This window comes from Trachypithecus francoisi, unplaced genomic scaffold, assembly GCF_009764315.1.
Source record: "Trachypithecus francoisi isolate TF-2019V2 unplaced genomic scaffold, Tfra_2.0 Contig00586, whole genome shotgun sequence".
Taxonomy (NCBI): domain Eukaryota; kingdom Metazoa; phylum Chordata; class Mammalia; order Primates; family Cercopithecidae; genus Trachypithecus; species Trachypithecus francoisi.
In genome coordinates, this window is record NW_022680749.1 from 4,935,657 (window position 1) to 6,089,089 (window position 1,153,433).

Sequence of the window (1,153,433 nt, forward strand, 5' to 3'; positions counted from 1 at the left end):
GTGAATACCAAGAGAAAACTAGCAAAGTCTGCTACAAATTCCTACATCACAGGAAGGATGTGATGTTTAAATTAACTAGGCATATGAGAACATCTGGCACTGGCCTTTCATGATGGGTACTTATGAATCTTGGCTCTGTAACCAACCACCTGACAGGTTCTTCCTGCCCACTGCACAGATAAAACCAATTCACTAAGACCATGACATTGCAATAAAGAAAGAGTTTAACAGACATGTGGCCATCCATACCACATGGGAGACAGAGTTATTACTCAACTCAATCTCCCTGAAAATTCAGAGACTAGAGTTTCTCAAGGATAGTGTGGCTGGCTAGGGAGTCTGCTTCTGAGTGGGGCCATGGGACCAATGACTCAGAGGGAGTCAGTGGGCTTAGGTGAAGCCTCAGGTAGTCAGAAATGCAAAAACCTGAAAAGACACCTCAAAAGGCCAATCTGAGGTTCTACTATAGTGATATTACTTGCAAGAGTAATTGGGGGAGTCACAAATCTTGTGACCTACAGAATAATGGCTGGTTATCCTTTAGGTGGACACCTTAGAAGAATTCAGGCTCTTCATCCTCCTAACCTGGTAGTGTTTCATGAGCTTTCCAAGGCAGTTAGTTTGAGGGAAGGACTGCTATTTAAACTATAAACTAAATGTCTCTCAAAGTTAGCTTGGCCAAGCCCAGGAACAATTAAGGGCAGCTTGGAGCTTAAAGGCAAGATGGGGTTTGGTTACATTAGATCCCTTTCACTGTCAAAATTTTCTTAATGTTGTAATTTTTGCAAAGGCAATTTCAGCTCTTTTATCCTGCCTTTACCAACTAAAAGGAAACTGCCAACTTACCTTAGAGTTTCTCGAAGCATTATCACCCATTGAAAGTATAACTGTGTAGGGAGGATCCCATTGGCCCCACTTGCTGGTATTCACACAATCGTATAATCTCCTTCCTTCGTGTACATAGTGGACCTAGTAACTCCATTCTAATGAACAGAATATGGCAAAAGTGATTGGATATCACTTCCAAGGTTATGTTATGAACGATTATGATTTCTATCTTGCTGGCTCTTTTTGCCTGTTTACTGTGATGAAGCTGGCTGCCATATTGTAAGCTAGGCTGTGTAAAGAGTCACATGGCAAGGAACTGAAGGTAGCCTGCAGCCAGCAGCCCGTGGGGAACTGAGTCCCGCCATCAACCACATGATTGCACTTGGAAGTGGGTCACTCCTCAGCTGAGCTTTGAGAGGACTGCAGTCCCCCTGGCTAATACATTGAGTGAACTTTATGATAAACTTCAAAGCAGAGGACCAAGCCAGCTGCACCTGGCTCCTGCCCCACAGAAACAGCGATATAATAAATGTTATTTTAATGTGTTAAGCTTCAGGATAATTTTTTGTGAAGGAACTGATAACCAATACAACAGTGAAAAGCTACAAAATTACAGTGAATGTAAATGTGTTTATCATCTGAGAGTCACAGCCATCAATGAATAACATAACAGTGAGAAGTTCTAAAGGTACGGGGAATTCAAATGTGTTTATACCTAAGAGTCACTGAAGCTGTTGTGCAAAATCAGAGAAACCAACTCAGGTTTTGAGTTTATGGATAATTGTTGGTGATGTCAGTATCCAGGTGCATATGCCCAATGTTGGAGAGGATAAGAAGCTAAAGAAATGCTATATATCTGATACAAAGTAGGTGCTCAAAAATGCTGGTTGAGTGGAAAGAAAAAAGGGAGGAAGTGATAGATGAAAGAGAGTATGGGATAGAGTGGAGGAAAATGAGAGGAAGGGAGGAAGACAGAAAGGGAGGAAAGAGAAGCGAAAGAAAAATGGAGGGGAGAGGAGAAGAGATAGGAGAATCTGGATGTCTGAGAACCAGGAATGATATTAAGTAATGGCAAGTGGGTGGTATCTTTTGCTCCCATATTTCAAGTAATTCAGAGTAAAATTTCCTTTTGATGAGCAATGTCATGATAAGAACAACTTTAGATCCAAAAATTTTCACTAAGAAAAAAAAAAATCCTCTAAGTCTGAACATTCACAAGGACACTTGATATAGTTGCCATGAAAAGAGTGAACTCTGAAGCAAGAATCCAGAATTCTGGCCCAAGTTCTGCCACTGTTTTATAAATACCTGACTCAGACTCTCAGACTCTATAGTAGAGACTATCAGTTGAAACATGTGGCTAACAGTGGTGGGCAGACTGTATTAGTCTGTTTTCACACTGCTGACAAAGACACACCTGAGACTGGGGAGAAAAAGAGGTTTAATTGGACTTACAGTTCCACATGGCTGGGGAGGCTTTAGAATCACGGTGGGAGGTGAAAGGCACTTCTTACATGGCAGCAGCAAGAGAAAATGAGGAAGAAGCAAAAGCAGAAATCCCTGATAAACCATCAGATCTCATGAGACTTCTTAACTATCACAAGAATAGCATGGAAAAGACCAGTCCCCATTTTTCAAATACCTCTCCCTGGGTCCCTCCCACAACAGGTGGGAATTCTGGGAGATACAATTCAAGTTAAGATTTGGGTGGGGACACAGTCAAACCATATCATTCTACCCCTGGCCCCTCCAAATCCCATGGCCTCGCATTTCAAAACCAACCATGCTTTCCCAACAGTACCCCAAAGTCTTAACTCTTTTAAGCATTAACCCAAAAGTCCACAGTCCAAAGTCTCATCTGAGACAAGGTAAGTCCCTTCCACATATGAGCTTACAAAATCGAAAGCAAGCTAGTTATTTCCTAGATACAATGGGAGTACAGGTATTTGTTAAATACAGCTGTTCCAAATGGGAGAAACTGACCGAAACAAACGGATTACAGGGCCCATGCAAGTCCAAAATCCAGTGGGGTAGTCATATTTAAAAACTCCAAAACAATCTCCTGTGACTCTAGGTCCCACATCCAGGTCATGCTGATTCAAAAGGTTGGTTCCCATGGTCTTGAACAGTTCCACCCCTGTGGTTTTGCAGGGTACAGCCTCTCTCCCAGCTGCTTCCACAGACTAGCATTAAGTGTCTGAGGCTTTTTCAGGCACACAGTGCAAGCTGTCAGTGGATCTACCATTCTGGGATCTGGAGAACAGTTGCTCTCTTCTCACAGCTCCACTAGGCAGTGCCCCAGTAGGGACTCTGTGTGGGGGCTCCGACCCCACATTTCCCTTCCACACTGCCCTAGCAGAGGTTCTCCATGAGGGCCCCACCCCTGCAGCAAACTTTTGCCTGAGCATCCAGGCATTTCTGCACATCTGAAATCTAGGCAGAGGTTCCCAAACCTCAATTCTTGACGTCTGTACATCTGCAGGCACAACACCACATGGAAGCTGCTAAGGTTTGAGGCTTGCACCCTCTGAAGCCACAGCCTGAGCTGTATGTTGGCCACTCTCACCCATGGTTAGAGCAGCTGGGACACAGGGAATGAGAATAGCATGGGAAAGACCAACTCCCGTGATTCAATAACCTGCCCTGTGTCCCTCCCACAACACATGGGAATTCTGGGAGATACAATTTAAGTTGAGATTTGGGCAGGGACACAGTCAAACCATATCACAGACCAATACTCTTTCAGTAGCACACAGTTAACATACTACTACCACAAGACCTACTTCCTTGCCACTTGCCGAATTTTCTACCCCCTCTGTATGCTCCTAACAATAATAAATATGATAAAACTCCCCAGGGAAAGCAAATATCTGGCACATGGGCAGACACTCTCCTCTCCCACCCTTGGCAGACATTGAGGAATGACTCATTGATCTCTTGGTCTAAGTCACAGCCTCAGAATCCTTTTCAGCATAAGGGTCCAGGTAGTCATTACCCATCAATCAGCATACCAATGAATGATACCACTGTAAATTTCCGCTTTCCTCATCATTACATATTCAAAAAACTGAAGTTATATTAACAAAACCACTTCATAAACAACTTATTTTAAAAAGCGAAAGCTTTCTACAACCAGTACTTGAAATGTTGATCTATGGAATTAACTACAGATTTCTTAGCTTACATGGCTATGTAAATATTTTCTATATTAACTTTCTTCTATTCTCACTGTATTCTTCCCCTTTCTCAGCAGGTCCAGCTGTTTATCATTGCTTCAGTAAAGGTATCTGGCTAAACATCAAACAGAGATTTTCTGCAAGGCTTTCTGGCTGTGGTTTTTAAACAGCTTTAGGGACTAGAAGAATTTGTAGGGTTTTCGAAGGAACTGAAAGGGTGGCAGGAAGTGACAAAAGCAGAGACAAACTATCATGGAGAAGCAAACGGAGAAATGTGTATCCTCATGCACAAAACACCATGGGGATGGGAAGAGAGAGAAGGAAGAGACCTCAAGAACCAAGAACATATGGAATTTAGTTCCCGCTTCCAAGTAGCACTATCCAGAAGTAACAAAATCTCAAAGAATGGCTGCAGAGCAAGTTCAAGCAGCCTTGACTATATATCCATGACTCAAACATGGCAAGGGCTTCTCTAAGGGAATGAAAGGCACTGTAGGGACAGAGACATTGGCCTTCTCATAAATCATCTCTATGACTCAATGATTAAGATCAAACTCTCCAATTCTTTGGCTACATTCTGGCACTATACAGGATACTAAGGATTGCAGCAGAGTCTCAGGAATGGGAAGATGAGTCTTGGCAGGTTTTTATTTTTACCTGTCCAGTAAGATGTGAGCTCAGTGAAAAATCAAGTTGAGTTGCAGAAAAATAAAGCAATGTTTTCTTTCATGTTGTGTTTATGGGCTGAGACTTGCTACTTTAACACTCAAGGTCCACCTCAACATGGCTCCCACTGGGCTTTTTAATCTCATGCTATCTTGCAGAGTGGCATGAGCACTGGCTTGGGAGTATGCACTATTTGATCTTGGAAAATCACTAAAACTCCCTGATTTTCTTTCTTCATCAGTAAAAGAAAAATCATAATGTTTTCCTCACAGGGTTACTGAGGATCCATTGAGATTATGTACATTAAAATACCTATCACAGTGCCTGACATGGTAAGCATCATATAAATAACAGTCATCATTATCACAAAAATCTGCAAAGGTAGCCTAGTAGGGTTTTCACAGAAATTTCCAGGTTCTTTTCTCTGTGGAAGAAGTAAAAATTAAAATTCCAGATTGGAAAGAAAGAAGTAACACTGTCTTTATTTAAACACAACATAATAGTCTGAGTAGAAAATTCAGTGGGCTCTACAATAAAGCTACTTGTATCTTATTTCTTCTTTAACAAATAAGAATAAATTTGCTCTTAAAGAAGAAATAAAATATAAGTAGCTTTATTGTCAAATTATTTGTTTATTTGTCCTATTATTTATTATTATTTGTTTGTTTATTTGTTCTAGTTTTTCTTAATAAAGAACCAATAAGTGAGTTTAGCAAGGTTTCAGAGTGTAAGATTAATATACAAAAATCAATTGTATTTATATATACTAGCAACAAGCTACCCAAAGTTGAAATTTAAGAAGCAATACAACTTGCAATACCATCAGAAAATATGAAATAGGGATAAATATTTTAAAAAGACGTAAAAGACTTGTGTAATGAAAACTAAACATTGCTGAGAGTAATTAAAGAAAACCCAAATAAATGGAGAAATACACCATGTTCATGGGTCAGAAGACCCAATGTTACCAAAATGTGAATTCTCCCCAATCATAGTTTCAGTGCAACCCCAGTCAAAATTCCAGCAGATTTATTTAGAAGTTGACAAGATGATTATAAATTTTATATAAAAATGCATATAGGACATACTAATAGAACTTTGAAAAGTAGAACAAGTTTGAAGTCTTGTATTACCTGATTTCCAGACTTATTTTATAGCTAAGGTAACTAAGACATTGTGATATTGGTGTCAGGATATTAAAGCAGATCCATGGAACAAAATAGAGTCCAAAGATATATATATGGCCAATTGATTTTTGACAGACGTGTAAAGTTAATTCAGTGGAGAAAACATAGTTGTTTTGACAAAGGGTGATGAAAGCAATTGAATATCTATTGGTAAAACAATAAAGCTTGACTCATATCTCACACCATGCAGAAAAACTAACTCAAAATGCATTCTAGAAAAACATTTAAAACTTAAAACAATAAAACATCTAGAAGAAAACACAGGAAAAACGTTGTTACCCTGCGATAGGCAAATATTTCTTAGATATAACACCAAAAGCATGATCTATAAAAAACCAAATTGATAACTTGAAATTTATCAAAATTTAAAACTTCTGGTCTTTAAAAGAAGATGAAAGAAGCCATAGACTAGGAGAAAATCTTTGCAAAGAATATAGCTTATAAAGGCTGTATATCTAGGAAATATAAAGAGCTCTCAACATTCAACACTAAGAACAAAAGCCTCATTTTTAAAAATGGGCAGAGACTTGAATGGACATTTCACCAAAGAAGATATATGGAGGACAAATAATTACCTAAAAAGATGTTCAACATCATTAGTCATTAGAGAAATGCAAATTAAAATCACAATTACATATCCTTAAACATGTATTAGACTGGCTAAAATTAAATAGACTTGCCATAAGAAATGTTGGCAAGGTTGTAGAAGAACTGGAAGTCTTATACACTGCTCTTGGGAATGTAAAAGGATACAATGAATTTTGAAAACAATTTGGCAGTGCCTTAGAAAATTAAATGTACACTCACTGTATGATCCAGTCATTCCACTCCTATATATTTACCCAAGATAAATGAAAGTATATTTCCATATAAAAATGTATGTATGGATGTTCCTATCTGCTTTCTCTGTAATAACCAAAATCTATCCATACAATGGAATACTACTCATCAAGGAAAAAGAAGTAAACAATTGATATGCTATATCATGGGTGAAATGAAAAATAATTACATTGGGTGAAAGAAGCCAAACATGAAATAGCACATATTATATTATTTCATTTTAAACAATTCTGGAAAATGGAAACTACCCTATAGTGACAGAAGGCAAGTCTGAGTTTCCCTGAGTTTGGAGCTGAAAAGGGTAGGGAGATTATAAAGAAACACCAGGAAGCATCTGTGGGTGACTGATATGTTCACTATCTTGAATGTGTTGACATTTTCACAGGTGCATACATATGTCAAAGTTTATCAAATTGTGTAATTTAAATGTGTACTATGTATTAAATATCAATTGCTCTTCAATAATGCTGCTTTTTAAAATAGTTTAACATATTCTTATCATACAATCCAGCCATTCCATTCCTAGGTATTGATCCAAGAGAAACAAAAGCATGTATTCATACAAAGACCTGTGCATGAATGTTCATAGTGGCATTATTTGTAATAGCCAATAACTGGAATAAAACCCAAACATTCACCAACGGGTGAATGAATGAGTAAACAAATTGTGGCACATTCATTCAATGGAATGCTACTCAGCAACTAAAAAGTAAACATGCTGCCACATGGATGAATGTTAAAATAAGTATGTTGTATACAACAGAAGCCAAACAAAGGAGAGTACATACTGCATGATTCCATTTATATTATATTCTTGAATATGCAAGTGCATGTAGAGTGAGACAAAGCAGATTGTGGTTGTTTGGGGAGAGGGGCAAGAGGGAAGGATTACAAAGCAGCACTAGGAAACTTTCCAGGATGGTAGATTTCTTCATCATCTTGACTGTGATGATGGTTTTGTGAGAATAGACATGTCAAAACTTATCAAATGTTATAATTTTATTTGTGTAATTCATTTGTGCAATTTATTGCATGTCAATAACACCTCAATAGAATAATTAAAAACAAAATGAGCATAAAATAGCAAAAACAGTAAATACTTTCTGGGTACAAGGAAGTACTGGCTCAGCTAAATTGCTGTCTACCCTTCAGCAAGTCCTCTATCACCTCCAGACCCCCATTTCTGATTTTGTCATGTGAAAATCAGCTTGATGCTCTTTCATATTTGTTCCACTTCTAACAGTCTATGCTACTATTTTTAATCATTGACATCGGGGTCCTTCAAAAGACTTTAAAGAGCCTGCCTGTAAGCTTCCTTAGGAACCTTCAAAATTAATTAACTAAGGAGAGAGACATGGCTCGCCCTCCACATTTCTGGGTTCTCAGGAAAAGAACCACATCCTTCCCAACTTGTGCAGGATCTCAGAACAAGTGCCCTTCCTGGGAACAAGTGCCCCAGGTAGTAAAATGTTTTATAAGGAGATCTGTCTCACTCTTATCTTCGTAGCGCCTATAGGTCTGCAATTCTGCCACCATAATCCCCAAAATAACCTACAATTTTAGTGAGAACACAACCAGGGAGAGCTTAATTTGAAAGATGATGATCCTTACTGCCTTTCCAAAGGCAGTGGGTATAGTTGAAGGCGATATTAGCCTATATCTTCCATCCAACAGTTATGAAAATTTAAACTTCTATGTTTAAGAGTGTGTACCCGCCATGCATGTGTATAGTTACCTTATAACTTATTAGTACGCAGAGTGAGCTCTCTTTGCTTGCTTTTTCTAACAAGAGCTGGGATAAATCATAACCCTTGACTTGTCTTACTGATTTCCTGTTGGAAGTTGTGGACTTTATTGTTAGCCTAATGTTTCTCTGCTAAGTGCCTTGGGACTCATATTCCAACCACAGTTCCATCCTTGAATCAAAATCATGAGATAAAATATTCATGAGATAAAACACTCAATCAAGTGTCAGGGTGAAGGCTAGAATATTTTGTGCCTTGTCATTAGACAGAGCTTAGGAGAGAGGCAGAACCAGATAATGATTTGTCCCATCTGCTTTTGCATAGTAGAAATTTCCTAAAGGTGCATAATTTTGTTGTGGTGCTAAAGTGCCTGGCTTAATGCCAGGGACTAACTGGGGAGTGCAGTGACCTGAGTTCTAGGTCCAGATTTACAACCAATTTAACCTGTGTTTTGGTCAAACCGTGTAAGGTGCCTGGGTGGTCAGGCTCCTCCTTTGTAAAAGGACGTAAAGGGCTCCTACACTCCTTCCCTTAAGGAACTAGTTAGTTGACCCAAATGAGTGAAGCACACCTGTAAGACTCCAGGGAGTAGGACACAGTTGTCTCAACTCTGATCATTCTGAAGAGTGCACCCTTTGCCTTGATGCATCCAAGTCCAATGAATACTGAGAAAAATAAAATATGTGCAAAATAAAACTTGCCTACAACCCAGAGTTTTTAAACTCTGGCCTCAAAGATTGCCAAAGTCTATTCTAATCCTAAAAACCTAAGATTGTCCAAGCCCAAGTGCACTGGACAGTGTGTGTACAGTAGCTTAGATCAAGTATGACATCCAGTGGCCTATTTGGCTAATGACACTTGGAGACTTTGAAATACTCTGGGGAATTCTGATCTCTTCAGCACTTAATCTTGCAGAAAAAAATTCAGTTGAAGAAAAGGAACTGGAACTAACAAGTATTCTCCACTGGATTGCAAGTACTGCAAGAGGAATTTTTGCCGTTTATTTCCACCCACACCTTACAGTAACTATGCAACCAATGTTATTAACTACCAAAATGGACAAGAAAACAGAAAGAGACATAGAGATGAACTCACTTGCCTAACTATCTTACCAACCCTGCAAATAAGAATTTCTGAATACCATCTGACTCCTGAAAACATGCTGCACCCATCATTCCAAGACTTCAGAGGACATGTTTCCAAGTTTCTATTTTACAAATGTGGAAATTAACCTGAGGAAAGATAAGTGATACCCAAAACATAGCTACTTAAGGACAGAGATGAGGCTGGAACCCAAGGCTTGCAGATCTACCAATTAATTATGAGATCCGATATATCATAGAAATGTCTTTACCTCCAAACAAGGCCTTTAAAACACAGACTATGCTCACAAAGACCTTTTGCCTTACTTCAGAAAAAGAGGTAGAGCTACAATTAAGCCCCTACGCTGACAATTGGGAGACTAGAAATGAACCTATTATAAAGAGTTGGCAGGAGAAAAAGGACAAAAGAAGAATTAATAATTTTTAAAAATATCTCTTGAATGTGTATAGTGCTATTAGCATTGGGGCAAAAAGTCTGATGCACTTTTAAGTTCCAAAGGTTTCACTCTATACAACCTGGCATAATAACGAATATCCATAATGATGACACTGGGCCATTAAGAGAGATTGAATTATTCTTACAGCCCTATATTTAATCAAGTACAGAAATATGTAATCTAATTTGGAAATCTTTAAGATTCAAAATAATGAGAGTTAACATTTTGTGTGCAGCTAAATATCTTATCTTGAAGACAGGCTTTCATTTGCCACATTCTTAAACCCCTAAGTGTGGTCTATAGAAGTAGTCAGAAGTCATCTCCCATCTGGCCCAAAATTCTTCTCCCATTACTCTTTGGTTTATGCCACAAATATAAGTGCACTATTCCCAGATAAGGACTATATTCAATATCCACAGCCAGCCTGTTTTGCCATGACAAAACCTGGTCCCTTTCAGTTCAGTCTCAGAACAGAGTCAATTCAAGAAGCAGTTTATCAGGAATTCAAATTTTTACTTACATTTCCCAAATGACTGAAAGGAATTCAAATAGAAAGTCCAGAGTAGCCTTATAAAGGTGTCATCTCGCCTTTGTCCACTTCCCTCACATACTGCGTCTTCTCTGGGATTTTCAGTGAATGTTTTTTCTGCTCCCCTACCAACAAGACTTATCTTCCACCTGAAATTTCTCCCCAATATCCACCTCCTTTTTGGTCTCCTTTATCTTCTTAGCCATTCCCATTTGTCAAAAGTTAACTCCTACTTTAGAGTTTAATTCAAATACAATAAAATCTCCTTTTCATGGAATTCTACAATCCTGTCACTGAAAATGAATTCCTTCTCCTATTACATTACAATGACTTCTTTAGTTCACATCCAAGAGTAATAGTTAGACTTAAAGAAAAGATTAGAACAGGCTCTAGAGTCATCAATCCTATTTTACTTGTTTAGTTACCATTTATTATGCCCCTTCTGTATGCCAAGCATGTTGCCTGCATTTTGCATGTGTTAACTCTTTAAGTCTCACTGCTTGCCTATGAGATAATTACTATAAATCTCATGCTTTAAGATATGATAACTATAGCTTAAAGAAATTAAGTACCTTGCCAATAATCACATAGCCAATAAGTGGCATAACCAAGTTTCAAAACCAGAAATGCTGACTCCAGAGCTGAGGTTATTAACTACTGGGATGGCCATGGAGGAGTGCCACTCAGACGTCCTTTAAGGGAACCTGCCATGGTGAGCATAGTTGGATCTGCCACATTATTCATACTGTTACAGTATGTAGCTAGTCAGACACGAGTAGGGCAGGAGAAGGCTCCTACTACCCCCAAACACACCAAAAATGTTAGACAACTATCAGGTGATGATCAGGCAGTTGTTAGCTCTCACTCTAAAATAATAATTGATCACAGCTGGTGTCAGGGAACGGCAGCCTCCCAATAGATAGAAACACCAAATCTGGTAATCAGCAGCTTCCCAACAAGATCTCAGGAGCTGAGTGAGTGCGCTCAAGCATGTGCATTAAGAGGCAAATGGTAGAGTTTAACTGATATATGATCTTCTAGGATCCTTCTACTGAAAAGGAAAGAACGTCTCAAGCGAGCATTCATCCAATGCCAATAAACACACCACGCATGCGTACTTCCCAAGTGCTAGCAGGCCACTGCACATGTGGACAGCCCAACCCAAGAGAAGAATCACTGGATGAGGGACGCAAGACCCCAGAACAATGCTGATGTACAAAACCTAAAGTCAAAAGGTCAAACCACACACTTGATCTCTGAAGTTGCCCGCTTGGCTCTCTTCTTGCTTCCTTTCATTCCTGGTCTCAAACTTGCCTCCGTCTCTCCTTCTGCCTTATCCTCTCATTCAAATTCTTTCTTCTGAGGAGGTGAAAATTGAGGTTGCTGCTGACCCATATGGATTTGCCAGTAACAATAACAAGGTCATACTTTCCCTGGGTTACCCCCCAAAAATGACTAAGCACAGTAGAAGGACAAGAGCTGGGCCATTATTGTCATTCTCGCCCAACACAAGATCCCTTTATCAAGCATTCTTTGCTGAGGAACTCCTCACTAGCCTGACCAATGCTTTCTCAAGACTGCACTGTAGTCTGAGAATCTTCCTTTTCAATCATGCCTTCCTCCATCTCTCCTTTCACAAATACCATATCTGTACTGCAGTCTGAAGGTTCACCAAACTGTTTCTGCTCCTTTCCCTTTTACCCTAAACAGGTATTTTTCCATTAAATCTCTGGCATGCCGAAGCTCATCTCCGCTTCTGCTCCTTGAAAGACACAGGTGGTACCATGACTGGTCCAGGAAAACAGGTAATAAAATGGGGTTCCAGGACTGGCTCACTCACCACCCATTTGGCAAGAAGGACTCCATCCCAAATAGAATATCAAGTACAGATAGTCCTTGGCACAGGTGACAGGCCAACTGCTGAAGGTTTCATTGATGTTGACCTGGGAAAATGCCCTAGTCACAGTTCAATGATTCAGTGGGAACAGCTCAATGATTCAGGCATTTGAAAGATATTTGGGATTTACTCCTACAAAGACAGCAGAGCTGGTAAATAGTTATCAAGTTATATTAATGCTTCACAGAGACATCATGTGAAAGTGAGGATGACTGGCAACCAGCTACAAGCTAAGTGAGGAAACCATGGAGCCTCTTTTTTAATTTATCTCTTATAATAAAAAAAAGACATGGCTGAGGGGTAGATTCAGAACTTGATAGTTAGAAATGCAGAACTCCAGAGACATTTTAATACACAGCCAAAGTAGGTCTGTTATACTAAGGCCAGGACTCTGGTTAGGAAAACATGGGACCTGGAATATAGGATGGTGATATCTGAGTGGATGGCCACAAGGATTTTGGCTCTGGAGACTATCCAGACCTTATAGAGGTAGCCCACTGCGCCACAGTAAGAACCAGCACTTCACTTATGTGGAAGACACTGCAGAAGCTTTAACTCCACAAGGCAACGGGTAACTTCCAAAAGAGATGCTCCCATATCCTCTTCTTACTCCCCACACCACACCAATGGGTACGATTAAACCCAACAAAACCCAGCTCAGGACACACTGGGCTTTATAAGAGGGAAAGGATTATATATACTTCAAAGGAATGGCAATAATTACCTAGTAGGTGCACACAGGAGCTGGGATTGGATTGGATTGGGCTTTGGCTTGATCAAGAGGCCAGAGCATAACACTGGATAAGGAAGAATTCATGGACTTGAAGGCACTTTCTTGAGATGTAGGATTTAATGCTCTGGGAAGGGTCCCTGGATAAGGGGCAAACTCACTACTGAGTGGCATACTAGTTTCCCATTGTTGATGTAACACATTATCACAACCTTAATGGCCTAACACAACACAAATTAAGTAACTTACAGTTGTGGAGATCAGAAGTCTGAAACAGGTCTTACTGGGCCAAAATGAAGGTGTTGGCAAGCTGCATACCTTCTGGAGACTCTAAGGAAGGATCTATTTCCTCATCTTCTGTGGTGTCTAGAGCCTGCTTATGTTCTTTGGCTCATGGCCCCTTCATCCATCTTCAAAATCAAGTGTAGCATTTTCAAATTTCTCTTCCTCTCTAACCATCCTTCTTCTGTTTTTCACTTACAGGGACCCTTGTGGTTATAATGGGATACTGGGATATGTGGATATCATGGGATACTGGGATACAGGATAATCTCCCTATCCCAAGATCCTAGATTTATCTGTACCGGCAAAGTTCATTTTGCCATGTAAAATAGTATGTTCACAAGTTCTGGAGATTAGGATATAGACACCTTTAGGGGGAGGGGGCATTATTCTGCCTACCTCAGGTAACTCTTTGGAACCTTGAAAAAGTAAAAGCCCACACTGATTGAAGCAGAAATACTTAGGTTTTCCTGGAATATGGGAAACACCTGGAGACTTTGGAGATTATTGGATATAGGATTTGAGTTGATATTAACGCCTAGAAATATCATCAAATCATCATCATTATCACCTGTTAAAGTGGGGCTTCTCAGGTATCAGGTAATAAATGGAGACTGGCTAAAGTCTGGCTTACTGGGGCCCCACCAGGTCCACAAACCCACTTAATGCTCACTGCTATTCACCTGAGCCAGTGTTGTTGAACAACAGTCTCCCCGAGTAAAGAAAATAAAAGCCCAATGCCTGGTGGTCCTCTTTGTTTCTAGAGAGAGAACATCCCACGCCTAGATATACTGTTCTGGCCAATCTACAGGATGTGATACAAGCTGGCCTGCCACTGGGGCCATATGAGCCTGCAGACCCCGTGGTATGGGAGGGATTGGGGATAGGATGAGGTGCACTGTGGAGTGTATGGCAAGCCCGAAGGAGACATTTACACCGCAGGTCTGTACCTATCTAGCCAGGCCACATCATCCGCAGTGAAGAAACAGCTCCCAGCTCATTACAGGGCCCTGCTACCGATGAAATGCCTGACACCTGCTTCTCAAACGGTCTGAACCCACAGCCCGTCTGTTAAACTGAATCACTTGTTTCAGCCTCCCTCCTGCTGGAGCTGAGAGATAGTCCAGAGGAGGCCAGGCTAGAAGTCGAGCTGAGGAACACCACACACTAAAGCATGCAGAAGCCCCTTCACGCCAACAGTGTACCTCACCTCAACCCTCTACCAGAGTGAGCTCCTTCCCCATCAAGTACAGGGTGTGGTGTTTAAATGATTTCCTCCAAAACCAAGAGGGGTTTTCTGGAGGAGCCTCACTCCAGGAGTATATTTTTCCTTCTGCCAAGCTCCTCAACTCCTAAAGCAAGTAGATCTATGGCACATTTGCCCTGGAATCTCAAGAGCTTTGCCCCTTGCTCTCAGGTCCCTGGCGCAGTCGTTTACTATTCTCTCATTCTATGCCATTTTACCAAAATCCTTCCTCCAATTTCACCACCCTCTCAAGGCCACAGCAGCTTACAGGCAGATTCTGAATATGGAGGATTGCACAACCATCTTGAAAGTGAACATCAGCCCCAGTTCACTTCTAGCCATGGAGTTTTATAACTTCCCCTGGAAGGAGAAGAAGAGTAAGAAAAGATCTTCTAACTTGGGAACCCTAAAGGGAAGTGAAGGGCCAGAAAGCCTACACTAGCACCTAAATTCAAACCAAACACACAGTTGGGATGAAAAGATACAATTATTTTCATGATGTTCCATAATAAGATTTCTAATCCGAAGTCTAAGCTTTCTTCCTGTCTCCTCAAACCTTTTCATCCTCCTTTTGTAAGTCCACAATTTGAAGAACTGAAGCCAGGGGGCAGGACAAAATGAATTCTACAACATGGAGCAGACACTCAAGTTTCCTCTACACACTTCATAAATCTTATCACCTGCTTTCCTACATAATTGTCTTTGTGGGGTTTTATAGACCCATAAGAGCTTGGAATGAGAGAATGAAATATCCAGGATCTCATTTGGTACTCAGTTCAGCCCGAAGACATAAGACACACTATTTCCTGTTGATATGTGGAGAAACTGAGCCACAGAGGCACAGAGAGTGAGGGACACAGCCAGGATTCAAAGAGCCTACCTTGTCCTGTCCCCTATCCTGAAGGGAAACTCTCAACCAACTTTCAGATAAAAAGGACCCAAAATAGTCATCTTAAAAAAAGTAGCTCTGGACTAGTGACCTTCTAGAGTTACCCGTTCTTTAATATTTGTTTCTTATTGGTAAGATACAAAATCTGTGATCTCTTCAAGAGAGAGGCTTTGAAAATTGAATCCCAGATAATTGAGTTATAAATTCTGCTTTCATAGCTAAGAAACCCAGAGCTTAGTAGAGACCTAGAGGTGACATATCTTATCCAAATTAAGAATTCCTTGGAGACATTCTTTCTCTCCAAGTATCCCTCAAAAAAACAGGGCCAACTTTAGGAGTAGTAGATGGCTGTGTTTTTGAGGAGTGACACCCAAAGACTACTCATCACAAACAGGATACAATTTCCAACATTCAAAGGAACAAATCACTTGCTTCTCCAAGAAGAACCTTTAAAGTGTCTCTATCCCAGGGAAATGTAACTGAAAAGGGGGTCTCTTGTGACTCTCCTTGTCAAGCTGATTATCTTGACCTCAACCACGTGAAAACCAAAACGACCTATTGAAAGGCCATGTAATTCAGTGGGAATAGAATAAGCTTAGAAATCAGGCAGGCCTGGGTTTTAATTCTAGCACTGCCATTTTCTACTATATGCTTTGTACAGGTTGCTTCAACTCTCTCAACTCCTACTCCCTCCTTTGTAAACCAGGGATAACATCACAAAGCTGTAAGGAGGTGTAGTCAGTTAACATGGCTGAAGCACCTAGCACCTGGCACCTGGCAGGTGAAGCATCTGGCACCTGCGAGACCGGTATTGCGAACATATTAAAATAAACAGGCCATGTTCAACTAAACGTAAAAAACATTGAATTAGACAAACTTAAACATGTTTATTGCCTTCAGAGTTTCTGGAAACGTGTGTTGTCCTAATGTGCATGGTAAATCTTCAAGAGAGGGACTATTATAGCAATTCCCAAACATATTGGATCATAGAACTTTTTTCACGGCACTAACATAAACAATGCTGAAAAAAAACAATTTGGAGCAAATCCTAATAGACCCTTAACAGACATAACTTTCCTCCTTTCTTCTCCCACCCAGACTTCTTTTTTTTTTTTTTTTTTTTTTGAGACGGAGTCTCGCTCTGTCACCCAGGCTGGAGTGCTGTGGCCGGATCTCAGCTCACTGCAAGCTCCGCCTCCCGGGTTTACGCCATTCTCCTGCCTCAGCCTCCCGAGTAGCTGGGACTACAGGCGCCCGCCGCCTCGCCCGGCTAGTTTTTTGTAGTTTTTTTTTTTTTTAGTAGAGACGGGGTTTCACCGTGTTAGCCAGGATGGTCTCGATCTCCTGACCTCGTGATCCGCCCGTCTCGGCCTCCCAAAGTTCTTTACCTCCTAAAACTAACATACAAATAAGACACTTTGGTCTTTGTGACTTCAGTGACATCAGAAGTGTACTTTTGGGTTTTGATATTTTCATCTTAAACTTTATCGTTTAAAATAGTAGTTTTATGAAAGAAAACAGCCAGGCACTGTGGCTTAAGCCTGTCATCCCAGCTACTTTGGAGGTTGAAGCAGGAGGATGACTTGAGCCCAGGAATTTGAGGCTACAGCGAGTTATGATGACACCACCGCACTCCAACCTGGGCGACAGAGTAAGACTACAAGATCTATCTCAAAAAAAACAACCACCGCCCCCCGCCCAAACTCCCTGCCAAAAAAAAAAAAAAAAGGAAAACAAATGTGTTAACATGTATTGACAAGATACTTATGAATGAGTGCTATTTATACTGAATTTTTAAAGATAGCTTTGAGAACCTCTCCAAAGAGCTCAATCAATGCACTATAAGGTAAGTTTAGGCAAATTATGAGAGTAAAATATATGCCCTTAAATAAAGAGCAAAACATTTTCTTTCATTGTCATCTGGCCTACATTTACAGTCTTTGCATTATTTTCTGTTCAATTCAGTAGATGGCGCTGCAGATTGAACATAGAGAAAACCCATAGCGTTCATGTGGATTCATCCTTGAATGAATACTCTTGTTTTGTTTTTGTTTACCCTCTCTAGTTTCGATGTTGTTCATCTGCTAAGAGGGTAACTTGTGTATTTTGTGGGAGCGGGATGGGGCAAAGTAGTGTAAGTAATGATTTTCTGCGCCTACTGGACGCAGGAAAAAACATATATATAAAGATGGTCACTATATAATGAAAAAAGGATCAATTCAACAAGAAGATATTATAATCCTAAGTTTATATGCACCAAACACTGGAGCTCCCAGATTCACAAAACAATTACTACTAGACCTAAGAAATGAGATAGACAGCAAAACAATAAGAGTGATAGACTTCAATACACCACTGATAGCACCAGACAGATCTTCGAGACATAAGGTCAACAGAGAAACAACACACTTAAATGACATGCTAGAACAAGTGGACTTAACAGACATTTACAAAACATTCTACCTAAGATCTGCAAATTACACATTTTTCTCATTAGCACATGGAACATTCTTCAAGATAGACCATACAATAGCTCACAAAACAAGTCTGAATAAGTTTTTTTAATGAAATCATATCAAATATCTGTTCAGACCACAGTGGAATAAAATTAGAAATCAATTCCAAAAGAAACCCTCAAGACTACAAATACATGGAAATTAAGTAGTGTGCTACTGAATGATATCTGGGTTAACAATGAAATAAAGATAGAAATTAAACATTCTTTGAATTGAAAGATAATAATGACACAAGCTATCAAAACCTCTGGGATATAACAAAAGTGTGCTAAAAGGAAAGCTGATAGCACTAAATGCCTTCATCAAGAAGTTTGAAAGAGCACAAATTGACAACCTAATGTCACACCTCAAGGAGCTGGAAAAACAAGAACAAACTAAACCTAAAGCTAGAAGAAGAAAAGAAATAACAAAGATCAGAGCAGAACTAAATGAAATTCAAACAAACAAACAAAAAGATCAGTAAAACAAAAAGCTAGTTCTTTGAAAAAATAAACAAAATTAATAGACCATTGGCTAGATTAACCCAGAAAAGAAGAGAGAAGATCCAGATAAAGTCAATTAGAAATGAAACCAGAGACATTACAACCGACACCACAGAAATACAAAAGATCATTGAAGACTATTATTGTGACTGCCCAGTGGGTTCACCTTGCCTGCTGCCAAGACAGAGCAGATTTATCAAGACAGGGGAGTTGCAGTGGAGGAAAAGTAATTCATGCAGAACCAGCTGTGCAGGAGACTGGAGTTTTATTATGACTCAAATCAGTCTTCCCAAGTATTCAGGGATCAGAGTTTTTAAAGATAATTTGGTGAGTAGGGGCTTGAGAAATGGGGAGTGCTGATTGGTCCGGTTGGAGATGAAATCATAAGGGGTCAAAGTGAATTTGTCTTGCTCTCTTCTGTTCCTGGATGCGATGGCAGAACTGGTTGAGTATTCTTGCCAAAAGAAAAAAAAATGACCTGAATCTAATCAAACTGTTAGATCTAACTAATATTTAAAGGAAACAGCAAGGATAGAAGAAGAAGTTAAAACACACCATGAATAAACGATTGGTCAGAAGAAGCAATGGGAAAATCTACTGGATAAACAACACGATTTCCTTAACAAACAAAGGCACGAGAGAAGAGACCATGAGAAATGTTACATGTTAAGAGTGACATAAGAGACAAACCAAATGTTATGCATGGAACTTGTCTGCATTCTGGTTAAACAAATCCAGTGTAAAAAGATTTTTTAGATAATCATGGAAATTTGACCATGGACTGGGTATTGGATGATGTTAGGGGGTTATTGTTACTTTGTCAGATATGAGAATGACCCTGTAGTTAAGATTTTTTTAAGTCTTTATCTGTTAGAAAAATATACTAAGGTATTTACAGGGTAAATACTCTCCAGCTCAACCTCCCTCTCCATTCCAGAGAATGGTGAGGAGACAGATGAAACAACATTAGCAAAATGTTGATACCTTCTGAAGCCGGACAATGGGGTAGCTGGAGTATCATCAGACTGCTCCCTCTAGTTGCTTGTATGTTTAAAAGTTTCCATAACAAAAGGATTTTTTAAGGTCTCAGAATAGTCAATGACAGTCTAAGGTTGGAATCAGAGTGGAATTCTCACAATGCTCCTCCCACGGTGGAGGCACAGGAAGAATAATATGTATGGAAGAGAATCCTCAGGTTTCCCTTGTCAGGCTTCATATTCCCCAGCAAGGAGGAAACATAGTATTTCTACAGGACCCCGCTACACTTTCTGCTAAAAGATGGACACTGTTTAAAGAAAATTAAAAGCCCCCCAAAGATTGGAAGATCTCTCTTCAATAGAGTCTGTAAAGCATTCTCTATTTATAAACACATTTCCTGAAATAGAACATATTCACATATTTAAATGTAAAGTGAATCACTCACAGAAAACACTGTTATTACTTTCTGCAATGCAATCTGAATACAACTGTCTCTTGCCTTAATTTAAAACTAGGCCTACCACAATTTTTAAAGTACATCACAATTCCTTTCTTGTTTTGCCTCCAGGTAAACAGAAAGAAGGACTATACACTGACATTTCCCCTATTTGCTGCAGAGCTTATAATACTTGCATAATAAATTGGAGAGGAAAAAGACCAACTCAGTTCAACTGCAACTGAGAAGAAACATGCATAATGATACTTATTCTGATTCTGTCAACTTGTAAATGTATATAATAGATATTCACACTTACCCACAACCCATAAAAGATCAGTTTCCAAAATTGCTGAATATTTATTCTCTGTAAAATTTTAGTTAGAGCTGCATCCCAGCTGATTCATTTGGCATTTAATGGTATGTAAATTAGTTTCAGAATTTGCTACAGTCTTTGACAATGATAGATGACATTCATAGGCAACCAATGATAGACAAGATCACTTGACATAAAATGACCATGTTATCCAGGAAAGTAAAGAAGAGACATAATTACTGGTCCTCTAAACTGGAAGGCACTCAAGAATCTCTTTTAGCAGGTGACTAAAGGGGAAGACATTAATCTCTTGACCAGTATATTTATTTCCAAAGCCTGCCATAGCAAAGTAACACAGATTGGGGGTGCCCTAAACAACAGAAATGTATTATCTCATGATTCTAGAGGTTAGAAGTTTGAGATCAAAGTGTCAACAGTGCTGGTTCCCTCTGAGGGCTGTAAAAAAGAATCTGTTACATGTCAGCCTCCTAGCTTCTGGTAATTGCTGGCAATCTTTGGCAATCATTTGCTTGTAGAGACATCACTTTGATCTCTGCCTTCCTGTTCACATTTCATTCTTCCTGTATGTGTCTCTCCATGCAGCATTCTTTTTTATAAAAACACCAGTCATATTGGATTACAGGCCCACTTTACTCCAGTATGATGTCATCTTAACTAATCACATCTGCAATGATTTTATTTCCAAACATTCTGAGATACTGAGGGTTAGAACTTCAACATATCATTTTGGGGATACACATTTCAACCCATAACAACTCAGAGAGTCAAAAAAACAAAGAGGCCACCATACCATTTTCCATAGGTCAACTAGTAAAGACCTGCTTTCTGATTGTACACAAATATGTTGACATTTGTCCTAACCACAATAGAAAAAGTATATAAGTGGTAGCCTTCATGGGGCTATAAGAGGTATATTATTTAGAATCCAGGTTCCAGATACTTTAACAATGAGATGATACAGTGAAAAATGAGATAGAAGTTTATTTTCCTTTCAGTTAATCATCTGAGAATAAGCACTTTAGGGATGATTTAACAAAACTGAACTATTAGGGATGCTGGGATCTTTTATATTATTGCCATCTTCAACACGAAGTTTCCATCTCTGGGCTTTTGCCATCTTGTTTGCTACATACCTTTTAAGAAGGAAATTAGGGCAAGGGAGGTGTATTTGTCCATTCTTGCATTGCTATAAAGAAATACCTGGGCAGGGCGTGGTGGCTCATGCCTGTAATCCCAGCACTTTGAGAGGCTGAGGCAGGTGGGTCACCTGATGTAAGGAGTTCGAGGCCAGACTGACCAATGTGGTAAAACCCCATATCTACAAAAAAAAAAACCCACAAAAATTAGCCAGGCATGGTGGCATGTCGCTGTAGTCCCAGCTACTTGAGAGGCTGAGATAGAAGAATTGCTTGAACCCAGGAGGCAGAGGTTGCAGTGAGCCAAGATCATGCCTTTGCACTCCAGCCTGGGCAACAAGAGCGAAATTCCATCTCAAAAATAAATAAATAAATAAATAAATACCTGAGACTGGGTAACTTAAAAAGAAAAGAAGTCTAATTGGCTCTCGCTTCTGCAGGTTGTACAGCAATCATCGTGCTGCATCTGCTTGCTTGACTTCTGGGGAGGCCTCCAGAAACTTACAACCATGGCTGAAGGCAAAGGAGAGCAAGTTATCTCATGTGATGGGAGCAGGAGCAAGAGAGAACATGACTGGGGAGGTGCTGGACACTTTTAAACAACCAGATCTTTCTAGAATTCATCATGAGAACAGTGCTTAGAGAATGGTGCTAAACCATTCATGAGAAACTGCCCCCATAATTCAATCATCCCCCATCAGGCCCCACCTCCAACACTGGGGATTATAATTCATCATGAGATTTGATGGGGACACAGATCCAAACCATATCAGGAGTGTATGCCTATCACTTTTGCGAGTACAACAGGAAAGTAGAACATATCACTTCTCTCATCTCATTGAACAGATCTTAGCTATATGGCTACAACCAGTTTCTAGAGGCAACCCTAGGCTATACCAAGGCTAGGAAATACAGTCCTAATCCATAACCAATTAAAACCATCACTATGGAAGAATGGGAGAGCAGATTGTGGTGTGGAGTCTAATGGTCTCTTCCACAGCCAGTCAACCTAATAAAACTCCCCACCTCCTTAAAATTCCCTTCCATTCTTGTGAAATTGCTGTCAAGTTTCAAAGGCTTAATTCAGTCCTTATCCCTTTAAGCTTCTCTACAACATTTGATATAATTGACCTGCTTGGAGTTCTTTCTTCCTGATATGGTTTGGCTCTGTGTCCCCAGCCAAATCTCATCCTGTAGCCCCCATAAATCCCACCTGTTGTGGGAGGGACCCAGTGAAAGATAATTGAATCATGGAGTCCAGTCTTTCCCGTGCTGTTCTCATGTTAGTAAGTCTTACAAGAGCTGATGGTTTTAAAAATGGGAATTTCCCCGCACAAGCTCTCTCTCTTTGCCTGCTGCCATCCACGTAAGATGTGACTTGCTCCTCCTGCCTTCTGCCATGATTAAGAGGCTTCCCCAGCCATGTGGAACTGTAAGTCCATTAAACCTCTTTCTTTTGTAAATTGCCCAGTCTTACGTATGTCTTTATCAGCAGCGTGAAAACAGACTAATACACTATCCCTTCTCCTAACTCTTCTAATTGTTTCTTCTTATTAATATTACTTTCTGGCCCTGCTTCTGTTCATCTTCCTTAAAGTAGGTGGTTCCAAAAGGCCTGTCATCTAAATCTCTTTTCTCTTTCTTATACACCCTCCCTTTTGCAAAATCATCAACTTCCTTGATTTCAACCATCAGTTTGAAGTTGATGCTTCCCATATATCTAATCTTTTGCCCCACTTTCTCTCCAGTGTCTCTACTCCACATTTCCCACTGTGTGCTGGACTTTTGCATATCTTGTCAATGTCTCAGACATCCAAAACTAGATTTACCATCATCTATCTGAAATCTGCTTCGTTTTACCCTGGCTCTTGTTTATAGCATTACTATGACCCAAATGTTTTAGGGTTTGGGCGGTTGTAACTGTCTTCTCCCTACCTTATCCAGTCAATGAGTACATTGTGTCCATTGTAACTTTAGAGTTTTATACACCCACACCTTTCTGACTTGTTCCTAAAGCCATTGTTCTTGTTCTTGTTCTGACTTCATTACCTCTTAGTCTAGATCATTCTACTAACTTCTCTCCTCATTCTAATTCTTCCTACACTAATATCAGGGATGCCAAAGCACAACTTTGAAAAAGATCAGGGAAAGGACAGTCATTGTGGCTAACCATGATTCCAGTCTCAATGGTAGAATTTTTTAGTTCCTACTATTTTCCAGATACTTACATGCAATATCTCATATAATACTCAGTAACATCTAACTAAACTAACAGCTAAGTAAATTAAGTGCATATATACACCAGGCACTGTGTCAACAACTGTATCTTATTTTAATCTCACAACCTAAAAAGGTAAGTACTATTATTGGTCTCTTTTTGTATATTAAGCAACAGAGAGGAAGAAACCAAGGCTTTACAAAACTAAGTAATTTACTCATGGTCTGATATTTTTAAATGGTAAAACTAGGATTTGAACCAGTTAGTTCCAAAATATCCTCTCATAAACATTAACTTAACCTCATAGCAATTATAGAAGGTCATTATTAATATTATTATTTCATAAAGCAAGGAAGTTAAATAATCTTAAATTGACCAGACTTCACAGCCCAAGTTCTTTCTTTTCTTTATACAACTTCCCATTTATGTCCCTCAGTTATAAATGACCTTCCAGTCTCTGTGAGATTTCTTGCATTCGTGGATTATTGAGATTGAGAGAAACTGAGAAGAGACAGGCAACAAGTCAGCATAACACAGTCCACAGTGTGGGAAAGTCTTCCAGAGGGTGTATTCTCCTCATGATAGTGGAATCAACTTTGTAAAATCACAGACACTAGTTTCTTGAAATTCCACTTAAGGGTGTCTTTCTCCACGTCATCATCACTGTCCCTTGGCCATTTAGGGAATGTGGTTGGACTTTGTCCTAAGCTTGCAAATGCTGGATTATTAAGTTCTTTTGTCCATTTAGCTTACTTTGGTTCGGAAAAAAAAGGGTAAATCTTTTATACTGAATATGAAAAAATACAATGAGACAGAAAATATGGGCAAGTCAATGTTTCCAGATATCTGATTTCAGACAGGGATAGTCGATCTTCTATTCTCTTCTAGCTAGTATTGACCCCATACGTCCAGGCTTCTACTTTTTCATTATGGTTGAAAAACATCCAGAAATAGGGCCAACAGAAGCTGGGTCCCTGATAACTTGGCAGTATGCAGGTCAAGATGCTATGAATTTTATGTGGGTGGTTCAAATTTTTAGTATTCACAAATATTTATGAACTTGTAAGGCTGGAACTCTGAACCCTATCTAAAGGGAGAGAATGGTCTTCATTGGCTATACGTGCCATTTTAGCAGGTACAACAAACAAACAAACAAAAAACAAAAGAAATCATAGATTTGGAAACATGAAATTGACACAAGCAAAAGAAGTCTGAATAAATTCAATTCCATGGTTTGTCTATGGACAGGGTTATAGCCCTAAAGACAGAAGGATGACACTAACTGGCACTGGAAACTGGGAGCCAAGGTAAGTTTTTTTGGTTATAGAAAGTGTATTTTATTATTAGAGCAAATGGCAAATACATTCAAGGACTTTGATGTTACAGGGGAACAGTCTCAAGGGGGAAAATGCTAATACAAGTATAAAACCAAATTGCTATTTATGAAAGTAAAGTTTAGTGCTGCCTCACTGTCAACTCTTCCCTTATACTCTAACTACAACCTTGATAAAGTACTCAATATTCCCTCTACATGGAATAGTCTATTTGCCCAGTACACAAACACAAACACACACAAATACACACATACACGCACACACCATTGCCTTTCTTCTAGCTAATTTCTACATATCTTTGAAGTCTTAGTTTATATGTTATTTCTTCCAGGAAACTTACTGAAACATCCCCAAGACCATATTAGGTGCTCTCTCTAATTCCCTGAACAATAACAATATGGGTCACCCTGTGCAGTAATTACTTGTTTATCTGTTTGCTTTGTTCATTAAACTGTAAGTTTCTTTTGGCAGGGAATAGCTTTGCCTTCATTATTGTTTCATTCTTAGGATTTAGTATAATTTCTGCCACAAAGTATATAGGTGCTTGATATAAAGCTGTTAAAGGAATGTAAACATTTTGCAATACAGAAAGCAATTTTTTCATCATGATTCCAATGTGTGTCCTTTTCCAAAATATGTTTTCTAGAGTAAAACTAGTTATAATTATTTCAAAGAGCAGTTAAGTTGGATATACAGATATTATTCCTTGCCCATTGTGGTAAACTTTAGGGCTGCTTGCAAACATCCTGGTTCCGTCACCTGCTCAGTGAAAAATGCACAGTAATGTGGGAGCTTCACAAACTATTGCATGATTCTCCCTGTCCCTTCCCCCAGTCATGGAAGCACCTGTTCCTGTTCCCTCACAATGGAAGAATGTTTAGAATGGAAATCTCTGTCAGGCTGTGAACCCAAATGAGAAGGGTGTGGAACAGATCCTCCAGCTAACCTCAATGGACAGGTCATGAAATCAAGAAATAAATCTCTAATGTTGTAGCATAACTAATCTGTCTTGACTGACGTACTTTTATGACAGCTACTTCAACTGTCTCTTTTTTCTTACTATCAGAACTTGCCTCACTCTCTAGAAGCACAAAATACTAAATATTCTTTTCTCCAGCCTCCCTTGCAGGTAAGAGTAACTGTGTGGCACCGTTCTGAACAAGGAAATAGAAGGAAAATTCAACTTGTGTTCCTACTACTTTCCACCTTCCAAAAGGATATTATAAAGAGAACTCTTTTCCCATTTTCCTGCTTCATTCAATTGTATGTAGACACGAGGTAGCGATCTTTTAGCCAAGAAGATAAGCCTAAGAATTAAGTAAGTATGTTAAGAAGAGCCACTGAGTGGCTGCACGAAACCTGTATTTATCACTTCAAGACTTACTGCTATGTGAGTTTATAAATGTCTTCAGTATTTGGATGGATGTTGATCAGGAATATTTTCTGAGTTACAACTGAATGCATTCTAACTAATTGTGTAAGGAATGTGCAAATTTCCCTCTCCGATACCCTATCACTCTAAAATTTTGGAAGCCAATATAGACCAGCAAGTCAGGTTGGATACCCAGGAAGCAAGAGCATCATTTGGAAGAACTAAACACATGAGAAGTTTATCTAGTGATGAAACCTTTTGGCTAAAGATAGAATCCATGCACTAATAGTAGAAAAAGACAGTAAGCTTGCTTACGTTGGAGGAGAAGCATAAGAGGGCACATTAGAAAAGGACATTCATAAGTGAATTCATTCTTGGTCTTTTTGTTCAGAATTAGCTCATGAAACCATTTCATAGTTAGCCACCTACCTAGGAAATTTTTTTGCCCAACTAGTAAAAACGAGAAAGAAAATAAAAGAAATGCCAACCATACATGTGTTTTTCCAGCAGTACATCTTCAGAAATTGGAAAGGAACTGATAAAGAAGTGGTTCCCTTGTGCTTCAGTGGTTAGTTATTAGTCATTTGTATCACTTTCCAACCTAATTTACGTGTAATCTAACATCTTTTTTTACCTCTTTTTTTTAAAAAGTGTTCATTTGTCTACGTTACCTTTCATTAGACATACTTTTGTGAGTGTAATTCTTAATTTATTATTAAATAATCCATTGAATGTTGACAATTTTACTCAGTACTCACCAAAAAAATCTAGACCTGGAAAAGAGATTATTCAGCGCTTTTCGAAGAAGTCACAGAATCCTTAAAACCAGAGTAGGCAGGGTACAGCAAATAAAATGCAGACACTTTAACATGAAAAACAAAATCTCCACAATTGTTCTCTTACCTACCTAATCTGTCATATTCCACTTTTTCCACCAATTTCAGGAGTTTACGCCACATGGTTTGGCTCCAATGAGCCAGTCCCTGCAGCACCCACAGACACGAATTGGATCTGTGTTTTTATATCAACAGATAAGTTCAGTAACTTCATGATATTCTTTTATGCATAGATACAGAACTGATATTGATAATCCAGGAATTTGGTTTTATTTTTACACATGAACTGCAAACATAGAACTGCATGGCCTAGAAGAAATGACAGCTGGTAAGAAAATAGGTTTCTGTGGGTTATCTGGGACCAAGAGTGCTGGATGCAGAAGGGTCAGTAGATGATACAGTAACCACCTTGGTACAGTTGCCAGTGAGCTATCAGGAATCACAAGTAGATTGAGGAAAGCTTCAATAGAAGGCATAGAGGTAGTGGAAAATGATTCATGAACCCTTCTGAGTAATAACAAATACTTTAAAAAACCATATCATGAGTTCTAATATAATTTTCTTGTCTGGGATCAGCTACTTTCAGGATCACTTGTTCTTTTAGGCTTCTGAACTTTTACACTAAAGACTGTGGTGTCATTAGAAAAATGATCACAAGACTTGGAAGACTTGGAATCCCTGATTACCTAATCCTCCAGCAGTTAATGTCCATGGAAACAGCCTCTAGGATACTGATTCATCAAAAAGTGTTCCAGGTTCATTCTATTTCAATAAATTATGTTGAGATTAAGTTATACATAATGGATGTTAATATTACCATCATTAATATCGTTATTATTTTCAGACCTCAAAGTTTATTTTTGAAATACAGATTGATTTTTTTCCCCTAAAATGCTAAAGCTTTTACATACATACAAAAGTATGGCCTGGGTTTGGAAATTTGCTTTGCAGTCTGGGAACTCCTAGTTAATTTAAAGAATTTTAAATGCAATTAGTACTTTCAGGCAATCGATGTCAGATTGTCATATCTTACTCTTTGGGGCATGAGGCTAGGTATTTTACAAGGCCCAAAAATAACTTTCAAAATAGTATTTAGCAAACTGTCTGGAGCCTCTTTACCCTAAAATTAGAGTATCCAACACAGATGATACACAAGATATAACTTGAAGATTACTGATTTTTTAAATGCCTCCCCGGAATTTACATATTAAATTGATTATTTTCTCCTTTATAATAGTTACCTTTTGACACTTATACATTCACCCCAAGTACAATGTCACTAATTATCAAGGCCCAGGTACCATTATAATTCTGGGCATATAAATCATGAATATTCTATGATTGAATGGGTCCGTGAGTGAGTGAGCAAATGGTAAAAAGAACAGATAAATTAATTTAGAACCTTTGCTCTGAGGAGTGCTTTCCCAGCCAGTAATACTTTTAATATCTACACTAATGGCAAAGCTTTCTGGTTTGGGGTGAATTTGATTAATGAAAAGAGTCAAAAAAAAATTTGGAATAAGTCTTGGGAGTAAGAGACACAATCCAGTGGGATAAGGACACTTAGAAAAACACAAAGCATGATCAAAATATTGCAAGTCTGACTTTCTCATAATTGGGTTCTGAAGGCAATTCCAGAAATGATTTGAGCATCCACAACAACTCTGAACTAGGCATGTTAACTCCAGAATGACTGCTTAGAAAGGCTATGTTATTTTGAATGAAGAAAAACTGACATGCTGATTTTCTGTTTCTCTAATTAGGCTCATACATTTATGGTCAAGGTTTATATCATATTTTGTAAATGTGATTATAAGAAAAGACCATTTTTCTTATCTGTAAGATGAAGAATAAGACTAGATGATTTCTATAAACTCTCCCAGTACTAACATTCAATAATTACATATATAAATAGATAGGTTAAACATTGTTCACATGTATTCAGCCATTCTCACTAATATTTCAGAGGTTTTATATTGAAGGGACTCTCCGTTAAACAACCCCAAGGCTTCAAGGGAATTCATGCTTTAGGCTGTAGACCACAAGGTGTATGGCTACTGGAACAAGATATATGGGACAAACCTCTCTCTCTCTCTCTCTCTCTCTCACACACACACACACACACACACACACACCTCTGCCCCATTAGCAGTAAACTATCTGTCCCCAAATAAGGACGATTATAGAAGTCAACATAGTAGTTCACTAGTTCACATTCATTTGAAATCACTTATATAATGCGTACAGAGTAACGCTGTTCTTTACATGATCTGCCAACTTTTCACTAAGTAGTTACAACTTCAAACGTAGGGGAAGTGCCTTCAAATGAAAGTATGACAGCAGGCTTCAGAATGTCCTGCTTCCGATTGTGTCCAAAATATCTTATTCTGTAGATTCCAGGCTGGGCAGTGTCTGGAATATGCCATTCCATTGTTGCATTACTCAGACCCAGGAGTCCCTTGTGCCAATAAAAACTGTTGATAGAAAACAAACAAGCAAGCAAAACTCAATTTTACTCTTAAAAATGTGTAATTAGAAAAATACTGATTATTCATTTAATGAATATTCAGGGAGTATTGCTCACCTACAATGAGCAAGACACTATGTAGACATTGAAGATACAGCAATGAACATAATAGACAAAAACGTCTATTTTCTAGAAGAGAAACTTTAAAGAACAGCAATTTGTAGAAATAGCTTTACTTGTTCCACCTTTCTACCTACCTAAATTATAGTCATCCCAGGAAACCTTACCTGATAGCCACAAGATGTCTCTCCTGTTGTAGAATTGCAAAGCACTCTTTTAGCCTTTATCTGACACTTATTTTCACATCTAGATTCATTTGTTTTATATATATAGATATATATATCTATATATATAATGAATACATGTCAGACTCTCTTCTAGAAGTACTGAGGGTACAGTAAGGAGCAAGATAGATATGGTCCCAAGTTTTATGAAGCTTATGTTCTACTGGGTTGAGGATGGAAATAAATACAATAAACAAAGCAATAAATATAAAAATCTTAAGATTGATAGATGTAATGTAGAAAACAAGATGGAAGTTTTTTTAGGGAGATGTCATTTAAACTGAGTCTGCAAAAATCTGGAGGGAAAAACATTCTAACAAGAAGGAACAGAAAACACAAAGTGTCCAAAGCAGGAACAAACTTGATGTGGCCGCAAAGCAGAAAGCAGGTTGTTTGGTACAGGGAATAGTAAACCACGGAAGAGTGCTTGAGATGAGAGAAACAGATGGAACCAGATCATGTTGGCCCCTGCAGATCACAGCAGAGAGTTCAGACACTCTTCTAGACTCAGTGAGATACAATGGGCTGATTGACATCCTCAGTTATGTTGAAAGTTAATCTCTTGGGCACAGAGAGTGTGCTCGACATTCTATGTTTCTCAGTGATGGGTTCAGTACTCTCAACAAATATTTGATTATTCTGCTGCTAATGAATAAGGCAGGGATCTAAACATATCCTCAGTATTGACTGCTATTAGCTAAAATCTTTTAGCATTTAAATATAAATCATTGTTTTTATTACCTGTATAACCTTTTAAATGATAAGTATACGTTACTTGTTTAAAATTTTACCTATACTCTACAGCTCTAAATACCAAAGAAAACTTACGCCCATATTTGTATATGGTTATCAAATGGGCCACGGTCAAATTCCTATTTTCAATTAACCATCTGAACCATACTAACATATTTACTTTTAACAAACTAATATCACTTAGTTTGAGGCAATCTGAATTAGACCCAAATAGCCAAAAACTATACCTACTTCCATGCCACTGTCCTGGAATGCGAAATTTATAGACTTGGGAACAGAAATATTGTCTTATTTCAGACACATTGTCAAATCTTTAAAATATCTATTCAGCTCAGGAATTTGGTAGCTAAAAGCAAAGAGATATGTCTCTCTGAGGAAATTGCATGAGTATATCATCTCCTCACTCAAGTCATTAAGAGTTAAACACCCAAGTCTATAGTGTTTTAGTAACTCAAATGAAGAATCATTGATCACATACAAACATGCAACACATATCAGGTATAGACTCATTTTCCCTATAGAAATATCAAGCTCTACAGAGACATCTCAACACTTTTACTCCACACTCCTTTCAATCAATTTGCAATAAAGCTAGTTAGATTTTAGAAATAATGCCTGTGACTATGGGGGAAAAAACAGAACAGATGTCTGTAAGAATGGAAGCCATAACCTCATTAGCACCTAATCTTACAGAAGCACACACCACACTGTTTTGTAGAAAAGTGAATCAAAATGAAATCTAATAAATCAACTAAATATGTCCAGAAAGCTCCTTGAGAATTTGATATCATTAATACCTTGTATTGAGCCAGTCTTTTCATTTGTCTTCCCAGCATTACAAGCCAACTGTTTTCAAAGCTTGAAATACAAAAATATTCAATAGATGTGCTCACCGAGTCTCCCAGCAGGCATCATTACACACTGTCTGCCACGATGTTGAAGTAGCCTCATATTTCTCCACAGTGAGGAAGGTCTGATGGGTCTGAAATGCAATTAGGAATCCGTTTGTAAATACTACCCTTGTTGACCATATGTTAGCCTACCAGTACCTTGTGTGAAAATGTGTTAGAATTTCATCCATATTCTTAGGCTTTCCTCTTAACATGCTATGCAATATACTCAGAATGTTAATTTATGCAGTCTATTAAAAAAACATGACTTTTTTAGAAATTTGAAAGAAGCATAATTTTAGAGTTAATAGCAAATTTTGGAAATTAGGGCAGAAAAGAGGCTGGAAATAAAACTTACTTGAGATTTTAAAAAGGTATAAGTCGAGCCTTTTCGTGACATGCTTATTGATCTATATAGCCCAAGACTTTCTCTATTCACCTCAAGATTTAGAAGGAAAAATGGTAAAGTTTAATCTATTTTCCATTTCTAGGTGAATGAATTATTAGTTAATGTACCTCCCTGCGTGAAAGAACTGAAAAGAATACATAAATCTTCCCTATCCTGGGGTGCTAAAGGAGGTCTCTAGATTTTTTATAATAGATTCCTAGAAACCACATCATAAAAAGATTTTATTTCCCCATTGGAAGATTATCATAATAGAAGAATGTGTTTCAGACGAAGAATTCAGCTTCAAACAAAGCGCAGATTTGAATAATATGACAAGTTAATAAAGATAAAGGCTATAAATTTCTAGTATCCCTTTAAATCCCTGAGATTGTGACCCTAAAAGGCACATGTCTAATTCACCTATATTTATCACAGTCCTTTACATCTGTCATTTACTGGTGCTCAAATAACCCCTTGTTAAATGGATCACCTATTTACATGTGGGCCATGAAATTGTTTAAAATTCTTCTTTAAGTATTCAACTGATGAATTACATCCAATAAGGAAGTTTTCATAACCATAGGAACTTGTAAAGAGAGTTATTTCTCTCTATTTAGGGCAAATGACATTGGGAAGGCCTTAGATGGAGAAGATACAGTAGGCTTTTTGAATATGTCTAGAGTATAGACTGAAGACCAAGTTTAGGCCTCTGAATATCAGAGATAAAACATATGACAATCTTTTCCCAACTACTCTACCATAATCTCTTCCAGATGCATAATTAGTTAATGTAAGTTACTTTCTGTCTCCAGGTCTCAGTTTATTCATCTGGAAAACAGAGGTAATAAAACTTAACTCATTGGGTAGTTGTAAGGATGGAATTAATCATGTGATAATGCATATAAAGCACTTTAATAGAAATACTTGCAAATAGTACCTGCAAAATAAGCATTCCATAAATAGTGATGACAATTACTAATAAAGGAGGGTACTGGAAATTGTTTTATACCAAGTCCCAGAGCATTCTTTAAAATTAATTCTATTACCACTACAGTACTTTAAATGATTTGTTCTCCTGCTTCTCCATGGCAATAATGATGATAGAATTTCTCTACCCTAGGCATATCAGATGACAGCTAAACCTGCAGTTTTGATATAACACTTTGATATCTTCAGAAAATAATGTTATAAACATGTAACTACTATGGCACAGATTGACTTCCTAAAGAAATTACTTCAAACAGGTGCATATTGACTACCTAAGAAGTAGAAGACTATCCCCCAATGTCATATTTTTTTGAGAATGACATTTGAGAATGTCATATTGCCACAACTGTTATCTTGGCAATAATGACATTTTAATGAACAGGAATGGGAAGGTTCTTTTGGAAGGAAGGTATTTTTGGATTATAAGTGACTATGCACTCTGGGAAGAGCAGCTAATTGATAGAAGGAATGCATCCTCAGCCATAGTAAAAACCATGACCTTGAAATCACAGTCATATGCCCACTGTTTTTCCACTATAAATTCCTTTATTATTTGAGGTTTTACAACTAGAATGTGTCCAGTTATTGCTTGTGTAGTTATAAGTACATGTTAAGGAAGCTATAGAAGTGTAATTTTATTAATAGATATACTATATATGTATATAGTTTATCATACATATGATAAAAACAAAAAAGTCTGAAATGCTTCATTAAAAAACTCTTAACAGCTATTATCTCCGGAAAGCACGTTTGTGGGTAGAAGAGAACATATATATTCTATTTTCTGCACTCCTACATTGTTTTAACATTGGACATGTATTTTGAATGTCATTTTTTAAGTTGAATAATTAAATGCCCTATTAACACCAGTAGTAAATAATAGGGAAATGGCCAGTGCAAGATAAAGTAAAGCACATGTGCCAGGACTCTAAGCCATGAGAGTATCCGCCCAGGGATCCGTGACAATTCCACAACAGTATAGGTAGGACCAGAGATGGTAGTGTAGAGAGAAGACAGGCAAAAAGAGAAGAAGGAGCTAAAGACACACATCCTTCAGTTGGCCCTTTGATTATTTCACAACATTTGGTAGAGTGCTATATATTTGAATACAGTCATACATTGGATACATCCTGAGAAGTGCATCGTTAGGCAAATTCATCATTGTATGAGCATCACAGACTTAGGCTTACACAAACTTAGATGGTGTAGCCTCCTACACACCTAGGCTATATGGTATAGCCTCTGGCTCCTAGGCCACAAATATGTACAGCCCATTACTGTATTGAATGTAGGCAATTGTAACACGATGATAAGTATTTGTGTATCTAAACATACCTAAATGTAGAAAAGGTGCAGTAAAAGTATAGTATTATAATCTCATGGGACCACTGTCACAAATGCAGTTCATCTTTGACTAAAACATCATTATATATGGTACATAACTATACATATATGTGATTGTATTCAACTTAACATCTTCTTGACAGACAATGCAGTCATACATACATTATGCTATACTTGGTCCTAAATAGAGCCAATTATATATTTCCTGTGTGCTTTTACCCAGACTCAATCCACATTAGCTGTACCCACTGAATATTTTCCCATACCTACAAAATAAGATGGAAAACAAGTTGGAACATTTTGTCTTTATGATATTAACCTCTAGAGGGATATTTAAATGAATGAATGGCTGAAAGGTGGATTTACATTTGTAAAAGAAAATCATTGATGCCTACCTGGTTTTGTGCCGAATTCTTCGGGTTAGCACCTACAAATATAACTTCAACAACTTCTCCCTGAAAATAAAAATTCATTTAATGATTTCTAATAAAAAGCTTTTTGCTATACTCATATTTTGGCACTATTTATTATAAATTTTATGATTTAGGGTGCCTTTATAGATTTTATTCTATTTAACCAAGTAAGTTATTTTCTAAGAATATTAACCCTTGCAACAACAGACATAGGAATGTTTGGCCAATGAATTTGCTTTTGGTAGACTCAGATACAAGTGAAGATCTAGAGCTGTAGTTCATATTAGTGACAGCACATTAAAATGGCTTCTTCAGGTCTTGATAATTCCTCACAACTCCCTCCCAACACAAATACAGGGAATATTTGAATCAAATTAGAACAGTGAAAACTTTCCACAGATGACTCATATTTATGCTTACATTTATAGTTAAGATTATATTTTTACAAGAGATGGAGTGGCAGGATGTGTATTTATCCTCCCACCTGAAACAATTAACTAAAACACTGGAAAAAATATATATTAAACAATGAATTTTCAAGTGACAATGAAAGACAGTGATATTTGAGTGCCAGCAAACAAACAAGATGAACCCTGTAATTCACCAGCTCAATGTCATCAGAGTTTATGGGCCATGGCAGAAGGAGGAGAATTCAGGCCAAGTCTGGCAGTCTAAGTTGAGGATATGGAGCTGGGAGTCCACAAATGGCAAATAGTCTTGAGTTTATAGCACAGAGCATCATAGAGAGAAGAGCTGCACAGAGACAGAAACCTGGAGATTTGCAGAAAGTTCCCCTCAAGTTTGCATGCATACAAGGGAACTATTGGAAGTCAGGAAAAGAATGGGCTAACAGAATTGCAGAGAACAGTCCCCAGGCTCATAGAGAGTTGTGACGAGATTCCGTTCCCACCAGGCCAGACTGGAAAACCTCATAATTCAAAAGAATTTTACCTCAGTGCGTGAGGGGATGGGGGGTGCTGGGGGAAGTAGGGAAGGGATTTGCTCAAGATGAAAAGCTGCTCTGGTCTTGCCAAAAAAGTTTAGTAATAGGTAATACAATAGGTAAAAGCACTAAAACTAAATGCTAGCTCTTTGAGAACACAAATTACCAAAATTAGAAAGAAAGAGGGGACATCATTGTCAACTCTTCAGAGATTAAAAGGATTAGAGGGGATTATGATGAGCAATAACAACTTTTATATTACACCAACAAAGTAAACAACTTATATGAAATGAGAAAATTCCCCTAGAATGATATCAATTCCTGTAAAGATAAATTCCTATAAAGACACAAAATCGATGCAAGGAAAAAACAGGAAATATGAATGGGCATATAACAAGTAAAGAAATTGAATTGGTAATAAAAATTTTGCCATAAAGGAAATCCAGGTCCATATGGCCTTGCTGGTCAATCCAATCAAATATTTAAAGAGTAAATAATGCCAATCTTTTGGATACTTTTTCAGAAAGTACAAGAGGAAACATTTCCCAACTCATTCTTTGAAACCCCTATTGCCCCAATACCAAAGGCAAACACATAAAAAGAAAACTAAAAATATCCCTCATAGACATAAGTAGAAAACTCCTTACAATATGTTAGCAAATCAAATTCAGCAACATCTAAAAAGGGTTACACACCATGACTAAATGGTATGGCATTTATTTAACATCTGAAAACCAATGAATGCAAATACCATATTAAAATAATAAAAGACAAAAACACATTGTCACCTCAGTAGAAACAAAATTGCAAAAATCCAATACTTATTTCTGACAAAAACTCTCAATAAGCTAGGCATAAAAGGTAACTTTCTCAACATGATAAAGAGAATCTACAAAAATCCTAAAGAAAACATCACACTAAATGGTGAAAAACTGAATACTTTTCTACTAAGATTGTAAACAAGACAAGAGTGTCCAGTCTCACAACTTCTATTTGACATTGGTTTGGATCTTCAGCAAAAAGAACAAAACTGAAGGTACCACACAACCTGACTTCAAAATATACTACAAAGCTATAGTAATCAACACAGCATGGTACTGGCCTAAAGTAATCAACACATCATTGGTACACATAGACCAATGGAGCCCAGAAATAAGCCCGCACATCTATGGTAAATTGATTTTTGACAAAGGTGCCAAGAATGCACAGTGGGGAAGTGACAGTCTCTTCCATAAATGGTGCTGGGAAAACTGGATAGCCACATGCAGAAGAATGAAATATAAAAATTGACTCAAAATTGATTAAATATTTAAATATAAGACCTGAAACTATAAAACAACTGAAAGAAAACCTAGAGGAAAAGCTCCATGATGTTGGTGTAGGCAATGTTGTTGTTTTTTTTTTCAAATGTGACCCCTAATGCAAAAGCAACAAAAGCAACAAAAACAAAAGCCGACACATGATATCACATCAAACTAAACAGTTTCTGCACAACCAAAAAAAAAAAAAAAAATTAACAAAGTGAGAAGACAACCTAAGGAACGGGAGAAAACATTTCCAAACTGTGCATCCAATAAAGAGTTAATATCTAAAAGATACAAGACACTCAAACAGCTCAATAGCAAGAAAACAAATAACCCAATTTGAAAATAAGAAAAGGGCCTGAATAAACATTTCTCCAAAGAAGACATACAAATGATCAACAGATATTTTTTAAAATGTTTGATATCAGTGATCATCAAAGAAATGCAAATTAAACTACAACGAGATATCACCTCACACCTGTTAGAACGCATAATATTAAAAAAGACAAAAGATAAGTGTTGATAAGAATGTAGGAAAAGGTAACTCTGGGGTGCAGCAAGATGGCCAAATAGGAGCAGCTCCAGTCTCCAACTCCCAACGCAAGCGACACAGAAGACCGGTGATTTCTGCATTTTCAACTGAGGTACTGGGGTCATCTCACTAGGGAGTGCTGGACAATTAGTGCTGGTCAGCTGCTGCAGCCCGACCAGCAAGAGCTGAAGCAGGGTGAGGCATCGCCTCACCTGGGAAGTGCAAGGGGGAAGGGAATCCCTTTTCCTAGCCAAGGGAACTGAGACACATAACACCTGGAAAATCGGGTAACTCCCACCCCAATACTGCGCTTTAAGCAAACGGGCACACCAGGAGAATATATCCCACACCTGGCCAGGAGAGTCCCACGCCCATGGAGCCTCCCTCATTGCTAACACAGCAGTCTGCGATCTAACTGCAAGGCAGCAGCAAGGCTGGGGGAGGGGTGCCCACCATTGCTGAGGCTTAAGTAGGTAAACAAAGCCGCTGGGAAGCTCGAACTGGGTGGAGCTCACAGCAGCTCAAGGAAACCTGCCTGTCTCTGTAGACTCCACCTCTGGGGACAGGGCACAGCTAAACAACAACAACAACAAAAGCAGCAGAAGCCTTTGCAGACGCAAACGACTCTGTCTGACAGCTTTGAAGAGAGCAGTGGATCTCCCAACACGGAGGTTGAGATCTGAGAAGGGACAGACTGCTGGCTCAAGTGGGTCCCTGACCCCTGAGTAGCCTAACTGGGAGACATCTCCCACTAGGGGCAGTCTGACACCCCACACCTCACAGGGTGGAGTACACCCCTGCGAGGAAGCTTCCAAAGTAAGAATCAGACAGGTACACTCACTGTTCAGCAATATTCTATCTTCTGCAACCTCTGCTGCTGATACCCAGGCAAACAGGGTCTGGAGTGGACCTCAAGCAATCTCCAACAGACCTACAGCTGAGGTTCCTGACTGTTAGAAGGAAAACTATCAAACAGGAAGGACACCTATACCAAAACCCCATCAGTACGTCACCATCATCAAAGACCAGAGGCAGATAAAACCACGAAGATGGGGAAAAAGCAGGGCAGAAAAGCTGGAAATTCAAAAAATAAGAGCGCATCTCCCCCTGCAAAGGAGCGCAGCCCATCGCCACCAACGGATCAAAGCAGTCAGAGAATGACTTTGACGAGATGAGAGAAGAAGGCTTCACTCCATCAAACTTCTCAGAGCTAAAGGAGGAATTACATACCCAGCGCAAAGAAACTAAAAATCTTGAAAAAAGAGTGGAAGAATCGACAGCTAGACTAATTAATGCAGAGAAGATCATAAACGAAATGACAGAGATGAAAACCATGACACAAGAAATACGTGACAAATGCACAAGCTTCAGTAACCGACTCGATCAACTGGAAGAAAGAGTATCAGCGATTGAGGATCACATGAATGAAATGAAGCGAGAAGAGAAACCAAAAGAAAAAAGAAGAAAAAGAAATGAACAAAGCCTGCAAGAAGTATGGGATTATGTAAAAAGACCAAATCTACGTCTGATTGGGGTGCCTGAAAGTGAGGGGGAAAATGGAACCAAGTTGGAAAACACTCTTCAGGATATCATCCAGGAGAACTTCCCCAACCTAGTAGGGCAGGCCAACATTCAAATTCAGGAAATACAGAGAACGCCACAAAGATACTCTTCGAGAAGAGCAACTCCAAGACACATAATTGCCAGATTCACCAAAGTTGAAATGAAGGAAAAAATCTTAAGGGCAGCCAGAGAGAAAGGTCGGGTTACCCACAAAGGGAAGCCCATCAGAATAACAGCAGATCTCTCGGCAGAAACTCTACAAGCCAGAAGAGAGTGGGGGCCAATATTCAACATTCTTAAAGAAAAGAATTTTAAACCCAGAATTTCATATGCAGCCAAACTAAGTTTCATAAGTGAAGCAGAAATAAAATCCTTTACACATAAGCCAATGCTTAGAGATTTTGTCACCACCAGGCCTGCCTTACAAGAGACCCTGAAGGAAGCCCTAAACATGGAAAGGAACAACTGGTACCAGCCATTGCAAAAATATGCCAAAATGTAAAGACCATCGAGGCTAGGAAGAAACTGCATCAAGTAACGAGGAAAATAACCAGTTAATATCATAATGGCAAGATCAAGTTCACACATAACAATATTAACCATAAATGTAAATGGACTAAATGCTCCAATTAAAAGACACAGACTGGCAAACTGGATAAAGAGTCAAGACCCATCAGTCTGCTGTATTCAGGAGACCCACCTCACATGCAGAGACATACATAGGCTCAAAATAAAGGGATGGAGGAAGATCTACCAAGCAAATGGGCAAAGTCTCAGGATACAAAATTAATGTGCAAAAATCACAAGCATTCTTATACACCAGTAACAGACAAGCAGAGAGCCAAATCATGAATGAACTTCCATTCACAATTGCTTCAAAGAGAATAAAATACCTAGGAATCCAACTTACAAGGGATGTCAAGGACCTCTTCAAGGAGAACTACAAACCACTGCTCAGTGAAATAAAAGAGGACACAAACAAATGGAAGAACATACCATGCTCATGGATAGGAAGAATCAATATCATGAAAATGGCCATACTGCCCAAGGTTTTTATAGATTCAATGCCATCCCCATCAAGCTACCAATGAGTTTCTTCACAGAATTGGAAAAAACGGCTTTAAAGTTCATATGGAACCAAAAAGAGCCCGCATTGCCAAGACAATCCTAAGTCAAAAGGACAAAGCCGGAGGCGTCACGCTACCTGACTTCAAACTATACTACAAGGCTACAGTAACCAAAACAGCATGGTACTGGTACCACAACAGAGATATAGACCAATGGAACAGAACAGAGTCCTCAGAAATATACCACACATCTACAGCCATCTGATCTTTGACAAACCTGAGAGAAACAAGAAATGGGGAAAGGATTCCCTATTTAATAAATGGTGCTGGAAAATTGGCTAGCCATAAGTAGAAAGCTGAAACTGGATCCTTTCCTTACTCCTTATAGGAAGATTAATTCAAAATGGATTAGAGACTTAAATGTTAGACTTAATACCATAAAAATCCTAGAAGAAAACCTAGGTAGTACCATTCAGGACATAGGCATGGGCAAGGAGGGCAAGGACTTCATGTCTAAAACACCAAAAGCAATGGCAACAAAAGCCAAAATTGACAAATGGGATCTCATTAAACTAAAGGGCTTCTGCACAGCAAAAGAAACTACCATCAGAGTGAACAGGCAACCTACAGAATGGGAGAAAATGTTTGCAATCTACTCGTCTGACAAAGAGCTAATATCCAGAATTTACAAAGAACTCAAACAAATATACAAGAAAAAAACAAACAACCCCATCAAAAAGTGGGCAAAGGATATGAACAGACATTTCTCAAAAGAAGACATTCATACAGCCAACAGACACATGAAAAAATGCTCATCATCACTTGCCATCAGAGAAATGCAAATCAAAACCACAATGAGATACCATCTCACACCAGTTAGAATGGCAATCATTACAAAGTCAGGAAACAACAGGTGTTGGAGAGGATGTGGAGAAATAGGAACACTTTTACACTGTTGGTGGGATTGTAAACTAGTTCAACCATTATGGAAAACAGTATGGCGATTCCTCAAGGATCTAGAACTAGATGTACCATATGACCCAGCCATCCTACTACCGGGTATATACCCAAAGGATTATAAATCATGCTGCTATAAAGACACATGCACACGTATGTTTATTGTGGCACTATTCACAATAGCAAAGATTTGGAATCAACCCAAATGTCCATCTGTGACAGACTGGATTCAGAAAATGTGGCACATATACACCATGGAATACTATGCAGCCATCAAAAAGGATGAGTTTGCGTCCTTTGTAGGGACATGGATGCAGCTGGAAACCATTATTCTTAGCAAACTATCACAAGAACAGAAAACCAAACACCGCATGTTCTCACTCATAGGTGGGAACTGAACAATGAGATCACTTGGACTTGGGAAGGGGAACATCACACACCGGGGCCTATCATGGGGAGGGGGGAGGGGGGAGGGATTGCATTGGGAGTTATACCTGATATAAATGATGAATTGATGGGTGCTGACGAGTTGATGGGTGCAGCACACCAACATGGCACAAGTATACATATGTAACAAACCTGCACGTTATGCACATGTACCCTAGAACTTAAAGTATAATAAAAAAAAAAAAAAGAAAAAGGTAACTCTTACACACTGTTCATGAGAATGTGAATTAGTACAGCCATTATGAAAAGCAGCAAGAGGTTTCTCAAAAAATTAAAAATAGAACTACTGTAAAATATTATGCACAATACCATTTCTGGGTCTATATCCAAAGGAAATGAAATCAGTTTGTTGAAAACAGTTGCATTCCCATGTTTATTGCAGCACTGTTCACAATAGCCAAGATATGAAACAACCTAAGTGTCCATCAATGGATGAATGGATAAAGCAAATGTAGTACATATACACAAAGGGATACTATTCAGCCATAAATAAGAATGAGATCCTTACATTTGACACAACATGGATAAACCTGGAGAACAGTAGACTCAGTGAAATAAGCCAGGTACAGAAACATAAATACCACATGATCTCACTTATAGGTAGAACCTTAAAGAGTTAAACTCATAGAAGTAGAGAGTAGAATGTTGGCAGAAGGTTGGTTACCAAGGGCTAGGAGGTTAGGGGGTTGGGGAGGTATTGATCAAGGAATATAAAATTTCATTTAGACAAGGCGAATAAGCTCAAGAGGTCTACTGTACAACTTGATGACTTCAGTTAAAACAATGTATTGTTTTTTAAAAATTGTTAAGAGAGTCTCAAATTTTCTCACAACAAAAAATAATAAGTATGTGACAATTCATATGTTAATTAGCTCAACTGAGCCATTCCCCATGTATACATATTTCAGAACACCATCTTGTACACAATAAATATGTATAATTTTATTTATCAATTAGAAAATTAAATAAAATTTTTTAAAAAGCAAAATATTCTATTGAAGGTTCTAGCCAGTCCAATAAGGAAAAATAATTAGATGCATTCAGAAAAGAAATATAGAAAAGAATAAATACATTTATTTTTATTCGCAGATGACATGATACTATATGTAGAAATTCCTAAGGAATCCAGACTCCCATCTTACTCATCCCCCACCCCCAAAAAACAATTGAAACTAATAACTGATTCAGCAATCTTTCAGGGCATAAGATTGATATAAAATAGTAATGATGCAAATTCTGCTTCATTTCAGTATGTTTTTCCTATCCTTGATTTAAGAGACAACTCTCAGTGCCAGTGAATAGTTCCATGATCATTCATTTAGGAAAAGGAATAATTTGGATTTTAGAATTTCAATTTGACACAATTACCCACAAAAAAAAATATTTTCCCATTCTCATTACTTTTGCGGAGATAAGAACAATTGTCAAAATTATCATTGCTAACAGCTAGTCTACAGCATGATTAGAGGCAAATGGTGACACTAAGTGTCATCCTTCCCCTCATCCCCAAAAACAAGCCTCTAAAGGATTCCAAGGTCTGCACGTGAGTCTTACCACTCTGTATTCAGGTTTTGCTGGCTGCAGGACATCCCCGAAAGTTCTGCCTGTTGGTGCTCTATCCGCAATATTAAGAATTAATGGAACTATTAATTGTTGGAAAAATGGAGGTTCTGGGCCTCTGCTCAGGTTGGCTACTGTGTCCTGGAACAGAGAGCATTTGTTAAGGAGTGCATGCGTAGAGTCAAAGACCCTTTTCCTAGGCTTCCAGTCCCAGAAATGCCTGCATTAATGGAAGAGTGCACACACACATACTCATACACACTCTAAGAGCTAACAACCTTGACAAAATAGGAAGGTAGCCTTGCTAAGCATGAGCCTAGAAATTAACAATTTAAACTCTTGTCACTGGGAGAAAGCTTTGGTCATAGGCAACTCTTTTATTCTCCTAGAACACATAGTGACAGTGACCAGAGTACAAGGTTGGAAGCATACTTTCGAATTGTGTGACTTTGTACAGGGGCCTACCATGCAAAAAGGTAATTATAACATGACACCATAATTACTATTTTAATTTTTAAAAAGTCTTGAGTCACTCTCATCTGGAGTCAGTACCAAGTTTTTTCCTAGATTCTTGTCTGTTCTAATAAAAGAATATAATAAACATATTTTTAATTTAAAATTTAAGATCATCCCATATCCTGACTGGTTTAATCTATGTTGCCCACAATGTTTACCATTTTTAATAGTGTCATAAAAATACAAATCTCAGTTTTCAAATATCCCTTGATATATATTAGGTTGGTACAAAAGTAATTGGCATTTTGCCATTACTTTCAATGAATATTTAATGTTCTTTATTCCTCACATTATAGATTTAATCTCTACAACTGCATATGAGATAGGTTATGTATTACCATTCCCATTTTGCAAATGAGAAAATAGGCTTGGACATATTAAGCAGTTTTTTTCAAGATCACATAGCTAGTTTTAAGGTGCTTGACCAGAAATTTGACTGTAAAACAAATTTCCACCAAATTAATTGCATTTTTCTCCATTGTCACTACAAAATTTGAAGAATCTATTTTCATGGGAAGAACTATAGATCTATGAGCATAGTGACAGTTAAACAGTAGTTACCTCTAGGGATGGGTTATAGGTTTATACTTTTCTGTATAATATGAATGTCCTACAAATAGATTTGGCTTTTATAATAGAAACAAACAAATAAATAAATAAATAGACAGTTATTCAAAAAAAATTAACCTAAAACTGAGAGCAAAATTGTAATAAAATGAAAATAAATATCAATTAATTAAAATATGTGCAAAGAAATTATATAAAATACTGAAATTTCAAACACATCATCAGTAACTAATAATACAGCCATATGAAATGTTCAACATTCGACTGACGCAACCTACAGAGACAACCATTTCATTTATTTCCATTTAATATATCCAAGCTCTTTCATTAAAAGGGCTTTATTTTCTTTGCTATGCCACAATTGTTTCACATTTTTTATTGAGGCTTACATATTATGATATAAGGGGCTGCTTACTATTTTGAGCTCTTTATCCTGTTTGTTGACTAACCTTCTGACATCACAGTTACAGCTTCATAAACAACTGCATCCAAAGGGAAGATTTCCACAAGTGAAGTTCCTTTAAATCAAGTAAACTTGTTCAGTGGTATATATTTTAGGTAGATGCAATGTGTTCATTCCAAGGCACCACCGTTTTTACATCAAATCTAAGCTTCCATTGATTTAACAACTCATATTATCTTTTGAACCACCAAGAAAGTAAAAGCATGCTACTAATTATAATAATAATAAGATTCCTCTGATTGGAAAATGCTTCCCAATTTCTGAGATATTATAATGTGGAAAATGGGCATCTTAGAATGCTGACCTACTCAGCTCTTGGAGTGAGTGGGGAGAATCTGGCAAGGATTAGAGAACACAGGTTCAACTCCCAGGTGTAGTAAGCTTCCTCACTTATCTTCAAGTCTATGTGCTCCTCTGAAAACTGGGGAGAAATGATATCTCCTTAACTTCACATGATGGTTGTAAAAATAATGAGATAATATATATGAAAGAAGCTGCCACCACGAAAGGATGTTAACTAGATCCAAAATTTGGAAAGAAATTTTATTTTTCTGAGATACCACAAAGCTATAAGTTTTGTAAAATAGAAAGGTTGTCAAAGAAACTGAACACTCAAAGCTAAGGTTCTCTTTTGCTTCTCTCTGCATTTTCTCACCAGACACAGACACATACAGACACACACACACACACACACACACACAAACAAACAATATTTGATTACCGTAGCAATAGCCTTAGCAAGGTTTCTGAAAAGCTGAATGTAAGCAGATAACGTGTGAGGTCCATAAATTGTCGATGCTGCCTCATATCGCTGAGCCTGCAGGAAAGGCAGGGAGAGTTGTACATGGTTCTGCATATTTAAATCCATTTACAGAGGTGTAGCATTTTAGGTAAATGTGATGCTTGACATCTGACATTATTCAAAACTGGCATAATATTCAAGATTATGTATGACGAAAGAGGATGGGCATTTCCATTTACTGGCCAAGGTAAGTGATTCCCATCAACTACCTATTAAAAGCAGTGGGTTCTCTCTGCTTATGCCATTTAGACTGTCACTCTATTTACTATGAAAGAGGGTGCTAGCTCCTAAGCTTTAGTCTATTGTAAGTACTTGTAATACAAATGCTTTCCCCCAGTGCATATATCAGAAGAAAAACAAAATAAAAAGAGTCCTTATAACTTCTGGATAAATAGTTAGAAGGTACTAACTGGAGAAGGACATTTAATCCATCACAGCCATGAAATGGAGCCAAATGCATCTTTCACCTGGCCTCCAGGTCTTTGGCTCTTTTACAGGAACTTCAGAGTCATCAAATCTAAAACCAATCTCACCACTCCAGACATGTCAGCTTCCTCCACAACATTCTCATCTCAGCGAATGTCATCTTTCCAGTCTCCCATGTGAGGATCAGCCTGCAGTTTCCTTAGACTCCTCTCTCCCTCATCCTGTATCCTATCAGTCTCCAAATCTGGTAATTCCATCTCCTTCAAATCTCCTGAGTTCTTTCGTTGTCCTATCTTACTTTCTCCTAAGGTATAAGTAGATTTTACCTTAGTTCAAACCCTCATCTCTCACCCAGATCTTTTTTTTATTATTATTTTATATTAGGTTCAGGAGTATATGTGTAGGTTTGTTACATAGGTAAATCACATGTCATGAGGGTTTGTTATACAGATTATTTCATCAGCCAGGTAATAAGCACAGTACCTGATAAGTAGGTTTTTGATCCTCTCCCTCCTCCCAGCCTTCACGTGCCCATGTCTTCCCCAGATCTTAACTACACTATGGCTTCGTAACCAGTCCTCTGCTTATACATAAGCCCTTCCAATTCCTTTTCCACACTGCCATCCTATTGACCTTTCTAAATCACAAAATTTTATCAAAGCATTCTCTTGCTTAGAATCCTACTGCAGTTCCCCTAAAGCCTTCCTTACTGAATGAAAGCTCTGTAGCATAGCATGTAAGACTCTCCATTAGCTAACCTGTGTCTCCCACTCTGGCCCCCATCTCCTTACCATCACCTTCCCATACTTACTCCATGCTACTCAACTAATTATGCTCCATCGATGAGCCTGCCCTCTGGACCTTTGCATATATAGTTTCTTCTATATGGGATACATTCTTACCTTTTATTTGCCTAACTCTCACTTGTTCTCAAGAACTCATACAGATGTTACATCTTCCTGAACAGTCCCAGTCCTCAAATACCCAGTCTGGGCTGGTGCTCTTTCTTTTTATTTTTATAACACCTTGTGAATGCCTTTCATGAAAATGTAATCATCTGTTTGTACTAGACCCCTGACTTTGTACTAGACCCCTGACTTCTAGTGATCTTGAGGGAAGGGACAGATTCTTTTCATCATTATGCCCCAGAAAGTGGCTAGCACAGTATCTGTAACAATACATATCTGTTGAATGAATGAAGTAATTAATAGTAATCCTTGCAGGATTATATTCCTGTGATATGGACAGGAAACAGGAAAATACTGCCTAGAAAAGAGTGGTTCCCTGGCAAAGGTTCCACCCTTAAGCCTGGAAATCTGTGGCCCTAAACAAGAACAAGCATTTTCGGTTTTGCACCCAAACGTTTCTGTTTTGCGTTTTCATTCACTATGCCCCCCTATCCTGTACCCACATAAACCCCAAACCCCCAGCTCCACAAGCAGACAAGGAGATGAACAGAAAAGCAGAATGGCAGAACAGCACAGCAGAGAAAAGAGAAGGAGCATCTGAACTCTGAGAGGAGTTTGGCTGGGGATGGTTGGAGAGGAGATCGCCTGCTGGACAGTCAAACTCCAGGGGAAGATCATCGTCCCACTCCATCCCCTTTCCAGCTCCCCATTCATCCCACTGAGAGCTACCTCTACTGCTCAATAAAACCCTGAATTCATCCTTCATGTCCATTTGCAACCTGATTCTTCCTGGACACTGTACAAGGACCTGGGTACCAACAGGGCACTGAGCTGTTTAACACTCAGGCCATCTGCAGACAGCAAAGTTAAAAAAAAAAGTGCACTGCATGTAACACATGCCCACTTGGGCTTCCAGAGTAGCAGGCACCCAGACCTAGATACTGCTGCAGGGCCCTCATGGAATTTGCTCCTGTGGGCACCCAAAAGCACTTGCCCTTGCTCCTGCACCTGCCTGTCTGCATGCTCTCCTTCCCATAAAGGGTTTCAGCATGGACAGCAGCCGAACAGATGAGCCACACCCCTGTTGCACATACTGCAAGGGGGTTCAGGGAACTCTCCCATCTCACCTGGACCAGGAGACAAGCTAGTAGGGGTTCCTAACCTTGTTTGTGACATAGACTCCTTTGGCAGCATGTTGAGACCTAAGGACCTCCCTCAGAATAATGTTTCTAAAGGTGTAAAATAAAATACATGGAACTGACAAAGGAAACCAGTTAGGTTGAAATATGTTTACCAAACTATAATAAACAAATGTTGTGTATAGTAACGTATGTGCTTCTTTATTATGCTATTGAATAACAAGTTATATCTGTGGATCTAATAACTACTGTGATTATAAAACAGCAATAAGAGTAAAAGATATTTCTAGATCTGCAATCACTATATGTGATATGAAAGTATCTGTGGTTCCTATTGGTGACAGAGGTACTGCTAAAATAATTTATTTGTGTTGCCTATATTTATAATTGACAGAAATGCTTAGTAACAGAGGTAGTGAAGAAAGGATGTAGTTATTCCTATCCAAGTTTAGCATCATTAAGATCACTTTTTCAATGGGAATTCCTAGAAGGCAGGGACCTTCAGGAAAGCCAACAGAGGGTAGCAGGGCAGAGTCCACTCTTAGTATGACTGAGTATTTACCAAGGCGCAGACTGTATGCCTCTGTATGCACTGCTGTTATATACCAGCAGATATATTATTAACAGAAATTATTAATCATGAGACTCTGGACTGTTTTCATGTTTTACTTAAAAAGTACTTGGGCTGCTTTCTGGACTATTTATAAACAATGAAATATTACCAGCTACCAGCCTCCCTCAAACTCTCTGGGACTCTGTTTCTTAATATATATCATCAACATAATAATACCCGACTTCCAGATATACTGTAAGGATTACTTTAAATAATATTTGCAAAGTCTTAACTAGTGCACTCAATAAACAGCTACTAGTAGGAGTTTTCTCAGGTGTTACAGAGGCTTAAGGCATCAAATGCATTATGAGTAGTGTTAGAAATGTTTTATGCCACAGCTCAGGCTTATTACCAGTGCCCCTGACAAAATAATTAGTTTCAGGGAAAATGTAAGTCAATAGAACTAGAATTCTGACCTGGAGTTAAAAGGATATATTTGAAACTCTTAAATACGACCTTTGGTTTATCATTCTCTTATCTGCTATACCTAAAACATAATCATCTCTCAGAAACATGACTGGGACAGTTTACAAAGCAAGTCTGCATTTGACATGACCGGGGTATGATTCATTTAAATTATGAAAACCTTTAGCTTTACCTGGTATTCTTCATAAGTGGTAATGTAATGTGTATAGACATTGCATAGACCTGAAATAACAACAGTCATGTTCTGCATCCCATGAGATGCAAATTCCTAGGAGAGAAAAGTAAAACCCAAGAAAATTACTCTTCATCTTTAAGTATAATATCATTCTGTTATCCTTAACACACAAGCATTGATTACATTATTAGTTTAAGATATTTTTCTTAATAAAATTTTTCTGACTGCACTAAGCTGGACAAGTCAATGGATCTATAAATACCTTGATGATCACAGTTGCAGATGTAGAAACTTCTTACTACTAAAACAGGGATTTAAAAAATTAACTTATTAAAAAATCTAATGGGTGGCTATTAGCTAACCAGAATAGTAATTTCCAGAGCTAAGTAACAAGACATTTTTGACATGTCAATTTAGAACCATTTACAATACTACCTGAATATAAAGAAAATTAAGAATACAGCACAGATAAAATACAGAATTCCCAAAATGTAATGCATTTTATTTAGACTGTTCACAGGAACTTAAGATATTGAGGTACTCAGAGGTTACTTAGTATTTAATATATAAAACCATTATCAATTTTTAAATTATTAATACATAAATACCAATAAAATATTTTTAACCTAATGATAAATCCCTTATGTTTTCTAAGTCTGGTTCTTATACTACCAATATTTCATATTCACCTTAGCCATTAATTTCAAGAAATGTGGAACTCTAGTCATCTTAAAAAAGATTAATTTAAAAGACATAGGATCACAGGGATAGGATATAATTTCCTCTTCGCCAAATATGAACATGTAGATATGTTATTTTATTTTTAACTTACTGCTTGAACTGCCTCTCGAAGTCTTCGTCCAGACATGGTCCTGAGTCAAGAAAACAATTATGTGTACATTTTCCTACTCAGACTGTGTGCAGAGTATGCAGAAATACTTGCAGTGAAAGCCAAAAAATTACCCTGGCTCACCACGCAATAGTAAAATATGTAGGAACCCAATGACCTTGAAAAGCTAAACTTGAGCTTTTTTCCTGCCTGTCCTAGCTTCAAAATAAATCCTAAACTGAAAATGGTCAATTTAACTAAAAGATGGAAACAGAATCAGTGGTTATCGCTGGCAAAAGATCATCATTATTTTCCATTCTTGAGTCAACAAAATGATTAGTTGCATTCTATGTTTGTAAAAGCTGAAGCAGGTAGAAAAATACATTACTGCCCCTTCCTACAAAGAATTTACTGTATCATTCATTCATTTAATTCTTCAGTAAAACACTGAGCACCTACTACACACCAGGCCTACTTCTAGATACTAAGGATTCAACGTATGGAGCTTACCTTCTAGGGAGAGGAGAGAGTTAATAAGCAAATAAAAACAGATGACAAGAAAAGCTATAGAGAATAACACCGGGGGCGGAGCAAGATGGCCGAATAGGAACAGCTCCAGTCTTCAACTCCCAGCGCGAGCGACACAGAAGACCGGTGATTTCTGCATTTTCAACTGAGGTACTGGGGTCATCTCTCTAGGGAGTGCCAGACAATCGGTGCTGGTCAGCTGCTGCAGCCTGACCAGCGTGAGCTGAAGCAGGGCGAGGCATCGCCTCACCTGGAAGCGCAAGGGGGAAGGAAATCCCTTTTCCTAGCCAGGGGAACTGAGACACACAACACCTGGAAAATCGGGTAACTCCCACACCAATACTGCGCTTTAAGGAAACAGGCACACCAGGAGAATATATCCCACACCTGGCCGGGAGGGTCCCACGCCCACGGAGCCTCCCTCACTGCTAACACAGCCGTCTACGGCGATCTATCCGCAAGGCAGCAGCGAGGCTGGGGGAGGGGCGCCCGCCATTGCTGAGGCTTAAGTAGGTAAACAAAGCCGCTGAGAAGCTCGAACTGGGTGGAGCTCACAGCAGCTCAAGGAAGCCTGCCTGTCTCTGTAGACTCTACCTCTGCGGACAGCGCACAGCTGCAGTCCATTAGGGGAAAGAGCGGGGCCGGCGCAGACGCGAACGACTCTGTCTGACAGCTTTGGGGAGAGCCGTGGATCTCCTAACGCGGAGGTTGAGATCTGAGAACGGACAGACTGCCTGCTCAGGTGGGTCCCTGACCCCTGAGTAGCCTAGCTGGGAGACATCCCCCACTAGGGGCAGTCTGACACCCCACACCTCACAGGGTGGCGTCACCCCTGAGAGGAAACTTCCAAAGGAAGAATCAGACAGGTACACTCGCTGTTCAGCAATATTCTATCTTCGGCAACCTCTGCTGCTGACACCCAGGCAAACAGGGTCTGGAGTGGACCTCAAGCAATCTCCAACAGACCAACAGACAGTCCTTCTGACTGTCAGAAGGAAAACTATCAAACAGGAAGGACACCTATACAAAAACCCCATCAGTACGTCACCATCATCAAAGACCAGAGACAGATAAAACCACAAAGATGGGGAAGAAGCAGGGCAGAAAAGCTGGAAATTCAAAAAATAAGAGCGCATCTCCTCCTGCAAAGGAGCGCAGCCCATCGCCAGCAACGGATCAAAGCTGGTCAGAGAATGACTTTGACGAGATGAGAGAAGAAGGCTTCAGTCCATCAAACCTCTCAGAGCTAAAGGAGGAATTACGTACCCAGCGCAAAGAAACTAAAAATCTTGAAAAAAAAGTGGAAGAATTGACAGCTAGACTAATTAATGCAGAGAAGATCATAAACGAAATGACAGAGATGAAAACCATGACACGAGAAATACGTGACAAATGCACAAGCTTCAGTAACCGACTCGATCAACTGGAAGAAAGAGTATCAGCGATTGAGGATCAAATGAATGAAATGAAGTGAGAAGAGAAAACCAAAAGAAAAAAGAAGAAAAAGAAATGAACAAAGCCTGCAAGAAGTATGGGATTATGTAAAAAGACCAAATCTACGTCTGATAGGGGTGCCTGAAAGTGAGGAGGAAAATGGAACCAAGTTGGAAAACACTCTTCAGGATATCATCCAGGAGAACTTCCCCAACCTAGTAGGGCAGGCCAACATTCAAATTCAGGAAATACAGAGAACGCCACAAAGATACTCCTCCAGAAGAGCAACTCCAAGACACATAATTGCCAGATTCACCAAAGTTGAAATGAAGGAAAAAATCTTAAGGGCAGCCAGAGAGAAAGGTCGGGTTACCCACAAAGGGAAGCCCATCAGACTAACAGCAGACCTCTCGTCAGAAACTCTACAAGCCAGAAGAGAGTGGGGGCCAATATTCAACGTTCTTAAAGAAAAGAATTTTCAACCCAGAATTTCATATCCAGCCAAACTAAGCTTCATCAGTGAAGGAGAAATAAAATCCTTTACAGATAAGCAAATGCTTAGAGATTTTGTCACCACCAGGCCTGCCTTACAAGAGACCCTGAAGGAAGCCCTAAACATGGAAAGGAACAACCGGTACCAGCCATTGCAAAAACATGCCAAAATGTAAAGAACATCGAGGCTAGGAAGAAATGCATCAACTAACGAGCAAAATAACCAGTTAATATCATAATGACAGGATCAAGTTCACACATAACAATATTAACCTTAAATGTCAATGGACTAAATGCTCCAATTAAAAGACACAGACTGGCAAACTGGATAAAGAGTCAAGACCCATCAGTCTGCTGTATTCAGGAGACCCATCTCACATGCAGAGACATACATAGGCTCAAAATAAAGGGATGGAGGAAGATCTACCAAGCAAATGGAGAACAAAAAAAAGCAGGGGTTGCAATCCTAGTCTCTGATAAAACAGACTTTAAACCATCAAAGATCAAAAGAGACAAAGAAGGCCATTACATAATGGTAAAGGGATCAATTCAACAGGAAGAGCTAACTCTCCTAAATATCTATGCACCCAATACAGGAGCACCCAGATTCATAAAGCAAGTCCTTAGAGACCTACAAAGAGACTTAGACTCCCATACAATAATAATGGGAGACTTCAACACTCCACTGTCAATATTAGACAGATCAACGAGACAGAAAGTTAACAAGGATATCCAGGAATTGAACTCATCTCTACACCAAGCGGACCTAATAGACATCTATAGAACTCTCCACCCCAAATCAACAGAATATACATTCTTCTCAGCACCACATCGCACTTATTCCAAAATTGACCACATAATTGGAAGTAAAGCACTCCTCAGCAAATGTACAAGAACAGAAATTATAACAAACTGTCTCTCAGACCACAGTGCAATCAAACTAGAACTCAGGACTAAGAAACTCAATCCAAACCGCTCAACTACATGGAAACTGAACAACCTGCTCCTGAATGACTACTGGGTACATAACGAAATGAAAGCAGAAATAAAGATGTTCTTTGAAACCAATGAGAACAAAGATACAACATACCAGAATCTCTGGGACACATTTAAAGCAGTGTGTAGAGGGAAATTTATAGCACTAAATGCCCACAAGAGAAAGCAGGAGAGATCTAAAATGGACACTCTAACATCACAATTAAAAGAACTAGAGAGGCAAGAGCAAACACATTCAAAAGCTAGCAGAAGGCAAGAAATAACTAAGATCAGAGCAGAACTGAAGGAGATAGAGACACAAAAAACCCTCCAAAAATCAATGAATCCAGGAGTTGGTTTTTTGAAAAGATCAACAAAATTGACAGACCGCTAGCAAGACTAATAAAGAAGAAAAGAGAGAGGAATCAAATAGTCGCAATAAAAAATGATAAAGGGGATATCACCACCGACCCCACAGAAATACAAACAACCATCAGAGAATACTATAATGCCTCTACGCAAATCAACTAGAAAATCTAGAAGAAATGGATAATTTCCTGGACACTTACACTCTCCCAAGACTGAACCAGGAAGAAGTTGAATCCCTGAATAGACCAATAGCAGGCTCTGAAATTGAGGCAACAATTAATAGCCTACCCACCAAAAAAAGTCCAGGACCAGATGGATTCACAGCTGAATTCTACCAGAGGTACAAGGAGGAGCTGGTACCATTCCTTCTGAAACTATTTCAATCAATAGAAAAAGAGGGAATCCTCCCTAACTCTTTTTATGAGGCCAACATCATCCTGATACCAAAGCCTGGCAGAGACACAACAAAAAAAGAGAATTTTAGACCAATATCCCTGATGAACATCGATGCAAAAATTCTCAATAAAATACTGGCAAACCGGATGCAGCAGCACATCAAAAAGCTTATCCACCATGATCAAGTGGGCTTCATCCCTGGGATGCAAGGCTGGTTCAACATTCGCAAATCAATAAACGTAATCCAGCATATAAACAGAACCAAAGACAAGAACCACATGATTATCTCAATAGATGCAGAAAAGGCTTTTGACAAAATTCAACAGCCCTTTATGCTAAAAACGCTCAATAAATTCGGTATTGATGGAACGTACCTCAAAATAATAAGAGCTATTTATGACAAACCCACAGCTAATATCATACTGAATGGGCAAAAACTGGAAAAATTCCCTTTGAAAACTGGCACAAGACAGGGATGCCCTCTCTCACCACTCCTATTCAACATCGTGTTGGAAGTTCTGGCTAGGGCAATCAGGCAAGAGAAAGAAATCAAGGGTATCCAGTTAGGAAAAGAAGAAGTCAAATTGTCCCTGTTTGCAGATGACATGATTGTATATTTAGAAAACCCCATCGTCTCAGCCCAAAATCTCCTTAAGCTGATAAGCAACTTCAGCAAAGTCTCAGGATACAAAATTAATGTGCAAAAATCACAAGCATTCTTATACACCAGTAACAGACAAGCAGAGAGCCAAATCAGGAATGAACTTCCATTCACAATTGCTTCAAAGAGAATAAAATACCTAGGAATCCAGCTTACAAGGGATGTAAAGGACCTCTTCAAGGAGAACTACAAACCACTGCTCAGTGAAATCAAAGAGGACACAAACAAATGGAAGAACATACCATGCTCATGGATAGGAAGAATCAATATCGTGAAAATGGCCATACTGCCCAAGGTTATTTATAGATTCAATGCCATCCCCATCAAGCTACCAATGAGTTTCTTCACAGAATTGGAAAAAACGGCTTTAAAGTTCATATGGAACCAAAAAAGCGCCCGCATTGCCAAGACAATCCTAAGTCAAAAAGACAAAGCTGGAGGCGTCACGCTACCTGACTTCAAACTATACTACAAGGCTACAGTAACCAAAACAGCATGGTACTGGTACCACAACAGAGATATAGACCAATGGAACAGAACAGAGTCCTCAGAAATAATACCACACATCTACAGCCATCTGATCTTTGACAAACCTGAGAGAAACAAGAAATGGGGAAAGGATTCCCTATTTAATAAATGGTGCTGGGAAAATTGGCTAGCCATAAGTAGAAAGCTGAAACTGGATCCTTTCCTTACCCCTTATACGAAAATTAATTCAAGATGGATCAGAGACTTAAATGTTAGACCTAATACCATAAAAACCCTAGAAGAAAATCTAGGTAGTACCATTCAGGACATAGGCATGGGCAAGGACTTCATGTCTAAAACACCAAAAGCAACGGCAGCAAAAGCAAAAATTGACACATGGGATCTCATTAAACTAAAGAGCTTTTGCACAGCAAAAGAAACTACCATCAGAGTGAACAGGCAACCTACAGAATGGGAGAAAATTTTTGCAACCTACTCATCTGACAAAGGGCTAATATCCAGAATCTACAAAGAACTCAAACAAATATACAAGAAAAAAACAAACAACCCCATCAAAAAGTGGGCAAAGGATATGAACAGACATTTCTCAAAAGAAGACATCCATACAGCCAACAGACACATGAAAAAATGCTCATCATCACTCGCCATCAGAGAAATGCAAATCAAAACCACAATGAGATACCATCTCACACCAGTTAGAATGGCAATCATTAAGAAGTCAGGAAACAACAGGTGTTGGAGAGGATGTGGAGAAATAGGAACACTTTTACACTGTTGGTGGGATTGTAAACTAGTTCAACCATTATGGAAAACAGTATGGCGATTCCTCAAGGATCTAGAACTAGATGTACCATATGACCCAGCCATCCCACTACTGGGTATATACCCAAAGGATTATAAATTACTCTACTACAAAGACACATGCACACGTATGTTTATTGCGGCACTATTCACAATAGCAAAGACTTGGAATCAACCCAAATGTCCATCTGTGACAGACTGGATTAAGAAAATGTGGCACATATACACCATGGAATACTATGCAGCCATAAAAAAGGATGAGTTTGCGTCCTTTGTAGGGACATGGATGCAGCTGGAATCCATCATTCTTAGCAAACTATCACAAGAAGAAAACCAAACACCGCATGTTCTCACTCATAGGTGGGAACTGAACAATGAGATCACTTGGACTCGGGAAGGGGAACATCACACACTGGGGCCTATCATGGGGAGGGGGGAGGAGGGAGGGATTGCATTGGGGAGTTATACATGATATAAACGTCATGCACATGTACCCTAGAACTTAAAGTATAATAAAAAAAAAAAAAAAAAAAAAAATAAAAAAAATAAAAAATAAAAATAAAAATAAAAAATAAAAATAAAAAAAAATAAAAAAAAAAGAGAATAACAAAGCAGGATAAAGAGGAAAGGGAGTGGTGGTGGTCACTGTGGTGCTGGTGGTGCTGGTGGTATTACTGGTGCTGCTGGGTGCTGATGTGGTGGTGGTGGTGGTGGTGGTGGTAGGTAAAGATTATACAGTGCAGGCAGCACTGGCATCCCGGTTAGATATTTGAGCAAAGAATTAAAGGGATAAAAGATTTAGTCATGAAGATAACTGGAAGAAAAGTCTTCCAGACTAGAAGAAACCATAAGTTCAAAGGCCCTGAGACAAAAGTATCTTTGATGAGTCTGGGAAGTGTAATAAGGCCAGTGTGGCTGAATCAGAGGTGAGTAAAGAGGAGAAAGTTAAGAAGTCAGACAGGAGGGTTTGCTGAAGAACAGATTATATAGGAGATTGCAAGTTTGAGGATTTACCTGGAATGAAATGAGAAGCTACTGGAGGGTTTTGAGCAAAGACATGACATTATTTAATTTATACTTTAAAGGGCTTAATCTAGCTGCTGTGTTGAGAAAAAACTGCAGAGGAGTAAAGACAGAATGAAGCAGAACAGATAGCAGGTTATTGCAATAATCTGTGTAAGATTGTGGTAACTTAGATCAGGAGGGGAAGTGACAGAAGGTGTTGGGTAGAGTGTACGAAATTTGCTGAAGAATTCAAAGAGGAAAAAATAGAAAAAGAGAAATCAAGGATGACTCCAAGAGATAGGACCTGCTGAAAAGATACAAAATTGCCAGTTACTGAGATAGGAAGACTACATATCAAGCAAGTTTAAAACATTCTTCCATGCTTTTAATACCTAATCTGATTATTTCAAGTACCTGTATTTTAACATGACTGCAAATCTTTCTACTGACATAATAACTCATGGCATCATTTTAATTTGGGATAAGTTTTTTAAAAATTTTCATGTCTGCTTCAGGTTAGCTATCAATAATAAGCATAGAGATAGTTATTCTTCAGAAGCCCCAGCAAAAGAGGGTAGGAATATTTGTCACTGTCACCAAACAGTACAGGAGAATACCAAGGGGTCAGTACAGAATGATCTTTTCATTATAAGAAGCAATTCCAACAGAACCATACAACAGACCAATTTTTAACTAAGTAATAAAAAGAAGAACTTACGTAAACTCCCCAGGGATAGCAGTTATGGCCAAGGACCCAAGGGTAATAATCTGAACATCAACAATAGCTGGATGCCAGGGATGAGGTTTTGATAGCTGAGAACCCAAAACAAGAAAATTATGTTAGGGATAACACTCTTTCTATGGTTAACAGACACATAGTGGTCCCAGAAGTTCCTCTAGTTTCTAATTTATGATATAGTATTAAATATTCCATATGGGCATTTATTTCCTAATCATAACATGAGAATTTCAAATGCCAAAGTCCCATTAACCTGCACTAATCAATGAAGTTTTTGGTGGATCTGTCATCGTGAAATCACAATGTATAACAGATAACCAAACGTTTTCCTAGAGTACTGTTTGTGACTATTCTTATACACAATAAATAAGGACTTCCATTTGGAATGGTTTAACTTAATTTCTCTTTTTATTATAATCGCCCTTTAAGTTTACAGTTGCCAAGTCTTGTCTTATTTTCCAAGATTTTTCCCAAGAGAATTTACCGTTTCCATATTCAGAATAATATAGCCTGTCCCTCTATTCCTTCCTTTCCTCTCTTTCTTCTTTCAAGAATTTTAATAGGATATTAGGAAGAAAATACTTTTAAAATGCTTCTAACTCAACAATCCAAGTTTTTATGAATACTGAAATGACCTTTTGACATTTAGAATGCAAAATATATGTTTCAAAGGAGCGTAAAAGAAAATTGCTGTAGTTGATAATGTTGCCTGAACTGTGAGAAAATTTAGACATGAACATGTTTCATTTTAGATGACCTGAAATGTTTTCTTCTGCAGAAAATTCGTTGCTGATTCCCTTCTTGGAACCAACATAAATAAATTCTGATAAATGTTCATCTTATTCTGCCTTTCCCACTGTCCTAATTATTGTATTTATTAATCATAAGTGCAATAGGTAAATCAGTATACATCATAATCATAACCTTCATTCCTTAGAGTCACAGAACCCATTTTTTAATATTAAAAACTTGATATGGGAATATCTAAGTTAAGATCTCCCATCTCAGTAGATATCTATCATTCATTATCTGACAGTTCACAAATTTTAAAATAACAATATGCCAATTTCACTATGATAATGAAAATGCATTACTTCTCCAGTGTGAAGAAGGATGGGCTTTGGTTTATGACATTCTTTAATTTCTTCAGATGGCTTTCCCAGGATCTGGTCCCGAATGGTGTCCCAAAATGGATCCCCTTCTGTTTTCCCTATTAGAAATGTTATGATTAGCATACTTCCTTGAATCAACCCTCTGAAAAAAGTCATTATTTTGACAAACACTGTACAATAATCTTTTAAGGAGTTTCAGAGATTTTATTAAGGTTGTTGTTCAATGATTCCAAACAGTTTGAATAATAGAATAGGAAAAATGTCTTGTGCAGCCTAAGACATGAGCCATTGTTTAATTAGATCTTCAGTGTGGTCGGCAGAATGACAGAGTACATTTTGTCAATATCCTTAAAGTTTTGTTTCTATTACTCCTGCTCATCCATGTTGCAAATAAAAACAGTTTGACATAATTAACTGCAGATTCGTTGACTAAATCACTTTTTTCCTGTTTTGAAAACTAAAAATGACACCTCCAACTCTCAATACCCAGTTGCCTGACTTATGGTCCCCGAAATAATTTCTCCTGAATACCCATTTAATTATCTACACACACATACACACACACAAAAAAAGAAAAAAAAAAAACCAAAAGCAGTAAAAAATGAAAACAAACTTCAAATGCATAATCTGAGGAAAAAGGTTGTGTAACCATAAAACCTATGAATTAAGAATCTATATACTTTATCTGAAAAATGTAATAATCATAAATGTCTGTGTAGCATAAACTGAAAACTCACAGAATGAAGGAAGAAATACACATTTCAGTAACAATACTGAAATTTTCAATACCCCACTCTCAATCATGGGTAGAACAACTAGGCAGAAGATCAACAGCAAATTTGAACTAAACCTACCAATCTGTAGAATACTCCACCCAACAACAACAGAATATACATTCTTTTCACATGCACATGGAACATTATCTGGGATATATCATGTGTTGGCCAAAAGATAAACCTCAATACATTTTCAAAAGTAGAAATAATACAAAATATGTTTTCCAAACACAGTGAAATGAAATCAAAAATCAATAATAGGAAAAAAAGGGGGAGCTCACAAATATGTGGAAATTAAGCAATATGATCTGAAATAGTTAATAATCAAGGAAGAAATCAAAGGAAAATCTGGAATGAAAATGAAAACACAACACATCGAAACTTATGGTAGCGACAGCAGTGCTCAGTGAGACATTTATAGTTGTAAATGCCCATATTAAGAAAGAAGAAAGATCTCAAACCAATAACCTAACTTCCACCCGAAGACATTGGAAAAGGAAAGCAAACTAAACCAAATGAAAGAAAAAGAGGAAATAATCAATATTCAAAAGAAAATCAATTAAACACTGAGTAGAAAGACAACAGAAAAATCAACGAAACCAAAAACTGGTTTTTTGAAAAGGTCAACAAAACTGGCAAAACTTTAGCTAGATTGACTAAGAAAAACAGAGAGAATACTTAAATTATTAAAATCAGAAATTAGGCCGGGCGCGGTGGCTCAAGCCTGTAATCCCAGCACTTTGGGAGGCCGAGACGGGCGGATCACCAGGTCAGGAGATCGAGACCATCCTGGCTAAGAGTGACACCCCGTCTCTACTAAAAAAAATACAAAAAAAACGAGCCGGGCGAGGTGGCGGGCGCCTGTAGTCCCAGCTACTCGGGAGGCTGAGGCAGGAGAATGGCGTAAACCTGGGAGGCGGAGCTTGCAGTGAGCTGAGATCCGGCCACTGCACTCCAGCCTGGGCGACAGAGCGAGACTCCGTCTCAAAAAAAAAAAAAAAAAAAAAATCAGAAATTAGGGACATTACTACTGACTTTAAAGAAATAAACAGAATTCTAAAGGAATACCGTAAGCAGTTGTATGCTAACAAATTAGATAACTCAGATAAAATGAAAAAATTTCTAGAATGATAAACTACCAAAACTGACTCAAGAAGAAATAGGCAATCTAAAAAAAAAAAAACTATAAAAAGTAAAGAGATTGATTTCATAACATATTTTTAACTACCTACAACAAATAACAGAACTCAGATTGCTTTACTGCTGAATTCCACCAACCAAAGAATTAGTACTAGCTTTTCCAAAACTTTTTCAAAACTTTTCCAAAATAATAGAAAAGGGAACACTTCCTGATTCATTCTATGAGGCCAATATTATCCTGATATAAACCCAGACAAAGATATCACAAGAAAGGAAAACTACAAAACATTGTCTCTGATAAATGTGACACAAAAACCTACAACAAAATACTAGCAAACTGAGTACAGCAACATAGAGAAAGAATTGTTATAGAACATGACTAACTAGGATTTATTGCAGGAATATAAAGTTGGTTAAACAGTCAAAAACTGATTAATGCAGTACAACATATTAAGATAACTTTTTAATTACATACAGAGAGAAGCATTTGCCAAAAATCTAATACCATTTTATGATAATAACACTCAACAAAGTAGGAATAGAAGTAAATTTCCTCAACCTGATAAAGGATTAAAAACCCAGAGCTAACATTATACTTAATGATGAATGACTGAATGCTTTTTCTATACTATCAGGAACAACACAGAATGTATACTCTTTCAACATTTATTCAACATTGTTCTTAAGGTTCTAGCCAGGCAATTAGGCAAGAAAAAGAAATAAAAGGCATTCAGATTGGAAAAGAAAAATTAAAACTATTAATATTTCTATTTCAAGATCACATGATCTTGTATAGAGAAAATCCTAAATCATCCATTAAAATATTAGAATTAATAAATGAGTTCAGCAAGGTTGTAGGATACAAGGTCAACACAGCTATCAGTTGTATTTCTATACATTTTCTATGAACAATCCAAAACTGAAATCAAGAAAAAATTTCCATTTACAATAGCATAGAAAAGAGTGAAATACTAAGAAATAAACTTAACAAAAAGTACAAAATGTATACTCTTAAAACTACAAAACCTTGTTGAAAAAAGTTAAAGACTATCTAAATGAATGCTAAAACATCGATGTATATGGATCAGATTACATAATATTGTTAAGATGGCAATACTTCCCCAAATTATTCTATAAATTCAATGACATTCCCATCAGAATCCCAGCTGACTTCTTTGTAAAAATTTATAAGCTGATTCTAAAACTCCTGTGGAACTGCAAGAAACTCAGAAGTCAAAACAATCTTGGAAGACGAGAACAAGGTAGAAAGACATACTTTCTGATCTCAAGCGAAACAGTAACCAAGAGACAGTTTTACTGGCACAAGGCTAGGCATACAGATCAATGGAATAGAATTGATAATCCAGAGATAAAGCCACGGGTCAACTAATTTTTAACAAGTGTGCCAAGATTATAGAATGGGTAAATAATAATCTTTCCAATAAGTGGTGCTGGGATATCTGAATAGCCATATGCAAAAGAATAAAGGCAGGCCATTACCTCCATGATACACAAAGTTCAACTAAAAATGGATCCAAGACTTAAATGTAGAGCTAAAACCATAAAAGTCTTATAAGAAAATAGGGGTAAATCTTCATGACGTTGAATTTGGAAAAAGATTCCTATATATGACACCAAACCATGAGTAACAAAAGAAAATTTAGACTTCATAAAAATTAAGAATGTTTATGCTTCAAAGGATACAATTAATAAAGTGAAAAAACCTACAGAATGGAAGAAAAAAAAATTTATTTTGAGACAGAGTCTCACTCTGTCACCAGGCTGGAGTGCAGTGGCGTGATCTTGGTTCACTGCAACCTCCACCTCCCAGATTCAAGCGATTCTCCTGTCTCAGCCTCCCGAGTAGCTGGGACTACAGACATGTGCCACCACGTCTGGCTGATTTTGTGTTTTTAGTAGAGACAGGGTTTCACCATGTTGACCGGGATAGTCTCAATCTCCTGACCTTGTGATCTGTCTGCCTCGGCCTCCCAAAGTGTTGGGATTACAGGCGTGAGACACCACACCTGGCCCAAAAATATTTTTATATCACACATCTGATAAGGGAATGAATACAGAATACACAAAGAAAACTTATAACTCAATAATAAAAAGAAAAATAACCTGAATTTTAAAATGAGAAAACTACATAAATGACATTTCTCGAAGGGAGATATACATGTGGTTAATACGCACATGAAAAGGTGTTTGACATCATTAATCATTAGGCAAATACAAATCAAAACCACAATGAGATATCCCTCCACACCCACTAGGGTGGCTAGATTCAATAAGTCAGATAATAACAAGTATTGGCAAAGACATTAACAAGTCAGAAACCTATACACTGCCTGTGGAAATATAAAATGGTGCAGCCATTTCAGAAATAATCTGGCAGTTTCTCAGATGATTAAATATAGAGTTATATAATCTAGCAATTTCACTCCTAGATATATACCCAAGAGGAAAGATGAAAACAAACACCTACATAAAAATCACATAAATATTTATAGAATATTTATAGCTTCATAATAACCAAAACATGGGATAACCCAAATGTTCATCAACTGAGGAAGGTTGAAACAAATCTGGTATGTTGATACAATGGAATATTATTCAACCATAAAAAAGAATGAGGCTGGGAGAAGTGGCTCACACCTGTAATCCCAGCAGTCTAGGAGGCTGAGGTGGATGGATCACTTGAGGTCAGGAGTTCCAGACCAGGCTAGCCAAATGGTGAAACCCCATCTCTACTTAAAATACAAAAATTAGCCAAGCGTGGTGGCAGGTGTCTGTAGTCTCAGCTACTTGGGAGGCTGAGGCAGGAGAATTGTTTGAACCTGAGAGGTGGAGGTTGCAGTGAGCTGAGATGGTGCCACTGTACTCCAGCCTGGGTGACAAGAGCAAAATTCTGTCTCAAAAAAAAAAAAAAAAAGGACTGATGCATGCTGCAATATCAATGAACCTTTGAAACGTGATGCTAAGTGAAAGAAGCCAACGAAAAAATGCCACATATTATATGATTCCATTTGTATTAAATGTCCAGAATAGGAAAATATAGAGACAGAAATATTAGTGGTTGCTTAGATCTGGGGGGGTACATGGTCATGTGTAAGCCTGGAAAACCAGCAGACCCTGAGTTTAAAAATTAATAAATGTATTGGCTACAGTGAAACCTGATCAGAGAACGGAACCCAGAAGCTTCAGAAGCTGAAACCATAGATTTCACTGGACTTCACCTTACCCTGTGTAAAATTGAGGCCTCCAACTCCATCAATAGTGCCAGCCGCAAAACTGTAGCCCAGTGCTGGTTTACATGTTTTTGCCTAAAGGAAAAGTTTTAAAAAACAAAAAAGGAACAGATAAAGAAACAAAAGTTAAGCTGAAAGTAAATAATGAGACCAAACCAAAACTTCACCCTTGGGGCATAATCAGTGTTTCTCAGCAGCACTTACTGTATGTGTGGAATTGAGCCAGACCGTCACATTTGTCATATCCACCCACTGGTGTGCTGAAGCCAGTGGTCCCGTTACCTCCTGGGAGGCAGAGGCATACAGTTCCTAGAAAACACACAGGCTTACTATTCCAAGCAAAAAGGCTAAAGTGAGTATCTCCAACTGTACTCAGGAAGTACCAATTTGATGTACTTTGGAAATGCATCTCTCAGCAGAGCTTTTGTTTTACTGGTTGCTTAGAATTGGCCACCAACCACGTGGGTCTCTCTGCCAAACCCAGGAGTTTCCCAGAAGCTTGAAGTCTCCAAGGCTGTTAACCTGTGTCGACTTCCACGAAAATGAAATTATAGTGATACAGGCTGTGGCACAAAAGGCCCCAATCTCACTTGAAAGATCACCAAGAAAATTTAAGATTAGGAATAACTGGACCAAACTATTTTCTTTGCTAGAGTGAGAGTGTATTTTGGGGTGTTCTTATAGGGTCTCCCTTTCACAATACTTGAGTCCTGAAGCAGGTTGGGGCCAAGGGAGGCTTGGAGGATTTCAAGCCCTACTTTGTCTGCAACAGCTCACCCACCCACAATCCACTCTTTGGTGCTTTTGCTTTTATGTTTTAATATGGTCAACTGATGCTTTTTCAATCTTATGGGAAACATGAGTCAAAACATGTTTAAAAAACTCTTTGTATTAATTCATATTATATAACATAGGCAAATCCTGTTTCATCAAATGTTCTCTTGCCTGACACTTAGCTCATTTCTACTCTGTCCCCACCCCAGTTTCAACAGCCACATGAGAGCTCTCATAAGTCATCAGCAAGACCAGCTGCAGCCTGCGGCTCCTAATTAAGTTGTGCCTTGCTGAGAAGAGAATGCAGAATGTGGGTCAAATCTCTATGACTCTCAGGCTCAGAATGGGAGCAAAATTTCTGACACTAAGGTGTGTCACAGGTGAATTTAGAATAGAATAGAATCTGTGAATTTAGAATAATCCACTGATAATACCACAGTAATTAAAAAGAAACTGCAGCAATTAGGCTGGCTGTTGCTACCAATTTTGTGTCAGATTGTTCTTTAAAGGTGCTTTTGTCCTTCTTTAGTTGCTCTTAAAAGATTTTAGAACCCTTGGAATAAACTATTTAAACACACACACACACACACACACACACACACACAGAGCAAAGGTATGAATAAGCTATGAAAAGAAAGAGATTTAATCATATCAAGGACATCTCAGCTCGAGATTCTTTTTTTTTTTTTGTCTTTTTGCCTAGAAATCTGTCTCCATAGGAGCTGAAACAAAATATGGGGACAAAATGGGAAATAAAATTTAGGAGAGGGAGGAAGTCAGAGTAATTCATAGTAATCTCAATGGAGACCAGATTCTCTCTTCATCAAAAAGTTGTGCAAAAAGAAAAGAATAGATGGCCGAGACGGGCGGATCACGAGGTCAGGAGATCGAGACCATCCTGGCTAACACGGTGAAACCCCGTCTCTACTAAAAAAAAAAAAATACAAAAAATTAGCCGGGCGAGATGGTGGGCGCCTGTAATCCCAGCTACTGGGGAGGCTGAGGCGAGAGAATGGCGTAAACCCGGGAGGCGGAGCTTGCAGTGAGCTGAGATCCGGCCACTGCACTCCAGCCTGGGCGACAGAGCGAGACTCCGTCTCAACAAAAAAAAAAAAAAAGAAAAGAATAGATGGATGATCTTTGCATATTGAAGAACACCGGGAACTAATTTAAATCCAAGTTTCAAGAACTGGAGTTCTATGGCTCAGCTTTCTCTTGTCACCAGAGGAAAAGTTAAGTGATAGTTGGGTGACTTTTGGAAAGCAAAGGCCTTAGAGACTTCCGAGAATTTGAATCAATCTGGTCATATCTAATGCCACAAGAAATTGAAAACCTTATAGTCTATCTTCCTAGTGTCTGAAGCAAGCACTCTGGCTTTCTAGACATTCTAAACTAGAATGTTTTCCTGAGTACTTGGTTTTAAATGTACTTCCTGGAGGGCGGAGCAAGATGGCCGAATAGGAACAGCTCCAGTCTCCAACTCCCAGCGCGAGCGACACAGAAGACCGGTGATTTCTGCATTTTCAACTGAGGTACTGGGGTCATCTCTCTAGGGAGTGCCGGACAATCGGTGCGGGTCAGCTGCTGCAGCCTGACCAGCGTGAGCTGAAGCAGGGCGAGGCATCGCCTCACCTGGAAGCGCAAGGGGGAAGGAAATCCCTTTTCCTAGCCAGGGGAACTGAGACACACAACACCTGGAAAATCGGGTAACTCCCACCCCAATACTGCGCTTTAAGGAAACAGGCACACCAGGAGAATATATCCCACACCTGGCCGGGAGGGTCCCACGCCCACGGAGCCTCCCTCACAGCTAACACAGCCGTCTGCGGCGATCTATCCGCAAGGCAGCAGCGAGGCTGGGGGAGGGGCGCCCGCCATTGCTGAGGCTTAAGTAGGTAAACAAAGCCGCTGGGAAGTTCGAACTGGGTGGAGCTCACAGCAGCCCAAGGAAGCCTGCCTGTCTCTGTAGACTCTACCGCTGCGGACAGCGCACAGCTGCAGTCCATTAGGGGAAAGAGCGGGGCCGCTGCAGACCCGAACGACCCTGTCTGACAGCTTTGGGGAGAGACGTGGATCTCCTAACGCGGAGGTTGAGATCTGAGAACGGACAGACTGCCTGCTCAGGTGGGTCCCTGACCCCCGAGTAGCCTAGCTGGGAGACATCCCCCACTAGGGGCAGTCTGATACCCCACACCTCACAGGGTGGCGTCACCCCTGAGAGGAAACTTCCAAAGAAAGAATCAGACAGGTACACTCGCTGTTCAGCAATATTCTATCTTCGGCAACCTCTGCTGCTGATACCCAGGCAAACAGGGTCTGGAGTGGACCTCAAGCAATCTCTAACAGACCAACAGACAGTCCTTCTGACTGTCAGACGGAAAACTATCAAACAGGAAGGACACCTATACCAAAACCCCATCAGTACGTCACCATCATCAAAGTCCAGAGACAGATAAAACCACAAAGATGGGGAAGAAGCAGGGCAGAAAAGCTGGAAATTCAAAAAATAAGAGCGCATCTCCCCCTGCAAAGGAGCGCAGCCCATCGCCAGCAACGGATCAAAGCTGGTCAGAGAATGACTTTGACGAGATGAGAGAAGAAGGCTTCAGTCCATCAAACCTCTCAGAGCTAAAGGAGGAATTACGTACCCAGCGCAAAGAAACTAAAAATCTTGAAAAAAAAGTGGAAGAATTGACAGCTAGACTAATTAATGCAGAGAAGATCATAAACGAAATGACAGAGATGAAAACCATGACACGAGAAATACGTGACAAATGCACAAGCTTCGGTAACCGACTCGATCAACTGGAGGAAAGAGTATCAGCGATTGAGGATCAAATGAATGAAATGAAGCGAGAAGAGAAAACCAAAAGAAAAAAGAAGAAAAAGAAATGAACAAAGCCTGCAAGAAGTATGGGATTATGTAAAAAGACCAAATCTACGTCTGATTGGGGTGCCTGAAAGTGAGGGGGAAAATGGAACCAAGTTGGAAAACACTCTTCAGGATATCATCCAGGAGAACTTCCCCAACCTAGTAGGGCAGGCCAACATTCAAATTCAGGAAATACAGAGAACGCCACAAAGATACTCCTCCAGAAGAGCAACTCCAAGACACATAATTGCCAGATTCACCAAAGTTGAAATGAAGGAAAAAATCTTAAGGGCAGCCAGAGAGAAAGGTCGGGTTACCCACAAAGGGAAGCCCATCAGAATAACAGCAGACCTCTCGGCAGAAACTCTACAAGCCAGAAGAGAGTGGGGGCCAATATTCAACGTTCTTAAAGAAAAGAATTTTCAACCCAGAATTTCATATCCAGCCAAACTAAGCTTCATCAGTGAAGGAGAAATAAAATCCTTTACAGATAAGCAAATGCTTAGAGATTTTGTCACCACCAGGCCTGCCTTACAAGAGACCCTGAAGGAAGCCCTAAACATGGAAAGGAACAACCGGTACCAGCCATTGCAAAAACATGCCAAAATGTAAAGACCATCGAGGCTAGGAAGAAACTGCATCAACTAACGAGCAAAATAACCAGTTAATATCATAATGACAGGATCAAGTTCACACATAACAATATTAACCTTAAATGTCAATGGACTAAATGCTCCAATTAAAAGACACAGACTGGCAAACTGGATCAAGAGTCAAGACCCATCAGTCTGCTGTATTCAGGAGACCCATCTCACATGCAGAGACATACATAGGCTCAAAATAAAGGGATGGAGGAAGATCTACCAAGCAAATGGAGAACAAAAAAAGCAGGGGTTGCAATCCTAGTCTCTGATAAAACAGACTTTAAACCATCAAAGATCAAAAGAGACAAAGAAGGCCATTACATCATGGTAAAGGGATCAATTCAACAGGAAGAGCTAACTCTCCTAAATATATATGCACCCAATACAGGAGCACCCAGATTCATAAAGCAAGTCCTTAGAGACCTACAAAGAGACTTAGACTCCCATACAATAATAATGGGAGACTTCAACACTCCACTGTCAACATTAGACAGATCAACGAGACAGAAAGTTAACAAGGATATCCAGGAATTGAACTCATCTCTGCACCAAGCGGACCTAATAGACATCTATAGAACTCTCCACCCCAAATCAACAGAATATACATTCTTCTCAGCACCACATCGCACTTATTCCAAAATTGACCACATAATTGGAAGTAAAGCACTCCTCAGCAAATGTACAAGAACTGAAATTATAACAAACTGTCTCTCAGACCACAGTGCAATCAAACTAGAACTCAGGACTAAGAAACTCAATCCAAACCGCTCAACTACATGGAAACTGAACAACCTGCTCCTGAATGACTACTGGGTACATAACGAAATGAAAGCAGAAATAAAGATGTTCTTTGAAACCAATGAGAACAAAGATACAACATACCAGAATCTCTGGGACACATTTAAAGCAATGTGTAGAGGGAAATTTATAGCACTAAATGCCCACAAGAGAAAGCAGGAGAGATCTAAAATTGACACTCTAACATCACAATTAAAAGAACTAGAGAGGCAAGAGCAAACACATTCAAAAGCTAGCAGAAGGCAAGAAATAACTAAGATCAGAGCAGAACTGAAGGAGATAGAGACACAAAAAACCCTCCAAAAAATCAATGAATCCAGGAGTTGGTTTTTTGAAAAGATCAACAAAATTGACAGACCGCTAGCTAGACTAATAAAGAAGAAAAGAGAGAAGAATCAAATAGACGCAATAAAAAATGATAAAGGGGATATCACCACCGACCCCACAGAAATACAAACAACCATCAGAGAATACTATAAATGCCTCTACGCAAATCAACTAGAAAATCTAGAAGAAATGGATAATTCCTGGACACTTACACTCTCCCAAGACTAAACCAGGAAGAAGTTGAATCCCTGAATAGACCAATAGCAGGCTCTGAAATTGAGGCAACAATTAATAGCCTACCCACCAAAAAAAGTCCAGGACCAGATGGATTCACAGCTGAATTCTACCAGAGGTACAAGGAGGAGCTGGTACCATTCCTTCTGAAACTATTTCAATCAATAGAAAAAGAGGGAATCCTCCCTAACTCTTTTTATGAGGCCAACATCATCCTGATACCAAAGCCTGGCAGAGACACAACAAAAAAAGAGAATTTTAGACCAATATCCCTGATGAACATCGATGCAAAAATCCTCAATAAAATACTGGCAAACCGGATTCAGCAGCACATCAAAAAGCTTATCCACCATGATCAAGTGGGCTTCATCCCTGGGATGCAAGGCTGGTTCAACATTCGCAAATCAATAAACGTAATCCAGCATATAAACAGAACCAAAGACAAGAACCACATAATTATCTCAATAGATGCAGAAAAGGCTTTTGACAAAATTCAACAGCCCTTTATGCTAAAAACGCTCAATAAATTTGGTATTGATGGAACGTACCTCAAAATAATAAGAGCTATTTATGACAAACCCACAGCTAATATCATACTGAATGGGCAAAAACTGGAAAAATTCCTTTGAAAACTGGCACAAGACAGGGATGCCCTCTCTCACCACTCCTATTCAACATAGTGTTGGAAGTTCTGGCTAGGGCAATCAGGCAAGAGAAAGAAATCAAGGGTATCCAGTTAGGAAAAGAAGAAGTCAAATTGTCCCTGTTTGCAGATGACATAATTGTATATTTAGAAAACCCCATCGTCTCAGCCCAAAATCTCCTTAAGCTGATAAGCAACTTCAGCAAAGTCTCAGGATACAAAATTAATGTGCAAAAATCACAAGCATTCTTATACACCAGTAACAGACAAGCAGAGAGCCAAATCAGGAATGAACTTCCATTCACAGTTGCTTCAAAGAGAATCAAATACCTAGGAATCCAGCTTACAAGGGATGTAAAGGACCTCTTCAAGGAGAACTACAAACCACTGCTCAGTGAAATCAAAGAGGACACAAACAAATGGAAGAACATACCATGCTCATGGACAGGAAGAATCAATATCGTGAAAATGGCCATACTGCCCAAGGTGATTTACAGATTCAATGCCATCCCCATCAAGCTACCAATGACTTTCTTCACAGAATTGGAAAAAACGGCTTTAAAGTTCATATGGAACCAAAAAAGAGCCCGCATTGCCAAGACAATCCTAAGTCAAAAGGACAAAGCTGGAGGCGTCACGCTACCTGACTTCAAACTATACTACAAGGCTACAGTAACCAAAACAGCATGGTACTGGTACCACAACAGAGATATAGACCAATGGAACAGAACAGAGTCCTCAGAAATAATACCACACATCTACAGCCATCTGATCTTTGACAAACCTGAGAGAAACAAGAAATGGGGAAAGGATTCCCTATTTAATAAATGGTGCTGGGAAAATTGGCTAGCCATAAGTAGAAAGCTGAAACTGGATCCTTTCCTTACCCCTTATACGAAAATTAATTCAAGATGGATTAGAGACTTAAATGTTAGACCTAATACCATAAAAACCCTAGAAGAAAATCTAGGTAGTACCATTCAGGACATAGGCATGGGCAAGGACTTCATGTCTAAAACACCAAAAGCAACGGCAGCAAAAGCAAAAATTGACACATGGGATCTAATTAAACTAAAGAGCTTTTGCACAGCTAAAGAAACTACCATCAGAGTGAACAGGCAACCTACAGAATGGGAAAAAATTTTTGCAACCTACTCATCTGACAAAGGGCTAATATCCAGAATCTACAAAGAACTCAAACAAATATACAAGAAAAAAACAAACAACCCCATCAAAAAGTGGGGAAAGGATATGAACAGACATTTCTCAAAAGAAGACATCCATACAGCCAACAGACACATGAAAAAATGCTCATCATCACTCGCCATCAGAGAAATGCAAATCAAAACCACAATGAGATACCATCTCACACCAGTTAGAATGGCAATCATTAAGAAGTCAGGAAACAACAGGTGTTGGAGAGGATGTGGAGAAATAGGAACACTTTTACACTGTTGGTGGGATTGTAAACTAGTTCAACCATTATGGAAAACAGTATGGCGATTCCTCAAGGATCTAGAACTAGATGTACCATATGACCCAGCCATCCCACTACTGGGTATATACCCAAAGGATTATAAATTACTCTACTACAAAGACACATGCACACGTATGTTTATTGCGGCACTATTCACAATAGCAAAGACTTGGAATCAACCCAAATGTCCATCTGTGACAGACTGGATTAAGAAAATGTGGCACATATACACCATGGAATACTATGCAGCCATCAAAAAGGATGAGTTTGCGTCCTTTGTAGGGACATGGATGCAGCTGGAAACCATCATTCTTAGCAAACTATCACAAGAAGAGAAAACCAAACACCGCATGTTCTCACTCATAGGTGGGAACTGAACAATGAGATCACTTGGACTCGGGAAGGGGAACATCACACACTGGGGCCTATCATGGGGAGGGGGGAGGAGGGAGGGATTGCATTGGGGAGTTATACATGATATAAACGTCATGCACATGTACCCTAGAACTTAAAGTATAATAAAAAAATAAAAATTAAAAAAAATAAAAATAAAAATAAAAAAAAATAAATGTACTTCCTATAAGAAGTCAGACCTGAGCAGGCAGACAGAGGTTCCCGTGTGGATTGCAAAGGCCACCTCCCAAGCTGACCTCTTCCAGACTCCCCAGCACAACCTGAGCATTTGCTGTTTTCTTTACAATATTCAACTTCCTAATGAACCATGTCAATGGATTTTAAAGGACAATTTTAAATGAAGATGAAAGGAGCGAGGCCCATGGCTTACCTTTGCTCTCTGATACATGGCCCGTCCTATAATTTGTGTGCTGTCGAACATATCCCGTCCAGGTCCCATAGCAATGCACATGTTAGACTGGAACAAAATAAGATAGGATGCATTCTTGGCCAAGTAAGCAATTATGTTAAGGAATGAAGAATTATAACTGAATCTAAGCAAACAGATTTTTAAAACCACATTCTAGCAGTTCTTTTTGGGTAGTCTCTCAAAGTACAGACTATAAAGACAAAATCATACCTGGAATTAGAACAGTGAATGTCTTTAGAAATTATCTATTCTGAAGCCTTTCTTTTAAAAACAAGGAAATTGAGGCTCAGGTTAAAAGATGTGTTGATGATTATCCAGGTATCTAATATCTGAGCTAGGACATGAAGCCAGGTCTTTCTATTGACTGCACATCTTTCTACTTGCTTGTTCTTGCCTCTGATTCTTACTCATGATCACCTTAAACTGAAACTCAGTTAAAATTATATTGGAACAGCTAGCTGGACTTCTGGGGGAAAAAATCAATAAACAAATCTGGCCCTATTTCCTACTTCTTATGTCAGAAAAAAATTGAGATTGATCAAGCACTTAAATATTATAAGTAGAATCAAAAATTACTAAAAGAAAATATGGATAAACATATTTTGTAGTATGAGGGTATGGGCAGACCCTCCTGAAAGTTATCTAGAACAAGCTTAGTTAAATCGGACAGCTTAAACATCTTAAATTTCCATAGGGGGCAAAAGGCATAAATAAGACAGAAAGACAACTGATAAACTTTAGGAAAAGTTTGTACTATTTTGGCAAAACTAAGACTTTAGTATATTAGGAGCTTTAAAAAGTCGATAAGAAAAAAATATCCTTATTAATACTGGTATTAACCCAATTGGGTAGAGTTGACTGGGATGGAATAAATATTCCAGAAATAGTATACAAAAAAAGCATTATCACAGGAGAAATGTTCTACAAACACAAAGAATAAGAACCCAAAAAGTAGCATCTACTACTCATGTCAAAGTTGAAGACAAAGCCAAATGAACGTTGTGGGAGTTAAATAAATGGTGGTATAGCCTTACTTATTGTCTTTAAAACATATCACACAGATCTGGATATACTCATTGTAAACTCTTGAAAGATTTCTAAGACAAATTAAGTGGAAAACTGAAGTTCTGGATACAAAACTCAAAATCCATAAATAAGTCATAAAATGTTGTTTATAAATGCATAGATAAATACATAGGAGGAGGTATAAGAATAGTAACTTCTGGGAAGAGCAAAGTATAGAGGAAAGGGAGGTGAAGAGGGACTTTCACTTTTTACTATTCTCTGCACTTCCACATTATTTGAATTTTTTACAGCAATTTTTTTTTTTGCTTGTAATTTTTTAAAAAGGAAAAGGAATTTTGGTCTTATATGAAAAATCCTGTAAACTGTATAATCCATGAGAAATGTCTCAGGCAGACAGTTTTTAGTACAAACTTGTGACTTTTGAAATGCCAAAGCAAAATGTTTCAGATTGTCCAAGTTTGGGGAAGGGTAAAGTTAATTTCTGACAGTTACTGAATTGTCTCATCATTCAAAAAACGTAACAGTCACTCAAATGGAAAAGTATAACTTCACTCAATTAAAATTTAGTGGGTTTGGACAGGTGCTTTTGAGAAGAGCAGATGCTAGGAAGAACTAGGCCAGTGTATGCTAGAAGACAAGGTATTTAAATATTCAAATATAAAATGTATTTGAGATGCAAAAACAAAGATTTCATGTGCCATAATTACCTACCCCACCAATGGGACAAGTGCTATTGGCGTTATCACAGGACTCTCCCGTGTTGATGCAATGTGGGCCGAGAATGTTGGGGGACACATCTCCTAGGTTTGATGAAGCAAAGGCTGCTACAAATGGCCCCTGACGAAAGAAATACCAAGTTGCCTTTTATTCTTTCTTATTTCCTGTAATGACTGCCATTAGAAATGCAAACATTAAATCCACTCTGGTAAGCTATTCAAAATCATTTGCAGACAATAAAAAGAGGATATAAAATATTCTGTAGGTTGCCAGTTCACTCTGATGATAGTTTCTTTTGCTGTGCAGAAGCTCTTTAGTTTAATTAGATCCCATTTGTCAATTTTGGCTTTTGTTGCCATTGCTTTTGGTGTTTTAGTCATGAAGTCTTTACCCATCCCTATGTCCTAAATGGTATTTGCCTAGGTTTTCTTCTAGGGTTTTTATGGTTTTAGGTCTTACATTTAAGTCTTTAATCCATCTTGAGTTAATTTTTGTATAAGGTGTAAGGAAGGGGTCCAGTTTCGGTGTTCTGCATATGGCTAGCCAGTTTTCCCAACACCATTTATTAAATAGGGGATCCTTTCCCTATTGCTTGTTTTTGTCAGGTTTGTTGAAGACCAGATGGCTGTACATGTGTGGTGTTATTTCTGAGGCCTCTGTTTCATTCCAATGGTCTATATATCTGTTTTGGTACCAGTACCATGCTGTTTTGGTTACTGTACCCTTGTAGTATAGTTTGAAGTGAGGTCAACCATTGTGGAAAACAGTGTGGTGATTCCTCAAGGATCTAGAACCAGAAACACCATTTGACCCAGCAATCCCATTACTGGGTATATACCCAAAGGATTATAAATCATTCTACTATAAATACACATGCATACATATGTTTATTGCAGCACTATTCACAATAGCAAAGACCAGGAACCAACCCAAATGCCCATCAATGATTGACTGGATACAGAAAATGTGGCACATGTACACCATGGAATACTATGCAGCCATAAAAAGGGATGAGTTCACGTCCTTTGCAGGGACATGGATGAAGCTGGAAACCATCATTCTCAGCAAACACACACAAGAACAGAAAACTAAACACCACATGTTCTCATAAGTGGGAGTTGAACAATGAGAACACATGGACACAGGGAGGGGAACATCACACACTGGGGCCTGTCGGGGGGTGGGAGGCTAGGGGAGGGATAGCATTAGGAGAAATACCTAATGTAGATGATGGGTTGATAGGTGCAGCAAACCACCATAGCATGGGTATACCTGTGTAACAAACCTGCACGTTCTGTACATGTATCCCAGAATTTAGAGTATAATTAAAAAAAAAAAAAATCCAGAAAAAAATATTCTGAGAAAACCTTTTATTCCTGTAAAGGCTCGCATTACAATCAGTATACATATTATTACTGAAAATATTCGAATTATCAACAAAGCTGTTTCAAGTGGGAGAGTTTCAAATTATGCCTCAAACAGAAATATTTTAACCAGAAACACTGTGTGCAATAACAAACTACAAAATGCTGACCAGTCAATCTAGTCTATTGTGTTTTATCTGGAGCTCAGAGATCCATTTGCCCTTTAAAAATAAATATGCTATTGGCTTAAACAGGAAAAAGCAAATACAGACTTTCCTGTTGCACAATGAAACTAAACACAGCATCCACCATCTGGACTTGCCCTCGGTGTATCTTTTCTCTCTCTCTTCAACCTAATTAGAGCCATGCAAGGTCTCTGCCTCAACCCAACCACTCTACTATTCTACCTTAAATGCCTCGAATTTTCTTAGGGAAAGAGGTAACTAAGTATTAGAGATATAAATCTTCTTTGATACTAAAAAGATAATTTATTTCATAGTGCCTAGCACTCAGGCAGTGATCATAAATAGAAAAATCTCTTCTCTTCTCTAAAATTCAGGCTAAAGTGAGAAAATAGAGTGAGTTTTGCCAACAAAGGAGCTTGCTTTGGTTTGGATGTGGTTTACTCCTGCCAAAACTCATGCTGAAATTTGATCTCCAATGTGGCATTGTTGAGAGCTGTAGCCTAGTAGGAAGAGACTGATCCCTCATGAATAGAATAACGCCCTCCCACAGGGTGAGTGGCTTCTCACTCTCTAGGGAATGGATTGCAGTAGTTCCTGAAGGAGCAGGTTGCTAAAAAACAGCCGGACTTCCTCAGTATTTCCTCTCTTGCTTCCTCTTTCACTTGTGAACTCTTTGCAAATCCTAGTTCCTCTTTCTTTCTTTTTCTTTTTTTTTTTTTTTTTTTTTGAGACAGAGTCTCACACTGTCCCTCAGGCTGGAGTACAATGGCACGCTCTTGGCTCACTGCAACCTCTGCCTCCCAGGTTCAAGCAATTCTCCTGTCTCAGCCTCCCAAGTAGCTGGGACTATAGGCACACACCACTATGCCCGGCTAATGTTTTGTATTTTTAGCAGTGATGGTGTTTCACCATGTTGGCCAGGCTGGTCTCAAACTCCTGATCTCATGAATCACCTGCCTCGGACTCCCAAAGTGCTGGGATTACAGGTGTGAGCCACTGCGTTCGGCCTCCTCTTCTGTTTTCTATCATTATTTATGTACAATATTCTGAGAAAATTTTTATTTTATTGGTAATAGCATGAGGCCCTCACCAGATGCAGTTGTTCAGTCTTGAACTTTTCAACCAGCAGAATCATGAGCCAAAAAAACCTCTTTTCTTTATAAATTATCCAGTCTCAGTTATTCTGCTAACACAAAACAAAGACAGAGCTAAATGATCAGGCTGAATGTTAATGGAAGCTAATATCTTTATAAGGGAATATTAATTGTAGGTAAGGGCCTGGGACTCTTATCCCATTATATAGTCTTCCGAATTTGGGCCTGGCGCAGTGGCTCCTGCCTGTAATCATAACACTTTGGGAGGTCGAGGCGGGCAGATCATTTGAGGTTAGGAGTTCAAGACCAGCCTGACCAATATGGCAAAACCCTGTCTCTACTAAAAATACAAAAATTAGCTAGGCATAGGGGTTTGCACCTGTAATTTCAGCTACTCAGGAGACTGAGGCACAAGAGTTGGTTGAACCTGGAAGGCAGAGGTTGCAGTGAGCTGAGATCATGCCACTGCACTCCAACCTGGGTGACAGAGTGAAACTCTGTCTCAAAAAAATAAAAATAAAAATAAAATGGCGCTTAATCCCTGTATAGCTCTAAAAACAAAAGTAAGTAAATATCAACAGTTTGTCATATTTTCAGTTTAATCAAAAACTACTGTTATTACAAAAATCTTGAACTTTGCCCTTCCTTATTCAACTAATCACTTTATGAAGCAATTAATACAAGGACTATGTAACAAAAAAGGCAAATGGATTAGTACTCATTTTTTATTTTTCTTTCCACGTTAGGGAGGATGGTAAATGCTCTCTATCCAAGCATATCAATATGTGAGATTGATGATGACACTTTATTCTGGAGATTTGAATCACCTATTCTGAACGCAGTATGAATGATGACACTCAGTGAATCAAGATGAAACTTTCAATGATATAAATTCTCACCTGCCCAGGTAGATATCCTTTGTTCTTCTCTTGCTCAAGCAGGTAAGATGCATAGCCCACATTGTCACTGTTTACAAGATGGTTACTGTTGTTCATGCTGACCGGGTGGATGGCAAACCAGCTGTAAAGGAGCAAGAAGCTCTAAGTTAATCAGGAGAACCAGAGAACTGAGGCCAAGAACTATGACTGGAAGCTTAAGCTTTCTCCAGCAGGAAAAAATATTTTTAAATGATAGATATTCTACATCTAGATTCCTTCATTGTTCATGGGCTTAAAAATACAATGCAAAAAATGTACTCAAGAAGTCTGATCATTTTCTTAAATTAAAAATACAGAACTCCATTTTCATGACTATTTCATCGTTGGCATCGTCATTAGACTGGTCAGTTACCAGATGGCATACCTAAAGAACTGTATATACATGGACTTTGTCCTTCAAGATAGGCACACAGATAGTAATTATTCAAATCTATCTAATCCAACATTTACTAAGGGTTACCTGTATGCCAAGCACTGAATAAACTGTGGTTTACTTTCAGAATCTCACCAAAGACATAGATGTGAACAAATGGCTTTAACACAGTGTAACAAATGTTGCAAAGAAACAGGCATAAAGTGTTTAGGGACCACAGATGACTAACAATTAATTCCTGAGGGCATTTCAGGGAGAGGAAACAGCAGGGTAAATGCACAGAGGCATGAAAGAGGATGTTATGCATAATTCAGTATATCCTTATGCCTAGTAATATCTTGTTTAAGCGTAAAGCTATACAGTTTACAAACTAATTTCACATCTGTTACCTTATTTGAACTTCACAACAACTCTGAGAGACAGGCTGTTTTACCTCTACTCTGCATAGGTGACCCACAGAAGCAAAATAATGGTCCACTGCTCATAGAGGCCCAGGACTCAAGTCTGGGTCTTGTGACATCGTGTCCAGTGGTCTTTGTAGGCTCAAACCCTCACACAGGTGAAAAGGATATTTACAGAGTGGAAGGCAGTAAAGCAGATTAACTGGAACTCTCAAGAAAAGAGAGATGCCAGTTCATAAAGTGTCAAGTTAACTTAGAATTTTTTTTAAAAAATGTTGATTCAAGTCTTCATTGAAAAATCTTTAAATGTTTTCGCTTACATTCCTACCTAAGCTATGTAATGCACAAAACTAAGCATCTACTTAATGGCTAGAAAGGGTTTAGGACTTTAAGATCATCATTCAAGCATCAGTTCTCATTGCCTATCAGAAGCAGACGTAGGGCTGAGGTGGCCTGCTCAAAGCCCACTGGCGCTGCTAGGCAGGCAACACAAATGAGTCATACTAGTTGGTACAATAGGGACTGGTGTGGACTGTAGAAAACTTGCAGTGTCTAAAGTTCACAGCCTTTACTCAGCTCCAGCCAAGTATTGCCTTATGGGAGTATAAACCAGTGCTGCCAGCTCTTCTCATTTATTCAAAAGGAGCCACAAATCCATGTTTTCATATTTATTTATCAACTTTAAAATTCTTCAGGAAGTAAATGGCATGGAAACAAAGGACGAGAACTGCTATACTTTAAGAGACTTAAGACATGTAGCCAACAAATGTAGTTTGTGGTCTGATTCAAACAAAATAACTATTTGAAACAACAAAAAAAGACTTTTTGGTATAATCAGGGAAGACCGAACGCAGATTGGGTGTCAGATCATATTAAGAAATTAATTTTAATTTTATTGGTTGTAATAAATGATTGAGGTTACATATTTTTTAAAGTCTTTATCTGATGGAGATACACACTGAAATATTTCCGAGTGAAATATATCTAAAGACTCATGCACACATACGTTCGTTGCAGCACAATTCACAATAGCAAGACATGAAATCAACCTAAATGCCCATCTATGATAGGCCAGATAAAGGAAATACGGTATGTATACATCGTGGAATACTTGGCAGCCATCAAAAGAACAAGATTATGTCCTTTGCAGGAACATAGATGGAGCTGGAGGCCATTATCCTTAGCAAACAAACACAGGAACAGAAAACCAAATACCACATGTTCTCACTTACAGGTGGGAACTGAATGATGAGAACACATGGACCAACAGACACTGGGGCCTATTGGAGAGTGAGGGGTGGAAGAGGGGAGAAGATCAGGAAAAATAACTAATGGGTACTAGGCTTAATAACTGGGTGATGAAATAATCTGTACAACGAAGCCCCATGACACACATTTACCTATGTAACCAGCCTGTAAATGTACCCCTGAACTTAAAATAAAATGCAAATTTTTAAAAAAGAAGCGTATGATGTCCTGGTATTTGCTTTCAAATACTCTAGCCAAAAGAAAAAAAAGGAGGGGGGATTAGGGGAGGGGAAGGATAAAACAGAATGACAGAGTCCTGCTAATTATTGAAGCTGGGCAATAAGTTACATGGAGATTCATTACATTAATTACTGTAATTATTATGCATTCAAAAATTTCTATATAGTTTCTTTTTTCATGTTGGCATCCATTTTGAATTTTTCAAAACACAGTGTCAAGCCAAATCACCAATGAGTGAGCTGAATTCAGTTCCTGAGATGGCTACTCGCCCCTGTGCTAAGGAATAAACATTTATTAGTCTGAAGATATTCTAGAGTTATCCCCTCGCAGTTACTTGCAAGGTGTTTACACTTAGGAATATTCTTCTATTAGGTTTGTGCGTGTGGTTTGTCTCTTTCTCTTAGAACTCAAGTATTAGGAAATCCTAATCAACTAGTGTTTTCCAGTTACATGGATTTTGCTTTATTGGAGTTTCTTTAGTTTGGAAGAAAATGCGGTGGTGGCATTTTGGCTTCCCAATCAAAACATTTCCATCTGATACCATCATGCTGAGGTCAGCCAGCTTCAGCCAACACTGAATATTTCCATTACAATCAAAGGAAAACTATAGAACAATTCTGCTGACATTGACTATTATTTAGCTTTTATTAGACAAAGGACTTTATGTACAAGATCTCATTTTATTCTCACAGGGAACCCTTTGAGTCAAGTACTATCATTATCTTCATTCTACAACTAAGAAAACTAAGTCCCAGAGTGGTAACACTGGAACTGGTAACAGTGTGACGACCTGACATAGGTCATACAGTGGTAAGTCAAGAAGCAGGGCAATGAATTCAGGTTATACATGTGTGTGTGTGTGTATGTATGTGTAGATAGATAGATAGATAGATAGATAGATAGAGATATATGCTCTTATCCACTGTGGAATCCTGGTTCTGTCCCTTCTCTTCATTCACTTGCTCATTCACTACACATTTAGTTAACTTTGACTCTCTGCCAGCCACCAGGAACATAAAGATGAATGAGGCACCATCCTGGCCTTGAGAAATGCTTAACAAAAGAGGTGACACTTGAGGTGGATTTTAAAAGATGAGGAAGATCTAGCCAAAGGCATCACTAGAGAAGAAGTACTCCTAGCAGAGGAAATAACATCTGCAAGGGCATGGAGATGTGAAGGAGGGCCCTGTGTTCAGAGAATGGGTAGTTAGGGTGGCCAGAGCAGAATGGATATGGACAAGGAAAGATGGCAGTTGTATCATTCATTCAATCAACATGAATTTATTGGGAACCATGTTGATAGGCATTGTGTGAAGGATCGTAAAGAGGAGTCAGATGCATTTCCTACCATCAAGGATCTTACACAATTGGCCACAATGGTATCTGTGGAGAAAGTATGTGCTGAGAATTTCAATCTACTAGTTAGATATAGCCTTGATTTCTTCTTCCTCTTTTGAAAAAGTGTCTCACTCTGTTGCCCAGGCTGGGGTGCAGTGATGCAATTGTGGCTCACTTCAGCCTTGACCTTCCAGACTCAAGTGGTCCTCCCACCTCAACCTCCCAAGTAGCCAGCACTACAGATGTTCACCACCATGCCTAGGTAATTCTTTTTATTTTTTGTAGAGATGGGGATCTCACTATGTTGCCCAGGCTGATCTCCAACTCCAGAGCTCAAGCGATCCTCCTGCCTCATCTTCCTAAAGTGCTGGTTTTACAGGGATGAGCCACCACACCTGGCTTAATTTCTTCTTTATTCCATTTATTTTAAGCCTTAGAAAATAAATTGGGCCGAGCACGGTGGCTCAAGCCTGTAATCCCAGCACTTTGGGGGGCCGAGAGGGGCGGATCACGAGGTCAGGAGATCGAGACCATCCTGGCTAACACGGTGAAACCCCGTTCTCTACTAAAAAAATACAAAAAAAAAAAAAAAAACTAGCCGGGCAAGGTGGCGGGTGCCTGTAGTCCCAGCTACTCGGGAGGCTGAGGCAGGAGAACGGCGTAAACCCGGGAGGTGGAGCTTGCAGTGAGCTGAGATCGCGCCACTGCACTCCAGGCTGGGTGACAGAGCGAGACTCCATCTCAAAAAAAAAAAGAAAAAAGAAAAGAAAATAAATTAAACTTTTTCTCTAGAAAATTAAAATAAGTGTTTAGAAAAAAGCTATTTAAATTGAAGGAAAGGAAGATGTCATATTTTTCCTCCTTTGTCCTTTGAAATGTGCACTATTAAAATAGCAAACTTGTCACAGGAACCAAAGTACTACAGTTATGGGTGAATATTTATAAAGATATGCAGAAAGGTGATCGTTTTAATTTTAAAACATAGTACTTATATTTTATTTTATCTGGCCAAAAAATATTCTTCAAAGCAAAGTTCAAAAGAAAGGAAGAAAGCTTTAGTTTCAGAAGTTAAGAATTCAGACATAAAAAGATGAATACATCTCTGATAGTAAGCATTTTTAAATAATGCTTATGTCACAGCTAAATGTAAAATAGGAAGCAAGGTGCTACTTGAATCAGCATGATGTAATTAAAACTACTGCAGAAAGTCAAGAGATTGGGGACCTTATCCTAGTTTGTAGCAAAGTTAGTCAAAATTTCCAGACTAAAATTTAAAAATTACTGAGACTGAAAAATAATAGATTTCAACTATACTTCATGAATCAGTAAACAACATATTAATATAAAACACTACAATTTTTTTTCCTTCTGTGTAAAGGAGGTATTTGGAGAAAAGGATCTCTAGTGACTCTTTTAATTCAGACATTGTGTGTGCCCTACTCTGAAACAAAGAGAAAAGCAGGTTCCATATACTCAGACCCGGGCTTGCCTGTCCAGTGTGCAAGTTGTGTCCTGTACAAAGAACACTGGCAAAGGGGGTAAGTAAGGGGTTAAAGCCAGCCTCTGTGCAGCTCACTGAGCCAGGCACTTCAGCCAGCCCAGAAAAGAGGATGCATTTGTGTAACTTAGACAAAGGTTCTATGTGCTAGCACGGCCCTCCCTGACCTAAACGTCCACAAATAGGGAAATAGAATACTGTGGACCCATTCAAAGGTACTGTTCAGAAGATTCATAGCAACATGGGAGCTCTTCAGTAAATAAAATATAGGAGGCTGTAATGGGCTGAATAGTATCACTCAAAAATGCATGCTCATCTGGAACCTCAGAATGTGACTTACTTGCAAATATGGGTTTTATAGATGTAATCAAGGTAAAGATTAAGTGATATTATGCTGACTGCATGTAGGCTCTGAATCCAATGACTAGCATCCTCCCAACAAGAGGAAAGGAACAGAGAGACACCCAGAGACATAGAGAAGAAGGTGATATGAGGATGGAAGCACAGATTGGAGGCATGTGTCTACAAGCCAATGAAGCCAAGGATTGATGGGAACCACTAGAAGCTAAAAGAGATGCATGGAACAGATTCCCCCCTCAGAGTCTCCAGAAGGAACCAACCCTGCTAATGCCTTGAATTTGGATTTCTGGCCTCCTGACCTGTGAGAGAATAAATTTCTGTTGTTTTAAGTCACCTAGTCTTTGATAATGTGTGTCTTCCCTAGGAAACTAATACAGAGGCTAATATTATATTACAGTAGCTGAAAATACCAGCTCTGGGGTCAGACATGAGTTACTTAATTTATTTGAACCTCAGTGTTCATACCTGTAACATAATGATGATAGTAGTATCTGCATTTGACAATTAAAATAACTAATACATGTGAGGTGCTTAGCACAAAGACTGGCTGATACCAAGAATGGAATAAATGTTCACTACGAGAATGTGGGCGATGCTATACTGATACTACTGCTGCTGCAGCTGCAGATGATGATAATGATGATAAGGGAAAGAGACACAAAGCTCTGAGCATAAATATATATATATATATATATATATATATATACACACACACACATATATCTATGATTCGTAAGATTAATACAATGTTAAATATATGCGGGCGGTGTTCAACATTCACAACACATGTATATTCAACCCACGTGGTATGGGCATGAAATGATTCAGTGAGGAGAGCCTGCCCTCTTGTGACAGGGACGTGAGTGCTCACAAAATGCCCATGTGCTCTTCTATTTCCCAGTCTCATTTGCAAGGAGGGGCGTGTGAATAGCTCTGACTATTAACATGTGTGCAGAAGGACTACCCAATTTTCATTAGACTTTCCATGAGTGGAAATAAGACTTCAATGTGTTCAGCCACTGGAATTTCACATTCTATCTTGTGTGGCACCTGCCATCAATTACCTTCACACCCTCGTTTTCATTCACTCACAATCATCCTCACCCCAACCCACCGCAAACTGGAGAAGAAGAGGAAATGGTGTTTCATCGTCTTACACTGGAAGGATTATTGGGCCCAGACTTTTACCCAAAGGGCAAGCTAAATTTTAAACCAGCAGAAGGAAAGAATACACACTGGACTGCTCAGATTTTAAAAAGACAATGAGCTCTGGCCAGAAGAGCCCTCCTCAAGTTACAGGCACACCTGGGACAAGTATCTGGCAGAATATTTCTACCATCTCCACCCCAGAGAAGAGATGTACATTCTCAAGGAATCCTTTTGTTATCTTCAAACATCCTGAATGAAAAAGTCCTTCTAAATACCAATATTGGAGAAATATCTCATTAGGGTAAATTCTATTAAGTTACAGCAGTCAAAATCTCTGCACCACGCCTTTAATCCCAGCACTTTGGGAGGCCAAGGCAGGAGTTCGAAACCAGCCTGGTCAACATGCAAAACCCCATCTCTACTAAAAATACAAAAATTAGCCGGGAGTGACACCGCACACCTGTAATCCCAGCTACTCGGGTGGCTGAGGCAGGAGAATCACTTGAACCCCCGGGAGGCGGAGGTTGCAGTGAGCCAAGATCATGCCACTGCACTCCAGCCTGGGTGACAGGGCGAGACTCTGTCAAAAAATAAAAATAAAACAATTTTAAAATCCTTGCACATTACATGGTAAGTGATCAACAAGAAACAGGAAATGGCCAATAGAGTATTGTTTTTTTAATTGAGCCAAACCGTGAATTGAAGAAATTCAAAGGAAAACAACAGTGATTTGACTTTTTTAAGCCTGTTACTTAGCAACAATTGTAAAGCATGATAATACTAAGATTGGCAAGAGTATGACAAACAACATTCTGCTCATGTTTGAGTAACAGGAGAGTAAACCAACAAAGGAGTGTTTGGCAATTTATAGGAAAAACTTTAAAATATAAACATTTTCTTTGGCTCAGGAATCCCATTCTAGGAATTTAGCTTAAGGAAATCATTGGCAAATATGTATCCGTTCAAGAATGCTTATCACAGGCCAGGCATGGTGGCTCATGCCTGTAATCTCAACACTTTGGGAGGCCGAGGCGGGCAGATCACCTGAGGCCAGGAGTTTGAGACTAGCCTGGCCAACATGGTGAAACCCCGTCTCTACTAAAAAAACTACAAAACTTAGCCAGGCGTGGTGGTGCACGCCTGCAATCCCAGCTGCTCAGGAGGCAGAGGCAAGAGAATCGCTTGAACGCAGGAGGTGGAGGTTGCAGTGAGCCAAGATTGCACCACTGCACTCCAGCCTGGGCAACAGAGCAAGACTCTGTCTCAAAAAAAAAAAAAAAAAATGCTTATCATGATGTATTTTATAACAGAAAACACTGAAAACAACCTAAATAACAAATGATTGCTGATTAGTTGAGTACAGTATGATACATAGAATGGAATACTACATAGTAATTTTTAAATGGTGATTTTAAAAATACTAACTGGCATTGAAAGATATTCATAAGGTATTGCTAAATTTAAAAAAAAAGAGTTAACAAACTGTAAATATAATAAAATCCCACTTTTTTAGAAAAAAGTATAAATGTGCTTAGAAAAAGTCTGAAGCTATCTCTGAGTGTCTGGATCCCCAGATGATTTTTTGACTTTTAATTTTTTTTCTTACTGTGGAAATTTTAGAAAATATATAAAAGAAAAGAAGATTGTAAAAAATTACTTGATATAGCACCAAGAATGAACCCTAAGGTAAACTATGGGTGATAATGATGTGTCAATGTAGGTTCCTCAGTTGTAAGGAATGTACCACTCTGGTGGTGGATATTGATAGTCGTGGAGGCTGTGCGCGTATTGGAAGAAGATGCATATGGGAACTCTCTGTACTTCCTGCTCAATTTTGCTGTAAACCTGAAACTGCTTTTAAAAATATAGTTTATTAATTAAAATAATAATCAAGTCTATTAAAAAACAAAAACTATCCCCAGCACTGGCACAGTATCATTTCTGCATTGTTCTATTGTTCAAAGCAGTCACAGGACCAGCCAAAGTTCAAGAACTAGGAAAATAATCTCTACCTTTTAATGGAGAGTGGCAAGGTCACTTTGGATAAAACGTGGAATAAGAGCAATTATTGTGGTGTTGCAGCCATTTTTATAAACTACAATCTGCCATTTAAATATATATTTTAAAAATAACTATTAATCCAAAAAATGTAAGAGGTGAGAGAGGAGGAAAAAGAAGCACTGAAAAGGTGAGACAAATAGCACAAAGTGAGGAGATACAGAAAAGTTCAGATATCATCATCACAATTCCTAAAAATACATTAAATTTGCTTAAAAAACAAAGATTGTCAGAGTACAAAAGAAATAACTAAAGCTATATGATATTCATAAGAGACCCTTAAAATGTGAGAACAAAGAAAAGTTCAAAGAAAATTGCAGAAAAATATACATGGCAAATTCTGCATTAGCGACATTAACAGACTATGTAGACTTTAAGACAAAAAAATTATTAGATAAGAAGAGGATCACTACAAAAACAAACAGATACTTGATGGTCTCAGTACATGGAAATAACACTGTTAATATTTTTATAGTATTTTAAAGCTTCTAGCGCACAGTGAGTGAAATCAAGTGAGCATCCACATTTACAGAAAGACCTTTTAGTTATGTGTATTTCCTATTATATGTTTTACATAGAAAAATGAACAGAAGCAAATGCACCTGAATATTAACCATGATTGATTTGAGGTAGTATAATTTAATTTAATTTTTCCTTCCTTTCTACTTTCTTTATTTTTCAAGTTTTCTATGATAAGCACACACTATTTTTATACTGAAAAAAAAACTTAGAAAAAAATAATAATCTCCCAGATTTTTTTTTCAGGTTAAGTAAGAACTTTCCAGAAATCTAACAATCAAGTTGTCCAATATCTCCAGCCAACTGTTTTTTTATGACTTTGGTTTCTAAACTTGGGACAATTTAAACTACACAAGGGTGATCAATCTCTGTTATCAGTCAACAGTCATCATCTTTGTCATCAAAAAGTCCTTACTAGGCACCTTCACCTACCGGGCAGGGGAGGGGGGTGAACCTGACCCGGGATGAAAGATCACTGCACAACCATGACCAAGCCCCACTGAAGAAGAATACAGGCAAGCAGAAAGTAAAGTTAGAGCAGGAAGACAGCACCAAATTTCACAACATGGAGCAGAACAAGAAAAAGAGGTTCAGTGAAAGATGTAGAAACAGAAAGCAGGGGCCAAGCACAATGGCTCAGGCCTGTGATCCCAACACTCTGAAATGTTAAGGTAGGAGGATCCCTTGAGGCCAGGACTTCAAGACCCGTCTAGGCAACATAGCAAGACCCTGTATCTATTTATTTTTTAAATAAAAGCAATAAATAAAATAAACAGAGAGGAAGGCTTTCTAAACCAGCATTCATGCTAATGATAGAGAAGGCATTTAGGAAGACAAAGACAAGATGAGATGAAAAAAAGAGAACAAGAATGGTTTGACAGAGGGCAGTCACTAAGGTTTCAGCATTTGCAATTTGAGTGGGGTTAAGTGGACAGAGGGGAAAATATAGAGCTGGAATAGAGAAAGCCACAGAGAATAAATAGTCAGACATTACAATTCAAGAAAAATAATTCAATTATTCTGTGTCAATTAAAAACAAAATATTTTATATAAAAAAGTTTTTAAATAAAGAAGTCATAGTCATAGATGAGAGAGAAGATTTTTACATATACTGCAACTGAGTTCTGTAAGTCAATACCATTGGAATAAATTAGTGTAATAGCACAATAGGATTTTTCTAACTTTTTACACAAATGATTCAAATAGCTTATACAAATCACTGCCCTTGTCATCTTAAAAATATGCTTTTAAAGGGCCCCCTTACAAGACCACTGACTATAAGAATAAAAGGTTTGCAATATATAAATAGAAGGCAATGGAGAAGAGAGGAGGAAGAGGAGAAGGAGAAGGGAGATGAGGAGAGGGGGGAGGAAGAAGAAAAGAAGAGGAAGGAGAAGAAGAAGGAAGGAGAAGAGGAGTCCATGTGATGCTGCAAATTCAAGGAAGAAAACTTGGCAGAAGAAAAGAGGAAGGCAAAGGGAAGAAAAGCAAGACAAAGCCTTTTCAGTTGCAGTATCCTTGAAGAAATAAGTTGGCCTCCTCACCTGTCTCAGAGCTGCCTTTGTAAGTGTAGCTGTGTAAGTAGTACCTCTTCCACTGACCACAACTGCCACTCAGATTATCTGCACTTGTGACTTTCTTTTTGATGTAGACATCTGAAACCTGTTTTGCTTTCTCCCTTCATGTTTTCTTCATACACATAGTGTCTTATTGCATCCGAGACTCTCAAGTTTCTGTTTATTCTCCTCCATTGGATGACAGACTCTTTGGGGTACCTTACAGAGTCTCCCAAAGTGAATTTTGTAAAGTTACACAGCTTATATTTTAATTCACAATTCAGAACATCCCAAACATGTTCTCCATGTCTGGAGAAAAAACATTGAATGCTTTCGTGTAAGGGGAAAAAGGCACAAGATAGCAATTTTTTTCTGACATAGAATTTTCTACCATAGATTTTTCTGACATAGAGCAACTAGAGCAAATGGTGGCCTAACAATTGTAAAGGGCTTAATGGTTCATGGAACAGTTCCAGGAACATAATTTTATTTCATTCCTCAAGTCTACACTCTTCCCAACCCTTCGACAGCCCCAACTCCCAACGCTAGCTTGAAACACTTTAATGAGTTTTCATTCGTCTTGGTATAAAACAACAAATTCTTTGTCATGCCATCTAATCTCTATCTCTTACTTTCTTGCATCACCCTGCCCCATTGACCCCTGCACTCCAGCCACACACACCTTTTACCAGTTCTTCAAATGCTTCCCCATTTGTGTTAAATGTTCTTTTCCAATCCCCTCATTTTTCCAGTTAATTCCTACTCCAGTTTCCAGCTCCCATTGTTGTCACTTCCTCAGGGAAACCTTTCCCAACCTCTCAGACAAGGTCAAATTCCTTTAAGATAGTTCAACACATCTGCCTTTCTTAGCACTGAGCCCAATTATAATTTTACATGTATTGTATGCCTATCTGTATGACTGCTGTCTCCTTCAGTAGACTGAAGTCCTATAAGGGCAGCAACTCCATGTGTATTTGTTCATCAGTGTATTCCATAATAATTTCTGTGTGGAGAGAAGATATGATAGCCACATTTGAAAATATGGCAACTGAGTCTCAGAGAGTTTAAGGGATTCATTCCAGTAGTACAAATATGGGTACTGGATTCCAAGGTACTGGATTCCTGATTTCAAGGCCAGGGAATACATCATTCCAAGGAGGTACTACATGGCTCATAGTAGGTCCCCAGTACAGACTTGCTGAATGAAAAACTGAAAACAAAAATGAAAGTAAGAAGTAATGAATTATGAACTTGAATATGGTTTTCATTGTGAAGAAGATAATCTTGGCTGTGATGCTGGGCAGGTCACATCACCTTTCTAGGCCCTTGCTCCTCTGCTGAAGGTTGAACTAGGTCATTTCCATGTTCTGTGATTCTGAGTTGCTGTGCTTCCAAACTCCTCTCACCTTGGGATTCTGTCTAACAGCAGGCACCTACATGTGGTGGGTGAGTTACTTAGCAGCCCAGATTTGACTTTATATTTTGGATCATTTTTAACGTGTTCAAAGAGCAATTACACTATGAAACAAGAGGCAATTGCAGGAGCAATTACATCAAAGATAACATACGGCAGCTACAGAAACAATGGAAAGTTATTGCAGGGTGTTAAGCACAACAGATGGAAAAGCTTTGCTATAACCTTGACAGTTGACCGAAGGACTTCCAGATACGTGCTATAATTGTATGTAAGGAAGCAAAGAACATCTGGCCAAAAGAATAGTATTTTTGAATTTTCTGTTCCAGTTATTAAATGATTCAAAAACTGACCAGGTGCAGTAGCTCACACCTGTAATCCAAGCATTTTGGAAGGCCGAGGTGGAAGATGACTTGAGGCCAGGAGTTTGAGATCGGTCTGGGCAACAAGCAAGACCCCATTTCTACAAAAAATAAAAAAAAAATTAGCTAGGTGTGGTGGTGAGTGCCTGTAGTCCCAGTTACTAAGCAGGCTGAGGCAGGAGGATCACTTGAGCCTAGGAATTTGAGGCTGCAGTGAGCTATGATCACGCCATTGCTCTCCAGCCTAGGCAACAGAGCAAGAGCTTATCTCAGGGGGAAAAAAAAAAAAAAAGGTTCAAAAACTACTAAAAGGGAATTGTAAATGGTCTTGGTCCTTCAGCCAAGAGTTAAATAGAAACTGTAAGGGCGACTCTATCTCCTTGTCCCAACAAATTTTGGATAGTCAGTGTAACTATCAGAGATGTATGCTCTTATCCTGCCCTTCTTGTAACTGAATGCCCCACTAAAGTGCTCTAGAATCCAGACCTGTCTTACCTTTCCAGTCCACCTCTTACCCACACCCTGACCTCACCCACACTCTGGCCTCACGACTCTCTGTTTTTCATGACCCCGTGAGAAATCCCATGACTCCTTGAAGGTCCAGTTCAAATGTCATTTTCTCTTGGAAGCCTTCCACAGTGCTCTCAGGAAAAACTCAGGGCTACCTCCTCCAAACTCCCACAGAATTATTTACGCCCATGTGATAGTGCTGTTGGTCATCTAATTCATGTTATGGTTACTTGTCTATCTATTTATCTCTGTCTCCTGCCCTAATCACCCCACCGGCTTGTGAGACCCTTATAGATAGAAACGATGCCTTATTCATCATAACATACCCCACTCACACAGTTACACGCCTGACATTTAGAAAGTGTGCTGAGTTAAATAAATGCTAAGGAGCAACTAATCAAGAGATAAATTCATTGTAATAGAAGAATAGGTCCTATTATGTCAGCCCATATAGCAAATTTTATTAGGGAGCTTTTAGTGACTTCACTTTTAACACAAAAGAGGAACTCAAATGCTAAGAATTGCAAGCATTCTAATAATGGAATTATTTAGAAGAGGTAGAATGTTTTCTATTCCTTTTTAGCTAAAATGATTAAACTTTTTTCTGTGTTAGGCACAGAACTAGAGTTGTGTATGCATTATCTCATTTAATCCTCAGACAACCCTATGGGGTATTAATATTCCTATTTTCAAATAGGATACTTAAGGTCTAAGTGGATTAAGTTACTTTCTTCAGGCCACAGAGTTAGTAAGTGGCAGAGGGCTGGGATTTGAAGTCAAGTTAACCTTACCTTAAGACCTGAACTTTTTATTACCATGTTGTTCTCCACCTACTTTTAGGGCCAACTCTAGTGTGTGAACTGTGAATCATAGTTTTTAATGTTTTTCTTCACCACTTTTTTGTCACTTTTACTGCGAGTTTTATTCATATAGCATCTTTCACTTAAATATTTTATAATTCCATTTGGCAGACCCTTTATCATCTTTCTAATCATTATTATCAACATTTTAAATACTCACTTTATCCCACAGTATGCTCAAAAATACTTAGGGATGAGAAACAGGAAGACAGTCACAGAACTTGTCTAAAGTCACATTGCTAATAAGGACAAGAGCCCAGAGCGAACCCAAACCATTTGACTCTAGCACCCAGCTCTATCTGATACTTCCCTAGGGCATGTCTGCATCATTTGCAAGTCCATAGGTCAAAGAGTCTGGAACTGTGCTACCCACCCAGTCAATTCCTGAGTCAGGCCAGTTGCAGTAACCAAAATCACATATGAATGCAAATGCCTTATTTTCAAGAAAACAAAATTCATGTGCTTTCCTAAATGCTGTCACTCCCAGACAACGGTGCTAAAAGCTGGCCCCAGCTGTAATTTTCCTTCACTTGCTTCCTTTAGGTGTTCTCAGTTCTATTTTATCCCCACTTGGCATTGTCCTACATTGGACTTAATCCTTTTAGGGAAACATAGGTAAATAATCTCAAAAACATAATCACTTTCCTGGTTGGTCAGATTGTTTTTTTCATTTTATTAAATGAAACAGAACTGTTTACCATCATGGAAGCTCCACATGTGAGATCTTGATAACGTAATAAGCATTAATGCTTGAGTTTTTATGTCATATGTGAGATGCTGTGCCAAGCTCTTCACCAAGATCCCTCATTTATCATCCCTGTATTAAATCTGTTTTGCAAGTGCAGAACTAAGCCCTGAGAGGCTGAGAACCCCGTACAAGGCCCATGGCTGGACCCCAGTTGTGTCTGACTCCAGAGCCTGGACTCTTAACCACACAACTTATTCTCAGTGTGTGCTGGTACTATTCTGGTCTCTTTTCCCCTCTCTTTAATTAAGAAAAGCTACCCTGACAGAATTATTTTTAAAAAGGAAATAGAGTACCTGATAAGGCCCAAGTCATCTCCATTCAAATCTACCATTTTCAAGACTACCATTTCCTTGTCTGTATTTGAAGAATACCTAGTCAGTAAAACAGAAAAGCACAGTCAGTTCTGTGTTAGAGCCTGACCCTCATGTAAGATGAACAGTAGCAGCTGACACAAAAACAAAAATGCCTCTCAGTAAGTGAGACGTCTTGACAAACAGTGGTTCTGTGAACTGCATCCAGTACCTCATTTCTCAGCTAAGGAAAGGGTATGTAATTGTGATCAAAGTTTGGGGGACTAGGGTCAAGTAACTGGAGCTGAAATACACATACTTTTATATAATATACAATATTATATAACATATATGTATTTCTTACAAAAGAGATTTGTCTTTGAAATTTCCACTCATATCAATTTTTAATGAAATCTCTTTAAAAGAGCAGGGAATTTGCAAAATCAAAAGCATTCAAGACCTGCAACTTAAGTGTTCTTTTATGTCCTCTCAAGGGAAATCAGATTACATTTTCTAAAAATCATTTCCTTTGAAAGCTATTGAAAAATATGCAGAAAAATGTAAAATATCAAGTGGTCAAGTTAAAACTGTGAGATTATTTTACAGTGTTACAGTAACCAAGCACTTCTCTTCTGTCACAAACCTGGTTCACCACTTTAAAAAAGACAAAAAGGCAAAATAATGCTCTCCCTTAGTTTTTCCATTCAAATATGTGGGTTTTTTTCTTACTCTTCTGTCCACATTCTTTATCCTTTTATTTTCTCTGTCTAGCCACACTCTTGTGGACTAAGATTATTTATTCTGGATAACACATAATAAAAGAGCTATTCATTAATTTAATAAATATGCATTGTGCACATTTTTATCTCCATTTACTCATGAAGAAGCTGAGTGACAATAAATTAAGATAAGTAAATCACTAAAGGTCACAAAACTAGAAAGCAATAAAACTAAGCTGAGGCCACAGTTGTTCCTGATTTCAAAGCTCAGAGTACTTCAAACATCCACACTGGCTCCCATAATCAACAAAGTGGAAAGATTCCTGAATAAACTGGTGTTTGTTTCTACATCACTTTTTGTTTCTACTTGTCTTAGATTATAAAGATGCTTCTAAGACACTGTAGCTGTAATACTCTCTTAGGACCTCACCATATTCATCAAGTAACAGCCCTGTACTTAGATTTTGTTGCTGTTCCCTAAAGGGAATGAAACGATATCATTTTGAAGATTTCTCCTCACCTTGCTCTCTCTGACTGCGGATTTTGAAGGTAAGAATAGGGACTTCTGTTGATCTGCACACCATCCACATTTCCTTTATTGATGAAGATTTTACCTGGTTTCATATTTGTGTGTGCTATATCAATGCTCTGAAGGTTAAAAAAGAGGGCGCTGTTATAAGCTTAGAAATCCTGGTGGGGATAATGACTTGACTGTGAACTACGGTGAGAGATACATTTTTCATCATAGCTTAATACACATCAACATATGCATCCCAAAACAAAAGTTCACAAAGCAAACTATACCCTGACTGTGTGTTATACATTATATCTTACAATCTATTTTTTAGCATTGTTTTGTAATGTATTTTGCAATCCATAAAATTGATTTCATAAGCCTTTAATACATTGCAAGCCTCGGTTTGCAAAACATCATTGTAAAGCAATTTCTGCCTATGCTAGTTGGATCCCTGAATTTTGGGGGTGACACTGTAAGAAAAAAATAGAGAATAAGCCTAGAATACAATAAAATGAAGCAAAACATTAGCAAGGATCCTATGCAACAAAATAATAAGCTGGAAGACAGAAAAGAGAGGAGTATAAGCTCAAACCAGAAACAGGAGAGGAGTTTAAGGGTATTTGTCAGGAGCACCACGGAGGTCTGTATCTGTAGTAGAGAACTTAAAAAACTGGGATGTGTATTTATAAGTTGGATTCTCTTTATACTTTGGGAACTATTTTAAAATCTTAGAATTATTTGTAATTACTTTTAGCTCCTTCATGGGTTTCTCTTTGTGTGACTTTGTGCAAAGAACAGACTATGTAGTGCCCTCTACAAAGAACCCCAAACCAAAATGTTTTGTCTATTTAAATAACTACATCGGGCTTACTCCCATAGAAGCCTTCTTTTCCAATCATCCATGCCTCAGCCCTAACAGCCCATAGCTCAGAATCAGAAGCTAAGAGAGAGTCAGGGAGGAGAAAGAATGGTACATGCTAATACTATGCTCAGGGTCAAATCCCATACGGATTCTTCATATCACATCCAATCACTCCTAAAATACTTATAAGCAATAGTAAAGAACAGCTGCCTCTGGGGCTCTTTGCCTACCTTCAAGATACCTGTGACCATGTGCTGAAAAGTTCGATTGCTAAATCCTTCACTGGCAACTACAAACACAGTATACTGGAAATATCCTGCAGGACCTGAATGAGTGTGAGTGCCACTCAGGATGACATTGTCTCTTCTGTACAGGGAGCCATATTTACTCTGCAGTCTGTTCAGGACCTTCAAGAAAAAAAGTAATTGAACTAAGAAGAGGGATAACGTAAGAGCTCAACATAGGAAAAGACTTTGATGAGTTCAATCACTGATCTATACTAATTACATCTGTATTAATCCATTCTCATGCTGCTAATAAAGACATACCTAAGACTAGGTAATTTGTGAAGAAAAGAGGTTTAATTGACTCACAGTTCAGCATGACTGGGGAGGCCTCAGAAAACTTATAATCGTAGCAGAAGGGGAAGCAAACACGTCCTTCTTCACATGATGGCAGGAAGGAGAAGTGCAGAGTGACAGAGGGGAAAGCCCCTTATAAAATCATCTGTTCTTGTGAGAACTCACTGTCATGAGAACAGCAGCATGGAGGTACCCACCCCCATGATTCAATTACCTCCCATGGGGTCCCTCCCACGACACATGGGGATTATGGGAACTAAAACTCAAGATGTGATTTGGGTGGGGATACAGCCAAACTATATTAACATCCCTTTCTTTTTTTTTTTTTTTTTTTTTGAGACGGAGTCTCCCTCTGTCACCCAGGCTGGAGTGCAGTGGCCGGATCTCAGCTCACTGCAAGCTCCGCCTCCTGGGTTCACGCCATTCTCCTGCCTCAGCCTCCCGAGTAGCTGGGACTAGAGACGTCCGCCACCTCGCCTGGCTAGTTTTTTGTATTTTTTAGTGGAGACGGAGTTTCACCGTGTTAGCCAGGATGGTCTCAATCTCCCGACCTCGTGATCCGCCCGTCTCGGCCTCCCAAAGTGCTGGGATTACAGGCGTGAGCCACCGCGCCCAGCCAACATCCCTTTCAAATGGCCCCTCACTCTATGTTTGAGGATATTATCATAGTAATAATAATGAAATAATAATAACAATACTTAACATTTTATGGATTCTTGCTATGAGCAAACACAATGCTAGGTATGTTATATATAATATGTATTTTAAAATCTTTATTATAATTTCAAGAGCTACACAGGTATTGCTAAGCCCATTTTTAGCTGAGAACATTGAATTATACAAAAGTTAAATAATTTGCCTGTTGATCTAATAAGTAGCAGAGCCAGACTCCAGACCCACGTCTAACTAGAGAACCAGTACTCTTATTCATTCATCATTCAACAGCTGCTCTAAGCAAAAGAATATATGAGGTTCCTGTCTTGAAGATATTTTTATTCTAATGAAAGACAAAGACAGTAAGCAAGCAAATAAATAGTAAATATTATATCATAGAGTGATAAATGCTATGAAGAAAAATATTATTGCATAAGGAAAAAGAAACTAGTGGGTGTTAGTGAGGAAAGATCTTCTAAAGAGGGGCACTCTTTTAGCAGAGGCTTAGATGAAGAAAGCAAGCTGGCTGTGCAATATCTGGTGGAAAAACAACTCAGGCATAGTGAGCAGAAACTGCAAAGGTTTTTAAGCTACTCTACTACCTCATTTCCCAGATGAAGAATTCAGTACACCTTGAAACTAACTCTTAGACTTGTTGGTCTAGGGGAAGCCATCCCCTATGATGCAAGGACACCCTAATAATCCTGTGAAGAGACCTAAGAGGATAGGAAGCATCCTGTCAGCACTAACTTGCTAGTCATCTGAGTGAGCAACCTTAGAAGTAATTTCTTCAGCCTTGGTCAAGCCATCAAACAACTGCAGCCCTAGCCAGCATCTGAATGCCACATCATGACACAGAAGTGATGATATATGACTTGTTCTAAAACAAGTCAGAATCGTCTAACCAAGTCACTCTGGGAATCCTGACACACAGAAACCTTGAACAACATGTATTATTGCTGTTTTAAGCCACTAAGTTTTTAGGCGATTTGTTGTACAGCAATAAACAACTAATACAAAGAAACCCAGTAAATGTTTAGTGAATAAGTCAATCAATGAACATCCAAATGCAAGACTAATGTCTTCATGTGGTGCACATACATCAAGAAAACACCAGAGAGAATACTGATGATGTTGCTGAGTACCTGTTGCTGATTATGCTTTAATAAGCTGCAATCTAAAGTTTGGTATCATTGCGACTTTTTGTGAAAGATAATTTAAAAATGATCCAGCAGTTTGTAACACAAAGGATAAACGCTTGAAGGGATGGATACCACATTTTCCACGATGTGATTGCTAGGCATTGAATGCCTGTATCAAAGCATCTCATGTACCCCATAAATATATGTACCACATACACACAAACATTAATTAAAGAAAAAGAAAGATCCAGCAGAAGTGTCAAACCCAAAGCAATTGTTAGCAATGTTTACCTTGAGGATGGCATAGACCCTCTGATGAGCTGTCTCTCTGGAACATGCAATAAAATTAAAAGCCCTCATTTGTATTCGCCAATTTCTGAGGTATAAAAACTCCTCATCATGATCAATTTCAAGCTACCCAAAGCTTAACAGCCAGCTCACAATGTTCCTGAATATTTACAAATTGGCTCTTATGAACTTGTGCAAGCCAGTTCCAGCTCACTGCTGGTAAGTGGGGAGTAGCAGCTTCTGTGCTATGTACTTAATATACATGAAGATAACCATTCAACCTCTTCTATTGCAGGTGAAGATCTACGCCATTCTCATTCCAGTCATAACCATCTTGCCTCATTAACCTCTCCATGTCCCAAAGACTGATTGTTTGGTTACCATGTCCACATAAGCAATCCTATGATGCAAGACAAATACAGAATGGAAGTATAATCTAACTAGATTAACATCCTTTTATATTCCTTCTGTTTGATCCTAACTCCAGCCCCAATCCCTCATCACTCTCATATATTATTCCATACTGTAACCACCACACTCATGAAGAAGAAATGTCTGTAAAGAGAAGAGAAAATGATCAATGAAGGGACACCATGAAAGCTGAACTAAAGTCAGAAGCTGATGTTTTAACAATTTACAGGGCCGGGCGCGGTGGCTCAAGCCTGTAATCCCAGCACTTTGGGAGGCCGAGACGGGCGGATCACGAGGTCAGGAGATAGAGACCATCCTGGCTAACACGGTGAAACCCCGTCTCTACTAAAAATACAAGGAAATTAGCTGGGCGTGGTGGCGGGCGCCTGTAGTCCCAGCTACTCAGGAGGCTGAGGCAAGAGAATGGCGTGAACCTGGGAGACGGAGCTTGCAGTGAGCCGAGATCGCGCCACTGCACTCCAGCCTGGGGCACAGAGCAAGACTCCGTCTCAAAAAAAAAAAAAAAAAAAGAAAGAAAAAACAATTTACAGCTAAGACAGGAAGGTAGTAGAGAAAAAGAGCCACAAGTCAACTTTAAAGCTCCTTAACCCCATCCTATTTATTCCTAAAGAACTGTGACATTAGGGCTTTAGAATTAAATGCGTTTCTTCATGTCTACTCAAGAATCAAGCCCTTAAAAAGACAGAAATTGTGAATCTTGAATTTTAAAACAAAAAAGACTACAAACAGTACACATGAATTTTATTTTAAACTACAATCTCTAATATGAAGTCAGACATATGGGACTTCTAGGGGGGAAAAAAAGAAAAATGTAAAACCTAGTTATATATATAACAATGCCAGGAAGATAGCCATTGAAAATAACATGTTTCCCAGTTCATGAAAGGAAGGCATTTTAATACAGGACAAAGCAGCTACATTTATGTCTACAGCTCACTTCTGTCTTCAGTTTCTATTCCATTTCCTATCGCTGACACTCTTGGGAGCATGACATAGAAAAACCTAGAAAGTCCTTCTGTTTTCCTGTCCTGCCTCACTGCACAGAGATCTTCCATAATCTTCATTCTGTGCTGGAAATTTCATCTATCTTAAAGCTGAGACTGAGAACTTGCATAGAAGTAGGTGTTATAAATAATCTTAATAGCACTTATTTAGCCACATTTATTTCTCACACCTTCCCTTGGATTAATTTGGGAAAACTAAGTGGGTTCATTTAATGGCCTTCCCACTGGGTCTCAGATTGCACGAGGATGTAAAAATAGGAAGAGACAGATAAATGGTGCCCACTATTGACTTGATAGCATCTACAAACACATTAAACTCCTCCCCACTCTACCTGCCAAAGTCTACCTTTTGGTTCTTTCCTTTCTGCTAATGATCATACTATTTCCCAATTAGAACCATCTCATTTTTCAGAAAAGCAGTATAGTATAGTAGAAATGAGCATGAATTCTGACACCAAGATGCTTAAGTTTGAATCCTAGCTCTGATAGTTCCTAGCTGTGCAACCTTGGATAAGTTACTCAATCCTCTGCAAACTTGGTTTCTCAATCTGTCAAATGACATAATAATAATAGCTCCCTCATAGAGTTGTTTGGAGGAGTAAATACATTAATCCACACAAGGCACTGACAAGAGTTTCAGACTCAGCATGAATATTATGTTAAGTATTGGCTTTTACGTCTATTCATGTCCAAATCTCACTCACATTTAATTTTTTTCTTTCTTTCTTTCCTTCTTTCTTTCTTTCTTTTGTGTGTGTGTGTGTGTGTGTGTGTGTTGTGTGTGTGTGTGTGTGTGTGTGTGTGTGTGTGTGTGTTTTGAGTCAGAGTCTCATTCTGTCACCTAGACTGGAGTAGTGCAATGGAGTGACCTTGACCTTGGCTCAATGCAACCTCCACCTCCCAAATTCAAGCAATTCTCCTGCCTCAACCTCCCAAGTGGCTGGGACTACGGGCACCTGCCAGCATGCCTGGATGATTTTTGTATTTTTATTAGAGATGGGGTTTCACCATGTTTGCCAGGCTGGTCTCAAACTCCTGACTTCAAGTGATCCACCCACCTCAGCTTCCCAAAGTGCTGGGATTATAGATGGGAGCCACCGCATCCGGCCGACTCACATTTAATTTCCTATCCCACCACCATGTAGTCTCACTGACATCACATTGGTTTAAGATCTTTGTGCCAGCCTCACATGATAAAGGGGGAAATTGTTAGGCAAAGTTATAAAAAATAAAAACCCTTCCAGCAACTCCAGTTTCCCTTTCTTGTTCCTTCAGCCTTTTAACATCTTATAAAACTCCCCTGGGTGAAATACCTCTGTTTGAAATACCTAGTATGATGATTACTGTTTTCTTAACTGGACCCTCACCAACAGCACCTCAGTATCACTTTAAAGAGTCTGCTAATTTTTGCCCTCACTTCTAGTTCCATTCTATTCCAATCCATATCAAACATCTCTACCTGCTTAATCATCCTAAAACAAAATGGTGTTTACATCACTCTGCCACTCAGAAGATTTCTCAGAGTCCATATCACCCACAGAATTAAAAACAAGCCGGCATCTCAGGCCCTCTGCAATTATGACAAACATATCTTCCAGATACATCTCCAACTACATGCCTCCGTATGTCCTAATAGATCTCCTCTGTTCCCTCATAAGAGTCTATATCCCTCCTTCATGCCTCTCTGTGTTCATTCTGTTTTTTCCATCAGATTTCTCTCCCTTCCCATCCTAACCATTTAAAATTCTGCTCACTCAAGTGTCATTTCTACCATGAACATGTTTTCCTAATTTGCATTTATTGAATCCCCATTGGTGATCTTAAAAGACCATATGTCCACAAAGTCTCAGATACTTTGCCCTTCAAGAAGTAAAGCTTACTTTTTCACCACTGAGTGTGAGCTGGACTTAGTGACTTGCTTAATGAATAGAACAAGGTGAAAGTAATGGTGTATAGCTTCTAAACCTGGGTCATACAGTACACTGTAGCTTCCTCCTTGCTCGTTCTCTTGGGTCACTCACTCTGAGGGAATCTAGCTACTGTGTCGTAAGGATAGGAAGAGTGAGGAACTGAGGCCTTTGGCCAACAGCCACATGAACAAACCATCTTGGAAGTGGACCTTCAAGCCTGGGTCAAACCTTCAGATGACTCCTCCTTTGCCATCACCTTGATTACCATAGAACCTAAACCAGAGCCACCCAGCCAAGATAGGATTCCTAACCCATAGATCATGTGAGATAATAACTGTTTGTTGTTTTAAGCCATTATAGTTTAGGGTAATTTCCTACCCAGTAATAGACAATTGCTATCCTACCGTACCTTCCTTCGGTTAATTATAGCTATCTGTATACTTCTGTACATCTCTATATTTCACAGTCCTTCCTTCTATCCACCAACTAGAAAATGATCTCATAAAGGAGATGAATTATGACTTACTTAGTTATATGTCCCCTGAAGTGACACTAGCAAAGTACCTTACAAAAAGCAAGTGGTCAATGCATTTTTTCCCTCTAAGAGTATAGAATAATGTCACTTTTAAGAATGTACCTACTATAAAGACACATGTACACACATGTTTATTCCAGCAGTATTCACAATAGCAAAGACTTGGAACCAACCCAAATGTCCATCCATGATAGACTGGATAAAGAAAATGTGGCACATATAAACCATGGAATACTATGCAGCCATAAAAAAGGGTGAGTTCATGTCCTTCACAGGGACACGGACGAAGCTGGAAACCATGATTCTCAGCAAACTAACACAAGAACAGAAAACCAAACACCACATGTTCTCACTCTTAAGTGGGAGGTGAACAATGAGAACACATGGACTCAGGGAGGAGAACATCACACACTGGGGCCTATCGGTGGATGGAGGGCTAGGGGAAGGATAGCGTTAGGAGAAATATCTAATGTAGATGATGGGTTGATGGGTCCAGCAAACCACCATGGCACGTGTATACCTGTGTAACAAAACTCCACGTTCTGCACATATATCCCAGAACTTAAAGTATAATTTAAAATGACAAAAAAATAAAAAAGAATGTGGACTCAGGGATTAACCATACCTGTGTTCAGAATCCAGTTCTACCATTTGCTAACTGTGTGAAATTTGGAAAGTTACCTATCTTCTCCAAGACTCAGTTTTCTTACCCAGAAAATGGAAATAACAACAAAGCCACCTCACTGTTTTGTGGTAAGTGCAGGAGTGGAGAAGACACTTCATCCCCTGTCCTCATGTCTCCTTAGATGGGGGAGGCTTCAACTCTCCTCCCCAAAAGGGAACAATGTTAAAGTGATGCTTTTAGGCCATCTCATCATCCCTCTCACGGGCCCCTTCACATGGCATGAGAAGAAAAGTGTTTAATAGGTGAGGCTAGCAGAACCTGACATTGCATAATGGACCTTTATGGTCATTGTTCTGGTCAAAGATCCAGCCGTTCCTCTTTCTCACATTCATGATTATGTGAGCAGACATTAACAGAACACATTCTCTCTTAGTGACCTGATCCCATGCAGAAAATATAACTGGGTCAGGGATTAGAAATTGCCTTAGAAAGATAGAATCGGAAGTTCTATCAGTCGCTTGCTTGCTAGCTCGCTTTCTCACTCTCTCTCTCTCTCTCTCCCTCTCTCCTCCTCCTCCTCCTTTTGTATGGCTTTGACCATTTCAAATCCATACAAAAACAATCAGAATACTATAATGAATCCCTATGTGCCTATTACCCAGTTTCTATAACTACTAATTCATGGTCAACCTCATTTCAATGTTGTATTTTAATTCACATCTGATTCCTCACATGTATTCTCAATTGTCTGAGAACCTGAGGAAGGGCTTAGTGATTAATTGGTACTCTCCCAACTTCTAACAAGGAGGATTAAATAAGGGAATATATATATATATACACATATATAAATGTAACCTGGCACATTATAAACTTTCAATAAAAATATTAGCATTAATAATGACAACGAGTCGGCCGGGCGCGGTGGCTCAAGCCTGTAATCCCAGCACTTTGGGAGGCCGAGACGGGCGGATCACGAGGTCAGGAGATCAAGACCACCCTGGCTAACACGGTGAAACCCCGTCTCTACTAAAAAAAATACAGAAAACTAGCCGGGCGGGTGGCGGGCGCCTGTAGTCCCAGCTACTCGGGAGGCTGAGCAGGAGAATGGCGTAAACCCGGAGGCGGAGCTTGCAGTGAGCTGAGATCCGGCCACTGCCTCCAGCCTGGGCGACAGAGCGAAACTCCGTCTCACAAAAAAAAAAAAAAAAAAAAAAAAAAAAAAAAAAAAAAAAAAAATAATGACACGAGTCATCAGCAATTTGAAAGCAACTTTTGACCAAGATAACTTAGACTGAATAGTGAGGATCATTCTCCTTGTAAGATTATCTGCTATATTGTCAAGAGTCATTAACATTGAAGGTAGTAGAATTTCAATGAATGAGAAACCAAGAGGAATTAGTTCCTGTCACATGCATCAACTGTTCCTTAAACCATATCATTTCTTCACTCCTTTCTCCTCTCAAATCACTTACCTCCAGCCTGAGCCTTTGGGATACCATGCCTATGTCGATGCTGACAAACACTGTTCGATTGGACCCATCAGGTTCTGCCATGATGAAAGCACGACTGTACAGCCTGGTGAGGATGCCCTGTGCATTCTGGCCAGATTTGCTGTAGCCCATCTAAAGAGGAAGAGACAATCAGAACTGCTCTGTCTCACTCCCCTACTACTAGAAACCAGGCACAAACATACAATACAGATGACTGCAGAAAGACAAAGAAAAAACATCCATATGACATGGTGGCTCTGAGTGACAGAATACATGTTTTCAAAAATTAAAAAGAAAAAGGAAGAAAGAAAGCTGAAAAATATCATAAAAGAGGCTTGAATCTTTCATATAGAAAAATGCAAAGGCAAAGAATCGATCAGGTTGGCAGAAGCTGTTCCCTGGCTTATGGGCAGGAGGGAGTTGGTGAGACTTTGGAAATGCTATTACTAACACTAACACGTGAGATCTTTCCAGTTTGGACAATGGTTTGGGCAATGGCTCTTTTTCTCCTGCCTGTCTAAGATGTACAGGAAAAAATATTTCCTCTACCTCCACCCCACATTGCCCAGGAACGTTTTAAAGATTGAAGGTTCTCTCATGTTGGTTGTTTAGTGTACAATTTTGTTTTCTGAAGAAAATGGTATCTTCATAATTAAGTATTCTTCACAGAGGGTACCTCGCCCTGGCTTTTACCATAGTATCGTTCCTGTCGTGGGTGCAACTGGCTGGTAAATTCATTTACCGCCCATGACATGGGGTGGTAAAGAAATTTACCAGACAGTCATAGGTAAAGAAAGGCAGATTTATTAGGGAAAGTAAGAAAATATGTTGTAAGGGTACAACAGGCACCACAGCAGAGAAGGGGCTGTCTGCAAATATCAGGGAAAACCCTACCCCCAATATTCAACGTGGGTTATTTTCTATTTCCCTAAGCGTCGGCTGGTCTGAGAAATAAAGGGAAAGAGTACAAAAGAGAGAAATTTTAAAGCTGCGTGTCCAGGGGAGACATCACATGTTGGCAGGTTCCATGATGCTCCCTGAGCCATAAAACCAGCAAGGTTTTATTAGCGATTTTCAAAAGGGGGAGGGAGTGTACAAATAGGGTGTGGGTCACAGAGATCACAAGCTTCACAAGGTAATAAAATATCACAAAGCAAATGGAGGCAGGGTGAGATCACAGGACCACAGGATGGGGTGAAATTAAAATTGCTAATGAAGTTTTGGGCACGCATTATCATTGATAACATCTTATCAGGAGACAGGGTTTGAGAGCAGACAACCTGTCTGAGCAAAATTTATTAAGCGGGAATTTCCTCATCCTAATAAGCCTGGGAGTGCTACAGGAGACTGGGGCTTATTTCATCCTTTCAGCTTCGACTGTAAAAGACAGCTGCCCGCAAGGGGGCCATTTAGAGGCCTACCCTCAGGGATGCATTCTCTTTCTCAGGGATGTTCCTTGCTGAGAAAAAGAATTCAGCAACATTTCTCCTATTTGCTTTTGAAAGAAGAGAAATATGGATCTGTTCCACCTGGCTCACCGGCAGTCAGAGTTTAAGATTATATCCCTTGTTCCCTGAACATTGCTGTCATCCTGTTCTTTTTTCAAGGTGCCCAGATTTCATATTGTTCAAACACATATGCTCTACAAAAAATTTGTGCAGTTAACGCAATCATCACAGGGTCCTGAGGTGACATACATCCTCCTCAGCTTACGAAGATGATGGGATTAAGAGATGAAAGTAAAGACAGGCATAGGAAATCACAAGGGTATTGATTGGGGAAGTGATAAGTGTCCATGAAATCTTCACAATTTATGTTCAGAGACTGCAGTAAAGACAGGTGTAAGGAATTATAAAGGTATTAATTTGGGGAACTAATAAATGTCCATGAAATCTTCACAATTTATGTTCTTCTGCCATGGCTTCAGTCAGTCCCTCCATCCCTGACTTCCTGCAATACGCAAAGAAGCAGGGGCTGGAGGGAAGTTACATAGGGTCATGCTGGAGCGGGACATATGCAGAACGAGGTTGGGCTGCTGGGGCTACATGCAGAGTGAAGTATTTGGGAACAGGATGTTGTGGCAGCAGGTTATCTATGATTAGCCATTTCTCAGAACAGTTGTTCTCCCCAATGCTGGGGCCCCTGACTTATTAGGACTCTACAACTCTCTAAGCCAAATCAGATCACATACACCTATCCCAAGTCACTTCTCTCACCGTGTCATAAAATTTACCCATAAAACTACACCTAGGTCTTCAGAATGCCCCCTCTACTGTTTGCTTTACCCCTCCTGGGAGTGTTTATTTAGGGTTCACATTCCAGGATTACTTTTTCAGAACATACAGTCGAGAATCATACCTGGAATGTAAAGATTACTTAGAGGGAGGGAGTGAATCCCATTAGACAACTTCATGCTCTGGTTTCCTAGAGAAGCACTGACATAAATGGGTATTTCCATCACATAGACAAGACTAGCAGTCAATAGGCCACACCTGACACATAGAAGTTTTATTTGCTTTCACATATTGGTGCAACCTAGGTTTCCAGTTTTAGCTAGAGTTGCCTTTATTTTTTAAGTAAGATATTTGAAACTTCAACTCTTTAATCTGGGGATTTTGGGGCTTCTTCTAAAATACTGCAAAATAGGGCAGCCCTGAGCCCCCATTCTTACATGGCAACAATCAGCTAAATCCATATACTTTCTTTGTGCTTTTTTTCCCTTCAAAGTCCCCACCATTTCCTACTGCATCCTACTCCCAAACTGAGGATTCACTAGACATTTACTATGTTACACTGGCCTGGTGATGTCATTTACGGTACCTGCTCACCCCCTGTCATATTTGAGTTTGCCATCTCTGCCACTTCTGCTCATAAAAAAAAAAAAAGAAAAAAGGCCAATGGACTTTACAGGGGAGTTATGATTGAACAAAAGTTTTCCTCTTCCTTCTAGTATGAAATTCATAGTGCTAGACAGCAGCAAGGTCAATTAAAAAGCTAGAAGAAAATAATGATGATGTTGTAATAATCAGAAATGAATGCAGGTTGTAAAATAATAAAATTGGTTGTTTCACAGTCTCCTTAAGGAGTCCATTGTCTACTTACCAAATTGATATCTGCTACTTGTCCTGTGCAGTCAGCTCGTCCAACACCAATATGATAGCCACTGAAGTTCTGAAATAGAGGTGGCTCTGGGGTTGAAGTCACTGGAGAAGTTTGAGTGGCTGTGGAGCTCTGGGTGGCTGTGGAGCGCTGGGTGGCTGTGGAGATCTGGGTGGCTGTGGAGCCCTGGGTGGCTGTGGAGCCCTGGGTGGCTGGAGGGTTTGGGGTGGTTGAAAAAAAATGGCCTCCTGAATCCAAAACAGAATAAGAGATTTGAGAAACAACATTTCAGCCCTCTTATTTGTCAACATCAATTAGAATACAACATATAGGCTCAGGTTCATGAGGAAAACTCTTTATATATTTTCTTATACATAAAAATATATAGAGAGAAACATCTCAGGAATCTGTTTAAAAATCATAATCCTAAATGGGATCTTTTTCTTGGATGAGAGATGTTTCAGACTAATGATCAAGGCCTCTGTCAAATGTCCTTCAACTCCTCATCACGAGCCATTCCTTGTCAAACTCACTGCCTTCACTCAACACCCTGCTCTTCTTTTCCAGCTAAACTAAACAGGTGCCAGGTTTACTGAATCCAACATCTGGGGATTGGTTTCTTCCATTCTTTCTATCCAGACTCCTCACTCCTTTCCTCTCCACCTACCAAACTCCACCACCTGCTTCAGAGTTAGTCCATTTCCATCACACCTAGATCTGACTCAACTCCTCACCTGCAGGATGCCACCCTGCTGACTCTACCTTGGCTCTGATCTTCTTTGACCTTCTAAAGACTCATTTTTAATGCAACCTAGATCACTGTATACATGTTGATATAATTTCATGTTAATTATTCTAATATTTATATATTCATATCTACGTGTGTGTTTATACACATATATTCTATATTAATGTATGCATATATATTTATTATACACACACATACAAATATCAAGGGAAGCAGAATGACATACAGGATTTTTGTGACAAGACAGTTGACAGAAACAAACTGCCTGGTTTGAAACCTGAATCTACCACCTACTAAGTGATCAAATTCCTTAACCTATTTCACCCCAATTCTTGTCTATAAAATGGAGATTATAATAATATCCTGCTTTCTGGGGTTGTTTTGAATAATATCTCTGTTCACTAATATTATAAACTTGGAACAATGGCTAATATGTAGCTTTGATTTTCTTTACCTATTTAAACATTTTATATATTCATTATTTTGTTTATTTCCATTCCCCAGACAAGAGTCAGGAGTTGCCAAGGCATCAAATATCAGTGTCACAAGGCATTCATGGTCAGAAAGTACTTAGGCAAGAGCTTTATAGCTGATTCCTTCAGAAATCCTAGAAATTCAGAGCTCAAAAAACTTAGAGATCACCTAACATAATCTCCTCAGTTTTACAGATGAGAAAACTGAAAATCAGAAAATTGACTTAACCAATAGTTAATGGAGACCATGTGATGATTCCGGTATGCAATCCAGATCCTCAAACTCAGAATCTGATGCTCTTTCGACCAAATTCTAGATGGAGTTAGAATCCATGTCTTCTCATTCCCAAGTCGAGATTTTCTTCAAGACATCAAGTATTGCAAGGAGTGGAGCAGGCATCTTCGCTATTGCTTCATTGCTACCAGCATAGGAATGTCATGCCAACTAAAGCCAAAGCTAACACATAGCTAAGGGTATGTTATTTGCAATCTCAAGGTCTCCATTTCCCCAAGTGTAAAATGAAACTAATGTAAACAGTAGGGCTAGCATCAACCCTTATAGGATTTTTGTGATAATTTGATGAGAAAATATTCTGGAATCCTCACTATAGTGCTCAACACAGAAACCATTTAATAAACAGTAACTACAGCTATAAGAATAGTTACTATAATTATTAATAACCTCCCTGAGTCTCAGCCTCCTGATTTCCTAATTTTAAGAGCTAAAATTGAATAATTCCTTTTCTTATTTTTTTTTTTAATGGAGTCTTGCTCTGTTACCCAGACTGGAGTGCAGTAGTGTGACCTTGGCTCACTGCAACCTCCGATCCCTGGGTTCAAGTGATTCTCCTGCCTTGCCTCAGCCTCCCGAGTAGCTGGGATTACAGGTGTGCACCACCATGCCCAGCTTTTTTTTTTTTTTTTTTTTTTTTTTTTTTTTTTTTTTTTTTTTAGCAGAGACAGGGTTTTGCCACATTGGCCAGGCTGGTCTCGAACTCTTGACCTCAGGTGATTCGCCCACCTTGGCCCTCCAAAGTGCTGGCATTATAGGCGTGAACCACCAGGCTCAGCCAAAACTGAATAATTCTTAATGATCCTTTCACTTCTATCAGTCTATGACCCTGCTGTGCCTCATGCTGGATCAGAGGATCTCTTATCCTCTGTGTTTGCCAGGAATTCAAAGCCCTGGGACATGGTAGAGAATATGCAGGAAAAGAGGCTACAAAAGGGAAAAGTGAGGTAGAAAATACCATCTTCTCCATTTGGCCTAAGGCCAGCCCTATCTTTATTTTGGTCAGAGCTTCAATCTTCACCTATCTTCTCTACTCATTTAACAGTTATGTAACCTAATACTGACTGAAACAGAGGCTCCACCAAGACCCACTGCCAATCTTGTGTGTAAGTGTAGCCTACATTGTTCTCAAAAACTTAGTTTCCAACATTGAAAAAAAATCATGAGATAGAAAAATTCTAATTTCCAGCTTCTCTGCAAAACTTAGGAGATCTGAGATCATGTGTTCTCTCTACAACAAACAGCTGCCACCTGGGAGTGGCTGTAGGCCTTCTTCACCAGAATTGTACCTGCCTCCTCCTTGGTCCACCTCCTTACTCCACCTCATTTGCAAAACTTGATTAGCCCTTGTAAGGATTTATGTTTGAGACCCCATTCTCTAAGGCACTTCACAGACTAGTTGACGTTCATTCAGTGAGTTTTTCATTCTCCTTTTGCCCCCAGGAGAAGATGATGTCTACAAGGAGGCAAAGAGAAAGATTAGAGGCTCAGGGCAAAAGCTGCCATTACTAGACCTTGACAAATCTTGAGCTGTGCTTATATCAATGGAAAAACGAATGGCAAACAAGTACATGTCAGAATGCCTGTCACCTGGCTATTGGGGACAAAGGTAAACTTGATAAAAACTGCTATCAATACAGAAAGGGCAATTAATGCAAAGGGAAACGGCTATTCCAGGCTGCTTAAGTACACGTAGAACTATCCGCAGACACTGTTTTTCTCTTTGGTGTCCACGGTAATCAAGAAGTTTCCTACAGGCCTAAAAATTGCATCTAAGAGAGCCCATGACACTTGCCTTTGTGGTTTTCAATTGTCCCACTGGTGGTAAACAAAAGGCTGAGAAGGGCCACTGTGATGGCAGTCATCATTACAAGGAGGAAAATCAGGAATGTCTCCAAGTTAGAGAAGGTGCGTTTGGCCATTTCTTCTCAGGTACAGCAGAGATGGAAGAAGAAATATTGAAGAGGAAGAAATCACAAATTAAAATGCAAAAGCTTTAAGCCAACCGAAGTTAAGATATCTTAACTCTTTCATATTAATAGACTATACCAAGGATGACAAGTACAGAGCACTTACCACTCATTCCATAGACCAAGCCCATGGCAGACAAGACCAATCAATTACAGCATTCTTTTTGAAAAGCTCGAATGTGGTTTCCAAATCTTTCTCAACACAACACTCCTCCTGGCAGCAGCCATTCATGATTTAGCTTGGCCACTGAGCTAAAATCTACTTGCATTCTTTAGCCATATCACACTGCTTTCATTTACGGTGATGATGCTGTTTATGGATCTGTATGTGGGTCTGGGCTCAGAGTGCCTTTGTTGACAAGGATGACTGATGCACACATACTTCTTGTATTTGGGAGAAGGCTGGCTGGGGTTAGGAAAGTATTCTGTGGTCATGGACTTAGTAGAATTATCTTGTTCACCTGGAGATGAAACTCGTAACTTTGGCCTTTACACTTTATGTTTTAACTTTCAATTACTATCTGGTGAGAAATGGGCATGGAAAAGGGAATTAGCATCTCTGGTCTGAAGGCAGGCATTACAAAACACATCCCTCTTCAGTGATCAGAAGGATCCCAAACATTTTGCAAACCTTGCATCAAAGAACGATAATTTAAAATGCTCCTATGTTCTACAAAAGTATCAAATGTCATTACAGATTCCTTAAGATGTTTTAAGGGAGGGAGAATTAATCATTACTCAGAGGAACTATACAAGTTAAAACCCCATAAAATATAATAATAAGAAGAAGAATGTGGTGGTTAAAAATTTAGTTCTGAAATCTGACTCCAGCAGTCAAATTTCATTTCTGCCACTTACTGGGTGACTTTGGGAAATCCTCCCCCAATACTGAACGTCAGCTTACCCATCTGTAAATAGAAATATGATCATGATCATCTTATCTCAAAGTTCTTGTAAAACCTATCTCTTAAATTTCTTATAAAAATAAGATGAGATGAAGCAACAACACTTCTTTTGTTCAATAAATGCTCAAACTGGTAGCATTTATTAATAGATTCCAAAGTAGCAAAGAGTCTGTGCTCTTCCCTGTCCTTTAAGGAAATTTACAGGAGGCTAGTGTTAAAGGATGATTGAAATCACAGGTGGGACCTTCAGAGCCCATTTTCTTAACCTGTGCTTTAGGAAGCCTGAGAGGTTAAATGGTATTGGAATCTCAGGATTTGCCCCCAAAATAGGGGATTTGTGGCTAAGATGCTGCTACCCCCAAGAGTTAAAAAATGGTAACAATGTAGATATATTTAGTAGAGTCCATTTCTTATTCAATTTGACTTAGGTAAGAAGATAAAAAAAAAAAAAAACAGCATTTAGAGTTTATAAAGAGTTTACATTTACAATCCTGAAATTTCAAATTATCTCTTAAAATAATTCATAAAATATAGCAACACTGAGCCAGCAATCACATGTGCCAAGAGTTTCCTAAAACTCAGTGCTGCTGTTCTCTTTAGATGAGGGATATATTATTCAACCTGCCAGTCTCTACCCAGCAGGCCTTATTTATCTAAGTTACTGCCTGGTCTGTGCAAGCATTTGATTTTGCAATTCCTGGGCTAGAGGTGACAGAACAGTCTAACAGCAGATACTTTAGAGGGTAGGCTGAACTGGGAGTGGGCAAAGAGACTGGAACATCTTCCCAAATCTTCTGATTATTTGGAAGCTTTCCTCATCCACTTATCACCACCATAATCCCGTTACCCACCAGCAGCAGGGACAACTTCAAATGTAGAGCAAAACAAATCAGATCTGTGACTTATGACCAACTTCTATTGTCGGTTCCCAGGAGTCGGGAAACACATCTAAGATATGCCTCTGAACTCTAAGTATCTACTGAGAATTACTACTCATTAGCAGCTCTTCTGCCAGAAAACTTCAAACCCAGTATCTCTAGTTCTTGCTCAGAGCTTTGGTTCTCTAAGCCTTCCTACTAGCCAAGATGACTGACAGTTGGATCTCCCAACTCCAGAGCATGGACAGGCAGATTGTGCATGTAAATGTGGTCATGTAGCAGAAGGCTGTGTATCAAACAGAGAGGGTACAAAATAATACTTCTTTTTTGTTTCTAGTTTTGCATTGGTGAGCTGATGACATTTTATACCACTCAACAATGGCACTTGATTTAACATTAGCATTTCCACATATTACGTGGACTTGAATGATCTACCTCACATGTTTCACCATTCTGTTTAGCTGCCACAATTGTTGCCAACACAGTAACATTCTTTTTGAACCACTTTAGCTGACTTTACCACCACCTTTAAGGAAATTAAAACTTGGGTTAGCACTATTTATTTCTCATTGGTGACTAAAATCTGAATTTGAATGTTAAAGCGGATGCCTTCCCCGCCTTTAGAATGCAAACACACCTTGGTAGAGCTAAGCCAATAATTATATCTTAAAGGATTATAGATTTTATAATGGTTCACACTTTATCTGTAATAATCCTGAAAACTCAAGAATGAGGCTCTAATGGCACAATAGCAAGCAATTTGCCACATCTTCACAGAACAGGGTCCCTGTTGATCAAGGAGAGACTAAAAGGTAACAATTTGGCAAAAGAGGGTTCCAAAGCTATGAGATAAATGGAAGCTTTAGGGTCTCTTCAAGATCTCCGAGACAATAGGGTAATTCAATAGCCCTCCTTCCCTCCTTCTCCAAGAAAACACAGCCATCCTTACCTGATTCTAGTACTCAAAAGAACTTTCACATCCCAGGGAAGCAAATGGCTATCCAGAATCGTGTCCCCTTTCCCCTTGCACGTTGCTGGGTTTATATTTCCCAGCACTTTCTGAAACCTACTGAGAAAAAATTTTCAGTTAAGTTCAGGAGTGTTAGAGCTCTCATTAGCATACCGTTGTGGGCTTAGTACAAGTATGAGATTAAAGAGTATTGATAACAAAAAGCTTATGCACGAACTCTCTCTTAGGGCAGCCTGTTATCAGAGGTAGAAGTTGCAGAAGGCCTGCTGGACTGAAGGTCGTTTCACTTTTTCTGTAACTTTTCCAGCATGACAAATTCTGCGCAGAGCCTATAACCTGAATCACACACACACACAAAATGCATCTACTTCATTTACCACTGGTCGTTCTACAGCAAACAGAGTAGTAATATATGCTGGACATCAGTGTGGGCTGTGGATAGCAATAGGCAATATTTTCACCAATTTCAGAACAGGAAACTAATCTTAATTTTTATGAGTGCTCATAAAAATAATTCTAAATTTTAGATTTGCTAAATGTGAGTAGTAAATAATACAGCAAGACTGCTATGCAACTATTAAAAATCATACTGAAAATAATGACATGCAAAAATTGCTGAATATTAAGTAATTTTAAGTTTACAAAACAATATGATCCCATTTGTAAAGTAAACATTACTTATGTTTGCTTTATATATATTATATACTTTATATATGTTTTATATTAAAGACTGTAAGTACAGGAAAACGGTAAGAAGTAATTATCTGGTGATTATGGGTGGTTTTGTTTTCATTGTTTTGTCTCTTGGTATTTCCTATCATACGCATGTATCACTTTCCAAATGGGGAAATAAAATGTTTTTCTTCCTCTTGGAGAATATAGACTACAGCACGAAGTTAAACAATGGACCACGGAGACAAAGAAAGCAATAAAGAAACCAACCAATCCATTCCCTTTTTTTCCCTAGTAAAATCTAAGCTGTCTAGGACACATTTTAAAGAAGGCCACAAAGGCCGCTTAATTCCTTGCAGAGTTTGATCAGAGATGGGCCTGCAAAATTCCAACTGAAGTATTAAAGACACAAGTTCCTTCAGATAGGGCATTTAGTAATGCATCTTAAATTTCTCTCTGCTACTACAGAGGGGGAAAGATTAAATTATGATATTAAACAAGGTTTTTTTAGTGCATTTATGTAGAATTATTGGTTACAAGCAAACACCAAATCTAGTTAATGTAGGACAAGAGGGGAAAAAGAGGAAAAGTAAATTCACTGGAAGACAGCAAGAAAAGCTGCAGGCCCAGGCTCAGGATGGCCAGGAATCAGAGCATCTCTGCAGATCTAGGTAGCAGGAGCTATCAAACAATCTCTTCAAGGCATTACCATTGAGATGGATGGACTCCAACTATTTTAGGTCTTGTGTTGCGCCACTCAGGAGCCAGTTTCTGAAAGACAGCTATATAATACCTTTATCCTTTCATTTGAGGGGATACTTAACTGAGAATCTTAAAAAAATTCACAAAGAGAGAAGAGTAGTTCTCCAAAATAAAATCAAGGTGCTATTTAACTTATGAGCCAGTAAAAACAACAAATACCCACTAGTGACTTCCCATGGGATTTCCTTCTCCCACCTTTCTCCCTTGCAGTAGGGAGGCCTCTTGACTGCCCCTGTGGTCTCCTCCAGACTTCCCCAGCCATCTTCCTCATCATAAAAAGGAGCCATGCTATGGCCCATTCAGACTCCTGCTCGGTGACTCACAATCTAGACAAATGAGATTATTTTAACCAGGGTTTTGGTAGACAACAATGGCATAACATGTCACCTTTCCTAGACTACATTTGAGGGTCCATACCTGAACAATAATGGGGTGAGAACTGAGAAGATTCCAAGCGCTCTGGAGGGCCAGTGGAGAAAAGACGTTGGACCCCGGGGACTCATAATGTCCATCAAAACAACTGACTCCTACAGACAGGAACAAGACTCAAGACTCCCCTGGGGTGAGATGAAGATAGGGTCACTGTAAATATTTAACTTGTGCACCCATTTTATTTCTGTCTGGAATGATCTTCTCATGAATCCAATTAGCTAGGATAAGCTAACTGTTCTTCTCTATACTATACCCCCCCAAAATTCACTCATGTACACATACTGTACCCATTTTGCAGAGGAGGAAACAGACATCAATTTTCAGAACACATAAGGGTGGTTAAAAGTGAGCATGATTCAGCAATGGTATTGAAGGATATAAGCCCAAGTCTCCAGACTCCTAGATAAGAGCTTTTGCCTCTCACCAAATTCTAATTGTCTCCATTACCTTGACCTGAACCTTGGCATGGCGACTCTGGTGATATAAAAGTCTGTGTGTTCACTCCTTACTAGCAATTGATGAAGCAAAGCTATGTCCTCTGTCTCTTAACACCCCATCACAGAAGGAAAAACTAATGAGCACAAAGTAAAGGCAGCTGATGAATACTTGTATTCAAGCTGGAAAAATATTTCTCCCAAAACCCTAACTCCTAAATCATTAAGCAATAATCACTAGCATCACAATTTTTCTTAATATTTTACTTATGGAGTCTTAGAAGGCATGGTGCTAATTTCATATACTTCGTGTTAAGGGTCATATTCTTTCATTCTTTAACTCTTAGAGTAATTAAAGATTAAATTACTTCTGGCTGGGTGCGGTGGCTCACACCTGTAATCCCAGCACTTTGGGAGACTGAGGCGGGCGGATCACGAGGTCAGGAGATCAAGACCATCCTGGCTAACACAGTGAAACCCCGATTCTACTAAAAATACAAAAAATTAGCTGGGCATAGTGGTAAGCACCTGTAATACCAGCTACTTGGGAGGCTGAGGCAGGAGAATCACCTGAACCCAGGAGGTGGAGGTCACAGTGAGCCAAGATCACACCACTGCACTACAGCCTGGGATACAGAGCGATATTCTGTTCAAAAAAAAAAACTTCTAGAAAAAATATATTATTATATATAGCATCCAGACTGTCATCTTTAAGTAACATTTCTTGCTGAAAGGAACTGGAAATCCTTGGAGAAACAGCTGGTTCTGGGTCTGGCGCGGGAATTATAGAACTAAGCTGGGAATATTTTATTATACTAGAAATCAAAACAGTCATCAAAATTATGAAGACAGTATCTAAAGAACTAGAGAGCTTCCCACTAACTAAATATTAGTTAACTTGAGCATCAATTTAAAAAATAACTGCAATGGGTTGAAGCAAATCAAATATGCTTAAATCCATGATGTCATAATGATACTTTTTAAAAGATGCTAAGGAACCAATTTGTTATTCTGAAAATTGGTTTTAAAAAAGGACAGGAGTAGGAATCAAGAAGTCAAGGATGTACTCTGCTTTTCCTGCATACATGTACAGCAGGAAAGCCAAATAGTTGGTGAGGGACAGTTTCTCATGATCCAAATATTCCAACTAATAAATGAGGAAGGAATGACAAACTGGAATCTAAATATTTTGCAATCCCTTATGAAATGATGGATCTAGGCAAAGATCATCAATAGCTGATTAAGTCACCAATAGAGAAAAAGAGAGAAAACAAGATACTGCAGCCTCTATACCACATACACAACTGCATACTGCAACCTCTGAACCACATACACAACATTCTCAATGTTACCAAAAAGCGAAACCTAAATCGGATCAGCCTCTAGATCTAAGTGCCTGTTCACAGGAAATACAAAAGACAACTGAATATGTATGTTAAGGATGACATGGGGGTACAGGAAGCGAAATTTAGACTGTGAGATAGTAAAACCAATGATCCAGTTTGTTTAAAAAATGTGTTAGAACTGAAAAGAAAGGAAGAAGTAGGAAGGGGAGGTGGTGAGGGGGAGACAAGAACAAGAGCAAGAATGGGTTGTGGATGGGAGAGAAGGGCAGAGGCAAAGGACAGGGAGAATGGCCAGGGAAAGGGAGGGGAGAAGAGAACAGCTGGGGCAGAGGAAAGGAAAGGAGAGAAGAGGCTGCAGATTAAAAGACACTTAAGAGACAGGTCAATCCACTGTATGTTCTAGGCTCAGAACCAACATTATTTGGAAGCTGATTCAAACAAAAACAAAAAAATTATGAAACGGGACATTTTAACACTGACTAGATACATAACAATGTTCAGGGATTGTTTAAAATATAATAATGGTACTGTGATTATACTTTTTAAAGAAATTTTTGTGTTTTAGAGACACGTTCTGAAACACAGATTTTAAAAAAAAGAAATGATGTATTGATAAAAAGTGCAAAAGTCAAATGGACGGATGGATGGACGGATGGATGGATGGTTGGACAGCTAGCAGAACAGATGGGAGGACAGATGGATGGACATAAGCTTTGTTCTTGAAAATACCAGTTGACGGGAGATAGGTAGGTAAGGAGCACTATGGCAGATACTGCAGAACGCTCCACTCAACACCCATTCCAAATTCTAGTGTACACAGAAGCTGGACCCCCATTTGCCTAGAGTTCCAGATCGACTTTAGGTTCTGCCTTTCAGACACATTGGCATGAGACTTTGATTCAGAACTGAGCCAGTTGGACAGTGAAACAGGCATGGACCATCCATTTTCATGGTTTGGATCATGGCAGCACGGCCCTGAGCTGGTAGTTTGGTGGCTGTTTCCAGAGGCCGCAGCCTGCTTCCTTACTGCGTGAACATAGTCAAGGTAGCCCACCACTAAGAAGCTCAATTCTGCAATTTAAGCTGGGGAGTTGTTCCTGAGGGCTCAGCTTCAACGCTCTGTCTTCAGCCTTCACAATAATACTGCAAGTAATCTCAATCCTTTAATAAATCCTTTTCTTTTTAAGTTCCCTGGAGTGGATTCTGTTATCTCCAACTAAGAACATGGCCAAGCTAAATCTCACAGAAGTGAGTGCTGGACCTCTCTGTAAGGAATGCATGCATTCTAATCAACTGGACCCTGTGTATGCCACATTGCCTCTGAGAACATTTTTAAAGTTAAAAGTAGTGAGCAGTCTGCATAATGCATTTTTATTGGGTCCAAAAAGAATTTTTTTTTCGGTACACAGGGATGCTATGGTGGTACTTTAACACCTCATGGGTTTTTCACAAGACTGAAAAATCTCTTTGAACCCCGAAGCAGGCTCATCATAAGTTAACTGTAGATTCACCTTTTCAATGGTCTCAGTTCTACTTTGAATTCAACCTGCAAGCAAGAGAGGAGGAGCATCTTTTGTTCTGAGCTGAAATGAATGTTCTTATTTAACCCCTTATGCATCCATCATATATTAAGCCTGAGACTGCAACTAAAGATGGCCCAGTGTGGTGCAGAGCCCAGGCTGATTCCGTGAGGGACTTCTCAGCTCTGACCAAAGTGGCAGGGCTTGGAAGAAAATAGAGCATGACAAGGGAGCACACCATTACCCTCCTTTCTCCAGGAAATTTACAAAGCCCATGATCCCAGGAGAGTACAAGTAGATGCTGACAATCTTCTGCTTTTCTCAGAGAGCAGGGCAGGTAAAACTACTCCAGGATTACAGAGTTTCTCCCCTCAAATTTACCCCAGTTCTGCCTTCAAAACAAAGGAAAAAGATAAAGGGAAACATTGTAGATATGAAAAGAACTGGGATTTAAATCTAAAGTTTAAGATGTATATGTTTGTTTGTTTTCAGTGACCTTAATTTCCCTGAGCTTCATTCATTTCCATATATATATATATATATATATATATATATATATATATATAAAATCAGGGAGTCTAACAAGAACCTACCTTGTTAAAAGATTACATAGCTACTATGTTTTTTAAACTTCTCTGTTTGCTCTATAACAGGAGGCAAATTAGTTATTTCTTTAATTATGGACTAATTAATTCTGGATGCCCCAAGAGTGGCAGGTTCTGTGCATTTTAAACTCTATAGCACAGTTACGTTTTCCTGGTATATTCCTCACACTTGGTTCTAAAGATCTACCCATTCAACTTTGATAAATTCAAACTTAAGGGAAAAAAGTATCTTTTGCTATTTTTGACACACCCAGAGAGTTTAAAATCTAGATAAAATTAGAATTGCAAAACGTCCCTATTTCTCCACTGTTAGATAAACACTGGGGGGCTGGATAACCTTTTTCAGAGTCTTTGGAAATTATTCTCTGATGATTTATCTTTTTCTAAAACCACAGATACGAATTTATTTCATTTGGCAGAGACAAATTTGACCTGTGTGCTATATAAGATTACAAAGTCAGATTGGGAGAAAGCAGGATGCAGTCGCATTTATCATTATTTCAGGGACAGGGTGGCAATATCTTCTGATGTAATGCCCTCTACATAAATCTCAAATGGTTCACATCTCCCACCTGTGCTGTGCACCTGTGGGGAAAAAAAATACCACACTGTCCTTTGATAGACTTGAAAAAGAAAGGACTAAGAGAAGCAGAAAGCAAATGATAATATCAAAGTCCAGCCTGACTCAGTCGATATTCCCTCAGGCCAACGTGAGGAAGGAGGGAGGAGAGTCTGAGAGGAGCTTGGTGTGGAGGCATATGGTCTTTCTTATATTGGACAGAATCAAACCTGAGGAGGAAGCCTACCAGGTAAGAATTACTTTCTTTTGTGGAGCAAACTCACTGGCAACTATTCAGAGAATCCCCCCATTAGATCAGTCAAGAATTAAAAGGAGAGGGGAACCCGACCTTCCCTATGCCAGGAAGTGAATGTACGGCATTTCTCACATTCTCTCTTGCTGCAATTGGCTAACTCCTTCCCAAGGACAATCCACTCTAGACCCAGGAAGAAAAAGAAAAAGTTATTGCTCATGTATATCTACCTGGAGGGATAATGCCTGCAGCAGGACTTAACATCTTGGATTTATCACTGATGTGGGGTGGTTATAAGGGCCAGGAGACATCTGAAATACCAGGCTCAATGGTGCAGTCAATGAAATAAGAGTAGGTAATGTAGGAAGTATATCATGTTCCCTCAACTTTATGGAGGCCAAGACATCTGAACTGGAGACTGAGGCAGGGGTTGGATCCTAAGAGGCTGAGGTTAGGGCAGGAAGCTCCCACCTGGGCTACGTGGGTTCCCTAAGAGTCAAAGGGGCCAGCCCAGGAAGTTCTGTGAGAGAAAGGCAGAGCTCAATGACAAGGGAGAAATCACGAAGAATCTTGAGCTTGCAAGAGCCAAAGGCAGGATCCAACTCAGATTCCAGAGCCAAGATGAGGCCAGGCCAGGATGGAATCTAAGCTAAAGCAGATGAGGCACAAGTTCAAAGGGGTTGGCGGTCTTGGCCCCAGGCCACCTACAGGTAGCATTTATGACTCCATTTTATTATGAATCCGTAGATTAGAGAGACCTGTGTGGGTTGGGCTGGCTTATCCAGCCAGAACAAGAAAGATGATCATTAAAACGACAATTTATTGAGCTCTTACTATGTAGATACTTATCAAGTGAGGGCAAGAAGGACAGTCATCTTTTTAAATAATAAAAAATAAAATGCAATTAACTTACTGAACTTATTATGCTCCAGACACTGTTCTGAGGCCATTACAAGAATTACCTCATTTAGTACTCATAGTAACCCTGTGAGGGTGGTACTATTTCTATCCTCATTTAACATTTGAATTAAAAAATAAAAAACTAAGTCATAGAGAAGTCAATCAAAGAGCTGATAGTTGGAGGTCGTATAGCCAGTAAGAGGTCAAGCTGGATTCAAAACAGATCATCTGCCCTCAAAGCTCTCTAGCTTAACCATCAGCTACACTACGCAACATAAGCATCTGCCTTCTACTGGTATCAATCTATTCATGTATTTATTTATTTATTTATTTGAGATGGAGTTTTGCTCTTGTCATCCAGACTGGAGTGCAGTGGTGCAATCTCAGCTCACTGCAACCTCCACCTCTCGGGTTCAAGCAATTCTCCTGCCTCAGCCTCCCTAGCAGCTGGGATTACAGGCACGCACCACCACACTTGGCTAATTTTTATATTTTTAGTAGAGACGGGGTTTTGTCATGTTGACCAGGCTGGTCTCAAACTCCTGACCTCAGGTGATCCACCCACCTGGACCTCCCAAAGTGTTGGGATTACAGGCGTGAGCCACCACACCGGCCTATATTCATGTCTTTAGAGTAACAAAAAGATAATGCATGTCAATTAGTGAAAGCCATAAAGCTGTTGTAAGAAGAAATCAAACCTTTAGTCTCAGAGATTGTGAGAAGAGGTAAGGATTCTGAAGTCATCTAGGCCAATCCCCTTGTCATAGAGATAGTTACTCACCCAAGGTCACTGTGGTGGAGTCTTGCAGTGCTCATTCATATCTGGTTCTCCATTTCTTTATGGACATATGGGAAGATTATACTTTCCAGTCTCCTGGTACTGGCGAATGGGCTGTGAGTGGCAGTGACATGCATCACTTCTGGAATGAAGTATTTAGTACTGTGGCATTTGAGAGGGGGTGGGAGTTCTGCATGCTCTTCCTTCCTCTGCCATGGTGACCCTGAGTGTCACGTGTCCCAGATGACAGGTTACAAGTTCCTTGAGATACCACTTGGAAGCAACTGACCTCCAAGAGTTGCCAGACCAAGAATGGGCTTTGCATAAACAAGAAATAAATGTTTACATATTAAGCAACTAAGATTCAGGGAATTTGTTTGTTACCACAGCAAGCCTCCTGCCCATCCTGACTAATATGCTCATAATGTCGGCTCATGGAGATGACTTCTTAGCTAAATTATAAATCTTACTTTTAAATTATTTCAGTCCAATAAACATGTCAATCAAATGATTTTATTTCTACTTTTCAAAACATATTAAAATCCCTCTAATTCAGAGATAAAATTTCATACAACCTCAAATACAAAACATGGCTAAAAATATAAAGTAAATATGAGAGGCTTGTAGGTTACAGAAATTCATGACATAAAGTCCACATATTTTACTCTACAGGGGAGGCTTCATTCATATAGAGGTAACCTTAATTTACATACAATTCTAACCAGCTGTCCTTTTTCTTTCGATCATAGAAACTTAACACAGGTTTCTAGAAGCAGACACACAGGTAGTAAAAGTGATAGCTTAAAGAGACTCAAGTGAAAATTACTCTGTCCAGGACAATAATCAGTGGTCATAGTGACAATCTGAGTCTTTTAACAACCTCTAAAACAGCAGAATCTGAAACACATTTAAAAAGAGAATTTTCCAAGATTTTTTTTTTTATTTTGAAGTTTAAAAGAAAGAACTCCAAGTTCTAAAGCTACCAGTAATATGAAGAGGGAGACAAAGAGACAACTAGATTAATCCATCTCAAAATGTAACAATGTTTTGTTAGCATGGGATTTAGGGAACTCTTTTATTTTCTGCATTTTACTTAACCATATTCATATTTTTCTGCAATGATAATGTATTACTTTTGTGATATAAAGGTAATTTTTTTAAAGGGTTGAATTCAGGTGTACAAAAAGTTCACGTAGAGTGAATACTTTAATTCCCCAGATAGATTAAAAAAGGAAGTGTCAACTCTACGAGGCTATTTTTATGCATCATCAAATAAAGAACAACCACTGCTAAAAATAGAGTTTCTGCTTCTTTTCTTAGATATATGAGGAGGACTGTGCTGACCTCAGATTCTATCTCAGATGAGCTCAGAAGTCAGTGGTTTGGGTGCATGGGACTTTTAGAAGTAAAGAATCATCAACCAATTCATTCAGGACTAATGGAACAGAACAAGTTCTACTGCTTATTCATGTCACTAATCAGAGAACCGGCTGAGCTACCTTTTCGTACCCAGATGAGCTGAACCTTGGATGCACCATAAGAGATAAAGATTCTTCTGAATAGGATAATTACAGTGGTGTTTACAGAAGGGATTTGATAAAACCAGGTTGCATGGAGCTGTGACCAAGTTGTTGCCTCATAAATGAGTCCAAAGTTGAAGATAATCTTGAAGACTAGTATTTTTTCCATTCCAGTGTGTTGGTTCTATGACTGATATATTCAAAATATGTAAATACTGGTTCAACCTGGGCACTGATCAATCAGAGAAGAGGCAAGAGTAAACATGTGGTAGACCTGTGTGGATGTATTCCTGCTGAACTTCAGCCTTGGTGAGATTCTCTTTAAAACATGGAGTTATGCATTGGCTGAGGGGTTTCTTCCTTCGAAGTCCCAATTATTGAGTTATAAGCCTTATAAATAGAATGAGTAGTTATTTTTTAAAACCTTCAATTTCATTATCTCACACTGCTGAAAAACTACTTCAATCCATCATGAGGGGGACATGCCACCCATAGCACTTATATGTTGCATCTTAAGAGTACCACTAGAGGGAAAACCATCAGAAAACTGGCATGATGGCTAGGCGAGGTGGCTTGCACCTGTAATCCCAGTGCTTTGGGAGGCTGAGGCAAAAGAAGCGCTTGAGCCCGGGAGTTCAAGTTCAAGACCAGCCTGGGCCACATAGCAAGACACTGTCTTTATGAAAAATACAAAAATTATCTGGGCATGGTGGCATGTGCTTATAGTTACAGCTACTTGGGAGGCTGAGAAGTTTGAGATCTCAGTGAGCTATGATCGTGGCACTGCATTCCAGCCCTGACAACAGAGTGAGACCCCATCTCTAAGTTAAAAAAATAAAATTAAAACAAAATGAAAAGGAAAGCTGGCATGACATCTTTCAGGCCTGCCAGCATGGCTGGGTGTGAATGCTTCCAACCAAAGCACAATTGCTACCCTAATAAAACTGAATTACATGAAAAAGGAAGAAAACAGTTTAGGCAGGTTATAAGCTGAATTATCCTTGAAAGCCCTTTGGAGGGAGAGAAAACAAACCTAATTTGTAGAAGAGGAAAGTGAGACCATAAGGAATGCTTAAAATTGTGCCCAGGAGGGAGGCTGCCTACATCACACTCATATTTAAGGCAGAAGTAAATAAGTGGGCATATTTATCAAGTGCTCTCCTAAGTGCTGAGTGCTTTACAGCAGGTAAGTACGTGAAGGAAACTTGCAGATGTCTGCAAGAGAACAGCATAGATGTGATGACCAATAACCATGGATGTGGATGAGACAATAGGAAAACCTGCAGGACTGTCACAGTCAGAAAGTATGTGCCCCATCTAAAGGGAACAGCCACTACTCATTGGTGCCATGAGAAAATGCAGGCCCAATGTTGACGGATCCTCCCATTGCTTTTAATGAGAAGTCAGTAATGCAGGTGTTTATCTCAAATTTCTTGATTTTCAAATGGAGGCGAACAATTAAAACAGAAACCCAAACCTGTTTATCACTCTTCAGGTCAACACTATGCTGGAAAAACTGAAGATAGGCTGTCCACAGTTGCAACCTCTGATTTAATCCATTCTTTCCTTCATTCACAAATACTTTCTGAGAATCTCTGGAGTACCACACACTGTGCTAGAACTAAAGCATACAATTCATAAGATGAAGTTCCTGCCCTAAAAATTTTACAATCAAACGTCAAAATAGAGATGATGTCCAAGTAATTACAATATTGAACTATGCATACCTCTGGGGTATGTAAGAGGAAACCCTAACCCAGACTTGAAGAGGATCAGAAATAGCTTTGACAGGTGGAGATCAGAAAGGTAGCTGTTAACTTAGTGCAACCCTGGCTGCATAACAAACCACCCCAAAACATAATAGTTTAAAATAACAATGTGTTTAGCTCATAATCTTGTGCATTAGCAATTTGGGCTGGGCCCAGCTAGATAGTTCTGACTTGAGACTTTCTGATCCATCAACCAACAGAGAGCTGCTGGGTTGGCTGGGGGTTGTGTGGGGACTGAGGTTTGGGATGGCCTCAGCTTGGACCACTTGTCTCTCCTCCACATCATCTCTCATTCTCCAGCAGGCTAGCCCAGGTTTGTTCACATGGCAGCTGGACAAGCTTCCAAGAGAATTGGTGAAAACATGCAAGCCTTTTGATGCTGAGGCTCAGAACTGGCACAATGAACTTCCTCTGCATTCCGTTACCAAAACAAGCAAGTCCCAGAACCAGCCCAGATTCAAGGGGAGGGGAAATGGTCTCCACCTAGCGATGGGAAGTCACCCTGAAAGATGTGGTCACAGGATTGGGTGAAGGACAGTGGTTATTTTGGTAACATACTTCACCTGATAAGAAGGCATGACATGTGCAAGGCCTGAAGATAATTGAGACAGAACATGGAGTTTGGGACATTCCAAGTTGTTTAGGATGGCCAGAGCAGAGAAGGCAAAGGGGCTTGAGGGAAGGTATGACAAGTGTGGTCAGAAGTCAGATCATACAGGACCTACCATGTATGCAACCCAGTGAAATAGAGAATCTAGGGTTTTTTTTGTTTTGTTTTGTTTTTAATGGCTTTTTTGTAAAAAAAAAAAAAAAAAAAAAACAAACAAAAAAAACACAGATGATTTTGCCTTGTCAATACAAGACAATAATTGCAAAATAAATACAATGCAAGCTTAAACATAGCATCCTAAATAAAATGCTCTGGGGACTCATAAAGAAGATATACCTTATCTAGTTGGAAAAATTACAGACGTTGTCTTTAAAATGTAGAATTCAAACTGAACTTTGAAGGACAAAAAGGATTTTGCCAGGCAGGGTTATAGAGGTGAACCAAAAGATGAGCATCCACTGAAGTGCAAGAGGGAAAACCTTGCTTGCTATATGGAATAGCAAGCATTGTGGCTTGGCTAAGCTGAGGGCAGCAGTTCTCAATCTTATTCTGCATTAACCTCCTGAAAGATGATATTCATACGTAAGTCTCCCACATTCATACCCTGATTATGCCAGAGTTAAGACAGGCTATGGAGTTATGCACAATTGCCACCCCTCGGACTATAATGCCACCCTCTCTCGCCCCATGGTGTACTGTGCGGCTGAGTCTGAGATGTACTAATGAAGGACTTTGTAGAGGAGCCATGAAGATTGCACCTGAAATAAGTTACAGGCAGAGCCTGAAGGTGCTTAAATGACAGGATAAGGGATTTAATCTTAGTGAAGGCAGTTAAGAGTCCCTGAATATTTTTAAGCAGGACAGTACAAATAGAGCTGCATTTTGCCAATATTCGTCTGGGAGAAGTGGGTAAGTAGAGCAGGGCGAGGCTAAGAGAGGATGCTTCTTCCCTATCCCTGCCCATGGCAGGCACGATGCATCGATTGAGGGACTTATTTCTGAGAAGCCCAAACAGATCCTCCAAATTCTTCCCAGTGTAGTGTTCTAATGGTGGAGGAAGGGGTGGAACTGAAAAGCCAACTGAAACCTAATGGCCACTCTTGGACAGAAGAAAGTCAGCTGTTTAAGAGGTGAGATGTCATTTAGGTGGGAAGCAGAGCCAGGATGGCATTTGGAAGTGGAAGTGGAAATGAAAAGGAAGAATACTTTGAGAAGTGTTGGCAAAGTGTGTCAGTATGACTTGGCACTTGTTTCATGTTGGGGGGGTGAAGGCGGGGGCAACTAAATATCACTCCAATTTTTTGAGCTTATGAGAGAATATGGAGCCATTACCTACAAAAAGAAATGAGAAAACAAACTGATTAGGAAGGGAAGAAGAATATACATGGAGTTTGAGTCTTTAGTATAAACTTCAGGCCTAAGATTATTAGAATGAAGGCTGAGGCTAAAGTTTGTAAGAATAAACACGAATCTCATGAACACAGGATTTTCCCCAAGATACTCAGCACTGAATGAATGCATGGGGGAGAGGAGCCAATTTCTTATTTCCCCTAAAAATACTACATTATCACTCAAGAGTCAGGGCAGAACCAAAAACAACTGGAAAGGTGAAAAAGTAAAAGCAAAAGAGTTTTGGGGTTTTTTTCTGCATAAGACAAGAGTAGGAAAAATGGCTCCTGCATTGCACGCTTGACCATGGATGCACAAGTGGAAACCATGGCATCCTACCTCATCTTTCAACCTATGCCCTGTGTCTGAAGTTTTGACATAATAGGACATGTGAAAGACTTGATCAAATTATGAAATGTATTGTTCTGCTACCTCCTGATAGAGATAGTTTGTCATGCAACAAAAGTGGGTGCCCATGTTCAGAGGAGGGGAGCTGAATTTTAAGTTATTCCCCTGTCAAGGAGGCAATAAAGAATTGTGGTTTTTGAGTATGGATTCTGGATTAAGATTTCTTGAGCTAAATCCCAGCACTACCCTAATTTGAGAAAGGCACTTAATTTCTCTTCGCATCCATTCTTTCATCTGTAAAATGGGCCTAATAATAGTATCCATCTCTTAAGGTCATTGTGAGAAGTAAACAAGAAATACATGTTAAATTCACCCAATTATTAAACATAATTGTTTCATAATTACCTTTTTAGTATAGATGCTCTTATCAAGTGCTAATGAATAATTCTTATACATTAATATAGTCCATGGAGAGTTCTCACATTTTCTAAAATGAAAATCCCTTTGGTTTAGGTTTAGCATGACTGGATGAGAATCTTTAACGACCTGTACATGAATGAATGCCTCCTATAAAGAAGACTTTTAGAGGCTTCCCCAATCTCTGAGAAGGCGTAAAGTGATCCTAGCCATAGAGTTCATCTGCTATGGGGTGCCAGTCATACCCTGTCTCCATGGATATGAGATTAGGAAGATGGATTTTGAAAAATGACCTTCCACCATTGGGTTTGGAGAATTTCTTGTTTCTACTTCCATTAACTCAGAAAAGTAAAGGAGCTGAAAAAGTATTCAAGTACTCTTCATTTCAGCTTCAAAGATTTCCTTATAAATTTTTCCTTCTTAGGGGAGACCCCATCTCTAAAATAAAAGCAATAATAAACAAAAATAATTTAGCTAAGCATGGTGGTGCACGCCTGTGGTCCCAGCTACTAGGAAGGCTGAAGTGGGAGAATCTCTTTAGCCTGGGAGGTTGAGGCTACAGTGAGCCGTGATTGTGCCACTGCACTCCAGCCTGGGCAACAGAGCAAGACTCTGTCTCAATTAAAAAATGTAAATTAAAAAAAAACTCCCACTCTTATAGTAACATAAAGTTGGAGTTATGTGACTGATTAAGCAGGATGAGAAGTTTGAGCACTTAGGGGGTAACTTACCCAGAACACTCCCCATTTGCAAACTCTTAAAGAGTTGTCTTGCTAACAAAAATTGATCTTGGATCTGTCATGATGTTCTGTAACAATACAAAGCCATTTTTTCCTCCTAATTTCTTAAACCAGAACATCATGTCTTTATGAAAGAATTTCTGGAAAAATATTGGCAGTGGTGTGATGCTAAATGTTAATAACTGACTCTTTAGGAATAAAAAGCTCTAGTGTGTAACATTCACCCATCTCTATGACATGAATACTCCTACCATAATTGCTTTCAAACAATCAAACGACATTGCTGAAAGTGAAGCTGGGAATATTTGTGCACAATTGGTTCTGATGAGCCAATAAGAGCTGTCCCCAACACACCATTGTCCCTGTACAAGCCACCTCTTAGGCCACCAATGAGGCATTTCTCAAGTTAACTTTCAGACGACAATGCTGCCCTAGGAGCTGGGAAAGCAATGGGGGGCAGGAATTGAGACTGGATTCTCCAGGTGGTGTCAAAACCATATCCAGCCAGTGCAAGACTGCTTTGTTTTGTATCATGAATAGGTTTTGAGGCTTTTCCTTATGTCAGCTGCTTTTCCCAGACCAGGCCAGTCTAAAAGAGCAATCAGGAAATGTGAGTAACAATAAAAACAACATTGAAAACAGTTCCAGGAGATTCTCTGAGACCTTCAGGGACCTCATTTCCTGGCAGAGTCCCAAAAAGCTCATGTCACCCTCCTGAGTGGACATTAAAATTCTCCTTCCCAGTCACCAATGTCATTATCTGCACTGCCCTCTGGTGGCTTCCGTGGCTGCCATAATCTGGGGGTGACTGAGCCCAAATGTCTTATTGTGGCTGAAGCTTTTCTCGGTAAGGAGTGAGGAGCAGCCTCACTGAATCATAGGTACAACTGTTATTGGACTCCACTTTTCCGGAGGAATTTGGGACAAATTCCCTCATACCAAATGGGAAGACAGTTGATCAGCACAACTCAGAATCAAATTGGCTTTGAGTCACATAGTCCCTTGCTGCAGGGAGCTCTGGGGTGTCAGAGTTCCCTTCTCACTAAGATGATCCCTTGACACTCAAATCTAGTGATACGGGGTGATTCCTGTTTTGGAGTCTTGATCCTGGAGAGGAGTAATGGGCCATCTCAAGGCTTCTATTTCCATTTTTTCATAGGCACCCATTTCACTCTGATGCTAGCAAAACTCCTAGTGCCTGTCACAGGGGCAGTTCAGATTAGCTTGATTCCTTTCCTCCCTCTCCATGATGTATTTGCACTGGAAATTAGACGTATTCTCCACTTTTCTCACCTACGTTGACTTGACTTTGCCTCTTAGCAGAGAAGCAGGCACTTCTTTCTCTGAGGAGGACATTAAGAGACTGGCAAAGTGTTACTGCAGAGAGGCTCTGGAAAGGTGCCAATCTGGAAGAACTTCAGAGCCTGCTCCTGGCTGCTTTAAGAAATGAAGCAAGATTTCCGGGTATCACCTCACATCGCAGCTCTTTTCCTTTGTCAGCAGTGATAGGAATGGGGCTTGCCTTCCTCACCCTCCCACCAAGAATCTACTTCACAGGACCATGGAGGCAACACAGAGAGGGAGTGTGTAATAGTGCTATGTGAACTACAGAGTGCTTGAAAGATGTTATTTATTGGAAAGATGATCCCGCAGGCAAAGTTAATTGCATAATCCAATTCTTCCTCTTAAGCTTAGTACACTCTCTTATTTTGGTACTCAATATGTAATGAGTGTGTGTGTCTCCATTAGATGATTTAGGGTTAGAGTCCCATCCTATCCCTCTGTGTCCCCAGCACCTGTGCAGAGGTTGGCATCCAGGATCCCAATTCTACAAATGGATCAACTGAACCCCCAAGGAAGTTCAAAGAGCTAAGAAGTTGCAGATATAGGATTTGAATTCACATCTCTTGACTCCAACTGCAGTGATCACACCACCCTGACACGTGATAGATGCTCAAAAAAATGCCTAATTAATATATTTGTGAATAAGCCTTCCTATTCTTTTTTTTTTTTTTTTTTTTTTTTGAGACGGAGTCTCGCGCTGTCACCCATGCTGGAGTGCTGTGGCCGGATCTCAGCTCACTGCAAGCTCCGCCTCCCGGGTTCACGCCATTCTCCTGCCTCAGCCTCCCGAGTAGCTGGGACTACAGGCGCCGCCACCTCGCCCGGCTAGTTTTTTGTAGTTTTTAGTAGAGACGGGGTTTCACCGTGTTAGTCAGGATGGTCTCGATCTCCTGACCTCGTGATCCGCCCGTCTCGGCCTCCCAAAGTGCTAGGATTACAGGCTTGAGCCACTGCGCCCGGCCAAGCCTTCCTATTCTTTAACCCTTGCCTTAGGAAATCTGCTCTGGTATTGTACATTGAAAGAGCAATCAGGAATTGTGGATAATAATAAAAACAACATTGAAAACAGTTCCAGGAGATCCTATCTTCACATCATTAGACAACTACTAAATACATCAAATAAACTAACTAGCTGGTTCACATATGAAGTGGTGTAGAGACTGAACAAGGATACTACAGGACCTTGAAGTTGCAGGGAAAAGTCGCAGGATCCTGGAGGCACAAAGCCAGGAGTAGACTTGATGGTCATCTGAGGGCAGAAGCACTTGCTATAAGACAAGGCTCATCTCACCTCAAGGATAATGCACATCAGTGTCTTTTACCAGGTTTCACTTATGAAACCCCTAGAAGAATTTTTTAACATCAGCTACTCCCTTGCACATTTTTTGGAAATAACATCTAAAACTCTTATAGGCTTAAATAGAAGTTAGTTGCAAGACTTATATTATCTAATTTTCTGTACACTGTACACATATTTTAAATGTAGTTTGGCTAATACTTTGAACAGCAGAATCAACGTATTAAATTTACAGAAAATATCCACCACAGATGCTAATTAGCCAAACCAACTTCATCATCAAATCAGGCAGCGCAATCAGAATTGCTGTTTAAAAAAAAAAAAAGACTGCATTTTTTACTTCCGATAAAGGCGTTCATACATATACCCTGTCCCCATGATAACCTTCTCACTCCTCAACTATAATTCTAAGACAGTCAGAGACAAGGCACAGAGCCTTTTGCTTGAGTTTGAAACCAGGACAAAATGAGACATGATCTGCTTCTTTTTGCTTTGTTCTTACTGAACCCTTCCTCTGAATCAATGTGTACTGAAATCATCCATTTGTGTGACACCAGGAGATCCCTATACAACTTGGGACTGTCCCACAGTGAGATTCCAAGTGTGTGAGGAGTTTGTCTTTATTTTCTGAAGCAGGAAAACTCAGATGAATTCCTGGACAAAAACAAACAAACAAAAGTTTGGAAAAGAGTTCAATTGGAAGTTGAGGACCTGGACACTGATTCCCTCCAATGCTGACTATACCCAGGGGCCCCTGAACGTCTTTAGCCACCTTCACCTCTGCCACTATGCACAATGCTTTCCAGATCCTCCTCTCATGCCCCAGTTCCCCTCTTTCCAGGACTCGGTAGTATCCTCAATCTGGCTTCATTGACCACCACAGAGGCACCTGCCCAAGTTTGTTTTTGGTTGCCAGCCCCCAACTTTCAGAGCCCAGGCTCCAAATTCCTGGTTCTTGCCACCTTTCCTTCCCCTTGGCAATGCTCAGGGAGAGCAATTTTACAGAGGCATTAAACTGATTTGTACAAAAGTATTAATGACTAATAACCTGCCCAAGTTTTAAGGTACTGTTTGCATCTTTCAAAAGAAATTTGTTTACCAAAGGAGCCTCCCATTGGTTGGAAATTCAGGATAATAGAGAAGCTGTGGGTGCTGGGGAAAAAATATTCTAGATGATTCCAAGACAGTTGAAGATCATCTTGAAAACTGTGCTGGGAAGCAGTAATTTGTTAGGTAGGATCTAAGTCTGACAAGCAATATTCCATATTTTCAATCTGCAAGGGATGCTATTTCCTATAACTAGGAAAGAGTCCCCAGTGTCCTATAGTCAGTTGGTGGCTGATACTGCAGTGCTAAGATTGAGATAGAATGAGATCCAGACAAACTTTACTTAAGTCCCTGCATCCTTGGAAATTCTATCAAATCCAAGTCTTTTGGGGTAGTTCTAGTCTACCCTGAGTCTTAGATAATTTTAAATTCATAGAAAAGAGAAAGACATCCAAAGTGATGGGAAAGGCCAGTGATTCAATCTCGGAGACTCATTAAAAGACTGGGAAACTGAAGGTTATTTCAGGGCACACTGCGTACACCTGAGACTGAATTTGTCAGGTTGTAAGAAAGAAAATGACCGTATTCAATATGAAGTTTCTCTCATTCAGGCATATGGTAAATTTGGAGAAGTTTGTTCTCTAAGTCTAAGGATTGATTCTTGCCTTCCAAAATGGGCTAGGGAGATGGATTTATGCCACTTAGTTTCACCAATTCAGTAAATAACTCTTTAAATGAAATCCGTATCTCTGAATGTAAATATGAAGATTCACAGAAAGAACAGCAAAAAGATATCGTTTGAATTAGACTGTAACCATGACATTCAAATGACCTGACCACACAGCACTGGAATCCAGATAGAATTAAAGAAAATCTGCCATTGCAACCAGAAACATAAATGAATACGAGGAAACTACCCTTCCACTCCCCTGCTCCCAGCTACTTATTTTCATGATAAACAGCAGGTTAATAATCATCTGTTCCTTCTCAGTGCCCAAGGGATCTTGTTTGCAAACATCAACCACCATTGCTTTGTTCTCTCAGGAGAAAACAAAACACTACCAATCAAAGCAAAGCTACATACCCAGACTTGCTGCAGCAGCTGCTTGTTCAAAACCGCATGTCATTCCCCTGCAAGCCAGAGTGCCGGGACGCTTTGGTATCCTCTGCCCCTGCTCTTCTGAGCAGTGCTGCAGGTTAACTCTCAGAGGCTGGACGCTCTAACCAGGGAAGCCCAAGGCTCGCCAACTTAACTACTTACGTGCTGACTCATGCACGGGGCAGGACACACCTCCGCTGAGCCTGCTGATGGACAAACCCCTGCACCATCCTTGGAAGGTCACACCTAGAGTTCCTCATTTTGCACTCTGAGCAAACATAACCTAGGAGATGGTCATTCATTTTTTCAGACTGACCTGCTTGTCCTATTCGGTTTGGAAAGTAAATATTAATTCTTTCTCTACCCTACCAACTACATACCACTGACAGGGTACTTTACGGGACAAATTAGCACAGAGATGTAAGTTAAGACCACTTTGGGGCCCAGCGCGGTGGCTCAAGCCTGTAATCCCAGCACTTTGGGAGGCCGAGACGGGCGGATCACAAGGTCAGGCGATCGAGACCATCCTGGCTAACACGGTGAAACCCCGTCTCTACTAAAAGATACAAAAAACTAGCCGGGCGAGGTGGCGGGTGTCTGTAGTCCCAGCTACTCGGAGGCTGAGGCAGGAGAATGGCGTAAACCCGGGAGGCGGAGCTTGCAGTGAGCTGAGATCTGGCCACTGCACTCCAGCCTGGGAGACAGAGCCAGACTCCGTCTCAAAAAAAAAAAAAAAAAAAAAACCACTTGGATGAATGAGTTAAGCTCTGGGAGAGAAGATGCCCCCATTTTTCTAGAGAAATTACAAATATATGGAGGAAACTGATTGCACGTAATCACCTTGGTACTTTGAGGAAGCAAATGAGACAGTGTTTACATTTTCCCTGTTGTCCTTTCCAAGCAAAACCAAAAATCAGCATTCTTCATTATTGTTTTCATTCTAATCTACCTGGTAGTTGGTAGGGTTCCCAGGGCAAAAGTTCATTCTTCTAACTCTTTGGGGTCAGATTAGCAGGTATCAAAGGTAGGGAAAAGACAGCTGAAGCTTTTATTGTTTGATTAGATCTTCGAAGTTTGCTTCATTCTACCTATGCCAACATGCAAGAGGCTCAGAAGCTTAGAATTCCTGAAGAAAAATGGTGCTGTTTTTCCAGTTATTGGTGGATCACTTAGAATAGCACTATAGAGGCAAAAAACTTGCCTCCCAGCCTAGAGCAAATATATATATATAGCTTTCTTTAGGCTATGACAGAGTCCACCGTGGGACTTGCATGGAAGTAGAAGTTGGGTGCAAGGCGGACAGGTGTTGTACAAGTGTTTGGTTAAAAAAGAAAAAAAAAAGGAATTGTTGACAGCAAGCATGAAGTAGACATGCAGCCCTGTGGGCTCTGGAGTGAGGCAGTTACTGCACAGGCTCTTGCTTCTTCCCACTGACTGGAGCTGCAGTGATGCCAGCTGAGCTTCATTAGCTACTAATTGGGCTCCAAGGCTCTGGGGCTCCTTTATCTAAAGGTCAAGAGGCTACAGAAAAGGCAGTGAAAATCCACCTGCGCACAGAACACAGCTTGTAAACTGATGTGTAATAATAGTAATAATAATCACAGTGATAACTATAGCAGCAGCTACAACATTGAACGCTTACTGTATGCCAACAAACTGGCTGCTTTACTTACGTTCTGTAGCAAGGACTGTTACCTCTTCAACAAAATCTGTTTTTCCTTCTCCTTCCCAGCCTGCCCTGCCGTCAGCATAGCCATATCAACTGAGATCTGGACGATGGAAAATGAGCAAAATTGAATGCACTAATTCCATTCTTGGTCTATAAAATCTTCCCCATGTGTGATCTTCCAGGCTCCAGGCACAGACTTGGAGGAAGAGATCCACCATGACCTTGGAGATATGGGAGGAAGAAAATGAAAAGCCTCCATCAAAATGAATAACCACATGGAGGAGAGTTGCTGACCTTTGCAATTACTTTTAACTTATGGGAAGGAAATGAATGCCAATCTAAAAATGTGCTTTTCAAAATTATTTTAGGGCCATGTAAGCAAAACAGTTTGGATACCACTTGTATATAAAGACTAGAATCCTTAACTAGGTGTCTTAGTCCATTTTCCATTGCTATAAAGGAATACCTGAGGCTGGATAATTTACAAAGAAAAGAGGTTCATTTGGTTCAAGGTCCTGCAGGCTTTATAGAAAGCAGGGCACTAGGATCTACTTTTGATGAGGCCTCAGGAAGCTTCCAATCATGGCAGAAGGGGAAACAGAGCTAATGTGTCACATGGTAGGGTAGGGAGCAAGAGATGGAGAGAAAGGGAAAGGATATCATGTCCTTTTAAACAACCATGTAAATAGAACAAAAACTCACTCATTACCGTGGAGGCCACCAAGCTATTCATAAGGAATCCGCCCCTTGACTCAGTCACCTCCCACCAGGCCTCACCTCCAACAATGGGGATAAAATTTCAACATGAGATTTTGAGGGGACAAGCATCCACACTATATCACCAGGTATTCATATTCACCCTAACCCAACCAAACCTTTCGCTTAATATTTGACTCTCACACCTCTCCTAGTCATTGTCTCATCCCAGATGCACAGGTCTCTTTATGGTTCTTGTTTTCTTTTTTGCTCCTCTGCTGTCTCACTCTGACTGTAGTTCAGTGGCACAATCAAAACTCACTGTAACCTCAAAGTCTTGGACTCAAGCCATCCTCCTGCCTCAACCTCCCAATCTTTATGGTTCTTGAACGTATCTGTACTTGCCTATCTCTGCTCTAACTTTTATTCTTCCCCTAAACACTTTCCCAACAACCCTCCTCTTAACTGAATCTTATCTTGATTCTGAGGCAGTCTGAAAAACATGGCTGCAAATCCTTTGACCCTCCATCTATCGAGAGGTGGGGATCTGTGTCCTTTCTACTTCAATCTGAACAGGTTTGTAACTGTCAATAGAGAATGTGAAAATGATGTCATGTGACTCTTGAGGCTGGGTCACACATGGCCTTGCAGCTTCCTCCGTTTCCTGGAAAATTTACTCTTATAAATCTTCACCGCTTAAGAACTCTAGAAATTCAGAAGCTCCCACACTAGAGAGACCACATAGCTTTGGTCACTGTTCTAGCTATGCTCATCCTTCCAGTCAAACTCACCAAGGTATCAGATATGTGAGTGAAGCAGCCATGGACCTTTCCAAACTGGTCCATCCACCAGCTGAATACCTTGGAGTGAACTCATCAATGCTGCATCGAACAAAAGTGTCACTCAGCTGAGCTCTGTTCAGATTCCTACCTACAAAGTCATGAGCTATAATAAAAGGATTGTTGTTTTAAGCCACTGTGTTTGAGGGAGATTTTTTGTATTAAGAGGCAATTAGAATACCCTCCTTTAGGTCCCAAGACAAGGGTTCATGTTTTGCAGGAAGCATTTTCTGACCACGATCTGAGTTTTCCCATCCTTTAAATTCTGGTCTTGAACGGTTTTTTTAAAATATAATGAGTTGTCCTATTTCACCTGGAGTCAAGCTCCTTTTATTTCACTATAACTGTTTGTAGAACCTTATATAATAGGCCTTCGATGAACATTTGTTGAGTGATAAGAATGGTATTCATATAACATGAGGCATATCTGTAACTGTAAGATGGAGAGGCAGAGGCTGCAAGAAGGTAGTGCTCACTAGCTGGTTTTTCTCTTTCTGGGCAACAGAATCTTGACTGTGATGGGCAGGTAGCATTTATCTGATCTGGTATTTATTCATGTTTTTACTAAGTGCCTACTATTTGCCAGGCACTTTTTTTTAGGCCACAGTGATAAGAGTAATGAACAAAACAGTGTCCTTTTCATGGTGCTTCCATTCTAACTGGAGGGGGATAAACCAAAAATAAAACTAAGTTTAATGTTATAAGTGCTAAGAAGAAGAAAGCAAGACAATAGGTAGAAAAGTTGTTTTATGTAGCATAATCAGAGAGGTTCTCCTTAAAAGGTGATATCCCAATAGACACCTGAAGGAATTGGGAAGAGAGTGTTAAGTCGTGGTTCTGCCTGGGGAAAAAGTATTCCAGGAAAAAGGAGTGGCAAGTATAAAGGTCCCCAGAGAAGACTGATGGATTGAAGGAACAGAAAATGGCTAGGGTGACTTGAGCAGAGAGAAAAAAAGAAGGAGCAGTAGGGTACAGGGTCAAAACACGCAAGGTAGAGGTACAGGGATTGAAAGTCTGGAAAGGCTTTAGAGAGCAATGTGAGGACTAGATCTGCTCCCAGTGAGATGGGAAGTCATGAGAGATTTTCAAGCAGGACAGTAGAATAATCTGACTTTAGGAAACGTATTCTGTTATATATCACCTAGATTCTGTGCAGATCACACAGTACAGAGGGTCAAGGTCAGAAGCAATAAGTCTAATTTAGGGGCATTTGCAATATCTAAGCAAGAGACTGAGACTAGAAGGCTAGAAGTGGAGATGATGTGAAGTGTCACACTATGAATACATTTTGAAAGATTTCCTGTTGGTTTTAAACTATAAGAGAGAAATAGGGATCAAGAATTATTCCAAAGCTTTTTGGATTCTAGTACTGACAGAAGGGCATTGACATTTTCTAATATGGAGAAGAGTGTGACAGAAGTAAGTCTGGACAAAGAGAATCAAGACTTGGGTATCTGCAAAATGGGATTTTTAATTCAAGACCTTATAAAAATGACTTACTAAAATTGGTTGACCATAATCTAATATCTGTAAAGACCATAATAGACAAAAGTATTTCCCAAAAGGTGATAGGCTTTTAGGTAGTACAGAGTACATATTTTTTAATTGTTACATATTGGTTTCATTGTGAATTAGAAATATACAATATATAGAGTAAGACTAAAGCAATTTTTAATGAAGTCACTTAAAGAAAAACACTAATTAAATAATAGTACAAGTGGTAAATAGTTATGGGGAAAAATCATGTTAGTTGTACACTAATAGATACATTTTGGGAAATACTGAAATACAATTTAATATCCAATTAATTTAAGTATGTGTAAAGATCAGTTTACAGATACAGCTGCCACTGAATCTTTTCTAATCCACTCCAAATTCTTATTTGTCTTCAGTTGGCTAATTGCTGTCTATGACCCCCCATCACCACCATATTTTTTTTCACATGAGGACTTCTCAGGGGCAGTGTGTCTTATACCAAAAGTCAAAAATAGCATGTGTAGATTATTCTCACTCCATGTTTGCTCCATATGATTGCTCAAAGTTTGCTCTAATTGGAGTTCTTAGTGATTTGATTGATTTATAGACCAGAATTTGCTTTCCTCCAGTAAATGCTGCACAAGGCCAGTTGCTGCCTTAACCACTCTCTCCTTAGACAGCTAAAGGTTACAGGCAGCTCTATCTTCATCCTTTAGCAAGTGGCTCCATTTGGGTCTGCCCCTGTGCTGCCAGTCATTTTCAGTCTTTCAGTCTTTCGATCTTTCAGATGACTGTGTTTGGTAGGAAGAATCACCTCCTGCTTAGAGTGGAAACCAGAAAGAAATTATTCCACGAACCAGAACACGGTCCTTGCTATCTACTGCCCCCACAATACATTTAAGACCTTTGCACTCCATCCCAAAAGACAATCCTATAAAGTGGCTACTATTATTCTACTCATTTTACAAAGAAAATAATATCTGAGGTTCAAATAGCTGAGTGTCCAAAGTCATTTGGCCAGCCTAAGTGACACCACTTAGTCTCTGACCCCTTAGTTTTCCAACAGCTTCAGCGGGGACAGTAAGCACTTTGCAGGGTTACTTTATCATAGTGGTCCCCTCCTTCCCAACTTCCCTCAACCCTGAATCCAGAATAACTTAAGGCAAATTCAGTGATTACTGTTTTAGCTAAGTATTGGACTTTTCCCTTGCTGAATGAAGTGTGCAGACCTGTATTGACAGTGTGGCTGCACGACAGGTTTGGAGGACGGAGAGAAGCCAGGGGAAAGAAAGAATATTTGAGCAAGAATGAGGGAGGTCTAATTTCATTTTTGTAGAAAATTGGGTTAATTTCCTCCTTAAATACTTGGTAGAATTCACTAGCGAACCCGTCCAAGCTTCTAATTTTATTTTCTCATTTCTAATTTTTGTGATGTGTGAGCTATAGTCTCACTTCCTCAAGGCCACCTTGGTGCCAGCAGCATTGTATTTCTTCACCTGGAGGCCAGCTACTCAGGTATATTCAGTCTGTGAAGATTAATCTCTATGTGCTTTTCTGTATATATGTAAAACTTTAGTAAAATTTATAAAAACAATTTTACTCTGTAAAATTAAAAAAGAAAAGGATCTCTGACTCAAACTGGCATAAAAACTAAGGAAAATTGTTAACTCAAGAAACAGAAATTCCAAAGAGAATAGCCCCAGAGTTGGTTATTTCAGCATCCAATGATATCATTAATGATCCAGGTCCTTTCCATGTGTCAGCCATTCTCCAGAGCTACAAAAGTTCTATGTATTACATCTAGACATAACGTTGTTCAGAGGAAGTGGGTTTTCATCAGTAGGTATTATTTTAAAAGCAAGAAAAATTTCTAGAAGCAGGTCTGATAACTGCTTATAAAATTAAATGTACATCTACCCTGTGACCCTTCAATCCATCACCTGGGTATTTATCCATGAAAAGTGAAAATGTATATACGTACACACATATACATGTGTGAGCACACTCATGCACAGACACACACAAAACATATACAAAGATCTAAGCTGCTTTATTCATAATATTCAAAACTTATAAACAGTCCAAATGTCAATCTATTGAAGAGCAGATAAACAAACTGTGGTACATTCATTCAATGGAATACTGCTCCCTAATAAAAGAAGAATGAATTACTGAACTACAACATCGATGAATCTGAAAAATATTCTGCAGCATGAAAAGAAATCCACCCACCCCCCCTCCACACACACATATACACACACAGACACACATATAAAAATACATGGTGGGGAAAAAATCTATGGTAGAAAACTAGTGTAAATACAGTGAATATTTACCTAAGGGAGTGGAGGAGCAGAGGGCTGGCCAGGATCGAGCGAGAAGAGGTATAGGGAACTTTCTCCGTATCTTGAGAAGTGTTTGAGTTACTTAGGCACATGCATTTGTCAAAACAGCAACTATACACTTAAGATTTGTGCATTTCATTATCTATAAATTCTATGTCAAAAGAAAAATAGACTGTGAACAAATTTTGAATTTTAGTTTATGATATGCATGCCAAAGGATTTAGGGAGAAGGGCACATGTATCTTCAGTTTACTTCGAAATGCATCCAAAAAATGCGATTAATTGATAGATGGATAAAGAGATAGATAGTTTGATATGTGGCAAAGTAAGTAGAGTAAAATACTGGGAGAAAAGAGGTGTGGTTAGATGGATTATCATTGTGAAATTCTGCTCCAAAGCGGAACAGAAACCAGCAGGCTTTGCTATTGAATTTGGCTGCCTTTCCTGCTCTGACCTCTTTTTAGCAGTAGGAAGATTGCCATCAATGTCTCATCATTTTTGTCAAACGAGAGAGACTTGGATTTGGGCCCCCTTCGTTTCCAACAAGAAAACAGATTTCCTAAGGCCTGGGTAAATTCATTGTTGATACTGATTTTAATTGGTGATTCAGCCCTGAACATCTTGAGAATTTAAGCCAGTGTTGATAGCCCAGATCTGCAGGAAGCCAAATTGTCCCAGTTCTCCATACTTGCAATGTGTTAAAGTGACATTTCAGATACCTTCCCATCTAATTTGGGGGACTTTTTGTTTGAATTCACATTTAGTGAATGTTAATAGTGTGTGGGGGTTATGTGTGCTGAATACATTGACATTTTTCTCTCCTGGAGGAAGAACCATTTTCTCCCTTTCCTTCTTTCCTCAACTTTTACTGTGTGTTGGGTGCAATTGGTACAGAGATTGTGGGACAAGATCTTCTGGCTATTTCCCTATCTTCAATTCCTCCACCCTCCTGCAGTTGCATGCCTCTGTGCTCAGAAACCAGGAGCCCCAGAGGAAACTTCGTTAGGCAGCCACTTGCCCATAGGGGTTCAGAGTGTCCTCTGTAAGCTGCATGGGAAGGAAGAGCAAGCCCTGTCGAGCAATCCCTCTGGTGTCAGCTCATGAGCACAGGAATGTGCACCCAGATCCGGCACAGAGACATTTCCAAAGGGGACATGTGCCAGCAGCACTAGTTGGACACAATTCCTTTTCAAGCCATTTGCTGTACATGTTCATGCCTACAGCCTATGGAGAACTGGAGCTAGCAAATGCCTACAAATTCATCTGCTGGCCTCTGGTATGAAGCCCATGAGGCTCATGGAAGCAGCTGTAATGTTGCTGCTAATGTTGCCTGCTGTGAAAAAAGAAGTTGCTGACATATCTTCACCTGTTACCCGCTGCTAGGGGACCCTGTCACAGCCAAACGCCAGCCAGAGGTCTGAAGGCTCCCTTGGCCAATAAGGTGTGTAATGAACACACTTCTCATAGGCCTGGCAATGATGCGACTCTGGCCAAACTCAGAGCCAGTGATTTTAGAGAAGCCTTCAAAACAAACATTTTAACAGCCAAAGCATACCTGTTCCAAAAATGATTTTTGTTACTTAATTTTAGTTTTTTTCTCAAAAAAACCTCCTTACATACCGAGGAGCATTTCTACACATCCCCAAAGGGAAACCAGATATGTGCCTTTTCATGGACGCAGGCTCTTCATTAAAAAGAAAATGCATAAGAGGCAGTGTGCTCTGACTGAAACCTCTTCTCATGGTGCTAAATACTACCAGCAGAAAGCAATTCAAACTCCACCATTTCCTTCTTGTGATGACACAGAGCTGGCAAAGGAAGCAGACTTTAGGTGCCAATAAATCATGGTGACCACATGTGTTTCTGTTTCATTGCTACCCTGTATGGGTACTCATCCTCCAAGATCCTGTGTCACGCTATTTCAGAGTCCATCAATACTCCAACAACCATTGTCCATGCACATCAGGCTTGCACAATGCTAGAACAATTATGTTACCAAAGGTTATAAGACGTAATATGTTTGGACAGAAGTTCAAATAAAGGTTGAGTCTGGGCTTGTCCTGGTTTCCCACCGAGTTGGCCTCACTCTCTCTGGGGCCCATCTTTCCATTAGCTGGGACTTCTTTCTTGGCTCCACAGGGGCCTCCTTTTCATTTCTCTCTCTATAAAAACAGTGGTCATTTACTGTGCATTTAATCTGTACTCACAGGCCATCATTGTCCCACATTAAGCTACAAGATAGATCTCTATCTATCTATAAGACAGATAACATTGTCCCTAATTTGTCAAGAAGAAAACTAAGGCTCTGAAAAGAAAATGGTCATTTTCTGTAGGGCACAATACCTATAAGTTAGTCATTTTCTGTAGGGCGTAATGCCTGTAAACAGCAGAGTTGGGATTTGAACACACAGCTGAATTCCCAGTCCATGCCCTCTTGGATACACCATACTTCCTCTATCTCCTTCTGTAGTTTCTTTTTTCCCCTGGGTAATTACTCTCATTCTTCATAACACAGTAGAGTATGTATATTCATTGATCCTTTATTCAGTGCCTAATACACAAGTTAAACAGAAAGAAGGTGCCTAGCTCATTTCCCAAGCAGAAGTATTTTCTTTGAACTTGTTATTGCCCCCCTTATTCACTCCCCAAAGGCTTTCTGGATCTCCCAGACAAGTGGGTACCTGCACAATCCACTGTGGTCTGCAGAGTACATTTCATTCCCAAACAGCACAACGATAAATGGTAACACTGATTTTAAGGGTTTCTAGTTGTGATGGTGTAAACTAGAGCAGCTTCTAGGATCAGGAGGCCTCTAGGAGATTCGATCACTCTATCAATATTCTGAATGATATGTGTCCTTTCAGAAACTACTCTGGGTTTATACAGAAGCCCCTCAGATTGTGATGGGGTCATGTCCCGATAAACTCATAGTAAGTTGAAAATATTGCAAGTTGAAAATGCATTTAATATGCCTAACCTCCTAAACATAGGTTAACCTAACCTACCTTAAATGTGCTCAGAACACTTACCTTAGCCTGCAGTTGGGCAAAATAATCTAACCCAAAACCTATTTTATAATAAAGTGTTGAATAGCTCGTGTAATTGATTGACTACTGTACTGAAAGTAAAAAACGGAATGGTTGTATGGGTACTTGAAGTATGGTTTCTGTTGAATGTGCATCACTTTCACATCATTGTAAAGTTGAAAAGTTGTACGTCAAACTATTGTTAAGTTGGGGACCGTCTGTACTTGGAAGTGATTATACCTGTCCAAGCACTACCGCAACTTGATTCAAGCCCATGAGAAAAGAGTTGGACAAAGCTTTAGGTGTGAAATAAAGATCCATGCAGTATACTGGTTGAAGTTCTTGCTAGAAATAATGCAAACTGGGATTGTCTACAGGAATAACAATCCTGCCTATTTCATACTCACACTGAAAAATGCTTTGGGTAACCCAAGTTATTTCAGAACCTATCTTGGGTCATCCAAGCCAAAAGAAGGCTCATCAAAAAGAATGAAAGAAAAGCAATTGACTAAATAAATAGAGAATATTGCACACCATAACTTGACAAAGAATTATGCACCATAACATAGGCCAAGCATTTTAGACTGTAGGCACCTGACATTTTCTCTTGATGTTCTGAGGTTCCTTCTAAGAAATCATATTTGTTACTAACCAATGTCCCTGATGATTCTTTATCAGGCACTAGTTTGGGATGTATCCACGCTGCTCTCAGACAAGTAGAATAGTCAAGAGAAAGAGAAAGTATTCAGGAGTAGCTCTGCAGTTTGGTCTTTGCTTTAACACTGGGATTTTGTCAAACTATTTTTCTTGCTACAGGCTTATTTCTAATCATCAGGGCCACCTATACCTGGAGTCGAGGACTGCTGGAGATAAATCTCTCACAACCTCATTTTCTCTTTGTCTAAAATTTCCCGATGTACTAGAAGTCTTGATAATCATGAAGTTGCCCAAAAAGGAATTTTCCATCAAACTACTGAGATGGCATTTTGGATAGTCTTTGCCCATCCTAGTCAGAATTACCCCACACATCTGGGTTACTGATTTACCTATCAAGAGAAAATGGAACAAGAAGGAGTTCTAGTAGGAAGGAAACTAAAATATTGAAAAAGTGAACTAAATTATGTAGAAAAATGGATACTGAAGGGAAACTGAGCTTTAGGTTTAGGTCAGGGATCACCTCCATGCCTTCCTTGAGGCCCATGTTTTTAGATTAGGAGATTGCCAGGCCACAGATCTCAGGGTGGAAATTCTTATGTTTATGCTTCTTCCTAAGGTTGAGTTTTAATAGACATTAGACAAACACAGAATGCAACTTCCAGGCTATTAACTTGTCTTTTTGGAGAAGGCTTTTCTGAAGTCTGGAGTAGAAGTAGGAATTCTATGGATGCTTCTCAAGACTCTCCTAGGAAAAGTCAACAACTTTAAGAACATGCTTTGAGCACTGTGCTAGGCACTGCAAAGGAACAATATTGAAGCAGAAAAATCTCATAGTGAAACTAGACACATTGAACCACTAACTCATTAGACTCCTAACTTCTCCCACTTCATCTGGGCTTAATCTGGAAGTTTCTTTCAGATAGTCTCATAAATTCTCAATTAAAAACTTGGGCTAATGAGACATTCTGGGTAATTGAAATTTCTAATTTAAATAGGGCTTATTCAGCAAACCTTTTTCAGACAGAAAAGTCTTTCTAAAATACCTATTTTATGCTTTTGGAAACAGAGCAGAGGGAAGCATTTAATTATTTCCTTGATGACTAGAAGAGACTTCAATGTCTGAATATTAATGCTCTTCATCCAATGCTAAAGACATATACATAAACATATACAAGGTGTCAAAGTTCAAGAGCAAGCCAACGGCATCTCTGAGAGAAACTGCTTTTAAGGAGGAAATAATTTCATCTATCTATTTGTATTTCTCATAGTTTCTTTTCTTAAAATCCAAACAATCTGATTTGGTAGAGTCCTCATTGATTGAGATTTACTTTACCATCCTTTGAAAATAGCCCAGACTATAAGTTTTTATGAAGGCAGGCACCCTTGTCTACTTTGTTTGACACCAGCTCCCAGTGCTAACACAAAAAATATTTGTTGAATGAATAGAGGGAGGTGAGGAGAAGAGGGAATGATTAATGTATAAGTGATTGAATGAAAGATTAGCCTTGAAATTCACAGAGTTCTGTGGTCAGCCTCAATCTTGGGCATTCCTTATTGTCAGCCCATTTTTATTCCTTTATTACCCAAGAATGCAACTGATGATAATTTGTGAAATCCCAAGGGCCTGTGAGGCAAACTAACACAAGGATTAGGAAGCAAAAATCAAAGATTACAACCACTCCACCCTCCAAAAGAAAAACAGCAGAACCATCCATAGCCATCAAAAACCAATGAAGAGGTATATTTACAAGTGCTCTACAAAGTTAGCCACAAGGGGATGCTAAAGGCTACTGGTAAAGTGTCATGCTTGGAGCTAGTCAATACTTAGGGGTCCATCATGTGATGTCAAAGATTTTTTTTAATAAGCCACTAACCAGATTTTAAATTTATCACCTTGAAAGAAAACCCACAAACCACAAAATAATGTTCTACTTCTCACTATCAATCAACCTTCCATGAAAAGCCTGGTGTGATTGGGGTATCACAGAGCCAAGAAGTAGTGCCATGTTCCAGTCCATCATCACAATGGAGACCCTTATCACTCATGCAGGGACAATCCTGCATGAGTGAATATCCGATCCATCAAAATGCTTGACAGTTTCTGAGACATGAATTATACATCAGTATAGAGTTGACCTCAACTTATTTCCACAAAATTTTTTATTAAACAAAGACTAATAGAAAGAAATTGGAGCAAAAGAGAAAAATAGAAAAAAAAAAGATAATACCAAGAGCACAAATACATACACTAAAATTCGGTACAGTTATTAAGAATGGACAATAAATTAGACTCAGCTTCCCAAACGCCAAAGTAAAAAACACAACATAATCAGTATAAAATTTAATGTCCATGAGAATCAGTTGCAGAGAAGAAATTCAATTCTACTTCATATGAAGGCTAAGAAAAATCTCTGCCTATGTGATGTAATATAGTATGTAGTAAACATATGGACCCTCTTCAATGAGATTTTGTTGGTTTGTTTTATTTAAAAGATGGATTATTATTCAATGACTATTAAAAAGAGCCACACTTGATGTTCTGACCTGTTTGGGATGGTTGCTGTGGTGGTGGTGGTGGTACAGAATATCTTGAAGGATGCGACTGGAAGCTATCCTTCATAGTATTCCGTATGGGTTATAAGAGTTACAACTGAGTGTCCGATAAAAATGCAGTACCTCAGCATGATGACTTATATTTTGATTCTGTACCAGAGATATTCCATGCCAATTAAACAGGCAGATCCATTTCTGTCTTTTTGTAATTCAGAAGGAAAGATCAAAACTGACACCCAGAAATTGAAATGCCCACAAAACACTCTGATGTACTCTGAAGTAAAAATAAAAATAACATTGCTATAGGCATCCCCAAATATCTGGCTGTTTGCAGAGCTAAGAACCCCACCACAAAGGAAGCTACCTCAGAGGATGGAACTTGCCCTTTTTGACATATGTTACTACACTTCAGCCTATATTCATGGCACCCATCATTGTTATAAGGTATATTGGGGTTCCATTTTCAACTTGCTCCCTTGAGAGGTATTGTTTTTTCCCTGATAAAGTTATTTCAAGAACATGCATTTTCATAGAGCAGTATAGCTGAAACTGCCTTGCGTAAATTAATAGTTGTCCATTAGACACTTGGACTTGCATACAGCTGCATCCTGGGTCCTCTCCAGGAGAGTCACAATGCACATTAGCACATTAATGGCTCTGACAAGTCTTACAGCTAAGAAACCTAGAGAATAGCCTCAAAGTTACCAATATAATGAGAATGAAGCCCCTCCATTTTCTACTTCAATGCTAATTTTTTTCTTGTTCTTCTGGACATCTTTTGTGTTGAGAGTTGGAAGTCATTAAAGCAAACTGATAACGCCTTATAGTTCAACTTTGTTAGGACATACATTTGTGTACCTGGTCATTAAGGATACTCTGCCAATAACTGCTTATTTTTTCCCAAATTTATTTGACCATGCAAACTGTGTCACCAAGGTCTTCTGGTTTCAGCTTCAACATTTAAAGAGCTTGAGAATTACCACTACCATCCTTACAATAGGAAGAAGCTGAACAAACTGCAAAATAAGTTTTTTTGGAACCATCACAGAAATGAGGTCATAGGTACAACCACTGTTCCAAAATCTGGAGAGACAGTTGCATTCAGAGTCAAGGCCAAGATCTGCTTACATGGAGTGGAAGCCACCAGAACCATCTAAGAACATCTACATGGTAACTGACAAATTGCTGGAGGCCGCTCCTTGTTCTCTAGCCCTTTCTAGCCTTCCCATCTGACTTAGGGAGAAAACACAGTCAGCAGGGGTTAAGGCTTCAAGGAAGCAGACAAAGAATGCTGTAGTTATGGAATTTATGTAGAGTAGAGGATAAGAGGAGTGGGTTTACTACCATACTCACAAAGGTCAAGCCTAGAGAAACAGACCCACTAAAAGACAGATTCATGGCATGGCTTTAAGATGGTTGACCAGAGGCAGCTGGTATTTGCCTCCCCAACAAAGAAGAACCAAAATAGTGAGTAAGTAATCATACTTTGGATAGGTCACCTATGAGAGAACACTGGAATTCAACAGAGAAGTGACAGGAAACATATAAGGCAAGGGAGGAGAAGGAAGTGTGGCAGCATGCTCAGCTGGGGGCCTGAAGAATCTCCCAACTGTGGTGAAAGAGAAACTGAGTGACTCCCAGCAGTTCACATTCCCACCGCAGACTCCTGCAATTCTTGCCACAGGATAGCCCTTCAATCCACAAGGCCCCGAGACTAATCTAGGGAGCTACCTGGAGATTTCTTGATGGAATTGCTCCAGAAAGGAAGCTCACACCAGGTCCCATGCCCACTCCCAGTACTAAGCAGCTATATCAAAGCACTATTTTGAGAGCCCAGTCTCCACCAGAATGCCCTGGGGCCCAACATCCCCTGCATCTTCACATCCCTGGAGCCCCATTGACATCCCACATACACAGCAGGGAGCTGCTGCTGTCTGGCACTTCCAGGGCCAAAGTATGAACCATAGGCAGCGACCCTACCACTCCCAGTAGCAGGGCCACCATGCATTTAAAACTGCCCTGAGGAAAGCCTACTCTGTTTATACGGCTGCCAACTGTGGCCAAAGAGTGTGCTCCTTAGCTGCCTGTTTATGCTTCTTCTACTGCCACTGAAAGCAACCCTCCCCTCTCCAGGAGCAGAGCCACAGCACAACTGTTGGCACTCCAACCTAAGCATTCCTCCAAGAGCCTGGTGATTGATTGCCCTGCCCCTGCCTACCGTACCCAGTTACTACACACACCACTGGGGGCCTGAGAACAGGGACACTTAGCCTGGATCTACCCAACCCCATGCCCAAGCACAACATCTAGGGGCCTGGGATTCCCCTGCCCCATCAGCCATTGTTGGCATCTAAGCATTCCTTCCAGGCTCTTGAGGATAGGTCCACTCAATCTGCTGCTAATACCACAGATGGTATGCATCACTAAATGCCACCTAAAGCCATGGAGACGGGCCTACCCAGCCCACTGCAGCCACCAGCACCACCAGTGCAGGCTGCTTGGAAGTCAGAGGATTGTCTCACCACTGCTACTGCCATTGCCCATTCCACGCCTGCTGCCCAGGCACCTGGCCCACTTCTGCAACTGCTGGCACCTGAGATGGCCACCTGTGGAGGTCCAAGAATCAGCCCACCTGGACCCATTAACACCAGGGTCAACATACGCTGCCCTGCAAGGATAGGCATGCTTGGCGTGCTGCTGCCACCACTGGGGCCTAAGTGCAGGTTCAACTGCTGTCCCTGTCTCCAGCAAAACTTTACTACAGCTTTCACTAACAGTATTCTAAACCACTGAGTAAATCAGACATTACTGGTGGTGTTTATAGCCAAATAAATTATACAGAGATTATACCACTGCACATACCCAGAATCAAAGCCAAAGTGCCCTACTCAACCAATACTATAGATATACCTTCAGGAAAAAGTCATTCCCAACTAAAAGGCAAATGCAAACAATTTTAAGAAGTGACTGTTACACCAGACGCACAGATACCAATGTGAGGATAGAAGAAGCATAAAAAGGCAATGAAATATGACAGCTCCAGAGGAACACAATAATTCTGCAGCAACAGATTCCAACAAAAAAAGTATAAAATCCCAGATTAAAAAATTCAAAATGATACTAAAGAAGCTCAGTGAGATACAAAATAACTCAAAAAGCAAAACAAAGAAATCAGAAAAACAATTCAGGATTCAGGATATGAAAGAGAAATGTATCAAAGAGATAGATATCATAAAAAATAACCAAACAGAAATTCTGGAACTGAGGAATTCAATGAATGAAATACAAAATTTGAAAGCTCCAACAATAGGCTAAATCAAGCAGAAGAAAACATTTCAGACATAAAGACAGGTCTTCTGAAATAACCCAGTCAGGCAAAAATAAAGAGAAATCACTTCAGAACATAAAGACAGGTCTTTTGAAATAACCCAGTCAGGCAAAAATAAAGAGAAAAATTTAAAAAGAATGAACAAAGCCTATGTGACATACGGGACACCATAAAGCAACCAAGGATTCAAATTTTCGTGTCCCAGAAGGTGAAGAACAAATAAAAGGGTTAGATAATGTCCTTAATGAAATAATAGCTGAAAACTTTCCAACTCTAGCAAGAGATTTAGACAGCCATATACAGGAAACTCCGAGATCCCTATATAGATATTATCATTCAAAAAGGTCTTCTCCATGGCACATTATAATAAAACTGTCAAAAGTCAAAGAGAGAATTCTAAAAACAGCAAGAGGAAAAGCATTTAGCCACTTATAAGGGAATCCCCATCAAATTAACAGCAGATTTCTCAGCAGAAACCTTCTAGTCCAGGAGAGATTGAAAATAATCCATGTGCTGAAAGAAAAAAATTGCCAGCAAAGGAAACTATACCTAGCACAGCTATTCTTCATAAATGAAGTCTTCCCCAGACACACATAGTGGAGGGAATTCACTAGGGTGATCCTACAAGAAATGCTTAAGTGAGTCCTACATGTGAAAACAAAAAGACAATACCCACCATCATGAAAACACACAGAAGTATAAGACTCACTGGTAGAGCAAACACATAAATGAGGAAGAGAAAGAGCTCAAATATTACCACTGCAGAAAACCACCAAGCCACAATGATAAGGAATAAGAAAGAAACAAACAAAAGACGAAACTACCAAAATTAATGAATAAAATGACAAGAATAAGCCCTCACACATCAATAACAACCTCAAATGAAAATGATTAAACTTTGCAGTTAAAAGATATAGACTGGCTGAATGATTTGAAAAACAAGACACAACTATATGCGGCCTACAACAAACTCACTTTGATGTAAAGACACATATAGACTAAAAGTAAAGGAATGGAAGAAGATATTCCATGCAAATAGAAACCAAAAGGCCAATCCCTTTATCATTATGTAATGACCTTCTTTGTAACTATTTACCATATTTTACAATTTAGCAAGAGGATATAACAATTCTAAACATATGCACCCAGGACCAGAGTACTCAGATATATGAAGCAAACATTATTAGATCTAAAGGAATAGAATCTAATGCAATAATATTTGGGGATGTGACTCTCAGCATTAGACAGATCATTTAGACAGAAAATTAGCAAGGAAACTTTGGATTTAAACCACATTCAAACAAATGAACCTAAGATATTTACAGAACACTTCATTTAACAGGTACGGAATACATATTCTTCTCATCAGCATATGGAACACTCCCCAGAACAGGCCATATGTAGGACAAAAAACAAGTCTCAACAAATTTTAAAACACTGAAATCATATCAAGAGTCTTTTCAGATCACAATGAAATAAGACTAGAAATTAATAACAAAAGAAACTTTGGAAATTGTACAAATACATAGAAAATAAACAACATGCTCTTAAATGACCTTTGGGTCAAGGAAGGAATTAAGGAGCAAATTTTTAAAAATTCTTGGAACAAATGAGAATTGAGACGCAACATATCAAAGCTTATGATATACAGCAAAAAAAGTGCTAACCGGGAAACGTATAGCAATAAACACCTACCGCAAGAAAAGTAGAAAGATTTAAAATAAACAGTCTAATGATGCACCTCAGGGAACTACTAAAGCAAGAAGAAACCAAACCCAAAATTAGTAGTATGAAATAAATTATGAAGATCAGAGCAGATCTAAGAAGAATAGAATTCATCCCCCTAAAAAAAACGCAAAAATTCAGTAAAACAAAAAGTTGGTTTTTTGAAAAGGTAAACAAAATCAAACCATTTGCTAAACTAACCAAGAGAAAAAGATCAAAATAAACAAAATTAGAAATGGAAAAAGAGACATTACAACTGACACCACAGAAATACAAAAGATCATCAGAGATTATTATGAACCACTCCATACTAACACACTAGAAAACCTAGAAGAAATGGATACATTTCTGAGCACATACATCCTATTGTGACTGAATCATTAAAAAATGAAAAACCTGAACAGACCAAAAAAGAAGTAATGAGACTGAATCAGTAATAAAAGGTCTGCCAACAAAGAAAGGCCCAGAACTGAACAGTTTCATTGTGGAATTCTACCAAATTTACCAAGGAAAATTAACAACAATCCTCAAATTATTCTGAAAAATTAAAGAGGAGGGAATTCTCCCCAACTCATTCTATGAGGACAGCATTACCCTGATACTAAAACCAGACAAAGATGCAACAAAAAAAGAAAAACTAGAGGCCAGTATCCCTGATGATTGTTGATGCAAAAATCCTCAACAAAATATCAGCAAACTGAATCCAATTGTATATCAAAAAGATAATACACCATGATCAAGTGGGATTTATTTCACAGATGCAAAGATGGTCCAACATATGCAAATCAATAAACAGGATACATCACAGTGACAAAAGGAAAAACAAAAACCATATGATCATGTCAATAGATGCAGAAACAGTGTTTGATACAATTCAACATCCTTAATCATACAAATTCTAAACACCGAGCATAGAATGAACATACCTCAACATAATAAAGGCCATATATGACAAATCCACAGCTAACATCATACTGAATGGGGAAAAGCCTTTCCTCTAAGAACCGGAACAAAACAAGGATGCCCATTTTCTTCACTCTTATTCAACATGGTATTGGGAGTCTCAGCAATCAGGCAAAAGAAATAAAAGGCATTCAAATTGGAAAAGAGGAAGTCAATTTGTCCCTCTTTTCTGATGATATGATCTCATATCTAGAATAACCTAAAGACAACAAACTCTTAAATCTGACAATTTCAGTACTTACAGGATACAAAATCAACATACAAAAGTCAATAACTAGTTCATACCAATAATGAACTAGTTGAGAAAGAAATCAAGAAGGCAATTCCATTTACAATAGCTAAAAAAGTAAATGAAATACCTAGGAATAAATTTATCTAAGGAGGTAAAATATCTTTACAAGAAAAACTACAAATCTCTGATGTAAGAAATTGAGCAGAATACAAAAATATGAAAAGACATCCCATGCTTATGGATCAGAAGAATTAATACCATTAAAATGATATTAACTCAAAGCAATTTGCAGATTCAATGTAATCCCTATCAAAATACCAATGTCATTTTTCACAGTAATAGAAAGAACAATCCTAAAATTCATATGAAACCAAAATAGAGCCTGAATAGCCAAAGCAATTCTGAGCAAAAAGAACAAAACTGAAGGCATTATATTATCTGATTTCAGTATACATTACAAGGATATAGTAACCAAAACAACATGATATGGATATAATAACAGACATATAGACCAATGTAATGAAATAGAGAATCTAGAAATAAATCCCCATATTTAGAGACAGCTAATTTTCTACAAATGTGTGAAAAACATACAGTGGGGAAGGGACACCTTCTTCAGTAAATGGTGCTGGGAAAATCGGATATCCACATGTAGAAGAATGGAACTGGACCTATATCTTTAACTGTATAAAAAAAAAAACTCAAGATGGATTAAAGACTTAAACATAAAATTTTATAGCTAAGACCTCAAAAGCTCAGATAACAAAAACAAAAACAGACAAATGGGACTATATCAAACTAAAAGGCTCTGCATAGCAAAGGAAACAATCAACAGAGTGAAGACTCCACCTGCTAAATGGGAGAAAAATATTTGCGAACTATTCATCCAACAAGAGACTAACATTCAGAAAATACAGGGAACGCAGACAACTGAACAGTAAAAAAAAAAAAAAAAAAAAAAAATCATTGAGATCACTTGGACACAGGAAGGGGAACATCACACACGGGGCCTATTGTGGGGAGGGGGCAGGGAGGAGGGATAGCATTAGGAGATATACCTGGTGTAAATGACGAGTTAATGTGTACAGCACACCAACATGGCACATGTATACATATGTAACAAACCTGCACATTGTGCACATGTACCCTAGAACTTAAAGTATATAAAATAAAAAAAGGGGGGTGGGCAAAGGACAGGAATTGAGATTTCTCAAAGGAGAAGACATACAATGGCCAACAGGTATATGAAAAAATGCTCAACATCGCTAATCATCTTACCACAGTTAGAATGACTATTACTGAAAAAGACCAAAAAAAAAAAAAAAAAAAAAAAAAAAAAAAAAAAAAAACGATATGATCCACCAATCCCACTACTGGGTATTTATCCAAAGGAAAAGAAATCAGTATATGAAAAAGATACCTGCACTTATGTGTTTATTGGAGCACTATTCACAATAGCAACAACATAGACTCAGCCTCAGTATTCATAAATGGACAAATGTTTAAAGAAGATGTGGTATATATACACACTGGAATACTATTTGGCCACAGAAAGGAATGAAATGATGTCATTTGCTGCAATGGATGGAACTGGAGATCATTATGTTAAATAAGTCAGACACCAAAATACAAATATCGCATGTTCTCACTCATTAGTGGGAGCTAAAGGAGTTGCTCTTTTGAAGATAGAGAGAAAAATGGGTACCAGAGGCAAGGAAGGGTAAGTGGGGTGAAGACCGTTTGGTTAATGGGTACAAAGATACAGTTAGATAGAAGGAATAAATTCTAATGTTTATAGGGTGATTATGGTTAACAATAATATATATTTCAAAACAGCTAGAAAAGAGGACTTGAAATGTTCCCAAGACACAGAAATAATAAACACTTGAAGGGAGAGATATCCTGAATACCCTGACTTGATCATTCCTCATTCTACGCATGCAGCAATACATTACATGTAGCCCAAATTATGTATCAACAAAAAAAGTCTTGAAAAACTGAGATTCAATCAGGTGGTTAAACTCTCCCCCTATCCAACATCTAACCACCACACCAATAGAGCTCCAACAAGAAAAAGAGTGGATTACAGTTAAAACAGATACAAGACACAGACACAGACCCTCTCTGAGGAGGACTATTTAGCAAAGCCCAAGTCAAAAGGGAAGGCCAAAAATATAGCAGAAGAATCTGGAGCTAAGAACCAAAAGAAACTGCTAGAAATAGTCAATATTGTAACAGAAATGAAGAATGCCTTTGATAGGCTCATCATTAGAACAAGCATGGCCAAGGAGAGTAGTATCAGTGAGCTTGAAGATGTGTCAATAGAAACTTATCAGACTGAAAAAAGTGGGAGGCAAACATCCAAGAACTGTGGGACAATTTCAAAATGTGTAACTTATCATGATGGGAGTATCAGAAACAAACGAAAGGGAAAACAGAGAAGAAAGAAGTAATAATGGCTGACAGCTTTTCAAAATTAATGACAGACACCAAACCACAGACCCAGGAAGCTCAGAGAACACCAAAAATAAATACCCCTCCCCCCAAAAAATCTACACCTATGCATTTCATCTTAAATCTGTAGAAAGGCAAAGATAAAGAGAAATTTTTGAAAGAAGCCAGAGAAAAAAACATATTACCTATAGAAGAAAAGAACAAAATTATGGCAGACTTCTTGTGAGAAACTAGTTAAGCCAGAAGAAAGTGGAATGAAATATTTAAAGTGTTGAAAGAAAAAAGCCGGCCAACTGCCCTGAAAGAAATGGGAAGTTCTTCAGGCAAAATGAAAATTATGTCGGTTAGAAGATTGAACTACATAAGAAGAGCATCAGATAATAAATAAGTGAAGATGAACAAAATCTTTAATTGTTCTTAATTGATCTGTAAGGTAATTGCTTGTTCAAAGTAATAAATATCATAATGTATTGAAAGATTATACCATACGGATGAGTGAAATGAATGACAGCCATGTTCTAAGGGCAGAAATGAGAAAATTTGGGAATATGTTGTTATAAAATGTCTACACTACACTTGAAGGCAGGCTTGTATTTGGAAAAAAGTTTATATTGTAAACTCTAGCGCAACCATTAAAAAATTCGTAAAGAGAATAACTGGCATGCTAAGAGATAAAATAGAATCATAAATTGTTCAAAACTAAAGGAAGACAGAAAAAGGAAGGAATGAAGAGAGGATAAATGCAACAAACAGAAAAGAGTTACAAACATGGTAGATATTCATTCAGTTATATCAACTATCACCTTAAATGTGAAAGGTCATTTAATTTCCTTCTGACTTGCACTGTAAACTAGGAGGTGGATAAGTATTTTAAGGTGCTAATAAGCAGAATACTAAGTCAACAGCTTTGACTTGTTCAAATTGTTTCTTGATCCCAGAGAGAGAAAAAAAACAAAGGATGTCAATATCTAGTGATCCAAACGCATATTGTTTTCTAATAAATTCAGAAATCTAGTTGACTTTTTGTATATTGGTGGTCAAATTAAGGTTGGCATGCATTTCCATTGTATGAGGTATTATGAGATTTATCAAATGGATCAAAATTTGGCATGTGCTTGGGATACAAATAAAACATAACAGCAATTAGGAAATCAGTCAAATTTTCCTCTCACACCTTATGGTGTAAATTTCTTGCTCCTCAGTCCACAGTAAGAGTATGCTTTACCACCATAGGCATAGGTTTCTCTCACTGCAGACTCTTACTGAAGAGTTTATGAAAGCTCACAGTACTGGTCGGGGAGGGTGGAAACTTGGGTTCCAATAGGATTTTTACCAGTTACCAGTTGCATGCCCTTGGGCAGGTTATTTAATATATCTGAGTCACTTTGGTCTATCTGTAAAATGGGAACAATAATTACACTTTGTGGTTGTGTGAGGGTTAACTAATATATATAAAATGTCTCACTTGTTAAGTGAGCCAAAAAAAGAAAAGACATTGAGAAAGCACGTGTCCTTATACAGGCAATCCTTACCAAGTGTACTGCAATTCTCTAGAATACAATGAGCAGAAGATATGTCAATTCATGAACCAGTGTAGTCAGCCATGAAGAACAATCAGCAGTGGATTTCATGATACATATGTGGCATGTAAACTCATAACAATAAATTTTTATATAATTATTTCTAGTTTTTTAGGGAGAAAAGATCCTATTTTTAGTAAGTGCCAATATATCATTTCCACTTACTCAATTTACTTTCCCTTCCATATGGCAGCAGTCAATAGTCAAAGTTAGTGAAAGGCTGTAACAGTTAAATAAAGACCTATCCAAGGGTTTGGCTCTATTTGCCTAAAGAGGCCAGCACATTTCCCCTGTCTGATACACAAGTTTAAAGACCCACACAGGAAAAGTTTTACTGGTTTTAATTTCCCTTTTTTTTTCCCCGGAGATGGAGTTTCACTCTTTTGCTGGGACTGGAGTGCAGTGGCATGGTCATGGCTCACTGCAGCCTCTGTCTCCCGGGCTCAAGCGATCCTCCCACCTGTCTCCTAAGAGGCTGGGACCACAGGTGTGCATCACCATGCTGGGTGGGTTAATTTTTGTATTTTTTGTAGAAACAGGGTTTCATATTGATCAGGCTGGTCTTAATCTCCTGGGTTCAAGTGATTAGCCCACCTTGGCTTCCCAAAGTGCCGGAATTACAGGCGTGAGGCACCACACCTGGCCTCTGGTTTTATATTTCTAGCCTCCTTGACACATCCTTTATCAAAGAGACATCTCTACTGTTGACATTTTCCTTTAGTCACCACATCAGAAATAATAATAACCTTTTTTTCTTTGTGAATAGTTCTTTTCCATTACCACTGGTTATCATAGTACTATTACTCTATTTCTCACTTTGCATTTACTTTTCCTTTCCATCTACACTGGAGAAGCTATATTACTGCCAGGTATAGGAAGAAAAAAAACAACTTGGTTGAGAATTAGAGAATGCAAAATGTTAGTAAACATTGTTCTAAAGTTTGAATTTAAATTATATGTGACTCTTTTTATATATTAAAAAGCTCCATAGAATTTACTGAAGATTAGAATATATTTTAAGGAATCCCAAGAAAAAAAAAATCTAGATAATTATTAAAAGTCCCATGTCAAGCAGAAACACTCCATGAAGAAATTCTGAAACTGATTTTCTATCTTGCTTTAATGACTTCATTTATGACTTCTATGGAGAATGTGAACATAGTAGAAATAACAGCCATTTATTTTAAGTATCAGTTTTTATTAAAAAGTGCATTTTGATTAATTTATGATCTAGGTAAGCTGTAAGATACCAGTATACTCTCTGGAATAATAACTTTACAAAGATTTAAAACAAACAAAATTTTAAAAGCCTTTTTATTTCCTTCACCATTATTGTTTTACAATACAAATATCACCTTGTGAATACACAAAAAAATCCTACGGAAGATAATTCTGCTGCACGTAAAATACAGAATGGATATATATACTTCTTCATTCTTAAAAAACTATTTTGTTCTCCACATTGGCAAGTATAGAATAGAATACTTCCCCAAACATACGTATGTTAGGAGTAAAACTTAAGAGTTACATGCAGTTTCTGCACAAATATCTTTTAAAGAAATAGATCTCTTTTTTGTTGTTCACCAACAAAATTGTCATGAGAGTATGGATAACTATTTCATAGCTTTCAAGTTTTAGGTAAGTGATCATTTTCAAAACTCTCTTTAAGAAAAGATATTCATGGCTGTTTTCATTGAGTAGTTAAAATCGAACTACCAAATAGACGATAAAATAATTTAAGTGGTACATGTCATTGCTACCTGATCACAATATGTGAACAGGCTCTGACTCTAATTAACAACCTCATTATTTAAGTCATTGCAATTTTAAAACCATAAGCAGTCTTCTGATTCAATTTAGCTATAAATGCAAAATTTAGTAGTGTATACATATATTTATATTTTCATGGAATACTTTATTTTAAATAAAAACATTTAAGATTGCCTACTGACCATACAATCAAGACAAGAAAGGCACTAGAAACATAGACAAATTTCTCTCCCAAGTTGCATTTTTAAATTTTAACTCTCTTCTCTCTGACACGTTAAAAATCTTTAAATTTGGTTTTCATAACATCTTTTTGAAAAATAAAGTTAGGAAATACTTAGAAAATCACTTTATAACAGAATCTTTTTTTTTGCACTTTTTGAAACACTGTCTTTGCTGATTTTACAAAACCCAAAGTTACCAAACCTTTCTGTGTCTATCATTTTTATTTGAATATCGGTGCAACAGGTAGAAAGATTTCAGAATCAAACCCCATTCAGGTACTTAGAAACCTTCATAGAGACATATGCTAGAAAATGGCTTACAGCCCAATCTTTGGGGCAAGAGATATGAAAAGTATGTTTTCCCAAGAAAATAATACGCTTTATTTCCAGATGTGACTGGAAAGACCAGAACTTATGATATAAAAGCTTACATTTATGCTGTTGCATCATATACAAAGGAACATGGTGGTTGCGGGTTATGTAAATCCCAAACTTATGAACAGGAAATGTGTACAGTGCATGATAGGTTAAATTTTTCTTTATTGTTGTCCAACGCAGGTCCTTTGGAGAGAAAAAAAGATCACAGTGCTGACCAGGTAACTCAATAGGTTAAGTCAAGGTAACCGTTGAAAGATAATAGGAATAGGGAGGTGTTTATTTTATGGCATCTTCTCTCATGGAGTTCTTAGCACTTCGGACAATTTGTCTTTTCCCAACTTTGTACAGCTGTTATGTGTCATTCACCAGCCGGCTGTATTTAACTTGCCTACTGAGGTGGACTACTGGCCAGGGGAAAGGCCAATGGTAAGATCGAGGTACAATTCCTTGGACATTCTTTTCAAAGTACTGAAATGGCCTGTACCACCACACCCTGGCCAGGAGGTTCATCTGGGAAGCTTCCTTTAGCACCTAGGATAACAAAGAAACATAAACACATTTCTTACAATCTTTCACTTTAAGTTCAAATACTTGCCATGCTAAAATTCCCAAAGGATCCCATACCTACCCTGCGTGTCCACCCACATATCCCAGCTTCTCTCTGTCATCACCATTCTACACTCCACACTCATCCACAAGCTGAGCCACATCTCAGTAGAAAAATAACGCCAATTCTGGGAGGGCAAGGAGAACTTACGGCTCACTGATCTCTTGCGTATAAATAAATACCTCAGTTAGCTTTTTTGGTATTCCTCTTCTATGCTAAAATATTAACACTTAATTAAACATTAAGTATTAAGCTTGTGATGTGCCCAGGGTAGCGAGAAGAGGGTAGGAAAGTGAATCAAGCAAGGAGGGACACAAGCTTAGAAAATAGTTTTCATTTTTAATGGACAATGAAAGTGTGCTACTTATTCTAGAAGGAATTCCTTACACCATTATATTAATCAACTTTTTATTCTCAATTCTGAAGAGAATCAGTGTCACAAAACACAATACAATCTTAGTTGATTACCTCTTAAGAAAGAGAAAGTTAAGACATCCATGGGTTCTTTGCACCCTGCCCAAGCCAGCAACACCAAGCCAGAAGCAATAGAAGCTGAAATCAAAAGGGGAGAAACTCACTTGCTGATTGGCCATAGTGTGATACCACCAGAAGAGTCTCGTGGTGATGTAATATGCCACCACCACGTCCACAGTGTAGTGGTCATGCGCTAAGAGAATACAGAAGATTCCAACTACGCTGAGAAGCCAGCAAATCCAGTGATACCACCAGAGTCGTCTAGGGGAATCTGAAAGGGAGAGAGATTTGCAACAGTCCCATTATTCAAATGACATTAAGGGCACTCAACTATGCCTCTACTAATGCTTCTGAATCCAGTTACCTTGAGTCTTCCCTTCTGAAAACAGATCTAGTGAATCTAAGGGCTTTCATTTATCTGTAACCGAGGTTAGAACAGAAACTGCTTTTTATGATGTGATTATACTAGTGATAGTAATTCATATTTGGTTCTTGATTCATACAATCATAAATAGTGTTTAAAAGATGAGTCTAATCAGATAAGGACAGGTTAATGCACCATGCTTCATTTTTAAAAACTGTCCATTGACATTTAAATTTACCTCTAGTTAATTTGGGGTTGATGCTCTATATAAAAATCAATACCTTTGGTCCATAGAGCCTAATACAAGGACTAAGCAGTCATAATTGATTTAACTGTACTGCTTTCCAAGTTTTGCAACCATACACTAATCTGAAAGTCTTTGAGATTTTCATTTCTCAAATACAAGCAGAAAAGCATCCAGATGCCTGGGAATTCTAGTTCAAATGCCTCCTCAAAGGCTGAATTGTGTCAGATAAATACTTGTCTGTACCTCCATTTGGGAAATTACCTGAGAAAAACATCAAAATTTCTATTAGTGCAGGCCTTTCTACCTTGGATTCTCAATTGTGGGATTCAGAGGCTCTGCAATGTTAGGCAAAATGTTGTTTGAATATGATCTACACTCTCCACACCAGCATGAGCAGTTCAGGCTTTTATTGGATTCTCAAGGGGTCCAAGAACCAGCCATTCATTCAACCAATATTCACTGAGCCTCTTACATGCCAGGGACAGGCAATGCTCTAGGTATCTGGATCAATGAATACAAAAGGCAAGAAGCCTGCCTTTGTGGGAAGATCCCTTCCTAGTGGGGAAGAGAGATAAGAGACAACACTTACAATAAATAATTTACACATTATGTTAGGTGTTAAAGGCTGTGGAAAAATAATAAAGTTGAGCTGGATAAGAGGGATCAGAAGTATAGGGAGTGAAGGGCAGTTGGTAATTTTAAATGGAGCAGTCAGGGTAGCAATATTCTAGTTATATTAGTATTTGATACCTTGACAATGCAAAAACAAGAAACAGCTACCATTCAATCTCTGTGTGACTCTACAAGTATCCATATATGCCATCTAATTTTAATTTTCATAAACTTTTTCCCACCCCATGAAGCAGATGTGAATATTTCATTCTAAACATGAGGAAACTAAGACTTAGGTTAAAGTTTCTTCCCAGGGTCATAGAGCTAGTAAGTGATAGTACCGAGGCCTCTGCCTCTCAGTGTGACACGCTGCCTTATTGTCAAGATGGATAAGGCTTGACCCCATTAAAGAATTTCACGTATCAGGCAGCAGGAGCCAGGAATCCCTTCCCCAGGGCTGCTGACATCTGGCCTATGTGATTCCCACTGTCCACATCCAGTTACATCCCAGTCCAAGGGCTAGATTATGCCCTGACAATTCTGAATAGATCTTGCTAGAATTCACTGTATCTGCTCACATACTAAGTATAAGCATTGGAACATCTATTCTCCCTTTTCTACCTCAGTGCCCTGAAGTGCATCTCTCTCCTCTTCCTGCATTTCCTTATCTTAGTTTTTCAAGAACAAAACTAGGTTTCGGCCCAGTCTGCTACCTGTTTTCTCTACCCCATAATCCATCCTGTTATCTGCTGACTCTCTTTATTAATGTCTTGAAGTGTCTGCCACTTCTCTCCATGCCTGATGCCATCAGGCTAGTTTCCTTTGTTACTGCAGCAATCTCCTAACTTTTCTCCCGGTCTCCAGTTTTGCCCCCCATCCAGTCCATCCTGCAAGCTGCTGCAAGAGTGATTTTTCTCTCTTCAAAGACAAATGACACTGCCCCACTGGTTACAACCCCTCAATGGGCACCCGATCTCCATCAGCTGAGAGTTCAGACCCTCTTCTCGTGGCTTAAGCACCCTCTGTGATTTAGTTCCCACTTACCTGTCCGTTCTCATTATTACCCCTACTCTGAATTCCAACCACTTAAACTCCCACAGAGTACCACATGCTCCCAAGACACCTCCAGAAGGCAAAGCATCTCCCTCCTCTGTGCCTGGTTCTACCCATTGCTCTTCATGGAAACCCTCTGCATAACGCTTATCAGACTGTTTCTAACAATGTGATATTGAGGATAATAAAATTTTCTGTAAGTAGGGAAATGAATAAAAATGTGTAGTTCATTTCTAGCACTGTAATATTGACAGCAATTAAAGTGAATGGACCAAAATCTCGTATCTCAAAAACATAATCTGAGGGTAAATAGTGGCAGAAGAATATAAATGGCATCATGCCATTTATGTATATACATTTTAAAAACCACAAAACAATACACAAGTACAAAAAAATGGATGGAAATGATATAGGAAAGGAATGAAAAGGCTTTAATCATATATTAACATTTCATTTCCTTTCTAAAAGGGTTACCTGAATTAAATATGACAAAATGCTAATATATATTAATTCTGAGCCATGTATGCGGTATCTATAATATTATTTTGTGATTTCACGATAAAGTATTTTAAGTACATTTCTTAAGGGAAATGTCCCATTTAGTATCTGCCTCAGCCCTGAGCCCATAGCCTTGTTGAGGACAGGGATGAGTCTGACCCATCACTGTACCCTCAGGCATGTAGCATAGTGCCAAGTGCTGAAAAAACAGTTGTTGCATCAACACATAATCTACCATCACCCAATCAGGCTTGATCCTGGATTTCTGTGTCCCTTTGAGATTTCCATCTGGCTCCTTACAGCAGCTGTATAACTGGCTCATAACACACCCTGCAGGCTGTGCTTGGAACTCCCTCCACCCCAGTACTACAGATGACACTCCAGGACACCTCCTCCTCAGGAAGACCAGTTCTGTCCTTCCACATATTTCCCTGGGTGCCAGTTGCATGGTGATGCGATGAAGCTGCGACCCTCCTGAAGCCTCTAGTCTTGCTTCAGCAGATTTTCTAGAAAACGAGCTTTACCAGAGGACCAGAGTTCATGAGAAATGGCAGGTGAGGAAATTACAATGGAAGTCTTTTAGACTTACACTCTTTGATAAATAAGTAGGTGAGTGTTAGCATGACCGTGTGGCCGCTGTACAGATAGTCCCCACACATGTTGTGAGAGCCAGTGATAGACAAGCCACCTCCAGCAATGAGCTTCATTATTCTCCGCAGTTGGGCTTCCCAGTCTCCAAAAAGCTGGCAGAAAAGAAGAAAAAGAAGATTCATTACAAGCCCACATGAAAATATGCTAAGATTACTATTCATATCCAGAATTAAGCTGATATTAAGACACATAAAATCCCCACCATGAAGTTTGCCCACTCAGCGTTTGCCATTCCAAGAGTAGCCCTTGGGGGGAAAAATGGTCCTATAGATGAATCATGTGGCTTCAGGACTTTTCAAAGTTAGCACTTTTTAAAGCACATGTCAGTAGATGTTTACCCAGTTTTTCAAAACTTACAATGATAGAGAAACACTACTTCTATCTGACTGACTGAATAATTGCTTTAGTATAACTATCATTTAGGGAAAAGAAAATTTAAATCTATAGTCTAGGAAAAATTTAAAGATGTATTATTACCATGGTTGGCCTAGAAGACAACTGTCCTACTAACTTGGCTAAAGGTTGGGGTAGTCAAACATATGAATATTTTTGATATGTGGATGTTCAGGGATCATGTTGAAACAAGGGATGTGCCTTTAATCTTCTCAAATTACTTGGGGAGCATTGGATAATTTTCCAGATTATAAATTAATTTACCTGTCTATGATACAAGTCTGTGCTCAACACCAGAGTAATAAATAGCTTCAACAACACATTCAATGCAACCTTTATTTGCTCTGTCAAGTAAAATGTGTGACTGTCTATATTTTCTACTTGTCAGTACTCTTTTAAATTCTGGTTGTCCAATTTAGTTACCATGATCCCTTTTCAATATTTAACTGATAAGAATCCAGCTTTGGGAAACATGTTTTATTATAATTTCCTTCAAAAAAATTATCAAGACTTCTGATTAAGGATGGAAGGATGATATGTCAGTGAAGTGTGGGAAATTTTTTTAAAAAAGGTAGATTGAGCACACCACACAGGATATAAATTTCCAAATCCAAAGTGATCACTGAATGCCCAACATAATGGAAGAAAACAGACCTACAGATCAAGAGTCAGCATCATAGAATTTCAGAATCTGGGGACTAAGAAGAGACTCCAAAGCCTCCAGAGATTAAAAACAAGCTTTATATGAAGGATCATTAGAGTAAGACTTTTCAAAAGCCATACTGAAAAACAGAAAGCTTTGAGAAAATGCCTTTAGATTCTGCGGGGAAACGATTTCCCACTTAGAATTCTGTACCCAGCCATATTACCACTAAGCATAAACTAAAGGATAAACTAAGGATAAATTAAAGCCTTTTTCATATATACATGATTTTAAAATATTTACCACTTGTTTACTCTTTTCCAGGAATCACAGAGGGTACAGTCTCGATAGTAAGGGAGTAAACATGGAGAAAAGAAGAAACAGGACTCACTAGGATGCCAATAAAGGAGAGATGAAGGACTGTGCAGTAGCTCACAAGTTTGGGCTGGAAAGCAAGCAGTCAGAATGCTCTGGAGAGATGTCATCACGGAGATGAACCCAACAGAATACCCAATGCCTCTGGCTATATCGAGAGGAGTTTCATAACTTGGGGGTAAGTGCAAAGAAAACTACTAAAGCTAAAAACCAAGGCAATTACTAACTCTACAGGAAACAAAATGTTGTGCAGAGAAGGAAAGTAATTCTAGGAAACTACATGTCTTGGCCATGAATAGCATTTACAGAACTGGAATAATGTAAGCACTGCATATTGAGCTAAACAAAGGACAAAGGACTGCACAGCAAAGACAGGATAGGAAGCCTGAACATGTGTAGTGGAGATGGGGTCAGAGAGTAGGGATCATGAAGGAGGAGTCACAGAAGGACACTAAAGCTTTGCCTTCTACAGCAGAAGTCAGTAACAGAGAATGCCTATATTCAAAAATTACAGAGTAGCAATATCTCATGTCATGTGGAGACACAAAAGTAAACACATTTAAAAAATCTAAAAAAAAGAGTGAATGACATAGAGTTAAATAACGCAAAGTTCAGCTAGAAGAGTTGAAGCAGAATAGGAAAAGGTACTGTTGGGGTCAGGACCAGGAGACTATTGTTTTTTCACATCAAGTTGTGTAGAACCATTTTATTTTTTAAACTGCATGCCTGTATAAACATGATACATTTTTTTTAAGTTTCAAATTAAAAGTTTGGTCTAGTTCTGTTATAACAATGGATAAAATGTAGAAGAAAATTATGGCAAAAAAGCTTGGGTATTTCTTCATTTTACAGTATTTCATAATGCCCTTCAAACTCCCTCTGTGTTTTAAAAATTATAAATCATATCCTCGAGACAGCATCACCCATAATTTGTCCTCTCATTTGAGCATGAAAATCTTTGTGGGCAGATGTGTTTGGGCAGAAGGGAGAAATTATCAAGTAAACCTGGCACTGAGGAAAAAAGCAAAAATTTAATGCTGTATTTCTCACAGGTGCCCTTAAAGCCCCTAAGCTTCCTTTTAAAAATATCTTCCTATGTTTATCAAACTTCTGCAAAAGGAAAACCTCTTTAAGTTTAGTGGGAAATAGAAAAAGAGAAAGAAAATGTTAAATTATGTTTAAAAAAAGCAAACAAAATACAAGACAAATTACAAAACAGTTTCAGCAGAAACAAGTTAATATCTGTATTGTTTACACAGCACAGAGAAATCAAGTAAAGTAAGACCAACTTAGGAAACAAAATTTATCAAAGGACAAGGGAGGTGACCAGTTAGAGGCATAAACTCTGTCAAACAAATATAAATAAAAATGAACATAACAGGAGCTCATTTTCACATGTTGAATTAGCAAAGCTTAAAAGGAAAAAGAGTGAGCCAATGGTGAGGCAAGCACAAGCAGAGCGAGGCTTGTTTAAATGGAGGGGATAGGGGGAAGCAGTGGCTGTCTCTGAAGTAGTGCAGGGGAAGAGCAGGCTGCGAAAAAGATACCTGGGGGTAAAATCACAGCTCTTCGAACGATTTGCTGTGTGACCTCATACAGCTGAACCATTCTAAGCCTTGAATGAGGCTCAGATATAAAGAATATATTTATTATCATTGGCAAAATCTGAGAAAATAATCATCAATAGTTTGTCAGCAATTTAAATAGTCATAACTTCTGACCCAGTTACATTGCTTCTAGGAGTCTACTCCAAAGAAATAATATCAAATATGAAGAAAAGTTCTATGTGCAAAAATATCCCACCATCACACTAATTACAAAAGCAACAGGCTGGGAGTGATGGCTCATTTCTGTAATCTCAGCACTGTGGGAGAGTAGCTTGAAGCCAGGAGTTTGGGACCAGTCTGGGCAACACAGCGAGACTGTCTCTACAAAAAATTAAAAAGTAAGCTGGGTGTGATGGCATGTGCCTGTAGTCCCAGCTACTTGGGAGTCTAAGGCGGGAGGATCCTTTGAGCCTAGGAGTTCAAGGATATAGTGAGCTATAATCATACCACTGCACTCCAGCCTGGGCAACAGAGTGAGACCCTGTCTCTAAAAAAAAAAGCAACAAACTGGAAACAACCTAAATGGGAACTGTTAAATAACTATTCAAAACCTGGTCTTTCCGGGGACAGTATTGGCAAGATGGGGTGCCTGCTGTATGTAAATGCATTCTCAGGTCCCAAGGTAGATCAGTGAACCAGAATCTAAGGTAATTTAAATGCACATTAAGATTTGAGAAGCCCTGAACCAGGCTACAGCTGCTTACCACATTATTTAAAAATAAGTTTACAGTGACTGTATAGTAAGTTTAGATTATAAGCATATTCCTCTATTAAGAGAAAAAACAGGAAACACAATGTTTGGTATAACTATAACTGTTTTACAAACACTATGCGCAGAAAAAGTCTAGAATGTAACATATTAAATGTTAACAGGGTTAGCACAGAAATTGGTAGGATTTCTTCCAGTCTGTCCTCGTGTGGCTTCCCTTCCTCTCCTTTGGTCAGAAAGAGAGGGATTCCCTTGGAGCTCTGTCTGTACCCAGAGTGCAATTCTGGGATGCACACTGACTTTGAATCCAGGCAGGAAATGTGAATGGAAAAAAGAAAAGAACAAAACGAAACAGGAAACTCTGGACTGGGTCTTTCATACCTTGCATTTTGGTTTCCTTCCTCCATCTGCCCGCTATCATTTGCTTTTGATTCCTCAAATAGCTGATCCATATATTCTGCCCAGTGTTTTTTGGCTGCATTCAGTGTGAAAGAAAGATGGAGTGTGCTTACTCTATTATAACTGGAATTGCAACCTTGCCTATCAGTAGCTTTGGAATGTCTATTTTTGAAAGCAGAGATAATTTAAGGGAGACATAAAAACTTTCAGTGGATACTACAAAGCTGTGACAAGAAAGTCTCATATCTCTACCACTTTGTGCATTATGGTTTCCCAGGGTCACAGAAAACCAATAACCAGTAAAAACAGGCAATATTCTTCAAATTCTAATGAACTATCAAGAAATTAGGTGAATTGGCCAAATCACTTACACAATACCAAAGCATAGAAAGAAAGAGCAGAAGGAAGAGGGAAAGGTTTCTGAATGAGACACACTGGCAAGTACATTTAGAACCAGTGAGCCTTTGGTTATGAAAGACACACAGGTTTCCCCAGTGTTTTTTCAGTGCTAACACAATGTACTGATGACAGTCTGTTTGCCATTGTTCAGTTTGCAGATGGCCTAGAGCACTGGCTTTTTCTAACTACATTTGCAGAGCAGGGGTACTGACTGCACTTCAGCCCTACTAGGAGGAAGGGGGTATAACCTAGATCTAAAACCCATCTAATAATGCTGCACAAATCAATGGCTTTCATAGCTTTGACGGCTTTGGGATAGCTTTGTTGAAGAGCTGAAAGTGAGTACTAAGGACTAGAAATGCTATTTAAAATAAGCATTGACAATGGCTAATGCTGCAGCTTAGAGCAGCCCAGGAAAGTCAGCAAGGCAGACCCTAACTGCTGTAGACCTCCAGTGTTGGAGCCGAGACTGGAATCCAAGTCCTCTGACTATTTAAATGTGCTGTTTACAAAACTATATGCTGCCTTGTGCAAGCTTGGCCCTCACAAGCTTGAATAAACCAGGAACTCAATACATATAAAGGAACTTTTCCTTCAGCAGCCTAGGTACCTTGCAGAAGTAATATCATACTATTCCAACTACCATGAACAGCCAGACATTTTCTCAAAAGTCCCTTCCCCACCTCCCTCCCTCCCTCCCTCCTATTAAGACAAATTATTTTGTTTTGTTCCCAAAGATCAGTCTTCCTCTAGAACAGAAAATTCATTATCATCCACAAAATGCAAAAAGGCTGCTGTTAAACACTCAGACCAAAGACCATATCCAATACAGGGATCAAGTAACAGGATCAGGAGGAGGATTGGTGGAATCCTCATCAGTCTGCATCTTCAGCAGTCTGCAGCTGAGAAACACACATTACACACTGTGGTCTCCCTCAACATCAACTTCTCAAGTGGCCCAGAACAGCAAAACTACGCCACTTCCCGAATTTCCACCGGCATGTAACAGCCCTCCTACCCATGACACTTAGAACCAGTGAGTGAGCCTCTGGCTATGAAAAAAGGTTTCCGCAAGTATTTTTCAACTCTAACACCACGTGCTGATGAACAGAAAATTCATTTCATCCATGAAATGCCAAAAATGCTGCTCTTAAACCCTCGAAGACCAGATCTGATAAAGGAATCAAGCAGCGGAATTAATGTAAGTTATGGAATGTCCTTTAGCCTGACTTTGTAGTCCCCACCGGGAAGGTAATGTGTGTGAAAGTGTGATGAATGCTTTAGATTTCAAAGCAGCAATGAAGAGGCTCAAAGCTGCCTTTTACAATTTCTCCTGCCTTATTTTACTGTTGGTCAGTAAAAACAGGACTTGTAGGGTAGTTTTACAAAATAAAATATCTTTTGTTTGTACAGAGATTCCAACATTTTAGCAGTGTTTTCCCATCAACTATCTCACTGTATCCTCACAAGCTTGTCAGTTGGTGAGTGCAGATGTTACTATGCCCATTTAAGAGAGTGGCTTACCGACCAGTACCAAGGTCACACAGAGTGACTCAGGTGGGTTCAGAGCCCAAATGTCTTACATCTGAGCTAAACGATCCTGCCTTTAGGTCCCTGGAAAAAGCCTGCTATTGTTGCAAACACCTTTCCAAATGACAAGGACAATGCCCAAGGCTGGACAATTTCTCCAGGTTTACTTTTTGTTGTTCTTGTTGTTGTTCTAATGAAATTTAACCAATTTTACGTATGTCATTTATTAATACACAATTGAATAGCTAAAACAACATTTATTCACTATTCACTACCTATTTTTCGTAAGTACAGTTTTTATTTAAATCAAGCTCCCCTGTCTCTATAAAAGTTCTTTTTTTTTTTTTTGAGACAGAGTCTCGCTCTCTTGCCCAGGCTGGAGTGCAATGGCACAATCTCGGCTCACTGCAACCTCCGCCTCCTGGGTTCAAGCGATTCTCCTGCCTCGGCCTCCCAAGTAGCTGGGATTATAGGTGCATGCTGCCACACCCAGCTAATTTTTTGTATTTTAGTAGAGACGGGGTTTCACCGTGTTGCCCGGGCTGGTCTCGAACTCCTGAGCTCAGGAAATCCACTCACCTTAGCCTCCCAAAGTGCTGGGATTATAGGCGTGAGCCACCTTTCCTGGCCTATAAAAGTTATTTCTATGGAATTCTTTCACAAACAAATTGCAAATTTTCTGCCTTCTCTCTTCTTAAACAAAGCATTCTCAATTGATTTTAACTTTCCTTGTTTTATATTGTGCTATACTGGTCTCCAAGCTCACTTTTATAGGAACAACAAGGAGCACCAACTTCCAACTGCAGTTTGGGGCTACCATGCAGGTGGCTCTAGACAAACCATTTTGCCATCCTAGCCTCAGTTTTCTCACCTGTAAAATGGCAAGAACATTTTCTCATCCTCAGCCTCCGCCCACCAAAGCAAGACAATGTTTATAAAAGTGATTGCTAAAATATAAAGTGTTATACAAATTTTAGGCAGCATTGCTTAATAATCCAAGTTAGGTTCATCTTTTGGGGGGTTCTTAAGGGAGAACTCAATGCCCAACAGCCAGCAAGTGAAATATATAGATGATTTTCCTTAAATACAGATCCCTGCAGGACACTCACTGGTGGCCATCTCTTGATCACTCAAGAGACTTTATGTATTCTCTATACATATGGTAATCACTCCACTCCTGGAAAGATGTGGTTTTTACCCACAAATATTATGCCTACCACAACTGATCTAAAGTACAAGAGATTTCACTCCTCTTAGAATTCATATATACAACTTTTAAAATAGACTTTTCCCTTTACTCAGCTATGAAGAATCTGGCTGCCTGCATTTCTCCATTCTCAAATGTACTCATCAATTCCTATACTAAGCAGACTTATGTTTGGGGTAGGGGGTGTCTCTAAGCAATTATCAGCAATAAAACACTAATCTCCTACCAGCCTCTCCTTCCCCCAGCAAAAAAAAAAAACAAAAAAAAAACACAAAAAACCTTTTAATTTTGTTGTAGTCTCTAAACAGAAGACTTATCAAAGGCTTCATAAAATCTTAAATATAGGTCAGGTATGGATTTCTATTACCCATATTCTTCTTTGTCACATTAAACAAATCCAGCATTTCAGTCAGGCAAGAGTTCCCTTTACAAAATCACATCTCCTTTTGTTAGGAGTGTTGGAGGATCCTTCAGTCTACCGGGTTAGGAAGTGAGATTTGCCAAAAAAAAAAGATTGCCCTTGGCTTTTTAGTTTGAAAAATTATAAATATGAAAAAGTAGCAAGTGAACACCTGTACACTTGTAGACACTTCATTTTGGCTCATTAATTATCAACATTGTATCACATTTTCTTCTTCTTTCTCTCACTTTTTTTCCTGGGTCCTTTGAGAAGAAGTTGAATAAATTAAAACACCTCACATCTAAATACAATAACAAGGATATTTGCTTCTAAAATCACACTCATGAAATTTAACAATTTATAATACTGCCATACTTAAAAAACAGTCCATATTCAAACTACCCGATAGTGTCAACAACATCCTTTAGAGCTTTTTTCCCCCAGTCTAGGTTCCAATCAGAGAATACACATTGAGTTTACTTGTCATGCCCTGATTTCTTCTTAGTCTACTACAATTTATCAGTCTTTTTTTCCTCATGACACTGAAGAGCCCAATCCAGTTTCTTTATAGAATAGTGCTTGATTTGGTTTTACCTGAATGTTGCCTTCTGTTTAAATCCAGCTTAAACATCGTTGCCAGGAATATTCCCGAGATGATGCTGTATCCCTCTCAGTGCATCACATTCAGAAGCACCTGATGTCATTTGTCCTTCTACGGGTTTGAACACTTGACTACGGGAATGTCTACCATATTTCTCCATTAAATACATACCTTTGCCCCTTTATAATTAATAAACAATCTGTTATTTCTTAAAATTATGTAAATATTATGATCGCCAACCTTTTACACAAGGGCCTTAGCATCCAGTGATGATTCTAAATTATAATTCTTTAATTATTACTGTAGTGGTTGCAAAATAGTAATTTTTTATTTCTAAAATTTCTCTTATTAGTTTTATGATTAGTAACTATATATTAGTTATTTAGAGTCACACACGGTCAGCTCTGAGGCTTTTTAGAATTCCCCAGTAAAAGCTTTCTGACCCTGGTTACCTCTTCATACCAGATGGCTTCGGCCATTTGGATCATCTTTTTCACCTTCCCAATGCCTCCCAAACATGTCCTGCTTTGCCCTTCCTCATCTCTAATTCAGAAATCCATGCAGAAGCATCATCCATCTCCCTCACTTGAGTACCAAGAACAGAGACCTGGCTAGTCTTCAGCCTTTGCCATTTAGTACCTATGCGATATTAGGCTGGTCACATAACTCTGAATTAACTGCAATTTTCTACCACTCAATGTTATAAGAATTAAATAAAAACACAACATTTAAATTCATATCTGGCACAAAACAGGTGCATATAATTTGATACTATATAAGTCTACTTCCCTCCGTTCCTCCCAAACACCCTACTACCTCTATCAATGGAGAGAGATGTTTCTAAAGACAGATGTGATCAAATAATATCCCTGCTAAAACTTTTCCTGGCTTCCTATTGCCGATAGATAGAGCCGCAACTCCTTAGTTCGGTGTCAAGGCCCTTTAAAATCTGCCCACAAGATTGACTGCCTGTCTGGAGTCATCTCTGGCCACTTGCTTCATAAGATCCCATTTCCAGATACATCTAACTTCACCTTATTCCCCAATTCTCTTCCATACACGTTTCCTCCACCTGGAAAACCTTTCCTCCCTCCATTTCCATTTGGCAAACTCCGATTCCTCCTTCGAGATTGGGCTCAGAGGCACATCCACAGGGCAGCTCATGCTCCCAGCAGAGGTGCCTCCGGTGTCTGTGCACCCATGGCAACTGGCTCCACAAGTCTACTACAGGGAGTCAGAGGGGGATCTGGGGGTTACACTGTCTCTTTCACAGCTTCTGGATGCCCAGAGGGAGAAGGCGCTTGTCTTATACTTTGTGTGTCCTCAAAATTTACCTGTATGCCCACATAAGGCAGGTTCTCTAGAAACGTTTGCTCAGGAAATAAGCAACCTTCTTGACTATCAAATGAAATCACATCAACAATCTGCCTGTCTCACATTCTGGGAAAGTGGTGTCTTCCTTTTAGTAAGAAAGCCTTTCGAAAGGCTAGCGTTTATAAAATAATGTAAAAATTCATACATCAAATGTTAAATATAAGGAGACATGAATAACAAATGCAGAGATAGCACCATCAGAAGTATGTAAAAAATGCATAGATAAGGAACTAATATACTGAATTGTTAATAGTAGATAGGGTCATGAGTGGTTTTTTAAACCTTCTTCTTTTTGTAGTCTTTCAATATATCTACAAAGAATGTTATAGTTTACTTAAAATGAAAACTTCACTTAATGACAGAAATTATTTAGTACATTGCTATCTTTAATTATTGAAAAAGGAAAAGAATAGTAGCAATGAGAGAAAAGGAAAAGCAAAGAATAGATTTAGGATGTGAAAGGTTACTGGAAAGTATATGCAAGAAGTAGCAAAAAAAAGAAAATTGAGAACAAACGAAAAGGAAATTTTTAATAACAATCAGAAACTGGAAGACAAGCAGAAAATTATGCAAAATCAAGCACTGACAATTTAAGTTGCACACCATCCAACAGGATGGCAGAAAGTTATTTTGGTAATGGAACACAAGCCATATCCTGAAATACTGATAAGGTTAGCAGGAGCTAATCAGAATATCAAACTTTGTCAGTGTGGAAGGCACCTGGAATACTCTGCTACCCAGGAAAGTAAGAGAGAACTGAAGAAGGCTGTAACATCCTAAAGAGCAATGAGTCTGTTGCCTTTTAAGACTGAACTTGTACCAGCACAGGGACCTGTTAGGCTGATGGTTGTGACATTACAGCTCAGCAGCAAGTCAAAGGAGGTGGTTTCATCTTTCGAATCTGTGCATTGCAGAAAAGCTGACAGTGGCAGAGAAGAATATGAAGGCTGTTCTGCTGTTGCATTTGTATTATATTGTTCCACTGAGCGATCAACCTCAGATGCCTCCCAGACATAACCCTGTCCAAAAGTGGGCTGTGTTCACTTACGTCTGAGGCAAAAAGTAAAACAAAACAAAACAAAGCAAAACATGTTTTTCAAGTTCAAGAGAATCATTTCACTGAAAACTCCATATTGGATTAATGCACTAGCCAGCTGAGTGTCCCTGTCTTAATGTAATCTCTCTCTTCTCAAAGCTTTTCAAATCTAAGGTCACCATGGAGACCACAAAACACACCCAAACATGCATCTCATTTTACTGTTTAGTCACTATTAGATTAACTCATCTGATTATTAAAATGAGAGTCGAAAACAGTGTAAGTTATTTCTTCTCTTCTATTAGCATTAGGCTGCCTGTTTATCTGTTTTTGTTTTTGTTTTTGTTTTAATTTTAAGGAGTTTGTTAAAACAGGAAAAACCTTACTGACAGGAAGCTTAGAACACCAAAGAATTCTCAAATATTCTGCCCCTTTTCTAAAAAAACCAGTATCATAAACAGTTGTAACAAGATGAGAAGAGGTTGTTTTCATGATGGAACACATGGTCTTCGGAGCTATGATGAGAGTAACATGCGCTAATCAAGGTATCAAAAACTTTGCCAGCCTCCAGTGTAAGCCACGCACATGTATACCACCATGGGATATACCAGAAATTTGCAATCTAGAAACTGAACACATCCACTTCCTTTTTAACTTCCTTTTCCCAGGGGCTTATTATTATTGCAGAAACATTTATGAGAAGCCCACTTTTCCTCACAAACTGATCATCTCAAAGGATGATTATTTCTCTGAGCGATTACATTTTGTGAAGCGTATACTGCCATCGAGTGAATGAACAGTAAGACCAATTTTTAGAATCACTACTGTATACTTGTTGGAACATTTTTCTTAGAAGCTGCATATTTTGAGTACTGGCATTAAGGGAAGCATTAAGTAAACTAATTATGGGTTTTAATGGCATAGTGAAAGCTTAAGTTCATATGACTGTATTAAACAGGAAGTCATATTCTAAAGCTCAGCTCTCCCCCCTTACAGTTTAGTGATGACTGAGTAACCATCAGAGTATCCACCAAGTGACAGGCCTTAATTGGTGTCTCAAATCATGGAATATCCAATTCTGGAAGCATTGTGCTTTCTGTGTCTTATCTCCGGGCCTTCTCATCCATATCCACAGCTTTAACCACCATCCAAAATATGATGATTCACAAATACTTATTTTCCAGCCCTGATATTTCCCTTAGCTTTAGACTATATTGCTAACTATCCTCAACACCACCACTTAGACATCTCACAGATACTTTAAACTCTGTGTTTAATCCAAGTCATTAACTCTCGTTTCCTCTATACCATGTCATTATACCAGTGGTAAAATCCAGTCCTTGAAATCTTTCCCTATTCTCATTCCCTGCATGAAATCTACTATCAAGTTGTATTGATTTGGTCTCTTAAATATTGCTCAAGTCTGTTTCTTCCTTTCCATCCATCCTTAGGGCCAGTAGCTTAGCTTGAGGCCCTTATTACAGCATTTTACACATTTACTACATAAGTTACAAATTTAAAGTAACAGATTCTAAGGTGTTTTCCACAAAGGTAGGAACTATATTTACCTTACTCATGCCTCATGCTCTAGCACCCAAAGCACAGTAGGTCCTTAATGTATGTTTGTTAGGTTAGTTCTCACTGGATGAATAAGAGTCTAGGGATTGAAGCATGATGACAATACCAAGTCCTCTTCTTACTTCTGTAGAGCACGTTACACTGACACAGCCCCTAGAAACTGTCTCCTTTCACACCTATAACTCCTTAAGACAGATTTCAAAAAGCATCATTAGCTCTGCTTTGCCATTTAGGGAGGGAACTGAGGCTCTGAAAAGTTAAATGACTTGCCGAATGCTAGTAAGTGGTTGTGTAAGACTGTCTTAACCTTGACTTCAGTGTTCCTTTTACTATTAGGTAAATTTGTATTTTTACAGGGGCAATAAGTTCCCTCTCTGTACAATGGTTCAGAGACAGATTGAAGATTCAGTGGCGATGATGTTCAGACATCAAATGGAACTTTGGCCTGAGTAACTTTTAATAAGGTTCCTCTCACTTCTGATTCCCTCAGCCCTAGGTATGATTCTAAAGTAGGCAAAGTTGTCCTCCGAGGCTTCTCTCCAGTGTCACCCTTTTCTCTCTTCAGATACTCGTTCTCAGTGGAGGATTCTAGCCCTTGCCTGACCACTTAATTTCTTAAGCTTGATCTGCCATCCAAGAGGCAGCACCAAGCCTTGGAAGCCTTTCCCAATTCTTGTGCCTAGCTTCAGAAATCTTTCTGTTCCACCTGGCAAGTGTTCTGTTAACAAGCTTAAATTGAATCTAATTAAGTCTGCAGAGCCAACTTTCTATTCAGAGGAAACATAGAGTGACACAAGTCACTTGACACCACAAACAAACGGATAAATCCAGAAAGTGGGATATCCTATAGGACAATTAATCTAATGTCTACAGGCTACTGGCAGAGGGGAAAGGAAGAAAGGACTGCTCTAGAATTATCGACTTAAAAGACAGAACAAGTAAATGTAATATAAAGATTTTGGACCCTAATTTATACAAACCAACTGTAAAAAAAGGAAAAGCATTTTAAGACAATCAAGATATTCCATCAATTTGTAATTGCTGATATCACAGAATTACTATTAATTTTGTTGAACACCAATAGCATTATGATTTTGTACTAAAATGTCCACAGTTTTTAGATGCATACTAAAGTATGTGGAGGTGAAATGACATTACCTGGGAGTTGCTTTAAATACTTCAAAAAGAAAAAAGAGAGGAAACAAATGTCGAAAATCCTGATAATTATTGAATCTGAGTGTTGGGTTTTTGGGAGTTCCTTATACCAGTTGGGATACATGTGAAAATTTTCAGAATAAAAAAGTGTTTTCTAAATCCTTTCTTCCAAGAGTCTTATTCTACAAAATAAGCAATTAGATTTAATGAGTTTTAACTAGTACTTTTTTCTAAGGTGTGCTAATATTTCACCTCCTACTGTTTAAGATTCTAGTTTCCAGAAGATCCTCATAGAATGAATGATGGCCCTAGTTGGGATTTCTGGCAATACAATAAATGAGCAACATGCTTGAGTTTGGCTTTTGTGCACAGTTCCCGCTGCTGCTTCTGTGTTTACAAAGAAAACTCACAAGCTATTCTTAGGCAAAGAATCTTGGTTAGATATGTTGATGACTCAAGCTGACTCTGTAAGAACCCATGGCTCACCAAGTATGGGCTTGCCAGCAACTGGTGGAGCTACAGTAGTCCTCAAGAAGAAACAAGTTTAGAACCACAGTAGGGAGAAAGGCTACATGGTACGGCCCTTCAATACTGGATCCATCTTCTAGAACTAGATGTACCATATGACCCAGCCATCCCACTACTGGGTATATACCCAAAGGATTATAAATTACTCTACTACAAAGACACATGCACACGTATGTTTATTGCGGCACTATTCACAATAGCAAAGACTTGGAATCAACCCAAATGTCCATCTGTGACAGACTGGATTAAGAAAATGTGGCACATATACACCATGGAATACTATGCAGCCATCAAAAAGGATGAGTTTGCGTCCTTTGTAGGGACATGGATGCAGCTGGAAACCATCATTCTTAGCAAACTATCACAAGAAGAGAAACCCAAACACCGCATGTTCTCACTCATAGGTGGGAACTGAACAATGAGATCACTTGGACTCGGGAAGGGGAACATCACACACTGGGGCCTATCATGGGGAGGGGGGAGGAGGGAGGGATTGCACTGGGGAGTTATACATGATATAAACGTTATGCACATGTACCCTAGAACTTAAAGTATAATAAAAAATAAAAAAAGAAAAAGGAAAAAAAAAGAAAAAGAAAAAGGAAAAAAAAAAAAAAAATACTGGATCCATCTTCAACACGTGCTTGGCCAGAACCTACATCCACCTACCCCTTGGTAGCAAAATTTCCCAATGCACAGACATTTTAAGGAGTTGAATTAAACTTAGGTGAATATCCTAAACTATCAGTTTACTGCTGAGAACATGCTGCTTATCAAGCCAGGCTCCCAGCAAGAGTCCACATCCTTGGATTTTCAATGACAACAAGATATTCCCTATAACCCAGGAGCTACAGGTGAGTGCTTGAGAGCTTTTGCAGACAATAAAAACAACGTGAAGCTGGCTTCTTTGGAAGGGCAAAAGAAACCGCAAGAAGGAGAGTGCAGGGAGGCAGGATGGCTGATAGAGAAGAGTGGAATGTTGAGAACATTCCTTTTGTATGACAGCTTTTCTGGAGCTAAGGAAGTAGTGTATAGCCAAAAAAAAAAAAAAAGAAAAAAGTTAAGTAAGAAATGAGTTATCTCTGTAGGCACATATGTAAGTTTAGGAAAGAAAGGAGTCACAGGAGACACACAAATTAAAGAGATCCAAAATTGCATATGATCAAATTAAAAATCCAGAGTGAATTCTTCAGCTCTCTTTCCAAAGGTGCTATTGAAGAGAACATCTCTTCTGGGAGGAACAGAAGTACAAAGCAATGAGACTGAATGTGTTTGGCTATTTCACCCACACAGGTGTAATGCAAAGAAATGATCTCAAATACATCAGAAAATATACATTTTCTCCCACCAAAAATCAAGGAGAGAAATTAGCCGCTTTTAAAAAAATGCATTAAAGAGCTTTAATGTACATAAATATTTTAACAATACAATCTTCTGCTAGTTATTTCATAGAGTTCCAATGATCACCCTAGTTAAAAATTCTTCCAAGGTAAAAGTTAGGAGGTGAAGAGGGTCATGTGAATCTGATGGAAAGGTAGAGATAATAAGAGAGGAATAAAGTTTATTTTTAAAAAGACTTCTTTGTTACTAGAGAAAATCAATAATGCAAATATATTACCCCAGAGAAAAGTGATCTTATTTGGCTTGGTTGAGGACTGCAAGGAGATAGGAATACTTTCTCTTCCTGGCTCTGCTGTAGGGATTAATAGAAGGAAAATGGAAAAAATATCACTTGAAATTGAGCTCTCCCTCTGAGAGACAGGAAGCATATAAAAGCTTCTGGATGCGTGTCAAAGAAATGAGTGATATTTTAAAAATTTGGCAGGAAACCAAGGAACCAAGCAAGCTTAACTGCTTCCAACACATAAACTAGACCACATATTTCCTCAGTTGGGAGGCACTGGCAGGGCTTAGAGATTCTGGGAAGGGTGGGGCTGCCTGGCCATATCATTTAGTAACATTCTCAGATGGAGGAGGGACTCCACTGTATTCTGGAGAAATGTTTTCCTGCAACCTCACTCAAAGAACCCCAGGGCAAGACGAGAAACAAACAGAAAGGGAAATTACAGCAAGGAATAGTTTACCTTCGGAGAACAGTTGAAATGCATACCAGGTACTGGGAGTGTAGTTACATACATTGTAATACACCGATACAGGTACAGCGTGCCAACTATGCAGAAAAATCTTCTGCTAATAATAGACCTAGAAAAAGGGAAAAACAGGGCAGATTCTCAGTCAAGAAATTCTGTAGGTTCATTTACTTTAATTTTTCAATGACTCAATAAAAACAAACCCCAGAAACTACTTGAGAGCTTAAAACCAGAATGTTCTAACTATGGCTAATACCAGATTAAGAAAAAGATTTTGAGAACAACGTTGTGGTGCTTTTTAAAAAATATATTAACTGGCCAAAAGCGTTTAAACCGGTTTATATTGCTATTAATTAGGCTTCATGAGGCCTTCAACCTGAGTTGAGGTTCAACTGTTGGACATACAAGTGGAGCCCACTGTGATTGGTCAGAACCCACTTAGTATGTGTGGTTAAACATTTAGACAGTATCTTTTCTATCATCAAAGGAAGATCTTCAGAAAATCAGAATGATATTAGAATGAGAATTTAAAATTTTATGCCATTTAATGGGTCAAAGATATTAAACAATTTTAGTTGTACATCCCAGAAACTGATTCTCTGAGGCAACATGATACCAAGAAAGAACCTATGGAAAAACAGCGTTCAACCTCATCCCCTTCCCCGACTACCACTGCAGCTTGGGATGCACGATTTACTTCTCTGAATCTCAACTTCCTAAGAAGTAAAATAGGGATAACATTAGAAATAATGTCTGAAAAATTCCTACCATATAGTAGGCACAAATGGTAGGTATCAAATGTATAGATTAAGTGGATGAATACAAATATAAGCAAGAATTAGAAATAGTTTTATTAGTTATTAGGTTCTAACAGAATTATTTGATATATACATGTAGGTATGTATCTATTTATATACATATATGTGTATATTGAGTTAGATAACTTCTCCTAATATAAAATTCCACATAAGTTTGTACAACTTAACCTCATTAAAGTTTGGTGTATTCTTGAACAAGAACATTCTTTCCCTCTCTACCTCTCTCTTGTAGTACCACAGGCCAGAGTCTTGTGGGTAACCCTGTGGGTCTCCTCTTCCTTAACCTTGAGGAGTTCAGATTTTCCTAAACAAGGAAAATTTAGAAACAGTGGGCAGGTGTTCCTCTTAGGATCTTGGCCATTCAATCATTGTAATCATATAGTGTAGCTCTAGTTTTATGCAGGATGGGCACGCCTACTGAGCTGTGGCAGCCAGAGGAAAATTTGTTTCACGTATATTTTGTTTTAACAAGAGAAACAAAGATATGTCACTCGTGTGATTAAAAATTAATTTTTAAAAACCATACAATTATATTAGCATTTTATTCCACATCTGCACAGCCTATGTATATTACTTAGGTTTTATGAGTAGAATTTGGGTGTTGGTCTCTTTACCTAGATTTGAGAAACTGGGTCAGAATTATTTATGATAGAAGCCATCTTTGCTTATTTTCTCTCAGTCAAGCTGCATATGCCTCCTCCAAAGACATGAATTTATTCAGCATAAAGCTGTCTTGGCAATCTATATGCCTCTAATTTCAAGTAAAATAAAAAGCACAATTAAATAATATAAAGAGGGACAATACGAGAGAAGAATACCAGCCTATAAATTTCTCTGCCAAGAATACTAAAAAAGAAATATCAAAGTAAATTTTACATTGTAAGACATAATGGTCATCTTTCTTTAAAAGAAAACGCCCTCCTTAGCCATCCTGCTCAAGTGAACAGAAATAATTCTCAATTTCACTTGAACTGTATAAGAAATACTTAAGTCAGCACACTTTCAAGTCTAGATCTGCTGAACTCTTCAGAGGAAGAAAAAAAAATTATTGCTTTTGCTAAAGATTACTATCTTAAAATCACTTTGCCTGATTATTTTCTGGCACACAAAAGGTACATATACACACACACACATCACCCCAATAACTATTTCCATATTTCAAACTTGAGTTACATGTGAGTACCAATGGAAGTGATTTCAGAATTATCTAAAAATCTAAGAATGAGGTATAAAAAGATGAGAAAAGACAAATACATAAAATTGTTTTAATTAAAATATTGAAGGTTCAGTCACATTTACTGTTTGACTTAAAGTGAAAGAGTCAAATGACTTTGAAAACTGAAATGTGACATTTCCATGTGAAATTGTCAATGTTAACAACAAGGTAGGCCGGGCGCGGTGGCTCAAGCCTGTAATCCCAGCACTTTGGGAGGCCGAGACAGGCGGATCACGAGGTCAGGAGATCGAGACCATCCTGGCTAACACGGTGAAACCCCGTCTCTACTAAAAATACAAAAAACTAGCCGGGCGAGGTGGCGGGCGCCTGTGGTACCAGCTACTCGGGAGGCTGAGGCAGGAGAATGGCGTGAACCCGGGAGGCGGAGCTTGCAGTGAGCTGAGATCCGGCCACTGCACTCCAGACCGGGCGACAGAGCAAGACTCCGTCTCAAAAAAAAAAAAAAAAAAAACAACAACAAGGTGACAAGTGAGAAGTGGTTGTTTTTAAGAATTTTCTGCTCTTCGGCATTTAATCTTTTTGAAATTAAGCTTAGAATGTCTTTGGTGTATATGTTAAACAAGGATTTTCTACAACAAACTTTAACAGAGTATAAAAGTGTTTCAAGAAATTGTATGCACTTCTGGGCGTTCACTTCCCTAATCAAAGAATTTCATACACTTAGAATTCTTATTTACTTAAAGGTTTAAAAGTTCAAGATGTGCTTTACAAAAACTCACAAAAGAAATGTTAATGAAATATTGCTAGAAATTGGGCAGATGCCAACAAGAAGATGCATGGTACAATTTTCAAAATCACAATGGTGTTCCCCTTACATGGGATACACCTCTCCTTCCACATTCAAAGGAAGCCAGTTTCCCATCAGCACACACTTGGCAAGGACTATCATCTCAGAGACTTGTGTTTGGTCACGTTTATCTATTTTTCTCCCAGGTGTTAGAGCACTAGGCTCATTATTACTTTTTCTGAGAAAAAAGGAAAATGTATCTGTCCAATTTTATTATAAGGAAATATGAAAAAAAGTGTTAACATTTTATAGATCATTATTAAGACTTACTAGAATAGCATGTTATGTCAAGTACATGCTAGTATTTTATTAAGCTTTTTTATATTCGTAATTTTTTAAAAAATTGCTCAGAACTTGACTAAATACTACCAGCACTAGTGTTTTTGACATTTGGTACAATGATCTAAAATTCTGAAGAAAGGTCAGGCATGGTGGCTTACGCCTGTAATCCCAGCACTTTGGGAGGCTGAGGCAGGTGGATCACTTGAGCCCAGGAGTTCAAGACCAGCCTGGAAAACGTGGCACAACCATGCCTCTATTTAAAAAAAAAAAAAAATTAGCTGGACATGGTGGCATGTGCCTGTAGTTCCAGCTACTCCAGAGGCTGCAGTGGGAGGATCACTGGAGCCTGGGAGTTAGAGGCTATAGTGAGTTATGACTGTGCCACTGCACTCCAGTCTGGGTGACAGAGTAAGACCTTTCTGTAAATAAATAAATAAATGAAAAGTGGTTAAAAAAAAATTACTATAGTGCAAAGTAAAATTAAAATACTAGAAAAAGTTTGTTTTCCCATGAGTTGTCTCTTTCAACTAATCCACAGTAGGAAGACATATACAACTCTTTCAATGCCTAGACCTGGCCTCCTAGCTCTTTCTGGAAGCTATTAGCTTTTAGAGATAAATAGGACTTGACAACGGTACAGTGGAACTAAGCAACAATTCAAAACTAAGAGGCAATACACAAGGGAGAGCACGTGTAACTAACACAGAATTGGGAGAATCGAATCTCTGGAGCAGTCATGGAAGAGTAATGATTCAGGTCTCTGATTAGTGATTCCAGTTGTAAAACATGAACGGACAGATAATGCATTACTGAGCTGTATCTTTATATAGATGCTAGTTTTACCTTTAACAAAGGCTCACCTGGTGCCCTTGACCACCTCAATTAATTTCCTTAGAAATTAGCTTCCTCATCAGCAAAAGGAAGAAAAAGACGTCACTTTCTTATGAATCAGAAAAATGGGTGACAAAAAAACTGGAAAGGCCATCAAATAGCACTAAGAATGAGCATCAGAATAGTCATATTTTTCTTAATATATAAGGTTGAAAATGAAATAATTTTGTTTAGAGCTACAAAAAACGAAGTTTCTATTGCGGTATTTCCCCAGGCATGGAACAGGAATTGTTTTGCCAAAATTCTCTTATAAAACAAGCTCTGTGTCATCTGCTTCTTAAAACCACCTGGCAATGCATGGATATGATCCTTATTTTACAGATGGGAAAAGTGAGGTTCAGAGTTTAAGCTGAAATATAAACAAAACAAAAAGATTCAGGAAACTGCATCACATTGTGTAACATTGTGTAAGAAATCTCAATTTTGGGTATTTATAGCTGAGCCAACATCCTGTCCCATTTCAGCCACATTTCAAAATCTACTTAATGACTATATTAGTAAAGTACTGAAAAGAATTATTCTAGCACACATAGCTATCTATGTTAAATCAGTCATTCTGAAATGTCGTCCATTTCTCAACACTCTATCTCACGTGAACATCCACAATGACCTTCTTTCTACCTGTTGGCCTTAACATCACTCTTGCCTCCTGCTATGGTCTGAATGCTTGTGTCTCCTTCCCCTCAAATTCCTATGTTGAAACCTAATCACTAGTGATTAGATCACAAGGGCAGGGTCCTCAGGTCTGAATTAGTGCCCTTATAAAATAGACCATAGAGAGGTGGGCTCACCCTTCTGTGTGAGGACACAGGGAGAAAGCGCTATTTATGAACCAGGAAATTGGTCCTCACTAGATGCCAATCAGCCTGCACCTTGAGCTTGGACTTCCAGCACCCAGAACACTATAACTCACCCAGTCTACAATATTTTGTTATTGCAGCCTTAACAGACTAGGGTAGCTTCCTAAAATGCATTGTTTAGAACTGCCAGAATCATCTATTTTGAAACAGTTAAATAGGTATGTCCCTTAAAGCCTTCCAATGGTTATCAAACTCATTTTAATAAAATCCAAATCTTTTCCCAAGACTCTGAGGCCCTATATCTGGCCACCTCCCTCTAGCCTGCCCTCTGGCCATCCTCCCTATCATTCTCCAGGCTCTATCTCAGCCCAGTGCCCTTGGTGCCTTGGTGCTCTTTGAACACAGCTTGCAAAGTCCCTCCTGCCTTGAGTAGGATCTCTGTGCCAGCCATTCTCTCTGCCTGGATTCTGCCTTCTCCTGGGACACTTGCTTGTCACTGACACATTCCATTCAAATGTCATCTCTCAGAAAGGTCCCCTACTCTAAGGAAGCCCCTGTTCCTCTCTATCCCATCCTCCTATTTTAATTTCTTTACAGCCCTCCTGAAAACATTCTGCACCCTACATTCCCATGTTCTGTGGAAGCCAATTCCAAAGAAATTCTAAAATCTGTTTTCCTTAATTCCTCGCTACCAGCACCTGGATTCCCCGGATTGTGACAACTCCCCTCACAGGTTTCTTCAAATACCTTCAACATGACACCTCCTTTTTTTTTGAAGTTTTTTTTTTTTTTTTTTGGTGAGACAGGATCTTGCTCTGTTATCCAGGCTGGAGTGTAGCGGCATGATCATGGCTCACTGCAGCCTCAATCTCCCAGGCTCAAGCAATCCTCCTGCCTCAGCCTCCCGAGTATCTGGGACCACAGGTGCAGGCCACCATGGCCAGCTAATTTTTTTTTAATTTTTCTGTAGAGACAGGGTCATTCCATATTGCCCAGGCTGGCCTTGCATTTCTGGGCTCAAATGATCCTCCTGCCTCTACCTCCTCTGTCTTCTCGTAGATGTGAATCCCACTGCCAGGGGCATAAAGAGCCACTCATTGTTCCCTAAACACAAACTCAATTTCTTGCTTTTGCCTGCCAGTCTCTTTCTGTGGCCTCTCACATGATTATCTCTGCTATAATCCTATGCATCTACCTCATGGCTTCCAGATGTCCCCAACTGGACAGAGCCACTTCATCCTCCCAATTCCTTCAAATTTTGTTTCTACTGTATGGTATTTTTTAATAGTGAGACAGGCATCACCATTACCAACAAAGGTAACGTCTCATCCCTTTGTGAGAAGACGCTCTTAAGAAGACCTGTGCTTTCTTGTCTTTTAGTTTCAGGGAGACTTATGATGGTAACGTAATACGACGGCAGTACCAGCAACACTACACAGCTTTGTGCTCTAGAGTTTTACTTCTTATTCTCTCTGAAGTCCTTTTCTACTTCTTCCTACAAATATTTGTTGCTTAAACCCTTTTATATATCTGCCAGAAATACTCTGCCCTGATGCTCACTGTCCCTTCACTCTGCATCCTTTCTGCATTCATATTTTAATTCAAAACACTTGCTGAGATTGCTCCATTATCCAACCAGAACTGCAAACCCCTAGAGATTGGGGCCTGTGAGTTCTGTATGCTTCTCTCTTCTTTCTAGTCTCATTGTCCTCTAAGGCCTTTCCACCTGTCACAGCCTCAGGTATCTCAATGGCTACAGACTCCATGAAGGAAAACCCAGGGCTTAATTCAGTACTTTAGAACAGAAAATTCTAAGGAAATGTTAGTAAAACAAATGAAAGAACAAGACTAAACATGGTAGAACAAACAAAATAATCAAAATAAATGCTTGCCTGGGAGATTTAGAACTCATTTAATAATTCTTAGGTACCCAGGCCGGGCGCGGTGGCTCAAGCCTGTAATCCCAGCACTTTGGGAGGCCGAGACGGGCGGATCACGAGGTCAGGAGATCGAGACCATCCTGCTTAACACGGTGAAACCCCGTCTCTACTAAAAAATACAAAAAACTAGCCAGGCGAGGTGGTGGGCGCCTGTAGTCCCAGCTACTCCGGAGGCTGAGGCAGGAGAATGGCGTAAACCCGGGAGGCGGAGCTTGCAGTGAGCTGAGATCCGGCCACTGTACTCCAGCCTGGGCGACAGAGCGAGACTACGTCTCAAAAAAAACCAAAAAAAACCAAATAATTCTTAGGTACCCATACAGGGTAGATGGCACAGTTCATGAATCCGGAAAATGAGACATACTTGTGCACCAGTCCAGAAATGTGTCTGTACATACACTATGCGTTTTTGCTTTTTAAAATCCAACTCAAAGAAAATTCACACCTTTGCTATTAATTATTTTAACAACATTCCTGTTTAGCATATGCCATTATTCCATTTTACAGAAGGAGAAATTAACGTATGAAGAATTTAAGTACTAGCCTGGGGCCAGAGAGTAAGTCAATGAGAAAGTCACTACAAAACCTAGGTCTTTCTAGACTTTGAATCAGCTGCTCTTTTCGCTAATGAAATTAAAATGTTACTTCCAGAGTTATATACAGGTTGTAACAGGAAGTAAAGAAAAATATGCTAACCTATAAGACATGAACAAAAACATCAATACTATCTACTTGAGACAATTATGTAGAATTAAAATCAAGTATCCTCCAGAAACTGCTAAATAAAACTGTAAATAAGAGGTGTTATATTTCTGTGTTGGTATTTTAGGCTATCAACAAAAATAATATATGTATATATGTGTACATATATGTGTGTATACATTAGTGTATATATACATAGAATACAAATGTGTATATGCATACATGTGTGTTTGTGTGTGTGTGTATACACACCCAGATCTCTCCTCATTCCTTCCCATCATCAAAACTTATCCACCTTGAATCACATTGTTAGGGGCTTGCTTAGTCACAGCCAGCAGAACTGAACAATTATTGTTTACTCTTGGGCTAAGGGATTATCCTTAAAAGTAACACTTATTTTAACAGGGGGTTTCTGAAAACATAACAGACACATCACCAGCAGTCGCTAACATTTATTGAATTCTAGGCACAGTAACTAGCATGTGCAACACTTAACAAATTTTAGTGTCTATTAAAATTCACATAATGAATATACATGTGCTATTCTATGTATGGGAATGTGTTCTAGTGAAAGAGGCAGACAATACACAGGTAAAGAAATAAGTAAAACATAGAGCATGTTAGATAAGTGCTAAAGAGGAAAACCAAGTAAGAGTCTCATTAGGGGAAGGGAGGTTAGGATTGGGGGTTAAGTTGGTCAGAGAAGGTCTACCTCTGTATGATGGGTCAACCAGGAGGTTGTGGGAGAAAATTCCAGAGGCTTGTGTGTGTCAGTGTTTGTTGATCATCAAGGGAGTACAGGGCATGAGGCCATGAAGTCTGGGAGGACTTCTTAGGTCACCATATGAGGACACTGGCTTTAATGCCCTATGAGGTGGAAGAAGAGAAATGCACTTTGACTTACTCTGTCTGCCAAGTTAAAAGCCCATTAAAAGGAAGCAAGACCAGGTAATAACCTAGGTAAGAGATGAAGGTGGTTAGACCTATGGCAGCAATAGATAGAAGTGGTGAGGAAGGTCAGAGGATCACTTGAGCCCAGTAGTTCCAGGCTACAGTGAGCTGTAAGCTATGATCATGCCACTGCCCTCCACCCTGGGGGATGAAGTGAGATCTCATCTCAAAAACAAAACAAAACCCAACACATTTGGGCTGAGCACTGGGAGGAACAGAAATGCCACTGGTGGGCTTGGGAACCAGGAAGATGCCAAGTACTCTGTCAAGTGCTTTGTGCATATCATCTCATTCAATCCTCAAAACAGCATTACAGAAACGATAATTCTCATTTTGTAGGTAAGGAAACAATGATACTACAATAATCAAGTAGCTTGGCCAAAGTCACGCAGACAGCAGGGATCTAAATCAAGAATGATCTTCCAGCGTAAGACTGAGGATAACCACACGCTTCACCACCACAGCCACGGCACTGACAGGCTGGTGGGACTGACAGGATGTGGTGACTTCTAAATCAGATCATGAGTAATTAGACAGACATCCATGATGGTGTGCTGAGAGGAGGAAAACAGACAATCCCTGGACATGCTATAAAAGAGAAGGCCAAAATGACACCACTTAAAAATACACGTGTACACACATTACTCATTTATGAGCACATGCAGAAAATATCAAAAGTTACATGAACCCAAATATGAGCATTATTTATCTCGGGTGAGATGGTAAGTTGGTTTGTCTTTTTGTTTATCCTTATCCTCTAATCTGCCTACAAGTCAAATAGATGGGATTACTAAATTTAGAGAAAAATCTACAATTTCCCTATAATTCCTATGGCTCAGTCCAGTATTTAGGTCATGGGACCTAAAATTGTAAAAATTAGAAAAGGTAGAAGCAAAGAAGACCAGCAGTTCACTAACATGAGAATGAGAGACGAGGCACAATCTGGGACTGAGTCCATCATCGAGCCTCTAGAGTGTCCTTCCCTACTCCAAAAAAATGCCCTCGGTAAACAAAAAGAAGACAGAGGAGGCACAGCAAGGCCTGCAAGAGGCTAGGAGATCCAGATGATCTGGGAAGAGAAGGGATCAGAGAAGGTCCCCAGGAAAGGAAAGAAAATGGGATCTCAGCCCAGGCTCTGAGTCTAGATAGGTAATAGGTCAGAATCAAGGGAGGAGAGAAAATGTACTAGAAACAGAAAGAAAAAGAATAAGGTTCGGCATGCCTAGTCAGTGGTCTTAAGTGCAGAAATGTGACTGAAGTTGGTAGCAAAGGAAGCTTTATCAGATTAGTAGTGTGGAGGGCCCACACTTAGGAGGTTCCAGAGCTACGACAGAGCTAAGGGCATTTTCTACAGTCCACAGGGAATTGCAAAAATGGACGGCTATCAGAGTTGGCAGATCCATCCTGAAACACATGTACGTCTCCCAGATGGAACCCAACACATAAAATTTATAATTAAAAAACTGAACTCATTTGTTTTTATTCTATCTGTCTCATGCACGTGGCATCTACGACACTAAATCTGTTAAAAAAACAAAACAAAACACAAAAAAATACATCTCCAGAGGACAGGTACCTATAATGCCAGGCAATTTACAGACTGGATGCATATTGAAGAGCCTTCAGCGCCCAAAATATGCCACTGTACGATGCTGGGCAAGTCAATAGCTTCTCCAAGTCTCAATTTTCTTCACTGAGAGAGGAGAATAACACTACTTGTTTTAAGGGTTGATTATATCAAATGATACAATACACATTAATGCTTATTACTCTAAAATCAGTTGGTTTGGAACCTGCCTCTTGAATAGGATAATAATTTTTGACAACATGGATTAAAAGGAACAGAACAAAACAGATTTTGAGTAAGCACATAATTGATGCAGCTACATGTGTGGAAGGAATAGAAAGGAGGGAAAGAGGTAATCCCTGAGCACTTACCTTGCTTTACTGCTGGAGAGAACTATTACAGCTTATCAGGGAATTAAATAATGGGTAAGTATCCAAAAAAGCACCCGTAATATGAGGGAATTTTATCCTCATGAGTTTCATACATGGACGGAGTTTAGACAACACATTTTCAAAACTGAGATGTCACTCTGAGAACAAATATTTCCCAGAATATAACCCCCATTCAACTGTTTTGCTAGCTGCTATATCCCTAGCTCATAGTCTCCAATAATTTTTGGTAAACAACTAAACATAAAAATGTTCTGAAGTTCCATTAAAGACTACCATTACGATCTACAGTATAGGGCTAATACATAATAAAGTGAAATGACCTTATGAAAAGGCTCTTCTGGAACTCAGAAAATAAATTCTATTGAATAGAAACCCCCCACTCTCCCCCACTTCATATCAAATGCTCTCTGTATCAAACGCTTTTAAGAACTTCAATCACAACCATCGAAGACATAAAACAAGAGAAAAATTGTTGATGGTATCTGTGGGTCATAAACTACCTTTGGGAACAGAAGAGGAGTTAAGTATTTTGATTCAATCAACTTAATAAAGAAACTCTGATGGAATTAAAATAGGGTAAAATGAAAGATAAATGTTAGTGGAGAATCTAGTCTATTGAATAAAACACAAACCAAAAACAATCAGATTAGCATCTGACAAAAGCAACTGCCAATCAGTACAAAGATTATGTCCTTGGAAATTAGATTCCATTCACAGAAGAGAGGAAAATGCTATAGATAAAATCTTTTATGTTGGCAGATACCCACTTAACAAATAAGGCCCCACAAAGGTTTAGCAAAGATTAAAATACAAAAAAAAAAAAAAAAGAAAAGAAAAGAAAAGTCTTCCCCAAAGTGACCTCCAAACATTAAATACAGAATGCTAGTAAACTTCTAAAAATCCATCCTAGTTCTCTCAGCATACAATCCCAGAAAAGCCACACTGGAACGTTGTACCTGTTCCTTCCTGCAGGATTAACAAAGCCCCCAGAAACAGTTATAAAACTTGATGTCATGGCAGGTCCCAAGCAGGATCTGTGGTCATCATTTTTCTTCTTTACTTCCTTCCCTTTTGGCATGGGACCAATTTTCAGAGAAAATTGTCACCCACTAAGTGACCATTTCCATTTCACCAGCCTCACTACAAATCAATGCGACTGTTTATGCTAGAATGTTTTACCACTGAGTTCTCTCTACCCCTGACCCCAACCCATAACCCAACTGTCCAATGGTTTCTTTTCTTCCTTCAAATCTTTTCACCACCAACTGACTAATATACTCTGTGACATTTAATTTCTCCTTATGCAACTGTCTAATGCTATTCCTTTTAGGCAAATGTCTGACCCAAAAGAAGCTATGGTAGAAAACACATATCAAGATACACACCTGACTTGACTTTGCTCTGAAATAAAATATATTCAAACAAAGTTGGAGATTTCCCCAAATTAGTAAATGCTGTTTCCCCACTAAATTCCATATACAAATCAGGGATTCACAGAGAGCCCCAAAAACCTCATATGAGAAAGATACTGCAACAGGAGTCAGCCCTGTCATTATAAAAGATGAGATGCTCTAAGTGTCACAGCTTCTAGAAAGAGTTCAGCCCTTCTCATTATCCTTCCACAAAATTTATTCACTAAACAAATGTTAACTGAATCTAAGTCGTGATCATCTTCTACCTGGACTACTGCAATGACTTTTTTTTTTTTTGAGAGTTTCACTCTTGTTGCCCAGGTTGGAGTGCAATGGCGCGAGCTCAGGTCACTGCAACCTCCACCCCCTGGGTTTAAGCGATTCTCCTGCCTCAGCCTCCCGAGTAGCTGGGATTACAGGCAAGTGCCATCACACTGGCTAATTTTGTATTTTTAGTAGAGATGGGGTTTTTCCACGTTGGTGAGGCTGGTCTCAAACTCCCGACCTCAGGTGATCCGCTTGCCTCCACCTCCCAAAGTGCTGGGATTAGAGGTGTGAGCCACCACACCCAGCCTGCAATGGCATCTCAACCAGGCCCCCTGCTTCAACTCTTGCTTCCCTAGTCTCTGTAATGCAGCCACATTCTTTTAAACGCCAGTTTCATTCTTTTAAAACACCAGGTTTTTCATATCCTTCTCCCCTAATGACTTACTGCCACGTTTGAAATAAAATCCCAACTCCTCATCCATCCACGGTCCACAAGGCTAACACCTCACTGACCTCCTGCATCAGGGTTCTCTCTCAGCTAACTCAGCCACATGGGCCCTTGACCATTCCTCAGGTAAGTGCCAGAACTCTGTACTTTCTGTGTCTCCTGCATCAACTACTCTTCCCCAAACACATGCATGGTATTGTCTCATTTAATTCAGATGTCTGCTCAACCATCATCTAATCAGAGGACTCTACTTTCCGATCAATCTAAAATACCAGCCTCTCCCCACTCTCTCCAACACTTGCTAGCCCTTTGTACTGCTTTATTTTTCTCCATCACACTAGCCAATATCATGTATTCATTCACTGCCTCCCTTACACTGGCCAGAATATAAGCTTCACGAAAGCATTGGGATCCTTTGCTCAGTGCAGCATCCCCAGGGCCTCTCAGTGCCTGGAATATGGTATACTGCTCAATAAATACTAGATGAATGAATGAATGAATGAATTTTAGGTGAGCACTTTCTATGTGCTAGGCACTGGGATAGAAAGGTGAACGATGAATAGAATCTAGTTCTTCCCCTTGAGGAACTTACAATTTAGCAATGAAGGAGACATATATACAACTAATAGAATGAAATGTGATATGGGCTTAACGTGTTTGAGGAAACCTGTGGAGTGGGGTAGCTAGAGATAAGGCAGGAGAGATTGGGACCAGATGCTGAGGGCCCTTGAGCTTCAGGCTAAGGAGCTGTTTCTCCATCTGGGCACCCATTATGGAGTTCTAAATAGAAATGGAAAGAAGAGATGGATCTAAAATTAGAACCGAAAGAACTTAGTGACTACCTGGATAAAAGGAACTGAGGAGTTCTAGGTTTCTAGGAAATGCCACTGGTCAAATAGAAGGAAGAAAAAGTTGGAAGAAAAATATAGTAAATCTGGTTTTACGCAAGTTGAGTTTGAGGAACCTATGACCACCACACTAACTCATAATTTCTCTGGTGACTTGGAAACTCTATAGTCCTGCTCCTTGGCTAAGAAAGCCACTTTTTCAGGTGTTCACCATGTCCCAGTAGAGCTGAGCCACACGTATCACACATAGGTGCCACTGTGTTAGCCATGATTTAGTCATGCATGAAAAATCCTTACATCTTCAGCCTTCATCAAATCTGTAAGTTTAATATGTTCTTTATCATGCTTTCTTAAAACAAGGGATACCTGTTTTGCAGTGAAGTCTGACACAAATGCAGAGATTTCCCAGGATTTTTTCCTAGTCAATGGCTTGAAAGTCCAATTCTAAATGGGGAGACAACATTATTTACAATTTTAAAAACCAAAAAAGTTCTCAAGGACAGGCATTATTGTTGCTTTCCATTTTGAGAGGCCATGGAAATCCCATGTGGATTTATGTGTATATATATATATATATATAAACATATACTCATATAGATATGCAGGGCAGACATTAAGAATGAAAGGAGGAAAAAATTTAAGTACAAAAAAAAAATCAAAACCTATGTTTAATAGTAAAGGACAATTGTTTACAACATAAAGATAGAACCAAATGTCACAATGTCATAAATTCAAGATTAAGATTTTCCAGCACCTCAAACATTTGGTTAAAGGGTTTGTTGTTGGGATTTTTTGGCCAAATTCCAGTGATCTCATTTCTTAAGTGATCCTCCATAGTTTCATCCCATGATTCTTTTCTAAAAAGTAGAAGATACTGAAATATGAAGGAAGGACTGATTTTTTAAGGGATCAAAGACTTTTAAAATCAAAGTAGAAATATCCTGTTGGGAATTACTGGCCAAATAGGGTTAATTTGGAGAAGTCATATAAAACAAGCTCCTAAGTGGCACACCTCCTAGTGGAGATTGGGGATGGGGTCAACACTCAGAAGAGTCAAGTACAAAAAGAGGGAGAAGTTAATTCTCTGCTAAGAATATCCCATAAACAGAAGGATCAATTTCTCCAAAATGCCAGATACATAAAACTGCTATATTGCAATAACCAAATAACTAGAAACAAAGGGTTCCTCTGACACTACAAAAGATTTTAATCTTCTCTATGAGAGCCAGGAAAAGGTAGTTTATCCGTCTTCACTGCTTGATATGTCATCTGTATCTATCTTTCTTCCTACCTCCTACCTGTCTGGTGGGCCAAATACACTGAAGTGAGGTCACAAGGAGAGAGACAGGAAACCAGCAATAGACTCCAGTAGAAGGACAGGGTGGATGATGCTTACGATGATCATGACAACTCTGCTTTCATTTCCCACATCCCTATCCCACCAGAGGTGAAAATCAGAAAGGACTTAGTTGGATGCATTCTGGACACAAATGCCCTGAAGCTAATAAAATTCAAATATAACTGGCCCATCCAATTATGTTAGAATCAAATAAAATGTAGTCGTATATGACAACAGAAATCGTGTAGACTGAGACGCCATTATTTTGTGAGAAAAACAAGGCTCCTGAGATGTAAGGATCCACCCAAACTACTCAGCAAGTAGGACATACCTGAGGCCAGATCCCAGGCTGCCTGCGTTCCAGCACTGAGTTAATTTTGTCAAATCAACTGGTTTCTTGCTTTGAGCAATTTAAATATATAAATGACTACAGTATTGGCAATAAGTACCAGGAAAACACAAAATCATAAAGCTTAAAGAGAAACAGATTTGAGGAAAACTCCCTGTTGGGAAAATTGTAATTATTAATGTACTTCAAGAAAATTAGTTTTACGGTTAAGAGGATACTTTATAAGAATAAAATTACTTAAAAGTCACAGTTCTGTGAAAAATTCAGATTTGTAACTGTTAAGACTTACTCAAAGTTATATTCTGGGGCAGTAAATTATTTGCTTGAATATAAAAGTTTTTGTTGAAAAACCAGAAAAGGAGCAAACTTACAAAAACAAAACAACAAACATCAGGAAAACCCAGGAAGCATAATTTGAGCTGACCTTGCTTTGCACAGTACTGGCATTTTGTTCCAATGGGATTTTAGGAAAAAAGTTTAAAAGTCAAAAAGGCAAAAGCAGAACTAAAGTTTGGCAGCAAAAATAATGCACTTAATAAACTCCAAGTATCTTGTATTTCTAAAGCCTATTCCTATTTATTAGCCTCTTAAAACTAAAGGAACAACAACAACAAAAAGGTCTTCCACCAAATTAAATGCAGCCCAGACCATCAATTCTATTTCCGATTCAGCTTGAACTCTAGGATTGTCAATCTGTCTGTAAATAAACACTGATCAGTTAAATGGCTTTCTTTATACCAGTTAAGACCATCCATTCCTGGGAAAGTGTCAGGAACTGCTTTTATTTCAATTTGCAGGTATATAATTTATCAGGTTAAAAAAAAAGAGTCCTTATAAAACATACTAGGAAAAACCTTATCATTTCTGTCAAAGAACATTCAGCATGAACTCTCGGTGTGCATTTTGTTTTCTTGCTGTAAGATGAATTCCTTAATATTTAACCACGTGGTGGATCATGAAACACAGTCCACCGGACAGAAACTCAGCTCTTTAACAAACCAATTTCCAACCCTCATTCATGGAAATCGTAAGGTGTTCCTTTAACTAAGGAGAAAATCAAACATCAATGAAGGGACAATGTAGGCAACCTGAGTAAATAGCCTGTCTGAGGGTGTCCACGCTGAGTTTACAGCTTCGGATGTGAAAGCCATCTTGGATACACCTGAAACTAAGTGGGAGTTGCCTACTTAACACTCTGAGAAATCTGAATGGAACAATCACATGTTGCTTTAAGTAGCAGTAGTAGAAGGTGGGAATCCATTTAGGTCCATCCACAACCCACCTACCCAAAGTCATACCCTGAGGGTATTGTTTTCCCAACAACCCAAGCCACTCTGGAAGAGGTGTTCTGAATTCTGTGTGAAACATCTTTAAATACATATTGCTAAGGCTCCAGATATCTGACTCTGTGTGGGAAAAGCTATGCAGCCAATTTATAGTGCTTAGGCCAACTGTCGATTTATTTAATGGGTTAGTAACACCAACAAAGACTAGGTGGTTGATCTGTTGTTCAATAGCCTGTACTGTCTGAAGATGTCTGAGAGTTTTCTTTCTTATCAAGTGAAAACAGAGCATCATCTCTAACAGTCTGATTCATCATTCTGTATGAATCTTGCATAAAACAGGCAACGAACAGCATTTTCTTTTAAAGCTTCCAGACAGTAAGTTAGTCCAATAGGGTATGTGTTTAAAAAAGAAAAAAAAAAATTAGTATGTTTTGATCCCAGCAAGTTGATAAATTTCATTTATAAATAATAATTAGATGTTTGGAGTGCAAATCCCATAATCATCGAATCTTAGAGCTTTTACTTGACTTACTTGTATTTTAAGAGCAGCCACTGAATTAACCAGAGTCCTACAAGGATCATGCCATTAATTTCACAAATAGAAAAGGCCCACTGCACCCGGTTAAAATGGTCAAAAAATGTGTCCGGTAGTGGAGGCTGCACCTCCTTAGGAGGTACTCGTTCATGGACGACCGAGATCATCACTGTGGTGAGAACAAAACAGGAAAGTGCGTAAAGAAACGCCAGAAAAGTCTTGCCCCACTCCATGGGGTACTGAGAGCGCTCCAGTTCTGGCATGGGGATCTTTATCATCTCTTTCCTATACCCATTTGGCATCCCGTTGGGTTTAATCTTGATGCTGAAGCTGCCATCGGGGGTGGGGATGTCTATGCCAATGTTGAGGTGCCCGTTGGCATGACCATTCTTGTGTGCTTCTAAATGGTGCTCCATTTTCAGGGTTTCTATCATGTCCAGGAGCCGCTGCCCGTTGTCAGAGGAGACTCGGCACAAGGGGGGTTTTTTGAAATCCTCTTGGGTTAGGTTGATCAAGTCCTGGCCTGTGAAATGCTCCAGAGGCTCACAGTATTCTGGCATAGCATTCTCCAGCAGCCAGTCTGCCACCTTCTTGGGTGACCAATAAACCACTTCCTTCATTGTACTGGCAGACAGCAGGCAGTCCCCAGCTCACTCTTGGCAGGTCAGCAGTCACTGTTTCGACAGGGCAGGACACTGTCCTGCCTTGGCTCGTTCATCCTGTGGGGCCTCATGAGCAGAGACTTGTTTGGCAAGATGGTCAGGGCAGTTTTTAAACACCTCATGTAGCCGTCCAGGGTTCCTGAGCGTCCAAGCATTAATTCACCTCATTTCTGAGCAGGATTCTTCCTTCTGTGAAAGCAAGAGAAGATATCAAGATACTGTACTTCCAAATCACCCCTCTCGAAATGCAAAGCCTTATATACATAAGGAAAGTAGAAAACCAGTTATTGGTAAACTTAATAGTTTTCAAACGTATTCATTTCAGGGACCACTGATTTCCTGGTTATTAGTCTTTTGTGACACACATTAAATTGGATCTGAAAATGGATGTTGTCAAAGGAGACATATTTTATATTATTTCCAATGGTCTATTTTCTAAGAAGCAATTTGGCAGTGCTTTGGACACTTTTCAACCTGGTCAAGAGACCAGGTATTCTCTTTGTCCTTACATGCTTCCTGAGATAATTTGAAAGAATAAAATATATTTGCTTACCCTACCTCGTGAAGAATGTTTAAAAATGTACATAACATACAGCAACTCATAGAATTGCTGAGCTTCAAAATCAACTGGTTTAATTCTTTTTCCAAAAAAAAAAAAAAATCAGTGAGTCCCCTTTTCCGTATGTGCTTAGGTCCCAAATGTATAAAAGATCTACAAATGCCACTGCTTGGGTTGAAGCACAGGTGAAGGGCCAAGGTCCTGACGGCTCTGTTGATCTTTCTTAATCTCAGCCCCTCTCGGGTTCTGTGGGACCCCACGGTTTAAAAATAAAGGATCTGGTCCAACTTCTTCATTTACAAATGAAGAATCTGAGTTCTAGAAATGTCAAGAAACCTGCCCATGGCCAAGTGGCAGTCGGCATAGAAGAGTTACAAGTTAAGTTTCTGAGTTCTAGTTCAGTGGATGTACTTATTAAAATATTTTACTATGTGAAAATAACCAAATGCATATCTGTAGGGAAGATTCTAAAGTAGGATTCAAAATTTTATAAATTTGTGCATAAATAGAAACATACATGTATAATGTGTATATATAATACATATAACTATAATTATGGCTAACTATGGTACACAGACTGAGAATCCCTAATGCTAAAATTCAAAATCCAAAACGCTCCAAAATGCTAAACTTTTTGAGAACTGACATGATACTCAAAGAAAATGCTCATTGGAGCATTTCAGATTTTTGGATCGGGATGCTCAACTGAGTACATTCTGGAAATATTCCAAAGTATCCCCAAGATTGAAATCCAAAACACTTCTGGGCCGGGCGCGGTGGCTCAAGCCTGTAATCCCAGCACTTTGGGAGGCCGAGACGGGCGGATCACGAGGTCAGGAGATCGAGACCATCCTGGCTAACATGGTGAAACCCTGTCTCTACTAAAAATACAAAAATAAATAAATAAATAAATAAATTAGCCAGGCATTATGGCGGGCGCCTGTAGTCCCAGCTACTCGGGAGGCTGAGGCAGGTGAATGGCGTGAACCCGGGAGGTGGAGCTTGCAGTGAGCCGAGATTGCGCCACTGCACTCCAGTCTGGGTGACAGAGCGAGACTCAGCCTCAAAAAACAAACAAACAAACAAACAAAAAAAACAAAAAACAAAACACTTCTGGTCCCAAGCATTTTGGATAAGGGATACTCAACTTACACAATATTGTATAAAACAACTGGAAAGAAATATATCACATATTAACTGGAGTTATACTTAATGATGGTTCTGTAGGTATTTTCTACTTTTCTCCACCTATTTTTCTTTAATAAGCATATATTGCCGGGCACGGTGGCTCAGGCCTGTAATCCCAGCACTTTGGGAGGCCGAGACGGGCGGATCACGAGGTCAGGAGATCGAGACCATCCTGGCTAACACGGTGAAACCCCGTCTCTACTAAAAAAATACAAAAAATTAGCCGGGCGAGATGGCGGGCGCCTGTAGTCCCAGCTACTCGGGAGGGTGAGGCGAGAGAATGGCGTAAACCCGGGAGGCGGAGCTTGCAGTGAGCTGAGATCCGGCCACTGCACTCCAGCCTGGGCGACAGAGCGAGACTCCGTCTCAAAAAAAAAAAAAAAAAAAAAAAAAAGCATATATTACTTTTATAACAATCATACAAAATGAAAAACAAGAAAAGTTAAAAATAAAAGACCTTAACAAACTCCTTAACAAAGCATAATAATGGCTAATGAAATGTGGCCTTTGGCAGAAGATGGACCACAGTTTGACTCTCAGCATCTCCCATACATAATCCATTATGTGAGTTTCAGCTTATTCACCTCTAAAATGAATAATCAAGTATTTCCTTCACAGGGTTGTTGTTGATATTTAAGAAATCATATCTGAAAGTTCATGAAACATAACCTAGCTCTAAAACCAGTGATTTTCAAATGGATATGTGGGTACCCATATCCTTTTGTTTTTCTTCCTCAAATTACCTGTCATATCCAGTAGCCACTGTCCACTACATCTCACTATGAAAAAAAACTCTATCTACCAGTGGGCTAATTTTTTTTTTCTCAAATGATGACTGTTGCAAAGATCTGAAGATTTAAGGGCTTGAAATGCTATTTCCCTGAGTATGTTTCTGTGAAATAATAATCTGATAAAATCGTCCAAGCTTTTAAAAAATATATAGCCAAATAAGCCTAGGAATGCATACTGTAATCTCTCCTGGGGACAGCAGTATGCATTAGGATGTTAAAAGCTCCAGGAAATCTTCCAATTAAGAATCTATTTTGAGAAAAGATTTTTCAAGCTGACTTCATCAAGGCTATCCTACTCCTTGCCCCTTTTCCTACAGGACTCATTTCTACTGAATCCCAAAATCTTTTGCTTGTCAGGGGGAGACAGGGTCTTACTCTACTGCCCAGGCTGGAGTGCTGTGGTGCAATCATGGCTCACTGCAACCTCTATCTCCTGGGCTCAAGTGATTCTCCCAACTCAGCCTCGCAGAAGCTGGAACCACAGGTGCATGCCACTGTATCTGGCTAATTTTTAAAATATTTGCAGAGATGTGGTGGGGTGGGGGCTCACTATGATGCTTGGGCTGGCCCATATCCTACTTTAGAAAGAATTCCATCTTATTCTGGGAGTCCCAATCTTACTCTGAGAGTCCACTCTCAGTTATTCAGTCCATTTAACAACCAATCAAGTGGCAATAACAGCTTTTAAAGATATTCCAGACTTTGCAAACAAACTGGGTGTTCCCTTCACAGAACTTTCCCTGTCACACCTTCCTGTGACTAAGTGTCTGTCTAGACTCCCCTAAGAGCCTATGAGTGAATGTGAAGTAGTTACAATGTTAAGTACCCATAGATCTACATGCCCAGGGCTCAGAAGGTGCTCAATCAAAGTCTGCTCAGTATCTTCAAAAATATTATTTAGACCTAGTAACGTGTAGATGGCTTAATGGAAAACAAACCTGCTGAAAATACCACTGACAATGAAAATGGCTGTAAAACAATTTGGATGCACAAGGAGATTACGATGGGTATTCTCCAGAGAAATGTATAAAACCAAAGTACATCTCTGACCACTTAAAAACCACCGTAAAGAACTTCAGTTGCCACCGGTACTGCCCAGAGAGTGTCGAGAAGACACGCACACCAAACGGGAGTTCTGGCAGGTTAGGAAGAAAAGGGGACCTCCCTGGCCTCAGACCCAAGGCCTCCCCTCAAACCCTCTCCAGCAGAGTTAGGAAAACAGCCAAAGGAATCCTCAACATCTTGAAATGGGTATGAAAACTCTAAAGAAATATTCTCAGTGGAGTGTTGAGGCCCAAGGGAGATGAACAAAGTCTTTTCACCTAGGTTCTTCATTTCCCCCTTGCCCAGCTCAGGAAGTCAGCCAAGATAGGAAACTCCCTGAGAACCATAGCGACCAGACAGAAGCCAAAGTGTTATTTCATTTCTCTCTGATGGGATGAAGAGTCACATAATCTCTCAAAAGATAATCAACATTTTAAGAAATATTTATTTATTTATTATTTTACTTTAAGTTCTGGGATACATGTGCTGAACATGCAGGTTTGTTACCTAGGTATACATGTGCCATGGTGGTTTGCTGCACCCATCAACCCATCATCTAGGTTTTAAGCCCCTCATGCATTAGGTATTTGTCCTAATGCTTACCCTCCCCTTCCCCCCTACCCTATGACAGGCCCCAGTGTGTAACGTTCTCCTCCCTGTGTCCAGCTCCCACTTATGAGTGAGAACATGTGGTTGTGGTTTTCTGTTCCTGTGTTACTTTGCTGAGGATGATGGGTTCCAACTTCACAAACAGCCAATATCATACTGAAAGGGCAAATGCTGGAAGCATTCCCTTTGAAAACTGGCACAAGACAAGGATGCCCTCTCTCACCACTTCCATTCAACACAGTATTGGAAGTTCTGGCCAGGGCAATCAGGCAAGAGAAAGAAATAAAGCGCATTCAAATAGGAAGAGAGGAAGTCAAATTGTCTCTGTTTGCAGATGACATGATTGCATATTTAGAAAACCCTGTCATCTCAGCCCAAAAATTCCTTAAGCTGATAAGCAACTTCAGCAGTCTCAGGATACAAAATCGAAGTGCAAAAATTACAAGCATTCCTATACACCGATAATAGACAAGCAGAAAGCCAAATCATGAGTGAACTCTCATTCACAATTGCTACAAAGAAAATAAAATACCTAGGAATTCAACTTACAAGGGATGTGAAGGACCTCTTCAAGGAGAACTACAAACCACTGCTCAAGGAAATAAGAGAGGATACAAACAAATGGGAAAACATCCCATGCTCATGGATAGGAAGAATCAGTATCATGAAAATGGCCATACTGCCCAAAGTAATTGATAGATTCAATGCTATTCCCATCAAGCTACCACTGACTCTCTTCAAAGAACTAGAGAAACCTACTTCAAATTTCATACGGAACTGAAGAAGAGCCCGTAAAGCCAAGACAATCCTAAGCAAAAAGAACAAAGCTGGAGGCATCATGTTACCTGACTTCAAACTATACTACAAGGCTACAGTAACCAAAACAGCATGGTACTGGTACTGAAACAGGTATATAGACAATCAACTTTAAAATAGGAAAAAATCAAATGCTAGGAGCCAATTTCATAATGGTCCATCAAGTATCCATCTGGCATTACAAGCATGGCAAGCACACATCTAACAAAGGAACTCGAATCTTGCAAAGGTGTGCCCATCAGGGCCCCTTTGAGACAGTGAGACAAATTAATGGCTTCTATTAACAAACTGGGACAACAAATTATTCCTTCCTTAAGATAACCCCTGTGCTTCCCCATAACTTGGAATTCTGTATGTATTCATCAAGAAGTTTAGATTCTTCCTTTAGTCTTTAAGGTCTTTCTCTGCAAAGCCTTAGCTGTCTACTCCACTTCATAATCCTTTTCTCCTCCCTGAATTCCTAAACCACGAATACTTGTGGTACACAATACAACTGAATGGTCTTATGTGTGTGCTATGGTAGAAAGAGTATTAGCCAAGTGAGCCAGGGAGCCTGCGTTCGAGAGTCTATCCAGCTACTTCCCTTCTTAACGAAGTCCTTTAGCCTTGCCAAGCCTCAGTTTCCTCTGGGAAATAGGATTAACATCTACTTTACCTACTGATATAGTTTGGCTGTGTCCCCACCCAAATCTCATTTTGAATTGTATTCCCATAATTCCCATTCTCCTCATGTGTTGTGGGAGAGACCCAATAGGAGATAATTTGAATCATGGGGGTAGTTCCCCCATACTGTTCTTGTGATAGTGAATAAGCCTCATGAGATCTGATGGGTCTATCAGGGGTTTCCACTTTTGCTTCCTCCTCATTTTCTCTTGCCACTACCATGTAAGAAGTGCCTGTCACCTCCCGCCATGATTCTGAGGCCTCTCCAGCCATGTGGAGCTATAAGTCCAATTAAACCTCTTTTTCTTCTCAGTCTTGGGTATGTCTTTATCAGCAGCATGAAAACAAACTAATACAGGAAATTGGTACCAGCAGAGTAGGGTGTTGCTGAAAAGATATCTGAAAATGTGGAAGCGACTTTGGAACTGGGTAACAAGCAGAAGCTGGAACAGTTTGGAGGGCTCAGAAGAAGACAGGAAAATGTGGGAAAGTTTGGAACTTCCTAGAGACTTGTTGAATGGCTTTTCCCAAAATGCTGACAGCAATACGAGCAATAAGGTCCAGCCTGAGGTGGTCTCAGATGGAGATGAAGAGCTTGTTGGGAACTGGAGCAAAGGTACTCTTGTTATGTCTTAGCAAAGAGACTGGAGGCATTTTGCCCCTGCCCTAGAGATTTGTGGAACTTTGAACTTGAGAGAGATGTTTTAGGGTATCTGGCAGAAGAAATTTCTAAGCAGTAAAGCATTTAAGATGTAACCTGGGTGCTGTTAAAGGCATTCAGTTTGATAAGGGAAGCAAAGCATAAAAGTTTGGAAAATTTGCAGCTTGACTATGTGATAGAAAAGAAAAATATATTTTCCAGGGAAAAATTCAAGCTGGCTGCAGAAATTTTGGTAAGTAGCAAGGAGCTTAATGTTAATCCCCAAGACCATGGGGAAAATGTCTCCAGGGCATGTCAGAAGTTCTTCACGGCAGCCCCTCCCATCACAGGCCCAGGAGGAAAAGGTTGTTTCACGGGCCGGGTCCAGGGTCCCCGTGCTGTGTGCAGACTAGGGACTTGGTGCCCTGTGTCCCAGGCACTCTAGCCGTGGCTGAAAGGGGCCAACATACAGCTCAGGCTGTGGCTTCAGAGGGTGGAAGCCCCAAGCCTTGGCAGGTTCCCCGTGGTGTTGGGCCTGCAGGTGCACAGAAGAATTGAGGTTTGGGAAATTTCGCCTAGATTTCAGAAGATGTATGGAAATGCGTGGATGCCCAGGCAAAAGTTTGCTGCAGGGGCCTGGCCCTCATGGAGAACCTCTTTTAAGGCAGTGCCGAAGGCAGATGCGGGGTCAGAGCCCACACATAGAGTCCCTACTGGGGTACTGCCTAGTGGAGCTATGAGAAGAGGGCCACCATCCTCCAGACCCCAGAATGGTAGATCCACTGACAGTGTGCACCATGCACCGGGAAAAGCCACACTCAATGCCAGTCCATGAAACTGGCCGGGAGGGAGGCTGTACCCTGCAAAGCCAAAGGGGGGGAGCTGCCCAAGACCATGGGAACACATCTTTTGCATCAGTGTGACCTAGATATGAGATCTGGAGTCAAAGGAGATCATTTTGGAGCTTTAATATTTGACTGCCCCACTGGAGTTTGGACTTACATGGGTCCTGTAACCCCTTTGTTTTGGCCAATTTTGCCCATTTGGAATTGCTGTATTTACCCAGTACCTGTACCCCCACTGCATCTAGGAAGTAACCAGTTTGCTTTTGATTTTCAGATTCATAGGCAGAAGGGACGAGTCTCAGTTCAGACTTTGGACTGTGGACTTTTGGGTTAATGCTGAAATGAGTTAAGACTTTGGGGGATTGCTGGGAAGGCATGATTGGTTTTGAAATGTGAGGACGTGAGATCTGGGGGGTACACGGGCAGAATGATATGGTTTGGCTGTGTGCCCACCCAAATTTCATTTTGAATTGTATTCCCATAATTCCTATATATTGTGAGAGGGACCCAGTGGGAGATAATTTAAATCATGGGGTGGTTTCCTCCATACTGTTGTCATGGTAGTGAATAAGTCTCATGAAATGTGATGGGTTTATCGGGGGTTTCCATTTTTGCTTCCTCCTCATTTTTCTCTTGTCACCGCCACGTAAGAAGTGCCTTTTGCCTCCTGCATTATTCCGAGGCCTCCCTAGCCATGTGGAGCTGTAAGTCCAATTAAATCTCATTTTCTTCCCAGGCTCGAGGTGTCTTTATTAGTAGTGTGAAAACGAACTAATACACCTACCTTCACACAGGCTGCTACTGCTGGGAGGATTCAATCATGTAAAAGGAATAAAAACTACTAATTACTCTAGGAAGTATATCTTGGTCTTCTTGTCACAACCTACACTTCTTTTCTGTTGCCTAACTGGGTCCACAGTAACACTTCATAAATATATACTGAAGCTGCCACTTACAAATGACATAATTTATAAAGCCCAATCATTCTGGCACACGAGTAAAGACAGCCTTCGAAATTTCAAGAGCAAATAAACTTTTATTTTTTCAAGCAAGCTTTAAAACTTGAAATAAAGGTATACATGCTGTTTTCCTGCAACGGATGCTGAAATTGTACAAAAAAGGGAAAAGCTCATTGCTACGGAAGTGAACTGTTGGACAACTATTCAGTACTTCAAAGGTCACTGCTAAAAGGTGGACCCCCAAAACCCCAGAGCACAGCTATACAGGGTGAGGTAAGATTTACTTTTCCCTGAGTTCACACACTGTGGTGTCTTTGAAAAGGGAAAGACAAAATATCATATCTAGACCCAGAAGACTGTACGTTATTAGCCTGGGCTCAGAGAAGAACTGCCACCATCACTCAGAAAAGCCATGCTGAATCCATTACTGGGAGAATGTTAAAAAATAACATACAGCCCAAATTACTAGACATTTTTCAGAACTGGGAATAATATAAGAGTAAAAATATGCATACATTCTTTATCCCAAAATAACACAAAATTTGAGAGACAGAAGCAGCACAGAAATACTTCGTTCATATCTAACTTTTAGAGATAAGTAAACTAAAATGCAGTGAGGTTGTGATTGGTCTAAAATCTCATACATAGCAAAGAGTCGCCTTGGGGCTAGACCAAGACCTAAAGTGCTTTTCAGGGCTCTCCCACTGAAAAAGATTCAACAGTCTCACAGATCTAAGCTTGTATCAAGGGTAGTCTAAAAAGCTTCTTAAAATTATAATGGTGTTCTTTAGGATAAAAGCAGAGAAAAACAGCACATGTTCATTATAGATTCTAAGCTTACCAGGATTTTATATTTAGCCTCAATTTAGTAAAAAAGAAATCTGCTAAATTCAATTTGGCTCCAATTCTTAAAATACATATTTTAGACTTTAATATTATAAAAACCATCAGACAATATGACATGACATGGTAAAAACTATGTATATTATTATCAAAGCCAAGCAGGTCTTTAAACAAAAAAGTAAAAGCAAATTATTCTGGTAATGAAAAAAAAATTACTAACCAAAATTAGTAAATAAATCATTTATAAATTTTTTATCCTTATTCGCAAATAATCTATTATACTATCTTGTTATCTGGAAGTTACTAGAAGCAAGACACAGTTAACAATTTACCATGCAAATTACACATTGAACATAAGTTTTCAAGAATCAGAATACCACAATGCAACTAGACCTGGGGCAATTGCTCAGAAAATCTGAATTCTAACGCTTGCTCTAGTACTAACCTGTGCTCCAACCCCAGTGCCTCAGTTTCCTAGTATGGAATAATTTATTCCATCCACTTACTCCACTAGTTAAGGGAATTTGCATGTACCTGACAGTGCTTTGGAAAACATAATACATAAAATATAAGAAATTATTATACTGAATATAATTTATTCTTTCCTTGACGATTCAATGGACTTTTAAAATGAATGCCATGAAATTAACAATTTAATTTTTATGATTTTTTTAAGGCATGAAGGACTCAGGTTTGAACAAACAAGCTGGCATGTCGGTGAAAAAAGCACTGAGAAACTACAGGATTCTAGATGTTTCTAAATGCTGATAATGATAAAAGAATGATGAAAGTAGTACATGCATAGTTAGTCTCATATACAGAGTGAACCAAACTTTTGGCTTCACGTATCATATCTCTAAAAACAAAAGCAGCTGGGCACGGTGGTTCATGCCTGTAATCAATCGCAACACTTTGGGAGGCCAAGGTGGGAGAATCTCTTGAGGCCAGTTCATGACCAGTCTAGGCAACACAGTGAGACAACATCTCTATTTTTAAAAATGTAACAAAAAATAAATACATTTAATAATAAAAACAAAAGCAAAAGTAACACGGAGTACATACATGACTTTACTCTGATAGCTTATAGTTGACTTAAAGCAAGATCAAAATTTTGCGGGCATGTAGCATTTAGCTCAAACTTTATAACACAAAACTACCTGTGGGGTACCTTGTTAAAGAGCAATATAAATCAAGAATTGATATTATTTTATTATGAAACAGACTAAGTGTCTCTTTGTAAAAGCTTTAAGTTCAGACAGAAGTTTTTACATCTTCTAGAACTTTCCATAAAATAATAACCAGAACAGGTACAATGGCTTATGCCTGTAATCCCAACATTTTGGGAGGCTGAGGCAGGCAGATAACTTAAGGCCAGGAGTTCGAGACCAGCCTGGGCAAAACCCGTGTCTACTAAAAATACAAAACTTAGCTGGGCGTGGTAGCTCATGCCTGTAATTCCAGATACTCAGGAAGCTGAGGCATGAGAATTGCTTGAACCTGGGAGGCAGAGGCTGCAGTGAGCTGAAGTCCTGTCACTGTACTCCAGCCTCCAGCCTAAGCAACAGAGCAAGACTTTGTCTCAAAAAAAGTAAATAATAACCTAACAGATCTTTTAAGGCAATGTAGCCCACTGAAATACTCATGAGATAGGTGTTCAATTATTCTCTAATTCAATGTGGATAGCTTTACTCCAAACAAATCTAATAAGCTATAGATTTGTTATTTAGCATTTGAAGAGTTAAATAGGAAGAATTCAAAAAATGGTATAGATCTGAAGAACAAAAATGGTTAGAGTAACAGCCACATAGTTTCAGCTGAAGGACCTACATACTTATGTCAGTCTACCGTTGAGAAAAATTTAGACTACTTTTGATGCCTTAACCTTTAAATTGTTCCTTATTTTAAATTGCTATTACATGCCGTGCTCACAATTCCATAGTCCAACTCTGGTTAGCAAATAAAATCATCCCCTGTGAGATGGCCCCTTGAACTAAGTGTGTGCTGACCTACTTTGCTAAGATATAAGAAGAAGGGCTTGCTGGAGTGTACGTATTTTGCCTTTTTGGCTGGTAGACTTTAGGCTGTTAGAAGAGCCTTACTTAATGACATCTTTTGGTCTCCTCCACACTGTGTTTATTCAACAACGTCTAATATTTAGATTTCACAACATCTGAAATATATTTCTCTCAGGGGTTGCCCTGTAACTTACGCAATTGATAGTTTCCCCCCTTTTCCCCACCTCTCCCCAGATGACCCATTCCATTGTAGTAGCCCCCAGTGTTGTAAAAGGAAAGAGAGAATTTGGGGAGACAAAACAGCTATGATACAATGACAATAAATCAGCCATGTCCACTGTAAACCATAAATCATGGTTTTATAGTTGTTCACCGAGGATATAAAATGTAACACTGTTTCATACACTTCATGGAGAGTCCTGGCACCAGCAACATCAGCTAATTCTGCCTCCCCTTCCCCAAGCCTCCACTTGAGTCATTTTGTGACAGAATATATGTAAATATTTAGTGATCAGGAAATCCAAACAATCATTTATTATGGCAAAAAAACTAGGAAAAAAAAATCGAAACGCTCTGGAGTGGAAATTGATTAAATACACTGTACAACAGAATACCAAGCCTCTGCCACAGACTGTAGTGTATTTCCATATCTATAGTAATACATATTTATAGCTTTGTCACATAAACAGGTTACAAATAAAATGTATTATTTTTGTAAACACATATTGCAAATATCCACAGGGAACAAAGTCTAGAAGGTATACATTAACTTCTTAACCCTTACCTCTGGGTAATAGAATTGTGAAATAAATTTCTGCTTTACTTTTTTTCAGTATATTCTAATTTCTCTGATAAACATATATTACTTGCATTTAGAAGGGGAAAGGATATTTTCCCCCAAACATACTCTGTTTTTGAACATGTAGCCTGCTTTGTAAATTTAAAAATACATATTTCCTTCATTAGCTTTCTTAAAAAATATAAAATGAGCTTGCAGATTTCTCTAAATAATTGGAATCTTGGCTTTCTGTGTATAATTATGTTCCCAAATTCTTCATATTCCCAAGACATAATGGTCCAGGCGTACAAGCCAAACCACCAAAAAAGATGAAGCTGAAATCTGAAACAAAGTGCATAAAGGAACTCCAGTCTCAGATATTTCCCATCATTCCAGAGGGAAAACAATAAGCTATTAGCTTTACAATTGTTCTATCATCCTAAATTTCCTTCAATATCCATCCATCCAGGCTGCTGCAAAACAGCAAAGCCTATAAAAAACTCTGCCTGTTGTCATTATAATAAAAACTAATCTAATAGCTCTACTGACAACTAATCGTATTGTTTTTCCCACGGGATTTCATTCTTAGTACTAAATTACCAAAAACTCAGGAGATAATCTACTCCCACTCAACTGATTAACTGCCCCTCTGAGTCCGAACCAGCAGGACTGTTTCAATATTTGCCTAGTTAATCTGCAGAACTTGGACACGGATTCACTCTAGCAGTACTCAAGAATGTAGGACCTAATCAATGTTTCCAAATTCCATTAGCTCTCACAGGAGCTGCTGCACACAGTACTGATCTCATCTGCCCTGAGAAGCCTGGAAAAGTCTAAGACAGGCTCTCTATTTCTATCACACAACACTCGGTTCCTTTCACCCTTCTTCCTATCTTTTTCAAAATGAGAGCTAAATTCCTTCTAATTTGCTCCTCATTTAGCTGGAATAAAAATATTGCATGTGCCCTGGAATCCATCATAAAAGTAAGTTAAAACTGTAAAAAGCCAGATGGCTTAGGAAAAGGGTGAGGCCATGCTTTACTATCCTTTGCTTTTTAAGAATCTTTGATGCCATATTCTAAAGCATATCCACAGTGCCCAGATTACTAAAACTACCTCTGTTTACTCATCTATAAAGTAAAAATAATTCTGCATTCTTTTGGGCAGCAAGAAAGATCAGAAATCTGACATGGAATTTAGTAGGGTCATAGCAGCAGGGGATTTTCAAAGCATCTACAGGAGAAAAAGTTCAGGTCCTTCTTTTCCTCCCTTTCCTACAGAAAACCCAACAGTGATCAGTCAAGAGCTGGCGCTGGGGGTGGGGGTGGCAACTGGAGGTTGGGGAGGTGGCAGAGTCAGTGTCTGAACAGAGGAACGAGATCAACCTCCCCCACCATTCCTCGATCCCTCCTCATCCCTGTCTCTCCTCACATCTCCAGGATTAAGCAAGCATAAACTAAAAAGGTTGTCCAAGGAAGTCATTCCATCAGGCTCTCAAGTTCACATACCCGTCAGAACCCAGGCACATTAAATCAACCTGGATCACAGAGAATATGCAATCGTCAGGACTGCGGCAAACAGGATAGGGCAAGCCATACCTAGTGCAGTTAAAGATCAATTTTTTAAGGGGCAAAAATGAAAAACATGGAAGCTGAATCTGGCCCAAGGGATTGCCCCTTCCAACTTCACTTGCTCTCTCATTCATTATATCTAATAATGAATTCCTGGAGATCCTATCTTGAAGGCTCTCTCGAACTATTCCCTTTCCCTATTCCCATTTGCTTCTGCTTTAGTTTCTGCCTCCAGCCTGGCTCAACTGCAACCTTGTGCCACACTGCCATGAGATCTAGTACATAATCTGATCTCTTCACTTGAGGCTTAAGCTCCCCACAGTTCTCAAGATGACGTTCAGATGCCTTGACTTAGCTTCAAGGCCTTCCATGACACAGCCTATTTATTTACCTGTACTTTTCAGCCTCGCTCTACAAGCTCGGGGCCTGTATCATACCCATACTCAAGTGTTCCAGTAGATTCCCACACAAGCTAGTCATTTCATACCTTGAAAGTTGTTCCTTCTGCCTGGAATATTCTTCCTACCTCATACCTTCCTTAGTCCTTTCATTTGCTTTGGAATCTCTAGAGCTTGATGCATAGTACACACTTAATAGATGTTTCCTGAAATACCTAATTAAATGAGAATGCAAAGGAGATGACTTACGGTTCCAGAACATGGACCCAGTGATGCGTATCTCCTTTATACATCAAGCACATAAAAATCTACATAAAATATAACTGCTGACATTTTAACACCATAATCGGTTTCAAAATAAAGAAAAAGAATTTCTCATGTGTCAAAAGAAGAATAATCTCAAATTCAGAGTAGAAAAGATATAAGTTAACACTTACATCCCACAGGGACATCAGACTTGGACTCTACCTGCTAGGGGTTGGGGACTTAAGATCCCAGCCAAGGCAGAGGACTGAAACTTAGACCTTGAATAAAGCAAGAATCTCGCTAAGACCAGAAAAACTGGACCCATGAAACTGGCACACAATGATACAGAGTCCAGATTTACACTATCTGCATAGTGTGAAATTTCCAAGCCAATAAATTAAGGTAAATATAAAAGAAAAACATATAAATAGCTCCTTAAAGATGCTTCAAAAAGCAATGGTTCACAGGACTCCCACGGAAAAAGTAATCTTTGCTGAGGATGAGCAAATAATTGAAAAGTATAAATCACACAAGGAAATGATCCACCATGAGGGAGATTTGGCAGGTGTGACAAACAGGAAGTTTACCAAAGCATGAATTTGATCATATAAAACAGGTTTGAAGAGGCTACTAAATAAAGAATTGAAACCACAATGTAAAAACAAGACACGATTTTTTTTTTCTTAAAGATAGATGTGTTTAAAGAAGGTACAGAGAAACCCTAGGTTATCTCCTCTGGCCTGTGACCCACTGATACTTCAGGAGGAAAGAAGAGAGAGCAATATATTAAAAGCTGATCAAAAAAGGAAGCAAAATCAGCAAAAATGTAAAGTATACAAATACAAAGGGAACTGACAAATTTTGTCAAGCCTCAAGGATCTTAACAACCGAGCACCCACATCCTTTTTTGGGGGGTGAAAAGGGAAGTAGAAAACTGAATCCAGTTAATTAAAAGATGAATCAGATTTCCAAAAAGGCATTTTCACTGAACATATACGTTCTATCTCGTGGTCTCCAAAAAATCCTCTGAAATGGTAGTAAAAGGATTTTTTTTTTAAAAAAAAAAGGGATAAGAAATCAAAAGAGTCAAAGAGAACAGAAGAGGAGAAAACAGGGACACAATTTTGGAAGTTGGGAAGCACATGAATCAGTGGTGACAGATCTAGCAGACCCAAAACAAGGAGCCCCAAGCCAACAAAGGGGAAAAGAAGCACTCTGATTTACATAACACTAAATATTTCCTATAGCCTTAAAAGTATGAGGAATTGGTGGCATCAAGTACCTTGGAAATGGTGTGAAAGTGGAGTTAAAAGGCCACTTAAGAAGTTCCTCTAGATTCTCACTTTGTACGGCTAAGCAACTGCCTCTCCCCCACCCCACAGAATACTGAAGTTTATCCTCCGGAAAACAGAAATGGAGAGTTTCTAGAGTAGGGGACATCAAACACAGTTAGAAGCAGTGTGCCTTTTACCTCTTTAGGCACCTAGAATAACTTGCAGGTGAATGATCAGATGAATTTTTTTCTAGAAACACCCAAGATTTTAAGAAAAAAGACTTAAGGATACTGATATCTTACACTGAAACCAGATAAACAAGCTCACCTCATGCAGAGTTTCCAAATAGTTTTATTTGTGCCTACTTTAAAATATGAATGGACAACTAAAAAAAAAAAAATCACCAGATATCTGAAGAAACTCCCTAATAAATATAAAAGCCAGAGATGAAGATAAAAAACAAGCAAACAAAAAGAACTTGGAAAACAGACTATGAAAAACTACTGCTAACATTTTCAAAGACATAAAGTATCAAAAAAGAACAAGATGGTACCACAAAAAGGAGAGAGAATTTTAAAAAGAGAGCTCCTACAAATTCCTAATCAATATGAACAATTCAATAGGAACAATAGAAAAAGCTGAAAAGAATTTCAGACGTGAAACAAAATGAAAAGATGGAAAATTGAGAGAAGAGGATAATAAAAAAGCAATCTAGAAGTCCAAGATATAAATAGCAGGAGTTCAAGAAAATGCAAGAAAAAACACAGATTTAAAAATATTTTAAATCTAAAAAGAGAAAATTTTTTAAAATTATCAGAACTAAAGGGACATGAGTTGCCAAATTGAAAGTTCATCAAATGTCCGAAAACAGTGGCTGAAAGTACACTTTCTGTTATTATCATTCCACATTAGTTAATTTTTAAAAAATGGTAAGAAGATGAAGAATGCTCCAGTCCCATCCTGCTTTTCACTTTCGTGTTGTGCTTCCCTCCATCTTATCCCAACCAGAAGGGCTAGTCTCCATCCTTGACCTTCCTTATTAGAACTTCTGTCCCTAACCAGAAGAGCTACTGAGGACCTAAAGCACAATGACAATGTTCCTGATATCCAAAAGCAGAATTTTGATTGTACTTTCAATCACAACCTTGTAATGGGCAATAGTGCCTCCTTAATACTATAGAAGTGATGAGAACAATAATACCATAAACTTTACATACATGTTATGTAAAATAATCATTTCTTCCAGCTTTTCTAAAGCAATTCAGATTTCAAATATATTTTTCCCTTGTCTCATATACCATCAAAATGTCCTAGAAGATGCAATATTTAAGTTTCTAAATTACTTCTCTCTCAGCATGTTTCTCTACCCAGTAGTAGTTAGAAATTCTTGATGCGCTGACAATTTTTACTCAGAAGCATGGCGACTTTAAATAACCTGAGGACTTTGGAAAGCTGATTAGGGCACCCAATCACCATGCCTAACAAAGATAATCAAAAGCAACCAGGCCAGGCGTGGTGGCTCACACCTGTAATCCCAGCACTTTCGTAGGCCGAAGTGGGCAGATCACCTGAGGTCAGGAGTTCGAGACCAGCCTGGCCAAAATGGCAAAACCCCATTTCTACTAAAAATACAAAAATTAGCCAGGCATGATGGAGCATGTAGTCCCAGCTACTCGGGATGTTGAGAATCGCTTGAACCCGGGAGGTGGAGTTTGCAGTGAGCTGAGGTCATGCTACTGCACTCCAGCCTTGGCAACAGAGTGAGATTCCATCTGAAGCAAAACAACAACAAAAACAAACAAACAAACAAAAAATACTAATTTAAAGTATGCCTTTGGTTTTTACATTGGAGACTTTCTAGTGTTGGTAACAGATTGATCGGCTGAAAGAAAAGAACACAATCTCTTGATTAATATAACATATTCTAAAAACTAATTACACCGAAGTTTTTTCAAAATTTTATTTTACTTAAAGTCACAAGATACATGTGCGGAGCGCGTAGGTTTGTTACATAAGCATACGTGTGCCATGGTGGTTTACTGTACCTATCAACCCGTCATCTAGATTTTAAGTACCACATGCATTAGTTATTTGTCTTAATGCTGTCTCTCCTCTTGCCCCTGAACCCCCGAAAGGCCCCGGTGTGTGTTGTTCCCCTCCCAGTGGCCATGTGTTCTCCTTGTTCAACTTGCACTTATGAGTGAGAACATGAGATATTTGGTTTTCTGTTCCTGTGTTAGTTTGCTGAGGACGATGACCTCCAGCTTCATCCATGTCCCTGCAAAGGACATGATCTAATTCCTTATTATGACTGCATAGTATTCCATGGTATATATGTACCACATTTTCTTTATCCAGTCTATCATTGATGGGCATTTGGGTTGGTTCCATGTCTTTGCTATTGTAAATAGTGCTGCAATAAACATGTGGCGCATGTGTCTTTATACTAGAATGATTTATACTCCTTTGGGTATATACCCCGTAATATAATGGGTCAAATGATGCAATATGTTGGGTCAAATGGTGTAAGTAATATGTTGGGTCAAACGGTGAAAAGCAACTGCAACAAAAGCCAAAATTGATGAATGGGATCTGATTAACCTAAAGAGCTTCTGCACAGCAAAAGAAACTATCATCAGAGTGAAGAGGCAACCTACAGAATAAGGAACTTAAACAAATTTTTAAGAAGAAAAAAACAATCCCATCAAAAAGTAGGCAAAGCAGTTAGAATGGCGATCATTAAAAAGTCTGAAAACAACAGATGCTGGAGAAGTTATGGAAAAATATAAACGCTTTTACACTGTTGGTAGGAGTGTAAATTAGTTCAACCATTGTGGAACACAGTGTGGTGATTCCTCAAGGATCTAGAACTAGAAATACCATTTGACCCAGCAATCCCATTACTGGGCATACACCCAAAGGATTATAAATCATTCTATGATAAAGACACACGCACATGTATGTTTATTGAGGCACTATTCACAATAGCAAAGACTTGGAACCAACCCAAGTGTCCGTCAATGATAGACTGCATTAAGAAAATGTGGCACATATACACCATGGAAAACTATGCAGCCACAAAAAAGAATGAGTTCACATCCTTTGCAGGGACATGGATGAAGCTGGAAACCATCATTCTCAGCAAAGTAACACAAGATCAGGAAACTAAACACCACATGTTCTCACACATAAGTGATGAGAACACATGGACACAGGGAGGGGAATATCACACGCTGGGGCCTGTCGAGGGGTGGGGGGGTAGGGGAGGGATAACATTAGGAGAAATATCCAATGTAGGTGATGGGTTAATGGGTGCAGCAAACCACCATGGCATGTATATACCTATGTAACAAAACTGCATGTTCTGCACATGTAACCCAGAACTTAAAGTATAATTTTTTAAAAAGTGGGCAAAGGATATGAACAGACACTTCTCAAAAGAAGATATCTATGCAGCCAATAAACATAGAAAAAAAGCTCAACATAACTGATCATTAGAGAAATGCAAATCAAAACCATAATGAGATACCATCTCATGCCAGTCAGAATGAAGTTAAGTTTTGCAGTCCACTGAGGATTATAAATTCTCATTAGCCGGGTAATCAATGGTTTTCCATTTCACTGAGTAAAAGTCTACAAAAGTATGCTTATAAAAATAAATTGGAGTGACTGAGGTAAAAAGCCTAATTTAAGGAACATGACCCTAGGGACTAACATCGAGTTTCAAAATTAGCAACAACTCACAGGCCCAGACAGGAGAAATCAAGTTCAAGTCTACCTCCCAAAATAAATTTCTAATACTTTTTAGATAGCTACGAATTTCAAACTATTTTCAGACTAGAGAACATGCAAAGGGATAAATTCTAAATTCATGGCACTTAAACATACATCCTTTGAGCATTTGTTGCCATGACGGCACTGCTCGCGTGCCCACCATGTTCTTTGCTCCCATACATGGTTCTCCCTGTCTCCTTCTCCTGGTCTCCAGGAGGTAAAAAAAAGAATCAAAGATTTTAAGAAAAGCACATATAGGTCTCTATGTAGATCTCCACACCAGTACCTACCCTCAATGCATTAAGGTTTTCTTTTCCTGACAGCAATTACGTTAATTCTTTGAAAACAAACATCCATCCATCAATTCATTACCTTCTTTCCACTCACCACTGACTGTGACTTCTTGCTTCTAAGATCTGCTGATTTCCCAAACTCCCAGGTCCCACTTTCACTGAGCTTCTCTATTAAATAACTGCTGGTTAATAGGACCAAAGTTCGGCTCTCTAGAGAATAATCCTTATCCATGAAGTAGGTCACCACTGGATCACAGGATCACGTTGTAAAGTGACTACAGCTCTGGTTTTGGACTAAGGTAGAATACCACCAGGGGGCAGCACAAAGTCTGTGAAATTACACACTTAGCCCAGCGCCCTTCTCAAGTTATAAAGCATCTTAGAGATAGCTTCCAGTAGATGTCCTGGGACCAAGTGACACAACCATGTAATGGAATCGCAAGAACTAGAACCCCTGTTTTCTGAGTCATCAACTGATGTGCTCTCCTCTACACCCATGTGATTTTAACGTGCATTTAGTGACTCTACAATTAGTTGTTTCCGTAGTTTTTCATGTAAACATACTGCATATCTAAGCTATCTTGCAGTCATACAAGACCATATACAGGACACTTCAAAGAAGTATAAAAGCCTAAAAATTAAAGAGCATGTTGTTTTCTAGAAGGACCAATTCAAGACCATCACTACAAATATTTATTCTTGTTTTATACTAATTTATTTTTTATTTTTTGAGCCAGAGTCTCGATCTGTCACCCAGGCTGGAGTGCAGTGGCGCGATCTCAGCTTACTGCAACCTCTGCCTCCTGGTTCGATCGATTCTCCTGACTCAGTCTTCCAAGTAGCTGGGATTACTGACACCCACCATCATGCCCAGCTAATTTTTGTATTTTTGTAGAGACAGAGTGCTGGTCTGAAACTCCTGACCTCAGGTGATCTGCCTTGCTTGGCCTGCCAAAGTGTTGGGATTACAGGCGTGAGCCACTGCGCCCAGCCAATGCTAAATTTTAATTAGCTTTCTTCTCTCATTTTCATAACTATAATTCAATGTAACAAAACTAGAGCCTTGTAACTAATCAATGACCACTGAACTGTACAGAAATTATATAAATTATGTAAGTTTTCAAATTAGTTAACCAAAGGCATTATAAAACAATTTTTAAAATAGATAAAAGATTTGAACAAACACGGCCAAGGCTATTTTGCATTAGTTCAAATAAGTACTTTACTCTTAGAAAGCTTTGATTATATATTACTGTGGAATGTTACACTTAAAGAACCAAGGTTCAAAATAAGTTATACATAAAAGTGTTCACAAGTTCACAAGCATTTACGAAGTCTCCAACATTAATGTACATGTAACATTAAGTGTATGAACCATAGCTTTCAATAAATTATTATTAAAAACATGTAGACAAAATACTCCATAAACAAGCCTAAAAGATAAAGGACAACAGGGGACATAATATTTTAAAAATCCATCATACACTGTAAGTACGAAGAGCAGATATTTTCTTAAAAATCTGACAAGAAAAAGACTTTATGCAAAGATTATAGGTCAGGTGCAGTGGCTCACACCTGTCATCTCAACACTTTGGGTGGCCAAAGCAGTATTGTTTGAGTCTAGGAGTTCAAGACCAGCCTGGGCAACACGGCAAGACCCTGTCTCTACAAAAAAATTAAAAATTGGCCTAGTGTGGTGGCACATGCTTATGGTCCCAGTTACTTGGGAGGCTTAGGCAGGAGGATCCCTTGAGCCTGGGAAGTCGAGGCTGCAGTGAGCCATGTTTGTGCCACTGCACTCTATTCTGGGTGACAAAGTGAGATTCTGTCTCAAAAAGTAAAATAAAAATAAAAAATTACAAATAAGTCAATCACATACATATGCAAAAAAAAAAAAAGCAAACAAAAAATCCCACCAACAAATGTGGAAGAAAAAAGTTCAATCTCACTAGTTACCAAAAAATGAAAGAAATACTGAAACAACAGCAAGACGCCATTCTTTAGCTATCAAGATGGCAAAGATGAAAAAGGGTCATACTGAAAAAAACCAGTTTCAACAAAGATCCAAGTTCTACCAATTCTACCTCTTAAGTATATCATACATCCATCTACAGTCACGTGTCACTTCACGACAAGATACCTTCTAAGAAATGCATCATTCGGTGATTTTGTCTTGGTGTGAACATCAGAGTAAATGTATTTGGACAAACCTAGTGGCATAACCTATTACATACCTAGGCTATATGGTATAGCCTGTTGCTCCTAGATTAAACACTTGTATAGCATTCTACCATACTGATTATTGTAAGCAACTGTAACACAATGGTAAATTCTGTGTATCCAAATGTAGAAAAGGTACAGTAAAAATATGGTATAAACAATAAAAATTGGACAGCTATATAGGGCACTTACCATGAATGGAGCTTGCAGGACTGGAAGTTGCTCTGGGTGAGTCAGTGAGTAAGTGGTGAGCGAGTATGAAGGCCTAGGACATTACTGTACACTACTGCAGACTGTCAACACTGCACACTTAGGGTACACTACATTTATTTAAAAGTTTTTCTTTCTTCAATAATAAATTAACTTTATCTTACTGTAACATTTTACCTTTTTAAAATGTTTTGACTCCTTTGTAATAACACTTAGCTTAAAAGACAAACGTATTATACAGCTGTATAAAAACATTTTCTTTATATCCTTATTCTATAAGCTTTTTTCTATTTTTTTAATTTTAATTTTTTACTTTTTAAATTTTTTTAAAAAAAACAAAGACACAAGCCAGGCACGGTGGCTCATGCCTGTAATCCCAGCACTTTGAGAGCCCGAGGTGGGCTGATCATGACGTCAAGAGATCAAGACCAGCCTGGCCAACATGGTGAAACCCTGTCTCTACTAAAAATAAAAAAACTAAGTGGGAAAGGTGGCGCATGCCTGTAGTCCCAGCTACTCGGGAGGCTGAGGCAGGAGAATCACTTGAACCCAGGAGGCAGAGTTCGCAGTGGGCCAAGATCGCACCACTGTACTCCAGTCTGGCAACAGAGCGAGACTCCATCTCAGAAAAAAAAAAAGACACAAACATACACATTAGCCTAGGCCTGCACAGGGTCAGGATCATCAATATCACTGTTTTCCACCTTCCAAATCTTGTCCCACTGGAAGGTCTTCGGGGCAATAACATGCATGGAGCTGTCATCTCCTGTGATAATGATGCCTTCTTCTGGAATTCTTCCTAAAGGACTTGCTTTATAGTTAACTTTTTAAAATACATAAGTAGGAGAAGTAAATTCTAAAATAATGATAAAAGGTATACCATGGTAATTACATAAACCATCAACAGAGCCAATGATTATCATTATCAAGTGTTATGTAAGGTACATAATTATATATGCTATGCTTTTATACAGATGGCAGTGCAGTAGGTTTGTTTACACCAGCATCATCACAAATGTGAGTAATGTGTTGCACTAGGATGTTAGGACAGCTATTACACCAGTAGGCTATATAGATTTTTCATCTGTGCTATAATCATATGGGACCACCGTTGCACAATTTGTCATTGACCAAAATGTCGTTATGCCATGCATGACTCTCCTTTCCAATGCAACCACCATGGTTCAGGTGGCACTACATTTCATCTGAATTACTGCCACAATTTCCTCAATACTACTCCTGTACACACCCCATCCCATCCAAACTCCAACTGCACAAGGCAGCAAGAGAACTTTTAAAACTGTGTAATTCTCATCTTTGAATTCTTGCAGTAACTTCCCACTGTTCTTAAAACCCACACTTCATTATTTCATATGTACAAGACCATTCCTGTCTCTGTATGGTGGAATTCTACAACTGCAAACTACACTTCAATTACTTTGGCCTACTTGTAGTTCCTACCTCACAGCCTTTGAACATGCTATTATCTCCACCTAGAACGCCTCCACCCTGTTTCACATGATGGGCTTCCAGTCAATATTCAGGCCTCCACTCCCATGTCGTCTCTTCAAATAAGCCTTCTCTGAGCATCCTCTTTGACTTAGTACATTCTGTGCTGCTATAACAGAATTGAAGGCTAGGAAGTTCAATCTCAAGGGGCTGGCATCTAGTGAGGGCCTTCTTGCTACGTCATCCCATGGTGAAAGGCAAAAGGGCAAAGAGGGGGTGAGCTCATCCTTTTCTATAAGGGAACCATTCCTGTGATAATGGCATTAATCCATTCATGAAGGAAGACCCCTCATGTTTGAACCACTTCTTAAAGGTTACACCTCAGAACACATTGCATTCAGGATTAAGTTTCCAACACGTGAACTCTGGCAGACACATTCAAATCACTGCATTCTTATCTATATAATCTTACTTGCTGAATATCTTTCTGCCTTACCAGAATCAAAGCTCCCTAAGGGAAGGTCCCTTGGTTGTATTTTTCATTATTGTATTCCCAGGAGCTAGCACAGTGCCCGGCACATAGTAGGCACTCAATATAAATATGTTTCATGAACAACAAAAAATGAATACTAGATAAAGAAGGTAGCCAACTATATTTTACCAAAACATACTTATTACATCTAGATTCTTTGCAGTGTGAGACCTACTATATTAACTTCTTTAACATTTCCCCCAAATGTTACAAAGAACAAACCTATAAACTTTCATCAAAAGAAAATTAATTTTTTAAAATAAGCAATCTCTTAAAAAACACAGCTAAGATTTTTACATGGGAAAGTATATCTCCTTTAATCATACCATTTCTTCTTGAGATATGCTCAAGGAGGAGAAAAAAACAGTGAGTCCTACTGGCCTTGGTAAAAAGTTTCTTAAATATATAAAGGGAATCAGTCAACCTTAAGAGAAGGTCCAGAGAGGTTCCTAAATTTTTTATTCTTTGCTATAAGAAAAGGAAACTTAAATCCAAAGTCAGTGCTATAACATAAAAACAAAAATACTCAAAACATTATTTCATGTTTGTACAACGATAAAATAGTCGACTTTTTTTCTTCAAATTGTATATATAGCCATCTTCCACATAAAATTAAGCCCCCATTCTTTTCAAAGCTACCAAAATCCTCCTCAGCGTTCCATTTAATCAGATTTCTAAAGGTATCATCATAGGAAATACAGCCTAAATATAGGCCCTTATAGATGTTTCCCAACAGCTTTTGAAAGATGATAATTTCCACATCCTTTATAGATGAGTTGTTCATTAATTTGTACTAGCAACTAAGACACTGGTAGGAATAATAAGATAATACAAGCACATCTGAGCAACACAGTATCAGGATGGCATGTCCTTAATTATTGCTTCCCAAACAGGTCCTACACACTAAAATAGAACTGCAGGCATCACTGTCCTAAGTTGTCTTTTTAATGTCCACATCATGTAATGTTCAATTTTTCAAAATTCTGTATGCATTAATACATAAACCATTTGACAAAAAGTCAGTCTCATATATGATGAGAGCATTATGTGATCATAACCTGAGATGGTGGCATGGCTCATTAAAAGCGTTTCAAAATCTTGTCAAATGATCTAAAGATGTAAACTGTAAGATCAAACAATTTAATTTTCAAATGTTGCAGGTTACTTCAGTACAAAAGAAAAATAAGGAACAAGGAAAAATATGGATTTAACTTGTAAAAGAACAAAACGTCAGTCATAAAGATAAAAACCGTAAAAATGACTAAGAGTGGCAATTATGTATTAATACTACACTGGGAGGCAAAGAATCTCTCAGTACAAGAGGTAAAAATCTAGCACCTAGAAATGCCCAAGAATGGCTTTTAAAATTATTTCTGGAAACTACTTTCTTACCATAAAATAACCATAGCAGTCTCATAGGTATCTATTCCACATCTTGACCATGTGCTACTCCTATGGTAGAGGAGTCAAACTACCCATGTAATATTAAGAGTCTCACGACCTAAAGTAAGTTCTGTTTTTATAAAGCTAAGTATACATTACATAGACATCCTGTTCATTTTAAGAATTTGATCAGCATTCAGAGAACAGATTATAAAAGCACTCTGGTAAAGGCACAGCCACATCAATTGCACTAAAGACACAGCTGAAATTTATCTTCTATTTATAAACCTAATGAGCTTTTCTCTTTGGCACAAAGCGGGCCAGCACTAAGCAGCTAATGACTGATTATATTAATACATATTTACAAAAGCCAAATCACTGAATCAAAATAAAATCAAACATTTACTAAGCACCTACTATGCACAAAGCATTGTCCTGGGCATTCAGTGAGCCACAAAGAAACTACATCATGGTTCCTGCCTAAGTAGGTTAAAACGTCCAAAACCAAATTCCTGCTCTTCTCCTCCAAGCCAACTCCTCCTGCATGCCTTCTTCAGCTTAGTAAATTGCAATTCCATTCCGTCATTTGCTCTGGCAAAGATTCGCAGCTGGTGGGTACATATGAGAGTGCACTCTCTCCAATCTGTGCTCCCCCCACCCCTACCCCCACCCCCACCATCTAATCTATTAGAGCAATCCTATCAGCTTTACCTTCCAAATATATCCAGAAACTAACCACCTCTAATACTGTGTGATCTGTTTCTACCCTTGCCTCTTTAAAATCACTTCTATGTTCAAAACCCTTTGTGCCGGACCTCACTCCAAGTAAAAAAACCAAACCTCTTTCTTACTAGGCTCCATAAGGTCCCAAGCGATCTGGTTCCTGCTACCTCCTTGATCTCATCCTCTTCCCTTCTCCTCACTCATCTGGCCTCTCCCCACTTGCCCATTCTCACTTCAACCACTCTGGCCACTGTTTCTCTAATATGCCTTCCATGCTCCACCTGAGTCTTTGCACTTGAGGGCCCTTCTTCTGGAATATTCTTCCCCAGACATCCTCATAGCTCACTCCTTTGCCTCCTTCAAGCCCCTGTTCAAATATCCTTTATATCAACTGAATGTTCCTTGATCACAACCTTTCATACTCTGTATTTTACTTGTTTAATGCCTTCGCAGCCGAGGCAAGTGAAAAGTAAGCTAATCTAGGATTGAGAATGGGGATAACAGAATTTGCAGAACTCAGGACAGAGGAAACAAGAAATTCTAGGGCTGTGGTCAAGACTATTAAAAAACTGTGACCACAGGTTAGGTTAGGGAGCCTGAGCAACCAAGCAGAAAGAAGTAAGGAAGTGGGATTAGGTAATTTCTTGGAACTTGAAAGGAGAACAGATTTGGTGGCTGTCTTGAGGGACTGGTGATGACTATAACATAAGAGGTGGGAAGGCAGACAAGGTAGAGATTCCTGGGCTAGAACAACCTAAGAGACAAAAAGATTTAAGGGTGTGACTGGTGCTTGTCAGTCTAGTCACAGAACACTGAGCACACGGATTTGTAAAATGGGTCATGGTTGAGAACACAGAAGACATCAAACTTGCTGTAGAGAGGAGGAATTTTTAAGAGTCAGACACTACCTTGTGGCAAGCATGGCTCATGATAGCTATCAACTGGAGTGGATTCCAGTGAAGACAGGGGGTGAGAGCACTGTGATTTATTAGTTGGCCAAGGCACAAACCTTGAGAAGGAGGGTTTGGCCACCATGGGAGAAATGATCAGGGGACAAGTTGCTTTGCAGAGTGGGACACATTTCTCTCAAGACAGAATGGAAGAGAGAGGAGTCAGGTGGTATCAGATGGAGAAGGGCTTGTCCTTTTAGCCTCACAGCCTGGCTGAAGTTCCACACAGAAGTGAGAGATGGGAAGTAGTATAGATGGCAGAAGGCAAACACTAGTTTGCCCAGATTAAATCATTTGATCACATGTGGAGGTGTACAGACATCAAAACAGCAAAGCACACAAGATGTATGTAAAGACTTAGAATGATATGAAAATAAAAATAACCCTTTTTTCCCTAACTAGTTTTCATCACATTTTTTTAAGAGATGGGGTCTCACTATGATGTCCAGGCTAGACTCAAACTCCTGGGCTCAAACAATTCTCCTGTCCCAGCCTCCGGAGTAGCTAAGACTACAAGTGAGTACTACTGCAGCCAGCTTTTATTTTTACTTTTTTACTCTTACAAGTCAAAGGTTTGGTCTCATGCTTTTATTCCTCCCAATTAAAAGGTAGATTTACTGGGCGAAATCCAAGAAAATGCAAAACAAATTTGTTTCTAGGAGGTGAAAGCATTTCACATGGCAATTAACAATGTCACAAGCCACATCTTCTGAGGGGGTATGTTTGATGTGGCGTGGTGATAGAGGACATATACTAAAATGCACATAAGACTACAAAGAGAAATACAGTATTTTTGTTTTGAAGTGAATTACCTGTCACCAGTCCCTAAAGATGTGCCTTACTCTTGCTGATTTCACCTTAACAGACATCTTCTTACAATTAGGAACCAGAGAGTCCCTCGACCTCCCAGCTGAGTTAGACAGGGCAACTGATTCTCTAAAGAGATTCCCCCAGATTCTATCAATAGGCATTTTTTAAGATGGGCAGCTCTATAGACACAATTTCCATGAAAAAAGGTTACTCGTATCCAGAGTGAGCACAACGTTAGACTAAGAAAGGCAGTAAGGAATTATCAGTTGAGGAACTTCTTGCAATAGTCTCCCTGGAAATGTTCTGACACATTCTACCTGCTGATTGTCTTAGCCTGTTTTCTGTTGTTAGAAGAGAATATCTGAGACTAGGTAGTTAACAAAGAAAAAAAGTTTATTTTGGTTCACAGTTCCGGAAACTGGGAAGTCCAAGCTCAGGCACCTACATCTGGTTGACTTCAGGTGAGGGCCTCATGCTGCATCAAAACATGTCAGAAGGCATCTCAGGGTGAGATGACTCATGACAGAGAGCCAAACCGGCTTTTATAACAGACCCATTTTCATGATAACTAACCCACTCCCATGATAACCCATTCATCCACTAACCCATTAATCTATTAATTCATGAATGGATTACTCCATTCATAAGGGCAGAGTCCTCATAACCCATTCACTTCTTAGAAGGCCCATCTCTTAATACTGTTACATGGTGAATAATCTTTCAACATGAATTTTGGAGTGGACAAACATTCAAACTATAGCACTGATGGAAGATGTTCTTATGTCTTCTAATCTTTAGATGTATGACTTTTATTACAGCAGTCACTTCTTTTCTGGTACCCTATATTTCTCATCTAATGAGATTTTGGACTCTATGTTGAACTGCAATGGGTTGAGATTCGGGGGACCTCAGAATGATACATTAGTTTCCTGCGGCTGCTGTAACAAATAACCACAAACTGGGTAGCTTTATACAGAAATGTATTATCAGTCTGGAGGCCAGAAGTCTGAAATCAAAGTATTAGCAGGGACATACTCCCTCTGGAGGCCCTGGGGAAGAATTTGTTCCTTGCTTCTCCATCTACTGGCATTCCGTGGCATTCTTCGATTTGTGGCCACATCACTCCTATCTCGGCCTTCACCTTCACATTGCCTTCTCTGCATGTCAAATCTCCCTCTGCCCCTCTCTTATAAGGATACACGTGATTGCATTTAGGGCTTACCTGGATAATGCAGGCTAAGCGCCTCTTCTCAAGAGCCTTAATCACATGTTTTGCTTCAAAATGTTTACTCCTAATAACCAAGATATCCAAATGCGAGCTCTTGAAATATTTTCAGTGATTTTGCTTTTACCTTGGATTTTTTAGGGGCCATAATTCAAGAGCAGGGCATCTTCTTTTAAAACCTTAGATCTGTATTTATACATTTAACTTGCAGCTTTTATACTAGCTTGTTTCCTGGAAAAGTCTTTTACACTTGATTAATGAAGCCATCTCCTTCTTTTTACTGATTCCTCTTCACATTCCTTCTTTAGAGCAGAACAACCCAAACAAAACAACTTTTTAAACTGAGGGCATACCAGAGAGAGACGTGAAGAGAGAAAGAAACAGACTACAGTTCTCTCATGTTTTACTTAAGTTTTAGAACCTATGGCTAAAAATTTAAACTTTGATTACATTCTATAAAGCATCTAACCTGAAAAATGTAGATTCTTAGCAAAAACATGCAGATTATAAACAGAGACTGAGACAAATGAGTCCTAAAGTCTGTCCTTAGGCAAAGTTTCTTCATTCATAGCCAAGTGCAGCAGTAAAATTTAAAATGTTTTCAGAACACTCAAAGGCATGATTCATATACTAATTTGTAACTTCTATTCAAGTACTCCATACTCGCATATATATAGTCAGATATAAAACCTTCGGTGGATTAGGATAGCACTTAGCACAGAATAGGCTCTGAAAAAATATTTGCTGAATGAATAAGTGGATTTTTTAAGTGGGATTAATCACTATTAGTGTCTAGCAAATATAGTATTTTCTCTTAATTGATATCTTAGTTCCTACCTGATGGTTACTATCCATTTTTAAGGAATATCAAAACAGCATCCACAAAAATGACAAAATAATGCACTGAGCTTGGGGTTACTACATTATTCCTAAATGAGTCGGGAGGTTTTTTCTTTCTAAAACCCATATTGTATTGAACATCTACCATTAAAGCACTATGTATTCCTGACAGTGAAGGGAAAAAAGGAGCACATGCTAAGGCAGAATATATGGAATAAAATATCGCGAAGTATGAAATAGTAGACAAGTACAAATAGCACATGCTCAGATTAAATAAGAGCAAAAATTAGTTAAGACCGTCATAACCTTTATGACAGTCATAAGGCAATGTGACATTATTTATCGAAATGTATAATATACTTTAAACCCCAGGAATTCCATCTCTTACTTACAGATGTATTAAAAATGAGTCAAGATGTGTGTTCAAAAGTGCGGCCCTATTTATGTAACACAATTTCCAAAAGCACCTAAATATCCTTCACTGTGGTTTGGGTAAATAAAGTTGATGCCTCTTCACAACAGAATACCATATGGTCATTTCAAAGAATGTGGTATATCTGTACCTACCAACATGTCTGTGATGTAGAAATATATATTATTTTCATTGAAAATGTATTTATCATTCACATATATATGGGCATATACACTTACATATATGTGCACATGTATAAGCATAAAACATCTAGCAACATATACATACAGAGGTTACGGGGGGACAGGGATAGAGAATTGGAGAGGGTCAGGGAATTTTGTTTGTTTATACATGATTTATAAATAATAATTACATATCATTCTATGCTTTCAAAAAACTAAAGGTTACAGAGAGAGTAGGAGGAAAGAAGAAAAACAGAGAGAAGAAAGGTTTCCTAAGAATTCTCAAGTCCAGGAGTTACACATGTATTTTAAAATACATGCAGCAATTGTGACACAGCCACCAAGGCCAGGCAGTCATGGAATTCACCTTCTCCTGCAGTCATATTTTCTAGAGATTTCTACTCCCATCCTTCTTTGGGAACCCATGTTGCTTGGGACCTACCCCAAACTTCCTAGCAATGGCAGTTCTGGCAAGAGCAACATGAAAGTAAAACAGAAGCTATTTTGCCCATCTCAAGGCCTGAAGCTTGAGTAAGTGGCGAAATTACCAGCAGACTGAGCATTATTCAGAAAGACTCACCCGGCCAGGACCTATCTCGGTCACCAGAATAAAACTTCCTTTTTCTATCCAAGATCTGAATCAAAAAAAGGGACAGGGTGAAATACAGACTTTTAAAAATCCTCCCTTGGCAGGGCGCAGTGGCTCATACCTGTAATCCCAGCACTTTGGGAGGCCAAGGTGGGTGGATCACCTGAGGTCAGGTGTTTGAGACTAGCCTGGCTAACACAGTAAAACCCGTCTCTAATAGAAATATAAATATCAGCCAGAAAAGGTGGTATGTGCCTGTAGTCCCAGTTACAGGGGAGGCTGAGGCAGGAGAATCGCCTGAGCCCAGGAGGTGGACATTGCAGTGAACCGAGAGTGCCACTGCACTCCAGACTGGGCAACACAGTAAGACTCTGTGTCAAAAAAAAAAAAAAAATCCTCTCTCCTTTCTAATGTTGCAAGCTGTAAAAATCACATGAGCAGAAGAATACAATCAGAGGGATGGGGCTACTCAAGTCTGGAGTATGTTCCTAGAAACCTAGACTAGAAAGAGACTGGGCTTTCTCAGTTCCCCCAGGTCCTCAAGCTCCTCCTCAGCCCATTAGCAGAATCAGCACAGAAACATCCATGCCACTGCCTACCTAGCTTCAACCTGCTGCCAGGAGAGTGCCAAAGCTATGGAATGAGGTGTGTGGGCTACTGAAAGACCATTCAGAACCTGTTCCCCAAATATTACTTGTACACCGATTTGCCACCTCTTCATACCACCTATACTATTATTTACTTAATACTGTTCTTTAAACTGACCCACACTCTCTTTTCTAAAACTAAGTCTTGCTCTAAGCAACAATATCTGTGAAAACAGGTATTTGATGGCATTTTTCTTTTTGAGACAGAATCTTACTATGTTGACCAGGCTGGGGTGCAGTGGTGCAATCACGGCTCACTGCGGCAATGAGCTCTTGGGGCTCAAACGATCCTCCCATCTCAGCCTCCCGAGTAGCTGGGATCACAAGCATGTGCCACCACACCTGGCTTTTTTCTTTTTTTTTCCAGAGATGGGATCTCACTGCTACCCAGGCTACTCTTGAACTCCTGCACTCAAGTGATCCTCCTGTCTCAGCCTCCCAAATTGCTGAGATTACAAGTGTGAGCCACCGTGCCTAGCCTTGATGGCTATTAAAGGAAAAAAAAAAACAAAAAACTAATGAACATTAAAACAAATACATAACTAAGAATTTAAAAAGTGTTTGCCTGAGTCCCATGGTATATGAAAAAGTGATTGTAAACAGTGTTCTGAAAAAAAAAAAAAGGGAAAGAAAAGAAAAAAAATCCGTAACATTCTGAAAAAATGTTCTGAGGTGCAAGCAAAAGCACTGTAAATAAACTTTGGGAGTACTGCCTACACAAAAGCATGGTTCTGCCACCCATGACTACAGCATCTTTTGTCTTTAGCTAAAAAAGTTGGAATAAATAAATGGAGAAAGAAGATAATGAGAAAAAATCCTTTTGTGAATTTTCTCTATCACTATTATTCAGTTTTCTTTAGATCCAATTGTTTTTGGCCTTAGGGATGTCTTTTTGTTCTGAGTCCAAGTATTTAAAAGACAACTTGAGTTTGAGATGATGAAAATGATGATTCTATAACAATATGAAAAATGATTAAAATGGTAAGTTTCTGTGTATTTTGCCAGATTTTAAAAATTAACAATAATAAAAGCCAACTACACTCAGCAAATGAGCTAAGGAGAATCTAGAGAAGTTGCCCACGGTGGGCTTGGGCAGGTTCTAAGGGTGGCCTGGCACAGTCTATGTAAGCAGGTCAGCCTTTACCCCTTGACCTTCTCTGTTACCATTCAGGGGGTTTAACTGTGGTGTGGAAAGAAAAATAGGGCAGTTCAAGAAAGAATGAAAATGTAACCAGTTGGTTGGCTGAACGTCAGTATCTTTTTGCTGCAAAGTTTGAAAAAGGAGGAAGTGGCACTCTGGGTCTCTTTCTAGCTGTAAAACGCAGGATGGAAGGTGAGTTGTCTTTTTCTTTCCTTTTAATACATTTTTCTGAGACTACTGAGGTTGAAACTATTAGATAAAACTAAATGGTGACATTATATCCGGATACACATATGTATCTCTTTTATATTAGGTAAGTTTTACATGTTAGTAATATTAGGAATTAAGAATTGGGATTATATTTAATTGACAGCTGACCTGTGAGTTTCAGTTGGTATCAGCCAATATAAGGGGGAAAAGAAGAATCCCCATATACAATAGGAAATTAAACAAATCAGTGCCCTTAGAAGCAATTCCATATGATTGTAAAGTATCTTCTTGGAAAATATTCAAGGGTATAGAAAATGCATGATTATGATTTTGTGACATCTATATCACAGATACATATGCATAGAAAATAAGAATTTAGGTCTATATACAAAACTGATGCAAGTTACCCCTGGTGACTTAACAATTCTGCATATTTTCTCATAGGTAAAGATTTCTTATAATGAATAGTTACTATTTTTATAATCAATAAAAAGCTATAAAGACTTTTCAAAGGTGGAGGCCCTTCCAGAAAACACACACACACACACACACACACACACACACACTCATCCTCTATTATAAACAGCAACTGAGAAGAGGAACCCAGCGAGCCGACAGACTAAATTTAGCAGACAGATCTAAGTTACAGCTCCTCTCAAAAACCATCCCTGAAATAGTCCTGGTCTTATGAAATTGAATTTCATAGGTCTGTCACTCTGGGCTTCATTTAATGAGTTTCTAGTTTCATCAAATGGCCACAGGAATTACTTATTATTAAAAATAGCGCCACACTATGCTAGCCGATCCAATGTCTTGGCAAACAGCAACTCGTTTTCTGCATTTTCATGAAATGCCTCACACATACAAATCAAAATAACAAAGGTCAAAGTTTTCAAAGTCTTTAGAAGGAAGTTATTAACTTCAGGAGTCATAAACTCCACAATAGAGTCTTATTAAGAAGAAAAAAAGTTTTTTTTTAAAGGAGGAAATGTATACTGAAGTCTTTTAATAGAAAGGACTTTATAAGATTATCGAATTATCTTGGCAAAAATTTAGGGTTAGTGTATTTTACCTATTTTACAGATGAAGACACGGAGGCTCAGAAAGAAAGTGATTTTAAATTAGATCTTTGTACTACATTTCTAATCATATCACATAGAAGGACTATGTAGAATTTATCATTAAATTGTTTACAGATGAATAGAGCCAAAAGATACGTTTCTTCAAGTTTAAAAAGATTTCTATTGTAATTATATTTTATCAGTATTTAAAAATACTGCAGGAGTTTCTTTTAAACATGTATTCTTCTTTTTGGTTTAAAGTCTCAAAACAGTCTACATATCTTTTCAAACTATCAATCTTTTAATAATATAAAACAAAAAGATGGCTTTCTTCTTTTATCTTTTGAATTAAACAGTATGAGCATTGCTTGTATAATTGTGCCAATCATATTCATACCGGAAAGTTTGGAAAAGGGGGGCAGCAGGAAAAGAGATAAACATGACCTTTATAATCTGGAGACCCAGGATGTAGAAAATTTTTTTAAATTACAACACTTAATAATGACTAGTTTCATTTTCCTTGATTTAAAAAAACAACTTTGATTTGTATACTTTCTCATGTGTTGTTTTAAATTGCCTTAATTCTCTATAAATATTGCTCTATTCACACATACACATATAATCTATATATCCTATATTATTAATAAAACTTATCCATTGCTTTTCTTCAATAGGCACAAAGATGCCATTTTTCAGTATAAAATAAAGACTATGTAATAGAGACAGGCTTTGGCTCAGGGCCAGGGCTATGTTTAATAATATTTAACACAGGGTAGCTATAAAGCATAGCAGTTAATGTCGTGCTATAGACTGAATATAGACCTTTTGGGGACAATTAGATCATGATAGTAGAGCCATCATGAATGGGATCAGTGCCCTTATAAAGGAAACCCTAGATAGCTTCCTTGCCCCTTCAGCCACATGAGAGTACAGTGAGAGGACAGCTGTCCAGGAGAAGGAAGGAATCAGCTGGCACCTTGATCAGGGACTTCCTAGCCTCGAGAAATACATTTCAATTGTTTATACACCACCCAGTCTATGGTGTTTTGTTATAGAAGACTGAATGAACTAAGACACATGGGCTTTGGAATCTCCAAGACTATTAAGATTTTTTCTTCCTTCACTCACTAATGATTACCATTTGTGTGATCTTGAGTAAGTCATCTAACATTTGAGGCTTTTGTTTCCTCATCCTAAAATGAAAATAAATAATATCAACCTCAGATAGATTTTTAAACTTTCTTTAGCTTTCTTTCTCCTTCTTTCTTTTTCTCTTTTTCTCTCTCTCCTTTCCTTCCTTCTTTCTCCTTTCCCTCTTCCTCCCTCCTTGCTCTCTTTCTCTCTTTCCTTCCTTCCCTCTCTCCCTTCGTCCCTGCTTGCCTTCCTTTCCTTTCTTTTTTCTTTTCTCTGAAATGCAGTGTTGCGATCACAGCTCAGCAGTCTCCCACCTCAGCCTCTGGAGTGTTGGGGACTACAGGTGTGTGCCACCATGCCAGGCTATTTTTATTTTTATTTTTGTAGAGAAGAGTTCTCACTTTGTTGCCCAGGCTGGTCTAGAACTTCTGGGCTCAAACAATCCTCTTGCCTCAGCCTCCCAAAGTGCTGTTACTACTATCAGGAGCCACTGTGCACGGCCTACTTTCTCTTTTGAAATAAGTTTAGGTTTAAAGAAAAGCTGCGATAGTACAAAAAACTGAGGCATACCCTTCACCCAGACTCCTTTATATTATCAACTTAGATGAGGATAGTACAATTATCAAAACTAAGGAATTAACATGCTTAGAATTCTGTTAACTAAATGACATATCTTCTGTTAATTTCACGAATTTCCCCTCTAATAGCCTTTTCTCTGTTCCCACAATTATTTCGTTGTGTGTCCCCTTAGTCTCTGCTAATACGTGGCAGTTCCTCAATCTGTCTTCACCATTCACGACCTTGACAGTTCAAGGGTGCTAGTTTTTTTTTTTTTTTTTTTTTTACCAAATATCTCCAATTTGGGTTTCTGTGACGTTTTCTCTTCATTAAATTGAGGTTATGCATTTTTGGCAAGAATGCCCCAGAAGTAATGTTATGTCCCACCCTGATCATATCAAAGAACAGATGCTGTCCATCTGCCCTGCCCCACTACTGGTAACACTAACTTTGATCCATTTTTGAAGTTGATAACCTTGGACAGTTGTTTTTGTACAGGTTCTAGAACACAGGTCTTCAATAAGTGGCAGCTATTATTATGGCAAAGTTCAAACTAAGAACAAGTTTTGAATCAGGTAGATTTGGGTTCTAGTTCTCACTCTCCCACTTCCTGCCATGTGATCATAGGAAAGCTTTCTTAACTTCCCTAGACCTCTTTCCTTCAGTGTGCCATAAAAACAAAGCTACCTGAAAAGTTATAAAGTTTTAATCAAGTTATTATAAAGGTTAAATGAAATAACATATGTAAAAGTACTCAGTACCTATGTTTTATAAGTGCTCCATGAAATCAATCACTGTTCTTTTAAGCGAGTTGTCATGTTTCTGCGCAATAATCACTATGAACTAAGATAAAGGAACCTGAGATCTGATTTTAAAAAAGGTGACTTAGGGGCATGCTGGGAGTAGGAGAGAAAGATGTCAGATGAGCTAGGAAGGCATGGGAGAACCTTGGCCGTGTGACAGCCAATGGCATGTCTCTCTTGTTTCATTTTATGCTTTCCTTGGATAAACAAGGTTTGCAATTAGAGCTTGAGAACACAAAAGGCATTCATGCTTGATTTCTAGCACATTAACCAGATGATGCAAGAGCCAAACCCCTGCTATGTGCTGTGAAGGGCTCTGTCTCACTCTCACTTGTTCTCGCCTGTAAAACTACTATCCTCTGCTTGCTAGACCCTCTTGCTGGGATTTTTAGGCGATGACATAGGGCATCAAAAATTTTTCTTCTGCAGCTGTCTTTGCTGTTATACTTGAGTTTAGATTATCAGATGGCAATTCTGGGATGCCTAACACATGGCAGTTATAATACGTTATGAAAGAATCCCGCCTTTTAAAATAGAAATCTAACACTGAAGAAACAAGAAAATAAATGTGAAACTAACCCTAGAGGGGTCTTAAGAGGCAAGTCAAAATTGTAAAGACTTCTCCATCAGTCTGCATGAAGAATTATAAAGCTAATTACTGTGTTGCAGCCTTCCTGGATTTAATCTCAACTTTGTAAACACATGCCACTATTTATAACGTAGGAGTATAGTAACATTTACTGCATTGCAGGATGGAATGCATTACTTCATATAGCTTAGACAGTAATTTACAAAAGCATTACAGCATCTTTGTGGGTTGAAGTAATTAGAAAATCAGTATGTGGTGCCATAGCTTTTTCTACAGGATACTGTCATTACTAGCTAAGCTCTTCAGCATCCACCCCTTAAAGTCAGGAGTTAAACAGCTTCCTATGTTCTCTCAATGCCTAAGTGGGAACCTGTATGCTGCTAAAATAAAACGCATGTGTAGTTCTCTGAACAAACTAATGTGACAGATGGATGGAGCTTTGTGCTCTGGCTCCTAGGCTGGGAAGGGGACCATAGGCCCAGGTGACTTCTAAGTTGCTATGAGGATTACTGAATTTTCAGAGGCCCAAACTGCCTAGCAGGTTAAGCAGAGAAACGAACAGGGGCCAAGGGTCCCAAGTTCTCTTCTCAGCACACCCCTGCCCCACCTGTGAGATGGAGGGGAGGAACCATCAACTCCCCACTGTCCTGCTCTGCCTAGCAAGGAGGGTGATGATAATAGCTAACACGTACTGAAAGCCTACTATGATCCGAGCTTTTTAAAAGTATAAGCTCACTAAATTCAAAGCAATTCTACAAAAAGGGATAAGAATACCTATTGACAGGTGAGGAACCTAGGTACTCAAGGTTCCTGGTACTCAAGGTCAAGTGGTACCAAGCAACCTGGTACTCAAGGTCAAGAGCTCTAAACAGGGTCACACGTTGAGTGGAGGAGACCCAACAATAGGCTCCAAAGTCTGTGCACTCCCCCACTGTGTAGTGCATCTCCAACAGGGGATACCATCGACGATGCAGATAGAAGATTCTGGAATATGCTTTCAGGTCCTTAAAATGAGGTATCAAACATGGGGACAAATGCTGCCTAAAGGGGGAAATCCATGTAGTTTCACTTTCCTTAATCATTAAGGCAAAGTTATAAAAGCATTCCTTGGGGGTTCTTTCAGAGACTTCCCCTGGTCACTACCTATCCCGGGTCAAAAAGCCCTCCACAAACACATACACTCACTTCCCCCAAAACTTCCACCATGGAGGGAGCTATTAGAAGAATCAAAGATCTGATTTATATGTGTTTATGTGGATTTATTTACTTTCGCTCTCTCTTTCTTCAAAAAGGACTTTCCCTCATTACCAAAAAGGCGATATTCTCCCTGTATTCAAGCAATACAGAAATACAGGAAGTTAAATATATAGACAGACAGATAAACAGACGCCGCAAGCCAAGCCTCCTCCATCTTATCTTTCAGAGATAACTAGTGCTAACAGGTATACATCCTTCAGGACAAATCTAATTGTCAAATTAGCAAACTATCACAAGAAGAGAAAACCCAACACCGCATGTTCTCACTCATAGGTGGGAACTGAACAATGATGAAACTTGGACTCAGGAAGGGGAACATCACACACCGGGGCCTATCATGGGGAGGGGGGAGGGGGGAGGGATTGCATTGGGGAGTTATACATGTTATAAATGATGACTTGATGGGTGCTCACGAGTTGATGGGTGCAGCACACCAACATGGCACAAGTATACATATGTAACAAACCTGCACGTTATGCACATGTACCCTAGAACGTAAAGTATAATAAAAAAAAAAAAAAGAAAAGAAAAAAGCAAGCCTGCAGATTCATAGGTATTGTATATGCTAAAAGAAAATCCTTAGCTAAATTAAATTTAACAGAGGTTAATTGAGCAAAGAACGATTCATGAATCCAGCAATTTCCCAAGCCATAGTAGGCTCAGAGAGACTCCAGCACAGTCACATGGTAGAAGATTTATAGGGAGAAAAAGGAAAGTGATGTACAGAAAATGGAAGTGAGGTACAGAAACAGCTGGAGTGGTTATAGCTTGGTGTTTGCCTTATTTGAACATGGTTTGAACAAGTGGCCCCCTTTGATTGGCCAAAAATTGGTGATTGACAGGAGAGTAGGTTACAGTCTGTTTACACTTTCATTTAGGTACAGTTCACTGTATACAGAGAAACCTTTACACTGAACTTAAAACATTTAAGGAAGCAGCTTTAGACTAAACTTGATTAACATATGCTACCATTTATGTAAGAGAGGGAAGGAAGGAGATACATACATATTTGGTAATAAAAACATACAATATCACTTAAAGGCTTTAAAAGCAATATCCACTATCTCCAGGAAGTAGACCTGGGTGGCAAGGGTGGGAGGTACACTTGACATTATATATCTTTTCATGCCATCTGAATTTTGAACCATGTGAATTTGTTATGCACTCAAAATGTTACCAATTTAATTAAATGTTTAAACAAAGCAAATGTACTCATTCAAAGCCCAAAAGAGGCTGGGTATGGCAGCTCATGCCTATAATCCCAGCACTTTGGGAAGCCGAAGTGGACAGATCACTTGAGGCCAGAAGTTCAAGACCAGCCTGGTCAATATTGCAAAACCCTGTCTCTACTAAAAATACAAAAGAAAAAAAAATTAGCCAGGCATGATGGCGGGCGCCTGTAATCCCAGGTACTCAGGAGGCAGAGGCTTCAGCGAGCTAAGTTCATGCCACTGGTCTCCAGTCTGGGCGACAAAGCGAGACTGTCTCAAAAAGAAACAAAACAAAAAACAAAAACAAAAGTCCAAAACAATGCCTAACATATAGCGGACGCTTGATGCATAGTGTAGAATAAGTGGAAAAAAATGTTTTAACACAATTGGAATTACACTACTTAGATGGCACATATTGTTTTAAATAACCTACTACATAAAACAACAATAAAACAAAACACCTGATTACAAAGATAAAAAGGCATCTATGATCAGTTCTTAGATATGAATGATATAAACTTAGAGCGAAATAAGATTGTGGATGTCATCTAGCAACCGGCAGCAAGTCTAGAGCGCCGATGTACAATATTAGGACTATAGATAATAAAATCATACTGTATATGGGATTCACACTAAATGAGTAAATTTTTAGCTCCTTTTGCCACAAAAACAAAAATTGAGTAACATATGAAATTATGGATATATAGTTTCACTATAGTAATTGTTTTACTATCAATATGTATCCTATAACATCATGTCATATACCTTAAATATACACAATAAAATTTATTTAAAAATATATCAACTGTCTTTCTGAATATTTTCTCCCAAAAATACTATGGGTAGAGGTCAAAAACAGCCACCTGAATGTCTAGGTGCATCATCCCAAGGGGCTCTAACAAAAGGTGCAACTTTTTATGTTTACAGTTTACCTTAAAACTACATGTAAATTTTGTGCTTTGCTCTAATAATATAGTCACAGCTATACTAATACAAAAACCAATCTTTGCCTAAATCTTTAAAAAATATGTGCTGTATTTAGCATGTTACCTCATACTTCTTGGCTTACCACCTTGTATCTGGGGGGAGGTCAAGTACCCAATGTGAAAGTCACAGGTTCTAGTTAAATCCTCAAATTGTACACAAACTGGGACCATCAAATCAAAGTGCTTTACTTGAGGTCACAAGGCATACACTGGCAAGGCTGAGACCAGGCTATGACAGCAACTTCCCAATGAAAGCAAAAGATTCCATTTTGCTATTTTCTCCTCTTCCTGGCCATCCCCACATGCACAGAGCCACTAAAATAAAGGCCTCTGATGTCTCATCAGGCTCTACCAATTTCCATTTATGAAAAGGTTCTTTGGTGGCCCTCTGACCATAACTGGCTAATTCAGCCTAGCTATGCCCACAAAACATAAAATCTCCAACAAGCCCCAAATCTCATTAGACTTTCTATGAAGCTTTTTGTTTGTACAACAAAAAACCATTCCTAAGCAATTTAGGAATCATTTTGACTGTATTATTTATAAACGTTTAATGTACTAATTGCAGATCTGTTTTATTTGTTAAAGCCAGAACTTTGGTTTCACAACATTTAGGTAACCAATGACTTTGACTACTTTATGTATTTGAAAATAGCACTGCCTACTGTTAAAAATATTCCATAATACCCATTACTCCTGATTTTAGCTGGTGTTCCTTTACTTTTTCCAAAGCAACTTCATATTTGAAATTATATTAACCTATTTTATATAAATAATTCACGGAATAATAAATGATGGTTAAAATATCTGCAATGAAATTATGTTCAATTGTTACTCAAACTATTCGGTACTATAAATACATGTAACGTCACTAAATGAAATGCGTAAATCATGTTTTATGAAATACACCTGCAGCAGGCAAGACATTTGAGCAGGAAATCAATTTTAACTGATGTTTCTCTTTGGGAGAAACAAAGTACACAAATGTGTAGATTGCTGGTATAGTAATTTATTTTCTTTTATGCTTTACTGAATAAAGCAGAACTTTGTTTTATTTGTTAAAAACCAGAACTTTGGTTTTGAATAAAGCATAAACCCTGAAGCATCATTCTATTCCATAGAGGAATTTAAGTCAATAGAATGTTCATATCAGCTGGGCGTGGTAGTGTACACCTGTAGTATGTAGTCCTAGCTCTGTGGAAGGCTGGAGCAGGAGGATGGCTTGAACCCAGGAGTTGGAAGCTGCAGTGAGCTGTGATCGTGCCACTGCACTCCTGCCTAGGTAACAGAACAAAACCCCATCTCTTAGGGAAAAAAAAAATTAATATCTAGCAATTAGAATGTTCATGTCTAGATACTTTAAAATTCTTTTTTGGAATTACTCCCTTTGAAAGAAATTGGGTAATTACGTGCTTGAACCAAAATTTCTATGAGTATAAAGGAATCTGAGAACAATTTCTTTACTGTATCAAGTATCTTGAGTCTCCAGGAAAAATTCCAGACACTTTAGGTTCAAATAAATTCCACTCTGTCACAAAAGTCACCAGCATACCCAAATAAAAGTCCCAGGCAATGGTCACAGCCTGGGTCTGGGGTAGCAGTGGAGAGGTAGAAACCGAAGTCATCGGGGAGAGATGGTAATGTCAGGAATCAAACAGCTCCAAGAGGGGCTGTGCACGCTGCCCTGGCCTTGTCCTGGAATAGGATGCCAAGAAGCGTGTAGTTTGCCCAAGCATCTCCAAGACCTGGTTAGAGGTACTGAGAATTTTCCAAACAAAAGACAAAATTTTGAAGAAACAAGTATAAAGAACAAGGCACATTTCAATTTCAAAATCATTCCAAAGCAACTCAAAACACATTTAAAAGAGAAAGGACTCACAGACCTAAAATCAAGTCATTAATCCCCTCTCATCTTCCACTTTTCTCTGACTTAACTGGGAGGAATTTAATACTTTTCCTTACTCGCAGTGCTGTTGTGGGACTTGAACATGATAACTTACATGGAAACCTTTAAAAACTGTAATTTTTTTTAAAAGAAGACACACATGCAGCCAATAAGCATATGGGAAAATGCTCAGCATTATCAATCATTAGAGAAATGCAAATGAAAGCCACAATGATATCATCTCATACTAGTCAGAATGGCTATTATTAAAAAGCCAAAAGTAACAGATGCTGGCAAAGTTGTGGAGAAAAGGGAACACTAACACACCGCTAGTGGGAATGTAAATTAGTTCAACTATTGTGGAAAGCAGTTTGGTGATTTCTCAAAGAACTTAAAACAGAATTACCATTAGACCCAGTAATCCCATTATTGGGTATTTACCCAAAGGAATATAAATTGTTCTGTCATAAAGAGTGTGCACATGTATGTTCATCGTAGCACTATTCACAATGGCAAAGATGTGGAATCAAACTAAATGTCCATCAATGATAGACTGGATAAGGAAAAGGTGGTATATATATGCCATCGAACATCATGCAATCATCAAAAAAAAAGAATGAGATCATGTCCTTTGCAGCAACACAGATGGAGCTGGAGGCCATTATCCTAAGTGAAGTAATGCAGGAGCAGAAAACCAAATAGTGCATGCTCTCACTTATAAGTGGAAGCTAAACACTGAGTACATAAGGACAGAAAGAAGGGAACAACGGACACCAGGGCCTACTTGAGGGCACAGCGTGGGAGGAACATCAGGCTTGAAAACTACCTACCGAGTACTATACTTATTACCTGGCTGACGAAGTGGTCTGTACGCCAAATCCCCGTGACACGCAATTTACCTGTGTAACAAACCTGTACGTGTACTCCTGAACCTAAAGTAAAAGTTAAAAAAAACTGAAATGTTGCACAAATAAATTATTGCTGTACTCAAAAGACGGCAAACTTACAAATGATTAATTTGTAATGCCAACAGTTTTCTGTCTAGGTAATTAGAAAAACAAAACATAATCTAGCCATACCCATTTAGAGAGTCTTAAAGCCATGGTTTCTTCATGAATTTAATAAATAATAAACATCATCATGACTTAGATTCGAGTCCATTTCTTCTAAACATATCATACAAGCGCACAGTCTTTCACCTAACTGTACAAGGTAGGGAGGTAGCAGTGATACCGCTGGGTTCTACTGGTGACTGGGTTCTACTGAGACGTGAACTACATACCAGCAGAGCTGTCTTCCTCAGGATCTGTGAAGACCAGCCCAACAAATGCCATACAAAGGACAACCCCACCAGAAAGTGTACCTTTATAACATCACCAGGGCACAGTCCAAGTGTTATTTCAGAAACAAGAGAAAGAAAGGTCAACAGACAAAAGGTAAATAATTGAAAAACGGACATGAGAACAAAGTATGGGAGTGAAATGGTATGATGTCTGGGATTTGTCTTAAAATACTGCCCAAGATCTGTCGTAAAATACTGCCCCTCTTTCCCCAGAACTAAGTAGGGGAAATGGAGAGAGAGAACAAGAATCCAGAAAGTTGATTGTTAATGCTGGGAGATAAGGATATAGAGTTCATTCTACTATTCATTTTACATTCTGTGTTTTTTAAAACTACCATAATAAATTATCTTTAAGCTGAAATTTCATCTGGTATGAACCCAATTTAGTTAAAAAAAAAAAATACATACATACAGCACCCAGAACATTTTTTTTTTTAATGAACCAAAAGATTTATGTTGGGTGGTGGGATGAAATCAAAGAATAAGTCAACTGATTTCACACAACTGCTGAGCAGAGGAGCCACTATTCACAGCAAGCAACTCTTCCCACCAAGTCTATACATACACCAATATTTACTGGGGCCACCACCTTATTAATAACCTAGCCATGCATACAGCGTTCCTTGAACAAAGTGGGACCTAACCCTGAAAGGGCACCCAAATATTACCCACTTCACACTCTCTATGGGAGGGCTTTTATCCACTAGTCCTTTCCTCAAAGAAAGAAAGAAAAATATGTCCAATTTCTCAGACTAAAGAAACCAGGTCAAGTCAACAGAAGAAGAGAAAAGAAAGGCAAAAAGATCTAACCTGATGCACAAGAATGACTCACATTAGACTGATGATAAAAACCAAAGAAGCACAAATCACTGCCTGTCGCTTAACAGGAAGATATATGCTAAAGCTTTACTCTGCATTTTCTCAACCTCTCCTTATTTCCTTACTAGCTCCAAAGGCATACAAGACAGGCAGGAAATATGTAAGGAACTCCATTATGGCAGATAAGGAGGCATATCAGGTAATGACACACCGCTCCTAGTAACTCCATTTCATAAAGGCACTGATCTGTCACCCACTGATCCCCAGAGCTGATTAAAGCCATTGAGTTCTAAGACCAATTACTAGAAGTATCTACAGAGACTGTGGACCATTTCTGAAACCTGTCCCACAAAAAGACAAAAGATTTTCTTGGCAAAGTATTTCTATATTATTAATAGTATAAACAACCAAGATTCAGGTGATAGCAGCTTTGGCTGAGCAGGACAGCTTAAAAGATTTTGCAGATGAGTTGACAAAGGTCCAAGCCCCAACTAAGGGGATTATTTGATCGTACATGTCCTAGGGACACTGTGCTCAGTTTATCTTCCTAGGGCAAGGTACTCATTACCCAAATGTTCAGACTCCTGACCTTTGCCAAGTAAGTCATATATCCTATCTCTATTAAGGTACCACAAAAGGAGTGTAAAAAACTGCCATACAAGCCAATTCCCTAGGCTGAAGAGAAAAATTACTTAAATCCCATTCTGACATCTTTCTCCTCTGAGTTTTAAGAGAAGTTTTCTTTAAAAAAATAGTCTGTTCCTATCTTACAGATAATGTGACTCTTGTGATGTTTCCTGTTTTCCTTTGGCCACCGGGAATCCCTGAGCCAAACGTTACAGGCCAAATCTAGCAACTGGATTGAACTTAAAAGATTCAGTGCTGATACCTGAAGAGTCTTAGCGTTTGTGTCGTGTTTCCTAAAACGAAGACTCCATCACAAGCCTATGTGAGTTCCTACTTCAGGAAAGACAAGAGTCAGAAGTGGTAGCACAGAGAATGGCATAAATGATTTTCCCTTGACACTATAGATGCATTCTGAACCGTATTTTATGATACCTGACAACGCAGAATTTGTCAAGCCTTATTCAAGAGTCCCAGTTGGAGCACCCAGTTGGAAATCCCATTTGCCATTCAATTACCCGTAACTATCAATAGTGTTGGTTTTTCAATGTGTGGTTTTGAAATAGGTCTGTACAAATTCTGGTGCCAGCCACCAAGAAATGGAAATCAAAATAAATCTAAGGTTATATGAAATAAATACGCAACAGCAAAAACAACTTTTTTAAATAACTGCCTTGGCCTTTTGTTTTAATTAATCTAACTTAATTTCAGGGGCAGAAAAACAAGTCAAGTTTGACAATGACTTTCAGGCTGTTAGACCCTCATACTCTAAGCTGTCTTTTTCCAGGATTTTGCTTTTCATTCAACACCAAACTGTTTAACGACTAATAACTGACCTGAATTATTTCTGCCTATCTAAAAAGTAAAAATATGGAAGTTGATAACTATGATTGAGCTTTTTAAAGTAATGAACCAGATTAACAAATCACTATACCATCACGAACTAATCATCATATACAGAATAACTTCATAATCTGCCCACTCCTTTTTGCTTTTACATAACAGGAAGAGCTTGGCAGATCTCTGGCAACACTTGTGCGAGCTCACATCTTACAAGCTTGTCCCTTTAACAAGAGCAACATTGAGCCCCTGTGGTGAAAAATCAATTTCCTGCCCTCTCTGATCATACTGATTGTGTGTGCGTGTGTGTGTGTGTGTGTGTGTGATTAGACCCCCTCCCAAAGAAAAAAAAACACCTTCATGGTCTGCTGTTATGATTAGTGTACTGAATGTTTACAATTCCAGGTGCAACTCATAGTAAAAATCAAATCACACGAGTTGTTGGGATCCCTGTAATAAACAACTCCTTCAAGCTATTAAGGAGCAGGTGTAGCATTTGACTACAGTTAAAGTGCTCTTAAACAATTCTACTTGACTCTCACACTGGATTAGTTACCCCTCACTCAGACATACTGATGCATGTGGATGATGAAGCAACTGCTCGTTGTCATTCAAGTATTAGCCAACCTAAGTTTGGCAACTCTGCTCCCATGAGTCAATGTGCAATGCTTACCAAGACTCACTGTATTTGTCTCCAAACTTGCTTGTTTCCATTATTACATAATTTAAATAAATATTGAGTAATCAATGAAACTGGAGTCTGGAAAGAAAGTGAGCTGTTGTTTCCACAAAACTAAATTGAATGCTTTAGAAAGATTTGATAAAGGTAAACAGCTTTACCAAAAGATTGCCACAAAATTAGGGGTGGTTGAGACAACTTTAATATTCTTATGAGGAAAATGTGACTTAAAATGTGGAAGGATTCAGTATTGGGCTGCTGTGAAGTTTTGATGTTCTGGCATCACTTTAAAGAAATAAAGACCGGACATCGATGAAGCATTATGGGTGTGGCTTGTGCAGGAAAGACAAGAAATGGCATAAATCAGAGGATCCATATTCAAAAGAAAATTTCTTGACACTACATAAAACATTGACAAATCCTAAACATTTCTATTTCTAAAGTTAATAAAATGTTTACGGTGGGTATGTATACTTCTGAAAAAATTATTTCCACCCTTAACTGATTCATCATTCAACTGTGGATCCCAATTCTACTGAAAAAAGGAACTAAACCAAGGTCTGGACCCTACAGTGCATTTCCTCCCTTTCCATGATGAAAAACTTTAACAAAACCAGAAGGGGGAAAGTTAGCCTTTGGTGAAATCTTGCTCTCCTTTTAGTGGACATCTCCTCAGGAGTCTTTGATTCTCCGAGCCCTCAGGGTGGGGTGCCCAGTCCCACCCCACTAGAGGCCCAAGCTTAAAGACTACCTCTTCTCCGCTCTCTACTTCCCACATGCAGCCCCCATTATCTTAAGTCCAGGTATTCTCAGCTAGGAGTTGAGCAAAGCAAAGCAAAAGTCAACTCACACAGTAAGGTACCTTTCTCTTCCCTAGGATGTTTTGCATTTCAGAAGGTCTATGTTCTCACAACTGTAAATGCCTCCAGCTCAAGAGTACACAAAAGAGAAGTGAAAAAATTCAGGACTGTGGAAGGGGAGATATTTTGGAATTAGAGAGAAGAAGGAACAGGTTAGTCTTAAGACAAATTAGTTACCAATAGAAAGAATTAGACTAACTCCATCTGTTTTTGTTTGTTTGTTTGAGAAGTATTGACCTTTCCAAGCCAGTTTCCATCTCTATAAAAATATGGATACCACCACCTGCCTCACAAGATTAAATGAGATAATAAGCTACAGAGTACCTACTAGAGTCTAGGCACACAATAGGTACTCACCAATCATGGCTGCTTTTAGCAGTCTATCGTCTCACATCCATCTCCACCCCACCCACAAGTGGCATTATTTTTCACATCTTCCCTCCCCCAATTTCTGTACCCAAAGATTCTCTTAAAAGTAGCTAGGTCCCCTCCCCTCAATGCATCCCAACAGCGGCGGCCTCCAGTGTTCCGTTAGAAAGAAAGCTGTGTGGGGCAAAGGCGGTATTACTTGAAGATAAGCGCTTCGCCCTTCTGCACACTCTCAGGAGCTCAAGAATGGGACACTCAAAATGTGAATATCCATTGGTTGACTTGTACTACCAAATTTACTCAAAATTAATGTACAGCAAGATCAAAAGCAAAAACAACAACAACAACAACAACACTTCTTCTCTTAGCATGAATACTTCCAACCCATTCTCTTCAAATGAATCATCATCTAAGATCTCTGATGTAGTTGCTAGATTTAGAGATCAAACCTATACATTCTTTGCAAACGGCAGATAATCGCCCTTGAGGAGACAGTTAGCGGCACTCTTAGAGGACTCACTCAGTGTAGGGCACTCTGCAGGACCAGGTAGGATAGATACGTGGTCTCTGTGGGCGTCTGTTTAAGTTGTCACTCCCCAGTTCAAGGATCTAGAACCTCAAATCATATACATGCACAATAAAGCAAGATGAAGATGTTAAAGAGGACAGAAGAGACCAAGTATGGTTAGCTGGTCTTAGAAAGGAGACAGGCATGACATCAAAGCAGAGGAGAAGGAGTGCAAGATGGATAAAGTCAGTTTGCTTTAGCAACATCCTGGCTACACACACAACTGATCACATCTCACTCACCACAAGAGAAAATGCCTAAGTTTAAAAGTTGTGAAGAACAAAGTGGCTAGGTTTATTTAGATGTCCACATCTCTTTGCCTCTGTGCATATGAATTATCTTTTCTGGATAAACATCAGTCGTTATATACTGCTTTGGTTTTTCCTTTAGAAGACAAACGCCAAGTTGAGGAAGCTGCCTTTCCCATTTGCCAATGATGATAAAATGTAACAGCTGTGTTACCTAAGCAACCATTTAGGTTTCAAAGGTATTGAAGATAAATCTGTTATTTCCTCTAAAGAAAAGCTTTTTCCTCTTCAGGTGTTAATTACTAATTTTAAATAAGTCACTAAAATCAAGTACGTTATGGGACCCACGAAGGGCTGATGGTGACAGAATCTGCCTGAAATAGGTAGAGTGGCACCTAAGAACTCTGCCTCTAAGCCATTTCGCCTCTCTTCAGCATGTGTCTTGGGAATGCCTTCTACTTATAGATACATTTCAAAAGGTTATACACAGAAACTTTTCCATCCCTGACTTTGTATTCTGGTGTGCTAATTGGAATATAGTTAATATCATTCTGTAAATTTTTTCTCTGAGTGATAAAGAGAGGCAGACAAGCTTGGTGGTTATTTTTCCACTCGCTCGGAGCTTCTTAAAAAGTAGAGATCTTTAGAAAACATTAATTATTCACATGAAATGACAAAAAATAAATAAACACACCATATAAAAACAATCAGGCTCTAAACAGATGTATAAATGCAGAGAGTAGACATCTAAAATACTTTCAGGAACTATCAGATGACTTCAAAACATGATCATATCATCAGATTTTGAAATATTAAATAATGAAACGAAATTATCCTAAACTTTAAAAAATATCAGCTTTTAATCCAAACTGGTTTATAAAGGCAATAAAATAATATTTTAAAAATTATTTTAATAGTACAGAGTTATTTAATCCAAAAGAATTGCAGAACTTTTGTAAACAATTTGAAGCTAACAATACCGAGGTCATGAGAACTTTTTAGTGTTACTTCTCATGGGGGGAGGTTCTGGTAAGTTCTTGCTATATTTTGGTGGCGAGTCTTCTGTGAAATCAATGCATATTCAGTTCTCAATCAAACCAAGCCAAGAATCACAATTACTATCAAGCCACCACATGAAGAAATTAACCAAACAAGTTTAACAGTTCTCTTGTAATATGGCAAGTATTACCAAACAGGCCTTATAAACAGAGAAACAGTTTGTCTCTGTGGAATGGAAAAAATATACATATAATTATTACTATTAAAGACAGTATCAAGCCCTAATATAATGAACAGTTCTAGCTAGGAGTTGTATATAGTCCAAATTATTCAAAATAATCAGAAAAGAAATACTACTTATGGATATCAAATTCTTAAAAGTGACAGGTTATATGAAAAGTCCAGGGAGGGAAAATCTTTAGGGACAGAAAGTAGATTAGTAGTTGCCTAGGGCTGGGTGTGGAAGTAGAGATTAAATGTAAAAAGATAAGAGAAGAATCTTATCTTTTAAGAACTGACAGAAATGTTCTAAAACTGGTTTATGGTGCTGGTTGTATAACTCAGTAAATTTACTAAAAATCACTGAATTATATAGCAAATATACAGCAGTAAAGTTGGTTTTTTAAATGACAAGGTGATCATCTGGACTTAGCATTTTAATTGGGACTGGGAGGTAACTAAGGAAGGATGTGCTCAAATTCCAAGTTTTGAGAATATTCATCCCTGTACCTTCTAATAATCTGAATTTTGAAACAGGAGATTATAGTACTTTCGTACAATAAAAGGCATGCAACTGTTGAAAATAATACAGAATATACAACTATTGAAAATAATATAGAAAAAATGTGACAACAATCTAAATGTCCATCAATGAAAGTGGAGCACTGAAATTATAGTACAGCCATCCTACAGAAGTGGTATAGTTCATATTAAGCAGTCAATTTAAGAATGTGTTAAATTATATACAATGACACATATATAAATATTTCCAGGACATACTGAGTGAGAAAGAATGTCAAGCAGAACAAGGCACACAGGAGGATATATGAGAATGTGTATGAATTACCTATATATGTACAATGCAAATAACTGCATGTATATTTGGGAAGATAAATGCCAGATTGTTCATTATGCTTAGCTCTTGGAAGTAGAAAAGAGTCGAGGGAGACAACTTCCCATCAAAGCTCAAGGAAGGAGGCTGGGCATGGTGGCTCACACCTGTAATCCCAGCACTTCGGGAGGCCGAGGCAGGTGAATCACGGGGTCAAGAGATCGAGACCATCCTGGCTAACACAGTGAAACCCTGTCTCTACTAAAAATACAAAAAATTAGCCTGGCATGGTGGCGGGCGCCTGTAGTCCCAGATACTCGGGAGGCTGAGGCAGGAGAACGGCGTGAACCCGAGAGGCGGAGCTTGCAGTGGGCCGGGATCACGCCACTGCCCTCCAGCCTGGGTGACAGAGCGAGACTCTTTCTCAAAAAAAAAAAAAAAAGTTCAAGGAAGGAATCTGGAAGTAGGTGCTAGGAATGGTTGTCACTGGCTAGATGGGTTTTACAAGGTTGTTTATGTTCTTTTTATATATATTCAGTATAACTGTCTATATTTTCTAATGGAGAGGAAGGTTAGTATAGTTGTCAAAAGATTCTGGAGTCAGATGGTCTAGATTTAAAACCTAGCTCTTCTGTTTACTTGCTGTGAGACCTTGAATAAACCACTCTGTGCTGCAGTTTTTTGCCTTTGCAAATTGAGAATAACAATAGCACCTGCACCACAGCTCGTGAAGATCAACAAAATAGAAACACAAGATCTTTAGAACACAGCCTGGCATACATACATATACATATTTTTTTAAGAGACAAGGTTCTCACTCTGTCACCCAGGCTGCAGTGCAGTAGTATAATCACTGCTCACTTCAGCCTCGAACTCTTGGACTCAAGCAATCCTCCCACCTCAGCCACTTGAGTAGCTCAGACTATAGCTATATACCACCTTGCCCAACCAATTAAAAACAATTTTTTTTTTTCACAGACAGGGTCTTGCTGTGTTGCCAAGGTTGCTCACTATCTTATTAGCAAGAAGAAAATATGAAGGCAGCTTTATTTTTGTGAGGAAAAAGGTAAGAAGTACAAAACCACAAGTGCTGACAGTTCCTTTACTACCTGTTCAATATCAGTGTGTGACCAGAATGTATCAGGCAATAATGAAAGTCTGGACAGTTGTCAGATCTTGTCTTATGGCCAATACTGATGTAACCAATCTCCCAACGGACCACATCAAGGCCAGAGGGTTTCTGGGCAGGAAGCTCCCAAGTGCCTCCATTCACCCAGGCAACTGCAATGCCTCAAGATGCTGATAATTAGTGTGTGTGACCAGACCAATGGCAGAGACACAAACGGTTTGACATAAACACTTATGCCTAGTAATTGACCTCAGTGGGGCTTGTGGCCTCATCTTAAGACAGACGACATAAACCAGGGTCAATTATCTGACACTTGAGCCAGCCATAGGAAAAATCATTAATTGTCACATTCTAATAATACATAGCAAATCTCTGCCTTGCTGAAAAACAGCAAGTTCTAAACTAGCCCCAATTTCCACACCTTATACTGTAAGTATTTTATTAGCCTTTGGTAGTCCTGAAAATATTTTCCAGGGGCCACCCTCTTAATCTGAACAATACTAGAAACTCTTTCTTTAAAAATAACATATTTGTTGAGTGATTACTATGTGCCAAATTTATTCTTTCAAAACTCTTTGATGGAGATATTTTAATCTCCACTTGTGCAAATGAAGAAAACTGAGGCTTGGAGAGAGTTACTGGGGTCTCCAGTGAGTGGCAACACTGAGAACCAAACACAGAAGCTTCCATTTCCAAAGCCTCTGCTTTTCCACCCACAGGAGAAATCCCTCTAGTTTGATTCTCAAGTGGTTCACACTCTATTCCAACTACAAAGTACTCCTTCAAAAGGTCTATAGGCCACCAAAACTTTACACCAACCAACCAGAAATACCCCCCACCAAAAGCTCCTGAGATTTTCTTAAGGGATACATGTTTTACATTTGTCACAATCAACATTACACTTCTATTTTTCATTTGCCTTCTTCAGTGCCAACTGGTTTTCAACAAAGCACCAAGGTCTCACCCACAGATCAGTCCTCACTGAGGCTAAGAAAATCCAAGAAACACCTACTTTCAAACACACGTTTTTCAAAGTAGTATTCATTTATGCTCCCGCACAAAATGTCAAAGACAAATTTACAAATGAATTTCTGTCAGCCTTACTTAGTCACCTTGATTTTTTAAGATGAAGCTAAAGATGCAAAAGATGGACCAAAGTGGTATAAAACTGTTGTACCCAAGAAATTATTTGTGAGCTTTTTGTTGACATTTTAAACATCTTCATTTTGTTAAAAAAAAAAAAAAAATCTCCATTTACCTTTCATTTCAATATTCTGCTTAGAAAATTACCGGCCGGGCGCGGTGGCTCAAGCCTGTAATCCCAGCACTTCGGGAGGCCGAGACGGGCGGATCACAAGGTCAGGAGATCGAGACCATCCTGGCTAACACGGTGAAACCCCGTCTCTACTAAAAATACAAAAAAAAAAAAAAAAAAAACTAGCCGGGCGAGGTGGCGGCGCCTGTAGTCCCAGCTACTCGGGAGGCTGAGGCAGGAGAATGGCGGGAACCCGGGAGGCGGAGCTTGCAGTGAGCTGAGATCCGGCCACTGCACTTCAGCCTGGGTGACAGAGCGAGACTCCGTCTCAAAAAAAAAAAAAAAAAAAAAAAAAAAAGAAAATTACCAAACTACAAAAAATTTGTCTGGTCAAAAGCCTAGTTAATGGCATTATCCATCAATTACTGCATCAGTCCGCATTGAAATGGATGCTTAATAAGCATCATGATCACTCAAAACAACGACTATTTTTCTAATGTTCTGGCGTCCAATTATTTTTGCATTGAATGTCACTGAACAGTAACAAAAGTCAAAGCTTAGCATTAACTTTTTCAAAAATTAATCTATCTTCCTATTGTGGGCTTTTATTTCAGTAGATTCAAATTAATGGAGTCAACTGCCTCCATAAAACTATGAAGAATAAACAAAACCATTAGACATCTCAGGTCAAATGGCAAGAAAAAGGGGTCACGATCCTACTGGAAATTAAGATTTATTGATATTTTCAGGGTATAACATTTATATGCCAAGCCAAGAAAATACTGCACAATATTGCCCTTTATACGATATCATTAAAAGACTTTCCATATGTATGAATAAGTATATAAATATGGATTATTTGAATTGTGAGGAAATCTTTAAAAACCTTCTCTGGAGATGTTTAATTAAACAAAGAACTAGCCAACTATTTTTCCGGGATTTAGGTTGAGTCATAGTTTACATAGTATGTAACAAGCCATTTGTATACTCAATTTTTGTTAACCAGAACCATTTTTTCTTTTAATTTCAATAGCTTTAGAGGTACAAGTGGTTTTTGGTTAGATGGATGAATTGTATAGTGAAGTCTGGGATATTGGCGTACCTGTCACCAGAGTAGTGTACACTGTACTCCGTAGGTAGTTTTCTATCCATTACCCTCTTCCCTTCTGAGTCTCCAATGTCCATTATACCACGCTGTATGTCCCTGTGTACCTATAACTTAGCTCCCACTTACATGTGAGAACATGCAGTATTTAGCTTTCCATTCCTGAGTTACTCCACTTAGAATAATGGCCCCCAGTTCCATCCAAGTTGCTGCAAAAGACATTATGTTGTAACCAGAACCATTTTAAATGTTCAACGAAGTTTGTTCTTTGAAGAAATTTAGACAGAAATCCATTTTTGATCTATTATTTTAAAATCCGATACACATAGTTTTAATAACACTACTTACAAAAGAACAGACATGATTATTACTCACTGGCCAGTCTAGACAGAAAATTACGTAAATACAAAGAAAGAAGAGTTACAACTAAATAACACTTGGCACAAGTACACTGTTTGCATGTTCAATGTCCAATGAAGTTTATGAGGTAAATAATATACTATTATCTTAAACCCATCCCAGCTGTCAAGAGCCTGAGGTTATGAAGATAAGAAATGAAAGTATTCTAGACTCTAGGGGTACATTTGTCAGGCATGCATATATCTAACTGACTAACGTGTTCCAAAGTGAATCTTCATTCCAGTTCTCTATTTCTGCTCAACCTCTGCTCTTGCTCTTCTTTGTCTTCATTCATTCATTCAACACATGGTGTTTCAAAAGCCAGATGCTACTCTAGGTGCTCAGGATACAGAAGTGAGCATTACCTACAACTCCTGGCTACCAGGAATGATCTCATCATGTGGCTAAATTCTGATGTTTCCAGACAAGGTTGTTCACAAGCTCACCTGCTCTTAAGAGGCTCAATAAACTGATGAAGGTTTAGGCAAATACAGAGGGGAAGAACACCAACATCTAGTATGTCTTAAGAATAATTTTGCTGTAAGATTGTACAGGGTCTCCACAGGTATGGGACATGGTAGTGTCAGGTGGGATAATCTTTGGTCCCAAACTACAACTACTCAGGCCACAAAAACAGCAGAAGGTACGGCCAGATTTCCTCAACTCCTACCCTTCTTTTATTTCTTTTGTTAAAGAACATGTTTAATATTCCTTACACCAAAATAAAAACGTTTTTAATGGAAATCAAAAGATAGACAATAACATGGGGGAAACAGGTATAATACATATGAAATAGGATGAATTTTCCTAATTTAAAATGAGCTCATACAAGTCAATATGATAAAGACAAGAAGACACAAGGGCAAAAGTAAGGAAAAAGAGGGTGAAAGTGGAAGAAGAAAGCACATGAGTGAGCAGTTTACAGGAAGAAACCCACAATGGACCTATGAAAAGATCCTAAACCTCACCCAGAGGGAAAGTAAATTTTTAACTTATCAGATTGGCAAAAATGTTAAAGCTTGGTGAATGAAAAGTGTTGATGGAAGCGTGGGAAAGATAAAATCTTGTTGTGTGGTTTTTTTTTTTTTTAAAAAAAAGGTCAGGCTCACAGCTGTAAACCCAGTGCTTTGAGAGTCTGATGTGGGAGAACTGCCTGAGGTCAAGAGTACATGACCAGCTTGAGAAACATAGTGAGACCCCCATCTCTATGGAAAATACAAAAAACTAGGTGGGCATCGTGGTGCATGCCTGTGGTCCTAGCTACTTGGGAGGAGGGAGCATCGCTTGAGCCCACGAGTTCGAGGTTGCAATGAGCTATGATTGTGCCACTGCATTGCAGTCTGGGTGAAGAGCGAGACCCTGTCTCAAAAAAACAATCAGTGACCTTTCCAGAGAAGAATCTGGTGATGCTTATCAAAATTTGAATGTATTTTCCCACTGATGTAGCAATCCCACTCACAGGAATTTAACCTACAGGTATGTCAACAAGATGTTTACACAAAAATATTTACAGAAAGGCAGACTACAATATTTCCAAGAGCTAAACACAATCCCCCTACTGGCCACTACTAAAACAGCCAGAAGAAAGGCAAAAATAAAATCAATTATTATACACCCATAAAATAAAATATTGTACCATCATTAAAGAGAATAAAGAAGATCTGTATGTGTTGACAGGAATATATCTCTAAAATAGGTAAAGTACAAAGAAAAAGCTAAGGAATGGTATGTATGTTAATTCCTTTATTAAAAAATGCAAAAAGCCAAAGCAAGATAGATGCAGATATGTGACAAAATATGTATTGTTTTTCCTGGAACAAATCACAAGAAATGTAATAACAGTGAGGGGAGCCTTTTACATCTCTTTCTAAATCATTTGATATCATTTGTATACTAACCATGTACATGCACCATTTTTATTTATTTTCATATCTTAACCATATCCTCTCTCTTACACTCTGTTCCTCAACAAAACCTGATTTAAAAAAATAAAACCAGAAAATTTAAAGCATTTATAATAAACCTCAACATCCGAAGCTCCCAAAATATATTTAACAAATCAAAGGCTTTTCAGGAGAGTTCTGACGAAGAAAAAAATACAACAAAATAAGAGACTAAGTAGAGAAAAAGGGGGCAAGGCACACGGATAGAATGAGTATCAACTTGGGTACAAGGACAAGGCTGAGTATTTCTCCCTTTCTAATGTTTTAAATAAATTGAGAAATTATGCATTGCATGGTGTATCCAGCAAGAAGCCACACAAAAAATCAGCAGTTTAAAGTTGTAGAATGTGGAAAACAACTGAGAGGAAAAATCTCCGAAAAGCTCTTCTGGAAGAACTACCCCAATTCGTGAAAAACAGTAAAGAAACACCCTCGCAAACGAAAGAAAAGTCCTACCATGTACAAATAAAACATTCTCACTAGAATGTATTATGAAACCTTTTGGCAAATATTTATAATGTTTGAGATAAAATCCCAAATTGAATTATTTCATATGCAACTATAATTCTAGGTTATGCTACATATCTTCATAGGCATTAAACAAAAGCCTGGAATGTTATTTAGCTGAAAGTCATTTTAAAAATGTGGCTGCAACTCCTTATTATCCATGTATTTATCCAAGGTTTAAGAGACAAACAGTAAAACTAAAACACTTAATCCTCAAAAGTCCTCTAGTGATGTCACCATGAATAGCAAAGGTAATAAAACCACAAAATGTGAGTATTCTAAGGAAAATGATGAAGTACTACTGGAAGGAAAACCCCACCCAAATATATATATACACATGTGCAATTACCTAGTTGAAAAAAATAATTTTAGACTCTGAGAAGAAGGGTGGTCTCGTTTTTCTCCCTGTGTCAGTTATCAATTTACCGCCTCTTAGCTACAAATTCACCATTTACAGCCTGATTTGCAAAAGGGGATCTGAGCCCTTTCAGTCTTTTCCATTTGCTAGCTGACATGATGTTTGTTAATTTTTGTCTGTAGAAAATGCTAGAGAGGCATTGTAGGAAGGAGTTTTGCTTCCTGGTCTGATCAGGAGTCACATCAGACTCCTGTCAGATGTGTAGCTTCTCCAAAGCCTGTCTCAAACAGTTTTTAGTGGAGTGCCTCCAGTAGATATTTCCCCATGAATAGCTTTCCCTGGCACCATAAAGGATGGATTTTCAGCAACTTCTGGAAGGCAGGTTTTTAGTAAGTTGTGCTGGTGTGGCACTACAGCAACTGCTCTGCCACGCAGTGAGTCAAGGCCGTGTCCTCTCCAAAAAGGTCTGGATCTCAGCTCTGAGAGTGGGTAGGAAGTTGGTCTCTTCCTTGGGTCCTCTATCTTAGCCTTTGGAGTAGTGGATGCTCCCTATATCTGCTATTTCTATAGAGTTCTGTTTACTTCTTATTAGCCAATCTTATCATTGCTCCAATCCTTTGTTATAATTCTTTTTTTTTTTTCCTTAAGAGATAGGGTCTTCCTCTATTACCCAGGCTGGAGTGCAGCGGCATGATCCTAGCTCACTTCAGCCTCGCCCCCGTGGGCTCAAGGGACACTCCCACCTCAGCCTCCCAGGTAGCTAGGGCTACAGGCATGTGTCACCATACCTAGGTAATTTTTTTTTTTTTTTTTTTGTACAGACAGTGTCTTGCTATGTTGTCTAGGTCGGTCCTGAGCTCCTGGCCTCAAGTGATCTTCCTGCCTTGGCCTCCCAAAGCAGTGCTGGGATTATAGGTATGAGCTACCTCACCTGGCCCTAAAAAGTCTTAATATTAAATTTTCCTTGTTTAAACTACTATGCAGTTTCTGCTCCCAGACTGAACTGATGACACACTCCCTTTACTTACTAGCATTTCTGCAGTGGGCCCAATGGCAACGTGCATAAGTAAAAGACCAAGAATTAGCATTTTTCCAGTTCTGTCACTAGCATGGCTTAAACTATTTAACCTCTCTAGATTTGCTAAGTGATGTATCATAGAATGTGCCGATAAAAATCCAGGTGAAGAAGTGGTTAATTCTGTCTGCCTAACCTGAGAAAGGGAGAAGCCACCAGGAGCACTCCTCACCTTATTCTCTGTTGATATCTTTGATATCCTTTCTGGTCTCAGCTCCTATCCACCCCTGATCTCCAGACGGCCTCCTCCAATTGTCCCTTCAACCTGGGGTTGGTAATGACTTCCTGCCACTGCATCACCTGTAAGTAACTTTACTACATTCCCCCTTCCATAAATAAGAGTGGCTTTTTTTTTTTTTCCTGCTAAGCTCTGACTAACCAGTTATATTAGAATGGGTGCATATACACATGCTGAAGATCCACTGTGTCTATTCTTGAAAGCCATCATGCACTGCTAGGATTCAAAGTTTAAACCTGAGGAAATCTAAAATAATGTACCTTTATTTGGCCTAAAAGAGCCAGAGTCAAACCCCTGAAATATTTTGATTTATATAGGACTTGCTTGAAGATGGATCCAGCACCTTAATACCTATTTTGTTTTAAGGCTGAACTTTTGGCTGAATCATTTTTCCTAAATTTGTATCTAAATATCAAAAAATTCATTTTAAAAAATGCTTCCTTTAGACAGTGTATAGCACAGTGCTCTCCAGTAGAGCTTTCTGAGATGATGGAAATGTTCTGGATCTGTTCTACACAATATGGTAGCCACTAGCCACATATGTAACTATTGAGCAGTTGAAATGTGTTAGGTACAACTAAGATTATTAATTTAAATATTGGCATGTAGCTACTGCCTATTGTATTGGACATCAAAGGTCTGGCATATGGTCCTCTGTAATCTGAGGAAGGCTCTAGTAACAGTTTAAAAACATTATAACTGCCAGCTACAGTGCCTCATGCCTGTAATCCCAATACTCTGGGAGGCAAAGACAGAAGGAACGATTGAGCCCAGAGACCAGCCTGGGCAATGTAGTGAGACCTCATCTCTACAAAAAAAAAAAATTTTTTTTTAAATTAGTGAGGTTCCTGGCTAACATGGTGAAAGCCCGTCTCTACTAAAAATAGTAAAAATTAACTGGGTGTGGTGGCACGTACCTGTAGTCCCAGCTACTCGGGAGGCTGAGGCAGGAGAATTGCTTGAACCTGGGAGGCGGAGGTTGCAGTGAGCCGAGATCACAGCACTGCACTCCAGCCTGGGTGACAGAGTGAGACTCCATTTCAAAAAAAAAAAAAAAAATTAGTGGGGCATGGTGGTACATGCGTGTAGTCCCAGCTACTGGGGTGCACTCAAGTATCCCAGCTACTGGATTGCAGGGCGGTTGAGGCAGGAGAATCACTTGAGCTTGGGAGTTCATGGCTGCAGTAAGCCATGATTGTACTCCAGCATGCTGACAGAGCAAGACTCCATCTCAAAACAAAACAAAACAAAATTTAAAAAAAGATTTTAACAACCCCTACTCTGCTTGACCTCCCTCCCACTACTGGCTACAAATATGGACACATAACTTATTCAGATAACTTAGTTAACAAATTCTTAGGGAATAAAATCCATTCATTTTATTCATATAGATTAGGGTCCAGGCCCAGTAAGGGGAGACACTCACTTTGGAAAGAGGTAATGTTAGAATTCTTGCTTTGTTTTTCCTGTTCTTTCTGTTTTATTGATACATAATATTTGCACATATTTATGGAGTACATGTGATAGTTTTTGCATGCATAGACTATAATGATCAACTCAAAGTATTTGAGATATCTATGACCTCTACTATTTATTTCCATGTGCTGGGAACATTTCAAGTCCTCTCACCTAGCTACTTCAAAATATACTATACATTGTTGTTAACTATAGTCACCCTACTCTGCTATCAAACATGAAAACTTACTCTAACTGGATGTTTCTGTTTTTCCTATTCTTCAATCTCTCTGGATACAACCCCATTTATTCCTTGAATTGTTTCAGTCCATTCCATACTCTCTTCCCAAGAGGATTCCTCTACAGTCTTCCCAAGACCATATGGTTTTCATACAACATATCTCTATGTACCCTGGCACTACTGAGGCTGTGACAGACATTCCTTTGAAGTAGACTGGTGATGACTAGTTTCTCCGTTACAAACATTTAATTTCTTATCTCTGACCTTTACTTGGACATAATCAAAATAAATGACACCAGGTTTCTCAATTCTCCTGAGAATTTTGCTCCTAAATGTAAATGCTAAATATTAGCAATAGATAACTTCAGGAAGCTCATTCGATATATTAACAGGAATATAAGAATATTAAGCCTTTCGGCCGGAACCACCATCTTCCAGTAATTCGCCAAAATGACGAACACAAAGGGAAAGAGGAGAGGCACCCGATATATGTTCTCTAGGCCTTTTAGAAAACATGGAGTTGTTCTTTGGCCACGTATATGCGTATCTATAAGAAAGGTGATATCATAGACATCAAGGGAATGGGTACTGTTCAAAAAGGAATGCCCTACAAGTGTTACCATGGCAAAACTGGGAGAGTCTACAATGTTACCCAGCATGCTGTTGGCATTGTTGTAAACAAACAAGGGCAAGATTCTTGCCAAGAGAATTAATGTGCGTATTGAGCACAAGCACTCTAAGAGCCGAGATAGCTTCCTGAAACGTGTGAAGGAAAATGATCAGAAAAAGAAAGAAGCCAAAGAGAAAGGTACGTGGGTTTAACCGAAGTGCCAGCCTGCTCCACCCAGAGAAGCACACTTTGTGAGAACCAATGGGAAGGAGCCTGAGCTGCTGGAACCTATTCCCTAAGAATTCATGGCATAATAGGTGTTTAAAAAAAAAAAAAAAAAAAAAGACCTCTGCGCTGAAAAAAAAAAAAAAGAATATTAAAAGGACAATTATATATGAAAGTACCACAGGCTCTGGAACCCAAATGCCTAAGAAACTATATACAGCCTATTATCCTGAGAAACAAATGAAAGTATATTTCATAAGTCTGCAAGAATTTTAACAATATAAAATCACACTGAAAAATTCTGTGAAATTTTGGCTATGAAATGCTTTGGGTGAAAATTTCTGTAGTTGTTTAGTAATTTGTGCAATTTAAATGAGAATTATAGGACACACTAACCAGCGAAGTAGGAATTAATTTACCTTGTAATTTTAACTATAACAATATACTCTAGTTTCTTTTACTTTTGTTTACATGAGTTACCCACAGAACAGAACATCACATTTCCCACATGAATAGGCACTCAATGACATTCATTTTTCTTCTCAACATTTTCTAAATTGCAATAAAAAAGATAATATTATGATGGTCATGACACTCTTGTGTTGCAAGTCAGATAGGAAAGGGCATTCAAGGTGAAGACAAGCAACCCTGGAGAAGTCAGCTGGTCCTTAAAGTGCAGTGTCATCTGGGGGGACTCACACAGTCCAAGACTATCTTTTAGTCTTGCAAATTTATAGATACAATGATCAGAAAAGCATTCATACTGACCACACTTATGGTGACATTAGCGTTAAAAACTACAGCTGAATACCTTATTGTGAGAATGTAAACCATCAGGTGGGTTGGATGCTGGCATGTCTGATGGCAGATCTCTGAAAAGCATAGTTATGTGAAGTGGCCAAATTACCATGAGAAGGATGCATAGTGGGCATGGAACAAAAATACGTTCTGTGACTTCCTGTGTGGCCTGACACTGTGCACTGTGAGGTTAAGGAGGACTCAACGGTATTCACTGATGAGGGCAAGACCAATCTCTAATTCAGATTTGGAACTTAGGCAGATTTCAAAAGCCCTCAGACAGCCCCACCATAGGGGAAGACCCACATGGAGACCTGGTAATGCCACCCTAGGGGTAAGGCACCTTCTCTGTAGCCAGGCCAAGTTGGCCTCTCAAATTCCGTCTCCCATCCCAGTCTTCAAGTTCTACTTCTCTAAATTCCTCTTCAGACAATTTCCCTCTCAGAATAACATGTTAGTTCCTTTAACCAAGTTATAGTTCTATAACCAAGTTATAATCTCTTTATTTGTTGTATGTTTGCTGTGATACATTCATTATAGGTTAGTTTAATAATTTCTTTTGGACTAAGGTCTTTTCAAATTGAGAAGAGGGAAAGGTATATATAGTATATATACTATTACCTGAGGGCCCTCATGTATGGCATATATACCATACTCGTGGTAGAAGCCAATAATTCCAGTGAAATGAAAGCTTTGGAATTTCAAGAAGGAGGGACCTCTTAAAAAAACAAACAAACCAACAAACAAACCTATAACCACACCCTGTATTTAAAGAATTCATTGAATGTCAAGCTTAAACTCTTTAAAAAATACAAGCTAATAGACCTATGGTGTGGGTAATGAGGCATATTGTTCCACTCCACCTTGACTTAAATCTATTTGCTCCTTTATGTCCAGAACGTGTTTGAGCCTTTTGGTGAGACCCTTACTTCAAAAGGGGGGGAAAATCTATTTTTACATCTGTTAACTCAGCACAAGTCTAGAACTTGGGATTTTGCTACCAATTACTGCAAAATTACAAGTTGATGCCCAGGAGCCTTGTAAACACACAATCAGTTTTCAAACATTTTCAGCAACACTTCCTGCAGTGCGTGGTAATTTCTAGTCTCATCCATATCTAAGAAATCAAAGTGACGGAATGCACCTAAAGTGGAGAAATTGTTTTATGGGGTCTCAAGAATTGTGGTCACTGGTTGCATCTGAAATTTTAAACTGCCTAGTCTTTCTTTTACTTTATTTATTATCAGCTTGACTTTCAGCTTAGTTTGACTATCAAACTCTCAGCTTCTGACCCCATAGAACTATGCAATTTTGTATCACCACTTCAGGATTCTCTGTTAGGATCACCAGGTTTCTTTGCCAATACTGCTTACCCAGCAACTCAGGGGCGGCTTGAGGCTTGCGGCCGACAGAGTCTGGAACACCACCTTCTACTTCTGTACAATCAGGAAAGTTAAGTAAACTTGAAGGTTAGCTTAATGAAGGCCACTAAGCACTAGCAGGGCTTAGTCTATGTTAGTTTTCTCAGAAGTATGTTTTCATCTGTGCATCAGTCACATTTCACATGCCCCTTATGCTGGAACTGCTGTGCTCCCATGGGCAGTCACCACCCAAGAGGGATGAGCTAGCTGTGAATTCTCCCAATGATGTGAGCTGACAGATTTCCTTCTAGACACCCAGAGAGAGGCAAGCTGCTGGGGGCACTCACTCCACTAGAAGGTTCAAGTCACATGTTTATGTGAGGTTTACACAATTCAATGCAATAGAGACACTGAGAAAGAAAATCAAGATCCAACACTTTTCAAAAAAATTGCTAACTTCAATTCTCCAACCTGAAAAAGTGCCTTTTCCTAAGCCATGGAACTTTTCATTGCTGGACCTCTTACTGCTATCTCCCTGGAAAATTAACAGAACTGCAAAACAGTCTGCCATTATAAGGTAGACAGCAGATGGATTGTGAATACTCTGAAATCTTCCCATCCAATCCCTATCACCTAAAAAATCCACACCATTAAGTCAAATACATACAATGCCAGTTGCTCTTACGGATAAGCTCTACACCGCTATAGCTTGCTTGATACACAAGTGGAAGTGACAGAAAAAGTGATCACATGAAAGCTTTATCTTTTCAGGCAAGGCTGACAGGGTATAAGAAATCACTAAGATGACAAAACTGACACATTTGCACATACATTTGCTAGGTGTGCTGCTTACACCTTAAGGCATGGAAAAACATATTTAAGAGACATAATATCAAGAGTAAGATGAAAAAATAGAATTACACTGCTTAAGAACAAACATTACATGTTTTTATAGTGGAACAATTCATAAATGCAGAAGTTATATTATTGGCTAATTCCAGACTGATAAGAAATAGATGACTCTTGTTTTCCATACAACTTATGCCTCCCTCTAATAAGTGCTTCTCACTTTAGTGCATATTCTTCATTCCCTACAAGGCCAAAGTGGTATCTGTAAAGACATTTACTTCTCCTAAGATTTATCACTTTTGGAAAACAAGAACCCTTTTAATATTTTAACTATTAAAAAATCTAATTTCCTTATATATTCTCCTTCCAAATCTTACATTTCAAAAAGCACCAGTCAATTCTATTAACCTGGAAAATGTAAATTAAAAAAACAAAAGTTATTTCTTGCGACTGTGCCTAAGGACTGTGCTACATAATTCACATGTATATCTTGTTTATTTCTCTAAGCCCTATGAAATAGAGATTTGGTTTTCACAGATAAAGAAACTTGCCCCAAATCACACAGCAAGTTAAACTGGCAGGGCTGAGATTCCAGCAAAGGTTTATCTGACTCTCAAACCACTATAATATATTCCTCCAGGAGACAAAGCAAATATTTCACTGTGCTGCTGATAAAATGTACACACTTGCAGATTTCAGCATACATTAACTCTCAAAAGCCTTTTATAAACATACTGTTAAAGCTACTTGGTGATTTCATTAAAGCAAAGATTGGCATTCAAATGTCACAAACAGAAATACATACATTGAACTTGTAAGCCAGGATTTCTCAACCATAACACTACTGACATTTTGGACAAGATAATTCTTTGCTGTGGGGCCTCTGTCCTGTGCATTGTAGGATGTTTAGCAGTATCCATGGCAGTATCCACTAAGTGCCACTAGCACACCTTCCCACCCCCAGCTGTGGCAATCAAAAACATGTCCAAATATACCAAGTTTTCCCTGGGGGGTTAAAATTGCACCCTGCAGAGAACCATTGAGTTAAGCTAATTGCCCATAACAACTGGTTAAAGACCGTACTGATCTGATTTGGACTGGAGATAAGAAAGAGCTCTCCTAAAACCTAGTTTAGTGAAGATTTCTCATACACCATGCTATAGCTCCTTAACAGAAAGCACTTATTAAACTGGACAAAATGTACAGACTTCAAAATGTGACCATCTCTCTTTTACCACATTGGTAATAGTAAATATAAAGTACCATTTCTCAGCTTAAAAGTTTTTAATTTTTAATTTTTTTCTGTGGACCTCATCTGACTGAAAGTCTCTCAGCTTTTACACTAAGGTGAAGACGCCTATTGTTTTTGGACCACTGTTCAAATAACAGTTACTAGACACTCTCCAAACCCTAATTACAGCCAGGCATAGTGGTTCACACCCTGTAATCCCAGCACTTTGAGAGGCTGAGGTAGAAGGATCGCTTGAGTCCGGAAGTTTGAGTTCGAAACCAACCTAGGCAACATAGTGAGATCCTGTCTCTGCAAAATATTAAAAAATTAGCCAGGCATGGTGGCACACCTGTAGTCTCAGCTACTCAGCAGGCTGAGGTGGGAAGACCGCTTGAGGTTGCAGTGAGTCGAGATCATGATGCTGCACTCCAGCCTGGGCAACAGAGCAAGACTCTGTCTCAAAAAACAACAACTAACCTATTTACCACATTCTGGATATGTATTTAAACACAAACCCAGAAATGTGCATAATATTGCCTGAAGTAGTAGTAGTGACAGTAGTAAAAACAGCAGCAACAACAAAAGACTAGCAGCTAATATATACAATTTACTATCCGATTCTGCTTTAAGCACTTTACATGGATTATATAATTTCATCCTTCAACTTCTTCAACAGCCCTCTAAGGTAGGTACTATTACTATTATTCGTATTTTATGAATGAAGAAATAGAGGCATAAAGAGCTCAAATAACTTTCCCAGGGTCTGGTTTTGGAATCTCTATTTGTAACCACTATCTACAAAGAACGATGCAATTATTATCTCCTTGGTTCCAAATACTCTATCTCTTGTACTGGGTGAAGTTTTTCCCACCAGCTGTATCATATGCCTTTGCCAAGGCACACTATTGACACCTTGCTCAAGTCTGACATTATGCCACTGATCATCCCTCTTTAGGGACAAGACATAAACTCATTCACCTATACTGCTATCCAATTCATATTTTTCCGTCTTGAGTAAAGAATACACATACCACATTATTAAATGTTCTGATAAAGCAGACATTGCATATCTATAGCAATGCCCTGACATACTACTTGTCCAGTAACATTATTAAAAAACAAACGAGGTTAATTGGACATAAATAATTCTTAGCAAACATACGCTACACACTGATCATCACTTTTATTTTTGTGACCATTCTTTTAAAAAATGTGATCTACAATTCTGCTAGACACCAACATAAGCCATGAATCTAAAGTTTTCAGAATTTACCATTTCTCCATTTTTGAAAATGGACTCTCTGGCATGCTTCCCCCCTCCATGATTTTTCCAAGATTACTCCCAAGTGGTTTTATCATCACACTGGCATGTTCTTTCAACATGCTCAAGAATTCAGGTCACTCAAAGCAGTTAGGATTTAGAGCGGTTTAAGGAAGTGGGTAGGTGTTCTGTGTCAAATAGATGGTGCGGGTGATGAGGTGGGGCTGTGAGCAATGCCTAGTCCTGGAATAGATGCTGTATTTCATGGTCTTCGATGAAGGTGGCATTGTTCTCTTATATGATGACATGCCAACAGATACTCCGACAGATGGACTCTCTCAGAATTGGATGTTCCGATCAGACACGCTGAGACTTTCTCACCTCCACATAACTAGTTTTAGCGCTCACAGTGTGCCTTTCATGAACTCATCATTCTTAAACAGATTCAATGCTAATCTAGGTGCTAACATAAATTTTAAAATATTTCAGTTAGCATATAAAATACTGCAGGTATGCACTCACACTCAGGGGATTCAACTAGAGAAAGCCTGAGTTGCACATGTGAGGCGCAGGAGGAAAACGCACACCCTGAACTAAAAGGTCTTCAGAAAAAAAGTAGAAGAAAGTTACCGGAGATCAGCAACACGAAGGCGGCCACTTGCATTAACGAGCTCATCAACAGTAGGACTTTCTCAGTTAATATTTGAAAGCCCTAAGCTTCTAGAGTAAATGCGTAATTCCTTGAACTTTGATAATTTGGCGCTGGGACAATGAGGTGGTTTTAAATCACTTAAAAATCTGCTTTGAACCAAGAACCTCCTCTGGATCATTTCAAACAGAAAAATCAACACCATTTTAGGAGCAATTGGAGTCACATAGGAAAAATAACCAACCTTAAATGCTAACTTCCAACATAAACTAAATTAACTAGCTGTGAAATTTGGAGCAGGTAATACAACCTTACTGAGCCTGTTCTTCAACTATAAAACAGGGATAATAATACCTCCAGTTCTTAGGTCTATTGTGAAAACTAAATGAAGTAATGTATACAAAGCATCTCAGTACCTGATAAAAGAGATCCTTAAATATTCAGCCTTTATACAACTATTAGGTGAAACTAATAAAATTCCAAATTTAATAATCTCTTTGGATTTTAGGCAGCTTAGAGATATAACAAAATATTATTCCATTCTCACCACCTGAGGGGGCCTTTTCAACTGCCTCAGTGGACTTGAGAACAGTGGCCTTAGGCCATTTCTCCCAAGATTACAGGCTGTTTCTCAAAGAGGATTCTACGCTGTTACCTTTCACACAGAGGCATTTGATCAGTTCAACTCAGAGCAAAAGAGACTTAACAATTAGCCTATGAGCTTGAAAATAGTGTTACTAGGAGCTCATAGGGCAATTTAAAGTTTCTAACAAATTATTTTAATCATTCCATTTAGAAGTTGTTTCTTTCCAGGGAAGTTTCCTTTATAGACCTTTAAAAAAAAAAAAAAAAAAAAGCCAGCTGCGAAGAATTTTCTTTCTCTCGCTAAAAAAAGCCAGCTGCAAAGAATTTTCTTCCTCTCTCCATGACAGTCTATCTTTTGACTGCATCCCGGTCTGTATCTTCATAAATGCAGGAGTGTAATGATGCTATTCATGACTTGGTCATTCATATTCATAACTTCATAATTCAGTTTACAATTCTTCTCACCATCCTTTATGTTACTGGGACATCTTTAACCTGTCTTTCCTGTACACAATCAGTGCTGCTGATCGTGGTAACTTTCCTGTTGTATTGTGTATATCCTCAGTCATTACGGGATTCCGCTTTCCCTGTCCCCCACCTCCCCAAACTCTTGCAAGAAAATAAGTTATTTGGCACTATACAACTGCACTAATTTCTTGTGTAGAAAAGCAGATTTTTTTTAAGTGGCTCACTGGACTTATTTCTACATAAATTTAAAAGTGGTAACTCAATTGGATAAAAATGTTATGATAAATATTTGTAGCATTCAGGGTAACAGAATTTAGTCCCAGATTTCCTATTTTGGTACAACTACACAAAGCAAACACAAATAGAAAAAAAAGGCAAATGTCATGCATTCTTCTCCATGTATTTATTGACAAATTCCACAAGAGCGATTACCTGGCCACACTAAACAGGAAGCACGGTTATGAAGTAAACATGGAGTAAACACGATCAGTCCAAAACACAGGGGCACGTGCTTTCTTGTAGCACTTAATACCAAGCTCATTCACAAGCCAGTTTCCACCCAACCAAAGGAGTTGGCAAAAGGTCTGTTTGGTACAGGGACTGGAGTTTGAGAAAGTGAGTACTTCCGCAAAACTAACCAAACTAGACACAATCTCATTCTCTCAAAAACCGCCATTAGGAAAACTTGATAACCCCAAGCAGAAACCACCCCCATCCTTGGTTCTCACGCCATAGCAGTTAGCATCACGCAATATAAAGAGCACTTGTTGACTGAGCCTACCCATATCCTGACCCACTGCTTCAGCAACGGCACTGAACCGTCTCAGGTGTAAATAGCTAGTGCCTACTTGGTCATTAAAGCGCCATGCAGGAAAAATAAAGATTTCCCTTACTTCGCCGTAGTAGAAGAACTAGCACTGATTGCGGTATTTTAATCGGTCCCCACCGTCTGTGAGTGTATTTTAATGAACCACAGCATCTCGGGAGCAACACTTACGGTCTCTCCTCCCCCGAGGCAGTGTCTCCTGGAAAGTTCCTGGGGCACCAAGTTTGCGCGCGGCTCCTCCCGCTCAGGGTGCGCGCAGCCGGCCCTGGCGCGGGCGGAAAGGCGCGCGCGGTGAGTGGCGCGCAGACCCCAGGCGCGGCGCTTGCTGGGCGCCCGCGCCTCGATCGCTCCCGGCGGTCCCGCTCCCCTGTCTGCCCGGCCCTGGTGCTGGGACAGCGGCGCTGCGGAGCCAGGCGTCCGGAGTTGGGGGACGGGCAGGCGGATGCGCCGATCCTCTCCCAGGGTCAACTGCGAACTGGAAGCCCAGCCCGACCTCAGAGGCTCCAACAGCGAGGTTGGCGGGTGTGGCCCGCAGCAGAGGGTTTTTGGAATGCAGGGTGTGGCCCTCTACCACGGCAAAAAAGAAATGAGTCAGCCCGTTCAATCCTAACCAATAAGCACGTTCAGTGTCGGTTAAGGCGGAACTTTCCTTTCTTGATTTATACCAAGCTTAGCAGACTTTCACAGCCTATTCTTTACGCCTTTGACAACTTCGACACAACTTCTAGAAAAGGGTAGGTTGCCTTTGAAAACGCTTGAGAAACAAGGATTAATCTGACGAAAGATACTTCAGTGGATGTACATTAGTTTCGATTAGTAAAAGTTCTTGAGTTAGGCAGAGATATTGGGTGCAAAGAGCGTGAGACCTGGGATCAAAGCAGATTTGGATCGGACCTCTGACACTGTATGGCCTTGAGAAAATTGATTATCATCAATGAGGGGGCTAAAATGCCCACCTAACGGTTTACAGATTACGACAGTCCCCCCATATGCAGTTTCACTTTCTGCTGTGTCTGTTACCTGCCCGGCTTCAATTGCAGTCTGAAAATATTAAATGGAAAATTCCAGAAATAAGCAATGCACAAGTTTTAAATTTCATGTCATTCCGAGATTGTTAAAATTGTTATATTTTATCATTAGTTACTGTTAATCTCTTACTGTGCCTAATTTATAAATTAAACTTCACCATAGGTATGTATAGCAAAAACCATAGTGTATATAGGGTTCAGGACCATCGAGGTTTCAGGCATCCACTGGGGGCTTTGGAACATACATACCATCTGGGGATAATGGGGGAACTACTGTATGTGTAACAATACATGCAAAGCATTTACCACCGTGCGGGATGTAGAGTAGGCACTCAAAAAATGCTGTCTTGTCCCTCTGAGCCCTGAATCCGAATCTCCAAAACTGTAAACAAACTGGCTTGTAATTTTCAAAAATTCTTTCCTATGTTAAATATCTAAAGAATTTTAGAGCTGAAATAGTTCTCTGGTATTCCCTGGTCTGAGTCCCTTATTTAAGTGTTGAGAAACTTAAGAAGCTTTAGGTTTAGGATTCTTGAATTTGGTATTCTTACTATACAATAGAAAGTTTATTGGTAGCAAATAAGGCTTAAAATTGGAATGATTTCATTTAGGTCACAGGTAAACCTACTTTTAAAAAAGTACGAGTGATTTTTGGGAATATTCTATCTGGGTCACTGTGCCCTAAACATTATTTTGTAATAAAAATACTTAAAAGAAACTTTATTAAGGAATTGGCAAATTACAGGGGGCTACAGAAGTGCTAATTCCTGAGGGCCCATTAAGAAATGAGTTGATTGCCAGTGCCAAAAGAGAGTTTCTAGATGGGAAGAAAAAAAAATGTTAAGTTACAAATTAAACGTTCTTTGCTTTGGAGATCTCCTGAGCAAAGATCTCTTCGTTTAGAGTCATTCCACAGGCCAAGGTTTCTTGAAAATACTCATCAGCCAAAGATAAGATCTAAAGTGAGATCAACAAAATGCTGTTCTTTTCTCCAAAGCAGCACGGGAGAGTGGAAAGAACACTGCACAAAAAGTCAAGAGCTCCCTTCCTGGTCTCCGCTCTGCCAATAAATGACAGGGTGAACTGCTTCATCTCTCTCTGAGGATCTCTAAGAGTGTTTCCAGTTGGAAACCAAACTATGGTCAAAAGAGCAGAAGCAAGATTGGCCTACAGCCTCACATTTATCCTTAGCAACAGGTACTTAACATATTAAGTTGGGTCTGTCTCCTAGATGATGAAGCTGTCAAATCTCTCTTGACCCTCATATTCCTCATAAAGGTAATCTTACTCTCCTAGACACTTTAAGTTAAATTCTGGAATCATCTGAGCTCCCTCTTTTCTCTCTTGACAGTTCACTACCAATAGGTGTAACATGAAGGCTACTTTCATATCTGGACCATTTTTTCCATTCCTGGTTCAGGCATTCATCCCCTCTGCCTGAGTCACCGAGGCTGAGCGTCTTCTAGCTGCTGTTCCCGCAGGCGGGCCCCTCCCTCTATGCCTCTCAAAACATCATCATCATCATCACATGACAAATGTCAAAGTCGAGCATGCCATCAGGTCATAAACCTTTTCCTCTCAGACAATTAGATAATTTTATAGTAGAGATCAAAAGGAACACAATTTGCTTTATGGGCAGCTTTCCTCAAACATTCATGTAAATTAATGTGTACTTTTAAGAGCACTGATTTTCTGTTTATATAATTGTTACAATGAGCTATACTAGCTGAACTGATAATACGTTGGCTATTATATCAAGGACAGCAGCTCTTTTACATGAGAAGACTACATAAAGCTTAAGTGTATATGAACAACTCAATAAACTTCTTAACACTGTAGTCTAAAAAATACAATTGTGTTTGTGTGGACATAGAGAGATATTTTGAGATCTATGATGGAGGAAGGGAAAGGCAGCACAGACAGGAAAGAGAGATGATCTAGTTTGTTTGTATTGTTTAGGATCCAGCCAAGCTTAACATTCAGAGTAGGTGTTCTCTCCAGGAAGAAGGAAGGCTTCATAAATATGTTCAGCTGCAACCATAAAGCACTTAAAAGATGTTTCCAATAATCCTTATGCTTCAGAAATAAGAACAACACTGTGACCAATGTGGTTAGAACATCCCCACAAGAGAACAGGATAACTGGTTCTAGGATGCCTTTGTTGTCTCAAATTAAAATTCAAAGTACACAGATTCTAAATATATAGTTACCAAAAAAGAGTGACGGTGAACCTATGGGTCCAGTGCCATGACATTTACAGGCACTTGAAGCCTGGCCTCTACCTCTGCACCCCGATCTTAAAAACCCTCTGCCAAATAACCTGCTGGTCCACTCCTTGTTCCTCTAAAGCAGAGGGCACATTACTAGCACCATACCTAGGGACAGTGAGTGCTTACCATTTTATGTTGACTTGTCATCCACTTTAAATATAGGTTTAACTTTCTCACGGTCAGTTTCAAATTCCATTCCCCACCTGAATGGCTCCCACTGGTGGCAGGAGATAAAACTTAGAGACCCAAGTCCTGCCTAGCAGGCTGGGCTCCTCACTTTCCCACCACTTCCTTAAACAGACCGTTCAGACATTTGCCTGCAAATTTAAACTGACCACCTCTCAGTCACAACATGACCTCCTGGAACTAGCACCTGCTTGCTTTAAACCCACCAATTAAAGCTCCCCTTAGGAAACATATTTGGATAACACACTGGACCCCAATAAGATGTCGGCCCATGGGTCTCTTTATCTTTGCCTGTGCTCCCTGGCCTATGTAGTGGAGATGGTGGGGACCTCTGAGTGTGCCATGTACACTCAAGGGTCTAAAAATTCTTAAACTTTCACATTGTGGTTGGGAGCCGTGCTCATCCCTAGTGGAGAGGCTGCCCCAAAGGGACCCATGCAGGGGGCTCCCATGTTGGTGCTCTTTAGTCCAGGCCTCTCAGCTGCTGGGTGGTTACCAGCTAAGGTGACAGAGTTTCATTCAAAGCACTAGGCTCACACCAGGCCCCCTGCCTGACAACCTTCTTGCATTCTTTTTACTACATATCCCATTCCAGACCACTAAAACCCTTCCTTCTCCTAGAACTTTTGTCACTGGCAAAAGCCCTGGGGATCTCTCCTCTCCTCCAAATACCTACAGACCTTATTCTTTATACTTCCATTTCACAACTAACATAGGGTGTTAGCATCCTTCCTTCTTTTTGAGATCCCTGACCTTTCACTCTCAGCAGACAGTGAAAATCCATCTGAGGTAGACATTGTGTTTCTGAGCCTCTGTATCCCCCAGGGCCTAGCAGATTCTGAATAAATAGTCATTGTTGTTGATATAATGATGCTTAAGTTATATAACAGCCACAAAGGAGAAAAGAAAACGTTCCCTTTGACTGCTGACACATCAAGAAGAAACAAATATTATAGCTGTTCAAACCAGTTGGCAAGCAGAACCCAAGCAGCAGATGCGTTTCTGTGCTCTTCATGGCATGTTCCAACAATACAGAATGCTACTGAGACAGCAAATCTGATACTTCCTAAAAGGAAGTGGAATTTACAAAACAGAGTTATCATGTAAAATCCCAGTTCCGCAAACACGAATCCACTGAAGAGAACAGAAGCAACAAATCATTCCAGCTTCCCTTTCAAGTAAGGAACACATAGATACATATTTGAGAATCTTACCAAAGTACCAATTCCTCCTTAAATGTAAACATTGCTCTCAACCACAAACATCTGTTTACCAACAGATGCTCCTAACCCATAATGGTAGCAAAGGACAGTTCTTCAAGACAATTCATAACTCCTAGAACTGTCATAGGTGTACATTTATTATATAGCATTTGCATTATATGACATCATAGGTATATAAAAGTTTTACGACATTTGCATTACAGCAAGCCTCTGTCAAAAGAGCTGTTACCACCTGCACATACATTCATTCACTGGTATCCTTTGGTTAGCATTAACATATTTCTGCTTTGATGACAGATGGGGAAAAAAATACTACCACTGTTCTCAAAAGGCTGTGTCTGTCCTATTATGCAACTAAATAATTTATTAAAATTGCCCACGACAAAGGTACTGACTTTCTAAATAACTACTCCAAGTATAAACAACCAAATGAATTAGTCAGCAGTGTTTAACTTGCAGGTAACAAAAATGGCACTTGAGGCATCACGAGCAAAAGCAAGGTGAGCCACATTGGCTCTAAATATCCCAGCAAATGGAAAGCCACAGGGGCAGCTGGGCACGAGGATCAGCTCAACACGAACTGCACCAGGACAAGATAGCATCTTTGTTTCTGGTGCTTTATCACTGGCTTTATCCTTCATTCTTAAAGTGTGCCTTTTCCCACTTAACTCCTAGCTCTGCCTCCAAGACAGACAATTCCTCCTTTCACAGTTGTAATTTTAAAAACTGCAAGAAAAACTCACTGGTCCAGTTTGGAGCCATGCACTCCTGACTGTCTGGTCTACACTAGGACCACCTGGTTGGATTGGTGAGAGAAGCAGTAAGTTCTCTAGAAGAAAATGGGTTTAATTCTCAGAAGTAGAAGGAAGGTCTTGTTTGCCCCAAACACATCATCACCTATCAAGAAATTCCAAGCCATCGTCAACCAGGTAACAAATTACATTCTAAAAGTTCACTTCTACAGTCAAAAGTCAATGAACTCTTCTTAGACAAGGTGACATGGGAAAAAAAATTAAGTCCATGAACTCTTATGTAACACTTGGAATACCTTTCACTTGAAAGCTGGCTTCTCTGGCCAGTCCTTAAAAACCTATTTAACTCATAATTTAATGAAATTATATGTCAGTGAAATAGAATGCTGAATAACATTTCTAATACTGTACTCAAATTCCACTCATGACATTGTTCCTAAAGGAAAATGTATTTGAAATTCCATTTAGAACAAGAAAAACATGCTCAATTTAATCCATTTATCGAGTACCAACTAATGACAATGGCTTTCATTTTATACACATTATTTTACATTTAATCCATATACAACACTGCAAGGCAGATATTAACAACTACACTGAACTCACAAAGAAACAGGGAGTCCAGAAAGGTATATATGTCCAAGGTCAATCATCCAGACAAGTCAGAGCCAGCTGCACAGCCATGTTTGTCTGATCTGAAAGCTGGGACTATTGTGTCTAATACAAAGAGCAGCTAGCTAGGGGTGGGCTCACAGATGGGAAGATTGAGAGTGAATGTATCAGACTCTGTGTAAATACCTAAAGTGAAGGAACTAGAGAGCAGTCACAGTCACTAGCCAGATTTAACTTTCTGTTTCTTAAAAGCAGGTACTTCTCTATGGCTGAATACAGGAAAATATTTCTCTAGGTAGGCTTTAAGCTACCTGATCCTTGTACTTACATGAAGATCATTTGAAAATCAATGATTTGTAAATAATATCTTCATAGAAAGTGTCTTTTGCCCTGTTAAAAAAGAAGGTACTATCTATATATCTATATTAAAATACCTGTCTAAAGTGTTTTAACCTAGGAAATACCATTCTGGACATTGGCGTTGGCAAGGAGTTTATGACTGAGTCCTCGAAAGCAATTGCAACAAAAGCAAAAGTTGACAAGTGAGAACTAATTAAAGAGCTTCTGCACAGCAAAACAAACTATCAACAGAGTAAAGAGACACCCTACAGAATGGGAGAAAATATTTGCAAACTATGCATCTCACAAAGGTCTAACATTCAGAATCTATAGGGAGCTTAAACATTCAACAAACAAGAAACAACCCCATTAAAAAGTAGGCAAGGAACATGAACAGATACTTCTCAAAAGAAGACATATGAGCACAGCCAAGAGACACACAAAAAAATGATCAGCCATCACTAATCATCAGAGAAATACAAATCAAAACCACAATGAGATACCATTAATCACAATGGCTATTATTAAAAAGTCACACCAGTTAGAATGGCTATTACTAAAAAGTCAGAAAATAATATGTTGGCAAGGTTGCAGAGAAAAGAGTATGCTTATCCACTGCTGGTGGGAATGTAAATTAGTTCAGCCACTGTGGAAAGCAGTTTGGAGATTTCTCAAACAACTAAAAATAGAATTACCATTTGATCCAGCAATCTATTACTGCATATATAATCAAAGGAAAATAAATCATTATACCAAAAAGACGCATGCACTTGTATGTTCAATGCAGCACTATTCACAATATCAAAGACAGGGAATCAACCTAGGTGCCCATCAACGGTAGACTGGATAAAGAAAATGTGGTACATACATGCCATGGAATATTACACAGGCATAAAAAAAGAATGAAATCATGTCCTTTGCAGCAGCATGGATGGAGCTGGAGACCATTATCCTAAGTAAATTAACGCAGAAACAGAAAACCAAATACCACATGTTCTCACTTACAAGTGGGACCTAAGCATTGGGTGCACATGGATATAAAGATGGGAACAACAGACACCGAGGATTACTAGAGAGGGGAGGAAGGAAGGGAGGCTGAAAAACCACCTATTGAGTACTATGCTCACTACCTGGATAACGGGATGAATTGTTCTCCAAACCTCAGCATCACACAATCTACCCATATAACAAACCTGCAAATGTACCCCCTGAATCTGAAATAAAAATGGAAATGTTTTCAAAAGCTGTGAATATTTAAACATGTTCTGTAGATCAGGTTGACAAGAATGAATAAGTCTGACATTTCTCATTACATTAATTTGAGGTGTGCAAGTTAAAACTCTTTTTTCCCTGAAGACACTCTGGCAATGTGTATGAAAATAAAAAGTATGCATCCCTTTAATTATATCTGGAAATATATCCAAAAATATATGTATAATTGGGAGGCCGAGATGGGCGGATCACGAGGTCAGGAGATCGAGACCATCCTGGCTAACACGGTGAAACCCCGTCTCTACTAAAAATACAAAAACTAGCCAGGCGAGGTGGCGGGCGCCTGTAGTCCCAGCTACTTGGGAGGCTGAGGCAGGAGAATGGCGTAAACCCGGGAGGCGGAGCTTGCAGTGAGCTGAGATCTGGCCACTGCACTCCAGTCCGGGCGACAGAGCGAGACTCCACCTCAAAAAAAAAAAAAAAAAAAAAAAAAAGATATTCATTGATATATCATCTGTAATAGAGAAAACAGGAAACAATCTAAACATACATCACCAGGATATTAATTAAAATAGATATGATATAATAATAAAATGGAGTAGTATGTATTAAAAATTACAATATTGATTTAGAGAATGTGCTGTAGCACATTGTTAAGTGGATAAAAATGATTTAATGAAAAACAAAAGTAAAAAAAGATTCACCAAAATGTTAACAGAATCTGGGGCTGATTTTCTACTTTCTTTACATTTTTCTGTGTTGCTTGAATTCTCCAAAATAAAAGTATTTTTTGCTTATAAAAATCTTTTAAGAGAAAATTAAAATTGCAAAAAAACAACTAATACTAATGTGACTCAGTTCTGCCAAAATAAATGCAGTGGACACATTTATCAACATTAATAGTATTTCAGACCTTTAAAAAATCTGGTTATGCAGTATTTAATATATACAAATGAATATAGTTACCTGTTTGGTATGAAATATAGTATTAAAGTCACACCCATGAAGTCACCACCCATCCTATGAAGCAGACCTTACTGAATCATGGCAGCTCTCTGAGTTCCCCTTCCCTTGTCTAACTGAGGCTGACAACCATTTCTTTCTGTACATGTTGGACAACAAGTTTGAAAGCCCCTGGTCCAAGATGTTGCTTTAATAATAAATTAACCCTGTGCCTTTTGAAATCAAAGTAGAATGGTGGTCAGAAGTAATGAGACAGAAAACATCAGAATTCAACCAGGAAGAAAGGGGAACACCTAAGTCATACATGGGTTTAACATAGAAACCACTAGTCAGACAGACCTCTATGAGCTCTTGATTTCACTCCATACTCCAAAGCCAGGACTTGCCACTAGTAACATGAAATTAAGTTGGATTGCCTTGACACATGTCAGGTAGTAAGACACGGCGATCTAAAATTATGAGAGAACAACTCCAAATTATTCTAAATTGAAATAACAGAAAAAAGCACCCCAATTAACAATGAGCTCCATTTCATACATCACGGAAAAGAGAACCACTAACTTGAAGGGAAACAAAAACAATCAAATCAAAGAAAACAATAGAAAGTTACTAATATCTTAACTTTGTTGTAATAGTATGCTAAGCACTTTATAACAGAAAAAATTAATATATCATCTGTGAAATTAAAGAACTTATGGCTGGGCCCAGTGGCTCACGTCTCTAATCCCAGCACTTTGGGAAGCCAAGGTAGGCAGATCACGAGGTCAGGAGATCAAAACCGTCCTGGCTAACACGGTGAAACCCCGTCTCTACCAAAAATACAAAAAATTAGCTGGGCATAGTGGCAGGTGCCTGTAGTCCTAGCTACTCAGGAGGCTGAGGCAGGAGAATCGCGTGAACTCAGGAGGTGGAGCTTGCAGTGAGCCGAGATGGCGCCACTGAGCTCCAGCCTGGGTAACAGAGCGAGACTTTGTCTCAACAACAACAACAACAACAACAACAAACATACAATGTGTGTCAAAGAAAGAACATGTACCCTAAACCAGTGAATGAGTCCATATAAATTGACTGAAAACTACAAATTGAGAACACAGCAGTCTAGCATGTAGTACACTTTCAATGGCACAGTAAATACAAGGTAAGGAAGAGGGGAAAGAGAAGGTAAGCTGAACTAATCAAAAGCAACGACCCTTAACATCTAAGGTCGACATACAACAAAGTGGGGACGCTACATAAACACAGATCACTGAGGATCAAAGCACATCCTTCGTCAGCACCCAACATTGTCTACCTTGTTGGATAGCCACTTGAAGAGACAGCACCCAACATTGTCTACCTTGTTGGATAGCCACTTGAAGAGACAGCACCCAACATTGTCTACCTTGTTGGATAGCCACTTGAAGAGACAGCACCCAACATTGTCTACCTTGTTGGATAGCCACTTGAAGAGACAGCACCCAACATTGTCTACCTTGTTGGATAGCCACTTGAAGAGACAGCACCCTACCATATTCTTCGATTCCTGAAGGCTGGGTCCAGGGCTTGGGTTATTTTAAACCTCCAGAAATCTACTTTGACATGGAATATGTTCTACAAATGCTTGAAGAAAAAAATAAAGGGTCATCCTGATCGACTCTAAATACCTTATTTGAATTGTTAACCTCTGATGAAGGTTGAAATCTTCAATGGAGGAGAAAGACAGCAGTGGAACGGTTGATAGGGAACGCTATCCCTCGAGATAAAAAGGCTAAACTGTGTGTGAATGAGAGAGAGGGAGAGAATGTGTGTGTGTGTGTGTGTGTGTGTGTATTAGGCCTGAAAGAGAGAGGATGGTGCCTAAAGTGAGAAAAAAGAGTAGATCAGTTTAGGCTGACTTATACTGCAGGAACAAAATGTCCTCAAATTTTGGAGGCTAACAATGGAGTAAGGCTTATTTCTAGTTCCTGTCTGGCTCCTTGCAGATAAGCTGTGGTTAGACTCCATGTCCTCTTCAGTCAAAGATCAGGGCAGAAGGAACACCCCTAACTGGGGCATGCTAGTCTCATGGCAAAGAAAAGAGAAAGATGGCAGAACAGGCCATACCTATTAAAGTTTCTGCTCAGAAATGACACAAATTATTGTCACTGACATTTCACCAGCCAAAATAAATCCTAGAGGATTTATTTGGCCAAGCTAGCCATGGGGCATCAGCCTTCTGTAGAGTAGGAAACTATAATCCTCTCACAGGGACGGAAGGTGGTAGAAAGGAGCAGCAAGTGTTCTGACAATAATATAAGCTACCACAAAAAGAATGGAAAACGGCTGGAGCTTTCTTCCCTCCTGTAATGATAGAAGGTGTCCTGCTATAAAAAGCAGTCCCTCCATTTCTGTGGTACTTTATGCTGTTCTCATAATCTTTCAGATACTGTCTTATTATCTTTACAACTATCATAGCAATGTTTCAAGGCCTCAGCAGTGCCTGAACTATAACACCAAATCTGGTGCTCTCTCACCCACCTTAGGGAAGTCAGCCTTTCAGGTACCTGCAAAATGCAGATAATCCCAGACTCTTCCTAAAAAGACTGTCAACAGACTAAGTACAATAATTAACAGAGGCTCCCCAATGTAGGACGAGGTTACATCCTAAAAAACCCATCATCAAAAATGCTTTTACTACACCTAACCTACCTAACACCATAGCTTAGCTGAGCCCACTTTAAACATGCTCAGAACACTTACATTCGCCTAAAGTTGGGTAACATCATCCCAAAAAAAGCCTATTTATTAAAGTATTGAATATTGTGTTTAATTTATTGAATACTGTAGTGAAAGTTAAAATAGAATGGCTGTATGGGTACTTGAAGTATGGTTTCTACTGAATGTGTATCGCTTTTGCACCATCATAAAGTCAAAAAATCATTAAGTTGAACCATTGTAAATTGGGGACTGTTTGTATTTAAAACACACAAGCACAGAGAGGTATAGTCATGTACTGCATAACAATGCTTCAGTCAACAAGGGACACACAAAAGGCAGTGGTCCCGTAAGATTATAATATATTTTTCCTATACTTTTCTATGTTTAGATACAAAAATACTTACCATTTGGTTACAATTGCCTAAAGTATTCAGCAGAGCAACATGGTATACAGGTTTGCAGCAGCCTAGGAGCAATAGCCTATACCGTATAGCCTAGGTTTGCAGTAGGCTATACCATCTAGATCCGTGTAAGTAAACTCTATATGTTGACACAACAAAATTGCCTGAAGACACACTTCTTACAACATAGCCTCATCATTAAGCAACTCAGTAAATATAAGGTATTATTATTATGAAATTATGACATGTGTCCCCAAACTTACTTCTTTTCCAAATTGTTCTTAAATTTTAATTATAAAGAATTTAATATTCATTAAGTGTAGAAAATAAATTACTTTCCTTCACTTTTAAAAACTTCTACTCTTACAGTTTTTTCTATACACACATACACACATACACACACACAAACATACACCCTTTTCTCATGACTTCAATAACTTGTTTATGTTCTGGTTAGTTTCTTAAATCTCTCAAGAATTTTAAAAGATCTATTCTTTCTTGAGCATTTGGAACTATTTTATTTCTTCTCCAAATAAGAAAAATTAAGAACAATTGAAGCTATTCAGGGTCATTCATTTAAAGTATAACATAGATTCCAAAATGATGCCCAACTAAGAATAAATTAAAGGCTTGGTATCAAAGACCCTCTATATTCTTTTTCTAATCCTAATTAGCAGTATTCTCCTCTTTTCATTCTACTAAACTATAGTTCCAGCCTTTTCCCAAAACGTGATCTTCCTGTACCATCTCTGCTCAAACTGTTCCTTTCTGCTCAAACTGTTCCTTCTACCTAGAGTGTCCCCTAAGCACTCCTCCCAACTCTGTTCAAAGGTCTCATCTGGATAACTGAATGAATGCCCCATGATGTTCACAAAAATGTTCATTACAGCACACTTTACAAAAATAAAAAGTTGAAAACAAAAGTGTCCAGTAATACGAAACATTATAGACTACGTACATATGGAATGCTATATATCAACAATTATGTAGATGTATATTTATTGATGTGGCATCATCTTGCTATATTGTCAACTGAAGCAGATTTTAAAACAATAGTAATAACCAGACCCATTTTAGAGGGAAAATAAAGCATGTATCTAATCTAGGAATAGAAAAGTATGGCAGAATACAAAAAAAAAAAGTTAATTGCTGACATTTTCACTGTCACGCAAAATAGTTTTGCAAATGCAAAATAGTTTTTGCATTTCTAAAGTTCTTTCCAATTAGCAATGTTAACTTTTATAATTTCATAAAAGGTACTTTAATGAAAAGGCATTAATCATTAAATGTCTAATCCACATATCATCTGCTCCTGAAATCCTCCCTCAGCTAGCCCACTCCTCTTGCCACCCAGGTAATTTCTCTTTCTCTTCTGTTTTCTGAGTATTTTATATGTCTTTTATAATGCCTACCACATTCAGTTTGAAATTATAGTTTCCTCTTTTCAGGTTTGATTATCAACTCCTAACGTGCAGTAAGTCTCTCTTATTTATACTGAAATTTATCGTCAAAACCAATGAGTCCCAAGTATCTAGTAAACAACTAAGTTTGTTGATATGAACATAATGCAAGGCTATAAAATTTACACATCTAAAGACTATACACCTAGCAGTTCTCTAATAAAGAAATCATCTAGACAAGGGATGTTTGGAAACCACATTAAGGCCTATTCTGGTAAGAGAGATGATAATATAAATCAGAATGTTATATCTATAATAAAATTTCTGTATTAATTATTATTTCCATGTTTGCTTTCAAAGTACCAAAGACACACTTATTTAAGCCAAAGGTCATTATTTCATAATCCAAAGGCAAGTCTCTCAGATTTTAACCATGAGCTTCCTCTTGAAATGAACACAGATTACTTTTGCAGTAATCCAAGTCCATCCCTGACTCAGTGGGAACTATAAATACCTTTTGTTTTAAGAGGAAATTGGGGAAATGAATGTTTTACAATTATGTAAGTCTGATTCAAAGAACTGACACAAGCAAATGTTTTGAAATATCCAAGGCATTTTTGTAAGGTTCAATAAAGAATGTGTTTTGAGAACTAGGTGGGTGAGATTTAAAGTAAAAACAACCACCACAATCTTAGCTGTTACTTAGCAATTTCAGGGTTCCACTGCTTCCTTCTAAAGGGCAAGTTAGAAAACTGAAGAAGTTGCTTCTAGAAGAGACATTGAGATGTCTGATCCAGTTTCCTTTTTTCCCCTCCATTTCACTCCCTAAGATTTTAATCAAGCCAAGATGAACTTTAAACTGCTCAGATTTTGTTTTGTTTTTACTCTCTCCCTAGAGGCAACTGGCTTTCCATTAAAACTTAACTTTTAAATCAAAAGCAAAGCTGCATGGAATGCTTAGTTGGGAGGAACCCTGACTACTTGTCTCTGCAGCGCCACTACCTGAAGGAATTTAAGATTTGAAGGAATATGGGGAAGGGAGAGAAGGAAGTTCAACAGGCAGTGAGCAGAATGACTGATTGCCAATATTAGCACTTGGAGATCAGTTTAACAGCCAGAATAGGCAAGCGATGCCAGGGGTCAGTTATGAAACTCAGTCAACAACTCAAGAAACTGGTCTAAATTCTAAACTGGTTTTGGCATCTATTTTCAATTCCAGAAGCAATATGAGCATGACAGCTTGAGTTATAGCAAGCACTGACTCAAAACCAAACCTTGTTTTTATTCATCAAACGAAACTCTTACCACCAGGGCTGAGGCAGATAATTAAAGAATTGTGGCTTAGAAATGTCTTCACAACAGGAAACCTACAATTAGTGGTGTATTAGAGCCAACTTATACCGGTCCACTAGAACCAATTGTTAAATTCTCAGAATTTTTAGCAAGTTGGTTGTTAAACACAGCATTATTAAAAGTTAAATTATATAAACAAAATTAAAATAAATCATACTAAAAACAAAGGTAATAAATACTCAAAACTCATCACTTCCTAATTATTTTACTGTTAACCGTGCTCTTGAGGTGATTTGTAACTGCTTTATCTGGTTGGTAGAAACTATATAATGCTGTGCTACTGCATAACACTTCCCAGACCCGCTTTCAGTGACTTTCGCTGGTAGTTTAAAATGAGCCAGCACACTATTCACAATAGCAAAGACTTGGAATCAACCAAATGTCCATCTGTGACAGACTGGATTAAGAAAATGTGGCACATATACACCATGGAATACTATGCAGCCATCAAAAAGGATGAGTTTGCGTCCTTTGTAGGGACATGGATGCAGCTGGAAACCATCATTCTTAGCAAACTATCACAAGAAGAGAAAACCAAACACCGCATGTTCTCACTCATAGGTGTGAACTGAACAATGAGATCACTTGGACTCGGGAAGGGGAACATCACACACTGGGGCCTATCAGGGGGAGGGGGGAGGAGGGAGGGATTGCATTGGGGAGTTATACATGATATAAACGTTATGCAATGTACCCTAGAACTTAAAGTATAATAAAAAATAAAAAAAAAAAAAAAAAAAAAAAAAAAAAAAAAAAAAAAAAAAAATAAAATGAGCCAGCAACGGTAGGGGTATTTACACAATGGAAACCTGCAAAGATGACAACCCCTCCTTCTGACATTGCCAGCTTGCTAACATCTACCTGCAGACACTACCTATAATGTTAATCACCACGGCTTGGCAAGACGTAAGGAACTCGAGCTGGCCAATCTTTTGAGTCAGAATAAAGGCCTATAGATTATAAATCATGACACAAATATAAGGAAGTAAAAATGATTTATTGTACCAGTAACTATAGTGTAACTATAATGTGCCAGTCATAGCACAAAGTACTTCCTGCAACCTTTAATTTTATGAGAGATAGTATTAAATCCAATATACAAATGAGTCAACTAAGGTTCTGAGAGGTTGAATAACTACTAAAAAGCACAAGAGCAAGAATGAAGCCTAGGATTGTCTGACTCAAAAACATGATCTTTCCACTAAGCTACCCCTCTTACTAACATTATTATTATCACAGTGAAACCAAAGTCAACCATATGTAACTGTCAGATAATTAGCAAACATTAATAGCCTCTGATGTATATAAAAGTGGCATACATGAAGAGGGATATGGAGAAGATGTAGACAAAGAACTCAATTTTAATCATATTCACCAAATTTGTTCATATCTACTTCAAAATATACCCAGAAAAAAAAAAATAACTGAGAAATGGAGCCCAAGGAAACCACTAGCACCAAAAATATCTGCATATCAGAAGGGCTATTCCAAGTTTAATTTAAATGCTGACCATGTGCAGGGAATTCTCTTAATTTTTCAAATATTTATGCTCTGTCCACCAAATTAACACACTCAACTTAAAATGACACACCCTATCAAGAAAGAAGTATGCAAAATAAGATTTATCAAAGTTAGCATCAATTGTTTGAAGTGTTTGGACACTTACTTTATAAAATAGTTTCGCTTTTGCACTCAAGTTAGTTGACTGTGCTATCCTTTTACCATGGTTCCTTAAAGAAAATTTACCCAGTAGTTAAAAGAATTCCAAAAGGCCAACAAACATTAACTTACGGATTATTTAAAAACATTCTTGTCATCTTGGCTTCCTATAAGCTACCAGCTTCTCCCATTGTTCCAGTACAGTTCCATCACCTGTTATAAGAAGAAAGAATCTAATTAGTTACATGTCTCAGAAAGGCCATTTCTTGATTTCCACTAGTTAGTCTCTTCTTTACACCCAAAAGACATAGAAAAGCCCAGTTATCTCTTCTCTTTTTTACCAAAAACAAAAAGGAAAGAGAAAATAACAACACAGAAAATTACCTTAAGAGAAAAAAAATTTTAAGAGCAGTATTTCCACTGTGAAGGACTGGGGTGGTGAATCCTTAAAATTTTGCCCTCCATTATGTTTTCCAGGAAGAGATACCTAGTCTGTTTCCTAGGCGGCAACAGTATTAGAGTAATCCACTTTTTCTCTCCATCTCTCCTCCCTAACCCCTTCTTACCTCTCCTCAAAAGTGAAGGATTAATTTGCCTGGAAGGACTGAACGAGACACCAACTGATTTCTTGGCCCTGCTCTGAGCCAGGCAACAAAGGCCTCCCTCCAGTCCTCTCTCACACCTGGAGCCAGCTAATCTCCTCAGTAGGCAAGACGGTGCCTGCTTCTGAGAGACTGAGCCAGCTCTCCCTGTTCTAGCTTCTCCCTGGCTGTTAGTGGAGGTCTCGGTCAGGGTTGCTGGGGTCCAATTCATGCTTTAGTTTCAAAGGAGGGAATGGATACTTCTGGGTTCTCCAATCCTGCTTTAACAGCAATTAAGCAACTGGCTCTGTTGATTCCCATGTCAATCCTTGGTCTATTTCTCCAACTGTTTAAAACTTACAGGATGGGAAAGTTACGTAATCAAGCAACTCAAACTACCACCATCTACCAAAAGACACTACACACAGATAAAAAACTCTGGTCCAAAATCCTACCACTTACTAGCCATGTGACCTCATGAAAATCCATTCATCTTTTCCCAGCCTCATTTTCTTCATCTCTAGAAGAAGATAAAATGTCCCTTACAATACTGTGTGATAATGAGGATTAAACAAAATAAAAGTCAAAATCTGTCAAAGTCACATACGTTTTGATCCAACAAAGGCATTATATCAGAACTATGGACACCAAATCCTTAATGATCAGAATTGCTACATTGTCCACATGTCCAATTCAACAAATACTGGAGGATTCATGTAATTCACAGAATAATAAAATATGCCCAGCAAAGGGCCTTCCTTTTTCCAAGAAGTCATTCAGAACAATGTGTTTACTTTTGTTCTCCCATTTCTTAGCATTTTAGAACAAACAGGCTAGGAATAGAAGTGTTTGCTTTCTTTCCCGACTTAGAGAAGGGCCCCAAATAAAAATACCCGACTTTTACCAGGTAGAATGCAACTATTGCTCTTGTTATATGAAGAACATGTGGCTCCAAGAAGACAACATTGATAAAACAGGAACCTAAGTTAACTTTCATCACCTGAAGCCTCAATGTTAATTCTGAGATGAGATTAATACTTGTGACATGGCTCCATGCATGCACTGAGGTACCATGAGAGGCAGTGTCACCTCAGTTACCTGAACAATAGACAGAAATCTCAAGTTACCCAAACCATAAAGGGACAGGGTGGTGGTAAGGAGATTAAGAACGGAGGAGATGAGTGGCCGGGCGTGGTGGCTCACGCCTCTAATCCCAGCACTTTGGGAGGCCAAGGCGGGCGGATCAGGAGGCCAGGAGATCGAGACCATCCTGGCTAACACAGTGAAACCCTGTCTCTACTAAAAATACAAAAATAAATAAATAAATAAATAAGTTAGCCAGGCATGGTGGCAGGCGCCTGTAGTCCCAGCTACTCGGGAGGCTGAGGCAGGAGAGTGGCGTGAACCTGGGAGGCGGAGCTTGCAGTGAGCCGAGATTGCGCCACTACACTCCAGCCTGGGCGACAGAACCAGACTCCATCTCGAAAAAAAGAAGAAAAGAAAAGAAAGGAGGAGATGGCCTATTCAACATAGTGTTGGAAGTTCTGGCTAGGGCAATCAGGCAAGAGAAAGAAATCAAGGGTATCCAGTTAGGAAAAGAAGAAGTCAAATTGTCCCTGTTTGCAGATGACATGATTGTATATTTAGAAAACCCCATTGTCTCAGCCCAAAATCTGCTTAAGCTGATAAGCAACTTCAGCAAAGTCTCAGGATACAAAATTAATGTGCAAAAATCACAAGCATTCTTATACACCAGTAACAGACAAGCAGAGAGCCAAATCAGGAATCAACTTCCATTCACAATTGCTTCAAAGAGAATCAAATACCTAGGAATCCAGCTTACAAGGGATGTAAAGGACCTCTTCAAGGAGAACTACAAACCACTGCTCAGTGAAATCAAAGAGGACACAAACAAATGGAAGAACATACCATGCTCATGGATAGGAAGAATCAATATCGTGAAAATGGCCATACTGCCCAAGGTGATTTATAGATTCAATGCCATCCCCATCAAGCTACCAATGACTTTCTTCACAGAATTGGAAAAAACGGCTTTAAAGTTCATATGGAACCAAAAAAGAGCCCGCATTGCCAAGACAATCCTAAGTCAAAAGGACAAAGCTGGAGGCGTCACGCTACCTGACTTCAAACTATACTACAAGGCTACAGTAACCAAAACAGCATGGTACTGGTACCACAACAGAGATATAGACCAATGGAACAGAACAGAGTCCTCAGAAATAATACCACACATCTACAGCCATCTGATCTTTGACAAACCTGACAAAAACAAGAAATGGGGAAAGGATTCCCTATTTAATAAATGGTGCTGGGAAAATTGGCTAGCCATAAGTAGAAAGCTGAAACTGGATCCTTTCCTTACCCCTTATACGAAAATTAATTCAAGATGGATTAGAGACTTAAATGTTAGACCTAATACCATAAAAACCCTAGAAGAAAATCTAGGTAGTACCATTCAGGACATAGGCATGGGCAAGGACTTCATGTCTAAAACACCAAAAGCAACGGCAGCAAAAGCAAAATTGACACATGGGATCTAATTAAACTAAAGAGCTTTTGCACAGCCAAAGAAACTACCATCAGAGTGAACAGGCAACCTACAGAATGGGAAAAAATTTTTGCAACCTACTCATCTGACAAAGGGCTAATATCCAGAATCTACCAAGAACTCAAACAAATATACAAGAAAAAAGCAAACAACCCCATCAAAAAGTGGGGAAAGGATATGAACAGACATTTCTCAAAGGAAGACATCCATACAGCCAACAGACACATGAAAAAATGCTCATCATCACTGGCCATCAGAGAAATGCAAATCAAAACCACAATGAGATACCATCTCACACCAGTTAGAATGGCAATCATTAAGAAGTCAGGAAACAACAGGTGTTGGAGAGGATGTGGAGAAATAGGAACACTTTTACACTGTTGGTGGGATTGTAAACTAGTTCAACCATTATGGAAAACAGTATGGCGATTCCTCAAGGATCTAGAACTAGATGTACCATATGACCCAGCCATCCCACTACTGGGTATATACCCAAAGGATTGTAAATTACTCTACTACAAAGACACATGCACACGTTTGTTTATTGCGGCACTATTCACAATAGCAAAGACTTGGAATCAACCCAAATGTCCATCTGTGACAGACTGGATTAAGAAAATGTGGCACATATACACCATGGAATACTATGCAGCCATCAAAAAGGATGAGTTTGCGTCCTTTGTAGGGACATGGATGCAGCTGGAAACCATCATTCTTAGCAAACTATCACAAGAAGAGAAAACCAAACACCGCATGTTCTCACTCATGGGTGGGAACTGAACAATGAGATCACTTGGACTCGGGAAGGGGAGCATCACACACTGGGGCCTATCATGGGGAGTGGGGAGGAGGGAGGGATTGCATTGGGGAGTTATACATGATATAAACGTCATGCACATGTACCCTAGAACTTAAAGTATAATAAAAAAAAAAAAAAAAAGAAAAAAGAGAAAAAAAAAAAAAAAAAAGAGAAAAAAAAAAAAAAAGAAAGGAGGAGATGGAACAAACACCAAATAAATAAATATAGAGATCTCCCCTAGCAATAAAGAAAGAACTTGCCAGCATCAATAAAAATAGCAAGGAAGAACTGAAGAGTCAAAGATCTATAAATTATACCCAACACTGAGAGGAACAGATTCATTGGCTTTATATGCCTGGCCAATGACATGAGGCTCTTTAAATGCATGAGAAACACAGTAAGGTTTGATATAGGCTCAAAATAAACAGATTTGAACCCCGGCTGTGCTGTTTAATAGCAGTGTGAACTTTGCCAAGTAATTCACTCCTTCTAAGGCTCAGTTTCCAAGTCTGTAAAATACATACAATAATACATACCTTGCAGAGTAGTTATATAATTTAAAGATGGCATATGTACCATGTCCATCATACAATTAGTTCCCAAAAGATTACTGCAATTATTGTGCTCACTAGTGCAACTATGGTAGCAAGACTCTTAAATTCACGATTACAGTTGCAATTATGGTATGCAGTCCATTAAATTTACAGACTCTTTCCTGATGAGAACATTCTGGAAAGAGGTTCTAACAGTAACTTTTGACAACAACATAAAACTTTTCTAAGTTGATCTGATGCAGTGTTCAATTCAAATCTCCACCTTAGTTGACAGCCTTTATTAACATGGGCACACAGAAAACTCTAGCTACATCTTTGTTAGCTTTCTTCATATCAATACTGAGTTTCTTTTTTTGATGATAAATTTCTGAAAAAAGGGAATGAATCACTTCCATTAGTGCTAATTCTTCTGGTGTATACTCTAATGCTGGGCGCCACATTACAGACTCATAAGCAACAGTATGGATTTGTCAGTTATGTTAAAAACAAACAAACAAACAAAAAACACAAGATTCACCAGGTGAACACATACCAACTTTAAAACAGAAGTGCCAGAACTTAATGTCTAAAAAAAGTACTCCTTGACCCCTTCCAAGTCACCCTTTTTGGGACTCACTCCAATGATGCTGAATGCTCAGAATAAGTACTCTTCTTTTACCTTCAGAACCAGTGTGCAATGTTCACAAGAACACATGTGTCATTACAGTTTAGCTCCCCCTAATTTTAACAAAAACCACTTTATTTGCTATAATAGAAAATATTTTAATAGATGAGTTCAAAAAATCAAATTCATCCTCAAAGATCATAATTTAGCACCACTGTGGTTATTCAAAAGAATTAGAAGCAACCAACTTTATTGAACCACCCATTTGGTGGAAGACACTGTGCTGAGCACTGGGAGTGGGGAAGGGGCTATAAGGTGATTGAGATGAAGTTCATTTAAAAAAATGCAGAACACTACTAGCAGAATCACTGGAATATAAGCAATTAGTTCAGCTGATGCGCTTAAAGAGAACAATCTGGACGTATGAACCCTGGCTGTGCTTGTTACAAGCCCAGCACTTCCTAATCGCGCTTCAAATAGAATGTTAAGATTCCACAACAGTCATGGGAAAATCTGGCTAAAAAGAATACACTCCATTTTTGAATGTTCACTTTACACACTAGGGCAAAGCCGAGCCTGCTACCCCTGGGTGGAAGAAGACCGGCTGGCATCAAATCAAAAGCATTCAAGAGCTAATGTGAAAATAAGGCTGGAGACGTTGGAGGAAAAGTTCCTGTGGCCATGAGACACAGTTGTTTGATTTCTAGCCTCTTTCTCCAAATGAGCTAGTTCACTAAGAAGAATCTGGGCTTCCTCTATGGGAGACAGTATCCTGTGATCATTAAAAATATGTGCTTTGGCCGGGCGCGGTGGCTCAAGCCTGTAATCCCAGCACTTTGGGAGGCCGAGACGGGCGGATCACGAGGTCAGGAGATCGAGACCATCCTGGCGAACACAGTGAAACCCCGTCTCTACTAAAAATACAAAAAACTAGCCGGGCGAGGTGGCGGGCGCCTGTAGTCCCAGCTACTTGGGAGGCTGAGGCAGGAGAATGGCGTAAACCCGGGAGGCGGAGCTTGCAGTGAGCTGAGATCCGGCCACTGCACTCCAGCCTGGGCGACAGAGCAAGACTCCGTCTCAACAAAAAAAAAAAAAAAAAAAAAAAAAAAAATATGTGCTTTGCTGTCACACTGAACTATATTCTGCAACTAAGCTCTGAAGACCTTGAGCATGTTGTCTAATTTCTGTAAGCTTCAGTTTCCTCATCTATAGAATGGGAGCAATATCAGTATAATAACCAGGTGTTGTTATATGGGTTAAAACACATAATGTCTATACACAATTTAATAAAGTTAATGGCAAACAGTAAATGCTTATTAAATGTTGTGTCACTGGAAAATGTACACTATCCTCATCCTTTGGGGGCAATATAAGTACTAGGGTGAAGCCACAAAAAAAGAGGTATCCCAATAAGCTCAACAATGTTCCAGCCCACTTCACTAGGAGACCACAAAAGGGCTTGGGGTGATATCTCATGTAGCAATAAAGGGCAAATTGTCTGCTCTTACATCTGTGCATGTATCCTGGGAGCAAAATGAGAGTGGCAGCAGCATTCAGAGGCTTGCTGGCCAGTGGAAAATTCAGAAATGTTAGCACCAGCCACATAGAAATAAAACTGAATAACTTGCTCAAGATTACTTAGCTAATAAATGGCAGAAGCTGAAATTCAATCCCACGCAGTCTAGCTTTAGTCTTTGTTCTTAACCACTATACTATACTGTGTCTCTGGCAAAGAGGAGGAACAACAACTAAAGACTAAGACACAGGCCAGGAGCAGGCCATAAAAAAGCATGAAACAGCAGCCTACTGATGTCTGAAGAAAAGAGGAAGATAACACAAGAGTTACTGGGGCAAAAGAGTAAAAGCACCAAACTTGCTAATGATTCTAACCTGAAATTTACCAACACAGCCTTAGCAAGACATCCTAAAAGGATGGTATGGTGAAAGTGAAATGGTTTTGTAATTCAGTGCTTGCTTAAAGAGAATAGTAATCAGAAGACACAAAAGCTGATTTTGTGGTCCTTTATAGAAGCCACGCTATGATGTAGAAACAACTGTCTAGAGAAGAATGTGTCACATACCCCAAATGCTCACTGACAAGGAAGGGCCCCAGCAGCATGAGAGTTGCTTCCTAAGGCAGGGTTTCCTGCTACGTTTTCATTGCATTTCTACAGTAGAGAAGAGGAGGAAAAGCCACTCAGGGCTGTTGAATTCTTTGTAGGTCAGAAAGAAGGAAAAAGGCAGAAGGGATGAGAAACACGCTGCTAGTTAAGTAGAATGGACAGAGAGGAGAGTAAGGATAAAGAGAAGCCCTATTCCTGGCCAATCTCAGATGTGTCAGACTCTAAAGTGGCCCCCTTGATCTCTATCTCTTCTTATCTAGGCCTTGCCTAATTCTCTCGCCCTTTCGGGACAGTTTCTGTGACTTGCTTGTAGCCAATAAAATAAGGCAAAAATCACAGGATGTATGTGGGTACATTACATAAGATTGTAACATCTACTCTGCTACAAGTTTCTCTCTTGCTGGTTTTGAAAGCTCAGGCTGCCATTTTGTGGGCTGCCTATTGAGAAAGCCCCATGAGGGCAACCCCCAGTTGACAGCAAGAAACCAAGGCCCTAGTTGGAGAGCCCATGAGAAACTGAATCCTGCCAATCACACGGGCTTGGGAACAAATCCTCCTCCTATCCAGCCTCAGAAAAGACAGCAGCCATAGCTGATGCTCCACTGTGGCCTTATTAAGTACCTAGCTAAGTCATTCAGACTCCCGATCCACAGAAACTGTGAGATAATTTTGTGATTGATTAAGCTGCTAAGTTTGTGCTAGATCGTTATGTAGCTATAGATAACTACTACAAAAGGGAGGTGAAGTTCATGTCCCTGATGTCACCACATGTCCTTCTGAGAGAGGAGAGGGGAGAAAGAGGAAGCCCCAAGAGCCAGGGTGAGCAATTCTGTCTCTATATGAGCACATACCCTCCAATTCAGCTCTCTCCAACTCAGATTTGGTTTCCTCCCTTAATACACAGACAGGTCCTCCCACCCTATTCTTGTCATTTGGAGGATATAATGAAACATACTAGCCAAGGAAATAGCAATCGTATAAATGGTGATCAGGTTCCCTGGCTGGCCTGTAAAAGCTACTCAACATGTGAAACACTGACGATGTGTAGAACAGGGAGAGAACTGTGACCGTTATGAGCTATATTATGACCCTATATGGCATATAATAATTTTAACAAAGGAATATTCTAAATGTGATAGATTGGATTTAAACACTGAATAAAACATGTTCCAAGAGACATGTTGGAGACTTGTTGGATGAGTGGTTTTGAGAAATGAATATTAAAACACCCAATTTTTATCTAAGTTTTTCTAATATGGGCTTCTTAAAAACCAAATGTAAATATTCTTAAATTTTCTGAGCAAGCACCTGTAGCTTCGACAAATCAAGTAACAATCATTCTCGACCACAGAGTATACAGCTAAAACTAACTCAATGAGCCAGAGACCTCTTATCTCAGCAGGCCATCTTTCCAAGCAGAAACTGGTAGGGAAATCCTAGTCACATCATCTGAAAGCTGAGAAATGCTCATTAGTCTTCTAGTCCCAGTCTCTCAGTTGACAGATGATGACACATAGATCCAAAGACTTTAAGTGACCTGTCCAGGGTCACTCAGCAGCACAGTGCAGGCCTTCTGTTTTCCAGGCTTCTTTATAATCAGACCTACCAAACTTTAGCTTCAACATGAGAGATGAAATCAATGGCATCAAATATTCTGTTGGGGGAGAAAATAGGAACTAATATTTCATGACACTACAAAGCTCCTACAGTACTTCTAAAAACTAAGCGTTGTGGCAAGAGGGAAAAATAACACCATATAAACATTCATATGAAATGTTCAATCCAGTTTCATAAGCAATGCACGATATTTTCTGAGTAAACTGAAATGCTCTCAAAATAGGCTGTCTTTTCTTCTGAATAATCTGCCTTTAAAAAAATGAATAGGGAAGAAAATCTTTTAAAGGCTGGCACAGAAGCTTGTGCAAGGATGTCTACTCCACTGCTTTATATATCTCTATTCCTAAATTCATCAATTCATTCAACAGGTATTTTGGGGGCATCTACAATTCCAAAGCATTATGATAAGTGCTGTATATAAGGAACCTATCTGGATATAAGCAAACGATGCTTACTAATATTTTCAGCACAAGTAACCACGTCTAAACAAGCAACCAACGCAGCAACAGAGATTTCCGGTATGTATTTTGGTAGGCTATTACGAATGCAGACCACAACTCTCTTTTCTCCTAGAAACTTCCATATTTAAAATAAATAGCAACTGGTTTTTCTGTACAATGATATCGCCCCCCAAGGTAGCAATGAGAGGTATCAATAAAAGGGATTAAAACACCCCAGGTCACATCCCTCCAGAACTCCTGTTACAAGTTACAGAATTCTCCCAGCAACCCAAATTAAATATATATATATATATATTTAAAGAAAGTGGCCTTTCACTCAACATTCTCCTTTCTAATCCTTTTCTCAGTACCAAGAATAAATATATGTTTAAAACAAATTAAAAGTAAATAAGGGATTATTTTTTCCCACAGAGCCAGCAGTTTTCTCTCCTCAACATGAACTTAAACCTCTCTAGCTATTACTATCAGTGAACATTATTTAACCTCTCCATGTTTTAAATGCATCTGAATGCTTTGACATATTACTAAGTAATACTAATGTCACAAAAGGCAAAAAAAAAAAAAAAAATAGCACAAACTGTTTACCAAATGTTAGGCTCGTTCCTTTAGATGTACATAAAATATTTTCAGAAACAGGCTCTCACTCTGTTGCTCAGGCTGGGGTGCAGTGGCACAATCACTGCTTGCTGCAGCCATGACCTCCTGCCTCCTGGGTTCAAGCAATCCTCCCATCTCAGCCTCCTGAGTAGCTGGGAATAGAGGTGCATACTACCACGGCCAGCTAATTTTTGCTTGTTTGTTCTTGTAGAGGTAGGGTCTCTCTATGTTGCCTATGCTGGTCTCAACCTCCTGGCTTCAAGCAATCCTGCTGCCTGGCCTCTCAAATTGTTGGGATTACAGGCATCAGACACCATGACCGGCCTAGGCTCATTTCTAAATGTTTTACATGTACTAATTCATTGAATCACACCAAGAGCACTCTGAGGCATGTTAACATTACTATCCTAGTTTTACAGATGAGGGAGCTAGAATAGAGTTACTAAAAAAACAGGCACAGTTGTTCGGCAAACGACATTGCATGAAATGCATACAATGCATCCAGTCAACAAAGTGTTAGTGGGAAACCTCCACTCCCTCAGTTTCATGCTTTCATTTGTAGAACTTTCCATTAGCCTAATAGTTCAGCCTTCCCTCCCACCTTCTCCCTGGTGGAGGAGAAGTTAATTACGTAGATAGCCAGTTTGGGAGAAAGGCTACCCTGCTCATAGATGGAGTGTATTCCAGGCTGTTGCCTTCTACATTGTGAGGGGAAAATCAGTCTCACTCAAGTATGAAATACCAGAAGACCCATTTGGTCAACCAACTTTTATTTCCAAATCTCTATATTTCAAATTCCTATTGGTATAGCCATTGGTCCCAAAATTGGAAGAGAAAAAAAGGTGTCATTCAACTGTTCACCCTACCAAACTCTAACACAAATAACTTTAGTACCTAACTAGATGGCAAGATATTTGAGGAAAAGGTAAATATTTCTTTTACAAAAAAGGAAACCAAAACTCAAAGGTATGAAAGTACATAACCAATCCAAGTCCAACAAGGTGTCTGCAGAGGAGATCATGAATGAACCTGCTCCTCTAACTCACTGTCAAGGGACATATTAAAGGACAAGGCTATTTATCTACTTTCTTCACCATGTATAACCAGAAAACACTGTTTCCTTTCCAAATAAATAAAATGCACGCAGATAACCTTTTCTATTGGAGTATCCTAATTTAAAGTAGTAGAAAATTCCTTATCAGTAGTCTCATTATTGTCACAAAGCATGCAAAGTATTTCAATATTGCACATTATCTTCCCAATCTGTCAAAATCTGTATTTTTATCCATTGCATGAATACTTCTACCATAAAAAGCATAGTGACAAAAATACTACCCACAACTCTGTAATAGAGGAATAAAAATGTCACTAATCTCTAAGTTTGTCATTTGATCTTTCCTATCACCCTGTAAATGCAGTGTTTCTAATTTCAAAGATACATTTTAAAAAACATTCATTAACTTCCTTTCATTTTTTATTTTTTAAATTATACTTTAAATTCTGGAATACAAGTGCAGAATGCGCGGGTTTGGTTAAAGATAAAAAACAATACAAAACAAAAAGGCATTCATTCAATAATATTGACTTTTTCTGCTGTAGAGATTTTTTTTTTTTTTTTTTACTTTTAAGTTCAGGGGTACATGGGCAGATTTGTTACATAGGTAAACTTGTGTCATGGGGTTGTTGCACAGATTATTTCATCACCCAAGTATTAAGCCCAGCATCCATTAGGTATTCTTCCTGATGCTCTCCCTCCCCCACTGCCCTGCTCTGACAGGCTCCAGTGTGTGTTCTTTACCTCTATGTGTCCACATGTTCTCATCATTCAGCTCCCACTTGTAAGTGAGAACATACAGTGTTTGGTTTTCTGTTCCCACATTAGTTTGCCAAGAATAATGCCCTCCAGCTCCATCCATGCCCCTGCAAAGGACATGATCTTGTTCTTTTGGATGGCTACATAGTGTTCCATGGTGTATATGTACCACATTTTCTTTATCCAGTCTATCACTGATGGGCATTAGGTGGATTCCATGTCTTTGTTATTGTGAATACTGCTGCAATGAACATACCTGTGCATGTGTCTTTATATAATAGAACAATTTACATTCCTTTGGGTATATACACAGTAATGAGATAGCTGGGTTTGTTTAATTTGTATAAGTTCCTTATAGATTCTGGATATTAGACCTTTGTCAAATACATAGCTTGCAAAAATCTTCTCCTATTATTTATGTTATCTGTTTACTCTGTTGATAGTTTCTTTCACTGTGCAGAAGCTCTTTAGTTTAATTAGATCCCATTTGTCAATTTTTGCTTCTGATGAGATTACTTTTGGCATCTTCTTCATGAAATCTTTGCCTGTGCCTATTTTGATGCAGATAATTTGAGCTTCCTGCTTTACTATTCAAACTGCACTTAATAAGAATGGTTTCCTCAGTGTTCTATGAGCAAAAATTTCAAAACAGAAAACAAACCACATTTATCTCACAAGTTTAGAATATTTACTTTTCCATAAATGTATATAGGAAAAGTCAGTCAATCAGCACTCTCAGCTGGAGAGAACAAATAATAGCTGGACTAGCACTTAGATGTTTTGACCTTTGCAACAACCCTAATGTAGGTAAGGCATCCCTATTTTCCAAAGAAAAGCCTGAAGTTCAGAAAAATACAGTGACATGCCTAAGTTAACCTACTTATTAAGTGATGGGGCTCAATTTAAAACACAGTTCTTCTATTTGAGCCAAAGTTTGTGGTTTTTCTCCGTTAGAACACTAACCAAGAAAATCAAAAATAACAACAACAACAAAAAGTTTCTAAGTAGCCAGAGAAAAAAAGACATCATATGAGAATAAGAAGAATAATGATGGTAGACATCTCATTGGAAACAGGAGTCCAAAAAACAATAATCAACATCTAAAGAGAAGGAAAAAAAAAAAAGACTGAATGCCCACCTAGAATTCTATATACCACAAAAAATCTTTTAAAAAATAAAGACATTTTCACACAAATGAAAATGCGAGATTTGTTGCCAGTAGACCCACACTATAAGAAATGCTGAAGGAAGCTCTTCAAGCCAAAGCAAAATGATACCAGATATAAATTTAAACCCATAGAAAGGAATGAGAAACCTTAGAAATAATACATTTGTATGTTAACATAAAAGACTATTTTTTCTTAATTTATTTAAAACATATATGACTAATACATACTATATTAAAAGTATAATATTGTATTATATAGTTTGTAATATATAGATATAAAATGTATGAAGACAATAGCACAACTGGGGAGAGGCAAATGAAACCATATTATTGTAGGTTTCTTATATTCTACATGAAGCAATACCATATTAATTCAAGGAAAATTTTTTACTAAGGGTGAATATTGTAATCTGCAGAGAAACTACAAAACAGTATTGCAAAGAAAACCTGAGAGAAATTAAAATGTTATACTAAAAATATTCAATAAACAAAAAGAAAGAAGAAAAGGAGATACAGAATTTTTTAAAAATCTAAAGGATAAGACACATAGGAAACAAGTTTTTAAATGGTAGACCTAAAACTAACATGTCAATAATTACAGTAAATGTAAATAGACTAAACATTTTAATTAAAAGGCAGAAATCACCAGAATACATTAAAAAATGATACTGAACTAAATGCTACCTATAATAGATGCATTTTAAATACAAAGTCACAGATAAACATGTAATAAAAGGATATACCAGTAGTAACTCAATACGAAAACCAGACAAACATACTAAAAGAAGACTACAGACTTATACCACTCATAAAACATACATGCAGAAATCCTTAACAAAATACAGCGTTGGCATAAGGACAAATGAATAGAACAATGGATCAAAACAGAAGTCACAAATAGACACACACACATACGACCAACAGATTTTCTGACCAAGATGTTGTGGGTATAAGGATAATTTTTTCAACAAATTGAGCAGAAACAAATAAATATTCATAGGGAAAGAAAAATGAATCCTGACTCCTGCCTCACACTATTAACAAAAATTACTTAGAGCTGACGGTAATTGTGTGCACCTCTAATCACAGCTACTCAAGAGGCCGAGGTAAGAGGATCACTTGAGCCCAGTTCATATCCATCCTGGGCAACACAGAATGACCCCATTTATTTAAAAAAATACTTTGAGAGAGGTCATACAACTAATTATAAAAGCTAAAACTATAAAGTATTTATAGGAAAACGTAGGACAATGGCTTTGCCATGATAAAGTAGACAAAATACTACCAATAAAAGAAAAACTAGCTAGTTGGACTTCATCAATATCAAAACTGCTTTTTGAAAGACACAGTTAAGAAAATGAAAAGGCAACCACCAACTGGAAAAAATTCACCATACGTGTATCTGACAAAAGACATGTATCCAGAATACATAAAGAACTACCATAATTTAATTTTGAAAAGTCACACAACCCAATTGTTAAAATAGTAAAAGATTTGACAAGATAACTTCATAAATGGTCAATAAGTACATGAAAAAATTTTCAACATCATTAGTCACCAAGGAAACAACAGGAATCCACAAGATACCACTTTGCCCGCACTAGAATGCTAATTTTAAAAAGACTGAAAAAAGCAAGAGTTGGCAAAGATTTGGAGTACATTAGAGCATCTCATAAGTTGCTAATGGGCATACTGAATTACAAAGCCCTTTAGAAAAATGTTTGACAATTTTTAAATAAATTTTTTATAAGATTTAATATACACTTACCCAATAATATAATTCTAAGAACACACTCAAAAGACATGAAAACTTGCAAACTTGTGTCCACAAAAAGACGTACAATCATGTTCACAGTGGTTATATTCATAACAGCCCAAAACTGTAGACCGTCCAAATGTCCATCAATAGGTGAATAACTTCATAATATGGAATACTACTCAATAGCATGATACATGCAGTAAGAGCATGAATCTATAAAACACCAGCAAGTGGAACAAAAGACACCAGGTGCATAAGCACACTCGGTATAACTACACATCTGAAGTTCTGAAAGAGGCAAAATCTATTGATAGAATCACACTCACACCCATGTTTGCCTCTGGGATGGCATACCCGACTGAAAGTGGACACGAGAACCTTTGGGGATGACAGAGATGTTGGTTCACTAAACTATTCACTTCAAATTTGTACATTGTACATTGTATAAATTATACCCAAATTTTAAAATACATCACAAAATAATTTATTTGAATGAGTTCCAGAGGAGATATGATCTCTCACAGGTCAAAAGTGTTTTTTTCTTATCTTGGGGAACAACTTCTAAAACTTCAAAAACAAAAGGTGTCTGTGTTTAATTTACATGTCATTTTTGAAATATACACCCAATCAAAGCAAAGGAAAATGAGCTATTGTCTGCTTCCTATCTAAATACTCTTTGAACATTTGTTTGAACCCAGGGGAATTAAAAGCAATCTGTCCTTTAGATTTTATTTAATTTTACTTACCACATTAACAATTTAAAGGTTACTTTTAACAATTCAAGGGGAAAGAGATAAGAAAATAAACTATAAAACAGAAATCCAAATTTTCTAATGTCTTACTCATTCTAAAATATGTACTAAATTCCTACTATATTCCAGGTAAGATGATAATCAGTAGAGAAATGAAAATTAAATTTTACACCCTGCTGTTAAGGACTTCTAAGTCTTGTGGAAGAGACATACATAAGTCATTACCTTAAAGTGTAAGTAAGTGTTTTTGCATATAAATTGGTAAAAATCTCACTTGGGGAAAACATATCATTTCTTTCCTCTTTAAAATTATAACATTTAATATTGATAAATATTATGCAAGAAGTAAATAAAATAAAGTCAGTTATTCCTTCTGAAGGAAACAATAATTTTAAGAAAAAAATTATTTTATTAACTATCTCAATGTAGACATATTTCTTAGCTCAAAAATATAACCCATATTTTTTCTGCTTCTTTTAAAATTATTTTTTAATTGACAAATAAAAATTGTACATGTTTATCATGTATAACATCTTGTTTTGAAATACATATACATTGTGGAATAGCTAAATGGAACTAATTAACATATGCATTACCTCACACGTCATGTTTTATGGTAAGAACACTTCAAATCTACTCATCAATTTTCAAGCACATACTACATGGTTACTTACTAGAGTCATCATGAAGTACAATAGATCTCTTGTCCACAGTCATTTTAAAGAAAATAATCACATGTGCAGCAAAGGAGACTAGGCAACTTGTCCTATACCACTTCCTCACATCCTTCACCCCCAAATCCCACAGCTGGTTCAACTGGGATAGGTTCCAGTGCAAAGTAATCTGAAGGCAAGTCAGGAACTGTAGTGACTCCCTCAAAATGAAGAGATGGGTGGCCGGGCGCATGGCTCAAGCCTGTAATGCCAGCACTTTGGGAGGTCTAGGCAGGCGGATCACGAGGTCAGGAGATTGAGACCATCCTGGCTAACATGGTGAAACCCCATCTCTATTAAAAATATAAGAAATTAGCAGGGAGTGGTGGCGGGTGCCTATAGTCCCACCTACTCGGGAGGCTGAGGCAGGAGAATGGCGTGAACCCGGGAGGCAGAGCTTGCAGTGAGCTGAGATCATGCCACTGCACTCCAGCCTGGGTGACAGAGCGAGACTCCGTCTCAAAAAAATAAATAAAAATAAATAAATAAATACTTAAAAAAATGAAGAGATGGGATGGATCAATTTACAGTCTCAGGAATCCAAACTGTGAAACAAATTCTTTCTCTTCCATTTTCTTCTGAGCCTACTTTTGTCCCCACCACTGTATACTTGAAACTATCCATTTCAAAATCAACAATGACTTCTAACACTGCTGTAGGTAGTGGTCAGTTCTCAGGCATTGTCTTTAGCCAGTAGTCAGTTCTCAGCTGCGATTTAACAAGACCTGTCAGCAGCATGCAGCACAGATGACCTCCTGCTGCTTCTTGAAACACTTTCTGCACTCAGCCTCCAGAACACCACACAGTACTTTGTCCCCTTTCTTTCTCACTCTTTTTTGAGGACTCTTCCTCATTTCTGTAAGTCCCCAAGGTTTCACTGGATTCTCAGACCTCTTCCCTATCATCAATCACTCTCTAGATCAGTGGTTCCCAAATGTTTTAGTCCTATGACCCCTTTATATCTTAAAAAATTATTAAGGAACTCAAAAAGTTCTCATTTATAAAGGTTATGGTCTACAGATAACCACTGTATTGGAAAACTGAGAATATTTAAAAATATTTGTTAATTCATCCAAAAGCAACAATAAACCCATTCACATGTCAACATAAAAAAAAAATTTAACACCACATGTTCTCACTCATAAGTGGGAATTGAACAATGAGAACACTTGGACACAGGAAAGGGATCATCACACACCGGGGCCTGTCGTGGGGTGGGGCGGGGGGAGGGATAGCATTAGGAGATATACCTAATGTAAATGATGAGTTAATGGGTGCAACACACCAACATGGCACATGTACACATATGTAACAAATCTGCACGTTGTACACATGTACCCTAGAACTTTAAAAAAAAAAAATTCCCACATAACACCTATGTACTTTTAAAAATTGTCTCTGTAGCTGGGGTATTAGCCAAAACTTTCAGAACAATGTGTTTAATATTAATGATAAATGTAGGCAACCCTGTCTGCTGATTGTAATGGGAACAAACCTAATATATTACTGTTCAAAAAAAAAAGATTTTTGCCACAGTAGTGGCTCACACCTGTAATGCTAACATTTTAGGAGCCAAGCAGGGAGGATAGCTTGAGCCCATGAGTTTAAGACCATCCTGGGCACCATAGGGAGACCTCATCTCTACCAAAAAAAAAAAAAAAAAAATTAGCTAGGTGTGGTGGTGCACAGCTGTGGTCTGAGCTATTTGGGAAGCTGAAGCAGGAGGATCACTTGGGCGCAAGAGGTAGATGGAGGCTGTAGTGAGCCGTGATGGCTCCACTGCACTTGAGCCTGGGCAACAGAGCAAGACCTTGTCTCAAAAAAAAAAAAAATTAATGAAAAATTTATCTTCTAGGAAAATATAAGAATAGTTTATTTTTTAACATTTTTCTTTAATATCTGGCTTAAGAGAAAAACACGAATTCCCCTATTAACGTCTGCAGTCAATCTATTGTGATACCATATACAGCCTCTGGAAGACTCTATTGTACAAGACTCTCTTGTACACTACAGAATGACTGTGAAAAAGGGAAATAAGAATGAAAAGACATATACACACTAGGAGAAAATATCTGCAAAAGACATACTGATAAAGACCTGTTATCCAAAATATTCAAAGAACTCTTAAAACTTAACAATAAGAAAACAATTAACTTGATTTAAAAATGGGCTGAATCGGCCGGGTGCGGTGGCCCAAGCCTGTAATCCCAGCACTTTGGGAGGCCGAGACGGGCGGATCACGAGGTCAGGAGATCGAGACCATCCTGGCTAATACGGTGAAACCCTGTCTCTACTTAAAAATACAAAAAACTAGCCGGGCGACGAGGCGGGCGCCTGTAGTCCCAGCTACTCGGAGGCTGAGGCAGGAGAATGGCATAAACCCGGGAGGCGGAGCTTGCAGTGAGCTGAGATCCGGCCACTGCACTCCAGCCTGGGTGGCAGAGCAAGACTCCGTCTCAAAAAAAAAAAAAAAAAAAAAAAAAATGGGCTGAAGACCTAATGGAGAAATCACCAAAGAAGACATAAGGATAAAAATAAGCATATGAAAAGGGTTCCACATAATATGTCATCAGGGAAATGCAAATTAAGACAACAATGACATACCACTACATACCTATTGAAATTTTTTTTGGTCTTTAAATCTCACACATAAAATGAGAATAGAGGAATTTATCAAGCAAGCTCATATATGTTTTAAAAAGAGAAAGAAAAGAAAAAGCAGAAAGGGTAGTTCCTAAAATTTATCTCTTAAACTTAAGAGCTCTGGAAAACCAGGTAATAGTTTTGAGGTTCCGTTAGTTGAGCACAGAAAACTAATCAATCTGCCTACCCACTTATTTATTACTTTTGCTTGAGAACAGACACGGTTAAATCTTCAGTGCTCACAATGTATAACACATTCTGCGAGCAGCTGGAAAGCTTCCTACAACGAACAATGATTTCCTTTTAGAGTAACCTGGGGTAGTGGAGAGAGTGCAGGGCTTTGATTATGACAGATCTGAGTCTGAACAAGAGGTCCAGTGCTTATGAACTATGTAGTCTTAGACAAGGCTGAACTCCAGTTTCCTGCAAAATAAAAAAAGTATCAAGGGCTCGGTACTTAACCCAGAACTACTCTTTCCTAGGATGGTCTTGCCCCGATAGAGCAGCCTCACCCCTCTACTTTCTTCATGTCCTTACTTAGATGTTGCCCTCTCAATGAGGCCTTCCTGGCTTCTCTACAAATAGTGTGTGTGTGTGTGTGTACACACACACACATACGTCCCACTTAGACTTACACTCCCCATTCACTTCTCTGCTTTATTTTTTGCCATAGCCTCTGATCCAAGAGGTTATCAGTGATAACGCTGATTACCACTTAGCATACATGTATTTTCCTTATTAATCTAGTTTGTCATCTTTCTCTCACTAGACTATTAGCTGCATAATACATGTGTTGGTTGTTCTTTTTTTCCTACTTACCAATTTTGCTCACTGCCTAAAGTGTCTAAAGGAGGGCCTAGAAAATGAAAGTGTCACTAAAAATCCACAGAATGAAGTAAGATAATGAAGGTCCCTGCAAGATTCCAGGGCTTCATTCAAGATCATGTAAATAAAGACCTTAGGATATAAAAGGCACTTAGTTAATATTATCTTTAGAGAAGAGACTATATGAAACCATCAATAGAATTTTTTTTAATAATGAGAATAACAGTGTCAGAGATGACACAAGACAGTTGCTTAAGTAACAAAAACATGAAAGAAGAAATAATTTCTATAAATCCATGGTAGTGAAATAATATCATTCTGGGTTATTCTATATGATGAGACTAAGAAATTTATACTTTACAGGAAACAAAGTTGAAGAGAGGAGTGAGTGTGAAAGCAGATTAAGGATTACAAGTGGATGTTATTTATGTGTCCTTCGCCCCTGGTTAGCCACCCCTAACTGGGCCCAATAACTGAAACAGATGACAAAGTCAGTTTTATTTTTCTTGATTTATTCACTTTAATAACGGGAAAAGGAATAGAATGTGAGAATGCTGGGACAACAATAATGCCTTCAAATATTTTTCTTGACAACTGCTTTTCTGACTGTATGGGAGTCTATAAGTGAGTATATTAATAATTAACATTTTCCCAGCAAACATTCTAGAAGAAAAAGATTCCATAAATAACCTATTAATTACCTAATTTTTGTTTCAATTATGGTTTCTTTCCCAAAATAGTACAGGAAGAAATAAATATAGGAAGCTAATATAAAAATATCCAACATATTTTAAAATGTGATATAAAAAAATTATCAAGTGATCCAAAATTTAAAAACCCAGTATAAAAAAGAGAAAAAGACTTATCCACACCAAGAAAGCTTTCTTCATTTTAATAATTTCCTAATAAACCTTTTAAAATTAGTAAACTTTCCTTATCAACTTAAATTTATTCAATTTATTAAAAATATCATTGATATAATATTCAGAAATGTACTCATTACATTAAAAATATGAACAACTGTTAAAAGAAAAAGAAAACTCTGGGAGAATTTATACGTTCTAAAATTTGAACAAAAACTAACAAATAGTGGATGATTTGGATTAAGTAATTTTAAAGTCTGAAAATATTTATAACATGAGATGCAAACTATTTTCCTCCTTAGAAACTATTTCCAATATAAAATAAACATTCTAATTATAAAAAAAGATTTTTAATGGCTAAATGTGGAGATGTGTCAAGCTTACACATTTTACAAAATTAAAACTTCCAAACACAACTACTTAACAATCATAATAAATATAGCTTTCTAAGTCCTCCAAATATTAATTTAAAAATTTCTAATCATAATGTAGTCTTATGTTAGCATGCGGCTGATAAGTGATGCTATGAATCCAGTTGGCATGTTTACCGTGTTACGTTGCTGGTTCCTCTCATGGCAGAGATTTAAAACACACTACTAACTTTCAAAAACCTCAAAACACATAACTGTACCAGGCAACTATTATCGCTACTCTGATCATTAAAACTTGAGCATTCTACCAATTTAAATCAAGAGTTATTCCATTTAATATTTCCTTAATACCATAATACATGCTAAAAATTATTCATCAGATTAAGTCACACAAAATACATTGCCGGTTCCAGTAAATTATGCTCTAATGTGGCAATGCAGACGGAGGGCTTGGTCAGAGAGGACTACTTTCATTATATCAGTAACACAAGAAGCAGAACCCCCTCTGCAGAATTAATATAACATGGGATTCTGAAGAAAAAAATTAAAGTTCAAAACAACATGTGATTCATTCAGGTTGTGAGTGGCACACATACATGTTACATATTTCTATCAGATGGCAATGCTTCTCATTAGCTATGCCCCTATTTAGTGCTGAAGAATTACAGAATCAGCTGAATTTTCAAATTCTGCAGATCTGCACACTGTACATTTAAGCCATAACATTAAAAATATCTTCTTGAGACTGGTTTCTTTTTTTGAAATCACTAACATATTCTACTAATTGCAACTATTTTCCCTTACAAATAATATTGCACTCATTCAGAATCAAATGAAATAACATTGAGTGAAAGGACTAAGGTACCACAGAGTCTCTTTCAGAGTATCATTAAATGGACCCATGGCAGATATCATGTAACAAATAATATTTCCTTATTATTTGTTATTTATCAGTTATAGCGCATTACTTAAGAATCAAATCCTACTTAGAAGGGTAAAATATATATAGTATATATAGTAAAATATTAGAAAATTAATCTATAAATATATAGTAAAATGCTAGACAATAAATCAATGGACAAAAATAAATCTCATTTCGATAAAATAATATCTGTAAGACATCAACATCTCAGCCAACTTAGAGAGCATATTACAAGGGGTTATTCTCCACCTCACTCCTAACCTAATCTGACTGTGTAGAGCAGACATTTAAATTAAAAGAGGAGGCTGAGCTGTACTTAACTTTTTAATAATTTTTTGAGTTCTGTTGTAAATGTGTTTCCACCTCATCCATTAGAAGTACATACTAAAAACAAAACAACAAAAGAGGTCTATTTTTGCAGAATGATACACTAGATACTTTAAACTGGTCTCTCTTAATGAAAATAATTGAAAGATAATAAAGTATAAAATCTCTGTAAATGCACCAATGAGGTGACAATAAAGTATGAAATTCAGAGAAGCCAAAACAAAGTAAGAGTGAGAATGCTGGGAGGTAGAAAAGCACTAAGGCCACAACCCTAGTCATACTGAACTTCCATTATAATGATTGCATAGAACAAGAGAAAGAAAAGATAAAACCAGGACCACTCAAGCTGGTGAGTTTAACAGACCCCCGCGTAAAACTGGAACTTCACAAAACTATACCCTCAATATATAGGAAAATTAGAAACAAACTTGCTACAACAAAAGAGGAACTGCTTTTTTAACCATAGCATCTTCACGGGGTGGAAAATCTCCCTTGAGAATTCACAACCAACAACGAGTATTTATGTTGTTTTGTGGTCTAAATTTATGCTATATGCTTCAAAAAACCTCAGGCAGAGAATATAATGCAAAGAGTGTCCAGATTGATAGTAGCTATAGGCACCTGGCAGAAGCAAATACAAACAGTCTCTGGAAAAATCTACCTTCAATCTAGGCCTTGAACAACTCACATAGATAAAACTTCCAAGGAATATGAGTTCATAGTCAATAAATCATTGAAATACAAGGAAATAAGAGACCAGGAGTGAGAGCCAACAGAAACAGGCAAATGAATCAGATTTGGAAACATTTCAAATACTAGAATTATCAGCATAAAATAAGTATATTTAATATATTTCAATAAATAAGAGAAATGTAAAAGGGAGTAAAATTTTATCTGAAAAAACTACCATGTTTACTTGAAAAGAGACCAAAAATGGTATTTAAAAATTAAAAGATAAAAAACTCATGTTAATTCATTCAACATATAGTTATTAAGCACCTATGTACTAAGCATTACACCTTGGTCTAGGCTCTGGGGATAAAACAGTAGGATAAAAATAAAACAAAATAAAATTTAAAAATAGAAAAATCCCCATCATCAAGGACAGCTTAAACAGCAGATTAGAAATAGCTGAAGAAGGCTGGGCACAGTGGCTCACGCCTGTAATCCCAGCACTTTGGGAGGCCGAGACGGGCGGATCACGAGGTCAGGAGATCGAGGCCATCCTGGCTAACACGGTGAAACCCCGTCTCTAACTAAAAAATACAAAAACAAAAACTAGCCAGGCAAGGTGGCGGGCACCTGTAGTCCCAGCTACTTGGGAGGCTGAGGCAGGAGAATGGCGTAAACCCTGGAGGCGGAGCTTGCAGTGAGCTGAGATCAAGCCACTGCACTCCAGCCCGGGCGACAGAGCAAGACTCCGTCTCAAAAAAAAATTAAATTAAATTAAATAAGAAATAGCTGAAGAAAGAACTGGTGAACCAAATGACAAATCCAAAGAGACTGTCCAGAATTGTAACATAAAGATGATGATATCAAAAATATGAAAGAAAGATGTGGAAGATGAGTGAGACAGTCCAACATGTCTTCTTCAATTTCCAGAAAGAAATACTAAAGAAAATGGGGAAGAGGCATTATTCTAAGAAATAATGATAAAATATTCCTAATAGCAATCTTTAGGCCCAAAAAACCCAAAGATTCTCAGGGAGGAAGGGAGAGACAGATGGGGAGGAAAGGAAGGAAGGAAGGAAGGAAGGAAGGAAGGAAGGAAGGAAGGAAGGAAGGAAGGAAGGAAAAATGAGAGGGAGGGAAAAAAGCGAGGGAGGGGAAAAGGGAGGGAGGGAGAAAGGAAGTTAGAAGGGGAGAAAAGGAGGGAAGGAAAAGTTGGGGGAGAAAGAGTTTCCCCACTTAGATATAAGCAAATCACAGACTCCTAAAAACAAAGCAAAATCTTTAAAGCAGCCAGAAAGAAAGAAGAGATGATCTATTCAAACTAGACTCTGAACATCAAACAGGATTTACATAGGCAAAGAAAAAAAAATGAAAAGAAAGAAAGAAGTGAGTTTTCCAGATAGCAGCTTGAGCAAAAGCACAACAGGAAGGGGAACAGAAAGTCTGGATAGAGCCTAAAGTTTGCACTGAGTAAAAGCAGGGATACGGTTGGAAATACACAATGGGACAGATCATGGAGGACCTCACATACCAAGCTAAAGAGTCTGGCCTTTATCACTCTGAAGTGAGTGGAGAGTAAAGTAAAGGCTTTTAAGAAGGGAATAGAACTATAAATGTGGCATCAGAAAAACTAACCAATCAGCTAGACCAAATGCAGAGATACCAAGGGAAAGGCTATTAAAATAGACTGCCCTGTGGTAAGAAGGACCTCACTAGAGTGGTGATAGAGTAGTGAAAAGGCACAAAAAGAAACAGAGAAAAAGGACATTATATATATAAAGGGGAAAAAAGGGGGTAAAAAATCAGTGAGGCTTAGAGATCCATTCAACATGAGTCACAATGAGTCTAAGGTGCTTAAGGTAATCAGTCCAACTTCTCTCTCTTCAACCTTCATGAGCAGTATATTACAGTTTTCCCCTGAATGGACTGAAAACTTCTTTTTATATGCTATAGTCCAGCAATTTATTATTGTTTTAAAATTCTACTTTAACAAACTACTTAAGAAATGAAGTTATCTCAGTTATTAGTACTGAAATGTGACACTTGATAAAGCTTAATTTCTATAGAAAACACAATTTTGATGGAGGAAATCTTACCTTTTCTCTGAATTATTTAATGAGAGTTGGTGAATATAAAAATTTACCAACTTATACGCAGTACAAGAAGTAAATAGCCCACAAGAACATAGGTCATACATTTTAGACCTGATCTAAAATAGTCTTTCCTACCCAAAAACACTCTGTTGCCCTATTTTCTTCCTAGCATCATATTTGAAATGCTGTTTACCTCCCTCTTTATTACTTTTCTCCCTGAAGACCCTGCCCAACCCCTTTTGGACTGTAAGTTCCATGAGAGAAATGATCTTGTTTATTTGCCTTGCTCACTCTTGTGGTCTAGTACCTAGGAAAATGCCAGGCATAAGGTAGAGACATTCACTACATAAATGACTAACAGAATAAATGGCTATACCCAGGGCTGCAGCACTGCACAATTCCAGGGGTGTCATTCATTCACATCTTGTTGAATGTCACCCCAACAGTTGTAGCCATATACACAATTCATATACAAACAGCTCAGGCCCTATTTGACACCAGTGTGTCCTGTTACGTTTGCAAGTTGGTCATAATTTACCCCTTTCCTGATGGAGAAAGCAAGAATTTTCTCTCCAGTTTTCACCTCAAGACTAAGCTCATTCTCTGAATGACTAAATATATATTAACATTAAGATCTTCATACATTGATACTCCTGCACCAACTGTCCAGTAAATAAAGCTAAGATTTTTAACTGTGGTTAAGGATTCGGGGCACCAATTGTAAATTAGCCATTGCAAACTCTTTAGTTAGTTCCTCATTCTCTGCTGGTTAAAAATATCTTTGCAGAAAATTCTCTAGTCAGAACTGAGCTGTGGAACAAAAACACTAAAATTTTTTATTTGGGAGTAGTTGGTTCTGTGATTCACCGCTATAAATCTTCAATTTAAGAGAGCCCACCGGAAATGTTTTAAATGAGTCTAGAAATAGATAATGAAGATTTCACAGACTGTCTGGCTGAATTTCATACACCACATCAATCTGATGGAAAGAGCATCTTCCTACTGGGTAATACACATCAACGAGAATACAGAAACCAGTCTCCTGTGGGCCTTTAACAGGTTATACCTTCCACTACTCACTGCTCTGATCACTAAAAGGTTACTTTCTACCACCAATACTTGTAAGGCTATCACTCTTTCATCTCTCCTAACCCTAATATTTCTGAGGTGTCTCTATGGAAACCACTATCGTAAAAGCAGGCTAATCTATGGGAAGTCCAACCAGAGGACCTATGGTAAATATCAAACCCCAGAAGGACTGTGTCACTGCAGGAGAATTACAAGCATAATGGAAACTTGGAAGTAATGCTGTCTGGACGTCCATTTTCCATCTCTTTTTCATCCACCTGTAGGATCTACAATGCCCCAGTGATTTTCAGTCTTTACTCCCTTAAGCAGCAGTCCTTTCTTTCAGCAAAAATTTATGGAAGTTCAATACATAAAACATAAAAGGCAGAGCTGCTGGTTGATGGGACAATAAGGGGGTCCTCCTTATTGTCAATAAGGACAATTATTGACAATAAGGAGGCTTTGTCCTCCTCCCTCACCCCTTACCTACCCACATGACACTACAGAATCCCAAGGGAAATAAGGAACCATGTCTGAAAAGTAATGGTTTGGTGAGGATGATAGTGACTTAATTAATACAGTCTTTAAGAGAACAATAAGTAATAATAAGTCATAGTCCTAGCTTCATAGGAGCCTTTTCTGAGTAGAGTGCTTCTGTTATATGTTTACCCATTTCAGTTGTAATCAGCTTCTCAGTTTGATAACTTCAATACCTAGGAGCACAGAACTCTTTGGTTTCAGGAAAAGTCACATTAATACTACATTAGGCATGTCTCTCTAACCTCATTCATGACACCTGGGGTTTCTTCAGGTAAGTGTAGCTGCTGACCCAGGGTTTGGCCCACGTGAAATATTTAGGAGAAGAAAAAAGGTTTAGTGAAGTAGTAAAGTCAACTAGGAGAGCCAAATCACCTGCAGATCAGGATTTGAGAAGTTTCATCTAAGTATGAACACACTGAAGTTACTTGTCACAGATGAGCCACCTCAAAGAAAGAAAAATAGATATTCAAAGTTTCCCAGTCAAAAGAGAATTTTCCCATGCTACAGTCATGCACAGCATTTGTACTGGGAAACTTCAAGTCAGGTTCATTGCATGATGTGACAGAGGAAGTGATCGAAACTAGATTTTCTCATCATATCTGAAAGTATCATTAGGATATCATTATGAAAACTAGTGGCAATTATGTTCTTGTTTTTTAGAGAGGTTTTAAACTAAATTGAATGAGGATTAGGTTTACTAATAGAATGGATTCACTGACGCTATTACCCAAAGGGAATACTTATAGCCACTAAAAGTATGTTGGAAAAGAACATTTAAGCACATAGGAAAAATGTTGCAATTATACTAAGTAAAAATGGATATAGAACACTAAGATTTTAAGTTTGCATTTTTAAAAAGACATACATATTCATAGGAATAAAAACTGGAAGCATCTTTACCAAAATATTATCAATGGCTGTATCTGAGTGCTAATCTTTATTTTGTTGTTTAAACTTTTCAATATTTACCAAATTTTCTTTTTTTCCTTTTTGTTCATACTTAAACAAATGTTTTTAATATTTTTCTTCTCTTCTACTTTTATCTTAGGTTCAGGAGATACACGTGCAGGTTTGTTACATGGGTAGGTTGTGTGTTGCCGAGGTTTGGTGTACGAAGGATCCCATCACCAAGGTGGTAAGCATAGTGCCCAACAGTTAGTCTTCCAATCCATGCCTCCCCGACCCTCTCTCTCAAGCATTCCCTACTGTCTATTGTTCCCATCTTTATGTATTCAATGTTTAGCTCCCACGTATAAGTGAGAACATGTGCTTTTTGGTTTTCTGTTCCTGCATTAGTTCACTCAGAATAATGGTCTCCAGGTGCTTCCATGTTACTGCAAAGGACATGATTTCATTCTTTTTTATGGCTGTGAATATTCATCAAATTTTCTATGTAGAATCAGGAAAAGACACTTAAAAGCAGAAAGAAATTTTATTTACTGAAAAGAAATGGTGTACCTAAAATTCTGAGATTCATATACAAATGCCAGAGCTGTCTTTAACTGTGTGATTGTGTGGCAAAATTCCAGTCCCAACTTGCTTTGGAAGAAACAGCTGCTCATGCAACTGCTAAGGTGAGTCGACCCTAATTGCTGCTAGCAGCATGGTAAGCACTGGGTGGGAAATGGCATGTAGCCCAAGCAGACACATCCAGTTCTCAAGAGTGGCTCAGTCCATCATTCACCAGAATTGCCACTGTCCCGACAAAACCTCGTTGACGAACACCACCAACCCCATCTAGAAGCTTTTGCTTCTGTGAGGATGAGGCTTATTTAGCTGTTTAGGACTGCCTTTGTATGAATCCTAAACATAAGAAAATTCTTAGACATGTTTATGATCTAAATGTCACCACTGTGTATAATCAGCAAGGCAATGTAATTGTTAGAAACATTGCTGGTGAAAAACAGATCTAGGTTCAATTCTGGCCCTGCTATTTTCTAATCACATGAGCTTCGGCAAGTTTCATAATCTTATAAACCTCAGTGTATTCATCTTTCAGTGAGGTTGACCACATCTATCTCTCAGGATTTTTAGGATCATTTAAAATATTTTTCAGTATTTACATCTACTAATTTAATGAGAACATTCTAGAAGCCTAAATATATAGAAATTTCAAATTGTTTAGCCCCTTATTGAAAACAATCAGATACCATATATTCTTAAACTTAAAACCTATATCCTTCTATATAAGGCAACTTCCCAGCTGTACACATTGAAAGTGGTCACTGAGCCAAAACTAAGTACTTGAATAGATGTTCCATATTTTAAAGAATTCAGGTTCTAAAACAACTTTGTGAACTACGGGAGAATATTTCTGGCAAAATCTTATCATTCTTCTATGTCATCTTCAATAACTCTGTACTAGTAGGACCATATTAGAAATATAAAAGTCCACTCCTGTCTCCCATGCTAGACTCATAATCAACTCAGAAAACATACAATCAGTAAAGACATCAGAGCCTATGTAAGAAAGAGGGCATATTTTAATAATGTCTCATACCAATAATATATTCTCAGTGATATTATAAAAATAATAAAAGTTGAAAATTTTTAATTTTAATGGTTCAAATTAAGTGTTATAATTATAAACCAAATAAAATGTCATGAAATGGGGGGAAAGTAGCAAAAGCTGAAAAAAGAAGATTAAAATTCCACAAGATTTTTTTTTTTTTTTTTTTAGATGGAGTTTCACTCCTGTTGCCCAGGCTGGAGTGCAGTGGCAAGATCTCAGCTCACTGCAACCTCTGCCTCCCAGGTTCAAGTGATTCTCCTGCCTCAGCCTCCTGAGTAGCTGGGACTACAGGCACCCACCACCATGCCCAGATAATTTTTGTATTTTTAGTAGAGAGGTGGTTTCACCATGTTGGCCAGGCTGGTCTCAAACTCCTGGCCTCGGGTGATCGGCCCGCCTTGGCCTCCCAGAGCGCTGGGATTACAGGTGTGAGCCACCATGCCCAGCTGAATAAGAATATTTTTAAAACTCTGCTTCAAAAAGGGAATACAGCAGGGCATACTATTTCTATCATACACAATTTAAGACAGACTCAGTGCTGAATCCCATTCTTGCCACTTACTCTCTGGGAATAGCAGGCCAGTTGTTTAACCACTTGGAACCTTATTTCCTCATCTGCAAAATGGGACTCGCTTAATGCTTTCATGATGGTGTGACAAAGACACGTAAAATACTCAGCACAAGGTACATTTGTAGTGTTCTTCATTGGTAGATGGAAAAAAAAAAGACTACAAAAATCCTAAAGGATCAAGGTAACATATGACAATAACATAGGCTGTGCCTTACCAAGAGAGCCAGTGCATCCAAAGCCAGACATCCACCAAAGGTCACAGGATATGAAATAATGGATATGAAATAATGGGTGTCCCTGATCTTGATGATACATTGTTGAGGAGATAAAAATTAAAGGCTAAAAACCAAGAAAATGGGGTAAACATTTAACGGGGGTCAAAAAACAAGCAGGTCAAAGTAAATGACTAAGAGGGAACCAGTCAATCTGATACAACCACATCCAATCAGAAACGGCCTTGATGATGTTCAGGGAAAAGTAAAGCCAGTCACAGCTGATTATAAGACACATTTGCTGAGCTTTGACACTGACTGCTCTACTCCCAGGAAAGAAGGCAATGAGGTCTTTAATTAGAAATTTGCTATTACTTTCATGTGATAAGAGTCTAATGTCCTTGAGGCATTGGGAAGGACACTCAAGGGTCTGAATCAGAGTTCATCAAAGAGTGACGAGTGATATCCCACCACACAGCCAAGGTTACAGAAAGACACCAGGTATTTCAGGCCTGAGAGTTCTGCCCTATGAACAGTGAGATTCAAGAGAAGAGCTAATTCCCAGAGAATGACTCCATTTGACTGAGTAGAGCAGAGTGGGCCACATCAGGTTCAATCAGAGTTCTTTGTTAATACATACCTCCAACAGCTGCTGTTTTGCATTTATCGACAAGTTCCTCTAAAAGTATTCTCAGGTATACTTGCTGAGTCAGGGTCTTGTCTTCTATTTCATGTTTCCAAACCATACACTTTTGGGCATCCCAAAGAACTCAGTGGTGTGCCTGGAACAAAGAAGCAGTTTCAACTTAACGACTTCAAAACAGAATCACAAAATTCTAAAGCTGAGAGAGACTGTGTAAATTCAGTGGAGTTTACTATAAATAAAAGGATTCAAGTACTTATAAACTTGGAAACAAATAATTCATAATGAACCTTCCCTACCTCCTCCCATTTTTTCTTTCTTTTCTAGCTTTTAATTGTTGTATTTTTTACAGTAGTATAATATATACATATAACATAAAGCTTACTCCATCTTTTCTAATTAAAAGTTAAGTTTTTAGCCCTATGACTATAAAAGGTGTTTCTCCTTTTATATAATTATCTACTATTTTTAGTTGACAATAAATAATTGATTATCATAAATTAAGTATAACTTTGAAGTTTCAGCTTCAAACTGAAAACAAAGGTAACTACTGAGTTATCGTCTTTACAAGTTGACTTATAAAAATGTTATGATCTCTCTGGGGCCAAAACATTACCCTCATAAGTAACAGCTTTTATAGTTATATATGTGTACATGGTACACATTTCCTAGCAGCATAATCAGGAAGCTAGAGACAATGTCTTGTACTAAAGAACAAAGAGGGCTATTCATTTAGTGCCTCATTCATAGTAATTTGTACTTATGTGTGGAAGAATATGGAATCTAATGGTAGCTAGAAAGGTAGCATATTTTAGTTCGACCGTATTTAATTTAATCAATAACATTTTCTTTTTTTTTTTTTTTTCCTGTGATAATCTATAAGAAGTAGGCTCTCAACCCTTTTCAGGATCATATAAGCCCTACAGTATTGAGTATCTATGAAAACTAAGCCTGTTCCATCCCTCCCCACTTAAATTTCAGGACAATCGTTAACTCCTTAAAGCTATCCCTGGACCCCAGGATAAAAATCACAGGTGCTCTCCAGCTGTCAAGCTGGGGAGCTGATACCTTGAGCCAACTAACAGACTTAATTCTATAAACAATTCTTATAGACAAAAACAATCCACTACTCTCAATAGTCCTAAGGACTTAGTTAGGACCAGGCATCCCTCCGCACCCTCCCATCTTTTAATCATTCTTTATTCTATCTGTAAGAAATGGTGCTACATCTGTAAATAATCAAACATAGGCATACAGAAAGCAGTTATCAATTAAAACAGCAATAAAATAAAACAAACAAACAAAAACTAGGACTCTTTTGCCATTATATTAGCTTAAAAATATTCAATTAAAGTTTCAGGCCAGGCATGGTGGCTCATGCCTATAATTCCAGCACTAACCTAGGCAACAAAACGCTTAGGAAATGATGGAGATTCTGGTTCCTCAGAAGGGGAGCGGGAAGACTGAAAAGATGGGGGTGGTGAAGCGTGTATAAAAAAAAAAGACCCTTACCCCGCACCATAAATTAAAGTTAACACAAGATGGAGTAAACACCTAAAATTAAGACCTGAAACTATAAAATTCCTAGAAAAAAAAAAAAAAAAAAACCATAGAGGAAATGCTTCATGACATTGGAGTTGGCAATGATTTTTGATATGACATCAAAAACACAGGTAAAAAAAGCACACACACACACACACAAAATAAGCAAATGGGACTACATCAAACTTAAAAACTAAAGGAAGCAATCAACCAAGTGAAAAGACAACCCACAGAAAATATTTGTAAACCATATATCTGACAAAGTGTTAATATCCAGAATATATAAAGAATGCCCACAATTCAACAACAAAAAGTTAAATAATAATTAAAAATTGGCAAAGGACTTGAATGGACATTTCTCCAAAGAAGATATACAAATGGTCAATAAGCACATGAAAAGATGCTTAACATTCCTAATCATCAGGAAAATGCAAATCAAAACCACAGTGAGATATCATCTCATACCCATTAGAATGACCACTATCAAAAACAAAAATAGAAAATAGCAAATGTTGACAAAGATGTGGAAAAGTTGACTGGAATATTTGTACATTGTTGGCAGGAATGTCAAATGGTACATTTCTGCCAGTTATGGCAGTTCCTCAAAACATATGATCCAGTAAGCTCACTTCTGGTATGCATCTGAAAGAATTGAAAGCAGGGTCTTGAAGAGATATCTGTACACCCTTGTTTACTTAAGCACTACTCACCATAGTTAAGAGGTGGATGCAACCTACACATCCAATGGCAGATGAATAAAGAAAACATGGTATATACATACAATGGAATATTATTCAACCTTAAAAAGAAGGAAATCCTCTTATATGCTCTAACATGGATGAACCCTGAGGACATTATGCAAAGTAAAACAAGCCAGTCACAAAAAGACAAATATTACATGATTCCACTTATATGAGATATCTAAAGTAGCCAAATTTACAGAAACAGAAGGTGGTTCGTATGGTGGTTCGTAGTTGCCAGAGGCTGGGCAGTCGGGCTAAAGGGGTGTTGCTGTTCAATGGGTATAGAGTTTCAGTTTTGCAACATAAAAAGTTCTAGAGAGCTTTTGCACAACAATGTGTACATAGTTAACACTACTGTACACTTAAAAATGATTATATTTTATGTTATGTGTTTTTTACCACAATAAAAACAAATGAGAGATTATCCTGGATTATCTGAATGGGCCTAATATAATCACCAGGGTCCTTAAAAGTGGAAGTGGTAGACAGAAAAGGAAGTCAGAGTAATGCAATATGAGGCCATTTGACCATTGCTGACTTTAAAGACGGAAAGGTGCCAGGAGCCAAGAAATGCAGCCAGCAGCAATAAGCTAAAAAATAAAAACAAGGAAAGGGACTCTTCCCTAGAGTCTCTGGAAAAGAGTGCAGCCTGTGGACACCTGTTTTGTTCTGCTACAGGGTCTCATTCTGTCGCCCAGGCTGGAGTGCAGTGGCATGATCCCTGCTCAGTGCAACCTCTGCCTCCAGGGTTCAAGCGATTCTCATGCCTCAGCCTCCTGAGTAGCTGAGACTACAGGCATCCACCACCACACCCGACTAATTTTTGTATTTTTTGGTAGAGACAGGATTTCGCCATGTTGGCCAGGCTGGTCTTGAACTCCTGACCTCAAGTGATCTGCCGGCCTTGGCCTCCCAAAGTGCTGGGTTTACAGGCATGAGCCACTGCGCCTGGCCCGTTGATTTTAGCCCAGTGAGGCCTGCTATCAGACTTCTGACGCACAGAACTGTAAGATGATAAATTTGTGTGGAGCAAAGAAGGGGAGAAGGGAGGGAAGAAGGGAGAGAGGGAGGGAGTTAGAACCCCAGATCCTCTGCCTCACCTGGTAGAGCCAAACAAACCATCCCTACTCCTGTAAGAAGGGGCAGTTTACCCTCTCGAGAAAATGATATAGCAAGACTTCAAACCTAGACTCCAGACAAGGCTGAAACAAAAGCACTGGATCTAAGCATTCTCAGGCTTGGATGGTGAGACCTCTGGCTCCCTTCCTCCTCACTCCTCTGTGGTGCCCCAAATCCTTACAGGTAGGCTTATACCCTACAAAAAAGGTAAACAAAAAATTCCTTTTTGGAGAAACTGAAAGGTCCAAGGAAAAAAGTCTGCAGATTTTGATACGTGATAATTACCCACTGAAATGGCTAGTAAGGCCTCTGCTCAAAGACCTTAGAGTGAAGCCAATTAGGTAACAAAATTGCAGTCCATTTTTTATTGTCTTACTCTTAAGTAAGAATAGACAACTAAATCTCCAGCACTCATTTGGGAAGAGCCTTTAACATTAAAATCAGTGATCAAAATAAGAAGATAAAGGGAACACACAGGAAAATGTGCAAAGAACAGGAAAAACCAGCAAAATAGTTCAATTCCTATTCTCAAAAAAATGAGAAAATATTGCATCTATGAAACAAAAACAGGATCCTAATTTTTAAAACAAAATATTCATAGATCCTAAAAAATTAAATTCAAAATTACAAACCTGCTAGCAGAAATTAAACATTCAACTGATACCAAGAAAACCTCTCAGAAAGTAGAAGAAAAACACAGAAAGATGGAAAATAGCTAAGAGTAAGACTTAAGAAAATTAGAGGATCAAACTAATAGGTGCAAATACCCAACTAACAGACTAAGAGAAAAGAGAGAATGGGGGGAAATTATCAAAGAAATAGTGCAAGAAAATTTACAAGTTGACAGACATCGGTTTCTAAGCTGAGAAGACCATGAACATCAAAAACAATGAAAAGTGTCCCAATATTGCAGAATTCTGGAGATAAAGTATGAAACATTTTCCAGAGACAAAAAAACAGTTCACAAACAACCAACTGGGAGCCAGAATGGCTTGAGACATCTCAACTTATATCAGAGCTCAGCCACAAAAAAATATAGTTATAATAAAGTAGACATTAATACTTATCTAAATATAGACTGCATCAAGAAAATAAAGACAGGAAAAGTAGGTATGTAGTAAGGGTAAAGGGTGGTCAATATGTAGGTATGTAGTAAGGGTAAAGGGTGCAGTAACAATGACTGAATCAAGAAAATAAAGAGACAGGAAAAGTAGGTATGTAGTAAGGGTAAAGGGTGGTCAATATGTAGGTATGTAGTAAGGGTAAAGGGTGCAGTAACAATGACTGCATCAAGAAAATAAAAAGACAGGAAAAGTAGGTATGTAGTAAGGGTAAAGAGTGGTCTATGAGAGAGAACTCTTCAGCAGGAAATCAATGTATAAGTCTAAGTTTTAAAAGGAATCAATAAATGGCACTTAGAGCATATGATGTGTTGTTTAGAAATAGGTAGATGAATACTGGAAAATACAACTAAAAGGATTGAAAAGGGCTACCTTTAGGCAAAGGGGCAATAAGAGTATAAAAAATAAAACAAAGAATGGCTATTAGAGTACTATTTGAATTCTTAAACATTATACATGCAATTACCTCTAAATAAATAAAATAAATAAATGAAAGGAAAGAAGGAAGGAAGGAAAGGAGGGAGGGAGGGAGAAAGACTTAAGAAAACAATTCTACAAATTGTTACACACTAGAGATCGTCAATGTTCATCTACACAGAAAGAATGAAAACAGCAACTGTCCTAATATTATACAAATGATTACTTGAGGCTTGGGATAAAATTTCCAAATATAGTGCCATACATAGATTCCAAAAGTGCTGTACTGCAAACACCTAAAATGATAACAGGCTGTGGAAAATAATATTGAATGCTTCAAAAATATGACTCAAATAATGAAGACACTGATGTCAGATATGTATGTAAAGAGTTGGAAGAAAATTATTCTGGGGTAGGAAAAAAGCATTAGTTATAAATACTCCATTTTGTATAAATACATACTTGCTCAAAATATGTACATAACTAAATTAATTAAATGGTAATATGTATTTGACTATTTCATCTATATCCCCAAAGTATTCCTTATATATTCCAATTGCCCACAAAAATTGTTTGTTTAGATCCTTTCATTGGGAGAACACAGAAAACATAAATTAGCATAAAAGGTAAATAATTTAAAAATCCACTTACCTGAGTCATGCTGTTATTTTTCTTCATCAGTCTTCCTTCCAATCTAGAAGAAAGTAATATGTAAATTAAAGTGCATTCTTCATGCAATGAGCTGCTTATAAGAAAAAAAACCTAAAATCCAAGTTAACTATTATTCACTTCTTGTTATGTATCCATAGGAAAAAGAAAAAGCATTATTTCACCAATTCCCAACTAATTTCTGGCTGCCATGGTATTCAGAGTAAGCTTCTATTAGACAATGCCAAGCAGAAGTAAGCATGCAAATCCAATGTCAATAAAAAAATCGCACACCAAATGCAGCTGATGGTATAACAGGAGTTTTAAAACCATGTACCTTTATAAATTATCTACTCTCCATTTAGGTAAATAACTGCTAACTGACTATATAAAAAAGATGAAGCAAGAAAGTGTGTTTTTTAAACCGTAATAGTCACAACCCTGGGGTAAATTTTCATTTTTACCAAAATGCAATCAATAGCAAGTTAAGTGGAACAACCACAGACCACATACATAAGGATATGATCAAACAGCTTATAAATAACCCTAACCCACATCACCCTAAAGGCTTAAAAATGCTTCCGCGTTTTATTTCATGAAAGACTTTTTCAGCTAAAAATGAAATATGACCCTGTGTAAGTAAAATACACAAGTGAATTAGGCTACATGTAGAAAGAGGAAAAAGTAATTTTTTAAAAAATTAGCAAGCCCAGAAATCTTGTGTGGCTTAATAAATTTTCTTAAAGTGAACATCACTCTCCCAAAAAGTCAACACTGCCCTGCCTTCAAATAGCACACATTAGTTTTGCCTGTTGGGCTAGGTATAATTATTTAGGAATCTATCTGGGAGTCTAAGAATCCCTGTATCTGGTCAAAAATAAAATGCTTTAAGGAAAGGGGAGCAAGTAGTTGATGACTACAAAGTGGTATTATTTCAGAAAGATGTTAATGTGTCTGAGGAAAAAGTTTTGGCTGATTGGTTGATTATATGAGGTCAACCTGCAAGTTCTCCAGAGACCAAAGGACAGAGAAGCAGTTTATGATAGAAACAGAAGGGGAAGGGCCTTCCTGTTGTCCAGGAGGAATGGACTTCTGGGAATAAGATGGGAGAAGGCAGGAGCAGAGGGGAGAGAAGGGAGTGGGGAGGGAGGTGGCCTCCTTTCTATAAGTACAGAAATACCTATAAAGATAGTAACCAAGCTCGTCCGTGCTAGAAGCTAGATGAAATTACTAATGTATGATCTCATTTAATCTTCCAATTCCTATGAAGCCTGTTTTGCAATCCCCAGTTGACAGATATTAATACTGAGTCTCAAATCACCAATGGTGTCTGATGTAAACAGTTTGTGGGTAAAATAATGCTATTCCTCTTTACAGCTTGAATGCAGCGCTAGATTCACCATCAACAAAAAGAGAGAGATTCACGAAAATGAAGCCTTATAATTAAATACAGAATATGCTGTTTTGTCCCTACCCACAAATCATTTAAAGGAAAAGAATCCATTTATTCAGTACCCAAGAAGTCTTCTGAATTACCAGAAAGTGGAATCGTTTTGTTACTTGTAAAGTAGGCCCATGTTATCTTTTTGTACATCAAAGAAGTTTCAAAAGAAACTGAATTTCATAAGAGATAATTTTCTGACATGTTAACTGGTTTTATGGCACTGTGTGCTTTCCCACTGTAATGGGAGAAATCAGAGGAACACAGTGTCCCTCAGAGATAGCCACAGATGCAAAGAGGCAAATTACCACCAGATAATTATTGAAGAACCCATGATAGTGTCACCTTCAAATGGCATGCCACACCTGCATGAATATTTAATTTCTATCACAAGTACTTTCAAAAAGCAGGGGCCAAAATAGGAACATAGTTGAAAAAGGGAACTTTCCATTCTGCCATTTGACAGGAAGAAAATAAAATATCTACCTTTTAAGGCAATATGTAATATATCAAAGACATGTACAAAGACATGTAGCTAAAAAGATCTTCCTACATCCTCACTGGTGAACACAAAGTAATGTCTCAATGACAATAAATGATTGTGAGACATCATGAGATGCCTTTATACTTAACCCCACAAGAACCCTATGTGTGTGTGTTGGGTGAGGGGTGGAGGGTGAAGGGTTTAGAATCCCCTACTTAACCAGATGAAGACATTAGGCTCATAACAGAGGTTATGTTGTAACTTGTCCAAAGTTGCAAATTTGTCCAACGTCAAACTTTGAGGAAATGGGAAAGGGTTCCAAACTACATGTCGGATACCTTTAGGCTATTGTGTTGACCATAACAACTGTGCCTTGATGATGAATATACTTGAATCTGTTTTTCAATAAAAAATGATCCATTCACTATTTTCCAGTTTCAAATTGCTTTTGCTATCTTCCTGAGTAAAGGATCTTGACACTCCTTCCTCCTGTGAGGTGGAGTAAGTATTCTGTCAGTGAGTGGCTTGAGAAGGTCTAGAGGGACTCTTTTTAGGATAGCTGCTAAAGCCTCCGAGAGCACCCTGGTGATCTTCCTTTTATAGGATCTAGCATATGGAATGCATAGTAAAAGCTGCAGGCTTGATTTTTCAGGGGACACATGCCATGAAGATACAATGCAAAAAGTTCTTTCTGGGACTCTATGAGTAAGCAAGTTAACAATGCATACCATGCACAGTAAATCATCTAAGGAAAAAATTAACCAATTATACTTAAAAGTCTGTGGCTCTAAACTTTCGACTGAGGACTGAGCAAAGTATGGCATGAGTCTTTGCAGACATTAACCTAATGACATGCAGAATACTGGTGGTGGGGGAAGTGTGGTACAGAATAAGGTACTCTTCTCCTATTCAATAATTCTGATACAGCAATACTCAAATTCCTATGTGTTTACTACTTGTGACTTCCTCTCAAGGAAAACACACTGGAGTAGGAGAAGGTTCAAAGGGTAAAAAGGATTGGGCATAAGAACCAAGGTTGTGGAAAGAAAAGATTAAAGTTCACAAAATTCTGCAAGGCATTGGCAAGCCCTCACTTTGTAAGTTTACATTTGTAGGGTCAACCCTTTCAAAACTTATTACTTCCTCTTAGACTGGGGGTGCGGCAGGGCAGTGGTTCCATTCTGGGGCCAATCTGATTGATCAATAGGCAGTGGCTTCCTAGAAAGCACACCAGAAGACAGTGCCCAAATCAACTGCCATTGTCCGCTATGGACACACGATGTGGAAATTGCAGCAGGCATGCTTCATTTTTGGCAGCCCTGTCCCACACCCTATTATTAGAGTTCAGTTGTCAATTCTCAGGGGAAAGACGGTGTGTAATAATAAATAAATAATATAGAGAGACCAGGAAGAGCACTCCACTAAAACTGCATTTTATTAGAATAGTAAAAACACTGAAAACTTTCTCATTCTTACTCATAAACAGCATGTTTTGCAAATTAGAGCCTGGCTTAAGAGAATACAAAATCCAAAGTAGAAAGTTTGTGTTCTCTTCCTTTATACAAAGTTAGTGTTTTCTTCCTTTAATATCTAACTCTCAATAAACAGAGTTTAACTGACCCTTTTCGCCCTTTCTTCTGCTTGGAGGAGAACCTTTACTATCTCTCAAACAGGATCCTGCTGCTGTCAAAAAGCCCCAGGCATGGTCTCTAGCTTTGGTGACTGAAGGTTGCAAGTCTCTTGCTGCAGTCACCCTTAAAGCTTCTTCCTGCCAGCAGCTGGTATCACTGGTATCAGCTCTCTTCACAAGGGAGGACTTTCCACTACACTTAAGGAAAGACTTGATCTTCCCTTCACTACACTGCTTTCTTACCTTTTCTAGATTAAAAGAGTAATGCAACGGGTAAAGTCCTTCCTCAAACTTTGCCTCAATTTACAGCCAAGCATGATTGTTTCGGGTAAGTTACAGAGCTCCTCTCTTGAAACTGCTGGCTGAGATGTAAAAGAAAAACAAAAAATAAAAAAAACCATCCATTAACTACCCTGGGAGTTCAGCAACTTCCAAACTGGCCTCTCAAACCAGTTTCCCTTTTCCTGTAAAACGCATTTGAATAGAGTTTAGAATAACAGGTTCACCTAGGAGGAAGGAACAGACTTACGGATTGCAATCTACTAAAACTGTAGGAGCTGAATGAGAGATTTAATGAGAGATAAAAATTCCAAAGAAATATACCACACGCCCTTAAGGAAGTAGTTACTAAAAAAGATGATAAAGAGTGAAAGCAACTATGCTCCAGGCAATGGTGAGATAAGTTCATGGACCATAACTGGTCAAAGACTGGAAACTAAACCAGTTTTAAGCACGACCTCAAAGCAAACAACACCTCCGCTCACCTTCCCAGAAAGAGTGACCAAGTGCCTTCGCTTAATGCTGCAGAAAAGAAGAGGTACTTTATCCTTTCATTCGGCAAACATTTATTGAGCAAGAAGGTGAGATTATATAGAGATGAAAGAGCAGCTTCCCTGAAGGAGCTTAGTTTAGCAAGGAGAAAAAAAACACGTAAATCAGTATTTACATTTCTATGTGGTACCAGGGAGTCATAACACTGAGCTAAAGCACAACATCAACCAACACAAACACTTCCCTGGTAGGGGCCAGACACAATTCTGATATTTTTAGGTAACTCATTTGAATCTTTGAAACAAGCCTATGAGACTGGCAAACACTTTTCCTGGTTTACTGGTGCAATTAGTGTGTATGAGATATAAAAAAGGATCTTTCAAACACAGAGTTTACTCAAAATAAATCTTCAAATTATGCCTCCCTCCCCAAATACAAATCTCAATCCCTATTTTAGCTTTTGCAGGTTGCCCAGCAGTATCTGAGGTTCCCAGAACTCTCACTGAGAAATTCACAAATTGAAGAAATAATTTCCTACATCACAGGACTTGTTATCAAGGGCCACGTCAGTAATGCCCTGCCTACAGTAGAGCATTACTAAAAACAAACAAAATGAGAGCAGTTTTGTTTGTTTTTAAATCCTTACCCACAGATGTACCAAAATAATCTTCTACGTTATTTAATCCTAGCTTCGTCAAGGGCAAGAGTCACACCATGTCTGTGTTTAATGAGTTCTCAGTATATAAGACAGACATTGGTTAGCACCCAGTAAAATCATATCATATTTGTGTTACCAATTAAATCAAATTGATCTTCTCAGTTATTGTCAAGACCACCTTTACTTTCTATATTTATTATTTTCTTTTTTAATTTTATTTTTATTTGACAAATACTTGTATACATTTATGGAGAATAATGTGATGTATTTTGACATATATTTACAATGTGGAAAGATTAAATCAGGCTAACACATCTATCACCTCACATACTTATTTTTTGTGGTGAAAACATGTAAAATCTATTCTTCTAGCAATTTTCAAATCTATGATGCATTATTTATTAATATTACAGTCATCATTCCTCACAGTAGATTTCTTGAACTTATTCCTCCAATTTATCTCCCCATCCCTTCTCCCCCTTAACCATCCCAGCCTCTGGTAACCACCATTCTACTCTCTACTTCTATGAGTTTGACTTTTTAAGAATCTACATATATGTGAATCATGTAGTAACATAATGTCCTCCAGGTTCATCCATGTTGATGCAAATGCCCCCACTTTTTAAAGGGTGAATAGTATTCCATAGTGTGTATATGCCACATTTTCTTTATCCATTCATCTGATAATGGACTCCTAGGTTGTTTCCATATCTGAGCTATTATGAATAGTGACACAATAAACATGGGAGTGCACATATCTCTTCTGCATTCAGATCAAATTTCTTTGGCTACATTCTTAGACGTGAGATTATTGAATCATATGGTAATTCTATTTTCGGTTTTCTGACAAATCTCCATACTGGTTTCCATGATGACTGTATTAATTTTCATTCCCACCAAAAGTGCACAGGGGTTCCCTTTTCTCCACACCAGTCATTATTTTCAAGACTAGATTACTACCCACCCTCAAAGGAGTTATTCATTGCCAAGTATTTGCTCCTGCAGTTCCCTGTAATGCCCTTCCTCTATCCTGCTCCCCACACTGTTAATCCATTCCCATCACCTGGCTTAGAAAGAACAATGGAAATAAGATCCAATAAAATCTGGATTAGGAATTAGGTAATTACCACCACATGATATTGGAATATAATACAATTTCCATTAAAACCGTCTTCACACAGCCTTATTCCACTACCAACATGTTTAACTAAAGTAATACTAACATGTTTAGTTTAACTAAATAGAACTGTTAATGCTTAAAAAAAATAGTTCTCTACACTATGTTTAATCTACTGTGGTCCAAGCAGCCTCTGTCTGGAACAGTAATACTCTCTCCTTAACTAGTCAGAAAGTCCCACAAGGATGGGTTATGTCATATCCCAAACAGACAGTACATAATCCAACAATTTAATAAATATTTTTAAAACTAAATGCCTTGCCTTTTGAACTTGGATTCTTTTTAGAATTTATGGAGAATAAATATCTATTGAAAAGTAAAGGAATTCACAGGACAAGGAGACTTCCTTAATTTCCTTTTAAAATACTTTGAAGGAACATTATGGCTTCAAAAGAAAATTCAACATGAATTGTCAAAACCAAGCTATCATAATAAACTTTCCAAGTCTCAAAACCTGTCTTCTGTGTTTCTAAAAGAGGCAAAATTTGGCAAGCAAATAAGAATAAAATGGACCAATAAAAAACTTCGAGTTTACTCCAATATAGAAACAGACTAAATATAAAACCCAATTACAATGCAGATTACAGGAAATGTTTTTAATCAAGAATAAACTAATTTATTCAAACTGGATTTGTAGTAGACGTATTTCAGAGTATCTGTTCACCCACTCCCATTTCTGGGGGACTCTGCCATATTCTCAGGCCCAGTTGTCTCTCAATTGCCATCTTCTATCACCTGACACAACTCCACAAGCACACAGCCATAGCTGATCAAACCCGAAAGAACATCTGACCCAAAGAGAGCCATTCAGAAGCTGGCCAGAAGCCTGTGGCTTGGGTTTGATTACTTGCTAAAATGATGAACTCAGTCAATCAGCTTTGCTGCTGCGGGAACTAAACCCTGAAGGAACTTGCCAGTTAGATGTCATGGTGAAAGGTCAAGAGGAACACTTAAGCTCAGGGCAATCATCATGGGCCAAGTCTGCCACAGAAAGCAAGTACTGGACTGAAGCCAGTTCCCAACCTGAGGTTTCAGGGGATCTACATTTTGAACCCTCTTCTGGAGTGAGAGTGACCTGGTTTTTGCCACCAAAAGACAGAGCTTATGATAGCAACCTAAGTTAAAATCTTATGTAAAGACCTACCATTGACGTATTTAGTAAGAACAAAATCACCTTCTTTTAGATAATTAGAGGAAACAGCTTACATCACTTAGCAATCTGAAGTCAGGTTTGTTTGTTTGTTTGTTTTAAAAAAAATAAAAAGGAGTTTTATTATTTTCAAATTGTCTCCTCTGGACTTCTGGTTCTTCACCTTCAAAGTGAGGTCTGTTTATTAGACCCTCTCTAAGTCCTTTTAATGGTTTATAATCTCAGTACAGGCACCCTGAGACAAAGGAAGCCTTTCTGTGGGCAGTGTTTGGACAGTGGTGGAAAACATTCTCCACTACCTTAGCTGTCACATGATGAATTCTCATTCTATTAAATTCATAATTAGAACTAACAAATTTTTCTACAAAAATTCTTAAGATGAGTCAGTTCATAAGGCTATCTCATTTTAGACATAGGTACACAGAATATTAGAATTTTTCATACTGTTGATTGCTCTATTTTTCATTTAAAATATTTAGTTATACTAAATGCCCTGCCTCTCCCTTAGTTAAAAAAAAAAAAAAAACTAAGAAGCAGAGAGAGTGCTATCCTTTTAGTCATTAGAGGAAATACTTAGATCGGAAATGATGCTACAACCTTAACCATACATTGTCAATACTCCACTTTGGGGAGCAGGGGGCATGGTAACAAAATAAAATATTGGAAATACAAACACTCTTATCATTCAGGCTTTAACATAAATTAAAACAGCATTTATCTCAGAGTCTAAAATTGTGAGTATTCAATGAAGAAAACTGCTCCAGAAGCATTTTTTAAATATCAGAAAAAACTGTCCAAGATTGAGAAATGGGAAAAAGAGATTCCTAGGTATGTTTCCAGACTATCCACGTCAATAAGGCTATGCACTTTTGACTAACTTTCCATTTCACTGTCAGTAATTCCAAGTAATTCTTGTCCATAGCAATGTAAATAAATTTTGTCCAGTAAAGATATGATTGATTTCTACCTGGAAGAAAAGATAACCCCAAACATTACATTTTATTGCTCCATGGATATTAACCAACTGTGTTATATATTGATATATTTATTTCAGCATTCCTGGGGGGTTTTCAGTTCCTCAAATTTGCCTTTAATTCACCTTAGTTAATCCCCTCATTAACTGAACTGAACGAACCTTTGATATATGTTCAGTTTATATCTGCATGCAATATGCTTTTAACTTTTCAAAAATTACTCTTTAGCAGTAACAGTCCATTTTAAAAATCAGTCCATTATAACATCTGGAAAGGTATTTGTTGTTTACAGTTAATGATAAATACATAACTCATCAGGCTATGAATAACCAGTCCATGCTATTTGGAAGTCAGGTTGATATAGTTTGGCTCTGTGTCCCTACCCAAATCTCATGTTGAATTGTCCAATTTTAGACGCGGGGCCTGGTGGTAGGTGACTGGATCATGGGGGTAGCTTCTAATAGTTTAGCACCATCCCCTCAGTGCAATCTCATGACACAGTTCTTACCAGATCTGCTTGTTAAAAAGTGTGTAGCATCTCCCCAACCATTCTCCTGCCAATCATGTAAAGATGTGCCTGCTACCCCTTCACCTTCTGCCATGATTGTAAGTTTCCTGAGGCCTCCCCAGAAGCAGAAGCCTGTACAGCCCGCATAACTTTAAGCCAATTAAACCTCATTTCTATATAAATTACTCAGTCTCAGGTAGTTCTTTATAGCAGTACAAGAACAGACTAATACAGAAAATAGGGGATGGGTGCAGTGGCTCACACCTTGTAATCCCAGCATTTTGGGTACCCGAGGCAGTCGGATCACCTGAGGTCACAAGTTCAAGACCAGCCTGGCCAACATGGTAAAATCTTGTCTTTACTAAATATACAACAACAACAAAAAAATAGCCAGGCATGGTGGCGCATGCCTATAATCCCAGCTACTTGGGAGGCTGAGGCAGGAGAGTCACTTGAACTCAGGTGGCAGAGGTTGCAGTGAGCCAAGATTGTGCCACTGCACTCCAGTCTGGGCAACAGAGCAAGACTCTGTCTCAAAATAAAAAAAGGAGGGAAGGGAAGGGAAGGGAAGGGAAGGGAAGGAAGGGAAGGGAAGGGGAGGGGAGGGGAGGGGAGGGGAGGGGAGGGGAGGGAAAGGGGAAGGGGAAGGTAGAGAAGGGGAAGGGAGGGAAGGAGAAGGGAAGGGAAGGGAAGGGAAGGGAAGGGAAGGGAAGGGAAGGGAAGGGAAAAAACTGTTATAAGAGAAGCAGGGCATTGCTATAAAGATACCCAAAAATGTGGAAGCAACTTTGAAACTGGGTAACAGGCAGAGGTTGGAATAGTTTGCAGCGCTCAGAAGAAGACAGGGAAGACATGGTAGAAAAGAAAAACCATTTTCTGAGGAGAAATTCAAGCCAGCTACAGAAATTCATTTAAGTAAAGAGGAGCTGAATGTTAATGGCCAACACAACAGGGCAAATGCCTCCAAAGCACTTCAGAGACCTTTGTGGCAGTACTTCCCATCACAGGCCAGGAGGTCTAGGAGGAAAAAATAGTTTTGTGGGCCAGGCCTAGGACACCACTGCTCTGTGCAGCCTCAGGTCATGGCTCTTTGCATCCCAGCCACTCCAGCTCTAGCCATGACTAAAAAGGTCCAGATAAGTCTCAGGCCACTGCTCCAGAGGGTGTAAGCCCGAAGCCATCAAGGCTTCCATGTGGTGTTAATCCTGCAGGTGCACAAAAGTCAAAAGTTGAGGCTTGAGGGCTTCCACCTAGATTTCAGAAGTTATATGGAAACATCTGGATGTCCAGACAGAAGTCTGCTGCAGGGAGAACCTCCACTAGGGTAGTGCAGAGGGGAAATGTAGGGTTGGAGCCCCCACACAGAATCCCCACTGGGGTACCGCCTAGTGGAGCTGCAAGAGGAGGGCTGCCTTCCTCCAGACCCCAGAATGGTAGATCCACCAACAGCTTGCATCGAGCACCTAGAAAAGCTGCAAGCACTCTATGCCAGTCTATGAAAGCAGTCACAAGGGCTGAGCCCTGCAGTGCCACAAGAGTAGAGCTGCCCAAAGCTTGGAAGCCCACGCCTTGCATCAGTGTGTCCTGGATGTGAGATACAGAGGCCAAGGAGATTATTCTGGAGCTTTAAGATTTAATGACTGCCCTGCTGGGTTTCAGACTTGCATGGGGCCTATAGGCCAATTTCTTCCTTTTGGAATGGGGGCATATACCCAATGCCTGTACTCCCATTGTATGTTGGAAGTAACTAACTTGTTTCTTATTTTACAGGCTTATAGGTGAAAGGGACTTGCCTTGTTTCAGATGACACTTTGGACCTGGACTTTTGAGTTAATGCTGGAATTAGTTAGGACTTTGGGGGATGGTTGGGAGGGCATGATCGTGTTTTGAAATGTGAGAAGGACATGAGATCCAGAAGGAGCTAAGGGCAGAATGATATGCTTTCGCTATGTGTCCCCACCCAAATCTCATGCTGAATTTTAATTCCCAATATTGGAGGTAGGGCCTGGTGGGAAGTGGTTGGATCACGGGTGTAGTTTCTAATGGTTTAGCACCATCTCCCTAGAGCTGTCTCATGATAGAGTTCTCACAAGATCTGCTTGCTAAAAACATGTGTAGCACCTCCTCCCTCTCTCTCTTTCCATTCCCAGCCATGTGAAGATGTGCCTGATTCCCCCTTTCCTTCTGCCATGATTGTAAGTTTCCTGAGGCCTCCCCAGAAGCAGAAGCCTGAACAGCCTACAAAACTGTGAGCTGATTAAACCTCTTTTCGTTATAAATTAGTCTCCAGTAGTTCTTTACAGCAGTATGAGGGCAGGCTAATACATAGATCATGCAAATCAAACAGAGTGATACAGATGGTAATAAACAAATGGTAATGACATAACAACAATTTCACTTGTAAAGCAAGTTACATTGACAGTCTGTTATGTACATCAGTGGGTAACAACTGATGGACAACTTTGAATTTTAATTGCATAGATGAATGTCACGAATTTGCTTCTTAACAGATATAATATAAGTAAAATTCAAGTAAATGGATGTAGAAGATGGTACATGTGTGAAAAAACATAGCTGAAAACCCAGTCAGGTCCATGCAATGAAGACAGCTGGAACACATAACCAAGTAAAGGGATTCCATCTATTAAGAAATAAAATAGCCAGGTGCGGTGGCTCAAGCCTGTAATCCCAGCACTTTGGGAGGCCGAGACAGGCGGATCACGAGGTCAGGAGATCGAGACCATCCTGGCTAACACGGTGAAACCCCGTCTCTACTAAAAAATACAAAAAACTAGCCGGGCAAGGTGGCGGGCGCCTGTAGTCCCAGCTACTCAGGAGGCTGAGGCAGGAGAATGGCGTGAACCCGGGAGGCGGAGCTTGCAGTGAGCTGAGATCCGGCCACTGCACTCCAGCCCGGATGACAGAGCGAGACTCCGTCTCAAAAAAAAAAAAAAAAAAAAAAAGACCTTATCTTAGTTTTCTGAACTACACAGCTATACCTCTAAATTAGCAAAGTAACGCATGTATTTGTAAGCAAAGATTTCTAAATCCTCGAAACTTTTCAACTCCCCAAAATAGGGGCTTAGGATTCTCTACCCATCCATCCCTTGATAAGACTTCTTTAAAAGAAATATTATAGACATTAAAAAGAAAATAGAGTCAAATGATTTCTCTTTACAGAATCAGTGAGTAGGAGGTTAATTGTATCATTCATTTTTCTAAATGTTATAAGAAAACCTATCAACTAAAAATCAACGGAGAAGTTATTTTATATAAGTAACCTGATGCATAAAAATACATTTACACAAAGGATTTACACAGCAGAAATCATAAAGATTCTTGCAAATAAAAGTCTCCCACTGAGATTTAAAATAGGAATTTATTTTTGTATTTTACAAAAATGTTATTTAAACACAATTGTTCAAAGCTACAACAATCTATTCAATTAGGAAACCATTTCAAACTTCACACATATGTAAAACTGCCCCTGTTGCAACCACATAGTGTACTTAGATTTGGAGAATTAAAGATTTCATGTTACTCCCATACCTGTATAAGAACCACCTTGATCAGTAAGATCAGTTCCCTCTTTCTCCCATTCAGTTTCCAGTCTTTCTTTTCAGGGACCATCCACCCCGCAACCAGTTCCTAGATGCCAGTTACATTCCATTAAAAACCCTTCTTTGGATGCAATTACCTTTGGTTCTTTGCTCCAGAATTTCTCCAGCCTTAAATATGTTAATAAGTATAGTGAATTTCCAGTAATGCACCATCTTTTGCTCTCCAGAACTCCAAGGACTACACCTTAGAAATTAACGTCCTAGTGAAACTGATTCACTTGCTTGGCTCTTGGGTTCTCTCCATTGGGTATATTCTTCATTCAGAAGATAAGTGTCCATCCAGGTCAGTCATATGCAGAGACAAAGAGGACCTTACTAGCAAGTATGATCCAAGGTGCCCAAGAATCATTCATAAACTCACTCACTGCCCTGATGTCCTAGATTTGCATGATTAAAGCAGTAACAACTATGAGCTACCAAGCATTGTGTCCCTTACGAGTCCCAAGTAAAAACAGAAATCTAGCAAAACTCTTGGCTATCAAACAATATATTGGAGACTTAACTGTCTAGTTAACAGAAAAGTGACTTTCTGAGCTAAAGTTTTATATTCTCTTTCAGTAAGTGAAAACCTTTCTGAACTGTATTATACTTTTTTCTTACTTTTCCCATGTTTGCAAAAGTAATAGATTTCATTGACAAATATTTAGAAAATAAAGACACAAACACAGGCAACAAAAATTACAAATAATTTGTAATTTGCCCTTGGTCAAAAGCACTTACATTTTGAAACATTTCTTACTGGTCTCTTTTAGTGCACCACCAAGGGAAAAATCTTTGATTCACTGATGTATACCTTCTTTTTATATATACATCATTATACAGATACATCCTTTAATGTATGTATGGATATTTCTCATAGATAAAACAGCAACACCACAAGTATTTATTGATTTCTACAATTGAAGTACATCTTAGAAGGAATCTATTTCTTTTATAAAACCATATAATAATTTATGGGCCTCTGAGGAGTATCCCATTTAAAGGACTCTAATTAGGAATATTTTTATAAAACTAATTTCATTAATTAGCTTTCTTTTATATCCCTTCAGCCTTTTACATTCTATTAGTTCTTCTTTCTCATTAAACACAGTTATTTATGACATTTTCAACCTAAAACAAAGAAAGAAGGATGAGTGCCTATAGTATACTGGAACGTAACTCATGCAGTGAGTACTACATGAGAGGATACTTCACAGGAGAGTACCTCACCCATACTGGTAGTTCAGCAAAAGCTTTCTGGTTTTGGTCCACATGGTCCACATGACATTGAGCTAGATCTTAAAGAAAACGAGAGTATTAAGCAGTCGATTCACTGAGGTATATCTTAAGCAGCAAGAATATCCTGGCAGTTAGTGCTAAATAAATGCTTCCTTGGTTGCTTAGAAGCAGCTGTGGTCAGCAGCTCCCACCAAGCGGAATGAAAACGGCAAATGAATCCTGCACCTTCAACTGAGGTATCCAGATTCTCTCATTGGGACTGACTAGGCAGTTGGTGTGATGCGCAGAGAGTGAGGAGAAGCAGGGTGGAGCCATGGTCCACCCAGGAGCTGCACACAGCAAGGGGAACTCCCAACCCCAGCCAGGGGAGACATTGAGTGATTGTGCTACCCTGCCCAGAAAACCATGCTTTTTCCATAGATCTGTGCAACCGTGGATCAGGAGATACCCTTGTGAGCCCATATCACCAAGGCCAGGCCTTGAGTCCCAAACACAGAGCTGTGCAGACTTTCAGTGGCCTCTTGGGTTGTGGCCAGTGGCAGCAGGTTGAAGACTATCTAAGATGACCGAGTTCCTGTGCAGGGGCCAGCCACCATCACTGAGGCCCTAGTCATCTGTTTTCCCCTGACAGTGCTAGAGAGACTGGGCAGTTTGGACCGGCAGGAATTCCCCACAGCACAGCACAGTGGCTGTGGCAGATCATGGTCAGACTGCTTCTTTAGGTGAGACCCAGATCCATCCCTTCTTACTGGGCAGAGCATTCCTGGGGGAATTTCAGCAACCCCAGTCAGGGGTTTATGAACAAAACTCTGATCTCCCTGGGAAGGAGCCCCCATGGGGAGGGGTGGCCGCAGTCTCTGCAGTTTAGCAGACTTAGTCTTTCCTGCCTGCTGGTTCTAAAGATTCTAGGCAGTCTGGATAGAGTCTGAGCAGCCTGGACCAAGGAGATTCCTTGCAGCCCAGCACACCCACTTCACCAAGAGGCAGCCAGAGCGCTTCATTAAGAGGCTCCCTCGTCTTGTGCCTCCTGACGGGGTCAGATGCCTCAACAGGGGTCACCACACACCTTACACAGGAGTGTTCCAGCTGGCATCAGGTCAGTGCCCTTCTGAGACAGAACTCCCAGAGGAAAAACCAGGCACTCATCTTTGCTGTTCTGCAGCTTCCACTGGTAACACATCCAGGTGGGGGAGGGACTGAGGCAAATATTCTGGAGTGGACCGCTAGTAAACCACAGGAGGCCTACAGAAGAAGGGCCTGACTGTTAAAAACAAACCAACAGAAAGGAACAACAAAAACAACACCAACAAAAAAGACCCCAAAAAACCCCATCCAAAGGTCAGCAGCCTCAAAGATTGAAGATAGACAAGCTCACGAAGAAGAGAAAGAATCAACACAAAAACTCTGAAAACTGAAAAAGTCAGAGTGTCTCTTCTCCTCCAAATGATCACAACACCTCTCCAGCAAGGGCACAGAACTGAGCTGAGGCTGAGATGGATGAAGTGACAGAAGTAGGTTTCAGAAGGGGAGTAATAACAAACTTCGTTGAGCTAAAAAGAGTATGTTCTAACCCAGGGCAAACAGGCTAAGAACAACGATAAAACATTACAGGAGCTGTTAACCAGAATAATCAGTTTAGAGAGGAACATGTATGACCTGACAGAGCTGAAAAACACAACATGAGAACTTCACAGCACAACCACAAGTATCTATAGCCGAATAGACCATGCAGAAGAAAGAATATCAGAGCTTGAAGACTACCTTGCTGAAATAAGACAGGCAGACAAGATTAGAGAAGAAAGAATAAAAAAGAATGAACAAAACCTTTGAGAACTATGGGATTATGTAAAAAGACCAAACCTCCAACTGATTAGGGTACCGGAAAGAGACGGAAAGAATGGAACCAAGTTGGAAACATACTTCAGGATATCATTCAGGAGAACTTCTCCAACCTAGCAAGACAGGCCAACATTCAAACTCAGGAAACACAGAGAACACCACTAAGATGCTCCAGGAGAAGATCAACCCCAAGACACATAATCTTCAGATTCTCCAAGGTCAAAGTGAAGGAAAAAAATGTTAAGGGCAGCCAGAGAGAAAGGCCAGGTAACCTACAAAGGGAAGTCAATCAGACTAACAGCAGAACTCTCAGTGGAAACCCTGCAAGCCAGAAGAGATTGGGGGCCAATATTCTACATTCTTCAAGAAAAAAATTTCCAACCCAGAATTTCATATACAGCCAAACTAAGCTTCATAAGCAAAGGACAACAAAATCCTTTTCAGACATAAGCAAAGGAAAATAAAATCCTTTTCGAAACACTGAGGGAATATACTGGCAAACTGAATCCAGAAGCACATCAAAAGCTTGCCCACCATGATCAAGCTGGCTTCATCCCTGGGATTCAAGGCTGGTTCAACATATACAAATCAATAAAGATAATTCATCACATAAACAAAACTAAAGACAAAAACCACATGATTATATGAATAGACACAGAAGAAGCCTTCAATAAAATTCAACATCCCTTCATGTTAAAAACTCTCAATAAACTAGGTATTAAAAGAACATACCTCAAAATAATATGAGCTGTCTATGACAAACCCACAGCCAATGTTATACGGATTGGGCAAAAGCTGGAAGCATTCTCCTTGAAAACCAGCACAAGACAAGGATGCCCTCTCTCACCACTCCTATTCAACATAGTATTGGAAGTTCTGGCAGGGAAATCATGCAAGAGAAAGAAATAAAGGGTATTCAAATTTTAAAAAGAGGAAGTCAAATTGTCTTTGTTTGCAGATGACATGATCCTATATCAAGAAAACCCCATTGCCTCAGCCCAAAAGCTTCTTAAGCTGATAAGCAACTTCAGCAAAATCTCAGGATATAAAATCAATGTCTAAAAATCGCTAGTATGCCTATACACCAACAACAGACAAGCAGAGAGCCAAATCATGAACAACTCCTATTCACAATTGCTACAAAGAGAATAAAATACCTAAGAATACAGCTAACAAGGGAAGTGAAGGACCTCTTCAAGGAGAACTACAAACCACTGCTCAAGGAAATCAGAGAGGACACAAACAAATGGGCAAACATTCCATGCTCATGATAGGAAGAACCAATATCATTAAAATGGCCATACTGCCCAAAGTAATTTACAGATTCAATGCCATTCCTATTAAACTACCATTGACATTCTTCACAGGATTAGGAAAAAATTATGTTAAAATTCATACAGAACAAAAAAAGAGCCTATATAGCCAAGACAACCCTAAGCAAAAAGAACAAAGCATGTCCAGGTGCAGTGGCTCACACCCATAATCCCAGCACTTTGGGAGGCCAAAGCAGGTGGATCACTTGAGTCCAGGAGTTCGAGAGCAGCCTGGCCAACATGGTGAAATGCTGTCTCTACTAAAAATACAAAAATTAGCCAGATGGGGTGGTGCACACCTGTAGTCCTAACTACTTCGGAGGCTGAGGCACAAGAATCACTCGAGCCCAGGAGGCGAAGGTTGCAATGAGCCAAGATCCCACCACTGCAACAGAGCAAGTTGCCCGGCCTGGGCAACAGAGCAAGACTCTGTCTCAAAAACAAAAAAACAAAAACAAGCAAAAGAACAAAGCTAGAGGCATCATGTTGCCCAACTTCAAACTCAAAAACAGGCACACAGACCAATGGAACAGAATAGAGTACTCGGAAATAAGAGCACACCTCCACAACCATCTCATTTTTTACAAACCTGACAAAAACAAACAAAGGGGAAAGGATTCCCTATTTAATAAATGATGCTGGGATAACTGAGATAGCCATATATAGAAAATTGAAACTAGATCCTTTCCTTACACTTAATACAAAAATTAACTCAAGATGTATTAAAGACATAAATGTAAAGCCCAAAACTATAAAAACCCTAGAAGAAGGCAACACCATTCAGGACATAGGTTCAAGCAAAGATTTCATAATGAAAATGTCAAAAACAATTGCAACAAAAGCAAAAACTGACAAAGGCATCTAATTAAACTAAAGAGTTCCTGCACAGCAAAAGAAACTATCATCCGAGCAAACAGACAACCTACAGAATGGGAAAAAATTTGTGCAATCTATCCATCTGACAAAAGTCTAATAACCAGAGTCCACAAGGAACTTAAACAAATTTACAAGAAAAAACAAACAACCTCATTAAAAAGTAGGCAAAGGACATGAATAAACACTTCTTAAAAGAAGATATTTATGCAGCCAACAAACATATGAAAAAAAGCTCAACATCACTGATCATTAGAGAGATGCAAATCAAAACCACGAGATACCATCTCAGGCCAGTCAGAATGGCGATTATCAAAAAGTCAAGAAACAACAGATGCTGATCAGGCTACAGAGAGATATAAATGCTTTTACACTGTTGGTGGGAATGTAAATTCATTCAACCATTGTGGAAGACAATGTAGTGATTCCTCAAAGATCTAGAACCAGAAATACCATTTGACCCAAGAATCCCATTACTGGGTATATACCCAAAGGAATCTAAATCATTCTCTTATAAAGACACATGCACGCATATGTTCATTGCAGCATTAGTCACAATAGTAAAGAAATGGAATCAACTTAAATGCCCATCAATGATGACTGGATCAAGAAAATGTGGTACACATATATCATGGAATACTATGCAGTCATAGAAAGGAATGAGATCATGTCCTTTGCAGAGACATGGATGGAGTTGGAGGCCATTATCCTTAGCTAACTAATGCAGAAACAAAACCCAAATAGCACATATTCTCACTTAAAATTGGGAGCTAAATGATGAGAACACGTGGACGCATAGTGGGGAACAACAGACACCAGGGCCTATCAAACGGTAGAGGCTGGAAGGAGGGGGAGAAACATGGATGGAGCTGGAAACCATTATCCTCAGCAAACTAATGCAGGAACAGAAAACCAAACACTGCATGCTCTCAGTGATAAGCGGGAGCTGAACAATGAGAACACATGGACACAGGGAGGGGAACAGCACACACAAAGTCTGTCAGGGGTAGTCGGGGAAGAGAGAAAGAGCAGATGGAAAAATAGCTAATGCATGCTGGGCTTAATACCTAGGTGATGGGTTGCTGGTGCAGCAAAACACCATGGCAAATATTTATCTATGTAACAAACATGCACATCCTGCACATGTACCATGGAACTTAAAATAAACAAACAAACAAACAAATAAATAAATGCTTACTTTCTGTATAATTTTTACATATTCTTTTAAACACTTTGGCATATTTTGTACACATTTTTTATGCCTTATACTTTTCGTATGTTTCTTACCTAATAAAGTCATTCATTTTATAAATTTACAACTATATATACTACCTCATAATCTTTTTCATTTCAGAACACATGAATGTATTCTAGGTCCTTAAACTATTAAATATTCTTCCATATTTATGTCCCTGTCCTCACTTCCATTCTTTGAGAGATGGCTAATTCACTGTTTTGTTGAGAGCTGAAGTGGTTTTTCCTTATAATAGAAGAGTTACTCAGGTTCACTGCCAAATTTTAGAAAACATATTTGGGTTTTACCCAATTGAAGGCCTAATATGCATACTATTTTACAATTATTTTCACTAATAGTGTTCTTTGAAAATGTTCTCATCTCCTTAAACATGTTTTTGAGGATATTTCCTGATTTTTATTTTATTTTTATATTTTATTTTATTATTTATTTATTTTTGAGACTGAGTCTCATTCTATTGCCCAGGCTGGGAAACAGTAGTGTGATCTTGGCTCACCACAACCTCCACCTCCCGGGTTCTAGCGATGCTCCTGCCTCAGCCTCCCAGGTAGCTGGGATTACAGGTGCCTGCCACCACAGCCAACTAATTTTTGTATTTTTAGTAGAGACAGGTTTTCACCTTGTTTGCCAGGTTGGTCTTGAACTCCTGACCTCAAATGATCCATCCGCCTCAGTCACTCAAAGTGGCTGGGATTACAGGTGTGAGCCACCGTGCTCAGCCTATTTCCTGATTTTTAAAACAAGAGCCTCCAGAACCCAATTTCATATAGTCTTCTCGAGACAAGGTCATCATTAGAACACTGATGCACATGTACCCTAGAACTTAAAGTATAATAAAAAATAAAAATAAAAATATCTATGTAAATATCCAAAAAAAGGAACACTGATTACAGTAATATGCCACAGCCATGGGTACAGATGATATGCACATAAATCAGAATAAACACCACCAGCATATACCCTAAATCTGTTTTATTCTTTTGAAGAAATTCTCTAATATCAGGCTTTTTAATCAGTGGTCTCTCTTTCATAAAAGTCAAAGAAACATAACATCAATATAGGTGTCTACAAAATGAGTTAATAATCCAGACTTTTCCCAAGTAACATTCTCATTCCCCATATAAGAATAAAGAAGAAGAAGAAAGAAAAAATTATTTTCCCATTACTATGCTTGGGTAATTTCAAAACAACTTCTATGATTTCTGAATCACTAATGGAAAATCTTTGTCAACAGCTTCAATTAACTTCTTTTTCCCATAGTCAGTAAGAAACGCAAATCCCTCAACGCCTCTCAATTTGTATCAGGATAATTGAGGTTTCTCCAACACCTGCCAATGCTCTCCTATCATTCATCAGGAGACCTTTCTGTATTGGTCATAGTTTCCTCAAGCTCTGCAGCTCACTGATTATGATCCAAATTTCAGGCCCAAGCAATTCCATGAGATTAAAGATGCTTTTTTAAAAGCTATAATCATTTGGTGATCTTCCCTGAATAATGAATAAACTTCTTCATTAAATATGTTCCAAAAAAAATTCATATTCTACAGACATAATATTAAACAAATGAGATTGGAAGTGTCAAACAAAGAGAGAGGATGCGTTTGCCAAAACTAACCTCCAGCACGATTCTACAGAGTGGACACTACAATCATCTAATCATTGAAGTGGGCATAAGGAGTAATCTTTTAAGTTATCTTTCACTGAAAATACACAAAGGGTTTTGAGACCTTCAGCACCGTAAGCAATAGGCAAAATATATAGCCAATTCACCCACAGAACTTACAACTGCATCTTCCACATGACACACTCAACAAATTATCTGAAACATGTGAATGTTCTCAAACGATAACATTTTTCATTCACCATAAATTCTTTCCCTCCATGGGAACCTTCAGGATTAATTCAGGTGATATTATTCAACCTGCTTCTTAACTTACTTAAATTTGGGGGAAGCCTGATTCACCAACACCTGCTAGGGTGAAAGTGACCAGTCTCATGTAAGCATCCAGTTCTGTCAGCAGTATAAAACTGCTTAAGGGAAAGACCATGTTTGAAATAGCTTTTCCAACATAGCCACGAACTTGTTCTGCAGTTCCATGGGGTGCTGTTTCAACTCAACTACATCAACCCTCCAAAAGTTTCCCTTTGAAAGGTCAAAATCACTCATTAAAAAATAAACATGACAGCTGGGCACGGTGGCTCACGCCTGTAATCCCAGCACTTTGGGAGGCTGAGGCAGGTAGACCATGAGGTCAGGAGTCCAAGACCAGTCTAGCCAACATGGTGAAACCTCATCTCTACTAAAAACACAAAAATTAGCTGGGTGTGGTGGCAGGTGCCTGTAATCCCAGCTACTTGGGAGGCTGAGGCAAGAGAATGGCTTAAACCTGGGAGATGGAGGTTGCAGTGAGCCGAGATCGCGCCACTGCACTCTAGTCTGGGTGACAGATTGAGACTCCGTCTCAAAAAATAAAAATAAAAAATAAAAATAAACATGGTTTAGTCAAATACATCTGCCTGAAGCAAACTGGTAATGCGAAGAAATGGCCCTAGCCTCAAGTTCAGAGATATGACGTAAGTCCAGTCAGCTATCAATTTGCTTTGTGACTTTAAGAAGGTCTTTGTCATCTCGGGGTCTTAGAGACAGCGAGTTTTAATCTACGAAACAGAGAGTTGGACGAAATGCTACTCTTATGTGTGGTTCTGTATTAAAATGATTTGCATTTATAATTATTCCTAATATTCTAAATTATGAGCTAGAGTCAAGTTTGATTACTGTTGATTAAAAAATTGCCATGAGAGATGATACAGTATAAGGGTAAAAGACAAGCTTTGAATTTAAGAATGTAAATATGACACCTCGGAGAAGGCATTAGAACTATGTGGGGGCAATTTTAGATGGCCCAGTCATCGGAGTCCCTACTGGCATTTAGTGAGTGGGTCCAAGTAGCTAAATGTCCTGAAATGTGTGGGACAAGCCTACACAGGAGCAACATTGAAGAATGTCGATTTCAGATCATATGGTTTCTCATTAACTCTGTGACCTTTAATGACCTAAGCTGAAGTCATTTAATTCTAAGTCTCAAATTCCTCAAAGGTAAAATGGAAATAGTATTATCAATCTCAAAGAATTCTTGTGTAGGCCAATGTGTGACTTCATGGTGTGAGGTTGGAGCAAATCCTTGCTCTACCACTTACTATCTGTGGGCTCAACTTCTCCAATTTCCTCATCCATAAAACAGACAAAAAAACTTGCAGGAATTTGATAAGTAGTGACTGAACACATGTTAACTATTATTAATATTAGTGAAGATGTAATTATTGGTAAGTGCTCAGTGGTACTCCCGCTCCATGGCCTCTCAAGACCATGTTATGGAACCTAGATATACACATTCCAAATCTCAATAACTACACCCAGCTCAGACTACCCTTGACAAGAACAATTAGTAAAAAGGAGTAGTGCTTATTCATTAGGGATACTAATTGACATTTTAGCAAACTGTCTTTCAAAACAAATCTGTAAACTACTATTTAAAGAAAAAAAAAAGCAGCAGCAGCAGCAGCAGCCAGACACAGTGGCTCACACCTGTAATTCCAGCACTTTGGGAGGCTGAGGCAACAGAATCAATTGAGCCCAGGAGTTCAAGAGCAGTTGGGGAATGCAGGGAGGATCCATCTTTACAAAAAGGAAATTTAAAAAGAATACAGCTGGGAATGGCAGTACGGGCCTATAGTCCTAGCTAATTGGGAGGCTGAGGAAGGAGGATCCTTGAGCCCCACAGATCGAGGCTATAGTGAGCTATGACAGTGTCACTGCACTCTAGCCTGGGTGACAGGGCAAAACCTTTTCTCTTAAAAATAAATCAATAAGAATAAACAAATAAAAATAAAGGCCTTCCACTAATACTCAGCACATTCCTCATATTTAAGTATCAGAAAGTTCCTCATCCAGCAAAGTGAATGGCTCCCATGCTCACCATGGTTGCCTACAGCTTCTGAGTTTTAATAGGGCACTGATGGATCAGAATTAAGATTGTGCTGTCATAAACTAGAAAATCTAGAAGAAATGGATAAATTCCTGGACACATACACCCTCCCAAGATTGAGTCGGGAAGAAACTGAACCCCTGAACAGACCAATAATAAACTCTGAGATTGAAGCAGTAATAAATACCCTACCAACCAAGAAAAAGCCCCAAACCAGACAGATTCACAGCTGAATTCTACCAGAGATACAAAGAAAGGTTGGTACCATTCCTACAAAACTATTCCCAAAAACTGAGGGGGAGGTACTCTTCCCAAACTCATTCTATGAGGCCAGCATCATCCCAATACCAAAACCAAAACCTGGCAGAGATAAAACAAAAAAGAAAACTTCAGGCCAATATCCCTGACAAACACTGATACAAAAATCCTCAACAAAATACTGACAAACCAAATCCAGCAGCACATCAACAAGTTTATCCATCACGATCAAGTATACTTCATCCCTGGGATGCAAGGTTGGTTCAACATACAAAAATCAGTAAATGTGATTCATCACATAAAAAGAACTAAAAACAAAACCAACATGATTATTTCAATAGATGCAGAAAAGGGTTGATAAAATTCAACATCCATTCATGTTAAAAACTGTCAATAAACTAGGTATTGAAGGAACATACCTCAGAATAATAAGAGCCATCTACACAACAAACCCACAGCCAACACCGTACTGAATGGGCAAAAGCTGGAAGCATTCCCCTTGAAAACTGCCACAAGGCAAAGATGCCCTCTCTCACCACTCCTATTCAACATAGTATTGGAAGTTCTGGCCATGGCAATCAGGCAAGAGAAAGAAATAAAGGACATCCAAATAGGAAGACAGGCAGTCAAACTATCCTTTTTTTCAGATGACATCATCCTATATCTAGAAAATCCCATCGTTTCAGCCCGAAAGCTTAAGCTGATAAACAACTTCAGCAAAGTCTCAAAATACAAAATCAGTGTGCAAATATCACTAGCATTCCTACACACCAACAACAGTCAAACCAAGAGCCAAATCAGGAACAAACACTCATTCACAGTAGCCACAAAATGAATAAAATACCTAGGAATACAGCTAACCAGGGAGGTGAAAGATCTCTACAAAGAGAACTATAAATCACTGCTCAAAGAAAGTCAGAGATGAAACAAAGACATGGAAAAACATTCTGTACTCATGGATAGGAATAATCAATATTGTTATAAGGGCCACACTGCCCAAACCAATCTGATTCAATGCTATTCCTATTAAACTACCATTGACATTCTTCACAGAACTAGAGAAAACTCTTGTAAAACTCATATGGAACCAAAAAAGAGCCCCAATGACCAAGGTAATCCTAACCAAAAAGGCAATCCTAACCAAAAAACAAGAACTCCACCACGGGCCAGAAGACCCACTCAAGCACCTATCTCTCTTTCTGCAGGAAAGAGAGCTCTTCTCTTCTCCTTCTTTGGCCTTTTAAACCTCCTCTCTTAACCTCACTTCACCTGTATCTGTGTCCTTGGTTTCTTTGTCATGAGGCAATGAACCTTCGGTATTACCCCAGACAACCACGCTGCTTCAAAACTATACTACAGGGCTACAGTAACCAAAACATCATGGTACTGGTACAAAAACAGACACATTAACAAAAGAAACAGAATAGAGAACCCAGAAATAAGATTGCATATCTGCAACTATCTGATCTTCAACAAAACTGACAAAAACAAGCAATGGGGAAAGGATTCCCTATTCAATAAATGATGCTGGGATAACTGGCTAGCCATATGCAGAAAATTGAAACCGGACCCCTTCCTTACACCATATACAAAAATTAACTCAAGATGGATTAAAGACTTAAATGTAAAACCCAAAACTAGAAAAACCCTGGAAGACAACCAAGGCAATACCATTCAGGACATAAGCACAGGCAAAGATTTCATGATGAAGATGCCAAAAGCAATTGCAACATAAGCAAAAATTGACAAATGTGATCTAATTAAACTAAAGAGCTTCTGCACAGCAAAAGAAACTATCAATAGAGTAAACAGACAACCTACAGTATAGGAGAAAATTTTTGCAAACTATGCATCTGACAAAGGTCTAATATCCAGAGTCTACAAGGAACTTAAACAAATTTACAACAAAAAAACAAACAACCCCATTAAAAAGTGGGCAAGGGACATGAACAGACCCTTTTCAAAAAGAGATACATACAGCCAACAATCAAATGAAAAAAAAAAAAACTCAACATAACTGATCATCAGAGAAGTGCAAATCAAAACCACAATGAGATACCAACTTACACCAGTCAGAATGGCTTTTGTTTTCTACTTTGTTTTTGTGAGACGGAGTCTTGCCCTGTCGCCCAGGCTGGAGTGTGATGGCGCGATCTCGACTCACTATAGCCTCCGCCTCCTGGGTTCAAGCAATTCTCCTTCCTCAGCCTCCCATCTAGCTGGGATTACAGGCTCGTGCCACCACGTCTGGCTAATTTTTGGTATCTTTAGTAGAGATAGGTTTCACCATGTCGGCCAGGCTGGTCTCAAACTCCTGACCTTGTGATCCGCCCACCTCAACCCCCCAAAGTGCTGGGATTACAAGCATGAGTGCCTGTTGCCTGGCTAGAATGGCTATTATTAAAAAGTCAAAAAAATAACAAACGCTGGCGAGGTTCTAGAGAAAAAGAAACACTTATACACTGTTGGTGGGAGTGTAAATTAGTTCAACCACTGTGGAAGAAAGTGTGTTGGCTCCTCAAAGACCTAAACACAGAAATACCATTTGATCCAGCAATTCCAATACTGGGTATACATTCAAAAGAATAAAAATCATTCTATTATAAAGATACATGCATGCATTATGTTCATTACAGGACTATTCACAATAGCAAAGACATGGAATCAACCTAAATGCCCATCAATGGTAGACTGGATAAAGGAAATGTGGTACAGACACACCATGGAATACTGTGCAGTCATAAAAAAAGAACAAGATCATGTCCTTTGAAGGAACACGGATGCAGCTGGAGGCCATTATCCTTAGCAAACTAACACAGGTACAGAAAACCAAACACCACAAGTTCTCACTTGTAAGTGGGAGCTAAATAATGAGAACACATGGACATATAGAAGGGAACAGCACACACTGGAGCCTTTCAGAGGGTAGAGGGTGGGAGGAGGGAGAAGGTCAGCAAAAATAACCAATGGATACTAGGCTTAATATCTGTGGGATGAAATAATCTGTTCAACAAACTCCCATGACACCAGTTTACCTATGTAACAAACCTGCACCTGTACCCCGAACTTAAAAGTTAAGAAAAAAAAAAAAAGATTGTGCTGTATCTGTCAAGGTGTGGAAGAGGCTTATTAATTAATGATTAAACTGTACTTCTCTGAAATAAAATTTGGCTAAAATGCCTTAATTTTAGGAGAAAAATGTTTAAATAGAATGTGATCTATTTGATCAGCACTTTTTCACAAATGCAAGCAGGGTAGAAACCATGTTAATCAAGTTAAATTCTATAAAAAGACTGGTCATTCATACAATAGATGTTCAAAATCTAGCTTTACACAGACCAACAGTTAGGCTCCCAATATTTAAATGTACATATAAACATAGAAGTTTATTCTGCAGATATACTGAAACGTGTAAAATAACGAATATAAGAATATACTTCTCAATATTATTTATAAAAGCTCTAAGGTTTAAGTAGGGGGCTGGCTAAAAACATTTTGGTAATTTCATATATTGAAATTGTGGAACTATATTAAAATAAATTGAACAGATTTCTCTGGTTGATATGAAATTGTCTCCAAGAATTATAAAACAAAAAAAGCAAAGTTTGGAATAGTATGCCTATTATACACAGAACATGTTTGTATCTGCATAGAACATATATGGAAGAATACATAAGAAAATTTGGCCCATCTCTGGGGAAGGCAAGGGAGAACTGAGATGAAAGGGAGGATTTTCACTTTCTGTATCCTTCTACATTGTTTACAGAGCTTTCTAAAGCCATGTGCACATATTTCCTTTTTTAATTAAAAAAATGAACAATTTTTTTAAAATAAAAGAGCAGACACTCCATACCTGTCGGTTTTCCTTCATACTGAATCCAGTGTATTATATGATAAGCATGACGAATGCGAGAGATATTACAGTTCCTTGCTTCTCTGCAAAACCACCAACCACCTTTCCTAAATTTGAGTAGATGAGGCACATGCTTTGCACTGTTGCCTGCAGGAAAAGGGCCTACAAAACATTTGAAAAGTGTGTTTTTGTATTCTGGTATAAATAATTCTTTAATGGCTCTTAACGTCTTTCTGCCTTTATTGTCAAGCCAGCAGTAGTATCAAGCACACTGTCTTGCATAAGCTTCAAAAAAAAAGCACTCTGCTGGTTGATGGCTGTTCTTTATCCTCCAGCCAAATGCCTACGGGACTGCATGAACCTATTCACATCAATAAATATCAATGTACAGCTCCCTTACCAAACAGAATCACACTGTGTACTCTGCCACCACTCCACACTATGCCCATCACCAAACACTACCCAGAAAAGCGACGAAGCACACAGCACTAGTAAATGCCCCATTTGTCCCGTTCCTCAACAAAACGCAAGCCAGCCCACTTAGTAATATCCAGAAGCTGTTAAACATTCCAAGTAAGAAGAGATGGCCAGAGCTGCCTCATGGCTCCTGGATCCCAATTTAAAGACAACCCCTAGGCCTTTCTATATCACATTCCAGGTGATCCCATGACTTTGGGAGAATAAAAACAGCTACTCCCTACCAGTACCTGGGCCTGGCTACCATCTCAAATTAATTATGAGCTGTGTGATCTTAGGCAAACTGCTTAGCCTCTCTAATCCTGAATGTCCTCATCTGCAAAATGTTGCCAGTAATGTCACCCATCTATAGCTCACAGAACTACAGTAAGGATAAAGCTTTTGGCATCCAAGTAGTCCTCCATTCATGTCAACTAATGGCATTACCAACATCTTTACACATGAACCCACAGCAGCCTCCTGTTTGGTCTCCTCAATTCCACTCCAGCTTCCACCCACTGGTAAAAGTGACCTTAAAAGGAGGATATGGTAAAATCACCCTCCACCCTTCTTCCAACACTGAAAAGTAAAGACAGCTCTCCACTGTCATTATAATGAAGTCCATCCAGAAGGCTCGATGCAAACCTCTCCAAGTCTCAACCATCAACTACCAGAATTCTGCCTCCACCCACACGTCTCTTTCCCACAATAGAGTAGCCTTGACAGATGATCCTACTTCTCCTTTGATGACCTTTTCAAACTTACAAAGTTGTCTAATAAGGACCATTATGCACTTCAGTGTGAGCTCCATTCACCACTATACTGCTCATGTAGCTATCAACTAACAAGAAATGTGAGGACTCGTCTTTTCAAGAATTACAATCTATACAACCCATAATAGTGTTAAAGCTGAAAGACATGACAAACAAGCTTCAGTGTTCTATCATATTAAACTTGTCCATATGGAGCTGAACAGAACCAGTGAGACTATGCAAGAGAAGCCAAAAGGTAAAGTGGGTATTAAAACCAGATCCTAGCTAGGCACGGTGGCTCACGCCTGTAATCCCAGCACTTTGGGAGGCCGAAGTGGGTGGATTGCCTGAGGTCAGGAGTTTGAGACCAGCCTGGTCAACATAGTGAAACGCCATCTCGACTAAAAATACAAAAAATTAGCTGGGCATGGTGGTGCATGCCTGTAATCCCAGCTACTCAGGAGGCTGAGGCAGGAGAATCGTTTGAACCTGGGAGGTGGAGGTTGCAGTGAGCCAAGATCACACCATTGCACTCCAGCCCGGGCAACAAGAGTGAAACTCCGTCCAAAAAAAAAAAATTCCAGATCCGTCAGTTGACAGGTCAGACCAGATGATTCATCCAGCTACCATCTAACACTGTGCCTAACTGAAATGCATGACTTTCAGTTACAGGTCTCCCTTTGGACATATCTGTTTAACTATTTGAATGTGAGCCCCAAGTTATTTTTATATTTTGCTTCTCCTCTCAGGCTGAGAAAGCTGCTGCTAAAAACTCTCAGAGTAAAAGTATGCTGATATCACACTCCAGGGAATTCAGTCTCTAAGAAAAGCCCACTCATTTTAAAAGGACAAGATGAAGAGAATGCAGACTTCAAGCAAATTGGGAGTTAGGGAAATATAACTCAATGTCTCAATGACTTGCCCAACACCCCTGCTTTTTTAGTAATGCTGTTTGGGGGAGGGGATCATGGTAATTTAACATGGGAAAGATGTGATTGGATAAAATCTCTCTTATCCTTCAGAGATAAAAAGGAATTCATAACCAATCACTTCAATCCTTATTTTCTTTTTAAAGTATTATTTTTATTGTGGTAAAACATACATAACATAATTTATCACCTTAATCTTTTTTAAGTATATAGTTTTATGGCTTTAAGTACATTCACACTGCAGTGCAACCATCACCACCATCCATTTCCAGAGCGTTTTCAACATCCAAAAGAGAAACGCTGTACTTGTTAAGCAGTAACTCCCCTCCCAGTCCCTAGAAACCACCATTCTACTTTCTGTCTTTATGAATACACTAGGTACCTCATATATGTAGAAGCATATAGTATTTTTCCTTTTGTGACTAGCTGATTTCAGTCAGTATAATGTCCTCAAGGTTCATCCATGTTGTAGCAAGTGTCAGAATTTCCTTCCTTTTTAGGGCTGAGTAATATTCCATTGTATGTACACATCCTATTTTGTTTCAACCTAAATATCCACTGATGGACCCATTCTGTTTGGACGAAGGGAGGCAGGATGGTGCACTTCCGGGTTCTTCATCACCAACTTTTCCCGCACGCGCGAAAATGCAGCCAGCGCCCAGGGAGGGTGCAGACCAACCGGGCATGTGCCAGGTGAGGTCAATCCGAAGAGACTAAGATTTACCTGGTCGCACCTGCAGAACGCCCCTCTACACGCCCGTGCCCCGCCTACTGCCCTCCCACTCCTAGAAAAGCCGCTCCGGACGGACGCCACGCGCGGACTTCCCAGCCCCCCACTCCTGTCGGGACTGTAGGAACTCCGTCCGAGAGCCCCACCGGGTGTCTCTGTGGGCCTCCTTTGCCGGAGGCCGACAGACCTCTCCCTACCCACCTTCTTCCCCTGAAGCTAGGTGACCAAAAATAAATTTGCAGTTTTGCTCCTACCCTTGCCTACTCACTGGTTCTTTTGTGCCCTCTCTGGTGGTCTTAGAAAAACAAATCACATTCATCCATCAGTGGATATTTAGGTTGTTTCCTCTCCTTGGTTATTATGAATAAGGCTGCTATAAACTGGGGTGTACAAATCTTCAATAAGCTGCTTTCAATACTTTCAGGTCTAAACCCAGAAGTGGAATTGCTGGATTATATGGTGGTTCTATTTTTAATTTTTTTCAGGAACTGTCATATTGCTTTCCATAGCAGCTATACCATTTTACATTCCCACCAAGAGTGCACGAGTGTTCCAATTTCTCCACATCCTGGCCAACACTTGTTATTTTCTGGGTTTTTTAATAGTAGCCATCCTACTGGTAATTCTTTAAATATTTTTATTTTAAAACTGGCTAATTGAATTAAACTTTTGTCCATCTATGCAATTGGCTAAGAATGTCAGAAAACCTGATTTTCATGAGTATGCTACTATTCACTTTCTGAGAGGTAATTTTAATAACAGCAGCTGAGATTCAATTTTAAAAATAAAGCTCTGGACACAAAACCATCCTGTATTCAAATACGAAACAGCTACTTCTGAAGTAAAGTACCTTCCCTAAGCCTCGGTTTTCTCATTGGTGAAATGGAGCTATGAATATCCATTTCTTAAAGTTCTTGGGAGAACTCAATTACAAAATTGTACAAAGCACTTAGCATGGTGTCTGGCTCCTAAGAAGCACTAAAAGAAAGACAGATGATGATAAGGAGGAGGAAAGTCTCATTATTGCTGGAATACCACTAAAAGTTAAGTCACAAAAAGGTCTCATTTAGCATTGAAATATACATATCCTTTCCTCAACTACTCCCAGATGACCCTGTTTTACAATTCATATATATACTTACCAAACCTCAAGGCTGTCACTGTAGACAAGATAGTATTTTCTTATATACAAATTATAAACATAAATATTATTTTCCAAAGGCAGGATATTCAGGTAGGACACTAAACTGCGGTAGCACATCACAAAATTACACCTCTTTTCAGTTTGAAAAAGTGGTAACGAGAGCTTGTCATATATTTTAAGTTATATTTAATTTAGTTACAGCAAAAAGGTAGAGTGCACATTGTGAGACAAGATTGGTTTTCCCTCTTCTCTTGATTAGTTAATTTAAAAGTTAATGCCAAATGGCTATATTTTAAACATATGGCTTAGGCTAAATTCACATATTGTATTTTAAAAACAAGTTTGATCAGCCTGGCACAGTGGCTCATGCCTGTAATCCCAACACTTTGGGAGGACAAGGTGGGTGGATCATGAGGTTAGGAGTTCGAGACCAGCCTGACCAACATGGTGAAACCCCCGTCTCTACTAAAAAATACAAAAATTAGCCAGATATGGTGGCATGTGCCTGTAATCCCAGCTAGTCAGGAGGCTGAGGCAGGAGAATCGCTTGAACCCGCGAGGCGGAGGTTGCAGTGAGCCAAGATTGCGCCACTGCACTCCAGCCTGGGTGACAGAGCGAGACTGTCTCAAAACAAACAAACAAGCAAACAAAAAACAAGCTTGATCTGTTGTACATTTCCTCAGTATCTTTAACTTAGAATTTTTATCAGGCTTCTCATTCTTCTCATTCTCATAAATTCAAAGAATCTATAGGAAAGTCTCAGAAATTACTTAACCCAAACCACCATCAAATAGCTGCTGTTCTGTTTATTAAAATTTACTAATAAATTATAGTAAAATACAAAACAGTTGTGAACCTGAAGCAATTGTGAAAGAAGATGTATGCTTACTTCTCATTTAAAGAAATCAAATAAATGAAAATCGGTTTTAAAATGAAGGTTAGCTGGGTGCGGTGGCTCACGCCTGTAATCCCAGCACTTTGGGAGGCCGGGGTGTGCGGATCACGAGGTCAGGAGATCAAGACCATCCTGGCTAACACGGTGAAACCCCGTCTCTACTAAAAAATACAAAAAACTAGCCGGGCGAGGTGGCGGGCACCTGTAGTCCCAGCTACTCGGGAGGCTGAGGCAGGAGAATGGCGTGAACCCGGGAGGCGGAGCTTGCAGTGAGAAGAGATCGCGCCACTGCACTCCAGCCTGGGCAACAAAACGAGACTCCGTCTCAAAAATAAAAAAAATTAAAAATTAAAAATAAAATAAAATAAAGGTTAAATCAAAAGGATACTAATTCACCACCAGAACACTTCCAGACCCTCTATGAGTGTGTGTGCCAGGTATTTTTCTAAGCACTTACATTGACACCTTTAATTCCTATATAAGGATTCTGATTTGGGTTCCATTAATATCACAATGCACTTTAAGTTAACCCTTAAAATTTTGACACATTAACTTTATTCATATACTCCACTGAGAAACAGTCATGTGAAATAGCACTCCAAAACCTTAATTATGTTACTGGTTTCAGGTTTCTACCACCCTGGCTAACATAAGTCCATACTAAGTTTTTTTTCCATCCACCCAGAGACATGGTTCAAAACATCAGGATGCCTTGATAATGGCATTAGTCTAGGTTTATTAGCTCAGGAAATTCCTTCTGTTGCAATCATTGTTCCATTAAAATTCTTTAAAATTACTCTGTAATTTCAGTAACTAAGGTATATGGGCATGTAATCTTAAATATTTCTATGGTAGTTCAAGAGTAATAAGGGATCTCATCTGATTTTCCAAAGAACACATTCACCAATGCTAGGAAGACTCAGGGTCACCTTATGAGTTTCATGCGCATCCATGTGAAGAGATCACCAAACACGCTTTGTGTGAGCAACAAGGCTGTTTATTTCACCTGGGTGCAGGGGGGCTGAGTCCAAAAAGAGTCAGCGAAGGGAGATAGGGGTGGGGCCATTATATAGGATTTGGGTAGGTAAAGGAAAATTACAGTCAAAGGGGGTTGTTCTCTGGTGGGCAGGGGTGGGGGTCACAAGGTGCTCAGTGGGGGAGCTTTTGAGCCAGGATGAGCCAGGAAAAGGAATTTCACAAGGTAATGTCATCAGTTAAGGCAGGAACAAGCCATTTTCACTTCTTTTGTGGTGGAATGTCATCACTTAAGGCAGGAACCGGCCATCTGGATGTCTATGTGCAGGTCACAGGGGATATGATGGCTTAGCTTTGGCTCAGAGGCCTGACAATGAATATCTATCAGTTCTGGGTCTCAGTGATTATGGGGGGCAGACAGAAGGAATGGCCTCCTTCTCTCTCATCCCGTGTCATCTTCTCCTGCAATTTATGCTCTGGCAATAATATCTATACTTCCCCCAAATATGCCCTGCTGTGGCCCCCTCATTCATGTCCCTTAATCCTACTTGAAGTAAGTTATCATTCTTTTCCAGTGCACCAGCATCTCCCTTGAGAAGTCCTTCAATGCAAAGGAGCAGAGAAAGGAAAGGACAAGTCCACAAACTCTATCATCCTAACAAGGAATGAAATGAGTTCATAATTATCTAAAAATTAAAAAGGCAACTATTTACATTGTCTATTTACTACATTGTGTATAAAACTTTATATTATATACAAAAGTACTTTGTTACATTTTTTAATTAGGTAGAACGCTTGGTGAAACATGTTTGATTTTTTCCTCTTCTCTAAGTTCATTAAGGAAATTAATTTGCAAAGATAATTCTATATGATTCACACACAGACTAAAAAAAAATTAGCAGGCAATTCTTGAGCTAAAACAGCTTGTAAATAAACATCATGAATATGGACAAAATGTGAACACCCACAAGGCAAGTAGTGAAGAATTCCACCTACATAAATCTACTGAATCATACTTCAATTCAACAAGTTGTCTCTGAGTCCTGATAGGGCGTTCTGTCCTATGTTTGGTGCCACAGGAGTTTCCAGAAACCTCAAGATCAAGGCCCTACTTTCAAAGAGGTTAGACAACGTGGTAAGATGTTAAAATTCATAGTATCATTGAACCCCTAAGAAAAATTCTTAAATTACTTTTTAGATAAAGAGACATGATTATATAAACAATTAAAATTTTAAGTATGGGTATTCAACCAAACTGCACATCTTGCTTCACTGTCCATCATTGTTGTATGTTTCCTGGGGAAAGGGAGGAGTTAGGGTTTTTTTCATTTGTTTCTTTGAGCAGAGGGCCTTCTTTGTGGACAGGGACTACGTTTTCACAATGCACTGTATTTGCAATTTAGAAATATGTGGGGTTGGCCTTGCCTTTTAGCTGTCAACAGGAACTGAGTGCCCAGGCCCTGGCTTTCTGCCACAAAGTTCCTCCTCCCCCAGAGGCCTCTTACCTGACAAGATAGCAATCTGTAGCTATAACTGATCAAAACTGCTTACCTAGGTAATCACCTCTACTGCCTGCAAAAAGATGACTCTTGAATTTCCACCTCCAGCCTCTCCCCATACAAAGATGATTTACAAATGAGGAAAGAGAAAAAAAAAAAAAAACAAGCACAGCAGGAGAAGTCAGTAAGGAACACTACAGGCCCAGGCTCCTCCCTAAGTGAGCTCCCCAGGGAAGTAAGGGAGAGGAGAGGTGCCATCCCACTGAGAGCCCAGTTCCTTCTACCTGCCCATGGAAGGGAAGAAAACAAACTCACCAGCATGCTGACCTTGCCCTTCTCTCTATCTGGAAAGTTTAGTCTTTTAGGCATGCCCACAGAGCAGCAAATATCTGCTCACATTTCACGTTTTCCTAATGAGTTGTTCTTAAATTCACCAAAATTTTAGTATTCTACTCTTTAATTGTGCAGACACAAAATTCTGTCATAGGAAAATGTTAGGGAAAAAAGAAGAAGGAATATGTTCCTTTTCAGTCCCCAGGTCCCTAAAATCAAATGTATTTATGTGGATGCCCTCAAGACCTCACAGTCTCTTTCTAAAGGAAGTAAAAATGTGCAACTTTATAAATGTACATCAACTTTTCCATTTTAAAAATAGTAAAATAGTTCCCAAAAGTGGAATATCTGTTACTGGTCAGAAAATGAACTTATCATACAAATAAAATTCTCAGCACAGATCCAATCTCTCCCATGATGCAAATAGAAAGAAAGATACAGTTAAGCCCAGCCCGAAATGTAATGAAATAAAATATCATATGAAACCATGATCAATACAAAAAATGGCTGCCAGAGAAAATTCCTTAAATCTCCAAAGAATCATGTTCTCCAACCCTACCTAGCATGGGGAGAACCACCTTAACTGAATGTGAGAATCCTGTATTCCTTAAAGACATGTTAACTCTATTTGTAATGTCTACAGAAAGCTCAGCCCTGGGAGTAAAATTTTAGATGTTCATCGTCCCTTGCTACTGATGGGGAAATGATTACTTAGTACCTGGGCCAGAGAGGGAAAATGAATTTGCAGACTTACGTGAAAACAGCAAAATGCTGGTTTTCTAAAAGAGCTGATTAAGAATACACTGCTCTAAGTGTAGCAGAGTGAGACCTTGCTCCCTAGTTCCTAGCTCGTGGAGGAGAGAAGAGCAATTCTGTGGGTTTGGCCTTACACGACAAAGGAAGGCTAGGGTTCACTGCCCCATGCAGACACATTCCACAGGCACTGTCACTCTGACAGCCTGATATCACTAGGGCCTAAGAGACCGGGCAAGAGAGAGGGCTGTCAACATATGTTGACCACGTCACTGTCTGCACTTAACAGAGCAGATTATCAAGATCGTAGAAGTTTTGCACAGAGAAAAAATGAAGGCCAGGTTGGCTGAGTGACTTACGCTGACTGACACTATGCGACTTTGTGGCTACACATCCTCTCGTGTTTTAGAAGCATGTTCTACCCGCATTGATATGAGAGAAGATTCTGAATAAGATGGCCTATATAAACAGTGCCCATAGCTCCTGTCTGAAAATTGGGACACAGTCTGACAAGTATAAACAGACAGCTGGAATTCATCACTCAGGGTACCTGAAACCAGGACAGGCTCAGAAAACGCAGAGTGTGTCATCATCCTACCTACCTCACTAGGCTCCCAGGCCCCTCCCCTGGAGAGTCGATTCAGTAAGTCTGGGTGGTGCCTGAGAATCTATATTTTTAATAAGTGCCCAGAGGAGATTCTTAAGCTTAGGTAAGTTTAGGAAACACTGGATTGGACTAATTATACTTTATAACACTTAGCTTTCTTAAGATAGTCCCTACCTTTAAATCCCATTTAGCACTGTCATCAGTTATGTTAGCTTATAAATGGTGACAATAATGGATTTTATCTTATCTTAATCCCCCAAATAACATAATTTTGATAATATCCATTTTAAAGAAAGAAGTTAAGTAATTGTGCAAGCTCATACAGGTAGTAAGTGACAGAAGGCAATTCTCCAGGAAGAAGGATGGGAAGATGGGGTAATAGGGAGGGAAAGGGAGTGATTTAAACAGAGATCTAACTCTAACAGCTATACTTGTAACCACTATATACACAGCCTCCTGTACAAACATCAATCCTGTTCATTTTTTTAAAAAAAGTAATGGCAGTTGACTTATTTCTAAAAGTCAAAAAGGTTTAGAAAAACATTTCTGAGTTATTATTCCTTTCTGGCTATACAGAGACCCAAAGATCCAAAAATATCTCTAACAAATTGTTTTTATTGAATGTTGCTAGCAAATTTCTCTTTTGATGAAGTTTTGATCCTAGCCTCCATACCTCTCCCCAGTAGTAAAAAGATACAATCAAAAAGTCAACAGCTTGGCCAGGTGCAGTGGCTCATGCCTCCCCAGCACTTTGGGAGGCGAAGGCAGGAGGCCAGGAATTCGAGACCAGTGTGAGTAACATGGCGAAACCCTATCTCTATTTAAAAATATATATATACAAAAATTAGCTGGGGGTGTTGGTGTGTGCCTGTAGTTCCAGCTACTTGGGAGGCTAAGGTGGGAGGACGGCTTGAGCCTGGGAGGTAGAGGCTGAAGCGTGCTATGATTGCACCACTGCACTTCACCCTGGGTGACAGAGTGAGACCCCGTCTCAAAAATAAATTTAAAAAATTAAAGTCCACAGCTCCTCCCACAGAAACAATTAGAGAAATTACAATAGGTTATAATTTCGCCCAAAAATCTAGTCAATATCAGATAGAGGGCTAGATTTTTATACCAATTTATAATGAACAAAGAAGTCATATTCAAACATTTTTCTAGCTGTTCTGTTCTATCATGCCTAATATTGAATATTTTTTTTAAAAAAAGAAGAAAATCCATCTTTTCTATTCTTTCTGCCTTAAAAAAGAAGACCTGGTACGTCAAGTGAACACTACTCCTACAACCATCTCCTCTCCAGCCTCAGGTTAATTTAAAAAGTCACTCAAGTTTCAGAAGGACACAAAAACCACAACCAAAGGCAAACTCATGATTCTTTCAACAAGTACTTATTGAGGGCTTCTAATATGCCAGGCACTGCTCTAGGTGCTATAGATACAGCAGGGAATAAAACAAAGACTCTGCCCTCAAGGAGTTCACATGCAGCAAGCAGCTCATTGGCAGTGATAGGTGCTGCAGAGCCCAAGGGAGCAGGGATGGGAGGGGGTGATGTACCTGAAGTGGTCAGGAAAAGTCTCCCTAACGGGGCTATCTGAGCAGAGGCCCAAGGAATGGGGAGCAAAGCACACCATATCTGTGAGGGGAGAGCATCCCCTAAAGAGAAAGGAGGGTGCCCGACTGACCCCACTCCCACCCAAACTACAATCCACCAACATTTTCTATCTGCAGACATGGCACCAGCCTTCTCCCAGTTGCTCAGGCCTGAAACTGAGCTGTGATCCTTCCTCTCCCTCCCTATTACTCCATCTTCCCATCCTTCTTCCTGAAGAATTGCCTTCCCCATCTCCCTTGTCCCGGAATACTCTGCTCTTACCCTTCAGACCTCTCACTAGAAGTCATTCCCCCAGAGTGAGTTTTCTGATCTCCCCATTACATACAGATCCTACATTTATTACACTTACTACACTCTGTACTTCTCCCAGCACTAGTCACAACTATAATTAAATCATTATTTCTGTAATTTAGTGTCTGCTCTGCCCCAATAAACTAATCTCCATGAGGGCAAGGACCATATTGATCGTACTCATTTTTGCATCTCCAGTGCCTGAAAAATAGCAGAGTTCAATAAATATTAGAGAAGGAATTAAGCCTTCCTTCTCACGCTTCTGTGTTCTTGCTCAAGGAAAAGTTACAGTTGCATTTTTCCATGGCATTGTCTATGCCACACAGATTTCCTTCCTAACAAAAAAAGTTAAGAGCTATGAAAAATCCAAACGTAGATAATGAAGTCCCTAAGTGAGCCACTCAGACCATGTGTCTGCTCAGTTTCATTTCATGTTACAGAATCCTACACTAAAAGGGAAGGCAGCAAAGCAGAGCTGCCCCCTCGCTCCTAAGATCACACAGGTCAGTCCTCCAGGAGCAAATTAAAGGGATGTGCTGCTTGTCCACAATTATCAGAATTTTTTTAAATTAAAGATAATGGGAGCCACTTACTCTGTGACAGGAAGTACACAGACAGTGCAGCAAGCACATACCTCAAAATTTAAATGTTAATAGTGGTCACCATTAGCTGCACCCTTTCCAGGTGCCAGGTACCCTGCTAGGTGCTTCATGCACATGACCTCACTTAACTGAACCGAGTCTTTGCAGCCACACCATGATCCAAATGAATAAGTGCTTCAACCCAGGCATAGGAAGCAATACTGTCAGGCTCCAAAACTCCTGCAAAGCATGTCTATTACAATCCAGTGTTCTAGTACCAAATGCACCCAGAATGCTGGTAGTGATTGGGAACCATTCAGCTGCTCCAGTCCAAGCTCCCCCAGGCTTATAGACCCAGGCAGAGGAAGCGACTGGCACAAGATCACATAGTCCATTGGTAGCTAGGTGTGGCCAACAGCTCTATCCCTGTCAGGCCATCCTTCAGACAGATCAAACCATTCCTCACAGAGGGTCCCTAAAACCCTGAGAATAAATGTGTCAAGTCAAGCTTTCCTAAGGAACACTGCAACGTTATAAAAATCCTAAAGTACCATTTAGAGTTGAGCAAAAGCAAAACAGAAGGATTTTATCTCTCTTCTTTCTTGCAGCTGCCACTGATCTGAGTTCACACAACAAGCCCCTTTGTCTCTGAGCTCCCATGCAGCTCTTCTGAGCCACAGAAGCCCAGGAACACCAAGGCCCTGGGCCCAGGCCAGCCCGAGCTGAGCGAAACAGGCTAAAATGCAGGCGGCGGCATGGACGTTCCTTTATCAAATACTCTGGAGCGGCAGAAAGCACAATTTTGAACACATGATCACACTCTGTACCTAGAGCAGAGTGAGTGAAATCAGGCCTGAGCCATGGGATTCACCTCTGCACCCTGAACAGCTCCCTGATTTTTATGATCCCTGTGGCAAATCCTATCACTTGCATCCAACTGAATTTACCATAGAATCCAACCACCTCTTTTTCCCTCAAATTAGCCAACTACCAGCCAATAGCCTGGTATAATAATACCACTTACCAGAACCACTGGGCCTGCCAGGCCAGACTAAATCAGCAATTACATGCACTTAGTGATAAGAAGTTCTCATGGAGAAGTCCCCAAATGGCTTCATGCTATATTCAGGGGCCTCAGGCCCCAATACCTTAATACCCTGGAATGGCAATACCCAAGAGAACTTATGTTCCAACCAGGGGCTCCAAGCCAGTGGCTCCTCTGGTTACAGTAAGCCTCAGCTTAGTTGGAGAAAGGATGAGAACCATTTAATCCCCCACAACAGATCCCATGAGGGACAATTCATGGGATCTGCTAAAGATGTACCCACTCCCTACTACTGGCCCCAGCCACTCAGCCAGAGTCTTTGACCACCTCAAGCAATGCATGGGCTCCCCAAAGGTGCTGTGTGACAACAATGCTCTATTTAAAACTACAGTCATTTATTCTGAGTTGTTTTTAAAGTAAAAATCAAATAACAACGTATATAAAAGCACCTCAAACATTTAAAGAGCTAAACAATCCAAGAGTATGAAAAGATTTACCATTTTGGCATGCTAACCACACTTGAGGGCTGAGATCCAGGAGCCATAAGTTTATGGGGTCTCTATGTCCTCGTAGTAGGCCACATGGGCTGTAGTGCAAAAATCAGCACAGTCGGACGTTGACTGAATCCTAGAGCTGCATCCTAGGGCAAGTGACTCGAGCTGCTTCAGCTCACGTTTCTCATCAGTTAACTAGGGTTAACATCTCTCTTGGTATGATAGTGAAATATCAAGTGACAAAAAGGAAGTCATGTCAGACATTAGCCTAAAGCCAGCAATAGATTATTATGTCCTCCTCTCTGATGGGATTTCACTGTGACTCGTCTAGACTGCAGGGAGACCTCTGTAAGTAAAGGATCACCAACAGTGGGGTTTGTTTGACTCACTGTGGCAGGTGGTTGGAAAGAACTTCTTTTGGGCAGACTTTTGGGTAACTGCCAATTCTCTATACCTTTTGGGCCAGACTCTGACCTAAGGAGAGTATAAGAATTTGTCAGTGAAGTTCTTAAGCCTCTGCCAGAAAACCTTGGGCTTTCTCGCTTCCACACTAGACCAAATTCTGCTTACACATTAAGGCTGAATTCAAATGTCATCTCCTATGTAATGGCTTCCTCCTTAGGGATCTCCCCTGTTGCTGAAGTTTAGCTGGCTGCACATGGTTTGGTCCACCCTGATGGATGGTAATTTCCTTAAAAACAGGGTTTGGGGCTCATTTGCCTGTGTAAACTTAGCACCTTATCACAGATGTGGCATGTAGTTAATGATTATTGGTAAGTGTTTGCTCAACTGAGTTGACTACTGAATAGCATTAAATTCAAACCAATTTAGTAAATCCCAGTTTTAAATAAACAAGAAATCTCTTGTTGGGGAAAGACTGTGTAATCTTATACGTATTGTTGAGATATCTGTCCCATAAGGATAGAGGTTATATCCTTCAACCCCACAAATCACAGCCAAGAGTTTGGAATTTAAACCTTCCTTCAAAATCATATCTTGATTTTGATTTATAAAGTATGTTGATTATCAAGAAACCCAGTTTAAGAGCTCTACAGCTTCAATTTTCCAGTTAGAACTCTCCAATTCTTGCTGTAAACATTTGTGAGTTGTATTTTAATTAGACAGTGATTAAATTAGCCATTCCTCCTCCCACCAAATCAAACATGTTGGTTTTTCCAGTAGGACATATGATAAGCCATTCTAGGAAAATATACATATATATATACACACATACACACACACATATATACATGTATATATACATGAAAATAGACATATATATACATGAAAATAGTGCATTTGTTATGGCTGAGATTAAAAAGGATCTGAAAAGTCAACTCTTCTCTAGTGATGAATATTTTAATGGCAAAGGAACCAGGAGAGGTGATGGAGTAGATTTGACTCTATGTTCACATACTAAATGCTATACCCACTAAAGCTAGAATCAGCAGCTTTTGTTGTAACCTCCCAGCAGCATTCTGTTTAACAAAGATCATTAGAGCATCCACTTCTATACTAATAGCTATTTCCATCACCCAATTAGAGGCCAGAGAACTGAAAGGGCTGCACCTTTGTATTAGAATGAGGCATTCTGTGTAACTAATGACTTAACAAATCCTTATCCAAGTAGCTAACAAGATGATCCTTTGATGGTATTTAAGCCAAAGCGCATCATTAATTATTTATTTTTGTTGGTGTTATTTTTATTTTAAAGTCAGACTTAATGAGGTATAATTTGCATGCAGTAATCCAGTCTTTTAAGTGTACAGTTCAATGAGTTTTGACAAACACACACAGTCATGTAATCACCACCACAATCAAGATATAGAACAATTCATTTATCTCAAAAATTTCCCTATGCCCTTTGTAGTCAGTTTTCTCCCCGATCACACACTCCTGGCAGTGATGATCTATTTTCTAACCCTATACTCTTGCCTTTTCCAGAATGTCCTTTAAATTGAATCATAAAGTATGGATTCTTTTGAGTTTGGTTCCTTTCACATAATATAAGGCATCTGAGTTTCAGTCAGATAGTTGTGTTGTTCTTTCTTATTGATGAGCAGTATTTCATTGATAGGCATATCAGTTTGTTTATCCATTCACTAGCTGAAGGACAATTACATTTTTTCCAGTTTTAGCAGTTATGAATAAAGCTGTCAGAAGTATTAGCCTACACATTTCTGTGTGAATAGAGGTTTTCAATTCTCTTGGATAAAAACTTAGGAGTGAAACTACTAGCTTATATGGTATGTGCTTAACTTTGTAAGAAACCACCTATTTTCCAAAGTGGCTATATCTTCTCAGACTCTCACCAGCAATGTAGGAGAGTTCTAGTTGCTCTGTATCTTTGTCAGTACTTGGTATTATCTGTTTTTGTTTTGTTTGTTTGCTTTTTAGTTATTTTAATGGTGTGTAGTGGTATCTCTGTGTTTTTTTTACTTTTGATTTTGAAATAACTCTAGACTCACATAGGAGATACAAACATTGTAGAATGTTCCCCTGTATCCTTCACCCAGCTTCTCCCCATATCTTAAGTAATAACAATACAATTATCAAAAGCACAAACTTGACACTGGGTACAATACTATTACTATTAATAAACTATAGTCCATGTTCAGATTTCACTAGTTTTTACATGTTCCTCATTGTTTGTTTGCATTTTTTATATACAATTCTATAAAACTTTATCTCATACATAGATTTATATAACAATTTCCACAATCGGGATATAAATCTGATTAAATAAATCAAAGCACATTATATATTGAAAAGACCCTTTTGGGATTGATTATAAACATCATCTGCTGGAAGCACTTTGGTCAATGGTGATGTCTTTCTTTTGACCTTTTCCCTTACCACATTAAAAAGCCAATTGTCTATGCTCCAGCTGGTATGTACAAACCACAATTGCCAGAGAAGTTCACTTTCAGAATGGGTGTTTGTCCTGTTCATTCTTTCTTTATTATGTGCCAGACCCAGTAGAGGTAGAGTGGATAAAATAGCAAACAAGAGAACAGTACTTCCTACCTTTAAAAGAATTTAGAGCGTGAGAGATATTCATTCACTCATTCATACACACACACAAACACACACACACACACACTGTGACAAACACTATCTATGAATGAAAAGTAAAAAGTGAGATGAAAGGTTAAAACACAGTCTGGTTAAGACAGGGAGGAAGGTCCTTGTAAGCAAGCCCCATCCTCAGACTCAGTATTCAAGGCCTTCTGTGGAATCAGAGCATCCAAGCGCCAGAGCCACTGAGTATGAAATACAGAAACCAACAAGTTCTTAAAGCAGAATACAAAGAAGATGCTCAGGGCTTAAGAAATTCACTGAAGACTTCTTATCTTCTCCTTAAGTCAGAGTCTAGCCCAAAAGATATGCAGAGTTGGCAATTACCCATGTGATGTTACCTTAGGACACCCATAGGCCTATTTCTGCCTTAAAATGTTCTTTGCAACCACCTGCCACATTGAGCCAAACGCTACTACTAGAGACCTTGTAGTTACAGAGGTCTCCCTCTGTTCTAGATGAGTCACAGAGAAATCTTATCAGAAAGTGGGAACACAGTAATCCATCACTGGCTTTTGGCTCCAGCATGACCCCCTCCTCTTGTCTGAGGGATCCACACTTATAAAATTCTTCAAGGTAAACTGCCCCTCTCCCCTTCTAATCTTTACATATCTTTGTCATTAATCTATAACGCTATTTGTCTCATGTCTCTCTCTCCATTCTATACTAATAATCTCAGAAGTCTGACTCATCTCTGTATCTCCTGGCATCTGTACCCTCAGCTCCCACGCACACAGTAGGTGTCAATAAACATTCAGCGAATGTTTACATTCAAGGTATGATTTCAGATTACAATGTCCACAGTAGGGCTTTGAGGGAGTGGATTGTGAGACAGATGGGTCGTAATAGGAAAGATACCAATCAAAGGCATGGGGAAGGTTATCCAGTTCAAGAAGCATACCACAGCGTAGCTGAATATGGCAACAGGATACCTGGGCACCTGAGAGAGGGCAGAGGCAGGACAGAAGGAGATGGTGTAAGGGAGTAGGAAACAAGACTTATCCATACGTGGCAGCACTCAGAACCAAGCCAGCACCTGTCAGGGCAAAAAAAGCAGACATACTCTGAAGCGGAAAGGAGAGAGAGAAAGGGCTCTCTCTCTCTGTCTCCATGACTTTGTTTGTATGGACATCTGCCAAGAGCAGGGCTATGGGAGACCAGGAGCTCAAAAAGAAGCAAGCATTTGCAACAGCTGCTATGGAAGTCAGCTAGGAAATTAATAAGAAATGAGATCAAGGACTTCAACTCACATACCAGTTCCAAAACCCTCTAGGGTCCCTCTGTGCACAAGGCAACAACCTGGGTTTGCCAGTCCATGAGGGCTGGGTCCTATCCTGCAATGCCTCCTGACTCAGCTATGAGGAAGTTTGCAGGCCGCCCAAGAGTTGATGGGAAAAGAAGACACTGTTCTTGGCTCTGCATTAATTGAGCCTTCCACATGTAGAAATTGTTTAGTGATTAGTAAGTGCAAGAACTCCCAAACCAAAACACCAATTGTTTTACAACCTAAATTTAAAACTATCAGAAAATTATTCCAGCTCATATTTCCAAAACCACTGGCTTTTCAGCAGGACTGCCTCTTATCCAACACTTTGGCCTTTGCCACCTTGCAGTACCCGGGGTGATATGTGGACTATGGAAAGGAGATGGGGGACCCTGCAGCCAGCCACACTTACCCACTACAAGTCTTGAGGGTAGCTAGTCCTGAGAGCTCCCAGATAGAGGTCTGAAATATACTCCAAAATGAAGTAGGGACGTCTTTCCACAAGATTCACTTGTAATTTTTGAAGTATGCCTCATGTAGGTAACAAATGCTACCATTACAACGCTATTTTCCAAAATCACTGAGCTTCTTGGATGCAAGGTGTTAAGTACCAGCAGGTCCCCAGTCACTCAAGTTTCAGTTACACCAATTGCTTACACTTTCTCTGTCCTCACTAAGGTTTCAACCAAGAAGAACCTTGCTTCCTGGTAACACAGCGAACCACAAAGTAAAACAGAAACTGGCAACTGCAAGATGGTTTTCAATGGTCTCTGGGAAAAACAGCAAAGCAGGTAGAACTGCCCCTCTCAGCTCCAGTTTGGAAAGGTCACCAGACACTGGTTCAGCTCTCTGGCCACCCCAAGGACCAGTTGTAGCTCCCAAACAAGTGCCCCTTCCCCCTAGGAGTGCTTGAGGCTTCAAAACTACCTTCAATGCTTTCTCTCCACTCCCACCCCAGGCCAAAACTGCCCTTCCCAACCAGTTCAGCTAGGAAATGGACACTCCCAGGTATGAATGACACGAAGCCTTCTTCTAATACAGAGACTGAAATAACAGCTCCAGACCAGATAGGAGGTTAATATCTCCAAGCCCTCATTCACTCAAAAGCTATTACAATAATGTATCTAAAGATGAGGGTAGCACTAAAAATGCATTAAACGCATATTCATCAATTAATAAAATCAGCATTCAGCTTTATATTAAGCTCAAAATTAAGTAACTTAGGCCCAGACTGTTTCATAGTATTTACATACATTTTTTAAAAATATAACGTACTTTAGCACAAATATTCCTATCCGCTGTTTCACATCAGAAACTAGAACTGGGTTATTCTTCAACAATAGGACACTGCCAGGGAGCAGCAGACTGTTTACAAAATGACCCCGAAGAAACGTCACACTTCATGTATTTTCAAACCCAAGAAGAACAGTTATGAATCAAAGCTGAATCTTAAATCTCATTTCAATTCCAACTTTCCTCCTACCAAAGGAAAGGAGGCATATTGTTAAGTTCAAAAGACCCAAACAAGATATCAAAAAGCTGCCTGTGAGCACCAAACAAAAGACATTTCATATAATTTATCTGCAAATGCTAAAAATGCAGTTCTTTGCAATTATGCCTCTGCCTACATGTCACTGTGTTTTGTCATAGGTATTTCCAAATGATGCAGTCTGAATGAACAGTCCATTTTTCCAAACTCATAAAAGGGTGAGGAGAAGAAAAACTAACATTTTGGTGATTGTCTACCTACCATGTATATCAAACCTTTACATGATAAGTCTTTGAGATTGTTAAATATCCCTTAATATCTATTCTCCCTTTCTTCCTTATAACAAAACCCCCAGTTCTTTTAACTGATACCCAGAAAAAGAACCATAGTTCACAGAATCTTGCAGCTAGGAGTGGCTACGTGGCTATGCTCTAGCTCAGCAGTGCTCAAAGTCTTATGTGGCTCTTATGATTACATAGTGCCCACCTGGACAATTCAGGATGTGCTCCCTATCTCCAGATCCTGAGCTTAATTACATCTGTAGTCTTTTGCCATGTAAGGTAATATATTCACAGCTACTGAGAACTAGGTCATGCACATCTTTGGGGGCCATTAGGCCATTATTCTGCTACCACAATATGCTAGACATCCTAAGCAAAGTTCTTTACGGTCCTCAATAATTTTTAAAAGTATAGAGGGGTCCTAAAACCAAAAGGCTTAAGAACCACTGCTGTAGCAAATAAACAGATTAAGGTAGTTATTAGGTGGGGAAAAGCAAAACTCAGCAAAGCTAAGTGATTAACCAAAGTCCTACAGACTATCAGCAGAACTTCAACTTGAACCCAGGCAGTTTGGCCTGGGTTCTGATGAACCTGGTATGGCTCCCTCTGTCCCATGCACCAGTCTCTGAACTCCCAGACTGTAGCAAGGGCCAAAAAAAAAGTTATTCTGTAGGCATATTTGCAGGCGTCAAACAGAAGATACAACAAGCACTCACATATGAATCTGGTGAGCAGGAGGAAGAACAGGTTGGAGAGGAAGGTGATTAAAATAATCCTAACTTTTCAAAACCTTATTTAGAAACATACTAACTCATTATCTTTTGTGAGAAAGGAGCAAAACGTTACAAATGGCCAAGTGTCCCAGTGCCAAGTCAAAGAGAGATGAGTAACCCTGCTCCCTAAAGAGGAACAGGATTGTGACTAAAACACTGGAGACACGGAACACTGCTCTGGGTTATACGTCACAGCCTGGTCACTTGTCTTGACAATGACTGTCAAGCCCCACTTTTTAGCATCCTAACTGACATAAACCTCTGAAAGACAGCACACTTAGGCTGTGTCTCTGCATCGTTTTGATATGACCAGAATCCAACTTCATGGTGGAAAAGAAACAGCACTCAGGTGAATTCTGTTAAAAATCATGCTAATGATGCAACTCATAACCTTCAGAGGGACACATTTACAGAGAACTGACAAGTTCAAAGGGCCAGTTACTGCTTTGCCAAATCAAGTCCCTAGCCCAGGACAACAGAACTGGAGCAGTGGCAATGAGATGTCTTTCCCTCTGCCTGAGCAGTGTGCCATAGAGCCTGATGGCTTTGCTGGCACAGAAGGCTGGGCAAAGCTTGCTCAGGAAGCACTTGTCATCCCTGACAAGCATCTCCAGTACTACTCCATCACTTCCCCAGCTCCCCAAGTGAACCTTCTCGAGTGCTCAGCTTTCCAACCATTTGGAAAGCAAAAACCAGCAGAAGTGCCTGAACTGACGGCCAAGAAAAACCCAAGGATACAAGGACGTAGATGGAAGTTACTACTCATTAGAATTTGCTATCAAAGGAAGGAAAAGCTACACAATTTTCTGATACTTTTATTTTTCAAATGAAAGTATAGAGCCAATACCAGGCAATTCCTCAAAGAATCTCTCATCACAGAGCTCCGCATTTCCTAGGAATGTTTTCCGTGCCTGTCTTTCCTATGATTTACACTAGTATTACAAAAATCCTACCTGTAACCTACAAAGCAAAGAGACTGCAAATTAGAGACATGCCTAATGTATTACTTCCATCACAAAATCCACACACACACTTGTCGGATCTGAGTAGCCTCTAGAAACATGTGGTTATCTATTGGTAATTATTCTGCTGCAGAAGGAATAATTTTTTTAAAAAACTGTTAAATCAGCAACCTCACTTGACATCCATTTTGAAATATTTTTTTCATGTACCAAAGCCCAAGGCAACTTAGCATTCTACAGATCAAAAATTTCATGCTGCCTTCTATGCCTGTTAAGGGGATGCAGAATGTAAGAACATGGAGCTTACAGAGATGATGCCTCTAATTCACAACAGCAAACATCAATTATCTGCACTCCATGTGAAGAAGAAACGCATCCACCGGCAGAGACCCACAACTGACTCGTTTATATCTAGGACTCTGGATAGAAAGAAAAATGGCATTGTGACAGAAAATAGATTGGGAGGCATAACAAATTGGTGCTGAATAAGTACTCTGTTCTAACGAGTCATTTCAAGAGTGGTAATTCCAGTTTCCAAGGGAGTAAATATTCAACAGATTAACTACAAAAGGAACCCTGGCAAAAGTGTAAGGATATAGTATGTCATATGTTTAGCTAGCTTTCAAAAAGATCACTCTTGCAATATTTTCTTTATACTTAGGTGAAACAAAGGAAAGTAATAAATTGATAAAGAGTACTTAGAGAAAACTGATTTTTAAAAATCATCTGAGCATTCCTAATTCAGGAATTGCGATGGATTAGATATTTGCAAGGCCCTTCTGCTATACTATAGTTATAGCCTGAATAAATTACATTTAAAAATACTTTTTCATGCACTGGTTAGCTCCGGGTAGAGAAACAAATCCCACGAGAATATAGTGGGAACATGTACTGTTCCTGAGCAAAGAACAGTCAGGAGTGAGCAAAAGAGAAAGTTGGAGTTGCCCTGGAGGTAACTATGAATACCAAGCAAGGGGTGGGGCAACTAGACAGCCAAGTTTTGGCATGGTAGGGAAAGCCCAGCTTGAAACCTAAAGGAATAGGTATTCAAAGAGAAGAGAAGTGGTTCTGGGTCTGTAGTATCCTCCTGGCTCCTAGTACAAACAAAATTTCAAGAAGTAATACTTCAAGATTCCAAGAAATAATTATCAAGCAAATATTAGCATACAATCAAAACTCACCCTGTACACTAGGAAAGAAGCCCAAAAACATTTAGACCACCAAGGATTTCAGATGCTGGCATTATCAAATATAGGATATGAAATAACTGCTTAATGATGAGGCCAAAAAAATGAGCAAGCAAAATGAAACCATCAAAAAACACTCAGGCAGATTTAAGGCAGAAATAAAGATTTTAGAAATGTAAAAAACATACTCATTTGAATTAAAAATGCAATGGATAGGCTAAACAGAAGAGCCAACACAGTTAAAGAGAGAAGTATTGAACTAAAAGCTAAATCTTAAATTACAGAATGAAGCAGAGAAAAATGAGAAAGAAAATACTGAACAGAAATTAAGACATAAAGGATAAAAAGAGAAGTTCTAACTTCCATTTAATCAAAACCAGGAGATGATAGAGAGAATGGAGAAAAGACAGCATTCAAAGCATTGGGAGCTGAAAAATATTTAGAGTGGATAAATGAAATAAATTGATAGATACATGAAACACGAAAAATATAAACAGAATTCTTAAAAGAAAGCTGTAAATAGACACGTTGTAATGAAACTGCTGAACACCAAAGACAAATAAACAAACTTAGAGTAAGTCAAATCATCTACTAAAAAAATAGCAAATGAAAGATAAACAGATGTCCTGACAGCAAAAATGAAAGTTATGGACAATGGAACAGTAGGTCCACAACACTGGGAAAAAAATAACTATCAACTAAGAACTGTAAGAGTGAAATAAAGACATTTCAGAAACCAAAATGAGAGACGTTACCACCAAAAGATTCTCAGGAAAAGAAAAAATTCTGAAGAAGCTAAATCTCATCAGAGGAAAGGTAAGGATAAAGAAAGGAAGAGGAATAAGAAATGGTAAGCATATAAAGTTAAAAAAATACCATCTCCATACAATAAAATTGACTAATTTGTATGGTGAAGCAAATAATAAAACTGATAAGCTGAAAAAAACATCTATGTACAGAAGGAGGGAGTCTTCATTAGGTTTTTTTTAACTATGAGTTTTGTATTATTCTAGAAGGGGATTAGAATACCTTAAATACTGACTGACTTTAAAACTTCTATGTGTGCACAATGTACTTTCAGGATAATCATTAGAAGAACAGAAATACAAGTTATAATTTCCAAATCAGCAGAGAAAGAAAAACTGAATAAGAATATAAACCAACAAGAAGTTCAATTCAAAAGAAAAGAAAAAACAAAGATTAGCAAGAAAAACATTTTTTGTTTGTTTATTTGTTTGTTTGTTTTTGAGATAATGTTTCACTCTTGTCACCCAGGCCAGAGTGCAGTGGCGTGATCTTGGCTCACTGCAACCTCTGCCTCCCAGGTTCAAAGCGATTCTCGTGCCTCAGCTTCCCAAGTAGCTGGGATTACAGGGGCGCACCACCATGCCTGGCTAATTTTTATATTTTTAGTAGAGACAGGGGTTCACCACATTGGCCAGGCTGGTCTCGAACTCTTGACCTTAGGTGATCTGCTTGCCTTAGTCTCCCAAAGTGCTGGGATTACAGGCATGAGCCACGGCACCTGGCCGCAATGAAAATATTTGTACTATACAAACAGTTTCAAATTTTTTAGGCTATGTTTCAAAAAACAAAAAAAAAAGGTTGGGCGCAGTGGCTCAAGCCTGTAATCTCAGCACTTTGGGAGGCTGAGGTGCGCAGATCACAAGGTCAGGAGATCAAGACCATCCTGGCTAGCACGGTAAAACCCTGTCTCTACTAAAGATACACAAAATTAGCCGGGTGTGGTGGCGGGTGCCTATAGTACCAGCTACTCAGGAGGCTGAGGCAGGAGAATGGTGTGAACCTGGGAGGCGGAGCTTGCAGTGAGCCGAGATTGTGCCACTGTACTCTAGCCTGGGTGACAGAGTGAGACTCCTTCTCAAAAAAAAAAAAAAAACAAAGGGCAGAAACAAGCTTCATTCACTATATAATAAAAGACTGAAATTTTTGTCTAAATTAAAATTATGCACTCTGTTCTCCAAAGGATATTAAAGATGTACAATCACACTATTAATCAGGAAATAAAGATGACAATGATATACTATTTTACATCCACTAGCCTGGCAACAAAATACCAAATATTGGAGGGAACGGAGACAACAGATAAACTGTGATCAATTCTCCCCACAGAATTTAACTTAACCACTTAACCAGAAAAATTAAGTTTATTACCATTACATGCAACAAGTAAATCTTACAACACAACAGGGCAAAAAAAATGCAAGCTGCAGAATACTACATGCAATATACCATTCTGTTCAAGCTTAAAATTAAACAAAGCTAAGCAATATATCATTTGGAGATTATATATACAGACATAGTAATCAACATATATACAGACACAGAAATAGAACATAGAAACAGACATGGAATCAACCATGACGCTAGAGACACTGTTTCATTCATCTAACTTTTACTTTCTAAGTCAAGTTCTTTATCTCATCTCGGATTGGCACTCTGAACAGCACTGGATTCAACTGTTCAACTCCAGAGAAGAAGGCAGACCTGGTAACAGTGATCTTCTAGGATGAAAGCCTTCATCAAAAGCAATTCCAGACTAAGGGAAAAGGCATGTCCCCAAATGACATATCCTAGTTTATGTGACGTCACATAAACCTGGTTTATGTGACTTCAAATCCAGCAGCATCCTTTTCTGTCATTTCCAGAGACTCGGGCTGACACTGTTTCCTGTGGCCTTTGCCTTACGCATTTCTACCACCCTGGCCCAGACTGCTTGCCTTCTCCAGTGAGGGAGCTGGCCTCTTCAAGTGTGTTTCCTACTTTCCCCAAACCACACAGGCCTTTTGTTGGCTAATTTTGCCCCTGGGCACCACAAAGGCCTGGAAGATCCCTTTATGCCAGAGCCTCACACAAAATCTCAGAACAAAGCAAGAGTGATTACAAGGAACTTCAGAACCATGAGTTCTTTGAGAATGGGTGAAATGCTGATTCTGACTTACCTATATTGTCTTTTATTACACACCCTCTGCTGTGTTCCAACTTTATTGTTCTTGAAATTCAAAAAGTCCACACTCCTTCAGTCACTGAAGCTTTACCTGGAATAACAAGGGCAGAAAAGGAGGAAGGAAGCAACCAGAAGGAACAGAAGGGCCCACTTGGAAAAGAAACTCTCTCATAAATCAAATCAATTAAAAACTTGATATGTGAGAGAAATAAGGGCCACCTGGATGAGGAAAATCTCTACCTCAGTCTAAGCCATTTTAACTAAAACTATTAATAGGGGCAGGGCACAGTGGGTCACATCTGTAATCTCAGCACTTTGGGAGGCTGAGGTGGGAGGATCACTTGAGCCCAGGAGTTTGAGACCAGCCTAGGCAATATAGCAAGACCTTTTCTCTACAAATAATTTTAAAAATAGCCAGATGTGGTGGTGTTTACCTGTGGTCCCAGTCACTCAGGAGGCTCAGGTAAAAGCATCACTTGAGAATGGGAGGTGGAGGCTGCAGTGAGCCATGACTGCACTCTAACCTGGGCAACATAGCAAGACCCCATCTCAAAAAAAAACCTATTAATGTCTTGTTAATAGTAACATGTTTGCAGAAGAAATCATTATTATTTACAAAGAGCTTTCACATGCATTTTCTCATTGGAGCCATAAGATCTTGAGAACAGACAAGCACCATTTTAAAATGAAGCAGCCGAAGTTCCCAAAGGTTAGGGAAATTGCCACCAATCACTCGGCCAGCAAGTATCAAAGAAGAAATCAGTGCCCAGCTCTACCAACCCTTGCTCCAAACTCTCCCATGACACCATACAACATAATAGTTTCAACTTGAATAGCAATATTTATTATTTCCTCCTGCATAGATATGCTTTCTTAGACAACAGATAGAATGGCTTTGCATGCTAAGTGACCGACACTGCGACAGGATTAATGTATTTACCACAGACAACCCAAAGGGTACAAAATCCACACAAAGGTAGTCAAGAAACACCTTATCTTTTCTGCATACTCTACTTTTCTCTTTAAATCATAGTTATACTTGCTGGGATTTTTTGTTTTAATTTTTTTTTCTTTTTTTTTTTCTTTGAGACAGAGTCTCAGGCTGAGTGCAGTGGCACAGTCATGGCTCACTGCAGCCCATGGGCTCAAGCAATCCTCCCAACTCAGCCTCCCAAACAGCTAGGCCTTCAGGTGCATGCCACCATGCCCAGCTGATTTTTTTTAGTAGAGATGGGGTCTTGCTATGTTGCCCAGGCTGGTCTTGAAATCTTGGACTCAAGTGATCTTCCCACCTCAGTCTCCCAAAGTGCTGGGAGGCATGCACTACCATAACTAGCCTTTAAATTTTTGTATTTGGAAATAATTTCAAGCTTACAGAAGAGTTGTAGAATAATACTAGTACAAAAGTATCCAGGTACTCTTTACCCAGATTCACTTATTATCAACATTTAACTCATTTATTTAACCATTCACTCACTCTGTCCATTCATTCATTCGACAATTTTTTCTGAGCCATAAGGAGATAAGTTCAATACAATACAGCACTTTACCTCTAAATACTTCAGAATTTATTTCCTAAGAAAAAGAATATTCTCCCATCCTGGCTAAGATGGTGAAACCCCGTCTCCACTAAAAAATACAAAAAACTAGCCGGGCGAGGTGGCGGGCACCTGTAGTCCCAGCTACTCGGGAGGCTGAGGCAGGAGAATGGCATAAACCAGGGAGGCAGAGCTTGCAGTGAGCTGAGATCCGGCCACTGCACTCCAGCCTGGGCAACAGAGCGAGACTCCGTCTCAAAAAAAAAAAGAAAAGAAAAGAAAAGAAAAAGAATATTCTCAATATTCTCTTACATATACTGCCATATTCAATTAACCCAATAACACCCTTTATAGTATTTCTCTTTCCTCCAATTCAGATCCAGTCCGGGGTTAGATACTGCATTTAGCTGCCATTACTCTTTAGCTTCCTTTCACCTGAACAACACCAGCTTTCCTTTGTCTTTTATGACACTGACACTTTAGAAGAATACAGCCTCTCCCCCTTTTTATATTAATAGAACATTTCTATTTTGACTTTCATGACATTTCCTCAGGTGATTCCTGATGATTCAGTTTGGGTTATGCATTCTCAGAAAACTACAAAAGTGATATTTTCTTATCTGGATATCACATCTAAAGGCACAAGAAGTCCATCTGCCCCAGCTTGGTTATGTTAATTTTGATCACCCAGCCAAGGTGCTGTCCAACTTTTCCACTGAAAAATTACTACTTTTTCCCTTGTAGCTAACAAGTAATCTGTAGGAAGACACTTTAAGACCATGCATATATCTTGTCCCTCATCAAAATTTCCCCCTAGATTTAGCATCCATTAGTGATGTCTGCCTGATAAAAACTTTATACTGTGATGAATGCAACATGCTGACTTTTCCGACTCCAGCAATCCCTCCATATTGCCATTCATTACTCAGTATTCCACATCGTTTACCAATATATCTATTTATGATCACCAGAGATACATGAAGTCCTATTTTTTCAATGACTTATAATTTATCCTTGTACTTATTTTGGTGCTCCAACTGTCTCAGACTTAGCCAGCGGGAAGCCGTTCAAGCTGGCTCCTGTATCCCTGTGACATACTCCCTCTTTTAAAAATATTTTCTTACTTTTATTTCCTTACTTTTTGATATTTAAAAAAAATACTATGGGTTCATCTTGTATCTACCCTGTCTCTGACCTGGATCCTGTCAATTCTCCAAAAACCACTGGTTCCTTTCCATGGAGAATGCTATTAGAGACCAAGATCTGGTATTACCCACTTTTATAGTCATTGTTCATATCTATTGATTATTATTTTGAATATGGGTCACAATCCCCTGCTACTTTGTATGCTTCTTTCCATTATAAGGTAAACAATTGGAGGGTGTTCAGTTTGGCTCTGGTGGCAGCTAAATTACTGGTGGGTCCTCTTGATCCTGCCAGTCTTGGTTGTACACTTGGTTAAGATGAGTCTATTTCACTTATGTCCTTAGTCCAAGCTTACGGCCCTTACTGTAAGGTATGGATGGTCTTTATTCCTAGGATGTGATGTCTCAACAGAACGGCTATGTGATGTCTCAGTAGAATGGCTAAGGCATTCAGCAAGGTCTCTTCACCTTGCTAGGCCAGAAACTCAATCGCTCTCAGTAATACATGACCTTTGGTACCGCCATTCTGTTCTTAGCCTAGTAGCAGCTGCTCTTTGCAGGGCCTCACCCCTCGAGTAGCTCCCTCCTCTCCAGTACCCTGCCATACAAATCCCAGCCTCTTCAGCCGCCTTAAACTCCAATGTCTGCCCTCTCAATGCTACGAGACTACCATGCTCTGCTAGGGTTCACCTCCCTATATCACAGTGGGGAAAGTATTTAAGCAGGAAACCAGGGCAAATGTGAGTCCCCCTCTTGTGATTCTCTTCTCTCAAGGATCACAGTTCTGGATGCCTGCTGTTCACTGCCTGAAAACCACTGCCTCATAGACAGCAGTCCTGTTTTCTGCTTGTTTATCTTAGGAGGCAAGACCAGCACCCATTACTTCTCTCTTTTTCTCTTTATGCCTTTAATAGTAAATGATGACTGAGGAAGACAGGTCTTCTCTACTGGGAAGGGTTAAGACTCAAATATTTTCAATGTATAATAAATTCTCTTAAACATTTCAAAGAAACTCACTTTCTAACAATCTGTTTCTTACAAATGTATGTGCTTCCTTTAAGCACAGCACTGTAGCAAGAAAAATGTTCTCTATCAGGGAGGCAATTCCAAACAAATGACACAGAAATGTCCCTGTTTCTTCCAAAAAGCTGACACTCACTTCAGATAGCCAGCTGGCTATCACTCTAACATGCATTTACATTTATTTCCATAACCCTTCCTCCTACTGGCATAACAAAGCAGTAGAGCCTACTCAAATTAATGAAAGTTAGTTGCTCTTCATTTCTCTTGTTTATGTGCCTGTTCTTAGGGATGGAGAAAAGACTCCTTTTCATATAAATCATTTTCTGGTGTATTTCCATGTCTACTTATAACCACTGTTGAGAAAATAATTAGAAAATAAATAATCAAAAATAAAACTTGCAACCCCAGATACAAAGCTAATCAAAAGAAAACTGACAAATAAGAATAGTATTTTACCAAATACTGTGAGAAAACATGATTTTGCAATCGCAGAAAAATGCAGAACAAGTCTTTCCCTGCACAAGCCAGTAGATTTGTGCCTATGGCACACTGCGTGCACGTGTGCACACACGAGGAATTCCAAACACACAGTTTGCAGACTGAAATGTGGGACACCCTCTTGCTACTTCTTGGGCAGAATTCCTTCATATTAGAAATCCATATTTCAGCTCATCTAATTCATTTTCTCACAAGGAATCAATGCATGACAAGTTGTACCTTTCTTTGGTTCTACTTCAGGTCCCCTGGATCTTCAAAGTGAGCATCTGATGTAAACAAAATGCTTTATTGTCCTTTTGTACTCCTCACTGTCCAGGCATTCCTAATCTTCTTGGGGCTCTTAGAACAGTCTTCTCACAGGTCACAATGTCTCCTATAGACCTTGTTGAATTCTGTTTCCTCAAGTCTGCATTTGTCCAGCACCCTAATGAGGTACAAATTCTTCTGTGCGACCCATTTCCCAGGAATGCAGTCTGAGCCCCCAGGCTTGATAAAACAAGACCTCCATGAAGTACTCCCAGTCCCCCTTACCATTTCATCTCCTAACACTTTATGCTCCATCACTAGTGAAAAACTTGTAGCCATTCTCCCTTCATGAAACACCCTTTTCCCCTTTTCTTCTCTTGACTAACTCTGAAAATTTTTTCATGATCACCATTCAAAGCTGGATTAGTGCCCCAGCCCTGTGCTCACCTTTATAATAAATAAACTTCACTGAGTGCTTTCAATATGCTAAGCATGGATGGACACTTAACATGTATGATCTTATTTAGTGCTACTACCAGGTCTGTCAAGTAGGTGATATTTATTATTATCAGCCTATTTACAGATGAGCAAACATGAAGAAAGACTACACAGCATCCCAATGTCAAGCAGCTGGGGAGTGGTGGAGCCACAGAGTTCATAGGCTTTTCATTACAAACAACATGAAACATAATTAGTTGAAAAATTAACAGCATAATAGGTACTTCCAGGCAAAAGGCCCAGAATGTCAATGGTGACCCTATGACAACACTGAAAGGGTAAAAATAAGATGAGAGTAACTCATCAGAATCCTTCAGAAGAGGGCGCAAAAAGAGACCTATAAACTAACATCAACTATAATGCCCATAATAAAGACCAAAATATTTTACCAAGACACGGTGACCAGCAATTTCTAAGAACCAAGTAATGTACACATGGCTCAAGCAAAATAATATTTAAAAGAAGTGGCAGAAATAGGGAAGAATTTTCTTACTAGGGATTAGAAAAAAAGCATTAAATCAAAGATTAAGAAGAGCTCTCAGAGGAAAGAATGTGGAATATTTGAATAATTAAATCAATTCTGTCCTCAAGAAGTTCTTCTACTGGGTAACAAACAGCATCCTTTATTGGGTTTACATGTTGGCTCCTACACAACTTGAATGAGTGAAGATTAGTGAATAGGAAAAATCCTGTTGCACCCCATCTGGGTCCTGTGTGCCACAGATCCAATATGCCCATTTCTGGCTCCAGATTGTGAAGGTGGGGTGTAAAGGAGGCATGAACAGGAATGCTGATGACGTGCTCCTTCCAAATGCCACCCAGACAGCCACATGAAGAGCAAGGTAGAGAGGATCAGTATTTCAGTACAGGCATCACACAAGCAGGTTACCCTTCTTCACTGGTAGAGACCAAGATGCTAGGTCTCTTGGTTAGACCTTGACTGTGAAGATCTTAATCTCACTTCAAAATAAAAATCAAGCAAGGTCAAAGTTATCAATGCTGGGCTCTACACTTCTCGGGAAAACCGAAAAACAGAAAAGAATCAAAAGTAGAAAAGTAAAGATCACTGAAATCTAATGTGAGGTATGAAATTCCCAGAGAAAGTTTTGTCTAGGGAAAACAAGGGAGATTCTACCACTTACCATAATTTTAAGCACTATTCTGCTATGAGCAATGGATAGTATTTTTCCATTTCCACCACAGACAGAGCAGTGAAAACAACTTTAGCCTATAAGAATTTCAGCTTTAAGACAGTGACTTTCTCCAAAGCAAGAACTTTTAACTAAGGAGTCTATAGTTTGTATTCCCATGACAAAGGTTGCCATGTTAATTATTAAAACATAGAACTCCCAAATTGGTATTCCTATAGAATATGTGATTTTTACCTCAGGAGCTGTAATAATAATCGATAATACAGCCACTTATTGAGTGCTTTGCTACAGGCCAAAAGTCACTCAGGGAGACCTGAGGGAAACCCCAGCTCTGCTAGTGCTGTGGGATTCACATGTATATTAGTCCGTTCTCAAAGTGCTATGAAAACTACCTGAGACCAGGTAATTTACGAAGGAAAGAGGTTTAACTGACTCACAGTTCCACAAGCTTAACAGGAAGCACGACTGGAAGGCCTCAGGAAACTTACAGTCACAGCAGAAGGCGAAGGGGAAGCAAGCACCTTCTTCTAACGGTAGTAAGAGGGGGTGGTCGGTGGGAGAAGTGCCACACTTTTAAACCATCAGATGTCGGAGAACTGACTCACTATCATGAGAACAGCATGGGGGAAATCTGCCCCCATGATCCAATCATCTCCCACCAAATCCCTCCCCTGACACATGGGGATTACAACTCGAGATTTGGGTATGGACACAGAGGTAAACCATATAAACACACAATCTCCCTGTTTCAATGCACAACCTCTTCTCTACGGGATAAGACCAATGCAAATTAAACTTACATTTACAAAATAGGATAATACCTGCTTTATGAGGTTTGAGAAAGGATTCAGTTAAGTTAATTTTATTTACCCTTGGTCTATCATGTAGCAAGCACTTCATAAATGTTAGCTATTATTACTGGCAAATAATTTTAACTTTACTTGGGTCAACTTCTTCCTGCTATTCAATCCCTGATTCTGTTAAAGGCAAGAGAGGGTGTTTAGGTCAATGAGAGTAATACAACTTCAAGACGAAAAAGAACTGGCTGGCTGGGTGCAGTGGCTCACGCCAGTAATCACAGCACCGTGAGAGGCCGGGGTAGGTGGATCATGAGGTCAAGAGATCGAGACCATCCTGGCCAACATGGTGAAACCCCGTCTCTACTAAAAATACAAAAATTAGCCAGGCATGGTGGTGCGTGCCTGTAGTCCCAGCTACTCGGGAGGCTGAGGCAGGAGAATCGCTTGAACCTGGGAGGCGGAGGTTGCAGTGAGCGGAGATGGCGCCACTGTACTCCAGCCTGGTGACAGAGTGAGATTTCGTCTCAAAAAAAGAAAAAGAACTGGCCATGTGTTCAACCATTCAGCCCATCCACAGCCATCCACTCCCTAAGTAGACATTGATGGTGTACCCATCACGCATGGAGCACTGGGGTAGGCCTCTGTGCGGAAAGTCAAAATGAAAATGGCACAGCCCACAGCATTGCTCAAAGGACATCATCACCTTATTGTTAATCACAAACACTTGTGGAATATTCCCCATGTGCCAGACAGTGCTGCAAGCAATGTGTGTGTGTGTACATGTTTGCGCACATACTTTTAAGCATCTATATTTGCTCTTTTCATCCTCAAAATAACCCTTTAAAGTATTACTTACTTCCCCTAATTTACAGATGAGAAACTGAGGCACAGAGAGAAAATATAACTTGCTCTCGGTTGCACAGCCTATAATTGGCAGAGCTGAGATTCAGCTCCTGGCTATCCAGTTTCAGTCTTAGGCTCCTAGCCACTTCATACGCTGCCTCTCCCTAGACATGTCCGCTAAGAACTAGAGTGAGAACAGACTATGATAAGGGTCCAGTAGGAACATAAATAAAGTGTGGTGTTTATGGGTTACTTGTGCTATCTTGACACATAACAGAAAGAAGAAGAGGCCTTTAACTAGAAAATGATGTTTAAGCACACCATAGCAACCCAGACTGAAAGTCATCCAAAAAACACTTGTGTCTGTCACCTTGAAGAGCCATCTTCTCAGTTATTTAACACATGCTACAGGGAAAGAAGAGGGCTAAGAACCTGGGCTTAGAAGTCAGACATGCCTGGATTTGACTGGCAGGTCCTCCAATGACAACTCTGTGGTCTTCAACAAATAAATTACTTGACCTGTCTCTTCAATATCCTCATTGTAAGGATTAAATGAGAAAATTTATGAAAGAGTTTAGTTGTAGGACATGGCTCTAAGTACTAAATAAGTAAAACAATAAAAATACTAAATAAATAAATTGTTGCTATTTTCCTTCAAGACTCATTCCTAAGTAATATTTAAGAGTACCAAGTACACAATATCAGTCTATAAACCAAAAAGTATGCAATCTACAGGATTTGAAATACATTGTGGATTCATTATGATATCAATAAGTATGAACTATTGGAGCCCAAAAAGTATGATACATCTGTGTTTCAAAATGCTAGAGAATAAAAAGTCCTTTAATCTTATGAGATAAGAGCAGTTGTGTATTAAGGGACTACTTTGTCCTCAGTCCTGTAACAGGTACAACACAGATTTTACTCAATCTTCAAAACCACTTGCGGGTTTGTTAAATGATCCTGATTTTACAGATGAGGATTCTGAGTCTCTCAGAGGTTAAATGATTGACTCCAGGTCACACTACCAATACACAGCAGAGATTATTGTTTAAAAACAACAGACTTACCAGTGAAGCAGTCAGAAACATGGCCATTCCGCAAAGCATTTCCTTGGCACCAATCAGCAACATTCCAATATTATCAATGTCTAAATCCCCATTGCACATACTGTGCTTTAAAGAAGCCTAGGCTGGGCGGTAGCTCACACCTGTAACCCCAGCACTTTGGGAAGCCAACGTGAAAGGATCGCTTGAGCCCAGGAGCCCTAGACCAGCCTGGGCAACACGGGGAGACCTCTGTCTCTACAAAAAAATAAAAACTAGCCAGGCTGAGGTGAGAGAATTGCTTGAGCCCAGGAGGCTGAGGCTACAATGATCCATGATTGCAATAGAGCAAGACTGTGTTTCAAAAAAAAAAAAAAAAAGGAGAAGCAGCAGCAGCCTAAATCACTGATTGGGAGGTTGTGATATGCCACTGGTGAAAGTGACATACTACTAGAAAATACTACTAGAAATCTCATTCCATCATCCAGTTTAGTCAGAATGTCCCTTGGAAACATTGTCAACGATGGGTAATTTACAAATTGCCATAGCTATCCAAAAGTGACTATATTTCCACAGCAACACATTGGTTCCTACAGCTGGAACATGAGGAAAACAAAGGAACATCAATGGCATTAGACAGGATATGTGTATGTGTTTCGGGTAGGTGTGGATACAGTAGGAAAAGGTAAAGCCAAAGATCCATTTCTAATTTTGTTGCTAGCAGAACATCCTTACCACCAATGTTCAAATCAATTACTTGTAAACATTTTTGTTTATGGTTTTCTATGTGTCGTCTGTCCTCAAGAAAAAAGAAGGAAGCAAGAAAGTTCACTATGTAAATTCTAAGACTCAACTCTGCCTCTAATACTTCCAGACTATAATTGCCATCCCTGAAAGGGCAGAGTTCATATTTTGGAGACCACTGTATCCTTACCACAATATAATGCTAGGTAAACTTAGGCCTTTAATAAACATGGATGGATGTTCACATTCAGTCATAATACAAAATGCAGAGGAAAAAGGTGTGAGGGGCTGCCTAAGGAGGATTACTTATTATTAAACTGCTCTTTGGAACTTAATAGTCATAGAAACATGGAATTATAGGAGGTTCGATTTTCTGAACTTTTTTTGAATGAGCACATCTTACACTTCGGGGGTGAAAAATGCCTCCCTATTCCCTTTGACTATTAAAAATATTTGCCAACAGTATTAAATACTTACAGGTCTAAAAAATGCCATCTAATCGACTATTTCAGAAATATGAATCATATATGCAAAAATTTATTGTAGCATTGTGCTTGACACAGCAGAAATAAAGAAGAACAAGGCTGGGCCAACTACGGTTGAATGGAGGGACAGACTCTAAACAAATAATTACCATACCGTACCATACAACTGGTGCTTTTGGAAAAGGAAAACCATGTACTGGAGGACCCAGAGGAGGGAATGACTAACGCTGCTTACATTTCAATCCCACACCATAAAAAAAGGAGTTTTCTTTCCTCCAATATTCTTTGCAATTTCCTTGTCCAATCTTCACTATTTCCTTTAAAGTGAAAAAGCAGCACAGTCCCTCTGTATACTAAATACTCCTAAAGAGCAACTGTGTTTCTCAATCATCATCCCATCCCCCGAAAACCTGCACATTGCCTTAAATAAGAAGTTTCCGCAAACTAATGATCAGCCACCCTGTTAACACATAGTTTGATTATTTTACATTAGCTTCATCAGAATTTTTTTGGCCCTAGTGTTTCCTCCAAAATTCCTGGCCTTCTTACAGTCAATTAAACTGTATGCGCTTTCCTATCCAACTATCTTAAAGACACATATTTTTCTAAAATTTTCTAACACCATCATTAGAAGTTCATTTCATTACATAATTAAAAATTAACTTGATAATGTTGTCAGTGTGACTGAACATTAAAATTATTTCTAAATTTCTGATAGGACAGAAAGGGAAAAGGGCAGGCCACATAATTCTAATCAAAGGAAAACATATAAAAGGGCTTTCCTCCTAAAGGAAAGCAGAATCTTCTTTTTTTTAGAGACAGGGTCTCACTGTGCTGCCCAGGCTGGAGTGCAGTTAGCATGATTATAGCTCACTGTAGGCTTGAATTCCTGGGCTCCAAGCGATCCTCCTGCCTCAGCCTCCCAAGTAGCTAAGACTACACATGTGTGCCACCACACCTGGCTAATTTTTTTTTTTTTTTTTTTTTCTGTACTGACAGGTCTTGCTATGTTACCCAAGCTGGTCTCAAACTCCTGGCCTCAAGCAATGCTCCCGCCTCGGCCTCCCGAAGCACTAGGATTATAGGCATGAGCCACTGCGTCCAGCACACAATCCTCTTTTTTAATAATAGTTTATATAATACATGCAAATGCAGTGTGCTTTCTTCCATTTTCACTAAAAATCTATGAGGATAATACTAAAGTGTGCCTCAAGGAAAAGGATATTGGAAAGGGAGGCACTGAAAATGTAGAAATAAACACCTTTTTCTTATTTCAAGTTAAAAAGTACTAGATAAGATGACTGAAAACATACCGAGCGGGGAGGTTTCACAAACAGGATGGTCTCTAACACAGGACCTTCTAGGAAAACCATTTGGATGTGGTCTTTTATACAGGACAATCCCAGAAAAAACAGAAAAGGTTTTCTGAAAATTCAACAACGACTTCACTATTCAGAAAGTCGTCATCTCACTTAGCTAGGGCAGGCACCATTTATACCTCAGCCCCACCACCTGATTGATCTGAAGCTTGTTATCAGTGAAAATCTTGCTATCACCCATGTGTGCTCATGGGTTTCATATTTTAAATGGAACATACATGTGTAGACTACCTGTTAGTACCTTACTCTCTGCTCAACTTTTGCTTTTCTTAATAGTAAAAAGCTATTCTATTTGTTTGGGGAAGTGCCATACTTTACTATTCCCTTATCTTTGTGCATCCTATTCATTTCAAAGTGACTTAGAGCACACTGTTCAATAAACATGATACAAGTGTTTGGTACACAATCACCCACAAGCTACTGCTCTACAGGTCTGTTAGCATGGTTAGTACTGAACCAGAGGTAAGAGCTAGTCACTGCACTATACATGTGACAAAAGTCTTCTTTAATCCCCACAATGTCATTCAAACTAGGCCCTAGCTCTTTATCTGCCCACTCCACCACCTGCCCTACAAAGGGATTGGATCCACTCATCCTACCCAATGGTTTGAACGTCTTCCTCCTCTCTGCTGTGGCCCACCTTCCCTACCTGCCCACTGCTTGAATGCATGCTTGGAAGGTATACTACCTATACCAATACCACCATCTCCACCTACTAAGAATTTGGGATATGCCAGATAGCTTTAATCCAAGCAATAGCATGATAAGGTAGGCACTAATCTCATCTTACAGATAAAGACGCTTAGACAGATAAAGTTCATAGAGAATGGTCAGTAACCAGCATGCAAGTGGTCAAGCCAGGATTGTAACCCAGATTCTGAGACCAAAATCTGGCTTGGGACTGAATTATTTACATTCATATGTACACAGCAGGTCCTTCAATAACACCGTTTCATTCAACTTTGTTTTGTTATAACACTGATGAGAAAAAAAAATGGTTCCTGGTCAGGGTCACTGCCCATGTGGAGTCTACAAGTTCTTCCCATGTCTGCATGGGTTTTCTCAGGTACTCTGGTTTCTTATCCAGTTCCCAGAGATATGTCCGTTAGGTTCCTTGGCATGTCTCCATGATCCCAGTCCGAAGGAGAGAGAGAGAGAAAGAGAGTGTGTGTGTCCTGTGATAGGATGGCATCCTGTCCACAATGGGTTCCCACCTTGTGCCCTGAGCTGCTGGGATAGGCTCTCTCACCCAAAACCCTGAACTAGAATAATTGGATGAATAATCATCTTGTTTGTATCAATTTTTCTTAAGTGTAAGTATAGCTCATATCCACCTCAATGTTTAATATTAGAAGTGTTTTGGTCCTTATTTAGAAGTTTGGTGATGTTTTGTGGTCAGAAATATGCCATAGGAACTTATTTCTTGTTTATATCAATTAGCCCATGAGAAAACTGGTTTCTTAACGTGTCGTTTCTCTTAAGAATCTTAATTTCCAAGAACCTATCGATGACATTAAGTGAGGACTTACTGTTGCTAAACCTTGCATCAAGTCAAATTATTTTTCTTAAAGCTCTAAAATTGCTAAAAGAATTTGGTTTATGAGTTCCCTATGCAATCTTCCCCAAAATTCATGATTTGGAAGGTAGTTTTTAGGTCTTTAGCCCTAGGCAAAGCAGTCCATCTTTTTTTATTGCTACGTGGATCGGGTTTGGATTTCCCAGACTTGCTATGACTGTAGAATAGACTGATAGCTGATTTCTTTGAATGTGTGATTACTTCAGTTCATGTAAGCAATCCACCAAGTGCAGTTACTAGGTGCCAAGTGCTGAGTTAGATGCCAGGAACAGTAACAGTAAGACATGAATTCTGACAGCACCGAGTCTGATGGGGCATACACAACATGCTCAAAAATAAATGAGACAGGTACCACACAAATCCAAAGGATGAGATATTGATCTTCATGAAAAAAATGCTGAGCTAATATAGAGTATAAATAGAATATTTTTAAATACTCTTCTATTTTGAGTGGACCAATGTTTCCACATAACTTCTCTAAAAACAGAAACACTATTACATAAGTATTGCAATCTCACTGAAATCTTTGACAAAGATGGTGAAAAATAAGTAGAGAGAGCTTTCCCCCCAATAAATTCTTTTATTTTAGGTTTACTTTTTTGGTTTTAATTGTGATAGAACTGGCAAAGGTCAGGATTAAGGGGGTTTTTCCCCTTAATTCAAAATACCATTAAGATGAATTTTTCTTCTTAAACTTTAATATAACAGTCCTTCCTTTGTTCTGATTATCAGCACTGTGAATCAAAAGCACTCATTAATATTGGTAAGTTGAGAAGTACAGCTTGAAACTCTGAAAGGTCAGTGAACAAATGTTTGATAATTAGATCAGCTTTAACATAGAAATTTGAAAATAAGAAATAGGAAGCTTCAAACCTTTCTCTAACATTATTTGAATTGTCAATTGTTTACATACGGTGTTTTGCTTTATCTCTTCAGAACCTTTTAAAGGTTGTTATTTGTAAGTGAACACACACATTTTTCTTAATTATGTTCAGGAAATAATAAATAATTATTATTATTATAAAAGAGAACATATATAAATCTATAAGGAAGACACTAAATCTTAAATAGAAAAAAAACAGATAAAAATATATAAAGTTTATATACACACATATGTAAATTACATAAGAAAAACAGAAATGGCTAATGAACACACGGTTAAATGAATCATGTTACATATCATATGATATCCTCTGCACCAGTTAAAAACAAAAAAGGAAGTTGGGTGCAGTGGCACAACCCTATAGTCCCAGCTACTCGGGAGGCTAAGGCAGAAGGATCACTTGAGCCCGGGAGTTCGACTCTAGCCTGGGCTACACAGTAAGACCAGATCTCAAGGAGAAAAAATAAGGAGTTAAATACCATAAATTTATCCCCAAAATGTATAGAACATAAGTTTTTAAAGCCCAATAAAACTGTGCATCTATGTATTTAACTATCTGCACACACACATTTTAAGTATAGCAAAAGGTCTACAAAGATACACTCAACTGATAAAAGTGGGCACCTGTAGGGATGGAAAGGGAAAGAGAGAAAAGACAGTCAAAGAGGGCTTTGTCTGTAGTGTTAAAATCTTTTGAGATGTATTCATCTATCATTTGCATAACTAAAAAGAAGTTAAAATACAGTACTGGGCACATTAAAAATAGTGTAACAAATGGACATTGTGGACATTGGCTCAATGTCACCTATTATTCAAAGAAATGTAAATTGAACCAACGTAATATTTCATATTAAATCGGCACTTTAAAATATTCAATGCTAATGATAGTAAAATGAGATTAATGCTTCCCTACACAGGGAACAATTATCCATCAGGAGCCTTAAAAATGTCCATGCTGTGTTCTCACTCATAGGTGGGAATTGAACAATGAGACCACTTGGACCCAGGAAGGGGAACATCACACACCAGGGCTTGTTGTGGAGTCGGGGGAGGGGGGAGGGATAGCATGAGGAGACATACCTAATGTAAATGACGAGTTAATGGGTGTAGCGCACCAACATGGCACATGTATACATATGTAACAAACCTGCACGTTGTGCACATGTACACTAGAACATCAAGTATAATAATAATAAAAAAAAGATTCCAGTTAAAGTGGGAAAAAAAAATGTCCATGCTGTTTGACACAGTTCCAGTTTGAATCTATCTTAAGGAAATAATTAGAAATGAAGATAAAATTCATATTACTGTTTTCACTACTAAAATGCAAAATTGTCTAATTGTTCAACAACAGGGAAGCGATTTACAAAACTGAGATATCCACACAGTTGAATAGTACACAGTCATTAAAAATTATATTATGCAGAAATGCTTCAGATATTAAATGAGGACAGCAGTATGCAAAAATAGTCTTAAAATATAAAATATGTACACGTAGAAAAAGAATAGGCAAAATACACCAAATAGGTTAACAAAATGATAGCTGTGTTCTCACACCTTTCTTTTTCGGTTTTGTATCCACAGCAACTAGAACAGTTTCCACTCATGGCAGCAGGCATGCAGACATTGCTAAGTAAATAACTTTTCCATTAAAAACAATAGCTATCAGCCAGGTGTGGTGACTCATGCCTGTAATCCCCGCACTTTGGGAGGCTGAGGCGGTTGGGTCACCTGAGGTCAGGAGTTCAAGACCAGCCTGGCCAACATGGTGAAACCATCTCTACTAAAAATGCAAGAATTAGCCAGGTGTGGTGGCGGGTGCCTGTAGTCCCAGCCACTCGGGAGGCTGAGGGAGGAGAATCACTTGAACCTGGGACGCAGAGGTTGCAGTGAGCTGAGATCACATCACTGCACTCCAGAATGGTGACAGAGCGAGAGTCCATCTCAAAATAAATAAATAAATAAATAAATAAATAAATAAATAAATAAATAAATAAAATAACTATCATCTTAAAAAGTATCTAGTCTTTTTCAATGTACTGTGGTTGTTCGTATGAAGCATGCCTATGCACAGAATTTATTCTGAGAAATGCTACTGCAAGTATTTCCTTAGAGCAAGCTTAATTTTTTTCCTTTTTTTTTTTTTTTTTTTTTGGTCGGGGGGTTGGAGTCTTGCTCTGTCACCCAGGCTGGAGTGGAGTGGTGTGATCTCGGCTCACTGCAACCTCCACCCCTGGGTTCAAGCGATTCTCCTGCCTCTGCCTCCCGAGTAGCTGGGATTACAGGCACCCACCACCTCGCCTGGCTAATTTTTGTAGTTTTTTAGTCGAGACAGGGTTTCACCATGTTGGCCAGGTTGGTTTCAAACTCCCGAACTCAGGTGATCCGCCCACCTTAGCCTCCCAAAGTGCTGGGATTACAGGCGTGAGCCACGACGCCCAGCCAGTTAAGTTTTATTAGAAAGAAAGAATGCTGTAGAAGAGTACAGCAGAGTGACTCGGCAAGAGAGGACTGTTCATGGTGGATTTTTCTCTTGGGGTATTTATGGAGCTTAAAGCAGAGCTTAAGGGTAATTTGGACCATATCAGCCACATAGGTCATAATAAATGATTATATTCATAGACATTCTGTGCAAAGGTTGTACAGTGAGTTTTGACATGCATGCATTCTGGAGATATACAGAAACTCTAGTTACTTATACATTTTGGGGAAGGAAGCCTGGAACCATAGGCCAGCTTTAGATAACAGGAAAGTCTAAATACTTCTAAATTCCTCAGATAAGGAGTTTTGCCTCTGGATAGACTGCTTGATGGCCAACAGGTGACCTCTGCTCTCCTCACCCTGTTTGGTGATTTGGTAATTCTGTTGGTTGGACAACGTGGGAGGAGCGCAATCTTTCTCCTGGTTCTGCTTTAGAAAGTTTTCCTGCTAAATAATAGCACCCTGTAGCAACAAACGCAAGGCTCAGCCACTGCAGTAAAACCACAAGATGGAGTTTTTAAAAGCAGATTGTAACAAAAGACCCTGCTTAGAACTTGTGGCACTTGCTTTTCCTCCCTTATACCTACATATTTTAATCCTCATTTTACAGATTTTTAAAACTTGGAACTTCTCTTTAATAAAATGTTGTTTCCATCCCAAAATGGGTATTACTGTTCAGAAATGAGCCCAACAGAGACTCCTGGTTTACAGGAACATGCCCATGGCCTGACAAAGGAGTATACTCTATATCACTAAATTAATTTGCTCTCACTTAAAGAAGACAGATGTCTAGAGGAGACACAGGAGCGTTGTTTCTATTGAACCAAATGTACAAATCACAACATTTGAGGAATTAAATAACAAAAAAGGACTCCACTCCAGAATCAGTGGTTTTGTGTCCAAAATAGTTTCAAGAGTAAAGGGATGACTTCAAAAATTCAGACCATATAGACCACTAGCTAGCATTAAAAAAGAAGAAAAAAGAGAAAAAGCAAATAAACACAATCAGATAAGGGGGATATCACCACTGACCCCACAGAAATACAAACCACCACAGGGGAATACTAAAGACCACCTCTATGCATATAAACTAGAAAATCTAGAAAAATTGGATAAATTCCTAGACACATATACCTTCCCAAAACTTAACTAGGAAGAAATTGAATCCCCGAACAGACCAATAATGAGTTCTGAAATTGAGTCAGCAATAAATAGCCTAGCAACCAAAAAAAGCCCAGGACCATACAGATGCACAGCTGAATTCTACCAGAGATACAAAGAAGAGCTGGTACTATTTCTACTGAAACTATTCCAAAAAACTGAAAAGGAGGGATGCCTCCCTAACTCATGCTATGAGGTCAGCATCATCCTGATACCAAAACCTGGCAGAGATATAACAAAAAAAGAAAACTTTAGGCCAAAATCCTTGATGAACATTGATGCAAAAATCCTCAAGAAAATACTGGCAAACCAAATCCAGCAACACATCCAAAAGCTTATTCATGATGATCAAGTCGGCTTCATTCCTGGGATGCAAGTTTGGTTCAACATATGCAAATCAATAAATGCAATTCATCACATAAACAGAACTAAAGACAAAAACCACATAATTATTTCAACAGATACAGAAAAGGCCCTTGATAAAATTCAGTATCTCTTCATGTTAAAAACTCTCAACAAACTAGGTATTGAAGGAACATACCTCAAAATAATAAAAGCCATCTATGACAAACCCACAGCCAATGTCATACTGAATGGGCAAAAGCTGGAAGCATTCCTCTTGAAAAACGGCACAAGACAAGTGTATTAGTCAATTCTCACACTGCTATAAGGACATACCTGAGACTACCATTGATATTCTTCATAGAACTAGAAAAAACTATTTTAAAATTCACATGGAACCAAAAATAAGCCCAAATAGCCAAGGCAATCCTAAGCAAAAAGAATAAGGCTGGAGGTATCATGCTACCCAACTTCAAACTATACCACAAAAACAGACACATAAACTAATAGAATAGAATACAGAGCTCAGAAATGAGTATACATCTACAGCCATCTCATCTTCCACAAACCTGACAAAAACAAGCGATGGGAAAAGGATTCCCTACTTAATAAATGGAGCTGGAATAACTGGCTAGCCATATGCAGGAAACTGAAACTGGACCCCTTCCTTACACCATATACAAAAGTTAACTCAGGATGGATTAAAGACTTAAATGTAAAACCCAAAACTATAAAATCCCTAGGAGAAAATCTAGGCAATACCACTCAGGACATAGGCCCAGGCAAAGATTTCATGACAAAATGCCAAAAGCCATTGCAACAAAAGCAAAAATTGACAAATCGGATCTAATTAAACCAAAGAACTTCTGCACAGCAAAAGAAACTATCATCAGAGTGAACAGACAACCTACAGAATGGGATAAAGTTTGTGCAATCTATCCAATTGACAAATGTCTAATATCCAGAATCTACAAGGAACTTAAATTTACAAGAAAAAAACAAACAAACAACCCCATTAAAAAGTGGGTAAAGGACATGGACAGACACTTCTCAAAAGAAGACATATATATGGCCAACAAACAGGAAAAAAAAGCTTCATCACTGATCATTAGAGAAATGCAAATCAAAACCACGATGAGATACCAACTCATGCCAGTCAGAATGACTATTACTAAAAAGTCAAAAAACAACAGATCCTGGCAAGGCTGCAGAGAAAAAGGAACACTTATACACTGTTGCTGGGAGGGTAAATTACCCATTGTGGAAGACAGTGTGGTGACTCCTCAAAGACCTAGAGGCAGAAATACCATTTGACCCAGCAATCTCATTACTGGGTATACACCCAAAGGAATATAAATCATTCTATTATAAAGATACATGTACACATACATTCATTGCAGCACTATTCATAATAGCAGAGACATGAAATCAACCCAAATACCCATGAATGATAGACTGGATAGAGAAAATGTGGTACATATACACCACGGAATACTATGAAGCCATTAAAAGAAATGAGATCATGTCCTTTGCAGGGACATGAATGGCGATGGAAGCCATTATCCTCAGCAAACTAACACAGGAAAGAAAACAAAACACCACATGTTCTCACTTATAAGTGGGAGCTGAATGATGAGGACACATGGACACAGGGAGGGGAACAACAGACATTGGGGCCTGCCAGAGAGGGATGCTGGGGGAGGAAGAGCATCAGGAAGCATAGCTAATGGGTGCTGGACTTAATACCTAATTGATAGAATGATCTGTGTTGCCAACCACCATGGCACACATTTACCTGTGTAACAAATCTGCACGTCCTGCACATACATCCCTGAACTTGAAGTTGAAGGAAAAAAAAGTTAAAAAAAATCAGATCATTGCACTAATTTGGTGACTATGCTTTTCTCTTTATAAGACATGTAGATTAAAATGTAGTCACATGTGTTCTCCCAGGTTTATGTAAAAGAAATGAAAAATTTTAAACGCCATCAGTCAATCAAAAACAAATAAGTATTCCCAGGATTATTCATTCCACACAACTGAGGCTCAGCAAGAACTCCTCTCTGCCATCAATTATCTCAGAAACACCACAGCTATTAAAAGTTACATAAACCACCATCTAAAAAAGATAAAAGCAGAAAGTTCAACAGGAAATCATTTTTGAAATTGACTGGAGACACCGTATAAAAATTAAATTAAAAATGCAGACTCCATTAACTTGGATTCTGTGACTTTCCAAACCGGGTGGAGTTTAAGTCCACCTTTCAGTCTTTCCCAAGAAAAAGAGACTGCACACATTAGTAAATATAACAGGCAGAGTAGATATTTTAAGACAATCTACTTTTTAAAATTGTTTACATTTGTTTGTAAGCAAACAGACTGCTTAATCACTTTCTTTTTTTCCCTAAGAAGGAACTTAATCTATGCAAAAATCCTTGGTAGCAAATAATAGGCCACTGCTTCCTGCGTTTTTTCTTTACCCCGCCAGGCACCCATTTCCACATTTCCCAATGAAGCAACTGCAAGTTCTAATCCCTCTACCTAGTTTGTATGAAGCTGCAGACTAGCTATCCTGAAGCACTGCTTTTATCAGCCCTACAATACACCCTTCCTGCCAAAGACAGTTAACATGCATTGGACTGGTTTTCAAGGTCAACACCTCTGGTTCCAACCTTATCTTCTACTGTCCTTCCTCCCAGCCCTCTCCAGCAGCCAGACTCCTATACTATCTATCCCGGAACCTTGACTTACGAAGGCACACTGACCAATCTGCCACCCTGGCATGCCCTAAGAATGTACTACTACACCTGCTTTCCTGACCCCTCCTCTTCAACCTCTTTTGACAACTTTTACCTCTGCCTAAACCCTTGAACTCCTTGGAGAACTGGCTGATTCTAGGGCTGGGGCAGGCAGATATTCAAGATGAACCTGGAGCATCCTAGAATGCCAGAAAATAAGGAAGTACTAAAACATACACACACTGTAAGAACTCCTAAAGGCCAAAGCTGGAAAACTTGATGAATCAAATAAATAATGTAGTATTGCATTATAACCTGAAGCATAAATTAAATGTCCATGAATCCATGCTAAAAAATAAATGATTGATTAAATAAATGGCAGAGAATATGCAAACCTCCTGTGCAGAAGAATTCAAAGTAATTTATGTAGATATTCCATCCACAAGGAGAAGCATAACTTCTCCCACTCCTTTTGTGTGGGCTACATACAGTGACTTCCTTCCAAAGGGCACAGTATGGAAAGGGTGAACAAAAGTAACTTGACAGTGGAGAAACCTGCCAAACACTAGCTCAGCTTGATCAGGTGATCAAGCTCAATATCAACGTGACCAGTTATGTTGGTACTATGTACTCTATAGATATAATATGATGAAAATGGCACTTCATTTCTGTGATCTTCCTCACAAAAACCCATAACTCCAATCTAATCATTAGAAAAACATCAGACAAATCCCAATTAAGGGACATTCTACAAAACACCTTACTGGTACTCCTCAAGACTGTCACGGTCATGAAAAACCAGCAAGGCCTGGGAAACAGTCACAATCAACCGGGCTTGAAAGAGACATGGCAACTAGATGGAATGCGGAATACTGAATGGGATCATGGAAGAGAAAAGGGACACTAGGTAAAAACTAAGAAAATATTTAAAAATTATGACTTGAGTTAATAATAAGATATCAATATTGGATCATTAGGAGGAATGTTTCATAGCGATATAAGATATTAGCAGTAGAGGAAACTGGATCTGGGAATACGAGAACTCTGCACTATCTTTGCAACTTTTCTATAAATCTAAAAGTATTCTAAAATTAAAAGCTTATTTTACAAAACTGTCTTTGGTTCCTGTCCCTCCCATACCCCATACCCAGGCTTATAGTAGATTCTATGTCCAAAATGTCTTTCTGCTGTTCCCTTCCCTCCCATTCCCTCTGCCATCCCACTGTTCATTGTATTCTCCAATCCATCCTCCACACAGCTGCTGGAGTAAGCTTTCTGACACACAAATCTGAAGATATCACCTCCCTGATCAAAACCCTTCAATGGCTTCCCACTACTTATATCAGGTTTGGCAAACTTTTTGTGTAAAAGCTCAGATTTTTTAAGCCCTGCAAGCCTATCCCCCACTCTGCTATTATAGTACCAAAAGAGTCACGTGCAATACGCAAACAAATTGATGTGGCTGTGTTCCAATAAAACTTTGTTTATAAAAACAGGCTGGCCGGGTGCGGTGGCTCAAGCCTATAATCCCAGCACTCTGGGAGGCCGAGACGGGTGGATCATGAGGTCAGGAGATCGAGACCATCCTGGCTAATACGGTGAAACCCCGTCTCTACTAAAAAATACAAAAAACTAGCCGGGCGAGGTGGCGGGTGCCTGTAGTCCCAGCTACTCGGCAGGCTGAGGCAGGAGAATGGCGTAAACCCGGGAGGTGGAGCTTGCAGTGAGCTGAGAACCGGCCACTGCACTCCAGCCTGGGCGGCAGAGCAAGACTCCGTCTCAGAAAAAAAATAAATAAATAAAAAATAAAAACAGGCAGAGGGCTGGATTTGGCCGACAAGTTACAGTGTGCCAATCATTGGTCTAGAGAATGGAGTCCAAACTCGTCAGACAGGCATGCAAGGCATAACCCACATTACCCCTGAATCATTTAATTTTGTGTATTTGTCGTGGTTTTATTCTGTCCAATCAATTCCAAGCATGCTGAAGATATTAAGTAACAAAAAGTCAGTTAAAACACACTCTATGCCTTCAAAAGACTAACAGGTGGCCGGGCGCGGTGGCTCAAGCCTGTAATCCCAGCACTTTGGGAGGCCGAGACGGGTGGATCACGAGGTCAGGAGATCGAGACCATCCTGGTCTACACGGTGAAACCCCGTCTCTACTAAAAAATACAAAAAACTAGCCGGGCGAGGTGGCTGGTGCCTGTAGTCCCAGCTACTCGGGAGGCTGAGGCAGGAGAATGGCGTAAACCCGGGAGGCGGAGCTTGCAGTGAGCGGAGATCGCGCCACTGCACTCCAGCCTGGGCGACAGAGCTAGACTCCGTCTCAAAAAAAAAAAAAAAAAAAAGACTAACAGGTAACGAGTAACTCAACCCATGCTTCCTAAGGCATCTTCTAAGTACTCTTTGATATGTAAGTAGACATACCCTTTAAAAAGAAGTGTTTTGTAATCAACTAAGTCTGAGGAATCCTGGGTTTGACAAAGTTAAGCAGCTTTCATTGCCACAGGAATTCTCAAAGCCTTCATTGTGTATTACGAATCTCCTTAAAGAGGGATATATTACACAATGGCTCTCAAATCTGTTTGATAACAGAATTCTTTCATATTTTTAACATCTGTGTCCTGCAAAACAGTTAGGAAATTGTTGAAATTAAAGCATACTCCTACAAGGCGGACTGAAAGTTCTATTAATATTTGCCACTGTAGTGGCATTTTTAACATTTTTTTTTAACATCTGTATCCTGCAAAACAGTTAGGAAACTGTTGAAATAAAGCATACCCCTACAAGGCGGACTGAAAGTTCTGTTAATATTTGCCACTGTAGTAGGCTAAATAGTGCCCCCACCCCTGCCAAAAGATATCCATGTCCTAATCCCTGGAATCTGTGAATGTTCTTACATGGCCAAAAGGACTTTACAGGTGTGATTAGGCTAGCGATCTTGAGATGAGGGGATTATCCTGGTGGGCCCTAAATGCAATCAAAGGTATCCTTCCTTATAAGAGGGAGGTAGAGAGTGACCTGACACCAAAGAGAAGAGAAGAAGGCAATGTGAACCCTGGAGCAAAGACTGGAGTAGGGCAGCCACAAATCAAGGGAGGCTGGCAAGCACCATAAACTGGTAGAGGCAAAGATCAGATTCTGTCCTAGAACCTGCAGAGGGAGCACAGCCCTGCCAATGCCTTGATGAACTCACCACATTTGTGGTAATTTGTTACAGCAGCCATAGAAATGAAAACAGCCACGGTGCCAATCACAGCCATGCTGCTGTGATCTATGCCCACGCTAAATATTCTCAAACAAAGTCACATTAGTCTTGTCCACAATAAGATCACAAATTAGCCTTAGTTAGCGAGGTTTTATCATCCACTTAAGGGAAAGAGTATAATTTGGTGGTTAACACTCTGGACCTGGATTTAACCACTCGGGTTCAAATCCCAGCTTTAACGTTTACTAGTTAAAGATATGGCCTTGGTCAAGGTGTTTAGCCTCTTTGTCACTCAGCTACTTCATCTGTAAGATGGGATGATATTCATAGAGTTGCTTTGTGGATTTAATGAGACCATGTACAAAAAGTACTTAGTACAGTTCCTGTCTTTATAGGAACTCAACAAAAGAAAATATTATTAGATTATAGTATTACTGATTTTTAAGAAAACAAAATCTACTTTCACCCCCACCTATATCTCATCATATTCTTCTATTTTCAGTTTGACAAACTGTAAATCTTTACCGAAGTTCTAGCTTGGGGCATTTAAAATGACCTCAGCAAAGTAAGGCAAGTGGAAAAGTTCATGCCTGCCTCTCTGAACCACTGCTTTTAGGTATCTGACTCAATAAACTATGACAGCTAATAGCTCCAAGACATGTGCTTCATGTGATGTGCTAAATTCATGTCACTCATTGAAAAGCCGAAAGTTACTTTTCTTGTATGGGTCATCTACATTAGTTAAATCAAAGTGCTAACAAAGGCCCATTTTCTAAATTACAAGCTACTGATGCTCCACTAGATAGTCTTTATCTTAATACTTAGTTATACTCAAAGCAACAGATGAAATTATTCAGATAAGCCCCAGTAAAGGAATGGCACAAGGCACCTGAAAACAGCAAGGGACACAAAGCGTCTTGGTACAATATACAAAAGTCTTCTCCGCATGTCACCCAACTCACTATGCACCTACAATCACCACCTAGCCGTCAGTTACTGCCACATCCCACAGTATCTCCAGCCTACACAGGTGACTTAGGAGCAACCATACATCAAGCCTAATTAAAAATATGTTATCACCATTAGTCAAGAGGTGCTTCAGACTCGGAGCTTTGACTCCTAAAAACTTTAAGAGCCTTCTGTTAAAATTGAAGCATCCCTAGAAAAAGTAGTACTTTATTTTTTATTTTTATTTTTATTTTTATTTTGAGACGGAGTCTTGCTCTGTCACCCAGGCTGGAGTGCGGTGGCCAGATCTCAGCTCACTGCAAGCTCTGCCTCCTGGGTTCACGCCATTCTCCTGCCTCAGCCTCCCAAGTAGCTGGGACTACAGGCGCCCGCCACCTCGCCCGGCTAGTTTTTTGTATTTTTGGTAGAGACGGGGTTTCACCGTGTTAGCCAGGATGGTCTCGATCTCCTGACCTCGTGATCCACCCGTCTCGGCCTCCCAAAGTGCTGGGATTACAGGCTTGAGCCACCGCGCCTGGCCAAAAGTAGTACTTTAATTCTTTATTAGTTATACACTTCAGTACTCACTGTCAGTAAATACACACACAAACCCGTTCTGGTCTGTCAGTCAGGGAAAGACTATCCTGGAACTCACAAAACCTCATTAAGGCCTACCAATTTCAGAAAAGCAACTCTAAGCAAATGAAAAATTTAAATGTGAGTAGTTTTTAAGAAGTACAACCTATATATTTTAACTTTAAAATATGAGTTGTAAATCCAAATGTCAATGGAGCCAGGCAGGGAAGACAGTCCCAGCTGGCAGGTATGAAAAAACAAAGGTGCCCCGCTACGGCAAGTGGGAAGCCGCCTCTCAGCCCAACCCAGCTGCTGCTAGAGGGAGTACGGTATGCGGGAGCAGGCTACAGTCACCCGATGCAGGCACCAAGAAGGTTCAGGGGCTGGCCCCACCACAGCTCATCTGGAATGACTGGCTTTCTGGTTGCTTTTCTTTTAAAATTATAGAAGTCATATGGGTGAATAAATTTAGTTCTAGGAGATATAAATTAAGAAGTAAAAGTCCTTCCCTTCTACTCCCCCAATCGCTAACAGATTAGATCACTATGTATTCTTTTTCTAGATACACAAAATGTTCTACAAGTTGCTTTTTTCACTCAACAATATGTCGTGGACATCCTTCCACATCAGTACATTCAGATCTACTGCATTCTTTTTACCAAAAGCAGTTAGAGCACAGAATTTCAATGCTGGGAGAAGCCTGAGAGGCTCTAGGCCAACTCTTTCCACTTAGCAGACAGGGTCCCAAGAGGTCCTGGACAACAGGGTCCCAAGAGGTCCTGGACACCTCTAACTACACAGGAAAGAAGCCAGAGCCTCCCAAAATGGGGTCACACCAGCAGGTGTCACCAGCATCAAGTGAGAAGCAAGAAGGGGGACAAAATTATCCTGGAACAAAGTAATGAATTGTAATCAGTGAAGAGCCTCACAAACACGAACTCGGTTTTTTTTGTTTTGTTTTGTTTTAATTAGTAAATATCTAAAATCACTCCAAATTCATCCAAGTGACTCAATTAAAATTCACTTAGCAGTCATATTCTACCTAGTTCCAAAATACATCTGGATTGGAGTAACTCAGAATTGCATAAAGTTCACCATTTTCCTGCGTTGAGGCCTTAAAGAAACTGGGCAGGACCTGGCTCACAAATAAGCTGCTTATCTGAGCCAGCCAGAAGATGCCAATTACGGGGCTTCATGGGTAAATCCAGAGCTGCAGCAGTGTAATAAAGAATGCGGTTGAGGCCTCTGCTTCAAAGATCATTTTTATACAAGGAAACATTTATTAAAAGAGGGAAGAACTGTAAACTTCATATTTAAAATATTAATTCTGTTAGTGACTCAAGGTACTGAGAAGCTAACTAAGTATTCAGACCTTCAGAAACTCCAGTTTAGCTCCCAAATATAGAAAAATCTCTCTATCTAAAGATATAATCTCCCTGGAGGCCAAAGCCTTCCTGCATGGCTAGCTTTTAAAACATTTTAGGAAACTTGACCTCAAACTATAATCAGCATTTCAGCAAGGGTTTGAGAAACTGTATTTCATACAAACACCAATTTCAGAAATATGTTGTTCTCTACTAATACACACAATTTGCTTTATAAAAGAAATGCTTAGTCTTTTTCCAGTATTCTTTATCTTAGCTGAATGGAAAGACCATCTAATGGCCAGGCTAAAAACAGGGAGTATTCCAGAATGCTCTCATTTTCCCCTCTCCTCCATTCCCAAAGGAGATCCATCACCACCACACCTGCCCACCCTGTCTCTTGACTGTTTCACTTCTCTAAGCCTTTGGTTTAGATTCTTACCAAATCCCAGGGGGTCCATGGCAACAGCCTCCTAATACATCTCTTGGTCACCAATCTTACCTGTCTCCTAGCTGTTCCATACAAAACTGTAAGAGGAACCTCATTCATTCACTTAACAAATAACTACAGAACCTCTACTATGCAACAGGCACTGTTGCAGGCACTGAAGATAAAGCAGTGTACACAATCACTGTCCTCAGGACCACCCCACAGTGAGTGTCAGACAAGTGCTAAGTTCCATGGAGGAAACAGAAAGCAGGCAGAGGGCCAGAGAGTGCTTGGGGGCTGGGTTATTTTGTCTAGAGTGGTCACCAAAGACATCATTCCAAAGGGGACATGTGAGCATGTCCTAGAGGAAGGGGAGTGGACATGTCAGGGGAAGCACATTCCAGGGAAAGGGGAAACAGGTGTACCACAGGAACATGTGCCAGGTGTATCTGAGGAGAGCAAGGAGGCCAGAGTGAATGGAACACAGTGAGCCAAGGGGACAGTCATCAGAGGTAAGATCAGATAGACTCCATAGGCCCGCACGGTCACAGCAACAACTGAGAAGTTTGTTTGGAGTGAAATGAGTACAGTATTTCTGCGTAGTAACTCCTTTCCAGAATTTAGTGGGAAATATATAGGTTTTGCAGAATCCCTAGAAAAATCAGGTGAGAAACAGCAAAAACAGTATTAGAATTTTCCTGCTTCCTTAGCAATCAACATAGAGTCCACTGACAAATCCAAAGCAAGCACAGGAAATGCTGACCTGCAGAGGTAAATGTTAAGGCCCACATTTCCGAGAACTGGGACAGGAGCATGCAGAAGAGAAGAGCCCCAGTCCAATCACTCAGTCTTCCTTGTAGCTGTTCCCACGTTCTAAGCATGAGTTCGAGGTACTGTCTGCCGCCAAGGGTGAGTCAACATTGCAAATAAAATTAATATTAATAAGCTTCACATAGTAGGCTTTATACAAACACTGATTATATGCAATGCTGTTAATCTTTCTAGAAGATCCAAATGTTAACACTGTCAGATAATGTTCATAGGCATTTTCCAGTGCTTGAATATTCACTAGGGTACAGTTCTTCGTAAACAGTATGTGTAAATACTATTGAACTTAGTATCACTTATTTATTAAAAAAAAATTTTTAGATATTCACAATAATGAATAAAGAGCAAGAAGAATGTTGGAAGTATTTTAAAAAGATAAAATAAATCTATTAGCTTTTGGCTAGGTATGTTTTAATCACAGAAGTATGAAGCATCATTATTAGTCATTTGGAAAAAGAATTATTGAGCAGTATGCTTTTAAAAGAAATTAGTAATAAATTGCTTACATATCAGAATAAGGATCTAGTACTGCTCACCAATATTTAAGCAATATTAGTTGTTTATCTGAGGTGAAAAAGAATAACTGTTTTGCTTTGGCAAACAAAAATACCTCAATTACAAAAATGTTTAACGAAAAGACTTTTAAAACGAAAATGTGCTTTAGCAGAAGAAATGCAAAAAAAAATTGGTAAATGTAGAAATTAGAACCTGATATAAAATCGGAACTAGCAAAAATAAACTCTAACAGCAAAACAAAACAAAACAAAACAAAACAAAACAAAACATGGCAACCAAAAAAAATTTTGTACTGTCAAAAGTGGAAATGGGTGTATATGAGCTTAGGAAACCTTAATCTTGGCAACCAGCACGCCTGTCCTTTGCTGCATAGGAGACTCTACCCACTACTTCTATCTTCCAAGGCTACTATACAAACAAGAGAAACACATGGGGAATTATTTCCCAACTGTAGATGGACTGACAGGGAAATAAAGATAGGAAGATCCGGTAGGTTTGAGTTTACAAAGGTAACTTACATAGACACCATAGGTACCAAACTCTATTCAGCCAATTAACTTATTTATATAATCCTCATAGCTGCCTGAAGAGACAGTTATTACAATTACCTTCTCTCACCTTGAAATTAAGAAACTGAGTCCCAGGGAAGTTAAGCTAATTGTCACACTGCAACTAAGTGGCAAAGCCAGAAGCAAAACCAGATCCTGGCCTCAGCTGCATCCTGGTAACCAACACACTCCTTCCTGCCTCTGTGCTTCTTCAACTGGATCCTGGGACTTCTGAGTATGATTGACAATTATGTGTTAATGGTGCAACGAACTCTCATTAATCTGATTATTGTTCTTATTACTATTTATTTGCAGATTTTTTAAATTATAAGGGTATTTCATTTGAAGGCACCATATGACCTTTCACTCCTATGTGCTGAATCTAATTCCCAGACTGGAAGCTTCCCCATCTCTGCCGTAAAAAGGGAACAGGTTACTCCTGGCTGCTTAAATTTCATGCCTGAAATTTAAATTTATTGCTTAAATTTCATGCCTGAAATATCCCGGATAAGTTGCTTGGAATGAGCCAAACACTACAATGCAAAATGGGATGTGGCATCTTTTCCTGATTAATGGTGGGGCTGGATTCTATCAGTATTCAATGGCATGAAATTCCAAGGCCTGGAAACAAATGTCCACTGTTTTCCAGTGAGTACAGCTGACCCTTGCACAACACGAGTTTGAACTATGTGGTCCACTTATACACAGATTTTCTTCTGCCTCTGCCGCCCCTGAGACAGCAAACCTTCCTTCTTCTACTCCTCAGCCTACTCAACATGAAGACGATGAGGATGGAGAACTTTATGATGATCCACTTCCACCTAATGAACAGTATATATATTTTCTTTTATGATTTTCTTAATAACATTTTCCTTTCTCTAGCTTACTTACTGTAAGAATACAATATGTAATACGGGTAACATACAAAAGACATCTTAATCAACTGTTTATGTTTTCCATAAGGTTTCCAGTCAAAACTAGGCTATAAGTAGTTCTGTTTGGGGGGAGTCAAAAGTTATACGCAGATGTTTGACTGTGCTGGGTGGGGGTGCCTCTAACGCCTATGTTGTTCAACTTTATATAAGTCCAAAAGCTGCTGCAGACTGGCCCAGAGAAATCCATCCAGATAACACCTGGCAAAGGGAATGCTGACCTAAAACAGACTGTGATGCTAAGTGGAACTGGTAAACATGTCACGGGGTGTACAGCACATATGAAAGGCCTGTTACTAAAACCACAAGAGTTACACAAGCCCACCAAAATGTTATTTTACTTGCCATAATCTTTTACTTCACCTACTTTTGTTTCTTTAAGCAACATCAGTATTCAAACCACCAATCATACAACCGCACAGCCCCACCAACCCAGCTGCCAGAGGCGTCCCCTTCACTGTCATTCCAAGTCATTTTTGGTCACTTATCTTCTACATGTTTTCCACATCTGTAATCCTGTCCACAAAAGCAACCACATACAATAGATACTCAGGCTGCTTTGGAAATGAAGAAGAGAAATAACTAAATATAGCTCTCCTGACCAATTGTCTGAATACAGAAGATCTATCAAACATACACTAGAATTAAACCCATTATTGATAAGGAAATTAAACTTTAAAGAAGTAACTTCTCCAGGGTCACGCAGATCTGAGTACAAACTGTTACCCTATCATCAGGGAGGTTTTAGAGGGTTTTCTCAACAGGGCGACCCTGCCCTTAGGGACACAGGAAATATCTTCATCAGAGGGAGGAATAAAGAAGAATCTCACATAGCAAACTCTGGGTAAACACCCATTGCTTGAAGTGGGTGGCTAACAGGCACATGGGACAAAGACACATATATCATTAATGTCCCACCACTCAAGAGTTTTTTTAAAAAAAACCATTCCCTTCTAGGTAAAATTGTAAGTAATTCCAATTCAACTATGTAAACAGGAGGAAACATCTAACACCTCTTCCTTATACACAGGAAAAGAAAGGTTGTTAAAATAGAAGAAAGGAAATAAAGCAAGTATAAATAGCTCAGAGAGAATGTGGTTTTGTAGTAGGAATTTCACTATTTTTCCTTCAATTTGTTGCATACACATGTATTCACACAGATTATATATATATAAACATATATAATGTAATATATATACATATATTACCTCAGGTAATATAGATTATATATTACATTATAATATATATGTATATTATATATTCATATATTACACATATTAGAATATATATGTATGTATATATTATATATTGCATACATATCTTACATAATATATAACATGTATGTAATATATATCTAATGTATGTAATATATAGTATAATAGACATACTATAATATATACATATATTATAATACATACATTACATAATACATGTATTGTACTTATGTGTATAATATATACATAAAACTTACAATACATATAATATACAATACATATTACATATTATATGAGACATGTAATATATATATGATATATACATAATATATGTAATATAGTATATATTGCATATATTAGGAAAAATCTGTAGGAAATATGTAGGAAAAATATGCAGGAAAAATTTATTTTTCCTTCATTACATAATATATACATAAACATAATAGTATATATATAGTTTTGTTTTTTCTTGCTGACTCTAGCCCTACAATTGCCAGGTGTTAACGCCAGACACTGAGCAAAGTGAGGAAAGAACATTGCATCTAATGCCTTTATACAGGTTTCCTAACAGTCAGTTTTTAAAGGCTGCATTACTTGGCAAGGGACAGAAAAGTCCTGCTGTGTGTCTTAATCCCTTTATGTTATATTCACACCTCCTTATTTGAGAGTCATCTCTGAGCACTGAGACTAAGCAGAGCCTCATAAATATTAGTGCTTATATTGGCAGATATAAACTTTGGAACCCACAGTTTAAGAACTAGTTAACTGGTACAACTGACAGAAACATAATCAGACTATGAGTTGAAAAGTCTAGTTTCTAAACCTTGGAGTTGTGATATGACCTCAGGAAAAATCAACATTTCTCTGGGTCTTTTCTCACCTGCTAAATGGCACGTGAGTGTTTAACTGTGTTTTGGGCACCAGTCCCAGCATTTTGCATACATCAACTCATTACAATACCAAAACAGTACAATGAAGTAGGTATCACCACCCTCCTTTGACAACTGAGGAAACTGAGGCACTGAGTAATACAGCTAGTATCAACTGGCAGAGCATGAATGTAACACAGTCGATCTGGGTCCAGAGCTCAATCTTTTAACCATGAGCGCTGCTGGGTTAGAGAATTTCTGGGATTCCTTCCAGCTCAAACCTTCTATGATTCTGAAATTCTAAGAATGAGCTGTGCTTAGTTGGTCACATTGATGCCAATTTCTTGAAGTTGCTCAATGACCTTCACAAGTAACAAATCCTTAATCTTTATAAAACAATGGAAGATTTAAAGCAGCTACCAAAGACACTGATTGCAGACATTCACTTTAATGAAAGGTCAACCTAAAATGAACTAGAAATCCATGTGGTGTTTGCAATGCTTCTTGTTTATCCAATTCTCAATTGATGTAGGAGAACTAAGTTAACTGAACTGAAAGGTGGAAGGAAGCAAGTCAGAGAAATATTTTGCTTTTGGAATAACTGAGACTGGAAATTAACCGCAGCCAGCTTCAAGGCTCACCAGCTGATCTCTACTCACTAATATTTCAAGTGGACCTCTCCCCACAGAGGACCCCAAAAGTACACTCACTACCCCACTCCCAGACAAGGCAAGGAAGGAAGGAAGGAGGGCTCGCAATGACATCTCCAAGCCACCTCCAAGCCACCAGAGAGCATATCTTCATCTGGGCTGAGAACATTTTACAAAACAGGTGAGTTGAAATTTGAGACTCTTCTAAAAGAATATGAAAAAATCCACCCTAGTTCATGTGTGTTTCTTTTTCTCAAATCAGCAAATATGTCTCAGGCCAACACTTTCTTTTCTTTCTTCTTTAAAAGTCCCAGTTTCTCCACAGTCCAACTCAACCTTCACCAGAATGAATGAATGAAACTACCACTCTAGATCAGAGATTCCAGGATTCAATTATGCACAAAAATAGTTACGTGATTAAAATGCAGATTCCTGGCCTCTACATCCATAGATTATGGTTTGGTGTGTCTGGTACAGAGCTCAGGAATTTACGTTTCTGACAAATACTCTCTGAGTGTGCATACACACACACAGGTGCACATTCACACTTGTACACACACCCCACTACCACCATCACCCTCTCCCCACCACGTCTCTGATTGACACAGGTGGTTGGTAGACCATGTTTGAAAAACACTATTGCAGATGCTGTAAGAGGAAAGTTACATCTCTTTTAAATCACAGCCTAAATATTGTCTCCACACTCTTTAGGAACTAGAGGGTTTGCTCCATGTCCCTTTTTCTTGTGCATCTACCTGTGATTCCGGGTGCACTCTCTGCAAAACAGACTGCTTGATCTGGTCACTGTTTTGGTTCTTACTAGGTGAGCTCTGTCTAGCTCTTCCTGTAAAAAGAAAACCTCTGCAGCAAAGTTCCTGACAGTTTCATGCACTCATTCCCAGAATCAAACATGAGCCTAGAGAGCATGAAAGTAGTAATTTCATTCACAAACTAATAAGTAGCTCACCAGATGCTGGCTTCCTGTTAGGCACTCTGCAGCATCTAGTGCCTCTGGCAGTACAAGATGGGCCTCCAGGGCCTCGTGGTCGGCCCCTGCACTGTTTTCAAACCCATCATTCTCTAGCCAGGTGGGAAGGAGGACCTACCATACTCCAAGACTATGCCTAAAGGGCGGGCAGTCTGTACACACAGGGCAAACAGTCTTGTAGCTACTGAAATAACACAGTGCTGATGTATTGCTAATTCAATTACAGGACTGTATTATACCATTGTTAAAATGAACTTCTATAAAACACAATGATACTAAAAACCATGTTAAATCCTCTTACATAAGAAACTCTTCTAATGGAACCCATTCTATGCAATCAGTCCTGTAGTGACTGAGGCTTAAATTACAGGAAACCACAGGCCCAGGGTTTCTGATTACACTTGCGTGTGCTTTGGAACAAAGATACTGACAACCTACCTCCAAGTGCCAGGAGCAGCCTGGATGATGGCTACCAGGGCTCCCAGGCCAGTCCTTAAACCAGATCCTGCAAGCAGGCTCCGCCTAGAGCCTGTGAGAAACCAGGCCTCAGGCCAAACGCCATAACCTCTCCTCTAACCTGACGTTAAAATGCAGAACACAACACCCTTGCACCTGAACACATTCCTGTGGCAGCCACATCAGCACAGACTTTAACCATGACAACCCGAGAGACCAGGTATCAGCGCTCTGGCTTTCCTGAATCCACAGGTAGAAAGGTTTTGGCAGTGTGAGATAGAAAACACAGGCTGCGAGGAAGTGACTAAAGGTCAGGATCGTGCTTACCTTTGAGGGAAAGGAAGGGGGTCATGACTGGGAATGGGCAGTCATAGTGGGCTTCTAGAGGGCTAGCAAATGTCTATTTCCTGACCCGGGTGTTGGGAACTTGTCTTCCCTTTGTGATCATAAATTTACGTTTTATATTCTTTAATTAAACTGCACAACATTGCTTAAAGGCACCTGCAGTATGACATTACTGCTAAACCAATACTCTAGTTTTTCCTCTTGGGATCACACATCTCTAATGACCATGGGGCCAGTCAGACCACAAGCACCTGAGATGATCAGAACTCAGCAATGTTCCCACAGGTGGGCATACACCCCGTAGCAAAGTCATTTGTTTATAGAGCTCTCAAAGTTATGAAACTCAAATGTAGTGGCAGTTAATGTGGCACTTTATGAGCAAGAAAGAACATTCAAAAAATGAGAATTACCCACAGTTAATGGATTACAATAAAATAATGTTCTACTCATTGTAAAAATGTCATAGGGCAGCAGAAAATGAGACAATGGCAGATAATCAGATTATTTACAAGGGCTACATTCACACTGCACGAACTTGCCCTAGTGTCCTCTCTGGTCTTCCTGTCTCTCCATCATCCTTAGCTGACTGCAGATTTTGCCCCTTTCCTGGTACCCACTTTCTCCAGCGCCATATTGTAAGTCATTTGAGGGCTGGGGGAAGAGTTAGAAGAAGTCACTTTCTTCTTTTCCTCAATGGACTTCAAACTTTTTTTTAATCCTCCAAACATTTTCCTTTGTCAGTTTTTTATTAAATAAGCAAGATATTTACATATCATTGTCTACCTTTTTTCTCTCTAGAGTGAGTTTTGAAGGGACACAAATTGTCTTACTTAACTCAGTATCCCTGGGCTTAGTACACAGTGTCTGGTACCTAGCAGACACACAACAGGTCTTCAGAGGATGCACTAAAAAATATATATATATATATTTTTATACAAAATCACATGTGTCATCTACACTGCCACCGAAGAACTTCATGCTGCTGTAAAAAAAGATGACAAGGTAATCTACATCAGGGCAGTACTGACTTCTATTGCATCTGCTTGGAATAGAAAGTAAGCAGCACCCTTTGGGGTGGAGATAGGATAAGCATTTGTCAACACCACCATTTATGTTACACAAAAGATATGTCTGGAAAGAAGTGGTTAAGGGTACGGATTTGGGAGTCAGGCACAATGAGTTAAAAATCTCAACCCTACCAAAAGTGTCCTGGGTAAGCAACATATGCGCTCTGAACCCTTCGTTTCTGCCACAAGCTGCCAATTCCTAGGAATGACATAGCATCTGACTCCTTTGCCTCAAGTTGGCTTCAGATGCCTCCATCTTCTTCCTCTGGGAAGTCAACATAATAGTGTCCAGGGTCTGAGTTGCCTACGTTGGGGGTGAGTACTAGTGGGGGCTGGGGGGAAACCTCATCAGGGATGCTGAGAAGGCCATCACTTCCTCCATCCCTGGCACCCAGTGTGTGCACATGACAATCAGATGCTCCCACCCAGGACCTGGAATCTGGAGCAAGCAACACAAGAAGACAGAGACAGGGGAGAATATGGAGATAACCACACTTCCAGTGTATGGACAGTGCCATCGGGGTGTACTCACGAGGTGACACCAGCACAATGGTAGCTCACTGTTCATATGGTATGGTTTTTGCTGTGGTTCTGGCAACCTAGTAGTCCTTTGATAACTGCTGGATATTCTTTCAATAACTGTTTTTCCTGCTTAAGTTCTCATTTGCAACCAAGAACACATGGATGGGGTGGGAAAGTTATGACAACCTTTGGCTTTCATAATTGCAGGAGGATGACAAAAACAAAACATCAAAAGAAGTCAAGCCAGAGAAGTGGTAACTTAGAAAACAAAACTGAGCAAAGGATTCATACTACAAAAGTAGAATTCAATGAGTCTGCCCCACTCTTTTTTTTTACCTTTAACCTTTGTGTTTGTTAAAGTATGAGGTATGTTTGCTGACAAACCTCCTTTGTTTGTGAAAACAGATGCTTTCTCTATTTGCCTGACACAGCAGAGGACGCTAAAACCAGAAAACATACTGATTTTTACTTTACTCTGTTGACAGCTTCTTCTGTTTTTAAATTTCTTTCGGATTCTTGTATACTGAAAAGGCTATGGGTTATTAAACCCCCTCACATTCAGTTCAGTTTAACAAATCTTTATTAAAGGCCTACTTTATGCAAAGCACTATTGTATGCATTTATAGCTAAACTCATCACAAATGGAGACATTTCAACTCAAATTCAACTGGAAATTCTGTAATTAATGCTGGAAAATTTTTATTTTAAATAGAAAACAACAATCATTTTGTGAACATTCTGAGTTATATACAGTACAGTGGTCCCTCAGTATCCACAAAGGATTGGTTCCAGGACCCATGGCAGACACAAATTCTACAAAGCTTAAGTCTCTGATGTAAATGGTGAGGCATTTGCGTATAACCTATGTGCATCCTCTTGAATATTTTCAGTCCTCTCTAGATTACTTATCAGTCCTAACACAATGTAAATGCTATGTCAATAGTTCTTATACTGTTTTTTTGTGGGTTTTTTTGTTTGTTTGTTGGCTGGTTTCTTTTTGAGCAGAGTCTCACTCTGTCGCCTGGGCTGGAGTGCAGTGGCACGATCTTGGCTCACTGCAACCTCTGCCTCCAGAGTTCAAGCAATTCTCCTGCCTTAGCCTCCCAAGTAGCTGGGATTACAGGCGTCCACCACTTCGTCCAGCTAATTTTTGTATTTTTAATAGAGACGGGGTTTCACCATGTTGGCCAGGCTGGTCAGGCTGGTCTCAAACTCCTGACCTCATGATTCACCTGCCTCGGCCTCCCAAAGTGCTGAGATTACAGGCGTGAGCCACCGTACCTGGGCTATACTGTATTTTTAATTGTGGTATTGTTATCCTTATTGGGGATTTTTACCCTGAATATTTTCAATCCACAGCTGGTTGAATCCTCAGATGTAGAGCCCACAGATATGAAGGGCTGACTGTACATTCTACTGGTATAAAACCAAGAAGTTCCTGGTGACCCATGAGCCAAATGCAACCCACTGACAGGTTTGGTTAACACACACACTGTTGGTCCTTTTTAAGATTTTTAATCAGTGACTTTAAAATCTGGATTTTCATGAAAATTGGAAGGTCATCTCCCCACCCCCACTTGGGTTGCCACCTGGCAACGAGGAACAGGCTCCAAGCAGCAGCTGCTCCTATTATACGGGACAGGCGGCTCTCCAGTGTGTCTGAGCGCCCAGCCTCCACTGTTATCTAACATCTGACCCACTTCGCCAATTTATGTTACCTGCCTGGGCTTGAGAGGTCTTAGAGTTTGGGATTCTTGTTTTAGATACATCATAAAGTGAGCTTAACAAAATCAACATAGACACTCACATGCACACACTTATTTCAAGTGCTTCAAGTTTCTTTTTCCCCAGGGGAAAGGGGGGGAAGATATACCCTCTTGATTGTTTGATTGAACAATCCTTGGATTTCAGACTTTCCAGAAATATTAAATTTCTAAACCACTGTATTTCTTATTTTATCACTGTATTTTTTAAATTTAAATGTTTTTAGAAAATGACAAAATATTGTTTTGCCTCTCCCTTTTATTCACTTGCCACCTTTAGGGGCTTGGGTAGGGGTTTGGGGACATTTGTCTAGTTCACTAGAAAAAAAAGCAGGTGGGATAAGAATTTCACAACTTTCTAAACACTTTTACTTTGACCATCACATACCTAAAACATACCAAACATCCAAATCTTATAAACAAAAAGCATCTAGTACCATAAGAGCAATATTTTTAAACAGGTACATATATATATATTTTTATTTCTTCCAAAATTTTTCTTCCTCCCAGTAAAAGAAGGAAGACAAATTTTCTCACTTTTTATTTTTACATAGCATCAAACAGAGCTTGAAAATAGCCACCGAGAAAAGCTTGGCAAATGCATGAATGCTTGGATGAAGGAAGAACGGAATGAAGAAATGAACACATGAAAGAACAAAACAACTTTATTTTTGAGCCAAAGGGAGCCGTCAGCATCCCTTGCTGTCTACCCTCTAGTTGTCTAAATTCCCTTCCTTCACTATGTCTAAGCCCATCCCATCAGAACTCCCATCATTCCCATCCAGTTTGTCAGTTTTAGGTTCATCTTCCTAAACTGCCTTACTCTTCTCAAAGTAAAGACTGAAGGTGGTGCTGTGGCTTGTGCCTGTAGTCCCAGCTACTCAGGAGGCTGAGGCAGGAGGATCACTTGAGCTCAGGGTTCCAGAAGAGCCTGGGAAACACAGTGAGACTCCATCTCAAAAAAAAGTAAAATTTGTTTTTTTTAAAAGATAGTACACACAAACTTATGTTTACAACCCTGTAAACATTTTTCCCTTACATTAATGAGGGAAAACAACCCACAGTACACCAACGTGTCATTTCTTTGTTGAAAAGAAGCAAGGAATGTAAGTGCTGCGAGGGGCACTTACAGACATAGTAAAGAGTGTGCAGCACTGTTCACAATAGCAAAGACTTGGAACCAACCCAAATGCCCATCAATGACAGGCCAGATAAAGAAAATGTGGCACATATACATCATAGAATACTATGCAGCCATTAAAAAAGGTGAGTTCATGTCCTTTGCAGGGACATGGATGAAGCTGAAACCATCATTCTCAGCAAACTAACACAGGAACAGAAAACCAAACATCACATGTTCTCACTCATAAGTGGGAATTGAACAAATGAGAACACATGGTCCCAGGGAGGGGAACATCACACACTGGGGCCTGTCGGGGGTGGGGGGCTAGGGGAGGGATAGCATTAGGAGAAATACCTAACGTAGATGATGGGTTGATAGGTGCAGCAAACCACTATGGCACGTGTATACCTATGTAACAAACCTGCACATTCTGCACATGAATCCCAGAACTTAAAGTATTTTTTTAAAAAAAGTGATTTAGACATTCACTTTTTTTGAAGGGATGAAAAGAAAGGATAACAGGGAACGAAGGAACCTGACATAGCAGAAAGAAGACTGGTTTTAGAGTTGGTAGAAACTGCTTTCTATTCTTCCTGTATAAACCAGTTTGCTAGGTTCTCTGGGTTAGGTAGGGACTGCAGTTTCTTCCTATCAAAAATCTCTCCCATGGAGATGGTGCTCCACTGGCCTAGCTCAGCACGAGTAGGAGGTAGCAAACAGCTTTATTGGTCATTTGTCTGCTTTGGTTTAGTGTACTGTGGGGTAGATTTCTTATCAGAAAACAGATATGTCATCTCTAGAAAGAAGAAAAAACTTGGTAGCTCAATTTCTCCCAAACAAATAATTTTCAAAAAATTGTAAAGGAAAAAAAAGGTTTTTCTACCAGGGAAGCAATAGCATGTGGTCATTAAAATCACGGACTTTGGAGACAAACAGACCTGAGCTCAGTGCTGATTCGGCTACTCCTGTGCAAGCTGGATGGTAGCTTCCCCTCCCAAAGTCTTCATGTCCCCTCCAAAGAAGCTGGGGTGATCCCTCCCTTAGGAGGCTAGTGTAAGCCTGTAACAAGACCCCAAGGCCGCATCTGGCATCTAGCAGGCCATGGTGACAGTAAATGTGGTTAATCTTCTCCCTTGCTCTTTTTCAAGGCCGCCTGCTGACCTTCTAGGAATTTACGGTTACATTTCTTAAAACTATTTTACATTAACAAAGCACTGCTAAATGTGGACCCTCCAAGGAAAAGATGCCATGAAAACTAATAGAAAGCTTTCCTAGGTTTCCCACCTTCTTATTCCCAGAGCAAAGTGCTGGAAAAATAGAAGGTATTAGCCTCATAGTCTTTACTAATTGAACCAGCCTTCCTTACTTGCAGAAAAAGTCACACGACAAGCATCTCAACGTCTTGGTCTCTCAATACCAAAGGTAGTAAAGGATGAGGGCTCAATTTATGCAAACATCACTGTGCTTAATAGAAACCCTCTTCCAGTAAATCCATTATTAAAATCCTCAGGTCAGTCCTTACAATGTTAATGATTCAGAGGAAATGGGCATTCCTTGTAGACTTCTACTATTACGACATTTTTAAAAATAATCTTGAAAAAATATCAGCATAATCTGGACCTTATGAGTATAGCTAGTGCCACTGCATTACACATGGAATTCTTTTTAAAAATAAGAATAAAGACCCAATGAGTGAAATGAGAGGCAGACCCAATCAAGGTCTGAGCTACTGCTCTGTACTCATGGTGCCCTATTAAGATCCTAATAACATAGTATTGAGGGCCTTTTAATTCTCTGCCTTTTAAAAAAAGAGTAGAGCCAGGCAAAGTGGTTCACACTTAACAACCTCAGCACTTTTGGAGCCCAAGGCAGGAAAATTGCTTGAGCTCAGGACTTTGAGACCAGCCTAGGCAACATACAAGATCCTGTCTCTACAAAAACTTTTTAAAAAACATTAGCCAGGCATGGTGGCATGTGCCCGTAATCCCAGCTACTCGGGAGGCTGAGGTGGGGGGATCACTTGAGCTCAGGCAGTTAAGGCTATAGAGAGCTATGATCACGCTACTGCACTCCAGCCTGGTCATCGGGCAACAGAGAGACCCCATCTTTAAAAAACAAAATAATAAGTTTAAAAATAAAATAAATTAAAATGTATTAAACGGTAAAAGAAACTGATTCTATCCACGGTCCTCTGGGTAAGCTAACTGCCAAGACAGTCTTTGCCTCTGGCAAGAATTTTACCAAGTCCAACTGCAAACACTTGTTATCCCTTGCTGACCAAAGTTCTAATCAAATTACTAGCAAGAAATAGAATAACCAATAGCTGTCTAATAAATTTTTTTATAAACAAATGCTTTCTCCTTTAGTGTCCATGAAGGAAAAGCAAACTTAAATAAGTAAAAAGATTAAGAAAATACATCTACAGGAGGCTACTTTGCTATTGCCCAGGCGGCTCACATTCCCTCCCCTAGAAATGTCATGAACGGACCAATATCAATTTCAATACTTAAGACTTTAAGGGAATGCAGTGGTCATTAAGAAAAGACAAAGGCTGAAGACTCAGAAGGATATGAACTAAGGAAAGCAAATTGGAATCGGGATACAATTTAAGCAAAGCCTGGTACCTTTTCCATTTCCTGCAGTGAGTGTTGCTGTATCTGGGAGGCTGGCACATGGAGAATGGCACCACATAGTATCCAGCACATCACAATACTTGAGTATACTTACAGAATAATATAGTAATACATAATAGTATGATAGTAACATCTGCTGTATCTTTAATGCATACTATGTGTCAGGCATGTACTTAAGCACCAGACCTATCTAATGTGCATATATATACACATATATATAACAGATATAAAAATCTGTATATTTATATGGGTGTAAAACCAATATTTATATATAGAAATCTTGTGAATATGTAAATACACACACAAGTACATGCACACATACAAATAATCTCATTTAATCCTTAAAATCACTCCAAAGCAAATGGCATCCTCATTTTGCAGGTAAGAAAAATAGGAGTTTAGAAGGTTAAGTAACTTTGATATGGTCACAGTCACAGCAACTGCACCCAGATCTGTCCCATGTGTTGGGCTCTTACACATCACCAAAGAAGGTTCTAATGACAACTGAAGACCAACAAAGGCAAATCAGAGAGAATCTACCACCCCGTGTCTTGTAATAGTTCTGACCACAAGGTCAGCCACCTATCTCTTTAACTAGGAAGATAATTCTATCAGGTATTCTCTGGCCCCTGACCATAATGTATTCTGTAAGTCCAGGACCCAGGACAAAGGCCACCTCCTGCGGGGTTGCGTCCCTTCTTCTAGGCAAAATAAAGCAACTTCTGAAACTACCTGGAGTTAGCTTTGTAACCAAGGATACTAGAATACTGTAGTATACAAGGTAACCCAACCACCACAGGTTTTCCAGATAACTGAGGAATCAGAGTCTATGCAGCCCTCCTTTTGTGAGGGGAAGTGTGGTAAAGAGGTAAATCTCCACCTGCTGCTTGTTCTCTAACACTCTCATCCATTTGCGACACCTAAAAAATTCACAATTCCTTGCCTGTGAAATGACAGAATTCACTGTTTCAAATGTGCTCTGCAGTGTTGTCAAAGTCTCTGCAGTTGTTACGGGAGAGGAGGTGGGAGATGGCTTGGGGAAAGAAAGGAGAAAGAGAGGAGAGGGGTGATGGGAGGGACCCTACCACCCCAGCAGTTCCACGATCATCTGTTTTGTACACTGAGTTTTTGCATAAGAATGTATTTGAAGAACAGTTTTCATTTCTAAAACTATGACTCTATGACCTTGCCAAAATAAATAGAAAACACTGTACTGCAAAGATGCCTATGTTGCTTGATTTTTAAAAACCAAATACACATAAATTGTGAAAGGCTATTAGTTAGAAAAAGATACTTTTTGTATTTATATAGTAATGAAATAAATTATAGAACCTGTCTCATCTGCATTATTTAAAACAGAACATAAATCAGGGTTTTTGACACCAAGAGAGAACCCTCCAGAAGACCTAGCACCCCTAGACTAGCTTTCCTCTCAGAACTTCCTGTCCCTATTATCACTGCTGCACCAGGGTAAACATTCTATGTACCCTGAAAGTTCTGGCCCAAATCACATGATCATCTCAATAGCTGCAGAAAAAGCATCTAACGAAATTCAACAGGATGTTTTAAATTTCACCACAAAAACTGTCAAATTAAGTATAACCTACCCCAATAAAATAAGGGTCATACATGAAAAGCCCATAGCTAACATCATACTCAATGGAGAAAAACTGAAAGCTTTTCCTCTAAGATCTGGAACACATAAGAATGCCCCACACTCACTAATTCTATTTAATATGGTACTAGAGGTCTCAGCCAGACCAATAAGGCAAGAAAAATATATAAAAGGTATCCAATGTAAAACTGTTTGCAGATAACATAATCTTATACGTAGAAAACCCTAAAGATCCCACCAAAACACTGTTAGAATAAATGAATTCAATACAAAAGAAGAGTTGTATTTCTGTACACCAATAAAACAATCCAAAAAGGAAACTAAGAGAAAAACTCATTTACAGTAGCATCAAATAGAATAAAATGCTTAGAAATAAACCTAACCTAGGAGGTAACAGACTTGTACACAAAACTATAAAACTTTGCTTATAAATGTAAAGATTTCATGTATTCATGGATAGGAAGAATTAATATTGCTAAAATGTCTATACTACCCAAAGCAATATACAGGTTCAATGTAATCCTGATCAAATTCCCAAAGATAATTTTTTACAGGAATAGAAAAAAAAATTCTAAAATGTGTATGGAACCACAAAAGGCACCAAATAGTCAAAAGAATTTTAAGCAAGAAAAACCAAGAACAAAGCTGGAAATATCACACTTCCTGATCTCAAAATATATTACAAAGTTACAGTAATCAAAACATTGTGGTACTGGCATAAAGATAAACATACAGATCAACAGAACAGAAGAGACAACCCAGAAATAAACCCATGTACATATAGCCAATTGATCTTCAAGAAAGGTGCCAAGAACACACAGTGGGGCAAGGATAGTCTCTTCAATAAAGGTGCTGGGAAAGCTGGATATCCATATCCAAAAGAATGGAATTGAACCATGTCTTATACACAAAAATTTATTCAAAATGGATTAAGGATTTGAACATAAGATCTGAAACTATACAATTCTTAGAAGAAAACATAGTGGGGAAGTTTCTTGATATTAGATTTGGCAGTGATTCCTTGGATATAACACCAAAAGCACAGGTAAGAAAAGCAAAAATAGATATGGTTTTATACAGCAAAGAAAAGAATCAACAAAGTGAAAAGGCAACCTATGGAATGGGGGAAATATTTGCAAACCTTTTATCTGAAAAAAGATTAATATCTATTACATATAAAGAACTCCAGGCCGGGCGCGGTGGCTCAAGCCTGTAATCCCAGCACTTTGGGAGGCTGAGACGGGTGGATCACGAGGTCAGGAGATCGAGACCATCCTGGCTAACACGGTGAAACCTCGTCTCTACTAAAAATACAAAAATTAGCCAGGTGAGGTGGTGGGCGCCTGTAGTCCCAGCTACTCGGGAGGCTGAGGCAGGAGAATGGCATAAACCCGGGAGGCGGAGCTTGCAGTGAGCTGAGATCCGGCCACTGCACTCCAGCCTGGGCGACAGAGCGAGACTCTGCCTCAAAAAAAAAAAAAAAAAACAAAACTCCAAAAACTCAATAGCAATAAAAACAAATAACCCAATTTTAAAATGAGCATTGAACAGACATATCTCCAAAGAAGACATCCAAATAGCCAAGAGGTTTATGAAGAAATGCTCAACATCACTAATCATCAGGGAAATGTAAATCAAAACCACAATGAGATATCACCTCACACCTGTGAGAATGGCTATTATTTAAAAGACAAAAGATAACAAGTGCTAGTAAGGTCAGGGAGAAGTTGGAACCTTTGCACACTACTGGTGAGAATGTAAATTGCAACTGCTACAGAAAGCAAGATAGAGATTTCTCAAAAAGTTAAAAACTAACTGCCATATGACCCAATGATCCCACTTGTGGGTATATATCCAAAAGAAGTGAAATCAGGATCTCAAGGAGATACCTGCATGTTCACGTTTATCACAACATTATTCACAACAGCCAGGATATGGAAACAACACAAATGTCCATCAACAGATGAATGGATAAAGAAAAATGTGGTACTGTAGGAAGATGTTGAATGTTCCCAACACAAAGAAATGACAAATGTTTCAAATGATGAATATGCTAATTACCCTGATCTGATCACAACACATTACATGTATTGAAATCTCACTATGTATCCCATAAGTACATATAATTATTATATGTCAATCAAAAGAATAAACATTTTAAAAAGAAAATGTGGTATATACATATAACAAAGTATTACTCAGCCTTAAAAAAGAAGAAAATTCAACCATGTGAAACAACATGGATAGACGTGAAAGATGTATGTTAAGTGAAATAAGTCAGTCACAGAAGGGCAAATATTACATGATTACCAGGGAACGGGGGTGGATATGGGCAGCTGTTGTTCTACAGATATGAAGTTACATACGAAATGAAATAAGTTCCATACATAGTACAACATAGTGTACAACATAGTGCCTATAGTTAACGATAAGACATTATGTACTTAAAAATTTAAGAAGGTATATCTGGGCCAGGCACAGTGGCTCACGCCTATAATCCCAATGCTTTAGAAGGCTATGGTGGGTGGATCACATGAGGCAAGGAGTTCGAGACCAGCCTAGGCAACCTAGCAAGACCCCATCTCTATAAAATAAAAAAATTAGCCAGGTGTGGTGGTGTATACCTGTAGTTACCTGGGAAGCTGAGGCAGGAGGATCTCTTGACCCCAGGAGTTTCAGACTGCAGTGAGCCATGATCGTGCCACTGCATTCCAACCTGGGTGACAGCGAGATGCTGTCTCAAAAAATAAATAAATTTTAAAAAGAGGGTGTATCTCACATTAAGTGTTCTTACCCCCATCACCGTCCTTCCCCTACGCACAGGACACAGGAAACTTTTGGAGGTGATGGATATGTTTATTATCTCAACTGTGGTGGTGGTAATACAAGTGTATACATATGTCCAAACTCATCAAATTGTATAAATTAATTATGTGAAGGTTTTTGTATACAAATTATACCTCAATAAGGCTAGGGAAAAAAACAAAAGCAAGAAAGCTATGGTGCAAGCATAAACAAAAACCTTTCCAATACCTTCTGAAAGGCTTTTTAAGTTCCACAGAAAATCAAAAGAGAAAAAAAGCAAAGAAGTCTAACTGTTCATGTTAACACATGTTTCTGATCATCCCAGAGCTGTTTTACTCCCAGAACCCTAGCCCCATTGGCATCCTGCCTGAGCTATGTCCACTACAGCACCAACCTCAGCGGTATCTGCCTTGTCTCTTCCTTTCCCTCCAGCATCACTTCCCATGTTAGAGACTGGGACCTGCAGACACTTTGCCAGCAAAAGACAAGCAGGAGATGGGAACCACACCAACCACCTAACACTTTCACTCGGCCCCAGCTTCTGATCCATGAGGTACCCACTGAGAAGAGAGGTAATGAATGTGCTGAGGAAGCTCACCCTGCAGGTGAGACCCAACTTCTTTAAACACAATGGCCAGTTCATCGTCATTATAGACCCAACAGTAAATCTCTTAGATAATGTCACAACTGTGACCTCCACATAGGCATCATATACTGAGGTCTCTTGTGAAAAGCCAGCAACCTCTGAAGCCCCTCATCGGGCACACTCATCTCAGAGTCACCCTTGTCCCCACTTTCCTCTCAGCAGCCACCACAGCTGCCACTGGAGGAGCATGCCCCTTTTGGCAGAATAGCCAAATTCCATAAATGCCACCCTTTCTTCTCATCCCCCTCCAAAAGCACGGGGAGTCCCATAATAGATAGAATATTTCATTCACGCTCTGTCTGAAGAACAATTTTTCCCATAGAAAAGCTGGGTACGTGAATTCTCAACTAGATGAGGGGCCTATTCATGACAATCTCAAATGACTAATGACAAGACTGTTGTCTGTCTCATAATAGCTCACAAATGTTTTGAATCAGAAAATCATCTATGTCATAAGTGCAACCCTTCATTGCCTGAGAGCACTTTTGATGTCACCCACTGCACCACAATGTATATACATAAGCTTCTGCCAACAGAAGTATGTTAAAGAATCCAAATTATAATTGCCACACACAAAGTGCCAATACCACGGTGGCAAAAGAAAAGAATGTTAAACAATGATTGTCCTATGGGCAAATAATCTAAATCCACTTGGAAACTAAGTATTTGGTTCTTTCTTGGCTCTTTTATCGTGTCATCTATAAATACTGCATAGAGCTGGTACTTAAAGCCCCGGGAGTGAACTAGTTCTAGGCAAGATCAGAAACTAGTAGCTTCTACAAAGAATAGTGATAGTTTTCTTTTTCATAAAAAATGGTTTAGTTTCTTTGGCTGGCCCTTAGAATTCAGTGGAGTCTTTTGGAAGACTCAGGTGGCTTCCGTTAAGCTAGGGGTAACTTGCTTGGGCTGGAGCTTTAAAAGTGCACTTGTGGCAGAGGCAGCAACCATGATGATCAACGGGGATGACACAGCTCAGGAAAACCCAAGCTGGGTGATAATCAGTTAATTTGTCATCCTCTGTATGTCTCCCTCTTAGCAATCAAAACCCTTGTCTATGTCTTCTAAGTAATGGACATAGCTCCTACAGTTCATTTCAATACCATATACATTAGGAACAAGAAGACAGATTTTGAGAGCATGCAGAAGACATAAAACAAGTACAGAGAAAGGGAGGAGTAGCTAATTAAACAAACAGAAAAAGGGTCCCTTTCCTAATGTGCAAGAATTCATAATTTATTTATATTTAGTCCTTTTAAGAAACCCAACAAACAACCAGGCATCTCTGCAGTGCTGTCCTTCCTCTTAATTTTAGTGCAACCTCAAAATAATACAAAAAATTACCCCTAGATTGTTTGCGGCTTTAATAACAAGAGAGAAAGGAACTTTCTATATTTAGGAAACCTCTGAATCTGATTTCCTCAAAGGTTCATAGAGTAATAACAGGCCAATGCTTTTAAGTGGAAAGCAATTTCTCTGTTTTGCACACAGCCCTGTACATCCAAGGGGAAGTATCTTGGGCACGCTTCCATAGCAATCAGCATGAAGCAGAGAAGCTTTCCTTTCCTTTCCCAGTGGTGAAGTTACAGCTATTAAAGGGCTGCTACTGCACAGAGCTGCGAAGCTTATGAAGGAGACTTCTGTTATCTAATCAGTGCCAGGGCCAGAAATGACCATCTTGGTTACTACATAATAACTAAGGCACTCATCTGAGGGGCTGTGCTCCAGTAAGCTAGAAGGAAGGATTGGTATTTGACAGAGGATACATCCAACATTCAGAAAAGGCAAGAAGCAACGGAGCTTATCACCTCAAGAAGCAGATCATGAAATAATCCAAGGTCAGTTAGCCTATAGTAAAAGAACCACTCTGCTCTCCTAAAACTGACTAATTTTTGCAGAGACCTGCTATCAGAAAAGCTAACAGTAGCTTTTTACCTATTCTCTGATGGTCTGAGCCTGAATGCTTTGTTGAAGCATTTACAAGGGATCAAAATACAGCCCCGCTCCCTTTGCTGTATTTATGTTCAGTCTCTTTAGCCTGCGGGAATGCCCTTTGTGGGTGGTCAAGGGCAAATGGCATTAAAACCTATTAATTCAGCTTTTCATGTAAGAAGACTTAATGTGTCAGCTGCATTGTAATCTAAGGATTATATGCTTACCCTTGGAAAATTCCTTTCAGGAACATCAATAAGGATTTTTTTTTCTACAATTCTTATTTTTTATCACAAAGCCCAATTATCATTTATAAATTTATTGGTATTTTAACACCTGAAAGAAAAGCTCTTAGCTGAGAAAAAGAAGCAGCTGCTGCACAGTTAACAAGAAAGTCAAGATCTCTGCTGAGGCCATCTAAATATATACCATGTTTTAAAAAATAAAAGAACACCACGCTAATGCTCACCACTGCAGGTATGTGTCTGAGCAAATGCCAGCGCTACACATTCTGACCTGGATTTTTTTTTAAGACTTCTATATTGACTTCCAGTTAAAGACAGTGGACGAATACACATATTCAGCTCCTCTCCCTCCTAAAACCCCAATACCACAAAATCATTTCTTTTTAAATGCATAAATCTACAAGGACAAAGACAATAGGAGCAAAGATTAAAATGTTAAGCTTTTTAAAGCTGGAAATCTGATAGATGATAGCAACTAACTTAGGCCCAAAAAAGCCACATCTTCCGGTCTGTAAAGCCACATTCTTAATCATGAATGGACATTCAAAGATCATAAAGAAAATATCTAACATGAAGGACAGAAACAGAGGAAAAAAGCAACTTGACGGAAATAGAAAACATGCAAAAAAGCTTAAAAAATAATCATTAACCTCCTCAGAGAACTAAAAGAAAATACTTTCATGAAATAGTAGGATTCTATACAATAAAAGCAGGCCGGGCGCGGTGGCTCAAGCCTGTAATCCCAGCACTTTGGGAGGCCGAGACGGGCGGATCACGAGGTCAGGAGATCGAGACCATCCTGGCTAATACGGTGAAACCCCGTCTCTACTAAAAAATACAAAAAACTAGCCGGGCGATGAGGCGGGCGCCTGTAGTCCCAGCTACTCGGGAGGCTGAGACAGGAGAATGGCGTGAACCCGGGAGGCGGAGCTTGCAGTGAGCTGAGATCCGGCCACTGCACTCCAGCCTGGGCGGCAGAGCAAGACTCCGTCTCAAAAAAAAAAAAAAAAAAAACAATAAAAGCAATCAGAGAATTTAAAAACTGTCAGAAATTTAAAAAAAAATTATAACAAACATGAAAAATTGAATAGAAGGATTACAAGGTAAACGTAGGAAATATCCTAAGAATACAGCTGAAAAGCAGATGTGAAAAGCGGAAGAAAAGGTAAGGCTGTCAGAAGACAGTAAGTCAACATCTAATAGAATTCCAAAAAGAAAGAACAGAGAAAACAGAGGGGGGAATTCAACAATGATACATTTCAAGAAAATTTCTAAAAATGAACAATTCAAGTTTCCAAGCAATGAAAATAGACCCCACCAAGGAATATTATGAAATTTCAGAACACTGAAAATAAAGAGAAGAACTAAAAACCTGAGAGAAAAAAAAGGAAGAAAAATGAAGTCACCTACAAAGGACTGGGAGACAGTCTCAGCCTTCTCAAAATCAATACTAGATACTAAAAGATAATGAGCAATGTCTTCACCATTCTGAAGCTCAGTGATTTAAAACCTTTCTATCTCAGTGATTTAAAACAATTCTATCCCCAGCCATGCTATAAATTAAATGTGAAAGTGACAGTCTCAGATATATAACAACTCAAAAGTCTTACCTCCCATATGAAATTTTCTAGGACACTTCCAGAAAATGTGCTCTGTCCAAATACAGGGGTAAACCAAGAAAGAAGAGAATATGGGATGAGGGAAATTGGGAATCCAATACATAGGTAAAATACAAGAAATTCCCAGAAAAGTATTAAAGAGAGGATCCCAAGATGTGGTGCACAGCAGGCCTAGAGAGCAAGTGGCAAGCGGTCTGGACTAGAGCAAAGTGTAAGACTCCAGGTAAGATTTCTCCAAGATGTAATTGATAAGATAGCTGATATGGCTTAAAATATTAAGAGGAAATTCACATAGAAGGCTGTTTGTGGTTAAAGTAGTGGTGAGTGCATAGAAAAACTTTAAAAGACACAATTACTAAATCCAAGGAAAACATAATTTGTGTGTGTGCAGAAAATTTAAAGTAATCGAACTATACTACATTACCCAGCACATCTGTGAATCCTGTTTACACACTGTAAACACCAGATAAGAAATGGGGGAGGAGGAAGAGAAACAAACATAATAGGAACTTAAGTCTTTCGCAAGAGGCCTTGTGGAACTATGGAATCCTTTAAAAAAACAAAGGTGTATGACTGCGATAAAAACAAAACCTACAATTTAAAAAGAGACCACATTTACCAGCTATACCTAACATTTCTTTATTATACCACCTGACAACTTACAAATTACTTTCACAAGTGTCTAATGATTTAACATTTACCACAGCTCTGCAAGTTAGGGTCCCCGCCACCCCCGCCCCGCAAACCCCCCAACCCTCACTTATAGAGACAAGGGAATCACCTCAGGGAAATTAAGTAACTTGATCAAAGTGACAGAACAACAAGGTGGCAGACACAGGACTAGAAAGAGCAGGGCATGCAGAGGAGTGCGGGATTTACAATATGGTTGATATTAATGATGTGAGTGGGCAACTACAGAGAGATGAGCCAAATCGAGTTTTGGAGTTCAATGGCTCTCACACTTGAACATGCCTAAGAATCACTTGGAGTTGCATCTAGACAAAGTATGTGAAGTAGTCAAGTTCATGAAAACAAAAAGCAGAATGGTTCCTACCAGGGGTTACAGGAGGGAGAGAAAGGGAGTTGTTTAACAGGTTTTAATGGGTATGAAGTTTCAGATTTGCAAGGTGAAAAAGTTCTGGAGATCTGTTGCACAACAATATGAACGTGCTTAACGCTAGTGAATCATATACTTAAAAACAGTTAAGATGGCAAATTTTATGTTGTTTGTTTTTACTACAATATTTTTTTAAAAAAAGAATCACCTAGAAGACTTGTTAAAACACTGATCACTACACCCTACCCCAGAGTTTCAATTCAGTAGGTCTGGGTGGGGCCTGAGAATTTCTTCTTCTAACAAGTTACCTGATATTGCCATCCCAGGAACCAAATTTTAAGAGCTATTGCTCTAGTTCAAAAATATTCTCAGTACTGAATGCACAGCAACCTCCACTGAGACCCCAGACCAAGTAAACAAGAATGTAAGGGGCAGGGAGTTATGCAACTGCACATTCAGTGCTTTGAAAATCCCTCAGGGTGATTCTAATGTGCAGCCAGTGGTGGAGACCCTGGACTGGACACTGGCCACACCAGTCAGCAGTACAGTGTCTGTGATGCTAAGAGCAGACCTGTACCACTCAGCCATACCCTGAGACCACAGGTTATACCTCAATTTCCTCATCTATAGAATAATGATCACAGAGTTCTGGAGAATATGAAATAGGATAACCAATGAAAGAACTGAGTGGTGCCTATCACATAATGAATAATAATGTTGTTGCTTTTGTTGCTGACATTACAGGAAATAAGGTTGACCTTGCTTTCTCAGATGTAAAATGGGGTCAGGTTAAGGGCAATGAAGGAACTATTAACATTCAATCCCTGACTACGCAGCAAGGTAAAAGACTCCCAAGGAGCTAAGAACAAAATAAGTGGGATTACATCTAAGAATCTATTATAATTCCCACAAATATTTGGCAAACCTAGGATCATTTCTCTAGAATAAGTAGCTAATCCCTTTATTCTCTGAATAGGTGTTGCTCTTTGGAATATAAACGTCATTGTAAAGCCAGGTGTGGGAATCAATACTCAGATACCACATCCTCCATCTAAAGAAACAACAAAAACAATGAGATGTGTCCAGACAGAGGTAATGCAGGACTCACAGGTGAAGTTCTTGAAGACATCTACATGGTAAACAATGTCTTGTCAAAATAAATTGAAAACAAGACAAAGTGTAGAGGACTACGGACTACGTGCTCGCAAACGAGACATTCCCGATAAGTCCTGCTCTTGCAAACGAAGCAGGGCGTTCCTTCCGTGCAAACAGGGAGGACAAAGGAGCCAGCTGCAAACAGCAGACCCTGGGGGCTTATTTATGTGTAAACATCTTGAAAATCCAGAAAGTCAGGGAAAAATCAGAAAAACAACAATGTGTCTTGTGACTTGGCAACATTCCACAAACGACTGTATAAAATAAAGCAGAGCGCGCGCCATATTTGTCTTGTCTTGTGTTGTCTTGTGTGTTCATTCCTTTGTTTAGGAAACACGCGGACCCCAACACAAAGCCATGATCCATTTATGAAATATCTAAGACTCCCACATCCCAAGCACAGTGGCCGTCCTCAAGGACACAGCTACCGCAGGGCAGAGCCTGTCCTGCAGTGAAGAAGCAGCTCTGGCCCTCCAGCAAGCTTTGTGAATGCTGAATGGCAAGCACCATTTTTCCTCAAAGGCACGGCAGAGAGCACCAAAATTGTGTTTTCTGCTAAGTTTTTCCTTGCTTTCATAACTGCATAGCTTAGGAGCGTATCAGAGATTACTCACAAATACTTTAAGCTTTCAGTGTCCTGAGTCCACAATAAGTAATACTTACTTAACGAAGAAATCACTGTTGTCCTCAGAGAGCAACAAGACCCTCCCTAGATGTCTGGGCCATACCAACATCTGAGTCTCGAGAAAAAAAATCTCCTTCATTAAGTCATTTGAATAATTTCCCCATAGAACATTCTCAACAACTGTAGGAAAATATTCCTAATGAGGAAAATGGCATCTGTTTGTAGACAGAACTTGCTGGCGGTTATGAGAGCAGCACTCTGCAGTGGTCCAAACCTCTCAGAGTCAGTAATTCTGTCCTCACACCATATTGACGGGTTCAAGTCACCTCCCGACCACAAAAAGCTTTGTCTCCTCTGAAACTCAGAATACTGGATCTGATTAAACCATCAGTAAACATTTCCCAAGCAAGTGCCCACCCTGGATATGGCTGATTTTCCGAAGCATGTGCCCAGCAGGATGGAACAATTTCTTCTTAGGAATGTTCCCTTAAATGTTCCTGGGGGCACCCTTCATGCGGGAAGCTAAGGCCAACGTTCAAGTTGAAGAAACAATCTTGTTCAAGTACAAGAAACACTGCCTTTCTTGTACACACAGGCCTGCTTTCTAGTGCTTTTTCCCTCTCTGCTTCCTTCATTTATTACTAACCCAAATGCCCCACAATCATAACACAGAGGCAAGTGTGGGTACAGGGAAGAAGTCAGGTCCAAACCAGTGTTGACTCTTACAGGACATTGTGAGTCTGAACTTCCTCGTCTGTCAAATGAAGAGGACACTTGCTCCCCTGCCAGCAGAACAGCTTTAAAGTTTAACAGTAATAACAAGGGATAGAGAGGCTAGCGTGCATGAGGCACTATTCTAAGTGCCCTGCAAATGCCCATTAATTTGATCCTTCTCAGAACTCTTTTAGGTAAATACCTTTATCCCCATTGCACATCTGAGAAAACTGAGATACAAAGAGGTTAAGTAATTGGTCAAAAGCTCATGCAAGCTAATAACTGAATCTAGTCTAGCCCCAGAATCCATGTTTTTATCACTTCTTTAGGCTGCCTCCCCAATACCTCCAAAGGTCAAACAAGAATACACCTGAAAATGCTTTTCAAACCACTAAAAGATACATTAATAATAATCATAATAATCAGTGTACCTCCCAGCACCCCCAATCCTCCTGGTAACTGCCATGATTCACCTCCGCAGGGAAACATTCCCAGCTATCATCAATTTATGCTCCATCTTCTGCAGAAGATGTGCTGACCTCAGGCCCTGGAGTGAAGCACATGATCTGGCTATCCAATTGGAACAGGCCAATATCCCTGGCCACAGCCACTGGTCCAGCACGAGGCACATGACTCATCATGACCAGGAAGGTTGTTTGTAATTAAGCAAACCTGAAGCTGCTAGAAGTCTCCATTCAGAGCCCAAAAACATGTAGCCAAGATGAATCCTCATGACATCATTTTGATCCTTAGTCTAGCCCCTCCTGAAGGCAGATCCAATCCTTAGATTTGCAATTACTTAAGCCCATAGATTTTTTCACTTGAGACAGTTTGAATTGGGTTTTCTGTCACTTGCAACCAAGGCACTCTGTTCTATCAAGCTATATTTACCTATACCTTCAATACTTTCTCCTCTCTAAAAATAAAACTTGAGGACTATTAAAGTAAATTTTAATTGGTTAGTCTTGACAAAGCAACATTCTGAGGCTGGACTTCCTGACAAGATAACTCCACATTATTTAGAACAGACTTCATTTTTCCCAACGCCACAGAACAAGGGATTTGGCCTATCATAAAATTTGTTTCAGAAAATTTCATTTTTAATAAAAAGAACTAAGCCTACAGTTTCCAGCTTTGTAAGAAAACAACTGTGATATTTATTTTCTCAGCCTTCTCAATTCTTGTTTTTCCTCTAAACAACTATCCATATAGAATTACTAAAAAGAATAGGATTGAATTCTTTAAAACATTTTAAACACCAAAAGTAGAAGACATGAATGGCTATAAATCATTTCGTCCTCCTAAAGAAGACTGGCCGGGAGCAGTGGCTCACACCTGTATTCCCAGCACTTTGGGAGGCCAAGAAGGGAGGATCACGTGGTCAGGAGTTCAAGACCAGCCTGGCCAACATAGTGAAACCCCATCTCTACTAAAAATACAAAAAATTAGCCGGGCATGGTGGCAGGTGCCTTTAATCCCAGCTACTCGGGAGGCCGAAGCAGGAGAATCGCTTGAACCCTGGAGGCAGAGGTTGTAGTGAGTGGAGATCATGCCACTGCACTCCAGCCTGGGCGACAGTGGCAGACTCCGTCTCAAAAAAAAAAAAAAGAAGAAGATCAACTACACCTTAACTTTATTAATTTTGACAACAAAACAAACCAGTTTGGAGTTTTCATCACATTCATTAAGCTATTCATTGTACCAGTTCACATTCCTTCCCTGTGGTTTCTTCAGAAGCCTGATTTCAGAGGAAAGCACTGTGGGTCACCCAGATTACTGCCTCAAAAGGTGACAAACAGCATCCCATTTGATGTCTGATGGATCCCAAATCCATGTATAAGTATGACCAGGGCTTCCTGCATTTCATATCTTTGAATTACCGCACCTAGCTAAATAACTGCAACTACAATATCCAAACAAATTTCCACTTCCTGAAAGACCTCTCAGGCTGGAAGAAGGCAATGATGCAGCCATCGTGGCTGAAGATGGCTCACTGATATTGTTTGACTTGCTTCCTTTACATTGGTCTGAGGACAGTCTAGGGGTGGTGAATGGGCAGTCACTCACAGCCCCAGTGGTCACCCATAATATATATACAAGCACATATGAAAATGCTACACAGGTTTAAAAGCCGTTAAAAACAAGTTTCAAATTCCTTATTGTAAAAAAATACTTCTATATTTTATATGTTCATTACAATGCACCTATATCCTCCTATTAAGAAGAAACAAACTTTTATGACTTTGATAAGCAAATAGATAAGCACACGAGCAGAGATAGATTAATTTGTTTTTTTTTTTTTTTTTTTTTTGAGATGGAGTCTAGCTCTGTCGCCCAGGCTGGAGTGCAGTGGCCAGATCTCAGCTCACTGCAAGCTCCGCCTCCCGGGTTTACGCCATTCTCCTGCCTCAGCCTCCCGAGTAGCTGGGACTACAGGCGCCCGCCACCTCGCCCGGCTAGTTTTTTGTATTTTTTAGTAGAGACGGGGTTTCACGGTGTTAGCCAGGATGGTCTCGATCTCCTGACCTCGTGATCCACCCAGAGATAGATTAATTTGTTATGCTGCACTCCAAACTTTATTATCCAAACTCTATTAACTTGGTTGGCTGTTGTTTCTATTGAGGTTTATTATTAAAGTAGCACAAGACTGGCCGTCTGCTTGGCTTGCTTTAGTAAGCACTTCAAAACCCAAAACCCATCAGCCCTTCTCCAGACATGGCTACCTTCAAACAGTCTGGCATTACCATATGTAAACAATTAGGACATTTAAAACTACAGTAATTGTGCAAACATCACATTACATACTCTTCATTACTGAAGCAAAAAATCAAATTATGTAGAGTGTTTATCAAGTTTATAAAATTAATAAAGATAGCTGACATAGTAGTTTCAAATTGAGGATGTGTAGTTCATTTCCATATTATACTTTTTATTCTAAAAACTGCTATGCTGAGAATAAGCCCCACGTGGTTGGTGCACACGGAAATGCACTACCTGCATAACTAGAAGAGCTGACCGGGGATGCCCCCACACCACGATGTCATATTTTTGATTTATAGAAAGCACAATCATAAAATGGAATTTCAAATTCATAGGAGACTCTTTTACTAACTTGATCTTAACCAAAAGGCCAAGAAGTGATAGAAGAGCCTCTCTTAAACTCCTCAAGACCAAGAACCATATCTGATTATCACTATTTTATGCCTGAAATACAATAGGCACTCTGTAAATATGCGTTGGATGAATACATGAATGAGAACATTAACACTAAATTTAATGGGCTCAGCTTATTACATGACTACAGAGGTTATGATTACTATGTCCTTGCTTTTATGAAGTAAAGCAGGAGTTGGCAAACTTTTTTATAAAGGGCTAGATGGTAACTATTTTAGGCTTTGTAAGCCATATGGTCACTGTTGCAACTAATCAAACCTGGTCTCTTTTGCAACTATTCAACTCTGCAGTTTTAGCAAAATATGCAAACAAATGAGCATGATTTTTTGAATAAAATTTTATTTATAAAAACAGAATTTGCCCATAAAAACACCCAAATCCTCTGAGGAGCACTTTCTTATTATATAATGAAGACTCTACTCTCTAAAGGTTGGAAAGTGGTGAACTTGCTAAATTGAGTTGGACAGAGTTTGTTGGGCTGATATTTGGGCAGAGGATATATATGTGTTCTCCACCATGCCCATCACTCCTTATAAGCAACCCCATTCATTTCAGTCACGTTACCAGCCTGGTCCATGTAAGTCTCTGAATTTACATCCCTGAACTCTACAGTACAGCTGGCTTCCAGGGATGTGGCCCACAGCCACACCTGTGAATTGATAACTATACTACAGGCTCCTCAAGGGCAAGCCCAAAACATTCAACTCTTTGCCCCTCACCTAACACTTAATATCAACACCTAATGAACTTTAAATATTCATCGATTGCCTGTTGTTTGATATGTTCTGCACAGTCTCCTTGGAGGGACTGTAGAGAGAGTAATAATAGCAGAGAAGAGGACGTAGAAAACATGTGCCAGTAGGGAACGACGTGAGAAGGGACATGGTGAGTCACAGGAAGAGCAGCAGGAATCAGCATAGGACTGATGAAACCACACCCAATTCTCCCAAGTGTGTCTCCATCTTCTCGCTGCTGTCTGGATTCCTCCCTCATATCACAGCAGAAGCTGGGCACAACCTGGTACTACCTCCACTATAACCATCATGAGGAGAAAACCTTGTTTAATTCCCATTTCCTCTGGAGGATGCCCCAGATGGGTAAACCCAAACAATTACCCACATCTAGTAAAATAAATAAATAGTTATGTTCTCCCACAATGGAATGCTCTATAGCAATGAAAATGAGTAATATAACTAAACTATATGCAATAATATGCAGGAATCTAATATGCTGTTGAATGAGAGAAGCCAGACACAAAAGAGTACAATCTGCGTGATATATTACGCATACACACACACAAAGAAAAGACATATGCAAAACTAATTTATGCTCCTAAAAGTCAAGAGAGTAGTCATCCATGGAGCAAGGGTACAGTTGACTCTTGAACAACACTGGCTTGAACTGTAAGGGGCCACTTAAAGGCAGATTTTTTTCAATAAACACATTAGAAAATATTTTGGAGATTTGCAACAACTTGAAAAAACTCACAGATAAACCACATAGCCTAGAAATAGAAAAATAAATAAATAAATAAGGAAATGTGAGGTATGCTGTGAATGCATAAAATATATGTCGTTGGTTGGGCACAGTGGCTCAGACCTGTAATTCCAGCAGTTTGAGAGGCCGAGGCGGGTGGATCACCAGGTCAGGAGTTCGAGATCAGCCTGGCCAATATGGCGAAACCCCATCTCTACTAAAAATACAAAAATTAGCCCAGCGTGGTGGCACGCACCTGTAATCCCAGCTACTCGGGAGAAAGAATCGCTTGAACCCGGGAGGTGGAGGTTGCAGTGAGCCAAGATCGTGCCACTGCACTCCAGCCTGGGCAACAGAGCAAGACTCTGTCTCAAAAAATGTGTATGCGTGTGTGTGTGTGTCATTATGTAGTAAGTCAGTAAGGCTTCCAGTCAATAGTAGGCCATTAGTAGTTACATTTTCAGGAAGACAAAATTTTACTTGGATTTTCAACTGTACCCCTAATCCCCAAACTATTTAAGAGTCAACTGAGGTGTCTAAAAGGAAGCATGAGATTGTGTTAGTCATGCTCTATTTCTTAATCTGGGTGCTGGTTACATGGATGTGTTCAATCTGTGGAGTTATATTGAGCTATACACTTATAATATGTCTATTTTCTGTATGTATCTTCTACTTCAGTAGAAAGTTTTTTTAAATCACCATATCTCAGTGGTGTAGGACTAGACAGGGCCCCATATGTCTTCCCTTCATTCATCCTTCAAAGTCCCCTTAGCCTCACGTGGAGTCCCACTCACTCCTCCTCGTCTTTTCAAAGCATAACCATACAGAGGCCAAAGAATAAAAAAGCAAACTCAATCACTGAGCTACCTATGATTCCAGACACAACTCCTTCTGAATCCCAGTATCTTTTGAAGAACTTTTACTGCTATCACTGACCTTTTGTTCTAAATCAGAAATGAGAGTATAAGAAGCCACTGCTGCCCTCAATGGCTCACTTAAATAGACTTCCTTTAAAATATGCTCTAAATAGGCAACCTTATATACACAAATGTCTGTAAAGCAATAGTTAGATACACAGGGACCACCTGAGGAAGATACCATAAATAAATAGTAACTGAGATTGGAAAGGAGAACAGTCGACAGCCATCTTGCAAAAACCACAGATAACTGATGGTGTAATTGGCTATAACGTGTAACAATCTATAACTGTAATCATAGCTGAACATGTCTTTGAGATTTTAAGTAAAGTTTCAATGTAGGTAGTCAAATTATGAGTCTGGAAATCATTTTTAATCTCTGTAATGCTGATTTTAATATATTAACCTATATAACCTCAACTTCACAGTACCACTCATATTCTTTCCACATTCTCCTACAAGTTTAGGTTTAAAACATCAACTAAGACCTTTGATAACATTAGAGCACAGAGACTGGTCTACTGTTTTCATTTTTTTTGTGTGACAGGGTCCCACTCTGTAACCCAGACTGGACTGCAGAGGCACAATCTCGGCTCACCACAACCTCCACCTCCCAGGCTCAAGTGATTCTCCTGCCTCAGCCTCCCGAGTAGCTGGGATTACTGGCACATGCCACTACTGCTTTGTATTTTTGTATTTTTAGTAGAGACAGGGTTTCACTATGTTGGCCAGCCTGGTCTTGAACTCATGACTTCAAATGATACACCCACCTCGGCCTCCCAAAGTGCTGGGATTACAGGCATGAGCCACCAGGCCCAGCCCTGGTCTACTTGTGAATCCTGATCAGGGAGAAGGTGAGGCTGGTGATCAGAGCCACTGACCTAAACTTGAAACATCAGCCACAGCAGGGACGGGTAGATTACATAATCACACACAGAGGAAGAGAGAGAGAAAGAGTGGGACTCACTGTCACCCAGCCTGGAGTACAGTGGCATAATCATAGCTGACTATACCCTCCAACTCCTGGGCTCAAGTGATCCTCCCACCTCAACCTCCCAAGTAGCTAGGACTATGGGCATGTGCCACCATGACTGGCTAAATTTTTAATTTTTTGTAGACAGGTTCTTGCTATTAAAAATGGTTTTGGGTTTTGTTTTTTGAGACAGGGTCTTGTCTGTCACCCAGGCTGGAGTGTGGTGGCTCCATCACAGCTCACTGCAGCCTTGACTTTGTGGGCTCAAGTGATCCTCCCACCTCAGCCTGCTGAATAGCTGGGACCACAGGTGTGCCCCACCATGCCCAGCTAATTTTTTTTGTATTTTTTCTAGAGACAGGTCTCACCTTGTTGCCTAGGCTGATTTTGAACTCCTGGGCTCAAGCGATCCATTCCCCTCAACCTCCCAAAGTGCCCGGATTACAGGCATGAGCCACCACACCTGTCTTAAAAATGTTTTTAATCTGACTTATTTGTATCAACAATGAAGGGAGCATAACTCAGTTACACACTTCAGTACAAAACTATAAATTTAATTAAACGGTTCTGTGTCACATAGTTCTAAGATGTCTTTCAGGGGAGAATATCCTTATTTGTAAGAGCTGCATCCCAAGAATTTAGGAAAAAATGTCATGATGTCTGCAACTTCCACATGTTTCAGCTAAAAAATGTACAAACATATACACATACCAAAAAATGTGACAAAATGCTAATAACTGTTAAAGCTAAGGTGTGGATACGCAGGAACTCATTGTACGTTCTCTTAACTCTCTTCAGTAAGGTTGAAAATGTTTTATGATAAAAAGCTGCATAGAAATATTTACTTACCTTTCAAGTGATGGCTGTCTTCTTTCTCCTGATCAAAAATGAATGACTAAATATGCCCACAAGCCCATTCAGGGATCGTACACGCTGTCTTCATGCTGCAAGAATAAGGAAAACAACATACATGTTATCACCAAGAATTTTTACTGTTAATACTATTTCAGTTGAGAACATGTTCTTAATATATAAGCCTCTAAGTTAAAATACTGCCACAATTTTTTAATAGGGGAAAAAGTGAAAAAAGAAAAAATAATCCCATCACATACTGAATGTGGGGAATGACTGTCAGCCCCACCCACTCTAGGAAATTTTGGGATAAAGGAATTCCTCTGTAAGTTTCTTTTTTTTCCCCTCCAACTTTATTGAAGTATGATTGACAAAAATTATATATAGGTGTACAAGGTGATGGTTTTATATATGTATACATTGTGAAATGATTGCCACAAACTACTTAACGTATCTGTCACCTCATACAATTCCCTTTTCTTTCAGGAGTTTTCTGATAAAAACCAGAAAACTTGCTAGATAAATTCTAAAAGAGTCGTACAGTGTAGTTACCATTTGTGTGTGTGTGATGAGAACACATTAAGGTCTACTGTCATAGCAAATTCAAATATACATTATTATTCCCGATAGTCACCATGCATTAGGTCTTCATCTTATAGCTGAAGGTTTGCCTCAGTTCCTGTCGAATCACAGCAATTTCAGGGCAGTGATGTAGCCCAAACATCCACTCTAACAAAAACTGGAGCTTCAATGACTTGAGCTTTACTTTGACCTTGGATTTCTGAGACCACACTTAGAAGGCATCCATGTACCTGCCTAGAATCACACAGGAATTGCTGAACCTCTTCAAATCCTTTCCAGCAAAGGTATTCAGATCCCATCTACAGTACACTCAACTACAATACACACAAGTTTGTGGCAAAATGGTATCGTGGCCTGAAAGTCATATTCCTATTGCCACCACAATACCTTCTGTTTTGGCATTACCCATCACATTTGATCCTCCCCACAGCCCTGTGAGGTAAGCAGGGTTTATGGATCCCATTTTCCAGAGAAGGCAGCTAAGTGTCAGAGATGATATCTGACAAAGATATGCAACTAGAAAGCACCAGAGATGAAACTACTATTTGTCTTCTGACCCCAAGCCCTGCGCTTGTCTCACTGTACAGGTCACCTCCACCCTCCTGCCCCTGAACATGATGTTTTCTTAAAACCAACCCCACAGCCAAATGGCCAAACAACACATCACACCAGGGAGGCAGCCGGGCGCTGCAGTGTGCTCCCTGAAAGCATATATTCACAATCTTTCTTAATAGTACCATTAATACTATAATCATTATTACCAATTACTATAATTACTATTAGTAATTATACTTCTCTTGTAGACACAATAACCCTTCATGTATTTTTCTCATATATATATATATATGCACTTTATTTTTTTCCCTTCTTCCCCAAAAGAGCACACTGTTCACAAACGGAAGCAAAACAAGCATCGCACTGTATCCCTGCCGATTTTTATCCTCACCATAATGAAAGGCAGCTATCATTTGCTGTTGAGGATTTTCCCTTCATTTTTATAAAATGCAAAATACACTAGAATATAATGCCACAGCCACAGCTCCGCAAATAAAGATGGAAGCAGCATCAAAACTACAGTTGGGGAGAACGTGACATCTCTGCATGATGGCCCTTCTTGGCGCTTCATCTGCTAAACACCAGAATTCTGTACACACAGAGGGTTAGCAGTATCAATGACTAACACGCGAAGTATTGATGTACAAAAGCCTAAAGAAAGCCAGTCCGGAACCCCGTGCACCTGGCTCTCAGGCCTATCTTCTCCACTTTTTAGCTTCATTAAAAATGGAGAGAACCTCCTCCGGCTGCTTCCTCACCTGAGAGCTTCTCCACTTTTTAGCTTCATTAAAAATGGAAAGAACCTCTTCCAGCTGCAACACCTGTTCAGGAGGATGTTGGGATCCACAAAGGGGGGATGGTGCGACTCACTGCCTCACAACCCAGAGCCCTTGGACCCCCAGGAATACTAAGAAATTATGCCAAGAGCTAAACAAAGCTAAAGAAAAATAAACATGACATAGCTTCCAGAAACATCAATGTTACTCAAAGATTTTGGTGAGGGAAGGTTAAGCAAATGAATCAATAATTTAAAAGTTGTTAATATTAAAACAAGTATCAATTATGCATTAGAATGTAATCGTTGCGTGGATTTTTAAACTAAGGCCCCGTCCTTGCTTGCCCAGGTCATTTCTGGCAATGCTCTTAGACGTGGGGGTGAGGAGCAAGGGGTGGACCCTCTCTCCTTTTTCATTAAAGATGGTCTTGGGAAAAAGAGTGGGGCTGGAACAGATTTTAATATCACAGTGGCCCTTCACCTGGAGAATTATCTTCAAAATCAAGAGTCTCAGATTCTTGCCAGATCTAGGTACAGGTAGAATGAAGTCCAGGCACATATAATCCTATCTCCTGCCACAGATCCCAGCGCAAGCATTACTGAAGTTCCTTTCCTCATGGCCCTTCCCACCCACTCCCCTGCCTCAGGCACATTCCTGTCAGGCAAGCTCAGGCCACTCAAATACTCAGCTACATCACTGACATTTCTTTAAACCCATACTAATTGGTAACACGTTCAGTATCTATAAAACTTTTCAGTTAAATGGATGTGTGTACTATTACTAAAGAAAAATGAGCTCACCAATTTAGTCTGCTTCTAAAAAAAGTTTACTGTGAAATATACTATATTTAAAAGTGCGTTAACTGTGGTAGCCAGCCTCTAAGATGGCCGTAGTGATACCAGCCTCCCAGTATTCATGCGCTTGTATAGTCCCATCCCACACGGAACAGGGCTGGCATGTGGGAACCACTACAATATTGCTGAAATGCTGGCGTGAGACTGCAAAAGTCCAAAGACTCCACCTTCCATCTCTGTTTTGGGAGGGAAGCTGGCTGTTCTGATATGCGGACACGCTCAAGAAGCTTTGCAGAGGTACACGTGGGAAGGAACTGAGGCCTCCTGCCAACAACCAACAAGGAACTGAGGCCTCCTGGCAACAGCCATGTGAGTGAGCCATCTTGGAAGAAGATCCTTCAGCCTCAGTCAAGCCTTCAGATAGATATCTGGCAGCAGCTTCAGTTGACATCTTGACTGCAACCTCATGAGAGACTGCAAGTCAGAACCACCCAGCTTAGCTGCTCCCAAATTCCTGGCCTACTGATGGAAACTATGTGGGATGACAAATGTGTATTACTGTTTTAAGGTGCTAAGTCTTGAGGTTTGTTATGCAGTGATAACTAACCTAACAACATATATAGGTATAAAGAATAATAAAATAAATCGCATGTACCTAATACCAGTCGGTGTTTAGATTTTTTTTTTTTCTTTTTTTGGAAGCCGTGTGTGTATCTTTCCTGATTGCATGTCTCCCAATCATCCTTCACCACCACTTCCACCACCAAGATTTACCACTGGCCTGAATTTTGAGTCAATCATTCCTTGGCTCCTCTTTATGGTTTTGCCACATATGTGCTATCAATATGTTGTTGTGATTTGCTGATTCTAAGCCTAATATGAGTGAAGCGATACTGTATGTGCTCTTCTAGACTTGCCTCTTCTCTTAAGATTTTGAGATTCATCCCTGTGACTCATGTGGCTTTAGTTCATTCATTTTGTCACCACGATGTCCTACTGTTGGGGACCCCTCTGGGGATTTTTCAATTTTCTGCTACTTTGAATAATGCTGCCATTTACATTCTACTGCTTGTCCTCTGGTACACACAGACAAGAATTTCTCCAGGGTTATACACCTAAGAGAGGAGAGCTGGGCTACGGATTGCACGTGTTCAACTCCTCTAACGCCAAATTGTTTTCCAAAGTGGTTGTGTACAATGGACTCTTTAGCCTCCTTTCCAGTTTCTCTCCAAATAAGAGGCATGCTTGTTTTGCTAATTACCAGGAAAGCTTTCAACCAACAAAAGGGAAAGCTTTTCCTATTTGCAGCATCACTACTGCAAATAAATGGTACTCCAAAGCAGTGACCTAGACAGCTGGAACGTATTAGTCACAGGACATCAGTACAGACTTCAGAATAATGATGCAAACTCAGCCAACACCCCATACTGCCCGCGGGTGTAAGTCAAATTTGATTTCTAGACATACAGTAAATTCAGAGGCTGTTTTCTTCCTGGTAGATTCACATACTATGGGCCCACCTGACTGTTATCATCTTGAAAGAGAAAAAGAGTAATTCACATGCAACCCAGCCAAATTCAAGATCAAAACAGGAGAATCAAATAATTTCTGTGAAATAATGGAATATGTATGTGTGTTTTTGAAACAGGCAGCTGGTTAGGTTTTTAAATATTTTTACCTATAAAATTGTTATTTACTATACCTGATTTTATTTATTGTAATTCTAAAAAAAAATTATCAATTATTTTCTCTATGAAAAAACTGTGCTTTATAGGTTTAGTTAATCCAGTTTCTTAGATGAAAATAGTAATTTTTACAATTTAATCTGCATTTCTAGGAAAAATGTGACAGCAAATGTTTTTATCGGCATCAAATACAAATAATGAGAAATTCTCTCAATTTGAGTAGGAAGGAAAGAAGAAGTGTTATAAATTTAAAAGAGACTCATATGTCATGGGAAGAAACAATGTCAGTAGATGATCAAAATAAGTTCATTTCAACTCAACTTCCTGACAGTTCTCATCTCTTTAAAATCATTTATCCCTACAAGGTAGAAATTGTTATTTATTCCCATCTTATAGATGGAAGAAACTGAGGTACAGGAAGGAATTCAGTTATGCATAGTCACACAGCTGGTAAGTGGTAGAACAAGGATTTAAACCCAAGCAGTTTACTCCTTGTAAAGCCCATATTCTTAATCACTACTCTGGACAGCTTCTTCAGTCCCCCAAGACAAGTCAGAAGGCCCTGCAATGGTGATGATAATAGCTACCAGTTAATAAGCATCTACAATGCCCTAAGCACTCTATAGCATTGTTATCTTTTCTTTTTTTTTTTTTTTTCTTTTTGAGATGGAGTCCCGCTCTATTGCCCAGGCTGGAGTGCAGTGGCACGATCTCGGCTCACTGCCACCTCCACCTCCCGGGTTCAAGCAATTCTCCTGTCTCAGCCTTGTGAGTTGCTGGGACTACAGGTGCACACCACCATGCCCAGCTAATTTTTTTGTATTTTGAGTAGAGACGGGGTTTCACCATATTAGTCAGGCTGTTCTCAAACACCTGACCTTAGGTAATCCAGCAGCCTCAGCCTCCCAATGTGCTGGGATCACAGGCATGAGCCACTGTGCCCAGCCTACTGTGTTATTTCTAATTCTGTCCACATCTCTACCAGGTATGTATTATTCCCATTTTATAGGTGAAGAATCACAGGCTCTGAGAGTTTCAGTAACTTGGCCAAAATCACATAGTAAATAAAATAAAATGGTGGAGGCACCACTTGAACCTCATGATTTCAAAGTTCATGCAGTTTCCACAGTGCGCCTTTTGGAAAAAATAAAACCACCTAATTTCAGGGCTTGTGGTAGGCAAGTGTAACCTTAAGGTCCTGGAAACAGTCCCTGTGAAGGAAACGGATGCCACATTGGGGGAAGGTGTGCCAGTGTTCCTAGTGACGGTGGGCAGCAGCTTCCATGCCCCCATCACAATGAGACTGAGGCAGAGTGGGTGCTGGTAAGAGCAGAGGACTCAGTCAGAAGATGACTAGGTTACACTGGGCAGGGCAATTGGCCTCTCAGGCACAATGTTTTCCTCTGTAAAATGGGGATATCTTTTATTTCAAAGGGTTGCTGTGAGGATTAGAGAGACTAACACCTGGCACACAGCAGGCACCAGATATATGCTTGGCAATGGCAAGATTAAGAGAAAACAAGCCCCAGAAATCTAGCAGGAAATAGCAGGGAGGTAATTTTAAACATATTCTCGCTTCCATATATAAAGCCCCACATAATTCAAGATGGATGATTTAATAATTTTTAAAAGATCTTACTTGTATCACGATTTTTTTTTTTTTTTGAGACAGAGTTTCGCTCTTGTTGCCCACGCTGAAGTGCAATGGTGCGATCTCGGCTCACCGCAACCTGCGCCTCCCTGGTTCAAGCGATTCTCCTGCCTCAGCCTCCCAAATAGCTGGGATTATAGGCATTCACCACCACACCCAGCTAGTTTTTTGTATTTTTAGTAGACACAGGCTTTCGTCATGTTGGCCAAGCTGGTCTTGAACCTCTGACCTCAGGTGGTCTGCCCACCTTAGCCTCCCAAAGTGCCGGGGTTACAAGCGTGAGCCACTGCGCTCAGCCCAATTTCTTTTTTACTAATATTATAGTTTCCACATTCTGGCCTACTATAAGCACAATAATAACCTTCCTAACTAGATCAACCCTTTATGATATCATTTTTTACATAAACATTGCAGCTGGAATGGACTCAAAGTAAAACATTTGGCACACTTAACCTTTATGTTACTGACTAGAAAAGTAGTCAGGGAGGGAGAGAAACCACCTCAGGTCAGTATGAGGTGTTTGAAGAACACAGAAGCAGCTATTGCTAACATTTACTCAGAATACATCATGAGCCAGATCTCCTGCTCGGCATGTTTCCTGCATTCTTCCTTAAAACCCCTCACTCAACAACCCTGAGAGAACATATCATAATACAGATCCCTATTCAACAGAAAAGGAAAATGACTCATAGAAGTTCACTGACTTGCTTAAAGTCAGTGACTGTTAGTCCCACAGGACTAGCAAATGGATACAACTGGCTCGTTGCACATGTTAGGCACTCAGTATGTTTTGAACATGGGGTCTTTATTTTCTCTACCACAAAAATAAAAACCACTACTAATTTCACAAAGATGTTAAGGATAAAACGAGATTATGCACATAAAGTCCCTGGCTCACTGCTTTGACCTTGGAATATCCTGTGGTAGATGAGCAACCATGTTGATATAAAAAGGTATAATAACCACCTAGAACAAGGTTATGATAATGACAATGAGCATAACGTATCGTAATGGGTACAAGATGTATGAAAGTCAAACACATTAAAAGATGTTCAATATCATTAATCATTAGGGAAATGTAACTCAAAACCATCATGAAATACCACTACACACCTATTAGAATGGCTGAATTGCATAAACTGACAATATCAAATGCCAGCAAAAATACGGGTCAACTAGGATTTACATATTCTGCTGCTGGGAATGCAGTGGGTGAATACGTATGCAAACCACGGCACATCCATACAACAGAATACTAGTCAGTAATAAAAAAGAACAAACCTTTGATACACACAACGTGGATGGATCTCAAATGCATTATGCTAAGTGAAAGCTAGTCTCAAAAAGTCTGTATAATCTACTTATATAATAGTTTTACAAAGAACAAATTAAAAAGGCAGAGAAAAGATCAGCATTGCCAGGAGTTCAGCAGGAAAGAGGATTTAAACTACAAAAAGGCAACACCAGAGAATTTGAAAGGTGATGAAATTGTTCCATGTGCTATTTGTAGTGGTGGTTGCATGAATTAATGTCTGTGTTAAAATTCACAGAACTGGCCAGGCATGGTGGCTCAAACCTGTAATCCCAGCACTTTGGGAGGCCAAGGCGGGTGGATCACCTGAGGTTGGGAGTTCAGGACCAGCCTGACCAACCTGGAGAAACCCTGTGTCTATTAAAAATACAAAATTAGCCAGCCTTGGTGGCAAATGCCTGTATTCCCACCTACTCAGGAGGATGAGGCAGGAGAATCGCTTGAACCCAGGAGGCAGAGGTTGCAGTGAGCCGAGATAGCGCCATTGCACTCCAGCCTGGGCAACAAGAGCAGAACTAACTTCGTCTCAAAAAAAAAAAAAAAATTCACAGAACTTGCTACAGACTGAATGCTTGTGCCCCGCCTCCACCACCCCGCCCCACAAAATTCGTATGTTGAAACCCTAGTCCCCAGTGTGATAGTATTCAGAGAGGACTCTCTTAGGAAGGTCATAAGCGGGCAGCCCTCATGGTGGAATTAGTGCCCTTATCAGAAGAGACAGGACAGAAGAGAGATGACATCTCTCTCTGAATGTGAGGATACAGTAAGAAGGCATCCATCTGTGGAGCCCAAGGAGGGCCTTCACCAGAACTCAATCATGCTAGCTGGCACCCTGATCTCGGACTTCAAGTTTGCAGAACTCTGAGAAATAAATGTCTGTTGTTTAAGCTACCCAGGCTATGGTACTCTTGTTACAGCAGCCCAAACTAACTAGCACAGAACTATACACTTCCAAAAAGTGAATTTTACTGAATTTTAAATTTTTAAAATTTAAAAATTACTAAAAAGTAGCATTTAAAAATCATAGAGAGAACTGATAGGTCTTGGTGAATGGCTGGATATCTGACAGTTGTGGAGAAGGGGTGAAACATGAGGGTCAAATAGTTCTGAAGTTCCTTGCCAAGGGAACAATCCTGGGACAGGAGACCATCAGGAGTCAGGGTATCAGATATAAAAAGAGGCTCTAAGAAGTACTGAGGGTCAAGGACCTTGGTTTCTAGCCTGATTTCACCAAATGAGTGACTCCATAAAATTATGCAAGCCACATCACCTCCCAGAGCCTTAGTTTACCTACCTCTAAAATGAACAATGAAGCATGTGATCTTGAAGGTCTTTTCCTGTGACAAACATTCTAAGGTCAATTTATTTAAAGCTATTGGGTCTAGGAAGACAACAAAACAAATAAGGAGAAATACCCAGACATGAAAAAAAAAAATAGTGTACACCTGCACAAATATCACCAAAGAATAAAATAAAGTGAAACCATCAACATGTCTGAATGGTAAAGTGAGGTCATGAAAGTAGCCAATATCAGAGAAAAGATAGGAGACCCAGAATACCACTCCACTGTATAATGGAAGCCAAGAGAAGAGAGGAAATTCACAGGACTGGGGACAGGAGAGCTGGAATAACTCAAGAATCAAATGTTGAAACAGACAAAAAGAATGAGGACTGATAAAACAACAAAACCACACAGATTTTCACGTGATCAACAGATGACTGCCAAAAAACAGTAACAAAAAAGCTCCCATCCAAAACTTGCATGTTGTCTGCATATCTCGGTTGTGTCCTGACTGCCTTTGCCCTTGCATTTTCAGTCTCACTCTGCCTTCTTCATTTTTGCTGCTAAGAATATAGAATTTAATAAAACATGTAGGAACAGTTTCCCTGCAATAGCCCAGTTCAAATGGTTTTAATTTTCAAAATTTAGAAATTCCTGGAAATTAAGAATATGGCTGTTAAGTGCTGGAGAGACTTTTTTTTTTTTTACTTGTCCTACTTAAGTTTATTCAAAGACTCCAGAATTCTAGAAGAGAAGAAACCATTTCACTAACAGAATGGAATGTATACTTAAGAAGTACTTAATGTTGCGCGGTGGCTCAAGCCTGTAATCCCAGCACTTTGGGAGGCCAAGACGGGCGGATCACGAGATCAGGAGATCAAGACCATCCTAGCTAACACGGTGAAACCCCGTCTCTACTAAAAAAAATACAAAAAACTAGCCGGGCGAGGTGGCGGGCGCCTGTAGTCCCAGCTACTCGGGAGGCTGAGGCAGGAGAATGGCGTAAACCTGGGAGGCGGAGCTTGCAGTGAGCTGAGATCCGGCCACTGCACTCCAGCCTGGGCGACAGAGCTAGACTCCGTCTCAAAAAAAAAAAAAGAAGTACTTAATGTTAACTTAAGAAGTACTAAGAATGCCTGTAATCCCAGCACTGTGGGAGGCCGAGGTGGGCAGATCACAAGGTCAAGAGTTCGAGACCAGCCTGGCCAACATAGTGAAACCCCATCTCTACTAAAAATACAAAAATTAGCTAGGCATAGTGGCACGCGCCTGTAATCTCAGCTACTCAAGAGGCTGAGGCAAGAGAATTGCTTGAACCCGGGAGTCAGAGGTTGCAGTGAGCCAAGATTGCGCCACTGTACCCCACCCTGGGTAACAGACAAGACTCTGTCTCAGAAAAAATAAAAATAAAATAAAGAAAGAAAGAAATACTAAGATTTCATTATAGTCTGTCAGGCAGGGAAATAGCTTGAAGTCAATAATTTTCCCAAACTGACCAACTGAAATGTGACAAATCCTTCATCTCTATCCAGAGTGAGCCTCAGGACACTATTTCATGTGCTTCAAGCTATTTCAGCCAAGTGACCCCAAGGAGACATATAACTCTGAGCACTTAACTAGAACCAAAGGATAGGGGAGATTAACAGTTACAAAGAATGCCCGCAAGCAAAGTTAACACAGAGTAAACTTTTCAAACACTTTTGCCAATTTTCCTTTCTGATGATTACATGTAAAAACATCAATTTCATATAACCTGGTTCTGCTGGTTATGAAAGAGGAAGGAAAAGAGAAGTGGACTTGCTTGGGCTTGAAGTCTGGTTCCACCACTAACAATTCACTAACTTTGAGCAAATGTATTTACTCCTTTTTATCTCCTATTCTGCATCTACAAAATGGGGACAATCACATTCTCCATCTAGCACTCAGGCTATTAGTGACATGCCCAGATGAGATCATGTCTGTGGAAGCACCCAAGGAGAATGCAAATACAAATAGAAGGTGTTATTACTGCTATTCTATATGGGGGAAGGGGAATGAACATATTTGAACACCCAAGCACATCCCAGCTGCCTCTTTCAAGTCAACCATATGCTTCTCTCCCATCAACAGCTGGGCTGTTGAGCAGATGCCGAATTGATGGAGACAGAAAGGTGCTGAGAGAGAATGCTTCTGTTACCCAGCTTCAGTCCTCCTGGCTGGATGAAGATAGAAAAGTCATTTCTTATCCATTTCCATTCCACTAACCTTTTCGAGAGTCTTCTATGTGTCAGACACCATGCTGGATACTAAGAACACGTTAATTTTTGACAAAACAGGCTGTGTTCTCAAGCACATCTACTCTGGAAACCGCTATGCATAAATAACCAAGAACTGAGTCTAGAAAGATGAGGATAAATCAGAAGAGAGAAGCAAGGGTGAGACAGCAGAGCAGCAAGGAACCACAAGGGACAGGAAGGCAGATGAGAGGGCATGACAATAAAAACCCACGTCTTCCATGTCTTCAACTGGGACTCTCAGGTCTTCACTCGTGGGCCAAAGAACCACAGACACGTTTTTAAGCAGGGGCTAACACGATCATCCTTGCAGTTTAGAAAGAGGACTGCGACCACAGCTGGGAAGATGAAATGAAGAAGGGCAGCAAACGGGCAGCTGTAGCAGAAATCCAGGCACCAAGTTATAGGGGCTCGAGAACGAGCGAATACAGAGGTAAAATGAACTTGCTTGGTGACTGGAAGGATGCAGGGGTAAGAGGACTTGTAGATGACTCCTTGGTTCTGTCTTAATGACTAAGAGGATGTTGGACTTTTTCACAAGATGCAGGAAGAAGTACAGATTTGGCAGGCAAGACAATTTCACATTGTACTTGTGTCATCTGGTAAATGACCTCATGTAAAGGAAGTCACTTTGTACATTTGTGACCAACCAAAAAGTCTTAATTTTCTCGTCATTTAGCTGCCTGTTTCAAATTTCCATAGACAAGAGGACCACTTAAGACAGAATGGAATGGCTAGGCAAGAACCCACTTCCAAGCTCTTAACCTCTTGTATCCAAAGTGAGAACATACCTGACATCAGAACTGAAGCTCAGAGAGGTTAAGTAGCTTACCTAGGCCTTACAGCCAATGAAAGAGGAACTAGATTTTAATCCAAGATAGTATGCTTCCACAGCCTCAGCTCTTCTTCTAGTATGCTATTCTACTCCATTAAGTAAGGGCCTAACCCTACTCATCATATGTAGTACAGGTTGGATACCCTCTTTCCAGAATGCTTGGAACCAGAAGTATTTTGGATTTCGGGATTTTTTGTGATATTGGAATATTTGCATATACATAATGAGATATTTTGGGAATGGGACCCAAGTCTACACATTAAATTCATTTATGTCTCCTATCTACCTTCTACACATAGCCTGAAGGTAATTTTATATGCAATATTTTTAATAATACTGTGCATGCAACAAAGTTTTGACTGTGTTTTGACTGCAATCTATCACATGAGGTCAGGTGTGAAATTTTCCACTTGTAGAGTCATGTTAATGCTCAAAAAGTTTTAGATTTTGGAGCATTTCAGATTTGGGATGCTCAACCAATACCTGTTCTCTGGCCACTTTATTCTTCTCCTGATACTCACCTCTGATAACAGAGTTCAGGCAACTCTGAATCACCTCGTTTTAATCTCTCCAAACACTGTTCCCACTGCTGAGCTGTCAATCAATGATCCTGTCAGCCTGGAAAGCCCTGCCCCATCTCTGCTTCTTCAAGTTCATTCCAATGACTACTTCCAATAACCAGCCACTCTGTGGCTCTGCAAATGCAGGGAGAATGTTCTGCTTCCCACGGGAACTACTTCTGAATTCACTGTCCTACCTTATGTCATAGCATTTAAAGTTCCTTCAGGGTAGTCCTTATTTAACTCAGCCCTTACTAACTAACACTTGTGTCACTGGCTGAACCAAGCATGATACTTTTCCCTGCTCAATATCTTTCTTTGTGTTACATCAGGGGAAGAAGGGAGGAGAAGGCTACTGGAGAAGATGCACAGAGTTTATTTGGAGACTGCCGACTAAACACTCATCAGGCACTCTCCTAGGCATGAGAGGGCAGTGACTGAGGTCCCTGAACTTACACTGAAATGTGATGTTTATTTTTTAAATACATAAATACGCACACATGCGTAAAGCAAATACATCAAAATGTTAACATTTGATAAAACTGAAGCTGGATATATATGCATTTATTGTATTATTCTCTGTAGGTTCCAGAACATTTAAAATATTTTAACAATAAAAAAATTTGTAATGAGAAGAAAATAAACATAAAGCCTCTACTCTCTACGGAAACAACTGCTTTGTCAGACTAACTTATTTCCAAAGTGTCTCGATAGAGAAAATTTTACAGTGATCTATTTTGTTTTTAACATCATGCTCCACAGCAGACAAAACAATCAGGAGAAAAGATGAAAATGAACAAGTTTTAGACAATGGGATTCAATTGAGCAACACAATGAGGTTCTCAGCCAGTCTAGGCTGTCCTCATTTCCAACTCCTTATCCTCTGCAATGGTAAATGATAAAATAAAATACCAGAAAAACATAACCACCTTCTAAAACCTTTTTGCCTCTGAAGAGGAAGCCCTGGGGTCTTACAAACATGATCCCTTAACAAACCTGTAGGATGAGCAGTTTACAGATGAGGAAGTTAAGATTCAAACAACTTAAGTAATTTCCTCAACTTAAGTAATTTGCTCAACATCCACTGATTGCATTGCTGGTGACAGTCTGGAGTCCAGGCTGCTCACCACCAGGGCTGAACCATGGGTAACAGAGCTAGTTTCCAAATCTCTCTCTGCTAAGGGTCAAACACCTTGGTTTTGTTTTCATTTAACCATGATGCACACCTCTCACTATCTGATACTCCTTCTCTTACTTCTCATAAACTTCTAGGCTCCCACAAAGGAGTGGATCTTACAGAGCAAGAAGTCTCTAGTAGGAAGTTCAGTAAATTTAAAAAACACACACACAAAATCCAAGAAATCACAGTCTCGAGATACAGTATCAAAAACAGTACCTCCAAATGGTAACTCAAGGCAACAAAAAAATTGAGGGGTAAAAAAAACTAAAACGCACAACACACTGCAGTCATCAAAGAAACACTGCATGATTGTTTTAAATTGAACAGCCTTAACCTCTGAAGGGACTTTAAAGTTGTAGTCAGCAACAAACCTGTCAGAAGAAAAAGAATTGGTAAAATCACTTTCTAATGTTATTTATCTTTAAACACTTGTGACCATGAAGAGTGTACAAAATTTATCTTCCACATGTAGACAGAGGGGCAGGACAAGCTACAGCATATGTGAACAGGTTACGATTTTATTATTTACTAAATTTTCAAAAATGTAGAATAACATTAAACTTGAAATATATGCCATTGTTTATTCTAATAGGAGTTCTAGTAACTATTCTGGAAACAAAATACAGATCAGAAAATGAGAAAAGTCATATTTAATCTAAACATCAACATTTCTGACCCCTAGAGTTTACTCCAAAAATAGGGGTGTGAGTGCAAAAACGGCACTGTACAATTTCCTTTTCTATCACTTCCTGCCACACAGTCTAAGCTCTGACCACACCTCCCAGACAGTAAGGAAACTGCTGAGTCAAAACCACATAATCAGAGCTCTCCAACAGCTGGACCCTCATAAACCTGACGCCCCACCCAAAAGAAAGCAAACTGGTCCCCCATGTGAGCCTGCACGTAACAGGCTGCTCACCACCAGGGCTGAACTGTGGGTGACGTTTACACGTGCAACCCAAGCAGAGGTTCCAGGGACAGTGTCTAAAGAGGAACTATTAGGAAGATAAGAGAACCAGAACTGTAGAGAGCCACCAAAAATGCATAACATATAACAGACTCCAACAGCAAACAGGCAATTATTTGCCTAGATGTCTGATACAGCGCCAGGTTAGCTCACTACACTTGAAATTTTAATGGCACAAAAGAACCGCAATTATCTTTTTTCTCAGAGACACATTTCTTTGATTATATCTTGCATGCTGAAACAAAAAATTTATTCAAATAGTTTCATGGTTATTCTTTGGAATGGAGTATTTGACTGATTGCCAAATGTATAAATTATATGACTAAGTATTAAACATGTGTGTTTGCTTTGTTCCAGAGGTCACCTATTTAAATCAAGGACTTAAAAAGTCCTTGATTTATCAACTCCACAAAAATGAAGAAAGATTATTTATCCCTACAAATCCACACATATACCCATCAGTAAAAAGACCAAGACAGACTCCAAAAAATGACTAAAAAAGATCATACAAGAAATACAAATATACCACAGTACACAATGTTGTCAGTAAACACACAGACAAGCCTCCATCTTCAGATAGATCATGTGCCTTTAGAAATAATGTGAGCAACGTAAACAAACAGATTTGACTGGCATTGTTAAAAACCACCAGTTAATCACATCTGATTTTTATCAGGCCTATAAAGGTACAAAACATTTCACTTCTGTTACTACAAAGCTGGAAGCTAATTTCAATTTCCTACATCTCCACAAAAAAAGCACCTACAGACATATCACACTGCAAGATGCCCAGGCACCACAAAACCCCTGGGTCACTGCATGGAGTCAGGGAGGAGCGTGCTGCTCTATATTCTCCATTGGGCCTCCCCTACCACCCAGATTTGGAAAAAAATACAAATCAAAATCAAGGGAGCTTGCTATGCAAACACAGCCCGTAGCTCAGAATCTCAGCCCCGCTTCCAAACAGAATGTCATCCATAAACAGAAATTCCAGAGCTGCCACAGTGAGACAAGCTCACAGAGAAGCATACCGCTGAAATAAATCATATCTGCATATCCAGTGAGCATTTAACCAGCTCAGACCAAACTAAGGAACCAAACACTACTGCCAGATTTTCCCTCCTAAGGTACTGACAAGTAAGAGCTATCAGAGCAAAAGATATGAAAACACCAGGCTGTTTTCCAACAACCCTGACAGGCCTTGCTCAAGGTTGCTGCCAAGTTTGCTGGTGAGACTGCTCTGAAGTATTGTGAAACCACACTCTTGACCTCAGGCAGTACTGATGCCTTCAACTAAACACTGTTCAAAGTGGTGGGTGTGTTTATAACCGTAAAGGCAGCATTTCCTTGACCACACTGTGATAAGGTACCCTCCAATAAAACTGATCACAAGAAGGCACATATTTTTATTTTCCTTTTTACTTATACAAATTTATGGTGTACACGTGCAATTTTGTTACATGCATAGATTGCATAGTGGGCACGTCAGGGCTTTTAGGGTATCCATCACTCAAATAATATACATCATACTCATTAACCAATTTCTCCTCATCCTCCCCACTTCAACCCCCCACCCTTCTGAGTCTCCATTATCTATTGTTCCACTCTCTACATTCATGACAAGGAACATATTTTAAGAGGCACCTTATTTTCTTTTTTTTAAAAAAGAGTCTCTTGAAAGATGTTTGACTTGAACAAATATTTGTACACCTGTGTTCACAGCAGCATTAGCCACAACAGCAAAAGACAGAAGTAACCCAAGTGTCCACTGACAGATAAATGGATAAACAAAATGTGGTATATCCACACCATGGAATATTAAAAAGGAAGGAAATTCTGACACATGCTACAATATGTGTGAACTCTGAAAATGTTATGCTAAGTAAATCAAGCCAAATACTAAATAGTTCCACTTATATGAGGTACATAGTCAAATTCGCATATATAGAAAGTAGAACAGTGGTTTTCCAGGGGCTAGGGGTAAGAAAGAACGGGAACGATTGTTTCGTGGGCACAGAGTTTCAGCTTGGGATGAGGAAGTCATTCTGGAAATGGATGGTGGAGATGGCTGCACAACAATTTGAAGGTACTTAATGCCACTGAACTGTATACCTAAAAACTGTTAAAATGATACATTTTGTGTATCTATATTTTACTATAATCAAAAAAGATGTTTGTACTTGTTTAAAGTATAGATTTGGAATAGTAGAAATATTTTAAAACTATATAAATACAACATATATTTCTATGTATATTTAAGAATCTAACAAAGTTGTCTTCAGCTTCCACGTTTGGCAAAAATCTGACCTTCAGTCTCAGTCTGGAAAGCTAAAGAGCAGGAAGCATCCTTCAAATGTCACTTCTGGCATCCTTGAACTGCTGTATGATCAATGATTGCATCACCGTGTAAGTAAACATCATCACAACAGCATGACATCAGTGATATGAACAAGGCATATTATTTGAATATTTGCTGTTAGTATCCAAAGACTCATTTTCAAATGTTGGTGAACATTCGAGATATATCCTAGAATCTCCTCCATCCATCAGCAAACTATATGACACTCAAGATTTTGTCACGTACTAACCAAAGCTGTTCAAAGATGGAATGGCTGGTTATTACATAACAAACTCAGCTCTAGCATTGTGCTTTTTTTTTTTTTTTTTTTTTGGACAGGGTCTCACTCCATCACCCAGGCTGAAGTGCAGTGCCATAATCACAGCTCGCTGCAGTCTCAACTTCTTGGGCTTAGGTGATCCTCCCACCTCAGCCTCCTAAGTAGCTGGGACTACAGAGGCACACCACCACACTCAGTTAATTTTTTTCTTTTTTTTTTGTAGAGATAGGGTTCCACTATCTTGTCAAGGCTGGGCTCAAACTCCTGGGCTCAAACGATCCATCCACCTCAGCCTCCCAAAGTGCTAGGATTACGTGTGTGAGCCACTGCACCTGGCCTAGCATTGTACTTTGTGGATAACAGCATTGACATGGCATGTCTAATAACAATATCAAAGAGTATGCATACTAATAGCCAATAGTTGCTCTCAGGGAAAGCAGTCAATTGTTGAAAACTGAGGGTTCCTTGAGAGGGCAAACATTTGTCACATATTACCTCTGCAAAGATTCTTCTATCATTCTTCTCCAGGGAAGACACTGAAATTAGTGTGCAGGCAGTGAAAGCTAAGATGCAGATGGAGATTCCAAAACAGCTCTGTTATCTTGAAAGCCAATTTCACTGCTCCACAGCCACACTTTTAGAGCCAAAGCTTAAGGATGCATTTTTCTCTCAACTAGTTGTGTGAAGCAGCAAGTGAGTACAAAAATATCAGGGAAAATTTTGTAGAAGGACAACAATTTCACTTCTGCTTCTGAGATTATCCAGATATATTCTCCTTCAAACAGTGCACAAAGCTGGGGTGAGGGAAAGTACTAAAATGAAACCACATCATCATTGCCAAGAAAATCTTCAGGTCCAGCAGTCAGAGAGAAGACAAGTCAATTATATGACAAAAGATTAATAAGTTGGAAACAAACTACCACTCATATTGTATTATATGGACAAAGCCAGCAAAAATAATAATACAAAAACAAACTAAACAAATAAATAAAGTCCTTGCTCCTCTCTCCTCCAACTCAGATCCAAGTCAACATCCACCCAGTATCGCAAACGTCCACCGAACTGATCGTATATGCTAAAAAATTAAGTCCCTGTACCACAATGCCAAATTCTGACTATTATAATCTTAATAACAAAATTGTAATAATGTTTATAAAATGTCAAACTTGTACTTTTATCCCAGAAGTTCATTCTAGGACAGCGAAATTTAGCTTTGGCAATACTATTCCTTTCAGCATTCCATCTTTCAGCATTTGGTCAAAACGTTCGTTTGGTACACATCTAATATTTATAGAAAACAAATCAGAGGGATATACACCAAAATGATAACAGCGGTTATCTATGGGTAATAGAGTTATTAATATTATTTTAACTTACACATTTTCTAAATAAAGGAGGAAGAGCAAGAGGAGAAAGAGAAGGAAAAGGGTAAGAGGAGGAAAGGAGGAGGAGAAATAAGAAAAAGAAAAGTTGTCCTTGAAAGAAAACCCACCCTGGCTAAAAGGCTAGTGCAGAGCAGCCTTGAGCATCAGCACAGGCTGTAGACCACGAGATTCCAGGGAACGTCACTCAGTGCCCACTCCTCAAACACTGTGCTGAAGCCACCACACCCTTACACCTCACAGCCTCCCACAGTGCTGGGAGAGAAAGGAGGGTTTCAAGGAAGATAGTATAACCATAGAAATTTCAACAGTATGACATCTTAATTACTTACTTTAAGCTTTTTTAAAAATCAGTAACTTCAAGTCAAAGATGTAGCCTAATAACAAGTACAGAGAAACACACCTGATATGACTATACAGGTGGCAAAATTGCCTGTGAAGGAGACATTCTTCTTGAAGTCTTCCTATGAATACAGTCACCCCTCAGTAACACAGGAGATTGGTTCCAGGACCCCCAGGGACACCAAATTATGTCGATGCTCAAGTCCGTCGTATAAGATAGCATGATTATTTGCATATAACCTACACAAATCCTCCTGTATCCTTTAAGTCATCTCTAGATCAAGTATAATACATAATACAATGTAAATGCTGGGTAAATAGTTGTTATAATTTTTTTGGTTTTGTTTGTTTGTTTGTTTTTTGACACAGAGTCTCACTCTGTTGCCCAGGCTGGAGTACAGTGGCACAACCTCCGCTCACTGAAGCATCAACCTCCTAGGCTCAAGCGATCCTCCCACCTTAGCCTCCCTGTTAGCTGGGACTATAGGTGTATACCACCACATCTAATTTTTGTAGAGACAGGATTTTGCCACATTGCCTAGGCTGGTCTCAAGCTCTTGGACTCAAGTGATCCACCCGCCTCAGCCTCCCAAAGTGCTGGGATTACAGGCATGAGCTACTATGCCTGGGGTATTTTTTTATTGTATTGTTAGTTTTTGTTTTTTTCCTCAAATATTTTCAATCTATGTGATTGAATCTGTGGTTGCATAACCCATGGATTATTTACAGAATTTTTTAATGACAGAGTCAGTATGACCTGACTCTTGCCTTGGTAGACTAAGACCTGTTGAGGACATATCTGCCTAATTCATCACTGTGTCACCAGTACTCCACAGGGTACCTGGCTCATAGTAGGGCCCCAACCAGTACCTTCTCAATAGTTTATTTTTTTAACAAAAGCATTACATACCTTTTTGCACATAACAATGCTTTCCGAACAACTTCATGATTATTCTACCAGGTATTATTTTTAAGAGTTACCTAGTATTCCATTGCGTGGATATACATAATTTGTTTAGCCAATCCCCTATATTTTAATATTATGTTTCCAACTTTTCACTACGATAAAGAGCTCTGGGATGAATAATGACCTTGATTATTTTTTAAAATAAGCCCCTAAAAGGAGAATTGCTGGGTCAAAGAGTGCGTGAGTATCTATGCTCTCACTCTCCAAAGCTACCCTCTAGACCCTTATCTTGAAGGCAGTAGTCATGAGCTTTACTATTTAGGTAAGCTACTATGGACTTCTCAAGCAGAGCAATCTCCTAAAACAGGTGCCTTTGGCATCAGCAGCCAAAGCTCCAGACCTATTTTCAGGACCCATCAGACACAGAAATCTGAGAAGCAGCACCTACTCCAAGGGGCCTCTGTGCTCCTCCCAATGGCTCAACCTTCTCTTTTCGCTCAGTGGAAGACAGAAACAAATTGTAGCATCATACGCACCTCCCCGCCTTTGCTTCCACTAAGTCAAATGGTCTTCCAATGATGCCAGCGGTATCATTTTGTTTCCTGTCCCAGTCATAAGACACAGAAATGTCAAGCCGCACAGAACTACAACCAGGCTGTCAGTGTGTGTCTGCCTCACCCCCTTTTACCTAGTCACTTCTCATCAGTTCCTCTAAAAAGAGAAAGACGGAAACACAAAGGAACTCTCCATGGCATAATTTTCACTTTTTATCCACTTTCATAAAAAACAGGTCTTTTAAACACCTTCCTGGTGAATTTAATGAGAGTTTTAGATGCACTGTCCCCCAAAATACACTTAAATACATGGTGGCTTCAGGAAACCCATCCAGAGACCCCCAGTAAGAACCTGTGGAACACCGATAGGGCCTTTCTGAAATGAATGAGCAAAATGAGGCTTGAGAAACTCCTGAGAGGGTTCTCACGATCCTGCCTGTTTCTAAAATCAAAAGGAGAGGGAAAGCCAGCCATGCTGAGGGCCCTATGGAAACCTGGAACACTGCCCAGCCAACTGCTTGGAACTCTGTAGAGCCTTTCAAAGTAACTCAGGTGTCACTACATGGACCACAGCAGTAAAGCAAATGTTAAATTACCAACCTTGTGAACAGGTGGCAGAGACATTCCGAGGCACAAGGGGAGGTTTTGCCTCCCAACTACCTGACATGCTACATTTGCTTATTTGATTATTGTTTGCTTATTGATTATTGTCGGTCTGACCCTTACCAAGAAAACTCCACACGGGCTGAGACTTTGTTTTGTTCGCACCTATATCCTGGCCTCGTCCAAAGTTGAAGCTGCCAGTCTCCATGATTCTGAAGGCTCAGGCTAGAGATGCAGGCCGTCTACAAAGGCTTCCACAAAAAGCAATGGCATACAGGGGACACTCTGTGTACTTGGGTCTAGGGGTGTGCAGAGTGAACTAATAGCCAGGGGAACAATAGGGACAGGCTCTGGGATAAGATCAGGTAGAAACACAGAGGAAGGGACTACGCAGTCCACATGGTGAAAATCTCGACAACACGTGGTCAGAAAACTGGGTACAGGCCGGGCGCGGTGGCTCAAGCCTGTAATCCCAGCACTTTGGGAGGCCGAGACGGGCGGATCACGAGGTCAGAAGATCGAGACCATCCTGGCTAACACGGTGAAACCCCGTCTCTACTAAAAAATACAAAAAACTAGCCGGGCGAGGTGGCGGGCGCCCGTAGTCCCAGCTACTCGGGAGGCTGAGGCAGGAGAATGGCGTAAACCCGGGAGGCGGAGCTTGCAGTGAGCTGAGATCCGGCCACTGCACTCCAGCCCGGGCGACAGAGCGAGACTCCGTCTCAAAAAAAAAAAAAAAAGAAAACTGGGTACAGATAGTGCCTGTGCAATAGCCCATCTCACTTATGGTCCATCTAGTCAAATGAATGGTCAGCACGCCACCCAGGAGAGGAAAGGGAATCAACACATACTCTCTCTTAGAGAAAATCTCAGGGTCACCCTCTGCTGCCACATCCCAAGGCCACCTCAACAACTACAGAATGCAACCCTGTACTACTGTAGACACATGCCAAGGGTCTTCACACCATGACACTTGTGACATAGTGGTTATTATTTCCATTTCACATGAGGAAGCCACTGTCCCAAAAGGATTTAAACCCAAGCCCACTGTTCTTTGTCACTCCTCAGTTGGCTTTCAAAATCAGAGCCCCTGGGACCTTGCCTTCCCAGTTCCTGTTATCCAGAAGACCCTGGGTATCCTGCCATCTTACAAACGGCTCAGAAAGTGCTTTACTACCTCACCAGTGTGCCTGGACAGCCAGCAGCATCTTTCCTCACTGCCCTCACCTGCTCTGCCTCTGTCTCAGATGACCAGGACAGTCTGGCTTGGGCTGAAGGCCGTGGGTCCTCTATACAGACTGTTTCTTTCACAATCCTCTTCTGGTCCCATGGCCTTTTCTCCAGCATCCCAAACATCTCTGCTCTCCAGTCATCCTCCACCTGCCTGTGCACCTTCATCCCTGCCGCTGCCCCCTGCCTTTCCTCCACCCTTCCCTCTCCCCTCCTGGTTTCTTCAGGAGTAAAACATTCCTCTTCTCTGTTGGTCTCAGACACACTGGCACCCCCATCGCCTTCTCCAACTCCTGCCTAAACTGTCAGCCTGTGTCTGTTACGGGGAAAGAAGCTGTGGGCAAAGCCTGCCTTCCCACTCTATCTCCCTTTCCATCCTGATTTCTCCTGCCTCTGCTGCTTTCACCCACCTCCCTGCCAGTGGGGTGGGTATCACTTCAGCTAACCCTCCCTACCACTTCCTTAGGGGATAGTTTTCTTGAGGTTTGTTCTCTACCACCCTGCCCCAGGGCTTTTTTCTTCAATCCCTCCATCTCCATCTGTGACTGTTGGGAACTCCCTTCCATATTTAAGCATCTTCCACCTGCCAAGCTTAGCTGAGGATCCTCCACCCCTTAACCTGAGATTTTTTATAACATCCCCTGTCTTCATGGATTTACATAGTACACCTGCATGAAACTTTTAAAAGACTGAACATCCACATTTTGCTCCCTTAGTGGAGACCGCCTGCCAGAAGGAATATCCATTACAACCTGGGAAATGCAAACAGCTTATTGCTATTTCTATAAAGTGGTCTGGACACAAAATTAAATAGGACTGGGAAAGGTGGTGCTGAAATCAGCTTCTTTTGTTAATGGATAATAAGCAGCTGGAGAAAAGGAGGAGAGGAGGGGAGAGAAAAGAAGAAACTGGAACCACTGAAAACACAAATGAAGGGGAATTTCATACTTAGCCAAAAATTCAAGGAAAATAAAATAAGACCTTGTTTTTAATAGAGTCTTTCTTTTATTTTTTTTTGAGGCGGAGTCTCGCTCTGTCGCCCAGGCTGGAGTGCAGTGGCCCGATCTCAGCTCACTGCAAGCTCCGCCTCCTGGGTTTACGCCATTCTCCTGCCTCAGCCTCCCGAGTAGCTGGGACTACAGGCGCCCGCCACCTCGCCCGGCTAGTTTTTGTATTTTTTAGTAGAGACGGGGTTTCACCGTGTTAGCCAGGATGGTCTCGATCTCCTGACCTCGTGATCCGCCCGTCTCGGCCTCCCAAAGTGCTGGGATTACAGGCTTGAGCCACTGCGCCCAGCCGAGTCTTTCTTTTAAAAGCTGATTTATCTTAAAGATAGAAAGTCATTAATCATCTTCAGGTTTTACATTCCTAGCAGGTAGCTAACATTTAGCCACTTTGTTGTTTGTTGTTGTTCTGAGACAGAGCCTCGCTCTGCTGCCCAGGCTGGAGTGCAGTGGTTTGATCGCGGCTCACTGCAGCCCCTGCCTTCCGAGTTCAAGCAATTCTCCTGCCTCAGTCTCCTGAGTAGCTAGGATTACAGGCGTGTACCACCATGCCAGGCTAATTTTTGTATTTTTAGTAGAGATGGGGTTTCACCATGTTGGCCAGGCTGGTCTCAAATTCCTGACCTCATAGCCACGTTTTTGAAAAAAAAAAGTAAACAGTCAAGTACTCTTGTAACTCTCCAAGTAGTTTTGAAGTGCAGTCCCAGCCCTGATTCTCTCTTTGGGTACCGACCACTTATAGCACACATCCTCCTAGGCTTGTCTCTGCTGTCAGGATTATGTCACTAAAAATGCAAACTTCATGTGGCTTTCAACCCTAAAACAAAAGAAAATAAAAAACAAAAAATGCCACTTCTGGCTCCATCTACGCTGACTTATGGCATAGATTCCCTTCTTGCACTCTGCTGTCACAGGGAACCTGGGCAGGTGACCTCTGTCTAGTCATCCCACCCCTGACCCAGGGAAGCTAGGTATGCAGCTTTGATACTGTACTCACTACTTGGTGATGACATCATCTGTGGACATGTCTGTCTCCCCATTAATCCCTCAAAGACCCAGACCCCATCGCACTCATCTCTGTATCTCAAGGCTCATCAGGGGAATTGGCCCATAGGGGACTCTCAACACATATTTACTGCCATTGTCAGCCCTCTGTTATAAAAAGATCAGACTGGAGAGTGTCTCCACACCTGAACAGGCCTCTCTAGCCTCTTCAGTCGGTCCCTGGCAATCCCCCGACCCTCTCTACCCTGCCACATTCCCTCACCAAGCAAACAAGCTGTTACAGGCTCACAGGGTCATGGTAGAGTCCTGATAACTAGCACAGAGAAAAATCTAAACCAGTGTTTCTTCCCAAATACAACTTATTTGTACTGTTCACCTCTGAGTTCTTTCTAAATCCTGAGTTCCTACAAAATATTTAAATTCTAAAAGGTTTTTGTCCCAAGGTTTTATATATGTAACATTTTTCAAATAGGAAAAAATATAGCGTGGATTGCAAGACAGGAAACTTCTGCTATAATAATAACTATTCATACTTCTTGAGAGCTTAGTGTGTGTAGGTGCTGTACTAAGCTTGGTACACATTGTAGCTATGTGACCTCCACAGCAGCTGGAGGAGAGCTGCACAAAGCTCTTTTTTTCCTATAAACATGGTTTTCTACTATAATTAAACTAGTCAAATAAGATTATCTTCTGCCTCTCCACTGTCAAGCTATGTATCTCAATACACTTTTAATTTGTCTGTGCCTAAATTCCCCCATGGGGATAAGTGGTGAATAGGAATGTTTTTTCTGTTTTTTGTTTTGTTTTGTTTTGTTTTGCCAATGGGAGGGGGAATGAAAGATAACAAAATAAAAATAGATGAGGCCATCTTCCTAAGACGGGATGCACTGATGGCACTCCAAGCTTCTAATGAGTGTTGACTTATATTTCCAAGTTTTCTCTCCACCTTGGGATCATCTCTCCTGAGCCATGCCAGAAACACTGGTGAGCAGGAAAAGCAAGTTTCTGCTCTGGACTGGCTCAGACACCCCTCTGCTGTCCTAGATAAACAGGACCACATGAGTTCAGTTTTTATTTCATGAGGCGGAAACCACTTCCAATGTCTAAATCTGAAATCATCCCACCTGACTGTCACTAGAAGTAGGAGTAGCTGGCTCCTCGCTGACGTGGGCACTACTGATGGCAGTGGTTTTCAAAGAGTGGTCCCCAGACCAGCAGCATCACAGCATCCGGGAACGCATTAGACATGTCAACTGCCCACTGCCACCTGCCCCAATCTCTTTGCCTCACAAACTCTGGCAGAGATGGGGCCCAGCCCTGGGCGTTGTAAGCAGCCTTCAAGTGATTCTGATACACACTGAAATCTGAGAGCCACTGGCTTCGCCTGATAAATATCTGAGGTCATGGGAATGCCCTGCTGGGCTAACCTGTGTATTACAATGCTTTACGTAAAGGTACTGGTTCTCCATCAACAGTACCTACTTCTGTTATTTCTGCCACCTGGGAAAGGCCCCAAATGCTAAACTCCAGGGCATTCTTTTTCCTACTTTCTTGGGCAAATTACTTCTGCCCCACTCTCTTCGTCTTCAAAAAAGGGATAATGACAATATCCATTTCATTGGGTCAAGGACTTAGAAAGTGTCTGGCATGCAGTGAGCCATCAACACGTGTGAATCCCTGTGATTCCGACATCTCTGCCAAAAGGTCTAATCAGAACTAGGAATACAGCAAAATAAAATCTGCTTCCTGAATGCTTACCACCTGACTTTTTCTCCCCACTCAATTCCAGAGCCCTGAGTGAGGACATCCAGAAATGGCAGAGAATGTACCTGGCTCCACTGTCCTTTCAGCATTTACTTGCTCAGTCTGCAACCTGAGAGCCCTGAATGCCTGCCCACATGTGGAAAAAGCCCATTCTATAAATCTGTACAGCCTCCAACCAGGTCTTTCTGGAAAAAGCCATCCAATTCTGGGGCATAAAGCCTCACACACCTCAAGAGAGGTACAGGAGGAATGTGACGAATATGAACAAAAGTTTTCATAATAACAGCTAACATTTATGTTGTGGTTATCATGCCAGGCACTCAGTACCTTATAAATGTTAACTTAATATAGTCCCCACAACAACCCTGTAAGATGGCTGCTGTTATGACACCTACCAGAGAGCTAGGGAAACTGAGGCACAGAAGGTTTGCATAATCTGCCTAAGGTCCTACAGCTTCTACATGATGAGGCTGAGATCCAAACCCAGGCTCCAGGGTCAGTGCTCTTCACGACTGTACTGTAAGACAGAGCTATTGCTTATCTAGGCATCTTCTAACTGTTTATCACTAATCCCACAGCACCGATTTTGAGATACTTACGTTTGGGCACGATATCCACTGTCATGGGATTCAATACTGGGCCCTCAAGGCCTCCAACAGAAATAATAATTCTACTTGGTTTCTCCAGCCCCTTCTCCCCCCTCCCCAAACTAGTTCCACCCAAGCCAAATCAAAACTTCACAGAGCAGGATTTCTCTCCTCTTGTAACTCCCCTGGCACTGCACCACTTCACCCCTAATTATATACCATCTGTCACATAGAGTTCCCTAATTGTTTCTTGTATATTAGCCTTTTCTTCCCCACTCGACTGTAAAATTCTTTGGAAGTACCCATACTTTTTGTGAAACCCAACAAAACTAGGCAGAAACATAGACTTGCAAATGTAGAGTTAGCATTACACTTTCACTGGCTGGCTAATTTACTTTGCTTTTCTGGCTCTTCTTTATTATCAACCCTTAAAAACAGATAAAAGTATTAAGTTTATGAGATTTATTTTATTTACTTTTTGAAACAGGGTCGTGCTCCATTGTTCAGGCTAGAGTACAGTGGCATGGTCATAGCTCATCACAGCCTCAACCTCCAGGCTCAAACGAGCCTCCCACATCAGCAGCCCCCTCCCCCGCCCCAAGGAGCTGGGACTACAGGTGCACACCACCACAACTGGCTAACTTTATTTATTTATTTATTTAGTAAAGACAGGGACTCACCGTGTTGCCCAGACTGGCCTCAAACTTCTGAGCTCAAGCGATCCTCCCACCTCGGCCTCCCAAAGTGTTGGGACTACACGTGTGAACTACCATACCCAGCCAGTTTATACTATTTAAAACCAGCATTAGGGGAGATATTCCACCAACATAACCTAAGCAACAACTCTGTTTCAGGATCTGTACTCCAAGCATCTCCTACATTATCTTTTAAACCCTTCAGCAGCCTCCATAAGGGGGATGTTATTATCCCAGTTACAGGAAAGAGGAACCTGGGCCTACCGGTGGTGAGTAATTTCACCAGTGTCATTACAGGTTGATGAATGAAGGAAGGTTTTAAAAGATCTGTCCCAAAAACCCCTATTAGCCTCCCTCTAATGTGGGGACTGAGGTGCCAAGATTCAAACTGTCCTCAAAGCAACCTTTATAAAAAATGTTATCATGACAGAGAAAATTTGAAATTCTATTAAAAAGTCATTTTAAAAAGATGAACTGATGACCATGTTCATGGATAGAATTACAGTAAGACAGAAAGTTTTACAATATTAGACAGAAAAATCATATTATATATTCAACGTAATGCCCATCATACTTTCCTAACTTTGCTGAGAACTTAATAAGCATTCCAAAAGCATATGGAAGTATAAAGATCCACAGATAACCAAGTCAAAGTCTAAAGAAAAGTAGGGGCTCACTCTGCCATATAAAACACACTGCAAAGCTATAATAAAAAAATGGGGGCGTGGGCATAGAAACAGACAGATGACTGGTATCCGTATGTTGCACGTAATGGGGAGTTTCAGTTTTGGGTGATAAAAAATGTTCTGGAAATGCATAATGGTGACAACAGTGTAAATGTACTTAATGCCACTGAATTATACACTTAAAATGGTTAAATGATAAATTTTATGTTATGTGTATGTTATCATAATTTTAAAAGATTTTTAAAAATCAATATATTGAATGAAAGGAGCTAGACACAAAATGGTACTATACTGTATGGTCCATTTATATAAAATTCTAGAAAACACAAACTTATCTACAGTGACAGCATATCAGTGGTTGCTTAAGTCTGGGGACAAAGGGATGGATGGATTACAAAGGGGTGCAAGGGCAGTTTTGGGGTGATGGAAATGCTCTGTATCTTCATTGTGATGGTTTCAGTTATGTACATCTGTCAAAAGTAATAAAGCTGTACATTTTGAATGGATTTAGTTTACATACATAAGTTACAACTCTTATTTTTATTTATTTATTTATTTATGAGACAGGGTCTCACTCTGTCACCCAGGATGGAGTACAGTGACGCAGTCTGGGCTCACTGCAAACTCCGCCTCCTGAGCTCAAGCAATCCTCCCACCTCAGCCTCCCCAGTAGGTAGGACTACACCAATTAACCAGGCTGACTTTTGTATTTTTTGTTCAGACAGGGTATTGACCAGGCTGTTCTTGAAATCCTGGGCTCAAGCAATCCACCTGCTTCAGCCTCCCAAAATGCTGGGATTACAGGTGTGAGCCACTGTGCCTGGCACTGGCTTAATTTTTTTTTTTTTTTGGTAGAGACAGGGTCCTTCTATGTTGCCCAGGCTGGTCTTGAACTCCTGGACTCAAACAATCCTCCCACCTCAGCCTCCCAAAGCGCTGGGATTATAGGCGTGCGCCACCATGCCCAGCTTTAATAACTCCTAATAAAGTTGAAAAAGTAAACTAATATGTGTATGTGGGGACCTGAGGCATGATAAAAGTGGCTCCACAAAACTATATGAAGGAAAGAATACACTGTTTAATAGGTGATTTAGGAAAACTGTCTCACAAAATGGAAAGGAAAAAATTAATGTGAGATTCCTATGTTTTCCCATATACAAAGATGAACCTCAAAGAGAATAAAGCCCTCAATGTGAAAGGTAAAACTGGAAAGCTGACAGAATACAGAGTATCTTTGTAATCTTGGGGTAAGGAAGAACATCTTAAGACTCTTAAAGTGCAACCTAAGGCAAAAATTAATGGATTGTGGCTATATCAAAACTAAAAATGTCACAAAGTTACCATTGACAAAGTTGATAAACAGATGACAGGATGGGATTAACATCTAGAATATATCAAAAAAAGTCTGCAAATCAACACATTAGGAAAAGCAAGTATGGCTAGTCAAATAAATTATAATCACTGACGAATATATTAAAAGAGTTCAAATTCACTAAGAAATCATATAAGTTCACAAAAAAAACAACGAGATCCCACTTTATGGCCACCAAACACTGGTAAAACTAGAAAGCTGGTTAATAACAAACTTGAGCAAGAACGTGGGGAATCAGGAACCATTGTGCACTGATGTGGAGCAGAAAGCAGCTGAGCAAGTCTGCAGAGTAATTTAGCAGTGTTTAGTAAAAACAGATTGTTTGTACACCATTACTCAGCCATCCCTCTCCTAAGTATATACCCTTAGAGCAGTGGTTCTCAAACTTTCCCATGTATCAGAATCTCCAGCCTGGGCATGCTGAAGCACAGCTTAGGGTTTCTGATTCAGGAAGTCTAGAATGTTGGGACCCAAGAATCTGCATTTCTAACAGTTCACAGTTGATGCCGATGCTGCCAGGTGTGGACCATACTTTGAGAACCACTACCCTAGGGATATTCTCAACTCGATCATTAAGAAAATGCACACAGACCCAGCTACTCAGGAGGCTGAGGTAGGAGAATCTCTCGAGCCCAGGAGGCAGAGGCTGCAGTGAGCCAAGATCGCGCCACTATACACCTGCCTGGGCGACAGAGCGAGATACTGTCTCAGAAAAAAAAAAAAAAAAAAAAAAAAGGAAAAGAAAAAAAGAAGAAAATGCATACAGGATGTTTGCTAGTGGTAGCAGGAGTAGAGGTGAGTTAAGCATCCATCATTAGGGAAATGGGTAAGTAAAAGTAGGAGACACACAAAAGACCAGCCCTACAAAGCAGCAGTCAAGGCAATGCACTAGATAAACCTATACTCACAGGGATCTCACAAATAAAATGTTAAGGTTCTTTTGACTTTTATGAATGCCTGCAAATTTCCATAATAAAAGCTCTCATGTTGAATAAAAAAAGAATGAAATCTATAGCATAGAACCACTTATGTAAACTAAAAACAAACAAAATAACTCAACATCTTTAACAAGGATACAGACATATGCAAGAACATATCCTGCACTGGAGAGAAGGCTCCTCTGGGGGAGAGGGGCCTGGGGTGGGGTAGGAGGGGAATGAAGGAGAAAAACATAGGACAAGCAAGGGGCTTTTTTGCACAGTGAGGATCCTGTGCCAAGAACTGGAATGTGAGCTCAGCTCTCAGCACCAGGAGTCTAAAAGGTAAATCACCCAAATTCTCTAAATCTCCACTCACCTGCATTTACCTATAATGGTTGCTTTAGTTAAAGTCCCCGTGGCTTTACATCATTATGGGGGCAGATCAGCTTGTCACTGAGAGTGGAGGGGAATCTTTCTCAATACCAGCTTGGGATGATTTCAGGTCCCCTAAATCAAACCTGCTACTGAGCCCTGGATTTTCCTTTTGACATATTAGTTTAAAATGACACTAGTGCTCTTGGCTTTTGGCAGAGTGTGTGTGTCTGTTTCTCCGTGTCTTTCCCTTTGCCGTCTGTGTGAGTCTCTGTGTCTGTGGATCTGTGTGCGACTGCATGTGTGTGTTGTGTTTATCTGTGGAGATAGAGGACTAGGAGAACAGCAAAGCATTCCAGTGGAGCCTGAACCACACTTACTCATCATCACCATTCAATGCAGCTTTACTGAATCCCGGAAGTCACAGTTACAAAACCCAGCTACCTTCCTGGGGCTCCGCCCACCCTTCTCTCCCTTTCTTCACTCTCTCCTCCCCAACATCCAATGCTGCCTCCTAACTCCCACATCCAAGTGGGCTGATCCAAAATAAGGTCCTTTTGTGACTGGGTAGCTTAATGGAGGTAACAACCTTTACAGGGATGCTCTTAGAGAGGAGAAACAGCCATTTATATTCCTGACCAAAAGCCTTTAATAGGAAAGCCAAAAATCTTGAAGACCAGGATGTCATAAAAGTTCTTCCAGAAGAGACTGTTATGGCTATAGCTACCATCCAAAAAAGGCAAAGCCATCTATAACATGTTATACCCTCACAAGGACACAAGGGCCACAGCTCTTTCCAAGAGCCACTGAATAGTTTGCCATATGAAGTGGTGGGAAAGTGTATGTGGCAATCAAAAAATAAAAATCACCACTGATCAAATTTGTGTGAGAAAATGCAACAGATTCTTCTGACAGGATTGCTCTAAAAAGCAAGCTCATGCCAAGGAAGTATATCTTTAGGGGAAGAAGAAATACCTAAACAATTGGAGGAAGGAACAGATAGTGATGGTAAAGGGCAGAATGAACTGGCAGCACACTCATGCCTCCCTCCTAAAGACCAGGGCATTGATCCCTGTGTGCAAACAATCCAGAACTTTTATTCCCAAAATACTCTTTCAGCTTTTCTATAACAGCACTTTTCAGAGTTTTCCTGAAATGTTATGTATAAAATGAAGTTTTGTAAGTTAAAGCACATTTGACATGCAACAGGAGCACTTTTTAGTTAAAAAAAAAAAAAAATTCTGCCAGGTGCAGTGGCGCACACCTGTAATTCCAGCACTTTGAGAGGCCAAGGCGGTAGGATCACTTGAGCCCAGGAGTTTGGGACCAGCCTGGGCAACACAGCAAAACCCTATGTCTACAAAAAGTAGCTGGGCTTGATCGTGCGTGCCTGTAGTCCCAGCTACTTGAGAAGCTGAGGTAAGAGAATCACCTGAGCCTGGAGAGTTCAGAGCTGCGGTGAGCCCAGATTGTACCACTGCACTCCATCCTGGGTGACAGAACAAAACCCTGTCTCAAAAGAAAAACAAACAAAACTGATGGCTATACTTAGGAGTCAAGAATTCATTTGGTTTTCATGACATATGTTAACAAAGCACACCATTTTTCCAGCTGAAATGCAGGATCTGCCACAAGTCTGAAAATTAACAAATTTAACCAGAAAAGTAATAGAATCAAGTTTTCAAGCTAAAATTGAATGTCTATGGTCCACACAGGCAATCATGTCTTATGAAAACATAAACATTCTTTAAATGTCAATGTGCAAAGGCATTGATGCATATATTTTATTCTAACCATATTAATACAGACTTAAAAATAGTTGATGAACATGGTGAATACTGGTAAACTCTTCTGTTATGAAGAATTTTTAAAATTTCAGCTGCAGAGGCATGTATTGAGTACTAAGACATTGTGCAAGATGCTAGAAATCCTCCAATGAGTAAGATACTGGTTTAATAACCGTGTCCCTCTGATGTCAATTTAATACATCTCTGGAGTTAATGTCTTTTATTAAAAAGTTTCCAGATATTTCAAATAGCTCACTATCATCACCAAAGAATTGCAGATATATATCATATTAATTTACTAAAAACATAAATTTCTATTCTGTGAAGCAGAAATTGAAGGAAAGGCCATTTCACTGCTTTACATATCACTATCACTTTCTGCAGAATAACTACTTAAACTGCATGGCGGCAGTGGCCACCCCCCTGCTACCCAGCAGGTCACAGAGATGGAGAGACTCAAAAACATGCTATATATTGCTGTATATTTTAAGAGGCGCAGTAAGGAAACTCGAAAAACCAGGGCCTCCAGAGCTAAACAGGAAGCAAGATAAGGCAAGTGAGCTGCCACAGGCAGAAGGCAGCTCCTGGAGGTTCCCCCAAAGCTGGCGCCTCCGACAGCAGGCACAGGCTGCTGCTTGCTCGCTTGCTTGCTTCTTTGCTTGGCCACGGCATGTCTTCAGAGCTGGAAAGCTGCCACCTGCTGAATCACCAAACATCCCTGGGCTTCCCTTGGAGCACTGACCAGACAGGCACCCATCCCCCGCTGCCTCAGCCCGTGGACATTTCACACCCCGACCAATGAAACGCCCCGCCCTCTCCCCTTCTGCACAGGCCAGAAGAGCCACCAACCCCGTTCCATCTGGGCAGCTCTAGGCAACTCCCATCGCGTTCCTACGTCACCAGTCCCACTCCTCTCCTTCGGCCCACTCAGTACCCCCTGAATGTTCAACCCCCAGTGCCAGGAAGCGTGGGGAGTTCACAGTACAGCACATCAGACATTCGCCACTTCCACATCCAGGAAACCAACCAGAAACATCCCCAAACCTGAAAGCAAAATAACCTGTCCAAACAGCTTTAAAGGTCCAGGAAGGTAAATGTCAAGTGAGCTAAAATAGTCGACAGGCCCCAGAACATAGAAAATAAACTTCCCTTTCAGAAAGCAGCCTTCACTTGGTTTCGCAAGCGTGTACCGCTGAAATCTGCACTGTTTGAAGGTGAAAAGAAACATCTGAGAAGCACCCGCCTGGATTCTCTTCGCTCCCTCCGGCCATGACAACCCTCCTCCCGATTTCTACTTCGCGGCACCAAAGAGGAAAGCAGCATTCACCAGAACCCTCCTGGCTGAATCCGTTAGCTGGACTATGGCACTCTACCCGGCCCACGGGAGGATGCCACAAGCCCGAGTTCGGGTTAAGACGGTGGGAGAGGCAGCCGCTGCTCCCGCTGTTTTGCCCTTGACACGTCGCTGGGAGATAGCGCAGACCCCCTCTCTCACGGAAAAGCCGTGTCCTGGAGAGACTGTCCAGTTCTGGGCTGCGCCGATGCCCCTCCAGGCCTTGCCCCTAAACGTCCCCGCCCAGCGGGGGCAGCCCTGCGGGGTCTCCGAGCCGCCCGCGGGCCTAGGGGGCTGTTATGTGGCCTGGGGAGAAGGGGCCCGCTCCTCGGGGAGGGGGAGTCCCACCTGTTTCGTCGTCAGGGGGCATCGAGGGGCCACTGTGGGGGAATCCCGAAACAGTGGGCGCCTGGCCGGCTGCGATCTGGCCCGAAGGTACCAACTGTCACACCGCCACCTAAGCTGTGGGGGTGGGGCCGTGATTGGAGCCGGCCCCTGGGGGGGTCTCCGGACCCCCGGTGGGCCACTGCCCAAAGGCTCCTCGCCTCCCGATCGCCCCAATCCCACACTAGGCAGCCTTCCAGCCCGCACGCAGTAGCTCTTAAAAGATGCCCACTGACGCCTCCTCCTTCCTCCCCGCCCCAACTTAGCCGGGGAGCCCCGTCGGCGGCCCGCCCCCTCCGAGCCCGGATCCCGGCCGCCGGACCTCCCTGCTGTGCCCACCCCCGGGGAGCAGCAGCTCTGGGGGAGTGCCCGCCAGGTACGCGCGCGGCACCGCGCGGGCTGCGCTCACGCCCCCTCGCCCCAGGGCAGCCTGCCCGCCGCTCCCCGGCATAAGGCCGGACCCGCGAGACAGGTGTCCGACCGGCCCCCGCGATCGCGAGGCCGGCTCTCTGTCCCGTCCCCCACGACTCACTTGCACTGGAGTCGCGGCAGCAGCCGGAATTCCGCTCGCGGAGCCCCCCGCCGCGGAATGAAATCCGGGGCAGGGCAGCGTCGGGGCTCCGCACCCCAATCGCGCTCTCCGACCGGCTCCCTAGGCGCCAGGGGAGAGCAGTCTGCCCTAGCTGGTCCTTCTCACTCCCGACCTGTCCGCCGCCCGCCGCCCGCCGCCGCTGCCCCGCTGGTGCGAACGCTTCCGACTTGCCACCGCGAGCCTCCCGGGCTGCCGAGCATGCCCAGTCCGCGGCCCAAGCCGGCCCCGGCTTCCCGCGCCACGCGACTCCGCTCCTCCGGGTGTTCGCGGCGGCCGGGGGGGCGGGACGGCCGGGCGGGGTCCGCAGGGGGATCCTCCCAGGACCGAGCTGGACCCCCGAACCAAGGGACAGTTGCCGTTTGGACCCCTTGAATTTTACTTTCAAATAATGGGAAACGGAGAAGGCGGGCGCTTTCCCCAGCGTTTTTAGGGGCCCACTAAGTAAGACCAGGCGGGAGCCAGGTTTTACAATCAGGGACGGTAAATCCCTTGGGGCAGGGCCGGAGACGGGAGCTGCTAGAGCTGGTCACAAAAGCAGGGTACGCAAACTCAGCTTGCTGGAAGCCAGGCACGAGTTTGCGAACTACTCCTGGATTCCCTTTCCCACCTAGCCCAAGAGCTGCGACACTTGGAATTAACGCCTAATGGATCATTCATAGGAAACGACCGACCAGACTATCAGGCCCATTTTCAAACCTCTAACCATAGACTCTCATCTTTCTCCCACAACAGAAAATAAAGCCTCGGGCGACGCCTGAGAGTGTAAGGGAGGCGCAAGAGCTCTAACCGCCAGAGGTGAAAACTCCAGCTGCGTCAGAGCCGCCCCGCCCCGCTTGGGCCCCACCTCCCGCCGCCCCTCCGAGCTGCGGCGAAAACCTGGAGTGCGGCGAGGCCGGGGCCGGAGCCCGCGCATGCCCAGTAGCCCCACCTGGTGCGGGTCGCGCGAAGGTTTTCCTCTGCTCACCGAGCGGAGCCTCAGCGGCCAAGTTAGGGTGGACAGCGGGTAGAGCTGGCCTTCCCGCCCCGACGCCCGCCCTGCCTGGCCGGCCCGCGCCGCACCTCGGTGGCCTAGAGGTAGCCCGAGGCCGTCCCTCCCGCGGGGTCGGGGACTTGGCGAGCGGGGGAGGGGGCGCGCGACGGGCCCGGCGTGACACGTGACTGTCCGCGGCGCTCCGGGCAGCCATCTTCCGCCCGGCCATCGGGCCGCGGGCGCTCGGAACCGACCCGGGAGCTGCCGGGACGAGAGCGAATGCCGTCCTCCCCCGCCACGCCCTCCCGTCGGGCTCCGGGTGCCGGGCTCTGGCCTCCGCTCGGCACTTGCCTCCGCCTCGCCTTGGGGTACGGGAGTCCTGCACCGACTCCTGGCTTGCCCAGAGGACCGGTTCTCGCCCGGGCCAGAAGCAAACTGGGGCGAAATTGAGACAGCAAAACTCCGGTGGCGCAGGACCCCAGCTTTTCCCCAGAGGCGGAAGTTGGCGAGGGAGTCTTCTTCCGTTATCCAGCGAGAGCGCTGCTCGGGCTGCCTCCCGCTTCTAACCTAATCCCTGCAGAAGAGTGATGTACCGGCAGGGACGTTGGACAGAGGCCGTGCTCTTCCCTGCGGCGCATACCCCGCGGCCCCTGCTGGTGGGCAGCTGCGATGGTGCTGATGTTCATAGTGAACATTTATTGAGGGCCTGCCTCGAGTCCCTTGGGTTTCCTGGTGTCTCGGGACCTGCCGCGTCACTGTCACCCTAGAATTTGTTAGAAATGCACGTTTTCGGCCCCACATAGACCTACAGAACCAGCAGCTGCGGGTGGGGTCCTGCAATCTGATTAACAAAGCCCTCCAGGTAGTTGTCATGGACGCCTCTATATTTCAGCTAAGCAGTCCATTTTAATAAGCTGGGCAGTGAAAATTTCCATAGTTTTCCCCAAAGCACAGTGAGGAGTTAGGGATTCAAAAAGAAGCAATCTGCCCCAATGCAGGCGTTTTATTGCACCCTCCACTCCTGGCTCCTCTGGCTTTTTAGCCTTTAAGACGCAGTACTGCTCTTCTCAGGAAAATTAGGAAGGGACATTTGTCACATACGTTTGTCAAGTACGGCTTTAAAATAACTGAAATTCAGTTCAACTGCATGTTTTGAGTATCTACTGGGGGAAAGGCTCTGAAGTATAGTAGCCCTACTGGTTATTTTTGTCAGTTTGCACCTAAAAGGTGAAAGGAAGGCTTGCTTTCTTGTGATGTAAATTTTTTCAAACTAAGCGAGTGCCAGAAAACTGCTGGCTGATTTCTCTCCCGTGTTGGTTTCTCTCCCGTGCTATCCAGAACGTGCTGTAAGCTTTGAACTTCCTGAAACTCAAGTAAGCATCTGGTCTTTGATGTACTTTAAAATGCACCCCACCCCCTGCATGCAAGATAACTAAATTTTTCAAAATATTAATACTTCTTGAATGTAAATGGTGTGTCTAGGGTACTGGCATAATTTTTTTTTTTCTAATTTTCCGTTTGTTTGAAATGTTTCATAATAAAATCCTTTTAAATTTTTTTTCATGAGTAATTTTAGGAGGATATATGTAGCACATGGAAAAAAAGCAGGGCATAGAAGTATTTCCACTTTAATTTCAGTTTCATAAAATAATTCAGAGAGGAAAAAGTCATAAATACACCATACATAAAAATAAAAGCATAAATAAATACAGAAAGAAATCTAAAAAGAAATCACCATAGCAGTAAAAGTAAATTCTGAGTGAAGTGACTTTAAGAGAGTTAGAGTTGCCCCTCCTTGAAATTATATTTAGTTATGGTCCGTAAGTCACTATTATTTGTAACCAAAAAAAATTTTTTTTAATAAAAATAATTCTCCCTCTTCAGTCCATCCAATCCTAAAGAATTTTTATCAGTGCCCTTTTTTTTTCTTCAGAGTCTCTCTGTCACCCAGGCTGGAGTACAGTGGCACCATCACAGCTCCCTGCAGGCTAGACTTCTACAGCTCCAGTGATCCTCCACCCTCAGCCTCCTGAGTATCTGAGACCACGGGTGCAAGGCAACATGCCCGGCTAAATTTTGTATTTTGGGCAGAGGGGGTTTCATCATGTTGCCCAAGCTGGTCTTGAACCCCTGAGCTCAAGTAATCCGCTGACGTCGGCTTCCCAAAGTGCTGAGACTATAAGCATGTGCCTGGCCTACCAGTGTATTTCTTAGGAAAATTTTAATAAACATCATATTGTTGGATTGCAAAATTTTTGGATTCTCAAATACACAGAATATCATGAATTAGGTTGCTGTCAAGACAACTAGGAAACAAAAATGAATCACCTCCAAGTCACAATCTGTCGTTAGAAATCATGTTAAAAATAATACTAAGAGCAAATACTGAGGCAAATGCTTCACTTGCCCGAACAGCTATTCTGAAGTAAGTGGTTTGGTTCCAAATGAATGACTTTTCTACCTTTAGAAGGTAAACTACCTGATTTAAAATGTGGTTTTATTCAGTGGACCTTTCAGCAGTAGCCATCGCTCACCATTGAGAAGGCGGGCCTCTCCCACCAACTTAATTTTTGTAGGTCTATCTTTCACCCTCTAGCATACGTCTTACTAAGGCATCTGAAGTACTTGCTACTTCGTACTCATGGGATCCAATGATGATCACATAATGTCATCAATAGAGTGGGCCAGTGTGATGTTTTGTGGAATGTCGGAACAGTCAAGATCACTTCAGACTATTATGGCAGTGAGCAGGAAAACTAATGGAGCCCGTATCAACACTGGGAAGACATACTGTTGGCCCTGTTGGGTAACAGCAAATCACTTCTGATGGACCTTGGAAATTAGTATGGAGGAAAAGGCATTAGCAAGGTAAATAAGTGCATACCAAATGTCAGATCTTCCCCAGCTGCATACCAATGTGTTAATCGGTGCCAATAAAGGTACTACTTCTGGGAGAGCAGCTGAAATTGGAGTCCCCATCTGATTACATTTATGACATTCCATAGTCATTCTTCAAGATTCATCTGTCTTCTGCACAGCCTAAACTGGTGAATTAAATAGGAGATGTTATAGGTATCACTACCAACAACCTGTAGTCAAAGTTCAAATAGTGCTCTGGAAGCAAGGAGGCTTTTGTTTCTATCCATGGAAATTTGTCTCAATGGGATCCAGAGCCACGTAACCTAAGGAACAGGAGCAAGACCTTAGGAGCCCCCGCTTAGCCCTTTAAACTCTTCTGGCCAACCTGGGTTCCAAACCAAGGCTAACCAAAAAAACTAGCCAAAGACAACAGAGGTCATTCCAAGTATTTGCCCCGAGGCTTAGATCTGATAATACTCAACGTTCTGTGCTCATTCCTATGTTCCTGGCTAGGATTCCTGGCTTCAGTAACTGCTTGGCTTCTCCTCTTCATCGACAAAAAATTGGAATTTATTTGAAGATACCAGGGTAGAACAGAGATGCAGCTGAGGCTCAGGATGAGATGGGAACCAGGAACTGGAGTATTGAAAGGAACCCAGAAAGTCTCCCTCTGCCTCCTCTGCATTTCTATTTATTCTCTCCCTGTGCTTTCTGGCTTTTTGCCTTCAGTTCCATGAAATGACCACTTGAGAGCTCCCAAGTTGTTAATCTCTTCCGGAGAGTAGCAAGAACAACCCTACCTATATTCATTAACCCTCTTGTCTAGTTGAATGCTATTCCCCCAGATTCCCACTGGTCACTTAATCTTACTAATATTTCAAGGTCCATCTCCAATTTCACCTTTTTTTTTGTATACAAATGATCATAACAGCTTTATTTATAACAGCCCCAAACTGGAAACAACCCAAGTGTCCATCAGTAGGTCAATGAATCTATTCAATGAAGTAGTACTCAGCAATGAAAAACACAAAAACGAAAACTCTTGACACATGCTACCACGTGAATGAATCTCAAAATAATTATACTGAGTAAAATAAGGCTGACCAAAAAACATACATATTGTATGATTCAATTTGCATAGAATTCTAGGACAGGCAAACTAATATTAGAGCAAAAGGGCACTTGGGGATGATGGGTCTGATTCTCACCTTGATCGTGGTGACAGTTTTACACAGGGTATACATATGCCAACACACTGTACACTTTAGATATGTGCAGTTTATCGGGTGTCAAGTATACCTCGGTAAAGCTAAAATTAAAATATTAATGGGCTCCACATTCTGGAGACACTGGCAGTAGAACTATTATTTTCACCTTGAAATATTTGGCAAAAGTGTTTTGAACTTTATCTTCACAGTTGTAGCAAGGAAACCAAAAGGTATAAACATTCACTGATGGAAAAACAATGTCATAAAGTCATCCCAGTACCTGTGGGGAGTTGGATACCAAAATCCTCAGATGGTCAAGTCCTTGGTTTAAAAAAAGGTACAGTATTTGCATATAACCTACCCATATCCTCCTGTATACTTTAAATCATCACTAGATTACTTATATGACCCAATACAATGTAATTGCTGTGGGAATAGTTGTTATACTGTATTCCGTAGAGAATAATAAGAAAAAAAGTATACATGTTTGGTACAGATGCAATTTTTTCTTAAATATTTTTGATCTGTACTTGGTTGATGTGGAACCCACAAATACAGCAGCAAGCTGACTGTATATACTAAGAAAAATTACAAAGTGAAAATGAGGAATCTCATTTGGTAAATGAAGCCAAATCTAACATATTTCTCAACAATGAATAAAACCACTTGAGAGTCATATTTGGCGTCTGACAGCCGTCTCTTTCCTGCATATTGCTGTGGTTTACAACAGTGGTGCCCTTGGGTTTAGAAACCTGAACTATGGTCTTCAGTTGTTCCCCAAGCTCCTCTATCAGAGGCCCAGACACTCCAAGAGGCAAGTAACTTTCCTTGACTGGTATCAGACTCCTGGATGGCTGTGTTTGTGCATATTCCACCATCAACAATAAGAAGGGCACCACTTTCTTCAAGAAAGGGACCTTGCAAAGAACTGACTGTCTCAGATGGACTATCTTTGAGTTCATCTTGTTCTGAATCTGAGTCTGAGTCTTCGTTTCCAGATGTCACAGTGCTGTCTGAGTCCTCTGAATCACTTGCCTCAGAGCTAGAGCAAAGTTTCTGCTGCCCAGAAACTGACTGGGCTGCTTTTAATGCAGATTCTTCCTCCTGGACAAGAAGTGCTGCTGCTTCTAGTTCTTCCAGTTCTAACCCCAACTGGGCCTTTGTAAGGGAGACTTCCTTTAAGGCTTCTGCAAGAGCTGCCAACGTTTTGGATTTGACTTTCTGAATCCACACACAGTAGTCTGAGATGTAGAGATCATTCAGTATATATGCTGGGTCGTTTTCCTGAAAAATTTTGTGAATATCCAGGAGACACTTTAAAACTGCACTTTTACCTAGTTGCAATATCTTTATAGTCTCTCCGCAGGCGTTCATCGCCAGTTTGAAATGGCGATAGAGTGGGTAACACAACATCCTTCTTCCAAAAGACACCATGATATCATGAACATTAGTCCAAGTCTCCAACCAGCATAGTGTTGGACTCAGTTTCCTGATATTCCATGCAGATTCAACATCCTTCTCTCTTTCAGTGACATGGGTTTCTTAGCAATATTCCAGAAGGATATCAATCAAACTGTAGTACACTTGACGACAAGCTCTCTTGTCTAACAGATAAGATTTATTGACAAATTCTTGTAGCTGATATTTCTCTTCTTCAGAAAAAGACACTAATGCAGCATGATTTTCTTGCTTCTGACTCTTTTCCAAAAAGGCTGTCGTTTTTTAATATGTTAGTCCACCAAGAATTATACTTCAAAATCTGTTCAACTGCTTCATCTTCAAACAAGTCAGCTAGATAATGATCAGGATCAAACTTGGCCAGCTCAGCTGCCAGGTGCTTCTGTTTTCGTTCAGCTGCAGGGGTGAAATCTGGATCCTTAATAATGTCATTCAATTCATCCTGTAACCACTGAAACACCCCTGATCATAAGTTTCTGAACCCATAGTGGCACTGCGGATTCAAAGCACTTTCTGATACCTCTTCATAGGTGTCTGCTCAATTTCCCAATCAAACTCTTCATCGTCAACTACTTCCTCAGGAATCTCAAAGCACCTATTTCTTCCACAGGTGGTTTTGTGAGTGCGGATTTTCCTGGTGCCAGAAGAGCAACACATGTTCAGCCCTTCAAAATGCTGGCCAGGGGTTTCTTTGGGCAGGTGAATGGTAAAAATTCCTTTATCTGCATCATAGGACCCTTGCTGACTTCCATTTTCTGCAATTCTTCCAGGAGGGGTTAATTTGAGAAAGTACCGCTTGGCATAGTAGAACTAGAAGTCAGACCCCTCGAAGTAGACGTTGAACTCAGAGATCCGGGCGTAGGGCATGCAGACTGCGATGGTCAGGAAGTCTGGCTCCTGGCTGAGGAAGTCGAACGCCAGGGTCAGCATCGCCACACTGGACTCAAGGGCCAGCGCGGCTCGCCCTCACTGCCGCGGAGGTCCCGCCATGCAACTCTCTCCACTTTCACCCTTTTAAAATAAAAGATGTCTGGGCCAGGCGCAGTGGCTCATGCCTGTAATCCCAACACTTTGGGAGGCAGAGGCGGGTGGATGCTGACCTGAGGTCAGGAGTTCAAGACCAGCCCCACCAACATGGTGAAACCCCCTACTCTACTAAAAATACAAATATCAGCCGGGCGTGGTGGTGGGCGCCTGTAATCCCAGCTACTCAGAAGGCTGAGGCAGGAGAATCCCTTGAACCCAGGAGGCAGAGGTTGCAATGAGCTGAGATCACGCCACTGCACTCCAGCCTGGGCGACAGAATGAGACTCTGCCTCAAAAAAATTTTTAAAAGTCTGCCTTCCAGGACACAGAAACCTCCTATACACACATTTTGGCACTTGATTATATTATGTCTTTTACAGTTCTCTGCATGTTTCTTGCACATAAGTCTTGATTCTTTGATAACATATTAAATTTCTATCAAGGATATATATTTAGTTTTCATCTTTTAGAGACCTAACATAGGACTTGGCAGCAAGTCGCCCGTAGTAAACAGTTATTGAACCGTAATGTATGATTTTCTTTTCTACTTTTCACTGGTATGTTTTTGTTTAAAAAGGGTAAACCACCAGGAATGGAAATGTCCTTGCTATGTTATCCTTCTTCTCTAATTAGCAACCACCCTTCACAATCTGCCTCATTACATTTAAAAAGGATTTTCAAATTAGACGTTTATGCCCGGGCATTAACTAGGGACCGATGAATCAGTGCCATCAGCAGAACACTGCCCTGGCTGGCAGACATGGTACCATTGTCAAGACTTGTAATTTACTCCTGGCTTTTCAAATAGTCAATGTGTAACTCCAGGCAAGATTTAATTATTTCCTAGTAAAATGGGAATAATATAACCCACCCCCACTTTGCTTCCCATGGGTATCATGAGAATTAATTAGTTCTTTAATAAGAATATATGTCTATAAAATGTTTTATAGTTCATTAGAGGTATACATAAATGAAAATGTAAGATATTGTTCAATGTATTATGAATGTTCATTGTTGCTGTATTTAGTACAAAGTACATGTATTATATCAACAGTGGTAGTACACAAAATAACGAATACGTGTTGGGTCAGCACCTCCTTCCAATTACCATTTGCAAAAAAGTCCTGGATGGCCAGAACTAATTGGAAGGTTGAGACAAAAAATATATCTCCCACACTAAAGAAGGGGAGATTGATATAGTGCACTCACCTAAATTTCGTAGTTCCTGCATGAACTCCTCAAAAGCTTCAAATCTAGGCCAGACTACAGGAAGAACAGCAGCAACTGAAGACTGGTACCTTTTCTGGAACCTCAGCAGCACCTTCCTTGTTTCGTAAGATTTCGAAGAAGCATATCAAAATTCTTCCACCCATTCCTTCACAGTATAATAGGAGAAACCATCTTTCCTCCGTTGACACCTGGAAGAATGAGAGACCAACGCACTCCAGGACACGGCCAAAAAAATTCAACAAAAGATTTGCTAAATCCTCTGCACTATGATCTAGACCAGGATTTCTCAACCTCAGCTCTGTGGACATTTGGGCCAGATAATTCTTTGTTGCCAGAGGCCGTCCTGTACGTCATCAGGCGTTTAGCAGCATTCCTGGCCTCAAACAAATAGATGCCAGTAGCACCTCCCCCACCCACTTGTGACAGCCAAAGATATCTCCAGACATTGCCAAATGTCCCCTGGTATGGGGGAATCATCCTCAGTTGAGAATCACTGGTTTAGACAATGATCAAAGTGGGATAACTAAATCAAAAGACACTGCAATCTTAAGTTGATCAAGCATTCTTCTTTGAAATCACTCAGCACTTTCATATATTGCATTTATATCTTAGGTATTCATATTCTATCAATTCAGCCAATGTTTGTTGAGTTCTCAATGTTCAAGGTACAAGATCGAGTAAGTAATTCTGTGTATCCATAAAACAGAAATGGATATGGTATGTTCCGGTTCTCCACAGCAGGCATTTATGTTATTCCCATCCCAATGTTTATCCCCATTCAGGGTTGTCAAATATTGTACGGGACATACTTATGCTACAAAATTATTATTTATCTGAAACTGAAATTTAACTGGATTTCCTGTGTGCGTGGCGTGCATGTGTATGTTTGTTTTCCTAAATCTGACAACCCAACCCTGATAGCCTCAAGGTTTTTTCCCGTCCACAAACTTTATAACTTGACTTCATTAAAAATAATAAAGAGGAGTTATTGCAAAAGCCTTAAAAAAAATGCTGTTAGAATGAGTAGCACAACTACATTTGAGGATACATTTTCTTTGAAAGATGTTTATTTTCCTACTGAAAATGTTGGTAAACTCCTTAGAACTCATTCAAAGCCTGATAGAATTCATTGCCTGATTTATTTAAAAACACTTCTGGATGCTCACAGACTATTTATCATTTACACAGCAAATGATGTTCTTCTAGTATTCTTGTTGGGTGAGTTAGCACTGTGGAAAGACATGGAGGAGAATCAGACACAAACTTCTTATAACCTCATAAACAGGAAGAAAGGGAGCAGAAGCATAGACTGGGTTTACTTTCGCTCAACTTACCTCCCCAATTATCCAGGTATGGTCCTCAGATGAGGAATATCATGTGACCTGGGAACTTACTAGAAATGCACATCCTTGGGACCCACCCTGGACCTACTGAATCAGAAACTCTAGGAGTGGGTCCTAGCAACCAGTGTTTGCACAGGTCTTCCAGGTGATTCTGCTGCATATTCGAGTTTGAGAACCACTGTTTTAGAGCCCTGGTTCTTGACCCTGGCAACAAGGGAAAACACCTGGGGAGCTTTAAAAGTACTGATGCATGGGGTCCATACAAAGGGAGTCTGACATAATTGCTATGGGGTGCAGCCCAGGCATAAACATTTTTAAAAACTCCCCAGCCCGAATAACGGCTCTACAGAATTTTTTATCAAATGCCAAAGGAAAGAGAAGTTCCTTATATTGCAACTATAGTGCTTTCTACTCTGGCCCTAATCAACCTTGCATAAAGGCAGAATGGACAGACATTACATGTTTTAATTTGAAAACTACCAAAAGACCAGCCATTAAACTAGATATATGGGCTCTTCCTCAAATCCCTAAATCCACTCCTTAGGGCCTACTATAGTCAGTGTCGTATAATAGAAAAGTAGCTTACTGTCCACCAGACCCTGTCCAAATGTTTGATAACCTATTGGGGCCTCATTTTCTCGTGTCTACACTGGGGATGATATTAACTCTTCACAGGATTTGGGGAATTATAAAGAAAGACCATGTAGGTAAAGGCAGGAAGACCAATAATCAATTATCACTTCAGAACCTGAAGGGACTTTGCACCATTGAAGTGAGGCAGAGGAGGGAGAAATTTCGAAGGACAAATTTACAAATTTCAATTTGTTTCTATAATAACTACTTGCATTATTTTCTCTTTGAATTGCTTCACTTTTGTACATTTTTGTCCCCACTCCCACCCATCCCATTATTTTCCTGTTTTCACTCGTAACTTGGTGACCCATCTGTGATTTTGGCCAAGCTGTTTTAATGGCACTGAACATGGTAGTTTTAAAGAGTGTGGTAGTAGTTACACACAGCTCAATAACTCCTGGGGCTACAACAAGGTTAATGCGACAGTTTTTGTTTTTTAAAAAACATGCCTGTCTGACAAGTCAATCATTTTAAGCCCCTTGCTCACCTCTGGATGGTTGTTAAAGACTTCCTTGTGAGCTAAAAGCTCTCACCGTTAAGGGGTTTCCTGGCCTGGCTGTATGCATTAAATGGAACAGTTCTCTACGTGGCTTCTTACTACAGACGCTTTGAGATATATGGACACTGACGTTACCTGCTGCAACAGGAGATGTTGGTCCTCTCCCAGGGTACTGCTGAGACCTAAGGGCTTAAATGCTCACCAAGTGACCTTGGAGGGCTAGTCATGGTGGGCATCTAGCAGCTGGGAAACAGCACTGGAGAACCTCATAGGAAAACCTAGCAGGCAAAAATGAAAGAACCCATAAGGGCCGTTGGCATGAGCCCTAGCTAAAGTCCACTGGGTTAGCTCTCAAAGAAAACTGCAAGACTGAAGCATAAATTCCTTCATCATGAACCAGAAGTCATGGAGTGAGCCAGGGGCAAGAAACAGAAAGATCAAGAGGTAGAACTGCAGGGATAAAGGTGCCAAGAAAAACAGTGAGAGCAACACTCAGGGAACCAGAGACAGGAGCACAGCTGGGGACTGGGAGGAGAAACCACCACAGCTGGAGGGAAAAGTGGCCAGGCCAGAAAAGCCTCATGGAATCCTGGTTAACTGAATGTTTCTATTGACTGAGGCCACTGCTTAAGCCCTGTATTCTTTCTTATTTCAATCCCCATCGTTAGAAAAATAGTCCTAAAATGGATTCATACCCTTTCCTATCCTGCAGGATCTTAAACATCACTATCTTTTCCTGCAGTAGTTAAAAGCATGGGCTTTGGAATCAGAAACTGGGCACAAATCTGTGCCCTGCTACTTATTAGCTGTGTGACATCAGTCAAATGAGTAAACCTCCTGGAGCCTTAGTTTCCTTGCCTATAAAATGTGAATAACAATACCAACTTATTTTCAGGTTGTGAGCATTTCTCCATAATAATCCACATAAAGCACTTACTAGAGCACTTGGCACACTGTGTGAGCATGTAATGTCAGCTGTCATTCCAAGACAACATGTTGGAATAATCTATTTTTCCATACCTATATATCTCATTTTCCTTCTTCTCCCTCAAACCTGTCCCCACTCCAGCAGATGTTTTGGCCTGTGTCCCTAGCCTCCAGTGAGAGCAGAAAGCCTGTTAGATTTCCTGCCTTTGTTTCCCAAAGTTTGAGCCCCAAGAAACTGGGACAAGATATTTTCCTGAGATAAGATATCTCAGGAAGGGGAATGAGTGGAGCTTCTTTCACCCCACACTAGAAGGCCATTCTGTTTGGAAAAAGGAGAGGGAAGGGAAAGAAAAGGGTGCATACCAGCTTTCCAGTATCAACGTCAGGGAGAAAGCAAGGCCAGAGAGCAGGTGTAACTAACTATAAGCAGCCTAATAAAGGTTCCCAAGCCCAAACCATGAATCCAAATGGCAGAGCTGCCAGACACGAAAGGCCTTGCTGCCCTTCCACCCCACAATACTTCACCTGTGGAAGCCTTGACAATTCCAGGGAGTATTTGCAAAACCCTGCCCCCACCCAAAATTTTTTAAATACTGTATATGAGTGAGTAAAATGATGCCAAGACTTTTAAAAGGATAAGCTTACCATCAGATAGGTAGAATAAGTAGTAGTGGCAGTGGTGGTGGTAGTGGTATAGAGATAAAAATTAAGTGGAGTTACTGAAATATATAGTTATATTTCCCACACTCTGGTGTTTGTGGATTTGTGGGCTGAGATTCTTATCACATTCCAGAACTTGCAATGTCTCAAGGTAATTGTTTGAAATATTAATTGTTGTACTCACACTGCAAATGTTGATATAGATGCTGGGGTGGAGGTGGGGCAATAGGCCATAATACGCCCAAAAATACCTTGAAATTTGCTGAATTTCTTTCTTTTTGCATAATCTTATTCACACGTTAACATTATATGGACCACTCTGGCTCCATGAGCAGCACAAGAGAGACTTTCTGCAAATGTGATTATTAGATCAAAAGTTAGGAGCTTTTTTTGCCCCCGGCTTTTCTCCTCTCCTAAAATCTTTTTTTTTTTTTCATTTCTTTGTCAGTGTCTTTAATTTTTTTAGTTGCATTTAAAAGGCTTTCTATTATTTCTGCATGAGTAAGAGTATGTGTCATGTCAGCCTCCTTGTCAGCTTCTGTTTCACTTTCATTAAATTTGTTGATTGAGTGTGAAGAAGGAGGCACTGTCATCATTTCCAGATTTCGTACTTGTGGGTTAGATCTCTCTCGGAGCAATGCTGTGATCCCTACTGCAATTTTGTGATGGAGCCCTGGAGAGACCGGGATGAAACTGGGGAAGGCTCCTTATCCCTTTCATGGGTTCAGGGAGGCAGAAAGAGAGGGGAGGAGGATATTTCTGTTTCACTCTATTCATTCATTCATTTGCTTCACAAATACTGAGCACCTCCTGGGTGACAGATACTGATTTGGGTGCTGGAAATATGCTGGAAAGCATAAACAGCCCTGGTGCCTGCCCTCACAGAGCCTATGGTCTGGTGGTGAGGCAGATTTAATCAGATAAACACATTAATGAATGTATAGTTGCACCAACAGATCCTCATTTAATTGAGCTGGACTAGGACCTAGGCATCAGTATTTTTTAAATAAGTTTCATAGGTAACTCTGCCAAGTCTGGGAATCACTGGGCTAGACCATGCAAGTTCTAATCATATAGGCTCTAATCAAGCATTGTTAAACATTTTGATTTTATCTTTCAAGCTGTGGTGAAAATGTTACTGAAGAGAGGTGATATAGTAAGACATTCAGGGTTTTTTAATTTAAGCTTTTTTATTTTGAAATAATTGTAGACTTATATGCAGTTGTAAGAAATAATGCAGGGGAATCCCATGTATCCTTTACCCAGTTTTCCCCAAAGGTAACATCTTGCAAAACTATGATACAACATCACAACCAGGATATTGTCCTTGGTGCAGTCAAGATAAAGCATTTTCAACACCACATGAATCCCTCCTGTTGTCCCTGGATAGCCCTCCCCACTTTACTCCTGGTGACCACTAATATGTTCTCCATTTCTATAATCTTGTCTTTTCAACAGTTATATAAATGGAATCATATAGTATAGAACCTCATGGGATTGGCTGTTTTCTCTCAGCATAATTTTCTGTACATTCATTCAGGTTGTTTCACTTGTCAATAGTTTGTTCCTTTTTAGGGGGCTGAGTAGCGGTGTGCCATGTATGGGGGTGCCACTGTTTGTTTAACCATTCACATGTTGAAGGACATCTGGCTCAGCTCCGATGTCCAGAGATTTTAAATAGAGCTGCTATAAACATTTGTTTATAGGTTTTTGTGTGAACATGAAGTTTGTTTCTCTGGGATACATGCCCAAGGGTGCAATTGCTGAGTTATATGGTAGCTGCATGTAGAAACCATCATGCATAAAGAAACTGTCAAACTATTTCCAGAGTATCTGCACCATTTTACAGTCTCAACAGTAATGTACCAGTGATCTAGTTTCTCCTCATTCTCATCAGAATTTAATGTTGCCACTGTTTTTTATTTCAGCCATTCAGATAGGTATGTAGTAATAGCTTGTTGTGGTTTTGCTTTGAGTTTCTCTAATGGCCAACGAAGCTGAACATCTTTTCGTGTGCTTAGTTGCCATCTGTATATTATCTTTGATGAAGTGTCTCTTCGGGTCTTTTGCCTATTTTCTAATTGGATTATTAGACTTAATGTTGAGTTTTGAGAGTTTACTTTCTTGTTCCAAATACTAGTCCTTTTTGTCAAATACGGGGTTTGCAATTCTTTTCCCACTCTCCAATTTGTTTTTTATCCTGTTAACAGGGCCTTTCACAGAGCAAAGTTTTTTAATTGTGATGCAGTCTAATTTATCAGCTTTTCCTTTTATGAACCATATTTTTGGTGTCAAGTCTAAGTCGTCTTTGCTGAGTCCTACCTCATGAAGATTTTTTCTTACTAAAAGTTTGATAGTTTTAATGTTTTCTATTTAAGTCTGTGAGTTATTTTGAGTTAATTTTTGCATAAGGTATAAATCTTAGGTTGAGGCTCACTTTTTAACTTTAAGGATTGCTCAGCACCATTTATTGAAAAGTTATCTTCCTCCATTGAATTTCTTTTACACCTGTGTCAAAACAGCAGTTGCATATATATGTGTGTATCAGTTTCTGGGTTTCCTGTTTTGTTCCATGGATCTGTGTGTCTATTCCTCTGCCAATACCATATAGTTTTGACTATAGAAGCTGTATGATAAGTCTTGAAACCCTTGAAACCAAGTAAGACTGGTTCCTTTCACATTAGTCTTCCTTTTCAAAGTTGTTTTAGCTATTCTATCTCCTCTGCCTTTCTATATACATTGTAGACTAGTGTTGTCTAGATCTATTTTTAAAACTTGCTGGAATTTTTTTAAGAGACAGAGTCTTGCACTGTTGTGTTGAGGGAAGTCAGGGACCCCGAACAGAGGGACCAGCTGAAGCCATGGCAGAAGAACATAAATTGTGAAGATTTCATGGACGTTTATTAGTTCCCCAAATTAATACTTTTATAATTTCTTACGCCTGTCTTTACTGTAATCTCTGAACATAAATTATGAAGATTTCATGGACACTTATCACTTCCCCAGTGAATATCCTTATGATTTCCTATGCCTGTCTTTAATCTCTAATCCCGTCATCTTCTTTGTAAGCTGAGGAGGATGAATGTTGCCTCAGGACCCTGTGATTGTATCAACTGCACAAATTGTTTGTAGCGCATGTGTGTTTGAATATGAAATCTGGGCATCTTTTAAAAAGAACAGGATAACAGCGATGTTCAGGGAACAAGAGAGGTAACTTTGAACTGGCTGCCAGTGAGCCGGATGGAACAGAGCTATATTCCTCCCCTTTCATAAGCAAATAGGAGAAATATCGCTGAATTCTTTTTCTCAGCAAGGAACATCCCTGAGAAAGAGAATGTGCCCTGAAGGTAGGCCTATAGACGGCCCCTTTTTAAGGCGCCCCGTCTTTTATGGTCGAAGCCGAAGGGATGAAATAAGCCCCGGTCTCCTAAAGTGCTCCCAGGCTTATTAGGACGAAAATTCCCACCTAATAAATTGTGGTCAGACAGGTTACCAGCTCTCAAACCCTGTTTCCTGATAAGATGTTATCAATGACAATGCTTGCGGAAACTTCATCAGCAATTCTAATTTCACCTCATCTGGTGGTCCTGTGACTCGCCTTGCCTCCATTTGCTTTGTGATATTTTATTACCTTGTGAAGTATATGATCTCTGTGACCCACACCCTATTCGTGCACTCCCTCCCCTTTGGAAAATCGCTAATAAAAACTTGCTAGTTTTACGGCTCGGGGAACATCACGGATCCTGCCGACATGTGATGTCTCCCCTGGACACCCAGCTTTAAATTTCTCTCTCTTGTGTTCTTTCCCTTTATTTCTCAACCCAGCCGAGACACTTGGGAAATACAAAAGAACCCATGTTAAACATCAGGAGCAGGTTCTCCCGATACTGTTGGCCAGGTTGGAGTGCAGGGGTATGATCATAGCTCACTACAGCACCAAACTCCTGGGCTCTAGCAATCTTCCCGCCTCAGCCTCTCCCAAATAGCTAGAACTACATGCAACTGCCACTACAATGGTATTTAAAAGTAAAGTTAAAAAAATTTTTTTGAGATAAGATCTCACGCTGTTGGCTAGGCTGGTCTTGAACACCTAGCCTCAAGCAATCCTCTTGCCTCCCAAAGCACTGGAATTGCAAGCGTGAGCTACCAGGCCCAACCAGTGTAATGTTATGTGTACAGTTTTTTATAGCTATTCTATATTATGTTGAGGAAATTCCCCTCTATTCCCATTTTTCTGATAGTTTTTTTTTTTTTTTTTTGAGACGGAGTCTCGCGCTGTCACCCAGGCTGGAGTGCTGTGGCCGGATCTCAGCTCACTGCAAGCTCCGCCTCCCGGGTTGACGCCATTCTCCTGCCTCAGCCTCCCGAGTAGCTGGGACTACAGGGGCCGCCACCTCGCCCGGCTAGTTTTTTGTAGTTTTTAGTAGAGACGGGGTTTCACCGTGTTAGTCAGGATGGTCTCGATCTCCTGACCTCGTGATCCGCCCGTCTCGGCCTCCCAAAGTGCTAGGATTACAGGCTTGAGCCACCACACCCGGCCCTGATAGTTTTTAAGATCATTCATGGGTGTCGAAGTTTGTCAGAGTCTTCCTGTATCCGTTGATTGTTATGATCGAGGATTTTTTCTTTAGCCTGTTAATACAATGGATGAAATAGCTTCATTTTCAACTACTGAGCCAGCCTGAAATAAACCTCACTTGGTCATGATATATTATTATATATGTTGCTGAATTCTATTTGCTCTTTTACTGGTCTTTTGGGTGGAGACAGTAGGCTTTTGTTGGGGCTTTACTTGTATGTGCACATTGTTATTTCTGGGTTGTCAGCCTCTTTCTCTCCAAGTCTGGGATATATAGGACAAAAACATAATCTAAGGAGCCCACCACCTTGTTACACTTTGAGTCCCTAGATCCCTAGGTGGTCTGGCTTCTTTTTTTCACCTTTGAAAATCTTCTTTTGTTTGTTTTATATATAACATTGAGAGTTTTTGGTTGTTCTTAGTGGCAGAAGTACAGAAAGATACTCCATCTTCCCAAAAATAGTTCAGATTATGTTTTGAAAGGCACTGAAGGCAGGCCAGAGAAGACACGTAAAAGGCTACTGCACTGGTCCAGGTGAGGGGAATTAGTCTTAATAGGAGGCTGTTTCTTCCACCATTTTCTCCCCACATTCCACTGCCCCATTTGCACAGAGGTGGGGTTCTACTACCCCAGTAGAGCAGCAAGAGAGAAGGAGCAGGCAATCTCTTGGAGCATTACACCATGATAAAAGGGCACCAATACCCTCCAGATGCTAGCTGTTTCTGTCGTGCACGTCCCGTGAAGAGACCACCAAACAGGCTTTGTGTGAGCAATAAAGCTTTTTATTTCACCTGGGTGCAGGCGGGCTGAATCCGAAAAGAGAGTCAGCGAAGGGAGATAAGGGTGGGGCCGTTTTATAGGATTTGGGTAGGTAAAGGAAAATTACAGTCAAAGGGGGGTTGTTCTCTGGCGGGCAGGAGTGGGGGTCACAAGGTGCTCAGTGGGGGAGCTTTTTGAGCCAAGATGAGCCAGGAAAAGGAATTTCACAAGATAATATCATCACTTAAGGCAAGGACCGGCCATTTTCACTTCTTTTGTGGTAGAATGTCATCGGTTAAGGCAAGGCAGGGCATTTGCACTTCTTTTGTGACTCTTCAGTTACTTCAGGCCATCTGGGGGTATACCTGCAAGTCACAGGGGATGCCATGGCTTGGCTTGGGCTCAGAGGCCTAACAGTTTCTTTCTAGAACTTTTAGACATTCTCCTTCAGCAGAAGAAATAAGTCACTCCTGAAAGCATCCTAACAATGTGCATTTCTCCAAAGTTTCCTTAACACTTCACATTTAACATGACTTCAGGTATAAGCAACATTAAACAAGTCATATCTTATGTTACAACTTGAGTGAAACTTTAATGATGGCTGAATTTGCTAATTTGCTCCTGTCTAATGTATTTCCTGTTTATAATCCCTTTTGGCTAACAGCACTAATCAACAGAAAACCTGACAGACACAATGACAATAGTAATTCTGGACAGAGATAGTTTTATTATCTACAGATGAATCCATGTTTCTAAAACATTATTTACTATAATGTAAAATATGGGCTGGGCGTGGTGGCTCCACCTGTAATCTCAGCACTTTGGGAGACTGAGGCAGGCAGATCACCTGAGGTCAGGAGTTCAAGACTAGCCTGGCCAACATGGTGAAACCCCATCTCTACTAAAAATATAAAAATTAGCCGAGTGCAGTGGTGCATGATTGTAATCCTAGCTACTTGGGAGGCTGAGGTAGGAGGATCGCTTGAACCTGGGAGGCAGAGGTTACAGTGAGCTGAGATCACATCACTGGACTCCAACCTGGGCAACAGAATGAGGCTTTATCTCAAAAAATAAAATAAAATGTGGTAGATAAAGGTCATAATTTCTATGCACCAAAGCTTTTATAAGAGGCCTGTATTTCAGCAATAAACCTGTCCCTATTCTGTTCAAATTCAAGGGCACTTGAGTCACTTTAGATGATGTCACCTCCAATGCGAAGGAATCACAGTATAGACATTTTTTCTTACTATATTTGCAAAATAAACTTCACAAAATTGTCTCGCAACCTTGTGACCACTTGTTTTCTTTTCTTGAACATAATAATCCTTTTAACACTTTAAGATTGCCATTTTCAAGAAAATAGTTATAATTTACATAATTGAATTTTATTTGTTTTTAAAAAATGGACTGCACTTCAGGATGAACAGTTGACCAAAGAAGGGCCCCTTTGCCATGTCTCTGAAAACATCTCCTATGAATACAGCCATTCCTAATGCTCCAATATCAGTGTCTCTATAATACACTGTGTAAAGGTGCCTCTTGGCACCAGCATAAGAGGAGATGGGAAGTCCTTTCTGAACCCTGACATCAACCAACTTGGAGACGGGCATTTTTCGCCTGTGCATCTCCTTGCTTTGCCATTTGGCATCCAGTCATTCAAAAACATCCATTGACCATCTACTCCTGACATAATTCAAGATGTGATCCTTGTAGTCACGTTAGACCTTGTCTTACTCACTTTTATCCCCCAACATCTAGATCTGTTACACATTGTAGCAAACTCTTGTAAAATATCTAATAAAAGAAGAAAAAATTAAAGAATATTGAATAGCCAGATAATATAATGTAGAATCATGTATGTAGAAGTTTTATGATGTTAGGAAAAATTATTGGCCTTAAAAATTTGCCATTCATTCTTCAAACAGTACATGGTATGCACAATGTTCTTTGTCCCCAAACTTTGGCAATACCAAAAAAGGCCTTTAATCTTAACATAAGTAAGACTTGGCAAAAATCCCTTTGAGCAATCAGTGCTTGTCAAAGTCTCGTTCAACAATCATCTGTATGAGAAGCATCTAGGAAATTATTTAGGAATGAGGCTATTTGGGCTGAAATCCTTAAATAAAGAAATAATTGTTTTAACCAGGGGCAAGTTATGAATAAAATTGAGCCATAAATCAAAAGGATGTTAACTGAAAAAGAAGTCCCAAAGCAGATGGTGAGACAGTGAAGATAATTAGAGAGCCTCTGCCCCAGTTCAAGAGGAGTATTCAGGACCAAAGGCACAAAAGAAGCAGGTGAGGAGTGACTTCACCTGAGAGAAAATAAAAACTTTTTCATTAGGGGAGACACCAAGCAAGAACACCACAGTGTTAACAAGGGGTGGATGTTAATGGTAAAATAACACTTTCCCCTAGATGAACAGCCTGAATTGATCTGCAGTTACAAAATTGCAGCCAGTGTGGTTGCTCATGCCTGTAATCCCAGCACTTGGGAGGTCAAGGCAGGAGGATTGCTTGTGCCCAGGAATTTGAGACCAGTCTGGGCAACACGGCAGAAACCCGTCTCTACAAAAAGTACAAAAATTAGCCAGGCATAGTGGTTTGTGCCTGTAGTTCCAGCTACTCAGAAGGTTGAGGTGGGAGGGCTGATTGAGCCCGGGAGGTCAAGGCTGCAGTAAGCCATGGTCATGCCACTGTACTCCAGCCTGAGTGACAGAGCGAGACCCTGTCTCAAACAAACAAACAAGAGTAAACATCAAGCCAGGCACAGTGGCTCACACTTGTAATCCCAGCACTTTGGGCTGCTGAGTAGAAAGCATTGCAGGGTAGAGGCAGGGAATTGCTTGAGGTCAGGAGTTCGAGAACAGCCTGGGCAACATATGAAGGCCCCCGTCTCTACAAAAAATAAAATTAGCCAGACATGGTGGCATGCACCTGTGGTCCTAGCTACTCAGGAAGTAGAGGTGGGAGGATCTCTTGAGCCCAGAAGTTGAAGGTTACAGTGAGCTATGATCACACCACTGTACTCCAATGTGGGCTACAGACTGAGACCCTGCCTCGAAAAAAAATACATAAATAAAATAAAATGTACACTAAAAGGAAAAAAGAGTAGACACCCTAAGCCCATGGGAAAAAATCTTGTATTAGCAGCTGAGTGACAGACTCCTCACATTTGGGTAGAAACATTGTTAAACTAAAATGTACAGCAGGTCCTTGAATAATGTCATCGTTCAATGTCATTTCAGTATAAGGTTGACAAGAAAAAGGTTAATTTTCAGCAAGCGCCACTATCTGAGTGGAGTTTGCACATTCTCCCCACATCTACATCAGTTTCTTCCAGGTACTCCTGTTTCCTTCCACATCCCGAAGACACGCCCATTAGGTTCATTGTTGTGTCCAAATGGTCCCAGTGTGAGTGGTTTTGTGTGAGCGCACCCTGTGATGGGCTGGTGTCCTGTCCTGGGATAGTTCCTCCTGCCTTGCACCCTGAGTGAGTTCTGGCCACCTAAGACCCTGAACTAGAATAATGGGGTAAATAATCATCTTAGTTGTTTTTATTTATCCTTCTTAAATATATGTATAGCTCACATTTATTTCAATGTTTAATATTAGAAGTGTTTTGGGGCTTAGGAACTTAACAGTTGTTTCTATCAATTAGCCTGTGATCAGTGTGGTTTTGTTGTACGTCATTTCATTCAAAGTTGTAGTTTCCAAGAACCTATTGAGGATGTTAAATGAGGACTTGCTGTATTCATAATGCCAATTTTCTTTCACTTAGGTACAATTTGGTCAAGTGTTAGGATTTACCTCCCAGGCACTGTAAGTTGGATGAAGAAGGCTATTCTAACTAGAACATATATCTGTTACATATGTGATGTAAACAAAAATTGAATTGTTATTAAGCAAAAGTCCATTTTTAAATAAAATGCTCTAATGAGTAATCATGTGTATTTTCTTCAATTATCTACATTGAAAGAGCATCACATTGGCTAGGTCTAAACAACTGTAAAGAAGCAGTTTGCAACCCTGGCTGTATATTAGAGCCATGAGGGAAATATAAAAAGTACTCATGCCAGCTTAAGAAACTCTCATTTCATCATCAAAGGAAGGTCCAGGTTTGGGTATTTTCTAGAGGGATATCACCATTCACTGGCTAAGTGAAACAGAATTGTTAGGTTTAAGAGGAAATTATCAGCGGCTGTGAGGTTGCTGCTAAACTTAGAAACCTGTAAACCTTTAAAGTCCACAACCTTGGCTGCTTCTTTCAATCGATTGGGAGCTTATAAAAATCCCAACGTCCAGCCTGCACCTTAAACCAATTAAAACCTTTGGAGGAAGAATTTAGGCATTAGTCTTAAAATCTTTGTAGCTGAAATTGAGAAACATGGCTAATGGGTGGCTTTACTGTTAGAGATGTCCTACAAGAATTAGAAGAGTAGATGTTCAGATCTTTGGTTCTCATGAAAACTGATCAACCAAAACATTTCTTAAAATTTTTACTGAGCTTCGTTGATTCAGTTGTTAGCTGCCATTCTTCAGCTAAAGTTTGTGAAAAGATCCTAGTTATTTAAGGGTACAGTTCATTTCAGTAACTATAATTTGAGATAGTAACCCATATGTAAGGAGTTTCTGCTGCAAATTCATCAAGATTTGGTTGTGGCTAAGTTGTGAAGCACCATCATCTCAGCATTGACCCAAATTAGACCTTGGTAGGGAATTTTAAGACTACAATTTACTGCATCCTTGTGCAATTAAAGGATAGCACTCTCTATCTTATGAAATAGGCAGTGATGAATGGAAAGAGGTCTTATTTTAAACATATTGCTATATACATGACCTAATTAAATTTGTCAACAATTCATTATTTTTAGGAACAACTAGCTATGTATAGCATTAAAGCTATTACAGAGTCTTCATTTTTTAAAAGAAATATTTCTTTCTAAACGAGTGAAATTTTCTAATAGTACCAAGCAATTTGCCACAGGCATTGTTCTGAGTTGCTTTTGTTCTTTTCAAAGCAGTCAACACATGAAAACCCTGAAAATCATTTTAAACCCAATTTATTCAAATTTACTAGCAGGCCATAAATACAGCTTTTTCTGTGAACAATAATGAAAACAAAAGAGCACCCCATTTAGTGAAGCTATCCAATGACAACTTGGATTTCAAACTTAGAGAAAGGAAAACAGGGCTAGAAATGCACTCCATTTTAATGTTTACCTTTAACATGGATGAGGAAACTGGGAAGTAAATCTAGATGACTCTGTGGCTTCCACATCCTCTGGGAGACTACCCAGATGCTTTAAGTTTCTCTTTCAAACTCCTCTCCTTTCAGGAACTGGTGTCCTCCCCTCTCCAATCTTATCTTTTTTTTTTTTTTTTTTTTTTTTTTGAGGCGGAGTCTCGCTCTGTCTCCCGGACTGGAGTGCAGTGGCCGGATCTCAGCTCACTGCAAGCTCCGCCTCCCGGGTTTACGCCATTCTCCTGCCTCAGCCTCCCGAGTAGCTGGGACTACAGGCGCCCGCCACCTCGCCCAGCTAGTTTTTGTATTTTTAGTAGAGAAGGGGTTTCACCGTGTTAGCCAGGATGGTCTCGATCTCCTGACCTCGTGATCCACCCGTCTCGGCCTCCCAAAGTGGTGGGATTACAGGCTTGAGCCACCGCGCCCGGCCTCCAATCTTATCTTTAAAGAGAAATTGATTAAGTACTGTTTGTTTGTTCCTTAATAGGAAGTTCATTTTTTTGAATAAACCTCCTTCCAAGGATTTACATGTTAAGACTTATCTTTACTATTCTTATAATAATTGTTGTTGTTTAAAATGAACTGTGATATCCTGAAGGAAGTGAAGTTACCTTGGATCAGTGGACTTTTAAGGACAACTCTGTACTCCCAGACAGAGTTGTCCAGAAAAAAAAATACACTTTATATACACTTATATCTTAAAGAGAAATAAAAAAATTATTCTTAAAATGGCTTGAAAGTACCAATTGAGGCAGAAATGAATTTAGAGTATTTTTTAAAGGCCTAAATAAAAAGAGACTGCTCAGACTACCAGCTGGAATGAACGACTCAGAAATAAAAGATCTGGGGGCTTTGAGAGGCAGCCACTGTTACGAATTCACAAGGGTAGTGAGAATTCCGCGGAGATGATGGGACACAAATTAGACATTGATGGGATGGAAATTTTTCATTGTTAATTTTTCATTAACAATTCAAACTATCTGCATATTTGGTTTCACAGAAACTGAAATTCTAGATGATTGACTTACTACACCTATGACAAATCGGATTTTAGGTTTTTGTTGTTTTTGCTTTAAGAAGATGCAGTCTTGGAAAAAATGGAGAAAATAGTTCCTCAGAGACAGAGACTTATCGAAGTGAGGAGATAGAAAGGAAGTTAATTTTGAGTAGTTTCAATCCATTTAGACAAGACAATCTACAATGGTTTGAATATTTGTCCCATCCAAAACTCATGTTGAAATTTAACCAACAATATGGCAGTGTTGAGCAAGGGGCCTTTAAGAGGTGATGGGTTGTGAGGGGTCTGCCATTAATGGATTAATGGCTTACTGGGTTCATGGACTATGGATGATCATGGAAGTGGGACTGGTGGCCTTACAAGAAGAGGAGAGAGACCTGAGCTAGCACACTCAGCCCCCTCGCCATATAATGCCCTTTGCCAACTGGGGACTCTGCAGAGAGTCCTCAGCAGCAAGAAGGCACTCACCAGTTGGTGTCCCTCAACCTTGGACTTCTCAGCCTCCATAACTGTAAGAGATAAATTCTTTTTCTTTATAAATTGCCCAGTTTCAGCTATTCTATTATAAGCCACAGAAAATGAACTAAAACACTATCCTTTTAACCTGAGCTTTAATAAATGTTAACTCTTGTTGCCCTTTTCCTAACTTTGTACATGAGTACCTTCTTTGTTGTACCCCATAACTTCTCTCCAGACTTGGCTTCTTCCAAGACTGCTGACCCCAGGATTTAAAAGCCTATCTTCACCTGTAATCCCCACATTCTGGGAGGCCGAGGCAGTCCAATCACCTGAGGTCAGGAGTTCAAGACCAGCCTGGCCAACATGGTGAAAAACCATCTCTTCTAAAAATGCAAAAAATTAGCCAGGCATCATGGTCACGCTTGTAATCTCAGCTACCTGGAAGGCTGAGGCATGAGACTCACTTGACCCTGGGAGGTAGAGGTTGCAGTGAGCTGAGATTTTTTTTTTTTTTTTTTTTTTTTGAGATGGAGTCTCGCTCTGTCGCCCGGGCTGGAGTGCAGTGGCCGGATCTCAGCTCACTGCAAGCTCCGCCTCCCGGGTTCACGCCATTCTCCTGCCTCAGCCTCCCGAGTAGCTGGGACTACAGGCGCCCGCCACCTCGCCCGGCTAGTTTTTTGTATTTTCAGTAGAGACGGCGTTTCACTGTGTTAGCCAGGATGGTCTCGATCTCCTGACCTCGTGATTCGCCCGTCTCGGCCTCCCAAAGTGCTGGGATTACAGGCTTGAGCCACCGCGCCCGGCCGTGAGCTGAGATTACACCATTGCATTCCGACTTAGGTGACAGAGTGAGACTTTGCCAAAGAAAGAAGGAAGGAAGGAAGGAAGGAGGAAGGAAGGAAGGAAGGAAGGAAGGAAGGAGAAAGAAAGGAAAAGAGAGAGAGAGAAAGAAAGAAAGAAAGAAAGGAAGGAAGGAAGGAGGAAGGAAGGAAGGAATGAAAAAGGAAAGAAAAGAGGGAGGGAGGGAGGGAGGGAGGGAGGGAGGGAGGGAGGGAGGAGGGAGGGAGGGAAGGAAGGAAGGAAGGAAGGAAGGAAGGAAGGAAGGAAGGAAGGAAGGAAGGAAGGAAAATAAAAGTCTATCTTATTCTCTTCTCCTTTCACCAATGGTCACTGCCTCTAATTCAGAGCCTCCTTTTTTACTCTTTGCAGTCTGGCAGCTGCCACTACCATCCTGATAACATTGCTCCCTGGAGGAGACATTGAGGACCCTTTCCCCAGAAACGTGAGCTAAAACCAAACTACTAAAAGACATTTTTTGCCGGGTATTGTGGCTCATTCCTATAATCCCAGCACTTTGGGAAGCTGAGGCAGATGGATTGCTTGAGCCCAGGAGTTTGAAACCAGCCTGAGCAACATAGTAAGACCCTGTCTCTACTAAAAATAAAAATAATTTAAAAAAGGACTTTAGCTGGGTGTGGTAGTGTGCCCCTGGAGTCCCAGCTATTTGGGAGGCTGAGGTAGGAGGATTGCTTGGGCTTGGAGGGTGAGGCTGCAGTGAGCTATGATTGCACCTCTGCACTCCAGCCTGGGCAGCAGAGTGAGACCCCATATCGAAAACAGTAAATAAAAATAAAATAAAATAAAATAAAAGGCATTTTTAGATACATAATGAAGGGAGATGGTTGGGGAGGAGGAGAGGAAGACAAAAGATACAACTCCAGTGGATGGTGGAGGCTTGTACCAAGAGGAGAAACCGGCAAGACACACAGTGGGAACAACCATGAGGGAAGAGATGACTGAGGGACTGTATTAGTACTGCAGCCACGGAAGCAGCAAATATAAAAAAGTTTCCCTTTCTGCCCAGCGAAGCTCAGAGCCTCCTCACTGATTTTCCTACTCCCAGGCCCTCCCAGTGCCTCTGTGGTTCACACTGAGCACTGGTCCTGGGGTCCCAGCAGTCATCATTTTACACAGTTTGATCCTGCTCAGCCCTTCTGGCTTTGTCTCTCTTTTTCTTTCCTTCTTCTGAAAGTCTAGCTAGAGAAAATAACTCTCCATACCCCAGAATACACACCACGTTTTCCCGTCTTTAGCTCTCTGCTCAATGGTGACTTCCCCTCTAATCTCCATCCCCATCATATCATCTCCACCTACCCAAGTCCTACCCATAAAAAGAGAAAAAGAAAAAGAAAACAAAAGAGGCAGAGTCTCATTCCATCTCCCAGGCCAGAGTACAATGGTGCAATCGCAGCTCACTGTGGCCTTGACATCCCAGGCTTGAGCTATCCTCCTACCTCAGCCTCCTGAGTAGATGGGACCACAGGCAGGCACCATGCCTGGCTGATTTTTTTTTTTTTTTTTTTTTTTAGAGAGTGTTTCACTCTGTTGCCCAGGCTGGAATGCAGTGGCTTGATCTTGACTCACTGCCACCTCTGCTTCACAGGTTCAAGTGATTGTTGTGCCTCAGCTTCCTGGGTAGCTGGGACTACAGGTGTTCTCCACCACGCCGGGCTAATTTTTTGTATTTTTACTAGAGATGGGATTTCACCACGTTGGCCAGACTGGTCTTGAACTCCTGCCCTCAAGTGATCCACCCACCTTGGCCTCCCAAAGTGCTGGGATTACAGGCGTGAGCCACCACGCCCAGCCCAATTAAAAAAAAAAAAAATTTTGTAGAGATGGGGTGTTGTTATGTTGCCCAAGCTGGTCTCAAACTCCTGGGCTCAAGCAATCCTCCCACTTCTGCCTTCCAAATTGCTGGGATTGCTGGTGTGTGCGACCATGCCCAGCCCCAGCTCAACTCTGTAATGGGTAAATGAATAACCAAATGATGGCTCCAGTACAATCTTGACCACAGTCACATGGCCTCAATTCTCAGTATGATCTGAAATATGCCCGTAGCGCTGCCCTTTGAACAGATCAGCACCACACATTTTTCACTGATACCCACAGAAATTAGCATAGTTTAGATTATCAGATGTCTAAAGGAACATCCATGCTCATAGTTCCCATACCAAACATTTTTTGCATATATAGCAGTTATCAAAAAGTACCCAAGACTTTTCTCCTGAGCTACAAAGTTACAATGCCCTGCCTTCCCTCCTACCCTGAGCTCTATATTTTCAGTTATTTCTCTCTCATTTATTGATTTTAACACCTGTCTTGCCCTGGTTTATGTGATATTATCCTGTAGGGAATCAAGTAGATGCTTTCAATTAGATTCATTACAAGTTCCTGTAAGAAGCGATTATGAAGGCAAGAGTCCCAAGTGGCTGGTTCCCTCAGTAACACCAGCAGCATTTTTGGGGCGCGTGCCAATATCAGACCAGGTTTTCAGTGCCACGTTACTCCTTTATCACCAAGGGATCCTTGGAAGCTTACAAAACTGAGTACAGCTGAGCATAAAGTAGTGCTTTATTGAATGCCTTCATATGGCAATTACAAAGAAAACAGAAATATGAATGCCTCATCAGAAGGCAGTTTAGGGGGATAGTCAATCAGTGCATGGACCCTGTAGTCAAATGGTACTGGCTTTAAATTCCAGTGCCAGCTATAAGACTTTTGGAAAATTACTTAACTTCTCTGAGTCTGTTTTCTCATCTGTTAAATGGGGGTAATGCTATAGTAATAGGGCTTTGGGGAGAATTAAATTAAGTCAGCACCATACTTGGTACATAGAGTTCAAATAAATGACAGCTATTACCATTACCATGAAAATTAACATTCCATTGAATCACGTGACCTGCCTTCCATTTCCAAAACTATGACCTTTTAGTTGCTAAGTTGTTTGTGAAGTCTATGGGCTATAAGAAAGATGGCAAGAAGGGAAAGAGGGAAAAGAGGAAGAAGTTTTCCTATTTTCCATGGGTCAGGTTTGCATTGCTACTGAACTCTTTATACAAGTTTAGTAGGGATAATATTTTGAAAATATTAATAGCTTTCTTTCCCCTTAGAAAACTGCAAACTCCACCTCCTGGGTTCAAGCAATTCTCCTGCCTCCAGAGTAGTTGGGATTACAGCATGCAGCACCACGCCCAGCTAATTTTTGTATTTTTAGTAGAGACAGGGTTTTGCCATATTGGCCAGGCTGGTCTCAAACTCCTGGCCTCAAGGGATCTGCCCGCTTTGGCCTCTGTAAGTGCTGAGATTACAGGTATGAGCCACCATGCCCAACCATTCTTTCCCCTTCTTTATATCTGGTTCTACTATTCAACTAATATAGCCTAAATACATCCTTATTCGGGTTAGAGGAAAACCTGATACAGATGCAGTTCTTCCTGTTGGCCTGGTGGATTGTGGGGAAAATAACAGAAGGCAAATGGTAGCAAAAGCAAGTGGGCAGACTCTTGTGTCCTGGCTTGCCTCCTCCAGGCCACAGTCTGGAAGAGGGAAGATGATGTGATACACAAACGGAGGGAGAGCCAGATGCAAAAGCAGAGGGGGCTTGTGCCCCAGTCCTAGCTCAGAACTCTGAGAAGAGACTGTGGTATAGAATGTCTTACACCAACCTGGTGCTACCACAGAAGGTGGTACCACAGAAGGAAGGTGGCAGGGAGGCATGGTTCTGCAGAAAGAGGACCTCTGTTTCCACTCCCAAATTTGCCTTTTCTCTTAAAAGGCATAGAAGGGCTCCAGAAGTTCCCAGACTCCCCTGTAGAACCAGACAAGACAGAATTGGCAGCTGCAGGACCTGCTATAATGGAGCCTCTGTGGTTAGGGGTGAGATAACACTAACGCCAAGGCCTGGGCCTAGAGAGAGGACCTGGCTGAACTCGGTGACATCTGCAGTCCTGGTACATGTAAGGTAGGGTGGGTCTAACTGAGCCTAGGAACAACACTGGACTTGGGGAAGATCACTGTAAGGCTCTGGGAACCCAACTGGATCAGCCACTTCAGAGCAGAGGCAGGAGACAGGAGAGGCCCTGCCGTCATATCAAGGCTCATCTTCCCTGCCACAGTGGGATCCACATGCCTAAACACCATCTGGTAGGGAAGTAGGAAATGAATCAAGGGAATATTGGAAAGATAGCTAATCTATGCTGTGTGGAAAAGAATGAACTTTGCACAAAGAGAAGTTAGGCCTTGCTCCTGAGAGTAGTTTAAGCCTTTGTAATGTCCTGCCTGATAAGATGGGGTTACTTGGGGGCCTAAGACCATGCCAGATAATCTATGCTAACACTGTGATTATGGTGGGGCTTTGGGCCTTGCAGTATCAACCCAACCTCTGGAAGGCTGGAAGCTAAGGTGGTCAATGGGTGGCCAACCATATCTACTGGTAGTCAACCATATCTATGTAACCAAGCCCCAATTAAAAACTCTGGACACCAAGGCTCAAGTGAGTTTCCCTGGCTGGCAATACTCTGTGCATATTGCCCAACATCATTTCTGGGAGGAGTTGGCACTGTCTAGAGTTCCACTGTGATATGACAACTAGAAGCTTTGCACTTGCAACTCTCCTGGACCCTACCCCATCATGCCTCTTCCCTTTGCTGATTTTCATTTCTTTCTTTTCACTGTAATAAACCATAACTGCGAGTATAACAGTTTTCAGTGAGTTCCATCAATTATTGAACCTGAGGGTTGTCCTGGGGCACTCCTGATCTCCACAAACCCCAAAGAGACTGGACCAACTGGAGTGAGTAAAGAAAGATTGTATCCATTAGAGTAAATCAAGAAGCCTCATTGTCTTATGGAATTTCAGTGGTGCTTTGTAAATTTGTGACCCTAATACTCAAGCAAGTAAAGACTTCTTACCACTCCAAATAAGGCATGGATGAAGGAATCACAGCTAGCTAGTCTTTTTTTTCTCAAACTAAATAAGGGGGCATGTGTACTGCCTTCAAACATTATAAAGCTATCATGTAAGAAAGGAACTAGAATTAGTGTTTGTCTAGCTTTATATAAAGCCCGACCGGTGAAAGTTATAGAGGGCCAGGCTTCAGTTTACTCTAAGCACAAACTTATTGACAACCAGAGGCCTCTAAAAAACACAAGCAGCTGACTCAAAGATAGCTGAGTTCCTCATCACCAGAGATCTTAGAGGCCAACAACCCCTTGTACTGAGATTGTGTATAGAATGAAAGTTGACTCAAACGTCCTTTAAGTTACATTCCAAGCTGAAGGACTGTGATTGGGAAGTAAGATAATGTGGCCAAATGTGAACAGTTGGTGGTGAGTCTATATATGGATGTTTATTCTTTCAACTTCTCTGTAGGTTTGAAATTTTTTAAAAACTGGAAGCAAACAAAAAAGGAAAAAGAAATATTTTGGAAACTACCTGGTGGCTGGAAATTCTCAGTCATTTCTAAAAATAAACAGAAATTTATTTTCTCACACTTTAGGATTAGAGTCAAGGATAATGGGTATTGCGTCTGATGAAAATATGTGTGATGGTTCCCACATTTTACCACTAACGGCACAGCTAGGTTTTTAGTCCTTTTGTATTTACTGATTTCAATGGATTGAATTGTGTCCTGTTAAAATTTGTATGTTGAAACCCTAATTCCCAATGTGACTGTATTTGGAGATAGGGCCTTTAAGGGGCAATTAAGATTAAAATAAGTCATAAGAGTAAAGCTCTAATTTGATAGGATTGGCAATCTTGTAAGAAGAGTCAGAGAAGGAGGTGGGATGGGGGAGAGAGAGGAAGACAGAAAGAAGAGGGGATAGAGAGAGGGAGATCTCTTCCCACCCTTTGAGAACACAGTGAGAAGCCAGCCATCTGCAAGAAAGAGAAAGAGTCTTCACCTGACACTGCTGCCAGACCTTGCTCTTGGACTTCCCAGCTTCAAGATCTGTGGAAAAAAAAAAAAAAAAAAAGGCTATTGTTTACATTACTCCATCTATAGTATTTTGTTATGGCAGCCCTAGCACACTAAGATGATGACCTTTAATGATTTATTGATTTATTTCCTGCCTGTGTAATATTATTCATATTACTATGGCTCTTATATACAATTAAGTATATACTTAAACCTTAGTATATTTATAGAAAGAGACAAAGCATTAACAGTGGCATTTCTGAAGATGTTTTTCAGATGCGCTATTGTGCAAGCACACAAGACAGCAGGTGATAGTGCTAGCAATTACTGCAGGATTGACTCTAAATCCCATCATCCTAGGAAGAACTGGCAACAGAAAATCATGAAACTTGTCAATAGCATGCCACTGTATGAAATAAGAATGACCCTGGTAGGTGACCATTGATGAAACCAGGATAAGGATTTGCTGTAAACACTAGTGTCTGTACATATATTAATGTTTGAGGAGATAGGGTTGGAATTTTACAAATCACATTCGTTCAGAATTGTAAACATACAAAATGATTTTCCTGCTCTCTACTGGAGCAGCACCATCTGCTGGACCCACTCAAAATGCAAAATCTCCAACCCCAATGGAACTAAGCAAAGTCAGCAGCCTCCTCTACCTGCTCCTTTTCTGGACCCTAACATCCCCCTTCTTGTTTCCTGACACTGGCTGACACTTCCTTCCTGTGCTCATAAATATAGATTACCTATTTATATTTCTTGTTTCCATTATGTTTCCTGCAGCTTTGTTCCCCGTGTATAATGTATGTTAGGAGAATGAATCTGAGGAATCTGTCAGGAGGTTTTTAATAAAAAAGCTCATCTTTAATTTTGCAGAGTAGAACCTTGAAAGGGGAAACTATTTCAAGGGTATAGTCCTCCTTAAACTCAGTTATTTTCCCAAATACAGTCGTGTGTGTGTGTGTGAATGTTGTATCACTTGCCTAGTTTCCTGTCTCTATTTCTAACTCGTTGACCTCTAAGCTCCAAATTTCCCTCCTCCTACCTTTTCCTCTTATTCCCTTCTGGATCCCCAGACTCTGAGGCTAAACCTGTTCTTAGCCAGAAGATGTCTAACAAGCGCCATACTCAGTGCTAATCTATTGCTGATTCAGCCCTCACCTTTACCCTGGTTCTAGCAGATTCTTACTGAACCCACTTCCCATACTCAACCCTCAGTTCCCATAGTGAACTTTGCCTGTTTGCCCTAATGCCTGAATACCTTCCTTGATTATCTGCTCAGATCTTCCATTTTTTGTGGCTTTCATGGGGGAAAGTGTTGGGAGAACAATTTGAATAAAAGAACATGCCAAGATTGCTGGGAGATGGTTGAAAAAAAATCAGTGATGGTGTGTAACACCATAACACAGCATTGAACTCCCTGGGGAGCCAACTCCAAGGTGGAGACCAATGTGTAGGAGGTTTATTAGGGTGTTCCCGTGTGGTCAACACCCATGGAAAGAAAGCAGGATGGAGCAGAGCTAGAAGTCGAACTGCAACATAGCCTCAAAGCCTCAGGTGATCCTTCAGGGAGTTCTAGAAATAAGATGACCTTTCCAAGGTGACTTGACTGGGGACAAGAGAGGTCTCAACCTTCATACCTCTTGTCCATCAGCCACTGGCTGTGGGCCTCCAGCAGGGGCCATGTCCTCAGGCAAAGAGCTATCTGCAACTAAGGCAATGCCCCAACAGAAGTGACCCATAGAGTTATCATCAAGCAGCAAGGAAAGTAAGTCCTCAGGAGACTTGGTCTTTCCTAAAGGAGAATAAGTCCATCCTGAAGAGACATCTGGGTAGTGCATCCCAGTGTCCCCTACCCTTACGTCACCTCACCTCCAGGAGGTACCATTACTTCCTCTGCCTAGCACACAACGTTTTTATTTTTCATCTCACTCTCAATCTGGAAGTCACTCCAAACCCCAATCCCAAACGCTAGAAGGATTAACCCCCCTTGCGACAAGCAGCCCCAGAAGAAGGTGGACAGACAGTGCTGAGTGGCGCAGGGAGTACTTGAGGAGAACACAGTAAAAGGAAAGCAGAGCCTGTTCCATGGTAGTGAAGAACCAGCAGCCAAAATTTCACAGAGCATACGCATGAAAGAAAAGATACCATGGATAGAGTGAACTTGGAATGGATAGCAATGGAGACCTTCCCACAACTGGGAAATGATTGTCCAGGAGTCAATGACCTAGAATATAATCATCAAAAACCATGAATGACAGAAGAGAAAACCAGACCAGAAAATATATGAACAGAAACCATCCTCCTAGCCAATCTAGTCTAAGGGCTTTCCGCAGTTTTCTTAAGGAAAAATAAAAAGAGAGAGAATTTTATAATTTTCCTTGTTCTACAAATGATTTGCTTTGGTAGATTCTTAGTGAGAAGGAAGAGAAAATGTATACCAGAACCCTCTTGCTTATTTGAAATAATTCCTGGTAAAAATTGGACCTAATTCTCTTCCTACATCATTGACATAGATAGGGTAATTACTGATAAATCCTTTGGTCATCTTTGTAAATCTCAGGGTTAAAGACCTCTGCAGTATTATACATGTTCTGGTCTAGATTACTCACTCACCAATTCTCCTCACTATCTAGAGAAGATCCACTTAGCAGGCCTCCCCTTAAAGAAGGGCACCTTAACTGGACTACTCCTCCCATAGTAGACTGCACAGTACACAAGCAGAAAAGGAGAGCTCAGTAACAAAGTCACCATAAAAGATTATTTATTTATTTATTTATTATTATTATACTTTAAGTTCTGGGCTACATGTGCACAACGTGCAGGTTTGTTACATATGTATGCATGTGCCATGTTGGTGTGCTGCACCCATTAATTCGTCATTTACATTAGGTATATCTCCTCATGCTATCCCACTCCCCTCCCCCCACTCCACAACAAGCCCTGGTGTGTGATGTTCCCCTTCCTGTGTCCAAGTCTTCTCATTGTTCAATTCCCACCTATGAGTGAGAACATGCGGTGTTTGGTTTTCTGTTCTTGTGACAGTTTGCTCAGAATGATGGTTTCCAGCTTCATCCATGTCCCTACAAAGGACAAGAACTCATCATAAAGGATAATTTTTAAATGAATAAATAAATCAGAAAATCCAGTATTGGCTAGCACATATGACTATGAGCAAGCTCATCCTACAAAAAAAGGGTGAGAAAACAGTTCAAATGCTGGCCGTTTGGGGCACATATTCTACAAAAAGGAAAAGTTTTGAAATGTATATATATTTTATTTAACTCTTTAAAATATTTGTAGGCTAGGCACAGTGGCTTACACCTATAATTTCAGAACTTTGAGAGGCCAGGGCAGGAGGATCGCTTGAGGTCAGGAGACCAGCCTAGGCAACACGGCAAGACCCCATATCTAGAAATGGTTTTAAAAAATTAGCCAGGTATAGTAGCACACACTTGTGGTCCTGTCTACTTAGGAGGTTGGGGTAGGAGAATTGCTTGAGCCCAGGAGTTTGAGGCTGCAGTGAGCTATGATCATGCCACTGCACTCTAGCCTGGGTGACAGAACAAGACCTTGACTCTTAAAAAAAAAAAATTGTATTATGCATACGTACAACATGCTAGGTACTGGGAAGAGATCAAAAAAACAAAAATGTATTATACACCAGGTACAATGGGCTAGGTGCTGGGGAGAGATCAGGGGATAAAGCAGACCAAAATGTCTGTCCTCATGGAGTTTGTGGTCTAAAGGAGGATAAAAGGCAATAAACAAATTAAAAAGAGGAATACAAAGTATGTGGGTAGGGATGAGTACAACAGAGGAAAATCAAGCAGGAAAGATGGAACACTGGAAGAAGTAAGGCCAGTATCAAACAGGATGGCCAGGGAAGGCCACACTGAGAAGGTGACACCAAAGCAAAGACCTACAGGAGGTGAAGTGGTGAGGCATTCAGGTCACTAAAGGAGGAATGTTCCCAGGAGAGGGGAGAACAGTGCAAAGGCAGGAAGGAGCACCAGCCTGTGCATTGAGAAAAGCATGGGGACCCAAGCAGCTAAAGTGGAACACATGTAAGAAGAATAACCATATTGTGTTTTCTGTGCCTAAATATTCTGTGTAATACTACTTACTGTGTCTTCTGATGCAAAAAAAAAAAAAAAAAAAAGTTTAAAAGGAATTAGATGGCCATCTGCTGGATCAGGCTAAGGGTAGGTCCTGGAAGATACTCCTTCCAAACCTTGTAATCAGAGGTGACTGAACAGTTGGTTTACAAGAGCCCCTTTTCAAAGTAATTGGGGATGGGGTGCTTAGAACTGGGCTGGCACTGTAATTTTTTTGGGAATCTGCTCCCATTTACAAGATGTTCCATCATAAAAATCAAATCATAAAATCAAATCCAAGTATGTTCATTTGGTATATTCATTTTCCACTTCTTACTAGGGGTGGTGGGGGAGGAGAAGCTGGTACAGGAGAAATGTCTTTTATTTCCCCTCTATAACAATGGTATAATTCCAAATCTTATAGACCATCACACAGTTCTGTTGGTTGATTGTTTTCCATGGATTCTACTCTGCCAGGAGACACAATAAATAACTTTTTGAAACTTCATTCTTCAGTCCTGGGAGTTTTTACAAATAAAATGACACATGTGTTGGGACAAATTACATGCTTGAAAATCTGTCACTAACATCAACTTCATTTTAAAAAGTACTAAGCAACTGTTACAGTGGCATTTCTTTTGTTGATGGGGAAAATAATGTGTGAATAGCTATGCTAATTTAGAGGTAATTTTCAAATTTCATGACTACATAAAAAAGCTAAGAGTAGTTCAATAGGTAAGTTTGGGAGGGAGTGTTGGTTTTGTTGATTTATTATATCTTGACAGACTGGTATGATTGAAATGAATTAAATGTTAGACATGCTTAATATTTTATACACTATATATCATCATAATAGCAAAGTGCACAGATCACATTATTGAGTGCCCTTGGATTTTAAAAATAAAGATTGCTATTCAGATGAATACCATTTCGTTATTGCCTGCACTACTCTGTCAAATTAAAAAATAAAATAGCTATCTTTATTTTCATTTTAAAGCATGATAATCATCAAAATGTTGAAGTTGATCACAGGTCTACATTAAAAATAAGTCATTCTTGTAAGTGAGTTATACAATACAGCAAAGACCACCAAAGAGAAAGCCAATACTTTCATGGAGATCCCAGCATCAATGCTTCAACCATTCCCAACTCCTTGTTCCTTGCTAGATGCTCCTCACCACAAACTCCTGCACATTTCAAGAATTTCTGTGCATGTGTGTGTTAAGGGGAGGAGTTTTAAAGTATCTCTGTGCTAATATACAAGATATATTAGCTTGTCAGCAGCAGAAACGTACTTAAACTAGCTTACATGAGAAAATAACATTACAAAGACATAAGAGTGTTTCTACAGCAAGAAATGGAGGTGTAGTTTGGTTTCATGAGGGATTAAAATCTGTAATTCTGAAGTAGACTTAGGCAACTGCACATCAATCTATGTCTTTCTCTCTGGGATTGTGGACTCTATCCTATCTGACTTGCTTTGTTCCTGGCCATCATTCTTGCTCTGGAAAACACTCTTTTTTTTTTTTTTTAATTTCCCTGCTCATTTTTTTTTTTAATTTAACACTTAGGTTCAATCTGCTCATTTTTCCCTACAGAAGAAAACAGCTTACTGTGTTCCAGAAAACAACAGAGCCTGAGCAGCCTGTCTGAATACGGGGCCCGCTTCTCATTCACAGGTATTCTTGTATTTTTTTTAGTAGAGACGGGGTTTCACAGTGTTCGCCAGGATGGTCTTGATCTCCTGACCTCGTGATCCGCCCGTCTCGGCCTCCCAAAGTGCTGGGATTACAGGCTTGAGCCACCGCGCCCGGCCATTCACAGGTATTCTTAACCTGGGGTCCATGTGGGGTTTGTGAATTTTGATAGGATTTTAAAATTACATTTTCATTTCCACTAATCTCTAACTGAAATTCAGCCTTTTCTTCAACTGTGAATGTAGGCAGCAAGCCACAGTGCAACTTGCAGAACCTGTAAATTTGTTGCTGTGATTGATGTTATAACGTGACACTCAGATCTTCTTTCAGAAATGAGGACTTACCCCCAGCTACTATGAAAGCTGTTGGCAGAGTGCCCTCAGCTGTCAGCCCCAGGGAAATGGCCTCAGTTGCAGAGAGCCACCTCAGCTGGGCAGTAAACACCTGGCCCTCTTCCCTGATTCAAGGTACTTCTGAAGGATCACGTAATCTTCAGACCTTCTGTAAGGTTGGCTGAAGCTTCTTCTCAGATTGTATCACAGCTCAACGTCATCCTTCTCTGACCAGTTCCACCTTGCCTTCCCTCATGTTGATGTCAAGAGCATTCCCTAGCAAACTCCCTAAATGCCAATCTCCAGCTTAGAGTCTGCTTTCTGGGGAAACTGAACTGTGACAGTTACTAACACAAAGAATCAATATTTTTATATCACATTATAGTTAGATAGCTTGAATATATATGCTCATACCCACCTCAATATTTCAGCCTTCTGGATCTAGTTCCTCAATACATTAATAACAAAATTTTTACTATATCAAAAATTACTTTTTAAACATTTTAGTAACTGTATTTCAAGATAATTTTCTGTGTTATCCTATAAATTTTATTTTATGCATCTTAAAACATCATTCTGAGAAGGAGTCTATAGGCTTTACCACTACCAAAGGAATCCATGGCAAAAAAAAAAAAAAAGTGGGAGGAGTTAAGAACCCCTGGGAACTCTCTCAGAAGATACTGGTTTTTTGCAGGGCTTTCAGCACCATCCATATTCCAGCGGCTCCTTAATCGATGTCACTCCTTCTCCATTGCTCCAGTGCTACTCAGTTGAACTCAGCAATTGCTCTTAACTGATCTTTTACATCACCACCGTTCCTTGCTCCCATCCATTTTCCATACAGACACCAGAATGGTTTAAATATATATGCAGAGCATGATGGCTCATGCCTGTAACCCCAGCACTTTGGGAGGCCAAGGAGGGAGAGAATCACTTGAGGTCAGGAGTTCGAGACCAGCCTGGTGAAACCCCTATCTCTACTAAAAATACAAAAATTAACCAGGCATGGTGGCATGCACCTGTAATTCCAGCTACTTGGGAGGCTGAGGCATGAGAATTGCTTGAACCCAGGAGGCAGAGGCTGCAGTGAGCTGAGATCACACCACTGCACGCCAGCCTGGGTGATGGAGTGAGACTGTCTCAAAACAAAACTATATATATACACATACACCCACACATACATACACACACACACAGACACACACACACATATATATAACAAATATGCCTGGAGTTAATTCTAAAATAATAGTTAACATGCCCCAGATTTTTACTATGAGCTGAACTCTCCACTATTATTGCATTAATATATTTAACAGGCCAATAAGGTATGTACTGTCATTATCACTATTCCATACATGTGAAAACTAAAGATTATAGTGGCAGAATTGAGATGGTAACCTCAGAGCCAAAGCTCACTCTTTTTTTTTTTTTGAGACGGAGTCTTGCTCCGTCGCCCAGGCTGTGGTGCAGTGGCTGGATCTCGGCTCACTGCAAGCTCCGCCTCCCGGGTTTACGCCATTCTCCTGCCTCAGCCTCCCGAGTAGCTGGGACTACAGGCACCCACCACCTCGCCTGGCTAACTTTTTGTATTTTTTAGTAGAGACGGGGTTTCACCATATTAGCCAGGATGGTCTCGATCTCCTGACCTCATGATCCGCCCGTCTCGGCCTCCCAAAGTGCTGGGATTACAGGCTTGAGCCACCGCGCCCGGCCTCAAAGCTCACTCTTTATCTTTTTGAAAAATAACTTTTTATTATAAAAAATTTCAAACATATCCCCAAACACAAGGAAATGTATAACAAATCTCCATATACTTATCACCCAGTCTTAGCAATTTTCAATATTTTGACGTTTTATCTGTTATCCTTTCCCTTGCCACTCCCACATTTTCTGTCTTTCTTTATATCTGAAATATTTATTAAAGCAAACACCAGACATCACAGAATTTCACCCAATACAATAGTAGAACCAGTAGAGCCCAGTAGAATATTTCAGTAGAATAATGCTTTAAAAATGTTTCTCGAGTCATACCATTCCCTGTTTAAAATACTTTAGCACATTCGTTTTCTACTTAGGATCCTCCACAGGACCTGTAGACTTCTGAGTCACATGGCCCAGGCCTCCCTTTCAAACACCATTTGATGACCCTCTGCCTTGCTCAAGAAAACACCGGGTCTACTGATCTTCTCTCAATACTGGTAGCTCCTTATCACTGAGTCAGAACCTTCTTTTCTTAAGCCCAGGAGGCTTTTCCTTCCACTCATTCTCCTGTGTAAATGTCCTCTCCTCAGAGACATCATCCCATGTTGATTCAGATTCCAAGTTCTCTCTAGTCTAATTCTCCTTCAGCCTAATTCTTTCTTACAGCGTCCTGTTCTTGGCTTTCATTTGACTTCTCACAATCAATAAGTTTGCATATATTTGCATGTTTGTCTGTCTCTGCTACTGGGCTGTAAGAGACCTGCCAGTTTTGCTCACGTATCTATACCTAGTCTCAACATAGCACCTGGCACTCATTAAACTGTAAAGTGTGTGTGTGTATGTATGTATGTATATGTATACATACATGTGTACGTACACATTTTAGTGTATGTATATTCTCATGTATTCTATGAGATTATGGGCAAGTGTATTCTATATTATATATAAAGACAGTAAGAGAATAACTTACAGAGTTAAAAGTAAGTGTAAAAGGAGAAGTTATACTAAATTTTGAAAAGAGGTTTATAACCTATATTATTTAAATATTTAATTCTCTATTGCCCCATGAAAACAGATGTGACTATTCATTAGCACTGACTAATGAAGGATTGATATGTTATTTCAGATCATCTATCAAAAAAAAAATACCCTCTTTCCAGCATATAAAATCTTTCTCTCCCCATTGTCCTCAAGAGCTAGGACTTTATAACCTACTTTTATTTTGGTCCTAAAAATATTTTTTCTCAAAAATGCTTTAGAAGTAATTGAGATCTGGCCAGGCGCGGTGGCTCAAGCCTGTAATCCCAGCACTTTGGGAGGCCGAGATGGGCGGATCACGAGGTCAGGAAATTGAGACTATCCTGGCTAACACAGTGAAACCTCGTCTCTACTAAAAGAATACAAAAAACTAGCCGGGCGAGGTGGCGGGCGCCTGTAGTCCCAGCTACTCGGGAGGCTGAGGCAAAAAAAAAAGTAATTGAGATCATTAGTAAGAAATTTATGCAGCTTTCTTGGAAATGTTATGAGTTAGGTCCTAGCAACCTACCTCTAAGGCTATGAAGCACTGACAGTTTGGTATCTATTTTATCTGCACCAACTGCCTACTTCAGAAACTGCTGTTTTGAAATATTGTTCTGGGCTGAATATCTATTGCAGTATGTATAAAATGGAATTATAGGCCATTGCTACATTTGCTGTAGTTACTGGTGTGATGGATTATAGGTACTCAATCAGGCTGCATGATTTAGTAAAGTAGCTGAAAGAGGAACATTTGTTCTCTTTTTGTTTTACAATAATGTTTTTATTAGAAATATATGTACATTGTTGAAAGTTGGAAAATGCCAAAAATAGAAGGAAAAGAGTGAAAATCATTGATATTTTGGCTTGTTTTCAGATTTTTTCCATTATGAAATTGCTGATATTTCATCCTTTTGACCTATAGAATTGTTAATATCATATAGCTTACTCTAACGTAGCCAAATAATGTCATATATATTATTTTATGTATCAAAAAGCATACTAAACAGATTGTTTTATAGCTTACTTTTCTCATTTTTACATTATAATTTCGGCATTTGTTCATAATATTAAACTTTTTGAAAACATTATTGTGAATGACTATTATATTTCAATATGTGGATGTACCACAATTTACCTAATGATTTACCTACTTTTGAACACAAGTTGTTTCTAATTTGTCACTATTACAAATAATGCTCTGATAAACATCTCTATGCATAATTAATTTGTGTTTATTTCAGATTATTTTTATTTCTAGAAATGAGATTCTTGGTTATAGGTTAAACATATTTTCTTGGTTTTTTTGTTTGAGACAGAGTCTCACTCTGTCACCCAGACTGGACTGCAGTGGCGTGATCTCAGTTCACTGAAACCTCTGCCTTTTGGGTTCAAGCAATTCTCATGTCTCAGCCTCCCACGTAACTGGAATTACAGGCTCACGCCACCTCATCTGTCTAATTTTTGTATTTTTAGTAGAGACACGGTTTCACCATGTTGACCAGGTTGGTCTCAAACTCCTGACCTCAAGAGATCTGCCTGCCTTGGCCTCCCAAAGTGCTGGGATTACAAGTGTGTGCCCAGCTGGTTATACATATTTTCAAGTCTATTGATACCCAGTGCCAGGAACTTGATTTCAAGAAGAAATATATGTTGTATGAAAGCAAGGGCTGTGTTTGCTTTTGCTCACCTGTTTCTGTAGTGGCCAGGCTTTTTGTCACATTAAAAGTACTCAATAAATTGCTCAATGAATAAATGTATGGCACACGCCACTGAAAAGAAAGAATGTCTCCAAAATCAGACAACATGATATGCACGTCTGTTTTGGGTTGCCAGTGTTGTAATTCTACTCACACCAGTGGTAGTTCTTCTGAGGCACTAACAAGTAGTATTTTTCTGGTGGTGATGATCTCACTTTCCAGCTTCTCTCATGTATCAGAGATATTTTATAGAAGTTGAAAATTGGAACTCTCAAATTAGACAAGTTGTAACTTAAACTTAGAGTCCTCCACTAGGTAGCTTCTCTGGGCCTCAGTTTTCCTCCATGAAATGGGAAGATTGACAGCATCTACTTCACTGAGAGGTTGTAAGGATTAAACGAGCTCATTTTCATAGAGATGCATTACGGTGCTGAGCACACAGTAATTGTTCAATAAATGTTTTCTGTTATTTGACATAATTGAGAAACTCTGAAAATACTTTTTTCTCCAAAAGGGAGTATATAAGGAAAGATGATGATTCTATGTAAACATCTCAAAAAAGAGCCGAGAAGTACAAATGAGAAAATACCATTGAGAAAACAGAATTTTAAAAGATTTTGTAACCTTTTAAATTCCTCCTTGGCTTGTTTTTATTATCCCAGGTCTACTTCTTTCTAATAATTGGCAGAAAAATCACGGACCAAAGGGCTCGTCTGGCAGGGGAGCCTGGAAGAGCAGCTGGGGAGATTGGTGTCCTGCCCCACCGCCAGTCTTCCCAGGGACTGAGAGAGAGAACAGGAAACTGGTGAGTGTCTGAAGGTCTACAGTGAGGGGGACAGGAGAGAGAATGCAGGGATGAGGTACAGACTGAGAAAAGACTGAGACTTGAAGAGTTTCCAATTTGGACGAGCTGCTGGCACTGTGTGCCTGGGTCAGTCACAGCGGGATATGGATGCTGACTACTGAGTGAGGATTGAGTAGGTGTGTGGGCAAGGGCAGGTCATGTCCCACTAAAGACTGGCAGAGGCTGGCAGCACTAGGAGAGGACCAGCCTTGGGGGAGAGAGCGCTAGTGTTGAAAACAGGGACCAAATCAAGCCTTTGTTTTCCCAGATGTGCTATATTCAGTCATTTAATCGATAGCTGTTCTTGAGAGTCTACTATGTGCCAGGTGCTGATGCAGGCCCATGGGTAACAGCAGTCAACCAACAAACAGGCAAACATTTCACCGTTTGTGGAGCTGTGTTCTAGTGGGAGGAGACAGACAATATACAATATATAAAATATACCCCAGTGATATGTATTAGAACGTAATAGGTACCTTTTTTTAAAAAAAAAAGAGCTGAATAATGAGGGTGGTGAGAGTGGGTGGTGAAAGGGAAGTTTGCAATATTGATTGGGGTTAATAAGGGTAGGCCTTGTTCAAACAGTGGCATGAAAGCCAAGACATAAAGCAGGTAAAAGAGCAAGCTAGAGTGTGTTCTAGGCAAACGTAAAGGCCTCAAGGTAGAAGTGTGTCTGTTTTTGAGGAAGGCCAGAGTGGCAGGAGCAGGGTGAGTGAGGGAGAGGATGGTAGGAAATGAGGGCAGGGAGATTAATAGAGGACCGGTTAGTAGGGACCCCAGGAGACCACTGCGATGTTGGATATTCCTAGATCAGAGTTTCTCAATTTATGCTCCACAAGTAATGTGGATTCTGCAAAAGAGTTTTCCTTGCCCTGTGCCCAGGCTGCTCAAATAGAATGTAGGCAAAAAGAATATACCTGAATTTCGCTAGCCACTCTCCATGGTCTTCTTCTCCTGTGATGGGTGGAGAGACTTTCAGGGCAACCCTGTTCTAAATAGGAGGTGAAGGTGATATCCAGACAAATCCTTCCTGGGTATTTGCTTTGGGGATCTTGGGATTTTTGGCAGTATTGTAAGGCTCTGGCTCATGAATTCAGCCCTCTTGTTCCCATATCTGCAAGGGCATAACTGGGGTCCCCTCAGTCCTCTGGGTAATGTGACTGTCGCTGCAGACCTCAACGTGGAAAGTTCTCACTAAGGTGGGAAGGTCTCAGTCCTCAAAAGGAAATTGAAGGGGGCCAGGCGCGGTGGCTCAAGCCTGTAATCCCAGCACTTTGGCAGGCCGAGACGGGCGGATCACGAGGTCAGGAGATCGAGACCATCCTGGCTAATACGGTGAAACCCTGTCTCTACTTAAAAATACAAAAAACTAGCCGGGCGACGAGGCGGGCGCCTGTAGTCCCAGCTACTCGGGAGGCTGAGGCAGGAGAATGGCGTAAACCCGGGAGGCGGAGCTTGCAGTGAGCTGAGATCCGGCCACTGCACTCCAGCCTGGGTGGCAGAGCAAGACTCCGTCTCAAAAAAAAAAAAAAGAAAGAAAGAAATTGAAGCTGTGGCAGCCTTTTTACTAGAAGGATCAACTTAATAATTAACACAAATACTTAAAATAATGAAGAGGAGCTCGGTGTAATCAAGAACTACGATTATTCAGGATCTCTGTAGGAGTAAATGTATTATTTCAAAATTCTCCAGTTTTGCACTCCCATGGTTATTGCAGCGCTATTCACAATAGTCAAGATTTGGAAGCAACCTAAGTGTCCCATCAACAGACAAATGGACAAAGAAAAGGTGGTACATACACAATGGAGTACTATTCAGCCATAAAAAAGAGTGAGATCCTATCATTAGCAACAACGTAGATGGAAACAGAGATGATTATGTTAAGTGAACTAAACCAGACACAGAAAGAAAAATGTCACATGTTCTCACTTATTTATGGGAGCTAAAAATTAAAATAGTTGAACTCATGGAGATACAGAGTTAGAAGGATGGTTACCAGAGCCTAGGAAGAGTAGGGGAAGAGTGGGGGGCACGTGGGTGTGATTGATGGGTACAAAAAATAGTTAGGAAGGATGAATAAGATCTAGTATTTGCTAGCACAACAGAGTGACTATAGTCAAAAATAATTTTATTGTACATTTTTAAATAATTAAAAGAGTATGCTTGGGTTGTTTGCAACACAAAAAATAAATGCTTGAGGTGATGGATACTCCTTTTACTCTGATGTGATTATTATGCATTGCATGCCTGTATCAAAATATTACATGTACCCCATAATACATCTACTATGTACCCATAAAAATTAAAAATTAAAAAACAAATCTCCAGCTTTGGAGTCAAACGCTAAAGCCATTTATTTACATTTTAAGATTTGGGGGATGAAAAATACAGCATTATGCTTTTAACAGCTCTTTACAGCTTTACCATTTTTTAACCTCCATCTCAGGCTTTTTGTGTTTAAGTATATGTGTTCTCTTTATGGAAACCCAAAGCTTCCCTTATTTAAATTTCAAGGATGTTAAAACATTTTTTCATTACAATTAATAAAACAGTACATTAAAATGTAGAGTCTACATCATATACTTCTTTTTTTTTTTTCTTTTTTTTTTTTTTGAGACAGTGTCTCGCTCTGTCGCCCAGGCTGGAGTGCAGCGGTGTGATCTCGGTTCACTGCAAGCTCTGCCTCCTGGGTTCACGCCATTCTCCTGTCTCAGCCTCCCGAGTAGCTGGAACTACAGGCACCCGCCACCATGCCTGGCTAATTTTTTGTATTTTTAGTAGAGACGAGGTTTCACCATGTTACCCAGGATGGTCTCGATCTCCTGACCTCATGATCTACCTGCCTCGGCCTCCCAAAGTGCTGGGATTACAGGCATGAGCCACCGCGCCTGGCCCTGTTTTCTTTTTTAAAAAATGTTTTATATTTTTAATTTACCCTTTTAACTCGTTTTCAATTCATGTGAATGTACAAAATGTATAACACTAAGAGTTAAAGAAAATATCAGAAAACTCTGCCAAGAGGTGTCAACTGAGTAATAACAACCTAGTTGGAATTAAGCCATTTTGACAAGCTACACTTTCTGAATGCTTATGTGTCAATTGCCTTAACAGACATTTATTTGTTGGTGTGACAGGCTGCTAACCTTAGATCGTATGCCCAGCCGTGGGTTTCCCCTTCCAGATAAAACTCTGTAATCAGACCAGCTTGCTCAGACACAGTGCCTGCCTACCTAACCCCACCCTGCCAACAGCAGCTGCTGAGGAGTAAGAATGAAGTTACCCAAATGCTTATCCAATAGGCTCACATGTTAAAGACCAAATATTCTCCCCGGAATATGATCTCCTCAGTCCTCTCATCTCCGGAAATGGAGCTACCATCCTTTTAGTTGTTCAAACTAAAAAGCTAGTGCTGTGTTGCCTAGGGTAGTCATGAACTCCTGGCCTCAAGCAATCCTCCTGCCTTGGCCTTCCAAAGTGCTGAGATTACAGGCATGATCCACTACTCACGGCCCCATAGCTTTCTCAGTGATCACCATATTCCCAAACTTGCACTTTCTAATGGCCGTCAGAATGGTTCTTGGAAACCTATATCAGACCATTTGACGCCTCTGTGTGAAATCCACATCTCTCACTGCAGAAAATAAAACCCAAATTCCTTACCTTGGCCTACGAGACTGTTACTTGACCAGACTTTTACATACTTTTCTGACTTCACCTTCAGCCCTAAATGCCATGCTCCGGTCACTCTGGGCCTTCCTTTTGTTTTCTGAACCCATTCAATTTGTTCCAGCCTTGGTATACGGTGTTTCCTTTCCCTGGAACACTCCCTCCACCCGCTTGTCTTCTTAAGGTTGGATATGTTATTCTGATCTCATCTTAAATTACCACTTCCTCAAAGAGGGCCGGTGTGACTCCCCAGTCTAAAGTAGCCCCCACCAATCTGTCTCTATCCTATTTTAACTTTCAAGAGGATACTTTTCCTGTTTATTTTTTTTTCCTAGCTGTCTCCCACCCAGTCCCAGAATGTGAACTTTATGAGAGCAGTAATTTTGACGTGCAGTTTTCCGCTATATCTCCAGCACCTGGAATAGTGCTTGGCGAGTGGAAGGTGTTCCAGAAATACTCAGTGCATGAATAAAGTTTTCTCTTGGTGGGGTTGATTTCCATCTGAGTTGGTTCTATCATGGGTTGGTTATCTTTATCTTCTACTCTAAACCGTCTTCCTCCCTGTCCACTCATCTGATAAACTACATGCCCCATTCATCACTAGGGAACTCGGCACAGGAAGGGAGTGGGTGAACTAGCATAAGTGGAACAGGTGAATTGAAAAGACTCCAAAACTCATGCCCTGCTGCATACAAATTGTTAGCAATATCCTTTTGCTTATTAGAATATTCTGAATTGATATATAGATGTTCTAACGAAAATTCATCTCTTTATAAAGCGCTTTGCTATCTCTGCAATAGAGAGGGAAGAAGCATTGTTCTGTTTCTCACTGAAAAAAGAATATTACAGAAATGATTTTAGAAGCTTTAAAAGTGCTTTTGAAATGCTATTTTAAATACGGAAATGCTGTTTTAAACATGGAGAATTAAAGTCCAGAGCCATATCATCTAGCAATCTAACAAAAGGACACATAACTTTGGGCTTTGAAACTAGACTATGAAAAGAGGCTAGTTTTATATTTTAAGCCATGTCTTCCATGAGTGGGTATTTTTATATTGGTATCTCCCGCACTTTCAATAGTTTATTAGTAATCTAATATTTTTTTCTGATTGTAATAGTAGCGCATACTCATTGTAAAGTATTTGGAAAATACAGACGCAATAGTGCTTTGGCCGGGTTAGAGTTTAAGGGTGTGTGTTAAAGCCCGGTAGAGGAACATGTGGTGTGAGACAACACTGCCCCCTAGAGGTCTTTGTGTGCCGCGGGCTGACCGGGCCACCCACCTCCCGAGAACGTCCCTCCGCTTGGTGAAGGCTCCTGGACAACTCCGGTGATTTCAAAGGGGCAAGGAGTCTTGTGAGAGGGAACTCGGTCCTGACCCGCAGTGGGCTTCCGTCATGATGGGCTGATGATTCGGGCTCCTCAGGGAGGCTGAAGTGGAGGGAGAGTCATCGGCCCCTGAGAAAAGAGGCTCTGGCCAGCAGGGTCAGCAGGACCGCGGTCGTGGAGGCAGTGGCAGGCCCGCCCCAGCCACAACCCCAGCCGGCCTCCCCTCGCTGTGCCTGTGAGCGAGGCAGGAACAGAGCCACCAGGGTGCCGCGGGGAGGCGGTGAGCGCGCTCCTGGTCGTCAAGGAGAAAGAGAACGCCATGCATGGGCCAGCTGAGGAAGCTTCCAGAAGCACAGGCAGCGAGCTGGGAGCAGCACAGCCTGATGACTAACAGAAAGGCAGGAAACGGAACCCTTAGATATCACAGAAGGGCAGCAGCAGAGACACAAGAAGCGATTCTGACTTCATGGCTCCAATTTTACAGGAAGAAACTAGGGAAGGGTCTCTTGGGACAAGAGTAGATATTCACAATTAATAGGGGGAGTGGGGCCTGGAGCCCAAGGACTTGTATACTTCCTGTAAATTTGATATGTTTTTACTCATTGCTTGGTTATGGTGGGAGACAGTTTTCACAGAAAAGTAAAAGAGAGAAAAGCCTTCTATAATCTAATCCTAGCGAAACAACTACATTTTTACCATTTTGATAGATTTTCTTGGAGTCTTCTCCCTATGCATATTTTGTACTGTACAGTTTTATTTCCTACTTTCCCATTTATAACGTAAGTACTTTTTGTTATTAAAAATACCTTTGGCTGGGCGCGGTGGCTCAAGCCTGTAATCCCAGCACTTTGGGAGGCCGAGACGGGCGGATCACGAGGTCAGGAGATCGAGACCATCCTGGCTAACACGGTGAAACCCCGTCTCTACTAAAAAAAATACAAAAACTAGCCGGGCGAGATGGCGGGCGCCTGTAGTCCCAACTACTCGGGAGGCTGAGGCAGGAGAATGGCGTAAACCCGGGAGGCGGAGCTTGCAGTGAGCTGAGATCCGGCCACTGCACTCCAGTCCGGGCAACAGAGCGAGACTCCGCCTCAAAAAAAAAAAAAAAAAAAAAAAAAATACCTTTAACTCTGGAAAACAATTTGACGGTGTCTTATAAAGTGAACACGCCATATGAGCCAGAAATCCCACTTCTACATATTTACCCTAGAGAAGTAAAAACTTATGTTCACACAAAATCCTGTGCATGAATGTTTATAGCAACTCTATGCATCAGCAAACACTGGAAACAACCTGAAGATCTTCCAGTGGGTGAACTGATAAACAGAAATACGTCCATACAATGAAGTACTACTTAGCGATAAAAAAAGGAATGCACTATTGATACACACAAACAGGTGAATCTCAAAGGTACTAGACTGAAAAAAGCGTGTCTCAGAAGATTACATACTGACGATTCAATTTATGTGACATTCCTGAAAAGGCAGAACTATAGGTTTGGAAAGCAGATCAGTGGTTGCCAGGACTTAGGGATGAAGAGAGGGTGTGGCTACAAAGATATATCAAGAGGAAACGTTTTGGTGTGATGGAACTGTTTCTGATTTTTATATTCTTGGTGGACACACAAAATCTATATGAGTGCTAAAATTCATAGAACTGTGTACACGAAAGTCAATTTTATTGCATGCTAATTCAAAAACATTTAAAAATAAAATAAGCTTTAAATGCCTTTAAGACATGATTTAAAATAACTTTAGAAAATTCCAGTGAGAGACTTATCCCATAATTTAGGCACCCCTCCTGATACTAGACTGCTGCACTGTTCCTATCTCTGTATTAATAAAGCTGTATTGGAAACTCTGGGGGCATAAATCTTTGTCCATATTTAAGATGTTAAAAATTAGGATAGAGTTCAGAAGTGGAAAGATGGAGACGATGGGTATAAATGTTTTTTAGAACTCTTGATATCTGCCGCATAATTGCTTTCCCATCATGGTTGTGTCAATTGCCCCTCCCACCAGCAGTGACTGAGATTAAATGGTTTGGGCCTTCTTGAGTATATGAAATTAGAAGACATATTCAGGGTTGGTTGGGGAATTGTCTCCTGGTTGGGGTGGGGTGGTGGAGAAATAGGAGAGAAACGGAGGTGGGTGCACGTGTAAACCAGCAGAGAAATAGGCCTTCACGCCTGAGGGTTATCTGCTTCAGGTTTTTGTGCTTCCCCAATAACTCCAATTTTGCTCCTTACCACTTTCTTTAGGATTGATTTTTATTTTCTTATTTCTTCTTCACCCTCTCTTCTGGCCATAGTGTAGGAGCAAAGTTAGGCTACCAAAGCAGCAACACTATCCTATGTAGTCAACCAAGCAACGTTTTAAAAACACCAACCATATAAAAGGCACTGTGCAAGGCACCCCTGTCCTCGGGGAATTTACAATGTAACAGGGAAAGGTGAGGTTAGTGTGACTTCCCCACCCAACACCACCTTTCTCCCTCCTAAGTTGCTAATGATAATGATGAAAATAATGTCATCATCGGGTATTGTTTAGCCATTGGAAGAAACCACTCGGCATTGAGTTCATCAAGGAATATGTCACAGATGTGAAATCAAACCAGGCCTAGCAAGGATGAGTGCATTTAATTGAATGCGTTTCAGGTAGAGAAATGCCATGTGCAGAAGTGACAGCCTTTGGTAAGGAGTATGGGACTGTGACTATTTCCCCTTGATGACCTTGCATGAAAATGAACAAACAGCATTTGAAAAGCTCCTCTCCTGAGGTGACTAGAAGGTGACTCAACCGTCCATTTCCATGCATCAGCTTGCTGGAGGAAATGGAAAGGCCTATTCCCCAAAGCAGTGTTTGTCTCACAGAAATAGAGATATTATGTGTAATAAATGGGGAAAACTTGTGAAATGAAACATCTGTTCTGCATGCTTAAGCACCAAGGCACTTGCAAAATATGAATTTTTACTCCATATTCCAAATGCTGCGATGATGAGCTGAGAATGAGTTTGGAAGGTTCATCTCTTTCCAATAAAAAGGTTCATCATGCCTCTCTGACTTTTATAATTATTTTGGAACATTTTCAATAGGAAATTGAAAGAGAGAGGAGGGAAAGAATGATGACAGAACTGAAGAAGAATTGATGAAAGAGTCAAAAAGCTAAAGAACTTTCAGAAACGGATTTGATGTGGAGTCAGCAATGCCTTCAGCTAATTTAACCAAATCAACAAAGCCATTAAAATGTATAATGATTTTTATTTTGCTACAAATCTATGTAGAATGAAAGGCACCTTGTGAAATGCAGTATCTTCCATATTTAGAATCTAAGCACCTACATAGATGTTTGGGAAAACAGAACGTGGCTATTCTTTTATTGAATATTTTTAGAACATAATGCTACTCCCCCTGCTCACTCTACTGCAATAAACACTTTATTCTCTCTGGATGCCCTCAATTTCCCCTACCAGGTAGCAGCTGTGTATCACTCTCCAATGTACTGTTGATTTTCAGTCTAGACCAGTCTCCAAGGTTATTATTGACTTTAAAATATACGATACCAATTTGCAGGTTCCACCAGATATCCAGGTGTGAAATTTTTTGAGGCCAATTTAAAGAACAGACTATCTTTTTTTCTTACCATGGTGCTGCATATTATTGTTGCTAATGCTACACCTAAGGAATTTCAAAGCTCGTTTCCAAACATCATCTCATTTGAGCTTAACCAGAACTGGGAGATGGGCTGTGCAATTACTTTTACCCAGCATTCCAAAAGGGGAAAAATAAGCATCTGAGAATGACTTTCCCAAAGTCACACAAAGAACTAAGACAAGACACTACGTCTCGTAACACCTGTTACTCTGTTTTTCTATTGTATTATATACTTTATGGTTGAATATAACCAGACAAGTCTTCTTCCTTGAAAACTCTCAGGAGAAATGTTCTCTAGTCCCAATCCCTTGTCTAATTTCTGCTTAAACCCATATCCTGCCCCATTTCTCCTTCTCAGTAGGCATGTGGGATCCCGCACTGCAGATCCCACATGCCTACCAAGAGAGTAGTGACCTTATAGAGTCCCACACAGCAGTGTAAAGCAGTGAGAGTCACGTCTTGGGTCCATAGTGAACTGATCCAACCATGTGGGTAGTGGTCAGAGGGGAGTTTTTAACCAGCAGTGGACAAAAGTGGGTCACATCAGCAAGGTTGGCACTGCAGCAAAGTGGCCATTGGGATGATAAAGGGTCAGTGATGCTCTTGTCCCAGTGTGGATGTTGGGACAGCATGCATGTTGCTTTCTGTGATGGTATCCTTCATGGCACATGATGGCACAGTCATTTCTCCTAACTCTGGAACACCAGGTTTCCTCCTCGACTCTCTTACGATTCTCAGGTAAGAGAGGAGAGACAAGTGTGAGGGGATAGGAGGAAGCAGAAAGGAAATGAATGGGCAGAGATGACATAAAAGGCATATTCAATGAGGGATTGCCAGGGAGAAAGAAATAGATCCCCCTTTCTTTGACATAATTTTCAAATAATCATTTTTATCAAAGACCATTTCCCCCTTGGGGATCTTGAGGGGCAGGTAAGGCCACCGCCTCAGTGCCTGTGTTTATACTTATGGATACCCGCCTGAGACACTGGATGTGTGTTGGAGGGGGACTGTGGTCCTGCATTAGGTAGGTGGGTGCTAATGAGCTAATGAACTTTAGTTCAAATTGTAAAAGCAAACTGACTGCTGTTCCCCAAAGTTGATAAGGCCTGGGTGATGCTTCTCAGACTTTCATGTGCCTACGAATCACCTGGAGATTCTGATTCAGTGGGTTTTGGGGTGGAGCCTAAGATATTGCATTTCCAACGAGTTCCTAGTGATGCTTTGATGCTAGTCCGTGGACTACATAAGTAGCAAGGAGCCAGGGACATTCAGATTACACTATATATGTGGTTTTGTGCCCTGATTTTTTTTTCCTTTTAACCTTTTAAAACTTTTTGCTTAACATTTTACATGAATGTATTCCCTATGATATTAATTATTCTTTAGACTCATAGTTTTTAATAACTGTGATATTTAGTTAATTGATGTGTAGTGATATATTTGATCACCTATCTTTTGTTTGAAATCTAAAATGCTTCCTGTTTTTACCTGTTGTAAATTATGATGTCATGAGCATCCGTATGTAAAAATCTTTGTTGGCTTCTCTGCACCAAAAGTTGCAACCAGGTCAGAGCATTCCATTAGGGAAAAAGAAAGAGAGAGAAAGAGAGAAAGAGAGACAGAGAGAGAGAAAGAGAGAGGAGAGGAGGGGGAGGAGGAGGAGGAGGAAGAGGAAGAAGAAGAAGAAGAAGAACAAGAAGAAGAAGAAGAGGAGGAGGAGGAGGAGGAAGAGGAGGAGGGGAGGGGGAGGGGGAAGGAGGAGGAGGAGGGGGAGGAGGAGAAGAAGAAGAAGAAGAAAGGAGTGGAGGGAGGAAAAGAAGAAGGAAGAAGAAAAGAGAAGGAAAGAAAAAGGTATATGAAAAGTTGAAAATACTGTTTTAAAACAAATATTGACTGATCCTCTAATATCCACATCCAAGGCACTTGATGACAGGAATTATAGAATATTAAGAAAAATAGAGTTTTTCTTTCACTTCTGCTGTAACATGTACTTGGAAACTATGCCGTAAAGTATAAAGCTCGAAAGTGGCTGGAATGTCTCCATACAATGTATTGTAATTACAGATTGTGCTCCAAGATTTGTTATAACTTTGTGAGGGGAAAAAAGCACAAGCTGTGTTTTGTATATTAAACATTAAAATTATAGGCTATATCCTATGCAATGGAAGGAAAATATGCCACATACATTGAATTTTTTAAAACGACCATACCATAATTTTGCATAAAAACTAATAAACAAATTGTATTAAATGGGAAGTAGTTAATAATTTGGCCTCTCTGGTTTGCTGCTGTGTCGCCAGGTCCTGGCTCTCACTAAGGTGACATCTAGCCTATAGGGCATTGAATAGAAAAAAGGTATTCCTTCTTCAAGCACTTAACTTCCATCCAGCCAAAGCTTATGTGTATTGATTTTGTTGCAAGACACTGTACTGCCATCTGCTAGAAAATGGTGTAGCAATAAAATACAAATGTAAAATGTCTACACTGTGAATAGTACTTCCTAGATGTGGTGCACAGTCTGCACAACCATAGGCACTGGCCTACATCTAAATAGATTTTTCTGGAATGAAAGAATGAATGTATTCTATTGATTCTGGGTATGCTTTGAAGCTGTCATCTGTCGGTACCCTCTGTGGTCACTAGATAGGAAGTTGGAGAATATGCAAAGTGATAAAGAGAAGGGTAATGGGAAAGTCTAAATCAGTGCTTCTCAAATTTTAACGGGCATATGAAACACCTGGGAATCTTGTTAAAATGCAAATTATAATTTGGATGTGGGGCCTGGAATTCTGCATTTCTCACAAGCGCCCAGCTCCCTTATCACGTGATAAGAATGCTCTCGGTCCATAGGCCACATTTTGAGTAGAAAGACTCTAAAACAATGATCAATCTTGACTTCTTGCTAAGTAAATATTTTTTAGTAAAAACTGTCACTCCTAGTTCATTGAAGTTGATTCAGTATTCTTATTAATTTCTGTGTGGGATTTTGGAATGCAAAGAAACTTCCAGGTGATTCTAATGTGCAGCCAAGGTTGAGAACCACTGATCTAGTGAAAAGTCATGCACTCAAAGCACCGGAATGTAGGGACTACCTGTAAAAGGCATTCACAAATGAAAAACATCAAATAACTGTGATTTTAAATTTTAAAAAAAGAATTATCCGTCTGAAGATATTTATCACCACATGAATGAGATACATTACTAAGTATTGCAGGTGTGTCCAACCTTTTGGCTGCCCTGGGCCACGCTGGAAGAAGAATTGTCTTGGGCCACACATAAAATACACAACACTAACAATAGCTGATGACCTAAAAAAAAGGGGGGGGGGACCGTGCATAGTTTTCATTACATCCACTACCACAGATAAGCAAAATAGTCCTTGCATTCAAAAGGTTGGACACAGCTGGAAAGAGTTTAGAGGCCGGGAGAGCTCTATAGGCAGAAATACTTTGGGGATGAAAGTAATGGGAGGACACAGGACAAGACGCTGCCCTTCCCCCCTCCACCCCCACTCCCCGCTGCTGGTGTCTCAGGTGTGGCACGAGCACACGTGACAGAGGCAGTGAGCACCTGGGCTAAGGATAGCTATTCTACTCCTCTGGCATTGTGCTTCTTATGGAGTTGAGAGTTCCTCTGCACTTTCTTGTGTATGCCATTGGCCAGATGATAGTACTTTGCAACTCCAATCAATCAACATGCTTGCAGATGGTTACAATCTTGCCGTTTTCCCAGCCATGATAATCACATGGCTGTATCTTAATGCCAATTTACTGAGTTGTATTGCTAGGGGCTTTCTAATTCCCACAAAAGATTGTTAAAGCCCTCAGCCATTTTCTTACTTAAAATCATTAAAGGTAGCTTTAGGTATGTTGAGGAATGTGTGTGGATGATACAGCATTTCTCCTCTGCCTGGAATAGTTTTCTTCCCTATTCCCGCTGCATTCGCTCATCTACGCTCCATCTCATTTTAACAAAGGATTGGTATTTTAGAAAAACTCAGATTATCTTTGGGGAAGTGAGGGCCACCACTTGTATGGTGATTTTTAAAGATACATTCTCACGTTCTTTGATGCTTCTCCCCCAAAGAGATGGAGCTACATTCCCCTTTTCTTAGTGTGGGCTGGACACAGGTTCTCAGTTCTGGCAGGAGGGATGAAATGTCACTTTTGAGATTAGGTTATTGAAAGACTGTGGCTTCTATCTTGAGGGGTGCATGCTCACTTTTTCACTCTTAAACTCCTCACTCTGGGAAAAGCCAGCCGCCATGCTATGAGGCAGCCGGTGGAGAGGCTCACGTAGTGAGGAACTAAGGACTGCCAGCAGCCATGGCAGTGAGTGCAGAAGCAAATCCTTCCCCAGTTGAGCCTGCAGATGACTATAGCCCTGGCAAACACCTTGACTGCAGTCTTGTAAGAGATTCTGAGGCAGAACCACCCAGCTAAGAAGCTCCTGGACTCCCGACTCACAGAAACTGTGAGATGACACTTGTTTTTTTAAAAAATTGGTAAACTGGCCGGGCGCGGTGGCTCAAGCCTGTAATCCCAGCACTTTGGGAGGCCGAGACGGGCAGATCACGAGGTCAGGAGATCAAGACCATCCTGGCTAACATAGTGAAACTACGTCTCTACTAAAAAATACAAAAAACTATCTGGGCGAGGTGGCAGGCGCCTGTAGTCCCAGCTACTCGGGAGGCTGAGGCAGGAGAATGGCATAAACCCGGGAGGCAGAGCTTGCAGTGAGCTGAGATCCGGCCACTGCACTCCAGCCTGGGCGACAGAGCAAGACTCTGTCTCAAAAAAAAAGAAAAAAAAATTGGTAAGCTTGGCTGGGCACAGTGGCTCACGCCTGTAATCCCAGCACTTTGGGAGGCCGAGGCAGGTGGATCCCAAGGTCAGGAGATCAAGACCATCCTGGCTAACATGGTGAAACCCCATCTCTACTAAAAATACAAAAAAATTAGCCAGGTCTGGTGGCGGGCCCCTGTAGTCCCAGCTACTCGAGAGGCTGAGGCAGGAGAATGGCGTGAACCCGGGAGGCGGAGCTTGCAGTGAGTCGAGATGGCGCCACTGCACTCCAGCCTGGGTGACAGAGCAAGACTCTGTCTCAAGAAAAAATAAAAATAAAATTGGTAAGCTTGAGGATAATTTGTAATGTGGCAATCATCAACTGACACAACTTGCCTGAAACAAAATATTTTTTTCAGCGAAGAACCTGCTACTCTAAGCTTTCTGAAACTGGCTCTGTATTGAAAACTAGAATGGAAAGGAATGTTTAGTGTCAGGGTAAATTCATGGATCAGTGGACCCGACAGAAATGCTGTGTGTGTGTGTGTGTGTGTGTGTGTGTGTGTAAAATACATCTCACTTCTTTGGAAGTGAAAGATGAATTTTTGGAAAAACAAAACCACAAATCAGTTCTTTGTTGTCATTGAAATCATTTGATAATCCTAAGCATGCCTACACACTCCCAAAATAGTAGAAGATGGTAGCTCACAAGACAAGGAAGACTGGCAAAGCTACTGAGGTCTACGGGAGCTGCCCTGTAAGTCAGAAGTGCCCACAAGTTGGAGCCGTTAGGTTTTAAGTGACAGAAACCCAATTCAAGCTAGTAAGCAAAGAGAGAATTTATTGTCTTACACATGTGGGAAGTCCGGGGCTACAACAAGCTTCAGAACACCTATTTACATAGTTCTCCGCCTCCCTCATCATCTGGCCCTGCCTCCCTGCTTCTTTCCTCAACTTCTTCTGTGACAAATCACTTTCTTTGAGCACCAGTAGCCCCGCTTCTCATCCTGAGTTTGCCTGCTCCATGGCAAAAGTGCATTTCTCCTAACAACAATTAATCCAACCCTAGGAACATTCTGATTGACTGGCTTGGGTTGTAAGACTTTGGCAAGGGGAAGGTGGTGAAGATGTAGTTGACAGGTTTGCCTGGACCACATGGAAAGAGAGGGAGTGATTACCCAAGAGACCCAAGAGGAGGGTGAGTTAGAGGGCTGTTAAACAAAAATATAATCACTGAAGCTCCCTACAACCTGAAGGCTTGATGAGAATAAGCCATGACACATGGTTGCTGTCGTATGGTTGCTGTTCTAAATACATGGTTGCTGTTCTTATGGTGCTTCAGGGAGATGCAACTAGAGGCTCAGGTTCTAGGCTGAGTTAAGCCAGGAATGAGGTTTTCTTCTAGAAACTTCTGGAACTAAATTACTAGGAAGTCCCTGGAGAGGTTAGCTGGCCCTCCATGTCTATTCTACTTAAAGCTGTTTGACTTATAAGTATGAGAATTTAATTCTTCTCCACCCAGCAAGAGAGAAGAATGAGGTCTATTTGCCTTTATGGTTCTAAGATAACTCATTTATAGTTTTAAAACACAGGGAAATTAAGGATGTAGGAATGTGTGGAGGTGGTAGACATCTGCTGAATTTTTTCATAAGAGAGTTTGAGTTGAGATTCTGACATATGCAACCAAGAGATCCTAATAAAGCTGGTTCTAAAGAGATCCAGATTTTCATGTTAGAACTATAATGAATGAGATTTATGTGCTTTTTATGAAACTTTATATTAGCAATTAAAATATTTTGCACTGGAGGATCAGTTCAAGGGCAAATCTATGCAAAAATGTTCCAACTGAACCCTATGTATTCAGAATCACAGTGTGTTAGAACTGAAAGAGGCCTGAAAGATCCTATTTAACTGTTTTTTCCTTTTAAGTGAAGAGAAATATCTTTTCATAAGTTTAATGGCTATTTGTATTTCTTCTTTTGTGAATTGCCTTTTAAAATTATTTCTCATTTTTCTATTGGAACATTACTTTGTAAATTATTTGTAAGTATTTTTATATGTATAATATAAACATATTATCTGTCATATACAATATGCATCTTTCCTTTTTTCCATGTTATAGTGCTGCTTTTTATATATACATGAAGTTTTAAGTTTTTTGTAAATTGATTTATCTCTTTGTAGATTATATCTTAGTGTTTATAACTAGCAAGAAGACTTCCCAATACCCAAATACAGTAAATAGCCACATATTTTAAGTTATTTTGCAATTTTTAAAGTTTTATTGAATTTTAAAGATCTGTCTTTAATTTAATTATATATAAGTCTCTAACAAATCTGAAATTTAATTTGCGAAGTAGGCATCTAATTTTATATTTTCCCAAATGGTTAGCCAAACATTGCTGTACCATTTATTAAGTAATCTGTTTTTCCCTATTCAACTGAAATGCCACACTGACTTAATATTTAATTTGTTTATTTGAGGCAGGAGAACTTCTCAAAACATTTATTAACAGAGAACAATGGTTCATGTAATTAGCATTTGACTTAATAGCTCAATTTGAAGAATGGAAAAAATAAAGGGAAATGATAGATTTCAGTACTACGAACAACATTTGTTGGGACTTTTGAAGGTAGATAAATTGGAAGAAAAAGTATTATGTTGCTTTATTTTAAAAGTAGAAGCTAGCAATTTCTAGCTGCATTTGAGGACTTTATTTTCTCTTTGCATTTTCATCCCTGTCATCTACAGATTTCCTAGCAGACTTAACACCTGGCATTGGGGAATCCTTAAACCCAGGGAAGGAACTGCAGGCAGGAAATTTTCTGTGAATGTTAGAGTTGGGAAAAGGGGAGATGCAATAAGGGATGTGCTTCCTTAAGATGATAAACTCTATATCCACAAAGCCCCTGGCTGGAATTCTGGGTTGAATTGTATCCTCCCCAACCCCCACCGAAAAAAAAAAAAGACATGCTCTTTAACATATCTTCCTAACCCCCAGTATTTCAGAATGTGAGCTTATTTGGAAATAGGATCATTGCAGATATAATTAGTTAAATAAAAATGAAGTCATACTGGAATAGGGTAGGCCTCTGGTCCAATATGACTGGTGGTCTTATTGGAAGATGGTCATGTGAAGACAGAAACACACAAGGAGAAGACCATGCAATGATGAAGGCAGAGACTGGAGTTATGCAGCTGAAAACCAAGGAACACCTTCTTATGTACTTAATTTGTGTCAGATTTCACCATGTGTCAAAGATTGCTATGAAACCACCAGAAGCTAAGAAGAGAGGAAGGATTCACCTACAGGTTTCAGAGGGAACACGGCTCTGCTTACACCTTAATTTCAGATGTACAGCCTTCTAGTTTGTGCTACTTTATTATGGCAGCCTTAGGAAACGAATGCAGCCCACATGATATTTAATGGCCTCATAGCTTCTGACACCAAAATGCCCCCAAAACACCTTTGATCCGAATTTTGTCAAATTTTGAACACTTATAGGAGATGATATAACTAGAATATGATGAGATACTTATTAAATAAAGCCCAATGACTCCATGGATTCCAAGTAAAAGTTAAGTAAATCCCTTAAAATCAGAGCTGGAATTGTTCTGCCATTCATTAGCTCTGTGACCTTAAGCAAGTTATTTAATTTCTTGGGACCTCCGTTTCCTCATCTGTAAAACAAAATGTCTACCTCAAAGGGTTTTTTTTTTTTTTGAGGCAGAGTCTCGCTCTGTCGCCCCGGACTGGAGTGCAGTGGCCGGATCTCAGCTCACTGCAAGCTCCGCCTCCCGGGTTTACGCCATTCTCCTGCCTCAGCCTCCCGAGTAGCTGGGACTACAGGCGCCCGCCACCTCGCCTGGCTAGTTTTTGTATTTTTAGTAGAGACGGGGTTTCACTGTGTTAGCCAGGATGGTCTCGATCTCCTGACCTCGTGATCCGCCCGTCTCGGCCTCCCAAAGTGCTGGGATTACAGGCTTGAGCCACCGCGCCCGGCCTCAAAGGGTTATCATAAAAACTGGACAAAGTAATGATGCATGGAAAAGTACTTACAACAGTACTTGACATAGAGTGAGTACATAATTAATGATCATCATCTTCTTCTTCTTTTTCTTCTCCTCCCCCTTGTCCTCCACCAGTGCAACTTAACAAATTCAAAATGATAGTTTATCACATAATTGCAACAATGTGCTAGACACTCATATAAAGACCCATTGTAATGTAGTCATTTTGCAATGGAAGTTTGGCCATGTGACAAGAATGTGCCCCTGATATGTCTCCTTGCAGGTTACTATGAACTGAATTGTGTCCTCCCCTGGCAAACTCATACGTTGAAGCCCTAATCCTCAATGTGATTGTATCTGAAGATAGGGTCGTTGGGAGATAACTAAGGCTGAAGGAGTCATAAGGGTAGCACCCTGATTCTATAGGACTGTAGCCTCATAAAAAGAGGGAGAGAGAGAGAGAGAGCTCTCTCTATGACAAGCACCGAGGAAAGGCCACATGAGTATGCAGTGAGAAGGCAGCTGTCTGCAAGCCACAGAGTGCACTCACTAGAAGCCAACCATGCTGGCACCCTGATCTTCCTCTTCCCTCTTTCAGAGCTGTGAAAAAATTAATTTCTATTGTTTAAGCCATCCAGTCTATGGTGTTTTGTTATGGCAGCCAAACTGACTAATTCACAGATTCAGCACTCAAAGGATTAAATATATATTACCTCTTGGAACAGACAATGTGGATCTCCCTACTTGGCTGTATCCTCCTTCCCTACTAGTCTTCTAAATTTGTAGTGCTATAGGGCTCTCTTCTTTGCTATATCTATGTACTTACCCTGGGTCTTCTATCTCAATCCAGCCCAAGGCTTTAAATATCATGTGAAATGGTTTGAATGTATGTGTGCCCTTCAAAATTCCTATTGAAACTCAATCCCCAATGCAGCACTGTTAAGAGGCAAGGCCATTGGGAGGTGATTAGGTCATGAGGGACCTGCCTGTGTGAATTAATTAGAACCTTATAAAAGGGATGGAGGGAATTAGTTAAGCTCTTTTTGTTCTTCTCCTTTCTCCCATGTAAGGATGCTACAGTGAGAAGATGCCAGGTCCTCTTCAGACACCAAACTTGCTGGTGCCTTGATCTTGGACTTCCCAGCCCTTAGAACTGAGAGAAATAAATGTCTATAATTTATAAATTACCCAGTCTGTAATACTGTGTCATAGCAGCACAAAGTGATTAAGACATCGTATGTATACTGATGTTATACAAATTTAGTCCTCATCTCTTCCTTCAACTGCAGGCCTATGTGTCCAATTTCCATCTTGACTCTTCCACTTGGATGAATAGTAAATAGCCACCTCAAATGTTTTGAAGTTCAAAACAAACCCTTCATTGAACTGTTTGTTCCCTCTTTCCAACCATGCCTTGTCCATGTGGACACCCCCAACCCAAAAGTCATCCTTGATTTCTTTTTCTTTAGCCCCTCTGCCCACATCCAACCTGTCAGTAAGTCTTGTCAGTTCTACTTCCAAATTATATTTTTAATGTTATTCCTATTTCTCAGTTCCATTATCACCACCACAGCTACTTCTTGCCATAGTCTCATTTCTTGCCATAGTCTCCTAAATGGTCTCCTTATCGCTAGTCTTGCTGTCTTACAAATTCCTCTCCACTCAGTAGCCAGAGTTATCTTTTTTAAAATATAATTTTAATTTTACAAAAAAAAATACATGTGCAGAGTTTAAGCAGGCAGAGTTCAACAAATGATATCACCAAAAGAAAACAAACAAACAAGACAAACCAATACTTTCCAGGGAAATAATTTTTAATGCTTCAGCTCAGAGTTATCTTTTTGTTTGTTTGTTTTTGGTTAGGTTTATTGAGGTATAATATGCATAGAGTAAAATTCAGCAATTCACATATTTAGGTATACATTCCAGTGACTTTTGACAAATGTATTTGGTCATGTAACCACTATAATAAAAATATAGAATATTTCCTTTACCCATAAGATATAGATGGATATAGATGTAGATGTAAAAGATACAAAGTCTCCTTCTGTTGCCCTTGAACTCCTGGGATCAAGCAATCCTCCTGCCTCAACCTCCCAACTAGTTGGGATTACAGGTTTGAGCCACCATGCCCATCCCCATAAGTTATATTTCAGTACATAAACTGAATCATGTCAACTCTTTAGGCAAAAAGCCTTCAGTGAGTTTCTTCTAACTTAGAATAAAATCCAAACTCTTTGTCAGGGTGCTTGAAGCCCTACAAAACTCACTTCCATTTACTTCTCTGAACTCCCCTAATAACAAGTCCCCTTACTCAGCAGGGCCCTGCTCAGGAATTTCAATCTGCTTCATGGACGTTCAACTTGCTGCTCCCCTTGTCTGGAACGATCTTCCTCTGATATTCCATCCATCTTACCTTTTCTGATCTCTTTATTCAGAGTAGCTTTCAATTCACCTCAAGTAAGTTATTAATTATTTTATCCTATTTATTTCTTATCACAATTTGGGATAATTTTGTTAATGTATCTTTTTGCTTGTTTATGTCTTAGACCACCAGAATGTAGCAAGATAAAGGCAGGACCTTGGTCCATTTATGCAACACTATATTCCCAGCTCCCATGATATTATCTATTCTGCCACACAGAGGGTTCTTCATATTAGGTTGAACTATTTGAAATTACCCACATATGACCATTTTTGACCTACAAGAATGGCGATTTCATATGGTTCATTTGGTTTATAAATATTTGCTGAATAAATGAATGAACTGAAATTTTGAGTTGCTGCCACCAGGAAGAGAGTAGACAGTTATATTTGGGTGCAGTTAGAAAGGGTTCACTCTCCTGAGTTCACTTGATCACTTTTTATCCTAAATTGCCACCCAAAGTACCATCGTAATTTTCCACTAGGAAAATTATTCATTAAAACAGATAATATGAGTCACTTAAGTGTAAAACTTAAAGATAACACTTCTTTAAGGAAATCTACCAGAAGAAAATATTTTTCTGATTTTTAAAGTTTAATGAAACATAATTTACATATAATGTAAATGGCTAGTAATTTACGTACGATGGCTAATTTTTAATTCTTCATGATTTTTGTTGGCAGGCAACATGTTGGACCTTCCTGAGCTTCTCAGAAGAGAGAGGGTTTTCTTTTGAGGCAAATTCGATAGTACATTTTGATAGTACAGGAGGCGATACTGCATGGTGACATAAAAGCGCCAGCTTTGTTAGCAGGACCACCTGGCAGGGATGCAGGCTGTGCCACTTACCAGCCAGGGGACCTTGAGCCAGCTGCTTGGCCTCATTCACCCTGTTTCCTCAGCTGCAATTGGGATGAACAGACTGCCTGCTTCAGGGTTGCCTAAGGCTCACATTGGTTAATGAGGTAAAACGCTTAGCGCCGTGCCTGGCATGGAGAGAATTCTCATTAGATGATACCTCGGCTGGGCTCTAGGGGCTGCAGAAGAAACTTCATCTCCGTGAGCTCAGCATGTTTCTAGCTTTCCTTTTTGTTTTCTTTTCAACCTTTCACCCAACTCAGCTTCTCAATCCCTAAATGACAAAGGTTTGGGAAGGAAGATCTGGACCAAGACTTGCATTTGTTTCTGATAATTAAATGTTATGTTTTCTTCAATCTAAATAAGTTTGCCTGTACAGCCTTGTTCAATGGTTGTTTTTTTTTTTTTTTCTCTCCCTGATAAATGACTCTCAACTTATTTTCCCTCATTTAATTGCTTATCTACATACAGTGCCTGGAAGGAAATAAATTTAATGGCCCCTAGCAATTGGCCTTCAGGTATCAAATTTAAGTCCCTTTAAGCAGAACAGCAAATTGAGCACAGAATGAACTGGTTTCATGGTAGTGTACTGCAATTAGATGCAAGAATAGGAAAAGCAGGGTGCTTCAAGCGGTGACACAATTAGTATAGCACTGGGGGGCTTCTCTTTCCACTTCTTCAACTCCCCCTGGATTCTACTGGCCAAAGAGTCAATGACATCCCTGAAAAATCTTCCCTCTCTTGTTTCTCTGATGCCACCTCTGTGTTCTCCGCCTCACTGGTCATGCTTCCTTTACCCCCCAAACTTTTAACTCTGAGTGTCCCAAACTTGTCTCATCACCTACCCCTGCTGCCCAGCTCCCCATCCTGTTCCGCTTCTGACACGGGCACTCTCCTTCTGATCTCTTGGGAGAGAAACAATGAAGGGATATTTGGCACTTTTATTTCTATCCAAGGAACCAGACTGTGAACAAGTTTACCATTTAGTCCTTTGGACTGTGTCTTGAATTCATCCCTCTTCTCCATTCTTACCAGCACCATCATCAGGATGGCTAATATTTCCTGAGAATCTTTCATCCAGGCATGATGCCAGGTGCACCAACTTACTTAATCCTCATAGCCACCACCTGAGCAAGCGCCTGTTTTATAAATGGACCAATTTTTGCTGCTATTGTACAAGTTATATTCTTTCTATAACATCCTCCTTGTCCTCCTTCCACATTCTTAAAGAAACTTGCCCTTCCTTTAAAGTACTCAGGGAGCTCTGCATTGCTTCTTGAAGACTTCTCCAGCTTCATCATCTCACAGTGGTCTCTCTTTTCACTAAATGTTCAATATGCTGCACATAAATACCCCAAAGTTAGCACAGAATTGTTCTATGGCTGTCATATATATTAAAAATAATTAAAGGTTCACTTTTTCTCCCATTATGGGAAGGATACATGCTCCTATTAGTAAATTTAGTAGGTAGAAAAAAAATTATCACTATCTAGACTGCTTTCCATTTAGTCTTTATGCATTAGCTTTCTGTCTGCCTATTTTTATCTTGTGTTTGTAGCTTACTATTATGAAATATGCATCTCCATGTTCATTGTCAACATTATTTACAATTACTGAATAATATAACATGGCATGGATTTACACATATTCTCTATATTTGGATTAAAGGAGACAGAGTATGTGAAATTAAATGGGAGAAGTATCTGACACATAACAGGCAATACAAATATTATCACATAGTGTCAATTTATTTGTGAATATTGAAAGCTCTGAAAAAGAAAAAAGTTTTTTTTTAATTCCCCTAATTACTTATTGCAGTATTGTGTTCATGCAAAATGCTCAATCATTTTGGAGAAATAACAATTTTTTTCCTCATCATGAAGTAAGGTATGCTCACTGCAAAAAATAAAGAGGAACATACTAAAGAAAAGAATACTCCCATGTAATCTCAGTCTTCAGAAATAATCTTTTGTAACACACACTGCTGGTGGGAATGTAAATTAATTCAGCCATTGTGAAAAGCAGTGTAGCAATTCCTTGAAAAATTTAAAATAGAATTACCATTCAACCCAGCAATCCCATTTTTGGGTATATACTCAGTGGAATGTAAATCATTCTGCCATAAAAACACATGCACGTGTATGTTCATTGCAGCACTATTCAAAATAGCAAAGACATGGAATCAACCTAAATGCCCATCAATAGTAGACTGAATAAAGAAAATATGATACATATTTACCACAGAATACTAAGCAGTCATAAGAAAAGAAAAAGATCATGTCCTTTGCAGCAATATGTATGGAGCTAGAGGCCATTATCCTAAGCAAACTAATGCAGAAACAGAAAACTAGATACTGCATGTTCTCACTTATAAGTGGGAGCTACACTGTGAGAACACATGAACACAAATAATGGAAAAAGAGTCATCATGGTCTACTTGAGGGTGGAGGCTGGGAGGAGGGAGAGAATCAAAAAACTACCTATAGAGTACTATGCTTATTACCTGTGTGATGAAATAATCACTTTGAACCTTGTCTTCTAATCTAGACTCTTTTCTATGTTCTATATGCACACAGAAATACACATGCAAAGCTGAACACATATGTGAAACAAAATTCAGACACTCAAATTTTCCCCCAATACATGATAAAATCTTGCACAATAGCTTCCTCCACAGCAGAAAATGTCTTTACTACATCTTAGAAATGGGGTAAATGAATAGGGTCAGGCTCTTCAGTGTAATAATCTTGGTAAATATTCTCAATGTGAGAAAATACAAACAAAAGACCTTCTCTCCCACCAAATTTAGACCCAAATGAAAATTTAAGCACAGTCATTTTAAACAAATTTATCCTGGAGCTTAGTGGTTCAAGTTCAAGGTTGAGGAGCAGTCTGGGGAGATCAACCCTTAATATCTTTCAAGTTTTGGAGCAAGTGGTTTCTAGGCTCTGAGTGAAGTGAAACAGAATCTCTAGGGGCATGTTGTAAAGATAATCCTATACTATGTGCAGCATAGAGTTAAAGAGAAGAGGCGAGAGCATGAAGATAAACCAGTACAATCAGTCGTTCACACACCACTAACTACAGTGATACTCCCAGTTGCTTCCTGGGAAGCAGACAATTACTAATAATCACTGATGTCACTTTTTTATTTCATACATCCTTTAACTATTTTCATATCTTGAAAGAGTCAACAAAAAAGCCACATCCATTTTCTAATTTTGAACAATAGAGAAACCTAATATCTTCTCATATTTTTGTCTTGCTTCCGTCTCATGAGTTCCCAAAATAGATATATTATCTGAATGAAGAGTTCATGGGCAAATGTCACACTTTTCTTGGTTCGGCTAATTATATTTCTGCTTTTGCTTAGAATAAGATTAATTTTCCTATTCTGCTAATAAACCATGTGATGGCAAAATGCCTTATGCTGAGAAAAGATGCCTTTGGCATTTTAAAGAATTGGGAAGCTATTTCAGATAAGCTATCATGTGCATGAAGAATAATTTATCCATATGAAATGTTCAATAACCAGAAAAGACCTATTTAAAAAAAAACATTTCACAATTAAGTTTTTTTTTGTTGTTATGGGCAGTGATTTCTTCTAAGAAACAAAGCGTCTGTCTATATGAAGAATAACTAACATAGTGGTTAATAAATATTGATTGGATCCAGCCAAGTGAGCAGCATTTTTGAGTTTACAGTTGTGGTAACTTTGAACTGTATTTAAGTGCTTATAATGAAATCTTGCAGTTGGGAGTAATAGCTTTGTTCCTGAGTCTCATGAATATTTTCCAGCTCCTTTGTCCTAAATTTCTGCCTGACAATCACCCATTTCAAGGAATAAAAGGATATAATAAGTGATAAATCTATGCTGGAACTTTTTTAACCTAAAAAGTTCACATACGGCCGGGCGCGGTGGCTCAAGCCTGTAATCCCAGCACTTTGGGAGGCCAAGACGGGCGGATCACGAGGTCAGGAGATCGAGACCATCCTGGCTAACACGGTGAAACCCCGTCTCTACTAAAAAAAATACAAAAAAACTAGCCAGGCAATGTGGTGGGCGCCCGTACTCCCAGTTACTCGGGAGGCTGAAGCAGGAGAATGGCGTAAACCCGGGAGGCGGAGCTTGCAGTGAGCCGAAATCGCGTCACTGCACTCCAGCCTGGGCGACAGAGCGAGACTCCGTCTCAAAAAAAATAAAAAATAAAAAATAAAAATAAATAAAAATAAAAAGTTCACATACTATTTCTAGTAAACTGAAAACTATTAGAGAAAGATGGAGGTATTAAAACCTATTCATGAGGAAATCAATGGCAACATATTTTAAATGGTTTTGAATTTTATAAGGATTTTCTTTTATAGCACTGTGTCCTTTTTCTTTTCTTCTCCTTGGTTTGATTTCCAACAGCTGAGCTATTTACTTGTTGAGTTATTTCATATCTATTATTCCATTTAGACCTTGAGCCCTGTGAGAGTAGGGACTAACTTTATTCCTAGTGCCTGTCACATGGTTTGCACTAAATAAGTATATTTTTCCAGCCTGCACTACTACTTACAATAAGGAGTTTCTTGTATTTACTTGAAAATGTTTTCAACCGTCTAGGGATGACCTCTCATATTATTATTCTATTATTGACCTTTTTATTCTTATTATTGACCTTTCATCTTATTATTCTGATTTAGTGAGCAGATTTTATGTCTCCTTGTCCATACCATTCAAGGCTATCTAGATTTCAATTGTATCCTCAGATTTTTACTTTCCGCATTGATGAGTCTCAATGTGAACCCTCCAAAGCAGGTTCCTACTGCACTCATCAGTTTCTTTAGTTGAGGGATAGTGGCCACTATGTCCTCAGGATGTTGGAGACACGATGAAATAAAGACTGTGATATTAGCCCCCTAACTGTAATCACTCATGCTGCTCCCACCCATGTCTACCCACTGGAACAGAGAGTGGTGGCATTGGGGTGGTACAGGGCTTGCCGAGGATGTTGGCTTGTAGTTCTATCTCCAAACATCCAGGGCATGTCCTCTTTTTCACCTCTCCTTTAGAATCTGCTTCCCTGAATCATCCCTTTAAGTGCAGGAAGCAAGCTATTTTTAACGTGAAAATGACTGTTCCACAGTTATCTCATGGTGGAAACTCTTAATGGGCTCTTACTTTGGGCATTCGTCTGGCTCTCAGTGCTAGCAACTTCCTTTTCTTCCTATTTTTGTTTTATTGTGTTTTGTTTTAAAAATGGGGTCTCTGTCACCCAGGCTGGAGTGCAGTGGTGTGACCATAGCTCACTGCAGCCTTGAACTCCTGGGCTCAAGCAATCCTCCCACTTCAGCCTCCCAAGTAACCGAGACTACAGGCACCCACCAACATGCTTGGCTATTAGTGCTAATAACTTTCTGAAGCTCCATGCCCTTAACTCCAGTGTTCTTTACTTAATGTTTTGAAATATCTGCTGCCCACAAATCCTAGCACATTTCTGAAGTTACCAATATTTTAAGACCTCCTATACTCCTTTTTCTCCCATCTTCCCTTCTCATTGTTATTAGCCTCATAGTTGCAAGGCCCCAGCCCAGCATCCACCACACACCATATCCCATACATACAAATACAGCATAGATAGTATCGAACATTTCATTTTTCACTTTAGCCTGGTGAAAATTAATATGTATTTAAGTATTTTATAGGCATGACTCTTAGTTTTAGGTTGTCTGTCTGGTCCATCCTTATTTCTACCTTTAAACCCAGAGCTATTTCCACCAGCTTGAGATAAAAGAAGACACTAGATCCTAAGTCTTCCACTTAGTTCCCTATGGGTTTTGTTTGTTTGTTTGTTTGTTTTCGGTAGAGATGAGGTCTCACTCTGTTGCCCAGGCTGGAGTGCAGTGCTGCAATCATAGCTCACTGCAGCCTCAAACTCCTGGGTTCAAGCAATACTCCTGCCTCAGGCTCTGGAGTCACTGGGATTACAGGCGTGAGTGACTGTACCTGGCTTCGATTTCCTGATTAAATTATTCTCTCTGCAGCTACCTTCTTTATTCCAGCCTGAGTCATTTTCCTGTCCTGGGAGACATTTTTCTGTCTTGGACATTTGTCGTATTGAAAGCAAGACACTTCATTTATGTCTGTCCTCAACTTCTGTTTGACACACTTCCCATGTCTTCGAGTCATGGTATCTTTAAAACAATTCATATTGCTTTTTATTACTAAACATTTTTTCCAAAGTACTCCTCTGCAGCCTTCATTCCTGATGTCTTTATCTTTCTCTAGAAGGTCTTATATGCTAGATATACATCTCCTTTAGACACTTATCATTAACCCAATTTAGGGTAACATAATTTTTTTTACATTATAGTTCTTTTATTCTCTTAAGAGTGAGCACTCTTATAGATAACTACAACTGCTCACAGTGGTCCTAGTAAGGACATAAAGTAAATTGAAATGGACATTGTTTGGCAGGTGATTTTTATATCCTTCCTGATGATGCTGGTTCAATTTAACATACTGGTCTAATTTGTTTTTAATCCCAAACCCAATTAATAATACAAAAGTAATACACATTCATTCTAGAGTATTTGGAAAATACAGCTAATCCCAACAACCAGTCAGAGATAATTACTTATCTTTTTCCTTTCAGTAGCTTTTTATATACACATACACTTAAACTTATCTCTTTATCAAATTGTGATCAGTTATACACAGAGAATTGAAATAATCAAATATTTCTATAATTCTTATAAGTGAATATAGTAATAAAAAATGACATTCAATTTGTACTTGTTTATTCTGGTGTGTGTTTTCCTCTTTTAAAATAGTTGCTTAGTTTTCCAGATTGGCCAGCAAAAACTTATTTAATTTGTAAAGTTACTGAAATACTCTCTTTTTAAAAATGAAAAAATATGCTATAATAATTTAATGATTAAACAAAATGAAAAAGTTAATAAAATAGAATAAAATATTTATCTTGAATGTTGGAAATTGAGACGAAGCATATTCACTATTCAGTTGCATGACTATCAAGTGGTATCTGGAAAGTTTTATAGAAACCTAGTATTTTTATAGATCTTGTTGAATAGAAATACTGGTTATTGGGTTTACTTCACTCAAGAAATCCTTTTGCTTAATAGAGGTATATCATTAATACAGTTAAGTGTTGGTTATTGTATTGTGTAAGTGTTGGTTATTGTATTTTCACACTGCTATAAAGAACTACTTGAGAATAGGTAATTTATAAAGAAAAAGGGGTTTAATCGACTCACAGTTCTGCAGGGCTAGGGAAACTTACAATCATGGCCGAAGGTGAAGGAGAAGCAAGACACATCTTACATGGTGGCAGGAGAGAGTAAAAGAGCGAGGGGGGAATTGCCACACTTTAAAACTATCAGATCTTGTGAGAACTTACTCACTCTCATGAGAACAGCAAGAGAGAAATCTGCCACCATGATCCAATCACCTCCCACCATGCCTTTCCTCCAACATGTGGGGATTACAATTTGAGATGAGATTTGCGTGAGGACACAGAGCCAAACCATATCAGTTGTCAAGATTGAATATTGAAATATTGAGTCATATATTGAATACTGAAATATATGTAATTCTCAAATTATGAACACTTAACTGGCAAATGTTCTTATATGTGAATGGCTCATTAAGCTTTAGTTTTCCTGTTCACTGTTGCTGCTCTGGATGACAATCTTGCTATCCATGCAGACAGCACCACCTATTGGCCAGCACCCAGGGCCCACTCTGAGTGATATCCTTAGCACCTTTCCTTTTTCTCGAGGTCCTCATGGCCCTGCAGTGCTTGAATACTTGTTTTTCACTGCTGGGAATCAGTTTGTTTGACTGAAGACTGTCACACATATCCACACATTCTTTAAAATCCCTTTCTTCTTCTTACACTTCTCTTCCAAAGCTTGCCTGGTTACCTTAATTGAATCTCACTCTCTCTCTCTTCTCTCTTCCATCCTTCTGTCCTTCCTTCCTTTCTTCCTTCCTTCCTTTCTCCTTCCTTCCTTCCTTCCTTTCTCCTTCCTTCCTTTTCTTTCTTTCTTTCTTTTCTCTCTCTCTCCTTCCTTCCTTCTTTCCTTTCTTTTTTTGAAACAGGGTCTTTCTCTGTTGCCCAGGCTGAAGTGCAGTGGCATGATCTCGGCTCACTGCAGCCTTTACTTCCTAGGCTCAGGCAATCCTCCCACCCCAGCCTCCCAAGTAGCTGGGACTACAGGCATGAGCCACCATGCCTGGCTAATTTTTGTATTTGTTGTAGAGACAGGGTTTCACCATCTTGTCCAGGCTGGTCTTGAACTCCTGGGCTCAAGTGATCTGCCCACCTCAGCCTCCCAAAATGTTGGATTACAGACATGAGCCACCGTGCTCAGCCTCTTTTTCTTTTTCTTTTTTTTTTATTTAATACCAACCTTCTGCTTTGCTTCTTCCATTCTTCTTTCCTGTTTTCTAAGGGATTACTGAAGTGGTTTCTTTTCCCTCTCTTTTTCTTTTTTCTCCTCATACTGGTTTGGAAGTTATATATTTTCTTTGCATTATTTCAGTAGTTGTCATTAAAATATTTTTAGTTGAATGCTTCATTATGTTCCCATTTCATCTTTGTTTTTATATTTAGATTTTATTTCACCAAAAAATTTTTAAAACCCATAGTTGAAAATATCAAATACTTCCTCATGAGCCTTATATCCCTCCTTCTTTCCTCTGAAACAATCGTTTACATTTCTTTTACTGGTCATGTTGGTATCTACTTCTATGTCTCCAAAAAACATTCATTTCTCAATTTCTTGTATTTCTCAACTTTCCAGTTTTTGGTATTATCTATTGACTTCCCACTCTAGAAAATGACTGCTCCCACCATACATGTGCCTTCTTTCCTCTTCAGGCCCTCACAAGACAGTCATATTATGTTTGTGTTTGATATCAAGCAATATATTTACATTAATATAACTATGCATAAACTGTTCACAGCTGAGCCATGTAGGAAACTATGATTAATTTTTCTTTCTTGAGCAGCTTTTTGCTTGCCTGGAGGTAATTATCTTGTTTTACCATTTGCTTAGTTTTCTATGTACTTATCACTAATTTAATCTCAAATTATTTACCAATTCTCTAACTCTTCTCTTAAGATACTAAGATTCATTGCTTTCATCTTCCTGACAAAATATCTTTCATTCTTCTGATAGCCTACTGGTCTTTATGCCTGATGCATAAGACAAAAAGCTGTCATCTTGGGACTTGCCCTCCCCATCATTCCAGCCGCAGTGTCTTACTCTACTGCATGTATCTTCCAACCCAGGTGTATCTCCTGGGTGTGTTGCCCTGATCTTCCACTTTTTTGGTTTAATTTCTTGTTTTGGTAAAGATGGTAAGTTCTGAGCAGCTTAGTTAGAGAACCGTGATGTCACTGCATTTAGGTTTTCCTCCTGGGCTGATCAGGTAAGATTCTTCCAATCTCCTATCAGAAGAGTCAAAGTTGGCTACTACTATTTTAGATCTGGGTTAAGCAAGATAGTGGGGTAGAGAGAGCTGGGCATTCAATATGCATGCATTTTCTTAAGCTGGCTTTGTTCAGTGCAACGCTCCCAACTTCAACTCTGCTTGGGATCCCTAAGCAGGAAACCTGTTCTCTCTCTCCTGTGAATATGCTTCCTGGGAAAGAAAAGGGAAATAGAAGGGGTACCTTTTCATGATTGGAAAGGATCTAGTGATGTGACTGCTTCTTAAATAAACTTTCAACATGTCATTCTCATTTTAGTCTCTCCTCTTCACCATACTTCCAGAAGAATCTGATGCTGCCAACTGCTGAGACGTGGAGCTCTTTAGTGTAAAACAAGTTGCTTCTTGGCTTTCCTGTTGCTGGTTTAGTACTTTAATTTGGGAGTTCTGCTAAGTCTTTTCTCATTCATTTTTCCAAAACTGTGTTATTGTTATTTCTTTTCCCATGGCCCAGGACTTAAAAAATTTCACTGACAAATTAACTGGATTTGGGGAGGACCAAATTTGATGCATGTGTTTAATTTAATCCCTACATCTGGGAGCTCCATTAAATTTTTTACAAGTATAACTTGACATAATAAAGTCTAAATTTAATTAATAGATTTACCCTTCACCTCAAAAATACAAGGGCTTTAGAAATTTTTTTTTTTTTTTTTGAGACGGAGTCTCGCACTGTGGCCCAGGCTGGAGTGCAGTGGCGCGATCTCGGCTCACTGCAAGCTCCGCCTCTCGGGTTCACGCCATTCTCCTGCCTCAGCCTCCCGAGTAGCTGGGACTACAGGCGCCCGCCACCAGGCCTGGCTCATTTTTTTTATTTTTAGTAGAGATGGAGTTTCATCATGTTAGCCAGGATGGTCTCGATCTCCTGACCTCGTCATCCGCCCGCCTCGGCCTCCCAAAGTTCTGGGATTACAGGCGTGAGCCACTGCGCCCGGCCAGGGTTTAGAAACTTTTAATAATAATTACCCCATATTCCCTATTAATGTTTATTGTTTTAATATTGCCTTTTAAATACATTCCATCTGCAAATTAGCCATTGTTCCCCATTATTGTTGTATATAAGAGTGCTTATTTAGATATAGCCAGATGTTTATAAATTTATACATTTCTTGGTCCACCATTTCTTCTTGCATGTGACTCCTTTTTCTGGGTTCAGTGTTCTTACCATTGAAGTACATCTTTACTGAAGATGCTGTTGGTGCCCTGTCCGGAATCTCTTCACTGGGCTAGTGTACTCATCCCTTAGCTGCTGAGAGTGTCGGCTGCTAATAGTTCACACTCTTTCCCTGAAGAGTCCCTCAAGCCAACAATTTCAGAAAATGCCTGGAAGGTGACAGCCTTCCACCATGGGTAGCTCACAGCCAATGACTGATTGATATTGGTGTACAGAACTGAGGCTCCAGAACTCCCTGTGGGATCAGACTGAGGCTAGACTTCAGCTAAACCCATTATCTTTCCCAGCTTCTTTTCCTGTCCTATTCTGCTTCCTTCCCCGCTGTTCAGATTTCTTCTGAGAGCACTCCCTCAGGCATCACTTGGGCAGGAATATAAGTCTCAGGGTCAGCTGCAAGAGCCCAACCTAAGAGAGCTGATAGCAGTAGTAGTTCTATACACCTGAGTCTAAAGATAGGATTCTGGAGTTTGCTCACTCACCAGTGGTTCTATCAGAATCTCTTCCCGGAAGATAATCTCGGATGTGCTCCTGAAGTGCAATTGCTAACACTTTTACTTGTAGTGAACAAGGACAGCATATAAGTAGAAGCGAATACATTAACTTGTGTGATGTATCTAGTATTTGAGAGTACAGGAGGAAAAGTAACTTGAAAGATTGTTGAATTGGGAGGGTATTGCTAAGCACCATTGATACACTAAGTATAGATGCCAGGATCAAATCTATTAAACACTAATTTAAACCCAAGTGTGAGAGTCAAAGGGCCTCCACGGAAGCCTTTAAAAAGTCCCTCATCACTGGCAGCCAGAAGGCCAACTGAATTGAAACCCAGGTGCAGCCTGTAATTACGAGTGGCAGAACGTCAGAGAAGGTTAATTCTCAGCCTGGGTAAGTCTCCTTCAAGAGAGTCAGGGTCCTGATAGGAAAAAAGTGGGAACATGAGAATTGGAATGGAGAAACTTATTAGACACACTTAAGGACCTTGGCCTCCCAGCTTCTCCGGAATATCTAGGCCTACAGAGGTGGCCCACTCCCTTACTGGAAGATGGAAGACCTTCTCCTTGCTTGGAAACTATATAGAAGCTTCAAGTAAGTTAAGTGTCTTACAAAACAATGTTGGTCCTGCTCAGAATCTACCCCACTTCTCTCCCCGATACCAGCCAGTATGAGGACTAAGTTTCAGTATAATCCACCTGGGTAAGTACAGTGTCTGATAAGGAAGGGGAGGATCATATGGCAAAGGAGCTGCAGGACTGGCTGACTTAGACCAGCAGGAGCCCAGAGAGAATGCCTGGAAGTGGATCCCAAAGATGCTGGATCAAGAGTGGGGAATAGGAAGTCAGGAAAGGGACACTTTGCTGTTATAGTAATACTGTGCAGTGACATAGGATTTGACACCCTGGCAAAGGCCGTGGAATGACTGTTAGAAGCTTGGCTTTCCTACTATTTCTGTGACATTAATCACATTTTAATCACAACTTTCATATCTGTAAAATGGAGGACTGGGACAATATTGATTATTAATTTTTTAAAAACTATTATTTTAGGTTCAGGGGTACATGTGAAGGTTTGTTTCATAGTTAAACTTATGTCATGGGGGTTTGTTGTACAGATTATTTCATCGCCCAGGTATTAAACCCAGTACCCAATAGTTATCTTTTCTTCTCCTTTCCCTTCTCCCACCCTCCACCCTTAAGTAGACCCCAGTGTCTGTTGTTTCCTTCTTTGGGTTTATAAGTTCGCATCATTTAGCTCCTACTTATAAGTCAGAACATGTGGTATTTGGTTTTCCGTTTCTGTGTTAGTTTGCTAAGGATAATAGCCTCTAGTACCATCCGTGTTCCCACAAAATACATGATCTCATTCTTTTTTATGGCTACACAGTATTCCATGGTATAAGTATTTATGCAATTTGTTGTTGATGGGCATTTAGGATGATTCTATGTCTTTGCTATTGTGAATAGAGCTGTTGAATATCAAGCAGCTATGGAATGCCCCCAGAAAGCGCATAGAAGGAGTTTGTTATCTGAAATTCAGGCATTGCATGCACAAATGAATGGTAGGAAAATGACTCTGAAAAGAGAACAAAAGAATGAGAAACCAAGCCAAGATGAACATTTGCATGCTTGTGTTTATGGTAGAATGATTTATATTCCTCAGGGTATATACCCAGTAATGGGATTGCTGGGTCAAAATGGTAGTTCTACTTTTAGCTCTTTGAGGAATCACCATACTGCTTTCCACAGTGGTTGAACTAATTTGCACTCCTACCAACAGCATGTAAGTGTTCTCATTTCTCTGTAACCTCACCAGCATCTATTATTTTTTGGCTTTTTAATAATAGCCATTCTGACTGGTGTGAGATGGTATCTTCATAGTGGTTTTGATTTGCATTTCTCTAACGATCAGCGATATTGAGCTTTTGTTCATGTGCTTGTTTGGCCACATGTATGTCTTTTGAAAAGTGTCTGTTTATGTTCTTTGCCCACTTTCTAAGGGGTCCTTTGCCCACTTTCTATGGAGTTGTTTTTCTCTTGTAAAATTGTTTAAGCTTCTTATAGATGCTGGATATTAGACCTTTGTCAGATGCACAGTTTGAAAATTTTCTCCCATTCTGTAGGTTGTCTGTTTACTCTGATGATAATTTCTTTTGCTACACAGAAGCCTTAAGATTAATTAGATCTTTCTTGTCAATTTTTGCTTTTCTTGCAATTGCTTTTGGTATCTTTGTCATGAAACCTTTGTCTGTTCTGATGTCCAGGATGGTATTGCCCAAGTTGTCTTCCAGAGGTTTTATTGTTTTTGGTTCTACATTTAAGTCTTTAATCCATCTCGGGTTGATTTTTGTAAATGGTATAAAGAAGGGGTCCAGCGTTAATCTTTTGCATATGTTTACTTAGTCATCCCAGCACCAGTTATTGAACAGGAAGTCTTTTCCCCATTGCTTGTTTTTGCCAGCTTTGTTGAAGATCAGATTATTGTAGTTGTGTGGACTTATTTCTGGGCTCTCTATTCTGTTCTATTGGTTTGTATGCTTGGTTTTGTACCAGTACCATGCTGTTTTGTTTACTGTAGCTCTGTAGTATAGTTTGAAGTCAGGTAAAATGATGCCTCCAGCTTCATTATTTTTGCTTAGGATTGCCTTGACTATTTGAGCTCTTTTTGGTTCTATATACATTTTAAAATAGATTTTTCTAGTCTGTGAAAAAGGTTGTTGGCAGTTTAGTAGGAATAGCATTGAATCTGCAAATTCTTTGGGCAGTATGGCAATTTTAATAATATTGATTTTTCCTATCCATGAGCATGGAATGTTTTTCCATTTGTTTGTTTCTTCTCTGATATTTTTGAGCAGTGCTTTGTAATTCTCATTGTAGAGGTCTTTCACCTCCCTAGTTAGCTGTATTCCTAGGTATTTGATTCTTTCTGTGACAATTGTGAATGGGATTGCCTTTCTGATTTAACTCTTGTCTTGGCTGTTGTTGGTGTATAGGAATACTAGTGCTTTTTGTACATTGATTTTGTATCTTGAAACTTTGCTGAAGTTGTTTATCAGCTGAAGGAAATTTTGGGCCAAGACTATGAGGTTTTCTAGATATAGGCCAGGCACAGTGGCTCATGCCTATAATCCCAGCACTTTGGGAGGCTGAGGTGGGTGGATCACCTGAGGTTTGGAGTTCGAGACTAGCCTGACCAACATGGAGAAATCCTGTCTCTACTAAAAAATACAAAATTAGCCAAGCATGGTGGTGCAGACCTCTAGTCCCAGCTACTCTAGTCCCAGGAGGCTGAGGCAGCAGAATCACTTGAACCCGGGAGGCGGAGGTTGTGGTGAGCCGAGATCATGCCACTGCGTTCCAACATGGGCAATAAGAGTGAGATCCTGTCTCAAAAAAAAAAAAAAAAGAGGTTTTCTAGATATAGAATAATGTCATCTGCAAAGAGAGATAGTTTGACTTCCTTTCTTCCTATTTGGATGCCTTTTATTTCTATTTCTTGCCTGACTATTCTGTCTACAACTTCCAATACTATGTTGAGTAGGAGTGGTGAGAGAGGGAATCCTTGTTTTGTGCCAGTTTTCAGGGGGAATGCTTCCAGCTTTTCCCATTCAGTGTGATGTTGACTGTGGGTTTGTCAAAGATGGCTCTTATTATTTTGAGGTGTGTTCCTTCAATATCTAGTTTATTGAGAGTTTTTAACATGAAGAGGTGTTGAATTTTATGTAAAGTGTTTTCTGCATCTATTGAGATAATTAATGTGGTTTCTGTCTTTAGTTCTGTTTATGTGATGAATCATATTTATTGATTTGTGTATGTTGAACCAACCTTGCATCCCAGGGATGAAGTCTATTTGATCATGGTGGATTAACTTTTTGATGTGCTGCTGGATTCAGTTTGCAATTATTTTGTTGAGGATTTTTGCACTGATGTTCATCAAGGATACTGGCCTGATGTTTTCTTTTTTGTTGTGTCTCTGGCAAGTTTTGGTATCAGAATAATGCTGGCTTCATAGAATGAGTAGGGGAGGAGTCCTTCCTCCTCAGTTTTTTGGAATAGTTTTTGTAGAAATGGTACCAGCTCTTCTTTGTACATACGGTAAAATTCAGCTGTGAATCCATCAGGTCGTGAGCTTTATTTTGGTTGGTAGGCTATTTATTACTGATTTAATTTTGGAGATCATTATTGGTCTATTCAGGGGATCTGTTTCTTCCTGGTTCAGTCTTGGGAGGGTGTATGTGTCCAGGAATTTATCCATCTCTTCTAGGTTTTCTAGTTTATGTGCATAGTGGTTTCTGGTAGTTATTTTTATTTCTGTGGGGTCAGTGGTAACATTCCCTTCATCATTTCCAGTTGTGTTTATTTGGATCTTCTTTCTTCTTCATTAGTCTAGCTGGTAGCCTATCTATCTTATTAATTTTTTAAAAGAACCAACTCCTGGATTTGTTGATCTTTTGAATGGTTTCTTGTGTCTCAGATTCCTTCAGTTCAGCTCTGATTTTGGTTATTTCTTTTTTTCTGCTAGCTTTGTGGTTGATTTGTTCTTGCCTCTCTAATTCCTTCATTTGTTATGTTAAGTTGTTAATTTGAGATCTTTCCCACTTTTTGATGTGGGCATTTTGTGCAATGAATTTCCCTTTTAACAATGCCTTAGCTGTGTCCCAGAGATTTTTCCACTGGCTTCCATTTGTTTTCCATTTGCTTGGTAGATTTTCCTCCATTGCTTTATTTTGAGCCTTTTGGTGTCATTATGTGTGAGATGGGTCTCTTAAAGACAGCATACCATTGGGACTTGCTTTTTTATCCATCTTGCCACTCTGTGCCTTTTAAGTGGAGCATTTAGCCCATTTACACTCAAAGTTACTATTGTTATGTATGGATTTGATCCTGTCGTGTTGTTAGCTGATTATGCTGGTTTGTTTGTGTGACTGCTTTACAGTGACACTGGTCTGTGTGTTTAAGTGTGTTTTTGTGTTAGCTGGTAGTGATCTTTTCTTTCTATATTTAGTGCTTCTTTCGAGTTCTCTTGTAAGGCAGGTCTGGTAATAACGAACTCCCTCAACATTTACCTATCTGAAAAGAATCTTATTTCTCCTTCCCTTGAGAAGCTTAGTTTGGCTGCATATAAAATTCTTGGTTGAAGATTGTTTTCTGTAAGAATGTTGAATACAGGCCCCCAATCTCTTTTGGCTTATAGCGTTTCAGCTGAGAGGTCCACTGTTAGTCTGATGGGATTTCCTTTGCAGGTAACCTGCCCTTTCTCTCTGGCTGCCTTTAACATTCTTTAATTTTTACGTTGGAAAATCTGACAATTATGTGTCTTGGGGATGATCTTCTCTTGTAGAATCTTGTAGGAGTTCTCTGTATTTCCTGTATTTGACTGTTGTCCTCTCTAGCAAGGTTGTGGAACTCTTCAGGGACAATATATTGAAATGTTTTCTAAGCTGTTTGCTTTCTCCCTGCTATTTTCAGGGATACCCGTGATTTGTAGATTTGGCTTCTTTACAAAGGATGCCTCTACTTCTTGGAGGTTTTGTTCATTCCTTTTTATTCTTTTCTCTTTATTTTTGTCTGACTGTCTTATTTCAGAAAGCCAGCTTTTGAGTTCTGAGATTCTTTTCTCAGCTTGGTTTATTCTACTGTTAATACTTGTGATTGCATTGTGAAATTCTTATTTCTGTGTTATTCAACTGTGTCAGACCTGTTAGGTTCTTTATTATACTGACTATTTTGTCTTTCAGTTTCTGTATCACTTTATTGTGATTCTTAGTTTCCTTGGATTGGGTTTTGCTGTCCTCCTGAATCTCAATGATCTTCACTCCTATACATATCCTAAATTCTATTTCTGCCATTTCAGCCAGCTGAGCCTGGTTAAGCACTCTTGTTAGAGAACTTGTGTGGTCATATGGAGCACATATGACACTCTGGCCATTTGAATTACTGGAGTTCTTGCATTAGTTCTTTCTCATCTCCATATGTGGGTGTTCCTTTAACTGCCATATAGATTGAGTACAGTCAATAGACTTCTGGATGTTTTCACTAGGTTGAGGCTTTGTGCAGGGTCTTTTTTTGAAGCTGATCTCGTCTCTAGTTTCAGAGGTGAGTATGTTAGTGAGGTATTCTTGATGTTGAAGCTTTGGGGTGTGATCCAGTAGGTGGCACTTAGGCTTATTGGTCAGTTGGTAGACTCTTGCTTAGTTGTGTGGCTCCTCTATATTTTCTCACAGTTGCAGCTGTGTTTGCTCTCAATGCTCTGAAAGTGTGGGTTCCTCTCCCCATTGAGTGCTGGCTGTATGGCTGTAGATTGTGGTTTGATACTTCTAGCTGCCCACTACAGCTCTGGTGCAATGTCAGTGTTTATGTTCCTTCCCCAACTTGGAGGCGACAGAGGAAAGGACCTTAGTAGTGGTTGTGGTCAAGGGTCTTTTGCTTATCTCCTGGGAGCTCCACCACAGAGAGATGTAGGTCAGCAATTCCTCAGTGCAATCAGCCCAGGATGGAGGGTCTGTGCTGTGGGCTCAAGTCAGGGGTTCTCTCTGGTGATGAGTGGGGGCTGGGGGTGTGGGAACCATGGGAGATGGACTGGCCTCCTTTTCTTGGGTTGATTGTAGCTTGTTGGAGGTATAGAAAAGGCACTTAGAGTCTTTTCTTCTTCATTAGTCTAAGGGTAGTAAGGGCAGTTCTACTGCAGAGAGGCAATGGCAGAGAGACTTTCAGGAACAATATGTATTAACTAATTGTTTCAATAAATATTTGTTGACAATTCAACATGTACCAGACATTGTGTTAGGCAAGGGGTCTTCAGTGGGCCACAAATAGATGTGGTCCTTCACCATATCATTGGAGCTTAATGGGAGAGACTGATAGTAAGCAAGTAAACAACAACACAAAAATAAGGTAATTCAGGTTGTGACAACCTCTGTGAAGGAAATATATAGGATGCTGTAATAGTGACTAGAGCAAGGAATGGCCTAACTGAGCTAAGATAATCAGGAAGGGTCTCTGTGAGGAGTGAACATTAAGCTAACAATTAAGAATAAGAAGCCAGCCATGTAAACAGCTTGGGTAGGAGCTTTCCAGGCTGAAGGGAATGGAAATACACAGGCCTAAAGGTAAGAAGGAGATGGGTGTCTTCTGGAAACTGATAACAAGTCAGAGTGGCTCAGATGCGCTGATATGTCCCCTGGTATTTTTAAAAATTTTTGGCCAGGCACAGTGGCTCATGCCTGTAAACCCAGCACTTTGGGAGGCCGAGGTGGGTGGATCATGAGGTCAGGAGGTCGAGACCAGCCTGACTAACATGGTGAAACCCCGTCTCTACTACAAATACAAAAATTAGCCGGGTGTGGTGGCACGTGCCTGTAATCCCAGCTACTCAGGAGGCTGAGGCAGGAGAATCTCTCGAACTTGGGAGGTGGAGGTTGCAGTGAGCTGAGATCACGCCACTGCACTCCAGCCTGGGCGACAGAGCGAGACTCCATCTCAAAAAAAAATAAAAATTAATTTTTGAGGGTATATTGTAGGTGTATATATTTATGGGGTACATGTAATGTTTTGATACAGGTATTCAATATGTAATAATCACATTATGGAGAATGGAGTATCCATCACCTCAAGCATTTATTCTTTGTGTCACAAAGAGTCCCATTATACTCTTTTAGTTATTTTAGAATGTACAATTAAATTATTATTGACTATAGTCACCCTGTTGTGCTGTCAAATACTCAGATTTATTCATTCTTTCCAACTATTTTTTGTACCCATTAACTGTCCTTACCTCCCTACCCACCCCACCCCCATTACCCTACCCAGCCTCTGGTAGCCATCCTTCTACTCTCTATCTTCATGCTTTCAATTGTTTTGATTTTTAGATCCAACAAATAAGTGAGAATATGTAATGTTTGTCTTTCTGTGCCTGGTTTATTTCAGTTAACATAATGACCTACAGTTCCCTCCATGTTATTGCAAATGACAATATCTCATTCTTCTTTATGGCTGAATAGTAATCCATTGCAGATAATTGCCACATTTTCTTTTTCCATTCATCTGTGAATGGACACTTGGGTTGCTTCCAAATTTTGGCTATTGTGAATAGTGCTGCAATAAACATGGGAATGCAAATATATTTTCTATATACTGATTTCCTTTCTTGTACGTATATACCCAGTAGATTGTGGGATCATATGGTAGCTCTATTTTTACTTATTTGAGAAACCTCCAAACTCTTCTCCATACTGGTTGTACTAATTTACATTCTCATCGACAACATATGAGGGTTTCCTTTTCTCCACATCCTCTCCAGCATTTGTTATTGCCCTGGTGTTATTTTGCTTCTTAAGTATTAGAAGTATACTTAGTGTTATATATTCTGTGATTGTAAGTAAAACTGCCTTTGCTAGATAGTATGGATAGAATATTTTAAAGTTATTACTACAAGCTGACACATTGTTTTTTTCTATTATAAACAATAACATTTGTTTCCATTTATTGAGGGCCTGTTTAATGTTAACTATTTTTCAAATTTTCCTTATCTCATTTAATTCTCCCAACAATCCTACAAGAAAGCTAATATTATCCCATTTTATAGATGAGGAAATTGAGGCTTACAGAGGGCAAGTAACTTGCCCAAGGTCACTCAGTACCAGCAAATTGATTTTTTTTCCCTTCTCCCTGCCCCCAAATACCTGCCCCATACCACAAAAAAAAAAAAAAAAAAAAAAAAACTACTTCTGTAGATCTAGTTGTCTATTTCCAAATGCAAGGCTTAAATTTTAAGACTTGGAGTTTTCAATTTAAAGCCTTTGCCATGAAATACAGTATATTACTTTATCATAGAAAACAAACAGAGCCTTTTCTTGATAGACACAGTGCACACCAAATTCTTTCTTTTAGGTTGCATCTAACAATTCTCTCCTTAAGCCAATAGATATTATTTCAACAAATTAGCACAGTTTTGATTTGGATGGCAAGACTCAAAGACAACAAGAACAACAAAATCACAACTTGATTTAAAAGTTAAATTCAATAAACTATAGAAGCAGTGTATTAGTCTGTTCTCACACTGCTAATGAAGACATACCCGAGACTAGGTAATGTATAAAGGAAAGAGGTTTAATTGACTCACGATTCCACATGGCTGGGGAGGCCTCACAATCACGGTGGAAGGCTAAGGGCATGTCTCACGTGGTTGCAGACAAGAGGGCATGTGTAGGGGAACTCCCCTTTATAAAACCATCAGAACTTGTGAGACTTATTCACTATCACGAGAACATCATGGAAAGAACACACCCTCGTAATTCAATTACCTCCACCTGGTCCCACCCTTGATCGCACATGGGGATTATTATAATTCAAGGTGAGACTTGGGTGGGGACACAGAGCCAAACCATATCATTTGAAGGGGGCTAGCCCCTCCACACCTGTGGGTATTTCTCATCAGGTTGGACGAGAGACTGAGAAAAGAAATAAGACACAGAGACAAAGTATAGAGAAAGAACAGTGAGCCCAGGAGACCAGCGCTCATCATACAGAGGACCTGCACCAGCACGGGTCTCTGAGTTCCCTCAGTATTTATTTATTACTATTTTCACTATCTCAGCAAAGAGAATGTGGCAGGAGAACCAGGTGATAGTGGGGAGAAGGTCAGCAGGAAAACATGTGAGCAAAGGAAACTATCACAAATAAGTTCAAGGCAAGGTACTATGCCTGGATGTGCACGTAGGCCAGATTTTTGCTTCTCTTCACCCAAACATCTCAGTGTAGTAAAAAGTAACAGAGCAGCATTGCCGCCAGCATATCTCACCTCCAGCCACAGGGCAGTTTTCTCCTATCTCAGAATAGAACGAATGTATGATCGGGTTTTACGCTAAGACATTCCGTTCCCGGGGCATGCAGGAGATGGAGGCCTTCCTCTTGTCTCCACCGCAAGAGGCCTTCCTCTTTTACTAATCCTCCTCAGCACAGACCCTTTACGGGTGTCAGGCTGGGGGACGGTCAGGTCTTTCCCTTCCCATGAGGCCATATCTCAGGCTGTCCCAGTGGGGGGAACCTTGGACAATACCCAGGCTTTCCACAGTTCACTGTGCCCCTGGTTAATCGAGAATGGAGAATGGTGATGACTTTTACCAGCATACTGCCTGTAAACATATTGTTAACAAGGCACATCCTGCACAGCCCTAGATCCCTTAAACCTTGATTCCATATAGCACATGTTTCTGTGAGCACAAGGTTGGGGCTAAAGTTACAGATTAACAGCATCTCAAGGCAAAACAATTGCTCGGGGTACAGATCAAAATGGAGTTTCTTATGTCTAACAGTCTGTTCTCTCTTTCTTTTCCCTACAATCATTCCACCCCTGGCGCCTCTCAAATCTCATGTCCTCACATTTCAAAAACACAATCATGCCCTTTCAACAGTCCCCAAAAAACTGAACTCATTTCAGCATCAACCCAAAAGTCTAAGTCCAAAGTTTCATCCAAAACAAGGCAAGTCCCTTCCACCTATGAATCTGTAAAATCAAAAGCAAATTAGTTACGTCCTAGATATAATGGGGGTATAGGCATTGCATGAATACACCCATTCCAAATGGGAGAAATTGGCCAAAACAAAGAGGTTACAGGGCCTACACAAGTCCAAAATCCAGCGGGGCAGCCAAATCTTAATGCTGTGAAATGATCTTCTTTGACTCCATGTCCTGATGCAAGAACTGGGCACCCATAGCCTTGGGCAGCTCCATCCCTTTGGCTTTGCGGGGTACAGCCCCTCTCCTGGCTGCTTTCATGCGCTGGCATTGAGTGTCTTTTCTAGGTGTACAGTGCAAGCTGTTAGTGTATCTACCATTCTGGGGTCTGCAGGAGAGTGCCCCTCTTCTCACAGCTCCACTAGGCAGCAACCCAGTGGGGACTCTGTGTGGGGGCTCCAACTCCACATTCCCCTTCCATGCTGCCCTAGCAGAGATTCTCCATGAAGGCACTGCCCCTGAATGTCCTTCCTGGACATTGAGGCATTTCCATACATCCAATGAAATTGAGACGGAGGTTCCCAAACTTTCATTCTTGACTTCTGTGCAACCACAGGCTCAACATCACGTGGAAGCTGCCAAGCTGCACCCTCTGAAGCCACAACCCAAGCTCTACCTTGGCCCCTTTTAGCCATGGCTGGAGCAGCTAGGATGTAGGGCACCAAGTCGTTAGGCTCCTCACAGCAATGGGGCCCTGGACCTGGCCCAGGAAACCATTTGTTCCTCCTATGCCTCCAGTCTTGTGATGGGAGAGGCTTCCAGGAAGGTCTCTGACATGCCCTGGAAACTTTTCCCCATTGTCTTGGGTATTAACATTTGGCTCCTTGTTACATGCACATTTCTGCAGCTGGCTTGAATTTCTCCTCAGAAAATAAGTTTTTCTTTTCTATCACATCATCAAGCTGCAAATTTTCCAAACTTTTATGCCCTGCTTCCCTTTTAAACATAACTTACAATTCCAAAACATATCTTTGTGAATAAAACTGAATGCTTTAGCAGCACCCAAGTCACCTCTTGAATGCTTTGCTGCTTAGAACTTTCTTCCACCAGGTGCCCTAAATCATCTCTCTCAAGTTCAAAGTTCCACAAATCTCTAGGGCGGGGGCAAAATGCCACCAGTCTCCTTGCTAAAGTATAAAGAGTCACCTTTGCTTCAGTTCCCAACAAACTCCTCATCTCCATCTGAGACCACTTCGGTCTGTACTTTATTGTCCATAAATATCACTTTAGCATTTTCGTCAAAGTCATTCAACAAGTCTCTAGCAAGTTCCAAACTTTCCCATACTTTTCTGTCTTTTTCTGAGCCCTCCAAACTGTTCCAACCACTGCCTGTTACCCAGTTCCGAAATCGCTTCCACATTTTCTGGTGTCTTTACAGCAGCACTCCACTACCCGGTACCAATTTACTGTATTAATCTGTTCCCATGTTGCTAATTAAGACATACCCAAGACTGGGTAATGTATAAAGAAAAGAGATTTAATTGATTCACAGTTCCACATGGCTGGGGAGGCCTCACAGTCATGGTGTAAGGCAAAAAGCACACCTTACATGGTAGCAGGCAAGAGGGCATGTGTAGGAGAACTCCCTTTATAAAACCATCAGATCTCATGAGATTTAATCACTTCATGGGAACAGCATGGGAAGAAACCACCTCCCCATGATTCAATTACTTCTCACTGGGTTCCTCTGAGAACACAAGGGAATTATTACAATTCAAAGTGAGAGACTTGGGTGGGGACACAGAACCAAACCATCTCAAGAAGGAACTACACAACAATAAAAACAACAAAAAAGTAACATGTAACCAATAGCACCTTAAATGTTTATGTTTTTGGTGATTATATCAACATCAAAGAAATGCAAATCAAAACCACAATAAGACACCATCTCACACCAATTAGAATGGCTATTACTACAAAGTCAAAAAATAACAGATGTTGGCAAGGCTACAGAGAAAAGGGAATACTTACACACTGTTTGTAGGAATGTAAACTAGTTCAGTCACTGTGGAAACCAATTTGGAGATTTCTCAAAGAATTTAAATTAGAACTACCATTTGACCCATCTATCCCATTACTGGGTATATACCCAAAGGAAAATAAATAATTTTACCCAAAAGACACATGCACTTGTATGCTAATCACAGTCCTATTCACAATAGCAAAGACATGGAATCAACCTAGGTGTCCATCAATGGTGGATTGGATAAAGAAAATGTGACACATATACACCATGGAATACTATGTAGCCATAAAAAGAATGAAATTATGTCCTTTGTGGCAACGTGGATGCAACTGGAGGCCATTATCCTAAGCGAATTAACACAGAAACAGAAAATCAAATACTGCATGTTCTCACTTACAAGTGGGAGCTAAACATTGGGTACACATGGGCATAAAGATGGGAATCATAGATGCTGGCGAATACTAGAGGGAGGAGAGAAGGGGGCAAGGGTTGAAAAACCAACTATTGTGTATTATGCTCACTACCTGGGTGACGGGACTCAGCTTCATGCAACATACCCATGTAATAAACCTGCACATGTACCCACTGATTCTAAAATAAAAGTTGAAACTATACATATTTTTTAAAGAAGTTACCTCAATACTCTTTGTGAAAGGTGACAAGGCAGTGGAAATGGAAAGGTAAGGAGATCAGGAATTCAAAAGACATTTTACAAGTCTAATCCAATCGAAACAGAATGAAGAAGAAGAGAAGAGGATTGGATACACATACCGGTTGCAAAGAGGGTCTGTAGCACATTTCTCTTTTGAAATTTATGTTTACACCACTGTACACCGAGGGAATGTTTCAGAGAAGAACGATAGGGGAATACAATAAATTGACTAATTACTTGAGATTTTCTCTAGCTTTATCTGTGTTTAAAAACAAGATTATAAATATATCCTATTTTAGAGGAAGTCATCAATGACGATTAAATTATCCTATATTCTATCTCTTCTGTATGAGACTATTCCAATATTTCTACTCTGGAGGACTCTAATAGGCTCACCCTGGAACGCCCATCTTCCTCTATACTGACTTACAACTTTGTTCAAATCCCAGGATACACTTAAGTAAATAATGCAATCAACTCTTTACATATGCAGAATGAGCTTGACCTTTAGCAAGATGTAACAACTTAACATTATAAGATGCTCCTACAACTCCTTCATTCATTCTTCCTGAATCAATGTTTTCCATCCTCTGAGTCATTTCTCTTTAATTCTATTTTTGTTATTTTTCTTTGCCTTTAGGTTTCACTCACTTTTATGGTAAACACTTTAGGTAATATTTTTCATGAAGGATGGATTATGAAAATAAATGATACAATGTAAGCCATTGACATGTCATATCATTGGGATAAATGATAGTAGGTAATTTGAGAGTTTCAATTTGATAAAAGGGGCTTAGCCAAATGATAAGGCTTAGCATGAAGGTATTTCAAATTGTTATACATTCAGATTTAATTTTATAAAAGTTAAGATCACGTAAATGCCTCAACCACATAAACTGATAAATTGCCTTCATCTCCAGTCAACCATTTACATTATTTTCCAAGAGATGAGTTTTTTATTTATTTGTTTATTTATTTATTTATTTTTTTATTTATTTTTTTATTATACTTTAAGTTCTAGGGTACATGTGCATGACGTTTATATCATGTATAACTCCCCAATGCAATCCCTCCCTCCTCCCCCCTCCCCATGATAGGCCCCAGTGTGTGATGTTCCCCTTCCCGAGTCCAAGTGATCTCATCGTTCAGTTCCCACCTATGAGTGAGAACATGCGGTGTTTGGTTTTCTCTTCTTGTGATAGTTTGCTAAGAATGATGGTTTCCAGCTGCATCCATGTCCCTACAAAGGACGCAAACTCATCCTTTTTATGGCTGCATAGTATTCCATGGTGTATATGTGCCACATTTTCTTAATCCAGTCTGTCACAGATGGACATTTGGGTTGATTCCAAGTCTTTGCTATTGTGAATAGTGCCGCAATAAACATACGTGTGCATGTGTCTTTGTAGTAGAGTAATTTATAATCCTTTGGGTATATACCCAGTAGTGGGATGGCTGGGTCATATGGTACATCTAGTTCTAGATCCTTGAGGAATCGCCATACTGTTTTCCATAATGGTTGAACTAGTTTACAATCCCACCAACAGTGTAAAAGTGTTCCTTTTTCTCCACATCCTCTCCAACACCTGTTGTTTCCTGACTTCTTAATGATTGCCATTCTAACTGGTGTGAGATGGTATCTCATTGTGGTTTTGATTTGCATTTCTCTGATGGCGAGTGATGATGAGCATTTTTTCATGTGTCTGTTGGCTGTATGGATGTCTTCTTTTGAGAAATGTCTGTTCATATCCTTTGCCCACTTTTTGATGGGGTTGTTTGTTTTTTTCTTGTATATTTGTTTGAGTTCTTTGTAGATTCTGGATATTATTGTAATGCGAGGCAGCTTTATTCTCTGAGTCATCTGTAATACTTCTTATTACTACAGCCAAAGACCTCATCAGCATTTTCATTTTCATTATAAATTCCAAACCATCAATACAAGTTAAAAATTCAACGCCAGTTTCTGAAACAAGGGGGAGAAAAGAAAAATAGGCATATTTTCTTCCATATTTTGGGATCCTGTATAAGAAAAAATCAATTTTTCTGCAAAGACAAGATTGAATTGGGCATTCTGAATACATGTTGTTGAGATAAGCAAAATATTTGGTCCTAGAAGCTGAGAGGACATGTTACTGCATGATTGTTTAGCACTAAAGGTTTATCTTCAAAGAGGTCTTGAAATAAGAATATGTAATTAGGCTGGGTGCAGTGGCTCACATCTGTAGTCCTAGAACTTTTGGAGGCCAAGGCAGGTGGATCACTTGAGCCCAAGAGTTCAAGACCAGACTGGGTAATATGGCAAAACCTTGAATGTTTGTACAAAAAGTACATGGTGTTGTGTGCCTATAGTCCCAGCTACTCAGAAAGCTGAGGTGGAAAAATTACCTGAGCCTAGTGGGGTCAAGGCTGCAGTGAGCTGTGATCACACCACTGCACTCCAGCCTGGAGAGGAGAGGAGAGGAGAGGAGAGGAAAGGAAAGGAGAAGAATATATAATTAGTTTCTACTTGAGTCTTACTTGATTGCATTTTACTGAATTTCACTTACGCAAACATACTAGCTTACAAAAATGTATGCAACATCTTTATGAGGCAGATACTGTGTTAGGAGACACAAGAGACAAACAATGTAGACGATCCCTCTTTCTGTGAAGTTTATGGTCCAGAGGAGAAGAAATACATTACATATATAACCTCTAATTCATTCATTTATTATTTTCTTTTCTTTTCGATTTTTTGAGACAGACTCGCTCTGTTACCCAGGCTGGAGTACAGTGATGCAATCATGGCTCACTGCAGCCTCAACTCCTGGGCTCAAACAGTTGGCCCACTTCAGCCTTCTGAGTAGCTGGAACCACAGTGAGGCACCACCATACATGGCCAATTATTTTATTTTTTGTGGAGATGGGATCTCACTATGTTGTCCAGGCTGGTCTTGAACTCCTGGGTTGAAGCGATCCTCCTGCCTCAGCCTCCCAAAGTGCCGATTACAAGTGTGAACCACTGCACCTGCCCCTTATTCACTTATTTATTGACAAATGTTTACCGAGGTATTATCATACATCAGGCATTTTTCTAGGCATTGGGAATACAGCAGTGTATAAACCTGATAATCCCTGCCTTCATGGAATGTAACTTCTGATTGTGTTAAGTACTGCAGAAGAAAATGCAGGCTGCTACAGGAAACCCTTCAACATAAGCCCCATAGCTGGTCTAACCATTTGCTCAAAAGCCTCCTCAAGAGGGCTGGAAAACTGTGTTTCCTTCAGATGAGATGAGGCTGGACTAGACTGGAGAGCGTGAGAGTGATGGAGGAGCACTTCGTTTGTGCCTGACGATCCCTGTACCATGTACTTGTTTTGTGTGCAATTTGTAACCACCAGACTGATGAAGAGCACCCAGTCACTTAAAGGTGTCTCTGCGACATACCAGGACTGGGCTACATGTGCCTGCATTGCATATATGTATGTATGAATAGACCTGGAGAAACTTCTCTGCTTTCAAAGTACCTGATAAGACCCTCATCATTAAATTATCATCTACAAGTATGCATTTTTGGGAAAGGTTTTTACGACCAGGAAGTCACACACCTTGGTCCATTTTAGAAAATTTTGCCCATGTATCTTGATTGTGCTGACTTTCTTCTGTGTCCTTCAGATAATTAAATTCTTTTATTTTTCCAAGTGGTATCTGCATCTGATCTTTCCATCCATCTAAACTTGCTATGAAAATCTGTCAATTTGGACCAGGCACAAGTGGCTCATACCTGTAATCCCAGCACTTTCAGAGGCCAAGGTAGGAGAATTGCTTGAGCCCAGAATTCAAGATCAGCCTAAGCAACATAGTGAGACCTTGTCTCTACAAAAAACAAAAATAAAAACATTTAGCCAGGCATGGTGGTGCATGCCTGTGGTCCCAGGTACCTGGGAGGCTGAGGTGGGAAGATCGTTTGAGCCCAGGAAGTCAAGTCTGCAGTGAGCTGTGATCATACCACTGCATTCCAGCCTGGGCAACACAACAAGACCCAGTCTTTAAAAAAATGTAAATACATAAAATAAAATCAATCAATTTAGTGGTTGTATGCCATAAGTTAGATTGAACAAATGATACATCATCGAGCTTTCGCATTCTGTTTTAAAGGTGATAACAGAAATTATGAGAGAACTTTAAAACACTTTTTAATTTAGGCATTACATCCTATGGGCATACCAACAGGATCATTAAATAGGGTCAAGGTCTTTCTTTTCACTATAAAATTCTGCTAAGGTCATTCTTTTCACTATAAAGTTTCATCTGAGAGCATGAACAGACTTGCTCTGCATGGAATATATAGCTACCTTGGTGGATGATTTGATGGAAGTTAAAGAAAGCTTTTTAAATAAAAAATGTCCCTACCTGTCTTAGTCCATTTGGGCTGCTGTAACAACATACAATAGACTGGGTGGTTTATAAACCACAGAATTTTATTTCTCACAGTTCTGGGAGCTGGAAAGTCTAAGAGCAAGGTACTGGAAGATTCAATGTTTGAGAATGGCTTTCTTCCTCATAGACAGCTGTCTTCTTACTCTAATGTCACATGGTAGAAGGGATAAGAGGTCTCTCTTGGGCCTCTTATTTTTCACTCAGGATCTGTACTTAACATGCTTAACATGGGGTAGGTGGTTTTCCTGTAATCACCTGAGAGCTTCTCTTGTCCACTGCACAAATAGAGCCAGTTTACTGAGACGGCAGTATAGTAGAGACACCTGAGACACATGTAGAGTATTATAGATTTACTGAGACAGAGTATTGCAGAGAAAGAATTTAATTAATGCAGGGCTAGCCATGTGGAAGATGAGTGTTTATGACTCAAATTAGCCTCCCCCAAAATTTGAAGACCGGGGTTTTTATAGGGATTATTTGGTGGGCAGGGGCTAGGGAATGGGAAGTGCTGATTGGTTGGGTTGGGGATGAAATCATAGGGAGTCAAAGCTGTCTTATTGTGCTGAATCAGTTTCTGGGTGGGGTCACAAAACCAGTTAAGCCAGTTTATCAGTCTTGGTGACACCAGCTTGTCCATCAGAATGAGCATCTGAAAAATACCTCAAACATCAATCTGAGGTTTTACAACAGTGATATTGTCTACAGGAGCAATAGGGGATATTACGAATATTGTGACCTCTGGCTATGTGACTCCTGAGTCATAATTTTTAATCTTGTCAGTTTCTAATTTGTCAGTTTTACAAAGTTGATTTCAGTCCCCAAGCAAGGAGGGAGTTGTGTTGGGAAAGGCTATTGTCATCCTTGCTTTAAGGTCAAACTATTAAGTAAATTCCTCCTGAAGTTAGCTTGGCCTTTGTCTCGTAATAAAGAAGAACAGCTTGGGGATTAGAGGCAAGATGGAGTCAGCTATGTTAGATTTTTCTTACTGTCATAATTTTGCAAAATTGGTTTCAATCCCACTAATGTTTCCCCACCCTGCTTGCCCTGAAGAAGTTCAAGAGTAGAGCATCTCTCCTTATCACACCTCACCTGAGAGCTCTCAGCTTATGAATCATTTTGCTGCTAGTCTTGGGACAAAAAAATACCCCTACATTATCTTTCATTGATGACTCTCATGTTAAAGGAACCCATGTCCGTTTAAGAGAACATAACAATTTGAAAAGGGATATCAATTGAACAACGACAGATGGCTCATGCTGATACAAGAATAGCAGAAGAAACAGAAGAGCACTTTAATTGAAATGTAATGAGAATTCTCCAGCAGAGAGAATTTGAGAGCATAAAACAATCCCTAAAACTTAAAACACAATTTCAGATGTCAAAATTCAATAGAAAATCTGTGGGGAAAAACAGTTATCTGGAAGATTGATTAAGGGAACATTTTACAACACTGTTGTAAATAATATATAATATAAATATATATTTAAATATAAACATAGATATTTATATTTAATATATATGGTTTTTATATGGCTTAAATATTAATATATTATATACTATATAATATATATTTATATTTAAATATAAAGAAATAAAAATAATGCATGAAAAGTTAACAAAAATGAGGGATAGGTTCAGGAGACCTTATGCACTTGGATTTCATGAGGAGAGAAAGAGACAGAAGGAGAGCTTTGATTATAAAAGGTAATAAAACTTTCCTGAACTGAAGAAAGACTTCAAGTTTTGAAACGAAAGTGTACTCTATAAGCCAGGCAGCTACAGCTTGTGAGATTTCTGAATTACAAAGATAAGAAGTATATCTTATAAGCTTCAGCTGTTCAGAATCAATTACTATAGAGTTGCTTCAAAGTCCTTGTTAGTGGATTATGTCCTCTGTTAATACTTTTATCAGGAACTTTGCACAGCAATAGTTAAAGATCTAAAAACTGTCCTCAGAGGCTGCCCAGAAGAACATGGGGAAAAATTAAAATTTGTGTAGCGAATTAATGGAAGGGATTCCACAGATAAGTTATAATTAGCATGGGCAGGTAATTTGTGGCCACGTTTTAAAAGAGAAAAAAATTGCATTAGCATAAGACTTCCAATCTGTAATATCGAATGCTAAGAGATAGTGCAACAATACCTATAGAGCTTTGCGAGAGAAGATCTATGATTCAAAAATCCTAAATGAAATTCACATTATCATTTACACGTAAAGGCAGAAGGAAATTTTTGAATATACACACATTTATAAACATATCCCCATGTACTCTTTTGCAGGAAACTAAAAGAACATAGAACTAGAATCTACACATCAAAATAGAAAAAGATGACCTGAAGATAAAAGAGATGATAGGATTTTTTTTTTGGCAGAGTCTCACTCTGTCACCCAGGCTTGAATGCAATGGTGGGGTCTTGACTCATGGCTCACTGCAACCTTTGCCTCCCGGGTTCAAGCAATTCTCCTGCCTCAGCCTCCCAAGTAGCTGGGATTACAGGTGCCTGCCACCATGCCTGGCTAATTTTTTGTATTTTTAGTAGAGATGGGGTTTCACCATGTTGGCCAGGCTGATCTTGAACTCCTGGCCTCAGGTGATCCACCTGCCTTGGCCTCCCAAAGTGCTGGGATTACAGGTGTGAGCCTCCATGCCCAGCCAATGGTAGGAATCTTATAGAGGATATGTTGAGAACAAAAGCAATCTGAAGCCACACAGCTTAATAAGTTTAGGAACTGTTTGGTTGGGCATGGTGGCTCACACCTGTAATCCTAGCATTTTGGGAGGCCAAGACAGGAAGATTACTTGAGACCAGGAGTTCAAAACCAGCCTTACCAACATAACAAGAATCTGTCTCTATATAAAAAATTAAAAATTAGCTGGGCATGGTGGCATGTGCTTGTAGCCCTAGCTACTTGGTAGGCTGGGGTGGAAGGATCACTTGGGCCCAGGCATTCGAGCTTATGGTTTCAGTGAGTTATGAGCACACCACTGAATTCCAACCTAACGGATGGAGAGAGGCTATGTCTCTAAAAATAAAAATAAAAAAGATTAGGAACTATCTGCACCAAGATGACTTTACTATTCCAAGAAATCCTTGCCTAAGAAGGTAAAGTTGCAAAATATTTTTTTGTTTTGGAAACTTTCCGATCTATGTATCTGAACAAAAAACTACTCATACAGCCTCATCAGGCTAAACAGCCTTCTTTTCAGAACAGTAGATCACTCAACTGGGTTTTTCAAGTGACTGTTTACCTTTCGAGGCTGGCTTTATACGTCTTGCCTCACTGTATCCAGCAATCCAAACTTTACTCAATCCCGGTCAGGACTCCACACCTCATACTGAAAGACATACCTTAGAACCAGACTCCCCAAACCTTACACATATCCCACCCTTGACACCCTTTTCTGAGGCTACTAAGATTATGTGAAGACAGTCATCTTCCTTACTGCAGTGAGCAATAAACTTGGTTTTTGTTCATCAGTAAACCATTTTGGTGGTTTCTGGAGGAGCCAGCAGTTAGCAATGGTTATAAATCTAAATCTAAAAGCAATTTATAAAAGACTGATGAATCTGGCAACACAAAAATAAACTGCATGATAAATACCATAAATAAAGTCAAAAGACAACTGACAACCAGGTTAAAAACATGCTTTCAACGTGTATTACAGGAAAAGGGCTAATATTCCTAGTATGTAAACAATTCTTAGAAATTAAGAGATCAAGCACCAAGCATCCATTAGAAAAATAGGATAAGGACATCAATAGACAATTCACACACACAGAAAGAGACACATAAACGGCTTTAACAGCTGTATAGAAACAGAAAGTAGGTCATACCTTTGTTCTGTGAAAAGGCTGTGCACACAAAGCTATTCCCAAATGCTGAAGAAGCCAAGAAACCAAAGAAGGAAGTGAACAAATCCAGTTCATCAGTAATGCGTGATTTATTGAGGAACTTATGGACAGAAGGGTGATCCTGGATGACCGCAAGACAGGTAGATCTCCACACTGTTATTTCCCAGACCCAGGGTTTATGTACTATATGGAAAGGGTACACACACTCCAGCAAAACGATTAAAGGCAACCCTTCAGAACAGGCGAAAATGCTACACGTGTCCTAACCTATAATTTGTGCGATAACATCAGGGTTGTTTTGTTCTTATACTAGGGACAGTAAATAAAGTAGAAACCAGAAGGTATTCATGGGACTGGGTCTAATCAGAAGTCAACATGGTGGATTAGCATCCAAGATGGGGTAAGTTTTGTCTCCACAACCTTAACAAGGCTGTTGAAAAAGTGTCCTTAAATATACATATAATCACTTTTCAAAGTCAAGAAACAATAGATGCTGGCAAGGCTGTGGAGAAAAAGGAATGCTTTTACACTGTTGGTGGGAGTGTAAATTAGTACAACCATTATGGAAGACAGTGTGGTGATTACTCAAGGATCTAGAACCAGAAACACCATTTGACCCAGCAATCCGTTACTGCGTATATACCGAAAGGAATATAAATCATTCTATTATAAAGATACATGCATGTGTATATTTACTGCAGCACTATTCACGGGAGCAAAGACATGGAATTGAACCAAATGTCCACCAGTGGTAGACTGGATAAAGAAAATGTGGTACATATACACCATGGAATATTATGCAACTGTAAAAAGGAATGAGATCATGTCCTTTGCAGGAACGCGGATGAAGCTGAAAGCCATCATCCTCAGCACACTAACACAGTAACAGAAAACCAAACACCTCATTTTCTCACTCATAAGTGGGAGCTGAACATTGAGAACACATGGACATAGGGAGGGAAATAACACACACCCAGCGCCTGTCAGCGGGGTGGGAAGAGGGAGAGCATCAGGATAAATAGCTAATGCATGCAGGGCTTAATACCTGGGTGATGGGTTAATAGGTGCAGCAAACCACCATGGCACACATTTACCTATGTAATAAACCTGCATGTACTGCATATGTACACCAGAACTTAAAATAAAATTTTTAAAAAAGAAAAATACATATATATACCTATAAAGTTCAAATTCATAACTAGAAAAATGCAGATTAAAAAAATGCTGAGCTATTATTTCTCACCTATCAGATGGGTAAAATTTAAAATAAAATTTTAACTAATAAAATTTAATAATAAATTAAAATATGACAACACATTTTGTTAGCAAGATCTTAGGAAAATAATCAGTCTTTTCATTGCTGCTAAGGAACACAAACTGCTACAACCCTTCTCAAGTGAAATTTGACAATACCTAATATAAATACATAAGGAGCCCTGTAATCTCACTTATAAAATCTACCTTGAAGATACATATCCAACAATATGAAAAGCATATGTACAAGTTTATTCACTGTAAGATTATGTATAATTGCTAAATATAAGAAACAAATTAAATACTCATATATAGAACAGTGGTTTTTAATAAACTCTAATAATCCACCCAAGAGAGTACTATGCAGCTATAAAATAAATGAGGAAGAGCTCTACAGATTCATATGCAAAGATTTCCAAGGTATATTTTTATGTGGAAAGCAAACTACAGAAGAATATCTAGAGTATACTACTCTTCATGTAAAAAAGAAGTATATATAAGAAAATATACATGTATCCACATATATGAGGAAAAACATACTGGAAAGTTAAACTAGAAACAAATGAGATTAGTTACCTACAGAGGTTAAGTAGGATCAGTGTGGAAAAATTGGGGAATGAAAATGGGTAGAAATGATTAGAGAGATGTGACACACTCAGAGTATTCCTATATGCATAGCTCTAATTCCTATAAATATGGTAATGCCTCACCCCCCAAAAAAATAAATAATTAAAATTAATGAGGATGTTGGAGAAGGGAAGACCCAAAATGGAATATAAGCAGTAACAAGCCCAACTGTATTATAAATAAATGACATAATTAAACTAAATGGGATAAAAAAATAAAATAATTATCTAACATAATCTGGAGAACATTATTTTAACCATATACTAGAAGGCTGAAAACAAAAAGAACTGTATGAAAATACTGTACTTTAGTAAATTTGTTTTTCATAGGGTAGGGGTTAGTATTTCTGAAACTACTTTATGTATATACTAGGATTGAGTAATTAAAAAATACACTGTGGATATTGACAGCTAGTTTTCTGTCAGACAAAAGAGTTAAAAATAGGGAAATTGTGAAGTGCACAAACTCCAGATTGAAATCAGAACACGAATATCAGTGTGAACTCATGGGTATACATGCAGTGAGATCCCAGTAGCAATGAGCACAACTAGTTTCCAGATCTTGGTTTCTAAATACCATTCTCAATGAAAGGAACCAGAGCTCCTTGGGGAAATGACTGAGTCCAGACCTAGAGCAGGAGGAATGCAAGATAAGCTTAGACCATTTAATGTGCCAGAAAGTAAAGACATGTTCACAAAATAATGGGGGTGAAGTCTATAAGACACAGCAGCCAACTTAAAGGAGCTACTAATGCCCAAATTTGGACAATTTGAACAACACAATCAATTGTATGAAAAGCAAGTACAGAAGTGTATCTAGAATATATTACTCTTGATGGGATTGTTTTAAGTTAACTTTTTTTAATAAGTAGAAGTATACTCTAGAATAATGATAAAAAGTATAGTAAATACACAAACCAGTAACGTAGTCACTTATTATCAAGTATTATGTACTGTACATAATTGTATGTGCTATATTTTTACATGGCTGACAGTGCGGTAGGTTTGTTTACATCAGCATGACTATAATCCTGTGAGCAATACGCTGTGTTACCAGGTTATGAAAGCTACCATGTCACTACACGATAGGAAATTTTCAGTTCAATTATAATCTTATGGGACCAACCACTATCATATATGTGTCCTGCCATTGACCAAAATGTAATTATGAGGTGCATGACTATATATAAATAGACAGATGTAGGACATTCTGATAGGAAAATGCCTGGATATATGAGAAACAATGCTTTTACCTCTGAAGATCTGAATAAGGGAGGCTAGAGAGATAGAAAGACTTTTACTCTTCATATAATCTTTTTAAAAAATAATAAACTTTTGAAAATACTGTCAATATTATCCTAGGAAAAATAGTTTTATTTCTGTATTCATTAATTAATTTGGACCCAGCATTGATGAAGTTAAGTTTAACTTTTATTTTAGTTTTTCTCTATTGTTGAGTGAACGTTCTTTCTGCCAGTTTCCAATCATGTTCTCTACATTGAGTCATTGCTTGACTCCATTTCCGTATTTGTAGTATCATAACATCCTTGGTAAGACGATAAACTTCCTTATAAGCAAATTTAGAAGCAATTATTTAATTCAAGCTTGCACAATTTTCTCAAGTCCAGCACGAGTTGTTGCCACATCTAACAACAGCAAAGTAAAGGTTGCAATGCTTACTAGTGATGATTTCTTGAAGAAGAAGTCTTACTTAACAACAGAAACCTCTTTCGTCTTGCTGCCCAGGTCGCCAATTTTATATAGGGGAAGTAGTTAAAATCAACTAATTATGATAATTCCAGGGTAAATTAAATTCTTAGAAATTTTTCAGAGAATAATACTTTCTGCCTCAAAAGTAAGGATTTATTATGTATCAAATAAAATTTAAAATGTAGGGAACATTGAAGAAATATGAGATCAGAGAAATCAAAGGTTATTATTAAATTACATTTCTTTTGTCTCTCCTGAGATTTCTCAATTATGCATTACTTTTATTAATTCATTTATTCATGAAATACAATATTTATCTAAAACCTGTTAGACCAGGATGGGGTGAGGAACTGAAGACATAGCTATTAAAAAAAGTATTTATATTTATAAATTATGAAACAGAAAAAATAGAAGGCGAATCTGTAGATAAAAAGAGACAACAGACTACCAGCCAATCTCAATGTGTGAACCTTGTTTATATCCTGATTCAAGAAAAGACATTAAAAAGATGATTTGAATGAGATAATTTCAAATTTGAATTCTGCCTGGATGGTTGATGATATTAAAGAGGTATTATAAGCCGGGCGCGGTGGCTCAAGCCTGTAATCCCAGCACTTTGGGAGGCTGAGATGGGCGGATCACGAGGTCAGGAGATCGAGACCATCCTGGCTAACACGGTGAAACCCCGTCTCTACTAAAAAATACAAAAAAAAACTAGCCGGGCGAGGTGGCAGGCGCCTGTAGTCCCAGCTACTCGGGAGGCTGAGGCAGGAGAATGGTGTAAAGCCGGGAGGCTGAGCTTGCAGTGAGCTGAGATCTGGCCACTGTACTCCAGCCTGGGCGGCAGAGCAAGACTCTGTCTCCAAAAAAAATAAATAAATAAATAAATAAAATAAAGAGGTATTATTCATTCTTAGGTGTAACAATGACATTGTGGTTATGTTATAAAAAGGAGTCATTTCAGAAACAGACTGAAATATTTACAAATAAAATAATATGTTGTCTGGGACTTACTTCAAAATAATGTGTGAGTGTAGGGAATGGGCAGGGTTGCAGTAGGGGCAGGATTGGCCATGGGTTGATGGTTACTGAGGCTGAGTGATGGCATGTGAGGGTTTATTATTTTATTGTTTACTTTCATTTATTTTCAAAAAGTTAAAAAATCAGCCCTCCCTTTGCTGAAAAAAGAAAAGAAAAATTACAGGTTGTGTCCCTGCCTCCTGGAGCTTTCAGTTTTGGAGAGAAAACAGCACTTGCTGAGAAATTAAAAGATGATGTGTGTTGTAAAATGAGAGTGCACGGTGACATTGCAATTGAGCAAGCTATCTTGAGATAGAGAGAGAAGGGAGTCAAAGATTTTGTCGGCAAAGTTTAGTTAAAACTAAAATTAATAGTGCCATTGTACTCCAATCTGTGACAGAGTGAGATATTATCTCTTTAAAAAAAAAAAAAATGGCCAGGCTCACTTTGGGAGGCCAAGGCGGGTGGATCAGTTGAGGCCAGGAATTCAAGATCAGCCTGACCAGCACAGTGAAACTCCATCTCTACTAAGAACAGAAAAAATTAGATGGGCGTGGCAGCGCACACCTGTAATCCCAACTATTTGGAAGACTGAGGCACAAGAATCGCTTGAATCTGGGAGATGATTGTTGCAGTGAGCTGAGATTGTGCCACTGCACTCCAGCCTGGGCGACAGAGTGAGAATCTGTCTCAAAAAAAAAAAAAAAAGTCTAAAAACTAAAATTGAGAGATGTGTGGACTTGTGGGAGAGAGAAAATGGGAGCATATGGCAAGCAGAAAGCAGCATGTTCAAAGGTCTGAAATATATGTACATGTATTTTACATTCTATATAAGTCAAAATTGGATGTAAAGTTTAAAAGTCAGCTGAATATTTTGTTTACATATGTCATAGCGTTTATCTGAAGCTGATAAGGGTACATCCACATTGTTTTTTGCCATGTTATCTCCAATAACATGCAAGTAAATTCAATAAGATTTGTTCTCTGTATCAGGGACATAAAGTTGAATAACGCATGGTCACCTAAGAACTTTATAGTCCAATAGTAGAGACAGATATATTTGTCTATACCTTAGCAAAGTAAAACACGGAAAGATCTGTACTAATGGAATAAGCTGGATACTGTGAGCATATTTAGGAGGAGTGATTAGTTATGCCTTATTAGAACAACAAAAGGCTTAGAGAGGAGCATGCTGGGTTTTAAAAGTTAAGTAGGACTTGGTTAGGTAGAGAAGGGGGAAAGAGAGGGCATTCTAAGTAGAAGGAACAATGTGAGCACAGACTCAGACTCAAAAGTACATATTATATCCAAGGACCTGCAGGTAAATGATGTGGTTAGAACATAGGCTTAAAATAAAATTAAAAACGGCCTGGCGCAGTGACTCACGCCTGTAATCCCAGAACTTTGGGAGGCTGAGGTGGGCGGATCACAAAGTCAGGAGTTTGAGACCAGCCTGGCCAATACGGTGAAACCCTGTCTCTACTAAAAATACAAAAATTGGCCAGGCATGCTGGCCCGTGCCTGTAGTCTCAACTACTAGGGAGGCTGAGGCCGGGGAATGAGTGAACCCGGGGAATGAGTGAACAAACCCAGGAAGTGGAGCTTGCAGTGAGCCAAGATCGCGCCACTGCACTCCAGCCTGGGCGACAGAGCGAGATTTCATCTAAAAAATAAAATAAAATAAATAAATACAATTTAAAACATCTGTTTTGTGCTGTGATAAGATGTCATTTGTATGTTTACATTTTTCTTTTCTTTTCTTCTTTTCTTTCTTTAATTTTTTTTTTTTTTTTTTTTTTTGAGACAGAGTCTTGCTCTGTTGCCCAGGCTGGAGTGCAGGGCCGCGATCTCGGCTCACTGCAAGCTCCGCCTCCCGGGTTCACTCATTCCCAGGGTTCACTCATTTTCCAACCTCAGCCTCCCGAGTAGCTGGGACTACAGGTCCCCGCCACCACGCCCAGCTAATTTTTTTTTTTTTTTTTTTGTCTTTTTTTAGTAGAGACGGAGTTTCACCGTGTTAGCCAGGATGGTCTCCATCTCCTGACCTCCTGATCCGCCCACCGGCCTCCCAAAGTTCTAGGATTACAGGCGTGAGCCACTGAGCCTGGCCATGTTTATATTTTTCAAATGCTTCACAAAGAAATATATGCATCCTGGCTTCCATCACAGGCATTTCAGGAAAGGAATTGTCTAACTAGATGACTACAGATAATACAAAGCAGTGAATAAAAATAGAAGGCAGTTCAGGATATGTTTCAGCTCTTGATTCTCTAAGAAATGGATGACAGGTACAACTGAGTTAACATCAAAGCATCAAACCAAGCTTTTCATAAGTGAATTCAGCCATTTTCATGGTGCCTGGGCTTCCTTGCTGGCTCCTGTCCTGTTCACCTCTGGATTTGGTAGTTCCTTTAGGCTTGGTCCTGATTCTTTTTCTGCTTTTGTTTTTCATGGCTTTGAATATATACTTATGACTCCGTATTTAGCACTAACTCGAACCTCTCTTCTCAACCTCAGATCCAAAAACCTAAATGCTTTCAAGTCATTCTTACTTAAATGCCGCACAAATGTAGAATGTCTAGGGCTGTACTTGCTCTTTTCCATCAATCCTGCCTCACCTCCAGTCTTCCACATCTTTTTTTTTTCCTTTTTTTTTTTGAGATGGAGTCTCGCTCTGTCGCCCAGGCTGGAGTGCAGTGGCCGGATCTCAGCTCACTGCAAGCTCCGCCTCCCGGGTTTACGCCATTCTCCTGCCTCAGCCACCCGAGTAGCTGGGATTACAGGCGCCCGCCACATCGCCCGGCTAGTTTTTTTGTATTTTTTTAGTAGAGACGGGGTTTCACCGTGTTAGCCAGGATGGTCTCGATCTCCTGACCTCGTGATCCACCCGTCTCGGCCTCCCAAAGTGCTGGGATTACAGGCTTGAGCCACTGCGCCCGGCCTCCACATCTTAATGATGCCACCTTCTACTCGGATGTTCAAGCCAGAACCTGAATATTATGCCTGACTCCGTCTCCCTCATGTTACCTATTCAAACTCTCACTAAGACCATTTGGTTCTACCTAAAATGTTATCTTGAATCTCTCCATTTCTGCCTACTTTGCTGCTGCCACCCTAGTATAAACTACCATCCTCTCTTGCAACAACTTTCCAAATGGTCATCTAGCTTCCACTGTTGCCCATGACAAAGCATTCTCTATCTTAGAAGATGAAGATTAGGTAATTCCCCTGATTAGAATCCTTTAGTGACTTCCCTTTACTCTTTGACCAAATGCAAAATCCTTAATAAGGCTAGCAGCTTCCTGAAAGATCTTCCTCTATCTCTCCATCATTTCAAATCATTTGTTGCCTGTGTTATTGTCCTATTGGTTTTCAGGTTCTCAAATGTGTCCAGAACCAGCTCACAACCTTCATGCTTGTTTTTTTGTTCTTTCCAGAAAGTTATTTTCCCCTGTCTCTTGGTTGGTTCTCTCTTTTTAGGCGAAGCTTTTGCTGGGACTTAGAAAGTAAAAATCTGTTCCATCACTCATCAGGTTAAATTAATAAACATTGATAAAACTAGCTGCAAAGTTTACGGGAAACTATTTATCCCAAGGACATGCGATAAAGCTTCATAATAACCCCATTCTTTGAGTGATTACTGTTTTCTTACTTGCTAAGAAACTTTGTTCTTTAAAGTTATATGCTATTACTTTGTCGTTTGAAATTATATTATTGTAACATAAAGCATCATAGTGTCTTGGAGACTCTAAAACACTTTGACACAGAGAATCAGCCTCCATTTCCGTTCCAGCCACAGAGCTTAAGAAAAGGGCTTCTGGGCCGGGCGCGGTGGCTCAAGCCTGTAATCCCAGCACTTTGGGAGGCCGAGACGGGCGGATCACGAGGTCAGGAGATCGAGACCATCCTGGCTAACACGGTGAAACCCCGTCTCTACTAAAAATACAAAAACTAGCCGGGCGAGGTGGCGGGCGCCTGTAGTCCCAGCTACTCGGGAGGCTGAGGCAGGAGAATGGCGTAAACCCGGAGGCGGAGCTTGCAGTGAGCTGAGATCTGGCCACTGCACTCCAGTCCGGGCGACAGAGCGAGACTCCGCCTCAAAAAAAAAAAAAAGAAAAGAAAAAAGAAAAAAGAAAAAAGAAAAGGGCTTCTGGACACAATACTCCATATCTGTCTTAACTTACTAGTTTCCAAGAAAGCGGAACCCTGGATCCTGCCCAGACCTGATGTTAACTCCTGATTTGCTTTGAGTTCATCGAAAGCCACTTAAATGATTTCATTTAAATCTCATCCAAACGCTACTCTTCCCCCAAATCCTATGATTACCTTTTCCTTGTTTGGTGAGTGAGATGCCTCACAGTTCTGCTTGTGATCTCCCTCACTGCAATGAATCTATAAATTTGACTTTGTTGGACTCTAAGTTGTTTCCTTGTGCTTGTAGACTGATTAAGGTAGGACATGTGACTCTCCTTCAAAAAGCCGTCTCTAAAGTTTCCAGGACAAAATAGGTCCTCCTAATTCATTGTATCATCAGCACCTCTTACTTTTCTTTCATAGTATATTATATCCTTCAAGACCCCAAAGCAATTCAATACTTTAGTCAAAATATTTGGTTAAAAATATTAACCAGTTATATCTGCTGTGCTTTGTTGGTAATTGGGTAAAGTTGAAAGCAATCTAAATGTCCAATACTTAAAGTTTGAAGCAAGTTAAATATTCCTTACCTCCCATACTACATCTCATGATGTTTGCATGATGCATAAAAGTTTTGTAAGCCTGTGGTAATTTGAAAGATTAATTTTTGATCAATAATGCAAAGGTTTTTAAGCAAGTTGAAGAACCTTGATAAACAAGCAAAGCAGGCCTGATTAACTGAAACTGAATTAGAAAGAAAAAACCTGAAATGGTTAAAAAAATTTTTTTAACATATTCTTTTTATTGTTTATTTTCTTATGTGTATTTTTATTTATTTATTATGGTATTAAAGCAAGGAGTATCTTATGACAGTAAAGCAAAAATGATATAAAGGACACAATAATTCCACCTAGCTACAAGTAGTAGAACTTAACACCTTTCTTTCCTCAACACATTATCTCCCTCTGAACACAACCATTTTGCATTTTAAACAGCCTTGTCACCCTGTCACTGAAGCTTTAATATGTTTAGTTTCTAAGCTCCAAAGCCTGAGGGAGGAAAGGGAAGGCTGAAGTCTCAAGAAAGAGCAAAGTAGTGAGATGACTGAAATGTAACTTCCTACCTTACAACTTTGTCTTGGGTTAATTCTAAGGCCTAAAAACTACCAAGTATCCACTCAGTAAATAGCTGTTGAATAAATGAATGAACAGATGTCTTAATAAGCAAAATCGGTTTAATATATCTGTTTAGTGTTCAGTTTCTCATAAGGATGTTATTTCCACAAAAATTCAAAATAGAGTTTTCAGCTCCTGACATTGGCTAAGGTGGGTGTACATTTATCTCCTGCCTGGTACCTTTCCTTTCTGACAAGTTTCTAGTCTGCTGTATTACACTATCTAAAACAGCCGCACTGAGCTGACTAGCACCTTATCACTTTAGGCTTTCCTCACCTCCTCTGGCCCGGCACATCTGATATTTTGTTTAATCCTAAGCACTCCAGTTATTGCTCGTGTTAAGAACAGATACATTATCACTGGAATTTGTTTTTTATTTATTATTATTATTATTTTTGAGACAGAGTCTCGCTCTGTCATCCAGGCTGGAGTGCAGTGGCCAGATCTCAGCTCACTGCATGCTCCGCCTCCGGGGTTTACGCCATTCTCCTGCCTCAGCCTCCCGAGTAGCTGGGACTACAGGCGCACGCCACCTCGCCCAGCTAGTTTTTTGTATTTTTTAGTAGAGACGGGGTTTCACCGTGTTAGCCAGGATGGTCTCGATCTCCTGACCTCGTGATCCGCCCGTCTCGGCCTCCCAAAGTGCTGGGATTACAGGCTTGAGCCACCACGCCTGGCTATCACTGGAATTTGATTTGAGGGAAGAAACTCCACTGAAGCCATCCGTCTAAACATTAAGAATCAAGGAAGGCCTTTATTTATTTAATTTTCAAATACCAGCCATCCTTTATCTGCACCCCAAATCATCAAATGTTTTTATCAACTCTCTGTAAAAATTTTGAATATCTTAAAAAATGTTTTATTGTATTCAAAAGTGAAACAGAGATGATAAATACAAGTAGCCAATTTTAAGTACCACTGCTTCTTACTTCAAAGAATTTCCTCTAGATTTGCTATTGTTTACAAAATATATAGCCCTGGCTCATGCCTGTAATCCCAGCACATTGGGAGGCTGAGGTGGGCGGATCACGAGGTCGGGAGATCGAGGTCATCCTGGCTAACATGGTGAAATCCCGTCTCTACAAAAAATACAAAAAATTAGCCGGGCGTGGTGGCATGTGCCTGTAGTCCCAGCTACTCGGGAAGCTGAGACAGGAGAATGGCATGAATCCGGGAGGCGGAGGTTGCAGTGAGCCAAGATCTTGCCACTTCACTCCAGCCTGGGTGACAGAGTGAGACTCCATCTCAAAAAATAAATAAATAAAACATATATATATAAAAACATATATTAAATATTACACTTACAAAAATAACAATTACCAAAAACTTCAACAGATAATATCTATGCCTAATATACAATGTGGCAATGTTCATTATGAAGTTTTAACACGGAGAACTTTTTTCAGAATTTTTAAGAGAATGAATTTTTATTTTTAGAATACCGAAGGCTTATGAACATCTGATGTTCAAATACCCAGCAATGGCTGGTTGTCTTTTGCTTGCCTAAACTCCATCTGAACAATGGCAAAGCTCTACTGAACCAGCCAACATAAGGAATTGCACATCCCAACATTTCTTTCCATCTTTTTTTCTGTTAGACTTTCACTCTTTTGCTGATAATAAGTACCCTTAATCTATTAAAAGAAATACAAAAACCACTTCTGACTTGCCTATTCTCTTTCATTACATGCATATTTACATCACCACTGTATGACAAATTATTTCACTTCATAGACCCTGTTTTCTCATCTGTAAAAGTGGTTAATGGTACTTACCTAAAAGTTGTAAAATTTTTTAAAATAAAGTATGTAAAACTTTCAGTGCAATGCCTTGTATTTGGCAAGTGCATTGTAAATGGGAGTATTATTTACATCAACATCTTTATCAAGGTTACAATACTGCTCTGACTCATTCCTAACTGATTAAGGTCATGCATTACTTAACAAGGATGTAGTCTGAAAAATTCATCATTAGGTGATTTGATCATGGTGCAAACATCATACAAGGTACTTACACAAACATAGATGGTATAGTCTGCAACACATCTAGGCTATATACGGCATTGTCTATTGTTCCTAGGCTGCAAACCTGTACAGCCTGTTATTGTACTGAATACTGTAAGCAATTGTAACATAATGGTCAGTATTTGTGTATCTAAATGTAGAAAATGTACAGTAAAAGTAAACGATAGAAGATACAAAGTGGTACACTTAGGCCAGGCACAGTGGCTCACTCCTGTAATCCCAGCACTTTGGGAGGCAGAGGTGGGAAGATCTCGAGCCCAGGAATTCAAGCCCAGCCTGGCCAACATCGTAAAACCCTGTCTCACCATGTTGCTGGATGTGGCGGTGCGTGCCTGTGGTCCCAGCTAGTCAGGAGGCTGAGGTGCAAGGATCGCTTGAGCCCAGGAGGTGGAGACTACGGTGAGTTTTTTTCTTTTCCTTTTCTTTTTTTTTTTTTTTTTTGAGGTGGAGTCTTGCTCTGTCGCCCAGGCTAGAGTGCAATGATGCAATCCTTGGCTTACTTCTCCACCTCCCAGGTTCAAGCAGTTCTCATGTCTCAGCCTCTCAAGCAGCTTAGGACACAGGAGTGCGCCACCATGCGTGGCTAATTTTTGCATTTTTAATAGAGACAGGGTTTCACCGTGTTGGCCAGGCTGGTCTCGAACTCCTAGCCTCAAGTGATCTGCCTGCCTCAGCTTCCCTAAGTGCTGGGATTACAGGTATGAGCCACCATGCCCAGCCCATAACCTTTCTTCTGTTTACATTTTTTATTTTTATTTTTTCGCTTTCAGACTTTTTGTTTAAAAATGAAGACACAGCCAGGTGCTATGGTACAAGCCTATAATCCTAGCTACTCAGAAGGCTGAGGTGGGAGGATTGTCCAAGGCCAGGAGTTTGAGGCTGCAGTTCATAAGATTGCACCTGTGAACAGCCACTGCACTCCAGCCTGGGCTGACATAGTGAGGCCTAGTCTCAAAAAAAAAAAAAAAAAAAAAAAAGACATAAACACACATTACACATGGGACTAGGCCTAACAGGGTCAGGGGTTTCAATATCACTGTCTTTCACCTCCTTATCTTCTACCATTGGAAGGTCTTCAGGAGCAGTAACATGCATGGAGCTGCCATCTCCTATGGTAACTATGCCTTCTCTGGAATACCTCCTGAAGGACTGTTTTGCAGTTAACTTTTTTTTAAGTATAAAAAAGACATTCCAAAATAATAATACAAGTATAATATAGCAAGTACATAAACCAGTAATGCAGTCGTTTATTATCATTATCAAGTACCATGTACTGTACATATTGTATATATTATACTTTTATAGGACTGGCAGCACAGTAGGTTTGTTTACACCAGCATCATCACAAACATGGGAGTAATGTGTTGTCTCACAATCAGCTCTGACATATCTGGGCAATAAAAATTTTTCAGCTCCACTGTAATCTGAAGGAACTACCATTGTATATGAAGTTTGTCATTGACCAAAAGGTTATGTGGTGCGTAACTGTAATATAAAAATAGTTATTGTGATGAAATTATTTTGAGGGAGGGAGACAATGGGTTCGGAAATAAAATCAGTCATTTTGTTAGTTTTTTATTGCTGCTGTAACAGATTATGACAAACTTAAACATTAAAATAACACAGATGGGCCAGGAGCTGTGGCTCTCACACTTATAAACCCAGCACTTTGGGAGGCTGAGGCAGGAGGATTGCTTGAGCCTAGGAGTTGGAGACCAGGGTAGGCAACATAGTGAGACCCCATCTCTAAATAAAAATAAAAAGCAAAATTAGCCAGGCATGGTGGCACATGTCTGTAGCTCCATGTACTCAGGAGGCTGAGGCAGGAGGATCATTTGAGCCTGGGAGATTGAGGCTGTAGTGAGCCCAGATCATGCCACTGCACTCTAGTCAGGACAACAGAGCAAGATCCTGTCTCTAAAAAAATAAAAAATAAAAAACAACACAGATGTACTATTGTATAGATCTGGAGATCAGAAGTTTCAAATGGGTTGGCAGGGCTTTTTTCCTTCTGGAGGCCCTAGGAGGAGAATCCATTTCCCTGTCTCAGCTTCTAGAGGCTGCCCACATTCCTTGTATCTAGCCCCCACATCACTCTGACCTCTACTTCATCACATCACCTTGTCTCCCTTTGTCTCACATTTCCTTTTTTATAAGGATCCTTGTGATTACATTGGGGAGATCAGATAACCCAGGATAATCTCCCAATCTCAAGATCCTTAACTTAATCACATTTGCAAATTCCCTTTTGCCATATAACGTAACAGTGATAGGTTCTGAGGATTTGCATATGGAAATAATGGAGGCCATTATTTAGTTTAACACAGTCATTTAAAAAAAAAGAAATCCGGGCATTTAACCTTCTAGAAACTGAACTGAAATTTCTCCATAATCAATAGAAAACTTTCTGTTTTCTCATGTTCCACACTAATGAAACCTGCTTTTCTTCAGTGACACCAGTTGATAAAAATAAAACTATTTCTGATTCAATATGTTGCTTTCCCATTTGGTTATCAGTATTTTAACTGAATCACTGACCACAGTTTTATGGCAAATGTGAATTCTGGGTTAAACAAACTAAATTGAGACGCAAATAACAATTTATAACATTGATCCTGTGGGTGAATTATTTTATAGTTCCAACAAATGTACTTATGTTTACCAACTTACAATACAAGGTCTTTTTAAAAGTCATTAATTTATTTTTATTTTTATTTTTTTTGGAGACAGGGCTCATTCTGTCTTGCAGGCTGTTGTGCAGTGGCATGATTATAGCTCACTGTAGCCTTGAACTTCTGGGCTGAAGTGATCCTCCTGCATCAGCCTTCAAAGTAGCTGAGACTACAGGTATGTGTCACCACACCCAGCTAAATTTTATATATTTTTTGTAGAGATAAGGATATGTAGCCCAGGTATTTGACCCTCCAAATCTGATGTTGAAATTGGATACCCAATGTTGGAGGTGGGGCCTAATGGGAGGTATTTGGGTCATGGGGCAGATCCCTCACGAATAGATTAATGTCCTCCCTGGGTTGCAGGTGAGTGAGTTTTTGGTCTCTTAGTTCCTGTGAGAGCTAGGTTTTATGGGATTATTATTATTATTATTATTATTTATTTATTTTAGGCTAGTCTCGAATTCTTGGGCTGAAGAGACCCTCCCACCTCAGTCTCCCAAGGTGTTGAGATTACAAGCATGAACTACCTCATCTGGCCATGAGCTAGCTGTTAAAAGAGCCTAGCACTTTCCCCCTTTCTTGTTTCCTCTCTCACCATGTGATCTCCACATACACTGGCTTGCCTTCCCTTTCTGACATGAGCGGAAGCAGCCTGAGGCCCTCACCAGATGTGGATGCCAGTGCCATGCTTCTTGTACAATCTGCAGAATCATAAGCCAAATACACCTCTTTTCTTTATAAATTTCCCAGCCTTGGGAATTCCTTTATAGCAACACAAACAGACAAAGGCATATGCAATTTGCCATTTTAATCATTTTTAACTCTACAATTTGGTGGTATTAATTATATTTGTGATGTTGTGCAACCATTACCACCATCTATTACCAAAACCCTTTTGTCACCCCAAATAGAAACTGTGCTTATTCAGCAAAATCTCCCACTTCCCTCTCCTTCCAGACTCTGGTAACCTCTGGTAACTTCTAATCTACCTCCTGTCTCTATGAATATGCCTACTGTAAATATTTCACATAATGGTATCATACACTATCCTTTTGTGTCTGGCTTATTTCACTTAGCATAATGTTTTCAAGGTTCATCCATCTTGTAGCATGTATCAGTACTCCATTCTTCTTTTCTATGGCTGAATAATATTCCATTGTATGTATATACTGCATCTTGTTTATCCATTTATCTTTTTGTCTGTGTGTTTGTTTTTTAAAGATGGGGTTTTACCATGTTGGCCAGGCTGTTCTTGAACTCTTGACCTCAGGTGATCCGCCCACCTTGGCAAAGTGCTAGGATTACAGGTGTGAGCCATCGCACCCAGCCTATCCGTTTTTCTTTTGTTAGACATTTTGTTTGTTTCTACCTTTTGTTTATTGTGAATAATGCTGCTATGAATATTAGTGTACAAGTCACTGTTTAAGTTGTTGTTTTCAATTCTTTTGGGTATTGTATTAGGCCATTCTTGCATTGCCATAAAGAAATACCTGAGACTGGGTAAGTTCCAAAGAAAAAAAGGTTTAGTTGGCTCACAGTTCTGTAGGCTGCGTAGGAAGCATAGCAGCATCTGCTTCTGGGCAGGGTTCAGGAAGCTTCCAATAGTGATGGAAGGCAAAGTGGGAGCAGCCATGTCACATGGCAAAAGCCCAAGCAAGAGAGGAAGTGGGGAGGTGCTGCACACTTTTAAACAACCAGATCTTGTGAAAACTCACAATCTTGATGACAGCTGGAGATGGTGTTAAGCCATTCATGAGAAACCACTCCCATGATCCAATCACCTCCCACCAGGCCCCACTCTAACATTGGGGACTACATTTCAACATGAGATTTGCGTGGGGACAAACAGTCAAACTATATCAGGTATATACTTAAAAGTAGAATTACTGGGTGATAATTCTGTTTTACATTTTGAGGAATTGCCAAACTATCTTCCACAGCAGCTGAACCATTTACATTCCCACTAGCTATATACTAGGTTTCCAATTTCTCCACATGTTCAACAACGCTAGTTATTTTTTCTTCTAATTATAGCCATTCTAGTAGGCATAAAGTGGTATCTCATTGTGGTTTTAGCATCTTTTGAGTTGCTTATTGACCATTTACATGTCTTTATTTTAGAGAAGTGTCTAAGTCTTTTGTCCATTAAAAAAATTGAGTTATTTATCTTTTATTTGTTGAGTTGTAGGATTCTTTATGCATTCTGTGTATTAGTTTTTTGTCAGATATATGATTTGCAAACATTTTCTCCAATTTTTTATCTTTTCACTCTCTTTATAGTGTCACTTGATGCACAATTTTGATGAAGTCCAATTTATCAGTTGTTTCATCACTTGTATTTTGATGTTACATATATATATATTTTTTGAGACGGAGTCTCGCTCTGTCACCCAGGCTGGAGTGCAGTGGCCAGATCTTGGCTCGCTGCAAGCTCTGCCTCCCAGGTTTACACCATTCTCCTGCCTCAGCCTCCCGAGTAGCTGGGACTACAGGTGCACGCCACCTCGCCCGGCTAGTTTTTTTGTATTTTTTAATAGAGATGGGGTTTCACCGGGTTAGCCAGGATGGTCTCGATCTCCTGACCTCGTGATCCGCCCGTCTCGGCCTCCCAAAGTGCTGGGATTACAGGCTTGAGCCACTGCGCCCGGCTTGATGTTATATTTAAGAAACCATTGTCAAATCCAAGGTCATGAAGATTTTTCAATATGTTTTCCTCTAGGAGTTTTATAGCATTTAATATTTAAGTGTTTCATAGCTTTAAATTTAGGTCTTTGATCCATTTTGAGTTAATTTTTGTACATTATGTAAAGGTATAGGTCCAACTTCACTCTTTTGCTTGTGGATATCTAGTTTCCCCAACACCATTTGTTGAAGAGATTGTCCTTTTCCCCATTGAGTGGTCCTGGAACCCTTGCTGAAAATTAATTAACCATAGATGTGAGTGTTAGTTCTGGCCTCTCGATTCTATTCCATTGGTCTATATTGGTCTATATTGTCTATCTCTGTGCCAAGTCCATGCTATTTCAATTACTATAGCTATGTAGTAAATTTTAATATCAGAAAGTGTGAGTCCTACAACTTTGTTCCTTTTCAGAATATTTTGGCTATTTTGGAGTATTTTGGGTTCCTTGAAATTCTATATGAATTTTAGAATAGGTTTTTCCATTTCTGCCAAAAGTGCTGTTGGGATTTTAATAGCGTGATTACATTGACTCTACATATCATTTTGAGTAACATTGTCATTTTAACAATATTAAGTCTTCCAACTTATGAACACAGGATCTCTTTCCATTTATTTAAGTCTACTTTAATTTCTTTCCAGAATGCTTTGTAGTTTTCAGTGTACAAGTTTTCTGCCTTCTTGGTTAAATTGATTTCTAAATATTTTATTCTTTTTGGTACTACTGTAAATGAAACTTTCTTAATTTCCTTTTCAGATTTTTTACTGGTACTGTGTAGAAACATGACTGATTTTTGTGTAATTTTGTATTCTGAAGCTTTGCTAAATTTGTTTATTAGCTTTAAGAGGCTATTTTTTGTATTCTTTAGGGCTTTCTACACTCATATCACTTGCAAATAGAGATAGTTTTACTTCTTCCTTTCTAATTTGGATTTATTTTATTTCTTTTTCTTGCCTAATGGGTCTGGCTAGAACTGCCAATACTATGCTGAATAGAAATGGCAAACACAGGCATCCATGGCTTCTGATTTTAGTGGAAAAGCTTGACATTTTTCTCCATTGACAATGATGTTAGCTGTGAGTTTTTTTTTTTTTTTTTTGAGACGGAGTCTCGCTCTGTCACCCAGGCTGGAGTGCAGTGGCCAGATCTCTGCTCACTGTAAGCTCCGCCTCCCGGGTTTTACGCCATTCTCCTGCCTCAGCCTCCCGAGTAGCTGGGACTACAGGCGCCGCCACCTCGCCCGGCTAGTTTTTTTGTATTTTTAGTAGAGACGGGGTTTCACAGTGTTAGCCAGGATGGTCTCGATCTCCTGACCTCGTGATCCGCCCGTCTCGGCCTCCCAAAGTGCTGGGATTACAGGCTTGAGCCACCGCGCCCGGCCAAGTTTTTAATGCATGGTCTTTATCGTGTTGAGACAGTTCCTTTCTATTCCTGGTTTATTGAACATTTCTATCATAAAGGAGTAATGGATTTTGTCAAATGTTCTTCTATATCAATTGAGATGATAATGAATTTTTTGCTTCTTCATTCTATTACTCGGTGTATTACATTGACTAATTTTCATATGTTAAACCACTCTTACATTTCTGGGATAAATCTCAGTTGGTCATGGCATATAATTCTTTTAAGGGCTGCTGAATTTAATTTCCTAGCATTTTGCTGGGGATTTTTGTCTCTATAATGCATTCATAGGGGACAACTGGCTATCGTTTTCTTGTACTGCCTGTCTAGCCTTGGTATCAGGGTAATGTTGGCTTCATAGAATGACTCAGTAAGGATTCTGTTTCTCAATTTTTTGGAGGAGTTCGAGAAGGATTAGTGTTAATTCGTTTTTAAACGTTTGGTAGAATTCACTGGTGAAGTCATCAGTTCCTGGGCTTTTCTTTGTTAGGAGAGTTTTGGTTGCTGATTCAACCAAAACTGAATATCATTACTTTTTATAGATCTATTCAGATTTACTCTTTCTTCTTGAGTCAGTTTTGTTGGTTTGTGTGTTTCTAGGAATTTGTCTATTTCATCTAGGCTATCCAATTTTTTGACATGTAGCTATTATACGTATTCTTTTACAATCCTTTTTATTCCTACAAATCAGTAGTACTGTCTTTCATTTCTGATTTTATTTGTTGAATATTCTTTTTCTTTAGTTAATCTAGTTACAGTTTTGTCAATTTTGTTGATCTTTTCAAAGAAATTTTTTGTTTCATTGATTCTATTGTTTTTCTATTCTCTATTTCATTTAGTTTTGCTCTAATCCTTATTATTTCCTTCTTCTTTATGGCTTCAAACTCAATTGAACATAAAGTATTAATAAATTGACTTTTTTCTCAAATGTCTGAAATATTAAGCATAAATATGTCTAGAGTCATCAAAGAGCAGCCTCTTTGTCAGATTTACTGTTTAATCCATGTAAACAGCTTTCATGTAATTCATGATAGAATATTACTATGTCCTTTGGAAGACACTTAGGAAAGACAAAAGGTCATTGGGCGGAACCACCCTAGATTGAATGTTAAGGCCATCTTATAGTTTGCAGGACTTGTGGTAGGCAGAGAGAATAATATCCTGGACCTCTTGGGTGTATACAGGACAAACTGAAATAAACTCTCATTTTTAGATCATAATGTCATCATGAAACATTATCAATCCGGTCTATTTCTGAAGAAAACAAGCACAATGATACAGTTTGAATGTTTGTCTCCTCCAAATCTCATGTTGAAATTTGATCCCCAGTGTTGGAGATGGGGCCCACTGGGAAGTGTTTTGGTTATGGGTGCAGATCCCTCATGAATGGCTTGGTGCTGTCTTCACGGGATTGAATTCTCACTCCTACTTCTCATGAGATCTTATTGTTAGAAAGAATCTGATACCTTCCTCCCCTCTCTTGCTCTCTTCCTCCCTGACCATATGATACACGGGTTCCCCTTTGCCTTCCACCATGATGGAGGCTTCCTGAGGCCCTCAACAGAAGCAGATGCTGGTGCCATGCTTCTTCTACAGCTTGCAGAATTGTGTGAGCCAAATAAACCTCTCTTCCTTCTATATTACCCAGCCTCAGGTATTCGTTTATAGCAATGAATACAGACTAAGACACATGATGAAGACCCTTTGACATCCTACAAACATTGATTTCTCTCTGTGAGAGAAGAGCATGAATCTAAGTGATGCCATTACTGTAATGTGAATTCCACAACTCTTCTCAGAGATGTGGCCCATATGTTCCTAATAATGGCTTTCTAAGAATCTGTTCTGAAGAGGTACCTTCTCTCTGATTTTCATTTGCATTTCCTGCTTAGCTTACACACTTCACCTTGCCTACCCACCTGTCCTGACCCCAATAACCTCCATGATCAGACATCTCATCTTAACTACCTACTTCCTGCTTTTCCCAGTGCTTCCCATGCTTCATAAACTATGATCATGAGCCAGAGACACAAGGTCATAGCTAAGGAGATGGGATGACAAAATCACCTTCTGTGATTTTCTATTATTCTCAATACATAACTTCAATAAAATCAAGAAAAGCATGAAAGGACATCCTAAGGGGTCAGGTGAGGTTGCAGTGGGGTTAATCGGTCAATAGTTTATGCCAATTAGGATTTCTGCAGAAAACAATGAAACACTGGTTTAAACAGTAAAGATATTTTAATTCCTTATAGACGACCATGGTAGATACACTCCAGGTTTAATTCATCAGCTCAATAGCATCATCAAGGACTTAGGTTCTTTCCACTTTCTGCTCTGTCATCTCACTGTGTTGGCTTTATTTTCAAGCTAGCTCCTCCCTGGTTGCAAGATAATTGCAGCAGGTCTAGCTATCATATTTGGACATGCCAATGAGCAGGGTAGTAATCCCGTCCTGGCATTTCTTCCTCATTTTAAGAACAAAGTGTTTAAAAAATTATACTTAAAATTACTGGCATCTCTGTCAATTGAAAGATGTCAATCTTTTTCATTTTTCCTAATCACTAATAACATCTACTAAAAACAAAATGTCTGTATAAAATAATTTATTTGAATAAAATTAAAGTTGTTGAGTGAGCTCGGCTTTTTAGCAGTGGGAAAGGAGGAGTACATAGATTAGTGGAAGACAAGAAGCTAGGGGGGCTCAAGTCCAGCAAGAGCAGAAGTTTGGAATCAGGACTTCCTGGCCTCTCAGGGTTTTTTTTAACCTCCTTACCTCAAATGATTTGTGCTACATAACTTGTCCCAGCTAAACTTTCTTAATCTCAACTGTTTCATTCAATCAATAACAACTACTGCACCACCTTCAAAATATCAATTTTCAGCATTTCATTTACTGAATATCATTTCCTTTCCTTCCAGGCTATTTTATTGTGTCAAATTCAATATTCCTTTGACTCAACAGGATCTCCAATCCAGTGATCCCATAAAGTGCTGAAGCTTTATTACCCCATTATTTGTTTATTTCTTAGGACAAGAAAAACAAACTTTCCCAGAAACTCCCCAGTAGACTGCTCATGTCTCACTGGCTAGAACTGAGTTGTATGCCCATTCCTAAAACAAAACTGGCAAGAAAGATAGTTATCAAGATTGGTTTAGACCAAATCAGGATTTTCTCCTGAGGAGAGGATAAAGAGAGCTTCCTGGAAGGCAAATACTTACACATTCCAAAGATTCCAAAGACAAAAAGAGAATAAATAGTGGGTCGTTAACTAATAGTAAGTGCTACAGTATTACAGGTAAAGTTTATCCCTAGCAACAAGTGACACCTTCTGAAGCCACTATTCATTTGTCAGGAACAGGGCAAGTATCAGGAAAAAAAACACCGAAATAACTCTATTTCCATTTATTGCATTCTAGCCCTGGTTCTACCAAATATTTGTTGGATGACTTTAGGTAAAGCATCTAGCCTCTCTATCTTGATTGTTACATCCACAATATGAGATAAATATTATTCTGCATACTTCCTGGGAGAGCTGGGAAGATAAAATGAGATCGTTGTACCACATAAAGCAAAGCAACAACACTTCCATATTTTAGCTTCCCACACTGCCTATCCTATTTTCATTTATTCATTTATACTTTTCAACAAACAGTTGTTGGTAGTTTGCTTAATGTAAGATATGGGATGAATATTTTCATGATAGCCCCTGCATCTAAGTTATCATTTAGCAGTACCTGCCTTATCTCCTGTACCGAATCAGATTAGACAGCATAGGAAGTAAGAATGAAAAGGTGAGGTGGGATAATAAGGAATGTTGTTTATGGAACCATAAAGGTTGCTTCAATTTGAGTGTAAACTGTCCTTTTTACTGAAGCAATTGCAACCAAGTGTGTGAGTTCACAGGTGCCTACGTTGTTTTTTGGCTTACATACTGTTTGGGTTTTAATACTGACTGATATATAATACAGACAAAGCAACTTAATCAAAGAACGATGGGTCTATATACAACAAAACTGAACAAAATCTGAAAAAACAGTGATTCATACATGGGCTACGGAGGCAACATGAAATGGACATTAATCGACTAAGTAAAAAACAGATTTCTTGAAGAATTAATAAATAACTTTTGTTTTGGAAGTTCTCTATTGTTTAAAATTAGCCAGATGTGGTGGCCTGCACCTATAGTCCCAGCTACCCAGGAGGCTCAGGTGGAAGGATCACTTGAGCCCAGGCGGAGGTTGCAGTGAGCTGAGATTATGCCGCTGCACTACAGCCAGCCTCCTGTGTGACAGAGCTAGACCCTGTCTCAAAAAGAAGGGGGGGTGGGGGGCAGAAAGTTCTCTATTGTTTGAAACAATAAGGAAACATTAAATGCTCTAAAGTCAGCTAACCAATAGTCCTAAAGATAGAATGGCTCAAAAAGATTTTCCAATTTTGGAAAACTAGCATTTCAAAAAGTTCTTTTCTTTTTTTATGAATCCTAAGATTTCCATATCCTAGAAAACTAACATTTCAGAAAAAAAAAAATAAGATGGTAAAACATAACTGCTATCATCTATGCCTGTTCTGGAAAAATACAGAGAAGAAGAGAGTTTTGTTTTTTTTGTTTTTTTGTTTTTTTTTTACGATATTCAAACAAAGAAATGTTTAATTACTTGATGTTGATACAGTATTTTTTCACTTAAAATGAGATAAATCCTTTGTGTCTTTTGAGATTTCCTTTTAAGCTACATGCCTGTATCATCTATTTAAAGGATAACTTTTTAAAAATAAAAGAACAATTTAACAACTGTACACACAGGGACAAGCCATAAGCTGCACCAACTGGATCCTAGATCCTCTTTCCCCAAGGGCAGCCCATTCTTGGTTCTTGAGAGTTTTTTTTTTTTTTAAACCAGGATTTGGAAAGCCATTATTTATCTTTGTGATAGAATAACAGTATGTTTTGGATGGAGGGTAATTCTGGGGGAAATTATATTTCTGAACAATAATTTTGGTTTGTGAAGGAAAATCACCATAGAACAGGACGAGAAAGTGTATAGCTAGTTTCCCTCTTTGAAATGGGAATAGCAAAACATATAAAGAATATTGAAAATTTAAACTTACCATAATTTTGCATCTGGTTTCTCAAGTAGTTCTGTGGATTTAGAACCAACATTTGCTGGGGGGAAAGAATTACCAACATCAAAGTCCTAGGATGTGTCAGGGCACCAAAAGAGAGAAGTTTTGTCACTGTAAAATAACTCCCTTGGCAGAGCATTATAGAGACTGTAAACAGCAGGTTACTTCAATGGTTATGTGTGGTTTGGTGAAGTTCTCTACGTTAACTGAAGCGCAACTCAAGCAATGCAATGTAGCCCTGATATGCTGGAGAACAGTCTAGCAGTTAGCTACCACTGATGGTGTGGTTCCTTTTAAGCAAAGGTAGCTTGTAGTCTTCAGACTTGTGACCTATGCAGCCTCCATATTCAAGTGAGGTTAAAGGGCCTGCTGTTGGAACGTGGATCACTCCAGCCCTATCTGTACACATGGACCCCTCTTCTGTTGGCTTCCACTGCAACAAAAAGTGAATACACACTAAATTAACATCTGGCAACTGTTAAAAGGAATGATGCAACAGCAGGGCAGAAAGATAAAAAAGCTCAAACTTTCTTGGCATAGGCACAAAGTTCGTTGCTCAATGTAGTTATGAGATAATAAATATCTATGAAAAACTATTTGTCAGTTTATTTAAGAAGTGATAATAAGAAACCCTTTAATTCTGCTTAATAAAAGCAACTGATATTTATTTGGGGGCAGGAACCATATAAAGTCTTTATGTAAACTGTTTCATTTAATCCTCTCAACAGTCTCATGACTGTTATTATCCCCACTTTACAATTAAAAAGCATTGAGGCAAAAGAATTTAATTTGTTTAATATTTCACAGGTAATAAGAGATGAACCTGGAATCTGAAAACCAGAAAGTCTAACTTCTGAGACCATGTTCTTAGTCCAGTATTGTATATGCTTACATAGACAGCCTTCCTATTTCCCTACAGAATTTAGCTGTTTCCTTTCCTTTATTGTTTCATCTCCAGAAAACTATCTTAGTAACCTCTTTAAAAGTAAAGTAGATGGCTGTAACTTAAAATACTATATATGATACCATGTAATGTATTTTTTTTTTTTGAGATGGAGTTTTGCTCTTGTTGCCCAGGCTAGAGTGCAACAGCATGATCTTGGCTTACTGCAACCTCCACCTCCCAAGTTCAAGTGATTCTCCTGCCTTGGCCTCCCAAGTAGCTGGTATTACAGGCATCTGCCACCATGCCCAGTTTCTTTTCTGTATTTTATGTAGAGACGGGGTTTCACCATGTTGGCCAGGTTGGTCTTGAACTCCTGACCTCAGGTGACCCGCCCACCTCAGCTTCCCAAAGTGCTGGGATTACAGGCATGAGCCACTGCGCCTGGCCGACACCATGCAGTCTTAAAAGTGGAATGACTATTTTTGAAGTCCTATGGATAATCTAGCAAAAATAATTGAGCTTATCCTTTAGTATAGTGGATTGATTAGAAATGAAGTTCTACTCAAGACCCATTATTGTAGGAACATCAAGTTCAACTTTTTTTCTTTTCCACTCTGAAAAAATACAACAGATAATGTTTGCTTCTAAATAAAATTGCACAGCCACTAGCAATTCATTCTCAGTTGGATCTCCAGAGCTGACCATACAAACTTCTACTTGTTTCTCCCATTCCTTAGTTGTCAATCCTTTCCCATTACTTTCCCATTTCTCTCAGTTACAAATCCAAACCATTTCCACATTCCAAGACTTAATTCCTATTCCCCCATCTTTCAAACTTGTCTCCTATGTTACTGTGGAAACTGAGGCCATCAGGCTTGAATTCCGTGAACTCCCTCCTGCCAGATCTACAAATTTATCCTCATGTTCACCCACCCTTCTAACATTCTCTCAGAAGATAAGGTCTCATCTCCTTCCGGCCCAAATCAAATTCTCTACCTGTGTTTTTTGTTCCATCCTCTCCCATCTCTGCAAGGACCTTGAACTATTAATTTTCCTTTCTGCCTCTTGTATTGTGTTAGATTTGCCAAATATATTGCTCCTATACTCACAATTTCTTACGAGGGGAGGCGATTTTCCCATGATCTCTGCAAAGGGATAGCCATGTTTTGCACTATGCAAACTTCTCTGTACTACATGATTGGACCAAGTGGTCACCTATGTCAAAGGGCAGCCAATTTACAGACTGCCCAGATAACTCAGACATGGTCTGGTATGAAGTGATGAGCACGGCCAGTGACTTCTAAATTTTTTTAAGGCTGCTTAGTGCTCTAAGAATGAGATATCCGGCCGGGCGCGGTGGCTTAAGCCTGTAATCCCAGCACTTTGGGAGGCCGAGGCGGGCGGATCACGAGGTCAGGAGATCGAGACCATCCTGGCTAACACAGTGAAACCCCGTCTCCACTAAAAAATACAAAAAAATTAGCCGGGCGAGATGGTGGGCGCCTGTAGTCCCAGCTACTCGGGAGGCTGAGGCAGGAGAATGGCGTGAACCCGGGAGGCGGTGCTTGCAGTGAGCTGAGATCCGGCCACTGCACTCCAGCCGGGGCGGTAGAGCGAGACTCTGTCTCAAAAAAAAAAAAAAAGAATGAGATATCCATTTTAAGTGAGATGAGTGGATTTTTATCATTAGAAAAGTTATGAAATAATCTTTGATGCATGTGTTGCCTGTGAAAGTCATTCACTTTATTGTTCAGTGGGAGTAAGTATAATCCATATAATTGCTAGAAAGCTAGGCATCAGTGCTATTATTGGGACCACAGTTTCGTAAGTTAGCTTTTCCTTCAAAGACACTGTTACATTCCTCTTTATAAGCCCATCACTATCTTTACTCTTTTTCTCTTTAAGTGTCTCTTTGCTTTAGAGAGGTGTGCCTCTAAGTTTAGGCATGCCTGTAAATGTTAACCAAGAAGAAAAGGGGCCAACCTATGAATGCTGAAAATTTGGAGAAGTTCTGTGCAGGAAACCATCTTCAGGGCAACAGATGTTCTTTTTGATACACTATTTTGTAGCATGTCAATGCCTGAACATTAGTAATGATGACTAATATAGTGGATTGATTAGAAATGAAGTTCTACTCAAGACCCATTAATGTAGGAACATCAAGTTAAACTTTTTTCTTTTCCACTCTGGAAACATAGTTTTCACTCTGAAATCATAGTTTCCACTCTGAACATAGTAATAACACTGAACATTAGTAATGATAAAAATATTTATAGCAGCCTATTATATGCATTTTAAACACATCATCTCTGATTGTCATGATAATCCCATGATAGAGGTTCTAATATTACCAATTTTCAGATTAAAAACAAACAAACAAACAAACAAAAAACTAAGGCCCAGAGAACATGGGTAACTTCCCAAGATCACTCAATGAATAGGCGGCAGAGGTAATTAGAGTCTGGGTCCAAAGCTTAAGTACTCTTTGTTTTCTTTATACTATATTTGGCTTTTTCCTAGCCAAAAACAAGGAGGTATTGCTTACTTTTACTTTATCATTGTTATTTGGCATAACATCAAAATAATTAGGAGCGGTTTCTAATTAGTTTCTAGTACTTAAGTGTATAAAACAGGATAAAATCAATTGATGAGGATTAGGATAAGGAAAATAAAATAAAACTAGGGGCAAGTTTCATGTATAAAAATGTGTGCTGTGCCATACATTTTGTAAGTAAAAGTCTCTAAAGATTGCTTCATAAGAAGTGAATAATGACTTTGGGAACACTTGGTAACCCCTAGGACTCAAAAGACTGGGTGTGAGAAGTGATCATTAATAAGCATATGTATTAGGCAAAATATAGTGAGATGAACCTGGCACAAATGCTCGCTGAATGCACTTAGAAATATCAGGCAACTCATCCTATAGAGCATACAGGTTAGAATGTCTATTTTAAGAAGGAGCGGATATTTACTAAATACTAATTCGAGCAAAGTTCTACAAAAATATCACTGGCCATGAATATTCAGGTATTGACATGCTACAAAATAGTATATCAGAAAGAACATCTGTTGCCCTAAAGATGGTTTCCTGCACAGAACGTCTCCAAATTTTCAGCATTCATAGGTTGGCCCCTTCTTCGTTAACATTTACAGACACGCCTAAACTTAGAGGCACACCTCTCTAAACCAAGGAGACACTTAAAGAGAAAAGGAGTAAAGATGGTGATGGGCTTATAAACAGGCATGTAACAGTGTCTTTGAAGGAAACGCTAACTTATGAAAACGTGGTCCCAAGTTCCTTAAATCTGGATCACCATATGACTTTTGTAATACTTATTATTTCCCCAGCTGGCATATAAACTGGAGTTCAAGTGGGAAAAAACAAGGTATTGTTCAGATTTACGATTTTTTGGATCAGGCAAAGATTCTGAGCAATAACCTATTAAAAAACCCAGCTGCTGATTTGAGTATGTAAGTATATGGGAGGAACGTATGAGGAACACATGTATCTGGAGTGGTGGTAAATACAGAGCATGTTTGCTTTGCAAAGCAGATTAGCTCATACTTAATAATAGAGTAAATCTGCTGAGCCATGACTCAATGCACCCAAATTCTCTAGATTGCTATGTCTCTACTCGCTAAGCCTTCGGGATCAACAAGCACACAACTTTGAGGGTGCTGTCTCACTGATGTCCGTATGAGCTCTGGTAGTCCAGGTCAAGATTATACCAAAGATTCAGGACTTAAATTCCTGCAGAATGTAAGCCCCTTTCCAAGTTCTCTGCTTTACTGTATCCTGTTTATTTTCAAACTCAAATGGAAAAAAAAACAAAAAAACAAAACAACACTTTGGGTTTCAAGAGGCACCCTGCAGCAAGGCCCAGCGATGTGAATTTTCAACAACCGTCTCAGGCAGATTTCATGCTGACGGTTCAGGCACTATACTTTGAAAAACACAGTATCACAGCTATCCTGTTTTGGCAGCCTGGGAGGCTAAGGTTTAGTCTGGGCTTTATTCACACCCAAAACAACTAAAAAAGCGGAGGAGTCTTTGAGTCAATCCCTGAAGCTCTGGCTAAGAAGAAACTCGCCTACGTTCCGGGGCAGCGACGCCGGCTCCACCTCAGCCACGGCTGTCTCAAGCTTCTCCGGGTTTTCCGCCGGCTCCACCCGAGCCACAAGTCTACAGGGTTCCTCGGAGCTTTCCGCCGGGACGCAGGACCCACCACCAGCTGCCGGTACGCATCCCGACTGCCGTCGGCCGGAAGCGCCCTCCAGACCCGCCCCCTGCCCTCCGGAGCCGGAAGCTTGGCAGCGGCAGCCGGCTCGTCGCTCTCCACGGTCTGCGCCGACAATGCTCCGCGCGCCCCGCTGCCGCCTCAGGACCTCCGTAGCGCCTGCCGCGGCCCTGGCTGCGGCGCTGCTCTCGTCGCTTGCGCGCTGCTCTTTTCTAGAGCCGAGGGACCTGGTGGACTCGTCGCTCAGCCCCTATTTCGGCACCAAGACTCGCTACGAGGATGTCAACCCCGGGCTGCTATCGGGCCCCGAAGCTCCGTGGCGGGACCCTGAGCTGCTGGAGGGAACTTGCACCCCGGTACAGCTGGTCGCCCTCATTCGCCACGGCACCCGCTACCCCACGGCCAAACAGATCCGCAAGCTGAGGCAGCTACACGGGCTGCTGCAGGCCCGCGGGTCCAGGGATGGCGGGGCCGGTAGTACCCGCAGCCGCGACCTGGGTGCAGCGCTGGCCGACTGGCCTTTGTGGTACGCGGACTGGATGGACGGGCAGCTAGTAGAGAAGGGACGGCAGGATATGCGACAGCTGGCGTTGCGTCTGGCGTCGCTCTTCCCGGCCCTTTTCAGCCGTGAGAACTACGGCCGCCTGCGGCTCATCACCAGTTCCAAGCACCGCTGCGTGGATAGCGGCGCCGCCTTCCTGCAGGGGCTGTGGCAACATTACCACCCTGGCTTGCCGCCGCCCGACGTCGCAGGTGACCCCTTGGGCGGCCCGTGTGCTGTCCGGTCCTCCCACCCGCCTTGGATCCCTCCCGCCTTCCCCAGACCCTGGGCTTCTCCGATGCCCACAGCTCTCTTTCCCCTGTTCCCAAGCCGTCATCCCTCGGGCTACGTCCATCCCTGTCGCGGGGTATTACAGACTTGGCTATCTCTTTTTCCCCTTACACGTATGTTCATTTATTCATCAGGTGTAATTTCAGCATCTTCTACACGCTCCCTGGTTTAGTAGAGTTGGGGATCGAACAGGATAGGGGACAGACAGGTCTCCCGCAATTTTTGCGCTCCCATTCCCAAATTGAATTGCCCCTTCGAGCGCCAACCCATCCCTTCCCCCTTCCCTGGCGTCTAGTTTCACAATTGGGCGCACGTTTTAAAAAACAGAATCTAGAATTTTCTTCCTCAGGCTTTGCTTCCGATACTAGTTTTTCCTTCTTCTTCTTCTTCTTTTTTAAACTTATCGTCTTCTTCAGATGACAGTTTTAGACTTACAGCCTGTTTTAGGAACCTGATCTCAAGCTTTTGTGCCCTCCTTTTTTCTTCTGTTTTGTTCATGTTTTTACTCTAGCGTTCCCATCATTGTAGCTGTGGTCCATGGTCACACGCAGTAACTTAACTCATTTATTCCATTAATTATACTCTTTCGAAATTTGAGAAATCATCTAGTAAGGCCCCATTATTTCACAGGTGAAGAACTCGAGCCCAAGAGTATGCCTTCTTAATTGTCTTTTTTAAGGTCTAGAATCCAAGTCTTCTGTTTTCCTAGAATGGTTCTTTTTCTCTTAGAAAATACTGTAATAGTTCCAAATAATAATGATAGCATACACCTCATGCTTATTGTGTGCCAGGTATGCCTCACATTTATTTTACAAAATCCTTACAACCACAATCCAGAGTTGATAGTATTTCCCCCATCTCAAAGATGAGGAAGTTGATACACAAACACATTAAATAATTTGCCCATTTTCGTACAGCTACCTGTGGACCCAGGAAATCTGATTGAGAGCTTGCTCTCTTTACCATTTTGCTATACAGCTTCCATTTGTCCAATAGCATACCCGATAAGGAAAAAACAGGTAACACTTTTGTACCACAGAGATGAACAAGCGTTAATAGTTTCTTGATCACTTTTAAGGCCAGAATTGAAGTGAGGATTATTGTTTAGCTTCAAAGCCCAAGTGAAAAATTAGAAGTAGGCTGGTTTTGTAATTTCTTCTGTAGCTGTTGAACAGTGAAACCATCTGTAAGGAATTTCTCCACTGATTCTCTGTCATGTTATTGTGGATAATTCAGTTAGCTGACTTGTGTCTAATTATTTGTTGAATTGTGTTTTTTTAAAGATATACTTTTTCCATTAACGGGTGAAAATTCCTCATAAATCTGTTAAATTAACAGAATGTTGAAAGCAGAGCATATTTTAATATAACGCAATATCTATAGTGACCTTCTGGAACAAGTGAATTTTTGTTCTCAGATGGCATTGTGAAGACTGGCATTTGTCTCTCAGTACAGAGCCAGGGATGAAAATATTACGGTTCGGAATAAGCCCCCTCCTGACTGTTTTCAGTCTCAGATGGTAAACCCTTTGCCTGGCCACTTTGTTATTCTCTATAGACAATAGTTTTGCCTATTATGTACATCTGGTCTTTTGAGGGAGTCTGCTGAATTAGATTTGTAGTTTTATAGAAACAGAACAATGCCTTTGTTTTTGTTTAAAGACTAGCAATAATTAGATAGTAACAGGGATAAAATACCCAGATCCACTTGGGAAATTACATTTTAGCAGCCACAGAAAAAAGGTGATAAAGTTAGCTTATTTTCCTTGTCAAGATATTTTCTTAAGAATTGCAATCCAATTGACAAAGTGGGCAGAATTATCCATTTCAAGAGACACTTAAACATACATATTGATATTTTTTTGCATACACATCCAAAGCCCAGATAAAACTATATTCAGTTTTCTCATATTTTATGTACAAAAATGATATACTTGGTGTTCTTTTCATGGTAAATTGTTGGATAAGTGATTGAAAAAAATGTGTGTTTTGAATATGACTGAAAATAAGGGCATGCCAGTAGTTGAAGAATGATTATGCATGCTTCTCCAATACATATTTGTTGCCAAATTGGGGGAATAAAGTAATTTATTAAAGTCTAAATAGAAAGTTATCTGGGGCTTCAGTTAGAAGATAAACTAAGTCACAGGCACCAGCACAGTGAAGCACAGGAGACCCGGAACATCAGTGCGTTTTGTGCTGTTGTCAGTTGTTTTTGTCCAAAGCAGAATCTTTTGTAAAGTAACACAGAGTTGGGAAAGTCAATTGAGAAAATAAAATACTCTGTTTAGACTTTGGCTTAGAGTGAAAAAATAGATTCCATATGTTGAATTCTCTCTCACCTTGTAAGTGGAAACTTTGCTGATTTTTAGTTTGCTTTCTCAAGTTTTCCGTGCCTGACAGAAACAGTACTTATAAATGTATAAAGCAGTTTCATTGCGTAGCATCACTACAACACATTTGATCTTCAATCTCTGTTTCTTTAGTCTTTTCTAGCTATTCTCATGCATTACAGACATTATAAATCGGGAATAATTTTACCCTATGACTTTCCTAATCAGTATGTGCTTATTTCAGCTATGAGGATTAGTAAGATGTTAGTGTTCCTTTTTCACACTTAACATTTTCAATAATTTGAAACTGTCGTTTATGTCAGTGATTTACATATATATATATATAAATTTTTCTCTCTTTCAGATATGGAGTGTGGACCTCCAAGGGTTAATGATAAACTAATGAGATTTTTTGATCATTGTGAGAAGTTTTTAACTGAAGTGGAAAAAAATGCTACAGCTCTTTATCACGTGGAAGCCTTCAAAACTGGACCAGAAATGCAGAACATTTTAAAAAAAGTTGCAGCTACTTTGCAAGTGCCAGTAAATGATTTAAATGCAGGTAATATGCCTGTTGTCTTTAAACTTATGGTTTAAATAATTTTGAACTGTGAAAATGAAAAACAAGGAAACAATTTTTTTTAAAGGCCCACAATTGATTTAGGTTAAGAAAATAATATGTTCTAGGTCAAAAAAAGTGTATACCTTGTGCTTACTATGTACCGTGTTTAGATTCATATTCTTCTTTGAGTGTTATTTAAGTTAATGCACAAGATTCTAGCTATATTCTGGAATTTTTTTGAGGGCAGAGTATATAAAGCCTCAACTGTAGGCATTATTTTTAAAACAAATTATCTTTTCTGAATTTCCCCTCAAAGTGATACAAATGAAAAAATCATATAAATTCTTTAGCTTTTGAAGCAGTTCAAATGTACCTGTTAATGTGTAAGAGAGGTAAGTTTTAGAAAGTGGGAAGCAAAGTACTATGATGTTTTTTGAGTCTTTTATATGTAGCCTTGCTGAGAAGATGAGTAGTCATGTCTATTATAAGTTATTGCAATGGATGGGCTGACCATGCAGCTTAGCATCCAAACTGGTGGGACACTTTTGAAAGTGAAAGGGAACACTATTAATAATTTTGCCAGGAAAGCAGGTGGGAAACCAGGGCACATGGTCACCCAGTAATGGGAGATTAAGAAAATAAGATTTTTTTGTTTTCTAGGAATTTATATTCCATAGGGCAGATGTTGACAAAGATACGTGCAAAGATTGTAGATTACATTATACTCTGAATTAATTTCCAAAAGCCTGGAAGTAGATGTTGGGGAAAAAAATAGATTAGAATTTGTCAGTCACAGGGCCTGGATGCTTTATAAGGATCAAAACGAAGATGCCTAGACTAGCATTTGAAATTGAATGTTTTCTCTCTCTCCAAACTGGCAGTACATTGGCATCACCCATGGAGCTTTAAAAATTATTTACTTTATTGGGAAATAATTCAAACATAAAGATAACAAAAACGGCTAATGTAGTGAACATTCCTATGCCCACCACTTGGTTTTACTCAATTTTAACTTTGTGCTTCAGTTACTTGCCTTAAATAAATTGAGGTCCATTGGTCCCTTTCCTGGATCCCATTCTTTCCTTTCTCCCCAATGTTAATTGTTGTCATGAATTGAGCGTTTATATTATCCCATGTTTTATACATAAATGAGATATTGTTTTGCAGATTTTAAAACTTTTAAGAATGATATCAAAGTTTATACCAGTCTGAAATTTGATTTTTATGCAGATTTTTGTTTTTGATGTAATGTTTGTAATTCTAGTCCTACATTTTAAATGTATGTATTCCATTCTATAAGTATACCAGTATCAAGCCATTATTCTGTTAGTAGGCATTTAGGTTGTTGAAAAAGATTTTATTTAAACTATTTTTAGTCTCTGAATGGGCAAGAATTATGTATTTTACTGATGGAGTAACAGCAACTTCTTTTTGGAGGCAATATTAATATAGTGGTTAAAATAATGTATTCTGGAATTGGACTATTTGCATTTGAATCTTGACTTTACTATCCTATTGAATAACTGTGATTTTTGACAAGTTTCTTAATATCTTTATGTCACAGTTTCCTTCTTTGTAAAATGAATGTGGGAATTATTCTTGTCTTGTAGGATTATTGCAAAGATTATATAAGATTAATTCATACAAAGCATTTAGTACCTGGCACAGTAATTGCGCAATAAATACTTTTGCTATTTAAATACCCTTTTGTTTACATAGAGGGGTGATGCTATATGTATTTTCAGTAACTTTACTATTTTTACTTAACAATATATTTGTCTCTAGACAAATACAGAACTGTCTCATTCTTTTAAATCCTGTGTTATTTCGTGGGACATAGGAATGACTCAATTTGTAAGTCAATGCTAGTTAAATTATTTAACCCATCATCGAATTTTACTGCTGTAAGAGGCTGTTGCTAATGCAGTCCAGATTCTTTTTATATAAACCATTTTCCTACTGAAATTTTTCTTAGTTTTTAACGCTTTCAGGTAATGCTACAATGAACACTCTTGTAGTCTGTTTTTTACACTTGAGAGTTTATTTGTTTTTTTTTTTTTTTTTTTTTTTTTTTTTTTTTTTTTGAGGCGGAGTCTCGCTCTGTCGCCCGGACTGGAGTGCAGTGGCCAGATCTCAGCTCACTGCAAGCTCCGCCTCCTGGGTTTCCGCCATTCTCCTGCCTCAGCCTCCCAAGTAGCTGGGACTACAGGCGCCCGCCACCTCGCCCGGCTAGTTTTTGTATTTTTAGTAGAGACGGGGTTTCACCATATTAGCCAGGATGGTCTCGATCTCCTGACCTCGTGATCCGCCCGTCTCGGCCTCCCAAAGTGCTGGGATTACAGGCTTGAGCCACCGCGCCCGGCCGAGAGTTTATTTGTAAGATAAAATAGGTGAGGCTGGGTGCCATGGCATAGCCTATAATCCCAGCACTTTGGGAGGCTAAGGTGGTTGGATCACTTGAGCCCAGGAGTTCGAGACTAGTCTTGGCTACATGGTGAAACCCTTCCTCTATCAAAGATACAAAAATTAGCCAGTCTCATTATCTGATCTCTAAATGAATAAATAGATTTTTAAAAATGTTTTTATAGGGGTGAAATTGCTGGGTGAACACACATGAATATTTTATATCTTGACATGTACTTTGAAATTATTCTCTGAAGGTGTAGTAAAAATTTATGTCCACAGTATATGAGAATGTTCATTTTCCCGTATCTTCCAACAGTAGATATTATTAGTCATTTTAATTTTTGCCAATTTGATTAATGAAAAATAGTATCTAGCTTTAATTTGCAGTTCTTTGATTACTTCTGAAAGTGAACATCTTTTCATGTTTAGTAGCCATTTGCATTTCTTAGAATTGCCCCTTCATAACTTTGTTCATTTTCTATTGGGTTATTTTTGTTTTCTTATGAATCACAAATACCTTTTATGTGTTATAGGTATATTAATTATATCTTTTAATTCTGCCTGACAAAGGATTCGCCCTTTGCTTTTTGTATGTTGTTAATATTTTAATTTTTTCCTTATTTCTTAGGTTTGTTGATGGTGCCTTTGATTGCACAGAAGTTTACATCTTTTAAATAGCCATATCTGTCTCTTCATTATGGCTTCTGAGTGTTGTATTTTGTCCAGGAATCCTCCCACCCCAAGATTATTATATTTTCCTATTGTCTTCCTTTTTTGTTGTTTTATTTTTTTCTCAGGGGAGCGGAGGGAAAGGGTCTATTTCGTTTTTTAAATATTTAAATTTCTTACCCACCTGAAAGATTTTTGAGGTTCTGAAAGACTGACCAAGAAATCAGAAGGGTCATAACAGATAAGTCAGAGCTATAACTTAAATAAGATCATGTATCTAACTTCTTTACTTTGTAAGTGGGGAAATTGACACTTAAGAGAGCTTACCCAGGATAATTAGTGGCAAAGTCAGGTCTCAGCCTGTCTTGATCTGATGCTTTTTCTCCCTGTACTCTGAAGAGTTGTTTGGTGAATTTTTTTTTTTCTAGTTAACTCTCTTCTAGTTAAAGAATATACCGTTTGGACTGACTTCATAATTTCGGAATTAGAGCTTTGAGTGTAAATAAGCCAGATCCTTTCATCAAATGTACCTGGTACTTACAAGCCACTATATTGTATCAGGTATTGAGATTATAAAACCTTTTCTTTACATGAGCAAAGTTTTGAATGGCTTTTCCGTATATTTCCAATGAAATGTATTTTTCTGTATTGTATACTGCTTCAGGGGAATTCTTTAAACTCAGAACTAGCGCAAAATGCATGTAACGTCAGTTGATTTTTGGTCCCATTTGCCTTTAGGAAAACAGGAAACGCAGTAAAGTTAAAGAAAAATCAAAGCAGTGGAGGCAACCACTGCAGTTGAATTTTTTTCTCTCTAGCATTAAATATCACCTACTTCTCACTGAGTAGAAAGCAGCAGTGTTTTATTTACTAACAAAGGCTACTTTTTATAGCCCAAGCATTCATTCCCTTATCCCTTCTCTTCAATACCCGTATGTATCTCAAGAGTAATGTAATCCACAAATTAGCAGTGTAAAAATCCTAGATAACTTATTCTGAAATCCACTTCGGAAATCATTTGAGCAGCTAAGTTTGAAAAACTGATGTTGGTACCAACATTTCTCTCTAGTGTGTGATTTTCCCCTTTGTGCTTCTGTTCCTTGGCTGTCTCTCCTTCCCCCTCACTTAGCTTATACTTCTTCCCTCTCTATCTCTGTAGTCTTCTCTCTCCTTTTATATCTTTTCTCTACTTGCTGCTGCTTCTTAGTTATAAAATGAATTGTATAATTTAAACTGTTCAATAAATGTACTTTGTTATTTGTAATTTTTCAAGTCGGGTACTAAAACCTTTATAACCTTAGCCCCCCCTCCTTGAACCCTCTAAAATTAACAAAATCATGTTAAGTTTTATATAGCAAGTCCTTGGATTACACTTTTTGTTGATATTGCTAGGCAAACATGTTCTTAACAAGGAATTGCCTGAGACAGGAGGATTGTTTGAGCCCAGGAATCCGAGGTTGCAGTGAGCTGTGATCACCACTGCACTCCAGCCTGGACAAGACAGCAAGACTCTGTCAAAAAAAAAAAAGGCAGGGGAGGCAGAAAAAAGTTACCAATTACAGAAAATTTCTTAGTTTTTTTGGACTGAAATTTATACTTCTCATGGTTTCTTCCTGATAGTTCAGTTCTGCCCCCTTAGATTATACAGAGCAAGTCTCTTAATGCTTTGATAGCCAGGAAGAAACTAAATAATTTCTTCCCCAAACCGAAGGTGTCCATTTTATTGAGCTGTACCACATAAAGATATTTAACCTTTGAAAAATTGCAGAAAATAATGACCCACAAAATTTTACCTTTTTTCCCCCCCAGATTTAATTCAAGTAGCCTTTTTCACCTGTTCATTTGACCTGGCAATTAAAGGTGTTAAATCTCCTTGGTGTGATGTTTTTGACATAGATGATGCAAAGGTAAGTATTATTTTTGCAGTTTCTTTGCTTTTAAAAAAAATTTTTTTTTGGCTTGCTTGTTTGCATTTGGTTACTTGAAGCAGCTTTTCAGAAAATGAGCAGTTAGGGAACATAAATTGTTTTGTGACTAACTCCTAATTTTCCTTGAATAAAGAGAGATTAAAGGTTCACATTGGTCCCACCTACTTGTAAATAGTTCAGGTTCAAAAAACTCTGGAAACATTTTTTCCATGGTGATTTGATTTCTAAATCAACCCGTTTACAGACCTACCTTTAACCAACCCATCATCAAATTTTACTGCTTGGAAGGGATTGTAGAGCTGATATAATCCCATATTCTTCTTATAGGAAGCCAAAGCTCAGAGAGAATAAATGGTTTTCCAAAGTCCTAGTGACTATTTTATAACATTTTTCATGGGAAATTGTGTTCGGTGTTTTACAGTGAACATTCGTATGTCCTTTGCCTATATTTACCAGCTGTTAACCTTTTTTGCCACATTTGCTTTATCAGTCTCTCTACTATATTAGTTTCCTGTTGCTGCTCTAACAAGTTACCACAAACTTAGTGGCTTTAAACAATATAAGTTTATTATCTTATGGTTCTGGAGGTCAGAAGTTCAAATTGAATCTTACAGGGCTGAAATCAAGGTATCAATAGAGCTATATTCTTTCAGGGGGCTTTAGGAGAACATCCATATCCTGCTTTTTCTGATCTCCAGAGGCTACTTGCATTTCCTGTCACTCAAACTTCTGATGGGTACATCTCCAACTCTTAACTGTCCTTCCTGCCTGCCTCTTGTAAGCATACTTGTTGATTACACTGGGCCCACCTAGATAGTTCAGGATTTATCTCTCCATCTCGAGATTCATAACTTAATCACATTGGCAGATTCCCTTTTATCAGGTAAGGTAACATATTCGTAGGATCTCAGGGATTAGAATGTGGACATATGGGAGCAGTTTTTTCTGTCCACCATGTATATATAATTTTCTTGTACCCCTCACCATCAGGATGTTTCACCCTTAAATACTTGGGCATGCATCTAGGACAAGAACATTCTTTTGTATAACCACAACACAGTATACCATAGTTATATTTATGTGTATAATGTATACCACAGTATTTTCTAATATACAGTCAACTTTCAAATTTTCACATCCTAAGTCTTTTATAGCTGTTTTTTGTTTGTTTTGTTTTGTAAGATTCAGGATCTGATAAGGGATCATTCATCGCATTTGGTTGCATTTCTTTTAGTCTCATTTAACCTGAAAGAGTCCTCCAGCCTTCCTTTTGCCCTTTGTACATTGGCATTTGGAGGAGTCTAGGCCAGGTTTTTTGCAGAATGCTTTTGGATGTGTCTGATATATTTTACTTAGGATTAGATTCAGATTAAACATTTTTGACAAGAGCCCTACATAAGTGATATATCCTTCTCAGTGCATCATGTCAGAAGGACTGATGTCCATTTGTCACGTCATTGATTATTATTATTATTATTATTATTATCATTATTTTTGAGACACTGTCTCTCTCTGTCGCCCAGGCTGCAGTGCAGTGACACAATCTTGGCTCACTGAAACCTCCGCTCCCCAGATTCAAGTGATTCTTGACCATTTGATCATTTGATTACAATGGTGTCTGCCTGATCTCTTTATTGTAGGGGTACTTTTTTTCTTGTAAATAACTTCTTGACCGGGCATGGTGTCTCATGCCTGTCATCCCAGCACTTTGGGTATTTTCTATTATTTTCTTCTTCAGTGATTTGATAGAAAATAATTTATCCCGGCTTTGGACTTTCACTGTGAAATAGGTTTATATACTGAAGTATTTACAGGTGAAATAAAATGATACCTGGGATTTGCTTCAAAATAATTCAGTGGTAGTGGTAGGAGCAAAGCTGAAATGGGACTGGTTGAATGCTGATTATTGTTGAAACTGGATGAGTACACAGAGGTTCTTTATACTACTGTCTTATATTTTTTATGTGTTTAAAGTTCTTCATTAAGTTTTTTTTTTTTTTTTTTTTGAGGCAGAGTCTCCCTCTGTCACCCAGGCTGGAGTGCAGTGGACCAATCTCAGCTCACTGCAACCTCTGCCTATTGTGTTCAAGCAATTCTCCTGCCTCAGCTTCCCAAGTAGCTGGGATTACAGGCGTGTGCCTTCATGCCCAACTAATGTTTGTATTTTTAGTAGAGACGGGATTTCACCATGTTGGCCAGGCTAGTCTCGAACTCCTGACCTCAAGTAATCCTCCTGCCTCACCCTCTCAAAGTGCTGGAATTACAGGTGTGAGCCATGGCGCTTGGCCAAGAATGGTTTTTACAATTAAAAATGAATAGACATTTATGAAATTCTGAGATAATTAGATATCTTGGACCTTGAGTACCTTCAGCAAGCATTTTTTGAGTTTCTGTTCTGTGACAAGCACTTGCTTGGAACTAAAGACACTAACATTAGATAGATATTGTCCTCAAAGAATGCCGCAAGGAATGAAAGACATGTAACTAAACCATTGCAAGATAATAGAAGGTTTATACAGTAATAGAAACATACGCAGATGCTCCTTGACTTATTGTGGGGTTGCATCCAGATTAGACCCATGGCAGGTTGAATATCTTAAGTTGGAAGTGCATTTCTGATTTACAGTGCATTTATCCAGACAGAGCCTCGTTGTAAGTCAAGGAGCGCACTGAATGTGTATTGCTTTTGAACCATTGTAAAGTTGAAAAATTGTCAGTCAAACCATCATATGTTGGGGACTGCCCGTAAAAGGTGTAGTGATGCACAAAGGAGAAAATTAATTTGTAGGATAGCTTTTTTGCAATTTATGTCTTTAATAAGTATGTCTAGATTTTCTCTCTCTTGGGATTAGTTTTGGTATTTAATGTACCTATGAAAGTCAGTCATTCATGTTATCCATTATTTGCTGAATTAAGCCAATATATCTTTTGATTTTAAAAAGTGTTTTCCTTCTCTGAAATTATTTCCCCATAATTACTTGTGTATTTTTGCTTTCAATTTTTTCTTTATTACGGTAGTTTATTGTTTACTAGTTTATTTTTTCCCCAAGAAACAGTTTAGCTTTATCTGTTTTTGAACTTTATATTATGGAATTACTCTGTGTATGTTTTTTTCTTTTGGTATCTAGCTCTTGTTCAACATTAAGTTTTTAAGATTTATTTGGGAGCTAAATGGTGAGAACGCATGGACAGATAGAGGGGAACAACATACACTGGGGCCTTTCAGAGGGCAGAGGATGGGAGGAGGGAGAGGATCAGGAAAAATAACTAATGGGCACTAGGATGAATACCTGGGTGGTGAAATAATCCATACGACAAACCCCCATGACACAAGTTTAAAAAAAAAAAGCTTCCCGTGTATAGATTGCTACTTAGAAGGCAGGGATTTGAACTGGGAGGAATTTAAAATGATCTTGACCTGTTGTGTTGTGAAAAGGCTCACAAATTTCAGGAAAATGTACCTCTTCTCAAATGGATTGGGAATTATGAGGTCACAGACATTTCTCAGGATTCTGTAAAACATACCTGTAGCAGAGTATTAGAGGAGATTGAAGCAAAGGGGCGTGAGGTAACTTCTTGGGGGTGATTAAGTCATTGTATTAACACAGCGGGGGTGGGTTATACAGGTGTTTACATTTGTCAGAAATCATCAACATGTATATTTAAATCATGTGTATGTAAATTACAATTTAATAAAGTTTTTAAATTGAAAAATATTTATGAGGTTGCATATAGCTACAGTTTTTAATTTTCATTACTATATAGTATTCCATTATATGAATATTTTACAGTTAATTCATTATCTTTTTGGTAGACATTGTTTTTAGTTTGGGACTGTTAACGAACCTTGTTGCTATGAACATTATGTATATGTTTGTTGGGGTACAGGTATACCGGTTTCTGAAGGTATTTGTCTGTGGTAGAATTGTCGATTCTCGTACTTCAGCCTCCTGAGTAGCTGGGACCACAGGCACCCGCCACCACACCTGGCTAATTTTTGTATTTTTAGTATAGAAGGGATTTTGCCACATTGGCCAGGCTGGTCTCTAACTCCTGACCTCAAGGGATCCACTCGCCTCGGCCTCCCAAAGTGCTGGGATTACAGGTGTGAGCCACCGCACTGGGCCTTTTTTTTTTTTTTTTTTTAAATAATATAAAGTTTTAATAGTAAGCACATGAGAGTTTTAAAAATCTCACTTGCCTCCTTTTTATTTCTAATAGTAGATTTTATTTCTTGAATAGATGGAACAGACTTTTATCTAATTCCTTTTAATTCCTTTTTAAATTTCTTAGTGTTTACTTCTCTTTGCTAACTTCTTGATTTAATTGCTTTTGGGTAAGGACAGACTGTCTAAAGCCGTGTTTTTCCTCTGCTCTCACACCACCACCACAATCATCAACACAGAAGACCTCTGTGACCAAATGTGTGGGAGCCTTTCCCCTGCACACCAAGCAGGAGACACCAGCTGGGTGTCCTCCAGTTCAGTTCTGACACTGTCTACCTGGAGGTAGTGTTAGATCCCACAGGTTGAGGGCTCAGTCCCCAAGTGCCCCATTGGTACTCTTCTGCTCAACTGACTTCAAGTTGGCGTTCCCATGACCTCTTCTTTGGGTTCAGTTAATTTGCTGTAGCAGCTCACAGAACTCAAGGAAACATGTTTGCAGATTTATTATAAAGGATGTTACAAAGGATAGAGATGAAGAGACAGTAGGGCGAGTTATGGGGGAAGGAGCGTGGAGCTTCCATGTCCTCCCTGGGCATGTCACCCTCCAGGAAGTTCCACATGTTCAGCTTTCTGTAAGCTCTCCAAACCCAGTCCTCTTGGGCTTTTATGGAAGTATTCCTTCCCCCCAGGATATGAGGCAGGACCCTTTCAGGGCAGGATCTTAAGACCCCCAGAAAGGCAGGAAGATGAGAGCTGCCTCTGCACTGTGGAAAGGGAGGCAGGAGAGAGATTCTGTTTCCTGAGGCCTGCTCCTGAGGCCTCACACACCCAGTATTATACCAAAAGACTTCAACAAGGAATATGGGAGTTACAAACCAGAAAGTGTGGACGAAAGCCAATATATACATATCATAACACCACAGGTCAGCTCCTGGTTTTCAAAGAGGGATACCTTACATCAAAAGAGTATACACAGTCATTAATAATTAGTCCAGTCCATCATCTTGTATGAATGTCTTCCAGGGCGAGGCCACTCAGGTTTGCCAGCTTCCTTTCAATCCTGTCAGGTTACAAAACCAGGAGTGGTTTTGGCAAATATATAGCTTCACCGTTTCATGCATCTGTCATAGTTGAGCTAAGAGACAGTGCCACCTTTTGCTCTGAGCCTTGTTCAAGGCGTTTATGTAATATTTCATTTCCTTTATAACCCATTTATTCATCCTTTTACCCTCAGCTATTCTCCTTGTCTTCATTAATAAATATCTACACTTCTGCCTTTGGAAGGGACACAAGTTGCCATTGTGCTATGCTAGTCTAGATTGCAGGCAACAATGCTAGTGTAGCAAGTAGCTCCTCTCACACCTTTAATGTGTTTTTAATTTTGTTTTTACATATGGCACTGTCCCACCCCTGCTCTTAAAACTTACTATGACTTGAACTTAGTTTCTCTAGGAGCTCTTTTGGGAAGAAAGGTTCGTGACTATTCCAGTCGTCTTGAACCTCTTTTGGGTTACATATTTTAGTCCTCTAGTTGTGGTTTTAGCTACAGGTTTTAGTTCTAGATAGAGGTTTTAGTTCTCCACTTCTACATGAGCAAATGATCAAATGATACGTAAGTGCAAAATTTAACCCTCAGATAAAGGCTACTTAATTACCAGCTCCCGATTCCAGACCTTGCAGCAGAGATTAGTCACTGTAATCAGTGATAGGTAAGTTTCAAACTGTTTTCTATACTTTTATAATCTGTATCATTCTTAGAAATATAAAGGGTATAATGTATGTGTGTGGGTAATAAATGGTATTATAGGCTATGTATTATTTTTAATGGACTCTTATTCAACATTGTGTTTTGGAGCTCTTCCATGTCAGTACATGGAGATCTATAATACAGAACTTTTTGATAACTGCAAAGTATTCTGTAGTATGTGTATATCATAGTTTATTTAACCATCTACCTACTGTGGGAATTTAGTTGTTTCTGGGGATTTTTTGGCATCTATAAGCAGTGCTACTGTAAGTCATTCTTGTACATTCTCCCTGGTATTCCTCTGTGAGTATCACTTTATAAGAAATGGAATTAAATGGGTCATAGAGTATGTGTGTTTTCATGGATTTTGCCAGTTTGCCCTCTAGAATGTCTATACCAATATACATTCCTCCCAACAGTACCCATTTCCCCATATCTTTGGTACACTTTTATTATTTTTTTTTTCACCAAACTGATACATGAACCAAAGTAACTCGTTTTCTATTTGACTTCTACCTTCTCAAAATTCTTAAACATTTCTCATCTACTGTTATCTTCTGTGTTTTAATGAATATTCTTCTTCTTTATTCTTTCTTCTAAATATATCCTTGACATATGACATAAATATTATATTTTGTGCAGTATGGTAATTAAACACTGTAACCATTTCTTAGAGAATCATTATTAAATCAGGGAATCTATTATGTTTTTGAAAATAGATTAGAATTGATTTTTGAATTTTTTTTAGGTATTAGAGTATTTAAATGATCTGAAACAATATTGGAAAAGAGGATATGGGTATACTATTAACAGTCGATCCAGCTGCACCTTGTTTCAGGATATCTTTCAGCATTTGGACAAAGCAGTTGAACAGAAACAAAGGTAAGAACTTTCTAAAAAATTTGAAGTACATTTTGAGTTTACTATTAAACCTCTGGAAAATGTTTTGTAACGAGTAATTTTAAAAAATAGTTTTTGCTTGTGTTTTAAAAAATATTTTTTAATATAATGTGATACAAAAGAATTAGATAACATGTGTAAGTTATAAAACATATGAAACCTTCCACTCTACCCAAGAACTACAATGTTAATAATAACTTGGATTTGTTTACTTATGTGTTCCTCAGCTGTTCTGTTTTCCTGCCTCTTCTTGCCCTTCCCTTTCTCCAGAAACTACTCTTTGGAATTTTGTATTTGTCATTCCTTCGCCTCTTTAAAATAGTTTATATTATTAATGTATTGGTGCCGAAATAATATATTTAGTTTTTCTTGGAATCATACTGCTTATTGTCTTTTGGACCTTGCTTTGTTTCCCCCTCTCAACTTTAAGTTTTTTATATTCAACATATTATTGCATGTAGCTGTAGTTCATTTTCACTATAGTACAATATTCAATAATGTGAATACACCATAATTTATGCCATGTACTCTTGTCAGTGGGCATTTAGATAGTTCCTGTCTTTAGCTATTATAAATAGTGTAATTGTGAACTCTATGTGGCTCCTGCTATGAATGTGCAAAATGTTTTTACTTTGAAAGAGAAAAAACTTTTGTTAATATTTATAATCTTCAATTAAAAATAATTTTTCAAGACTTGAACCTTTGATAGAACCTCAATTCCATTTTATTTGTCAGATTTGCTTCAATGAAGGCTTATACACTTAAAATTGGAGACAAAAATCATGCTGTAAAAATTGAGATAGAAAAAAACTAGAGATGGTGTGTTTCATTGTGTTTCAAGTACTACATTTTATTTACAAAAATAGATTTTGTTTGTGAATATGACTCTAGTTTGTGGAAATTTCTTGAGGTTGTTGGGCGTTCAGGAAGAAAAACCAAATTGAGTATTTAGTTTCTGCTACCAAAAAGTTGTGTGGCGATTTCATTCAAGGCAAGTACCTTTGAAATAGGAGTTAACTTTTTTGCTGTTCAGTTTTATGAATGGTTTATAACCCTTAGACTTTATGAGATAATATATCTTTATTATTTGTTCATTGTTTGTCTTGCTTTTGGATATGAGGTATGATAAACTTAAAACTGTGTCTGGAAGATTTTAAAATAATGTTTGCTATTATATTTTATCTTCAATTTAGCGCTTTAAGAAGTTTATCATTGGTGTTTTAAAAGAAGTATTTCTGTGTACTGAAAACTACAAAACATTTCAGAAAAATGACCCAAATAAAGGAAATATATATAATTTTTATGGATTTGAAAACCCAAATTAGTAACCTGTAGATTCTCTATCAAAAATCTCAGTACTTTTTTTTATAGAAATTGAGAAGCTAATTCTAAAATATATGCAGAAATTTAAAGGACCTAGAAGAGCTAAAACAATTTTGAGAAGGAACATAGGGACTTAAAGCACCAGACTTCAGAACTTATATAAAGCTGTATTAATAGTCAAATATTAATAGATCAATAGGATAAAATAGAATCAAGAAATAAACTCAGATATATATGGTAAATTGATTTTTGACAAAGATGCCAAGCTAATTAATTGGGGAAAAGGGTAGTATTTTCAACAAATGGTACTGAAACAATTGGATATACATCTTGTCAAAAAATGGCGCCTACACCCTTCACACTGTACACAAAAACAGATTATTTAAAGTAATATATAAAACTGTAAAATTTCTTAAAGAAAATACAGGGGCAATGACCTAAATATAAGAACGAAAACTATAAGTCTCTCAGGAAAACTTAGGGGTAAATCTTCATGACCTTATATTAGGCAAGAATTTCTTAGGTGTAACACCAAAAGTGTGATCTGCTAACAGAAGTTCATAAAATGGTCTGGGCGTGGTGCCTCACGCCTGTAATTGGCCTTTGGGAGGCAGATCACCTGAGGCCAGGAGATCGAGACCAGCCTAGCCAATGTGGCGAAACCCCGTCTCTACAAAAAATTCAAAAATTAGCCAGGCATGGTGGTGCACGCCTGTAGCCCCAGCTATTCTGGAGGCTGAGGCAGGAGAATCGCTTGAACCCTGGAGGCAGAGGTTACAGTGAGCCAAGATTGCACCACTGCGCTCCAGCCTGGGTAACAGAGCAAAACTCAAAAAAAAAAAAAAAAAAAAAAAAGAAAGTTGATTAAAATGAACGTCAGAATTTAAAACCTTTTACTTCAAAAGACATTATTCAGAAAATGAGAAGACCAAGCCAAATATTTGAAGAAAGTATTTGCAAAACATACATGATTGAGGATTGAATCCAGAATATGCAGACAATTACAACTTATACCAAAATAACCAGTTTTTAGAAGGGCAGAAGATTTGAACAGGTTTCACTAAAGAAGATGTATGGATGGCAAACAAGCATATGAAGGGTTGTTCACTGTCGTTAGATATTGAAGCCACAGTGAAATACCACTAATGAATCCTCTAAATTAGCTAAAATAAAAAAGAGATTGTCTTCAGTGTTGGTGAGATGTGAAGAAACTAGAAACCTCATACATGGCTGCTAGGAATATAAAATTGTATAGCCACTTGGGAAAAGTTTTGTAGTTTCTTAAAAAGTCAAACATGTCGGGCTGGACTAGGCTGGGCTATGCGGCTTGAGCCTGGCTCTATCCAGAGCGAGACCCTGATGGCTGCGGTGTTTCTGGTAAGGCTTTGTGAATACTCGCCGCTTTTCTACATCGCGGTGGTCTTTACCTGCTTCATCGTGACCACCGGTCTGGTATTGGGATGATTTGGTTGGGATGTTCCAGTAATTCTGAGAAATTCAGAAGTGACCCAGTTCAGCACAAGAGTTTTCAAAAAGCAAATGAGACAAGTCAAGAATCCTTTTGGCTTAGAGATCACTAATCCATCTTCAGCTTCAATTGCAACTGGCATAACCTTGGCAACAGATTGCCTTGAAGATAGTCTCCTTACATGCTACTGGGGGTGCAGTGTTGAAAAATTATATGAAGCTCTGCAGAAGCATGTTTATTGCTTCAGAATAAGCGCTCCCCAAGCATTAGAAGATGCTCTGTATAGTGAATATCTCTATCAGGAACAGTATTTGTATCCTTTTATCTGATACACCCATCAACACTGAAAATTAGACCTCTTATGGATAAAGTGTTGCTAACTTACTGATCATTTTTGGTATATTTTTGTTCTTATGGTGATAGTGGGAATTTGCCTTACATTTTCAAAAAGTATTAAAAACGATAGCAAAGAAGAAATATATTGCCAGTTACCAAGAGATAATAAAATTGAAAACTTTGGCACAGTGCCTACATCTCGCTATCCATTGGTAGCGCTATTGACCTTAGCTGATGAGGATGACCGGGAAATATATGATATTATTTCCATGGTGTCAATGATTCATATTCCTGATAGGACTTACAAACTATCCTGCAGAATATTGTATCAATATTTACTCTTGGCTCAAGGTCAATTTCATGATCTTAAGCAACTTTTCATGTCTGCAAATAATAATTTCACTCCCTCCAACTATTCCTCTTCAGAAGAAAAAAACACAGACAGAAGTTTGTTGGAAAAGGTGGGACTCTCTGAAAGTGAAGTTGAGCCATCGGAGAACAGCAAGGACTGTGTTGTTTGCCAGAATGGGACTGTGAACTGGGTGCTCTTACCATGCAGACACACCTGCCTGTGTGATGGCTGCGTGAAGTATTTTCAGCAGTGCCCAATGTGCAGGCAGTTTGTTCAGGAATCTTTTGCACTTTGCAGTCAAAAAGAGCAAGATAAAGACAAACTGAAGAGTCTTTGAAGACATTGTAACAGTGAAAAGTACACTTTCTACTAAAGATGCAGAAATTGATGAGATTGGAATTCATTATAACGTGGAATCTACAGTATTGGCCATCAATGAAAATTCTGTTTTCACTTCATATTTGTATGGTACATGGATGATAAAAATTAATTATTCCTTTCTGCTTAGTGAATACTGAAATCCATCTGTGTTGATACATAAAAATTCATTCAACTCTTGAAAAGAATCTAAGAGTTTGGCCTTTTATTAGCTAGATTTCCTCTCACGTTAATTAGAAAAATCATTCTGAAAGGCAATCCATTGAAAATTTGAGGAGGTTAAAGCCTTAGGATCACTAAATGTTTTACCTTTGATGTAATCTGGAGAGCAGTTAAGAAAAAACTTAATTCTGCTTAAAGTAATTGTGTGTTCCGTAGTTTATACAAAGGAGTTGGAATGAGCTTCTTTAAATCTTTTCCTGAAATACCAGTTTTTATAAATATCCATCTGTTTGGTTTCTAATGTCCCTTATAGTTACATAAATACAGGTCATAGTTTTTAAATACTCGTTCTTAAATAATAAATACAAGATATATATATAAAAAAAGTCAAACATGTATCTATATGACTAAGCAAATTTATTCCTAAGTATCTACCAAATAGAAATGAATATATGTGTCTATACATAGACTCATGTCAATGGTTACAGCAATGTTATTCATGATAGCTAAAAACATGATAGCTATAAACAGCTCAAGTGCCCATCAACTGATAGATGGATAAACACGTAGTACATACATATGATGGAATACCACTCAGCAATTAAAAAAGAATGAACTACTGATAGTCAACCAAATGGATGACTTCAGAAACATGCCAAATGAGAGAGGCCAGATACATAAGACTATATATTGAATGATTCTGTTTGTTTGAAATTTCTAAAACGCACAAAACTTTGAAGACAAAAGCAAATCGTTGGTGGCCTGGGTCTGGAGGTAGGAGCAGGGATGGGCACAGGGAACCTTTTAAATTAAAAAAAAAAATTTTTTTTGAGGCGGGGTGTTGCTGTGTTGCCAGGCTAGTTTCAAACTTCTGGGCTCAAGCAGTCCTCTCCTGTTGGTCTCCCAAAGTGTTGGGATTACAGGCATGAGCCGCTGCACCCAGCTGAGCACAGAGAACTTTTTAGGTGGTCTAAGTTTTCCCAAACTGGATTGTGGTGATTACACACACAGCTGTATACGTTTGTTAAGATATCCAACTCTCTAATTAAAATTAGTAGTTATGCTTCAGTAAAACTTAATCTGAGTATTTAACAAAAGTATTTTAAAAATGGAATGAAATAATTTTTTGGTAAAAGTGGAAAAAATTTTTTAAAGAAGACTCCATTTTTCTGAGTTAGTAAATTTTTTTTTACAAGGCAACACCAAAATGCTTATGATATAATTACTGAAAATGTTTTAAAATTATTAGCTCACTTCCCTGAGTTGATGTGCAATATATTAGAAAATAATTGAATTTTTTAAATTAAGGATTTTACAGTGTCATAGGGTCATTATTTTTAAAAACAGTTTGAGAAATAATTCATATACAGGCATGTCTCAAAGATACTGCAAGTTCAATTCCAGACCACTGCAAAAAAGTGAATATCACGATGAAGGGGGTCACACATTTTTTTGGTTTCCTGGTACATATAAAAGTTATGTTTATACTATAAAAAACAGTACACACATACCTTAATTTAAAAATACTTTATTACTGGGAAATGCTCATGATCATCTGAGCCTTCAGAGAGTTGTAATCTTTTTGCAGGTAAAGGGTCTTCCCTCAGGTGTTGATGGCTGCTGACTGATGAGAGTAGTGGTTGCTGAAGGCTGGGGTGGCTGTGGCAATTTATTATAAAAGAAAATATCAATGAGGTTTGCTGCATCAGGTGACTTTTTCTTTCATGCATTCCTTAATAGTATTTTACCCAGAGTAGAACATATTTTAGAATTGGAGTCAGTCCTCTCAAAGCCTGTCACTGCTTTGTCAACTTTCTCAATCCTTTGTTGTCATTTCAACAATATTCATAGTATCTACACCACGGGTAGATTTCATCTCAAGAAGCCACTTTGTTCATCCCTAAGAAGCAACTCCTCATGTATTCAAGTTTTATCATAATATTGCAGTAATTCAGTCATGTCTTTGGGCACCATTTGTAATTTTCTTGCTATTTCCACCACATCTGCAGCTACTTCCTATCATCCATGAGGGTTGGAATCAGCCTCTTCCAAACTCCTGTTAATGTTGATGTTTTGACCTCCTCCCATGAATTACAAATATTCTTAATGGCATCTAGAGTGGTGAAACCTTTCTGGGAGGTTTCCAGTTTACATTCCCCAGATCCATTAAAGGAATCACTGTCTATGACAGCTATAGCCTTATGACATTTATTTCTGAAATAAATAATATTTCTCTTTTATATGAAATTTATTAATTTATTTCTTAAATATTTCTCAAATTTATTTCTTAATAATAAATTTCTTAAAATTTATTTCTTAAATGAAATAAAAATTACTACTTGATCCATGGGATGCAGAATAGATTTTGTGTTAGCAGACATGAGAATAACATCAATTTCCTTGTTCATCTCCATCAGAGCTCTTGAATGACCAAGTGTATTGTCAATGAGCAGTAATATTTTGAAAGGAATCTTTGTTTCTGAGGCAGTCTCAATAGTAGGCTTCAAAGAGCTAGTAAACCATGCTATATAAAAACATGTGCTGTCATCCAGGCTTTGTTGTTTCATTTATAGAGCACAGGCAAAATAGAGTTAGTGTAATTCTTATGGGGCCTAGAATTTTTGGAATGACCAGTGAGCATTGGCTTCAACTTAAAGTCAGGAGCTGCATTATCCCCTAACAAGAGAATCATCCTATGCTTTGAAGCGAGACATTGATGTTCTAGATGGTATCTTCTTCCAAAAGAAGGCTGTTTTGTCTACGTTGAAAATCTGCCTAGTATAGTGACCTTCAATTATCTTAGCTAGATCTTCTGGATCACTTGCAGTTTCTACATCAGGACTTGCTGCTTCACCTTGTATTTTTGTGTTATGAAGATAACTTTTTTCCTTAAACCTCATGAGTCAACCTCTACCAGCTTCTAACTTTTCTTTTGCATCTTTGTCACCTCTTAGCTTTTACAGAATTGAGGAGAGTTAGGGCCTTGCTTTGGATTAGGCTTTGGCTAAGGGGAATGTTGCAGCTGTGTGGATCTTCTACCAGACTACTGAAACTTTCTTCCTATCAGCAATAACATTCTTCCACTGTCTTATCCATGTGTTCACTGGAGTAGCACTTTTAATTTCCTCCAAGAACGTTTGCTTTGCATTCACAACTTGGCTAACTGACCCAAGAGACCTAGCTTTTGGCCTATTTCAGCTTCGGACATGCCTTCCTCACTAAGCTTAATCATATCTAGCTTTTTGAGTTAAAGTGAGAGATGTATGAGTCTTGCTTTCATTTGAACACTTAGAGGCCATTGTAGGATTATTAATTGGCCTAATTTCAGTATTGTATCTCCAGGAATAGGGAGGCTAGAGGAGAGGGAGGAGGATGGAGAATGGCTGGTCGGTGGAGCAGTCAGAACATATATAACATTTATCAGTTAAATTTACCATCTTATATGGGTGGGGTTCATGGCACCCCCAAAACAACTACAAAAGTAACATCAAAGATCACTGATCACAGATCACCATAACAGATATAATAATAGTAATAATAATAAAAAAACTTTGAAATATTGTGGTAATTACTAAAATGTGATACATTACTAAAATGTGATACACAAAGTGAGCACATGCTGTTGGAAAAATTACACGGATGGCCTTACTTAACTCAGGATTGCCACAAACCTTCCATTTGTGGCAAAATGCAGAATCTACAAAGCACAGTAAATCAAAGCACAACAAGATGAGGTAATGCCTGGATCATATACAGTTTACCTACTTAAAGTGCACAATTCAGTGTTTTAGTATATTCACAGAGTTGCACAACCATCACTACTGCAACTTTAGAACATTTTCATCACCTCAAAAAGAAATTCTATATGCTGCGCCTTACAAGTCACTCTCCATTCACCCTCACTCCGCCATCCCCTGCAACCACTATATATTTTCTGTCTGTATGGATTAGTGTATTCTGGACATTTCATATAAATGGAATGGTACAATATGTGCTTCTTTGTGACAGGCTTTTTTGATTTAGCATCGTGTTTTTAAGGTTCTTCCATGTTGTACATGTAGCAGTAGCACGTATCATTCTTTTTCATGGCTGAATAATATTCCTTTGTATGACTATACCATGTTTTTGTTCATCTTGCTTTTTTAAAAAAAAATTTGCTTATCTCACCTACAGATAAATTACAGAGGGAAAAATGCAACTAATTGAGCACTCCATTTCTGTTAGCTAGTAGCTGATGGTATTTTAATAAACTGAGAAGATAATGAGGTGAGTTTTCATGCATGGCTTGTGGCAGTAGGTACAGTTCTGTGGTATAGAGGCAATATGGCGTAGTAGGCAGATGCTTGGATTTGGTTTGACTCCTGGTCCAGCTTTATGCATGCTGCGGATTCCTCACTTTGGAAAAGAGGAATGAAGAATGATGCCTAGCCTTAATTTGAGAATTCGAAATGCTCCAAAATCCAAAAGTTTTTGAGTGCAGACATGATGCGGCAAGTCAAAAATTCCACATCTGACCTCATGTGATGGGTTGTAGTTGAAACTTTGTTTCATGCACAAAATTCTTTAAAATATGTATAAAATTACCTTCATGCTATGTGTGAAAGGTGTATATGGAACATAAATGGATTTCATGTTTAGACTTGAGTCCCATCCTCAAGATTATATATATGTAAATATTTCAAAAACTGAGAAAATTTGAAATCCAAAAGATTTATGGTCCTGAACATTTTGGATAAGGAATACTCAACCTGTACTTCACCTGACTCATAGAATTGTGATAATCAAGTGAGATAATATTTATTAAAGCACTTAGTATAATATGATATGCTGACATGGTATTAGTATTATATGTGATAGTTCTCTGGCTCAAACATGTCCTTAGTGTCTTTTTCAGATATTCACACACCCTTCCCCTCCACCACTCCCGACTCCCTTGGCAACTGTTCAAATAATGAAAACAAGTACTTTGTGAGACTTACTCTTTTCAAACTTTATGGCCTCATTTATTAAACTAACTTCCTTTTCATTGCAAGATGGAAAACATTTTTACTTCTTTTGAATGAGTATGCCTTTTCTTGTGGATTGAAAAGAATATTCATTCAACAAAGCAACTACTATGTTTGTATGTCAGGCAGTAATGAGTGAGGCAAAGTCATTGCACTGTGTCTTTTACAGTCTAGAGAAAATAAAAGTGTAAGATTGTGAAACAATGTGAGAAGTTGAAAGAGAGAGTTTGACCCTTTAAGACAGGAAATCGTTTTGACCACTGCCTCTTGTTGTAACTGAAGAAGGAATCAACAAACATTGTTCAGCAGTGAGTGATGATGAAGAAATTGGCAGATGGTTTCCTGGAACTGGGTATCTCTGTACTAAAAGACTGATGAGGGTTTTAAAAGATACTTATTTCACTGAATTGAGATTAAATCTTAAAATAGGAAAGGAGAAGAAAGTATAGTTTGAGACTTCTGTCAGATTTCTCTCCTAAAAACGGATTGACCAATGCTGTGAGCAGTGCTGGTGAAGAAAATCAGTATATGCTCAGCAAGGAGCAAGTAAGTTGTTTTTTGTTTGTTTGTTTTTAATTAATGGACTTTTAAAAGTAATTTTAAGTTCACAGGAAAATTGAGTAGAAAGTACAGAGTTCCCACTTAACTGCTTTTCTCCAATGTGATAGAATAATAAGATTTTAATAGATTATTTATCTTTGTATTTTTCCTGATCTCTTCTATCAGAACATTAGCCTTTTTTTTTTTTTTTTTGTACGTGACTTAAATCCTTTTTTTAAATTTGGAATTAGAGTTTATAAATGAGTATTTTGACATTCATATTTTCTGACAAAAAGACTTCCACATAATTCCCAAGTTCCCAGGCTACTTTTTGCTTTCTCCATCCCACCCCTACCTCCTTGTTGGAATGTTAATGTGTATACAGATTTTATATATATATAAACATTAAATCAGAGACATTCTTCAGTGCCACTGAATTTTTTTTAACATAATTTTAATAGCATGGTTTTACTTCATGGAAAAAATGGAAGATTGCAAATTGTTAAATTTTCAGTTAAATATAACCGGCCCTTGAAATTCAGCTCCTTGATTTTATTAGGAACTTGACTTTTACTTTCTTTTTTGCACCATCACTATAGTAATGGGATGAAGGTTAAAATCAGCAAATTCAAGCAGATATTTCTATTTAAGCAGCTGTGATTAGAAAAGCAGATCTAATTTACTGAAGAAATGAGTTACCTCTAGATTTTATTCTACTGTCTCCTTATATATCTGTTAATTTAATCTTTTTGGATTCGGGGAATTCAACAAGTTACTTCATGTTTTCTCGAAGTAAGATTTATTTTGGATCTATAATTACTTGCCTCATGAGATCTTCCATTTTAAATTAATTACTATAAAAATATTTTTTACTGTTAACTAAATACCTCCACTCTCAGTGTTAAACTTTTTTTCTACCTTTTTGTTGGGTTTCAAATCATTGATATTTTCAGATCTCATAGTCTGTATTTTAAAGCTGTGTAGTCCCATATGTTAACGTAAGATGGCAGCATTGAGATAAATGTGTAGTGACACCAAGTGATTTTAGTTATTTGGTCAATTAGCCCATTGTAACAGGAGAAACTTGCTTCTTTGAAGTTCTTAGAAATGTATGCCAATTCTAGGTCTTTTTGCTAACTTTTTGAAGTCTCAGTTCCATGGAGTTTAGCCAGGGGTATCAGGAATCTTTTCAGTATTAGGAATCTCTTTAGTGTTGAAAGATACTGACTAAATATGTTCTTTCTTTCTTTTTTTTTTTTTTTTTTTTGGAGAGAGTCTTGCTGTATCCCCCAGGCTGGAGTGCAATGACATCATCTCCTCCACCTCCCAGGTTCAAGTGATTCTCATGCCTCAGCCTCCCAAGTAACTGGGATTACAGGCACCTGCCACCATGCCCAGCTAATTTTTGTATTTTTAGTAGAGACAGGGGTTCACCATGTTGGCCAGGCTGGTCTTGAACTCCTAACCTCAGGTGATCTGCCTGCCTTGGCCTCCCACAGTGCTGGGATTACAGGATTATAGGTGTGAGCCACAGTGCCCGGCCACATACTGGCTAAATATTAATAAGTGAAAGTTTATATAACTAGCCTGGCTGTTCTCTGAATTTATATTCAAATGTCCAGCTGCCTTTCGAATAGACACTTTTTGACTATCACTAGATTGTAGGTCTACTAAGTCGTTATTCATTGTATCTGCACAATTATTTTACCTTTGTACATTTTTTTAAACTATTCTTGTTGAACTGTATCCAGTTTTTTAAGGATTACTCTTAAATCTGTTGTCATATCTGTTCTTGCCATAGTTGGAGAGTATACCTACTCTGTGCTGACCCCAACAGTAGAACCGGGAGGCAAATCTTGTTTCAGTTATTATTTTTAAAAAAGAAACCTCAAACACACAAAACCCCACAACTTTTTAATAACTGTTAAATCAATAGAATAGGCTGTTTAGTGAAGTAGTAAGTTTCCTATTTTAGAAGTATGCTAGTTGAATCTGGATGACTGTGTCAGAGATTCTATAGAAGAAATGCTTCTACCACATAAGAGGTTAGGAAATGATTTCATTATTCCATAACTAAAGGCTCAGTTCATTTCAATTCAGCAAGCAGTTTTTGAGCACATACAGTGTGTGGTCATAGTGCTAGGCATTGGGAATACATAAACAGGGTAAGAAGTTATACCCCCTATATCCAAGGGGCTCTCAGTCTAGTAAGGAAGATGCCTTAAGAAAGCAATTTAGTCAAAAGCAAAAGGATGCTTGGGAAAGTAAGTCATCTCTGCAGTTTATGGTAGTTGGAAATGACATCTGTGTGGAGGTAAGATGTAAGGTGAGCCTTAATCATTGACATTGTAGTGGGATGGACTTTGCATTGGTATAGGATTATTAAAATTCAAATCCTTGTTCAGCATTTCCTAACCAAAACTGGTCATCTTTAAAATTCAGGTAATACTCATGTGTCAAGATGTTGAGAAGGTTGAGTGGAGTTCTGTGTTCATGTATGTCTGTGTACCACACAAATACTTATAAAGACACACTTATCTTTTACCACTATGCTTTACACAATTATTAAGTATTTTATTAATTGTTGTTAATACCATCATGACAATCATTCCAGGCAAAATTTGGCTCGGAAAGAGTAAGGAAGACATCAAGGTAGAAGAGTATTGAGCAAAGGCCTATGTGGGAATGAAAATGTAAAATGCCAAAGTTAATTTGATGGTTTGAGTTAGACAGTGTTGGGAAATAAGCTGTTAGATAGGGTGTTATCTATGCCAGAGAAAAACAGTATACTTTACCTGTCATCTAGATGCTGATTTAAAATTTTTCCTGGCTGGGCGTGGTGGCTCAGACCTGTAATCTCAGCACTTCGGGAGGCCAAGGCAGGAGGATCACTTGAACCCAGGAGTTTGAGACCAGCCTGCGTAACAGGGGGAATCCCTACCTCTACAAAAGAAAAAAAAAAAAAAAAATTAGCCAGGCATGGTGGCATGTGCCTGTAGTCCCAGCTACTCAGGAGGCTAAGGTGGGAGGATCACCTGAGCCTGGGAGCTCGAGGCTACAGTGAGTCATGATCGTGCCACTGTACTCCAGCTTGGGCAGCAGAGCAAGACCCTGTCTCTAAATAAATAAATAAATAAATAAAATAAGATTGTTCCTATTTCTGCTTTAGTTATTTGTGTTACTTTTAAATAAGTTCCACGTATTCTGAGGTTTACACTTAAATATCTCTCTCCTTAATTAGAACATAGACAAGTAAAATCTATTGTTATTTTTCAGGAATATTTAGACAAATCTATTGAAATACACAGCTTTTTCCAGGTTATTTTTGAGTACCCACTATGTTCAGGTTATTTGACTGGCAGCAGAGGGTATACAAAGATGAATGCATTGAAATTGTCTCCAAACACAGTTTGGAGAACGAGTATAATAGCACTAAAACAGATAAAAACAAAATTACTGAGAGAGAATTAATTTGCACTCTTTGGGGTTTGGTAAAGGCTTTATGAGGAGTCTTTGAAGTAGGCTACCAAAGACTTTTCTTTCACTAATCTCAGCATATCAGCCCTTAGTAATTGTTTTGATGTGTTTTTAAATAACCAGATTGAGGTATAATTTGTGTAAAGTTTACATATTAAAGTGTACAGTTTGGTCAGTTTTTACATATATATACACCCATGAAACTATCACCATAGTCGGGATAAAATATCCATCACATCCAAGTTTCTTTGTGACCCTTTCTAATTCACTTTCTACCCCCATTTTCAGGTAACCACTGATAGGCTTTCTGTCACTATACATTAAGTTGTATTTTCTAGGATTTTATATAATGAAATCATAGTGAATATTTTTTTTGTTTGGCTTCTTTCACTCAGCATAGTGATTGTAAGATTCACCTGTGCTGTTGATGAATCTAATAGTTCATTCCTTTTCAAGACCGAGTAGTATTCTGTTATACGGATCCACCACCATTTGTTCACCTTTTGATGGACATTTGGTTATTCACAGTTGTAAGGCTATTGCAAATAATGCTTCTGAATATTTGTGATCTTCGTATGTTATGTTTTGATTTCTTGGGAACCTTTCTAATTAGATTGAATGACTGAGTCTTACGTGGGTGTATTTTTCACTTTTTTTTCTTTTTCTCGAGACTCTCACTCTATTGGCCACGCTGGAGTGCAGTGGCACGATCTTGGCTCACTGCAACCTTTGTCTCGTGGGCTCAAGCAGTTCTCCTGGCTCAGCCTCCCAAGAAGCTGGGATTACAGGCATGTGCCACCACGCCCAGCTAATTTTTGTATTTTTAGTAGAGACCGGATTTCATCATGTTGGCCAGACTGGTCTTGAACTCCTGACTTCAGATAATCCTCCCGCCTTGGCCTCCCAAAGTGCTGGGATTACAAGCATGAGCCACCGTGCCTGACTGTAGTTTTCACTTTTTAAGAAACTGCCAAGCTTTTCCCACCAATATATGAGAGTTTCAGTTGTTCCACATCCTGCCAACACTTGATATGGCAGGCCTTTTTAATTTTAGCCATTCTAATGGGTGTGTAGTCGTACTTTGTTGTAGTTTTAGTTTGCATTTTCATAATGATAGTGATACTGAGCATCTTTTCATGTGCTTTTTACATGTATATATCTACTTCGGTGAAGTCTTTAAATATTTTGTCTGCTTTTTAATTGGGTTATCATTACTGTTCTGTCTGTGTGTGTGTGTGTGTGTGCGCGCGTGTGCGCATGTGTGTTGTCTAGGTACAGTCCTTTGTCAGATTTATGCCTAGAAATACATTATCTTAGTCTATGGTTTGCCTTTTAAAAAAATAATAATATATATTAATGGACTGATTTTGCCCCATTATTGAGGCATTTCACCCTGAGTATTTTTATGTACCCTGTGTATTTGGAGGTTTTCCCACTCTGGCTTGTGTGAAAACTATCCTTTTTTGTGTGTTAGCTTTGGGAATTGTTGTTTTCTTTTTTCAAACGGGGTCTGTTACCTAGGCCAGAGGACAATGGTGCGATCATAGCTCACTACAGCCTCAACCTCCCAGGCTCAGGCAGTCCTCCCACCTCAGCCTCCCAAGTAGCTGCGACCACATGCATATACCACCATGCCTGGCTAATCCTTAAAAATGTTTAATACATGGAACTTATTTTTTTTTATTTATTTTTCTCGCTGTGTTGCCCAGGTTGGTCTCCTGGTGGGCTCAAGCAATCCTTCTTCTGCTTCCTGAGTCACTGGGATTATAGATAGGAGTAATCTGTAATTAACTGCTAATTTTTACCTATTCCTTTTCATGTTTTTTCTCCGGGATTTGGATAGTTTTCTCATATGCATGTGCTGTTCAGTGCCAGCTGAAAACTTGAGGGAACCCCTGCTGGTCTGCAGCACTGTCTTCTCAGGTACTCCTCCTGTGAATTCAGCCAGTGTGGCCTCCCTAAATTCTCACTCCCATCTCAGCTGCTCAGGGTGACTTCTGAGCTGTTTGGGCGTCTCCTCCCTGTGCCATAGTCTGGAAACTTGGCAGTAAGCAGGGGCAGTTGTTGGAGTCACCTCCTTTGCCTTCTTTTTCTCATACTATGACTATTGTTGAGTGTCTGAAACTTTGTGTGTTTTGTTCAGCTTTCTGGTAGTTTAAGGTAGGACAGTAAATCTGGTCCCTGTTACTCTGTCTTGACCGGAAGTGGAAACTATTTCAGTGTATTTTTGCTTCAGGAAGAAAAATGTCATACTTGAGTCATTTTCGTTCCTGATTTATGTTAAGCTGTTGGATTGATGCTTCTCCAAATACTCCCTGGAACTGATGTTTCAATTAGATGTGGAAGACTTAACAAAAATTTTTTTTCTGGTAATTTTCTTCCCAAAGCATCTGGCAGTTCATGTTGCTTATTTGTATACTTACATAAATATGGGAATTACATGAGTTGTGTAAAGCTGTATTTGGTATTCCTGGATCGTGTTTAAAAACATACTTTGCATAATATCAATTAAATGTGAAAAGTGAATTAAGAGCTTAGAAGGATCTAGCTGAGTACGTTTGGGGGGAAAACATGCAATTATTAGTTCTTTTAATGGTTGAGCTTTTTGAATGACTTGAAGTAGTTGCTTTGTATCCTTTATCTACTTTGAACACACACATAGTTATCAACCCTCATTAAAAGACAGGATTTTAGACTTAAACTTTGTTTTTGGTTGAAGACATAGTAAAATCTCCTCACCAATTTCTGTAAGTAAAAGGAGGGGTGTAATTTGGAGAACTGCAGTAATCCATTTAATCATTTCACACTATTATTCCTAAAATAAGAAGAGTTGACCGGATCTCAAACCTAAAACATTATGATTCTGTGTATTTCTATCCAGACATTTATATAGATTACTCATTTGCTTTCTTATATTTGTATTAATAGTTTACATTTTCAGGCAAAATATGTATCTTTTCAAGTGGTTTTGTCACTTTTTGAAAAATGCAACATTCCAAGTTTAATGCATTTTTATCAGGGAGAGAACAGAGTTAAAGGTGTAATTCCTGTTCTTTGGGATACTTCTGCCAAGAGTCTCAAAGAAAGAATAGTGAGATGTAAGTTAATTTGAGAACTATGACTAGTTAGATCAGAATGCAGAACATCTGAATTATTCTTAATTTGGTGTTAAATATTCATTCTGCTTAGACATTTTAAATATAGTATTAGTACAAAATTATCAGACTTTTGTGGAATATATATGACTCTAGGGACACAAACCAATATGGGACAGAATTATACACATATTATTCCTCAGGATGTCACATTGTAATATATAGCACAGGGATTCTTGCAGTATAGAGTCTGAAATCCCGAAACTATATTCAAGTTTTCATGGGCCACAAACCTTTCTCTAGTACGAAGTTCCATTTTTTTAGATTCTCAGATGGTTTCATGTCCTTTGTGAAAGTTAAGAATCACAGATGCAGTGAGCACTGAGTGATTGCCTTGGCAGCCCTCCTTTAAAAAACATTTACATCTCCTTTATTTTTTGCTTGTTTGTTTGTTTGTTTGTTTTGGGACAGGGTCTTACTCTGACATCCTGGAGTGCAGTGGCATGATCATGGCTCATTGCACCCTCGACTTCCTGGGCTCAAGTGATCCTCACACCTCAGCCTCCCAAGTAGCCGGGACTACAGACATGCGCCACCACACCTGGCTAATTTTGTGGGGTTTTTTTGTAGACACAAGGTCTCTCCATGTTTCCCAGACTAGTCTCAAACTCCTGGGCTCAAGCAGTTCTTCCATCTGGGCCTCCCAAACTGCTGGGATTACAGGTGTGAGCCACCACTCCCAGCTTATTCTTTTATGTTAAAGTTCTTTCCGTCATGGTATCCTGAACCTCACAACTCTGTTTATTGAATGGTAGTGACAAAGCCACATGATACCATAGATAAAATAAAATATAGCAATCTTTATGCTCTCAGCAGTCTTATGACAAAATATATGCAGGGGTTTTATATAAGAAGAGCATAATTATGAGTGTCAACCAAGAAGGAATTCCTTTAACATTTGTTCTCTTTTTTGCCCTCCTATACCTACATACCTATGTTTCTCTCTCTGTGTGTGTCCCTCTCTCCTCTCTGTCTTTCTCTCTCTCTCTCTCTCATACACACACACACACACACGCACGCGCACACACACACACTTTCTTACTCCCTCATTCAGACATATACACATACTCATACCCATTTATTGTTGCCAGTATTTTGGGCTTATTCATAGACCAGCTTTGGTTTGTTGGAGAAGGTTGGAAGTGAAACCAGAAAAGTTCTCATACCATCTTTGGGACTTTGGTATATTCAAGGAGAAACTGGAGATTTGGTTCCTTCAAATAGTGATTGGGCATATACTAACCGGAGTTAGGCTTAAGAACTCCAGTTAGCTAGGAGATGGCTTAAGAACCAGATTGGACTCTTTTAAGATTAACTCTAAATTGTGACACAGGGCAAAGAGCAGCGTGTTCATAGACTTGGGACCAAATCACTTCTTCACAGAAATTACTGATTTACTTTATACAGTCCTGGCACATACCTTTAATGGCTTCTGGTAAAAATTGGATCATAAATAAATACTTTTATGAATTTGTTTTGGGTGTTTAAAAGTTATGAAAACAAACAAACACTACTGTATGTGTGCACACACACAAACTCCACAGCTGTCTCAGCTTCTACCAGTTGAAGGTATCCAAGTCTCCATATTTGGAGTCCACATATTTGTCATAGAAACATAATATGTTTTTTCATTTAACACTATGCTACTTAACTTTGTCAAATAAAACAGAAATGTGAGTTAGCCTTTTATATGGGCTAACAGGTATAAGCATAAACAACTGTTGAAGAAGGATTGTATATTAGCTCTTTGGAAGCTCTTTTGATCATAGATAATTCCCTGGAGGCAGTTGGTTTTTTATATACCTGAGTTTGATTTTTGCCAGTTGAGTTTCAAACAATGAAGTAGAAATTGGTTTATATATTGCTTAGTCATTCCTGTTATAAGAAGAGCATTCTGAAATTCTTAACTATGAATGGGCCCTTGATTTGAACCATATAGTTTAAAATGTCTGAAAAATTATTGGCTAAGTCCTCTTGAATTTTATACCTCATCATTATGAGTTAGATGTTTTCCTTATTCCTTCTTTGGGAGTTGTTTGGGAAAAAAACCCTGTTTTTCCTCTGATTTCACAACACAACAATAGTCAATACAACGTCTGCATTAGTCCATTCTTGCGTTGCTATGAAGACATACCTGAGGCTGGGGAAGAGACATTGAATTGGCTCACAGTTGTGCAGGTTATAAAAGCATGGCTCCAGCATCTGCTTCTGGTGCGGGCCTCAGAAGGCTTCCAGTCATGGTGGAAGGGAAAGGGTACCACATGGTGACAGCAGAAGCGAAAGCGAGAGAAAGAAGAGGTCCCAGGCTCCTTTATACAACCAGATCTCCTATGAACTAACTGAGCAAGAACTCACTTATCACCAAGGGGATGATGCTAAACCATTTGAGAGCGATCCTCTCCCATGACCCAGTCACTTCCCACCAGGCCCTACCTCCAACATGGGGAATCACATTTCAGCATGAGATTGGGAGGGGACAAACATCCAAACCATATCATTCCAACCGTGGCCCCCTAACTCTCATATCCCCACATTTCAAAATACAATTATACCTTCACAAGAGTTTCACAAGTCTTAACTCATTCCAGCATTAACTCAAAAGTTGCAAGTCTGAAGTCTGCGGAGTCTCATCTGGAGATGAGTTTCTTCCACCTATGAGCCTGTGAGATCAGAAATGAGTTATTTACTCCCGAGATACAATGGTAGTACAGACATTCGGTAGACCTCCCATTCCAAAAGGGAGAAATTGGCCAAAAGAAAGGGGCAGTAGGCTCCATGCAAATCTGAAACCCAGCAGGGCTGTTGTTAAATCTTTTTTTTTCTTTTTCTCTCTTTTTTTAAACAGAGTCTCACTCTGTTGGCCCAGGCTGGAGTGTAGTGACATGATCACAGCTCACTGCAACATTGACCTCTCTGGCACAAGCAATTCTTCCATCTCAGCCTCCCAAGTATCTAGGACCTCAGGAGTGCACCACCATGCCTGGCTAATTTTTCTGTTTTTAGTAGAAATGGGGTTTCGCCATGTTGCCCAGGCTGGTCTTGACCTTCTGAGCTCAAGTGATCTGCCCGCCTCGGCCTCCCAAAGTGCTAGGATTGTAGGTGTGACCCACTGTGCCAAGCCAGTCATTAAATCTTAAAGCTCCAAAACAATTTCCTTTGATTCTCCATCCCACATCCAGGGCAAACTGGTACAAGAGTGGGCTCCCAAGGCCTTGGGCAGCTCTGTGTCTGTGACTTTGCAGGGTGCAGCCCCTATGGCTGCCCTCATGGGTTAGAGTTGAATGCCTGTGGCTTTTCCACACTGAGGTTAGAAGCTTCTGATGGCTCTACCATTCTTGGATATGAAGGACAGCTGTCCCCTTCTCACAGCTCTACTGTGCAGTTCCCTGGTGGGGACTCTGTGGCGGGACTCCATTGTGATGTTTCCCCCTGGCACTGCCCTAGAAGAGTTTCTCTGTGGAGAGACTCTGCCCTTGTGGAAGGCTTCTATGTGGGTACCCAGGCTTTCCCATAAATTCTCTGGAATTTAGACGGGAGCTGCCAAGCCTTCTTCACTCTTATACTGTGCACCTATAGGCTTAATACCACATGGAAGTCACCAAGACTTATGGTGGCTTGTGTTCTCTAAAACTATGACCTGAGCTGTACCTGGGGCCCTTTGAGCCACAGCTGAAGCCAGAGCAACTGGGATGTGGGGAGCAGTATCCTGAGGCTGGCCAGGGCAGCAGTGCTCCGTGCCTGGCCCCTGAAACCATTCAATCCTCCTAGGCTTCTTGGGCCTGTGATGAGAAGGGGTTCCTCAAATATTTTTGAAATGCTTTCAAGGCCTTTTTCCCATTGTCTTGGATATTAGCACCTGGTTCCCTTTTAGTCTGATAATCTCTTTTTTTTTCTTTTGGAAATAGGGTTTTTCTCAGTTACACAGGTTGGAGTACAGTGGCATGATCATAGCTCACTGCATATCCTTGACCCCTCAAACTCAATCCTCCCACCTCTGCCCCCAAGTAGCTGGGACTACAGGCATGCACCATCACACCCAGCTAATTATTTTATTTTTTGTAGAGATGGGGGTCTCACTTTGTTGCCCAGGGTGGTCTTGAACTCCTGGGCCCAAGTGATCCTCCTGCCTTGACCTCCCAAAGTTCTGGTATTACAGGCATGAGCTAACATGCCCTGGCCATGATAACCTCTTTATCAGGTGGTTGCTCCACAACCTGCTTGGATTCTTCTCCTGAAAATACTTTTTCTTTCTCTATCACATGGCTTGACTGAAAATTTTCCAAACTTTTACACTCTGCTTCCCTTTTGTATGTAAGTTCTAACTTTAAGTCATTTATTTGCTCCCATATTTGATCATTGGCTGTTGGACGCAGCCAGGCCACATCTTGAACGCTTTGCTACTAAGAAGTTTTTTCTGCCAGATATCTTAGACCATCACTCTTAAGTTCAAACTTCCACAAATCCCTAGGATATTTCTAGGGCACACAATACAGGGTAACAGGCAGAGGCTGAAAGAGTTTAGAGGGCTCAGAAGAAGATAGGAAGATGAGGAAAGATTGATGAGGGTATCCCTAGGGGACACAATACAGCAAGTTCTTTGCTAGGGTGTGACAGGGGTAACATTTGCTCTAGTTCCCAATAACATCCTCACTTCCGTCTGGAACCTCATCAGCCTGGACTTACTGTTCATATCCTTATCAGCATTTTCACAACCATTTAACCAGTCTCCCAGAAGTTCCAAATTTTTCCTCATCTTCCTGTCTCCTTAGCCCTCCAAACTCTTCCAGCCTTTGCCTGTTACCCAGTTCCAAAGGCCCTTCCACATCTTCAGGTATCTTCATAGCAATGCCCCACACCTTGGTACCAATTTTCTGTGTTAGTCCATTTCTGCGATACTATAAAGAAATTCCTGAGACTGGGTAATTTATAAAGAAAACAAGTGTATTTTGGCTCACGTTTCTGCAGGCTATACAGGAAGCTTGGCTCTAGCATCTGCTTCTGGGGAAGGCCTCAGGAGGCTTACAGTTGTGACGAAAGGCAAAGGGGAAGCAGGTATCACATGGCAAGAAGGGAGCAAGAGAGAGAAGGGGGAGGCCCTAGACTCTTAAACAATCAGATTTCATGTGAACTAACTGAGAAGTCACTCATCACCAAGAGGATGGCACTAAGCCATTCAAGAGGGATCTGTCCCCATGATTCAATACCTCCCACTAGGTCCCACCTTCAACACTGGGGATCACTTTTCAGCATGAGATTCAGAGGAGACAAACATCCAAACTGTATTAACTTCTGTGACCCAGTGTTGGGGGATGGGGGTTCCCCACCAATAAGCAGCAGACACTAACTAGGTATCCTTTAATTTTGACACTATCTGCCTGGACGTAGCATCAGGTCTCACAGGTTGAGGACTCAATCCCCAAGATTGCCTCCTGCCCTTTACAGACACCAGTCATAAGTCTGGGCCTCTGGAACTCCTGACTGACTGGTTCAAGTTGGGGTTTTCACAACCCCCTCTTTGGCTTCACTTAATTTGCAGGAGTGGCTCACAGAGCTCAGGGAAACATGTTTACCGGTTTAGTATAAAAGATATTAACAGAGGATAAAAATGACACATAAAACAAGGTATGAGGGAAGGGATGTGGAGCTTCCATGCCCTCCCAGGGCCGCACCATCCTCCAGGAACCTCCACATTTTCAGCTGTCCGTAAGCTCTCCAAACCCTGTCCTCTTGGGTTCTTATGGAGGCCTCATTACTTAGACATGATTAAACTATTGGCCATTGGTGATCAACTTGACCTTCAGCCCCTCTCCCTCTTCCCTGAGGTTGAGGGGTAGGCCTGAAAATCCTAACCTTGTAATCATGCCTTTGCCTTTTTGCTGACCAGCCCCATCCTGAAGCTGTCAATCAACGTGAGCACACAAAAAGACAGCACTTGGGAAATTTCAAGGATTTTAGGAGTTTCTACCAGGAAACAGGAACAAAGACCAAATGTATATTAATATTTCACAGTATCATTGGAACCTTAAGAAAGAAGCCTCTCTCCTTTCTTACGGCGCCTGGAGGAATAAAGATAATAATAAAGATTGCTTTATTTATGAATAGTAATACTTTACAGAGTAATCTTTATTATCTTTATTCTATAGTTTGCCCTTGAACCATTAAAGATTACTAAGTTGAATTCAGGCTAAGAAAAAATAGCAAAGAAAAACATTTATGTTTGAGATTTTAGTGATTTATATTCTGAGATGTTATGTAATGGAAATACTTTTGAGATAAAGCAAAAAATACTTAACATTCTTTTAGTTGTTGCAACTTATTTAAGAGTGTGCGTAATTCTTACCCTTGAAACCTCAACCCAGACATTTAGTGAATTCTGTTTTTGAAATGGGAAAATCAAGAATAAAGTCAGGTTTTTAAAAATTGTATAAAATGTGTAGTTGCTAAAACGTAATTTTAAGTCTTCCTTAGGGTTTCAGTTTAATGGACCCTAAGTCCTCCTTAGGGTTTCATGTTGATAGCATATTATATGAAATATTATGGCAGCTTTTTCTATTTTATAAGCTGTTTTTCTCTGAGATAAAATTTCTCCAAGTGGGATTTTTAATAGTCAAGCTTCCTTGACTTTTTTAAAAAAAGACATAAACCAAACCAAGTATATTCTTACCTGTATCCGGTAAAGATTTGTGTACATACATTTAGGAGTGATTTATGCATATTTCTTGAAGTGATAATTTGTTTTAGGTGATTATATGTTTTATATATATTTCTGTTATACGTCACCAGTAGTGATATTGTCAAGCAGAAAAATTATGCAGCATCATAAAACTAACTTTATTTGCTTTTTAAAAAATATATTCTTAAGAAACCTTACCTGGACATAATACTAACTTAAAACGTCTTCTTTTAATATGTCTTATAGTCCAGTGTCTTAGAAATGACCAAACTCATTTTAGTTACATCTAGGAAATCAAAGGTAAAGATGGAGAGATTGATTGGCAAGGAAAGGAGGTTCATGAATTGAGAGTAGAATGTGTAGGAAATATGAAATCACATCGAGTCTGGATACAACGTCAGAATCCTTCTCAATGCAGTGTTCCAAATAGCTATAATTACTGATTGGAGATTTGGCCTAGATACTGGTTTTATGACTAAAAATTGTCATTTATTGACATATTCTCTTTCTTCCAAGCAAGAGTAAAAATTTAGATGCATACACCCTTGTCTTTATTCATCTGCTTAGAGGCTTACATCATTAGTGATCATGTCATAGGGCAAAATTGGGATTCAGCCCCAGAGGTCACATGGTTCTTGGCTTCAGGGAGGCAGGAATTCAAAAATTAGCCAAAAGAGTAGAGCCAAAGCAAGTTTATTAAAAAGTAAAGGAATAAAAGGGAGGCTGCCACATAGGCAGAGTAGCCCTGAGGGCTGCTGGTTGGCTATTTTTTATGGTTATTTATTAATCATAGGCTAAACAAGGAGTGGATTATTCATGAGTTTTCTGGGAAAGGGGTAGGGAATTCTCGGGATCAAGGGTCCCTTCCTTTTTAGACCATATAGGGTAACTTCCAGAAGTTGCCATGGCATCTGTAAACTGTCACGGCACAGATGGGAGTGTCTTTTAGCATGCTAATGTATTATAATTAGCACATAATGAGCAGTGAGGATGAGCAGAGGTCACTGTCATTGCCCTTTTGATTCTGGCTGGTTGTGGCTGGCTTTTTTTTTTTTTTTTTTTTATTATACTTTAAGTTCTAGGGTACATGTGCATAACATGCAGGTTTGTTACATATGTATACTTGTGCCATGTTGGTGTGCTGCACCCATCAACTCGTCAGCACCCATCAACTCGTCATTTACATCAGGTATAACTCCCAATGCAATCCCTCCCCCCTCCCCCCTTCCCATGATAGGCCCCGGTGTGTGATGTTCCCCTTCCCGAGTCCAAGTGATCTCATTGTTCAGTTCCCACCTATGAGTGAGAACATGCGGTGTTTGGTTTTCTGTTCTTGTGATAGTTTGCTAAGAATGATGGTTTCCAGCTGCCTCCATGTCCCTACAAAGGACACAAACTCATCTTTTTTATGGCTGCATAGTATTCCGTGGTGTATATGTGCCACATTTTCTTAATCCAGTCTGTCACTGATGGACATTTGGGTTGATTCCAAGTCTTTGCTATTGTGAATAGTGCTGCACTACCATCAAGAGTGAACAGGCAACCTACAGAATGGGAGAAAATTTTTGCAATCTACTCATCTGACAAAGGGTTAATATCCAGAACCTACAAAGAACTCAAACAAATTTAGAAGAAAAAAACAAACAACCCCATCAAAAAGTGGGCAAAGGATATGAACAGACATTTCTCAAAAGAAGACATTCATACAGCCAACAGACACATGAAAAAATGCTCATCATCACTGGCCATCAGAGAAATGCAAATCAAAGCCACAATGAGATACCATCTCACACCAGTTAGAATGGCAATCATTCAAAAGTCAGGAAACAACAGGTGCTAGAGAGGATGTGGAGAAATAGGAACACTCTTACACTGTTGGTGGGATTGTAAACTAGTTCAACCATTATGGAAAACAGTATGGCGATTCCTCAAGGATCTAGAACTAGAAGTACCATATGACCCAGCCATCCCATTACTGGGTATATACCCAAAGGATTATAAATCATGCTGCTATAAAAACACATGCACACGTATGTTTATTGTGGCTGGCTTCTTTACCACAACTGGTTTTATCAGCAGGGTCCTTGTGACCTGTGTCTTGAGAAACACGTTCTGCCAAACTATCTTAATCAGCTTTTTTAGAACTGTGCTTTTCATTGAATATTTTTTTCTTATTGCATGTGCATTTCAGATGAAAAGCCTGAGAAATGTGGTCTTTGCCTTTACATTCTTGGAAAAGAATTGATGCCTTATTTAAGAAACAATCAGCTAGGCGTGGTGGCTTACACCTATGATCCCAGCACTTTGGGAGGCCGAAGTGAGAGCATCACTTGGGGCCAGGAGTTCAAGACCAGCTTGGGCAACAACGTAAGACCCCATTTCTACAAAAATAAACAAATAAATAAATGAGTGGGGCGTGGTAGTGCGCTCCTGTGGTCCTAGTTACATGGGATTCCTATGTGGGAAGAGCACTTGATCCCAGGAGTTCGAGGCTGCAGTGAGCCATGGTCACGCCACTGTATTCCAGCCCGGGTGACAGAGTGAGCTCCTGTATCTTTAAACAAAAACAAGGAAAATAATATCATTTAAAAAAAAATTTTACGGAATTTTTTTTTACATGTGCTTTTGCTAAATTGCATGTTGCTGAAGAGTGTTACTAAGCACTGACAACGGAGTCTTCCTCAGTCAGTATGTTGAAATACTACATTTCTTCCCACAAATAAGAACTGATTTGATTTTAGGCGGGCGCGGTGGCTCAAGCCTGTAATCCCAGCACTTTGGGAGGCCGAGACGGGCGGATCACGAGGTCAGGAGATCGAGACCATCCTGGCTAATACGCTGAAACCCCGTCTCTACTAAAAATACAAAAACTAGCCGGGCGAGGTGGCTGGCGCCTGTAGTCCCAGCTACTCGGGAGGCTGAGGCAGGAGAATGGCGTAAACCAGGAGGCAGAGCTTGCAGTGAGCTGAGATCTGGCCACTGCACTCCAGTCCGGGCGACAGAGCAAGACTCCGTCTCAAAAAAAAAAAAAAAAAAAAAAAAACTGATTTGATTTTAAATGATTTGTTTTTCTTTTTTTTTTTTTCCGAGACAGATTCTCACTCTGTCACCTGGGCTAGAGTGCAGTGACATGATCTCGGCTCACTGCGACCACCGCCTCCCTGGTTCAAGTGATTCTTGTACTTTAGCCACCTGAGTAGCTTGGACTACAGTCGTGTGTCACCACACCCAGCTAATTTTTTTGTGTATTTGATAGAGATGGGGTTTTACTAGGTTGGCCCACCTGTTCTCAAACTTTTGACTTCAAATGATCTGCCCACGGCCTCCCTAGGTGCTGGGATTACTTGATTTTAAATGATTTTAATCAACAATGATTTGAAAGTAAATTTAAGTGACTAAGAAGTTACTAAGTTCCTCAATTATTTACTCCTCATAAACAAGTATTTTCTTATCAAAGGCATTAAGGTTTTTCCAAGTAAAATTTTTGGGTATAAACTGTTTCCATATGATTTAATTTATGGTATACCTGTGGTTTTGCTTTTGCATTTGGATCTTTAGCACTTTTGGATGTCTGATGAATTTTAAAATATGCTATTCAATGAAATGAGTTTGTTACTTGATTCTGTGTTTACCTTTAGAATAAAGTGTTAGGTACTGATGATATTTTAGGAGAACTGACTTGAACTCATCTCCTGGATTCTAAACTCAGCACACCACTGATTTGTGTGCTGGGTCACTTCACTGCTAGAACTGCTGTGGCTCTTGCTGCCACTGTGGCTGTTTGCTATCACTGTGGTAGTGTTTGCCATAGAGCCATCGATCAATCTGATAGCAAATATGCGAGTATTTTTCTGTAGCTCAAATCCAACAGCTTTGCAAGGGAAGTAGCTTATCTTCATTTGGCAGGAATGAAGCATGAGGGAGATTGAGTAATCTGCCCTAAAATTTGCTCATAACTATGCCCTCTAGTTTTCAAGCTGCTTAGTTTTTCCCTCTCTAAAAGGATATGATAGTAGCTGTATCATACGATAAGCAATTACTTTGCTAAGGCTACAATGAGCAGCATTTCTGTTTTAAGACTTAGTAGGAATGTATTCATGACCCAGCTCAAACACCACCTCCCTAGCAAAATGCATTCAATTCTTCCTTAGACAGACGGATTTGTTCTTCTCTAGGTTTCTCTAACAGACACATGCAAATCTGCAAGAGCCAGAAATGTTTCATTCGTGTTTTTGTTCTTTTGTGCCACTATTCTTCTCCCCTCCCCTCCTCTTCCAAGAAGAAACTAGCATGGTGCCTGGCACTTGGCATGAAATGACAGGGCATGTCACATCTAACAAATTAACCAAATGGATCTTTTGAAAAGTCTCTTCTTTATTGCGTTTTGGAAAATTGAGTGCAGCTAATTTGCCCAGGGCCTTTTGTATGAATACGAGCATCATCAGCTAGTGGCTTTTTCTTGAGTAGCAAGCTACGTTAAGTCACAAAGGATAAAAGTAGAAAAATAATGATTATGAATGAAATTGTGCTCTTTTTAAATACTTTTCATTATCAACAAACTTAAAATATTTATAGTTGGTTATTGTAAAAATATATAAATTATAAAAATAAAATTATAAGTTTATTATTCCCTACAGGCACATTTCAATTTCTAAGCAAAATCTTGTTCTTGCTTTTAATGGCTCTAGTTTTTGTAAACTATTATCCTTGTTTTATTATTGTTTTACTAGTGCATTTAACTAGACCTTTAAGATATTGGGGTTTTTTTGGTGTGTTTCAACTTTGTATAATAGATATTGCTCTATGTAAGAAGATAATCAATACTTATGGACTTTATAAAAAGTTAGCACTTTTGCTTCCTATTGAAAATTGTCTGGAATTCCAAAATACAATTTTAAAACAAATTGGATTCATCAAATGGTAGAAGACAGTAATTTGTTTTTGATGGGATGGTTTACTGTGAGAATCTAATATATAAACTTCCTTGATTTCCCATAAAACTTCCGATAAGCATTTTAAAGTATAATTTTCCTCAAATTTCTTCTGAAGAATTCACTGATTTTAACATATCACTGACAGTAAGGCAGTAAAAAAAAAGGGGGGGAGGGGGAAAGTGTTTCCTGCCTTTTGTATAAACCCAAGGAACCTTGAAATTTACAACTTAAATCTGAGTCACAGTCTAGATTTCATTTCTTCTATAGCTTGGATGCAATGAATGAACTTTGAACTCATAATTTGTGCTAGCCCTTTTGGTCTCTTTCCTTCCCCCAATTTATAGTTTTCATGTGTGTGTTTTTGTTTTTCTTGTATCTTTTCTCCTATTTGCTATTTATTTGATTAACTTTTGAATCTAAGTATGTAAGACTGTCCATACCACTGTCTGTCCTGTGCTCTCCAGCGTAGTAGCCACCAGCAACGTGTGGTTATTGGGTGCCTAAAAAGGGGCTGGTCTGAGTGAAGCTGTACATAGTGTAAATTATGCACTGGGTCTCACACACTTGGTAGAAAAAAGAATGTAAAGTTTACAAATGGCGTATAAATTACTTGCTGAAATGACAGTAGTTTGGATATATTGTCATATGTTGTCCCCGGTTTATTAGAGTTCTTGCGTGGGGGAAAGCGGAGAGAGTTACTGACAATACATTCTTCTGGTTAGATAGTGGAGGTGTTGCTGCTGTTGCTGCTATCCTCCCTGACCTGTTTTGTGTCCTAATAGATTCCGTGGTGAGCAATAACTGAACGTTGAATTTAGGATTGCTTCTGGCTTTGAGGTTTTTAGGTTTCTACCTAATGGCTAAAGGATTTAAAATGTGAACCAGTATATTTTTATTACTTGTTTTTCTTTTAACTTGTATCCTTATTAAATTTCATTATTTAGATGATGACAGTGGTATTAGCTTAGACTTGAATATACTGAGATGTATAAAGGGGCCAGGCAAGTAACAAAGGAATGAATTCATCCTACGTTAGACAATGTGGAATGATACATGTGCTGTGCAACAAGTATGTGCCCTGTCTAGAGGTTGGGTAACCTTATTCCTGTTTAGCTGATTATGGTCTTATGGGTATATATGGACTTGTGTTGCCAGATCTTGCAGATTTCTAAGAAGAGCCAAAAATCTGGATTTTTAAGAATCTTAAACCTCTCAATTTTTAAATACTGATAAGTAATGCAAAATTTAAAAATACTTGTGCTGGCCAAACTAAATATAGCTGTGTTCTGAATGTTACTGCTTGGTAACTTCAGACCTAAGAGGCTGCTTCTTGGAAATAAATATAGGTTTTAGGTATTTTAAATGACCTAATTAAAGTATACCAGTTATGAAGAGAGGCTTGGTAAGCTGTTGATGAATGGCTTTTAAGTCTTACACCTTTTAGAGAATATTAATCTCAAAGTAGTGAATAATTGTCTTTTAGCTTATTTTGAAATACTGTTAACAGTTTCAGTGTACTTTTTGAGTATATATTTCTAGCATACTCTTATATATGGAAGTTATTCTGCTCATTTTTTCTTACATGCTTTTCTATAGTTATTTTAATATGAATTGTTTTCCTGAACATTTAGAAAAAGGTTTGTGTCAGACTGCTTGTCTCATCTCACAGAGCCTCCCCCACCCCCCACCCCCCACCCCGTTCTGGTGTGTGTACTGTTCAGAAGTATGATGGGTTGTTTTCTGAGATTTCCTGGCTCTGTTCCTCTCCCCCTACTTTCATGTGGACTTACTTTTTCCTTTATCTCTTCTGTCCCTCTCCTGCTTGGCTGAAATTTCACTCCCAGCAGTTTCTCTAGTGTGAGCCCTGTGTTTGGAGAGTTCACAGGAGCTCCAGGTTTCTCCAGCCCCAGGCGTCACTGCAGGCCTGCCTTGCACTCACCAAGTCTGGAGAGGACTAAATACTTCCCAATTTGAGCTACTATCTCCAATTCACCCACAGCGCTTCCAGTGAATACCTATTGGCTGTTTGGGATTCTCCTGTTCTCAGATTGCTCAGATGCTCTGTGACTTCTCTCTGCTTTCTTCAACAGATACTGATAATATCTAGTGTTTGAGACTGGATGCTACTTGGAGTGGTTCATAGAGAATACTTTTCCACCTAGTTATGTTGTAAATGTTTCCCATGGGTGTTTGGATTTGCTATCTACTTGCTCTGTTTATGTGTATTGAGGGCAGAGGGAATCAGGAAGGTCTAGAACTGCTGCTTCTGTCCTCCCAGAAAATCCAGATGCACTAAATTGATAACCTGATGAGTGGTAGCAAAAAGTCAGACAGTCATGTTTGAATAGGTTTACAAATTATATTTAAGAAAAATAGTATTTTTTCTATAAAAGTAGGGAAAAGGCTAAGCAGCCATTCACTGCTTCTTATAAAAATTCTTTACCAGAAAAAAAAAATCATAGAAAACTTCAAGAAAAAGAATTGATTTAGGTCAGTGTTTAAAGTGGTTTGTATTCCTGGCACTTTATACTCCCACTCCCAACCAGAGACACGTTTCAGCCACAGTAGGTTACATCACTAACTTTTTGTGGGTTTTGTAAACCATTGAAGGATTAAGCTCCATGGAGTAATATTTACTAAGGGCCGGTTTGCTCAGTTTTATGCACAGAAAGGCAATACAGTGTTGAAATACACATCTGTTTCAAGTTCCTGTCTCTATAAGACACTTGTCTCTCTTTAAACAAAGGAAAATATGTATGCACACTGTTTTATATGGATTTACAACAGTACAGTGATCCTGAATTTCGGAACTTCACTTTCAGTATAAAAAGTTTAGTTCGCTGCCACACGGAATTTCAGCCATATGCTTGAGTAATGTATATAAAGATTTAAAAAATAGATGGGATTATTTAAACTAAAAAAAGATGGGAAAGTTACTCCTAAGTGTAAATACTGTGTTCTATGGCAAGAAAATATATACCTTATTTTCCCTTTATTTCTGTTTGAAGGTCTCAGCCAATTTCTTCTCCAGTCATCCTCCAGTTTGGTCATGCCGAGACCCTTCTTCCACTGCTTTCTCTCATGGGCTACTTCAAAGACAAGGAACCCCTTACAGCTTACAATTACAAGGAACAAATGCATCGGAAGTTCCGAAGTGGTCACATTGTACCTTATGCCTCGAACCTGATATTTGTGCTTTACCACTGTGAAAATGCTAAGACTCCTAAAGAACAATTCCGAGTGCAGATGTTATTAAATGAAAAGGTGTTACCCTTGGCTTACTCACAAGAAACTGTTTCATTTTATGAAGATCTGAAGAACCACTACAAGGACATCCTTCAGAGTTGTCAAACCAGTGAAGAATGTGAATTAGCAAAGGCCAACAGTACATCTGATGAACTATGAGTAACTGAAGAACATTTTTAATTCTTTAGGAATCTGTAAGGAGTGATTACATGCTTGTCATAGTTAGACAATTCCTTGATTACAGGAAGCTTTTATATTACTTGAGTATTTCTGTCGTTTCACAGAAAAACATTGGGTTTCTCTTTGGGTCTGGACATGAGATGTAAGAAAAGATTTTTCACTGGAGCGGCTCTCTTAAAGGGAAACAAATCTATTCAGAGAAAGAGCTGGCCCTGCAAATGTTTACAGAAATGAAATTCTTCCTATTTATATAAGAAATCTCACACTGAGATAGAATTATGATTTCATAATGATACTTGAAAAGTGCTGGAGTAACAAAATATCTCAGCTGGACCATTCTTAACTTGATTGAACTGTCTAGGAACTTTACAGATTGTTCTGCAGTTCTCTCTTTTCCTCAGGTGGGACAGCTCTAGTGTTTTCTTAATCAGGAATATTGTGGTAAGTTGGGAGTATCACTTTGGAAGAAAGTAACATCTCTAGATGAGAATTTGAAATAAGAAACAGAGTGCTGTAAAAGGACACCTTCACTGAAGCAAGTCAGAAAGTACAATGAAAATATTTTTGGTATTTGGTATTTATAAAATATTTGAACATTTTTTCAATAATTCCTTTTTACTTCTAGGAAGTCTCACAAGATCATCTTAAATTATTATCTGTTTGGACAATTAGCAACAAGTCAGATGGTTAGAATCAAAGTTTTTCAAATCCATTGCTTAGCTAACTTTTTCGTTCTGTCACTTGGCTTCTATTTTTGTATTTTCCTATTATATGAAATATATCTTTTAGTTGTTTGATTTTTCTTTCTTTCTTTATAAATAGTTCTGAGTTCTGTCAAATGCCATGAAAGTATTTGCTATAATAAAATTCTTGTGACTCTACTACCAGGTCTTTTCTCCTTTCCATGTCAAAATACAATCAATAATTGATGGTAAAAGTTTGGAAACAAATATTTGTTTTTCAAGACTTTTAAAAATCCTGATCATTTGTTGCAAATTAATACCTTCAGTTTATCAATGCTGGTTGAGTACTTTTATATACAAACACTATACTTTTAGTCTGGGCATATAAAGATGAATGAACTTAGGGTTTTTTTTTTTTATTATTCAAGAAGTTTATCTTAAAAGATCTGAAAGCATTTATTGTCTGACACCTTAACTTAATATTTTGTATCCTTTGAATACTTTTCGAAGTATCAAAGACTGTGAAAGTTTCATAGGAATTAAATTTCATTGTTCAGTAGGACATGACTATATAGTCATCTTTGAATCTATAAAGATGTATTTTAAATATTTCATATGAAAATACTGGGTGGAGGTTAAGCGTAGTCCATTTTTGCTAGTGTTACAGAAGTTGTGATACTATTCTGGTGTTATTCTCATTTAAGAAATGTCTAAAATGAGAATCTCTAGATAAAAACTAAAGGTATTATCTAGGATAGGATAGGTGAAGAGTTGAACATTGAAAAAAATAATCTTTGGCTAACGAGTTCATTCGTAATAGGTGACCAAATTACTCAGTTATGCCAAAATTTAATCTTTATTGGTTTGACATTTTGGTTGATTAATTTCTATGGACATTAGCTATTTTTTCTGTGTCATCTACAGCTACATGTGCATTGTACTGTACTTACTATTTTCTGTGGTCATGTCGTCATTTTGAAGTTCCTGCTGTCCAACACACACTTACTTGATACTGCTTTTGTGGATGATCTTGATCTTAATTTTAACACTGAAATCAAAACTCAATGTGTAAGGGGAAAAAGTAGTTCATTTTTTCCAGGCATATTCCACTGTTACGATGTCTTTATTTGAATGCTTTCCTTTTGTAAACTGCAGAACTGCTAATGCATGCCCTTAGAGATGTGAGAGTTACATACAGCCTGACCAGAATATAAACTGTACAGTTTTGGAACACATTTTTCTGAGATGGTATTTCATGTGGTTCATTGATGATAGTGGGAATTTGGACTGTCTTTTGCCAAATGTAAGCTGAAAATATCTGCATTACTTGCATATACAGTTTGCTTATATCTAACTATTACCCTGAACTTAGATCAAAGATCACCCAACTCTCTGTTAACTGTTCTTTTTCTCATATTCATTTGTTTCTTTCCATTCACATGGCAGCCTCTTTTCAGTCTATTTAGCTATGCTTTGTTCTGTGTATGTGTGAGAATAGTAGTTTTTTTTTTTTTTTTTTTTTTTTTTTTTTGAGACGGAGTCTTGCTCTGTCGCCCAGGCTGGAGTGCAGTGGCCCGATCTCAGCTCACTGCAAGCTCCGCCCCCCGGGTTCACGCCATTCTCCTGCCTCAGGCTCCCGAGTAGCTTGGACTACAGGCACTCGCCAGCCACCTCGCCCGGCTAGTTTTCTTGCATTTTTTAGTAGAGACGGGGTTTCACCGTGTTAGCCAGGATGGTCTCGATCTCCTGACCTCGTGATCCGCCCGTCTCGGCCTCCCAAAGTGCTGGGATTATAGGCTTGAGCCACCGCGCCCGGCCAGAGAATAGTATATTTTTGACAGAACTCCACATCAGGAAAAGAGATGTCATATTGTCATATTCTTCCAGTTAAAGATTTGTAGTTTGAGTCCCATACTGGACACCTTGGGAAGAGGTTAATTTTAAAAACTGTATTTTGTCATTACTGAAATTATTTTAAGATAGAAGGATTCTTAATTTTATTATTCTTTAAACTAGCCTCAATTCAACATCTTCCGTGTGCTACATTCTCAGATTTTATTTTATTCTTATTTTTAGAGATAGATTCGAGTGTGGCCTAGCCTGGAGTGCAGTAGTGCCATCATAGCTCACTGCAGCCTCAAACTCAGCTCAAGTGTTCCTCCCACCTCAACCTCCCAAGTGTCTGGGACTACAGGCACACTCTACCATGCCCGGCTGATTTTTAAGTTTATTGTAGAGATGGGGTCTCACTGTGCTACCCAGGCTGATTTTGAACTCCTGGGCTCAAGTAGTCCTCCCCCATCGGTCTCCCAAAGTGCTGGGATTACAAGCATGAGCCACTGCACCCGGCCCATTCCCAGATTTTAAACCATTTAGACCCAAGCAATCCATGTTCACACTTTCGTTTGTTGTACTGGGAGAATAAATATTTGTTCATTAAAATGACAGCCTTCTGAATTGGGTAATACTACTGGTAAAATAAAGTTGAATTCGGATATTTATTTTACATTATTTCTAAGATGGCTAATGTGGAAAATTAAGTTGGAATGAAAGTCTATAGATTTTTCTCTGCATTAACAATTTGGGTGCTTTGGGAAACTTTTTCAACAAGTATTATGGAAAAAAATACAGTTTTGATATAAATTACATAAGTATATACTGGTGAAATATATATCCTTGGATACATACAGATAAGAAAATCTATTTAATTGATAAAAAAGGTTCTTAATTGGAAACGCTAATTTTGCTCCAGCCATAGTTGCTCTTCAAGAGACCATTAGTTTCTTTTTCTTTTTCCTATTTTTTTTTTTTTTTGAGACGGAATCTCGCTGTTGCCCAGGCTGGAGTGCAGTGGTGTGATCTCTGCTCACTGCAAGCTCCGCTGCCTCCTGGGTTCATGCCATTCTCCTGCCTCAGTCTCCCTAGAAGCTAGGACTACAGGCACCTGCCACCACGCCGGCTAATTTTTTTTTTTTTTTTTTTTTTTTTTTTTAGTAGAGACGGGGTTTCACCGTGTTGGCCAGGATGGTCTCGATCTCCTGACCTCGTGATCAGCCCACCTCAGCCTCCCAAAGTGCTGGGATTACAGGTGTGAGCCACCGTGTCCGGCCCTCTTTTTCCTATTTTTTATGTTTTTTTTTTTTTTTAATTACTGTTTTTTGAGATACAGTCTCACTCTATCACACAGGCTGGAGTGCAGTGGCACAATCATGGCTCACTGCAGTCTTGACCTCCTGGTCTCAAGTGATCCTCCCACATCAGCCTCCCAAGTAGCTGGGACTACAGATGTGTCACACCATGCCCTGCTAATTTTTTTTTTTTTTTTTTTTTATCTTTTGTAGAGACAGGGTCTCAATATGTTGCCCAGGCTGGTCTTGAACTCCTAGGCTCAAGCAATCCTCCCACCACAACCTCCCAAAGTGCTGGGATTGCAAGTGTGAGCCACCACGCCTGTCGGATTCTTTCTCTTAGATATTTTTCTGTCTTTTGCCTTCGTGAGATGAGAAGCCTAGTTTTGGGGAGACAGGATAGTGTTTTTTTCTCTTCTGTCTGTGCAGCTTTGCTCCCTGAAGCTTTCTGTCAGTATTTGCATTATGAAAATTAGGTTAAGGGCCTGGTTTTCTAATTAGTCTCTTTTAGATAGTCATACCATGCAAGTGCCATTTATAGTGGGAAAAAACAACTGTCTCAGCTTTTCTTCCTACTTCAGTGCTATGAGACTGAAAAGACTCTTCTCAGCTTCCTACTTCAGTGCTATGAGACTGAAAAGACTCTTCTCAGAGAAATTGAGATCCTTGGGGCAGGACATAAAAAAATAAAATAGAAACAACAGCCTTCTCTGCATTTTCCTTACTAAGAGATAATACACAAAACTCCCAGATTTAGACATAGGTTCCAGAAGCAGGTAGGATTCTATGAATACATCCCTATTACGCTGGTTGCAAGACTTCAGGTTTTTCTAGTTAGGAAAATAAGGGTAGACCAGCCAACACTGTGGAACTTTTCAAATAGACTGCTAATTTTTGCAGTCACCTGCTGGAGGTAGGAAAGTCAGTAATACTCGCTTTTCAAGTCTAGTTGCTATCAGCCTAGCTCTTGAAAAATAGCTGGAAGCATGTCTAGAAGACTTTCCTGCAGCCCTGTGGCCTACATGATGTTTCAAAGGACTGTTTTCTTTAACAGGTCTAAAAACTGATGATGTAAACGAAAAATAAAATTCTAAGCCCCCCAACTGACTGAATGGACCCCTTCTTGGCTAAGGAATTCCAAGAAACCTGAACAACTAGTTCAAGCCATCACAGGAAGAAGGGGTGGGACATACCTTGTTACATCCTCCCTTTGAAGTTCAGGAAAGCTCACCAGCGTTAATGTGAAAATAGAGATCGTAACAATGACAAAACAGACTTTAGCAATAAGATACCAAATTCCAACGTGACTCTGGTACAGGATCACATAACAGCAGGCCCTGAAGTAAATCAAGTATTTTATCCCAAAACAAATTTCTTTGACATATTTTGAAATGGCCCTGCAAAGCTATCTCTTATGGATGAAATCTACATTCTGTAGAGAACCTCCTTCACTTGCTAGGTCTTTTCCAGAGTCTGACACCTTTTAAGTTTCAACAAGAGATATTTACCATCTATTCTGTCTGAAGCCTACTACATGGAGGCTTCATCTACGTAAGAATCTTGGCTTCCACAACCTCCCTTAGCTTTAACATTTCTTTATGCTGACTTCAGCTCTTAAGGCAAAGCTCAACTCTTTCAACCAAGGGAAGTCTTGGAATCCACCTATGACCTGGAAGCCCTCCCACATCAAGATGTCCTACCTTTCTTTGCTGAACCAATGTATACCTTACATGTATCAATTTATGCCTTTGCTTGTAACTTCTGTCTTCCTAAAATGTATAAAACCAAGAACTATAACCTAAACACGTTGGCCGTTGGCCGCATGTTCTCAAGACCTCTTGAGGCTGTGTTATGGGCGGGGTCCTTAACCTTGGCAAAATAAGCCTAAATCGATTGACTTCTGTCTCAGGTACTTTTTGGTTTGAATTACAAACTGTTTTGTAAGCCCCATTATAGACCTGGGTACATGTATTTGTTGGTATTTGTGCAAACACAGGTTAGTAAAGTCCAGTCTTAAGAGAAAATCATCTCATGTTACAGAGCATAATGCATCAAAGTACTTTGTAATCCTCAATACTCAGCAACGTACCTGATGTTAATTAATCTGTAAAATAAATCATGTATTAATAATAGTTGCCATTAAGCACTATAAATGGTACTTTGTTAGTCTATGTAATCCTATTTATAGCACTGTGAGGTTGCTAGTATAAAACCCATTTTGCAGATGAGGAAATTGAGGTCATTTCAACTTTGTGTTGAAGATCCTGTAGTAAACAGAATAATTGATGAATCCAAGAAATTCCAGAAAACGCCAGAAGACCCTTGGTAGCTGCTGCCTCTGGCCTTTTTCTTTTTTTTTTTAATATGGAGGCTAGCTCTGTCAGTCAGGCTGGAGTGCAGTGGGGCAATCTCAGCTCACTGCAACCTCCACCTCCCGGGTTTAAGCGATTCTCCTGCCTCAGCCTCCCGTGTAGCTGGGATTTCAGGCATGTGCCACTACACCTGGCGGATTTTTGTATTTTTAGTAGAGATGGGATTTCACCATGTTGGCCAGGCTGGTCTTGAACTCCTGACCTCCAGTGATCCACGTGCTGCCTCAGTCTCCCAAAGCATGGTATTACAGGCATGAGACACACCACGCCTAGCCTGGGCATATATTTAAACCTCATAAGGGAAGAGCCCAAAGTGCAGAGAACTGGTATCAGCAGGTACATATTATGACAATGTTGAGTTTGACTGATCTTCCATCTTTGACCTGTTTATACAAGGATAAGGTATATGAAAGAAGAAAAGAAGAAGGTACCTATTTTTTTTCCGCATGATAAGTACTATTCAAAGTTGTTACAGCAATATCGGGGGTTGAAGTGGAATTTGGACCTAGTTTATCTGGGGTGTTTTTATTTGCAGATTGTTTCAGTAACAGAATGATTGCAACTAATTCTTGATTATGCACACCACTGCAATAAAAATATTTTGAATACGCTGCTACCCTTTGGCCTTTTCTGTAGCCATTGGCCTCTATAATTATTGGCCTCCATAATTGCTGAGGCTGAGAAGTTGCATGCTTAGCAGGAAATGGAAAGGAAAAGAAAATGTCAGCCTCTTCTATGACCTTTTCTAAGACAAATCAATTGTTTCTATTTCTCCAGGCTCCGCTGACTGTATTATGCACCTGGTCTAGAACACTTTCTGAGTTAACCAGGAGGGTGGGACGAGTTAATTATTCTTCTGCTGTCCCTTAGAAATGTATTTGTAGAATTTTAAAGCAAAGCACATCTCAGACCTTGTTGGAAATTCAAAGTTGTTTGGATTTCAGAATATGGGAACTATAGTTACGTTGTTTATTTTCCCTTGCATGGCTTTTATAACCCTTTTGAGCAATAACTACCTAACAGGCATGGGATTAGGCACTGAAGATAAAATATTCTGTGCCCTCAAATATTTTATGTACATACATAGAGTGTATGTGTTAATTGTTAGTCCTATTTTAGAAACAATGTTCCTTAGGAAGTCCTCCGTCTTAGGAGGATTCCCAAAAGAAGGATGGTTTCTGTTCTTGAATTAGAATTTTATGCCCTATCTACTGTCCACCCTATCTCTATTTAGTGAAGCAGTTGTAATCTACGTATGCCAGCCCTCATAGCCTCACTCCTGTAACTCAACTGTAGAGTCCGTAAAACCAGGCTCATTGCAAACACAGCAATGGCAGCTGACAGGTGTTTACCAGATATCTATGATGCAGAATTTTATGGGGGATGAAGAAGTCAAGAATTTGCTGCAGACTTGTCAGAGGCAAGTTGCATACATTGCCCATGACAATGATCTCTGTCCTACTGCATCTTATAAACTGAGTATACCACTTTGACTGTCATCAACAATTTGTGTGACAGCAAACACCACATGACCACCAGTTGTTTTATATCAGTAAAATATTATTACATACAGACATTGCTAGAAAATATTTCCCAATCTGAGGACTGACTATAAAATTTGATCTCCCAGTGATGACCTTGCCACAGATGTGGCATCACCTGGGGACTTGGGAGCCGATATGTGAGCTTTGCCTATATATCTACTTCTAATTGATTTTTCTGAACCTTGGTTTGGGGGGTGTGGCAGTAGGAAGTTGGTCAGGAGGGCTGTTTCTTGTCCTTTCTAAGATCTGATTCAGTTCCCACCCCATTTGTATCTGGATCTTCCCTTTCCTTTACCCTTTTTGTCCCTGTCCTATTTAATATGGATTTTTATTCCCAGGTGAGTCTCCTCAAAGCAGTGATGTGTCCTGGAAGGGAACTTCAGCTGGTGAAGTTTGAGAACTCATAGGGCCCACCTGCTCAAGTCCCTTCATCACTTAAGGTAAACTTATTGTACAACAGCAGTTTGTCTGCTGTTGTCTGTTGGTCCTCTGCGTTTTCAGTGAGTACCTTTGGATGACTTGGGAGTTCCTCAGTTCTTAGGCCCATTAGCTACCCAAAGCTTCCTTCTACTGCTTCCTACAAAGATGATGTTTATGCGGTGGGGGTCTTATAGCCATCAGTGGCTTATCACACACTCTCAGATTTGGAAATTCTTGGGTGTCAGATTCAAGAGAAGTTCCTCTTCAAAAGTTTAGTTTGTTTAGTTTCTTTGTTTTCTACTTTCAAGGTCCAACTTCCTTATCCTTTGTGCCTCCCTGCTCCTAGTTCCAGTAAACAACTCTCCTGCCAGTCCTTAATCTACAGAACCCACATCTACTCACTCTGTAATTTACCCCTCCCACTGTGACAGCTCTTCCTCCAAAAGCTGTCTTTCAAGTTAGCCAATCGGGTTCAGTTTAGATTGTGCGGTCCAACTTCAGCCAACGGAGACAGGACACAGTAGTAGAGATAAGCTGCATTAGGAATAAAAACCCTTCTCTGCTTTGATCGCTCTTGTGATCAGACAGATGCAGGCAGCAGCACCCTTCTGCAAAAGTAAATTTGCCTTGTTAAAAAATTTTCTAAGTGCTGGTTTCTCACTGCAGCACCAAGCACTTGTTACTAACATTGGGGATAATTTATCACAGAGTTTTGTTTAGATATTGTCTGTGGGTTTTTGTTTTTTTCATTTTATTTAAGACTAGTCAAGTGTACTAGTGAGAAAAGGGAAGAAGTAGAAACAAGGAGTTTGATGTGTGACTGAACGATCAATTCAAACAGCTCCCTTCATACCAGCCTTTTTTTTTCTATTTTCTCTTTTTTATTTTATTATTATTATTATTATTATTTTGAGATGGAGTCCCTCCATGTTGCTCCGAATCATCTCAAACTCCTGGGTTCAAGTGATCTTCCTGCCTCAGCCTCCCCAGTAGCTGTGATTACAGGCATATATCACTGTACCCATTTGCCACTTTAGTTGCTGTTTTTATGTGGGGTGGAGGTGATAGATGAGAAAGATTTTTAAAATCATGTCATTACCATCATATGAGAATTTCCCTAAGTCTTTTAGAGAATTGCATGTTGAATATATTTTAATGTACTTATATGTACTTATTCATCATTCATATATCTTCTTTGGTAAAGTGCCTGTTCAAATATTTTGCCCATTTTAAAAGTGTGTTGTATAAGGAAGGATGGCTGACTAGATGCATTTTGTACTTGCCTTCTCCACTACGAGAAACCAAAATAGTGAGTAAATAAATCATACTTTAAACAGATCATCTGAGAGAACACTGGAAGTCAACAGAAAAGTGACAGGAAACACCTAAGGCAAGGAAGGAGAGGAAAGTAAGGCAGGCTGCTTGGCTGGGATCAGCTGGGAACCAGGAGACATTCTCCAATGTGGGGAAAGGGTAAGTGAGAAACCCCCAGCAGAGCACATTCCCACCACGATATTCTGCTATCTTAGCCACAGGAGGGCTCTTGAGCCCTCCCAGGCCCTGTAACTAACAGAGGGAGCTACCTGGAGACCGTGCAATGGCACAGCTACAAGGATGGAGGTTGCATTGGGTCCCACGTCCCCCCTCCACCAAACCATAAGCAGCTACAGCAAGGCACCATTTTGAAAGCCCAGCCCCCAACAGGCTACACATTGCCCTGGGGCTCAGCAGCTCCAGGGCTAAGGCACAAATGAAGCATGGACTGCTGCCCTCAGGGCTGAAGCACAAGCAGGGTGATTGTGCCCTCCTCTCCCCAGTAGCAGGGCCACAGCATGACTGCTGCCACCTCACCCGAGCATTCAGGGGCCTTGAGATTGCCCCACCACTGTCCACCATGGCAGGCACTGGCACACACCATCAGGTGGCCTGAGGACAAGTCTGCTCAAACTGGCTTGGCCCCCACCTCATGTCAGAGCATGTAATCTAGGGGCTTAGAGATTGCCAAGCCCAGCCCACCACCACTGGCACCTGAGCACTCCTCTAGGGAACCTGAGATTGAGCCTACCCAACCTGCTGCTACCACCACAGCTGGCATCTACCTGCACATGCTGCCTGGGGGGCTGGAGACTAGCCCACCCAGGCTATCACAGCCACCACCAATAGTAGCACATACCTCTTGGGACCCAGATAGTCATCTCAGTACTGCTACTGTCATTGCCTAGAACATGCCAACTGCCCAGAGGCCTGAGAACATACTCACCCTCACAGCTACCATTGCTGCCACTACTGGCATTCAGACAAGCCACCTGGAGGCTCAAGAACTGGCCTGCCTGGACTTGCTGACACTGGTGCCAGCATATGCCACCTTGGGACCCAAGGACAAGCAGGCTCAGCCCACTGGGGTCTGAAGACTGAACCATGAGGGATCTCAGTCCCCAGCAAAACTTCACCACAGTCTCCACTAATAACTGTACCCTAAGCCATCAAGGAAATCATAGATACCACTGATGCTGCTTACAGCCAAAGAAATCATACAGAGACTATCCTACTGCATGCACCTAGAATTAAAGTCAATGTGCACTACCCAACCAAAACCAATAGACACATCTTCAGGAAAAAGTCCTCCCATATGAAAGCAAATTCATAAAATTGAAAGAAATGACTGTTATACAACATGTACAGTTATCAATGTAAGAACACAGGAAACATTGAAAATGCAAGAAAATATGACATCTTCAAAGAAACAATAGTTCTCCGGGAACAGATCCCAATCAAAAACAAATTTACACAATCCTGGAAAAAGAATTCAAAATACTGATTTTAAAGAAACTCAGTGAGATACAAGAGAATACTGAAAAACAAATAAATCAGAAAAATTTCAGGATATGAATGAAAAACTCAACAAAGAGACATACCATAAAAAAGAACCTAATAAATTCTGGAACTGAGGAATTCAGTGAATGAAATACAAAATGCATTCAAAAGATTCAACAATAGCCTAGATTAAGCAGAAGAAAGAACCTCAGAATTTGAAGATACAAGTCTTTTGAAATAACCCAGTCAGACAAAAATAAAGCCAAAAAAAAAAAAAAAAAAGAAAAGAGAGAGAGAGAGAAAAGCCTGTATGACATATGGGACACTATAAAGCAACCAAATATTTAAACTTTTCGAGTCCCAGAAGGAAAAGAGAAAACAAAAATGTTAGAAAACCTATTTAACAAAATAATAGCTAAAAAACTTCTCAAGACTAGCAAGAAATGTAGACATCTAGATACTTGAGACTCTTGAGAACCTCAAGCAAATACAATGCAAAAAGGTCTTCGTGGCACATTGTAGTCAAACTGTCAAAAATCAAAGACATAGAGAATTCTAAACACAAGAGTAAAGCATCTTGTCACCTATAAAGGAACCTCTCATCAGACTAACAGCTGACTTCTCAGCAGAAACCTTATAGGCCAGGAGAGAATGGGATGATATATTCAAAATGCTGAAAGAAAAAGCTGCCAGCAGAAGACATTGTACCCAGCAAAATTATCCTTCATGAATGAAGAACAAAAAGTCTTTCCCAGATAAGGAAAAGCTGAGGGAATTCATCACCACTAGACTGATCCTGCAAGAAATGCTTCAGAGAGTTCTACACCTGGAAGCGAAAGAATGTTATCTACCATTATGAAAACACATGAAAATATACAAACTCCTGGTAGAACAAAGCCAAAAATAAGGGAAAATAAGACTCAATTCTTACTACTAAAGAAAATCACCAAACTGCAATGATAAAGAGAAAGAAAGGAACAAAGGATATACAAAACAACCAGAAATCGTTTAATAATATGAAAAGAATAAACCTTTACATATCAATAATAACCTTGAATGTAAACAGATTAAACTTTACACTTAAAAGATATTGACTGGCTGAATGGATTAAAAACACATAGGCCAACTATATGCTGACTACAAGAAACTCATCTTACCTGTAAGAGACATAGAAAGTAAAGGGATGAAAAAAGATATTCCATGCAAATTGAAATGAAAAGCAAGCAGAAGTAGCTATGCTTACATCAGATAAAGCAGACTTTAAGTCAAAAACTGTAAAAAGAGACAAGGTTACTATATAATGATAAAGGGATAAATTCAGCAAGAGGATATAATAATTCTAAACATATATGCACCCAACACCAGAGGAACCAAGTATATAAAGCAAATATTATTAGATTTAAAGGGAGAGATAGGGGTCAAGCACAGTGGCTCACACCTTTAATCCTAGCACTTTGAGAGGCCAAGGTGGGAGGATTGCTTGAGCCCAGGAGGTAGAGACTACAATGAGCTGTGATTGTGTCTCTGCACGCCAGCCTGGGTGATATAGTTTGGGTGTTTGATCAAATCTCATGTTGAATTATAATCCCCAATACTGGAAGTGGAGCCTGGTGGAAGGTGTTTGGGTCATGGGAGCAGATTCCTCTTGGCTTGGTGCTGTCTTCATGGTCATGAGTTCTCATGAAATCTGGTCATTTTAAATGTGTGGCACCAGTCCCTTCAATCTCTTTCTTGCTCCTGCTTTCATCATGTGATGTGCCTGCTCCTGCTTCACCTTCTGCCATGAATAAAAGTTTCCTGAACTCTCCCCAGAAGCTGATGACAGCACTGTTTCCTATACAGCCTGCAGAACTGTGAGCCAGTGAAACTTCTCTTCTTTATAAATTTTCCAGTCTCAAGTATTTTTTTATAGCAATACAAGAACAGCCTAACACAGAAAATTGGTACCAAGGAGTTGGATATTGCTATAAAGATACCTGAAGATTGAGAAGCAGATTTGGAACTGGGTAACAGACAGAAGTTGGGAGAATTTGGAGGGCTCAGAAGAAGATAGGATGATGAGGGAAGGTTTGGAACTTGTTAGAGACTGGTTAAATGCTTGTGACCAAAATACTGATGGTGATATGGACAGTGAAGTCCAGGATGATGAGGTCTCAGATGGAAATGAGGAACTTATTGGGAACTGGAGCAAAGATCGTGTGTGTTATGTCTTGGCAAAGAACTTGGCTGCATTGTTTATGCCGTAGAGATCTGTGGAAGTTTGATCTTGAGAGTGATGACCTAGAGGATCTGGCAGAAGAAATTTCCAAGCCATGAAATGTTCAAGAAGTAGTGAGACTGCTTCTAACAGCCTACATTCGGATACAGGAACAAAGAAATGACTTAAAGTTGGAAATTGTATTTAAACAGGAAGCAGAGTGTAATAGTTTGAAAATTTTTCACCTAGTCATGTGGTAGAGAAAAATAAAGCTTTTTGGGGAGAGGAATTAAAACATACTGTAGGAGAACCACTTACTAAAGATGTTTACATAACTAAAAGGGAGGCAAATGCTAATGTACAAGGGGAAAATGCCTCAACGTCATTTCAAAGACCTTCTGGCAGCCCCTCCCATTACAGGCCTAGAGGCTTTTGAGGGAAGAATGGTTTCCTATGCCAGGCATGGGGCCCCATTGCCTTGTGCAGCCTTGAGACATTGCTCTCCACATCCCAGCTGCTCCAGCTCCAGCTCCAGTCCTGGCTCAAATGCACCCATGTACAGTTCAAGCTGCCACTTTGGAAAATGCAAGCTGTAATCCTTGGTGGCTTCCATGTGGTGTTAAGCCTGCAGGTGCAAACAATTCAAGAGTTAAGGAGGCTTGGCAGCCTCTGCCTAGATTTCAGAAGGTGTATAGGAAAGCCTGGGTGCCCAGACAGAAGCCTGTTGCAGGGACAGAGCCGTCACAGAGAACCTCTACTAGGACAGTGTGGAAGAGAAATATGGGATTGGAGTCCTCACACAGAGTCCCCAATGGGTCACTGACTAGTGGAGCTGTGGGATGGGGAAACTGTCCTTCAGACCCCAAAATGTGCAATCTACCAGCAGCTTGCACCCTGCACCTGGAAAACCTGCATACATTCAACTCCAACCAATGAGAGCAGCCCTGGGAGTTGAACCCTAAAAATCCACAGAGGTAGAGCTACCAAAGGCCTTGGGAGCCCACTCCTTGCACCAGTGTGCCCTGGATGTGGGAAATGGAGTCAAAGGAGATTATTTTGTAGCTTTAATATTTAATAACTGCCCTGATGGGTTTCAAACTTGCATGGAGCCTGTTGCCCCTTTCTTTTGGCCTATTTCCTCCTTTTGGAACAGGAATGTTTCATTATATCCCCCCATTATACCTTGAATACCCCCATTATATCTTGAAGTAACTAAATTGTTTTTATTTTACAGGCTTATAGGTGGAAAGGATTTGCCTTGTCTCCAATGAGACTATGAACTTTTGAGGTAATGCTGGAATTAGTTAAGACTTTGGGGTGCTGTTGGGAAGTCATGATTATATTTTGCAATGTGAGAAAGACATGAGATTTGGGAGGGGCTAGGGTTAGAATGATGTAGTTTGATGTAATTTGTCACCACCCACATCTCATGTTGAATTGTAGTCCCCAGTGCTGGAGATGAGGTCTGGTGGGAGGTGTATGGATCATGACAGCAGATCCCTCAGGACTTGGTGCTGCCTTTGTGGTACTGAGTTCTCAAAAGATCTGGTCATTTAAAAGTGCGTGACACCTCGCCTCCCCTGCCCCCCCATCTTTCTTGCTTCTGCTATTGTCCTGTGCTGTGCTTGCTGCTACTTTGCCTTCTGCCGTGAGTAAAAGCTCCCTGAGGCTTCCCCAGAAGCTGATGTCAGCACTGTTCCCTCTGTAGCCTATAGAACTGTGAGCTAATTAAATCTCTCTCTCTCTCTTTTTTTTTTTTTTTTTAAATAAATTACCCAGTCTCAGGTATTTCTTCATGGCAATGCGAAAACTGCCTAATAGATTGGGTGACAGGGTGAGACCCTGTCTCAAAAAGAAAAAAAAGGGGACAGATAGACTCCAATACAGTAATAGTTGGGACTTCAAGAATCCAATCTCAGCATTAGACAGATCATCTGAACAGAAAATTAACAAACAAACTTTGGATTTAAACTGAACATTAGACCAAGTAGACCTAATAGATATTTACAGAACATTTTATCCAACAGCTACAGAATACACATTCTTCTCATCAGTACATGAAACATCCTCCAAGATACACCATAAGTTAAAAAAAAAAAAAAAAAAAGCCTCAATAAATTCTTAAAAATTAAAATTTCAGATAAGAACATGTTCTGGCAAAAAAAAAGTTTTAATCAAAATCAAAATTATATCCAGTATCTTCTCAGACCACCATAGAATAAAACTAGAAATCAATAACAAGAGGAACTTTGGAAACTACACAAACACATGACAATTTAACAACATACTCCTGAATGACCATTTGGTCATGGAAAAAACGGATGAAGGAAATAAAAACTTTTCTTGAAACAAATAAAAATCAGGCCGGGCGCAGTGGCTCAAGCCTGTCACTCTTATGTCTTTTAACTGGAGAGTTTAGTCTGTTTACATTCAATGTTGTTATTGATAAGTAAAGACTTACTCTTGCCATTTTGTTATTTGTTTTCTGGTTGTTTTAAGGTCTTTTCTTCCTTCCTCCTTTCCTTTCTGTCTTCCTTCTAGTGAAAGTGATTTTCTCTGGTGATATGATTTAATTTCTTACTTTTTGTGTATCCATTGCATATTTTTTGGTTTGAGGTTACCATGAGGCTTGCAGATACTATCTTATAACCCATTATTTTCAGCTGATAACAACTTAATACTGTTTGCATAAACAAACAAGCTATAAGAAAACTAATAAAAACTCTATGCTATGCCTTAACTTCATCCCCTTGCTTTTTAATTTTCTGTTGTTTCTATTTATATCTTATTGTACTGCCTATATCTTGAAAAATTGTTATTATTATTGATTACTTCATTGTTTAGTTTTCCTACTTAAGAGTAGTTTACACACCACAGTTACAGTGTCATAATATTCTGTGTTTTTCTGTGTACTATTACCAGTGAGTTTTATACCTTCAAGTGATTACTTGTTGCTCATTAATATCCTTTTCTTTCTGATTGAAGTACTCCCTTTAGCATTTCTAGCAGGACAGGTCTGATGTTGATGAACTCCTTCATTGGACTACCCACAATGTTCCCTTAAGTGTCCCTTCTGTGACTGAGCTGGTTCCTGAAGCCAGCAAGTCTCAGGGTCTCACCCAAGAACCTCAACATAGGACCTGGGTATCACTGCTGGTTATTCAGGGCCCAGGGGCTCTTCAATTAGCAGTGATGAATGCCAGGACTGGGTCCTTCCCTTCAAAGCAGCAGGTTCTCTTTTGGCCCAGGTTGTGTCTAGCTCCCATTGACATTTCTAGACATACCACAGGCCCGAAGGAAAGGGGCCTCATATGTCTGACCCATGCCCTATCCTCCTGTGGCTGAGCTGGTATCTATGATGCAAGACAAAGTCCTCTCCACTCTTCTTTCTCTTCGCCTCAAATAGAACGAAGGGGTCTCTTTTGGAGCTGTGAGCCATGCAGCCTGGGGTTAGTGAAAGGACAATGCTAGCACTCCCTTAGCAGCCCCAGCTGGTGTCTCAGTAGGTCATGTGCCCAATGAGATCAACAATTCCTCTCTGACTAGGGCTGGTTTCAATGTACCCTCTGTGGGCAGGCGTCAGTTGAGTTTGGTCCAGTTTTCCTTTCTGCTCTAACAGGACAGCACTGAGTTCAGTAACTCACAATTGTTGTGCTTTCCTTCCCCCAACACATAAGAACTCTCAGTACCATGCAGCCACTGCAGGGGGTTGCTGGAGGGGTTACACTAGTGACTCAAGAATGTTTTTTTCTACCTGTTCAGTGCCTCTTTCAGCAGCAATACAAAGTGAAAACCAGGTACTGTGAGTGCTCACCTAATATTTGGTTCTTCTGAAGGTGCTTTTTTGTGTGTAGTTGTTAAATTGGTCTTCTTAGTGGGGGGCAGGGTGCAATTGGTGGAGTCTTCTATTCTCCCATCTTGCTCTGCCTCCTCCTGGTAATCCATAAAATTAATTTTAATTTCATCCTGAATGAATTCATGATCTCACTGTTTTATTTTTTCTCAGCATGTGATTTATTTTTATTTGGAATGTCTTTGGTATGCTTTCTTAGCATAGAAGTTGTGTTTATTAAGGCCAGGCGCAGTGGTTCAAGCCTGTAATCCCAGCACTTTGGGAGGCCGAGACGGGCGGATCGCAAGGTCAGGAGATCGAGACCATCCTGGCTAACACAGTGAAACCTCGTCTCTACTAAAAATACAAAAAACTAGCCGGGCGAGGTGGCGGGCGCCTGTAGTCCCAGCTACTCCGGAGGCTGAGGCAGGAGAATGGCGTAAACCCGGGAGGCGGAGCTTGCAGTGAGCTGAGATCCGGCCACTGCACTCCAGCCCGGGCGACAGAGCAAGACTCTGTCTCAAAAAAAAAAAAAAAAAAAAAGAAGTTGTGTTTATTTATGTCTTCTTTTTCTCACTTTCTTCTTTCTCCTCTTTTCATTCTTTCTGTCCTCACCCTCTACCTGTCTAGTGGTTTTACAGTTGCCACAACCTAGATGCCTATTCTAAAGCATGTCTTATCAGGACATTTGAGGGTCTCCTGTATCATCAGGCCATTCCTAGTCACTGGCTTTGTCCTCCTAATTGCTGAGGCCGATTGCTTCTTCTTCCCCTGCCTCCTGATGCCTTCTGCTTCCTCTTAAGCCAGAGTTCCTGGGGGTGGTCAGGAATCAGTTCTTTTTCATCCTTTGAGTCACCAGACTATGGTTTCAAGGACTAAGTCATTCATTTCCCATTTAATTCGAGAAATTCTTAGTCTCCATTAAATTTCAGAAGTGATGAGCCCAGCCTCCTCTGCCTGCATCATGGCCAGCAAAGCCAGCCCCTCTTACTGCTTTATGTTACTGTTTGTTTCTGGGGTGTGGAGTGTATGGCCCATTTTTTATGTCCTCTATGTCTTTAAATTTTGATTTTAATATTTTATTATTACTATTTGAGCAGAGAGGGTGTGTCAAATTGTGGACTTACTGAGTCATCTTGATTAGAAATCCAATTTGTGTCTTAAACTTTTGTACCTACTTACAAATTTGGGCCAAGTTATATAATTTCTCTGAGCCTAAATACATCTAAAACAAGGCTATTTGACCAAGTTCATTAAGGTCCATTCCAACTGTAAATTCCATAGGTTTATGTAGCCTACAACCTATGACTATATTCAGGTTTACTCAGATAATTTGTAGTATAGGGGACTTGGAACCTGTGGGGAAAAGAAAGAGAGATCAGACTGTTACTGTGTCTATGTAGGAAGAAGTAGACATAGAGACTCCATTTTGTTCTGTACTAAGAAAGATTCTTCTGCCTTGAGATGCTGTTAATTTGTAACTCTACCCCCAACCCTGTGCTTGCAGAGACATGTGCTGTGTTTATTCAAGGTTTAACGGATTTAGGGCTATGCAGGATGTGCTTTGTTGAACAAGTGCTTGAAGGCAGTATGCTTGTTGAAAGTCAACACCATTCTCTAATCTCAAGTACCCAGGGACACAAACACTGCGTGAAGGCCGCAGGGACCTCTGCCTAGGAAAGCCAGGTATTGTCCAAGGTTTCTCCCCATGTGATAGTCTGAGATATGGCATCGTGGGAAGGGAAAGACCTGACCATCCCGTAGCCCGACATCCATAAAGGGTCTGGGCTGAGAAGGATTAGTAAAAGAGGAAGGCCTGTTTGCAGTTGAGATAGAGGAAGGCATCTGTCTCCTGCTCCTCCCTGGGCAATGGAATGTCTCGGTGTAAAACCTGATTGTATGTTGTATTTACTGAGACAGGAGAAAACCGCTGCCGCTGTAGGGCTGGAGGTGAGACTGGAGGTGAGAAGTGCTAGCGGCAGTGCTGCTCTTTAATGCACTAAAATGTTTGTGGAGATGTTTGTATACATGCACATCAAGGCACAGCACCTTTCCTTAAACTTATTTATGACACAGAGATCTTTGTTCACATGTTTTCCTGCTGACCCTCTCCCCACTATTACCCTATTGTCCTGCCACATCCCTCTCTCCGAGACCGTAAAAATAATGATCAATAAATACTGAGGGAACTCAGAGACACGGTTCTGGCGCAGGTCCTCCCTATGCTGAGTGCTGGTCCCCTGGGCCCACTTTTCTTTCTCCTTACTTTGTCTCTGTGTCTCTTTCTTTTCTCAAGTCTCTCGTTCCACCTGACGAAAAATGCCCAGAAGTGTGGAGGGGCAGGCCACTCCTTCAGGAACTCACGTTTTCTCTTTTCTGACCCAAGGGCTGGCTCTGCCATATGTCGTAACTATCCTCATCGCGAACACGGCAGAGAGTCAAGAAACCCAATGCATGGCATGCCATATCTGCCTATTTTATTCCTCTAACTAGAAAGTTGGGGATTTCGCTAATGTTTCTTGCAGGCAGAGCTAGCTCTTATGATACTTTCTGGAATTCCAAACACAAGATTGGATAAGGTTTTGAAAATAGAACCCCTTGGACAGAAAAATTAATTCTTATGCAAACAGCAAAGGGCAGAAAGCTTTTTAGCACAGATTATCTCTGAAAACGGACAATAAATAATCAATGCAAACAACATGCCTGATGTGGAACTGGAAAAGATGAGCATTAGGGGATGGCTCTTGGATCACAAAAACAATTACAATTACCATGAGCAGTGGCAGAGATCAGAATTACCCCGAGTTACTGGCAGCAAATCTGTATGCATCTGCAGCAACTTCAATTCTTGCCTCTTCAGAAGAAAGAATTGGACTGAGGGACATAAAGCGGAAAAAGAGACCTTGGCAAGTTTCAGAGCAGGAATGGAAGTTTATTTAAAAGGTTTTAGAACAGGAAAAAAAAGGAAAGTTCACCTGGAAGAGATCCAAGAGGGCACGTGAAGGTTAAAGAGAGAGAGGTCAAATGCCCCCTTTAACCATGATCCTAGGACTTTTATAGGATCGCTTCTTTCCAGTGATTCTCCTTTTAGGGTGGGCTGCCTGCCCGCATGTGCAGAGCTCTCCTTACCCTAGGGAAATGGGAACACACAATGTGTTTAGGAAGTTGTACACATGCCCATCTGAGGCCTTCTTCCTTTTTCTGGTGGAGTGTACCCAGAAGATCATACTTTGCCATTTTTGTCTCTTAATGTGCATGCCCAGGAAATTTCTTCTCCCTGGAGTCTGCCTTTAATTAACACTTTAATGTTAACAGGTGTGGACTATCCGGAACTAGCCTCTTCCTAGCGCTGTCTGCCAGTTTATCACATTTAGAGAGTCAATGCAATAATTGCCGAACCATCACCCAACATTTCAGTGGGTGGTGGGGAGAGTCCTCTCCTGACCCGCTCATGCCTAACTACATGTAACATTATCACAGCATCAAAGAAGGACTTGGGGGAAAGAAAACCTGTTGTATGTCATTTACTAATTAAACCAAAGAGATGATTTTTTAAATTATTATTATTATTATACTTTAAGTTCTGGGATACACGTGTGCAGAAGATGCAGCTTTGTCACATAGGTATACATGTGCCGTGGTGGTTTGCTGCACCCATCAACCCATCATCTACATTAGGTATTTCTCCTAATGCTATCCCTCCCCTTGCTCCCCACCCCACGACAGGGTGGTATGTGATGTTCCCCTCCCTGTGCCCATATGTTCTCATTGTTCAACTCCTACTTATAAGTGAGAATATACGGTGTTTGGTTTTCTGTTCCTGTGTTAGTTTGCTGAGAATGATGGTATCCAGCTTCTTTTTTTTTTTTTTTTTTTTTTGAGACGGAGTCTTGCTCTGTCGCCCGGGCTGGAGTGCAGTGGCCGAATCTCAGCTCACTGCAAGCGCCGCCTCCCGGGTTTACGCCATTCTCCTGCCTCAGCCTCCGGAGTAGCTGGGACTACAGGCACCCGCCACCTCGCCCGGCTAGTTTTTTTTTGTATTTTTAGTAGAGACGGGGTTTCACCGTGTTAGCCAGGATGGTCTCGATCTCCTGACCTCGTGATCCGCCCGTCTCGGCCTCCCAAAGTGCTGGGATTACAGGCTTGAGCCACCGCGCCCAGCCAGAGAATGATGGTGTCCAGCTTCATCCATGTCCCTGCAAAGGACATGAACTCATTCTTTTTTATGACTGCATAGTATTCCATGGTGTACGTGTGCTACGTTTTCTTCATCCAGTCTATCATTGATGGGCATTTGGGTTGGTTCCAAGTCTTTGCTATTGTCAATAGTACTGCCATAAATGTAAGTATGCGTGTGTCTTTATAGTAGAATGATATATAATTTCTTTGGGTATATACCCAGTAATGGGATGGCTGGGTCAAATGGTATTTCTAATTATAGATCCTTGAGGAATCTCCACACTATCTTCCACAATGGTTGAACTAATTTGTACTCCCACCAACAGTGTAAAAGCCTTCCTATTTCTTCACATCCCCTCCAGTATCTGTTGTTTCCTTACTTTTGAATGATTACCATTTTAACTGGCCTGAGATGGTATCTCATTGAGGTTTTGATTTGCATTTCTCTAATGGCCAGTGATGATGAGCTTTTTTTCTTGTTTGTTGGCCACACTTTTGAAAGGTGTCTGTTCATATCCTTTGCCCACTTTTTGATGGAGTTGTTTGTTTTTTTTCCTGTAAATGTATTTAAGTTTCTTATGGATTCTGGATATTAGCCCTTTGTCAGATGGATGGATTGCAAAAATTTTCTTCCATTCTGTAGGTTGCCTGTTCACTCTGATGATAGTTTCTTTTGCTGTGCAGAAGCTCTTTAGTTTAATTAGATGCCATTTGTCAATTTAGGCTTTTGTTGCCATTACTTTTGGTATTTTATTCATGAAGTCTTTGCCCATGCCTAGGTCCTGAATGATATTGCCTAGGTTTTCTTGTAGGGTTTTTACGGTTTTAGGTCTTACATTTAACTCTTTAATCCATCTTGAATTAATTTTTGTATAAGGTGTAAAGAAGGGATCCAGTTTCAGTTTTCAGCATATGGCTACCCAGTTTTCCAGACACCATTTATTAAATAGGGAATCCTTTCCCCATTGCTTGTTTTTGTCAGATTTGTCAAAGATCAGATGGTTGTACATGTGTGGTGTTATTTATGAGGCCTCTGTTCTATTTCATTGGTCTATATCTCTGTTTTGGTACCAGTACCATGCTGTTTTGATTACTGTAGCCTTGTAGTATAGTTTGAAGTCAGGTAGTGTGATACCTCCAGCTTTGATCTTTTTGCTTAGGATTGTCTTGGCTATACGGGCTCTTTTTTTGGTTCCATATGAAGTTTAAAGTGTTTTTTTCTAATTCTGTGAAGAAAGTCAATGGTAGCTTGATGGGAATAGCATAGAATCTATAAATTTCTTTGGGCAGTTTGGCCATTTTCACAATACTGATTCTTTGTATCCATGAGCATGGGATGTTCTTCCATTTGTTTGTGTCCTCTTTTATTTCATTGAGCAGTGGTTTGTAGTTCTCCTTGAAGAGGTCCTTCACACCCCTTGTAAGTTGTATTCCTAGGTATTTTCTTCTCTTTGTAGTAATTGTGAATGGGAGTTCACTTATGATTTGGCTCTCTGTCTATTATTGATGTATAGGAATGCTTGCAATTTTTGCACATTGATTTTGTATCCTGAGACTTTGCTGGAGTTGCTTAGCAGCTTACGGAGTTTTTGGGCTGAGATGATGGGGTTTTCTAAATATATAATCATGTCATCTGCAAACAGAGATAATTTGACTTCCTCTCTTCCTATTTGAATACCCTTTATTTATTTATCTTGTCTGATTGCTTTGGCCAGAACTTCCAATACTGTGTTGATTAGGAGTGGTGGGAGAGGGCATCCGTGTCTTGTGCCAGTTTTCAAAGGGAACACTTCCAGCTTTTGCCCATTCAGTATGATACTGGCTGTGGGTCTGTCATAAATAGCTCTTACTATTTTGAGATATGTTCCATCAATACCTGGTTTATTGAATGTTTTTAGTAGGGAGGGGTGTTGAATTTTATTGAAGGCCTCTTCTGCATCTATTGAGATAATCAAAGAGCTGATTCTTGAATTTGTCTCAGCAGCTTCCAGTGGGACATCTTTTGTCCCTAGCACTTGCCCTGTACTGTGGCTTGAAGCACTGAGTTGATTATTATTGCTTCTGTCTAATCCTATGTTAAAATTTTCCAACTTGTGCTGTAAGTCATGCAAATCATTTCCTAAAGCAAACAAATGCAGGCTATCTACCTGAATCTCTTCTGTCTTGTATCAATCACTTTTTCCCCAATTGAGATCAGCTGCTAATTTTCTATTTTGGACCACATGACAGCCCAGTGTCAGAGTATAGAGTTTGTAATTGATAGGGACAGAAGGCAAGGAAATTCTAGGCAGAAGAGAGCAGGTCCCCGGTGAGGGTCCCACCCTCAAGCCTGGAACCGTGGCCCAAAGTGAGAACATGCATTCCTGTTTTCCCATGTGAATGTTGCCTTTTCCACAACCACTTATGGCCCACCCCACCCCCCATCCTATGCCCATAAAAACCCCAGGCTCCACTGACAGAGCAGAGAAGAGGAGAAGCAGCTGGATGTAAGAGACTACAGTTTGATGTTGGAGAGAGGCAGCTTGACTTCAGAGGGATGGCTTGACTATGTTGCTTCGGAGAGGAGTCTGGCTAGGGAATGGCCAGACCCTGGGGGAAGATCACCTTCCTGCTCCATTCCCTTTCCACTGAGAGCCACTTTCATCAGTAATAAAATCCTCCACATTTACCACCCTTGAATTCATTCATGCGACCTGATTTTTCCTGGATGCCAAACAAGAGCATGGGTGCCACAGGTGTGGACACTAAAGGCTATCACACTGACCCTCTGCCCTCACTGGTGGAGAGCAACCACCACATGCAAAAAGACAGAGGGTCCACTGAGCTGTTTAACACATAAGCTGTCCAAAACCAGCAAAGCTAAAAGAGCACTGTAACACATGCTCTCTGGGACTTGGGGGTCATGGGTACCTCCCTCTAGATGCTGCCACAGGGCCTGCGTGGAGTTTTGTTCCTGCTGTTGCCCAAAAGCACTCACCCAGCTCCTGTACCTACTCACCTGCATGCTCCCTCCTATGAGGGGTTCAGTGCAGTGGATTCGAGTGAGTGGAGTTTGCTCCAACTGGCACCTAAATAGCCACCTATCCCCAGCACCCGCACTCCAGTTCCCACCCACGAAGGGGTCAGGGGAAATTTCCTGCTTTATAATGACTTGGAACTGAGGGGCAGGGGCTGAGGATTTTATCCCTTGAGTCATAATCTAGAGTGGCCTTGTGAGAGCAATACTCACTTGGGTCAGAGCCTCCTGACCCTAGCTGTGACAAAACTGAAACCATGGAGAACACATCCTCTCTTGGTGCCCTCTTTTATTTGCTGGCTGTGGATGCTTAAACTTCCCTTTTGCTTCCTCTTCTCCTCTCTTTGATACCCTGCCTGGGGGTGGGTCAGGGTCAAAGACAAAGGCATTAACATGAAGACAGATGGAGTTAAGCTCTGACTGAGTAGAGGGCAGGTTTGAGGTGCAAGGAGTCAAGGACTTGAATCCTCTTTGTGGTTGTAGTGAATTTACTTCAATTGGGGTCACACTTGGGGTTTCAGCATTTACAACCAGTGCCTAGCACATAATAGGGGCTCAATAAAATATAGTCAGGACTGGGCACGGTGGCTCACACTTGTAATCCCAACACTTTGGGAGGCCAAGGTGGGTGGATCACAAGGTCAGGAGTTCAAGACCAGCCTGGCCAATATGGTGAAACCCCTTCTCTACTCAAAATACAAAAATTAGCCAGGTGTGGTGGTGCACACCTGTAGTCCCAGCTACTTGGGAGGCTGAGGCAGAAGAATCGCTTGAACCTGGGAGGCAGAGGTTGCAGTGAACTGAGATTGTGCCACTGCACTCCAGCCTGGAGAACAGAGAGAGACTGTCTCAAAAAAAAATGTATATATATATGTGTGTGTGTATATATATATGTGTGTGTGTGTGTATATGTGTGTGTGTATATATATATAGTTGGTCCTCTGTATCTCTGAGTTCTGCATCTGTGCATTCAACCAGTGAAAATTGAAAATATTTTTTATATATGCATTTAGGACAAGCACAGTAGCTCACGCCTGTAATCTCAACACTTTGAGATGCTGAGGCAGGAGGATAGCTTGAGCTCAGGAGTTTGAGTCCAGCCTGGGCAACATTGCAAGAGCCTGTCTCTACTAAAAATGAAATTTTAAAAATCAGCCAGACATGGTGGTGCATGCCTATAGCCCAGCCACTCAGAAGACTGAGGCAGGAGAATTGCTTGAGCTGGGGAGAATGAGACTGCAGTGAGCTGCAATCATGTCACTGCACTCCATCCTGGGCGATGGGGTGAGACCCTCTCTCAAAAAAAAAAAAAGTGCATTTATACTGAATATGCACAGACTTTGTTTTCTTGTTATTATTACCTAAACAATACAGTATAACAATATTTACATAGCATTTACATTGTATTAGGTATAAGTAATCTAGAGATGATTTAGAGGATATGGAAGGATGTACATAGGTTATATACAAATATGGCAGCATCTTATATCAGAGACTTGAGCATCTGGATTTTGTTAGCCATGGGAGGTCCTGGAAGCAATCCCCCATGGATATAAAGGGACAACATATGTGTTGAATGAATTGAAGGAGGTAAAGTTCTGAGCCTGGTAAGATGGCTGCTCCCAACTCTGTCTTCTGGCTTTTCCTCTCCCTATGGTGGGTGTATCCAGGCCAGGAGTCCCAAGGCTCTCACTCACCTCCTGAGAATGCCTAGACCAGTGGGGCTGTAGGTGAGGCACGCCTGCTCTCTAGAACATGTCACCCCTTTGCTAATGTGCCAGTTATTTCTAGAGTCCCTTTTTTCTTACTGTGAGAGTAGTCAGATCCAGAGAACCAGGATTTGGGCTTTGGGAGGAAGGGGCTGGAAGAACTGCTTTTTTGCTAGGTCCTAGTCCTGCCTTCGGCCACGTGAAAGGAATCTTCCACATGGTCCTGTTCAGCTCACCGTGGTCTGCACGGGAGTTCAGGTCAAAGTCTTATCACATGTATTTTCTTGGCTTTGGCCTTTGTGCTGTTGTTTTTGTTTCTCTCAAGAACCTAAGGAGGGAAGGGGTCCCAGGGAAGGGAAGGAAAAGGAGAGAGGTGTTTGAAATCCTGAGTCCTTGCCATCCCTCCCTCTCTATGTAAATCTCTGCTCCTTTATACTATGACTTACTTATTCATGGAAATCTGTCTGAGGGAAGGCTGTGGTCAGAAACTGGAAGATAGTCCATCCGCATGCCGTCTTACTGTCCCATTCATTTCAGTTGCGCTGACAGGCAAGAAAGAACAGCAGGAGAAGCTAACAGATCATGTGCTTACTCTGTGCTTGGCCCTGGTCTACGTCTTTCACTTACAGTCTCAGATTCTCGCAGTAACCCCCAAGGTCGATACCATTATGATTTCTATTTACAGATGAGGAAATGAGGCTCAGCAAGAAGTACCTTGTCCAAAGTCAGAATCTGCCCAAATTCTAGGAGACAAGTCTAGCAATCTGACTCTGGAGCCAGTGTTCCTACCCATCATGTTTGTCTCTCTCCTCCTCACATGCATACTAAGGAAAAGCCAACAGCTGCTTACTGCGGTTCAACCTGACTGCTACATACAAGGAATTTGCTCCTGAGGGTGGAAGGAAGTTCACACCCACACGACAGGGCTGGGATGCCACCATCAGCTTTCCTTTTGACTTAAAGCTTGTTCACGTTGTCATCAAGTCACACACCAAATCACATCAGTCGTTTCTTCAGCATGAAAGAATAAATTCGATATTTTTCTGGGTGGAGTGTTTATATTTTTGTACTTCTGCCTAGAGAGTTGCCATTTGGGCTTAATTGTTATTTGTTTTCATAGATTTATCCATATCTGAGTTTCCCAGTTTGCCAGTTGTTTCTAAAACGTTTACTGACCAGTGTAAATAGCAACCTTTTGTAGCATTTATATACAATTTTGGAAACAACCTATTGACTCAATAATTATTTTAATCTAGAAAGTTTTAGCAAGAGAGCTGAAGAAAGTGAACGTGGTGGGACAACTCATAGCCAGAGGGATAGTATATTTGTTCTCAGTGAAATCATGGTTTGCTGGCACTAAAAATAAGTTTCCAGCCAGAATAATGAGTGGGTCAGCCAAAGGACAAGAATACCATATTTCTTTTCAGTAATCTAATTGGGTGCCCTTGGAAATCACTAGTGTCTGTCTGTGAAGAAGGAAAAGACAGAGAGAAGCTCTGTATTTGTCAGAATTGTAATGAACTTTTAGATGATTTTTTAAAAAAGTAGAGTATATTCAAGGAAACATTTTAAGGAATAACAACCTTATATGCCAAACACATCTTTAGCAAATAAAATGATTTTATTTTTCACACAAATTTGGCTTCTCAAAAGAACTGGTTTTAACTTTGTTGAACTAGAAAAGGGAGGCTCAGATTTTCTTCACATCTCCCTCCTTGTCTTCCAGACATTTATGAACGTTTTCTGAAACTGATTCGTTCTCAGATGTGCCATTCAAGATAATTGGGCAATAATACAAGCTACAACTATGTCAAAGGTCACAGCAAACTGGGATCATAAAGAAAATAATTGGTAGAGTGTTTACAAGTTAAATAATGACTTCTGGCTGCATCCATTTTGCTGCAAAAGATATAATTTTTTTTCCTTTTTTATGGCAGTGTAGTATTCCATGGTATACACATACAACAGTTTCTTTATACTCCACCATTGAGGGGCACCTAGGTTGGTTCCATGTCTTTGCTATTGTGAATAGTACTGCAATAAACATATAAGTACACATGTCTTTTTGGTAGAATGATTTCTTTTCCTTGGAATACATACCCAGTAATGGGATTGCTGGGTCAAATGATAGTTCTGTTTTAATTTCTTTGAGAAATGTCCAAACTGTTTTTCACAGTGGCTGAAGTAATTTACACTCCCACCAGCAGTGTATAACACATTCCCTTTTCACTACAGCCTTTTCAGCATGTGTTGTTTTTGACTTTTTCATAATAGCCATTCTGATTGGTGTGAGATGGTATCTCATTGTGGTTTGGCTTTGCATAACAAATAACTTTTTACTTTTTAAGTCTAAGTATGTCCCAAATATTGCATAAGACATACTTAATAAGTTGGGTGAACTGTAACTCGATAAATTATTGGTATGATCAGTGATTTTTATGTTGGAGAAGCACTGGCTTGGAAGAAATTGGAGTTTTGAAACAAAAGAATAAACTCTACAAAGTATGTGGATGTGGATGTACATATGTAGTGGCAGGGGGGAATGGTGGGAAAGGCGAAGAAAATTAGTTAATTTTAGAAATCGAGAAGCTTATCCAGTATTGATTAATATATTCTCTTAAAAAGAATTTTCATGAGGTTGGTTAACAAAAACAAAATCAACAAGTTTATAAGAACCAATTGCTTGAAGCCTGTACCAACAGGATCTGAGTTTGGTACTGTCTTAATCCATTTTCTGTTTATATCAGAATACCTGAAATGGAGCAGTTCATAAGAAATGAAATTTATTTCTTACAGTGCTGGAGGCTGGGAACTCCAAGGTCAAGGGGGTACAACCAATGAGAGCCTTCTCTTCTTGCTGGTAGGGATCTTCTGCAGAATCCAGAGGAGGCACAGGACATCACATGGCTGGGGGCTAAGCTTGCTAGCTCAGGTTTCTCTTCCTCTGATTATAAGGCCACTAGTCTCATGCTCATGATAACCCATTAACCCACCAACTCATTAAGCATGAACAGATGAATGGATTCGTGGATTAATGGGTTATTATGGATTAATCCATTCATGAGGGCAGAGCCTCATGACCCAATCACCTCTTTTTTTTTTTTTTCTTCTTTTTTTTTTGAGACAGTGTCTCATTCTGTTGGCTAAAGTGCAGTGGCACGATCACAGCTCACTGCAGCTCTGACTTCCTTGGGCTCAGGTGATCCTCCCACCTCAGCCTCCCAAATAGCTGGAACCACAGGTGTGTACCACCATGCCCAGCTAATTTTTATATTTTTTGTAGAGATGGGGTTTTACCGTGTTGCCCACGCTGGTCTCAAACTCCTGGGCTCAAGTGATCTGCCCGCCTTAGCCTCCCAGAGTGCTGGGATTATAGGCATGAGCCACCTCACCTAGTCCCAATCACCTCTTAAAGGCTTCACCTCTCAATACTGCCCCATTGGGAATGAAATTTCAAGATGAGTTTTGGAAGGGACATTCAAACCATAGCAGGCATGTTACAACTTTTCAGCAGACTGAAATGGTATGGTTCTTGGCCTCCTTTCAAAGTATAAATCTTGCTTTCAGGCCCTTCATATGTCAGACTCTGAATCTATTCTCTTCTCTCCTAATAGCACTGCCAGGTCTAAGATTCCTTTGCTGGTGGGTGGATGGTGCATACTGGACCAGCTGAAAGGTCGCTGAGTCTACCACTCTACAGAACACAGTCTATGCCTGAAACTATGGGGAGGTGTTCAAAAGAAAACATGTCTGACCTTCAAGAGTTTGTAATCCTATTGGAAAAGTCTGGAGAATAGATGATAGATAATTGTCAAATTGAGTCACTTCATGGAATACATGTTCTATGAAGTCTCGGTTGGTTTCACCACTGTATCCCCAGTGCATAGAAGAGTACCTTGCAAACAGTGAGTGCCCCATAAACGTTTGATGAATGAATAAATCAGTGTCGGCTGCATTCACCAAGGCAGGCTTGATAAAGCAGTCTGGACTGAAATGGGACTTAAAGATCTGGCTGAACAGAAAGTATCATCATTATCATTATCATCATTGCAGCTGCTATTTACTGTGAACCAGGTTCTGAGCACAGTACTTTATAATAATTCTATTCATGTTCTAATAGCCCTTAAACATTTAGGTCTATCTGGCCCAAAGCCTATTTTGCTTCTGCAAATCAGCTTTAATATCATCTCAGGGAAACATTCTCTGACCATCCTATCTAAAAGCGTTTCTTCTTGCTATTCTCTATCTCAACCCACTGTGCTTTCATAGTATTTAGGACAACTTAGTGTGAGTTTATTCAGTGTTTTTTTGGCTGTCTCTATAGTCCATGAGGGCAAGGAGTATGTCTGCCTTATTACTACTGTGTCTTCAGCACCCATCTGCCAGCTCATTCCCTGACACTTAGTAGGCATTCTATAAATGTTTATTGAACAAATGCATTTGGTTTTCAGGCCTGTCTGCACAGAATCATCTCAGCTTAAACAAAAAAAATGGAAAACCAAAAAATATAACCATCAAGCTCTTATCCCAGAGATATTCAAAGGTAGATATTTGAAGCCTAGGCATCTTTTTTTTTTTTTTCTTTTAAAATTCTGCAAGTAAATCTAATACATAGCCAAAGACAAGAATTTCAGTGAGTGAATGCCACTGTAAGGAAACTATATGGATACACATTAAAATCTGATGGATACATTTTTTGTCTATGCAATCTTTCAAAGAAAGCTTTATAGAACTTTCTCTAAGAAATACATTGGCCATGACCTTTGCCTCAATGTAAACTTGTTTCGTACCTAATCATACTCATCCTGTTCTCTCTAACTTTAAAAGTAAGAAAATACCAGCATCAGCAGCAAACACTTGAATTAAAATTTGTTGCCTGTGACCTTTAAACATATGAAGAGATGCTCAACCTCATTCAAAATAAGAGACATGGAAACTATAACTATACTGAGATATCACTTCTTATCTGTCAGATGGCAAAAATGCAAAAGGATGACAACATATTTTATTGGCAGTACTACAGGAAAACAGCTTCTCTACTACATTGCTGGTGAGAATGCAAAAATAAACCAAATGGAGGGAAATTTGTTCATTTCTGGCAATATTATATATGTATATATCTTTTGTCCCGGCAATCCTACTTCTAGAAATCTATCCCAAAGGTGCACTGACATAATAGCATACACTCAAGATTTTCATTATAGTATTATTTATAATAACAAAAGAAAAACACAAATGTCTATAAGTAGGGAATTGGTTGAATAAACTATGGTACAAACATATGATGGTCTAGGCAGCACCCCCCTCTTACACAAAAATGAGGAAGCCTTCTATCTACTGGTATGGAGTAATCTCTAGAATATATTTTTAAGTGAAGAAAGCAAGGCGCAGAACAGTATTTAGAACATGCTATTCTTTGTGTCAAAAATGGAGGGAAATCTGAATATATATATAAACATTTGTCTATGTTTTTAAAAATAATAAAAGGATAAGTTAAAAATAAAATATATAAGGGAACAAAAGGAAAAAATTAGACTTTTTAAAAATTATTTTTTATTTAATTAATTATTTTTCTTCAACTTTTAAGTTCCAGGGTTCATGTGCAGAATGTGCAGGTTTATTACACAGGTGAAGGTGTGCATGTCATGGTGGTTTGCTGCACAGATTAACCCAGCACCCAGGTATTAATCCCAGCATCCATCAGCTATTCTTTCCGATGCTCTGCCTCCCCCCCATCATGCCCAGCAGGGCCCATTGTGTATTGCTCCCCTCCATGTGTCCATGTGTTCTCATCATTCAGCTCCCACTTATAAGTCAGGACATGTGGTGTTTGGTTTTCTGTTACTGCATTAGTTTGCTGAGGATAATGGCTTCCAGCTCCATCCATCTCCCTACAAAAGACATGATCTCATTCCTTTTTATGGCTGCATAGTATTCAGTGGTGTATATGTAACACATTTTATTTATCCAGTCTATCACTGATGGGCATTTGTGTTGATTCCATGTCTTTACTATTGTGAATAGTGCTGCAATGAACATATGCATGCATGTATCTTTGTAATACAATGATTTATATTCCTTTGGGTATATACCCAGTAATTTATTTATTTTTTGAAACAGAGTCTCACTCTGTTGCCCAGGCTTGGGTACAGTGGTGCCATCATAACTCACTGTAGCCTCAACCTCCCTGGCTCTGGTGATCCTCCCACACCAGCCTACCCTGGTAGCTGGGACTACAAGTCACACTGCCAACACTGGGTATTTTTTTCTAATCTTTGTAGAGACAGGGTCTCACTATGTTGCACAGGCTGGTCTTGAACTCCTGGGCTCAAGTGATCCACTCAACTTGGCCTCCCAGAGTGCTAGGACTATAAGCATGAGCCACCATGCCTGGCCATCTTTCCTAAATATACTTCATTTTTAAATTTTCATTTGGTGACTAGGTAAATGTTTTATATCATTAAAAAACAAAAATAAGTCAAAAAGAAAAGAAGTAACCACTAAGATGAAAAAACAAATACAAACAAAATAACCTGTATATCAGGTTGATGACATAACTACACTGAAAAGAATTATTTCACATTAAAGCACCAGAGGTTAGGGTATATACTAAGCAAAAAGAAGTGAAACATATTTAATAGTCTTATTTTTTTTCAACCTCCAAACATAGCAAAATCAGTAGTCTTATTATTGATGGTTATACTGTTTTATATTTTGGTACTATTTACATAAAATATGTTAGTATCCATTTTTTTTAAGCTGGAAACTTGAAATCAAAGATATTAAGTAAAACCTTTATAATCTTAAACTTAAATTGGAAATACCAGTATAAACTTGTGTTTTTTTCCTCTCTAAAAAATACATATTTCATAGCTCTGCACACTGAAAAGGTTTAAGAACAATGATAACCCAGTAGCAATTTCCAGATGATGTTCTCTAAATACCATTCCCACTAGAAGGAACAAGGACACCTTGAAGAAATGGCTGATTCCTGGTATGGGGCAGGAGTGTACAAGATGACCCTGGCACATTTTTGAACTGAAAGCAAGAAAATGCTCACAGTCTGTTGGGATCATATCAAAAGGACTGGAACCAATCTGCAGGGACTTCTAACTGGCCATAGATGTGACAAATTAAGCATCAAAATTGATGGAAACTCATTGAACATAGAAAAATCTATGAGTTCAAAATAATACTGAATACTGAATAATACTATTTGTGAGTTCAAAATAATACTGAAAATATACATATTCAAAACAAACTATTCACCATCAGAGGTAGCTAGTGCTCTAACAGCCTACTTTGAAAACTGACCATTAAAAGGAAATAATTAAACATTTACCTTGCTTGGCACCACTATAGTTTTATTTGTGGAGCTGCCACACAAATCTGGAACTGCCCAATTTTAAAAATATTTTACATGCAAGAGAAACACTAGGTGTTCAAGTCTCTTTATTGGGGTTTCTGTTATATACAATGGAACCTAACTAACTGATGCAACATGTAGAAATGGAACTCTCTATTTTCTTCAGAAATGAGGTTGCTTTCTTCACTGCCAATTGAAATGAAGGCTGTTGAGACAGAAATAACTTGATAAAGATTTATTGGAAGCCAAATTTGATGATTGACCTGGGAAGACACACCAACAATGTTGGGTGTGTTCCAAAGGCCATTACAAGTTAGAATGCTTTTATCAGAAACTGTAAAAGGGAGGAAGACTCCTCATTTTGGAGTTGTCCTTTTCACTGGAGGGTACAATGCAGAGACTACAACCGTTGGCTACAGGTGACAGCATCATAGGCTAGAGTGTTTTATGCACAAGGTTACCAGTAAAACTGAATGATTCAGAAACAAATCAATGTCCTAAATTTACAATATCAGTAGGTTATGTATTAATCAGTAAGTCAACACTTGGAGGAACTCATGATAAGATCTGAGTAACAGGCCGGGCGCGGTGGCTCAAGCCTGTAATCCCAGCACTTTGGGAGGCCGAGACGGGCGGATCACGAGGTCAGGAGATCGAGACCATCCTGGCTAACACGGCGAAACCCCGTCTCTACTAAAATATACAAAAAATTAGCCGGGCGAGATCGCGGGCGCCTGTAGTCCCAGCTACTCGGGAGGCTGAGGCGAGAGAATGGCGTAAACCCGGGAGGCGGAGCTTGCAGTGAGCTGAGATCCGGCCACTGCACTCCAGCCTGGGCGACAGAGCGAGACTCCGTCTCAAAAAAAAAAAAAAAAAAAAAAAAAAAAAAAGATCTGAGTAACTTACAATAAGATTATTTAGTGAAAGACAGAATGTAGCCATGAGTCTTAAGACCTTCCTGAGGTAGTTAATTTGGCAGCCTGCCAAATGCCACATATAGGTTATTTTCCCAACTAGCTAGAATCCCTTCACCCTTTGTTCACTGCATAGTTTCTTGCCTTCTTTCAATTCCCCTTATTGAAATAATAATTGTGAATCAGGGTCTCATAATTTCAGCTCAGAAGGCAGATTCCTGGTTCACAAGAATTAACTACAGTTTTCCATGGCAGTCCTCCCATATTGAAAGATATAAACAATATTTTAAGGATGGTGGGGAGGAAAAGAGGAAGATGATGGGAATTTTGTGAAATAGTGACATTTGAGCAAAAATGGATGAAAGGCCACACAGGGGTATCAACTTCCGATTCATCATAATCAACTAATACTTAGTCAAGGATGGTCTGAAGGATTTCCCATACATTTTCTGATTTAATCACCACTGATTTGATCTCAGGTCTCTATTTTTTGCCATGTGTTTTTCCTTCCCTCATCAAACTTTTATTAATTATAAATGAGATGTTGACATTTTACCTTTTTTGTTGTTGTCATTAGAGATGGGGTCTACACTGTTGCCCAGGCTGGTCTTAAACTCCTGGGCTCAAGCAATTCTCCCACCTCAGCCACCCAGAGTGCTGGGATTACCATTCATTTTGCCTTTTTTTTTTTTTTTTTTTTATCACCACCCTTCTCTGGAAGTGCTAATGAAAAGTAAAGTAGCGAGAAGCCACATTGGAGAAGGCTGTTGTGGATCCCCAACAAGGTCTACGGCCCTGAAAGGTTACTTGGCACAGGAGAATTAAGGTAGCAAATGGAATTAAGCTTGCCATTCAACTGACTTTGAGAGGGGTAGATTAGCCTGGATTATCCAGGTGGGCCTGATGTAATCACAAAAGTCCTTAAATGTGGAAGGGGAGGTAGAAGGAAAGGTCAGCGTGATGTGTTGGGATAAAAACTCTACTAGCAGTCGCCGGCTTTGAAGATGGCAGAGGGCCACGTTCCAGGGACGTTCTTGACTTCTGGAAGCAAGAAAGAAGAAAACAGATTCCTCTCTAGAGCTCCCATAAGAGGTACAGCCCTGCCGACACCTTCGTGTTAACCTAGTGAGACCCATTTCAGACTTCTGGCCTCCAAAACTATAAGAGAGTAAATGTAAATTGTTTTAAGCCAGCAAGTTTGTGCTAATTTGTTAGAGTAGTAATAGAAAATTAATGCCTCTGGGTACGGCTACAAATTGAAAGAAAAATACTCTACAAATGATCCAGTAAATTTGATGCCTCACAGGTGTGGAACCCAAAACAATGTAAAGATTTAATGGGACTGACAACAGCATTGGTGGGAAGCCATCCTTTACAGGGCATAAAGGGAAGGGATGAGCAGGTCAGAGAAGTCTAAAAAGTTACTGGGTGCAACTCCTGAGTCCTAAAACCAGGACATGCTTTGACAAGGAGTTACTATAGTAGACCAAACTGACACTCATGTTATTTCTATAATCCTCCTTCCAATCCATGATCCCAGCCCCTAAATGAAAGGTGAAGAATGTTACGTTTTTTTCTTTTGTGGGTCAAATGTTCTTTATATAGAACACTTTAAAAAATGAACTTTAAAAAAAAGGTTCAACAAGATATGTCTAGGTGTTGACAGTTTTCCTATGACTTTTCATTTGCTGGGTATATGATGGGCTCTTGAATTCTGCACACTGTGGTACATCTTCATACCAGGAAAGTTTTCTCTTATTGTTAATTTATTGTTTTTGTTCTGATCTGTGTTTTAGGAATAACTATTGTCTTTTTATTGACTCTCTAGTGTCTGCCCTACATATTTATGTTTTCGCCTTCCAGCTTTGTGAATGCTTCTTGGGAGGTCTTCTCAAGGTAGTCTGTGAATCACTGCTTCAATTTTCTTCCATCAATGTGATGACTTAATTGTGTGATTGTATTTATAGTTTTCTTGCAACAGCTCCGTTATCTTATACAGTTCTTTTGATTTCTGATGCCGTCTTAGCTCCCTTTTCATGTTTGTAGTCTTCTCCATATTTCATCTTTTATTTCAAAAGATCCACATCTTCTTAAACCTTTGAGAGTGTAGACATGTTGTTCTTTAAAATTAATTAGGTTTCCTGTGGAAGTATTTTCCAGACATGTGTTCTTGGGTACCAGATTCTCTATTTGTATTTTGTAATGTTTCATAGGCTTCCCTCACCACTTTTAAATAGTATCTTTGAAAAGGGAGAGCTGTATTCAGCTCTGGTCCATGCCTGTGATCTTGGGGAAATGGTCAGTGTTTGAGCCTTCCATTTGCATCCTAGAGAGGACTACTGGAGATGCAAAGCAGCAAGCCCATCATTCTGATAACTTGTTGCTTTTTGCTTATTCGTCTTTTCACTGGAAGAGATCAATCCCTGGAATTTTGGAGACTGGGCTTCTGAGCTTCAAAACGAACTTCCCCCCACTACCTAGGGGAGACTAATTGCTAGCAATCTGCGGTTCAACCCATTTTTACCTCTCCCTCACTTAGAGCCCCTCGGTTATGTCTCTGGGCTTCTCAATCCGGGCTTTGGTACGTGGACATTCTTCCTGCTATCTAGCAGATGACCTGAGCAGTATTTCTAGTTTCTAATGACATTATAACTTTTTCATCTCTTTTATTTGGGTCCATGAGTATTTTAATCACAAGGGGAGGAAGGGAAATCAATATTGCTTGGCTTCTGCCCTCTCAAAGCTTTGGCTGAGAGTCAACAGTTGCTTTTCTGCTGGGCTTTCAGAAAGTTCCCCTACTTTCTTACTTGCCTCAACTCCAAAATAGTGAACCTTCTGCCCAGTGATCCTGGTTTCTTCCTTTTCCCTTTGAAGTGGCACCCTCATTCCATAGCACGTTCTTCGTAGAAGTTTCATAGTTTGGGCTCCTGCAAAGCTGACTGCGAGATGGAGACTAGGTTTGCTAGGGAGTACTTAGACTCAACACCTGTGGAAGGGAGGACAGGAAACAAGATTAGGCAGAAGTCAACTGAGATACAGTCCCAAGGAAGGCCTCAGGCAACCCCATAAGGAGTTCTGGGGCTGGGATGGCCATTTAAATGTCCCGAGCTGGACCTGGAAGAGGAGCCAGGACTTTATATCCTCAAGTGATCATTCTTTGGATATGGGTTGCCTTGGACGTGGCATGACCTTGAGTGAGGCAGTTTAAACTGGGCTAAGGATTGTCCTCCAGCAGCACTCCCAGCAGCTGAGGGAATAAATCCTTCATTCCTGAAGGGGGATGGGTGATATAGCACAATGTTTACATAAGGCAGTCATTGGCTAAGACAGCCCGATACTTTGGCCTCTGGAGTCTTCAGGAACTGAGTTGAAATAACACGGAGGTTATTTCATGAATAACCCCTCATGAAGGTACAAGGGCAATATTCTAAACTTCTCACAATAGATTAGAGTAAGATAATAACCACGTGGACTTACATTAGAACCAGAACTGTTTAGAGTACTTTAGGCTAAAAATATTTTTGATGACAATTGGTGAAGGAATTATAGTTTATCACTAGATAAATATTCTCCAGCAGGAAGTGGTTAAGGCTAATTAGAAGTCAATTAGAAGTCACCTGTTTTGAGAGAGTAAGAACTAATACAGTCTCCTGGTTTTGCAGGGAGAATTTGTGTTGTCTTAGTAATCTCCCGACCTGTTACGCCTTCAGGGTCTGGAAGTGAAATGATCACAAACTGTAAGTGCCTATGAACTAGATTTGTATTTCATTCAGCTGTGAGTGAATCCTCCATTTATGTACTGTCACTCTGTGATCAGCAAGGCCACACAAAGGGAAACTGTGATTTAGTGCTTGATAATAGTCATTAATAGGACAATTAATGACTAGTGACTGAAACAATTCAAATCAGGGGTTACAAACTCATACACCTGCAGAAGTCAAGGAGCCACGTAGGGAGCAGAACAGCCAGTGTCTGTGGTGAACTACAACATGAACACTCTCATTAAGGTGTGGTCCCTCCCCAGCATCAGCTCCCCACCGTGTTGATGTGGGAACACCTGCCTGATCATTGGTTTTGAGGACATGTCACCAAATCATTAAAAAAAATTTTTTTATTATACTTTAAGTTCTGGGATACATGTGCAGAATGTGCAGGTGTGTTACATCGGTATACATGTGCCATGATGGTTTGCTGCACCCATCAACTCTTCATCTACATTAGGTATTGCTCCTAATGCTATCCCTCCCCCAGACCCCCATGTCTCAAACAGGCCCTAGTGTGCGATGTTCCCCTCCCTGTGCCCATATGTTCTAATTGTTCAACTCCCACTTATGAGTGAGAACATGTGTTTGGTTTTCTGTTCCTATGTTAATTTGCTGAGGATGATGATTTCCAGTTTCATCCATGTCCCTGCAAAGGACATGAACTCATTCTTTTTTATGACTGTATAGTATTCCATAGTGTATATGTGCCACATTTTCTTTATCCAGTCTATCGTTGATGGGTATTTGGGTTGGTTCCATGCCTTTGCTATTGTGAATAGTGCTGCAATAAACATATGTGTGTACGTGTCTTGATAGCATAAATCATTTTTTTAAGAAAAGCTGGGAATCCAGATTTCTATATGAAATTCACAGAGTTTTTTTAGTACAGGAAACCAGTTCAGATTTCAGAAAATGACAATACTATATGAACCAAACAATAAATTTCTTAAGGTAATATCAGGCCTATGGGTTACCAGATTGTGACCTCTGAGTCAAGGTTTCATTGGAAACCTTTTTGGCAAGGTTCATCAGAGTTAAAGTATAAACAGAATGATGCTGAAGTTTATTGCAACAGTGGATTGTTCAAATAAGACAGCCAACCCCAAGAATATCCTCAATATGCATTATAAGGATCATAACTATATATTTCTTTATATTTATCAATTGTCCAGGTCAGCAAAAAACCTTAAGGCTTTAAAGTAAAGGCCGTTATAAAACATTTAGAGACCAAAAATCTAATGCTGTCTGATCCTCAAAGTCAGTAATGATATGGATACTTACGTAATTACATATTACCAGTATCCTCTTTCTATGAGAAATAACACCTCTTTGTTTTAGGGAATTACTCTTCCTCCTCTCCATTCATATAATCCCATTGGGAGCTGCCATGTTTTTACTTTACCTTGATTTCCTGTTCACTATTGGCTGGTCTGGTCCTTGGTGCCTGACCCAAGGCACACAAAACAGAACTCCTTGGGAAAGGGAGGCAGTCCCTCTCTGGTGGTAGGACCCGGCAGCAGCTCTGTGCAAGAAATTAGTCTGCAGTGAAAGAAAAAAAGCTTAGCTCACCTGCAGCTAGTAGAATGGTTATTTCCAAGGCCTTGCTGTACCCCTGCCCTAACTTTGGTGTGGTTGTTTAGGAAAAGATGCTCAATATCTTAGTCATTAATGAAATACGAATCAAAACCACAATGGGATACAATTCACAAACATTCAGGTGGCTATAATTTATTTAAAAAAAAAAAACTGTTGTCTTTGTTTAAAGAGATGAGAGTATGGAGAAATCAGAACCCACATTGCTTGTGAGGTTGTAGGATGGTTGCAGCCACTTTGGAAAACAGTTTGGAAATTCCTGAAAGTTAAGCACAGAGTTACCATGTGACACAGCAACTCCACTCATGGGGGGTGTGTGTGTGTGTGTGTATGTGTGTGTGTGTATGTGTATACCCATGCAAATTGGAAACATAGATATATAAAACTTGTACATGAGTGTTTTACAATAGCATTACTCATAATAGCCCCACAGTGGAAACAACCCCAATGTTTATCTGCTGGTGAATGGACAAATATAATGCAGTAAATTCATACAATGGAGTATTATTCATCCATAAAAGGAATAATACTCATACATGCTCTACAATGTAGAGCAACATTGAAAGCATTATCATCAGCCTTGAAAGTATCTCCTAGTATCTCTTCAATGTTAGCTCTTCACTAGTTTTTCTGTTCTCTGCTTCGGGCGCTCTATTAAGTACATATTGAAGTGTGTGGATGTGTCCTTTTCTCTTTGAACTTTTCATTAGTATTTTCATTCTTTGTCTTTGAGCTATATTCTGGTTGATAAACTGTTTGACCTTCTAATTTACTCATCCATTCTGTGGCAGTAAAGAAACTGCTATTAAGAACTATTAAGAGCTCATTTGTTAATTTTAATAACTGTTTTTTTTCATTTTAACATTTCTAGTTGGTGCTGGTGTCATAATGCATGTTCTGCTTTCAAATTTCCTCCTCTTGTTTCATGCTTTTATTCTCACCTAAATTTATTTCTGTTAGGATTTTTAAAACATCCTTAGTGGGGAGCTTGCCCTCCAGCCCAGTATTCATAGCTACCAAAAAATAAAAGTTTACAAATGGATTAAATCAAAATAAATATCCTAAGAGCTAGATGCTTCTAGGGGAGGGAGAAGCAAGAATACGCTCCTCTTTTTCTTTTATTTTTTTGAGACATGGTCTTGCTGTGTGGCCCAGGCTAGAGTAGTGGTGCGATCTCAGCTCACTGCAACCTCCACCTCCCAGATTCTAGCCATCCTCCTGCCTCAGCCTCCCAAGTAGCTGAGATTAACAGGCGTGTACCACCACACCCGACTAATTATTGTATTTTTGGTAGAGATGGGGTTTCACTATCTTGAGTCTCTAGCTCCTGGTCTCACGTGATCCACCTACCTTGGCCTCCCAAAGTGTTGGGATTACAACCGTGAGCCACCATCCAGCCTGCTCTTTTACTATTTCCATCTTTTCAAAGGATAGCACATGGGGGTGACACAGAGCAGTTTCTAAAATGCATTTTACTCAGAAAATAGTGAGAAATTATATTCCTCTAGAGAAGAACTAGGAAGTTGTTTTCCTTTTTCTCCCTTCAAACTGTGATTTAAAAGCCCAAAGGACACATAAATGAAGAACTGTTTGTTGTGCTCAAAAGTTTGTAGATGAAATATTATAACAAAGCAGACTGACACAAAAACATATAGAACACATTGATCATGACTCTTGGCATCCAGTAGTTTAATCTGAAGCTTAAATCTGTGATGCAAAACCAGTTACCATACATAAGAGAAGACTGTCTTTAACAGCTGAAATCTGAGGTCAGTAATCAGAGAGAATTTTACTTTGAATTTGGAAGAGATTTAATTAGCATTTTCCTTTTAATAGTTCTAGTTTGCTACCCAAGCCTCACTGGGACAGTTTCTCAAGGCTGCACTGAGGAGCCTCAAGTTTTGCTTTATTGTTGCTCAATATAGAATAAAACATAACATGAAACAACTGGTTCTGATTAGGTGGAATGAACAGTTGGTCCTGCTAATGTGGAAACATTCCATTACAGGCCAATTTCAGAGAAAAGCAGATGTACTGTTGCTTTGATAATTTCATCCTTTCTAACTCTATTTCCCATTTCTCCTTATGCCCCCGACATGGTATTTTACTCCATAAAGTTTTTCTTACGATTTGCTTTGTTCTTTCAGAGATGGAACATTTTGGAATAATCATTGATAAATGAGACTTTAATCTGACATTGTTGAAATAGCATGGAGGGGAAACCACAGAACTGTTTAATTCCTAGGACTTTCTTAGCTTTTGGCTGTTTGAGTAACCTATGTCCTGAATTACTTTAAGAGTAATGAGTTTTGCTAGTGATAAATTGGCAATGTTAACTGACAAGCTTAAGTAGTTGTTTTTTGTTTTGTTTTCTTCCTTATGGATATTTTGGAAGAATTGCTCTGTCAAGATTTCCAGAGAAAACAAACTTAAGAAATAGGGAGCCTGCTTCACATGGTAACCAGAGGCACCATCAGAATATGTTTGTTCACTGGAAAGCCTGTATTACGAGTAGATTTTCATTGTGTTTGGGGGAAATTTTTTATGTCAAATGAATATGCAAAAATATTTTCTAAATCCTGTTGAAACCACAATTGAAGTTTCTAGTGATATTTCAAAAATTCATTTTGTTAGAAAATTTCTTGTGCAGTAAAAATGATAGATATATGTTCAATGTATTTATACTTTTCATCTATTTATGTGAACCACTGTACTATCCAAACCACTGGACTTATGCACCAGCTTAGAACACAGCTTTGCAAAGGTTTATTTTAAAGCCTGGGTGAATCAAACATACCCATTAGCCAACTTTCCCCTTCTAGTCTGTGAAGTAAACTGCTTCATTGAAACTTGAATGTTTTGAACAGATCCCCTTATTACACATTTGTTCTAAATGGTTAGTCAGTTTTAGAATTTTCCAAGTGATCATAGACGTGCCTCAAGCTTTCTGAGCACTTTGGATGTCTTTTGATTTGACTCACAAACCTAGGATTACTCTGGTCTTGAATAGAACCACCAGGCTTGCACTAGAAGACTTAAATATTCCATTCAATGTATCAAACATGCCCCAGACACTGTGCTAAGTAAGAGAGAGGGTAGGAACAGTCCTTGCCCAAAGTCCACAATAACCTCTCTCAACACTCTGTTTAAAATAGTCTTCCCCTGGTTTTGGCAACATGACAGACTGGGCTAATTGCAGGCAAAAACAAATATTCTTGTATTACATAAATTTCCCAACTATGTACAAGTAGAGAGGAACTGCATTATTTTAAAAACAAATACATACCCTATGGGTTTCCATGAGAATTTCAATGAGCAATTATATATGAACATAGTGTAAGGCATATAATAAGCACATAATAATAATGATTGAATACTAGTTCAGTGCCTTTTATGCTTTAGAGGCTAGTCATTAGCTATTGCTGTATAATAAAAACTATCTCAAAACTAAGGATTAAAACAACCATTTATGGTGGCTCAAGAGTCTATTAATTAAACAAATGGTTCTAATTGTGGCTGGACTCACTCATATAAGTGCAGTCAACTGTAGTATATTTGTAGGCGGTTCTTCTGATTTTGGGGTGGGCTCTCTCACAGGTTTGGGAGTCAGCAAGATGGCTATTCTAGGATGGCCACGGATAGAATGAATCAGCTCTGCTCCATGTGGTCTCTTGGCCAGCCTGCGGTTATTCACATGGCAGTCTCAGGGTTCCAATAGATAGACCAGAAGCAGACAAAGCCTCTCAAAGCCTAAGCTTGGAAATACACATGGTTGCTGCTACTACATCTTGTCCAGAGCAAAATCATGAGGCCAACCTATATTCAGGACAGTGGGGAAACAGACTCCACCTCTTCATGGAAGGAGCTACAAAGTCACCAAGTGCTTGCATACAGGGAAGTTTGTATGGTTGGGGCCAGCTTTACAATCAATCTACTACTATGCCTTCAATTAATATGAGAGGATATGTGAAAGTAAGAGAGTTGATTTATAAGCAGCTAAATAATGATTTTATTTGAGGTTTCTATTTCCTTTAAATTTTAGGTTTAAAGTTTGTTCTTTTATTCTTCAATGGCATGCAGTAGAAATTGTGGGTAACAGGCAAATATTACATACATGTATAAAACAGGGATATGAGATAGCTCAGAGAACCTAAGAATTAGCTTCTGCAAGGACAGAAACTCTGAACCATCCAGAATCTAGACAGCGAGAACTCATAGTCCACTTAAGGCAGTGCCAGTGAGATTCGAATTTCCTGGAGAGAGAGTCCAGTTGGCCTCTAAGTTAGGTACCCTGATTTCGGCAAGGGAGGACTAGGCGCCTCAACTCTAAAGTCTCACTAAGACTACCTGCAAAGCAGCTAAACAGTTTTTGAAAGTAAAATGAAATGCACTGCTAGATGAAGACAATTCAGGACAGTCAAATACAACAATGTCCTCTACAGAATTTAAACAGCTTAATCTTAGAAAATAAGATCAGTCAATCAGTGGCTCAAGTTCCCCAGTGGTGTGGGCATGGAGGCCCCAACTGCCATTTCCCTCCTTACATGTCTCCCAATAGGTGACAGCTGGAAAGTAACTAGAGGCAAAGGATACGGATTATGCAGAGAAGGAAGGTAAATTAGATGGGGTTTTCCTCTACCAGTCAGTAGCAGAGACCATTTACTTCCTTAATTTAATTCTTTGTTTGCCCTGACCTAGTCAAAGCATGCTTATAGACAGCAGTCTTTGCTTTGCTTCAAAGATCAATGTAATTGTAATGCCAAAGACAGTGGATATGTTTCTTAAGAGTTGTATAAGTTAAAAATGCTTCTGGCTGCTGGTGGCTTTACCCATAGGACAGTTAGTGTTACTAAGCAGGAATTCCCTAAGTAGTGGTCCCAGGGTGAGCCCAGCAGCTAACCAAAGTCCTCAAGGACCTCAGTTTCTCCTTTCTGTCCACTCCACTATCTCAGTGTGGCAGGAGCGTCTCTCCTCATGGCTACAAGATGGCTGCTGCTGCTCCCAGCATTATGTCCTCACAGAACAGCATTTCTAGCAGAAAGGAGAGAAAAAGGAGCAAAAAAAGTGTTTGCTTTTCTTGCCTTTCTATGGCTACTACCCTTCAGTAGACTTTCCATGATATCTTATTAGCCAGAACATGAGCATCTTAACCCAGTCACTGTAGAAGGGAAATGAGACTGCCATATGGGCTTATTCCGATTTTAGTTCATCCTCTCATGCTGGGCACATTGCTACTTGTGTCTATGTCCATGGCACCTTCACTCACGTTTTCTTGGCCTTGTCTCTAATTCCAGCCCCAGCTGGAGTCAGGGTTGGCTTCTTGGGGAATGGGGTCTGTGAAGTTTCACAGGGCCTCTCATTTAGAAGGGCTCTGGGCTTGGTTTAATGCTCTGCTCGTGCTGCTTAGAAATTAATTTTTTTTTTTTTTTTTTTTTTTTTTTTTAACAAAGAGCCCTACCTTTTCATTGTGCACTGGGTCCTGCAAATTATCTAGCCAGTCCTGGTTTGGGAGGACAGTCTCATGTGGGCTTTGTCTCGCTTCTCCCTGGTAACCTCTTGCTTTCTCTCCCGGGCTTCCCAGAAGCTACAGGCACCACTGAGCACTCAATCAGCTGGTAGACATGCACAGTTTGGAAGGGAAACTTTGACCAGTCAACATGGGAACTGATGGAGGAGTGCTCCTGGGGCCCATCCTTTAAGGGCATGCCACATGATTCTTGGAAGGTCCTGGTGGTATCGAGCTCCATTGTCCACAGCCGTGACCTTGATAACACACCCTTCTGTTGGCTTTTCTGCCTTCTCTGACCTGTCTCCCTAGTCCCTCATTCCTCGTCCCTGGATCATCTTCCAAATAAACACCCATGTACTTGCCTTGTCTCAGGCTTTGCCTTCAGGCGAAGCCAGGTTCAAACACCATTCAAATGAAATCAGTGTTTCTTCCAAGAAGAAAGGTGCATGGTTATTTGCCCATTGGATAAGCCACATCAACAGTGTCAGCCATAGTGCTTGTGGGTTCATAAAGAAAGCCATCCAGATCCTGTTTCCCTGATTCCCAAAACAGAAATCTAACATACATACTGTGTACCAGACACAGTGGTTATTTCCAGGTATATTTTCTTATTTCACCTGTACAACAGCCACTTGCAGTAGTTATTATTATCTCCATGTTACTGATGAGAATACCAGGGATCAGAGAAGTTGGTGACTTCCCCAAAGCCAGGAAGTAGAAGACTAGGAATTTAAACAGTTATTTGGGTATTCCTCCCACACCATCACCCTTCTAAAAGGAAATACATTTGACCTATACGCCAACTAGCTGGCCTTTTGGGGAAGTGGGTACAGCTTGGCTTTGGGCTTTGTGGCTTTTCAAAAAATATAAAGCACTTCCTAAGCAGAGAAAACAGACTGGGCATAGTGGCTCATGCTTGTAACACCAGCATTTTGGGAGGCCAAGGCGGGCAGATGGCTTGAGTCCGTGCGTTTGAGACCAGTCTGGGCAACATCATGGAGAAATCCCATCTCTACAAAAAAATAGAAAAATTAGTTAGTTGTGTTGGCCATGTGCCTCTAGTCCCAGCTACTTGGGAGGCTCAGGTAGGAGAATAACTTACAAAGTTGAGGCTGCAGTGAGCCATGATTGTGCCATTACGCTACAGCCTGGGCAATACAGTGAGACCCTATCTCAAAAAAGAACAGCTAGAGATCAGGTAGGTATGCCAGCAAAACTTTCCTCTAGGCTTTTTTGGTCCCTGTATTGCAGTTTTCACAGCAGAGTTTCAGGAGCGGAGGGTTGTGGCTAGCACAGTTCTCATGTGTTTTCTTTAAACCAGTGGCAACCTGGCAACTATATTTTCCAAGCCTGGCTAGACAGATCATTCTATTCTGCTTTGTTGAATTCAAGGGAGTATCCTGCCCCTTCACAGACTCGGGGCTGTGTAGCATACTGCATTTACAGAGTGTTCTGGATAATGAGGTCAGGCAAACATTTGAAGAAACAGATCGCAGACTACAGGGACACTACTGTTTTTTTCCAGGGCAAGCTGGGAAAAGAAATTGGACACTAGTCCAGACGACGTTGTAGTATTAGCAGAATTGGGAAAGGGTGCCAATGCCTAGCTGGCAGTCAGGGACACGACTGAAGAAAGAACTGTAATATTATTCTCAAAAGGTGGTATTTTTAGCACATAGTATATAATAAAGTATAACCCTCTTCTGTGGAGCAACACAGAATGGAAGTGTTCTTGGTACCAAGTTGCCACCACAAAATGAAGAATTAAAGTGAGTTGAAAATCTATAAATTATATATATAACTTTAGAGAATCTTCCAGTAAGTGCCCTCAGATTTATTTTTTTCTTTTTTAGAGAGAAAGTCTTAGGTCTGTCACCCACGCTGGAGTACAAGGATGTGATCATGGCTCACTGCAGCCTCCAACTCCTGGGCTGAAGTGATCCTTCCACCTCAGCCTCCTGAGTAGCTGGGACTATAGGCATATACCACCACACCCAGCTATTCTTTATTTTAATCATGTACACAAATTACCTTCGTGTTTTTTTTTTTTTGAGATAGAGTCTCACTCCTGTTTCCCAGGGTTGGAGTGCAGTGGTGCAATCACGGCTCACTGTAGCCTCAACTTCCTAGGCTCAGGTGATTTTCCCCACCTGAGCCTCCTGAGTAGCTGGGCCTACAGACAAGTGCCACCATGCATGGCTAATTTTTTGTATTTTTTGCAGACACAGGGTTTCACCATGTTTCCCAGGCTGGTCTCAAACTCATGGACCCAAGCAATCTGCTTGCCTTGACCTCCCTAAGTGCTAAGATTACAGGCATGAGCCACCGTGTCTGGACTCCATGCCTGATGTCAGTATTCTTTTTTTTTTTTTTTAGCAGGGGCTCACTCTGTTGCCCAAGCTGGAGGGCAATGGTTTGATTATGCTCACTGCAGCCTTGACCTCCTGGGCTCAAGCAATCCTTTTGCCTCACCCTCCTGAGTAGCTGGGACTATAAGGTGTGCACCACCAAATCCAGCTAATTTCTTATTTTTTGTAGAGGGGAGATCTTGCTATGTTGCCCAGACTGCTCTCGAATTCCTGGGCTCAAGTGATCTTCCTGCCTCAGCCTCCCAAAGTGCTGGGATTACAGGCATGGTGCACCACACCTGGCCTCAGTATTCTTAATATAAGATAAAATCTGGGATATCCCCACCTCTTGCTGATTTTCTTACATTAATTTCCCTGACTGTCATGTAAAGATACCTAACAAGAAATGGTCTGAAACCTTTGTTGGTTGCATCACCCATCAATAAAAACTTTGTACACAAATCTCCAATATATATGTATATATTTACAAGTTATCTCTCTGTACTGGTACGTTAATATTTATGCACAATAAAAAGCCAGAATTAAATTTCAAAGGGTAAGATAAAGATTACACTATCTTAAAATTACATAAAAACTAGTAACAGTGCAAAAGCCCCTGCTTTTGCTAATGAGTAATTTGATTAAATACACTTCTCTCTTTAAAAACAAACAAACCAACCATGATTCATCACTCTGTGATACATTGATTCAAAATTTTGGACCAGTTCATTTTATTACAATACTCTGAAAACATTTTTTAATTGAGGCTTCATTTCAGTGTTTTTAGCATATTCACAAAGTTATGTAAATATCACACTATCTGATTGTATAATATTTTCATTACCCCCAAAAGAAACACATATTCAATAACGGTCACTGCTATTCCTCTCTACCCCTAACCCCTGGTAACTACTAATCTATTTTCTGTATCTGTGGGTTATCCTATGGTGGAGATTTCTCATAAATCATACAATATGTGGCTTTTTGTGCCTGGCTTCTTTCATGTAACAAAGTTTTTGAGATTCATCCCCGTTGTGGCATATATCAGTACTTTCAGTTAATGGACATTTAGGTTGTTTCTACTTTTTGGCTATTGTGAATAATGCTGCTATGAACATTTATGTACAATTTTTATGTGGGCATTTGTTTTGATTTCTCTTGAGTATATACCTAGGAGGGGAATTACTGGGTCATATGCTAACTCTAGGAACTGCCAGACTGTTTTAGAAAGTGGCTGCACCATTTTACAATTCCAACAGCAATAGATGAGGGTTCTAATTTCTCCATATCCTTGCCATGGCTTGTCATTGTCTGTCTGTTTGATTATAGCTGTCTTAGTGGATATGAGTAGTATCTCATTGTGGCTTGATTTATGTTTCCCTAATCACTAATCATGTTAAGCATCTTTTCATGGGCTTATTGAACAGTCATATATCTTCTTGGAAGAAATGTCTATTCAAATTCTTTGTCTATTTTTAAATTGTTATTTGTCTTTAAATTATTGAGTAATATGAGTTCTTTATGTATTCTGGCTTCTAGACCTTGTCAGATATATGATTTATAAACATTTTTCCCATTCTGTGGGTTATTTTCACTTTCTTGACAGTGGCCTTTGAAGCACAAAAGTTTTCATTTTGATGAAGTCCAATTTATCTATTTTTCTTTGGTTGCTTGTGCTACTCGTATCATATCTAAAAAAACAGTGCCTAATTCAAGGTCAGGAAGATTCATATCTATACTTTCTCTTAAGAGTTTTATAGCTTTAGCTCTTACATTTAGATCCCTATCTATTTTGAATTAATTTTTGTATGCTATATGTAGCAGGGGTTCAAATTTATTCTTTGAGTGTGGATAGGCAGTTGTCCTAGCACATTTGTTGAAAATACTATTCTTTCCCCCATTGAATTTTTATATTACCCTTGTCAAAAATCAACTGACAATAAATACACGTTTATTTTTGGACTTTCACTTCAATTCCATGGGTCTATATGTCCTAATATTTGGTTTTTAATATATGTCACAGCTGAAAAGATAACTTACAAAGATTCATAGATCAAATACAAAAGTGAATCATTGCCTATCTTTACTAATCATTTTCTGTCACATCCATCAATTCTGGAAATGTCTGGCTGGAGATCTGGCTGGTGAGTTTCCATCTTCTGTATTGTCTTTGAGTTGTTCTTGCAAACCAATAGTATAAGGTATTGCATTTTTTTCTTTGTAACACATATACAAAACCCACTAAAGCTTTTCCTTTAGAAGATTTTTGAAACAAGTCAGCAAATTCTTTTATGTCAAGTTTTCAAAAGTGCAACTACAGGCCAGGCGCGGTGGCTCAAGCCTGTAATCCCAGCACTTTGGGAGGCCGAGACAGGCGGATCACGAGGTCAGGAGATCGAGACCATCCTGGCTAATACGGTGAAACCCCGTCTCTACTAAAAAATACAAAAAACTAGCCGGGCGAGGTGGCGGGCGCCTGTAGTCCCAGCTACTCGGGAGGCTGAGGCAGGAGAATGGCGTAAACCCGGGAGGCGGAGCTTGCAGTGAGCAGAGATGCGGCCACTGCACTCCAGCCTGGGCGACAGAGCGAAACTCCGTCTAAAAAAAAAAAAAAAAGATAAAGAAAAAAAAAGTGCAACTATGAGAGTTTTTAAAAAGTGTTACACTTTTGTAATTTTAACAATAAAGACTACAGGACAATGAAAACATTTCTAAACACTAATTTAGAAAATAATCTTCTCATAGCCTAAATTTGTTTCAAGAGGACTTAATTTTTTTCTGAAAAGCTTATACTAGGAAGTATTAGAAATGTAAGTCTTCAGTTTTATTGGTTGTGATGGTTAATACTGTCAACTTGATTGGATTGAAGGATGCAAAGTGTTGATTCTAGGTGTGTCTGTGAGGGTGTTGTCAAAGGAGATTAACATCTGAGTCAGTGGGCTGGGAAAGGCAGATCTACCCTTAATCTGGGTGGGCATCATCTAATCAGCTGCCAGGGCAGCTAGAATATAAAGCAGACAGAAAAACATGAAAAGACTAGACTGGCCTACCTTCCCAGCCTACATCTTTCTTTCCTGCTGGATGCTACCTGCCCTTGACCCTTGGACTCCAAAGTCTTCAGTTTTGGAACTTGGACTGGCTCTCCTTGTTCCTCAGCTTGCAGATGTCCTGTTGCAGGACTTTGTGGTCATGTGAGTTAATACTTAATAAACTCCCCTTTATCATTTTGGTGGTTATTCTCGGAATTTAACATATATACTTAAAGTATAAATTTGGTGAATACATTTCTCTTTTTAAAAGTACTTTTCCTGCTGCAGTGGTTCATACCTGTAATCCCAGCACTTTGGGAGGACCAGTTGGGAGGATGGCTTGAGCCCAGGAGTTTGAGAACAGCCTGGGCAACAAGGCAAGACTCATCTCTACAAAATGTTTAAAAATTCACTGGGTGTGGTAGCATGCACCTGTAGTCACAGCTACTCTGGAGGCTGAACTGAGAGGATCACTTGAACCCAGGAATTCAAGGCTACAGTGAGCCATGTTCATGACACTGCACTCCAGCCTGGGGGACACAGCAAGACCCTGACTCAAAACACGAAAAACAACAAAAAAAACCTTAGAGGCCGGCGCGGTGGCTCAAGCCTGTAATCCCAGCACTTTGGAGGCCGAGACGGGCGGATCACGAGGTCAGGAGATCGAGACCATCCTGGCTACACAGTGAAACCCCGTCTCTACTAAAAATACAAAAACTAGCCGGGCGAGGTGGCGGCGCCTGTAGTCCCAGCTACTTGGGAGGCTGAGGCAGGAGAATGGCGTAACCCGGAGGCGGAGCTTGCAGTGAGCTGAGATCTGGCCACTGCACTCCAGTCCGGGCGACAGAGCGAGACTCCGCTTCAAAAAAAAAAAAAACAACAAAAAAAACCTTAGAATGCCTGACTCTCAAAACAGCCACCTCTAGGGTACATACTATTACTGTCCAGCCTTTTATTTCTTTCTTACTCTTTTTACCCCTAAATGAAACATTAATTTATATTTACCATGGGCAATGTTTATATTTATCTACATGTATTACTGCTGCTTGGGATTTATTGGGCCTTCTAAACCTGAATCATTCATTAGTCCTGACGAACTTTCAGTCTTTATCTCTTTGAATATTTCGTGTCACTCACTCTCTCCTTTATTTCATTCTAGAAATCTGATAAAATGTAACTTGGCCCTTCGCTTGCGGCCCTCCCCATCTCACTGTTTCTTTTCTATGTTATCACATTGTCTCTCTTAGCGGCGTTCTGAGTACTTTTTTCAGATCAGTCTTCTAGCTCAGCATTTCTTCGCCAGGAAGAGACTGAATGTACAAAGGCCAATGGCCAGACCACACAAAATAGGATATTGATCCACACGAGAAGCCCCAGCAGCCAAACCACAACCTCTATAGCAATCTGTCCAGAACAAGAAAGGCTTAATCAGCAACAGCCAACTTGCCTTTTTTATTTTTTATTTTTTTGTGTTTTGTTTTTTAAGAAGGTCTTGCAATGTTGCCTGGGCTGGTCATGAACCCCTGGGTTCAAGCAATCTTCTTGCCTCGGACTCCCAAAGTGCTGGGGTTACAGGTTTGAGCTACCATGACCAGACCGAATTTTCCTGTTTTTTTGCTCTGGTCTCCAAATGATCACCAACCAGAGAAGTCCAGATATCCACTCCAAACCCATGACATGAAATGCTCACTTCTAGTTAGCCCACCTCTAACTGCCCCAACACCAAAACCTCCAATCAGAGGACGCCCGCAGCCTTCACTTTTTGTCAGTGGAAAGCATTTCCACTCCCCTGCCTGCCTTAGACTTTGCTTACCAAACTCAAGTGGTGGCGGCTGACTCCTTTGTTCTATAGCAAGCTCCAAGTATATACATGGGCTCTGTTTTCATTTGGGTGGTCTGTTTCAGCACCAGTTAGGGCTATTCTGCTCTTTGATGCTTCTACTCCGTTTTTTAGGTCAACCTCTGTATTTTTCAGTTTTAGAAGTTCCATTTGATTCTTTTTCAAAACTGATCATTTGTATCACTTCTTGTTCTTTTGTCGTCACTCCTATTTATGCTAGGATATTAAATGTTTTCCCCAATGATTCTAATATATGAAGTCCTTATGGGGGTGTTTTTATCATTTGTTCTTTCTGCAGTCTTTCATTATGGTAGCTGATTTTTCTTGAACGTTCTTTGATTACTTTTTTCAAAATTGTGAGCCCAGATTTGTCATGCTTTCTTTGGGAGTTGCCTGAGGCCTCACCTGAGGGCACACTGTCTAGGAAAAATTTGCATTTGCTTCTCCTGGGCACTTGCGGGCATGAAAAGTTACTTCAGATGAAGTTTTCCTTGGGAGTTTTTTAAATCTACATTGTAAAATGTGCATCTACTACCCTTTGGAGGACACCGCATGCAAGTGAGATCTTTTGTCATGGCCTGGTGCAAATTTAAGAATCAAGTGTATTAATAATGATGGGTTCCAACTGAGTATGTAGATAGACATTGACTGTTAGATCCTTCTGAATTCCTAAATAAGAACTTTTAAAAAATACCCTTAATATGAAATAGGTGATTCAGACATAAGAAAAAATGTTTTAACAAACACTATAGTATTTATTGGCCTTCTTTTGCTTACAGAAAGCAAATCTAAGTGACTCCATATTCTTCCCTAATTGTAAAATTACTTTTAAAAAAAGACATGGATTGCAGAAATTATGAGTTGAGCTCCAAGAATTTGGACTGTTTTCTGCCTCTTCCAAAACAATTCTTTAAACTGCATCACAGATTTCCTGTGTTATCTCAGAATCCATAATTCTTATAGAAACGCCAGTGACTAGGTCTATATGGTGGTCTGTATTGACCTTACCTTTTTCGTATTCTTGCCAACATTCTGTATTTCAGAGCTCCAGTTCACTCATGACCCTAGTTCTTATGCTGGATTAGGCTTCCCAGGAATATAAAAATGAGTAAGGCAGGAGCTCACAGTCTAGTGAAGAGTAAATAAACAACCGTGAAGGAAAACAGACTTTAACAGTGTTATAGCCCAGCAACAAAATTGTATGAAGCATAAAAGGAGGAGGAACCATTCATACTGAGGGTCCTGGAAAGGATCGTTTCTCACCCAGCTAGAAAGCTAAGAAGAATTTGACAGGGGCTGGCTCTCCTGACAAAGATGTGGTTTCCCTATGGATCAGGCCTACAAAAGAGTTCTGCCTGTGAGCTGAGAAGTAGTTAGGAATTCAAAAGACTTTTCACCCACTGGGTGAGTGGGACCTGAGCCAGGAAAGCTTTGGCTGGATTCAGTTGGCTCAATGGAAGTTTCCAGAACTGAGAAAATTCCAAGATTTACTCTTAAGCTCTATTCCTATTGTTTCACAGGACATGAGATCACATACCTGCCCATGTTTTGTACACAGATCACCATTCCTTCCTGTAATATAATATCACTCAAGGCAAGGAATCTAACCATGTGTTACCACCGGGACCTCCTGCTGAGGAGAAGAACAAGTCAGCAGAACAGAGGATAAAGGGCATTGTTACTTTCTGCCCCGTCCCTTTCCTCTGCCTACAAGTCTTGGCTGGCAGCAATAGGAGAGACGGTAGAAGCAGATACCTGAGCGTGGCATTTGGCATGAGATTACTGTGCTTTTGAAGAGAGAAGGATAATAACTAAGAAATATCTACATTTGAATTTTAATAGTAGAGAGTCTGAGAAGAAGGGCTTTTTTGGAAGGAGTGGCCAGGCCTGGAACAAGCACATGCCTAGAGCACAATCCCATACTACATGTAAGGAGGAAGCTCAGGCCAGCAGGTAGGTGCAGGAGAAGGCAAATGGACAAAACTTGATCCCCTGAAAAATTGAGGATAGAAAGAATGAGCCCCCTAAGTTCTAAAAGGGCTGATATACCAGCTGATGTCCCTGAAGCAGGAACAGAGGTATGGGTGGGACAACAACAGGAGTGAGTGGGGAACTACATAGGGTGCCTTGCCTGAAAGTGGGGACAAGGCCATGATATGATCATAGGCAATAAGCCAGGAGCCCAGTTACCAAGACAGGCATGAATGGCTGGAGATGGTAGGACTGGCTTAGGGCTCTAGAATATCCTGTAGTCACTAACTTTTTTTCATTCTTGGTTTTTTTTTTTTTTTTTTTTTTTGTTTGGTTGGTTTTTTTTTGAGACAGAGTCTTGCTCTGTTACCCAGGCTAGAGTACAGTGGTTATCACAGTTCACTGCAACCTGGACCTCCTGGGCTCAAGTGATTCTCCCACCTCAGCCTCCTGAGTAACTGGGACTACAGGCACATATTACCATACCCAGCCAATTTTTAAATTTTTTGTAGAGACAAGGTCTTGCTATGTTCAGGCTGGTCTTGATCTTCTGGGTTCAAGCGATCCTCCTGCTTTGGCCTCCCAAAGTGCTGGGATTATAGGCATGAGCCACCATGCCCAGCCTGTAGTCATGATTTTAAGTAAAGCTGAACCCCCCAATAGCAGACTTACTTAGAGGGACAAAGTAGCCCAAGGAGAAGAAGATCCGAGGATAAGAGCAAGGGCTTTGGCATTCGACCTGGCTATGAATTCTGTGCCACTTGCTGGATTGACAATGATGGGAGTGTTGCCTTCTTTCTTTGAGAACATAAGGCCCATGAAACTCAATATGTGGCCCTGACAGTTTTACCTGCAGTAAACTTTGAAACACATTTCTTGGGGTGTTTTAAGCTGGCCTTGCCATCAAGCTGGTGCTCTCATCTGGGCCTTATGTTCTCAAAGAGAGAAGGCAAAACTCCCATCATTGTCACATGTGAGAACATAGTTTTATCATCTGTAAAATGAGGATGATTATAATTACTTCATAAAGCCCTTGTAAGAATTACATGAAAAAATGTTTTGAAGCATTTAGTACATTGCCTGTACATAGCAGCCACTCAGTTGTAATTACTATCATCAATATTACAAGGAAAGACTGACAGAGAATCAAAGTGTGCTGAAAGTGTTCTACCCTCTAAAGGATAACCCCTCTAGGTTGTCTGATTTGGAATGTATGGGAGCAATTTTAACAACTTTGTAATTTGTAGATAATTGATAACAATGTAATATAATTCCTGTCTGTAGATACAGATTCTATCTTGTCTGGTAGAGGTTCAATTGACTTCTCTTTATTTTTTTCTTTCCAACTTTTATTTTCAGTTTGGTGTGGTTATTTTATCACCCAGGTAATAAGCATAGTATCTGATAGATAGTTTTTAAATCTTCTCCTTCCTCTCACCCAACTTCTCTTTCTTACTCCTTCTGGAAAAAGCAGTTTTGCCTCGACTCATGCACTCATTTCAACATTTCTCATCTCATCTTAACATTTCTCATCTATAAGCAAGGACACCTCTGGAAGATGCAAGGCCCAGCAAATAGTTTTGATATAAACTATTTGATGTACACTTTAAATGGATGAATTGTAGGCTATCTGAATTATATTCCAATGAGACTGTTAAAAACACTTGTGGGTTTTTGGTTGTCTTTTTAGTTCCCCAGTACTACTCTGGCAATTCTGGGTCCCTTCTGGCATGATTTCATGAAAGAACCCAGGCAGGAGCGATTCAGGCCACCTGTCTGAAATTGGGGCCCAGGCCACAGGGCCCTAGGAAAGCTTCATAGTTGTTAAGCCCCAGAGCTCCTGGGGCATCTGGTTGACCTCACACATATGGGACAGAGGGCCAGAAAGCCAGAGATAATTCCACAGAGGAGAAAATGGAGATGTGGCCAAGTGGGTCCCAGTCTGAATTATAGACTGAAAGGGACTTAGAAAATTTCAAGGATCAGTTGGATAAATTGAATATGTTAGGAAAAAAAAAGAAAAAGAAAATTTCAAGGAAGGTGCTTCAAAGTGGAGAGGGTAGGGAGGCTGGAGAGGAAAGGCTGGGGCACAGGCCCCTCATGCCCTGCTGTAAGGGCAGGTATCACTGCAAATAAAATGTTTCTTTCAAAAATGCTTGCCGTTAGTGTTAGTTGAACTCTAATGATATCATTCCTCTCCTGTGGAATGTCTGTAAATGCACACTTACTGAACTGGGAAACGGAGTAGAGCAGAAATAGAAAGCGATTTTAAATCTGGGCTATAAAATCTTCATGTACCCTGATCATTTGAGTTGTTAACCTCTAGACAACTTTCAAACTCGCATTTGTATGCTCTAGGGCCTTCCACGTCTGCAAATCCTTTTTCTAGAGTCTTTTCACATGAAACAGATCAAATTTCCCTAGAAGATATGCTTCCTTGCTTGCTTTATTTCCATTTCCAGGAAGTGTTTTACATCTGCATTGCAAAATAGAAGCCACCGCTTCTCACCTACCAGCCCAGCGTGAATGTGATTTTCCTGACAAACAATTTGGATAGCTTCCAACCTCTCAGGCTCTGTTCACCAGACTCTATGGAAATTATTTCCCTTTCCAGACAAGATTGTTTCCTCCAGTACAAAATGGATTTTGTACTCTTTTGCCCTAACTCAAACTGCCTTTCCCCAACGATTCTCTAGAGGTCCAATGCTTCCATTGAGGAAGCTGAGTAAATCATTTCTGACCTGCCACACTCATCTGCTCCCCACATGCACGCTGGGTTGCCAGCCTCCATACCTTTCATAATGTCCTTGCCTGCACCGGAGTTACCCTTGTCAGCATTCCCTTTCCCCCGTGTCACCACCACAGATGAGAGCACCAGCTTGATGGCAAGGTCGGCTTAAAACACTCCAAGAAATGTGTTTCAAAATTCACTGCAGGTAAAACTGTCAGGGCCACATACTGAGTTTCTTGGGCCTTATGTACTTTGCCTTTGTAGGCCCCTGCACCCTGTTTCATGCATCTGTGTGAAGGGACCACCAAACAGGCTTTGTGTAAGCAACATGGCTGTTTATTTCACCTGGGTGCAGGCGGGCTGAGTCCAAGAAAGGAGTCAGCAAAGGGTGGTGGGATTATCGTTGGTTCTTATAAGTTTTGGGATAGGCGGTGAAGTTAAGAGCAATGTTTTGGGGGCGGAGTGGATCTCACAAAGTACATTCAAGAGTGGGGAGAATTATAAAAACCCTCCTTAAGGGTGGGGGAGATTACAAAGAACACTTATCAGTTAGAGTGGGGCAGAAACAAATCACTATGGTGGAATGTCATCAGTTAAGGCTATTTTCACTTCTGTGGATCTTCAGTTGCTTCAGGCCATCTGGATGTATACGTGCAGGGCACTGGGTATATGATGGCTTAGCTTGGGGTCAGAGGCCTGACATTCCTGTCTTCTTATATTAATTTAAAAAATATAACAAAATAGTGGTAAAGTGTTGGGGAGGTGAACAATTTTGGGGGTGGTATGGAGAGATAATGGGCGATGTTTCTCAGGGATGCTTCAAGCGGGATTAGGGGTGGCGTGGGAACCTAGAGTGGAAGGGATGAAACTGAAGAAAGATTTTGGGGCAAGAGGTGATATTGTGGGGTTGTTATAAGGAGCATTTGTCTTACAGAATTATTGGTGATGGCCTGGATGCGGTTTTGTATGAATTGAGAAACTAAACGAAAGACACAAGGTCTGAATAAGAGAAGGAGAAAAACAGGTATTAAAGGACTAAGAATTGGAAGTACCCAGGACATCCAATTACAGAGTGTCAGAGGGATTTCAGTGTAATTATTTGCTTGGTTGGCGAGTTTTTGGACTCTATCCTTGAGTTTTTTTATGTTGTCATATACCAGGCCAGATTGATTTAGGTAAAAACAACATTCTTCACTTAAAAAAATACAGAGTCCACCCCCCCCCCTTTTTTTTTTTTAGCAGTGAGTAAGTCAGGGCCTCGTGGAATTTGGAGGAAAGAGAAATGCAAAGCCAGCAATTGTTTGTTGAAGAAGGATTAGAAACGGCTAGGAGAGAGTGAGGTTGATAGTGTGGAGGAGATAGCTGGGGAGAGGTAGCAGGTGGCATAAGAATGGGAACGAGAACAAGAGTATAAAAGTAAAGAATAAGACTTCATCAGGGTGAAAGTATTGGAGTGTACTTTGTCACTGAAGATCTTCTATCCACTTAAAGAGAGACTTAAGGGTGGCAGTTTGAGGTAAAACCAGGAGCCACTAAATACCAAGAGCCTGAGAAACTGCTTGGGTGATTTGGCTAATAAAGGCTGGTCCATTATTGGACTGTATAGAGGTGGGAAGGCCAAACTGAGGAATTATGTTTGACAAAAGGGATGAAATGACCGCGGTGGCCTTTTCAGACCCTGTGGGAAAGGCCTCTACCCATCCAGTGAAAGTGTCTACCCAGACATGTTTCCTGACTTGAGGCATGTAAGTAAAGTCAATTTGCCAATCCTGGGCGGGGACAAATCCCTGAGCTTGATGTGTAGGGAAAGGAGAGGGCCTAAATAATCCCTGAGGAGTAGTAGAATAGCAGATGGAACACTGAGAAGTTATTTCCTTGAGGATAGATTTCCATGATGGAAAGGAAATGAGAGGTTCTAAGAGGCAGGCTAACGGCTTGTAACCTACACGGAAGAAGTTATGAAATGACGATAGAATAGAATGGAAGGAGATATTTTCTTTGGTCCAAGAACCATTTGCCTTGTGTGGGAAGAGATAGGTGGAAGTTTGAGCAGGGGAGTAGGTGGGAGTGACCAGATGAGAAAGAGAAAAACTGCCATGAGGGACAGAGGTTGGAAGCCTGAGTGATGGGATCTGATGCCTTTTGATGGCCCTTGCAGTGAATGACTCTAGCTTCCTTTGGAAGTAAAGTGGCCTTGCCAAGAGTTTTTATTAATGAGGCATTAATGATGGAGGACCCTTGTGTAGTGAGGAAACCTTTCAGCTCATGGTGGGGCAGGATATGGGGTCAGTATAAATATTGACGTGCAGTCCCTTTACAAGAGTGAGGGCCCAAATTAAGGCAATGAGTTCGGCTTGCTGAGAGGTAGTGGAGTGGGGCAGAGCAGTAGCCTGAATGATAGATGTGGAAGATACTATAGCATAGCCTGCCTTTGCTGGTGTGTGGCGATTAGTCCTGGTAGAACTGCCATCAATAAACCAAGTGTGAAAAGGGTGAGGAACAGGAAAGAAGGAAATATGGGGAAATGGAATGAATGTCAGGTGGATCAGAGAGATACAGTCATTGGAGTCAGGTGTGCTATCAGGAATACTGTGGGAGGCTGGATTGAAGTCTGGGCCAGGAACAATGGTAATTATGGGAGACTCAACAAAGAGTGAGTTTAGCCGAAGGAGCCAGGGAGCAGAAAGTATATGTGTCCAGTGTGAGGAAGAAAATAGATTTTGGAAGTTATGAGAACTGTAGAGAGTGAGTTGAGCATAGTTTGTGATTTTGAGGGCCTCTAAAAGTATTAGGGCAGCAGCAGCCACCACATGCAGACACGAGGGCTAGGCTAAAACAGTAAGGTCAAGTTGTTTGGACAGAAAGGCTGCAGGGCGCAGCCCTGGCTCTTGTGTAAGAACTCCAGCCACACAGCCCTGCACTTTGGCTGTATGTAATGAAAAGGGTTGATGAGTTAGGGAGAACTAGTGTGGGGGCAGCTTCTAGGGCTGTTTTTCAGGAATGGAAAGAGGAATGGGGAAAGGATTTAGAATCTATGGGGTCAGCTAAGTTTGCTTTTGTGAGTTTACATAATGGTTTAATCAGGATGGAAAACTAGGTATCCAAAGGCGGAAGTACCTAACCATGCCTAGGAAGGAAAGGAGTCCATCAGGGTTATATGAGAATTTACCTAGGTCTATTTTAATTTGTTTTAAGTCTGAGAGAGAAAACAGTACATGCACTCTGGCTGGGCCGAATTCTCCTCTTTCCATTGCTTGGAGGGGCCATAATCGGGGAATATTGGCACTCTTAGGTTCATTGTTTACCCCTTTGTCTGTCTTCTTTTGGACTGAATGTGTTGAAGGGGGGTCCTTATTAGTTGGGGAAGGAGTCAGGGGGGCACTGGGGTAGGGAGGTAGACACTGAGGGCTTCCTGTAGGGCATAAATCACACTTTTTACATAATTGTGAGTTGTGTCTTAAAGAAAAGAAGGTTTGTACTTATGGCACTTCACTCCATTTGCCTTCTTTTCTGCAAAAGACGTCTAGTTGTAAGATGGTATTATAATTTATACTTCCCTCAGGAGGCCAGGTTTCTCCCTCTTGAAGAGGATATCGTGGCCAGGCGGTACCGCAGAAGAATATAAGTCATTTCTTTCTCAGTGTCTGAGGGTCGAATTGGTCCTAATTCTCCAGAATACCTCTTAGGGGCATTTTTTGTCTTGAGAGAACGTTTCTCATCTGAAAAAAGAACATAGGGATGCCAGCACCCCTAGTCATTTTCCAATGAACATTAGTCCTAGAGCGTCCTCTATGGTCATGATGCTTATTCCTTTCCAGGGTGCGTAACCACCTATGGACCTCTGCTTATCGGATTAGTTACGCTCACCTATGTAGCAGTCCTGCACCTGTTTTTCCACCTTTCTTGACCACAAAGAAAGGGGTCCTGGCTGCTGGATTCTAGTGGTCCTTTACCAGCGTGCCCAATATTGCCTGTGCGCTCAGGGGTGAGTCCTAGAGCTGGACTGGGCTCCTATTTCGTAACAACCCAGCTGCCCCATCAAGATGCATTCCTATAAACACTTCTTATGTAAATTCATTTCAGAGAGGGTGTAGCCAACCTTTTGAGTCAGGATTGAGATAGTCTTTTGATTCTGTAAGTACTTTAAGGCTTGGCTAAGTGCAAACAGCTGGCATGTTTGAGGAGACCAATTATTAGGCAATTTTTTGACTCTGCTTCCACAAGAGTCTCCGTATCAATTACTGAATACCCACTGGGCTTTTTTCTCAGTCACCTGGGAGGAACCATCTATTGTCCTGTCCTGAAGGGAGTTCCTTCTAGGTCTGGTCAACATTGTATGGTAATTAAGATTTAAATCCTGTTGTTTTGTAGAAGGGGTTCAGGTTTGGGATATTAGCTGGACACGATCAGCAGGGAGAGCACGTGTGTTTTCATGGAGAATTATGTCAAGATAGGTAATAGATGAGGAAGAAATTTGGGCTTGACTGAAGTAATGGGGGCTGTCCATGAAGCCTTGCAGTGGTACAGCCCAGGTAATTTGCTGAGCCTGATGGGTGTCAGGGTCAGTCCAAGTGAGAGCAAAGAAAGGTTGGGATGAAGGGTGCAGGGAAATAGCGAAAAAAGCATCAAAAGATCAAGAACGGAATAGTGAGTTGTGGAGGAAGATATTGAGGACAAAAGAGTGTATGGGTTGGGCATCACAGGGTGGATACACAAAACAATTTGGTTGATAAGGCACAGATCCTGAACTAATCTGTAAGACTTGTACAGTTTTTGGACAGGTAAAATGGGGGAAGTGCAAGGAGAGTTTATAGGCTTTAAAAAGGCCATGCTGTAACAGGCAAGTGATAACAGGCTTTAATCCTTTTAAAGTGTACTATGGGATGGGATATTGGGGTTGAGCGGGGTAAGAGTGATTAGGTTTTAATGGGATGGGAAGGGGTGCATCATTTGTCACCAAGGAGGGAGTAGAGGTATCCTATACTTGTGGATTAAGGTGGGGAGATATAAGGGGAGGATGCGAAGGAGGCTTTGAACTGGGGAAAAGGCGGCAATGAGATATGGCTGTAGCCCAGGAATAGTCAGGGAAGCAGATAATTTGGTTAAAATGTCTCAGCCTAATAAGGGAACTGGCCAAGTGGAGATAACTAAAAAGTGCATAAAAGAATGTTGTCTAAGTTGGCACCAGAGTGGGGGAGTTTTAAGAGGTTTAGAAGCCTGGCCGTCAATACCCACAACAGTTATGGAGGCAAGGGAAACAGGCCCTTGAAAAGAAGGTAATGTGGAGTTGGTAGCCTCCGTATTGATTAAGAAGGGGACGGACTTACCCTCCACTGTAAGAGTTACCAAAAGCGTCTGTGATGGTCCTGTAGGCTTCACAGGCGATCGGGCAGTGTCAGTCTTCAGCCGCTAAGCTGAGAAGATCTGGGAAGGAGTCAGTCAGAGTCTTGGGCCAGTTGGACAGTCCAATTTTCAGTGGGGTCCCGCAGAGATGGGACATGGTTTAGGAGGAATCCTGGGCTGCGGGTTTCCTTGGCCCAGTGGCCAGATTTCCAGCACTTGAAGCAAGGTCCTGGGGGAGGAAGTCCTGAAGGAACACCTGACCGCTGTGGCTTAGGCATTTTGAAGTTTTTGTGTGCTGCAGATGTGGCTGGGGTTTCTCTCACAGCAGAGGCAAGTAATTGCAGCTCTTCTCTATTGTTGTACACCTTGAAGGTGAGGTTAATTAAGTCCTGTTGTGGGGTTTGAGGGCCGGAATGTAATTTTTGGAGCTTTTCCTAATGTCGGGAGCTGACTGGGTGATAAAATGCATATTAAGAATAAGATGGCCGGCCCGGGCGCAGTGGCTCATGCCTGTAATCCCAGCACTTTGGGAGGCTGAAGCGGGCAGATCACGAGGTTAGGAGATCGAGACCATCCTGGCTAACATGGTGAAACCCCGTCTCTACTAAAAATACAAAAAATTAGCTAGGCGTGGAGGTGCGCGCCTGTAGTCCCGGTTACTGGGAGGCTGAGGCAGGAGAATGGCGTGACCCTGGGAGGCGGAGCTTGCAGTGAGCTGAGATCGCACCACTGCACTCCAACCTGGACAACAAAGCGAGACTCCGTCTCAAAAAAAAAAAAAAAAAGAATAAGATGGCCTTCTGGCCCCTCTGGGTCTAAGGCAGTGAAGCATCTAAGGGTTGCTGCTAAGCGTGCTATGAACTGGACTGGGTTTTTGTCTTTACCTTCCTTGGGTAGTTTATTTAAGTTAGTTGTAATTAACAGCTTTGTAAGCTGCCTTTTTAAGCCCTTAAACTAGGTAGGAACCATGTAATCTCACCTAGCTATACCTGGGGAATCTGCCTCATAGTTCCATTGGGGATCTTCTCGGGGAACTGCTCTAACGCCTTCCTGGAGGTCTGACTCATGAAGCCAGCAGTTATCGGGGTGAGATTGGGCTAGAAAAAAACTCCCGTTCATCTGGGGAGAGGGTAGGAGTTAGGATGACATTTAAGACACTCCAGGTTAAATTGTAGGACAGAGTTAAGTATCAGAATTCCTGTATATATTTAGTGGGGTCTGATGAGAAAGAGCCTAAACACTGGCTGATTTGGGAAAGGTCTGATAGAGAAAAAGGCACATGTACCCTGACTATGCCTTCAGCTCTAGCCACCTCTCTAAGAGGAAATTGTTGGGCAAGTGGAGAAGAGCCAGTCTAGTCACAGACTGAAACTGTAAGCCAGACCGGGTGTGAGGAGGGGAGTTGATAGAAGGATTATAGGGTGGGGCAGCAGAACCTGAGGAAGAATTGGGACCTGGCTTGGCCTGGTGAGGAGCAGCCTGGGGAGAAGGGGAGAGGTCAGATGAGTCCTTAGAAAAGAAGGATTCAAAGGACTCAGAGCTCAGGGTGGAGACTGAAGGAACAGACAGGAGAGAAAGAAGAAAAATTTGGGACAAGTCTCACTGGGAGCAGAGACTAGGGAGGGACCAATGTGTAAAAGAATGCCTGGACGTCAGGCACCTCAGAGCTCTGCCTCCTGTCAGATCAGGGGTGGCATTAGATTCTCATAGGAGCACAAACCCTACTATGAACTGCACATGTGAGGGATCTATGTTGTGTGCTCCTTAGAGAATCTGATGCCTGATGATCTGTCACTATCTCCCATCATCTCCAGAAGGGACTGTCTAGTTGCAGGAAAACAAGCTCAGGGCTCCTACTGATTCTACATTATCATGAGTTGTATAATTTTATTATATATTATAATGTAATAGAAATAAAGTGCACAATAAATGTAATGTGCTTTAATCATCCCAAACCATCCCCCACCCTGGTCCATGGAAAAATTGTCCTCCCTGAAACCAGTCCCTGGTGCCTAAAAGGTTGGGGACCACTGTTCTAGGCATTGTGCCTGATGAATAGTCAGATATGAGACTGTATCTTATGTAATACGAAAAAGGTAGTTTGGCCTGGCCACAGTGGCTCACGCCTGTAATCCCAACACTTTGGGAGGCAGAGGCAGGCAGATCACCTGAGGTCAGGAGTTCAAGAGCAGCCTGGCCAACATGGTGAAACTCCATCTCTACTAAAAATACAAAAATTAGTCAGGCCTGGTGGTGCACATCTGTAATCCCAGCTACTTGGGAGGCTGAGGCAGTAGGATCGCTTCAACCAAGGAGGTGGAGGTTGCAGTGAGCCAAGATCATGCCACTGCACTCCATCCTGGGTGACAGAGCAAGACTCCATCTAAAAAAGAAAAAGGTAGTTTGGTATATGATATAGTTTCACTGTGTCCCCACCCAAATCTCATCTTGAATTGTAGCTCCCATAATTTCCACGTGTTATGGGAGGGACCCTGTGGGAGATAATTGAATCATAAGGACGGTTTTCCCCATGCTGTTCTCATGGTAGTGAATAAGTCTCACAAGATCTGATGGTTTTATAAGGGGGAAACCCCTTTCACTTGATCCTTATTCTCTGTCTGCCACCACATAACATGTCCCTTAGCTCTTCCTTTGTCTTCTGCTATGATTGTGAGGCCTCCTCAGCCACATGGAACTGTGAGTCCATTAAACCTCTTTTTCTTTATAAATTACCCATTCTTGGGTATATCTTTATCAGTAGCATGAAAGCAGACTAATACAGTAAATTGGTACCAGTAAGGTGGGGTGCTGCTGTAAAGATAACTGAAAATGTGGAGGTCACTTTGGAACTGGGTAACAGGCAGAGGTTGGAACAGTTTGGAGGGCTCAGAAGAAGACAGGAAAATATGAGAAAGTTTGGAACTTCTAGAAACTTGTTGAATGATTTTAAACAAAATGCTGATAATGACATGGACAATGAAATCTAAGCTGAGGTGGTCTCAGATGGAGATGAGGAACTTGTTGGGAACTGGAGTAAATGTCACTCTTGCTATGTTTTAGCAAAGAGACTGGCAGCATTTTGCCCCTGTCCTAGAGATTTGTGGAATTTTGAACTTGAGGGAGATGATTTAGGGTATCTGGCAGAAGAAATTTCTCAGCAGCAAAGCATTCAAGAGGTGCCTTGGGTGCTGTTTAAAGCATTCAGTTTTAAAAGGGAAACAGAGCATAAAAGTTTAGAAAATCTGTAGCCTGACAATGTGACAGAAAAGAAAAACCCATTTTCTAAGGAGAAATTAAAGCTAGCAGCAAAACTTTGCATAAGTAACAAGGAACCAGATGTTAAGCACCAAGACAATGGGGAAAATGTCTCCAGGGCACGTCAGAGACCTTTGCAGCAGCCCCTCCCATCACAGGTCCAGAGGCCTAGGAGGAAAAATTGTTTCATGGACCAGGCCCAGGACCCCTCTGCTGTGTGCAGCCTCAGGACTTGGTGCCCTGTGTCCCAGCTGCTCCAAGTGTGGCTCAAAAGGGCCAAGGTACAGCTCAGGCCATGGCCTCAGAGGGTGCAAGCCCCAAGCCTTAGCAGCTTCCACAGGGTACTGAGACTGCAGGTGCACAGAAGTCAAGAACTGATGTTTAGGAACCTCTGCCTAGATTTCAGAGGATGTGTAGAAACGCCTAGATGATCAGGCAGGAGTTTGCTGCAGGTACAGGGTCCTCATGCAGAACTTCTGCTAGGGTAATACAGAAGGGAAATGTGGGGTTCAAGCCCCCACACAGAGTCCCCACTGGGGCACTGCCTAGTGAGCTGTGAGAAGAGGGCCACCATCTTCCAGACCCCAGAATGGTAGATCAACATGCACCTGGAAAAGTCACAGACACGCAATGACAGCCTGTGAAAGCAGCCAAGAGGGAGGCTGTACCCTGCAAAGCCACAGGGCAGAGTGTCCAAGACCATGGGAACCCACTTCTTGCATTAGTGGAATCTGGATGTGAGAGAAACATGGAGTTAAAGGAGATCATTTTGGAGCTTTAAGATTTGACTGCCCCGCTGGATTTTGGGCTTGCATGGGGCCTTTAGCCCCTTTGTTTTGGCCCATTTCTCCCATTTGGAATGGCTGTGTTTATCCAGTGCCTATACCTGCATTGTATCTCAGAAGTAATAATTTGCTTTTGATTTTACAGGCTCATAGGTGGAAAGGACTTGCCTTGTCTTGGATGAGACTTTGGACTATGGACTTTTGAGTTAATGCTGAAATGAGATAAGACTTGGAGGATTGTTGGGAAGGCATGATTGGTTTTGAAATGTGAGGACATGAGATTTGGGAGGGGCCAGGGGTAGAATGATATGGTTTGGGTGGGTTCCCACAAAAATCTCATCTTGAATTATAGCTCCCATAATTCCCATATGTTGTGGGAGGGACCCAGTGGGAGATAATTGAATCATGGGGTGATTTTTCCCCCCATGATTGTTCTTGTGGTAGTGAATAAGTCTTGCAAGATCAGATGGTTTTATAAGTGGAAACCCCTTTCACTTGATTCTTATTCTCTCTTTGCCCACCACTATGTAAGACATCCCTTTGCTCTTCCTTTGTCTTCTGCCATGGTTGTGAGGCCTCCCCAGCCACCTCTTTTTCTTTATAAATTACCCAGTCTTGGCTGGGCACAGTGGCTCACACCTGTAATCCCAGCACTTTGGGAGGCCAAGGTGGGTGGATCATGAGGTCAAGAGATCGAGACCATCCTGGCCAACATGGTGAAACCCCATCTCTACTAAAAATACAAAAATTAGCTGGGTGTGGTGGCACATGCCTGTAGTCCCAGCTACTCGGGAGGCTGAGGCATGAGAATCACTTGAACCCGGGAAGCAGAGGTTGCAGTGAGTTGAGATTATGCCACTGCACTCCAGCCTGGACGAAAGTGCAAGACTCTGTCTCAAAAAAAAAAAAAAAAAAACACCCAGTCTCACATATATCTTTATCAGCAGTGTGGAAACAGACTATGCAATATAAATGTTCAGAGTAGCAATCCTGGAGCAAGGCTGTCTGGGTTGAATCCTGACTCTGCTACTCTTTGAGGTCTCTGGGTGACCTCAGGGGAGTTATTTAATGTCTTTGTGACTCAGTTTCCTCATTCATACAATAAGGATAATACTATCACCTGGTTTATAGGGTTGTAGCAATGGTTAAATGGGCTAATATGTGCTAAAACCAGTGACTGACACATAGCACTATATGTTAGCTATTATCATCATTAATTATTGTCAATAGTAGGTACTCGATCAATATATAGAATAAAATGAGCAAAACAATGAAATGCTTCTTATGACAAAATATTATTTTCAGCAATATCAAAGCATTTTAAAATAAGGATTCTGTGCTGGGCACAGTGGCTCACGCCTATAATCCCAGCACTTTGGAAGGCCAAGGCAGGCAGACTGCTTGAGCTCAGGAGTTCCAGACCAGCCTTGGCAACATGGCAAAACCCCATCTCTACCAACAACACAAAAAATTAGCCAGGTATAGTAGCACACACCTGTAATCCCAGCTAGTTGGGAAGCTGAAGCTGGAGGATTCCTTGAGCCTGGGAGACCAAGCCTGCTGTGAGCTGAGATCATATCACTTTAGCCTGGGTGACAAAGTGAGAGCCCATCTCAAAAAAAAAGGAAGGACTTTACATTTGGACACAATTATTTCTATTTTTGAGAAAGAGGAAAAGAAAATAAAACCCTCTGGGAGAAGAGGCAGACTCTTGATAGTATATGAATGCATCGTTTTCTGCACATTTATAGAATCACAGACCCTTTTCAGCTGGAAGTATTTAAGAGACCATGTAGCCCAGCCTTGCAGAAAGTGAAAAGAATTTTTCCCATGACACAGCTCCTTGAACACTTAAAGGAACATAGAGTTGAATCTTTCCTCAAGCGTCTTATTTCACCATCAATCAGGTCAGGTCTTAGAATGTTCTCCCATATATGCTGGCTAAAATATTGTCTCCCTACAGCTTCCATCCACTTATCCTGCTTCTGCCTGTTTGAAGCTACTTAGAACAAGCTCATTCTCTTTCAGATAACAGGCTCCCAAGTATTTTCAGACAAGGCTCAAGTATTCTTTTGTCTTCTGTCTTCCAAGGTAGTATTAATTTTTTCATCCATGTCTTGGGGGCCATGACTTGCAATTGCTTCACCAACCTGATCTTTCTCCACAGGGTGTAGCCTAATGTCACTTACTACATGGCATCCCAATGTGAACATGGTACACCACCTCTGCTCTGGCCAGGCAGGGAGCCCTGAGACTGTCACCTTCTTTGTATTAGTAGAAATATAGATTAAGATTACTTGAGATGTTTAGGTTGTTGCATTATACTTTTGGTTTAATTAAACTATAGTTATCAAGCCAGGTTTGCTGGGCCATTTTTTTGTTTTGTTTTGTTTGTTTCTATAAAGGAATACCTGAGACTACATATTTAAAAAGAAAAGAGGTTTCATTGGCTCACAATCCAGCAGAATGTACAGGAAACGTGCTGCTGACGTCTGCTTTTGGTGAGGCCTCAGGAAGCTTACAATCATGGTAAAGGGGGAGCAGCACTGTTCTCACCATGAGAGGCACCTGCTCCCCCTTTACCATGATTGTAAGCTTCCTGAGGCCTCACCAAAAGCAGACGTCGGCACTATGTTTCCTGTACATTCTGCTGGATTGTGAGCCAATGAAATCTCTTTTCTTTTTAAATATGCGGTCTCAGGTATTCCTTTATAGAAACAAAAAAAAAAAAACAGTGAAGAAGCACTGAATTACATTTCAACATGAGATTTGGAGAGGACAAACATCCAAACCATAGCATCAGGTTTCTCCATGCTTTACTTCTACAATTCATTTTATAAACTTGTATACCCTGTTATAACCACTTCTGATCTTACTCTTTTGGCGCAATATCTGAACCTATTAAGGCTCTTTTAAATCTTGCTTTTCTTTCAGCAATTGCATTAGGTTTCCCATCCAGCCTTTTGCCACCTACAAACTTGATAAGCATATGATTGCATCCAAGCCAGGCAGCACCTACATCTTCCCCAAGGCAGAGTCAGACCACTCATTTAAGGGACTGCCTCTAGGTTGACATATGTTTTTGGATGTAGTTACCCAACCAGTTTTGAAGTCCTAATTACCATCATTTAACTCAAATGTCTTGCTCTTAACTACAATGTGATCAGGATGATAACAGGCCAATTCAAATCAACATTTAGTTTGTCGAGGCCAGTAGTCTGCAAACCTAGATGCCCTTCAGAATCACCTCTTTTCAAATAAAGGCTAATACAGATTTCCATGTCTTGCCTCTGAGACTGAGTCATAAGGTTTTTTTTTTTGAGACGGAGTCTCGCTCTGTCGCCCAGGCTGGAGTGCAGTGGCTGGATCTCAGCTCACTGCAAGCTCCACCTCCCGGGTTCACACCATTCTCCTGCCTCAGCCTCCCGAGTAGCTGGGACTACAGGCGCCCGCCACCTCGCCCGGCTAGTTTTTTGTATTTTAGTAGAGACGGGGTTTCACCATGTTAGCCAGGATGGTCTCGATCTCCTGACCTCGTGATCCGCCCGTCTCGGCCTCCCAAAGTGCTGGGATTACAGGCTTGAGCCATCACGCCCGGCCTTGAGTCATAAGGTTTTAAGTGAGGCCTGAGAGGTAGTAATTTAAAAACACTCCAGGCCAGAAATGGTGGCTCATACCTATAATCCCAGCACTTTAAGAGGCTAAGGTGGGTAGATTGCTTGAGTCTAGGAGTTTAAGACTACCTGGGCAACATGCTGAAACCCTGTCTCTACAAAAGAATACAAAAAATTAGCCAGACAGGGTGGCATGTGCCTGTAGTCCCAGCTATTTGGGAGGCTGAGGTGGGAGGATTGCTTGAGCCTGGAAGATCAAGGCTGCAGTGAGCCGTGATCCTGACACTGCACTCCAGCCTGAGTGACAGAGCGATACCCTGTTTCCAAAAAAAAAGACACCTGAATGGTGATAGCACTAGTACTTAGGAACCAAGTGATCCTTGTAATCAAAGTGTGGCCAAAGTGTAGTTGCAGCACCTGGGGGCTACTTGGGAATGCTAAACCTCCTGCCCTGCCTCAGACCTGAATCAGAATCTATGCTTGAACAACATCCCAGGTGATTCATAGGCACATTAAAGTTTGAGGAGCACTATATGTGTGCAATTCCCACAAGTTAGTCCTCTAATTACTTAAAAAGGAAAAGAAGAGGAAGAAAGGCGAGAAAAAGAGAAGTTCCACCTTCTCAGCTTATCAAAATTGCATACGAATTTAAACTTGAGCAAATTGCTTCACCCCTTTTTGCCCCAATTCCTTGGTCTATCAAGTGGGCATGGTGATCATAGCCAGCTCACAAGGGTGTCCTCAGGATTAAGGGAGTGAATGCTGGTGAAACGCCAAAAGCAGCACCTGCCCACGCCAAGCTCTCAGTGTTATGGGTTGAATTGTGTCCTCTAGAAAGATATGAAGTCCTAACTCTTGGTACCTGTGAATGTGACCTTATTTAGAAAAAGGGTTTTTATACACGCAATCAAGTTAGGATGATGTCATTAGGGTGGGCTGTAAGCCAATAGGACAGGTGCCCTTATTAGAAGAGGCAAATGCCACATGAAGGTGCAGACACACAGGGAGAAGGCCTTGTGAAGATACGGGCAGAGACTGGAGTGGTGCAGCTGCAAGCCAAGGAGCATCAGGGATGACTGGCCACCAGCAGAAGCTAGGAAGAGCAAGGAAGGATTCCTCTACAGATTTTGGAGGGAGCAAGGCCCTGCCAACATCTTGATTTTGGACTTCCAGCTTCCAGAACTGTGAGACAATAAATTTTTGTGGTTTTAAGCTACCTAATTTATGGTACTTTGTTATGGCAGCCCTAGAAAACGAATTGAGTATCTTAGTCATAATGATTATGGTTGCTACTATAATTGCTAGCACTGCAGAGACTGTGGTGACCCTGCCCTCAGGAAGATGACAGCCATGAACTGTGCCTGGAGGGTGGTAGTAAGTGGATTTTACCCATCTGGTGGTCATTTCCGAGGAGGATCACAATAGGGGAGTAGGTAAGGAGACACTAAGCAATCTTGGGTGCCCAGAAAGCCTTCCTAGAAGAGATGTCACCTATGCTGAGGGACTGGTAGGGTGAGGTAGGTAAGAAGGCTGCATATGCTGTTCCAGGCAGAGGGATGGTATTCAAAAACCCCTGAGATGAGAGAGGCAACCAGTAACAGCTCTGAAATTATATCTGCCATTTCCCTGGTCTGCAAGTTGTCTGCAGACAAAGAACAAGTTCCATTAAACATCCAAGTGTCCTCATTTTCTCCCCGGCCCCTGGAACATAAATTCCCTCCTTGTAGTGGGTGCTCTTCACGCTCACTTAAAGACTTGTTGAGAAGACAACTGAAACACGGTCCTTGAGCAATCCCATCATCTGCTTTAGCCTTTCTTTATTCCCCCTATTGCTCCAAATGTGTGCTGACTTGGTCCTTCTGTCCTCTGCAGTATTTCCATTTAATCTGGGTTATGGTCTCCTCAGTACTTTCCTGACAGTTGCTGGGATTTGTCCCTCATTAAGCAACACATCTTGCCTCTTCTAGGCTTCATTTGTGCATGTTCTTTCAAAAACATCCCCTCATCAGAAAGCTACCAATGTAGCTACACATTTATTTTCTTTAGAATGATCTAGAAAATTACTTTTATTCTCACTGAACTGATTCCAGGTTTTAGATTTGGTTATTTTCGTTTTGAGAAATTTCCATCCCTGTTGAACGTATTCTCTTTGGGGACTTCTAGACGTGGGTTAATCTGTCTTCTCTGAGCTTTTCAAAGATGTTTTCCTAAAAGCAATGATGTGTTTGTTCATTTCTTCAGTTAGTATTTATTGAGTGTCTGCTATACAGTAGGCACACAGATAACTGAACAGCATGATTGGCTGTCTGTACCCTTGTAGAATTTACAGTCTAGCAAAGGTCGGGTTTGTATCTCATTGGGCCACGGAACTCTAAGGGGACACAGATTCACTGACAAGATCCTGACAGGAAAGAAACAAAATATTGACCTGGGGTTAGTGAGGAAAGTCCAATGAAGAGACAATCTACAAAGCTATGGGGAGAGTTGAGGGAAACACAAGGGATGGGGAGACAGTCAAGGGCCAGCAACAACAGGACACTGCTAGCACACCTGCTCCTGAAGACCAAGAAAAGAGAGCAGCTGAAAGACAGGGCTACCCACCAGGAAGGACGGCCACCCTCAGGAAATCAAAGCCAGCGCCAGTGTGCAACCTGGCAGGGAAGGAACGAGGACCGTGAGTGCTTGCCATGGTTAATTTTATGTGCCAACTTTGCAAGGCCATGGAACTTAGATTTTGGTCAAACACCGGCCTGGATGTTGCCGTGAAGATATTTTTTAGATGTGATTAACATTTAAATCAGTAGACTTTGAGTGAAACAGAGTACCCTCCATAATGTGGGGGGACTCATCCAATCAGTGGAAGGCCTCAACGGGAAAAAAGACAGGTTCCTCGGACGAGGAAGGAATTGTGTCTCCAGACTGCCTTCCGACTGGTGACTGCAACATCAGCGATTCCTTGTGTCTTTGGCCTGCCCACAGCCTGCCCTGCAAATTTCAGACTTGCCAGTTCCCACGGTTGGTGAGGCAATTCCTTAATATAAATCTCTTTCTCACTTCTCTCTCTCTATAGTATAGTATATGTATATATGTGAAATACACACTCACACCCCATTGGTTCTGTTTCTCTGGAGAAGTCTGATGAATACTGTATCTAGCCTCTCTCTCTTCCTACTCTTTGGTTTCCTGCCAGTGCCTGCCAAATGCAACCAACCAATCCCCCGCAACCAAGCTGCGGGGAAGGGAGCCTACAGATGTTGGCTGTGCAGGTCAGCCTCCCGGGGCGTAGAGCAGAGGGGAGAGGATGGACAGCTGATCTGGAGGATCAACTCAAGATTGTCAAGCACCAACGATTACTCTCCCACCGAGAAGCATTCTCCCTGCCCAACTCCCACCGTGTTACTACTGCCTTAAGACATTTCGCAAGCTCCCTGTCAAGGGTGGAGATGTCCCACACAGCCACATCTTCTGTGACCTCAGTCCTTCTTTTCTCCCAGCCTTCCGTCCTGCCTCTCCCTCACCTCCCACTTTGTGTTTCTGAGGTAATTCCCTGAAGCACTTGAGATTTCCCACACTGGGCAGGTTTTTTCCATGCTACTGTGCCTCTGTACACAGGCTCCATCTGCTGTGCTGCCCTTTGCCCCTGTCCATTTGCAGAGTCTTGTTTATCCTTCCAAATCCGACTCATGGGGCATATACTTTGTGAAGTGTCTTCTGTTTGCCCCGGCCCAGAGTACCCTGAGCTTTTCCCTTTTACCTCTGTATGATTCTATTATTGCATGTATTACACAGAATTCAGTGATTCATACAGAGGTCCATCCTCCCCACTGCACTGTGAGCACCATGAGGACGGAGATAGAGTGTGATCTGTCTCTATCTCAGCATCCAGCCGAAAGCCTAAACCAGGCACCTGCAAAAGAGGTTCTCACAGCCAGTAACAGTGGTCATGTCTGTAATCCCCATGCTTTGGAAGGACAAGGTAAGAGAATCGCTTGAGACCAGGAGTTCAAGACCAGTCTGGGTAACATAGATCCCATGTCTATGAAAAAATTCTTTGTAATTAGCCAGGTTCCCACTTGAGTCCAGGAGTTGGGGCAGCAGTAAACCATGATCATGTCACTGCACTCCATCCTGGGCAACAGAGTAAAGATCCTGTCTCAAAGAAAAAGAAAGAAAAAGAAAAAAGATAAAAGAAAAAAGAAAAGAAAAAAAGAGGTTCTCAGGCTTCTTCTCATTGGGATGCAGATGTGCTGCTCTTCTCAGGAGAGTTTCAAATGGCAACTTTAGCTTTCTGAAACCCCTACATTCTGAATATACCTGTGTTTCTGCACACCATATATTTTGAAATAGCCTAGGAAATATATTGGAGATTTATGTATTGGCAAGTATCTGATGTCAACCTCACTCATACCGGCTACCCACAGTGTGTACAGAAACACCCTGAGCAACATTCTTCAGCTGCTTCGGGCGGAGTGAAGTGCATAAAAAGCAATTCAACGGTTGGACAAGGCTCTCTTGGTTCTTCTTGTCCTGAGGTCTCAGCACCAAGTCAAGCTGTTATAAAGCCCTTTTCAAAATTGTTTTGTCAATTGCACACTAGAGATTCATTTCATGGAGTTCTGTTAAAGAAAGTATCTGACACACAGATTTGTATGTGTATTGGGGGAGTGTGAGGGGAAGATATAAACAGGTTTATTTAGCCCAATTTTTTTTAGTACAACCCTTTTTCTTGTTCCCTTGAAACAAACTACAATGGCCAACTTGAGATCAGTTTTCAGACTCTCTAACCATAACGTGGAATTTCACACTGCCAGTAAATGCTGAAAGGCTGTATTTCAAGCTGAAGTTCATTGCAAACAACACCCCACCCACTAAGAATGAGCCTCTTTTTTAAAAAGTTTAAGCCACTGGAATGAGTCTGACTATTTAGGAAGGTTGGGATCAAAAACACAACGGCCAATATGATAACATAATGAAGGAGAATAATTCAATTAAATGCAATCTTGCTAGATTAGTAAATTTTGTGTCATTTCACCTATGTTTAATTCCTGAAAAATGCAATTCCACAAACACTTATTTGGCAATGTGTTTGTGCGAGGCACAGAGCTGGTTGATCAGAGGAAGCGCGATGAGATCCATCCCTGCTCTAAAGGAGCCTGCTGTGTACAATGCCACCCCCTCTGCAAACTTTCCAAGCTTGTCCCAGCAAATTTCTCCTTCCCTTGGCTTATGTTATAGTGGACCATGAGGTGCCCAAAGCCCCTCTGGACTTTGCAGTTCCAAGAACAAATAGTAATTTCCTTTTTTGCTTAAGTCAGTTTAGTAATTGTCATTCAAAAACAGATGAACGCCTTGAAGAATGGCAGAATTTCAACAGGTAGAGACGGGGGAGAATATCATTGTAGAAAATGGGAACAATACGGATCAAGGTATAGAGTGGATCTCATGCAGGGTCCCCTTGGTGAACAGTGGCCATGTCCGCAGCATTGGGTGCATTGGAACAGGTAAATGGAGAAGAGATAAGGCTCAAAATACAGCTTGTGAGTCATATGCTAATGAGATTTGAATGTCTCCTTAAAGAATTGTAGGGAGAAGGCAGTAGAGAGCGATGTAAGGGTTTGGGCAAGGACATGCTTGGGGTCAGTGGCTCTGGGGTCAGTGACTCTGGGGATGGGCATTGTAATGGATGGATTTAAAGTAAGAGCCACTGGCACAGAGTTCTCTTGGTGTTTATAACTTTCCTTCTTAATACTTTACTGCTTAGATTTTATGATATGTTACAGATTAACATGTACAAGTTGTGTATTCATGCCTTGCTCCCTCTCTCAGAAGATAGGCTTTCTGGCTCAGTGAAATTATTCCCTCTCCTGTCTGCATTAGGAAGGTAGCCCCTACAATGAAAATACATGTTACTTCTTTTTTTTTTTTGAGACGGAGTCTCGCTCTGTCACCCAGGCTGGAGTGCAGTGGCCGGATCTCAGCTCACTGCAAGCTCCGCCTCCCGGGTTCCCGCCATTCTCCTGCCTCAGCCTCCCGAGTAGCTGGGACTACAGGCGCCGCCACCTCGCCCGGCTAGTTTTTTGTATTTTTTAGTAGAGACGGGGTTTCACCATGTTAGCCAGGATGGTCTCGATCTCCTGACCTTGTGATCCGCCCATCTCGGCCTCCCAAAGTGCTGGGATTACAGGCTTGAGCCACCGCGCCCGGCCTACATGTTACTTCTTATATGCAGCTGACTTGAGTTTTTTGCCCCTTCTAGTAAAGGTTAAGTGTGTGCTGTAAAATATTGACCTATGTGGCCTAAAGTTGCAAAGTGATCTTTTGTCTTAAAATGTGAACTCCTTGATCTAGCAATTCCACTGATGAGAATTTGTCCGAGGGAAATAGGATGGCCACAGAGATTTATCTGTAAAAATATTCATCTCTGAATGAGAATTTTAAAACTTGGAAGCAGACTAACTGTCCAAAAGGATGTTGGGTTAATATATAAGTTATATAGCCAATTAAGTACTTTGTAAAATAATATCTAATGATACGGATACATGTTATAATTTAGTGTTAAATTTAAGAAGCAGATTACAAAACAATGGTGTTAAATTTAGGAAGCAGATTACAAAACAACTTGATTCTATTTTATTTATATATTTATTTATTTATTTATTCATTTATTTATATATTTAGAGACAGGGTCTTGCCCTGTTGCTCAAGCTGGAGTGCAGTGGCATGACCACAGCTCACTGCAACATCAACCTCCCAGGCTCAATCAGTTCTCCCATCTCAGCCTCCCAAGTAGTTGGGACTACAGGCATATACCACCGTGCCCAGCATTTTTTTTTTTTTTTTTTTTTTTTTGTAGAGACAGGGTTTTGCTGTGTTGCCTAGGCTGGTCTTAAACTTCTGGGCCCAAGCAGTCTTTCTGCCTTGGCCTCCCAAAGTGCTGAGGTTACAAGTGTGAGTTATCATGCCCAGCCTGATCCTATTTTTTTTTTAAAAAAAGAAAATTAGTAAAGAATTCACGAAGGAAGATTCTAAGGATATTGCCCAAACTCGAGTGGATATTTTTATTTCATTCTTTGGCTTTTTAAATATTTTATAAATTTTCTTCAATGAATACATAGAAATGAATATCAAATAAATGAATATTGAAAAAAAAATTTGGTAATCAGGAAAAGATGCTACTTAATTACTTTAATGCAAGAGGGGTAGAGTGCAGTTCAGAACCATTGTTAGTTACATTCCATCTCTTGGGTGAATCTAGGCTTCAGAGTCTCTATTCGAATAGGGTGATTACTGACGATAAACTCAAAGATCCTCTACAACTCTAATGTCTTACCACATTATTATGCCTGTCTCTGTCCTGTAGCACCAGGTATGAACCTCGTCATAGCAGCCATCACAAGGTAAGTCGTTCTCAGTTATGTGTTTGCCTCTCCAATGGACTGGAGCACCTTGGGGGCAGGAACAGTCTTGTAGCTTTTCTCTTTGATAGGAATATCTGGTTTCGAGTGACAAAAAGGAAATTACGATTCATTCTTGGAGCTACCAAGTCCATAGTTAGATCTATTTCAGATGTAGCTGGATCTAGTGTCCAAATGATTCTATCCAGAGTCTGTCTCTCTCAGCTCTACGTTGGTTTCTGTTGGCCTCTGTCAGGCTGCTGGCAGCCTCAAGCTCAAATTCTTACAACTTCTGTCTCCACTAGGGGAGAGATATTAATCTTCTCAGTAGTTCCACAGAAGTCCCAGGATTGCTTTTCTTTGCGTTCCATGCACGGCACAGTGGCCAGGGGCTTAGCTTATGCCAGATATGCCTCCTGTGGCTGGTGGGAGTTATGCGGGGAGGGATGCAAGGCTGGTCTCTCCTAAAGCATCCACATGCACCAAGAGTAGGAACTGGTGGTTTCCCGAAGGACAATCAAGATGCTGTCACCAGGAAAGGGGGAAACAAATTCTGGGTGAGAAAATAACAGTGAAATCTCCACTTGTGCCCCTAGCCCCTTGTACCACGCTGGGTATCAACTGAGTAGGGCCTCAGTAAAGCTTGTAGAATGAGTGAAGGGTCAGTGCAAACTGTCACTCCCCCCACCCCATAGAGAAACTTAAATCTCACTTGATTCTGATTACCCAGGTGCAGACTGACTTATGATTTCTATGATTATAAATTCTGGCTCCTAGTTTTAAAAATACTTGGCTTAATCTCAGCTACTTATAAAAATTTGAGGCTATTTTTATAAGGTCATTTTTATAAAGCCATTTGCCTCTTCAGCCTTTATACACATTCATTTTCTTAGAGTCAAGTAAGAGTTTCTGTTGGATTAATATACATGAACATGACCTTTGTAATTCTCAGTTCCAATCCAGGCACTGTCATTAACTGATTTATACTTTGTCTTTGAAAGACTGTTGAAATATTTCTCTTTATAGTATGTGGGAAGTAGTCCAACTCAAATACAGGCTATTTTACTTCATAATTGCAAAACTCTCTTGCTAGAGAAGCGAAGCAAAAAGCAGTAGGAATTCTATTATTCAACACTCTGCTTTAATGCAGGATTTTTCCTAGTGATTAAACTTCTATAATATGATTTTTAAAGATTTAATACAAGCATATGTAAAAAAAATTAAATAGTACATAAGAATATATAATGAACAGTAAGTCTTTCTTCTATCCTTGATCCCCTTTCATGGAGACAACTACTGCCAATCATTTTTTATGTATCTTTCCAGAGATATACAATGCAAACATAAGCATATTTAAAATTTGCAAATATAACACATACTTATCGCCATAGCTCCTTTTTCTTTTTACATAAATGGTAAGATCAATGCACCTGTTATACATTTGTTCTACTTAACATTATATCTCAGAGTGTGTTCCATATTAGAACAAACAGCTCTACTTTGTTCTTTTTAATGACTGCATAGAATTCTAATATAAGGACATACTCTAATTTTCCTAACCACTCCTCTACTGATGGACATTTAAGTTGTTGAGTTGAGCACTCCAGCCTGAGCAACAGAGCAAGACTCCATCTCAAAAAAAAAAAAAAAAGACATCACTGAGGAACTTACCAAAGAGTAAACAAAAATAAAGACGTCTGGCATGACCATCGTGATTTCTGCATCAGCTAAGAGGCTGGAGGGAAGGCCTGGGTGGACTTTCAGAACAATTACTGTGGAAAAGTCATTAAAATGGAACCACTGCCAGAGTTGGCAGCCAGCTTCCAACCTCATGACACACTGTTCTTCTCTCTCAGCTTAACCACAAAAGCAGCTTAGATTTGGGGAGTTTTGGCATCCCTCGGATATGCCTTGAAGGTCTTTCTTATGAGGGCTTACTCAGCCCTCTGCTAAATGGTTTATGTACTTCACAGTGGAGTCCATAGCATATACATGTTTAACTTGCAAGAATTCTATCATATGTCCTTCCTTCACAGAAGGAGAAAGAGAATTCATATAATGTGAGAAATGTCCCACTAGTCTACCGGATGAACATGTGCTGGGCAGTGGGCACAAATGTGCTTGAAACCAGCAACGCTTGTTGGCTGAAACCTTTGGAAATACTGTGTATAAGCCAGGTATGGTGGAGTACACCTGTAATCATCTCAGCTACTTGAGAGGCTGAAGTGAAAGGATCATTTGAGCCTAGAAGGTCAAGCCAGCCTGGGCAACATTGTGAGACACTGTTTCAAAAAAGAGAAAGAAAAGAAAAGAGAGAAAGAGAGAAAGAAAGAAGAAGGAAAGAAGGAAGGAAGGAACAGGGCAGGGTGGCTCATGCCTGTAATCCCAGCACTTGAGTTTGACTGTCTCAAAAAAAAAAAAAAAAGAAAGGAAAGAAAATGACTATAGTCATTCACCCAAAAGAGTGAAACCATTGTATCTGATAGTAGGTATAAGAGGAGTCGTAGAGGAATTCACTGAGGATAGTTAACAAAGAGCCAGAGACTCTGGGAAAACTATCTTCAACATTGACCACACCAAACTGTATTTGGAACTGTACTTGGAAGGGTACTTGGTTTTGTATTTGAAGAATTTTCAAGGTTATCGTTCACTATATGTATACGAATTTCACTCACAGAAGCTGACTTCTGAACTTAATCCATGTTAGATGTGATCCTTACCGTATCTCACCTGAACATCCCTGAGGCTCAGAGGTAAAGTGCCGTGCCAGAATTCACAAGCCAATAAATAAACGTCAGGGCCAGAATTCAAACCCACACCATCAGCAGGGCCTAATCACATACCCACTGCTGTTTATTGCATCCTCATGTTAAATTAAGTTTAGACTAAAGCTAAACTTAATTTTTATTTTTAAGTTCAGCCTAAAGTGTTCTTGTGCATAATGAATTGCAATCTAACTGGATATGTAAACAGACTGTAACCTACTCTTGTGCCAGTCCCTGAGTTTTGACCAATCAAAGGCAGCCAAGTGTTCAAACTGTGTTCAAATAGGCAAATGCCAAGTTGTAGCCAATCCAGCTGTTTCTATAACTCACTTCCATTTTCTATATGTCACTTTCCTTTCTCTGTCCATAAATCTTCAACCATATGGCTGCTACTGGAGACCCTCTGAACCTGTTTTGTTTTGGGGGCTGTTCAATTCACAAATCACTCTTTGCTTAATTAAACTTTGTTAAATTTAGATTGTCTAAAGTTAGATGGTGTCAAAAGCAGAATTTGAAGTAGAGATTCCAGTGACTCCCAGGAGCACCAAGGGACCAAGCAGGGACCTGCCAGGCCCCACTGGGTCCATTGCTGTTTCACGGCAACTGGGGATCATAAGTTCTCTCTTGGATTCCAGAGCTCCACAGATTTGTGTTTTGAGCTATCTGAGGTTGAGCACATTTTTTATCTGAACTGGATTTAGAAGTCATGACAAAAGCTGGTCTGGGTCAGGCATTGAACTGGATCCAATAATTAACTGACTTGGATCCAGTTAGAGGACTCGGATGCCTGAGGGGGTCAGGGAGAAACTGGCAGTAGATGGCAAAACTGCAGGGGTGCAAACTTCAGCTTTTGGAAATTTGCAGATATTTTTGTGTTCTACCCCCTTTGTTTCTTTTTCTTGCACACTTTAAGTAGGGAAAAATCACTGACTAAGTTGATTAAGAGAATATGAGAACCAAAGCCAAGATTCAGGGTAAAAATGAGATCATTAATTTCTTCAGAAATTCAGAAATTAAGGAATCTACCTTCCAACTATGCCTACATTTACGTGTATAAATATTAGGTCCCAGAAACAGTAAATGCTATAGAAATGGCAAAATCTTACCAAAGATAATTTAACATTACCGTGGAACATTCCAGGTGGACAGCACTGCACTTTAAGAAATACATTTGATGACGGCCATAAGGAGCTGTTAAAAAACAAAAAAGTGCATCTGAAAATGAAGGCTCCTGAATTAGAGTCATCCAATGATATCTATTAATGTGAAGTTTCTAAAAAGATATCAATGTTTATATTGCTTTCAAAAAATATTCTTTTTTTTTTTTTTTTTTTTGAGAGGGAGTCTCGCTCTGTCGCCCAGGCTGGAGTGCAGTGGCCGGATCTCAGCTCACTGCAAGCTCCGCCTCCCGGGTTCATGCCATTCTCCTGCCTCAGCCTCCCGAGTAGCTGGGACTACAGGCGCCCGCCACCTCGCCCGGCTAGTTTTTTTGTATTTTTTAGTAGAGATAGTCTCGATCTCCTGACCTCGTGATCCGCCCGTCTCGGCCTCCCAAAGTGCTGGGATTACAGGCTTGAGCCACTGCGCCCGGCCCAAAAAATATTCTTTATAAAAGGCAAATAAAAAGCTTAACTGTTTAATTGATAAGAAGAATTAAATCTGCTAAATGTTTGACTTAGTTACTATCCCACCCTGCAGGTGAAAAGAAAGCTATCCTGGGTAAATTGTTTATGAAACATTTTGGTAGACTTGTTAGAGATAAAATAGACTTGCTTCCTTTTCAGATCTATCCATGCTGAGTCCAGGCATAGAGAATGCTTTCTTTGCTTTATTGCTTAACAGGCTCCACTCGGAACTCAGTAATTTTAGCTAAGAAACAGTAACTAAGTTAAAAAACGAACAAAAAAAACCACACCACATCTAGAACTAAAATACACCTTTCTGGCATTTAATTGGCTATTTTGAAAGCTTTTTAAAAAATAAATTTACATCTATAAAGGAAATCTCCATTTGTAAGGGTGTCTGCCTGTGTACATTAGAAACTTACCATTGTTTTAAATTTACATAGCAACTCATACCTTTGTTAAGGTACTTTTCTGGACAGCTTGTTTTAAGTGAACTTTTACTTACACTGTTTTTTCCTTGGCTTGAGAGAATGATGGTACACTATTTAGTTGTCAAATCTTATTTCTGTGCTTTTGAGATATAAACTTTCTGCCTTGTTTCACCTGAGTCGTCCCTTTAGAAATGCAAGGTGAGGGTTGCCTAGCTAACAATGACTTGGGGCAATCAAACGGATAATTGGAAGATTGATAGTGTGAATGGGGAAAATAAAAACTATTTTGAAGCTAACAAATGAGAATCCTTATGAAAGGTATAAAATCTGCTTCTGTCTGTGTGTCTGTATATCTATATGTGTTATGTGTATGTGATAGTATTTGGTAAATAAAGCCAGTTTGAAAATTGTTGATAAAATAGGAATGGATTCAAAATTGCCAGTTGAAAATAATTAGACACTTGCTTGATTTGACAGACTGTGAACTTATATTTTTGGTTTTGAGCCTCTGGAGTTGGGTGTCTGAATAGGTGGCCATGGTGAGGCCTAGGGACATGTTCTCAGTGCCCAGACCAGCAGCTACCAGGCAGAATCAGGCCCAATATGGCCCCTTCTTAACTGCCTCAGCTTTGCCTCCTGGCTATTCTGGGAGGGGTTCCATCTTCCAGACCTCTCCTTCACAGCTCTGTCTTCTGTCCTTAGCTCCTCTACACCTGGTATGTAAACTCAGGACTCAGGCCCTGCCCTTCACAGCCTTCCTGGGTGCCACTTGGCTACCTGGGACCCAGGATGACTGTGGAAAACATTAGAGAGGGTTCCTTTGTCATAGTTTCAAAATGCTTTTCAGTAATTTAGAATCTTTTTGTGTTTGAGATAGGGTCTCACTCTGTCACCCAGGCTGGGGTGCAGTGGCATCATCATAGCTCACTGCAGCCTCAAATTCCTAGGCCCAAGTGAGCCTCAGGTCAGCTGGGACTAAGGTGCAAACTAGCACACCCAGCTAATTTTTAAAATATTTTTGCTATGTTGCCCAGGCTAGTCTCAAACTGTTGAACTCAAGCAATCCTCCTGCCTTGGTCTCCCAAAGTGTTGGGATTATAGGCATGAGCTACCGTGCATGGCCAGTAATTAAAAATATTAAATTTGGCCGGGTGCAGTGGCTCAAGTCTGTAATCCCAGCACTTTGTTTGGGAGGCCGAGACGGGCAGATCATGAGGTCAGGAGATCGGGACCATCCTGGCTAACACGGTGAAACCCCGTCTCTACTAAAAAATACAAAAAACTAGCCGGGCGTGGTGGCGGGCGCCTGTAGTCCCAGCTACTCGGGAGGCTGAGGCAGGAGAATGGTGTAAACCCAGGAGACGTAGCTTGCAATGAGCTGAGATCCGGCCACTGCACTCCAGTCTGGGTGACAGAGCGAGACTCCATCTCAAAAAAAAAAAAAAAAAAAAAAAAAAATTAAATTTGTTATGTTTAATTAAATAATCATAAAATCTCTAAGTCATTTGTAAGCTAAAATACTAAAACAGTAATAAACATAAGTTTAAATTTATATACTTTGACATCTTATTTTTATATGATATAGAAAAGCTAAATATACTTAACTCTGTTAATGAATAATAATTTAAGGACCCATCTTTCTAAAAAACTATAAAATAATTTTCATCTGTAAATACTGATACAAAACAGTTCAAAATTATTTGCTAGGATTTTCACTAGAAATTAGGGTTACTAATAGTTTAAATTACAGTTAATATATGTAATTAAAACTACTGGATGTAAGACAAACAATTCTGTATAAAGTGTATAAACAAGATGTGCTTTTGGTGAGGAAAGCTATGAAGTATGTGTTTGTTAAAAAGAGGTTTTTTGTCTAGTTTGAAGTTACTTAAAGGTTCTTTCAAATAAAAGGAATAAAAAAGATGTAGATAAAACTCATAGAAAGTTGAAAAGAAAAAGAATTGTATAAATGTATAAGAGATTATGAAAACTTTATGGAAATATGGTGTGGTCAAAAGCCAACTGAGATTTGTTTATAAGGTTTTATTAAAATTAACTTTGATATCAATAAATACAGTAATACAAAAGTAAAATTTTGTTTTCTCTTTTGAAAAAAAAATTTCATGTAGTATTAATAAGACACAGTAAAAGTGGCTGGGTGTGGTGGTTCACACCTTTAATCCCAGCACTTTGGCAGACCAAGGCAGGTGGATCACCTGAGGTCAGGAGTTCAAGACCAGCCTGACCAACATGGTGAAACCTCATCTCTACCAAAAATACAAAAATTAGCCGGGCATGGTGGTAATCCCAGCTACTAGGGAGGCTGAGGCAGGAGAATCCCCTGAACCCAGGAGACGTAGGTTGCAGTGAGTCAAGATCATGCCACTATACTCCAACCTGAGTGACAGAGTGAGAATCCATCTCAAAAAAAGAAAGAAAGAAAGAAAAAAAAAGACACAGTAAAATATGTTTGTTCACCTTTTGAGTAAACTGCAAAAAATAAAAGGAGAGAAGGAGAGACAGACTTTTTTTTCTCATGCTGTCTTTCTTAGGTCTTTTGATTGCTTGGAAAATTGTCTTCTGATTATCAAAGAATAAACGTTTTTGCTTCTTAAAAATTTTTCATTATCACATTGGCTATATAAATGAGTATTATTTTACAATGACCGTTATTTTACAATGACCTGTGATTCGATTTTGGCCAAGTGTTTTAAACCTTTGACATATTTGACAGGCTTTCCAAAATCACATTTCAACTTCAAAATTGTCTTTTTTTATTGTTTTTGACCTCTAACTTCGAGGTGACAAAGAGGGCCCCTGAGTCTTTTTTTTTTTTTTTTTTTTTTTGAGACGGAGTCTCGCTCTGCCGCCCAGGCTGGAGTGCAGTGGCCGGATCTCAGCTCACTGCAACCTCCGCCTCCCGGGTTCACGCCATTCTCCTGCCTCAGCCTCCCGAGTAGCTGGGACTACAGGCGCCCGCCACCTCGCCCGGCTAATTTTTTTGTATTTTTTAGTAGAGACGGGGTTTCACCGTGTTAGCCAGGATGGTCTCGATCTCCTGACCTCGTGATCCGCCCGTCTCGGCCTCCCAAAGTGCTGGGATTACAGGCTTGAGCCACCGCGCCCGGCCACCCTGAGTCTTACAAAAGAGAGAGAAACAGCATTGATATGTTAAATTACATGGAAAGCATTGCCAAATAAGAAATACTGTTTAACCTTCTTCAAGTTATATTTTCATAAATATTATTAATATATGTTCCATTGTATGGAATTCCTAAAATTCTGATATGTCTGTATGCTATCAGTCATAATTATGGTTATGTTAAATTATTGCAGGTCACAGAAATAACCAAATTTCCTTCTCAGTTGTGCTCTTTAACTGTCATCATTTAAGTCATTTCCACAGTTAATTGCTTACTTCTGATTCAGTTTCTGGAAACTTCACAAGCAAGCAAAATCCTAGAGCATTGTGTCTTCAAGGAGTTTCATGAAAAGGATGAAAAGAACCCTGACAAGCACTCTTGAATATGGCTTCTGATAACTTTAGGATAATAACATTTGGACTGGGTAAGAATTCCCAGAATTCTAATGAAGAAACCAACTGGTTTATAAAATTGCTAACCTAAGCAGAATAAAAATTAATTGGATACCAAGAAAATACTTTGCCAGATTTTCATGCTAAATCAGTCAGTACTGAAATTGTTTAAATATGCAATTTGAGTGAATTTCATGCTCCAAATCAAATGATAACTCATCTAATAAACAGTGCTATGCTCCTAAATTGAAGAAACAAAATTGATATTTAAGAGGGTATAAGTTCAATGTTAAGCATGGACTTAAGGAGAGCCTGGATGGCAAACTAGACCTTCTTGGTCCTTAAAGCTTCCAATATTAAAAGCTGTGCATTCCATGACTCATAATGGAAGAAATAAAAATACAAATTACACACACACACTGACTATTTTAAACTGCTGAAATAATTTATGACTAATGTTTGCTTTGTCAAACCCAGAATCCTACAAAGATGATAAAAACTTCAGGTACATTTCTGATACTTGATGACCCATTTAAGCATTTATAGAGGGATTTCATGCGATTGTTATATTCAGTGCATGTTTTCTGGTTGTACAGAAGGTTTTCCATGCAAGAAGTTGATGCTATTAGGCCGGGCGCGGTGGCTCAAGCCTGTAATCCCAGCACTTTGGGAGGCCGAGACGGGCGGATCACGAGGTCAGGAGATCGAGACCATCCCGGCTAACACGGTGAAACCCCGTCTCTACTAAAAAAAAATACAAAAACTAGCCGGGCGAGGTGGCCGGCGCCTGTAGTCCCAGCTACTCGGGAGGCTGAGGCAGGAGAATGGCGTAAACTCGGGAGGCGGAGCTTGCAGTGAGCTGAGATCTGGCCACTGTACTCCAGTCCGGGCGACAGAGCGAGACTCTGCCTCAAAAAAAAAAAAAAAAGAAGTTGATGCTATTACAGGAGCTAAAAGGTTATTAGAAATTGTTTTTCTGTCATGGGACATTTCTGGAGAAATCTCTAGTGATAGAGGTACTTGTTTCACTGAACAAGTTGTAATAGTTAAATATGGTATTACAGATACAATAGCAATAAATAAAACTAACTGAATATTGAATTGCCTTGATCAGAGGTATTGCGGATTGACAGATCCATTTAAAGTGGAAAACATAAGTTGACCCCTTAGCGATAATCACTGGAAGGCTTATGCACTTAATAATAGAAGCTCATTATCTTTTATCACTAAACTCTGATATGACTAAATGTGGCAAGACTTTTAATGCATTGTGCCAAAGTGTATTTTCACTAGGTAAAGAAAGTTTTTCATGGTCCACTAAGGACAATCAAACCCTTCACAATCTATAATAGAACCTGGAGACTGGGTCTTCTAAGAAGAACATCAGAGAAAAACTACCTTTGCCACCCGCACTGCAGCAAAACCTGAGGATCTTGAACCTTGAGTTCACAACTCAGAAGCTCCTCTCCAGACTCTTGGATCTATATAGCCTTTGGATACCTAAGGTAAAGCTAACCAGGGAAGTTTCTCCCCAGAAACAGACAGCATCTTTGACGTACACAGCTTTTCCCCAAGAGCATGTTTTAAGGCTTCTCTGCTATCACGAGATTCTCATCTCTAAATTTTTTCCTTGCCTGTCTCTGTGAACAACAGAACTGAAAAAGGGGCCTCTTAAGTGCACTCATGAGGTATACAGTTATTTTTGGAGGATTTCACAGCCAACCTTATAAATAATCTTAGGCCTTGACAGATGGAAGATGAAGGGCCAATGTGAGTGAGAAATTTTAATGGTAACTTTGTTGCTTCATTACCTATCAAAACCAGAACATTGGTCCACTCCTCTTTTTTTTTTTTTTTTTTTTTTTGAGACGGAGTCTTGCTCTGCCACCCAGGCTGGAGTGCAGTGGCCGGATCTCAGCTCACTGCAAGCTCCGCCTCCTGGGTTTACGCCATTCTCCTGCCTCAGCCTCCCGAGTAGCTGGGACTACAGGCGCCCGCCTCGTTGCCCGGCTAGTTTTTGTATTTTTAAGTAGAGACAGGGTTTCACCGTATTAGCCAGGATGGTCTCGATCTCCTGACCTCGTGATCCGCCCGTCTCGGCCTCCCAAAGTGCTGGGATTACAGGCTTGAGCCACCGCGCCCGGCCGGTCCACTCCTCTTAACCTACCCCACAGGTTAAAGAAAACATTGCCAGAGGCCTTCATTCTTTTGGATGGGCATCTTTTAGGTCTATTTTTCCATGGTTTAAAGTAAATGAGGCAGTGATCAGAAATGTATCCCTCGGCTGGGCGAGGTGGCTCATGCCTGTAATGCCAGCACTTTGGGAGGCCGAGGCGGGCAAATCCCTTGAGGTCAGGAGTTTGAGATCAGCCTGGCCAACATGATGAAACCCTGTCTCTACTAAAAATACAAAAAATGACCTGGGCATGGTGGTACTTGCCTGTAGTCCCAGCTACTCAGAAGGCTGAGGCAGGAGAATCGCTTGAACCCGGGAGGCAAAGGATGCAATGGTCTGAGATTGCGCCACTGCACTCCAGCCTGGGTAACAGAGCAAGACTTCATCTCAAACAAAACAAAGCAAAACAAAAAAAGAAATGTATCCCTCATAATAGTCTGTACAGCAGATTTCTACTGCAAAGGCTATAGTTACATAACAGACTTTAAATTCTCTTGTGTATGTTGTGCTAAATAATAGAATTACTCTAGATCATCTACTGGCTAAACAGAAGTATCTGTGCAGTTGCTGACACATCTAGTTGCCCATGGGGAAATACATTGGATATTATAGAGACTTGACTTTAGGGAATTAATGAACAGGCTGCTTGGTTGGAATGAATAGACTTTCTATCTAGCTCATTCTTTGGTCTATTTGATTTTAGTTGGTTTGGTTCATGGGAACCCTGGCTAAGGAGCATACTTCAAACTTTTGGTATTACCCTCCTGACAGTTGTAATAGTAGTCTCCCTGGTATGTTGTATTCCCTCAAAAGTTTTAAATAATTGCAAGCAGCCATCTGTAAAACGTCAAATGGTCTTTCTTCAACTGGAATGATAAAAACTAAAAGAAATATGAACATGGTGTAACGTAACCTGTGAATGATATGCTGAGAGTGGAAACCCAAAATGATAACTGAGAGTGGTGCTAAGGTCGTAAGTTTTGGTTATACTCTCACCTAAATGAGAACCTAACCAAAAAGGGGAGAATTTTTAAATAAAATTATGGGAGGCCATTATTTTGGATTGAGCTCATGGACTAGGCCACAACAGACCAGACCAAACCAAAATGGAGTCACTCATGCTAAATGCAGCATAATCAAATTGAAATTTTAATGAAGCAGATAGGTCCTAAAACAGGCCAAGTTTCATTTTTCTTCTGTAAACAGGAGATTGTAGCACAAGAAGGTCCCCGCTATTGTAACCCTTACAAACATAGGCTGGGCACAGTGGCTCACACCTGTAATCTTAGCACTTTGGGAGGCCAAGGTGGGTGGATTGCTTGAGCTCAGGAGTTCAAGACCAGCCTGGGCAACATGGCAAAACCCCATCTGTATTAAAAAACAAAATAAAGATGCCTTTATTCCCACCTTACAAAATCCACTGTTTTGCTATTTCCCAATGGGGTTTGAGACAGCATAAGTACATGTAGCATGGTAGTAGAGCAACATCAATGCCTACAGTTTTGGTCAATCTCTCAAAATTGGGGAATTGCTAAATTAAGTTTAGTCTAAAGCTGCCTACTTACATATTTTAAGTTTGGCCTAAAGGTATCTTCATAGTGAATAAACTATAACCTAACTGGATGTATTAGTCCATTTTCATACTGCTATGAAGAAATGACTGATGTAATCCTAGCACTTTGGGAGGCCAAAGCGAGTGGATCACGAGGTCAGGAGATCGAGACCATGCTGGCTAACATGGTGAAACCCCATCTCTACTAAAAATACAAAAAAATTAGCCAGGCGTGGTGGTGGGCACCTGTAGTCCCAGCTACTCGGGAGGCTGAGGCAGGAGAATGGCATGAACTCAGGAGGCAGAGCTTGCAGTGAGCCAAGATCATGCCACTGCACTCCAGCCTGGGTGACTGAGTGAGACTCTATCTAAAAAAAAAAAAAAGAAAAAGAAAAAAAATTACTGAGACTGAGTAATTTATAAAGAAAAAGAGGTTTAATGGACTCACAGTCCCACATGGCTGGGGAGGCCTCACAATCATGGCAGAAGGTGAAGGAGGAGCGAAAGCACGTCTTACATGGCGGCAGGCAAGAGAGCATGTGCAGAGGAACTGCCCTTTATAAAACCGTCAGATTTCATGAGACTTATTCACTATCACGAGAACAGCATGAATGCCTCCACGATTCAATTACCTTCCACCAGGTCCCTCCCATAGGTCCCTTCTTGACCTCCACTGTGGAACAGTAGACTGATTTCATCTTGATAGTTCAGGTCAGTCACCCCAGTCAACACTGTAACTCCCTTCTTAGCCTGTTGACTTAGAGGCAGGTGGAGCCAAAGTGGCAAGTTGATAGTCTTAACTTCCAGTTCAGTTGAATCATTGTGTCTTCTGGTGGCAACATTCTTCCCTCTGGAACTCAGACCTCTAGGCCTTAGTTGACAGTAGAATATAACGCGGCAGGAACAGGAAGCAAAAATTTTGCTAGTGAGTCACTAGGGATGATGGTGAGCAGTGCCACTTTCACTTCTACCCCTTGATTCCTAGACCCGTGAATCCTGGCTATGGGAGAAATAGTTTCATACACTGAATGCTGATTCAGAGCACACACAGTCTTCTGCAGAACTTTGCCCCAGGCCTGCAAAGTATTGTCACCTAGTTGGTGTTGTGATTTTGACTTCAAAAGGCCATTCTTCCCATTCTATCAAGCCAGCTGCTTCAGGAAGATGGGGAACGTGGTAAGACCAGTGAATACCATGAGCATGAGCCCACTGCCACACTTCTTCAGCTGTGAAGTGAGTTCCTTTTTCAGAGGCAGTTGTATGTGGAATACAATGATGGTAGATAAGGCATTCTGTGAGTCCATGGATGGTAATCTTGGCAGAAGCATTGCATGCAGGAAAGGCAAATCCATATCCAGAGTAAGTGTTTATTCCAGTAAGAACAAACTGCTGCCCTGTCCGTGGTGTAAGAGGTCCAGTGTAATCAATCTGCCACCAGGTAACTGGCTGATCACCCCAGAGAATGATGCCATATTGAGGGCTCAGTATTGGTCTCTGCTGCCGGCAGATTGGGCAATCAGTGGTGGCTGTAGCCAGGTCAGCCTTGGTAAGTGGAAGTTCATATTGCTGAGCCCATGCATAACCTCCATCCATTGCCACCATGGCCATTTTGTTCATGAGCCCGTTGGGCAATAACAGGGATGGCTGGTGAAAGAGGCTGAGTGTTGTCCACAAAATGGGTCATCCTATCTACTTGATTATTAAAATGCTCCTCTGCTGAGGTCATCCTTTGATGAGCATTCATGTGGGACACAAATATCTTCATGGGTTTTGAACCCTCAGAGAGGTCCACCCACATACCTCTTCCCCAGATTTATTTGTCACCAATTTTCCGATTATGCTCCTTTCAAGGCCCTGACCATCCAGCCTAACCATTGGCTACAGCCCACTAATCAGTATATAATCCCACATCTGGCCATTTCTCCTTCCAAGGAAAGTGCATAACCAGGTGCACTGCTGAAAGTCCTGCCCACTGGGAAGATTTCCCTTCACCTCTGTCCTTCAGGCATGTCCTAGAAAAGGGCTGTAGTGCTACAGCTGTCCACTTTCAGGTGGTGTCTGCATACTGTGCAGTACCACCTGTAAACCAGGCCCTAGTCTTGTCTTCCTCTGTCAGCTGATCATAAGGAAATCCCCATGAAGCCATTGGTGCAGCCTGGGAGAGAGAAGGCAGGGTGGCAGAAGTGGGGACCACAGGTATTTGACCCATTTCCTCATACAACTTTCTTGTGCCTTCAGGACCTGCTCAAGCCCAATCATGTATATACCACTTCCATTGTATGACAAAATGCTGTTGTGCATGCCCAACTTTATGGCTAGATGGGTCAGAAAGCACCCAGTTCATGATAGGAAGTTCAGGTCCTAGAACAGCTTGGTAACTCGTAGTCAAAGGTTCAGCTTCCACCAAGGCCCAGTAACAGGCCAAAAGCTGTCTCTCACAAGGAAAGTAGTTATCTTCAGAAGACGGTAGGGCCTTGCTCCAAAACCCTAGAGGCCTCTACTGTGATTCACCTATAGGGCCCTGACAAAGACTCCAAACAGTATCCCTACCTGCCACTGACACCTCAAGCACCATTGGATCTGCTCAGTCATATGGCCCAAGTGGCAGAGCAGCTTGCACAGCAGCGTAGACCTCTTGCAGAGCCTTCATTTGTTCTGGGCCCCACTCAAAACTAGCAGCCTTTTGGGTCACTCAATAAATAGGCCAGAGTAATACACCCAAATGAGGAATGTGTTGCCTCCAAAATCCAAATATGCCCACTAGGCATTGCACCTCTTTCTTGGTTGTTAGGAGGGGACAAATGCAACAATGCATCCTTCACCTTAGAAGGAATATTTCAACAGTGGACCGCTAGAAATTTCACTGACATAGAAGGTCCATGAATTTTAGTTGGATTTATTTCCCATACCCTGACATGAAAATGTTTCACCAATAAGTCCCAAGTGGTTGCTACTTCTCACTCACTGGGTCCAGTTAGCATAATGTCATCTATGTAATGAACTTGTGTGATATCTTGTGGAAGGGAAAAGTGATCAAAATCTCTGTGAGCAAGATACTGCTGGCCTTGCTGGCTGAAGGCAAATTGCCTCTGGTGGGACTCATGGACAGGAGTAAAGAAAAAGGCACTTGCCAAATCAATAGCTTCATACCAGGTACAAGGAGATGTGTTAATTTGCTCATGCGATGAACCACATCTAGTATAGCAGCTGCAATTGGAGTCACCACTTTGTTAAGCTTATGATAGTCCACTGTCATTCTCCAGATCCATATGTCTTCTGCATAGGCCAAATAAAAGAGTTGAGGTGCGGTGTGGTGGCTCACACCTATAATCCCAGCACTTTGGGAGGTGGAGGCGGGGGGATCACGAGGTCAAGAGTTCAAGACCAGCATGGCCAACGTGGTGAAACCCCATCTCTACTAAAAATACAAAAATTAGCCAGGCATGGTGGCATGTGCTTGTAGTCCCAGCTATTTGGGAGGCTGAGGCAGGAGTATCACTTGAACCTGGGAGGCGGAGGTTGCAGTGAACCGAGATCGTGCCACTGCATTCCAACCTGGGTGACAGAGTGAGACTCCATCTCAAAAACAAAACAAAGAGTTAAACAAGGATGTTGTGGGGATCACCACCCCTGCATCTTCCAACGCCTTGATGGTGGCACCTACCTCTGCAATCCCTCCAGGATTGTGATTTTTTTTTTTGATTTACCATTTTTCTAGGTAGAAGCAGCTCTAGTGGCTTCCATTTGGCCTTTCCCACATAATAGCCCTCAACCCACAGGTCAAGAAACCGATGTGGGGAATCTGCCAGCTGCTAATTATGTTGTCTATTCCAATTATGCATTCTGGCACTGGGAAAATGACCACAGGATGAGTCCAGAGATCACTGGACCCACTAAGTCAGACCTGAGCTAAAACTCCATTAATTACCTGACTTCCATAGGCCCCTACTCTAACTGGAGGGCCATAATGACATTTTGGGTCCCCTGGAATCAATGTTAGCTCAGAGCCAGTGTCCAGTAGTCCCTGACCAGGTCTGGTCATTCCCCTTTCCCTGATGCACAGTTACCCTGGTGAAAGGCTAGAGGTTTCCTCAGGGAAGGATGGGAAGAAGATTAACAGTATAAATTATTGGCAGTGTAGTGGGGTCATTCCTTAGAGAGAGACAGCCTCCCCTTCAGTTAAGGGGTTCTGGATCTATAAACTAGCTCAATTCTGAAAATTGATTGAGGGGCTGGGATTCTCTGTTTTTATAATTCAAATTAATCTTTCATCCACTCGATTTGGAAGTTTTCTGCTTATACTAAATAAGAATGTAGTAGACTTCTGGCCAGGCGCGGTGGCTCACGCCTGTAATCCCAGCACTTTGGGAGGCTGAGGCAGGCAGATCACAAGGTCAAGAGATTGAGACCATCCTGGCCAACATGGTGAACCCCTGTCTCCACTAAAAATACAAAAATTAGCCAGGCGTGGTAGCATGCACCTGTACTCAGGAAGCTGAGACAGGAGAATTGCTTGAACCCGGGAGGCAGAGGTTGCAGTGAGCCGAGATGGCACCATTGCCCTCCAGCCTGATGACAGGATGAGACTCCTCCTCACAAAAAAAAAAAAAAGAAAAGAAAGAAAGAATGTAGTAGACTTCCTATTGATTTCACTTCCAGGAATGCCATGATTAATTAGCTAATGCCAGAGCTTTACATGAGTCAGACTATTCTGATTGCTGCTTTGCCTCTGCTGTCCACTACAGTAACTAGGCCCACCTTGCTCTTGACAGTTGAGTGCCACCACTTGGTCCCTGCCATCTCAGGATCCAGTTGTTCCCATTGCATTTCAATTTTCCAATTGAGTGACCGCGGTTCCCACTGTAAGATCTGGTATACAGAGAAGAGCAATCACAGAGAGCTCCTCAAGAATGGTGGTATTCCCGTCACAAATTTATTTTGCAAGGTATTGGTGAAGGGTATGTTGTTTGGACCCTCCCAGTGGGGATGAGTAGGTCTAAAGTGACAAATCCACTCTAGCCTTCCAGTCTCCCTAAGCTTTGGATCCTTTCCTCTACATTAAACCAAGGGAGATCAGGCATTTCCAGCTTGCACAGTGGAGGACCATCTTTTGATCCGTGTTTCAGCTAAACAAGCAAATAAACTATTAGAAACCTTTTTCTAACTCCCCAAGCTGTAGCATTAAATGCAGAATCTCTGCTTAGTGGGCCCATATTAATAAATCCAGTCTGATCCAACTTTATGTTCCTTCTGCCTGTCAATTAAAAGAGTCAAATTCTAGAAAATATTTGAAGAGATTTATTCTGAGCCAAATATGAGTGGCCATGGCCCATGACACAGGTCTCAGGAGGTCCTGAGAGCATGTATCAAATATGGTTGGAGTGTAGCTTGGTTTTATACATTTTAGGGAGGCATGAGACATAAAATGCATTTAAGAAATACATTGGGTTGGTCCACAAAGGTGGGACAACTCAAAAGTGAGGGAGGGTGGGGGTGTTGGTGCACGGCTTTCAGGCCCTAGGTAAATTTAAACATTTTCTGGTTGACAATTGGTTGAGTTTGTCTAAAAAGACCTGGGGTCAATAGAAAATGTTCAGGTTATGATAAAAAATTGTGAAGACTAAGGTTCTTTTGAAGTCTTATGGTGGTTGCCCTTAGAGACAATAGATGACAAATGCTTCTCCTATTCAGATCTTTGAAAGGTGTTGACTTTTAGTTAATCTCTTTAGGATTGGGAGGGCCTGGAAGAAAAAGATCTAGTTATGTTAATAGAGATTCTTATAGATGCCAATTTCCCCCCACAAAAGACAGCTTTGCAGGGCCATTTCAAGATACAGCAAAAAAACATGTTTTGGGGTAAAATATTTTTATTTTCTTCCTTGTCTCATGATGTTATGCCAGCATCAGGTTGGAAAGTAAGTTACCATATATAGGGTTAAATAAAACTCATCTAATGAGAATTTATGGTTTGTAGGGCATGATTCCCCAGACCCCTTAGATAGGAATTTGGGCAAGATAAAAAAAATGGAGCTTAGTCCTCACACCATTATCCCAAACCTTTAATGTCCATTCCCACATGTGTTCTCCAGATTTCTGCTTCTATAAATTAGAAAACTCAAGTAGTTCTTTCCTCATGGGTCACACTCTGAACTTCATCTCTAGGGACCTACTGGCACTTGAGTCTAGTTACTGGCATAGAAGCAAAGAGTGGGTATTGGGGCTGGGTCCTGAGGAGAATCAGCATTGTCTTGCCTGGCAACTGCCTCAGGGGGGCCATCACTGTTTCCTCAAGCAATGCAGGGTTAATCTCTTCAGACTGTTGTAGAAAGGCTGATAGCAGCCTGGGTTGGGGAGGGGATGTTGCCACCACTATGAGTGTGGAGGCCGTCTTCTCCTCTGGCAAAAAGGCTTATCAGAAATTAGGAGCCCCCAGATTCATCAGAATCCTCCCACATATCCCTATCCCAAGTTATAGGGTCTCATTCCTTCCCTACCAATGCCCTTACTTTAACAGTAGACACCTGGTGAGGCTGAGCATGCACCTTTTGCTGTAGGTCTTGTGTCTGATTCTCAGCAATTCCAGCCCTTTGTCTGGAGAAGATAAGACTCTCATCCAGGCAATCATAGTAGATTTGAGGCTAAGTATGTGCTTCTGGGGCCAGAAGATAGAATCCCTAAGCTCATCCTTTTTTTTCAGCACTTGTCCAGGGAACTTAGGAACAACCAACCAACTTCATTATATTTCTTGGTTCTCTGCAAATGTTCAAAGTTATTATATAGAGAGTCACTAAACCCCTTGACTCTGAGGAGCAGTGAATCAGAAGTATAAAATGCATTTATTTTTCACAACTCTAAACCACACCAAGGACTATCAGTGTCCTCCATACTATTAGAAGTAGAGTCCTTAGCACTTTTAGGTCTAATCAGATTAAAGAGCCAACTCCAGAAACCCCAAAACCAACTAAAGAAATCCATCCTTAAAATGGATGGAAAGGATATGTGTTTGCTAAGCTTTTACCATTTACAGGGTTTTGGTTGAAACTGTAGGAATCTATTGGAAGAACTCAAATTATCCTGGCCAATAGGAAGGTGAGTTTATTTATGATCTGAAAATAATATTTAGTCTATTCTCCATTCTTTTGATGCCAACAAGGAAAGAAACCTGATCAAGAAAATGCCCTGATGTGTGTTTTTTTTTTTTTTATATCAAGCTCCTGCCTTTGGACTCTGATATGTGTATATATATGTATACATATATATACACACACACAAAGGGAGTTTGTTAGGGAAAACTGGCTCACATGATTACAAGGCAAAGTCCCACAATAGGCCATCTGCAAGCTAGGGAAGAGAGAAGCCAGTAGTGGATCAGTTCAACTCCAAAAGCCTCAAAACCAGGCAAGCTGATAGTGCAGCCTTCAGTCTGTGGTAAAAGCCCCAAGACCCCCCAGGAAGCCACTAGTCTAAGTCCCAGTCCAAAGACCAAAGGACCTGGAGTCTGATATCCAAGGGCACGAGGATCAGAAGAAAGCCAGAAGACTCAGCCAGCAAGATTATCCCATCTTCTTCTGCCTGCTTTGTTCTAGCCTTACTGGCAGCTGATTGTATGGTGACCACTCACATTGAGGATGGGTCTTCCTCTTCCAGTCCACCAACTCAACTGTCAAATCTCTACTGATAACACCCTCACAGACACACCCAGAAACAATACTTTACCAGCCATCTAGATATTCTTCAGTCTAATCAAGTTAACACCTAATAACCATTTCACCATCCTTCTACTACAGGCAATGGCAGGGCTGAAAAGGACTTGTGTTTGCTGAGTTTTTAACCATTTACAGAGTTTTGGTTGAAACTGTAGGAATCTATTTAAAGAACTCATTATCCTGGCCAATAGGAGGGAGAGTTTATTTATGATCTGAAAATAATACTTAGTCTATTCTCCATTCTTTTGATACCAATAAGGAAAAAACCTGGTCAAGAAAATGCTCTGATGTGTGTTTTTGGATATCAAGTTTCTGCCTTTGGACTCAACTGATAAGAAATTTCTGATTATTCAACCTGGGCAAGGCTCAAGATATTACTGCAAAAGCATTTTCTCCAATAAAGAGTTTGCTAAGCAAAATGACATTATGAACATGCTTTCATGGACTCATTAACCTACTTTAACAAACAAGTTGTTTATGAAGTTCACCAGGTGAACATGTGTGGACAGAGCTAATGAATACAAATACCTCTTCCTAGCAGGCTCTCAATCTGTAAATATAGTTCAGAAGCTAGGAGTTATTTCCTGTTGTTGGAGGTATTCGAAAAAAAAGTTCGATTTATTTTAAAATCATTAAAATTTTAAAAATGGATGTACTCTCTAAAACCATTTGATCTCCTCCTACACAGAATGACTTTTCTACTAATAACTCCAAGTTAATGAACATTTTATTCTGTCTAATACTTTTTTTTTAATTGCATGCATAGACATGGGAGGGTAGCATGCATAGTGGTTACAAATGTGGACTACAGAGCCAGACTCTCTGGGTTTGAATCCTGCTCTGCCATTCTACTTAGTAGGTACTTACACTGTTTGTGCCTCATATCCTCTTCTATAAAATGGGAATAGCAATATTACCTGCTTCGTAGTTGTTAAGAAGGTTAAATTAGTTAATATATGTAAGGTACTCAGAAGAGTATTAAGTGCTATGTGCATTAGCTTTATTATCTTGACTTAGCCAACTAAGCACTGGGCCTCAAACAACAAATCTGAACAACTCAACCTCACTTTGTTGTACCACCTGGGGAATTTGTATTTGCAAAAGAACCCAAGCATTAGATCATGGATGGGTTAAGCTGGTTATTTCTCAGCAGAATTCTAAGAAAGGTGTCCATGGCCAAGTAGGTTAAGGAATGGAATGGATAATGAAGGCTAAGGTTGAGGTTTGTCTTTTTTTTAGGCAGGAAAAAGTTTACAAAATTCTTTCTGGAAAGAAAGAAAATTTCTTTCCAGATTTATTTGAAAAGAGCACTCTATATCAGTTTAAGATTTTTTCTTGGAATATTTGTATTTTGTATGACTCTACCACACCAGAACTGCAATGGGACAAATGAATTAAAATAAATGCTTCTCCTCTCTCCGGTCCATCCCTCCAAGATGACAAAGAAAAGAAGGAACAACGGTCGTGCCAAAAAGGACCGCGGCCACGTGCAGCCTAATCACTGCATGAACTGTGCCCAATGCGTGTCCAAGGACAAGGCCATTAAGAAATTCATCATTCAAAACATAGTGGAGGCCGGGGCAGTCAGGGACATTTCTGAAGTGAGCGTCTTTGATGCCTATGTGTGTCCCAAGCTATGTGTGAAGCTACGTTACTGTGTGAGTTGTGTAGGTCACAGCAAAGTAGTCAGGAATTGATACTGTGAAGCCCCCAAGGACTGAACACCCACACCCCGATTTAGGCCTGCGAGTACTGCCCCACGTCCCCCCACAAAGCCCACGTAAGGAGCTTAGTCCTTAAAGACTGAAGACGGACTGTTCTCTGCAGAAAAATAAAATGGAAATTGTACTTAAAAAAATAAAATAAAAAATAAATGCTTCCTATTATAATAGCTTTTTAAGGTTTAGATTAATAATTTCACAACTCCTATTACATACAAGTGCATCTTTGGGATGCAAGTACATACATGTTCAGCTTATTAGCATGTTATTTTCAGTTCTACTCAAAAAACATTCTCAACTTGGCTGACTCATTTTAATACGGACAAAATTTTCACATTCCAGCTTGAACAGGGAAGTGGTAACAATTGATTTAGATAGGAGTATCAGAATTTCATTTTGCTAAGGTCTTTTTTGTACTTCTTAATGCAGTAACACTTTAGGATAGAATGAATATTGTTGGTATCACCACTTCTGCAAATGTGCTCACTCTTTCTTTTCTGTTTATTCTAGAAGGTTTACTCATACACTAAATATGGGATGCACCAGTTTTTTATGCTGCAAGTTTGAAATAATACCATTTATTTCAACTACTTAAAAAATATGGGGCTGGGTGCAGTGGCTTATGCCTGTAATCCCAGCACCTTGGGAAGCTGAGATGGGAGGATTGCTTGAGCCTACAAGTTCAAGACCAGCCCGGGCAAAATTGTTAGACCCTGCCTCTACAAAGAAAAAAAAAAAAAGTTAGCTGCATCTATAGTCCTAGCTACTCAGGAGACTGAGATGGGAGGATCCCTTGAGCTCAGGAGATTGGAGCTGCAGTGAACCATGATCATGTTGACACACTCTAGCCTGGGTAACAGAGTGAGAACCTGTCTCAAAAAAAACCAAAACCAAAACAAAAGACTTTGGGTTATAACTCAGAATATGTTAGTTTGGTGAATTTCTTCCAGAAAAAGAAACATTCAATGTTTGATTACCTGCCTTTGAAAAACTGGCTGTCCTTCTGAAAAGACTTCACAAATAAAATTGCAAAGAATGCAGGTGTAGAGAGAACTGAGATAACAGTTTGTCCAAAAGGAAATGAGAGTAATTTGTTGAGCAATTTAATGGATCTGAGGTACACTGATCTGATGAGGTAAATTGCTAATCATTACCATAATGTCCTAAGGGAAACAGAAGGGATCACATCAGGGCCCCCTAACTAAAACCGAAATATGTTATTGTTTCTGGCCACTCATGGATGGCAGACAGAGTGACATTGAGAGCATGCACCTGGGTTGGACTCTCAGCTGAGCCCCTTTATACAAGGGCTGGGCAAACCTGGGAAAGTTAGTAAAACAGTTGTTTGCCTCATCGATACAATGGGGGGCATAATATTCTATTTTATTTGTAATAATGCATATCATGTTAGTTATCTGTTCCAGCATTAGAAACTTAATGGCTTAAACAACACATATTTAAAATCTCGAAGTTTCTGAAGGTCAGCGTTTCAGGCTTAGCTGGGTGATTCTGCCTCAAGGTCTCTCACAAGGGTGCAATCAAGGTGTCAGTTAGGACTCTGGTGATATGGTTTGGTTGTGTCCCCACCCAAATCTCATCTTGAATTGTAGCACCCATAATTCCCATGTGTTGTGGGAGGGACCCAGTGGGAGGAAATCGAATCATGGGAGCGGGTCTTTCCCATATTGTTCTTGTGGTAGTGAATAAGTCTCATGAGATCTGAGGGTTTTATAAAGGGGCATTCCCCTGCTCAAGCTCTCTTTCCTGCTGCCATGTAAGATGTGATTTTGCTCTTCATTTGCCTTCTGCCATAATTGTGAGGCCTCCCCAGCCATGTGGAACTGTGAGTCAATTAAGCCTCTTTCCCTTATAAATTACCCAGTCTCGAGTATGTCTTTATTAGCAGTGTGAGAACAGACTAATACGTCGGTCTCATCTGGAGGTTTGACTGAGGGAAGATCCACTTCTAAGCTCACTCTGTGACTGCTGGTAAGCCTCAGGCTGTCACTGGCTATTGACTGAAGACTTTAGTTTCTTCCCTGGTGGACCTCTTCCTAGGGCGGCTCACAACACAACAGCTGGCTGTCCTCAGAGGAAGCCAGGGAGATAGTGGGAGGGAGTGAGGAAGATGGAAGTCAGTCTTCTCGTAACCTAGTCTTGGAAGTGACATCCAATCACTTTTGCCATATTATAGTCCCTAGAAGCCAGTCATTACCCCAGCCCACTTTCAAGGGGAGAGGATGACACAGCAGGAGATAGGGACAATGAAGGCCATCTCAGAGGCTGCCGACCACATATACAAATACATGCCTTTCCTGACTTCTAGCACCAGTCTCGGGGAGGAGTTTATAACCTCATGCAGGATTAAATAGTTCCTGGCTGAAATCAGCTCTGCCCAAGGATTAAGGACAGCTGAATTTGACACCTATAAAGCATCACTCTTGAATTCTTCCTGAATTCAGTAAAATGAGTCAGTTAATTAACTCATTGCTAGAGTTTCTGCCATATCAGTATATTCCCAGTGGAACAATGAAGATTAACCTGAAAAATGAGTCATGGTTATAGCTATTGCACAAAAAATCAAGGAAATATTCTTTCAGTATTTGAAAGGTATTATTCAGCAATGAAGTTGCTCATGCCATTGATGAACAAGTAAGGGAAGTTCCAGCACAGTAGTGTAGAAGCTGAAAGGAGGCTCACTTTAATTAATGTAATTTTTATGAGGGTAAAACATAGTTTAACAGATCATATATCAGATGAAATGATAATAAATTTATTGCAAAAAGGGTTAGCAGATTAGGATGCAATCTTATTTGTCAACTCATGCTTGAATTATACCCTAGCTTGACTATGCACTAACGAATTTGACAAAAATCAAGGAAAACATTCTATGAGAATCAATTGGCTATGTGGAATTTATAACAGAGTATGAATATTTGATATTTTTTGTAAGTTGTGACTTCCTGATTGAAGGCATAGGCATCAGCTTACTACCATTCATTATCATGTTTGCACTAAGGCAATGATAATTGATAAAAACTCCTGAGTACTGGTAAGGAAAGTTCTGAAGCTTTAGTAGTTCTGAAAGAAATATGGGCAGGAAGTTCTAGATGTAGAGGAAGAAAAACACTTTTCCTAGACCCTCTTGGGTTTAGGGGCTGGGGCCTGTGACTTAAACTGACAAATGACAGATTAATAAAAAGTTATTTTATATGCACATAGGGAGGGAGGTGTCACAGGAAAGAAGTGAAAACCCAAATCAGTCAGGCCTAAGAGCTTATATATCATCTTAACAAAGGGTGATAAATTCTGGAAAAATGATATGACAAAGGAAAAGGGGCTTGGGCTTCTAATGGTGGTACATTGTGGGAGGGTGAATATATGGGGGAAGCTAATTGAAGAAAAGGGTTATGGTAGTAAGGTTTGTTTGTACAGACCTGTCTCAGTGCTGACTTGCCAGCTCCTGTGACACTGGTTGTTCTCTGCCTTCTGGTATGGGAGAGGGGAGGGAAGATACTTTTACAAATGGCAATTTGTTATATTTACCCTACTTTTAGGCAGAGAAGGGGAGGGTAAAGAGTTCCTTCTGAATCTGCTGTTTCTCAATTGCTTTAACCTCAAAATAATCCTTATGCCAAAGTGGCATATTTGGGGGTGGTATATTCTGATCCCCTTCACCAGACTCTCAATCCATCACCAATAAACAGTCCTTAGACAAATTATTGTGCAAACTGTCTCACATATCTTCAAGTGGAATTTTTCACTGTCAAAGGCATACTTTGGAAGCTGACCCAGCCTAGAGTCTAAGGAAGGCCTGAGCCAGGCAGTCTCCAGACATAATGCGGTAGAAATGATAGGACTCTGGATGGGACAGTTTCCCAGGGTGTGTGGAGCCACATTTGGAAGGATCAGATTGGTGTCTCATGGGGCTGATGTGAAAGTCTGCTGACAAAAGGGAGCTTCTGATCTGAGAAGAGCCTGCTGGGTGGTGGCAATGTCCACTTGGATTCTTTTGAGGTGCACACTGGCTGGGTTTTGGATACCAGCACCTCTGCCAATCCAGCATCAAGTGTTCTGTGCTTCAGGCACTCCAACGTTCTTGTGATACAATTTTTCTAGCTCTTTGCTTCTGCCGTGTCTATGCTTCTCTTCTTTACCTAAAGGCTCTGCTTACTTATGGATTCCATTGCCTGATGACATTTGCTCAATGGCTTTTTTTGATTCATCTTTCAGTTTCTGCTGCCAATATGGAGTTCCCGTCTGCCTCATATTTAATGTCTGCCTTCTCCCAATGTGGAGCAGTTACCTGGCTCTCTTTACACAGTCTATTCTGGGATGGTGGAAAGACCTAGTTCTGGGTGTGCAATCATGTTGACCTAAAGCTACCATATTGGTTGGGTGTGGTGGCTCACACTTGTAATCCCAGCATTTTGGGAGGCCAAGGCAGGTGGATTACTTGAGGTTGGGAATTCCAGACCAGCCTGGCCAACATAGTGAAACCCCATCTCTACTAAAAGTACAAAAATTAGCCAGGCATGGTGGCAGGTGCCCGTAATCCCAACTACTCAGGAGGCTGAGGCAGGAGAATCACTTGAACCCAGGAGTTGGAGGTTTCAGTGAGCCAAGATCATGCCACTGCATTCTAGCCTGGGTGACAGAGCGAGACTCCGTCTCAAAAAAAAAAAAAGAAAAGCTAAAAAGCTACCACATCCTCCTTTCTTCCACACCTAGGGTGAGTGTGGACACCTCACAATTGAAGGGAGAAAAAGCACAATTCCCCTTCTATAGAGAGACTCTTTTGCAAGGCAGGTGCTATAATCTTGTGTAATCGCATGCACATAATCACAATCACATACCTCACATTGCCTTTACCATATTCCATTGGTTATAAACAAGTCACAGGTCCCACCCACATTCAAGGGGAGGGGCTTACATAAAGACATGAATATCAGAAGGGGGAACCATGGGGACCACTTTAAAGTCTATCCACCACATCTCCTTTGTCTCCTTCAGTCCGTGACTGTTCCTCAGTTTGTCCTCTTCTTTCATAACCTTGACTTTTTCGAAGAGTACTGATTATTTATCTTGCAGAGTGTTCTCCATCAGGTTAGTCTGACGTTTTCTCATTATTGGGTTAAGGTTATGTATTTTTGACAAGAATACCACAGAAGTGACATGCCCTTCTCATTACATCTTACAAGAAGGTACATGATGTGGATGTTTTGTTATGTTAGCCTAGATCATATGGTTAAGATAAGGTATGCTGGGTTTGTCCACTGTGAAGTTACTTTCCTCCTTTTGTAATAATAAATATCTTGGGATAGAAACTTTGAGACTATACAAATACACTGTTTCTACTTGAATTTTTTCCCACAACTTTAAGATTTCATTGATGGATTGTGTCTGCAACAATTACCAATGGTGATTTATCATTTCTCTCATTCCTTTTACATTTATTCATTGGAATCTCTCCAGAAGAAAGATTTATCCCTCTCTTCCACATATTCATGTATTCAATAATTTATTTATATCATTATGGACTCTCAGATGTCTATTTTATTCTGTGGGTTATAATTAAATATTATCATTACAGATTTTGTGGTTCTAATTGTCCTAGCTTTGGCAACTGGGAGTTCTTTCAGGCTGGTTTCTGTGCCCTTTTGATATGCCTTCATTTTTTTTTTTTTTTTTGAATACTTCATTACTTTCTAGCACAGGAGGCTTCAGCCTTATTTTGTATTCTTCCTGCCTCAGCCCTGGAATCAACTACTTCTCCAAGGAGCCTTGGTTTCTTTTGTCAAAGAATAGTATTTAGAAACCAAGATCTCAGTACTAGGTGTGTTCATTGCTATTGTAATTTTATTGCTTTTAGATTCTCTCAGTGGACAGAGCTAGGAAATACAAACATGTTTACCAGCACATTCATATACACATATCTATATCTACCTATATGTATGTATATTAAAAACCTAGGCATTCATACTTGTATTAGTCCATTTTTACACTACTGATAAAGACATACCCAAGATTGGGTAATTTATACAGGAAAGAGGTTTAATGGACTTACAGTTTCATGTGGCTGTGGAGGCCTCACAATCATGGTGGAAGGCAAGGAGGAACAAGTCACGTCTTACATAGATGGCAGCAAAGAGAGAGCTTATGCAGGGAAACTCCCCCTTATATAATCTTCAGATCTTGTGAGGCTTATTCTCTATCATGAGAACAGCATGGAAAGACCTGCTCCCATGATTCAATTACCTCCCACCAGGTCCCTCCCACAACTTGTGGGAGTTCAAGATGAGATTTGGGTGGGAACACAGCCAAACCATATAAATACTGATACCTCTATTTCCTGTCTAATGCCACCAGGTTATTCTAGCTTTTCCTCCTCCTTTGTAATTTCTTTCACTGACAGAAAGCTGGCTCTTATTACCAGCAATATACCTACGTATTTATTCAAACCTAGTATACATATAAAATAGTTTCAGAATTGCTAACCCATATCCTTGTAAGAAAAAATGTGTGGCTGGGCACAGTGGCTCATGCCTGTATTCCCAGCACTGTGGGAGGCTGAGGTGTGAGGATCACTTGAGTCCAGGAGTTCAGGAACAGCTTGGACAACATAGTTAAGACCTCACCTTTACAAAATATCAAAAAAATTAGCTGAGCATGGTGGTAATGCCTGTTGTCCCAGTTACTTGGGAGGTTGAGGTGGGAGGATAACTTGAGCCCAAGAGGTCAAGGCTGCAGTGAGCTGTGACAGTATTGCTGAACTCCAGCCTGGACAACAGAGCAAAACTCTGTCTCCAAAACAAAACAAAACAAAACAGAAAATAAAGCAAATTTGTGAACTAGAGTGCAGTATTTGTGTACAGTTCTTTTTGTCTTTAGCCTTACAGTAACCAGTTAAAATATTGCTTTCTAAAGTAACTTGTTTTTTTTTTTTTTGGTTTTTACTGCTCTCTTCAGTATGGTCACATGATTCATCTATAATACATTTATGTTCATTTAAAAATTTTATTTATTTTTATTCTAAGCGAATTAACACAGAATGTGGATTTTTTGTTTGAGATGGAGTCTTGCTCCATCGGACAAGCTGGAATGCAGTGGTACGATTTCAGCTCACTGCACCCTCCACCTCCCCAGTTCAAGCAATTCTCCTGCCTCGGCCTCCTGAGTAGCTGGAATGACAGGCACCTGTCACCAAGTCTGACTAATTTTTGTATTTTTAGTAGAGACGCGATTTCACCATGTTGGCCAGGCTGGTCTCAAACTCCTGACCTCAGGTGATCCGCCCACTTTGGCCTCCCAAAGTGCTGGGATTACAGGCATGAGCCACTGTGCCAGGCCTGGTGAAACACTTTTGAGAGAGACAGAAAAGAGGAGAGGCAAGCCACCGAATTAGAATAAAGAGCCGTCAACGCTGAAAGCCCTTCAAAATGCACACAATGTTTTCAGACTTGTTCCAGCTTACCAGCTACTTGAAACTATCGGTTAACTCTCTTTTCCTCAAACCCCAACATTCAAATTAAGGAAAAAAAGGGAAATTTTATTAAGTAAATGTGTAATTTTAAGTAAAGATGAACTAAGTAACCAAATAGAGAAATATCTCCAAATCCATAGCATTTCTCCAAAACAAGAATGATAGAAGGGGAATAAAGTGGGGAATTCCACTTATAATTTAATAGGAATTACTTATATATGTGACCTAAGAAATCTGACTAGATTGAGATACCACGTGGCAGAGAGGAAACTTGATCTTTATATCAATTCATCCCAAAATAATGTATAATTTACTTATTAACAATTTCAATCAGAAGCCTTATACAACATTAGGGGGCAGCTCAGGGGGCTTAAGAAAGAAAATCAGTAATTAGTCGGAAAGGGCAAATGGGCAAAAGAGTTCATTATAAAATTGAGCTGCTTCTCCCATGGGCTCCATGGTGGGTAGTAACAAGGATTTAGCACCCAACAACTGCCAGGTGTAGCTGCTGCCAGCTAATATTATACATTATGCATGAGGAACCACAAACTGAGGCATTTGAACTAGAGTGATTCCATATTGGACAGGGGCAGGGTAAAATAAGACTGAGACCAGGCCGGGCGCGGTGGCTCAAGCTGTAATCCCAGCACTTTGGGAGGCCGAGAGGGCGGATCACGAGGTCAGGAGATCGAGACCATCCTGGCTAATATGGTGAAACCCGTCTCTACTAAAAAAATACAAAAAACTAGCCGGGCGACGAGGCGGGCGCCTGTAGTCCCAGCTACTCGGGAGGCTGAGACAGGAGAATGGCGTGAACGGAGGCGGAGCAGTGAGCTGAGAGCCGGCCACTGCACTCCAGCCTGGGCGGCAGAGCAAGACCCGTCTCAAATCAAAAAAAAAAAAAAAAAAAAAAAAAAAAAAAAAAAAGACTGAGACCTGCTAGGCTGCATTCCCAGTAGGTTAGGCATTCTAAGTCAGCACAAGATACAGGTCATAAAGACCTTGCTGATAAACAGGATGCAGTAAAGCCAGCCAAATCCCACCAAAACCAAGATGGCCATGAAAGTGACCTCTGCTTGTCCTCTGCTCATTATATGCTAATTATAATTCATTAGAATGCTAAAAGACACTCCCATCAGTATCATGACAGTTTACAGATGCCATGGCAACCTTAGGAAGTTACCCTATATGGTTTAAAAGGAGAGGAACCCTCAGTTCCAGGAATTGCCCATCCCTTTCTGGGAAAACTCATGAATAATCCACCCCTTGTTTAGCATATAATCAAGAAGTAACATTAAGTATCCTTCTTAGTGGAGCAGCTCAAGGTTCTGCTCTGTCTATGGAGTAGCCATTTTTTCATTCCTTTACTTTCTTAATAAACTTGATTTCACTTTGCACCATGGACTCGCCCTGAATTCTTTTGAGAGATCCAAGAACCCTCTCTGGATTCTGAGGGCTGGATCAGGATCCCTTTCCAATAACAAAATCAGTAATATTATTGATTATTTAATCAACAATGTTAGAAAAAAATGGTATGGTCCAACAATACTTTTAAAGTATTAACTGATTTTTACACCAAATATTCCCCCATCCTGGACCCTCTACCATTCAAGCAAGACCATTCTGAGTTCCGCATGGAGAGTAGAAAATATAATTAGAGTCTTCTGATTTTTGTTAGACCAAAGCCTTTAGATAAAAGAAAGAACTCAGACTAAACAAAGCATTTCAGAGAAAAATCACTCAGGCCTAATGAAAAGCTCTCCACTGGAATTAGAGCTAAGTGATCTTGCAAGGGAATTCTCAGGGCAGGATTCAAGAGTGTGTGTTTTTACAAGCACTCTTGTAAAAAGGGAATCTTTGCGCTTGCTGGAGCTGGAAAGACGGTGGGCTAGTTGTTCCCCGCCTGGCTGCACGGTAGCCTTACCTGAGGGTTTAATTTTCTGGTGCAGGGGAGAGGAAAAGCCAGGCAGCAGATTTTTTTTTTTTTTCCTAAGCTTCCCAGGTGATTTTAACGACTAGTTAACCCTGAGAACTTTTCTTGGTAAAGTTTATTTGCTTCCCCACAACGCTTTTAGGGGTTTTATTGCAGTCAAACATTATAAACAAATTTTTACAATATTATCCAAGGTGTTTCCCCAACACATACATTTCTTCTCTTTCTACTTTATTTCCTAAATTTATTGTACAAAATTAAAACGTGGGTGAGTTGGAGGACCTACAAGGACAGTGTTTTGCAGATTGTGGTTTCTGAACCAGCAACATCAGCAGCCCTTGGGAACTTTTAGAAATGCAAATTCTGTGTCCCACTCTAGACTTCTGAATGAGACGTGCTGGTGGGGTGGCGGGGCGCAATGTGGATTTTCACAAGCCCTCCGGGGGATCTGGGGCACCCTAATTTTTGAGAACCAATGATTCTCTTAATGAGAAACTTTTAAAACTACTGACGCCTAGCCGGGCGCGGTGGCTCACGCCTGTAATCCCAGCACTTTGGGGGGCTGAGGCGGGCGGATCACCTGAGGTCAGGAGTTCGAGACCAGCCTGGCCAACATGGCGAAATCCTGTCTCTACCAAAAAGTACAAAAATGAGCTGGGTGTGGTGGCAGATGCCTGTAATCCCAGCTGCTCAGGTGGCTGAGGCAGGAGAATAGCTTGAACCTGGAAGGCGGAGGTTGCAGTGAGATCGTGCCATTGCACTCCAGCCTGGGCGACAAGAGTGAGACAATTCTTATTTAAAAAAAAAAAAAAAAGAACCTGTTGAAGTCAGAAAAACTCAGCCAATTAGTTATTAATAACTGAAGTAAATGATTTGTCTAACATTAAACAAGTGTAACTGTTGTTTTTGCTAAGATTTGTTGAATTTTGAAGTGTTTTTCCATAAATACCCAAATTGTTTCTCCTTTATGCAATGTGTGAGTATACTAATAAATATACTTCTTTTTACATGAATGCAAAAACTAGACAATAACTTCAAACTGGATTCCATTCAAGAAATGGCAGAAGAGCATTACTTTTGCCTGGGAGTAAGGATTTTTCCACTGGCCACCTAAGATCTCTGGGCAGCCTTTTGGTGAGAGGGTCAGTGCTGCCAGTGCAATGTTTGCCTGTCACTTTTTCTCTGTGTACTATACCTGGGTATTTACTGATAGCCTGGAGCACTTCAGGAAGGAAGAACCAGAAACAGCAGGGTAGAAAGTAAATACCTCATGCAGCCCAAGGCATCAGCTGAAGCAGCCTTGGCCATCAGTAGGGTGACAGATCAGCCTCCTGTTTAACTTCCTTTTAACCTTGAAAACGCAGATTAAATATCACCAATCATAGGATCTCTTCATAGTCCAGCAGTCATCACCTCTGTTTTTATGTACTTTTAAAATTACTCTAAGGCCGGGCGCGGTGTCTCAAGCCTGTAATCCCAGCACTTTGGGAGGCCGAGACGGGCGGATCACGAGGTCAGGAGATTGAGAGCATCCTGGCTAACACAGTGAAACCCCGTCTCTACTAAAAATACAAAAAACTAGCCGGGCGAGGTGGCGGCGCCTGTAGTCCCAGCTACTCGGGAGGCTGAGGTAGGAGAATGGCGTCAACCCGGGAGGCGGAGCTTGCAGTGAGCTGAAATCTGGCCACTGCACTCCAGCCTGGGTGACAGAGCGAGACTCCATCTCAAAAAAAAAAAAAAAAAAAAAAATTACTCTAAATATCCTTTTATTCCAGCAATTAATCACATTTTCTTAGAAGTATTTGTGTACAGCTGGGCGCGGTGGCTCACACCTGTAATCCTAGCACTTTGGGAGGCTGAGGCAGGTGGATCACGAGGTCAGGAGTTCAAGATCAGCTTTGCTAAGATTGTGAAACCCCGTCTCTACTAAAACTACAAAAATCAGCCAAGTGCGAAGGCAGGCGCTTGTAATACCAGTTACTTGGGAGGCTGAGGCAGGAGAACCGCTTGAACCCAGGCGACACAGGTTTCAGTGATCCGAGATTGCACCACTGCACTCTAGCCTGGGCAACAGAGTGAGACTCCATTTCAAAGAAAAAAAAATCGGAATTATTTGTGTACATCTCCATCTCCCACATCAGACCATGGTCACCTCAGGACAGTGACTTCTCCTTCTTGGACCTGGGAAGTGTCCCTAATTACCACTGAGCAAATGGGAGGCCAGCCACATGGCTAACACACTCTGAAGGGCATGAAGAAGAGAATGTGCAAAAGCATGCTGCCACCTGATTGTATGCGGTAGGTCCTCTGTTACAACTTTCCCTACTCTTCAATTGCATTTCTTAAAATCAGCAATACAGATACTTATAATTTTCTGAACATACCATGTTATTTCATGCATCTCTCTACTTTACAATTTTCAAGTTTACACACACACCCATCTTATAGAGGGAGTGCTGACAAAAACCTGTGTTTTTTTGTTTGTTTTCTCGTGAGACATGGTCTCACTCTGTCACCCACGCTGGAGTGCAATGACACAATCTCAGCTCACTGCAACCTCCACCTCCTGGATTCAAGCGATTCTCGTGCCTCAGCTTCCCGAGTAGCTGGGATTACAGGTGCGCACCACCAAGCCTGGATCTTTTTTTTTTTTTTTTTTTTTGTATTCTTAGTAGAGACGGGATTTCACCATGTTGGCCAGGTTGGTCTCGAACTCCTGACCTCAAATGATCCACCCACCTCAGCCTCCCAAAATGCTGGGATTACAGGCCTGAGCCACCACACCTGGCTCCTACCATTTTTTGAAGTCTCAGTTCATGTATGATCTTTCCCCAAGAAAATCGGACATCAGTCCACACTCTCCTCCCAAAGTTGAACTAGATGTCCCTCCTTTGTGCGCTCACAATCTCCTTTAACTTACCGACCAGTTTAATCCACATTCTGGGTTTCTTTGAGAGAAAATAATGACCAATGCCCACAGTGAACTGAATGTTCTTCAACAGGAGGATGCACTGAAATGCCCACTTCTTCACCTAAGCTGCGTGTTTGCTGGGATCCCTTGTTTGTTCTCAAACCTGTTTCTGCCAGTCATAGTTGTTAGTTTAATTAAGTAATTTAGTTAGATGTCACTTAAGTGAATAGCACATGAGTGAAAAGAGTTGTGTTTTCTGTGAAAACAGATGGATGCATTGGAAAGATAAGTTACTAGAAATCGTACTTTTGAATGAATCATAGGCAAAACTACAGACAAGAATGGGGAGGGGCGTATAGTAATCTTTTTTTTTTTTTTTTTTTTGAGGCGGAGTCTTGCTCTGTCGCCCAGGCTGGAGTGCAGTGGCCAGATCTCAGCTCACTGCAAGCTCCGTCTCCCGGTTCCCGCCATTCTCCTGCCTCAGCCTCCCAAGTAGCTGGGACTACAGGCGCCCGCCACCTCGCCCGGCTAGTTTTTTGTATATTTAGTAGAGACGGGGTTTCACTGTGTTCGCCAGGATGGTCTCGATCTCCTGACCTTGTGATCCGCCCGTCTCGGCCTCCCAAAGCGCTGGGATTACAGGCTTGAGCCACCGCGCCCGGCCCGCGTATAGTAATCTTGAAAGAATCTCCTTTCAGATTTGTTTAAGTGCCCTTAATTTCAAGTTTCACTTTATAAAATCCCAACCTGGAAATTGTTGAAGATGCCTAATGAAAGTAGTTTATGAAGTTCCTATCAGTAGACTCATGTCACAACAGAAGCCTTTGGCCCCATATCAAAAGATTAGTAATGTGTATGTGTTAAGTCAAAATAAAATGTCTAAGGCATGCACATATCATCTTTACCTGTTCCAATTATGTACTGAAGTGATAGGGAAACTGGTGGGGGGCAGGAAGGGAGTCGGGTATCTTTCTCTTTCGATAGATTGTGAGTTTCTTGAAGACAGGGACCACGTCTTGCTCATCTAAGTAGTACCTGTGCCTGGGAAAAGTGTTCAGATCCTCAAGGATTTTTACTAAGTGCTCTTCACCCAATGGAATGCTGCACTTATTTTTGTATAGGGGGTTTCAGGTCTTGTTCAGCATTTATGCATTACAACCACGAGGGGGCAATATAGTCACATTCCTTTGTAATGACCACCCAGTGGTGTTGCCTCCAAGTTAGAGCCCCTAATGTGATGGGCTCCCCTAAAATGCGTTGGAGAAACTGTGGCATAAGCATCTCACCAACACTGGCATTCTTTGTATATCCTTCTGCTGTTTATTTGGAGGAGTTGACTGATTCTATATTTTCTGAAAAATATAAGGATCAGCTAGCAATCACCATTTTATTAAGTTATGCAAGCCCAGACAGTTTCTGGAAGAAATGCAAATGAGATGGTGGCAGAGGGGGTGCTACAGGGGAAACCTTCATGTAAATGTTATCAGTAGTATCAGGGATGATCAATTGGTACAATGTTATCTGTGGTGCTTTTCAGGGCAGTCTTGGAGGGAACACGACTGAAGAAGTTACGGACTGTGTGTCTGCATGAAGCGGAAGACCTCAACCCTTCCTCTGTCCCCTGAATGAGTCTTCTCCCAGTTCCTATATGTCAGAATCATAGGCTCCAAAAATTAAGTTTCTCATTGCTCATATCTTTTCAGAAAGAATGTCTTCTCCTAAGAGCAAGAGGGTAGTGAGATGAAAAAGAAATCAAAATAATTGCCTTTAAAATGAAAGACCCTGAGAAAATAAAAAAAAGAGTGTTTTGCTTTTTAGTAAACTGCCATGCTGAATCACAACTAAACTGGTGATCTGTGACATCAAAGGGTCATAAACAGCCTAGCTTGAGTCCAAAAGAACAGAGGCCTCCATTTTCACAGTAAGAGTATCTATTCTAAAATAATTTTTGAGAATGAATGAAATCTAAAACAAGATAAGCAGTCCCGTTTACAGTTATCAGGGGGTATTGAAATAGTTGGCGTGGAAGCTGAGTGACTCAGTGGACAGGACATTTGGGGTCAGAGCACTTGGGAAGTCAGGCTGACCTGGGTTAAAGCCTCAGCTCTGTTCCTAACTAGTGACTACAGTCAGATGCCCTCCCTTCCCTGAGGACCAGTTTTACATTACTCATATGTAAAATACAGGAATGGGGAAATTGGACAAATGATCTCAAAACCTCTCCCAGGTCTAAACAATCATATATTTCTTTCCCAGGAAATAACCCTTAGGTATTTGTCCTTAACTTCCTTCTGTTTCAAGAAGATAGCTTTTTGTTTTTAGATGCAATATAAAAAAAAAATCATGCAAATTGCTATCTTTCTTTTTTTCTTTTTTTTGAGATGGAGTTTCACTCTTGTTACTCAGGCTGGAGTGCAACGGCACAATCTTGGCTCACTGCAGCCTCTGCCTCCCGGGTTGAAGCGATTCTCCTGCCTCAGCCTCCCAAGTAGCTGGGATTACAGGCGTGTGCCACCACACCTGGCTAATTTTGTATTTTTACTAGAGACAGGGTTTCATCATGTTGGTCAGTCTGGTCTTGAACTCCTGACCTCAGGTGATCTGCCCGCCTCGGCCTCCCAAAGTGCTGGGATTACAGGCATGAGCCACAGTGCCTGGCCGCAAATTGCTATTTTTTTAATTCACACTTACTTTACCTTCTCTTAGGGCAAGATCTGGCAGAGTCTAAGATATGGCAGAAACTAATATAAAAGGATTTTTCCAATGAAATAAGAATAGGATGTTGCAATTTCAACTTCATATACATTTAAAATGTGCTAGTTTGTATGCAGAACAGAAACTCAAACTCAGTATTTGCCCCTAGCTGCTTACATTGGAAGCGAGTGGTGGCAGTTTACTCAAAATGAGTAAGAAAATAAATAAGCTGACAACTCGAGATTGTACAGACATGCAGGCTGCCTTTTAAGTTTCTGACTCCTGATTTATTTTTCTTTCCCACCTTCCCATGGCGAAGGGCAGTCACTGAATACTCAGATCAAGTGTCTGTCTGGAAAGCTGACAGTCTTCCAGAAATACAATTAGGTATGAAAGGAAAGTCCCATCTCTCACCTCCTTAGAATCTTACTCCAACTCTTTCACAGCAGGAACACTAGAGTGGGAATGAGAAGTGTGGCCCTTGTGTGTCACGTTACTTCTTTTGAGGGTATGGTCATATCCATCCGTTTGTGGCATTATACAAGGAGTCAGTTAAGGTACAAGGGGCGTGAGACCCAGTGACTGCCCCCAAAGTGCTTGTCACTAGAGCTTCTCTCTCTCACCTCTACTCGGCCTTGACATTTGGGTTCTTTCAGAGGATTGCCTCACACTGACCTCTGGTAAAATCTTGGAGCCCTAGGACTAGGCCTGCTCAACTTGTGCCTCCTTTCCTCCTCCTCAGGGCCCATTCCAGTGGGACAGAAGTGCTACTTTGGGGGTGGACTGAAACAAGTCGCTGGACTTCCATTGGCCACTGCCACTTGCTTGACGTTGTGAGGAGGGGCCGTGCCTCTGCAGGTCCATACCTGTAAGCCGACGATACTGTTGTGAGCAGGAATGGAGGAAGTGCATGTAACCCCCTCAGCACGATGCGTAGTGAACAGACAAGCTGTGAGCCTTGGGAGTTATCACCATGTGTGATGATGCTGGTGGACAAAGCCTGCACTGCGGAGGCTGACAACCTGGGTTTGAATCCCCTCATTTGCAATATAATCTTGGCAAAGTCTGAAAGCCTCAATTGCCTCGTTTGTAAAATGGGGAGTTAGTAGGACTTCCTGCCTGGGGTCGGGGCAGAATGGAGGGGGCCCATGAGAATTAAGGCAGAGCTCCGCGGAGTGCATTGTAAGGATCCATGAATGTGGGCCTTCGTTTTTAGTGCTGCATATGAGGATCCTGCCAACAAATCTGGCGGCTTCAAGCATCCTTGCCCTTAACCAAATAAGCTCTTAGGTCCTAGACGCAGGACGACTTCCTTGAAGAGGCGCGGGAGGCTGGTGAGGGGAGTGGAGGACGCTCTGGGACCCTCCGGGGGTGGGGCGGGCAGGGTGAACTTGACCCCGAGCCGCGCGCCAGGCGTGCCAACTGCCGCTCCGCTGCAAGGTCTCGCTGGGGACCAGGGCTGGCGGAGCGCGCGCCCGCAAGTAGGGGCCGGGCCGGGCCGGGGACCCCGCCCAGGCGGCGGCGGCCGGGTCCCCGAGGTTGAGTGCTGCTTGCGGAACCCACAGGGCGGAGAGGAGCGTGGCGGGAGGAGGAGTAGGAGAAGGGGGCTGGTCAAGGGAAGTGCGACGTGTCTGCGGAGCCTTTTTATACCTCCTTCCCGGGAGTCCGGCAGCCGCCGCTGCCGCCGCCGCCGCCGCCGCCGCCGTCGCCGTCCCTGCGTCCTTCGGTCTCTGCTCCTGGGACCCGGGCTCCGCCGCAGCCAACCAGCATGTCGGGGATCAAGAAGCAAAAGACGGTAGGCTTCCAGGCGCCGGCGTCCCTCCCCGCCACCGCGCTGCACGCGCCGACCCCCACCCTTCAATCCTCCGGCACTTGGGTCCCACCCTGCCCGGGAGGGGGCGTCTGGAGGAGGACGAGGAGGAGGAGGAAGAGGAGGGCACGGAGGGAAGCAGGAGAAAGAGGCTCTGTGTGGAATTCCCGGGGCAGCCCTCGCCCCGCAGCCTCTCTCCACCCTGCGACTCTGGCAATCTGCGCTCCTTGGGGTCGCCACGCCCGCGAGAGACCTCCCGAGCTTCTCAAGTGGGTCTGGATCTAGATCCAGGACCAGGGACAGGAAATCCCCTTTCTTTCCCAGGAGCTCTTCCAGACCCGCCTTTTCTTCTGTAGGGTCTCGGAGCAGATCGAGCTGACTCCCCTTCTGCCAGGTCTGGTCGCTGGGGTTTTGTCTATGGGAACTTCCTTGGAGTGGACTTTAATGACTGACTTTCATAGAGGAAACTGCAATTATCGAGGCAAACTGGAAGAAATAGCATTTCTACGCTGGCGGGATTTAGTCCTCTAGCTTGATTTCGGCATCGGGTGGCATCTCGAGTTCAGTAATGAGGGGTGAGGGTGCCCCTCGCTTTGGTGGAGTAAGATGAGGGGACTGTGTTGAGGAGGCACAGTTTTACCCAGAATTAATAATATGAGCTGTCCTCTTTTAATGGGAAATATGAGGGCGTGTCAAAGAGAAAAGTTTCTTTCCCAGCAACATGGGCACCTATAAATTTTGCATTCTTAAAAATGGCAGCAGTTCTATTTGTCAATTATACCCCAATAAAGCTGAAAAAATAAAACGGGAGCAGTAATCATAGACTCACAGAGTTGGATGGCGCCTTCCAGACAGCATTGGGGCCACGTCAGATGTGGTCAGCAAGCCTTGATAAAATCTCACTCAGCAGTCTGGCCGCTGAACATTCTATCTTCAGTCACCATCCTGCAAGCCTCAGGTGATTGTACTGGTTACTGAATGGGTTGACCTCTCTCTAGTAAGTAGACTTGCAACGGACACATAGTAGGTGCCCGATAAATGTTTATTCTTATATAATGTGTATTACCGAAATATCTTTGAGGTGTATTTGTGGTGGGCCGGGGAGAGGTTTAAAAAAAAACAAAATATAAAGCCAAGAAGTGGGGAAGGAGTGTGGAGGGGCCATGCAGGGCTGGAAAGGTCACTTGAGCAGCAAGAGAACAGGGTGGGGGCTCTGTGGCTTCCAGGGACCATACTGGACCAGCAAGAGGGTCCAGGGTGTAGGTGACATCAATTTGGGAAGAGACATTCATCAAAATCCAGCTGCCTTTCTCCGGAGTAATTTTTAAGTGGGGGACTCTCATATTATTTAAAATAATAAATGAAAATCACTTGTATTTTATTCCTATTTAATGTAATTAATTTCTGTAAAATCCTAAATAGTGTCTTTTAAATGGCAAGCCTCTGTGCCTCTAGCTTTTTATATCAGTGGGGTTATAATTCCCACTTTCCTGCTTGCATCAAGAATTCCTTCTCAGTTGTGATGGGGGCTTTGTCAAGCATTAGAAAGGGATGACGTGGTCTCTCCTCTTGATGCCTCCAGTTGGCAGGAGCCCAGGAAGAGGAGGGTTTGAGAACAGGGTCATTACAAATCAATTGTGGGGGCTCTGCACAGTCAGAAGCAGTGAGAAATTTGAGGGCCAGAGGGTTCGGTTTTTGTATTTACACATTCTGAACCTTCTGTTTTTTGCTGGGTGGCTGTATGTGTGTATCTGTTTTTTTTTTTTTTTTTTTTTTTTTTTTTTCTTGAGACGGAGTCTCGCTCTGTCGCCCAGGCTGGAGTGCAGTGGCCGGATCTCAGCTCACTGCAAGCTCCGCCTCCCGGGTTTACGCCATTCTCCTGCCTCAGCCTCCCGAGTAGCTGGGACTACAGGCGCCTGCCACGTCGCCTGGCTAGTTTTTTTTTTTTTTTTTGTATTTTTTAGTAGAGACGGGGTTTCACAGTATTAGGTGCGTATCTGTTTTATACAGCATTAAATTAACTCCTGAAACAGCTAACTGAAATGGAACTTTTCTGAATTTTGATTTAGTCTAACGCAGTTATAACCCAGGTACCAACCCAAGTTCCCAAAAGGGCTAGATAGGTACTGTCAGTATTATTTACAGCAAGCCAGCTGTAAATGCATGTGGAATCTCTCAAGCTTTGAATGTTCATTCAAAATGTGTTTTGAAACCTTGCAGGCCAAAGCAAAATCTGTCCACTTGTGTGACCTCTGAACTAATCAATTATTTGATAAGTAAGTATTGCTGACCTCACAAGCTAGCCTGGGAGTGAGACTGAGCTGATCTTTTATGGTCTTATAGGAATCATCACATTGTTTACTGCACTGTCAACAGAGGACAGTTAATTCACACAGCAGCCACTACAGTAACTTCAAATATTTGTTGAGCACCTACTGTGTGCCAGGTAGTATACTGGGTGGGGTAGAGGGGAAAGGAGATACCTTTTTTCCAGGTTTTTTTGGCCACGCTCTCTGGATGAATATTGCCTTTCAGTTCAGACCACTCTAGGAAGAGTAGATAGTTTTGGTTTAAATGAAAGAGTGTAGAATGATTTTTTCATAAGCTTTAGAAAAAATAAATGAAGTGTTCTTTTATAAAGGAAGGTAGCACATTCCTTCTGTGCTATGCATCTTTACCATGGAAATCAAAGAAACAGCTACCAGTCACATTCATCCCTTCATCCCTTCCGCCCCTCACTTACCTCCAACCCTGGCTACCCTCCCACCCCCACTCCCTATACGCACACTTAGACACCCAGGAGAGGGAAAGGGACAGACTGTGTCTAGGAGACTGGAAAAAAGGGAAGGCAAAGGCCTGGGCCTTTCCTCTTACATCATTTCCTGGATTAACATTTTTCAAGGCCCACAGACAGTGCTGTTATGTTCTGGAGACACCCAATCTGAAAACATTGACTGAGATATTAAGTTATTTACGAAGGATCAAATAAGACAATGATTGGAAGAGTGAAAAGATACTGAAAACCACAGCACTCTCCATAGATGTAAGGGATTATCAACCTTTTCCTTATTTATTTTCTTTCTTTCTTTTTTTTTTTGAGACAGAGTCTCACTCTGTCACCCAGGCTGGAGTGCAGTAGCCTGGCATGATCTCAGCTCACTGCAACCTCCGCCTCCCAGGTTCAGGTCATTCTCTTGCCCCAGCCTCCCAAGTAGCTGGGATTATAGGCACTGCCATCATGCCCTGCTGATTACCTTTTCCTTATAATCAGAACTGTGTACAGTATAACATTATTTTTCTAGAAGTAGCTACTTTTTTTTTTTTTTTTTGAGATGGAGTCTTACTCTGTCACCCAGGCTGGAGTGCAGAGGAGCGATTTTGGCTCACTGCAACCTCCGCCTCCCAGGTTCAAGCAATTCTCCTGCCTCAGCCTCCTGGGTAGCTGGCACTACTGGTGTGTACCACCACGTCCAGGTAATTTTTGTATTTTTAGTAGAGACGGGGTTTTGCCACATTTGTCAGGCTAGCATCGAACTCCTGACCTCAGGTGATTCACCCACCTTGACCTTCCAAAGTGCTGGGATTGCAGGCTTGAGCCACTGTACCCAGCGGAAGTAATTACTTTTAAAACTATATAAAGATACTACCTAAGATAAGACACGAATTTCTCGATGAGTAACCACTGGAAGGAGGGAGAAACAAGCATTTCCTAGAGGCCAGACACTCAGACACACTGGATTTCATCTCATCCCCACAGTAGTTCTCATCTCAGGAAACAGCTTTGTCTTCAGGGGAGGAGAAATACCAGGGGCAGGGCGCTATTGAAATTCGGGTCTGTGCAGCATCAAAACTCACCCTCTTGCCCCACCCTCGTACTTCTGTTTCAGGATGTAACTGCTCTGGCCTAAAGTTTTCTCATCTGTAAAATGTGGGTAATAATAAATTAAGGCTTACAATTGTCGTGAAAAGTAAATAACTCCTAAAAATTGTCTTACACAGTGCCAGACCCAGAGTTAGTGCTTCATATGCAGTAGCTATCTCATTTGTATTAAACTATACTGTCATGGTTTGGCATACATAAAAAGAAAAAAAAGCACACATCATACTGTTTTGAAGGCTCAGTAAATGACAGCAGCCAGAGTACTTTTGTTTTGTTTTGAGACAGGCTGGAGTACAGTGGTGCTATAATGGGTCACTGCAGTCTCGACCTCCTGGGCTCAAGTGATCCTCCTGCCTCAGCTTCCCAAGTACCTGGTACTATAGGTGCACACCATCATGCCTGGCTAACTTTTAAAGTTGTTGTTGTTGTTGTTGTTGTTTGGTAGAGATGAGGTCTCAGTATGTTGCTCTGGCCAAGTCTTGAACTCCTGAGCTGAAGAGATCCTCCTGCCTTGGCCTCCCAAAGTATTAGGATTGCAGGCTTGAGCCACTGTGCTTGGCCAGCCAGAATATTTAATAAGGAAAAACAAATGCAGAAATATAGAGGTGACAATTTGAATTCTTATTGTGATAAGCTGGATAGAAGACACTGGTTGATGATTAGTGTAGAGGTACCAGAGTATCAGTGAGTTTTTGCCAACAACTTTGGCCAAGAAAGATAATCCATGAGTAAAGTAAATATTGGACTAACTTCTCTTCACCCTTCCTGTACCTTCAACTATTCCTACATGTACCTTAAAATTAATGTTTCACAATTCATGCCATCACCATTTATGAGATCATCTGTTTGGACTTCGGTGCAGTTAAAAGATAAATGTGGTTAACTCAGTTATATGTCTCTTTGAGATGATTGTCTTTTATCACTTTTCTCTTGATGCATGTGACTCTGTGGTTTGCTGAGGGGATAATTAGGCTTAGCTCTAATATGGAACCTTTAGGGAATTAGAGTCTGGGAAAGGCATCAATGATGTCAATCTCAGTCCTAGGAGATTTCTGTTTATTTCAAAATCTATCACTAAATAGTAAGGAGCACTCATTAGTCTTTGTGTTTGGAAGTCTTAGGAAAATGCAGAAACTAAAGGTAAATAAACATAAATATAACACCAGCTCAACTGGTCTTTTAGCCCCTAGGTGATTTGTTCATATGACGCTTGAAACAGCTTATATGCCCAGCACCTGACATTGATCCTGGCACAGATTAGGTGTTCAATATTCATTGAATAAATGAATGAGTAAATGGCTAGAGAATTCATTAGAGGATGTATTTGCCCTTAGGATCTATATTTTTTCCTAGATTCCTCACTCTCCCCACTTCTCTTTGTGTGTTTGGTAATTTTTGACTGGGTATTTGTCATTACTGCTGAAAAATTACTTGCAGAGATTCTTTCAGGCCTAGGATGAATGACTTTGTTTTCAGAGAGGATTTGCTTTTGTTTCTGCCAGGTGTCTGGCCCCACTCCTAGCCTAGGACTACTTTAACTTGAATTTACCACTTTTTAAAGACTTAGGTGATACGAATTTCGATTGCTATTTTGTACATGAGGGCCAGATTGTGAATACAACTTCCCAGGGACCACCCTCCCCTTTTATACTCACTTTCTATGCCAAGACAATTGTCCTTGCGGTCTCTCTGAGTGGGAGGTAGCTTTATTCTGCTTCACTCTTATTTTTAGAGTATGGTGTTTAGAAGCCCAGCTTAAATTGAGGAAAACCTGTTTTTCTTTTCACCTGAGTGGGTTCTGGGCTTTAATTTCTGATCCACTTCTCTCAGTGAAGCTGTCAAAATCAGTTCATATATGCTCCTCTCAGCAAATATACCCTTATAAGGTAAAAGTGCCTCTCTGCTTACTTACCTCTTTGAGTTGTTGCTTTCTTCCAGATTTTGGCCTCATAGTTTCTTTCTATTTTGTCAGCTATTTGTTTTTTTAATTTTTAATGTTTGTTGTTGTTGTGGTTGTGGTTATTTTGTTTTTGTTTTTGTTTTTTAGATAGAGTCCTGCTCTGTCACCCAGGCTCAAGTGCTGTGGTGTGATCTTGGCTCATTGCAAACTCCACCTCCTGAGTTCAAGCGATTCTCATGCCGCTGCCTCCCTAGTAGCTGTGATTACAGGTGTGCACCACCACACCCAGCTAATTTTTGTATTTTTAGTTGAGACGGGGTTTTACCATGTTGACCAGGCTGGTCTCGAACTCCTGACCTCAAGTGATCCATCTGCCTTGGCCTCCCAAAGTGCTGGGATTACAGGCATGAGCCACCATGCTTGTCCTGTTGTTTTAAATTAGATTATTCTATGTTATTACTAGCATTTGTAGTTATTTTCAGTGGAAGCATCAATCTGAATAACCTACCCATCACTCTGGAAACAGAAACCTCTACCCTTTCTAGATTCTTGTGAATCATTAACATCTCCTATCATACCTTACCAGACCTGTGCCACTCTCATAAAAGGAGTACTTTATGAACATGAACTCCAGTCAAATAGCTAGTCAAAAATCTTTGATTTAATCCCTTTTCCCTAGGATGTGCTACAGCGTGGAGTGGGGAGTGCTCACCTTATCTTGGTGGTCTCTGCCTATGCAGACATCCTTAGAGATGTGCATTGTCATGTCCAATCCTTAGTGTTGGTCTAATTCAAGTGCATTCTTGTCTAAAAGGCCCCTTCAGTTTCAACAACTCTCCTTACTTCTTTCATGCTCTCCTGGGTACCCTGAGGTCGTTTTGTTGCTCTAGCACAACTCTGAGGTCGTGGGGGATGAATTTGGTGGGACTAGTTAAGGTCCTTGACATGTCCCCACTACTCCCAGGAGTGTGGGAACTAGGTTCCTATTTTGCTGTGACCATGCAGGGACTTGGAAAAGCTCCGGGGGCCTGCTGAATCCCACCCCCTTTTCCTCTGAGATCAGAAGCACATCCAATGCCCTCTCCTTTCAGAGTCCCCAGGGCTATTTGGCCTCCCTCTTCCCAAAGCTCAGCACCAGGGGCAGGACACTACTCCCTGTTTCAGACTCAGACGGGTACCCAAGCTTGCTTTGCTTCTATTTCAATAAAGATTAAAGCTTTCCAGAAAGGTTAATTGGTTTATCATAAGCATTGGATTTATTATAAATTTTGTCTTCTTGTTCCTTTTTCCTGTCTTTTTGATCACCACATTTTTGAAAAATTTAGAATAAATTGGCTGGGTGTGGTGGCTCATGCCTGTAATCCTAGCACTTTGAGAGGCTGAGGCGGGCGGATCACTTGAGCGAAGGAGTTTGAGACCAGCCTGGGCAACGTGGCAAAACCTCATCTCTACAAAAATGCAAAAAATTAGCCAAGCGTTGGTGGCGCAAGCCTGGAGTCCCAGCTACCCAGGAGGCTGAGGTGGGATCACCTGAGTACTAGAGGTCAAGGCTGCAGTCAGCCATGATCATACCACTACACTCTAGCCTGGGTGACAGAGTGAGACTCTGTCTCAAAAAAACCTCCACAAAACAAACAAACAAACAATAAATTGGTGCACAAGATGAAAATGTTTTTTCTCTGTGCAAAAGAGTCACTGTATTAAAACTTGAAATATAACTTGCCTCTGATGACACGTGCTGTATAAAATGGGTTCCATCAGTTGACTGATGTGACTTCCTTCAAAATCTTATCAGCATCCCTTTCTGCATTTCAAATTTACCAGTGAAGTTGATTTTGCTATAATTGTTATCGTGCAAGCATGACTGTAATATAAGCATGACAAACTCAATCTGTGTAGCATCAAATATTAACTTTTGGCAATAAAAGCATATAGCCTGTGACAATAAAGATTTTTGAAAACAGTTACATAAATATGCCAAATGCTGCATCATTAATAGTGATCATTTCTCTGCTAGTCAATAGTTGATTTAAATGTCTAGTTAACACCTGCTTTATGTTTTCTTATTGATTTATTATGAAAAGTATTGATTTTTATCCACCAAGCATCTACATCCAGTCTCATACCACAATTACTTTTTATAAAAAATTTTATGTTGGTTGTGTGCTTTTAAAGTCATTTGTAGACTTTATGGATTTAAACCACCTAGAAGAAAATCTGAGATTTTATCCCTATAAATTATTCATCTATGCCCTCCTCTAATCATTATTAATTTATGAATAATTCATGCCTTCCCAATTTCCAGCAAAGTCAGCAACTCAAGCATTAGTGATGATTTTATTTTCATACGTTTGCTAGTGTTAAAAATATGAATTAACTTTTTGGCCCTCTGCTGGGGGTCCCATGGTATTACTTTGTTTCCTTAAGGTCTCTAAAATCCTTTCCTTTTTCAGTTCCTGTGAAATTCTCACTTATATATTTGTTTACCTCACTCACTCAACAATATTTATTGAATGACCAAACCAGGATCTCTATTTGTCATAATTAGTAATAGCTACCAAAGCCTTATATTCTTTAATTATAGTTTTTAGTCTGTTCACTGTCTTTAAGTCTATTCTAAACACAGCATTTGCCTTTTTTAATTGAAGCACTCCATCCACACCTTTATATTTATCAATGTTCTGCCCAGTAAGTCTTGCAGTGGCCTTGAGCTAAAAGCAATAAAATTCCCAATTGACTTTTCTTACGTTTCTTCATTCATTTTTCCACTAAGTTGAACATTATTTACTCTATATTAAGGCTGTCTCTACTTAAAAAGTGAATGTGTGTGTATGTTTAAAAGTAATTCTAGTATTTTACTTCTGGAAGGAAAATTAGGAAAATTAAGAGCTCACCTTTAAGCCCTTTATATGACAGTTGATATACAGCGTTAAGAGCTGTGCCAGGCTCTATGGCCATTCTTTGGGTTGACTGGGTGGGGATACTACTACTGAGCTGGAACTCTAATTACCCAACCACACACTTCTCGCTTCTCTCTTTATCACATGCTTTTTGAAAGTGGCCCTGCCCATTTTCTACAGCTTTATTTCCTCTTTCATTCAACAAGAAATGTTTTCCATGAACAAAACTTCCTCCCAGTTGGTTTATTACATTCTGACTTAGCTTTAGCATTTTATTGTGGCATTCTAGGGACGGAAAATACAGACCAAAAAAGCAGTATTTGAAAGATGTTACTTGACTATTGTGAAATACTTTTGATTGGCTGGACTGAAAATTAAACCCTTTTCCACCTCACTCAGTCTTCCTTAAACCTTCTCAAATGGTTTAATTGCTTTATCAAAAAAAGAGATGCCATTGATTAGATAGCATGCGATGCAGATAAAGTTGTATCCGGTAAAGGCTGGACAAAGTTCAGTTATACACCAAAGCCTCAGTTCAGTTTTACCTCTAAATCCATCCATTTCCATTGCTTCCTAAGTTCACAAAGTACTATGAAGTCGATTATAGTAACCATGTGTGGTCTTCCCAGGAATTAAATTGCTGACTCCCAATAGAGAGTGTTTTCCTAAATTATATGAGTAATTATGGCCCTTGGGCCATTGCGTCACTAGTAAAACAATGTTTTGAGTAGTTACTAAAAAATAACCAAATCATAACTAAAATAGTTTTTCATTTGACCTTTGTGTTTAAGTTAGCCAACAGAATAAGAAGACATCAAATAAAGCCTAGACATAAAAATTCCGATTGTGGAATGTGGGAATTTATCTGAAGTTTCTTTTTTTAGAGCATGTTTTGTTAGAAAATTCCTACTCTGTTGTATTCTGTTCATTGCCATGATTTATTGAGCACTGACCTGTACGTTAACTCACCAACTCTTCACCATCTCACGAAGCAAGTTGTGAATAAACAGTCTGAAGGGAGTTCATTTAACTGAAATGGGTCTTTAGAGAGTTACCCAAAGAAGCTAGAATCTTATTAGCTTCTCTGTAGTTAATAAGATGTTTATTTCATAGAGCCAATGAGACTTCATGCCATGTAGCCAACACAGCTAGATTAGGTAACTAGTAATGTATTACTGTTTCATTTATAATATATTCTGGCAGCTGTCTACTGCTATTATCTCAAGATAATAATAATGAATTCTATTGAGAAACATTCCCCAGCACTTTTATTAAAAAAGAGTAAGTGGCATAAATTAGCAAATACATGTTACCCTCACTATCACACACATTTCTTTCTTTATGGTAACATAAGGTGAATAATTGGAAAATAAATTTTATTTGTTCTCAGACTCAACCTGTAATGGTTTTTATTGCCTAGCCTTATGGCTATGTCAATATCCTGCAAAAATGAACAGAATAATTTGTTTCCACCAAAGCTGCCATACTTGAGCCAAGTTGTAATTATTAATATGATTTGTAGACAATAAAAAAGAAACTAGAGCACCAGTGCATTTTTCACATAAAAGTTTGACCCAGTTCAAAGTCGACGCTAAGGATGTTGTCAACCGATCAATGAGGAGTGCCTAGAAATCATGGGATTGTAAAAGGTATGTTCTTTGCTGTTTGGAAGAAAGATTTGGGAGCGTTGTCTCCTTCTAACACAGAGGTAAGGGGAGTCCAAGTTTTTCAGCAATCCTGGGCTAGTATTTCAGCGATAGGTACTAGGAAGGTTCATACTCCCGTTCCCAGGAGATGATTGTATAAAAAGATGGAGCACACACACACTCATGCTGAGGAGAGCAGCATTGGCTGGGTGTATTTCAGGGGATGAAATTGAAGTCTTTTACTGGAGAGGAGCTACGTTATTTAAATAAAAAGAATCAGCGCGACTGCATAGAAATTGAATCACAGAATTTGTGTCTTCACAGTGGGATACAAAATTCTGTCTAAAGGATGTGTTGTCTCTGCACAGTTAGCCACATTTAGGGAATGGAAAAATCTGGATCATCATAAATACCCGGTTTCTCCCATTTTCTTCTCAGTGTTGGGGCTATGACTCAAAAAGCCTTTTACACATCACACTATGTTATTAATCCTTGTTGACATAATAACATCCCTTGGGATTCAGGAAGGCACCTTGTCTACCCAATAGGGTTCCCCAAATTGCAGAAAGGAACAAGCATTTGTCCAGAGACTATCCATACAGTATCCCATCTCATCCTCACAGTAACCTATGAAGTAGTTCTTGTGCCTATTTTATAGTAGAGAACTCTAAAGCTTGTAGAGGCTAAGTAACTTGCCTCGGGATGCATAACCCTAAATGGCAGAGCTGGCACACAAGTACCATGTTTTCAATCATTCTTTTTTTCTTCAGTTAAAATAATATATAATGGATACTATGACTGTGAGAATGCAAAAGGATCTTTTGATTACTTAAACATGCATTTTAATTTTATCTTTGCAGACTAAAAGGATGATGCAGGCACTTTGAAAGGGATTTCCTTAGGGGCTTTTTGGAATGTTGTGTAATCTTTAGAAGATGCAGATTTTAGCAAATGCTGTTAAAAGGCAATAAATGTTAGTTTGGATGAGGCTCTGCGGCCAGTTTTAGAAACAGTAGTCTTTGGAATTGAACCCAACATTTCACCTTAAGAATACAAGGCTTCAGTGTTCTAGTGGGTGAATGCATACACTCAAGAATAAGTGTTTTTAGAAATAATTGCAGTGACTTACACATAACTCTAGACCCAGCCTTGTTCATTATGTGAGTGCTGCACAGTCGAGCATTCATGAGTTACCAGTTCCCAAAGCCCCACAGGCTATGGGCCTGTTCTCTGGATGTACTAGATTTCATCAACATTTTCATTGCTCAGCACAGAATTTTAATATTTATGGTTCAGGGAGATTGTTTTATGTACACAGCCTAATAACCAGAACCAATTGAGAAAATATATAAAGAAAATACAGAGAGGTAGCAAAGTACAGCCTACAGTGGAACACCAACAGGGCTAGTGTTAGGAGGGGCAACTGAAACCTGGGTTGAACACTATAATTGTGTGGCTTTGAGCATCTTCTAATTGCAGTTACACATTTCAGGAGACTCAATTTTATGCATGTGGTATTGCCATAAGGGTAATTGCTACCTCCCTGTATTATAGTGGAGGTCCTCTGGGCATGCATAATACCTTTCTTTCATCATGCTCATCAAGACTTATTCATACGTTGTTATCAATTATCCTAGTAGCTCTACATGATAGGTAGTTACAAGTATTACAAATCATAGATTAGGCCACTAAAATAAAGAAATGAGGTAACTTCCCTGCAGTCTTCTTGTGGGGCGATGTAATAGTAGAGACCACGAGTTTGCCAAGTTCGGTGGCTGATTCCCGTGTTTTGTCTGGGATATTGGGATGATATTTGGAATGAAGGGTTTCATATTTGGATTGCACCAAGTTAACTGTGTGCTGCGAAACATTATATGGCTTCATTTTCATTGGGAGAACGAGTGATATAAATGATGTAACATATGAATTAAGTGATTTAGCTAATTACACATATTTTTGGATGCTTCTAAAAAAGCTAATATGTGATCCTTGAAGTAAAGAAAGTTGTACATTCGAGGTTTTCTACCCTTTTTGTGTGTGTTTTATTTTAATGAGGACAGTGGGAACTACACCATTTCTTTCCTGCGAGTTCATCCTGGATTACCTTTTTATATCCATTAAACATAGAAATTCTGAAGCCATGTCTGCCTACATGTCATCCTGATTGCCTTTGTGAACAGTTGCAGATCAAATGTAGAAGCAGTTACTATTAAAAAAAAAAAAAGTTGTTATAAACCAAGGGTTGAGGAAAGAGAAAGATACAGTGACAATGAGATATCTTGGGGGAAACTTGGGCCTTTAGACCAGGGGTTAGCAAACCATATCCTGTGAGCCAAACCACAGTCACCTGCCTGTTTTGGTAGGCCTATAAGCTAGGAATGGTTTTCACATTTTTTTAAAAGACTGATGGGGAAAAGTCAAAGGAAAATGATATTTTGTGGTATGAAAAGTATATGAAATTAAAATTTTAGTGTCTGCAAATAAAACTTTTGAAGCACCATGCTTATTCATTTACACACTGTGGCTGCTTTTACAGCAAGGATGGATATTTCTGTGTGGCCTGCAAGGCTGAGAATGTATACTATCTGATCCTTTAAGAAAAATTTGCCACCTCCTGCTATATACAGTAGGAGCCAGTGTTCAGTTGGAAGATGCTTAGGCCCATGGCCTGTCAGCGTGTAACTCTATGTGTCTGAATTCGGAGAGCTGAGTACTAGCTGTACTTCATGAACCCCATGGAACTGTGTTTGGTGTATTATCATTGTTTTGGTAACATATTATTTTTTTAAAGCTCTGTGGAACTCACTATTGTGTCTACCGTAATGATATTATTCAGATGATTTATTAATTACCACATTCCCTTTATAAATATCTCTGGAATTTTCTTTATTTTTGTTTTTGTAGAGACAGGTCTCCCTATGTTGCCCAGGCTGGTCTTGTACTCCTGACCTCAGGCGATCCTCCCACCTTGGCCTCCTAAAGTGCTGGGATTACAGGCGTGAGCCACTGTGCCCAGCCTGGGATTTTCTTTATATTCTCTTTATGAAAATACATAGGGAGACATTTCTGTCTAGTTTTACTATGAGAAGGGTTATATTTTTCTGAGCTCTGTGTGTGTGTATGCCTGTGTGTGTGTGTGTGTGTGTGTGTGTGTGTGTGTGTGTCTAATTCCTTTGGGAATTTTGGGACCATCCAGGTTTTCCCCCTCAAGATGCCTGCCAGAAAGCTCAGAGGTGAATTTTTGGCTTACTTTTTTTTTTTTTTTTTTTTTTGCACCAGCTTTATGCTTGGTACCACTTCATTTTATGCCCCTGGGTTGTTCTCTTTCCTTTTTCTTGTCTACTTCTGATTCATGAGTTTTTGCTATGCTTTGTGAATCTTCTTTTTTTTTTTTTTTTGAGACGGAGTCTCGCTCTGTCGCCGGGGCTGGAGTGCAGTGGCCGGATCTCAGCTCACTGCAAGCTCCGCCTCCGGGTTCACGCCATTCTCCTGCCTCAGCCTCCCGAGTAGCTGGGACTACAGGCGCCCGCCACCTCGCCCGGCTAGTTTTTTGTATTTTTTAGTAGAGACGGGGTTTCACCGTGTTAGCCAGGATGGTCTCGATCTCCTGACCTCGTGATCCGCCCGTCTCGGCCTCCCAAAGTGCTGGGATTACAGGCTTGAGCCACGCGCCCGGCCTGCTTTGTGAATCTTCTAAGTCACTAAATACTTTTAGGAACTCTACAGAACATTAAAATATAAAATTAATAGTAAGACATATTTGAATTTTTGTTCTAGAAGGTCCCAGAGCTCTCCTTTACCATTCTACCTCAGAGAGCCCTTTTCCTTCTGCCTGTTATTGTGGGACTATCCAGGGCACTATGCCTCCATTGCGTAGAGCCAGTCCATGAAGTGCTCATTGAGTGCTTTGTGGTGTAATGTTCTACCCTTCCTGCAAGCTTACAAATCAACCTCTTCGAGACTGATAAAGAGAGAGCAGAGGTTCTTTAGTATCTAGGGTCCAGAGAAGTCAGGAAGGTTGTGAACTTGGATGGGTAAAAAAAATTTTTTTTTAGCTGAAGTCTTGCCCTGTTACCCAGTCTGAAGTTCAGTGGTACAATCTCGGCTCACTGCAACCTCCACCTCCCATGTTCAAGCGATTCTCCTGCCTCAGCCCTCTGAGTAGCTGGGATTACAGGTGTGCGCCACCACACTCGGCTAATTTTTTATATTTTTGGTATAGACGGGGTTTCACCATGTTGGCCAGACTGGTCTTGAACTCCTGGCCTCAAGTGATCCTCTTGACTAGGCCTCCCAAAGTGCTGGGATTACAGGTATCAGCCACGTGCCCAGCAGTAAAATTTTTTTATAGCTTGTAACAGAAATGTAGCGTTTTCTTCAGTTATGAAGACAGGCAACAAACCACAGCAATATTAGCAATACTTGTGACTATGTCACCAGTCAGAAACCACAGATACTTTAATATCAAATTATATTGTTGTAGATATTGCAAAATATCTGTGCTCTTTATTACTAGAAAAATTAAGATATATAAAAAGATCTATAAAAGAGTTATAAAAATACTTCAAAATTAAGATTATAGCTGTCTACCTAGACAGCTAGTTCTTATTATTTAATACATTGATAAAGAAGCATATTTATTACCGTGCTATGATTTTTAAAAAGCGTTTTGTTACTGTAATTCTTTTTATTTTATTGGCAATCCTTTGTGTTTTATGCATTTAAAAACACTTTTCTGAGAGGGGATCCATAGGCGACCATAGGGATTTTTGACTCAAAAAAGGATAAGAAACCTCCATGCATGGGTGTGCCCACAGGCATGTATGCACACACGGACAGAGATACACAATTTTTACATATGACTTCAAGGAGTTATAGACTCCTCTTACAAGACCTACATCTAGGAACTGTAGTTTGAGATCTTATGCCCTATTGGCTAAAATTCAAAATAGTGGGCCCTAAGAGGGGGAGCCTTTATTTTGTTGTCTTTTTAAAACACTGTTCAAATGAATCTTTTTTACTAATGACTTAAAATACCCTCTTAGTTATAGCATTAGCACTGGCTGCTATCATTTAGTATCACCTCTTCTATAAAACAAGGAATGTATATATACTTATGAAATCATTCTCTTGGTTTATACCATATCAACTAGATATTTGTCAGTGAAAAATTGAAAATCTACCTCTTCATCCTCTTTGAACTGTAGTTTGCATTAAAAAGATTTGCATATTTGAATTTTCAAAACTTGATATGTGTGTATTTCGTAAGTTTGGAATTGGATACAAAGTACAAATATTACTGTAAGTTAATGACATAATCCCTTTTGTATTATTCTGTGTCTTGAGTGGTTTTGTTGCTGTAAGTCAAGCATATTTATTATTCATGTATAGGGGAGCCAAGGTTCATTTGAGAATGTAATTTTGTGCCAATAGGTTGTGTTGTAAGTCCCTGGTTAGGATTTACTTACACCTGCATGGGTTTTATGCTTCCCTCTGTTCCATTCATTACGCTACTATTCTGAATGCATCACTTAATTTAGTGAGATCTGGGTGCGAACTTAGAGATGATGTAGTCCAGTTTTTCTCCACCCTGCTAAGCTTCACAAAATAGTGATGCCTGGACCGCACTCCTAGTGAATCTGATTGAATGGATCTGTGTTGGGGAATGGAGGCAGTCTTCAAAAACCAACCGCAAGGTTTCTTAGTTCAGCCAGGCTTCAGAATCTCAGCCTAGCCTAATTCCTTCCCCATGCAACTGAGAGCATTGTAACATGCCTGAGGGCCGCTGGCTAGTTAGTGACAGATGAGTTTTCTCTACTTCAGAAAGCTATTTTCCCCTTCCAGATTTTTTTTTTTTTTTTTTTTTTTAATGTAAAGCCATTTCCCAGCCAATGCAGTCTTCTGTGGTCACTGCATTCCTCATGGAATATTTAAGATTGGAACGTTTAAAATCTTACTATCCTTGTCCTGTTTTACCATTACCTAATGGGAAGACAGCTTTCTGGGAAAACCTGAAGACCATTCTTTCTTAGTGAGTTGTTCTTGACGGCGGTGACTTTATCTTTGGAAATTTGCCCCATTCCCATATCACAATTAAGGAAGTGGCTTAAGAAAGTAGCTTGTAATTCTCTAGAGTGTAAGTCTCCAGATGTCACTGTTGAACTTTATATGTTCCAATGGGAATAAATCTAAAATAATTTCCTTGTCACATTTGATAAACATGAGTATTAGGGACCCATATTGGAAGAACCTTCCAAAAACGGGCCTGCCTTTCCTTTGTGAGTTTTCAGTGTAATTCTAGCATTTCTGGGAGAAATATGTAAGTACCTCAAGGGCAGAAATGCTGCCCATTCATATGTTTCATAATTATCACCTAAAACTTAGAATGGATCACATTAACTCATAAGCTTTGTACCTTTTCCACACAAGCTAATAAATTTCCCGACTTGGTTTATCTGATCATGAATTTTGATCAACTTTATCTCACTAGGTTTAAAAATTAATATGTTGCACTATATAGCGCTTATCTTTACAGAGATGATTCATCTTTAATGCAATAAATAAAAGAAAAGCCAAGCTGGGTATGATGGCACATACCTGTAGACGCAGCTACTTGGGAGGCTGAGTTAGTTGGGAGGATCACTTGAGCCCAGCAATTCAAGGCTGCAGTAAGCCAAGATTGTGCCACTGTACTCCAGCCTGGGTGACAGAGTGAGACTCTGTCTCAAAAAAAAAAAAAAAAAAAAAGGCCAGATGCGATGGCTTATGCTTGTAATCCCAGCACTTTGGGAGGCCAAGGCAGGCAGATCACTTGAGGTCAGGAGTTTGAGACCAACTTGGACAACGTGATGAAACCTCGTCTCTACTAAAAATAAAAAAATTAGCCAGGTCATGGCAGTGCGCTCCTGTAATCCCAGCTACTCCAGAGGTTGAGGCAGGAAAATTGCTTGAACCCGGGAGGCAGAGGCTGCAGTGAGCTGAGATCATGACACTATACTCCAGCCAGGGCAACAGAGCGAGAATCCATCTCAAAAAATAAGATAAAATAAAAAGACAGACATTTAGTGCAGATATATAAGCTTTAAAAGATTGGATGACTCAAGCCAATGGCATTTCTTTTTTTTCTGATTTACAGTTGTGTTTTTTTAAGGATGGCAACTTTGTTTTACCTTCTTCTCCCTTCTATATTATTTTGAAGTGAATTTGATTACAAATATTTTGAAAAATATATGCCCCTATGTATTGAATCTGAAAGCAATTACAATTTGTCCTTTTCCTCTAATTCTCCTATGCAACTATCAGAATGGAAAATAAATTTCAGGATACTTTTGGACCAAAAATGACAGAGATCAAATTGCTTGACATCTAGTAACTGGAGTGGACATGAAAGAGGAGGCAACTCTACAGCAAGCCCTGTCACCAGCCCCGTGCAGGAGAATCATGGAGAATTAAGATAGTCGCCTCCTCTAAGAAGCTTTGTGTGCTTTTCCGGGATCTTCATTTTCCTAGGCAATATGATTTCAAAGTGTTGTCCGGTAAGAACCCTTTATCAAGTTATAACTGGAAAGCTACCCACTATCTCTTTATATGACGACAGCATCCACTATGTAAGATTTATATTATATGCATGCATGTAGAATGTAATTTGAACCACTCTCTAACTATGGTCATAGGTCAGTACCTGCCGGAGAATGGAGATTTTTAAAAATTGTGATCACAGAGTTGAGAATGTAATCTTTTTAAAAAAGATATGCTTAGCCTTGTAAATAAAGATAAGCATTTTAAAAATTTATTTTATAAAGAAGAGGTTTGATGGAGCAAAGATTAAAGCATTGAGAAACCATAGAAATACAAGAAAAAAATCCCTGAATATTGTGTAATCACAGAACAGGGAAGAACTCTTCTAAGTATAACACATATTCAGATACTATAAATTTTTTGAATATTAAAACTTTTTTTTTTACCCAGAAATAAATCCACTTATTTGTAGCCAACTGATTTTCTACAAAGGCACTAAGAATATACACTGGAGAAAGGATACCCTCTTCAGTAAATGGTGCTGAGAAAATTGACTATCCATACACAGAAGATTGAAACTGGACCCCTGTCTCTCACCATATGCAAAGATCAATGGATGATGGATTAAAGATTTGAATATAAGACCCCAAACTTTAAAACTACTGGAAGAAAACACAGGGAAAAGACTTCAAGATATTGGGCTAGGCAAATATTTTATGGTTAAGACCTTGAAAGCACAGACACCTAAAACGAAAATAGACAAATTGAACTATATTAAACTAAAAAGCTTTTGCACAACAAAGGAAACAATCAACAGCATGAAGAGACCACCTGTTGAATGAGAGAAAATATTGCATACTATTTTCCTACAAGGGACTAATATCCAGACTATACCAGAAACCCAGCAGTGTAAAAAAAAACAAAAAAAAAACAAAAAAAAAAACGTTAAAAAGTGGGCAAAGGACATGAATAGACAATTCTCAAAAGAAGACATGCAAATGGCCAATAGATATGTGAAAAAATGCTCCACATCACTAATTGTCAAGAAAATTCAAATCAAAACCATGAGATATTACCTCACCTCATGTAGAAGGGCTATTATGTAAAAAGTAAAAAGAAAAATAATACTGGTGAGGATGTGGAAAAAAGGGAATTCATACACTGTTGGTGGGAATGTAAATTAATAAAGCCACTATGGAAAACAATTGGAGATTTCTCAAAAAACTAAAAACAGAACCATGATACAGTCCATCAATTCCACTGCTGGTATCTATTCAAAGGAAAAGAAATCAGTATATCAAAGAGATACCTACATTTACTTGTTTATTGCAGCACTATTCACAATAGCAAAGACATGGAATAAACCCAGGTGTCCATCACCAGGCAAATGGATAAAGAAAATGTGGTATATGTTTACAATGGAATACTATTCAGCCATAAAAATGAATGAAATCATGTCATTTGCAGCAATGTGAATGCAACTGGAGGTCATTATATTAAGTGATATAACCCAGGCACAGAAGGACAAACATTGCATGTTTTCACTCATATACAGGAGCTAAAAACTTGATATCATCAAGGTAGAGAGTAGAATGATCACACTAGAAGCTGGGAAAATCGGTTAGGGTGGGGAGATGAACAAAGGTAGGTTAACAGGTACAGACACAATTAGATAAAAGTTATAATAAGTTCTATTGTTCTACAGCAGAGCAGAGTGACTATAGTTAACAACAATGTATTGTATATTTCAAAAGAGCTGAAAGTGAAGACTGGAATTGTTCTCAACACACAAAAATGATAAATGCACAAAGGGATGGACTCTTTAAATACCCTGACTTAATCATTACACATTCTATACGTGTAACAAACTATCGCATGTTCCCTATAAGTATGTAAAATAAATAAAGTATCAATAAAAAACCAAACATTTTAAAAATTACATGCCAAAACTTTTTTTTTTTTACTTGAAAACAAAAGTCAAAAGACAAGCAAAAACCTAGGGGATAACTTGTAACTCGTAGGAGACATAGGACTGTTTTCCAAAATATATAGAATTCCTATAAATGAGTATTTTTAAAAATCAGCAGGCCTGACGCAGTGGCCTGTAATCCCAGCACTTTAGGAGGCTGAGACAGGTGGATCGCTTGAGTCCAGGAGTTCAAGACCAACCTGGGCAACATGACAAAACCCCATCTCTACAAGAAATATAAAAATTAGCCAGGTATAGTGGTGCGTGCCTGTAGTCCCAGGTACTTGGAAGGCTGAGATGGGAGTATCACTTGAGACTTGAAGGTCAAGGCTGCAGTGAGCCACCAGGATCGTGCCACTGCACTCCAGCCTGGGCAACAGTGAGAACCTATCTCAAAAAAAAAAAAAAAAAAAAGTCACTATCATCACAGTCTCCACTGTTGTACCTGGTCCACTGTCTGCAAGGACAAGTTATTGATCAGGAGGATTTCCAACCAAGAACGAGAACCCAAATGAATCGGCACAACTCGTCTTCTGCTACTGTAACAAACAAGTTGCCCAGTTGTCACTTTGGGCGCTAAAGAGGGACTTACTCTCAGATTTGGGAACTAGACCCGTTACTATTTTCTTTAGCACTGGAGGGAGCCTTCCTTTATTAGGTCTCACTCTAAGTCGGTTTCACACTGAAGTCAATTTTAAGTCTGTGCTTTGCAAGTATGAATTGAAAATGGTGGTGGGGGGTGCTTTCTTGGCGTTGGCACCTGGATGACAAAGTACCCCAGGAACAAGCTTTCATTCATCAATGGAATACACTAGATTTCTGTCTTACAGTTCAGGGTGGGCCAGAAGGAGCCACGGTGGGTCTGTAGAGGGATGAATCGGCATCCTGTTAGAAAGGTGCTGGGCCCCTCCTCAGTCACTTTGAATGCTCTCTGGTTTCGCAGCAGTCATGATCCACATTTTTAAACTTTTAAAGTATAAAATCAATACAAAAAATATATAAATTTTAAGTGTGCTACTCAGTGAATTTGTGTGATGGTATTTCAGGTAGTATTCTGTTTTCTAATCTGTGTACTGGCACACACTTTCATAACTAGCACACAGATTAGGAAACAGAATATTACCTGAATCCCACAAATGCCTTCCAGTCACTACCTTCTTCTCCTCGGTAACCATCCTGACTAATCTTGTCGGTTTTGAGCTTTTAGAAATGGAATTCTACGTTATACAATCTTCTGTGTTTGGTTTCTTTTGCTCCAAAATGTATTTGTGAGTCATTCATATTGTTTGCGTGCGATTGGAATTTGCTCATTCTCACTGCTGTACAGTGTATTCCACTGCTGGAATAATTAAACATGTGGTTCTCCACTGGGGGTGATTTTGCCTTGAGCAATGTCTGGAGACCGTTTTCTAGTTGTTACAACTCACAGTAAGGGAAGGGGGTGTTGCTGCTATCGTCCTACAATGCACAGGACCACAGGACAGCCCCCCCCAACACAAAGAACTATCAGGCTCAAAATGTCAATAGTGCCAAGGTTGAGAAACCCTGCTGTGTAGCGTTGGATCATGTGAATATTCTCCGTGTATTTCTTAGAGCCTCAACTTGAGCATTTATGAGCATAAAACAGCTCAGCCCTGGCTTTGAACTTCTTGAAACCATGCTTACCATCATCAGAATAAAACGACTACCAAACAGGAGGAGTTTTAAATGTTTACAGTAACTGTTAAGAGTCAAAATATACTGTCATGTATAGTCTTGGTCATAGACAAAAAATGTACATTTGGAACTACTACAAGAATTTGAAGAGGTTTTAAGTAAGAAAGTGAAATTGGCTAAGTCAAAGTTTTCATTAAAGAGTGAAAAGACTTTTCTTAGAAACAGCTTTATTGAGGAATAATTTGTGTACTATATAATTCACCCATTTTAACTGTACAGTTTAAAGATTCCTAGGAAATTTACAGAGTAGTACAACCATGACCACACTCTAATTTTAGAACATTTTCATTACGCTAAAAAGATCCCTGGTGCCCATTAGCAATCATTCCCATTCCTACCCCAAGTCCCAAGAAGCTACCAGTCTACTTTTTGTCTCCAGATAGTTTCCTTTTTTGGATGTTTCTCATAAATGGAATGATAAAATATGTAATCTTTTATGACTGGCTTCTTTCACTTAGCATAATGTTTTAAGATTCATTCATGTTGCCACAGGTATCAGTACTTCATACTTTTTATGGCTGAATACGATTCCATTGTATGGATATACCACATTGTTTATCCATTAACAGGTTGACAGACATTTGGGTTGCTTACAGTTTGGACCTATCATGAAGAATGGACATGAAGAATTTTTGAAGCGTGGCTAGATAAATGACTAGCACAAGTAGGCTTTTGAAGAAGGGACATGATTCTGAGCCAGATAATCTATGTTGTTTAGAGGAATAATGTGAGCGATTGAAAAAATAGAATATGAGGAGAAAAGGACAAGAATGACACAAGAAGTATTAGACTTACAGGGAAAGGAGATCTCTGACAGACCCATACAGATCCTAGTATTTCAAAGGTATTTTATAGCCAAGCCGGCCAGGCTACAGAGCAGCAAAGGTCTACAGAGAAGCAAAGGGTAACACCTCACTCTCCTCCCCAGTCTTGCGGGCACAAACCCAGTTGGCATAGCCTTGAGGCTAACTTTTCCAGTTGAAGCAAGAAGACCCTTGGTTTTTGGCATTTAATAACTGACATTCAAACAAGGCACTTTAAAAAATCTACAATTTGAGAGGATTTCCTGGCACTATAAAACCCCTTCCCTCAATGGGAGTTGTTCTGCCTTCTTGAGTTGGAGTGTTATTAAGTCCGTAAAATGGAAAGTGCATGTAGAATAATCACACAGTTATTTTGTATTAGAGAAAAGTTATGAAGTATGGCATCGATAAAGATGTTAGGAAAAAAAATTCACTAAAAACAATCATGAAATGGGAAAGAAAATTCCCATCCTCAACCCATCCGCATCAAATGAAGGTGCTGCTGACAGTAGATATTAAAAGACATGTTGAACACATAAAGTCCAGGTGGCCACAATGCTTTCCTTTTATCCCTTCCTACATAGATAGGTGGAAGGGACTCGGTACAATAAAAAGAAGGAGCATGTAGAAAAACATGGGCAATTTGAGACATTCCAAGGCAGAGCTGACCAGGAAAGGTTAAGCACCTGGAAGCCTTTATTCTCCACCAGGAAGGGAGGATACAGAGCAAGGGGCTTTTAAGTGGGAGATGCTGCATGTGCTTTCCCCATAAATTTGAGGGCAGTACATAGTATTCCAAGTTGTGTAGCTTCTCACATGCAAGCTAGGCCCAGAACCACTTGCATCCACAACTATTTCTTTTTCTTTTTCTTTTCTTTCCTTTTTGAGACAGAATCTTGGTTTGTCGCCTAAGCACTGAAGTGCAATGATCTCAGCTCACCACAATCTCCCTCTCCCAGGTTCAAGCGATTCTCCTGCTTCAGGCTCCTGAGTAGCTGGGACTACAGGTGTGCACCACCTCACCTGGTGAATTTTTGTATTTTTAGTAGAGATGGAGTTTCAGCATGTTGGCCAGGCTGGTCTTGAACGTCTGACCTAAGGTGATCCACCAACCTCAGGACATCCGCCCACCTCAGCCTCCCAAAGTGTTGGGATTACAGGCTTGAGCCACCGTGCCTGGCCCACAGCCATTTCCTGAACATGAGTTCAACGATGTGGACCTTGTGTATGTGCACGGGAATATGCCTTATATTCATCCTCTATTCTATCACCTGACAAGAACCAAACAGAGCTCAATGGTGTAAATTTGCATTCATGTGCAGGGTTCCTGCAATGATGATCCTGCACAATTGTTGTTGGAAATCATTTGTCTTCTATTGGATTCATGAAGGCTTAAACACATGGTCAGGGGATAACACTCACTAAGTGGCGCGATCTCGGCTCACTGCAAGCTCCGCCTCCTGGGTTCATGCCATTTTCCTGCCTCAGCCTCCTGAGTAGCTGGGACTACAGGCACCCGCCACCATGCCTGGCTAATTTTTTTTTTTTTTTTTTTGTATTTTAGTAGAGACGGGGTTTCACCATATTAGCCAGGATGCTCTCGATCTCCTGACCTTGTGATCCTCCCGTCTCGGCCTCCCAAAGTGCTGGGATTACAGGTGTGAGCCACTGCACCCGGCACTAATAGCTCTTTTATGTTTCTTCCACTTGTTGAGATAAAATCTTTTCTTTTTTTGAGTCAGGGTTTCACTCTGTCACCCAGGCTGGAATACAGTGGTGTGATCATGGCTTGCTGCAGCCTCAACCTCCTAGGTTCAAGTGATCCTCCCACCTCAGCCTCCAGAGTAGTTGGGACCACAGGTGCAAATCACCAACCACACTTGGCTAATTTTTAAAATTTTTGTAGAGATGGGGTCTCACTATGTTGCCCAAACTGATCTTGAACTCCTGGCTTCAAGTGATCCTCCCACCTTGGCCTCCCAAAATGTTGGGATTATGGAAGGGTGCCACCACACCTGGCCTCAGATTAAATATCTTATATCTACTCCATACCACAGAAAAATAGAGAATTGACGTGTAGCCTACATAGCTTTTTTGAATTCTTTTACAATAACTCTGTACCAGTACGTGTTGTCAACAAAATATGGCAAAATAAAAAGTTGAACGATAAATTTAATGCATGACCAATGAAGATTGAAGCCAGCCTGTCAGGTTAATCCTGTTTTGTTTTCATCCTAGTCTTTTCCCTGAGGAGCTAGGTTTTTGGCTGGACTGACTGGATAATTGTTGCAGGAACCTCTTTCCATCTTCATGTGTGAAAGCAGTGATGGGGTATGTGATTAAACCATGTTAGACAATATGATTAGGCCATGCCATTATTCTTTTGTAGTTGCAAAGGTAAGCTATATTTCTCAGACTCTCATCCCCACAACTAATGCTTTGTATAAGTCATCAGGGAACAGCTCACATGTGCCGATGACAGGTTCGGTTCACAGTGTGACTTGTCCAACAGAGGATGTCTGCCGTGTCTTCGAACGCTACGGATTATTTGCTTTGCTCGTTTTTGAGTTTTACATACATGGAATCATACAATGTGTACTCTTTTGTCTTTGTAAGATGCATCCTTAGTGCTGTGTGTAGCTGTCCTTGGTTCATTCTCATTGCCATGTAGTATTCCATTGTGTAAAGACACCACAATTTATTTACCCAGACTACCACTGATGGGCAGTTGGGTGTCTCAATATTTATAGCAACTCTGTGAGGTAGGTGCTATTATTCCATCCATTTTGCTGATGGGGAGATTGAAGCTACGAGTGGCTTTAGAATTGATTACCTCAAGTCACACAAGTCATTTTGTGGTTGAGCCAGACCTTGAGCCAAGGTAGCCCAGGCCTTCTACCCCTCACCCTTTTATGCTTCAATGTCTGACTGAACTATTTACTGAAGCACTTCTTTGATCTGTCTCTGTCTTTCTTTTCTCCCTCTAAAGGAAAAATCCAGGTCACCAGGCTACACAGGGACTCATCTCTACCCCGGGACTAATGCTTGGCTCCCAGATCCAGTTTTCTGAGCTTAGGGTAGGGCTGTCCCCAGTGACCCCATTCATTCACCTGCCATGTCTGAATCCATGGGAAATTCTTTGTTGACTCAAGCTGGGCCCCCCACTTCAAAAGCATATTTAAAAGCCGAATTAACCCCAGAGAGGAGAGCTGAGCTTGTCTCTGTGTTAGTATATTTTTGGCTTTAACTGTTCAGGCTTTACTCTTTTCATGTAGAGTGTGAGGAAACCTGAGGACTACATTTTTGTTTTGTTTTGTGTTTGCTGTATTAGGATTTTTATTTTCTGTATGGAGTCTTCTCTTTAATGTTTGTAGGAAAAGAACTGCCAACTCATATTTTATGTTTTTTAGAAAATTGTCAGGCTGAGTGCAGTGGCTCATGCCTGTAATCCTGGCACTTATGGAGGACAAGGCAGCTTCAGCCTGGGAGTTTGAGACCAGCCTGGGCAACGTAGCAAGACCCCATCCTTACAAAAAAATAAAAAACCTTAGCTGGGCGTGATGACATATGCCCGTAGCCTCAGCTACTCGGGAAACTGGTGGTGGGAGGATCGCTTGAGCCTGGGAGGGCGAGGCTACAGTGAGCCACAATTGTACCACTGCACTCCAGCTTGGGTGACAGAGTGAGACCCTGTCTCAAAAAAATTTTTTTTTCACAATGCATGTTTCTTCCTGTTGTTTCCACAGAAACATTCAGTAGAGGCTACAGATTTACATGAGAAGGAAAGATCAGTTTTCTAGCCTTGTGTCAGGAACCCTTGTGAGGCCAGTTCTTGGCTTCTCCTTGGCTGGAAATAGAAGGGTACAAAGAGGGTCACCTAATCCCAAATTCTGCTGTCAATTGGAGATGAGATATTCTACTTCCGCATCTCGCCTGGACCATCTTAAAGCAGTACAAAGTTTACTGGATCTTCCAATGTATTATTGGCCTTTGGTGTGATGACGGGAGAGTAGGAAGGAGGTCTCCAGCTCCTTCTCTGAGTTCAGATGTTCCCTAGGCCAAGAAGACTAATCATGTACCTTGTTTCCTGCTCTGGAAAATAAGAAGTGATTTTGGCGGCCTTTGACTCTGGATGGAAGGTGGTGTTTTTTTGTTGTTGTTTTTTATTATTTTTTCAGCAACAAATGTAGTTGTGTATGTATGTACAGAGATAGATTAAAACAATTTTTTTTCCTAGAAGCATTTTACAAAAGTTAAGTGTGCAGTCTATACTGTCGAACTTTGTCCTTTTTTTTCTAGACACTCCTTTTCACTGTGGAATCTGTGAGTAGTGCCAGCCAGGAGCAGAGCAGAGTGGCAACTTTCCAAAAAAAAAAAAAAAAAAAAAAGAGGCCCTTTTACCTATTGGTTAATAGAGGGGGAGGGTGCAGCTATTTAGGAACGTCTGAATCCTGTCATTCTGGAGTCTGGAATCACCTTCTCTTCCCCCTCCAAGGTGTTCGTATGGCTCGCCTCACACCCAGTCCACACACCCGCTCCTGGGATTCTGTATCCTATTCAGCCACCTGCTAGCCAGTGGACCACCTCATACCTAATGTCAAGGTTTTGTGTGAATTCTGAATGTTCTTAGGTCTTGGTGGGAAAATTATCTAAACTTTGAAAAATTGCTATGTCTACAATTTCAGAACTGCTTGTCAACACCCGAGACGACACTTACTGTTGTCCCGTGATTTAATTGTTTTTACCAACTAACAATTTGGAACCAAGGCTTTTAAACCATCCCTTCTGATTAACGTCAGAGATGACAGGCATTCCTTTGAAAAGAATTCCTAAAGAGAGAATTTTTATAAATGGAGTATAAAATAGCATGAGGAACAGTGAGAAACATCTTCAGGGTTCACATGGCCTAGGCATGGAATAAATGCGATGTTAGGGTTTATTTTCTGAGAAATAAATGCTTAGTAGGATGCTAGATAAAACACAGGACATCCAGCTAAATTTGAACTTCAGATAAACAAGGAATAATTTTTTTGATGTAAGTATGACTCAAATATTGCATGGGGCATCCTATATTTTTATATGTCAAATCTGGTCATTTTAACTAGGTTTGCAATATATTTTCAGCACAATTGCAACAGTTCGTATTTGCTGAGTACTTTGGGCATGATGGTTAGAGTCAGAGGTGACTTTAGGAGCTGCAGGCCTTGTGTGTGTCTCTTTCACCACTGTCCTCACAGCCCCGAGTACAGTCTTTGGCATATAGTTGATGCTCAATAAATATATTTTGAAAAAATTAATCAAAATGATAAAATAAGTATGGACTATGATGAACTGATGATGCTTATAATGTAGGTGGGAATACAGGCTCATATATTTAAAAAGTTATTGTGACTAATACTATCTTATTTTGGATTTTGTTAATTGCTTAATAGACTAGCCCACTTGGTTGAAGAATTCAAATTCTAAATGTATAAAAGGTTATTTCCATTTCAAAAAGTGATGCAGAAAGACAAATAACATGTTCTCTCACTCATATGTGTATTCTAAAGAAGATGATTGCACAGAAATAGTAGAATAGTGGTTACCAGAGGCTGGTGACAGTAGAAGGGAGGGGAGGATGAATACAGTTACATAGGAGGAATAAGTCCTGGTGTTCCATTGCACAATGGAGTGTCTAGAGTAGCTGGAAGACAGGATGTTGAATGTTCTCAGCACAAAGAAATGATAAATGTTTGAGGTGATGGAATGCTTACCCTGATTTCATCATTACACAAGGTATACATGTATCAAAATATCACCTTGTACTTCATATATATGTGCAATTATGTGTCAAAAATTTAAAAAACTCTTAAAAAGAAAAAAGGGTCAAGAGAGAAGAATACAAAAATGATGATTAAATGGAAATTAAACAATAGTTTTATCTGGATTTGATGTAATTTTTTAAATTAAAAACTGTGCTATTGGACAATGTCACCTATTTTCTTTCATATACACTTTTCTTCTAGTGTTCTAATCAATTAAGTCCTGTATATTTAATACTCATTTCTGTCAGGGTTGAATTTGGTCAAGGAGAAATGGATGTATACTAACTAGTCAGGTATAACTGGAATCTTACTATAAAGTAAAAATTATTGGCCTTCTAAGGAATTTATAATTCATTAAAATACATATACTAACACTAAATAAAAAGCTAATTAGTATGTAATATTCTAGTTAAAAATTCGGCATCTATGACTATATGCAATAGTGTGGAAAACAATTAGGCGTGGAACTTAGAGTTTATTATTTTTCAAAAGATAATGATAAAACACACCTGTGAATTCAATATAATTATAAATTCATCACATCTCAGGATGGTAAAACCTTAAATATACCATGTGTAACTGAGATTGTATATTCTCTTTCTTCTTCATAGGAAAACTCTGAAGAACTATGGAAATTTCTAAGAAACAAAAACCCAAACAGTCCTTCTTATTCAGACTTCTTTGTAAAACCGACCAAAATAACTCTCTGTTTTTCTTAATTGCTTGAAGCGGTACTCATATTCAATTCCACTAGTTGTCTCTAGGCAGTGGTATAATCAGAATCATTGGGGTCCCACCTGAAAGAAAAGATGGATAAATTTGACTACATAAAAAAAAAACTGTATGGAAACCAACACCATAAACAAGTCAGAAACAACATTATTCACAAAGTTAATGAATGAAGAACTGGGATTGGGGCCTGGGCCAGGTGCGGTGACTCACGCCTGTAATCCCAGCAATTTGGGAGGCTGAGGTGGGAGGATCACCTGAGGTTGGGAGTTCGAGACCAGCCTGACCAACATGGAGAAACCCCGACTCTACTAAAAATACAAAATTAGCCAGGCATGGTGGCACGTACCTGTAATCCCAGCTACTCAGGAGGCTGAGGCAGGAGAATTGCTTGAGCCCAGGAGGCAGAGGTTGTGGTGAGCCAAGATCGCACCATTGCACCTCAGCCTGGGCAACAAGAGCAAAACTCCATCTCAAAAAAAAAAGAACTGGGGGCCGGACGCGGTGGTGCAGGCCTGTAATCCCAGCACTTTGGGAGGCCGAGGCAGGTGGATCACCTGAAGTCAGGAGTTTGAGGCCAGCCTAACACGGTGAAACCCTGTCTCTACTACATACCAAAAATTAGCCGGGCGTGGTGGTGCATGCCTATAATTCCAGCTACTTGGGAGGCTGAGGCAGGAAAATCGCTTGAACCCGGGAGGTGGAGGTTTGCAGTGAGCAGTGAGCCAAGATCATGCCATTGCACTCCATCCTGGGAGTGAAACCCTGTCTCAAAAAAAAAAAAAAAAAAAAAAAGAACTGGGCAGATTACCTAATATCTTCAGGGATCCTGTAAATAATAGAATAGAACAAGGGGTAAAGAGTATGAATGAGAGTCCGAAAAAGAAAAAGGAAGAAATACAAACAGTCCTAGACATAATAAAAGGTGTAAGGTGTACAATATAGCTTTGTAATAGAAATTTAAACTAAAATCACATTGAAATACCATTGTTTATTCATCAGATTGGTAGAAATCCAAAAGTCTTGATATACTCTGTGGCAATGCTCTTGGGAACTGAAACTCCCATCTATTGCTGTTGGAGTATAGATTGGTGTAATCTTCTATGATGGACAATTTAGTTATGTCTATCAATATGACAAATGTTCATACTGACTGTCCTAGTAATCCACTTCTAGGAATTAATCCCACAGATATATTTTCACATGCAAGAAATTAAGTATAAGGTTATTAATTATTGCAATGTTTGTAATAGGAAAAGACTGGGAACCATCCAAGTATTCATCAAAAAAGAGCTAGTTAAATATATTATATATTCATACACCAGAACATTATGCAAGGGTAAAATGAATGAGAAAACTCTCTGTACTGATGTGGAAAGATTTGCCAAGACAGATCTGAAAAAGGTGTGTAATAGTGTGAAAAGGAGGATTAAGCAAATAAATGCCTATTTTAAAATTTATGCCATTTGCATAAAAAACTGACAGGGCATGTAAGGAACTAATAGAAATGGCCATCTATTTTTAGAGGTGAGGAGGAGGGAGGCTGGAGAGATGGGGGTGGAGGCAGAAGTAGCAGCATGACTTCTGCATACCTTCTCATGTATATATCTTTTCAGTTTTTGAGCCATGTGGATGTGACTTATGCAATACTTAAATAATTAAAAAGAAGAAGAGCAGGTGCCTAGGTCCAGGAGCCGGAGAGAACAGGGATATCTGGGGGAATTTCAGGGGTCAGTTTGACAGGTGTGCAGAATGTGAAGGTGGAGCAGTAAGAGATGAGATGAAAAGACCATTTTAATTATCATTAAAAACAACTATTTTTCTTTTTCTAACATTTATTGAGAGTTTAACTGATAGCCAGGCCCTGTGCTTTTATGTACATTTCCTCATTTAATCCTCGAAACAGTTCAGTAAGGCAGCGGCTGTTATTACAATCATTTTATAAGTGAAGGAACAGAGAGGTTAAGTAATTTACTCAAGGGCACACAGCAGCTGGCCACTGGTGGAATCAGTATGCACAACCCATCATGACCCTGTGCTCATGCTCTTAACTTTTGTACTATTCTGCTTGTTCAAGGGAACATACATCCAATTGAGAGAGGTGGGGTGAGGGGCAAGAGTTTCTATCTTTCTACACAGTGAATTTTATTAATTCTGTAGAGCTCATCTTACAGTACTAACAAGTATGGCTGCCCCCAAATCTGTGACTCAGCGAAGATCATTTTTAAATATTTCCCATTCTTATGACCTATCCACCACTTGGCACCCATATTCTTCCAAGACTGTCTCAGCATCTGGCTTGCTATCTTTGACCATAACAAATATTTGAATAACAAACCAAGTTTATGAACTATCAAGGGCGTGACCAATTAGTTTAAGAAACATTCATTCAGTACATTTTGAACCCCTGTAGTATTATAGACACACAGATTCAAAGATAAACATGAGCAGAGCAGCCTCTCTGGTGCTCCCATCTGGTGAAGCAGGCTGACATGTCAGCAAAAATCCATATTTAACCTACGTTCTCTTATATTGGTTAGTATTACCTAGATTTGCCTAAGCATTAAAATCACTTGAGACACACTTAAAAAAAAAACAGGCAACAACATAAAAACCCTACAGTTTCTTGGGCCCTACCGCCAACCACTTGAATGAGAATCTCTTGGGGATGGTCCTAGGAGTGTGTATTTTTAACAAGTGCCCATGAGATTCTTAAATTAGGTAAGTTTGGGAAATGAGATGTCAGTAGAAACAGGATACTGTGGCGTCAGAGGAGGAAGTTGCTCAGTCTGTCTGTAGGTGGGAAGATTAGCCAAAGCCTCACAGCAATGTTTAGGCCACACCTTAATGAGTGAGAAAGCACCCAAGGAGAAAGGACTTTCCAAGCAAGGAGAATTTTAAAAATTAGCCAGGTATGGTGGTGCACACCTGTAGTCGCAGCTACTTAGAAGGCTGAGGTGGGAAGATCGCTTGAGTTCAGTGAGCCATGGACATGCCACTGCACTGCAGCCTGTGTGACAGAGTAAGCAAGACCCTGTCTCTAAAAAAAATTAAAATTAAAGGGAATTTTACTCTACTGGCAAAGAAGAGAATGGCTTGATGGAAGAGAGACAGGGAGTCCAGTTCAAAGGCTGTCAGGAAGATTTCTGGGAGCAATTAGCTAACTAACAGTGATGGAATGGCGTTTAGCTAAAATTTACAAGACTTGATAGATTAATTTTTTTAATGAAGGAGACAAGCAATAGGATGGCTACTAGCTTAGAAAATGGAGAGAAATGTGGGTCATTGCTAGTGGTGAGGAATATGGGAAGAGGAGCAAGGGGTGATGATAGGAACATGAATTCCAGCTTGATTCTGCTGAGTTTCAGTGGCTCTGGGGGGATCATACCTACTAGGCATTTGAATATCTGGAGATCGAGATTTGGGAGCCCACAGCATATGGATGGTAGACAAAGCCTTGGAAGCAGGTGCGAATCACTGAGGGGTGTAGGGAGGAAGAGTTGAAGAGTGCTGAAGGCAGAGCTATGGATCCCTGACCCTAAAGAGAGATGGAGGAAGAGAGGAATATAGCAAGGAGGCTATGGAAGAGCAATGAGAAGACAGAAAAGCTCTGAGAGAGAATGTTATCTTGGAAGCTGAAGAAAGAGGGAGTTTTCCAGAAAAGAGTGGTCAGTGGGAAGAAATGGAAGACAGATGCTGTTTTAGAGATTACTGGCTGCTTGTAGTTTCTGCTTCTAATGCCTTGGTTTGCCAAATCCAGTCCAGATTCTACATGAATCTCCAGTTAAATGGTCAACCATATAACTGACAGGTGGTCTGATTTTGTACAGTTTAAATTCCTAAGAGAATCTAACAGGTTCATCCTGTATGTTGGTTTCACTTGGGTGACCCTAGTGCAATAAGCCATTATAGGGAAGGTAGCAGGTGAGGCTGAGTCTGTAGCTGTGGCTGGGCAGATCCCTGAGTGTGCAGGGGAAAGAGGATAAACACTGAAGATCTTGCCAATAATCATCATAACAACTCCCAGTGTTGATTAGGCACTGTTTTAAACACCTTACATGTGGTAATTCATTTCGTCTGTTTGAATATAATGGTGAGCACAGAAGTCATATTACAGCGAATTGAGTCCTCTACTACTAATAATGACAATAAGTCTCTAGAAAGGCATTAATCTGACTCTTCCAAAAATGCCCTTTGCTTTGCTCTCCCTTAAAGAGGCAGAATCCTTCCCTGGGTCCACTCTTGATGATTGGGTGGGAGACTGTGCCTTCTGATCAAGTTTCCTGAGTTCTTTTAATTGAATCATCAGAATATCACACATAAAATGAGGCCTTGAGCCAGGCTGGCATGGCCACACTAAAGTCCTGTGATTCTGTTTACCTGAGAGCATGATGAGTTTGTTGGTCTTTCTTAGCCTTAGGAATCTGCCTTCTGGTGCATAGTGTTTAGACAGAGTAGCAGCTGAATGAATTTTGAATTTAATTGTGCTCGAGCAGAGAGTGAACAACCTTTGCATATGCAGCTTTTTGATGTAGACTTTTCAGAATGGTGATTTCAGGTCATTTCCAACTGAAGGACTCTTTCAAGTCATAATAATACATATTTTAATTAGCTCTCTTTGGATTGTTTATATTTGTGGAGGAAGAAACAGTGGAATAACCTACTTCAGAATGTGTTCAGAGCATGTGGCTCGTTTGACACATAAAAGCAGTGTATTAAATAAGTGTCTGGTTCGGTCGTTTATTTAGATTTAGTTGATAATTTGGATTTCAGCACTGACTGAAATACATTGGTTCATATTAGATTAATCAATTATCATAGCTTTCCAGTTCTGGAGAGCTCACCAGAACTATACTTGCAATAGCACGTAGTTATCTGATGCTGATTTCAAAAGCTATTTTACAAATGCATTTGTGAATGGGAGTTCGTGCTTTTAAACGTTTGGACTGCTTTGGCTTTTTCTGTGGTGGGGCCTATAAGAAGACACGTCACAGCAGGTCTCACTTAAAGAAGTCTTGGCCGGGCGCGGTGGCTCAAGCCTGTAATCCCAGCACTTTGGGAGGCCGAGACGGGCGGATCATGAGGTCAGGAGATCGAGACCATCCTGGCGAACACGGTGAAACCCCGTCTCTACTAAAAATACAAAAACTAGCCGGGCGACGTGGCGGGCGCCTGTAGTCCCAGCTACTCGGGAGGCTGAGGCAGGAGAATGGCGTAAACCTGGGAGGCGGAGCTTGCAGTGAGCTGAGATCTGGCCACTGCACTCCAGCCTGGGCGACAGAGCGAGACTCCGCCTCAAAAAAAAAAAAAAAAAAAAAAAAAGAAGTCTTTAGCACAGAACATAAAAGTGACTGTAACCAAAGTTTGGAACATGGCATTTTATTGAGTACTGACACTTAGAGGAGTTTAAGGATATTCACATCAGTTAACAAACCAACAAAACGTTTATTAAACTTCGGTTACTCATTCAACAAATACATAATGAATACCTACTATAAGTGCAAGTATTCCACATCATCTCTTTTCATCCTTGCAAACATTAGCAAGAACTATAATCCCACAGTTTTATGAGATTTAGAGAGGTCAGGCTTAGCTTGTTCAAGGTTCTAGGGGAGGCAGAATTTGAACCGATTCTAAACTGTCCAACCTTAAAATCTATATTACTTCCTCTTAGCTGAATCTTACCAGGAAATCAAAGCTGTATAAGCTATGGCCTCTTCTGTGTGGGGTTGACAATGACATCTAAAACATCAGACTTAAGCCTGTACATCTAGAAAACATAAGGCACAAGTCTATACCACCCAGGCAAAGTGCCAGAGGATCTCATAGCTACAGGAGTTTAGGGAAGAGGCATCAAGGAAGGCAACCAGTGCCCCTGGGGTTTGTGCTGCTTGGAGAACAGGCGGTATGTGGATAGTTGAAGGCATGGAGAGATGGTTCCAGTGGGAAGAGCTGAATGAGAAAAGGTGCAAAGCCAGAATGACCAAGCTGTGTTCAGGAAATCTTAAACAGACCTGCTGCTGAGAACAAAAGTTCTGTTATCTGAGAGTAGAAAATATGGCTGAAAGGTAAATGAAACCAGTTTAGCAGAGGGCCTTAAGTTCCAAGCTAAGAATTAGGACTTTGTTCTGTGGTTTATAGGAAGCCATTACAAGTTTTGGATATAAAAATAACATGATTTAAGGGTGTTTTAGAAAATTAACCTGATTGTCAGCTGGAAAAAGAGGTGACAGAGCTGGAAATCAGTAAAGGGGCTCTGAGCCAGGCAGGGAAATGTGATGGCTGCTTTACAACCTTGAGGAAATCCAGAAGGAGTAGGGCTCATGGAGGACTGTGTTCAGGAATAGGTCCAAAAAGTTAGGCCAGACCAAGGGGGATATTTAAACACAGCAATGGAGAGCAGGGTAGCTAGAAGGAAAGCATAGTCACAAAGAGAGGCAAAGGCCGGGGCTGGAGAATCAGTTCATAGCATCAGGAGGGTCTAAGGAGTGAAATGCAGCAATGTCTTAGTCCATGCAGGCTGCTATGACAAAGTACCATACCCTGGTGGCTTATAAACAACAGAAAGTTATTTCTTGCCGTTTTGGAGGCTGGGAAGTCCAACAGCAAGGAAGTGACAGATTCAGTGTCTGGTGAGGGCTGCCTTCTTGCTATAAGCTCACGTGGAGGAAAAAGGGCCAGGTGGCTCTGTGGGGCCTCTTCACAAGAGCACTAATTCCATTTATCAGGGCTCCTCCCTCATGATCTAATTACCTGCCAAAGGTCCAACATAATCCTATCACATTAGGCATTATGTTTTCCGAAAGCGAATATAAAGGGCAAAGGGAACAAAAAAATAATTAGACCATAGCAGCCTATACATAAAAAATGTGCAGGTTAGGGGGCAAAAGGCAAGGGGAGGACCCGCAACAAGTTCTGCTACAGAGTGTGACACAAACTGAGGCACCTGGGTCAGGACCAAGGCTGAACATCATTTGGCAGCCAGTTTACCACCTACTGTGGGATAAGCCTGAAGGTTGAAGTAGAAGTCACAGGAACCAAGACATGAAGAGTCTAAGTCAGAATGCTGACAGTGGAAATTGCAAGAAAGTTCTTACGTGATAGAGATCATGAAGAAAGACTCAAAGGATGTGTTGATACATAATTAGATCAATGATACATAATTAGAGAGGAAGGAGAGCAGTAGGTCCTATAAACCCTCATCATCATTTTAAGAGTAAACCATGTTCCAAGGGTGAATGTGGAAACTAGTTATCTGGACTTTGGAAAAGTTTTATCATGAAGAGCCTTTTTCCATAAGGAGATGATTTTTAAAAATATCAGTCTCACAGGTCAGGAGTATTGCTACCCCCAGGATAGCCATGAAATCTAAACTTCCCCTGGCCTCACTGTCTTTCCACCTGCTATCTCCATCCAAATCTGGCTTCACATGATGGCTTTTGAGCCCAGGTGTGAAGATCTGTGAGCATCTGTGGGTATGGAAACCCCTCTCCTGAGGTCCTGGGAAATAGCTCCACACACATATACACTCTCAACTTCAGCTATGAAATTCTCCATCTTAGGTCCTTTCTGGGGCTGGATGCAATTTCAGGATTATTTGGTCCAAAAATATTTGCTCTTTTACCCTGCAATATTCTCTGTCTAATTGCTTCTCTTCCACTGTTCTGTTTCTGAAGCAAAAAACATAGCTCTTTTAAGTATTTGTCGTTCTGTGGAGTTTCAATTCTCCTTCTTTCTCCTCCTTTCTCTTTATTTACTGGGCTCTCTCTATATGGAAAATTAAAGGTTATGTATGTTATAATAGGAGGCTTGAGGACTTAGAGAGGGCTGAAGGAAAATTAATCTCACCTCCACTTTGGAGAGACAAAAGGGACTCAGAAGAGAGCACTTCTATGTCTCATTGACTTTCTCTCAAACCAGAATATCAGTTGTGATATTTTAAAATGTTGTCCATAAATATCAAAGAAAAGCCCATACTTGTTATATGCGCACCCAGCTGTTACCAGTGTCTTGTCCATTAATTTTTCTGGGTTTTTTTTCTGCTTTATTTCATGATATGCTTATGAAAAGATTTCTCATATAACTCCAAGCAACTTTAACCCTTAAATTAAAAGTAAAATAATAAAGTTAGCTATTGTAAGAAATGTGATCAGGAAGGATAAAGAATCCAGCAATGCAGAAACTGAATGATTATGAAATGTTTAGGTTTTCATGATTTTGTTTGTTGCTAAATCTTACTAAAATGCACTTTTTTAAACAGTTAGACTTTTAATTTTTTTGGAAGTTTTGGATTTACAGAAAAGTTGAGAAGATGGTGCAAGGAGTTCCCATGTACCCTAATACCTAGTTTACCCTATTAGTAATTTTCACGTTAGTGCAGTACATCTGTTACAATGAATGAACCAAATATACATTGTCATTAACTGAAGTCCATACTTTCTTTAGATTTCCTTAATTTTCACCTAATATTTTTCTGTGCAAGGATCCTATCCCATGTAACATTTAGTTTTGTCTCCTTAGGTTCCTCTTGGCAGTGACAGTTTCTCAGACTTTCCTTGGTTTTGATGACCTTGACAGTTTTGAGGAGTATAGGTCAGACACTTTGTAGAATGCCCCTCGTGGAATTTGTGTGGTGTTTTCCTGGTGATTAGAATAGGCAAAAAACTAACATGGTTATGGTAAATATGAAGGTCTGGCAGGCTCAGGGCTCCAGTCAACCTAGTATATATCCCGGCCGATTGGCAACTCCTAGGAACTGTCTCTGTCAGGCTTCCACCCTGGCACCTGGGTTCACTCGATCCTGCATTGCACTTACTGTGGGGAGGTGAAGTTCCAACTCAGCCAGATGCAGAACCCTGACCTGGAGAGCACCAAGGAGGGTGCCAAGGAGAGGTGGCTCACCTGTGCTCTGGGAAAGAGGAGCTGTCGTGGAGTTGTGTCCAAGGTTAGTTACGTAGATTGTACCAGCTGGAGACTGGAACCAGAGGAAGAGCTGCTTCAAGCAATTTCACTAAGAGGTGGCAGTCCAAGGAAAATAAGGCAGATTCCAGAGCATATGAGCAGAACCAAGACGGAAAGCACAGAACATATGGTTATGATTCCAAGTGAAAGATGCAGCCAAAGCTCTTCAGTGTCATAAACCTGTTCCTTCCGGCAGGGTATCTGAAAAAGCCAGAGCTGGGTGGTTTATCATCAAGTGGAAACTCCATAGTCTCTTCTCTTCCAGATAATGCCTCGTTTGTAACCACTGCACAGACCTCTGGATTGACATCCAGCGTATGTGGTAGATAGAGGACCGGAAGTATACAAGACCTCTAATAGCGCAGTCCCATGAGGAGAGGGGCTTCTTTACTTTTCTTGGCAAACATCTGAATGATGCTTGCAAACTGTCTGAATTTGCCCTCTAGGGTTTTCCAACAATCTGCATGTTTTTCAGATGTTTTGGGAAAAAATTTAATACTGTAAAAAGTCATGTGGAATTTTTTTTTAAAGATGCCATAAATATGACCTCCATCTGTTTTTTTCTTTGTCGTCGTTGTTGTAATTTTTTCATGCTATTCAAATTCTTATCTCTTTGACATTAGTCTGTGGTTTATTTCCTGCTAGCGGCTTCTAAAAGTCAAATCAACTTAGTTGTGTATATGTTTTCCCCTTAAATTGTTTTCTTATTCACAGCATTAACCTATTCAACATAACCTTCTGTAGCAGGAATTGATGAAAATGATCTTTTGATCTTAAAGAAATTCTATTAAAGCTTTTTTTTGGTCTGATCACAATTTTAATTCATACATTTCAGATTTGGATCATTTTTTTGTTGCCCAGTAACTTCAACAAATGATTTAATTTGCTCTTTCAGGAGTTTCTCAAATCATTTCTCTCACTTTTCACAACTGATATTTTGTCTGTCTACCTGATGTGGTTATTTCCCTTGTAACTCAAGAGTAGTTTAACACAAAGTATAATCCTATAGTGTTGGTGGCTTCCAGGAGACCTTGTTTGCATGATAAGTAAATGTGTATTGTGAAAGTGTATTCCCGGGGTTGGATTTAGCATGATCTGTTGTTGGCCCCCTTTATTCACAATCTCTCTTTACACAAAATACTATGAACTAGATTTTCTTTAATGTTAAATCCCTTTTAAAACATGTTATCTCATGGAGGTGCACACCTGTAGTCGTAGCTACTGGGGAAGCTGAGGCAGGAGGATTGCTTGAGCCCAAGAATTCCAAGTCCAGCTTGGGCAACATAGCAAGACCTTGTTTCTAAAAAATAATCAAAACAGCAATAAAACTATGTTACGAATTTTTAATTTAGTGACACTTATTCAGTTAAAACTTTCCTATCTACCAATAACCGTAGTATTGGAATTGAACCTTAAATGTCCAGTTGGTCGTGACTGCATCAAAGTTGAATAAGACAACCTTCTTGCTGTTCAGCTGTTTAGATAATGTACGTATATTGTTAGAGCACCTTTCTCTGGGAGGTTGCCATTTGTCATATCAATTTCCAAAAGCTGTTATACCTTCATGGGCATTTATTCTCTGAATGACATTTAAATGCTGACACAATCACCACATGATCAAGTGAAATGGACTATAAAGATATCAGTGTAGAGCTCACTGCATCTCATTATATATTTTAAAGGGAATCATTGCCTTAAATATTTGCTCTCAGGATGTCAGGGTTAATATATATATATATATATATATATTTTGGAGTCAAAGTTTTACTCTGTTACCCAAACTGGAGTGCAATGGTGCATTAATGGCTCACTGCAGCCTCCTGGGCTCGAGGGGTCCTTTTACCTCAGTCTCCCCAGTTGCTGGGATTATAGGCATGAGTTGCCACGCCTGGCTAATAATATTTTCTTATTTGTTGGTTTGATTTGGTTATTGTTCTGTTGGTTGCAACTTGTTTTACAGGACTCACTTGTGTCCACACATCTGTGATCCCTTTGAACTTTAAGAATCAAACCATTGTCTGGGAGCAGTGGCTCATACCTGTAATCTCAGCACTTTGGGAGGCCGAGGCAGGCCGATCACGAGGTCAAGAGAGTGAGACCATCCTTGTCAACATGGTGAAACCCCATCTCTACTAAAAATACAAAAATTAACTGGGCATGGTGGCATGCACCTGTAATCCCAGCTACTCGGGAGGCTGAGGCAGGAGAATCACTTGAACCCAGGAGGCAGAGGTTTCAGTGAGCTGAGATCTTGCCACTGAAAAAAAAAAAAAAAACAAAGAATCAAACCATTTTGGCCTCGCCATTTTCTGGTTGAGAAATTCTTTATATTTTACTTTTTTTTTTTATTTTTGGAGACAGAGTCTCGCTCTGTCACCCGGGCTGTAGTGCAGTGGCGGGATCTCAACTCACTGCAAGCTCCGCCTCCCGGGTTTACGCCATTCTCCTGCCTCAGCCTCCCGAGTAGCTGGGATTACAGGCACCAGCCACCTCGCCCGGCTAGCTTTTTGTATTTTTTTAGTAGAGATGGGGTTTCACCGTGTTAGCCAGGATGGTCTCGAACTCCTGACCTCGTGATCCGCCCGTCTCGGCCTCCCAAAGTGCTGGGATTACAGGCTTGAGCCACCACGCCCGGCCTATATTTTAAATATATATTTATTTCCAAATTTAATATTGAAAACTAGAATATAGAGAAGGAAAATAGTTACCTAAAATGACCTAACCCTCAAGATGATTATTATTACTATTAGCATTTTTCCATGATTTTCCAGACTTTTTTCTATATAGCCTTATACATATAAATACATATATTTTAACAATGAGATTAATGTTAACTCACACTGTAAGCGGTTTTCTCACTATTCATCATACAGATGTACCATAATCTAGCTGATTGATGGACGTTTTTATTGTTTCTGATTTCACTGTTTTAGATAATATTGCTATGAACATCCTTGGATAATGATTCATTTTTCTGTATTATAATGTTGAGATTATTTGAGAATCAGAGAAACTGGCAGAGAAAATTATAGTGAGTCATTGTATGTTCGCAACAAAACTTGCATAATTTCATTTCCATGAGAGAATGTGGAATGAACTAAAAGGGAAACTTTTCTTTTAAAGAATGAGCTTTTTGTCTAGATATAGTGGTTCATGCCTGTAATCCCAGCACTTTGGGAGTTTGAGGCAGGAGAATCGCTTGAGTTTAGGAATTCTAGATCAGCCTGGGCAACATGGCTGTTGCTCTACACTACAAAAGAATACAAAAATTGAAGATGGCCGAATAGGAACAGCTCCAGTCTCCAACTCCCAGCGCGAGTAACACAGAAGACCGGTGATTTCTGCATTTTCAACTGAGGTACTGGGGTCATCTCTCTAGGGAGTGCCGGACAATCGGTGCTGGTCAGCTGCTGCAGCCTGACCAGCGTGAGCTGAAGCAGGGCGAGGCATCGCCTCACCTGGAAGCGCAAGGGGGAAGGAAATCCGTTTTCCTAGCCAGGGGAACTGAGACACATAACACCTGGAAAATCGCGTAACTCCCACCCCAATACTGCGCTTTAAGGAAACAGGCACACCAGGAGAATATATCCCACACCTGGCCGGGAGGGTCCCACGCCCACGGAGCCTCCCTCACTGCTAACACAGCCGTCTGCGGCGATCTATCCGCAAGGCAGCAGCGAGGCTGGGGGAGGGGCGCCCGCCATTGCTGAGGCTTAAGTAGGTAAACAAAGCCGCTGGGAAGCTCGAACTGGGTGGAGCTCACAGCAGCTCAAGGAAACCTGCCTGTCTCTGTAGACTCCACCTCTGGGGACAGCCCACAGCTGAGGTCCAATAGGGAAAGCAGCGGGGGCGGTGCAGAGGCGAACGACTCTGTCTGACAGCTTTGGGGAGAGCCCTGGATCTCCCAACGCGGAGGTTGAGATCCGAGAACGGACAGACTGCCTGCTCAGGTGGGTCCCTGACCCCTGAGTAGCCTAGCTGGGAGACATCCCCCACTAGGGGCAGTCTGACACCCCACACCTCACAGGGTGGAGTCATCCCTGAGAGGAAACTTCCAAAGGAAGAATCAGACAGGTACACTCGCTGCTCAGCAATATTCTATCTTTGGCAACCTCTGCTGCTGATACCCAGGCAAACAGGGTCTGGAGTGGACCTCAAGCAATCTCCAACAGACCAACAGACAGTCCTTCTGACTGTCAGACGGAAAACTATCAAACAGGAAGGACACCTATACCAAAACCCCATCAGTACGTCACCATCATCAAAGACCAGAGACAGATAAAACCACAAAGATGGGGAAAAAGCAGGGCAGAAAAGCTGGAAATTCAAAAAATAAGAGCGCATCTCCCCCTGCAAAGGAGCGCAGCCCATCGCCAGCAACGGATCAAAGCTGGTCAGAGAATGACTTTGACGAGATGAGAGAAGAAGGCTTCAGTCCATCAAACTTCTCAGAGCTAAAGGAGGAATTACGTACCCAGCGCAAAGAAACTAAAAATCTTGAAAAAAAGTGGAAGAATTGACAGCTAGACTAATTAATGCAGAGAAGATCATAAACGAAATGACAGAGATGAAAACCATGACACGAGAAATACGTGACAAATGCACAAGCTTCAGTAACCGACTCGATCAACTGGAAGAAAGAGTATCAGCGATTGAGGATCAAATGAATGAAATGAAGCGAGAAGAGAAAACCAAAAGAAAAAGAAGAAAAAGAAATGAACAAAGCCTGCAAGAAGTATGGGATTATGTAAAAAGACCAAATCTACGTCTGATTGGGGTGCCTGAAAGTGAGGGGGAAAATGGAACCAAGTTGGAAAACACTCTTCAGGATATCATCCAGGAGAACTTCCCCAACCTAGTAGGGCAGGCCAACATTCAAATTCAGGAAATACAGAGAACGCCACAAAGATACTCCTCCAGAAGAGCAACTCCAAGACACATAATTGCCAGATTCACCAAAGTTGAAATGAAGGAAAAAATCTTAAGGGCAGCCAGAGAGAAAGGTCGGGTTACCCACAAAGGGAAGCCCATCAGACTAACAGCAGATCTCTCGGCAGAAACTCTACAAGCCAGAAGAGAGTGGGGGCCAATATTCAACGTTCTTAAAGAAAAGAATTTTCAACCCAGAATTTCATATCCAGCCAAACTAAGTTTCATCAGTGAAGGAGAAATAAAATCCTTTACAGATAAGCAAATGCTTAGAGATTTTGTCACCACCAGGCCTGCCTTACAAGAGACCCTGAAGGAAGCCCTAAACATGGAAAGGAACAACCGGTACCAGCCATTGCAAAAACATGCCAAAATGTAAAGACCATCGAGGCTAGGAAGAAACTGCATCAACTAATGAGCAAAATAACCAGTTAATATCATAATGACAGGATCAAGTTCACACATAACAATATTAACCTTAAATGTAAATGGACTAAATGCTCCAATTAAAAGACACAGACTGGCAAACTGGATCAAGAGTCAAGACCCATCAGTCTGCTGTATTCAGGAGACCCATCTCACATGCAGAGACATACATAGGCTCAAAATAAAGGGATGGAGAAAGATCTACCAAGCAAATGGAGAACAAAAAAAGCAGGGGTTGCAATCCTAGTCTCTGATAAAACAGACTTTAAACCATCAAAGATCAAAAGAGACAAAGAAGGCCATTACATAATGGTAAAGGGATCAATTCAACAGGAAGAGCTAACTCTCCTAAATATATATGCACCCAATACAGGAGCACCCAGATTCATAAAGCAAGTCCTTAGAGACCTACAAAGAGACTTAGACTCCCATACAATAATAATGGGAGATTTCAACACTCCACTGTCAACATTAGACAGATCAACGAGACAGAAAGTTAACAAGGATATCCAGGAATTGAACTCATCTCTGCACCAAGCGACCTAATAGACATCTATAGAACTCTCCACCCCAAATCAACAGAATATACATTCTTCTCAGCACCACATCGCACTTATTCCAAAATTGACCACATAATTGGAAGTAAAGCACTCCTCAGCAAATGTACAAGAACAGAAATTATAACAAACTGTCTCTCAGACCACAGTGCAATCAAACTAGAACTCAGGACTAAGAAACTCAATCAAAACCGCTCAACTACATGGAAACTGAATAACCTGCTCCTGAATGACTACTGGGTACATAACGAAATGAAAGCAGAAATAAAGATGTTCTTTGAAACCAATGAGAACAAAGATACAACATACCAGAATCTCTGGGACACATTTAAAGCAGTGTGTAGAGGGAAATTTATAGCACTAAATGCCCACAAGAGAAAGCAGGAAAGATCTAAAATTGACACTTAACATCACAATTAAAAGAACTAGAGAGGCAAGAGCAAACACATTCAAAAGCTAGCAGAAGGCAAGAAATAACTAAGATCAGAGCAGAACTGAAGGAGATAGAGTCACAAAAAACCCTCCAAAAATCAATGAATCCAGGAGTTGGTTTTTTGAAAAGATCAACAAAATTGACAGACCGCTAGCAAGACTAATAAAGAAGAAAAGAGAGAGGAATCAAATAGACGCAATAAAAAATGATAAAGGGGATATCACCACCGACCCCACAGAAATACAAACAACCATCAGAGAATACTATAAATGCCTCTACGCAAATCGACTAGAAAATCTAGAAGAAATGGATAATTTCCTGGACACTTACACTCTCCCAAGACGAACCAGGAAGAAGTTGAATCCCTGAATAGACCAATAACAGGCTCTGAAATTGAGGCAACAATTAATAGCCTACCCACGAAAAAAAGTCCAGGACCAGATGGATTCACAGCTGAATTCTACCAGAGGTACAAGGAGGAGCTGGTACCATTCCTTCTGAAACTATTCCAATCAATAGAAAAAGAGGGAATCCTCCCTAACTCATTTTATGAGGCCAACATCATCCTGATACCAAAGCCTGGCAGAGACACAACAAAAGAGAGAATTTTAGACCAATATCCCTGATGAACATCGATGCAAAAATTCTCAATAAAATACTGGCAAACCGGATTCAGCAGCACATCAAAAAGCTTATCCACCATGATCAAGTGGGCTTCATCCCTGGGATGCAAGGCTGGTTCAACATTCGCAAATCAATAAACGTAATCCAGCATATAAACAGAACCAAAGACAAGAACCACATGATTATCTCAATAGATGCAGAAAAGGCTTTTGACAAAATTCAACAGCCCTTTATGCTAAAAACGCTCAATAAATTCGGTATTGATGGAACGTACCTCAAAATAATAAGAGCTATTTACGACAAACCCACAGCTAATATCATACTGAATGGGCAAAAACTGGAAAAATTCCCTTTGAAAACTGGCACAAGACAGGGATGCCCTCTCTCACCACTCCTATTCAACATAGTGTTGGAAGTTCTGGCTAGGGCAATCAGGCAAGAGAAAGAAATCAAGGGTATCCAGTTAGGAAAAGAAGAAGTCAAATTGTCCCTGTTTGCAGATGACATGATTGTATATTTAGAAAAACCCATCGTCTCAGCCCAAAATCTCCTTAAGCTGATAAGCAACTTCAGCAAAGTCTCAGGATACAAAATTAATGTGCAAAAATCACAAGCATTCTTATACACCAGTAACAGACAAGCAGAGAGCCAAGTCAGGAATGAACTTCCATTCACAATTGCTTCAAAGAGAATAAAATACCTAGGAATCCAGCTTACAAGGGATGTAAAGGACCTCTTCAAGGAGAACTACAAACCACTGCTCAGTGAAATCAAAGAGGACACAAACAAATGGAAGAACATACCATGCTCATGGATAGGAAGAATCAATATCGTGAAAATGGCCATACTGCCCAAGGTGATTTATAGATTCAATGCCATCCCCATCAAGCTACCAATGACTTTCTTCACAGAATTGGAAAAAACTGCTTTAAAGTTCATATGGAACCAAAAAAGAGCCCGCATTGCCAAGACAATCCTAGGTCAAAAGGACAAAGCTGGAGGCGTCACGCTACCTGACTTCAAACTATACTACAAGGCTACAGTAACCAAAACAGCATGGTACTGGTACCACAACAGAGAAATAGACCAGTGGAACAGAACAGAGTCCTCAGAAATAATACCACACATCTACAGCCATCTGATCTTGACAAACCTGACAAAAACAAGAAATGGGGAAAGGATTCCCTATTTAATAAATGGTGCTGGGAAAATTGGCTAGCCACAAGTAGAAAGCTGAAACTGGATCCTTTCCTTACCCCTTATACGAAAATTAATTCAAGATGGATTAGAGACTTAAATGTTAGACCTAATACCATAAAAACCCTAGAAGAAAATCTAGGTAGTACCATTCAGGTCATAGGCATGGGCAAGGACTTCATGTCTAAAACACCAAAAGCAACGGCAGCAAAAGCCAAAATTGACAAATGGGATCTCATTAAACTAAAGAGCTTTTGCACAGCAAAAGAAACTACCATCAGAGTGAACAGGCAACCTACAGAATGGGAGAAAATTTTTGCAACCTACTCATCTGACAAAGGGCTAATATCCAGAATCTACAAAGAACTCAAACAAATATACAAGAAAAAAACAAACAACCCCATCAAAAAGTGGGGAAAGGATATGAACAGACATTTCTCAAAAGAAGACATCCATACAGCCAACAGACACATGAAAAAATGCTCGTCATCACTCGCCATCAGAGAAATGCAAATCAAAACCACAATGAGATACCATCTCACACCAGTTAGAATGGCAATCATTAAGAAGTCAGGAAACAATAGATGTTGGAGAGGATGTGGAGAAATAGGAACACTTTTACACTGTTGGTGGGATTGTAAACTAGTTCAACCATTATGGAAAACAGTATGGCGATTCCTCAAGGATCTAGAACTAGATGTACCATATGACCCAGCCATCCCACTACTGGGTATATACCCAAAGGATTATAAATTACTCTACTACAAAGACACATGCACACGTATGTTTATTGCGGCACTATTCACAATAGCAAAGACTTGGAATCAACCCAAATGTCCATCTGTGACAGACTGGATTAAGAAAATGTGGCACATATACACCATGGAATACTATGCAGCCATCAAAAAGGATGAGTTTGCGTCCTTTGTAGGGACATGGATGCAGCTGGAAACCATCATTCTTAGCAAACTATCACAAGAAGAGAAAACCAAACACCGCATGTTCTCACTCATAGGTGGGAACTGAACAATGAGATCACTTGGACTCGGGAAGGGGAACATCACACACTGGGGCCTATCATGGGGAGGGGGGAGGAGGGAGGGATTGCATTGGGGAGTTATACATGATATAAACGTTATGCACATGTACCCTAGAACTTAAAGTATAATAAAAAAAAAAAAAAGAAAAAAAAAAAAAAAAAAGAATACAAAAATTGTCCAGCCACAGTGGCTTGTGCCGATAGTCCCAGCTACTGAGGAAGCTGTGGTGGGAGGATGGCTTGAGCCGGAGAGGTGGAGGCGGCAGTGAGTCATGATCACACCACTGCACTGCAGCCTGGGTAACAGAGTGAGACCCTGTCTCAAAAAAAAAAAAAAAAAGAAAAGAAAAAAGAATGAATTTTATATTTTTGAAATTTTAAAACACGTTAGAAAACCAGCTATCAGAACCATAGATGTCTACACTAAAAGTAGAAAAGTTAATTATAACTAAATAAGAATTCTAGAAATAGTTTCAAACTATCAAAAGACATCCAAAGTAGAAGGGAAATAAATTGTAATATATTTGAGATCGCTGGATGTAATGATGGAAAATAAATAAAATTGATCCATGTAAGCACATAATAAATTACAATAATTTCATATTTTAAAAATTGGTACAGTTTAATTGTATCAAGATAGCTAGAAATTTGAAGAGTATTTTTGGCCCAGGTATGTATGACTAATGATCAAATGGAAGACACCAACAACAGGAATTTTTCTGTGTATTCGTAAAATATTCTTTAATATGATATAATAGATATAATATGTGATATATAATAAAGTACAAACCGAAAGGAGAGCAAGTGAACAAAAAGTATATATTATGTAATTAATAAAAATTTTATAATACAAAGCATAGGAAAAAGAAGCATCAAAATGTTTTTATTTATGTAATAATTTTCCTCCTCTCCTCTCCTCTCCTCCCCTCCCCTCTCCTCTCTATCCCTTTTCCTTTCCTTTCTCTTTTCCTTTCCTTTTTCCTTTTCTTCCCCTCCCTTCCCCTCCCTTCCCCTCCCTTCCCCTCCCTTCCCCTCCCCACCCCTCCCCACCCCTCCCTTCCCCTCCCTTCCCCTCCCTTCCCCTCCCCTCCTCTCCCCTCCCCTCCCCTCCCCTCCTTTCCTTTCTTTTTTTACAAGGTCTCTCTCCATTGCCAAGGCTGGAATTCACTAGTGTGATAAGGGCTGACTGCAGCCTTGACCTCCTGGGCTCAAGCGATCTCCTCCCACCTCAGTTCCCTGCAGAGCTAGGACTACAGGCACGTGCCACCACACCCAGCTAATTTTTTAATTTTTTTCTAGAGTTAGTCTCTCACTATGTTCCCCAGGCTTGTTCCTATCTCCTGGACTCAAGCGATTCTCTCACCTTGAACTCCCAAAGTGCTGGGATTATAGGCGTGTATCACTGCACCCAGCCCAAAACATATTTTTAAAAAGTGGATGAGATCATTGTCCGGATTGTAGTTAATTAATATCAAAGAGGCAAACACACGAACGTCCTAAGTAACTTATTACACAGAAAAAGACATATTCTTACCAAAATAAGTACAAATCAACCCGGGGGAAAAAACAGTAAAAATACAAACCCAAAGAAGTAGTTGAATATTTAGAAGTAGGTATATCGTGGTAGCCTGGTAACTTGGTTTTGTCACTTGGAAAATGAACTAGCAGTATACGATGAGACCTACAAAATAGTTTATAAATTTTGATACCCAATAATTTCACTTTGGGTTGTATATCCAAAAGAACTAATCTGAAAGGAATAAATATATCATTGTGAAACATTTGAAGCTACTCATGTTATGAAAGTGAAGTGAGAATGATTTTTAAATTGTTTACATTATAGTATAGTATGAAAAGCCTGATTATGTATTATCTCCTTCAATCCTCAGGGAGGAAGCGGTGACAAAGAGCTCACATGACTAGGACTGGAAACTAGGAGTCCTGTCTATGCAGGACTAAGACCCAGACTTAAACCTGGCTACATCCTGTGTCTTCCGGGGGTGGGACTTCAGCCCCCTTCCCAATAGCTCTGAGCAGTATTTTTCAGATCTGGAAATGGGTCACAATGTTCAGTCTCTATAGCTCCCAGGTTTTGAGCGATAACTGAGATAATGCACATGGAAGTGGAGCTCCTTCCATGGGTCTGATAGGGCAGTCATTGGGGTTGCAGCTTTCTGAAAATGGGTCATTAAATAATCTTCAAACTGCACACTAAGGAGCGGGAAGATTTGGAACATGTTTAATCAGCAAGGGAGCAATGAAAGCAGAGCCCAATGGCAATGAAGGCCAAGTTAAAACAGGGCAGAGTGGAGTTGTAATGAGAGAAGTAAAGTGGACTTGTTTGCACCGCCTGGGGAGGTGTAGGGTGCAGAGGGGATTCAAGGGCACATGCTTGTTTTTTTTAATTGAGACATTATGAACATCTCAAAGAAAAAGCTTTGGGCATTGGTAAGCTCCACCAGACACCTGGTTTAGAGCTTTTTCATTCCCCAAGAGTCCGCCTCCCTTCCATGACACTCCTCCCTGTGACACACGCTTGGATTTGGCTCTGGAAATGCCCAGCCCCACCATGAAACCATCTAGTCTTTTCCCCAGATTACTTCTCTTGCAGTCACGCAAAATCAAGGCTGAGGCTCTCTGTCACGACCCTTGGCACATCACCTGAGTTCTAGGAGCCACTTTGTCAGTCCCCTTTCTGTGCCGCCAATGGGAGTGAGGGGTGGGCCTGGCAGAGACACACATGCCACCCTGGGCTTTGTGACAAGCCCTGGACTCTAATGGGTCAAACCCAGGGCAAAGGCCATCCTCCATCTAGGTAACGAAGTGTTCATGACTCTGTGACAGCCAGGACAAGGGCAGTACATTTGCAGTAGAATGACACTGCAAAGTGGTGGACCTTAGTGTAGGGTACGTCCTGGCCAGGCTTTAATAATCAGAGCAGCAGTAATGACAACAACGTTGCGTGCATGCGTGCGTGCGTGTGTGTGTGTAAAACTGGTGCAGTCCTATCCACCGTCTGATTCGGTCATGAGTGCCACATCCTCCCCAGAGTTGGGTTAGAGTGGACCCAGATCCCCAGAACCCTTTTAAACCTGGATGATTTAGAATTCAAACTGCCATCACTTCTCCAGACCAGATTAAATGCCACCTGGACTGATCAGATTCAACATCTTACCATGTGTCTGGTATTTTCTTTGCTACTTTATATAGATAATTATCTTATTTAATCCTTTCAGCAATCCTAGGAAGATATTCTTATCCCCATTTTACAGAGAAAGATATGGAAGTTCAGAGATGTTAATAACTTGCCCCAGATCACAGAGCAAATCAGCTGTGAAGCAGGTTTCAAATCCAGGTTTGCTTGACTCCAAAATCCATACTCATGCTACTCCGATGCATGCTACCAAGAGTTTTTCTGGGCCAGTAATGGGAAGAAGGTAGGGATTTTTACAAAATTTGTCTTACGGATCCAGTATATAAGTATGCCACTAACTTTGGGGGTTCCAGGCCACTTCCTGATAAGCGGCAGAATTAGATGGGATGCTGAGGATGTCTGTGTGTTTTCTATGTACACACAGCAAGACAGACATTTTTTCCTTTAACATGTGTTTTGCTTTCTATAGAGAGAATCTTTTTTCTGACAGTCACTTTCTTTCCAAAGCTTAGAACATCATAGGCTCTTTAGCAGAGACTACAGCTTTCAACAAGAAAAAGAAAAGATTTTGGCCGCTCTGCCCCTTTGCGGTTCAAATATAATTCAAAATATCTGCTTCTATTTGTTTGCCTTTTGCAAAACATCAAGGGTGATTTTGAAATAAATAGAAATAAAACATTTGACTGAACCAAAAGATCCCAGTACCTGGCCATCTGAAAGTATTTATTTATTTGTTTAAACATTGCTGGAGTAATAGAAAATTTAAATACAGTTATCAAAGACCAAAAGTTCAGAGATTAAATACTATGTTAGAGTCATTCCTTCGAATTAATTTTGAACTGTTTTCAAAAACGAAGAACTTGCTGGGGAGACAATTATCAAGATCATAACAAAGTTCCCCTAGAAGATTAATAGAGCTTGGAGTTTATTGTGGATCTTTGCCTGTGTGGAGAAGAAACAGCCAAACTAGAGGAAACAAAACTGTCTCTATAGGCAAATTAAATTTTAGTGGATGTTCATGTGCACAGGTGGGCAGCAGCACCTTAGTCTAGTATGTTGTGATTGGGATCAGAGTCCTTTTCCATAAATGTAGCAGCATTGAGCAATATAATTCCACCATCTAAAATCTGATTGCTTACTTTTTTTTTTTTTTTTGAGACAAGGTCTCGTTCTGTTGTCCAGGATGGAGTGCAGTCACACAATCTTGGCTCACTGCAATCTCTGCTTCCTGGGTTCAAGGGATTTGCCTGCCTCAGCCTCCCAAATAGCTGGAATTACAGGCATGTGCCACCCTGCCCAGCTATTTTTTGTATTTTTAGTAGAGACAAGGTTTCGCCATGTCAGCTAGGCTGATCTCCAACTCCTGACCTCAAGTGATCCACCTACCTCAGCCTCCCAAAGTGCTGGGATTACAGGTGTGAACCACCACACTCAGCCTTGTTTGCTTACTTTTCAGAATAGCTCTGTGTGTGTGTGTGTACATGGTAAAGTCTACAACGAAATACACATGTTTAGTATACATTCAGTGAATTCTAATAAATGTATACATGTGAGTGCCTCAAACCCTTATCAAGACATAAAGCATTGCCATTACCCCAGAAGCAATGGCAGTTCTGAATTAGTGCATTAGTTTTCCGTATTTTGGGACTTCATGCAAATGGAATGATATGTAATATGTCGTTTTTTTGGATAAGGCTTCTTTGACTCAGCGTAATGTTTTCCATTCATTATCATCCATATTGCATGTATTAATAGTCCATTCCTTTTGATTGTTGAATATTGTAACCATTATATTAGTATTCTATACTTTCAGTTAGGTTATTTTCTGTTTTCCTATTGATGGACACTTGGCTGTTTCCAGTTTTGAGTCACATAAAGTTGCTAAGGACATTCTAGTATAAGTCTTTTTGTGGACACGTTTTTATTTCTCTTGAATAGATGTCTGTGAATGGAATTGCTGAGTCATGGGGAAGGGAAATGTAAATGTCAGGATTTTTTTCCCAGGATTATTGTCCCACTTCACACTTCCACCATCAAAATACGAGAGCACATCCTTGCTGCCATTAGATGTTACCGGTGACCTCTCATTTTAGTTTTAATTTGCATTCTTCTGGATGACTAATGACATGAAGCATTTCATGGTTCTTTCCTGGCCATGTGTATATCTTCCTTTGTAAAGTGACTGTTCAAATCTTTTTCCATTTTAAAACATTGGGTTTTCTTTTTTTTTTTCTTTTTTCTTTTTTTTTTTTTTTTGAGATGGCATCTCACTCTGTCACCCAGGCTGGAGTGTAGTGGTGCGATCTCGGCTCACTGCAACCTCCACCTCCTGGGTTCAAGTGATTCTTCTGCCTCAGCCTCCCAAGTAGCTGGGATTACAGGCAAGTGCCACCACGCCCGGCTAATTTTTGTATTTTTAGTAGTGACAGGGTCCTGACCTCATGATCCGCCCACCTCAGCCTCCCAAAGTGCTGAGATTACAGGCGTGAGCCACTGCGCCCGGCCGGGTTGTCCTTTTGTTACTGAGTTACCAGTGTGCTTTACATGTCTTCACATGGTGTGTGTATACACACACACACACACACACACACACACCCTCTCCCTCCCTCAGGGAGTGGAGCCCCAGTTACCTCATCTTTTTGTCTGTCTTTCTCCCCAGAATGATGCCAGGGATTCTTCTTTGTTTAGTACTATATTCCCAATGCTTCAGATTACCACTGGCACAGAGTAGGAGCTCAATAAACATTTACTGAAAGAATCAATAAATAATCAAGTGAACTGACTTTTGGGTCTGATATTCAGACACAATGTTCTTGACCTTAATGGCATTAATTAACAAGGAAATTGAAAAAAGGATATTTAAATGGTATCCTTGAAGTATTACATACGCTTGGCACCAAGGACACAGAATACCTTCAGGGGACTGGACATGGTGGCTTATGCCTGTAATCCCAGTGCTTCAGAAGGCTGAGGTGGGAGTATCACTTGGGCCCAGGAGTTGGAGATCAGCCTGGGCAACATGGTGAGACCCTATCTGTACAAAAAAAAAATCAGGCATGGTGGTGTGCATCTGTAGTCCCAGCTACTTCTCGGGCTGGGGTGGGAGGATAGCTGGATCCTGGGAGTTCAAGGCTGCAGTGAGGCCTGATTGCACCACTGGACTCCAATCGGGGTGACAGAGTAAGTCCCTGTCTCAAACAACAACAAAGCCCAAAACAGAATACCTTCAGGGTATTTGTTCACCCAGGGGAGATACTGCTAGACTATCTCATGGAGTGGCCTAATTTGTCCCCATATATGAGCCCTCTAGTGTAAGCCATCATCTGCCACATTCTGGGACTATGCCCCCACTTCCAAGTCTTGGGTTCCGACCAGATTTGCTTAATGGATGAGCAGAACATCTAGCTTTAGAGGGTTTTAGGTAACTTCACCCAGCTGATCCCACTGTGCCTTTAACCACCTCTCTCTTGGCCCCCTCCAACACTGATAATGCCTGTTCCCTGACTATTGGCCCCTCTGCCTGGCTCTGTCTCACTAGCAGGCCCATCCCCACTCTGTGCTCTGCCTTTCTTAGCACCCCTAAAAGGCCAGGCAGGAAAGGACGGGACAAGTTGATTATGACATCCCTTTCTAGCTCTAAGGAATTCAATAATTCTCATTTTCATCCCTAAAGACATTTACCAGCAGTTGTAAATGGGGCTTTCCTAATTTGACACTGAAAGGCCAGTAGGGCCCCTAAGTCTTGAAGCCATTTTCCTGGTCCCAGTCCAGCAGATTCCATCCTATTCGGTTTGGGGGGTGTCTACAGTGAATAAGTGAATCATCAGCCTTCACGTTTATAGAGAACTTTGCCATTTGCATGTTCATGTCTGTCATCTTATGTAAACTGCCAAACAGTTCTAGTTGTAGCCCTCTTTAGTTTCTATTTTCACAAAGTTTCTATTTCCCAAAGCAAAAAGAGGTGAGTTTTCATTTCTTTTTTTTCTTTTTTTCTTTTTTTTTTTTTTTGAGACAGGGTCTCGCTCTGTTGCCCGGGCTGGGTCTCACTCTGTTGCCCAAGCTGGAGTACAGTGGTGCAGCTCACTGCAGCCTTGGCCTTCTGGGTTCAAGTGATCCTCCCATCTCAGCCTCTCCAGTAACTGGGACTACAGGCACGTGCCACCATGCCTGGCTAATATGTTTTTATTTTTCATAGAGATGAGGTCTCACTATGTTGCCCAGGCTGATCTCAAACTCCTGAGCTTAAGCAATCCTCCCGCCTTGACCTCCCAAAGTGCTGGGATTACAAGCATGAGCCACTGCTCCTGGCAGAGTTTTCTAAAACCTGCAGCTCTTGCTAAAAAAAGTTGGTGCTTTCTTAGTTCTGGTGGGTATGCATGTGTAATATTTAAAAGGCTCACAGATATTTACAGTTCAGAAACCTGGATTCTGTCTGTCATTAGAAATTCAATTACACACCACAGACATATATGAGTAGTTCCTAACCTTTTAATTTAACCATTATTATGGATTTTTCCCCCCTTGGATCACATGTTATTTTCTTTTAAGTCCACCAAAAACTGTATTTATTGGCTCACTTTACCTTTTTTATTCATCAGACTTATACCTCCCAGTCAGAGTTTAGAATCAGGATCAGGTAGTCTTACCTCACTAAGCTGATTTTATTACAGCCAAAATAAAGACATTTGTTATTTGAATTAGCTTCCAAACCTAACAAGTGCATTTCCATTTCTGCTGGGCTTTTTGAAAGATTAAAAAGTTCATGCACTGACCCTTGAGAAAGTGGAAGCAAAGTTTAGTTCTTGTAAAGGAGTAGCCCTGTGTGTTCAGGGACTTCACTCTTGCCTTGCCTGTGATGTCTGAATGGGAGTAACGGGGATATTACTGACTTTAACCCTTTTCACTGTGATCTGGGCCTTTCTCTGGCTCTATAGGGACTGGGGATCAACCACCCCCACCCTAGTGTTTCCTCAGCCACTGGAGTATTTGGGTTCTCAGTTCAAGCTCATAGGACTTGGGGAGAACATGCATTCATTGAAACAAAGACATTCCCCTAAGGTGCAAAAGTTAAAATGTCATGCAACCAGAACTATTACATAAAATCAAAAAGTGTCCAATTTGGATTATACTCTCAAAGGACCATGATGAGTATTCTAAAGTCAGTGTTTGTTTCTAAATTAATAGAATTGATAAATGTTACTCTGTTTGCCAATTATAGAAGAAGAGATACAGTTGGGGAAGACTATTAATGTAATGTGAAATTGCATTATAATTGTATTATTTAGCAGGTTGTGTTGCATGAACCAATGAAATTTGATGCTGTAATTTAAAAATAATTATTTTATGGAAGCAAAACTGCTTATGAATAACATTAAGTGAAATGCAGAATGAATAACTTAGGTATGTGGACTCACAGTTAAGAAATATATATACATGTAGCTCATGGCTCAGGGTAATCTGCAGAAATGAAAAAAATTATATTAGAATGGACAAGGGTGAGTCTCTTTCAAAATATTTTTTGTATAAGTTGTTACACATATCAGTTTTGCAATTAAAAGTTTAAGATGGATTTATATTGGCTCCAGTGAAGAGTATGTGTTTTATTAACTAATACTGTGCTTGATTTTGTCTTATTTTATAGGAGTACCAGCAGAAATCCACCAATGTAGTCTATCAGGCCCACCATGTGAGCAGGAATAAGAGAGGGCAAGTGGTTGGAACAAGGGGTGGGTTCCGAGGATGTACCGTGTGGCTAACAGGTATGTCATGTTCAGATACATATATATATATATATATATATATAGCAAACTGACATGTGACACAATTTTATGGAAATTAGTGTAACGCATTACGTGCTTGTTTTATCATTAGAAGGAGGCTGAGAGATGTAGTAGAAAGCCTGGGTGTTAGTCCTAACCCTACCATCAGTGAGAAATAGAGTCAAGGTCAACTATAGAAATAAGAGTCTGATCAAGTCAACTCTGAAAGTCTCTAGTTGTCACTTTTCTCCTCTTTGGCAGGAAAGGATGGGACAAGATGATTATGACATCTGCTTTCAGTGCTGAGGGATTCAATAATTCTCATGTTCATCCCTAAACATATTTACTGGCAGTTATGAATGAGGCTTTCCTAATTTGACATCAAGCATTTGGCTGTCCATAAGGTTTTGGATGTTTAGAGATATTTGTTATTGTTGCCTAATGTTTTGACATTCTAGGAGACTATTTCACTTACTATATAAACTAACAAACAAACATAAGAATCTGTACAAGAAGGAAAACTAGTAATTTCCATTTGGCTGAGGATTGCCCTTGTTTATAGAAATAACTTGCTGCTGCTGAGGTGACTGAATGACTCTCCCTTTTCTTGTGTTTTTATAGCCACAGAATGTCAAAGCTAAGAATTAGTGACAGAACTGGAATTAGAACCTGACTCCCAGTAGCTGGCCCCAGGCTATTACCTTATACTCTGAGTCCAAGGTAGACAAAATTATGTCTGGACTCAAAAGGAAAATCCAATTTCATTTCATAGACAACAGTTTTCAAATGGAATGAGCCCACCTGCAAAACTATGTTTATTCAGGTTATAAAATGTTTTCTAACCTGAAGCTCACTCTAAACAATCTGGCAGCTAGGGACCTGCCTTGCATGTTTTCTTGCTATCCTAAGTCTTTGCCCTTTTCTGTCCCAACCAGCCTCATTCTTGTCCTCTTCAAGTTTTTTCCTTGTGCCTTTGGTTTCCTGGTTTCATTCATGCCTGGACTGTGCATCAAAGCAACTTTCTGCAGCCTCCAGTGCAAGGACAGACAGAGAGCACGGAACCTGCTGTGCTCAAATATGCACCATCCTTCTGTCATTACTCCTGAAATGTTTACCTCAGCTCCCCCAAAGAGACGTAACTGCAGCAGTAGGTACAGCTGTATTCTAGAAGACCCCCTCCTGTTCTATGTTGCCCTTCATGCAGAGATCACTGGTGAAAACAACTTTCATGTTGGGCTATACACACAAAGTCCATTTTCTCTAATGTGACACCCCTTGAAAAGAAAAAGAGAACTGGTAGAAGAGAAACGTATCTTTCTCCTTCTGTACTCTTAAAATGAATTATCCTTTCATTAGAGGAAGAAAAGAATAGATGGAAAATTTTAAAAATCAAGGCTGGGCTTGGTAGCCCATGTCTGTAATCCCAGCACTTTGAGAGGCCAATTTGGGTGGATCACCTGATGTCAGGAGTTCAAGACCAGCCTGGCCAACATAGCAAAACCCTGTCTCTCTACTAAAAATACAAAAATTAGCCGGGCATGGTGGTGCACGCCTGTAATCCCAGCTGCTTGGGAAGCTGAGGCAGGAGAATCACTTGAACACAGGAGGCGGAGTTTGCAGGAGATCTGCCACTGCACTCCAGCCTGGGTGACAGAATGACACTCCATCTCAAAAAATAAAAATAGAAAATTAAATTAAATTTAAAAATCATTTTTCTAATTTATTTTTTATTCTTATGTTAAAAGGTAGACTGTTGACCAGGCAGATCAGAAGAAACAAAATATTTTAAATCCATAGACTCAGATTTTAGCCCCAACTCCACCTCCATGAGCTATGTGACTTTGGACAAGCCTGTTAGGCTCTCTAAGCCTCAGTTTTCTTATTTGTACAATGAGAATAAAGACAGTACCTGACTTATGGAGGGGTTTATAGAACTAAATCAATAAAAGACAAATGCACTTTGCACAGTGCTTGGCACACAGTTATCAGTAACTGTAATTAGTGTTACCTTAATGTATGAAAGTACGCGTGCCAACAATCTGGTTACATATACTTACTCTAATTTAACTCTTAGTTTCTTGAGAACTGAAGCAAAATGGAAGGACATTTATGTTATTTCTCTCATTTTCTGACATGAGAGAACACAACAGAGATTCAGGAGTGCCATTTCCCCTACCCTATAACCTGACATAAATACCAAGAAGAATTTATCACTTATGTCTTTATTCAAATGAAAAGGAATAACAGAATTACAGACAATTACCTTAAAAAATGATTTAGTGAAGTTAGTGTTGACACGTTCTTCATATAGCCGTTTCTTCTAATGGTCCTCTGTCAAAGCCAAGGGCATGGCTTTAAACTATAACTAAAAGTATGGAGACTATTTATTTACCTTTTGCAGATCACCTTTCGCCCCCAAATCTTCCTTCCTCTCTGTCCTTCATTGCTGCTTTTCCCACCTTTTTCCTCTTTCCTGCTGTAGTCTTCTCTGTATGAACGTCTTGGCTTTTTTCCTCTGTCATGCCCAGGTGCTGTCGGACGGAAGCTTGGCACCGTGAAATATTCTTAGGTTCAGAGATCTTTAGGACAAAGATCCTAAAATCCTAAAGGACTCATTTTGTTTTAGAGTGCTAGCCTTTAGGGTAGTTCAGATTTCAACTGTTAAATAATTTGGGCGGGTTGTGTTTACCTTTCTTCTTATGTTCCCCTCCTATGGAAATTACAAAATGTGTTCCCGATCACTGTGCTTTGAAACCGTGGCGGAAGCCACATGGTAACTCTTTTCTCATATAAAGATTCTAGAGAATCTTTACACCGAAGAGTGTGACATATGGCAGCTCTGAATACATCTGCTCCCTAGCTCAGGCCGGCTTTCTGTCTTTATGTTTTGAGAGTCATTTTGGAAACGTCTCGAAGCCAAAGGACAGCACGCGGGCTCTGTCAGACGGTTGTTCAGTGGCATCCACAAGGGAGGGGGACTTACCATTCTCCAGGGGCTGGCTGTTCCCCTGCATTCTGGCTGATTGCTGACTTTGAAGGATATGAGACCACTGTCACCACATCTTTTGATTTTTTCAAGAGAATACGGTATCTGGATTTGTATGTAGAACTTCCTTTGTGCTTTGGAGACAAGGCCTCGCTCTGTTACACAGGTTGAAGTGTAGTGGTGCCATCACAGCTCACTGCAGCCTTGACTTCCCAGGCTCAAGGGGTCTTCCCACCTCAGCCTCCTGAGTAGCTGGGACCACAGGTGTGCACCACCACACCCGGCTATTTGTTTGTTTTGTTTTTTGAGGATGCAGGGTCTCACTATGTTCCCCAGGCTAGTTTTGAACTCCTGGGCTCAAGTGATCCTCCCACCTTGGCCTCCCAAAATGCTGGGATTACAGGCATGAGCCCATGCCCAGCCTGTATGACAACTTTCTAATCTTTAAAACATTCTGCAGCCCAAACAGAACACATCAAGGACCACATGTAGCCCCCAAATCTCCCTATTTATGAAGCCTGCTTGCTTTGAAAAGCTATAATTCTAACACAGGACAAATAGTTATTTCAAAATTTGACAGAAATGTAAGTATTTGCCTTGTAGTCAACTGCACTGATTTCTTTCTTTCTTTCTTTCTTTCTTTAGATTTAGTTATATTTAAAATTGCTAGATTAGTTCACAATTTGTCATCTTAAACTATCCAGGCCGATGTCAGTCTGCTTTATCTGTTCTGAACAGGTCTCTCTGGCGCTGGAAAAACAACAATAAGTTTTGCCCTGGAGGAGTACCTTGTCTCCCATGCCATCCCCTGTTATTCCCTGGATGGGGACAATGTCCGTCATGGCCTTAACAAAAATCTCGGATTCTCTCCTGGGGACAGAGAGGAAAATATCCGCCGGATTGCTGAGGTGGCTAAGCTGTTTGCTGATGCTGGCCTGGTCTGCATTACCAGCTTTATTTCTCCGTTCGCAAAGGTGAAAAAAAAAAAAAAAAAAAAAAGGCACTGCACACTATTCACACACACAGTGCAAGTGCTCTCCAACTGCTAGGGGAAGGAATCAGGTAGGGTGGGCATAAGAATGTCTCCTTTCAATTTGCCGACTATTTCTTCCCCCCATCACAGGCTCTCTCATTTCCTCTATTTAATATTGGTTACGTAAAGAGAGTTCCTTCCTTTCCAGATGCCAGGGCACCAGTGGACATAAATCCTTCCGTGTTCACAATCGTAAGGAACATTTGGTCAGAGTCGAAGGGAAGAGAAAGTTAAACAAGAGAAACTCTAAAGCTCTGTAATTTTAGTTGTCAGAAAAAGGATCTAGCTAAAGAAAAGAGCAGTTCACAGCCAAAGCTTCGGGTTCTATGTGTTTAATGCTGACATCACTGAGGTGGAGTGTCACTCTTCTTTTAGGTCAGGAAATTTCTGGGAGCCAAACATCAGATGTAGCTTAGAACGCATCCTTTGAATGAAATGCTCCCATATGGCCGGTGCTTTCCTGCTAGGAGGGCCTATTTTCCATCGTTTTCTGTGAAAGTCCTTGAGAGAGCTGTGTTTACCAGAGTGGAATTTCTGGACTTTCTCTCAAGCACTCTGCAAAGCACAAACACCAGTGTTATCTCAAGGCTATTGAAAACCAAAGTACACAGTGTTTTGTGATTTAGAATTTCACCATGAAACCTCTTTTTACATTCGTAAACATATTGCTTTTCAGGATCGTGAGAATGCCCGCAAAATACATGAATCAGCAGGGCTGCCATTCTTTGAAATATTTGTAGACGCACCTCTAAATATTTGTGAAAGCAGAGACGTAAAAGGCCTCTACAAAAAGGCGAGAGCTGGGGAGATTAAAGGTAAGAGAATCGGCTAGCAGCATCTTTACCAGTTACTTAGGCTGTCAGTCCTTATTTTGTCCTCTCTTTTCCAAAATTGCATATAACATGCACAACTTTTTATCACATCATGATATATTCAATATGCCCAGAGGCTTATTAAAATGTAGGGTTTTATTTTTACGAATTGTCATCTCAGCCATATGCAATAAAGTTCAGAGAACTAGAATGGATATTTATATGTGAGTGTGTGTGTGTAGAGGAATGTTTCAGAGTTCTTCCTTACTCTTGTCTTCCTTTTTGATTTTAATCATCTACAGAGGGCTTCAACTTACTCAGCCAGATTTTGTTGACAATTTGGGGCTGTCCATATTGAAAATACAGCTATTTATTTTCTTACTTATGGCTAGAAGTCAAGGATGGCTGTTTGACCTTTTCTGTTAAAATGTGAATTTTCAGTTGAATACATTATTCCAACATGTGTTTTGCCTTATTGATTAAAAAGGTTATTCTGTCAATACAGATGTGATGATTGTCACCCATATGCCTTGCAGGATTTACAGGTATCGATTCTGATTATGAGAAACCTGAAACTCCTGAGCGTGTGCTTAAAACCAATTTGTCCACAGTGAGTGACTGTGTCCAGCAGGTGGTGGAACTCCTGCAAGAGCAGGTAGGTGAACTGGTTGTCTTTTCTTTATATGTTTAATAAAATCATGAAAGACAATCTATGCCTCCTTCCGGAAGCATTCTTTCTACAGTTTTCATTTCAAGTTTTTACCAATTCTGTTTCATTTCAGAACATTGTACCCCATACTATAATCAAAGATATCCACGAACTCTTCGTGCCGGAAAACAAACTTGACCACGTCCGAGCTGAGGCTGAAACTCTCCCTTCATTATCAATTACTAAGGTAAGTGGGTGCAGATTGGTCAAAGAATTAGGCTTCATATCAGTCATTATAATTTATTTATAATTACTTTTAACAATAAGAAAGATATAAATAAGGTGCACTTAATGTCCACAAATAAAACACTCCTTTTTTGCCAAGTTTTTTTAACCTCTTCTCCAAAGAAATCTTTCACCAAGAATTGCCACAAGGCAGCTGACCAATGCCATGTATGGATGTGACTGGGAAAATAACTTCTGTATTTGCATTGGACAATTTTACATAGCTGTCATTGTACCAGTAAGTACATCTGGTAGAAAAATATAGCCAAACCGGGATTTTTGTGGATAAAAGAAAGAAAGAATAAACGATGAATTTTCAACTCAGTTGCATATTTTGGGAATAGATACAGCCTAAAAATGTTCAAATAAGTCATCTCAATATCTCAGTATGAAATCTTTTCACCACTATTTCATAGTAAATTTCCGAACTTAAATCTTTCTGGACCTTAGATCATGGGTTAACCTAACAGTTGGGAACACTTAAAACATAGAAGATTCTGCCCTTATCCTCTTGTTAACTGAATAAGAAAGGACCTTCCTGGGGCCAGATGCCTGGAAAACAGAACTTACGAAAATGTTCAACTACTTTTTGTGTTTTGCAGCTGGATCTCCAGTGGGTCCAGGTTTTGAGCGAAGGCTGGGCCACTCCCCTCAAAGGTTTCATGAGGGAGAAGGAGTACTTGCAAGTTATGCACTTTGACACCCTGCTAGATGGTATGTTTTTGTTGTTGTTTCTTACTCTTTGTTGTTAAAGGAGAAAAAAAATCTTTCCCAGAAGTTTTGCAGGAACAGGAAGTTAGTCTTTGGTTTGCAAATGTTATTGCAAAACTATTTGGATCATTTACAGTGTGCTCCATTCTATTATGTTTAAGCTTCCATTTTTAGGATTTTTTTGTTTGTTCTCAAGATTGTTCCTTTAAAACTAAGGAACTGAAAAATGGTTCTTAAGCCAAGAAAAACACAAGTCTGTTTCACCTCCACTTGCTCTTTGCTGGTGCTGATATTCAGAAGGTAGCACTCAGAAGTACCACCTGCTAGGTCACCTAGTGCCACCTGCTAGGGACATTCCTGGGGCAGCCAAGATGAGGTCAGCACATGTTCCTGACGTCCGTGGCACCCCCCACCCTCCAGGTTGCTCGTGTCAAGCATTATTGCAACAACTGCTTTCTTTGGTGCATGCTGAAGTGTCAGTGCTCATGCCCACGCATGAAATATATTAAAATGGTTTCATCCACTACACTCTAACAAAAGAGCATCTTATAAGGCAGCTTTCTGGCCACAAGCTGAGTGGCTTTTAGAAAAGCTATCTGGTCGAGCTCAGAAGCATGTGTTATTGAGAAGACTTCCAGACCCTTCTATGATCATTTCCTTCCTAGAACTGCCTGAGCTTATCGAATAAACTTATCTATTTCAAGACCTTTGGGGAATGGCTGCTAAGTGGGGAAGGAGTAGGGGTAGAGTCATACTGAATTTGTAATACTGAGCAGGGCTCCAAGCCTTTTAGGAAGAAAAATCAAATAAGATGTTCCTTTTTGGAAAAGATGTTCATGTCCTGTGTTTGTGCCTTTGCCTGGGGAATGGGGCATGAACTCAATCAGAACTCAAAGACTGATCAGCATGGACCCTCTTTCCTTATTCTTTTGCTGTGACAGATAACACTCCAAAACCTGAATCCTTCACTTCTCAGATTAAATAATATTCCCCAAAGACACTTAGTTTACTTCTAGCTTGCTTTAACAACAACAATAATAATCCATATCTCTATACCACGTCTCTGTTTTCAAAGCATTTTCTCGGGCATTATTTCATTTGATCCTCACAAAAACCCTATAAAATAGTTAGCAATTATTATCCCACTTTACAGATGAGGAAACTGGCCTCAGATTAAGGGATTTGCTGAAGTTCATAACATTCATAAGTGAAGGCCCAAGACCAGAGTCGAGAATCTTAGGACTCCTGGCCCAGTGCTCCTTACATACCAGGCTGCTCTCCTGATGTCCTTTCCAATAGAATCTATAAGGCCTGATGGTCTACAAGGAAGGCTGACTTTTATCTTGATGTCTTGATTTTGACACATGGTGAACACTGGCTGCCTGAAGTAAAGGTCATTGAACTTAGCAGCTAGCCATGAGCAAGAGGTTGATTTTGAGCATGTGAACAGAGCTGTGGCCAAAAGACAAGACAAGTGAACTACATTGAAAGAGGGAGCCTCATTACAGACAACAAGGTGCTGCTGACCTTGGATAAGCATTCCTTTCATAAAGAAAAACACCAGGGTGGTGGAAGTAGTTGCAGAGGTCAGTGTTAATGGAAATCAGGGGTCCTTAGCCTGGGTTCTAGGACTTCAGGGTGGGCTAACAAAAAATCCTAGAGGCAAAAATATTTGTGTTTTGATAAGGGAAGGAAGGAACATTTTCCTGGGTTGAGGATTTATGGCTTTTGATAGATTCTGTTTTTTCCTTTAATGTTTTTATTTCTTAGAGACAGAGTCTTGCTCCATCACCCAGGCTGGAGTGCAGTGGCATGAGCATAGCTTACTGAACCCTTGAACTCCTGAATTCAAGCAATCCTCCCACCTCTGCTTCCTAGGTAGCTGGTACTACAGGCATGCACCACCATGCCTGGCCTATTTCTAAATTTGTTTTGTAGAGATAAGGTCTATGTTGCCCAGGGATAAGGTCTCACAATGTTGCCCGGGTTGATCTTGAATTCCTTTCCTCAAGTAATCCTCCTGCCTTGGCCTTGCAAAGTGCTATTATAGACAACAAATTCTTAAAAGAGTCTGTGATCCAAAAAGATGAAGAACAGCTAATGCAGACAATCCATCTGGATTATTTAGGCAAAATCTCTAGCTTTCCTTTTACACTGTCTCAATTTCATTTTATGGGAGTTCTTCAACTTGCAAAACCCATTGATTTTCTTTTTTCTTTTTGAGACAGAGTCTTGCTCTGTCACCCAGACCAAAGTGCAGTGGCATGATCTCGGCTCACTGCAGCTTCTGCCTCCTGAGTTCAAGCCATTCTCCTGAGTAGCTGGGACTACAGGTGCATGCCACCTTGCTTGGCTAATTTTTGTGTTTTTAGTAGATACAGAGTTTCACCATGTTGGCCAGGCTGGTCTTGAACTCCTTGACCTCAGATGATCTGCCTGCCTCAGCCTCCCAAAGTGCTGAGATTACAGGTGTGAGCTGCTGTACCCTGCCAACCCATTGATTTTCTATTTCTTATTTGATGCTCACTATCATGAAGTGGATGAAGCACTTATTATTGCTCCCACTCTCCATGTAATCCAGATATCATGTAATCCAGATGTCTGTCTACCAGCCAGGGGATATGAATGAGGTTACCTTCCCATTAATACTTGAAGCCTACTAGTTCCAAGCCCCTACCTGCTCATGCAGAAAGCCCAGTTCTTTCCAAAGCTTACCCAAGTGTTTTTGGAAGTCCCCAAGGGGTATGTTTCCTGTGTTCCTGAGTCAGGGCCCCAGCCATGTGCCACTTGCTGTGTGGTTCTGTGGATCTGTCTGTACCCAGAAGTGCAGATCCTGCTGGGTCACTCCAGCCACCAAAGTTTTGGTACCAGTAGGGCTGTCGCAGTTTATGGACTGTTCTTCAGGTGGGAAAAATGTTTCCTTCCTCTGTATTAACTTCAATTGAAGACTGTCTAGGAGGTTGCTTTAGTTCCACAGTATTAGATAATTGAGTGGGGCAACTCTTTTTTTTTTTTTTTTTGAGACGGAGTCTCGCTCTGTCGCCCAGGCTGGAGTGCAGTAGCCGGATCTCAGCTCACTGCAAGCTCCGCCTCACGGGTTTACGCCATTCTCCCGCCTCAGCCTCCCGAGTAGCTGGGACTACAGGCGCCTGCCACCTCGCCCAGCTAGTTTTTTGTATTTTTTAGTAGAGACGAGGTTTCACCATGTTCGCCAGGATGGTCTCGATCTCCTGACCTCGTGATCCGCCCATCTCGGCCTCCCAAAGTGCTGGGATTCCAGGCTTGAGCCACCGCGCCCGGCCATAGTGGGGCAACTCTTGTAAGCTGTATAGATCCCTTTATCCTCATGTGGCTCCAGTGTGGCTCTGTCAGGAGAGTTCAAGACCAGATGTTGTGCTATTTCCATATCCTTTCCCCTTCCAGCCTGCAGGGCCTGTTTCTGAAACTTTCTGTAAGACTCTTCTTTTCCCTGTGGGAATTATCTGCTGGTTCTACCATCTACCTCTGCAAACAGAGTCCACTGGACATACTTATGCAACCCCAGTTATGATCAGGATTCAGAGCTCTGCACAGCCCACGGAAGCATCCTAAATGCCTGTGTAAATTGATTAATAAAAATAGATAATCACGGATATGATGTGCTGCCCACCCCTACCATTCGCTGTATGTTAACTTAGTTTGGGCCTAAGTAGAGGCAGAATATCACAGTGGATGAGAGTGTGAGCTGTGAAGTCAAACTGTCTAGGTTTTTATGTCAGTGATTAGCTATGAACCTGGGCCAAATTACTTAAACTCTCTGGGCTTTGTTCCTTCATCTGTATAATGCGGATGTTAATAACTGTACCTACCTCATTGGATGTTGACAGTTTAAAAGAATCCCTTATTCAATAGTCAGTATTTCAAACATGTTAGCTATTATGAACAAACCACTCTGCATACAGTTAAAAGAATTTGTCAGGCATGGTGGTTCATGACTGTAGTCCCAGCTGCTCAGAGCCTAAGGCAGGAGGATCACTTGAGCCCAGGAGCTAGAGTCTCACCTGGACAACATAGGGAAACTTTGTCTCTAAAAATAAATTCATAAATAAAAGGACTTGGAGTCTTGAAGAGACTAAGTGACTTTATCCCTAGTCACATCAGCTAGCCAACAGATATTCACTGAATGCCCCCATGTGCCAGGCTTTGTCTAGTGGCTGGAGATAGAATGGTAATGAAGGCAGGTGAGCTTTCTGAGAAATACAGCACAGTCATTTTCTGAGACCTAGTCCAGTAGGTCCTTCCCGCCCCCCATCAGTGGTTGTGAAACTTTCTTTTTTATTTTATTTTTCTTATTTTATTTTTTGAGACAGAGTCTCGCTCTGTTGCCCAGGCTGGAGTGCAGTGGTGCGGTCTCTGCTTACTGCAACGTCCGCCTCCTGGGTTCAAGCAATTCTTCTGCCTCAGCCTACCAACTAGCTGGGATAGGCACTCACCACCAAGCCCAGGTAATTATTGTATTTTTAGTAGAGATGGGGTTTCACCATATTGGCCAGGCTGGTCTTGAACTCCTGACCTCAAGTGATCTACCCACCTCAGCCTCCCAAAGTGCTAGGATTAGAACCATGAGCCACTGCACGTGGCCAAAATGTTCTTTTTTAAACCAGAGAATTATTTATTTCATTTCAAAAATCAGAGGCAATATATACAACAAAATGGAACTACCCCACTGCCCCAGTAGAAGGGTGTAGGGGCTTGGGCTCCATCTCACCTGGAGAGCAGCCTGAAGGGTATCAGGAGGAAGCCGGTTGAAATGCAGCAACAGAGGCTCCTGACAGTGCCTCGCCTCATGGCATTTAGACTGAGCAGACATTTAAATACTAAAAAGTGATTTATTTATATGTCAGAATGTTGGGCAAGATATCATTCATATAGATATCATTTAATTGTAAACAATTCATGAAGGTTTGAGTCACTGCCACTGAAAATTTGAAATGATCTCTATAGCCACAGACATGTGCCCACTTTTGTCTTCCTTCAACAATTGCAAACTTCTTGATTGCCCTACAATCTGTAAGCAACATTGTTTTTATTCTGACCATGTCTCCTAAAAATATTTTGTTGGTTTTAATTTTCTCAACGGTCTATATTTTTGAGAAATATAAACCTAAAATTAAAAATAAATTTAAAAATAAAATTAAAAAAAAAAAACCAAATAACTTGTTAGAGTTTCTGATAATTGTATAGTATGAGTCACTCCATATATTACTCAAGAATCTATGTTTATATCAGTGTATCATATCACTTTATTTCTCACTGGAAGTATAGTTTCAGGGTTGTCACAGACCCTTTGGTAATAAATGTCACATCTAAATTTAAAAATGGAACCTCAAGCTTGCGTTGACTGATGGCATCCAAGTAGAATCAAGACAGGGGCCTTGTGAGACTCCATCATTTAATGGCTATTCTTCTGCAGCTCTGAGTTTCCAAGGCATGGTGTGAGAGCACTCTGCATATATCACCGGCACTTATTGAGCACCAATTGTGTTCTGACACTGGAGTTTGACATAGATTATTACATTTAATCAGGATAATACCACTGTGAAGATATTTTGTCCACTTGAGAAAATATGTATTAGAAAGGTTAAATAACTTATTTGAAGCCTAGACTTAAATCCAGGTTGTCCTGGATCTAACATTGGTGCTTGTTATACTGGGCATATTTTCATGTCCTCTAACCATGTGAAATTCTAGGATGTTCTAGGGCAGTTTGCTTCTATACTTGCTCCCGAAGCGTAGTTTGGAAACTATTCAACAGTGGTTATAAGATCACATGTTTGCAAGAGAAAACTTCTTGGTGAAGCTGGAGGGGATATTAACATATGTTATAATTATTTTAAAGCAGATATCTCTTCCCAGTGGAAGGAAAAATAAATAAATAAAAAATTAGAAAACCAGATAAACATCTGAACAATGCTTTTAGATTGTATTGGACATTCCATACAAGTTCTGATTTCACCAGCTTTTTGCTGTTATATACTCTCTATTGGTAAAAATAGCATGACGAAACTAGTATATTTATATGTTGTATATGTGAAGTGTCATAACAGGAATTTGCTCTTTGACATTGTTGCTGTAAGATTCTTTTGGTGGAGAGCTGAAAATGTTTCTTAACTGTGTTTGTATTTCCCTAGGCATGGCCCTTCCTGGTATGTACTTTAACTTTTCCAAGTAGCTAAATTATTCTAATTAGATATGTTACGTTAACTGGAGATGGTTAAGAACATAACTAAAAGAAAATCTACATTAACCAGTTGGAATCACTATTAGTTAATGATCCAACCAGCTATAGTGGAATAACACTGTAATTTTCTTTTGATTGGAGTCCAAACAACAGGAAATTTCTTGACCAGATGGAGCTATTGTGTATAATGTAGCATTTGGCTGACAAAAGTAAACTCGTTTCTAAATTGTCATTGCACATTTTGTTCCTGAGTCTTTTACATTTATGATCCTCTTCCAATGACCAAATGAGGACCAATTCCTCATTTAGTTTCAAAAATCTGGACATTTTTTTTCTACGGTGTTTATAAAAGATTTTAAGTTGATGAAGAATAAATCAATGTAAACTGAATGTACCTGGTTGGATTGTGTATGATTTTACTTCATTTGTTTACAATGTATGATTATGCATGTACTTAATTTCAAGCCATTATGATTGCTTGTTATGGAACTGGGAGTCAATATACATTTGCTGTGACTATAAACTTCTGCATTGTACAAAAATGAAAAGGTAAAATTCTGAATATGTCATCTGTCTTTGATATTGCTTTCATCATTGTTGTTTTTCCTTTAAAAAGCCCGGTTAAGCAATAAGGAGTAATTTAGGTTTTGCATAGAAACAGCCCCAAACAACCATGAAGCAGATCTATATGGCTAACACAGAAGGCTGGAAAATTATTGAAAGCAAAAGAAAAATCATTCCATTGAACAGTAAGCTATCTCTTGAACTTACTGTGGCTAAAGAACCACAATATTTTTTTTTCAAAATAAGATATACCACAATAAAATAATCAAGGCAGTTCCCACCAGAGCCAAATGAAGCACATGAAGGAACAGGCTGAAAGCTCCAGTCAAGGTTGAAAGCCATGGGTGATGTTTCAGCACAGTTCAGGTATTACGTCTTAGTAACAATTGGATACGTTTATGTATTAGAAAGGTTGATAAAGATGATAGGGAAACTACAGTAAATCTGTGTCTACACGTGTAGTGTTGTAGCTACAGGCTTGTAAGATCAGTTGGCATTATCACTTGGCAGAACTCCTTTCTATAAACATCCCACAGATTCGCTTCCTTATTGAGACAACCTGCCAAGGAGTGTTATTTAGTCATTTCAGATTTTCACTCAAGGCCAAGATGAAGGTAGATTAGAGGCTACATTGGTCAGGAATCTAGTGGACAAGAGGAGGTGGCTGCAACAGTGAAACATCCCTTGGATTTCAAGGCAGAATACTTGATGGAAAAGGCAATGTTACAGACGTGTTGCAGGCAGCGCTAGGTTCTTTCAGCACCCTGCTCCATGTTTTGCTTTGCATTTTGCTTTATTTCGGCCAAGTCACTCTTTATCAGCAGAGGCAAATGTCATGGTCTTTCTTTCAGCAATGTTGTCAGTAAGCAATCCACAGAAAGCATGATTTCTAGTGAGAACAACAGCATTCTGAAGGCGTTATTCTTTGTTAGCCTCTCTTCCTTTTCCTCAAATAGTCTATGCGGTGGATTTCATTATCTTCCATCAGCAACCTCCATTAACATAGCGCTTTATAGTTTGCCCCCTGCAGCAACCCACAGAGATAGATGTCATATATTAGCCCATTTTTCCAGTGAGGAAACTGAGTTTAGAAAAGTTGAATGACACACATAGTAAAAGGGAGAACTGCTGACTGAAATTAGTGTTCTCTGCAAAGGACTTAGCTGCTTTAATGCCCAAGAACATTGAAACAAAGAGTTATTTGAATGACAAACCATTACTTTCTGCTCACGGTATCTAATTTGCGGTTTATGAAAGGTCTGAAAGTATATTGCAGGATTTTATGATAGACCAGATTTTTTTATTGCCAGCAGTTGCTGTCTATTTCCGGTCACATTCTTTAGGTTCTAGTAACCTTTGGAAAGTGTTTAAAAGGTGCAAAGTGATATGCCTGGAAAGTTTAGTTTCATAGCTACAGGGGGAGTCTTATGCCCCGAAGGAATAGAACTCTAATCTTTAACTCTGTCAGAGGCCTTCTAAATGTTGCATTGAAAAGTTAGGTTTAAATGGCTTCATTAATCTAGGGCACATTCCCTCAAGTCCATAAATAACTGCATTTGTTTTCTCTGGAGTTAAAAAGTTTTCTTTATTCACCTTCCTTTCATTCTCTTCTGAATCTTGAACTTGAGAACTCTCACAAAATTGTCCCTAATTTTATTTTGTGTTATACGCTTAACCATGAGCCCTCATTTTCTTACCTGTGAGTATAATTGAGAGACTAGCATATTTGTGAGGGCATCATTGTAGGAGGAACACCGTTTTGTACATTTTTTTACATTATCTAGAATCATTGAGAAATGAGATGTTTTTAGAAAGCCAAATTTTATCCCTTTAAGCCGCAGACTGAAAACCAACTACACATTAACTATCTTATTTAGAAACATTTCAAAATAGTCTTACTGAAAAAAAAAATTATTCACTCAAAAAAGAGAGAATATATTCAATATAAAAGAACTTTTAAAAATGACTCTGTCATTATTAGTTTTACCAGTTATTAAACTGGGCACTAAAGTAATGGTGTCCTGAAGATGGGGAGACCTGTGGGATTGTTGGCTCGCACGCTAAAGAACTCCCATAACTCTGTATTTTAGTTTCTGTGTTAGAACCTTGTATGGTCAGGGTTCTCCAGAGAAACAGAACCAACAGGATGTGTATCTGTCTGTCCATCTATAGAGAGATATGCATCTCTCTATATAGACATAGATATAAAAATATATTTAATATATTTAAATAAATTTATATATGCATGTACATATATTAATTTATACACATATACATTATTTTAATAAATTATTATAGAACCTTTTCTCTCTATATATATACATCTCTATATATAACATAGATATTATATCTGAATTATATATTTCTGATGTATAATATATCTGAATAGATAACAATATATCTATGTTATATATAGATATCTACATATTATATAGGTATATAATAAATCTCTTTTTCTCTCTCTCTCTCTATATATACACACACACATATACACACACACACACACACACATACAGAGATTTATTTTAAGGAATTGGTTCATGTGATTGTGGAATCTGGCAAGTCTGAAAACTGGGAGGCTGGAGACCCTGAGAAGACCTGCGGTTCAAGTCCACAGGCTGTCTGCTGGCATAATTCTCTCCTCTTCTGGGGAGACGAGTCTTTTTTTCTTTTTTTTTTGAGACGGAGTCTCTCTGTCCTCCAGGCTGGAGCTGCAAGCTCCACCTCCCAGGTTCACACCATTCTCCTGCCTCAGCCTCCTGAGTAGCTGGGACCACAGGTCCCCGCCACCGCACCCGGCTAATTTTTTGTGTTTTTTTAGTAGAGACGGGGTTTCACCGTGGTCTCTATCTCCTGACCTTGTGATCCGCCCGCCTCGGCCTTCCAAAGTACTGGGATTACAGGCATGAGCCACTGCGCCCGGCCGAGTCTTTTTTTATTTAATTAGGCCTTTGACTGATTGGATGAGGCCCACTCACATTCTGGAGGGTACTCTCTCTACTCAAAGTCTACTGATGGAAATGTTAATCCCATCTAAAAAGTACCTCCACTGAAACATCTAGAATAATGTTTGACTAAATATCTGAGTACTGTGTCCTAGCTAAATTGATATATAACATCAACCATCACAGTTTCTATGTGTATTTTTTCAGTAGTTTTCCTTTCTCTTCCTTTGCGGTCCAGCTGTCATTTGACATTTCTTGCTGCTGAAGATGTAGCTTCTCTGAATACCACATTCGATGCCTTCTAATTTGCTGTGCTGTATACTGAGAAATCAGAACACCTTGTTTATTTAAATTCCTCTTAAAGCAAGAGACTCAGCATAATGGTGAGAGGGGCTTAAACGCCAGAGAAAGCGCATGTGCGTTAATGACTTGATGTCATTTTTCACTCCTCTGTGTTTCTGGACAGATGATTCTCAACTGTGGTTGCACTAGCAAGACCTGTGATGCCCAGATAAGTGAGATTACCAGTCTCTTCAAAAATATTTAGGAAAGAGGGAACAGGAGGGGGAAAAAAAGGTGATTTTATGCTGAAACCACTATGAATAACATCAGGAGGACTGCTTGTTTGGGATACCATAGATTAGTGGGGTTTGTTTTGTTTTTTTGAAACAAGGTCTTGCTCTGTCACCCAGGCTGGAGTACAGTGGAGTGATCAGGGCTCACTGCAGCCTCATACTCCTGGGCTCAAGTGAACCTCTTGCCTCAGCCTCCTGAGTAGCTGGGACTACAGGTGCATGCCAGCATGTCCAGCTAATTTTAAAAAACATATATATGTATATATATAGATATACATACATACACACACACACACATTTTTTTGGTAGAGATGAGGTCTTGCCATGTTACCCAGGTTGGTCACAAACTGTTGGCCTGAAGCCATCCTCCCATGTTGGCCTCCCAAAATGCTGGGATTATAGCTGTAAGCCACTGCACCTGGCTGAAAGTACATTTTTACAAGTGCATGAAATGGGTACAGAAAACAGAATGAATAAGATCTAGTATTTGATAGCACAACAGGATGACTATAGTGAATAATAATTTAACCGCTGGACATGGTGACTCACACCTGTAATCCCAGCACTTTGGGAGGCCGAGGTGGGTGGATCATGAGGTCAAGAGATCGAGACCATCCTGGTCAACATGGTGAAACCCCGTCTCTAGTAAAATACAAAAATTAGCCGGGCGTGGTGGCACATGCTTGTAGTCCCAGCTACTCGGGAGGCTGAGGCAGGAGAATAGCTTGAACCCAGGAGGCAGAGGTTGCAGTGACCCAAGATTGTGCCACTGAACTCCAGCTTGGTGGCAGAGCAAGACTCTGTCTAAAAAATAAAAATTAAAAAAAATTTAGCTGTACATTTAAAAATAACTAAGAGGATAATTGGATTTTTGTAACACAAAGGATAAATGCTTGAGATGATGGGTACCTCATTTACCCTGATGTGATTATTATGCATTGTATTCCTGTATCAAAATATCTTATGCACCCCATGAACATATACACTGTGTACCCATGAAAGTTAAAAATTAAAGAAAAAGGTGAATGAGATATTACCCAGATTGTAGTTGATTAATATTAAAAAAGAGAAACATACAACTGTCATGAGTAACTTATTATACAAAAAAATGCATATTCTCATTCCCATAGATTAATATCAATCATCTGATTTTTTTTCTTTCTTTTCAATTCAGTGTGTTGGTATGCAGATAGAGCCTAAACAGACAATGAAATAAAAGACTTGCTTAACGTTCTTATGAGGTTCATTTCCAAGAAAGACTAGAGAGTTTTGTTTTGGTTTGTTTTGCTAGCTTAATTTTATTTAATTGGGTTTTGGAAAACTTTAAACTCCCTACTGCATTGAGGTCAGGACTTAGATTTGAAAAGGGAACCCACAAAGAGGTGTGTCCAAAGTTAGATCAGTTTATGGAGGCCACCTCCATGATTTGAAACTCAACCCACTTTTCACATATGCTCCTTTTGCTTTGGGAAGCCCTTCAAGGACTTGTCATCATGAAATCTAGAGAAACTGGTGCAGCTAATTCAACTACTTGGATGTGGGTCTTAATGCTTCTTGAAGGAAATGTTTGGAAGGGGCATTGTGCACATTTGAGTCATGCTTCAAGGATGGTGCACCTTGTGTCTAGTTTTCATGCATCACATGGCTCTTTCCACAGATGGCGTGATCAACATGAGCATCCCCATTGTACTGCCCGTCTCTGCAGAGGATAAGACACGGCTGGAAGGTTGCAGCAAGTTTGTCCTGGCACATGGTGGGCAGAGGGTAGCTATCTTACGAGATGCTGAATTCTATGAACACAGAAAAGAGGAGCGCTGTTCCCGTGTTTGGGGGACAACATGTACAAAACACCCCCATATCAAAGTAAGTCACAAAACCTTTGAAAGGACTTTCTTGATCTATTTCAACTGAGAAGAAAAATAACTTTTTAATTCCTTTGCAAAGGACGTAGAAAAACTGGGATTAGGTGGAAGAATATATTTCTAAGGTAGGGTTTGCAGGCTTTGCCTTGGGAGATGTTTTTAGAAAGGTGCAAAGAAATGTCTTTCTGTTTGAGGTCTGGTCTCAATGATCTCTTGAGTCCTCAGATTCTGCAGTGGCTGGCATCCTCAGCTAAATGGAACCAGATAAGTAATTTAGTCTGACAACATTAGTAGAAGAACAAAATCATAGCTGTAGCTATGCACAAAGCCATAACTAGAGCTTGCAGCCCTGTCCATCTTGAAAATGCACAAGGAAAATAAATATCTTCATAAAGAATGGGCCCAACCAAACACTGGAACAAGAACTCAGAGTTCATGCTCTGTGGCTAGTGAGGGAGTCAGTGATATTCTCTCAGTAAACACAAATCAGCACAGATAGTGGCAGAGTTTCCAGAGGAAACATACCACGTTTTTGTCACTGGGTTTTTAAAATTTATTTTATATATTTATTTATTTTTTGAGACGGAGTCTCGCTCTGTCGCCCAGGCTGGAGTGCGGTGGCGCGATCTCAGCTCACTGCAAGCTCCTCCTTCTGGGTTATGCCATTCTCCTGCCTCAGCCTCCCGAGTAGCTGGGACTACAGGTGCCCGCCACCATGCCCGGCTAATTTTTTGTATTTTTAGTAGAGACGGGGTTTCACCGTGTTAGCCAGGATGGTCTCAATCTCCTGACCTCATGATCCACCCGCCTCAGCCTCCCAAAGTGCTGGGATTACAGGCGTGACCACTGCGCCCGGTCCGTGGATATTTTAAGGTTGAAAAAAATGTGTTCATCTGATAGGATCAGGTAGGGTCTATCATGCCTAAAGGCAAAGTACACTAACTCCTCAGACTCCTTCACAGCTTCTAATTACTGTTGGTGATGGGGTGGTGTGGGGTTTTATGAAGTTGCTGGCTGTGGTTCATTTCCCGCAAAGAAAAACAAGTGAAATTGAATGCCAAAACCATCCCTCATCCACGATAAGAGCAGTAGGGTGGAAATGAAAAAAGTCATATACTACTAATTTGACTTCTCAAATCTCCCAGCATGTCCCTTTCAGCATGTTCACAGGAAGAGAGAGCACTGTCAGACCCAGGAGACTCTAAAAAGCCTGGGATTAGACAAGGCATGCCCTCCCTCTGGGCCTCAGTTTCTTTATTTATAAAAGGAGAGGCCAGGCTGGGTGCGGTGGCTCACGCCTGTAATCCCAGTACTTTGGGAGGCTGAGGCCAGCACATCACCTGAGGTTGGGGGTTCGAGACCAGCCTGGTCAACATGGTGATACCCTTTCTCTACTAAAAACACAGAAATTAGCTGGACGTGGTGGCAGGTGCCTGTAATCCCAGCTACTTGGGAGGCTGAGGCACAAGAATTGCTTGAACCCAGGAGGCAGAGGTTGCAGTGAGCCAAGCTGCCACTGCACTCTAGCCTGGGTGACAGAGTGAGCAAGACTCAGTCTCAAAAAAAAAAGGGGGGGGGGAGGCCAGACTCAAAATAACCGGAAGATCTCTTCCAGCCTCATGACCCTGTCAAAAGATAGGGCTTCTTTTGGCCTTCGTTTTTGTTACAAAATGTTCCAAGATAGGAAAGACCTTTTTAAGGTCCCTGTTTGTGGCCTCTGAAGGCCTTCTCTATCTGAACACAAAAGTCAATGGCAAGCAAAGCAGCTTTTTCATTTATCTTTTATTTTTAAAAAATTATTATTATTTTTTGAGATGGAGTCTTGCTCTGTCATAATCATATAGGTTTGGGGTTTTATCTTTACTCAGTGACTGAAAGAATAGTAGCCTTTGGTTATGGTTATGTCAGCTCAGATATTTCTACCTTTTGGGTCTGATATTAGCATACATAGGACTAGCACTAAAAAAACCTGAAGAGTTTCTTAAGTGATTACAGGCATACCTCGTTTTACTACGCTTCACTTTATCGTGCTTCACAGATTTTTCTTTCTTTCTTTCTTTCTCTTTCTTTCTTTCTTTCTTTCTTTCTTTCTTTCTTTCTTCTTTCTTTCTTTCTTTCTTTCTTTTTTTCTTTTTTTCTTTCTTTCTTTCTTTCTTCTTTTCTTTCTTTCTTTTTAACAAATTGAAGGTTTGTGTCAAACCTGCTCTGACTCTGTGAGTGCCATCTTCCCAGCAGCACGTGCTCATTTTGTATCTCTATGTCACATTTTGGTGATTCTTATGATATTTTAGATTTCTTCATTATTGTTATGACCTGTTCTGGTGATCTACGATTCGTGATCTTTGATGTTACTATTGTAATTGTTTTGGGGTACCACAAATTGCACCCATATGATGGCAAACTTAATTGATAAATGCTGTGTGTGTTCTGCCTTCTCCACTCACTGGCCATTCCCCTATCTCTCTCCCTCTCCTTGGGACTCCCTATTCCCTGAGATCCATCAATATTTGAATTAGGCCAATTAATAACCCTGCAGTGGCCTCTAAGTGTTCGAGTGAAAGGAAGACTCACACATCTCTCACTTTAAGTCAAAAGCTAGAAATGATTGAGCTTAGTGAGGAAGGCATGTAGAAAGTTGAAATAGGGCTCAGGCGTGGTGGCTCACACTTGTAATCCCAGCACTTTGGGAGGCCAAGGCTGGCAGATCACCTGAAGTTGGGAGTTCGAGACCAGCCTGACCAACATAGAGAAACCCCATCTCTACTAAAAATACAAAATTAGCTGGGCATGGTGGTGCATGCATGTAATTCCAGCTACTCAGGAGCTTGAGGCAGGCAAATTGCTTGAACCCAGGAGGCAGAGGTTGCTGTGGGCCGAGATAGTGCCATTGCACTCCAGCCTGGCAACAAGAGCGATACTCCATCTCAAAAAAAAAAAAAAAAGAAAGAAAGAAATTTGAAATAGGCCTCCTGGGCCAGTTAGCCAAGTTGTAAATGCAAAGGAAAAGTTATTGGAGAAAATTACACACAGTGAGCAAGCAAATGATAAGGAAACAAAGCAGCCTTATTACCAACGTAGGGGTCACGGGTAAACTTCCTCTTCACCCCCTGAAGTTTTGCTGAAAAGGCAACCAACAAAAGGCAGATTAATAAGAAAAGGCATCCAGATTTATTAGTGCACACAGGGGGAAAATCACAGAGTGATTATTCCTTACCCCTGATGGGGTAGAGAAGCTTGTATACCATCCTGAGATTATAGAAAAAATGAGGGCTCAGAGGATGGCCAAAACCAGGTTATGGCAGTAAATTAGGTTATGCTGGTAAGACAGGTTATGGGAGGGAGAGAAGAGAAGGCCTGGGTAGCAAAGATGGTCTTGTTATATAGATGACATGAAATTTTAAAGGTAAATGTTTCTTTCAGACCTTTAAATGTGTCAGAGTCTCGATTAATGTTTCCTACACCCAGCAAGGGAAGGCCCTTAGAGAAAGCCTAGCTGTATCAATGTAGATTTTCTCTTCAAATGCAAATGTCCCCCACAAAAGGCAGATTTTTAGCTATTTTTGTATTTTCCAGCCCTTCTGAGTAGCCGTCTTAAACTGTGTGAAGGAAATATATTTTGAGGTAAAGTATTTTGGTTTCCTTAACAGATATGGAGAAGGTTTGAGTGGTCTTGTCCAACTAGCTACAACAGTCCCTTAAGCCAAAACACCGAATTCAGAGCAAAGCCCTAACTCTCTTCAGTTCTATGAAGGTTGAGAGAGGTGAGGAAGCTGCAGAAGAAAAGTTGGACGCTAGCAGAGGTTGGTTCAAGGAGTTTAAGGAAAAAATCCATCTCCATAATGTAAAAGTACAAGGTGAAGCAGCAAGTGCTGATGTAGGAGCTGCAGCAGGTTACCCAGAAGATCTAGCTAAGATCATTGATGAAGGTGGCTACGCTAACAACAGATTTTCAGTGTAGAAGAAACAGCCTTCTATTGGAAGAAGATGCCACCTAGGATTTTCAGAGCTAGAGAAGAGAAGTCAATGCCTGGCTTCAAAGCTTCAAAGGACAGGCTAACTCTCCTGTTAGGAGCTAGTATAGCTGGTGACTTTAAGTTGAAGCCAGTGCTCATTGGCCATTCTGAAAATCCTAGGGTCCTTAAGGATTATGCTGAATTTACTCTTCCTGTGCTCTATAAATGGAAAAACAAAGCCTGGATGATAGCACATCTGTTTATAGCATGGTTTACTGAATATTTTAAGCCCACTATTGAGACCGACTGCTCAAAAAAAGGTTCATTTCAAAATATCACTGCTAATTGACAGTGCACCTAGTTACCCAAGAACTCTGAGGAGATGTACAAGGAGATTAATTTGTTTTCATGCATAACACCATCCATTCTGCAGCCCACGGATCAAATAGTAATTTCAACTTTCGGGTTTTATTGTTTAAGAAATACATTTTGTAAGGGTATAGCTGCTCTAGATGGTGATTTCTCAGATGGATGTGGGCAAAGTAAACTGAAAAACTTCTGGAAGGGATTCACCTTTCTGGATGCCATTAAGAACATTTGCGATTCGTGGGAAGAGGTTAAACTATTGACGTTAATGGGAGTTTGAAAGAAGTTGATTTCATCCTTCATGGATGACTTTGAGGGGTTTAAGACTTCAGTGGAGAAAGTAACTGCAGATGTGGTGGAAATAGCAAGATAACTAGAATTAGAAGTGGAGCCTGAAGAAGTGACTGAATTGTTGCAATCTCATGATAGAACTTGAAAGGATGAGGAGTTGTTTCCTATGGATGAGCAAATAAATTGTTTTTTTGAGATGGAATCTACTCCTGGTGAAGATGCTTTTGAAATGGCAATAAAGTATTTAGAATATTATGTAAGCTTAGTTGATACAACAGTGGCAGCCTTTGAGAGGATTGACTCCAATTTTGAAGGAATTTCTACCATGGGTAAAATGCTATCAAGCAGCATCTCATGCTACAGAGAAATCTTTCATGAAATAAAGAGTCAATTGATCTGACAAACTTTATTGTTGTCTTATTTTAATAAATTGCCACAGCCACCTCAGAGTTTAGCAACCATCACTTTTATTTGTCAGCAGCCATTAACACAAGGTAAGATCCTCTACAAGGAGAACGATTACAACTCTCTGAAGGCTCAGAGGATCATTAATATTTTTAGCAAAAGGTACTTTTAAATTAAGATAGGCTGGGCGTGGTGGCTCACCCTGTAATCCCAACACTTTGGGAGGCCGATTGTTTCAGCCCAGGAGTTTGAGATCAGCCTTGGCAACATGGCGAAACCCTCTCCCTACTAAAAATACAAAAAACTAGCTGGGCATGGTGGTGCGCACCTGTAGTACCAGCTACTCAGGAGGCTGAGGTGGGAGGATCACCTGAGCCTGGGAAGTCAAGACTGCAGTGAGCTGTGATTGCATCAGTGCACCCCAACCTGGCTTATAGGAGTGAGACCCTTTCTCAAAAAAAAAAAAGTTTAGATATATTACATTTTAAAGACATAATGCCATTGCACACTTAATAGACTATGGTATCGTGTAAACATAACTTTTAAAATGCACTGGGAAACCAAAAAATTTGTGTGACTTCCTTTATTACAATATCTACTTTATTGCAGTAGTCTGGAACTGAACCTGCAGTGTCTCTCAGGTATGCCTGTATTTTTTTCATCATTCCTTACAATGTATGCTGGCAGATGGAACTCAGAATTTTAGAATTTCTTAGAAGCCAGGGAGAATGGTGGCATGACTTGTGGCTTTGACAATATTTTCAGTGACTCTGTACCTTTAGGTTATTAGAGGGACTCAATAAACATTCCCAGGGAGCTAATGGTGAGAAATGAGCTTTGAATAACCAGAGAGACAAAGCCACTCACTCTGTAGACATTTTGTGCAAAAGTGAGAGAGATTGATGAAGATTGTTGAAGATTGTTGCATGTACCAAACACACAAGTTTTATTGGCAAAATAATTCTTTTCGTTGTGTCCTTTTTTTAGCACTCTGAAACCCACAAAAACACTTTAACACAGGTTTTTAGAACCCCACAGCTTCCAAAAGTAATTACTTCCAAAAGTATAATCCTGGGCCTTATTCTATTTCCATGTGGCACTGGGAATGATATTTGCAAGGAAAATAGAGTCACTAAGAAATGGTCGGCCTTTATTACAGAGCTTATCACCAACGTCATTCTTGACCTTCCATTCAAGGCATCCAACCCTCTGTTTGGCGTCACTAAATATAGAACCATGTGCCATGCGCTCAGATGAAATTATCACGAGGAGCAGGTGAAACTAATGCTTGCTGGGGCTTTGTAAACTAATGTAAAACTAATGCTTGCTGGGGCTTTGTTGCCTTTCATCCATGGCTCCCAAATATTTGTCAAGTAGTAATTTTTTTTTTCACAGTGCTCTTGGTGAGGTAACTGAGAATCATCACGCCTGTTCTGCACTCTACATTTTCTTGTACAAACCAAGAGACCAGAATGTGACCTCTCAGTGAAAGACAGGAAGGAGAGTTTATAGCCTTTAGCTCCACAATGAAAACCGTATGGTTAGTTATATCAGCAGAATCACCTGAGGAGCTTTACAAATCAGCCATGACTGGATCCCATCCTCACAGATTTTTCATTTAATTGGCTTTGAGTCACATCTGATTATTGAGGGGTGGGTAGTTAAAGCTCCCCGTGATTCTAATGTGCTGTGAAGGTTGAAACTATTGACTTAAATAATTGTTTGGAGCTATTTTCTTTATGGCCCCTCCTGCATATATCCTGCAAGTGCCTCAAACTCAACATGTTTAACCTCCCCCCAAGCCTGTTCCCCCTACTATGTCTCCTATCTTAGTGACAGCTTCACCATCCAGATGGTGGCCTGTGACCAAAACCTGGATGCCATTCTTGCTTCTCTCTTCTCCCCTTGTCCATTCAGTCACTAAGTGCTGCCAAATATAGCTTTCGGGTATTGCTTGAATTCGTTCACTCCTCTTCTATTCCATCTCGGGTCAGGACATTTCAATTCTTCCCTCTCTCTTTTCTTACTCCCCCCTAATCTCCCACTCTTTAGTTAGAGTGAATTATTCAACCTTTCTTTGGAAGCCCCTTTATTAAGATACGATTTACCGCAAAGCCTCTTGCCGCCACCAGCTAACACATTCCCTCATCCAGTTCTTCCAGAGCTGGTCATTCGATCATGCTCTCTCTGACTTTTGCACATACTCATCCTTCAACCTGGCACGCTGTTTCTTCCACCTCTGCCTCCAGACCTTATTACCTCCTTTCAGAAGTCAACGCCGACTCCCATGACACATGAGCATGACTGAGTGCCCCTTCTTTGTCCTCCCAGAGTAATTTAGACTTGCCCCTTTCATACCTGTGATAGATGAAACTGAAACGTCAACATGAGGGCCACTGATGAGAGGCAGTGAGTGCAGTGGTGAGAAGAATCTGGTTTGCAGGAGTCTGAGATTTGGGTCTTGGCTTTGATATGAAAGCTCTGTGCATTTGAACTCTGCCACTTCCCCTCTGTAAAACGGCCTTCTCTTCTGAAAATGAGGACATTAAATCTACATTACCTCCAGGTTCCTTAAAGCCCCAGATTCTGTGAAGATGATTGATATCACAGATATGAATGTGTGTGTGTGTATATATATTCTCCTCTTGTATGCATTAGTTTTTCTTCTCTTTGATTCTGTTCTCTGCACTCTTTCATCATGACCTTATCTTCCTGAACCCACCATTTCCTTCCTTCTTTCTGGTTACTTTCCCTTCTCTCTGCTCCCTTTTTGCATTCTTTGTCACCTTCCCACCCTCAGCTGCTCCTCCTTTTCCAAATAGTGCATTCCCTCATCTCCAGATTTGCTTTTGAGTCTTCCTCAAGAATTGGCCTCTTTGAGCCTATTTATAATAGCTTTCTTAGTCTTTACTTAGGTGGTTGAGCTTATCCTCTCCTTTATGCATTCTTGTGTGTAATTTTGAGCCCAATTCCCTATTTGCTACTTCACTGGGCTCCTGAAACCTGCTCCTCATTCCTTTTCATGCACCCAGTTCTGCAAATCCTCTAGCTGTGGCCCTGCTGCTGTCTTTGGCAGGAAGCTTGAAAGGGGCTGGGAACTTCTAGGCCACAAAGCCCTGGGAAATTAAGCAGAGCCTCTGGATCTCCCTTCCTGACAGCTGTACATAGTTCTGGTGATAATTGGGCCACCTTAGGGATAGAGATGCACCTTGTACCTCCCCATCCCAGAAATGCCAAACTCATAGTTTTAACATTTCTCTTCAAACAGAAAGGTTTTTAGGCTGGATGCTGGATGAATTTGGTTTGATGCCCTCGTCACCAATAGATAGAGCAATATAGGGTGGACCCCTAGTGTCCAGAATAAATTACTGCATCCTCCGGGGGTTGGTGGTCAACTCTCAAAATTGTGTTGTGTCCAACTCTAAGCAATGAGGAGAAAGTATATGTATAGGTATGGATATTTGAAAATATTCTTGAATTATTTGAGCACAGAGTTTAGAAAAGAGGCCATGAAAACACATACAAAAACCTCGAATAATTGCCTTCTGTCTACCCCAGGGTTTCTCAGCCTCAGCACTGTTGACATTTTGGACTAGACAATTCTTCACTGAGAGGGCAGTTCTGTGCAATGTAGGGTACTTAGTGGCATCCCTAGCCTCTGTTCACTGGATGCCAATAGCACTTCAGTTGTCACAGTCAAAATTATCTTCAGATGTCAAATGTTACCAGGAGTGACTAAATCAGCCTCTGTTTAGAACCACTGCTGTATCCCCATACCCCACTCCCTGAACCTCTCTGGAATGCAAGTCATAGTAAACCCCAATATCTGACCATAACGGGGATGTGAACCAGGTCCACCATCACTAGCTTCGTGTCTTCCTACTAGGTGTCTCAAATCAGCTTTCTCTCACTCACTCTTGCCTCCCTCTTCTCTGTAACATTTCAGGTAACCAAGTTGTGTTTGGAAAGTGGTGAAAAGTCTATGGGGTTTCATTAGGGGAAGGATTGTAGAACCATTACATGTTTGAGGAGTAAGATTGACTGTAAGTATGTAAGTATTTGTGTCAGTGACTACGAGAGGCACACCTCTGTAACTGATTATACTTCAATACCAAATGGAAAATATTTAAACTTATAGGAAAAAACAAAGGTTGCCATATTTTCCTTTTCTTTTTTCTTTCCTTTTCCTTTTTTTTTTTTTTTTTTTTGAGACAGAGTCTCGCTCTGTTGCTAAGGCTGGAGTGCAGTGGCACGATCCCAGTTCACTACAACCTCCACCTCCCAGGTTCAAGTGATTCTCCTGCCTCAGCCTCGTGAGTAGCTGGGATTACAGGTGCCTGCCACCATGCCCGGCTATTTTTTGTATTTTTAGTAGAGACGGGGTTTCACTATATTGGCCAGGCTGGTCTGAACTCCTTACTTCGTGATCCGCCCACCTCAGCCTCTCAAAGTACTGGGATTATGGGAGTGAGCCACTGTGCGCAGCCATGTTTTTCTTTTTCGTTGGTTTGACCATTCTTCAACCCTGGCTCACCCCTAATATTTGTGGGGTCCAGAGCAAGAATATAAATGGAGATCCATACATCATATTTAAAAGTTACATGTATAACTAACAAACTGCTAAATAAAATATGTTCGATCCTTCTACTTTGACAACTGTGCCTTGATCACAAACTGGAAAGCCAGGTTCAAATGTAGAGACTTCTGGGTTCTGCATCAGAATATGGTAGTGTGTGGAGAGTTGGCCCTTGGCCTTTCACCAACTCTCCCTTCTCCTTCTATGCTTGGCCTCTTCCTGTGCTATGTGGGTCCTCTGGATTGATTTGTGGGCATCCCGGGCTGCATGGCTGAGCTCTCTCCACAACCTCTACAGACCCTCCCTGCTTGGCCCGCCTTCAGAACTAGGGCTGCTCTGAGTGTGTGGTCCACCCTAGAAAGATGGGTTGGGAGATGAAGCTCTTCCAGGCCCTAGCAGCAAGCTCAGAGTTGATTGGGCAGGAAATTCTAGAGTTCTGGGTACCCAGATTGTGATCAAAAGAGTAGGTGATGACTCTGGGTGGGTCTTCCCACCAAGGGTCTTCTTGCCTTTATGGGATGGACACAACAAAAGGGGGCCAGAATTGGGCCATCTAATGTGTGGAACACCATGAAAGTGGTTCTCCTAGAGATCTCCAGGTGCTCTTCACACCCACCTTTCCTGAAGTCACATTTTCAGCTGAGACTGGGAATAGAAAAGTGATTGCTAGTAACCTCAGTGAAATCCTCAGTGAGTTAAAAAAATGGTGGTTCCTCTAAAAAAAAAAAAAAAATTAGAGTAAGAAACATAAAATTTATCATCTTAACCTTTTGTAAGTGTGCAACTCAGTAATGTTAAGCGTATTCACATTGTTGTGAACCAAATCTCCAGAACTTTGTCATCTTGCAAAATGGAAGCTCTATACCCACTGAACAACTCCCAGGTCAGCCATGGTGGCTCACGCTTGTAATCCCAACACTTTGGAAGGCTGAAGTTGGAGGATTGCTTGAGCCCAGGAGTTTGAGACCTACCTAGTTATCATAGTGAGACCCTGTTTCTACAAAAAAAAAAAATTAAAAATTAGCCAGGTGTGGTGGCGTGCTTGTAGTCCCAGCTACTTGGGAGGTTGAGGTAGGAGAACTGCATAAGCCCCAGAGGTGGAGGCTGCAGTGAGCTACTGCATGCCAGCCTGGGTGACAGAGCGAGATCTGTCTCAAACCAAAACAGAAACAAAAGCAGCTCCCCTCTTCTTCCTTCCTCTAGCCCCTGGTAACTACCATTCCACTCTCTGTCTCTATGAATTCGACTACTTTAGATACCTCATATAAGTGGAATCATGTAATATTTGCTTTTTTGCGACTAGCTTATTTCACTTAGCATAATGTCCTCAAGGTTCAGCCATGTTATAGCATGTGACAGGATTTCCTTCCTTTTAAAGGATGAATGATATTCCCTTGTATGTATATACCACATTTTATTTACCCACTCATCCATCTATGGACATTTGGGTTGCTTCCACCTCTTGGCTATTTGAATAGTGCTGCTATGAACATGAGTATACAAGTATTTCTTCAAGACCCTTTCATTTCCTTTGAATATACACCAGTAAGTAGGATTGCTGGATCATACGGTAGTTCCATTTTTAATTCACTGAGGAACCTCCATACTGTTTTTGATAGTGGTTGCACCTTTTGCAATCCCACTAACAGTGTACAAGGGTTCCAATTTTTATTTTTCTATATCCTCGCCAACACCAACACTTATTTTTCTCTTTTCTGTGTGTGTGTGTGTTGAGAGAGAGAGAGAGACAGGGTCTCTGTCACCCAGGCTGAAATGCAGTGACACAATCATGGCTGACTGCAGCCTCAACCTTCCCAGGCTCAGGTGATCCTCCCACCTCAGCCTCCCAAGTAGCTGGGACTACAGGTATGCACGACAACGCCAGGCTAATTTTTATATTTTATGCAGAGATGGGGCTTTACCACGTTGCCCAGGCTGGTCTCAAACTCTGGGCTTAAACAATCCACCTGCTGTGAGCCAATCCACAGTGGCTCACGATTACAGGCGTGAGCCACTGTGCCCAGCCGTTTTCTATTTTTTTAATAGTAGCCATCCTAATGGATGGGAGATGATATCTCATTGTGGTTTTGATTTGCATTTCTCATAATTAATGATGCCGAGCATCTTACATGCTTTTGACCATTTGTAGATCATCTCAAGGTATGTCTATTCAAGTCTTTTGCCCATTTCTTAATTGGGTTAATCTTTTTGTCATTGAGTTGTAGGAGTTTTTATATATTCTGGATATTAACCCCTTATCAGAAAATATGATTTTCAAATATTTTCTCACTTTCTATAGGTTGCTTTTTCACTGTTGTGTTCTTTGATGCACATATGTAGTAGTTGCAATTTTTTTTTGCTTTTGTTGCCCATGTTTTTGATGTCATGTCTAATAAATCATTTCCAACTCCAATATCATAAAGCTTTTTCCCTTATATTTTTTGTAAGAGTTTAAAAGCTCTAGGTCTTACTTTTAGGTCTTTCATCCATTTTGAGTTAAATTTTGTATATGATGTAAGGTAAGGGTCCAACTTCATTCCTTTGCATGTGGATATCCAGTTTTGCCGACATTATTTGTTGAAGAGACTGTCCTTTCCCCCATTCAGTGGTCCTGGTACCCTTGTCAAAGATTATTTTTAAAAAATAGGGTTTAGCTAATAGTCTATGTTTAGCCTTAGAAATGAATTTAGCTACATTTTGCTGCTCTTTGGAGATTTCCTTTTGTTTTAAAATCAGATGTAATTGAAGAAGGCTGCTTCTTTTGAGAATTTCCATAGAAATTGTGCTCAACAATAACCAGTAGAAAACAAGTTGTCCAATTTTTTTCCCCCAGGGTCTCTAATTTAGGTCTTTATTGGAAATAGTCTAAGATACATCAGACTGTATTAGGAATGTACTAGCAGCAGTTCTCAAGTACGGTTTACAAAACTGAGGGTTCCCAAGATCTTTCTAGAGAATCCCCAAGCTCAAAACTGTGTTCATAATACTAAGACATTCTTTGCCTTTTTCTCTGTGTTGACATTTGGATTGCTGGTACAAAAGCAATAGTGGCTAAAACTGCTGTCACTTTAGACTCGAGACAATGACAACTATATCCATAGTCACTGTACTATTCATCATCATGCACTTGCAGTAAAAGCAATGCTAGCTTCACCTAAGACTGTTCTTGATGAAGTTGTAAAAGCGACGATTAAATCTTGGCCCTTGAGTCCACGTCTTTTTAATATTCCATTACAAAAGAGGAAGTACACATTAAAGTACTTCTGCTACATATACCAATGTACAATGGTTGTCCTCAGGAAAAGTACTTGTACAATGGTTTGTGCTACAAGCAATACTGGCCACTATTTTTTTTTCATGGATCATCATGTTTACTTGAAAGCATGAGTGATAAACTACGGTTATTCAGATATGACTATTTGGTAGATATTTTTCAAACTGAACAAAGTGAACCTGATAATTCAAGGAAAACAGCTGAGAGTATTCATTGCCAATGATAAATCTTGAGGTTTCAAGCAAAAAATTTTTGGAAAATTTTTATCCACCACCATAAGGTTGGCAGATTCTTAGTACTTAGAAACATTTTTGATGAGACTAGTAATGATATTAACACTTGTGTGTTTAAAAATCCTGTAATAAAATATGTCAACATTTGGAAGACTTACAAACTCAGTGAACTAATAGTTTCTAATTGGCCAATATATAATATTGCAAAATCATTCATGGGTAAATGATTAATCCAAAGCACAATGGATTTTTAATATAACAGAGTATGAAAAGTGCATTAATATGACTTCAGATTCCACAGTGCCACTTAAACGTTTACTTTAAGAAATTGACACTTGTTGAGTTTTGGTGTAGTATCAAATAAGAATATCCACAATTGTGCAAAAAGGCTATCCAAATCCTCTTCCCTTTTCTAGCTACCTACCTATAGTTGGACTTCCTTTTTATACTTCAGCCAAAACAACATATTACTACAGATTAAACGTAGATATAGATATGAGAATCCAGCTGTCTTCTATTAAGTCAGATATTAAAAAGATTGCAAATATGTGAAACAATACCATACCTCCTACATTTGGGGAGGAAAATGCTTGTTTTTCACTAAAAATGTTATATATGTTAACAGGCAATAGGTTGATTAATGTTAGCTTTAGATGCATTGGTAAATATTTTTAAATGTTCTCAGTTTAAATTTCTAATATGAAAAGTAATGATAGCTATAACCCACATAAATGAAAGCTCATGGTGGAGGGGGGTACTCAATAATTTTTTAAGAGCATAAAGGGTTCTAGAGACCAAAAAGTTTGAGAAACACTGTGCCAGAAATACTGAAGAACTGAAGGCAGTTCTTTAGCTGTAACCTGAGATTGGTCTAAAAGGAGAAAATTTTTCAGATAAAATAGAAATCACGATTAATCATTAGCAATCATAACAATATTCTTTCTAGATGGTGATGGAAAGTGGGGACTGGTTGGTTGGTGGAGACCTTCAGGTGCTGGAGAAAATAAGGTGGAATGATGGGCTGGACCAATACCGTCTGACACCTCTGGAGCTCAAACAGAAATGTAAAGAAATGAATGCTGGTATGTAAGTTGGCCTTAGTGCATTTTATTTATTTATTTATTTATTGAGATGGTGTCTTGCTCTGTCACCCAAGCTGGAGTGCAATGGCGCGATCTCAGCTCACTGCAACCTCTGCCTCCCAGGTTCAAGTAATTCTCCTGCCTCAGCCTCCTGAGTAGCTCAGATTACAGGTGCCCGCTACCACACCCAGCTAATTTTTATATTTTTAGTAGAGATAGAGTTTCAACATGTTGGTCAGGCTGGTCTCAAACTCCTGACCTCAGGTGATCCACCTACCTCGGCCTCCCAAAGTACTGGGATTACAGGTGTGAGCCACCGCACCCGGCCCCTACTGCATTTATTAATACTCCTAACCAGCCTCTGATTAAAGAATTAAGGATACCAGGAATCAGCATTTTCTTTAAAAGACAGGTCTCACCCTGTCACCCAGGCTGGAGTGCCATGGCATGACCATAGCTCACTGCAGCCACAACCTCCTGGGCTCAAGTAATGCTCCCACCTTAACCTCACAAGTAGCTGGGACTACAAGGCACATGTCACTGTACTCTGCTAAGTTTTAAATTTTTTTGCAGAAATGGGTTTCACTATGTTTCCTAGGCTGGTCTTAAACTCCTGGGGACTCAAGCAATCCCCCTGCCTCAGCCTCCCAAAGTGCTGGGATCATGCCTGGCTTCAGCATTTTTATAGTTAAAAATAACCTGAAAACATCTTCTATTGGTATGTCTATAATATGGAAACAGTTTTATAAAGTTGTACTATATATTAGAACCATATATTAGAATACTATTCAACAGTTTAAAATATTCACTGATAGAGATACCTAAAGTGTATTTATTAAGTGAAAAAGCAAATTGCAGAACAATATGTGCAGCATAATCATATTTTGGAAAACAAAACAAAATATCATAATTCTAAAATCCCTAACCTACTTCTGTGTATAGAGGCAGAAAAGTCTCTGGCAGCACATGCCCCAAACTGCAGGTTACAGTGGCTACCTCTTGGGGATGGAGTTTGGGTGAAAATATTTTTATTATTTATTGTATACATTTTGAAAAAGAGGGAGAAAAAGTAATAATAGGATTATTGGTGATTTTTATATTCTATTTTGGGTTCTTCTGTATTTCTCAAGTTTTTCATATTATAGACATAAAAATTATTTCATTGCCAGATAAAAAAAATTAAGGCTCTCAGGAGTCCATCACTAAGTGGAGTAGTTTTGGAGATTTCTTTAAAGTGAAGGCAAAATTTTTTAATATCTTTACATTGTTGCCCTTTGCACAGGCCCCAGAAAATGTTCCTCACAATTACTCACCTCCCTCTAGGCTCCCTGGTACAAGAGGACTAATTAACACTGGCCCTGCCTGAGCCTTAGTGTACAGGAAAGGTCCTGGCAACACATCTTTTCATTCCTGAGTTAGGCTCCCCCTAAGCAGCTTCTGCGTCTCATCCCTGTTTCAGCAATCTGGTGTTGGTTAGCATTGATTAACACCTCTTAAAGACGCACCTGTATTCTCCAGCTGATTATTAAAAGCCAGTGGATAGGCTGGGTGCAGTGGCTCATGCCTGTAATCCCAACACTTTGGGAGACTGAGGCAGGTGGATCACTTGATGAATCAGGAGTTCGAGATGAGTCTGGCCAACATGGTGAAACCCTGAGTCTACTAAAAATACAAAAATTAGATGGGTGTGGTGGCATACGCCTGTAATCCCAGCTACTTGGGAGGCTGAGGCAGGAGAATAGCTTGAATCCTGGAGGCGGAGGTTGCAGTGACCCGATATCGCTCACTGTACTCCAGCCTGGGCGACAGAGTTAGACTGTTTCTCAAAAAAAAAAAAAAAAAAAAAAGCCAGTGGATAATGAATGCACGGAACAATAAACATAGTTGTGTCCTGTTCTTGTGGAGAAATGATACCATGTGCTTCTATGACCTTCCTTCTTCTGCTTTCCTTTCCCAGATGCGGTGTTTGCATTCCAGTTGCGCAATCCTGTCCACAATGGCCATGCTTTGTTGATGCAGGACACTCGCCGCAGGCTTCTAGAGAGGGGCTACAAGCACCCAGTCCTCCTGCTACACCCTCTGGGCGGCTGGACCAAGGATGACGATGTGCCTCTGGACTGGCGGATGAAGCAGCACGTGGCTGTGCTCGAGGAAGGGGTCCTGGATCCCAAGTCAACCATTGTTGCCATCTTTCCGTCTCCCATGTTATATGCTGGCCCTACAGAGGTGAGTAATTCCCAGAGCTGGGCTTTGAGAATCAGGAATTCAGACTCAAACTTTACACAGAAGAGTAAATGAGTCTCTGGGATCCTTTCTGCTTCCTCATAAGCAGATTCTGGAATGTTCTGATGTCTCTTCTTTATCCAGCTTCATTATGTTTCCACTCCGTATTTGAAAAATGCTAGAAGGCTGGGCACAGTGGCTCACACCTATAATCTCAGCACTTTGAGAGGCCGAGGCGGGCAGATCACAAGGTCAGGAGTTCGAGACCAGTCTGACCAACATGATGAAACCCTGTCTCTACTAAAAATACAATTAGCTGGGTGTGGTGGTGTGCCCCTGTAATCCCAGCTACTTCAGAAGCTGAGGCAGGAGAATCACTTGAACCTGAGTGGCAGAGGTTGCAGTGAGCCAAGATCTCACCACTGCACTCCAGCCTGGGCAACAGAGCAAGACTCTGTCTCAAAAAAAAAAAAGAAGGAAAGAAAAATGCTAGAAACATCAAATCAAATCTATTTTACATTGCCTTTGAGAATATGGAAGTTGGCAAGTGAAAGAGGTGGCTAATGAAACTGAACTGGGTTATAGGGCAAGTTGTATCTAACCTAATATTCAATTTCAGAAGTTCCAGTTACTCACCATGCCCTGTGAGCTTCATTAGGAGAGGATATCTTTAAAAGATAAATGTCTCCCTTTTATCATAACACAGTGAGCTTATCAAACAGAGATTTTCTTTGTCCCACTACACCACCAGTGTAGTGGATCTGAACGAGTTTGCCGCAAGTATGATGAATAGAAAGGGTCTCAACCCTTTGGAATGCCCCAAACTGAGTTTAATGAATTAATTCTCTTCAATCAGATCAAAGTTCCAGGCCCCTAGCTCTCCTTTCCATCCTTTGTGTTGCTATCTGGGCTTTATAGAGGGCAAGTGTTCTGTTGAACTGAAATCAGCATCTGCATGTGGAAGGTAATTAGCTCATTAATGGCAGTCAGATGAGATATTGGAGTTTGTAATTTCCTTTAAACTGCAATTTATTGTGAATAGGGAGGCACTGGAAAGTAAAATCCGTACAGTTCTGTAGAATACTAAAATTTGAGTGTTCTTGTCCTGCTAGCCTGTTTGGAGAAGAAATGAAGAAATACAACCTTGAGTTATGAGGGAGGAAGCCTACCTTTAGAGCTCCTACCCTATCTAACATAACAAAGCATGACGAGTGGATGGAGTCTTAGAACCTCAGTGATTTTCTTGCAATTCTTAGTTGACTCACATTACTGAATTACTTTTAAAGCAGAATAAAGGTGTCTCCATAAACCATGACCCACAGATTTGACCCATAATGACCAGCATGTCCCTTATGTGACATTTCCTAGGTCCAGTGGCACTGCAGGTCCCGGATGATTGCAGGGGCCAATTTCTACATTGTGGGCAGGGACCCTGCAGGAATGCCCCATCCTGAAACCAAGAAGGATCTGTATGAACCCACTCATGGGGGTAAGGTCTTGAGCATGGCCCCTGGCCTCACCTCTGTGGAAATCATTCCATTCCGAGTGGCTGCCTACAACAAAACCAAAAAAGCCATGGACTTCTATGATCCAGCAAGGTAGGTTTTCAGGGGAAAATTTTATCAACATCTGTATAATAGAAATGATGAGGTAGAATTTGGGCCCTTTGAAAAACTCTCCAGTGCATTGCCACATGCTCCCAAGTGGACTGAGTCCCTTGAGAGTCAAGATGTAGTCTTATACATTTTATGTCCCCTAAAGTTCTACTACAGTCTTTTGCACATAGTAGATGATCTATAAATATTTCTCTTTCAACATGCATTCTTGAGCATGCGCGGAGTGCCTGGCACACTAAGTGAAAAGAAGCAACACAGAGATTGCAATGAATATTTATGGAGCACTTGCTCCCCATGCTGAGGGCTCACAGAAGTAGGCAGAGAAATAGAAGACAGTCTCTGGCCTCACGACACTTCCCAGGAACAGTATAGGTGCATGGTAAATGCTGAATGGATAGCTGCCATTATTTCCTTTTTTTTCCTGCAAGTTCCTGAAGATTTAGAGGAGTGCCCACTTTCAAAGATGCAGCATTTTACAGAAAGAACGTGGGTCTCAAAAACCATAACCTACTCCAGGAATCCTTAAGGCAGATATCATTTACCTACACTGAGTTCTTTGTTGCCACCCTGTAACAGGCACAATGAGTTTGACTTCATCTCAGGAACTCGTATGAGGAAGCTCGCCCGGGAAGGAGAGAATCCCCCAGACGGCTTTATGGCCCCCAAAGCATGGAAGGTCCTGACAGATTATTACAGGTCCCTGGAGAAGAACTAATGCCTTTGGCTCCAGAGTTTCTTTCTGAAGTGCTCTTTGATTACCTTTCCTATTTTTATGATTAGATGCTTTGTATTAAATTGCTTCTCAATGATGCATTTTAATCTTTTATAATGAAGTAAAAGTTGTGTCTATAATTTAAATATATATATATACATACACACACACACACATACAAACTGAAGACCAAATCTTAGCAGATGAAAGCAATATTCTTATATATTTCAGAGTAAAATTAGCTCTATGTATTTTCTACTGCATCTGAGCAGGCAGGTCCCAGATTTCTTAAGGCTTTGACCATGTGTCTAGTTACTTGCTGAAAAGTGAACATATTTTCCTGCATGTCTTGCCAACCTGCACTCTAACAATGTCATTTATCAGTTGTAAAACATATCAAATTAAGCATCCTCTTCTGTACAACTGACCAAAACAAAAAAAAAATTTTTTTGTCATTCTAAAAGAGGTGTGGCTCACATCAAGCTTCTTCCTGATATTTTACTTCATGCTGTACAAAGCCTTAATGTTGTAATCATACCTTACGTGTTGAAGACCTGACTGGAGAAACAAAATGTGCAATAACATGAATTTAATCTTAGAGATCTGTGCAGCCTATTTCTGTCACAAAAGTTATATTGTCTCGTAAGAAGAGACGTCTTAATGGCCTCTGTGAATAATGTAACTCCAGTTAAACGGTGACTTTTAATAGCGTACAGCGCTTTGATGAAAGGAGGTCAAACAATGTGGCGATGTTGTGGAAAGTTATCTTTTCCGCTCTTTGCTGTGGTCATTGTGTCCTACAGAAAGGATGGCCCTAACTGCAGCAGCAGCGTCAGCTATAATAAAAAGTAATTCACACTGTCAGACTAGCAAGGCACTAGAACTGGAAAGATCACAGAAAACAAAGAATCCAGCCCTTTCATCTTACAGGTGAACAAACTGTGATGATGCACATGTATGTGCTTTGTAAGCTGCTGAGCACTGTAACAAAATGTAAATTTGCCATTATTAGGAAATGCTGGTGGCAGTGAAGGAGCACCCAGGCCACTTGACTCCCAGTCTGGTGCACTGTCTACACCAGACAACACAGGAGCTGGGTCAGAGTCCCCTCAGCTGCTTAACAAAGTTCCTTGAACAGAAAGTGCTTACAAAGCTGCCTTCTTGGATGCTGAAAGGTCGAGTTTTCTGAACTCCACTGATTTTATCACAGTTTAAAAAAAAAAAAAAAAAAAAAAAAAAAAGCTATTCCAAAGATTTCAAGCTGTTCTGCGACATCTTCTGATGTCTTTACTTCCTGAGAGGCAATGTTTTTACTTTATGCATAATTCATTGTTGCCAAGGAATATGTGAAGAAATAGCACCTTTTAATATATAGGTCTCTCTGGAAGAGACCTAAATTAGAAAGAGAAAACTGATAATTTTCATATTCTCATTTTTTAAAAAATGCTAATGTTAACTAACAGTTCTTTTAAGAATAAGTTACACACAATGGCCACAGCAGTTTGTCTTTAATAGTATAGTGCCTATACTTATGTAATCAGTTACTCACTACTGCCTTTAAAAACAACCCAGCATATTTATTGAAAATATGAGACAGGATTATAGTGCCTTAACTGATATATTTTGTGATTTTAAAAAATATATTTAAAACTGCTCTTCTGCTCTAGTACCATGCTTAGTGCAAAAGATTATTTCTATGTACAACTGATGCTTGTTCTTATTTTAATAAATTTATCAGAGTGAAGGCCGAGTTTTTTCTGCCTGTAACATTGGGTGTGGGTTGATCACACAACTTAAGGGCTTTGTGACTTTGTATAACTGGAGTGAGACAGCAGCAACTCTCTTGAACATCATAATTGACACTATTTACCCTTACTCATGTCTTTTCTTTTTTTTTTTTAAAGACTGAGTCTTGCTCTGTCTCCCAGGCTGGAGTGCAGTGGCACGATCTCGGCTCACTGCAACCTCCACCTCCTGGATTCAAGCAATTCACCTGCCTCAGCCTTCTGAGTAGCTGGGATTACAGGTGCACACCACCACACCTGGCTAATTTTTCTATTTTTAGTAGAGACGGGGTTTCACCATGTTGGCCAGGCTGTTCTTTAACTCCTGACCTTGTGATCCACCTGCCTCAGCCTCCCAAAGTGCTGGGATTACAGGCCCACCACACCCTTTTTTTGGAGACAATCTCACTCTGTCACCCAGGCTGGTGTGCAGTGGTGCAATCTTGGCTCACTGCAACCTCTGCCTCCTGGGTTTAAGCAACAGTAGCTGGGATTCATTACTGGGTATATGCCCAAAGGAATATAAATCATTCTGCTATAATGACACATGTACACATGTTTATTGCGGCACTATTTACAATAGCAAAGACATGGAACCAACCCAAATGCCCATCAATGACAGACTGGATAAAGAAAATGTGGCACATATGCACCACGGAATACTATGTAGCCATAAAAGGGAATGAGATCATGTCCTTTGCAGGGACATGGATGAAGCTGGAAGCCATCATCCTCAGCAAACACACACAGTAACAGAAAACCAACCACTGCATATTCTCACCCATAAGTGGGAGCTGAACAATGAGAACACATGGACACACAGAGGGGAACATCACACACTGGGGCCTGTTGCGGGGTGGTGAGAGGAGGGAACTTAGAGGACGGGTCAATAGGTACAGTAAACCACGATGGCACACATATACCTATGAAACAAACCTGCATGTTCTGCACATGTATCCGGTTTTTTTTTTTAGAATTTTTTTTTTTTTTAAAGAGTACCTGGGATTACAGGTGTGTGCCACCACACCCGGCTAATTTTTGTATTTTTTTTTTTTGGGGGGTGCATACACGGGGTTTCACCACGTGGCCCAGGCTGGTCTTGAACTCCCGAGCTCAAGCAATCTGCCTGCCTCAGCCTCCCAAAGTGCTGGGATTACAGGTGTGAGCCACCACGCCCGGCCTATTCTTGTCATCTTCCAAACTGTGCTCTAGATGTGTAAGATACATGGTCTCAGCCAAGCACTTAATGGCATTTTCGGTAGTTGCTGGGTTGCCCAGTGGCCTCCTCAGCCCAGAACTTCATCGCAGTTTTTTTTTTTTTTTTTTTTTTTTTTTGAGATGAAGCTTTTTCCTTTTCCTCAAAGGAACAGATCTTATTCTTTAAGTGCCCCTAAGGAGTTTCACCAGCAGGGCTGGAAACAGTTGGGTTTTTCTCTCAGCAACCCCCGTACCTCTACTAATGCAGAAAAGGTTACCTGTTCCCACCAAAACTTTCAGCAGCCTTCAGGCCTGCAGCTTTTTTCCATGAACCCCTCCTTCCCTTCTATCCTGAAGGTGTCATGCATTTTTTGCTACTGATCCTCATCCCAAATAAAACTGGTGTATATAGCCAATTCAAAGCTGCCATTTGTAGCCCCCTTTTTTCTCCCCACGTTACTTGGTGGCTCCTAGCGCCAATTGGTAGGGTAAAGTGGGCAGGAAATGTCTATGTAAACACATGAAGATGTCAGTGTTGCTGAGGGAGTATGCCAAACTGTTTCAGGATCTTTTTCAGAAAAGCGTATGATACCATTTAGTCAGATGATGGCAAACTCTTATTACATTTATCAACACTTGTATCAGGTCACAATATTTTTCCCAATCACCTTCCCTACAAGAAGAAACAAATCTCGATTACTTGGGAACAGCAATTCATTTTCTCCTTATCCTCCTTTTTTTCCAATATGTGACTTTCAGGTCTACCACTGATCTTCAACATAACTCTCCTTCTAGGCAGGAAACCAGCAAACTGAATAGGCACCAGGTCAGTCAATTGTTCTCATGTCTAAAGGTTTGATGGAATGAGAGGAAGCCAGAATATACCACCCCAGAATATATTTCGTTGGCAAATTTTTAGTTGATTATTCTGAGAACTGCAGGCAGGAATAGCTCTGAAAAGCTGTCCATTTCTAAAGGAAATTTACATCTACCTTACTAAGGTAAACAGGATGCAAGCAGAGGTTGCTCTCTGAAGCCCCTTTATCTGCCTAAAGACATTTAAAGCTCTGACACCTCCCTAAAACAGAGACTACCACAGGCAGTCACCTATTCTTCTGATAGCTGTTGCCTAAGAGATTTCATTTGCACAAAACAGCCTTTGCTTACCACGCAAAGTTGCTCACCATCCATCTAGGCAGAGCTGGGCAGGCCAAGTAGCATTCATCATCAAGTGGAAGTGGAGTTTATGGGATCCGAAGAAACAGTTCCTGAAGGCCCGTGCACACAAACTACATATGTAAGTTGTTCATACTTCCAGCATGTCCACTTGTTATAACATTACCCTTCATTTAGCATATACCCAACACCCAACATACTTCAATCTTATGGCTTCAAGTAACTGCCTGGTCATTTGTCAGATTTTGTCTAACAGTCTTCCCCACAATTTTCTTTGAATAAGTTACCTTTCCTTTCGCAGTTAAGTCTTGATGAATCAATAAACCCAACTGCTTTGCCTCAAACCATTTAAGCCAAAGTAGTTCCTGGAGAGTCGTCAAAGCTCCAAGACTGCCAGGGGTGATTTTTGACCTGGCTTTGCACACTCATGTCCAGGCATTTAAATTCTGAATGGGCATTTTAAGCAGCTGGAGTTCATTTAATCCATGAGGAATAAAAGCAAGATTATTGAGCAATTTCTGCTTAGAAAAATTTTTGGGAGCTAAGTTTCTATCCTGAGTCTGGTTCTTTAGCTTCCGCTTGATCTTATATCCATCAAATAAATTCTTTATTGCTTAGGTTAGCTAGAGTTGGTTGCTACAAACAGAATCCTAACTGATATTCTTTATAAGTCTATGACTATGGCTTAACAGATGACCCTCATCTCCCTTAGACATGATTGCAAGTGATTTTGCTTTACTGGATATAGCCAATCCCCTATTTGAGTTATCTTGGCCATTCTTAGAATTTCTGGAAGCTGGCTGGGCGCGGTGGCTCAAGCCTGTAATCCCAGCACTTTGGGAGGCCGAGATGGGCGGATCACGAGGTCAGGAGATCGAGACCATCCTGGCTAACACGGTGAAACCCCATCTCTACTAAAAAAAATACAAAAAACTAGCTGGGTGGGGTGGCAGGCGCCTGTAGTCCCAGCTACTCAGGAGGCTGAGGCAGGAGAATGGCGTAAACCCGGGAGGCGGAGCTTGCAGTGAGCTGAGATCCAGCCACTGCACTCCAGCCTGGGCGACAGAGCAAGACTCTGTCTCAAAAAAAAAAAAAAAAAAAAATTTCTGGAAGCTGTGTATTTTCAGAACAGTAGGATATACACCACTGTTCTAGTTTCAGTTCCAAATTTGCATGTCAGTAACTATTTCAATGTTTTGGCTTTAGTTTATTTTTATTTTTTATTTTTTGTAGAGACAGGGTCTCACTATGTCACCCAGTCTAGAGGCAATAGTGCAATCTCGGCTCACTGCAATTTTCACCTCCTAGGCTCAAGTGATCCTTCCCAGCAGCTGAGACTACAGGTGCACTTGGCTTTAGTTTTACAACTGAGTTGTCCTCACGGTTAACAAACCTGTGTCCTTGATGCATTCCACACCCAATACTAACACTCACTGTAACCTATTTAAAAAGCACAAAAGCTAGTATCTGAAAGTATTCTCATGCAGTTTTATGACTGTAAATATTAGACAATTACAAAAATATAATCCCACTTCAGTGTTTTAGTGATGAGACTCTTATAGGCCATTAATAAATAGTATAAACTTTACACCAATGTAACTGGGATGTTTTCAGTATCTACTCACATTGCTAAGTGGTTTTAGGTTTGATTTATCTGCACAAGGCATCTGTGTCAAACATGACAACCATATTTTAGTTAATTAGGTTAGAAACCCGTATTTAATAAGGTTAAAGTTCACCTCAATATGATTTTCATTAACATCATGATTTAGGCAGAATGTTTTCCTATACATGTAAATAAAGAGAGCTTTAGCTTAAAAAAAAAAAAAAAAAGACTAGCTAACTCTTTGATAACTAAATCTATAACAAATTTAATAATGAAGGCTCTGTAAAGATTTCTGTCAGTTCTAGATAGAATTATTCTATGACTTCATTTGAAGCACCCAGCCATGCACTATATATATTCAGCATATCAGAATTCTGTTCAATATTCTGTTTAAGAGAAGCTAAAAAGAAACATAAAATATATATCATCCAATTTATTTTCTTTATCCAGAAGAAATCTGTTAACATTTTCCCACAATAACAATTCAAGTAAAAAATTCCTACCAAGATGATGTTGCCGCCATTTTTACACAAGCACACTCACGGCTTGAAACATCCTCATCTAGCATTAAACCTGTAAGTTACAGCTACTAAATACTGTTAGACTATTATGATGCATACAGAATAGATTACCCCAACCCAGCTCTTAATATCATGAGTGCTGGGTTTACCTGCAGGTGGGGGGTTGGCTGAGATTGAAAGGAGAGACATAGTAAAGGAGATACTAAACTGATTCAACTACTTCATTTCTAAACTCTACATAAAAAGGCCTGGGAATAGCTTGAGACACATCAGACTTATCAAAAGTCTTCCGGTAATGATGCTTTTAGAGAAACATGGCATAAGTGATCCTTTCAGTCTCAATACCTAGAGTACAGGCCTAGGGATTATGGAACTGGTTTAAGCATGGAGAATGCTTAAAGATTGAGCCTGGTCAACAGGATATGTACATCAGTGTGCGAAAGTGACAATATTAATATGACAGCTAACATTTGAGCAGTAATTCTGTGCCAGGCACTATGCTGAGGGCATTACATGCATTATTTTATTATCCAACCCTTTAAGATGAGTGCCACTGTTGCTCCATTTTACAGATGAGAAACGGGGCTCACAGACACACAGTTAGTTAAAGGGGAGCCTGAGTTTAAACTCAGGAAGCCTGATTCTAGATCCAGTATTACCCAAAATGAATTATCTTAGAATCTAGGATTCAACTACATATGTGAAATGCATGTCTAAAACAGAAGGATAGATGTTACATAACACTAAAAGTTATTTAAAAATCAGGAAAATAGTTTCCTGAATTACTTTATGGTCTTAACATGCCTAGATGAGTCATAGTTGCTGGGATTAGTATACTTCTCTAACTTCATTTGATGATTAAAACCACAAAGAAATTGAATAACCACTCCTACTGGATATTGTGAATTTAAGAGAAGACAAAAAGAAAGGACACGTGGAGGTATACATTACTCCTTATTTTTGATTAATATGTCACCAGATTAAATTACTGAAATTCACATTAAAACAGAAATGACTACATACTAGGATAGATGCTATTATAGTGTGAAAACTCCATAGCAAGATAAAGTCTAAACACAAGTTTTATAAACCAAGAAAGTCCCAGAAAATTTAAAATTACTGAAAAAGACCAAAGATTAAGTAGAGAACAACCAATAAAGAGGGACCCCTTTATTACACATTTATAAAATAATAGTATAATATAGTTATTAAAAATGGGACACTTTTTTTCATTTTTGGTATCTTGTATTCAATTTTTCCATCCTCTTCACAATCTTCCATAACTTGCTTTTTGTTATCCAGTGTTCACCTGAAACTTCTATCCCACCATTCAAAGTACAACCGAAGAATAAACGATCTAATAGATTGTTGTGAGACATTATCAGATAAATCCAGTAATACATGAAAAGAGATTGAGAGTTTTAAAATAAATACAGTAAAAGCAAAAACATATGAAGCGTAATTTAATCTGATGATTCAGAAGGCACCTCAAGATTGTGTTGTGCCGTTTTCCTCATGCTGTGTGTTTAGGTGCCTATAACAGAATTCTGGTTAGTAAAATATTGAAAAAAATTTCACATATAATTCACATTAAATGCTACAGATAGATACAATATGGGCATTTTGATGTGTACATTTGTACTTGACCAGGGCACAATTTATAATATACTAAGAAAACTAAAATTAATTACAAAATGAGTATTTTTAGCACACTTAGTAACAGCTACTTGTTTTAAACTATTATTTCATTTTTGGTGACCAAATTATATTTGACCATAATTAAAGAACACATAACCTTAAAATAATATTTAAGAAACATAGTTACAACAGACATGTTACATTAAATGAAGAAAGGAAAGAAATGTACATGTATTAAAGGGCACTGAGGTTTTTCAAACCTTTTCTTTTGAAAAGTCTTTTAATCCACTTTCATGTAAATCAATTTAAACTTAAGAAGTTTATACTCAGTATACTTACAGAAAGAGGTGAAATCAGTGTTGAGCACATGACTGCCTAACAACCATTCAATGCTGATCATGAACTAGTATTTTTATTTGATTATCCTGACAAACATACTAATTGAGCCCATGTGGAGGATCCAACTAATCAACTGCAGAAAGAAAAACACTCAACTTAAAAAAGGTTGAAACAAATGACAAATGGAAATGGCTGAATCACTGTACCTTTTTGACACAACCTTAAATCTTAGTTTTACTATATATTATTTGGTACTCCTGGATTCAGTAGTTGGGGTAAAAAAGGTTTCTGTATTCAAACGTATCTACAGAATGTCAATATAAAATGTGTGGATATATACATTTAATATACACACACATACGCGCACACACACAAATGCATACTCACATGTCTAGGAACCAGCACCTAACCACATCCTCGTTTCTCACTAATGACCCAATGAATCATTTATGACTTTAAGACCAGCTTAGATTCTATAAGGCTGTACAATATATGGCTAAAGAGGTCAAACACAAGCACCCACATTCAGGCTGGATTCAACTGTTCCTCCTCATGATTTTTGACAAACAGTAATACCACTTATGTAACAACTATATCTCAATAACTTAGAATTCAGAGTATAAAACCATAAACATTGAGCTCCCTCATTGTCTAAAGAGCACTCTTTCCATTCTATTTCCACTGACTGATAAGAGGACACACCAAACTAGATCACTGAACTGTACAAATGATCTTTACTCTTAATCTAAACAAACATGTGTTAAAACATTCTGAAATGCTGCATCCTTTGATTTCTTCATCTTTTCAATTGCCCGATGCAGGTCCTGCTGTTGAACAGGCCGAATTTCATCTTCATCATGGCTAAAATGCAAACAAAACCATCAAATACTCAAATAATTTTAGAATACACCTCCCTAAAATATTTTACCAAGATTTAAAAGAGATGCATGTGGTAAAAAAAAAAAAAAAATTTGTTTTCAACTGTAGAAAAGGGTATAAAAATGAGATCTCTTTACCATTCAAGACCCCCAAAGACAACCACAATGAACAGTTTCATGTAAATGCTTCCAGGAATTCTCTACACATAGAAAAATCATAAGGAATTTTTTAAAAGCACTGACTGCTAAGAAGTAGGAAGCTAAAATAGCTACAAAGACTTCACATCTAGAATATAAGTACACAATATTACCATAAGGTAAAAAATGTTATATAGTTTATTGAAATGGGAATGTAACTCCAATTAAAAAAATCATGTTATTCCCATGAAAACTGTAATTTAAAAACTATCATTGCTAGGTATATACTTACATGCATGTTTTGCTTTTTACAAATTGAGAGTAAAATTCTTCACTATCAACAAAAACCAACTAATCCAAATCCTCCCTACTTCAATGAGAAACAAAATCCAGAATATTATGGCTCCTTTGTAATTTATAGATATTCAGGGAAAAACATTCAGGAAAGTTATGATAACCCAAGTCCATCCAGATTTTTCATACTGAAATATAAAATTATAAAATATGAAATTCAGTAGGAAATATAAAATTAGCCAGACTTCTCATACTGAAATATAGTTTTCAGGGCTTTGAGGCAGCAAAAAAATAGATCTTTCATTATTAGTATAATCTGCCTAAGCAAAATTTACTGACTGGTTGGTTATTTTTCTTCTTAATCTTATATATAAGAATAAAAACCTGGCCAGGAGCAGTGGCTCACACCTGTAATCCTAGCACTTTGGGAGGCTGAGGTGGGTGGATCACCTGATGTCAGGAGTTCGAGACCAGCCTGGCCAACATGGCGAAATCTTGTTTCTCCTAAAAGCACAAAAAGTAGCTGGGCATGGTGATGGGTGCCTATAATCCCAGCTACTTGGGAGACTGAGACAGGAGAATTGCTTGAACCCGGGGGCAGAGGTTGCAGTGAGCTGAGATTGCACCACTTCACTCCAGCCTGGGCAAAAGAGCGAAACTCCGTCTCAAAGAAAGAGAAGAGAATAAAAACCTTTGGAGGTAGATTCTGAGGGCACACTAATGATGATGAGTCCAGAGCCACTGCATACACAGCTACCAGTTGACAGAGTAGCTTTCATGTAGACCTTTCTATATCAAAGCCCGCAAAACATTTTTTTTGCTGAAGTTTGCTATGGCAACACACTGCAACTATATATATGAATACCACAGGCAAGGAGTGAAAACACTAGGAAAGTGAGGGAGACCAAGAAACAAAGGGACAAGAGTTGGAGAATTCCTTTAACACAACCCCAAAGAGTACACTGGGGTTGACCAAGAATCACAGAAATTGTTAGAAGGTTGATATTCTGAAAAGAAATGCAGTATAATAGGCAAGTAGCCTTTTAGGAAACTTCCTTAAAGGACATGGTTCACTAGGGCTGAATTATCCCAGTTCACTAGTATCTTTGCTGAAATAAGGCTAGTAAAAAATTGGATTCTCAATTTCACTACACTTTGGAACTGGTTCCAAGTAAAATTTGCTGCAGTGATAAATGGTTTCTTTGTTTAGTAAATACATATTCGTTAACAAATTGAGGTCTAGTCTTCAATACTTCCAACTCTCCTCACATTTACATGTGAAATTTCCATGGATCATCAGAAGAAATTCAACTTTTTTTCTCCTTCATTCTAGACCCTTCCCACAATTCTGCCCTCCTTCATTTTCAGAATTCTGCTTTGGAAAAATGGCAATAAACAAAGTTGCAGGGGGTGATAATCCAAATTTACCTTTTATTTCATAAGTGGTGTTTCTAATATAAAGCAAAATAAAAGAAACTAACCTAAAAGCTCTAAAAGGTTTTGACAAGTATTAAAAATCAAGTCAAAATAATATACCTTTCTTCTGATGTAGAATTAACATATTCTCTAACACAGAGGAGGGCAGCATCTCGACACATCTCTTTTAGGTCACTTCCTGAAAAGCCATCAGTTTCCTGGGCAACTTCTAGCAGGTCTACATGCCTATCCACCTTAAACAAATATAAAAACATGCTTAAAAAACAAAAATAAATATATTGCAAATACTACCAAACACCCATCTTAAAGAAAGTTAAGCATATTATAACAGCATGGGAGGAGAAACAATAGTTTCTAGAGGCTTTTTTAACCACAAAAGCTTAGAAATTTGAAATATAATTTTCATTATTTGTCCTTATGATTAAGACAAATAATTATTACTAGATACACTGTAGAGTGATGGGGAAGAACAGATATTGGACTTGCTTTGATCTCTCTCAAGAAGGTACCGAGGTGACATTTTTCTGTAATATATTCAACATACAGTACTTGGCAAATGTAATTAACTCCAGAGTCCATTACAGAAAAACACACAAAAAAACTCTTAACATTCCTTTTAATTGTAATGCTTGGTATTCTATTATCTCAATATGAATTTAGCACCTAAACTTTTGCTCCTCAAGCTAAGCTTATAGTCAAGCCAATTAAGTGACTGTCCTAGCCACATAATAGACTTGAGATAGTCTAATCATACTAAACTTATGTACAGATTAAGAAGAGAAAATAAGCAAGGAAAAAACCTGTGACTACCATCTAGTAAATGATTCTTATGTCTCATTCACTGGGGTAAGTACTTTGTATGTATTATTCTCATTTAATCTTCTCAAAAACTATCAATTTTATTTTCAGATAAGAATCATGAGACCTGGACAGGTAAACATGGTCAGAGCCAGGATTTGAACACAATATAGTGAGGTCCAGCTGTATTTTTCCCCATTTAGCTCATCACTTGTTACAGCAACATTTACTTTCCCCCACTGATGTGAAATGCCACCTTATAGTTATACTAAATTCCCATTTGCATTTGTATTATATTTACTAAATTCCCTTTGTATTTGTGGAAGACACAGTGTTTTAGGAAGAAGAGCAACTCTACACAAGGACAAGAGACTTGAAGGTGAGACAACACTGCCAGCTCTGCAACTGTGACCTCACATGACAGTGCTCTTATTCCTAAACGTGAGGGTTACATGAAGATAAATCATGTTTTTTGATAAAAAGAAAACTGAACCCAGAGGGAAGGAGTGCAAGCAGCAATGATAAGCAAAGCAAATGGTAAATACATGGATAAATCTAAATAAACTTTAGCTATATAAATAGTAGTAATAATAATTATAGTAGTCATAATCATTTGGAGTACAAAAACAAAGTAGAGCTAAAATGCTATATAATAAGAACATGTAAGATGGAGGAGACATCTACATTAAGGTATTCTAAAGTGTTACAATTAAAGCATTAAAAAGAGGGTACAGATATTACTAACTTAGACTTTATTTATGTATGTCAAAATACATAGGTACCACTAAAGGACAGAAAGGGTACCACTAAAGGAAAGAAAGAGAATGTGTAATTTCCAAACCAACAGAGGAAGGGAGAAAAACAGAATAAAGAATATAAGAGCAGTATTAACAAACTCAGGACTAGAGGAGGACAAATAAGCAAAGAAAAAGCATAAATGGAAAGCATTAAAATAATAATGAATGAATCCAAATTTATGAGTAATCACCATAAATGCAAATGGACTAAACTTGGCTGGTAAAAGATTTTATACAGAAGAACCCAAACTGTAGCTATTTGAAGTTTATAAAAGACATACTGATGCTGAAAGGAAAAAAACAGGCTTTGTGTTACATTTGAAATAAAAACAATGAAAAGCAGGAAGTAAAAGGCTGAAAGATATCAGCTTTTAATAAAAAGAAAGCTAATGTAGTTCTAGTTACATCAGATTTTTACTCAAAATGAATTAACTGAGAATCCATTACATAATGATAAAAAAAATTTCACCAGAAAAATATAACAATTCTGCACTTGTAGACATACATGTAACATGGCCTCAAAACATACAGCAAAAATTTAATTACATATACAAATGGACAAATTCACAATACTGGAAGATTTTTAACTTATGTCTCATGTACTGCCACATCAGTGAGTTCTTAGGACTGGTGACAGCACCTGTGATTTAATGTACATACATGTATATAATTTAGATCTTAGTCCTTTGATGGTTATAGGGTTGCAAATATTTTGGTTGCGGCTTGTTTTTTCACTTTGTTCATGTTATCCCGTGATACAGAAGCTTTAAGTCTGATTACAGTCAGACTTCTCTATTCCCTTTCCTTTGTAGTTTTTAATTTTTTGTGAATTGAGAAACTCTTCTCATGTGTCCTTAAGAGACAGACACATACAAGGATCTACTTTTTCTGTTTGTAAAAAGAATAAAAATAACATATACCTATACACATGTATTAGGTATCTGTTCACATATATTCATGGGATTGATACACTTTATCAACTCCTGGACAGCAGTTTACCAATGATGGTGATAATGGGAGATGGCCAGTGGTTGCTTAAAGTTGTACTTAATTAAAAAAAATATGAAGCAAATGTGGAAATACATTAAAATTGCCTGTTAAATATGGGTGGAACAGGGCTATTTGTTTATCTGTTTGAAATATTTCATACATTTAACAAACTACTTTAAAGAGCTTTCCAAACTATACTATGAGATGTTAAAAATTAAACATCCAACACTTCCTCCTGTCTTTGGACCACTCCGTTATTGGGCCACCCTATGTTCTAACCACTCACAAATCTTGTGCCTGACAAGATGATACAGTTAGAAAGATGAACCAACCAAGTATAAGAAAACAAAGAAAAGAAGATTCCCGTCACTGGGGGAGCAAGATTTAATTAAGAGGTACCATACCCTAATGGTTAAGAGTAGGCGCCATCACTTCTTTGTGTAATCCTGGGCAAGTTATTACATAACTTCTCTGGGGTTCAGTTTCCTCAGCTGTAAAAATAGGACTAATATGTACTCCTTAGAGAAACGAGGATTAAATAAAACAATGTATAGCTCACCAAAATGCTTGGCACATGGCAAGCACTCTAAAAGTAGTTCATTTTGTTGTAAAATAGCTTTTAGATAAACCATGAAATAATGAGAACCTTTTCATTAGGCAACTCTGAAAGCAATTCCCAAGTTAAAAAGATTTTGAGTATAGGCAGCAACAGCAAAATAAGTTAACAGACTTCGAAAATAACTTGAAAGAATGATACTTACTTATGGCAGTTGTTTATTATTATATCCACCAATAATAGTATATTTGTAAATAACATCTCTGTATTCTAAGCATTTTACACTTAAAATTTTATTTCAAGACCAGCTGGGGCAAATGAGGAGGCCCTGATATGGTCTGGCTCTGTGTCCCCACCCAAGTCTCATGTTGAATTTAATTCCCAATGTTAGGGGAGGGACCTGTTGGGAAGTGATTGGATTATGGGGGCAGATTCCCCCTGTTCTCATGATAGTGAGTTCTCTCAAGATCTTATGGTTTAAAAGTGTGTGGCACTTCCCCCTTCACTCTCTCCCTCTCCTGCTCTGCCATGGTAAGACGTGCTTGCTTCCCCTTCACCTTCCACCATAATTGTAAGTTTCCTGAGGCCTCCCCAGCCATGCTTTCTGTACAGCCTGTGGAATTGTGAGTCAATTAAACCTCTTTTCTTCATAAGTTATCCAGTCTCAGGTAGTTCTTTATAGTGGTTTGTGAATGGGCTAATACAGACCCCATCTCAACAAAAAAAATTTTTGTTAACTAGCTGGGTGTCTAGCTACTCAGGAGGTTGAGGCAGGAGGATGACTTGAGCCAAGGAGTTCAAGGCTGCAGTGAGCTACGATTACACCACTGCATTCCAGTCTGGCTAGAATGACGAGGCTGGTCAGCTAGAATGTAGGAGATCCTCAGTTCTGTCTCAAAACAAAAAACAAAAACAAACAACTATTGCTGCTATATCATATAAAAGTAAATTCAGGTCAGTTTGTATAGGGAAAAAAGCTACCTCCTTAAAGTCAGACAAAATACCTTCATAGGGTATACATTTTATCAGTGCTAATTCTTTTTATACTTAAAACCTTAAGCCAAAATCACTACACTATCCTTTTAAAATAAGCGAATCATGTTAAGGAGTACCCATCAATAAAAGAATTGTAAAAGAGTAGAACACGGTATCATTTCAAAAGTTTCAATCTTTTATTCAGAGAAGAAGAATTCAAACTCTGGAAGTTCATGTGAATTAAAAAACAAACAAAAAACCCTCATTGAGCTTCACAATGTATAAGCATGATGGTGCTCAGTTTACCAAATAAATATATGTGCTACTGATTTGAGGCATCTTTAACAAAATTAAATGAATTTTCTTCAGATTTTATTGAAGTAGCAGTAATCCTTCAGCATACAAATACCAACCAGTGGGAAACGACAAGATGTTCTCATGTCAGCAGTTATCCAGGGAGCATTCATATTTTGCAACATAAAACTGATTAGAAACTATACTTTGTGGTTTTATGAATAAGAAACAGAATTGCCAAAAATACCCTGTTATCTGCTGGGCGGGATGGCTCATGCTTGTAATCCTAGCACTTTGGGAGGCTGAGATGGGTGGATCTCTTGAGCTCAGGAGTTCTAGACTGGCCCGGGCAACATGGCGAAATCCCACTTCTCCTAAAAATACAAAAAATTAGCTGGGTGTGGTGGCATGCACCTGTAGTCCCAGCTACTTAGGGGGCTGAGGTAGGAGGATCACTTGAGCTCAGGAAGGCTAGAGTGAGCTGAGATCGTGCCACTGCACTCCAGCCTGGGTGACAAAGCAGAGACCGTCTTAAAAAAAAAAAAATTTCCTGTAGCGATGAAAAACATAATCCTAAAAGAAAAGACAGTACTATTTAAGAAAGCAGAATACTAAATACTAAAATTTAGAGACATATATAATTTCTTCCTCTTATTTATTTTTTTTTTTAGAGACAGGGTCTTGCTCTGTCACCCAGGCTAGAATGCAGTGATGCATTCACTGCAGCCTTGAACTTCTGAGCTCAAGTGATCCTCCTGCCTCAGTCTCCCAAGTAGCTAGGCACACCCAGTTAAATTTTAAAATTTCTTTGTAGAGGTGAGGTCTCATCAGGTTGCCCAGACCTGTCTCAAACTCCTGACCTCAAGTGATTCTCCCACCATGGCCTTCAGAAGTGCTAGGATTACAGGCATGAGTCATCATGCCCAGCACTGGCATGAGTAACTTCTTAAGTTTAAACGTGAAACTAAATAACCTGTGTAATTTATGGCTATGTTACAAGAAAAAGGGCTTAAATTTCATCACTTATATTAATCAGCTATATGTAAATCATCTGCATCATCTCCAGCTACACTAGACCACATTACATTTCAAAAATGTTACAAACTTCCAGTCATGCAATATGATCCTTCATTCAAATGGTTTAAATTAAATAACTGTACTGGTTAACTTGAAGTCTCCAAAACTGTAACTACCTTCTAATATCTGTTAAATGTCTAGCCACATCATAGCCATCCTAATTCAAAGGAACTTGTTAACTATCCCCTTTATTTTCTTCTCTAAACTTTTCACTGGTGTCTATCACTGTTAAAGGTTTACCAATTGTGTTTTATCTAAACAGCACCACAACTACACTTTTTATTTATTTATTTTGAGACAGTCTTACTCTGTCACCCAGGCTGGAGTGTAGTGGCACGATCTCGGGTCACTGCAACCTCCGACTCTGGGGTTCAAGTGATTTTCCTGCCTCAGCCTCCCAAGTAGCTGGGGTTACAGGTGCCAGCCACCATGCCCAGCTAATTTGTTTGTATTTTTAGTATAGACAGGGTTTCACCATGTTGGCCAGGCTGGTTTCAAACTGCTGACCTCAGGTGATCCGCCTCCCTTGGCCTCTCAAAGTGACAGAATTACACAATGTCTTTTTGAAAGCAGCTACCAAAAATTCAATTAAAAGGCGGCTGGGCACGGTGGTTCATGCCTGTAACCCCAGTACTTTGGGAGGCCGAGGCGGGCGGATCATGAGGTCAGGAGTTTGAGACCAGCCTGACCAACATGGTGAAACCCCGTCTCTACTAAGAATATATGTATATACATAAAAATTAGCTGGGTGTGGTGGCATGCGCCTATAATCCCAGCCACTCAGGTGGCTGAGGCAGGAGAATTGCTTGAACCCAGGAGGCGGAAGTTGCTGATTTCTTTACTGATTTCTTGTCTAGGACCAAAGTTCCTTACCTAAAAAACATGGAGGATTTTAGGAATTTCAGGTGTACACATTTCATGTACATATGTAGTTTTCTTAGAAAAGACTACTTTTATCTCATTCTTAAAGGGCCCTATGACACGCTTCCTCCAAAATGATTCATAACCACTGATCCCAATCTTTGTAATTTGCTAGGTTCTTTAAACTTTTGCATACACTATATGTTATTTTGATATGTTTTTAAGGAAACAGGCCGAGAATGGTGGTTCACGCCTATAATCCTAGCACTTTGGGAGGCCGGGGCAGGAGGAGAGCTTGAGGCCAGGAGTTCAAGACCTGCCTGGGTAACATAGTGAGACCCTTTCTCTACAAAAAATTTTTTAAAGAACAAAAAACAACTAGCTGTGTGCATGGTAAAGCATGTGTGTAGTCCTAGCTACTTGGGAGACCGAGGTGGGAAGATCACTTGAGCCCAGGAGGTCAAGGTTGTAGTGCACTATGATCACATCGTAGCACTTTAGCCTGGGTAATACAGTGAGACCCTAAAAAAAACAACACAACAGCCTGGGTAAACAGAGTGAGAACAAAGTGAGACCCTATCTCTTTTGGTTTTTTTTTTTTTTGTAAGTTCCATGGAACTCTGCTTGATAAGATAGCCTATCTCTTTAAAAAATAAATAAATCATTAGAATACTACTGAAAGACACAAAGGTAAACAACCCAGAAAGACATATATACCGTTGGGCAGAAAAATTCAACATCAAAAAGATACTTTTAAATGAGATTCCCCCCAAAATATTAATGTTTGTTTTTTTTCCTACGTAAGACAAATTGATTCTAAAATTTATGCAGAGAAAAAGAATTAAAATAACCTTGGGGCTGGGGGACAAAAAGGGATATACAGTTCTACCAGATACTAAAACTTACAAAGCCTCAATAATTAAAACAGTATGATGCTAGGGCATAAACATACAAAAGACCAAGACCTGAATTTAAAGTCCAGAAACACAGTCAATACATATGAGAATTTGGTAAAAGTGGCATCTCTAGTGGCTATAAAAAAAAAAAATGGGCTGAGCGCAGTGGCTCACGCCTGGAATCCCAGTGCTATGGGAGGCCGATGCACGTGGATCACTTGAGCTCAGTACTTCAAGACCAGCCTGGCCAATATGATGAAACCCCGTGTCTGAAAAAATACAAAAAATTGGCCACGCGTGGTGGCACGTGCCTGTAATCCCAGCTACTCGGGAAGCTGAGGCACAAGAATCACTTGAACCTGGAAGGGAGAGGTTGCAGTGAGTAGAGATCACACCACCGTACTCCAGCCTGGGTGACAAAGCAAGACTCTGTCACACACACAAAAAAGGGGGTTTTGGACAACTAGGTAACCATCTAGAAAAACAAAACCAAAGTTGGATTCATACTGCATATCATCTACCTAAATTCCAAATATGTTAAAGATTGAAATGTAAAACATACAAGCCACTGAGATACGTTTCTCCTGATGGAAGAATATAATTCTGCCTACAAAGCTGTGCTGTCCTGTCCTGTGTCTCCTCCCCACCAACCTGAACTTCATCTGGTCTCTTGATCCAACTACCAATTTTAGAGGAACAACTACTCCTCTGCAATCAGCAAAACCCAGACTGTGGACAACTCAGGACAAACGCAACCTAGTTTCTCCAGTAAATAATTTTAAAAGGGTGGGTGTGGGGTAGGAAGCAAGATGAGGGAAGAACCTATAACCCATAAATTAAGAGAGACATAAAAACTATCAAATAATTGCAAATTAGGAAATTCATATGGATCTTGAGTCAAACAAATACATGGTTAAAAAAAGGTATTTAGGCCGGGCGCGGTGGCTCAAGCCTGTAATCCCAGCACTTTGGGAGGCCGAGACGGGCGGATCACAAGGTCAGGAGATCGAGACCATCCTGGCTAACATGGTGAAACCCCGTCTCTACTAAAAAATACAAAAAACTAGCCGGGCGAGGTGGCCGGCGCCTGTAGTCCCAGCTACTCGGGAGGCTGAGGCAGGAGAATGGCGTGAACCCGGGAGGCGGAGCTTGCAGTGAGCTGAGATCTGGCCAGTGCACTCCAGCTTGGGTGACAGAGCGAGACTCCCTCTCAAAAAAAAAAAAAAAAAAAAGGTATTTAAAGAGATAATCAGAGACTTGTACATAGACTAGATAATGAAAATAATGACTTACTGTCAACTGTTTGATAGGTATAACATGGCAATGAGGCTAGGGTAAAAAAAAGAATCTTTTTCTTTTAGAGATACAACTAAAACATTTACAAGTGAGCTATAATGGGAAAAAATAGGAAGTGTGGAAGTAGGGTATGGCTAGAGAAGAATTAGCCATGGGGTTTATGGTAATTCAAGGAAGGAGGGAAGTCATACAAATACAAGTATTTTGATAAAAGTAGCATTTCTACTAAGGCTCATTCACTATCAGAATCTATTTGATTTATTAGTTTATATAGTGAGTTCTAACAGTGAGTTTAGATGTTAAGTTTGGGATTAAAAGGAATACCATGTTACTCAATTATATGCAGTTATCAAGTTTTGGGAAAACAGGTAGCAAGAGTTTGGAAAGTGTGGAAAATTCTTTTATAAACTTGGGAGTGGGAAAAGCCTTTCCAAATCCAGAAGCCGTAAAGTTGGGGGCGGGTGGGGGAGAGAAAACTCCAATAAAATCGAAAGACAACTTGGAAAAAAATATTTTCAAATCACACAAAGGGCAAATCTCCATAATACACAGAGTTCCTACAGATTTATTATGAAAAGGAGCACTGCAATAGAAAAATGGGCAAAATATATGAATTACAGTTCACAGAAAAAAAATTCAAATGATTCTTAAACATACACTATTCATTCCATCCCTAAAGAATGCAAATTAAAACTTTAATGAGATAACCACCTTTGACCAGGTGTGGTGGCTCATGCCTATAATTCCAGCCTTGGGAGGCCAAGGCGGGAGGACTGCTTGAGCCCAGGAGTTCAACACCAGCCTGGGTAACACAGCAAGATCCTGTCTCAACAAAATAAATAAATAAATAAAAAGAATTAGCCAGGCTTGGTGGTACATGCCTGTAATCTGCTTGGGAGGGTGAGGCACGAGGATTACTTGGGCCCAGGAGCTTAAGGCTGCAGTGAGCCCTGATCACACCATTGTACTCCAGGCTAGGCAACAGAGAGACCTCGTCTCAAAAAAGAAAAAAACAAAAACAAAAACAAAAAAACAGAGAGATAACCATTTTCTACCTATCAAGTTGGCATGAAGTTCTATAACATTCTGTTGGCAAAACTACAGGAAAAGAGACACTCTTTATTACAGGAATATGAGTAAACCAGAATAATTTGGCAATAGCTACCAAAATTATAAACACTCTAACCTTTGATCTAGCAATTCTGCTCCTGGATAAGTTACTTTACTAATATTCCTGCACAAGTATGAAATCACATGCACACAAGGTTATTAAATGTAGAATTTTTATAATAGGGAAGACCAGAATCAATCCAAATGTCCTTCAATGAAGCATTAACTAAATTCCAGAATGTCCATACAATGGAATCTTATGTAGTGCAAAAACAAGGAGAGACAACAGAATAAGGATACTAGATGCTAATATGGAAAGATCTCAAAGATAAGTAAAAAAAGTAACGCACAGAACAGTGTGGATGTGTTATTGATAGTTTATGTAAAAAATAAGTAAATAAAAGGAGAGAGAAATAACATGAAGCCAGGAGTTTAAGACTACCCTGGCCAACATGGTGAAACCACGATAAAAATACATGGTAAAATACAAAAAAAACATGGTAAAAATACAAAAATTAGCCGGGTGTGGTGACACATGCCTGTAATCCCAGCTACTCGGGAGGCTGAGACACAAGAATCGCATGAACCTGGGAAGCAGAGGTTGCAGTGAGCAGACACTGTGCCACTGCAATCCAGCCTGGGCTATAGAGTGACACTCTGCCTCAAAAAAAAAAAAAAGAAAAAGAAAAGAGAAGAAAACAAAAGAAAAGAAAAGAAAAGAAAAAAATATATACAGGAAAAAAGGGAAGAAGATTTTTCTCTGTATATTATTAAATATACTTTAATTTTTGAACCATGCGACCAAAAAAACATTAAACACAAAAGCTATTGAAGATTTTGATTATCACAACTTCTTAAATTTAAATTTCAACTTCAAAAAGTACTGCAATTTTCATCACCACAGGGAAAGGTTAAAAAAATGCAATTAAGTAAAAAACAACAAAAAAATTCTGTAGAAAAACAAATGTATCTTACATAAAATCAGAGACTAGTCTGAAAATTATCACAGCATTTTAATGCACATATACAAAAGCACATGGCTCTAAAAACATAAGAAAAGTATCTTTAACTCACATATACGATAGTTACTGAATTACATAAAGCAACCAAAAGGATTCAGGTCAAGTTCAAAGGTGTATCAGTGCCCCAGCCTTTTTGGCATCGGGGACTGATTTTGTGGAAGACAATTTTTCCACAGACCTGGAAAAGTGGAGGAGCAAAGCATGGTTTGGGGATGATTCAAGTGCGTTACATTTATTATCAGACTCTCATAAGAAGCGAGCAACCTAGATCCCTCACACGCACAGTTCACAATAGGGTTTGTAATCCTATGAGAATCCAGTGCTGCTGATGATGTGACAAGAACTGGAGCTCTAGCCCACAGCTCACCTCCTGCTGTGTGGCCCAGTTCCTAACAGGCCATGGACCAGTACCAGTCTGTGGCTGCAGGGGCTGGGGATCCCTGGAGTATATCATTCTCAGATTCCTTCCTCATTTTTCTCTAAAATAACTTTATGAACATCATATTTATAGGATGGGGAAAAAAATTTTATTTTCTACTTACATTTTCATTTTTCAAGATGAGTTTCAGGATTGCTTCTCTCTGTTTTAAAGCCTAAAAGCAGGATAATTTCCAGTTAGCATTTTTATTTTTTAAAGAAGATCAATTAGTGTTCCTAATATTTTGTTCCTTCTAAAGTCTCTCTCAATACTTACAGGAGATGACAGAAACTTTGAAGAGGTCAAAGCAACTAGATTCAAGACTCTAGAGTAATCATCTCTAGTTCTCCTACTGAACTGTATCTTCTTACTCTCATCCCCAGTGCCTAGTACAACGTTTGGGAAATAACACACCTCTAATCTTCAATGAGTAAATGAATATCTACGACTATAACGTCTTCCCTCTATACTTCAGCAATCTTCAATTTTTTCCCTTCATGTAGTAAACTCATGAAAACTCATTATAAAATTTATTATCAGTAATTTAAAGAGATAGCAACAGTAACTTCTCAGTTCCTCCATTTCCTCCTCCTTCTTTGACCACTAATTTATATTAGTGAATTTTAATTGTGATGATATATTTGTTTACATGTCTGTATGCTTTCCCCAAGTGACAATTCCTATTTTTACATCATACAATAAGTACAAACTACATTTAGCTCCTTTTATAGAATCCCTCAGCTATATAGTCAATATAGATGCTTTTTAAAACTATCATGGCTGAACTTACCCTATTCCACAAACATCACAAAACAGCTGGTTACAATGACTACCAAATCAAATTACCTGAAAAAGAAACCAAACCCTGCCCTTTTTGTAATTCAAGTGTGTCAAGTAGGAAGGTTAATTTGATATATTATATGATCACCAATAAATACTTTTTGTTAAACATTTCACTTGGAGAAAAGTTTTAAGATTAACCATACACTTTACATAGTAAGTTACATAAGAAAAAAACTAACCTATAAAGTGTATTCACTAACAATGGAATAAAATGGAGGTTACAAAGTTTCCATTTCTTGTTAACACTATACAAATTTATAATAAATTTGATAGAAACTGTTACAACCCATTTTGATTACTCACAGGACATATTAAATTTACAACTTTAATACTGGCTACTTTCCATGCTACTGTATCCTATGTTCTATTCTACTGTACATCAAAAACCTTAGCTGGCCAGGCACAGTGGCTCATGCCAGTAATCCTAACACTTTGGGAGACGAAGGTAGGAGGGTCCCTCGAGGTCAGGAGTTAAGACTAGCCTGGGCAACACAGTGAGACCCCCATCTATAAAAAAATTCAAAAATTAGCCAAACATGGTGGTGCACGCCTACAGTCCTAACTACTCAGGAGGTTCAGGTGGAAAGACTGTTTGAGCCCAAGAGTCAAAGCTGCAGTGGGCTATAATTGTATGGCTGACAGCAAGACTCTGTCTTTAAAAAATAATAATAAAAATTAAAAAACCTTAATTGTCCATTGTACTAACTATTGGATTAGTGATAGAGATTCTATAAATTATCTTCAGAATCAATGAGGTAAACAAATTAAAAAAAAAAAGTTCTGAAGTCTCGCTTACAAAATAAAATCTAAACTCTTGTGCAAAGCATATAAAGTTCACCTAAACCCAGAAGCAGTCTACCTTTCCAGCCTCCTCTCCACCTATATTCCTTGGTGCACTCACCAAACTACCCTTAGAACTCACCATTAAACAGTGCTTCCACAGCTTCTTGACTTTGTTCATTCTGGCAGGAAAGCCCTTCCTTGTCTCATTTGCCTATCAAATTCCTACCATCCTTCAAGGTCCAGCTGGATTCTGGAAATTCCATGGACTTCCCTGACAGAATATTAGTTTTCATCATCATCTCAGGCTCTCATAGTTCTTTAAACATACCTTCATAAAGCATATTTTACATTATTTATTTCTGTGTCTGCATCTCCAAAACAGAGTTCTTTGAGGACCAGGCCCATGTCCAATTCACCAGACGTTAGCAGGTCTCTGACACATATTAATGCTCAATAAATATTAGTCATACTAGGCCAGGTGTGGTGGCTCATGCCTGTAATCTCACTTTGGGAGGCTGAGGCAGGCAGATCACTTGAGGTCAGGAGTTCAAGACCAGCCTGGCCAACATGGTGAAACCCCCGTCTCTACTAATAATACAAAAACTAGCTGATGGTGGCAGGCGCCTGTAATCCCAGCTTATTGGAAGGCTGAGGCAGGCTCACTTGAACCTGGGAGGCAGAGATTGCAGTGAGCCAAGACTGCAGCACTGCACTCCAGCCTGGGTGACACAGCAAGACTCTGTTTCAAAAAAAAAAAAAAAAACCAGTCATACTAAATAAATTTTATAGTCTCCTAAATTAAGTTTAAACATCTTTTCATTGATTCACTGGCTAAATTTTCTAAGGACGTGCACACATTTACTTAACCACTTTATTAGAGTGGTAGCTAAAGAGTTGATCAGAGTAATTTTATAGAGTCCATAACCATCAATCTTTCAGAGATCATGTTTACTACCAAAAACCAATCTGACAAATTACAGAATATGAATGGAACAAATTATTTTTAGCCAGATTATAAATGGAATTAGAGTAAGTTCCACTAAATGGCAACACATGTAACATGCTGATTGTATGGAACATATTTTCTACTAGTAAAACCTGTTTTTTCTTTCCTTTGCAATCTGAAGGCAGACAGAATTCAAGATCTGAAGATCTGTGCCAAAATTATAGTGCACTGGTACGTCATAATTATCTACTAGAGGGTACTTCCTAACTAACAAAAAATGCTAGAAAGAAGGCAGAACTGGTTTAACACCATCTAAGCATTTGTATTCTTAAGGTAAACTATGATATCTACCAGCATCATTAATCCTATCAGGGAAGCACTGACTACATCTGCCAATACTCAATCAAATAAATCCCAGTTGTTCATGCCAGGCCTTCTGAATAGAATAATTCTTTAAGCCAAATTTCTCCAATTCTATTCTATGCTAAACCAAAACTGTAATTTAGATTTTCTTATGTATCTTCCTATATAGATAACTTCCTACATCCTAAAGTAAATCACTAAAATAGCCAGGCAAACTTGAGATAACTATATATATATATATATATATATATACTTTGAAGAGAAGCAAGTAACACGGATAGAAATAGAGTGGAAAGGACAAAGAAGCTACTGTCAGGGTTTCTGCCCCATTCCTTCCCTGTCATAAGTAGCCCTATATGACAAAATATTTCCTTCTTAAAATTAAAGGTAAAGACCTATAAAAAAGGTGAATATTTAACTCTTCATAATATCAATCAAGACCACCTACAGGCTGGTTGATGTGAAATCTTGTAGGCATTCTTCTCATTATAGCAGAGTCAAGGTCCTGAGGACGATTGGTAGCTCCCATTACTATGACCTAAGTGTATAAAGAAAGCAGAAGGCGTTAAACCTACCAATTATATTCCTCTGAGAATGTTATTACTAGGGCTTAGTTTTAAAATTCAAGTGGTATTTTAACTAAATCCTCTTATTCACTATTATTCAACTATTTACAGGTATAAATTTAAGTTAATCCTAAATAAATCAAATAATAGCTAAACTGGAAAACTAATGCATTTCACTTCATATCTTTCTAGTAATTAAAATATGTAATGTTCAGTTGCAAATAGCTACTAAAGAATTATTAAAATTTGCTTTTAAAAAACTATTGTATTTTTCAAAATATGGTTGTTTAATGAACACATGTTGAATGACTGAAAGCCATTATGTTATAGCTTGGGTATACATTTTGGGAGTATGGGGGGATAATTCAAGTCCTTAAATAATATTCTATAGAGAGAATCATTTCCCCTTAGTAAGTCTGAAGATTCTGGTAACTGTAATAGATACTGTGTACTTTTTCTTGTATTTCACACCATCGTCCCATGGTACTATCCCCACTGCAGGTGATATCTTCTCAATGCGAAATAAAGTCTCAAGTAATCCAACTTTAAACAAAGATAACAGAGTATAAGCAAACATCAAAATGCTGGGAAGAATTCTTTTTAAAAATGCTGGCAGCCCTGCCAACTTCTAGGTCTACGTCACTTATTTATAAAGGATGCAGAGATTAAAAAAAAAAAAAGGAACTTTAAAAATAAACACGAATAAAAACAAAGATATATAAAACAAGTTAATTTCTGAAGGACGTCAATATTACCTTTACTGTTGATACTTCAGTATAACCCAGTAACAATACACACCTGCTATCCAAAGTGAAATTTATTGGTATTCCATGGAAATACATTTCTCTAACATTATCTTATTTCTTCCTAAGAGGTTTTACATTTCTGAAATAATCCAAATCTTATATTCTACTTCTACTCTACATTGAATGACATTCAGGAGCCTCAGAGCCCAATTACTTTCAATTAACTGTGAGAGTTTGCCACCTAGAGGAAGAAAATATAAACACAAATTTGAAAAATGTTACTTTCACAACACAACATAATGCAAGTTTGTATTTGTGTTAAGTGGTCCTACAATCAAAATATTAATGCTTATACCTATTTTTCTTTATTTTCTTTCTTTCTTTTTTTTGAAGACAGAGTCTTACTCTGTATCACAGGTAGGAGTGTAGTGCCACCCACATGGCTCACTCTAGCCTCAATCTCCTGGGCTCAAGCAACCCTCCTGCCTTCTGAGTAGCTGAGACTACAGGCACATGCCACTGTGCCTAGCTGATTTTTCTGTCTTTAGTAGAGACGACGTCTCACTATGTTGCCTATGCTGGTCTGAAACCTCTGGGCTCAAGTGATCCTCCCCCCTCAGCCTCCCAAAGTGCTGGGATTACAGATGTGAAATACCATGCCCAGCCTCTTTATTGACTTTCTACAACTCAATAAAATTAATAGAAAAGAAAAAATTTCTTCCAAATTTAAAACACACAAATCTTAAAAGTGGGTGAATGAACTAAAAGCATAAGATAATGAATGAGTACAAGGAAAAAAAATCACAAAAGGCACTGTGGTTAAGTCAATATTTCGGGAAAAAAAAAGGGGGGAAATGGGCAGCATTTGAAGAAACACAGGACAAAGCAAAACAAAACTTAAAAGCCAGTAGAGAGGATGGAATACTAAAAAACAATCAAGGAATCCAAATAAAACTAGTAAAACTTGGAACACTGACTATGTATAACAGATACTCATGAAAAAACAAAAGTGATTGAAATCACTTGTAGTTTCACATAAAGAACCAAATTTTAAGGAGTGATTTTAAGCAGCAAAAGCAGAGAACCTTTTCATATATATTAATTCAATACAAATGAGCTAAAATTTAAAACAGGAAGCGACAGTAATTTTTTACTACTTAAGAAACGAAAGCAATGCTCCTTTTAGGTGTTAGTTGTTCAAACTTTAAAAAAAATCTTTATTTTCTGTTCCTGCATTCATTTGCTAAGAATCATGGCCTCCAGCTTCATCTGGAAGAGGGAGAAGATCAGGAAAAATAACTAATGGGTACTAGGCTTAATACCTAGGTATGAAATAATCTGTACAACAAACCCCCAAGGCACAAGTTTATCTATGTAACAAACCTGCACATGTACCCCTGAATTTAAAAGTTTAAAAAAAATCTTAAAACATGAAGATAATTTTACCATTTCATATTTAAAATAATCAGACTTAAATTTACATCTCAAAACTTTTAACTTCATCAATGAATACCCTAAAAACCCTATCTTTTATGTCTCGTGTCTCTCAAGATGAAAAATATGTCATCAGTTACTAAGGTTTCCAGAAACAGTGACGGGTTTCATTGAGCCGTTCTCTATTTCTATTTCCTTGGTGACCATATTGTAAGAAAGCTAGCTAGGGTACTGGGCTCTATCCATAATCATAGAAAAGACAATTCTAGAGAAGAGCTAACTGGTTCATATGAAAGTAGAATATGTCTAAAACTATTACTCAAAATTAATAATATCAATTTTAACCCCCCCAAAATACAATAAAGGTTAAAAAGTGACTGCAGGTTAATAAAAAAGCAGCATCTTCATTTGCTCTCTCAAATCAAAACTCATCATAATGAAAACTGTAATTGCTATTAGTGCAGTAAGGAATTTTGGTTCTGAAAACTCTGTTGTGAGTTACGCTGTACTAGAATCACACTGTGGAGCTCTGGATGAAGTGGCTCTGGAGAATACTTCATCCAATTGCTGCTATATCCCCTGCTGAAAATAACTGAACACTATGCTCTGACAGGGTACATAATATTAAGATATTTTCTCTTACATGGGCTAACTATCCAATTGTCTAAGTGCTTTAAGTATTATCTTTCAGGGAGAATAATTAGTTTTTGGCAACCTGTACACATGAGTCCCATTGATAAACCCCACAGATCTATCAAAACCAATTATTAATGAAAAATGTTTCTATTAATGTTACTTAAATTCATCTATGTTATGTTTTTTCTCTAACCATTCAACAAAAACTAAAGGATGTGTTCCTTGTAATAAAACTATACCTTCACAAACATAATGTAGAAGGAGGACATGTGGCTTAATTTTCTTCTTGAGAATGATGTTGTTTAGACTTTTGACTTATGCTAATGTGGTGGGCTTAAGGGATCCTTAAGCCCTCTGGCCACAAAAAGAAAATATTTAAAAGACTCAAATAAATTAACCTACAATTTTGCAAAGAAGTAAAGGAATTAAGCTAAGGCTGGTGGTAAAGCCTATGTACTTCCTCAGATTAATTCCTCATAACAGTTCTGAGGTAGGTACTATTCTCCCTTTTTATAGATATTATTCCCTCTATACAGATACAGAGTGATTATAAAATTTGGCCAAGGTCACAGAGCTTGTTGATGCCAGGGTTCTGATTTTCTAACCCAATTAGGAACATGAGTAATAAGCAAGAGCCTATCAAAACTGACCTGATAGATTTCAAAAACAATCTGGAAGAATTTCTAAAACTGAAAAATATAATACTTGAAATAATAAGCTCAATGAAAGAGTCAGATAGTAGAAGAACTTCAAATGAACCAGAAGAAAGGAAAAGAAATTATCCAGGACATAGTACAAGAAGACAGAAAATATGAAAGAGATGTTAAAAAAGACATGAAATAGGCCAGGCACAGTGGCTTAGCCTGTAATGCCAGCTAAATTTGGGAGGCCAAAGCGGGCAGACTGCTTGAGCTCAGGAGTTCAAGACCAGCCTGAGCAAGTTAATGAAACTCTGTCTCTACAAAAAAAACACCAAAATTAGCCATGTGCAGTTGCGTGCACCTGTAGTCCCAGAGACTTGGGGTGCTGAGGCAGGAGAATCACTGGAGCCCACGAGGCTGAGGTTGCAGTGAGAGCCATGTTCATGTCACTGCATCCCAACTTGGGCAACAGAGCGAGACCCTGTCTCAACAAAACAAAACAAAACATGAAATAGAAATAAGGTCCTACATATATCCAACTGGCATTCCAGAAGGAGATAAACCATGGAGAATAAACAATAATTGAAGAAATAATAACTGAATTTTAAAGAATTCTAAATACAATACTTTTTTTAAAAAAGGCAAAAACAGATTACAAAATAGGAAATACTAAAGTTGGCCGGGCGCAGTGGGTCATGCCTATAATCCCAGCACTTCGGGAAGGTGAGGTGGGTGGATCACCTGAGGTCAGGAGTTCGAGACCAGCCTGGTCAACATAGTGAAACCCAGTCTCTACTAAAAATACAAAAATTAGTTGGGCATGGTGGTGCACATCTTGTAACCCTAGCTACTTGGGAGGCTGAAGCAGGAGAATCGCTTGAACCTGGAAGGTGGAGGTTGCAGTGAGCGGAGATTGCACCACAGTACTCCAGCCTGGGGAACAGCGAGACTCCATCTCAAAAAAAAAAAAAAAACCAGAAAATACTAAAGTTAAAAAAACAAAAAGAACACTGTTAACTTTTCCATGAGATATAAGTGATTCATTTAAAAAAAAGAAAAAAAAAAAAAGGAAAATGGTTCTAGGACGTTTATTTCCAGCAATCTGGCTGAAAAAACAAACATGCCAGATTAACTTCTTTTTAACCTTCTTTTAAACCACTGAGCTGACAAGAAAGCATGGAATATTCAGAGGCCAAAAACTAAATGAAAACTGGGAACCTAAAGAGGAAAACTGAAAAATAAAGCTCTTTCTCTTTGGTCACATAACAAGGGAACAAGCTATGGTTTCACAGCCATACAGGAGGAAGAGACAAAGCCTAGGATACAAGTCTGTCTTGTATAAAATTGGGATCCTAAAGATAGGCTTAGGTGACAAGAAGTGAGAAAGTGCTGTCAGTTTCAGCTACTAATGAACTCTGTCAAATGAAAATCAGGGAAGTGACTAAGAATTGAGAGTAAAGACTATAAGGAATTACGGTAAAAGTCAAGTAAGAGTCAAGGAAAAGAGAAAGAACAGATTTTTAAAAAATGTACACAATACCCACGGACACTAGTCACTTCCTCTCCTTAGCACTGTAGGTTCTGAAAATTCCAAGGACAGGCTTTACTCTGGTGTTTTCTCTTTTGTTGCGTCTGTTTCAGGCATTTAGTCAATCTACTAATGTTTTGGTAAACATGAAGTCCTCAAATTGGATAAAGTTTATACAAAACATATTCTTTTGGATCCTTATCACTTAGTCATAAGTGTACATAATTATAAAAAAAGTTTGTACAAAAGCATAAGAAGTAGTCCAGCAAATTTTCTATTAAGAACAAAAAAACCAACACAAGTTGAGGGCAGATTTTATTCAAATACCTGGCAGCTGTGATCAGTATCCAATCCATCCCAGAGACTCATAAACTGAGCTTTCATCATGGCTGTAGCTTCATGGTCAGAACTTGAACGGTTTCGTAGAAAGGAGTCTAGAAGCAAAAGGTCCTTAACCTTAGAAATTAAGAATAATCTAGAAGTAAAAGGTCCTTAACCTTAGAAATTAAGAATTAATTATTTACCCTTTTTTTTTTTTTTTTTTTTTTGAGACAGGGTCTCACTCTGTTGCCCAGGCTGGGGTGCAATGGCGCAATTACAGCACACTGCAACCTCAAACTCCCAGGCTTAAGTGATACTCCTGCCTCAGCCTCTCGAGTAGCTAGCACTACAGGTACGTATGCCACCATGCCTAGCTAACTTTTTTTTTATTTTCTGCAGAGACAGGTCTCATTATGTTGCCAAGGCTGATCTTGAACTCCTGGCCTCAAGTGATTCTCCTGCCTCGGCCTCTTAAAGTGCTGGGATTACAGGCATAAGCCCCCATGTCTAGCCTTATTTTATTTACTCTTTATGTAATTTCAAATGTTCCTAACATATGGAAATGAAAAACGTTTGAGATGATGGGTATTCTAATTACCCTGATCCGATCACTATATACTATAGTGATCATTGAAATGTCACTCTGTACCCCATAAATGTGTGTAATTATGTCAATTAAGAAAAATGAAAATAAAAGAAAAAATTGTTTTAAAGCTGAAAACTTTATGAAAGATTACAAAGAAATTGGGCTATGTGTTTTAGACATTATTCTGATACAATAAACTTGGTAAATTATTAGGCAAATTAAAACACGATCATTCATAATTTTTGTTTCTTCTCTAAAAATACATTCATGACAACATATGTAAGAAAAATGAAGGATCTAGTACTGAGAGGCTGGAGGAGTTATGTGGAATCTCAGAGGAAAGCCTGTGCATTTTGCCTCTTAACTTTCTAGGTCGCCTGAACCCACTGTGTTCTTAGTTATGGGGTCGCATACTTTTTTCTCATACAGTTTCCTAGTAATAAACAAAAACGACACGGAAAAATGTGTAAAACACTATTAAGCAGAAAAATGTAGGACAGAAAATGATTTAAAACATATATGCTGGAATGCACATACATATGTTATACATGGTAAAAAAGCTTTTATGGAAATATACAAAAATGCTAATTACGTTGTGTTATAGCTCAGGGATGGATTTAAGGACAAGTTTAACTTTCTCTTTTATTTTCTGTCTTCCAAATTATCTACAATGAACACAAAATGATTTTTTTTAAAAAGGGGAAAACAATTTTCTTTTATAATATAAGATTGAAAGGTGCTTTTTTTTTTAAAAAAGTATATGCACATCTGACAAATGGTGCTGGAGCAACTGGACATTCATAAGCAAAAAAATTGACTGACACAGACTTTGTAGTTTTCACAAAAATTAACACAAAATGCATCACAAATGTGCATGTAGAACACAAAATTCTAAAACTTCTAGGAAATAATATAGAAGAAAATCTAGGTGACCTTGGACTTGGTGATTAATTTTTATATGTAACACCAAGAGCATGATTCATCAAAAATAAATGTGTAAGTTGGACTTAAAATTCCTGGCTGGGCACAGTGGCTCACACCTGTAATCCCAGCACGTGGGGAGGCCGAGGCAGGTGGATCACTTTAAGTCAGAACTTTGAGACCAGCCTGACCAATATGGTGAAACCTCATCTCTACTAAATATACAAAATTGGCTAGGCACGGTGGCAAATGCCAGTAATCCCAGCTACTTGGAAGGCTGAGGCAGGAGAATCACTTGAATCCAGGAGACAGAGATTGCAGTGAGCTGAGATCACACCACTGCACTCCAGCCTGGGCAACAAGAGTGAAACTTGGTCTCAAAAAAATATATAAAATAAACAAAATAAAATAAAACAAAATAAAATAAAAATAAAAATAAAATAAAATTCCTGCTATGTGAAAGATACTGCTAAGGAAATGAAATGACAAGCCACAGACTGGCAAAAAATATTTGCAAACACATACCTGGTAAAGGACTTGGACCCAAAATATAAAAAGAATTCTTAAAGTTCAACAATAAGATAATAACCTAATTGTTGTTGCCAATACAAATAAATGATACATCTTCGAGGTGATGGATATTCCAATTAGCCTGATTTACTCATTGCATAAGTACCTCATACATATGTACAATTATTATGTACCAATTAAGAAATTAAAAAGTCAGACAATAAAAAATATTACAGTTGTTTTAAAATGGGCAAAAGATTTGAACAAACACCTCAACAAAGATACACAGATGACAAATAAGCATATGAAACAATGCTCAACATCATGTCATTACGAAAATGCAAATTCAAAAAATGGTAAACTATTAGATACCTATATACCTATTACAATAGCTAAAATCCCCCAAATTAATAAAACCAAATGCTAGAGAAGATGTATAGCAACAGGAACCTCAGTTATTGCTGGTGGAAATGCAAAACGGTACAGCCCCTTCGGAAGACCGCTTGCTAGTTTCTTACAAAGCTAAACATTGTTTTACCATATGAGCCAGCTGTTTTACTCCTAGGTATTCTACCCAATTGAGATGCAACCTGTTTCCACAGGAAAACCTACACATGATGCTGTCAGCAGCATTACTCCTAACTGCCCAAAACAAGGTGTCATTTAACAGATGAATGAAAAAACTAACTGTGGTTCATCTACATAATAGAATATTATTTAGTAATAAAAATAAGCTATCAAATCATGAAAAGATGTGGAGGAAACTTAAATGCATATTGTTAAGGGAAAGAAGTCAGTATGAAAAGATTACATATTGTATAATTCCAACTATAACATTACAGAAAAGGTACAACTATAGAGACAGTAAAAAAGATCAGCAGATGCCAGCAGTTTGGGACGAAAAGGGAAGGACAAATATTTGATACTATTGTGTATGAGACTGTAATGATAAATCAAAAACATTATGCTTTGTCAAAGCCCAAAGAACTGTACAACACAAAGAATGAACCTTAAACCATGGACTTTGGTTAATTACAATGTATCAATACTAGTTCATTAATAAATGTCTTATGCTAGTATTAATACTAGGAGAAACTATATATCTGGGGGCGCATATGGGAACTCTCTATATGATTTCTGCTCAATTCTGCAAACTTAAAACCATTATTAAAAAGAAAGACTATTAATGTATTTTAGAAAAGGTTAATGAAGATATGAGGTTGCAAGAAACAAAGAAAAAAAATCCCAGAGTTCAGAAAAAAGTGGAACTGAACATAAGAGTTGGAAAACCTTGACGTGATTATGCCACTGTGTGTTTGTATACACAGCAGGTATGCATACAGGCTGAAGCCAAGATGCTTGGAAGGATTAACACTCACAGAAAGGGTAGACAAGAAAAAAAATTCTGCTCATCACTGTACAAGGAAACTTGTCCATCTTTGCCTGGGCTCTGAGGGGTAAAATGTCCTCCTTACACATAAAAAACTAGGACCATGGGGAGTCTCTTTCAGGTATGAAGTCTAAATTTGTACCACCATTCAGTCCGGGAAGACACAAACTGAGAAATTATCTAAAATTGGTTTTGAACGATCAGACCCCTGAAGTTCTAAGCAGAGGACAGAAAAAGTATTCTGGATCTTCTTAGGCAACAAATAATTCTCACATAAAAACAAGCCTAAAGCCATCTAATGTTACAAATGACACAAGGAAACAAATCACTATATAAAAAAAGAGTCAACATAAAGTAAAATTAGAATTTCAGAAAAAAGCAATTCAAAAACTGTACAAAAATAATATGCTTAAAATTCTAAAGATATAAAAGGGATTGAAATTCTAAAAGAGCAAGCGACAATAAAAAAGGGAAACATTTTATAAAGAACCAAGCAGAACGTCTAAAGTTCAAATATAATAAACAAAAAACAAACCCAATGGTTGAAAGATTAAATATAGCCAAGGAAAGAATTGCTTTTTATAGCCTACTCAAAAATTGAATTATTTTTAAGTTGTACCATTATTTTATGTACCAACAAGAAACTTAAAATGCTGCCAACTCAATTGTAACATGCTCTCCCAATTTTGAAGATGCTAAAATGTAAAAAAAAAAAAAAAAGTATGTCTTAGAATTGATGAAATATAGTACACAACTAAATGACGAACTGTAAAAATGACTCAAAACGAAAGAGATGAAGAATTTTTTTTTTGAAGATGGGGTCTTGCTCTGTTGCCCAGGCTGCAGTGCAGTGGCATGACCTTGGCTCACTGAATATCCTCAATCTCCTGGGCTCAAGTGATCCTCTCACCTCAGCCTCCCAAGTAGCTGGGACTAGAGGCATGCATTACCATACCTGGCTAATTTTTGTATTTTTTTTGTAGATATGGGGTCTCACATGTTGTCCAGGCTGGTCTCGAATTACTGGACTCAAGGAAACCTCCTGCCTTGGCCTCTCCAAGTGGTGGGATTACAGATGTGAGCCACCACACCTGGCCTGAGAATTGTTTTTTTTTTTTTTAATGGGAGCATTGCAACATGCAAAGATATACAATGGCTGAGAAATCTTCCAGAATTAATGAAAGTCACACATCCTCAGATAAACCACCGTAAGGCTTAGCAGGCTAAATGAAAATAAACGCAGACCTAGAAGAAAACCATACTTAAATAGCAGAATGACGTAAAAATCTAACAGCAACTAGAAAGAAAGGATAGATTACTTACAAATATAGGGCAATAAGGAGAATTCTCAAAAGCAACAAGATTAGAAAGATTAGAATGCAATGGAATTATAGCTTTAAGATGCTGAAAGTTACTCTGTATCATTCAAGAGAGAAGGTAGAATTAACACATTTTCACACGCAGGAAGAATCTACTCTTTATACAACCTTTGCTGAAAGAACTTTGAAAGACTTCAGTAAAAACAAAGTTAAATCCAGAAAAGACAAGATCAAAGAAGCAATGGTGAGCCTAAAACCTAGCAAACGTGGCACTAAATAAGCAATGCCAGTATAAAACAATATAGAAGGTATAAGAAAAATAAAATGTTTAACAATAACATGTAAGAGATGAGATATTATTACTACCTAAGAGTTCTAAGTTCTCTGTGAATTATTTGGGAGGAGGGTAGAGATTACCTTTGACTTTTAAGTTGATATTCCAAACATTTCACTAAAGTAAAAGAATGTGTAACTTCCAAACCTGTAGCAAGAAAAAGGGAATAAAGCAAAAAAGTCTACTACACTGGTAAATTAAAAGCAAAAACGAATATAGCAGAAATAAATCAGCTAGGTGGCATAATCCCTGCACTTTAGGAGACCGAAGCAGGAGGATCACTTGAGCTCAGGAGTTTGGGGCCAATCTAGGCAACACTGTAAGACCTCATCTCTACAAAAAAATTAAAACATTAGCAGGGCATGGTGGCACACGCCTATATTCTCAGCTATTTGGAAGGCTGAGGTGGGAGGATTACTTGAGCTGGGGAGGTCAAGGCTGCAAAGAGCCATGATTGTGCCACTGCAATCCAGCCTGGGTGACAGAGTGTGAAAAAATAAAAATAAAAAAAAGAAATCTGAATTATCTCAGCTATCATAATAAAATCAAACTAATCACACTTCCCAGTTAAAGGGAAGCTTAGATTACAATTTTTAGAAAATACAGCTAATAGGCCAGGTGTGGTGGATCACACCTGTAATCCCAATGCTTTGGGAGGCCAAGGCGGGGCAGATCACTTGGCCCCAAGAGTTTTAGACCATCCTGGGCAACATGGAGAAATCCTGACTCTACAAAAATTAGTGGGGTGTGGTAGCACACACCTGTGGTCCCAGCTACTCAGGAGGCTGAGGTGGAAGGTTCACTTGAGCCTGGGGAGGTTGAGCTGCAGTGAGCCATAATCATGCCACTGCATTCCAGCCTGGGTAACAGAGTGAGATGCTGTCTTAAAAAAAAAACAAGAACAAAAACAAAAAACTAGCTATATGCTCCTCTATTCAAGATGCACACCAAAACACCAAAATAACTGGAGTAAACTGATGAGAAAAGATACATAAAGCAAACAGTAACCAAAACAAAGCTATACTATATATCTGTATCTGTTTTTCTGTCTACATGTTTACATAGCCTATCATACTAAATGTAACTATAATAAAATATAATTCAAAAGTACAGTAATAAAGTTATATAAATATACATCCCAACACTAATAATACTGTATAACTATACATATTTACAATATACATCATACCAGGAACAAAACAAAAATAAATCCATAAAATGTAGCAAGAGTCCATTAATATAAAAGTCATGACATACAGCAAAGGATAGTCTAGTTTGCTGTCTTTTTGGAAAAGAATGAAATTAGATTCCTATCTCATGCTATATATAATTTTTAAAAAGAAAACATTTATGGGGATAGTGAAGGTATTTGTAAACCAGATACAAAAAGTATAAACCACAAAGGAAAAATACTGACTATAGACAACTGTAAAAAAAAAAAAATCAGAAACAAAGATAAACAAACTAGAAAATAGGTGTAATCATAATAAACATCAACAAAATAAAACTACAAATAACTCCAAAGAAATACTGAGAATTCACAAATAAGAAAACCCAAATGACTAGTCGACATGCTAAAAGATGCCCAAATTTACTACCAAGCAGGAAAACATAAATAGGTATAATAACTTTAAAGAACTGGTAATGCCAATGAGGTTGAAGACAGATACATCCACACAACCAAATGATTCAACTTCTAGCTATCTTTCTTGGGCAAACAAATATACATGAGAAAACATGTACATGGATGTCCACTGCATACTGTTTGTAACAGAGAAAAGACAGAAAAACATATCTATCAAGTAGGGGAATATATAGTCTACGGTTCATTCTACAACACAGAAATTATACATAGCATATTATGATGTTGGTTACGTTGTTTTATTAATATGGCCTAATAAATGTTAAAAACTAAGTCTGGTTATCTAAATATCTTTAAAAATGGCCTTTAAAAATACTCATATAGAAAACATAGCATACCTATTTCATCTATAAAGATGATGGATGGTTGTAGCTTTATGGCAAGGGAGAAGACAGCAGCAGCCAATTTTTGAGATTCTCCATACCACTTGTCGGTCAGTGTCGAAGGCTGAAGGTTAATAAATCGACAGCCTGCTTCTTTGGCAGTGGCCTTGGCAATCAACGTTTTACCACAGCCTGGAGGCCCATAGAGAAGAACACCTGGAAATGAATATGTTATTTATTGCCGTTAAGGGGATCTTTGCTTTAATTTATATGACAATCAACAGAATATTAACTCTTTCCACAAAAAACTTTCCCAATATTCAATCCTGCTTTTATTTAACCTTGTTTATAGTAGTCAAGACAGGAGAAAGCAAGATGCCATGTTCTAAGTTCAGTGTCAGTTAAGAGTATGTATTTGGTGATGACAGCATCCTGTGCCCTCTCCCTTCACGAAAAGGTTCAGTTTAAATGCTCACCTTGACATCCAAATTCATACCACTTTATTAACAGTTGATAAACAAAATCATCTAAGGCCCTCCACCTTCACAAGCAAACAAAGCACCACAGTGCTTTGATATTAGCCTACAGAAGGTAAACAACTTCAAAACAGATTGTGGCAAACACTGTTTTGCCGTTGCTCACAGATTAAGTTTTAGCCAAAGGACATGTGCCTTTTTCCAAACTGATAATCTTTTCCTAAAAGAAACAGAAATTATCAGTCACTCCTGTTTTAATTTCCAAAGAATAAAACTGTATTATTAACCTATGGTCTCCATTAACAGCATTTTGCTGCTAAATACAATTTAAGGTAACACTTGAACATTTTGGGAACCACCACCAACTGTTTCTCAACTAAAATGAGATAGCATTTTCTAAATTTAATAATATTAAATATATAATACTAAAAATATAATTTTACTAAATTACTAAATTCAGTACTACATGATTTGGTACCTAAACTTAGTACTATGATAGTTATTAAAAATAAACCATCTACAGACAGCCCTAACAAAAACTGTAATAGGCAGACCTCTCAAAATATTTGCTTAATTAAAAACTCAACTTCTGGGGCGGAGCAAGATGGCCGAATAGGAACAGCTCCAGTCTCCAACTCCCAGCGCGAGCGACACAGAAGACCGGTAATTTCTGCATTTTCAACTGAGGTACTGGGGTCATCTCACTAGGGAGTGCCAGACAATCGGTGCTGGTCAGCTGCTGCAGCCTGACCAGCGAGAGCTGAAGCAGGGCGAGGCATCGCCTCACCTGGAAAGCGCAAGGGGGAAGGGAATCCCTTTTCCTAGCCAGGGGAACTGAGACACACAACACCTGGAAAATCGGGTAACTCCCACCCCAATACCACACTTTAAGCAAACGGGCACACCAGAAGAATATATCCCTCACCTAGCCGGGAGGGTCCCACGCCCACAGAGCCTCCCTCATTGCTAACACAGCAGTCTGCCACGATCTAACCGCAAGGCAGGAGCGAGGCTGGGGGAGGGGCGCCTGCCATTGCTGAGGCTTAAGTAGGCAAACAAAGCCGCTGGGAAGCTGGAACTGGGTGGAGCTCACAGCAGCTCAAGGAAACCTGCCTGTCTCTATAGACTCCACCTCTGGGGGCAGGGCTCAGCTAAAAAAACAACAGGGGAAGCAGCAGAGGCCTGAGCAGACGCGAACGACTCTGTCTGACAGCTTTGAAGAGAGCAGTGGATCTCCCAACATGGAGGTTGAGATCTGAGAACGGACAGACTGCCTGCTCAAGTGGGTCACTGACCCCTGAGTAGCCTAACTGGGAGACATCCCCCACTAGGGGCAGTCTGACACCCCACACCTCACAGGGTAGAGTACACCCCTGAGAGGAAGCTTCCAAAGGAAGAATCAGACAGGTACACTTGCTGTTCAGCAATATTCTATCTTCTGCAACCTCTGCTGCTGATACCCAGGCAAACAGGTTCTGGAGTGGACCTCAAGCAATCTCCAACAGACCTATAGCTGAGGGTCCTGACTGTCAGAAGGAAAACTATCAAACAGGAAGGACACCTATACCAAAACCCCATCAGTACGTCACCATCATCAAAGACCAGAGACAGATAAAACCACAAAGATGGGGAAAAAGCAGGGCAGAAAAGCTGGAAATTCAAAAAATGAGAGCGCATCTCCCCCTGCAAAGGAGCGCAGCCCATCGCCAGCAACGGATCGAAGCTGGTCAGAGAATGACTTTGACGAGATGAGAGAAGAAGGCTTCAGTCCATCAAACTTCTCAGAGCTAAAGGAGGAATTACGTACCCAGCGCAAAGAAACTAAAAATCTTGAAAAAAGAGTGGAAGAATTGACAGCTAGACTAATTAATGCAGAGAAGGTCATAAATGAAATGACAGAGATGAAAACCATGACACGAGAAATACGTGACAAATCCACAAGCTTCAGTAACTGACTCGATCAACTGGAAGAAAGAGTATCAGCGATTGAGGATCAAATGAATGAAATGAAGCGAGAAGAGAAACCAAAAGAAAAAAGAAGAAAAAGAAATGAACAAAGCCTGCAAGAAGTATGGGATTATGTAAAAAGACCAAATCTACGTCTGATTGGGGTGCCTGAAAGTGAGGGGGAAAATGGAACCAAGTTGGAAAACACTCTTCAGGATATCATCCAGGAGAACATCCCCAACCTAGTAGGGCAGGCCAACATTCAAATTCAGGAAATACAGAGAACGCCACAAAGATACTCCTCCAGAAGAGCAACACCAAGACACATAATTGCCAGATTCACCAAAGTTGAAATGAAGGAAAAAATCTTAAGGGCAGCCAGAGAGAAAGGTCGGGTTACCCACAAAGGGAAGCCCATCAGACTAACAGCAGATCTCTCGGCAGAAACTCTACAAGCCAGAAGAGAGTGGGGGCCAATATTCAACGTTCTTAAAGAAAAGAATTTTAAACCCAGAATTTCATATCCAGCCAAACTAAGTTTCATCAGTGAAGGAGAAATAAAATCCTTTACAGATAAGCAAATGCTTAGAGATTTTGTCACCACCAGGCCTGCCTTACAAGAGACCCTGAAGGAAGCCCTAAACATGGAAAGGAACAAGCGGTACCAGCCATTGCAAAAACATGCCAAAATGTAAAGACCATCGAGGCTAGGAAGAAACTGCATCAACTAACGAGCAAAATAACCAGTTAATATCATAATGGCAGGATCAAGTTCACACATAACAATATTAACCTTAAATGTAAATGGACTAAATGCTCCAATTAAAAGACACAGACTGGCAAACTGGATCAAGAGTCAAGACCCATCAGTCTGCTGTATTCAGGAGACCCATCTCACATGCACAGACATACATAGGCTCAAAATAAAGGGATGGAGGAAGATCTACCAAGCAAATGGAGAACAAAAAAAAGCAGGGGTTGCAATCCTAGTCTCTGATAAAACAGACTTTAAACCATCAAAGATCAAAAGAGACAAGGCCATTACATAATGGTAAAGGGATCAATTCAACAGGAAGAGCTAACTCTCCTAAATATATATGCACCCAATACAGGAGCACCCAGATTCATAAAGCAAGTCCTTAGAGACTTACAAAGAGACTTAGACTCCCATACAATAATAATGGAAGACTTCAACACTCCACTGTCAACATTAGACAGATCAACGAGACAGAAAGTTAACAAGGATATCCAGGAATTGAACTCATCTCTGCACCAAGCGGACCTAATAGACATCTATAGAACTCTCCACCCCAAATCAACAGAATATACATTCTTCTCAGCACCACATCGCACTTATTCCAAAATTGACCACATAATTGGAAGTAAAGCACTCCTCAGCAAATGTCAAAGAACAGAAATTATAACAAACTGTCTCTCACACCACAGTGCAATCAAACTAGAACTCAGGACTAAGAAACTCAATCAAAACCGCTCAACTACATGGAAACTGAATAACCTGCTCCTGATTGACTACTGGGTACATAATGAAATGAAAGCAGAAATAAAGATGTTCTTTGAAACCAATGAGAACAAAGATACAACATACCAGAATCTTTGGGACACATTTAAAGCAGTGTGTAGAGGGAAATTTATAGCACTAAATGCCCACAAGAGAAAGCAGGAAAGATCTAAAATTGACACTCTAACATCACAATTAAAAGAACTAGAGAGGCAAGAGCAAACACATTCAAAAGCTAGCAGAAGGCAAGAAATAACTAAGATCAGAGCAGAACTGAAGGAGATAGAGACACAAAAAACCCTCCAAAAAATCAATGAATCCAGGAGTTGGTTTTTTGAAAAGATCAACAAAATTGACAGACCGCTAGCAAGACTAATAAAGAAGAAAAGAGAGAGGAATCAAATAGATGCAATGAAAAATGATAAAGGGGATATCACCACCGACCCCACAGAAATACAAACTACCATCAGAGAATACTATAAACACCTCTACACAAATCAACTAGAAAATCTAGAAGAAATGGATAATTTCCTGGACACTTACACTCTCCCAAGACTAAACCAGGAAGAAGTTGAATCCCTGAATAGACCAATAGCAGGCTCTGAAATTCAGGCAACAATTAATAGCCTACCCACGAAAAAAAGTCCAGGACCAGATGGATTCACAGCTGAATTCTACCAGAGGTACAAGGAGGAGCTGGTACCATTCCTTCTGAAACTATTCCAATCAATAGAAAAAGAGGGAATCCTCCCTAACTCATTTTATGAGGCCAACATCATCCTGATACCAAAGCCTGGCAGAGACACAACAAAAAAAGAGAATTTTAGACCAATATCCCTGATGAACATCGATGCAAATATCCTCAATACAACACTGGCAAACCGGATTCAGCAGCACATCAAAAAGCTTATCCACCATGATCAAGTGGGCTTCATCCCTGGGATGCAAGGCTGGTTCAACATTCGCAAATCAAAAAACATAATCCAGCATATAAACAGAACCAAAGTCAAGAACCACATGATTATCTCAATAGATGCAGAAAAGGCTTTTGACAGCCCTTCATGCTAAAAACGCTCAATAAATTCGGTATTGATAAAGTACCTCAAAATAATAAGAGCTATTTATGACAAACCCACAGCTAATATCATACTGAATGGGCAAAAACTGGAAAAATTCCCTTTGAAAACTGGTACAAGACAGGGATGCCCTCTCTCACCACTCCTATTCAACATAGTGTTGGAAGTTCTGGCTAGGGCAATCAAGCAAGAGAAAGAAATCAAGGGTATTCAGTTAGGAAAAGAAGAAGTCAAATTGTCCCTGTTTGCAGATGACATGATTGTATATTTAGAAAACCCCATTGTCTCAGCCCAAAATCTCCTTAAGCTGATTAGCAAGTTCAGCAAAGTCTCAGGATACAAAATTAATGTGCAAAAATCACAAGCATTCTTATACACCAGTAACAGACAAGCAGAGAGCCAAATCAGGAATGAACTTCCATTCACAATTGCTTCAAAGAGAATAAAATACCTAGGAATCCACTTACAAGGGATGTAAAGGACCTCTTCAAGGAGAACTACAAACCACTGCTCAGTGAAATCAAAGAGGACACAAACAAATGGAAGAACATACCATGCTCATGGATAGGAAGAATCAATATCGTGAAAATGGCCATACTGCCCAAGGTTATTTATAGATTCAATGCCATCCCCATCAAGCTACCAATGACTTTCTTCACAGAATTGGAAAAAACTGCTTTCAAGTTCATATGGAACCAAAAAAGAGCCCGCATTGCCAAGACAATCCTAAGTCAAAAGGACAAAGCTGGAGGCGTCACGCTACCTGACTTCAAACTATACTACAAGGCTACAGTAAGCAAAACAGCATGGTACTGGTACCAAAACAGAGCTATAGACCAATGGAACAGAACAGAGTCCTCAGAAATAATACCACACATCTACAGCCATCTGACCTCTGACAAACCTGAGAGACACAAGAAATGGGGAAAGAATTCCCTATTTAATAAATGGTGCTGGGAAAATTGGCTAGCCATAAGTAGAAAGCTGAAACTGGATCCTTTCCTTACTCCTTATACGAAGATTAATTCAAGATGGATTAGAGACTTAAATGTTAGACCTAATACCATAAAAACCCTAGAAGAAAATCTAGGTAGTACCATTCAGGACATAGGCATGGGCAAGGACTTCATGTCTAAAACACCAAAAGCAATGGCAGCAAAAGCCAAAATTGACAAATGGGATCTAATTAAACTAAAGAGCTTCTGCACAGCAAAAGAAACTACCATCAGAGTGAACAGGCAACCTACAGAATGGGAGAAAAGTTTTGCAATCTACTCATCTGACAAAGGGCTAATATCCAGAATCTACAAAGAACTCAAACAAATATACAAGAAAAAAACAAACAACCCCATCAAAAAGTGGGCAAAGGATATGAACAGACATTTCTCAAGACATTCATACAGCCAACAGACACATGAAAAAATGCTCATCATCACTCGCCATCAGAGAAATGCAAATCAAAACCACAATGAGATACCATCTCACACCAGTTAGAATGGCAATCATTAAAAAATCAGGAAACAACAGTTGTTGGAGAGGATGTGGAGAAATAGGAACACTTTTACACTGTTGGTGGGATTGTAAACTAGTTCAACCATTATGGAAAACAGTATGGCAATTCCTCAAGGATCTAGAACTAGATGTACCATATGACCCAGCCATCCCAATACTGGGCATATACCCAAAGGATTATAAATTATTCTACTACAAAGACACATGCACACGTATGTTTATTGCAGCACTATTCACAATAGCAAAGACTTGGAATCAACCCAAATGTCCATCTGTGACAGACTGGATTAAGAAAATGTGGCACATATACACCATGGAATACTATGCAGCCATAAAAAAGGATGAGTTTGCATCCTTTGTAGGGACATGGATGCAGCTGGAAACCATCATTCTTAGCAAACTATCACAAGAACAGAAAACCAAACACCGCATGTTCTCACTCATAGGTGGGAACTGAACAATGAGATCACTTGGACTCGGGAAGGGGAACATCACACACTGGGGCCTATCATGGGGAGGGGGGATGGGGGAGGGATTGCATTGGGGAGTTATACATGATATAAATGATGAATTGATGGGTGCTGACGAGTTGATGGGTGCAGCACACCAACATGGCACAAATATACATATGTAACAAACCTGCACGTTATGCACATGTACCCTAGAACTTAAAGTATAAAAAAAAAAAAAAAAAAACTCAACTTTTCCTATGAAACATTATTTTTTAAAATGCCATCTATATAGATGGCATGCTAGGGTAAACTGGAAGCAATCTGGAGGAGCCCAAAATTTTCTTATAATAAAAATAAAATTCAAAATGAGAAGAAAAATAATTTTGTATGAAATTTCCCAAAAATATCTCCAATTTTTTAAAAAAAATAAGAAATCTGCACCTGATTCCATAACTCTAGCAATTTTATTTTTCACATCAAACACTTCAAAATAATGTTCAAGCTCTTCCTCAAGCATACGTAGAATCTCCTACTGGTCTTCATAATTCTTGAAGATTCAAGTTCTAACAGCAACTAATCCAAGTTTAATCCTACTAAACTTTTCCAAAGCTGACGTTTAAATTTAAATCCATAAGCTTTACCAATACATGTTAATTGTATTTTCAAGCATTCTGCAAATTTTAGCTAAGTTCACTTAGGTGCTTAAAATTTGGTTAAGTCAGTTATAATTTGAATCTTCTACTGACACTTTTCTTTTGGATGGTTCATATGAAACAATACAGAATAGTAATCTAAAACCACTTGTTTGCAGATACTTGGAATTATCATTAATTTCATCATTTTGATCACATAATTTAATATAGAATGCATATCTATTAGAAAACTTTTATACACATGTAACTTAAATCTCTGGGTTTTTATACTGTTACACTTAGTACTTTCTTAAAAACTAAATTAAATTTCAGGGTTTTAGAACAAAGTATTTATGCAAAAGCCTCCATATTCTGTTGACTTTGTAGCTACTCTACCACTTCATAAACATATTCAGTGCTTTTAGAATGTTGTGTTTGTTTTAAATTATTCATTTATCACTTGGAATATTTCCTTTCTAGTAGTTCGGTTTTGTTACTTCTTAGCAGGATGAAGTTTTTCCAAATATTATTTTTCAAGGATTACAATTAGTGTTATTAACCGAGCAGTTACGAGTGCCTGGAGTGCCTAAAGATACAATATGCAAAGAAAGCTTTTGGCTATCCTAACTTTCTGGGGATAGGCTGTAACAAATAACGTACAGGAGCTGTCAATATCCCCTCCTTGACCTATGTAGTAGTTACATAAGTGTTAGCCTTATAGTTATTCAGTAAACTGCTTTATCCCCACTCCTGTGGCTCACGCCTGTAATCCCAGCACTTTGGGAGGCTGAGGCGGGCAGATCACAAGGTGAGGAGATTGAGACCATCCTAGGTAATACGGTGAAACCCTGACTCTATTAAAATACAAAAAATTAGCCAGGCATGGTGGTGCACGCCTGTATTCCCAGCTATTCGGGAGGCTGAGTTAGAAGAATCTCTTGAACAGAGTTTGAACAGAGGCAGAGTTTGCAGTGAGCCCAGACTGCGCTATTGCACTCCAGCATCGGCAACAGAGCGAGACTCCATCTCAAAAAAAAAAAAAAAGTTACGCTAAAATTCACGTTGGCTTGTTTGACACATTATCAGTCAGTCTAGAGATAACATTATTTAGAGTGGCACCTTTTTCTACATACTTTCCTAAAATGGTCTCCACAGTGATAATATTTATGATGGGTGACAAATGAGTACTGCAAATGAATGTGAGGCATTTGGCTTTAATTACTAGCTTTGCAACCTTTAAATTAGTTCTTTGAGCTTAATCTGATAGTTTTATAACCAATTTCAACAAATAAAAACTGTGTTTATTATCTTATGCTTTATAGAGGCTTAAAAACTTAAATCCCTTTTTAAGATGGATGTATTTGGTAATGGCTTTACTTAGTAAGTGCTACATGCAAATAAAAGATTTAGGAAGAGGCTGGGCATAGTGGCTCACACCTGTAATCCCAACACTTTGGGATGCCAAGGCAGGAGGATAACTTGAGCCCAGGAGTTCAAGACTAGCCTGGGCCACAAAGTGAGACCCTGTCTCTACAAAAAATTAAAACATTAGGCAGACATGGTTGGTACATGCCTTGCAGTTCCAGCTATTCAGGACCGAGAGGCAGGAGGATCATTTGAGCCCAGGAGGCTGCAGCAGTGGGCTATGGTTACACCACTGCACTCCAGCCTGGGAGAGAGAGTAAGACTCTGTCTCAAAAAAAAAGATAAGGAAGAAAAAAAGTACTGGGACAAACAAATCCAAATTTGAGATAATCCTCATTTGTGACTAATATTCCACCTTAATAGTGATTATTTTTCTTTTTTGGACAACAGTTTATCAGCTTTAATATAAAATTTGTCCAAATGGTGCAAAAATATATAAATTAGATCTACTTAAATATAAAGTACTTGAGAAGAATATGGGTCTTTATAACCTCAGAAAATCTATTTTTAAAATTATTTTTTTCTTAGGTTATTCACATTTTAAAGAATGCACCAAAGCATGAAGTGTAACATTCACAAATACAATAAAATTTATATATCAAAATAACAATACAGAATTCAGAAAGTTTACAGAGGAAGCCATATGGTATTCAGATGGATTTTGTTGGAATTTTAACTGTTGTAAATTTTTAAACGTTTGGGGGGAAAATCTTTTTTTTTTAATATAACCATCAGTATCTTACGTGTGCCCCCATTTCCCTCTCATCAATTAGTGGCATGATGGTGTGCATTAGCTTCAACTTTGTATCTATACACAATAGTTACATATGACCTCATGCACTGCATAGATACTGCACAGTCACTCTCCAATTATCTTTTTGTAGTCTATGTGAAGCAGTGATCACTTTCAGCTCAGATAGCAATAAACTGTATAATATAAAATTGTCAATAATTCCAACCTAGGTAACCTATTTCCAGTCCCAAAATGGAACAAATAAGGATGCATCTGATTTTACACTCTGCTTCTACACACTAATATCCAATTTATGTTGAGGGTCAAATGTAAATTAATGATCTTCAAAACTGTTATTCTTGATTAAAAATTGTCCAAAAACATAAAGGTGAACAAGTTCAAATAGCAAAACTTTATATAATCAGAAAATATTCATGTAACTTTTAAATTGGACAATGCTTTCAAATAAGAAGCAAATTTACATATAACTTTTGAAGTATTCCCTCCATAATTTGGTATCAACTCTGCTGACTGGGTCTTTAAACCAAGTCCAACTGGAGAAATCACCCAATTACCTGATTTAAGATATCACTTATGAAAAAAAGAAGCTTTCTCTAACAGCATATAAAGAGTATTTTACTTTCCTAAATTCACTAGCATTGTCAAATTGAGAACTAAAAATGCAGAAAAGTTATTTTTTGTTCAGACTACAAATAACCTGGAAAAGGGTAGTAAAGACTTAACTAAATAATCCGACTATGGCCATACATTTTTGATCTGGGCTCAAATACTCATTCAAAAAATTTTTTTGGGGGGGGAATCACAATAAACTAAAAGTGTTTTGTTAGGAAAAACTATAAGCAGTGTTGTTATTTCAGAAAACAAAAAGAAATACTTAATAGCTTTGTTGTTTTAATAATAAAAGAACATGTCATTTTTGCTCTTAACTGTCATCTTCCACTAAACAGAAACAAAAATTATGTAGTGCATAAAAATGCACAAGTATAGGCTTCAGTTACCTTTGATATGTAAATTAATGCATTTTATTGCTATAGCTATAAATTTAGAAAGATTATAAGCATTATAATTTAAACATACATAATGCTATTGCAATATTTTTAAAGATCCACTTTTTTGAAAAATCAATGTGACTAATAATTTGAGTTCGGTCTTGACTAACAACATATATCAAACCCATATAGTTTTGGCAATACATTAGACAGGAGCTTCTGCTAGATGAAAATAAGCTATCTCGTGGAATTAGGATCTGAACGCCATAGTAACACACACATATATCTCTCACTGTAAATTATGTACACTGTATCCGAATCACCTTTAACAAGCGTTAAGCATGACAGAAATATTTGCACAAGCTGGGAACGATGGCTCACGCCTGTAATCCCAACACACAGGGAGGCCAAGGCAGGTGAAGAACTTGAACTCAGGAGTTCAAGACCAGCCTGAGCAACATGGTGAAACCCCGTCATTACCAAAAATATAAAAAAAGAGCCAGGCGTGCCGGCACATGCCTGTGGTCCCAGCTACTCAGGAGGCTCAGGTGGGAGGATCACTTGAGCCTGGGAGGCGTAGTTGAAGTAAGCCAAGATTATGCCACTGCATTTCAACTCGGGTGACAGAGTGAGACCCCCATCTCGAAAAGAAAAGAAAAGAAAAGAAAAGAAAAGAGAAAAGAGAAGAAAAGAAAGGAAAAGAAATATTTGAATGAACAAGAATTACACTTAATGATGCAGTTATAAGCACATTCAATTCTTGTGTTCCAAGACTTTCAAAGTGATTTTGAATAAGCAAACATCTCCATCAAAGTGAAATATTTAATTTCTAGTTCATCTGCAGATCAATATTTCATGAAAAAGAATCATTACATTCTAAAAATAAGATCGTTGGAGTTGTGAAACAAGAAAAAATGTCTTAGCTTGAAAACAAAACAAAACAGAAATCTTTTATTATGACTTTGAGTTTTTCTTTAATCTTGATTTTTCAAATTTTAATTTACTTGGAAGTAAGAGAAATGAAATTGAAGGAGATTATTTTAACAAGTATTTTAACATGTAAATACAGGGAAAAAGTTTATCTCAATTTCAGATGCTAAAGAATGAGCAATTATTTTAAGAAATTGTTCACCTAGATCTCAGCATCTTCTTGAGAATATGATTTCACAAAAACTAGTTCCACAATGCAGGAAGTTTCAATGTTTTCTAGGATTTTAATGCTTTCAGCGAATATATACCTTTACCATACCTTTTGGAGGTTGCAGAAGCCTGGAATTCTCAAACAAATGTTTCTTTTTGATAGGTAAGATGACTGTGTCTTTCAGATCCGTAATGACATCATCTAAACCTGCTATATCACTCCAAGTAACCTGGCAAAAGTTAAGGTCAACATGAATTTTACTACAAATGTACACTCACTAAAGTAAAAAAGAACCCTCCCAAAATAGCAAATGTTAATGTGATAATTATACATAAATAAGTTAAAATCATATATTAACATGAGTAAAGACTTTTCCAAGCAATAATGAAATAAACTGCTATGAAAATGGAAAAAGGAATTTAATAGTCAACTATCTAAGATTAAAAATCTGTAAGTCAGGTACTCAAAAATCTGCAAGGGTCTAATAAGCTAAATTCATTCCACTTATAAGGAGGAAATACTCTGCCACAAGAATATTGAGAACCAGCTGAGACATAATTTAGCACTGGCTAATGGGAAAGAGCTCATCAGGAATGTACCTATTTTATACAGGATGTTGTCAAGCACCACGGAAATTAATTTTAGAAATAAGGTCTTACAAAACATGACTTCTGAATTTTATCCATCAAAAGTAAACCTATGGGCCAGGCGTGGTCACTCCCGCTTGTAATCCCAGCACCATGGGAGGCCAAGTGAGCGGATCACTCGAGGTCAGGAGTTCGGGACCAGCCTGGCCAACATGCTGAACCCCGTCTCTACTAAAAATACAAAAAAATAAATAAATTAATTAACCGGGTGTGGTGGCGGGCGCCTGCAGTCCCAGCTACTTGGGAGGCTGAGGCAGGAGAATCGCCTGAAACCAGGAGGCAGAGGTTGCAGTGAGCCAAGATCACGCCACTGCACTCCAGCCTGGGTGACAGAGCGAGACTCCCTCTCGGGAAAGAAAAAAAAATTTAAATCTATGTTAAAACTTAAGGAAGTATCTCTATAAATAAAAACAGGGCATACATATTTTCAAAATAGACAAGAAAAACCTGATTCAACTTGTCCTGAAAGGAATGGCACAGTAAAGGAGCTGGAGTTGGGGCCAATCAGAAGCAATACTTTGCAATAGATTCATTTCCTTCATAACGTAAAAAAAAAAAAAATGATAAAACGAAAAGGTGCAAACCAGCAGCCAGATCTGGAAAAAAAAAAAACTTTCATTGTAACTGCAACAAAAAACTAAGTCTGCTAGTACAGAATTATTCAGAAATTAATATAGGTAGGGTTCCAAGAAGGTACCATTGTAAATCTATAAATCAAATTCAAATGCAGGCTTAATTCTAGGGTGTGTGTATGTCTCTGTATACACAGATATTAAGACACTGCAGACTTTTATTTTCTAGATTTGGAGATGGGGCTATTTCATTCTATTTATTTATAGCAATATATCATTAATGTATTAGGGAAATATATTCTATTTATAGAATTTATAAATGTATAACTATCATTACAAAATATTCATATAGGATCTTATACATTACATCAAGCTCATCCTCAAAATAATCCTTATGAAGTAGGTAAAGCTAGTTTATTATCTCTAGATTACACATGAGGGAACGGAGACTCAAAGAGGAAATTATTTGCCAAGGCCATTAACGGAAAACCTGGGATTCAGTATCCTGTGTTATCATACCGTATTATGAAAATCTAGGTTTAAACTCCATAAAACAAACATCCACATGACTTAAAGCAGTATGCTTTATATACCACAAAGGCAAATATATAAAAGTTTTACTAAACAAACATGTACAGAAAAAGAGTTAACAAAGTAGGCCTGAGACTGTTATCCTTTGGGAAGGCATACTTGCAAGACTGGTCCTTGGCTGGCATGTGGGAACTTAGATTTCAGGAGAGTCCCACCATTTCTTGACAAGAACAGCTCACTGTGCCTAAACTGTTTGTGCAAACAATATGGTTTATGGTGAAACCATTTTTCTTCTGGGAGTCTAGAATTTTGGTACATTTAAGGGAAGAGGGAATCTATATAACCAGCCCCCAATAAATATGTTGGAGACTGAGTCTCCAGTGAGCTTTCCTGGTGACAACATTGCACATGTGTTGTCACAACTGGATGCACTAATTAAGCACTGGGTGACTCCAGTTTGAATCTTGTGCCTGGCTTCCTTTAGACTTCATCCCATGCCAGCTTCCCTTTGCTGATTTTGCCTTGTATCTTTTCAGTGTAATAAATCATATACAGGAATACAACTATATGCCAAGTCTTATGATTCAGCCTAGAGAATCAATGAACCCGGCCATGATCTTTAGGACCCCTGACACAAAATGCTAGAACCCACCCCCACCTCCACAAAAAATTCTTAAATAAGATTAAAGATACATACATGCATATTAAGAGGGTCTACTAAATGAGCAGCAATACTCATTTCATATTCTGAGAGCTTCACATTTTTCACACCAATTTGCTTCATTAGTTTTTCTGCCTAGAACGAAAAGAACAAACAACCTCCTTTGACTTGATATTTAGATACTGGCACTTCGAAATAGATATATGTGAAGTCTAAAGAGCAATGAACAGATACACAAGAAATTTCCAAGGATTCTAGGTCCCTTGATCTTAGCCTTCTCCATTGTGAGCCCTCAGGTAAAGATTCAAATCTGAAATCAGGGAAATTTAACTACCTTTCAGGAAATGAGAAAACAGGGTATGTGACTGAAGAGATCTTGCACTTCCAAGAGAGGCTCCCATTGTTTCAATCAGACTCTTGGATACAGCTTAGTTTCTCATTCCTAATAGGACTATCATGACAGGTAAGGGTAAAATCTCAAGATGAAAGACACAGGAGTTAAGGAGGGCAAGAAATGTATAACTGAAGTTTCTTTGAGTATCTGAAACGGATGTCCAACTTCCTTCAAATTAATCCAGGTATCTACAATAGCTGGCCATACATATCCCATTTGAAATTGCTCTGATATGCTGTCCCTTTTAGGTAGAAGTCAATTCCTGGGACTAGGCAACCAGAGTTCTAATAAAAATAACTCTACATTAGAAGTATATTTGCATATATTCTCAAAGCAGGCCACAACCAGCATTAAACCTATGAGTTCTAGCAACACAACAAAGCTTTCAATTAAAATAAAGATAATGAAAAACATTTACTGAGTGTGCCAAATATTATGCCAAAATACAGTAAAAGGATTAACTTACTGAATCCTCAGAGCAAATACTGTAAGATAGGCATAATATTTTCCCAATCACGGAAAAAGAAACTGAAGTTTAGCATGATTAAGTAATTTGCCTTTGGTTAAAAGTTAGCAAAAAGAAGAAATAAAGTATGAATTCAAGGAGTCCAACACTAGAGTCCATACTTAACTACCACACATATTTGCCCTGATTTCTTCAATTTTAAGATTGGAGTTTATAACCACGAAAGAGTCTTTAAAAATCTATATATAACAAATTCAAATTTCAATTAAGTGAACATTTTAGAAATGAAGGGACTCTGGTAAATCAGGTTTACTTAAGTTTTGGTTATTACATTTTCCTAAAATGCTTTTGATTATATAGAATCTTGCTGTCTGTCCAGGGTTATGACTGCTCTAAAAGGAAATTCACATCACACAGTATTTTAGTTATAGAATGGCTAGGAGGTTAGGATAAATGTATTTAATAGCTTTAAAAAAAAGTACTATGGGGGCCAGGAATGGGGGCTCACACTTGTAATCCCAGCACTTTGGGAGGTTGCATTGGGAGGAATGCTTGAGCCCAGGAGTTCGAGACCAGCGTGGGCAACATAGACGCCATATCTACAAAAAATCAAAACTTAGCTGGATGTGGTAGCACATGCCCATAGTCCTAGCTACTCTGGAGGCTGAGGGAGGAGGATTACTTGAGTCTTGGAGATCAAGGCTGCAGTGAGCCATAATCATGCCACTGCATTCCAGCCTAGACAAGAGAGAAATCCTGTCTCATAAGAATTTTTAAAAAGTGCTATGAACCACATCACACAACCAAATAGGATATATCTCCTATTTATCTTGCCCCTGCAAAATCACTGAATCAATAGATAATCTTTTGTAGATTCCTTTATCTCTTGTAAATACCTTCTCTTTTACTGCCATAAGTCATTTACATGTCAGTTATAAAAGGTATCCTATTTTAGCATCTGAATAACATTTACTCTTCATTTTCATTATGCTACAGTAAATGTGAAACCCTCCCACATGTGTTCTTTTTAAGCAACGCTCGAAGACAGTGGTTTTCCCAGGGGACATTTAGCAAAGTCTGGAAATACTTTTGGTTGTCACATTTGGGGGTAGGGTGATACCAGCATCTAGTCAGTAGAGGTAGAGATGCCACTGAACATTCCATAAGGCACAGGACAGCCTCCCTTTCCCCATCCCAAAGAATTGCCCAAAATGTCAACAATGCCTGATCTGGGAAACTCTGTTTTTTTCCCTATTAGCTAGTTGCCCTGAAAATTTTACTCTATGCCACAACTGCCTCTTATTTTAAAGAATAGCCTTTATTTCTATCTGGAACTTCCTAAATAAAAATGACAAATGAATAATGTTTAGTTTATATAGAGATAGAAAATGTTATCTTGTCAAGTTTACCTAACATCTCTTTCCTGCAACAGCAGTCCCACTTTAACAATCTCTTCAGGTTGTATTCACAATATATCATTGAAAAAAAGGGGAAAAGGAATTAATGGTTTTATTGAGCACCTACCACATCTAGCACTGTGCTAGGTAACTTATAATCAACCCTTAAAATTAACCTGAGAAGTAACTATTATCATCCTTATTATTTAGATGAGGAATGTACAGGTCAGAGAAATTAAAAGAAATGTCAGGATTATACAGCTAGGAAGTGTCATTAACAGAGTTCGAATACTGATTTGTCTAATTTCGAATCCCATATTCTGCTGAAACACTAATAATCCTCATTTGGGAGAGCAGAACATGGCTAGTGAATAAATGAAAAACACCAAAAAACACACCAAAACTGCCACCGAACAGTGTCCCAGGAAGAAGTTATACAATTGCCTAGTTTTAACACTTTTAAGTGAGCCACTAGATAAGCAGAAAAAAAAAATTATGATTGGACTACTGTAAAAATGGCTTATGTTTCTGCATGCTTTCTTGTTTATAGCTTAATGAAAGTTATCTTTTCTGGTCACCATGGTTTGCTTGTTTTTTTTTTTTTTAAAGTAGGTATCTCCAAGTGGTTGTTGTTTCTGTGGAGGGAAAATGAGTTAGATGGGGAGTGTGTGGGGGCCAAAAGAAGGAGGAAAACTTACCTTTTACTGTATACCCATTTTTTTTTTTGAATGTTCCATAAGATTTTCCACCCTTTCACACTATTTTTTACCTTTTTATGCTATTTCATTTTTTCTCCATGTAAAGTATTATTTTTTCAAAAAGATTAAGAAGTGGAATAGGAAATATTAAACTAATATTTTTGCCTGGAGTGGGGAAGGCAGAAAAGGGGAAAAACAGCAGCAAAGAAAATACTTATGAGCTAACACTCACTCCATTCAGGTTCTAAAAGATTCATAAAATTGTCCTTTTGGAAGAATCAGTTTAGAAAGTTGGACATGTCATTAAAAAGAGTGAAAAATCAGAGATGAATGAATTAAACTTACGTTAGAAACAAGGACAACCTCTGATCTTTTTACCAAGGTCACAGCTGAATTGTTCCAATTTAAGTGTGTGCAGACAAATCACTGATATAAGGCTTTTTAAAAATGCATTTAAATGGGAACTAGCGACCGGGCGCGGTGGCTCAAGCCTGTAATCCTAGCACTTTGGGAGGCCGAGACGGGCAGATCACGAGGTCAGGAGATCGAGACCATCCTGGCTAACATGGTGAAACCCCGTCTCTACTAAAAAAATACAAAAAACTAGCCGGGTGAGGTGGCGGGCGCCTGTAGTCGCAGCTACTCGGGAGGCTGAGGTAGGAGAATGGCGTAAACCCAGGAGGCGGAGCTTGCAGTGAGCTGAGATCCGGCCACTGCACTCCAGCCTGGGCGACAGAGCGAGACTCCATCTCAAAAGAAAAAAACAAATAAATGGGAACTAGCAAGGATTCTGAGTACATAATTATCTTTATATAATAGGTATAATCACTTATCACAAACTTACATTAAAACTGGAAAACATCTTCTTCTACACATGCGGAAACAGTGATCCTCTTTTAGGGTTAGTGTACTTATATCTCTTTCCTCTCATTTTACCGTTATATATTCTGAAAGTTCTCGGGTAAGACGGCTTTGCACTGTAAAAGGAAAATAAATCTTGGGGACCGCAAATCGCTAAGCTAAAGGGAAAAGTGAAGCTGGAAACTGCTTAGGGCAAACTTGCCTCCCATTCTATTCAAAGTCACCCCTCTGGCTCACTGGGATAAATGCTATCTTACTGCCTCCTTTGGAGCAGCTAATAAGAAATTTAAAAGAATGCAACCATTTGTCTTTTATCTACCTATGAACCGGAAGCCCCCTCCTTGCTTCAAGTTGTCCTGCCTTTGTTTCGAATTCCAGACAGAACCCAATGTTCACCTTACACATGTTGACTGATGTTTCATGTCTCCCTAAAATGTATAAAACCAAACTGTGCTCTGACCACTTTGGGCACATGTCATCAGAACCTCCTGAGGCTGTGTCATTGGCCTGTGTACTCAACCTTGGCAAAATAAACTTTCTAAATTAACTGAGACCTGTCTCAGATATGTGGGGTTCACATTTTGGTGACCGTGAAGGGATTCTGAGTGGAGGTGCCCCTGACTTTTGACAAATCTATCGGTGCTTGACACCAGCATGAGCTAACTTTATGGCTCAAACCAATAGTACTATTTGCTGATGTCTATGAGTGCCCCCTCCAGATAACACCTGATCTCTCCAAATTTGGTGGAAACCCAAAGTTTATTTTGCTATACAACTCCCTTTTTTGGGGGTTTCACTTGCTTCCAACAAGGAAAGCAAGATTTCCTGCTTCCATGACGATGGAGGGCAGGTAACTCCTTTACGGAGTTTGAACTCACTCCTAGCAGGGAAGATGAGTTTGACTTTTTTCCTGCTTCTAGGATGTAGAGAGCAGTCTTCAGCCTGAGACCTATCCGTAGGTAAGTAGCTGAATTGGGGTTTTGTCTTGGCTAAAGTTTAACAACTAGCTGATCTTAATTTCTCCTTACCATTAGAGCACTCAGTGATCATACTGTTGGGTCTTTTGTTGTTTGTTTGTTCTGGTCTTTCTCCCATCAGATTTGACAAACTCTACTTGACTTGGTCAAATCCGAGTGAGAATTCCAAATTATGGGTAACAAAGCCTCCTTAAATTGACTAAAATTCCTCACAGCTGCAAAAGAGGAAAGAAAAAAAACAAAAACAAAAATCCATGCGTTTGGTTTCTGTGTTTGTTTACTGTCTCAAAAAAACAAATGTCCTTTCATTTACTTTTCTTCCGCCCTATACCTCTTTCCCCCTTTGCTATCTGCAGTACCAAAAAATCTAGAGAAGGTTTCTAATGACTTGAATCCATTTAAAGAATTCAGAACAAAAGCGCCACTCACCCCTTTTAGAGTGTTCTGTTTTCCTTGTGGAGTTTCAAGAGTCATGGGCAGATTCTTCTTAAGTCTAAACCTCTGTCTTCCAGTATTCCATGACCTGACTTCTTTGGTTTGGGGGTACCAGAGATTATCTTGTACTGTGACAGGATCTGACCTTGGTGTGTGTAATGGTGAATGAGAGCTACAGAGTTAGGGGTGGCTGAGCACAGTTTACAGGAAGTGGTCTTGGCTGTTTTTTCTCCTAGGAAGTTGTTGTTTAAGGATCCTGATTCTACCTCAGAGACGCATTCTAAAGGGTCTTCTCTATTGCCTTTTCTCCCAAAATTAATCTCGATTTGGTTTTTCTGTGTACATTTGTGTGAGGAACTGAATTGCTGTTTTCGCAGGTAAATGAGAGAGTGAGTTTTCTCAGCTCCGAAGAGAAAGAGCGTTTTGCTCCCCCCAGCCAAAAGGTGCCCCTGGGTAACTGGGGGCCTAATGGGAGTGTTATAGGGGGTTAACCTCCCTCAACATACAATGGCCTTACAAGAAAATCCCCAACAAAAATTAATTTTTAAAATGGCTCGTCCAGGAAACGCATATAAGGCCGATCATCCCACGTTTTGAGCCCTCCCAGAGGTCATGGACCTCTGGAGAGAGAAACCGAGACACATAAAATGGCGGAAACAACTCAGTGGTGACACACTGTGGAGTCCTGCCCACAAGCAGCGCACATTGATCCACACATAAAAACCCTAGGCCACAGCTCGGTTCCTCCTTTTAAGAAAAAGTGGGAAATGATCTAAGAATGAGGAGAATGATCCCCTTTCAAACACTCCATAGGTTTTAGGGCACCACTACTTGTCAGAGTTTATGTAAAATGGAAGTAACACGGTCTTTGTGCACATTTACATTAAGGAAAAAGAACCGCAAGGTCAACCGACAAACTACAAAGTTCCTACGTTCTCTTTTTCTGTCTTTCTTTTCTGGCTGCTTTAAATCTGCTGTTATTTTTCTACTAAGATAAAAAGCACTGTTTGGATCTAACAGGTTTTTTGTTTGTTGTTGTTGTTGTTTTTGTAAGCCAGTGAATTTGTATTTATCTCATGGCTAAAGTTCCGAAGTAAAAGCTATAGGATCTGTGTGTGTCTGTGTGTGTGTGAGAGAGTGTGTATTTAAAAGGCCTTTATAATTTCCATAGCCCTATGTTTAACTGGCAATTAAATCCATTTTAATTTCCCTCTAGCACACTAGACTTTTCCTTTCCATACTTTATGGTGTAAACTTTGCTATTTGATTTTCACCTGAGTTGTTTCCTTTAATATGCAAATTAAAGGCTATTTAGCTGACAACTGCCTAGGATAGTGAAAAAGGTTATTAAGAATTTGAAAGTCTAAGGTAGGAAAATAAAGGTTTTTATGAATCTATAATATGTACTTCTATCGGCATGCCTAATATGTCTATGTATTTATGTGTTGTATACACAATGTTTCACTACTGAAAATATATAAAAGAGCTCTAATTGGCTTAAGAAAATAAAAGTGCTTGAATCAAATATTTTATCAGGAAAAAAGAGAAGACTAGTCAAATGCTTTTTCAAGTTTACGTAATTTAATAAAATCTTTAATAAATAAGCTAGCTTTAAAATTACTGGTAAAGTAATATTAGAAATGTCTTAAGAATTGCCAACATATATTTTTGTTCCCATTTATTAATCAAGCAATTTCATACTTATCCCTGCAAAATACTATCAAAGTGTCAAAATTTGGCATAGGGATTAAAAACCATAAACCCAGTCCCAAACAGAATGATCTCCTCTTGCGTAATTGTTAATAAATAAGACATTGATATTAGTTAAATGAAAATAGCTACATCTTGAAGTTAGTCAGATTATCATAACTTCTAATCTTGTGGCTTTAGGTGATCTAGTCCATAGGCAGTAAGATTTGTTCTGGGAAAAGGTTGTTAGTGCCTTTGTTTCAAAGCTCAACTATAAACGAAGTTCCTCCCAAAGTTAGTTCGGCCTATGCCCAGGAATGAACGAGGACAGCTTGGAGGTTAGATGCAAGATGGAGTGAGTTAGGTCAGATCTTTTTCACTGTCTCAGTTATAATTTTGCAATGGCGGTTCTGTAACTTTAAATGATGACTATTGCAGTTTTTATAAATAATGTAGGTAAACAATTAAAATAATTAGGTAAATGCAATGGGATAATTGTAGACAAACTCATCATAATTTAGAATCTAAAGTTATACTAAATAATAGATATTTCAATAAAATATATTGTAGAAAAACATTCTTTCTAAAAAAAAGTGTGCCCTTCTTAAAAAGGTGAACAATTTTTGACTAATTCAAAGCTTATTTAGGTCATGTATAAAAGAAGGTAAAAGGAACCAGGAAGTAAGAGGCATGCAAAGAAAGGTGTAAAAATAAAGAGGTTTTTTTGGTAAGAAAGCTTAAAAAGAAGTATCTTATATGGTAAATTTAGTCCTACAATAAAACGACTGGTTAAGAAAGAGGATGGTCAGGACAAACCACAGAGTCCAAGCATATCATGAATGGTCTAAGTCATAATAAAAGGATTTATTTTAAAAACAAACAAAAAAACTTTTATATAATTAAAGGGAAATTAAAATGGTCTTTCTAGAGATGATTGGACTTGATGTAAAAATATATACATATAGATAGAAACATTAAATCACTGGTTAAAACAATGAAATTTTCTTAAGGGACTGATTTACTCTTAATAAATTACAAGAGATTTTAATTTTTTTCTAACCCAAACTTCAACTTTTATTGCATCTCGCCATTTTCAGTTTTCTCTCCCCTTTTAAAGGGTGTGAAATTGTAACACTCTCTTTCAACTTATTTTCAGCTCATACAAGTTTTTTTCCTTGAGTTCTGTTTGTTATGGCCTGATGCTAACAATGTTTTCATGAATGTCCAAAGGAAATGTTTTCTTCCAACATAATATTGTGGCAGTGCAGGACTTTTCTGTTGCCTTTTAGTAACTGGTCTAACAGATTTTACAGTTTATCTAAACAATTCTATGCCATTATGATTAAGCTTGGTTTGCTTGGGGAAAAAACTGAAATTTAAAAAATTTTTTAATTAAGGTTATTAACATTCATGTATCTTTCTATATGTTCAAAGTACCTGTGCCATTGAGTTACATGGCTTTGACTTCTGGGCCTAAAAAGGACACTCAAGTCCTGCTAAATCGTAAACACCGACAGCAATTAAAGCTCATCTTCAGGCTCTGTAGAAAATGCCAATCAAAATAAACTGCAATTCTGAAACACAAGGCCAGAAATTAAAGCTATTCAACTCCTCAAGGCCCAGGGACTATCACAGAAGAGGCGGGCATGTGAAATTGGAAGGGCCAATTTTGAGAGAGAAAATAAGTTCAATTTCTCTATAATCATTCATATCAAAGGCACATTAATGCAAAACATATGGGTCCCTGTGTCAGATTAAGAAGGTTTTTGTTGAAGCATTAACTGACTCCTTAATAAAGGTTATAAAAACTGTGAAAGGCTTATGGAAGTTATATCTTATGGTCAAGATTAAAATTTTGGAGACTGTTTATAAACATTTAAAAACAAATTGAATTGGCTTCATGCTGTTTATATTAGGGCTTATTGTTTGGAGAAGTCAGTCTCCTCTCTCAAAGAAAGAAGTTTTTCACCTTTTTTTGAGTTATCATTTTGAAATGAATGACTTATTTTACAACGACCTGTATGTAATATCAAGTTTTTTAAACCTTTGATATTTGACAAACTTTCCAAAATCAAATGATAAATTATGTCTTTTTTTGACCTAATTAATCCCTTAAGACATTAGGTTCCATGAAGTCCCAAAAATGACATAATCTGGCTTATTTAGTAAAAAAAAATCATACAGGAAACATTGTCAAATAAGAAATGGTATTTCGTTTTCCTGGTCTGTATTTGTAGAGGTGTTATTAGTTTGTGTTCCAAAATTATGAGAAACTCCTATAATTCTGCTATGACTTAATGTACATCATCAATAATAATTTTAATTATTGTGTGCCACAGAGGTAACAAATTTCCTTGTCAACTGTGTCTTTGACTATGGCTACCCTAAAACTTTTGTCATCCATGGACAACTGTTACCTTCTTTTGGTCCTCTTTAGAATGTGGTTTTATAATCAGCTATAAAACTCTAATGGGTGCTCTTGAATGCATGTTTCTGATTGAAGACTGTGACATTAGAATAGAAGAAAAACTTTCAGGACTCACAGAGAGCTGAAAGGTCCATGAATATCAAGCAGAACAGGAATTAACTGCATGGACTGAACTAACAGAAGACTGAAGTTATCTTTTTGACTTTTTGCTTAAAATGTTGCTGATCCTTTTGTTTTTTTCAAAGAAACTTTTCTTTTGCACTATTGACAGCTTCTAACAATTTAGTAGACTCCTATGAACAAAATTTGGAGCATATTTGTTTCTCTTTACCTGATTTCTCCAGATTAGAAACTATTTGTGAGTATTCTTTTTTTTTTTTTTTTTTCGAGACGGAGTCTGGCTCTGTCGCCCAGGCTGGAGTGCAGTGGCTGGATCTCAGCTCACTGCAAGCTCCGCCTCCCAAGTTTAGGCCATTCTCCTGCCTCCGCCTCCCAAGTAGCTGGGACTACAGGTGCCCGCCTCGTCGCCCGGCTAATTTTTTGTATTCTTAGTAGAGACGGGGTTTCACCGTATTAGCCAGGGTGGTCTCGATCTCCTGACCTTGTGATCCACCCGTCTCAGCCTCCCAAAGTGCTAGGATTACAGGCTTGAGCCACCGCGCCCGGCCGGGTATTCTTAACTTACAGCAATACAGTTATTTGCGTAAGTGCAGTCAGAATCTGTTTTCATTTGTAAAAGGACACAATTGGAGAAACTAGTTATTTTACCAAGGCTTTGATTGGAATGGTGTGCTTTCCTTTAAGTAATCAAACTTGACTTACATAGCCAATAAAAGCCCCTTGGGAAAACTGGCCTCATACCTTGTCTACACAGTCCCTGTACAGGGTTTCTGACCTGTGGTAAGTAAAGAATGTCACTTTCTGACAGGCCCAGGAGCCCCACGTTTATCTTGGAATCAAAAGGAGAGGAATTCATCCAATTCACAGGTATCTGATGGTACAAATCCATGGCTGGGCTTGGCTTTAAAAAAGTCTTACCTGAGATTATTTCTATGGAACAAAGTTCCATCAAAGCCAAATTTAAAAGCCTATGTAGGCAGGGCAAGGTGGCTCATGCCTGTAATCCCAGCACTTTGGGAGGCCAGGGCAGGCAGATCACCCCCGAGATCCCGCCACCACACTCCAGCCTGGGTAATAGAGCAAGACTGTGTCTCGAAAGAAAAAAAAAAAAAGGCCTATGTAACAAAATAATTATTCTTGCTGCACTATATACAAATAATCAGGCCAAGCATAAGAAAGCAAATCAGTCCTACCATAATTTGTCCTTAGTGAAAATGAGACACTGGAGACAGAAAAATTATGTTTCAAAAACTATAGTATACTTGTTGTTAGATTCTAGTCCTGCCTAATGTTTTTCAAATTTATTATTTTCTATAGTTGAGACCAAATTCAAACTTTTCTTGGCTACAAGTCTTCAAAATAATGTTTTCAGTTTCTTTCCCTTCTTTTTTCCACCATTTTTCCTAATTTGGAGTCACTGAAAACTAAGCTGTGCTTTCTTAATGCCCTAAGAACTGAAGCTAGACTGTTAAACTTCAGAAGAACAGAACAGCAACTCAACACACATAAGCCACTTTATTTATTTATTTATTTTTTTGAGACGGAGTCTCGCTCTGTCGCCCAGGCTGGAGTGCAGTGGCCGGATCTCAGCTCACTGCAAGCTCCGCCTCCTGGGTTTACGCCATTCTCCTGCCTCAGCCTTCCAAGTAGCTGGGACTACAGGAGCCCGCCACCTCGCCCGGCTAGTTTTTTGTATTTTTTTTAGTAGAGATGGGGTTTCACCGTGTTCGCCAGGATGGTCTCTATCTCCTGACCTTGTGATCCGCCCGTCTCGGCCTCCCAAAGTGCTGGGATTACAGGCTTGAGCCACCGCGCCCGGCCGCCACTTTCATACCTGTCTACGGACGCATGGGCTTCAGGTAATGTGGCCTATATACATTTTCCAGGATTTGTTTTTCGTTTGTTGTTGGTTTTCTCCCTTCTTCCCCCTATTTTCTCTTCAAATGACATGAGACTTCACAACCTGCTAAAAATGAGCTTTCCTAGTAACTCAGACCTACCCGTCAAGGAATAAACCATCCTAGCCATGAGAGATCAGATGAAACTTGAGACTAGAGATTCATTTTCTTCTAAATATGCTTTCTTCAAAAGATTTTTAAAAAGAAAAGGGAGGAAATGTGAAAGGAAAATAAATCTTGCAGACCCCAAATCACTAAGCCAAAGGGAAAAGTCAAGCTGGGAATTGCTTAGGGCAAACCTGCCTTCCATTCTATTCAAAGTCACCCCTCTGCTGAGATAAATGCATATCTGATTGCCTCTTTTGGAGAGGCTAATCAGAAACTCAAAAGAATGCAACCACTGGTCTCTTAATTTACCTATGATCTGCAAGTCTCCTCCTGGCTTCAGGTTGCCTCACCTTTGCTTCAAGCTGGACCGAACCAATATTCATTTTACATATGCTAACTGATATCTCATGTCTCCCTAAAATGTATAAAACCAAACTGTGCTCTGAACACCTTGGGCAGATGTCATCAGGACCTCCTGAGGCTGTGTCATGGGTGCATGTCCTCCACCTTGGCAAATAAACTTTCTAAATTAACTGAGACCTGTCTCAGATATTTGGGGTTCCCAGTACTATGGTGCTCTTCTACTATGCTTGTGTTGAAAACAACACTGCAGAGATTTTTCTCCTTTGATTTCCAGCTTCTATTGCTCTTCTTTCCTCATCACTTCTATCTACTCCCTTACTACCTAGGCAACACTAACTGCCCTAACTGCTTGTTCCTTACTGACTCCTATCTCAATTTTATTTACTTCAGCTTCTCAGTTTTATAAGACTCAGCTCCAGTATATCTTGGGTTTAAAAGCCACTTGACTGGCAATGGAGTTCACAACAGCTTTCTGGGGTTAACTAATGTTAGCTCTTTCAAGTTGGCATTCTGTGATAGACGCTCTTAAAATTCCTGGCCGTTGAGAGTTCCAGGTTTTTAAAGTTTTTTCAGTATACTACTCCTTCACAGAATACTTCAGCTCTTACTTCTCTCAAAATAACAGAAATAGTTTTCAAGACTAGTGTAATGATAGGACTAAAAATAGAAAGACATTAAGTTAAATAATTAAGGTCATAGCATGTCACTTTCTGTGTTTAACTCTGTGTATGAAATCTTTCCTGGCCCTTGACTACTAAACCACAATTTCAAGAAAAGTAAATAGTTTCATTATTATTATTTTGAGATAGGGTCTTACTCTGTCGCCCAGGCTGGAATGCAATGGTGAGATCTCAGCTCACTGCAACCTCCGCCACTAGGGTTTAAGCAATTCTCCTGCCTTAGTCTCCCAGGTACATGGGACTACAGGCACCCACTACCATGTCCAGCTAATTTTTGTATTTTTAGTAGAGACAAGGTTTTGTCATCTTGGCCAGGCTGGTCTTGAATTCCTGACCTCACGTGATCCACCTGCCTCAGCTTCCCAAAGTGCTGGGATTACAGGTGTGAGCCACCACGCCCAGCCTGTATAGTCTAATTAACGTACTGAACAAAATACTGTATTTATAAATTCCCAAGACAGTTAACATATATTCATCCTGCACTTTAAATCTATTAGAGTACACATCTCAATTAACCCACCCTTTCATCAAAAACATAGCTTATCAAAACTCTTCTACTACATCTAAATATGATCCAAGCAACAGTTTGTGCCCAGAACAATCCCAGTCCCTGTACAACGCCACGTTGAAACCATCTCCTCTCTTATTACCAATTAAATCTCCTACCTTTCACAAGCTGAAGGTTTTCCTGGCTTCAAGTCTAGAAATTTACAAATATATTGTTTAATCCAACATAACAGTATACTTCTAGGATATGTTTCTGATTTGATGCAACTATGTCATCTTCTACCTCTCATCTCAAAATCCTAATGCCTTTAAAATCACATGGGGCCCACTGATTATCTGGTAAACTCAAAGTGTTCTACATCTAAGCTTTTAGATTCAATGCTCTGTCATTCTGACCATAGAAGTCACACCTTCCTCCTCCCACATTCACATCTGATCCTTATCCTTAATGTGTATTCTAATTCTTTAATTCTTTTTTATTCTCCAACTAAATTATCCCCCATCTGGTAATACTTAACTTTCTAAATGGCCTGAATCACACAGTCATCATTTCAATGATGTGCTCTTTAGAAATCCTTACATTTCTTGTTATACTAGTCAGCTCCATCCCTAATGCAGATTGAACACTACCATTCACTCTATCTGCCACCAAGTTGCTGAGTGACGCTTCAGAATAGTAACAAAACAATTGAGTTCCCAATAAATTCATACTTTCTTCAACCATGCCCTAATGTTTCAAAATCCACAATGATTTAATCTCATTAAATACTGATGACATATTTACCTAAATAAGCCCCCAACCTCCTCCACTACTCACTTTTAATCACAATCTCTCCCCTTCATCATACTAAAAATAAAACAACTCTAACCCTAAAAATGTTCCCTTAACTACTTACCACAACCCCTACTGATTCTTCTGGGACCCTCCTCCACCTATTACATATCCTCTTAGGCAGCCCCTCTCTACCTCCTCCTTCTCTGCCAACCTTTTTCCTTTTTTTCCCTTCTTTTCCCCCAACTCTAGAATGACCTTATTCTTTTACTTCAAATTATACTTGCTGCCTCGACCAAATGGAAATTACTCTCTCCAAGCTTAAAGATTTCACTAAATTACTGATCACTTTCTTAGATCATATTCCTCATGACCTCTTCTTCTCCTTGACCATTCTATAACACGTTTACAATCAATTCTCTTTTGCAACTTTCTCCTTCTTTGGCTATGGTGACTTTATGCAAGTGATTCCCCAGACAGTGGGAAAGAAGTGAGAAGAGGTATAACCGAATAATCTTTGAGGTTTTAAAAAATTTTATTTGCCACCCCACCAACTTCCCCAAATTTTGATTATTTCTTTGCCGAACACAGTGTTTCAGTTGACAATCACTGCCACAGTGAACCACTATGACTGTCTGTAGCACTCTGTATACTTCAGGTGTATTCAGGTAGAAAAGACTATAACCAGTACCCTAAACATTATCTTGGTTTTATTCTCACTCCTCTGGTCATTTTTTTTTAAGTTCTTACAGTGCTTTTACTAATAACTAGGTAGATAAAATAATATCTTAAGACTATTTAGATGAGGTATAAAGAAGCACAATATAATCAACACCAATCCAGGTTTAAGAACGAGAACATTATCATTATCTTTCAAGCCCTTCTGTGAGGCCCTCTTCAAATACAGATCTTCTCTTGTCTTCCAGAAAAAAAAAATCACAATCCTAAATTGAAATCATCTTGTGCTTTTCTTTAACTTAACCATATGTTTGATTCTCTACAGTTTAGTTTTACATGTTTCAGAATGTCTACATGGGATCACACTCTAAGTACTCTTCTGTGACGTTTTCGTCTCATTTCTTAGAGTTGTTGAGCATCTGTATTTCGTTCACTTTTCTCTGCTTAGTATTATGCTCTGGCATGTGTAGACCGAAGTATGTCACTCTGGCATAAGAATTATTTTGAGTTGAGGGAAACTTAGAAAAAAACAGATATAAGAAAAGCTGTCTGCCCTACCCCTTCTTGCCTAGAAGCAGTAAATTCACAAAGGTGTCCCTCCTCTTCTCTTTACCAGGAAGGACAAAAGTTAATCAAAGGAAACAACTTTAGACAGCCAGAGGAATCTACATAACAAACTTTAATAACTAGTCTTCATCTACCATCAGTTTCCCACAGTTTGCTGCCCCTAGAGACTCAAGGTCCTTTTCTTTTGTCTGATCACTTCTTTAAAAATTTGTTTCTTTGCCAAGATACTATATACACTCAAGTTCTAATCAAACTTTTGAGTTACGCATCTCTGGTACTCCTATAGGTTGCATGTTTGATACATGTTAATAAACTTGTTTGTTTTTCTCTTATTTATCTATCTTTTGTTATAGAGGCCCAAATGATAATTCAGAAGGGTAGAAGGAAAAGTGTTTTTCTTCTCCTGTATGTGCATATACCAACATTTATACTAATATTCCGATTGGTTTCTGCTTTTCTCTATTACAAGCAGAGCTGCTATGAGCACTCTTGCATATATCTCCTGGTTCTTGGATATATGCCCACAATAAAACTTTTGAGTCATTGCCTATGCACATTTTCAACTTTACTAGATAACGCCAAACTATCTTTCAAAATGGTTATACTAATTCATATTCCCAACAGCAATACTTTTGTTCCTACTGTTCCACATTCTCTGAAGCACATGTTATTGACAGACTTAAAATTTTACAACTTGGCAGGGGTGAAAAGGTATCTCAATTTGACTTTAATTTGCATTTCTTTGATTCCTAATCAGTTTGTGCAACTCTTCATATGTTTATTGATCCCTGGAGAGTGTTCTTTTTTAATGTGCCTATTTAAGTTTCTTTGCCCATTTTTCTGTTATTTTTTTCTTACTGATTCATATGCATCCTATGTATATGTCCTCAGTACAAATCTTTAAGTTATAAAAATAATAGGAAACACTTATGCAGCACTGTTATATTTTACATTATATATTTAATTCCTATAGCAACCCAACAAGGTAAGTGCTATTACTACTTTTACAGATAAGAAAACTCAAGTCACAAAGTAGTTAAATAAAACTTTGTGTTTTAGGATTACCTTCCCTATTTATAGACTTTTGTTCTTCCACATGAAGTTCGGGAAAAAATACAACAAAACGAAAATCTGCCAGTATTTTTTTAACTGATGTTGAATTTAACTAAACTTTCAACAGTTTTATAATTTTCTCTATGAATGTGTTGTATGTCTTATGTTTGTCCGTTGTTTTTTATTTTTGATGCTACTATATAATCTTTTTTTAAATGACATTTTAAAACATGGCAGATATACAGAAACAGCTGATTTTGTATACTGATTTTAAATCCAGCAAACCCATCAAACTCTCATTAATCCTGATAGCTAGTAGACATTCTTTGGCTTTCTATGTAGATTATCATATTATCCATGAATAATGACTGTTTAGTTTTTCTTTTCTAATCCCTACCTTTTTGACTTAGGCAGTGGCTAGTTACTCAGTAAAATGTTAACGACAGAAGTAATGACAACGAAGGAAAGCCAAAAAAAAAAAAAGTAATGAAAAGTAATGAAAGACAACAGGCTTGCTCCTAATCATAAAGAAAATGTTTCCAATTTTTCACTATAAAATACATTTGTTTTAGTAAATTCATTTTATCAAGTTAAAGATTGCCTGAACCCGGGAGGCAGAGGTTGTAGTGAGCTGAGATCGTGCCACTGTACTTCAGCCTGGGGGACAGAGCAAGGCTCCTTCTAAAAGAAACACAAAAAACAAAAAATAACACTATCTTCTGTTCCCATTTTATTAAGAGCTTTTCTAAACCCATGAACGAATGCTTAAGGCCTTTTCTGCATTGATTGAATCATATATGTTTTATTCTTTAATCTGTTAATGTTGCATATTATATTGATTTCCCATCCCATAATGAAGCCAGCCTTAAACTCCTGGGATAAATCCAACTGCCTGCATTGTATGTTTTCTATATTGCTGAATTTAATTTGCTAACATTTAAGATTCTTATACCAATTTAGAAGGGAGAGAGAGAAATTACAGACTACTATAGGTTGTGGAATTGTAGTTATGCTAGCCTCACAAAAAGGTTATGTGTTCCCTTTCTATATTCTTTCTATATTCTAGAAGAATTTGCATAAATTGGTTATTATTAATTTGTTCCTTAAATACTGGCAGAATTTGCTATAAAGTTCTATGGGCTTGAAATTTTCTTTATAAAAAGATATTTTCACTATTATTTCATAGTTATGGAACTAACCATGTATTCTATTTCTTCTTAAGGCAGTTTTAGAAATGCCTATTTTTCTAAGGGTTTGTCCATACCTAAATTCTCAAATTTATCAATATACTGTTCACCCTTACACAACACAGGGACTGGGATGCTGACCCCACCACACTCAGAAATCCCTATAGAACTTTTGACTCTCCCAAAACTGAACTACTAAAATAGCTTACTGTTGACCTTATCACTAACAGAAACAGTTAATAACATAGTTTGTATCCTGTATTCTTGCAATAAAATAATCTAGAGAAAGTATGTTATTTAAAAAATCATAAAGGGAAATACATTAACTTCATCCTTGTCGTCTTCATGTTGAGTAGCGTGAGGAAGAGAGGTTGGTCTTTCTCAGGTTGGCAGAGTTAAAAGAGGTGAAGGTGGAGGGAGTGGCAGGAGAGACGGGCACACTCATTTTAACTTTCATTTAAAAAAAAAATCTGCTTATGAGTGGACCTACACAGTTTAAACACGCTGTTTGTTGTTCAAGGGCCAACTATAGTTATTAACAGTCCTTATTTTATTTATTTATTATTTTTTTTTGAGACAGAGTTTTGTTTATTCATTCAATTTTTTTTTTTTTTTTTTGAGACAGAGTTTCGCTCTTGTTGCCAGGCTGGAGTACAGCCTGGTGCTGTACTCGCAATCATGGCTCACTGCAACCTCCGCCTCCTGGGTTCAAGCGATTCTCCTGTCTCAGCCTCTCGAGTAACTGGGACTACAGGCACGTGCCACCACGCCCCGCTAATTTTGTATTTTTGGTAGAGACAGGGTTTCACAATGTTGGCCAGGCTGGTCTCGAACTCCTGACCTCAGATGATCTACCCACCTCAGCATCTCAAAGTGCTAGGATTACAGGTGTAAGTCACTGTGCCTGGCCCTTATTTTTAACATCTGCAGCAATATTAGGCCTTTTTTGTTCCAGGTGGCATTTTATTGGTAACTTTTTTCTTGTCAGTTTGAAAGTCTTGATTTAATGTCTTTTCAAAAAACCAATTTGGGGTTTTATTAATTTTTCTGTACTGTATATTCACTTTCTATTTCAATAACCTATGTTATTATTTCCATTCATTTCATTATTATGTGTTTTACCCAGGAGTCATTTTAAAATATTTCCTACTTTCCAAACTTATTTTCCTAATGATCTCTACTGTATTGTACCATAGCAGTACATAGTATTGGTAGCGATACTATGAAACTTGAGATTTGCTTTATTATCTAGCATTTGGTTTATTTTCACAAATCATATGTGCTTGAGATATGCATTTTGCATTTATTTCGGCACAATATACTATATGTGTCCATTTTTTATTTAAATCTTCTATATCCTTAATTTTAAAAAAATCTGAACAATTATTAGGTGTTAAAAATCTCTCACTATGTTAATGGAGATGTCTATTTTTCCATGTAGTTCTATCATATTTTTGCTTTATATACTTTGAGGCTACATCAATAGTTACACACAAATAGAAATGTTATATTTATTGGTGAACTGAAATCTTTCATCATTTATTTAGCAAACATTTTCTCCAGTATCTTTGCCTCACAATTTCTTTTTGCCCAGTCAGCTTTCTTCTTATATTTGTGTGGTATATGCATTTTCCATCTTTTTACTTTCAACCTTTCTGTATCTACGTTTTAGATGTGTTACCTCGCCCAGCATATGGCTTAAATTTCTCTCTTTAAACTATTCATCTTTAAAACATTATGTCTTTATCTTTAGTTGAAATACTACAGATAGCCTTTTGGGGTTCTAGATTTATTGGAGTATCATCTATGAGACTGCCTACCTTAGACTGGCTCTGTGTTTTGTATACTGAGCCCCTCTGAAATCATAAAAACAGAATTCAGCAAATTCCCTCAAGGTAAAGGCTGGCAATCAAGCTCACCTTATCTTTCTGAAATTTTTGTCTTAAGTTTTCAACCTGTATTCTTTACTTTGTTGATAGTTTATGAATGCCTTTAAGATTTTTAGGCCAGGTGCGGTGGCCCACACTTGTAATTTCAGCACTTTGGGAGGCCAAGGCAGGCAGATCACTTGAGGTCAGGAGTTCGAGACCAGCCTGGCCAACATGGTGATACCCCATCTCTACTAAAAATACAAAAATTAGCTGGGTGTGGTGGCATGCATCTGTAATCCCAGCTACTCCGGAGGCTTAGGCGGGAGAATTGCTTGAACCAGGGAGGAGCAGGGCGCAGTGAGCTGAGATTGTGCCACTGCACTCCAGCCTGTGCAACAGAGCAAGACTCCGTCTCAAAAATAAATAAATAAAACAAGATTTTAAAAAAATTATCAAGCTTGTTTAGCTGTTTTCAGCAGGAGTCAGGCCAGGTACCTTGTTACCCATTTGACCTATTCATTCTTCACTGGCTGCACATCATCTTTCTACACCCTAAATGAAGGAAATGTATCAAGGCTTACTCTTCAGCTTACCAATTATGGTGCATTATACCATCCCCTTTGGAGACTTCGTCACTCTTAGTATAGTAATTACTATTTATTATAGTGACAATTACATTAGAATTTCTCAAAAAAATATATGTATACATCTTGATGATGGTGAGGGGAGATGGGGAATGGTTTGGGAAAAGTCCTACAAATGATATATACGCATACAGGAATAACCATATGGCCTACTCTATCCTAGGTGAGACTCACTGCTTTAACAACTCCAACTACTTATAACCATCTGACAAGGAAATTTACCTCTGGATTGACCTTTTTTCTGAGATTCAGACCTGCAACTTCAATTGCTGTATGAACATTTCCTCCTGAATTCCTCCCACCAACACAAACCCAACATGGCTGGATCAAACGTCATCTTCTCATAAATTTGCCCTACCTACCAGTTTCCAAACCTGTATAAAAGATATTATGAGTCTTTGAGGTATCCAGACAGATCTTTGATTCATTTTTAAGATGTCCTTTTTCTTTTCCCACATCATCACAAAGTCCTTCCTGCATTCATTTGTGTTAGTCTATTTCACTCATTTCATTCCTTTTGTCACCCTCTTATTGTAAGAGGGTGTCAGGACTGTTGCAGTCTATCACCAACAGAGCTTGCTTCTAGTCCCTCTTGACTCCTGTTCCTTCTATGTACTGCTATAAGGTGAATTATCCTTAAAACATTGTGTATCAGCCACCCATTCGAATATATTTAATGAGTTAAGACTGCCTACAGAAGTCTTCAATTGGTCAACAGCATATTTACTTATTTTTATTTTTTTTGAGATGGAGTCTCTCTCTGTTGCCCAGGCTGGAGTGCAGTGGTGTGATCTTGGCTCACTGCAACCTCTGCCTCCTGGGTTCAAGCAATTCTCAACCTCCTGAGCAGCTGGGCATGTGACATCATGTTCGGCTAATATTTTGTATTTTTATTAGGAATGGGGTTTTGCCACGTTGGCCAGGCTGATCTCGAACACCTGACCTCAAGTGATCTGCCTGTCTCAGCATCCCAAAGTTGTGGCATTACAGGCATGAGCCACCACATGGCCAGTCAACAGCATGTTTAATAGTTGGCCAGAGATGTAGAGAAGGGAAGAGGAGGGGTAACCAAGAGGCTATAGCCATTGGCCAAGCAAATCCCATTTCATCTTCAGTGTTTCAAACACTGGTAAATTACTGTGGAATGGGATAATGCTAGGAGCAAAAAGTATCCCTCCTTTTCAGTTGATGATGGATTTCTAAAATGCTGTGTATTTTTTATCAGTCTCAGTCCACCCAACAAAACAAAAAGGACCAAAGAAGGAAAAAGTAGAGCATTCTATTTAAAACTGTCCTTGCCGACCCTAGAGACCAAGCTCTTTCATGAAGCCACCTTCAACTACCTCAATCACTGGTGACTACTATTTTCTCTAAGAGCCACAGTTTCTGTCTACATGACTCAATAAGAAACTGGCATATGCTACTTACTATTATAATTTATATTATCAGCCAGGTGTGGTGGCTCAAGCCTGTAATCCCAGCACTTTGGGAGGCCGAGGCGGGCAGATCACGAGGTCAGAAGATCGAGACCATCCTGGCTAACATGGTGAAACCCCATCTCTACTAAAAAATACAAAAAAACTAGCCGGACGAGGTGGTGGGCGCCTGTAGTTCCAGCTACTCGGGAGGCTGAGGCAGGAGAATGGCGTGAACCCGGGAGGCGGAGCTTGCAGTGAGCTGAGATCCGGGCACTGCACTCCAGCCCGGGCCACAGAGCGAGACTCCGTCTCAAAAAAAAAAAAAACAAAAAAAACCAAAAAAACAATTATATTATCATGAACAAATCTTTTCTCCCTACCATGGGTACTATGAAGGACACAGTATCTAATACTTCATATACCTGATATTTAGAATACTATACACATAATTTTAAATGAAGGCTTAATAATGATGGTTCATTCATGTAGTATTTAGCATCTATATTTAGCTTTCTGTATGTCTTCTACATGTGTATTCCAGGAGTTCTTAGAAGCCAAGGGGAAAAAAAGACAAAATTATCTTTAAAAGTCACATCTCTGCTTTTTAAAATGCTGAAATGATGTAACTTACAGTATTTTTACATCAGACTTAAACTGACTTTCATGATTCAGGTGGGATGTCATGATTCAGGTGTAGGTGTTAACCTACACCTAGGTTGACAAATGGATACACTCAAATTACTTTTTTTTTTTTTTTTTATCTACCCTGGTCAGACTTCCCAGAGATTTACAAATAGGCTGATAATATAATCTAGGACTTCAGTCAACTATTTTATAATAAAATTCAAGGAAAAAGTTCAGAATTGTCTAAAGTGCCTTTCAGATATACACTTACTGCAGTGTTTATAAAATTGTGGTTTTCACTTTTTACTGATATAAGGGCTATGCATAACATTGTAAAACAGTCATTTATTTACATCCCTATTTCCCACACTAGCCTACAGCATTTTGACAGAACAAGATTTATTAATCTTTTTTCTTCGGTACCAAGCAGTTGCTAGGAACTCAATAAATGTTTATTGAAGAAATCTGTCACAACTCACAAGACAGATCTAAAAATCCATGGATATCTTATTCAATTATTGTAAGATAAATTATGTTATTATACCATAAGATATTCAATAAGATATAAATATTTTAGCTATTAATTATTGTTTTTAAAAAAAGGAGCCAGAGGGAAAAGTCAGCTAACAGCACAAAAAATGTGTAAGACTCCTTTAAGGTTTTTATGTTTTGATGACAAACAGAAACCAAATATATCACTTTTAAAAGAAAATGACCACAAGAAGCAGCAGGTGAAAAGTTCAAAACTACAGCTTATATTAATAATCAACAACTTTTAGAGTCATTCATTAATTAGATTTTAGTGTAGCTTATAAGTTTAAGACTAAGAATGTTTCAGTATTATCCACATTTCAGAAGTCATACACAGCAAAAGGCATATCATTACTGAAGATAAATATTTTGGGTTAACCTAAAAAATTTTACCTAGATCCTACCTTGAAAGCTGACAAAAATATTCTAATGAAGATGTTCACAATATTATATTTTTATTCTCCATTTCTCTTCGTCTGATAAGTTGTTTATATAGTAAAAATGACTTGAAATAATGTCATAATAAACTAGTACTTTGTAAGAGTAATAAAATTAACTATGAGTATCAATACATTTTCATGTGAGTCTTACAGAATTTCTCATTAATTTGTTAACTCTACCAAATTTTTAGTTTGAGGGGAAAATATTTGTTAGCCACAAGAAAAATGATCTTCAGACATTTCAATCATACCTGTTTCTGAGCTTCTACTTTTTGCTTTCTGGTTGGATCAATTGCATCTACCATCCATTTGATAGTAAAGTATGTCACTGCACCAAATATTGTCAAACGGAAAATTAAACCAACAACTTCATTCCGACTCAAAGGACGAGAAAAGGCTTCAGCATGTACCATCTTGATTGTTAACCTTAAAAAAAAAAAACAGAAATGTCACTAGGTAATAACTATACTTATTAAAATTGGGAGACTAACAAAGTAGCTTAAACTAAGCAACAAAAACTAACTTCTAGTCAAATTAAAATATTACCTACCTTAAACAAAGTGTTTCATTTTAAGGAGAAATGGATTTTTAAATGTTAAGTAAACAAACACATTTAAAGCTCCTCTTGCAAACTAGAAGTAGACTAGAAACTCAGATTTATTTGGTAGAATTAATCATTTTACTTGGAAAATAGAGTAAATATCTTAAGGTATTTACTCAAACAGCTTTAAAGAACTATTTCAGAGTCTAGGAAGTATCGACTACAACACTAATCCCACTGAAGAAAGGCAGCCCGACAATACTAATGTGATAAGAATTTCTTCTATTAACTGTAATGTATACCAGGTAATTTTTGAGTGAAATTCAAATTGTGAACTCACTCACTTTTTCCTCACACCTACTTTTAAAGGTTTTCAAGGCCTGCTTAAATTTAAACATGCCATTTTCTCAATTAATAAGTGGCATTAAATTTTGTGAGTCACACTATTGTTCCCAACAACCCAGCTAAGTAGGAAGCAATAGAACTTGGAAAAATCTTGAACTGAGACAACTACTACAAGAATACAGCACTCATCCAAGCTAAAGAGAAAAAAATGAGGTAAATGTGCCTACTTTTGCATATATCCCTGAACAGCTACATCAATCAAAGCTAGGCTTACAGAAAACATACACTCCTCTGTCAACGGCAATAACTACTCAGAAGAATAAGCTTGTTAGGGGTGATATGACTATCACATTTTGGGAGATAGGATCTTAGCTTCAAATAATGCCATTATACTTTCAGCACAGGAGTGTGCTGAATGCTATGGAATATATAAGAAAAAGAGAATATGTATTTGCACTCATATAAACATGACAAAAACAGAATTGGTATGGCTCAGCACAGATAAAAGTTAGGTACTGCATAAATATCCACAGTCCTTCCAGCTCTAAAATTTTCCTCTCACTACTACTAAATTAAAGAGCCTCTTCACCTTCCTCCCTCTAGAATAGCTCCAAAATTTTTTATTTCCTTTTATACACCTCACCTCCACTCAAGGATATATACTTCTTCTCTCTAATCAAAAGACTCCAAAGTATTCCAAGATTCCCAAGCACTCAAAACTATTCTAATCTAGAATCTAGCTCCAGAGTCAATTTTAAGCATTTTATCTTTCACCCCTTTTCAAAGGGACTCTAAATAGCTGGAGTCACTAGTATCTGAAAATCCCACACATATTTTCCCTTCAGCATATCTGTCTAGTACCCTGCATGGGCCATTTACCCTCATTCACCCTCAAATTAGTCAAATTCTATCCTAACTTCAAAAATCAACTTTACCTGCTCCATAAAGCCTTTCAAATCACATGAATTTTCTGTATTATTCATTTTGCCCTATTACACTATCTTAAAAAAGTCTTGCTTTTAATCATTATTGACCTTATATCTACTCAATTAGAGTTTAAATCCTTTTAAACAAGACGTATATCTTATGTACCTTTATAACTGTTACGCACAAAACAGACCTTTATAATTGCCACACACAAAGGCTATTCAAAAATTATCTGTTCAACCGATAAATTGTAACTGAAGAAAACCTCCCAATCATTCCAACAGAGTCGCTGTCAGACTTCTGAAGGATTTCCAAAACGTTCCACATTTCTCCATTATTAGGAGCCATTCGCTTCACAATAATTGCATTTAATTTAAACTTAACAACTAAATAATTGAAAGCGTTCATTTTGGAGGAAGAAACTTTGACCTAGGGATGTTAAGTGACTTAATTCATTCAAATAGCACTTACTGAACATCTATATACGACGCCCACTATATACTGGGTATACAATAATTGTTAAGATATCACCACTTCATTCAAAGAACACACTGTCCGGCTATTATATTAATTCTAAAGAAAGCAAAAGAAGCCAAACAGGAGAAGGCAACTAACTGAAATCTCTCCTCATGGAACAATGAGGATTCCATCAGCATGGATTCCAAAAAAAAACGGGTTACACAGTATTTCACTTCTCATAGGATGTAAAAAAACTGACTTTTCTAGTCTTTATTCCACAAAGTTGAAAACGCAGTTGAAACGTGTTATATCACTACGTGGAGTATACTCACAGGTGAAAATAATTTAGACAAGATAAGGGTTTTATTAACTTGACCTGTGAAAAGCGGTGGCATTCCGGTAAAATATTTTCATTTGTTTAGAGTGGGTAGAGTGATAAAACTGTCATCTATTGGATATTCATTGAACTACATGAACAAATTAGGGCTGTTATGCACACATCCCAGTCATCAAGATAGTAACAACTTTTAGTCCCATAAAAGTTCAAGATACAAAACCCGTTTATATCTTTCCCAATTCTGAAATTTTTAATGTAGTAAAGACTTAGGTCTACTAAGGCCACTTGTAAAATAGTAGTCCATCTTTTTACATTACTTCAAAATCCTTCAATGAAACTGAAACTTGTTTTGTAGACTGTAACTGTATATACTTTATTGTACACTCATGTATCATTCAGTCGGTATTGATATACCTGCAATGTAAGGCTGTTAAAGCAACACCACCATTAGAGCGAACATACAATAAAAGCTGCATGTGCAAACAACAGCAGAGAGTGTATTCCAATCCTGTATAAACATTAAGTTCAACAAAATGAATACACAAATACGTACATATACGATGACAATGCTGTAAGCAACTAAGAAACATCCTAAAACACTATAACCTAGACTTATTTGCTAGGCAAATATGGTATCAGGTCGTTTCATTTTAAGTTCTCCATTTCCGAGTAGAAAACTATGAAATCGTACTACCTCATCTATGAGCAATTTATTTACACGTACAGCATTCATAGCATAGCATTCACTGTAGCATTTCTCTCCTAATTCACTGCAGTATTTCACAAACGGATTCTCAAACTCAAAAGTCCCGGTTTTGCAGACATAAAGGCCCTACGGATACAGCCTATGACAATGAGGGCCTGCCAATATCCACAAAGAGGGCAGGTTATTATTAACATCACCATCTTCTGCGAAAGCGTGCCCGGCCCTGAAGAACCACCTTCGAGTCTGCACAAGGTGATTGTCGCCCGTGCGACAATCAGAGCTGGTTCATTCCAGCCGCCTGCGTCTAGGTTCGCCAGGTTCTGAAGTCTTCCGGGACGACCCCAAACCCCCACAGTGACCAGGAAGCCGACAAAGATTCCCTCGGGAATGGCAAGAGTTTGGGGAGGAGCTAAGCAGACCCTAAGGGCTCAGGCCCGGCCGGACGCCAAGGCGAGGCCCGGGACGCCCTTGGAGGTTAATCCTCTCGATACTAAGGGCTGCGGGGCGCTTGGGGGCGGCACTGAGGTGAGGCGTGGCAGAAGACCACGGTGACCTTTCCTCCGGGGGTTCCCAGGTTTGAGACGGTCCTTAAAGGACCTCAGCAGGATACGACACCCATCCCATGAGGCCCCACGGGAACCCGCTACTCACCCAGGAGCAGAAACAGCGGGAGCAAATGCCCTCAGGCGGCCTCGCACAGGAAGGAAATGCAGCCTGGGAGAGAACGCTTCCGGCGGGAGCCACGACCCACTCGCTCGCAAGGAGCATGCGCGACCCGCGGTCGCGGGCGACAATGTGGCGTGCTCCCAGGCCTAGAAATGGTGAGTGAGAGCAAATTCGCGCACCCGATGCTTGCTTAACCTGCTACCTGCTGGACGGAGACTTTCTGCGAAGCCGGCGTGTCTGCCAGCAGCCCTCGCTGAGGCTCTGAGTTTAACAGACATCACATTTGGGAAGGCGCTTATCACAGAAAGTTCCTGCCCTTCTCGCGGCCTCCGGGCGCAAACCTGACAAACCGGGCAGCCTTCTTGAGAGTGTAGAAATGCTCTGCGTACCCAGCAAAGACATTCTCTCCTTCCCACCACTCTGCAAACCCTCACGCCGCGGCTTTATGTCTGTACTTCAGCCAAAACGCAGAAGCTCATGGCCACCTCCCACCCCTCACCCCTCATTCCTCACCACCTGCCTTTCAATTCTAGGGTGAACTCACCCTCCTCCCCCATCTCTGTGCTGACAAACACCTGAGGGTGGCGCCTGACAATCTTTACGCGAAAAGATTTAGCAGCCCACGCCAGCAGCCCCAGTAGTTGGGACGGAATAGGGCATCTGGCAACAGATTTTGCATTTTGGTGATTTCCCTTTTTCTTTTACCCGCTTCTCTTTCTAGAACGAGCGACGTGACATAAGAGGTCCCAAGGGAGCAAACCTGAACGCCAGAACCTCCTGAATACACAGACTGCCAGGGGGCCAGATGATGTTAGACACTCCGAAGATATAAGAAGCATCACTTCCTTCACATAGAGTCGGTGAGACTATGATGTAATGAGAGTTCTCCCTGTGTTCCTCAGGAAGGCAGTTTGTGCCTTTCTACTTGAGGCATCATCTTTGATGGCTAAAGAATTCTGCAACTTGGCCAGCGCAGTGGCTCATGCCTGTAATCCCAACACTTTGGGAGGCCGAGGCGAGAGGATCACTTGAGGTCAGGAATTCGAGACCAGCCTGGACAACATAATGAGAATTCGTCTCTACAAAAAATAAACAAACAAACAAAAACCTAAAAATTAGCTGGATTTGGTGGCGCATGTCTGTAGTCCTAGCTACTTGGGAGGCTGAGGTAGGAGAATCGCTTGAGCCCGGGAGATCAAGGCTGCAGTGATCAAGCCACTCCACTCCAGCCTGGGGGTCAGAGCAAGCCCCTGTCTCAATAATAATAACAGTTTTGCAGCCTGATTGTTAACGAATGTTACTAGTTACAAACTTGTAATAATGTGGTGAAGATAATACCTAGTGAATGTCTGCTGGGGTGGGGCAATATGAGACCAGGACAGTGTTCATTAAAAACAAACGACAACAACAACAATGAAAAAAAAAAAAACAGAGGCTGTCAGTGCTCGGCAGACTTTCAAGAGACTCTCCACGGGGTCCTTGGATGATCCCAAGTTGAATCATTGCTTGGGAGGCTCATGGGCACATGGTTTGACAGGACTAAAAGGGAAGGGCCACTAAAGGAAATAAACAGGTTTTGTGCCCCAATAGAGTAATTATACCCACTGGTAAGGAAAATGAGCTGAGAAATTCAAGGTGGTAATGGATTTTCATTCATTTGCTGAGTGAAATTGGTTCAACTAAGAGCCTCACCTGCCCTCCTCTAAGGACCAGGGTGACCAGCCTACCCAGTTTCAGTTTGCATGAGACTAAAAGGTTTGCTGGGATGTAAGACTGGCTGAGAAAGTCTCAGGCAAATCGTGAGTCACTCTACTAAAGACATCCTAAATGAATCCTACAATGAAATGGAGTTCCCAGTATGGTTACATTTAGTTTCAATTCATCTGCCTAATACCTGAGGGATGATTGCGCAGGAAAGGAAACTTGAATAAAGTCATCAAGGCTGACCGTAAAGAGTCCACAAACTCAAAAAGTGCTACACCTCACTCCCTTTCCAGTGGTTCAGCTGTAAACCAAATGCCTACACCTATATGTTTTGGACCTAATATTTTCATTTAGCGAATCCTTAAGAAAGCTTCCATGTCTGGGCCTAAGACATGAAGTACATTCATTTTCAGCAATCATCAAATCAATGAGGTTCTTCCAGAATAGAGTAGAGTGAACATATGCTTTTCATTCCGGGATAGCTTTATATAATCCCTGGCAACACAAATACCGTATTTGGCCCACGGTAGGGGCTCAATAAATAATTTATTATATATAATATTAATCAGGAAATTCAAGCAGATTGTAGACTTTCTGGGCCTTTGCTCTTTGTTAGAATCAAGATACTAAAAACAATTATTACTTTATTGTAGAAAGTTTTTGGTTTTTTTTTTGTGTGTGTGTTTTCTTTATCAATACCTCTTAAAATAGTTATGGCAGTTCTCCCCCAAGGTACTAAATTTTCCATTTTTGTTATTAAATGGAGTGTAGCTACTTTGCTCTGCAACCAAAGTTAATGCACTAGATACTTGGTGGGAAGAAAGGATTCCTTAGATTAGGTATTCTCGGCTGGGCTCAATGGCTCACACCTGTAATCCCAGCACTTTGGGAAGCCGAGGCGGGTGAATCACCTGAGGTCAGGAGTTCAAGACCAGCCTGGCCAACATGGTGAAACCTTGTTTCTACTGAAAAAAAATACAAAAATTAGCTGGGTGTGGTGGCAGGTGCCTGTAATCCCAATTACTTGGGAGGCTGAGGCAGGAGAATCTCTTGAACCTGGGAGGCAGAGGTTGCAGTGAGCTGAGATCATGCCACTGCACTCCAGCCTGGGCAACAGAGTGAGATTCCATCTCAAAAAAATAAATAAAAATAAATAAAATAAAATTAGGTGTTCTCAAATTTCATTGTATGTGGATTAATTTGTACAACTTGACAAAATGCAGATTCCTGGCTCCCAGTCTTCAGAGACTTCCATTCAACTGCTCTAGTTTGACCTAGAAATCTGCATTTTAAAATAAGCATCTGGGCTCTCTGCCATGTGAGGATGCAAGAAGGTGTCTGTCTGCAAGCCAGGAAGGGTACCCTCACCAGACACAGCTTATGCCAGTGTATTGGATTTCCCAGCCTCCAGAACTGGGAGAAATAAATTTCTATTGTTTAAGACTATCAATAAATCAGTAAACAAACATCTGAGCTGATTGGGATATAGGTAGTTTTAGAGCATATTTTGAGAAACTCTGCCCTAGTGAATGAAGACTGTAGATGTATTTTTGCAAAAATCTCCATCACCTCAGCCTAAAAGGCCTATCTGGTCATCTGAACCTTTAACCCAACTGGAATACATCAAGAAATCAAGGCAAGGAAGCCTCATGACGAAATTCAGAATAGAACACCTTTGGAAGGAAAAACAAATCTGAAATCTTTGGATAAGTAAACACAGTAAACCTGACTCTATTCATTGCTCATTAGAAGTAATTCACTTGACAGTGATTTAGAAAGGATAGAACTTCAACAAATGCATAAAATTATGTAACAGTAATTATGCCAGTATAAGTCACTTGGTTACCTTGGTTCTTTTAAAAATATCATAAAAGGATAATTTCAATTGTTATTTTTTAATTTTTTAAATCCTGTCTTCTGAATCATATGAACCATTATTTTGAAAAGGTAAATGAAGTAGAATGGGTGGAGAAAGAAAAGTAAAGCAAGAATATGAAGCTATACCTGAAGCTGTACTTGAAGCTACAATAGACAGAATGATACGGAACACAATGGAGTAACTCTTCAGCCATTTAAAAAAATGAGATCCTGTCATTTGCAACAACATGGACAGAACTGTAGGACATTATGTTAAATGAAATAAGCCAGGCACAGAAAGACAAACTTTGCATGTTCTCACTCATTTGTGGGAGCTAAAAATTTAAAAAGTTGAACTCATGGAGATAGAGGGTAGAATGATGGTTATCAGGGGCTGGGAAGAATAGTGGTGGGGGGTAGGAGGGAAGTGAGAATGGTAATGGGTACAAAAATATAGTTAGATGGAACAAATAAGATCTAGTATTTGATAACAGCAGGATGACTACAGTCAACAATAGTGTGCATTTTTAAATAACTAAAAGGGTATAATTGGAATGTTTGTAACAAAGAAATGATAAATGCTTGAGGTAATGGATACCTCATTTACTCTGATGTGATTACAACAGATTGTATGCCTTCATCAACATATATCATGTACCCCATAGATACACACACCTACTATGTACCCATAAACTTTTTTAAAAATAAAAAAAAGCTAAACTAAAAAATAATAATAAGAAATAAGATAGAATCAAGGAAAAAATAATGGAAATTTAAAATTTCAAAAGATTGGAAGAAGTAGAAAGATGAATTGATAACTCCATTCTGTAAAAAGGAGAGAACTAGAAAAAAAAAAGACAACAGCAAAGTTCAAAGAACATATTGCTATAAATCTACTTTCCATACTTTTATGTTTTTAAACTTTACACATAATTTTAAATGAGTATCTATAAAAAGAAGTTATATATAATTTTCTTATGTTATCAGGGTAGTACTAATCCACAATCTGCATTTCTACATAACCTTTTTCTCAAGCAGCATTGCCAAGTGTACTTTTTAAAAACTTCTACCAAAAAATGTTTTCTAGAACTTGAAAATTTACAGTCCAAAATATTTTATTTAACTTCAATACAGTACTGTTCAAATGATACTATCTGTGAAAAATCAGGGTTGAGCAAAACCAGAATTGCTTCAGATACCTAACCCTACTGTATAGCCTCATTAGCAGAAGTTTTAAGGCATAGATGAAAGAGTGATCTCCCTAGGATTCAATTGGCACCTTCATAATGCCCCTGCCTATGGTTTCTTAAATAGGGAGGAGATGGGAAAGATTGGGTAAGAATAACAAAGATATAAATGCATTAGTTAAAATAGAAGAAATAATAGTTGAAATGTTAATTCTCAATTCCTGTAACAACAGATTGATAGATGATGCATAAAGCAAGACCAGATGCTGTGGTTTTCAGGATGCACTTGGCTTCCCATCCTTTATAACCCAGAGCAATTTTTGTAAGTAGGTCACTTGCCTGCTCTCATTTACCTGATTCTAGGAAAGGCCCTTGAAAGTATTTAGAAAATAATAGGAACCAGTACTTAATATTTTAAAAATTAAGATTGCATAAAACCTTCCTCCTCCCACCCGTTTCTCTAATAGCCAGAATAACTGATAACCTTGAATAATATGTGAAACTAAAATGAACAAGAATAATTTGAGATCTTTTATCTTCTAAGCACAAGTACATTGAACTCTGTGTCCATTCTTTTAGTTCCCGTAATTCACTTTGCTTAGCACTGGCATAGTACTCAGCTCACAGAATTATAGCTGAAGTCTTTATTCTCCTATAAGATATTATCATCTTGAAAAAAGAGGATGCCTAGGACATAGGAGAGGCTTAACAAGATTTAACCTGACTAGAGAGAAAAGAGGATGCTTAGGACATAGGAGAGGTATAGATTTAACCTTACTAAAGAGAAAAAAAAAAGGGAAAGGGGAGGAAAGACAAGTGGTCCAAAGGTATTGACATACGATTCAAACCATTTTATTGATGATAATTTTATGATTGCCCTATCCTGATGTGTCCATCAGAAACTGTCCAATTGGGGGAGTCTTCGTATCTATAGGGTGTAAAAATGTGGACTTTTACAGACCTGGGTTTGAATTTAAGATCTGCTGTTTACTGACTCTCTTACTTTGGACAAATTGCTTATGCTCTCAAGCCTCAGTTTCCTTATATTTAATGTGGGAACAGTAACAGTACACATGCCATGGATTTGCACTAAGAAATAAATGAGACAATACATGTAAAGTGCTGCGCTCAATGCCTGGCACTTAGCAAGTACTCAGTAAACATGCTGGTGTAATACCCCAGATGATATTTTCATTATACGATGAGGAGATATTCTCTCATTCCTAGATTCTGGAAGGACAATGATGTTTTCATATCTCCCCTGTGTTTGCATGAGGACCTTACCTCTCCAGTTTTCAACCATGGCATCTTGTCTGAAATGTTTATCTTCTCTGACTTGTGAAGAAGCTGTGCCTCTCTGTCCCATTGACCTCTTGGTTCTCACATTCCCATTCTTAATACACCCCTCTGGCTGAGTCTTACTGATCAGTAGTCTATAAAGCATTTATGATAGTTATATAAAACCTGTAAGATTTCATCCTTATGACCCAAAGGTAAAATAACTGTATGGATATTTCTCAGTTCACTGAAGACCATCATTAATATTAGCTGTTATTCCCATCTGTCAAGTAACAACCATTTATTGAGTGTACATTCTTTGCTTTTATGAATTTCTAAAGATTGAAACATCTTATAAAAATGCAAGTCCTCATACAGCTGTTGATTTTAAGTTAGAGGTTTGCCCTATATTTCATTCCTTCATTTGTTGCTTACTTTTCCTTACTTAGATGGCTGAGTGGATTTTGCACAAGAAAAAGAAATTAATTTACTGGATGAAAATGAGATGCTGAACAAGCCTTGAGATTTGAGAAGTCAATACTTTGCATGTCTTATCTGTTCTCTGCAAATCACAACCTTCCTATTAACCTCAGGGACAACCACAGCATCAGAGCTATTATTCTACATATAAAATTTAATTTATTTGTGCACAACACTTTTTTTTTTTTAACTTTTAGAGACGGGGTCTTGCTCTGTTGCCCAGGTTGGAGTGCAGTGACTGGATCATAGCTCACTGCAGCCTCAAACTCCTGGGCTTAAGCAATCCTCCCAACGTGGCCTCCCAAAGCATTGGGATTACAGGCAGGAGCCACCATGCCCAGCCAAATACCAACACATTTTTTTTTTTAAATTTACCATGGGTAATTCATAGAAAGATTCCCAGGGTGGAGGGAGCTTTACTGAGCAAAAGAAATGATATATCCTGTTCAGATACTGAATGTATTTTTGCCAAAGGCCAGGGCAAAGCTGGCTGATTTTAGGTGTTAAGGATGAAATACCTACTAGGTCTTCTTTCACCTAGAGGGGCCCAGCAGCAGTTCACTGGCAAGCTGATGTTAAAAATCTCCCTTCTTCCCCTTTTATTGTCATTGTTTCTGGAACCAGAAAACAGCAGCAGCAACAACAACAACAAAGGGGAAAAATAAATCAAAGCCTATAACTTGTTTTACAGAAGTACAGGAAACTAAGTATACTAAATTGGCAGGGATGAAAGTCTCATTCAACTTCAAAATAGTATACCTGATAGATTTTCACAAAGCTTTCTACTTTCTAGCCTGCTGCTTATTCAGTTGAAATACCAGCAATTCTGAAACCTTTGAATGCCCAAGTAAGGCCCAGTGCTAGAGGCATGCCCCCACCGATTTCTTTATGCCTTCTGAGTTTTCAAGTTAATGAGAGATCAGAAAAGGGGAGAGTAAAGGAGAGTAGACGAACAGGCTGACTCCCCAGTCATGTTTTCTTCTTCTATAGTGTTTTGTAAAAAGCTGAAGAAATGCTAATAATTCTTAGCTGGCTAAAAGCAGCTTTAGAATTCTGTCCAGATATTCTTGAACCTCTGGCTGGACCGTGTGCCACCTTCCACATTACAGTCCCTCCATCACTTAATCCTACTTATGTTATATAAACTAGCTTTCCATATATAGTGTCCTCACAGCCTAGTGTTTAAGAAACCTCTTCTGTCCTTCTCTCACCCCTTCCTTGGGACTCTTGGAAATAAACAGGTGAAGGAGTTTAAATGAATGATGTCTAAAGCCGTGGAATACAGTGATTGTATTTTGTCTTGTTTTTGATAACTAATCATATTTCTTCAGTTTACTCAATCATAAGGATTTGCAGCACCTGAACACACACTCATAGGCCAAAAAGAGAAGACAACTAAAAGTCTCTCTAGTGGTACCCATTGCCTCCTCATTCTACAGGAAGATGGGGTCCATGACACTTCATTTTAAAGATCATTCTCAAAATCTATTTCTGAACCCAACACAGGAAATTTATCAAGCATAGAGTGCCAAGTAGGTGAAGAACAAATATAGTCTCTGCCGAAGTAGTTTGAAGCATGCAGGATGCAGATTATGGCTGTTTTATTCAGTATTTAATATACTATTATTTACTGTTACTAAATATGATACTGTTTATATAATGTCATAATGCTAAATATTTAATAATTTAATAAATTCTGTTTCAGTATTTATGTAGTATTTGAGAAATTCTAAATTATGACAGTACTCAATGAGAGGTACCAGCTCTTTGGCCTGTCACATGTCAGGTAGCCTTTCTGGGTTTCCTCCTCTGAAATGAAAATACAGGCATACCTCATTTTATTATGCTTCCCTTTATTGTGCTTTGCAGATATTATGATTTTTGCAAATGGAAGGTGTGTGGCAACCCTGCATCTAGCCAGTGTGTCAGTGCCATTTTTCCAACAGCATGTACTCACTTCGTGTCTCTGTGTCTCATTTTGGTAATTCTTGCAATATTTCAAACATTTAAATTATTACATCTGTTATGGTGATCTGTGATCAGTGGATCTTTGATGTTACTATTGTAACATCTGGGCACCACAGACCACAGCCATGTAAGGCAGTGAAATTAATAAATGTTGTGTTCTGACTGCTCTACCAACCAGTCAGTCTCCTATCCCTATCCCTCTCCTCAGGGATTTTCCTTGCTTGCTTTTCCCTGAGACACAATAATATTGAAATTAGACCAGTTAAGAAGCCTACAGTGGCCTTTAAATGTTTAAGTAAAAGGAAGAGTCACACATCTCTCACTTTAAATCAAAAGCTAGAAATGATTAAGCTTAGTGAAAAAAGATTTGTTGAAAGCTGAAATAGACCAAAAGCTAGGCCTCTTGAGTCAGACAATTAGCCAAGTGATGAATGTAAAGGAAAAGTGGTTTTTTGTTTGTTTGTTTGTTTATTGGTTTTAAGAGACTGGGTCTTACTCTGTTGCCCAGGCTTGAGGGCAGTGGCATGATCATAGCTCACTGCAGCCTCAAACTCCCAGGATCAAGCAATCCTCCCACCTCAGCCTCCTAAGTAGCTGGGACTATAGGTTCACACCACTGAGCCTGGCTAATTGTTTTTTGTTTTTTGCAGAGATGGGATCTCATTTTATTGCCCAGGCTGGTTTCAAACTCCTGGTCTAAAGCATCCTCCCATATTGGCCTCCCAAAATGTTGGAATTACAGGCATCAGCAACTGTGCCTGACCTAGAAAAGTTCTTAAAGGAAATTCAAAGTGCTGCTCCTGTGAATACATGCATAAGAAAGCAAAAACAGCCTAATGGCTGACATGGAGAAAGTTGTGAATGGTCTGGGTAGAAGATCTAACCAACCACATTCCTACAACTTAATTCAGAACAAGTCCCTCTCTTCAATTCTGTGAAGGTTAAGAGAGGCAAGGAAGCTGCAGAAGAAGGATTTGAAGCCAGCAGAGGTTAGTTCATGAGGTTTAAGGAAGGAAGCTGTCTTCATAACATGTGAGTGCAAGGTGAAGCAGCAAGTGCTAATGGAGAAGCTGCAGTAATTTACTCAGAAGATCTAGCTAAGATCATTGATGAACGTGGCTACGCTAAACACAGACTTTCAGTGTAGACAGAACAGCCTTATTGGAAGAAAATGTCATCTGGAACTTTTATAGCTAGCGAAGAAAAGTTGATGCCTGGCTTTAAAGCTTCAAAAACAGGCTGACTCTCTTGTTAGGAGCTAATACAACTGATGACTTTAAGTTGAAACCAATGCTCATTGGTCATTCTGAAAATCCTAGGGCCCTAAGAGTTACTCTGTATCTACTCTACCTGTGCTTTATAAATGGAACAACAAAACTGGGATGACAGCACATCTTTTTACAGCATGGTTTTCTGAATATTTTAAGTTCACTATTGAGACCTACTGTTCAGAAATAAATGATTCATTTCAAAATGTTAACTGCTCATTGACAATGCACTTGGTCACTCAAGAGCTCTGATGGAGATGTATAGCAGAATGTTGTTTACATGCCTGCTAACACATCTTCCATTCTGCAGTCTATAGATCAAAGAGTAATTTCAACTTTCAAGTCTTACAATTTAAGAAATACATTTTATAAGGCTATAGCTATCATAGATAGTGATTCTGCTGATGGGGAATCTGGGGAAAGTAAATTGAGAACCTTCTGGAAGGGATTCATTTTTATTTATTTATTATTTATTTATTTATTTGAGACGGAGTCTTACTCTGTCACCCAGGCTGAAGTGTAGTGGCGTTATCTTGGCTCATTATAACCTCTGCCTCCTGGATTCAAGCAAGTCTCCTGCCTCAGCCTCCCGAGTAGCTGGGACTACAGGTGTCTGCCACCATGCCCAGCTAATTTTTTGTATTTTAGTAGTGACGAGGTTTCACCATGTTGGCCAAGATGGTCTCGATCTCCTGACCTCGTGATCCACTGGCCTCAGCTTTCCAAAGTGCTGGGATTACAGGCGTGAGCCACCTCTCCCAGCCAGGATTCATCATTCTAAATGCCATTGAGAACATTCATAATTCATGGGAGGTCAAAATATTAACATTAACAAGTGTTTGGAAGAAGTTGGTCCAACCCTCCTACATGATTTCTAGGAGTTCAAGACTTTAGTGAAGAAGTCACTGCAGATGTGGTATAAATAGCAAGAGAACTAAAATTAGAAGTGGAGTCTGAAGATGGGACTGAATTGCTGCCATCCCCTGATAAAACCTGAACAGATGAGCTACTTCTTATGAATGAGCAAAGAAGGTGGTTCCTTGAGATGGAATCTACACCTGGCAAAGATAATGTGAACATTGTTGAAATAACAAGGGATTTAGAATATTATATCAACTTAGTTGATAAAGCAGTGGCAGTGTTGAGAAAATTTACTGCAATCTTGAAAGAAGTTCTACTGTGGGTGAAATGCTATCAAACAGCATCACATACTGCAGAGAAATATTTTCTGAAAGGAAGGATCAAATGTTGCCTCTACCCCCAACCTTCCACATATGATGAGTGGGGAATAACAGTAGGACACTGAGCCTAAAGAAAAATAATGCCCTTCATTTGTGGAAGGATCAGCTGACTATTAAGAATGTTGCCAAGGCTTGCAAATGTCAGAAAGCAAATGCAAGCAGCATGAAATAGCAGTAGAGGGCCAGATCAAAAGCTGAAAAAGGAAGTATGGTTAATATAAATACATCCTATCTTTCACACCAATCATGATTTTTCAGAATATGAGCTCATGAACAACTGAAGAAGATTCTTTTCTGCTTTATTACCAACTTTCTTGCTTTATTCTCTTACAAATTCCGTATTTTCTTGAATTTTGCCAATGGAGGTTTTACCTAACATGGCACCTTTTAGGAATGTAACCATCCCCACTCTCAATTGATGAGAAATTACTGTAACAAATTCTGAAACACTTACATAGATTCTTATGACCATGTTATGTTTTTTCCCCCGTCTTATGGTGCTGAATGAATCATGTTTAATTGAGAATTAGCTAAGGGGAAGAGTAGAGCGGTAAGGACATAGATTTATCTCTATTTGTATTTTCATTTACTACTTTTATCAAGAATAATAGCATTTTACCTCTTTTTTGTTGGTTTTTAAATACCACTCTCTGGAAAGTAAATTCAGGAATAATAAACTCCTTACCTATTCAGCATAATCCAATTTATTGTTAATTCCATTATCTATTAACATAGTAAATAGTGTGTTGGCTTGTAACACTTCTCTCATAGAAGTAACAAACCAACTTCAAACTTAAGAATAATAAGGCAAGGCTGGGCACAGTGGCTCATGCCTGTAATCCCAGCACTTTGGGAGGCCGAGATGGGTGGATCACAAGGTCAGGAGATTGAGACCATCCTGGCCAACATGGTGAAACCCTGTCTCTACTAAAAATACAAAAAAATTAGCCAGGCATAGTGGCGGGTGCCTGTGGTCCCAGCTACTCGGGAGGCTGAGGCAGGAGAATGGCGTGAACCCGGGAGGTGGAGCTTGCAGTGAGCCAAGATCACACCACTGCACTCCAGCCTGGGTGACAGAGCGAGACTCTATCTCAAAAAAAAAAAAAAAAAAAGAAGAATAAGGTACATGCCTCTTTTTTTCTTGAGAAAGACACCTGTTCCAGTGGATAGAAATGGCTAGGGAAGATCTATATCTATGTCTAGAAAGATATAATTTCAACAAATCACAGACTCTCAGGATTAAAAGGAATATTGAATGTTATTGAGTCTTCAACCAAAGGCAGTTTGGATTAGAAAGAATGTTTGCTGTGGAATTAGAGGTCCTGGATCAAATCACAGCTTTACCACTTAATGACTGCACATTTTGGGTGACTTATTTAACCTCTCTGAGCCTTGGTTTTCTCATCTATACAATAGGGATAGTGTCTACATTATAGAGTTGGTGAGAAGATTGGAGATAAGCTACATAAAGGAACTAGGACAGACACCATAAACATTTTAGAAATGATTGTGTTTGTTGTCATCATAATTATCTCACCAAATGGACATTGAACTAACTTAAACATTCTGGTGACATAGGATTCACAAACTGCTCCAGTTGTCATCTCATGTTCAGAGAACCCTTCAGTGTTACGTCTTCCCTTTACTGAGCCTAAATATTTTCCCCTAGAACTTTTATCCATTATTCTCATTCTTGCCAGTGAGGCTACACAGATTAAGTCTATGTGACTAAATTAAGTGTGAAACTAGAATGGAATATATGCGTCAAGAGTGGAGTGACCAGTGTAGATACTATATATTTATCATCACAATTTAGGATCGAACTATCTTCCTTTTGCTAGTAACCACCCTTTTGATACCTATTGAATTTGTTGTTCATAAAGCCTATTCTTCACTAGAATTTGGGTCCTGCATGCTGTACCAGTCACAATTTTGAGGGAGAGACTCAAGTGTAGAGCCTTATAATTTAATTTGTGTCATATTTATCAATAAATGTTAAATTCCTTATGATACAACAAATATAACTTAGCTCTTTAATCAGTTATAATGTCATATGGCATACCCATAAGTTAATGTGACTGACAGGTGGTTAAGAACCTGGTGCATTTTATTTAACAAACACTTTATATAGTATTTAATATATGCCAGCTACTGTTCTAGGTGCTTTACGTATATCAACTCATATAATTCTCATAACAAACCTGTGTAGTAAGTACTATAATTATCCTCAGGTAAGGAAATTGAGGCACGGAGAAATTAAGTAACTCTTTCAAGGTCAAATAGTAAGTACTAAAGCCAGGATTAGACCAGGACTATCTAATTTTAGAACCTGTATTCATACTCATTATGCCCTGTTCCCAAAATTTTCTGTTACATAGATTGTTGTGGCTTTTTTTTTTTTTTTAGACAGGGTCTCGCTCTCTCACCTAGGCTGGAGTACAGTGACAGTGACCACTACAACCTCCACCTCTCAGGCTCAAGTGATCCTCCTGCTTCAGCACCCCCCACACCAGGCAACATAACAAGACCCCCATCTCTACAAAAAAATTAAAAAAGAATTGTCAGGGTATGGTGACCCATGCATGTAGTCCCAGCTACTTGGGAAGCTGAGGTGGGATGATCGCTTGAGCCCAGGAGTTTGAGGCTGCAGTGGGCCATAACTGTATCATTGCACTCCAGCCTGGGCAACAGAGTGAGATCCTATCTCAGAAAAAAACAAAAACAAAACAACATGGCTGCAGTGGGCCGTGTTTGTGTGGGTCTGTTTCTAGGCTGTTGATTCTGTTCCACTGATCTTAAGTGTCTATCGTTTCACCAATACTAGATTATGTTGATTAATCTAGCTTTATAGTACAACTTAAAATCAGGTAGTTTCATTCTTCAACCTTATTTTTCTTTTTCAAACATTTTGACTTTTCTAATTATTTTAGATTTCCATATTAATTTTAGAATAAGCTTGCTATATTTTAAAATTTTAAATTACAATTTGTATAAATTTTTAAAATACAATTTAAAATTTTATTAATTTTAGAATCAGTTTGCTATATTTTAAAATTTTGTTTTGTGAGTTCTGTTGAGATATTTAGTGGAATTGAATTAAACTATAGATTAGTTTGATGGGTTGAGTCTTCAGTTTTCTTTCTTTCCAGAGATTGCAGTCTTGCTATGTTACCCAGGCTGGAGTGCAGTGGCTATTCACAGGCATGATCCTGCTACTGATCAGCATGGGAATTGTGACCTGCTCCCTTTTTTGCCTGGGCTGGTCCACCCCTCCTTAGGCAACCTGGAGTACCACCCCCAGGAGGTCACCATATTGATGGCAAACTTAGAGCTAACACCCAAGCAGCATAGCGAACTACTGGGCTCAAGCACTTCTCCTTCCTCAGACTCCTGAGTACCTGGTATTTTTCCAGTTCTGAACGTAGTATATCTCTCCATTTATTTATAGTTAGATCTTCTTTGATTGCTTTCATTAATGTTTTGTAGTTTTCAGCATACATATTCTATTAATGTTTTGTTAAATTTTTACCTTAGTATTTCAATATTTTTGGAGCTATTGTAAATGGTATTGTTTAAAAAATATTAGTTTCCAGTTGTTCATTGCTGATATATGGATGTAAAATGTTGTGTGTGTTTACCTTTTGTCCTGTGACTTTACTAAAGTCAGTTCTAGGAGTTTTTTTTAAATCACTTATTTGGTTTCCTATGTAAACAATCATGTCATCTGCAAATAGACATTTTTATTTCTTCCTTCCCTATCAGTATGTCTTTTATCTTCTTGCCTTATTACACTGAATAAAATTCCAATATAATGTCAAATAGCAATGGTGAGTGAAGACATTCTTACCTTGTTCCTGACCTTAAAGGGTACAATTCAGTCTTTCCCCACATGTAATATGATACTAGATGTTGGCTTTTTGTACATAACCTTTATGAGGTTGTGGAAATCCCCTTCTACCCTTGTCTGCTGAGAATTTTTTTTTTTTAATCTGAATGGATGTTGAAATATGTCAAATTTTCTTCCTTTCCTTTCCTGTCCTGTCTTTCTTTCCTTTCTCTCTCCTTCCTTCCTTCTTTCTTTCTTTTTTCTTTTTTTTTTTTTTTTTATGGAGTCTCACTCTGTTGCCCAGGCTGGAGTGCAGTGAAACGATCTTGGCTCAATGCAACCTCCACCTCCTAGGTTCAAGCAATTCTGCTTCATCCTTCTGAGTAGCTGGGACTACAGGCATGCGCCACCACACCTGGCTAATTTTTGTATTTTTTGTAGAGATAAGGTTTCACCATGTTGGCCAGACTGGTCTCGAACTCCTGACCTCAGGTGATCTGCCCGCCTTAGCCTCCCAAAGTGCTGGGATTACAGGCATGAGCCACCAAGACCGACCTGTTAAATGCTTTTTATGTATCAAATGACATTATCAAGTAGCTTTTCCTCTTTAGTAATACGGTGGATTACATTGATTGATCTTGAGAATATTGATTCAGCTTTGCATTTTCAAGATAAACTTCATTTTGGCATGGTATATAATATTTTTATATACTGCTGGATTCAATTTGTTAGTATTTTGTTGAAGATTTTTGTGTCAAAATCCAAGGCAGATATTGGTGTATAGTTTTTTCTTGTCCTGTCTTTGTCTGGCTTTGGTATCAGAATAATGCTGGTTTTATAAAAATAAATTGGTAAATGTTCCCTCCTCTTCTATTTTCTGGAAAGAATTTGTGTAGAATTGGTATTAATTCACCTTTAAATGATTGATAGAATTTGACAGTGTAACCATCTGGGCTTGTAAAAATTTTTTGAGAGATTTTAAACTAAATTCAATTTCTTTACAGGTATAGGATTCTTCAGGTTATTTAAATTTGCTTATGTGAGCTTTGGTGGTTTGATTTTGAGGAATTAGTCTATTTCACATAGGTTGTCATATTTATGTATGTTGAATTGTTCATAGTATTTCCTTATTTTTAGAATACCATTGCATTTGTAGTGGTATCTTCTCTTTCATTCCTGATATGGTAAGTTGTGTCTTTTCTTTGTAATCTTGCAAGAGATTTGTGAATTTCACTGGTCTTAAAGAACCAGTTTTTTGTTTCATTAATTTTTCTGTATTGATTTTCTGTTTTCAATTTCATTCATTTCTGCTCCTAGCTTTTAAAAATTTTCTTCCTTCTGCTTGATTTGGGTTTATTTTATTATTATTAACTTTTTAGCTTCTTAAAGATCAGTGACATGAGACCTTTCTTCTTTTTTAATGTCAATATTTCATGTTATAAATATAAATTTCCCTCTAAGCATTGCTTTAGCTGAATCCCATTCCACAAATTTTCATATGTTGTGTTTTCATTTTCATTCAGTTCAAATTATTTTTTCCTTTTGGCTTCCTCTTTGACCCATGGATTACTTAGAAGTATAATGTTTATAAATGTTTGGAGATTTTACTTTTATTTATTTCTAAGTTTATTGTGTTATGACTGGAAAGCATATTTTATATGATTTCAATTCTTTTTTAGGCTGGATTATGTTTTGATGAATGTGCCATGTACATTTAAAAGAGTATGTATTCTGCTATTGTTGAGTGGAGTATTTTATAAATATCTATTAGGTACAGTTGGGTTGATGGTATGGTTCAATTTTTCTATATTTTTGGTGATTTTCTGTTTACTACTTCCATCCATCCCTGAGAGAGGAGTATTGGTGTTTCCAAATATAATTGTGGATTTGTCTGTTTCTCTTTTCAATTCTATCAGGTTATGATTCACACATCTTATAATGCCCTTCTTTATCTCCAGTAATTTTCTTTGCTCTGAAGTCTACTTTGTCTGATATTAATATAACTCTTCTTGCTTCCTTTTGGTTAGTGTTCTCATGGCATATATTTTTCTATTTTTAACATACCTATATAAATGTATTTTGAATTGAGTTCTTTTTTACAACACATACATAGCTCAGTCATGTTTTTGCATACGTTTTAGCAGTCTGTTTTAGTGGGTATATTTAGGTTTTTTCTCAATGTAATAATTGATATATTCAGATTTAGGCCTACCATTTTATTTATTTGTTTTCTATTTGTTTCCTTTTATTTTCTTTCATGTATCTGTTTTCTCTTTCCTACCTTCTTTTGGGGCATTTGTATATGTTTTAAAATTCCATATTTTTGTTAGTTTTTGACTATATGTTCTTTTTAAAAAAGTTTTTAATGATTGGGATCAAAATATAAATATTTAATTTTACACAACCTACTTAGAATCAATATTTTAACACTTCAAGGGGGATATAGAAATGTTATAATCATTTAGCTCCCATTACCTTTCCCTCTTTATGTTGTAGTTGTCTTATGTATTGCATTTACATACACTGAAAACCCCATTAATGTTATCAGTTTTGCTTTCAAACATGAAACAAATTTTAAGGAACTTAAGAGGTGAATTGTTTATTTTATTTACTATTTCTGTTTTTCCTTCTTTATTCCTTGTTTTTGTTTTGTTTTGTTTTGTTTAGAGTCAGGGTCTTGCTCTGTCACCAAGGCTGGAGAGCAGTGGCACAATCATAGCCCACTGTAACCTCAAATTCCTGGGCTAAAAGTGATCCTCCTACCTCAGCTTCCAAGTTGCTAAGACTACCACCATGTCTGGCTCCTCCTTTATTCTTGATGTTTCAGGTTACCTTATGATGTCATTTCCGTCTGTCTGAAGAAGTTCCATTTGTAATTCTTTACAGCAGGTATGCTGACAACAAATTATCTTTGTTTTCCTCCCCCAAAAATGTGTTTATTTCAAATTTAATCATGAAGGATATTTGTGCTAAATATAGAATTCTGGGTTGACAGGTTTTTTATTTTTAGCCCTTTAAGTTGTTCTACTTCATTCCACCCTCCATGGTTTCTGATGAGAAATCTACAGACATTCACGTTGCTTTTCCCCTGTAAATAATGTATCATTTTTTTCTACTGGCTTTCAATAATTTTTCTTGTTTCAGTTTTTAGCAGTTTGATTATGATGTGTTTGGGCATGAATTTCTTTGGTTATACCCTGTTTGGTGTTCTCTGAGTTTCTTGAATCTGTAAGTTATGTTTTTCACCAAATTTAAGAAATTTTTATTCTTTCAAATATTTGTTACTACATTGTATTCTTTCCTCTCTTCTTCTGGATCTCCAATATCATACATGTTAGATCTTTTGGTATTGTCCTACCAGTGCCTCAGGCACAGCTTTTTTTTCCTCAATATTTTTTCTCTCCATTGTTCACATTGGATAATTTCTGTTGCCTCATCTTCAAATTCACCAACTATTTCCTCTCTCATCTCCATTCTGTAATTGAGCCCATACAATTAGTTCTTTATTTGTTATTATATTTTTTAGTTCTGAATTTCAATTTCGTTGTTTTTTTAAATTATTTTTTGCATTTCTTTCAGGAACTTTTTTATCTTATGTTCTGGTACACTTTTCTAATAACTGTTTTAAAACTATAGTCAGCTAATTCCAGCATCTGTAGCATCCTGGCATTGTCTCTATTGTCTTTTCTTATGTGAGTTGAGATTTTCCTGGTTCTCTTACACTGAATAGTTTTGAATTGTATCCCAGACATTTAATATATTATAAGACTCTGGATTTTGTTTAAATCATATGGAGAATACTGATATTTTTGTTTTAGCAGGTAATAGATCTGTTTTGGTTCAAGCCAAAAGTTCCAACCAACCTTCTATCAGTTGTAGTTTCAATGTCAATTCCATTTTCAAAACTAATATTTTGCTTTCCATGCTATTTAGATCTATCCTCTATGTGTACTACCAGTCAGTAGTGGTAGGGTGATGGAATTGTGTGTCCTTTAGTTCAGTCTCAAAGTCTTTTTGGTACATATGCTGTTTGCGATCAGATCCATCCTTGTGCAACTTGAAGGTGAGTCTAGGAGATTATAATCAACTTAACTACTACTTCCCTAAATTCCTCCCTCTTCATGGTCTCTAGTACTTTCTTATTCCTAGGACTTCCTCTTTCAGTCCCACAGCCAGAAATCTAGTGCTTTAGTTACCCTAGTGTGGTATGTACTTTCTGGGACTACACTATGTCCAGGGCTCAGCAGTGGAAGGACAGAGAAGAAAAAATCAACTGGTGTTTATCTCACCCTCCTGAGGCCCCAACTTCTCCACAGAAGAAGGTTCCCCTCCCTCAGAGATATTGGAGCCTGTGGCCACCTGCTGACATTGCAGTCATTACCACTGCTTGGTTAGCAGGATTTCCAGGGGCCTGGGGCACTAGAGAATGGAGAACAAAAGAAAAGAAATTAGCAGATTTCTCCCACACTCTCTGAGTATTAGGAGATGCTTTTCCTGCTCCTTGAGCCAGAACTAGAGGGCTTCTCCTGGGGCTCTGTCTGTCTGTGCCTATTCTGAGTTTCAGACTGCCTTATTTCTAGACTGAGGTTCTGATAGGGAAAAACAAAAACAGAAAACTCACTGCTTGTTCAGTAGTACTTTAAATTCTAGTCTTTTTCCCCAATTCACTTGCTACTTTTTATCTTCCAGTGTCCTCAAGTAGCTGTTTCATGCATTCTATCTAGGTTTTATAACTATATTTAATAATAAAGACAGGGTGGGCTGGGCGCAGTGGCTCATGCCTGTAATCCCAACAGTTTAGAAGGGTGAGGTGGTCGGATCACCTGAGGTCAGAAGTTGAAGGCTAGCCTGGTCAACATGGTGAAACCCAGTCTCTACTAAAAATACAACAATTAATTGGGCGCGATGGTGCACACCTGTAGCCTCAGATTGTGCCACTGCAGTCCAACCTGGGTGACAGAGTGAGACTCTGTCTCAAAAAAAAAAGACAGGATGGAATGTGCTTACTCCATCTTACCTAGAGCTGGAATGGAACATGGTTTTTAAATGGGTGTTATGGATTGAATGTTTTTGTCTCCTCCAAATGCACAAATTGAAGCCCTAACCCTGAATGGGAATGGTATTTAGCAATGGGGCCTTTGGGAGGTAATTAGGATTAGATGAGGTCATGAGAGTGGGGCATCATGATGGAATTAGTGCCCTTATAAGAGGAGACACCAGAGAGCTCATTCATATTTTCTCTCTCTCTCTCCCCTCCTCCTCTCTCGCCCTCTCTCTCCCTCGCCCCTCCTTTTTGTGAAGACATAGAAAGAAGGCAGCTGTCTGCAAGCCAGAAAGAGAGGCTTCACCAGGAATTAAATCAGCTGGCACCTTGATTCGGGGCTTCCCAGCCTCTCAAACTGTGAGAAAGTAGATTTCTGCTGTTTTCGCCATCCAGTCTATGGTATTTTGTTTTGGCACCTTGAGCAGACGAAGACAATTGCCAACATATTTATGAAAAAATTCTTGGTACTACATATTGCGTCATTCTTCCCAAATCAATCACTACTTTTCCTGATAATTCTTACTGTACATGTTTTCTTCAAGATTTATAACAAATTATACTTAGCTGAATTTCTAGACAGAAATAGAAACAAATCCCCCAAAACTAGATGGGTAGCTTTAGAGATCCAATAATTTTGTGTCATGTAGTTGTAACACTTCAAATATATATATTTTGATATGTCTTTTTTGAATTAACTTATTGCTTAATTATTTGGTCTTCAGTCACCTTGACTAAATTTGTCTGATGTTTCTCTGTAAATAATCTCAAGGCTAGGTGACCTAGGTCCTGTTTGGGCCAATTATTTTTATTTTTATCTCTGAGAAGCTTGCCTCAAAGAGAACTTTTGGTTAGGAGCCAACAGTCCATTTCTTTCACATACATCCTGTTAAACTATAAGAAATGAGGATCGTATTGAATAAATATAAATGAGTAGAAGAAGGAAGATAGAGCAATTTGCTTGTCTGCTGCAGATAGTAGTTTTAAATAAATTTTTACCTAATAATAAACCGAACATGAGTAATTCTTGACCATCAAAAGAGAAGGACAAGTCCTTATAATTGGAGTGGAACTGGACTAGAACTAGGCTATTGTCTCAAGTGGGACGAAGACTCTAGAATAGATCAGTGAGCTTTGTACCTCAGGCAATTTCATGTTATGCTCTATTGCTCTCCACCAGATGGATTTCTTTCTTTCTTCCCCCACACCCCAGTAATCTTTTCCATCTCATCCATTCCCTTTTCTTTTTCTCTTCCTCACAGTTTTTATATCTGTGAACCTAGATTAATCAGTAGATTTAAAGAAGTAGTGGGATTTAAAGAAACTGCTGATCCTTGATCCTTTTTAAAAATCTGTCAACACCTCCCATCTTTTCCTTGTATGCTGCCTTTCTATTCCTGTTCCACCTTTCCATATTGTCCTTCACTTCATGGCCAGGCTTTAGCCCTGCCAGTGGTGGCCAGAGACATGAATTAACTCTGTTTGAGTCACTTAGGAATAAAAAGATTATTACTGACCTCAATTCTAGAATAAAAATACTGTGGTTTTTCTCTCCCACACTATAATTTTACTAAAATGTTACATCGTTCCAGAGTTAATCAGGATACTCTGTGAAATTAAACCTTAATTGTGATTTGGCTACTTCCTTCTTAGGGAAAATTAACAGAGAAATATTAGAAAATGATAATTTCAGGCTGGATGCAGTGGCTTATGCCTATAATCCCAACACTTTGGGATGACAAGGTGGGAAGATTGCTCGAAGCCAAAGGTTTGAGACCAGCCTGAGTAACATGGTGAGACCCTGTCTCTAAAAATAAAAGTAAAAAAATTAGCCGGGTGTTGTGGTGTGCCCCTGTAGTCCCAGCTACTTGAAGACTGAGGTGGGAGGATCACTTGAGCCAAGGAGGTTGAGGCTGCAGTGAACCATGATTGTGCCATTACACTCCAGCCTAGGTGACCGAGTGAGACCCTATCTCTGAAAAAGAAAAAATAAAATGATAATTTCATCAGAACTTGTTTGAAAGAGGAACGTTAGTTTCTTGAACAAAATTAGGAGTGCACATTTGAGGGAATTTTGGTTATTTCTACTGCAACTGAGGAAACAGGTATATTACTGTTTGATTTATAATTAACAAGGCCTCATATCCCTTTTTGCCCCCGCTTCGGGGAACAGAATATTTCTTAAGTTTGACATTTCCTCTCTTAATGTTCCCTTTGGAAAACATAAAATATAAATAGTGATTAAGGTCTTTCCAGATAATGTCCTGTACCAAAGTGTAGAAAGAACATACATAATGTCCCATACGAAAGCGTAGAAAGAACATAACATGACATGATAATGTAAAGTAATATATGATGATATTTTCATCTCAGGGCTATATTATATCCAGCTGATAAGTTTTATTTGTATGTTTGTTTATAATTGAAAAAGTATGTAGTCTTTTACTTATCAATACTCTCTGATACTTAAAAATGCTGCTAGCATTATGAGAAGTACAAAGGTACTAAGATTTACCTAGTAATTTTTTTTAATCTCTAAGAAACTTCAGTGGAAGCAGGACTGCTTCCACTGAAGTGAAAGCTAAGATGTAGTTAGGAGTTGTCAAGCTTTACACTAGAGCCTATATGAAGTTTTGATTCTAAATGTTACTGTACCTTCTGACAACTGTGAATGAATGAACCTGGTTCTTGGGGAGCCCGTTCTGGTTTTCTCTTTGCACAGTTAAGCTGGGACTAGCATCATTCTAGTTTGCAGGCAACATTCTCTGGGAAGCTGGTCTACAGGGGAGCTGACATCTTCTGAACCTAGTCCCCACAGAGAACTTCGAACGAGTGGAATCAAGAGGTTACGTGCATTCTTGCTCATGTCACAATGCTGGACATGTGACTTCAGAGAAGCATGTGCCAGGTCAATATGATTGAGCTGTTCCCACAATACAAAGCCTTGACCATAGAGCGATTCAGAGGCAAATGCAGCCTTCTCAGACTCTTAACCAAAACATTGGTGTGACATAAAATTATAATAAAAGAAATACAATTATTTCAAAAGTACTGTTTTACTGGGATATCTCAAAGGACTAAGAAAATCTTATCTCCTATCTTTTATTTGTTGATAGTTATTCATCACTCATTCAGCCTTTACTGAAAGCTTATCATGTATCAAACAATATGCCAGGTGTCAGAGAGGCAGCAAAGAGAGTACAATTGAGTTAGATAGAGTACCTGCACTCAATAATAATAACAGCTAACACTTATATAGTGCTTTCTGTGTGCCAGGCTTGTCCTAAGTGATTTTACATGCACACACCCTCACTCAATCCTTATAAAAACCCAATGAGAAGCCGGGTGCAGTGGCTCATGCTGGTAATCCCAACAACTTTGGGAGGGTGAGGCGAGCAGATCACTTGAGGTCAGGAGTTCGAGATCACCCTGGCCAACATGGTGAAACCCCATCTCTACTAAAAATATAAAAATTAGCCAGGCATTGTGGCAAGTGCCTGTAATCCTAGCTACTCAAGAGGCCAAGACAGGGAAATCACTTGAACCTGGTAGGTGAATGTTGCAGCTTGCTGAGATCGTGTCACCACACTCCAGCCTGAGCAACAGAGTGAGACTCCATCTCAAAAAAAAAAAAATTAAAAACCCAAAGAGGTGGCTGCTATTATCATCCCCATTTTGCAGATGAGGACATGGGTACATAGAGATTAAGTAACTTGCCAAAGATCTCACAACTGGTAAGTGGCAGAGCAAAATTTGAAAACAAACAATCTTGTTCTAGAAACTGTACTTTTAACTTCATGATAAATAGCTTCCTGAGGAATTTATGATCTGAGTATACATAGTAAGTACCTCCCCTTTAAGGGTAAGGCAGTAGGTAGTGGTGAATAGGGAAGCAAAAGGTGACTCAGGTTGAGTAAAACAACACCAGGCATATCTGACTCAAGGAATGCTTCAGAGGCCGGGGGTGCACACCTGTAATCCCAGCATTTTGGGAGGCTGAGGCAGGAGGATCACTGGAACCCAAGTTCAAGACCAGCCTGGACAACATGACAAAACCCTCTCTTTACAAAAAATACCAAAATTAGCTGGGTGTTGTGGCACATGCCTGTAGTTCCAGCTACTCAGGAGGCTGAGAGGTAGAAGGATCACTTGGGCCTGGGAGGTTGAGGCTGCAGTGAGCTGTGATCGTGCCACTGCACTCCATCCTAGGCAATAGAGTGGGACTCTGTCTCAAAAAAAAGAAAAAGAGAAAAAAAGGAATGCTTCAGTCTGCTTCAAAGAAAAGAATGGAGTAATGTGAAGTATTAAATGTAGCAAGAGGCCACTGCAGTAGCTCACACCTGTAATCCCAGCACTTTGGGAGGCTGAGACGGGAGGATCACTTGAGCCCAGGAGTTCGAGACCAGCCTGGGCAACATAGTGAGACCCTGTCTCTTAAAAAAATAATAAAAAGTAAATAAAAATAAATGTAGCAAGAAATTGGAAATCTTTATCAACAGATAGCAATCCAGTTTAATGTTATGTGCATGGCCACAATCCTTATTCCACTGTATCCTCCTTTCACATATATATTATGAAGATTAATGAATATAATAATTCTGATAACATTTCTTTTCTCCCTTTCTCCCTCCTCTGGTAGAGTACTCACATAAAGGCTGCATTTACAGTTGAGGTTAGAGCTTGTCTAGGCATGTCTGGTGAGCTGATGGGAGGAGTCTGCCAGGAGAGTATGTTCAGAATACTGGAAACCTTAGGGAGAAAACTCCTCCTGAAGGTAGAAAATTGCAGAAATTATAATATAGCCTCAGCTGCTATCAAAGAAGGATGGCTTTAGTACTTTTGGTAGAGAAGCAGTGTAGCAGCAAATTTTAAGAGATATATGAGAGGTATTTAAGTAGATCATGCCTGTAGGTCATTTAGTAGTAGTATGCAATTAATAAATATTCATTATTACTTGTGTGACAGTGCTCACCCCACACTGTCCTTATAGAAACATATTTGCAGAGACCTGGGGAGAAAATGCAAACATGCCAGAGGGCTTCATAAGACCATACCCTTTAATGACTCCATTAAGTGTTATCAACAAATGTTAGTAATAATAAATATAGTTATTATCATTATTGTTCTTATTACAGCCCCATTTTATGTCATTACTGATTTTTTAATGGGGTCATTGAGAAAATAAGACTTCATTTTCAAAATATTTAAATGTCCAGTCAGATCCTGGCAGCAGCTGCAGCGGCTCTCCTTGCCATTTCCTTTTCACTTCTGGAAACATGGGCTCCCATGTGGCTGTCTTTGATGATGTCATCCAGTTGTTCAGTGACATGAAAGTGTGCAAGTCTTCAACACTAGAAAAGGCGAAGAAGTGCAAGAAGTTGCTGCTCTTCTGCCTGAGTGAGTATAAGAAGAACATCATCCTCGCAGAGGCCAACAAGATCCTGGTAATTAATGTGGACCAAACCATTGATGATCCCTATGCCACCTTTGTCAAGATGCTGACAGGTAAGGACTGCCCTACGCCCCCTATGATGCCACCAAGGACAGCAAGAAGAAGGACCTGGTGTTTGTCTTCTGGGCATCTGAGTCTGCATCCATTAAGAACAAAATGATCTATGTCAGCTCCAAGGACACCATCAAGAAGAAGCTAGGGGTCAGCACCGTCATCTTCCTGGAGGACAAACCTTTGTGATCCCCTCCAGCCCCTTTCCTGGAGACTCTAGTAGTCCTAGACCTGCCCTCAGGGACTGCAGGCTGACCCCTTCCTACCAGACTGGAGGGGCTGGGGAATCCCAGCAGAGGGAAGGCACTCCCTTTACCCCAATTGCCAAACAGACCCCCAACTCCCTGGATTTTCCTCCTCTCTCCATCCCTGACAGTTCTGGCCCTCCCAAACTGCTTGGATATTCTGCTTCCTCTTGGGTTGAAGCAGACCAAGTTCCCCCAGGACCCCCAGTTGGGGAAGGCCTATATATATATTTTAAAAACAACCCCGCTCTCCACCTGTTCCTCCCCCTTCCCATGGTACAATTTCTAACCACAACAGTGACTCTGTGCTTGTCTGTTTAGTTCTGTGTATAAATGGAATGTTGTGGAGATGGCCCCTTCCCACGCCAGCTGGTTCCTCTCCCTTGGTTATGGCCACTAATGGAAACCAGACTAGTAAGCGACCTTTAATTTAAAAAAAAAAGAAAAGACAAAAAAAAATACTCAAATGTTTAAGCAGATTTCCCTAAACAGAAAGAGTAGAATAGAATTCATATGAATAAGCAAACAATTTAATTGTTACTACTGGGCATTATGGTATGGATTTTGCTTTCCTACAGAAAATAACTCCACAACTGATTTTATTAGTATATAATTAATTTCTTGCTAAGAGTCATTTTCACTTATCTCGCCATTGGATATTTGTGAAATCACTAATATTTCTTTTATCCATCATTCATATGTAAGTAAATAAGTACCTTACTTCCTCTTTCCAGGCAAACAGAGGTTCCAAATATAGCCATGTGTCACATAACAGGGATTTGTTCTGATAAATGAATCCATAGACAATTTTGTCTTTGTGCAAACATGATAAAGTGTACTTGCACAAACCTAGGTGGTGTAGCCCACTACACACCTAAGCTATGTGGTATAGACTGTTGCTTCTAGGCTACAAACCTGTACAGCATGCTACTATACTGAGTATTGTAGGCAAATGTAACATAATGGTCAGTATTTGTGTATCTAAATATACCTAAATATAGAAAAGGTACAATAAAAATATGGTATAAAAGATAAATGGTATACCTGTATAAGGCATTTACTATGAATGGGACTTGCAGGACTGGAAGTTGCGCTGGGTGAGTCAATGAGTGAGTGGTGAGTCACTGTGAAGGCCTAGGACATTATTGTACACTACTGTAAACTGCATAAACACCATACACTAGGCTATAATTTATAAAAAATTTCTTCAATAAGTTATTAAATAGTAACAAAGTAATAAGTTATTATTACATATCAATGATATTTTCTTTATATCCTGTAAGCTTTTTTCTATTTTTAAATTAATTTTTAAATTTAATTTTTTTTAAATTTTTTAAACTTAATTTGTTAAAAACTAAGACACAAAAACCCATGTAAGCATAGGCCTACACATGGTGAGGATCATCAGTATCACTGTCTTCCACATCCACATTTTGTCCACCGGAAGCTCTTCAGAGTTAGTAACATACATGGAGCTGAAGTAGAAGGAGTACACTCTAAAAGAACAATTAAAAGTATGGTGTAGTAAATACATAAACTGGTAACAGTTGTTATCATTATCAAGTATTACATAGTGTACATAATTGAATGTGCCATACTTTTATATGACTGGCAGCGCAGTAAGTTTGCTTGCACCAGCATCACCACAAACGGCGAGTAATGCTTACTCCATGACGTTAGGATGGCTAGGTTCACAAGGCGATAGGAATTTTTCAGCTCCATTATAATCATGGGACTGCCTTGGCATATGCGGGCTGTTGTTGACAGAAACGTCATTATGTCACGCAAGACTAGATGATGAGGGAATCCTTTTCCTCCTAATTGGTTATTTGAGCTGTTTAATCTCCCTTCCACTCCCAGCAAGTGTAGTCATTAAAATACCTTACATAACTATGAGGGCTCCATGACTAGAACTGCGATGTGATCATGTTACATACCCACTCAGAGTTCTCTGCTTCAGGGCCGAAGTTTGGGCAATGTCACACCTATTCTACTTTCTGGATGGGTTTCTCTGTCATGAGAAGAATGAGAAGTGAAAGAAGGATGAGCCCAATGTAATTCTGAGAATCAGATTTAACTAGTATCTGATAAAGCTTGCAATATTTCCATGTTGATAAATTCATCTAATTTATTTGTTTAACCTGTTGCATAATGTTTTATCATATGAACATACCACATTTGATTTATCTATATGGAACATTTAGGTTCTAATTTCTTGCTGTTTTAAATAATATTTACATGAATTTCCCTATACGTGTTTCTGCTTTCAATATATGACAGTTTTGCTAGAGTAAGGGTCTTTAAACTTTTTTGTTAGCTTATCCCACAAACAATTTGGAAAAACTTTTCCTCCTTACACATGGTCGAGTTAGAATTGAACTTTGTTTATTGTAAGTTTAAGTAGGTGCAAAGGAAGTAATTTCCTAGTTATGTAACTTTTTTTTTTTTTTTTTTTTGAGACAGAGTTTTTGCTCTTGTTACCCAGGCTGGAGTGCAATGGCACGATCTCAGCTCACTGCAACCTCCACCTCCCGGGTTCAAACTATTTTCTCCTGCCTCAGTCTTCCTAGTAGCTAGGATTACACACACCTGCCACCATGCTCTGCTAATTTTTTTGTATTTTCAGTAGAGACGGGGTTTCACCTGTATTTTTAGTAGAGACAGAGTTTCGCTATATTGGCCAGGCTGGTCTCGAACGCCTGACCTCAGGTGATCTACCCGCCTCAGCCTCCCAAAGTGTTGGGATTACAGGCGTGAGCCATTGTGCCTGGCCTATGTAGCATTTAAAGTAGAATTCTTAAATGTATCCAATATTCATAAATACCATGGTAATTTGTTGCCATTATCCATCAAAACATTTAAAAAATGAACAAGCTTTCTTTACAATGGGAAATTTTACATCATTCTTTTTTCTCTTTGAACTTGAATTTTTTTTCCAATTTTGATACAGATTTTTATTTGGATATAACGTATATTATGTGTGGATATCTTTTATTGATGATGACTGTATCATAGTTCCATGCAACAAATTTTATATAAAAATTTAAATTGTGTTAAACTTTCTTGACCATAATGCTCCTCAGTGTTAAAAATTATTCCAAATTATCATTAGTATTTTTGTATAATCAAGTAAATACTTTTAAATTTTGATACTTATTAAATGTAAAAAAATCAGCTGGGCTTAAAAAATTGGTTTATACATCATAAATGAATTTTACATATTCCTAGAAGGAGACAAGTTCAGCATTAGATCATTTATCCCTAGTTTTTGCTTTTATATTGTAAACACTGAGTAATATTATTCACATAAGTAGATGGTGAGTGAGAGGAATTGTTTTAGCAATATTACTCATTTGTTTGAAAGCTTCCCAAATATATGTCACACATCACTTAGTGATCTTAGTTTTAATGATTTTTCAATGAATAGTTTGAATAGGTTCTCTTTCAATTTACCAGAAAAAAAATTAATATTAAACAGGTTAACTTTAAAAGGGTTTGTTAATACATTATTCAGCTACTTAGCAGCAATATCATTATTGCAGATGATCTCTTTAGCTCCTTGCAGGTTTTTACACTTTCAGGCAGTACATCATTTCAGCGTTCAGATGGAGAGGGGTATTCTTTTCCCTTTTAAAGTGGGATAAAGGGCACTGTGAAAGGGGAGATGAGGACATGGAACTACTAGGTCCACTTGACTACACTAGTTCTCAGGCACATCAGGTTTAGAAGAAAGCATATATGGAAGTTAAAGATCTGGAATTGATTCTCTTGAAACTAAGAACCTTATTTCTCCAGTTTGAAGACCACTACTCTGATGCTTATACCCAAAAGTGGAATTGCTTGTGTTGGAGTCTCCTAAGTTGTGTGACTGTTTCACTGAAGCCACATCACTGAGGACATTGCTGTGCCCCTCAAAGACTCAGGAACAGTCCCTCTGAAGGTCCATATATGTAAGTCTTAGGAATCTTCTAAATTTGGGAAAATCCCTTGGTCGCCTTATTCAAATAACTAGTGACCAATGAGTAGTATAATCCATCAGTGTTCTATGAGACACAAAATTTCTTTCTATAATGTGGCTTTTGATAATTTCTGGAAGTATTTTTATTCATGATTCCCACATTTCTTTCTTTAAAGGGCATCATTAGTCTACCATCAACCAAGATGTTATACAAAGAGCACTGTAATTCATTTACATTGAGTGCCCTGAAGCACAAATGCCTTTAAGGCCTTCTTTACCCTTTATTAATTGCAAAATAAACACATGTCTAGTGGAGAAGGTTACTAGAAATAATTTGTGCAGTTTGGGAGAACTAGGGGTCAGGATTGCTTGACTTAGCTTCTGAAACAAACTCAAGCCCACTAAACCACCAAGGTAACTACATCCAGAAATCTGCAAACCAGAAAATGTTTGCCCTGAATAAGGTAAAGGACAAAAAAGAATAAGGGCAAACATTTTTTGGTTTGGAGATTTCTGGATGTAGTTGCAAAGGACAGTACATTCCAAAAACAGAATAATGGCCATTCTCAAGTAGGACTCAGTTTAATTCTACTTTAAAGGAGTGAGAACATTTAAAGTGCCAAATTCAAGTCATAAGGAAAAGTTGACCAGTTAATAGGAGAAATGCCACAACATTGTAAAATAAACAAGATTTGAAATGGAGAAAATCCTATTTTACAATGAACAAGTCTACAAGAACACAAGAATAAAGCACATCTTAATTAAGTCCTCCCTCTTACTTGTTTCAACAGGTGATATAGGAAAAGAGTGGTCCCAAGAGTGTGAGCAGCCAATGGCCTGGGGCTGCACCCTGGGAGCTAGCCAAGACAAAGATACCATGTCCAGAAAAGAAATTTCAGAAATGACTTATGGCTCAGAGCCATGTATGTAAATGAGGTTATTTTTATTTCTCTGAAAATGGTCGGTTTCTATCCATTAGCTTTCTCCCAGTTCCCTGACTTCATAAAATTTATGTTAAGGATTTGAAATATTCCCAAATTAATTTTCAAGTACCATGACTTTCCTTACAGACTTCATTTTTCTTTAGAGTTCCCTGCAGTGCAAACCTGTACCTTCTTTAATAAATGTAAACATTTAAGCCAGGTGCGGTGGCTCACACCTGTAATCCCAGCACTTTGGGAGGCCGAGGCAGGTGGATCACTTGAGGTTAAGAGTTCAAGACCATCCTGGCCAATATGGTGAAACCCCGTCTCTACTAAAAATACAAAAATTAGCCTGGCATAGTGGTGTGTACTTCTAGTCCCAGCTACTTGAGAGGCTGAGGCAGTAGAATCGCTTGAACCCGGGAGGCAGAGTTTACAGCGAGCCAAGATTGCCCCACTGCACTCCAGCCTGGGCACTCCATCACAAAAACAAAAAAACAAATGAAATGTAACACATTTAGTACAATTAAGTAACCAAAATCTACAAAAGGGAACTGTTCTATTGTCTTTAGAAAAGTTAAAATTTCCCTCCTAAACTAGTTCTGACAACATTAGGTTTTTCTATGGTATTCTTTCTGAAGTTCCTATAAGAGAGAAAAATCTAAATCACAATAGGAGTATTTTTTGAACTTATTCTATTGATCCTAAAACATTGTTTAATAAGAGACGTATAACTGGGCAGGGTCTAGAACTGCTTTATTTCATTATTTAGTGTAACCATGAAATTAAACAGTGGTCTACCGTTGGGGACCAAGGTCAGATTAAAAAAGATTAAATATAAATTAAAGCTACTACACATTTATATGGTTGAAAAATCAAAAGGTACAAAACAACAGCATCACATATGATACCAATTGTGGCCTTGGAGTTGTGTAACTTGGCAGTCCTGTATATATCACCTTCCCACGGGATCTCTCAGCCATATCAGTTTCTTGTATATTAATAAGGGGAATCTTGAAAGATAGAGGTCAAGAGGAGAAAAATAGGGATTGGAAGAAAGAATGGCAAGACAGGGCAGGAGAAAGGAGAGTAGAAGGATGGATGAGAAGGTAAAGACTGAGGTCTTATACAAAGGATTGGCAACTGCAGTTGTCCTTGGTGTGTGTGTGTATATTTGTATATGAATAGAAGAAGAAGAAATGGAAAGCTCTGGGGGGTGGGGCGTGGCAGAGGCGGGGGTGGGGGAAGAGGAGGAAGTCACTTATGTAGGGAAGGATAGTGGTGAGCCCTGGAGAATTTTTAACTTAGTGCATGCATTACTTGAATAAAGTTCCTTGTGTTGCCTTTTCTTATATCACTTTTATCTAGACTCATCCGAGGATATGTTAGTATTTTGAAATTTAGGTTTTGGGAAAAAATTCAAAGCTAGTAAGCATAAATATTTGTGCAAGAAAGAGAAGCAGATATGCAGACCTCTACCACCTCATACCAGAGACAAACTAACCTTTCTCCAGCACACATTGGCCTGATTAAATCTAGAATTAAGCTTTCTCTCAGCACTGACCTGCCTCAGACTGCGAAGAGATTCTCTAATTTTGAGCCATGATGAAGGTGCTGACTGTAACTGCACGGCAGCATTTTCACTGACTCCAACTCTTCAGCAGGTGGCAGCGTTCTCCTTGCTCCCTGTAGGTTTGGTGTTTCCTTCCTTTCAAAAGAGTCCTTCCTCCTTCCTTTCAAAAGAGTCCCTTTTCTGTCTTTGGTCCACATATAATGGCTGCCTCCCTTATATTCTTGTCTGAAAGACACTCTCCTAGTAATCTTAGGAACTGAGGAGGAGAAACAAATTTGCAGCATGTGGCTATTCATGTTTTAATGTTTGATCCTTAAGGTACTAAGGCATCATGGGCTAATTTCAGGACATTTAAGGTTAGAGAGTGAACATGGGGAATCATTCATTCACTTATACCTGTTTTTCTCCATCCCAAACCCTATTTATCATCTCTATTTAAGCAGTCTCCTTGTTTTCTTTGTTCACTCCTTTCCAAGCCTTGAAAATGTCATTAAAAGCCATCTCTAGTCAAATTTCTAACTAACTCGTTTATGTTTCTATACAAGCTAGACTTTCTTACCATCTTTATTCACTGATAGGGTATAACAGGGAATTCTCCAGGCTCTAACTGAGGATCCCTCATTGAGTTGCTATGTAATCTGGGACATGCAAACCCTTTGGGCCTCAGTTTCTTCATTTGTAAAATGAGATTGGTAAACTAGCAGATCTATGAAGTTTTTTCTAGCTATTATGCACTGGTTGATAAAGCGGTCTGCCACTCTATTGAATGGAAGAAGGTGGGGTACTGTGCTGTCATATGATTATTTTTGGAGGACATTTTCTTTGAGCAGGAAAAGTTATTAAATAGTACAAAGAGTGAAAAATAGATCTGGTCAAGACCATTGATCTGAGGAAGAAAGGGTATTCAGGATAAGATACAGCCTGTCTACCATACATCTCTACCATGTACCATTTATGGCAGATATTCCCACGTATTCCTATGGTGTCCAGCAAACACCAAACAGACCTTTATGCTTAAATTCTGGAAATTCTTTAGGGTGCTCATTTATTTTAAAATAAAATTAGAATCAAGCTTCTTTCCTGGTTTTTTAACATTCTCTTGATAATAGACATATATTTTTAGTTTTAATTCTAATGGATGAAATCACCTTTCTACCTTATAAAAGTAATAATCATTGTAAAGAACCTTTGAACCATATAAAAAGCAACAAATAAAAAGAGAAATTTATCTTCCTTGAAAGATCCCTCTCTATCCTTCCCTCTCTATCCTGCCCTCAGAAATAATGTGTTATCTCATCTCTTGTTTATTCTTCCAGATAATTTCTATGTATTTATGCAAACACATGTATATATATATATATATATATAATCACTTTTGTTTTATTTCATTGAATTTTAATGAATCTTTTGGGAAATACATTAGTCCTAGAGTAGAATTATACATGTAAAATAGATGAGTAAGCACGTTACGAAACTGGAAGATTAAGGAGCAAAATAGAAAACAACTGAAAACATTCAGTTGCTAATCAAATTGTCAGCTGATCGGATTCTTAAATGACAGATATTCTAGGCAGAACGGACCTGAGAGAAGGACGATGTTAAATGGTCTGTTTTGGGGGTTATCTATAGGGGAGAGGACTAGGGTCATTGTGGAAGACGGCCACCAACAATTCCTCCATGCCTCTACACACATGCCACCCTTCCCAGCAAAAGGAGATGGAGTCTGTTTCCCCTCCCTTGAATCTTTTCTCAGCTTCCCCAGTAGCTAGAACTACAGGCACAAGCCACCATGCCCAGCTAATTATTATTTTTTTGTAGAGACTGGGGTCTTGCTATGTTGCCCTGGCCTCAGGCAATCCTTCCCTCTCAGCCTCCCAAAATGCTGGGATTACAGGCATGAGCCACCATGCCTAACTAATTTGGTTTTTAAATATTTTATTTTAAAATAATTTTTTTTTGAGGCGGAGTCTCGCTCTGTTACCCAGGCTAGAGTGCAGTGGTGTGATTTTGGTTCACTGCAACCTTCACCTCCCAAGTTCAAGCAATTCTCCTGCCCCAGCCTCCCAAATAGCTAGGATTACAAGCATGTGCCACCACTCCCTGCTAATTTTAGTATTTTTTTTAGAGACAGGGTTTCACCATATTGGCCAGTCTGGTCTCAAACCCCCTGACCTCAAGTGATCTGCCTGCCTTGGCCTCCCAAAGTGCTGGGATTACAAGCGTGGGCCATCGTGTGTGGCCTAGAAGAAATTTTAGACTTAGAAAAAAGTTGCAAAAATGGTATGAATTTTTTTTTTTTTTTTTGACACAGGGTCTTACTGTCATCAGGCTGCAGTACAGTGGTGCGGTCGATGCTCACTGCAACTTCGACCTCCTGGAGCTCAGGTAATCTTCCCACCTCAGCCTCCCAAGTAGCTAGGACTACAGGCACACACCACCATGTCCAGCTAATTTTTGTATTTTTTGTAGAGACATGATTTTTCCATGTTGCCCAGGCTGGTCTCGAACTCCTGAGCTCAAGCAATCTACCCACTTGGCCTCCCAAAGTGCTGAGATGACAGGAGTGAGCCACCATGCCTGACCTGGTGTGGGGTTTATGTATGCTTGTTATCCAGCAGGCCTAGTATTAATAGCTCTCTTTTTTTTTTTTTTTTTTTTTAAGAGATGGGGTTCTTGGCCAGGCACAGTGGCTTACGCCTGTAATCCAGCACTTTGGGAGGCCGAGGTGGGTGGATCGCTTGAGGCCAGGAGTTCAAGACCAGCCTGGCCAACATGGCAAAACCCTGTCTCTACTAAAATACAAAATTAGCTGTGCGTGGTGGCACGTGCCCGTAATTCCAGCTACTTGGGAGGCTCAGGTAGGAGAATTGCTTGAACCCAGGAGGTGAAGGTTGCCGTGAGCCGAGGTTGCACTGCTGCACTCCAACCTGGGCAACAGAGTGAGATTCTGCCAAAAAAAAAAAAAATTCCCTGCTTTCAGGAGATGGGGGGGTCTCACTCTCTTGCCCAGGTTGGTCTCGAACTCCTGGGTTCAAGCCATCCTCCCACTTCAGCCTCCTAAAGTGTCAGAATTACAGGCATGAGCCATGGTTCCTGGCCAATAACTTATTAATAGCCCCAGAACAATGATCAAAACCAGGAAATTAACACAAGGTACAAACCTTATATGAAATTCACTTGTTTTTGTAGTGATGTTCTTTTTCTGTTCCAACATTTAATCCAGGTTCCTTCACTTGCTTTTAGTTGATATGTCTCCTTAGTCTGGGGAAAAGACTTGTAATAGAGCTGTAAGAGCAGTGAGAAAATTGCTATTGAAGGTTGGAGAAATGGTGTTAGCAGCAGCAAAATGTTTGACAACCCTTGTGGCCAGATATACGGTAAAACACAGAAGATAGAAAGTATACCTAATAAACTTGTGGATTTGGCAACATTCAGGCTGAATGTTCAGAGTGACAGTTGGCTTCTTTTAGGGATGTACAAAGATACACAAGTGATGTATGATGATATCACAAGAGACAGAGATGTGTTAAAAAAGGAACTATCCCATTTTTATGCAGAGTCTTTTTATGCCAGAAAGATTCTCAAAGTAAGAAATGGCCTCAAGGGCCTGCCTGTAGAATTGGCCTCAAGGTAAAGATCCTATCAAGACTCGGTGCTAAGACCTCTAAAATATTTAAGATATTGCCCTCATCTAGACAAAAGGTCTTCTAAGAATCTTAAGTGTTGTCCCACAGTAGTTACCTCTACAGGTCCACAGTAAAGAGAGGTTTTTTTAAATTTTAAATTTTAATTTTTAATTTTTTTCAGAGACAGAGTCTCACTATGTTTCCTAGGCTGGTCTCCAACTGCTGGCCTCAAGCAGTCCTCCCACCTTGGCCTCCCAAAGTGCTAGGACTACAGGCAGAGAGGTTTGTTTTTGAAAGAATTATTGATGTTGCTTTGTGGGCAAGAAGTGAACTCCAGTAAGAGTCACAAAATTTTAAAGAGTTATATGGATAAAATTGCACCAGCTTGGACTAAGGAAGAGACAGTTCAAAATGAACAACCTCCCAAGCCCCCAACTTCCTACAGGCAGGAAGCAGGGTGAGAGAGTTATTTAACTGTAAAAGGAAGGCAGATTCTTTTTTTTTTTTTTTTGGTGGTGGTAGTAACTTTTATTGAAGCAGCAGTGTACCGCAGCAGAGGTAGTGCTCCTTGCAGAGCAGGGCTAACCCACAAGTGATGTGCCCAGTGTAGCCACTCAAAGCAGTTCTGCACTTATATTTATATCTACTTTATTTTTTGTTTTGTTTTGTTATTATTTTTTATTATACTTTAAGTTCTAGGGTACATGTGCACAACATGCGGGTTTCTTACATATGTATACTTGTGCCATGTTGGTGTGCTGCACCCATTAACTCGTCATTTACATTAGGTATATCTCCTAATGCTATCCCTCCCCCATCCCCCCACCCCACGACAGGCCCTGGTGTGTGATGTTCCCTGCCCTGTGTCCAAGTGTTCTCATTGTTCAGTTCCCACCTATGAGTGAGAACATGCGGTGTTTGGTTTTCTGTCCTTGTGTTAGTTTGCTCAGAATGATGGATTCTAGCTTCATCCATGTCCCTACAAAGGACATGAACTCATCCTTTTGTATGGCTGCATAGTATTCCATGGTGTATATGTGCCACATTTTCTTAATTCAGTCTATCATTGATGGACAATTGGGTTGGTTCCAAGTCTTTGCCATTGTGAATAGTGCCTCAGTAAACATACTTGTGTGTGTGTTTTTATAGTAGCATGATTTATAATCCTTTGGGTATATACCCAGTAATGGGATGGCTGGGTCAAATGGTATTTCTAGTTCTAGATCCTTGAGGAATCACCACACTGTCTTCCACAATTGTTGAACTAGTTTACACTCCCACCAACAGTGTAAAAGTGTTCCTATTTCTCCACATCCTCTCCAACACCTGTTATTTCCTGACTTTTTAATGATCACCATTCTAACTGGTGTGAGATGGTATCTCATTATGGTTTTCATTTGCATTTCTCTGATGGCCAGTGATGATGAGCATTTTTTCATGTGTCTGTTGACTGCATAAATGTCTTCTTTTGAAAAGTGTCTGTTCATATAATTTGCCTACTTTTTGATGGGGTTGTTTGATTTTTTTCTTGTAAATTTGTTTAAATTCTTTGTAGATTCTGGATATTAGCCCTTTGTCAGATGGGTAATTGCAAAAATTTTTTCCCATTCTGTAGGTTGTCTGTTCACTCTGATGGTAGTTTCTTTTGCTGTGCAGAAGCTCTTTAGTTTAATTAAATCCCATTTGTCAATTTTGGCTTTTGTTGCCATTGCTTTTGGTGTTTTAGACATGAAGTCCTTGCCCATGCCTATGTCCTGAATGGTATTGCCTAGGTTTTCTTCTAGAGTTTTTATGTCTAACATTTAAGTCTTTAATCCATCTTGAATTAATTTTTGTATAAGGTGTAAGGAAAGGATCCAGTTTCAGCTTTCTACGTATGGCTAGCCAGTTTTCCCAGCACCATTCATTAAATAGGGAATCCTTTCCCCATTTCTTGTTTTTGTCAGGTTTGTCAAAGATCAGATGGTTGTAGATGTGTTGTGTTATTTCTGAAGCCTCTGTTCAAGGAAGGCAGTTTCTTATGAAAAAGGAAAATTGATTCAGAGATCCTGGTCTAGACCCCAGAGGGTGGAACTAAGAGCTCTTGAGAACAATGCATTGGGAAACTATTCTGAGGGAGGCCAACCTAGGTACTAATGGGGAACTTGATCCTCAGAGGACTGGTAACAGTGCTTGGCAGGATTTCAGAATTTCTATGGACTAATGACTGCCATTTGCCCTCCATTTTCCCCATTTTCAAACAGGCGTGTCTACTGCAGTTATCCTATCCCCTTTTCAGTATTGTATGTTGTGTATGTAACTTGTCTTTTAGTTAACAGGTCTCCAGATGAAGAGAAGCTGCATCTGAAATGCCTCATCCACATCTGAGCCTGGTATATATTACTAGATCTTGAACTTTAACACTGATGCTATACAGAATAATAGTTTTGGAGAAAGGGAGTGAATGTATTCTGTATGTCGTGTGTGTGTGTTTGTGCGCACACGTGCATATATGTGCATATGTATACTGTTGTAGCTGGAGGATGGATCATGATAGACTATTCCCCAAATTGACTGGCAACAATTTCTCTTATCCCAGCCGCTACTTCCATCAAAGAGTAGAGTATCTTTCCCTTCCTTTTGAATCTGGGCTGTCCTTGTGACTTGCTTGGTCAAGAGAATAAAGTGGAATGACATTCTGGAACTTCTGAACCCAGGATTTCAGAGACCCTGTAGTTTCTGCTGTCTTCCTCTTGGGATCCAGGCACTGTGTAAAGAACCCTGGGCTGGACCACTGAATAATGAGCAACCACACCAAGAAAGGAGGCTCCTAACCATTTTTAGCTACTCTAGCTGAGGTCCCAGACATGTGGTGAGCTATCTTGGACACTCCGGGCCCAGCTAAATTCACAGCTGAATAAAGCACATGTGAGACCCTAGCTGATGTCATGAGGGAGCCAACCTGCCCAGCTGTGCCCTTCCCCAGTTGCAGAATTGTGAGGAAGTAAATGGTGGTAGTTGTTTTGAGCCACTAAGTTTTAAGTGGCCCCCATGGTATCAGTTCAGGTCAGACATGTGCTTTATTCAGCTGTGAGTTTGGCTGGGTCTGAAATGTCCAAGATGGCTTCCCACATGTCTGGGACCTCAGTTAAAGTAGCTAAAATGGTTAGGGACTCCTTTCTTGCTGTGGTTGCTCATCATTCTGTGGTCCGGCCCAAACTTCTTTACACAGTGCCTGGGTCCCAAGAGGAAGACAGCAGAAAGTTTTAAGGCAATTTATGCAGCAATAGATAATTGAAAACAATTATCCGGCCAGGTGCAGTGGCTCATGCCTGTAATCTCAGCACTTTGGGAGGCAGAGAAGGGCAGATCCCTTAAGACCAGGAGTTCAAGACCAGCCTGGCCAATGTGGCGAAACCCCGTCTCTACTAAAAAAACAAAAAATTAGCCAGGCATGGTGGTGCATGCCTGTCATCCCAGCTACTCGAGAGGCTGAGGTAGGAGAACCGCTTGAGCACCTCGTGAGGCAGAGGTTGCAGTGAGCTGAGATTGTGCTACTGCACTCCAGCCTGGGCAACAGAGCGAGACTATGTCTCAAAAACAAAACAATGTAATTATAAAATGTCAGGGTATTTTCTGTTGCTTTACCTTTACTCTATGGGCTGGGAAGAGGTTGTAACAACGTCAGCCATAGAAGTCAAGTTTTCAATGCAGACTAAATTCCGTGACGGTGAACACTATATGCCATAGTAGTCACTGCTCTGTCCATAGAGCTTAGAACTGTACTGCCACTTAATAGGCTCCCAAATATTTGTTGATTGAATCATTAAATAAATGAATTGGGATAAGATCCCCTACCCTCAAGAGGATGCGCAAAAAAAGATTCTGGAGTGTGGAGTCTTGATAAGGGAAAAGAAGGAAAGAAAAAGCAGATAATGGCTCAAGCCTGTAATCCCAGCACTTTGGGAGGCCGAGACGGGTGGATCATGAGGTCAAGAGATCGAGACCATCCTGGCTAACACTGTGAAACCCCGTCTCTACTAAAAAATACAAAAAAACTAGCCGGGCGAGGTGGCGGGCACCTGTAGTCCCAGCTACTTACTCGGGAGGCTGAGGCAGGAGAATGGCGTGAACCTGGGAGGCGGAGCTTGCAGTGAGCTGAGATCCGGCCACTGCACTCCAGCCCCGGCGACAGAGTGAGACTCCGTCTCAAAAAAAAAAAAAAAAAAAAAAAAAGAAAAAGCAGATAAGCTGTAAGTCTGCCTTTTTTCATGCTCCAGGGCTGTTTGTCCCATGCATTTTCTCTTTGAAAAAGGTGCTGTTTTTTTGTGATGCCTCAGAGGCCAGAAGGATGTTTTGCAGGGGAAAATTGTAGGAGTCAGGCAGAGCTGGGTCTTGGCTCCTTCTCAATGTCCCTCTACCTAGACAAATTCAGGCTATTCTGCAGAGGTTGCAGTGAGCCGAGATCATGTCACTGCACTCCAGTCTGAGGAACAGAGGGAGACTCCGTCTCAAAAAAAAAAAATTCGGGTTATTCTGTGAAGCACCTGGTAGGTGTCCCAATATTTGCTGGTATATGGGAATTACCTCTTTCTATTATTGGGAGGTCTAAAAAACAAACTATGTGTTCTATATGGCTAGAGTTAGTATTAAGGGGAATAACTGGTAGCCAGTGTTAGCTTGGAGACTAACATAGTCAAAGGTGTCTTGTCATGTTAGGTCTTTTTTATTTGTATTGCTCCATGGTCCAAGACAAAATTTCGGAATGCCACTTGGACACAGTGAGTACCTGGTCTGCTCTGTGGTTCTCAGGAGCAACCAACTCAACCCTTATTTCTCTGAGAATGATGATTTCATACAGCACATCTCTCTACCAAGATGTGAAAGATGACACCGTGGCATCTGAAATAGCTTCAGGAGAGATTTGGGACATGGGAAGCTTGTAGACAATAATAGAAAATTCTCTTTTAGAATATAGTTACTTGTATGACCCACAGTAGTGCCTTTTGGAGAATGTCTTAAAATTATCTGTATTGAAAGAACAATAATGTTTGTTATTAGGATAAATGAAATAAGGGGAAAACCTCAGACTCTTGGAAGAATGGATTTAAATTCAGTCCAATGATTATATTTTTATATTCTGTATTATTTAGAAAACAGTAGTTAAACAGACAGAGATAGAGAAGATTGTTTAAAAATTAAAGCTACTGAGTTAGATCCCTTTTTGAAAGGTCAGTGTATGGGAGATGAGAAAGGCACTATAGCGATCAGAGTGTTTACACAAAAGACATCTTAGCAGAGGACCTACAAAGAGCACATGAAGTATTTATATCGTCCACATCAAGTTGCTGGTCATTTCGCTTATCAAAGAAAATAAGAAAGATATTTTCTTTGGACATTATTTTAATGTAGTAACAATAGAGTTTTGGAATCAGCTGTTAGAAACGATAATTAAAGCTGGTTTATCATGCTCACTAATCAATCTACAGTCACCTTGAAGCTTTATATAATTCTCCCTTTATTATAAACTTCTACTTCTCCCTATGGTATTCTGGTTCTGAATCCAGACAGGTAAAGAACTAAGTGCGGCCGGGCACGGTGGCTCACACCTGTAATCCCAGCACTTTGGGAGGCCGAGGCGGGCGGATTACGAGGTCAGGAGAATGAAACCATCCTGACCGACATGGTGAAACCCTGTCTCTACTAAAGTACAAAAAATTTGCCGGGCGTGGTGGTGTGTACCTGTAGTCCCAGCTACTCGGGAGGCTGAGGCAGGGGAGGCAGGGGCATTGCTTGAACCCGGGAGGTGGAGGTTGCAGCGAGCTGAGATCATGCCACTGCACTCCAGCCTGCGAGACTCCGTCTCAAAAAAAAAAAAAAGAAAAAAAAAGAAGAAGTGCTTGGAGACCAGTGTATTGTAATATCTGTACAGCCAAGCAGGTATTTTCAATTGAACTTTAAAAAAGTACTATTTTTGAAACTTTGTTTACTTTAGATAAGGCCAGCCATTTGGGTAGAAAGGTACAGAAAAACAAAAAATTGGAAAAGGATGCATCAGTAGTATTTCTTTCAGAAACAACACTAGGAACAGAAGAAGGATTTTATTCAGCAACTCCTAATAACCACCTGATGTTGCTGTCGGGCTGGCCAAATACCTGCCAACATTGATGATCCTTTCATTCACCACTAGAGAGAAGTAGAGGGACCTGATGTTTAGAGAAGCAGCAAAACCCATTTCCCATTTTCTTTTTTCAGCCAGATGGAAGTACTTGGAGGCTGGTCTCATATTCCAGCACTTTAGTGCTGGTGATGCAAATCCTCTCTGCTCCAGAGTAACTCTGTGCCATGGAATCCAAGAGGACCCTGTCGCACCAGGGACAGGAATGCATCCTTGTTTCATTTTCTTCCCTGAAAGCGGAGTTCAGAGGTTCTCAGATACTACGAGACTAATTGTCACTTAGGGTAGGCTCCAGGGGAGGGGCAGAGTAGGGCAGTGCTAATAACAGGGACTCCGGGGACAAGATCAGCAACCTGAGAAACAAATGTGAGACATTTTACCCCGCTCTAATCTACTCCCCTTTTAAAGGTTCATCTTCATTCCCCCTTTTTCTACCACGCAGTAATTGATAATTAAACACAGCTCTGGTTTTTGCCATGCAATCTAGTAGAACACCTAGACATCAGGAACTCCTTATCCTTGGTTATTTATAAAATAATGAAATCTGTAGTTCACCCTAGGCTATGTGGATAGTATCTGCATCTCTGGAAACCAACTAGAGGCCTTTCTTTTATTCTTTTCCGGTTGCTTTCCATTTCCTTTTCCACTGTGGTCCTTGCCTTTCCCAAGCTGACCAGAACTATGCACAAAACCAGCCTTCAATAAATATCAACACTGAAGCTTCAGCAGGTTGTTAACTCCTGTAGAGCTATCTTAAATGCTGTATATAAGTGCAAAGTTTTACGGAGCCTCAGAGATCTCTAAGAACACTGTAAATATCCCAGGTTTAATTAGTAGTCCCAGAGTTAGGTAATGGCCTGTGGCTTTCTGCGCTAGGTCTCTTGGGGTTTCCAGTCTTCACAGGTTGCCTGCAACTATGATGTGCACATATACAGTCCTCTTTCTCAAATACAGCATAAATCCTCTTTAGACTTTCCTAGGCACTTACAATTATTGAACACACATGCAGATTGATTCTCATTCTCTCAAAAGTTTGAAAAACAACTCAGTGCTTCAACCTAGGTCTCCTTAGATATTTTTTCACTCAAATTGTCGTCTGGAGTTCTACTTCCTAAGGGAATTGAAAAAATAATAAATTCCCAGACTGGTGTTGATGCTCATTCTCTTTAAGCGGGTCGACTACTTGCTTTGTAGATCCTTGACGGGTGCGGTGCGGGGTAGAAGGAGCGCGATCCAACTCTCTGCATTTCTGAATTAGCTCTCACGGCGACAGGTCTGCCCAGTCGGGGCTGTAAGCGGACTTGACAGGTTTGTTCTGGGCTGACGGCCATTGACGAGGTTCTCAGACCAGATAAGTCACTTGGCTGAGTCTACAGTAGGTGGGGCGCGCTCACCAGCTCAGGGGTAGTGACTGGACGTTTGTTGCAACATCAGAGAATGCAAGCTCTGGGCTGCAGCAGGAGATACCCGCAAGCACAGAACTAAAAGGGTTCACCCTAAGGGGGCAGGGCATCAGCGAGGGAGAGGCCCGAGACCCCTAGCGCCCAGCTCCTTTTCCCACGTTTGGGAAGGCGCAGTATAGGTCGATCTAGAGCAAGGAGTCTCAGGTCTCCGTCCTTGGCTTGCTCTTAGGGTAGCAGGCGAGGAATGGGACCAGCTTGGGGACTCTCTCCCCGCGTTCTGTAAGAATCGGCGGCAGCCAGCAGGCGGGGAGGCGGGGGCACGTGTTTGGATGTGGGTGCTTGTGTAACCAGCTCCCCAAGCGCCAGCCCCGACAGCGCTCCTTTCGGAGGCTGGTCCGAGTCCCTGTTTCCGCCGCGGCGCGGGAAGGGCTGGGGTTCTGCTGCCTGCACCAGGCGAGAACACCCCGAGCAAAAGAAGAAGAGTACTTGCCTCCGGAGCTATCACTGGGGAGTGGGAATTTGGAAAGTTCCCCAACTAGGAACACACGTGACCTCCTTCGGAAAGTAGTTCCGACTGTGGCCCGTGTATCCTTCCACCCCCTTTTGAACCCTCCTAGGTCTTCTCGCCCCGCCCACTCGCTGGGCTGCAGCTTCCTACCGTTCCGTACTTTCCACTCAACCCGGTAACCCCGAACGTGCATGGTCTGGCCGGGGCGCGTGGAGCCTGGCCCCGGGCGATCCATCCCGCCGGGTTTTCACGGAGGCCAAGGGGGGCGGGGCTAGGTGGTCTCTAAGAACCAAGCTTGAGTCCGACGCGGCGAACCGACTTGGAGCCGGAGGGGGAGAGATGCTCTACTCTTCTAGGGGCACCGGAGCGGGCGCAGGAGAGGGCTGCGGGGTGCGTCCTACTCACGGGGATCCTCTTTCAGTTCATTTAGATAGGTGCCCTTTGGGCCCTGGAAATTCAACGGCGATGTGTTCACGTTCAGCACGCTCGGCTGAGAGCTTTCATTTTTAGGGCAAACGAGCCGAGTTACCGGGGAAGCGAGAGGTGGGGCGCTGCAAGGGAGCCGGATGAGGTGATGCACGCTGGAGACACAATAGCAGGTTGCTCTTTGTGCTAAGACTGACATCCTGAGGACACAGGGTTGGGGGAAGGAGGCATCTCTAGGCAAAGGCTGCTACAGTCAAATCTCTGCGAACGATTGTGATCGACAGCGATGCAAAAGAGCGAATGCAGTCCACGCCGCGGAAATCCAGGGGCAGAGGCAGGGGGAGGGTATTCCCCGTGCAGGGACCGTCCCTGCATTTCCCTGTACACTGACCAGCGTGGTCACCTGGTCCTTTCCACCTGTGCACAGGTAACCTGAGACTCAAATCAGTGACACTGCTCAACGCACCCATCTCAGCTTTCATCATCAGTCCTCCACCCCTGCCCCGCAACAGCCTACCCTGCCTCCGGCGGGGTTTCTGGGCAGAGGCCGAGGCTTACTTAGCTCGTTATCCTCGCCTCGCGTTGCTGCAAAAGCAGCCGCGGCAAGTGCAGTTGCAGGCTGGCGGCTCGGAACTGGCCCGAGCGAGCCCAAGGCAGCCACACTGGGCATGCTCAGTAGAGCCTACGGCTTGGGGGCTTTGCGCTGGCACGGGGAGCTACCGCTCCTGCCCCCGCCTACCGCCCCCTGCCCTGCCCTCCCCTCGCCCGGCACGGTCCAGTCCGCCTCTCGTTTGCCTCCCGCCTCCCCTCGGTCTCCCGAGGAGCCCGGGCTCCCGGCGCGGCGGCGGAGGGGGCGGGCAGGCCGGCGGGCGGTGATGTGGCGGGACTCTTTATGCACTGCGGCAGGATACGCGCTCGGGCGCCGGGACGCGGCTGCGCTCAGTTCTCTCCTTTCGGAAGCTGCAGCCATGATGGAAGTTTGAGAGTTGAGCCGCTGTGAGGCGAGGCCGGGCTCAGGCCAGGGAGATGAGAGACGGCGGCGGCCGCGGCCCGGAGCCCCTCTCAGCGCCTGTGAGCAGCCGCGGGGGCAGCGCCCTAGGGGAGCCGGCCGGCCTGCGGCGGCGGCAGCGGCGGCGTTTCTCGCCTCCTCTTCGTCTTTTCTAACCGTGCAGCCGCTTCCTCGGCTTCTCCTGAAAGGGAAGGTGGAAGCCGTGGGCTCGGGCGGGAGCCGGCTGAGGCGCGGCGGCGGCGGCACCTCCCGCTCCTGGAGCGGGGGGGAGAAGCGGCGGCGGCGGCGGCGGCCGCGGCGGCTGCAGCTCCAGGGAGGGGGTCTGAGTCGCCTGTCACCATTTCCAGGGCTGGGAACGCCGGAGAGTTGGTCTCTCCCCTTCTACTGCCTCCAACACGGCGGCGGCGGCGGCGGCACATCCAGGGACCCGGGCCGGTTTTAAACCTCCCCTCCGCCGCCGCCGCACCCCCCGTGGCCCGGGCTCCGGAGGCCGCCGGAGGAGGCAGCCGTTCCGAGGATTATTCGCCTTCTCCCCATTCCGTTGCCGCTGCTGCCAGGCCTCTGGCTGCTGAGGAGAAGCAGGCCCAGTCGCTGCAACCATCCAGCAGCCGCCGCAGCAGCCATTACCCGGCTGCGGTCCAGAGCCAAGCGGCGGCAGAGCGAGGGGCATCAGCTACCGCCAAGTCCAGAGCCATTTCCATCCTGCAGAAGAAGCCCCGCCACCAGCAGCTTCTGCCATCTCTCTCCTCCTTTTTCTTCAGCCACAGGCTCCCAGACATGACAGCCATCATCAAAGAGATCGTTAGCAGAAACAAAAGGAGATATCAAGAGGATGGATTCGACTTAGACTTGACCTGTATCCATTTCTGCGGCTGCTCCTCTTTGCCTTTCTGTCACTCTCTTAGAACGTGGGAGTAGACGGATGCGAAAATGTCCCTAGTTTGGGCGACTACAACATTTAACCCTGGTCGAGTTGCTAGGTCATATATTTTGTGTTTCTTTTCTGTGTATTCAACCTAGGGTGTGTTCGGCTAGACGGAACTCTTGCCTGGTTGCAAGTGTCAAGGCACCGATTGCTTGCTTAGGCTGTCTATACGGTCTCTTCCTGAGGGCTATTGTCCGTTAATACAGAATACAGTACGCTGTTAGTGGATTAGAGAGCTCGGTAATCCCGTCTCCTAAAAGAACAAAAAAGTAGACGCTTTGAGGTTGAGCATATTTCGATTAAATCTTGGCTTAGGCCCTAGATCAAGGGTTTAGATCAGAATAAAATGAAAATTAGTGTTGCACGTATGCATATTGCATCAGAATCTTGCAGTGATTGTTTTAGTTTCCTGGGTTGCATTGATAGATTCTTTTAAAATATGACTGATTTGCATAACTTTAGAAGCAGAATAATTTTCAGTATATATGGTGCACATTGAGTGCAAGAAGTAGTTTTGTTAATGTTTTACACTTAAGTTACAACTTTGGACTGTATTTAGAAGTTTTGTAGTTTGAAATCAATAGTGCCATAATATACCTTATAAGGCGTTCTTACTAGATCTTTGTTATATTTACCTTTTTCTCTCCCTATGGGGTGATGTAGGATAGGGCTTGAAATTTGCACTTCAGTAGCGTTTAATATTCATTGCTCTTGTCATAAACATGGAATGGATATTGAGTAATTTTTGATCCCAGATGACAGTGTGTAGGTTCAAGGGTATTGTGTGTGGCAAGTGAAGATTGCAAAGATAAAACTTCAGTTCATGCTCGAAATTTGAGTATTGTGATGCCAGAATTGCTGCTCACCGTTTTTAGGTTTCAGGTTCTCTGACATCTTTTGGTGTTGTTAATTTCACTGATTTGTGTAGAATGTCAAGTGAATTTTACCAGCTAATATCCAGAAATGCTGGCAAGAAGGGTTTACTCCAGCTTTAGATTGTAGATATGTTAGCTTTTTTCATACAGTGTATTACATTTACTGAGTCAGCTTGTTGAATAAGACAGAAGCCCAAGAATTTTAACAGTGTATAGCTTTAGTTGTCTAAAAGTTAGGCCTTCGGGCTTCAAAAGTTAGTGGTCATCGAAAAGCATGAATCTTTGCGGTTTCAGGTACAACAGACTGGTTTTGATTAGGAATGGGGATGGGGCCCTCATTTTGCAGAATGGAAAGTATTGACAGGAATTGAGAGCTATTGGTAGGCCAGTGTATAAGGTATGTGAAAACAGAAGTTATTGGTCTGGAGTAACTGAAGCATTTAGGCTCTATCAAGGCCTAAAATTTGGTAATATGAGTTTGGTAATGCGAATTGTGGCAGTGGACAATATTTAGTTAAAATTATGTAATTGCATAAGTACTAGCAGAGTATTTTTAATAAAAATTATTTCCTAGCAAGTATCAGTTGCATTTTGTCTAAAGGTAGTGTGACACTGCAGTGTCTATATGTCCTGCTAAAAATTGTGGGGAAGTTTTTTTTTAAGACGACGTTTATATCGGGAGAGGTTTTATTCCCTTGGATTATGTTAGCTGCATATAAATGTGCACAGTTAATTTTGCCCAAGTTTTTGTTTTGAAATGAATATAAAACTTACTGAAGAAGTAGCTTCCCAAAATTTAGTTTTCTGTTAAGTCAATAATATTGTTTTAAAACAGTATTTGCAAATTTTGAAGTTGGCATTAATTGAAAATGTTACTAAGGCTAAACTGGAAGATAAAAATGTTACTAAGGTTAAACCCGCTTGCCCAGAAGATAATTATGGAAAAAATTCTTTTGTGACTTCCAAAGCAGTTTACTATTAGCATGAATTACTGACAGTTATCCAAATATATAGGAACAAAAAAATTAAATGTTTATGTAACTTTGAAAAAAAATCCTCTGAAGAAAATAATTGAATGCTTTCTGGGAGACAGATTTCTTTCAGCACTTAAAGTACATACACACTACTTTTACTTTTCCCACTTGATTTAAAATTGTCAGGGTTATTAAGACCTTAAAATTATTCTACCAGGTTTTTACGTGTGAGCTGTGATGTGACTGGCATTTTCTTTGATCTCAGAGTATGTGGGTCTCTACACATGAAATTTATGTGACTTAAAACTTTCTCTAAAATTGTACTTTTAGTTATGCATAGAAAGCAGTATCAAATATTGTGTCAAATGACTAGTACACTTGATTTCTAGAGTTGTGGTTTTATTGAGCCAAAAGTTGATATGAAAAAAAGTCAGTGAGGAAAGTCAATGAAGTGCTTGCTTTTTTGATAATTGCACTCCCAATAACTTTGATATTCCAACGTACTTGGTTTGCTTGTTTTTCTGTTTATGGGGGTGGGAAGGCATTAAAATGGTCATTGAGGACCTTGTCTGTGGCATGTTGTAGTATTTATTTCAGCAGCTAGCCTGTGAAAAGTTAAATTCCTTATGAAAGTAGTGATTGGAGTATTTTTATCTGATAAAGAAAGATTAATAATGAAGCCATTTCTCCGAGGAAAACTGAGGACAATAATTCAGTTTTAAAATATCGGAAAATTAAATTATTCTAAACATTTGTTAGTAGGGTTATATACTTAATATTAGTCTGAAATATAGTGCTGAATTTGAGACTATAGAAAAATTTAGTATATTTGGGGTATGTGGAAACTTTAGGCTTCTGTTGTATTTTTATTGTTTGGTAGATTTGCCTCTTTTCAAATAAATCTTCACAGGGAATACTTTTAACTTGTAGAGAGTACAGTGACTATTGAAGTTACCTAAATTACCTCAAGGTAAGTGATTACTGAAATTAATCATGAGGGTTTTAAAAAATATTCTATTCACAATATTTATTTTACATTGTTTTGTATCTGCTAAGTTATATTTCCTGAAAAACATGACTGGACCACCTAATTGCTATATGGTAACTTACAAACTTCATTTTTCATAGTGCTTATTCAAGAGTAAAGCACAACTGAAAGGAGAAATGTACAGTTTATGTGAGGAAAAAGGAATTTTATTGCTGCCAGTGTAAAAGTTTGCACAGCGGTGTAGTCATCAATGCAGGTTTACATTGCTTATAATATACTAAGTAAATACTAAATGATTAAAGATAATAAAATATGGTGAGGTATAACCACCTTCATTTTAAACTTAGTTTTAGAAGATAGTAAAGTTCCTTTATTACCTTTTTAGAATTTTATTTTTAATAACATGGGGAAAGCAATTGGTGATATTTTAATTTTTGTGTGGAACAGTGTATCTGCTTTCTCATAACCACATAAAATATATAAACTTCTTAGTGTTACGAAATGGCTTACTTTTTGAAAGTGAAGAAGTCTTCAATTCTTATTTTCTAGTGTTATTTTGAAATTTGCCTCCATTTGCTGTTTGTTCATTTGGTGATAGCGCAACACTTAAAAAAAAATTTTAAACTACTTCTGAAGTAATCACTTAAGTGACTTTTAATGGAGGAGTATTTGTTATGGGAAATTCAGTTCACAAAGTTTTAACATTAATTCACTTGAAGTAAACGTTTATTTTTAAATTTTCATCTCAATCTTTTTAGTAAGACAAAAGCTTAGGAAATCAGTTTTATTATTGATATTGTGTGTGACTTCAGAGTTTGTAAAGAGAATTGTAAAAGTGTTGCATGCATATGACAAATTTCTGCTTAATTGAAATGTGAGGCCTCTGCTATACTACAAGGATTTAGCTTCCAGAAAATGTGATATTAACATAGCTTAAGAAATGTATTTTTTTTTTTTCTGTAGAAACCATTGGGTTAAACAAACAGTTCTGAAGTTTTATTACATAGAATCCATTAGTTCTTACTCTTGTTACTTTTTTCTTCGTTTTTTCTGTTAAACTTGATTTTCAAAGTCAGCACTGAAGAATTCATCTCGTGGTCCAAATTCGTTAAGAAAAGGTGTTAGGATTTGTTCTGAAGATAGTGACTTAGGAAATTTGTGAGATTGGGGTAGTCAGTTCTGTTTTACAATTGCTTTCTATCTGGTAGCTTTGAAATTAATGCAGTTGCTATCAGAAAGAATAATGTTGAGGTTAGACTGACCTTAGATTGGTAAGGATTTGCTGAGCAAACTGATAACTGTAAGTCTTTTATAGGGTATATTACTGCCACATATACATTGTTCCGTAGGTGGTTAAAAGTATATTGGTCTGTGTTTGACGATTCTCTTTGTACATGTTGAATATATGCATTCACTAATGTAAAATAAAATACTTTCATTTGTCAAGAAAGGTGAAATTAGTATATTGTACTTGACTCTTCACCTTTCCCCTAGTTTTTCGAATTTTTTTCATTGGTTGCAGAGGAAATATTAGCAATTTCATTCTTCTAAAATAATTTGCACTGGATTAAATAAGTATTGGCAATTATTAATATAAGAAGAGTAACATAATTTAGGGGTGAATTAACTTTAGTTGGGAAGTTTTAGTTATGTATAGTTAAGGCAGACTCTTCATTTGCAACAGTTGACATTAGGACGTGTGGACATCTTCAAGGCACTACTTTTTGGCAGTGTTCAGAATTTTTTTTTTTTTTTTTGAGATGGAATCTCACTCTGTTGCCCAGGCTGGTGTGCAGTGGCGGGATCTCGGGTCACTAGAACCTCTGCCTCCCAGGTTCAGGTGATTCTCCTGCCTGAGCCTCGCAAGCAGCTGGGATTACAGGTGCATGCCACCATGCCCAGCTAGTTTTTGTACTTTTAGTGGAGATGGGGTTTCACCACCTTGGCCAGGCTGGTCTCGAACTCCTGACCTCAAGTGATCTACCTGCCTCGGCCTCCCAAAGTGCTGGGATTACAGGCGTGAGCCACTGCGCCCGGCCAGTGTTCAGAATATTTAGAGATGGATATTATAGCTGTATCTCCCATCAAAGGAATTTTCTTAATCTCCACATAGTGTAAAAAAGAAGACTGTTTATGCATTATATTTTAAGTAATTATACAAATAATTGTTATCAGTACTTGTCACTTCGAATATGAACAGTGAATCTAACAAGTGTTTGAATTCTCTGTGTGTGTGTATATATGTATGCAAAGTTAGCAAACCTTTTATCTTAATATTTACTAAAAACGAATTTTCGTTTCTTTAAAGAAAAGATTACCTTGGATTGTTCTAAGATTGTTCTATAATTTTTAAATATGGTCAGATCTATTTTAAATTACATTAAAATATTGAGTATTACATTTATCTGTACTTTTAAGTGTATACATTGTTTCATTGTAGATTTTAGGGAGGCAGTGTGGGCTCTGGAGCCAGGCTGCTTGTCTTATAATCCTGGATCTTCCATTTAGTAGCTGGATGACTTTGAGTAGGTTATTTAGATTTTCTCAATCTATTTTATCTGGAAAATGGGGATGATAATGGAACCTACCACATACGTTTATCTTGGATAGTAAGTGAGATAATATAAGTAATTCCTTTAGCATGGTACCTGCCACATTGTAAATACTTACATGGTAGCTACTGCTCTGAAAAACTGTAATTTCAGGTTATGTATGAAGGGAAGTTATTTGTGTTTTCATTAATGGTGTATGATTGTAACTGAATTTCCTTAGTTTGGGCCATGTTAGGATTTTAATTGTTTCAAGTTATAAGTGTCTTTAAAAATAAGGGTATTCCTTTAGGAAGTCCGAGTATGACATGTCTGTGATTTTGCTGTTTCATCAGAAATGGGAAATAAATCTCTGCTTACTCAAACTGTTGACCAAAGTAAATTATGCCAATCAAAAACTATTTGCTTTAAGATATAAAAGGCAAAAACTTCCTATTAGCATAGTGAAGTAGAATTTTTAAACTTTGTTATAATCTTAAATTTTCTTTAGTGTTGAAGATAGGTCAGTTTAACTATCATACATTTTTATTATAAAGTAAACTCTGCCTCAAATGTAATAAACTTAGTATGAGTTATGTAAACTTTGGTCAATAGAGGTGTATTTCTTAGCATTTCCTTTTGAAAATTTCAGCTTTTCGAGGGAGTCTTGCAACTGAATGTCAAGTTACATTTATTACAATAAAATTTACACTTAATATAATGTGTAATGCATTAACATAATATGGGAACTTTTAAAGTATTCAATCTCTGTATTATTGTGTCCTATTTCCACATTTGGCCAGGATTCTCAATATGATTTAGGCGCAAGACGTGGGAAGAAAGAACTAAAGAACTAAAGAATTTTTTTCTTAATGTTTTCTTATTGAATATGGGGAAAGATGAAATAAGCTTATCTGTCCAGTAAAGGCCATTGTGTGTACATAGGGATTGTTCTTGTTTTCCCCCTCCTTGACCTGTACTGATTTCCCAGATGTACCACAGCACCCTTAGTAGTGAAGCACTTGACTTCCAGTGAGTGGAATTTTTTGTTTGTTTGTTTTTTTGCGTGTTTTATATTGCAGAGTGAATACACTCTGTCTGATACTATGTAACTGTCTGATTATGTGATTTTTTTTTTAATGCATTTTATGTGTTTTGTAAACTAGCTATATTTTTGGTCCATGTCTAGGTTGTAGAATTGAATTGTGCATTTTGGCATCTTGAGCACAGCTGAGTTTTCTAAATCAATCTCTCTCCTTGCACTTAGTTTTTGCTTTGGATCACTACCTAAAACGTACTATTGATTTAATACGAGAGCACTTAAGCATAGCTTTGACTTTTATTTCCTTTGATTTTTGTAGATTTTCAGGCTGAAGTACAATAAGGTTCTCTGTTCTTTACTAGTGCAAAGATTGTATTCTGTGAATTTTATTTGTTTAATACTTTTGATCTTTTGAAGAGGATGTAATTATTTAAGGTATTGTGAAACGCATGGTGATTTGAATTAGATACTCTTTCGAGATGGAATTTTGCTCTTGTTGCCCAGGCTGGAGTGCAGTGGTGCGATCTTGGCTCACTGCAATGTCCGCCTCCTGGGTTCAAGTGATTCTCCTGCCGCATCCTCCCAAGTAGCTGGAATTATAGGCATGCGCCACCACGCCTGGCTAATTTTATATTTTTTTTCAGTGGAGATGAGGTTTCTCCATGTTGGTCAGGCTAGCCTCGAACTCCTGACCTCAGGTAATCTGCCTGCCTTAGCCTGCCAAAGTGCTGGGATTACAGGCATGAGCCACCGTGCCTGGACTCAGATACTCTGTTAATTAGATGCATTTCAAAATTTAACCTACTATTGCTGGCTTGAATAGTTGTATGTTTAGAGTGATTAATAAATATCATATACATGTTTAAAGTTACAAACTTTTTGCTTATTTCAAAATGCAGGATTCTTTTCCATTTAAAATTCCTTCTCTTTGTGAGACTTCTTTTTGAGTATTCTGGTTACTCTAAACTGATTGGAGATTTAGATAGAATTGAAAACTGTACTTTTAAAATGAAATTTTGGGGATGTCATTAAGCTTGATTTTTTTAGGTTTTTTTTTTTTAGTGTGTATTATAAATTATGTTACACTGTCAGCGATAAAATGGAATACGTGGGATTTTAAAAAAATTTATTTTATTCATTTTTCTAAGGTAAAAACACTGTTTTGCTAGGCTTAATTTGACCATTTTGTAAAACTTATTGTATACCTTGAAAGAATCATTTATGAAAGATATTGAATTAGCTAGTATAGACTCTGTCTTACGTAGTTTTTGATTAACAATACACTTTTTAAATCATTAGCTCATTTGATTTTGCAAAGAAAAACAGGCAACCTAAGAGGCAGACAGAACGGGCATTTTCTTTTTCTTTCTTTTTTATTTTATTTTATTTTTTGCAGCTTCGGAATTGTAGCTCCAGTGGAATCAGTATCTTGTTAATGGCTAGTGAAAGATTGAGTCTGAAGAAGGATGCCGGGCTTTTTTGGCACTCGGTGCAGTATTTTTCCCATTATGTTACATCAGTGGTTCTTAAACTTCAGTGTGTTAGAATAACCTGAAGGGCTTATTAAACTATGGATTGCTTGCTCCACCCCCAGAGTTTCTGATTCAGTAGGTCTGGATTGGGACCTGAGAATTTTTATTTCTTAGAAGTTTTCAAGTGATACTGATTCTGGTGGTCTGGGGATCACACTTTGAGGACCACCGATGAACACTATCTCCCACGAAGCAAACCCTTAACATGTTATGCTCCTTTAGGTTATTAGAATTTATACATGCATTATCTCATTTGACCTGTAAACTCTAAGTAGCTTTGCATGGAAAATGTTATCCTGATTTTATAGACGAGATAGTGAGTTTAGAAAGGCAGTATGGTGGAATGGAGCATAGATTTGGAGTTGGCTAGACCTAAAGTCCAGATTAAATCTCTGCTGAAGGCTGGGCATGGTGGCTCACACTAGTAATCCCAGTACTTTCGGAGGCCAATGTTGGCAGATTGCTTGAGTCCAGAAGTTCGAGACCAGTCTGGGCAACATAGGGAGACCCTGAGTCTACAAAAATATACAAAAATTAGTCGGGTGTTGTAGTGCGCACTGGTAGTCCCAGCTACTCAGGAGGCTGAGGTGGGATCTCCTGAGACTGGGACTTTGACGCTGCATCAGGCTGTGATTGGGATACTGCACTACAGCCTGGGCAGCAGAGTGAGACCCTCTCTCAAAAATAAATAAATACATCCCTGCTCAGCCACTTATCAGTTATGTAGATACACTGCCTAACCTTAGTGAACCCTGTTTCAACAACTCCAAAATGGAAGTAAAAATCCTAAATTTGTACAGTGGATTTTTAGGTTTATTAAAAGTGTAGGTGTGGTCTTTTTTCAGATTATTGGTTGCCATCTGGGGGTGATCCTCTTTCACCTCCTCTAGGACTTTTAGCATTGTCTGGAGACATTTTGGTGGTCACAGCTGGGGTGGTAGAGTGTGCTATTGGCTAGGGGTTTGAAGCCAGTGATGTTGCTTAACATCCTATATGGCACAAGACCCCTCCCTGTCAACAAAGAATTATCCCAAAATGCTGTGTGAAATGTCTGGTATATAATAAGTATAATATTTGATGAAAATCAGTACCTTTGCCCTCAGGTGTGATATTTAAGAAGGTCAACTTACTAATCAGTGATGGAGTTAGTCCTAACATCTGGGTTTTCTGACTGCTGCTAGGCCAGTATTCTTTGTATTAGAATAAGAGCTTTGTCCACAGAAGATATCCCTAATAACAAAAAAGGTTTATTTGCAGAGGGCTTATGTGTTCTTTGGCTGATTATGAAAGTGTTGCTTTGAACTTCTGTTAGAAAAGGTTGAAGATGTTTTCCGTAAGCGTTTTTAAGTATAATACTGTATGTAGTATTCAGAAGGATGTTTAAATTTTTTTTTAATTTTGCTAGTCGTTTTTAAAGTAATCCTTTTTCCTTTAATTATGTAGTTGTTGAACTGTTGGGAGTTTACTTTTCTCTATTTTGTTATTTAATGCATTCTTTGACCTTATGCTTTTTTATTCTAAAGCTGCTTTTATTATAGTCAGATATGATGAAGTTAAATGTACAATGTAAAATTGCAAATTTCTGACGAGCTATACAAACTTCTTAAATATTTCTAGGTAAAGAAAATAGGGCTGACTCTAAGGTTCTCTGATCCATGTGTTGCATTCTTTTCTAGGCCCTAAATTTGCTATGCCAGCCTGTTGAATTAAAGTGCTTTATTTATCTAAATTAGAAACTTGTATTAAAGTGAAGTTTTAGAAAAAAAAAACCAAAACGGAATGGAGTTTTAGGTTAGCCCAGAGATGGGAAGATGCCAAGGGGGTAACTTTAGTGGATTCTGAATTTTTTGGTTTTGTTTTGTTTTTAGGGCAGACAAATATAATTACGAAAGTGTTCTAGGAATAGATTGCTGTGATTTTTTTTCTGTTTGCGTGATTTTACAGTTTGCTTTGCCTCTCACTTTTGAATGCAGAATAAAACGTCAAGGCCTTATTTTTTAAAAAATTCTTAAGAAATTTAAGATTTGATGTTAACAATTCTTTTTGAAATACTGGGGATATTTTGAGATACCAATTATTTAAGACAAATAGGACTCATTGTTACAATTCAGTTGAATAAGGCTTATGATATTTCAGTATATGAATGAAAACTATGTGCTTATTGTACTTAAGAAATTTCTTTTATTAAAAACATGACTAAAAAGAATTTTAAAAATCACCCATTGTCCTACTTCTGTGAAACTTAATGTTTTCATTTTAGCTTCCAGTTTTGTTCATATGCGTGTACTTTCAAACCTAGTTCATGAACTTGAGAGTGTTCTTTTTAAAAAATAATTTCCGTAGCACTTTGTCGTTGCCTTAATTTAAATGGTGAAATCATCAGAAATATTTATTTTCCTCTACTTACACATTTATTAAACTTGTTTCCATTTTTTTATTTTCTGATTTTTTAAGTGGATTTAAGATGACCTAAATATTAGAGGTTTTCATGGTTTTGATTCATGAAATCATAATGTTACACAAACCCAACTGAAGTGTTAGAGCCTTGAAGCTTTTCCCCCTAAATTACATATAGTAACTCTACTTGTATTTAATATGAAAATATAAAAGCATATTTTACTTAAGTGAGACAAAGTAAAATTTAGCTGAATACTTTTGATCTATCAATTTCCTTTTCGTGTTGTAAGAATATTACATTGTGTTGAAATTAAAGGGGATATAGAAGGTAATTAGAATAAAAATAAACTGCCACATCATTTTTATAGTAAAGTGGTAATAACACTATTGCTTTCTGTTTTTTTAATCAAAAGGAGTATTGACTTGTAATGATGTTACCGTTCCCTGAAGCATGTTTGAATGGTTTATATTTGCACAGTTGCCCAGGTAATCAATGTGATGTTAATTGATCAATTTGCTATTTATTTGCATTTTTAATCAGTACTAGTATTTGTGCTTAAAAATTTTGCATTTGTTTTATCATAGTTTTTAAGTGTCAGATACTAAAACAAATAACCTTACCTTTATTCAATTATAATTTTTTTATCAATGAGGCGGTATTCATTTATTCATATAGTTAGAACAAAACAATATTTAAAATATTGAGGTAGAAACAAATTAGTCTCTTTTTAATTAAAAGCCAGATTACTTGTTAGAGTACCATTTTTCCAAATGAGGTAAAATTGTTTCAACTCTTAAACTTAAGGAAATTTTGATCTAGGTGTGGTATATACCTTCTCGTGGGGTGCTAATGAAAACAGGGATGGCAAAAATAATTTTGTTTGTGAGTGTACGCGTTTATGCTTTTTGGCAACCCAAGAAATACTCTTACATCTGAATATCTTCCATGGACTAGCTGTAGGAAATCGATATAAAATAAATAACTTAGTATACTGAAAGTATGACACAGTTTTACGTATCTAGATTGTGGTTATGATTATATATATAATACTATAAAATATGCTAAGGTGCTGGTTATATTAATACTATTTGGATTTTTTTTAATACTGAAAAGGTTATACAGATTGTGATTATTGTGTAGTGTCCAAGAACTAAGGCCTACCATCTGTTACTCAAATGTATGAAAAAGTTAAGATAATTTAGTGATATAAGTGGTTTTGACACCACTGTTTTTGGAATAATCTACTAATTATGATTTTTATAAAGACTAATATCAAATTTTAAACTTTTGCAAAAATGAAACCTAATAATTATACTGTTATTTATATTTTTCTGTTAAAATACAGATACTGGCTGAGAACTAGAGATTGTGTAATAAACGCCTGGCCTTTAGTCATTTGGTTGTTTTTTTTTTTTCTCGATTGTTTGGATAGTTAAATGGACATCATGTTTTAACTTGAGATATTAAGTTATACAAGATTTTGATATTTTAAACTAGTTTTCCTAATACGCTGAGATATATAAGAATTCAGTATTACAGGACTCAGTCAGGGAGCTGATTTAATAAGAATTTCTTAAAAATTTGTTTAAATGTTTTTCAAATTCTTTGCTTCATCTTCTACAACTTAATTCTTGTCTGTATGCAAATTAGCTTCCCCATTTCAGATTTTGCTGTTGCATTTTAAGCCACTTATAGAAGTTGTTTCTGTAACTTTCACCCACAAGAATTTGGTCTTACCAAATTGTATAAGTCTTTAAAATTGTGTATTTGGCTTAATATTATAGAATCTGATTGATTTTAATTTACCTTATTTTATTTATTATGTTGACATTTTCTTGAGAAATTTGTTATGCCAAATGATTAACATAATAATATTTAAGTTTAGATATGGTTTTGAATTTACATTTTCAAATGCAACTTTGTGTCTTTGGCCTATGTTTTTTTTTTTTTTACAAGAAACATCTTGCCAATTTTTAGATTAATCTGTGAGGAAAGTAGATTGGCTTACTAGAATCAGTTTGTAGACTTCGGTGAGAACTGAATTATAGGCTATGAAAAAAATACCTTTTGGGCCTTTCTGAATAGACATGTATACATAAATTATATCTCTTACATTAAGTGAGGCACATATGTAGGTGAGATTTTTATCCGAATATTAAAAGTTTAAAAGTCATTACCTATTCTGTTTACTTAATAGTATTTAAAGGGTGTGAAAGGTGTTATGTGTTTCTGTCCCTTGTTTTTATTCCTGTCCCTCCCATATAAGTATTGGCACTTTTATCTTCCCATGTATTAAACTTGTATGTTTTAAAAGCTTATTTACTGGTTGAAACGGTTAACTGAGTTTTTTCTCTGAAGTTGCAGCCTAAATATTTTCTGTTTTTTTATATGTCCTCTCAATATGAAAATTCTACAGCTAATCATAATTAGTAATTGTACTTTTTCACCATTACAGTAATTGGTTTCATAATAAAATGGTATCCCTTCAATAACAAGCATTTATAGGTAGATTATTAAAACTAAGGGTGTTATCTATTCAAACCAAGCAGTACAGACTTACTCTTGAATCTGTTAATATATTTTACAATTGCATATTATTAAAATTTAAAATGATTTTGACTAATATTTTAGTATATGTAATTTTAGATATTTTGATAATTCACTACTTAAGAATGAATTGTCAAGTATGATTACAAAGTTGATGTAATAGTTAAAATAACTAACCTTCAGTGGGAATAGGAATCATTTAATATTGTTAGATATTTGTATTATTAGAACAATCTTCTATGATTCTTACTAATATAGTAATGAATGACAGACAATGTTTGCTTTCATATTTAAAAATTCACTTGCATTTCTAGTTTATGTTTTTCTTTAGACTAAAATTCTGCAGCACTTAGACAAAGCTATTTTTGCCAGTTGAAAAAAAAGTAAGTAATTTCCAACCAATTTCCTGGCTTGCAGTATAGAATAAAGAGACTTGATTTTATTACATTAAAGCCAAATATAAAATGATGCAATCTAGCACACACTTGTTTGGAACTTTTCTCTTTTAAATATTCAAATTAAGAGGGCGTTGAAACGTTGATTTTGATTGTTATTAGCAACTATAAAAGTTCTGCAGTTGGCTTATTGGAAAAAGAAAACTTCCTTGCCAGAGACACATTTGTATTAGAACTTTGTTTTCTGAGTACCTTATGTATAGTAGGTTTCAAGTATTGGTGAATTAGTTCATGGTTAGGTCTGCATAATTGCTGCATATGGAAATTTTGGAATCTTATTTTTTCAAAATGCAGCTATTGTTGAGAGAACATGCACTAAATGTTACTAGATTTTTGTTTTTCAAAATACTGGTATCCCTTGACATCTTCTGCACTTTACCTGTTTGAATATCTTTTTTGCTGTAAAAATTAGTGGCCTTATGTCTTTCTGCATAATTATAAGAGTAGCCAAAACCTCTTTTAGGATAATCACCTCTGGCAGAATAAATGATAAAAGCATAGCTTTTGTAAGCAGAATGATATTACAGAATCAACTTATAAATCTAACATTGAATGTAAACATGAGTATTAAAGGTGCTGTTTTAGGAACTTTATGGTAATGCCGGGTCAGCATTATGATTTTAACTTTTTACAGTTTTTCACATGCTTTTTTTGTGATTTTGCTGTAGAATATTAGTTGGCATTTGGCTTAGTTCAAGTATATGATGCTGTTGACAAGTATGTCTGACACATGTCATTGAACTAATAATATTTTTGAAAGCTGATATGTAAGTTATATCTATATTTTGATTCATTAGTGGTCAGTCTTAGATGTTTTTAGTGAGAGCAAAACTGTAGAGGAATGTGTGTGTGTGTGTGTGTGTGTGTGTGTTTTAACAGCAGCAGAGTTCTGAAACAGGAAACCAGTCTTATCATATTCGTCCAGAGACCTAGGAAGAAGGTAATTGTTTGGTATACTCGTTAAAACCAGTTAGTTGGGCAACTTAAATTTTTAGAGGATCACAGATGTAGGCTTGAGCAGTTGTAGATAATTTCTTTTTTTTCTTTTCTTTTTATTAAGATAGAGTCTCGCTGTGTCACTCAGGTTGGAGTGCAGTGGCGTGATCTTGGCTCACTGCAACCTCTGCCTCCCAGGTTCAGGCATTTCTCCTGTCTCAGCCTCCTGAGTAGCTGGGATTACAGGCGCACGCTGCCATGCCCAGCTGATTTTTTGTATTTTAGTAAAGACGGGGTTTCACTGTGTTGCCCAGGCTGGTCTCGAACTCTTGAGCTCAGGTAATCTACCCACCTCGGTCTCCCAAAGTGCTGGGATTACAGGCATGAGCCACCATGTCTGGCGATAGATTATTTCATAATTAATACCTGCTATGAAGAAAAGTTGATTAAAATAGTTGAGAAGTCTAGTCAGCTAGAAGACAGAAGCACTGTCAGCTAATACACTAAATTATACTTTGGGTTTTAGAGTATTGCTAACATTATCAGTGAGTGACTTGATATCTTCCTGAAGTTCTAATTTGCTTAACTTTAATTGAGGTTCAGAGCACCTTGATTGTTCCCTTAAACATTAAATTTTGTAAACCTGTGTGTAATTTTCCTGTATCTGGTTTGGATAGATAGCTTTAAAAATGGTTCTTAAGTTTAATGAGTTCAATTGGGAAAGTAAGTTAGTTCTATTTTAGATGTGTGTCACTGGAAATTATCTTTCTCTGTTTGTTAGATGCACATTATTACAAAGTTGTAATCAGTGTTTTCATACTGTTCTCTGGTCTTTTTTTTTTTTTTTTCATGAATACACTTTTTATTTGTCAACAGATACTTTTAAAGCTATAGAGGTAATATTTCATCAGGTGAGGTTAACTACCATGGCTTGTTTGCTATACTGTGTTAGGGTTATTTTTATTTTTTTCTTTTATAAACAGTATAGTTGTATATATGTTTATATAGTTTACTTTTGGCTTATTAGAATATATTGCTAGAGTGGGATTACTGGATTAAAGAGTATACGGTATTTTAGTTTGTTTTTGCAAGTTGCAGATTTGTTGCCAAATGAACCAGTTTGTAGTATTGCTAACGAGAAGAATTACTAGCAAGTCTTGATATTACTGTTGAAGAGTGTGATGATTCCATTTAGGAAGATATCTAAACTTCTATTTCAAAGCAAAAGTATGTGCAGATTTCATACTCATGACAGATTCATATAATATAAAAACATGAAAGTTGTGAGGTCAGGTTGTTTGGAGAAGTAGAAAACTTCAGTAGAGTTTATAGATAGGCAGTCTTCCTTTCTGGTTTGGCACTGACAGCAGATTAACTAGAAAGTGTTAGAAGGAACCTACAATTTATACTAAAGTCAATTTAAGTTAATTAATATGCCAGAATTCCTCCTTTTGCAATTTATTTATAAAAATACCATGTTGAGTTGCCTTGTAATGAGACACTTAAATTAAATTTAAATAACAGAATTCATGCACCATCTAATAACAACCGCTTATTTACGATTATAGAGTCCTTTTCAATTTTATAGATATTTTCATGTATCCCATTTAGTCCCTGAAATAATTAGTGAAGAAGTTACGCAAGTGGTATTATCATTATTTTACAGAAGAACAAAACAAAAATATATGTGGCCCAGAGAATGAGTGATTTACCTGAGGTTATGGGCTTTAGATTGCATAGCTGGAAGTAGAACCTTGGTCTTCTATATTAAATGACAATGTTCATTAAGTTCTTAGCACAGGATTTGGTACCTAGTAAATATTTAAATGTTCCTGTGTTATTCCTGACTATTCCTTCTTTATTCTTAAAACCCCATTTTTTGAGCACTCTTCCTCTTAATATTTATAGTTCAAGCTTTGTACCTATGTACCTTTTTCCCTTTAGAAAATAAGATTTTAGGCTGCATTAATTTGATCTGTACAGGAATGATTTTATGTTTTATATATTGGGACAAATTCCTCTTTTTTTTATACTTTAAGTTCTAGGGTACATGTGCACAATATGCAGGTTTGTTACATATGTATACATGTGCCATGTTGGTGTGCTGCACCCATTAACTTGTCATTTACATTAGGTATATCTCCTAATGCTATCCCTCCCCCATCCCCCCACCCCCCAACAGGCCCCAGTGTGTGATGTTCCCCTTCCTGCATCCAAGTCTTCTCATTGTTCAAGTCCCACCTATGAGTGAGAATATGTGGTGTTTGGTTTTCTGTCCTTGCAATAGTTTGCTCAGAATGATGGTTTCCAGCTTCATCCATGTCCCTACAAAGGACATGAACTCATCCTTTTGTATGGCTGCATAGTATTCCATGGTGTATATGTGCCACATTTTCTTAATCCAGTCTATCATTGATGGACATTTGGGTTGGTTCCAAGTCTTTGCTATTGTGAATAGTGCTGCAGTAAACATACGTGCGCATGTGTCTTTATAGTAGCATGATTTATAATCCTTTGGGTATATACCCAGTAATGGGATGACTGGTATTTCTAGTTCTAAATCCTTGAGGAATCACCACACTGTCTTCCACAATTGTTGAACTAGTTTACACTCCCACCAACAGTGTAAAAGTGTTCCTATTTCTCCACATCTTCTCCAGCACCTGTTATTTCCTGACTTTTTAATGATCACCATTCTAACTGGTGTGAGATGGTATCTCTTTGTGGTCTTTGCCTTTCTCTGATGGCCAGTGATGTTGAGCATTTTTTCATGTGTCTGTTGGCTGCATAAATGTCTTCTTTTGGGAAGTATCTGTTCATATCCTTTGCCCACTTTTTGATGGGGTTGATTTTTTCTTGTAAATGTGTTTAAGTTCTTTGTAGATTCTGGATATTAGCCCTTTGTTAGATGGGTAGATTGCAAAAATTTTCTCCCATTCTGTAGGTTGTCTATTCACTCTGATGGTAGTTTCTTTTGCTGTGCAGAGAAGCTCTTTAAGAGAAATTGTTCTTTAATAATGAACAGTTGACACTTTTTCAACTGGAAAATTCAAGAAACTGCTCTTTCTGCTTTCTGCTCAATATGAATCTTCAATTTAGAAATGAGAGCCCATCATTAACAATTCAACATAGCTTATTAGAAAAAAAAACCTAGTAAGAAATGTAAAATCTTTGATTAAATGAGAAAGTAATAGAAGTTCCTGAGATTTGTATTTAAAGCATACTTTCATTAGAAAAGTTGATAATACGGATTTAACTGTGACATAATTGGAAAATACTTGTTTAAACTTAAAATTTTGAAAAGAAATGTAAATGTGATGTAACTTTTGAATCAGTGGCTGAGTTTCTTTTTTGCTCACAAGAACCCTAACTGTGTGTTGTTTGAAAGCACTGATGGAAATCAGGGAAAAAGCTCCAGAATTTCCTAGGAAATAAAACTGAATGATAAAGTCCTGGTATCTGCTAACTTGCTTTCCATTCCTGTTATCTTCTCTTCTTAATCTGATTTCATTAATTCTTTCACCCTGGCTACTGGTTTAAGTCAGTGTTTTATGAGTCAGGCAGCTTCAGATTTTGCTTTTGAAGCTTTTTGTTCATTACCTCTAAAGCTGTATTATCACTTTGTATTTTATCATTCATATTTCATGTATATATTATAACTTCATATTGTTACTGCAACTTTTAGCTATAATTTAAAAAATATCTGTGATCTGTGGAAATAATTATTCTTAAAATAGTTATGGCAGAAAAGTAGTTATTGGTTTGTAACACTGCATTTTACTATATAAGTTGTTGAAGGATAAGCATACCTATATATTAAGCACTACAAAGAAACTTTTTACAATAGCTTTTAGCAAACCATCATAGTTAAAATAAGATTTAGTGTACATATCAGGAATATGTTCTTAATGAAATAAGATTTAGGGAGCTATTTTTAGTTACTATATCCTAATTGAAAATTGTAGTTAAATTTCTAGCATATACCCCATTAATTTAGATGCAAATACAGATTTGAGATAAGGTAGATACATTATTTAGATGTCAACTCAGAAGTTGTTCAAGAAAAGATATTTTGTTATTTAGATGTTACTTGGAACATATTTCTAGTGTTTCAAGTCATGATTGGATGCCTAGAACAGGCAATAAAAATTTACTTAGCTGGTAAGGATAGCCACATTTCAAATATAGTTTAGCTATATTATAGATTAAATTGATTTCTGTGGACAGACTTTAGAACTTAATTACATTTTTTTCTTTGGGAAGGTATTTGTTCTTTGGTGAGAAAGGATTCTTGTAACACCTAAGTCAAGACTGTCCGAACATGGCATATGCAGTTTACCAATCAAAACAAACTAATCACTTAAAATCTGTGTAGTTTGTTTTATTTGAATTATACCTCAATTAAAACACATTTAGCATGTTTACACACAAGTGGGAGGAAACCGTCTACTATATCTGAGATCTCTTGGAGCTGTGGTAACCATCCAACTTAGGCAAAATAGCTAGTACCATGTATGCATTTCTATATGTACAGAAATATACTGTATATTGTATATACAGTAATCACTGATATGAGAAAAATAATTTTTTAATAATTCGGGAAATATCGCTAGTATATATTGAGTGCTTATTATGTGCTTTATATACATTGGACTCATTTAATCCTCAACACAACAACCCTATGTAGTTCATACTAGAAATATTCCCATTTAAAGATGGGGAAAGTGATGTTTAGAGAGGCTAAGTAACTTGCCCATGTATTAGAACTGGGATTTGAACACGGGTAGCCTGATTCCTAAGTAAATGACCACTAACATTAAAAAGACATAAACATAGAGGTGTTTGTTGCAATGTTTGTCATAATACCTAAAAATTTTGAACTAGTTAAATGTCCAACAGTAGTAAAATGGTTCATTAACCCATGGTACACCCATCAATATAATATTATATTGTCATTTAAAATTGTTTTCCCAAGTTTTGTATCGGGAAAATATAATAAACTTTTGAAAAATGTAATAGGATATACTGTATTTATAATACAGTTATCACTATGTAACCAACATTTTTATTTCCATCAAAAATTAGTTATACAGAAATATAAATCTAAGAAGTGTAAAAGATACTACAATTGAGTACTAGATTTGTGTTAATATCTTTTATATTTATCTCTTGCATTTCCTATATTGGCCCTGTTTACTTTTAAAATAGTAAAAATCATATGCTCTATTTTAAACCTAAATGTTAGTTTATTAACCCAGGAATAATAGCTAACTATAAATTCATATTTGATAAAATAAAAAGATGACACTCATCATAAGGGATACATATGTATGCTTGCGTATGACATTTTTTAAATTACATAAGTACTTTGTAATCATCATAGAAATATTAGAAATTACAAATAAGCAAAACACACACACACACACACACACACACACACACACTGAAAATTTAGTGTTCCCAAATCTAAAACTCAGACATGCTATGTTTTTCTTTTGGGATTGTATATTAGATATGTTCTTAAGTTACAATAATATAAATACTTAAAAGGCAAATTGATACATTAAGGATTTCAAAGAGTAAAACTTTTTGTTAAGCTTTGATGTTCTTTAGAAAGATTAGGTTATTCCACAAGTCACTGTCATTGAAAGAAAAGTAGTTACAGTGGGGTCTTATGGGATAAGGCATTACCATTTGTTCAATTGAGAGACAGCTATCACTATGTTTTAAGCATTGTTCATGTATTAGCTCATTTAATCCTCATAGCAACCTTATATGATAGGTACCTTTACTAGCCCTATTCTACTTAGGAAGCAGGCACAGAAAGAGTATGTATTTTGCCTAAGGTGACACAATAAGTGAAGCTGGAGTTCAAGTCCCAGCAAGTTGGTTCTAGACTGTATGTTATTAACCATTATGCCATATTGCCTGCAAGTATATCTCTAGATGTCAGAAATACTCATCTTCCTCTGGTTACCTGGTTGTTATAAATCTTTATGCTTAATACTTACGTCATTATATGTAAATTTCATTTTAAACACTCATTCAGAAGAATATCAGCTAAGTGTAGGTTAAGGCTGTTTTCTATCAGAAATCATTATATATATGTGTATTCCTCAGTTCTTATGTTGTTTAGTTTTTCTAAAAGTGTGCCAAATTTTATAACATATGGAGAAGTATAAATGTATATTAGAAAGATTTTGTTTATTTGTGTAATTTGTGGTATAAGAAATATTTGCCTCAAGATTCGGTGCTTGTTTAGGTAGTTGCTGGATCCCTTTTGGAAATGTCAGTAGATATACTGTCTTTTGGAATTTTTTCAGTTTTAACATTTTATTAGTAAATGTAATTACAGGTTAGTAAATCACTTTTATTTGAACCTGTTTCCTTTGAAAGTTTTATATTTTTATTTGGAAATAGAAAAACCTTAACCTCCTCTTGTCGGGCAGTATGGTGTAAAACGCTTGGGGTTTGGAGCTTCGTATATAATCTGGGTTCAAATTATAACTTACTACTTACTAACTTGGGCAAATTACTGAGTCTTTTTGACTCTCAATTTCTCTGTCTGTGAAATGTAATACTATTTAGGATTGTTAGGATTAAATAAGAATATATTTGGCATACTGTCTGGCACATGATACTTAACAGGTACTGGTTGTCTACATCTTTCTAACTTATGGATACCAATGTCTTGGGTGAAATATCAAACTTTATGAGTAAGGAAGGTGAGAATTTGAAGAAAATGAAACCTTAAAAAGATTGAATTCCTAGACTCCATTTAAAGGAATAAATAGATCATGAACAAGACTTGCTCTGCAAAGGCTTCCATGTTGATCCTGGTCTTTGACTCCTTATCTGTCTGATTAAATTGAATTTGCTGCCATGGCATCCTTAAAGCTGGACCTTACCTTGTCAGTCCTGCCTTCTCCATGTTGCTTTGTGTGTAAGCTTCACTGGACTGCTTGCTTTTTGCTGAATATTTTATGTATTTCCAGATGTCTACTTTAGCCTTTGCTTGGAATGTTCTAACTGCTCTTGTTTCTTCCTCTGTTTACTGATTTCTGACTTAACTCTTGAGGATTATCTAATATATTACCTACTTGGTGAAGCTTTATCTGTGTCCCCACAGAATTAATCCTTCCCTCTTTAACTCTTAAGCTATCTTATTTTTTATATAATTGGGCCTTTGGCACAATTATAGGTCTGTGTGTCTGTCTTCCCTAATAGAATAGGAAAGCCTTGAGGACAGTAGTCTTTGCTTACTTTGCCTTATATTCTCAGTGCCCCTTGTACAAAACGTTCAATATATGTTTGAATGATTATGTGAATGAAGGAGGGGCCAGCTGAGTTTACTTTAATGATTATGTAACACCCATTTATATGTATTTATAGACTTGTCTGAAATGAGTTAAATCCTTTGCAACCTTTGCTACTACGCTTTGAATGTCTCTTACAAAACTCATGTTGAAATTTAATTGCCATTGTGATGGTGTTAAGAAATGGGACCTTTGAGAGGTGATTAGGTAATGGGATCTCTATCCTTATGAATGGATTAATGCTGTTTGCATGGTAGTGAATGAGTTATCTTGGGAGTTTGACCTCTGTCTCACGTGCTTCCTTACCTCCTGCCATGTGGTAACTCAACACAAAGATCCTTGCCAGATGCTGATGCCATGCTCTTGGACTTCCCAATCTCCAGAACCGTGAGCCAAATACATTTCTGTTCATTCTAAACTACCTGTTGTGTGGTATTCTAGTAATGCAACATAAAACTTACTAAGAAAACTGGTAGCAAGAGTGTGATTGTTGCCATAACAAATACCTGAAAATGTGCAAATGGCTTGGGTTCTGGGTAGAGAAGGATGGAAGAGTTTGGATAAACAGGCTAGAAAAAGCCTGTATTGCTGTGAATAGAGCATTAAGGACAATTCTGATGAGGATTCAGAAGAAGAGAGCTATAGGGAAAGTCTGAAACTTCTTAGAGACTATTTAAGTTGTCGTGATCAAATGTTGGTAGAACTGTAAATGGTAAAGGTCATTCTGATGTGATCTCAGAAGTGAAGAACAAGATACTGGAAACTGGAGTAAAGGCCATCCTTGTTAAATAGTTGCAAAGTACTTGGTGAAATTATGTTCATGTCCTAGGACTTTACGGAATGCAGAATTTAAGAGTGATGAACTAGGTTATGCTGCAGAAGAAATAACTAAGCAGTAGAGCATTCAGGCTACTGGATGGCTACTTTTAACCACTTAAACTAAGCTGGGGAAAGGGAATGACTTGAAGACAGAATTTATAATTAAAAGAGAGGCAGAATGGAAATACTTGGAAAAATTGCAGCCTGGCCATAGTAAAGAATGTAAAAGGTATGTTTAGGAGAGCAAACTAAGGGTGTGGCCCAGGAACCATTTGCTAAAGAAATTAATATGCCTAGAAGAGAGCCAGGCTATTTCTCAAGACAGTGGAAAAAGACCCCAAAGACATTTTGGAGATCTTTGAGGCTGCCTGCCCCATCACAGGCCCAGAGCTCTAGGAGGGCAGAATGGTTTGTGGCTCAGGTGGTCCTTCACAAGCTTGCTGCCCAGGACTACCTCAGCTCCCCATATTTCAGCCCAGTGGGCCTTGGCTGTCCTAGGTCTGGTTCAGAGGGGCCCAGGTGTGGCTTAGGCTACTGCTGATTACTCAACTTGGCAGCGTCTATATGGTGCTAATTCTGCAGGCTCACAGGATGAAAGAGCTGTAGGAGACATGGCTACCACCACCAGGACTTCAGAGGATGATGGGGATAGTCTGGGAGAGACTTGTCACAGACTCCGAGCCTCTACAGAGTGGAAATGTGGGGTTGGAGTCAGTACAAAGGGTACCTGCTAGGGCATTGCATAATGGAGCCATGGCAGCAGGCCACCACGGAGGCTTCAGAACTGTAGAGCTACTGGTATGCAGTGCGAGCCTGGGAGAACTTGAAGCTTGAGACTCTAACCTGTGAAAGCTGCATGGGCTCAGTCCAGCAAAGCCATGGAGGTGGGGCTTCCCAGGGTCTATTGGGATGAAACGAATGTATTTTGTAGGTGAGAAGGACATGAGTTTTGGGACCCAGGGGCAGAATGCTATGCTTTGGATATTTCCTTCAAAACTCATGTTGAAACTTCATTGCCATGTGGCATTATAAAGAGGTGGAACCTTTCAGAAGTGATTAGGTCATAAGAGCTTTGCCTTCATTAATGGATTAATGCCATTATTGCAGGTGTGGGTTAGTTATCTCTGGAGTTTGGCCCCCTTTTTCTCTATCATGTGCTCATGCCCTCTTTTGCCATGTGATGCCTTCTACCATGTTATGATGCATCCAGAAGACCCTCACCAGATGCAGCCCCTTGATCTTAGACTTCTCAGCTTCTAGAACTGTGAGTGAAATAAACTTCTTTTCTTTATGAATTACCCCGTCTGTGGTATTGTATAGCAGCAAAAAATAGACATCAGTCTGAAGTTCTCCCAGGCTGGCAATAAATGCTAATTATTAATAAAATAAATACTAATTACTAATTAGTATTTATAGTGCAAGGATAAATTCAAGTTTAGCCCTCGTTAGAATGACCACATTTCAAGGGAGGGGCTTTGTACTTCTGTGCATTTCTATAAGGATAAAAATCTTAATAATATTCTCACTGAAATTAATGGTTTAGGTTAGGTAAGGTTGTTAGTGCTAATAATTGTTTCTTTTAATAAAATATTCTTAGTTGTATTTAAAAAAAGATGATTTGAATTTATATTTTTTGACCAAAATATATTTGTAATTTTGAATAGGAATTCCAGAGTATTGGTAGCTGTAACCACTTGGGGTTTCCTGCTGCTGCTTCTGGTGCCGTATTTTTTCTGATGTCTTCCATTTTCTTACATTTGTCTTCTAAGGTGGAGTTGAGATTATTCAATTAAGATTATTTCACGGTGGGGCGTGGTGGCTCACGCCTGTAATCCCAGCATTTTGGGAGGCCGAGGCGGGCGGATCATGAGGTCAGGAGATCAAGACCATCCCAGCTAACATGGTGAAACCCCGTCTCTACTAAAACTACAAATAATTAGCTGGGCGCAGTCGTGGGCACTTGTAGTCCCAGCTACTCGGGAGGCTGAGGCAGGAAAATGGCGTGAAACCGGGAGGCGGAGTTTGCAGTGAGCCGAGATCGCGCCACTGCACTCCTGCCTGGGAGATGGAGGGAGACTCCATCTCAAAAAAAAAAAAAAAGATTATTTCACTTTAGGCCTCTGCTGTCTTCTGCTTTCTTTTTTTTTTTTTTTTTTCAGTGAATGGATATAATATCCCAATACATTTTGATAATTGAACAACAGCTACATTTTTAAGTGGGGCTGCTTTCTTCTTCTTATTTTTAAAATTCCTTTTCCTTAATTTTTAAAAAAACTGTCGGAGATTGGCTAAGAGTTGGGACAGCTTTCTTATGTGAGAATAGTAGATGACAGCAAATATTTGTGATGTTAAAATGATAATCCTGATAGTTTTCTTTTAGAATCTTTATAATAAAAATGCTTTGAGGCTGAGGGTGAATTTACATGTTCCTAAAGAGACAAAAAATGTTCTTGGGACGTAGTAAATGTTATTTAAATCTTACATGTTTTTATTAGTATAATTTTTGGGTAGAAATTTGGCATTAAAAAATGCATACAGAGCTTTTTCTAAGTCATACAGGGCAAGACAGCATTTTGTCATGGCAATTAGTAAATAGACTCAGATAATTATAAAACATCTAATTTTAAAAATTTGTTACAGAAACAGTACAGGTACATTGTGGCAAAAATAGAAAATACAAAACAAGCAAATATGAGAAAAAATATACATGCCACCACCTACATATTACTTTCAGTACTTTAGTTTATAATCTTTTGTCTATATATGTCTATATGGATATGTATATGTATTCTTTTATCCAAATGGTATTACATTGTACATTCTGTTTTGAAACCTACCCTTTTTAGTCATTTACATCTACTTTTCCATTTCAGTAACTTTTAATCTTATATAATGCCCGGATCACATTAAAATTTTTCCAATTAGCTCAAAAATGTCCTTTATGGCTGGTTTGGCTAAAACAATATCCAGGCCAGCATTGCACCTATGAAATTGACTGATAAGAACCTTGTATCTTTAAAAATTAAGGGCAGCAACCCATCCTCCCGCTTCCCCCACCTCTCACCCACCCCCACCTTTTTTTTTTTCTTAAAAGATACTGGCTTGTTGAAGGAGAGAATGGGTCATGTCCTACCAATTTTCTGAATTTGTCGAGTTTGCTGTCTCATAGTGTCATTTAGCTTGGTTTATCCTATGTATTTCCTATAAATTAAAATTTATATCTGAATCCTTAGTGGATTTGAGTTGAAGATCCTTAACTATCAAAGATGATACTGTGCCTTTGTATTGCATATCAGAAGTTACATGATCTTTACTTGATTCATGATGAGAAGATGGCCACTGAAATTGGACCATGACAGTCTTTTCTGCCCATTGTTCAATTATATTTATCTCTTTACATTAGAAAGTATTTTGGGTAGTAGTATTTTGGCGCTGTAGGAAAGTTGATTTTCTCATCAACCACTCACCTATTGGTTTAACACCATTTGTTGATCTTTGAGTATATCAGTAATTTCATTAGGGTTTGCAAAATAAGACTTTAAATTCTATTCTTTTACATTATTAATTGATTTTTTTGGTAAGATAGAACTTGTGAAATGGGACTTTTTAGTTGTCTTTAAATACAGTCTCTATAGGAAAGACAAAATAAATACTTAAATCTCTCTCTTTACCATTTTTCAAAGTGAAGAACTATTCCATTAACCACCTCAAAAGGTGATAAATGAAAAGAGTGTTTTTAGTTGTTTTAACTTTTTTTTGAGATAGGGTCTTACTCTGTTGCCCAGGCTGGAGTGCAGTGGTGCAATCATGGTACACCAAAGCCTCAATCTCCCTGGGCTCAGGTGATTCTCCCATCTCAGCCTGGGACTAAAGGTGTACACCACCACAGCCAGCCATTTTTTTTTTTTTTTTGTAGAAATGGGGTTTTGCCATATTGCCCAGGCTGGTCTCAAACTCCTGGGCTGAAGGAATCCACCCACCTCAGCCTCTCAAAGTGCTAGGATTATTGACGTGACCCACAATATCTGGCCTTAACTTTTTTCTTTTGAGTGTCTTTACAGACTCAAGGACTTTTATTTAATTCAGTGTTTTAATATACTACCATTTAAATGTTTTCTTTGATGCTCAGATTGTCACAGCTAGTCATTTGGACCTTTATACCACCTCCTATGTCCATTTGATATAGGCCATTAATCTCTATAAGCCTTCCTTGTTCTCTTGGAATGAAAAGGTATCCCAGACTCACCTGTACCTTCCCTACTCCAGAGTTGGCATTAACTCTTTTTCCAAGGAGTTTGGTACCTTTTAGTTTATTATAGTATTAGAGATGAAAAATCTGTGTTCTAGGAATATTTATTACTGCTATAGTGATGTTGCTTTTAGGCCATTTCAGAGAAAAAACCTAGAAAACAGATTTTTACAGACATGAATTCATACTGATATTTTTAGTTTTTTACGTGATTTCTTGATTTTACAATATTATCTCTGTTTTCTTACACTTATAATTATGAACCTTAAAGTCATTAGCATAACTTCTTTGCTTATTTCTATAATATAAAGAAAATAGTCCTGCTGCGGTGGCTCACGCTGTAATCCTAGCACTTTGGGAGGTTGAGGCAGGTGGATTGTTTGAGCTCTGGAGTTCAAGACCAACCTGGGCAGCACGATGAAACCTTGTCTTTACAAAACATTAGCTGGGCATGGTGGCATGTGGTTGTATTCCCAGCTACTCAGGAGGCTGAGATGGGAGGATCACCTGAGCCCAGGAGGTCAAGGCTGTAGTGAGCCATGATCATGCCACCACACTCTAGCCTGGGTGACAAAGGGAGACCCTGTTTCAGGGGAAGGAAAAAAAAAAAAAGATAGTTTGAGGAGGCTTTATGTAGTGGCTCATGCATGTAATCCTGGCACTTTGGGAAGTCAAGGTGGGAGGATGGCTTGAGCCCAGGAGTTTGAGACCAGCCTGTGCCACATCATGAGACCTGAACTCTATTTAAAAAAAAAAAAAGGAAAGGAAATAGTTTGAGGATATCAATAATGATATTACTGGAATCGGTAAAACTACCAAAAGAAATGTGAAGTTTCTTCCTAGTTTTTATTTTGTTTAGAATAGTTCCTATCAAGAAGTGTAATAAAAGTGCAGTGTCCAAATAGCCCTTGTAACAAAACCCTGGGTGCCAATTTGACATTTAATCAGTTTTGTTTCTAGCAATGTTCAATGTATGAGATTATAAGTCTTTTTTTCTTTATATCACAGGAGTCCTGCTGCTACCTGTTCTTGCTATGCTTTTCCCCTTCCCTTTCTCTATGAAGCATCCATTTTTATTAGTTTCTCATTTATCACTCAGGCATGCGTACGTGTATTGAGGATGTCGACATTCAAGCAAATATATGTGTTAACATTCTTTTTGCCATCCCTATACAAAAGATACACCCTATATACTCTATTGGGCAGTTTTTTTTTCCTTAAAATATTCTGTAGATCTCTCCAGTTAGCACAGTTACCTTACAGATAGAGCATATAGTATACATATAACCTTTTCTTAAACTATACTATTAAAAAAATAGCTTTAAGTAACTCGATAATTATTTTTGGAATGAAAATACTACTGAAATCAACTCAATAATGTGAAAGCAGCAGAAAGAAAAACACCTAGAAAAGGGCATTGGATTAGGTCAACTTTGAATTTTATTTGGAAGATAAATGAGTCCGGAAGGAAGTGGGCAGAGATTATTGGAGTTGGTCTTAAAAGGAGGCATTAGGCAGATTATTGGCTGCACTGGTGTGAAAAGTCTGTCAGAAAATCATGAGATTAGGTTGATGTAGCTCAAAAAATGAGAGCTGTTGTGATGAGTGGGTAAGAATCATAAAAGTGTAGAGTGTTGATGATTTTTGTAGTTTATAAATGGCTCTTGAGTGTAGAGGTTTGTTTTTATGCTGGCTATAGTCTGTAACGTAATTGACTATAATGGGCATGCTAAATATCCATGACAGTTGACCCTTCAACGACATAAAGGGTATAGGCACCTGGCCCTGTGCAGTTGAAACTTCACATGTAACTTTTGGCCCCCCCAAAACTTAACTATTAATATTTAGCCTATAGTTGACTGGAAATTTTACTGATAACATGATGTTCATTAATATATATTTTATATATGTGTTAGCATATTTGTATAATAAGCTACAGAAAAATATTAAAATCATAAAGAAGAGAAAATATACTTACTGTTCATTAAGTGGAAGTGGATCATCATAAGGGTCTTCATTCTCACTGCCTTCACTTTGAGTAGGCCGAGGAGTAGGAGAGAGTGGAAAGGTCAGACTTGCTGTCTCATGGGTGGCAGAGGTAGAAGAAGGTCCACGTACAAGTGGTCCCACACAGCTGAAACCGGTTTTATTCATTGGCCAACTGTAGTTTGATTGAAAGTAAGAATAATAAATAAAGTTTCTACTTCAGTATTATCAAGTCATAGATAGCAAGGGCTGGAAGAAACCTTAGTAGTAATCTCTTTGAGTCTAATTATGTAGAATATGAAATTGCGATCTAGAAAGGTTAAGTAACTTGTCCAAATTACACAACTAGTTAGAGACATAACCAGCTCTTAATTCTGACTTTCAGATTTTCACCGTGTCTTCTTTTTTCTACAACATGTTGCCTTAATTTTTAGCCATGAAAAATTAGAAGTTGAACTCTTGTCTTTTCAGGCAGGTGCAGATTTTGGGGTTTTGTTTTGATTTTTGATTTTTGACCTAAAGTACTTTAGTTCTGTGATTTATAAAGCACGAGTTTTCTGTTTTTCTCATATACCTGAATACTGTAAATATGGAAGTTACCTTTTATCTTTACCAGTATTACACATAAATGGTTATACATAAATACATTGACCACCTTTTATTACTCCAACTATGGTGAGGAAAGCTTTCTTTTCATAACTAGCTAATGTTTTAAAATGTATACTTTTAGTTTAATTGCTGCATATTTCAGATATTTCTTTCCTTAACTAAAGTACTCAGATATTTATCCAAACATTATTGCTATGGGATTTCCTGCAGAAAGACTTGAAGGCGTATACAGGAACAATATTGATGATGTAGTAAGGTAAGAATGCTTTGATTTTCTATTTCAAATATTGATGTTTATATTCATGTTGTATTTTCATTTAGAAAAGATTTCTAAACCACAGAAAAAGATACTTTGTGATGTAAACTTTGTTATTGTAGTGCTCTATAATCATTTTTTGGCTTACTGTACCTAATGGACTTCAGTGGGATACAGTTCATTTGATAAGAACTGACCTTATACATAATCAGGTACTTAGGTGATATCATTTCCTAGACTCCATAAAATGCCTGTCACCAGGTTTAATGCCTGAATTCCATTACAGTGTGATTGTTGTCTTATTTCATAATTGGGGATTAGGCTTGAAATCCTAGAGTGGATTTATTCAGTTAAATTTATTCACATTAAGATGTAGATGACTAATACTGATTTTTATGTAGACCAAACTTTAAGGTACGACTGTGCATAAGTATACCAAGTACCTGAAGAAGTATTTGGTTGTTACAAGAGATATAGAAAGGAATCGCTGGGTGTACCAAGGCTAATCAGTTTTATAATTTTGCATAATATTCTAAGTGTAATTATCATTTAGTTTAGAACAATTCTCAAGACCCATGTAAATATTACTTTTAAAATATACAGTCTTAAGAATTTGTGGCATATTTTATGAAAGGAGGAATTCATGTCTGATGTACAAATAGTCTTAACATATTGTCTAATTTCAGAGCGAAAATATATATCTATGAATAAATTAACTGTAAATTGTCAGTAGGAACCTTGAGAATTTGTGGCGTAATTTATGAAAGAAGGAATTCACGTCTGATGTGCAAATATTCTTAACATATTTTTTCATTTCAGAGCAAAAACATATGTGTATTAATAAACCAACTGTAAATTGTCAGTAGGAAACTTAATGGCTTTAAAAGTTAAAATTTCAAGCCAGACATTGTGATGTGCTCCTCAGGTTCCAGCTACTTGGGAGGCTGAGGTGGGAGGATCACTTGGCTTGAACCCCCAGGTAGAGGGTAGAGGCCAGTCTGGTTAACACAGCGAGAACTCATCTCTTAAAAAAAAAAGTTGAAATTCTGGATTATTTCCTTTACACTCTTTCATTAGTATCTTTCCTGGAGACTTTCAGTTTAAATACTTGGTGATTATGACAATTAGATGTTAAAATGGGTGGGAAAGTACCTTGTAACTTATAAAGCGTTATGCAGATATAGACTCCTTTTATAATAGTTGTGTTTAAGTATATGAGACAACCTACATTCTTTTATGAGCTAGCTATAAGTTTTAGCAACTTGCTTTGAACCACAGTAGATTTACAATTTTTTGTAGTATTGAGTTATATTCATTTAGAATTTTGTAATATATGCAAAATCAAATTTTTGTACCTGTAAAAACTACAAAAAAAATCCCCCTAGTTTTTATAGTTTCTATCAGAATTATAGCCAATATATAGGGATGCCAGAAGGACTGTTTAAGAAGCTGAAAATAGAGAAATGAATTTATCTTCTCATAGTTAGGCAGGGCACAGTAGAAGGATGCTTAACATTGCAAGCTGATGGGAACAGCAGGTTGATATAGCTTGTGATAACACTTCTAAAGAAAAAGCAATGAGCCATAGAAAGAAGAAACAGATAGATACATTTTGAATTAAGGAAGATGGTGAATCTGGGAAACAAGCAGTACAGTCACCAGACATGTATTCTCTGCTATGATACAGAAGTGTTTATCAGGCCTCTTTATGGCCCGCATGATATATCCCACAAGATGACCTACTTCACATTAATTCTGTATTCAACTAAGCACTAATTCAACCCAGCCAGTTTAGTACTCATACCAAAAAAGAGTGAGCACTCTGAATAGAGGGCAGGTTTTCTGATTATAGTGAGACTATCTTTGTGGTAAATTAATCTGGTGTGCTAGTTTTTACGTTGGTCTCTTCTGAGTGTCATTAGTCACTGAGGCTGATTGATCATCTTTTAGGTTACTGATAAAGTTCCTGTACAGCTGATTATCAAACCTTAGATTGCAGTAACTTCACCAAGAAAATACTTTGCTGGGAAGCATTTTGGTCCTTCTGTTTGATTCATAACTCTTTATGCCTCTGAATGAAAAGATTCACATATTCAGTTTGTAATTAGTAATCAAGGCTGAGGTTTATTGTATCTAGCTTCACAATATATCTAGTTTGTTTTGTCTAACTGTATGATTTCTTCAAATCTGCTATTTCTGAAAAAAAAAGTTTTGTGTATCCACATTAATATTTAGCCAGTGGTTCCTTAGCCAGTGGATCTTGTCACCTCATACTATTGATAACCTGTCAACATGAAGAATTATCTGCTGAATATAATAGCTTTGCTGTCCTTGTTTCCTTTTGTCTCATTCTTTTTTGAGAAAGCTTTGATAGCCTCTATTGCCCAGGCCCCTCCTCTTCTTTTATGAGAGAAAGGATGAACAGTGACCAGAAATTAAGGGTTTTTTTTTCTTTCTATCAACTAAAATGGAAATAAATAATTCCTAAGTAGTTTGTCTGTTAGGATTAAAGTTTCCAAGAGAATGGCTGTCCCTAGTACCTAAGTGAGTAATTTCCTTGATTGGTTTACATTATATTGAGGATATTAGTAATCAGTAGTGATTCCTTTTTTGGTTCAAAGATGATAGTGTCACAATGAAAAGTGTTTTTAAAACTTTTGTATACTTAATTTTTCTGTAACAAAAGTATTTTCAGTTGGATTTTTCTTTGCCCTCTCTATTAGAATGCCCAAAGAATATTTAAAATTATCCTTTTCTCTCTTACTGCATATTTGTTCCTGTGATTTTTTCCCAAACAGAAAATACTCTGCAGAGATTAGACTTTGTTATTGTTGTACTACATCATTGCTTTGACTAAAATAAACTTAGATTGCAAATGCTTTCAGGCTTACATTGCTCAGTATTTTTTTTTTTTTTTGGTAATATGAAACATTGTTTTATTCAGATACTTGATTATTCTGTAATACGCATGTTAATTTTTTTTTATTATACTTTAAGTTCTAGGGTACATGTACACAACTTACAGATTTGTTACCTATGTATACATGTGCCATGTTGGTTTGCTGCATCCATTAACTCATCATTTACATTAGGTATTTCTCCCAGTGTTATCCCTCTCCCATCCCCCCATCCCACGACAGACCCCGGTGTGTGATGTTTCCCGCCCTGTGTCCAAGTGTTCTCATTGTTCAGTTCCCACCTGTGAATGAGAACATGCAGTGTTTGGTTTTCTCTCCTTGCAATAGTTGGCTCAGAATGATGGTTTCCAGCTTCATCCATGTCCCTACAAAGGACATGAAACTCATCCTTTTTTATGGCTGCATAGTATTCCATGGTGTATATTTGCCACATTTTCTTAATCTATTCTATCATTGATGGACATTTGGGTTGGTTCCAAGTCTTCGCTATTGTGTATAGTGCCACAGTAAACATATGTGTGCATGTGTCTTTATAGTAGCATGATTTATAATCCTTTGGGTATATACCCAGTAATGGGATGACTGGGTCAAATGGTATTTCTAGTTCTAAATCCTTGAGGAATCACCACATTGTCTTCCACAATGCTTGAACTAGTTTACACTCCCACCAACAGTGTAAAAGCATTCCTCTTTCTCCACATCCTCTCCAGCACCTGTTGTTGCCTGACCTTTTAATGATCACCATTCTAACTGGTGTGAGATGGTATCTCATTGTGGTTTTCATTTGCATTTCTCTGATGGCCAGTGATGATGAGCATTTTTTCATGTGTCTGTTGGCTGCATAAATGTCTTCTTTTGAAAAGTGTCTGTTCAAATCATTTACCCACTTTTTGATGGTGTTTGATTTTTTCTTTTTTTTTTATGTTTAATTTTATTTATTATTATTTTTTTTTATTATACTTTAAGTTCTAGGGTACATGTGCATGACGTTTATATCATGTATAACTCCCCAATGCAATCCCTCCCTCCTCCCCCCTCCCCATGATAGGCCCCAGTGTGTGATGTTCCCCTTCCCGAGTCCATGTGATCTCATTGTTCAGTTCCCACCTATGAGTGAGAACATGCGGTGTTTGGTTTTCTGTTCTTGTGATAGTTTGCTAAGAATGATGGTTTCCAGCTGCATCCATGTCCCTACAAAGGACGCAAACTCATCCTTTTTGATGGCTGCATAGTATTCCATGGTGTATATGTGCCACATTTTCTTAATCCAGTCTGTCACAGATGGACATTTGGGTTGATTCCAAGTCTTTGCTATTGTGAATAGTGCCGCAATAAACATACGTGTGCATGTATCTTTGTAGTAGAGTAATTTATAATCCTTTGGGTATATACCCAGTAGTGGGATGGCTGGGTCATATGGTACATCTAGTTCTAGATCCTTGAGGAATCGCCATACTGTTTTCCATAATGGTTGAACTAGTTTACAATCCCACCAACAGTGTAAAAGTGTTCCTATTTCTCCACATCCTCTCCAACACCTGTTGTTTCCTGACTTCTTAATGATTGCCATTCTAACTGGTGTGAGATGGTATCTCATTGTGGTTTTGATTTGCATTTCTCTGATGGCCAGTGATGATGAGCATTTTTTCATGTGTCTGTTGGCTGTATGGATGTCTTCTTTTGAGAAATGTCTGTTCATATCCTTTCCCCACTTTTTGATGGGGTTGTTTGTTTTTTTCTTGTAAATTTGTTTGAGTTCTTTGTAGATTCTGGATATTAGCCCTTTGTCAGATGAGTAGGTTGCAAAAATTTTTTCCCATTCTGTAGGTTGCCTGTTCACTCTGATGGTAGTTTCTTTAGCTGTGCAAAAGCTCTTTAGTTTAATTAGATCCCATGTGTCAATTTTTGCTTTTGCTGCCGTTGCTTTTGGTGTTTTAGACATGAAGTCCTTGCCCATGCCTATGTCCTGAATGGTACTACCTAGATTTTCTTCTAGGGTTTTTATGGTATTAGGTCTAACATTTAAGTCTCTAATCCATCTTGAATTAATCTTCGTATAAGGGGTAAGGAAAGGATCCAGTTTCAGCTTTCTACTTATGGCTAGCCAATTTTCCCAGCACCATTTATTAAATAGGGAATCCTTTCCCCATTTCTTGTTTCTCTCAGGTTTGTCAAAGATCAGATGGCTGTAGATGTGTAGTATTATTTCTGAGGACTCTGTTCTGTTCCATTGGTCTATATCTCTGTTGTGGTACCAGTACCATGCTGTTTTGGTTACTGTAGCCTTGTAGTATAGTTTGAAGTCAGGTAGCGTGACGCCTCCAGCTTTGTCCTTTTGACTTAGGATTGTCTTGGCAATGCGGGCTCTTTTTTGGTTCCATATGAACTTTAAAGCCGTTTTTTCCAATTCTGTGAAGAAAGTCATTGGTAGCTTGATGGGGATGGCATTGAATCTATAAATCACCTTGGGCAGTATGGCCATTTTCACGATATTGATTCTTCCTATCCATGAGCATGGTATGTTCTTCCATTTGTTTGTGTCCTCTTTGATTTCACTGAGCAGTGGTTTGTAGTTCTCCTTGAAGAGGTCCTTTACATCCCTTGTAAGCTGGATTCCTAGGTATTTGATTCTCTTTGAAGCAATTGTGAATGGAAGTTCATTCCTGATTTGGCTCTCTGCTTGTCTGTTACTGGTGTATAAGAATGCTTGTGATTTTTGCACATTATTTTGTATCCTGAGACTTTGCTGAAGTTGCTTATCAGCTTGAGATTTTGGGCTGAGACAATGGGGTTTTCTAAATATACAATCATGTCATCTGCAAACAGGGACAATTTGATTTCTTCTTTTCCTAACTGGATACCCTTGATTTCTTTCTCTTGCCTGATTGCCCTAGCCAGAACTTCCAACACTATGTTGAATAGGAGTGGTGAGAGAGGGCATCCCTGTCTTGTGCCAGTTTTCAAAGGGAATTTTTCCAGTTTTTGCCCATTCAGTATGATATTAGCTGTGGGTTTGTCATAAATAGCTCTTATTATTTTGAGGTACGTTCCATCAATACCAAATTTATTGAGCGTTTTTAGCATAAAGGGCTGTTGAATTTTGTCAAAAGCCTTTTCTGCATCTATTGAGATAATCATGTGGTTCTTGTCTTTGGTTCTGTTTATATGCTGGATTACGTTTATTGATTTGCGAATGTTGAACCAGCCTTGCATCCCAGGGATGAAGCCCACTTGATCATGGTGGATAAGCTTTTTGATGTGCTGCTGAATCCGGTTTGCCAGTATTTTATTGAGGATTTTTGCATCGATGTTCATCAGGGATATTGGTCTAAAATTCTCTTTTTTTGTTGTGTCTCTGCCAGGCTTTGGTATCAGGATGATGTTGGCCTCATAAAATGAGTTAGGGAGGATTCCCTCTTTTTCTATTGATTGGAATAGTTTCAGAAGGAATGGTACCAGCTCCTCCTTGTACCTCTGGTAGAATTCAGCTGTGAATCCATCTGGTCCTGGACTTTTTTTGGTGGGTAGGCTATTAATTGTTGCCTCAATTTCAGAGCCTGCTATTGGTCTATTCAGGGATTCAACTTCTTCCTGGTTTAGTCTTGGGAGAGTGTAAGTGTCCAGGAAATTATCCATTTCTTCTAGATTTTCTAGTTGATTTGCGTAGAGGCATTTATAGTATTCTCTGATGGTTGTTTGTATTTCTGTGGGGTCGGTGGTGATATCCCCTTTATCATTTTTTATTGCATCTATTTGATTCCTCTCTCTTTTCTTCTTTATTAGTCTAGCTAGCGGTCTGTCAATTTTGTTGATCTTTTCAAAAAACCAACTCCTGGATTCATTGATTTTTTGGAGGGTTTTTTGTGTCTCTATCTCCTTCAGTTCTGCTCTGATCTTAGTTATTTCTTGCCTTCTGCTAGCTTTTGAATGTGTTTGCTCTTGCCTCTCTAGTTCTTTTAATTGTGATGTTAGAGTGTCAATTTTAGATCTCTCCTGCTTTCTCTTGTGGGCATTTAGTGCTATAAATTTCCCTCTACACACTGCTTTAAATGTGTCCCAGAGATTCTGGTATGTTGTATCTTTGTTCTCATTGGTTTCAAAGAACATCTTTATTTCTGCTTTCATTTCGTTATGTACCCAGTAGTCATTCAGGAGCAGGTTGTTCAGTTTCCATGTAGTTGAGCGGTTTTGATTGAGTTTCTTAGTCCTGAGTTCTAGTTTGATTGCACTGTGGTCTGAGAGACAGTTTGTTATAATTTCTGTTCTTGTACATTTGCTGAGGAGTGCTTTACTTCCAATTATGTGGTCAGTTTTGGAATAAGTGCGATGTGGTGCTGAGAAGAATGTATATTCTGTTGATTTGGGGTGGAGAGTTCTATAGATGTCTGTTAGGTCCGCTTGGTGCAGAGATGAGTTCAATTCTTGGATATCCTTGTTAACTTTCTGTCTCGTTGATCTGTCTAATGTTGACAGTGGAGTGTTGAAGTCTCCCATTATTATTGTATGGGAGTCTAAGTCTCTTTGTAAGTCTCTAAGGACTTGCTTTATGAATCTGGGTGCTCCTGTATTGGGTGCATATATATTTAGGAGAGTTAGCTCTTCCTGTTGAATTGATCCCTTTACCATGATGTAATGGCCTTCTTTGTCTCTTTTGATCTTTGATGGTTTAAAGTCTGTTTTATCAGAGACTAGGATTGCAACCCCTGCTTTTTTTTGTTCTCCATTTGCTTGGTAGATCTTCCTCCATCCCTTTATTTTGAGCCTATGTATGTCTCTGCATGTGAGATGGGTCTCCTGAATACAGCAGACTGATGGGTCTTGACTCTTGATCCAGTTTGCCAGTCTGTGTCTTTTAATTGGAGCATTTAGTCCATTGACATTTAAGGTTAATATTGTTATGTGTGAACTTGATCCTGTCATTATGATATTAACTGGTTATTTTGCTCGTTAGTTGATGCAGTTTCTTCCTAGCCTCGATGGTCTTTACATTTTGGCATGTTTTTGCAATGGCTGGTACCGCTTGTTCCTTTCCATGTTTAGGGCTTCCTTCAGGGTCTCTTGTAAGGCAGGCCTGGTGGTGACAAAATCTCTAAGCATTTGCTTATCTGTAAGGATTTTATTTCTCCTTCACTGATGAAGCTTAGTTTGGCTGGATATGAAATTCTGGGTTGAAAATTCTTTTCTTTAAGAACGTTGAATATTGGCCCCCACTCTCTTCTGGCTTGTAGAGTTTCTGCCGAGAGGTCTGCTGTTATTCTGATGGGCTTCCCTTTGTGGGTAACCCGACCTTTCTCTCTGGCTGCCCTTAGGATTTTTTCCTTCATTTCAACTTTGGTGAATCTGGCAATTATGTGTCTTGGAGTTGCTCTTCTGGAGGAGTATCTTTGTGGCGTTCTCTGTATTTCCTGAATTTGAATGTTGGCCTGCCCTACTAGGTTGGGGAAGTTCTCCTGGATGATATCCTGAAGAGTGTTTTCCAACTTGGTTCCATTTTCCCCCTCACTTTCCGGCACCCCAATCAGACGTAGATTTGGTCTTTTTACATAATCCCATACTTCTTGCAGGCTTTGTTCATTTCTTTTTCTTCTTTTTTCTTTTGGTTTCTCTTCTCGCTTCATTTCATTCATTTGATCCTCAATCGCTGATACTCTTTCTTCCAGTTGATCGAGTCGGTTACTGAAGCTTGTGCATTTGTCACGTATTTCTCGTGTCATGGTTTTCATCTCTGTCATTTCGTTTATGATCTTCTCTGCATTGATTAATCTAGCTGTCAATTCTTCCACTTTTTTTTCAAGATTTTTAGTTTCTTTGCGCTGGGTACGTAATTCCTCCTTTAGCTCTGAGAGGTTTGATGGACTGAAGCCTTCTTCTCTCATCTCGTCAAAGTCATTCTCTGACCAGCTTTGATCCGTTGCTGGCGATGGGCTGCGCTCCTTTGCAGGGGGAGATGCGCTCTTATTTTTTGAATTTCCAGCTTTTCTGCCCTGCTTCTTCCCCATCTTTGTGGTTTTATCTGTCTCTAGACTTTGATGATGGTGACGTACGGATGGGGTTTTGGTATAGGTGTCCTTCCTGTTTGATAGTTTTCCGTCTGACAGTCAGAAGGACTGTCTGTTGGTCTGTTGGAGATTGCTTGAGGTCCACTCCAGACCCTGTTTGCCTGGGTATCAGCAGCAGAGGTTGCCGAAGATAGAATATTGCTGAACAGCGAGTGTACCTGTCTGATTCTTCCTTTGGAAGTTTCCTCTCAGGGGTGACGCCACCCTGTGAGGTGTGGGGTGTCAGACTGCCCCTAGTGGGGGATGTCTCCCAGCTAGGCTACTCAGGGGTCAGGGACCCACCTGAGCAGGCAGTCTGTCCGTTCTCGGATCTCAACCTCCGCGTTAGGAGATCCACGGCTCTCCCCAAAGCTGTCAGACAGAGTCGTTCGCGTCTGCACCGCCCCCGCTCTTTCCCTAATGGACTGCAGCTGTGCGCTGTCCGCAGAGGTAGAGTCTACAGAGACAGGCAGGCTTCCTTGAGCTGCTGTGAGCTCCACCCAGTTCGAGCTTCCCAGCGGCTTTGTTTACCTACTTAAGCCTCAGCAATGGCGGGCGCCCCTCCCCCAGCCTCGCTGCTGCCTTGCGGATAGATCGCCGCAGACGGCTGTGTTAGCAGTGAGGGAGGCTCCGTGGCGTGGGACCCTCCCGGCCAGGTGTGGGATATATTCTCCTGGTGTGCCTGTTTCCTTAAAGCGCAGTATTGGGGTGGGAGTTACCCGATTTTCCAGGTGTTGTGTGTCTCAGTTCCCCTGGCTAGGAAAAAGGGATTCCTTTCCCCCTTGCGCTTCCAGGTGAGGCGATGCCTCGCCCTGCTTCAGCTCACGCTGGTCAGGCTGCAGCAGCTGACCAGCACCGATTGTCCGGCACTCCTAGCGAGATGACCCCAGTACCTCAGTTGAAAATGCAGAAATCACCGGTCTTCTGTGTCGCTCGCGCTGGGAGTTGGAGACTGGAGCTGTTCCTATTCGGCCATCTTGCTCCGCCCCCCCTGATTTTTTTCTTGTAAATTTAAGTTCTTTGTAGATTTGGATATTAGCCCTTTTGTCAAATGGGTAGATTGTAAAAATTTTCTCCCATTCTGTGGGTTGTCTGTTCACTCTGATGGTAGTTCTTTTGCTGTGCAGAAGCTCTTTAGTTTAATTAGATCCCATTTGTCAATTCTGGCTTTTGTTGCCATTGCTTTCGGTGTTTTAATCATGAAGTCCTTCCCCATGCCTATGTCCTGAATGATATTGCCTAGGTTTTCCTCTAGGGTTTTTATGATTTTAGGTTTAACATTTAAGTCTTTAATCCATCTTGAATTAATTTTTGTGTAAGGTTTAAGGAAAGGATCCAGTTTCAGCTTTCTACTTATGGCTAGCCAGTTTTCCCAGCACCATTTATTAAATAGGGAACACTTCCCCCATTCTTGTTTTTGTCAGGTTTGTCAAAGATCAGATGGTTGTAGACGTGTGGTGGTATTTCTGAAGCCTCTGTTCTGTTCTGTTGGTCTATATCTCTGTTTTGGTACCAGTACCATGCTGTTTTGGTTACTGTAGCCTTGTAGTGTAGTTTGAAGTCAGGTAGTGTGATGACTCCAGCTTTGTTTTTTTGCTTAGGATTATCTTGGCAATGTGGGCTCTTTTTTGGTTCCATATGAACTTTAAAGTAGTTTTTTCCAATTCTGTGAAGAAAGTCATTGGTAGCTTGATGGGGATGGCATTGAATCTATAAATTACCTTGGGCAATATGGCCATTTTCACCATATTGATTCTTCCTATCTATGAGCATGATATTTTCTCCATTTATTGTGTCCTCTTTTATTTCGTTGAGCAGCGGTTTGTAGTTCTCCATGAAGAGTTCCTTCACATCCCTTGTAAGTTGGATTCCTAGGTATTTTATTCTCTTTGAAGCAATGTGAATGGAAGTTCATTCCTGATTTGGCTCTCTGCTTGTCTGTTACTGGTGTATAAGAATGCTTGTGATTTTTGCACATTAATTTTGTATCCTGAGACTTTGCTGAAGTTGCTTATCAGCTTAAGGAGATTTTGGGCTGAGACAATGGGGTTTTCTAAATATACAATCATGTCATCTGCAAACAGGGACAATTTGACTTCTTCTTTTCCTAACTGGATACCCTTGATTTCTTTCTCTTGCCTGATTGCCCTAGCCAGAACTTCCAACACTATGTTGAATAGGAGTGGTGAGAGAGGGCATCCCTGTCTTGTGCCAGTTTTCAAAGGGAATTTTTCCAGTTTTTGCCCATTCAGTATGATATTAGCTGTGGGTTTGTCATAAATAGCTCTTATTATTTTGAGGTACGTTCCATCAATACCAAATTTATTGAGCGTTTTTAGCATAAAGGGCTGTTGAATTTTGTCAAAAGCCTTTTCTGCATCTATTGAGATAATCATGTGGTTCTTGTCTTTGGTTCTGTTTATATGCTGGATTACGTTTATTGATTTGCGAATGTTGAACCAGCCTTGCATCCCAGGGATGAAGCCCACTTGATCATGGTGGATAAGCTTTTTGATGTGCTGCTGAATCCGGTTTGCCAGTATTTTATTGAGGATTTTTGCATCGATGTTCATCAGGGATATTGGTCTAAAATTCTCTTTTTTTGTTGTGTCTCTGCCAGGCTTTGGTATCAGGATGATGTTGGCCTCATAAAATGAGTTAGGGAGGATTCCCTCTTTTTCTATTGATTGAATAGTTTCAGAAGGAATGGTACCAGCTCCTCCTTGTACCTCTGGTAGAATTCAGCTGTGAATCCATCTGGTCCTGGACTTTTTTTGGTGGGTAGGCTATTAATTGTTGCCTCAATTTCAGAGCCTGCTATTGGTCTATTCAGGGATTCAACTTCTTCCTGGTTTAGTCTTGGGAGAGTGTAAGTGTCCAGGAAATTATCCATTTCTTCTAGATTTTCTAGTTGATTTGCGTAGAGGCATTTATAGTATTCTCTGATGGTTGTTTGTATTTCTGTGGGGTCGGTGGTGATATCCCCTTTATCATTTTTTATTGCGTCTATTTGATTCCTCTCTCTTTTCTTCTTTATTAGTCTTGCTAGCGGTCTGTCAATTTTGTTGATCTTTTCAAAAAACCAACTCCTGGATTCATTGATTTTTTGGAGGGTTTTTTGTGTCTCTATCTCCTTCAGTTCTGCTCTGATCTTAGTTATTTCTTGCCTTCTGCTAGCTTTTGAATGTGTTTGCTCTTGCCTCTCTAGTTCTTTTAATTGTGATGTTAGAGTGTCAATTTTAGATCTCTCCTGCTTTCTCTTGTGGCATTTAGTGCTATAAATTTCCCTCTACACACTGCTTTAAATGTGTCCCAGAGATTCTGGTATGTTGTATCTTTGTTCTCATTGGTTTCAAAGAACATCTTTATTTCTGCTTTCATTTCGTTATGTACCCAGTAGTCATTCAGGAGCAGGTTGTTCAGTTTCCATGTAGTTGAGCGGTTTTGATTGAGTTTCTTAGTCCTGAGTTCTAGTTTGATTGCACTGTGGTCTGAGAGACAGTTTGTTATAATTTCTGTTCTTGTACATTTGCTGAGGAGTGCTTTACTTCCAATTATGTGGTCAATTTTGGAATAAGTGCGATGTGGTGCTGAGAAGAATGTATATTCTGTTGATTTGGGGTGGAGAGTTCTATAGATGTCTATTAGGTCCGCTTGGTGCAGAGATGAGTTCAATTCCTGGATATCCTTGTTAACTTTCTGTCTCGTTGATCTGTCTAATGTTGACAGTGGAGTGTTGAAGTCTCCCATTATTATTGTATGGGAGTCTAAGTCTCTTTGTAAGTCTCTAAGGACTTGCTTTATGAATCTGGGTGCTCCTGTATTGGGTGCATATATATTTAGGAGAGTTAGCTCTTCCTGTTGAATTGATCCCTTTACCATTATGTAATGGCCTTCTTGTCTCTTTTGATCTTTGATGGTTTAAAGTCTGTTTTATCAGAGACTAGGATTGCAACCCCTGCTTTTTTTTGTTCTCCATTTGCTTGGTAGATCTTCCTCCATCCCTTTATTTTGAGCCTATGTATGTCTCTGCATGTGAGATGGGTCTCCTGAATACAGCAGACTGATGGGTCTTGACTCTTTATCCAGTTTGCCAGTCTGTGTCTTTTAATTGGAGCATTTAGTCCATTGACATTTAAGGTTAATATTGTTATGTGTGAACTTGATCCTGTCATTATGATATTAACTGGTTATTTTGCTCGTTAGTTGATGCAGTTTCTTCCTAGCCTCGATGGTCTTTACATTTTGGCATGTTTTTGCAATGGCTGGTACCGGTTGTTCCTTTCCATGTTTAGGGCTTCCTTCAGGGTCTCTTGTAAGGCAGGCCTGGTGGTGACAAAATCTCTAAGCATTTGCTTATCTGTAAAGGATTTTATTTCTCCTTCACTGATGAAGCTTAGTTTGGCTGGATATGAAATTCTGGGTTGAAAATTCTTTTCTTTAAGAACGTTGAATATTGGCCCCCACTCTCTTCTGGCTTGTAGAGTTTCTGCCGAGAGGTCTGCTGTTATTCTGATGGGCTTCCCTTTGTGGGTAACCCGACCTTTCTCTCTGGCTGCCCTTAAGATTTTTTCCTTCATTTCAACTTTGGTGAATCTGGCAATTATGTGTCTTGGAGTTGCTCTTCTGGAGGAGTATCTTTGTGGCGTTCTCTGTATTTCCTGAATTTGAATGTTGGCCTGCCCTACTAGGTTGGGGAAGTTCTCCTGGATGATATCCTGAAGAGTGTTTTCCAACTTGGTTCCATTTTCCCCCTCACTTTCAGGCACCCCAATCAGACGTAGATTTGGTCTTTTTACATAATCCCATACTTCTTGCAGGCTTTGTTCATTTCTTTTTCTTCTTTTTTCTTTTGGTTTCTCTTCTCGCTTCATTTCATTCATTTGATCCTCAATCGCTGATACTCTTTCTTCCAGTTGATCGAGTCGGTTACTGAAGCTTGTGCATTTGTCACGTATTTCTCGTGTCATGGTTTTCATCTCTGTCATTTCGTTTATGATCTTCTCTGCATTAATTAGTCTAGCTGTCAATTCTTCCACTTTTTTTTCAAGATTTTTAGTTTCTTTGCGCTGGGTACGTAATTCCTCCTTTAGCTCTGAGAGTTTGATGGACTGAAGCCTTCTTCTCTCATCTCGTCAAAGTCATTCTCTGACCAGCTTTGATCCGTTGCTGGCGATGGGCTGCGCTCCTTTGCAGGGGGAGATGCGCTCTTATTTTTTGAATTTCCAGCTTTTCTGCCCTGCTTCTTCCCCATCTTTGTGGTTTTATCTGTCTCTGGTCTTTGATGATGGTGACGTACGGATGGGGTTTTGGTATAGGTGTCCTTCCTGTTTGATAGTTTTCCGTCTGACAGTCAGAAGGACTGTCTGTTGGTCTGTTGGAGATTGCTTGAGGTCCACTCCAGACCCTGTTTGCCTGGGTATCAGCAGCAGAGGTTGCCGAAGATAGAATATTGCTGAACAGCGAGTGTACCTGTCTGATTCTTCCTTTGGAAGTTTCCTCTCAGGGGTGACTCCACCCTGTGAGGTGTGGGGTGTCAGACTGCCCCTAGTGGGGGATGTCTCCCAGCTAGGCTACTCAGGGGTCAGGGACCCACCTGAGCAGGCAGTCTGTCCGTTCTCGGATCTCAACCTCCGCGTTAGGAGATCCACGGCTCTCCCCAAAGCTGTCAGACAGAGTCGTTCGCGTCTGCACCGCCCCCGCTCTTTCCCTAATGGACTGCAGCTGTGCGCTGTCCGCAGAGGTAGAGTCTACAGAGACAGGCAGGCTTCCTTGAGCTGCTGTGAGCTCCACCCAGTTCGAGCTTCCCAGCGGCTTTGTTTACCTACTTAAGCCTCAGCAATGGCGGGCGCCCCTCCCCCAGCCTCGCTGCTGCCTTGCGGATAGATCGCCGCAGACGGCTGTGTTAGCAGTGAGGGAGGCTCCGTGGGCGTGGGACCCTCCCGGCCAGGTGTGGGATATATTCTCCTGGTGTGCCTGTTTCCTTAAAGCGCAGTATTGGGGTGGGAGTTACCCGATTTTCCAGGTGTTGTGTGTCTCAGTTCCCCTGGCTAGGAAAAAGGGATTCCTTTCCCCCTTGCGCTTCCAGGTGAGGCGATGCCTCGCCCTGCTTCAGCTCACGCTGGTCAGGCTGCAGCAGCTGACCAGCACCGATTGTCCGGCACTCCCTAGCGAGATGACCCCAGTACCTCAGTTGAAAATGCAGAAATCACCGGTCTTCTGTGTCGCTCGCGCTGGGAGTTGGAGACTGGAGCTGTTCCTATTCGGCCATCTTGCTCCGCCCCCCCTGATTTTTTTCTTGTAAATTTAAGTTCTTTGTAGATTCTGGATATTAGCCCTTTTGTCAAATGGGTAGATTGTAAAAATTTTCTCCCATTCTGTGGGTTGTCTGTTCACTCTGATGGTAGTTTCTTTTGCTGTGCAGAAGCTCTTTAGTTTAATTAGATCCCATTTGTCAATTCTGGCTTTTGTTGCCATTGCTTTCGGTGTTTTAATCATGAAGTCCTTCCCCATGCCTATGTCCTGAATGATATTGCCTAGGTTTTCCTCTAGGGTTTTTATGATTTTAGGTTTAACATTTAAGTCTTTAATCCATCTGAATTAATTTTTGTGTAAGGTTTAAGGAAAGGATCCAGTTTCAGCTTTCTACTTATGGCTAGCCAGTTTTCCCAGCACCATTTATTAAATAGGGAACACTTCCCCCATTTCTTGTTTTTGTCAGGTTTGTCAAAGATCAGATGGTTGTAGACGTGTGGTGGTATTTCTGAAGCCTCTGTTCTGTTCTGTTGGTCTATATCTCTGTTTTGGTACCAGTACCATGCTGTTTTGGTTACTGTAGCTTGTAGTGTAGTTTGAAGTCAGGTAGTGTGATGACTCCAGCTTTGTTTTTTTGCTTAGGATTATCTTGGCAATGTGGGCTCTTTTTTGGTTCCATATGAACTTTAAAGTAGTTTTTTCCAATTCTGTGAAGAAAGTCATTGGTAGCTTGATGGGGATGGCATTGAATCTATAAATTACCTTGGGCAATATGGCCATTTTCACCATATTGATTCTTCCTATCTATGAGCATGATATTTTCTCCCATTTATTTGTGTCCTCTTTTATTTCGTTGAGCAGCGGTTTGTAGTTCTCCATGAAGAGTTCCTTCACATCCCTTGTAAGTTGGATTCCTAGGTATTTTATTCTCTTTGTAGCAATTGTGAATGGGAGTTCACTCATGATTTGGCTATTTGTTTGTCTATTATTGGTGTATAAGAATGTTTGTGATTTTTGCACATTGATTTTGTATCCTGAGACTTTGCTGAAGTTTTTTATCAGCTTAAGGAGATTTTGGGCTGAGACAGTGGGGTTTTCTAAATATACAGTCATGTCGTCTGCAAACAGGGACAATTTGACTTCCTCTTTTCCTAACTGAATACCCTTTATTTCTTTCTCTTGCCTGATTGTCCTGGCCAAAATTTCCAACACTATGTTGAATAGGAGTGGTGAGAGAGGGCATCCCTGTCTTGTGCCAGTTTTCAAAGGGAATGCTTCCAGTTTTTGCCCATTCAGTATGATATTGGCTGTGGGTTTGTCATAAATAGCTCTTATTATTTTGAGATACGTTCCATCAATACCGAATTTATTGAGAGTTTTTAGCATGAAGGACTGTTGAATTTTGTTGAAGGCGTTTTCTGCATTTATTGAGATAATCATGTGGTTTTTGTCTTTGGCTCTGTTTATGTGATGGATTTTGTTTATTGATTTGTGTATGTTGAACCAGCCTTGCATCCCAGGGATGAAGCCAACTTGATCTTGGTGGATAAGCTTTTTGACGTGCTGCTGGATTCAGTTTGCCAGTATTTTATTGAGGATTTTCTCATCGATGTTCATCAGGGATATTGATCTAAAATTCTCTTTTTTTGTTGTGTCTCTGTCAGGCTTTGGCATCAGGATGATGCTGACCTCTTAAAGTGAGTTAGGGAGGATTCCCTCTTTTTCTATTAATGGGAATAGTTTCAGAAGGAATGGTACCAGCTCGTCTTTGTACCTCTGGTAGAATTCGGCTGTGAATCTGTCTGGTCCTGGATTTTTTTTAGTTGGTAGACTGTTAATTATTGCCTCAATTTTAGAGCCTGTTACTGGTCTATTCAGGGATTCAACTTCTTCCTGGTTTAGTCTTGGGTGGGTGTATAGGTCCAGGAATTTATCCATTTCTTCTGTGTTTTCTAGTTTATTTGCGTAGAGGTGTTTTTAGTATTCTCTGATGGTAGTTTGTATTTCTGTGGGATCGGTGGTGATATCCCCTTTATCATTTCTTATTGTGTCTATTTGATTCTTCTCTCTTTTCTTCTTTATTAGTCTTGCTAGCGCTCTATCAATTTTGTTGATCTTTTCAAAATACCAGCCCCTGGATTCATTGATTTTTTTGGAGGGTCTTTTGTGTCTCTATCTCCTTCAGTTCTGCTCTGATCTTAGTTATTTGTTGCCTTCTGCTAGCTTTTGAATTTGTTTGCTCTTGCTTCTCTAGTTGTTTTAATTGTGATGTTAGGATGTTGTTTTTAGATCTTTCCTGCTTTCTCTTGTGGGCATTTCGCACTATAAATTTCCCTCTACACACTGCTTTAAATGTATCCCAGAGATTCTGGTACATTGTGTCTTTGTTCTCATTGGTTTCAAAGAACATCTTTATTTCTGCCTTCATTTCACTATGTACCCAGTGGTCATTCAGGATCAGGTTGTTCAGTTTCCATGTAGTTGTGCAGTTTTGAATTAGTTTCTTAATCCTGAGTTCTAATTTGATTGCACTGTGGTCTGAGAGACAGTTTATTGTGATTTGTTTTCTTTTACATTTGCTGAGGAGTGCTTTACTTCCAACTATGTGGTCAATTTTGTAATAAGTGTGATGTGGTACTGAGAAGAATGTATATGCTGTTGATTGGGGTTGAGAGTTCTGTAGATGTCTATTAGGTCTGCTTGGTGCAGAGCTGAGTTCAAGTCCTGGATATCCTTATTAACCTTCTGTCTTGTCGATCTGTCTCATATTGACAGTGGGTTGTTAAAGTCTCCCATTATTATTGTGTGGTAGTCTAAGTCTCTGTAGGTCTCTAAGGACTTGCTTTATGAATCTGGGTGTTCCTGTATTGGGTGCATATATATTTAGAATAGTTAGTTCTTCTTGTTGAATTGATCCCTTTACCATTATGTAATGGCCTTCTTTGTCTCTTTTGATCTTTGTTGGTTTGAAATCTGTTTTATCAGAGACTAGCATTGCAAACCCTGCTTTTTTTTTTGCTTTCCATTTGCTCGGTAGATCTTCCTCCATCCCTTTATTTTGAGCCTATGCGTGTCTCTGCACGTGAGATGCATCTGCTGAATATAGCATACTGATGTGTCTTGACTCTTTATCCAATTTGCCAGTCTGTGTCTTTTAACTGGAGCATTTAGCCCATTTACATTTAAGGTTAAAATTGTTATGTTTGAATTTGATCCTATCATTATGATGTTAGCTGGTTATTTTGCCTGTTAGTTGGTGCGGTTTCTTCTAGCGTCGATGGTCTTTACAGTTTGGCATGTTTTTGCAGTGGCTGGTACCAGTTGTTCCTTTCCATGTTTAGTGCTTCCTTCAGGATCTCTTGTAAGGCAGCCCTGGTGGTGACAAAATCTCTCAGCATTTGCTTGTCTGTAAAGGATTTTATTTATCCTTCACTTATGAAGCGTAGTTTGGCTCGATATGAAATTCTGGGTTGAAAATTCTTTTCTTTAAGAGTATTGGATATTGGCCCCCACTCTCTTCTGGCTTGTAGAGTTTCTGCCTAGAGATCTGCTGTTAGTCTGATGGGCTTCCCTTTGTGGGTAACCCGACCTTTCTCTCTGGCTGCCCTTAACATTTTTTCCTTCATTTCAACCTTGGTGAATCTAATAATTATGTGTCTTGGGGTTGCTTTTCTCTAGGAGTATCTTTATGGTGTTCTCTGTAGTCCCTGAATTTGAATGTTGGCCTGCCTTGCTATGTTGGAGAAATTCTCCTGGATGATATCCTGAAGCGTGTTTTCCAGCTTGGTTCCTTTCTCCCCATCACTGTCAGGTACACCAGTGAAATGTAGATTTGGACTTTTCACATAGTCCCATATTTCTTGGAGACTTTGTTTCTTTTTGCTGTTTTTCCTCTAAACTTCTCTTCTCACTTCATTTCATTAATTTGATCTTCAATCACTGATACCCTTTCTTCCAGTTGATCGAATCAGCTACTGAAGCTTGTGCATTCGTCATGTAGTTCTCGAGCCATGGTTTTCAGCTCCATCAGGTCATTTAAGGTCTTCTCTACACTGTTTATTCTAGTTAGCCATTTGTCTAATCTTTTTTCAAGGTTTTTAGATTCCTTGCGATGGATTTGAACATCCTCCTTTAACTCGGAGAAGTTTGTTATTACTGAAGCCTACTTCTGTCAACTCGTCAAAGTCATTCTCCATCCAGCTTTGTTCCATTGCTGATGAGGAGCTGTGATACTTTGGAGGAGAAGAGGTGCTCTGGTTTTTAGAATTTTCAGCTTTTCTGCTCTGGTTTCTCCCCATCTTTGTGGTTTTATCTACCTTTGGTCTTTGATGATGGTGACCTACAGATGGGGTTTTGGCACAGATGTCCTTTTTGTTGATGTTGATGCTATTCCTTTCTGTTAGTTTTCTTTCTAACAGTCAGGTCCCTCTGCTGCAGGTCTGTTGGAGTTTGCTGGAGGTCCACTCCAGACCCAGTTTGCCTGGGTATCACCAGTGGAGGCCGCAGAACAGCAAATATTGCAGAACAGCAAATATTGCTGCCCGATTCTTCCTCTGGAAGCTTCGTCTCAGAGGGGCACCTGGCTGTATGAGGTGTCAGTTGGCCCCTACTGGGAGGTGTCTCCCAGTTAGGCTACATGGCGGTCAGGGACCCACTTGAGGAGGCAGTCTGTCTGTTCTGAGAGCTCAAACATCATGCTGGGAGAACTACTGCTCTCCAGAGCTGTCAGACAGGGACGTTTAAGTCTGCAGAAGTTTCTGCTGCCTTTTGTTCAACTATGCCCTTTCCCCAGAGGTTGAGTCTACAGAGGCATGCAGGCCTCATTGAGCTGTGGTGGGCACTACCCAGTTCGAGCTTCCTGGCCACTTTGTTTACCTACTAAAGCCTCAGCAATGGCAAACGCCCCTCCCCGACCCAGGCTGCCACCTCACAGTTCGATTTGCAGTTGCTACATTACCAGTGAGCAAGGCTCTGTGGGTGTGGGACCCGCTGAGCCAGGTGCCAGATATAATCTCCTATTGTACCATTTGCTAAGACCGTTGGAAAAGCACAGTATTTGGGTGGCAGTGTCCCGATTTTCCCGGTACAGTGTGTCATGGCTTCCCTTGGCTAGGAAAGGGAAATCCCCAACCTCTTGCGCTTCCTGGGTGAGGTGATGCCCCGCCCTGCTTCGGCTCGCCCGCCATGGGCTGCACCCACTTTCCGATCAGTCCCAGTGAGATGAACCAGGTACCTCAGTTGGAAATTCAGAAATCGCCTGTCTTCTGCGTTGATCACGCTGGGAGCTGCACACAGGAGCTGTTCCTATTTGACCATCTTGGAACACCCCCTTTTTTTTGCTACACACGGGAGCTGTTCCTATTTGACCATCTTGGAACACCCCCTTTTTTTGTTTTGAGGCTGTTTCTTGCTCTGTCACCCAGGCTGGAGTGCAGTGGCATGATCACGGCTCACTGCAACCTCTGCCTCCTGGGCTCAAGTGATCCTCCCACCTCAGCCTCCCAAGTAGCTGGGACCACAGGCATGTACCACCAGGCCTGGCTGATTTTTGTGTTTTTTGTAGAGATGGGGTTTCGTCATGTTTCCCAGGCTGGTCTCAAACTCCTGCGCTCAAGTGATCCACCTGCCTCAGCCTCCCAAAGTGCTGGGATTACAGGCATGAGCCACTGCACCCAGCCAATTGTATATGTTAATCTCATCCCTCAAGCTAATTATTGAAGTTATTTAATTTATGTTATCTGGTATAAATCTAAGCAGTCTTTAACAAAATTGGTGTTTCATATGTTTAAGAGGCATAACTAAAGAATTGTTCGGTTTCTCATAAATCAGGAGAATGGAGGTTTAATAGAGGTGAACTGTCTTTCTCACTGCAGGACCTTTAATATGCCACTATGCGTTGTAAATCTCCCAAGAGTGAGATTCTAGTATGATGCTTTTCTTTTCTTTTTCTATTCTTTCCCTTTCCCTTTACCTCCTTTTTCTTTTCTTTCTTGGTGGCATGAGTCCTGTATTATAAGGAAATGCTTTTAGAGTACAGTCTTCTGATATATAGTGATTTTTGAAAAAGATTTATTTATTGTCATGTTCACTGTGAGCTTTTCCCCCATGTGTAAGCAGCTGTGTAATAGATTCAAGAGCACTCCCCCGCCTTTTTTTTTTCGAGACAGAGTCTCGCTCGGTCACTCAAGCTGGAGTACGGTGGTGCTGTGATCATGGTTCACGGCAACCTGGACTTCTGGGCTCCAGCGATCCTCCCACCTCATCCTCTCAAGTAGCTGGGACCACAGGCATGCATCACCGCACATGGCTAATTTTTGTATTTTTGGTTGAGACAGAGTTTTGCCATGTTTTCCAGGCTGGTCTCAGAACTACTGAGCTCAAGCAGTCCACCTGTCTCGACCTGCCAAAGTGCTGGGATTACAGGCATGAGCCTCCACTCCCAGTCTCAAATATTCTTTTGAAATATTTGAAATACGTTGATCTCTCAATCTATCAACCTTAGTTGTATGTTGATTTTCAATAAAAAGGAGGTATTTGTTGCCCTAACATCACTATTGGCTATTCAGTTTAAAAAAGGAGTTAAAGAGATACTATTTATAGGCAGGCTTCAAAATACTTTAGAGGAAAGAACGATCAGTTTCATTCTCCCTTTCTAGCATTTTCTGACTCCTTTTTCCCACATTTTTTCTTTAATGAGGTGAAATTCACACAACAGAAAGCTAACCATTTTAAAGTGTACATTCTGTGACATTTATTACCTTTCCAGTGTTATCTCTACCTTTATCAAGTTTCAAAACATTTTATCACCCCAAAAGAAAGCCCTGTTCTTATTGGGTGCCTCCTGCTTCTTTTTTTTTTTTTTTGAGACAGAGTCTAGGTTTGTTTCCTAGGTTGTAGTGCAATGGGACTGTCTCATCTCACTGCAGCCTCCACCTCCCGGGCTCAGGCAATTCTCCTGCCTCAGCCTCCTATAGCTGGGATTACAGGCGTGCAACCACCATGCCCGGCTAATTTTTGTATTTTTAGTAGAGGTGGAGTTTCACCGTGTTGGCCAGGCTAGCCTTGAACTCCTGACGTTAGGTAATCTGCCTGCCTTGGCCTCTCAAAGTGCTAGGATTACAGGCGTGAGCCACCGTGCCCAGCCACCTCCTACTTCTTTTGTTAGTCTTAATTCCTTAGTGGATTCGACAGTGTTCATATTATCTACACCAATCCATTTTTTTGTATGTTATATAACAGGTAACATTTATTGGGCATTTATTTACATACTTATTTGCATGTATAACTGTTGTATAGCCAGTTTGTATGTATTATCTTACTAAATCTCTACAGTAAATCTATCCCATTTCATAGATGGTTTAAAAGAAGTTAACTTCCCCAAGCATTACTTTTAGTAAGTAGTGAGACTTAAGGTTGACTTCCGGTCTGTCAGATTCCAAAGCTGTTTCCTTAGGAACCATATTATCTTGTATACAACTCTTGGGCTAATCTTGTTAATATTCTTTATTTGACCTAACACTGTTGATTCATACCATATTTAAAATTGAAATACATTACCTGTATTTAGAAATTGAGACCTCACATAAACAGCTATATTTCTAGCTGCTTTTGAAATTTTGAAGGATCTTTCAACACTTGGCTCACATTCCTGTGTGACAAAAATCAGCTGGAGTTGTGTAATGTCTGACCTGTCTCTGTCAATGAACAGATTATTCATTGCCATTTCTCATCGATTTTTGAGATTGTAACTTTGATTCTGTATAATTCATAGAATTAGTAGTCAGACCTATATATGTTAGTTATTACATTATTTGTATATGTATAGACTGCTTTAGACAATATTGTAGAGTGTTGTATGTTAATTTTATCAGTTAAAATATGCTATAAGATCATTGTAGAGATCTTGTCTCTAATTAACAGGATTCATAAAGAGAAAACAAAGAAGAGAAATCATCCAGATTGAAAAGACCTTACATAATGCCAAGCACAATAAAACAAAGCCTATACTAGGCAAATTATTATGAAATTTGTTTTAGGACATCAGAAATAAAGAGAATATCTAAAAACTTTTTAGAATCACTTAGGAATATGAATAGCATCTAACTTGTTGGCAGTAGAATTAAAGGTAGAAGGTGGTAAAACATCAGCTTGAAAGTTCTGCATTCAGCCTAGAATTCTGTATCCAATTAAACCATCAATCAAATGTGAAAGTAGGGGGAAAAACTGAAGGACTAAAAAAATGTACTGATGAAGAACATTTTTTTTGGACATTACTAGAAGATGTGGTTCAACAAAACAAGGGAATAAACCAAGAAAAGAAATAAAAGAGCTTCAGTAAACACAGAATCCCACTCAGAAGCAACAAAGGAGAAAGTCCCAGGATGACAGCTGTGACACAAGCTGAAGTTACCAGTTTTGATTGGAGCAGGAGATTAGAACTTCCGGGAAAATAATCAAACTGATAGATGGACGTTGAAATATTTGGAGAAAAATGTAATGGATTCTTACAAAACTGAACAACTTAGGAAAAGGAAACAATTATTAGCATTGGTTGATTGAGTTAACCCAAAATTGTGATACTGCTATTTTAGGGGAATTAAGATAAGTGAAACATATGTGTGGAGTACTACTAGTTTTGTAAGTCTCCTTTACCATGGCAGGAAATCTGTAGTTAATAAATCTATAAGAAGCAGTATTAAGAATAATATTTTAAAATACCTAATTAAATACGAGGAAAAAGAATCAGAGTAGTTGAGGGTGGTTGCATCTGGGGAGAAGCAGGAATAAAGGTTTGAAGATAAATAGGGCCAGAGATGAGTAATTTTGTTACTGTGATAATATATTTTATATATATGTGTGTGTGTATATATATGTGTGTGTGTGTATATATATATATATAACATACACTTCAGTAGCATTAACATTTAGCATTCAGTACATTTACATTATTGTGCAGTTGTCACCACTGTCCATCTCTAGAACTTTTTCATTATCTCACACTGAAATGCCAAACCCATTAAATAATAACTCCTCATTGCTCCTCCTCTTAGTACCAACCATTGTTCTACTTTGATCTCTATGTATTTGACTATTCTAGGTACCTCATATAAGCGGAATCATGCAATATCTTTTTGTAACTGGCTTATTTCACTGTCTTCAAGATTCATCCATGTTGTAGCACACGTTAGCATTTCCTTCCTTTTAAAAGGCTGAATAATATTCCATTGTATGTATATACCACATTTTGTTTATCCGTTTATTCATCAATGGACACTTTTGACTGCTGTGAATAATGCTGCTATGAATATGGGTATATAAATACCTGTTTGAGTATCTGCTTTCATATCTTTTGGATATGAGATTGCTGGATCAAATGGTAATTCTGTGTTTAAATTTTTGAGAAACCACCATACTGTTTGATACAGTGACTGCCCAATTTTACATTACCACCATCACTAGGGTTCTGAATTTGCCACATCCTCACCATCACATGTTGTTTTGTTTATGTGTTTGTTTTTTTTTTAATACTGGCCATCCTAATGGGTGTGAAGTCTCATTGTAGTTTTAATTTGCATTTCCCTAATGATTAGCGATATTGAACATTTGCACGTGCTTATTTGGCCATTTGTATCTCAGCTTTGGAGCAAAGATGTCTCTTCAAGCCTTTTGCCCATTGTGAATTCAGTAGTAGGACTTTTAAATTGTGTTTTAGAAGTTCTTTGTATACTCTGGCTGGGCACGGTGGCTTATGCCTGTAATCCCAGCACTTTGGGAGGCCAAGGCAGGTGAATCACGAGGTTAGGAGTTCGAGACCAGACTGGCCGGTATGGTGAAACCCCATCTCTACTAAAAATACAAAAATTAGCTGGCGTGGTCAGGCATGATGGTGCACACCTGTAATCCCAACTATTGGGGAGACTGAGGCAGGAGACTTGCTTGAACCCAGGATGTGGGGGAGTTGCAGTGAGCCGAGATTGTGTCACTGCACTCAGCCTGGGTGATAGAGTGAGACTCCATCTCAAAAAAAGAAAAAGAAGTTATTTGTATACTCTGAATATTAATCCCTTATTGGATATGTGATTTGCAAATATTTTCTCCCATAAATAATGGGTTGCTTTTGCACTCTGTTGATTGTTTCCTTTGCTGTGCAGGAGCTATTTAGCTTGAAGAAATCCAACTTGTCTGTTTTCTTTTGTTGCCTGTACCTTTGGTGTCACATTCAAGAAATAATTGTCAAATTCATACCATGAAACTTTCCCCAATGTTTTCTCCTAAAGGTTTTTATAGTTTTAGCTCCCACATTTAGGTGTTTGATCCATTTTGAGTTAATTTTTGTATATGATGTTACGTAAGAGACCAGCTTCACACTTTTAGATGTGAATATCTAGTTTTCCTAGCATTATTTGTTGAAAAGAGTGTCTTTTCCCCATTGAATAGTCTTGGCACTCTTGTTGAAAATTATTTGACAGTAGATGCAAGGGTTTACTTTTGGGCTCTCTTGACTCTTCTGTTGGACTATATGTTTGTTTTTTTTAATGACAGGACCACACTAATTTTAGTACTGTAGCTTTATAGTAAAATTTGAAATCAGAAAGTGTATGTCTTGTGTATTTATTTATTTATTTGAAATAGCATCTGGCTCTGTTGCCTAGGCTGGAGTGCAGTGGCACAATCTTAGCTCACTGCAACCTCCACGTCCAAGGTTCAAGCAATCCTCCCACTTCAGCCTCCTGAGTAGCTAGGATTGTAGGTGCATACCACCATGCCCAGCTAATTTTTGTATTTCTTGTAGAGACAGTGTTTTGCCATATTGCCCAGGCTGGTCTCAAACTCCTGAGCCTAAGCAATCTGCCCTCCTCAGTGTCCCAAAGTGTTGTGATTACAGGCATGAGCCACCGTGCCCGGCCCCAACTTCTTATATTTCAAGATGGTTTTGGCCCTTCAGGGTCCTTAATGAGTTTTAGGATAGCTTTTTTTTTTTTTTTTTTTAACTTTCAAGTTTAGGGGTACATGTGCAAGTTTATTACATGGGTAAATTTGTGTCATTGTTTTTTGTTGTATAGATTATATCATCACCCAGGTATTAAGCCTAATACCCATTAGTTATTTTTCTTGAGCTCGCCTCCTGCCACCTAGATTTTTTTTAAATTTCTGCAAAAAACTGTTGGGATTTTGGTAGGGATTGTATTAATCTGTAGATTGCATTGGATAGTATTGACATCTTAACAATATTAAGTCTTTTAACCCATGAACACCAGATGTCTTTCCATTTATTTACATATTCTTTCTTTCAGTGATGTTTTGTAATATTCAGTGTACAAGTATTTCACCTCCTTGATTAAGTTAATTCCTAAGTATTTTATTCATTTTGATGCTCTTGTAAATCTGTTTTCTTAATTTCCTTTCCTAATTGTTCATTCTTAGGGTACAGAAACACAACTGATTCTTTGCACATTAAAATTGGGCCCTGCTTCTTCGCGAATTTGCCTCATTTAATGTGTTAGGAAGTGTTTCCTCATCCATTTTTGGGAAAACTTTGGGAAAAAATGGTGTTAGTTCTTTAAATGTTTGATAGAATTCACAATTGGAAAAATCACATCTAGGGCTTTTGTCTGGAATTTATTTATGTTATTATTGATTTAGTCTTGTTACTAATTCCAGGTCTGTTCAGATTTTCTTTTTTTTTTGTGATTCAGTATTGATACATTTTGTGCTTCTTGGTATTTCTCCATTTAATCTAGATTATCTAATTTGTTGGCATATAAATGGTTCATAGTACTATCTTATCTTTTTTTAAACTTCTGTACAATCAATACTAATGTCCCCACTTTTATTTCAGATTTTAGTAATTTGAATCTTCTTTATCTTAATATAGGTAAAGCTTTGTCAATTGTTAAAATTTTTTCAAAGAACCAGTTTTTGGTTTCATTGATTTTTCTCTGTTATTTTTCTATTATTTATATCATCTCTAAGCTTTGTTATTTCCTTCATCCTGCTAGCTTTGGGTTTATTAGTTTGTTCTTTTTCTAGTTCCTTAAGATTTGAAGTTAGATTATTGATTTGAGATCTTTTTCAATGTAAATATGTACAACTACAGATTTCCCTCTTCGGACGCTTTTGCTGTTCTGTAATTTTTGGCATGTTGTGTTTTTTTGTTTTCATTTATTTCTACGTATTTTCTAAGTTCCCTTGTGATTTGTTCTGTGTTTAACAGTGTATTTTTTAATTTCCACAGTTGGTGAATTTTCTACTTTTTCTTCAGTTACTGATTTTATTGATTATCAGTATCATCCTGTTGTGATAAGAGAAGATATTTTATATGGTTTTTCTTTTTTTTTTTTTTTTTTTGAGACAGAGTCTTGCTCTGTCACCCAGGCTGGAGTGCAGTGGTGCGATCTTGGCTTACTGCAACCTCCGCCTCCTGGATTCGAGCGATTCTCCTGGTCTCAGCCTCCCGAGTAGCTGGGATTACAGGCACACGCCACCACACCTAGCTAATTTTTGTATTTTTAGTAGAGACAGGGTTTCACCATGTTGGCCAGGCTGATCTCGAACTCCTGACTTCGTGATCCACCTGCCTTGGCCTCCCAAAGTGCTAGGATTATAGGCATTAGCCACTTTGTCTGGCCCAGATCCTCTGTTTTCTTAACTATATTCTGACTGGGTGTTTTTTTGTCCATTATTGAGAGTAGGGTATTGAAATGTCCAGCTGTTATTTCAGAACTATTTACCTTCAGTTCTGTCAATTTTTGTTTCATATAATTGGGTGGTATCTTATTAGGCATGTAAATGTTTTTGATTATTATATCTTCTTGCTAATTGACACTTATTGACGTGTAATATCTTTTTTGTCTCAACCTTTTTTTGATTTAGTTTGTCTAATGTTAATGTAGCTACCTGCACTCTCATTTGGTTATTACTTGTATAGAGTATCTTTTTACAGCCCGTATTTGTGTCTTTGGATCTAAAATGAGTCTCTTGTAGATAGCATATACAAGCTCTTACAGATTGTGTTTTTCTTATACATTCTGTCAACCTCTGCTTTTTGCTTGCAGAGTTTTATCATTTACAATTAAAGTAATTATTGATAAGGATTTAACTGCTGCCATTTTGCTATTTATTTTCTATATGCCTTACAGCTTTTTTGTCCCTCATTTCCTGCCTTACTGGCACTTGTGTTTAGTTGATATTTTGTAGTGAAGTGTTTTAATCTCCTTGTTATTTCCTTTTGTTTATATTCTGCTATTTTCTCTGTGTGTGTGTGTGTGTGTGTGTGTGTGTGTGTGGTTGCCATTGGGGGTTACATTTAATGCCCTGAAGTTCTAATACTGCAAATTCAATTTATACCAGTTTACTTTCAATCGCATACAAAAATTCAGCTCATAAGATTCAGTCCCTGCTCCATTCCAGTTACTGATGTCGTAAAATTACATTTTATGTATTGTGTGTCTAAAAGCATAGACTAATAATTGTTTTTTAATGCAGTAGTGTCTTAAATTATGTGGAAAACAAAAAGTGGAGTAATAAACCAATGTTACAATAATGCTAGCTTCAGTAATTGCTTGTGTATTTATTATTTCTCAAGATCTTTATTTCTTAATACAGCTTCAAGTAACTGTCTAATCTTTTATTTCAGCCTGAAAGACTCACTTCAGCGTTTCTTGAAGGACAGGTCTAGTGATAATGAACTCTCTCAGCTTTTGTTAATCTGGAAATGTGTTAATTTCTTCATTTTTAAGGACATTTTTGCTGGATATTGTATTCTCAGTTGACAGGCATTTGTGTTTGTTTGTTTGTTTCCTTTCAGGATTTTAAATATATCATCTCACTGCCTTCTCTCCTTCAAGAGTTCTAATGAGAAATCTGATATTGAGGATCCGTTTTTATGTTACAAGTTGCTTCTCTCATTCCATGTTCAGGATTCTCTTTGTTCATAGTTTGATTATAGTCTATCTCAGTTTTTCCTACTTGGAGTTAATTGAGCTTCTTGAATATTTATATTCATGTCTCATCAAATTTGGGAAGTTTTTGATTAATATTCCTTCACATAATCTTTCTTGCCCCTTTTCTCTCTTTTTATGCTGGAATTCCCAGAGTGTTTATGTGTTGGTCCACTTGATTATGGTGTTCCACAGGTCTCTTAGGCTCTTGTCTTCAGTTTTCCTTCAGTTTTTTTTTTTTCTGTTCCTCAGACACATGGTATTTTCAGTTGTTCTACCTTCCAAGATTACTGATTCTTCTGCCTGCCCAAATTGGCTTTTGAATTCCTGTAGTAAATTTTTATTTCAGTTTTTGTACTTTTCAGTTCCAGCATTTATTTTTTGATATTTTATGTTTTCTATCTCTTCATTGATATTTCAGTTTTGTTTCTTGACATTATCCATATCTTCCTTTAGCTTTTTGAGCACCTTTCAACATTTGTTTTAAAGTCTATGTCTAGTAAGTGTCTGCCATCTGATCTTCCCAGGGACAGTTTCTGTTAATTTATTTTTTTCCTTTTGGCCTATACTTAATGCTCTCTTTGGGGTGGGTTTTTTTTTTTTTTTTGGTATGCCTTGTGATTTTTGTTGTTGTTGTCAAAAACTGGAGTTTGAATCTTAAAGAGTGGTAACTTTGGAAATTAGATTTTTCTCTTTTCTCTAGGAGTTGGTTTTTCTTTTTTTTTTTTTTTTTTTTTTTTAGTTTATTGTAGAGTATTTCTATGCTGGGTGTAATCTTAAGATCTTCTTGGCCTGTGTTTTTCGCTGAGCATGTGTAGTGACTCTCTAAATTGCTCTATGTATGCAGTTCCTTTGCAGTAGTATCCCCCTTAAATGTTTGGCTCCTAAAAGGCAAACTCAATCAGTCAATCAATCAGTCAATCAATCAAAGGGGTGAAATAGCTCTGGATCTTTAAATCCCCTGGAAATTTTTTCAGCTAATGGCAGTTGAACAATGATAGTCTGCCTCTGTGTCACATTTTGATCAGAAGCAGCAATTAGTGATCAGAACACAGATTCCTGATATTTGGAGGGCCAGGTCTTCGTTGCCAACCTTGACTCTTACAAACTGTGTGCAGGATCCTCTAGGAACATGTGCATGGTTGCCTGCTGTGAGAGTGGGTGATGGGGTAGCCACAACTGCACAAAGAGCTGAAATGGACTGAAACTGTGATTTACCATTCAAGCCTTTCCTTAGAAACTGAAAGCCTGAATAGACTCCAGAGTTCCAGAATCACAGATTCTGCTTACAATTGTCTAGGTAGGGAGATGGGTTCCTGGTATTTCTTATTCTGCCGTCTTTCTTTGACTAATTTTTGTTGTTGTTGTTCTTGAAATGGAGTCTTACTCTGTTGTCTGCCCAGGCTGTAGAGCAGTGGTGTGACCTCGGCTCATTGCAACCTCTGCCTCCTGGGTTCAAGCAATTCTCCTGCCTCAGCCTCCCAAGTAGCTGGAATTACAGGTGTGCGCCACCATGCCTGGCTAATTTTTTGTATTTTTAGCAGAGACATGGTTTCACTGTGTTGGCCAGGCTGGTCTCGAACTCCTGACTTCAGGTAATCCACCTGTCTCATGAGGCCTCTCAAAGTGCTAGGATTACAGGTGTGAGCCACTGCACCCAGCTCTTGGACTAATTTTTTATTCCAAACTTTTTTTTTTTTTATCATTTGAAAGGTATATGTTTATTATTTTGTCAAAAATAATTTGAAAATGTATTCTTGAAGCTCTCTGTTTCATAGGAACTGTGAAGAAGTAAATAAATTAAAAAATAAAGACAGATTTTCTCACCCTGGCATCTCGTGCTAGCCTTTTGCAAGTATCAGGAAGTGTAACCTGCAGGAGGCACCAGAGCTTTGGGCCTGCATGGTCTGAGTGTTACCCCGTGAGTTTCAGAAGGCGCAGCAACCTGTATACCTGAAAGCCATCTCTGCTGGGGCCGGTACCTGGTGTCCCCACCTACCTGGGTCATAGTCAGGCCCAGGGCAAGCCTGCTGTGCTGTTCCTTCCCTAATCCCTCAGGGGTGGGATAGAGAGCACAGTGGCCTCCCAGGGAGGTAGAAGCTGCTCCAGACTAACAATCAGAGCTGCCAGTTCTTAATCCCCAAGACCTTCAGTCTTCACAAGAACATACTGAGGTCTGTGCTGTTAATGCCCCACTACTACACTCTCTTGAGTAGCCCCACATTCTTGTGCTTGTTTCTTTTTTCTGCCCTCTTTCCTTGCCCAGGTAAGAGGTCTGCCCATACGGGATATTTTGCAGCATGTGAAGCTTTTTAAAAAGTTAGGCTTATTGAAGTATAATTTACACACAATAAAGTAAAAAAAAAAAAAAAAAAAATGTTCTCAGATCTGTGAGTCTTTCATTAATAAGTTTAGATGTTTACATATTGAAATTATTTGAAGTAAGAGATGTGTGTATTAGAAAGATTTGTAGTCTAGATTATCCAAGTTTTGGGAGTATTACCTCGCTGCTTTTATCTACTTTTTTAGTCTCTACTTTCCAAGTATCTGTAGGCAGATTTTCCCATTTCCCTTTGGAAAGTGCTGTTTTCTTGCTTTTTTTCCGCCTTTCCATTGTGTCAGACTTATAAGGCAGTCAGCCAACTGTGGGCATGAAATCCTTGGGAGGAAAGAGAAGGAAGTGGGAGGGGCAGCCATGGTGAATGTTTCCCTAAGTAATATTCAAGTTTTTTGAGAGAACATAACCTCATCCCCTTTTCAAAATGTTGTAATAGTTTCTTTTAAATAGATTGTTAAATCTCCTGCGAGTCTCTCAGTTGCTCACGGTGGTAGGTAAGAAATTATAAAGTTCAAATATTAAAGGGAGCTCACAAAAGAGCATGATTTCACCAACCCTCACTCAAAACAAAATTATGGGAAAATGCTGTAAAAGAAACCAGAATTCTTGCAAATGATAGAAAGTGACTCTGATTTACCTAATCAGAAAGGAATTTTTTAAAAAGTATTAGGTAGGTCATAGTTTGAGAACAAGACTTGGAAGATAGGTGGAAGCTAAGGGGGAAGCAAGGCATGGCCACAAGGTTTCAACAGGAACAATCTTCTTAGGACTTTGCTGCTTTGACACTTGGTGTAATAGGTACTGCCACTATGCCTCGAAACTGGTGACTGTGCTCATTAACTCAGCTCCTCTGGTGATCTCTAGAAATAATCTCTGACTCTCCTATACCTTGTCCTCACTAGGATTTGGTATCCACAGCAAAAAGACCTATGAATAGTTGGTATCAGGCCTGTACATGTGTTAAGAGAAAGATGAGGAAAGAAGTACCTGCTTCTAATCTCATGAAATTATCTCCAAATTGGAATGGTATTTTGATTGCCTAACAGCCTGAAGATAACAAATATCCCCTACAAATTTCTCCTATTTTGCCCTCTTCCCAACTATATAATTTAAAGTTTCACATACTCTTTTGAAAATTGTTTTCATCGGCCGGGCGCGGTGGCTCAAGCCTGTAATCCCAACACTTTGGGAGGCCGAGACGGGCGGATCACGAGGTCAGGAGATCAAGAGCATTCTGGCTAACACGGTGAAACCCCGTCTCTACTAAAAAATACAAAAAAAAAAACTAGCCGGGCGAGGTGGCGGCGCCTGTAGTCCCAGCTACTCGGGAGGCTGAGGCGAGAGAATGGCGTAAACCCGGGAGGCGGAGCTTGCAGTGAACTGAGATCCGGCCACTGCACTCCAGCCTGGGCGACAGAGCGAGACTCCGTCTCAAAAAAAAAAAAAGAAAATTGTTTTCATCGTTTACCCACTTTTTCAGAAAAGCAAATGGGAACATACTACCACTGTTCAGCCGCTTTCAAAAATTTTTTGTCTGAGGAATCTTCCATATTGTGGATATCTACCTACCTGATTCTTTTATTAAGAACCTTTTATTTCATTTTATGATCATGCTATAATTAACAGGCCCCATGATGAATATATAAGTTGTTTCCAGTTCTTTTTTTGTCATTGAGAACAGTTCACATATGTATCTTGTTGTCTTTTCCAAGTATATCTTTAAGGCAAATTCTTAGCAGTGGAGTTGCTAGGTCCATTGCGTCTTTGGTTTAAACTTGTGCCTTCAAAAATGGTATTTTATATACTCACTGTTCAAGAGTGCTTCTTCCTTCTATCCCCACTGACCTTGGCAAACTGAATAGTTTCTTTTTTTTTTTTTTTTTTGAGATGGAGTCTCGCTCTGTCGCCCAGGCTGGAGTGCAGTGGCCGGATCTCAGCTCACTGCAAGCTCCGCCTCCTAGGTTTAGGCCATTCTCCTGCCTCAGCCTCCCGAGTAGCTGGGACTACAGGCGCCCACCACCTCGCCTGGCTGATTTTTTTTTATTTTTTAGTAGAGACGGGGTTTCACCGTGTTAGCCAGGATGGTCTCGATCTCCTGACCTTGTGATCCGCCCGTCTCGGCCTCCCAAAGTGCTGGGATTACAGGCTTGAGCCACCGCGCCCGGCAATAGTTTCAAACTTTAACTTTTTATAGCTTGTTGGCAAAAAATGCTATCTTGTTATTTGATTGTGTTGTTTTAATTGTGAGGTTTAACGACTTTTTGATGTATTGGTCTTACGTACTTTTTGGTGTGTGTGTATGTATATAACTAACCCTATTTTCAACTTATTTTTCTTTTAGGTTGTTTGTATTTTCCTTAATGATTTTCGGGAAAACAATTTTATTCTTTCTTCAGACAGTTGTCTAATGTTCTATCTATCTTGCCATTTGAATTTTGTGACTACAAAATACAGATGAAACAATAATATCATAAAGAACTTGGTGGGTTATCTTTTGTTTTGCATTATTGATTGTTTATTAAGAAATATTCTTTAAAAGTCACCTTTCTTAAATTAGCAAGTAGAAAATGCTTTTAATAAAGAGAAATGTCATGTGCCCACTACTCCTGACTTACTGAATCATCTTCTCTTGGACAGAGAAGGTAACAGTGAAAAGGGAATTTAAGAGTTCCTGCCTTTTTCCTTGTCTTTAGCATTATATAACTGTTTAATGTGTGGGAGTCTAATTTCTATTTTCTTTTTTGAGACAAAGTCTCACTCTGTTGCCCAGGCTGGAGTGCAGTGCCGCAGTCTTGGCTGACTGCAACCTCTGCCTCTCAGGTTCAAGCAATTCTCCTGCCGTAGCCTCCTGAGTAGCTGGGACTACAGGCATGTGCCATGATGCCCAGCTAATTTTTGTATTTTTAGTAGATATGGGACTTTACCATGTTGGCCAGCTGGTCTTGAACTCCTGACCTCAAGTGATCTGCCTGCTCGGCCTCCCAAAGTGCTAGGATTACAGGTGTCAGCCACTGCACCTGGCCTAATTTTTTTATTGTTCTTTTTGGTATGAACATTCTCCCCTCCAAGCCTTTCGTTTTTACTATTTTCACGTTCCTTTGTATATGCTGCCGTTTTGTTTCATCTGTAGTTCTCTCTCACCATCCCCTTTTTTGGCTATTATAATATATATATGTACCTTTTAAATCTGAGCTTTGAAGGTAAATTCACTGCAGCTGTGTTGGTTGATTTTAGATAATTTCTGTATTTCCTTCTTTGTCTTTTTAAAACTAGAGTCATTTGTAGTTGTTTATACAGAATTTTAATTTTTAAAACCACAAGTCTTTCATTATAGGTTGAGTTATGAATTCATAGCCTGTTATTTAAATGAAGCTTTTGAAATCTGTTTTACTGATCTGTATCATATCTAACTACACCAGTATTTCCTTCCTTGTCTGACGTGAACTCTAAAATTATGTGAACACTTTCTCCCTGTTTCCTGGCATTTCCACTCAAACTTGTTCCTCATTCTTAGTTAGAAATATATCTAGAATTGTAGTTTCTTTCTAATCTAATGACAGAAGCAAATTAATCAAGCATAGCAAGAATTTATTGGTAAACTGCATGTAGTTGAAAATATGTTTAGTATATATTTTGACAGTTGTAAAGTCTCTAATTTTTACTGTACCTCTTCTCTGTTCCAATTTTATGCTCTATTCTAGGGATGTACCCATTTCTACTACCTGACTAGGAAGCATGTGGATTGTATCCCAGTAGATTTTTTTTTTCATAGATAGATACTTTTAGATATCTATTATCCAGTGTAGGTAGCCACTAGCCACATGTAGCTATTTATGTTTAAATGTAAATAAAATAAAATAAATTTACTCAGTTGTTTTTGCTAGCTACATTTCACGTGCTCAGTAGCTACATGTGGCTAGTGACTACTGTATTAAGACAGCACAGATAGAGAACATTTTCATTATTGCAAAAAGTTCTGTTAGACAGTGCTATTCTATACCGTGTCATTCTGCCTCTCATTCTAAAAAGTTCTAATTCCTGAAGATGGTATACTCCTTTTGTTGCTATCCTCTAGTTGAATCAAAATAAATTTGAGACTTTTTAAAGGTAGGTTGCATTTTACATACTGATATTTCTAAATCAGAGGCTATTTATGTTACTTTTTTTATATTACTTTTAAAAATTAGCTTTATTGGAGTATAATTTATATGCAGTAAAATCTATCCATTTTAAATGTACAGTTCATTGACTTTTGATACACACACACACACACACACACACACACACACACACACCTTCTTGTAAACACCACAGCAACCAAGATTTAGAACACTCGCTTTATAAAAAGTTTCCCTCATGCCCATTTGTGGTCCAGTCCCCAAACCTGGTCTCAGGCAATCTCTGATCTGCTTTCTATCACCATAGATGTTTTGCCTATACTAGGATTACATATAAATACAATCATATAGCATGTATTCCTTTTTGTGTCTGGTTTGTTTCTTTTAGTATAATATTTTTGAAATTTATCCCTGTTGTTGCTTGTATCAATAATTTGTTCTTTTTTATTGCTGAGTAATACTACATTGTATGGATATGACATTTCTTTACTAGTTGAGTCTGTTATGAACAAAGCTGCTGTAAGCATTCATGGCAAGACTTTTGTGGACATACATTTTTGTTTCTGTTTATTCAATACCTTTGAGTAGAATTGTTGGGTCACATAACGTAAGATCAGTTGAATGGAGTAGATTCCAGAAAAGCTCACATACATATTTCTTGACAAAGGTGCTGAGATTATTCACGGGAAAAGGATAATCTTTTAAACAAGTAATACTGGAGCAATAGAGAAAACAAAGTGAACCTTGACTTTTACATCTTATCATACACAAAAATTAATTTGAAATGGATTGTTGACCTAAATGTAAAAGTAAAATTTAAAAATATAAAACTTCTAGATGAAAACATAGGAGAAAATCTCTGTGACTTTTGGTTTAAAGATTTCTTAGACAGTATATATAAAATTAACCATATAAGAAAAAAATGGACAAATTTGACTTTATCAATATTAAAAATTTCTGCTCGTTGAAAGACTCAAGAAAATGAAAAGGCAAGCAGCCTTGGAGAAAATATTTACAATAAGTATATCTGAAAAAGGACTTGAATGTATAATATATACATAAACATGCTCTTACAACTTCATAATGAGAAGATAACCCCATAAAGAGAAGGGCAGGCTGGGTGCAGTGGCTCACGCCTGTAATGCCAGCACTTTTGGAGGCTGAGGCAGGTGAACTGCTTGAGCCCAGGAATTTGAGACCAGCCTGGGCAACATGGTGAAACCCAGTCCCTACAAAATAAAAAAATACAAAAAATTAACTGGGCATGGTAGCATGCGCCTATAGTCCTAGCTGTTTGGGAGGCTGAGGTAGAAGGATAGCTTGAGCCTGGGAGGTGGAGGTTGTAGTGAGCTGTGATCGCACCACTGCAACCTTGCCTGAGCAACACAGTGAGATCCTGTCTCAAAAAAAAAGAAAAAAAAAAGAGCAAAAAATGTAAAAATAAATTTTACAAAAGAAGATATAGAGTTGGCCAAAAGTCATATGAAAAGATGCTTAAAATCAGTCATCAGGGAAATGAAAATTTAAACATAATGAGATAACTCATATTTACTGGAATGGCTAAAAAAGGGCTTACAGGAATTGGCAAAGATATAGATTAACTGGAACTCTTATGCATGTTGGTAAAAGCACAAAATGATACAATTTCTTGGGAGAAATATTTGACAGTTTTTAGTATTATTTTTGATAGCCTTCTGAATTTCTCAGTGACTTATGGGTCAGTTCTGCCACTGTTTCTTTCTTCCTTTTTTTTCTTTTTTTGAGAAGAAGTCTTGTTTTGTTACCCAGGCTGGTGTGCAGGGGTATGATCTCGGCTCACTGCAACCTCCACCTCCCGGGTTCAAGCAATTCTCCCTACCTCACCTTCCCCAGTAGCTGGGATTACAGGCATGTTCCACCATACTTGGTTAATTTTTGTAATTTTGGTAGAGGCAGGGTTTCACTATGTTAACCAGGCTACTCTCAAATGCCTGACCTCAAGTGATCTGCCCGCCTTGGCCTCCCAGAGTGCTGGGGTTACAGGCGTGAGCCACCATGCCTGGCCTGCCACTGTTTCTTTCTTTTCCCTCCAGCTTTATAGCTATTTAAAGAGAGTAGATTTTCTTGAGTACTAGGAATCACTATTTTTGAGCAGAATTATTCAAAGCTGTTATTATTTTTTCTTTAACTTGAGGCAGTATAGGAGAAAGCAGTACTGTGCAGGTAAAAGTTACCAACAGGAACATTTTAAACAAGATACTTTCCATGTATTGGATATGTAACAGAAGTAATTCTAATAACCATCCTGAAGTTGGTCAGGAGGCAGTGGTTAAGAATTGAAATGTTTGGAGCTTGCCTGTGTTGATGGGATTAAAGGCAGGGATGATTTATGTGTAAATTTATGTGTTAGTAACAGCAGTAACAGCTGTAGTTACACTAGGGTTCTGAGATCAAATGTTGATTAAACATGAATGCAGCAGGGGTGATATGGTTTGGCTCTGTGTCCCTACCCAAATCTCATGTCGAGTTGTGATCCTCAGTGTTGGAGGAGGGGCTTGGTAGGAGGTGATTGGATCATGGGGGTGGTTTGTAATGGTTTTAGCACTATCACCCTAGTGCTGTCTGGTGAAATATTTCTCTTGAGATCTGCTTGTTTATAAGTGTGTAGCACCTCCCCCCTTTGCTCTCTCTCTTCCTCCTGCTCCTGCCTGGGAGACATGCTTGCTTTCCCTTGGCCTTCTGCCATGATTGTAAGTTTCCTGAGGCCTCTGATTAAACCTTTCTTCTTCTAAATTGCCCAGTCTTAGGTAGTTCTTTATAGCAGTGTGAGAATGGACTAAGGGGAAATATATATGGTTACCAAATAGCGAATTAGCCATGGGAAAAAGTAGCAAATAAATAATTATTTTGCTTTTTCAGATGCTGATTTTTGTTTCATTTATTTTAGGATTGGTGGGAGCTGTCCAATGTCCTTAGGCTGTTTTCCAAATGAGATACCAAAAGCTAGTTCTCCATTGGGTTTCTCAGGCTGCTGGAAGCATTCGTGATTATGGTTGTCATTACTTGGAGTTATGTTGCCACTATGCCCACAGTAGTATTTGTTACATAACAGGTGCTTGATAAATATTTGCTAAATGAATTTTTGGAAAATACAATCTGCCACGCCTTTCTTCTGCAGTCTACGATCTGTTGAGATCATCCAATAGATTTTTTTTCTCAGATATTGTACTTTTGAGGCCTCAAATTGCTGTCTTTTATATTTTCTATGTCTGCAGAGACTTTCCATCTTTCACTCATTGTAATCTTTTTTTTTAACATCTTTGTACATATTTATAGTAACTGTTTTAAAGACATTGTTAATTCAAACATCTGGTTCATCTTGGAGTCTTGATTTTATTGTCTGCTCTTTTTTCTTTGTAATAAGTCATGTTTTTCTGCTTTGCCTATCTAGTAAATTTTAATTGTATATTGAAATGTAGGGAGTCTGGATTGTTACTTCCTTTAAGGGTGCTGAGTTTCATTTTGTCAGGCATTTAAATTGACAGTTGATTTAGTATTGTCAGGTTTGGTTCTGTTTGTTAAGGCAGGCCTATTTCAGATTTGTCTTTTGTCTTGGGGCATGGATTTTACTTCGAGGTTGCCCTTTCCAATGTCTCAGCTAAGTATCTGGGGTGTTCCATGAGGTCACTTCCGCTCTGCATAGGCCAGAACTCCAACTTCTCCCAGTATTATATTTCGTTACCTCTGGTGTCATCTCCATTATGCTTTCAGATCTTGCACATAGACAGCCCAGCCCCCAGCCAAGGACCTTAGATGAAATCCATACAAAATTCTTAGTCCCTCGCTATCCAAACTCCAGCAGCCTTAACAGTCTAATCTCTTCCTGTTTACCTCAGTGAATTCTGTGTTCTACTTGAGTTCCATTTCCTTCTGTATCAGGGAAGAGCCACCATGCTGAAAGCAAGGGGCACTATGTTTCTTTGTTTTTAAGGGTGGTAACCTATCTGCAACAACTGTAGTATGATATAAAAATATATAATTTATGTTGGTGACAGTTACAAATACTGCTTGCACTAACTTTGTAACATAACTTTTCAGATTCAAGTTCATATACTGTTTTTCTCCATCTCACCACACACATATTTTCAGACTTCCTCCTCATCCTTCTTCTTGCCAGTAATTGTATTATAACTCCTGCCAGTAGTTACATTATAATTTTGGTTATATCAATATTGAGCTTTCATGGGATTATAAATAGATAAATGCCATTCATAGTTAAGTGATATAATGTGACTTTTTTCCTGCATATTTTGTTTTTCCTGGACTTAACAGTTGTCTCTCTCTTTTTTTAAAAAAAATAGTTTTAAATGTTCTTAGCTTTAATTCATAAACTTACCCCTAATTGTATAAATCTCTCAACATGTTTAAGCACATTTGGCATTACATCAATTTTATCTTTTCCAGGTGCCTTCTGATCTGTCCCAGTCTGGACTAATTGTTCTTCCTGGCTTGCTGTATGGCTTTCTCCTCAAGATGTCCCTTCACCATTATTCTAGGGATTTTCTTGTCCTCTCTTGTGGGTACTGTCATCTTCTTTCATGGTTTCCCACTCTTGTTTTGGCGGAGCACATCTTTAGTAACTTCCTGAAAAAGTGTATGGGAAGCAAAATTATTTGAGATTTTTGCTTATTTTGAAATGCCTTTATTATATAGTCACACTTGATTAATAGTCTGCTTGGTATAGAATTCTAGGCTGAGAAGAGTTTTCCCTCAAAATCAGAAGGTTTTGCCCAATTTTTTTTTAGCTGCTAGTATTGCTGTTAAAAAGGATAATGTCATTTTGATTCTAGATTCTTTTATGAAACCTGTTTCTTTGGCAGCTTTTAGGGTCTTCTGTTTCTTTGGTATTCAGAAATTTCATAAGATATTTGTGCTTCTATTTCAGTCTTATTTTCATCTGTTTTGCCAGGTACTCGTGCACCCTTCCAGTTTGAAAACTCACATCCTTCAGATTTGAGTATTTTTCTCGAGTTATGTCTTCAGTTTCTTCTCAGTGTTCTCTGTTTCTGGAACTCCTAATATAATATTGAACATCCTGAACTCTTAGTTTTTGTTTAGTGTTCTGATTTTCATTTGTCTTTTTATTCTATATATTCTGTTAATTCCTCGGCTTTATGGTCTTCTAGCCCTTCTTTTGTCTATCTTATGGGGTTGAGGATTAAACAATTTATATGCCTGAGGTGCTGTCATATAGTAAGTGCTTATGTTAGCTGTAATTGTTGTTTACTTTCATAACTGTCTTGAGGGAAAGGTCTTTGGTATTGATTCTTTGACTTCTTGGCTGTACATGACCTTGGGCGAGTGCTGTAATCTCTTTGAGACCTACCTCCCTCTTCTGTATAATGTTAATAAGCTCTATCTCTCAGATGTTTGTGAGGGTGAATGGAATATATATGTGGAAATGCTTAATACCTTTGTACAGAATAAATAGGTAGTACGTGGATTTTCAAATATCAAAAGTTTTTAGTTTGAAGGGAAAATGATGTCTAAATTTTCAGGGTTATTTTTAAGAGTAGTTGATTATGACTGTCTTGTAAACCTGTATGAGCTACGTATACTTGCACTAAATGCTAATACTTTTTAAAGAAGTTATGTCTTAGTATTCAATCTCATTATGTTAGGTTGAAGATAGAAGATTATGAAAATATTCTCTGAAAATCTCTGGCTTTACTTCAGATTGTATAAATCTGTGTAATGTAATAATTATTTAACAATGACATGATTACTGATCTAAACCCATGGAGGGATATTTGTTGGATTATTTATTTTCACTTAAATGGTATTTGAGATTAGGAAAAAGAAAATCTGTCTTTTGGTTTTTCTCGATAGTATTAATGTAATTTCAAATGTTAGCTCATTTTTGTTAATGGTGGCTTTTTGTTTGTTTGTTTTGTTTTAAGGTTTTTGGATTCAAAGCATAAAAACCATTACAAGATATACAATCTGTAAGTATGTTTTCTTATTTGTATGCTTGCAAATATCTTCTGAACCAACTATTAAGTGAAAGTTACTTGCTTGTTAGAGTGAGGTAGAGTTAAAGATATATTTTAACAGAATTGTATTCCTAAACCAATTAATTCAAGAAGTCCGAAAGCATTGTTAGATCATTTAGAAAGTGTAGTGATGAGGTAAAACAATGTTGGCACAGATTCATGTTACTTGATCTGCTTTAAATGACTTGGCATCTAGCCCATATTTGAGCCCATAACCGTGTGGTAATTTGAAGTGTAATTCACAGCAGAGCTTCTGTTAAAGCACTAATAGCATCTTCCATGGAGGTATACTTTAGAGTGAATATAATTTTGTTTATCCTGTGTCTCTAGAGCTATTGACTGAAAAAGCTGTTAGGGCATTCTCTAACTGTACATAACATAAGTTATTTAAGATTGCTCTTGTCTTGTCTAGGACAGGGTTTTAAGGACTGCCCACCTGATTGATAGAGCTAGTTGACCTTATCTTTAACTTTTTGTTTTTCTTTTGACTTTGGGAGTAGAGATGTGAAAAGGTAAAAAGGAAGGAAGGAAGAAAAAACTTAACTATTTTTGCCCTTGAAGACTGTCTTTCCTTCTCGAAATATTGACCATTTTCTGATTTTTAAAAATCGGCACATAAAACGTGTTATTTTTCTACCTGACTTTATCTTTCCCATGTGATATCTGTAAATTATAGATAGGAAAAATTTTTAATGTAAAGTTGTACATACTAATCCACACTTACAATTTTTCTATAGAGTTTATCAAATGGAAGAATAAGATTCACTTCTGCCTTCAGTGGGCATTTAAACTTCTACTAAAAAGAAACAAAGATTCTCTGTGCCTTCTTGTCTTGTGGGGTGTTGCTTTTTTATCTGTAATTTAGTGATCTTTCTAGTGTGATAAAACGCCAGAAGTACTTAGAGTGGAGTGGACATCGATATTGTTACTCTCAGTAAATTTTCACTAATTTTTTCAGATTCATGAAGGAACAAATGTTTGTTAAGTCCTTATCACTTATTAGATATCACAAAACATGTTGAGGGGTGCGTACAGAGGTGAATAAGATGTAGTTCCCGTTCTCAAGTAGCTTACATTCTAATGTAAAAGGTAGACAAAGCATTACAGAAGTAACTCTTGTATAGAAGGTTGCGATGAAGAGAATACTGGCAATAGTAATTGTACCTTATAGAGAAGGTTTCATAAAGGAAGGCATGTTTGAGCTAGGGTGAAAATAACCAGTAAGGGTTGACTTTCAAGCCAAGGAGAGGAGAGGAAGTGACATTACAGGCCAAAGGAATGGCATTGTAAGAAGCTTGTTGGCATAAAAGTGTTTAGAATATGGCAGTGAATTCATTATCATCAGATTGTGGTGTCTGTGTGTTGAGTGTGGGAGAGAATCGCGGTGGCAATAGGCAACAAGATAGAGTAAAAGGTGTTATGGAAACTTAGTGGGCCCAGCTTACAAATGATCTATGCATTAGGGGTCTTTCTCTTTTCCTGATAAACCTCTCCTACAAAGAGCCTTGTTCCAGATACCATAGTGTTTCTTTGGAGAAAAAGAAAAACCACAAAGCTTTGTACTTTTTGCACAGCTGGATTCAGAATCTAAGTAATAAAAAAGGACACGAACTTTCAAAAGCTGGAAGCCATTAAACTGAGTCGCTTCAGGGTTAGACTATCAGAATTGGGGATTTAGAGAGTCTCAGAATGGAGATCGAAGGACACCTAAGACAAATTCTGCCTTTTTGAAAATTTTATTCTAGTTTAACATATTCAAAGAAAGGGAAGGAAATTCTTTTCATTCCTGTGTGTAGTGACTTCCTGCTTCAAGAACTTAGGACTTCAGCTGTACTATCAGTATTGTAGGTCACTTACATTTTTATGGTTAAAGTTGGCATTGGAGAGAGCCTAGGAACCTGACTGCCTGTTTGTTTTTATATTCCCAAACATTGGATTCCCAGGTTAATGAAGTCTCTTTAGTAGTTGAGGGTAGCTTTTAATGCATATATTTTAATGCCCCTTCCCCACATGGAATCATAGGCTTTCAGAACTGGAGAGTACCTGAAAGAGATCATTTAGTCCAACCTTCTCATTTTACAGATGGGGAATCTGAGGCCTAGAGAAGTTAAGTGAGTTGAACAAGGTCAAACAGGTACATATGGTAGCAGACCATCCACTGTTTATGCCAATATTCGCTTTATGTTTTGCTTTTTTGCTTGTTCGTTTTAACCTCTCCAAATTTTACTGACTTCAGAAGTTCCTAGAACTACTAAGTTATAGCATGTTATGAATTCTAATGTCACTTTCCAATCTTCTTTATCTTTTTTCTACCTCTGTTTATATTTCTGGTTCTGGGTAAGTGAGTCTGGCAAGCTGCAGGTGTTCTATTTTATTTCTTTTATTTTTAGGATAGTATTACATATGATATATATGTCTTTGCAAACATATATAATTTGAAGATCTTAAAATATTTACACTAGGCATACCCACATTTAATAGTATGTTAAAACTTTTACAGCAATTATTATATACATGGTGAAGAAGAGTTCTTAATATGGACTTTCTGATTAATTGTATCTGTTTATATCTCTGTTTTCTTCAGACATTCATAACATTAAGCAAATTCAGGTGTACTGTTACTTAATTGAATTAATAAGTTTGTTTTGTACAAGTATATTTTATTTTTGTTCTTTGCTCTATAATCTGGTAGGAATGGGGAAGGGGAGATAGTGAATAAAGAGATCTATACTTCTTGCCTTTGAGGAATTTAAGTGTTCACTGTATACTCATTTTTAAAAGATATTTACTGTATTTCAGTGCATATTTTATTTGACATGCTTTATCATTTTGTGGTAAACCTTTAGCTTTACTAATTTTTATCTATTGAGTTTTCTTTTGTAAGATGGTGATAGCTTCATTGAAGAGAGTAAAGAAGAGACCTGCCTACCTAGCTGATTCTATGGCAAGTCTCACTTCTGTGGAAGCTTTTCCTGTTAATCTTATTCCTTTCTTCAGTTTCTGCCTCTTATTTCATAAAAACTCATTCTTTAAATGTTTATTCATTTCTCTTGTCTCATATAAGCCAATATGAGGTAATGGCATCTTTTGAGTTTTAGTTATAAGGAAATATAAATGGTTAAATTTAAATGGTTAAACCCCATTTGCCATTTGTGTATCTTTAATTTTAGTTTGTTGCGAGACTTATCACTACCAAACCACAAAGAATTTAAAAGAAACTGGGTAGGTGGTGGGTGGAAGGAGGGCATTTATCAGAGATTTTAATTTAAGAAGAAAGTCTTCATCCTTATCCTACCAACCCTCATTCCCTGAGCACATTTATCATTACCAGTCCCAGTATATTTGCTCCCATATTTGCTATGCTTACCTGTGAAGATTTTCATAACTTTTTTCTTGCTTTTTATTGTCACTGTTGGTTCTGTCATTTATGACAGATACTGCTCTTGTAGGAATGCTGGCTTTGACTAAAATTTGTTATTGCTTTTGTATGTAAAACTTTGTTTTTTTATTATAAGTAGAATTATGGAACAGTAGTAGAAAAAGTTTGACTTTTGTAATCAGAGATACTGAGCTTGAGTTCTGGCTCTTTCATTTGTATACTGTTATTTGGGGCAAGTTTTTTAATGCTCTTAAATCTTAGCTTTCTCCTATGTAAAATGAAGATAATATTAGCAGTTATCACGTGGTTGTGAGGATGAAACAAAAAAAGTGGAAAGTCTTTGTAAGGTTTGTTCATCTAGTTGACACTTAGTCATTACTTCCACTTTCCGTCCATATAGTCCTCTTAACAGTAATATTTGAGAGCCATTTTTATTAATGCAATCTTAAGGAGTGTTTGTCAAACCACATGTTCTGGGATTCTGAGAAAGTAGGGGAAGTTTAGAGAACTGAAGCTGCACAAAACTAACGTTTATTTTCTGTTGTGTTGTCATGAGACCAGCTTCTTAGATTCTATTTCCTAGTCCTACATCTCTGATTCCTTATAAAATACTCCATTATGAATTCTTCACTATTGGCAATTTCTCCTCTTTTATCTGTACCAAAGAAAGTGTAAAGTGTGACTGTCTTCTTTGTCAGTTGTCTTCTTCCTGGTTTTCGTATCAGTGGGTATGAAATTATTAGCAAGGATGCATATATGTGCATATGTCATTACTAAATGCATTTTCTTTCTAAAAAAATTCAATATACTAAATTATACTAAAAAGGAAAAGCTTGTTTTGAGTGGTAGTATGAAAGTTGTTTTATTTTAGGTCTGACCAGTTAGAAACCAATGGATTTCAGTTTATTTATAATTAGTTAAACCTTCATGTGAATTTGATTTTGAATTTCCTTTAAAGTAGAGAAACTATATAGATGTTTTCAGGGTTTCTAAATGTACAATACAGGTTCACAATCACTTATTTGAAACTCTTGGGGCCAGGAGTGTTTCCATTTTCAGAAATTTTAGTTTTCAAAAGGTAACACAGATGCGTATACTTTTACATAAACACTCCAGTGGGAGGTGGGTCAATACCTGAAATGAAATGTTTCACTCTTCACTCTAAGTGTATTGAAGATTATGTACAGTCTTATTACTTCAGATCAGGATTTGCTGTAGTTGAGTTTACTGTAAAACTTAAGAGAAAGTGTTAGATGTTTTGAACTTTTGGGATATTGAAATTGCAGGTTAAGGATCTATGGACCTTTATTTGTTTTAAAATGCTAAGATTTTATTTTAAATAATTTTTTAAAAAATTGTTTTGCATAGTAGTTGGAGTTACCAGGCTACTGCTAGCCACACTGATACATAAGATCTCTTTCTGAGCCTTGGATTGTTTGTAAACATGGGCTGTTAATTATTAGAAAGCCAGTACATACTAACGAACATATCACTGCTATTAAGACAAGTATTAGCATACTCTAGTAATGACAAGTCAACATTTTACTATTCTGTATTGCTTTTGCTTATTCTTTCATTACTCTCATACTGTAATTAAAACTTGCAACCTGAGAGACTGTTGTAAAAGGTGACCATTGGCTTTTCAACAGGGAGAAAGGTCTGTTTTAAAAAAAATTGGTAAGCATTGTGTCCAAGTAGATTAACATCATTCAGTTTTTCTTTACTATCCTTATGCTTTTATTATTTTTAACATATATCTTTTTGAAGAATAGTTTGAGAATTATGTATGCTTAACTATGAGATACAGATACTATTGAAAGTAGTCAGTTGTTTATAGGTACTTGTAAAATAAAAAAAAAAAAATTACAATAGCATGCAAATTTTTCATAAAGGAAATTTGAAAGCATGGAAGCACCTGAATTTGCAGTACTTTATATTAGTGGCATCACAAGTTTTGTAAGCAAATTTATTAGCTCTAATTGCATACACTTAATCTTTTAAGCTTTGGTTTTATTATTATAATATGGGGGTGATAACAGTATCTACTTAATAGAATTCTTGTTATTACATGAAATAATTAATGTTAAACAGCGTAATATGTGTCACATTATAAAGATTCAGGCAATGTTTGTTAATATTAGTACTTTTTTTCTTCCTGAATGCAAAAGATAACTTTATATCACTTTTAAACTTTTCTTTTAGTTGTGCTGAAAGACATTATGACACCGCCAAATTTAATTGCAGAGGTAGGTATGAATGTACTATACTATGCTGTATAACTTAAACCCAATAGACTATATCTTAACTGTCATAATAATGAGTCATCTAGATTATTGAGTGAGATACATATTTATCTTAAGAAGTATCTTAAAAATTTTCAAAAAATTTAATTTTGCTGTTTTTTTAGGAAAAAAGTATTGCATAAAGCTATTAATATTGTCAGGAAGACTGAAGTGCAGAGTAGACTAAGAATTAGGAGAATTCCTAGACTAAAAATAGTATAAGGAGAGGGTTTACCTACTGTTTGAGGCAGTAGGTCTAATAGTAAGCAACTATAGGGAGAAAGCAGAACTACTTAACTCTTCTGTGTTGAGGAATGACATAAAAGGTAGGAAAGGATATAACAAATGTTGGTAAGAGGAACCTGATGGATAAGAGGAGGGAATTGCTTTAAATGAATTCTATTTCAGACATAAGTTAATTCTTGGAGCCCACAAAAACTTTCACTTTTATTTGTGAAATACAACTCAGTTCTATGACCTAACACTTTAAGCCATGAGAGAACTGAAGAGTTGAGAAGCTTGGCAGATGCTGCTGTGATAGTCAAAAAGAGAAAGTGGGTGCCGTGAGCTACTATTGATGTATTTGCCATTGATCCCTCCTGAAAATCTAGAATGGACTTTCAGACAGATGGTTTGAAAATTCTAAAACACTCATGATTGAGATTTGGTATAGATTCACTAAGAACGTTTTGTTTTTGTTTTTGGTGGATTTAGGTTGTTGCTTACTAGGCAAAGCAGGCTTTAGTTGAGGTTTGTGTTGCTTTAAATAGACATTTAACAGGTTTTCCTGGAGGTTTTTGTGTACCACTGGGAAAATGGAGTTAGGCAGATGACTAAGTGAAAGCTGTCCTTCTGACTCCCTATAATGATAGTCATTGTCTACTAGAAGAGCTGTCCTGTCACACCAAAGGATAATTGATTGTATCCTGTACCATATTATGAGTGACTTGATTGGAGATATAAGACATACTTCTCACATATTTAGATAACACAGGATAGTACGTTGAATAGCAGTCAGGGTTTTTAAGGATCTTAACAGAGTGGAACTAAGGTAAAAACTATTAAAAACAATTAATAGTGATATATCTATAGTCCTGTTCCTAAACAAGGTTTTTTAAAAACCTCAACTCTGACTATAGTGAACAGAGAAGTCTTGGACTCCTATAATTCATGTGAGAAGACCTGAAACTTTGGTAACAATTATATACATTTTGTAAGTAATTTCTTTGGTGTATGCCTTCACATATCTCTGTATGTGACCTATGCTACCAGTCCATTGAGCGTAAATTCCCAGAATGTATTCTCCTGCAGAAAATGGCGGAAAATAGTACTTGGATTCCCTAATGATTTACATGTGTATACAACACTAACATTTGCAAGACCACCTTTAAATAACACACTTAGCATTTTTATTTTATGAAATGTAATATGCAGTTCTTTCCATAGTTTATTAGTAATCTATTCTGTCTTTGGAATATGTTTTGTGATGATGAAATAAATACTATAAATAGTATTCCTTTTGCATTGAGAGTCCTGATGAAATGTCCATGTGACATTTCATTTGGGTTTAGCTGTACCTCTAATATGTGACCTATGCTGTCAGTCCGTATAGTGTAAATTCCTAGAATATATCCTCCTGAATAAAATGGGGGAAAATAATACTTGCTTTCCTTAATGATTATATGTAAGACTTATCAAGAGACTGTTTTCTATTTAAAAATTAGAAAGTTAAGCAATACATTATTTTTCTCTGGAATCTAGTGTTTCTTTTAAATACCTGTTAAGTTTGTATGCAACATTTCTAGAGTTAACCTACTTGTAATTAAAAATTCAGGAGTTTTTTTTCTTATTCTGAGGTTATCTTTTTACCACAGTTGCACAATATCCTTTTGAAGACCATAACCCACCACAGCTAGAACTGATCAAACCCTTTTGTGAAGATCTTGACCAATGGCTAAGTGAAGATGACAATCATGTTGCAGCAATTCACTGTAAAGCTGGAAAGGGACGAACTGGTGTAATGATTTGTGCATATTTATTACATCGGGGCAAATTTTTAAAGGCACAAGAGGCCCTAGATTTCTATGGGGAAGTAAGGACCAGAGACAAAAAGGTAAGTTATTTTTTGATGTTTTTCCTTTCCTCTTCCTAGATCTGAGAATTTATTGGAAAACAGATTTTGGGTTTTTTTTTTTCCTTCAGTTTTATTGAGGTGTAATTGACAAGTAAAAATTATATATAAATACAATGTATAATATGATCTGTTGATGTATTTATATATACATTGTGTAATGATCACTACAGTCAAGCTACTTAACATATTCATCACCTCACATAATTATTCTTCTCCCTCCAAGGTGAAAGCATTTAAGATCTACAAGCTTCAATTTTCAATTAAACAATGTTATTATTAACTATAGTCACTGTGCTGTCCAATAGATCTTCAGATCTTGTTCATCTTGTGTCCCTCCCTCCCCACCCTCAGTCCCTAGAAAACAGTTTTTAAAAATAGTTGCTAATCCTTATTTCTTCTAAATTTTTAAATCAGTTGCTGCCTCCATTTCTATATGAGAAATGACTGACTGATTTCATTTTTCTGTTCATGCTACCATTTTCGTATCATACTAGCACGTTACCCATTAACTGTATTGCAGATTTGGTCTCATAAAATTCTTTTAAAATAACATTTTTAAAAAGCTATCAAAAATAAGCTTATATTTCTGAAGCTTGTTTTGAGCATAGAATGCCTTTGGATAAAATACCATTACCTAGTAAAGTGTGAACTTTTATAATACATAAAAATTATTCTTTTATAAGAATATTCATAAATGTAGTTAGATTAATAGAAGATTCTTGATTCTTTGATCAGAAAACTAAGAACTATATTGAAAAATCAGTGACAAATTTGATTCTTATAGTACATCTGAAAGCAAAAAGAAAACTCTTGGGAGAACTTTTACAGTGATTTAATTTTGCTGTTGATGTATTTCTTTGGGTGGTAAGTATGGCAAAACATGTTAAAATTTAATACAAAGAGATTTTGTTCATTTTTCCATCTCTAAGAGGGACAAAGCCTAAGCCCCTCCAGACAGATAGAAAAACTCATTTAGAGAGTTCTCCTTCATGTTAAGCGAATTTCTTCTTAATTCAGCTGTAAACAGAAATAGAATGATCATATTAATCATTTAAAGCTGTGTAGTTGCATTGATTCCTTGTTCCTTTATCCCTCTCTCATGTCTTATTTCCTTACCCTTTGTGACTTTTTTTGCATTATGTATAAGGATGCCAAAGTACTATTTATTGTTGATAGTTTATAAAATTGAATCTTACATTAGTGCATCATTTTGGTGAATGTTGAAGATTGTGGTAGATTGCCTTACATTTCTGCATATTGTTTGCACCTTGGAATGATAGCACTGGCATGAATTATAGAGCTGAGGATCTAAAGATTTTTACTTTGATTTATCCCATTATCATCTGCAGGGAAACAATTGCTTTTACTGATTAAAAATATAGGCCAGGCGCAGCGGCTCACGCCTGTAATCCCAGCACTTTGGGAGGCCAAGGCGGGCGGATCGCAAGATCAAGAGATCAAGACCATCCTGGCCAACATGGTGAAACCTCGTCTCTACTAAAAACACAAAACTTAGCTGGGTGTGGTGGCGCGCACCTGTAGTCCCAGCTACTCAGGATGCTGTGGCAGGAGAATCGCTTGAACCCAGGAGGCAGAGGTTGCAGTTAGCCGAGACCATGCCACTGCACTCCAGCCTGGTGACAGAGCGAGACTCCATCTCAAAAAAAAAAAAAAAACAAAACTTAAAATGCAGTAGCAAAAGCGATGGTAGAAGTTTAAAACCAAGTTGATGAGCAGCAGATAACTTGGTAGTGGAAAAAAAAGTCAGGTAAAACAATTTTTGTAATAAAATAGAAAAGTTTTGTAATGTGGAGGCATAGAACACTAGATTTAAGCCAGGGGGTCTTAAGTTGTGTCACATACCTTTTAGAAGTCTGATGGAAGGTATAAATGTTCTCCCACCAAAAAATGTACGTAGTGTACATAAAATTTTGCACATAGTTTTTATTACATTGAAATATATTATTTTAAACAGAATGTAAAAGAACCTTCATGAAAACTATGTCACTTTTTTTCATGCAAAAACCAGTGGCCACTACCTGAGAGCAGTGAATAAATCTAAGTGGTACAAATTAACCAAAATTAAGCTTTAGTTCTGTTCAATACGAAATTTTAATGAAAAAACTGCTATTTAACTTTTAAAATAACAAGTTGAAACTATGCTCTTTGACTTTGCAACTTTTATATCCAATCTTTGATATCCAATCAGTGTTGACTTTGGTAAAAAGTGCTGAAAATGCTATTTTACAAAAGAAAAAAGAGTAAATGGAATCTAAAGATTCTATTGCCTGATGAAAGCAGACTTGTCAAGAAATAAGAATTCTCCAAGGCTCTTCAGATAAATTCATGTTGCATCATTTTCTTTGCCTTCAAGTTACTGAGATCATTTTTGGCAAGATCTGTATCATTAATAGTGTGTTAGGAAGGAAAAGATTATGACTCCATATTTTACTTTCAAGATTGAAGAGTTAAACTCTTTAAAAAGAGTGTATTTTACCCTGTAAACAACAGTATCAGGCTGTAGAATTTGTCTTCTGAAAGCAGTGAACTTACATATAGCAGAGAACTTCATAGAGCTCCCATTTCTTGACAAAACCTCTCAAGAAGCTCTTGATTGAAAGTCTTGGCTTTCATGAATCTGGCAACTTTCACAATAGTAGATTTTTCATGACAAATCCTCTTACATAGGCGATTATTCAAGGGTTGGCACTTGAAACAGTAGAATACTTTCACAACAAGAGATAAGATTTCTTTCAGGATTGGTGACAGTCTTGCACCCTAGTGCATACTGATGAAGAAAGCAGTGGGTGACCATGACATGGAGAGCTGCTGTCTTTACCAGTGCCACAATATCAGATGTGTTCTCTGGCAGTAAGGTGTACTATCTGCCTACAGTATACTGAGGTTTCTTCAGGAGAAGTTTTTTGGTAAAGAAACTTCACCATTTTGAAAGTGTTAATGTTTTCTGAAGTTTCCAAAAAGGATTCCAAAATGGGAATGTTTCCTTGATTGTGTCACCTTGCTTGCATTTGATGAAAACTAGTAGCCGGCTATACTGAGAAATCATATCTGAAGAAAGGTGGTACTTCCAATCTTTTTGTGACCTTTATTATTATTTTTTTAATGTCAGGGTTTTTTTTGGAATGGATAAAAGTATTTGATAGAGGTATTGCAACAGTCTTCTTCTTCATGCTACAAGTATGTTTGACTCTTTCTAAGATACTTGCCTTCACTGTTCAACTGTGTGACATTTTTATTTGTTTAGCATTACAGTCAATAGCCTAGTAGACGATATAATCAGGAGTTTTAATTGGAACAGTTTTTGTAATGGTCTAGACTTTCCAACTTAACTGTGCTCTCACATGTGGTCTCTTTTTCTCCCTCTTTTCTCCCTCTTACACACTCCCAGCCACACACATATGCATACATACCCTATCTGATGTAGCTGCTTCTTAAGAATATTTGGCTGTGCTCTGCTGATGGTGAGAACTTGCCATTTAAGAAGGACTTGGGACAGTCCATCTCATCATGTTCAGAGATAAAAGTAAAACCCAAGGATACTTAAACTTTATTATGTTTTATTTTCTGTTTCCAGTCCAAATTAAATCTAAGAGAAGGCTCCATAATGAAAAAGTAAGGACGTATTTTAAATTTGCCAGCGGGAAGATATTCTAGTCATTACAGTATTGTAATACTATCAATTCTGTTTCTCTTCAGAGGTGAGAAGAGACTATTTGATGAAATCATAAGTCCTGTAGGGTTTTGTGAAGTAGGGCCAGAATGAAAGCTAGCAAGAATAGTAGTTATGAAAATAAAATGCAAAGTTTATAGTATCATACGGTAAAATGTAATAGTATCTACTTCATCAGTAGAACTGCTCTAGTCACCGTATATTCTCCGTCCTTTGTATAGGTTGGAATATCCCCAAGTGAAAGGAGATAATGGGCTATTAGTAAATAGAAAATGGAGATCTGTACATAGAGTGTTAAGGATGTAAGAATATAAATATTAAAATTGTTATGTTTAGCTGTTATATAATATTAAGACTCAGAGTTAAGTAATTTTGCTGAAGTTGATCACTTTTTGTATCTTGGAATCAAAATAAATAACTGAAATCTACTATACTTGGCTCATGCTTAGTTAATGTACTTAGACCATATTTTGGATGAATTATTCACAGGATCTAAAGGAGTATCCTAATGTGTTCCTACCTTCTTTATCTCTGTGTTTATTTTAAAAGGCAAAAAGAAATGTAGGAGCAAATGCTGTTGACCATATTTTACTAAACAGTAGCATTTGTGTTTAGATTGAAACAGCATTAGAAAACTAGATATGGATTAAAGTCAATGGTGGTTTTTTTTTTTTTTCCCTTCCAGGAATGTTTCTTATAGATGATCAAACAGGCCCAGAAAGGGGAAGTGTTGTGATTAATATTATCCAGTTAATATTAGCATTCAGAGGAAAATTTGAGTCCTCTTATATACCGTTAAATTTCTTTCTATACTATCAAGTCCACAAATCCTGGAACTGCAAAAGAATTTTGAGACTGTTCAAAATAATTAATCTCTGTATAGGGTCAGGCTTTCCTGCAAGGTTATGAAATGCTGATAAAATTGGTCTATTTTGAAAGGCTCCTCAGCTTATACCCTTCCTTACAAATGCTAAAGCATTTAATAACCCCTGATTTAAAGAGAATTTGGACAGATTGAGGTTGTTGGTCTTGGAAATACATACTGCAGGCTCCTGTAAAATACTTGAAATGTAATTGTTTTAAAACTTTCAAAGATACCACTTGTTTGCCTATTGGTTAGAATACTAGTGAAATAATTTTTAATCTTTTATGAATAGCTAACTTCATCATAAGAAAACTTAGCTAAGCATGGTAAAGCTGTTGTTTTGCAGCTGTGGAGTTCTTCCTGAGGAGTAACTGTCTTATAATAAATGTAATTATGTATCTAAAGTATTTTTATTCTTGGAATATCTCATAATAGGCTTATTCTCTTCTTGTCAGTATTTCCTTGTAGATTGAGCCTGTGGATTTGCATTTTTGTAATTGTGAATCACCATTATAGGAGATACATATATTTTATCTATTTTTCAGTTTGTATGGGGTTAACTTTTATTAGAATCATGATGTTATTTTGCTTATATCCTTAATTTTAATTATAGACAAACATTAAGAAGCTGGAGAAAATTATGTTCTAGTGACATTTATATAGAAGAATAATCTTTTTTTCCCCCTTTTTTGAAGAGAGATGAGGCAGTCATCATATTTTGGTAAAGAATTTGTAGACTTTGTAGAGGTCTCTTCAAAATAATCTGGCTTAGAGTCTTGACATATCCTCAGCAAACATGGTGCAAATTAGATGGCAGAGTGGTGGGTACAAGTTGACCATAAAATAAAGCATTAGGTTAGTAATGCCCAAATAATACTTTGAGTTTTGAGTGTTGCAGAGAAGTCAGACAACTGATACTATAAAGAAAAATGTTCTGAGAGTGAGGTAACTGCTTGAGGGAAGTAAGGCTCCTTCTGTCTTATACACTAATTTACAAGAAGACAATTGTGTTACACTTCCTTAGGAGTCATTCATTTGTATATTTGATACCTTTGCTTTATGAACATGTGAAGATTATTCAAAAGCAAGCTGTTGGTGGTTTTTTTCTTCTAAGAAAGCATCCCGCAGGGCAACTTTTAGGGTTGGTTCTTGTCTAGCCCTGTGCCCCACACTATCTGCATCTGCACTTAAGTTTCAGTATTAGATAACTCACATGTTCAAACTATGAAGAAAGAGTTAAAACATCCTGAGAATGCTAGTAAATATGTATTTTTGAAAGGACTCCCAAAATTTGAGTTTAAAGAGTTAAACTCCTTTTACATGACAAAGTTACTTAGAATCACTACTGCTGTTTCCCTCTCCCTTGCCTTCTCCCTGTCCCATGCATACCACCAACTGTGTTCCAGAATGATGGCACATAAAGTAAACATTCATATTTCCTTTTTTTTTTTCTTTTTTTGAGACAGTCTCACTCTGTCACCTAGGTTGGAGTGCAGTGACAAGATCTCAGCTCACTGCAACTTCCACCTCCCGAGTTCAAGTGATTGTCCTGCCTCAGCCTCCCGAGTAGCTGGGATTACAAGCGCGTGCCACCAAGCCCGGCTAATTTTTTTATTTTTAGTAGAAGTGGGGTTTCTCCCTGTTGGCCAGTCTGGTCTTGAACTCTTGACTTCAAGTGATCCGCCCACCTTGGCCTCCCAAAGTGCTGGGATTACAGGTATGAGCCACTGTGCCTGGCCTCTTATTTTTTCTTTGGTTAAACTTTTAGGAAAAAAGTTTGAGCCCCTTTTAATTTTCTTTCTGTTTTCAAATACATTATTAGAGATAAAGTTTCTCTCTATTAGGAACTCTGTGTACATGAGTTCATTGAGCTTATTCTTAATAAAGACAAATCTTCCAGAAATAATAGTTGTTAACTTTAAGTGATCTCAAGAAAAGGAAAATTTTTAATTTCTCTGGGGAATGAATTTTCATGACCTAATCTTAAATCAGGTTATTTCTTCTAGCCTGTTTACTAAATTTCTACATGTTGTAACCTAATGAAATTTTCTTACTTCCTCTTTATTTAAAACAAACGATAATTACTGTCTTTTAAAAAATCTTCCAATGTAGCATTCTTATTTTTCTTAAGACATTAATTTTCCTGGGCCAAACTGTGTTACTATGATCCACATTAATTAAGGCTGTTATATAATACAATAAAATTGTAGAACTTTCATACCTTGAAGGATCTTAGCAATTATTTAATTCAAACCCATTCTAACATAGATGATAAAACAGATTTGCAGAGTTGGGTGGCTCATACCTGTAATCCCAGCACTTTGGGAGACTCAAGCGGGAAGATTGCTTGAGCCCAGGAGTTCAAGACCAGCTTGGGCAACATAGTGAGAAGCTATCTCTACAAAAAAAAACTTAAAAAATATCCGGGCGTGGTGTCACGTGCCTCTAGTTCTAGCTACTTGGGAGGCTGAGGTGGGAAGATTGCCAGAGCCTGGGAGGTTGAGGCTGCAGTGAACCATGATTATACCACAGCACTCTAGCCTGGGCAACAGATCGAGACCTTGTTTCACAAAACAAAACAAACAGATCTACAAAGATCAACTTGTCATAAGTCATATAATCTTTTTGTGTAATAACTGAAAACCGCATCTTCTAGCCTCAAACCTGGTTTTTTTTTTCTACGAAATTATGTTCTACAGTCCAAATTATTTTTCTTTATTATTTTGAATCCTTTTTTTTTTTTTTTTTTTTTTTTTTTTTTTTTTTTTTTTTGAGACAGAGTCTGGGTCTGTCGCCCAGGCTGGAGTGCAGTGGCCAGATCTCAGCTCACTGCAAGCTCCGCCTCCCGGGTTTACGCCATTCTCTCGCCTCAGCCTCCGAGTAGCTGGGACTACAGGCGCCCGCCATCTCGCCGGCTAATTTTGTATTTTTTTAGTAGAGACGGGGTTTCACCGTGTTAGCCAGGATGGTCTCGATCTCCTGACCTCGTGATCCGCCCGTCTCGGCCTCCCAAAGTGCTGGGATTACAGGCTTGAGCCACCGTGCCCGGCCTATTTTGAATCCTAAAGTAGGAATAGAAACTTAGAAAAATAAAAAGCAACTCCTTTATAATATATGAGGACTTTTTCGGTTTTAAATCAGAAAAACCCAACTCAAGGTAGCTTAAATAAAAGGACTTACATAACTGAAAAGCTCTGGCCTGGATCTAGGTGCTCAACAGATCTCAAGAGTATCTCTCTCATTCTCTCTTCCTCCCTTACCCTCCTCCTTTCTCTCTTCTGTATATATGTTATTTTCAAACAGGCTCTCACAAGTAGTGGCGAGATATAGTTCCTAACGGCTTCAAGTTTGCATTCTACCTACTTTAGCAACTATGATGGGAAGAGAGCTACAATTTGAGCAAAAATTTATAGGGTGAGTTCTGATTTCCCTGGATCAAGGCACATGCCTATTCCTGAACCAAATATTCTGACCAGGGAATGGAATTCTCTGGGACATGTATCTAAAGCTGAAGTATAGAGCCTGCCACACAGGGATAATAATAGTTTTCCAAAGAAAAATCAAGGAGGGGAAAGAATGTTGGAAAGAGAAAAAAATATCAGTTGTCTGCTTCACATTTATTCTCAATAATTAGTTTCATAGAAGTGAAATACTGTAACACCCTAAACTTCAGAGATTCTTCGTAGACAGGAAAAGTAAGAGCTCAAAGAAGTTGTGACTTCGTGCAAATCACATAGTTTCTATACATGGTATTAGTAAAACCCAGGACAGCTGAGTACAAGTTTTACCCTTATATTCACATTGAGGTCCAGATCCTGGTTTTGAATGAGATAATTATGTGCAGTAGGACTGTTTTCTGATCCTTAAAATAGAGATAATAATATCTATCTTGTAAAGTTGTGGTAGTGTTAAAGTATATAAAATGTTGGCAAGTACCTTCATATACGAAAAGCTGCTATATGTTGTCATTGTAATAATAGCCATATTTCTTTCTTTGTTGAATTGCTTTCCTATAGTAATCTTACTGTGATCATCCTGAAACATAGATTTCCGAGCTTCAAGCAAACACTATTATATTGAAACATCTACATTATTTCTAAGTTTAGCAGTGCTGGTGGAAAGTTTACTGAAATAGAAAATTGCTTTTTTAACTGAGGAGTGTAGATTATAAATTCATGATTCATCTTCTGAGAAGATGATCGGAGTATTGATAAATATTGATGCATAGAATATGAACGAAACATTACATATCTTGTGCTATGATATTAAAGTAGTATTCTGTTCTGGTAGTAGTATGGCAGTATTTTAGGTCTGAAAGATATATATAATCTGTACTTTTAAGTCTTTTTTAAGAGATTAATCACGAGATTTACATAAAACTAAGGTTAAAAATTAATGGTGGATTAGAGATACATCAGGCAAATTTCAGTTTCAAAAGTAGATGACAGAATCTCAGTATCAGAGTAGCATTTAAAGCAAAAAGCATTAAACTGGATCAGAAATGTCATTTTACATTAACACAGGGTATACTCCAGGTAAAGACTTAGCAGTTATGAACCAATGTGCTAACCATAACATCAAAATGTATTAAACAAAAGCTGAAAAAAATGAAGAATAATTGGTAGAAAAGCAATGATGGGAATCTTTACTGTACTTCAGAAGTTACAAAGTAAGAAGGTACAGTCATGTACCACGTAATGATGTCTGAGTCAGCGCCTGACAATGGTCCTGTAAAATTATAATGGAGCTAAAAAGTTTCTGTTACCTAGTGATGTTGAAACCGTTGCAATGCAATGTATCACTGACATGTTTGTGGTAATGCTGGTGTAAGCAAACTTACTGTACTGTCAGTTGTATAAAAGCATAGCACAGTTATGTTCAGCATGTAATACTTTATAATGATAAACGAATGTTACTAGTTACATGTTTACAGTACTATTTTATTATTTTAGCATGTGCTTCTGCTTATTAAAAAATGTTAGCTATAAAATAATCTTTAGGCAGATCCTACAGCAAGTATTCCAGAAAAAGGCGTTATTGTCATAGGAGATGTCAGCTCCATGGGTGTTATTTCCCCTTAAGACCTTCTAGTGGGACAAGATGTATAGGTGGAAGACAGTGATATTGATGATCCTGACTTGTAGAGGCCAAGGCTAAAGTATGTATGTATTTATTAGTTTTTAACAAGAGTTTAAAAAGTAAAAAAAAAAAAAAAAAATTTAAAAATAGAAAAAATATTACAGAATAAGGATACAAAGAAAAAATGTTTTTGTGTAGCTGTGTAATGTTTTTAAGTTAAATGTTACAAAAGAGTCAGAGTTAAGTTTTTGTATGTTTATAAAGTGAAAAGTTATAAAATGCTAAGGTTAATTTACTGAAGAAAGAAAAAATTTTAAAATATATTTAGAGTAGCATGTTTATAAAATCTACAGTAGTACACAGTAATATCCTAGGCCTTCACATTAACTCACCACTCACCCACTGACTCACCCAGAGCAGCTTCCAGTCCTGCAATCTCCATTCGTGGTAAGTGCCCTATACAGGTGTACTGTTTTTATGTCCTTTATACCATTTTTACTGAACCTTTTCTATTTTTTAGAAAAACAGATACCATTGTGTTACAGTTGCCTGTGATATTGAATACAGCAACATACTAAACAGGTTTGTAGCTCAGGAGCTGTATCATATAGCCTGGGTGTGTAGTGAACTATACCATCTAGGCTTGTGTAAGTATATTATATGGTACGGTGATGAAATCACCCAGATACAGTTTCTCTTAAGCAACACATAACTGTATATATATAGGTGGCTTGAATAATAAAATAATGAAATGTATTTTTTTCTGTCATTGACAAAACAATTACCAATCTTACAAATTAGACCAACTACAAAACAAAATCTCACGCTAAAATAAAAGTATATAAGTCCCATTTCTTGATTACAATTCATTAGAACTGGAGATTTTTTTTTAATGTTTAAATTTATATGGAAATATAAAATCATGTTTTAAATAATTTTTGATTCAATGAGGAAATGTAAATTTACATTAGAAATTAAGATTAATAACAAGTAGAGATTTATAAAGGCAAAAATGTTAATGAATTAGGAAACAGTAAACCATTTGAACTAATTAAATACTGATTGCATGAAAATGCCAATAAAATCAATACATATTTTTAAAAGCCAGTCAAGGATAAAAGAAAAGGGAGAAACTAAAAACGAGACGTCAAGTACGAGAAAGGAGATAAAACTACAGTGTGGAGGTGATGTTAAAAATTATATTCAGGTCTGTGCTAATCATTTCAGAAATTTCAATGAGAAATGGGCAATTTTCAGTGAATATGTCATTGTAAATGCTTGAAGGAGAGAGACAAAATCTGAATAGACCCTGCAATAATGAAAATGTCTAGGAGCCCTCAAGAAATACCTCGTTTAAATTGCATTTCAGGTGACTGCTTATCAAACCTTGAAGTATCAAGTAATTATGTTATCTAAATTGGACCAGGTGCTAGAAAATATGCAAGACTTCACAGGTGGCTGCTTATGTAGCCCTTATACCTTAATCTGATAAAGGTAGCATATATTTAAAAAGAAAACCAGAAGGTACAGTTTAGGGAAAATTAAATATTTCTATTTGGCCAAAGTAAGAGTACATTCAAGGGAATTGTAAGAGGTAAGAGTGGAAAAAGAGGTTGGAGCTGTATTTTTATGCTGTGATTGAATTATAGTGTGTGATAAATTGCTCTTGTCTGGGTAGAATACCATTTAACATTTTGAATTAATTGGTAATTGGATTAATCTTAACTTTAAAAAAATTTAAGAGTGGTATAAAGGATAGATTACAGAATGGATAAAGGGCGATAAATCAGTTGGCTATGGCAGAATTGCAGGAAGAAACTGAAATAGGCCACAGAAAACTGAAACTGACATTTTGAGTAGTATTTTGGAATCAAGATCTGGATTTTGGCAGCTGAGTAGATGCATAGGAATCAAAGATGAGTATACTAAATGAACTTAATCTATGGTTTGTCTCATTTTATTGTGTACCATTAGTGTGTATGCATGTATGTATGTGCCAGGTAGTTAATATGCTGACTGTGTCTCTTAGCTCCCCTCTGCTGCCTGGACCTTTGCCACAGTGCTAGAGTTCCCTCACTTCTCTTTTCTATAACCCTATTATATTACTGCTGTCTCTCAGCTGTGTTTCCTTCCTCAAGCAGAAAGAAGATGGCAGGATCATATAGTGGTTGACTAGAAGCTGTGGAGTTTGAGTGCTGGGATTATATCTAGTTGCATTACTTATGAAGATATATGACCTTACCTCATCTATAAAATGGTTTACCAATAGTACCTACCTTACATAGTTTTATGAGTATTAAATTATGTATTTCTAAAGAGATTTAGAACAATACAAAGAATATGGTATGGGCTCAGTAAGTGGTGGTGGTGTTAGTTATTAGAAGGCCATCGAGTGCTGGAGAAAATAGTGAGTATCATTGATGGAAATAAGGGAGGTTTTCCAAGCTAAAAAGCTTCAGTTGTTGGAAATGTGTGTAGTACGTATTTCTGAGAATACCAGGTAGAAATTCCAGCCAGATGCTGGAATTCTGTACTGGCAGTTGGGAATAAAGTTCTGTTGAAGGAGATAAGTTTTGGAGTTATTGTGTAAGATTGGTAAAGCACTGGAATAGATTGGATTGACAGAGGGGAGACTCTTCTGAGATAGGCCTATATTTAGGGACAAGAGAAGAGACAACCAATAAGGGTTGAAAGAAACCTTAAGAGAGTAAGTCCTATGACAGAAGCAGGGAAGTTTCAGAATGGATGCAGAAAGACCAGCCAGGCTCTTCCTGTTTTCCATCATGGTGCGGCATCAAGGTGGAAAGGATAACACCATGCAGGAACTTTGCATCTGTAGGCTCTGCTTCAACATCTGTTTAGGAGAAAGTGGAGACAGATTGACCTGAGTAACCAAGGTGTTGGAGCAGCTTACAGGTCATACCTGGTGTTTTCCAAAGCTAGATAATACTGTTAGCCCTTTTGGCAATAGAAGAAATTAAAAGACTGTTGTCTGCTGCACAGTTCGAGAGGCCGAGGCAGATGAAATCTTGGAGAATGATCTAAAGGTGCACGAGTGTGAGTTAAGAAAAACTACCTTCTCAGATACTGGAAACTTTGGTTTTGGGACCCAGGAACACATTGATCTAGGTATCAAATATGACCCAAGCATTGGTGTCTATAGCCTGGACTTCTGTGAGGTGCTGGAAAAGCCAGGTTTCATCATCGCAGATAAGAAGTGCAGGACAGGCTGCAGTGGTGCCAAATAGAATCAGCAGAGTAGGCCGTGCGCTGGTTCCAGCAAAAGTATGATGGGATCATCCTTCCTGGCAAATAAATTCTCATTTCTACTTAAAAGGCCAATAAAAAGTTTTCAGTGAAATGTTTAAAAAAAAAAAAAGATCAGCCAGCAGCCAGTAGGGTATTAGTTGTTGAGAAAGCACTAATGACCATTAAGAAATCAGCCTCGACTGGGCATGGTGGCTCATGCCTGTAATCGTAACACTTTAGAAGGCCAAGGCAGATTTCTTGAGTCCAGGAGTTGAGACCAGCCTGGGCAACGTGGCAAAACCCTCGTTTCTACTAAATCAATCAATCAATCAATCAATCAATCAGCAGGCAAGCAAGCAGGGCTTGGTGTTAGGCTCCTGTACTCCTAGCTACTCGGGAGGCTGAGGGGATTGAACCTGGGAGGCAGAGGTTGCAGTGAGCCAAGATTGCACTACTGCACTCCAGCCTGGGTGACAGAGTGAGACCATGGCACGCCCCCTCCGCTCCAAAAAGAAATCAGCCTCATAATCAATTTCTCTGGATTAAGGAGTAAGAGCATCTCAAGATTTGCTATTTATAGAGCGGGTGGCTGATCGTTTGAGAGAGGTACAGAATCTAGGGAGAGTGTGTGTTTTTGGTCTTTCAGTTGCTTGCCGACCTTGGATAAAGAATCAAGATTACTTGAGCATATTATTTAGAGACAAGTGGAGAGAATAAAGGCACATGCCAGATAGCAGATAATTAATAAAGCACTTGCCCAAAATAGAACCTCGTTAAACAGGAAGAGACGTCAATCATGAAACGATTTTAAGATGGGAGAAGGGAATTTTGAGTGTTTATATTGGATGACCTCAGGGTTCCCAGTAAAACAGGAGCTGAATTCATTGAAGATGATGTGTTGGTCAGGATAAAAAGAGAGGTTGGGAGAACAAAGTGCTAAAATCATTGTGGTCCCGCGCAGTCAATAACACATATTTTGTATATGTATTATATAGTATATTCTTACAATAAAGTAAACTAGAGAAAAGAACATGTATCAAGAAAATCATAAGGAAGAGAAAATACATTTACAGTACTGTATTTATTGGTACCATACACTTATGTTGTCAGTTTACAAGATGAAGCATCTGAAATGGCCAGCAGCTATAGCTGTACATATCTACTGTGCAAGTCACCTTATTCTTATAATATCCATGACTTTTCTCCACTTCTTGAAAGCACTTCCATCATCACTATTGGCACTTCTTATGGATCTCATGGTGTTAAGGTTTACAGCATTGCATTAAGCACAATGAAAAATACACAACAGGGCTGGGCGCGGTGGCTCACGCCTGTAATCCCAGCACTTTGGGAGGCCGAGGTGGGCGGATCATGAGATCACGAGGTCAGGATATTGAGACCATCCTGGCTAACATGGTGAAACCCTGTCTGTATTAAAAATACAAAAAATTAGCCAGGCATGGTGGCACGCGCCTGTAATCCCAGCTAATCAGGAGGCTGAGGCAGGAGAATCGCTTGATCCCAGAAGGCGGAGGCTGCAGTGAGCCAAGATCGTGCCACTGCACTCCAGCCTGGGTGATAGAGCAAGACTCTGTCTCAGAAGAAAAAAAAGGAAAAAACACAAGAACCGTGAGAGAGAGCTTTTGATTGCAATATACAATTTACTGGAGAGATGAGCTGATCCTACAGAGATGATTAGTGTCACACGGTGTTTTAAATAGATTCTTGCAACCCTTGAGCTCACTGCAGTAGCAACAGAAGTTAGCTATGAGATTTTAACAGTAGTATAGTATGTACTACAGTTAATACTACGTAGCTATGATTTAATGCTGCATCTTTGCATTTGTTTATTATCTTGACTACAAGTGGTATTATGTCTGGTCTTAAGGTTTGTGTGCATATGTTTTGATGAATTTTAACTTTTTATAATAGGTTTGTGTATATTTTATGTCAGTAAATGATAAAACAGACTAATAATCTACATATATTTTACGTATTCATGACATAAATCTAACTTTTTCTTAACTTTTTGATATTTCCAGGCTATATGTTTCATCTGCAGGTTTTTTCTAATTATTGAAATCTCTGAAAAATGTTATTGAAAAAGAAATCCATATATATAAGTGGACCCACACATTTCAAACCTGTCTTCAAGGGTCAGCTGTGTAAATAATTTTCTTCATAATTAAAGTGGAAAAGGAGAGTTACTACTAGTAGAAAGTAGAACTGTACCCTTGAGGGGTGTGTGTGTGTGTGTGTGTAGTTACAGATCAATTTAACTTAAAACTTCTTGGTTAGAGATAAAACTGGTCTTTATTAGCTTTAATTTACATGAAAAATGTTAGGCCAGGCACAGTGGCTCATGCCTGTAATCACATAACTTTGGGAGACTGAGGCGAGCAGATCACTTGAGGTCAGGAGTTCAACACAGCCTGGCCAACATGGTGAAACCCGTCTCTACTGAAAATACAAAAGCTAGCCAGGCGCAGTGGCACATGCCTGCAATCCTAGCTACTTGGGAAACAGGCAGGAGAATTGCTTGAACCCGGGAGGCAAGGTTGCAGTGGGCTGAGATCGCACCACTGCACTTCAGAGTGGGTGACAGAGCGAGACTCCGTCTCAAAAAAAAAAAAAAGAAAAATTTGAAAACACAGAGTATTTTTAAATCTTCAGGAGCCTTTATAGCCTTTTATTCGTATGTATAAGCTTTTAAAGATGAGTAAAATTTTAATTTAGTGTGGACTTTCCACTCATTTGAAATCCTATATTACAGGTGTTAATTCAATTTTAGTGAGTGTGCATCATAGCTCAGAGAGATAGGACTAGAATGAGGAGGTCACATTGGAGACTTTGAAACAGATACATGTGAGCCTCCCAACTTTTTAATATTTGTTAATCTAGAAATGTTGAATTTCGGGTGCTGACAAGGCAGCAGGTAGATAAGAATTGCAAAGTTAAGAAAATAGACTATAATTTTGATGGTAAACTAATCAATTAAATTTTAAAATGTACTTTTCCATGGTTTTCTTTGAATTGTCAGTAATTTTGTTTCAACTGGTATTCATACATAAATTATTCACCCAATGTTGACAACTAGTAGATTTACATATTTTTTATGTTTGCCTATCCTTTTTTGGGTAAGGATTAACAGAATGTATAAACACCTACATTATAGGTACACAACTAATCACTTGCTACTTGAAAAAACCTAAAGCTTTGAAATCTTTTTATTATTGCACACAGACTTATGCCAAAAATGGAGATAAAGAGAAAAACGTCATCCACTAAACCCCAACAAATAATGTCGACAATGTGGTCTCCTCGTAGACTTGCATTGACTTAATTTTTTAAAAAAATTTTATTGCATATTTTGACTAGATTATAAATGCATGTGGTTAAAAAATTCACGTGATTTGCCGGGCACGGTGGCTCAAGCCTGTAATCCCAGCACTTTGGGAGGCCGAGACGGGCGGATCACGAGGTCAGGAGATCGAGACCATCCTGGCTAACATGGTGAAACCCCGTCTCTACTAAAAAAAAACAAAAAACTAGCCAGGCGCTGGGACTGTAGTCCCAGCTACCGGGAGGCTGAGGCAGGAGAATGGCGTAAACCCGGGAGGCGGAGCTTGCAGTGAGCTGAGATCCAGCCACTGCACTCCAGCCTGGGCGACAGAGCGAGACTCCGTCTCAAAAAAAAAAAAAAAAAAAAAAAATTCACATGATTCAGAAAAGTTCCCCTCCAATTCAGCTTCCATGTGATATTTCCTTTAGCTAACCTACTTAGCAATTCTATATTTATCCTGCTAAACATGAATGACAGTTGTTTGCTGAAATTACATTAAATGTGATGTAATAAGTCATTGTAAGTTTACATTTTTTACCTTTAATGATTTTTAATGTTTTAATGAAGAGTAGTAGTACTGCTCTTCAAAGTACTACTACTTTCCCTTACCTTTTACTGTTTTGTTAAGAAAATCATATAGAAATAAAATTCCAGCTATTCAAAAACTGTACCTTAAGTACAGGTAGAGAATTGTTAAAACTGTGTTCTATTTTGTTGGTGTAACTGCATCTGGTGTTTGATCCTCATGAGAACCCTGTTAAGAAGGAAGGGTACATATTATTGTCCTGGTTTTCCTTCGAAAACACGTCAGCATTTGTATTTTGACTGTCAGCATTGAAATACAAGTCTTTTATTTATAAAATTGTGGTCTTTATACTGTGGCCAAAATCTTAAATCACTTATCAGGATTAGAAATGGTTTATACTTATTTTTTTGACATTTATACACATACACACACATATTTTTTAATTGTCTATAATAAAATCATGCTCATCTTTGAAAAAATATTAGGTGTACTACAGTGGATACCTACATACTTGCTATTTATCATACCTGGTTTTTTGTTTGTTTGTTTGTTTTTTGAGACAGTCTGTCTCTGTTGTCCAGGCTGGAGTGCAGTGGCGCGATCTCAGCTCATTGCAACCTCCGTCTCCCAGGCTCAAGTGATTGTCCTGCCTCAACCTCCCAAGTAGCTGGGACTACAGGTACACACCACCACGCCCAGCTAATTTTTTGTATTTTTGGTAGAGATGGGGTTTCACCATGTTGGCCAGGCTGGTCTCGAACTCCTGACCTCAAGTGATCAGCCCGCCTTGGCCTCCCAAAGTGCTGAGATTACAGGTTGTGAGCCACTGTGCCTGACCTGTTTTTAAATTCACATAAATATGTTTTATATTTTTCATTAGAGAGAAGAAAGTTATTTGTGTCCAGCATTTTTAAGACACTGGGGAGATGTAGATGCCAGTAGTAACTTAAAGAGAAATAATTGCAAATTCTTTTTCCTCTTGAGTGTACTTTCATTTAAATTACAGTTTTCTGTAAGTTACTTTTAACCGTTAAACTTCTTAATGTTGCTTATTGTTTGTCTTATATTTCTAGGTTGGATTTTTCTTAAGTCACATGTCTAATAAACCCTTAAATACCTCATTTATTCATCATCGTTAGTGAATGCATTATTGTACATATTAGATTTTTCTCTTTAGATAACTCAGCTTCCCCTATTAAATGCCACATATATATATATATTTTGTTTATGTTTTATTATTTAATGAACTCTTGAGAACTACATACATTTTAATCATTTGTAATACTTACATTTTCTAAAATCCTTCACTTTCCCCTGGTTTCTTCAACAAAGAGATGCATGTAGTACAGGGATAGCTTTACCTCTGTTAGAAGATTGTTGCACACATTTACATCATCTGCATACTCCTGTTTTTGTTGGACTCTAATGCCAGCATCAGTTTTTGCTGCTGCTATTTCTGCCTCTTAAAGGCAATATGCCTCTATCTAGTTTGCTGATTCTGATACGCTTTGCCCTGGAAAGTAGGTAATCAAGTTTGTGAGGAACTGTGTGTTTAAGGAGTCCATAAATCCTTGTGGGGAGCCCTAGTTGTAAAGAACACAGCTGTAGGGCAGAGGCCTTTGACATTTATTTTGGATATGCAGTGGCCTTTGCCTATGGGATTCATGGGTCAGAGCGCTGTTGTGACCTTTGAATAAATGGGGTGTTACAATAATTGTTTCAAGGGAGAAGAGTTATTCTTATATTATCCTTTGTGTTGATATTGCTCTTATTTATTACTGAGCTGGATTTAAGTATTAATCATTTAAGGTCAAATTTCTAATGTATATATGTTCTTCAATGGCTACAACCCAGTTACTATAGCAATTTAGTGAAATAACTATAATGGAACTTTTTTTTTGAATTTAGCTTCTCTTTTCTTTTCTGTCCACCAGGGAGTAACTATTCCCAGTCAGAGGCGCTATGTGTATTATTATAGCTACCTGTTAAAGAATCACCTGGATTATAGACCAGTGGCACTGTTGTTTCACAAGATGATGTTTGAAACTATTCCAATGTTCAGTGGCGGAACTTGCAGTAAGTGCTCTGAATTCTCATCCTTCCATGTATTGGAACAGTTTTCTTGCCATATCCAGAAGTTTATATAAAAATTTAGAAAGAAATTTACCACATTTAAAATTTATGCAGGAGACTATATTTCTGAAGCATTTGAACAAATTAATTAGCTTTGTTGTTCAACTCATTGGGCTAAAGAAGCCAAAAGCAATGGGTTTTAATGTAGTCGAAGCCAAATTATATTTATGAAAGAAATATTCTGTGTTATAACTACCAAATAGAGCCGAATTCTGACCAGATGATGGAAGAACCTGTCCCATCAGAGGTCCAGCATGAGGTCCACCAGAGGAGTTCAGCAATTTGCTGGTCTTAGGGCAGGGATCAAGTCCTTAGTATCTTAGGAAAACTAGGTATTGACAGTAATGGTGACAAAGCAATAAAAAGGAAAGGAAGAAGTGATAAGACATGGCAGCAAGCTGAAGTAAGATTAGTAAAGAATAGGAATCAAAGTATGTGGAGTGTTAGAGAAAACCTGGATTTAGATCCGGATTCCCATCCTAGATCTGTCATTAATCTATTGTGTAACCCTGGGCACATCATCTACCTCTTTTTGAGTTTGCTTGTCAATAAAATGAAGAGACTTTGAAATCTGAAACTTCTGGATAAGTACGAAGTACAGATTATGTCACTGATGTCTGCTTCTAATTTATTTCTCCCTTTTACCCTAATCTCTATAAGTCTACCTCAGTCATCCTGATGCTATTCTACTTCTCCAGTGTTGTTTGTCAGATAGGTGTGATCATCATCATCAGATCTTTTCTGTATTCTTAGAGACAGATAACTTTATCAAAGACCAGAGTTTATTAGTATAGCATGTTAAATAAAGGCTTCTAAAGAGTCTCATTGATACTCTTTACATCTCAGTACAGTTTTTAAAACTGCTGAATGCAAGGTACTGGGCTGTTGGAAGTGACTGACAAAGGAATGTAACAGATTCATAGAGAAGGAAAAAGGAAGAAAAAACTCTTTCTCTTCCTATAGTATTGATGTCAGTGTAAGAGCCAAGAGAAAGATATAAAGTATCATGGAGATATTAAGGGAGAGAAAACATCCACTTTAGTAATCTTTCCTAATTTTCTAGTTTCCTCTTATGTACTATGATTTAATACTGTAGTAAAGCTTTAATAAAAAACTAGCTATATGTAATTAAGTGGGAGGTTGTGGGGCTAGGCACAAGGCTCACCACACCTGTAACCACAGCACTTTGGGAGGCTGAGGCAGGCGGATCACTCGATCTCAGGAGTTTGAGATCAGCCTGGGTAACAAGGTGAAACCCCATCTCTACTAAAAACACAAAAATTAGCTGGGCATGGTGGCGCGCACCTGTAGTCCCAGCTTCTCGGGAGACTGAGGCAGGAGAATCACTTGAAGAGGCCAAGGTTGCAGTGAGCCGAGATCATGCCACTGCACACCATCCTGGGCATTGGAGCAAAACTTTGTCTTAGAAATAAATAAATAAAAATAAAATAAAATAAATGGGAGGTTCTATGTATAACTTACAAATGCTACATTCAGAAAAGCTTTTGAAGGTTGTCAAACAGTTTCTTAAAGGAGGTTCACCAGCTCTTTATTGAACATTGGAAAAAACATATAGTTTAGATTGGCATTAAAACTGAAAGAAGTGGCCAGACGCAGTGGCTCACACCTGTAATCCCAGCACTTTGGAAGGCCGAGGTGGACGGGTCACCTGAGGTCAGGAGTTCAAGACCAGCCTGGCCAACATGGTGAAACCCCAACTCTACTAAAAATACAAAAATTAACCAGGCGTGGTGATGCATGCCTGTAGTCCCAGGTACTTGGAAGGTTGAGGCAGGAGAATCGCTTGAAGCCGAAAGTTACAGTGAGCCGAGATTGCGTCATTGCACTCCAGCCAGGGCAATAAGAGTAAGACTCCGCATCAAAAAAAAAAAAAAAAAAGACTACTGAAAGAAGTATTACAGGCAGTGGGAAATAGCTTGAGTTGAAGTGCAGCAGAAGGAAAAAGTTGGACAAGAATGTAGTGACAGATAATAGGTATGGAACGTATGACTGACTGTTAGAGGATCCTGAATGGGGGTAACAGACTTGATTTGATAAATACTGAGATGTCATGATAACACTTGAGGATTAAACCATGTTTTTAAGGACAGTTGTATGCAAAGTTATAATCGCAAGAGTAAAACATAGTGGAAAAGAAACCAGTAATAAAACTTGCCTTAATGCAGGTATGTTAAGACAATCAAATGGGATTTCATTAATTTTTTATTTGCCATTTATAGCTAAAGATTTTGTAAAAGTTTTGATCCTAGTCAGGTGAAATAGTCACAGAAAGAAAGAAAAGTGAATCTGAGACTTGAAGACATTGATGTTGATATTTTGGTTTTAAATGTGTTTTAAATCTCATAAAAGCGAGCTTCTCACATGACAATATTCAGTGGGTACTTGGGAGTATGGGTTCGAATCTAGGTAGGAGATATATCGATATTTTGGGCAACATCAGGAAAGGGAGAGTAGTTAAGCCTTTCATATAAATATGGTTTGAAGTTTGGGTATGGCAAGGCTCAGAGGAAAGGAAGAAAAGGAGAGGGTGAGGACTGAGATAAGAATGGCAATTTGGGTTTAGGAAGAAGAGGAATCAATGAAGAAAACAGAGGTAGTGCTGAAAAATACAGCATCTTCTGTAGGGATTGGCAGCTTTTTCATACTTGATTTTTATCTTAATATTTCTAAGTGATAGACAAAGTTACTATAGACATTTAACAGGGTTAAAAATGTTACTGAAAGATGATCAGTGTGGTTTTCATTCAGTACTATAACAATATGTATATATCCAAGGAAATTTAATTCTGACTTTAAAAAATTGTTTTACTTGTATACATTTAGGGACACAAGTGTAATTTTGTTACGTGTATAGATTGTGTAGTGGTCAAGTCAGGGCTTTTAGGGTGTCCATCATCTGAATAATATGCATTGTATCCATTAAGTAATTTCTCATCATTATCTCCTCTCCCTTTCAAGTCTCCACTATCTCCCATTCTCTGCATTCTGATTTTCATTTGCTAGGTGTATTAGGTTGTTTTTGCGTTGCTATAAAGAAATACCTGAGACTGAGTATTAAACAGGTTTAACCTGTTTTCTCTATAAATTCTTCTTTAATTGGCTCATGGTTCTGCACGCTGTACAGAAAGCATAGCAGCATCTGCTTCTGGGGAGGCCTCAAGAAGCCTCCAATCATGGCTGAAGGCAAAAGGGGAGCATGGTGAGAATGGGAACAAGAAAGAGAAGGAGTGGTGGAGAGAAGGTGCCACCCACTTTTAAATGCCAGCTCACTTATCACCAAGAGGATGGCCCAAGCCATTCATGTGGGATCTGCCCCCATGATTCAAGCACCTTCCACCAGGCCCCACCTCTAGCATTGGGGCTACAATTCAACCTGAGATTTGGGAGGGAAAGATACCCAGACTATATCACTAGGTCTGGATCTTGTTGTTTATTTTTTGGAACATATTCAGTCATATACGAGGATATATATTGTAGAAGTCCACAGAACCATACTAATACTGGACTTCTGCTTGGTTAGGTCTTATTTATCTGAAACATGATATTCATATTGTAGAGAAGATTATTTTCTTTAGTGATTGAGGAAATCTTTACTACTTATAAATTTTTATATAATACTAAAATATTTGAAGATGTATATTTTAGATGTAGTTTAATTGAAACCTGGAAATACTATTAATTTGCTTTTTAAAGTCCTAAAATCAGGGTTATCAGATTCTGAATTAATGGAGTTTAAAAAGATTACAAGGCAGTTTTGCAATTTTATTCTGATTAATTTTATCACAGCTTTGGAATCCTACTTTGTTTATTTGCTTCTTCAAGTTAGATTTCCCAGTGAAATTTCAGTATCACATAAAGTCTTATGAAATGGCCCATTGCACTTTGAACTTTGAGTCAAGGAAGTGAAATTTATTGATAGATTGTTGGTGTAATATTTCTCCTGTTTGTGGTAGCTTTTTCAAATAATGTATCTTAGAAGACCATGCTAGAATAACCTGCATGCTTTTATCAAACATATTAATTATGTGATTGCTGATAGTGCTTTAAATATTACATAGAAATAGTAGTAGGTGTTTACTAAACTGGAAATTTCATATAACTTGGTTTAGCTTTTGCCTTGTTCTCAGTCACATTGATAAAAATGTAAGACTTTTGTTTATCTTTTAGAATAATGACACCTTTTGGTGCTGAGAATTTTGTGTTTGTTATATATATACATAATATAAATATAAAATATATTTAAATATAATATTTCTCATAACTTTATGTAAGCTTGTGTTTCTCTTTCTCTGTAATCTTGGCATGTTGTCTTCAAATGGCACTTCATAACCTCCTAAGGTTAATAAATTTCTTTGTAATGGGCTTTTGTTTTCTAATTCCTCAGCGTATGACAAATGAATTATACTTTGTCAAATTATTTAGGTAACTTTAAGTTTTTGATGTCCTGGGATCATAACATTCATCAGTCTTTAATTTCTGTCATTAAGGTCATTAGCTATAAATGAATTTATGAGTAGATTTAAAAAATAAAACATATAATCCTTCCCTTAACACACTTTCCCACCATTTGGTTGAATTGCTAGTGTAAAAGCATGATAAATTTTGAGAAGTTATATTTTACCAGTTACTTTATTTTTTACCAGTTATTTAAAACAGACATGAGCCAAAGCCAGAATACTTGTTAATGAAAATGAGATGTTTTGGAGGAAAGGGAGGTTGTGCTGCAGTTTTTACTTGAACTCTGTTGCATTTCTTTACAGAAATTTCAAATCTCTTGTTTCCTGTTTCTTATGATGGTGGCATTATATATCTTTAAAATGTGATCTATAGGTAAAATGAATTATGGTTAATTTTTTTTATAAATATTTAGACTTGTGTTTTTGAAATTTATTATAACATTGTTACAGGTTTTATCCTCTTTCTCTTGTGCACATGTAATGATTTATATTTTGTGATCTTTGCCACATGCTAGAGACTTCAGAATACTATAGCAAATATCTGTCTTCTTTATGTTTTAAATTTTTTCCTGACCACTGCCTGTTGATACCTGTCTTAAAAGTTATTTTGATGTTGTTCACAAATGTACCAGATAATTATTTCATCGTTTTTAATGCTTAAAGTTTTTATATTAGGATTTTTAGTATGATTTTAATGTTAAAGTTTTGAAGTTACTCTGCCGCTAAAAGTCTAATCTTGGGACTTACTATTCATGAAACAGAAATTGACTTTTATACAAGTAATAGGACCTTATTTTGAAGGTTCAAACTGGAGAAAATCTTACATTTTTTCTATTTCTATTTCATTTATTTCCATTGATTTGCTTTAGATCAAGATTGCAGATGCAGAATCCATATTTTGTGAATATTGCTGATATTAATCATTAAAATCACTTTTGACAGTTTGACAGTTAAAGGCATTTCCTGTGAAATGATACTAGTATGTATTTAACCATGCAGATCCTCAGTTTGTGGTCTGCCAGCTAAAGGTGAAGATATATTCCTCCAATTCAGGCCCCACACGACGGGAAGACAAGTTCATGTACTTTGAGTTCCCTCAGCCGTTACCTGTGTGTGGTGATATCAAAGTAGAATTCTTCCACAAACAGAACAAGATGCTAAAAAAGGTTTGTACTTTACTTTTATTGGAAGAAATATCCAAAATACAGACAGATTAAAAGCTATATTTTATTTTATGACATGTAAGGAACTATAATTTATTTTCTATTAGATATGCAGGTGTTTTGCTTACTCTGGCATTGGTGAGACACTAAAAGGGTAAATAATCCTATTTGAAGGAAGAGGCCTCACAGCATTGGAACATGAGAGGAATTTTCCTTAACAAGGATGGTTAACTGGGAAGAAATTAGCATGGGACCAAGATTTTAAAAATTTTGGTCTATAATAGAAATGAGATCTGTTCTGTGGTCTTACATAGTGACACAAACCACTTTTACTCCATTTTGGCTTATATTTCTTTTTCTCCCCCCCCCCTTTTTTTTCCTTTTTGTTAGAGACAGGGTCTCGTTCTATTGCCCAGGCTGAGTAGCTAAGACTACAAGCATGTGCCACTACACCCAGCTAACTTTTTTTATTTTTATTTTTGTAGGGAAAGGGTCTCACTGTGTTGCCCAGGCTAGTCTCAAACTCCTGGGCACAAGCAGTCCTTATGCTTCAGCATCCCAAAGTGTTGGAATTATAGGAGTGAGCCATCATGCCTGGCCTTACATTTCTTAAGACTTGATTATTTTCTATTTAGCTTCTGTGAATTTACTGACTAGTTTTTTAACTAGAAGAGAAATAGGATGAAGAGGAAGTAATAAAGAATGAAAGCATGGTATTTAAATGTGCAGGTTAAGAAAGTTAATCAAGTTTAAATTTGATTGACCTGTATTTAGAGAAGGCAACGACTTAGTTTAAAACCAACTACTGGCCCAGCGCGGTGGCTCACGCCTGTAATTCCAGCACTTTGGGAGGCTGAGGCAGGCAGATCACCTGAGGTCAGGAGTTCGAGACCAGCCTGGTCAACATGGTAAAACCCTGTCTCTACTAAAAATACAAACAAATCAGCCGGGTATGGTGGCAGGTGCCTGTTATCCCAGCTACTCAGGAGGATTGAGGCAGGAGAATTGCTTGAACCCAAGAGGTGGAGGTTGCATGAGCCAAGAATGCACGGTTGCACTCCAGCCTGGGCAACAAGAGTGAAACTCTGTCTCAAAAAAAAGGGGAAAAAAAAAACAAAAACCAACCGTCTTCATTTAAAATATTAAATGTGTATATTTAAAGTGAGACTAAGGTGCAACATTTTTAGATAGTAATGAAGAAAAGCACTAAATTTGTATTGTTGCTGTATTATTGCTGCCTTGTTAAACATACTAGATAGCATATTGCTAATCTTTAAACATTCTCAATAATAGGATATATTTAGTTTTTCTGATTTTTAGCTTTTCTTTTGAAAGAAAATAAGAGGAAGTTTCATTTACTGCATAATTTTAAATGCTGCTTTGACGTATCAGAAGAAATATAATTTCCTTTATCCAGAATCCAAGTAGCTGGAAAAAAAAAAAATCAAAATATACTGAACATATTTTTTTAAACCAGAAACCCATTTCCTATCATCTGTACAAATAAAAGTTAAATATATCTCAGTAACTTTGAAAAATTATTTTTTGATAATCCAGGAAGTATTAACAACTGTTTTAAAATTAAGATAACTGGTAATTTTTATTTTGCTTTCAAAAATAGGCACCTACATCATCATCTCTGCATACCTTTAAGAATTTACTAATTCTTATTTCCCTTCATCTGTACTTTAACACATGCAAAATTGAAGGTTAAATACTTATGATTTACTTGTTTATTCTTGACTACACAAATTTCCATTTTATTGATTTTCCCTGCCTTATTTAAGAATATGCTGTGATTAAAACAGACAAAAAGTTTTAGTATAATCCATATATATATATATATATATATATATATGGAATTCACCTTTTTGTTATTTAAATATTATTAGCTTATTTTCTTCTAATTCTAAGTAAAATACAATTACTGGCTGAAATAATTGAAATAAGCAAAAAAAAATTTAAAGACTTGTAAACAAGGTTACTTTGTCAGGTACTGTTAAAAGATGCAATAAAATTTAAGACATAATATTCTTAAAGATCTTATTTTCTAGGGGAAAAAAACTTTTAAGATAAATTAGAATAAAAGATTTAAATGGCATTTTAAAGTACCAATAAGATGACACAAGGCTGTACATCATTAATTGCCAAATTATTTATACAGGCCAGATTTCTGTGTTGGTCAATAGAGGTTTCAAGTGATGAACTTCTGTTGTGGTTTTTTATTAAGAAGGTATTATCTTATTAGAAGTGATTTTTTTAAGAACAAGCGTTTTATAACATCAAAAGAAATCAGTAGTACTCTTCCCTATCCCCTCATATTTATCCTGAAAGTATTCAAGCATTATATTGTCATGTAAGAAACTGGAGCTTCTCATGTTTGTATTGCTGTAGAAGTAAACATGTATTTGTGGTGTGTCATCAGGGAAGTTGCACTCACCTTCCAAGAACTTTTGTTAAAGTAAATCTTAGAATAGGTAGCTCATTTGAAAAGTAGAAGAAATTAAATCCATATCTGAATTTTGTTTTTATATGTATGTACATATAAACTAAAAACATATTTAAAGCTAGTATTAGACTAGAAAAGAGGTTTTTTTACTTAAAAATTTAAGACAAAAGTAATTTATCTTAGATCTTGTGAGGTTGTATTTTTGGTTTAAAATTTGAGTGCCGAAAAATCATGTGAATGAAAATGCAACAGGTAACTCAGATTGTCTTATAATAAATAGTCTTTGTGTTTACCTTTATTCAGAATATCAAATGATAGTTTATTTTGTTGACATTTTGGCAAATGTTTAACATAGGTGACATATTTTCTTTTTTAAAAAAATAAAACATCATTAATTAAAATATGTCATTTCATTTCTTTTTCTTTTTTTTTTTTTAGGACAAAATGTTTCACTTTTGGGTAAATACATTCTTCATACCAGGACCAGAGGAAACCTCAGAAAAAGTAGAAAATGGAAGTCTATGTGATCAAGAAATTGATAGCATTTGCAGTATAGAGCGTGCAGATAATGACAAGGAATATCTAGTACTTACTTTAACAAAAAATGATCTTGACAAAGCAAATAAAGACAAAGCCAACCGATACTTTTCTCCAAATTTTAAGGTCAGTTAAATTAAACATTTTGTGGGGGTTGGTGACTTGTATGTGTGTGATGTGTGTTTAATTCTAGGAGTACAGCTGATGAAGAACTTGCTTGACAAGTTTTTTTAATTGTGTATTATTTAGAAGCCGTGTTTACATAGCAGTAACATGAAAGTTTCTAATAAAATACTCAGTGTACACAGAGTCAAAAAAAGCTGCAATTTTCCTTTTCCCAATTCTTTGTTGTCGTTTGGTAAAATCTGATGCAAAGGTACGGGAGGGGGCTAAATGACTGTGATATGAAGTAGGAATGGGAGAGGAAAGAAATGGATGCGAACTCAGTCATTTGGGAATGATTGATATGGAATGTTTTTACTGCTTCCACTCTTGTCTCCCTTCCAATTTATTCTCAACCCCTCAGAGTGATCTTAAAAATAGACTTGATTGTGTCACTTCTGTTTACATTTTATAAAGACCTTGTGTTTGTTTGTTTGTTTTTTTTACCATGACCTACAAGGACCAGCATAATTTAGCACAGGCCTACCTCCTACATCAGCACTAATCACCTTCTCTCTTTGCTTCTTGAGATTCAGTCATACTGGTCTCTCTTCAGTTCTTCAAAATGCTAAGCTTTTGCCTCTAGTCTTTCCAGTTCTTTTCCTTCTCCCGGTACCTTTTCATCTCAGCCTTTTCCCCCGACCTTCACATAGCTATCTTCATATTTCCAGCCTTAGCTTCAATCTCGTATTCTCTGAAGGTCTCTGATTGTCCTCCCGTTATTCTTTTTTTTAAAAATCCTATTTCCTTGGCCGGGCGCGGTGGCTCAAGCCTGTAATCCCAGCACTTTGGGAGGCCGAGACGGGCGGATCACAAGGTCAGGAGATCGAGACCATCCTGGCGAACACGGTGAAACCCCGTCTCTACTAAAAAAATACAAAAAACTAGCCGGGCGAGGTGGCGGGCGCCTGTAGTCCCAGCTACTCGGGAGGCTGAGGCAGGAGAATGGCGTAAACCCGGGAGGCGGAGCTTGCAGTGAGCTGAGATCGGGCCACTGCACTCCAGCCTGTGAGACAGAGCGAGACTCCGTCTCAAAAAAAAAAAAAAAAAAAAAAATCCTAATTCCTTATATTGTGTCTTACAATTATTTGGTTTGTTTCATTTTTGTCTGTATGTGTTTATACATAGGTATATATATCTACTTACAGACAAGAATTCTTCAGATTAAAAAAATCTGATTTGTAAACATTCCCAAATGGTTTGCCATTTTTTTCTTCCCCTTTCCTATTTCTTGTTCTACCTGATTTTCCTCTGTTCATTCACCACACTCTTTTCTTTCTCTTTTTTACTCTCTCTTAATTTGTCATTCAATTTTTATAACATGTAACAAATCTAACTGTAGCTTCTGAGTTTTAAGAATTTTGCTAGTAATACTTCACCTGTAATCCCAGCACTTTGGGAGGCTGAGGCAGGCAGAGCACTTGAGGCCAGGAGTTTAAGACCAGCCAGGCCAATATGGTGAAACCCCGTCTGCACTAAAAATTCAAAAATTAGCTGGGCGTGGTGTCACACACCTGTAATCCCAGCTACTTGGGAGGCTGAGACACAAGAATTGCCTGAGCCTGGGAGGTGGAGGTTGCAGTGAGCCGAGATCACACCAGTGCACGTGCACTTCAGTGACACAACAAGACTGTCTTAAAAAAAAAAAAAAAAGAAATATATATATATATGTTTGTATATTGGTAGTAATAGTAATACTTAAAAAAAAGTAAAGGGGCCGCTACATGTTTTAAATGAAAATAGATCTAATGTTAAATGCCTTTAGCTCTTAAATTTTTTTAAGTGTTTAGAAGTTTCCCTTTTTAAAAAATTTTAATATATAATAATTGTACATATTTATGGGATACAGAGTGATATTTTCCTGTATGCAGTGTGTGTTGATCAAATCAGGATAATGAGCATGTGGATCACCTCAAACATTTGTCTTTTGTTTGTGTTGGGAACATTCAAAATTCTATCTTCTAGTTATTTGAAAATACACCGTAAATTATTGTTGACTAGTTACAGTTCTATAGAATGCTATAATGTATTCCTCCTGTCTATAATTTTTTATCTTTTAACCAACATCTGCCTATTCTCCCCTACCCCTCCCTTTCCCAGCCTCTAATAACCACACTCCTATGAGCTCAACTTTTTTAGCTCCCATATATGAGTGAGAACATACAGTATTTATCTTTCTGTACCTGACTTATTTTACTTGACATCATGTCCTCCAGGCTAGACATTCTCTTTAGAATCCACAGGTTTCCTTTCTTTTCTCTCAATCTGCATTTTGCTCAACCATTAACTTTTAAAATGTCTTTTTCCTTTTAGTTTTATTGTTTTCTGTTTCAATATTGCAAGACGTTTTATATTTGTGACTACAAATAAAAACTCTGTTATTAGTGAACAAATACAATGTCATACAGTGGTAAGTGCTATAAAAAATAGAGACAGGATAGAGAGTAATCTTGGTTTGTGTGTTTTTTGTTTTTTAGCTAGGATGATGAGAGAAGGCCCAACCAAGCAAATAACATTTAAGCAGAGGCCTAAATCATGAATGAGTTATACAAATATCTGGGAAAAGAGGGAAGAGTAGAGATGCAGAAGCCCTTAGACAAGAATTAGCTTGGTATATTTGAAGAGTGGATACGTCATTTTGACTAAAACAGAGTGGACAAGAAAACCAGTCCAAGTGTAAAGATACTAGTGTGTGTTCAGCAGAGGAAGGATGTAATCTGAATTTTGTGTTTAATATTCCCTGTGTTAATGCTTTCAAAACATAGACAAGTGAGGCAAGTAGGGAGAAGGGGTAATAATGGAAGCTGGGAGATTAGTTAAGAGGCACTTGACCATCCTGGCTAACACGGTGAAACCCCATCTCTACTAAAAATACAAAAAATTAGCCAGGCATGGTGGTGGGCGCCTGTAGTCCCAGCTGCTCGGGAGGCTGAGGCAGGAGAATGGCGTGAACCTGGGAGGCGGAGCTTGCAGTGAACCGAGATCGCACCACTGCACTCCAGCCTGGGCGACAGAGCGAGAGTCCGTCTCAAAAAAAAAAAAAAAAAGGCATTTGAATAGTTTAGTAAAGGTGAGGGATGATGTTTGCTTCTTGTTGCCCCTCACTGGGTAGAATAGTGGCAGTGAAGGGTAACAAGAAGCTGTCAGATTAACTTGAGTTTACTGATGCAGTGGATGTTGGTTGTAAGAGAAGAATTGATAATGACTCTTAGATAATAGGGGAGGGGCTGTCAATATGATATAATGAAGAAGGGATTTGAAGTCAGATCTGATTTAAATCTCACATCCACTACCTACTATTAATAGATATGTAGCCTTTAACAAGTTCCCTAACCTTTCTGGGCCTTAGCTACCTCCCCTTGGAAATGGAAATACCTAACATGTAGGGTTGTTTTGACAGTTATTTTCACTAGGCGTGTAAAGGCCCTTGGCTCTCTGTTTAGACCACTGTATTATGTTAATATCTCTCTCTTTCCTCCCTTTAGGTAAAGTTTTTAGGGCTAATAAATCCCAGTATCAATGTTGATCAGTAGTTTGTGTCTGTGTAGTGTTGTTTATATCAAAAACTACATTGAAGCCGGGCACAGTGGCTAATGCCTAAAATCCCAACCTTTGGGAGGCCAAGGTGGGCAGATCACCTGAACTAAGGAGTTTGAGACCAGCCTGGGCAACATGGTGAAATCCTGTCTCTACAAAAAATATAAAAGCTAGCTGGGTGTAGTGGCATGTACCCGTAGTCCCAGCTACTTGGGAGGCTGAGGTGGGATAATCACTTGATCCTGGGAGTTTGAGCCTGCAGTGAGCTGTGAAGATGCCACTGCACCCTAGTCTGGGTGACAGAGCAAGACCCTGTCTCTAAAAAAAAAAAAAAAACCAGAAAGAAATACATTGATTTTTCTCATAGGTAGTAAGAGAAACATTCTCTTTGAACTCAGTCATTTGTGAATTGAATTTTATAATGCAAAGGCTATATTATATAAACTATTGATGACTTTCAATCTGCATTTGTTTTATAGAATTATTTAGTTAATGTTTGCAGCTTATATTAAAAAATAAAATTGAGGTTGGGTGTGGTGGCTCACACCTGTAATCCCAGCACTTTGGGAGGCTGAGGTAGGTAGATTGCCTGAGCTCAGGAGTTTGAGATCAGCCTGGGCAACATGATGAAACCCCATTTCTACTACAATACAAAAAATTAGCTGGGTGTGGTGGTGTGCACCTGTAGCCCCAGCTGTTCGGTATGCTAAGGCATGAGAATTGCTTGAACCTGGGAGGCAGAGGTTGCAGTGAGCCGAGATCATGCCACTGCACTCCAGCCTGGCAACAGAGCAAGACTGTCTCCAGAAATAAAAATAAATAAATTGTATTAACATCCTGATAGTTTATCTGTTCAGTATCTAGCAAGAAAGAAAATGCTGAACATCTTAATAAGAAGAGGGTCATTTAAAAGACTTCTTCAAGATCATGTTTGTTACAGTGCTGTTCATCTGCAAAATGGAATAAAAAAATCTGTTAAAATATATTTCACTAAATAGTTTAAGATGAGTCATATTTGTGGGTTTTCATTTTAAATTTTCTTTCTCTAGGTGAAGCTGTACTTCACAAAAACAGTAGAGGAGCCGTCAAATCCAGAGGCTAGCAGTTCAACTTCTGTAACACCAGATGTTAGTGACAATGAACCTGATCATTATAGATATTCTGACACCACTGACTCTGATCCAGAGAATGAACCTTTTGATGAAGATCAGCATACACAAATTACAAAAGTCTGAATTTTTTTTTATCAAGAGGGATAAAATACCATGAAAACAAACTTGAATAAACTGAAAATGGACCTTTTTTTTTTTTTAATGGCAATAGGACATTGTGTCAGATTACCAGTTATAGGAACAATTCTCTTTTCCTGACCAATCTTGTTTTACCCTATACATCCACAGGGTTTTGACACTTGTTGTCCAGTTGAAAAAAGGTTGTGTAGCTGTGTCATGTATATACCTTTTTGTGTCAAAAGGACATTTAAAATTCAATTAGGATTAATAAAGATGGCACTTTCCAATTTTATTCCAGTTTTATAAAAAGTGGAGACAGACTGATGTGTATACGTAGGAATTTTTTCCTTTTGTGTTCTGTCACCAACTGAAGTGGCTAAATACTGGTTCACATCCTACCCCTTTGCACTTGTGGCAACAGATAAGTTTGCAGTTGGCTAAGAGAAGTTTCCGAAGGGTTTTGCTACATTCTAATGCATGTATTTGGGTTAGGGGAATGGAGGGAATGCTCAGAAAGGAAATATATTTTATGCTGGACTCTGGACCATATACCATCTCCAGCTATTTACACACACCTTTCTTTAGCATGCTACAGTTATTAATCTGGACATTCGAGGAATTGGCCGCTGTCACTGCTTGTTGTTTGCGCATTTTTTTTTAAAGCATATTGGTGCTAGAAAAGGCAGCTAAAGGAAGTGAATCTGTATTGGGGTACAGGAATGAACCTTCTGCAACATCTTAAGATCCACAAATGAAGGGATATAAAGATAATGTCATAGATAAGAAACACAGCAACAATGACTTAACCATATAAATGTGGAGGCTATCAACAAGGAATGGGCTTGAAACATAAAAATTGACAATGATTTATTAAATATGTTTTCTCAATTGTAACGACTTCTCCATCTCCTGTGTAATCAAGGCCAGTGCTAAAAGTCAGATGCTATTAGTACCTACATCAGTCAACAACTTACACTTATTTTATTAGTTTTCAATCATATACCTGCTGTGGATGCTTCATGTGCTGCCTGCAAGCTTCTTTTTTCTCATTAAATATAAAATATTTTGTAATGCTGCACAGAAATTTTCAATTTGAGATTCTACAGTAAGCGTTTTTTTCTTTGAAGATTTATGATGCACTTATTCAATAGCTGTCAGCTGTTCCACCATTTTGACCTTACACATTCTATTACAATGAGTTTTGCAGTTTTGCACATTTTTTAAATATCATTAACTGTTAGGGAATTTTACTTGAATACTGAATACATATAATGTTTATATAAAAAAGGACATTTGTGTTAAAAAGGAAATTAGAGTTGCAGTAAACTTTCAACGCTGCACAAAAAAAAAAAAAGGACATTTGATTTTTTAGTAGAAATTGTCCTACATGTGCTTTATTGATTTGCTATTGAAAGAATAGGGTTTTTTTTTTTTTTTTTTTTTAATGTGCAGTGTTGAATCATTTCTTCATAGTGCTACCCCGAGTTGGGACTAGGGCTTCAATTTCACTTTTTAAAATTTTTCATCATATATTTGATATGCCCAGACTGCATACGATTTTAAGCGGAGTACAACTACTATTGTAAAGCTAATGTGAAGATACTATTAAAAAGGATTTTTTTTCCAGAAATTTGGTGTCTTCAAATTATACCTTCATCTTGACGTTTGAATATCCAGCCATTATATTTCTTAATGGTATAAAATTCCATTTTCAATAACTTATTGGTGCTGAAATTGTTCACTAGCTGTGGTCTGACCTAGTTAATTTACAAATACAGATTGAATAGGACCTACTAGAGCAGCATTTATAGAGTTTGATGGCAAATAGATTAGGCAGAACTTCATCTAAAATATTCTTAGTAAATAATGTTGACATGTTTTCCATACCTTGTCAGTTTCATTCAACAATTTTTAAACAAAGCTCTTAAGATTTACACATTTATATTTAAACATTGATGAGTATTGATTGATTGCTCCTAAGTTAAATTGGTAAAGTTAGAGACAACTATTCCTAACACCTCACCATTGAAATTTATATGCCACCTTGTCTTTCATAAAAGCTGAAAATTGTTACCTAAAATGAAAATCAACTTCATGTTTGGAAGATAGTTATATAAATATTATTCTTTGTTACAATTTTGGGCACCGCATATTAAAACATTTATTGTTCCAATATGTAACATGGAGGGCCAGGTCATAAATAATGACATTATAATAGGCTTTTGCACTGTTATTATTTTTCCTTTGGAATGTGAAGGTCTGAATGAGGGTTTTGATTTTGAATGTTTCAATGTTTTTGAGAAGCCTTGCTTACATTTTATGGTGTAGTCATTGGAAATGGAAAAATGGCATTATATATATTATATATATAAATATATATTATACATACTCTCCTTACTTTATTTCAGTTACCATCCCCATAGAATTTGACAAGAATTGCTATGACTGAAAGGTTTTCGAGTCCTAATTAAAACTTTATTTATGGCAGTATTCATAATTAGCCTGAAATGCATTCTGTAGGTAATCTCTGAGTTTCTGGAATGTTTTCTTAGACTTTTTGGATGTGCAGCAGCTTACATGTCTGAAGTTACTTGAAGGCATCACTTTTAAGAAAGCTTACAATTGGGCCCTGTACCATCCCAAGTCCTTTGTAGCTCCTCTTGAACATGTTTGCCATACTTTTAAAAGGGTAGTTGAATAAATAGCGTCACCATTCTTTGCTGTGGCACAGGTTATAAACTTAAGTGGAGTTTACCGGCAGCATCAAATGTTTCAGCTTTAAAAAATAAAAGTAGGGTACAAGTTTAATGTTTAGTTATAGAAATTTTGTGCAATATGTTCATAACGATGGCTGTGGTTGCCACAAAGTGCCTCGTTTACCTTTAAATACTGTTAATGTGTCATGCATGCAGATGGAAGGGGTGGAACTGTGCACTAAAGTGGGGGCTTTAACTGTAGTGTTTGGCAGAGTTGCCTTCTACCTGCCAGTTCAAAAGTTCAACCTGTTTTCATATAGAATATATATACTAAAAAATTTCAGTCTGTTAAACAGCCTTACTCGATTCAGCCTCTTCAGATACTCTTGTGCTGTGCAGCAGTGGCTCTGTGTGTAAATGCTATGCACTGAGGATACACAAAAATACCAATATGATGTGTACAGGATAATGCCTCATCCCAATCAGATGTCCATTTGTTATTGTGTTTGTTAACAACCCTTTATCTCTTAGTGTTATAAACTCCACTTAAAACTGATTAAAGTCTCATTCTTGTCATTGTGTGGGTGTTTTATTAAATGAGAGTTTATAATTCAAATTGCTTAAATCCATTGAAGTTTTAATTAATGGGCAGCGAAATGTGAATAAAAAGCTTTCAGTTTTTTTTCCTGCTGTCCTTCAAAGCCTACTGTTAAAAAAAATATATATATGACCTGGGAGTAGAGTATGTGTCTACTCATGTTTAATTAAGAAAAACACATTTTTAGGGCTTTAGTCATCACTTCATAAATTGTATAAATGCATTAAATAGCATTCTAGTCCTGAAAAAGTTCAAGATTCTTGGAAAATTGTGCATATTTTTATTAGGCCAGATGTTTGAAGATAATTCCCCAGAATGGATTTGATACTTTAGTTTCAATTTTGTGGCTTTTCTCTGTTATTCTGTAATCTGCCATCAGCATATGGAAAGCTTCATCTGATCATCATGACTTGTGCCATATAAAAATTGATATTTTGGAATATTCTAAAGGACTTTTTGTACTTGAATTTAATCATGTTGTTTCTAATATTCTTAAAAGCTTGAAGACTAAAGCATATCCTTTCAACAAAGCATAGTAAGGTAATAAAGTGTAGTTTGTACAAGTGTTTAAAAAAAGTAGACAATATTACAGTGGGACTTATTTCAAGTTTACATTTTCACCATGTAATTTTTTAAAAAGTAAATGAAAAATGTGCAATAATGTAAAATATGAAGTGTATGTGTACACACATTTTATTTTTAGGTATCTTAGGTATACGTATGGCTGAAAACTAGACTGGAGTCTAAAAGTATTCTAATTTATAAGATATTTTGGTGATGTTTGAAAAATAGAAATGTACTAGTTTTGTTTTTGTGTCATGTCCTTAGTATGTTGTAATATGAGCTGGCTTGGTTCAGTAAATGCCATCACCATTTCCATTGAGAATTTAAAACTCACCAGTGTTTAATATGCAGGCTTCCAAAGGCTTATGAAAAAAATCAAGACCCTTAAATCTAGTTAATTTGCTGCTAACATAAAACTCTTTTGTTTCTTTTATTTTTGCCAGATAATTAGACACACATCTAAAGCTTAGTTTTAAATGGCTTAAGTGTAGCTATTGATTAGTGCTGTTGCTAGTGCAGAAAGAAATGTTTGTGAATGGAAACAAGAATATTCAGTCCAAACTGTTGTAAGGACAGTACCTGAAAACCAGGAAACAGGATAATGGAAAAAATCTTTTAAAGATGAAATGTTGGAACCAACTTTCTTATAGAATTAATTATATGTGGCTATAGAAAGCCTAATGATTGTTGCTTATTTTTGCGAGCAAATTATTCTTTTATGACCATAATCTTGCTATTTTTCCATCTTCCAAAAGATCTTCCTTCTAATATGTATATCAGAACATGGGTAGCCAGTCAGAGAAATTCATATTGGTTGGTAGCTTTAAAAAGTTTGTAATGTGAAGACAGGAAAGGACAAAATAGTTTGCCTTGGTGGTAGTACTCTGGTTCTTAAGCTAGATATTTTGAGACTACTTCCCCATCACAACAACAATAAAATAGTCACTCATAATCCTACCACCTGGAGACATAGCCATTATTAATATGTTAGTGACTATACAATCATGTTTTTTTCTGTATATCCATGTATGTTCTTTAAAAATGAAATACTGTACCTGATCTCAAAGCTTTTTAGCTTAGTATATCTGTCATGAATTTGTAGGATGTTCCATTGCATCAGAAAACGGACAGTAGTGATTTGATTACTTTCTAATGCCACAGATGCAGATTACATGTAGTTATTGAGAATCTTTTCGAATTCAGTGGGTTAATCATGAATGTCTAAATATTGTTGACATTAGGATGATACATGTAAATTAAAGTTACATTTGTTTAGCATAGACAAGCTTAACATTGTAGATGTTTCTCTTCAAAAATCATCTTAAACATTTGCATTTGGTATTACGTGTTAATAGAATGTGTGAAACACTGTATTAGTAAACCATCACCTTTCTACTTCCTTATAGTTTGAACTTTTCAGTTTTTATAGTTCCCAAACAGTTGCTCAATTTACAGCAAATTAATTTAACATCTGCCAAAAAAAGTCTACTGTTGGCTTATCAGTTATCTTTAAATTTAAATGCTCATGTGACTTTTATCACATCAAAAAATGTTTCATTAATGGTTCACCTTTATCTCTGAAAAGTGCCGTGTTTAGTAATTATAGTGGGCTTATAAAAACATGCAACTCTTTTTGACAGTGATTGAGAATTTTGGTGAAAAATATTTACTTGAGGGCAGTATATAACTTATAAACCAATATATTGATATTTTTAAAACATTTTTACATATAAGTAAACTGCCATCTTTGAGCATAACTACATTTAAAAATAAAACTGCATATTTTTAAATCAAGTGTTTAACAAGAATTTATATTTTTTATTTTTTAAAATTAAAAATAATTTATATTTCCTCTGTTGCATGTGGATTTTCATCTGTCCTTATAATGGTTAGAGATTTTATTTGTGTGGAATGGAGCAAGGCTTGTAGTCATGGTTCTACTGTTTCAGTTTGCCAAGTCTGTTTACTGCAGTGAAATTCATCAAATGTTTAAGTGTGGTTTTCTGTAGCCTATCATTTATTGGCTATTTTTTAATGTACAGCTTTAGGATTTTCTACCTACTCTATCCAGTTGTCCAAATGATATCCTACATTTTACAAATTTCCTTTCAGTTTCTATTTTCTTTTTCCATTAAATTGCCCTCATGTCCTAATGTGCAGTTTGTAAGAGTGTGTGTGTGTGTGTGTGTGTGTGTGTCAATTTGATTTTCAAGAGTGCTAGATGTCCAATTTGAGAGATTAAATAATTTAATTCAGGCAAACATTTTTCATTGGAATTTCACAGTTCATTGTAATGAAAATGTTAATCCTGGATGACCTTTGACATACAGTAATGAATCTTGGGTATTAACGAATTTGTTAGTAGCATCTTGATGTGTGCTTTAATGAGTTATTTTCAAAGTTGTGCATTAAACCAAAGTTGGCATACTGGAAGTGTTTATATCAAGTTCCATTTGGTTACTGATGGACAAAAAATAGAAATGCCTTCCTATGGAGAGTATTTTTCCTTTAAAAAATTAAAAAGGTTAATTATTTTGACTATTCGGTTTTAAACTTTTTATTCATCCAACAAATATCAAGAGCCTGCTGTATATATGGGTTTGGAATACGTTAGTGATCAAAACAGACAACACTCTCTCCCTGCCCTTGAAGAGTTTACAAGCCAGTAGAGGAAACAGAATTTACATTAATAATTATAAATTGTGATACATGCTGTGGAAAGTGAGGCGCATGTAATAATGGTTATCAAACATTATGCTCCCCAAAATTTCCATCCCCTTGCAGTTGAATGAGGCCTGTGTAACTAGTTTATTCAAATGTAATACAGAAAGTAGTGTGACACTCCACTTTCTGTAAAGGCAATGAAAAAAATTTACTATTCAGTTTCTCTCTTCCCGTACTGCTGTGATTAAGGATTTTGCATGTTCTAGATGGTGCAGCTCTGTCAGCCCGGGTTTTGACTGATACTGGAGCAGAACTCCCTCAAATTCTCCCTTCTGCCACACTAAACTTGTTAGATATTAGCATGAATAAGAAACCATTTAGACTGATGCTTTGGGACAATTTTTTTTTATCACAGTGTAAGTTATATCCTGACTAAAACTGTGCTTTGGAAAGATCAGGGAAGGGTTTCTTGAGCTACAAGAGGGAGTTAAGAATGAAGCAAAATGAAATATGGCATCTTTAAGTGACGATGCAATAAACTTTAAATTGCAAGTTATTCAGTAGTTACTGAGCACCAGGTATGTGTCAGACACTGTTCTAGATGCTTGGGATACAAGTGGGTGAACAGCAGGACCTTGCCTTCATGGAGCTTACATTCTACCAAGGGAAAATAGTCAAATATGTGAGGTAATGTGTGCTACAGTAGAAATGAAAGTTAGGTAAGGGAGCTCAGGATTGCTGGGTGCAGAGATTTCAGTGTTGAATGGGGTAGCAGGACTCACTGGGAAGATAAGATGTGAAGGCTGCTGAAACAGTGGCATTAGGATTTTCCTTCATTCAACAAGCGAGATGCACTCAGAACCCTCTATACAATTTTATTCTCACTTTATACAACTCTGTACATTAGTTCTGAGTTTTCAAGATTATTATTGGCATATCTAGGGAGAATTTTTAGGAATACCATCCAAAATAGTCGCAATGTTCTAAAACCATTTTGTTTTCTAAATTGGTTTGGCAAACTGTACAAACAGTCTGTTCCTTTTCATTCTCCAAGTTGAGTTTTTAAATTTAAATTTTTCTTATATACTCTGTGCATTTTGACAATACTTAACACTTTTCAGAAGACATTAAAGTTCTGTTATGGCCTTAAGCATTTCTGTAAAGCTGAAAGGAAATATCATTTATGATTTATTGATGGGAAACAGTTACAAATTTTGAGTTACTTGAAAAACAAAAGGGATGAGATTTATGGCCTAGTGTTGTGTTTTCTTTCTTCACCCATAAGCAAAAATCTCTGGAAAAGCACCAGTATCTAGTAAAATATTTTTACCCAAAAAATATTTTCTATTTTCCTCTCATCTCACCTCAGAGTTTAAGAAGCTTAACATTGTGATCAAAGGAAAATAGTATAATTGAATATTTGATACTGTAGAAATTTGCAACTGTATAAAGGCATTATTAACGTTTTGCTAGTGATCAGTTTCCTATTAGGGCAGCCACGTAAAATTAGGCATGAAACTTTAAAAGAAAATGTTGACTCTTAACTTTTCCTCCTTTAATGCTTAATTTTAAAATAGATTTAAGCAACTTTAAAAACATTTTCCTGAGCAACTGCATTTTGTTTTCATTCTGAATTTAATGGGACTCTTTTTTTCTTTTACATTTTACTTTGCTTTAGAAAGGATTTAAGGTAGCTGAATGGGTTTCCCAGTGTGAGAAAAATTGTCATGTAAATTTAGAAAAAAGTATTGTATATATCCCTTGATTTTGGCTTAAGAGTTAGAATATACGTAGAATGTTTCCTGACCCAACTTCATTGGAATTTGAAAGTACATTCCAATAGTATTGTGAGCTGCTCCTTTAAACATTGATAAGTAGGCTTCAAACTTAATTTTCAAGGAAATAAGCCATGCTTTTACTGTAGGGTTTATTAATCTGAAATGCCTGAGAGTGCAAATAGTTATGTGTTCCTATTTAATAATATAAACAGTTAAATGTGACCTGTAAATATTGTGAAATTTAGCAAAAATATAACCTGTAAAAATAATCTCTAGTAAGCTAATATTCTCTCAGTAATAAAACTTAGCTAAAGTAGCCCAATTAACTGACATTAGAACACATTGTGATATATGGGAGAACTATTAGTGAATTATAGTCATGTTTATACTTCTCTTTTCAATTATAATCATGCTTTTGAAATGAGATCTCATTTTCCAGTCCTTATTACCTATAAGGAAGAGAAATGTATGTAAATTTCACAAATTCATATGAAAATTACCAAACTTCTTAAGTGTTATTCAGTATTTCTACAGAGATATCATTAACAGGAAAGCCCAACATTTTACATGGTTATCTTTAACAAGGAAAGTACAGTGGTTGTTTAATTAATTAGCTAATACTTCATTTACTGTGTATAGTCATCATAATTCATATGAATAATAGATGGGTCTTGTAGGATTATTAGTACTGTATATTAAATAAATGCTTGAAAGGGAAAATACCTTTTAGTGTTCGGTAAAAGAGTAAGCATAAGGTAAATTTTCCCTTCTGTTAGACTCAGCAGAACTATTTAATGTGTTTAACTGTCCTTGGAGAAGACTGAGCCATTGTTTCTGTAAAAATCCAATAGGGTTAAAACAAAAATATCACTTTGAACATGACTTATTTGGCTAGGAGGCACTTGAAAGCTTTAAGCAACTCAAATCTTTAGAAAATTAGACACAATTCTACCTCAGAAAACTTGAAGACATTTACAATTCATAGGAATTCTGTGGTAAGTCAGCTCACCTACCTAAAGACCAAAGTGAAGGAGCACAGCAAGAAAGGAAGCTGAAGTAAGGAGAGAACAGAAAGCGGAAGGAAAAGCATGAAAAGAGCCCAAATTAACTCTGACTACTGGGGGCTGCTACAGGGAATGGGAAGAGAATAGCATTGTTCTGAGCCCACAGTATGTGCCATGCTGCAGTAGTCAGTTCACAGGCTTGACACATTCTTCAGTGTAGGTGATTTTATCTCATTTTATGCACAAAGACTGAAAGGGAACTTAAATCATCCAGGTGTCTCTCACAACAAGTAAATAGAGAACTGGATTTGGACCCACGGCAGTCTTATCTCTACCATATTATGCATACTACTTCTTAAACAGAATCAAGTTTACAAAGCAAACAAAAAAGTCTGGCCAGGTTTGGTGTCTCACACCTGTAATTACAGCACTTTGGGAGGCTGAGACAGGAGGATTGCTTGAACCCAGGAGTTCGAGACTAGCCTGAGCAACATAGACCCTGTCTCTACAAAAAAATTAAAAAATTATCCAGACATGGTGGTGCACGGATATAGTTCCAGCTGCTTGGGAGACCAAGCTGGGAGGATTGTTTGAGCTTAGGAGGTTGAGGCTACAGTAAACCATGATCTGTGCCATTGCACTCCAGCCTGGGCGACAGGGTGAGACCTCGTCTCTTAAAAACAAGTCTAAAACAACTCACAGGTAATGGAGTCATGACAAATTTTTTTTTGTTTACTGACAAGAAAAACAAGCTAACACAAGACATAAATCCTACAAAATGAACAGCAAAGAATATAAATATTTAACAATTGTTCAAGCTACAAATGAGAAAATTATGTATCTTGCAACATTCTTGACAGGTAAGATGGTAAGATGTTGGTATATATTTTTATATCAAAACCTAGAATTAGAGTTCTTTGATTTGTTAGTTTGGTATAAAATCCATTAAGTAAACTTGTGCTTTATTTTTGCTTGAACTAGAGTGCCCAGACTGTTTAAAATTATTCGTTCTCAGTTAAATAGGCCAACCGGCCACCTAACAAGTATTTGTTGCATGCCTGCTATGTCAAGTTTGAATCTAATAGTGGAGAAGTAAGAAAAGGCCATCGATTTTACATTTTAGAGTGGGGAAACAGATTTTATTCCGAGAGAGGAGCAAGTATTATGGCTTAATGTAGGAACAAACTTGGTCACTTAGGAAAGCATAAGAAGAGAAAGGCTAGAGGAGAGTAAGTGATGGAAGACTGATGTAAGATAAACTTTGGAGAAGCAGGCAGGAGAACTTCTGGTTTCAGCCAAGGTGGAATAAAACTGCTAAAGTCTGTCTCCCACTGATGACAACCATCAATAAACTTTTTCTACCCTGTTTTATTCAAGCTCATTGTTTTATCTTATTTTTTGAAGAGATCTTTTACCCCTGCCTGATTTTGTGACATCATCGATGAGTCATTTGGAAAATACGGGTTCACTGGGTTTTGTAGATTTTCCAATGTTGACACATATCATTATGCAATGCAGAAAAAAAGTCACATTTAAAAAAATATCACAACACATTTTTAGAGCTGACCAGAATAGTCTTTAAATATTTGGAAGAAGGCAGATTATGAAAGAGAGTCACAACTTGGAAAAGCAACCTATATTAGGGATGTTTCTTTTCCTCTGTTGTCTTAACAGCTTCACCCCAAGGGTGGGCCCCACTTGCAGAAATCAAGCTTTTTGGCCAGAAGAACCAGAAAAAGAGTCTCCTGTGGGCCAGTGGGCATGGAGTATGAGGGTGGGGGGAGGGTTGGGGAAATCCTGAAGAGGTGAGAGCTGGAAAAGGGAATCCTCTAATTCTGAGTTTGAACTTCTACGAGTCCTGGGCTCACTCCTGAGTTTCCATGCACAGGACAGACCAAAGAAGCATAGCAAAGGTTTTGAAAATGAAACAGATTGGAATTATCACTCATAAACGATGAGACATCACTTGCAGCCTGAGCCTAATCGAGTGGATTGCCTGAATCAATTGATTAATCAATCATCAATCAAACATTTTCAGAAAATTTCAACAGGACCCAGAGTCTATGCAACACAGTATCCAACATTTCTTAACTAGGAAGAACTGGAAAAATGTGACAAATTATCAGGGAGAAAGTCAATCAAGAGATGGTAACCACAAAATAACCCAGATGTTGGAATTATCAGATGTAAAAACAGCTATTGTAATTATGTTTCATAAGATAAAGATAAACACACTTGGAACGAATGGAAAGGCAGAAGTTCTCAGCAAGGACACAGAAATTATAAAAAGAACCACATGGAAATTTTACAACGAAAAGGTACAATATCTGAAATAACACTGGATGAGCAATAGAAGAATGGAAATGACAGAAGAGTCAGCAAACTTGAAGATAACTTTATAAATATCCAATTCTAATCATGGCTTTAGAGTCTTAAAGGTGGATGAAGCTTTGAAAAGCGAAATATATCTGATTGTAATAAGCCTCAGGGAGCCTTAATAAAGTACTAATCCAAGTGTATTTATGTGGCTCCCACAGATACATTTGAAGAAGTTCCTGTTGTTTGTCAATTACATTAAATAAAAGAATTAGCATTATCACAGGTCCAAACATGGTGATTATGAGAATTTGCTGTTACAGTGTTACACAGGCTTAATAAGTCAAAACAGGCCAAGGTGATATATGCATTGAGAAAGTTTTCTGGTTGGGTCCATTAAGTGTATACCTGCAGTAAAAAGCAATTTAAAACTTAGCAAAGTCATAACTAGATTACTGACAAACTCATCCTTGGAGACAGTACTTGGTAATTGCTTTGCTCACCTGCTCATATTAACACTTTGATTCAGCCTAACTCTTTCAATTCAGCATTTGCAGCTGCACTTTTTCCAAATGTGATATTATTACAGAGATGTCATACAAAAATTGACCTATCATGTAGGCACAATGTGTGCTTTTCTGTATTAGAACAGAAAAAAATGTGATGTTTAATGCTGCTAGTGCCTAGGAATCTGGTATGAGAAAACATTAAGGTGAGTTTGGAGAAAAACTGAGCTGGTATTATGTTTGGAGAAATGACTTCCTGATTAAGAAAGAGAATTTCAAGACTTTAGAAAGCCTCCCTGGTTATATTAGAACCATATTACTCTTAAAAGGTAGTATAAATTTTTGTAATGGTGATAATTCTGGGTTCAATAGTTTAACAAGTATTGCCATTTAATTCCCATAACATAGGAAGTACAATTATATCCATCTGATACACAAGGAGCTATGGTACAGAAAGGTTAAATAACTTGTTTAATATAGTCAACAAGAACTAGACCTAGTAAATGACAAAGACAGGATTTAAATCTAGGTCAATTTGATTGCCAAGCCTGGGCCATTTACTACTGTGTTATATATGTTACTTGTATAAAAATAAGAAGGTCTTTCATTTTCAAACCGAAATGGACAGAACACTGGTGTAAGCAGGGTTCTGAAGCTTTTGGTCTCAGGGTTCCTTTACACTCTTAAAACTTACCGAGAATCTCAAAGAGCTTTTGTTACTGATATTTACTACGTAAGAAATGAAAACTGAGACATCATCAGATAATTTAAAAAATAAATAAACAAAAACAAGCTAATCACATGATAATATAAATAACATTGTAGTGAAAATAACCATGTATTCTAAAACAAAAATGTTAGTGATAAGGTGGTGTTTTGTTTTTTACTTTTTTTTTGAAATTTTTTTTTTTTTTGAGACTGAGTCTCGCTCTGTGGCCAGGCTGGAGCAGTGGTGTGATCTCGGCTCACTGCAACCTCCGCCTCCCTGGTTCAAGCGATTCTCCTGCCTCAGCCTCCCAAGTAGCTGGGATTACAGGCACATGCCACCATGCCCAGCTAATTTTTGTAGTTTTTAGTAGAGACGAGGTTTCACCATGTTGGTTAGGTGGGTCTCAAACTCCTGACCTCAGGTGATCCACCCACCTCGGCCTCCCAAAGTGCTGGGATTATAGGCGTGAGCCACCACCCCTAGCAGACATATTTCATTATACAATGCAAAAAATGTCACATTTTTAAAATGTCACCACCAAGCTCACCAGGATAGTCTTTACATATTCGGAAGCTGTCAAGTTCATGGTAGCAGGTATAAGATTTTAAAAAATGAATTTTTGCTTGAAAGCTTGAATTTTATCACTTATAACCCACAGGGGTCATGGGCCACACTTTGAGGATCACTGGTGTTAGAGATGTGATTGGAGAGACACAAGTAAGAGAACATTTCCCTAACAGGCCCAAACACATTCCTTTTCAGAGTGCTGAAGGAATTTGAAAGTGAGGTCTCAGAATTACTAGCAGTAATTCCTGATAAATTAAGAAAAATGGGAGAGAGTTCAGAGACAAAGACATGAGGAAAGATTGCCGTAAGTCTCCAGAAGGCTGGATTCTGGGTAACGAAGGCCAGTATGTTTAACACTGATTCCCAGAAAAAGACTTTAATATATTCAATAGCAGGTAGTTTAAGAACATTAGAAGATAATTTGGTTATTACCAGATGTCAATGAGGGCTAGGTAGGTCATTTCAAAGCCCTCTCAAATTTCATTTTTTCTTTATGATCACCTGCCACAATGCTTTACGTGATGTACATACAAAGAAGTTTGCATAACTATATAAAACAGTTGAATAGTAATTGTATAGCATATTGCTTATATAAACTGCACAAATCTCATTTGAATAAAAACCATTTATAAAGTACTTGCAGTATGCAAAAGACCCTTTGTTAGGCAAAGGGCAGGTCTGAGAGGCACACAGGAGGAAAACTAAAAGAATTTGCCTTGAGAACAGAAGCCTAAGAGCATTTTCAAGTGTCATGAAATATGTGAAGTCTGCCTTGTGAGGGAAGGTAGCATTGGCTTGTGGAAAGAGCATAGCACAGGAAATTATAACATCTGGTTGCTCATCCTGGCTTTACCATCAACTTAATGAATGACCTGGAGTAAGTTACTTCACTTCGAGACCTATGCTCTATATCTGCAATATTGAAAATGCTGGATAAGATCATCTCTAAAGCCCCAGAAAAAGATGGAGTTGTACTTTTTCACTCCAAGGAACATATACTGGAACTGGAACTTATGAGTAGAACTTTGGAGAGACCAAGTTTGCCTCACAATGAGTAATATTCTAGCTCTGTGCTATCGCATATGACTACAGTCACTAAGCTACATGTCTCTATGGAGCACTTGAAATGTGACTGGTTCAAGTGAGATTTGAGATTTGCTGTAAGTATAAATTACACATCAGATTTTGAAAACTTAGTATAACAAGTAGAAGGTGAAATATCTTGTCAATTTTTTAATATTGATTACATATTGATATAATATTTTTGACATAGTAAGTAAAATTATATATATATATATATAGAGAGAGAGAGAGAGAGAGAGAGAGAGAGAGAGAGATGGGATTTCACTCTGTTGCCCAGGCTGGAGTGTGGTGATGTGATCTCAGCTTACTACAACCTCCACCTCCCAGGCTCAAACCTTCCTTCCACCTCAGCCTCTCAGTTAGCTGGGACCACAGGTATGTACCACCACGCATGGCTAAGTTTTTGCATTTTTAGTAGAGTTGGGGTTTCACCATGTTGCCCAGGCTAGTCTCAAACTGCCGAGCTCAAGTTATCCACCTGCCTTAGGCTCCCAGAGTGCTGGGATTACAGGCATGAACCACCTCCTGGTCTAAATTAATATATTTTAAAAACATTTCACCTGATTTATTTTTTAAGCTATATATGGCTAATGGAACATTTAAAATTACATATATGGCTCATATTATATTTCTATTGGACAGGGTAATTCTAGCTAATAGAGTTTCCAACAAAAGAATGATAACTTGAAGAGGAACCTAATTTTACTTTTCATTTTGTATTTTGAGGTACACAAGCAGACTTCTGACAAGAGGACCTCACAGAAGACTCCATTTAGTGTGCATTTGATCTAAATTTGTGTTCTCAATCTGTGCTCAGATGAATGCCTGGGCTCCAGCAGCACCCAGATTTGTCATAGGGGAAGGAGGAGGAAGACAAAAAGGTCTTTCTGTCTTCCCTTCCTCTATTCAAACAGAGAGCTGATCAGTATGTATTATTGAATAAATGAATGAGTGTACAAAATATATGTATGTATTTTGGGTACAATGGATGATAGTTTAGGGTTCAGGCTTTGGACCAGGTCTGGCCACCAGTTTAATTCTTGGTGCCACTGTTTAGTAGCTCTATGATCTTACTGACCCACTCTGTGCCTCAGTTTCTTCATCTGTAAATGTGGGGTTTGCATGTACAGTTTTGAATACAGTACAGTATATTTCCCTAGCAACATGGCTTGCTCCTAAACATTTGGCAATGCTATTGCATAAATTAATCTTGCAAGACAAAACTACACACAACAACAAAAAACTCTTATCTTGCCTGTAAACAGGTTGTTAAACATGTTGTCACTTCCTTGCCTTCACCACCTGTGCAGCATGTTTTTAAAGCAATTCCACAGTGCTTGTGATTAAAGCAAATTTGTACACTGCCTGGACACCCTTAGCAACTTGATCTTATGGTAGGAGAATAATTTGTGGAGAACTGGAGACTTCATATTCAATAAGGACCTGTTAGGGGCAAAGTGATACAAGCTGCCTTCTCTTTACTTTTGCCTTTCCCATCCAAACATGACCCTGAACACCTGGCAGCATGAAAAGGGGATGTGCTTATCCCATATACCTACTAGCTGACTCTAAGGATTCTACAACTTAGGTCCAAATGGTTAGTAGTGTACGCTTTTGTAATCCAACACTAGTTGACATCCTACTATACTCCTCTCTGGCCAGTTCTCTTCCATTCCACAGACTTTCTTTTTATTATTTATTTATTTATTTATTTGAGACAGAGTCTCATTCCGTAACCCAAGTTGGAGTGCAGTGGCGTGATCTCGACTCACTACAACCTTTGACTCTGGGGCTCAAGCAATTCTCCTACCTCAGCCTCCCAAGCAGCTGGAACTAGAAGCGTGTGCCACCACACCCAGTTAATTTTTTTTTAATCTTTAGTAGAGACGGGGTTTCACCATTTTGCCCTGGGTGGTCTTGAACTCCTGGGCTCAGGCAATCCATTTGCCTCGCCCTCCCAGTGTTGGAATTACAGGCATGAGCCACTGCGCCTGGCCTCCACAGACTTTCTTTGCCCTGCTTGGTCCAACCCTCGCACCTCTTTTATTCTCTCTCAGAAACTTCCATTGCCTTCTACTGAATAGAGAAAATTAAGGCTATCATGCTGCCTGGACTGCTTCAACATCCTGTCCTTTTCTCTATTATCAACCAACTCTCTACCTCCCTCGACCTGCCTCCCTCTCATTTTAGAGGAAAAAAATCTTTCCCTTCTTGCTCCCCCACCCCCACCCCACCCCCGAGGGACTTTTGCTCTTGTTGCCCGGCCTGGAGTGCAATGGCACGAGTTCAGCTCACTGCAACTGCTGCTTCCCGGGTTCAGGTGATTCTCCTGCCTCAAGCCTCCTGAGTAGTTGGGATTACAGGTGTGCATCACCTGTGAAAAATTAGCCCAGCTAACTTTTGCATTTTTAGTAGAGACAGGATTTCACCATGTTGTTCAGGCTGCTGTTGAACTCCTGACCTCAGGTGATCCACCCACCCCAGCCTCCCAAAGTGCTGGGATTACAGGCGTGAGCCACCGTGCCTGGCCTCCCTTCTTGTTTATTTTGTTATTTATTTACTTATTTATTTGTTTATTTATTTATTTTTAGACAGAGTCTTGCTCTGTCACCCAGGCTGGAGTGCAATGGCGTGATCTTGGCTCACTGCAACCTCCACCTCCCAGGTTCAAGCAATTCTTCTGCCTCAGCCTCCCAAGTAGCTGAGATTACAGGCACCCGCCACCAGGCCTGGCTGATTTTTTTGTATTTTTAGTAGATACGGGGTTACACCATGTTGGCCAGGCTGGTCTCAAACTCCTGACCTCATGTGATCCAGCCACCTTGGCCTCCCAAAGTGCTGGGATTATAGGCATGAGCCACTGCGCCCGGCCTCCCTTCTTGTTTAAAGCTAACTCTTCTACTGTGCTCTTTCTTTCCCAGGACAAAGATTGTGTTTTATTGGATTATCTCTTTATCTTCTTTTTTTTTTTTTTTTTGGCACTCCACTCCAGCTCTCGCCCGGGCTGGAGTGCAGTGGCCGGATCTCAGCTCCCTGCAAGCTCCGCCTCCCGGGTTTACGCCATTCTCCTGCCTCAGCCTCCGGAGTAGCTGGGACTACAGGAGCCCGCCACCTCGCCCAGCTAGTTTTTTGTATTTTTTAGTAGAGACGGGGTTTCACCGTGTTCGCCAGGATGGCTCTTTATCTTCTTATTTTCAACATTTGACTCTCCTTGGGATCATTTCTTGTAGCTGAAAAATATTCTTAAATCTCTCCATTTTTATCAATAAAGAGAGAAAAAAGAAAGCTTTCTCTATTTTATATTCTGTTTAGTTATCACTATCCTCTCTCTTTTAAAACTCAAGTTCAAAAAGGAAAAATCTACCCTTGTCTCTACTTCCTCACATCTCATTCACTAATTTTTCTATTTGTAATATCTACTATTTTAATTTAGTTACAAATGCACATATGTGAAAGAATATATGTAAAATAATGTCTTTAATATTGATTTGGATATATTCTATACCCCCCTGACCCGATCATTTCCACTGACCTTTTCCTTCCCTCCACCCCCACCACCAACTCCCATTGTAATAGGCTTGATCCTGCCATTTCCAATTAGTAAAGATCTCGCAAACCTGTGTTTTCCAGCATCCACCTCCCTCTCACCTCCCGCATTTTCACTCACTTATTTTTATACTACTTCTATTTCAGCATATTTAAACCTCATAAGTCTTAAAGTCCACTGAACGTAAATCTTTTTCATTATTCATTTCCACTCTTCTCTCCTTACATATCTTCATACCCATTTCCTGGTTCATCATTATAATGACTCTCTTATAGCACATTGTTAATTTCTTCAACACTCTCTTTCTCATCATTTGCCCGGCAAATCTGAAATTGTCTATGTGCTACTGTGTGCCTACACTTCAGCAGGGTGCAACACAACTGTGTTTTTTGGTCTCACTGGATATTAATCCCCAAATATCAAAAATAGACATCACCACCACACGGTAGTCTTACTTTTTCCTGCTACTTTTCCTGGTACATTTACTTTCACATTCTCTAAGATTTCTCACTCTTCAGACTTCCAAAACTGTGATCAGTGACTCAAACATACATTTTATAGACATCACCATGGAAATTATCACATGGAAGCACACCTTCTTGCCACAGAATCTACTAACCTATCAGAATCAGTACCATGCTCTATGCCTTTCTTCTTGTTACAGTCAAGGAGTGATTTTACTCATTTCAAAGACCAACCTCTTCATATTGAATTCTATCTCTTCTAGTGGTTTCAAACTTTTCTAATGCAATCATTTTCTCTCATTAGCAATTCTTTTCTTTATACTTGCTCATTCTTGTTACCATACAAACAAGCTCAAGTACTTCTATCACATACACTCCCAAATCCTTAGTACACCATACAAAATCTTCCATCATCTGGCTGCTCTTATCTTTCCATTTTCTTTTTTTTTTTTTTGAGACGGAGTCTCGCTCTGTTGCCCAGGCTGGAGTGCAGTGGCCGGGTCTCAGCTCACTGCAAGCTCTGCCTCCCGTAAATGGTTTATGCCATTCTCCTGCCTCAGCCTCCCGAGTAGCTGGGACTACAGGCGCCCGCCACCTCGCCCGGCTAGTTTTTTGTATTCTTTTAGTAGAGACGGGGTTTCACTGTGTTAGCCAGGATGGTCTCGATCTCCTGACCTCGTGATCCACCCGTCTCGGCCTCCCAAAGTGCTGGGATTACAGGCTTGAGCCACCGCGCCCAGCCTGCCTTATCTTTCCATTTTCATCTTTCTGTATCCTACTTTCCAGTTCCCATACTATTTGTCAAATGATTCTTCTGCTACGTGTGTCTAGACCTTTGGTTACATTCAATGCACAAAAAGCATGAAAATATGGCCATAATCAGGAGAAAAAAAAAAACCAAAAATCCATTCATGATAATGCCCAGCAAACTAGGAATAGAGAGGAACTTCCTCAACTTGATAAAGAACATCTACAAAAAACCTGCTACTAACATCATACTTGATGGTGAGAAACCAGATGATTTTCTGCTAAGATCAGAAACAAGGCAAGGATGAACTCTTTCACCACTGCTTTTAAATATCATCTGGAAGTTCTGGCTAATGAAATAAGAAGAAAGGAAATAAAAGATGTTAGACTGGGAAGGAAGACATGAAACTGTTTTTGTTTGTAGATGACATGATTGTCTATGTAGAAAATCTGAAAGAATCAATAACAACAATGATAACATTCTGGAACTAATAAGTGATTGTAAGAAGGTTGCAGGATGCAAGGTTAACATACAAAGTCAATTGCTTTCCTATATACCACCAATAAACAAGGGGAATTTGAAATTAAAAACACAATACCATTTACATTAGTACCCTGCAAAATAAAATACTCAAATATAAATCTAACAAAATATGAACAAGATCTATGTGAAGAAAACTACAACACTTTTATGAAATAAAGAACTACAAAAATGAAGAGATAGTCCATGATCATGGATAAAAAGTCTCAATATTGTCAAATGCTAGTTATCCTCAACTTGATATACAGATTCAATGCAATCCAAATCAAAATCTCAGTAAGTTAATTTGTGGATATGGACAAACTGATTCTAAAGTTTATATGAAGAGGCAAAAGATCCACAGTAACAAACACAGTGTTAAAGGAAGAGAACAAAGTTGGAGGACTGACACTACCTAACTTTGAGATTTACTATAAATGTACAGTAATCAAGACAGTGTGGTATTGGTGAGAGAACAGACAAATAGACCAATGGAACAGAACAGAGAGCCCAGAAATCGACCCACATAAATATAATCAACTGATTTTTGACAAAGGAACAAAGACAGTGCAATGGAGAAAGAACAATCTGTTCAATAAATGGTGCTGGAACAACTGGACGTCCACATACAAAAAATAAATAAATCTAGACATAGGCCTTATATCCTTCACAAAAATTAACTCAAAATGAATCATAGACTTAAATATAAAATGCAAAGCTATAAAACTCTTAGGAGAAAACACAGAAAAAAACTAGGCCGGGTGAGGCATCTCACACCTGTAATCCCAACACTTTGGGAGGCTGAGGTGGGCAGATCACTTGAGGTCAGGAGTTCAAGACCAGCCTGGCCAACATGGTAAAACCCTGTCTCTACTAAAAATATAAAAATTAGCTGGGCATGGTGGCATGCACTTGTAGTCCCAGCTACTCAGGAGGCTGAAGCAGGAGAATCGCTTGAACCTGGGAGGGGGAGGTTGCAGTGAGCTGAGATAGCGCCACCACAGTCCAGCCTGGGTGACAGAGTGAGACTCGGTCTCAAAAAACCACAACAGCAACACTAAACAAAACGAGGCGACCTTGGGTATGGCGATGACTTTTTAGATACAAAACCAAAGGTATACTCCATGAAAGAAATAATAAGATGGAATTTATTATGTTAAAAACTTCCGTTATGTTTTTGTGTCTTCACATAAACACATAAACAGTCAAAGAATGAAAAAATAAAGCCACAGACTGGAGTAAAATATTTGTAAAAGACATACCTGATAAAGGACTATTTCCAAAATATATAAAGAACTGCTAAGTTTCAACAATCAAAAAAGAACAACCCAATTAAAAATGGGTAAAAGATCTAAACAGACACTTCATCAAAGAAGATATACAAACAGCAAATAGGCATATGAAAGGATACTCAACAGCATATGTTATTGGCAAGCTGCAAATTAAAATGAGATACCACTATAACCTATTAAAATGGCAAAAATAAATATCCAATGCTGGTGAGCATGTGGAGCAAAAGGAATTCTCATTCATTGCTGTTGAGAATGCAAAATGATACACCTACATTGAAAGACAGTTTGGAAGTTTCTTATAAACCTAAATACATTCTTACCATAACCATATAATCCAGAAATTGTGCTCCTTGGTATTTACCAAAATCAGTTGCAAACTTATGTCCACACAAAAACCCACATACACATGATCCAAATGAGTTGCAAACCTATGTCAACACAAAAGCCCACTCATGAGTCTTTATAGCAGGTTTATTCATAAATGTAAAAACTTGGAAGCAACCAGGATGTCCTTCAGTAGATGAATGGATAAATAAACTGGGATGCATCTAGAAAACAGAGTATTGTTCAGTGCTAATAAGGAATAAGCTATCAAGTTAGGAAAAGACATGGAAGAACATTAGATGCATATGACTAAGTGAAAGAAGGCAATCCGGAAAGACTACATACTGTATTACTCCAACCATATGACATTTTGAAAAAGGCAAAACTGTCGAGATAGCTTAAAGATAAGTGGTTGCCAGGGATTAGCGGGGAGGAAGAGATGAATCAGTAGGGCACAGAGGATTTTCAGGGCAGTAAAATTACTCTGTATAATACTATAATGGTAGATACATCATTATACATTTGTCCAAACCCATAGCATACATAACACCAAGAGTGAATCCTGACATAAACTAAAGACTTTGGGTCATAAGGACGTGCCAGTGTTAGTTTGTTGAGTGTAACACATTTATGACTGTGGTGTAGGCTGTTGATAGTAGTGGAGACTGTGTGTTTGGGGAGCAGGGCTATATTAAAGCTTTCCATTCAATTTTGCCGTGAATCCAAAAACTACTCTAAAAAGTAAAGTCAATTATTGAAAAAGTATCAACCAATAAAAAGAGACAGAAATAACAGAGATAATAACGTTTTAAAGAATATTACACAGTTATTATAAATCTTATATGTGTTAAAGGATGTAAAATAAAACATCAAAATAATGAAGAGAAAAATGGAACAGATAAAAACACAAATAGAAGTTACAGAGCTGAAAAGTAAAATATCTGAAATGAAAGTACTGGATGAGGTTAAGAGCAATGTAGACACTGCAGATGAAAGATTAGGAAACTCAAGGGCAAGGAAACAGGTGTTATCTAAAATACAGCAGAGTGGGGAAAGACTGAAAACAAAAATGACTAGAGCTTCGGTGAGTTGTGGAACAAAATTATATAACCTAATCTATAGGATTGTTTTCACAAAAGGAGAACTGAAATAAATATTCAAGGAAGTAATAGCTGTAAAACTTTCACACGTGATAAAAATTATAAGCCCATAGATTCAAGAATAAACATAAAGAAAACCACATCAAGGTACATCACAATCAAATTGTTGAGAATCAGTGATGAAGAGAAAAACCTTAAAATGGAGGTGAGTGGGGTGGGGGAAAGGCACCATCTTTTGTCTGTTTTGTGATGCTATAGCTGAATACCTGAGATGGGGTATAATTTATAAAGAACAGAAATTTATTTCCTACAATTCTAGAGGCTGGGAAGTCCAAGAAAAAGGTGCTGGCAGGTTTGGTGTCTGGTGAGGGCCTAGTCTCTGCTTCCAAGATGTTTTCTTGAATGGTGCATCCTATGGAGGGGAGGAGCTGTTTCTCACATAGCAGAATTGCTTAAGAGAGAGAACCCACACCTGTAATCCCAGCACTTTGGGAGGCTGAGGTGGGTGGATCACCTGAGGTCAGGAGTTTGAGACCAGCCTGACCAATGTGGTGAAACCCCATCTCTACTAAAAAAAAAATACAAAAATTAGCCAGGCGTAGAGGTGTGTGCCTATAGTCCCAGCTACTTGGGAGGCTGAGGCAGTAGAATCACTTGATCCCGGGAGGTGGAGGTTGCAGTGAACCGAGATTGTGCCACTGCACTCCAGCCTCGGTGACAAAGCGAGACTGTCTCAAAAAAAAAAAAAGAGAGAGAGAGAGAGAGAGTGAGAACCCATATCCAGAACCCCTTTTATTAAGGCATTAAACCCACTCATGAGATCTCTTAAAGGCCCCACTCATCAATACCATTACATTGGCAATTAAATTTCAACACAAATTTTGAAGGGGACAAACAAAGAATAGCAGATATCTTATGGACAAAGATAAGAAGAACAGCAGGTTTCTTTAGCAGCTAAAGAAAAAAAGGTCAACCTAGCAATCTAAATTCAGGGAAAATATCTTTCAAAAACGAGGGGAAATGAAGACCATTTCAGAATAAAGGAAACTAAAAAATCAATTGCCAGAAAACTTGAAGAAGGAAAATGATATCATATTAAGATCTACACAAAGAAGTAAAGAACACCAGACATAGTAAGATTGTAAGTAAATATAAAATAAAATTTCTCTTATTTTTTAGCCATCTTAAACGTAATTGTATTAGTCAAGATTTTCCAGAGAAACAGACCCAGCTGCATGTGGATAGATGGAGAGATAGATATAACTTTGTTTTAAGGAATTGACTCACAAAATTGTGGAAATTTGATAAGTCCAAAATCTGCAGGGTAGGCTGGAAGACTAGAGGCTCAAGAAAGAGTGACAATTTTAGTCCAAAGGTAGAAGCTATAATCCCAGGAGAGCCAATGGTGTAGTTCCAGTCCAAGTTTGAAGGCCTGAGAACAAGGAGGGCTGATGACGTAAGTTCTAGTTCAAGAGCAGATCATTGTCCCAGCTTAAAAACAGTCAGGCAGAGAGTGAATTCTCCCTTACTACTAACCCTCCTTCCTTGATTCTATTCAAGACTCCAGTGAACTGGATGAGGTGCATCCACATTGAGGAGGTCAATCTGTTTTACTCAGTCTACCTATTCAAATGTTAATCTCTTCCCGAAACACCCCCAAAGACCGTGCAGAATAATGTTTAATTAAATATCTGGACCCCCCCATGGCCCAGTCAAGTTGACACATAACATTGTTACAGGCAGTTTGCTGGCAGAATTCCTTCTTGCTCAGGAAAAGTCAATCTTTGTTCTATTAAGGTCTTCATCCGATTGGATGAGGCACGTCCACATTATGGTAGATAATTTGATTACTCAAAGTCCACTGACTTAAATGTTTATCTCATCCAAAAAACACTTTCAGAGAAACATCTAGAACAGTGTTTGACCAAATATCTGGGCACTGTGGCCTAGTCAAGTTGACATGTAAAATTAGCCATCACACTAATTGACCATATAAAATAACAATGTACCATAAAATTTGTAACATATGTAAAATTGAAATTTATAATTTAAAATTGGTAAATATGAAGTATGCTAAGCAGTAGTACAAAGGATGAGAGGAAGGAAATGGAATTATACTGTGGTAAGGTTTTTACACTATACTTGAGGTGGTATAAAATTATTTGTAGGTAGACTATGATTTGTTAAAGATGTATATTATAAATCCCAGGGCAACACATCAAAACTAAAACAAAAAGGTGTAGCTGAACGCCAGGCATGGTAGCTCATGCCTATAATCCCAGCACTTTCCGAGGCCAAGGTGGGAAGATCAGTTGAGTCCAAGAGTTTGAGACCAGCCTGGGCAACATAGTGGGACCCTGTCTCAATAAAAAATGAGAAAATTAGCCAGGCATGGTGGCATGCACCTGTAGTCCCAGCTACTCAGGAGGCTGAGGTGGGAGGATCACCTGAGCTCCAGGAGGCTGAGGCTGCAGTGAGCTGAGATTGCATCACTGTACTCCATCCTGGGTGACAGAGTGAGACCTCATCTCAAAAAAAAACCAAACCAAAACAAAAAAAAAAACGTGTAGCCATTAGTGAAGATAAATGCTATCATAAAAAAAAATACTTAATCCAAAAGAAAGAAAGGATGGGGGAAAGGGAACAAAGAACAGATGGAACAAACAGAAAATAGCAATAAGATCGATTTAAATTTAACCATATCAGCAATGCATTATGTGTAAATGGTCTCAATACTCCAATTTAAAGGCAGAGATTGTCAGATTGGATAAAGAGAAAAACTATACTCAACTACGTGCTATAATGCAACTAATACTTCATATAAAGGCGCAGGTTAAAAATTAAAACAATGGGAAAATATATACTATGCAACTACTTATCAAAAGAAAGCTGTAGTGGCTTTATTAATATCAGACAAGATACACTTAAGAACAAGAAACATTATAAGATTAAAGAAGGGCATTTTCTAATGATAAAGGGGTCAAGTCAACAAGAAGCCACGGCTATTTTAATTGTGGATGCCACTGATAACAGGGCTTTAAATATATTAAACAAAAGCTAAAGACCTGAAAGTACATGTAGAAAACACTACAGTTATAGTTGGAGATTGTATTTGTAAATATGAAGTTAACTAAAATTAGGCAAAATTAATTTAATTTTCATTTATTTTGAATGAGTATTTCATTCGTGGTTTAAAATCAGAAGGATAAAATGTGTAACTACATTGTCACACATTTCTTAGCCAGTTCTCATTGAAAACAACCACTGTTACCATTTTTAAAATATTGCCTAAAGATATTTTACGTATATGTAAAAAAATGTTATTCTTTTTTTCTTTTCTATTTTTGACAGAGTCTCATTCTGTTGCCCAGGCTAGAGTGCAGTGGCACGATCTCGACTCACTGTGACCTTCGCCTCACAGGTTCAAGCTATTCTTGTGTCTCAGCCTCCTGAGTAGCTGGGATTACAGGCACACGCAACCACGCCTGGCTAATTTTTGTATTTTTAGTAGAGATGGGGGTTTCACCATGTTGGCCAGGCTGATCTCGAACTCCTGACCTCAAGTGATCTGCCTGCCTCTGCCTCCCAAAGTTCTGGGATTACAGGTGTGAGCCACTGCACCCGGCCCTCTTGTTTTTCTTTTTTAAAATTCAAATGGTAGCACACTATTCACATTTCAGAACTCCATTTTATTTTACCACTTACTAATGTTTTGATTCCATTGCTGGCACATATAACTCTAAGTAAGCGTTAGGACTCGTCACTTTCTGCACAGCTCTGTGGATTCTTCTTTTGTATGCAACTGTGCATGCTATGGTTTGAAATTTTTAAACAGCTTTCAGTCCCCCAGGGAGAGTGTATTCATTTTTTTTTTTAATTGAGATGTAATTCACACACCATTAACATTCACCTTTTTAAAGTGTACACTCGTGGTTTTTTGCTATACTCAGAAAGTGGTGCAATCACCACCCCTTTCTTTTCCAAAACATTTTCATCACTGTATCCATTAGCAATCATTCTCCATTTCCCTTTCCCCTGTACTCTGAAACCAGTAATCTACTTTATGTCTCTACAGATTTGTTTTCTCTGGACATTTCATACAAACGGAGTCATACGATAATAGCCTTTTGTGTCTAGCTTCTTCACTTAGTATAATATTTTCAAGTTTCATCTGTGTTGAATGACTTCATTCGTTTTCATGGCTAAATATTTCATTTTGTGACTATATCATATTTTGTTTGTATTAAAATTTTAAACATCCTTCTTAATAATATACATCCTTGTATAATTCAATCAACACAGGACCAGGTGGCACTATCTAGTATACATTACAATAGAAGCCCCTTTAGACTGTGAATTTGAAAAGGTCTATTTTCAATATACTACAATTTGATACTTTTTATATGGATATTTAGACATGAGTTGAGCACATTTAGGAGAATCAAGAAACCTTGCCACAGGCTTCTGGGAAAGATGGCAGTTTATGTCTAAGTTTCTGAAGCTTTTCTCAGAACTGGAAATGGCCAACAGACATTCAAAAAAACAAAATGCTCCCAACTAACTTGTTTTGAAACCAGGGAATGTTGCCAACCACATTCCACAAAATTCAAAGAATTTCTATTAGTTATGGTGCAACGAGCCCGGACTGAAGAGACAGGGAAAGGAACTTCTGGAAACCCAGCTGGAACCCCTTCATTTAGAGAGAGACTGAGGAAGAGTGGGAGATGTGGCTATAAGAGTCCAGCTTATACTGGGCCGGGCACGGTGGCTATCGCTTCTAATCTCAGCACTTTGGGAGGCCAAGGCGGGCAGATCACGAGGTCAAGAGATCGAGACCATCCTGGCCAACCAACATGGTGAAACCCCGTCTCTACTAAAAATACAAAAATTAGCTAGGCGTAGTGGCGCACACCTGTACTACTCGGGAGGCTGAGGCAGGAAAATCTCTTGAACCCAGAGGCGGAGCTTGCAGTGAGCCGAGATCGCGCCACAGCATTCCAGCCTGGGCGACAGATTGAGAGTCTGTCTCAAAACAAAACAAAACTCAAACAAAAACAAACAAACAAACAAAAAGAGTACAGCTTATAGTAACAAAAAGTAAATTGAGTATTTTCTTTGATTCATCTTCTCAGTAATTTAGGGCTTCATGTCAAGGAAAAGAAGGACTTTCCCAGACAGAACTATCAGTGCTCACTTTCCCACCAAGAGAAAGGGAAACTGTATCAAACGGTGGGTGTACCAAGAGCGACTATCAAACCAAAGAGCAACCGACATGGGAATCTACCTTCCTATGAGAGAGGGTGAAATGCAGAAGTCAAATAATAAAGATTATTTCCTCATCCTCACCTGATCCCAGGCAGGCTGGCCCCAGCTCTCTCCAACGTTGTTTAGATTTCTTTTAGAACAGTTATGAGAAGACCATACATCATCAGCCCTCCAGCTGGATTTAAGAGGCGATTTTAAGTGGTGCCTAGGATTAATAAGAAGGCTCAGGAGAATACATGCACACTATTTAGGATAAATATTCCAGTCCTGTGTTTACCTCCATATTTCTAAATAATATGTCAATACTCTCTTTGTTTTTTAACTTTAGAGATTATACTGGCTTCCCATTTTGGTAGATGCTGTTTAGCACACATATCTCCAGACCCCAGACTCTTACCCCTTTTTAATCCTCTGGAATAGTTATATCATTGTTTCTACTTAAATCCCTATTAAACATTTGTATTAATGGACTAAATTAATATTGCTCTTAGCTTGGCCAAGCAGTGTACTGATTGTTTCTTTTTCTTATTCAACTTTCTGTTTTTCTTGTGCATAGTAATTGCCTGATTTATTTTCATTTGTTCATTTCCTTGTACCTTGTAGCCTTTGCTAATTTTTCTTCCTTCTTTCGGTATGATGTCCGACATGGTCAAATCTTGCAGGAATCTATCCATTCCATTTATTTTTCTGAAGACCATCCTGTGATCTTCAGTGATTACCCTCTAGGCCTGCTATCCAGCTGTCATCCTGGGACTTTCCTTTTCTTTTCTCCTGTGTTAGGTTCCCTATTTCCTGCCTACTGTATTTTCCTTCTTAGTTTAATCCCTATTTTCAGTGATGCTTATAATTTTGGAGCTTCCTGAGAAAAGGTGCAGGAGAAGTAAATTTTGGGATGATTTTGCATCCCTGAAAATATGTTTTTTTCTTTTTTGCTCATTCCTGTAATCCCAGCACTTTGGGAGGCCAGGGCGGGCAGATCACTTGAGGTGAGGAGTTCAAGACCAGCCTGGCCAACATGGCGAAACTCCATCTCTACTAAAACTACAAAAATTAGCCAGTGCTAATTACAGGCGAGCACCTGCAATCCCAGTTACTAGGAAGGCTGAGGCATGAGAATCGCTTGACCCTGGGAGGTGGAGGTTGCAGTGAGCTGGGATCACACCACTGCACTCTAGCCTGGGTGACAGAAAGACAGAAAGAGACTGTCTAAAAAAAAAAAAGATATTTTTTATATTCTCATACCTATTTAAGAGTTTTAGTTAGACTCTGACTTGCAAATGGCAGCTCATTTACTCATTTACCCTCAGAATTTAGAATACTTGTTCAATTTATCTTCTTTAAGTATATTTAGAAAATACTTAAATCGCAAATATTAGGTACCAGACACTGTTCTGAGCGCTTATAAATACAAATTCACCTAATTCTCATAACAACGCTATGAGGTAGATACCATCATTAATGCCATTTTTCCCATGAGGAATTGACTGTGTAAGGTAACATTGCTCATAGAATGTAGAGTCAGGATTAAAACCCAGCAGCCAGGTTTCCAACCTTCACCCTATGCTGCCACCTCTGATATAGCTGTTGTAAAGTCAAATACCATTTGGATTTCTGTCATTTCTATGGGACTTGTTTTTCTGTCTGGAAGCTTTTAGGATCTTCTTATTTGTGATGTTCTAAAATTTTTTGATAATGTGTCCTAGGGATCTTTTAATATTCATTTTGTGTAATTGTGGATCCTTTTAATTTACAGTTTTATGTCCTTGAATTCTGGGAATTAAGTGTGTGTATGTAAAATAATTTCTCTCCCATTATTTTCTCTGTTCTTCTTCCTTTCTGGAAGTCATCTTCTGGATTGATCCTGTTTTTTTCATCAGAGCTGCTGGCATTCATTACCACTCAGATGTTCCTACTATAACGTAGGCTTCATCAGAGGCTGGACTGATAATTTAATTGCAAAAAGCTTTCTCTTCTTATTCTAAATTCCAGGAGGAAGTTTTCTTTATTATTAAGTCCTTGATTTCAAAGAAAAGTGAGGGATTTTCTAGAGTTTTATCTTCTAGTTGCTCTATTGATTTTTAAAAAGTCATTGCAGTTGTATTTTTATTTCCAAGATCTCTTTCTCGTTCTCTGAATTTTTCTTTTTTTTTTTTTCTTTTTTCTGTTTTCTTTTTGAGACAGATTCTCACTCTGTTGCTAGGATGGAATGCAGTGGCGCGATCTCGGCTCACTGCAACCTCCTCCTCTTGGGTTCGAGCGATTCTCCTGCTTTAGCCTTCTGAGTAGCTGGGACTACAGGCACGCACCACCATGCCCAGCTAATTTTTGTATTTTTTAGTAGAGACGTGGTTTCACCATGTTGGCCAGGATGGTCTCAATCTCTTGACCTCGTGATCCATCTGTCTCAGCCTCCCAAAGTGTTGGGATTACACTCGTGAGCCCCTGCGCCCGGCCGAATTTTTCTTTTATGTGGCTTCCTGTTGCTGATTTATATACACAATATATTCTTATCATTCTGTGGGGAATAATTATAGTGTTTTAAATTTCAAGATTTCTTCTGCTTTTGCACTTTTTTTTCCTCTTCAAGTTCCTTTTTTCAGTTTGTTTGAATCTCTGTTTTTATATTACCGTAAATGTCTGGAAATACTTGGTTGTCCATTCATATTGCAGAGCAAGAGATCCAAAATCCCAAGGCTCTGCTTTCCATTTTTCTCCCTTTTTTATAGTACTGGACAACTCCATTTTCTGTGTCTTTTCAGGGTTAGGTGGTGTCAATGAACTTTCTTCTCATCAGTATCTCTCTGCAAGCACTGGTTTCACTTTCTATTGTTCTTATAGGTAGTTATTTTCCTTCCACCTCTTTCCATCTTCATATTTTTGTGGGCTGCAAATGTCTCTAGCATTCATTAAAGTTAGAATTTGTGTTTCTGTTCTCATTCTCTTTGTTGTTTGAAGGAGATTTCTGAGGGGAGTGTGTAGAAGTATCTTCATTTTGCCATTTTAAATGAAAGTCAACCACTGTTCTTGAAACACCTTTTTTTCTTGGCTTCTGTGACTCCACAGCCTTTGGGTCCTCCTCTGTATCCTGATGACTTCCCAAGTTTATATTTCCATCTACTATTTCTCTGCAGAGTCTCCATGTTGTCTATTTTTTACATGCATCTCAAGCTTAACATGTCCAAAACTGAATTCTTGATTTTCAGCCCTAACCCTGTTCTTCCCCTAGTCTTTCACATCTCAGTAAACAGCAGCACTATCTACCTGGTTGTTTAAGCCAAAGGCCTAATATTTTTTTCTCCTTATTTAACAACCTTCTGTCTACCACATTTATTTATTTATTTATTTATTTATTTATTTATTTATTGAGATGGAGTTCTTGCTCTGTCGCCCAGGCTGGAGTGCAGTGGCTGGATCTCGGCTCACTGCAAGCTCCGTGTCCCGGGTTTATGCCATTCTCCTGCCTCAGCCTCCCGAGTAGCTGGGACTACAGGCGCCCGCCACCTCGCCCGGCTAGTTTTTTGTATTTTTTAGTAGAGACGGGGTTTCACCGTGTTAGCCAGGATGGTCTCGATCTCCTGACCTTGTGATCTGTCCATCTCGGCCTCCCAAAGTGCTGGGATTACAGGCTTGAGCCACCGTGCCCGGCCCGTATTTTTTTTTTTTTTTTTTGAGACAGAGTCTTGCTCTGTCCCCCACGCTAGAGTGCACTGATGTGGTCTTGGCTCACTGTGACTTCTGCCTCCTGGGTTCAAGCAATTCCCATGCCTCAGCCTCCCGAGTAGCTGAAATTACAGGCATGCACCACCACGTCCGGCTAATTTTTTGTATTTTTAGTAGAGATGGGGTTTCTTCATGTTGACCAGGTTGGTCTCGAACTCCTGACCTCAGGTGATCCGTCCACCTCGGCCTCCCAAAGTGCTGGGATTATAGGCAAGAGCCACTGCACCTGGCCTAAATTTTATCTTAAATGGTACTTCTCAAGAGGTCTAGAGAATCACCCAAACAAAAGAGGTTCCCCAAACTATTCTTTCTCATAGGACTCCCTTTTTCTTAAATGACTTTCCCCAATTCACGTTGGATGTTTCTTTGCTTACTAGTTTAAAGATTTTTCACACTAGAAGATGAAACTGCAAGCTAGTGCTAATATTTTTTTCTTTACATTTATCTCAATAAGTATATTTTGAAAATTATTTTACTTATTTATTTAAGATGGGATCTTGCTCTGTCACCCAGGCTGGAGTTCAGTGGTGTGATCACAGCTCGCTGCGGCCTCCAACTCCTGTGCTCAAGCAATCTTTCCACCTTCACCTCCTGAGTAGCTGGGACCATAGGCGCACACCACCACACCTGGCTAATGTTTTATTTTTAGAAGTGGTCTCAACTGTATTGCCCAAGCTCTTCTCGAACTCCTGTACTCAAGGGATCCTCCTGCCTCAGCCTCCCAAAGTGCTGAGATTACAGGCATGTGCCGTTGCATCCTGCCTTATTTTTTAAATTAAATGAATGATTTCTAAAGTAGAGAGCAACGAAACAAAACAAAACAAAAAAATGGGATATATAAAATATTCTGCCACATCAAAGTAGAAGATTATCATAGCATTCCCCAAACCAAAGGCTGAACATACTCCAGAAAAGAGTTCAGTTTTAGGGAGCATTTGCTTAGCAATTTCAGGATACTTACACAAATTATGATTTCTTTGAATAAGAGGTAGAAGATGTTATGGTAAGACAACAGAATGAGAATAAAAATGAAATGTAAGACTAAAATGTAAGGGAACAAGTAAGACCACAACAGGCATTATAATTCCATAAGAAGCAACGAAGAGTGGAATCACCACTGCAGAGAATCAAGCCAGTTAAGTGAGATGAATATAAGAAGTTTTTAAGAACACAGAGGAAATAGACAAGGAGACTAGAGAATTAGAAGGAATATAATAGACACAGGAGACAAATAATAATGGTGTAACATGTGGATAATTGGTGATCCTGAAAGGGAGAGAACAAATAAAACAAAGATATTTCTGAACAAAAGAATGATCCAGATATGCCTATAGCTAATGTATAATTAATGACAAAATGAACAACACCTAGAATGGTCTCAGTGACTTCCTTGCCTTTAAAGTTTTATGGAATTATTCATTTAAAATTTAAATATAAGTAAATAAAACCTCCTGAAGTGAGAAATCATGGTATGGAAGGGCTAGTGATAGTAATGAGCCTTGAAACTATTCAATTTAGAACAGAGTACATAAAACTATGATAAACATGGTATATTAGGCCACTCTTGTGTTGCCATAAAGAAATATCTGAGGCTGGGTAATTTATAAGAAAAGAGGTTTAATTGGCTATGGTTCTGTGGGCTATCCAGGAAGCATGCTGCTGGTATCCGCTCTGCTTCTGGGGAAGCCTCAGGAAGCTTACAATTATGGCAGATGGTGAAGCAGGAGTAGGCACATCACATGGCGAGAGCAAGAGAGAGAGTTGTGTGGGGGAGGTGCCACAACTTTTCAGTGACCGAATCTCATGAGAATTCACTATCATGAAGACAGTACCAAGCAATAAGGGATCTGTCCCCATGACCCAAATACCTCCCACCAGGCCCCACCTCCAACACTGGGGATTACAATTCAACATGAAATTTGGGTGGGGACAAATATCCAAACTATATCACATGGTTACTTAAAAGAGTGCGAAAATCGTATTATTAAAAACTACAGGTCAATGTCCCTGATGAACTTGAATGCAAAAATCTTTGGTAAAATACTGGCAAACCGAATCCAGCAGCTCATCAAAAAGTTCATCCACTACAATCCAGTTGGCTTCATCCCTAGATGCAAGACTGGTTCGATATATAAAAATCACTAAACGTAATTCATCACATAAACAGAACTAAAGACAAAAACCACATGATTATCTCAATAGACACAGAAAAAGCCTTCAATAAAATTCAACATCCCTTCATGTTAAAAACTTTTAATAAACTAGGTATTGATGGAGCATACCTACAAATAAGAAGAGCCATTTACGACAAACCTACAGCCAATATCACACTGAATGGGAAAAAGCTGGAAGCATTCCCCTTGAAAACCAGCACAAGACAGGATATCCTCTCTCACCACTCCTATTCAGCATAGTATTGGAAGTTCTGGCCAGGACAATCAGACAAGAGAAAGAAATAAAGGGTATTCAAACAGGAAGAGAGGAAATCAAACTGTCTCTGTTTGCAGATGACATAATCCTATATCTAGAAAACCCCATCGTCTTAGCCCCAAAGCTTCTTAAGTTGATAATCAACATCAGCAAAGTCTCAGCATACAAAATCAATGTGCAAAAATCACAAGCATTCCTATACACCAACAATAGACAAGCAGAGAGTCAAATCATGAATGAACTTCCATTCTCATTTGCTACAAACAGAATAAAATACCTAGGAATACAGCTAACAAGGGAAGTAAAGGACCTCTTCAAGGAGAACTCAGACCACTGCTCAAGGAAATCAGAGTGGACAAGAACAAATGGAAAAACATTCCATGCTCACAGGTAGGAAGAATCAATATCATGAAAATGGCCATATTGCCCAAAGCAACTTATAGATTGAATGTTATTCCCATTGATGGTCTTCACAGAATTAGAAATAACTACTTTAAAATTTATATGGAACCAAAAAAGAGTGCATATAGTGAAGACAATCCTAAGCAAAAAGAACAAAGCTGGAGGCATTATGTTACCTGCTTCAAACTATACTACAAGGCTACAGCAACCGAAACAGCATGATACTGGTACAAAAACAGACATATAGACCAATGGAACAGAATAGAGAACTCAGAAATAAGATTGCATGTCTACAACTATCTGATCTTCAACAAACCTAACAAAAATAAGCAACGGGGAAAGGATTCCCTACTCAATCAATGGTGCTGGGAGAACTGTGAAGTCATATGCAGAAAATTGAAACTGGGCCCCTTCCTTATACCTTATACGAAAAGTAACTCAAGATGGATTAAAGACTTAACTGTAAAATCCAAAACTATAAAAACCCTAGAAGAACATCTAGGCAATACCATTCAGCACATAAGCATGGGCAAAGATTTCATGGTGAAAATGTCAAAAGCAATTGAAATGAAAACAAAAATTGACAACTGGGATCTAACTAAACTGAAGCACTTCTGCACAGAAAAATAAACTATCATCAGAGTGAACAGACAACCTATAGAACGGGAAAAAATTTGTGCAATCTACCCGTCTGACAAAGGTCTAAGAACCATAATCTACAAGGAACTTAAGCAAATTTACAAGAAAAAAACAACCCCATTAAAACGTGGGCAAAGGACATGAACAGACACTTCTCAAAAGAAGACATTTATGTGGCCAACAAACATATAAAAAAAGCTCAACATCACTGATCATTAGAGAAATGCAAATCAAAACCACGATGAGATACCATCTCATACCAGTCAGAATAGAGATTATTAGAAAGTCAAGAAACAACAGATGCTGGTGAGTCTGTGGAGAAATAGGAATGCTTTTACACTGTTTATGGGTGTGTAAATTAGCTCAACCATTGTGGAAGACAGTGTGGTGATTTCTCGAAGAGCTAGAATGAGAAATACCATTTGACACAGCAATTCCATTACTGGGTATATACTCAAAGGAATATAAATCATTCTATTATAAAGATACATGCACACATATGTTCATTGCAGCACTATCCACAATAGCAAAGACATGAAATCAACCCAAATGCCCATCAATGATAGACTGGATAAAGAAAATATAGTACATGTACACCATAGAATACTATGCAGCCATAAAAGGGAATGAGATCATGTCATTTGCAGGGACATGGATGGAGCTAGAAACCATTATCCTCAGCAAATTAACACAGGAACAGACAACCAAACAGCACATGTTCTCATTTATAAGTGGGAGCTGAACAATGAGAACACATGGACACAGGGAGAGGAACAACACACACTGGGGCCTGTTGGCGGGGTGTGGGAGGGAGAGCATCAGGAAAAATAGCTAATGCATGCTGGGCTTAATACCTGGGTGATGGATTGATAGGTGCAGCAAACCACCATGCCTAATGTTTACCTGTGTAACAAACCTGCACATCCTGCATGTGGATCCCAGAACTTTAAAACAAAAACAAAAACAAACAAAGAAACAACAACAACAAAAAAACCCATCACATTATTGAAAAAAAAAAGGTTCACTGTGCAAACAATGATAATACTCTAAACATATACAGTGTTAAGATTTACAATAATTTGCTGAGACAAAAGTCCCAAACCTTACCTCCCCCAACTGGCTAGATGGCAGGTAGAAGGGAGGCCATAGGAGGAAGTATTTTTCGTATGAAATGTCAGTAGATACTCTTCATTTATAATGTAGATTGAGAATATTGAAGGGAAGTATGGATTTAAGTAACTTTTTAAAAAGATAGCTACTGGCAGAACTAAAACATTTCAAATTACTATAGAAGAAAAAACATATCAGTGAAACAGATAAAAGTTAGAAAATAGTAATAAACATTTTAAAACACACAACAACATGGACCAAGTGCATGTTACTTAAAAAAAATAAAAATGAAGTAAAATCACCTATTAAAGAGAGAAAGTACCACATTGGGTCAAAAACAAAATCCGATAAGATAATACCTAGAAGAGACATCTACAAGGAGGTAACAAAGAAAGTGTAACCAGTATTTGATTCAGTAGATCAATGAATCAAATTATTGCATGCCTACTATGTGCCAGGCACTGCTCCAGATGCTGGGTTAAAAATGTAAGAATTAGCAAAACATGACATACAAATACAAACAAAAATAAAACAGGAGTCCCAATTTTGACATAGGAGTATTTTATGTTCTTATAAAAATCAACAAATAGTACAAAAGGATTACTGTTTTATTGTTGACATATCGAAACCTCAATAAATACCTAACTGTAGTGAAATTATACACAATAGACAACTACATAATGATAAAATACATAATGCAAAATCGATTTGCAATGTGTGAAGAAAAAATCTGTGGTGGGAGAACATTAGCATATTCCTGTGAGTCATTAACCAAAGAGACAAAAGTATGCATTGTACTAGAGAAACTGAATAATATAATTAATGAGATTTATTTGAATATATAACAAATTTTATCGTTTGCCAAAAAACTTTCCTTTTTTTTTTTTTTTTAAGATGGAGTTTCACTCTTGTTCCCCAGGCTGGAATGCAATGGTGTGATCTCAGCTCACTGCAACCTCTGCCTCCTGGGTTCAAACGATTCTCCTGCCTCAGCCTCTCAAGTAGCTGGGATTTCAGGTGTCCACCACCATGCCTGGCTAACTTTGGTACTTTTAGTGGAGACGGGGTTTCACCATGTTGGCCAGGCTAGTCTCAAACTCCTGACCTTAGGTGATCCACCCACCTCAGCCTCCCAAAGTTCTGGGATTATAGGCGTGAGTCAACACACCTGGCCCAAAACCCTCCTTTTTAGTGTCCACAGGACACTAAGCGACAAATTTTTAATAAAAAATGACTCATGTATTTAATTTTATTTTAAAAATCCATATATGTATATAAACATATTCATACAGATAAAAATAAAGCAAGATGGAGATTGCAGAATTAATAGTACTTTTTCTGGGTGGTGGTATTTCTAGTTATCAATATTTTCCTCTTATTTATATGCATTTTCTAACATTTCTACAATGAAGATGTTTGTACAATTAAAAAAGATAAAGGAGAGAGCTGGCAAATCTATGCTAAATGAAGTATTATTAGAAGAGAGATGGACTATCACGGGAGAGGTGATTAGTAGGAACGAGGAAGTGTGCACAGAGGGAAGAAACCTTTAGCATGTTTTGGGAAGCTTTATTAAACTACAAAAACTGAGAGAAATCCAAGAAAGATGCATTGTTACTTCATATATGGAAAAGCAAACCAAAGTGGTGTATAACTAGAGTGGAACATCTCATCCTAGGCAGAGCACGTTCCCGTAGCATACCGCAAAGTAAAGAAAAGAAAGAGAAATAGATCTCAAAGGACTATAGATATTAAAATTAATGCTAACCCTGGAAGGATTATATTACTATGCTGTTGATTTTGGAAAGTGAGGGAAATTTCAAGCCTCTTGAAATGATAAAAGACACAGTGGTATATTAACAAGAACCCTGTGGAACTGGCATACTTGAGTTAGAATTCAAGGTCTGCCACTTAACCAGCTTGTAACCCCATTACTTAAAGGTCTCTTGCCCTCTGTTTTCTTATCTATAAAATAGAAAGATACGCTTTCTTTGAATGACTATACCTTTGAATCATCCAAAAAGCATATATACATATACATGTATGTACATACATACGAATATATGTATGTATACACATACATATGTAGCATCAGGCATAAGTGAATCCTGAGATGGTTAGAAAAAGCTTTCAAAAGAAATTGATTTGATTCTTGAAAGATTAATTTACTATGTATTGAATACTTACCACAAGCCAGGCACAGGGGTCACTGAGGGAAACAATAGGAACAGTCATTGCCCTCAGGAAGCTTCTATTCCAGTGATGAGTAAGACTTTTTAAGGCAAAAAAGGTGCATCCCTGAGCTAGAGAATAGTGGAAGCTGGATTACATTCTATATATCAAATACTGTATGCATAATTATAAAAACCTTGCCCCAAATTGGTCTTAATTATTCACTAAAACCTTTAAATCGCCCATTTACTTAGTATAGCAGTTTACGGGGAGAAAAAGGTATTTATTCAACAAACAATGGCATGCTTCTGTAAAGTCAGTACTCTGTGAGTCCTTTAAAGATAACAAAATAAGAGTATGTGTATTATTTCTTTAAGAAACTTGTAGTGCGATAGGAAAGTTAAGACATATGAAGCGATGTCTACAATGTAGTGCAAAATGTTAGAGAAGGGACTACACTGAGAACAGAAAGGTTATGTTGGACAGGGAGGCATCATGGGAATTTCGTAGAGGGATATTGGCATTCAAACTAGACCTTGCAGGAAAGCTAGAATCTGGTTATCAATAACCAAATAGGATTTGATTAGATTGATAATAATCACAGCATCATTTTTTTTCTTTCTACATAATTTCAAAGATTATGGTTTGGGCAGTAATAATGCAGACCTATAGAACTGAATAGGTAATTATGGGACGTTGGTAAAGATCAAATTCTTAAGTGTTAATTTCTTACTGCCTGTGACCAGCATTTCTTAAGATGAGTGGGAAATTAGTACCCACATATTGAGTAAGATGTGCATGAGAATATCAAGGAGCCTTGTTGTCAACCTTGATAGACAACTGATGTTAAAAAGGCAATAAAGAAATTCTCATAATTTAATGGAAAGAGATTGCTATTTAATGCCAGAAGAGGAAGAACTAATATATGCAAAGGCCTGTAGAAATGAGGAATATGAACAAAATAATCCCCTTTTTGTTTCAGGAAAATGTAAAGTAGTGCCCCAGGGACTGTTGGCAAATATTATCATCTTTGAAAGCTACTGCTTAACACAAATTCCGGGAAGCTGGAGGCTGCTGGGTAATGTGAATCACAAGGAAAGAATGCCCCATTTTGTGGCTGAAACTTTTAAATGGGATACTGGTTGATCTCAGTAAAGAAGGCTGGGAGTCCGAGTTAGTTTGGAAGAATTGCCAGCCTATTGCTGTAGAGGCTGCTACATAGGGCCCTGACTTTGGTTTGCTTCTTTTTTGGCCTGTCTGATTAGGATGTTCCATGTGACGATCTGCTGTGGAAACCACTCACATCTCTGGGGACATGATTCTTTCTCCTCAATATATAGAATTATAGTTGTTAAGAATTTTGCTTAAGATGTAGCTTAGGCAGGCACAGTGGCTCACGCCTGTAATCCTAGCACTTTGGGAAGCTGAGGCTGAGGTGGGTGGCTCGCTTGAGCCAAGAGGTTGAGACCAGCCTGGGAAACATGATAAAACCCCAGCTCTACAAAAAATACAAAAATTAGGCCAGGCATGGTGGTGCATGCCCATAGTCCCAGCTACTCGGGATGCTGAGGTGGGAGGATCACTTGAACCTAGGAGGCTGAGGTTGTAGTGAGCTGAGATGATGCCACTGCACTCCATCCAGGACGACAGAGCCGAACTCTGTCTCAAAAAACAAAACAAAACAAAAAACACAGTCTAACAGGGTTCTACTTATTCTTTTAAATGAATATTTATTAAGCACTGATTGTATACATGGTTCCTGCCTTTGAGAATTTTTATTTCATTTAGTGGCAAAGTATACATATTTCATACTTACATATATTGTGCATTTCACTGACTAGATCTGGAAAGAGAGGGAGCTACATAATATAAATATAACATTTAATAAATATAAAATATAAATTTATAAATAATAAATATATACAATTTAATAAACATAAAATGTAAATATAAAATTTATATTATGTATATATCCTGATATGTGTGTATATATATCCTGATATATATATATATATATTTGTGCTTTATATATATATTTCTTTAAAGTAAAAATCCTGGGCCGGGCGCGGTGGCTCAAGCCTGTAATCCCAGCACTTTGGGAGGCCGAGGCAGGCGGATCACAAGGTCAGGAGATCGAGACCATCCTGGCTAACACAGTGAAACCCCGTCTCTACTAAAAAGTACAAAAAAACTAGCCAGGCGAGGTGGCGGGCGCCTGTAGTCCCAGCTACTCGGGAGGCTGAGGCAGGAGAATGGCGTGAACCCAGGAGGCGGAGCTTGCAGTGAGCTGAGATCCGGCCACTGCACTCCAGCTTGGGCGACAGAGCGAGACTCCGTCTCAAAAATAAATAAATAAATAAATAAATAAAGTAAAAATCCTGACCAGTGCTAACTCATTATCCTACTTTAAAGTAAAGATGTATATGTATATCGGGATTGATATTTCTTTATGTATTTATAAATATTTCTACAGAAATAAATACATATATATATATATACACACAAATATCTAGTCAGTGAAATGCATAAAAATGATTATAACGTGATCAGTGGTGAAGTAGCTCTCTATAGTAAATGCTATGGGAAGAGGTTGTATGAACCGCTGTGTGCTGGAGATAGCTTCAAAAAACATACTACCTGAGCCTCTTTGTGAGGAATGGGAGATTGATGGTAGGAAAAGGTAGGGTGAAGGGTAGGGGAAGAAAAGCACTTTGGGAGAGAGGGTAAAAGACTTGGATGGGCAAAGGCTTACGCTATATAGTCAAGGAACTACAAACAGCTCCGTGGGGTTAGAGCATCAATGAATGGGAATAATGCAGGACATGAGACTGGAAAGAATTTGGGACCTGGCCAGGATCAGCCTTGTGCTTAGGATGAGGCATGAGCATTGGCCAGGACTGGCGAGAGTGTCATTCAAAGTTTCTACACATATCTATGCCACGTGAAAGTGTACTGAGCAAGAGACTGAAGAGAGGCAGGAGAATTAGTAGGAGTAAAGAAAGGAGAAGGGCATGACTTGCCAATGCGTAGCACATGGAAGGCAGGGGAACCTAGCAATGCCAACAATGTAGAATGTGTAGGATTTGGGGAACTAAATGTAAATGGTGAGGGGAGATAAAGTAATTCCCAAGGTGCCTGCTTGAGTAACCAATTGATAGTGATGACACCATCTACTCAAGAAGAAGGGGAAATTTGGCATTTTTCTTTGTTGTTGTCCCTACATGTTGATTTTTATTTTTGGCTGTAGTTCCAGAAAGTGATGGAATTCAACAAGCTGATGGGATTCAAAATGGAAAATGTTAAGCCTACCTAAATGGTGGCTGCCCCACTGCCGATAGGGAGAGAGTAGATGGCACACCCATTGCTTTCTCCATTGGCAGCTTGCTTCCTAGAGAGACACAGATTATGCAAGCATAGAATAACAAGGCAAAGTGACAATTAAGGAGTAGAGGTTGCTGAGCTGGGGGAGGAGCTAGCTTCCAACTTTGCTGGGGATAGAACCTGAGGTGGGGTGTTACTAAAGGCTTCCTGTAGAAAGGGACTCTTTTTGTTTAATTAAAATGTTTTGTTTATAATTATTATTAGTACATAATAGTTGTATATATTTATGGAGTACATGTGATGCTTTGGCATAGGCATACAATGTGTAACAATGAAATAATGATAACTGGGGTATCAGTTCAAGCATAGACACAATTTCCTTCATGAACAACCTAAATGTCCATCAATAGACAAATGGATTAAAAAAATGTGGTACATATACACAATGAAGTACCATTCAGCCATAAAAAGAATGAAATCCTGTCATTTGCAACAACATGAATGGAACTGGAAGTCATTAAGTGAAATAAGCCAGACACAGAAAGATGAATTTTACATGTTTTCACTCATATGTGGGAACTAAAAATTTTAAAAACTGAATTTGTGGAGATAGAGAGTAGAATGATGCTTATCAGAGGCTGGGAAGAGGAACAGGAGTGGAGGATAAAGTGAGGATAGTTAATGGGCACACAAATACGGTTAGAATGAATAAGTTCTAGGGCCAGCCATGGTGGCTCATTCCTGTAATCCCAGAACTTTGGGAGGCCGAGGTGAATGGATCACTTGAGATTAGAAGTTTGAGACCAGCCTGGCCAACACGGTGAAACTCTGTCTCTACTAAAAATACAAAAAATTAGCTGGGTATGGTGGCCTGCACCTGTAATCCCAGCTACTCGGGAGGCTGAGGCACAAGAATCACTTGAACCTGGGATGCAGAGGTTGCAGTGAGCTGAGATTGTGCCACTGCACTCCAGCCGGGGTGACAGAGTGAGATTCTGTCTCAAAAAAAACCCTGAAATATGAATAAGATCTAGTATGTTGTAGCATAATAGGGTGACTTTTTTTTTTTTTTTTTGAGATGAAATTTCACTCTTATTGCCCAGGCTGGACTGCAATGGTGTAATCTCGGCTCACTGCAACCTCCGCCTCCCGGGTTCAAGTGATTCTCCTGCCTCAGCCTCCCAAGTAGCTGGGATTACAGGCATGTGCCACCACACCTGGCTAATTTTGTAATTTTAGTAGAGACAGGGTTTCTCCATGTTTATCAGGCTGGTCTTGAGCTCCCGACCTCAGGTGATCCGCCCACCTTGGTCTCCCAAAGTGCTGGGATTACAGGCATGAGCCACCGCGCCTGGCCAATTGGGTGACTATTGTTAGCATAATTTATTGTATAGCCTGAGCAACATAGTGAGACCCTATCTCTACAAAAAATAATAAAAATTAGCTGGGCATGGTGGCATCCATCTGTGGTCCAAGCCACTTGGGAAGCCAATGTGGGAGGATCACTTGAACCCAGAGATTGAGGCTGCAGTGAGCTGTGATCATGTCACTGCACTCTAGCCTGGGCGGCAGAGTGAGACCCTGTCTCAAAAAGAAGAAAAAATTTATTGTGTATCTAAGTATAACCAAAGAGTGGAACTAGAATGTTCCTAACGTGAAGGGACTCTTGAGCTGAGGCTTGAGGGATATGTGGAAGTTTTGCAGATGAAAAAGTGAGAAATGTACACATAAAGACATAACATATGAGAAAATATGGCTTATTTAAGCAATGACAAATGGTCCAGTTTCATTAATACTAGTGAGAGGGGCAGAATGACATGCAATGAGGCTGGAAAGGAAATCATTAGCAGAGCAGTTAAATTAAGAAGTTATTTTTACCCTATAGTTGATGAGGAGCCATTGGAGAATTTTGAGGAGGATCTTGATAGCTGATCCTATCACTTGCTCATTCACTCATTCACTCACTCACCAAATATGATCTAGGTTCAATGTTGGGCCACTCTGGTAGCAACGTGAAAAATGAATAAATAAAAGATATTTGGCAGAGCATACCAGCTGTTTTCACCAAATGTACTTCTGCCTGGATACACAGCCAGAACACACATCTCAGTCTCTCTTGCAGTTAGGTATGGTCATGTGACCTTAGTCTAGTCTATGGAATGTGTGCAAAAGTGAGTTGTGCTGTATTCTGTCCAAGCCCATTAAAACCTCACATGTGCTGGGTTTTATGCTGGCTGACTGAGTTGAGATCTCGGAAACCAAGTCATAGAGATACTAGTGCTGCCATCAGAATAGGCCTCCCTACTGTCTTGAAACACATGCTGGACTGTTACGTGGGCCTGAAGTAAACATTTATGTGTTTACTTATATGTTGAGTAATTGTGTTTTTGGATCTGTTGCCATAGCTCAGCCTATCCTAATAACACAGAGTGACATAAGAAATTAGGTGAAAACATTAAAATCTCAGCTGGGGGTAGTGGAAGTGGGGATAGAGAAAAGTGGGGGAGATAATAAATTGCTATTTAGGACATAGAATCAACAGCATCTGAAAGGTGGTTGGCTGTAGTGGTGAGATTGGAGGACAAGTCCAGCGTGACTCCAAGGTTTCTGACTTGGGCAACTAATTGGACAATGATGACATCCATGAAGATAGGACATACCATAAGAAGAGCAATTTTGGGAGAAGACATGTTTGGTTTCAAAAATGTTCAGTTTGGGCCAGGTACAGTGGCTCATGCCTGTAATCCCAGAACTTTGGGAGATCGAGGCAGGTGGATCACCTGAGGTCAGGAGTTCGAGACCAGCCTGGCCAACATTGTGAAACTCTGTTTCTACTAAAAATACAAAAATTAGCCAGGCGTGGTGGCACGCACCTGTAATCCCAGCTACTCAAGAGACTGGAGCAGGAGAATCTCTTGAACCTGGGAGACAGAGGTTGCAGTGAGCCAAGATCGCACCATTGTACTCCAGCCTGGGCAATAAGAGTGAAATTCCGTCTCAAAAAAAAAAAAAATGTTGAGTTTGTTGTGTTAGGTTTTATGAATCTGGCTTAGTGCAGAGGTCTGAGATTGAGATAGTATTTGGGATACAATAAGGTTACAAAGGTATGAAATCATTCATTTAAGTATGCAAATAGAGTGCAGAGAGGAGGACAGAAAATAAGTGATGAAACACCAATATCTGTTTTTTAATTGATCTTAAGAAATCTTTTTATTATAAAATATTATAATTGTACAAAGTTGAGCGAATGGTGTGAAGAACTCCTTATGCACCCACCCATCACCATGTTCAACAATTTTATTTTTTACAAGTTATCTATTGCTCAGATCAAATCACCTAAAACTTGGTGACTTTATACAATGAACATTTATTATTACACACAGTTTTGGTGGGTCATAAATTCAGGATTGGCTTGGCTGTGTGGCTCTGGCTCACACTGGAACTGTGGTCTTCCATCTGAAGGCTTGACTGGGGCTTGAAGATCTGCTTCCAGGGTGGTTCCTTCATGTGCGTGGCAAGCTATTGCTGGTTGTTGGCGGGTCTCTATGTGGATTAATCTCTCCACAGTGTTGCTCAAATGCCCTCGTGACATGCTAGCTGGCATCTCCCAAAGTGAGTGACTTCAGAGAAAACAAGGCAGAAGTTAAGTTAGAATCTTCATTTCCATAATATCTTGTGGTCACACAGGTCAATCCTATTCATAAAAAGGTAGGAATACCAAGAAGTGGGGAGTCACTGAGGCTGTCTTGGTGGCTAGGTACCATATCACTCAGAGCCAATCATGTTTCATCTATTCTCTCATCCCACTCCCTACTGCCTAGATTGTTTTAAAACAAATCCCCAACATTGTATCATTTTATTAACAAACATATAATTAGATCTGACTAAAAAATAACTCATATAATTTTCACACCTAAAAAGTTAATTATACTCTCTTAATAAGTAATACCCAATCAACAGTTATATTCCTTTGACTGTTTTATATATACTTGTATAATTTATATATATGTATATTTTTGTATATACTTTGTATATACTTGTATTTTATATACAAATATACATATATATATATATGAATTTATTTATTTATTTATTTATGTTTATGAGACAGAATCTTGCTCTGTCACCAGGCTGGGGTGCAGTGGCACAATCTTGCTCACTGCAACCTCTGCCTTCTGGGTTCAAGTGATTCTCCTGCCTCAGCCTCCCAAGTAGCTGGGACTACAGGTGCCTGCCACCATGCCCAGCTAATTTTTGTATTTTTAGTAGAGACAGGGTTTCACCATGTTGGCCAGGCTGGTCTTGAACTCCTGACCTCAAGTGATCCACCCACTTCGGCCTCCCGAAGTGCTGGGATTATAGGTATGAGCCACCACACCTGGCCATATATATGAATTTTTAAATTTTAGAGTTTGAGTCATGACCCTATTGAAGTCTATATATTAAAATTGGTGGATATAATTATTAGATCTCAATTTATGGGTTCACTCTTCATCTTTTTTAAAATAAAGGATTATCTTTATTTATTGAGAAAACTAGGTTGTTTCGTCTGACAGTCTGCATTTTGATGATTGCAGTGGTAACATGTTTCCATTCTCCTTGCATTTCTCATAGAGACATCAATAATTAAGGAGTCATTCAAGAAAGAGTGGTGTATAAATAAACACTTTCATTGAGTGGCCTAGTGTTAAGATCCATATTAGGCTTAAAATTAATACATTATCATAGAATTAAATTGTGATATATAGAATAAATTTGAATTCTTATTTTAAAATGTAATTATTATTACTATTTTATTGTTTAAAAATTGAGTAGTCGAACTGGGAAACTTTGATATTATATTGTAGAACCAATCCTTAGTGCTGTCTCTTCCTTGATGTCTTCTGTGTCAAAGCTCTGCACACTTACAATACTGAACTTTTTTTTTTTTTTTTGCTGTCAGTTGAAGTTATTGGAGGAACAGGTTATTTGGGGTGTCCCATTGTTTAATAATAGTTTCTTCTTTATGTCCTTCATATTCTTTCTTATGTTTGCACCAAAGATAACTTACTGTTCTTGTGTCTTATTTTGGAGATTTTTCTATTTTTGAGACTTTGAAGTGACAAAGTTAACATTTTCCTTTTAATTTATCCTTACAAGACATGAAAGGATCCCAAATAGGACTATGAAAGACTCATGGCCTAATGCAATTAAATAGTGGAAAGTTACATATTGTTTTGAAAAGCAATTGTATTTATTTTTATGAATGCTAATATACCAAGAAATCACACAAAGACTAACATTATATCTTACCTTTACCATTTTGACTTGTATTATTATTATTGAAAATTTCATAAACATTTTTTTTGAGACTGGGTCTCTCTGTCACCCAGACTGCGGTGCAGTGGCATGATCATGGCTCACTGCAACCTCAACTTCCTGGGTTCAAGCAACCCTTCTGCCTCAGCTTCCCGGGACTACAGGTACACATCACCATATCTGGCTCATTTAAAAAAAAATGTATTTTGTGGAGACAGAGTCTTGCTATGCTGCCCAGGCTGGTCTTGAACTCCTGGCTTCAAGTGATCTTCTGCCTAGGCCTCCCAAAGTGCTGAGATTAAAGGCGTGAGCCACTGCACCCAGCCAGTATAAAAATTTTTTGATTCAAAGGGTGCAATATTCTTGCTAAAGATATCTAGCTAGCATACCATTTACATTTATAAACTATTATAAATCAGTTAATATTTATATTTCCTTATTTAACTACTTGAAATATTTTAATTGTTTTTGTGTATGAAAATAGCTTTGACATTATTATAATTTTACTTTTGTAGTAATACATATTTTTCAACTAACTGATAGAATTTCTGCATATATATTTTTCAAGATTTTCACTCTGTTACATGTCGAATGTTTGTATTTGAAAGTGAGTATTTTGATATTAACAATAAATCCGACTGGCAGACTTTTTCTATACTACTGTGATGTGATCAATATGATGGAAACCTATGTGATCACATAGTTGTCAGTATGCACAAGTTCAGGGATGCCAGAAGTAACAATGAAGTTGGCATGCAGTTATTTGGTCTTTATTTCTATTTATTTATTTATTTTGAGATGAAGTCTTGCTCTGTCGCCCAGGCAGGAGTGCAGTGGCATGATCTTGGCTCACTGCAACCTCCACCTCCCGAGTTCAAGTGATTCTCCTGCCTCAGCCTCCAGAGTAGCTGGGATTGCAGGTGCATACCACCATGCCCGGCTAATTTTTGTATTTTTAGTAGAGATGGGGTTTCACCATGTTGGCCAGGCTGGTCTTGAACTCCTGCCCTCAGGTGATCCGCCTGCCTCGCCCTCCCAAAGTGCTGGGATTATAGGCGTGAGCCACTGCACCAGGCTAGTTATTTGGTCTTTCAAAACTGTACACTGGGGTAGAAGGACACTGAGAGAATATCTAGATTAACATGAGAATGAGGAAAGAATAACTAGTTAATTTAATAAATATTTATTTAGAGTCCATTATGGGTCAAGCACTGTTCTGGGTATTGGGATATGTTAGTGAAAAACACAGACAGATCTCTGTCTTTATGGAGCATCCACATTCTTATGTGATGGAATCAAGAAAAGTGACAAAGAGAGAGCTTCAAGGAGCGAGGTATGATCAACAATTTCAAGTCTAAATAAATTAAAATAGGACTGAAAAATGTCTGTTGGGTTTGGCAGTTAAGGAGTTAAGCTGCTGGCCTCGAGGAATTATTGTATTGGAAGCCAGATTACCACGGGCTGAGTGTGAATGGGAGGCGAAGAAGTAGTGTCTTAGTCCATTTCTGCGGTTATAGCAAAATACTCTAGGTTGGGCTATTTATAAACAACAGAAATCTATTTCTCACAGTTCTGGAGGCTGGGAAATCCAAGATTGAGGTACCAGCACATTTGGTGTCTGGTGAGGGCTCATTCTTTAGAGATGGTGACTTCTATGTGTCTTCACAGAGCAGAAAGGGCAAGGCAACTCCTTTCAACCTTTTGAAAATAAGGGCACTAAGCCCTCATGACTTAATTACTTCCTAAAACGTTCCACCTCTTAATGCTATCACATTGAGTATTAGTATTTGGTATAGTTTGGCTGTGTCCTCATTCAAATCTCGAATTGTAGCTCCCATAATTCCACTGTGTTGTGGGAGGGACCCGGTGGGAGGTAATTGAATGATAAGGGTGGTTCTTTCCTGTGCTGTTCTTGTGATGGTGAATATGTCTCATGAGATCTGATGGTTGTATAAAGAGGAGTTCCTCTGCGCATGCTCTCTCTTGCCTGCTGCCATGTGAGACATGACTTTGCTCCTCATTCGCCTTCTGCCATGATTGTGAGGCCTCCCCAGCCATATGGAACTGTGAATCCATTAAACCTCTTTCCTTTATAAATTACCCAGTCTCGGCTATGTCTTTATTAGCACCGTGAGAACAGACTAATACAGTATTCCAACATATAAATTTTGAGGGGACAAGTACTTTCAGACTATTGTATAGCAGTCATTTAGAAGTTTAGCTATTAAGAGAAGGGGTAACGTCAGTAGGTTGAAGAAAGGCTGAAAGGATATTTGTTGTAACCTGGGAAAGGCTTGAGTGTGTTATGCTGATGGTACAAATGAGTGTGTCAACATCTGGAAGAATAAGGAGAATTAGTAAGAGGTCAGTGGTCAGGGATGAGGTGAGGTAGAGGTAGAGAGTTCTTTGAAGGTGCCAAAGTCGATGGGAAGGAGAGCTGTAGGGAGGGAGTCTCCTTAGGTTGCTGGAATGACCTTAGCAATATGCTCTCCACTCTCACTAATAGGAAACAGTGACACAGCACTTATTTTCAAGAGCCATGGCAAGAGATGATCTCCAACTCCTGGGTCCTTATTAGGATCCAACCTGCCTAAGCACAGTGCTTCCTTCCAAACCGCAGAAAAGACAATCAGAAGTGGTGGGGACCCCACTCAAACCTGAAGCCACCATGTAGGAAACTTAGGCCTTAGAAATGAGGAAATGGCAGATTCCTTCTGCTTCATTTTGGTTTTCAGAAAACTAAGAGTTCTGCATAGGAACTTGGAGTGACATACTCTGAGTGGTAGGATAAGGTCAAGCAGATTGTTCACTGTTCAGGGGCACCTGGGCTAGGGAACAAATGGGGACCAAAAATCCTCTGTTCATCAAGTTCACGCTTGGGGCATAGGACTGCAAAAAGACCGCGCTGTCTCTCTCTTTTAAAGAGACAGGGTCTCACGATGTTGCCCAGGCTGGTCTTGAACTCCTGGCCTTAAGCAATCCTCCTGCCCCAGCCTCCCAAAATGTTATTATTACAGGCATTAGCCACTGCACTTGGCTTATTATTGTTATTATTTTCTATTACGTACAGACTGCTAGCAGCAATCCTGGCCAAACTCACATACTACTATAGAAGCTCTACCTACTGACTCAGAAATTATTCCTTATCTTTAAGGAGCTTAATTCCACACTCTTGAACACCCAGAACACAATTCTGTTCCCAGGGTGTCGTAGGGACTTCTTGAGTGGGTATTTTTAAAAGTGCTATTTTTGATAACCAAGTAATCATCCACAGATGCGTCACACAAGCAGTAATGTGAATATTAAAGAAACACGTGGGAAACATCTACAACCTCATTAGAAAGCAAAGAAAGTAGAATAGAGCAGCCTTGAGGCAACATTTTATACATAATCATATCAAAATTGAATGATTATGCCCTATGTGGGGAAGTGGGTGATGAAACTTACACTCACAGGGCAGCCGGCATCATTTGAGGACAAACCTGTTCGGAAAGCAGCATAGCAACATGCAGCATGAATAATAAAGATGTCCCTCTTCTTTTCCCCACCAAGTTATCCCACACCTGAACGTTTATCCCATGTTACTAATTCAGAATAAAGCTTTATGTATATGATATGAAGTTGGTCACTGCAACATTATCTGTAGTGTCAGATAAATAGGAACTCAAGAAATAAATCATCCACGGATCAAGAAGTAAATGAATACGTTCCACGACAGGAACATTCCACATAGGATAGTTTCATAATAATGGGACGTTTCCAGAAGCCATATGTGCAAAATGTGTGCCACTCAAATAGCATCTACAAATTATACAGTGATGTCTTTTGTTTTCACAAGTAATTATACGCAAATTTTTTGCAAGGAAAAAAATCTAGGCATTGTTTAAATGCTTTAAATGCTTCCAATAGAGTAGTGCTTCCAATAGAATAGTGAGTAGGGGTTCTCAAACTTAATTGTGTATCAGAATCACCTGGATCATCCCCCACTGCCCCTCAGAGATTCTGATTCAGTAGGTTTGGGTTTGGGTTTGGGCCAGAGCATCAGCATTTTTTTTTTTTTTTTTTAAGATGGAGTCTCTCACTCTGTCTCCAAGGCTGGAGTGCAGTGGTACAATCTTGGCTCACTGCAACCTTCACCTCCCGGGTTCAAGTGATTTCCCTGCCTCAGTTTCCCGAGTAGCTAGGATTACAGAGCGCACCACGCCCGGCTAATTTTTGTATTTTTAGTATAGACAGGGTTTCACCATGCTGGCCAGGCTGGTCTTGAACTCCTGACCTGAGCTGATCTGCCCGTCTCGGCCTCCCAAAGTGTTGGGATTACAAGCATGAGCCACCGCGCCTGACTGAGCATCAGCATTTCTAACACATTCCCAGGAGATGCTGATGCTGCTGGTCTTGACACTTTACTTTGAGAACCACTAGTTTAGAATAACTAGCTTTTGCCAAGGAATCACAATTATCACTAAGCATCTAAGTAGAAAGCAAAAACAAAGACATAAATTCCTTGAGGTCACAAATTGTGTCTTGCTTATCCATGCATCCCCAGCAACCTAACCCCCATGCCGTGTCTACATAAGTGCTTTTTGAATTGAGTTGCATCCATAGGCAGAAATTTCAGTAAACAGTGGGGATCTTGACTTTCTAACTTCTTGTTATCAACTGAGTCATAGTAACGTTCATGTTGAAGCCATCACGGTCAGCACAGGCACTCTGAGCTGACCCTTGGAAGACTCAAACTGCTGCTGAGACTGGGCGATGAAGCAGGTGATGAATTTTGCTGTCGTTATTTTCTGTGCCTCTTAGAACACTGAACTCTTAGCAACAGAAGCTGAAAAATCCACCCATTGTCTTAGCAGTCAGGAAGGGTAAACAGAAGTGCCTATGAAGTCAGCAGACTTGAGTTTATAAAAGAGATGTACTACAATTAAATAAAATACTTCAGTTAATATCTTTATACAAGTTTCTTTGTATTTTCAGAAATTGTGGAAATGCTAGTCATATGCTTTCAAAATGCTTTGCCAAAGGATTTTGCCAGGGATTTTCAATTTTACTTCTAGTAATAAAGTTTCTTTATAACTTTGTCGATATTAGATGCTATTAATCTTTTTATTCTTTATATTTTAGGGAAAAGTTATTTTTATTGTTTTAAGTTGCATTTCTTTGACTGTAGTCAGGTTAAGCAAATCTTATATTTAAAGCAAATCATCTATTTGTATCTCTTGTTTGACTTGCTTGCTCTAATTTTTTGCTTATTTTCAGTGGAGTTGTCTGTCTTTTCTCTACTTATTTGTCATTAGTTTTTCTGAATCGTGAGTAGTTATGCATCGTTGGTTCTATGTTTTCTCAGTCCGTTGATTGTCTTTTAACATTTTTGTGGTGCTTATGAGTATGGTGCTTATCAGTATACACATTTAAATTTTTATACAATCGATGCCATTATTTTTGGTTTTGATTTCTGGGTTTTCTGACCCATATGAAAGATTTATAAGATTAAAAAAAACTTTTGTATTTTAAACTTAAATTTTATTTTAAAATATTTTGTTCTTTAATCAATCTGGAATTTATTTTTAGTATGGCACGAGGTAGTGATCTAATGAATATCCACTTTTTATAATATCATGACTATACTTTCCCCATGACATGCTACTTTTACAATTTTTATCTTTTTTATTTTTTGAGACAGAGTCTCACACTGTCGCCCAGGCTGTAGTGCAATGGCGCGATCTTGGCTCACTGCAACCTCCGCCTCCCAGGTTGAAGTGATTCTCCTGCCTCAGCCTCCTAAGTAGCTGGGATTACAGGCACCAGCCACCATTCCTGGCTAATTTTTTGTATTTTTAGTAGAGATGGGGTTTCACTATGTTGGCCAGGCTGGTCTCGAACTCCTGACCTCATGATCCACCTGCCTTGGCCTCCCAAAGTGCTGGGATTACAGGCGTGAGCCACCATGCTCAGCTTACTTTTACAATATTTTAAGTTCCCATATACATGTAGCATTTTTGAATATTTTGTATCAGTGGGCTCTTTATTCATTAGCTAATACTACATATTTTAACCTTAGCTTTTTGTTGGAGGTTGCAGTGAGCTGAGATTGTGCCACTGGACTCCAGTCTGGGGGACAGTGCAAGACTCCACCTCAAAAAAAAGAAAAAAAAAAAAAACCAAAACAAACAGACAAAAAAACTTTTCCCTTACTGTTATTTAAAAAATTATTGGCTCAGGCCTATCTCATTCATCTTCTTTTTAAAAATTAAAATTAATTAATTCATTCATTAATTTTCAGAAACAGGATTTTGCTTTGTCTCCCAGGCTGGAGTGTTGTGCACAATCATAGCTCATTGCAGCCTCCAACTCCTGGGTTCAAGCAGTCCTCCTGCCCCAGCCTCCCGAGTGTCTAGGACTACAGCCATGCTCCACCATGCCGAGCTAATTTTTTTTTTTTTTTTTGGTAGAGGTAGAGATGAGGTCTCATTGTATTGCCTTGGATGATCTCAAACTACTGGCCCCAAGTCCCAAGTGATCCTCCTGCCTCGGCCTCCCAAAGTGCTGGGATTATGGATGTGAGTCACCATGCCCAACCCTCATTTTCTTTTATATAACATTTAGAAGCAGTTTGTCAACTTCCAGAAAAGTTTGTGTTGGAATTTTGATTAATTTAAAAAAATGCATATTTCTATTTTGTAGTGTTCAGATCTATGCAAACCTATCCTAAAGTTCAAGGAAGCTGAGAGGTGGAAGAAAGAGGCTGACAAATCCAGTTTCTCAGACAGAAACATTTAATAGGAATTTAGGAACAGAAGCCATCTCTAGGTCACAGCCAGGGCAGGATGAGATGGTGGGTTCTTTGTGCCATTAACCCCAGGCCCAGGGCTTATATACCATAGGAGAGGGGTGGTTTGAAAGAGATGTGTAGCACAATTGAAGTATGAGAACATCAAGATTGCTTGATCTATAGGCAGGACTTATAGTAGTAAGTGCCTGCTTTGACACAAGGGACAGTATAGAGAAACTGGAAATCTCAGAGCTCTCTTGAAACTGGAGTTAATCAGAAGCCAACATGGTGGAGTAGCATCCAAGGTGAAGCTGCTTCGCCCGCCACAATTTCTATTTAAAACAATGGTATATTTCATTTATTTAGATTTTCTTTTAGTCATTCATATCATTCTTGAATGTTTCTTCTTGGATTTATTCCAAGTTTGTTGCTTCAGAAATAGTACAGTATCTTTTTTAACTTTCTAACTGATTATTATAGACAATTAGATATTCTGTTAAATTTTGTGGTCTTCTACTAGCCATATTTACTCTCAGATGAGTTTCAGAAATGTCTTTGTTTATTCCCCTAATTTGTTACTTTATGTAGACACTTATTATCTACAAAGAATCATCCTATGTCTTTTCCTTTCTCATATACATATTTCATTAAAAATTTTTTCCTATCTTATTTAACTTGTTAGTATGGCTAGTAAAATATTTATTGATTGCAGGGATGGCAGGTTTTCTGATACTTTGTATTATTTATTTATTTGTTTATTTTTGAGACAGGGTCTCATTCTATTACCCAGGCTGGAGTACAGTGCCATGATCACAGCTCACTGCAGCCTCAACATCCTGGGCTCAAGGGATCCTCCCACCTCAGCCCTCCAAGTAGCCTGGACTACAGGTGTGCACCACTATGCCTGGTAAGGTTTTGATTTTTATAGAGTCAGGATCTTGCTATGTTGCCCAGGCTGATCTCCAACTCCTGGCCTCAATCAATCTTCCCACCTTAGTCTCCCAAAGTGCTGAGATTACTGGTGTGAACCACTGTGCCTGGCCCATATTTTTTACTTTAATGGGAATTTAAAAATGTTTTGGCATTAAAATGGTGCTTTCTATAGGTTTCTGCTATATCCCCTTGTAACTTTTGTTAAGTTAAAAAAATGTCCTTTTATTCCTTTTCTAAGTTTTTTTCCTTTTAAAATTGAAATGTGTATTTTAATTGAAACTTAAAAATGCTTTTAAGTGCTATTAAAATTTGTACGTAATTTACTTTGATCTGTTACTGTTATGAATTATGTAAGTATACCTGTACTCTACATAGAATATGTAAGATAAATTCTACATATTTTACTTAGAATACACAGAGTAAATTCTACTTTGTCATAACATTTTATTCTCTTAATATTCTGCTGGATTCAGTTTTTCAAATACTCTATTTGTATGCGCTCATTAGAGAAATTTGCTTATGAAGTGTTAATCACAAATTGATTGACCCAGGGCACCTTCCAGTCTTTGTGTTTATTCAATCTCAGTTGAGGTTGTTGTGTGCTCTTCTAATCTTTATAGCACTTTTCTCTTGCATATGCTTCTATTTTCAGACAATTACTCATGATTTCTAGTCACTGATGAGACTTTCTCCTATTTTCTAGGGCTTGTTGGGCTTATCCTTGTAATATTAAAAATATTTGGATGGGAGGGTCAGCAGCCATCTGTGTTCAGTCTATCATCTTGATCCAATTCCAATATAGTTGCTTCTGTATTTAAGACAAATTTTATGCCTGTTTTATAATTTTCTGCCCCATTAAATTATCTTTTTTTTTGGCCAAATAGTTTTTTATTGATTGTTTTGAGTGTTTTAGAAAGGCAATGATATTATATAAAAGCAACTTTAGGTTCGGTGCAGTGGCTCACACCTGTAATCCCAGCACTTTGAGAAGCCGAGGCAGGGGGATCCCTTGAGCCCAAGACTTTGAGCCTAGGCAACACAGTGAGATCCTGTCTCTACAAAAAAATGAACAAAATTAGCTGAGTGTGGTGGCATGACCCTGTAGTCCCAGCTGCTTGGGAGGCTGAGATGGGAGGATGGCTTGAGCCTGGGAGGTCAAGGCTGCAGTGAACCGAGATGACACCACTATATCCAACCTGGGTGACAGAGTGAGACACTGTCTCAAAACAAAACAACAACAAAAATTTGTATCTCCTTTCCAAAAATGGTATCTTTTTTTTTTCCTTTCCATGGTCCTATTTTATTGGCTAGAGATTTCAGACCATGTTAAATGTGTATGGGGACAGAGGGTATCCTTACTCCTAAAGTTAATAGGGCTCAATTTTGTACATGTATAGAATATTGGCTGCTGGTTTTGTAGACAATTTTTATCTCATTTGAGTTATATCTTTGTTCCCTTTATTTCTAGGTTACTAAGCAATTTTTTAAAAAACTAGGTATCACTGTTGAATTATTATCAAATTCCTTTTTGACCTTAATTCAGAAGGTCATCCTTCACCCCCCTTGACTTATCGAAATAAATAGATTTCCTAATCGAGGGAGGTCACCATCATCCTTTTCTCCATGGTTTTCTTTCATCATCACCCTATTGTCTTTGTAGTGCAGGATGAACAGCAAGACCCTGACAAGCAATAGGGTGTCTTCAGCCAGTGAAGACGGCAAGATGGATAGAGAGAAGTGTGCTTTTCTACTTGTTTTTTCTTTTTTTTTTGTCTTTCCCATCATGTTAAAAAAATTTTCATCTCTTTCCAAAAATCCCAATCCATCCCCAAATAAAACAAGGGCCTGCAGAGAGTCAGCTTCCTGGCTAGAGTGCAAGGTACATGCTGTAGCCATTGGACAGAATGAAGCCAACTGGGTAACAGAATAGAAACCATGACCCTGGCTCTTTATCAATGAAATAACCAGGCACAGACATCACAGGTTTTCTCTTTGCCAGTTCAAAATGCCAAAACGGGATGCAGGGGAAGAATTAATTAAGATTCTCTCTGATGTAGCTTCTATACTCCCTCCCCATACTGTGTGTTTGCTTTTTGAGTATGGGATTTGATTCTGAAATACACCATACTTGGCAATTTTCTTTAAAGCTTAAACTCTTAGAACTAAGTCTCAGGATTTTCGATGGCCGTGGGCAAATGCTTTTTTTTTTTTGTGGATACTGTTTGATGAATGTGCCCAATTGACGCTTATGCTCACAATTTCCAGAAGGAACATCCTGAACTTTTCTAACTAAGCACAAGCCTAATGAATGATGTGCGGGACGCTCTCTCTACCTCTCTCTCTCTTTTTTTAAGAATGTAACAGTCATGGAAGTTGAGCCATCTTTCCATGAATGCATGATTGCAAATGTCTTTCTTAGTATTTAACTATAGGATAAGAAAATGGCTTAAAATCTAGGCCCTAGAGATGAGCCTAGTAGGCTAGGTTCCCCAACTGTGAGAGAGTATTCAGGATGTTCTTGCTACCCAACAGTATATTCCATGGAGATAAATGTAGGAAACTACGATATGACTTCCGGGCTGCCATACTCAAGACCTCCAGCCCCTTTGCCACTTGGACCAGCGAAGAGCCTCACAGCCTGCTCTAATCACAGCTCCCTTCTGAGAGGAAAAGGTGCTCACAGTGAGTGGTCATAGTTGTGGTATTTGTCCCCATTCCTACTGCCCCATCACACATATACATAACAAGCTAACTTAAGGATGACCCAACCATAGGTTAGTGACCTTCCTCCAAATACTTTTATTTATTTTATTATTTTTATTTTAGAGGCAGAGTCTTGCTCTGTCACCCAGGCTGGAGTGTAGTGGCACGATCATAGCTCACTGCAATCTTCACCTCCCTGGTTCAAGCAATTCTTGTGCCTCAGCCTCCTGAGTAGCTGGGATTACAGGCATGCGCCACCATGCCTGGATAATTTTTGTATTTTTAGTAGGGACAGTGTTTTGCCATGCTGGCCAGGCTAGTCTTGAACTCCTGACCTCAAGTGATCTGCCCACCTCAGCCTCCCAAAGTGTTGGGATTACAGGCATGAGCCACTGTACCTGGTCCCCCAGATGCTTTTAAACAAATCACATTGCTCTCTCGGCAAGGAAGAATTGGAACACCGAGAGACTAAGCCAGTTAGGGATCACAGGTGAAGTTGGGGCAGGAGGGATCTTAAGAGACCAAGTGCAAGTTAAAGTTTTGAGGGAGAAAAGACTCTGAGAAAGCAGAGGACAATGGATGGTAAGAAAGAGAAGAAAATAGATGTGCTGAGAAAAGCAGAGAAGTCCCAAGACATTAAGTGGCCGTAGTTCCTATTGGTTCCCAAGCTCCAGTTCTCATGAGGCACCAGAATGTGTTATAGTTTACTGTCCTTGGGAATCTATGAGATTCCTATGTATTCTCATAATATTAATCCTTTGTATGTGTCAACTTGAGTGTTCTTGCAATCCAAAGACCTGGCCTAAGATATGGGCAATGCGGGAAATCCACATTTAGGCAGGCAGTGGAAACTTTAAAACTCTGTCTTTAGTGCCAGCCAGTTACTTTTAATTTGTTTTCCTCATCATAGGAAACCTTATAGAATTGGAGTGTGAATTTCTTGGTGCAGGATGGCAATGCTCGGAGCTTGAGGATTTAGGGTTTACTAGTAGGGCTGAGATCTCTTCACACTCCTACTCAAGCGGTGTGACTATCTTCCATCACCTCATGAAGGTTTTAACTAATGCTTTCAAGATGTGAGTGATTGGTAATTTACAAATGATGCTGGGTAGACTGTCTCTGACATGTCTACTTGCACCTCCAGAGCTCTTTATATGAGCGATACTCACTTCTCAGTTCATTTGTTCAGTAAACAAAAGATCAAAGGGAAAAAAAGGTGAGAATTAATAGTAGGAAATGAGCATTTTAGAGAAATGTCTAAAATCAGCTGAGTGCAGAAAGAGAAAGCTTGAATGTGATAGACATCAGCTCTAGAATTTTTCTGAACGTTCTAGGATTCTTATGAACCTGCAGCCATCCTTCAAGGCCCAATTCGTGAGGTATTCTTTTCTTTGAACTGGGAATTGAAGGGTGGATAGGATTGAGATATGCTGACTTAAGAGCAGTGGCATCCCTTGTGGAGAAAATAACCCGACTGAAGATCTGGAGAGGGTTGAGGCCACTATATATGGAAAACTAAGGACAATTCAGATTAGCTGAGGTGCTAAGGGTACACAAATGGAGGAAGATGCATGTTGAACCAAAACGGTAAATTGCGGCTTAACCCCTGTAATGGTCCCTAGGCAGGCAAAGTGAATAGCAGAGTTTCATGAGTGAGGAAGGGAGTGATTCATTAGCTGCCTTTAGGAATATTAACTTGGAAACACTGTGTTGTGAGGATTAGAGTGAGGAAGGAGTGGACATTGGGAGATCTGGCACAAGATAAGAAAATAGGCTGGGATTTCGTGACTGTAATCCCAACACTTTAGAAGGCTAAGGCGGAAGGTTCCCTTGAGTCCAGGGGTTTGAGGCCAGCTTGGTCAATGTTGTGAGACCCCCCATCTCTACAAAAAAAAATTTTTTTTTTTTAATTAGTTGAGAGTGATGGCATGTGCCTGAAGTCCCAGCTACTTGGGAGGCTGAGGCGGGAGAATGGCTTCAGTCGAGGAAGTTGAGGCTGCAGTGAGCTATGTTCTTACCACTGCATTCCAGCCTGGGTGACAAGGGAAACCCCATTTCAATCAACCAATAATAATAATAATAATAATGTAGTTTTAATAAAAGGAGAACAGGAAGAGAGCAGATGAAAAAGAAATTAAATTACAGAGAAATGGCTCAAGTAGGCCATGAAAAGAAGCAGTCTGTGTTACCCTTGGAAGTTGCCTGCTTGTGTTGTTGGCAGGATAATGGTGCTTTTAGGAAAGTGGAGAATACCAGAGAAGGAGAAGAAAGTGAGGAGGAGGAAGAAATAGGGGAGGAGAATTCATTCTTGAATTACTTTAAGAAGCTTCAGAGACTCAACTGATGAGTGAACATCGGATTTAAATACACCCTGTCGCCATTAGGGAGAGACCCAGAAAGATGCACTATGTCATGGCTAAATTAGGCTGAGTTTCATGTCTGCATAAAGAGAAGTGAAGTGTGTTGGTCTATGTCTGTAACATATATATCACTAAATTTTTCAATGTGTTTGTAATTTGTATAAAAATCTCAAAAAAACCCTAGTCTTCCCCCCCAAAGGGGATTAAGCTATTCTATGGCATATAGCCTTGGGTTTTTATTTCATTGTAATAACTTTCTAGTCACTTAAAAAGTTCTTGCATGTTTTGAATTTATTACTCCAAATTTGAAAAATCTAAGGCTTTCTGTCTTAGCACATTGCATCTCTGATTAAGACTTTCTTTCCACAAAGACATTAGAAGGATCTCTGGAGGTGACTGATGAAACAATAATTTTGAGTGGATTTAGGGTTTTAATTATTGTTTTATTTAATTGTGAGTGGGCACTGTGGAAAAAAAATCCATCAACAAAGGAAACAATTGTTCCAAAGAATTACATCTGCACTTATTCTCTGTCAAAAATTTCTCATTAAAAATGTGTTTCTTTAAAAGTAACTCAAAGCAGCTGATGAAATACAAGAGCATGGAAAGTTTCCAATCCCAATGCAAATTGGATTCATCAAAGATCATTTGCCAGAGACTTGACTCCATGGTAAAAGAGCTTCTCACCATTTCTCCCATCCATTAACTGGTTTTCATACTTAGGCTCAGATGCCAGCAGTTTTATTTCCATAGGTGGATATTTTCCACTTAAACACTTCCTTTTCATAATACTTTTGATGTCTCTAGAGCATTAATACTGTTTGACTTTTCTCTTTACTGATGACTCTGACTCATGTTTTTTTTACTTTAAGAGAGTGGGTGAAGAAAGAAAGAAGCCATAGGCAGCTCTACTAAAGAGGTGAAAATCCTAAAGACCATTCCACAATGTCTGAACCACCATCAAAAGTAGGGTGTGAGAAATGACAGTTACTGAGATTATTCCCAAACCATTCTCTAGTTTTTTTTTTTTTTGAAAGATCAGGCCTGCCTGAGAGGCCACTGGGGTAAATCGTACAAAAAAATAAGACTGTAGGAAAAAATAGAATTACCATTTGATCTAGCTGTACCTCTTTTGGGCATAAACCCAGAGGTAATGAAATCACCACCTTTTTAAGATATCTTCACCCCCATGTTCACTGCAGAATTATTTACAATAGCCAAGATATGGAGACAACCTAAGTGTCGATCAGTGGACAAATGGATAAAGAAACTGTGGTGTGAACACACAATGGAATATTATTCAGCCCTAAAAAAGAGCAAGATCTTGCCATTTGCCACAACATGGATGAGCCTGGAGGATATTATGCTAAGTGAAATAAGCCAGACACAGAAATATAAATACTGCATGATCTCACATGTGGAATATGACCTCACATGTAGAATATGCGCTCACATGTGGAATCTAAAAATAAATTTACTGTCGGGCCCTGTGACTCATGCCTGTAATCTCAGCACTTTGGGTGGCTGAGGTGGGAGAATCACATGAGACCGGCCTGGGCAACATAGTGTGATCCTATCTCTACAAAACAAATTTAAAAGATAGTCAGGCATGATGGCACCCACCTGTAGTCCCAACTACTCAGGAGGCTGAGGTGGGGGGATAGCTTGAGTCCAGGAGGTCCAGGCTGCTGTGAGTTATGATCATGCCACTACATTCCAGCCTGGGTGACAAAGTGAGACTCTGTCTCAATAAATAAAATTAAAAAAATAAATAAATACATTGAAAATATATAGAGATAGAGAACAAAACAGTGGTTACTGAGGCAGGGGTAGAGAGTGAAGAGGAAATGGAGTCATGTGGGTCAGAGGATAGAAAGTGGTAGATATGTAGGATTAACAAGTCTAGAAATCTAAGCTACAACATGAAGATCTTAGGTAATTAAACTGTGCTGTGTATAGAATTCACTGTCAATGAGTAGATTTTAGCGCTCTTGCCATGGGTAACTACGTGAAATGATGACTATGTTAATTTGCTTCACTATAATAACGTTTTTGCTATCTCTGTATATCCCTTAACGTGTTATATACCTTAAATATACATAATAACATTTATTTTTTAAAAATATCACAGGAAAACATCTCTTTGAAGCTGGCACTACTGATGAAAACTAAAGCAATAGATGGAGAAAAGAAGAGGAATAAAGACAATTTGGGTTGATGTTCTCCAGAAAAGGAAAGGGTGGTCACCTTGTCAATGGATTTGTTGAGCACCCATTATGTGTGGGAATGGATTATTAAAAGCTACAGAAATCTCTGTCTTGAGGTCATGTACAGTCTATTGAGGGAACAAGGCATATATACCAAAATGATTTAAATAGCAAAGTAAGAGTAACATAATAACTATCAGCAGCCACTGAGCATTATATAGACATTGCTTATTTAATACTTACCAAATCAGCCCATGAAGTAGATGGGTTTGTTAAAATGTATTTGCTGACTGGCAACAGAAAAGCCAAAATACATATATATATACACACACACATATACTGGCTTAAACAAGTAAGGAGGTTATTTATATCATGCTACAAAAATCCTAGAGTTTGTTACCCTGGTTAGGGCCACCAGGGACACAGCCTCCTCTATATTTCTGCTCTACAGTCCTTAGCTCCACAGTCATAGTTGCTGCCGTTTCAAGCATCACATCTGTGTGTAAAGCAGGATGAAGGATGGAGTAATGGGCGTGGGGCACTTATATAAGAAAAGCAATGCTTTCCCAGAAATTCAAGCATGCTTCCTCTTATATACTATTACTCAGAACAATGTCAGTAGGCTGCCACAAGCTTTAAGGAAGCCAGTTGCTTGAGCATTTTAGCTGGGCACATTGTTACCCTGAACAAAACTGGGGCTCTAGAAGAAGGAAAAATGAGGGGAGAACTTACATTGGGTGCATAAACAGCAGTGTCTGCCACGGTGGGTTGACTATGCCATTTTACAGATAAGAAACTGAGGCTCAAAGAAGTTAAATGGTTTGCTCAATTTATCGTACAACCGGCAAATAGTAGAGCCAGGGTTAAAACCCAGATGTGAGTGAATCCAAAGTTTTTACTGTTAATTCCCATTCATTACTGTCATGTGGCACTTCAAATGAATGATATAAATAACTTGACAGTAAATGCAGGGTGAGAGTAGATCAATACGATTTTGGTAGGTAGAAAATAGGGAGTAGAATCACTCAGAGAGAAAGATTTTTCCTACTGTTGGAGGCCTTTGGGGGACAGGAAAAAGTCCCAATTGATTATCAGAGAGTTATTGTTAGGAGAGAATGGGAGGAAAGCTCAGAAAGAAGTGCTGGGACGCCAGGCTTCCGTGATAGCTCCCAAGTAACAAGTCCAAAATGGAATTTCTGATTTCTCTGTTCCCTAATCCATTTTATTCTCCATCTTTTCCCATCTCAGTAAAATGCACATTTATATGCCCAGCTGGTTAAGCAGAAAATCTGAGGGTTGATATTTATCCCCCCGTTGTCCTCATTCTCACATCTGCAAGTCCTGAAGTATTTACCTCCAAAATACCTCTCACATATGTCCTTTCTGTCACTGTCTCTGCCCCGTGCTCATCCAGCTTGCCACCAGTGTGTGCCTGAGAATGGAAGCAGCCTCCTCCTAAGGGGTCTTCTTGCTTCTCCTCTTGTCTCCTTTAGCCAGTTCTCCACTTGGCAATCTTCAATGAACTTTAAACATTGTAAGCCAGATCACATGACAGCATCCACTTAAAACCCTCCTGTGGTTTTTGTTGCACTTGGAAAGGACCCCAACTATGTCTTTGGCTTAGACCCCAGCTTTGTTTGTGACCCTGCACAGTCTAGTACCTCCTTACCTTTCCAGCCCGTCTTGTGCCGCGTTCACCTTTGCTCACTCTTGGACTCCAATTACAGGAGCTTCTTTGCAGTTGTTGAAATGCTTCTTCCCCTGCCCAAGATCCTTCTTTATGCTTTGGAGAACTTTACCCCTGGTCAACTCTTGTTTCTTCATATTTATGCTTAAACATCATCTCCTCAGGCAGGATTCCCCATGTGCTCTCTCTAAATCCAGTCCCTCTTGTTCTTCTGTACCAGAAACGTAATAATTTTATTTTTTTCACATTCAGATTACTTTCCTACATATGTAATTATACATTTATTTGTTATTTGTTTACCTTTTTCTGGTCTGTCTCCCCTGCCCCCTGTTAAGAACAATGAGGGCAGAAGCTATATTTGTTTTGCTGCTGCTGTATATCTGGTAACACAGTGCTTGGCACAGAGTAGGTGCTCAATAAATGTTTGAATGAATGAATGAGTGAATGAATAAACAACTGACGAGATTGACTTGGGAAAGTCTCAAATGCCAGTAGAATGTGTTGCACACACAGTTAGAAATAAAGCTTGTGGCCGGGCATGGTGGCTCATGCCTGCAATCCCAGCACTTCGGGAGGCCAAGGTGGGTGGATCACCTGAGGTCAGGAGTTTGAGACCAGTCTGGCCAACATGGTGAAACCCTGTCTCTACTAAAAACACAAAAATTAGCTAGGCGTGGTGGCAGGCGTCTGTAATCCCAGCTACTCAGGAGGCTGAGGCAGGAGAATCACTTGAACCCAGGAGGTGGAGGTTGCAGTGAGCCGAGATCATGCCACTGCACTCCAGCCTTGGGGACAAGAGCAAGACTTCATCTCAAAAAACAAAAACAAAAACAAACAAACAAACAAAAACAAAAGAAATAAAGCTGTTAAAGCAATGTTTGACAAGAAGGATTCATTTTATTTATGAGAATCAAATCCGAATGGCAGGTGGGGAATGTCTCTATAGCAGTCGCCAGGATGGTCTCTTATAACTTTATGGAAACAATGAGAACTACATGTATTTAATTCTAGTTTAATTTAATCATTCTATAATCAAGGAGTAGAATTTTGATGATGACAACTACTTCCTCTTCCCTGGGGCACTGCTGAGAAACATTGCCCAGCGTGGCCCTGGGGAGCAGTTTCTGTTCTGGCCTGATCTGGATTCCTCTTCTCCCAGCTTCTGCTGACCTCCTTCTGACTCTGACGCCGGTCCTTAACTGACACTTGTCCTTAACCTACGCTGCCTGCTCAGGAATCAGTCACTTCCTTCTTTCAGGGTCTTTATTACTTACTATTTGCGGATGATTCTTGGTGTCTGAAATGTGATTGCTTAAATTTCACTTTACATAAGTCTGCACCAGTTGATATTTAGAAAAGTTCTACTTCCCTCTACTATATGCGCAAAAAGCTGACTGCTTGTTCAACATCTATACCTGAGTTCTTTGCCTCAGTAATAACAGTGATGATATCTACAACAATAGTAACATAGCTTCCACTATTTAGTACTTACTGTGTGGCAGGCATTGTGCTACTCCTTTGAGTAATTAACTTAATCTTTGCCACCGGTGAAGAAGCTGAGGTATACAGCATGTATTAAATAAGTTGTGATAACTACTGTAACACACAAAGCCTTATTTTATTGCTCATGTCCATGACTTTAGTGGTCAAGGGTATCTACTCCACGTAGTTATAACGGGTTCAGGCTCCTTTCATATGGGTCTCAGAATCCTCCCTTATTTCCTCTGAATCTGGTGGCAGCTGAAAAGAGAGGAAGTGGAGATCATACAGAAGGGTTTAGAACCCAGGCCTAGAAGTGGTATATTCCTTCTGCTCAAATTTCATTGGCCAGGAATCAATTACATGTCTTTGTTGAAATGCAAGGGGGCTAGGAAATATAATCTTCTTATACACCTAGGAGAAGAGGAAGCAATTTTGGTGAATATCTAGCCAGTCTCTGCCACATAGAAATTAAACAACTTGTCATACAATAAATAAGTGCAGATCTGGGACTCAAATACGTATTAGTTGACTAGAAGCCTAAACTGTTAGCCACATGTCTATCCTCTCTTTCCCTGTATAGGCACACTTTTTAATATAAAAACGTTTTTTATATATAAAGATAAATTTTTAAAGAGTGTGCTGCAGCCACATCATGAAGGGAAGTTTATAGTCTACTCTTTGTCAGGAAGACTCACTACCTGATTAAGGGCCAGACTGAAAATGTCTTCTTTGAAGAGACAGAAAGATGCATGCTGTAACACTTCCTGTGTGAAGCCATATAACCTTTCCCTTCGTGTCAGCAGCTCAGGGATCCTGTTCCTACTTCACCTAATCCAGCCAGAGATCACATTAGACTAAGGACTTTGGACGTTATCCTGTGGCCAGCCTGCTAATGAAACTCTTTTTTTTTTTTTTTTTTTGAGACGGAGTCTCGCTCTGTCGCCCAGGCTGGAGTGCAGTGGCCGGATCTCAGCTCACTGCAAGCTCCGCCTCCCGGGTTCACGCCATTCTCCTGCCTCAGCCTCCCAGGTAGCTGGGACTACAGGCGCCGCCACCTCGCCCGGCTAGTTTTTTGTAGTTTTTAGTAGAGACGGGGTTTCACCGTGTTAGCCAGGATGGTCTCGATCTCCTGACCTCGCGATCCGCCCGTCTCGGCCTCCCAAAGTGCTGGGGAAACTCTTAACTGGATGCATTTCAAATGCAAGCGATAGTCTCTCTTTGCTGTATGGGGATGGCCTTATACCAGTGTAATGGGTATAACTTTGTTCTGTAAGTTTAGGTGTGTAAAAAATGTACTTTTACATTTAACTCAAATTACTGTATTTTATTAATTCCAATACATGCCTTTTTATATGCTAACATCTCTGAAATCTGGATCTAATCATTGATGGCATGTTTGAATTGCTATTTGCTGGGTGGCAGTGCTGATATATTTGCCATTGTCTGTATGTGTATGAACATGGTCACAGGTGTTTAGATATTGTTACCTCTTTAGTTGAATAATGTGCACTGTTGGTATTACCCAGGCAGAGTTTAGTTGCTATTTGAAATATTTTCAAAAAGATTATCCTGAGTTTCAGTAATGAAATGAAAACTTACAATGAACAGAAAGGCTCAGAAACAGTAGTGGAGTGTAAATATATTAGTAAAGCAAAATAAAAATTATAAGAATCACTTCAAAGCTACCGTGTCATACAGAGTAAGAGAATTAAATTACTATAAGTATATGAAACTGTGATACAGAGTTATGTAAAAAAAACATTGCGTGTTAGTACATGCCAAGCAAGAATGCACTCACATTAAAGCTTTCAGAATGGGTGACAACATCTTGGAAGAAAACCTGGAGTCAAGAGTGGGGATACTAGTAAGAAATGTTTCATCACCAACAGAGAAAAATAGTGAGGAGAAAAATACAAACAGTGATGCAGAAGAGTTAGACTCTGAATGAAGAGATATGTTTAGGAATTTCTGAACACATTTATTTTCTTTTTTATGTGTACAGAAGTGACATATAATAAAAATCTACATCCCAACGAGTCTTAAAGGACTTCTCCAGCAAGTATAAAATAGAAATTTGAAACAAAGAGAAAGCATTGTTTCATAGATTAATTGGGGGTATCTTTCTTGGTGGCACACAAGTTAATGAGGTATTTTACATTGGATGGCATTTTAGCATCAATGAAATAGCTAATCTCTCATTTACACTCCCATTCCTTTGAGTATTGGAAATTAAATTTCAGTCAGTTAAGCACCACCTCTCCCCATGATTACACTGTGTTTCCTGGGGGCTTAACATATGAAGCCCCTGAGATGACCATCATTTGGCCTGGTTCCTGGTCCTCAGGCAACAGAGATCACTGCTGAAGACGTTTTGTTTTCACCTCAGAGCTCTTTCAAAGCTGGATGGCTCTTTCTGCTACTTTTGTGTCTCTCTTGGATGCAGTTCCTTGGACACAGGAACTTACTAAGGCTGATAAGGCCCTGGGCATATCAGTGGGCCCTTGGGAGCATAAAAGGTATTCTGTCCCTCCATGTCCTGCTGGGTGGCTGGGTAGCTGGGTACTGGTAGAATTCACTCCTCCTGAGTGCTCTTAGGCATGCAGGAATCCACCATCTCTTCTGCATCATTTTGGCATGGGGAAACTCAGTTGATTTGGGCTGCTTAGATCTCACATGGCCACATTTTCTCCTCTGACATCTTGCAGCCTCCATGACTTTACCCGGGAAAGGGGCACACATATCATCAAGCCTCCATGGGGTTTGAGGCGTTTGCCTTCCCATTTCCACAAGGTCAGGGGGCTGGGCCAGGCTGCAGGACCCACTGTTCGGGATCCACCAGTGTCCAACTCTCTTAGCTTGCTTTCTACGTCTCTCTTTCATCCTAGTCTGGGCAATGTTTTCTAATATGGAGGGTCAGCTAGACTTTCTCTTATTTCATGTCCCAAATTCTTCGACTCCTCACTGGCCTTGGGCTCTAAAACCCAGGCCGAGAACAGATTTGTGGTTTTTCTTTCTAAGTCAGGGTCTCATTTTGAGATAGGGTCTTAGGTTTTCCTTTCTTTTTGAACAAGTGGTTCCGAATACACAGCTCACTGAATGGAAGAAAGGTCTGAATGAGAAGAAACATGATAAAACCACACTGATGAGCATTTCAAAATACTTTCCTAATGCAAATTCTTACAGTGCCTACTTTTTCACTCGTATTTTAACGTATTCTTTTAGGTCAGTTTCTTACGTTGCTCGTTTTCCGTATTAGCAGCCTGGTGGCTGATTTCAATGATCCATCAAGGCTTCTTCCATTTATTTTCGCTAATCACTTTGGTAACCAAGGTGAAGGTATAGCCATTCTCTTCCTCCTCCTCTTTTCTTACTTTTTTTTTTTTTTTTTTTTTGAGACAGAGTATCACTCTTGTTGCCCAGGCTGGAGTGCAATGGCGTGACCTCGGCTCACCGCATGCAACCTCTGCCTCCCGGGTTCAAGCAATTCTCCTGCCTCAGCCCCCGAGTAGTTAGGATTACAGGCATGTGCCACTATGCCCGGCTAATTTTGCATTTTTAGTGGAGACGGGTTTTCTCCATGTTGGTCGGACTGGTTTTGAGTTCCCGACCTCAGGTGATCTGCCCGCCTTGGCCTCCCAAAGTACTGGGATTACAGGAGTGAGCCACTGTGCCCGGCCCCTCCTCCTCTTTTTATTTTTATAATATAAGGCTTATAATTTCTATCTCATTAAAAGAAATGAGTAACATACAGACAAGTAGAAGAAAGGGAAAAAAATACATAAAACTTCACTAAGATATCCTGTTTGGTGGCATTCTGTAGTTTTTCCTTCTAGTTATTTTTTAATGCTTACTTGGTGTGTGTGTGTGTGTGTGTGAGATTCACGTTACATCAGACGTAGAACTGTATATCCGGCATTGTTCATTCAACACTATAACTGTTTTTCCTTATTGTTATAAAATCTTCAGAAACATTAGTGAGCTGACGCAGCAGAGTTTACTCAAACCATTTGCCTAGTGTGGAGCATTTAGCTTATTCTCACTGTTGTGAGAATATTTATACATAAATAATAGCATTATGATTGATATCCTTATGCATGAAGTTTTTCCTACATTTCTTCTTCTTATCTTGAGTTAGTTTCCCAGAATTGGGATTACTAGAAAGACTACCATTTTAAAAACAAGCTATTTCCCTGGACTTCATGCAGTATTTCCTCTCCAAATGTGAAAATCTTTTATCTGAATACCCTATATCACATCAGGCTGTACTCGATGTTTCCAGTGGGAAAAAATCTAACTGCTGCTGATGCAAGAACATTGTAGATCCTCACAAAGGCAAGACTGATGATACAAAAAACATAAAGCCAAAAACTTTGTCTGTTATTTCTCCCTTTATCGGTAGTTATAATAGCTTCTCTGAAAGCAGTATATACTATTTGAGTGGAAGATTTCCACAGGCTTCTTTTTTTTCACCTCCAGTTTCCTTTGATCTTGACGGCTTTTTCTGATCTCATAACAATAACTTGGCATTTATCCATAGGAGGAGATGTTCT

At 39.3% G+C, this 1,153,433-nt stretch overlaps 7 protein-coding genes, 3 long non-coding RNA genes, 2 other non-coding genes and 4 pseudogenes across 29 annotated transcripts; 8 read left to right on the forward strand and 8 right to left on the reverse strand.

Annotated features, from left to right (window-relative positions):
* Positions 1-27,056: 27,056 nt before the first annotated feature.
* Positions 27,057-113,217, reverse strand: ASAH2 (N-acylsphingosine amidohydrolase 2). 3 transcript variants are annotated; one of them, XM_033215370.1, is made up of 21 exons: positions 113,105-113,217; positions 110,198-110,326; positions 106,893-107,137; positions 103,773-103,922; positions 95,360-95,536; positions 94,271-94,398; positions 93,035-93,112; positions 78,069-78,189; positions 74,521-74,646; positions 72,745-72,831; positions 64,396-64,500; positions 64,185-64,266; positions 59,007-59,122; positions 57,892-57,986; positions 50,027-50,066; positions 49,192-49,287; positions 45,427-45,522; positions 43,154-43,300; positions 34,769-34,828; positions 31,658-31,746; positions 27,057-29,674 (listed from the first exon to the last, which is right to left on the reverse strand). In XM_033215370.1, the coding sequence occupies exons 2-21, from the start codon at positions 110,322-110,324 to the stop codon at positions 29,485-29,487; spliced, it is 2,355 nt and encodes a 784-aa protein (XP_033071261.1). In that variant the 5' UTR covers positions 110,325-110,326; positions 113,105-113,217; the 3' UTR covers positions 27,057-29,484. The 3 variants fall into 3 exon arrangements, with proteins under 3 accessions (XP_033071261.1, XP_033071271.1, XP_033071277.1); XM_033215380.1 differs by lacking the exon at positions 95,360-95,536; XM_033215386.1 differs by lacking the exons at positions 49,192-49,287; positions 50,027-50,066; positions 57,892-57,986; ... (11 more) ...; positions 110,198-110,326; positions 113,105-113,217 and having other exon boundaries at positions 43,154-43,226; positions 45,427-45,512.
* A 44,473-nt stretch (positions 113,218-157,690) lies between these two features.
* SGMS1 (sphingomyelin synthase 1) lies at positions 157,691-468,059 on the reverse strand. Of its 6 annotated transcripts, none has more exons than XM_033215416.1 (12): positions 467,220-468,059; positions 431,700-431,794; positions 370,337-370,432; positions 318,238-318,280; positions 312,642-312,783; positions 282,405-282,485; positions 196,254-197,107; positions 179,403-179,520; positions 178,937-179,011; positions 163,323-163,476; positions 160,064-160,230; positions 157,691-159,409 (listed from the first exon to the last, which is right to left on the reverse strand). In XM_033215416.1, the coding sequence occupies exons 7-12, from the start codon at positions 196,874-196,876 to the stop codon at positions 159,230-159,232; spliced, it is 1,317 nt and encodes a 438-aa protein (XP_033071307.1). In that variant the 5' UTR covers positions 196,877-197,107; positions 282,405-282,485; positions 312,642-312,783; positions 318,238-318,280; positions 370,337-370,432; positions 431,700-431,794; positions 467,220-468,059; the 3' UTR covers positions 157,691-159,229. The 6 variants fall into 6 exon arrangements, with proteins under 6 accessions (XP_033071307.1, XP_033071298.1, XP_033071314.1 ...); XM_033215407.1 differs by lacking the exon at positions 467,220-468,059 and adding an exon at positions 465,664-465,940; XM_033215398.1 differs by lacking the exon at positions 467,220-468,059 and adding an exon at positions 466,232-466,522 and having other exon boundaries at positions 157,806-159,409.
* LOC117086656 lies at positions 432,187-432,247 on the reverse strand. The gene has a single exon (XR_004438514.1). It is a non-coding gene; the product is annotated as a U7 small nuclear RNA (small nuclear RNA).
* Positions 466,559-468,804, forward strand: LOC117086004. Its single transcript, XR_004438172.1, has 2 exons — positions 466,559-466,648; positions 467,024-468,804. It is a non-coding gene; the product is annotated as an uncharacterized LOC117086004 (long non-coding RNA).
* A 2,776-nt stretch (positions 468,805-471,580) lies between these two features.
* Positions 471,581-473,732, reverse strand: LOC117086009 (annotated as a pseudogene).
* Positions 473,733-484,747: 11,015 nt separating this feature from the next.
* On the reverse strand, positions 484,748-591,550 carry LOC117086023. Of its 3 annotated transcripts, none has more exons than XR_004438180.1 (5): positions 591,435-591,550; positions 586,439-586,886; positions 497,912-497,958; positions 489,666-489,810; positions 484,748-484,808 (listed from the first exon to the last, which is right to left on the reverse strand). It is a non-coding gene; the product is annotated as an uncharacterized LOC117086023 (long non-coding RNA). The 3 variants fall into 3 exon arrangements; XR_004438177.1 differs by having other exon boundaries at positions 497,856-497,958; XR_004438178.1 differs by lacking the exon at positions 497,912-497,958.
* MINPP1 (multiple inositol-polyphosphate phosphatase 1) lies at positions 591,544-639,228 on the forward strand. Of its 2 annotated transcripts, none has more exons than XM_033215469.1 (5): positions 591,544-592,330; positions 595,106-595,303; positions 600,188-600,285; positions 606,968-607,101; positions 637,932-639,228. In XM_033215469.1, the coding sequence occupies exons 1-5, from the start codon at positions 591,694-591,696 to the stop codon at positions 638,326-638,328; spliced, it is 1,464 nt and encodes a 487-aa protein (XP_033071360.1). In that variant the 5' UTR covers positions 591,544-591,693; the 3' UTR covers positions 638,329-639,228. The 2 variants fall into 2 exon arrangements, with proteins under 2 accessions (XP_033071360.1, XP_033071371.1); XM_033215480.1 differs by lacking the exon at positions 591,544-592,330 and adding an exon at positions 594,598-595,004.
* A 7,146-nt stretch (positions 639,229-646,374) lies between these two features.
* LOC117086029 lies at positions 646,375-665,808 on the forward strand. Of its 2 annotated transcripts, XR_004438183.1 has the most exons (4): positions 646,375-646,516; positions 647,834-647,969; positions 652,742-652,795; positions 664,929-665,808. It is a non-coding gene; the product is annotated as an uncharacterized LOC117086029 (long non-coding RNA). The 2 variants fall into 2 exon arrangements; XR_004438185.1 differs by lacking the exon at positions 664,929-665,808 and having other exon boundaries at positions 652,742-653,643.
* A 70,439-nt stretch (positions 665,809-736,247) lies between these two features.
* LOC117086035 lies at positions 736,248-737,354 on the forward strand (annotated as a pseudogene).
* Positions 737,355-753,635: 16,281 nt separating this feature from the next.
* PAPSS2 (3'-phosphoadenosine 5'-phosphosulfate synthase 2) lies at positions 753,636-849,102 on the forward strand. Of its 2 annotated transcripts, XM_033215524.1 has the most exons (13): positions 753,636-754,026; positions 809,868-809,985; positions 813,710-813,945; positions 814,681-814,819; positions 815,353-815,471; positions 815,599-815,712; positions 816,353-816,464; positions 822,632-822,646; positions 828,423-828,628; positions 842,672-842,807; positions 844,765-845,033; positions 846,399-846,628; positions 847,223-849,102. In XM_033215524.1, exons 1-13 carry the CDS (start codon positions 754,000-754,002, stop codon positions 847,359-847,361), a joined length of 1,860 nt encoding a protein of 619 aa, XP_033071415.1. In that variant the 5' UTR covers positions 753,636-753,999; the 3' UTR covers positions 847,362-849,102. The 2 variants fall into 2 exon arrangements, with proteins under 2 accessions (XP_033071415.1, XP_033071423.1); XM_033215532.1 differs by lacking the exon at positions 822,632-822,646 and having other exon boundaries at positions 753,639-754,026.
* A 4,432-nt stretch (positions 849,103-853,534) lies between these two features.
* On the reverse strand, positions 853,535-949,485 carry ATAD1 (ATPase family AAA domain containing 1). Of its 3 annotated transcripts, none has more exons than XM_033215542.1 (10): positions 926,395-926,550; positions 922,680-922,854; positions 899,659-899,757; positions 897,320-897,440; positions 885,304-885,504; positions 878,270-878,376; positions 872,840-872,929; positions 869,581-869,631; positions 858,466-858,599; positions 853,535-856,480 (listed from the first exon to the last, which is right to left on the reverse strand). In XM_033215542.1, exons 2-10 carry the CDS (start codon positions 922,839-922,841, stop codon positions 856,360-856,362), a joined length of 1,086 nt encoding a protein of 361 aa, XP_033071433.1. In that variant the 5' UTR covers positions 922,842-922,854; positions 926,395-926,550; the 3' UTR covers positions 853,535-856,359. The 3 variants fall into 3 exon arrangements, with proteins under 3 accessions (XP_033071433.1, XP_033071442.1, XP_033071450.1); XM_033215551.1 differs by lacking the exon at positions 926,395-926,550 and adding an exon at positions 948,915-949,485 and having other exon boundaries at positions 854,798-856,480; XM_033215559.1 differs by lacking the exon at positions 926,395-926,550 and adding an exon at positions 903,422-903,554 and having other exon boundaries at positions 855,052-856,480; positions 922,680-922,816.
* LOC117086066 lies at positions 926,437-953,224 on the forward strand (annotated as a pseudogene).
* A 14,928-nt stretch (positions 953,225-968,152) lies between these two features.
* KLLN (killin, p53 regulated DNA replication inhibitor) lies at positions 968,153-971,425 on the reverse strand. The gene has a single exon (XM_033215623.1). It carries the CDS (start codon positions 970,388-970,390, stop codon positions 969,848-969,850), a length of 543 nt encoding a protein of 180 aa, XP_033071514.1. The 5' UTR covers positions 970,391-971,425; the 3' UTR covers positions 968,153-969,847.
* On the forward strand, positions 971,336-1,087,318 carry PTEN (phosphatase and tensin homolog). 3 transcript variants are annotated; one of them, XM_033215595.1, is made up of 9 exons: positions 971,336-972,446; positions 1,001,941-1,002,025; positions 1,043,572-1,043,616; positions 1,049,246-1,049,289; positions 1,051,200-1,051,438; positions 1,070,147-1,070,288; positions 1,075,823-1,075,989; positions 1,078,874-1,079,098; positions 1,083,721-1,087,318. In XM_033215595.1, exons 1-9 carry the CDS (start codon positions 972,368-972,370, stop codon positions 1,083,904-1,083,906), a joined length of 1,212 nt encoding a protein of 403 aa, XP_033071486.1. In that variant the 5' UTR covers positions 971,336-972,367; the 3' UTR covers positions 1,083,907-1,087,318. The 3 variants fall into 3 exon arrangements, with proteins under 3 accessions (XP_033071486.1, XP_033071476.1, XP_033071492.1); XM_033215585.1 differs by having other exon boundaries at positions 972,237-972,446; positions 1,075,877-1,075,989; XM_033215601.1 differs by lacking the exons at positions 971,336-972,446; positions 1,001,941-1,002,025 and adding an exon at positions 985,739-985,782.
* On the forward strand, positions 1,059,073-1,065,750 carry LOC117086090 (annotated as a pseudogene). The gene has a single exon (XR_004438198.1). The product of XR_004438198.1 is annotated as a 60S ribosomal protein L11-like (transcript).
* A 26,193-nt stretch (positions 1,087,319-1,113,511) lies between the features above and the next one.
* Positions 1,113,512-1,113,591, reverse strand: LOC117086659. The gene has a single exon (XR_004438516.1). It is a non-coding gene; the product is annotated as a small nucleolar RNA SNORD74 (small nucleolar RNA).
* Positions 1,113,592-1,153,433: the final 39,842 nt, after the last annotated feature.

What these genes read in the sequence shown, in the direction of transcription:
- ASAH2 (XM_033215370.1), bottom strand. Translation starts at nt 110,324, where the DNA reads ATGGCCAAACGCACCTTCTCTAACTTGGAGACATTCCTGATTTTCCTC. An exon ending in CCGCAGTCAGAGAGAGCAAG is followed by an intron (nt 93,113 to 94,270) that starts GTGAGGAGAAAT and finishes TTTACTGACTAG; the next exon opens with GTATTCTTCAAATACAGACA. An exon ending in CCATGTATCAGAGAGCAAAG is followed by an intron (nt 64,501 to 72,744) that starts GTAAGCCATGGG and finishes TGTGTTTTCTAG; the next exon opens with GAACTGTATGCCTCTGCCTC.
- SGMS1 (XM_033215416.1), bottom strand. Translation starts at nt 196,876, where the DNA reads ATGAAGGAAGTGGTTTATTGGTCACCCAAGAAGGTGGCAGACTGGCTG. An exon ending in TGGCTGCTCTTAAAATACAA is followed by an intron (nt 179,521 to 196,253) that starts GTAAGTCAAGTA and finishes CCCTTTTTCTAG; the next exon opens with GTCTATTATTAGCAGAAGAT. An exon ending in ATTTCAACTGTTCTCCGAAG is followed by an intron (nt 179,012 to 179,402) that starts GTAAACTATTCC and finishes TAATCCCTACAG; the next exon opens with CAGAGCCAGGAAGAGAAAGT.
- MINPP1 (XM_033215469.1), top strand. Translation starts at nt 591,694, where the DNA reads ATGCTCCGCGCGCCCCGCTGCCGCCTCAGGACCTCCGTAGCGCCTGCC. An exon ending in AGTAAATGATTTAAATGCAG is followed by an intron (nt 595,304 to 600,187) that starts GTAATATGCCTG and finishes TTTCCCCCCCAG; the next exon opens with ATTTAATTCAAGTAGCCTTT. An exon ending in GCAGTTGAACAGAAACAAAG is followed by an intron (nt 607,102 to 637,931) that starts GTAAGAACTTTC and finishes TTCTGTTTGAAG; the next exon opens with GTCTCAGCCAATTTCTTCTC.
- PAPSS2 (XM_033215524.1), top strand. Translation starts at nt 754,000, where the DNA reads ATGTCGGGGATCAAGAAGCAAAAGACG. An exon ending in GGATCAAGAAGCAAAAGACG is followed by an intron (nt 754,027 to 809,867) that starts GTAGGCTTCCAG and finishes CTTATTTTATAG; the next exon opens with GAGTACCAGCAGAAATCCAC. An exon ending in ATGTACCGTGTGGCTAACAG is followed by an intron (nt 809,986 to 813,709) that starts GTATGTCATGTT and finishes TGTTCTGAACAG; the next exon opens with GTCTCTCTGGCGCTGGAAAA.
- ATAD1 (XM_033215542.1), bottom strand. Translation starts at nt 922,841, where the DNA reads ATGGTACATGCTGAAGCCTTTTCTCGTCCTTTGAGTCGGAATGAAGTT. An exon ending in GCTTCTGCAACCTCCAAAAG is followed by an intron (nt 885,505 to 897,319) that starts GTATGGTAAAGG and finishes ATTCATTTCCAG; the next exon opens with GTGTTCTTCTCTATGGGCCT. An exon ending in CATCTTTATAGATGAAATAG is followed by an intron (nt 878,377 to 885,303) that starts GTATGCTATGTT and finishes TTTTGCTTCTAG; the next exon opens with ACTCCTTTCTACGAAACCGT.
- KLLN (XM_033215623.1), bottom strand. Translation starts at nt 970,390, where the DNA reads ATGGATCGCCCGGGGCCAGGCTCCACGCGCCCCGGCCAGACCATGCAC.
- PTEN (XM_033215595.1), top strand. Translation starts at nt 972,368, where the DNA reads ATGACAGCCATCATCAAAGAGATCGTTAGCAGAAACAAAAGGAGATAT. An exon ending in TAAGGACCAGAGACAAAAAG is followed by an intron (nt 1,051,439 to 1,070,146) that starts GTAAGTTATTTT and finishes TCTGTCCACCAG; the next exon opens with GGAGTAACTATTCCCAGTCA. An exon ending in GTTCAGTGGCGGAACTTGCA is followed by an intron (nt 1,070,289 to 1,075,822) that starts GTAAGTGCTCTG and finishes TTAACCATGCAG; the next exon opens with ATCCTCAGTTTGTGGTCTGC.